At 44.4% G+C, this 1153433-nt stretch overlaps 2 protein-coding genes across 2 annotated transcripts in view; one reads left to right on the top strand and one right to left on the bottom strand.

Annotated features, from left to right (window-relative positions):
• IRX6 (iroquois homeobox 6) overlaps positions 1 to 21327 on the top strand; it is a 168251-nt gene extending 146924 nt beyond the window's left edge. Inside the window, exons 4-5 of the mRNA XM_077458105.1 lie at positions 12722 to 13026; positions 18820 to 21327. Coding sequence (XP_077314231.1) covers positions 12722 to 13026; positions 18820 to 19418 — 904 coding nt within the window. The 3' untranslated portion in view covers positions 19419 to 21327. The remainder of the gene's footprint in view (positions 1 to 12721; positions 13027 to 18819) is intronic.
• Positions 21328 to 220798: 199471 nt separating this feature from the next.
• Positions 220799 to 918852, bottom strand: SLC6A2 (solute carrier family 6 member 2). Its single transcript, XM_077458093.1, has 15 exons — positions 918677 to 918852; positions 917292 to 917713; positions 841877 to 842008; positions 798349 to 798586; positions 768704 to 768842; positions 729958 to 730092; positions 619400 to 619503; positions 571081 to 571205; positions 489596 to 489708; positions 488856 to 488984; positions 466667 to 466766; positions 399072 to 399172; positions 353313 to 353480; positions 225617 to 225688; positions 220799 to 221205 (listed from the first exon to the last, which is right to left on the bottom strand). Exons 2-15 carry the CDS (start codon positions 917602 to 917604, stop codon positions 221182 to 221184), a joined length of 1893 nt encoding a protein of 630 aa, XP_077314219.1. The 5' UTR covers positions 917605 to 917713; positions 918677 to 918852; the 3' UTR covers positions 220799 to 221181.
• Between the last annotated feature and the right edge of the window lie 234581 nt (positions 918853 to 1153433).

Genomic DNA, 1153433 nt, shown 5'->3' with positions numbered 1-1153433 from the left:
AATGTTATCTATGACGAAACTCGTCTGGGAAATCACGCAGTGACGCCACTATGCTACACAAGGGGAGGACGGGCTCCCAAAAAATTACGACCGGCTTTTTGTTTTGTCTTATCCATGCGATTAATGCAAGTTTTCTTGTATGTGCAATCATTCTTTATTCTTAATAAAATGTATAAACAGTTTTTTACACTATGGCCGGCTTCCCTTCTTTTTGAGTCACTATGAGTGGAAATATCTAGCTGATGCTCAGAGTGCGACATCTTGGATATCTAAGTGACATTTAGAGGTCCTGTCCCAGGGTGATTCCTAGTTCCTGGCCTAAGTCTTTGGAGTCATATTTAAATGCTCTTTACGCTTTGCCGTCTGGTAAGCACATTTATATCTCGCCGGTCTGGCATCTGTTCACTTTTTATGTGTGGAATCACCGTGGTGTCTCAATAAGATTAACCAGAGAGGACTTTGTTTAAGTATTATTTTCTTTTGTAACCCCTTTTTTTCAATCTTGCAATTGAATGGTCATCATATAGTCATCTTTAGCAGTTAATATTTAACTGATGTGGACAGTAAGTGTATATGAAACAATTAGTTACAACTTTTCCTTTGTGGATTTTATGATTGCACAAAACAATTGTTTACACTCCTTCCAGTAACTATTTTAGTTGGCGCAGCTCTCCAGTTTTGTGCTTTTATTCTGTGTGTATCCCATTTTGAGCTGCAGCCTGTTGATTCATTTAGTATAATTATTTGTTTATTTATTCATTTTTCTTTAATTTTTTGACAAGCGCATTTTTTTTTTTTTCCCCTAAACTGTGATTTGTGCCCAAAGCGTGTCTGCTGGAAAGACAGCTCCTGTACCGCGTAATTGTATGCAAAAAGGAAATGAGGAGTCAAAAGGGATGTAAATCTTCTGTAATAAAGAAGAGAATAACCGTCCAGGTGCCTTGCCTAGATATGAGGAACCAGCTCCTCTATCAAAAGTGATTCCTCAAGGACGATCAACTCCAAGGTGAGGAAGACCCGAGCTTTGTAAATATGTCTGAATAGCAGCCACCTTGGTAGGGTCGCCTATAGAAGGCTCTGCAAGTGGAAGATTGTAGAGAGAGGAGTAATATCTTTGGAATATCTTAGCTATTTTCTCCTTTGTGTGAGCCTTGTTTTGAACTTCGTCCAGTATTTCGGGAATAAATGGGTGAGCCCATTGATCTCTCAGGGCTCTGGCCATAAGATTGCCATATTTGTTACTATGTTCATAGAAAGATTGTTTGTATTTGGCAAGCGTGGCTTTCGCTCTATCCATTGCAAGAGAGCGTAGTTGATCTCTCAGAACTGTAAGATCTGCTAAAATGTCTAGTTTCTTGATCCTCCCAACTATATCTAAAATTTGTTTGGCCTATTATTTTTTAAGGCGTGAGCCAATTTTAATCAGAATGCCCCCGGATGTTTCCCTTATGTGCCTCCCAGACCATCATAGGTGTGCTGTCTTGTTTCGTGGAGACTTTGTCAATGACCGAAGGTGATTGAATTAGTAAATCATTAAGTTTCCACATGCAAGGTTTGGGGGCCAGAGACCACAGGTCAACGTCCACCATAACTGGGGCATGGTCCGAAAAAGTAATCGGACCAATGGAAGCTGATGTAACTTTAGACAAGGGAGATTGGGGAAGCAAAAAAAGGTTGATCCTAGTGTAAGATTCATGTGAGTGTGAATAGAAGATATAATCTCGGCGGTCTGGATGAAGAATGTGCCACATGTCCACAAGATGGAAAGCTCTTCTTTAAGTGTTTCAGTGCTGCATAGGACATGTGGGAAGCATTACAAGAGGCATCCAGTGCAAGATCTGTTGTGAAATGCATGTCTCCATCCACTATCACCACGCTCAGTATTGCAAGGACCGGATCTAAAAAGGTAATCTGGTTTGAGTTGGGAAAAAAAAGGATGGAGAGAGTGACTATTGAGTCCCCAACCATCCCTTTGACGAGTGCAACCCTGTGCATCACACCTTTGGTCCCAGAACGACCAGGAAGTTAAATTATGAATCAGTATGCAAACTCCCCTTGATTTGGAATCAGGAGAACGACCATGATAAGCCGTTGGAAAAGAACAGTCATGAAATGTATGCATTTTATCAGCATGAAAGTGTGTCTCTTGAAGGAAACAGTAATGGGCTTGCATATGTTTCAGACTGGAGAGAAGCACAGAGTGTTTTTCTGGGGTGTTCAGCCCTTTAATGTTAACCAAGGCGAGTCAGATTGGCCCTGGTTTGCCTGAGGCCATGGCTAAGGATAGCAGATGAGTGGGGGGGGGGGAACTCTTGCCTTTTTAAAGGGTTTACAGAAGATATTTTCCCTTTTACTTTTTCCCATTTTCATTGCCTTGAGCCACATAAGACACAGCTCCATCAATTCTGTGTGGACCTTGAGATATAAAATCCACCTAGATTGGTCATCACCTTGATCTCTCATTAGCCTAACATCACCTTCAAGATCTCTTCATTCAAAGTGAAAGGCCTCAACATTCTGGCCAAGAGGAGCATGACATGGAAAGAAACTTGCCAAGAAAACAAATTTCTCATCACTTCGTCCACCATCTTTCAAACATCACAATTTCCCTTGTGTTTATTTTTCTAATGCCCCTAAGAAAAAGAGGGGAGTGGATATTGCGGTGAAAGATTCTGTCTCCTTTAAACAGTCAGATGTTCTTTCTGATGATTTGATTACATACATAATATTGATTGGTGGGATTAATAATGTCATGTACATCCTAGTCAATTTTTACCTCCCTAATGTAAAACATCAGTTTTCTCAACAAACTATGGAAAAAGTTGACAATGTGGAGATTTTAATGCTATTCCTAATAAGGAATTAGACTTTGCCACCTCATCTTCACTTTGTAGACTTAGGGCTACACATACACTAATTGTATTTCTACATCCTACATGTTCGACATGTGGAGGTGCCAGCACTCCTCAGAAAGAGTTTGTACATACTTTTTGTACATAATTAGTGCTCTAGAATTGATCTGTTTCTGGTGAAAAAATTCTTTATTCAAAATGTGAGAAAATCTGAAATATATACCATCACTTGGTCTGATCATGCTCCTGTCGGTTGTTGATTCTTTCACATTATGGAACACCCACAAAGCCTACATCAGAGGAATTCTCATTCAATTAAGCTCTGAGGTGTGGAGGCAGCGGTCTCTCAGTCCTCACCTCTAACTTTGGGATAAACTATGTAACACCAGACAAGAACTCTGGTCCTTACTAATATCCCAACACGATCCCCCTATCAGGGCTTAAGAAAGCCAATAATTATAGATACGGTCAAAGACAAAATCACCAAACAGAAGATCGCATACATCACGGACCCCTCTACTGTTAAAAAAATGTATAACCCTAAAGAAATGGCTGATGCTTTCAGTGTCTACTATGGCTCACTATATAATTTACAAAATTACTCCAGCACTTCTCAACCAACTGAAATAATTTCTAAATTTCTTGCTTCAATTTCTTTGCCTGTAATCCAAAGAGGATCTGAACTGCCCTAATGCCCCCTTTTTTCCATCCCAGAAATAGAAACACTTATAAAGCAACTTCCCCACAATAAATCTCACTACTAAATATATATGTGAAAATGTATGCCAAATTATTGGCAAATAGGTTGGCAAAATTTCTACCATCCTTGGTGCAACAAGACCACGTAGGTTCTGTGCCCAGCCTTCAGGCTCCTGATGCTACCAGGAGAATGATAAACCTCATCCATCTGGTGGAAAAACTGGAGAGGCCTTCTCTGCTCCTTGCTTTGGAGGAAGAGAAGACATTTGATAGGATCCACTGGGGCTATCTTTCCAGGGTACTCGATAAATTCGGTATTAGTAGTTAGAGATGGCCTTGCGGTTCGCCCGGTGGTCAGTTCGCGATTTGCCAAACCTGGCGGCCTTCTGGCGCTGTTCGCGGTGGCCATATTTGTTTGCATTGTGAAGAACTTTAACCCATGACACATCCATCATGGGGTACAGGACAGCCAATTGAGACATTTCAGCACATGGACATACCCCCTACCTTATAAATAGACCGGATCTGGCGGCCATTTTACATTCTGTCTTTTGTCAGTGTAGGGAAAGGATCAGTTTAATCACTAGCTATTACTATTAGGTCCACAAAAGTCCTTTTAAGGACTGGTATACGTGTACAGTATATAGGGTTATAATACACCTATAATATACTTTCTTTCAAATATAGAAAGTATATTATGGTGCACTGATGTGCTGCTGACCGATTCTGCAGCTGTCTTTTATCAGTGTAGGGAGGGACAGTTTGGTGTTTGAAGCAGGGACAGTCTGCAAATCACTAGCTACTAGGTCCACAAAGGTCCTTTTAAGGACTGGTATAGGTGTACAGTATGTAGGGTTGTACATTTATAATATACTTACTTTCAAATATAGAAAGCATATTATACTTGACTGCTATGCTGCTGAGCTGAGTGCTGACCGATTCTGCAGCTGTCTTTTATCAGTGTAGGGACTGAGGGACAGTTTGGTGTTTTGAAGCAGGGACAGTCTGCAAATCACTAGCTACTAGGTCCACAAAGGACCCCGGCACATGGCTCCGCAGTGTGGGCTTTTTTTAACGTGTTCGCTGCTGACAATAGTGTTGTCATCTGCAGCCTTTGCAGTCAACGCATAAGTCGTGGTAAGCCCAACAATCACCTAGGGAAGACCACCTTAAGAAGGCACATGAGCTGCCATCACCGAGCCCAGTGGGAGCAACAGAACCCACAAAGCCACACCCCAGGCTCTCACCGTCCAGCCTCATCTTCTACCTCTCCTTCTCCTCTCTCCTCACAATTGTCCTCCACCTTCCAGCATGCCGTCCTCACGTTTTTCTGCAAAAAAGCAGGCTTCCGTGGGCCAAATGTTCGAAAAAATTATGATGCCGGATAACCCTCTTGCCCAACAGTTGATGGCTGGCTTGTCAGAACTGATAGCCCTCCAACTACTGCCATATAAACTGGTGGACTCGGAGGCCTTTCAAAAATTTGTGGCCATTGGAACACCACAATGGAAGGTCCCAGGAAGGAAGTATTTCTCACAGAAGTGTATCCCAGAGCTATATGGCCATGTTCAGTGGCAAGTGAATGTATCTCTGGCACACAGTGTCGGTGCCAAGATACATCTGACCACAGACACATGGTCTAGCAAACACGGGCAGGGAAGGTATATATCTTTTACTGCCCACTGGGTGAACCTTCTGACGGCCGTCAAGCATGTAACCCGTGTAGATTTGGTTTTAGCGCTACGGATTGCATGCAGGCCTGGCTCATCTTCTTCTCCTCCTACTCCATCCTCCACCCTCTCCTCCTCAGATGACTCCTCCTTTTCCGCTGCTAGCTTCTCTTACGCTGCGCCGCCCAAGATCCCCAGAACCTATTCGACATGCCAGGTGAGACATTGCCATGCTGTACTGCGTCTGTTGTGCCTGGAAGCCAAGAGCCACACTGGCCCATCACTCCTTTCAGCTTTGCGTTCACAGGCAGATCAGTGGCTAACACCGCTCAATTTGACAGTTGGTAAAGTGGTGTGTGACAACGGTGCCAATCTGCTTAGCGCATTGAAACAGGGCAAAATTACACACATGCCATGCATGGCACACGTCTTAAACTTGGTCGTGCAGCGATTCGTTGTCAAATACCCTGGGGTCCAGGACATCTTGCAGCAGGCAAGGAAAATCTCGGCCCATTTCAGAAGATCTTACACGGCCATGGCTCGCCTTGCTGACATTCAGCGGCGACACAATCTGCAGGTCAGACGTCTTATTTGCGATTGCGATTTGATGAGATCACCAAACTGGTCAGTCACAGCCATGGCGCCATCAGTGACATGGTACCTTATGCCTTCTTTATGGAGCGTGCATTGCGTTGTGCCATTGATCAAGCCATGGAGGAGCAGGAGCAGGAAGATGAGGAAGTCGCAATGCTGGATGAATTCCCAGGGGGGGGAGCTACTGTATCTGAGACAAGTCAACAACAGGAGTCTGAAGAGGAGTCAGGAGGATGGTGCCGGGGCGGATGAGGAGGAGCAAGAAGAGCATGCTTTAAACCTTTCTGGGATCCCTGTTGTTGAGTGGATGGGGAGAGGAGAACAAGGAGGACGACATTATCTTGGATGATGAGCAGGAGCCAGGCCACCACACTGTTTCCAGTTTAGTGCAAATGAGGGCCTTCATGCTCCAGTGTTTTAACAGGGACCCCCGTATAAAAAGCATAAAGGTCAAGGACCAGTACTGGGCGGCAACGTACTTAGACCATGGTACAAACACAAAAATGGAGGAAATGTTACCACCATCACAGAAGGCTGTCAGAATGGAGCACTTACATGCCTTGCTTTAAGAAATGCTGCATTCTGCTTTTGCGTGCACTGGCAGAAGAGGAATTCCCACTCCCAGAGAAAGAGTTGCAGGTACCAATCCAACAGCGACTGCAAGAAGAGGACGGTTTGAAGATGTGTTGGTGACTTCTGATATGAGGTCATTCTTTCAGCTGACCCATCGACAGGTTTCATCCAGATCCAGCATCAGGGAACGCCTAGACCGACAGGTGTCCGACTACATCGGGTTAACGGCCGATGTGGATGCTCTGAGAAGCAATGAACCCCTGGACTACTGGGTGGGCAGGCTTGACCTCTGGCCAGAGCTTACCCAATTTGCAATGGAACTGTTGGCTTGCCCCTCATCCAGTGTCCTGTCCGAAAGGACGTTCAGCGCTGCAGGGGGGATCGTGACCGATAAGTGCACTCGCCTAGCTCACGACAGTGTTGACTACCTCACATTTATAAAAATGAATAAGGCATGGATCTCAACACATGTGACCAGTAGACCATGTATATGCATAACTCTATAAACTATTTATTTAATCGAGCACACAGACCTTTTTTCTACCTTTGGCTCACTTCCTTGTACAAAAAAAGCACGCCGTACTATATGCCCGTACCCTCCTGTTTGAAGAGGTTGAGTGGTGTCATATTTTTGGATCCCGCAGCGAGTTGCTGGTGCCAGTACTCTCTATCTTGGGGCTGGTGTCAGTGCTCTCTCTCTATCTTGGGGCTGGTGTCAGTGCTCTCTCTCTATCTTGGGGCTGGTGTCAGTGCTCTCTCTCTATCTTGGGGCTGGTGTCAGTGCTCTCTATCACGGTGCTGGTGTCAGTGCTCTCTATCACGGTGCTGGTGTCAGTGCTCTCTATCACGGTGCTGGTGTCAGTGCTCTCTATCACGGTGCTGGTGTCAGTGCTCTCTATCACGGTGCTGGTGTCAGTGCTCTATATCACGGTGCTGGTGTCAGCGCTCTATATCACGGTGCTGGTGTCAGCGCTCTCTATCACGTTGCTGGTGTCAGTGCTCTATATCTCGGTGCCAGGGGTGGACTGACCACTCATGGGGCCCCCTGGCAGTAGGAGATTATGGGGCCCCCAGGTAATCAGACATTATGGGGCCACGCAGTATACACAAACACACAGTATACACAGACATGTTTCTATTGGCTGAAAAGGTACTGGAGAGGTGGGACAGCTATAATCTCTGGATTTTTAGACCAAAAGGATGTAAAAACAAAACAAACAAAAAAACAAAAAAAAAACAGATTTTTACATACTTTCCATGGTTTTACTGAGGCTGGCAACTTTGATGGGGCCCCCTAGTGGCACGGGGCCCTCGTGCAGTGCACGAGTGGCCCAATGGTCAGTCCACCCCTGCTCGGTGCTGGTGTCAGTGCCCTCTATCACTGTGCTGGTGTCAGTGCTCTCTATCACAGTGCTGGTGTGGTGTCAGCGCTCTCTATCTCGGTGCTGGTGTCAGTGCTCTCTATCACAGTGCTGATGTCAGTGCTCTATCTCTATGTCGGTGCTGGTGTCAGGGCTCTCTCTCTATCTTGGTGCTGGTGTGGTGTCAGTGCTCTCTATCTCGGTGCTGGTGTGGTCTCAATGCTCTCTATCACTGTGCTGATGTCAGTGCTCTCTATCTTGGCGCTGGTGTCAGTGCTCAGTCTCTATCGCGGTGCTGGTTTCAGACAGTGAGGGAGATAGCAGCGGAGAAGCCAATCAGCGGGTGGTGCCAGCACCATGGCTGAGGATCAGCACTGGACTGGCACCTCTGGACCACCACAGTGGAGCCCTGCACAGGTGGGGGTAAGGGCCGGGCAGAGGGAGGGGCTCAAGCAAAGGTTGGTACACTGGGACACAGGCACAGGACTGTGCTGCCCTAACTGTGGCACTGATCATCTCCTGCACCCCCTTTAAAGCCTGCCCTGACCTTGCCTCTCCTCCATGGCCTTCATGTGCTCCTGAATTGTCAAAATTTAACAGATAGAAAAAGAATGCTTGTTGTTGTCAATCCCAGATTCACTTAATACTTTTGTTATGTCAGTGTCCATGTTGTGGGACTATGTGTGCACAGCTGGTTAGTATTTTGTGGCTGAAAATATGACCCGAAGGTTTTTAAGGTTCGCCTGCCATTAAAGTAAATGGGGTCCACCGTGAACCTTGCAGTTCACGAACTTTTGGCCGGTTCGCGTTCGCGAAACGTCCCGTCGGAAGTTCGTTCATCACTATTAATAGTCAAATACACTTGGCTATTTTAGCATTGTATTTCCATCCTTCCACCTTCATTTTTGTCGAAGGTATATTATTAAAGCGTTCAACATAAGCAATGGCACATGTCACGGTTGCTCCCTTTCACTGCTGATTTTTGCATTGCTTATGGAGCCACTGGCGGAGAAAATCAGAACTCACCCTGTCATTCAAGGAATAATTTCCAAAGGTTGACAACACACCATCACGTTGTTTGTGGATGACGTGAAACTGTCATTGTCCTATCCGGTTCATTCACTCCCAGTTGTCAATGACATCCTAGATCAATTTAATAAAGTTTTGTGTTATAAACTAGATGCTTCAAAATCCAATATTTTAGGCCAGAGTGTGAACCATGCCACCAAACTGATGCTAAAGACTGGTTTTCTCTTTCAATGTGTCCCTAACTATTTACAATACCTGGGCATCAGGATAACTGCCAGTACAGCTGATTTATATAAAACACATTTATTACCGACACACAAGAGCAACTATCCCACATAAGGGGATTCTTTTTCTCTTTTTGGTCTGGAAGATTAGCTGCATTTACTAAAAATTTACAAAAAATACTATATTATATTAGAACATTACCCATTTCCATTCTGTCACTCTCTTCCACCATGCAATCTATACTATCGAAATTTGTCTGGGCGAACAGTAATGTACGTTGCTCATGAACAACCTTGATGAAACACAGTGAGGGGCATGGGTTTTCCCAACTTTAGGCTGGGTTCACATTAGTGTCAGGAGACAGTGACTGGCTCTCAATGGAGCTGGTTCAAACAGCTCCGGGACGTCTGCAGAGCAGATTGCACAGGGTTCCCGTGCATCTTCTGGTCCATTTTATGTCCAATTTGGGCCTGATTCGTCTGTGGAACAGGGATGCACTGGACACCTTCACTTTACACCTGCCCTTGACACCTGCTATGAGCCACGCTGCACAGCAGTGTGAACCCAGCCTAAAAGATTATTACACAGTGTCCCTATTAGATCAGCTTAGATATTGGTTCCTTCCTTCACATTTGAAACATTGGAGTACCCTGGAGGCCAACTAGACCATATATCCAGCATAGACTATACATTTTCTATGCTTGATGCCTGGTGGGAGCTCAAGCCTCAGTGTGACACCTCTGCCAAATGTGAAACGATCCCTATCCCTCTCAACTGTTTAAAAGTTTTGACTCCAGTTATAATTTTTACACAATGTGGATCGATAAAGGTCTCCATTTTGTCGGGGATGTCATGAGTGATAATTTGATGGCCTTGCTCAAGACTATTCCTTACCCAAGGAAGAACTTTACACTTATACTAGACTACTTCACCTGATAAAGAGCCAAAATGTATCTTCAATAACCATTCCATCAAAAGCTTGGTCATATTGGAATTCAAAGCCATCACATTATTTTATGGCCTGCTTTTTGCCAAATTCACATTTGCTAAACATTCACATTTCTCCAAATGGGAAAGGGATACTAACCGCTCATTTTCTCTCAATGGGTGAAAGCAATTCACTTTAACTACCAATTTTCAAAATGCTCTAACTATTGGGAGATGGCACAAAAACTCCATTGCAATGGTATTTTACCCCATACCTAATAGCAAAAATTGCCTTTGATGTTACCAATGACTGTTGGAAAGGGTGCAGAAATACTGGCACTCTGCTTCATATTATATGGTCCTCCCTTCCTCTCTGTAGTTTTTGGGCCAAAGTTTTTAAACTACTCTGCCGAATCACAGGACTCATAATTAAACCCAATATTGAGCAGGTCGTTCTTTGCATTAACATTTCTGATATACCCACCTAACTATGCCTAACCTTTATGCAGGTGCTACCTGTCACTACAACAGCAATCCTGAAAAAATGGAAAACAAACAAAATTCCTGGTGAGGGAGGTAATCAAACAAGTTAATGAAATATACAAATTTGAACAAATTATGGCTTATAAAGATGGTAGACCTGCCCAGTTTGAATCTCAATGGCAACCCTGGCATTCTGCATCCCCTTTCTTTAGCAATGTCCCATAAGATCCTGTACCTTTTCTCTGCTTACTATAAAGTGACCCGATGGTGCACAAATGTTGTATTAAGTTCTGTTCTGCAACGATCTCTGCTTTCCTTTCTATGTTTTAACCTCTATTGTTTGTATTTGTTCTTGACAACATTAACCACTTCAGCCCCAGAAGATTTGTCCCCCTAATGACCAGGCCATTTTTTGTGATATGGCACACAATTGCACGGCCATGCGATGCTGTACCCAAACAAAATTGATGTCCTTTTTTCCCCAAAAATAGAGCTTTCTTTTGGTGGTATTTGATCATCTCTTCGGTTTTTATTGTTTGTGCTATAAACAAAAAACATTTTGCTATAATAAATATCATTTTTTTTTTAAACACATTTCTTCCTTAGTTTAGGCCGATATGTATTCTTATACATATTTTTGGTAAAAAAAAATCTCAATAAATGTATATTGATTGGTTTGAGCAAGTTATTGGTTTGCTAGTTATTGGTTTGCGCTAGTTATAGCATCTACAAAATAGGGGATATATTTATGGCATTTTTATTATAAATATTTTTTTTTTCACTAGTAATGGCAGTGATCGGTGATTTTTATCAGGCCTGTTCTGAGTTAAATCTGTGCTGTTAAACCCTATATGGTCTTGGCCACCATGCTGCAGCTCAGTCTCAAGGTCTTAGCAATCTTCTTATAGCCTAGGCCAGTGATGGCAAACCTTGGCACCCCAGATGTTTTGGAACTACATTTCCCATGATGCTCCTGCACTTTGCAGTGTAGTGGAGCATCATGGAAAATGTAGTTCCAAAACATCTGGGGTGCCAAGGTTCGACATCACTGGCCTAGGCCATCTTCATGTAGAGCAACAATTCTTTTTTTCAGATCCTCAGAGTTCTTCATGAGGTGCCATGTTAAACTTTCAGTGACCAGTATGAGAGAGTAAGAGCAATAACACCAAATTTAACACATCTGCTGCCCATTCACACCAGAGACCTTGCAACACTAACAGGTCAAATGCCACTGGGGAGAGAAAATGGCTTTTGTTGCCAGCAGTTTAGACATTAATGGCTGTGTGTTGAGTTATTTTGAGGGGACAGCAAATGTGCACTGTTTTACAAGCTGTACACTCACTACTTTACATTGTAGCAAAGTGTAATTTCTTGTGTTGTCACGTGATAGATATAAAAAAAATGTTTACAAAAACGTGAGGGGTGTACTCACTTTTGTGAGATATGTACATCATGGTGAAGTGGGCTAAAGGAATAAAAAAATTAGTTTACTGAACAAGTGTGAAGCACACTATAGCCTTCTTAAAACAAAGGGTATCTGCATGTCTCATTTTTCATGTTATAATAGTGGGCATAATTGTACAAATTAATTATTTTAGTTTCAGGCCAACTGTGCATCGAAAATTCCTGTTTATAGCACAGAAAATGCAGATCGCCTGGTTTAGGCATATGGACAATCAGCAATGCAGTGTAATAGAAACCAGCTTCTACTTAAAGTGATTGTAAAAAAACTTTTTTTGTTTTTTTTTTAAATAGCAAACATGTCATACTTACCTTTTACTGTGCAGCTCATTTTGCACAGAGTGGCCTCGAACATCCTCTTCTGGGGTCCCCTGGTGGATCTGGTGGCTCCTCCCCGCATCAGATAAGCCAGTAGGAGAAGCTCTCTCCTGAGGGGATTACCTTGCGGGCGCACTCCCGAGTCCAGCACTTGCATCCACAGACAAAAATGCCAGACTCGCCCCCCCCCCCCCCGATGCCGGAGTAATTGGATTTGATTGACAGCAGTGGGAACCAATGGCTATGCTGCTATCAATCTATCCAATCAAGAGCAAGCACCCCGTGGAGAGAGGGACAGCACATCCCCACCGAGGAGATGAAGGTGCTCAGGTAAGTAAAACGGGGGGGGGGGGGGGGGCTGGGTGGCAGGTGACTGCCAGGTATTTTTTCACCTTAATGCATAAAAAAGTGTTATTTTGAACAAACCTTTTTTTTTTCAGTTATACATAGCTTGTATAATAATAATACCTTGTGTAATTTTTTATTTATTTTTTGTCTGTGCTTATTGTGATTCATTATCTGTGGAAAGGTTTGGAGCACTGGATTTCACAGTCTCTGCCAGAAGGAAAAATGCAACTAGAGAGAATACAAGTACACTTAAAACCTGGTTATATGAGCATAGGAAGAATCCTTACCCAACAAAGGGAGAGAAGATAATGCTGGCAATTATAACAAAGATGACCCTTACTCAAGTGTCCACCTGGTTTGCTAATGCAAGAAGGAGGTTGAAAAAGGAGAATAAGATGACTTGGTCACCTAAAAGCAAATCTGGTGAAGAAAGGACAGAAGAAAAACCAGGTGAAGAAAAAAATAATATTGACATTGATGATCCAGGTAACTATAACTTTATTAAGGTTAGCATTCTTAATACAACATATAACTGGCTAGTTCATGTTCTGTTCTATCAAATGTATGTGCTGTTCAACACCTATAACTTTAGAATTACTATTAAAGTAAACCTGGAAATCCTAAGCAACTCAAACTGAGCATATGATAAAAAAAAAATAATGCATAAACAGAGGTTACTGTCAATAAAAGCCACATATCAAAACAATGAATACATCCAAATATACATAGCTTAGGTTAATTTAGAACCTGAGGATCAGCCTCTATCATCATCACCAGGCCATTTCCAGTTTTCAGTGCTGTGATAGCTTGACTGACAATTACAACATTAACACTGTACTTCTTTTGGTGGCATTTAGTAATATTTATTTCTTGGTTTTTGGATTTTCTACTATACTTACTTTCTGGTAAAATGAAAATGCCAGAATAGTATGAAAATCCCCAAAACAACCCTTTTATGGAAGATCCATAAATGGAACACCCCCAGGGTGATCATTTTTTGCCCCCATTTTTTGGAAATGAAGAAACATTAATGTACAGAAGGGGGGGGGTTGAACATGGAGCTTGAGAATGGTGCACCAGATACATTAATGTACAAGTCCTACACAGAGGAAAGAGGGAGTAAAGGGGTTGATATGCTGGTCATATACAGTGATAACATGACCTTTCATTAAGGTTCAGATGTTCAGGATTTTGGTTATTGTACAGGTCACAGGGACACAAAATTCAGATAGTTTGCATAGGAGAGGAGGGGGCATGAAAGGATTAACAGAAATGATTTCTGTGTCACTGAAACAGAATTAATGAATCTGCAGCTGCAAATCCATTCATTCTGCCCCCATTCACAATTACACTATCTTTCTCTTTCCCCTGTTGTAAGGTGGGGCTTTTTTATTTCAGCATATATCTATATGTCTCAATTCTCCTGGTTGTTTTGACATGTGGTCCTTACTGACGGTAGTGCTGATACTGATAAACAAAGTAATAAACAATAGATGGTAATAGTGATAATAATAGTACAACATGATAATAACATGAATATCATAAAGTGTCATAATAAAACTCCAAAGTTCACCGCAGCAGGGTTGAATAAAAGCATATGTAGCATAATGCCTGCAGGACCGAGGTCTTTGTGCACCAATTAGGATAATGTATAGTAACGTCAGAATCTGCATGTATTCAAAAGAAGCACGGCATATGATAGCTCTACGCACGTTTCATGGCCTTTGTACCACTCATCAGGAGCAGAGCATGTGTTCAATCTATAATAAAGAGTAATATGATATTCAGAAGTAAGGTAAAGTAAATGAAAAATAAAAATAGTAATAAAAACACATGATAAAGGGTGGGGTAAACAAGTCACCCACACCTAATACATGCTTACTCACTTAGGTGAGTGCACTGATGGTCTAGTAGGTGGGTGCCGCAAGCCGTCCAATATACACCCCCAACCGGGAGCCGTGGTGGGTAACTCAATGGAGATAGCCACAAAAGGCCGCAGCACAAGCAGGCATAGAGTCACCGCAAGGCACTTCTATAGAGAGAGTGAAAAATTAGAACCATTAGGAGATTTACGAGATGTGGAGAGAGTGAAGGAATAAGAAAGAAATAAGAAATTCCTTCTAAAATGGATTTTGATTTGTTTATTACTTGTAGGGTAGTTATGTATTTCAAAATGCAAATTAGATATAGGTTAGATATAAAAATGATTTAAACCTCATTGAATTCCCTAAAGCTGCATTCAGCCAATGCAGTGGTAATATTAGCCGCAATGAGTGTAATTAAATAAAACAAATAAAATAAAATCATTCTAGTAGCACTCCTCTTTCATTCCAACATCAAGTGATAGGGTGTGAGCAAAGTCCTTGCACTCTTAAAGTCAGCAGAATGTCTCTAAGGTATTAATTGTTCATATGATAAATGTTAACATCCACTCCTGTTAGGTGACTCCAAACACCAAAGTACACCAAATGGACACCGCTCCCTTTTTGACACCGCACTCAACAAAGGTAATTAGCTTGAATAGCAGAATTCTCCCAAACACATTTGTTGTTCAATCAATGGCTGGTATTCTCCATCATAACTAACACCATTCAGTGTAATTAAGTACTGTATGTATCAGGATGTACATTCTGTACAAATCTTCACTGCAGGGTTGCCCCTTCCTCTTCCTGCTTTTGAACTCCAGGTGCTATGGAAGTTAACAGATTCAGGTCTTGGGTTCAGCTGCATTAAAAATAATCCGACAAAGACATGCCCACTCCTGCCCTCTCCTCCATTGAGAAATGTTCTTTTACTAATTACACTGTTTGTAACTCCATAAACAAAAGTAGATAAAAGTGTGTCTCTTAAATCAGTGTGTAGTCTGAACATCTGTGAAGATGGAGGACCAGAGCGCAGCTCCCACCATGGCTGCTATACCAGAGCCGCTGCAGCCAGGCACAGGGGAAGAACCTCCGCTGTGGGCCACAGAAAACACCACTGGATGATGTGCTGCCAGGACATGTGTAGATGCAAGAGAATGTGTAAGGAGGTAGGTCCTAGCCTCTGAAATGCATTTCATGGTTACATAGTAGGTAAGGTTGAATAAAGACAACAGTCCATCAAGTTCAACCTGTGTTGATGTGTGTGTGTGTGTGTGTGTGTGTGTGTGTGTGTGTGTGTGTTTGCGTGTGTGTAAAAAATCATTGTCCATATCTTGTTTTCTCCAAGATGCACATCCAAGAGTATTTTAAAACTATCCATACTTTCTGCTGACACCACCGATTGTGGAAGAGAGTTACACATCCTTACCACACTGACAGTAAAAAGAGTAGTTACAGTCTGGGTGAGAAAAAAATTAAAAGCCAGCAACTACAAATACTGTAGCTGCTGATTTTTAATATATGGACACTTACTTGTCCAGAGAGCCGGACAGGGAAACAGGAAGTGATACCTTGTAGCTTCACAGCCTGTTTCCTACTGTGCATTTGTGAGTCACGCTGCACTTTCTGAATGTTACCGTTATCTTTTGGGACACACACAGGTCCCAGAAGGGGGAAAGAGGAAGAAAAAAAAAAACAGTGGAAGTGCGTACATCGCTGCGGCCCTGTGGGATGGAAGTCCCAAAGAAAATAGGTGTGGTTTCCTTTTCAAAGGAGTTCAATTTTTGTCTGGAACTTCACTTTTAATTTAGTTGCCCTTCTCTGCACTCGCCTCAATTCCAGCACATCCTACCTGAGGATTGATGATCAGAACTGGATGGAATACTCCAGATGCGGCCTAACCAGAGTTTTATAAAGTGGCAGGATTATCTTTTTATCTCCGGAGTAAATCCCCTTTTTAATACATGCTAATATTTATAGCAGTATACGTTATATTTCCTGACAGAGCTTGCGACTACACATTTCCTGGCAATGTGAGCACATCATTCAGTGGTGTTTTCGGTGCCCCACAGCAGCGGTTCTTTGCTTGTCTATAATGCCTGGCTGCAGCAGCTCTGATATAGCAGCCGCAGAGGGAGCTGGACTCTGGCCTGCCATCTGTACAGATGTCCGGACTGCACACTGATTTAGGAAACACACTTCTATCTACTTTTGTTTATGGTGGGTGTTCCAGGAAGTGTAATTAGTGAAAGAAAATTTCTCAATGGAGGAGAAGACAGGAGTGGGCATACCCATTGCGGATTATCTTTTGTGCAGCTGAACCCAAGACCTGAATCTGTTAACTCCCACAACTTCTGAAGTTCAAAAGCAGGAAGAGGACGGGGCAGCCCTGCAGTGAAGATTTGTACAAAATGCAGCAGTCTGAACATTCTGGTGTATACAGTACTTAATTACAACAAATATTATTTGCTATGACCAAGAATACCAGCCATTGGTGGATCAAAAAATGTGATTGAGAGAATTTTGCTATTCAAGTAAATAATTTTTGGTGAGTTTGGGGTCAAAAAAGAGTGGTGTCCACCATTCTGCTCACTTTAAGAGTGCAAGGACTTTATGACTTGATCACTTGATGAGAAATGTGGCTGGAATGAAAATGGTGGAGCGCTACTAGAGTGATTTTATTTTTATATTTTTATTACACTCATTGTGACTAATATTTTTTTTTATACATATAGTAGTAGCTGCCCACCAAAGGTAAAAATTATCTGTTCAACATATCCTACTGGAGCGCATAGTATTACTGTATATACAGGGTGCATAAAAATCAATAATTTGAAGAAAAAATAATGTTTTTATTCGATTATTTTTGATTTTTATCGAATTTATTTTAGTAAAATGCTTTTGGAATAAAAATCTATCTAAAGATAATTTTATTTTTAGGATACATTAATAATTTTGTTTATTCAGCATGAAATTGAGCTTAGTTATATAGTATGAGGCTGTATATTCTGCAATATTTAATTTTTTATTAAACTCATTCAATAAATCCAAGCTCGGCAAGCTGAGATAACATACACTGCATTCATGCATTCACACAGTTTCACAGTAACCATGAGATAGAACAAAGTTCAGGAATATTCCTTTATCCCATTGTTTTGCAAATCTATGGAAACTGCAAACTGTATGATTGAATCGTTTCTGATATTGCTGTTTTACTAGCCTGACAGCTTATTATTCTAAATAGGAAACCTTAATTTTGTTTGCAAATAATAAAGAATCGAACTACCAGCTAGAATGAGTCCTTATATTTAAGGAGTACCTGTCATTTCAGATCCATCATGGTAGCGCCTGTTAGCGGGCATCCACTCAGCTGCTGCAGCCACATCCTTCACCTTGTTGTGTCACTGCTGCATTACCAGCTGTCCCATGAAAGTGAATAGGACTGTCGGTGAGTCAACAGCAGGTCAGAGGGGAAGCCGCTGCGGGACAGAGATGACAGTTGCTCTTTCAAAATTATGATTTAAATCGAGTTGATTTAAATCAAGACTTTTTACTAGTGATTTAAATCATGATTGTGTGTAAGCTTGTCTTGTTGTGAACAACTATGCAGTGGTAATACATCAATGTTGACATGTTATTGTGCATCAAAGCATGTTAAATTATGGCAGTCCATTCATATGGAATAGGCTGTTAGTGAACCATAGCACACTAACATACCTGCTTAAGCCTTTCCATTTTTAATGCAGCACACCAGAGACACAATGGGGGTTATTTACTAAAGGAAAATCCATTTTGCACTGCAAGTGCACTTGAAAGTGCACTTGGAAGTAAAGTTGCTTTAGATCCCAGGAGGACATGAAAGGAAAATAAAAAACAGCATTTTAACTTGCATATGATTGAATGATAAAATCAGCAGAGCTTCCACTCATTTCAGATTTACCCCTCAGATTTAGAGCAACTGCACTTTCAAGTGCACTTGCAGTGCAAAGTGGATTTGCCTTTCGTAAATAACCCCCAATATGTACACTATGGTGCATTGTAGTCTGCATGCATTATATTGCCCACTACATTAAAATGAAAAGCACCACACTGCGCTATTATGGTTTGCATTTAACTGCAACCTGCATATGTAAATGGGTACTAAAGACTTTTCTGTGAATAGCTAATGTTTCAAAGGGTCCAAACTCCTGACTTTACATCCAAGCAAAACAGATTTTGTACATACATGCTGAAAGTGGGAAATCTATTTGAAGGACCTTGATTATATTGGCATTGTGAATCCAGTATCTTTGTCCATAATTCCTATATTTATTTTAGAAGTTGTGGATATCACATATGTAAAATAATTCTGTTTACCAAAATCTACTTAGTAATTACATGCTTTTAGTTTACCTCTAAAATAACCTTTGTATTCCAGATGAAAAAATTTTCAAATGTGAAAAATACTTAAGACAACGGAAATTAAGTAATACAGAAGAACAGTTTAACAGTTTAGAGACTGACACCAAACGTGATCTAAGCCGTCCTGCTGATACAAAACCTATTTCTTACATATCAGAGATTAATGAATGTTACTTGACACCAAATGGCAAAGGCCTCAATCATTTATGCAGCAATGACAACAAAGAATCACAATTGGGAATTACGGAGGAGAAAAACAATCTTCATTGTTTTGGCAAAACTGCTGTCAGCTGTGAAAATGAAAAAACCCAATCCATTATTTGGTCTTTGGCTGATACAGTAGATGCAAGCATTACTGAGGATATTGAAAGCAATGATAACAGATCAGGTAACCAAGACTGTCTCTTTGTTAGAGGACTGCGTGCTCATGGGTTGTCCTTGCACAGTAAAAAAACTCCAACTCATAGAGAATACTATTTTGATGAAAGTTCTCAATCAGCAAAGATCTTCAGTACTTCATCATTTAACCTACACTCTTTTCAACATGGCTTTCCAAACCCAGTGTGTGGAGAAACATATGAATATTCTTCAGTTGAAGGTATTACACCTTGTTAGCCTGCAAAAAAAAGATAATCGTTCATTTGAAAGAGCAATTGCATCCATGGGCTGTAACTTTCAAGATCTGTTTTATGCAAAACCATTACTAATTCATTGCTGTGATTGTAAATGTTGTTACACCGGTGTTCTATATGACTCAGAAAACCTGCAAAATAGCAGTAGTTATTAGCAACAAGGAGAATAATCCACCAATGAAATTAAAAAAACACAATTTACATATTAATAAAATCCAACTGATACTACATATAGGAATGGGCAAGGTAATGGGGAATAGGCAAATTAAAGAGTTGTCCCAACATTACAAAAATGTAAACAGGAGTTTTAACATCTACCTGCTGGGCTGTCTTCACTTGAGCTGCTATTACAAAGGAAAAAAAACACACACACACATCCACTGTACAAAACCTATGTCAAATGTCAGTAGGAAAACACTCTTTATCTTACTTTCCTAACCACAGGTAAAGCGATACTAAAGCCTTGTTTTTTGATTTTTTTTTATGTTGGGCTTACTGTTACCTCACCTGCTCACTGTGTCCGTCTTTGGGGTCCCATTGTAGAGTGGATTAAAGAATGTTAGCTCCGACACTTAGTCCTTTTTTCCAAAGATTTATTTGAAAGAAACATGAAGTTTTGCAATCGAGGGTTAAGGGGAGTTCAGGTACCTTGTAATTGCGGGTTAGAGGTATCTTCTTAATCCAGAGGACAAACAGCTTCCACAGGCTGGATCTAGCAACCACCGGATAGGCCTCTTTCACTGACCTAGCAGCCGGTGAGATGCTCGCATAAAGTCTCTGCCACAGACTTGTCAGTATAACGGAATCATTGTGCAATCCTCTGCCACAGGAAAGTACAACCAGCAACTTGTTGAGAAATTAAAGAGTTGTCACATCGTGCCAGTTTCTGTCAGCCAGTCCGGAAATACTGTGTGATAGGTGACCCAGGATACATCCTCCAACTGTGTCTCCAGGCTCGTCTAGAGATACCAGCCTTATTGCTCGGTCCTCTCCTGAAAAAGTCCTCCTCTGGATCCTCCAGGCACTTGGTTTTTCCCCGCAGGCAAGACAGCACAGGACCACCCCTGGATTGGTAGGTCCCAAGACTTTTGGGCCCACCCTTTCAGTTACAAGGCCTTGGGCCAGCCAGCCCCGAGACATAGAGACAAACAGCACGTACCTCAGGCCAGGATGGCGGGATAACGAAACCCAAAAATATAGCACCTGTACCTTAAGTACCCATACCCAGAATGCACAGCAGGTGAACCACTCCCACTGGGCTATTTTTGAGTAAAAGTGGTACCCAATACATTCAGCCTGTTGCATTTTCAACACTTACCGGTGGTGATAATGACACCCCCAGCCAAGTGGAAACTAGCACAACCCAGCTGAACTGGTACAGAAACCATAACTTTGACATAATTAGTCTGAGTCAAACTGCAGCTTCAGACAAACTTAAATTTACAAAAACAATAGCGTCTGCTCATTAGGAGCAGGGCACTACATAAATAACAAACATGTTATACTTACCTGCTCTGTGCATTGGTTTTGCACAGAGCAGCCTGGATCCTCCTTTTCTCAGGGCCAACAACTGTGATCCTGGCCCTTCCCTTTTGCCGGTTGCTTGCTGTGAGGGCATCCAAGTAGATGTGCTCCCGACCCTCCATTTCCTGATAGGCTTACTGGCTGTGATTGGCTTCCATTGCTGCCAAAAGCCAATCAGGAGTGTGAGTCCCCAGAGAGGCCAGGCTCCCATGGACATTGCTGGATCAAGAGGGGGCTCAGGTAAGTATTATAGGAGGTGGGGGGGGGGCTGCTACACACAGAAGATTTTTTGTTTGTTTTTTAAATATAACACTTTATCTGGGCATATACATTAAAACAGAATAAAAGCAACTCTACAGTTAACCATCCATAGTTTCCTGTGTATGTGATCTTAAGATCAAAATGCGAAGGTTGATATGTTTCGCGAGGAACCCTGCTGCATCAGGACCTGAGATCATGCAGCTTCTAAAAGGACATATGAAGCAATTATAACCCGAGATTGGAGAGCAATGCTTAGGTAAACAATCTAGATAATAGATTGAACTCACCCACGTTAAATGGTGTCAGCTAGTCCATGAACCAATGTGCCCCAGTGTAAGTAAATGTGGTGCACAGGTCAACATATCTACCAGGAATGCATAGTATACTTATTAGAGGCGAGTATAAGAGACATGTAGAGGAGTTTGATATGCATTGTCTCTAGTGTTGTGCAAATGGTTCGGGCCAAGCAAAAGTTCTTGGCATGAATATCGCATGTTCACCCATATGGTGAAAACCAGAATTTGCAGAGTGCTCAGCAGGATATTCACCCACTAAACGGCACACAATGCTCTGTGCACTGCACAGTGCATTCTAGGGCCCTAATTGGATGAAGCCTTGCACCTGACCACTGGTCAGATGCAAGGCTTTGCCAATTAGGGCACAGAGCACTGTCAGAGCCCTGATTGGACAAAGTGATGATTACTTTGTCCAATCACAGCTCAGGGCTCATAGTCCCACCCCACACTATTAAAGATTCCGTCCCATAAGAAGCTTTTGCAGTGTGTTGTTGGAGTGGAGATCGACAGAGTAGTATAGTGTTAGGTATAGTGTGTCAGTATAGTGTAGTGTCAGTGTAGGTGTTAGTACAGTGTTTAACACAGCATTACATAACATTTAGTGCTGTATACAGTGTTGTATACCCTTTTTAATTATTTTTTTTTTGGTTGCTGTGTGTTTTGTTTTTTCTTGTCTTTTTTGTCCCCTCACTGTCCCCTTTTTTTATTATCAGCTACATTTTTTCTGACTATAACGCTTGTTACCCTTTTTCATTTTTTGTTTCTGCCTCTTTGTCCACAGCTACTCCTGCCATAGCCCTAGCATCATAAATGGAGGAGTCAGCTGAATTATTTGAACACACCGTGAGCCACTTGTTTCTTCAGAAACCACAGACATTACCTTATTGTGATGTTGGTTCTAAAGTGGAGCACTGAAGTAACATGAGTCTACAGAGAGGGGACAACACTGATAAACAACGAAATGGCAGTCACACTCCCCTAGGCGCAGTGTATTTGCCAAGTTGGCTCCAGTGATGATAAGGACAGAGGGGATGATGATGATGAGGTCACTGATGTGACTTGGGTGCCAGATAGAGCAGAGGAAGAAATTGAGGGGGAGAAACAACCCTAACAAGACAGGATGTCCTACTGAGGCAGCCATCATGGAAGACTAGAGATCAGTCATCCTATTCCATCAGATTGTGGAGCTGTTATCTCCCGGCTCACAGTTTAGCTGTGTGGGCTTTTTTTTAGCACAAATGCAGCCAATCGTACTGTTGCAATTTGCAATCGCTGCTACAAGCAGATCAAACATGGCAAAAACACCAGCCATTTGGGTACCAAATGCTTTTTTTTTTATTCTTTACTTTTTATTACATTTCAAATTGACAAACTTAACAATATACATTATTAAGATGTTATACAACAGGTAGTACAAATTAGAAAAAAGCTATTATTATTTTCATACCTTCCTTTCTACCCGCTTAACCCTCCCAAATCCATCACCCTACTACACACCTTCCAGTCTCAAATTATGCCAGTCAAGTTACTCCTTGGTTAATACCAAAAAAAAAAAAAAAAAAGACAGAGAGAGAAAAGGCCCAAATTTTACCCCGAGGTATAGGTGGGAAAAGAGCTATACAGAAGAGATTTGCGGGTGGGGCGACAACGGGGAGGGAACTCTATCCACCCCGACCCCCCCCCCCCCCGCAATGAACAGCCCATCTCACTCAGCCAGGGGCTCCGTAAGCCTACAAACTTCTTTAAGTTATTTTGCCTAATGTACATCGCCCTCTCACTCCATATCATAAAGTTAATAGACTCTGTCTATAGCATCAGAGAGGGAGGGTCTTAGCCTGCCAGTTCTGCGCTATTAATCTCCTCGCCTGGTACAAACATCTCAACGCTGATACCTTTGTAAGAGGTGAGTTTCTACCTTCCTCAAGGCTTCCTAGAAGGCAAATCTTAGCCTCGGGTTTCAATGTAGTCTTAAAGAGTTTATTTATTCTCTCCACTATTTCTATCCAATATCTAAATAACTTTGGACATTTCCACACCATATGGATAAGATCTCCTGTTGCCTTAAATCTAGGGCATTCATCATTAGACTTCCTACCAAATTTAAACATTTTTTGGGGGGTGTAATAGGCTCTATAAATAAGAAACAAATGGGAAACCCTATGTGAGGGGGATATCGAAACCAGGCTTCCCTGTTCTGGTATTTTATCCCACTGTTCTAGGGTTATCGGCCCTATATCTCTCACCCACCCCATTCTGCTCTTATAGAGTCCCTTTCTGCTCATAATTCTATCTCCCAGACTAGCATATAGCTTGGAAATTAAACCTTTCATTGAACCAAGTTTAATTATTTTTTGGCATCAAGGAGTCTTTTGATAGTTTCATTCAAGGAGTCATTCAATGGTTAAGGACCTAAATTGGGCTTGAATTCCATGTCTAATTTGTAGATATTTATAGAACGCCTTACTTGAGATATTAAATTCTCGTCTCAAATATTCAAATGGCTTCATAAGGTTGCCCTCGTATAGCTGAATTAATCGGCAGATACCCTGTCTTTCCCATTCTCTAGGTCTTTCTATACCTGTTATTTCAGCTAAGTTTTTATTATACCATAGAGGGGTATATTCTGTTACCCCATTATATCCCATTAGCGCCTTTGTTGCCTGCCATACTCTACTCATAAAATCAACCGTCGGACACCTCTGCTTCCAACACCTCTACTAATAAATTATGGGGGGCTCCCATTAACACCATTCTATTACTGGGGCTTTCCCCCCCTAGAATTCCACCACCCACCAAGTGCTGGAGCTGGGCTGACAAGAAATATAGTCTCAGATGTGGTATCGCCATGCCTCCCTCCCTAACAGGGAACTGCATTGTTGGCCCTTCTTCCAAATTAAATCCCTAAATAGGGATTCCATCTTCCATTTCTGGCTAATCCATATTGGAGAGTTATGGAGAATATACAGCATTTGCGGGAGCCAAATCATCTTAAATATATTGCAGTGCCCTGCTACAGAAAGAGGGAGGCGACACCAAATATCCACCTTTTGTTTCAGTTTCAACAATTATGGTACTAAATTATCATTGATATAGCGATTTACATCGCTAGAGATCCAAACTCCCAAATATTTTTTTTACCACATCCAGGGAAGGGATTATAGACAATGGTTGATCACCAAAGGAGGCCAATGGTAGTAAGGCTGACTTGTTCCAATTAATAACCAGGCCAGAGTGTTGTCCAAACTCCCCCACCATACGTATCACAGTATCAAGTGAAGAATTAATATCTCCAATGAAAAACACGACGTCGTCAGCAAACAGGGCAATTTTGTCTTCTTTTAACTGGCGCCGGAATCCCTGGATATCCGAACATGATCTCATCATGATCGCCAGGAGTTCCATTGCCAGAACAAACAAGAGGGGAGACAGGGGACATCCCTATCTCATCCCTCTCTCCAGCTGGAATGTCTCAGAATATTCACTCCCAATCATAATTTTTGCTCTAGGCTCATTATAGAGCAATTTTACCCATTTAATAAAAAATAGGATTTTTATATACAGCTTACCTGTGAAATCCTTTTCTTGAGAGTACATCACGGGACACAGGAGCTTCATTACATAGTGGGTTATATAGGCACCTCTGGTGATTGGACACTGGTTAACCCCCAATTAAGGATAATTCCTCCCCTATATAACACCTCCCATATGGGAGGCAGCTCAGTTTTGTAGCAAAGCAATAGGAAACCACGTAAAACCCAAGAGGGGCGGGAGCCCTGTGTCCCGTGATATACTCTCAAGAAAAGGATTTTACAGGTAAGCTGTATATAAAAATCCTAGTTTCTTGATCATACATCACGGGACACAGGAGCTTCATTACATAGTGGGATGTCCCAAAGCAATGCTCAGATTGAGGGGAGGGAGACACAGATCATAATTATAGACCGCCATGGACCGGAGGACCTGAACTGCAGCCTGCAGTACACTGCGCCCAAAGGCGATATCCTCTTGCCCTCTGACATCCACCTGATAGAATCTGGTGAATGTGTGGACTGATGACCAAGTTGCAGCCTTACAGATCTGAGCCAGGGAGGCCTGGTGATGCACTGCCCAAGAAGCACTTACAGCCCTAGTTGGGTGCGCTTTCACTTGAAAAGGAGGGATCTTCCCTTTAACACTATAGGCCTGAGAAATAATCTGTCTAATCCACCTTGAGAGAGTGGATTTTGATGCCGCCTGGCCCTTCCTAGGGCCTTCCGGCAAAATAAATAAGCAATCAGTTTTCCTTATCTGAGCAGTTGCCTGAAGATAGATACTGATTGCCCTTACCACATCCAAAGTGTGCAAAGATTCTTCTTCTGCGAACTGTGGGTCCGGAAAAAAGGATGGTAGGATTACATCTTGATTCAAATGGAATCCTGAAACCACCTTAGGCAGAAAGGACCTGTTGGGATGCATTACCACCTGGTCCTTATGAATAATTAGATACGGCTCTTTGCTGGAGAGAGTTGTTAGTTCTGACACTCTTCTAGCCGTGCATATGGCTACCAAGAAAACCAATTTTTTAGTCAAAAGAACTAACGAAGCCTGATGCAAAGGTTCAAAAGGTTGCCCCTGCAAAGCCGAGAGAACCAAATTCAGATCCCATGGGCATACCGGAGTTTGACTGGCGGCCTTATCCGCATAGCCCCCTGGTTGAAAGCCCGCACCAGGGAATGCGATGCAAGTGGCTTCTGAAAAAACACTGACAAGGCCGAAATCTGCACCTTGATAGTGCTTACGGCCAAATTCATTTCTAGGCCTGACTGGAGGAAGGCCAAGATCCTGCTAATGACATACTTTCTAGGATGCCATTTCCTGAGTTCACACCAAGAAACATATGCCCTCCAGATTTTGTAGTAAATAAGCCTGGAGGCCGGCTTTCTGGCATTGACCAGAGTAGAAAGGACTGGCCCCGAAAGCCCCACAGTCTCTCAGAATGTGGGTCTCAGCAGTCAAACCGTCAAATTCAGACTGTGTAAAGCAGGATGGTAAATTGGACCCTGTGAAAACAGATCTGGCCGGAGAGGGAGGATCCACGGCCTGCCTACTGCCAACTTCACGATCTCTGCGTACCACGGTCGCATGGGACAAGCCAGGGCTACCAAAAGAACCGACTTTGTCTCCCTCTTGACTCTTCCCAGGAACCGCGACAGAAGCGGGCATGGGGGGAAGACCTTGACACAAATTTGTCCAGTTTTCTGTTGAACCTGGACGCAAACAGATCTACGTCTGGAGTACCCCACCTGCGACATATTTTCTGAAACACGTCGGGGTGCAGAGCCCATTCTCCTGGGCACAACTGCTGGCGGCTCATAAAATCCGCCTGCCAATTTTCCACTCCTGGAATGAAGACTACCCTGTAGTCTGAAAGACCAGTTTATGAGAGCCATATAAACTGCCCGGATCTCCAAGACATTTATGGGCAATAGCTTTTTGATCGCAGACCATTTCCCCTGCGAGCACGTCAGGCTGGCATCTGTTGTAATAATCTTCCATGGAAGACGAAGAAAAGTTTTGTCACTCAGCAAATTCTCGGTTTGTAACCACCAGATGAGACTCTTGCGTGTCCCTGGGGATAGACGCATAGGAAGATCCAAGGACTGGGGCTTCCTGTTCCAAGCCACAAGGATGCATCTTTGCAGAGGCCTTGAGTGGAACTGGGCGAATGGAACGGCCTCAAAGGAGGCGACCATTTTCCCTAACAGTCTCATGCACAACCGAATGGGGGAAGATCTTCTGCCCAGAATTAGGTGCACCAGATCCCCAATGGCCAAGGCTTTTGGCCTTGGTAGAAACACCTTGCCCTGAGCGGTGTTCATAACCATACCCAGGTATTCCAACCTGGTAGCAGGCTGTAGGGACGACTTTTCTAGGTTTATAATCCAACCTAGGCGTTCCAGGTGTTCTAGCGTTCTGGTAACACTGTGGTTCAGGAGCGCTACTGTTTTCTCTATGAGAAGCAAATTGTCTAGAAAAGCCATGACGGCTATACCCTGAGTAGGGATGGCCGAACGGTTCACCCGGCGGTCGTTTCACAGCGAATTTCGGCTGTTCGCCGTCCGCCCTATCGGCGGACTATTGCCGCCGTTCGCCCCGCGGACTTCCGTGTTTACTGTGTAAAAGAACTTTGACCTATGATGACACATCCATCATGGGGTACAGGACAGCCAATTGAGACATTACAGTACATGGACACTTGGACATTCCCCCTAACTTATAAATAGACCCGATCCGGCGGCCATTTTACATTCTTTCTTCTGTCACTATAGGGCAGTGATGGCGAACCTTGGCACCCCAGATGTTTTGGAACTACATTTCCCATGATGCTCATCCATGCTGCAGTGTACTTGAGCATCATGGGAAATGTAGTTCCAAAACATCTGGAGTGCCAAGGTTCGCCATCACTGCTATAGGGAGAGGTTGCTGTGTGGAGCAGGGAGAGACTGCAGTGACCCAAATCGCTAGCTATAGGTGTAGTTCAGGATATAGGTTTGAGGCACTGCTGTGCTAGTGATTGTTGCAGCAGCCTGTCTTTTGTTAGTGTAGAGAGAGGGACAGGACGCTGTGTGCTGCAGGGACAGTCAGTTTAATCATTAGCTGTTACTATTAGGTCCACAAAAGTGCTATTCAAGTTATTGTTCCAGCAGCCTCTGTTTTGTCCGTTTAAATAGGAACAGGCAGGAAGCTGTGTGTGAGGCAGTGAGGGACAGTCAGTTTAATCAGTAGCTGTTACTATTAGGTCCACAAAGGTTCTTTTCAGGACTGGTATGGTAATAGGCTTGTACACGTATAATATTCTTTCTTCCAAATATAGAAAGAATATTATACTTGACTGCTGCCCTTCTGCTGCAGTAGTCCTTTATCAGTACAGGGAGTGAGGTACAGTCTGCTAATCATTCACAACCTACTTGTTCCACAAAGGTCCTTATAAGGACTGGTAAGGTCTAGGGTACTACAGTACATAGGGTTGAGTGAGGTACAGTCTGCTATTCCTTAAGGACTGGAATAGGTCCACAATACATAGGGTTGAGGTGCACTACTGCTGACTCTGACTGCTGCCCTTCTGCTGCAGCAGTCCTTTATCAGTATAGGGACTGAGGTACAGTCTGCTAATCATTCACAACCTACTTGTTCCACAAAGGTCCTTATAAGGACTGGTAAGGTCTAGGGTACTACAGTACATAGGGTTGAGTGAGGTACAGTCTGCTATTCCTTAAGGACTGGTATAGGTCCACAATACATAGGGTTGAGGTGCACTACTGCTGACTGCTGCCCTTCTGCTACAGCAGTCCTTTATCAGTATAGGGACTGAGGTACAGTCTGCTAATCATTCACAACCTACTTGTTCCACAAAGGTCCTTATAAGGACTGGTAAGGTCTAGGGTACTACAGTACATAGGGCTGAGTGAGGTACAGTCTGCTATTCCTTAAGGACTGGTATAGGTCCACAATACATAGGGTTGAGGTGCACTACTGCTAACTGCTGCCCTATACTGCAGCAGTCCTTTATCAGTATAGGGACTGAGGTACAGTCTGCTAATCATTCACAACCTACTTGTTCCACAAAGGTCCTTATAAGGACTGGTAAGGTCTAGGGTACTACAGCACATAGGGTTGAGTGAGGTACAGTCTGCTATTCCTTAAGGACTGGTATAGGTCCAAAATACATAGGGTTGAGGTGCACTACTGCTGACTGCTGCCCTTCTGCTGCAGCAGTCCTTTATCAGTATAGGGACTGAGAGTTTTGTCACAGGGTCACTTAAAAAATGACAGGCAAAGGAAGAGGCAGGCCCTTCCGCAGGGGTGGTAGGGGTAGGGCAGGAGCAACAGGCTTGAGCCAAACTGGGAAGTTGCAGAAGGTGCGTTCAATTACTTTAAAGGACGCACCAGACTTGGTTGAGTGGCTCACTCAGCCTTACTCTTCTGCACCCTCCTCATCCTCTCGATCTGCACCCTCTTCTTCACTCTCTGCTATGTGCACCCCCAAAGACACTACCACCAACAACACCACCACATACCTTCCGCTTGAGTCACAGGAATTATTTTCTGATCCATATCAAGACATTTCTGATGCGCAGCCACTCTTGGTATTGGATCAGGAAGAGGAGGTAGCAACAACCGCCACTCAGCAGTCTGACGACAGTACCCAGATCAGCCCAAGGAGGAGGTTGGTCCCCGGTGTTGCTGCCTACTCCGAGATCTCTACTTATAGCGGTGGGGAAGGTGACGTTGATGATGACGTGTCTCGTGATGTCATGTGAGTGCCCACAAGAGAGGAAGAGGAGGGGAGTAGAGGGAGCCACACTCCAGGCTCTCACCATCCAGCCTCGTCTTCTACTTCTCCTTCTCCTCTCTCCTCACAATTGTCCTCCACTCCACCTTCCATCACGCCAAGCTCACGTTTTTCTGCAAAAAGGCAGGCTTCCGTGGGCCTAATGTTCGAGCGTAAAAAAAATGATGATGCCGGATAACCCTCTTGCCCAACGGGCTACTCTATCTGAGACAAGTGAACAACAGGAGTCTGAAGAGGAGTCAGAGGAGGATGGTGCAGGGGCAGATGAGGAGGAGCAAGAAGAGCATGCTTTAAACCTTTCTGGGATCCCTGTTGTTGTGTGTGGATGGGGAGAGGAGAATAAAGAGGACGACATTATCCTGGATGATGAGCAGGAGCCAGGCAAATGGGGGCCTTCATGCTCCAGTGTTTTAATAGGGACCCCTGTATAAAAAGCATAAGGGTCAAGGACCAGTACTGGGTGGCAACGTACTTAGACCCCAGGTACAAACACAAAATGGTGGAAATGTGAGGTAGTTAACACTGTCGTGAGCTAGGCGAGTACACTTATCGGTCACGATCCCCCCTGCTGCTCTGAACGTCCTTTCGGACAGGACACTGGACGAGGGGCAAACCAACAGTTCGATTGAAAATTGGGCAAGCTCTGGCCAGAGGTCAAGCCTGCCCACCCAGTAGTCCAGGGGTTCATCACTCCTCAGAGCGTCCACATCGGCCGTTAACCCGATGTAGTCGGACACCTGACTGTCTAGGCGTTCCCTGATGCTGGATCGCCGTCACAGAGGGCTGTCAGAATGGAGCACTTCCAGGCCTTTCTCCGAGAAATGCTGCATTCTGCTTTTGCGTGCGCTGGCAGAGGAGCAATTCCCACTCCCAGAGAAGGAGTTGCGGGTATCAATCCAACAGCCCCTGCAAGAAGAGGCCGGTTTGAAGACGTGTTGGTGACTTCGGATATGAGGTCATTCTTTCAGCCGACCCATCGACAGGTGTCATCCGGATCCAGCATCAGGGAATGCCTAGACCGTCAGGTGTCCGACTACATCGGGTTAACGGCCGATGTGGACGCTCTGAGGAGTGATGAACCCCTGGACTACTGGGTGGGCAGGCTTGGCCTCTGGCCAGAGCTTGCCCAATTTGCAATCGAACTGTTGGCTTGCCCCTCGTCCAGTGTCCTGTCCGAAAGGACATTCAGCGCAGCAGGGGGGATCGTGACCGATAAGCGTACTCGCCTAGCTCACGACAGTGTTAACTACCTCACATTTCTAAAAATTAATGAGGCATGGATCTCGGAGGAATTCAACACATGTGACCAGCAGACCATGTATATGTCTATAAACAATTTTTTTAATCAAGCACACAGACGTTCTTTCTTCATTTGGCTCACTTCCTTGTCCAAAAAAGCACACGTACTATATGCCCGTACCCTCCTGTTTGAAGAGGTTGAGCGGTGTCATATTTCTACTGGGGCTGCTTATTATGAGGGGCTTCCACCATCCCTGTGCTGTGCTGACTTCCTCCTGGGGCTGCTTATTATGAGGGGCTCCCACCATCCCTGTGCTGTGCTGACTTCCTCCTGGGGCTGTACCTCTGCTGTGCATATTATAAGGGGCTCCCACCATCCCTGTGATATGCTCATTATGAGGGGCTCCTACCATCCCTGTGCTGTGCTGACTTCCTCCTGGGGCTGTACCTCTGCTGTGCATATTATGAGGGGCTCCCACCATCTCTCTGCTATGCTCATTATGAGGGCCTCCCACCATCCCTGTGCTGTGCTGACTTCCTCCTGGGGCTGCTTATTATGAGGGGCTCCCACCATCCCTGTGCTATGCTGACATCCTCCTGGGGCTGCTTATTATGAGGGGCTCCCACCATCCCTGTGCTGTACTGACTTCCTCCTGGGGCTGCTTATTATGAGGGGCTCCCACCGTCCCTGTGCTATGCTGACATCCTCCTGGGGCTGCTTATTATGAGGTGCTCCCACCAACCCTGTGCTTTGCTGACTTCATCCTGGGGCTGTACCTCTGCTGTGCATATTATGAGGGGCTCCCACCATCCCTGTGCTATTCTCATTATGAGGGGCTCCCACCATCCCTGTGCTGTGCTGACTTCCTCCTGGGGCTGTACCTCTGCTGTGCATATTATGAGGGGCTCCCACCATCCATGTGCTATTCTCATTATGAGGGGCTCCCACCATCCCTGTGCTATGCTGACTTCCTCCTGGGGCTGCTTACGGTGAAGGTGCCAGTGCTGTATATCACGGTGCTGGTGTCAGTGCTGTATATTACGGTGCTGGTGTCAGTGCTTTATGTCACGCTGCTGATGTCAGTGCTCTCTATCACGGTGCTGGTGTCAGTGCTGTATATCATGGTGCAGGTGTCATTGCTGTATGTCACGCTGCTGATGTCAGTGTTGTATATCATGGTGCTGGTGTCAGTGCTGTACATCACAGTGCTGGTGTCAGTGCCTTATGTCACGCTGATGTCAGTGCTCTCTATCACGGTGCTGGTGTCAGTGCTGTATATCACGGTGCAGGTGTCATTGCTGTATGTCACGCTGCTGATGTCAGTGCTGTATATCACGGTGCTGCTGTCAGTGCTGTATATCACGGTGCTGGTGTCAGTGCTTTATGTCACGCTGTTGATGATTATCTCCTGCACCCTCTTCTTTGCCTACCCTGACCTTCCCTCTCCTCCATTGCCTTCATGCGCTCCACAGTCCTGAATTGTCACAACAATTTCACGTATAAAAAAAGAATGCTTGTAGTTGTCGATCCCAGATTTACCTCATACATGTGTTATGTCATTGGCCATGTGGTGGGACTATGTTTGCACAGCTAGTAATTATTTTGTGGCTGCAAATTTGACCTGTAGGTTTGCAAATTTCGCCTCCCATTGAAGTCAATGGGGCCCGCCGTGAATGTTACGGTTCGCAAACTATCGGCTGCGTTCGCGGTCCGCGTTCGCAAAACATCCCGTCGGAAGTTCATCCATCACTAACCCTGAGCTCTTAGGTTTGCCAAGAGAGGGTCCAGAATCTTTGTGAAGACTCGAGGGGCCGTAGCGAGCCCAAACGGCAAGGCCACAAATTGAAAATGGCGCCGCTCTACCGCGAACCTTAGATACTTTTGGTGTGCGGGAAAAATTGGCACATGGAGATATGCATCCTTGATGTCTATTGATGCCATAAATTCTCCCCCTTGCAGGGAGGAGACTACAGTGTGAATTGACTGCATTCGTAAGGACCGGATGCGTAAAAACCGGTTCAGATCCTTCAGATCCAGGATAGGTCTGACACTTCCATTTGGCTTTGGAACGGTGAAGAGATTCGAGTAAAACCCTGAACCCTTTTCTTTTGGGTCCACTTCTACTATCACCCCCTGGGATAGTAAGTGATCTAAGGCCAGAAATAGCGGTCTTTGCTTTACTGGGTCCCTGGGGATCCTTGACCTTAGAAAGCGAGAAGGTGGAATCGCCTGAAACTCTAGCTTGTAGCCCAGAGATACTGAAGAGACCACCCACTTGTCCCGGATCTCTTCCCGCCAGGCTTCCGCAAACTGCAGGAGCCTTCCCCCCACTCGGCCGAGCAGGGGCGCCCCTTCACAAGGAAGCTTTTGGGCTCTGTTTGGCAGGCTTTCGCCCCCAGGATTTCTTCTGCCCCTGGGTCCGGCCTTGAGCCTTTCCTGTAGAGGAGGGTTGAGAAGGGCGTCGCCACTGCTTAGAGCTTGATGCTCCGGGAGATAGAGAACGCCTAAATGATGGACGTTTGCTCCTTTTGACTGGAAGGAGAGTAGATTTACCCCCTGAAATTTTTTGGACGAATTTGCCTAATTCTTCTCCAAACGTTCCCATTTAAACGGGAACCCAATCAAATGCTTCTTGCATGATAGCTCAGCTGCCCAATTCTTTAGCCATAGGGCCCTTCACATGTGTACCAACAGGAGAGACAAAGGAGATGCTTGATGAACAGAATCCAAAATCGCATCAATCATGAAACACAGAATTTGAGGTATTTCTGCATAATTCTCCAATTCCTCACTGGGAAGAAGGCCAAGCATCTGCTTAACCTGTTCCTTGAGGAACTGACACAACCCCACAGCTGCGACTGTAGGTTGCACTACAATGCCAGTCATGTAAAAGGAGGCTTTTAATAATGTTTCCAGCTTCTTATCAGTTGGATCTTTAAATACCTGAACATTATCCAAAGGACAGGTCAGGTTTCTATTCACGCAAGAAACAGCCGCATCGACAGATGGGACCCCCCATTTCTTGGTGAAACTTTGCTCCAGAGGATAAAGCATAGAAAACCTTTTAGGAGGAGCAAACAGTTTATCGGGATGTCCCCAATCCTCATACAACAATTTATCCATTAAGGGATGAATTGGAAAGGAAAAGGCAGTCTGTGGGATTTTCTTGACTCCCAGGGAAGAAACAGAGGACGTAGCGACCTCAGCAGCAGGCATTCTGAATGTGGTACGCACCGATTCAGTATAATACTGCACCTGTTTTCTGAGCACCTGGGAGGAGGGGACTCTCTCCTCTTCCTCTGATTCATCCGACTGCTCAAGATCCCTGTCCCAAGATAGGGATCTCTCCTCATTGTCAGAAGTGTCATCTGAAAGAGGAATCTCAGCAGAGGAAGGGGATCTACCCCTTTTCCTGCTATCTTTCAGGGAAGCTGAAATAAAATTCATGATTCTCCCTTCAAAACCCTCCAATGTAGCCCTAAGGGAGTCCTCAGTGACGTATACCGGGACTGAAATATTAGGAGAGGCTGCAAAACCTGACAGGGGCACTGACTCATCCTGTGAGGCTGGCTCCAGTCTTGCAGGGGGAGATGGTAACCTACAGGCATTTTTATAACCCCTAGACCTAGGCGGTGACTTACCAGTGCCCTTGATACCTCCCCCTGAGACCCTCTTATGAGGAGACATAGTCCCAAGCTACAAAGCAGAGGTACTAGTACAAAGTGCAATCACTGTTGTGCTTAAAGTCTCACAATAAATATATATGCTTAAACTGCACAACCTGATGCTGAGTAGGTGTCTTAGGTTTGCCTGGATCCAATCCCTTGGGATGCTCACTGCCCACAGTTCCTGTGTCTCCACTTACAGCCCCCTGACGCTCTGGGCTTTTTAAAACTGCCGCTTGGCGCCTGCGCAGTACAGCGCCGTGCACACCGACGTGCACGGCTCGCAACCACACTCCCCCTCCTCCATTAGCACGGGAGCGCAGTGGTGAGATCCCCGTTTAACATCCTAATTGCCGGAATCACAGGAGGGGAGTTGTTAGTTTTAACCAGAAGGGAGAGGGTACGACCAACCCTTTCCCCTTCCCCAAAATTGTACTGGCGCTGAAATATTTGTCTATTCTCCATCCTCTTGGTAATTACAATTTTATAGCCTTACCGTTTGTCTAGCCATTCCTTCTGCCTGTCAGGGGTCGGACCTTCAACATAGCACCTCTTGGCTTGGGCTACCTCATTACATATTTCCCTCTCCCGCTCCCTCGACTTCCTCTTTATTAATTAATAGTCCTCTAAGATAGGCCTTTAACGTGTCCCAGACCACCCCAGGCAGTGCTGTACCTACATTAATTTGCATAAATTCACTTAACTTAGCAGTCAATTTACTAGGGTTGTCGATCAGTTCCAACCAACAAGGATTGACCTTCCATTCCCTAGAACAAACTCTACCCCCGCCACTTATGGTAAGTGCCAGTGAACAGTCGTCCGAGACTCCTCTTGGGCCATATTTTATATCATTCACTAACAGGGGTTGCCTCCCCATTCCCCAAGACCATATCAATTCTAGAAAGAGTACAATGAGAGCTTGAGAAACAAGAATACTGTCTATCTTGTAGATGGCGCATTCGCCATATATCACTTGATCCTATTTCCATCAAAAATTGCGACAGCCGACTCTCACCCACTAAGTTGGACCTGTCAGACAGAGGGAATCTATCTAGGCTCCTATCTAATACTTCATTAAAATTGCCTAGTGCTATTATTGGAGTTCCTGGTTTATCCAGGACAAACTCAAGTAGCTTGTACAAAACCTCTAACTTATAAGGGGGGGTATATAAATATTTGCCAGTATTTAAGGTTGTTTACCAATTGAGCACAATAAAAATATATACTGGCCCTGCTCGTTGACACAAATCCCCCTACAGGAGAATACTACCCCTCTCCCAATCAAAATACTCACTCTCCTTGAATAAGAGTAGTGGAATGAGTGGTATTGAACTTGGAACTTCCGTCTAGCAAGTTGTAAAACTACATCAGGTGTTAAGTGCATTTCCTGTAAGAACACTAATCCAGGTTCCCTCCCTTCCAATGTTGACAGAACTACTGCTCTTTTGTTTAAATCACCCAAGCCCCAGACGTTCCATGAGGTTATATTTACTCTATTTTCTTGCATAGAAAAATAACAAATAAAACAAGAGAGGGGGAATAGAGAGAGCAGGAGCAGGCCAACGGAAAAGCCAATGCACCTGCTCATCCCCTCTCCACCCCCCCTTAGTGCCACCAATGCTCCCTCTCTCTCACCCTCCGCCATCTGTGTATTCTGTGTATTCCAGCATGTTCCAACACGTTAATATTAGTAGTGTGTACTGTCTAACCCCCCTCCCCCCTAAACCCCCCTCCCCCACCACCCCGTACCCTCCCACCCATGGCCAACTGGGGCATCCCTAAGGGTCTCACCTGTGGCCTTCCCATTCACTTCACATCCATCTAACAGAGTGCCCCCCCTCCCCCTCCGCTCTATCTTTAGTAACCATATTGAATGAACCATCCTAGTTCCACCATTTACTAATGGCATTTCAGTGACAATAATAGTGCAGAATTAGTGTTTAAAAAAGAAAGAAAAACTAAAGGAAACAATAGTGGAGGAGAAAAAAAAAAAGAGGGTCACACATCAACCATCGCAATTCCACCATATTCCCGTAAAATAACAGAGTAGCAGTACTTTGGTGGGAGAAGGAGGAGGAGAGGGTAACATAGAAATCCTCCCCCTATCTTAGTTTCACAACATCCCCATATGCTCCAGTGACAACATAGTAATATAGTGATACAGTGATAATACAAATTACAAATACCTACAAATAAAAAATAAAAATAAAAGAACGCTACCCCCACCCCTTACCCCTCCCCTTACAAAATTCCCATGAAGTGCAATGGCAATATAATAATCCAAACAACAAGGGGAGGAAAAGGGAAAAAAGGGGGGAAAGGGTACAAAAACCCAAAATAAATACCACATGCCAACCCCAAATTCCATAAACCCCCACCCCTCACATATTTAATTACGTGTACATGGCCCTCTTATAGGTCTTTCCCATGTTCCTCCAGCCATCTCTCAACTTCAACCGGTGAATTGAAAAATAAAGTTGAGCCCAGCGCTGTCACCTGTAAACGGGCGGGATACAACAAAGCATATACAATCTTATATTTCTGAATAAACTCTGCCCTCTGCTTCTGGAGGTCTGGCGAAAAATCCGGGTAGAATGAGACCCTAAACCCACTATAAAAAATGTCCCCCAGTTCTCTGGCCTTCCGTAATAGAATCACCTGGTCATTATAATTTACAAATTTCAAAAGTAGTGGTCTAGTGCGTTCCTCAGATTGGCGAGGCCTGAAGGAAACTCGATGGGCCCTTTCTATTGCAAATAGTGGCGTAAAGGTAGAGTCCCCAAATATTTCCCTAAACCACCCCTCTAAGAAAACTATAGGATTGGGGCCCTCGCTCCTCTCTGGTAGACCTATTAAATGCATATTGTTCTGCGACTGTTATTTTGCATTTTGTCAAGTTTAAGTGCATGTGTAGCCATTTGCTTTTGTAAACCTTTAATTTCTTGCTGTAATGGATGCAGCCCATCCTCAACTGTACTTAGCCTCTCCTCAAGCACGGTAGTCCTTTCCACGGTACTACTCAGTACTTGGCTCATTGAAAATAATTAATCTTTACTACTGTTCAACTGGCTATCAAGACCAGATATAGAGTCCTTGCAGGCATTAATAGCTTGAAATATATCCCTTAATGTAGGTTCCTCACTCCCTGCTGAGGGGCACGCTGCAGAACTTTTTGTAGTATGTAGCCACTTTACCCTCCCCTTGCCCCTTATTACTCACAGTTTTACTGGTAGATGGAGTTGTAGGGTTTGAGGCTGGTTGGCTGTGGTTTCTTTTATCTGATGCCGATCCCTGGGCTTTCAACTACGTCGCTAGCTGTTGATGACCTCCCTTGGTCGGTGACTGTGAGGTCGCATGTGAAGTTGCATGGGCGAAGCGTTCAAGCTTTGTTGCTGCGGCTGCTGCTGCAGAGACCTGGTTAGCTTTCTCTTTCACTGAGCAGGTTTTTTTGGGCCCCCTCCTGGTGCAACATGTCATCTGTGGCCCGTTTACTGAGCATAATACATATATTAGTAATTAGAACCGTCAGTTTTATGGGCTTTCAGAAAAAATGGTAATGCACTCAGGGATAATACAGCATACGCTTCAGCCCTGCTTCCAGTGAAGAGGAGAGGGATAGAGGCACAGGTCTCACAGTAAAAGTCCCCAGCTTTTTCAAGCGTTTCCCAACTCCCCTACTCACAGTGTTGTCTCACAGCCTTCAATCAGACCAGCAGCAAGGCTATCAGGCTATACAGGGGATCCCACGATATTACAGGCTGGGTTTCACTCAGCTGTACACGGGCTTCCGACAGACTCATCAGCCTCACACATCATTCGTCACAGCATTCAGCCCACAGGCCCCAGTGGAGAGAAGAAGTGGGGAGGGCAAAGCGGCGCCATCCCACACAGCAGTCCATCCCAGCACGTCAAACAAGCCACCAGGAGCAGCAGGGGCTCTCCAAAGGCATACACTGAACTAGGCATACAAGCCAAGGAGTGGAGGAAGGGGAGGTGAGACACCTGAACTCAGCACTCACTCACTCACACCCTCCTCCAACCGGCCACTCCCTGCACAGGTACCACATGCTTGACAAGGCATTTAACCTCTTAATTAACATGCTTGACCTGCATTTAACCTCCTACCACTCAGCCCATTGGCAAGAGCACCTGAAATTCACACACGAGGGACACAATTCTGCTCCTCCTCACTCCTTACCTTTCATGTCTAACCCTGCTTTATCTCTTGACCTCTTAGCAGCCTCCACTGACAGGGATGGTGGTATAACAAAGGGTGTCACAGGTTCTTTCAACGTGTTTGTCAGCAGCACACCACCAGCTGTAAAGTATAGCAGGCAAATTTCTCTGCCCCAGCGAAAACAAATATACTCCCTGCCACCCACATGCCCAGTATCTAAATTCCAGCTTGACCAAATTGTTGGCTTTACAACTCCTGCCTTTCAGTCTGGTGGATTCTACCCCTTCCATGAATTTCCAGAATGTGCTATACCACAATGGCAGGGTCCCAGTCACTATTTCTTTGCACGTAAAGCAATTCCAACTCTGTACCATCACATAGAAGGCAATTTTTTTTGCAACGTTGAGAAAGGCAGTCAGCTCAAGGTCTACATTATTGCTGACACATGGTCCAGCAGCAATGATCATGAACAATAGATTTAATTTACAGCACACTGTGTAAATCGGCTTGCAACTAGGAGGATGCAGGATAGGGGTCAGTCTTGTTGTGAGATCTGTCAGGTCCACCCCCTCCTCCTCCATGCCCTCTTCTGTTGGATTGTCCTATGAACTACCAGTACCCCCTAAGAATTCAAGGGGCCATTCATTGAGTCAGCTTAAAAGATGCCATGCAGTGCTTCAGCTGGGCTGTCTAGGGGACAGGAGCCACATCAGAGAAGAGATTCTTTCAGCTACGCAGGTGCAGGCCCAGAGGCGGTTGCAATGATATCACTAACCTGTCTGCCCTTCAACAGGGAAAGTTGACACATGTGCCATGCCTGGCACATGTCCTCAATTTGGCGGTGCAGAATTTCTTAAACAGGTAACCAGGTTTGCAAGATCTTCTAAGGCAGGCCAGAAGATTCTGTAGCCATTTCAGGGGGTCATACATAGTCAGTTTTCGGTTGGCTGAAATTCAGCGGAAATTCCACCTACCCATAAACCACACAATTTGTGACGTGCCCACCACATGGAACTCCCTTTTGGCAATACTGCAGTGGCTGTACATGCAGCAGAGGGCCATCAACGAGTACCTGTGTGAATATGGCACAAGGACACACTCAGAGCAGCTTGGCTTTTGTTCCCATGTCACTGGCTGCTGATAAAGGATGCATACACTGTACTGTCACCATCTGAGGATGCAACAAGGATGGTGAGCCTTGACAATGCATGCATCAGTGACACAATTAATTTTGTGTTCCTGCTAGAGCATACTCTGCATGGCATTATGGACAGGGCATTTGAGGTAGAGCAGCAGGAGGAAGAGGAGGACTTCCTTTCCTTTCAAGGCTCGCAGACACCATTTTTGCTATGCCACAAAACGGACAAGATGAGCGGGAGGAGGGGGGAGGATTCTAGCAGTTTTGGAGGCATAGACGCAGAGGAAGACATATGTCAAACCGTAACAGATGTTTTTCAGTCTCCAGAAACCACGGGAATAGTATATGACTGGGAAAAGGCAGTTCCAGATACTGTAATCCTCAGTGACCCCAAGGGCTCTGCTTCTCATGCCTCCGCAAACATGCGATGCACGGGCTCCCTTTTTTTTTAAAGCCTGCAAAAGGACCAAAGAACTTATGGCCTCAAGGAAAATTATTATTATTGGTTGGAAACCCTCCATGACCACTGTCCCAAGGGTAAAGTCTCTGAACTCATCATGCCCTCGCAGAGGAAGCACAGGATTCTGTCTTGGGGCCAATTCCTATCAATTTATTCATAAATGATTTAGAGGAAGGGATAAATAGCTCAATCTTAGTTTTTGTGGACTGCACAAAATTAAGCAGGGCAATAACTTCATATCAAGATATATAACTTTTATAGCAAGACCTGAACAAAATAATGCAGTGGGCAACTACATGGCAAATGAGGTTTAATATGAAGAAATGTAAAGTCATGCACTTGGGGGCAAAAAACATAAATGCAAACTACTCACTAAGGGGATAACTGATGGGAGAATCAAGGATGGTGAAAGATCTGGGGGTCCTGGTAGATTACAGATTGAGCAATAGCATGCAATGTCAAGATGCAGCTACCAAAGCTGTCAAAATATAAGCATGTATAAAAAAGTGATATACTCCAGGGATAGATCAATAATCCTACCACTTTATAAAACATTGGTTAGACCACATCTGGAGTATTATGTCCAGTTCTGGTCACCAGTCCTCAGAAGGGATGTGCTGGAACTGGAGAGAGTCCAAAGAAGGGCAACAAAATGAGTAAAGGGTCTGGAGGACCTCGATTAGCAGGAAAGACTGCAAACACAAAATGTATTCTTGCTGGAGAAAAGATGCTTGACATGATAGTGATTTATAAATACCTCAATGGTGATCCCAGCATACAAAAAAAAACGATTTAGTCTCAAGGAGTGTAAGAGGACAAGGGGCCACACATTGAGATTGGAGGAAAAGGGGTTTAATGGTTTAACCTTAAACTGCCCAGGGTTTTTTCACTGTCAGGGCAATAAGGATTTCAAACTCTCTTCCACAATTGGTGGTGACTGCGGGGAGTATTGATAGTTTTAGGAGACTCCTAGATGTGCATAAGGAAATGATTGTGGACAGATGCACTTCCAAAAATCCTTAAAAAAAAATGAAAGTGTCATATGACAAGTAGTTGACAGATGGAGCAGGGGACAAAACGATAGAAATGTTTCGCACAAATGTTAGAACTTAGTCCTTACCTGAAGACATCTTAAAGGTACATCTTAAGGAACACGACGGGTATATGGGAAATAATTAAAGAGACTAACACCTACACAACTGGATGGACTATTGTCTTTATTTGACCTTACTTACTATGATCTTGAGGAATTTATGTAATGCCTTTCCAAACTCTGGTAGGTTACTGTCTAATGAAAAAGCTAGTTTTGAGGCTTCTGTTGGTCAAAGGAGGAGCGGTAGAGAAGGAGGCCACATCGGAGATGCATTTAAAAATGCCTAAGGCTGTCAGCTTCAAGATCCCATCGGCAGAGTCTGCATCATATGGTGGAAAATGATCTAGGTGCAAAAACAGACATGTGGAGCTTTCCAGGTGACGATCCACTGGGCTTTTGGGTCATGAGAGTAGACCACTGGCTATATGTATGTCTATCCACAGACTCTGTTGATCGGCTGACATTTGTAAAAATTAATCAGTCCTGGATTAGCAGCAGTTATCAAGCCCCTGATGCCGATATTGCTGATTAAGTGTAATTTTGTGGGTGTCTATTTTATTAAGTCATTTTTTGGTATAGGTTTCATAGGCACAATTAACATCCAAGGACCAATTTTTCCACACCTGTTTGACAGGTAAATCAAATTTATATTTTTTACAGCAAGATCAATTCTTGCTTTCATCAATAGTACCTCTGGAAGGTTACAGGGTGAAGGTAGCACCAACACACAAAGAACACATTTTCCACAACTGTTTGAGAGGGGCATCAAATTAAATTTTTTTAAAGCAAGATCAATTCTTGCTTTTCCATCAAGAGTACCTCTAGAACAGTGGTTCTCAACTCCTGTCCTCAGGACCCACTAACAGACCAGGTTTGCAAGATAACAAATACATTACAGGGGATATAATTTGCTGCTCAGTAAATGCAGTATTCTAGTCTGCATCTCATCAAGGTAATACCTAAAACCTGGCTTGTTAGGGGATCCTGAGGACAGGAGTTGAGAACCACTGCTCTAGAAGGTTACAGGGTGAAGGCACCACCAACACCCAAAGACCAATTTTTCTGAAACTGTTTGACCAGGTTATCAAATTTGAATTTTTTACAGCAAGCCCAATTCTTGCTTCCATCAAGAGTACCTCAAGAAGGTTACCGGGTGAAGGCACCACCAACACTCTCCAAAAGTTTGCAGAATTTCATGAATTAATGGTAGGGACTGGGATGGATTTGTTAACATCAGAATGACGTCATCCGCAAATAAATTAATAACATGGTTGCGAGAACCTATTTTGAAGCCAGAGACGTCAACTCTCGATCTAATGGCCTCCGCCAGGGATTCTATCATAATATTGAAGATAGTAGGGGATAGTGGACATCCCTGGTGGGTGCCATTCGAAATATAGAAGGGGTTGGACAGCATACCGGCAGTCAAGACTTGGGCAGATGGACAAGAGTACAAGGCCAACACTGCATTGGATATAGGGCCATCAAAACCAAACCTACGGAGCACCTCTTTCATATAACACCATTCCACCCTATCAAACGCCTTCTCTGCGTCTATGGAGAGTAGCAGAGAAGGCGTTTTCGACATTGCAGCATAATGAACAATGTTAACAATACGTCTCGTATCTTCAGAAGTCTGTCTCCCCCGTATGAAACCCATCTGGTCGCTTTGAATTAAAGATGGTATGTATTCCTCTAGACGTTTGGCTAACAGCTTGGCGTAAATCTTTATATCTGTATTAAGTAAAGAAATAGGTCTAAAGTTACTCGGGGTGGTAGGGTCTTTCCCTGGTTTGGGGATGCTGGTTATGTAGGCTTTCAACATCTCTTGTGGAAATGACGCATTCTCTGCTGCTTGTGTGAAGACCTTTTGTAGGTATGGGGAAAGAATTGTGGGAAATGTTTTGAAGTATTCATTGGAGAACCCATCAGGTCCAGGGGATTTTCCATTTGGAAGAGTGGCAATAATAGATTCTATTTCAGGGGTAGTAAATGGGGAATTCAGAGAAGCAAGCTGTACTTCTGAGAGCATCGGGAGGTTTAAATCTTTTAATAAGTGTTGTATTTTTGGTACGGTGGGCTGTATGGTATGAGGGTCAGTATTAAGGTTGTACAATTCACCATAGTATTGTGCGAATTGGTTTGCAATGTCTTGAGGGTTAAGAATTTTGTGTTTGGATATGGGGTGTATTAAGTGTGAGATTCTGTTTCTGGTACGGATTGTCTTAATCCTGTTAGCAAGGTATTTACCTGCTCTATTTGCGTTGGCGTAAGAGGTCAACTGTAGGCGACGGAAGTATATGTCATACTTTTGGGTAAGGTGCTCCCTTAACTTCTCTCTAAGTGCAGAGAGCTGTTTGGATAACAGTTGTGAGGGGGGCGCCATGTTTAGTAACTCTAGTTTATGAATGTCAGCTGTAATAGAGTCAGGGGTTGCTGTGTATCGCTTCTTTGCTCTAGCTCCCAGCTGAATTAGGATACCTCTTACAAATGCCTTGTGAGCATTCCAAAGTGTTAATGGGCTTTCTACAGAGTGCTCATTGTCATAAAAATAGTCCTGTAAATGTTGAGCGATCAATTTCTGAGTGCCAGGGTCTTGTAATAGTCTAACATTGCTGCGCCAGATAAGTGGGGAGGGGGAGACACCCTTCTCATGGATGGACAACGAGATAATAGCGTGGTCTGACCAGGTAATGTCATAAATGCATGCAGAGGAGACATCCTGCAGAGTCCGCTTATCAGTCAAAAACATGTTGATTCTCGAGTCCCGTGTCTGTGAGAAAAAAAGGTATAGGTTCGCTCGTTACCATGTGTACTTCTCCACACGTCATTCAAGTCAGCAGCATGGAGAATTCTGTTCATATATGCTTTGCCAGGCTGACTGGTGGTGGAGGTATCTAATTTGGGATCAACAATCAAGTTGAAATCCCCACCCATGATAAAACTCCCATATTGGGTGGATTTTACTTTGTGGAGCAGTCTGCTGGGGAATCTGGCCTGGTGGTTGTTAGGGGCATACACCGACACAATGGTGTAGGGTTTAGAGTTAATGTCCCCTTGAAGGATAATGTAACGACCATTTTCAGCAATCCAGGAGTTTCGGAGACTGAATGAGATGGTATTATGGATTGCCAGGAGAACACCACCCTTTTTCTTGTGTGAAGTGGTTGCCAGAAAGATATGCGGATAATTCCTGTGTGTGCAGGTGTGGTGGTTGTTTAGTTGGAAGTGGGTTTCTTGCACACACAGGATATCGGCCTTCAGATTTTGGGCTTCTGACCACAGAGAGTGTCTTTTGGCAGAGTGGTTGAGACCCCTGGCATTAATGGACACACAGGTGATAGTCATTTAACAGGAATAGGGTGCAATGTGAGGGACCGTACTCACTGTGTCCTCTGAGGAGTGTTGGGAACGATTCATCTCCATGGGGCTGGTTCATAGCGTACTACTATAGTTGTCTTGGAAATGTTGAAATAGGAGGTACCTGGTGGAGGTATGCAGGACCGGTGCTAAGTAGATAAGAACTGGAAACACAATAACAAACAAAAACAAATAAAACGTTAAGAAAAGAATCTTGATATCGATTCATGCGCAGACCTAGCTGCATAGGTAATATATTCCAGGGGAAAAAACAAGGGATGCAAGGTAATGTAGAGCCCTTGTGTCCAAGGAGAGAACTGGATAGTCTATGATGTGATTCACGTGGTTCCATCAGTGACCTTTTTAGGCGGCCGTTTGCGGGAGACCACCTGCCACTCATCAGGAGTAGAGCCAAGTTGTGTGACTTGTGGCTCGAGTAGGCCTTGCTGAGGTATTATGCCCCATTGTCACAGCAGTGTGATCCCCTCAGCCAAGGTAGAAATTATATGAGTGGCCCCTTCATGTGATATGGACAATTTCGCCGGGTATAGCCATTTATGTGGAATATTATGGTTTCTTAAAGCCTTTTTTACAGTGGCTGAGTTGCGGCGCTGTTGAAGGGTATGCCGTGACAGATCAGGAAGGAGAATTAGCTCTTCATATTGCGGATACTTGTTCTCATTTTTGCGGTACGCAGGCAAGATTTGGTCTTTGACATGGTAGTAGTGCATCTTAAGCAATACATCCCTAGGAGAACTATCAGGGAGTAGTGATGGACGAACTTCCGACGGGACGTTTCGCGAACGCGGCCGATAATTTGCGAACCGTAACGTTCGCGGCGGGCCCCATTGACTTCAATGGGAGGCGAACTTTGCAAACCTACAGGTCAAATTTGCAGCCACAAAATAATTACTAGCTGTGCAAACATAGTCCCACCACATGACCAATGACATAACACATGTATGAGGTGAATCTGGGATCGACAATTACAAGCATTCTTTTTTTATATGTGAAATTGTTGTGACAATTCAGGACTGTGGAGCGCATGAAGGCAATGGAGGAGAGGGAAGGTCAGGGTAGGCAAAGAAGAGGGTGCAGGAGATAATCACCAGCAGCGTGACATACAGCAATGACACCTGCACCGTGATAGAGTCATCTGACACCAGCACCGTGATAGAGAGCACTGACATCAGCAGCGTGACATAAAGCACTGACACCAGCACCGTGATATACAGCACTGACACCAGCACCGTGATAGAGAGCAGTAACATCATCAGCATGACATACAGCAATAACACCTGCAAAGTGATAGAGTGATCTGACACCAGCACTGTGATAGAGAGCACTGACATCAGCAGCGTGACATAAAGCACTGACACCAGCACCGTGATATACAGCACTGACACAGCACCGTGATAGAGAGCACTGACATCAGCAGCGTGACATAAAGCACTGACACCAGCACCATGATATACAGCACTGACACAGCACCGTGATAGAGAGCACTGACATCAGCAGCGTGACATAAAGCACTCACACCAGCACCGTGATATACAGCACTGACACCTACACCGTAAGCAGCCCCAGGAGGATGTCAGTATAGCACAGGGATGGTGGGAGCCCCTCATAATATGCACAGCAGAGGTACAGCCCCAGGAGGAAGTCAGCATAGCACAGGGATGGTGGGAGCCCCTCATAATAAGCAGCCACAGGAGGATGTCAGCATAGCACAGTGATGGTGGGAGCCCCTCATAATAAGCATCCCCAGGAGGAAGTCAGCACAGCACAGAGATGGTGGGAGCCCCTCATAATGAGCATAGCACAGGGATGGTGGGAGCCCCTCATAATATGCACAGCAGAGGTACAGCCCCAGGAGGAAGTCAGCACAGCACAGGGATGGTGGGAGACTCTCATAATAAGCAGCCCCAGGAGGAAGTCAGCACAGCACAGGGATGGTGGGAGCCCCTCATAATAAGCAGCCCCAGTAGAAATATGACACCGCTCAACCTCTTCAAACAGGAGGGTACGGGCATATAGTACAGTGTGCTTTTTTTTGACAAGGAAGTGAGCCAAATGAAGAAAGAACGTCTGTGTGCTCGATTAAAAAAATAGTTTATAGACATATACATGGTCTACTGGTCACATGTGTTGAATTCCTCAGAGATCCATGCCTCATTCATTTTTAGAAATGTGAGGTAGTTAACACTGTCGTGAGCTAGGCAAGTACGCTTATCGGTCACGATCCCCCCTGCTGTGCTGAACGTCCTTTCGGACAGGACACTGGACGAGGGGCAAGCCAACAGTTCGATTGAAAATTGGGCAAGCTCTGGCCAGAGGTCAAGCCTGCCCACCCAGTATTCCAGGGGTTCATCACTCCTCAGAGCGTCCACATCGGCCGTTAACCCGATGTAGTCGAACACCTGACGGTCTAGGCGTTCCCTGATGCTGGACCCGGATGACACCTGTTGATGGGGCGGCTGAAAGAATGACCTCATATCCGAAGTCACCAACACATCTTCAAACTGGCCTCTTCTTGCAGGCGCTCTTGGATTGGTACCCGCAACTCCTTCTCTAGGAGTGGGAATTGCTCCTCTGCCAGCGCACGCAAAAGCAGAATGCAGCATTTCTCAAAGCAAAACCTTGAAGTGCTCCATTCTGACAGCCCTCTGTGACGGCGGTAACATTTCCGCCATTTTGTGTTTGTACCGGGGGTCTAAGTACGTTGCCACCCAGTACTGGTCCTTGACCCTTATGCTTTTTATACGGGGGTCCCTATTAAAACACTGGAGCATGAAGGCCCCCATTTGCACTAAAGTGAAAGGGGTGTGGTGGCCTGACTCCTGCTCATCATCCAGGATAATTTCGTTCTCTTCTTTCTCCTCTCCCCATCCACGCACAACAGGGATCCCAGAAAGGTTTAAGGCATGCTCTTCTTGCTTCTCCTCATCCGCCCCGGTACCATCCTCCTCTGACTCCTCTTCAGACTCCTGTTGTTCACTTGTCTCAGATAGAGTAGCCCCCCCTGGGAATTCATCAAGCATTGCGACTTCCTCATCTTCCCGCTCCTGCTCCTCCACAGCTTGATCAATGACACGACACAATGCACGCTCCATAAAGAAGGCATAAGGTTTCATGTCACCGATGGCACCATGGCTGCGACTGACCAGTTTGGTGATCTCCTCAAATGGGCGCAGAAGTCTGCATGCGTCGCACATGAGCAGCCACTGGCGCGGTGAAAAAAAACCCAGCTCCCTAGAACCTGTTCTGCCACAAAGTTCATACAGGTAGACGTTAACTGCACATTTATGCTGGAGTAGCCTATCAAGCATATAAAAGGTTGAGTTCCATCGCGTCGGGCAATCGCAAATAAGATGTCTGAATGGCAGATTGTGTTGCCGCTGAATGTCAGCAAGGCGAGCCATGGCCGTGTAAGATCTTCTGAAATGGGCCGAAATTTTCCTTGCCTGCCGCAAGATGTCCTGGACCCCAGGGTATTTGACATCAAATCGCTGCACGACCAAGTTTAAGACATGTGCCATGCATGGCACGTGCGTCATTTTGCCCTGTTTCAATGCGCTAAGCAGATTGGCACCGTTGTCACACACCACTTTACCAACTGTCAAATTGAGCGGTGTTAGCCACTGATCTGCCTGTGAACGCAAAGCTGAAAGGAGTGCCAGGCCAGTGTGGCTCTTGGCTTCCAGGCACAACAGATGCAGCACGGCATGGCAACGTCTCACCTGGCATGTCGAATAGGTTCTGGGGAGCTTGGGCGGCGCAGCAGAAGAGACACTAGCAGCGGAAAAGGAGGAGTCATCTGAGGAGGAGAGGGAGGAGGATGGAGTAGGAGGAGGAGGAGGAGGAGAAGAAGAGCCAGGCCTGCATGCAATCCGTGGCGGTAAAACCAAATCTACACGGGTGCCACGGGTTACATGCTTGATGGTCGTCAGAAGGTTCACCCAGTGGGCAGTAAAAGTGATATACCTTCCCTGTCCGTGTTTGCTAGACCACGTGTCTGTGGTCAGATGTATCTTGGCACCGACACTGTGTGCCAGAGATACATTCACTTGCCGCTGAACATGGCCATATAGCTCTGGGATGCCCTTCTCTGAGAAATACTTCCTTCCTGGGACCTTCCATTGTGGTGTTCCAATGGCCACAAATTTTCGAAAGGCCTCCGAGTCCACCAGTTTATATGGCAGTAGTTGGTGGGCTATCAGTTCTGACAAGCCAGCCGTCAACCGTTGGGTAAGAGGGTTATCCGGCATCATAATTTTTTTACGCTGGAAAATTAGGCCCACGGAAGCCTGCCTTTTTGCAGAAAAACTTGAGCTTGGCGTAATGGAAGGTGGAGTGGAGGACAATTGTGAGGAGAGAGGAGAAGGAGAAGTAGAAGACGAGGCTGGACGGTGAGAGCCTGGAGTGTGGCTTTGTGTGTTCCGTTGCTCCCACTGGGCTCGGTGATGGCTACTCATGTGCCTTCTTAAGGCGGTCGTCCCTAGGTGAGTGTTGGGCTTACCGCGACTAATGCGTTGACTGCAAAGATTGCAGATGGCAACGCTATTGTCAGCAGCGGACACGTAAAAAAAAAAAAAGCCCACACTGCGGAGCCATGTGCTGGCGTCCTGGGAGCGCCAGATGTGACCGTACATGGTCGATGACTCGCTCCTGATACATTAGCAGTCTGCTTTGTCCCTCCTGTGCAATCTAAGTTATTCCTGCTTCTCCTCCCTATTTGCTGGTCCATATCTCCCTCTGAACTCCCCTCCTCTTCCTCTTTTGTGGGCACCCACGTGACATCACTAGACACGTCATCATCAACGTCACCTTCCCCACCGCTATAAGTAGAGATCTCGGAGTAGGCAGCAACACCGGGGACCAACTTCCTCCTTGGGCTGATCTGGGTACTGTCGTCAGACTGCTGAGTGGCGGTCCTTGCTACCTCCTCTTTCTGATCCAATGCCAAGAGTGGCTGCGCATCAGAAATGTCTTGATATGGATCAGAAAATAATTCCTGTGACTCAAGCGGAAGGTATGTGGTGGTGGTGGTGGTGGTGTTGGTGGTAGTGTCTTTGGGGGTGCACATAGCAGAGAGTGAAGAAGAGGGTGCAGATCGAGAGGATGAGGAGGGTGTAAAAGAGTAAGGCTGAGTGAGCCACTCAACCACATCTGGTGCGTCCTTTAAAGTAATTGAACGCACCTTCTGCAACTTTCCACTTTGGCTCAAGCCTGTGGCTCCTGCCCTACCCCTACCACCCCTGCGGAAGAGCCTGGCTCTTCCTCTGCCTGTCATTTTTTAAATTACCCTGTGACAAAACTCTCAGTCCCTATACTGATAAAGGACTGCTGCAGCAGTAGGGCAGCAGTCAGCAGTAGTGCACCTCAACCCTATATATTGTGGACCTATACCAGTCCTTAAGGAATAGCAGACTGTACCTCACGCAACCCTATGTACTGTAGTACCCTAGACCTTACCAGTCCTTATAAGGACCTTTGTGCAACTAGTAGGTTGTGAATGATTAGCAGACTGTACCTCAGTCCCTATACGGATAAAGGACTGCTGCAGCAGAAGGGCAGCAGTCAAGTATAATATTCTTTCGATATTTGGAAGAAAGAATATTATACGTTTACAAGCCTATTACCATACCAGTCCTGAAAAGAACCTTTGTGGACCTAATAATAACAGCTAATGATTAAACTGACTGTCCCTGCTGCACACAGCGTCCTGTCCCTTTCTCTACACTGACAAAAGACACTCAGGCTGCTGCAACAATCACTAGCACAGCAGTGCCTCAAACCTATATCCTGAACTACACCTAACACCTATACCATGATACCAGTCCTTAAAAGAACTTTTGTGGACCTAATAGCTAGCGATTTGCGTCACTGAAGTCTCTCCCTGCTCCACACAGCAACTTCTCCCTATAGTGACAGTAGAAAGAATGTAAAATGGCCGCCGGATCGGGTCTATTTATAAGTTAGGGGGAATGTCCAAGTGTCCATGTGCTGTAATGTCTCAATTGGCTGTCCTGTACCCCATGATGGATGTGTCATCATAGGTCAAAGTTCTTTTACACAGTAAACACGTAAGTCCGCCGGGCGATGGCAAACAGCCGAAATTCGCTGCGAAACGACCGCCGGGCGAACCGTTCGGCCATCCCTATCAGGGAGGAATGCCGGCTTGGGGATCCTATGCATCCTATCAATAGTTAAGTCCTGAGGGGATAGTGTAGGTATAATGGTGGAGAATAGTGTGTGCACATACTGCAGCAATTGGGTCGAAGGTATGGCCTCTGGGATGACTCTAATTTTTATGTTGGACCTCCTGGACCTGTCCTCGAGGTCAGCTACCTTGTTTCTTAACCAGGCGATTTCTTCTCCATGCGACTTGTGGGCCTCTACCAAAGTATTGAAGGAAGTAGTGTATTCTTCCATCTTGCCTTCCACCTGATCTACTCTGTTTCCCAGAGCTAAAACTTCTTTGTGACAGTAAGTGAGTTCAGCAGTGATATCTGCTTGTATAGAGGCCTTGAGGGATAGCAGCATCTCCTTTAAGACTGTATCAGATACCAGTCGGTCTGAGGTGGGATATGCCGCAATGGGGTCCGGGTTATGTGCCTGAGGAACAAGGCCTACAGCAGGGGGCCCGCTTACCTCCATGTCATGGTTGTCTGGTGAGGAGATCCTCAGTTTTTGTTTTACTGGGCTCCCTGTGGATGGACTGGCTGTCCCTGATGAGGTGTCGCTGAGAGAGGCAGCTCGAGGATGCGGTCAGTGAGGCAGGGCATGTTCAATAATCATTGTCTGTTGCACAGACCAATTTTTATGCAACTGTTTGACAGGGGCAACAAATAATTTTTTTTTTACAACACGGACAATTCTTGCTTTCATGAAGAGCATCTCTAAAAGGTTATGGGGAAAAGGTACCACCAACACTCAAAGACCAAGTTTTCCATAACTGTCTGACTGGGGCATAAAACTTAAATTTTTTATAGCAAAGCTAATTCTTGCTTTCATCAAGAGTACCTCTATAGGGTTGTGCTGATAAGGCAACACCAACACTGTCACTTCTATCCAAAGTCTGCGAAAGAGACACCAGACTAGGGATGGTCTCGCGGTTCACCCGGCGGTCGGTTCGCAACGAATTTTGCGTGTTCGCGATTCACCAAACCGGTGGACTATTGGCGCTGTTTGCCCCACGGACATATGCGTTTACAGTATGAAAGAACTTTGACCCATGATGACACATCCATCATGGGGTACAGGACAGCCAACTGAGACATTTCAGCACATGGACAATTGGACATTCCCCCTACCTTATAAATAGACCTGATCTGGTGGCCATTTTACATTCTGTCTTATGTCAGTGTAGGGACAGGATGCTGTGTGGAGCAGGAAGAGACTGTAGTGACACAAATCACTAGCTATTAGGTCCACAAAAGTCCTTTTAAGGACTGGTATAGGTGTAGTACAGTATATAGGGTTCAGTGCACTGCTGTGCTGGTGATTGCAGCTGTCTTTTGTCAGTGTAGGGACAGGACGCTGTGTGAAGCAGGGGCAGTCAGTTTGATCACTAGCTAGCTATTACTACTAGGTCCACAAAGGTCCTTTTAAGGACTGGTATAGGTGTACAGTATATAGGGTGCTGGTGCACTGCTGCTGACTGCTGCCCGATTCTGCAGCTGTCTTTTATCAGTGTAGGGACTGAGGGACAGTCTGCAAATCACTAGCTACTAGGTCCACAAAGGTCCTTTTAAGGACTGGTATAAGTGTTCAATATATAGGGTTGTGGTGCACTGCTGCTGACTGCTGCCCGATTCTGCAGCTGTCTTTTATCCATGTAGGGACTGAGGGACAGTCTGCAAATCACTAGCTACTAGGTCCACAAAGGTCCATTTAAGGACTGGTATAGGTGTACAATATATAGGGTTGTGGTGCACTGCTGTGCTGCAGATTACTGCTCGTTTCTGCAGCTGTCTTTTATCAGTGTAGGGACTGAGGGACAGTCTGCAAATCACTAGCTACTAGGTCCACAAAGGTCCTTTTAAGGAATGGTATAGGTGTACAATATATAGGGTTGTGGTGCACTGCTGTGCTGCAGATTACTGCTTGTTTCTGCAGCTGTCTTTTATCAGTGTAGGGACTGAGGGACAGTCTGCAAATCACTAGCTACTAGGTCCACAAAGGTCCTTTTAACCACTTGCCGCCCACCCTATAGCAGATACATGGCGGCATAGTGGTTTCAAAATCCTGACCGGACATCTCATGACGTGATCAGGATTTTGAGCCGCTGCGCGCCCCAGGGGCGCGCATCGCGACGATCGTTGTTGCGGGGTGTCATTCTGACACCCTGCAACTATGATCTCGGTAATAGACATGTGCAAAAGGAAAAAATTTGTTTAGTTTTGTTTCGTTTTAATTCGTTAATTCATTAATTTCGTTTAGTTATATTCGTTAACTTCCTTAAATTCATTTTCGGATTTCATTTAGTTTTCTACCGAATTCGAAAAATCGGCCACATTCAAAAATATTTCAACCAAATTCGAAAATATTTCTACCAGATTCGAAATGATTTCAACATGATTCAAAATTATTTCAACCGCATTCGAAATTATTTCAACATGAGTCGAAATTATTTCAACCGCCTTCGAAAATATTTTCTGACCCGACTTTAGGGCCATGTATCTCAGGGTCACTTGGTGCTAGATACTCCAAATTTGGATATGTTGTAGTGCTAGTACTATTGTGTTTGCATACCAAATGTGGGGTTTCTAGCTATAAGTGACCCCGAGATATGTGGCCCCAATATCGGGTCGCAAAATGTCACTCTCTGTTGCAGAAAAGTACTTGACATATTGCCTATATCTATGGGTCACTTGGTGCTAGGAAGCCCAACTTGTGGCAGGTGACGTGGCAAGTAGCCAATCCACAACTTGGTCATGTGGCAGGTCATGTGGCACTTGTGGCAGGTCACATGGTACACGTGGCACTCGTGGCTGTTCACGTGAAACTCGTGACAAGTCACGTGGCACCCCTGGCAGGTCACGTGGCACCCCTGGCAGGTCAAGTGGCACCTGTGGCAGGTCACGTGGCACTCGCAGCCAGTCACGTGGCACTGGTGGCCGGTCACGTGGCACTCATGGCCGGTCAAATGGCACCCATGGGCGGTAACGTGGCACCCGTGGCAGGTCACGTGGCACCCGTGGCAGGTCACGTGGCGCTCATGGCCGGTCACGTGGCACCCGTGGCCGGTAACGTGGCGCCCGTGGCCGGTAACGTGGCGCCCGTGGATTGTCACGTGGCACCCGTGGATGGTCACGTGGTGCCCGTGGATGGTCACGTGGCGCCCGTGGATGGTCACGTGGCGCCCGTGGCAGGTCACGTGGCGCCACTTCTGCTCATCGGAACCCTCCCCCCCTCCGGTGTCACAATTGGCACCTTTCAGGGGGGGTGCAGATACCTATCAAAGACAGGTATTTACACCGACTTCCGGGCATAGACTCCCATGGGAGTCTATGCCTCTTCCTGTCCCTGCACGCTGTCTGCTGGGACACACACGGGTCCCAGACACAGCGCGGACAATTCCTATTACGCTGCGTGACTCGCGCATGCACAGTAGGGAACCGGGAAGTGAAGCTGCAGCGCTTCACTTCCTGATTCCCTCACCTAGAATGGTGGCGGCAGCAGCCGAGAGCCAAGCGATCAATCGGCCTCGGCTGCCGGCATGGCTGGACCCTGGGACAGGTGAGTGTCCATTTATTAAAAGTCAGCAGCTGCAGTATTTATATCTGTTGGCTTTTAATATTTTGTTCCACAGTGAAATCCCTCTTTAAGTAATTCATTTTGTTTAGTAATGCCGCGTACACATGGGTGCACTGTATGGCGTACTTAGTCCGTCGAAACACATTTCAGCGGACAGTCCGCTCGTGTGTGGGCTTCAGCTGACTTTTTCAGCGTGCAGTCTGGCGTACTAAGTATTTCAGATTTTTCGAAATTCTGTCCGTCGTACTTTGGTTTCAGCGGACAATCCGCTCGTCAGTAGGCTAGTTCGACGGACTAAGAATGGCGCATGCCCAGAAAGGATTTACACGGCGGAAGGGTGCTTTGCTGTGTATTGGACTTCCTATTTCTAGTCCCGTCGTACGTGCTGTATACGTCATCGCGCAAGCTTTCGACTGACTGTTTGGGTATCCGTGTGTGGTCAAGTCCGTTCAGTCGAAAGTATGACGGACTGTCCGTCGAATTGTATGACGGACTAAGTACGCCATACAGTCCGCTCGTGTGTACGCGGCATTAGATTCATTAAATTTGTTTTCGGATTTCGTTTCGTTTTCGACCGAATTTGAAAAATCGGTCGCATTTGAAACTATTTCAACCGGATTTGAAATGATTTCAACTGCATTAGAATAGAAACTATATCAATGGGAGTTGAAATGATTTCAACTGCATTAGAAACTATATAATTTTTTTTTTTTCGAATGAATTCAAATGAATTCGAATTTGAATAGAAAAGATTTTAATAGAATATAAAAGAATAGACTTATTCGAAATCTTTTCTATTCAAATTCAAATTCATTCTATGCGAAATTCGAATGTCTAAATAAAAAAAAAAAAAAAAAAAAAAAAATATATATATATTTATGGCTGGAGCCCTATGGCCGATACGTATCTGAACAAAACAAGCTTATCATGAGACACCTTCTATGAAATGGACCTGAAAGTGTGCCCTGGTCTAATGGACGGTATACCAAAATAAGGGGGCATACCCAGTAATTAGAATGAATATGATTGAAGAGAAATGTTTTTTGATAAATGCCCTAAAAAGGGGATGGGAGGGAGGGTATTGCGCACCGGAAACCGACAACCACCACAGGCGAACGGGCTGGTTAAATACCCCCCGGGCTCCTCCCATAAATTCAGGCCACCATACTGGCCTTCTTACTTATGGCTGGAGCCCTATGGCCGATACGTATCTGAACAAAACAAGCTTATCATGAGACACCTTCTATGAAATGGACCTGAAAGTGTGCCCTGGTCTAATGGACGGTATACCAAAATAAGGGGGCAAAACAGTCAGGTAGGGATAAGAGAGTTTTATTGTTTCCTGGTTAATTTTTATTGAGCCAGTTGAGTGAATGCTCGAGACATCTCCACCTGTGGGTTAGGGATGTACCGAGTGAAGCAGGCCGACTTCCACCTGCCCAACCTTTTGATGACGTGGTCCGGGACCCCATGCCGGGATGCGGATGAAGCTGCTCCAATGCGGAAGGAGTGGCCAGAATACTCACTAGGATTGAGGAGCAGGTTGCGGAGGAGAATCCTGATATGCTTAATAAATTGTTGGTTAGTTAGTGGTTTCACCGGGAAGGGCAAAAGTGGGCTAGAGTCCGGGAGCTCGGGCAGCCGAGCGAGAAACTGTGTAAGCATCGTGACCGGGCACCAGGCATTGTTGGTTTTGTAGAGGTGGATGTCTACGCCGGTGCCTGTCTGCTGGGTCTTGGTTACCGGGAGGTGGAGGATGAAATGGTCCTGGTGACGGAGCAGATGACGTCTGCGGAGGACTGGGCCGTGTAGGCTGTTGTGAGTGAACTCACCGGGCCGAAGGAAGCCATAGAAGGCTAGGTAAATGGCTGCCTGTATGACCAGACTGGGGAGAACACCAAAGGGGTAGCTGTTGAGTATGGTGGACATGTCCCTGAAGATGGCACTGGTGATGGGGAGCCGCTTGACTTTTACTGGCGGCTGTTGCTTTTGGATGCCGCGTAGTATGGCTCGGACAGCGTGGGACGAGAAAACAGAGGGTTTGGTAGGATCCTGGATTGAAAGGAAGTGCTGAACACCAGCTAAGTATAAGCGAATGGTGTTAAAAGACAAGGCCAGTTGGTTGTGGCAGTACGAGATGAAGGCTAGAATGTGTCTAGTATCTGTGGGGGTGCCTACTGAGGAGGTGACCAGAAATGCGTTGAAGGTTCTCCAGGCTACCTGGTAGGCTTTGAGAGTATTGTCCGATAACGAACGGTTGATGAGCTGCGTGGCTCCTAGTAAATGCGGCTCTAGTCCAGGGTCAACTGCGACCAATGCGGGATAGGCGCTGATGCGGCATCTGCACTGGGAACCTGTAGAAAGAAGGACCGGAAATTAAAGCGGGACAGGGCGTCAGCTGCCCGGTTATATTTCCCTGGGATAAACATGCAGATGACGTTAAATTGGTGCTGTAGTGACAGCTGCACCAGCCTGCGTAGGAAGGACATCACGGAGGGGGATTTAGACCTGCCTTTATTGACAATTTCGGCTGTGGCCTGATTGTCGGTGGTGAAGCCTACCGTTTGTCCGGACCAGGTAGGGCCCCAGAGCTGGGCGGCTGCAACCATGGGGTAGAGCTCGAAGAGTGAAGAGGATTGACTAAAGCCCGGGATGCTAAGTATCTGAGAAGGCCAGGGTCCGGCGAACCAATGGTGGCCAAAAATTGCTGCAAACCCTGTAGAGGCCGCGGCGTCTGTGACTACCTGTGGTGAGAGAGGTGAAATGCACGGGATGAAAAGGGAGATGCCATTCCAGTTGGACAGGAACTCGTCCCACATTGCCAGGTCTGCTAAGGCTGCGGTGTCTAGGCAAAGGATATGATCCGGGTCTTGAGCCTGAGACAGGTAGACCAACAGTCGTGAGATAAAGGAACGGCCTTGTGGGATAATGCGCATGGCATAGTTGAGCATGCCCAACAGTGACTGCAGCTGTCTCCTAGTACATCCCCTGGTCCGAGTGAACTCGTGAAGTGCCGCCCTGATGCGGGTTAGTTTGTCAAGGGGCAGGCTGGCTTTCATGGAGCCGGCGTCTAAAATAACACCAAGGAAGGTGATTGAATGTGCGGGTCCGTCCACCTTATGTTCAGCGATGGGAACATTGAGGTTCCCGAAAACGGTCCTTAACTTGTTGAGATCTCTGGGAGGTGCGCCTGGCCGTTCTATCAACAAAAAATCATCTAAGTAGTGGATAACTTGCTGACAGCCGACCTTGTGTAAGAGAATCCACTCGAGAGATTGGGCAAATATGTCGAACAGCCACGGGCTGCTTTTGGAGCCGAACGTCAACTTCGTGGCGAAGTAGTATTGATCCTTCCACTTAATCCCGTGCCAGCACCAGAGGGACGGGTGGATAGGTAACAGTTTGAAGGCGTCGGATATGTCCGCTTTCGCCAGCCACGCGCCTGTGCCTACTTTAAGGATGGCCTGGATTGCCATGTCCACTGAGGAATATTTTAAGGAGAATTCTTCAGAAGGGATCAATGAGTTTAAGCTAGGGATGTGAGAAGAATGAGGCGCAGACAGGTCATACACTAAACGACTTTTATTGGAAAACTTGCCCTTGACAAGCCCAATAGGGCTAACTCTCCACATATTGAAGGGGGGCTGAGTGAAGGGGCCTATAACGAAGCCTCGATCCACCTCGTTCTGCAGCAGTAGGTCGATGGCCTGTTCGTCAGAGGCTGCTGAGCGGAGGTTTCTGCACTCGTGGGTTTGGTGAGGTAGGGAGATGAGGCCGGTGTGAAAACCTGCGGTGAAGCCGCCTATGAGGAAGGTGGTTAGTGAAGGAGTGGGGTGCGTGTTGAGGTAGAAGCCCAGGCAAAGTATGTCTATACGGCTCAGTCATGAACCTTTGTGCGCTTTGACCTCGCACAAATTCCTGGGGTGCGCCCTGTGGCATATAACGCAGATATGCAGTAGACGGCACTGGCTGTAATTACAAGAACCGTAGTTAAAGTTATTGCAGATGGCCGCACCCCCAATGGTTTGGACCGTGCGTCCAAACTTGTCCACCTGGTTTTTTGGTGCCGAGCCTGATGGGCCTGGGGCTGCGGCAGAGGTGGAGGGGAATTCTACCGGGCGAGTAGCCGGTATGTTGGCGCACCAGGGAGCGGTATGGGTGGAGGACTGGCAGACGGCACACAGGGGTGAACGAAGGCCGGCAAAATGCCGGCAGAATAGTTCCGTATCCATCAGGCTCCAGTCTGTGAGAGACTGGAACTGTGCCAGTTTGGCGGCTGCTTTCGCTGAGAAGGAACGATGGTAGTCGTAGAATGCAAAGCCACCATATTTGTACCCCAGGTCCACCACCGTGTGGAGATACAAATCTAGTTCAACCCTCCTGGCAGGAGAGGCTGAGCAAACGACATCTCTGAGCATGCCGAAGGCTAGGGTAAACTCGGGGATGGATAGCTTCCGGTTTAGCCTGGGGTCCTTAGCTTTGAGAACTACGGATACATCCCCCCAGGTGTAAGCCTTGTTCTCTGCCAGGTCATGCACCGAAATGAGCAAGGAGGCAAGGTTAACATCCTTGCCGTCCAAGATGTCCTTCCTAATGCTGGCCGGCACAAGATGTGCTGGACAGACCACGGGACATGTGCCTTCGGTACCTGTTGGTAGAGGAGACGGGACTGCATCCGGAACAGTGGTGGCTGTAGCTGGAGGTGTTTCTAAGAGGGTCACTCTGGTTTGAACATCCGTGACCGAGCTGGACAGAGACGACACCATGGTATGCAGTTGACCTATGGCCGAAGAGATGGACTGCAGCGTAGCCTGAGGTACTAGGTACTAGGCCCGGCGGTAGCTGGGGGGGGCAGAGAGGAGCCTAAACAGCTCTGCCTTCCTAGCTGTGGCTGGGAAGGGAATGCCCCTGCGTCTGAGCTCCGCTGACAGCCTAGGGATAGTCCAGCCCCTGAAAGACTGAATGCTGTCGCCCACTGAAGGCGGGCGAGGTGACAGGGGGGCAGTAAGGTCTTCACTGCTGGTCTGGGACATGGTTCCTGATGGATCGAGCCCCGGGAGTGATGTCCTATCTCTTTTGGGGAAGATAGATGGACGACCGGAACCTATAGAGGATGACAAAGTCAAGACTGTTTCTCTATTTTCCAAGTGAGCCCACCTGTTGCTTGGGTACTAAGGCGGAAGCGAACGCGAATACACATATATACTGACGTTCCTTCGCCTACATACATATGTGTACCGGTCCGTCTCGCTGTCGCCTTTTCCACTCCTAGCCCTTCTTTTTTTTTTTTTTTTTTACCTGGGAGACGACGTCCAAGCTGGTGCAGGGTGGACCTACTAAGCTTTGACTGACCTGGAGAGAGAAACAACAGATGACATTTGTTTGAAGGAGCCTAACAAGGAAAACTGGCATGTGACGTAAGCGGTTGGCTAACACAACTGAAGTGCACCGGTGAGTAGATATTTCTCCGCCATGATTCCTAAACCATCACGCCGTTATTCCCTCATTGTTTCTGTTTTCCTTTTGAGATTTCCGTTTTTTTTTTTTTTTTTTTTTTTTTGGCCCAGCGCCAGACAACCTGTGGAAAAAATAAATGAAATGTGGCTGTTCCCTCTGGGGCACGCCGAACCGTATCGATGCATCATAGATGCTACTGGATTCGGATCGGAGCGCTATAAGTGACCATGAAATGAAGCACGATTTGCCGTGACAGAGGCACAAACTGGTCGTGTCGTTAGTACAACTGACAGCAGAACGGACTCTGGAGCACGTACTGAAATGAGGGCAACAACCTGGGGGCGAACCGGAACGAATCGGTGCATCCGATCGTGCGACTGGATTCGAACCGGAGCGCGGAATGTGACAGTGAAATGAATTGAAGGACTACTGTCATGACAGAGGCCTGGGATGGCCGGCCCCAAACTGAGGCTGGAACCAACCCGGATTTCTGGAGCATGCACTGAAATGAGGCCGAAAAAGCTACAAAATGTGGGACCGTCCGGGCGAATCGATGCAAACGAAATGCGACCGGATTCGACCCGGGCGAACTAGATGAGGATGAAATGTTTTCCCATGGTAGAGCTGCGACTCGGAGAGGACGCGACTCGCAACCGTCAACGAACGGGCTCTAGCGCATGTACTGAAATGAGGCCAACGACAACTGGGACACGTCGACCAAACCTGTGCGTTTTTTTTATTTTTTTTTTTTTAAAACGACTGGTATTGATTCGAACGTAGTGGTGACGTGAAATGAATCCCATGACAGGGCCCGGGTTGAAATGGTAACGCACGGGCTCTGGAGCATGTACCGAAATGAGGCCAAGCTATTTGGGACACGTTTAATCTAACCTGTGCGTTTTTTTTTTTTTTTTTTTTTTTGGCAAACGACTGGTATCGATTCGAACGTAGTAGGTGACGTGAAATGAACCCATGACAGAGACCCGGACGGTTGGAACGAGCGGACTCTGGAGCATGTACCGAAATGAGGCCGAATACCTAGGGGCACCCCGGGACGAATCGGCGCATTTAGGTGATGCAACTGGATTCGAATCGGAGCGTAGTAAGTGACAGGTGAAATGAAGAAATGGCCTACGTGAGCCAGTTTGTGGCAGAGGCATGGGTCGTTGTGCCGCAAGATACGACTGGCAACGATATGACTGCGGAACACGACGAACAAGTTTATGCAACCGGTAGCTAACAAGGTATCACAGACAACCTACCGAACGACGCCCGTGAAATGAAGGGCGTGTGCGGGCAAGTGCGACATGAGTGATAACAACCCGGTATCATCCCGAACGATGTGACATTTTTTAGGGTTTTACGACACTCAAATAAAATAGAAATGAATAGAAATGAAGGTCAATCGAGACCCCTACCTGCGGCAGTCGAGCCGGCGAGATTTGTACAAAACCGGACGGAACACGAAAACTACGAGACTTCCAAGAAGGGAGACGTTTGTCTGAATGGTAATCAAATGGTGATCAACACGAGCTGTCGGCCTAGTGACGTGGTATTGCGCACCGGAAACCGACAACCACCACAGGCGAACGGGCTGGTTAAATACCCCCCGGGCTCCTCCCATAAATTCAGGCCACCATACTGGCCTTCTTACATATATATATATATATATATAAATAATTATTTTTTTCGACATTCGAATTTCGTATAGAATGAATTCGAATTTGAATAGAAAAGATTTCGATAGAATATAAAAGAATAGACTAGAAAAACAATAGAACAGAACAGAATAAAATATTATATATTCTATTCTGTTCTATCGTTTTTCTAGTCTATTCTCTTTTTCCATTCTAATCTTTTCTATTCAAATTCAAATTCATTCTATACAAAATTCGAATGTCGGAAAGAAATATATATGTATTATAAAACCACCATCTTCTGAAATTCGAATTTAGTATATAATGATTTCACCAAATCACCAAATTTGGCGTTTCTAGCACCAAGTGACCCTGAGATATGTGGCCCCAAATTCGGGTCACAAAATGGCATTCTCTGCTACAGAAAAGTGCTTGACATATTGTCCATATCAGAGAATGACATTTTGCGGCCCCGAATTTGGGGCAACATATCTCGGGGGCCACACTCTAGCTGTAAGTGGCCCCCGAGATACATATCTCTGGGTCACTTGGTGTTAGGAACCCCATAACTTTTGGCAGGTGATGTGGCAAGTGGACAATCCACAACTTGGTCACGTGGCATTCATGGCAGGTCATGTGGCACCCGTGGCAGGTCACGTGGCACTCATGGCCAGTTACGTGGCACCTGTGGCCGGTCAAGTGGCACTCGTGGCCGGTCACGTGGCACCCGTGGCCGGTCAAGTGGCACCCGTGGAAGGTCACGTGGCACTCATGGCCAGTCACGTGGCACCCGTGGCCGGTCAAGTGGCACTCGTTGCCAGTCACATGGCACCCGTGGCTGGTCAAGTGGCACCCATGGCAGGTCACGTGGCACTCATGGCCGGTCACTTAGCACTCGTGGCCGATCACGTGGCACTCATGGCAGGTGTGGCAAGTGGACAATACACAACTTGGGGCAGTTGATGTGGCAAGCGAAAAATACACAACTTGGGGCAGGTGATGTGGCAAGTGGACAATACACAACTTGGGGCAGGTGACGTGGCAAGTGGACAATACACAACTTGTGGCAGGTGACGTGGGAAGTGGACAATGCACAACTTGTGACAGGTGATGTGGAAAGTGGACAATACACAACTTGTGGCAGGTGATGTAGGAAGTGGACAATACACAACTTGTGGCAGGTGATGTGGAAAGCGGATAATACACAACTTGTGGCAGGTGATGTGGCAAGTGCACAATACACAACGTGTGGCAGGTGACGGGGCAAGTGGACAATCCACAACTTGGTCACATGGCAGGTTACGTGGAACTTGTGGCCGGTCGCGTGGCACTCGTGGCCGGTCACGTGTCATTCGTGGCAGGTGTCATGTCATTTGTGGCAGGTGTCGTGGCAAGTGGACAATACACAACTTGTGGCAGGTGATGTGGCAAGTGGACAATCCCCAACTTGGAGTTCAGGTTAGGTTTAGGGTTAGGGTTGGGGTTAGGGTTTCCCCTTGAAGAATAAGGCTTGGACTCAGTGATAGAATAAAAATAAATAGAAAAATAATATTTTATACTACTCCGTTCAATTGTTTTTCTAGTCTATTCTTTTGTATTCAAATCTTTTCTATTCTAATTCATTCTATAGGAAATTCGAATTTCGGAAGATGGTATGTATATATATATATATATATATATATATATATATATATATATATATATATATATATATATATTCATTCTATTGCGTTATTATTTTATATTCTATTTTACTGTATTCTTTTTTAGAAATCGATTTATATTTTTTCGATTTTTATTCAAATTTGTTTTCAAATTCGATTCGAATTGTTTTTAAATTAGATTTGACTAGAATTGTTTTCTAATTCGATTCAAATTGTTTTCTAATTCGATTTTTCCCGAATTTGAATCGAATTTCGGCCGAATTCGGTTGAATTCGTTAGCATTGTAATTCAGTAATTCGAATGCATCCAAATGTCCGAATAATGAAAATTCGTCCGAATTTCGAATCGAAACGAAATTAAATGCACATGTCTACTCGGTAAAGAGTCTCCGACGGAGACTCTTTACCACGTGATCAGCTGTGTCCAATCACGGCTGATCAAAGTGTAAATAGGAAAAGCCGGTGATCGTCTTTTCCTCACTCGCGTCTGTCAGACGCGAATAGAGGAGAGCCGATCGGCTGCTCCTCTGACATGGGGGGTCTGTGCTGATTGATTATAAGCACAGCCCCCCCCCAGGATGTCCACACTGGACTGCCAGGGACGCCACCAGACCACCGCTGGGATGCCCAGCACAAGGTAATCCTCCCTAGACCACCAGGGATACCAGTCAGTACCCACAATGGATGCCAATCAGTGCCCACAATGGGCATCACTGATTGGCATGCATTATTGTTTGGCACTGATTGGCATCCATTAGTACAGTATAATGTAATACAATGCCGCCTATCAGTGCCCACCTGTGCCACCTATCAGTGCCCATCCATGCCACCTAGCAATGTCCATCCATGCCCATCTGTGCCGCCTATCCATGCCCATCTGTACCGCCTATCCATACCCATCCATGCCAATCTGTGCCAGCTATCAGTGCCAATTTGTGCCACCTATCAGTGCCCATCCGTGTCACCCATCAGTGCCACCCATCAGTGCCACCTATCAGTGCCCATCAGTGCCACATATCAGTGTCCATCAATGCCACGTCATCAGTGCCACTTCATTGGTGCCACCTCATTGGTGCCCATCAGTGCCGCCTTATCAGTGCCCATCAGTGTAGCCCCATCAGTGCCCATCAGTGAAGGAGAAAACTTACTTATTTACAAAGTTTTGAAACTGAAACAAAAAAAACATATTTTTTTCCAAATTTTCGGTATTTTTTTATTTGTTTAGCAAAAAATAAAAACCATAGAGGTGATCAAATAGCACCAAAAGAAAGCTCTATTTGTGGGGAAAAAAATGATAAAAATTTCATTTGGGTACAGCATAGCAAGACCGCGCAATTGTCATTCAAAATGCGACAGCGCTGAAAGTTCAAAATTGGTCTGGGCAGGAAGGTGTTTAAGTGCCTGGTATTGAAGTGGTTAAGGACTGGTATAGGTGTACTATTTGGTGTGCAGTATATAGGTGGGTAATACACGTATAAAATACACACATATAGAAAGCATAGTATAGTGCATTTCCACTGTGCAGCATTGTGACTGCTGAGCGGTTCTGCAGCGATACTACAAAGAGTGACAAACGCAATAAAAAAAAAGTATTATAACTGGTGTGATCGACCAGTGGCCCCCAAAAACGACAGATTGAAGTGGAGTGTTATATACCTTCTTCCACATACATACTGCACTTCTCTAAAGACTTTTGTCACAGGGTCATTTAAAAAATGACAGGCAGAGGAAGAGGCAGGCCCTTCCGTGGGGTGGTGGAGGTACGGCAGGAGCAACAGGCTTGAGCCAAAGTGGGAAGTTGCAGAAGGTGCGTTGAATTACTTTAAAGGACGCACCAGACTTGGTTGAGTGGCTCACTCAGCCTTATGCCCCGTACACACGAGCGGACTTTTCAACATCCAAAGTCCGACGGACTGAGTCCGTCAGACTATTCGATCGTGTGTGGGCTGCAACGGACTTTTGACTCGCCAAAGTCCGAAGGACTTTAGAATATGGAACATGCTACAAATTTTTCCGAAGGAACTCCGCCGGACCCGGACCCTTCGAAAAATTCGCTCGTGTGTATGCTATTCCGACGGACTAAAACCGACGCTAGGGCAGCTATTGGCTACTGGCTATGAACTTCCTTATTCGAATCCAGTCGTACGTCATCACGTTCGAATCCATCGGAGTTTAGTGTGATTGTGTGTGGCCAAGTCCGCTCAGCCGAAAAGTCTGTCAGAACTCCGTCGGAATTCCAGCAGAACTCAGACGGAACTCCTTCGGAAGTCTGTCGCACATAAGTCCTCTAGTGTGTACGGGGCTTTACTATTCTGCACCCTCCTCATCCTCTCGATCTGCACCCTCTTCTTCACTCTCTGCTGTGTGCACCCCCAAAGACACTACCACCAACACCACCACCATATACCTTCCGCTTGAGTCACAGGAATTATTTTCCGATCCATATCAAGACATTTCCGATGCGCAGCCACTCTTGGCATTGGATCAGGAAGAGGAGGTAGCAACAGCCGGCACTCAGCAGTCTGACGACAGTACCCAGATTGGCCCAAGGAGCAGGTTGGTCCCTGGTGTTGCTGCCTACTCCGAGATCTCTAATTATAGCGGTGGGGAAGGTGATGTTGATGATGACGTGTCTAGTGATGTCACGTGGGTGCCCATAAGAGAGGAAGAGGAGGGGAGTTCAGAGGGAGATATCGACCAGCAGATAGGGAGGAGAAGCAGGAAGAACTTACTTTGCACAGGAGGGACAAAGCAGACTGCTAATGTATCAGGAGCGAGGCATCAACCATGTAGGGTCACATCTGGCGCTCCCAGGACGTGGGCACATGGCTCCGCAGTGTGGGCTTTTTTTTAACGTGTCTGCTGCTGACTTTGCAGTCAATGCATAAGTCGCGGTAAGCCCAACATTCACCTAGGGACAACCGCCTTAAGAAGGCACATGAGCTGCCATCACCGAGCCCAGTGGGAGCAACGGAACACACAAAGCCACACTCCAGGCTCTCACCGTCCAGCCTCGTCTTCTACTTCTCCTCTCTCCTCACAATTGTCCTCCACTCCACCTTGCATCATGCCATCCTCACATTTTTCTGGAAAAAGGCAGGCTTCCGTAGGCCAAATGTTTGAGCGTAAAAAAATGATGACGCCAGATAACCCTCTTGCCCAACGGTTGACACTAGCTTGTCAGAACTGATAGCCCATCAACTACTGCCATATAAACTAGTGGACTCGGAGGCCTTTCGAAAATTTGTGGCCATTGGAACAACACAATGGAAGGTCCCAGGAAGGAAGTATTTCTCACAGAAAGTCATGCCAGAGCTATATGGCCATGTTCAGCGGCAAGTGAATGTATCTCTGGCACACAGTGGCGGTGCCAAGATACATCTGACCACAGACACGTGGTATAGCAAACACGGGCAGGGAAGGTATATCACTTTTACTGCCCACTGGGTGAACCTTCTGACAGCCGTCAAGCATGTAACCCGTGGCACCCATGTAGATTTGGTTTTACCGCCACAGATTGCATGCAGGCCTGGCTCTTGTTCTCCTCCTCCTACTCCATCCTCCTCCCTCTCCTCCTCGGCTGACTCCTCCTTTTCCACTGTTAGTGTCTCTTCCGCTGCGCCGCCCAAGCTCCCCAGAACCTATTCAACATGCCAGGTGTGACGTTGCCATGCTGTGCTGCGTCTGTTGTGCCTGGAAGCCAAGAGCCACACTGGCCCTGCACTCCTTTCAGCTTTGCGTTCACAGGCAGATCAGTGGCTAACACCGCTCAATTTGACAGTTGGTAAAGTGGTGTGTGACAATGGTGCCACTCTGCTTAGTGCATTGAAACAGGGCAAAATTACACACGTGCCATGCATGGCACACGTCTTAAACTTGGTCGTGCAGCAATTCGTTGTCAAATACCCTGGGGTCCAGGACATCTTGCGGCAGGCAAAGAAAATCTGGGCCCATTTCAGAAGATCTTACACGTAAGTGTTTTAATTAGGGCTCCTGCGCTGTGTATGGAATAAGAGGTGGTAGTTTGTCTTATTAGCTTTTACTTTTTTATTGCATCATTTCATTTTGGGAGCGTAGCACTCTGTTCTTTCTTTCTATTCAGAAGATCTTACACGGCCATGGCTCGCCTTGCTGACATTCAGCGGCGACACAATCTGCCGGTCAGACGTCTTATTTGCGATTGCCCGACGCGATGGAACTCAACCTTCTATATGCTTGATAGACTGCTCCAGCAGAAACGTGCAGTTAACATCTACCTGTACGAACTCTGCTGCAGAACAGGTTCTGGGGAGCTTAGTTTTTTTCACCACGCCAGTGGCTGCTCATGCGCGACACATGCAGACTTGCAGAGATCACCAAACTGGTCAGTCGCAGCCATGGTGCCATCAGTGACATGGTACCTTATGCCTTCTTTATGGAGCGTGCATTGCGTCGTGTCATTGATCAAGCCGTGGAGGAGCAGGAGCAGGAAGATGAGGAAGTCGCAATGCTGGATGAATTCCCAGGGGGGCTACTCTATCTGAGACAAGTCAACAACAGGAGTCTGAAGAGGAATCAGAGGAGGATGGTGCCGGGGCGGATGAGGAGGAGCAAGAAGAGCATGCTTTAAACCTTTCTGGGATCCCTGTTGTTGTGCGTGGATGGGGAGAGGAGAACGAGGAGGACAACATTATCCTGGATGATGAGCAGGAGCAGTTTAGTGCAAATGGGGGCCTTCATGCTCAAGTGTTTTAACAGGGACCCCCGTATAAAAAGCATAAGGGTCAAGGACCAGTACTGGGTGGCAATGTACTTAGACCCAGGGTACAAACACAAAATGGTGGAAATGTTACCGCCGTCACAGAGGGCTGTCAGAATGGAGCACTTCCAGGCCTTGCTTCGAGAAATGCTGCATTCTGCTTTTGCGTGCGCTGGCAGAGGAGGAATTCCCACTCCCAAAGAAAGAGTTGCGGGTACCAATCCAACAGCGCCTGCAAGAAGAGGGCGGTTTGAAGATGTGTTGGTGACTTCTAATATGAGGTCATTCTTTCAGCCGCCCCATCGACTGGTCTCATCCAGATCCAGCATCAGAGAATGCCTAGACTGACAGGTGTTCGACTACATCGCGTTAACGGCCGATGTGGACACTCTGAGGAGTGATGAACCCCTGGACTACTGGGTGGGCAGGCTTGGCCTCTGGCCAGAGCTTGCCCAATTTGCAATGGAACTGTTGGCTTGCCCCTCGTCCAGTGTCCTGTCCGAAAGGACGTTCAGCGCAGCAGGGGGGATTGTGACCGATAAGCGCACTCGCCTGGCTCACGACAGTGTTGACTATCTGACATTTATAAAAATGAATGAGGCATGGATCTCGGAGGAATTCAACACATGACCAGTAGACCATGTATATACATAACTCTATAAATTATTTATTTAATCGAGCACACTTTTTTCTACATTTGGCTCACTTCCTTGTACAAAAAAAGCACACTGTACTAAATGCCGTACCCTCATGTTTGAAGAGTTTGAGCGGTGTCATATTTTTGGGTCCCGCAGCGAGTTGCTGGTATCAGTGCTGCTGTCAGGGCTCTCTATCTCGGTGCTGGTGTCAGTGCTCTCTCTCTATCTCGGTGCTGTTGTGGTCTCAGTGCTCTCTATCACGGTGCTCGTGTGGTGTCAGTGCTCTCTATCTCGGTGCTGGTGTCAGTGCTCTCTATCTCGATGCTGGTGTTAGTGCTCTCTCTCTCGGTGCTGGTGTTGTGTCAGTGCTCTCTATCTTGGTGCTGGTGTGGTCGCAGTGCTCTCCATCACAGTGCTGATGTCAGTGCTCTCTATCTCGGTGCTGGTGTCAGTGCTCTTTATCTCAGTGATGGTGTGGTGTCAGTGCTCTCTATATCGGTGCTGGTGTGGTGTCAGTGCTCTCTATCTTGGTGCTGGTGTGGTTTCAGTGCTCTCTATCACAGTGCTGGTGTCAGTGCTCTCTATCTCAGTGCTGGTGTCAGTGCTCTCTATCACGGTGCTGGTGTCAGTGCTCTATATCACGGTGCTGGTGTCAGTGCTCTCTATCTCAGTGCTGGTGTCAGTGCTCTCTATCACGGAGCTGGTGTGGTGTCAGTGTTCTCTATCTCAGTGCTGGTGTGGTTTCAGTGCTCTCTATCATGGTGCTGGTGTGGTGTCAGTGCTCTCTATCTTGGTTCTGGTGTTAGTGCTCTCTATCTCGGTGCTGGTGTGGTTTCAGTGCTCTCTACCTCGGTGCTGGTGTGGTCTCAGTGTTCTCTATCACAGTGCTGGTGTCAGTGCTCTCTATCTCGGTGCTGATGTCAGTGCTCTCTATCTCAGTGCTCGTGTCAGTGCTCATGTCAGTGCTCTCTCTCTATCTCGGTGCTGGTGTCAGTGCTCTCTCTCTCTATCTTGGTGTTGGTGTCAGTTCTCTCTATCTTGGTGCTGGTGTCAGTGCTCTCTATCACAGTGCTGGTGTCAGTGCTCTCTATCTCGGTGCTGGTGTCAGTGCTCTCTCTCTATCTCGGTTCTGGTGCTGGTGTCAGTGCTCTCTATCACAGTGCTGGTGTCAGTGCTCTCTATCTCGGTGCTGGTCTCAGTGCTCTCTCTCTATCTCGGTGCTGGTGTCAGTGCTCTCTCTCTATCTCGTTGCCGGTGCAGGTGTCAGTGCTCTCTATCTCGATGCTGGTGTCAGTGCTCTCTTTCACGGTGTTGGTGTCAGTGCTCTCTCTCTATCTCGGTGCTGGTGCTGGTGTCAGTGCTCTCTCTCTATCACGATGCTGGTGTCAGTGCTCTCTATCACTGCGCTGGTGATCATCTCCTGTACCCTCTTCATAGCCTACCCTGACCTTTCCTCTTCTCCATTGCCTTCATGCGCTCCTGAGTCCTGAATTGTCAACATTTCACAGATAAAAAAAGAATGCTTGTCATTGTCGATCCCAGATTCACTTCATACATTTGTTATGTCAGTGGCCATGTGGTGGGACTATGTGTGCACAGCTAGTAAGTATTCTGTGGCTGAAAATATGACTTGTAGGTTTTTAAGGTTCGCCTGCCATTGAAGTCAATGGGGCCCGCCGCAAACTTTGCGGTTCGAACTTTTGGCCGCATTCGTGGTCCACGATCACGAAACGTCCCATCGGAAGTTAATCTTGGCCTGAGTGTACTATAATTTGGCTTCTTCACATAAGGCTTGCTCACTGTGGTGCAAAACGTTATTATTTCCATCCAAAGTCTGCCAAAGAGACACCAGAATGTTTCCAAAAATGTTTCTTTATAAATGTTAATTTTGCTGCAGTAGGTTTATACACGGTACAGCTGCTCCATTTTACAGACAGACTAAGGGGACCCCCCAGGCACTATATTTAAAGATATCTTTAATTTTCCATTTTTGTTTTACTTTAAGCATTATTAAAATCACTGCTCTTTGATCTCTTTTTAACACAATTTTTTAATTGATACATGTGCCCAGGGCATATAAGCCTTCAAAATGGGCACTTTTGATTTTTCAAGTTTAGGTCCCATAGACTTTACTAGGGTTAGCGGTTTGAGTCAGAACTTTTGCGATGTTCGAGAGTTCTAGCGTGAACCAAACCGGGGGGGGGGGGGGGGGTTAGCCCTTCTTTAGTTGTCTCAATTGGGAGTCCAAGCATATACCCATCATGCAGTATTATGGGCAGTTAACTTTATACATAGATACTTGGCCAAATAGAGAAAGGAGTTTAGTGAGGGCAAGTAAGGATTGAATAAGGTTGGTAAGAGCAACTATCACATCATCCGTACAAATTGCTATCTTGTGGGGGATGATTCCTATTTGAATGCTGGCTATAATTGCCACTGCTAATGGCTCTATTACCAGAGCAAAGGTTAGAGGTGAGAGTGGGCACCCTTGTCTGGTGCCGTTAGTGATATTGAAGTGTGTGGAAGTGATGCCCAATGTTTGGACTCTACCTGAGGAAATGGCTGTTTTGATGGTTCCTTGTAAATTAAGCTTCTGCAATACATCCACAAGGTACAGCCTTGCACTTTGCATATATATATATATATATTTGCATATATATATATATATATATATATATATATATATATATATATAAATATACATGATTTCAGAGTGGTTCAATTAATTATTAATTATTTAATATTTATACACATATTTTTTGCTTGTCCACTTGAGCAATTTTATTGTATATTCACTTATATCAATTGATCTAATTTTATTTTATTTATTTTATTTTTCAGTTTTTAGATTTTTATGTTTATTCACCTCTTATTGATGTTTTCTTATTAAGTTATTCCATTAAGGTATATATACATATATATATATTTTTTTCTTTATACTTACCCTCTTTGCACTTCTGCACCATTCTTCGGATCCATTCACTTAGCAGTCATCATTTCCTTCAACATTTTATTGTTTGATTTATTTCACTTTTGCTCGAAATTATACACATACTTCTTGTGCTTTTGGTGTTATTGTGAACACTTTTATTTTGCAGCACTTGTAAACACACCTACACTTTTATACACATATATCGTTTTTTTCTGATTTACTCACAGTAGCATGAAGGCTTTCACTACATTCACCATGGTCAAGAAGGAGATTTCTGTGTGAAAGGTCCGTTAGTATTAAGGAAAATGTGTTTCAGATAAGGTACAAACCCATTGGCTTTGACAGACTCAGGGATTTCCCTAAATGTCCTATTATTGCGGTGGGAACTGTCTTCTAGATCCGCCACTTTGAATTGCAATTTTTGGATCATCTCTGCTTGCTCCTCTTGCACATAGATTACTTTATTATGTGCTTTAATCATGTCAGACATTTGATGTTCTATATGTCTTGATCTTTCCTCCAGGCAGTCTATTCTAGTGGGTACATGGTTAAAAGATGAGCGTAGGTCTCTGTGAAGCCCTGTCTGAAGTGAGAGCAGCATGGCTTTAAATGTGGTTTTGGTGACAGGGACATCTGCCTCAGGTAAGGCACCTAGTGGGTCTGTACATCTTTCATCTTGGTCAGGTGCAGCTAGAGAGGCCCCGTGTTGCTTTTTAGAGGGGAGTAGGAGAGGAGGCTCGTTTACACCTATCAGCCATGCTGCTCATGGCCAGGACACGCACACATTTTTTACCACTACCACTTTAATGAGAGGTGTGGGAACCTAAAGCTAGTTAGGTGAGTTTCAATGCCAGGTTGAAAAATGGAGTGTTTACTATTAACTGAAACACTGCTATCTGCTTTTCATGTGTGTCTTTAAAAATGTTGGTATGTGCTAACTGAACCATCTCCACCCAAAAACTGAAACACTGCTATCTGCTTTTCATGTGTGTCTTTAAAAATGCTGGTATGTGCTAACTGAACCATCTCCACCCAAAAACTGAAACACTGCTATCTGTTTTTCATGTGTGTCTTTAAAAATGCTGGTATGTGCTAACTGAACCATCTCCACCCAAAAACTAAAACACTGCTATCTGCTTTTCATGTGTGTCTTTAAAAATGCTGGTATGTTGTTTTTGCTCAACAGTCTGTAGCCCTGTCCACATTACAATGCGTTATCTGCCTTGTCTTACCCAAAATTATGGCCCGTCTAACTTTAGTGCCCTCTTGCTAGTCTGTTTCTGAAGCTAGAATTTGGCCCTGTTAACCAGTCAAGCTTTATTACCTCCTGATTGATAATTGAAATCCACCCACACCCCACCCCTATCAGTATAAAGCTAAGCTTCATTTTGGGGGAAGCTATTGCTGGGGGCACACTTGCAACTGGGGGTCTTTCTCCAAGTGGGGGGGATTTCAATAAGTGGAAGCACTTCTGACTCTGCACTTCAGCGAATGCACAAAGCGAAGGTACACAAGAAAATACTTTGAAAAACACTGCAAAGACACCAGGTGACCTCATTTAACCCTTTAGCACTTTCTCCTTATAACATGCATTCTCTACCACTCCTTCTGACAGCTCTGTCCTCTATACTAAAATTATTTCAACTCCACCCCACTTCTCCCCCCCACAGCATATATATATCACCCTCACTTCTGTCCTCTCCTTATTACTGCACCCACCAACTCCTGCTAATTCTAAATCCACACACACTAAAAATCTCCAAGACCCTGGGGCATGTCCCTTCATATAAATCTCACTCCCATATACCTCCCTCACCCTCCTGCTTCTCCTAACCTCTAGAGATATATCCCCAAACCCTGGACCTCCATCATTAAACTATACCCATCACCCTGCACCCTCTGGCAGCAGCCACAATCAACACAATTTAGTTCCCATTTCTATTCTTCCCAAGACCAGCCTCCCTTTCTCTTGTGCCCTTTGGAACTCCCGCTCTGTCTGCAACAAACTCACCTCTCTACATGATATCTTTATCGCCAACTCATTTAACCTACTCGCCATCACCGAAACCTGGCCCCACGAATCAGACACTGCGTCTTCTGCGGCCCTATTCCATGGTGGTCTTCTCTTGACTTACTCCCCCAGATCCAATGGACATAAGGGAGGAGGTGTTGGAATCCTTCTAGCCCCACATAGCACCTTCCAGGTACTTCAGCCACCTCCCTCTCTGTCACTCTCCTCTTTTGAAGCACACTGCATTCGTCTCTTCACTCCAATTTCTCTAAGAATTGCGGTGATCTACAGGCCCCCTGGACCAGTATCAACATTTCTTGATGACTTCTCTGCCTGGCTACCCTACTTTCTTTCTTCTGAAATCCCCACAATCATTCTCGGGGACTTCAACATCCCTATTAATACTAACACTTCTGCTCCTTCCAAACTTCTCAGCCTAACCTCCTCCTTTGACCTGAAGCAGTGGATACATGATCCTACTTACTCCGAAGGCAATATCCTTGACCTCGTTTTCTCTCACCTTTGCACTCCATGCAACCTCACTAACTATCCATTCCCTCTCTCTGATCACCACCTTATTAGTTTCACTCTCTCCCTCCCCTTCACCTCCTCTCCTTCCAACCGCATTAAAGTTACCCGCAGAAACCTACGTCATCTCAACCCTTCTCTTCTCTACTCTGCTATTGACAACCTCTACGACAAAATCTCACCCCTATCCTGCACCAACCTAGCCACTTCTGTCTACAACACTTCACTTCTAGCCTCTCTGGACTCACTGGCCCCCCTCACTACACACAGAATCAAGCCCCGACCCCTTCAACCTTGGCAAACAGATGTCACTAAAAGTCTGAAAAAACTTAGTCGTGCTCATGAGCGCCTGTGGCGCAAGACCAAGTCTCAGAGAGATTTCAACCAATATAAATCTGCCCTCCAAAATTAAAATTCTAGCCTCCTCTCTGCCAAGCAGAACTATTTGATCACTCTCATCAGCAACCTATCATCCCGTCCCCGTCAACTCTTCTCTACTTTCAACTCTCTACTTCGTCCTCCACCGCCTCCCCCCGCCAAATCACTCACTGCCCAGGAGATTGCTAATCACTTCAAACAGAAGATTGATACAATTCGGGCGGAGATCTCTACTGTTCTGATACCCTCCACGCTTTACACATCATGCCCACAGGCACAATCATTACTTCCCTCTTTCAACCCTACCACTATAGACGAAGTTGCTCAACTACTTGGTAATGTCCACCTTACCACCTGCCCTCTGGATCCTGTTCCCTCGCAAATGCTGCGTTCACCCTCTGGCTCTATGCTACACTCTCTTACATCTTCAATCTCTCCCTCTCTTCTGGCATCTTCCCCAACTCTCTAAAACATGCACTTGTCAAACCCATACTTAAAAAACCCTCCCTGGACCCATCCAATCCTAACAACCTACGCCCCATCTCCTTGCTCCCCTTTTTATCCAAATTACTCGAACGTCTGGTCTACAACTGACTGAGTGTCCACCTCGCTGATAATAGCCTTCTTGATCCCCTTCAGTCTGGATTTCGTCCTCAACACTCCACAGAAACTGCTCTCCTAAAACTAACAAACGATCTACTAACGGCCAAAACCAATCGACATTATTCTGTACTCCTCCTCCTGGACCTCTCTGCTGCCTTTGATACGGTTGACCACCCCCTCCTTCTCAAAAAACTCCACACCTTTGGTCTCCGTGACCTTACTCTATGATGGTTCTCTTCCTACTTATCCAACCGCACCTTTAGCGTTTCTTACAACTCTACTTCCTCCTCTCCTCTTCCTTTCTCTGTTGGGGTCCCCCAAGGTTCTGTTCTTGGACCACTCCTATTTTCAATCTATACCTCCTCCCTGGGTCAACTGATAGCCTCCCACGGCTTCCAATACCACCTCTATGCTGACGACACCCAAATCTATTTCTCTACCCCTCAGCTCACTCCCTCTGTCTTCTCACGTATCACTAATTTACTATCAGATATATCAGTCTGGATGTCACATCACTTCCTCAAAATCAATCTATCCAAAACCGAACTTATAATTTTTCCTCCCCCATATGCCCCTTCCCCTGATCTCACTGTCAAAATTGATGGCACAACCATAAGCCTATCCCCTCACGCCAAGGTTCTAGGTGTAATCCTGGACTCTGAACTCTCCTTCAAGCAACACATCCAATCACTGTCCAAATCCTGCCACCTCAACCTCCGCAACATCTCCAAAATACGCCCCTTTCTAACCAATGAGACAACAAAGCTCTTAATTCACTCGCTGGTCATCTCCCGCCTCGACTACTGCAACTCCCTTCTCATTGGCTTACCTCTACATAGTCTATCACCTCTTCAATCCATTATGAATGCCGCTGCCAGACTCATCCACCTTACCAATCGCTCAGTGTCTGCTACTCCTCTCTGTCATTCCCTCCACTGGCTTCCGCTCAGCCAAAGAATTAAATTCAAAATACTAACAACTACATACAAAGCCATCCACAACTCTGCCCCCGCTACATCACTAGCTTAGTCTCTAAATACCAACCTACTCGTCCTCTTCGTTCCTCTCAAGACCTCCTGCTCTCTAGCTCCCTCATCACCTCCTCCCATACTCGCCTCCAGGACTTTTCCAAAGCCTCTCCAATCCTATGGAATGCCCTACCCCAATCTGTCCGCCTATCTCCTACTTTATTAGCTTTTAGACGATCCCTGAAAACACTTCTCTTCAGAGAAGCCTACCCCACCCACACCTAACTGTATTTTCATTTTCTTCATCAGCTCATCCCCCCACAGTTAATACCTTTTGTTTCAACTTGACCCTCCCTTCTAGATTGTAAGCTCTAACGAGCAGGGCCTTCTGATCTCTCCTGTATTGATTTGTATTGTAAGTGTACTGTCTGCCCTCATATTATAAAGCGCTGCGCAAACTGTTGGCGCTATATAAATCCTGAATAATAATAATAATAATAAAAAAATGTAAAAGAAAATCATATTATTTAGGACAATTACAGGCAGAAAATACAGTAGTTATGAGTGAACTGACCTGCACTGGGTCTGCTGAATAATTGACACACCCAACTTTAAATATATGGCAGCTGAATCTTGTTATTTTTACTTGCCTTTTTTTCAATTATTTCACAGGATTTATATAGCGTTAACAGTTTGGGCAGCACTTTACAAAATTAATACAGACTGTACAGTTACAATACAATGTAATACAAGAAGAATCAGAGGACCCTACGTGTTCTTACAATCTAAGAGGTAGGGTCAAGTGATACAAAAGATAATAGTTGTGGTGGATGAGCTGATGGAAAAAGTAAAAAGTTTATTAATTAGAAGCAGGATAGGCTTCAATGCCAATTTGCAAGCTTTAGTGAGAAAAAGTCATGGATAGCTGGGCACTGCCATGGGGGGCATGCACCAGTGCAAAATTTTGTTTTACAAAATGCCTTTTATCAAAAAAACAGTCATTTTAAAAAGCCTAAAAAGCAACATAAAAAAATAAGAACCAGTCGTTTTAAAAAAGCCTAAAAAGCAACATTAAAAAAAATCCTTTAAATAAAACACTTAAATATTAAATGAAGTAGGGCACATATAGGATGTGCTTCAGCAAAAGTGACATTTGTTAAAAAAACAACTATTGATTCTAAATAACATTTCAAAATCTATACCAGACCCTTATCTAGAATAAAGGTTTTAAGGGGGATGTAAGAAGAAAAAATACATAAAAAAACAAACAAAAAACAAGTGGGGTCCTCACACTAATCAATCAAATTGATATGATTGTCTGGTATTAATTTTGATGGGGAACACAGAGCAAAAAACAATATGGGCCTGCAGAATCCATACCAGACCCTCATGCAAGTATTCAGCCTAGCTAGGAAAGGGAGAGGCACCCCCCCCCTCCCAAAAAATAAATATGTCCCACACTATAAATCCAATGTCTGTCATGTTGTGTAATAATGTAGATTCAGGATCAGTCACAATAAAATACTCAACAACACAAATACAAATTAGTACTGCCTTTACAATCTTCTCCAATTGCTACACCATCACAAAAGACAGTTCCTGGGCTTACAGGTGAATGTCGACAAACCAAATCCTTGATGACATCATTAATTAAATATAGGCATGACCTTATTTGGACAATGACATTAACCAGCACCCCAGCTAGCTTTTTTAAATTTAACAACCATTCAAGAAGCTGTTGATTGTTACATTATAGCACTGAGAAAGGATCACCATGGGATATTTACATTGGAAAACTTTATTTTTTAATTAAAAGACTTGACCTTATGTGTGTGTGTTTATTTACGAGGTAAAAATGTTTTGTGAATGTGTAACCAGGGTTATTATTTACACATTTACTATTTGCACCCTTACACATTTACATTGGGAGTAAACATCTAGGGGCCACCTTCATATAAATAAGGTTTAACATTTCTTGTAAGTCTCACCCACAGACCCCTGAAACTCCTGGCCTAGGTATGTAGAGAAGATGTCGTTATCTCAAATAACGTGCAGGGGGGAATAAAGGTATGGGACCTGGTATGGATTTGTTTGTTTATTGCTCCCCCTTAAAAAACATACCAGTCTGATAAATCTCCTCTGCAGCCTGCACATCCACCAGAGCCAGGTACTGTATGTAAAGTAGAGAGCCTTGTCCCCATCAATTTGAGACAAACTGCTTTAACGTGGGGCCCCCTGATAAAGATCCCCAGTGTTGAGGGCATGTAGATTGGTAGGGTTCAGGGGACACATGATCACTGCCCCTCCCTTTCTTTGCCAACTAGGCTACATGTTCTACATGCCGTTATGAATTTTATTTCATGTTACATAGTTACATAGTTAGTAAGGTTGAACAAAGACACCAGTCCACCCAGTTCAACCTGAGTGAGTGTCTACAATTGTCCCTATACCTATCCATTCGCATTGGTCCCTACCTTCAAGGAGCCAAAGGTGGCCTGGTATGGTTCAGGAGGGGGGGGGGGGGTGGGCACATGCTCACTCCCCCCCCCTCGCCTGGACATCAAGGCTTCATGCTGGATAAGCTCCAGGTTCAGTCCAAACACAATTGCAGACTGAATTTTAAATGTTTACCATTTGTCCAAATCCTGGACTGTTAGCCCTTTAAGTGGGAATAGAACATAATTTATTTCTACTGCTATTATCTAGGCCAGCTTTCTATCTGTCAGTGTTTGCTAAGGAAGCAGCAGTTGTTGGCATCTGCTGTGTCCTATGAACCAGTAAAATCACCTGACTCCATTAATTTACTAGCCATGATTCCCTGGTCTTGTAAACAAATGGACAGAGAGACCATGACATTACTGACCAAATATACCCATACATGGTTAAGGATTTCACCCAGGGGTCCCTACTTCTCTGTTTACTTTTAACAGCGGGGCCCCAGGTTATCATTTAGTAATAGTCAGTGACAGGATCAGAAGTGTCCATTGGTTGGTGGGATTTTTTTTCTTTTGTAATGTGTTGTAAATCTTGATTGACATGGAAGAACATTGTGCGTCATTTTTTTTTTCTTTTATATTTTTTTAAGAAGGAATTGTCATAAACTGTGTAAATTGTATTTGCAGTTTACTTTTTTGTGTGTGTGAATGAGTAGAAGTACTATGTATTTTCATGGGGGGGTGGGATCTGGTTGCTACCATATTGTTAAAGGGGGATCCCAGATTATGAAAATCCCTCTGCTAATTCTTTGTGTGGGCCTGATGAGACTGGAATTTGCCAGAGACCCCTTTCGTGTTTGTACTTTGAACTCCCAAACATTATATTTTAAAGCAGAGGTCCTACCGGTACGGCAATGTTTGCACTAGCCTCTCTATGCTTGCGCACATGGCAATTAGCCAGCGGGGGAGCCAATCAGTGGGTTCAGCAGACTCTATGTCCGCCGGCCATGAGCATTCCCCACAGAGACAGAACAGGGATGTGCTGAAGTAAACAAGGCAGATCTCTGTTCTGACAGGGGATTACACTGAGATCTTGTGTTTCTGCTATGCAGGAAGATGGATTTCTGTTTTATTCAAGGTAGCCATCCCCCATACAGTTAGTAAACACACCCAGGGAACATGGTTAACCCTTTGATCGCCCCTGATGTTAACCCCTTCCCTGTCAGTTTCATTAGTGCAATGTCAGTGAATATTTTTAGCACTGATCACTGTATTAGTGTCACTGGTTCCCAAAAATGTGTTAAAAATATCAGTTAGGTGTCCGATCTGAATGCCTTAATGTTACTGATCACTGCCATTACTAGTAAAAATCATAATAATAATAATAATACCATATTTTGTAGACATAGTTACATAATTACATAGTTAGTCAGGTTGAAATAAGACACAAGTCCATCTAGTTCAACCATAAAAATAAATAAATAAAAAATAATATCATACAATCCCATATACCCAATTCTATCCCCACAGTTGATCCAGAGGAAGGTGAAAACCCCAATCAAAGCATAATCCAATTTGCTACAGCAGGGAAAAAAATTCCTTTCAGATTCCCCGAGAGGCAATCATATTTTCCCTGGATCAACTTTACCTATAAATGTTAGTACCCAATTATATTATGTACATTTAGGAAAGAATCTAGGTCTTTCTTAAAGCAATCTACTAAGCTGGCAAGAACACCCCTGGAGGGGGTCTATTCTATATGTTCACAGCTCTTACTGTGAAGAAACCTTTCTGTATTTGTATCTTTTTTTCCCCTAGATATAAAGATGCCCCCTTGTTCTCTGTGATGACTTTAAAGTGAATAAATCCAACACCAAGTTCACTATATGGTCCACTTACTGTATGTATTTGTACATGTTGAACATATCCCCCCTTAATCTCCTCTTCTCAAGAGAGAATAAATTCAGTTCCTCTAATCTTTCCTCATGGTTCCGCCATACTTCTTCTCAGTAAATAAAGCGGAGGAGAGTTGGGTTCGCTTTAAGAGCATATTAAATAAGGGCATTAGCCAATACATCCCATTGGGTAATAAATTTAAAAGATCGAACAAAAGTCCTGGATGGCTTAACTCCAATGTAAAAAAGCATATAAATGCAAAGGAGAAGGCCTTAAAAAAATACAAGGTTGAGAGATCATCGTCAGCATTCAGACTTTGTAAAGAATGCAACAAGAAATGTAAGGGTGCACTAAGGACTGCTAATATAGAGCATGAAAGACACATAGCAGAGGAGAGCAAAACAAATCCAAGAAATTCTTTAAGTATGTAAACAGTAAAAAACGGAGGACAGACCATATTGGCCCCAAAAAGAATGAGGAAGAGCATCTGATTACAAAGGATGGGGAGATGGCGAAGGTGTTGAATTTACTCTTATCCTCAGTCTTCCCAAGTGAATTGCGGGCTTCAGTAACCAAAACCGCAGTGTTTATCCTCATGACAAATGACAGGAAGCACCTCCATGGTTAACAGAGGAGAGAATTTAAATTAGACTTGGGAAACTTAACATTAATAAATCACCGGGGCCAGATGGCTTGTACCTGAGGGTACTTAGGGAACTCAGTCAAGTAATTGCCAGACCATTGTTCCTAATTTTTACTAAGGCAATAAATAAGGAGAGAGACGGCGCCCTCTAAGTGCAGTAAGAAATGATTAAAATGTATTAAAACGGTTTAAAAACACTCACATTGGGTTAGTGGTGTAAAGGCACATCATAAATAAAATGTTTCATCTGTCCATAGGCACGACTTGTGGGGCTGCAGTACAGGGTTCACAGCGTTTTCCTTTCAGCCAATGGTCGGTGGCTTAGTCCATTCCTGTGGATGATTTTCAGGATGGTCGGAGAGGTGCTGGTCACTGTAGTTCCCTGGGTAGTGTCTTTCAGAGAGTCTGTGTCATCAAGCGACGGACTGAGGTAGGCGGTGCTTCGGAGCATGCATGCTCCTTCATCAGGCTTTGGTAATGGCTTTGACAGTGGCCATGTTGGTAGAGGCCCCTTTAAGTACTGAATGGTTGGGGGGGGGAGGAGAAGGGGAGAGGGGGGGCGGTACCGGGAGATTGGGCGGTGGGTAGAGAGCAACGAGGAGTGCGTACTGTGGGTGGGATAAATCATAATGAGAATGAAGGCAGCATAATTGCAGAGTGTGCAGAGGATTTTATATATACGCTGATGAGCGGTGTGAGTGAAACAGTAAAGCGCCGTATGAAGGGGGGTCAAGACACTTCAAAGAATATCACGAACAATCCACCATAGGTTTACGTGTCTGGGTGAAATGGAATGGAATCTATTCCATCAACACTCCCAACCGCCAAATGTTATAAACGTCTATGTGAATGAGAAAATTACTGGGTTTACAAACTGGATACCTTAGCCCCTGGGGGCCTAAACAAGGGAATTGAGATTAATATCCTCCTGTAAAATGTTTTTATATATCTCTCTACGTCCAGTATGGTTGTCTTATTACACTTAGCTTATGATCCTTTTTTATTATTTATTATTGATATGTTATTTTTTCCTGCTTTTTGGTTCATACCATCATCGGTGTATGTATGAAAAAATATGTATATGCACTTAGATCTCAGTAGCATCCTGTATGTATATATTTAATTTGTACGTCCATAAGGTTTACCGGATTGGTCCCTATCCTCAAACAAACACGCGTCTATTAAATCCAAAAATACCTCACCGTCCATCCTCCGTTCCCTTTAGCTAATCCTTTTGACTTTTATTTTTTTTTACATTTTTATTATTGATTTTTATTGCTATTTTTCTTTATTATTGATTTTTATTGCTATTTCTATTTTTATTTTTAGTATTATTATTTTTTTTTTTTGTTTTTTTATAATTATTTTTTTTCATAATAACTTTTTCACAATTTTTTCATAATTTTTTCATAATTTATTTTATTTTCGCTTTTAATTTTAATTTTCCTTTTATCCCTACCGTTACTTTCCCTTTCTTATTTATCACTATATAGCCTGTTCCATCTCTTTTTATCTTTTTCCCACAGTCCTTTCATTTTTGCATTTGGTTTCCCTTTATTTTTATTTTATTTTGGTTTCCCCTCTCTTTCAATGTCATCCGTCCTCCTTCTCCTATACAGCTACTTCGTTGCCATGAACACCCTGAAGCTATTCCTATGTTCCTATGAACCGCTCTTCCCCATTGCGCATGTCCGGTTCTCATTGCGCAGGTCTTGTCACTATAGTTACCTTCCCCTTCACATCACATACTATAGTGACGCTCACGCCATACTTTACCTTTTCATAGGGAATGCCCGCCGGCCACTGCGCACGCTCCATCACCATGGTGACCCCCCTTCATACGGCGCTTTACTGTTTCACTCACGCCGCTCGTCTGCATATATATAAAATCCTCTGCACACTCTGCAATTATGCTGCCTTCATTCTCATTATGATTTATCCCGCCCACAGTACGCACTCCTCGTTGCTCTCTACCCACCGCCCAATCTCCCGGTACCGCCCCCCCTCCCCTTCTCCTCCCTCCCCCCCACCATTCAGTACTTAAAGGGGCCTCTACCAACATGGCCACTGTCAAAGCCATTACCAAAGCCTGATGAAGGAGCGTGCATTTTTTTTTCAAAATCCCAGGGAGCGCCATATTACCCCATTCTTTGCTGTGTTATCAACCTAATTTTTACTGACAGTCTACTGACTGGAATGGTACCAGCTGATTGGAGAAAAGCCAATGTAACACCAATATTTAAAAAGGTCCCAAAATACATCCCTGGGAATTACAGACCAGTTAGCCTAACATCAATAGTATGTAAACTCTTGGAGGGGATGATAAGGGACTATATACAAGATTTTAGTAATGAGAACGGTATCATTAGCAGTAATCAGCATGGATTCATGAAGAATAGTTCTTGCCAAACCAGTCTACGAACCTTCTATGAGGAGGTGAGTTGCCAGCTAGCTAAATGAAGGCCCGTAGACATGGTGAATCTGGATTTTGCAAAAGCATTTCACACAGTTCCCCATAAACGTTTACTGTACAAAAAAAGGACCATTGTCATTGACCATAGGGTGAGTACATGGATTAAAAACTGGCTATAAGGGCGAGTAAAGAGGGTGGGTATAAATGGAGAGTACTCAGAATGGTCAGGGGTGGGTAGTTGGGTCCCCCAGGGTTCTGTGCTGGGACCAATCCTATTTAATTTGTTCTTAAACGACCTGGAGGATGGGGTAAACAGTTCAATCTCTGTATTTGTGGACGATACTAAGCTAAGCAGGGCAATAACTTCTCCACAGGATGTGGAAACCTTGCAAAAAGATCTGAACAAATTAATGGGGTGGGCAAATACATGGCAAATGAGGTCCAATGTAGAAAAATGTAAAATAATGCAATTGGGTGGCAAAAATAGGAATGCAATCTATACACTAGGGGGAGAACCTCTGGGGGAATCTAGGATGGAAAAGGACCTGGGGGTCCTAGTAGATGATAGGCTCAGCAATGGCATGCAATGCCAAGCTGCTGGTAACAAAGCAAACAGAATATTGGTATGCATTAAAAAGGGGATCAACCCCAGAGATAAAACAATAATTTTCCCGCTCTGGTCCTGCTGCACCTGGAGTATGCTGTCCAGTTCTGGGCACCAGTCCTCAGGAAGGATGTACTGGAAATGGAGCAAGTACAAAGAAGGGCAACAAAGCTAATAAAGGGTCTGGAGGATATTAGTTATGAGGAAAGGTTGAGAGCACTGAACTTATTCTCTCTGGAGAAGAGATGCTTGAGAGGGGATATGACTTCAATATACAAATACCATAGTGCTGGTGACCCCACAATAGGGATACAACTTTTTTGCAAAAGGGAGTTTAACAAGACTCATGGCCACTCATTAAAATTAGAAGAAAAGAGGTTTTTACCTTAAACTATGTAGAGGGTTCTTAACTGTTAGTCCTTGTACACACGGTCGGAGATTCCGTCGGAATGTTTCCGATCGGAGCATTTTGTCGGATATTCCGACTGTGTGTGGTCTGCATCGAACTGTTTCCGGCGGAATATCCGACGTACCAACTTTTCCAACTTGCCGGAAATATTTTCCGACAAAATGCTCAGATCGGACATACTCTCCCCCACCCCCCATCCCCCCATTCCCCCATTCCCCCCATCTGATGGGCCCTTGCTAAAAAATGAGGGGGGGATGTTTTGGACAGGTAACCCTCTCCACTTGATTGAGAGCTGAATGCCTAAATAATGTGTGATACTTTGGGAAGCCCCCCATTACTTACACTATTGGCAGCCCACCGGACAGGTAATAAGTGTCATAATACCAAAAAGAAAACAAAATGGAAGCACATTTTGACATTCTGCTATTACATATCAAGATAATAATAGGGGAAAAAAATTAAAAAATAATAGTGACATGGACATTCACTGTACTGTTCATTTAAGCACAAGAGACTCCATTTTGTCCTCCTTTGCTTTAGTGTTCTGTAACCTTCACCTAACACACAGAAACCTCTCCTACTAAACACTCTCTACTCCCCCCTCCCTTCTCACTGTTTTACTTTTGCAATTGTTCTATTCGCTAGCTTTTAATAATATATTTCTATTTGTTTAGCTCTTAATAACATATTTCTATTTGTTAGTTTTTAATAACATCTCACACCACCCCTTTCTTATCTATGTATAAAATAACATGTAATAATAAATTTGGACACTGAACGGACATTTTAAACACAGTGATTGAGTCCTGTGAATCTGTTCCTGCAGCTGCAGTATTAACTTTGTTTTAGAGTCCCAATCAGAAATCAGTCATAACAGTTTTGGCGAGTCAGAATATCAGGAGCTTGGCAGAGTTTCCAGAAGGAACCGCGCTTTGATCTGGATCATCGGGAACGCAGACATCTAAATGCCGGCTAGGTAAGCTGTCCTTAAGCTTGCTATATTTCTGCCTTTCCTATGTATCCTATCTGTCGGTTCTCAAGGAAACCAGACCACTCTCGGACCTTTCTGGTTGGGTAACGTGTGTGTGTGAATGTGTTTGTGTCCCCCTTCACGGGCTGGACTGTGTGTGGATAGGGAGAATCCTCTGCAGTTCCCTGCGTTGACTCCTTGTGGGCGACCTGGGTCAGAGGCGCATGGTAGGGTCAGATAAAACTCAGAGAAGAGAAGAGACGAGGAGGGTCTCTTAATGAGTGTTTTGTCTATTGTCATAAACCCCTTCTATCCACGTAGATAAGTGGAGACTTTTCTTGTAAATCTGCAGATTTGCTGTACTATTTGTTTTAGAGGCAAGAGTGTATAGGCACAGATAGAGAAGACTGGCCAGTCATTATGGGCATTAATTTAAGTAAGAGAATGAAGGGAGAGAAGCCTTCAGAAAATGCCCAGCGCAAGATGAGCGCTAGAGAATATATGAACCGAAGGTACGGTTCCGCCTATACTGAGCCCCTAGATAAATGGGTAGAATGGACAAAAGGAACAGCTAAACCTTTAAAATCTGAAGGGACTTTTGATTTACAAGTATGGCAAACTTTTCTGCACGATTATGGCCCACTACTGTGCAGTGAAGGAACGTGGAGAATAGCTTGCACATGGGAGACAGAAGCTAAAGTAGCAAATCAAACTGGCTTGATGGAGATGTTTAATAAAAGTACTGCCCAAATTTACTACGTTTGGCCAGAAGACTCTGTAGAGGAGGACCCCCCACCTTATGTGGCTGCCAGTTTGGCTTTAAGGGGTCCACGCACAAAAGCAAAAGAATTAGATTACATGGAACATACAAAAGATGAGCTGGGCAATATAGTAGAGAGCAGAGGTTTAACAGCCCCATATCAACCTACAAAGAGGGATTTGGCTCGAATCTTAGAAACAGATGATTGGCATAAATCCAAAGGCACATATGCAAAACTAGATCTCTCTGAACTTAAGGCTTTGGCCAGACAAAGAGAGATAGAGTCTGAAATTCCGGAGCAAACCATAATTTCCAAATTGTGGCAGCAAGATGAAGAGAGAAAGAAGGGAGATGCCGCCCCTTCTGCCCCGGTCATAGATCAATCTGTTGCAGTTTATCCTGTCAGAACCCAATTAGTTTTTGAAGGTAATGCTGTTGACAGTAAGTCTCAAATTAAATGGCATGTACCTTTTAGTCCCCAAGATATGAGATCCATATTAGAGGGATTGGGAGACCCTAGAAAGAATCCAATTGGGTTTGCAAACAAACTTAGCGCTGCACAGGAAGCATATGAGGCTTCTGCTACTGACATTCATCAGCTTCTTATTAAAGCAGTGGGAAGCAACATGTCTGGTTATATACTTAAAGAATGTGGTGTAGACATCAAAAATCTAGGTAAGATGGTTAGTGGACGGGAGGTTTGTGAGAAATTGAAGGAAAAATTGCCCCAAATATATGGACAAACCAGACATGCTGAATTTATGAATGCCAAGCAAGGGAAAGAGGAGGCATCAGGGGCTTATTAGAGGAGGTTAAGTGATATGGCTGAGGAAGCAGGCATTAAAATAGAGGAAGAGAAGGCGGGAGAAACTGCAAGTCCATCTACACAACTGGTGAAACAAAGGTTTCTTGATGGTTTAATACCCCAGTTGAAAGAAAAGTTGTTCACAGCAAGGCCTGAGGCAGGCAATATGTCTATTCGAGACGTCCTGCCTATCCTGTTATCCATAGAAAACAGGATTAACCAAAAAGACAGCAAACCCAAGGTTATGTATGTGGGGAAGCAGAGAGGTAGAGGAAGAGGTAAAGGCAATGTCAGAAATCGTGGCAATCGGGGACCAATCATATGCTACAATTGTGATGGGTAAGGACACATAGCCAAATACTGCCATCTTCCTGACCGTAGACTGGAAAAGAGCTCAGAGGCACCTCATGCTGATCCCAGTTCTCTGCCAAAAGCAGTGGATCAGGCATAGGAAAATGGCATGCCAGTATCAATCATGTTAAATAGGGGAGACAATGGTCCCGAGGCCAGAGTAAAAGTATTTTTACGAGAACTCCCCTATCCTGGAGGAGAAACAGAATTAACCTGTTTAATAGATACTGGTGCAAGCCGAAGTGTTTTTAATATAGAGGACTTACCTCCAGGATTATTATCTACAAATGTTATCTCTGGTGTTGGCCTAACCGGGACCTCTACTGATTTGGTTGAGTCCAAGCCACTTAAACTCAGGCTAGGACAGCAAACAGAAATTGTCACTAAAGTGTTAGTTTCAGACACAGTTCCTACCAATCTTTTGGGAGCTGACATTTTGAATCAAATTTTAGCAAACATAGACTACACTCCTACAGGAGTCCAAGTGGTCAGTAGTCTGTCAGGAGAAGTTTTAAATACTGCGTGTGGAGTATTTTTAATTCAAGAATCACTCCGCCATTTCCACCAGAATTGAAAGTGATTCCTGCTGAATTATGGGCCACCAGCAAATATGATGTAGGTCTGCTGGATTGCACCCCAGTCATGATAAAAATTAAACCAGGAGCCCATCTCCCACAGATTAAACAGTACCCACTGAGTATTGCTCAGATTGAGGGGATAAAGGATCAAATCACTCAACTGAAAGCCGCAGGGGTTGTTGTACCAATTAAGTCCCAAGTCAATACACCCCTGTTCCCAATTGCAAAGAAGCCAGACAAGAAGGGTGGGCAGGTGACATACCGCATGGTGCATGATTTGAGAGCCATTAACAAAATAATTGAGGCAGATACCCCGATTGTGCCCAATCCCCACACTTTACTAAGTGGAATACCTGCCTCCAGCACCTGCTTTACAGTGATTGATCTTGCAAATGCTTTCTTTTCGGTGCCTCTGCACCCAGATTGCTGGCATATCTTTTCTTTTACCAATGACGCCCAAAAATTAGCATGGACAAGATTGCCCCAAGGCTGTGTGAGTAGCCCCTCTGAATATAATACTGCGTTAAAGCAGGTATTGGACCAATGGTCCCCCTCACACCCAAACACAGTCTTGCTTCAGTACATAGACGATTTGCTTATTTGTTTTGATACAAAAGACATTTGTAGCAGAGAAACCGTAAGCCTTCTCATGTTTCTCTACAACAGTAACAACAAAGTTAGCAAAGATAAGCTACAATACTACCAAGAGAAAGTGATCTTCCTGGGTCACTGCATTTCACATGGAATCCGTCACCTAACCCCAGATAGAGTTAAAACTCTACAAAAATTTGAAAAGCCAAGAAATGTACGGCAACTACGTGCCTTCCTGGGGTTAGTGGGATATTGTAGGGACTGGATTCCAAATGCATCAGAACTTATGGCTCCTCTATATGAGGCTACCACTAGAAACCCTTTCGACCTCACATGGGAAAATGAATTGCAGATGAAGGAGCTTATTAAAATTTTGTCTGAAGCTCCCGCCATTGGACTTCCTGACTATAATAAGACTTTCTCGTTGTTCTGTCATGAAGTCAATGGATTTGCTGCAGGTGTACTCACCCAGCTACATGGAGACAAACAGAGGCCTGTGATGTATGTATCAGCCTCATTAGACCCTGTCATTAAAGGCTCCCCCAGTTGTATGCGAGCCATAGCAGCCTGCATTTTGCTGCTAGACAAAGTAACTGAGCTTGTACTAGATTCTGCTCTGATCCTGTATGTGCCACATGCAGTACAGGAAATCATGAATCAAGTAAATACCAGACATGTGTCTGCCAGTAGATTTGACAAGTACCAGTCTGCTCTTTTTGCTCCATCGAATTTAACAATCAAACGGTGTGTTACTTTAAATCCGGCTACTCTTCTTCCTATAATTGATGAGGAAGATGCAACAAATGGTACTGATGTAGAATCAGAGAGTTTTTCTCATGATTGTATGGCTCTGATGGAGGTAGAAAGGGCCTCTGTCACACCAGCAAAAGATGAGCCTTTATCAGATTGTGACACACACTTATTTGTAGATGGTTCCAGATTTTACACCGATGATGGTCAGCCACACACAGGTTTTGCTGTAACTACTACAGACACCATTTTACACCAGGAGGCATTGGCACCCCAGATGTCAGCACAGGAAGCGGAGTTGTGTGCTGTAGTCAAAGCATGTCATCTCCTAGAGAATCAAAGGGGAAACATTTACACTGACAGCAGATATGCGTTTGGAATCGCTCACGATTTTGGGCCTATTTGGAAAGCACGGAATTTCCTGACTAGTGCAGGGAAGCCAGTGAGACATGCAAAACTCATAGAGCGGCTATTTGAGGCCTTTCAGAAACCAGCAGAAGTTGCCATCTTGAAGGTAAAAGGGCATGCAAGGGGAAATGACATGACAGCCAGAGGAAACGCTTTAGCGGACCAAGCGGCAAAGGATGCTGCCCTTATGGCATTGGGAGTCACACCCACTGTAGGGGTCGCCCAGGTAGCGGGGACAGATTCCCCTCATCAAGAGCAGTGGGATGTAGAAACTCTAATTCAGTTGCAGAACCAGGCCCCTGATGAAGAGAAGGATAAGTGGAACAAATGTAATGCTACCCAAAATCAGCAGGGCCTGTGGAGCGCTGACAACAGGTGGTGTCTACCCAGGAGTTTGTACCCAGTTTTAGCACAACTGGCACATGGCGTCAGTCATCTTGCTAAGGGCGTGATGGTGGCACTTACTGACTGCTATTGGATAGCACCTGGATTTAGTGCATTTGCAGCCAGGTTTTGTGCTTCATGTCTCACTTGTGCTCTGTACAATGCAGGGAGGCCTGTCCATGTTCCCCAAAAGCATTCTCCTAGGCCAGATTTCCCTTTCCAAAGAATTCAAATAGACTACATTCAGATGCCCAGAATAGGCACCTATGAGTTCGCTTTAGTTTGTATTGACATGTTTTCAAGCTGGCCAGAGTGCTGGCCGGTAGCCAAAGCAAATGCAAAAACAACAGCAAAGAAAATTTTGAATGAAGTAGTTTGTAGATATGGAGTTCCTGAAACGATTGAGAGTGACAGAGGAACCCATTTTACTGGGGAAGTAATGAAAGAGGTAATGGAAGCCCTTCACATACAGCAAGCTTTCCATACACCTTATCATCCACAAAGTAGTGGCAAAGTTGAGAGACTTAATGGAATTTTGAAAAACAGATGTGCAAAAATTAAAGCAGATACAGGAAAAGGATGGGTGGAAGCTTTGCCATTAGCCCTATATTCTGTACGAACTACCCCTAAACAACCACATGGGCTGTCCCCCTATGAGATTTTATTTGGAGGGCCACCCAAAACAGGGCTATATTTTCCCCAACAGTTGCAGGCTTCTCACTCTAGTCTGTTAGAATATGTTCAGATTTTGCAAAGAACTTTGAATAAAATACATGAAGGTGTTTATAAATCTATCCCCGACCCAGATTCTGTTTCAGGTATTCACAGAATCCAACCAGGTGACTGGGTGGTGGTCAAGCGACACGTCAGAAAGCCGCTAGAACCAAAATTTGACGGACCACATTTGGTGCTTTTGACAACCGGTTCCGCAGTCAAGTTGGAAGAAAAGCCCTCCTGGATTCACGCCAGTCACTGCAAGAAAATCCTGAAGTGATGATATCCTTTGAAAAAATGATGATGTTGTTCTTTTTCTTTTTGTTGTTTGTGAGAACTGAGACATGGAAACATAACCCTTTCATACAAATGTTAAAATTGTATGCAACCCATAGCAACGCTAGTGACTGCTGGGTGTGTTCTCACTTACATCCCCAAACAGGAACAATACCCATGATAGCAATGCCTCTCAAATTCACTGATCTAAACAGGACCAGAATAAATGGCTCATACATCGTCTCCACAGCTAATGAGCACAGATCAGTAACTTTGATGGTTTCGAAACAGATAGACACTCCACAGATTTGTTTAAACATTACATGCCCGTTTAACACTAAATGTACACGGTTGGGCAATTCAGATTGCACCAGGGCAAAGATTACAGTTTATGGAGGAAACCATGGTCAATATTATTATATCCCAGATCCAGAACTAAACAGAACCCTTTATAGTACAAATTGTTCACAGTTCCCAATATGTGAAAATATCGGTTACCTGAGATTCCATGTTATTGCTTCCAGTTTCTTAGGCGCAGGCATACCGTCCATACGTAGAGGGTTATATTATATATGTGAAAATAAAGCTTACGCCTGGCTTCCTGCTAATGTTACAGGTACATGTTATATTGGGAAGTTAGCACCTGCTTTGGCTGTTCGCAAAGATACAGTGCGAGCAGATCAAAGTCCAGAATACCCTTTAGTGTTCAAAAGAGAGCTGTTCACTGAAGGCGACATGGCATGGTCATGGTTCCCTTCCTGGACAGGATGGGGAATTGAAGCAATGAAAAGAATAAATAATTACACTAGAATTGTAGATGAGATTATTACCCTTACTACCACTGATATAGGTTTATTAAGTGAAGAAATGGCTCAGATTAAAAAAGTAGTATTAGAGCACAGATTAACGCTGAATTTTCTCACTGCAGCTCAAGGTGGGATGTGTAAGTTATTTCGCACCGACTGTTGTATATACATTTCTGATAATGAGGACATTATAAAAGGACATCTTGCTAAGATAAGAGAACTACAGAATAAGGCCAGAGATATTGCTAAAGATGGATGGAACCCCTTTAAGGCTTTAGGAGGTTTTGGTGACTTTTTATATGGTATAGCAACATGGTTACAGAAACTAGGCGCTTACATTGCGATGTTCCTATTTCTCATATTTGTCATTTACTTCCTCATCAGGCTGTGCCTCCGTGTGACTACCCGCTGTACCGACAAATGGTCCACCAGCCCTGATGAACCCATTATTGTGAGAAAGTTAGGAGAGAGCTGAACAGGACGCCGTCTCTCTGCGCCAATGTAACAGGAGTTACCAGCAATCGGCTGAATGTAACGCGGAGAAGAATGGTGTCAAATAAACAAAAGGAGGGAAATGACATGGACATTCACTGTACTGTTCATTTAAGCACAAGAGACTCCATTTTGTCCTCCTTTGCTTTAGTGTTCTGTAACCTTCACCTAACACACAGAAACCTCTCCTACTAAACACTCTCTACTCCCCCCTCCCTTCTCACTGTTTTACTTTTGCAATTGTTCTATTCGCTAGCTTTTAATAATATATTTCTATTTGTTTAGCTCTTAATAACATATTTCTATTTGTTAGTTTTTAATAACATCTCACACCACCCCTTTCTTATCTATGTATAAAATAACATGTAATAATAAATTTGGACACTGAACGGACATTTTAAACACAGTGATTGAGTCCTGTGAATCTGTTCCTGCAGCTGCAGTATTAACTTTGTTTTAGAGTCCCAATCAGAAATCAGTCATAACAATAGCAATTGAAAGTATTGAGGCAGGCCCTTGCACTACATGCTTTGGTGAATTCATCCATAAATGTGACCATCAAAAAGGTAGGTAGAGTGTGTATTGGGTTTGGTAAAGTCAGCAGATAGAGGATTGCTAGCAGCTGACCTAGCAGTTGGGGGGAAGGGGGTTCCTAATGAGTTTTGGCACAACCAAAAAAAAAAAATGTCACTCTGCATGAATTGAAGCACACACATCACATTTGTAGACGTTTTAGGGGGTGTTTAGGGGAAAGCAATACTATGGAGCTGACAAAAGACATTGGTAAGTGACTAGACTATAGTTTTTGGGCCAAGAAGAGCATGGTGGGGAAGTTAGTGAGGCAAATATGCATGAAGACAAAGGGACAGAGCATATGAATTAGAGCATATTGCAATGATGGTAATTAGGGAATGAGGAAAGAAAGACATTAGCAATCATGAAATACATAGAATGTGATGTTAAAGGATAAAACTTACCTTCATATAGTCCTCCTGCAGGACCTGAATGATGGCAGAACAGGTCTCTGGAATAATGATCCCCAGAGCCTGGGGGGAGATGCCTGTAGAGAACTTGAGGTCCTGAAGGCTTCTCCCAGTCGCCAAGTAGTGCAACGTGGCGATGAGCCTCTGCTTCGGAGTGATGGCTTGCCACATGCAGGTATCCTGCCTGCTGATATAAGGAGTCAGCAAAGCCAGCAGATGGTGGAAAATGGGGTCCGTCATCCGGAGATAATTCCTGAAATCATCATGATTATTCTCCTGGATCTCACGGAGCAAAGGCATGTGCGAGAACTGGGCATGCTGGTGCAACCAATTCTTGGTCCACAAACGCCTCCCATCCCTGTTCATGGACTGGCCTTTTGTCAAAGTAAGAACCCCAACAAGAAGCCCCTGCACAGCACAAACTCTACGACGAGTACATAGACGAAACATGGTTTCAAAACGTTCGGCTGGTCAGAACGGACAACAGAAAGCACTGATAAACAGCAATGCCTGAAAGAACGAACTGAATAGCAGAAGCAAGCAGACAATAAGCAATGTAAATCAAAGCGTACTATACCAAGATATAGTCCACAATGAGAAACAAATACTTACTGACTACACGCACTGATTATCAGTAGGGATGAGCTTCGTGTTCGAGTCGAGTTCGACTCGAACATCGGCGAATTACGAACGTTATGGGCCGTTCGCGCCAAATTAGTGTGCGCCATTGCAGTGCATTGCTGGCTCATGATTGGCCAAGCATGCACTGTGACCCCGCATGCTTGGCCAATCACAGTGCCGGCAGCGAGGAGAGCCATGATTGGCCAATCATAGCTCAGGCTGTGTAGTACACGCCCCACACTATATAAGGCCGCCAGCGCGGCGGCCTTGTTTAGTGTGTTGGCGTCTGTAGGAGTTAGTGGGTGTTCTGTGTACCTTCAACACAGTATACACCGATCACCGATTTTGAGTTCTTGCTCTTCTGTAGTGGTTGTTGTCTGAGTGCCCTGACCGCAGTATACACCGCTATATCCACCTATATAGCTAGCTATATTTCTCTTTTTTTTAATAGAGCTTGCAGTCAGTTGTAGGAGATTGTGCGTGCGGTCTGCGTGCCCTGAACCGAGTATACACTGCTATATGCACCTATATAGCTAACTATCTTGCTCTTTTTAAATAGAGCTTGCAGTCAGTTGTCGGAGATTGTGCGTGCTGTCTGCGTGCCCTGAACCCAGTATACACCGCTATATACACCTATATAGCTAACTATCTTGCTCTTTTTAAATAGAGCTTGCAGTCAGTTGTAGGAGATTGTGCGTGCTGTCTGCGTGCCCTGAACCCAGTATACACCGCTATATCCACCTATATAGCTAACTATCTTGCTCTTTTTAAATAGAGCTTTCAGTCAGGTGTAGGAGCTTGTGTGTGCTGGCTGCGTGCTCTGATCTGTGAGAGCTTCCAGAGTGGTGGAGGAGGAGAGGGAGCTGATGGCTTCAGTCAGCCCGGGCCAGGGGCCTGTTTCTCAGCCTGAGGAAAGGCGTGGTGCCCTAAAACTTCAGGAGTTTGTTAAGGAGGAGAGACTGTACTTAGAAAACCAGCTTGACTTGGTTGACTGGTCTCTGAGACAGCCAGGAGAGGACGTAGAGAAATCTGCGGAGAGGAAAAGTAAAGCCAAGAGCTTAATGGTAAAGGCTTCTCGCTGTTACTGTGAAAAAATGAAAGTTTGGGCCGAGCTGAGGAATAGACGCGACAGATCAGGTATCGGGAAGAGACCAGAATTTAAAGCTGCCATAGATGGACTGAAAAAGCAGTGTAACATGCTTGGTGAGCTTTTGTCAAATCTAATTGAGAGTGCTTCAAGCGAGAAAAACTTTTTATTGGGCATAGAAAAGGTCATGAGAGTGGCGTGTGAGGAAGGCTTTCAAGCGGTAAGACGCCACAAGCAGCGTTTAACCCCAGCCGCAACGCCAGAAGGAGAGATGGTGGGTCCCTCTATGGAGGACACCCATGGAGAGACAGATGCAGAAGAAAAGGAGCTGGTAACCCCAACATTGGTGGAGGCCCCAGACGTGAATGAAGCTTTGGTTGCAACCCCGGCCAGGAGTGAGACATCCCCGGTAAAAGGAAGTGCGGAGGAGAGCGCAGATGGGAGAAGAAACCCCAAGGCAAAGAATGCTGTTCTGGTGGTACTGCGGAGGGGCCAAGTAAGCCTATGGGGAACCAGCCTGTGTATATGGCTGTGACCCCGGGTGGCAGTTTGGGTCCCGGTGATGCAGGAGGGAGACAACATCAGAAGGATAGTAAGGTGAAGAAAGACTTTAAATAAAAACGAGAGAGGATTCCTGTGGTACGGCTAGCAAGACTGATAGAAGATAAAGAAAAACCGGACTTACCAAAATGGTCCCCCATGATCCCGGCCGGTGATTGCATGCAGGGCACGCCGTCAGCTGAGTTGTCGGCTGCCGCTGCTGCAAGCCGGACCCAGGGTAAGGGGAAGGGGGTTAAGGTGTGTGGAGGGAGTGGGAAGAGTAAAGACAGCTTGGCCGTCACTGTGGTTGAAGGTGCAGTGAAGGCTAGCGGCAAAACTCCAGGTGATTTGATAATGGCGGCCGCCGACAGTGGAACGCCATCTTCCCGCGGGAGGGTGGGCAGTGCTATTGGGCAGGGGACCAATAGGAATGTAGTGAATGCGGGTGACGCACTTCCGGTAGGCGGATCTGTTCCTGGCGGGGATGGTTTGAGGCTGGAAGTGAAGATCGCGGAAGTGGAGGTTGACCGCAGGTGGGGGGGGCACTTCTGGTCAGTGACACCTGGGACTTCCGGTACTCCATCTTGTCAGGAGAATGCCGGCGGGACTGATAATAATGTGGAGATATCTAATGGTTTAGAGCCAGGTCAGGTTTCCGCCTGGGGGGATTGTCCCATGGGGGAGCTGGGTGATGACAGCCCTGCTATGGATTATATCCGAGGTTTGGAGGGGTCCCAACGGGAACAGGGACAGGTCCCAGTGGATTCCTGTGGGGCCTATACAGAAGTAGCTTCGTAGGAGAAGTGGAACGCCCTCTTTTATAGTTCAGAGGAGGAGGCTCCTCCAATGGAACAGTCTAGTAAGGGTGGAGAAGTGAGTAGGTGTCCCCAGGCTGTGAAGGTTGCTGTTCTGCCCCCCGGTTGCTCCCCCTGTTCCTGCAACGGAGGCTCCTCTCAATGAGTCTATTATGAGGGGTACACCAGAAGTGAGGCTGTTAACAGCCTTAGGAGAAAGACGTTCCTATGCTAATGTGGTAGGGTCAAGTGTTGCGCTGGATCACCTGTACCATCAGTTTGGGGCTGGTAATTTTCGGGTGCCCCCGGCTGATCAGACCTCCGGGGCAAATTCGTGGTCTAGGGGGACAGGTGGTCAGCTGTAGGAGATTGTGCGTGCTGTCTGCGTGCCCTGAACCCAGTATACACTGCTATATACACCTATATAGCTAACTATCTTGCTCTTTTTAAATAGAGCTTGCAGTCAGTTGTAGGAGATTGTGCGTGCTGTCTGCGTGCCCTGAACCCAGTATACACCGCTATATCCACCTATATAGCTAACTATCTTGCTCTTTTTAAATAGAGCTTTCAGTCAGGTGTAGGAGCTTGTGTGTGCTGGCTGCGTGCTCTGATCTGTGAGAGCTTCCAGAGTGGTGGAGGAGGAGAGGGAGCTGATGGCTTCAGTCAGCCCAGGCCAGGGGCCTGTTTGTCAGCCTGAGGAAAGGCGTGGTGCCCTAAAACTTCAGGAGTTCGTTAAGGAGGAGAGGCTGTACTTAGAAAACCAGCTTGACTTGGTTGACTGGTCTCTGAGACAGCCAGGAGAGGACGTAGAGAAATCTGCGGAGAGGAAAAGTAAAGCCAAGAGCTTAATGGTAAAGGCTTCTCGTTGTTACTGTGAAAAAATGAAAGTTTGGGCCGAGCTGAGGAATAGACGCGACAGATCAGGTATCGGGAAGAGACCAGAATTTAAAGCTGCCATAGATGGACTGAAAAAGCAGTGTAACATGCTTGGTGAGCTTTTGTCAAATCTAATTGAGAGTGCTTCAAGCGAGAAAAACTTTTTATTGGGCATAGAAAAGGTCATGAGAGTGGCGTGCGAGGAAGGCTTTCAAGCGGTAAGACGCCACAAGCAGCGTTTAACCCCAGCCGCAACGCCAGAAGGAGAGATGGTGGGTCCCTCTATGGAGGACACCCATGGAGAGACAGATGCAGAAGAAAAGGAGCTGGTAACCCCAACATTGGTGGAGGCCCCAGACGTGAATGAAGCTTTGGTTGCAACCCCGGCCAGGAGTGAGACATCCCCGGTAAAAGGAAGTGCGGAGGAGAGCGCAGATGGGAGAAGAAACCCCAAGGCAAAGAATACTGTTCTGGTGGTACTGCGGAGGGGCCAAGTAAGCCTATGGGGAACCAGCCTGTGTATATGGCTGTGACCCCGGGTGGCAGTTTGGGTCCCGGTGATGCAGGAGGGAGACAACATCAGAAGGATAGTAAGGTGAAGAAAGACTTTAAATAAAAACGAGAGAGGATTCCTGTGGTACGGCTAGCAAGACTGATAGAAGATAAAGAAAAACCGGACTTACCAAAGCGGTCCCCCATGATCCCGGCCGGTGATTGCATGCAGGGCACGCCGTCAGCTGAGTTATCGGCTGCCGCTGCTGCAAGCCGGACCCAGGGTAAGGGGAAGGGGGTTAAGGTGTGTGGAGGGAGTGGGAAGAGTAAAGACAGCTTGGCCGTCACTGTGGTTGAAGGTGCAGTGAAGGCTAGCGGCAAAACTCCAGGTGATTTGATAATGGCGGCCGCCGACAGTGGAACGCCATCTTCCCGCGGGAGGGTGGGCAGTGCTATTGGGCGGGGGACCAATAGGAATGTAGTGAATGCGGGTGACGCACTTCCGGTAGGCGGATCTGTTCCTGGCGGGGATGGTTTGAGGCTGGAAGTGAAGATCGCAGAAGTGGAGGTTGACCGCAGGGGGGGGGGGCACTTCTGGTCAGTGACACCTGGGACTTCCGGTACTCCATCTTGTCAGGAGAATGCTGGCGGGACTGATAATAATGTGGAGATATCTAATGGTTTAGAGCCAGGTCAGGTTTCCGCCTGGGGGGATTGTCCCAGGGGGAGCTGGGTGATGACAGCCCTGCTATGGATTATATCCGAGGTTTGGAGGGGTCCCAACGGGAACAGGGACAGGTCCCAGTGGATTCCTGTGGGGCCTATACAGAAGTAGCTTCGTAGGAGAAGTGGAACGCCCTCTTTTATAGTTCAGAGGAGGAGGCTCCTCCAATGGAACAGTCTAGTAAGGGTGGAGAAGTGAGTAGGTGTCCCCAGGCTGTGAAGGTTGCTGTTCTGCCCCCCGGTTGCTCCCCCTGTTCCTGCAACGGAGGCTCCTTTCAATGAGTCTATTATGAGGGGTACACCAGAAGTGAGGCTGTTAACAGCCTTAGGAGAAAGACGTTCCTATGCTAATGTGGTAGGGTCAAGTGTTGCGCTGGATCACCTGTACCATCAGTTTGGGGCTGGTAATTTTCGGGTGCCCCCGGCTGATCAGACCTCCGGGGCAAATTCGTGGTCTAGGGGGACAGGTGGTCAGCTGTAGGAGATTGTGCGTGCTGTCTGCGTGCCCTGAACCCAGTATACACTGCTATATACACCTATATAGCTAACTATCTTGCTCTTTTTAAATAGAGCTTGCAGTCAGTTGTAGGAGATTGTGCGTGCTGTCTGCGTGCCCTGAACCCAGTATACACCGCTATATCCACCTATATAGCTAACTATCTTGCTCTTTTTAAATAAAGCTTTCAGTCAGGTGTAGGAGCTTGTGTGTGCTGGCTGCGTGCTCTGATCTGTGAGAGCTTCCAGAGTGGTGGAGGAGGAGAGGGAGCTGATGGCTTCAGTCAGCCCAGGCCAGGGGCCTGTTTGTCAGCCTGAGGAAAGGCGTGGTGCCCTAAAACTTAAGGAGTTCGTTAAGGAGGAGAGGCTGTACTTAGAAAACCAGCTTGACTTGGTTGACTGGTCTCTGAGACAGCCAGGAGAGGACGTAGAGAAATCTGCAGAGAGGAAAAGAAAAGCCAAGAGCTTAATGGTAAAGGCTTCTCGCTATTACTGTGAAAAAATGAAAGTTTGGGCCGAGCTGAGGAATAGACGCGACAGATCAGGTATCGGGAAGAGACCAGAATTTAAAGCTGCCATAGATGGACTGAAAAAGCAGTGTAACATGCTTGGTGAGCTTTTGTCAAATCTAATTGAGAGTGCTTCAAGCGAGAAAGACTTTTTATTGGGCATAGAAAAGGTCATGAGAGTGGCGTGTGAGGAAGGCTCTCAAGCGGTAAGACGCCGCAAGCAGCGTTTAACCCCAGCCGCAACTCCAGAAGGAGAGATGGTGGGTCCCTCTATGGAGGACACCCATGGAGAGACAGATGCAGAAGAAAAGGAGCTGGTAACCCCAACATTGGTGGAGGCCCCAGACGTGAATGAAGCTTTGGTTGCAACCCCGGCCAGGAGTGAGACATCCCCGGTAAAAGGAAGTGCGGAGGAGAGCAGAGATGGGAGAAGAAACCCCAAGGCAAAGAATGCTGTTCTGGTGGTACTGCGGAGGGGCCAGGTAAGCCTAAGGGGAACCAGCCTGTGTGTATGGCTGTGACCCCGGGTGGCAGTTTGGGTCCCGGTGATGCAGGAGGGAGACAACATCAGAAGGATAGTAAGGTGAAGAAAGACTTTAAATAAAAACGAGAGAGGATTCCTGTGGTACGGCTAGCAAGACTGGTAGAAGATAAAGAAAAACCGGACTTACCAAAGCGGTCCCCCATGATCCCGGCCGGTGATTGCATGCAGGGCACGCGGTCAGCTGAGTTTTCGGCTGCCGCTGCTGCAAGCCGGACCCAGGGTAAGGGGAAGGGGGTTAAGGTGTGTGGAGGGAGTGGGAAGAGTAAAGACAGCTTGGCCGTCACTGTGGTTGAAGGTGCAGTGAAGGCTAGCGGCAAAACTCCAGGTGATTTGGTAATGGCGGCCGCCGACAGTGGAACGCCATCTTCCCGCGGGAGGGTGGGCGGTGCTATTGGGCGGGGGACCAATAGGAATGTAGTGAATGAGGGTGACGCACTTCCGGTAGGCGGATCTGTTCCTGGCGGGGATGGTTCGAGGCTGGAAGTGAACATCGCGGAAGTGGAGGTTGACCGCGGGGGGGGGCACTTCTGGTCAGTGACACCTGGGACTTCCGGTACTCCATCTTGTCAGGAGAATGCCGGCGGGACTGATAATAATGTGGAGATATCTAATGGTTTAGAGCCAGGTCAGGTTTCCGCCTGGGGGGATTGTCCCATGGGGGAGCTGGGTGATGACAGCCCTGCTATGGATTATATCCGAGGTTTGGAGGGGTCCCAACGGGAACAGGGACAGGTCCCAGTGGATTCCTGTGGGGCCTATACAGAAGTAGCTTGGCAGGAGAAGTGGAACGCCCTCTTTTATATTTCAGAGGAGGAGGCTCCTCCAATGGAACAGTCTAGTAAGGGTGGAGAAGTGAGTAGGTGTCCCCAGGCTGTGAAGGTTGCTGTTCTGCCCCCCGGTTGCTCCCCCTGTTCCTGCAACGGAGGCTCCTCTCAATGAGTCTATTATGAGGGGTACACCAGAAGTGAGGCTGTTAACAGCCTTAGGAGAAAGACGTTCCTATGCTAATGTGGTAGGGTCAAGTGTTGCGCTGGATCACCTGTACCATCAGTTTGGGGCTGGTAATTTTCGGGTGCCCCCGGCTGATCAGACCTCCGGGGCAAATTCATGGTCTAGGGGGACAGGTGGTCCTGAGCGCAAGCACAGGAATGTTGTACAGTTAAGATGGGAGGGGAGTGGCCAATGCCCTACAAGGGGCCAGGTTGTGGATATGATCCTATCATTGGGGATCAAGGTGGGGGAAATTTTTGCAGTGATCCACCCATCAGGTTCCCCTGATTTCGACATAAGCTTCATGAATGTGGTAATCATGGAGCTTTTTATTACTTCATTTGGCTTGATCAGGGGGACCGATCCATGGAAGGGGTTCTGCATGATTCCTTTGAGTAGGCAGGAGGATATCAAAAATATAACAGTCTTAGTCAGAAATGAGAGTCTGCCCCCAGAGGACATTGCAACTTGGTTGGGGAGACATGGCCAATTGCAGTGTCCCCTAAATAAATGCTTGGATGAACGCGGGGTGTGGACTGGGGCATGGAACACCAGGATCAAGTTAAAAAGGGTCGGTAATACGGTTGCACATGTCCCGGGTAGTGCCTTCCTAGGAAGGGATAGGATCCTGGTATTCTATCCAGGCCAGCCCCGTCATTGTTTTAGGTGTGGGTGCCCAACCCACTTGAGCGCAGATTGCACGGTGGTGCGGTGCATCAAGTGTAATAAATTTGGGCACTCAGGGGAGACTTGTGGCCTGATCTGCTGCAATCTCTGTGGTCAAATGGGGCATCCATTTAGTAGATGCCCAAGGGCGTACAGGGGTGAGGCAGCAGCGGGCAGTAGGTCAGGTAGTAATGCTGCTCCGCCCCCAACAGGGCAGAGATCTGGTGGGGAGGGGCAGGGCGACGTTTCTGGGCCAGGGGGGCAGGAGGAACCCCAGACTCAAAAGGTACGTAAGGTGCCACAGAAAGAGAAGGGAGTCCAATCGGCTAATGTAGCCCGGGCTCCTGATAGTATAGTTCAGGCTTCTACAAGTGAGGTTGGGTCCGTGGTGCCTCCCATGTCTCTCCCTTCCGGGGGTGTGGCGCAGGGATCTTGTCGCCCATTTTCTGATCCCCCTCCTCTTCCTCAGAGGCTTCGGTCTGGTGGTCGCTTAGCTGCCATCCCCTCGTCTGATTCTTCAGCAGGTGAGAGCCAGAGGAGATGGAGGTGTCAGTAAAGGGTGCTCAAAAGCGCCCTAAAGAGGTATCGGATGAGGAAGGTGACGTAACCTGGGTAACGGTTAAGAGGAAGCATAGTAAAAAAAAGAAGAAAAAGGTCCCACTACCTGAGGTAGAGTCTAGGTCCTCACCAGGGCCTAGCAGTAAGGGAGAGGCTCAACTTATAGATTTCTCCTCTGGGGATGAGTGTGTTGAGGATATGTAAAGTGTAGTTACATAGTTGCACAGACGTTGTGGTTTCAAGTGATATGATTTTGTTATAAGTGAAATGGGAATATTAAAGTTTTGATTTCTTGTATGATTGGAAGCAGAAAACAATAAAAAAAATATCCACCTAACTATCTTGCTCTTTTTAAATATTGCTTGCAGTCAGTTGTAGGAGATTGTGCGTGCTGTCTGCGTGCCCTGAACCCAGTATACACCGCTATATCCACCTATATAGCTAACTATCTTGCTCTTTTTAAATAGGGCTTGCAGTCAGTTGTAGGAGATTGTGTGTGCTGTCTGCGTGCCCTGAACCCAGTATACACCGTTATATCCACCTACATAGCTCTTCTCTAATTGAGCCATCTGCCATCTGCAGGAGTTAGTGGATGTTGTGTGTGCCTCCAGCACAATATACACTACCCAATTGCTGGTTTTCCCATCTTCCTTCAGGCCATTACCATGTCTGGAAGGCCAGCAAGGAGAAGCAGACAGGCGCGAGCCGATAAAAGAGGGCAAGCAGGCTCTGTGTCTAGAGACAACAGTGCTGGTCGTGGACGCGGTGCATTGTCATCATCAGCACGTGGCCATGGGACACGCTCGTCCTTCTTTTAGGCAGCTGGACATGTTGAGCCGCAACATGCCAACGACTTGGTAGAGTGGATGACCAAGCCCTCTTCATCCTCCTCATCCTCTCTCACCCAGGCTCAGGGTACTAGCAAAGCAGCTGCCAACGCATCGTCATCCCTCCTCTTAATGTCATCATCAGTGACTCCTTCCCTAGACCCACCACGTCCTCCTGAGGAGTCTCCTGAACTCTTTGAGAACAGTGTTGGGTACATGCTCCAGGAGGATGCCCAGTGTTTTGTAGGCTCTGATGATGATACTCAGTTAGAGGAAGGCAGTAGCGTGAATGCAGAGAGAGGGGATGCTCAAGAAGGACAGCAAACTGGCAGTCATGTTCCACAAGCTGCAGCATACTGCATGGTTTGCTCCTGCGATGAAGAGGGAGGGGATGATGAGGGCAATGACTCCACATGGGTGCCTGGTAGGAGAGAGGAGGAGGAGGAGTAGGAGGCACATGTCCAATGAGGCAGTATGCCCTCCGGGGGCCAGCTTAGGGGCAGCACAGCAACTGAATCACACCGCAGAGCTCCGCCTGTGCAGGGCGCTGCCTCTGCGCGTTATTCTAAAAGTTCTTTGGTGTGGGCCTTTTTTGAGACGAGTGCATCAGATCGCACCGCTGCTATTTGCAACATATGTCTCAAGCGTATCTCGCGTGGCCAAAACATCAGCCGTTTGGGCACCACATGCTTGACCAGACATATGTTGACCTGCCATGCAGCTCGTTGGAAAGCGTACCTCAAAGACCCACACCAAAGAACAAAGCGGACCTCTCCTTGCTCCTCATCAGCTGGGATCTCCAACCCCACTAGACCTCAGTCCTCTCTGAAACCTGCTCTGAGAGGAATGAAGGTGTAGAATTAGGTGTGTCACAGCCAAGTGCTTCCGGGCACTCTGCTAGCAGTAAACCCATGTCCGATTATAGCAGGCAAATGTCCCTGCCTCAGCTGCTGGACCGGCGAAAGAAGTTCACTCCCAGCCATTCACATGCCCAGTGGTTGAATGCTAGCTTGGCTAAATTGCTAGCACTTCAACTGCTGCCTTTTCAGTTGGTAGACTCGGCCCCTTTCCGTGAGTTTGTACAATGTGCGGTTCCTCAGTGGCAGGTTCCCAAACGCCACTTTTTCTCATGGAAGGCGATTCCGGCTCTCTACCGGCATGTGGAAGGCAATGTCCTTGCCTCGCTGGACAGGGCGGTCAGCGGTAAGGTGCATATTACTGCTGACTCATGGTCCAGCAGGCATGGAACGTTACCTGTCTTTCACGGCCCATTGGGTCACTCTTCTGCCAGCTGGGAAGGATGCAGGACAAGGTGTAGTAATGTTGGAGGTTGTTCCGCCACCACGCCTCCAAAATGCTACTATTGGTTGTGACACACCTCTCTCCTCCACCCCCTCCTCTTCTTCTTCCTCCATGGCCTCTTGCAGTGCTCTGTCCTCAGAACCAGCGGTGCTCCGTAGGCGTTCCAGGGGCTATGCAAGTACGCAGGCAAAATGATACCATGCCGTGCTTGCGCTGTTTTGTTTGGGGGACAGGAGCCACACTGGGGCGGATGTTTTGTCAGCTCTGCAGGGGCAGGCTGAGATATGGTTGACGCCACAGCTTAATGGTGGTTTGCGACAATGGCACCAACCTCCTCTCCGCCCTACGACAGGGACAACTGACCCATGTGCCCTGTGTGGCTCACGTCCTTAACCTGGTGGTGCAGCGGTTCTTGGGCAGGTACCCGGGCTTACAGGATGTCCTGAAGCAGGCCAGGAAAGTCTGTGTGCATTTCCGCCGATCATTTAATGCCTGTGCTCGGCTGGCTGAGCTCCAAAAGGAGTTGAACCTGTCCAAGAACCGCCTTATATGTGACATGCCCACCAGGTGGAACTCAACGTTGGCCATGCTGCAGCGGCTGCACACGCAGCAGGGGGCCATCAATGAGTACCTGTGCGACTACGGCACCAGGACAGGGTCAGAGGAGCTTGGTTTTTTCTCACCACGCCAGTGGGGCATGATCAGGGATGCATGCACTGTCCTGTCACCGTTTGAGGAGGCCACAAGGATGGTGAGCAGTGACAGTGCATGCATCAGTGACACTGTACCTCTTGTCCACCTCTTGGAGCATACGCTGTGTTGAATAATGGACAGGGCACTTGAGGCAGAACAGAGGCAGGAAGAGGACTACTTCCTTGCCTCTCAAGGCCCCCTTTATCCAGACAGTGTTCCTGCTGTGCCACCCATCACACAGGAAGAGGATGAGGAGGAGGAGGAGGAGGAGGACGATTGTGTCAGCATGGAGGTGAAGGCTGGCACTCAGCAGCAGCAGCAGCAGTCTTGTAGGGATGATTTACAGTCCCAAGAAACCCGTGGACTTGTACGTGGCTGGGAAGAGGTAGCTGCGGATCATGTTGTCCTTAGTGACCCAGAGGACTCCGGACCGAATGCCTCAGCTAACCTACGCTGCCTGGCCTCCCTGATCCTGCAACGCCTGCGGAAGGATCCTCGTATTCTTCGGATCAAGGAGAGGGACCATTACTGGCTGGCCACTCTCCTTGATCCACGGTACAAGGGTAAAGTTGCCGACCTTATCTTGCCGTCGCAGAGGGAGCAGAGAATGAGACATCTCCGGGAGGCCTTGCAGAAAGGTCTGTGCAATGCGTTCCCAGAGACTGGGAGGTTACAAACTCCTGGTCCTGGACAACGTGTTGCTGAGGCATCGGTCAGAAGGAGTGGTGGAGAAGGTGGCCGTCTGACCGATGCTTTCAGACAATTTTTTAGTCCGCAGCCCGAAGGTATAATCGGTTCCAGCAACCATCGCCATTGTCTGATTTACATGGTGCAGGAATACCTAGGCGCAAGATCAGACTTGGGCACCTTTCCCACCAAAAATCCTCTTGAGGATGGATCACTGCCAGAGCTTGCACAGTATGCAATTGAGCTATTGGCCTGTCCTGCATCCAGCGTTCTTTTGGAGCGCACATTCAGTGCTGCTGGAGGCTTTGTAACCAATCAAAAGGTGCACTTGTCCACTGACTCGGTTGATCGACTGACCTTCATAAAAATGAATCAGTCTTGGATCACCACCAGCTACCAAGCACCTGATGCTGATGTAACCAAATAATTTTTTTTTGAAATGTCAGATCCCTTCAAGACTGCCTATGCTCATGCTGAGTGACTATCCTGTAATACTGAGTGACTATCCTCTTCCTCCTCAATGATCATGCTGATGGCTTGTAAGAAAATTTTTGTTTCTGGGTACCGGGCTACAAATTTGTGAGTGGTTGCAGTGTTTTGGCGCCAGCACCAGTGCCTAAGGCCCAATTTTTCAGCCCCTGTTTTACAAGGGCGTGTAATTAAAATTGTTGATGCAATACTTTGCAGCAGGGCTCATTCCTGCTCTCCAACTAGACTTTCTGTGAGGTGTTGCAGTTTTGTGGCACCAGTGCCTAAGGCCCAATTTTTCTGCCCCTGTTCAACAGGGTATGTAATTAAAATTCTCGATCTAATATTTCACAGCAGGGCCCATTTCTGCGCCCACCAAGAGTAACTGTGAGGGCTTACAGTGTTGTGGCAACACCACCAATACCACTACCACTAGGGATGAGCCGAACACCCCCCGGTTCGGTTCGCACCAGAACTTGCGAACGACCCCCGCGTTCGGTACGAACGTTAGAACCCCATTGAAGTCTATGGGACTCGAACGTTCGAATCTGAAAGTGCTCATTTTAACGGCTAATATGCAAGATAGTGTCCTAAAAAGGGTTTGGCGACCTGCCTCCTGCCTCAGGGGACATGGGTCACTGCAAAAAAAAGTTTTAAAAACTACCGTTTTGGCGGGAGCACTGATTTTAATGACGATTAAAGTGAAAAAAAAAAAGTGAAATATTCCTTTAAATATGGTGCCTGGGGGGTGTCTGTAGTATGCCTGTGAAGTGCCACGTGTTTCCCGTGTTTAGAACAGTCCCTGCACAAAATGACATTAAACGGAAATAACACCATTTAAAACTGCTTGCGGTTTTAATGTTATATCTGGTTCCTGCAATATGGTTGAAAATCATTGAGAAACATGGCATGGGTAGCCCTCCCTGCCCATTACCAGCCTATTTGGGTCTTGTACGCATATTAAGGGGAACCCCGTACCCATATTAAAAAAAGGAAATGCGTGTGGCCCCCAGGCCCTATATACTCAGAACAGCAGTATACAGGCGGTGCAAACAAGACAGGGACTGTGTAGGTTTGTTGTGTTAAGTTGAATCTGTTTGTCATTTTCAACCGGTACATTTTTAAAGTGTAGCTCCAGTCAAAAAAACTATCTTTAAGCTTTTTGGAAAACATAGGGAAGGGTTATCACCCCTGTATAATTTGTTTTGTCGTCCATCTTTTTTCATCTCACTTGCTGCTGTCTCCTTGCGTTTGCAAGTAGGAGATGTTTGTAAGTTGGATGTTTGAAAGTAGGGGCCTGCCCTATATTATAGCGGTATGTACTGGGTACAGAGCACGCAGACAGCACGCACTCCTAACACTACTGACTGCAAGCTCTATTATTAACCACTTGTTAGCCCAATGTTTGCATAAAGTGAAAGATGAAGTTATGCTGAGTAAATAGATATCAAACATGTCACTCTTCAAAATTGCACATGCCCGTGGAATGGCGCCAAACGTCGCTACTTAAAAAATCCCCACAGGCGACGCTTTAAATATTTTTTTACTGGTTACATGTTTTGAGTTGCAGAGGAGGTCTAGGACTAGAATTATTGCTCTCGCTCTAACATTCTCGGCGATACCTCACATGTGTGGCACATGCGAGCACATGGGGACATGGGCGCTTTAATTTTTATTTTATTTTTTTATTGTTCATTTTACTTTATTTATTTTAGTTTGACATTTTTTTTCCCAAAAATATATTTTTGATCACTTTTATTCCTATTACAAGAAATGTAAACATCCCTTGTAATAGGAATATGGGGTGACAGGTCCTCTTTACAGTGAAATCTGGGGGGTCAATATGACCCCACATCTCACCTCTAGGCTGGGAAGCCTGAAATAAAAAATAAAAAAAAGATTCTGGCTTTGATCGTACTGGCGAGTTGGTAGAAGCACCGGAGGGCGGTGAGGGGTGGGGGGCGTCTATGGCTGGGTATTTCAGGGTATCACCGAGTATGGCTGGGTATCTCTGAGTATGGCTGGGTATGGCAATTTATGGCAGGGTATTACAGAGTATTGGCGGGGTATTGGCGGGGTACTACACAGTAATAGCAGGGTACTGCACTTCAGAGTAATGGCAGGGTACTGCACTTCAGAGTAATGGTGGGGTACTGCACTGCAGAGTAATGGCGGGGTACTGCACTGCAGAGTAATGGTGGGGTACTGCAGAGTAATGGCGGGGTACTGCACTGCAGAGTAATGGCAGGGTACTGCACTGCAGAGTAATGGCGGGGTACTGCACTGCAGAGTAATGGCGGGGTACTACAGAGTAATGGCAGGGTACTGCACTGCAGAGTAATGGCGGGGTACTACAGAGTAATGGCAGGGTACTGCACTACAGAGTAATGGCAGGGTACTGCACTGCAGAGTAATGGCGGGGTACTGCACTGCAGAGTAATGGCGGGGTACTGCAGAGTAATGGCGGGGTACTGCAGAGTATGCACTGGTATTGCAGAGTATTGGCAGGGAATTGAGGGGTTAAATTCGGTGAGCAGCGATGTGGGCACTGCAGATGCAGCCCACATCGCTGCTGACACCGATCTCTTTCCCCTCCGCTGTACCGATCGGTACAGAAAGGGGAGGTAGGAACAGGCGTCATAACATGACACCGGTTTGTTTCCAAGTGATCACTCCGTCATTTGACGGAGCAATCACGTGGTAAACGGCCGATATGAGCAGCCGTTTACCGTGATGCGCCGGGTCCTATGGACCCGGCGGTCACGGATGCTCTCGAGTGCGCACACCTCGGGGCACGCGAGAGCAGAATTCTGGGAGGCCGTTAATTAACGGCCTCTCTGAGTTAAACAACCGCCCTGAAGCCGTTAATCGGCAATGGGCAGTTGTTAAGTGGTTAAAGCTAGATCACTAGCTATATAGGTGAGGTGAATATAGTGGTGTATACTGCAGTCAGGGCACAGACAACAACCACTACACAGCAGCAAGATAGGAAATCAGCCAAAAACGATTGGTGTGTACTGTGTTGAAGGTACACAGAACACCCACTGCTTCAGATGCAAAGTAACACACTACAGGAGGCCGCCTTAAAGGCGGCCTTATATAGTGTGGGGCGTGCACTACACAGCCTGAGCTATGATTGGCCACAGGCAGGATGCCTGTGGCCAATCATGGCTCTCCTCGCTGCCGGCGCTGCGATTGGCCAAGCATGCGGGGTCACAGTGCATGCTTGGCCAATCATCGGGCAGCAATGCACTGCGCCAACGCAGTGCATTGTGGTCCGCGCGCGCGTCACTCGAATTTTGACGCGAACGGCCAAAACGTTCAGAATTCGCCGAACGGCCGAACGGCCAATGTTCGAGTCGAACGTACGTTCGACTCGAACACGAAGCTCATCCCTAACTACCACCAAAAGCCCAATTTTTCTGCTCCTGTTCAACAGGTACATATAATTACAATTCTTGATATAATATTTCACAATTTCACAATATTTCACTTTTTTTTTCACTTTAAGCGTCATTAAAATCAGTGCTCCTGAAAAAATGCAAATTTTTAAAACTTTTTTTGCATTGATACATGTCCCCTGGGGCAGGACCCTGGTCCCCAAACCCTTTTTAGGACAATAACTTGCATATTAGCTTTTAAAATTAGCACTTTTGATTTTGAAACGTTTAAGTCCCATTGACTTTAACGGGGTTCTAACATTCACACAAATTTTCAGTCCATTCGCAGGTTCTGGTGCGAACCGAAATGGGGGGTGTTTGGCTAATCCCTACTCACGATAGTAGTCCATCTCACTGGTACAGTTTATCCTAATTCTCTGGAACTGTCCAATTGGTATCCCCCTAATCAAGGACCCTGGATTATGGCTACTGGCAGAGTATTAGCAGCCGCCTGTTTCCTAAAGGTTTTGGTCACACGGATCCGATCATTGAGAATTACTGTGAGGTCAAGGAAGAAAATTTCATATGCATCTACTAAATAGGTTATATGAATGTTACAGGTATTAAGGTTTAATTCCTCCATAAACCTTGTTAGCTCCTCTTTAGAGCCCTCCCATAGTATAAGAACATTATGGATGTACCTCAGACATAATCGAACATGGCTAAGGTACATCGACGAGGCAATATGCTACCTCTACTTCCCACCTTCAGGGTGAAAACATGCAAACGATGGTGCCCAGGGGGCCATTGTCGCCCCCTGATTTGTTGGTAATAAGAAAGAAATAAGAAATTGTTTTTAAGTGCCAGTTCCAAAAGTTCAATGATTAATTCATTTTGTGCTGGTCCCCATTAGTGGGGTATAGACGTGTAAAGTGATTCCACGTCTATACCTACAAGTAACAAGTCCCCCAGAAGATGAAGTCTGCAATTCTCTTTAAGGCATCCCCAGTATCTTTAACATAAGATGGCAATTTGAGAAGTAGATATTTGATGAGAGAATCAATGTATTTACCAGTTCTCTCTAAGCCCCTGTACACACGGTCAGAGATTTCCACAACCAAATCCGTCGGATTTTGCCCGTCGTATTTTGTCCGTCGGATCTTGTCCGAAACTGTTGCATACACACGGTTGGGCCAAGTTGGCGAAAAATCCGATCTTTCAGAACATGATGATGTAATTTCGTTACGATGGGACTACATTCAGGCTAGTAGCCAATAGCTTTGATGTAGGAATTTGATCTGAGCATGCGTGGCACTTGGTCCGATGAAAATGCTCTACACATGATCGGATTAGGTCCGTCCGGCCCAGTTGGTCGGGAAATATTTCCAACATGTTGGAAAATTGGATCGGACAGAGATTCAGACGGAATCAGTCCGATGCATACCACACACAGTCAGATTATCTGACGACACGGTCCGATAAGACTCATTCCGACAGATTCTCCAACCGTGTGTACAAGGGCTATGGGACCCCTGATTGCAGAAACAATTGGTCTTCCTGGGGGACTGGTCTCACTTGTATGTATGTTGGGGATTATATAGAAAGTAGGGATATTAAAGTCCTCTACTCTTAGGTAACCATGTTCCTTTTTTGGTCAACAAATTGTCTTCTAAAGTAAAGAGAAGCATGTCATATATCAGAACCAAGTGGGAAAAGTGGTTAGAGTCTAATTTTTTGTATGTGAGGCTATCGGGCCAAGACTCCTTCTCATACATTTCTTCTGATACCAATTGGACAGTTCCATAGAATTAGGAGAAACTGTACCAGTGAGATGGACTACCTTCATAAGGCAGACAAAATGTATACTAGATTAAGAGAAAGGGGGTATTCCCATCATACCTTCAGGAGATCAAATAGAAATGCTAGAAAAAAAATGAGAAATGATCTCCTTGAGCCCGTTGTATGAAATCACAGGCCCCTGAGGGCACAATGAGAATTTTAAACAAAGTTTAAAAGAATTTTACAAAGTTTAGGGCACAATGGAGTGAGTTAAGCAGGATTCTGAAAGATCGCTGGCATATATTGACAAGATGCAGTGATCTGCAAAATGTAGTAGGTTCTAGGCCATGCCTCGAGGCCAGTCATTTGAGCGATGTTTATATTTAAACTGAATTTTACACATCACATAATAGGAATTGGTTGACGGACCTCCCAGCCCTAAGGGGGATGTACCCAATTGTGCAATGTGCAAATTTGTAGATCGCTCGGATGTGTTCTCCGATTCTGAGGGCAAATTTAGGCAGCTTATTAACTGCTTATTTAGACATTAGGCAGCTTATTAACTGCGTTACTACTCGGGTATGGTATATCCTGGCCTGCCCTTGTAAGAAAATATATGTGGGCAAGACAATTGCACGTCAGGTTCGGAGAATACCTCAAAAGTATTAAGTTGAAAGAGGAAAATCTCATTGGACAACATTTCACTGAAGTTCATAATGGCAAAACAAGGGGACTGAAGGTTAAGGTTTTTTTTGCCCTCAAACTTTTGTCTGGTGTCTGATAGGGTGGGCCCTTGGACAGCGAATCTCCGATCCCCCTTGGATTTATACCTGGCTTTGGGCACGAGGAGGAGGTTTTTGTTGGCTGATCGAAGACTGCAGTTTGGTGTGTAATGATTTATTTTCTCCATTAGGTATTGCGGAGCTTCTCTATGCACGCATTTATGGGTGAAGCAAAGGGTCTTGAACGTGATCCGATTTTTTACGGTTAGCCAATGTAAGCTCATCAGCGAAGGAGAGATGGATTCCTGTTATCAGCCTTGCCGCCGTGTTTTGGATCAGTTGTAATCGCGCAAGTTGATATTGTGGTAATCCTATGCAAAGCGAATTTGCGTAGTCCAGTCGTGAATTAATGATTGTTCCAACTACCACTGCTTTGTCATTCTTTGGGATAAAAGGGATGAGTCTGCGAAGCATGCGCAGCAGATGGTGAGATCCACTGACTACAGATCCTATTTGCGCATCCATTGACATTTGTGCATCTAAAATAACCCTGAGACTCTTTGCTTTGGTCTTTGGGGAGATAGTCTGCCCAAAGACGGTTGGTGGAGACCAGGAGGTTTTGGTTGCGTGCTTATGATTTGGGGGTAAGATAAGAAGCTCTGTCTTTGATTCGTTCAGCTGGAGGGAGTTAGTGGTCATCCAGTCCTCTATTGATTTGAGGCAGTTTTCAAGTTGTTGTTGGTGATCTTTTTTTCCATTGATCCGGAAATAAAGTTGCGTGTCGTCAGCGTAAGAGTGGAAGCAGAGATCTGAGCATCTGATGATTTGTGCACCAGGCTGCTACCGTCTCCCTTGGTTCATGCCCAGTGTAGCCCTGCCCACAGCTCGGCTGTCCAGAAATACCACCTCCAACATGGCTCCCCCTGTGGACTAATGAAGGAGCATGCATGCTCCGAATGCATAGCATGCCAACTGCCAGTAATGCCAGTGATGCCAATCCCCCACCCTCTAAGAATTCCCGGACAGCTATCCTGGAAGTGCCCAAGCATTACCGAGGACTTATCTGGTTTCCCAGTGGGGAGGGACATCGGCCACCCAATAATCTGGCCAGCTGCAGCGGTGACTTTTATTGATTGATGAGCATGATCTACCTGATAGATGATAAAAATCTGCTACAGGTAAATGGTGTTGCTCCCTCTTGCCTCTTGTTGTGGACTAAACTTGCATCCCTACACACAGCATCGCTGGTGAGCATTGACTTATTGCCATCTGCAGCCTAGTTTATTTCAATGTGTTTGTATGTTTCATACATTGATTGTATGTATTTCTCATTTGTTTTTTACCAATAGTTTCACCCCACCCTGTTTTTTTTTCATAAAGCTTCAAGATTACATTCAGTCTGGCTTATTGCAGAATAGGAGGTTTAGATGCATGTCGAGGTTAGACACAGGAAAATGTGTAACAAGGACAGAACACTTACTGTACTCTATACAAAAAATGCCTTTAGTTTTACTTTAATAGAGTTTTCCTTGTATAATCTTTTGACCATTGGAATCTTATTTATGGTCTCTAGGGGGTTGATTTACTAAAGAAAAATGGACTGTTCACTTTGGAAGCGCATTTGTTCCACAGCTTAGTAAATGAGGGGAAGCTCTACTGACTTCCATCATCCAATCATGTGCAATCAAAAACACTATTTTCTTTTTTCTTCCTTGCATGTGATTGGGTATTCTTGCAAAGTAAAGCTTTACCTCATTTATTAAGCTCTGGAACAGCTGCACTTGCAAAGGGCACAGTCTATTTGCCTTTGGTCAATCAACCCCAGTGAGTTCCCCTTCACAACCTTAATAAATATGTCCATATACAGTATGTGGACACTACATCCAAAGTATACTTAAAGAGGGATTCCACCTAAAAAAAAATATTAAAAGCCAGCAGCTATAAATACTACAGCTGCTGACTTTTAATAAATGGACACTCACCTGTCCCGGGTTCCAGCGATGCCGGCAGCCGAGGCCGATCGATCGCTCGGCTCTCAGCTGCTGCCGTCACCATTCTAGGTGAGGGAATCAGGAAGTGAAGCGAATCGGCTTCACTTCCCGGTTCCCTACTGCGCATGCGCGAGTCGCGCAGCGCAATAGGAATTGTCTGCGCTGTCACTGGGACCCGTGTGTGTCCCAACAGACAGCGCGGCAGGACAGGAAATGACATAGACTCCCATGGGAGTCTATGCCCGGAAGTGGGTGTAAATACCTGTCTTTGACAGGTATCTCCACCCCCTCCCCCCTGTAAGGTGCCAATTGTGACACCGGAGGGGGGGGGTTCCGATCAGCGGAAGTTCCACTTTAGGGTGGAACCCCGCTTTAAGGAGCCCATAAGCATTGTGAAAATCTCATTATCTGGCTATTTTTGGCTAAGCTCACACCTGAGTGTAGCAGGGACTCGCATCCCCACACCTGTTTTTCTTTTGTGAATGGACTACCCTATATGTGACTAGCGTTCCCACCTACATAGAAATCAGCACAGATGGTTTGGTTCCCGCTGGTCACAGTTCCCACCACCTACAGAAAAAGAAGCACAGATGTTTTGGTTCCCGCTTAACGCCCGCCCACTTACATAGAAAGCAGATCGGTGGTTACCACTTGCCTCAGTTCCGATCTGCCAACTTCAGCTCCCACTTACTTCACTTTGTGCCCGCATTGATCCTGAAGCAGTGTGGAGTCCGACATCCCAGGGTGCCGCTGTTGTGCTCTGCTTTAGACAGGTAATTACAGTAGCACCCTTTTAGCCTGAGCCGTCTTTGTCAGCATGCTTGCTCACACCCTGTGGGCCTTTCCTTTTCCTCAGCAGCAGCAGCATTATCTCTGTTCTAGTTTTGGGACACAACTATTTATGTGAACAGCTATTGGGAACTACTACTTTAGAACTAATAGAAGTTTCAAACTAGTAGTTCCCAATAGCAGGAACCACTACTTTAGAACAGGGTTTGGTAACTACTACTTTTAGAAAACACAGACTAAAGCCTTGTTCACATGATCATATTATTGGACAAATTTTCGTCAGTTTTTTGTTGTATGCTAGTCTCAATTCGAAAGTGAAGACTTTACTCACCATCAAAAAATTTTGGTACGACAGAATTCAACGGCAGTGGCATAATGTTTTGAATTGTTTTGTATGTGTTCTTTAATTTCTGAGCATGCCTAGTCTTGCTCTTCAGATTTTGTTTGGCCGGAAATCATACTAATGAAGGAAAACATTGTGGTCACATCAGACAAAAACTTTGGAGCCTGCACATCCAGTTTTTGTCTGACGAAAATTCATAACCGGCTGTCAAAAGCAGCATATTAACGATCAGAAAATCGGCAGATCATTCATCGGATGAAATTTAACTTCAGATTTTTTGATCATGTGTACGGGCCTTTAAGGTCAGTTCACACCAGAATGCAGTGCAGGAAAGGTGCATCCCGTGCGCATTTTCTGCACTGCATTCAAACGTGATGCTCTTGCGATCTGCATGTGTGAGTGCCAGCATATTGAAAATTGCAACCCAATCACAGATTAGAAAGTGCATTTGTGGGTACCAAATTGCATGGTACCTCAGTACCATGTGGTTTTGGAACAGTGTGTTTTGGCACAGTACTGTTTGTGCATTGTGGTGCATTTTGTAGTCCATTCAAATGAATAGACTGTCAAAACAACGCCGCATGGGAACAAGTAAAAATCACACTGGGACCATGCATTCCTGTGAAATCCTGTGAGCACCAGTCCTAAATCACAAAAAGTCCTAACTACCTGTCCAGTGGGAACATTATGACTTTAAAAAATGCATAAGTGCAGTAACTTTGCCCTAATAATAAATACAGTATGGAGTAGATTTACTAAGGCTGGTGAACTCAGAATCAGCTTCTAACCTCAGCTTGTTCAATTAAGCTTTGGCAATAAAACCTGGAAGCTGATTGGTTTCTAGGGAGAAGTGAGCCCGATTTTGCATGCTCCAGCTTTAGTAAATAAACCCCAAAGTGTGTTTGGCTGCTGATTAGTGTAAAATTCATACCTAATTACAAGTCACCTCCTACATAAAGCACAATATTTCGATGTGCTGTGGGGACAAAAGCAGCAGCTGCAACAGTGGTATCTCTACTCCCTCCCATCTCCTTGCCCAAGGTGAATACAAGGTAATCAATACAAGCAATGTATCCTGTCAACAAAAATAGAAGGGTTTTTCTGAATGGGCAAGGAGATAGGAGGAGGCATGGATGCCACTGTCGCAGCTGCTGCTTTTATCTCGCAGCACCTGAAAATACAACCGTCTTTGTAGTAGCTTGCTATTAGCTAGGTATGAATTTTGCATTAAGCATTATCCATACCCACCTCTTGTACTTATTAATAATGCTAAATAATTGTAGTTGTGAATTTTTGAACATTATTATTATTATACAGGATTTATATAGCACCAACAGTTTACGCATCCCTTTACAAATTGACTACAGTCCATTTAACATGGTTTCCTATGGAACGCGATCTGCAGTGCAAATCTACAAAATGCAAAAAGCACAAAAAATGCATTGGTGTGAATCCAGCCTTAGGGGGACTCATTTGAGACATGAAGGTGCAGAAATTGGGTCTGATCTTAGGTGTGAAGGTCTAGAAATTGGGCCTAACTTGAGATGAGAAGCCACATGCACTGGAGCTCATATGAGATCTGAAGGTGCAGAAATCAGGCCTAATCTGAGGCGTGACTGTGCAGACTTATCTGAAGTGTGAAGGGGCAATTACTGGGGCTCAAATTAGATCTGAAGGTGCATGAGCTGGGGTATGAATCTCAAAGGAGATCTGAAGGTGTTTGAGCTGAAGCATGAACGTGCATGCATTGGGGTTGATTTGAGATCTGAAGGTGGAGAAAGTTGGCTTGATCTTAGGTGTGAAGGTACAGAAATTGGGGCTGATCTGAGGTGTAATGGTGTAGAAATGGGGGCTCACGTGAGATCTGAATGTGCAGGATATGGGCTGACCCAAGGTGAGAAGTTGAAGAGATTGGTGAAGATAGCCTTGGCCAAGGTAGCCTTTGCAATGCTATCTGCATTTGGATCTATTTAAACTGTATGTGTGAGCAAATATTCTCACATATAAAAGGAATATTGAACAGGTATTGCACTCTGTTGACCTCTGATTATTCAGAAAAGTTACCATTTACTTTCCCACTTATCATTGGACTTTGAAAGCTAACTATTAATTTCTTATTATTATTTAAGCAGTTTCCAGGGTTTACTTTACAGAAATTCCTTTTAACGATTGAGAGTGTGAAGTTAACATTTATTTTTATGTAGCTGGCACCCACATTTTTCTGCAAGCTGTTGCCAAAAGGTTGCCTCCCTCTGTCCTAGAACTTGAATCTGCAAAAACAATGATCAGATTGAGGGTTGGTGTTGTGTAACTTCACATACCACAAAACATTGTTCACATATTGATTTAACAACAAAGTGCTTGCTTTACTGCATCTTGATGTATATTTTTTCGTTTTTTCATTAATAAACCTAATGTATCCCACAAACCTTGTAATGTCCATCATTCAGAAAGATCATTTTGTAAATGATATAATTCAGTTTAATGACAGGGTGATAAGGAGATAGCTTTGTGTAGCATTTCTGTCATTTCTTTCCCTAAACGATCATTTGCCCTTAGCTGGTGCCACCAGATCAGTCAGTGCAATTCTGTTGACAGTTTGGTAATTCACCATTCAGCCCCCCACCCCCGTGACCTACTTTGACTTCTGAAATCAAAGAGAAACAGTGCTGCAAGCTTGTTCTATGGATGGATAGTTTCTGCTGGCTGTCACATCAAATTAACTCAGTTAACAACTTCAGCTTTTACAGCTGTTTACCTTATTGACCAGGGGCAGGGCAAGTTTCAAATTACTGCTATGGGCTTTTTGATTCTGCAGTCATAATTTCTCTATAATTGCGTATGATACTTAAATGATGCATACTGCATATTGCTTTTTAATGGCCAAGCAGCTTTCTCCAATGTTAATGTCTTCCAAAATATTTCCTGTACGGGATATTATAAAAGCACGCAAAATTAAAATAAATAATACGCTGACTTAAAGCAACCTTAAGCAACTTGTGAAAAAAAGAATTTAAATAAACAAGAGAGTAAAGCCGGCCATAATTGGATCAAAATTCCCTCTGCTGGATCAGCCAAAATTCGATCCATGTGGGCAGGCTGGTTGTACACAAGCCTGTCCTTTTTTTGGACAAACAATCAGTGCCACCAGCAATAGCTCATTCTGACAGCGGGGAAGTTTCCCTGCTGTCAAAAAAACAGTAACTCAGTGAGAAGGATTTTCCCATCCACACCCAATGCATGGATGGGTGAATCGCCTTATTTTTTTCATTCAACCTGCTGGTTTAACAAAAAATAAATACAGATCATGTATGGCCAACTTAAAGGGGTTGTGAGAAGATTTTTTTTATCTTAATGCATTCTATGCTTTAAGATAAAAAGCCTTTTGTGTGCAGCAGCCCCCCTCAGCCCCCCTAATACTTACCTGAGCCCCATCTCTGTCCAGCGATGTCCATGAGTGTCTCGGCTGTCTGAGACTCTCCCTCCTGACACAAAGCAGCCGCACCATTGGCTCCCATTGCTGTCAATGAAAGTCAGTTAGCCAATCAGGAGAGAGGGGTGGGCATGGGCTGCAGCTGTATGTCTAAATGGACACATGATGCTGTGACTCAGCTCAAGCTGCTTGCCGTGGGGGCATTCGACAGGAGGAAGGGGCTAGAAGCACAGAAGAGGGACCCGAAAAGGGGAGGATCTTGGCTGCTTTGTGCAAATCCACTGTACAGGACAGGTAAGTATAACATGTTTGTTATTTTCATATAAAAAAACAAGACTTTAAGGGTTAATTAGGGTCAAACAGGATTATCTATGGGTTAATCTGGGATTACACAGGAAATAGGACATGTGTGGTGCTGTTCAGCTGGGACCCGCTTCTTGCACATAGCTGTGCTACCCCCAGGATTCCTTTTATAGCTGCTTGTATGGCGGTCAACAATATTTATGGTACATCCACAGCACAGGAGAAGGGCAAGTTTGCACTAGTCTATGTGCGGGATCAATCCTTTATATTAATTTTGGGTTTCTTCATGTATACTTACTTTTGGGTGGTGCCCATTAGGGATGAGCCGATCACCCCCCCCCCTCCCCCCCAGTTCGGTTTTCACCAGAATATGCAAACAGACAAAAAATGAGTGCGAACATGCGAACACTGTTAAAGGCTATGGGACACGAACATGAAAAATCAAAAGTGTTAATTTTAAAGGCTTATATACAAGTTATTGCCATAAAAAGTGTTGGGGACCCGGGTACTGCCTTGGGGACATGTATCAATGTAAAAAAACTATTTAAAACAGGTGTTTTTTCACGAGCAGTGATTTTAATGATGCCTAAAGTGAAACAACAAAAATGAAATATTCCTTTAACCGCTTGCTGGCTCTTGTTCTGGGTGGGAGTCATATGACGTCCGTCCATTTAAACAGGGCATGTGCGCAATTGTGTGCACGCAGCCCTGTACCTTCGGTGGCGGTGTGTCACGGAGACACCGCTTGTCACCTAGGGGGTGAACAGCCATTGGGCATAGCTGTTTACCACATGATCGGCCATAATGAAGTCATGGCCAATCACTGCTCGTCACGATACTGTTAAACCAACCATTGGCCGTTGGCAGTTTATCACGAGATCGGCTGTGATCCTTTCACATCCAATCACTAAATTTAAACACAGAGTGATAACGAGATGTTACCAGGTTCACCCCGACACACATCGATCGTGTGTGAGAATGAAATTGCAGTAACATCTCGTTAACGCCTACACTGTACACCAATCAAACTGATTGCCCCCCTAATAAAGAGGACCTGTCATCCCCCATCAAAGTACCTGTCACAGTTCATCTGAGTACTCGAGTACCTGTCACAGTCCATATGAGTATCTGAGTACCTGTCACTGTTCATGTGAGTATCTGTCACAGTTCATCTGAGTACTCGAGTGCCTGTCACAGTTCCTCTGAGTACCCGAGTACCTGTAACAGTCCATCTGAGTACCCGAGTACCTGTCACAGTTCATCTGAGTCCCCAAGTACCTGTCACAGTCCATCTGAGTAGCTGAGTACCTGTCACAGTTCATCTGAGTCCCCAAGTACCTGTCACAGTCGATTTGAGTAGCTGAGTATCTGTCACAGTTCATCTGAGTACCAAGTACCTGAGTACCTGTCACAGTCCATATTATTACCGAGTACCTGATTACCTGTCACAGACCATCTAAGTACCTGTCACCACCATTCAGAGTACCCGAATACCAGTCACCAGCCAATCAGAGTACCCGAGTACCTATCTGTAGTCCATCAGAGTGTGCGAGTACCTGTCACCAGCTCATCAAGTTACCTGTGTACCTGTCTCCAGCCCATCAGAGTAATCGAGTACCTATCTGCAACCCATCAGATTACCAGAGTACCTATCTGCAGCCCATGCCTCATAGAATATACCGGGGTGTTTGCTTTCCAAAATGGGGTTGTTTTGTGGGTAATTCCATTGTCCTGGTGCTCAAGGACCTTCAAAGGTGTGATAGGTAGAAATTAAATTAGATGGGTAATTTAGGCTCCTTCTACACCTGGAGGTAATACTTCAATGTTGGGCTTCTGTATGTGGCCAGGCTGTGTAAAAGTCTCACACATGTGGTATCACCATACTCGGGAAGAGTAGCAGAATGTATTGTTGCTATATACATGCTATGCGTTTTTTTATTTTTTTTCCACATATTCCAAAAACTTCTGAAAAAAAATTAACTGTTCAAAAGACTCATTGTGCCTTATAGATTATACATTGTGGTGTTTGCTTTCCAAAATGGGGTCATTTTGTGGGCAATTCCATTGTCCTGGTGCTCCAGGGCCTTCAAAAGTGTAATAGGTGGTTGAGAAATGAGATGTGCCATTCATGCTCTTAGAACGCCTGAAGGTGCTACTTCAATGTTGGGCCTTTGCATATGGCCAGGCTGTGTTAAAGTCTCACACATGTGGTATTGTCATACTTGGGAAGAGTCGTAGAATGAAAAAATTACAACTTAAAAAAACTCTCCATGCTATTTACTTAAAGAGGAAGTAAACCCTGATGGGTTTACTTCCTCTTTGATTCCCTGCAAAGGTAAAGCATAATGGACTACTATGCATCGCATAGTAGCCCATTATGTGTCACTTACCTGACACAGGAGCCAGCAAAGTCCCCTGCTGTCCCCTGTAGTCCGGAGCCTCCATCTTCTTGGTGGGTCTCGCTGCTCGGCTGCTGTCATTCGACGAAGTCGCGAGACGTCACTCCCGCGCATGCGCATGGGAGCTGCCACTCGCAGCATATCGCCCTTGACAGGCGCACTAGACAGCGGTGCCTGTGATTTAGCCAGATATTCCAAATGTATTTAAAGTCTTAAACAGGTATCCCCAATGGACCTTGTCAAAGGCCTTTTCTAAGTCCAGGGCCAGGAAAATGATAGGTTCTTGGGTGACTTCTGCAAAAAGCAGTAGTTTCAGCATTCTCCTAGTCCCGTCAGGTGCCTGCCTGCCCTTTACAAAGCCAACTTTGTCTAGGCCTATGAGGTATTGGTAAAAATTTAGATTTTAACCTAGATTTTAGAATCCGTGTTCAGTAGTGAGATGGGCCTAAAATTTTGGGGGCATGACAGGTCTTTGCCTGGTTTGGGTAGAGTATTTATATTTATAGTATTTGAAACTAATTCTGGTTGTGGACGACCATGCTTGGTTAATTTGGCAAACCACTCTTGGATCCCTGGTACTGTGAGAAACCCCCAAAAATATGTGAAACAAGCAAGATGTGTATTCAAAGGATGTCTAGTTTTTAATGGGAGATCATCCAGCTTACATGGGATCAAAGGAAGGGGGGGGGGTTAGGTTAGAGGAGTGCATAGTGACAAGAAGAGAGAAACCAGTTAATAACTTTCATATGTAGTTACTAAAAACTGTAAGATGGACAACTGGTCATTTAGTCATAAATTAAAGCTGATTGCCTAAGGATAAACAGGACATACATACTTGAAAGGACTTGACCATAATTACACACTATAGGGGGTATGCTATTATGCAAACATTCCTACACAATCATATACAAACTGAAACCAACAGCAATAACGGACTATACTGAAATAGCAGGAACAAAACGAAATGGCAGGATTTATTAAAAAGGAATCCAGATGATTCATTCATATTATTACAAGCCCCTCTTAAGCCATGGATACATAGCTGAATAAGACAAAAAGCAAGATCATTATAATAACCATATCAATGTGTTTCATCCATGAGAATATCCCACTAAGGCCAAACCCTCCTATGTTGTTAAAAGGGTTCAATGTCTTTCTCTAACAACAACTCTCTCTTGTGGCAGTGCTTGAGAGGATGAAAAAAAAATCTCTATCCAATAACCCACATGTAGCTTGCCAGCCTCTATGTCTTACCCCATGATATTGTGAGATAAATAGGGCCCTGATTCAAGGCTTTTCTGCTCTACTTCAATGTTCCATTTCCTAACAGGATGGACACATTGTGACTAGTGTGTAGTGCGGTTGCATGACCCAGGGTGGATGAAGTAGCCATCTCCACAATCATCGCACAGGATGCTAAAGCTCGAAAACACACCAGCATGCCCAGTACCGGCATAGCACAACCCTTGAAAAAATGTAATAGGGTGGAGTTTGCCCCCATGCTCCTGCGCTAGGACTCCCATCATGGTTTCACAGTTGTTTCTGGCAAATAAGTGAAACATCTTGCCATATTCAGGTAATCCAAGACCAGGAGCTGTGACCATTGCAGTTTTAGGATATACAAAATCATTACACATTTCATCATTCCATTTTACACAATCTGGCATATTGATATTTGTGGATTGTCTCAGGAGTTTATCATAGTAGGAGCAATCAGGTATCCATTGGCGGCAGTAACAAATTACACAAAAAAAGACAGCATATCTTTCTTAGTAAGTGGGCAGGGCAGATCCACTAGAGCCGTAGCTCTCCTGCCACAAATTTTCTTCTCTCCTTTAGTGAGCACAAAACCAAGATATTCAACAGTTTCCTGACACAATTGTAGCTTTCTCCTAGACACCTTATGACCATTATCTGCTAACCAATGTAACAGATCAATATGCAACCTGGCTTGGACTACACAACAATTAATCATTAACATATTGAAGTAGGACAGAACCATGGCAGGGGAGTCCAGGACCGCAAGGTTGCCTGGAGGGCCACTGAGTAGACTACAGGGGAGTCCACATAACCCTGGGACATTCTACACCATGTCATCTGGCGGTTTTTAAAACATAATGCAAGTATAGATTTTCAGCTCATGACTTGCAAATTGAATGTTAATAAATAGAAAAGACTATCATTCTGACCAAGCATTTTTCAAGCTAGTCAAAAAACATTTTTGACCACTACTGTCTAGTGATAGATCATTTTTTGGATGAAATCATTGATTTGTAATCAATTATAACATCTAGTTAACATCATTAATATTAGGACAACAAATATGTCAAAAAATAATATACCTGGCTCTAGCTGTTCGCATCCACTTCTTCCAGGATGGAAGGCCCAGGTTGTTCCTTGTAAGCCTCTGCTGGGTTTGAGGGAACGGTGGAGGGAAGGCTGCAGGGAAGGGTTAAAAGAGATTCCCTGGCTTCAGTCTGGTCATCTAGAAACCGCAGTGTGTTGAAGTACCACAGCCAGGGGATATAAAAATTCTCTGCTGATGCTCCTGATTGGAGTGATTTCTGGACCTTATTATGGTTCTTATACATGTTCCTCAAGATCCCAATTTTATTTTCCAAAAACGTCATGTTTGCTTCGGGGACCCAAGTCTTTACAAACTCCAGAAGTTTCTCCAGCGATGACCTCCTAGCTTGTTTATTATAATATAAGCTGTATTTCACCTCCCACATATTCCTCATCTCCCTGTATGTGTCTATGAAACTGCCCATGAATTCTGGGTCCTTAAACTTATTCATCTTTGCTGTAAGGCAATGCACAAGACAAAAACACGATTGTCAGCCTAAACTGTCATTATCTTATCCCAATATAGGCCTTAATCTTGAAGCAGTATAGGCCACTGTGATGGGCCAAGTTAAAATTTTACTTTCGCTCGCCACTTCCGTTTGTTCATCCTACACACACAGATCGTACGAACGACACATGCATGCTAGCTTTATATACAGGGCGCATGTGAGAAACTCTGCGCATGTTGCCCACGCCTGAGATTCTTTTTCACAATTCTTATTTCCTGCCCCTTCTCTCTTTGGTGTGCAGTAGGAACAACATGGTAGAGACACAGGTGTTTGGAAATTATTCCACTAGCGAGAAGGAACACCCAGAGCCCCACACTTAAATGAGATTTAAGTCCTCTAACATGGCCTTTGAAGAAATGGTGGAGATGGTTGACATCTTGTGGAGGAAGGATTATTATGGAAAACATGGGTCATACACCCATACCAATTTGCACAAGGACAAAATCACGACAACAGTTGTGAACACTCTGTAGCAGAATTTTGGTGTATGACGCTCCAAAGATAAATTAAGGAAAAATTGGTCCGACCTTAAATTAAGGGAGCCGGATCAGTACAGAAGAATAAAGAAGGTGCTTCAAAAAAGTAAATACTTGTCGTGTGTTCCTATTATGATTATTAACATGCATGCTCTCCATGTGCTTTTATTTACTGTTGTACAGTTTTAAATGGCTACTTTCATGTTCGCGGGCACAGTAATCGTTCGTAGGAAACATTGTTTGTAGGAAACTTTGTTCATTTGCAAATAAATACGATGCATTTAGCTGATACAGGGTTTTAACTACATTTTGGTCATGCTAATTTGTCTTATTAAAAGAAATTTAGGACATTGTTGTCCAGATGTCTTTGAAACTTGAATGAATTGCATACTTGATTCAGTGGAATGAAAGGAGAGGACACTCAGCAGCTGTTTACACATCTGGACTCAGGAGCACTAGTGGGGGACAGCAGAGCACATTTTTTAGGGTAACCCACACAGGTGCTCCAGTCAATATTTGGTGTGTCTCCATCTGTGAAACTTGGCCAAAAAAGGGAAGTATTCCAGCTTGGTTAAAAGGGAATTAATCATGTCTTCAACTTGGATCTCTGCCCAAATAGACAATTGTATACCACTTTCAAGCAATGTTTCATATTCCTATTTCTGGACTCAAATATCTGTGTGCTAAGTATACCTTTTGCTTCATTCTCATAGGGGAGAAAAGACTAACAACAAGATTGGCAAATCAGCCCAAGCCCCCCCAAGGATCTGGAGGAAGGAGAGGTGGAGGAAGTGGGTGAGATGGGCACCCCAAAAGGTGAGTGTCTGACTCCCCAGCTTCAGGTAATCTATGTATGCCTGAATATTTATAAGTACATGTTTTTTAACCAATTTTTAGGTGATGTGCTGGTTGTGGAAGAGGAAGAGGAACCTTTCACTAGGGCCAGCGCCCAAAGGCTCATCCAGGAAATAATGCAGTAGAATGGGGAAATTGACAATAATCCAAATAGACTGAATATTATGGTACAGCAAATGAAGAACATGATAGAAGTGTTAGGGAGAATCTAAATTTTTCCCTAATCACATCCAGTTTTTCTTTTTTTTTTTTACTCCCCAAAAAAGTTTTTTATTGTACATTTTAAAAGCCAGATTTTGAAGATGCACACGGTGTATCAACATGTGCTATCTGCCATCAGGGGATCTCAATGTATGCGTTTTGTGGGTGCAACCCTTCCTCGTAACTCTAGTAGGTGAGAGGAAGGGGTTGCACCCCCAAAAAACATCCATTGATCTCCCATGATGGGAGATAGCACATGTTGACATTACCCATTTGGACTCCCAATTTATGTACATCTTCAAAATTTGGCTTTTACAGGGGTGACATCATCCCATCTGATTTACAGCAATATCAAGACATTTTTGACACTGTAATGTCTGATATTGCCTTCAGTTTTTATATGTTGAACTTTGTAAGTTCCAGAGTTGTGTATGTTACAGTATGTTTTAAAATATGTTTGTTTGTAAAAAAAATATATACCCTGTTTCCCCTAAAATAAGACCTAGCGTGATTGTCGGTGTTGGCTGCAATATAAGCCCTACCACCCAAATAAGCCCTACTCTGTTTCCTCAAAAATAAGCCCTACCCTGAAAAGAAGACCTACAAGGACTTTAACTAGGGCTTATTTGGGGGGTAGGGCTTTTATTGCAGCTATCCCCGACAATCACACTAGGTCTTATTTTAGGGGAAACAGGGTATATATTGAGAATTTTTTTAAAAATGTTTTACATTTTCTAAACGCACATGTGAATGTGCACAGAGTAAACATTTTGAAAAACAACATGTTGCTTCTTCTTTTAATGCTCAATACCAGTTTTGTAAGTAATTTTGTGTTTACAGTGACAATGGGGCATATTTACTAAAGGAAAATTCACTTGGCACTACAAGTGCACTAGGAGAACCTAGGAGACAGCCAAAAAGAAAAGAAAGCAATAAAGAAATTTATAGATTTTATCTGATTTTATCTTACCTTTTCTGGCATTGCAATGGCCCCCCACCCATAAAATAATTAACATATTTCTCCCGAACTTCACGGGTGCTTTGGGGTGTCAAGCCAGTATGACCAGTATCCAGGCCCATCGGGGAATTGTATGTAATTAGTCTGACCTCAGGCCCAACTGAGTCTATATAATTCAGAGAATTTTTTCTTACATAATTGTGCAGTATGCAGCAGCATAGGATGATATGGTTGATTTTGTAATCCGCCATATGGATTGCTGTCAGAAACAGGAGGAACTGGCTGGCCATTATCTCAAAGGTATTTTCAACTACTCTTCTCGCTCTGGCCAGCGGTAGTTAAAAACCCTCCTCTCCGGGGTGAGGGTCCTTTGGGGGAATTACCTCATCAGGTGCTTGCCTAGACCGAAGGCTTCATCTGTAAAAAAGACGAAGGGGAGTCCTTCCACGTTATCCGCATCAGGTGGCAATGCCAGGGCACCAGTTATATAGTTATAATAGTAAGACCCCAAATGGGGTCATGGCACAATGTGGACATGCTTCCCATCTATAGCTCCTCCACAGTCCTCTCCTACACAGAAAGTCCCAACGGTCAGCAAAATCGGAGGCCACAGTCTGCCACAAGAAAAAAAATATAACTACTTTTGCACATAATATTGCAACCAAATTACACAGAAACATTCTTGCACAACATCAGTATAACATTTATTTTAAAAAGACAAAAATATAAGACCCACTTATCGGATTCCTCACCCCCTCTGATGGCCCATTGATAAAATTGTATGGGGGGGGTGGTTTGAGGTGACTTTGGGAGCCAAAAAAAAGCCTCCAGCACTCTTCCTGAATTTAAGGACAACAATAACATTTGGACACATTTTATGGTGTGTTTCGGGGAAAACAGTACAATGGAGCTGACAATATACATTGTTTAAGGGACTAGGCTATAGGTGTATATGGGCCCAGGATAGCATGCTGGGGAGGTTAGTGAAGGCAAATATGAATGTAGGCCAAAAAAGGATCATTAAAAGCTTCCAGCATGCATGAGGATAAAGGGGACATTCACAGCATATTCCAATCATAGTAATTAGGGAATGATGAAATAAATACAATACATTAGCAAACATTAAATACATATAATGTGATGTTAAAGGAGAAAACTTACCTTAATATAGTCCTTCTGCAGGACCTGAATGATGACAGAACAGGTCTCTGCAATAATGATCCCCGAAGCCTGGGGGAGATGCCTGTTGAGAACTTGAGGTCCTGCAGACTTCTCCCAGTTGCCAAGTACCGCAACGTGGTGACTAGTCTTTGCTCCGGAGTGATGATTTGCCTCATGCAGGGATCCTGCCTGCTGATATAAGGGGTGAGCAAAGCCCACAGATGGTGAAAAACGGGGTCCGTCATTTTGAGATAATTCCTGAAATCATCAAGCAAAGACATGTGTGAGAATTGGTCATGCTGGAGTAACCAACTCTTGGTCCATGAACTCCTCGCCCTGTTCATGGACTGGGCTCGGGTCAAAGTATAAACCCCAACACCAAGTCCCCACACAGCACAAGCTCTACAAGTACGTACTTTCACCATGGTTTCAAAATGGTCAGCTGGTCAGAACAAACTTAACAGAATGCACTAAAGAAAAGCAAGGCCTGTGAAGAGTGAGCTGAAAATCATTAACGAGAAGACGAGAACACACTAAAAGACAGATATGAACTGACTACACACACTGAAAACCAGATACACAAGAACAACACACAAGCACAATCTGAACAGCAGTAAAACGATCTGAAAAAGCTGGAGTCTGAAAAGCATGACTCGTCTCTAACCAAAATTCTACTAACACGAGATCAGCAGAAGGAGCCCAAAGGGTGGCACACTGGGTCTTGAATGTCCTTTTTCTAGTCTCATCCTACGTTCTGTACATCACTGCATTCTTAATGATCGGACTTTGGTGTGATCATGCGTACGCTCAACAGTTTAAGCAGAACTCCATCAGAGTTTATTCCAATGGGAAAACCGGTCGTGTGTACACAGCATAAGGCATCTGACCTGGAAAACTTCAGAGAGACCCGGACCAGACAAAACTTATATTCAGATATTACTCCACTCTCATGACAGGCACTAGGGATGAGCCGAACACCCCCCCCCCCCCCCCCAGTTCAGTTTGCATCCAGTACATGCGAACAGGCAAAAAATTTGTTCGAACACACAAACACCGTTAAAGTCTATGGGACACGAACATGAATAATCAAAAGTGCTAATTTTAAAGGCTTATATGCAAGTTATAAAAAGTAATAAAAAGTGTTTGGGGACCTGCCCCAGGGGACATGTATCAATGCAAAAAAAGTTTTAAAAATGGCAATTTTTTCTGGAGCAGTGATTTTAATAATGCTTTTAATAATGCTTAAAGTGAAACAATAAAAGTGTAATATTCCTTAAATTTTGTACCTGGGGGTCTGTAATGTGGCCAATGTTTCCCATGTTTAGAGCAAAATGACATTTCTAAAGGAAAAAAAGTAATTTAAAACTGCTTGCAGCTATAATGAATTGTCGGTCCCGGCAATACACATAAAAGTCATAGAAAAAAAATGCATGGGATTCCCCCACAGGGGAACTCAGAACCAAAATTTAAAAAAAAATGTGTGGGGGTCCCCCCAAATTCCATACCAGGCCCTTCAGGTCTGGTATGGATATTAAGGGGAACCCTGCACCAAAATTTTTAAAAAATGGCATGGGGGTCCCCTCAAAATCCATACCAGGCCCTTCAGGTCTGGTATGGATTTTAAGGGGAACCCCATACCAAAATTAAAAAAAATGGCATGGGGTCCCCCCAAAAATCCATACCATACCCTTATCTGAGCACACAACCTGGCAGGCCGCAGGAAAAGAGGGGGGAGAGTGCTTTGGGGTAGCCCCCCAAAGCGCCTTGTCCCCATGTTGATGGGGAGAAGGGCCTTATCTCCACAACCCTTACCCGATGGTTTTGGGGGTCTGCGGGCGGGGAGCTTATCGGAATCTGGAAGCCCCCTTTAACAAGGGGACCCCCAGATCCCGACCACCCCCTGTATGAATTGGTAATGGGGTACAAATTACCATTTCACAAACAAAGTGTCAAAGATGTTAAAAAAGACAATAGCTAGTTTTTGACAATTCCTTTATTAATCTCTTCTTCTTTCCCCGCTTCTTCTTCCATCTTCTTCTGTTCGTCCTTCGTTTTTTTTCTTCTTCCTCCATCTTGTTCTTCCCCTGCTTCTTCCTCTATCTTTCTCTGCTTCTTCCTCCAGCTTCTTCTTCCCTGCTTCGTGACCCCACCCCCCTCTGACGCACAGGTATTTTCCTATGGCTTTCCCCTGGTGTCAGAGGGGGTCGGGACACCCGTTTACGTAAACAGGGTGACCCCGCCCCCTCTGACAACATGGGAAAAGCCATAGGGAAGTCCCCGTGCATCAGAAGGGGGTGGGGTCACAAAGCGGGGAAGATGAATTATATAAGAACTCTCATCTCAATAGAAACGTCACACAACGGAAGACTCCCACTGAGGCGGATCATGCGGAGGACGAATCGGAGAAGAAGCCGGAGGAAGATGCCAGACAAGAAGACCAAATGAAGAAGCGGAGGAAGAAGCAGGGGAAGAAGAAAATGGAGGAAGAAGAAGAACACCGAAGGAAGACCAGAAGAATGAAGTTGGAAGAAGAAGCGGGGAAAGAAGAAGAAATTAATAAAGGACTTGTCAAAAACCGTCTCTTGTCTTTTTTAACATTTTTGACACTTTTTTTGTGAAATGGTAGGGTTACATTTGTACCCCATTACCAATTCACACAGGGGGGCTGAAATCTGGGGGTCCCCTTGTTGTTCCAATAAGCCCCCTGCCCGCAGACCCCCCACAACCACCGAGCAAGGGTTGTTGGGATGAGGCCCTTTATGAGCAGCCCACAACATCTCCGCTGAGGTATCATCAACATTATTCAGTGTAAAATATTCTAGTAGAGCTTTATTGATTTTGGTGACCCTAATGGGGTCTGATAAAATGGATTTATTAAGCCTCCACTGAGAATGTTTGGGGTGGTGAGAAGTTTTAAAGAGCTACACAGTCACTATGTAGTGGTCCGAAATTGGGGTGTCTATAATCTTGGAGCTGGAGACATTGGGTAGGTTGTGTGTGGACATGAGAATGTGGTCTATCCTAGCGTAAGAGTGGTGTGGGATATAAAAATGAGTGTAGTCCCTCTTCAAAGGGTTCATCTCTCGCCAAAACTCCACCAGGCCTTGTGAGTGGACTAGTCTAGCTAATTTGAGACTTGCCTTAGTTTAACGTGTTAGGAGTATTTTGGATGGGTTGGAATTATCCAGCCCTTGATCAAAAGCCACATTGTCAGAGTCCAAATATGGGGGTCCCCTCCAATAGGGGGTTCAGTTTTGCCCACATTGATTGAAAAAATTATGTTGGCCCTTGTTGGAGGCATAATAGGAGATAAAGGAGGAAAAAGGGCCATCTATGAACCCTTTAACTAAGATAAATCTGCCTTCTGGATCTTTATAATCTGCCTGTCAAGAGAAATTACAAGTTTTGGAAAATAGGATAGTAACACCTTTAGACTTTCCCAGGTAGAACAATAGGTACTGATGGTGCAGGAATTTGGGGCTGTGCCGATTAGGAAAGTGGATTTATCTAGTAAAGCCATCATCCGCCCTGGCAAAAAAATGGAATCACTACGGGGCAATTTATGAGGATAAAACGAAATTGCTTTGATATCTCGGATCGGCATATGGAGTCAAAGGATTTATATAAGAGTTTTCGGGAACGAGGCTACTCCCATAGGCAAATCCGAAATGCCAAATGCAAGGCTGCTATTTGCAGCAGAGAAAGTTTATTAAAAGTGGGTGATACTTCTAAAGTTAAACAATCTAAAGAGATGGAACCAATACGATTGATAACGACATATGGTACTCAATGGGTATCTGTTCGCAGAGTACTGGAGAAACATTGGGGTATCCTAAGCAACAATAAGAATTTGGCCAAAATTGTAGGCAGTAGACCAAAAATGGTGGCACGTAGATCTAGAAATTTGGGGGATATCCTTATTCATTCATAGTATCTCAGACAGCAAGATGTGACCTGTACCCTCGATGTAAGGGAATGTTTCCATATGCAAGATGCCAAATATGCCCCTTTGTTGAGAGAACTGATACCTTTAAGGACGCTATGGGACAAAAACAATATGAAATTAGGGATCTAATTAAATGTTCAACGATGAGGGTGGTCTATATGATCACCTGTCCCTGTCCGAAAATATATATTGGGAAGACCAAAAGAGCCCTGAGAGTACGGATAGGGGAACACCTAAGAGACATCAAAAAAGAGAAAGAGAAAACTACAGAACCAAAAGAGAAAAAGAGGAAAGACCGGTTGCAAAGCATTTTGTGCAATATCATGAGGGAAAAACTGATGGACTAAAAGTGAAGGGGATATATGTCCTCAAACTACCAATGAGAAGAGGGGATTTTGATTGAATTTTATTGCAGAAAGAGAAGTGGTGGATTTTCACTTTAAAATCTCTTGCCCCTCAGGGAATGAACACTGAATTCAATTTACAGACTTTTCTTGATTAACGAACTCTAGCTATCGGGAGAAGACATGAATGATTTATGTGTTCATTAAACAAATGTGGTGGTCATTTGACTCTACCTTATTTGCTATACTATTGGAAGCCCTGTCTTTTATGTCTTTGTGTTCTGTCCTGTCTATATGTATGTATTTATATGAGTATTGATAGATAGGGATTCTCATTGTATTAATCTATTTTGTACAGACATATATACATTTTTTTAGAAATCTTTGGAAAAATATCCATTAATAGACTTTCCTCCTTTTTTCCTCTGGTTTATTTTTGCTTTTCCAAGATAAGGAACAATTTCTGCATTGATCTGTATGTGCCCACTATATTTGTAAATATGATGCGATTTTAGGGGAATAGTGAAATAAAAGAGACTATTTAATAGCCTTTCCTCAATTTGATGATATCCTGACCCAGCTATAGGAGAAAAAATAGAAAAGAGAAAAAAAACAATGAAGGAAAAATATATACAAAAAACTAATCGGTATATGGAGGGCTTACAACCGAGCAATAAGATAATTATCCAAGCCCAAACTACAGCTTATCCCCATTGACGTTATTTTAAAGAAAAGCCTGGAGGGACGTCAGCACCCAGATACTATGCGCCAACGTAATTACGGACGGAAGGCGTTACGATAATTTTCTCCAATGCAGAGTATGTTGGTCAGCTTTGCTGATATGTTGAACCAAGGACCTCGGTAGAAAACTAGCAATTGTGTGCATCACCGGCCACCGTAACCCATTGTGACTCCTAACCTAGCAGGACTGAGTATCTTAGGAAGAAGGACCTGAAAAAAGAGCAAACAGCCGATCAGAAATGGACTAAGATATCGGCCGATCAAAACCATCTGTACCATCTATGGGCGATATAAGGATCGATTGGATGGATTGAACAGCATTATAGTGGAGATTTATCCACCCTCAGCGAATACTGAGGATGAAAATATGGACATATTAATTAAGGCTGTTCACCGGCAACCGAACAGTGTACCGCAAGGAAGGGGTAAAGTAACGAGGCTATGTAAAATATATCTGAAAGTGAAACGTGGTGGCTATGAGGTGATTGCTATATAAAATTGCTGTGTCTGCAGGTTGTTACTTTCTCTGCAACTAAGGATCAGAATCTATACAAAGGATATCTAAGGGAATCATTGGTGTTCTTAATTATACCTTGATCTACAATAGCAACTGACTGATTCAAGTGGATCCAAATGCATGATTAACGTCTGACACTAATTAAGCAGCTGTGTTGTCAACTCCGCAATATCACAGTATTACAATCTTTTTATACCTTAGTTATGGGGAATCATACACACACTGAGCTCCCTACTATAAGTCAATAACATTATTATATTTATAAGGGAAATTGTTTCCATCTAGGGATCTTCGTGTGTGTACGATCTGAGTGATAACTATATCTTTAAGTTCGGTTGTAGGACGCACGAAGGGTGCACGTGTTGGACTTGTGTAGTGTGTCACAGGTTTTAGCTCAGCAGGGTTGAATGCTATTTAGTTATAGGTCAATGTGATTTTATATCAATATGGTCTTGTTGTAGTAATTATTAATAAAAGGTTTAAATTAATGACAACTACTCTATATGTGTCCACCATAGCCATAGTAGCTGTCTTTCTTTTCTTTTTCTTCTTCTGAGTTGGGCTATCCTTTGACCATACTTAGAGGAGAGGATAAATATCTCTTTTTGTGGACATGAGAATGTGGTTCATCCTAGCGTAAGAGTGGTGGGGGCTATAAAAGTGTGAGTGTAGTCCCTCTTCAAAGGGTTCATCTCTCGCAAAAACTCCACCAGGCCTTGTGAGTGGACTAGTCTAGCTAATTTGAGACTGGCCCTAGTTGGACGTGTTAGGAGTATTTTGGATGGGTTGGAATTATCTAGCCCTTGATCAAAAGCCACATTGGAGTCCAAATATGGAGGTCCCCTCCAATAGGGGGTTCAGTTTTGCCCACATTGATTGAAAAACTTACGTTGGCCCTTGTTGAAGGCATAATAGGAGATAAAGGGAAAAAAAGGGCCATCTATGAACCCTTTAACTAAGATAAATCTGCCTTCTGGATCTTTATAATCTGCCTGTCAAGAGAAATGACAAGTTTTAGAAAATAGGATAGCAACACCTATAGCCCTTGTACACGCGGTCAGACATTCCGATGGACAATGTCCGATAGGACCGTGTTGTTGGATAATCCGACAGTGTGTGGGCTCCATCGGACTGTTTCCGTCGGAGTATCCGAAGGACAAAGTTTTCAAACTTGGCTATAAAATTTTCCAACAACATGCTCCGATCGGACATAGTCCGATCATGTGTAGCCTACTCCGACGGACAAGGTGCCATGCATGCTCACAAACAAATTCGGACACGGAAGCACTCGCTCTAAAACTACCGCTCGTAATCGATATAGCACACTCGTCACGCTGCAATGTTAAAATTCTTTCATGCAGCACATTCTCTTGTTCTTTTCAATGCTGCAAGAATGAACTTGTTTTGATGCTCATATTTACACACACTTCTCCCGAACATATTTCTTTATTCTTTTTACTCATTTCAGCAATACAATCTTTTAAATCGTCACATCTACCCAATCTTTTTCTTTTGTTTTGTTTTTTTAATTTTGTGTTTTTATTTTTAATCAATATCTCCTTTTTTGACAGTTTGCTCATCTTTGAATTTTTGTTGGTGTGTTTTGTGTGTCAACTTACCACAACACCATTATTATCTTTTTAATTTTGTTATTCTTTTTTAATCTACAGGAGGTTGTTTGGTGTTGGCGCCCCTTGTTATTCATTTGACTTTGTATTTTTAAAATGTACCTGCCTGCTCACAAATAAACTGTCCTTTTTGAAGTAAAACACATATGCAAGTATTTCTTCAAACCAAAAAAAACCTTTATTTAGGTGTCAAACAAATAAACAGGAAGGCAGCGCTGGAGAAACTGGTCAATTTGGCGAAGCCTTTGGCCCCCAGGGCAGACATGAACTAACTAGCAAATGCAAAATAGGTGGCCTGAGAAGTACATATCTCAAGGGAGAGCATTCTGGTCCAGAAGTCCGAGAGATCAGGAAGAGCAGATGTCATCTATGTCCCCAGGCTGTGGTTCTGCAAGAGGCTGCATCTTCTGTCAGACCAGACTGAACCCAGGTCATCACTCTCTGGTCTTCCTTGGGCACTTCCCTCCAGGCTTCTTTTCAGGCTGTGGCTCGGCTCCTGTAGCTCTGGCAGGAGGAGTAGGAGGGTGATGGTCCACCTCCTGGCTGCCACTTGCCACAGCCTTCCCCCGGATGAGGTCTTCCTGTGTATGAAAATGGGACATTAGTTTTATTTTTTTGGTCATCAATCACACAATTTTGTGCTTGCAATTGACTGTTGCAAATTGAAAAAATTGACTGTTGCAAATTGAAAGTTACCAAATAGAACAGACTATCATTCTGAGCCCAGCATTTTTCATTCTTGTACCAATCATTTTTGGTCACTACCGTCTATTGAGATGTAAACCACTTTGTTAAATTACAACTTACTGATCAATAATAACATCTAGTTAACATCATTAAATGTACAACAAGAAATATGTTCAACAATGCTATACCTGTCTCAAGCTGGGCCCCTCCACATGTTGCTGCCTGGAAGGCCCAGGTTGGACATCGGAAGCCTCAGCTGAGGGTGAAGGAAGCCTTGAAGGAAGACTGGAGAGTGGTGGCGTGGGTTCCCCCTGGTCTGCCAGAAAATGCAGCCTCTCGTAGTACACCATCCTGGGGCCATAAATGGCATCTGGATCTCCTGATCTCAGGAAATCCTGGTGCTTCTTTCGCTCCCTGAGATATGTACTCCTCAGGGCACCAATTTTAAACATCACATAGGCCATGTCTGCCGTGGGGACCATGATCTGCACCAAGGCAAGACGTTTCTCCAGCGCTGCCATCCTCTTTCTTCGTCATTATAAAAGGGGTTGTTCTTCTGCCAGGCACCTCCCTGAGCAGATCAATGAATAGCCCCATAAAATTGGAGTTTTTGAAGGGATCCATCTTGTCTGCAAGACACAACACAAGACAAACCCTAATAATAATAATGCCATGCTAAACTCTCCTAATCTTGTCCCAACATAGGCCTATATAGAAACAGTATAGGCTAGTGATGTACCAAGTTAAAAATTTTACCTACGTTTGCACAATCGGCGCGTCAGCTTCTCCCTCTGTTCACAGATCGTATGTACGACACATGTGTGTTGGGTTTTATATGCAGTGCGCATGCCGGAAACTCTGCCTGCCCCTGACATTCTTTCTAGACTATTCCCCGCCCCTTCTCTTTCAGCGCAGTGGGGAGAGCACATGGCGGAGACAACGCAGGTGCGCAATCAGAGTTCCACTAACGAGGAGGAGGGCGAGGAAAGTCCGGAGCCAGAAATGTCACAATCCTGGAGGAGAAGATTTAAGGCCTCAAATATGTCTTTTGGGGAAATGTTGGAGATGGTGGACATATTGAACAGGACCGACTATGATGGGAAGTAGGGATGAGCTGAACACCCCCAGGTTCGGTTCGCACCAGAACTTTCGAACGGACTTGTGATCGGTAACAAAGCCACCAGCAGCACTGAAGGTGCGTTCCGAAAGAACGCTGGATGCAGGACAGGCCAGTAGCTCAAATGCATACTGTGCAAGCTCTGGCCAGTGATCCATCCTCAAGACCCAGTAAGCCAGAGGATTTTCGGTGGGAAAGGTGTCCAAGTCTGACCTTGCCCCTAGGTATTCCTGCACCATGTAAATCAGACGCTGGCGATGGTTGCTGAAACTGATCATACGTTGGGGCTGCGGACTAAAAAATTGTCTGAAAGCATCAGTCAGACGGCCACCTTCTCCACCGCTCCTTCTGACCGATGCCTCAGCAACACGTTGTCCAGGACCAGGAGTTTGTAACCTCCCAGTCTCTGGGAACGCGTTGCACAGACCTTTCTGCAAGGCCTCCCGGAGATGTCTCATCCTCTGCTCCCTCTGCGATGGCAAGATAAGGTCGGCAACCTTACCCTTGTACCGTGGATCAAGGAGAGTGGCCAGCCAGTAATGGTCCCTCTCCTTGATCCGAAGAATACGAGAATCCTTCCGCAGGCTTTGCAGGATCAGGGAGGCCATGCAGCGTAGGTTAGCTGAGGCATTCGGTCCGGAGTCCTCTGGGTCACTAAGGACAACATGATCCGCAGCTACCTCCTCCCAGCCACGTACAAGTCCACGTGTTTCTTGGGACTGTAAATCATCCCTACAAAACTGCTGCTGCTGCTGCTGATGCTGATGCTGAGTGCCAGCCTCCACCTCCATGCTGACACAATCATCCTCCTCCTCCTCTTCCTTCTCCTCATCCTCTTCCTGTGTGATGGGTGGCACAGCAGGAACACTGTCTGGATAAAGGGGGCCTTGAGAGGCAAGGAAGTCCTCCTCTTCCTGCCTCTGTTCTGCTTCAAGTGCCCTGTCCATTATTCCACGCAGCGTATGCTCCAAGAGGTGGACAAAAGGTACAGTGTCACTGATGCATGCACTGTCACTGCTCACCATCCTTGTGGCCTCCTCAAACGGTGACAGGACAGTGCATGCATCCCTGATCATGCCCCACTGGCGTGGTGAGAAAAAACCAAGCTCCCCTGACCCTGTCCTGGTGCCGTAGTCGCACAGGTACTCATTGATGGCCCTCTGCTGCGTGTGCAGCCGCTGCAGCATGGCCAATGTTGAGTTCCATCTGGTGGGCATGTCACATATAAGGCGGGTCTTGGGCAGGTTCAACTCCTTTTGGAGCTCAGCCAGCCGAGCACAGGCATTAAATGATCGGCGGAAATGCACACAGACTTTCCTGGCCTGCTTCAGGACATCCTGTAAGCCGGGGTACCTGCCCAAGAACCGCTGCACCACCAGGTTAAGGACGTGAGCTACACAGGGCACATGGGTCAGTTGTCCCTGTCGGAGGGCGGAGAGGAGGTTGGTGCCATTGTCGCAAACCACCATTCCTGGCTTAAGCTGGCGTGGCGTCAACCACCTCTCGGCCTGCCCCTGCAGAGCTGACAAAACATCTGCCCCAGTGTGGCTCCTGTCCCCCAAACAAACCAGCGCAAGCACGGCATGGCATCGTTTTGCCTGCGTACTTGCGTAGCCCCTGGAACGCCTACGGAGCACCGCTGGTTCTGAGGACAAAGCACTGGAAGAGGCCATGGAGGAAGAAGAAGAGGAGGGGGTGGAGGAGAGAGGTGTGTCACAACCAATAGTAGCATTTTGGAGGCGTGGTGGCGGAACAACCTCCAACACTACTGCACCTTGTCCTGCATCCTTCCCAGCTCCCAGAAGAGTGACCCAATGGGCCATGAAAGACAGGTAACGTCCCTGTCCATGCCTGCTGGACCATGAGTCAGCGGTAATATGCACCTTACCGCTGACCGCCCTGTCCAGCGAGGCAAGGACATTGCCTTCCACATGCCGGTAGAGAGCCGGAATCGCCTTCCATGAGAAAAAGTGGCGTTTGGGGACCTGCCACTGAGGAACCGCACATTGTACAAACTCACGGAAGGGGGCCGAGTCTACCAACTGAAAAGGCAGCAGTTGAAGTGCTAGCAATTTAGCCAAGCTAGCATTCAACCGCTGGGCATGTGGATGGCTGGGAGTGAACTTCTTTCGCCGGTCCAGCAGCTGGGGCAGGGACATTTGCCTGCTATAATCGGACGTGGGTGTACCGCTAGCAGAGTTCCCGGAAGCACTTGGCTGTGACACACCTAATTTTACACCTTCATTCCTCTCAGAGCAGGTTTCAGAGAGGACTGAAGGTCTAGTGGGGTTAGAGATGCCAGCTGATGAGGAGCAAGGAGAGGTCCGCTTTGTTCTTTGGTGTGGGTCTTTGAGGTACGCTTGCCAACAAGCTGCATGGCAGGTCAACATATGTCTGGTCAAGCATGTGGTGCCCAAGCGGCTGATGTTTTGGCCACGTGAGATACGCTTGAGACATATGTTGCAAATAGCAGCGGTGCGATCTGATGCACTCGTCTCAAAAAAGGCCCACACCAAAAAACTTTTAGAATAACATGCAGAGGCAGCGCTCTGCACAGGCGGAGCTCTGCGGTGTGATTCAGTCGGTGTGCTGCCCCTAAGCTGGCCCCCGGAGGGCATCCTGCCTCATTGGACATGTGCCTCCTCCTCCTCCTCCTCCTCCTCCTCCCTCCTTCCAGGCACCCACGTGGAGTCAGTGCCCTCATCATCCCCTCCCTCTTCATCGTTGTAGCAAACCTGGCAGTATGCTGCAGCTTGTGGAACATGACTGCCAGATTGCTGTCCTTCTTGAGCATCCCCTCTCTCTGCGCTCACGCTACTGCCTTCCTCTAGCTGAGTGTCATCATCAGAGCCCACAAAACACTGGGCATCCTCCTGGAGCATGTACCCAACACTGTGCTCAAAGAGTTCAGGAGACTCCTCAGGAGGACGTGGTGGGTCTAGGGAAGGAGTCACTGATGATGACATTGAGAGGAGGGAAGACGATGCGTTGGCAGCTGCTTTGCTACTACCCTGAGACTGGGTGAGAGAGGATGAGGAGGATGAAGAGGGCTTGGTCATCCACTCTACCAAGTCGTTGGCATGTTGCCGTTCAACATGTCCAGCTGCCGAAAAGAAGGACAAGCATGTCCCATGGCCACGTGCTGATGACAATGCAACGCGTCCATGACCAGCACTGTTGTCTCTAGACACAGAGCCTGCTTGCCCTCTTTTATCGGCTCGCCCCTGTCTGCCTCTCCTTGCTGGCCTTCCAGACATGGTAATGGCCTGAAGGGAGTTGGGTAAAACAGCAGTTGGGTAGTGTATATTGTGCTGGAGGCACACAAGACCCACTAACTCCTGCAGATGCCTTTATTATAGAACACCAGAGATAAAGGGGTATATACAGATGTATACTGTGCTGTGCTGGAGGCACACACAACTTCCAATAACTCCTGCAGATGGCAAGTGGGCTCAAATAGAGAACAGCTATGTAGGTGGATATAGCGGTATGTACTGGGTACAGAGCACGCAGACAGCACGCACTATCTCCTAACACTACTGACTGCAAGCTCTATTATTAAAGATAGAGCACTAGCTATATAGGTGAGGTGAATATAGCGGTGTATACTGCGGTCAGGGCACGCAGACAATAACCACTACACAACAGCAAGATAGAAAATCGGCCAAAAACGATCGGTGTGTACTGTGTTGAAGGTACACAGAACACCCACTGCTTCAGACGCCAACACACTACACGAGGCCGCCGCGATGGCGGCCTTATATAGTGTGGGGCGTGCACTACACAGCCTGAGCTATGATTGGCCACAGGCATCCTGCCTGTGGCCAATCATGGCTCTCCTCGCTGCTGGCGCTGCGATTGGCCAAGCATGCGGGGTCACAGTGCATGCTTGGCCAATCATGAGCCAGCAATGCACTGCGCCATCGCAGTGCATTGTGGGCCGTGAGCGCCACACGAATTTGACGCGAACGGATCAAAATGTTCGGACTTCGCCGAACGGACGAACAGCCAATGTTCGAGTCGAACGTACGTTCGACTCGAACACGAAGCTCATCCCTAATCAGAAACAATGCTGCATGTCTGATTTTTAGTCTGTAAAAAATGGGCTTTAAGGCATGGAAAAGATGGTTAAGAGCTGATGTGCATAGCAGCAACATAGAATCTGATTAAAAAGGTGTGTGTCTTAGGATTTTTTTTTATATATACAATAGAAACATCACCTTAAAATTTAATAAGAAAAGGAAGAACTTTGATGTTTAACCTTTTAACTGCCACGTACACACTGTACATCATGACAGTCAATAGCAGTTTTGAATTAGTTTTGTTTCAGCCAGATTTCCTCTACTTAGCAGAAGTGATTTGTGTGCAGATTAAGGTATGTATTTAAATAGAACTGCTTTCTTGTTGATATTTGGTCCTGGCCACCTGTTTGAACTATAATTCAGAAACTTGTATTGCGTCCCAAATGTTTTAGTTATGTCAAAAAGTGTTCATTTTGGGACAAAATAAACATTATTATATATCCTTTAACCAAGGGCAGTTTACAAACTACAGTACCTACTATCATTAGAATTATATATCCAAAAGACTTGCAAGACTCCAATGTCATCTTTTGAAAGCATACAAGATCTGTATTCCAGATCTCTGGAGAAACAAAACAATTATCTGAATATCCTTCATTTGTTTGCTAGGACCAATGATATTAAACAAATGAAAGACATTTTAACTCTGTTAAACCTATCTACATTTGGGTCTTTGTAGGATAAGCATACATGATTATGCATTAAAGATATAGTAATTATAATTCAGGGTGGCAGTGGCAGTGGCATCGCCAGGGGGTGGCTTTTGGGGATATAGCCCCGAATCTGGGGCCCATAGCCCTGAGTCTCTGCATTGGTCCCCAAGGGGAGGGGAAGTTCTCTGGGGACCCTGATGTAAGTAAGGGGGATCTCTGTGGACCCTGATTATAAGGGGAGAGGCTCTCTGGGGACCCTTATTTAAGGGGGAGGCTCTCTGGGGACCCTTATTTAAGGGGGAGGCTCTCTGGGGACCCTGATGTAAGGAGGAGGCTCTCTGAGGAACCTGATGTAAGTGGTGCTATCTGGGGACCTTGATGTAAGTGGGGGGCTCTCTGGGGATATATACACACACACACACGTATATTACTGTATATACATGCGTATGTATGCCTGCCCAAGCGCATGACTTTCTTTACTATGCTGCTATGGGCTCTAGCCCCAGATCTTTTGTAGACCTAGCAATGCCCCTGGAGGGTGGTATAAAGTGCCTTAAAAAAGTTACATAGTTAGTCAGGTTGAAAAAAGACACAAGTCCATCTGGTTCAACTATAAAAATAAATAAATAAAAAATAATATCATACAATCCCATATACCCAAACCTATACCCACAGTTGATCCAGAGGAAGGCGAGAAATCCCAGCAAAGCATGATCCAATTTTCTACAGCAGGGGAAAAAATTCCTTCCTGATCCCCCAAAAGGCAATCGGATTTTCCCTGGATCAACTTTACCTATAAATGTTAGTACCCAATTATATTATGTACATTTAGGAAAGAGTCCATTTCTTAAAGAAAACTACTGAGCTGGTCAGAACTCCTCTGGAGGGAGTCTATTCCACATTTTCACAGCTCTTACTGTGTAGAAACCTTTCCATATTTGAAGATGAAACATTTTTTCCTCTACACATAAAGAGTGCCCCTTTGTCCTCCGTGATGGCCACAAAGTGAATAACTCAACACCAAGGGGGTTATTTCTGAAAGGCAAATTCATTTTGCACTACAAGTGCAAAGTGCACTTGAAATTGCACTGAAAGTGTACTTGGAAGTGCAGTCGCTGTGTATCCGGGGGGGGGGGGGGACACATGCTGCAAGGAGGATAAAAACAGCATTTTAGCTTGCACATGATTGGATGATAAAATCAGCAGAGCTTCCCCTCATTTCAGATCTATCCCTCAGATTTACAGCGACTGCACTTCCAAGTGCACTTGTAGTGCAATTTCAAGTGCACTTTGCACTTGTAGTTTGCACTTGTAGTGCAAAGTGGATTTGCCTTTCGTAAATAACCCCCCAAGTTCACTATATGGACCTCTTATATATTTGTATATGTTGATCATATCCCCCCTTAATCTCCTCTTCTCAAGAGAAAATTAATTCAGTTCCTCCAATTTTTCTTCATAGCTGAGTTCCTCCATGCCTCTTATCAGTTTGGTTGCCCTTCTCTTCACTTTCTCCAGTTCCCTGATATCCTTTTTGTGAAAAAAAAAACTGACTGCACATTCCAGATGAGGTCTTACGAATGATTTGTACAGGGTCAACATCACAGAGACTATCTCCTGCGTTCCTGTTTAAAGACTTGCTTGGCTGACATCCCCCCTGGCTCCAGATCCTGCTTGCTGTTCTACTACACTGATACCTGACTTTCTGGCTTGGCTGACTATCCATTCCGGTTACCGAACTTTGGCTATGTTTTGACTACATTTGTTCTATTTACTTTTATTTTTAAACAAGTGTGATTTAACTTTACTTCTGTCTCGGTCTGATTTCATGGTTTCTGACATTTAGCCAGTTTTCTATTCATTTACAAACTGATATGTACATGGCTGTAGACTTTACCTTACACATTAACCATGTGTGGGGAACTGTATCGAATGCTTTTGCAAAATCCACGTCAACAGCCATCCCTCTGTCCAAGGTTTCACTTACCTCTTCATAAAAAGAAATCAGATTTGTTTGACAACTTCTGTCTTTCAATAATCCATGCTGTCTATTGCTTAAAATATTTATTTTTCAGCAAATATTCATCTATGTGGCCTTTTTATTAAACTCTGAGCCCTTGTACACATGGTCGGACATTCTGACAACCAAATCCGTTGGATTTTGTCAGACGGATTTTGTCCGAAACTGTTGCATACACACGGTCGGACGGAAAATCCGATTGTACATAATGTGATGACGTTATTTCGTTACGACGAAACTATGTTCAGGCTAGTAGCCAATAGCTTTGGTCTAGGAATTTGATCTGAGCATGCGTGGCACTTTGTCCGTCGGAGTAGGCTACACATGATCGGATTACGTCCGACCGGCCCAGTTGGTCGAGAAATATTTCCAACATGTTGGAAAATTGGGTCGGACGGAGATTCGGAAAGAATCAGTCCGATACATACCACACACAGTCGGATTATCTGAAGACACGGTCCGATAAGACTCATTCCGTCAGATTCTCCGACTGTGTGTACAAAGGCTCACACTTTGTCCGTCGGAGTAGGCTACACATAATTGGAGTATGTCCGATCGGAGCATTTTGTCGGAAAATTTTACAGACAAGTTGGAAAACTTGGTCCATCGGATACTCCGACAGAAACAGTCTGATGGAGACCACACACAGTCGGATTAATAATCCATGCTGTCTATTGCTTAAAATATTTATTTTTCAGCAAATATTCATCTATGTGGCCTTTTTATTAAACTCTGAGCCCTTGTACACATGGTCGGACATTCTGACAACCAAATCCGTTGGATTTTGTCAGACGGATTTTGTCCGAAACTGTTGCATACACACGGTCGGACGGAAAATCCGATTGTACATAATGTGATGACGTTATTTCGTTACGACGAAACTATGTTCAGGCTAGTAGCCAATAGCTTTGGTCTAGGAATTTGATCTGAGCATGCGTGGCACTTTGTCCGTCGGAGTAGGCTACACATGATCGGATTACGTCCGACCGGCCCAGTTGGTCGAGAAATATTTCCAACATGTTGGAAAATTGGGTCGGACGGAGATTCGGAAAGAATCAGTCCGATACATACCACACACAGTCGGATTATCTGAAGACACGGTCCGATAAGACTCATTCCGTCAGATTCTCCGACTGTGTGTACAAAGGCTCACACTTTGTCCGTCGGAGTAGGCTACACATAATTGGAGTATGTCCGATCGGAGCATTTTGTCGGAAAATTTTACAGACAAGTTGGAAAACTTGGTCCATCGGATACTCCGACAGAAACAGTCCGATGGAGACCACACACAGTCGGATTATCCGACAAAACGGTCCGATAGGATACATTCCGTCGGAATATCCGACCGTGTGTACAAGGGCTGAAGGTATCTTCCCAACTATAGAAGTTAAACTAATAGTTCTTTAGTTACTTGGTTAAGACTTTATTCCCTTTTTAAATATAGGCACCAAATTTGCCCTACTCCAATCCAGTGGTACTATCACTGTCATTAATAAGTCCCTAAAAATTTGATACAATGGCTTTGAAATGACAGAGCTCAAATTCTTTTAGGATCTGTGGTTGGATGCCATCTGGTCCAGGTGCTTTATCCACCTTTATTCTGTCTAAATATTTCTGGACCATATCACTTTTGAGCCATTGTGGATCATTTGGGGTTGTGTCAATCCCATACCCATTATGGACTTGAGCTCCTCCATGCACATTTGTATACACAGAGCTGAAGAAAGTATTTAATACATTTGCCTTCTCTTTGTCCCCAGTCACCCACTCTAGATTATTTTGTAAAGGGCCTACATGCTCAGGCCTGACCTTTTACTATTAATATATTTGAGAACTTTTTGGGGTGTGTCCTACTATCTTTTGCAATCTGTCGTTCGTTTTGATATTTTTATTTTTTTCCAAAGAAAGTTTATTGAGAGTTACACAATACAATCAGGGTATGTACGTTTGGTACAGGATAACAGTCACAAGGAGAAACATCATAAGAAAAATAAAAATAAAACATAGAGCTCAAGTTACATCAATTGACGAATCAAAAATTAATAAAGGAATTGTGTACATACTGAGAAGGAACAGTAAAAATAGATAATCCAATATTTGGAACAATTAAAGTACACAACGATATCTGAACAAGGGTCAGATAATAGTAGTGGGTCCTAACGGATCACCTGTGCTGCCATCCACCCCAAATGGGATCTCACTGTGGATGGTTGAGAAATGAAAACTTCTAGGTGCGATATGGGAGGAGATCCGCTAGGGGCCAATAATGAAATCACATTACATATGTTATAAGTAAACTATTTATACTCATGTAGAGTCAAAGTAAGGGGAAGGGGGGGTCGGCAATAGAATTCCCATAGGTGTGGCGGGGAGGAGGGGGGTGAGGCCTCTTCAAAGGGGTAGGAGGGGGATTGTAAATTGTAAGGTAACGTATTAGGCTAAATGCATAGGGAAGAATGTAGTCGGCTATGATCTCCCTGGGGAAGAAGCGGAGTAGGGGTGCCAAGACAAGATTCTCAACTAATATCCCAGGAAAGATAGTGCAGACGGTGTCTAGACTATTGATCAACCATGTCCAGTATGAGTGATCGTGGTGTTACGGGATTTAGAGGCGCGGAAATGTATCCAGCACGCCCATTTATGAGAAAATTGTTCATGTCTGTCATATGCTTGGTGAATTAATCTCTCCATTTCCTCTATTTTATCCATCTGTTGGAGCCATTCCTCAATAGATGGGGGGTTTGGAGATCTCCAATGACGTGGAATGCATTGGGTGGCTGCATTAATCAGGTGTGGGACTATCGAAGATTTATAAATTTTATGTGAAAGCGGTGTGTGGTGTAACAAATATTGTGCCGGGGAGAAATCAGGATGGTATGTAGTAATGTTAATTATTGTGTCATGAATCTCCTTCCAGAAGGGCTGCAGCATGGGGCAGTCCCACCATATGTGTAGGAAATTGCCAACTGGAGCATTACAACGCCAACAGGATGTGGGGACATCTGGGAAGAATTTGTGAATTTTGTCAGGGGTGCGGTACCACCTGGAGTAAATTTTATATCGATTTTCTTGTGCCGATACGTTGATAGAACGCTTGTGTATGTGTTCAAAAATCAATGACCATTGTTGCGCGGTCAAGGTAGACTTCAAATCTGATTCCCAGTGTTGTATAATGGGTTTTTGTGGGGTTAGGTCTGAGCTTAACAGCTTTACAACCGTTGAGATCACATGTTTTTGTGGTTCTGAGCTGGAACATAAGGATTCAAATGGAGTAAGGGCTGTGTGCCATCGTGAGAGTGGTTGTGTTGATGTAAGGAAATGTCGGATTTGAAGAAATTTGAAAAATGGGAGATGTAGCTCAGGGAATTTTGCGGCCATAGCAGGGTATGTCAACATTTTCCCCTTATCGAAAAATTGGTAGGCTCTGTAGACATTTCTTTGAAGGATGTCCCCAGATCTAGGAACGGTAAGATCCGGGGGAAAGTCTGGGTTCGAGGAAAGCGGAGTTAGTGGGCCATGAGGTATAGTAATGTGAAGAGATTTATATGTTTGATGGAGAGCGCGAATGGTAGGACCTATTAAAGGGTGTTGGGTGCAAGCTAAAGGTATGGCTTGAGTGGAGATCCAAGGTAGATGGGATATAGGGAATGGGGCATAAACGTTTTCTAAAGGTATCCATGCTTTATCTTTTTGGTGTATATGCCAATCAATTATTCTGGCCAGGAGGGTCGCATTGTAATAGGTATGAAGATCAGGTAGTCCCAGGCCTCCACAGAGCTTTGGGAGAATGAGTTTAGCCCAACTCAATCGGGGAGGGCGGTATGACCATAGAAATTTTCTACACATGGCTTTGTACGAGTGAAAAAAGGACTTGGGTAGTGCTATAGGTATGGCCTGTAGCAGATACAGCAGTTTGGGGAGGACATTCATTTTCAGAATGGCTATTCTGCCAAACCAGGAGAAAGGGCCTCCATGCCATTTTTGTAAATCGTGTTGTAACTGAAGTAGTGCAGGGGCAAAATTAAGTTCATATAGCCTGGACAGATCAGTGGGGATTTTAATGCCTAGATAAGTTAACGCCTCACTTTCCCAGCAAAATGGGAAATTGAGGCGGCATTGCAAAACTGTACTTTCAGGTAAAGAGACATTTAAAGCCTTTGATTTGTCAAAGTTTATTTTCAAGTTTGAGATTGTAGAAAAGGCATCGAGGTCTTTCAGCAGGTTCGGGAGAGTAGTGATTGGATCCGAAAGGTACAACATGATGTCGTCAGTGTAAGCGGCAATTTTATATTGATTGTTGTTGATGTTAATGCCTTGGATGGTTGGGTTATCTCTAAGCATGCGAAGTAATGGTTCTAAGGTTAAGATAAAGATGATCGGTGAAAGTGGGCATCCCTGACGTGGGCCATTAATGATGGAGAAGGCGTTCGATAGGCGACCATTGACTCGTATGCACGCGGTAGGGGTGGAATATAAGATCAATATCATTTGAATCAATCTCGAGGGTAGACCGATATGTTGGAGGACAGACAACATGTAGTCCCATGCCACCCTATCGAACGCCTTCTCCGCATCCAATGATAGAAAGAAGCCTTTGCTCTGGGATGTGGTCAACCAGTGATGTATATTCAGGGTCTTGGTGGTGTTGTCCCGGGCTTCTCTGCCGGGGACAAAACCGACCTGATCAGTTGAAACCATGTGGGGAAGTAAGGGTGTAATGCGGTTTGCGAGAATTTTGGCATAGATCTTAATATCCACATTGAGTAAAGAAATAGGTCGGTAATTCGGGATTAGCGTATCATTCTTGCCAGGTTTGGGGATCAATGTAATGTGTGCTTGTAGAAGGTCCGTAGTGGACTGAGTGTGGGAGGTGAGGTTATTAAAAGTATTTAAGAAGTGAGGAGTTAACAGATCTGAAAATGTTTTATAATATGCCGCAGATAAGCCGTCTGGGCCTGGGCTTTTACCAGCTTTTAGTTGTTGTAGGGCGAGAAGCACTTCTTCCTTGGACAAGGGGGAATCCAGTACCTGTTGATCTAAAGATTCAATAGGGGGTGGGGAGAATTTAGACAGAAACGCCCGTATACGTTCCGATCTATTTCCCACCGTCTCAGTCGGAGAAGGCGGTGGAAGATTATACAATGAGTGAAAGTATTTTACAAATTGTTCCGCAAATTGCATCCGTCGCTATTATAGAGTCTCCTTTAAGCGTTACGATTCTATGTATGGTGTGTCTCGCTTTTTTAGTCTGTAAGGCTCTCGCTAGGAATTTACCCGCCTTGTTACCAAACTCATAGAAGATTTTGTTGGATAAGGCGAATTTACGACGAAGAGTTTTTTGGAGTTCTTCCAAAAGAAGTTCCCGGGTAGCAATAAGTTCATTAAGGTGAGTTTCAGCTAGAGTACGTTTATGTAAGCGTTCGAGAGATTGAATGCGCAGATATAACGAGTCCAGAGTTGCTTTCTTGCATTTATGTCTTTTAGCCGCGAGGGAGATAAGTACTCCGCGTACGACGCATTTGTGCGCTGCCCAAACCGAAGCAGGTGGCGTCTCGGGTTGGAGTTCTCCCGAAAATAATGTGAGAGACATTCTCCGATTGTGTTCTGATTTTCTGTGTCAAGAAGTAGAGAGTCGTCAAGTCGCCAGACAACAGATCTGGGGCTACCTTGTGCGAACGTAAGGGTAACCGTGATGGGATTGTGGTCAGAGAGCAATAGGGGCTCGATCGTGGCCTTGGTTAAATAGTGAATGTCCGCTCGCGAAAGGAAGAAGTGGTCAATTCTGGAATATTTTGAATGTGGGGGGGAGAAGAAAGTGAAGTCTTTTGTGTTCGGATGAAGAGTGCGCCAGGTGTCGTGAAGGGTCAGGGTTTGTAGTTGTGATTTGATATCCCTTAGTGCCTGATATTTAGACAAGACGTACCATTGGAAGTATCAAGGGATGGTGTCAAGGGAACATTGAAATCTCCTCCTAACAGGAGGATGCCTGATTGAAATGTGGTAAGAAGGGCCATAGTTTCCCTAAAAAAGGTCACCTGTTTAGAATTGGGGGCATATATGTTAGCTATCGTAATTGGGAGGTTATGTATCCGACCTTTAATAAATAAATATCTTCCCTGAGGATCTCTTAGAACATCGGTAATAGCAATGGGGCTAGATTTTGAGATTAAGATAGAGACTCCTTTAGATTTAGTGTGGTCATTTGTCGCATGGTATACTGTAGGAAAGTGTTTATTGTAGAGTTTGGGGATAGCATCCGAACGAAAGTGGGTTTCTTGTAAAAGGGCTATTTGTGTTTTTGCCCTATACAGGGTATATAGAAGCTTGGATCTTTTTTCGGGAATGTTCAAGCCTCTAATATTCAAAGAGTAAAAGTTAATGGATGGTGGCGGATGGACCTGTAGGGGGGGATCTCCAGTAATGGGGGATGAGTCCGATCTATCAAAGGGGGGCGGTAGAGAGGCCATGGTAGGGGGAAGGAAGAGGGAAGCTTAGTGGCCGGGTGGGGGGGGGGGGTCAGACAATCAGCTGGAGGGGGTAACCCGATTAGAAAACCAAATTAGGTAAGGGGGGAAGGACGTGTGAGTCACTGGTTGAGTGACAGAAAATAAATAGTCAAATATAGTGCCGGGCGACCGGAGAGAGCACACACCTAAATAATGTATACCCACTCACAGCCACCACTACGTGGGGGTTGGCTGTTGCCAAGTCCAATGAAAGACTAGGTTAGAAGGGAGTCAAGTCGTGGAACTCCGCCATTCAGGACTAGGAAGACAATGTAATCTGTCGAGGATATATCATTTAGTCTTATGGGAGATTGTTAACCTCTGGGCAGCATGTTATTATAAGCATAGGTAAAATATATGTAGTAATGAGCTAGAAATAGGAGAGTCAAAGGCTGAAAATGTATTATTCAATTATAGAATATAAGCTCGACATGTACATACAATGCATGTGTATAAAATTGTTTGAAAACAGAGTAAATGCAAAACTTTTAACCTGTAAAAGAGCACACTTGTCATTAGATCATTTAACATACGGACCCTGTGTAGCATACACAACCATAAAGCGCAACCGTCAGTGCGACGTGCAGCACCACATGCCACACATCTCTGGGGAGCCGAAAAGACAAAAAAAAAGAAGAAGAACATTCTTAAGTAAAATGACGTAGCAAACTTAGCTTTTATCATTAGTGACCGGTAGATACCAACAGTAAACTGTTTTGGTGCGTGAGAACCAGGGGCAAATTCCCCGTAAGCCGAAGGTCAAAAGTCAGGCCATATCTGTCGCAGGTCTCACGTAATGCAGCATAACCAATGTAAGGTAAGGCATTTCTACGCGTCATTATGGACACATAGCTGTCGGTGTTTGAGCATGGAAGAGAGTAGAGGCAGGTATTGACAATGAAAGTACTTCGTAGTGTACGTTTACTCACTGCTCAAGTACAAGTTAGGTCCGTGTGGTTCATCTGTTAGAGCAAGAATCAGCAGGCAGCACGCAGATAGAACGAAACAGTTCTGCACATAAAGCCTGGTAATTGCCAGAGTTAGTCGATGCATGCGACTGGAGTCATCTGACAGAGGATGAAACATCCGGGAGGTTACGCAGGGAGAGTCATGTGACAACCTAGCGTACAATGCCCCAGGTGTGTGCTGGGTAATGTAGTTTCAGCTCTGGCATTCGAATCCTATAGTGTAGAATGGACACCGTTAAATAAATAAATCGGGTTAATGCGAGAACAAGTAGGCAACGAATAAAGTAAACGTGAAGCATCTAACAGCAACATATGAGCTTCTTAACACCATCAAGTGTAATGAACATAACTCCCACAGTCGTGGGACAAAGAGGGTAGCGGAACAGAAAAGAAGCAGTGACTCTGCATTGAAGAGTATTGCAGCAGCTCGCATATAGGTAGCGGTTGTCAGCTCTTTAATAATCTCTCCTCGCTCTATGCGATCTGGGGGATGTGGAAGGGCTGTACGCTCTTTGAGGATTCTCAGAGTGTCGGTGCATCCTGGTATGTGATGGAGACCTGCGCCTCCTGTATCCCGCTTCCTGAGCTTCCATCATTTCAGGTTGGGACTTATCTGATCTACTTAGTAGAGGACGAAAACTTGAATACCAGTTAGGGACCTCTATCAGTGGGATCCCCAAGGTCATGCAAAACGTGGGTAAGTCTTCCGGGACTCTAAGATGGGCCGTACGTCCAAGATTTGAGGCAGTCAGGCAAAAAGGAAATTTCCATTTGTAGACTATGTTTCGGTCTCTCAGCACCTCCAGGAGTGGTTTAAGGTCTCTGCGGTGTTGCAGGGTAATGCCTGAGAGATCTTGAAAAATTTGTATGGGGGTATTGTCATGCAGTATGCGTTGCTTTGCTCGAGCACCCCTCAATATATCTTCTTTCAGCTGGTAGTTTATGAGGCAGCATATAATGTCTCGAGGGGGATCATTGTCCCTACCTTTAGGTCTCAAGGCTCTGTGGATTCTTTCCATTTCGACAGTTGATTGCGGAGGTCGGTCTAGTACATTGTTAAAGATGGAGGTGACTGCAATGGGGATTTGATCTCCCTCAATGGCTTCAGGGAGACCTCTAATATGAAGGTTGTGTCGCCTCCCCCTATTGTCCAAATCCTCCAAATGTCTCTGCATGTCTCTCATTTGTATTGTGTGTCCATCAATTTTCCTAGTGGATTTACGAAGGATCAGTTCGTGTTGATCAGAACGGTTTTCTACATGAAGTACACGATCAGATAGAGCTCTAATATCCACCCGAAGTTCAGCAATGGCTGCCGATAGGGTGTCTTTTATGTCTGAAGCAATCAGTTTTAGGTCCTGCATACTGATGTGTGAGGATGGATTTACCTCAGGTAGTTGTTGGTTAGTAGGACCGGCAGTATGAGAATCCCGGAGTCCAGTGTCCGTCAAGATAATAGCCTCTCGCTGAGGAGAATGTGTAGACACTGAATGTGAGGCGTTGTGGCGGGACGGCGCCATGTTTCCCCTCTGCGTGCGGAACATCTCCGGTATTTGTTGGCTCAGTCCGCTTGAGTTCCTGCGCGGAGAACGGGACCGAGATGTGGAGGAAGTTCTGGAAGCTGTTCCCATCTTTTGTAGATGTATAGCGGGTGAGAGACACCTCTGTAAGCTGAGGTATTCGTCCTGAGGTAGCGGAGCTAGTCAGTTAGACGTCCGCCATCGAGCTCAGCCAAGCCACGCCCCTCGTTTTGAATTTTTGCATCCTTGATTTCCTTTTTACATATTCTGGTATATTCTTTGTAACATTTAAACAACAATAGTGTTTCTTCATTTTTATATTTTTTAAAAGCTCTTTTCTCATTGTTTATAGCTTTTTTAACTTTAAGCGTGAGACATATAGGTTTTATTTTTAGCCTTTTAAACTTATTGCCCATGGGAATATACTTTGCAGTAAGTTCACAAACAGTCTTTCTGAAGAACTCTTAGTTCTATTCTGTGTTCATCAATGCCAATATCCCCCTCCAGTCTAAGTCTTGGAGAGCAGCCTGTCAGGGCTGGCTTAACCCTTCCTTCTCTGGGCTGGCTGCTCAGCTGTCGGCTAATTGCCAGCTCTCATCTCTTTCCACAGTCACCCAGCTGTTCCTGATCCTACTCGTTTGATCTGCCTACTTAAAGCTGTCCAGCTCACTTAATCTCGCCTTCACCTTGGTCACATCACAAGAAACCATCTCTGTTTAAAGACTGGCTTGCTGACATCCCTTCTGGCTCCTTACCCTGCTTGCTGTTGCTCCACTTGGATCCCTGACCTCTGGCCTGGCTGATTATCCCGATCTGGTTATTGAACTCTGGACTGGCTGACTACTCGATACAGTTACTGGACTCTGGCTTGCTTTGACTACACTTACTCTATTTACCGTTTTATTTTTTAATAATAAACAAGTGTGATTTAATTGTACTTCTGTCTCGGTCTGGTTCATGGTTTCTGACAGTAGGCGAAGGCCATAAATTCAGGAGGTACAGTCAAACCACTGTCGGTAATATTTTTTCCAGATTGGATGAGCAAGATCACCTGGAATCCCCCACTGTGGCTGCTCCGGTAGAACTTACGTTGCAGGCCATCCCTGCTGCTGTGCCAATCTCTGTGCAGGCACCCGCCTTGAGTATTACCTCTATAAGAGGTATGTCTGGTTCCGCTCTCCTTCCCCAGCGATTTGGGGGCAATCAAGTTCAATGCAGAGGGTTTCTCAACCAGGTTGAGATTTACTTGCTGCTCCAGGTATTTCCCACAGACAGAAGAAAAGTAGGTTTTGTGATATCTTTGCTTTCTGAGAGAGCCTTGGTCTGGGCAAACCCTCTATGGGAGATGCAAAAACCTGTTGCCTTGAGTTACCCTGACTTTGTGGTCTCCTTTAAAAGGGTATTTGATGTTCCCGCACGCTCCGCTTCTGCTGCCAAGTGCCTCATGTCCATCAAACAGAGTATGAGAACTGTTGCTGACTACGCCATTGCATTCCGTACTCTGGCAGCAAAGGTTGCTTGGAACAATGAGGTCCTCGTGGCTGCTTTTTATCATGGTCTCTCGGATTCCATCAAGGATGAGATAGCAGCCCGAGATATACCCACTGAGCTGGAGAGTTTGATCTCGTTTGCCATCCTCATTGACTCCAGACTCAGAGAAAGATCTTCTTTGAAAGAGTGCTTGTGGAAGCCTCCTGTATGTTTGTCTCCAAGCTTTGCAGTCCCACCCATGCCACCCTTACCTCCCATGCCTCCTGGTACCGAGTCGGTCAGTGATGATGAACCCATGCACTTGGGCTTCACGTGTCTCTCTGCAGATGAGAGAGCCTTTAGGAGGAGGGAGAGATTGTACCTTTATTGTGGCCAGGCAGGTCACTTTTTCTTGTCCTACCCATCCAGGGAATGCCCAAACCTTCAGGTCCTGTCATGGAAAGACCTTAGGTGGCGTTGTTTCATGCCTAGTTATCCAGAAGGATAAGACCCTGGTTTTGGTCATCCTTTCTTGGGCTGAGTCGTCCATCGAGATACAGGCTCTAATCGACTCTGGGGCTGCAGGCCTGTTCATTGATGCTGCATTTGTTTCACAGCACTCGATTCCACTGCAGCTGCATGACACTCCACTTGCCATTGAGGCTTTTGATGGGAGACCTTTACAGCCTGCCCATGAGACTCATGAGGCGGTTCCATTGTCCATGGCCGTAGGGGCTCTTCACCATGAGATAATCCAATTCCAAGTTATTTCCTCACCCAGGTTTACGCTGGTTATTAGTTATCCTTGGTTACAGAGGTAAGGTATCCAAAGTCCTGTGCACCTCTTCACTCTCCTCCCTGCCGAAGGAGTACCGCGATTTCAGCGATGTCTTTGATAAAGGTCAAGCCGGTAGTTTGCCTCCAAACCGGTCTTATGATTGCGCAATTGACCTTCAGCCTGGTGCCATACCTCCTCGTGGGCGGGTTTACCCTTTGTCGGTTTTGGAAGATAAGGCCATGGAAGAGTATGTTGCAGACGCACTTTCTCAAGGTTTCATCCACAAATTCTCGTCTCTGTGTATACAAAGGAGCATGGGGGAGCTCATGTCCACAATGGGGGTGGTACTGACGCAGCCCCAAATCCACAATGGCTCATAAGTGATATGGTCCAGAAATATTTGGACAGAATAAAGGTGGATAAAGCACCTGGACCTGATGGCATCCACCCACGGATCCTAAAAGAATTGAGCTCTGTAATTTCAAAGCCATTGTATCTAATTTTTAGGGACTCATTAATGACAGGAATAGTACCACTGGATTGGTGCAGGGCCAATGTGGTGCCTAAATTTAAAAAGGGAACAAAGTCTTTACCAAGTAATTATAGACCCGTTAGTTTAACTTCTATAGTTGGGAAGATACTGGAGGGATTAATAAAAGACCACATAGACGAGTTCTTGCAGGAAAAAAATATTTTGAGCAACAGACAGCATGGATTCATGAAAGACAGGAGTTGTCAGACAAACCTGATTTCTTTTTATGAGGTGGTAAGTAAAACCTTGGACAGAGGGGTGGCGGTGGACGTGATATATTTGGATTTTGCAAAAGCGTTCGATACAGTTCGGCACACACGGCTCATGTGTAAGGTAAATGGTCTACAGGTTTGGAAACATCAGTTTGTAGATGGATAGAAAACTGGCTAAAAGACAGAATTCAGAGAGTAGTGGTTAATGATTCTTACTCTGAATGGTCTAAGGTTATGAGTGGTGTACCCCAAGGTTTAGTGCTGGGACCCTTGCTTTTTAATATATTTATAAATGATATTGGGTCTGGGATCAAGAGTAACATTTCTGTCTTCGCAGATGACACCAAGCTATGCAGTGCAATAACGTCCTTACAGGATGTCACCAATTTTCAAGCCGACCTGGATGCTCTGTCTAATTGGGCGACTATGTGGCAGATGAGGTTTAATGTTGAGAAATGTAAGGTTATGCACTTGGGGGCTAAGAATATGCATGCATCATACACGCTAGGGGGAGTACAACTGGGGGAATCCATAGTGGAGAAGGATCTGGGGGTTTTGGTAGATCATAAGCTCAATAATAGCATGCAGTGCCAAGCTGCGGTTTCCAAAGCGAGCAAAGTCCTTTCCTGTATTAAGAGAGGTATGTACTCCAGAGAGAGAGACATAATTTTGCCCCTGTTCAAATCATTAGTAAGACCTCATCTGGAATATGCCGTTCAGTTTTGGGCACCAGTTCTCAAAAAGGATATCGGGGAACTGGAGAAAGTGCAGAGAAGGGCAACCAAACTGATAAGAGGCATGGAGGAACTCAGCTATGAGGAAAGATTAAGCCCCGTACACACGAGAGGACTTATGTCCGACAGACTTCCGAAAGAGTCCCATCGGAGTTCTGCCGGAGTTCCGACAGAGTTCTGACGGACTTTTCGGCTGAGCGGACTTGGCCACACACAATCACACTAAACTCCGACGGATTCGAACGTGATGACGTACGACTGGATTCGAATAAGGAAGTTCATAGCCAGTAGCCAATAGCTGCCCTAGCGTCGGTTTTAGTCCGTCGGAATAGCATACACACGAGCGAACTTTTCGAAGGGGCCGGGTCCGGCGGAGTTCCTTCGGAAAAATTTGAAGCATGTTCCATGTTCTAAAGTCCTTCGGACTTTGGCGAGTCAAAAGTCCGTTGCAGCCCACACACGATCGAATAGTCTGACGGAATCAGTCCGTCGGACTTTGGATGTTGAAAAGTCCGCTCGTGTGTACGGGGCTTTAGAGGAACTGAATTTATTCTCTCTTGATAAGAGGAGATTAAGGGGGGATTTGATCAACATGTACAAATATATAAGGGGTCCATATAGGGAACTTGGTGTCGAGTTATTCACTTTACAGTCAACAATGAGGACAAGGGGGCACTCTTTATGTCTAGAGGAGAAGAGATTTCATCTCCAAATACGGAAAGGTTTCTTCACAGTAAGAGCTGTGAAAATGTGGAATAGACTCCCTGCAGAGGTGGTTATGGCCAGCTCAGTAGATTGCTTTAAGAAAGGCCTGGATTATTTCCTAAGTGTACGTAATATAACTGGGTACTAAAATTTATAGGTAAAGTTGATCCGGGGAAAATCCGATTGCCTCTCGGGGGATCAGGAAGGAATTTTTTCCCCTGCTTTAGCAAATTGGATCATGCTCTGCTGGGGTTTTTTGCCTTCCTCTGGATCAACTGTGGGTATAGAATTGGGTATCTGGGCTGGTATATTTATTATATATATATATATATTGTGGCAGCACGCAGGTAAAGTCACCTGGTTGTATCCAGGATGGGAAATATGTGTGCCCTAGATTCTGGCTTTATGCAGACTTTTACAATTAGAGGGGAAGAGTTAATGAGCCCAGCTGAAGTAAGTGGGCTCATTAAGACCTCTACAAAAAACCCCAGCATGCTTAGGGAGATGCTCCATCCTGGAACCAGTTTTGTGTTGTATAGACTGGGGAGTGTGATATCTGTTCTGTGCGGTGAGTTAACGCCTGTGTGGCAAACCTCTACAACAGAGACAGGGACTGGTGCAGCACAAGGCTGCACTCAGTTGTTAGACAGGGAATCTAAGTGTGTAGTTAGAGGTCAAGCTGACCAGGATTTATTTTCATGTTTTATTTTTTGTTTGGCTGTTATATGTATCACTGCATGTAGCATAAATAAACTGCATCTTTTGTTTTTTGCACCTACAACGCTGTCTGCTGTGCCTGATTTTGTGTTGTGAACCCATCCAGGGGGTCACACACACCCGCTGCCGAGCTAACCCCTCACAATATATATATATATATATATATATATATATATATATATATATATATACATACATATATATACATATATATATATGTATATATATATATATATATATATATATATATATATATATTTTTTTTTTTTTTTTTTGGTTGAACTGGATGGACTTGTGTCTTTTTTCAACCTGACTAACTATGTAACTATGTAACTATGTCTCCCGCTGGTTTCTTCTTTGTGAAGAAGAAGAGCGGTGAACTGAGATCTTATTTGATTACAGAGTTATTTGACCGCCTCAAGGGAGCAACGGTTTTCACAAAGCTTGATTTGAGAGGGGCATACAATCTTGTGTGCATTAAGGAGGGCGATGAGTGGAAAGCTGCGTTTTATACTAGAACAGGCCATTATGAGTACCTGGTAATGCCTTTTGACCTTTGTAACGCCCTGGCAGTTTTCTAGGAATTTATTAACAATGTCCTCTGAGATTTGTTGCAGTTATGCATGGTGGTTTATCTTGATGATATCCTCATATTTTCCAAGTCCCTGGAGAGCCTCCACACATGTGTCTGTCACGTGCTTCAGAAACTAAGAGAGAACAATCTCTATTGTAAACTGGAGAAGTGTGAGTTCCATCGTGAACAGGTTACATTCCTGGGCTATGTGATTTCCATTGCTGGTTTTTCAATGGACCCAGAGAAACTTTCGGCAGTCCTACAGTGGCCTCGACCTGTAGGTTTATGTCCTCTGCAGTGTTTCCTGGGCTTTGTCAACTACTATCGGAGTTTATTTGTAACTTCTCATCTCTGGTCAAGCCCCTGACTGATATGACCAGAAAGGACGGTAACCCACAGAGTTGGTCTCTGGAGTGCATTAAGGCCTTTGAGACTCTCAAGGCTGCCTTTGTTTGTGCTGCTGTGTTGGCACATCCTGATCCTATGTTGCCTTTTATCCTAGAAGTTGATGCTTCTGAGACTAGAGTTGGCGCCCTTCTGTCTCAACGTCCTAACTCTGAGAGCGCTATGCATCCGTGTGGCTACTTTTCCAAGAAATTGTCACCTGCTGAGTGCAATTATGAGATTGGTGACAGAGAGCTGTTGGCGATCATTTTAGCCCTGAAAGAATGGAGACATCTCCTTGAAGGTACCACTGTGCTGGTTCTTATTCTTACTGAATCTTACATTCTTGTCTAAGGCTAAGCGCCTCTCTCCCAGAAGGGCACGATGGGCTTTTTTCTTGTCAAGTTTTAATTACATTGTCTCATTCTTACCAGGTACTAAGAATGTAAGGGCTGATGCCTTGTCACGACAATTTTCCTCCACTTCCAAGTCAAAGTCGGTACCAGTTCCCGTGATTCCTCCTGATCGTATCTTGGCTACGGTTTGTACCAGTCTTACTTCTCCTTTGGGTGACAATATTCTTGCTGCTCAAGTTCATGCTCCCCCTGAGAAACCTTGTGACCGCTGCTTTGTCCCAGAGAGTCTCCGTACTACCGTGCTCCAGAATTACCATTCTCCCAAGGCAGCTGGCCATCCTGGGAGTAATCAACTCATTTGGGCCATTTCCCAACAGTTCTGGTGGCCTAGCCTACGGGCTGATGTTACTGCCTTCATAGCTGCCTGTTCCATGTGTGCTCAGAGTAAGACTCCATGACACCTTCCAGTGGGCCTCCTACAACCCATACCCAATGGAGAGAGGGCCTGGACCCACCTGTCAATGGATTTCATTGTGGAGTTGCCCAACTCACAAGACAACACTGTTATCCTTATGGTGGTTGACCAGTTCTCAAAGATGTGTCATTGTATTCCACTTAAGAAGTTGCCTACTTCTAAGGAACTGGCTTCCATTTTTGCTCTGGAGATCTTTTGCTTACATGGGCTGCCCAAGGTGATTGTCTCGGACAAGGGCAGTCAGTTTGTCTCCCGGTTCTGGCGAGCCTTTTTTGCACAGTTGGGAATCCAGTTTGCTTTCTCTTCTGCATATCACCCACAGTCTAATGGGGCCACAGAGCGAGCCAATCTGTCCTTGTATCAATTCCTACATTGTTATATTTCTGACCACCATAGCAATTGGTCAGACTTATTACCATGGGCTGAGTTTGCTCACAACAGTGCCTTGAATTCTGCCTCCCGATTGTCTCCATTTATTTGTTTGCTCCGCAGAGTATTCCTGCATTAGAGGAGCATCTCCGTGGTCTTTGTTCCACTTGGGTACAAGTCCAGGAGGCTTTGCGTCATGCTAATGCTAAGTACAGACTCCATGCTGACCGCAGAAGCCTGCCTGCGCCTTCCTATCAGGTTGGAGACAGGGTCTGGCTGTGATCTCGCAACCTCCGACTTCGTATTCACTCACTGAAGTTTGCACCTCGGTTTATTGGGCCTTTCTGTATCCTTCGCAGGATTAACCCAGTGGCTTACACATTGGACCTTCCTACTAGTATGCGCATCTCTAATGTGTTTCATGTCTCCTTATTGAGACAATAGCTTCTGTCTTGTAGTTGAATCTGAGCATGCGTGATTTTTTGGCATGTCGGAATTGCATACACACGATCGGAATTACCGATAGAAAGTTTTTCCGTCGGGAAAATTGAGAACATGCTATCAATTTTTGGCTGGCAGAAATTCGGACAGCTAAGTTCTGATGGAGCATACACACGGTCGCATTTTCCGATGAAAATCTCTCATTGGTCATTTTCTGGCCGGAATTCTGATCGTGTATACGATATAAGTTGTTTTATTATCTTTCCCGTATGTGTTTTTTGCTTATAGCTAGCATCAAATGAAATCATGTTATGGTCACTGCTACCCAGTTGTTCCTTTATATGAACATTATTAATAAGCGCTGCAAAGTTTAAAATTACCAGGTCTAACAGAGCGTTCTTCCTAGTTGGGCCTCAATAAACTGGACCATACAATTGTCCTGTAATAGGTTTATACATTTTTGCTCAGCAGTGCCATTACTCCAGTCAATTTCCGGGTAGATAAAATCCCCCATTATTATCACCATCCTAGCCCTTACAGCCCTTTCCACCTCAGAAAGGAGCTGAGTCTCTGTCTCTTCATTAATATTAACATTAACATAACATCAATTAGGTCCTCATTCACACTCGCTTTGAGCTCACTTCTCACATAGAGACAGACCCTGCCACCTTTTTTTTTTTACCCTGTCTCTCTGAAAGACTACATAGCCAGGAATATCAATAGCCCAGTCATGTGAGGAATGAAGCCAAGATTCACCAATACTGATTACATCATAGCTCTCCTCGTGCACCAGAGCTTCCGACTCACCTATTTTTGCTTGGCAGACTTCTGGCATTGGTGAACAAACACATTGGTGAACAAAAACAAACAAGACCTATTGACTAGACTTCTGAAATTCCCACATGCCCCTCATGTAGTAGGTGGGGATTTCAATTTCACATTACACATGGCAGACGACAGATCCATTCCTAAATGACCACACAAAGCTGCCCACAACTCAGATCAAACATTCTTTGCCTCCACTATGGAATCCCTCCACTTCACTGATGCATGGCATCTCTCCCACTCAGTGGACAGAGAATTCACTTTTTACTCCTCTCCTCACAAGGTTTTCACCACAATTGACAACATTTTTTACACCGATCACATAATCCCGAAGATACCCGAGATAGAGATACATGAAATAGCCATTTTGGACCATGTCCCAGTATCGTTAACAAGTGACATAACAGACTCCAAACCTAACCCTCGCCTGTGGCATTTCCTGTCATATTTATATAACAACACCGACTTCCAGAGATAAATAGCATGGCATGGAAGGAATTCGCTTTCGCAAATTCATCCCATGCTGACAACCCAAACCACTATTGGGATACAGGCAAGGCCTGTCTTGGGGTTGGATTGTCTCTTACGCGGCCTCCTATAGGAAAAATGCAATATATATATATATATATATATATATATATATATATATATATATATATACACACACACACACTTACACACACACACACACACACACACACACACACACACACACATCTATAGGAAAGCAAGTTCCCACCTAAGGGGAGCTCAACATTCTCTTTCCACCCAAAACTCCCATGAAAACAGAGACCTATGGCAAAAGGCTAAAAACAACTTTGGCACATGGGCAGAGACCCTAGAGCTGACTATACATACACTATACACATATGGAAATAAAGCGGGTAAGCTTCTTGCGAGACTTTGCAAAGGACCACATAGTCCCACTCACATTACAGATTACAATACTCATCAGGGTACGTGCACACGTCACCTCAGGAGATCAGTAAGGTCATAAGAAAAAAGGTTATTCCTCCCTACATGGCCCAGATCCCATCGATAGCAATATAGCTCTAAAATTCCTTGACAAACTGGACCTACCAGTGATTACCCCCTCCCAGCTTGAATTCCAAAACGTACCTGTTTCTAGCTCTGAATTCTCCTCTAAGATTCACCATCTAGCCCCCAGCAAAGCCCAAGGTCATGATGGACTCACAGGGGAATTTTACAAGACTCTCCAAGAGACAGTTGAATTAACTTTACTCCGTGTCTACAATTGCATTTGGTCAGGTGGTTCATACTTTCCTTCAGGAAATCAAGCCATTATCAAACTACTGGCAAAAAAAGGAGAAGATCCCCTTGAACGGGCTCATACAGGCCTATCTAACTATTAAATCTAGATGCCAATGTCATCCCCACTTTGATGCGCCCAACCCAGTTAGCCTCTGTAAAAGGAAGAGCAGCCACATTAAATATCGGCAAGGTGCTTTTGGTCTGAGAACATGCTAAAAGTCAACCAGGGGAGATTTTGCTATCATCACTCTGGACACGGAAAAGGCTTTCAACAATGTCAGCTTTAACTGGCTCTTGCTGGTTTTGAACAGGATTGGTTTCACAGGCTCCTTCGACCACCTTGTCAATTCCATGTACACCTCTCCCACGGCCAGACTGGTGGTGGCAGGTCTCCTTACCGACGAATTCCGCCTATACAAAGGTACAAGACAAGGGTGCCCCCTATCACCTTTGCTTTTTAACCTGCCTCTAGAACCCCTTTCTAGATATCTAAACAGCCAGGCCCCTCTACATGGGATACATATACTGTAGGTGACCACAAGCTACGTACAGCTCTTTTCGCAGATGATGTACTTATTTTTTCTGCCAACCCACTCGCCTTTCACTTTAGCCAAGTCTCATATCACATACCTGGTTATCAAGATAGGGACAGTTCCGTCTTCCTTGTACACCTGTCAAGAATTGTGAATTCTAAGGATATTAGGGCAGTTGCTGAGGCTGCTCCCTTGCTATCCACACCCAAAAATGTTTGTTGAGGGGACTATTGCGGTACTAAATAAATAATTCATAGAAGACTTTGTTATAAAAAATTACAAGTAATTTAATAAGGGCAAAAAAATGAAATCCATCAAAACTTTCATATTGCTAAAATCATATACACCACAATTTAATAAACTACCGACGGGTAGCCCTGTAAGGTTTCTATTGAAGAGGGGTATAGAAACGTTTCCTCTACCGGTTTCGCGGCGAACCGCTTCTTCAGGAGGATAGTCTACAGAATAAATAAAAATATTTGCAAATAATCAAATAGCAGCAAATCATATAATGACATAACAGAAGATTTACAGTAATTTAAATAGTGAGGGGACCAGCTCACCCACAAAGGAGGAAGCACGTCCATGCACAGTGCGTCCGCATTAGCGTGCGCGATGGTGCATGGGCGTGCGAGCACGCGGTGTGGGCGGGCAGACCCCCCGTGACGTCAGATGCCGCCGTTTAGCGGCGTGCGCTGATGCCGGAAGGGTTGGGGGCTTAAATAGTGGTCTGTGTTAGACCACTGTTGAGCAGTTTTCAGGGCTCCACATGCCGGGTTGTGCTGTTGGACATGTCTATACAGGTTAGTATATTGCTGTTTTTGTACCCGATGACTAGGACCTGTAGTACCCTAGGTCTCCTGGTCTTATCCTACTTTATGCCTTTTTTCATATGTGCTTAAAGTGATTGCTCTGTGTGTACCTCCACAGATGGCGATCAATGTCCAGGTTCATGTTTGTTTCCTGGCTAATGAATTACCATATTAATTATCATGATTACCTGGTGTGCTAACCTGCAATACACCTGTGGTGTCCATCCACAACAGCAACCTGTGCACACATGCTTACCAGTCCACCCTTTGGTGAGTGTATTATTTATATATATATATATATATATATATATATATATATATATATATATATATATATATATATATATATATATTAGTAGGTGATACCTGCCCTGCACACTATACATTTGTATTCCTTGGCTACTATGGTATTGTTCGATCTCCCTCTATGAACATGGGTGGTGTGCACTGGATAATATAGCCCAAACGGTATGTTTGGCTTTTACTTTCACACTTGTTTCACTTATATCCTTTTTACCCTATTCTTTGTGGTGGTTTGCCCCTTTTCACAGACTCTTTATTTCTTTTTCCTTTTCTTCCCAATTTGGTTAATTTCTTTGGTAATTTTTTGCTTGCTTAGGACACCTTAGGATGCACAATTAAGCACTTCTTTTTTATAGGCTCTTTTTACAGCCCCTATGCACACAGTCTATTTTCCATCCCTTTTCACCTATATATCGCTCTTTAGGTGTGTATAGGTTAATGTCTCATCTCACTTTAACTCTCATATCATATATATCTGTTTAAATTTGTCCTTTACAATCCCCCGCATCTGCCGTGGGAGGAAACCGATGGGTCCTGTGATCTACTGCTTCCTCCTTTGTGGGTGAGCTGATCCCCTCACCATTTAAATTACTGTAAATCTTCTGTTATTATGATTCGCTGCTATTTGATTATTTGCAAATATTTTTATTTATTCTGTAGACTATCCTCCTGAAGAAGCGGTTCGCTGCGAAACCGGTAGAGGAAAGTTTCCATACCCCTCTTCAATAGAAACCTTACGGGGCTACCCGTCGGTAGTTTATTAAATTGTGGTGTATATGATTTTAGCAATATGAAAGTTTTGATGGATTTCATTTTTTTGCCCTTATTAAATTACTTGTAATTTTTTATAACAAAGTCTTCTATGAATTATTTATTTAGTACCGCAATAGTCCCCTCAACAAACATTTTTGGGTGTGGATAGCAAGGGAGCAGCCTCAGCAACTGGCCCAATATCCTTGACAATTATCAATTGGGATGATGGTACTGTTATATGTATTACGTATATTTTGTATTTGAGGCTAAACTCAGTCTATGGCTATATTCCTTGTACACCTTAAATTATCCCTCTTTAATTACCAAAATCAATCATGAACTGGAAAAATTGGATCTGCCTCTTTCGTTTCTGGGAAGATGTCATCTATTTAAGATGGTCAGCTTCACCCGTTTACTCTACCCTCTTCAAACTATACCTTTACAACTAAAACATAAAGATATACAGGTATTATATAAAGCCATCTACAAACTTATTTGGCAAAATAGGAGACCACGTATAGCTTTGACTAAACTACATCTTCCCTGGGGCGAGGGGGGCATTAGTCTCCCTAATATCAGGGCTTACAATTTAGCCTGCCTACTGAGAATAGGTCTGGACTGGTCAATGAAGGCTTCTCACTACTCCAACTTCTCTTCCGAATCAGCAATGGCCCACCCATATTCGGTGCTGGCCCTACTACACTGCAAATGGAATCAATCCGATCAGACTTTCAACACAACCTTCTTCTATGAGATTCAGCTATAGCATGGAAGGAAATATCCAGGTACCTACTGATTCAAAGAAACCCCAACCCCCCCCGAGGATGGATCACCCAATATACACCTTATGGAAACAAAATGGCCTTACTGAGTTTACCTTTCTCTGTGACATATGCCTTCAGAATCATAGCAAAAAAAAAATTCTCTTTGCCAAACTCCCATGTCTTCTACTACTGCCAATGTATCAACTTCATCTGGACCGCTTGCAAGGAGGGGAGTAAGAGATTTAGGACATCAATAATGGATCGCCTACTTCAAGAAGGTTCCTACACCATCTCAGACATATACTGTATAAACCTCTGATCAGCAAGATCACCTCCTCTTTTTCCTCTTCATCCACTGGACTTTCCAAATCCAGAGTTATCAGACAAAATTCTCCAGGGCTACAGTAAAGTGCTCCAGCTAATACCTTGCAAACAATGGAGGAAATCACAAATGAAAATAATCCATCGCGCACACATACCTTTCCTTCTGGATAAAAACAACTCGCTCCGCCTCCTGCCCTCTGTGTTACCAACCTAGACCTACCCTAAATCACTGCTTTTGGACTTGCAAAAACATCTCCACTTTTTGGAATCAAACCAAATCCTTCATTCAAGGAATCACCCTGCTTAATTTTTCTAAAGACCTTCTCCTTCTCATATTTGGGCATTGGGACAAGCAGCTTTTGACAGGAACGACTACTGCTTCTCCAAAAAGATTAAATTAATACAGACCTCAACCATACAGCTGCCAAACATCACATCCTCCTACATTGGCAGGCTTTCATAAACTCAACAACATTCCCAGATGCACTCAAGTACTCTCGTAGTCCCTTCATTTACTATGAGCATCTTCTCACAAAATATGACCAGGACAACACCTCTCTTAACTTACCCCTCCCTCTTTCCAGGGATCTAACCATCCAAAATCACTCCTCTACCACCACAGTGATCAGTAAATATCGGACTACCTAGTATTATTGTTTGGTACCATTACTTCATCCAAAGTACCTAAGGGAAGCAGTTGCAGGCTCCCTCCTTTAGTTGGCCAATCCAGCTTAGAAGATCCATACAGTTATACTTGAATCCGATTATTATGTTTAATGTACTATTGTAGGTATGTCTTTTGTTTTAGCTCTTCTTTCCTTTTTGTACCCCGGCCCCCGACCTCGGGGGACCAGGGTACAATAGGTATACACTCACTTGCTTACACTATCATAAGGCATCATATTTCCTGACCTACATACTTATTTGCTTACTTTACTCAAAGACGCACTTATTTATTTTATAATATAAACCTGGATACACCCTTAATAGACCGTCCCCTTAGTGTATCATCACAGCGCTCAATACCCTCCCCCCCAGCTGCTACTTAAAAAAATATAAATATATAGATCAGAAGGTGAATATACGAACAAACAGTGATCCAAAAAATATATTGCTGTATGGTACCTGACAGCAGACCATCCAAAAACAGCGCTGTTTTTGGATGGTCTGCTGTCAGGTACCATACAGCAATCATTTATAGAGACAGTGCGTATATTACTATCAATCCTGTCAGCATCCAGTGTGCTCACCGATGCCTTTGGGGAAAGAAAGTCTTTGTTGAGAAGTGAAATACCTATTTGAGGTGCCTTTTTCCAAGTCAGGTTCATGTGAGTGTGATACAGATTGATTTTTTATTTGAGATTAAAAAGAGTTTTACATTATTACACTATGGAAAGCCTTTTTTCTTCCCGAGGTATGTTTAAGAGGACATTCTATTAATATCTGATGGGAACTACAGTGCAAGTGATTGCTGGATATTGACTAACATCATACCTAAAGATCTTAAATACGCTTTCTTGGCTCGACACGAGAGTGCTGAGCAGTATAGCTGGTGAGTGTTCCAAAGAAGGGGGGGGGGGGCACGAACACCAAGGGTGTGGTGAAGGCTTTCGGATATATGGACACTATACTTTTCACATGATAAGCAGTTTTCTTCCTTGTTGGACTGATTTCGGACTTTATTTATTTATATTTTCTAGTTTGGGACTGTGTTCAAACTATTTTCTACATTTGCATTGGATCACAGTATATTGCACTACTATTGAATTTTTATGCACATGTGAAGGTTCTCATTATATATGGTTTTTGAGGATTACCAAGTTTTGCAATGAATGTGCACTACCATTTTAGGGGTAATTAAGCGCTACAAGGTGATTGGTGTGTATATATATATTTTTTGGATCACTGTTTGTTCGTATATTCACCTTCTGATCTATATATGCACGTATTTATTTACTTACTCACTCACTCCCTAATGCCCTGTACATACGGTCGAACATTCTGACCACAAAATCCGTCGGATTTTTTCTGATGGATTTTGTCCTAAACTGGTGTTGCATACACACGGTCAGACAAAACTGTCAGAAAATCCGATTGTTCGGACTGTGATGACGTTCGTTCGTTACAATGGGACTGCGTTGAGGCTAGTAGCCAATAGCTTTGGTCCCGTAATTTGATCTGAGCATGCGTGGCACTTTGTCTGATCAGAATTGTCTACAAATGATTGGAAAAAGTCAGATCTGATTTTTTTGGTTGGAAAATTTGAGATCTTGAACTTCCGATAGAAAAAGTACGATAGAGCACACACACGATCGGATTTTCCGACAATATAATCTGATCTGACCTTTTCTGTTGGAATTTCCGACCGTGTGTACATGGCATAAGAGTGCTTTGTTTCACTCTACCAGCAAGGTCTGAACTCCTGTTAACATTGCTACTGTTTGAACTTCTATAAACAGCATTCTGAAAAATGTACTTCTGATGACATGGATTTCCTCCTGTCACTCTCACTATATCTTTGTAATATAATATCCTCAATAAATTCTATTGAAAAAAGTAAGAATAAATTGATTCTTAAGGAACCTTCACCTTCCATGTATTCTGTCATTGGTTCCAACGTGGACCAAGACAGCTGGGTCATGCCCAGCCCCTCCCAGTAATTTATCAATCCGGTCCACCACATGTTAAACCAAAGCATCAGGGAGACAGAAAACCATTTGGTTAAGGCGATCCTGGTGACAAATTATTCTATTGGTCCTTCTGATTATAGAATCCCTTATTACCACCAACTGTCTAGGCTTACCTTCACTACCCTCACCACCCATACTAGATGGGCTGCTCTCCAGGCTGTTAGGGGTAGCAGTGACTCCAGGGCTACCACCTCTGTGTTTTGCAACCACTACATCTTTACTCAACTTAGCAAATTTGTTTTGCTGCACAAACACAGAACCGGTCTTCCTTTTCTGTGTGCCCCTACCACTCCCTCTAACTAAAAGAACCCATCTTCTTACCTGATAATACTGACTTGCCCCTCCACCCTCCACATCAACCCTACTGACCACCTGCTCAGGCGAACAGAGGACCCCTTTCAAAGTTGTCCTTTCACCCCAGTGTTGCAACTTGCTCCTCTAGATCTCTAATGTGAGCTTCCAGAAGGGCAACCCGCTCACATCTGCCACAGAGGTATCCATCCTGGAGCTGTTGCACCAAACCATGAAATAGACCGAAACAGAAGTACAATTAAATCACACTTGTTTAATAATAAAAGTAAAAAGAACAAACGTAGTCAAAACAAATTTCAGTAACTGGAATGGATAGTCAGCAAAGCCAGAAGTCAGAGATCAATATAGTGGAACAGCAAGCAGGATCTGGAGACCAAGGGATGTCAGCAAAGCCACTCTTCAAACAGGAATGCAGGAGATGGCTCTGTGATGTTGACCAAGGCGAAGGCAAAGATCCTCTGGACTGGACGGCTTAAGTAGGCAGGACTGATGAGCAGGATATCATCAACAGCTGAGTAACCATGGAGAGATAGGAGCTGGCAATTAGCCGACAGGTGAGCAGCCAGCTCATAGAAGGAAGGGCTGAGCCCAGTCCTGACAGTACCCCTCAACTACACCTCCCCCTTGGAGGACCACCAGGCTTGAGGGGAAAAAGTATATGTAAATCACGGAGGAGGACAGGGGCATGTACATCTGAGCATGAGACCCAAGAGCGTTCCAGACCATACCCTTTCCAATGCACCAGGTACATTGGTAAAGTGGTTGCAGAGCAAAGGTTTTAATAAGGAGACATGAAATACATTTGATATACGCATATTAGAAGGAAAGTCTAATGCGTAAGCCACTGGGTTAATCCTGCGAAGAATACCGAAAGGCCCAATAAACCGAAGTGCGAACTTCAGTGAGGGAACATGAAGTCAGAGGTTGTGAGATGACAGACCCTGTCCCCAAACTGGTAGGAAGCCATAGGCAAGTGTCTGAGGTCAGCATGGAGTCTGTACTTATCATTAGCATGTTGCAAAGCCTCCTGGACTTGTGCCCAAGTGGAAAAAAGACCATGGAAGGTTGGAAACCATAATTCGTCATAAACAGGGACAATCGGGGAGCAGAATTCAAGGCACTGTTGTGAGCAAACTCTGCCCACAGTAATAGATCTGACCAGTTGTTATGATGTTAAGAAATATAGCAATGTAGGAATTGCTGCAAGGACTGATTGGCTTGCTCTGCGGCCCCATTAGACTTTGGGCGATATGCAGAGGAGAAAACAAGCTGAATTCCCAACTGTGCACAAAAGGCTTGCCAGAATCGGGACACAAACTGACTACCCCTGTCAGAGACAATCACTTGGGTAGCCCATGTAAGCAAAAGATCTCCTGAGCAAAAATGGAAGCCAGTTCCTCAGAAGTGGGTGACTTCTTAAGTGGAATACAATGACATGTTTGAGAACCAGTCAACCACCAACTGTGTTTCCAGTGGCGGAATTATAGGGGTCGCCAAGATCGCCATGGCGACCGGACCCCTTGCTGCAGGGGGCCCGAGGGCCCCCTGTACCTCTGCGATAGGAGGGAAGGCTAAGAGGAGCTCACAATCATCAGCCAAACTGAAATCGGCACTGTGCGGCAGCTCCTCACATTAGGCTTAGTGAAAGCAGTGTGTGCTCTTTGTCTCCCCCTAGAGTGCAGTACCCGCCAGGAAGAGGTAAATGTCTGCTGTATTTTTTTAATAAGCCTATCTACTGTATTTGTGATTGTATGTGTGTGTGTGAGCATGCTTGTATGAGTGAACATGCTTGTATGTGTGTGTGTGAGCATGCTTGTATGAGTGAACATGCTTGTATGTGTGTGTGTGTGAGCATGCTTGTATGAGTGAACATGCTTGTATGTGTGTGTGTGAGCATGCTTGTATGAGTGAACATGCTTGTATGTGTGTGTGTGTGAGCATGCTTGTATGAGTGAACATGCTTGTATGTGTGTGTGTGAGCATGCTTGTATGAGTGAACATGCTTTTATGTGTGTGTGTGTGTGAGCATGCTTGTATGAGTGAACATGCTTGTGTGTGTGTAAGCATGCTTGTATGAGTGAACATGCTTGTGTGTGTGTGTGTGTGTGTGTGTGAACATGCTTTTATGTATGTGTGTGTGAGCATGCTCGTATGTGCGTGTGTGTGAGCATGCTTGTATGTATGTGTGTGAGCATGCTTGTGCATGTGTGTGAGCATGCTTGTGTGTGTGAGAGCATGCTTGTGTGTGTGTGTGTGTGTGAGCATGCTTGTGTGTGTGTGTGTGAGCATGCTTGTATGTGTGTGTGTGAGCATGTATGTGTGTGTGTGTGTGTGAGCATGCATGTGTGTGAGCATGCATGTATGTGTGTGTGTGTGTGTGTGAGCATGCATGTATGTGTGTGTGTGAGCATGCATGTATGTGTGTGTGAGCATGCATGTATGTGTGTGTGTGTGCGAGCATGCTTGTATCTGTGTGCGTGCATGCTTATATCTGTGTCCGTGAGCATGCTTGTATGTATGTGTGTGTGTGTGAGTATGTATGTGTGTGTGTGTGAGCATGCTTGTATGTGTGTGTGAGCATGCTTGTATGTGTGTGTGAGCATGCTTGTATGTGCATGTGTGTGAACATGCTTGTGTGTGCATGTGTGTGAGCATGCTTGTGTGTGTGTGTGTGAGCATGCTTGTATGTGTGTGTGTGTGTGTGTGTGAGCATGCTTGTATGTGTGTGTGTGTGTGTGAGAGCATGTATGTGTGTGTGTGTGTGTGTGTGAGCATGCATGTGTGTGAGCATGCTTGTGTGTGTGCGTGTGAGCATGCTTGTATGTGTGTGAGAGCATGCTTATATGTGTGTGTGTGAACATGCTTGTATGTGTGTGTGAGAGCATGCATGTATGTATGTGTGTGTGTGTTCATATATGTATGTGTATGTATGCATGTGTGTGTGCATGTGTTTATCAGTGGCGGTGCGTCCAAAAGGGTGCACAGGTTCCACCCCCTCTATGACCAATGGATAGATTCATGCATAGCATAGCATGAATCTATCCATGGCCACCGCTGCCACCCCCATATTTAGGTGTCTGGTTCCTTTTGGGGTGCCGGGTGCCTGAATTACAGCGGCGGGGGGTGTTTTTGTATCGCCTGATTAGAGCCATGGGCTATAATAGGCTTCAAAATAGGTGAACTGCAAGCGCCATGCTTGACGCTCACAGTCTACCCAGCCAGGTGTGTTAGAAAAGTGAATTAATATTCACTGTCCTAACACTGAACCGCCTCTCCACCAATCAGGTGTGCGGGTCTTTTACCCATCACTTGATTGGCTGAAACGATAGACACAGCTATTGGACGCCCATCAGGAGGAGAGGACGGGAGATGAGGATGGCAGTAGCTGCATGGAGGACCCCGCTCATGGCCGTTACCCGCTGCCCCACCAAGACAGGGTAAGTGGCGGGCAGACAGTGAGCGGGCAGTGGGGATTCACAGTGGCAGCATTTGATGGGCACAGTAGCAGCATTTGATGGGCACAGTAGCAGCATTTGATGAGCACAGTGGTAGCATTTGATAGGCACAGTGGCGGCATTTGATGGGCACAGTGGCGGCATTTGATGGGCACAGCGGTAGCATTTGATGGGCACAGCGGTGGCATTTGGGCACAGCGGCAGAGTTTGATGGGCACAGTAGTGACATTTGATGGTACAGTGGTGGCATTAGATGGTACAGTGGTGGCGTTTGATGGGCACAGTGGCTGTAATTGATGTTTTTTAAATCGGTTCCTTTATATGCAGCCACCCACTTGGGACTGGGCCCTGGTGTTCCACCATCAGGCTCGGAGAAAAGAGCCCTGTCCGGAGGTCGGGGGGGCCCGCCATGGTTTCCTGCATCGGGGCCCTGAAGGTTCTAGTTACGCCACTGTGTGTTTCCCTGGTAGTTGGGTAACTCCCCAATGAAATCCATAGACAGGTGTGTCCAGGGTCTCTCTGTTGGGTATGGGTTGAAGGATGCCCACTGGAAGGTGTCGCGGCATCTTATTCTGAGCACACACGGAACAGTTAGCTATGAAGGCAGTTACATCAGCACGTAGACTAGGCCACCAGAATTGTTGGGAAATGGCCCAAAAGAGTTGATTATTCCCAGGGTGGCCAGCAGCTTTGGGAGAATGGTAAGTCTGGAGCAAGGTTTCTCAGGAAGAGCATGGACCTGAGCAGAAAGAATTTTGTCACCCAAAGGAGAAGTGAGACTGCTGCAAACCATAGCCTGAATGCGATCAAGAGGAATCACAGGAACCGGAACAAACTCCAACTTAAAAGTGGAGGTAAATTGTCGTCACAAGACGTCAGCCCTTACATTCTTATTAGCGGGTAAGAATGGGACAATGTAATTGAAACTTGATAAGAAAATAGCCCATCGCGCCCTTCAAGGAGATGTCTCCATTCTTACAGCTCTCTGTCAGCAATTTCATGATTGCACTCCACAGATGGCAATTTCTTGGAAAAGTAGCCCCATGCATAGTGCTCTCAGAGGTAGGACGTTGAGACAGAAGGGTGCCAACACCAGTCTCAGAAGCATGAACCTCAAGCATAAAAGGTAACGAAGGATCGGGGTGTGCCAACACAGAAGCAGAAACAAAGGCAGCCTTGAGACTCTCAAAGGCCTTAATGGACTCCAGAGACCAACTCTGAGTTATCGTCCTTTCTGGTCAGTCAGGGGCTTAACCAGAGATGAGAAGTTATGAAAAAACCTGGGCGTGACTGTGCAGCTGTCCTGTGTCTGTATGCGAACGCCGGTTTTCCTGGGATTCACCGCTACTGCTGTTTGAAACAATTCTACCGGGGAGCGGTGAGAAATGACCTAGCGATGCTGGACAAATATGTTTGATACTATATGCAAAGAGTCAAAATGCCTACATTGTAAGCAGGATTTTATTGTGTGTGGATTGGAGTGTGATTTACTAATTAAACTGGTTACACTATGGATCTTTTTTTGTTTTTGTCTCTTTCATGATATTTCTAATGAAATCTGAGGCCGCGTACACACGGATTGTCTGCCCAACTTAGTCCGCTGAACCGTGTTTCAGCGGACAATCCGCTCGTGTGTGGGCTTCAGCGGACTTTTTCAGCGGACAGTCTGACGGACTTTGTCTTTCGGAATTTCCGTAATTTTGTCCGCTGAAACTTGGTTTTGTCCGTCCAAACTTGGTTTCAGCGGACAGTCCGCTCGTGTGTAGGCAAGTTGGACGGACTAAGTATGGCGCATGCTCAGAAAGGATTTACACGGCCGAAGGTTGCATTGCAGTGTATTGGACGTCGTTTTTCTAGTCCCGTCGTACGTGCTGTACACGTCATCGCGCAAGTTTTCAGCGGACTGTCTGTTCATCGTGTGTGGTCAAGTCCGTTCATTCAAAATTTGGACGGACTGTCTGTCGGATTGTCTGACGAACTTAGTTGGGCAGACAATCCGCCCGTGTGTACGCGGCCTGAGTGTAAATGAGCCTCCAGCTGATGAATACTTTAATGGGCATTTGGTTCCACTATTGGATAACCTATATAAAGTAAAACTAGTGATGATTTGAGAAGCACTTGATATTAACCCTTGAGGGGGTAAGTGCACAACCAAAGCGGGAGACACAGAGCACAAAGTTTCTTCATGTTTGCTCTGTGGTGAACCTGCTGAAAGGATTCCTTCTTTTCATCTCGGGACTCTGTTGAGCACTTTTTGCACTTTATGAATTACCGGCTTGGGGACTTTATGGACTTTTTGTCTGCTTTTTAAAACTTAGATTTATTAGGTTTTAATTTATATATATTTGCGGATTATTAGATTTATTAGTAGCGCTGTTAATATAGTGGTGCTGTTTATGACTTTGGTTGAAATGTCATTACTATATATGTGTGTAAATATGAAAAAAAAACTTTGGTCGCGGCCACTGTAGAACTGCCAAAAGTTTCTCTGGGTTCATCGAAAAACCAGCAGTGGAAATTACATAACCCAGGAATTTAACCTGTTCACGATGGAACTTGCACTTCTCCAGTTTACAATAGAGATTGCTCCCTCTTAGTTTCTGAAGCACACAACAGATATCTGTGTGGTGGCTCTCCAGGGACTTGGAAAATATGAGGATATCATCGAGATAAACCACCACACATAACTGCAACAAATCTCGGAAAACATCGTTAATAAACTACTGGAAAACTGCCGGTGCGTTACAAAGGCCAAAACGCATTACGAGGTACTCATAATGACCTGTTCTGGATTTAAACACAGTTTTCCACTTGTTGCCCTCCTTAATCCTCACGCTATTGTATGCCACTCTCAAAAAAAGCTTTGTGCTCCCTTGAGGTGGTCAAATAACTCCATAATCAATGGAATCGGATAGACATTCTTAATCGTGAAATTAATGAGACTTCTGTAATCAATACAAGGTCTCAGTTCACCACTCTTCTTCACAAAGAAGAAACCAGGATCAGCAGGATACGAGGATTTGGGGATGAAAGCTCGAGAAAGTGCATCTGCAACATACTCCTCCATGACCTTATCCTCCAAGACCGACAAAGGGTAAACCCGGCCACAAGGGGGAATGGCACCAGCTTGAACGTTAATTGCACAATCATACGGCCTGTGTGGAGGCAAACTACTGGCTTGACCTTTGTCAAAGACATTGCTAAAATCATGGTACTCCTCCGGCAGGGAGGAGAGTGAAGAGGTGCACAGGACCTTGGCTACCTTCTGGAAGCATGTCTGACTGCATTGTGGTTACTACGAAAGAACCTCAGCACAGGTTACCAGAGGAAACTTAGGTGAGGAAATAACTTGCTATTGGATTATCTCATGGTGAAAAGCCCCTACGGCCATGGACAACAGAACAATCTCATGAGTCACATGGGCAGGCTATAGAGGTCTCCTGTCAAGAGCCTCAATGGCAAGTGGAGTGTCACACAGCTGCAGTGGAATCGAGTGCTTTGATACAAAGGCAGCATCAATGACCAGGTCTGCAGCCCTAGAGTCAAATAGAGCATGTATCTCAAAGGACGATTCAGCCCAAGAAAGGGTGACTGAAACCAGGGGCTTTTGCTCTGGATAACTGGGCATGAAAAAAACGCCATCTAAAGTCTGTCCATGACAGCACCTCAAGGTTTGGGTATTCCCTGGACGGGTAGGACAAGATTTCAAAAAGTGACCTGCTTGGCCACAATAAAGGCACAATAAAGGCTCTCCCTCCTCCTAAAAGTTCTCTCATCCACAGAGAGATGCATGAAACCAAGGTGCATGGGTTCACCTTCACTGACCGACTCGGTACCAGGAGGCATGGGAGGTGAGGGAGGCACGGGTGGGACAAAGCTCAGAGACAAACATACAGGAGGCTTCTACAAGTGCTCTTTAAAAGAGAGTCTCCCTGAGTCTGGAGTCAATGAGGATGGCAAACGCAAACAACTTCTCCAGCTCAGTGGTTATATCTCGGGCTGCTATCTCATCCTTGATGGTATCAGAGAGACCATGAGAAAAAGCAGCCACGAGGGCCTCATTGTTCCACACAACCTCTGCTGCCAGAGTACGGAATTCAATGGCATATTCTGCAACGGTTCTCGTACTCTGTTTGATGGACATGAGGCACTTGGCAGCAGAAGCGGAGCATGCCGCAAAGTCAAATACCCTTTTAAACAAAGCCACAAACTCAGGGTAGCACAAGACAACAGGCTTTTGCATCTCCCATAGAGGGTTTGCCTAGGCCAAGGCTCTCTCAGAAAGCAAAGATATCACAAAACCTACTTTGCTTCTGTCCGTGGGAAAAACCTGGGGCGGCATCTCAAAGTATATCTCAACCTGATTGAGAAACTCTCTGCATTGGACTGGATAACCCCCAAATCGCTGGGGAAGCTGAGAGGAACCACACATAACTCCTATAAAGGTGCCTGTACAGAGACTGGAGCAGCAGCAGGATCAGCCTGTAACATAGGTTGTACCGGGGTGGCCACAGTGGGAGATTCTGGAGCATTTGTAACGCCATGGCAAACTGATCTATGCAGTGATCCAGTTCCTCCAATCTGGAAAAAATATTACCAACAAGTGGATTGACTGCATCTTCTGAATTCATGGCCTTTCCCTACTGTCAGAAACCATGAAATCAGACCGAGACAGAAGTACAGTTAAATCACACTTGCTTAATAAGAAAAAAGTAAAAAGAACAAACTTAGTCAAAACATAGCCAAAGTTTAGTAACCGGAACGGATAGTCAGCCAAGCCAGAAGTCAGGGATCAATGTAGTGAAACAGCGAGCAGGATCTGGAGCCAGAAGGGATGTCAGCAAAGCAAGTCTTTAAACAGGAATGCAGGAGATAGGCTCTGTGATGCTGACCAAGGCGAAGGCAGAGATCATCTAGACTGGATGGCTTAAGTAGGCAGGACTGAGGAGCAGGATATCATCAACAGCTGAGTAACTGTGGAGAGATAGGAGCAAGAGATTAGCTGACAGCTGAGCGGCCAGCTCAGAGAAGGAAGGGCAAAGCCCAGCCCTGACACAACCAAAGGTCAGGTTATGGGTATATGGAGTATCTCAGCCAATGGACAGGGGTTTTCTTGAATCCTGTGGCCTGCTGGGAGAACCTATACATGAGGTCAGGTGATCTACGTTCAGTGCCACCTGGACGGCTGTCTGGGTGGATGTGTGTTGAGATTGGGCCTATCCCGGGGGCATCTGGCTGCTAGGCTGTGTGAGGGCCTATCCAGAAGTAAGAGGGCAGAACAGGGTTGGAATTGCGACTTGCAGTCCAACCAGAAGTGACGGTTCTGCCAGCTGGAGAACCTAGCGTGGTCAGAGGTAGAAGGGAAGCTGTCAACATTAAGGAACCAATTACTTGTACCAGGGACCACAGTGAGTAACTGAAGCAAGTACCGGAGCAGCATGCTCATCTAATGGGCACGGTAGAGAATTGGAAAACTTTAGGCAGTGATCAAGTCAGGGACCCAACTAACGGAGGTGACTCTTTCAGAGCAGCCTTAGGAGTAAAGCCAGGGGTGAAGCTTAAGAAGTATCTGGAGTGCCAAGCGTGGGTGACGCTTGAGGGAGATACCATCGCAAAGCTTTGAGGAGCTCCAGGGATTCAGAGTCAGTGAATCAGGGGGTCCAGTGAGAAACCATGAGTTCAAGGGGCTGAAGAACTACAAGTAAAAGTTGTAGTGGAGCAAAGAGGACTGTAATGATTTCGTGTTAGGAACTGTTAAAGACTGTTGCCATAGGAGACAGCAATCCTTCACATGTAGATGTGGCGCCTTGCTGTGGGCCTTTCCCTGTACGGCTGTCCTCCTATTGAAGTCTCTGAGTCTGCCAATTGAAATTGCAACTGCTTAAGGGTGTCCAGCCCTAACCCTCTTTCCCTGACTGTGACTGTTAAAACAAATAAAACCTGTTTGTTTTACATCCAAGATGTGTCTGGCACCCAATAACCTTATCCACCTTGCACCCGCTATGCCTCACAACCCACCAAATACAGAAGGATGTCAGCTGTCTTTGGTCCTGAAGGTTCTCATTAGACTGAAGGAGGCTAAAGACTTTGCTACATAGGAGGAGTCCTTTCAGTTCTCCCATAAAGAGGAGTTTGGCTCCCATGGTTGAGACACAGGATCTTTCATTCTATGAATAGTGTGGGACCCACTGATAATGGTGTACTTCGACGTAGTCAGTGGGCTTAGCACTATATGACCATATAGTGTAACCAAATCCCCAATGCATTTTTAGGGAGTGCCCCCCAAGTCTGTTGTTTGTTTCCATATATACACCTGTGAACAATTAACCCTTCCCCTTAATTAACAGACAGAGAAATAAAATGTGCTGTTTAAAAAGTGTCAGAAAAATGAGGGAAAAATAAGTATTTTAAAAACTGATAGCAAACTCATCAAATAAGGAGAAAAAACATCACTTGTAACTGCAAGCAATCAAAAGCACAAATCCTGGTTATTAACTCTCCACTTTACTTCACAATTCCACCTATGTTCACAAATTCCAGATGCAAGCTAGTATTAGCAGCGAGCCCCTATAGCAGTGAAGGCAAACCTTGGCACTCCAGATGTTTTGGAACTACATTTCCTATGATGCTCATGCACTCTGCAGTGTAGTTGAGCATCATGGGAAATGTAGTTCCAAAAAATCTGGACTGCCAAGATTCGCCATCACTGCCCTATAGTATTCATACCCCACAACATTTTCCACATTTTGTCATGTGACAAACAAAAACTTAAATGTATTTTATTGGGATTTTATATGATAGACCAACAGTGGAACACAATTGTGAAGTGGAAGGAAAATGATAAATGGTTTTCATTTATCATTTTTTTTTTTTTTACAAAATAAATATATGAAAAGCGTGGCGTGCATATGTATTCACCCCCCTTTACTCTGATACCCCTAACTAAAATCTATTGGAACCAATTGCCTTCAGAAGTCCCCTTATTAGTAAATACAGTAGAGCCCATCTGTGTATAATTTAATCTCAGTATAAATATAGTTGTTCTGTGAAACCCTCAGAGGTTTGCTAGAGAACTTTAGTGAACAAATAGCACCATGAAGGTCAAGGAACACACAAGACAGATCAGGGAAAAAGTTGTGGAGAAGTCTAAAGCAGGGTTAGGTTATAAAAAAAATATCCCAAGCTTTGAACACTGTTCAATCCATCATCCGAAAATGGAAAGAGTATGGCACAACTGCAAACCTACTGTAACATTGGAGGATGTTTAACTCAGTTAAAAAGGAATCAACATAAAGTTCACACATGCACTTGGTTGCCCACACAGGGGTTCTTCTGCCAAAAATACAATACATGAAAAATGCCAAGTCACCTGGCTTTCTTCAGCAGCACTGCCACCTAGGCTTCACAATTCAGCCCTCTTGGCCTTATAACAGGGTTCCCGCACAACTACTTTACCTCTCTTCAGCTTCCTTGCTGCTCATGCCTTCCACTTCAGGCTCTCATTTGTCTCAGATGCGCACAGCTTTAACACATAGTGTCTATCTACAAAGCAGCCCCTCACTGCTCTGATCCTCAGCATTGGGTCTCTGGCTTTCTCTAGTGCACACCTGCACTCTCTGGACTCCTGGAGACCTCCTGTCTCTCTGGGTGGAGCCCAGAACCCTAATCCTGACTCTGCTATAAGCCCAGGACCCACCTGCTCAATCAACCAGCCAGACTCCTGGCTGTTCCAAAAACCCGGTCCCAGGATCGGAGATTCCATCCCACCCATAACGCTATGGAATCTCCGGGCTCCAGGTCCCCAAGTGGATTTTACAAACTTTGGAAGAAACTGATAAAACAGATTCCTCCACATTAAATACCCCTGGAGCCCCTCAACCTGCCTATTTGAGAACCCTGGGCGACAATTACTAGGACAGGGAACTGTAGTGTCACATATCCCTCCCCCTTGTTTTGAACCAGAGGGCGAAACACATTGTTTCCTTTTGGCACCTATGTGCCAACTACACCTTACAGAAGTCAAACCCTGTCCAACCTCACTTCTCCTAAAGGGGAACTCAACCCACCACTTCCATTGGTGTCTCTCTCTTTGCCCCCCTGTCTCTCTGTAATGGGTTTTGAGATCTTCCCAACTCTTCTTCCGGGTGCATTTCAATAAGGACTTCTTCTCCTGAAATTTAAACAGGGTAACCCTGGTCTTTCTATCAACCCTACTGCCTCCACGCTTCAAGTTTCCTGGTTTCCCCAAAACTCTCTCAGCATTACTGTTCTGAGACTGTAGGGGGCCTATTTCTATAGTGTTTATAACGGGAACCCGCCTCTTATTTCTGGTACCTGACTCAGCAGTCACTAATTGTTTACCAGTTTTACCTGTACCTTTGGACACCACATCATCATGTACCATTAACACATTACTTGGTTCATCATTGACAGACATATTCAAACCAACATTAGACCTCTCAATGTTACACATGTCACCAATGCCTTTTTTTTCAACATTTGCTAGGGTAGAGTCCGCAGAGGGCACACATACTGGAGGGCCGTCATCACCCACAAGAACCTCACAGGACGTCGCCTCCCCTGGTAGCTGTCCTACCACTTGACCTGTTCTGATGCCATCTGTATTTTTTTTTTTTGGTTTTCAAATAGCTTTATTGAAAATGACGAGTGGAATACAAAGTAGGACATAGAAAGAAAAAAGAAAAAACAGAAGGGATTACAGACATATCATAAGTAAGATACAATGTCAATAAACAACAGTGACAAGGAGCATAATGCTCGAGTAAGTGCATATAATCAAAGGAATATTCCAGTTCCCCATGCAGGAAGGGAACTGGAGGGGGGAAGGGAAGGGCAGGGGGAAGCAAGAAGAAGCAGGGAGAAGTAAGAAGGATGGATACCAGTAGGGGATCGAGGTTAGTACATAGTTAGTAAGCAGCGTAGTCTATCATCATGTCAATCACATCGCAGTGGATTCAGGTTATTCTAGGAGAGTGTAGATCAGTAAGAGTACCCCAGCATGAGGGTTATCACCGGGGGATAAAGATTACAATCTAATCAGGTGCAGGGTTTTGCTCTAGGGTCAGAGAGCCAGGGCTTCCAGTGGCAGTGGAATTTTTCCAGGGACATTTGCGATTTTGCAAAAAGGTGTTCCATCAGCAGGTGTTCATTTAAAATGTCAATGACATTGCCGATATTGGGAACATTGGGTTGCTTCCATTGACGGGTTATAGCTAGCCAGGCTGCTATGAGAATTTGTGTAACAATAGGGCGGAAATGTGGAGGCCAGACCAAATAAGGCCATCTGCGGGGTGATGACACGAGACAAACCAGTTATTCCATGGATGAAATTAGTGATGTCCGTCCAGAAAAGTTTTATGAAGGGACATCCCCACCAAACATGAAGTGTATGCCCGTCTGTGTTGCAGTTTCTCCAACATTTGCTGGAGTGAGTAGGGAAGATGCGGGCAAGTTTTACAGGTGTATAGTACCAATTGTACAGAATTTTAAGTACAGTCTCCCGGTGGGATACATTTCTTGAATATCTAGCTGTTAAGTGGATTGCCCGATACCAGTCTGATGGTGGAAGATGAAAGTTCAATTTGGCCTCCCAATGGGTAATCGCCGGAGGATTTTCGGGTTGAGACTGCTGGACCAGAAGGGCATAGAAGTAGGAGATGCCGCGGGTCTTGTTGTTGGACGAGGAAAGAAGCTAGATGATGCTTTTAGTGGAGTTGCAGGTGGAAGTTGGAATTGAGGCGAGGATGTGACGTACTCTCAGGTATATATAGAAGTCTTTGTGGGGGAGAGGGAATCTATTGGTAAGTTGGTGAAAGGAGAGGAGCTGAGTGTCCTGAAATAGGTCTCCTATAGTCCGGATGCCATGCGTTATCCATCTTTGCATAGGTAAATCTGGGGAGAGGAAAGTGATCGCTGCGAGAGGTAATTGGCGAAGAGCATGAGGGTGTATTCCCCCTGCGTTTTGTAGTAAGGATTTCCAATTAGTCAGGGTTGCGTTCGAAGTGGGTAGAGAGGATTGATTGGGGTGATAGCCCATTCATATAGCTGCCAGAAGGTGTGAAAGCGCTTGTGCAAAGTCCATTGCTTCGATGAGGGTCCAAGGCTGTAGTGAGGACATATCCCACATTTTTCTGGTTTGGTCGAGCAGTGTCGCTTTATAATACAGTTTGAGGTTGGGCACTCCCAGGCCGGCAAGTCTCGTCGGTGTGTATAGCAAGGAAGCTTTAACTCGTGGTTTGCGGCCTGACCAGATAAAGTTGTTAAGCAGTCGTTGCAGACCAGCTATGTCAGATTGGAGCATTGGTATCGGTAGAGTTCTGAACATATATAGTATATGTGGTAATAAGAACATTTTAGCAAGAGCTATTCTGCCTGCCCAGGAGGCCTGTACCTGTAGAAGCGAAGTGGTTAGAGCCTGTAGTTTCTGGGTGAGCCCAGCCAAGTTAGTACGTAGTATTAGAGAGGCGGGGGAGGTCAGCTGGATGCCCAAGTAGGTCAGAGAGGAGCTGGGAGCCCAGGAAAACGGGGATATAGAGGAGATATTAGATTTGAGCTGCGGGGGTAAAGATATTCCTAGCATGGCAGATTTAGAATGGTTTAATTTGTACAGAGAGATGAGGCTAAATTGCTGCAAAAGATCACAGAGCGGGGGCAGAGAGCGCAGGGGGTCAATGAGCCAAATAATGATATCGTCGGCGTATAGCCCTATTTTGAGTGCAGTGTGACCTATCTGTAGACCGGCTATTCCTGGGTGTGTTCTGATCGCTTGCGCTAGCGGTTCAATGACCAACACAAAAATAAGTGGGGAGAGGGGGGAGCCCTGACGAGTTCCATTGGTGATGGGGAATGGGGAAGATAATAGTCCTGATGTAAGAACTTTTGCGCTTGGGGAAGAGTATAGGCCTAGGATGGCTTGTCTAAAGGAACCATTGATGCCAAATTTTTGTAGAACAAGGTCTAGGTAGAGCCAGTTGACCCGATCGAATGCCTTCTCTGCGTCAAGGGAGATCAGCAGAGAAGGCACTCGACGGTGTTCCGCCCAATGGATCATGTCTATGAACCTGCGGGTGCCATCTGAGGCTTGGCGGAGAGGGATAAAGCCCACCTGATCAGGGTGTATTAGGTTGGGGATAAACGAAGCTAGGCGGGAGGCTAGTAATTTGGCGTAGAGTTTCGTGTCCGTGTTGAGGAGCGAGATGGGGCGATAGCTTGCCGGATCATGGGAGGGTTTACCAGGCTTGTGGATGGTGGTTATGGTTGCTTCAAGGGATTTTGATGGTATCTGTCCTGTGCTTAGAAAGCTATTAAAGGTATTGCAAAGGTGGGGTGAAATTTGATCTCTATAGGTTTTGTAGTATTGATTAATAAAGCCATCTGGACCAGGAGCTTTATGCAAGGGAAGCTCATTGATAACTTTGAGGATTTCTAGTTGGGAGAATGGCTTGGCTAAGTCTTCAAGTTGGGAGGGGGTTATCGAGGGGAGTTGTAGAGGGGTAAGGAATTCCTGTATCAATTGTGCGGTGGGCTGCGGTTCTGAAGTTGATTGAGAGAGGTTATACAGTTTGGAGTAAAAGGCCCCGAATTCATTCGCAATGTCTTTGGGATTTGATAGCTTGTGGCCTTGCTGATTTAATAAGAATGGGATTCTATTCTGTGCTGCTTTTTTTTTGTACTGTTGGGCCAAGTGTTTCCCTGCTCTGTTACCTTGAGAGTACCAAGTTAAACGTAGTCGTCTAAGATAGAAGTCATGACTTCTTTGGAGGAGCGAACTTAGTTCATTCCGCAGAGAGCTAAGGTTCCTTGCATTGGTCGGGGTAGGTTGTTGTTTGTTTAATTTGTCTATATTTTGGATACGTTGCAAGAGGGCATTGATCGCAAGCAATTTCTTTTTCTTTTCCTGGGCTCCCAGCTGGAGGAAAATTCCCCGAATGACCGATTTGTGCGCGTTCCATAGAGTGGCTGAATTGGAGACAGAGCTGTTATTGGAGGTGAAGTAAGAAGTTATCTCGGACCAAATCTGTTCCTTGATCTCTTTTATATTGAGTAGTGCTGCGTTTAAGCGCCAGATTGTGTGTCTAGAGGTGGGGGGCGATAGGGAGATGGAAATGGAGATTGGTGCATGATCCGACCAGGTAATAAGGCCAATGGTTGCTTTTTTAATTTTTTGTAGCAGGATCTTGGAGACCAGGAACATATCGATCCAAGAATAAGATCTTTGTGTATGGGAATAGAAGGAGTAGTCCCTCTCCGTACCATGCAGACATCGCCATGGATCATAAAGGTCTTCCTTGGAGACTAATGACGACAGTGCTGAGGATGATTTACGTTTTGGATTGGAGGAGTCTACTTGGTGATCTAAGATTTCATTGAAATCTCCACAAAGTACAATTTCATTTTTTGGTTAAGGTTGGATCTTGTGGAGAATTGTTTTAAGGAAGGATTTCTGGTGTGTATTAGGCGCATATATATTAACAATGACCAGCGGCTGGTCGTTGAATGTAGCCGATAGGATGAAGAATCTGCCCCCAGGGTCGACTTCTGTGTGCCTAAGGACAAAAGCCACCGAGGAGCGAACTGCTATCACCCCCCTCGCTTTTGTTTCAGCACAGGCATGGAAGCAGTGGGGGAATAATCTATGAGTGCAATTGGGGGATTAGGTTCAGAGAAGTGGGTCTCTTGTACGCATAAAATGTCCGCTTTCTGATTCAAAGCTTCGCGCCATAAAAGAGATCTTTTAAAAGGGCTGTTGAGGCCCTTAGCATTTAGGGAGACGATTGTAAGCGACATTTCAGTGGGGTGAGAAGGTTAAATAGTAAGTGTCTGCACGGTACCAGGGGGAGCCAGTCTTTGACAGGAAGAGAAGAGAAGAAGAAAAGAAGAACAGAGGGAAGAGAAAAACAGAAGGGGGGAGGGATGGGGCGAAGAGGGGGAGGAAGATAAGTGTTGCACAAGTTATCTCTATACACAGTAGTAGATAAGCAGTAAGCTGGATCAGAACGGGCGAAACGGGCCCGATCTGAGCTAGCAGGGTTAAAGCTATGTAGGTAATGTAGTAGTAAAACGACGTATCTTATATATCAAAATCAGGTAGAACTGAAAGAAATTCAGAAATATAAACCAATAAATGTGCTTAGCACATCAACAATTGTGGAGCGTGGAAGGGACAAAACATCTGCTTCCACTCCTCCACACCAGTAACAAAACTGCAAAACTTAGCATAAGTAAAGAACCATCTATAAAGAATAAGTGCGTTTAACAAGTAACAGAGTGCTGCACACTACAGGCAAGCGACTTGCGATTAAGTCAGAGCGTGGGGCTCCCACAGGTTGGTAAGCTTTGAGGATGGCCTTGCAGGTGGGGTGCGGGGAGGCGCCTGGGTTATCAGGCCCCAGTTAAGAAGCTGCTTGAGGCCTTCCTTGGGCGATAACATAGCGACTTGTTGGTTGCGATGAGAGACAATGAGTTTAACAGGATAGCCCCATTTGTAGGGAATTTTTTGTTCGTTTAGAACAGAGGTGACCGATGAAAAGGCCTTGCGGGCTTGGGAAGTAGTCGCTGAAATGTCATTGAAGAGTGACACTCCATGGAAGGGGTCTGGAAGTGAGCGCAGGGCCCTAGCTGCTCGCATGATCTCCTCCTTGACATGAAAAAAGTGCACCCTGGCCAGGATGTCTCTGGGGACAGAGTCCGGGAGGTATTGCGGTTTGTGGATCCTATGTGCCCTGTCTATGAGCATGTCTTGTGTCGTCAGCGTGGGCACTAGTTTGCGGAATAATTGATGTAAATATGGCACGATTTCCGTGGCTGCAAGCGATTCAGATACCCCCCTCACTTTAATATTGTTCCGCCTCGAGCGGTCTTCGAGGTCTGCAATTTTAAGACAGAGCTGGGTGACCATAGCAGCTTGCTCATCTTGCAGGTCCACCATGCTATTGTGAGCTTTAGTGGCTTCAGATAGATGTTGCTCTATATGGTTAGTGCGTTGCTCTAATGTGGTGACCTTTTCCTGCATCTGATTGAGAGAGATTTTTAAATCTCTGTGCAGCTCAGTTTGTAGGGACAGTAGCATGGCTTTCAATGAGTGCTCAGAGGCTGGGTTGTCTGAGGTGGGGTATGCAGCGAGAGACTGTGTAGCTGGGTTGTCTGGACCTGTGGAACTTCTTAGTGGGAGGCTGTTTATCAGGGGAGAGCGATGGAAACTCTGCAAGCCTCTTACCTCTGTCCCCAGGGGAGATGAAGTCCTCTGTTGTTTGATCCATCCCTTCTTCCTGGACCTGGATCAGTGGGGAGGCTTACGCAGGGCTGCCATGAGGGAGCCTCAGGTTTCCCGGGTCCCGGTCGGCGCCATTTTGAGAGTCCTGCTGCGAGGGCCTCATGTAGAAGTCCAAGAGTCTGCGGGATCCCTTGAGCCTGCTTTTCTTCTTGGACATAGTCCGGAGGATATCCGGTGTGTGTCTGACTGAGCAGCAGTCCGTTCGGGTAGCAGGAGATGGCTTGCTGTGCTGTAATGCTGTGTGGAGGAGCGGAGCTGAGCGTTCAATCGGCCATCTCTCTCAGCGGCCAGGCCACGCCCCGCCATCTGTATTTTTATCCACCTGAACAGGCAAGAACTCGTCTGATCCACATACAATTTTTATCACGCTCCTTGTCCATTCCCCTGTCTCGGGGACCTTATTAGGTTTGTCACCTAAACCAACCATTGAACTGGGGACCCCAGTCTCTTTAACCACCTATGTTTGAGCCCTGGTCAGGATCTCTGCTGCTTTGAGGTTCACACTTGGCCCTTCCATCTCATGTGGTTTTTCCAATGGTACAGTATATGTGCCCTTCACCGACAACTGACCAGCACCAACCTGAACCATAGCAGCAGAAATGCTTCCCATCTGGCCGTTAGGAGGTGTAACCACAGACATTTTAGGCTTATTTTCCATTTCTCCAAAGTCTGTCTCAAATGTTTCTTCTGGACGTAATCCAGCAGCATACGTAGTGGCAACTTTTAACAAAAGTAACAAATTTAGGAATAAACCATTCCTGTCCTGTTTTTCTTTGCTCTGTATAGCCTGCCATACAATGCTCCACCTAGAGGTACTCCGCAGTACCAGACCATCAAACTGTGGAGGAGACACACTAGTATAGATTGGCTGTACATCCCATAGTTCAAGCATCTCTTTTAATGCTTTGGTTAATAACCAGGCCCTTGACTCCAGACCTAAGTCCTTCCTGGGGACTTTCATGACACTGGGAATGTAGAGAGACTCACTTGCTGAGACTTGAAAAGTTGCAACGGTCAACGGAACCTCCTCCCAGCTGGAGGTAAACACTAGTGATGGACGAACTTCCGACGGGACGTTTCGCGAACGCGGCTGATAGTTCGTGAACCGTAACGTTCGCGGCAGGGGCCCCATTGACTTCAATGGGAGGCGAACTTCGCAAACCTACATGTCAAATTTGCAGCCACAAAATAATTAATAGCTGTGCAAACATAGTCCCACCACATGGCCAATGACATAACACATGTATGAGGTGAATCTGGGATCGACAACTACAAGCATTCTTTTTTTATATGGGAAAATGTTGTGACAATTCAGGACTGTGGAGCGCATGAAGGCAATGGAGGAGAGGGAAGGTCTGGGACCAGGGTAGGCAAAGAAGAGGGTGCAGGAGATGATCACTAGCAGCGTGACATACAGCAATGACATCTACACCGTGATAGAGTGATCTGACAATAGCACTGTGATAGAGAGCACTGACATCAGCAGCGTGACATACAGCAATGACACCTGCACCGTGATAGAGTGATCTGACAACAGCACCGTGATAGAGAGCACTGACATCAGCAGCGTGACATAAAACACTCACACCAGCACCGTGATATACAGCACTGACAGCAGCACCGTGACAGAGAGCACTGACATCAGCAGCGTGACATACAGCAATGACACCTGCACCGTGATAGAGTGATCTGACAACAGCACTGTGATAGAGAGCATTGACATCAGCAGCGTGACATAAAGCACTCACACCAGCACCGTGATATACAGCACTGACAGCAGCACCGTGATAGAGAGCACTGACATCAGCAGCGTGACATACAGCAATGACACCTGCACCGTAAGCAGCCCCAGGAGGAAGTCAGCACAGCACAGGGATAGTGGGAGCCCCTCATAATAAGCAGCCCCTCATAATAAGCAGCCCCAGGAGGAAGTCAGCACAGCACAGGGATGGTGGGAGCCCCTCATAATAAGCAGCCCCAGGAGGAAGTCAGCACAGCACAGGGATGGTGGGAGCCCCTCATAATAAGCAGCCCCAGTAGAAATATGACACCGCTCAACCTCTTCAAAGAGGAGGGTACGGGCATAAAGTACGGTGTGCTTTTTTTGGACAAGGAAGTAAGCCAAATGAAGAAAGAAGGTCTTTGTGCTTGTTTAAAAAAATTGTTTATAGACATACACATGGTCTACTGGTCACATGGACAGGACACTGGATGAGGGGCAAGCCAACAGTTCGATTGCAAATTGGGCAAGCTCTGGCCAGAGGTCAAGCCTGCCCACCCAGTAGTCCAGGGGTTCATCACTCCTCAGAGCGTCCACATCGGCCGTTAACCCGATGTAGTCGGACACCTGACGGTCTAGGCGTTCCCTGATGCTGGATCCGGATGACACCTGTCGATGGGTCGGCTGAAAGAATGACCTCATATCCGAAGTCACCAACACATCTTCAAACCGACCTCTTCTTGCAGACGCTGTTGGATTGGTACCCGCAACTCCTTCTCTGGGAGTGGGAATTGCTCCTCTGCCAGCGCACGCAAAGGCAGAATGCAGCATTTCTCAAAGCAAGGCCTGGAAGTGCTCCATTCTGCCAGCCCTCTGTGACGGCGGTAACATTTCTGCCATTTTGTGTTTGTACCGGGGGTCTAAGTACGTTGCCACCCAGTACTGGTCCTTGACCCTTAAGCTTTTTATACGGGGGTCCCTATTAAAACACTGGAGCATGAAGGCCCCCATTTGCACTAAAGTGGAAGCAGTGTGGTGGCCTGGCTCCTGCTCATCATCTAGGATAATGTCGTCCTCTTCATTCTCCTCTCCCCATCCACGCACAACAGGGATCCCAGAAAGGTTTAAAGCATGCTCTTCTTGCTCCTCCTCATCCGCCCCGGCACCATCCTCCTCTGACTCCTCCTCAGACTCCTGTTGTTGACTTGTCTCAGATAAAGTAGCACCCCCTGGGAATTGATCCAGCATTGCGACTTCCTCATCTTCCCGCTCCTGCTCCTCCACAGCTTGATCAATGACACGACGCAATGCACGCTCCATAAAGAAGGCATAAGGTACCATGTCACTGATGGCGCCATGGCTGCGACTGACCAGTTTGGTGATCTCCTCAAATGGCCGCAGAAGTCTGCATGCGTCGCGCATGAGCAGCCACTGGCGCGGTGAAAAAAACCCCAGCTCCCCAGAACCGGTTCTGCCGCAGAGTTCATACAGGTAGACGTTAACTGCACGTTTCTGCTGGAGCAGCCTATCAAGCATGTAGAAGGTTGAGTTCCATCGTGTCGGGCAATCGCAAACAAGACGTCTGACCGGCAGATTGTGTCGCCGCTGAATGTCAGCAAGGCGAGCCATGGCCGTGTAAGATCTTCTGAAATGGCACGAGATTTTCCTTGCCTGCCGCAAGATGTCCTGGACCCCAGGGTATTTGACAACGAATCGCACGACCAAGTTTAAGACGTGTGCCATGCATGGCACGTGCGTGATTTTGCCCTGTTTCAATGCGCTAAGCAGATTGGCACACACCACTTTACCAACTGTCAAATTGAGCGGTGTTAGCCACTGATCTGCCTGTGAACGCAAAGCTGAAAGGAGTGCCGGGCCAGTGTGGCTCTTGGCTTCCAGGCACAACAGACGCAGCACGGCATGGCAACGTCTCAGCTGGCATGTCGAATAGGTTCTGGGGAGCTTGGGCGGCACAGCGGAAGAGACGCTAGCAGCGGAAAAGGAGGAGTCAGCTGAGGAGGAGAGGGAGGAGGATGGAGTAGGAGGAGGAGGAGGAGAAGAAGAGTCAGCCCTGCATGCAATCCGTGGCGGTAAAACCAAATCTACACAGGTGCCATGGGTTACATGCTTGACGGCCGTCAGAAGGTTCACCCAGTGGGCAGTAAAAGTGATATACCTTCCCTGCCCGTGTTTGCTAGACCACTTGTCTGTGGTCAGATGTATCTTGGCACGGGCACTGTGTGCCAGAGATACATTCACTTGCCGCTGAACATGGCCATATAGCTCTGGGATGCCCTTCTCTGAGAAATACTTCCTTCCTGGGACCTTCCATTGTGGTGTTCCAAAGGCCACAAATTTGCGAAAGGCCTCCGAGTCCACCAGTTTATATGGCAGTAGTTGGCGGGCTATGAGTTCTGACAAGCCAGCCGTCAACCGTTGGGCAAGAGGGTTATCCGGCGTCATCATTTTTTTACGCTCAAACATTAGGCCCACGGAAGCCTGCCTTTTTTCAGAAAAACGTGAGCTTGGCGTGATGGAAGGTGAAGTGGAGGACAATTGTGAGGAGAGAGGAGAAGGAGAAGTAGAAGACGAGGCTGGATGGTGAGAGCCTGCAGTGTGGCTTTGTGTGTTCCGTTGCTCCCACTGGGCTCGCTGATGGCTGCTCATGTGCCTTCTTAAGGCGGTTGTCCCTAGGTGAGTGTTGGGCTTACCGCGACTAATGTGTTGACTGCAAAGATTGCAGATGGCAACGCTATTGTCAGCAGCGGACACGTTAAAAAAAGCCCACACTGCAGAACCATGTGCCGGTGTCCTGGGAGCGCCAGATGTGACCGTACATGGCCGATGACTCGCTCCTGATACATTTGCAGTCTGCTTTGTCCCTCCTGTGCGATGTAAGTTATTCCTGCTTCTCCTCCCTATCTGCTGGTCCATATCTCCCTCTGAACTCCCCTCCTCTTCCTCTCTTGTGGGCACCCACGTGACATCACTAGACACATCATCATCAACGTCACTTTCCCCACCGCTATAAGTAGAGATCTCGGAGTAGGCAGCAACACCGGGGACCAACCTCCTCCTTGGGCTGATCTGGGTACTGTCGTCAGACTGCTGAGTAGCGGTTGTTGCTACCTCCTCTTCCTGATCCAATACCAAGAGTGGCTGCGCATCAGAAATGTCCTCTTGATATGGATCGGAAAATAATTCCTGTGACTCAAGCGGAAGGTATGTGGTGGTGGTGGTGGTGGTGGTGGTGTTGTTGGTGGTAGTGTCTTTGGGGGTGCACATAGCAGAGAGTGAAGAAGAGGGTGCAGATTGAGAGGATGAGGAGGGTGCAGAAGAGTAAGGCTGAGCGAGCCACTCAACCAAGTCTGGTGCGTCCTTTAAAGTAATTGAATGCACCTTCTGCAACTTCCCACTTTGGCTCAAGCCTGTTGCTCCTGCCCTACCCCTACCACCCCTGCGGAAGGGCCTGCCTCTTCCTCTGCCTGTCATTTTTTAAATGACCCTGAAGGACTGCTGCAGTATAGGGCCGCGGTCAGCAGTAGTGCACCTCAACCCTATGTATTGTGGACCGATACCAGTCCTTATAGAATGGCAGACTGTATTTCACTCAACCCTATGTACTGTAGTACCCTATACCTTACCAGTCCTTATAAGGACTTTTGTGGACCAAGCAGGTTGTGTGTGAGTGATTAGCAGACTGTACGTCAGTCCCTATACCGATGAAGGACTGCTGCAGTATAGGGCAGCGGTCAGCAGTAGTGCACCTCAACCCTATGTATTGTGGACCTATACCAGTCCTTATAGAGTAGCAGACTGTACCTCACTCAACCCTATGTACTGTAGCACCCTAGACAGACCAAGTTAACAGTCCTTATAAGGAGGTTTGTGGAACAAGTGGGTTGTGAATGATTAGCAAACTGCAGCAGAAGGGCAGCAGTCAAGTATAATATTCTTTCTATATTTGGAAGAAAGAATATTATACGTGTACAAGCCTATCACCATACCAGTCCTGAAAAGAACCTTTGTGGAACTAATAATAACAGCTACTGATTAAACTGACCCTCACTGCCTGACACACTGCTTCCTGCCTGTCCCTATATAAACTGACAAAACAGAGGCTACTGGAACAATAACTGGAATAGAACTTTTGTGGACCTGATAGTAACAGCTAATGATGATGACTGACTCTCCCTGCAGCACACCGTCCTGTCCCTTTCTCTAAACTGACAAAAGACACTTAGGCTGCTGCAACAATCAGTAGCACAGCAAACCTATATACACCTAACACCTATACCAGTCCTGAAAAGAACTTTTGTGTACCAAATAGCTTGCGATTTGGGTCACTGGAATCTCTCCCTGCTCCACACAGCAACCTCTCCCTATAGTGACAGAAGAAAGAATGTAAAATGGCCACCGGATCGGGTGTATTTATAGGTTAGGGGGAATGTCCAAGTGTCCATGTGCTGTAATGTCTCAATTGGCTGTCCTGTACCCTATGATGGATGTGTCATCATAGGTCAAAGTTCTTTTACACAGAAAACACGGAAGTCCGCCGGGCGAACAGCGGCAATTGTCCGCCGATCGGGCGAATCGCGAACAGCCGAAATTCGCCGCGAAACGACCGCCGGGTGAACTGTTTGGCCATCACTATTGAGAAATGAGATGTGTCATTTATGCTAGTAGAACGCCTGAAGGTGTTACTTCAATGTTGGGCCTTTGTATGTGGCTAGGCTGTGTAAAAGTATGACACATGTGGTATCACCATACTTGGGAAGAGTAGCAGAATGTATTTTGGGGTGTTATTTGTTGTATGCATATGCTCTGTGAGAGAAATAACCTGTTAATATGACAATTTTGTAAACAAATAAAAAAAATAAAAAAATTTAAAATCTTAATTTTGTAAAGAATTTTGGGGAAAAAATGACAACTTAAAAAAACTCACCATGCTACTTACTTAATACCTTGGAATGTCTAATTTCTAAAAAGGGGTCATTTTTACTTTCCTGACTTGTTATGCCTCGTACACACGATCAAACAATCCGGTGGAAAAGTCCGGCGAACTTGAGTCCGTGTGTAGGCTCCGGCGGACTTTTTTTACCCAAAAGTCCGGCGGACTAAGAAAGTATTTTTGTACTCCAATCTGTCCGCCTGACTCGCATTTCGGCGGACAATACGGCCGTGTGTGTGCCAGTCCGCCGTACTTTTGAAATTAAGAAACTTTTACCGCCCGGAGAAAAGTCCGCTCATTTTGAGCGCATCTCCAGGTAGCTGGAACCAGCGAAAGAGGCGTCGCTGGCCCCGTCACCTGGTATGGACTTAAAGGGGAATCCCTACGCCAAAAAATCGGCGTGGGGGTCCCCCCTAGGTCCATACTAGACCCTTATCCGAACACGCTAGCTGGCCGGCCAGAAAAGGGGGTGGGGACGAGCGAGCGCCCCTCCTGAGCCGTACCAGGCCGCGTGCCCTCAACATGGGGGGTGCCTTGGGGAAGGGGGGGGCGCGCGGCCCACCACCCCAAATCACCTTGTCCCCATGTTGATGAGGACAAGGGCCTCTTCCCGACAACCCTGGCCGTTGGTTGTCAGGGTCTGCGGGCGAGGGGCTTATCGGAATCTGGGAGCCCCCTTTAATAAGGGGCCCCGGATCCCAGCCCCCCACCCTATGTGAATGAGTATGGGGCACAATGTACCCCTACCCATTCACATGTGGAAAACATTTTAAAAAAAACACAACATGCAAGGGTTAAAATAGTTTATTGCACAGCTGCGGTTTCCAAGCTACGGTTTCCAAAGCAAGCAAAGTCCTTTCTTGTATTAAGAGAGGTATGGTCTCAAGAGAGAGAGAGATCATTTTGCCCCTGCACAAATTGTTATTAAGACCTCATCTGGAATATGCAGTTCAGTTTTGGGCACCAGTTTTCAAAAAGGATATCGGGGAACTAGAGAAAGTGCAGAGAAGTGCAACCAAACTGAAAAGAGGCATGGAGGAACTCACTTATGAGTAAAGATTAGAGGAACTAAATTTATTCTCTCTTGAGAAGAGGAGATTAAGGGGGGATATGATCAACGTGTACAAATACATAGAGTAAGCCGTCCATATAGTGAACTTGGTGTTGGAGTTATTCGCTTTAAAGAGGTAGTAAACCCTGATGGGTTTTACTTCTTATTTTGCTTCCCGCAAGGCCTGCAAATGTAAAGCATAATGGGCTAGTATGCATTCGCTTTCCTCTGAATCAACTGTGGGTGAATGACTGTGTATTTGGGATTGTATTTTTTCTTTTTTTTGGCTGAACTAGATGAACTTGTGTCTTTTTTCAACCTGACTCACTATGTAACTATTAACAAATGATTTCAAAGATGTTAATGATGAGGCATATGAATAATGTTGCTATTGCAGGCAGATTGTTCTGCAGTGGGGTTTTACTAGAGGGAGACATGGAGCTATCTAGGGAGCATCTGTGATTAGCTTCCCCATACATGAAGCCCCAAATAAAGCTTCTTGAAGTAAGTCGATAGTTCAAAATAATGTAAACAGGCTGGCTGTAAACGGAAAGAAATGATGTATAGGAAAGATTAATACCTGTTGGATGCCTTGTGGACATGGCATCCCACCAACCAAGTATTGTTGGATACTAGCAGCCCCAGTAGCAACTCAAAAGAGTATAGATTAAGTTTGCTTGCCAAGCAGGTTAGAATTATTCATTTACTTTTTAGAGTAAAACATTTTTTTCAAGGTATAGTGTTGAATAACCCACTACCTTTAACGTCTATATCCTCATAGTAATTGCTTTTTATAGAGCCAGATTACAATTTCACCTTCTGTAATGGGAGTTCATAACCTTGTCCACATACCTTCTTACCCACGTGTCAATATCATCATCATTACCAGCCCTTTAAGGTACTATAATGACTTCAAAAGCTATCCATTGCTTGTTTTTACCTTACATATGGATAACTAGAAACAGAGCAGTACTCCTTATTACATATATTTGTGATAGGAAAACACGTGACACACCAAATAAATCAGGATATCTTGAGCATTGTGTACTTGTGAGTTCATCTTTGCATACTAAGTTTTTATTAGATTGAGTGAATTCATGGTTACCTGATGATGAAAAATATGCATGGTAACATTTGCTGGTTGAATATTTATCTATTTTAAAACTTTATCCTACTGAATAGTTTTTATTTTAAGAAAAAGCCTTGTCAAAGATAACCATCTGTTTTTTTTTTTCTCCTCTTGATATCTGTATAAATTCACCGTGACATTTGACTCAATATATCCAGCTATACTTTTTTTTTTGACTAATGTCCCAGAAAGCTATTCCTTTTATGTAAGATTTAAAAGGTATTTTTCTAAACTGTCTGCTAAGCATTTCTGATATACTCATCATTTAGTTACCAATTTATAAATTACTCTTAGTTGCGATGGGGTTAATTCAATCTTCTGGAGCCATTTCTTAACATATTAGTTTAGAATCAATCCAAGCTCGTATTTTTAATCAAAATAGTATTCAGAATATGATTCCTAAAGATTATGGTTTGCTAGATTTGCAATACATATCTGGTCTGTATGACAGATTGCATTCGCACTTGAGCTGGCTGGATAATCTAAAGTCAGTTGACCTTTAATAAAGGGGAGGAAAATACCATCCTTAAAAGAGGCACAGCAGGTCATCTTAATATGCTTCTATCCTTAAAAATACACCAAGGAGTTTAAGCATTGCTTCAATCATTGTTTAAAAAATAATCTGCAAGGAAAAAATATATGCATCTATATTAAATATGAATGTAATCTATGTGTTTCACTAATGTTGATTTAAACACAGATGGCTAAAACAAGGGCCAAATATTCCAATTTTCTTGAAATTCTAACTGACAAATTTAAACACATAGGGTATTACCCTATTACACTTGGACTAGATAGGACAGTTGCTTTGTACAAAATATATGTAAAGTGCTGCAAAATTTACCTGTAATAAATAATAAATACATTTAAAAAAAATGAGTGCATACACTTCTCTTATTTGCTTTAAATTAGGGATGCACTGATACCATTATTTTTTAAAGTAAGTACCAGTAGCAATACTTTTTTTTGATTTAGTACTCTCCAATACCAATTAACAGTACCTACTGCAACTATTTTGTTTATACTTTTGTTTTGTTTTGTTTATACTGACAAGCAATGGTACAAAGCCTTGCAAACTTATTTACAAATGAAATACATTTTTTTTTTATGTTATCCTTTTTTCAATGTCAAACAATGCAAATATATGTTAATCACTTAAAAGCCTGGAAAACACAGAAAACCTGGAAGGTTTTACCCCCTTAATGACGAGAGACAATTTTACAATTTGGCACTGTGCTGCTTTAACTGGTAATTACACGGTCATGCAACGCTGTACCCAAACAAAATGTGCATCTTTCCCCAGAAATAGAGCTTTCTTTTTGTGATATTTTATCACCCCTGGGACTTTTATTTTTTCAATTTAAACAAAAAAAAAGAATTTTTGAAAAAAAAAATGATATTTACTACTATTTGTTTTAATAAAAATCCAATAAACTCAATTTTAGTCATACATTTAGGCCAACATGTATTCAAATGTATACAACTTTTGTATTCAAAAGTTATAGCATCTACAGACTATGGTACATTTTCTAGAATTTACGCAGCTTTTAGTTTATGACTGCCTATCTAATTTCTTAAGGTGCTAAAAGGGCAGGGCAGTACAAAACCTCTTCAAATGACCCCTTTTTGGAAAGTAGACACCGCAACAAATTTGCTGAGAAGCATGTTGAGCCCATTGAATATTTTATTTTTTGTCACAAGTGATTAAAAAAAAAAGATATATTGCTCACACATGCCATAGGTAAATGTGGAATTACATCTCAAAATACATTCTGCTGCTTTTCCTGAATATGGTTATACCACATGTGTGAGACTTTTTGAGAACCTAGCCATGTACAGGACCCCGGAAACCAATCACCACTTTCAGGATTTCTAAGGGCATGCATTTTAGATTTTACTCCTCACTACCTATCACAGTTTTGGAGGTCATTAAATGCCAAGATATCACAACCCCCCCTCCCCCCCTCCACGTGACCCTATTTTGGAAAGTAGACACCCCAAGGTATTTGCTGTGAGGAATGTTAAGTATTGTGCAGATCTCTCTTTTTGGCACAAAGTTTTGAAAATTGGAAAAAAAAAAAATTGTTCTTAATTTTCCCCCCAAAAAAATGAGAGCTGCAAAATACTCACTATGCCTCTTAGCAAACAACTTTGGGTGTCTACTTGGCAAAATGCAGGCCCTCCAAAATTGTGACAGGTAATGAGGAGTAAAATCACCATTTTTACATCCTTAGAAAGCCTGATGTCGGTGATTGGTTTTCAGGGCCCTGTACACAAATAGATTCCCAAAAAGTCTCACACATGTGCTACCCCTGTACTTAGAAGAAGCAGCAGAATGTATTTTGAGGTGTAATTTCACATATACTCATGCCATGTGTAAGCAATTTATCATTTAGTGATAACATTGTGTAAAAAATAAATAAAACTAATTATAATTTCCCCAAATTTGTGATAAAATATCCCATAGACTCAACATGCCTCTCAGCAAATAGCTTGGGGTGTCTACTTTCCAAAAAGGGGTCATTTAGGGGGATCTGTCCTGGCATTATATATCCAACATTAGAAGCTTATGCCACACATCAACCACTCTTCTAACCATTTGAACCACCAAGTCCTTTCTGACACTTTTTCTTTACATGGAAACATATAATTTTTTTTGCTAGAAATTTACTTTAAACCCCCAAACAGTTTTTTTTTTTTTTAAAGCAAAGGACCTACAGATCAAAATGGTGGATTTTGTAATTTTTTTCACAAAGTATTTGCACTGCGATTTTTTTAATGCAATTCTTTGGGAAAAAAACACCTTTGTGAACATTAAAAAAACACTATATTGACCAAATTTTTGGTTAAAATCTAAAAGATGATCTTATACTGAGTACATAGATACCAGACATGCCATTCTTTAAAATAATGCCCACCCAGGCAGCGGCGACAAACTATATACATTTTAAAAGCCTTTAAAAGTCTTTACAGGTTGCCACTTTAGATTTACAGAGGAGGTCTACTGCTAGAATTACTGCTCTCGATCTGACATTTGCGGTGATACCTCATATACATGGTGCAATTGCTGTTTACATGTTTGCTGTTTGCTTTCACCTTTATGTGTGTGCACGGGGGGTGACAAGGGTGCTTAATTTTTTTTTTTATTATAATTTAGCTTTTTAGTTTATTTTTACACTGTTCCTTTCTATTTTTGTTATTGTTATCACAGGGAATGTAAATATCCCCTATGATAGCAATATGTAGTGACAGGTACTCTTTTTCGAAAAATGTGGGGTCTATTAGACTTTAGACCTCACCTCTGCCCTTAAAGTGGTTGTAAAGCTTCCTGTTTTTTCACCTTAATGAATCCTATGCTTACAGCCCCCCCCCCCGTTTACTTACCTGACTCCTCCAAAGTCCCACGTCTTAAACGCGCTGGCTTCTCGGCTCTTCTCGGCTCTTCAGTGCAGCCATTGGCTCATGCTGCTGTCAATCAACTCCAATGACACGAGGGCCGGGGGCAGGCTGAGTGCTGTAGTTGGCTGCTATGGACACTGAATAAAGAACTCGGGAGCACACCAGCAAGGTAACTTCAGAGGGGGTTATCAGAAGCGGGGAGGAGCTGAGACAACCGCTGAGGGACCCCAGAAGATGAGGATTGGGGCCACTCTGTGCTAAACAAGCTGCACAGTGGAGGTATGTATAACATGTTTGTTAATTTAAAAAAAAAATGTGAAGCTTTAGTATCACTATAAAGCATCTGACCACACCACGATCAGTGTGATAAGATGCTTTCCCAATTTCCCAATGGCACTGTTTATATCTAGCGAAACTGAAATGTGTATAGCTTCTGGTTTCTTAGGCCATAGAGATGATTGGAAACATTCCAGTCTCGGATCAGCTCTATAGTCAGCTGACAGAACCACCGGCTGCATTCTTCTTGGGAGAGGAGAGCCTGAGAAAACCATGGAAGACGGATAGAGGGGGCGTTTACTCCCGCTGCTTGTAAAAGCTGTCTAGCGGCTAATTAACCACTGGGATTTCGTTTACATAAAAGCCTACCAGTACGTCGCTGGTCCTTGTTGGGTTATATTGTAATGCTGTTGTTTTTTTCATGCTGCCTGTGTGTTAAATGAAAAAAGAAAACAGATTCCTCCATTCACATTGATTCAATGGTGATATGCCACCATTAGAATTCCGCCCTGCATCCACCCACTTCTAATGATGGGCATACATGCACTGTTCTTTTTTTTCATTCAGCCCATGGGCTGCATAAAAAAAAAGAACAGATTCCATTGACATAGCTCAATGTGGATGAAGAAATCTCTGCCAAGAAAAGCAAATAAAATATGCTGAAGCACCCCTGTCCACCCCTGCCCCTATACTTCAGCATATATGCTCTTTTGTTTAACTGTGGTGGTATTGTGACAGCAAACCCTGTTACTGTCAAATTAAATAAATCAGTGCTGCAGCTGAATGGCATACCTGAAAATCAAACAATGGTAACAATAAATCACAGTATCAATAAAACATTAACTCAATAAAACATATTTTTTATTGCAATCTGTGCCAAAAAAAGAGTTAAAAATATATTCCAAAGCATAGGGGCAATCCGCCCCTAATGTCCACCCCTAGCCCCATGCTTCAGTATATATGCTCTTTTTTTAATTGTGGTGGTGAAATCACCTCTTAGCCCTTGTACACGCGGTCGGACATTCCGACGGAAAATGTCCGATCGGACCGCGTTGTCGGATAATCTGACTGTGTGTGGGCTCCATTGGACTGTTTCCGTCTGAATATCCGATGGAGAAAGTTTTAGAGCTGGGCTATAAAACTTTACGACAACATGATCTGATCGGACTTTGCCCGATTGTGTGTAGAGAATTCTGATCGGACAAAGTGCCAAGCATGCTCAAATCAAATTCCTAGACCAAAGCTATTGGTTACTGGCCTGAACATAGTCCCGTCGTAACAAAATAATGTCATCACATTACGTACGATCGGATTTTCCGACAACTTTGTCCGACCGTGTGTATGCAACACAAGTTTTGGACAAAATCCGTTGGACAAAATCCAGCGGATTTTGTTGTCAGAATGTCCAACCGTGTGTACAAGGGCTTACAGTGCTGGAGTCACGGATTTACATACTGTGAGAGCAAACCATGTTGCTGTCAAAATAATTAAACCTATGCTGCAGCTGAATCTTGTACCTGCAAAGCAAATAATCGTTAACAACAAAACACAGTAACAGTACAGTATAACAGTAGAATGACATACCTGCAAAGCAAACACGATAAAACACAGTAACAATAAAACATTACAGTTAAGCATAAAATACAGTGAAACAGAGCAGAACAATAAAGAGAGAACTAATAGAGAGAGAAGAACAATGAAAAACACTTTTATAGTAACTATAAGACCCCTTTCACACTGGGGCACTTTGCAAGCGCTACAGTGCTAAAAATAGCACCTGCAAAGCTCCCTGAAATAACCGCTGCTGTGTCCCCAGTGTGAAAGCCTGAGGACTTTCACACTGGAGCGGTGCGCTTGCAGGACATTAAAAAAACTCCTGCAAGCAGCATCTTTGGAGAATCCAGACGGCAGCACAGCTATACCGCCGTCAAAGCACCGATGCAGCGGCACTTTGTGGGTGGTTTTATCCCTTTTTTGGCCACTAGCAGAGGTTAAAACTGCCCTGCTATTGGCCAAATAGTGCCGCTAAGATGACGGGAAAGCGGTGCTAAAAATAGCACCATTTTACCACCAGCACCGCTTCAGTGTGAAAGGGGCCTAAACGTTCCAGCTTAGGGTCTCTCAAAATGCGGAGGCCATCTAACATTTTTCGAGACCCTGTGTGAAAATTCGGCCTAGGACTGTGCCATGCTGAACCCAATTCTAATACTGAACTAGTGTGTGGTAGCAACAGAAACAGTCGATGCAGAGACCAGGTTGATCAGGACAGGAGGGACAATAAAAGTGGGTGTCATGCCTATATCCACGTTTTCTACAGACACGACATCTTCTTTGGGGTGTTCTTTGGGTAGAGATACCATGCAGGACATCTGGAAAATGCCTCTCATGCAGCCAGCTCACTGCATTTGCATTGGGAAGTTGGGCCACAGGACCATCTGGAAACAGAAGGGCTGTGATGATCTCTTCCTGGAATTTTATGAAGGATACAGTTATTCCTGACGCTTTGTATAGCACATAATTGTTCAGCAGAGTCAATTGGAATAAGTTTACAGACACTTTTGTGTACCAGCACCTGGACTTATGGACAATTAAGTACGGCTCCATCATCTGGTCCTTGAAGTCCACCCCTGTGGGCACAGAGGGGCTGCTCAACAACACCAGTTGCTGTTGTAATTTGGGTAGTCATATCTGCGTGAATGGAGGAAAGAATGAAAACATTCCATGCGTCCCTCCACTTCACTGCCAGCAATTTATTACACTTGAAGCAGGCTCCCTTCCGCCGTCTAAGTCGGAATCTACAAGCCGCTGGGGAAGCTCTGGTGATTAGATTGCACTGTGCCACATGCGCCAATTCCAAAATCAAAAAGGTGACTAAAAAGTGGCACGCTTGTCTAATAATTGTCCACATACAAGTGATACCCCTTTCCGAATAAGGGTGACACCAAGTCCCAAACAATCTTCCCGCTGCTCCCTATGTAGTCTGGGCACTGATATATTTTCCCTCGTTAATCCGTAAACTATATGCATAACCTGTAGCCCTGTCACAGAGCTTATACATCTAGACCCCTGGCACACTTGCTAGGGAAAACTATTTAAAAGCAAGATAGCCAGAAAACGTAATCAGCGCAGACAAATTTTTGGGGCGTAAACAAGGCTGCAAATGTTGTAGAGCTGATCATATTTAGGGTCACCCCGAGGAAGACAGAGTTCATTGTTATTGAAATGCATGAACCGCAAGATTTTCTCTTATCTATCTAGTCCTGGTCATGGAAGCAGAGGTCACAGGCATATGAATTGGGTCAGTGGATCAATATGACTGCAACTCACTCTTTTTAGTAATGCCCATATGGAGGGATAGGCCCAGAAAGATTTTAAATTTGAGAACCATTATAGGTTTCCAGCCAAATTCTCTGGTAAGGGTCAAATTTGGATTTGCAGAGTTAAATAGACCAGCGTATATGTTGCTTTGGTCCACAAAAGATCTGTACAGAACTTCTATGAAAAACAGCTTGTGAAAAGACAAGGGAAGTAAAATCCTCTATTTCCACCTGAATTCAGGGTTGGCCAGTGGTGGTGGAATTATGGAGCTGCAGCAGTAGTGGGCTGCCAATCAGGACTTGCAAATGCATCAGGAAGGGCTCTATGGGCCTGTCTTTGAATTCATGGTAGCAGAAGGACACTACTTGTGCTAGCCACCGCACCAGCTTGAACTGCACTTATGGGACTCGCCACGTCACCAAGTGTTACTGCAGTGTTGGTTTGTCTACGACCAGGATGTACTAGGCCGCTGGTGCTTGCCAGTTCACCAGAAGTTTGTGCGGCACTAGTACTGTCTCTCTGCTGCATACCTAAGCAACAGGAGAACGGGGTTGGGTACAGGCCTGACCTTAGCAGGGACCACTACTCCATCATCAGAGCTATCTGTCAGGGTGACGCTGCCCTCTACAGGTTTGAATACTGAGCCTGAATCTGACCGCAAAGCTTCCCCTTCCCTTTCATGTGTCATGTTCAGCAGTGTGTAGGCCTCTTCACTAGTGTACCTCTGTTTGGACATTTTTGCCACTAAATTTATAGGTACAGCTAGTGCGACTCACAGTTAAAATATCACCTGGTTGTCAGTGACTGCTTGAATCGCTACAACAAAATGAACTATTAGTGCTAGCAGGGATCAGGTGAGACTCTGCTAATGCTGCAGTTTTGTGTGCTGTGTTTTGGAAGTGATAGTGATCTATTGATACTGCACTTGGGTGGGCTGGCCAAAGGGGCTAAATGCAGGTGCTGACAGGTGACAGGTGTCTGGGCTGATCCTGCTAATGCCGCATTTTTGGGAACACTATACTATTGGAGACACTAGTATAGATCTAATCAGATCAAAGATATTGATCCTTTTAAACACTATTCTAGTAAGGGATGTGTATGGTGTGCGCGTGTGTGTTAGTGCTGTCCTAACCCTGTTTAGTGTCAAAAGTGACATGAATGCAGTGATCAGAAAAGGGATCTACTATACTAGTGACACAGTGACAGGGAGTGAAAGGGTTAACTGGTGGTGATCAAAGGATTAAACCTTTAATAGGGACTATATGGGAGTACCCTAAACCTATATGGGCCTACCACTGCCTTAATTCTGTTTAGTGTCACAAGGGACACCAGTACTGTAATCAGTGAAAAATCTGAAAACTGCACTTGGTGACACTGTGACAGAGAGTGAAAGGGTTAACTGGGGGTGGGGGGGGTGGCAATCAGGGGGTTAAAAGTGTGCCTACATGTCCTGATGTCAGTATAGTGCTTGGTGTACTCACTATGGATGTCCTCTCCTTGCTCACTGAAACCAAAATGGGCTCCATGAGGGGCGATGACATCACTTCCTCTGCCTGTGTTTACAGTACACAGGCAGAGGAAGCTTTTCATTTGCCAGAACTGATCAGCAGGTCCAGGCCAGAAATCATTGACCTGGACCTGTAGATCGATTGGTTCTGTAGCAAGTCTGATTGCCACGGGTATAACTGCGGCAGGTGGTTGGCAACTGGTTAATGGTGTTAAAATATTAACGAACAAAGCAAACAAAAAAAGTTTTAATTATTAATTATTAATTATTTAATTTCTCACACAGCATATGCATACCACAAATTACACCCCCAAACACATTCTGCTATTACTCCCGAGTACGGCGATACCACATGTGTGAGACTTTTACACAGTGTGGCCACATACAGAGGCCCAACATGCATGGAGCACCATCAGGCGTTCTGGAGCACCCAGGACAATTCAGACATTTCTCTCCTACATGTAAAAATCATCATTTATTTGCTAGAAAATTACATAGAATCCCAAAACATTATATATGTTTTTTTTAGCAAACACCCTGGAGAATACAATGGTGGTCGTTGCAACTTTTTATCTCGCACGGTATTTGCGCAGCAATTTTTCGAATGCTTTTTTTTGGGAAAAAAAACTGTTTTGTGCTTAAAAAAAAAAAAAAACACAGTGAAGTTAGCCCAATTTTTGCATATTGTGAAAGATTAAGTTACGCTGAGTAAATGGATACCTAACACGTCACTCTTCAAAATTGCACAGGCTCGTGGAAGGGCACCAAACGTCGCTATTTAAAAATCCCCATAGGCGACGATTTAATTTTTTTTTACTGGTTATATGTTTTGAGTTACAGAGGAGGTCTAGGGCTAGAATAATTGCTCTCGCTCTAACGTTCGCAGCAATACCTCACATGTGTGGTTTGAGCACTGTTTTCATATGTGGGCGGGACTTACGTATGCGTTCGCTTCTGCATGCGAGCACATGGGGACAGGGGCGCTTTAAAAAAAAAAATGTATTGTTCATTTTACTTTATTTATTTTAGTTTGAATTTTTTTTACCCCCAAAACATTTTTTTGATCACTTTTATTCCTATTACAAGGAATGTAAACATCCCTTGTAATAGGAATATGGCATGACAGGTCCTCTTTACAGTGAGATATGGGGTCAATAAGACCCTGCATCTCACCTCTAAGCTGGGAAGCCTGAAAAAAAAAAAAAAAAAAAAAAAGATTCTGGATTTGATCGTATTGGCGAGTCGGTAGAAGCACCGGAGGGCAGCGGGAGGGGGGAGGGTGTCTATGGCTGGGTATTGCAGGGTATCACCGACTATGGCTGGGTATCTCAGAGTATGGTGTTGCAGAGTATTGCGTTGCAGAACATTGCAGGATATTGGAGGGTGTTGCAGAGCATTGCAGTGTTGCACGGTATTGGCAGGTGTTGCAGAGCATTGCAGAGTGTTGCAGGGTATTGGTGGGTGTTGCAGAGCATTGCAGAGTGTTGCAGGGTATTGGTGGGTGTTGCAGAGAATTGCAGAGTGTTGCAGAGCATTGCAGAGTGTTGCAGGGTATTGGCGGGTGTTGCAGAGCATTGCAGAGTGTTGGCGGGTGTTGCAGAGTGTTGCAGGGTATTGCAGAGTGTTGCAGGGTATTGCAGAGTAATGCAGAGTATTGCAGGGTATTGCAGGGTATTGCAGGGTATTGCAGAGTAATGCAGAGTAATGCAGAGTATTGCAGTGTAATGCAGAGTAATGCAGAGTATTGCAGTGTAATGCAGAGTATTGCAGAGTATTGCAGAGTAATACAGAGTGTTGCAGGGTATTGCAGAGTAATGCAGAGTATTGCAGAGTAATGCAGAGTATTGCAGAGTGTTGCATGGTATTGCAGAGTAATGCAGAGTAATGGCAGGGTATTGCAGAGTATTGGCAGGGAATTGAGGGGTTAATTTTCGGTGAGCAGCGATGTGGGCACTGCAGATGCAGCCCACATCGCTGCTGACACCGATCTCTTCCCCCTCCGCTGTTCCGATCGGTACAGAGAGGGGGAGGGAGGAACCGGCGTCATAACATGACGCCGGTTTGTTTACAAGCGATCACTCCGTTATTTGACGGAGCGATCACGTGGTAAACGGCCGCTATGAGCGGCCGTTTACCGTGATCCGTGACCCGGCGGTCACGGATGCTCTCGAGTGCGCGCCCCAGGGGGCGCGCGAGAGCGGAATTCTGGGAGGACGTCATATGACGGCCTCCCAGAGATAAGAAACCGCCCTGTAGCCGTCATTTGGCTATAGGGCGGTTGTTAAGTGGTTAAACATGTGTGCAACAAGAACGTCTCTGGCAGCAAAAGGGTTAAAGGCTCAAGGAAAGAAATGGTTGCACATCCAGAACTTCCAATTGCCTTTTATTTTGCTTCACAAAAATAACACCAGAGACACCAAACTGTTATCACGTAGACGCATTTCACACATGTGTGAAACGCGTCTACGTGCTCACAGTTTGGTGTCTCTGGTGTTACCTTTGTGAAGCAAAATAAAATACATTCGGAAGTTCTGGATGTGCAGCGATTTTTTTTTTCTTTCCACCCGGAACCTAGATGGGGTAAGTGCGGGGCTGGATGACTGACCGCAAAACCCCTGGGGAGTGGGGTGTGGGTAACCCAACTGAGTAAGCCATTATTCTTTGGCATGCTGCAAGACAGGAATGACACATTTACACCTGCTTTGCAGACTGAAGAGTGATCTGCATTCAGATCACTCTTCAGAGCACATTTGACAGGCAGTGAGAAGGAGTTGCCTTTGTAATGTTTATATCAGCTGCCACTGATATACACATTACAAAGCATGCCTTCAACAAAGAACTTTTTCTGATAAAAAATAATGCGACCTGACACAACCTATTAGTAGCAGCAGCAAGCCTCCATCCCGGATATATGTTCAACATTCAAAAAAGGGCAAATGGGACTTTAAATGAGGAGTGTTGCTGAGTAAAAAATATATATTTATTTGTTGGGTACAAACCATATCACAGTAAAGTGTCAAATTAATATAGGACACAATTAACTTTAGTACATTTCTTTAAATACATTTGTTTAGATATACAGTCACTTTGCAAAGTACAATACAACATCATTAGCAATGCAGATGTGTAGATATACTCATCCATTCATAAAACCAATAAACATTAGCCATTGCTCATAGTAAGTCGAAATGATCTGGGCATCAGTTGGATATATACTCGACGCACGTTTCATGGCTCTTGCCAATCATCAGGAGTACAAATGCTCTCAAATTAGATCAAACGTGTCTATAAATATGGGATAACCTTTAAATGGAGAACAATCTCTCAAGAAAAGGGGGGGCTATAACTTACTGTCCGGCTCATAGGTGACACCAAACATCTGTCCAGGAGATACAGAGGACAGGGATATCGATCTCCCCCGGGGCTGAGTTGAGGAATCGCACCCAAAACGAGGATAGCAGCTGTGTAAAGCCCAGGTGACCATGATAGTGTAGGATGTGTGCTTACCAGGCCGTACTTACTATGAGCAATGGCTAATGTTTATTGGTTTTATGAATGGATGAGTATATCTACACATCTGCATTGCTAATGATATTGTATTGTACTTTGCAAAATGACTGTATATCTAAACAAATGTATTTAAAGAAATGTACTAAAGTTAATTGTGTCCTATATTAATTTGACACTTTACTGTGATATGGTTTGTACCCAACAAATAAATATATATTTTTTACTCAGCAACACGCCTCATTTAAAGTCCCATTTGCCCTTTTTTGAAAGAACTTTTTCTGTTTCTCTGTTAAAAAGAAGGAGATCAGAGCAGAAAAAACATAATCATGAGATCAGTCTTAAATTTGTGTGCCCTTTATAGCTAGAATAGCAAATTTCTTGTCCAAGGGATGGTGTGTAAGGTTACACTTCCTGCTATACAGCACTATGTTCACTGTAGAGAGGAATGGAGTGTGAATAGTGAGAGCAGAGTTGCAATACTCCCCTTTCACCACACCCATGAAGGCCCAGAAACACACATAGTAACCCTAGGACCCACCCACAACACCTCCCAGAACTGATATAAGTGACTCTCAAAACCTGCCTGAAACTACAAAGGCTCAAAGGATCATGGGACATGTAGTATCAGGACTGGTAAAGGACGGAAACAGAAAGTCAGAGAACTTTGAAATTCAGCCAGGAGGAGGAGTGACATCACAGACACAGAAACCTGTTTTTTACAGCTAAAGTAGGTAAAAATCTGACACCGGGGTTGTGATTTATCTACATGCACAATGCATCTCTTTTAGGGATGAAAAGCTGGAGTTCTGTATATATGTGCATTTATAATACAATTTGATGTGTTTAAACACCTTTTACTGTGTTTTTTAAAAGGAGTGTTGTTGGCCCACAAAAAGCATTGGCTGTTATATATAATCGTATGGTGAACATTTGGACTCCTTTACTATTTGGTTTGGTGCTCATGTTGTATATTTAATGCTTTGAATTATGTGGGTTCCCACCAGAGAGGGAACTTGTTTTATGTGAACAGCCTTTCCAGAACAAGTCCGTATATATATATATATATATATATATATATATATATATTATTATTATTATTATATTTTTTATTTTTTTATAGATTTTGTTTCTCCAGCCTGCTGAATAAGATAGTGTTGAAATCCCAGCATTTCTTGATGGCTTCTTTTTGGCATTCGTTGGATCATGGCACCTTTTTTCTAGTCTCGGTACTTTGATAGCTCTTGCTTATATTTTGCAAACCATTATACCATATGGATGGTTAGATAAGTCATTTAACCACTTCAGATCCGCGCTATTGCCAAATGACGGCATTAGCGCGGACCTACATTTTCGGGACTACGTCTATTGACGTAGTCCCGGTTACGAGCGGCCTGCGCGCCCCCTGAGGGGCGCGCGCAGCGCGCTCTGTGATCGGCGAGTCCGTGAGACTCGCCTGATCACCGATCCGTGTAAGGGGTCGATCCCGACCCCTTATCACGTGATCAGCTGTCAGCCAATGACAGCTGATCATGTGATAGAACGGAGCCGGTAATCGGCTATTATTCCTCCTCGCGCTGACAGCGCGAGGAGAGAAAAAAAAAGCCGATCACCGGCGGCCGTGATCGGGACATCAGTCCCGATCACGGCCATCAATACAAGGGACCACCTGCCACCTGCCTGTGCCCACCTGCCTCCCGCAGTGCCATCCTGAAATTAAATAAAAGCAAAAGTAAGTGCCCCCCGTCAGTGCCCCCCGTCAGTGCCCATAGTGCCCACAGTGCCACCCACAGTGCCACCCACAGTGCCACCCCACAGTGCCACCCCACAGTGCCACCCACAGTGCCACCCACAGTGCCACCCAATCTGCTCAAAGGTGCTGCACCCCAGTGCCGCCCATCAGTGCCCAGCAGTGCCGCCCATCAGTGCCCAGCAGTGCCGCCCATCAGTGCCCAGCAGTGCCACCTATCAGAGCCACCTATCAGTGCCACCTATCAGTGCCCATCAGTCCCATCTATCTGTGGTACCTATCAGTGCCCATCCGTGCCACCCATCCGTGCCACTTATCCGTGCCACCCATCCGTGCCATCTTATCTGTGCCCATCTTTGCCCATCAGTGCCGCCTTATCTGTGCCCATCGGTGCCGCCTTATCTGTGCCTATTAGTGCCGCCTTAACTATGCCTATCAGTGCCCACCGGTGCAGCCTATCAGTGCCCACCAATGCAGCCCATCAGTGCCCACCAATGCAGCCCATCAGTGCCCACCAATGCAGCCCATCAGTGCCCACCAATGCAGCCTATCAGTGCCGCCTAATCAGCGCACTTCAATGAAGGAGAAAAATGACCCGTTTGCAAAATTTTATAACAAACTATTAAAACATGATTTTTTTTTTTTTGCATCTCTTTTTGTTTGTTTAGCAAAAAATAAAACTCCGAGCTGTAACTAAATACCACCAAAAGAAAGCTCTATTTGTGGGAAAAAAATGATAAAAATTTCATTTGGGTACAGTGTTGTATGCCCGCGTAATTGTCACTCAAAGTGCATCAGCGCTGAAAGCTGAAAATTGGTCTGGGACTGAGGGGGGTTTAAGTGCCCAGTAAGCAAGTGGTTAAAGTGCCTTGAAAACATATTCATACCCCTTGAAATTTTACACATTTTGCCATGTTACAATCAAAAACATGAATGTATTTTATCGGGATTTTATGTGATAGACCAACACAAAGTGGCACACAATTGTGAAGTGGAAGGAAAATGATAATTGCTTTCCAATTTTCTTACAAATAAATATCTGAAAAGTGTGGTGTGCATTTGTATTAATCCCCTGAGTCAATACTCTGTAGAACCACCTTTCGCTGCAATTACATCTACAAGTCTCTTTGGTGATGTTTCTACCAGCTTTGCACATCTAGAAAGTGACATTTTTGCCCATTCTTTGCACAATAATGCTGCGTAGTGATGGACAAACTTCCGACGGGACGTTTCGCGAATGCGGACCGCGAACGCGGCCGATAGTTTGCGAACCGTAACGTTCGCGGTGGGCCCCATTGACTTCAATGGGAGGCGAACTTTGCAAACCTACAGGTCAAATTTGCAGCCACAAAATAATTACTAGCTGTGCAAGCATAGTCCCACCACATGGCCAATGACATAACACATGTATGAGGTGAATCTGGGATCGACAACTACAAGCATTCTTTTTTTATATGTCAAATTGTTGTGACAATTCAGGACTGTGGAGTGCATGAAGGCAATGGAGGAGAGGGAAGGTCGGGGTAGGCAAAGAAGAGGGTGCAGGAGATGATCACCAGCAGCGTGACATACCGCAATGACACCGTGATAGAGTCATCTGACACCAGCACCGTGATAGAGAGCACTGACATCAGCAGTGTGACATACAGCAATGACACCTGCACCGTGATAGAGTGATCTGACACCAGCACCGTGATAGAGAGCACTGACATCAGCAGCGTGACATAAAGCATTGACACCAGCACCGTGATATACAGCACTGACATCAGCAGCGTGACATACAGCAATGACACCTGCACCGTGATAGAGTGATCTGACACCAGCACCGTGATAGAGAGCACTGACATCAGCAGCGTGACATAAACCACTGACACCAGCACCGTGATATACAGCACTGACACCAGCACCGTGATGGAGAGCACTGACATCAGCAGCGTGACATAAAGCACTCACACCAGCACCATGATATACAGCACTAACAACAGCACCGTGATATACAGCACTGACACCTGCACCTTAAGCAGCCCCAGGAGGAAGTCAGCATAGCACAGGGATGGTGGGAGCCCCTCATAATGAGCATAGCACAGGGATAGTGGGAGCCCCTCATAATATGCACAGCAAAGGTACAGCCCCAGGAGGAAGTCAGCACAGCACAGGGATGGTGGGAACCCCTCATAATAAGCAGCCCCAGGAGGATGTCAGCACAGCACAGGGATGGTGGGAGCCCCTCATAATAAGCAGCCCCAGGAGGAAGTCCGCACAGCACAGGGATGGTGGGAGCCCCTCATAATTAGCATAGCACAGGGATGGTGGGAGCCCCTCATAATATGCACAGCAGAGGTACAGCCCCAGGAGGAAGTCAGCACAGCACAGGGATGGTGGGAGCCCCTCATAATAAGCAGCCTCCGAGCTCCTCCGAGATCCATGCCTCATTCATTTTTAAAAATGTGAGGTAGTTAACACTGTCGTGAGCTAGGCGAGTACGCTTATCGGTCACGATCCCCCCTGCTGCGCTGAACGTCCTTTCGGACAGGACACTGGACGAGGGGCAAGCCAACAGTTCGATTGCAAATTGGGCAAGCTCTGACCTGAGGTCAAGCCTGCCCACCCAGTAGTCCAGGGGTTCATCACTCCTAAGAGCGCCCACATCGGCCGTTAACCCGATGTAGTCGGGATCCGGATGACACCTGTCGATGGGTCGGCTGAAAGAATGACCTCATATTCCGAAGTCACCAACACATCTTCAAACCGGCCTCTTCTTGCAGGCGCTGTTGGATTGGTACCCGCAACTCCTTCTCTGGGAGTGGGAATTGCTCCTCTGCCAGCACACGCAAAAGCAGAATGCAGCATTTCTCGAAGCAAGGCCTGGAAGTGCTCCATTCTGACAGCCCTCTGTGACGGCTGTAACATTTCCGCCATTTTGTGTTTGTACCGGGGGTCTAAGTACGTTGCCACCCAGTACTGGTCCTTGACCCTTAAGCTTTTTATACGGGGGTCCCTATTAAAACACTGGAGCATGAAGGCCCCCATTTGCACTAAACTGGAAGCAGTGTGGTGGCCTGGCTCCTGCTCCTCATCCAGGATAATGTCGTCCTCTTCATTCTCCTCTCCCCATCCATGCACAACAACAGGGATCCCAGAAAGGTTTAAAGCATGCTCTTCTTGCTCCTCCTCATCCGCCCCGGCACCATCCTCCTCTGACTCCTCTTTAGACTCCTACAGGTAGACGTTAACTGCACGTTTCTGCTGGAGCAGCCTATCAAGCATATAGAAGGTTGAGTTCCATCGCGTCGGGCAATCGCAAATAAGACGTCTGATTGTGTCGCCGCTGAATGTCAGCAAGGCGAGCCATGGCCGTGTAAGATATTCTGAAATGGGCCGAGATTTTCCTTGCCTGCCGCAAGATGTCCTGGACCCCAGGGTATTTGACAACGAATCACTGCACGACCAAGTTTAACACGTGTGCCATGCATGGCATGTGCCTCATTTTGCCCTGTTTCAATGCGCTAAGCAGATTGGCACCATTGTCACACACCACTTTACCAACTGTCAAATTGATCGGTGTTAGCCACTGATCTGCTTGTGAACGCAAAGCTGAAAGGAGTGCCGGGCCAGTGTGGCTCCTGGCTTCCAGGCACAACAGACGCAGCACGGCATGGCAACGTCTCACCTGGCATGTCGAATAGCTTGGGCGGCGCAGCGGAAGAGACGCTAGCAGCAAAAAAGGAGGAGTCAGCCGAGGAAGAGAGGGAGGAGGATGGAGTAGGAGAAGGAGGAGAAGAAGAGCCAGGCCTGCATGCAATCCATGGCGGTAAAACCAAATCTACACGGGTGCCACGGGTTACATGCTTGACGGCCGTCAGAAGGTTCACCCAGTGGGCAGTAAAAGTGATATACCTTCCCTGCCCATGTTTGCTAGACCACGTGTCTGTGGTCAGATGTATCTTGGCACCGACACTGTGTGCCAGAGATACATTCACTTGCCGCTGAACATGGCCATATTGCTCTGGGATGCCCTTCTCTGAGAAATACTTCCTTCCTGGGACCTTCCATTGTGGTGTTCCAATTGCTACAAATTTTTGAAAGGCCTCCGAGTCCACCAGTTTATATGGCAGTAGTTGGTGGGCTATCAGTTCTGACAAGCCAGCCGTCATCCGTTGGGCAAGAGGGTTATCCGGCGTCATCATTTTTTTTTACGCTCGAACATTAGGCCCACGGAAGCCTGCCTTTTTGCAGAAAAACGTGAGCTTGGCGTGATGGAAGGTGGAGTGGAGGACAATTGTGAGGAGAGAAGAGAAGGAGAAGTAGAAGACGAGGCTGGACTGTGAGAGCCTGGAGTGTGGCTTTGTGTGTTCCGCTGCTCCCACTGGGCTCGGTGATGGCAGCTCATGTGCCTTCTTAAGGCGGTCGTCCCTAGATGAGTGTTTGGCTTACCGCGACTAATGCGTTGACTTCAAAGATTGCAGATGGCAACACTATTGTCAGCAGCGGACACGTTAAAAAAAGCCCACACTGCGGAGCCATGTGCCAGCGTCCTGGGAGCACTAGATGTGACTGTACATGGTTGATGACTTGCTCCTGATACATTAGCAGTCTGCTTTGTCCCTCCTGTGCAATGTTAGTTATTCCTGCTTTTCCTCCCTATCTGCTGGTCCATATCTCCCTCTGAACTCCCCTCCTCTTCCTCTCTTGTGGGCACCCACGTGACATCACTAGACACGTCATCATCGACGTCACCTTCACCACCGCTATAAGTAGAGATCTCGGAATAAGCAGCAACACCGGGGATCAACCTCCTCCTTGGGCTGATCTGGGTACTGTCGTCAGACTGCTGAGTGGCGGTTCTTGCTACCTCCTCTTCCAGATCCAATGCCAAGAGTGACTGCACATCAGAAATGTCTTGATATGGATCGGAAAATAATTCCTGTGACTCAAGCGGAAGGTATGTGGTAGTGGTGTTGTTGGTGGTAGTGTCTTTGGGGTTGCACATAGCAGAGAATGAAGAAGAGGGTGCAGATCGAGAGGATGAGGAGGGTGCAGAAGAGTAAGGCTGAGTGAGCCACTCAACCAAGTCTGGTGCGTCCTTTAAAGTAATTGATCGCACCTTCTGCAACTTCCCACTTTGGCTCAAGCCTGTTGCTCCTGCCCTACCCCTACCACCCCTGCGGAAGGGCCTGCCTCTTCCTTTGCCTGTCATTTTTTAAATGACCCTGTGACAAAACTCTCAGTCCCTATACTGATAAAGGACTGCTGCAGATGCAGAATAGGGCAGCAGTCAGCAGTAGTGCACCTCAACCCTATATATTGTGGACCTATACCAGTCCTTAAGGATTAGCAGACTGTACCTCACTCAACCCTATGTACTGTAGTACCCTATACCTTACCAGTCCTTATAAGGACCTTTGTGGAACTAGTAGGTTGTGAATGATTAGCAGACTGTACCTCAGTCCCTATACTGATAAAGGACTACTGCAGTAGAAGGGCAGCAGTCAGCAGTAGTGCACCTCAACCCTATATATTGTGGACCTATACCAGTCCTTAAGGAATAGCAGACTGTACCTCACTCAACCCTATGTACTGTAGTACCCTATACCTTACCAGTCCTTATAAGGACCTTTGTGGAACTAGTAGGTTGTGAATGATTAGCAGACTGTACCTCAGTCCCTATACTGATAAAGGACTACTGCAGCAGAAGGGCAGCAGTCAGCAGTAGTGCACCTCAACCCTATATATTGTGGACCTATACCAGTCCTTAAGGAATAGCAGACTGTACCTCACTCAACCCTATGTACTGTAGTACCCTATACCTTACCAGTCCTTATAAGGACCTTTGTGGAACTAGTAGGTTGTGAATGATTAGCAGACTGTACCTCAGTCCCTATACTGATAAAGGACTACTGCAGAAGAAGGGCAGCAGTCAGCAGTAGTGCACCTCAACCCTATATATTGTGGACCTGTACCAGTCCTTAAGGAATAGCAGACTGTACCTCACTCGACCCTATGTACTGTAGTACCCTATACCTTACCAGTCCTTATAAGGACCTTTGTGGAACTCGTAGGTTGTGAATGATTAGCAGACTGTACCTCAGTCCCTATACTGATAAAGGACATGCGCCGTAGACAGCGGCGCGCAGGCGCACGCCGCTGTCAACGGCAATATGCCGTGAGTGGTGACTTCCATGTGCATGTGCGGGAGTGACGTCATCGCGGCTTCGTCGAATGACAGCGCCGGAGCAGCGAGACCCACCGAGAAGATGGAGGCTCCGTACACAAGGGGACAGCGGTGACTTTATCTTTGCAGGGAATCAAAGAGGAAGTAACCCCATTAGGGTTTACTTCCTCTTTAAATTGTAATTTGGGGATTTGGATAGATCCAAATCTCCAAATAACAAAAAAATTGTCTGAATACTATTTTGGAATGAACCGCACATGTCTATTGCTTGGCACTCTTTCATAAAGGCCAAATTTGTGGAGTGCACAACTAATAGTTGACCTGTGTACAGATTCTCTCACCTGAGCTGTGGATCTCTACAGCTCCTACAGAGTTACTATGAGCCTCTTGGCTGCTTCTCTGATAAAAGCAGAACTCCGGGCAAAAACTTTTTTCATGTTCTCGTTGCTGCTATACCTCCAGTAACCTCAGTCAGCGGTCTGACATGCCCCCGTTGTAGTCCTCTGAAAGCGAGAAGGAAGTTGTACTTTTGACTGGTTTGCTATAGTGGGCAGAGGGGGTTTCACAGCCCCTTGTCTGTGCATCCCATAGAGTTGGTGTCCTCCTCCTCTGCTCCCTCCTCCTCCCTGCACATTGGAACAGTGCGCTCTGTGCTGTCTATCATAATTCTGGTGCAGGGAGGCGGGGCTGTAGGACGAGCAGTGCTTTCATATACAGACTTGTCAGCCCAAGATTCTGCATTCTGTCCCGATTATCTGTAAATATCCCCGCTCTGCAATTATGGGCACTGGTAAGGCACTGGTGACACCGCACTGATGGGTACTGATAAGGCACTAGTGACTTCATACTGATGGACACTGATGACATTGCACTGATAAGGCACTGGTGATTTTGCACTGATGTGCATTGAGGAGGCACTGGTGACACCGCACTGATGGGCACTGATAAGGCACTGGTGACACCTCACTGATGGGCACTGATAAGGCACTGGTGACACCGCACTGATGGGCACTGATAAGGCATTGGTGACTTTGCACTGATGGGCACTGATAAAGCAAAGGCTGCAAGGGCTGGGACGGTGATATTAACGGGGGGTTTTAACTACCCAGAAATTGACCAAAGTAATGGCACTGCTGGGACAGTTAAAGGTCAAAAATGTATAAACCTATCACAGGATAATTTTATGGTCCAGTTTATTGAGGCCCCAACTAGAAATGATGCTAGCAGTGACCATAACATGATTTCATTTGATGTTAGCTGTAAGCAAAAATCACATACGGGAAAGATAAAAACACTTAATTTCAAGAGAGTAAATTTTCCAAGGATGAGGGCTGCTCTCCAGGACTTAGACTGGGAGAGAATATTGGCATCAATGGGCACAGAACAGAAATGGGAATTCTTCAAAAAGACTATTTGTAAACTCACTGCAAAGTATATTCCCATGGGCAATAAGTTTAAAAGGCTAAAAATAAAACCTATGTGGCTCACGGCTAAAAAAAAAAGCTATAAACTATAAGAAAAGAGCCTTTAAAAACTATAAAAATGAAGGAACACTAGTGTCGTTTAAATGTTACAAAGAATATAACAGAATATGTAAAAAGAAAATAAAGGATACAAAAATTCAAAACGAAATTCTTTAAATATATTAATAGTAAAAAGGTCAAGTCTGAGCATATAGGCCCTTTACAAAATAATCTAGAGTGGGTGAGTGGGGACAAAGAAGGCAAATGTATTAAATCTGTGTATACAAAGGAGCATGGGGGAGCTCATGTCCATAATGGGGGTGGTAGTGATACAGCCCCAAATCCACAATAGCTCAAAAGTGATATGGTCCAGAAATATTTAGACAGAATAAAGGTGGATAAAGCACCTGGACCAGATGGCATCCACCCACGGATCCTAAAATAATTGGGCTCTGTAATTTCAAAGCCGTTGTATCTAATTTTTAGGGACTTATTAATGACAGAAATAGTACCTCTGGAGTGGCGCAGGGCCAATGTGGTGCATATATTTAAAAAGGCAACAAGTCTTTACCAAGTAACTATAGCACTGTTAGTTTAACTTCTATAGTTGGGAAGATATTGGAGAGATTAATAAAAGACCATATAGAGCAACAGACAGCACAGATTCATGAAAGACAGAAGCTGTCAGACAAACCTGATTTCTTTTTATGAAGAGGTAAGTAAAACCTTGGTCAGAGGAGTAGCGGTGGACGTTCTATACTTGTATTTTGCAAACGCGTTAGATACAGTTCCCCACACACGGCTCATGTGTAAGGTAAAGTCTATAGGCTTGGAATATCAGTTTGTAAATGGATAGAAAACTGGCTAAAAGACAGAATTCGGAGAGTAGTGGTTAATGATTCTTACTCTGAATGGTCTAAGGTTATCAATGGTGTACTCCAAGGTTCAGTGCTGGGACCCTTACTTTTTAATATCTTTATAAATTATATTGGGTCTGGGATCAAAAGTAACATTTCTGTCTTTGCATATGACACCAAGCTATGCAGTGGAATAGCGTCCTTACAGGATGTCTCCAATTTACAAGACACCCTCAATGCTCTGTCTAATTGGGCGACTATGTGGTAGATGAGGTTTAATGTTGATAAATGTAAAGTTATGCACTTGGGGGCTAAGAATATGCATCATACATACTAGGGGGAGTACAACTGGGAGAATCCACAGTGGAGAAGGATCTGGGGGTTTTGGTAGATCATAAGCTCAATAATGGCATGCAATGCCAAACTGCGGTTTCCAAAGTGAGGAAAGTCCTTTCTTGTATTAAGAGAGGTATGGACTCTAGAGAGAGAGATATAATTTTGCCCCTATTCAAATCATTAGTAAGGCCTCATCTGCAATATGCAGTTCAGTTTGTTTTGGGCACCAGTTCTCAAAAAGGATATCGGGGAACTGGAGAAAGTGCAGAGAAGGGCAACCAAACTGATAAGTGGCATGGAGGAGCTATGAGGAACTGAATGTATTCACTCTTGAGAAGAGGAGATTAAGGGGGGATATGATCAACATGTTCAAATAGTGAACTTGGTGTTGAGTTATTCATTTTACAGTCAACACAGAGGACAAGTGGGCACTCTTTACGGCTAGAGGAAAAGAGATTTCATCTCCAAATACGGAAAGGTTTCTTCACAGTAAGAGCTGTGAAAATGAGGAACAGACTCCATGCAGAGGTTGTTCTGGCCAGCTCGGTAGAGTGCTTTAAGAAAGGCCTTGATTATTTCCTAAATGTACATAATATAACTGGGTACTAACATTTATAGGTAAAGTTGATCCAGGGAAAATCCGATTGCCTCTTGGGGGATCAGGAAGGAATTGTTTCCCCTGCTGTAGCAAATTGGATCATGCTCTGCTGGGGTTTTTCGCCTTCCCCTGGATCAACTGTGGGTATAAAATTGGGTATATGGGATTGTATGATATATATATATATATATATATATATATATATATATATATATATATATATATATATATATATATATATATATATATATATATATATATATATATATATATAAGCCTAGTGTACCTCCCACATTCATTGCAATCCCAAGGATTCATAGGAAATGTAGGCTGATTACAGTTTAGAGAGAGAGAGACGAGGATATGATACAATCACTGTTCTAAGGGATCCTCCCTTCCAGCATACAGGCTGCATTTTTTGAATCACAGAGCTGACTTCCTCAAAATTTAATCAGACATCTCTCTTAAATGGTAAGAAATTTCACAAATGTAATAACTGTTTAGTGTTTTGTGTGGGGGAGTGGGCTAATGGGGAATTGTTTGAAAATCCCAGAGTTCTGCTTTAATACTCTCCTTGCCTGGTCTGTCAGTTTAGGTGGACAGCCATGTCTTGGTAGGTTTGTTGTTGCACCATACTCTTTCCATTTTCGGATGATGGATTGAACAGTGGATGGATTGAACACGAGATGTTCAAAGCTTGGGATATTTTTTTTTTTTAAACCTAACCTTGCTTTACACTTCTCCACAACTTTATCCCTGGCCTGTCTGATGTGTTCCTTGGCCTTCACTAAGGATCTCTAACAAACCTCTGAGGGCTTCACAGAACAGCAGTGTTCATATGGAGATTAAATTACACACAGGTGCCCTCTATTTACTAATTGGGTGACTTCTGAAGACTCTGAATTGATTCCACTAGATTTTAATTAGGGGTATCAGAGTAAAGGGGGCTGAATACAAATGCATGCCACACTTTTCACATATTTATTTGTAAACAATTTTGAAAACCGTTTTCCTTCCACTTCACAATTATGTGCCACTTTGTATTGGTCTATAACATAAAATCCCCCAAAAATACAATACATGTAAGTTTTTAGTTGTAACATAACAAAATGTGGAGTATGTCAAGGGGTATGAATACCTTTTCAAGGCATTGTATGTGATGCAGCTGTATCCTTTTGATATAATAAATGTATGTATGTATATCCAGCATGTTGCTTTTATAGTGGTTTTTGGTTGAGATATACATTTCTTCTTTAACTATGATTTTCTTTTGTGAACTGTAGCAATACCATATTAGATGGTTCAAATGTCATTCTCTTACACTGAAAATAAAGCAGCAAATCTGGTTTGTTGGTTTTAGAACCACCTCCTTTTCCTCTAAATTGGTTTGACTAGTAAAACAGAAATAAAGGCTAAAATAACCCATGTTTAAAATGTTGCCTCCCCACTACTCTTATACATGCTGCATACAGTTTGTAAAAATCCTCAGTGTAAATACTTTTTATTATCTTCTTTCAAGCGGTCACGTGACTGCTAAATTTCACCTCCTCGTGTAAATGAGTGTCTGCAGTGTAATCCAGCCTCATTGTCGCTTTACACATATACAGAGAGATGCCAGAGCTTTGCAGTCATGTGACTGCTTGGAAAAAGATTAACAGGTATTTACACTGGAGTTTATTACAAACTGTGTATGTGTATTAGCAATGGGGAGGCGTAATTTTAAATGTGTTTTTTTTTAGCTTTTGCTTCTACTTAAAAGGCTTAGTGAGTAGTTTCCAGCCTGGAATAAAGATACTTTTATAGGACAACTGGAACATATAACAGTAACAACATATGAAAACCAACAAACGCAATAACTAAATCAACACTCGATGTTCAGAAAAAAGTTTTTTTTTGTATAATTTAAACAAAGAATATAGCTGTATATAATAATAATGTAAGTTACATGTCAAAAAAGCAATAATTGCATTTAACTGTACATTACAGACAAATTATAGAGGTAGTTTTAATATGGCGGCTAATGAAACAACTGCAGAATGTATATTCAGAACATTTTAACCTATCTCAGCAAACATATTATGTTATCACTAACATCAGACTGACTGAAGACATTTAAGTTAACATTGTGATATAAGAATAAAAATCATGTAAAGGATGCATTGAACAGATACCCAACGTTGTTTTGAATAGTCAAGCGTATCTTCAAATTGATCTAGTCCAAAGTATTAATACTTTATTTTGTCTTCTGTCTTGTTTCTCATAAAGACAGCCAGTGCTTCAGCTGTAGTAAAACACATGCTGTGGATTAGATAACTAATAGTTGTGGTTTTAAAAAAAACAAGTTTACAATATTGCTATTAAGTAATTCATGGCGAATATGGTAACTTTCTGGTGGCAGTGGTAGAGGGTGCCATTTACAATAGCATCAGATTGGCAGTATAAAATACATTTATGGAATGGAATATATTTTTAGAATGAAATAACATATTCTAAAATTAAAGGCTAAGATCACTTTTAGGAATATGTTACATGTTACGCCTGAAGTTAGAGTGTAACATGTAGCGTTCCAAAGCACTACCTCCTTATATCCCCTGACCCCCCCCCCAATAATAGCGGCTGCAGTTCTGCAGTTCCTGTCACATTTAAAATCAGTGCGACTGTGTGGGGCTTTTCCCCACACAGTCACATCATTTATTTGCAGAGATTTTTTTAAATTAATAAACCTATAAGTCCTGTCTGCCACCATGCCTGCCGGACTTGTATTTTTGAATAAACTACAAGTGCGCTAATCAACACGCTCATAGTCAACTCATTCTTCCTCCAGCTTCCTAACTGAAAACACATATGGAGGTTTGGACAGTAAGCTCAAGGTATAGTATACAGGAGCCTGACATTGCACCCACCATCCACTGAATGCAGGTGCAATGTTTGCAAGTTGTGAAATAATAATAATAATAATAATAAATGCACTTTTTTTTCCTGCAAAATCATGTGCATTTATTATTATTATTATTATTTTATTATATAAGATTGTTATTTCCACAAATATATTCATTTTATTATTTTCATATTTTTACATATTTATTTGTTGTATACTTAAATTATATATATTTATGGTCTCAGTGAACTTTTTCCTATGGTTTTATAACGTATCTGTTTTTTCATAAATGTATTTGATTTGGACTGTATGGACACACAAAGAAAGTTAATTCACTTGAATTTGGATTTTTTGCACAATATATTGTATTTTGCATTAATTATTGAATTAAAAGCCCAACTCCAGGCTGGAAACATTTCCTCCTGCTCGTTATGGTCTACCCCTGCTCTAGAAAGTAGGGTCCTGAAAAGAATGTAATGATGGTGCTGTTCTTTGCAGCAATCTGCCGTGAGCCTGGTCAGTTTGATTATGCATCCCCATAGGACAGGTGCTAAATGCCTTGGGATCAAAGGAAGTGTCGTTGAACCAGGAAGAGTACCAATGCTGAATCACAGAGCAATGACAAGTGCTGGGGTAAGCATTGCAATAAGAGCTGCTTTTTTATTTTACAATGTGCTGGAGATGGGTTTAAATTTTCTTCTTTATTCATAGTACTCAGTTAAATGTATTTTAAGGGTATTTTCACTCTTGAAGCTGCATTGGAAAATACCTACATTATATATGTCAACATATCCCCATTCACATAGCAGAACTTAAGAGAGCACAATAGCACAGTAGGGGAGGGACCCCCCCCCCCCCCCATCAATACAGTCAGTGTTTTGGATGGGGTATCAAGGGGAATCAAATTGCACCATCTGTGGCTGGCTTAACCCTGTCTTTATATTGCAGGCAGATGATATCTCATCACTTCTGCTAGATTTTTGTCTGTCTTAACAAAAGGTTAATAAGAACTGGAGCCTGTTCCCACCCCAGCTATTGGGACAGATTATGCTGACCTAGCTAAAAAAAAATGCTAGCAGCCAGCCTTCACACCTTCTCCTCTGAAACATAAAAAACATAAGGATTAGCTAAAAAAAAATGTTTTTTTAGGTATGCTGTAAACATAGGAACACAAACATAGTGGAGTTTTCTCTAATTTGACTGCTAAAGTGGAAACACACTTTAAAGCCACTCTCAAAGTTTACTGTCCCTTTAACGATTTAGTTTGGGCCAACATTTGTATTCTCTGAATGAATACAAAGCTTCCTCTGATTAGCTTTGGATGATGGGTGATGCTCTGATTCCTGTTTTAGCCAATCAAAGGAAGCTTTGAAATCAGAAAATATGAAGCTGTCAGTTATTAGCTGAGCAGTGCTTATACCAACTTAGTTTTGTTTCCGCCTGTGAAATAGGGATGAGCCGAACATCCCCCCCCCTGTTCGGTTCGCATCCAGAACATGTGAACAGGCAAAAAATGTGTTAGAACACCGTTAAAGTCTATGTGACACGAACATGAAAAATCAAAAGTGCTAATTTTAAAGGTTAATATGCAAGTTATTGTCATAAAAAGTGTTTGGAGACTTGGGTCCTGCCGCAGGGGACATGTATCAATGCAAAAAGAAGTTTTAAAAATGGACGTTTTTTCGGGAGCAGTGATTTTAATAATGCTTCAAGTGAAACAATAAAAGTGAAATATTTCTTTCAATTTCGTACCTGGGGTTGTCTATAGTATACATGTTTCCTGTGTTTATAACAGTCCCAGAGCAAAATTAAATTTCTAAAGGGAAAAAAAAAAGGAATTTAAAAGTACTAGCGCTAGTGCTGGCTATTAATGAATTGTCAGGCCCGATAATACACAAAAAAGTAATTGAAACAAAAAATGCGTGGGGGTCCCCTAAAATTCCATTACCAGGCCCTTCAGGTCTGGTATGGATCTTAAGGGGAACTCCGCGCCAAAATTGTTTAAAAAAATGGCATGGAATTCCCCCCAAAAATCCATACCAGACTCTTCAGGTCTGGTATGGATTTTAAGGGGAACTCTGTGGCCAAATTTAAAAAAATGGTTCCCCGCAAAAATGCACACCAGACCCGTATCTGAGCACGCAACCTGGCAGGCCACAGGAAAAGAGGGGGGATGAGAGAGCGCCCCCCCTATGAACCGTACCAAGCCATATGCCCTCAACATGGGGAGGATTTACCCATGTTGATGGGGACAAGGGCCTCATCCCCACAACCCTTGCCTGGTGGTTGTGGGGCGTCTGCAGGCAGGGGGCTTCTCGAAATCTGGAAGCCCCCTTTAACAAAGGGGACCCCCAGATCCCAACCCCCCTGTGGGAATTGGTAAGGATACATTAGGTTTAGGCTTTTCGAATTTGCCATGAAAACCCCAAATTGTTCGCTGTTTGGTGAATGGGCGAACAGCCAATGTTCGAGTCAAACTCATGTCAGACCCCCATCCCTACTGTGAAACTGGAAGTTCTTGTCTCACTTCTTGAAAAAAAAGGCTGTATACAGTACTGTATGTAGCTGAGGCTACATAAAGTTTATACAACATGCCCAGCAGACGTACTTGCTAGTGTAGAAAATAGTTAATTTGGGCCAACTTGGCCCAAAAAAAACTAGTTAAAGGGACAGTAAACCTCTAGATCACCTTTAAGGTGTCGAAGAACTACATTTGTGAAGAACAAAATTCTAAATTGCAGAGATAATTTTTTAGCCAGCTAGACATTATATTAAAACATTCCACTTTGACATACTGCCAAGTGCACTCCATGATCTGGTCAGCTTTTCCTAATGAAAATGACACTGTTTTTAAAAATTATTACATACAGCAGTACAGGCCTAAAGTAAGAAGATGAGAGACTTCAGTTGGGCTGTAATATTGTAATTAAGCCAAAATGTGTTTTTAGTGTTTTTAGTTTAGGATAGAGTGCCGAGTGGCTAGATACACTGTAATTTCTTCTTTTTTTTTTACTGTGTTCCTGCTAGGGAGATTTGCCCTCCCTATTTGTCCTGGTGACCATTGCCACTGGCATTTAGACTGCTTTCACACTGAGGCACTTTACCGGGCCTAAAAATAGTGCATGTAAAGAGCCTCTCCTTTCACTCCAGTGTGAAAGCCTGAGTGCAAGCAGCATCTTTGCAGTGCTGTAGGAGCCACTCCTAAAGCGCCCCAGCCCATTCAAATAAATGGGCAGCGCCGTTGCAATGGCTGCTTTTCCGGCAGTAGTAACCCTTTTTCAGCTGCTAGCAAGGGTTAAAAGTGCCCCGATAGCAGCCAAATAGCGTCACTAACACGATGGTAAAAAGGTGTTAAAAATAGCGGAGCTTTGCCATCGATGCCTCGATGTAAAAGCACCCTTAAAGTTCAGAAAAATGCAAACGTCTCAGTTATCATTAGAACAAAATAGATGGATCATCTTCCAATGGGGATATTTATTTTAGTGACAACTGTCTAAGATGGGATCTATCTGGCAACATTTTCTCCCATATCTTATTTTGTATCTACAAGCTAAGAAATGAATAAAAATCTCTCAAATGGGACATAGATGGCAAACAATGGCTTTTAAGTATTCCCTAGACAAAGTGGAAAAAGTTTGGGATTTAAATACAGTAAAAATTGAAAACTCCTTGTATTAATAACACCTATAACTTGTTCCTCTTTAATGAATCATGTGAGAATCTAGCTTTACAGGCCACACCGAGCATACAATAAGTAATAAGAGAAATTGAGGAATTAAGCTCAAATAGCATAGAAAGCTAGTTACAATCCCACCTTAAACTGCCTTATGTCTCCTTGCTGAACAAGATAATATTCGTTTTCTGGGGTGATACAGTATCCAAGCTTCTAAAAAGCAAATAAAAAAAAATGCAACTGTTAGATAAGTAACAATGTTACAGACATTGAATACAATAATATAAACATATTTTTAAAGTAATAATAATAAAACATTCATATACAGTACATTAATTTAGACAGTGCAAACAACCAATTCCTCTACAAATAGGCATAGACCATGGGGGAGACTTACTAAAACTGGTGCTCACAGAATCTGGTGCAGCTGTGTATAGTAACCAATCAGCTTCTAGGTTTTAGGTCGGGTTCATACTGCTCCGACATGAAAGTGGTGCGAGTTTGCCAGGCAACGTTGACACGACACTAGAAGCAACTTTGGGGAATGCCTGTGTAATCTTCCTGTAATATCAAATCCAAATCACAATTAAGATGAGGATCCGACTTGGATGCGACTTCCATTCAATTCTATGGGCTGACGTCAGACAGAAGTTGGACCAAAGTAGTGCGGGAACCTTTTCCAAAGTTAGACAGACACAAATCAGACCAGTTAAGATGGCTCTGATAGGGAAACATTGATTTTTACATGTCATGCGGCATGTCGCACCAGTGTGAACCAGATCGTCATGTCAAAGCATAACTGAATAAGCTGAAGTTAGAAGCTGATTGGGTACTATGTACAGCTATACCAGATTCTATGTGCACCCATTTTAGTAAATCCCACTCAATGAATCCAACCGTTATCACATGCAAATATTCTCCGATATAAATACTACACAAAAAACAAAATCTATCTTCTTGAGTAAGCTTCATTTTTTTTTACTGCTATTCCTAATGTTTAATGGCATATAATGATGAAACATCGAGTCTTGTTACTGATTTTAGCTGGTGTAAATGTAAAATTGTAATGCATAAGGGGATGCATGTGAAGAAAAAGTTAACTTTTTGTTTTATATATATATATATATTTGAATATTATCATTGATAAAAATTATGTATGTCAAAATTTCTTCTTATGGATGTGTTGATGTTTTGTTTGTATGGATTATATAAATTATTATCATGATTGTATTGTATTTCTGTTAATCTATCACTTTAAATGCCGTTTGCAGAGAGACTGGATCCTTGAGGAATACTATGTAAGTGTGTGATGAGCAATGCTTATTTGAGCCCCTGAGGATGCCATCATTTGATGACACTTGTAGTCAGACATACAGGCATACCCCACTTTTAAGTACGCAATGGGGTTTATTTACTAAAGCTGGAAAGTGCAAAATCAGGCTCACTTCTGCATAGAAACCAATGAGCTTCTAACCCTAGATTGCTCAATTAAGCTTTGGTAATAAAACCTGGAAGCTAATTGGTTTCTATGCAGAAGTGAGCCTGATTTTGCACTTTCCAGCTTTAGTAAATAAACCCCATTGTGTACTTAAAAGTGGGGAATGCTTGTATAAGAAATCTATTGGACAGCATTTCTTTAGTAAAAACTTGTGCTGATGGAGATGTGTATAAAGCTGACAGAATACTGCACTGGAATCCAAATTTTAGCAAAGCATTTTTCAGGTATCCCCAATGGATTCTGTCAAAGGCCTTTTCTGCTTTTAAGGCCAAGAATATAGAAGGTACTTTGAAAGATTTAGCAAAATGCATTACATTTCTAATTTATTGAATGGCATCAGGTACCTGCCAGCCTGAGATGAAGCCAACCTGATCAGTATTGTAGGTTGTTAATCTTCTGGCTATGATCTTAGTATGAATCTTAAAATCAGTATTTAAAAATGAGATAGGACGAACGTTTTGGGGTGATACCGGCTCCTTACCTGGTGTAGAAAAGTGCAAGTGGACACTGCAGCATTAAAAGCATTCTGTAGGTGGGGAACAAGATGGGAAGAGAAGAGTGGAATACTCAGCTAAAAAACAAAAGGGTCCAGTGCTTTATTATTTGGAAGGGATTGGATTGCCTTTTATATCTCTTTGATGGAGAAGGGAGTGTTTAACTCTTGTAATTGGTTTTCTTATAGTTGGAGTAGGCAGAGAAAATCTTAAGATCTGGAGATTGTATCCAGCCAGGGTTGGGGAGTGTTGGGGTCTTCCCGTAAGTTGTATAGTGAGTTATAATACACACTGAATGGGGAAAGGGGAGGCTTAATTCATTTGGGCCCACTTTTCATTGGCTTGCGGCTGCTTTCCTTTTGCTTAAAATGGCAACAGCATTTTGCCTCAGCATTCATTTTATATTGCCCCTTTAAGTGTGCTTTCTAATGCTTAAGGTGGTACAACTTCTGCCTCAGTTGTACTATATTATTTCTAATGCTCTTTTATGAAAGCTTTTATTTTTATTTCCAGGACTTTCCAGAGTCTTGGAATTCCCTATAAAAGGGGCTTCTCTCAGCAGTCATTACTCAGAGTGGTTGACAGCAATACTACAAGCTTGGGCATACTCATTTCCTGCTTGTCTGTATAATGAAGACCCTGATAAGAAGACTGCTTGAGAAAGCTGAAAGCGCTGGTGGGGAAGAATGGCTACGTCGGTGCCTGGAGATTGATGAGGGACAGGACAGTCAAGTTCAGGGAAGATTCCAATATTGAACAACACAGAGAAGGAACAAATACCTCACAGTAATATAAAACCTCAGCCTCCTACCTATGTGCAAGCCACCATGAAGATATGCTGCTTAACTACTTCGTAAATATACATTGGCCGGGTGGGAGTCTTCCCCCTCCCTCTGACGGACGTTCCTGAACGTCCAGTCAGAAGGAGATCGCACGTGCCCACGATCCTGGACACGGCGCTTCTCAGAAACCTCAGGGGGCCTCTGTGATTGGCCCTCCTGATCACATGACGGCTGTGAATGGACACGGCCGTAAAAAAACAAACAGCCGGTTGTTAGGCAATCGGCTCTCCTCTCCTCACACGGAAGTCGTCGCTGAGGAGAGGAGAGCAGATCGTTGCAGCCGGCTGGTGATCAGTGAGTATGAGCTGTTTTTTACAGCTTTTTACTCACTGATCACCAGTCTATTGTAAAAAACACATGTCCCCAAATAATAAAAACACATGTCCCCCACATATGTCCCACTAAAATCACATGTCCCAATGATTATCTGCACACATATGTCAGTGATCACCTGCACACATCTGTACATGATCATTTGCGTACATATGTTCGTGATCACACAAACCAATTATTATACACTTAACAGAATTTTTTTTACCAAAAACATGTAGCAGAATACACTTTAGCTTAAATTTAGGACAAAATTCGATTTTATTGGATTCCTTTTAAAAAAGAAGAAAATATTTTTTTTTTCCAAATTTCCGCCCTTTTTTCGATTATATCGCAAAAAATAAGAAAACGGAGTCGTGAATAAATACTACCAAAATAAAGCTCTATTTGTGCAAACAAAATGATAAAACTTTAATTTGGGTACAGCGTAGCATGACCGCGCAATTGTCATTGAAATTGCAAGAGCGCTGAAACCTGAAAATTGGGCTGGGAAGAAAGGGGGCCAAAATGCCCTGTATTGTAGTGGTTAAAATTTGTTAGCCTGAGCCCATCCAGCCTCCTCCCCCTGCAGCTGAATCTGCCTGAAGAGAAGCCAGCCCAGCACCGCCATCACAGGTCACATCGGAGTCTACATCAAGAGAGCCAGAATACCAGTATGGCCATGTCTGGGAGAGAGGAGGTAAAGCAGCAGGTCTCTCTGAGCCAGCAAGGTACACGCAGTTCCAAACAAAGGCAGTCTCTCTCTTTGCCCTGTCCGTAGGAGAAGTGGGCGGTCCAGAGCTCAGCATGATCTTCCTTTGCATATTCCTCCCCCTTCTGCCTCTTGTATCATTGTAAGACTATCTGAACCTCTATCATCCAGGCGCCATCTGCTGGATGAAAATCAGACTGCAGCTTCAATACATCAAATTAATTCTTCAATTCCTATAGGTGAGCAAGCTGTTATTGAAAACACTTAACATTTCTTCTTTATCTAAGATTGTAGATTCTATATCAAAAACAGCAGAAGCCTTGTCTACTTCCAAAAACTGTGTCTATATACCAACAGTTCCTGCTAGTGAGCATATTGCTATTCAGGATTGTTCTGCACAAGTTTGGTCTAATTTAACCCTGTCTAATCCAGTTTTGCCAGTAATTAACACTTAAGCCCCATACACACTATCAGTTTTTCTGCTGAGTTTTTCCTTCAGATTTACCAAAACCATATAATATGAGGTCAAACCTTAGGCGTTTCAATTTGTATGCAGTCAGGCAGGCCCTTGCACTACATGGTTTTGGTAAACCTGAAGGAAAAACTCTGCAGAAAAACTGATAGTGTGTATAGGGCTTAACTCTTCCTTTTCAGTTCCTGAGACTTGTTTAAAGGAAATTCTTCAGTGGGAGTTTTCTCCTCTTGGTTTTCACCTATATTCATCAAAGAACAAATATGGAAGGGGGAATATATTGACATCCTGTCACTTTTACCATTTTCTAAGGAATTTACTTTGACACTGGAAAGGAAGGGCGATGAGAGGTTAGAAGAAGATCAGCATAGACCCATTGTCAGAACCTTCCATAACTGGTTGCATGTCTTTTCATATTTTCTAGTATTATGTGTGAAAAATTCCCTAATAAATGTAGTGGCTTATTCCAATATTTGGAGATAGTCCTGGAAGCATATACGTTTTGGTGGTATAGGCTGGTTTTCTAATGAGGAGTCTTATCGTCAAAAGTTGTCTGTGTACCTCAATTACAGTAAGGTTTGAAGGACATTGGATTATGGCTGAATCTTATTGTGCCTCAAGGATCACATTTTGTTAAACAGCCGACCACCGATCCCAATATTGCTTCTGCTTATAAGAAAGGCATTTTTCATGCCTTTTATGAGTCACAATGTAAATGCAATTTTTCTTACAGGTATAAACATGAGCGCTCATTGTGTGGTGACACTCATCCACTCTCTAAATGCTTTCGGAGATCCACTATGACTATACTCCCACGCAAAATGATATTTTTCTAAAAGGCCTATATGCCTGTAAGGCCAGAAAACATGCATTATTGGCTATGTTTTTATCCAAACAAGGAGAAGACAGCCCTACTTCCTAAAGGTTTTGCTGAAGGTTCAGCTTCCTATTTTTGATGGTTATGGTCATTTTAGTCTGTAATTTAAAGTCAGTTGATACGTTTAAACACATTGTAAGGGAGAAAATGTTCAAAGAAATTTCTGAAACAAGGTTATCCAGTCATTTTTTATCTCCTGCTTTTAAGAATTTTTGATTATCACCTCTGGGTATAGTCCCCAAAAAAGAGCAAAACTCCTTTAGGCTCATCCATCATCTTTCATTCTCCAAAGGGGACTTTTTAAATGATCAAATTGATATCTCACTTTCATCTGTCAGTTATTCAACATTTGATGAGCCATTAGCAAGATAAGAAATTTAGTTCTGGTACCTTGCTTGCCAAGGCAGATATCAAATCAGCCTTCTGGTTGTTACCTATTGCACCTGAATGTTTTAACTCCCTTGGTTTTTACTTTGAAGGGCAATTTTCCCCTGACAGGCATTTGCCCATGGGCTGTTGGCTGTCTTGCTAATATTTTGAAACCTTTGCATTTTTTTCTACAATGGGTCATTGTTCACGAATCCAGTTTTGATAATATAATCCATTATTTCGATGATTTTTTGTTTTTTGGCCCTCCTGATTCTTCACTTTGTTTTTATGTACTAAAGCTTTTCTTTTATGTATCAAATCATTATGAAATTCCTTTAACTTTTGAGAAAACAGTTTTTCCAACTATTTCATTGGAGTTTTCGGGAATAACTATTGACACCTCTTTAATAGAATACAGACTACCTGAAGTTAAAATAGAGAGACTTAAGTCTTATATTCTGTTTTTCCTGGTGGAGAAAAGTTTTAATTAGGAGAACTTAAATCTCTTTTAAGCATTTCGGCATTTGCCTCTGGAATTATGCCAGTAGGGAGTTTTTTTTTTCCAGAGGTCTTTCTCTGGCCTCTTCTGGAATGAAGTCACCTTTTTCGCATGTTCATATGACACAGGATCTTAAAGAAGATCTGATCATCTGGTCCCAGTTCCTTGATGACTACAATGTTAGGTCCTATTTTCAAACAGATTTTGTTTTTGACTCAGAATTGCAACTTTATACGTATGAAGCTGGGTCCAAGGGCTTTGCAGCAATCTTTCAAACACACTGGTGCTGTGGTGTCTGGCCCCTTTATTGGATAGTTAAAAAAGCTACAAAGTGTGTTGTGCTATTGAAGTTATTTCCAATAATTGTAGCTTTGGAAGTGTGGTGTAATTAGTTTGCTAACAAGTGCATTATTGTCCAGATGCTTAATAAAGGTGTTTCATAGTTAGTAAGGTTGAATAAAGACACCAGTCCATCCAGTTCAACCTGAGTGAGTGTCTACCCCTATCCCTGTACATTCTACACTCACATTGGTCCCTACCCTCAAGGAGCCAACAATCTAAGGTCCCCATTCATATACTAGGGCCAATTTGGACAGAAGCCAATTAACCTACCTGCATGTCTTTGGAGTGTGGGAGGAAACCGGAGCACCCGGAGGAAACCCATGCAGGCACAGGGAGAACATGCAAACTCCAGGCAGGTAGTGTCCTGGTTGGGATTCAAACCAGCGACCCTTTTTACTGCTAGGTGAGAGTGCTAACCACTACACCAGTGTGACGCCCAGTGTTATCTTTGCAATAAATTGTTTCATTTCCAAATCAGTCTTTGTCATCAAATTATTGCTATTCTTTGTTTGTTTTTTGGCTAAAATGTAACATTTGGGAAAAAGCAAAGTTTATCCCTAGAAAATTAAACATGGCAGATGTTCTGTCTCGCTTACAGATTTTGCAGTTCAGGCAGCTGCTCCCAAGTGCAGATCTGGAGGGTGTTGTATGCCCAGAATAGGTTTGGGACCTGATATGACCATTGTCAACAATAGTGATGGACGAACTTCAGACGGGACGTTTCGCGGCCGATAGTTCGCGAACCGTAACGTTCACGGCGGGCCCCATTAACTTCAATTGGAGGCGAACTTTGCAAACCTACAGGTCAAATTTGCAGCCACAAAATAATTACTAGCTGTGCAAACATAGTCCCACCACATGGCCAATGACATAACACATGTATGAGGTGAATCTGGGATCGACAACTACAAGCATTCTTTTTTTATATGTGAAATTGTGACAATTCAGGACTGTGGAGCGCATGAAGGCAATGGAGGAGAGGGAAGGTCAGGGTAGGCTAAGAAGAGGGTGCAGGAGATGATCACCAGCAGCGTGACATACAGCAATGACACCTGCACCGTGATAGAGAGCACTGACAGCAGCAGCGTGACATACAGCAATGACACGTGCAGCGTGATAGAGTGATCTGACACCAGCACCGTGATAGAGAGCACTGACATCAGCAGCGTGACATAAAGCACTGACACCAGCACCATGATATACAGCACTGACACCAGCACCGTGATATACAGCACTGACACCTGCACTGTAAGCAGCCCCAGGAGGAAGTCAGCATAGCACAGGGATGGTGGGAGCCCCACATAATGAGCATAGCACAGGGATGGTGGGAGCCCCTCATAATATGCACAGCAGAGGTACAGCCCCAGGAGGAAGTCAGCACAGCACAGGGATGGTGGGAGCCCCTTATAATAAGCAGCCCCAGGAGGATGTCAGCATAGCACAGGGATGGTGAGAGCCCCTCATAATAAGCAGCCCCAGGAGGAAGTCAGCACAGCACAGGGATGGTGGGAGCCCCTCATAATAAGCAGCCCAGGAGGATGTCAGCATAGCACAGGGATGGTGGGAGCCCCTCATAATAAGCAGCCCCAGGAGGAAGTCAGCACAGCACAGGGATGGTGGGAGCCCCTCATAATGAGCATAGCACAGGGATGGTGGGGGGCCCTCATAATGAGCATATCACAGGGATGGTGGGAGCCCCTCATAATATGCACAGCAGAGGTACAGCCCCAGGAGGAAGTCAGCACAGCACAGGGATGGTGGGAGCCCCCCATAATAAGCAGCCCCAGGAGGATGTCAGCATAGCACAGGGATGGTGGGAGCCCCTCATAATAAGCAGCCCCAGGAGGATGTCAGCATAGCACAGGGATGGTGGGAGCCCCTCATAATAAGCAGCCCCAGGAGGAAGTCAGCACAGCACAGGGATGGTGGGAGCCCCTCATAATGAGCATAGCACAGGGATGGTGGGAGCCCCTCATAATGAGCACAGCACAGGGATGGTGGGAGCCCCTCATAATAAGCAGCCCAGGAGGATGTCAGCATAGCACAGGGATGGTGGGAGCCCCTCATGATAAGCAGCTCCAGGAGGAAGTCAGCACAGCACAGGGATGGTGGGAGCCCCTCATAATGAGCATAGCACAGGGATGGTGGGAGCCCCTCATAATGAGCATAGCACAGGGATGGTGGGAGCCCCTCATAATATGCACAGCAGAGGTACAGCCCCAGGAGGAAGTCAGCACAGCACAGGGATGGTGGGAGCCCCTCATAATAAGCAGCCCCAGGAGGAAGTCAGCACAGCACAGGGATGGTGGGAGCCCCTCATAATAAGAAGCCCCAGTAGAAATATGACACCGCTCAACCTCTTCAAACAGGAGGGTACGGGCATATAGTACGGTGTGCTTTTTTTGGACAAGGAAGTGAGCCAAATGAAGAAAGAAGGTCTGTGTGCTCGATTAAAAAAATCACATAGACATAAATGGTCTACTGGTCACATGTGTTGAATTCCTCCGAGATCCATGCCTCATTCATTTTTAGAAATGTGAGGTAGTTAACACTGTCGTGAGCTAGGCGAGTACGCTTATCGGTCACGATCCCCCCTGCTGCGCTGAACGTCTTTTCGGACAGGACACTGGACGAGGGGCAAGCCAACAGTTTGATTGCAAATTGGGCAAGCTCTGGCCAGAGGTCAAGCCTGCCCAACCAGTAGTCCAGGGGTTCATCACTCCTAAGAGCGTCCACATCGGCCATTAACCCGATGTAGTCAGACACCTGACAGTCTAGGTGTTCCCTGATGCTGGATCCGGATGACACCTGTCGATGGGTCGGCTGAAAGAATGAATGACCTCATATCAGAAGTCACCAACACATTTTCAAACCAGCTTCTTCTTGCAGGCGCTGTTGGATTTGTACCCGCAACTCCTTCTCTGAGAGTGGGAATTGCTCCTCTGCCAGCGCACGCAAAAGCAGAATGCAGCATTTCTCGAAGCAAGGCCTGGAAGTGCTCCATTCTGACAGCCCTCTGTGACGGCGGTAACATTTCCGCCATTTTGTGTTTGTACCGGGGGTCTAAGTACGTTGCCACCCAGTACTGGTCCTTGACCCTTATGCTTTTTATACGGGAGTCCCTATTAAAACACTGGAGCATGAAGGCCCCCATTTGCACTAAACTGGAAGCGGTGTGGTGGCCTGGCTCCTGCTCATCATCCAGGATAATGTTGTCCTCTTCATTCTTCTCTCCCCATCCACGCACAACAGGGATCCCAGAAAGGTTTAAAGCATGCTCTTCTTGCTCCTCCTCATCCGCCCCGGCACCATCCTCCTCTGACTCCTCTTCAGGCTCCTGTTGTTCACTTGTCTCAGATAGAGTAGCCCCCCCTGGGAAATCATCCAGCATTGCGACTTCCTCATCTTCCCGCTCCTGCTCCTCCACAGCTTGATCAATGACACGACGCAATGCACGCTCCATAAAGAAGGCATAAGGTACCATGTCACTGATGGCGCCATGGCTGCGACTGACCAGTTTGGTGATCTCCTCAAATGGCCGCAGAAGTCTGCATGCGTTGCGCATGAGCAGCCACTGGCGCGGTGAAAAAAAAAACCAGCTCTCCAGAACCTGTTCTGCCGCAGAGTTCATACAGGTAGACATTAACTGCACGTTTCTGCTGGAGCAGCCTATCAAGCATATAGAAGGTTGAGTTCCATCGCGTCGGGCAATCGCAAATAAGACGTCTGACCGGCAGATTGTGTCGCCGCTAAATGTCAGCAAAGCAAGCCATGGCTGTGTAAGATCTTCTGAAATGGGCCGAGATTTTCCTTGCCTGCCGCAAGATGTCCTGGACCCCAGGGTATTTGACAACAAATCGCTGCACGACCAAGTTTAAGACGTGTGCCATGCATGGCAAGTGCGTAATTTTGCCCTGTTTTAATGCGCTAAGCAGACTGGCACCGTTGTCACACACCACTTTACCAACTGTCAAATTGAGCGGTGTTAGCCACTGATCTGCCTGTGAACGCAAAGCTGAAAGGATTACCGGGCCAGTGTGGCTCTTGGCTTCCAGGCACAACAGACGCAGCACGGCATGGCAACGTCTCACCTGGCATGTCGAATAGGTTCTGGGGAGCTTGGGCGGCGCAGCGGAAGAGACGCTATTAGCGGAAAAGGAGGAGTCAGCCGAGGAGGAGAGGGAGGAGAATGGAGTAGAAGGAGGAGGAGGAGAAGAAGAGCCAGGCCTGCATGCAATCCGTGGCGGTAAAACCAAATCTACACGGGTGCCACGGGTTACATGCTTGACGGCCTTCAGAAGGTTCACCCAGTGGGCAGTAAAAGTGATATACCTTCCCTGCCCGTGTTTGCTAGACCACGTGTCTGTGGTCAGATGTATCCTGGCACCGACACTGTGTGCCAGAGATACATTCACTTGCCGCTGAACATGGCCATATAGCTCTGGGATGCCCTTCTCTGAGAAATACTTCCTTCCTGGGACCTTCCATTGTGGTGTTTCAATGGCCACAAATTTTCGAAAAGGCCTCCGAGTCCACCAGTTTATATGGCAGTAGTTGGCGGGCTATCAGTTCTGACAAGCCAGCCATCAACCGTTGGGCAAGAGGGTTATCCGGCGTCATCATTTTTTTACGCTCGAACATTAGGCCCACGGAAGCCTGCCTTTTTGCAGAAAAACGTGAGCTTGGCGTGATGGAAGGTGGAGTGGAGGACAATTGTGAGGAGAGAGGAGAAGTAGAAGACGAGGCTGGACGGTGAGAGCCTGGAGTTTGGCTTTGTGTGTTCCGTTGCTCCCACTGGGCTCGGTGATGGCTGCTCATGTGCCTTCTTAAGGCGGTCGTCCCTAGGTGAGTGTTGGGCTTACCGCGACTAATGCGTTGACTGCAAAGATTGCAGATGGCAACACAATTGTCAGCAGCGAACACGTTAAAAAAAGCCCACACTGCGGAGCCATGTGCCGGCGTCCTGGGAGCGCCAGATGTGACCGTACATGGTCGATGACTCGCTCCTGATACATTAGCAGTCTGCTTTGTCCCTCCTGTGCAATGTAAGTTATTCCTGCTTCTCCTCCCTATCTGCTGGTCCATATCTCCCTCTGAACTCCCCTCCTCTTCCTCTCTTGTGGGCACCCACGTGACATCACTAGACACGTCATCATCGATGTCACCTTCTCCACCGCTATAAGTAGAGATCTCGGAGTAGGCAGCAACACCGGGGACCAACCTCCTCCTTGGGCTGATCTGGGTACTGTCGTCTGACTGCTGAGTGGCGGTTGTTGCTACCTCCTCTTCCTGATCCAATGCCAAGAGTGGCTGCACATCAGAAATGTCTTGATATGGATCAGAAAATAATTCCTGTGACTCAAGCGGAAGGTATGTGGTGGTGGTGGTGGTGGTGTTGGTGGTAGTGTCTTTGGGGGTGCACATAGCAGAGAGTGAAGAAGAGGGTGCAGATCGAGAGGATGAGGAGGGTGCAGAAGAGTAAGGCTGAGTGAGCCACTCAACCAAGTCTGGTGCGTCCTTTAAAGTAATTCAACGCACCTTCTGCGACTTCCCACTTTGGCTCAAGCCTGTTGCTCCTTCCCTACCCCTACCACCCCTGCGGAAGGGCCTGCCTCTTCCTCTGCCTGTCATTTTTTAAATGACCCTGTGACAAAACTCTCAGTCCCTATACTGATAAAGGACTGCTGCAGAATAGGGCAGCAGTCAGCAGTAGTGCACCTCAACCCTATATATTGTGGACCTATACCAGTCCTTAAGGATTAGCAGATTGTACCTCACTCAACCCTATGTACTGTAGTACCCTATACCTTACCAGTCCTTATAAGGACCTTTGTGGAACTAGTAGGTTGTGAATGATTACTAGACTGTACCTCAGTCCCTATACCGATAAAGGACTTCTGCAGTATAGGGCAGCAGTCAGCAGTAGTGCACCTCAACCCTATATATTGTGGACCTATACCAGTCCTTAAGGAATAGCAGACTGTACCTCACTCAACCCTATGTACTGTAGTACCCTATACCTTACCAGTCCTTATAAGGACCTTTGTGGAACTAGTAGGTTGTGAATGATTAGCAGACTGTACCTCATTCCCTATACTGATAAAGGACTACTGCAGTAGAAGGGCAGCAGTCAGCAGTAGTGCACCTCAACCCTATATATTGTGGACCTATACCAGTCCTTAAGGAATAGCAGACTGTACCTCACTCAACCCTATGTACTGTAGTACCCTATACCTTACCAGTCCTTATAAGGACCTTTGTGGAACTAGTAGGTTGTGAATGATTAGCAGACTGTACCTCAGTCCCTATACTGATAAAGGACTACTGCAGCAGAAGGGCAGCAGTCAGCAGTAGTGCACCTCAACCCTATATATTGTGGACCTGTACCAGTCCTTAAGGAATAGCAGACTGTACCTCACTCAACCCTATGTACTGTAGTACCCTATACCTTACCAGTCTTTATAAGGACCTTTGTGGAACTAGTAGGTTGTGAATGATTAGCAGACTGTACCTCAGTCCCTATACTGATAAAGGACTACTGCAGCAGAAGGGCAGCAGTCAGCAGTAGTGCACCTCAACCCTATATATTGTGGACCTATACCAGTCCTTAAGGAATAGCAGACTGTACCTCACTCAACCCTATGTACTGTAGTACCCTATACCTTACCAGTCCTTATAAGGACCTTTGTGGAACTAGTAGGTTGTGAATGATTAGCAGACTGTACCTCAGTCCCTATACTGATAAAGGACTACTGCAGCAGAAGGGCAGCAGTCAAGTATAATATTATTTCTATATTTGGAAGAAAGAATATTATACGTGTACAAGCCTATTACCATACCAGTCCTGAAAAGAACCTTTGTGGACCTAATAGTAACAGCTACTGATTAAACTGACTGTCCCTCACTGCCACACACAGCTTCCTGCCTGTCCCTATTTAAACTGACAAAACACAGGCTGCTGGAACAATAACTTGAATAGCATTCAAAACTATATCCTGTACTACTTTACCATACCAGTCCTGAAAAGGACTTTTGTGGACCTAATAGTAACAGCTAATGATTAAACTGACTGTCCCTGCTGCACACAGTGTCCTGTCCCTTTCTCTACACTGACAAAAGACAGGCTGCTGCAACAATCACTAGCACAGCAGTGCCTCAAACCTTTATCCTGAACTACACCTAACACCTATACCATACCAGTCCTTAAAAGAACTTTTGTGGACCTAATAGCTAGCGATTTGGGTCACTGCAGTCTCTCCCTGCTCCACACAGCAACCTCTCCCTATAGTGACATACAAAAGAATGTAAAATGGCCGCCGGATCGGGTCTATTTATAAGTTAGGGGGAATGTCCAAGTGTCCATGTGCTGTAATGTCTCAATTGGCTGTCCTGTACCCCATGATGGATGTGTCATCATAGGTCAAAGTTCTTTTACACAGTAAACACGGAAGTCCGCCGGGCAAACAGCGGCAATAGTCCACTGATCGGGCAGACCGCGAACAGCCGAAATTTGCCGCGAAACGACCGCCAGGCGAACCGTTCGGCCACCCCTAATCAACAAGGCAATACAAAGTTCAATAGCAACCAATACATGGACTTCATACTCAGTCGCATGGGAGAAATGGTTATCTTTTAATATGATTTGTGGTTTTAATCCAATTTCACCATCCAAGCACACAGTTTTGGTCTATGTTCTTTAACCCCCCTGGCGGTATTCCCGAGTCTGGCTCGGGGTGGAAGTTTTATACCAAAAGGTAACCCCGAGCCAGACTCGGGACAGCATCGCTGTATGCAGGAGGAGGTTACTTACCTTCTCCCTTGGATTCAGCGATGTCCCCCTGAAGTACGAGCGGCTCGTCCTCCGTTTGATTCATCACGGAGCCGAGCTGCTCGGGGACGGAGATCGGCACCAAATTCAAAAAGTGAAACACACAGTATACATACAGTATAATGTAATCTTACAGATTACATTGCTGTATGTAATAATTTCACATCCCCTTTGTCCCTAGTGGTCTGCCCAGTGCCCTGCATGCAGTTTTATAATATAAAAAATGCTCTTTATGCCTGGAAACTGGAGATTGTGCATAGAAACCAAAACTGTCCCTTTACATCAAAAATGATTTTAGACCAGCTAGAAAACAGTGATAAAAAAATTGGAATCACTCGCAGAATTGAGCGATAGCGTTTTGTGGGGAGATCCGTCATCAAATATTGAAAAGTAATGACAGTGAAAATTCTCCCCATTGGCAACGTCATTTGTGACGAAACGCATCCGTAAAGGCACGCAGTGACGCCACCACGTTGCACGAGGGGAGGACGGGCTTCCGAATGCCGGCCGGCTTTCTATTGTTTCATGCTGTATTTGAATGGATGTACATGTAAGTGTAAAATTCACATTTTAAATAAATTATCCAAACGGTATTATACTATGTGGGTTTCCTCTTTTCTTTGGAGCCACTGTTAGAAATTTTTTTGGATCGCTGAACAAGGGATAATTTTATGAGAACGCTACCATTCATTTGGGTTAGCTAATCTATGAGCGCAAACCATAATGAGAAAGACACTGACGATTTGTTTACAAGGCTTTTGATTAAGCTTCCATCTGGTAAGCATATTCACTTCTCGGTGATGGGCACTTGTTTGCTGTTTTGAGTGGATTCACTGTGGTGTCCTGGAAAGAATTGCGACAGAGGACTTTTTTATGAACTTTGTTTGCCTTTTCTTTTCAATTTAATGAATCACTATTTATGTTACTTTATTTATTAATTTTGTATGTAAAGTGATTTAAATAAATTTATTTTTATTTATTATACTATTATACTTTTTATTGTGTAGGCAGTATATTTTGGTTTTTGGCGCAGCTTTTAAAAAATGTTCTAGTGAAAATTCTGCAACTGAGCAAATTTCAGTGTTTTTGATTTGATTACATTATTGAATAATTTTTATTATTGTTATATTATTATTTGGTATAATTATTTATAGTTATTTATTATATTGTAATTTATGATTTCATTTTTCAAACTTTATCATACCTGGGATGTCTGCTAGACTCTGGTTTGGACAGATTTAAGTGAGTTATTCCTAAGAATTACAGGACTACAATATAAAACACCAAATTTTCATGCAAAATAATTGTACCGCTTTCAGCACCTAAAATCTGAAATAATCATACTGCCTTGAGGTTAATGCAGCAAAATATATCTCATAGTCAGATGGAAAAAACAGGAATTACATTTTTCTTCAAACGTTGTCAATTTCCTGCTTATAGCAGCTATTTCTACATTAAACAAGCATTCAAAGGATATAGAAAGGTATGCTTTGTGGCTAATGATAGGTGTCCAATTTCTATGGATATTTAGAAAAAAAATTTTGCTCATCTACTCAGTTTGTTTCTCTTCTTATAAAGCCTTGTTATTTAAAACTGCTTTTGTTGTTGCCTTCTTTGCAGCATTAAGGATATCAAAATTAGTACCAAAGAACAAAAAAGGCAGGTCAGGATTGGGTTTTAGTGATATAGTTCTTTTACCCTTGGTGTCAATATTCTAACAAAAAATCCAAAACTGACCAGCTGCGAAAAAAGGTCGTTGGCTCAATCTTCAAGCTTGTGCTGATCCTGATATCTGCCCTGTTAAATTGGTCTCTAATTTTATTCAATCCAGACCTCTTGGTACAAATATTTTTTTTTAATTCATGAAGATTCCCCTCCGGTCACAACTACTAGTTTAGTTCTGTTTTCAAAAAATGTTTGGTTAAATTAGGCCTTCAGGGTTTCAAATTTTTATCCCATTATTTTCGCATAGGCTCAGCCACTGAAGCGGCTATATTGGGCTTTGAAGATTCAATTATAAAAAAGCTGAGAAGATAGGATTCTCAGAGATTTAATCTGTATATTCGCCCTAACTTGTCTGTGACAGACGCACCCAGGACAGAGGCTTTTGGAGGGACTGAATGCTAGCCTTTTGAATACCGAATATGGGTCCTGGCATTTGAAGGAGCTACAAGCATTTAGGAAGATATTCTTTTATGTAATTCAAAAGGACATTATTAAGGGGGGATGGTCTCTGCATGCTTGGGACCCATATAGCAGATGTATGTGAAAGGAATGCTGATTAATGAGATCTGGAAAGCCCTGGGTCTCCTGTTGTCTACTAGTGTGGCTTCTAAGAGTATTTCACCCATTGTTGTTTGTGCTAATTAACCCTATTGTATGAAGGAGTTCTGTGTTGATGTTTATGATAATGTGTATTGTATAGTCAGTGAGCTAGGAGACGTGAAGTCTACCCTAAAAGGTATTTGTGTGTCATCTCACATAAATCAGTCCATGTTCAGCAACTAAACAAGCATCACTTGTTTTGTGCTTGTGAGCTGTTGAAATATCTGATATCTATATTCAGACTGGGAGGAAGTGGTATATGATGAAAGCGGAGTGTGGGATGTTTCATTACATTGTCTCTTTGATTGTTCAGGTAACAAAACCTTCATTTGGATTATTGGACACTCATTTATTTACTGGGCTCGTAAGAGAGCTCCCCAGTGATGCTATGCTGAAAATCTTAGCCTGCATCCTAACCATTTTCAGTTTTTTTAGGAAGGGGATAAGAAGTCTTCAGTGGTGTAATTTGTATTTTCATTTGTCTCAGTTGTTTTAATATTGGCCTGTCCCATCTATCTTAGTGATACACTTAAGGGGGAATGATTTAGATAAGTAGAATAAAACCTTGGATCTATCATTTATGATAAAGCATGAGCATTTTAAAATCACATTTCCTGATACTAGTACTATTTTTTCTGAAATGATTCCCTGATTGATTTGGTATTATCCTGATTTAAAACCCTTGGGGAAGATCGGAAAACTAACAGGTCCATTGAGAAATTCATGCCTATCGCCAATGGTTTCTTCTCAGCATTTTGAATTGGAAGGAGATATTTCAGGCCTGTATAGACAGGATGATATCCATCTCTCCAAAATTGGTCTTGATATTCTTAATTCAGTGTTATAATCAATGGCCACGGTTTTGGGGTAAACCAGTCCTTGTCTTGCAGAGCAAGCCCCAGCTAGGTGGAAGACTGTTTATTCATTTATGCTTGCGTCATGAGGACTGGGTAGATTTATTGCTATTATTCTAAATACATTTTGTTAATTATTTAAACCAATAAAGTGCTGCGGTCATGTTTACTCCATTCTTTTGATGTGTTTGTTTTTTGTTTGGAATATTGCAGCCTGTAATCCCATTGGAAAAAGTAGGCTCAATTAATTTGCCTTAAAACAGCAACAGCATTTTGCCTCAGCATTGATTTATTTTATACTGCCCCTTTAAGTGTGCTTTCTAATGCTTAAGGCAACAACAATGTCTGCTTCATTTGTACTATATTATTTCTATTGCCCTTTTAAGAAAGCTTCTAATTTTTTTCAGGACTTTCCAGAATCTTGGAATTCCCTATAAAAGGGGCTTCTCTCAGCAGTCTTCACTCAGTTGTCGGCAGCAACAATACAAGCTTCCCTCCTTCCCACCATTAGTTGCTGACACTTTAAGAGCATTGTTAACTTGTTTCAATTGGGACTGTTTAATCATTTGGATTAATTTATGCTTGAGTCATAAAGACTGAGCAGATTTATTGCTTCAAACGCATATTTGGAAAGATTATTATTATTATAAAATAATTTTGTTATTTATTTAAACCAATAAAGTGCCATGGCCATGTTTACTCCATTCTTTTGGTGTGTTTGTTTTTTGCTTGGAATATTGCAGCCTGCAATCCCATGTGTCTGCTATATTCTGTGGGCTATACAACTCCTTGCCATGTACAGGGTGTAGAATGTATGGTATTTAATGTTTGCCAATGCAATTTTTATCCTGGGCAGCCAGGAGGTTTCTTGCTTTGTTTCTGCTGCCTAAAAGGTAGATTATATTGTGTATAAATGCACAATGTGCATTGGGTGGAAAGAAAAGTACCGTATATACTCGAGTATAGGCCGACCCGAATATAAGCCGAGGCCCCCAATTTACCCCCAAAAAAACTGGCAAACTTATTGACTCGTGTATAAGCCGAGGGTGAGACATGCCTGTCCATCCCTGTGTGTGTGTCCGTCCATCCCTGTGTGTCCGTCCATCCCTGTGTGTCCGTCCATCCCTGTGTGTCCGTCCATCCATCCCTGTGTGTGTGTGTGTCCATCCATCCATCCATCCCTGTGTGTGTGTGTCTCCATCCATCCATCCATCCATCCCTGTGTGTGTCTCCATCCATCCACCCATCCCTGTGTGTGTCTCCATCCATCCACCCATCCCTGTGTGTGTGTGTATCCATGTGTGTGTGTGTGTGTGTGTGTGTGTGTGTGTGTGTGTGTGTGTGTGTCCAGCCTACCTTTGTCCCGAGCCTCCGTCCCGTGCCTTGCCTCCTTGCCTCCGTTCCGTCCCGTGCCGTGCCGTGCCTTGCCGTCGTGTCGTGCCTTGCCTTGCCTCCGTCCCGTCCCGTCCCGTGCCGTGCCGTGCCTTGCCTTGCCTTGCCTTGCCTCCGTCCCGTGCCCTCTTCGGCGGCCATTGTAAAATTCAAAAGCCGCGCCTCCTCCTTCGCCTGTGATAGGCGGAACACTGAATTTCCCAGCAGCCTGTGTTCCGCCTATCACTGACATCGTATCATCCTCGTCCGTAGTACGAGGATGATACGATGTCCGTGATAGGCGGAACACAGGCTGCTGGGAAATTCAGTGTTCCGCCTATCACAGGCGAAGGCGGAGCCGGAGGCGCGGCTTTTGAATTGTAGAATGGCCGCTGTCTGTCTGCTCGACACGCTGATCGAGCGGGCAGACAGCGATGACTCGAGTATAAGCCGAGGGGGGCACTTTCAGCCTCAAAAAAGAGGCTGAAAATCTCGGCTTATACTCGAGTATATACGGTACTAAATAATTTCTAGCCTGAAACATTTTGTTACTAGTACTAATTGAGGGGTTTTGTTTATCTTCCTTAACCCTTAAATGTTCTGCTCCACCGTTTAGTAGAGCACATTTTTTTTTTTTTAATTTAGTTTTTATTAGAGTTTTTCACAGACAAAGAAAGTAGACAGTAACATACATCTTGTATATAGAAAGGAGTTACATTAGGACAATAACATATATAAATTTGCAGATTTAAGCATTGTGGAGAAAGAAGAGCATAATAATGTATCCACTCGTATACATAGCTAAGTACTTAGGTCTTAGAATATCATTCTGCATGCTATAACTAAACCTCTTTCACTATCCGTAGACTATCCTTTCGGTTCAATAGTGGAGAGAGGGTAAACTAAGACTATAGAAAGCCAAGATCATAAGGAGAGAAGAGAAAGAAAGAGGCAGAAAAAGAGCAGGTAGAAAAGAAGGAGAGAGAGAAGGTGTTAACCTTAAGATGAACAGAAGATAGTGTTAGGGGGGGAGGGGGATAAGGAGAAGGGGAGGAAAAGGGAAGGTCTAAGGGCTAAGGAGTTTGAGGTGGACCTGAGGTTCTTAATATATCAGGAGTGTAGAGATAGGTTAGTGATAATTAACTCTCCATATTTTCCAGACATCAGCGCGTTTCACACCATTACTCAATCTGTGAAGCAGTAAAGTTTCATATATACAATTAGTTTTCACAATAGTAATTACTTCGGAGAGATTGGGGACTACAGCTGTTTTCCACTTCTGAGTTATGAGTGATCTGGCAGCTAGAAGGATGTGTGTTACAACCGTCCGATACTGGGGATGATATTTCTCAATACCTAAATTTAATAAGGCCAGCCTGGCTCAGAAGAAGAGATAATTCCCGTGAGGGAGGCTAACAATCTGAATACGCTATTCCAAAAACTGGTCAAATGCTTACACGACCAAAGAATATTTTTAAGAGAGCCCACATCTCCACAGCCCCTCCAGCACAAATTAGAATTTTCCCTGGAGAATTTAGACATCCTGTATGGGGTAAGGTACCACCTCAAGGATATCTTTTGATACAATTCCCAGTGGTTAACACAGCGAGATGCCCTGTAGATTGAGTTAATGGCTTGGTACCACTGTTTTAGTGAGTATACTTTCCCCAAGTCTCCCTCCCACTTTAAATAAGGGGAGGACTTAGTAAACACACTTTTGTGCTGGAGAAGGCCATAAAAAAATGAAACTCCCTTTACTAGCGTGTGCTTATTCATATAAAACTTCCAGACATCTTCCCGCAGGTGGATTCGGTATGTTGGCAGTAGGGATGAGCCGAACACCCCCCGGTTCGGTTCGCACCAGAACTTGCGAACGACCCCCGCGTTCGTTACGAACGTTCGAACCCCATTGAAGTCTATGGGACTCAAACGTTCGAAATGGAAAGTGCTAATTTTAACGGCTAATATGCAAGATAGTGTCCTAAAAAGGGTTTGGGGACCTGCCTCCTGCCTCAGGGGACATGGGTCACTGCAAAAAAAAGTTTTAAAAACTGACGTTTTGGCGGGAGCACTGATTTTAATGACGATTAAAGTGAAAAAAAAAGGTGAAATATTCCTTTAAATATGGTGCCTGGGGGGTGTCTGTAGTATGCCTGTGAAGTGCCACGTGTTTCCCGTGTTTAGAACAGTCCCTGCACAAAATGACATTAAACGGAAATAACACCATTTAAAACTGCTTGCGGTTTTAATGTTATATCTGGTTCCTGCAATATGGTTGAAAATCATTGAGAAAAATGGCATGGGTAGCCCTCCCTGCCCATTACCAGCCTATTTGGGTCTTGTACGCATATTAAGGGGAACCCCGTACCCATATTAAAAAAAGGAAATGCGTGTGGCCCCCAGGCCCTATATACTCAGAACAGCAGTATACAGGCGGTACAAACAAGACAGGGACTGTGTAGGTTTGTTGTGTTAAGTTGAGTCTGTTTGTAATTTTCAACCGGTACATTTTTAAAGTGTAGCTCCAGTCAAAAAAACCATTTTTAAGCTTTTTGGAAAACATAGGGAAGGGTTATCACCCCTGTATAATTTGTTTTGTCGTCCATCTTTTTTCATCTCACTTGCTCCTGTCTCCTTGCGTTTGCAAGTAGGAGATGTTTGTAAGTTGGATGTTTGAAAGTAGGGGCCTGCCCTATATTATAGCGGTATGTACTGGGTACAGAGCACGCACTATCTCCTAACACTACTGACTGCAAGCTCTATTATTAACCACTTGACCACTGGGCACTTAAACACCCTTAATAACCAGACCAATTTTCAGCTTTCGGTGCCCTCACATTTTGAATGATAATTACTCAGTCATGCAACACTGGACCTATAGGAAATGTTTGTCCTTTTTTTCACACAAATAGAGCTTTCTTTTGGTGGTATTTAATCACCTCTCAGTTTTTTATTTTTTGTGCTATAAAAGAAAAAAGACCGAAAATTCTGCGAAAAAATGAATTTTTCTTTGTTTCTGTTATAAAATTTAGCAAATTAGTAATTTTTTCTTCATAAATTTTGGCCAAAATTCATACTACTACATATCTTTGGTAAAAAATAAGTACAAATTGGTGGATATTATTTGGTCTTTGTGAAAGTTATAGAGTCCACAAGCTATGGTGCCAATATCTGAAAATTGATCACACCTGAAGTACTGACGGCCTATTTCCTTTTTGTTTTTTGTTTTTTTTCACAAAATTGTCATATTATCAGGTTATTTCACACACACAGCATATGCATACCACAAATTACACCCCAAAACACATTCTGCTATTACTCCCGAGTACGGCGATACCACATGTGTGAGACTTTTACACAGCGTGGCCACATACAGAGGCCCAACATGCAGGGAGCGCCATCAGGCGTTCTGGAGCACCCAGGCCAATTCTGACATTTCTCTCCTACATGTAAAAATCATCATTTATTTGCTAGAAAATTACAGAGAACCCCAAAACATTATATATATATTTTTTTTTAGCAAAGACCCTGGAGAATACAATGGTGGTCGTTGCAAATTTTTATCTCACACGGTATTTGCACAGCAATTTTTCAAACGCGTTTTTTTGGGGGAAAAAACAGTTTTGTGCTTAAAAAACAAACAAAAAAAACAATAAAGTTAGCCCAATGTTTGCATAAAAAGAAAGATGAAGTTATGCTGAGTAAATAGATATCAAACATGTCACTCTTCAAAATTGCACATGCCCGTGGAATGGCGCCAAACGTTGCTACTTAAAAAATCCCCATAGGCGACACTTTAAATTTTTTTTTACTGGTTACATGTTTTGAGTTGCAGAGGAGGTCTAGGACTAGAATTATTGCTCTCGCTCTAACCTTCTCGGCGATACCCCACATGTGTGGTTTGAACACCGTTTTCATATGTGGGCGGGGCTTACGCATGCGTTCGCTTCTGCATGCGAGCACATGGGGACATGGGCGCTTTAAATTTTTTTTTTTTTTTTTATTGTTCATTTTACTTTATTTATTTTAGTTTGACATTTTTTTCCCCAAAAATATATTTTTGATCACTTTTATTCCTATTACAAGGAATGTAAACATCCCTTGTAATAGGAATATGGGGTGACAGGTCCTCTTTGCAGTGAAATCTGGGGGTCAATATGACCCCACATCTCACCTCTAGGCTGGGAAGCCTGAAATAAAAAATAAAAAAAAGATTCTGGCTTTGATCGTACTGGCGAGTTGGTAGAAGCACCGGAGGGCGGTGAGGGGTGGGGGGCGTCTATGGCTGGGTATTTCAGGGTATCACCGAGTATGGCTGGGTATCTCCGAGTATGGCTGGGTATGGCAATTTATGGCAGGGTATTGCAGAGTATTGGCGGGGTACTACAGAGTAATAGCAGGGTACTGCAGAGTATTGGGGGGTACTCCAGAGTAATGGCAGGGTACTGCAGAGTAATGGGGGTTACTGCAGAGTAATGGGGGGTACTGCAGAGTAATGGCAGGGTACTTGTCATGGTCGGTCCCGAGTCCCAGCAGCCCGTGGAAGACTTACCCACAATGTTGGTCCGTTGAGCGCTGATAGGTCTTCCCGGGCGCGCGTTAGCGCGAACGGACGCACGCGGGTGCGAGCAGGTACGATCGGGCGCACGCGGGTGCGCAGGGTTGCAAACGTGCGCACGCGGGTGCGCGGGGTCACGGTCGGTTGCACGGTTTGACGTGGGCGCGAACGGACGTGCCGTGCGACCGCCCTTGGCGCCCAGAAGGCTTCTTAAGTGATTCATTCTAGTGGCCCGTTGCTGTCCTGTCTACAGCGTTCCTGAGAGTTGCCTCTGATTACCTGATTGTTCCTGTCTCTGATCTACTTCGGCTTGTTCCTGATTATCCTGCCTGCTGCCAGCCCTGACCTTCGGACCTCCTGACTATTCTTCTGCCTTCTCCTTCGGTACCTCTGCTGCCAGCCCGTTGACGACCCGGCTTGTGTTTACCCCGCTTCTGCCTGCTGTTCCAGTCCGTGTTCTGTGACCACCGCTGCCTGCCGCCTGCCTGTCAGCCCTTCCGGTGTGCCCACCTGCTTGCTGCCAGCTGCTGACCTCCAGCCGTTCCAGAGTCACCTGTCTTCTTCCACTGCTGTCTGACGCCAGTTCCTGGACCAGGCCCACCTACACGGACTTGGCACTTGTGCCCTCTGCCCTCCAGAACCCCTGTTCTCACTCCCAGGGGGTCTCGAGCCAGAGGCTTACGAGAGGCCGCTCCCTGCACTCCGGGCTCTCACCACCAGGTACGTGACAGTACTGCAGAGTAATGGCAGGGTACTGCACTGCAGAGTAATGGCGGGGTACTGCAGAGTAATGGCGGGGTACTGCAGAGTAATGGCGGGTACTGCAGAGTATTGGGGGGTACTGCAGAGTATTGGGGGGTACTGCAGAGTAATGGGGGGTACTGCAGAGTAATGGCAGGGTACTGCAGAGTAATGGGGGGTACTGCAGAGTAATGGCAGGGTACTGCAGAGTAATGGCAGGGTACTGCACTGCAGAGTAATGGCGGGGTACTGCAGAGTAATGGCGGGGTACTGCAGAGTAATGGCAGGGTAATGCAGAGTATGCACTGGTATTGCAGAGTATTGGCAGGGAATTGAGGGGTTAAATTCGGTGAGCAGCGATGTGGGCACTGCAGATGCAGCCCACATCGCTGCTGACACCGATCTCTTTCCCCTCCGCTGTACCGATCGGTACAGAGAGGGGAGGGAGGAACCGGCGTCATAACATGACGCCGGTTTGTTTACAAGTGATCACTCCGTCATTTGACGGAGCGATCACGTGGTAAACGGCCGCGACGAGCGGCCGTTTACCGTGATCCGTGATGCGCCGGGTCCTGTGGACCCGGCGGTCACGGATGCTCTCGAGTGCGCGCCCCAGGGGGCGCGCGAGAGCGGAATTCTGGGAGGCCGTTAATTAACGGCCTCTCAGAGTTAAACAACCGCCCTGAAGCCGTTAATCGGCAATGGGCAGTTGTTAAGTGGTTAAAGCTAGATCACTAGCTATATAGGTGAGGTGAATATAGTGGTGTATACTGCGGTCAGGGCACAGACAACAACCACTACACAGCAGCAAGATAGGAAATCAGCCAAAAACGATCGGTGTGTACTGTGTTGAAGGTACACAGAACACCCACTGCTTCAGATGCTAACACACTACACGAGGCCGCCTCAAAGGCGGCCTTATATAGTGTGGGGCGTGCACTACACAGCCTGAGCTATGATTGGCCACAAGCAGGATGCCTGTGGCCAATCATGGCTCTCCTCGCTGCTGGCGCTACGATTGGCCAAGCATGCAGGGTCACAGTGCATGCTTGGCCAATCATGAGCCAGCAATGCACTGCGCCACCGCAGTGCATTGTGGTCCGCGCGCGCCACTCGAATTTTGACGCGAACGGCCCAAACGTTCGGAATTCGCCGAACGGCCGAACAGCCGAACAGCCAATGTTCGAGTCGAACGTACGTTCGACTTGAACACGAAGCTCATCCCTAGTTGGCAGTGAGCGCAGGAAATGTGATATTTGACCATATTTATACAGCTCATTAGTGATGGCCGAACGGTTCGCCCGGCGGTCGTTTCGCGGCGAATTTCCGACTTTCACCGTCCGCGGGTTCGAACGCCTTTTTCCGTCGTTCGCCCCGGCGGACTTACGTGTTTAATGTATACAAGAACTTTAACCTTTCGTGACACGTTTATCATGTGTTACAGGACAACCAATTGAGACATGACAGCTCATGGACACTTGGACATTCCCCCTAACCTATAAATACACCCGATCCGGTGGCCATTTTACATTCTTTCTTCTGTCACTGTAGGGAAAGGATCCTGTGTGGAGTAGGGACAGAGAAAACGCTAGCTATTTGGTACACAAAAGTTCTTTTCAGGACTGGTATAGGTGTTAGGTCAGCAGCCTGAGTTTCTTTTGTCAGTTTAGATAAAGGGACAGAGCGCTGTATGCTGCTATTTTAGGGACAGCTCAGCCAGATTAGTCTTTCTTCATCATCATCATCATCATCATCATTAGCTGTTACTATCAGGTCCACAAAAGAGCTGTTCCAGCTAATCGTTCCAGCCTACTCTTTTTTGCCAATTTGTATAGGGACAGGCAGGAAGCAGTGTGTCAGGCAGTGAGGATAATTTTAAAGACTTGCTGTTACTATTAGTTCCACAAAGGTTCTTTTCAGGACTGGTATCAGTGGTACGGTAATAGGCTTGTACACGTATAATATTCTTTCTTCCAAATATAGAAAGAATATTATACTTGACTGCTGCCCTTCTGCTGCAGTCTGCTAATCATTCACAACTCACTTGTTCCACAAAGCTCTTTATCAGGACTGGTAACTTGGTCTGTCTAGGGTGCTACGGTACATAGGCTTGGGTGCGGTACAGTCTGCTGTTCTGTAAGGACCGCTATCGGTCCACAATAGATAGGGTTGCCGTGCACTACTGCTGACCGCTGCCCTATACTGCAGCAGTCCTTCAGCGGTATAGGGACTGACGCACAGTCTGCTAAACACTAATACACAACCTGCTTGGTCCACAAAAGTTCTTATAAGGACTGGTAACTTGGTATAGGGTGCTACGGTACATAGGCCTGAGTGCGTTACAGTCTGCTGTTCTGTAAGGACCGCTATCGGTCCACAATACATAGGGTTGACGTGCACTACTGCTGACCGCTGCCCTATACTGCAGCAGTCCTTCAGCGGTATAGGGACTGACGCACAGTCTGCTAAACACTAACACACAACCTGCTTGGTCCACAAAAGTTCTTATAAGGACTGGTAACTTGGTATAGGGTGCTACGGTACATAGGCCTGAGTGCAGTACAGTCTGCTGTTCTGTAAGGACTGCTATCGGTCCACAATACATAGGGTTGCCGTGCACTACTGCTGACCGCTGCCCTATACTGCAGCAGTCCTTCAGCGGTATAGGGACTGACGCACAGTCTGCTAAACACTAATACACAACCTGCTTGGTCCACAAAAGTTCTTATAAGGACTGGTAACTTGGTATAGGGTGCTACGGTACATAGGCCTGAGTGCGTTACAGTCTGCTGTTCTGTAAGGACCGCTATCGGTCCACAATACATAGGGTTGCCGTGCACTACTGCTGACCGCTGCCCTATACTGCAGCAGTCCTTCATTGGTATAGGGACTGACGTACAGTCTGCTAATCACTAACACACAACCTGCTTGGTCCACAAAAGTTCTTATAAGGACTGGTAACTTGGTATAGGGTGCTACGGTACATAGGCCTGAGTGCGTTACAGTCTGCTGTTCTGTAAGGACCGCTATCGGTCCACAATACATAGGGTTGCCGTGCACTACTGCTGACCGCTGCCCTATACTGCAGCAGTCCTTCATTGGTATAGGGACTGACGTACAGTCTGCTAATCACTAACACACAACCTGCTTGGTCCACAAAAGTTCTTATAAGGACTGGTAACTTGGTATAGGGTGCTACGGTACATAGGCCTGAGTGCGTTACAGTCTGCTGTTCTGTAAGGACCGCTATCGGTCCACAATACATAGGGTTGCCGTGCACTACTGCTGACCGCTGCCCTATACTGCAGCAGTCCTTCAGCGGTATAGGGACTGACGCACAGTCTGCTAAACACTAACACACAACCTGCTTGGTCCACAAAAGTTCTTATAAGGACTGGTAACTTGGTATAGGGTGCTACGGTACATAGGCCTGAGTGCGTTACAGTCTGCTGTTCTGTAAGGACCGCTATCGGTCCACAATACATAGGGTTGCCGTGCACTACTGCTGACCGCTGCCCTATACTGCAGCAGTCCTTCAGCGGTATAGGGACTGACGCACAGTCTGCTAAACACTAACACACAACCTGCTTGGTCCACAAAAGTTCTTATAAGGACTGGTAACTTGGTATAGGGTGCTACGGTACATAGGCCTGAGTGCAGTACAGTCTGCTGTTCTGTAAGGACCGCTATCGGTCCACAATACATAGGGTTGCCGTGCACTACTGCTGACCGCTGCCCTATACTGCAGCAGTCCTTCATTGGTATAGGGACTGACGTACAGTCTGCTAATCACTAACACACAACCTGCTTGGTCCACAAAAGTTCTTATAAGGACTGGTAACTTGGTATAGGGTGCTACGGTACATAGGCCTGAGTGCGTTACAGTCTGCTGTTCTGTAAGGACCGCTATCGGTCCACAATACATAGGGTTGCCGTGCACTACTGCTGACCGCTGCCCTATACTGCAGCAGTCCTTCAGCGGTATAGGGACTGACGCACAGTCTGCTAAACACTAACACACAACCTGCTTGGTCCACAAAAGTTCTTATAAGGACTGGTAACTTGGTATAGGGTGCTACGGTACATAGGCCTGAGTGCAGTACAGTCTGCTGTTCTGTAAGGACCGCTATCGGTCCACAATACATAGGGTTGCCGTGCACTACTGCTGACCGCTGCCCTATACTGCAGCAGTCCTTCAGCGGTATAGGGACTGACGCACAGTCTGCTAAACACTAACACACAACCTGCTTGGTCCACAAAAGTTCTTATAAGGACTGGTAACTTGGTATAGGGTGCTACGGTACATAGGCCTGAGTGCAGTACAGTCTGCTGTTCTGTAAGGACCGCTATCGGTCCACAATACATAGGGTTGCCGTGCACTACTGCTGACCGCTGCCCTATACTGCAGCAGTCCTTCATTGGTATAGGGACTGACGTACAGTCTGCTAATCACTAACACACAACCTGCTTGGTCCACAAAAGTTCTTATAAGGACTGGTAACTTGGTATAGGGTGCTACGGTACATAGGCCTGAGTGCGTTACAGTCTGCTGTTCTGTAAGGACCGCTATCGGTCCACAATACATAGGGTTGCCGTGCACTACTGCTGACCGCTGCCCTATACTGCAGCAGTCCTTCAGCGGTATAGGGACTGACGCACAGTCTGCTAAACACTAACACACAACCTGCTTGGTCCACAAAAGTTCTTATAAGGACTGGTAACTTGGTATAGGGTGCTACGGTACATAGGCCTGAGTGCAGTACAGTCTGCTGTTCTGTAAGGACCGCTATCGGTCCACAATACATAGGGTTGCCGTGCACTACTGCTGACCGCTGCCCTATACTGCAGCAGTCCTTCATTGGTATAGGGACTGACGTACAGTCTGCTAATCACTAACACACAACCTGCTTGGTCCACAAAAGTTCTTATAAGGACTGGTAACTTGGTATAGGGTGCTACGGTACATAGGCCTGAGTGCGTTACAGTCTGCTGTTCTGTAAGGACCGCTATCGGTCCACAATACATAGGGTTGCCGTGCACTACTGCTGACCGCTGCCCTATACTGCAGCAGTCCTTCATTGGTATAGGGACTGACGTACAGTCTGCTAATCACTAACACACAACCTGCTTGGTCCACAAAAGTTTTTATAAGGACTGGTAACTTGGTATAGGGTGCTACGGTACATAGGCCTGAGTGCAGTACAGTCTGCTGTTCTGTAAGGACCGCTATCGGTCCACAATACATAGGGTTGACGTGCACTACTGCTGACCGCTGCCCTATACTGCAGCAGTCCTTCATTGGTATAGGGACTGACGTACAGTCTGCTAATCACTAACACACAACCTGCTTGGTCCACAAAAGTTCTTATAAGGACTGGTAACTTGGTATAGGGTGCTACGGTACATAGGCCTGAGTGCAGTACAGTCTGCTGTTCTGTAAGGACCGCTATCGGTCCACAATACATAGGGTTGCCGTGCACTACTGCTGACCGCTGCCCTATACTGCAGCAGTCCTTCATTGGTATAGGGACTGACGTACAGTCTGCTAATCACTAACACACAACCTGCTTGGTCCACAAAAGTTTTTATAAGGACTGGTAACTTGGTATAGGGTGCTACGGTACATAGGCCTGAGTGCAGTACAGTCTGCTGTTCTGTAAGGACCGCTATCGGTCCACAATACATAGGGTTGACGTGCACTACTGCTGACCGCTGCCCTATACTGCAGCAGTCCTTCAGCGGTATAGGGACTAAGAGTTTTGTCACAGGGTGATTTAAAAAATGACAGGCAGAGGAAGAGGCAGGCCCTTCCGCAGGGGTGGTAGGGGTAGGGCAGGAGCAACAGCCTTGAGCCAAAGTGGGAAGTTGCAGAAGGTGCGTTCAATTACTTTAAAGGACGCACCAGACTTGGTTGAGTGGCTCACTCAGCCTTATTCTTCTGCACCCTCCTCATCCTCTCGATCTGCACCCTCTTCTTCACTCTCTGCTATGTGCACCCCCAAAGACACTACCACCAACAACACCACCACCACCACATACCTTCCGCTTGAGTGCAAATGGGGGCCTTCATGCTCCAGTGTTTTAATAGGGACCCCCGTATAAAAAGCATGAGGGTCAAGGACCAGTACTGGGTGGCAACGTACTTAGATCCCCGGTACAAACACAAAATGGCGGAAATGTTACCGCCGTCGCAGAGGGCTGTCAGAATGCAGCACTTCCAGGCCTTGCTTCGAGAAATGCTGCATTCTGCTTTTGCGTGCGCTGGCAGAGGAGCAATTCCCACTCCCAGAGAAGGATTTGCGGGTACCAATCCAACAGCGCCTGCAAGAAGAGGCCGGTTTGAAGATGTGTTGGTGACTTCGGATATGAGGTCATTCTTTCAGCCGACCCATCGACAGGTGTCATCCGGATCCAGCATCAGGGAACGCCTAGACCGTCAGGTGTCCGACTACATTGGGTTAACGGCCGATGTGGACGCTCTGAGGAGTGATGAACCCCTAGACTACTGGGTGGGCAGGCTTGACCTCTGGCCAGAGCTTGCCCAATTTGCAATCGAACTGTTGGCTTGCCCCTCATCCAGTGTCCTGTCCGAAAGGACGTTCAGCGCAGCAGGGGGGATTGTGACCGATAAGCGTACTCGCCTAGCTCACGACAGTGTTAACTACCTCACATTTCTAAAAATGAATGAGGCATGGATCTCGGAGGAATTCAACACATGTGATCAGTAGACCATGTATATGTCTATAAACAATTTTTGGAATCAAGCACACAGACCTTCTTAATTCATTTGGCTCACTTCCCTGACCCAAAAAAGCACACCGTACTATATGCCCCTACCCTCCTCTTTGAAGAGGTTGAGCGGTGTCATATTTCTACTGGGGCTGCTTATTATGAGGGGTTCCCACCATCCCTGTGCTGTGCTGACTTCCTCCTGGGTGTTCTTATTATGAGGGGCTCCCACCATCCCTGTGCTGTGCTGACTTCCTCCTGGGGGTTCTTATTATGAGGGGCTCCCACCATCCCTGTGCTGTGCTGACTTCCTCCTGGGGGTTCTTATTATGAGGGGATCACACCATCCCTGTGCTGTGCTGACTTCCTCCTGGGGCTGCTTACGGTGCTGCTGTCAGCGCTGTATGTCACGGAGCTGCTGTCAGCGCTGTATGTCACGGAGCTGCTGTCAGCGCTGTATGTCACGGAGCTGCTGTCAGCGCTGTATGTCACGGAGCTGCTGTCAGCGCTGTATGTCACGGAGCTGCTGTCAGCGCTGTATGTCACGGAGCTGCTGTCAGCGCTGTATGTCACGGAGCTGCTGTCAGCGCTGTATGTCACGGAGCTGCTGTCAGCGCTGTATGTCACGGGGCTGCTGTCAGCGCTGTATGTCACGGAGCTGCTGTCAGCGCTGTATGTCACGGAGCTGCTGTCAGTGCTGTATGTCACGGAGCTGCTGTCAGCGCTGTATGTCACGGAGCTGCTGTCAGCGCTGTATGTCACGGAGCTGCTGTCAGCGCTGTATGTCACGGTGCTGCTGTCAGCGCTGTATGTCACGGAGCTGCTGTCAGCGCTGTATGTCACGGAGCTGCTGTCAGTGCTGTATGTCACGGAGCTGCTGTCAGCGCTGTATGTCACGGAGCTGCTGTCAAGCTGCTGTCAGCGCTGTATGTCACGGAGCTGCTGTCAGCGCTGTATGTCACGGTGCTGCTGTCAGCGCTGTATGTCACGGAGCTGCTGTCAGCGCTGTATGTCACGGAGCTGCTGTCAGCGCTGTATGTCACGGAGCTGCTGTCAGCGCTGTATGTCACGGAGCTGCTGTCAGCGCTGTATGTCACGGAGCTGCTGTCAGCGCTGTATGTCACGGTGCTGATGTCAGTGCTCTGTATTACGGTGCTGCTGTCAGTGCTCTGTATCTCCTGCACCCTCTTGTTTGCCTACCCTGGTCCCTGACCTTCCCTCTCCTCCATTGCCTTCATTAGCTCCATAGTCCTGAATTGTCAGAACAATTTCCCAAATAAAAAAAAAATGCTTGTAGTTATCGATCCCAAATTCACCTCATACATGTATTATGCTATTGTCCAGGTGGTGGGACTACGTGCTACCCCCTAATAATTACCCCGTGGCCGCAAATTCGACCTAAAGGTTTGCGAAATTCGCCTCCCATTGAAGTCAATGGAGCCCGCGGCGAACGGTCGTTTTCGCGAACGTTTGTGCCCGTTCGCGTTTCGCGTTCGCGAAACGTCCCGTCGGAAGTTCGTCCATCACTACAGCTCATCCAACTCTAGACCATATTCAGCTCTCAGTGTATTAAAATGTTTGACTTGTTCGTCACATAATAAGTCAGAGATGTGAGTGGTACCTTTGAGTCTCCAGCTCTTGAGAGCAAGGCCAGGGATAGCTTTGGTAAGTAGGTCAATGTCTATAGGGACATCAACTATTCCTGATTCCAGCTGATCGATCCGTCCGAGGCCCCTCCATGCCCAAAGAGAGGCCTGGATTGTGAGCGGTAGTTGTCGTAAATTAAAGGGCCTCAGACGGTCAAGCCATAACAAAGAAGGGAGGTCACCTGTCGGGGACATGGACTGTTCAATGTCCCTCCAAGGGGCAGGAGCTTGTCTGTTGAACCAAGTGCTGAGCTGTGTGAGTACAACTGCCGTAAAGTAATCTTGTACCTCCACATATCCCATGCCCCCCACCTTTCTGTGTTTTATTAGCAAAGTTTTAGAGCACCTAGGTTTCTTCTTTTGCCAAATATAGTTATTAAGAAGAGAGTTGAGTGACTTAAGGTGCATGGGTTTGATGGGTATGGGTAACGTACGAAATACGTAAAGAATCTGTGGGAGCAATAGCATTTTAAAAGAGGCTAGACGTCCTGATCACGTTAGTTCTGTTTTAGAAATGCGTTTGGTCTCAGTGGTTAACTTTTGGAGTAGCAAGGAATAGTTGGTATCAGCTAATCTATTGGGGTCTGCCGTAATCTGCAGGCCCAGATACGTTATACTGTCCCCTTTCCAGGAGTAAGGAAAAGATTTTTGTAAACTAAGCTTTAGCTCCAGCGGGACATCCAGGGGGAGGATAAGGGACTTGGTATCGTTAACTTTATAGTAAGAGATATTACTGAATTCATCTAATATATTCTGAGTGTATTTTAAGGAAAGTGTTGGGGACGTGAAAAACAAGATAATATCGTCAGCGAATAGATTTATTTTATGGTCTTTGCCTCTGAAAGTGAATCCCTGGATGTCCGGGTGTGATCTGATTTTTTCAGCTAGAGGTTCAATCAGTAAGTTGAAGATTGAGGGGGATAAGGGACATCCCTGTCGCGTGCCATTCGTTATGTTGAAAGGTTGGGATAGAATGCTGGAGGTATACACCTTTGCAGAAGGAGTAGAATAGAGGGCTAATATTGCGGATAAAATAGGGCCTTCAAATCCAAATTTACAAAGAACAGAGCTCATATTTCCCCAGTGTATCCTGTCGAACGCCTTCTCCGCATCCAAAGAGAGGAGCAGAGAAGGCGCTCGACAGGCTCTTGCATGGCACACGACATCAATCACTCGTCTAGTCGCATCGGAAGCCTGTCGCCCCATTGTGAATCCTCCTTGATCAGGGTTTATAAGTGTCGGCAGTATAAGGAGCAGTCTTTGGGCCAGAATTTTAGCATATATTTTTACATCTGTATTCAGAAGTGAAATAGGGCGGAAATTGGCCGGAGTATCTGGTGATTTTCCTGGTTTGAGTATGGTGACAACGTATGCGCCTAACATTTCCGAAGGGAATGAGGAGGTGGTAGCCGCTTGGGAGTAAATTGCTTGTAATGTTGGGGTTAGAATATCGCCGAATTTTAAGTAATATTCGCCGGGGGGGCCATCAGGGCCAGGAGATTTGCCCGACGGCAGTGATCTAATGGTTTTTTGTATTTCTGCCTGGGATATAGGGGCATTCAGCGTGGAAAGTTGCTCCATGGAGAGTTTGGGTAGTGAGATACGATCTAAAAAGGCTTGAATGTCTGCTTCTGTCGGTTGTGAAGTGGTGGAGTCTGATTTAATATTATATAGCGAGGAGTAGTATTGGGCAAAGGAATTTTCAATATCTTTGGGGTTATAAATTTTACTATTATCTGAGGAGTTGATTAAATAGGGGATAGTGGTCTGAGTTTTTTGGTCTTTCAAACGCTGGGCTAGATATTTACCTGCCCTATTCCCTACCGAATAGTGTGTTAATTTGAGGTAGTGGACGAATTTACTATGATCTTCTAAAAGCAGAAGTCTGAGTTCAGATCTGAGAGTGCCTAATTTGTGCGCTGTCGTGGGGCAGGGGGTTATCTTGTTCTGTTTGTCTAGTAGGTCGATATCTCTTAGGATTTGGTCCAGCTTGAGAGACCTCTGTTTCTTAAGTCTTACACTAGCTTGTAACAAAATACCTCTTATAAAAGCTTTATGTGCACACCAAAGAATCATAGGGTCGTTAACAGAGCCAGTGTTGGTTACAAAAAATTCTTTGAGACTTTTGGTTACTTCTAGCATCTGAGCATGTGACACAAATATGCCAGCACTCGCTCTCCAGACCCCAGACATATTATGAGTGTTCCCCTCCGCCACCACTACAGAAACAGGGGCATGCTCAGACCAAGAGATACCGTGGATGGCGGAGGAGGACACTGCCTGCAACAAGAATCTATCCACAAGGATCATGTCAATTCTAGAATACGTATTATGTCTGGAGGAGTGAAAAGAATAGTCCCTCTCATTAGAGTGCTGACATCTCCAGACGTCGTACAGCCCCTCCTCTCGCAGCAAACGTTGTAAAGAGGGAAGAGGTCTACAAGACCTAGTGGTAGTATCCACTTGAAAGTCTACAGTTATGTTATAGTCCCCACATAGTACTAGGGCTCCTTGACGTACTTCGTTGGTTCTTGTAAGCAGTCTCTTGAGAAATCTGATTTGGTGGGAATTAGGAGCATAAAGATTCACAATGGTGTAGATCTTATTATTAAGAGAGCCCACCAAAATTATATACCGGCCCTCAGGGTCTGTTACCGTGAGGATATGTGAAAAAGCAATCGAGTCTCTAATAGCTATTACAACACCTTTGCGTTTTTGTGAAGCGGAAGCGCAAAAAAGGTGAGGGAAACTTTTGTTGTGGAAAGGTGGCGGGTCACTAGCCAGAAAATGCGATTCCTGTAAACAGAGTACATCAGCACGCAGTCTCTGAGCTTCTTTCCAAACTGATGCCCTCTTTGCTGGGTGATTTAACCCATGCACATTAAAGGAAACTATATTAAGCATTGGTAGCAAAAATAGATAATGAGTAGGATGGTCCGCATACCTCTCTTGATTGCAGAGCAGTTTCGCGGAAGCATAGGCATCCAAGTTGATTTGGTTCCACATTTCCGGATGATATGATCTGAGCACCACAGAGTCCATCTCATAAGGGTGAAGGGTGAGTTCAAGGGACAAGAAAAAACATGAAAAAAGAGGGAGAAAAAGACAGTACAGATGAAGACAAAGCGAGAGTTCCAAAACGTTGGCATTAACCATACAAGTAAAAAGGGCGATTCAACTTGGAATCTGTAGGCAGTTTTCCTGCCCGTCATATAACTGGGGGGAAAAAACAACGTTTACACAGTTCCGCAGGTACCGAGAGCATCTCTAGAGAGATTAGTAGATGTCAAACAAAGTGTCCGGGGGCTCAATAGTTGCGACTCAAGCCTTTCTTTTTGCGTGACACTACTTGCCAGTTGTCTTGAGATGAAATTTTTGACAGAGAAGCTGGGGTATTGTCAGTTTGAGAGGGGACAATATTCCAATGTCTGAGTAGTTCCAAACCATCCTCCAGATTGTTAATCACCGTCGTTTGGCCTTCCCTAGAGATGGTAAGTTTGCATGGAAATCCCCATCTGTATATAATGGCGTGGTTGCGAAGAGCTTTAGTGATGGGCAACAATGCCTTCCTCTTTTGCATTGTGTGCTGTGATAGATCTGCAAAGACTTGTAGGTTGGCGTAGCGTTCCGGGGGTTGTTTGTTGGTTCGGAAGGCTAAAGTAAACTTTTCCTTGACCTGGAAAAAGTGGACCCTCATCATTACATCCCTCGGAATGTTGTCTGGGAGATGTGATGGTTTCGGGAGGCGATGTATTCTATCTATCGCTAGATCAGAGGTAGGTAGGTCTGGCAAGAAGGCACCTAACAGTTCCTGGGCATATTGGAGTAGTTGCGCCAGCAACACCAGCTCCGGGACGCCTCTTAGTTTAACATTATTGCGTCTGGACCTATCCTCCAAATCTGTGACTTTTGCTTTTAGCCATGCCACCTCCTCTGATTGGTCATTCTGGGCATCGACTACAGAATTAATGGTAGTTGCGAATTCGCCCATTTTATGCTCCACATGGTCGATCCGCGCGCCCATTTCATTCATATCTGATTTGAACCCCCCTCATGCATTCCATCATGTCTGTATGTAGGGTGCTACGCAGGGAGATCAGCATATATTTTAATGTATTGTCGGATACAGGCTGGTTAGATGTGGGGAATGTGTCTATAGTATCAGAGATTTCCCTGGTATCCTCCAGCTGATCACCCTCTCCACTAACCTGTTCTGCGCCGGGGGTCTCTGTCATCCGCGGCTTGGACTTTGCTGGGCTGAGGGAGAGCGGAGTAGACATTCCTGGAGATCCGTGTGGCGATCGGTTTTGGAGACCCGGGCTTGGAGTCTCCGATCCGGAGCTGCTGGAAGCCGAAGGCGAGGCGCCGTCAGCGCCATCTTAGAGTAGGCCTCGAGGGTTCCGCGGGAAGAATTGCAGTAATTTCTTCAGTTGCGGTAAGTTCTTGCGCTTGCGGGTCATCTCGGCGGGATGAGAAGGAGAAACGTCATCGAACGATGCCAGTATGAGACCGTGAAAGCACCCCGGAGTGGGAGTAATGCTCTCGGTGTTACGGAGCTACCGTCTCATGCGTCCATACAGCAGCGCGGTAGCCACGCCCCCCAGTAGAGCACATTTTGAGTCACGCTAAACCATTGAAAAATGTGGACTTTAAAGGGTTAAGCAATGTGTCCTTAAGAATAAATGCTAATTTTTATCAAGACCCCCCTCACATAGGCCTTACGCCTTATGCATGTTCCAAGTAACAAAGGGGTCTGCGAAAGAGAGGGCACTGACCTTAAAAAAACTCTTGCAAGTGGCATTGTATGAGTTGCGTGTTATAAGATTTAGCCATTAAAGGAGAAGTATGGGAAAGGCTAATTAAATAGTTCATATCACTTTCATTCTTCCATGGCTTTCCTTTTTTCCCTCAGTCCTTTAATATGGGAAATATCTGCATTTGAAGTGTCAGTAAGAAGCTAATAATGCCTGATTCTTGCTTTGAAAGTTTGGAAGGGGTGGATACTACTCCAGCAAAACCCCCCTCTCTCAGCCCCTCCTTCCCTTGAGTATGTGGCCATGCTTGGTGAAGAGTGCACAGCTGAACTGATAGCGTGAGCGTGCATGCTTTTAGACCCCATTCACACCTGAGCGTTTTGTAGCTTGAAGCCTGAAGCTACAAAACGCTAGAGGGGAAAAATTCTATTATTCTCAATGGAGATGGTTCACATCTCCACTCCGTGTTGCCTGAAGCTCAAACAAGTTCCGGACCCTTTTTTGTCACTCGAATTGAGCAGATTTGGGCGTTCTTCTTCTTTTAACATTGGTGACCTTTTGCCTGCAGAAAATCGCGGCAAATCGTGGTAAAAAACGCATTAAAAACGCCGCTAATCGCTGCAAAAAACGCTTGAAAACGCTATGCTTAGGTGTGAATGCAGCCTTAGCGTGCCTTTGTTTCCATGGCGATGTGTGCAGCTGAAACCAGGAAGTGGAGGCAGTGTGATAAGCCGTGCACTCATCACCTCCAGCAGCTGTTCAATACCTGTGTTCTGGACTGCTTTCAGGGTCCGATTTGATTCTTCTCTCCTCTGATCCTCCGTGACTCCACCCCCCCCCCTCCTTATCGGCATTCAAATGTTCTGTCAGCTTCTGCTTCAGTCACCAGCACAAGTAGGGGAAGGGGGAGCCAGGATATTGAGTTGGGAGTGGTGTGTCAGTATGTGACACTCCATATGCCAGGTATGTATGAAGTAGGGATGAGCCGAACACCCCCCCGTTCGGTTCGCACCAGAACTTGCGAACGACCCCCGCGTTCGTTACGAACGTTCGAACCCCATTGAAGTCTATGGGACTCAAACGTTCGAAATGAAAAGTGCTAATTTTAACGGCTAATATGCAAGATAGTGTCCTAAAAAGGGTTTGGGGACCTGCCTCCTGCCTCAGGGGACATGGGTCACTGCAAAAAAAAAGTTTTAAAAACTGCCGTTTTGGCGGGAGCACTGATTTTAATGACGATTAAAGTGAAAAAAAAAGGTGAAATATTCCTTTAAATATGGTGCCTGGGGGGTGTCTGTAGTATGCCTGTGAAGTGCCACGTGTTTCCCGTGTTTAGAACAGTCCCTGCACAAAATGACATTAAACGGAAATAACACCATTTAAAACTGCTTGCGGTTTTAATGTTATATCTGGTTCCTGCAATATGGTTGAAAATCATTGAGAAAAATGGCATGGGTAGCCCTCCCTGACCATTACCAGCCTATTTGGGTCTTGTACGCATATTAAGGGGAACCCCGTACCCATATTAAAAAAAGGAAATGCGTGTGGCCCCCAGGCCCTATATACTCAGAACAGCAGTATACAGGCGGCGCAAACAAGAGAGGGACTGTGTAGGTTTGTTGTGTTAAGTTGAATCTGTTTGCAATTTTCAACCGGTACATTTTTAAAGTGTAGCTCCAGTCAAAAAAACTATTTTTAAGCTTTTTGGAAAACATAGGGAAGGGTTATCACCCCTGTATAATTTGTTTTGTCGTCCATCTTTTTTCATCTCACTTGCTGCTGTCTCCTTGCGTTTGCAAGTAGGAGATGTTTGTAAGTTGGATGTTTGAAAGTAGGGGCCTGCCCTATATTATAGCGGTATGTACTGGGTACAGAGCACGCAGACAGCACGCACTATCTCCTAACACTACTGACTGCAAGCTCTATTATTAACCACTTGACCACTGGGCACTTAAACACCCTTAATAACCAGACCAATTTTCAGCTTTCGGTGCCCTCACATTTTGAATGACAATTACTCAGTCATGCAACACTGGACCTATAGGAAATGTTTGTCCTTTTTTTCACACAAATAGAGCTTTCTTTTGGTGGTATTTAATCACCTCTCAGTTTTTAATTTTTTGTGCTATAAAAGAAAAAAGACCGAAAATTCTGCGAAAAAATGAATTTTTCTTTGTTTCTGTTATAAAATTTAGCAGATTAATAATTTTTTCTTCATAAATTTTGGCCAAAATTCATACTACTACATATCTTTGGTAAAAATAAGTACAAATTGGTGGATATTATTTGGTCTTTGTGAAAGTTATAGAGTCCACAAGCTATGGTGCCAATATCTGAAAATTGATCACACCTGAAGTACTGATGGCCTATTTCCTTTTTTTTTTTTTCCACAAAATTGTCATATTATCAGGTTATTTCACACACACAGCATATGCATACCAAAAGACCCTGGAGAATACAATGGTGGTCGTTGCAAATTTTTATCTCACACGGTATTTCCACAGCAATTTTTCAAACGCGTTTTTTGGGGGGAAAAACAGTTTTGTGCTTAAAAAACAAACAAAAAAAACAGTAAAGTTAGCCCAATGTTTGCATAAAGTGAAAGATGAAGTTATGCTGAGTAAATAGATATCAAACATGTCACTCTTCAAAATTGCACATGCCCGTGGAATGGCGCCAAACGTCACTACTTAAAAAATCCCCATAGGCGACGCTTAAAATTTTTTTTACTGGTTACATGTTTTGAGTTGCAGAGGAGGTCTAGGACTAGAATTATTGCTCTCGCTCTAACGTTCTCGGAGATACCTCACATGTGTGGTTTGAACACCGTTTTCATATGTGGGCGGGGCTTACGCATGCGTTCGCTTCTGCATGCGAGCACATGGGGACATGGGCACTTTAATTTTTATTTTTATTTTTTATTGTTCATTTTACTTTATTTATTTTAGTTTGACATTTTTTTCCCCAAAAATATATTTTTGATCCCTTTAATTCCTATTACAAGTAATGTAAACATCCCTTGTAATAGGAATATGGGGTGACAGGTCCTCTTTACAGTGAAATCTGGGGGTCAATATGACCCCACATCTCACCTCTAGGCTGGGAAGCCTGAAATAAAAAATAAAAAAAAGATTCTGGCTTTGATCGTACTGGCGAGTTGGTAGAAGCACCGGAGGGCGGTGAGGGGTGGGGGGCGTCTATGGCTGGGTATTTCAGGGTATCACCGAGTATGGCTGGGTATCTCCGAGTATGGCTGGGTATGGCAATTTATGGCAGGGTATTGCAGAGTATTGGCGGGGTACTACAGAGTAATAGCAGGGTACTGCAGAGTATTGGGGGGTACTCCAGAGTAATGGCAGGGTACTGCAGAGTAATGGGGGTTACTTCAGAGTAATGGGGGGTACTGCAGAGTAATGGCAGGGTACTGCAGAGTAATGGCAGGGTACTGCACTGCAGAGTAATGGCGGGGTACTGCAGAGTAATGGCGGGGTACTGCAGAGTATTGGGGGGTACTGCAGAGTATTGGGGGGTACTGCAGAGTAATGGCAGGGTACTGCAGAGTAATGGGGGGTACTGCAGAGTAATGGCAGGGTACTGCAGAGTAATGGCGGGGTACTGCAGAGTAATGGCGGGGTACTGCAGAGTATGCACTGGTATTGCAGAGTATTGGCAGGGAATTGAGGGGTTAAATTCGGTGAGCAGCGATGTGGGCACTGCAGATGCAGCCCACATCGCTGCTGACACCGATCTCTTTCCCCTCCGCTGTACCGATCGAACATGACGCCGGTTTGTTTACAAGTGATCACTCCGTCATTTGACGGAGCGATCACGTGGTAAACGGCCGCGACGAGTGATCACGGATGCTCTCGAGTGCGCGCCCCAGGGGGGGCGCGAGAGCAGAATTCTGGGAGGCCATTAATTAACGGCCTCTCAGAGTTAAACAACCGCCCTGAAGCCGTTAATCGGCAATGGGCAGTTGTTAAGTGGTTAAAGCTAGATCACTAGCTATATAGGTGAGGTGAATATAGTGGTGTATACTGCGGTCAGGGCACAGACAACAACCACTACACAGCAGCAAGATAGGAAATCAGCCAAAAACGATCGGTGTGTACTGTGTTGAAGGTACACAGAACACACACTGCTTCAGATGCTAACACACTACACGAGGCCGCCTCAAAGGCGGCCTTATATAGTGTGGGGCGTGCACTACACAGCCTGAGCTATGATTGGCCACAAGCAGGATGCCTGTGGCCAATCATGGCTCTCCTCGCTGCTGGCTCTACGATTGGCCAAGCATGCGGGGTCACAGTGCATGCTTGGCCAATCATGAGCCAGCAATGCACTGCGCCACCGCATTGCATTGTGGTCCGCGCGCGCCACTCGAATTTTGACGCGAGCGGCCCAAACGTTCGGAATTCGCCAAACGGCCGAACAGCCAATGTTCGAGTCGAACGTACGTTCGACTCGAACACGAAGCTCATCCCTAGTATGAAGCATGATCCCCATGTGTATAGAGCATACCTGTATTGAACAGAGGTATGTTCTATACATAGGACATTGTGTTTATTCAGAAGGGTAAAAATCAGCTACCTGTCTGTTTTATAAATTAACCTCAGTGCCATGTGCATAGAGCATATCTCAATACATTGCAGGGGAGAGGGAAACTGCAAACCCTCTATCCTCTAAATCAAAACTGAAATATCTGCGGTCTCCTGTAAGGTAAAGAATAAATAAGTAAAAAATAAAACCCCAACCCCCTCTCTAGAAGTGAGCTAAGATCTAATTGGCAATGGTGCCACTAGGTTGGTGTCATCCAGTGCGTAAAACATGAAACGTGCGTAAAAAATCCAGTGTGTAAAACCATGGTATCACCTTCTCGGTATAGACCCCCCCAAATAAGGATAGCTGACACTTGGAAGGCAGGAATGATGTCTGATACTTGGAAGGGTGGCTGGCACCTGGAAGGCAGGAAGGGTGGCTAACCCTTGGAAGACAGGAAGGTTCAATATTAGCTCTGATTTTATTGTTAAAGTAATGCATGTGTGCTACCAAATCCAAATGTGTATTTTACTTTATAAAATATCTAGTTTTCACTCTAAAAAGGAGCAGAGATTCTCATACACAGCACTCAGTGACTTCTCTTACAGTCAACTACAAATCAACCCCACAGATGTTTACAATAGTATAAAGAACATTGTTGATTATGCAAACAAGTTCTTGGTTCTAGGCTAGCTCATCTAGGACGATATTGAGTGGTTTGAATGCTACCCAGTCTTTGATTGCTATTAAGACTCCTTTTTTCTTCTGGGAGGCGTCGGCACTAAATATATGTGGAAAGCATTTGTGGGTGGTACTCCCCTCTACTTGAAAGGGAATGCGTGAGTAGTATACTTAACCAGGAAACTATACTTCACAGCTGAATAGGCCAAAGGAGTTTTTCCCTCCATCAAAATGCAGCAAGGATGCAAGGACAAGGTTATACTTCCTGTAAACTATGGAAGAAGAAGATTCATTGCTGAAGGTCATCAAGTAGCTGGAGACTTAGGGCGAACAAGTCTGAACAAACATAACATGAGAACAATATATTACCAAGAAGATGGTAAAAAGGCAGTAGTGGGTGGTAAAATCTGTGTCTTTTGTAAATGTAGATTATAAGATCTGAGATTTAAATTAGATAACCATATCTTCATTGAGTCCTGCCACATTCCACTCTGGGTCCAGACACTTTGGGACTGGGGGCTGTTTACGAGGCTGATCCTTTGGGTTCAAAATTTTGCAGTTGCGTAAAAGAGATAGGCTTTCCTTGAGAGAGCGAAAAGTCTGTTTCATTAATCATTAGGTAATCATTAGGTTCACTGAGTGACCCCACGCCACGTATGTGGAATATGATGATTGCACAAGGGACACGTCAGCATAGAAAGACAGGCCAGCATACATTTAAAGTGATTGTTATTTAAAAAAAAAAAAAAAGAAGATCCTTTACAAACATATCATGCTTACCTCCATGAGCTGCACAGCGTGGCCCTGAACATCCTCTTCTGGGGTCCACCAGCAACTCTCATGGCTCCTCCCCGCATCAAATAACCCCCTAGGAGAAGCGTCTCCCAAGGGGGTTACCTTGTGGGCATGCCCCCAGGTCCAGCATTTGCGTCCACAAACATGAATGCCGGACTTGGCCCCGCCCCCCGGTGCCCACATCATTGGATTTGATTGACAGCAGCAGGAGCCAATGGCTGTGCTGCTCTCAATCTATCCAATCAAGAGCTGGGCCCCCGTGGAGAGAGGGACAGCGTGTCCCCGCCGAAGGGGCTCAGGTAAGTAAAATGGGGGGTGGGGGGTCAGTGACTGCCAGGTGTTTTTTCACCTTAATGCAGCCACTTTTCTAGTTACTCAGAGTAACTCTTTGATAAGATAGCCCATATTTATTTTTATCATATCTCTTGATAGTTTGTCCAGCTGGTTGGGAAGCTTGAGTAATCTATGAATGTGGTCAACAATCAGTTCTGAGGGAGGTACATCAGGCAGGAGATAAGATAGCAGCAAAATATTCTCTCAAATTAGCCGGTTTGCCACTTGTTGGAAAACCATGTACTTTCTCATTTTTCTGTCTAGAACGATCTTCCAAATCTGGAGAGAAAGCAACATTTGGTATCCATCACTGGTTGATTTAATGTGGGAAAAGCTGCAATAGAGTTATGGATGGGGCTCACTTCTGTATGAATGTCCACCTCAGAAGCCATTCTGGGTCTCCTTTTTGCTGGGCTGTTGGAGATAGAGGATGCCTGAGAGCTTATACCTCCGCCGCTGTGAAGAAGATTTGTCCCCATGCTTTAGCTGTTTGGTTTGCTATAAAGTGAGGCATCCTGCGCCATCATGGCCCTACCCCCCTCCCCCCCCCCCCCCCCACATTCATTGTGCCACTAGGACATTCTCCTGGTCTGCAGAAAATAAGATGAGGTGAGATCGCTGTCTTCATGCAGTCTCTGGTGTGAGCCCCAGAAAGCTGTGTGTCGGAGCTCCTGGCCACGCCCCAAATACATAATATTTTCTATTGCAAGACAAAACTTGCCTGTTCCAAGTACTTATCGAATCTCTACCAAATACATATTTGAATAATTGGGGATACGGAGCTGAAGTAGAGGGGATGGGTCAGGGAATGTGGGATTGTGGTTTTGAAGTATTTTTGTTCACTCTATTTTTGTACCAAGTTAAAGACTTTAACCTTATTTTGTTTAACAGTACACTTACCTATAGCTTTTAAATATGTTGTGGCTGTTACACCACCTTTTAATTTAGGCCTAATACAGCTGGATAAAAAAAGGTCTTGCAAAACTATCTAAAAATACTTTTTTTTTTCATAGGCTGTAATGAATCAGATTTGGGGGCCGCTGCTGTATTTAGGTCAAGCAATAATGCAAAAGTTACAAAAATCCATAACCCATCCAAGATATGTGATGCCAGAATATGGTGGAGCTTGGAGAATCATATTGTTCCACAATACTATACACAACCTAAAGTGGCACTACTGCACACCTGAGAACCACAAACTAAAAGCACTATTTAATTTATTTTTAAAGCGGAGCTCTACGCTAAAGTGGAACTTCCGCTCATTGGAACCCTCCCCCCCCTCTGGTGCCACAATTGGCACCTTTCAGGGGGGAGGGGGGTGCATATACCTGTATAATACAGGTATTTGCACCCACTTCCGGGCACAGAATCTGCGGGTATTTACGCCACTTCCTGTCCCTTCCGCGCTGCCTGCTGAGAAACACACAGGTCCCAGAGACAGCAAGGACCATCCGTATTACGCAGCACGACTCATGCATGCGCAGTAGGAAACAAGGGAGTGAAGCCGCAAGGCTACACTTCCTGATTCCCATACCAAAGTTGGCGGCGGCATGCAGCCGAGAGCCGGACGACAGATCTGCTTCGGGTGCCGACATCGCGGGCGCACTGGACAGGTAAGTGTCCATATTTTAAAAGTTGCAGTATTTGTAGCTGCTGACTGAATAAAAAATGCCGGAACTCCCGCTTTAATGTTCAAAGCAGAAACACCCATATATCCATGTCTCCTCGCTGCGACCATCTTCAGTAAGGGCAGATGATTCTTGTAGCATTTACTTCCTAGTATCCATCTGCCCTTAGCTCAGGCATACAGATAGGAGGGTGTGCTTAGCTGAGAAAAGCCCTCCTGAAGATCCCTGGTACTTATTATATAATTTGCCTAGGCTTGGAAACTGTAAAAATAAATGTTTTTAAAAAATTACATTTTAATATATATTCCTATCTATTTATTATTCTTAGTAGCATAAAGAATACAAATAGTCAATGTTGAGAGAGTGAAGTTCCACTTTAAACGCATCTCCAAGCATGTACTTGAAAACACTGTAATTTTTTTCATGTTGCCCTCAAAGTCACACTAAAAGGTTGATCTTCACCAAGTAGTATTGTTACATAGTTACATAGTTACATAGTAGGTGAGGTTGAAAACGATGCAAGTCCATCAAGTCCAACCTATGTGTGTGATGATATGTCAGCATTACATTGTATACCCCTGTATGTTGCGGTCGTTCAGGTGCTTATCTAATAGTTTCTTGAAACTATCAATGCCCCCCGCTGAGACCACCGCCTGTGGAAGGGAATTCCACATCCTTGCCGCTCTTACAGTGAAGAACCCTCTACATAATTTAAGGTTAGACCTCTTTTCTTCAAATTTTAATGAGTGGCCACGAGCTTTGTTAAACTCCCTTCTGCAAAAAAGTTTTATCCCTATTGTGGGGTCACCAGTATGGTATGTGTATATTGAAATCCTATCCCCTCTCAAGCATCTCTTCTCCAGAGAGAATAAGTTCAGTGCTTGCAACCTTTCCTCATAACTAATATCCACCAGTCTCTTTACTAGCTTTGTTGCCCTTCTTTGTACTCGCTCCATTTCCAGTACATCCTTCCTGAGGACTGGTGCCCAGAACTGGACAGCTTACTCTAGGTGCAGCCGGACAAGAGTCCTGTAGAGCAGGAGAATTATAGTTTTATCTCTGGAGTTGATCCCCTTTTTAATGCATGCCAATATTCTGTTTGCTTTGTTAGCAGCAGCTTGGCATTGCATGCCATTGCTGAGCCTATCATCTATTAGGACCCCTACTTCCTAGATTCCCCCAGAGGTTCTCACCCCAGTTTATTTTCTCGGTACAGGTCACCCAAGGTAATGCCCAACTTCCCATGCCCTCTTTTGACAATCCCTTATCTATAAGTCTTGAAAATGGCAAGAATTGATTTTCAAAATTTGCTGCCCGTAGACTTCAATGAGTTTTAGTTTCAAGGTCACAATTTTCAGACTTCCCAATAGGTTCAACAAACTCCCTGCAAACTGAACCTAAATACATTTGCTCATTCCTATTAATAACAAAATGATCACAGAATGAACAGATCCATAGCAAAAGTTTAAACATTTATGAGGTACATAAGGGGTATAAAGGTTTGAGAGATAAAGTGGTTAAAGTGTTTGTTACCCTAAAAAAAAAAAATGGATCCTGTTCCTTTAAAGTATAAATAACAGTGCTTGTGCTGTAGAATTGGGCCCTTTCTATCATATAAAATACCTGTCTGGTCCTGCCTGGTTCCCCCCCCCCCCCCCCACCCCGTAAACTTAACACAGTGTCATGGTTATGCAGTGATCTTCCTCTGTCTGCTTACCTCTCCTCATGTGTTCAGACTAAGAGGCCAGCCACTTCCAGCTGGTGGTTTTAAAAACCTCTCCTCTAAGCATGGCTCCACCCCAGGCCCTATCAGGGAACCCTATATTAATCTGTGCACTGCAAGCCAGCGGGGCTGATCAACCATTGTGTATTCACTGTGTGTTTGGCTTCCTGTTTCCTGCTTGCCATGTGCTCTACGTTTATCTCTGTTACTGACCTTGGCGTGTTCTTGACTATTCCCGTTTGCTCGCGACCCTGACCTTTTGGCATGTCCTCGACTATCCCTGTTGACAAACCGCCGGACTTTGTAGCGGAGGTCTGTCGGACTTTCCGAACGAGTGGACCGGCCCGCACACGACCAGACTTTTTCGGGGGTCACTGGGTGATGTCACATGGTGACCCCGCCCCCTTATGATGTCACAGTCCTGGAGGATGCTGGGACTGTGACATCATAAGGGGACGGGGTCACCATGTGACATCACCCAGTGACCCCGCCCCTTGCCCCTATATAAGTCGCCGCACAATGCGTCCCTGTCATTGCGGCCAGAGAGAGCGTTGAGTCAACATCTCAAGGAAGAAGAAGACAAGAATAGAAATAGAGAATGCATCGGCGGCAACAGAAGACCGGGCCACCGCTAGTAAAAGAGCTGGAAGAAGAAAGCGGAGGCCCGGCAAGAAGAACCAAAGAGGGGAAAGTCGGAAGAAGACCCCCGGACAGCGGCAGTGACGAAGAAGAAAGTCGGGCTCCTCCGCTAATAAAAGAGCTAGCAGAAGATAGCGGAGGAGTCCGGAGAGAAGACCCTCCAATACGGAAGACCACCCGGAGCTGTGCAACAACCAATGGCCAGGGTTGTCGGAATGAGGCCCTTGTCCTCATCAACATGGGGACAAGGTGCTTTTGGGTGGGGGGGGCGATTTTCAGCATAGGGCTTCCCTTTAAGTCCATACCAGGTGACGGAACCAGCGAGGTGTCAATCTCACCGATGGAAGCGGTGACATTCACTTCCTGCGCTAGTCCCGTCTACCTGGAGCCGCATTCAAAATGAACAGACTTTTCTCCGTGTGTGGGCAAGTCCCTTCATTTCAAAAGTCTGGCGGACTAGCACATAGACGGCTGGATTGGCAGTCCGGCAGACAATTTTAAGACAAAACTTCTTTCCAAGTCCGCCGGACTTCTGGAAAGAAAAATCCGCCGGAGTCCACACATAGGCGGGTTGTCCGCCGGACCAAGTCCGCCGGACCAAGTCCGCCGGATAGTCTGATCGTGTGTACACGGCATCAGACTCCATGCCCTGGGAAATCTATGCTCTAGCTACAACTGGGATCTATGTTAATGATCCAGCAGACCTGCTTCCTGAACCTCCCTGAGTACAATCTGCAGCAGTCAGTCCTAGGGTCCGCTATCTTAGCGGTGCACTTAGGATTCCTACGGAGTGTATCTGTCACCTGGTCTCAGATGACCTGACACATGGTTTATCATGGCTGCTGAGCCCTGGCAACATGGTCAGTTTACATGCCTCCGTCATTTGCAGCTCTGCTCTGTCCTCTCCCCCCTCCCTGCCTGTCAGCTCTGTGTCAGAGTCTGCCCCTCCCCTCCTGCTGCCGAAATAACTGACATTTTTTGGCAATTTCCAGTGTTCAATAATGCTATGTCTCTGTGTATGTACTGTAAAAAAATGTGTTCTATTCTGTGCTGGTGCACATTTGTGAAGTGGATAGTGTAGGGACAGGATCCCCGTTACCTAGGGATAGTACACTTCGTACTAGGGAGAGGTGTCGGTCGAGGAAGGACAGTGCAGGGACACTTTGCCTGACTTAGCTATCTGGGAACCCTAGAGAGTCGGGACAAGGACCTGCCTACCTGGTTAATTAAAGCATCTGCACCACTCTTCTGCCTGTCAGCCACCCCTTCACCAGATGCTGAAAAATACAAAGACTGTTAAAGTACCTCCAAGATCGTTAAGCGCTGTTCTACCCATGCTGCCTGTAATATTGAGGCCCTGTTGCTATACTGTTTGGGACTGTAAGTAATCTCCTTGTTGCTGCGTTCCACGTGTTAACTGTTAATTCTGCTTTACCAAATAACAATTGTGCCACCTTCCTCAGTCTCTGTGTACTATCTCGGGTACCACCATCTCGGGTACTGATCAGCTGTCCCCACCTACAGCTATTGTACATTTTTTACACACAATGACACACATCAAAAAATCTTAAATATATACCAACTTTTTTTTTATTACTGGTGAATTCACTTTTTCAAAAGGTGAACTCTGTTGTATTGGGTGATCTTAGAGACATACAGGGGTTGATTTTTTTATCTAAAATTGGAGAGTGCAAAATCTGGTGCAGCTGTGCATAGTATTATTATTATTATTATTCACGATTTATATAGCGCCAACAGTTTACGCAGTGCTTTACAATGTATAGGGGGACAACACAATTACAGTACAATACAAAAGGTACAGGAGGGCCCTGCACATAGAGCTTACATTCTAAAGGGAGGGGGTGGTGGTACAAAAGGTAATAGCTGCAGAGAATGATTTGATGGGTAGCCAATCAGCTTCTAACTTCAGCTTGTTCAATTAAGCTTTGACAAAAAAACCTGGAAGCTGATTTCTATGCAAAGCTTCACCAGAGTTTGCACCCTCCAGTTTTAGTAAATCCCCTCTACAAAATGTTGCCCATGTTGTCTTCATTACAATATTGGGACACTTCTTTATTACTGTGTAAATATATGGCATCACACACATACAGTGTCTCACAAAAGTGAGTGCCCCCCCCCCCGTAAATATTTTATTATATCTTTTCATGTGACAACACTGAAGGTGAGTGTACAGCTTGTATAACAGTGTAAATTTGCTTTCCCCTCAAAATAACGCAACACACACAGCCATTAATGTCTAAACCTCTGGCAACAAAAGTGTGTACGCCCTGAAGTGAAAATGTCCAAATTGGGCCCAAAGTGTCAATATTTTGTGTGGCCACTATTATTTTCCAGCACTGCCTGAACTTTCTTGGGCATGGAGTTCACCAGAGCTTCACAGGTTGCCACTGGAGTCCTCTTCCACCCCTCCATGGTGACATCACGGAGCTGGTGGATGTTAGAAAACTTGCGCTCCTCCACCTTCCATTTTAGGATGCGCAATAGGGTTTAGGTCTGTAGACATGCTTGGCCAGTCCATCGCCTATACCTCAGCTTCTTTAGCATGGCAGTGGTCGTCTTGGAGGTGTGTTTGGGGTGGTTATTATGTTGGAATACTGTCCTGAGGCCCAGTCCCCAAAGGGAGGGGATCATGTTCTGCTTCAGTATGTCACAGTATATGTTGGCATTAATGGTTCCCTCAATGAACTGTAGCTCCCCAGTGTCGGCAGCACTCATACAGCCCCAGACCATGACACTCCCACTGCCATGTTTGACTGTAGGCAAGACACACGTGTCTTTGTACTCCTCACCTGGTTGCCGCCACACATGCTTGACACCATCTGAACCAAATAAGTTTATCTTGGTCTCATCAGACCACAACACATGGTTCCAGTAATCCATATCCTTAGTCTGCTTGTCTTCAGCAAATTGTTTGTGGGTCTTCTTTTGCATCATCTTTAGAAGAGGCTTCCTTCTGGGATAACAGCCATGCAGACCAGTTTTGATGCAGAGTGCGGCAAATGGTCTGAGCACTGACAGGCTGCCCCCCACCCCTTCAACCTCTGCAGCAATGGTGGCAGTACTCATACGTCTATTTCCCTAAGATAACCTCTGGATATGAGGCTGAGCATGTGCACTTAACTTCTTTGGTCGACCATGACAAGGCCTGTTCTGAGTGGAACCTGTCCTTTTAAACCGCTGTATGGTCTTGGCCACCATGCTGCAGCTCAGTTTCAGGGTCTTGACAATCTTCTTATTGCCTAGGCCATCTTTATGTAGAGCAACAATTCTTTCAGATCCTCAGAGAGTTTTTTGCCATGAGGCCATGTTGAACTTCCAGTAACCAGTATGACAGAGTGATTGCAATAACACCAAATGTAACACACCTGTTCCCCATTCACACCTGAGACATTGTAACACCAATGAGTCACATGACAACGGGAAGGAAAAATGGCTAATTGGGTCCAGTATGGACATTTTCACTTAGGGGTGTACTCACTTTTGTTGCCAGTGGTTAATGGCTGTGTCTGAGTTATTTTGAGAGGACAGCAAATTTCATGTTATACAATTCTTCACTGTTGTCACATGAAAAATATAATAAAATATTTACAAAAATGTGAGGGGTGTACTCACTTTTGTGAGACACAGTATGTATGTATATATGTATGTGTGTGTGTATGTATATATATATATATATATATATATATATATGTATGTATGTGTATGTTTATGTATATATATATATATATATATATATATATATATATTTTTTTTTTTTTTTTTTTTTTTTTTTTTTTTTTTATTGAAAGTGCTGTGCCCTGCCACTGTGTAAAAAGGAGATATACACTAAATCCATAAGTACTTAAAGGCTTTTGTTGAGGCCTTTGCACAGTAAACACATGTCAGCATGAGAGACTGGGTGCATGTTTACAGTACAGCAGAGTAAGGATGGGCTCAGGCGTGTTCGCAACTCCACGTACCCGTGCCCACCAGAGAGCTGACACTGTGCAGCGCTAATCACAGGCAGTGAGACATTTCCCAACCCACGGCTGAACAGATTGGGAAATGTCTCACTACCTGTGATTAGCACTGCGCAGTGTCAGCTTCCTGGTGGGCACGGGTACGTGGAGTTGCGAACAAGCCTGAGGCCATCCTTATACAGCAGGTGAAGCCCCATGTAAAGCCCCTTAGCACAGAAATTAGGGTTGTATTCTGTACTGTACCACAGAGAACAGAGCCTGTACTATATATTACACCATTGAATAGAGAATTGTATGTACAATGCCAGTCAAACTGATATAAATCTGAGAGTGATAGTCACTTGGAGGTCCCAGTTATTCATTTTCCTGGCTAGTTCAAGAGGCCAGAGCAACCACCGGTATAGAAAGGGCAGTTGGTGAATGTGGAAACATATGCATGTACAGCAACCAGCCACTAGAGTGCAATGAAGCATGCCATTATAGCATAAATACGGTGACGTAAATATAGTATTAATGGATAAATCAATCATAGGAGCATTACAAAATTAGAAGGTGTCTCTAATATAATTAAAATTAAATCATTTAGATTACAATTCACAGTAGCAAGCTGTAGAATACATTATTAAAATCAACGAATGGAGCAGATCTTGTTTAGGGACACCATCCAAGAGATATAAAAAACTGTGTATTATATAAAGTAATAGTAACTACCATGTTTCCCCCGAAAATAAGCCCTACCCTGAAAATAAGACCTAGCATTCTTTTCGGGGATGGCTACAATATAAGCCCTGCCCTGAAAATAAGCCCTAGTTAAAGTCATTGTAAAAACATGTAATGTTTTGTAAAAAGATTATATAATGTGCAGTGTGTCTCCTTTTGTAACTTTATTGTGGAAAATACCTTATTTACAGGGCCGCTGGGTGCTCACATTAGCCGCCTGGAGATCTTTTCCCTTCCTCCCAGCTGTGGTCAGCGGCCCCTACCTCTGCAGTGCCTGGAGTGGGGAAGAAGAACTCTGGCAGGTCACGTGAGCACTCAGTGGTCCTGTAAATAAGGTATTTTCCACAATAAAGTTACAAAAGGAGACACACTGCACATTATGTAATCTTTTTACAAAACTGATTACATAATTTTACAATTGCTTTAACCAAGGTTTATTTTTTGGGATTACAGAATGTCATAATGCTGACTCCTGAGCTAACAGGGCGAGAGAAGACAGGGCACATGGTTATTTAAAAAAAAAAATAATTTGTTTTATTCCAGGTCTTTTAGAACATGAAGAGGAGTAAATGACACAGCACAAGCACTGTGCTGTTCTATCATGCTTTAAAGGATCGGAATTTTTTTTTTAGGGTTATAACCACTTTAAGATTGTCATGATGACAGGACTGTATTTGAATGAATGCAGATTATTATACATATTGTAAATAAATAAGACATCCCCTGAAAATAATCCCTAGAGTGTTGTTTGTAGCCAAAATTAATATAAGTCCGGTCTTATTTTCGAGGAAACACAGATTTGGAAATACAGCTACTGGGCATGGTATTATGTCTCAGCCCCAAAGGTACCTGCAACTCACCTACAGGTTGATAGTATAGAGAGGCACGGAACTAAGCCGGAGGCTGGGAGGAGGGCCGGACATGACAAAGGCTGAGGGGAAGAGCGGAAGGGGTTAATGTGAGGAGGGGAGGTAATGGGGTGGGTCTAGAGAGGAAGAATGGAAGGGGGGCGGAGCTTTATTTAAAGGAAGGGGAGGAGCGGACAAGGCAGCGTGTCTCAGAGAAAAAAAGAGTTGCCAGCGTGAGGACCTGCTCCGTGCTCGTGTGCTATTGGCGGTAGGCGCGGAGTGGCTAGGGGGGGAGGGTACACGTGGTGGACTGTCCGGTATTCGGTGGGGGGGGCTCCGGTACGGCGGGTGGGTTTTTGCTGCGAGGCCTCGGCGAGGAATCCTTTTTTCTTGATGGAGGGTCTGGACGCTCTGTTCGACCAGCTGCAGGCCGCGGCAGCGTCACGAGGGACGGACTGGCTGCAGAGTCAGGTGGCGGCCATTACGGATTCGGCGGTGGGGGGGGCGGTAGCAGGGGGGGAGACTACTCCACGCGCTCGGCGGTCTCGGCCGCCGGAACGTTTTTCCCCTGGCCCCTCTACTAGAGCCCAGCGCCACCCTAGGAGCCCGGTGACGGACCCGCCGGCCCCCCGGCCAAACGTTTGGGCACCTCAGTGCCAGGGGGGTCCGGGCGGAATCCTCCTCATTGGCGGGGCTCGGGGAGTCGGGCTGGAGGTTCGGAAGTGGCCAGCTCCCCGCCAGCGAGGGCAGTGCAGGAGGGGACGGCGGTCTCCCAAGGAAGCGTGGCGTCTTCGCCACATGGGGGGACTCGGCATAGGAGGAGCAGTGTAACACCTGTGCGCCAGCTACCAGACGCTGCGGGCAGGTCCGGACGGTCGGCTGGGAGAAGAGTGGCGGCGGAAGAGCGGGGGAGAGCTGGCGGACCGGTGAGGAGACCGATGGCGGCGGCGGCCACGCGGAGCGGAGCCAGGGGGAGGACCGACGACGGCGAGCGGGCTACTACGAGCAGTGGTCGATCTGCGGCCGCTGGGGTGGAGCCGCCCAGTGGGCTGACTGTGCCTCTGCTACCTACGGCAGGTGAGCGATCCGAAGGTGAGCTGTCGGGCTCGGAGGAGGAGATCCGGGACGGCGTCGCGGCGGCTGGAGCATCCGGGGCGGCGGCTGACGGGAGCAGACCCAGGCAGCCAGGTAAGGCTTTCAATCTCTCTCCTATTACTGTTAATGCTGATTTGTGTGGGATTGCTGGGGGAGATGTGCGGGCTTCTGGGGGTGGCGTTGTGCAGGACACAGTGGGCCCGTTGGGGGCGGGCTGTAGGCCCGCCGCCGGCGGGTCACAGGATCCACTACAATCCTTATTGGGGGGGCTACAGGTGCTGCTTCAACGGTTTGCGGCCGGGGCCGCGGGGGTTCACCCGGGGGCGGCTCCGTGGGTTGGGGGCCCGGGGGGGCACTTGGGGCTGGGGTCACTGACGCCAGGGGGCGGTTTTGGTAGTCCCGGGCTGAGTGGGGTGCTGGGGACTCCAGGGGTACTGGAGGCACCGGGGGGGACGAGTGCGCGGCAAGAGGCGCCGCGATCAGTGGGAACTCCGCTGGAGGAGGGCTCCACGCCTGTTGCAACGGCCCCGCCGGTGGTAGTGCCAGTGGCGGTTTCGACGACGGGGGACGCTGCGGTGAGTACGGCAGGGGTAGAAAAGAAGGGGGAGGCGGCAGCGGCGCCCAGGGTTGATGTGGTCAGGATAGCGGACGCTGCGAAGTGCGAGGTGTATGTGTGCTATGAAGGGCCACTGGGGCGCGCATCTGAAGCAGGAAGTGCGGGATAAGATCGCCAAGGGTGAGTATGTGGAGATATTTTCCTTGCTGCCCCTCGAAAAGTTTAATCTGGATAGGGTTAAGCCGGACGACTCTAAGAAGGACGACGAGGAGAAGAGGCGGTATAGGCTTATACCGCGGACGTTCGCAAACTGGCTGCAGGCGTTCGCCATCATGGCCAGCGTGATAGGGGAAAAATCTCCGGAACACTGCTCGGCTCTCTTTTGCTATATGGACGCCATTGGGGAGGCACATAGGGTATACGGGGGCTCGGCGTGGCTGCGGTACGACGAGCAATTTAGGCAGAGGAGGGCGGTTCGGCCGGATATCAGGTGGGATCACAAGGATATCAGCCTGTGGATGCGGTTGATGTCGTCGGCGCGGGCTCCGTCACAGTTTTTTCAGGGGGGGGGCGGGGGAACCCCCGCCTCAGGACTGCAGGCCGGTAAGTTTGGGGTGTGCTGGCAATTTAACGAAGGGTCTTGCAAGTTTGGCGGGTCCTGTCGTTTCCGGCATGAGTGTTCCGGCTGTGGGGGGAGCCACGCCCTGTCCCGGTGCTTCAAACGGGGTAAGCGCGGGGCTGACGCTGCATTTAAGAGGGACAACGCCGGTGAGGGTGGAAAGGATGCAACCTTTCCTAAATAGGTACCCGAATAGGGAGGCGGCGAGAGTGTTGGGGGAGGGTTTTTCTGGGGGTTTCCAAATTCCGTGTTCCATGGCTGGGGTGCCGCCGATGGCTCGGAACTTGCGTTCTGGGCTGTTGCATCCGGGGGTAGTTTCCGCAAAATTGGCCAAGGAGGTTGCGCTGGGGAGGATGAGTGGCCCTTTCTTGGATCGCCCGTTGGCGGATCTAGTGGTGTCCCCGTTGGGGGTGGTGCCTAAGAAGGAACCCAACAAGTTTCGGCTTATTCACCACCTTTCGTTCCCGAGAGGCGGCTCCGTGAATGACGCAATTGACCCGGAGGCTTGCACGGTGTCCTATACTTCCTTTGATGCGGCGGTGGGTTGGGTGCGTCATTTTGGGAGGGGGGCGCTCATGGCCAAATCGGACATTGAGTCAGCCTTTCGGTTGCTGCCGGTGCATCCGGACTGTTTCCGTTTGCTGGGGTGCTGTTGGCAGGATCGTTTTTACGTGGATAGATGCCTGCCCATGGGCTGCTCCATTTCCTGCGCCCTGTTTGAGCTTTTTAGCTCTTTCCTGGAATGGGTGGTGCGCGACTTATCCAGCTGGGGTTCAGTTATCCATTATTTGGATGACTTCCTGGTGGTGGGTCCTCCGGCTTCCAATGTGTGTGCGATCCTTTTGGCCACGTTGCAGCACGTTGCGGGGAAGTTCGGGGTCCCTCTAGCACCGGACAAGACGGAAGGGCCGGTGACTGTGTTGAGTTTTTTGGGCATCGAGCTGGATACGGTCGCCATGGAGTGCCGGCTACCAAGGGACAAGGTGGAGGGACTCCGACTGGAGATTAGGGAGCTGCTGGGGGTGCGAAAAGTGCAGCTCCGGAGGCTGCAGTCGGTTTTGGGCAAGCTCAATTTTGCTTGCCGCATCATCCCCATGGGGAGGGTTTTTTGCCGACGGCTGTCGGCGGCCACGGCGGGAGTCTCAGTTCCGACTCATTTCGTGCGGTTGACGGGGGAACATAGGGAAGATTTACGGGTCTGGCACACGTTTTTGGAGGACTACAATGGACGTTCCGTGTGGATGGATGGGCCGTTGAGTAATTTCGACCTGGAGCTGGAGACGGATGCGGCGGGGTCGACGGGCTATGGGGCGTATTTTCAGGGTCAGTGGAGTGCTGCGGCCTGGCCACAGACTTGGGTTGAGGAAGGGTTGACTAAGAACCTGGTGCTGCTGGAACTGTTTCCGGTGGTAGTGGCATTGGAATTATGGGGTGGGTCCTGCCGGGATCTTAAGATTCGGTTGAATTGCGACAATATGGGAGTCGTGCAGGTGGTTAACCGGATGTCGGGTTCTTCTCCTCCGGTGATTAGGTTGCTGCGTCATCTGGTGCTGCGGTGCCTGCAGATGAACATATTTTTGTATGCCGTGCACGTTCCTGGGGTGGACAATAACCTGGCCGATGCCTTGTCTCGCTTTCAGTGGCAGAGGTTTCGGGACTTGGCGCCAGGAGCGGCAGAAGAGGGGGTCCCCTGCCCGGAGCGGCTTTGGACCATTGCTTCGGGATCGCCGCGGGATGGATCAGGAGGTCGGTGAGCGAATCGACTTGGTCAGCATATAGTCGAGTTTGGGGTGAGTGGCTGGAATTTTTACGGCTGGCGGATGCCGAGCTGGGGGACGTGGGGGCGGACAGTGGTTTGTTAGTTTTGTACTTTGTGGTCAGGCAGATGGAAGGTTTGGGGTCAGTTTCTGGGATTGAACGGAAGCTGGCGGCTCTGGCTTTCTGGTTTAAGTTGCGGGGCGAAATGGATGCGACAAAAGGTTTTTGGGTGCGTCAGGCGCTGAAGGGATACCGGAAGGGTAATCAGAAGAAGGACGGGAGGCGGCCGGTGACTTTTGCGATTTTGGGTGTGATTAGCCGGCAGTTGGGGGGTCTGTGTACGTCAGGTTATGAAGCGCACCTGTTTCGTACGGCTTTTTCCTTGGCCTTTTTCGGGGCCTTCCGGGTGGGTGAGTTAGTCAGCCCGGCAAAGACCGTTGGGGGGGGTTTGTTGGGACAGGATGTTACAGTGGGGGATGGTTACCTGTGTTTAAAACTGCGCCGGTCTAAAACGGATCAGACGGGTAAGGGGGTGGACGTTTGGTTATATGCATTGCCGGGTTCGGAGATCTGTCCGGTGAAGGCGGTGACGGAGTTCGTGAAAATACGACCACAGGGGGAGGGCCCGCTGCTGGTGCATCGGGATGGGAGTTTTCTGTCCAAATTTCAATTTATTACGGTGTTTCGAAAATGTTTGAAGGCAGGGGGGTTTGACGGGGCGCAGTTTGCTTCGCACTCCTTCCGCATCGGGGCAGCCACGGAGGCTGCCAGATGCGGGTTGGACAAGACTGCGGTAAAACGGATAGGGCGATGGGAGTCCAAACGTTTTAGGTCCTATGTGCGGCCGCACTTGGTGTAGGCTGTTTCTTCTGGGTCGGGGGGTGCTTCGGGCTGGTGTGATGGGGTGTTGATTTTTGTCTGTGTCTTTTCAGATGGAGGTTTACCACGCCTCGCCTGGATTCTCGGACACTCATATGTTTTTTGGGGGGCTCGCGCAGATGTCAGACCGGAAGGAAGACAGCTGGGGATCCCACGTAGAGAGGCTTGCATCAGGTGGTTGGGTATCCCGGGGATGAAGTGGGGTAGGGTCATTCCTGAAGTTCATCGGTACGCCAGGCTTGATAGGCCCCCGGATGTCCTAGTAATCCATGCTGGGGGGAATGATTTGGGTCTTAGGTCTACTCGGGATATCATTGCGGATGTAAAGTGCGATTTTTTGACGCTTCGGAGGGATTTCCCTGATATGGTCATAGTCTGGTCGGACATTGTAGCACGTACGGCATGGCGGATGGCACGGTCTGTAGTCAGACTCAATAAAGCCAGAATTAAAGTTAACAAGGTTTTGGGGAGGTTTGTAAAACGGAATGGGGGTTTAGTGGCGCGCCACATGGAGTTGGAGGTTAATGTTGGTATGTACCTTCGTGGGGATGGGGTCCATTTGACGGCGGTGGGCATTGATCTATGGGCGTTGGGATTACAAGATGGGATTGAACGGGCCCTGCGGGTGTGGAGGTGCCCTTAAGGATAAGGGGGGTCATCCTTGCGGGCTGTGGCGGTGTCTCTTGGTCTTTGATGGGGCAAAAAAGGAAACAGATGATGGAAATGTGGGGGGGAGCTCATAGGGATATGGCCCCTCCCCTTTTTGGTGTATCACAGCGGAAGGGTAGGCTGGATACGGGATTTGGTGGCATTGCGGGAAGGTGGTTGTCTCCAGGCTTATAAACGGCCGGAGGCCTAGTATGGTTAAAAGGTGGTCCCGCAGTGTAATGGTAAAAAGGTTATGTTTAAAAGGTGGAGCGTGGTACCGTCAAAGACCAACTGACTGGGAGTTCGTTAAAATTGCCGTTACCAAAAAGTGTTATATATATATATATATTTAATAAAGTTATTTAAGTTATTGGTTTGAAGAGTGTTAATAAAAGGCTGCTATGGCCAGTTATACTCCAAACTCCTGTGTGGCATGTTTATTGGGATAAGGGGAAAAATTTATAGAATAACGGTATTAGGATTATATAAAGTAAAAGAAGGTTAATTACCAGGGGTAGAAAGTATGGAGAGGTATGTCCCTAATGCATTGGTCAAGAGAGGCACGGAACTAAGCCGGAGGCTGGGAGGAGGGCCGGACATGACAAAGGCTGAGGGGAAGAGCGGAAGGGGTTAATGTGAGGAGGGGAGGTAATGGGGTGGGTCTAGAGAGGAAGAATGGAAGGGGGGCGGAGCTTTATTTAAAGGAAGGGGAGGAGCGGACAAGGCAGCGTGTCTCAGAGAAAAAAAGAGTTGCCCACCCACCCGTCCCATAATTTATAAAAAAAAAAAAAAAAAGAAAGTGATGAGGTGTCATTGGTGTTGTGGTCGTTCTGTTGTTTGTGTTTTTGTTTTCTTGCAGGTTCGGTGCTGAAGGTCGTCATAGCAGCTGTAGCGGCGGTGTTTCTTGGTCTTTGATGGGGCAAAAAAGGAAACAGATGATGGAAATGTGGGGGGGAGCTCATAGGGATATGGCCCCTCCCCTTTTTGGTGTATCACAGCGGAAGGGTAGGCTGGATACGGGATTTGGTGGCATTGCGGGAAGGTGGTTGTCTCCAGGCTTATAAACGGCCGGAGGCCTAGTATGGTTAAAAGGTGGTCCCGCAGTGTAATGGTAAAAAGGTTATGTTTAAAAGGTGGAGCGTGGTACCGTCAAAGACCAACTGACTGGGAGTTCGTTAAAATTGCCGTTACCAAAAAGTGTTATATATATATATATATATTTAATAAAGTTATTTAAGTTATTGGTTTGAAGAGTGTTAATAAAAGGCTGCTATGGCCAGTTATACTCCAAACTCCTGTGTGGCATGTTTATTGGGATAAGGGGAAAAATTTATAGAATAACGGTATTAGGATTATATAAAGTAAAAGAAGGTTAATTACCAGGGGTAGAAAGTATGGAGAGGTATGTCCCTAATGCATTGGTCATGCAGAGTGTAATGTGTTATCTCATTCATTGATAAAGTTAAGGATAGGTATGTGTTCAACCAGTGCACCTTAAAGTGGAAGTAAACCCATTGATTTAAACAGTAAAAAAAAAAGGCATGCCAGGAATGCTAACTGCACATTGGCTGTGCTCTCAGCCCAACTATCAAACCATCCAATGGCTGGTGTCATAACGAATCACATGTGCAGCACCATAGCAGTTGAAGATTAAACAGAGGCCAAGATGGCAGCTTCCTTGGCTGAAAACGATAGGGGAGTTTACTTCCCCTTTAAATGATCACAGATCCCGGGATCCAAAATGACCCACCATTACGCTTCCTCCAAAAACAACAACCAAGCTTCTCCAAATAGTCTAAGATAGAGCAGAAAATACAGGATCTATGAGGTATATTGTCCTCCTATAGTTCTAAGCAATTAGGTCTCTTGGTAGAAGCTGAAAAATAATACATACCACCAGCAGGTTCCTACACGATTCAAACACAAGCCAAACCTCTCCACATAACCTGAAATATAGTAAGGCAAAAATACAACATGTATAGAGGAAGGTTATTCCCCCCCTGTGGTATTAAACAAATATGTCTTCAAATAAGGGTAGATAAGGTATATACCACCAACAGGTCCCTACATGGTGCATTTGCAGCCTCAGGAGACCCTCACCAGGACAGTGTGTGTGCTGTCAGGTGTGGCTAGTGCACCTGTTTTAATATACATGTCCTGACTGGGATGCCCAGTGCAGGCCTGGAGCCAGAAATTACGTCACCTAGTCTGGCCACACACAGCGCGTATGCGCTGACCCACGTGCACACTGCTGGGAGAAATTGAGCAATTAGACCCCGGGAAAGCAGACTGGAGAGGACCCATATCAAACTGAATGGAGGCCAGGCGTGGGCAGTGCCCCCTGACTGTGCCTTCAAATTCCGCAGCACTAACCATGAACCACAGCAAAGCCATGACACAGTCAGATGCTGCGCCGCCTAGCGGTCACACATCCACCCGAGAACCACCCATCCCATCACTAGAGTGGCCACAACACCCTCATAACTGGCCAGGAAACTGGAAAACAGCAATCCTAAAATACATAAACAGAATAAGTAAAATTAAGTCATGATAGAACTACAATAGCAAATAATATATAACGCATTAAATCCATACTTATTAACCTAAACCAAATCAGATTCCCAACATTGCAATAGAATCAGATACATTGAAATTAATGTTTATTGAGAGCCTAATCTGACATTCTATACAGAACTTAGTAATAGGGATGGGTGAACGGTTCGGCCCGAGCATAAGTTCGGGCCGGACTTTGGTTGTTCAGATGTTCTGCAGAACATCGAACAATATGCGGTGTTTGGGACAAATCCGAAAGCCTCCGGAACACCGTTAAAGTGGTTGTAAACCCTCCCCCACAACTTTGTCCCATGTAAATTAGCATAAAAAAACCTAATGAACACTGTTTGTAGATATCTCCTTACTTGCTTAATATTGTTGTAATCCTTTTTGTTCTGTAGAATGAAGTCACTGAGCATGCCCAGATCTGCCCTGATTTAAGGCACACTCTCTATGTGCTTATCTATCTGTTATCAGGACTTCCTACGGCACACCACTGAACTCTGCTAATCACGTAGAGCTTCCTCCTACACACCATGTGACCTCACATACAGTCTAAACTTGGTCATTACTGCAGTCTTATCAGCTGAAGCTGATAAGTCTGACAAAGGCAAACATTAGACATCGGCACAAGTAAATACTATGAAATAAACAAGTAAGCTATTAACATAGAAGGAGGGTTGCCATAGAAACGTTGGACTGAGATAGGAGGCTTGGTTAACAGTACAGGAAGTGCTCAATGTAAGGGTGGAAATACACTCCACTGTGGACTCAGAAAACAATACTTAAGATGGCGCTGCCTAACCCCTGGAAACAAGTTTTTTAAAGTTTCTTTAACCCCCCTGACGGTCTTCCCGAGTCTGGCTCAGGGTGGAATTTTTGTACCATTAGCGGTAACCCCCGAGCCAGACTCGGGACTGCATCGCTGGATCCAGGAGGAGGTTTACTTACCTTCTCCCTCGGATCCAGCGTTGTCTCCCCGCTGTAGGAGCGAGCCGTGCCTCGCTCGATCTATCACGGAGCCGATCTCCGTGCCCTGCGAGCGTTGCGACGCACGGGGACGGAGAACGGCGCCAAATTCAAAAAGTGAAACAGACAGTATACATACAGTATAATGTAATCTTACAGATTACATTGCTGTATGTAAATATTTCACATCCCCTTTGTCCCTAGTGGTCTGTCCAGTGCCCTGCATGCAGTTTTATATAATAAAAACTGTTCTTTATGCTTGGAAACTGGAGATTGTCCATAGCAACCAAACTGTCATTTTAGATCAAAAATGGTTTTAGACCAGCTAGAAAACAGCGATAATAAATTGGAATCACTCGCAGAATTCAGCAATAGTGATTTGTGGGGAGATCCGTCATCAAATACTGAAAAGTAATGACAGTGACAATTCTGCAACTGAGCAAATTTCAGTGTTTTTGATTTGATTACATTATTGAATAATTTTTATTATTGTTATATTATTATTTGGTACAATTATTTATAGTTATTTATTATATTATAATTTATGATTTCATTTTTCAAACTTTATCATACCCGGGATGTCTGCTAGACTCTGGTTTGGACAGATTTAAGAGAGTTATTCCTAAGAATTACAGGACTACAATATAAAACGCCAAATTTTCATGCAAAATAATGGTACCGCTTTTAGCACCTAAAATCCGAAATAATCGTACCGCCCGGGAGGTTAAACAGTAAGTAATATGCGATTTGGGCTGGATTACAGTGGCTATAGTCTGATAATTACTTATTATAATGGACTAAATGAAAAGAAGCATCAGAGTGGGAGAGTTTACTTCCTCTTTAAAGTCTATGGGACATCATTTTAAAGGCTTATACGCAAGTTATTGTCATAAAAAGTGTTTGGGGACCTGGGTCCTGCCCCAGGAGACATGTATAAATGCAAAATGAGTTGTTCTCTGTACGGTCAACCCAGAGGACAAGGGGGCACTCTTTACGTCTAGAGGAAAAGAGATTTCATCTTCAAGTACGGAAAGGTTTCTTCACAGTTAGAGCTGTGAAAATGTGGAATAGACTCCCGCCAGAGGTGGTTCTGGCCAGCTCAGTAGATTGCTTTAAGAAAGGCCTGGATACTTTCCTGAATGTACATAATATAACTGGGTACTAACATAGGTAAAGTTGATCCAGGGAAAATCCGATCGCCTCTTGGGGGATCAGGAAGGAATTTTTTTCCCCTGCTGTAGCAAATTGGAGCATGCTCTGCTGGGGTTTTTTTTCGCCTTCCTCTGGATCAATTGTGGGCATAAAATTGGGTATTTGGATTGTACGATTATTTTTTATTTTATTTATTTGTTTTTAAGGTTGAACTGGATGGACTTGTGTCTTTTTTCAACCTGACTAACTATGTAACTATGTAAAAAACAGTTTTAAAAACTGATGATTTTTCGAGAGCAGTGATTTTAATAATGCTTAAAGTGAAACAATAAAAGTGAAATATTCCTTTAAATTTCATACCTGGGGGGTGTCTATAGTATGCCTGTAAAGTGGCACATTTTTCCCGTGTTTAGAACAGTCCCTGCAGAAAATGACACCTCTCAATCAAAAAAAGTAACTGGATCCCTCCAGTCCATTACCAGGCCCTTTGGGTCTGGTATGAATATTAAGGGGAACCCCGAACCAAAATAATAAAAAAATGTGTGGGGGCCCCCCTTAATTCCATACCATGCCCTTCAGGTCTGGTATGGATATTAAGGGGAACTCCATACCAGACCCTTATCCGAGCACGCAACCTGGTAGGCTGCAGGAAAAGAGGGGGGACGAGAGAACACCCCCTTCCTGAACCGTGCCAGGCCAGATGCCCTCAACAGGGGGAGGGTGCTTTGGGGTAGCCCCCAAAGCACCTTGTCCCCATGTTAATGGGGACAAGGGCCTCATCCCCACAACCCTTGCCTGGTGGTTGTGGGGGTCTGTGGGTGCAAGGCTTATCGGAATATGGAAGCCCCCTTTAACAAGGGGACCCCCAGATCCTGGCCTCCCCTTGTGTAAAATGGTAACGGGGTACAAATGTACCCCTACCATTTCACCAAAAAAAAGCGTCAAAATGGTACAAAAGACAAGAAACAGCTTGGGACAAGTCCTCAGGTCATTAGCCACCATGTGCCCTATAGCAACAATGGCAACATATATGTTATATATATCCTATAGCAACATGGTGGCATGTTACTACAGATGTTGCTAGGTTCCTAAAGTCTATAAAAAAAGACTTATAGGATTGTAGTTCATTTAATGCCTGGTGGATGTATGGCGTTGAGATGTCCAATCCAGAGGGTTTCCCTTTGGAGTAATTTTTTTTATCCCAGTTTCCACCCCTAGGGTCCAGAGAGACCACCTCTAGGATGAGAAACAATGGTTGATTTATCCATTATTACTTTATTTATTTACTTTGTTTATTTATGCTATAATGGCACACTTCATTGCACTCTAGTGGCTGGTTGCTGTACATGCATGTGTTCCCACATTCACCAACTGCTGTCCCCATATCGGTGGCAGGCTCTGGCCCCTGCACTAGTCAGAAAAATGGATACTAATAATTTTGGTTATGATATCTTTGAATGTATATTTCATATGATATGTAAAACATTTATACTGTGTATTTTTCATCTATCCAGAATACATACTTAATCTCCCGAGGAAGCACACTATCGCGAGACATGTTGAGCTTCAACAAACTACATCAACCTATACCGATCCTGTCTGGATGTTGCCAGCTTTATACCTTCTGGCTCATATGCCTTTATAGGATTGGTCTTGGTTTTCAGATTATGATAGTAGCTTATCTTGAATATTAGATTTTATCTTTTTAGATGCACTTTTATGTTGTGGAATATATGAAATAAAATGTTGTTACTTTTTAAGAATTTGTTGTGTTTTTGTGCCTAAAAAGTCAATGGTTTTTCACTTTATATTGTGCAGTTCAAATGGAGCTTGCTAACACTAGAAAGTGATCACACCACCTTTACCTTAAACCTATGGCCAAAAAAACAGTGTAGATACCCTATTATAAATTAACAATCAATTCCCAACTGATATCAATATATAAATAAATAAGTGAATAAATCAAAATATAGTACCACGGGGGGGGCATAGCCAGAAGCGGAGGAGGACGGACGCATTCCTGTGGAGCTCCGCTGAGGCCTTCTAAAATCTGCTGCCATTCGCAGCCAACAGTCTCCAAAGCTGCTCCCAAACGCCCACCCGTGATCCTGGGCACACAGGACAGTACGACGTCAATATTTTGTGTCCAGGGCGGCCTCACACGCAATCTCCTGGCCCGCGGCCGGCTCCATCAACACATGCGGCACAGCCATCTTGCGGCCTACTAGGCCCAGACGCTCACCGCTAGCCTGTGGCACTCTGCAAGACCACGATCATCCCTGCTGCCACTCCGGACGGCTTCCCAAGCAGGGGACACATGAGGCAGACCGCCGGGGAGCTGATGGCGATGATCGGCCACATCTAAAACCTTACTGGACATGCACAGCTTCTAGACATGACAAACAGATGAGACTGGGGCCACGGCCTCCCGCCACCTCTCCAAGACTCCCGCTATCTATTTTGTGAGCTCCTATATACACAGGTGTCATTTTTTTCAACTCTTTAATCAGGCCGTACAACCCATGGACAAAATCGGGGATCAAAGAAGTAACTACTCTACTTCTATTAAATCACAGACCTCGATAGCGATGGACCGTTTCTTGAGCAGAGCTTCACATGCAGCCTTGGGGCCTTGGGGGCTCCCGAAGGCTCGCAGACCACAATGGAACAACCTGAACTAAACACTAGTTTATTTTTTAATGATACCTCCACTCTTCCATCTGAAGTCTCCCCCCTTTGACAGCGGAGATACTAGATGCTAAGCTACATTCCTTACTACAAGCTATCACCCATAACATTGCACAAGAAGTAGGAAAAGTGGCTAAAGAATTAAGAGGGGAGATTGACCAACTTGGAGAACGCACTGACTCTCTAGAACAGGGGTCTCAAACTGGCGGCCCTCCAGCTGTTGCGAAACTACAAGTCCCATGAGGAATTGCGAGGCTGACAGTTACAAGCATGACTCCCACAGGCAAGAGGCATTATGGGACTTGTAGTTTTGCAACAGCTGGAGGGCCAACAGTTTGAGACCCTTGCTCTAGAACATAAATTTGATGAAATGGTACATTACGTTCAGGTTCTGAAGGAAGACAATGCCACCATAAAGAACACTATCACTCAGCTACAAGCCCAGCCGGAAGATCTGGAAAACAGGAAACGCAGACAAAACCTGAGATTCTGAGGCATTCCAGAAGCTGTGGAAGATAAAGACCTACGTGCCTACCTTCTAAGTCTTTTTAATTTGGTGGCCCCCAACATCCCAGACATAGATTGGCGCCTGGACAGAGCCCATCGGTCACTTGCCCTGAAACCCCCAACAGGTGCCAACCCAAGAGATGTGATTGTCCGATTTCATTACTATGACAGCAAAGAAGCTTTAACTCTAGCCTTTCGCAATCAATCCAGAATTGAATTCAAGGGATCCAAGATCCAAATATTTAGCGATCTCTCACCTATAACTTTGACAAGAAGGAGGACCCTTCGCCCACTAACTTTGCATCTTCAATCCCACAAAATCAGTTACCGATGGGGCTTCCCCTCTCTCAGCATCCAAGGAAGAATTCAATACTCCCTGCGAGATCTGCAGGAAAGCGACACCTCCCTACGCAACTTGAGACTCCCACCCCTCCCCGATGAAGATACTCCATCTCTTCCAGCTACACACAAACCACCGTTGGCCCCGAGCCGCATCTGGACCCCGGTGAGACAGAAACCATCCAAGTTGAACTTCACACCCCAGAAACGTCATGCCTCCAGATGCCCGACCTGGATGTTCTCCTTCATGTCCACTCTGAATAAACCATTTTACTTGACTCCCAGTTATTGTTTTGGGTAGTCAACACCCTTTAATGGGTCTATACACCCCCTGGCCCGAGGGGTGGGTGGCCGAACATACCATAGCTGCCCTGGTTTGATCAGTTGTTTTTTCAACAGGTTGTGATTTTGTTTTTTGTCTTTTGTAGTGTGTAGGGCAATTTTGTCTTCTTTCCTCTGAGAAGTCCCTGTTTTTGGAGATCTCCATGTCTTCATTCCTGACCCATGGCTCAGACCTGGGCTTCCTGGTGGCGACTAGCCATCCAGGTTTCTACTTGATGGACGTTAACTCCCGACCCCTTATTTTGCACCCAGTTTTTCTTTTTTTCTTTTTACCATTACTTCTTTTTCTTCACAAGATCTCATGATTTTTCTTTTTTTTCTATCTGAGCTGGCTAATTTTTATACGGCTACCACCAATCAGTCATGCTGCTACCATTTGCTACATGTAATGCTCTGATATTTAACATGTATTTTTTTTTCAGGGCTCTCCGACATCTCTCCAAGACTCATACATAAGGACCAGGTCAGCTTTGTACAAGCTAGACATGCAGGAGATAACACGAGACGTACTATAGACATCCAGATTTAATTTTAAGCCTTGATGTACAAAAGGCCTTTGACCGTCTCAGCTGGCCATATATGTTCACCACCTTCTCCAATTATGGTTTTACTGGACCCTTCGTAACAGCTCTAAAGGCCCTTTATTCATGCCCCTCCTCCCAGGTTCAGTTAGCTTCTTATTTGTCATCACCCTTTTCCCTAAGTAACAGAACCAGACAGGGATGTCCCCTGTCACCCCTTCTCTTCATCCTCTGTCTGGAACCCTTGGCGGAGGCTATCCGTTTGCACCCTGATATTGGAGGAGTCCGATTGTGCCAAGGGGAATACAAACTGTCCCTATTTGCAGATGATATCCTCCTAACCCTGTCTAAACCTCACATCTCTCTTCCAAATCTTATATCCCTGCTGAAAGATTTCAGCTCTATATCCGGATACAAAATTAACACAAGTAAAATAGAAGCCCTACCTCTACATATCCAACCCCCAGATCTTACCATACTCCAAAACAACTACTCCTTTTCATTGGTGCACAGACTCCATCGGGTATTTGGGAGTTAATATAACCCCCTCATATTCAACCCTATACCAAGATAATTATCCCCCAACTCTTTCGAGACATTGATAGACTTCTAAAGCAATGCGACTCCTATCCTATCTACCCTTTAGGTTGCATTAATGTTCTAAAGATGTCTGTAATGCCAAGACTCCTTTACCTCTTTGACACACTCCCAATTCCCATTCCAATGACACAGCTAAAGGCCATGCAAAGAACCTTTCTTAACTTTATCTGGCACTGCAAGACCCATAGGATTGCAAGCTCGGTAATGCTGGCCCCCAGGTGGCGGGGCGGACTGGGAGCCCCAGACCTGATTAAATATTACTTCGCTACACATCTCAAAACAATTATTACCTGATCATCCAGGAAGGCTCCTACTATTTGGGCAGAGATTGAGATGAGGGTGAGAGAAAGAGAATAGATATGGCGCTATACCTTGTTAAACTCACTAAAAAAGTATATCATAAAATAAAACTGTACAAATTTTCCAGCTTGCTGGCTAATATTTTTAAAAACAGGGATAGGCCTAGATGGACTAAATAATAAAATCAATAAATGATAAAGTGCTGGGGATCAATCCATATTAAATAGTGAATGCAAAGTGAATATAAATTTTCCAGCGTGCTGGTTAGTAAAATGAAATAAAACTGTACAATCCACAAAAAATTAGATAGAATGAATAAATAAATAATTAGTAAAAATACCATGAATCAATCAATATTCAATAGTGAAAACTACTCAAAGTGCTTGTGACTGTGATTATGGCACAACCAAATGAATGGCCGTAAAGGGGAACAACAAACCAAATTGTTCAAAATTATACAGACGTGAATACTAGTGGAATAGTGGGTGCAAACGCACTGTGTCTAATCTCAGAACATGCCAAAATTTGCACAATATAAAACAAAGATAAGAATAAAAATTGAGTCCAGAAAGTGAAAAAATCTTGCGGTGACAAGTCAAATGTGAAAGTCCAATTGAATAAGGATTAAAAATTAAAATTTAAACATAAAACGAATATTTGATGGTGAAAAAGGTCTTCTATATATAAGAGATAAGTGGAGGGAGTGACTTCGATATTCGTTCGCAGTGAACGTTTGCAGTGAACGTTTATGAATTTTGCTCTCACCAGAGATATGACCCCGTCCAGGGTGGATCAGCCTCCACAGTATAAGCCACTGTGTCGCTTCTTGGGCTGTCTCTGCTGTGATGCTGGGGAGATCCCTCGTTCTTCCGTGGGGATGTTGTACCTCGTTTACATGTGATAGAAAAGAGGACTGTCCATGGTGTAGTATGTTTGAAACTCAGTTTATTTGAAACAACCTTAAAAATACTCACATTTAGTACGAAAAAAACACGTATTGTATTAAAAGCGTTCGGAACGTCCACTCGGCTGGCACGCCGTTTGTGCTGAAGGTGTACGTATCTGGCCACGCCCTACGCGTTTCGTCATTCAGACGTCATCTGGAGCGATTGAGATGAGTATCACTAAACCGGTACACATTTGTGCCATGATTTGGACAGATCTCAAATCTTCCACGTGTCAACTTAGAAGCATATGCCTGGCTCCAATGCTGTTTTCTCTTGACATATGGAAGAAATGCTTGCGACAATTCCCCCTTGCCTCTTCATGTCCTCAATTGATAAACATACTGTTCAACCCAGATATCCCGACGGCTTAGCATACGACAGGATGCTACTGTGGACCCAAGCAGGTATATTCCAACTTCGCAACATGGTACACCCCCTTATGAGAACGCTTCTATCATTTACAGAATTGCAAAAACAACACCAGATCCCCAAACAGCTATTACACTCCTATTTGCAAATTAGACACTATTTTGCCTCTAAATCCCCCACCCTGAGTCATGACAAACCAACCGCATTCAAACTTTTATGTGCTCAGGGACCATATCAGACCCATTTGATTACCAACATTTATAGATTCCTCCATGACTCTACACCTATTACCGACACATCCCACTCTTATATGCGAAAATGGTCCCAGGTATCAAAATGTCCCATACCACTTCCGCAATAACAGAGAATCTGGGAAGCCCTCCCCAAGTCATCGCAATGCGTGGAACAGAAAGAGACAGCCTATAAGATACTACTTTTCTGGTATAAAACACCTGAAATTATACACAAATATGACTCTAAGACCCCTAGGGTGTGTTGGAGATACCAGGGAGACATAGGCTCCCACTTCCACATATTTGGGAAATGCCCCTTGATACTCTAATTTTGGTTGACGATTTAGACCTTTATCCAAGATCTGTTCAATATCTTGCTCCCATTGGACCCTAAGCATTTTTTACTGAGCCTGCCGATCCCTGGACTCTCCAAACATGCCCAAAAACTCGCTACCTTTATTTTACTTGCGGCTAAAAGGGCCATTCCCTTGCGGTGGCTTTCTCCTACACCACCCGCTCTTTTTCAAGTCCTACAGGGACTGGAACAAATTTGCCGAATGGAACGTCTCACTGCAATATATTAAAAAATGATTTGATACGGGTCTGTTCTCATTCTACAGATTACAGTACCAACATCCCAAAAAGGGTAATAGATATAAAGAACTTGGAGGTAGGGGACTTTACGGGACTAATTGCAAATATATAACACATTCTAGACAAAGGGAAATAATCCAGAAGGAATAGAGGAATGGTGCCCCCCCCCAAAAAAAAACAGGTCTTGTTTTTAGAGGGGGCACTATTCCTCATTTTTGGGGATGGTGAACCTCCCTATGGGCCCGCTTGGGACGTTGCCTATGGGACATAGTTCTCCGGAGGTGTTGCTCAGCCTCGGTATAGACACTCTCCACCTTCGGGACAAATTCCCTTTGTCTAGAAGGTGTCAGCAGGGAGATGGTGTTTTCCTTGCTGACGGGGCAGGCGCACCGGAAGTGACGCTTACTTCCGGGTCCAGCGGCAAATATATGCCCGTGGACGCCTGCTCTTTGCATCCGCGTGGCGTCATCACGCTGTGACGTCACATGTCATGTTTTGGGGCCATGGAGAGGGCTATTTAAACCAGGCTTATTCCAGGCATGAATTTATATTTTTCAAAGACACATAGTTACATAGTTAGTAAGGTTGAATAAAGACACCAGTCCATCCAGTTGAACCTGAATGAGTGTCTACAATTGTCCCTATCCCTGTACATTGCACACTCACATCAGTCCCTACCCTGAAGGAGCCCACAATCCAAGGTCCCCATTCATTTACTAGGGCCAATTTGGGACAGAAGCCAATTAATCTACCTGCATGTCTTTGGAGTGTGGGAGGAAACCGGAGTACCTGGAGGAAACCCACGCAGGCACAGGGAGAACATGCAAACTCCAGGCAGGTAGTGTCATGGTTGGGATTCAAACCAGTGACCCTTTTTCTGCTAGGTGAGAGTGCTAACCACTACACCACTGTGCCGCCCATACACTGTGCCGCTCCTACACCACTGTGCCGCCATGTAGCAACTTCACCCCTCTCTACGGGTTATCTGGCCTTTCGTTGGACCACTTTTGGCACTATGGGGGATGAGAGAGATGGGGAATTGTGCTGATGGGAATTGACCCCTTGTTTGTTCATCTCCCCCTTTTTTTTTTGGAGGTAAGGGGAGTATGTGACATTTAGCTTTGTAGAAAAGCAGGGGGTGGGTTTCTGTCCATAAGGCCTTTTTTCTTGTGTGTGGGATTTTGAGCCACACGTTTGCAGATATGCTACGTACATTTAGAATGCAATATGTCCTTTTCCTTTTGGATTGAACACTCCGAGTCCTTTGTTCCTTAAGAAGTCACTTAGGCGAAACATGTCAAATAAATTGGGACGGAGAACATGATGTTTTTATGGAGGAATGCTGTTTGTTTCCCTGTAGCAGGCTCTTTGTATAGACTGTAAGGAATTGAAACAATTGTAGGTTCAATGTGTTTGTGAACTTTTAGTATGTCTAAGGCGGCGTACACACGGGCGGACTGTCTGCCGAAACTAAGTTTGTCAAACAGTCCGCTCAAACTTTTGAATGAACGAACTTGCCCACACACGGCACTTTTTGAGCGGACAAATACGGCAAACTAAGTTCGTCGTACTAAGTCCGCGTAACTTTTGAAATGAACGGACTCGCCCACACACGAGTGAACAGTCCGCTCATTTCGAGCGCGTCTCCAGGTAGGCGGGGCCCGCGACGGAGACGTCGCGGGCTCCGCCGCCTGGAATGGACTTAAAGGGGAACCCCAACGCCGAAAAAAATCGGCGTGAGGGTCCCCCAAAGTCCACAACAGACCCTTGTCCGAGCACGCTACCCGGCCGGCCAGGAAAGGGGGGCGAGCGAGCGCGCCCCCCCTCCTGAGCCGTACCAGGCCGCGTGCCCTCAACATGGGGGGTGCCTTGGGGAAGGGGGGGCCGCGCGGCCCCCCCACCCCAAAGCACCTTGTCCCCATGTTGATGAGGACAAGGGCCTCTTCCCGACAACCCTGGCCGTTGGTTGTCGGGGTCTGCGGGCGGGGGGCTTATCGGAATCCGGGAGCCCCCTTTAATAAGGGGGCCCCCGGATACCGGCCCCCCACCCTATGTGAATGAGTATGGGGTACAATGTACCCCTACCCATTCACCTGTAAAATAAAAGTACCCAAAAAAAAACACAACACACGAGATAAAATATTTTATTGCACAGCTCCGGGGGTCTTCTCGCCGGACTCCTCCGCTATCTTCTTGTAGCTCTTTTGCTAGCGGAGGAGTCCGGCTTTCTTCCTCCCCGCCGCCGGCCTCTTCTCCCGACTTCGGGGGTCTTGTCCCCCTCTTCGGTTCTTCTGCCGGGCCACCGCGCCTTCTTATAGCTCTTTTACAGGCGGTGGCCCGGTCTTCTGTTGCCGCCGCCGCCTGTCACATGGGTTGGTCACATGGGTTGATGTCACATGGGGACTATGACATCGTAAGGGGGCGGGGTCACCATGTGACCAACCCATGTGACATATACCATGTGACACCGCCCCATTGTCACTATATAAGTGGCCGCGCAGCGCGGCTCTGGCATTCCGGCCGGAGAGAGCGACGTGTAAAAGAGCTATAAGAAGGCGCGGTGGCCCGGCAGAAGAACCGAAGAGGGGGACAAGACCCCCGAAGTCGGGAGAAGAGGCCGGCGGCGGGGAGGAAGAAAGCCGGACTCCTCCGCTAGCAAAAGAGCTACAAGAAGATAGCGGAGGAGTCCGGCGAGAAGACCCCCGAAGACGGAAGACCCCCGGAGCTGTGCAATAAAATATTTTATCTCGTGTGTTGTGTTTTTTTTTGGGTACTTTTATTTTACAGGTGAATGGGTAGGGGTACATTGTACCCCATACTCATTCACATAGGGTGGGGGGCCGGTATCCGGGGGCCCCCTTATTAAAGGGGGCTCCCGGATTCCGATAAGCCCCCCGCCCGCAGACCCCGACAACCAACGGCCAGGGTTGTCGGGAAGAGGCCCTTGTCCTCATCAACATGGGGACAAGGTGCTTTGGGGTGGGGGGGGCGCGCGCCCCCCCCTTCCCCAAGGCACCCCCCATGTTGAGGGCACGCGGCCTGGTACGGCTCAGGAGGGGGGGCGCGCTCGCTCGCCCCCCTTTCCTGGCCGGCCGGGTAGCGTGCTCAGACAAGGGTCTGTTGTGGACTTTGGGGGACCTCCACGCCGATCTTTTTCGGTGTTGGGGTTCCCCTTTAAGTCCATTCCAGGCGGCGGAGCCCGCGACGTCTCCGTCGCGGGCCCCGCCTACCTGGAGACGCGCTCGAAATGAGCAGACTTTTCTCCGGGCGGGAACAGTCCGCTCATTTCGAAAGTACAGCGGACTGGCCCACACACGGGCGGACTGTCCGCTCAAACCAAGTTTCAGCGGACAGTTTTTCGGAATTTCCGAAAAACTTTGTTCGTCAAACTGTCCGCTGAAACTGTCCGCTGAAAGCCCACACACGAGCGGACTGTCCGCTGAAACACTGTTCAGCGGACAAAGTTGAGCGAACAGTCCCCGCGTGTGTACGCGGCCTAAATAAATATAATTTTCTATTTTTATGAATTACTATGTGTTATATATTTGTAATTGGTACTGTAAAGTCCCCTACCTCCAAGTTCTTGATATCTATTGTCTCACTGCAATAGTCCACGATACCCTCCCACGGTTTTCTAAAATTTGGTATCTATGGGACCATTCTGAACTTAATCCTGGTTCCTACTCCATGCCCTCCAATGATATGTTAACTACCTGATCTGTGTGCCTATCTGCTAGACACTCTTTTACATGATAGCAATGCCCTAACTTCCCACCTCTTTTCACATATGCTTTTGTAATGAACTATGACCTGTGATGCAAGTCTCTGCTGTACTGGTAGTGCGATGACTGTACTGGTTAATTTTTCTTTTCTTTTTATTTTTTTCTTTCATTTATGATTTGTATTGTATGCAAATCCCAATGTTCAACTGCATACCTTTAATTGTGTATAACTGTTATCCTTTAAATTTCAATAAAAATGTAATTTAAAATTATTTATAAATAATAATACAATTATTTATTTTAAAAAATACAGTGCCACAGTATGATTACTATTATTGGTTATTTCATACTGTAAATTGTATGATTTTTTTCACATTTGTGCATTTATGAATATTCATTGAATATTTATTGTATACACTGATTTGTGATGCACTATATATTTTTTATCGTTATTTTATCATACTGTGAAACTGTATTTTGATTTGGTTATCCACTGATTTGTATATTGATATTAGTTGGAAATTAATTGTTTAAACAGGTGGTTCAAATGGCAATGAGGATGGATCCCGTCATAGTTTTTAGAAATCATGAAAATTATTTAATGTAAAATAAGAACCAACTTTATAGCAGTACTGCATATAAAAAAAAAATGCGCTCTTGCAATAGGTCTGCTTTTTCCAGGAAGAAGAGAGCCTCTTTATACAGATCATTTGGTAATATGTTCATTTATGATACAATATGTTTTATTGAATTTTACAGGGATAAAGGATAATAAAAACACTACAAAGCATTGTTTAACCAACCATTATATATGAGAATATGAAAGTTATAAGGTATTCAATATAACATGAAATTATTAGTAAATAATTATCATTATTCATGATATATTGATATAAAAATAATAAGTTAAGTATTTTTTTTTAAGTAATGGTATAAAGTAAGAGGAAAGGAATGGAGGTGTACATTGAAGGAAATGGGAAAAGAATAGATCCATGTGGGTATACGCTAGATGTGAGAAATTGTATTTTGATGTTATATCTCATTAAAGAGAGAGGAGGGAATGGTCAATGTTTAAGCGATCAATTAAATATTTGTTATATGTTAATTTACCTTTTATAGATTAGCATTTTGACTGGACTAAGTTTCAAAGTTGTAATACTTTTACTTAGCCACTAGAGGTCAATGTTGTAGTATATATATATTATATTACAACCCTTTTGATGCTTTTGTTTTAGATCTCCAAGGAAACCTACATTAAGAGAAAAACAGAAGACAGTTTCTCCTAACCTTTTTAAAGTGCCAGTTACCATAGTTACCAGGCTGTCTTTTCCTTCACTACTTCATCCAAGTCTGAACTCCTTAGCTGCATACTTTTGGGTCAGTGAAAGTACTGAAGTACAGTGCCAGCAGGTTATGTTCTAGAGTTGGTTGTGGTATATAAGGCCAGTATGCTGTAGGGTGGACTTTGTGTGCCTCCCTCCCATACTCTGGGTTTCATGCTCCCACGCCCAGCCAGGGATGTTTTTGCAGTTGCAATTGGAAAAGCATATTGTAAATTTTAGTGAGTATGATATTGTTATCTATAAAAAATTATACAGTGGAATTACTTATGTGGAAACTTTGGCTTATTTGGATTTAGCGGTTCTTATACATGGTATCTAATATACTTTTACATTTTATATCTCTATGGTGATCTGTATGGTGTCTACAAAGCCCATATCTTTTTATTTCTGCTGTTGGTAAATACTGTGTCAGCATGATAATCATGGAACTATTTTTTTCAGAATGATTTTATTCTCTCACAATGGGGCCCTTTCACATGTACTGCAGTGAGCTCCCTTCCTACTGTATTGGGACCCCCCAAGGTGGCAGAAAACAAGAGATATATGTCACCAGCACACTAAGAAAATATAAGGGTCCAAAGCAGTGGGAGAACTACCAGGGTTGCAAAGGGTGCACTTGTGACTGGGCCCTGGTGTTCTGCCTCTGTGGGGTTCCCCAGGCTCCTCTTGCTGTCTTGCCCTTGCTATTGACAGCGCTGGTCTGGCATCTGTCTCCTTGGCAGCAGCGGCAGTCTATTAGGACCTAGTGCTGGTGACATTATGGGTGCATGCTGGCGGAAGGCTGGCGTTATTGGTTGTAGAGAGCTGAGTCACCTAGCAGCCGTAAGGCTTGATTTAAACCTATGCATTTTTAGTGCTTTTTGCATTTTGCAGATTTGGACTATAGCCTATTTACCATGGTTTCTTATGAAACACGTTCTGTAGAGCAAATCTGCAAAATGGAAAAAGCACTAAAATGCATAGGTGTGAAGCAAGCCTTATGCTGTATAACCTTCTCTAAATGTTTTTTTTCTGTTTGTCTGAATTTCTCACTTCCTGTTTCTCCTCAGTAAACTTCACACCATCATCTGAGCGGTGTTTAGTCAGCCAGAACAGCTTACTGAACAGCTTACTGAGGAGGAACAGGAAGTGAAAAATTCAGACAAAGAAAACAAAGAAAAAAAAACATTTAGAAGGGAAATCGAAGGAAAAGGTAAGTGAACCAACAATGCACTAGTTTAAAGGAACCTATTTAGAAAATAACAAACTAACCTTTACAACCCCTTTAAGTAAAATCAACCCAGTGGCGGAACTACCAGGGTCACAGCAGTAACTATTGCAACTGTGCCCTAGCATTCTGCCTCTGGGGGGGGGGGGGGCAAGACCTGGCATCTCCCCTGCACCTCTGGCTGTCAGTTTAGTATGCAGTGGGGGGAGGTGGGAGGCGGTGATCAGCAGCTATGTGGTGCCCGTGGGCGGCGGGATCTCACTGGGGCTATTAGTTCTCTCCCAAATGTATACAGTAGAGAAGGGAGGAGCCTCTGACACGGGCATGTATCCATTTCAGTGTACAAGTGAGTCTGCTCTGCTGGCCCCTCCCCTCTCCATTGTATACATTTGGGAAGAGAATTACTAGCCCCAGGGAGATCCGGCAGCCCGCGGGCACCATAGAGCTGCCAATCGCCACCTCCTCAATATTCGGGTGAGTGACCATGGAGTGAAAGGGGGGGTACAGAGATGTGCGGGGGGTTGGAGCTGCACAGCAGAGACCACCTAATTACACAGGGAACCTCTGGAAGGGGGGACTGTCTGGGGACCCTGATGTAAGGGGTGGCTCTCTGGGGACCCTGATGTAGTGGGGGTTTCTGGGGACCTTGATGTAAGAGGGGGCTCTATGGGGACCTTGATGTAAGGGGACGCTCTCTGGGGACCCTGATGTAAGGGGGGCTCTCTCGAGTCCCTGATGTAAGGAGGGGGGCTCTCCGGGGACCCCGATGTAAGGGGGGGGTTTCTGGGGACCTTGATGTAAGAGGGGGCTCTATGGGGACCTTGATGTAAGGGGACGCTCTCTGGGGACCCTGATGTAAGGGGGGCTCTCTGGAGTCCCTGATGTAAGGAGGGGGGCTCTCCGGGGACCCCGATGTAAGGGGGAGACACTCTGGGGATCCTGATGTAAGGGGAGGCTCTCTGGGGACCCTGATATAAGAAGGGGGGCTCTCTGGGGACCCTGATGTAAGATGAGGCTCTCTGGGGACCTTGATGTAAGGGAAGACTCTCTGAGGACCCTGATGTAAGGAGGAAGCTCTCTGGGGATCCTGATGTAAGGGGGGGGGCTCCCTGCTGAGGACCCTGATGTAGGGGGGCTCTCTGGGAATCCTGATGTAAGGGGGAAGATTTCTGGGGTCCCTGATGTAAGGGGGGCTCTCTGGGGACCACAATGAAAGGGGAGACTCTCTGGGGACCACAATGAAAGGGGAGACTCTGTGGGGACCATGATGTAAGGGGAGGCTGTCTGGGGACTATTATGTAAGGGGGGGCTCTCTGGGGACCCTAAAGTAAGAAGAAAGCTCTCTGGGGACCCTGAGTAAGGGGGGAAGCTCTCTGAGGACCCTGATGTAAGTGGGGATCCACACTCAGATATATAACACTCACTATTTTACACATATATATATATATATATATATATATATATATATATATATATATATATATATATATATATATATATATATATATATATATATATGAATACACACACACACATAAACACACACATGCATATTATATACATGTGTATGCCGCCCAACCTTAATGGTTTCTTGCAGCGGGGCCCTGAAGATTCTAGTTACGCTTCTGAATCGACCCCATTTTATCTCAGTAACAGTGTGTCCAACAGTTGTAAGAATGTTAGGTGGTTTAACTCTCTACATTCCTCTGAACACTAAAATTTAAGTGAGCTGATCCTTTAGGCTGGGTTCACACCGCTGCGGGTGGGAGACCCGGATGTGATTCGCACCGCACTGCAGTGCAAATCACATCCGATCTGTCTGTGCGATGCGAGTTCAGCCATACAGATAGTATGGCTGAATTCGCATCGCACCCGCCGTAAACTCGCACAGGACCCTTTTTTTGGTCCGCAGCAGAATCGGATCGCATGGGTGTTCACACCATGCGATCCGATTCCTGTCCGAGTTTGCAGATCGCACTGCGATATGCGGACTGGTCTGGGGGTGTCATTAAGATTTCATTGACACTCCCAGCAGTCCGCATAGGGCAGTGTGAACTGCCGACGGGAGGCATGCGATGCGGGAAAACGCAGCGCATTTGCGGCGTTCCCGCATCGCTATGGTGTGAACCTAGCCTAAATCTTGCTTTACTGTACAGCTGTGTCCCCCACAGATTAGCATACACTAAATTATAAATAATTTTTAAAGTTCAAAGTTAAAACCTATAGACAAAATTCACACATCTATTAGAAATACATGTGCATCTTAAGAGAAGTGAATAAAAAAATGTTTAGATGTGTTTTACACATGTTAATATTCATCTCTATAAAACTATACCATTGATGCTTAAAGTTGGGGGGCAGAACTGGCAGCCGATATGAGGACATATTTTTTTAGCTCCTTACCTTCTTAACCAGTGGCGGGCGCTCATGCAGGGCGCAGGGGCACCGTCCCCTTAATCCATACGCCCAACCCCTAATCTAAGTCCAGGGTGCTGGACGCATGGATCCCAATGTTTATTTTTTAAATGTATTTAAAATCATTTGATCAGAGCCAGAGGCTCTAATTGGCTTCAAATAGGGTGGTCTCCAGGTCCCCGGAGCCCACCCAGTTGTGTTTAGCAGATTACCAAATTAATATTTGCTGATGTCTTCCTGTTTTTCCACCCGGCCAATTAGGAAGCGGGTCCTGAGATCCGATTGGCTCGGAATCCTGAGTGACCAGGAGGAAGCAGGGGAAGCCATCAAAGCTGAGACCAGGAAGAGGTAAGTGCAGTGCTGGCGGGGGGCCTGGTGGGCGACGGGCAAGCAATGGGGTGATTGAGTGACAGGGGGAGGAAATCGTCGACCGTGTGGGGGTGATTAGCTGGCTGGCTGGGGGGGGGGGGGGGTGGCTGGCTGTTTGGGGAGGGACTTGGGAAAAGTGCAGATGACACCAAGCTATGCAGTGGAATACTGTCCGTACATGATGTCTCCAACTTACAGGCCAACCTTAATGCTGTTTAATTGATTAACTATGTAGTAAGTGAGGTTTAATGTTGATAAATGTAAAGTCATGCACTTGGAGGCTAAAAATATGCACACATCATACATCCTAGGGGGAGTACAACTGAGGGAATCAATGGTGGAGAAGAACCTGGGTATTATGGTAGATCATAAGCTTAAAGTGTTTGTTAAGCCCCTCTAATCTGTATGCACCATCTGCGCTGTCTCCTATTGTAATATCCCCCTCTGTGTATAATTTATAAAAATAAATACTGCAAATACCTAATTTCAGAGCTGAGATCACGATCACATGACCGGCCGGGTTTCTCCTTTCCTCCTCTGACAGATGCAGCGGATGGGGCTGAGATTCCCCCACTGACATCACTCAGGAGGGGAGGAGGAGAGATTTGGCCGGTCATTTGATCGCAATCTAGGCTCTGAAATTAGGTATTTGCAGCATTTTTTTTTTAAATCACACAAAGGGGTAAACTGCAATAGGAGGCAGTGCTGATGGTGTATACAGGTTAGTGTTATGCAAGCAAGGGGGAGGAGGACAAGATACAAGAGAGCAAAGATGCGGGTGATGGAAGCACGTAAACTGACCATGGTGTCAGGGGTCAGCATGTGGTCAGTCTACATAGGGGAGGGCAGAAACTGTCAGGATCAGACAGGTTTTTTAGGTGGTCAAATGACACAGCACTTGCACTGTGTCATATAATATGCTTTAAAGGAGCAAGATCCATATTTTTGGGAGGTTAACAAACGCTTTAATAATAGCATGCAATGGCAAGTTGCAGTTTCCAAAGCGAGCAAAATACTTTATTGTATTAAGAGAATTATCGACTGCAGAGAAAGAGACATCATTATGCCCCTATACAAATCATTAGTAAGACCTCATTTAGAATATGCAGTTCAGTTTTGGCCACCAGTTCACCAAAAAGATATTGGGGAACTGGAGAAAATGTGCAGAAAGGCAAAAAAACTGATAAGAAGCTTGGAGGATTTCAGCTATAAGGTCTATAAGATCTCGCTTGAGTATAAATACCGTATTTGCCGGCATATAAGAAGACCCCCTAATCTTATAGGACAAAAACGCTTTTAAAACTGTACTTACCGTATAAGACGACCCGGCTTTCGAGGCTTCCGAGGCTTCATATTTCTTCCTTCTTCCTGCATTTTCTGGAGCCAATCACGGCGAGCGATGTATTCTATTAACCACTTAAGGACCAGGCCTCTTTTTCAGACTTGGTGTTTTCATGTTTAAAACAGTTTTTTTTGCTAGAAAATTACTTAGAACTCCCAAACATTTTATATTGTTTTTTTTCTAAAACCCTAGAGAATAAAATGGCGGTCATTGAAATACTTTTTTTTACACCGTATTTGCGCAGCGGTCTTACAAGCGCACTTTTTTTTTGAAAAAATGCACTGTTTGAATAAAAAAATAAGACAACAGTAAAATTAGCCCAATTTTTTTTTATATTGTGAAAGATAATGGTATGCCAAGTAAATTGATACCCAACATGTCACGCTTCAAAATTGCGCCCGCTCGTGGAATGGCGTCAAACTTTTAGCCTCAAAAATCTCCATAAGCGACATTTAAAAAATTCTACAGGTTGCATTTTTTGCGTTACAGAGGAGTTCTAGGGCTAGAATTATTGCTCTCGCTCTACCGATCGCGGCGATACCTCACATGTGTGGTTTGACTCACGTATGCGCCCGCTTCTGTGCGCAAGCTCGTCGTGACGGGGTGTTTTTAAAAAAAAAAATTTTTTTTTTCTTATTTATTTTAATTGATTTTATTTATTTTTACACTGTTTTAAAAAAAAAAAAAATGGATCACTTTTATTCCTATTACAAGGAATGTAAACATCCCTTGTAATAGAAAAAAGCATGACAGGTCCTCTTAAATATGAGATCTGGGGTCAAAAAGTCCTCAGATCTCATATTTGGGCTAAAATGCAAAAAAAAAAAAAAAAAAGAAAAGAAAAGAAAATCTGACATTTAAAAAAAAACATACCTTTAAGAGGTATGGGCGGAAGTGACGTTTTGACGTCGCTTCCGCTCTCCTATGGTATAGAGACGAGTGGGGGCCATCTTAGCCTCACTTGTCTCTATGCCCAGCTAGGAAGAGGACCCGATCGCCTCTGCCGCTACCGACGGCTCCGGTAAGCGGCGGAAGGTGCGGGAGGGCGGCGGGAGGGGGGGTGGCACCTCTCCCACCGCTGATAGCGGTGATCTCGCGGCGAATTCGTACAGCCGACCGCCGCCTGAAGAGATGGATATCTCGGTTGTGGCAGCAGCTGCTGCCGTTACCGAGATATCCCTCTTCAAAAAAAGGACGTACATCCCCGTTAGGCGGTCCACAAGTGGTTAATGAATACAAAGCCTGCTTGGATTGACAGAGGCTGTAACATCATCAGCCCGTGCCTCTCTGACTCTCCAAGCCAATCTGAGCAGGCTACAGAGTAGCCTGCTCGGATTGGCAGAGGTCGTTACTCCAATCCGAGCAGGCTTTGTATTCATTTGAATACATCGCTCACCAGGATTGGCTCAGCAGTATATACTGTATGTAGCCGAAGCTACATACAGTATTACCGAACACCAAGCAGCCATCCGAGGGGCTGACCCGGCGTATAAGACGACCCCTGCTTTTTGGACAATTTTTTTACATGTAAAAGGTCGCCTTATACGCCGGAAAATACGGTACATAAGTGGTCCATATAGTGAACTTGGTGTAGTTATTCACTTTAAGGTCACCACAGGGGACAAGGGGTGCTTTTTATGTCTGGGGGCAAACTCAGACCTCCAAATAAAAGCTTCTTTAAAGTAAGAGCTGGGAAAATGTGGAATAGATCTGGTTCTGGCCAGATCAGTAGATTATTTTAAAAAGAGCCTGTACTCTTTCCTAAATGCACAAAATAACTGGACAGGGGCAAAACTAGGGGGGCAGGGGGACGCCTGCCCCGGGTGATGCATCTAGGGGGGAAGTGTTACCCCCACCTGCACTGGGAACTGTTGCTCTAAGGGTATCACTGCCACGCGATTAAGTGTAATGGATAAACAGGGCCCGCTGCATAGTTTGCCAAATACTGGAGAATCAAATAGGAGGGATACTGCACAGGTGCACTAGCACTGAATCAAAATAAAGATACAGGGGGTAAAGCCCCCTGGAAAGAAAGTTACAGGTAGACCAAGCAGCTTATCAGACAGAAAGTGGAAATATATAGGCACATACGTTCTAGGGACACGCACCATCAAGACATGTGCACACTATAACCACTTAGTGCCACCAGAGCCCCCAGCCGGGGGTTAAATAAGTGCACTAGCGCTGAACCACTGTTCTCCTCCCTCCCACTTTATAGAAAGGTATTCCAGAGTGAAGCTTTGGCTACTATTGCTATGTTGCTAACCAACAGTAGCTGCAGTGTGGCTCTGGGATGCTTTTCTATAGGATGGACGGGTGGGAGGAGCGGAGTGATTTAGCGCTAATGCACCTGTGTGGTCTCCCTCCTATGCGATTCTCCAATATTTGGCAAACTATGCAGCGGGCACTGCCTGTCCATTACACTTGAACCGGTGGCAGTGACACCCTAGAGCAGAGGCACCCAGAGCGAGCGGCACCCCTGGCGGAGTGCTGTGAAGTCTCCCTCCTATTCCTGCCCAGTGCCCAAACAGCCTATGTCTTTTCTGCATGAGGCATCCCAGAGAAGCAGAGGCCCTGGACTGGGGGGATGCAGAGGAGGTCCTGGACTGGGGGGTGCAGAAGAGGCCCTGGACTGGGGGATGCATTGAAGGCCCTGGGCTGAGGGGTTGTGCGGAGGAAGCCCTGGACTGGGGGTGTAAAGAGGAGGTGCTAGAATAGGGGATGCAGTGGAGGCCCTGGAAAAGGAGGGAAGTACACAGTAGGCCCTGGACTGGGGAATTCAGAGGAGGCCCTGGACTAGGAGGGGAGTACAACAAAGGCCTTGGACTGGTGGGTATAGAGGAGGCCCTGGACTTGAAAAGTGGGGTTAATGTGGTAAAGGACCTGGATTCGGAGAGCTGGGTGCAGAGGAGACTCTGAACTTGGGGTGGGCCATGAAGGAGGCCTTGGACTAGGAGAGGAGTGCAGAGGAGGCCCTGGACTAGGGAGGGTGGATACAGAGGAGGCCATTGACTAGGAAATGGAGGTTGGTGTAGAAAGGGCCCCTGGATAGGGGGGTACAAGGGAGATACTGGACTAGGTGAGGGGGTGCCTGAAGGTCTCACATTAGGAGAGGGGGTGTCTGGAGGCCCTGGACTATGAGAGGGGGATTGTGGAGGCCCTATGACTAGGGGACATTTTTCAATTGTCACAAGTAATGTCAAACAGGAGCAGAGAGACAGGCCCCTGCTTTAACAAATTAGATCATGCTCTGCTGGGGTTTTTGCCTTCCTCTGGATCAACTGGGGGTATAGAATTGGGTATATGGGATTGTATGATATTTTTATTACTATTTTTTATTTATTTTTGTTGTTGAACTGGATGGACTTTTTTCAACCTGACTAACTATGTAACTATGTTATCAGATAGTTTTATTAAAGGAGACGTACGGCCAAAGCCTGTTTGGTTGTACTTCTCCTGTTGATCACAGCAGTGCAGATTGTTTTCCACTCCTGTGACCCATTTTCAGTTTACAGCCGCTCTTGGCTGATGTTAGAGAGTCAGTCCAGGCTTGGGAAAGATCACAACCATATGGCTGGGATCCGGTCACATGCCTGGACCGGCACCCAGCTCAGCCTCTCAGCGAGCCACTGAGAGCTTGACCTGGCCACTCCCACCCATTTCACAGCCCAGTGTTTCAAAAAGCACGGGGGGGGGGGGGGGCAGAGTAGAGCCAGAGACTGACAGTCACTGAGAACTGAGTAATCGGCTGTTTAGTCAGTTCTCAGCCTTAGAGAGGGCAGGGGACAGATGCAGCATCTACCTAGGCAAGTATGCTTCATAAATAAAATTCCCATGCTTCTCTTTTAATTATCCGACAGCTCCTCTTTCCTACTATCTGGCCCACATGATTCACATGGAGCATATGCGTCCATGCCCAGTGTGATGGCCATTTACCTTGTGGGGATGCACGGTGTACTGTGCATCCCTGTGCAGGCAGTCCAGTCAAAGTCAATTGGGACACAGCAGCTGCATGGACATAGTTGAATGTCAAAATCTGACATGCAGACAGGATGTATTTATCCAAATGTATAGTGTCTGCATTCGGATCTGTATACCCATTTCTATAGGTTAAGCTCTCTGGTGGATGCAGATGCAGCAAAAAGTGGCTCAGCATATAGGACCTGCCTCAGTGCCTGTCTGAAAGAGCGGTTGGGGGAATTTATCAAAACTAGAGCAGACAGAATCTGGAGCAGCTGTGCATGACAGCCAGTAATCTCATAGCTTTACTTTTTAAAGCTGAAGATAGAAGCTGATTGGTTGCCATGCGCAGCTGTTCCAGATTCTGACTGCACCACTTTTGATAAATACCCCCCACTTTGTTTTACATTTCTTACTCTTGACTACTGCATTTTAAGTACAGCACATTCTTTGTTAAAGTGGTTGTAAAGGCACAAGATTTTTTACTCCTCATGCATTTTATGCAGCAGCCCCCCCAGCCCCACCTAATACTTAACTGAGCCCCCTCTAAATCCAGTCCATGAGAGATTGACTTTTGGCAGCAGCAGGAGCCATTGGCTTAGACTGCTTTCAATCACAGCCAGTGAGCCAATCGGAAGATGGAGGGATCGGAGTTGAGCCATGGCTCTGTGTGTGAATGGACACACAGAGCCCTGGCTCGGGAGCGCACCTGCTTGGGTTCACCCATAGCAAGCTGCTTGCTGTGGAGACACCCAGAAAGTGGGAGGGGCCAGGGGTGCTGGCAAGGGATCAGAGAAAAGGAGGATCCAAGCTGCTCTGTGCAAAACCACTGCAACAGAGCAGGCTAGTATAACATGTTTATTAATTAGAAAAAAACTAAATAAAAACAAAGAGTTTAATATCACTTTAAGGTTAGCTGTGTGTAGTAAGGGATATGCAATAGAACAGTTTTATTTTATTAAAATTGGTATATTGAGGTTTGTACTGTCTGCCACATACTCGCTTGCAGCACAGTCATTAAAGCATATGGCCCTTTAAGCCCCTCCCACTGTTGATGCAATCAGACCACACCCACAGTTTTGGCATGGCATGGCGCCGTTATATTGCCACATACCATTTTTCTTGGGGGGTGAAAAAAAGTGACCAGGTCCGGGTGCCAGATGTGCTAGCTACGCCACTGTAACTGGATACCAATATTTATAGGTGAAGTTGATTGAGGGGATATGTGATTGCTTCTTGGTGGATCAGGAAGGAATTTTTCCCTCACTGGAACAAATTATATCATGCTCTATTGGCTTTTTTTGTATGGGATTGTGTATGTGTTTTTTTTTTTTCTCTGTTGAACTGGATGGGCTTATGTCTTTTTTTCAACCAGATTAACTATGTTACTATGTAATACATTTAAAGAGAAGCAGAAATGTGCTTTGCTTCTGCGCGGGTTCAAAAACCAAAAGGGCAGGCTTGCCCACCAGGTAAATTTCAGTCACGTGAGATCCAGACTGCACACAGGCAGACAACAACTCCCCCCAATCATTGTTCACCTGTTTGATAAGCAGGGCTGTAAGTGAAGCACCTGCCCTCTACAATTAAACCTTTTTGACCCTGCCCCAGGCTGACTCTGCACATAAGCTCCCCAATTCAGGCCAGGGGTCTGCAGACCACTAACAAAAAGTCAATAGACCCAGGAAAGGACATCCACATTCTGATACACTCTCCTAGGTCTATGTATCTGAGTATAATAATAGGTGTATGATAATGTTGATTTTATATATACATACAAAACTGTTATATATGTGAGGACACAAACTACTGATGAGAACCCAAAAGATGGCTCAAAATAGACTGTCTTATCTAACCAGCTTCAGCTAGAACTGTCATGGCAGCATCTGGGTCCAGTTTCACTGTTCATCAGTGACATGATGTATACACCCATTTAACTGTTCGCTTACTACTAAGAAGATATGAATGCTGATTGGACTAACTATACGGTCACACCTAGATTACAGCCTAAAACATGCCTAGACCTTATGCATATTCATAAGTATAAATTGTTGAATTTGATGTTTGTAAGACAAAGAGACTTCCTTCTTCATTTGGCTCAGCAGAGCTGAATATCTGTGTGTTGTGTCTCGCCACTGCAGTGTATGAAATAAAATTGCACCCGATTTGGACATACTGTCTCATCTGAACAGTCTTGTTTAAAGACTCCCTAATCTGATTTAACATACCACTACCACTACAAATGTAAAATCCTGGAGCACAAGAAACCACCAGGTGATTCTGGAGTCCTTGCCTTTATTTTATGCCATCCACATAAGGGGGCCATAATCTGATGTGAACTTGAAGGGTCGCCCCAACATATAGTAGTGGAATCTCTCTAGAGTCCACTTCATTGACAGACACTCCTTTTCCCCAATAGAATCATTTTTCTCAGCCGGAATGAGCTTATGGCTCTAGTAGACAACAGGGTGCTCTTCTACTACAACCACCTAGAACAAGACTCCACTCAGACCTAGCTTTAAAGAATTGTTTGCACCAGGAACTCTTTCAGAAAGTCTGGGACTATGAAGACTGGTTCCTGGTTGCAAAGCCTCCATTAAATGGCAGAAAGTCACTTCTAATATAAAAGTAAACAATCAGCGCACACTACAATCCTAATATACACACAGATGAATTGCAAGCTGAACACCATAAGGCGAATCACAAATCCTTAAAATTAGATAAAACAAACAGAAAAAATGCAGCGCAATGAATAAAATTCATTCAATTTATAAAATTCATAAACTATTAAGGTGCCAAAAAACGCTATAGAGAGATACCCAATGCAAAGCAAGCAAAACTTATCACACAGTGAGTAAAGTCCATACAGTTCATAGGCTGATGAGAGGCTGAATAGTGCTGTAAATAAACACTCGGTGTGCACCACAATTAGTGTTATATCATCTCTGTGGTAAATTCTCCACCATGTAGATAGGGTACTCTTACCAAATACGTGGGACCACTGAATGAACAGATGGTCAGAAAAGCTTGTTTCCACTCATAAGTGAAGGTGATGCTCCAATCCAGGTTGAACAGCGTTCCAAAAATCAGCCATATAAAAAAAAGGAGGAAGCGATCTCAGTGTAGACTGTACAGATCGATTTATTAATAAAAATAGCAGGAAACAGGTGAACAGCTGTGAGAGTAAAGTGCTTCCTATATTGCTCCACAGAATGCAGTATTTAAAAAGCAGCAGTAACAAAGTGACAAGTGCAAGAGCTTCAGATGGTACACGGGTGACGATCATGATCAATAGCTCCTCCCCCGTACGTACGTTACCTCCAGAATAGACTTCGCCAGTGAGTGGGTGGCGCTACTACATCACCCAGCAGTACCTATATAGTAGCCTCAAGTCCACATAAGGCGGCCACAATGTGAGGAATGCCGCGACTGGAAGCCCATGAAGCGGAAGCATCTGCACAATTCTGCGTAGGCACCAAAACAGATATGGGGACATCTATAAGCTAAATAATACATGTCATTCATAACAGTGCATACTCACTACTGTCATATGAAATTACAGATCGTAAAACATTTTTATACGATAATTCATAAAACAAACAGTAAAAAGATAATAATACATATATATGTATTTACATATAAAAACCATATACATGGACGTAAAAACCCGCGACCATCTGAATATCAATAAATAAAATTGTATATTTTATATCATCGCTGCACTAGAAACTATAAACATGTGGCAGGGGAAAACAAAACCTACTTATCTGAAATAAAGCAATTTAAGTCAAAATCAACGTTCATCCCCGCTGGAACCAATACCTGCATTTCATGGATCCAGAATGATTCACGTCTACTAAGTTGATGTATAAAGTTCCCCCTTCGCCACAAATGATTACCCTTTCCAAGCCCCAGATTTTAAACACTTTGGGTCCCTATTATGAAAATATCTAAAATGCCTAGAGACGTTATGAGTCTTCAATCCTTTTTTGATGTTGTTTACGTGCTCGCCAATGCGGATGCTAAGCGGTCTTGAGGTTCTACCTACTCATTGTAAACCGCAATCGCACTCGAGCACGTAAACACCAACAGTAATACACGTGATCAAATTTTTTATGGGATAGGTGATACCAGTAGTAGAAGTTACAAAGTCTTTCCTTCTCTTCACATTATGTTTACATTGCTTACAGGGTGGACATCGGCCACAAGCATAGAAACCAGTTAAGAAAGAAAATATCCTATTCTCCTTCAAAATAGGAGGGCCTACAATACTAGGGCCCAAGAAGTCCCTGAGAGAGGGGGCTTTCCTATAAATAAATCTTGGCCGTGATGGTAAAACAGTACCTAAAATTCGGTCTTTTCTCAAAATATCCCAGTGTTTCATTACAATCTTTTCAAATTTTTTATGTTGAATATTATAGTCTAAAATAATCCTAAATTCTGATCCATCCTTTTGTTTCTTTCTACCATTAGACTCAGATACCAAAGTAGCTCAATCAATATCACCAATATCCTGAATTTCCTTTGTCATGGCATTCCTATGATATCCTTTCTGAACAAATCGTTCAGACTGCGCAAAATAATCTTCCTTCAGAGAACAGTTACATCTGAGACGTATAAATTGGCCTCTGGGTATATTGCACAGCCAAGATCTATGATGGCAGCTATCCAAAGGTATAAACCCATTTCTATCTGTTGTTCTAAAAAAAAATCTTTGTTTTAAAATCAATGCCTTCCCTAAAAATTTCTAAATCTAAAAAAGAAATACGTGAGGAGTCAGCGTTCCAGGATAATTTGATGTTTTTAGTATTTCCATTTAACTTGGACATGAACATTTGTAAGCTGGTCATGTTGCCCTCCCAAATAATAATTAAATCATCAATGTACCTAAAATAGCATTTAAGCTCTGTTGGCCTATCATGAAAATTATCTCATCCTCCCACTGAGCCATGAACAAATTTGCAACACTGGGTGCGAAACGTGCACCCATAGCTACTCCAAGTATTTGGAAATAAAATTTATTGTCATACCAAAAGTCATTTTTTGTTAGGCAAAACTCCAAAGCGTCCGAAAGAAAATTCTTATGTATGATCGACAGATCAGATCCATCAAGGGCCCATTTTACCGATCTTAAAGCATCCTGATGACCGATTATAGTATATAGAGAACCCACGTCTGCTGTGACAAGAATACTATTTTCACATGCAGGCGTAGATTCAATAATTTGGATAGCATGTTTAGTGTCTTTAAGGAAAGCCATAGTATTAGAAACGAGTGGTTTAAGGAAAAAAATCGATGTACTGACCCAAACGCGCAGTCATAGATCTTGGCTGTGCAATATACCCAAAGGCCAGTTTATACGTCTCAGACATAACTGTTCTCTGAAGGAAGATTATTTTGCACAATCTGAGATACTGGCTGAATGATTTATTCAGAAAGGATTTCAAAGGAATGCCATCACAAAGGAAATTCAGGATATTGGTGATATTGATCGAGATACTTTGGTTTGTCCACCCTGTAAATAATGTAAACATAATGTGAAGAGAAGGAAAGACTTTGTAACTTCTACTACTGGTATCACCTATCTCATAAAAATATTTGATCACGTGTAATACTGTTGGTGTTGTTTACGTGCTCGAGTGCGATTGCGGTTCACAATATGTAATTGGTTCCAGTGGGGATGAACGTTGATTTTGACTTTAATTGCTTTATTTCAGATAAGTAGGTTTTGTTCCCCGCCCCCGCCACATGTTTATAGTTTCTAGTGCAGCGATGATATAAAATATACAATTTTATTTATTTATTGATATTCAGTTGGTCACGGGTTTTTACGTCCATGTATATGGTTTTTATATGTAAATACATATATATGTATTATTAGCTTTTTACTGTTTGTTTTATGAATTATTGTATATAAGTGTTTTACGATCTGTAATTTCATATGACAGTAGTGAGTATGCACTGTTATGAATGACATGTATTATTTAGCCTATAGATGTCCCCATATCTGTTTTGGTGCCTACGCAGAATGTGTGGATGCTTCCGCTTCATGGGCTTCCGGTAGCGCCATTCCTCACATTGCGGACACCTTACGTGGATTTGAGGCTACAATATAGGTACTGCTGGGTGATGTAGTAGCTCCACCCACCACTGACAAAGTCCATTCTGGATGTAACGTATGTTCGGGGAGGAGCTATTGATCGTGGTCGTAACCTGCGTACCATTTGAAGCTCTTGCACTTGTCACTTTGTTACCTCTGCTTTCTAAATACTGCACGCTGTGGAGCAATATAGGAAGCACTTTACTCTCACAGCTGTTCGCCTGTTTGCTGCTATTTGTATTAATAAATCTATCTGTACAGTCTACACTGAGATCGCTTCCTCCTTTTTTTTGTATGACAAATTTTTGGAACGCTGTTCAACCTGGATTGGAGCATTGCCTTCACTTATAAGTGGAAACAAGCTTTTCTGACAATCTGTTCATTCAGTGGTCCCACGTATTTGGTAAGAGTACCCTATCTACATGGTGGAGGATTTACCACAGAGATGATATAACAGAGATTGACTTTTGGCAGCAGCAGGAGCCATTGGCTTAGACTGCTGTCAATCACAGCCAGTGAGCCAATCGGAAGATGGAGGGATCGGAGTTGAGCCATGGCTCTGTGTGTGAATGGACACACAGAGCCCTGGCTCGGGAGCGCACCTGCTTGGGTTCACCCATAGCAAGCTGCTTGCTGTGGAGACACCCAGAAAGTGGGAGGGGCCAGGGGTGCTGGCAAGGGATCAGAGAAAAGGAGGATCCAAGCTGCTCTGTGCAAAACCACTGCAACAGAGCAGGCTAGTATAACATGTTTATTAATTAGAAAAAAACTAAATAAAAACAAAGAGTTTAATATCACTTTAAGGTTAGCTGTGTGTAGTAAGGGATATGCAATAGAACAGTTTTATTTTATTAAAATTGGTATATTGAGGTTTGTACTGTCTGCCACATACTCACTTGCAGCACAGTCATTAAAGCATATGGCCCTTTAAGCCCCTCCCACTGTTGATGCAATCAGACCACACCCACAGTTTTGGCATGGCATGGCGCCGTTATATTGCCACATACCATTTTTCTTGGGGGGTGAAAAAAAGTGACCAGGTCCGGGTGCCAGATGTGCTAGCTACGCCACTGTAACTGGATACCAATATTTATAGGTGAAGTTGATTGAGGGGATATGTGATTGCTTCTTGGTGGATCAGGAAGGAATTTTTCCCTCACTGGAACAAATTATATCATGCTCTATTGGCTTTTTTTGTATGGGATTGTGTATGTGTTTTTTTTTTTTCTCTGTTGAACTGGATGGGCTTATGTCTTTTTTTCAACCAGATTAACTATGTTACTATGTAATACATTTAAAGAGAAGCAGAAATGTGCTTTGCTTCTGCGCGGGTTCAAAAACCAAAAGGGCAGGCTTGCCCACCAGGTAAATTTCAGTCACGTGAGATCCAGACTGCACACAGGCAGACAACAACTCCCCCCAATCATTGTTCACCTGTTTGATAAGCAGGGCTGTAAGTGAAGCACCTGCCCTCTACAATTAAACCTTTTTGACCCTGCCCCAGGCTGACTCTGCACATAAGCTCCCCAATTCAGGCCAGGGGTCTGCAGACCACTAACAAAAAGTCAATAGACCCAGGAAAGGACATCCACATTCTGATACACTCTCCTAGGTCTATGTATCTGAGTATAATAATAGGTGTATGATAATGTTGATTTTATATATACATACAAAACTGTTATATATGTGAGGACACAAACTACTGATGAGAACCCAAAAGATGGCTCAAAATAGACTGTCTTATCTAACCAGCTTCAGCTAGAACTGTCATGGCAGCATCTGGGTCCAGTTTCACTGTTCATCAGTGACATGATGTATACACCCATTTAACTGTTCGCTTACTACTAAGAAGATATGAATGCTGATTGGACTAACTATACGGTCACACCTAGATTACAGCCTAAAACATGCCTAGACCTTATGCATATTCATAAGTATAAATTGTTGAATTTGATGTTTGTAAGACAAAGAGACTTCCTTCTTCATTTGGCTCAGCAGAGCTGAATATCTGTGTGTTGTGTCTCGCCACTGCAGTGTATGAAATAAAATTGCACCCGATTTGGACATACTGTCTCATCTGAACAGTCTTGTTTAAAGACTCCCTAATCTGATTTAACATACCACTACCACTACAAATGTAAAATCCTGGAGCACAAGAAACCACCAGGTGATTCTGGAGTCCTTGCCTTTATTTTATGCCATCCACATAAGGGGGCCATAATCTGATGTGAACTTGAAGGGTCGCCCCAACATATAGTAGTGGAATCTCTCTAGAGTCCACTTCATTGACAGACACTCCTTTTCCCCAATAGAATCATTTTTCTCAGCCGGAATGAGCTTATGGCTCTAGTAGACAACAGGGTGCTCTTCTACCACAACCACCTAGAACAAGACTCCACTCAGACCTAGCTTTAAAGAATTGTTTGCACCAGGAACTCTTTCAGAAAGTCTGGGACTATGAAGACTGGTTCCTGGTTGCAAAGCCTCCATTAAATGGCAGAAAGTCACTTCTAATATAAAAGTAAACAATCAGCGCACACTACAATCCTAATATACACACAGATGAATTGCAAGCTGAACACCATAAGGCGAATCACAAATCCTTAAAATTAGATAAAACAAACAGAAAAAATGCAGCGCAATGAATAAAATTCATTCAATTTATAAAATTCATAAACTATTAAGGTGCCAAAAAACGCTATAGAGAGATACCCAATGCAAAGCAAGCAAAACTTATCACACAGTGAGTAAAGTCCATACAGTTCATAGGCTGATGAGAGGCTGAATAGTGCTGTAAATAAACACTCGGTGTGCACCACAATTAGTGTTATATCATCTCTGTGGTAAATTCTCCACCATGTAGATAGGGTACTCTTACCAAATACGTGGGACCACTGAATGAACAGATGGTCAGAAAAGCTTGTTTCCACTCATAAGTGAAGGTGATGCTCCAATCCAGGTTGAACAGCGTTCCAAAAATCAGCCATATAAAAAAAAGGAGGAAGCAATCTCAGTGTAGACTGTACAGATCGATTTATTAATAAAAATAGCAGGAAACAGGTGAACAGCTGTGAGAGTAAAGTGCTTCCTATATTGCTCCACAGAATGCAGTATTTAAAAAGCAGCAGTAACAAAGTGACAAGTGCAAGAGCTTCAGATGGTACACGGGTGACGATCATGATCAATAGCTCCTCCCCCGTACGTACGTTACCTCCAGAACAGACTTCGCCAGTGAGTGGGTGGCGCTACTACATCACCCAGCAGTACCTATATAGTAGCCTCAAGTCCACATAAGGCGGCCACAATGTGAGGAATGCCGCGACTGGAAGCCCATGAAGCGGAAGCATCTGCACAATTCTGCGTAGGCACCAAAACAGATATGGGGACATCTATAAGCTAAATAATACATGTCATTCATAACAGTGCATACTCACTACTGTCATATGAAATTACAGATCGTAAAACATTTTTATACGATAATTCATAAAACAAACAGTAAAAAGATAATAATACATATATATGTATTTACATATAAAAACCATATACATGGACGTAAAAACCCGCGACCATCTGAATATCAATAAATAAAATTGTATATTTTATATCATCGCTGCACTAGAAACTATAAACATGTGGCAGGGGAAAACAAAACCTACTTATCTGAAATAAAGCAATTTAAGTCAAAATCAACGTTCATCCCCGCTGGAACCAATACCTGCATTTCATGGATCCAGAATGATTCACGTCTACTAAGTTGATGTATAAAGTTCCCCCTTCGCCACAAATGATTACCCTTTCCAAGCCCCAGATTTTAAACACTTTGGGTCCCTATTATGAAAATATCTAAAATGCCTAGAGACGTTATGAGTCTTCAATCCTTTTTTGATGTTGTTTACGTGCTCGCCAATGCGGATGCTAAGCGGTCTTGAGGTTCTACCTACTCATTGTAAACCGCAATCGCACTCGAGCACGTAAACACCAACAGTAATACACGTGATCAAATTTTTTATGGGATAGGTGATACCAGTAGTAGAAGTTACAAAGTCTTTCCTTCTCTTCACATTATGTTTACATTGCTTACAGGGTGGACATCGGCCACAAGCATAGAAACCAGTTAAGAAAGAAAATATCCTATTCTCCTTCAAAATAGGAGGGCCTACAATACTAGGGCCCAAGAAGTCCCTGAGAGAGGGGGCTTTCCTATAAATAAATCTTGGCCGTGATGGTAAAACAGTACCTAAAATTCGGTCTTTTCTCAAAATATCCCAGTGTTTCATTACAATCTTTTCAAATTTTTTATGTTGAATATTATAGTCTAAAATAATCCTAAATTCTGATCCATCCTTTTGTTTCTTTCTACCATTAGACTCAGATACCAAAGTAGCTCAATCAATATCACCAATATCCTGAATTTCCTTTGTCATGGCATTCCTATGATATCCTTTCTGAACAAATCGTTCAGACTGCGCAAAATAATCTTCCTTCAGAGAACAGTTACATCTGAGACGTATAAATTGGCCTCTGGGTATATTGCACAGCCAAGATCTATGATGGCAGCTATCCAAAGGTATAAACCCATTTCTATCTGTTGTTCTAAAAAAAAATCTTTGTTTTAAAATCAATGCCTTCCCTAAAAATTTCTAAATCTAAAAAAGAAATACGTGAGGAGTCAGCGTTCCAGGATAATTTGATGTTTTTAGTATTTCCATTTAACTTGGACATGAACATTTGTAAGCTGGTCATGTTGCCCTCCCAAATAATAATTAAATCATCAATGTACCTAAAATAGCATTTAAGCTCTGTTGGCCTATCATGAAAATTATCTCATCCTCCCACTGAGCCATGAACAAATTTGCAACACTGGGTGCGAAACGTGCACCCATAGCTACTCCAAGTATTTGGAAATAAAATTTATTGTCATACCAAAAGTCATTTTTTGTTAGGCAAAACTCCAAAGCGTCCGAAAGAAAATTCTTATGTATGATCGACAGATCAGATCCATCAAGGGCCCATTTTACCGATCTTAAAGCATCCTGATGACCGATTATAGTATATAGAGAACCCACGTCTGCTGTGACAAGAATACTATTTTCACATGCAGGCGTAGATTCAATAATTTGGATAGCATGTTTAGTGTCTTTAAGGAAAGCCATAGTATTAGAAACGAGTGGTTTAAGGAAAAAATTGATGTACTGACCCAAACGCGCAGTCATAGATCTTGGCTGTGCAATATACCCAAAGGCCAGTTTATACGTCTCAGACATAACTGTTCTCTGAAGGAAGATTATTTTGCACAATCTGAGATACTGGCTGAATGATTTATTCAGAAAGGATTTCAAAGGAATGCCATCACAAAGGAAATTCAGGATATTGGTGATATTGATCGAGATACTTTGGTTTGTCCACCCTGTAAATAATGTAAACATAATGTGAAGAGAAGGAAAGACTTTGTAACTTCTACTACTGGTATCACCTATCTCATAAAAATATTTGATCACGTGTAATACTGTTGGTGTTGTTTACGTGCTCGAGTGCGATTGCGGTTCACAATATGTAATTGGTTCCAGTGGGGATGAACGTTGATTTTGACTTTAATTGCTTTATTTCAGATAAGTAGGTTTTGTTCCCCGCCCCCGCCACATGTTTATAGTTTCTAGTGCAGCGATGATATAAAATATACAATTTTATTTATTTATTGATATTCAGTTGGTCACGGGTTTTTACGTCCATGTATATGGTTTTTATATGTAAATACATATATATGTATTATTAGCTTTTTACTGTTTGTTTTATGAATTATTGTATATAAGTGTTTTACGATCTGTAATTTCATATGACAGTAGTGAGTATGCACTGTTATGAATGACATGTATTATTTAGCCTATAGATGTCCCCATATCTGTTTTGGTGCCTACGCAGAATGTGTGGATGCTTCCGCTTCATGGGCTTCCGGTAGCGCCATTCCTCACATTGCGGACACCTTACGTGGATTTGAGGCTACAATATAGGTACTGCTGGGTGATGTAGTAGCTCCACCCACCACTGACAAAGTCCATTCTGGATGTAACGTATGTTCGGGGAGGAGCTTTGATCGTGGTCGTAACCCGCGTACCATTTGAAGCTCTTGCACTTGTCACTTTGTTACCTCTGCTTTCTAAATACTGCACGCTGTGGAGCAATATAGGAAGCACTTTACTCTCACAGCTGTTCGCCTGTTTGCTGCTATTTGTATTAATAAATCTATCTGTACAGTCTACACTGAGATCGCTTCCTCCTTTTTTTTGTATGACAAATTTTTGGAACGCTGTTCAACCTGGATTGGAGCATTGCCTTCACTTATAAGTGGAAACAAGCTTTTCTGACAATCTGTTCATTCAGTGGTCCCACGTATTTGGTAAGAGTACCCTATCTACATGGTGGAGGATTTACCACAGAGATGATATAACACTAATTGTGGTGCGCAACGGGTGTTTTTTTACAGCACTATTCAGCCTCTCATCAGCCTATGAACTGTAAGGACTGTACTCACTGTGTGACAAGTTTTGCTTGCTTTGTATTGGGTATCTCTCTATAGCGTTTTTTGGCACCTTAATAGTTTATGAATTTTATAAATTGAATGAATTTTTTTTATTGCGCTTCACTTTTTCTGTTTGTTTTATCTAATTTTAAAGAAAGTCACCTCTACCTCAGGACGCCAGTGAACAGTGGAGGTTCTCCAACTTCTTTATGACCACTGTAGGGGATCAGACTCAATGCAGGGACAAACTCACAGTTTATTTAGGAAAACATCATGTTCAATCCACAGGATATTCCCAAACAGAAGAAAAAGGGCATCTTGCCATCAAACAAAAATAAACTTCTGCTCTATCGAGCCTTACTGTGTCCGTAGTCTGACCAGTCCTTTGTTTTGTAGTAAGTGTCCTTACAAACGCAAATACATTGTATCCAAAGTCGGTGGAATAAGCAGCCATGCTCCTAGTTGTCTCCTCACATGGAGACACACACACTCTGTCCCTGAGAGCTAGGACCAGCTGCCTTAATCAAGACCTGAAAAGAAAACATTAAACTGCGGTTCATGGACTTGGGGGTCTGTCCCACCCAGATCTCTATCAGACTCCCAATAAAACCAAATAGTTCTTTACCCTATTTACCATAACAGGGTAAAGAACTATCCTTCTTTACGCTGAAGTCTTTGCTGGTATTATCTTAGATTGCAAATCTAAGACTCCATGGAGGAACATATATCCCATAAATCACTTTACCTGTAATTTTAACCTGTGTCACAGGGACCCTGCTACATATCCCCCTTCTGCTCAAACTCGGGGGGGGGTTGAGAAACTTGTTCAAACAGACTGTAAACTCTGGAGAGAGCATCTGCATTAGCTTGTTGGCTACCTGGTCTATGTTCTACTAAAAATTAAAACATTTTTAGAGCCAAGAACCGTCTGGTAACTCTTCAGCTTTCAGAAGTCATTACAAAATCGGATGCTTCCATCCGGCTTGGGAATAAGGACAATTGGGCTACACCACTCACTATAGGATTCTTCTATTACATCAAGCTCCAACATCCTCCATTTCCCCTGAGACTTCCTCCTACTTGGCGCCGAGCATCTGGGATGCAATAAGGTTTTAAGTTAACTTTCACCCCTGGCTCGATCACAATATCATGCCTTATTACTGAAGTTACCCCTGGAAGATCAGAGAAGAACTCCCTATTTCTTAGTAGAAATGTTTTGGTTTCTTGCTTCAGGCTTACGGACAGGGCCTCAGCAATCTCTACCCCAGGCATGGCAGAAGGACCTGCAGTTGTCATCGCCAAGGGTGCATGGACCATAAGGGATTCTCTGTCTTTCCAGGGCTTCAATATATTGACATGGTAGATTTGGTAGAGCTTCCTTTTGCCAGGCTGATGTACTCTATAGTTAACATCCCCCACCTGTTCTATAACCTCGTATGCTCCTTGCCATTTTGCCAGAAATTTGCTCTCCACCGTAGGTACCAGCACAAGAACTCTCACCGGGGTTAAAGGTTCTCATCTTGGCTGAACAGTTATAGACTCTTAACTGAGCCTGCTGAGCTTGTTGCATATTGAATTTAACATTGGGCATGACTTTTCTAATCCGCTCTTAAATTTGAGAAATATGTTCCACTACACTTTTGAGTGGGGTTGCCTCTTGCTTCCAGGTCTCTTTTGCTATTTCTAATAGGCCTCTCGGATGTGGGCCATACAGCAACTCGAAAGGGGAAAAGCCGGTGGAGGCTTGGGGTACCTCCCATATAGAAAACATGAGATAGGGCAAGAGGCAGTCCCAGTCCCTACCATCTGCTGCTACCACTTGCTTTAACATTCCTTTCAGTGTTTTGTTGAACCTTTCCACTAGACCATCTGTTTGTGGGTGGTACACAGAAGTGCATAAGTGATTCATTTTAAACAACTTACACAACTCTTTAGTAACCTTCGACATGAAGGGTGTGCCCTAGTGAGTTAACAGCTCCTGAGGAATACCCACACGTGAAAAAATAAGAGAAAGCTTTATAGCAACACTCTTAGCTGAGGGGTTCCTTAATGGGTTTGCCTCTGGGTACCGGGTGGCATAGACAACCAGGATATACTGGTGCCCCCTAGTAGACTTAACCAAAGGACCTACGATAGCCATGGCAATCCTGTCAAAGGGCACCTCAATGATGGGTAAAGGTACTAGTGGACTGCGGAAATGTGAGACCGGAGCAGTGCGCTGACAAACTGGGCAAGATTCACAGTACAATTTTACCTCTTTGTGTGAGCCTGGCCAATAAAACCATTTCAATACTCTCTATTTATTTTTATCCTCCCCCAGATGTCCCCCCAAGAACATGAGAATGTACCAGGTCTAATTCCATGTGTCTATGAGGTTGAAGTACTAGCAACTGTTCCAGTCTCTCTCCTCGTGTTTCATCGACTCAGTATAACAGATAATTTTCCATAGCAAAATGGGGCAATAGAGCCTCCTCCACTGGCTCATGGGGTACCCCATTTACCACATTTACCTGTTTCCTTGCCCTAGCTAAAGTGAAGTCCTTAAGTTGGGCCACGCCAAACTTTTCTGGGGTCATGGGCAGGTCCAGCAGGTCTAACTCCAGAGGGGGGTTCTCTGTGTCACCTGCAAGGACCTCCAAGGGAAAATTTGCAGATTCTTTCTCTTCATTCTGCCCCTCCAGCAATTCCGGGCAGTAGGAATCCATTCCAGCTGGGGGCCCTGCTCCCTCATCCGAGGACAGTGTTATACATCAGATTTGGGACTACTCCAACTTCATGATCCATGGTGCCACAGGGAGAGTCGATAGACACAATGGCCGTGGGGTAGCACTTGGTATCCCCCTGAATACAAACAACTCCCATTAGCTGTCACTGCAACTTTTGGAGGTTCACGTGACTAGCATGCACTAGAGTTACTAGACTGCCAATATTCAGCAAGGCAGACATCTGGCAACCGTTCACTTTAATGACACAAATCTGTTTCTCAGTGCCACCTGGTTGTTGTGGGGTGCCTCCTGGTGTAGCAACAAAAGAGCTTTGCTGGGTCATACTGTAATCCATAGATTCCTGATTAAGCGGGCAACTGGCAGCCAGGTGCCCCGGTTCTTGGCAATGCTAGCACACTATAAGACCCCGTTCCTGGCAGGTCTCCCTTTGGTGATTGAGCCTCTTCACACATTGCTCCTCACGAACCTCAAATGCATTTATATCCTTTTCCCCCACTTTAGGGCGGAATCGCCTTTTGGTTGGTGGGCTTTTGTCTCTTGGAGAAGGATTCTTTGAGTACTCAGTACACAAGTACCACTCCATGAGGGCCACCAACTCATTGGCATCTTTAGGATCAACTCTCCGGCAAATCGCTATATAGGGAATGGAAGGGCTCTCACAAAGCTTTCCACTACGACTCTCTCCATGATTTAGGCTGGGGTGGCAACCTCTGGCTTTAACCACATCCATGTGAGGTGAATGAGGTCATACATCTGGGATCTTGCAGGTTGGTCCACCTTAAATTGCCAAGCATGGACGCGCTGAGCTCTCACAGCCATTGTTATGCCAAGGCAGGCCAGAATCTCACTTTTCAGAGTTTCTATTGCCGGGCCTCAGCAGCATTCACATATAAATAGGCCTTCTGTGGGACCCCGGTCAAAAAGGGGGCAAGGACCTCAGCTCATTGGTCCTGGGGTAGTCCTTCACGTTCTGCCACCTCATCCTCAGCCGTCAATTTTTTCTGTAGTGCAGCCGACACTCGCTTGCATAAATCTGCAACATTGTCCACACGTAGAACCTTGTCAGTCAGGGAATGTACCTTACTCTGTATGAGCTTATTGAACTCCTTCTGCTCCTGCATGGCCACTTGGGTAGCAGTTATCAACAAGCGTTTAGTTTCTTGTTGGTCTGTGTGTGCTTGTACCAGCTGTTTGATTAGTTCCTCCATTTTCTTAACAGTGTACTGGTACCAGAGCATTAAAAAAAACCCTCTTTTTTTTCCAAAAATGCTGCTGCAAGAGGTACAGTCTCTGGGTCTTGTGCCCGCATTCTCCACCAATTGTAGGGGATCAGCCTCAATGCAGGGACAAACTCACAGTTTCTTTAGGAAAACATCATGTTTAATCCACAGGATATTCCCAAACAGAAGAAAAAGGGCATCTTGCCATCAACCAAACAAAAATAAACTTCTGCTCTAACGAGCCTTACTGTGTCCGTAGTCTGACCAGCCCTTGGTTGTGTAGTAAATGTCCTTACAAAGGCAAAAAATGTGTATCCAAAGTCGGGCAAAAATCAGCCATGCTTCTGGTTGTCTCCTCACATGAAGAAACACATTATCTCCTTGAGAGCTAGGACCAGCTGCCTTAATCAAGACCTGAAAAGAAAACATTAAACTGCGGTCCACGGACTTGGGAGTCTGCCCCATCCAGATCTCTATCAGACTCCCAATAAAACCAGCCCCGGATCGGACTTTACCAATACTGGGTAAAAAATTTTTTTTCTTTACCCTGAATTCTTTGCTGGTATTATCTTAGATTGCAAATCTAAAAATCCATGGAGGAACATATATCCCATAAATCACTTTTCCTGTAATTTTAACCTGTTTCACAGGCACCCTGCTACATATCCCTCCTTCTGCTCAAACTCGGAGGGTTGAGCAACTTGTTCAAACAGACTGTAAACTCTGGAGAGAGCATCTGCATTAGCAGATAATTTAAACCTGTTTCACAGGCACCCCACTACCAGGGGCGTACCAAGAGCTTGGCAAGACTGGAGCCTACCAGGGGCAGAGGCGGAGGGGGGGGGGGGCACATATTGGCAGTTTTCTACTGCTCTTCTAACTTGTTCTCACACACACAGCCTGCCTTCACTTGACTTGACTTCAGGTCTGTACAAACTTTTCTATGCTTTATAGATAGACAGGGAGGAGGGGGAGAGAGTGTCTGGGATTGGGAAGGAGGAAACTAAAATGATGTACAGCCTGTACATACAGGGCAGCCTCGGATAGAACTACAGGTCCCAGCATGTCCTGCACCTCCATGGCAACCTGTGATAGGACTACAGGTCCCAGCATGTTCTGCACCTCAATGGCAACGTGTGATAGGAGTACAGGTCCCACCCAGCATGCTGTGCACCTCCATTGCAGCCTGTGATAGGCCTAGAAGTTTCAGCATGCCTTGCTCCTCTATTGCAGCCTGTGATAGAGCTACAGGTCGCAGCATGAATGCTCTGCACTTTCATTGTAGGCTAGGCTCCTGTAAGAAAATGGCGTACATTTATGGGGCAGATGAGCAGGGGGGGTAACAGTGGTGGGAAAGAAGAGCAAGAGGGTACAGTGGTGGGACAGATGGGCAGGAGGTACAGTGGCGGAAGGGATGAGAAGGGGATTTAGCAGTGGGACAGAAAAGCAGGGATTACAGCGGTGGGGTAGAGGAGAAAGGAGGTACATCGGTGGAACACATGAGCAGGGGGTTACAGTGGTGGGGCAGATGAGCAGGGGGGGACAGTGATCTGAGGTGTAAAGGTGCAGGAATTGGGGCTGATCTGAGGCGTGAGAGTGCAGGATGTTAATTTCTCACTAGTAAAGTAGTTTACAGCATTTACGTTATAAAAAATCCTTTTAGTGATTGAGAATGTGAAGTTGACATTTTTTTGTTATAAAATCGGCACTCTCAATTTCTTTGAAAACATTAATCGGCACCCTGTGCTCATAATGTTGCCTACCCCTGTACTAGAATTTTTTTTATTATTATTATTATTATTACTATTATAATAATACAGGATTTATATAACACCAATAGTTTATGCAGAACTTTAGAAAATAAAAGGTAGACAATACAGTTATAATACGATAACATACACGATGATTAGGATGGCCCTGCTCACAGGAGCTTACAATCTAAAAGCATTACACTTTTTATTTAATTTGGGTAAATAACATTTTATTTATTTTTTTACAGTTTTTTTTCCCTCTTTTTTACTGACAGCCTATTCTAGATTGTTTGGCAACCGTGACACTAATACTCATACCCTGCCAGGAGAATATGAACAGGTGATGGTTCAATAACAGTGGCAGGTTTTATGGTGCTGATGATTGTATAGAACACAGGACATTCCCAGGAACCTATTGGTTTTAATAGAACATTCATTCTAGATCGACAGCTACATGTGCTGGGAAAGCCCACAAAATCGCATTCTTTCCCAACACACAGGGAAATGCACTGCACTTGAGTGGGGGTACCACTAATTGTCAATGGCACCCCCCATGCATCTGCAAACACACATCCTAAACTGAATGGTGCTGCGGCAGAATGCGGTAATATGCAGAATGTTTTTAGAAAAGAGTAAAGGGACTTCTTTTCCATGTTTTTCACATGTAGGGGAGTGCATTAAAATGAATGGGTTGTCCTATGCGCAAGAGCATGCAGATAGGCACCCACGCAAGCAATAGTGCCAACCAAGCCCATTCACACCACCCTGCGTTGAGCTGTGATGTGTAGCAGATAGATGGGGCAATTTGCTTTGTGTGCCTTGTGTTCAGTTCACAACAGTGAAGTGAAAACAAGTAGGATGTCCTTTATTACTATACTGTGTTTGGAGCACTACAACACTATGTATGGCAGTGCATAAACAGGAATGATATGTCAGTTTGTGACATTTCAAAAAGCTGCAAAATGAAAAAAAAAAGTTGAATAGTGTGATGCATTGTAATAAGCACATCACTCTGTTCCCTTCCAAGCACACACCAGGGACCTCTTCTGATATGAGGCCATGTTGAAATTTTAGATAACCAAGCTAAGCACAATATGAAGCATAAGCATAATATGAATACAGATTCAAATCTTTTATTATATTTAGCACCTTTAAAAATGTAAAATTAGTTATATTAGAAAAAATATTAAACCTATTAAGGTTCATAAGGTTTTATATTTCTTCTGAATGTGATACCATGTGTTTATCCTAAATCTCATCTGACTACTATGTTTATATGCAATATCTTTTTTCAAAAGTCAAAACCATTGAATAGGGACTGTATAGCCTAAATATTATCTTTAATGGATATTCAGACAATTAAAAATGAAAGGAAATTGATGTAAAAAAAACAAACAACTGAAATTTTAACTCTTTAATGAAGGGGGGGGTGTGCCGATACAGATTCTCGCCAAGGGCGCTGGAGACCCTAGGTACGCCTCTGCACGCTACACCACCATCTTGTTCAGCTGAGGTTTGATCATTACTAATACACACTCTGTCACCTCTTTTGCAAAATATGTTTCTAAACTAACTATTAGATTATACAAACCTCTAATAAAAAATAAAAAAATTTCAATCTTGTTAATAACAAACAAATGCTCAAAATAGTATAATGCTGTCCTCTAGTGGGAAACAAGTCCTATTCAACAAATGCAAAATGCTCTTGCCAAATAGTTCACAAATCTTCTCTGTGTTCCATGCAAAACAATATTTGCTTTTTTCCACACTCACCAGAAAGCAATTGACAATTCACCGTACAGTAATGAGTCAAACTTCACTTGTGGATTTCAACCTCCCAGGTAATAGTCTTGCTATGTCATACAGATGTTACTCTCTCTGCACGCCTCTCCTCCTAGGAGCTTTATGCCTCTCAAACAGACAATATGGAAACAAAGGGGGAACCCACAATAGTGAAGTGGCGGCTGGTGCTCCCCATCACCCCCCTGTTCAGTTGGATCGGTCAACCAAACCCCCCACAACCCTCCCAGTTCAGTCAGTCAGTCAAAATCACCCATCCCTCCGTAACCCGGTTGATCGACAAACCATCCACCACCCCCTGTCGCTCACTGCTCTTCCCACTAGCCCCACGCTTACCCAATCTAGATCATGGGGAGCTTTGGTGGTTTCCCCCTGCATCTCCTCCTCGGCAGCTTCCCCTGCGCCTTCTCCTCAGTGGCCAATAAGGTCGCTTCTCCTCTCGGCCAATCGGACCAGACCCAATTCATGATTGGCCAGGAGGAGAAGCAGGAAGACAATAGCAAAAATGAATTGGCTATTGTCACACAACCGGTTGGGCACAGGGAGCAGATCTCTGCGCCCTAAGCCAACACTTTTTTGAGCCATTTGGAGCCTCAAGCTCTACTCATGTGCTTAAACGCCCCCCCCCCCCAATTGAAATCCATGCGCCCAGCGCCCTACATGTTGATTAGGGGTTGGTGTATAGATTAGGGGGGCGGTGCCCCTGTGTCCCTAATGGAGGCTGCCACTGCCATAGCGTAGAATCATTTCAGCAATAAATCAGTACTTGCACAACATACGGTCAATTGCTTTCGAGTGAGTGGCACATATTGTTTTACATGGAGCACAGAGAAGAATGCATGTAATATCACACAGCAATTATGAACTATTTTGGCAAGAGCACTTTGCATTTAACGGGACTTGCTACTCACTAGAAAACTGCATTATACTTTTTGAGCACTTGTATTTGTTACTAATGAGATTGTACACATTTTTTATTAGAGGTTTGGATTTATTAATAAGTGGAGAAAGATATTGTGCAAAATAGGTGACAGTGCTGTGTATTGGTAATAGCCATCAGATTTCAATACAGAACTCAGGTGATTGATGGACAGCAACAGTCATGGTCACTGGGGATATTTAGAACCTTAAGTAAAAGATATCATAGCACGGATGTACACATTTTCTTCTTGTTCACTTGGGGTTTGATCATGCCTATGCCTAGAACATACCCCAAATATGGACATTCTCTAGCCCAGTTTTGCCTTTTTCTAGGCTCCATGTGAACCCCACCTTTCAGGGGGACATCTAGGATTAACTGGACCCTTTTTCCTGTCATGCCTAAAGATAATGCAGTCATCAAGGTAAGCTCCAAGGAATTCATTGGGGTCTCAGGACTTTGTCCTCGCGTCACTGAAAAGTGGCTGCAGCTCTGTGCAATCCAAATGGCATGCTGGCTTACTGCCATAACCCCTCTGGTGTGGTAAATGCATCTTTTCCTTAGCTTCTTTGGAGAGTGGAATCTGCAAGTAACCCTTTGGTAGATCAAGAGTAAGTAATTTACCAGTCTGCTCTTAATCTTTGAATTAATCATCTACCTGGAGCATTGGATATGTGTCCAGTTTTGAGACTTTATTTAAAAAATCATTACAGAACCACCAGGTTCCATTTAGCTTTGGCTTGGGCATTAAAGCGGAGGTCCACCCTAATTACTAGTCCTACGTCTATGTGATCCCCCCTTCATTAATCGCTAGATATCCCCCTTACCTTTCTGATGTCTTCTTCTGTTTTCTTCTTCTTTCAAATTTCCTGCCTCTGGAGATTCCGGAAAGGGGCGGTGCCGCTGCGGAAATGGGCGGGGCTTCAGCAGCAGGTCAATTCTTCCTGTCGGCCGCAGGGGCTCCTGGGATCGTTGTTTTTATTTCCCAGGAGTCTGTGCGGTGCCCAGGCTCGAGTTTTCGCTGTTGTCAGCGCTCAAGCGGTATAATCTGAGCATGTGCGAGATCGCAGATTAGACGGGCGATGCATGCTGGGACATTAGCTGCACTGTGTCCCGGAAGACAATGCCTGTGGGCTTCACATGCCCACAGGCAAAATGGAAAACGTCTGGAGATGTTTTGCTAATGACTTTCGAAGAAAGACAAAGGGCTGCAAGAGACCCTGAGATCATTTAAAAGTAAGTAAACTATTTATAATAGTTACTTTTAACGATTAATGCGGAAAAAAAAACCGGCGGTGGAACCCCGCTTTTAGTCTGTAGGACTTGACCAATACCTGAGGAAACCTTAATGATACCAAAATCCAACAATTTTACGGTGGGCTTCAGGTATGTAGTAAGGTTCAATTACATTAGTCAGACCCAGCAGATTTAAAACACCTTCCTGCCCGGTCCATAGCCGATTGACGGCCGGTAGGCCTTTTCGCCCTTCTGACTGGATGTCATGTCATACAGTAGGTGCTGGCGATATTGTGTTTCCAGCACTATCCTATCACATTGGTTCCCGGCGAGAGGCTTCTCTAACCAGCGTGATCCCGTCGTGCTGGTTATCGCGCTGGCTGCAATAGGAAAATGTAATTTTCCTATAGTAGCGAGCGAGAGAGCAGCGATAATGTCGCCTCACTATGAAACCTGCATGCCTTCGGGGGCATACCAGGCCCTTGGGTCCGGTAGGGATTTTAAGGGGAATCCCCTACGCCGAAAAAAAACAGAGTGCCCCCCCTCCTGAGCCGTACCAGGCTGTGTGCCCTCAACATGGGGCGCCTCCCTTCCCCCAAAGCACCCACCCCCACGGCCCGATATGGCTCAGGAGGGGGGGAGCGCTCGCTCATCCCCACCCCCTTTCCTGACCAGCCGGGCTGTGTGCTCAGATAGGGGTCTGGTATGGATTTTGGGGGGGACCCCACGCCGTTTTTTCGGCATAGGGGATTCCCCTTAAAATCCCTACCAGACCTAAGGGCCTGGTATGCCTCCAGAGGGGGAACCCATGCCGTTTTTTTTTTAATTTGGCGTGGAGTTCTCCCTTAGGATTCATACCAAATACAGTGCCTGGTATTGGCGGGAATCCAATTCGGATCCCCGCACCAGTGTGAACCCGGCCAGCGATGCTTGACGCTTATCGGGAAAGGAAAATAAAAAATTTTCCTTTCCTGATGCGAGCTGGCTCGGTGCTGGCTCCCACGACAGGGCTTGCAGGGTGTCAATCTCGCCGATAAAAGTGGCGAGATTGACACAATATCGCGGTCACCTACTGTATGACATAATTTCAGAAGTCGGGCCACGCAGCGGCATAATCTGTCATTGGCTGTGCCAATGACTAATCAGTGCTTGCTGCCGGTACCATGTGACCAATCACAGTAGAACACATGACAATTGTAAACAATGGATGGCTTCCTTTCATGCCATCCATTGTTTACAATTGTGTTGCTAGCTGTGACTGGTCAATGTGATCACATGGCGCAGACAGAGTCAATCACAGCCATTTATACCATGTAATCAGCTCTGGCCAATCACAGTTAATCACAACAAAACAAACTGAAGGAATCAGTTTTGTTCAGTAAAATGATTGCTTATAGCAATGAATTTCATAATGTGTAAAAAAAAATCCCTCTCCAGAGTACTGCAATGTTACTATGGTAACACGATAATGCTCTTGTCACAGTGTGTTTAAAAAAAATAATATTAATTTCTTTTTTTTTGTACTGTCACCAGTCATTGTCCCTGATCCCCGCCACACCAGTTATGTTATTACACTGTACTGCACTGGTGAAAGTATGTAAAAGAAATAAAGTTGTGAACGTTTAAAAAAAAATTTTATTAATTTTCCAAAAAATTCTGACAAAAAAATGACAACGTAAAAAAACTCGCCATGCCTCTTACTAAATAACTCGAGCTGTCTATTTTCCAAAAAGGGGTCATTTGGGGGATATTTGTAATGTCCTGACATTTCCCCCCTTCGGAGTGGGGAAAGGGGTCCGATATTGAAGTGGTTAAGAAAATGTTTTGATTTCTCTGTATGAATTCCCAGGACTCCCATTTTGAGAAAAGAAAAGGGTTTCTGCAATGCCTTCCTTTGCAACCTGAGCATTGAGGTCTTCCTGAACTTTCTATCTGACTGTAAAAATCTTTATTTCCTTATAGATTTTAATCAGATCAACACAATCGATCTAGTAGGGTTTTCTATTTCTGGGCTGGTAGACCTCTTTGTTAAAGCCCCATACACACTATCAGATTTTCTGCTGATTTTTTCCTTCAGATTTACCAAAACCATGTAGTGCAAGGGCCTGCCTGATGGTATACAAATTGAAACTCCTAAGGTTTGACCTCATATGATATAATTTTGGTCAATCTGAAGGAAAAAAATCAGCAGAAAATCTGATAGTGTGTATGGGGCTTAAACTTTCCTATCTTTTCAGCTATCTCAAATGATCCCTGTGATTTTGCAAGGATCTTGCACTTAATGGTAGGCACTAACCCAAGAACCCGATCCCCAGGTTTAAACTCTCTGACTTTGGCAGACCAGTTGTACATTTGACTCTGGGTCTTTTGCGCAGTCCGCAAATGTTCCCTGTCTAGGGGCATCACATCTGCCAAACAGTCCTGCGTTTGTATCATGTTCTCCACTATGCTCTGATAAGGGGGTAGTCTCTTGTTCTCATGTATCTTTTTTTTTCTACATGCAGCAATCCATGAGGGTGTCTCCCGTAAACCAACTTGAAGGGTGAAAACCCTGTGGAGAATTGGGGTACCGCCCATATGGAAAACAAGAACAAAGGCAGTAAATAATCCTAGCCACAACCATATTTTTCAACCACTTTCTTAAGCATCCCCCATAGTGAAACCAAAGGTAAAAAAATTAACACACATTTAATACCTACCTGCTTTGTGCAATGGTATTCCACACAGCAGCCCCGATTTTCCTCTACTCAGATCCCCCACTGGCACTTTTGGCGCCTTCTCCATGCTGAGTGCCCCATAGCAAGCTGCTTGCTCCCAGCTTATTGGCTGTGATTGACAATGGCTCCCACTGCTGTCTGACCCAATGAAGAAGGAGGGAGCCAGGAGAGCATCTGCTCTTGTGCACAGCTGGGTGGGGTGATGCACTTCAGCCTTTAGAACCACTTTAAGGTTTTGTTAAATCTTTCCGCTAAACCCCCGTTTGTGTATAATATACAGAATTCCACAAGTGCTTAAGGTTTTACAGTGCTCCTTCATCACCTTAGACATAAACAGGAACCATAGTTGGTCAAGATCTAAGATGGGAGCCCTATTCTTGTGAACAACTGAAGCAACTCCTATGCAATGACCTTGAATGAGATATTGCTTCTGGATACCTAGTGGCATAGTCAAAGATCACTAAAATATATTGTGTCCTTCAGCTTACTGCACTAAGGGAGCCACCAAGTCCATGGCTAGCAATGAGCTGAACACCCCCCGGTTCGGTTCGCAACAGAAAATGCAAACGGGCAAAAAATTTGTTTGAATATGCGAACACTGTTAAAGTCTATGGGACACGAACATGAAAAATCCAAAATGCTAATTTAAAGGCCTATATGCAAGTTGTTGTCATACAAAGTGTTTTGGGGACCTGGGTCCTGCCCCAGTGGACATGTATCAATACAACTTTTTTTTTTTAAATGGCCGTTTTTTCGGGAGCAGTGATTTTAATAATGCTTAAAGTGAAACAATAAAAGTGAAATATTCCTTTACATTTCGTACTTGGGGGTGTCTATAGTATGCCTGTAAAGTGGTGCATGTTTCCCGTGAAACCCGCGCCAAAATAAAAAAAAAATGGTCGTGGGGATCCCCCTCAAAATCCATACCAGAGCCTGCAGGTCTGGCATGGATTTAAGAGGAACCCTGTGCCAAAATGAAAATAAAAAGGGCGTGGGAGTCCGCCAAAATCCATACCAGACCCTTATCTGAGCACGCAACCTGGCAGGCTGTAGGAAAAGAGGGGTAACAAGAGAGCATCCCTCCCTCCTGGAGCGTACCAGGCCACATGCCCTCAACATGGGGAGGGTGCTTTGGGATAGCTCCCTGGTATGGTTCAGGAGGGGGGAGCTCGCTTATTCCGCCATATTTTCCTGCGGCCTGCCAGGTTGCGTGCTTGGATTAGGGTCTGGTATGAATTTTTGGGGGGACCCCACGCCATTTTTTTTTTCAAATTTTGGTGCGGAGTTCCTCTTAATATTCATACCAGACCCAAAGGGTCTGGAACTGGACTGTGGGAGAATCCCATGCCGTTTTGTTCAATGACTTTTATGTGTATTGCCGGGACCGACAATTCATTATAGTCACAAGTACTTTTAAATGACTTTTTTTTCTTTAGAAATTTTATTTTGCTCTGGGACTGTTCTAAACAGGGGAAACGTGCGCCAATTTACAGGCATACTATAGACACCCCCCAGGTATGAAATTTAAAGGCCTTAATTTCTGTGTACATTCTAAACCAGTACAACTGCTGAAAGCCCCATTACTAAGTTTAAGCTGAGGTAACTCTCAAACACAAGAGCATGAGCCAAGGATGCTGCATAACACCTGAAAGGCTGGGGTAACACCAATTGTTTAATTACACACTGTAATTGTTCTCTTTGGTTACTCTATACAACAAATCATAATTCACAACGCAATGGGGGAAACACATATCCACCCCGGATTCAGCCGGGATCCAGATTCCCAGAGCGGCCAAGATTCAGGACTGCACAAACAAAGCTATCCGGATGGATATCCCGCAGTGAGGCTTACTGTTTTACATATGCATTACTTCTTTTTTTTCTTTTTTTTTATCATTCTTTATTTAAAGTATTTTTATACATAGCAACAGTCAAGACATATCTCTGGATATGCGGTCACCGATAGAATATTGGATTTAGGGGAGGCATTAAATTACCAACATATGGAATATGGGGTGGGGTGGTAAGGTGAGGCAGAAGATAGAACGAGGATGAAATTGTGATGAAGGAAAGAGATATTTTATATATATACATATATATATATATATATATATATATATATATATATATATATATATATATACAGTACCGTTAAGCATTGTATTAAGTCTGCATCTTGCTCATGGAGATATGCGAGAGGGAAAATAAGAATTGCTTGTCCCATGTAGATGAATGTCAAATTCGGGTCAAGAGGTAAGGGAACTTGATCGGTTATATAAAGGCCTAGTCATGCTTTGTCATCTAGGGTCCAGCACGCCCACTTTTCTTGAAAGGGGGACATTGTGTCTTGTATCCACGCAAACATTTGCTCAAAGGTAGCATGGGTGTTTAAAAAGTTTATAACTGTATGAAGAGATGGAGCACGGTCTGACTTCTAGGCACTGGCCAGATATCTCCTGGCAGCAATTAGCACATGAGCGACAAAGGTTTGGAGCTTTCTTGGCCATTTATCCACTCCGATGCCAAAAAGAGCTAAATCTGGTGTCATTGGATGAGTTACTCCTGTAATAGAGGCGATAAAGGTGTGTATTTCTGTCTAGAAAGCTGCAATCTTTGGGCAGTACCACTAGATGTGGCTAATTGATCCTATGCACCCACATTTCCTCCAGCATAATGGGAATTGGGTGCCAGTGTAGGGGCTCACTAATATTTGTGGTGTGAGGTAAGATCTGTGTATGACTTTTTGAGTTGTTTCCCAGTGGGATATGCAGCGGGACATTTTCTCGGGTTGTTGAAAGACTTGTCGCCAATGTTGTGTTGTGAATGTAGCTCCTAAGTCATGTTCACATAACTTCATGGTTGGTAGTGCCTTTAAACACAAGGCTGTATATAACAGGGAGATCCCTTTTTTAGAGAGTTTTTCAGAATTAAATAGCGAGTAGATTTTTTTAAAGTGGAGAGGGAGTGGTCAATTTGTAAGTATTTATAAAAGTCTTTATGGGAAATGTCAAAGGATTTTGTAATGTCCTGGAAAGAGAACATCTGTTGTTGATCAAATAGTTGAACCACTCGTTGGAGAACCTGGTTCATCCAGGAGGTGATGTCCAGGTTCGAGATTATTATGGATAACGAAGAAAGCAGAGTATTTGAGTAAATCAGCTTGTGATTTTTGTTAGCTTTAAAACAGGGAGCCAAGTTCAGTGGGTGGCATTGGCTGTGTCCAGAAAGGAACTGGGAATTTTGCGGGTAAGCGTAGTAACTCCTAGCAGTGCTCGGAGGTCAGAGGAAAGAGTTTGTTGCTCAATTTGAATCCATCTCTTATTAGAAAGTGACCACCAGAATTTGGTTTGGTCCAGGATAGAGGCCATGTAGTATTTGACAAGATAAGGAGCACACAATCATGAGAGACAGGTGTATGCATTGACTCTTTATGCACTCTTGCTCTTTTTATGTTCCATAAAAGGTGTTCACACTTTTTGGCTGCCAATATAAGCAGGGGAATTGTTCTAAAAAAATATAATATGTGTGGGAGGATTTTAGTAAGAGCTATTTTTCCTGCCCACAAGGCTGTGACTTTAGTTAGGCTCTTAAAGAGGTTGGAAAATTTACTGATCAAGAGTGAGTAATTAGTCCTTAAGATATGTATTCCTGAGGATGTCAATTTGATACCTAAGTATATTAGTACGCCCATGAGAAGGAGGTGACGGCTGAGACTTGTTTTTGTAAAGATGTAAAAAGTTGTAGTGGCGAAGGGAGAAGGCGGAGCCTAGCCGAGATGTAATGCTGGCTTAGAGCTCCATTCTCAGCAGGACAACGGAGCCATATAACGGCGGAGGTAACTTGACCCTCCGCATATATATCATACCAAACGGTAGATAAATATCCCTACCTTACATTGGTGACATTCGGGGGGGTCAGAGGAGACTCATGAGGCAGAAAATTAACAAGAAAGCGCCGCCTCACACACACAGCAGTAAGGCACTGAAACTCTCCCCCTCTGAGGGGAGACACAGTGAGGAGAACAAACAGACAGCCCCTTCTGCTGCTTTAAATAAAGATGTTCTCTCATTAAAAGCACATAGTCTCTCTAACCAAATACCTGAGAAAAATATGTCAGTTCTGGAGAATTTAGAACTTTCCACACAAAAAGACTTATCCCCTCCTGTAATGCTGAAACAAATAGAAAATCTGCTTCAAAAATCACTAAAAACCACTGCAGATATCATCACCACAAACCTTACCAAAGAAATTAGAATACTTGGTCAGCGTACATCAGCACTGGAAATTAGAGCAGACGATCTGGAAAATTATACATCTAACATTGCCTCAGAAATTGATTTTCTTAAAGAGGAAAATGACATATTACAATCCAAATTGGAGGATTTCGAAAATCGTGCAAGACGCTCCAATATACGTATTAGAGGAATACCCGAATCTGTGACTGATTTAACCACTTGCCGACCGCCGCACGACGATGTACGTCGACAGAATGGCACGGGCAGGCATATGGGCGTACATGTACATCCCTGCCTTCCCGCGGGTGGGGGGCCCGATCGCCCCCCCCCCAGTGCCAGCGGCGGTCGGTATCCGTTCAGGAGCGATCCGGGATGAGGGGGCGGCCATTCGTTCATGGCCACCCCCTCGCGATCGCTCCTGACGAATGGAAGTGAAGCGTGACATCACTTCCTCTCCTGTAATGTAAACACAGGCAGAGGAAGTGATGTAATCTCTCCTCCGTGTCTGTATTTTTCGTTCCGGCACCGAGGTGAGAGGATCGGTGAGTTGCACCAACACTACACAATACAGTAGAACATGCCAGTCACACTCTCACCCCCCCTTCACCCCCCGATCACCCCCCCAATCACCCCTGGACCCCCAGTCACAGTGCACCAATTGCATTTTTTTTTTGTTGCATTGGTGTCATTTGTGACTGTAATAACTGTTAGGGCAGTTAGGGTTAGCCCCCTTTAGTTCTAAGGTACCCCCCTACCCCCCCAATAAAGGTTTAACCCCGTGATCACCCCCCGTCGCCAGTGTCACTAAGGCTGGGTTCACATTGCAGCGGTTTATGAGAACGGATGTGATTCGCACCGCACTGCAGTGCAAATCACATCCGATCTCTGTGCGATTCGAGTTCAGCCATACAGATAGTATGGCTGAATTCGCGTCGCACCCGCCGCAGACTCGCACGGGACCCTTTTTTTGGTCCGCAGCAGAATCGGATCGCATGGGTGTTCACACCATGCGATCCGATTCCTGTCCGAGTTTTTTTTTTGCATTGGTGTCATTTGTGACTGTAATAACTGTTAGGGCAGTTAGGGTTAGCCCCCTTTAGTTCTAAGGTACCCCCCTAACCCCCCCAATAAAGGTTTAACCCCGTGATCACCCCCCGTCGCCAGTGTCACTAAGGCTGGGTTCACATTGCAGCGGTTTATGAGACAGATGTGATTCGCACCGCACTGCAGTGCAAATCACATCTGATCTCTGTGCGATTCGAGTTCAGCCATACAGATAGTATGGCTGAATTCGCGTCGCACCCGCCGCACCCGCCGCAAGCTCGCACGGGACCCTTTTTTTGGTCCGCAGCAGAATCGGATCGCATGGGTGTTCACACCATGCGATCCGATTCCTGTCCGAGTTTGCAGATCGCACTGCGATATGCGAACTGATCTGGGGGTGTCATTAACATTTCACTGACACTCCCAGCAGTTCGCATAGGGCAGTGTGATGCGGGAACCCGCCGCAGATTTGTGGTGTTCCCGCATCGCTCCAGTGTGAACCCAGCCTAATAAGCGATCGTTTTTCTGATCGCTGTATTAGTGTCACAGGTGAGGCTAGTTAGGCAGGTAGGTATTTAGGTTCGCCGCAGCTTTTTATAGCGCCAGGGACCCCCATATACTACCGCATAAAGCCCCCTGATTGCCCCCTAGTTAACCCTTTCACCAGTGATCACCATATAACTGTTACAGGTGACGCTGGTTGGTTAGTTATTTTTTTATAGTTTCAGGGCACCCGCCATTATTACCTAATAAAGGTTTAACCCCCTGATCACCCGGCGGGTGATATAAGTTTGAGGGTCAGATAAGGTCTGCGTCGCCCCAGGCAGCGTCAGGTTAGTGCCAGTACCGCTAACACCCACGCGCAAAGCATACACCTCCCTTAGTAATATAGTATCTGATCAGATCTATATTAGCGTCGCCAGCAGTTTAGGTTTCCCAAAACGCATTGTTAGCGGGATCAGCCCAGATACCTGCTAGCACCTGCGTTTAGCCCCTCCGCCAAGCCCAGACCAGCCCACCCAAGTGCAGTATCGATCGATCACTGTCACTTACAAAACACAACACACATAACTGCAGCATTCGCAGAGTCAGGCCTGATCCCTGCGATCGCTAACAGTTTTTTTTGTAGCGTTTTGATACAGTCGCTGACAGCCTAGGTGCTTTTTTACCTGTGAGTCTCACTTAGGGGTGTCTACTTTCCAAAATGGGGTCATTTGGGGGGGGGTTTGTGCCATCTTGGCATTTTATGGCCTTCAAAACTGTAATAGGTAGTGAGGAGTGAAGTCAAAAATTTACGCCCTTAGAAAGCCTGAAGGCGGTGCTTGGTTTTCAGGGCCCCGTACGCGGCTAGGCTCCCAAAAAGTCCCACATATGTGGTATCCCCGTACTCAGGAGAAGCAGCAGAATTTATTTTGGGGTGTCATTTCACATATGCCCATGGCATGCGTGAGCAATATATCATTTAGTGACAACTTTGTGAAAAAAAAAATAAAAAAAAAAAAGTTTGTAATTTTCCCGCAACTTGCGGCAAAATATAAAATATTCCATGGACTCAACATGCCTCTCAGCAAATAGCTTGGGGTGTCTACTTTCTAAAATGGGGTCATTTGTGGGGGTTTTGTGCCATCTTGGCATTTTATGGCCTTCAAAACTGTAACAGGTAGTGAGGAGTGAACTCAAAAATTTACGCCTTTAGAAAGCCTGAAGGCGGTTCTTGGCTTTCGGGGCCCCGTACGCAGCTAGGCTCCCAAAAAATCTCACACATGCGGTATCCCAGTACTCAGGAGAAGCAGCAGAATTTATTTTGGGGTGTCATTTCACATATGCCCATAGCATGTGTGAGCAATATATCATTTAGTGACAACTTTGTGAAAAAAAAAAAAAGTTTGTAATTTTCCCGCAACTTGTGGCAAAATATAAAATATTCCATGGACGCAACATGCCTCTCAGCAAATAGCTTGGGGTGTCTACTTTCTAAAATGGGGTCATTTGTGGGTGTTTTGTGCCATCTTGGCATTTTATGGCCTTCAAAACTGTGATAGGTAGTGAGGAGTGAAATTACAAATGTACGCCCTTAGAAATCCTGAAGGCGGTGCTTGGTTTTTGGGGCCCCGTACGCGGCTAGGCTTCCAAAAAGTCAACCACATGTGGTATCCGCGTACTCAGGAGAAGCAGCAGAATGTATTTTGGGGTATAATTCCACATATAACCATGGCATGTGTGAGCAATATATCATTTAGTGACAACTTTGTGTAAAAAAAAAAAATATATATTTTTTTTGTCATTATTCAATCGCTTGAGGCAAAAAAATAAAATATTCAATGGGCTCAACATGCCTCTTATCAATTTCCTTAGGGTGTCTACTTTCCAAAATGGGGTCATTTGGGGGGTTTTGTACTGCCCTGCCATTTTAGCACCTCAAGAAATGAGATAGGCAGTCATAAACTAAAAGCTGCGTAAATTCCAGAAAACGTACCTTAGTTTGTAGATGTGACAACTTTTGCGCAAACCAATAAATATACAGTTATTGACTTTTTTTTTACCAAAGACATGTGGCTGAATACATTTTGGCCTAAATGTATGACTAAAATTGAGTTTATTGGATTTTTCTAATAACAAAAAGTAGAAAATATCATTTTTTTTCGAAATTTGCGGTCTTTTTACGTTTATATCGCAAAAAATAAAAATTGCAGAGTCAGTCAAATACCTTTAAAAGAAAGCTCTATTTGTGGGAAAAAAAGGACGCAAATTTTGTTTGGGTACAACATTGCATGACCGCGTAATTACTAGTTAAAGCAGCGCAGTGCCAAATTGTAAAAAGACCTCTGGTCATTGACCAGAAAAATGGTCCGGTCTGAAAGTGGCTAAACGGTGCTATTACTGCACTTTTTCAAGAATTACAACCAGCTATCCCACTAGAGCGTCTTGAAATGGACCGGGTTCATAGAGCCCTAGCACCAAAGAAAATAGATGATCCTCCCCGTGACATTATTGCAAAATTGCATTTCTACCGCACTAAGGAACTACTGCTAAATACAGCTAGAAATAAAGATCCCCTAATTTTCCAGGGTCATAAATATCAATTATTCACAGACCTCTCACAGATTACAGTCAACAAAAGAAGAACCCTGAAACCACTACTGCAAATATTACAGCGAAATGACATAATCTACCAATGGGGCTTTCCTTTCTCAGTGCGTTTTACTTTCCAAAGTCGCAAATATATGTGCCGAACAGCTAAGGACCTGCAAACTACTTTACAGAAACTAGGGATGATAAACACATCAAGAGATGCTGCGGACACTCGCCAAAAATCATCCTCATTTGCTGATAATCCCTCCTCTGCTTCCAGAAGAGAAGAAGACTACAATCCACAGAAAATAAGTTGCATACAATCTCCACCTCCAGATCTGGCTGACACTATGGACTGATAAACACTTGTACTGAGGCTACTATCTTGCCTTTTCAACAGAATGGCTACTGCCGAGTTTCTCTGACTTCCAATCAATATTTTTATCATAATCTTATTTAAGAAATGTTCCTAATAATTTAGGCACCTTATTATAACTTTTTTCTCTCTCTCTTCTCTTCTTTGTCTCTGAGGTTGCCTTTATCTTACATTTTTATTTTTTGCTTGAAAAATGAAATTATATGATTGGCTCTTGGTGTCCTGCAGGGAAGTTCCTTGCACCCTCTCTTGCTACCCTCAGCAGCTCGGTGTACACCGGGCAGTTGATAGTGGCTCATGTACCCTTGGAGGGAGAGATTTTCTCCTCCCAACGGACACATTAAGAACATAGATATGTTAAGATATATTTCAATATTGTATATTAATTGTATTTTCTTTTTCAGTCATTATCTCCTTTCCCTCCACCCCTATACTCTGGAGACAAATAATTTCTTATATGACACACGTTCTAACATAAACACCAACACATATTTACTTTTCCCAACTCCATGGCCCCATTAAACATCATATTATTAAATACTCAGGGACTAAACGTTCCACACAAACGCACTAAAGCCTTCCGCACATTTTCATCCAAGAAAGCACATATAGTTTGCCTCCAAGAGACTCATTTTGCGTCACAATCCACTCCCAAATTTTTCAGTAAAGACTACCCCCAAGTATACACAGCTTCGGCCTCCTCTAAAAAATGAGGGGTGCTTATAGCTTTCCATCGCAATACACCATTTTCACTAATGAAGGAAATCAAGGATCCAGAAGATCGTTACTTGATTCTTAAAGGACACCTACTTGATACCGCTATCACCATTACATCATACTACGCTCCTAACAAAAATCTTCTTTCTCATTTATTTCAAACTATAGAACACCACAAAATAGGTACTACAATTCTATGTGGAGATTCTAATCAGACCATATTCCCATTTTTGGACAAATCACCAATCCCACAGTCACATACAGCAGACAAACAACTCTTATCAAAACTAATTACAAAACATAACCTAGTAGATACTTGGAGAGAATTGAATCCAACCAAGAGACAATACACACATTACTCGTTCCCTCATCGCTCATTCTCTAGGATAGACCATATATTTATGTCCATAGGGCTAATTCCAGAAATAATATCTACAAAAATTATTCCCATCCCATGGTCCGATCATAGTGCAGGCTACATTACTGTTGCCTCTATAATTCCAAAAAAAAAAAGATCCAACATGGATATTAAGAGATTTCCTACTCAAAAATCCAGCTCATAAAAATAATATTGAAATTGTGCTCAAAGAGTATATAAAATATAACTCCACACCTGACATCTCTCCGACTACATTATGGGAAGCACACAAACCTGTTCTCCATGGCATATGTCTACAGCAAGCAAACATATTCAACAGAGAGCGGAAAATCCTTTGTCAGACTTTAGAAACAAATTTCAATAAATGTCACACAGCATTCCAAAATAACCCTTCTTCTTTATCTAAAATAAATCTTGACAAAGCTAAATTGGAATTTGATCTATTCCTTACTGAAGCAGCGGATAAAACCATCAAGAGATCACAACACAATTTCTATATCAACGCGAATAAACCTCACACACTATTAGCCAGGGCATTAAAATCCTGCCAGAACCCAACAAAACCGATACGTCTGAAAATCTCTAGGGGGGTATACACAAATAATCCTTTAAAAATATTACAAAAATTCAAAACACAATTAAAAAATTTATACTCTTCTAATAATGAGTTGGACCCTTCTAGAGCAAATGATTTTTTCTCTCATATATCTCTACCGACACTAAAACACAAATGGAAATGATGGAGGAACCAGTGTCAATTATAGAGGTATCTGAAGTTATCAAAAATCTGAAACTAAATAAAAGGCCAGGTTCTTATGGTTTTTCTGCGCTGTATTACAAAACGTTTGTAGACACCCTATCTCCAGTCTTGACAAACACTTTTAATTCCCTTTTGGAAGGTCATTCTTTTAGAAGAGAAACCCTAACTGCAATTATCTGTATGCTCCCTAAACCTCACACAGACGATTCAATATGGTCTAATTATCGCCCTATTTCGTTATTAAATTTGGACATAAAAATTTTTGCCAAAATTCTAGCTAACAGATTAAATACTATTATAGGCAATCTAATACATCGTGATCAAGTGGGCTTCATTCCATTACGTCAAGTAGGAGATATTAGATGTGCAACACTCCTGTCACATGCCGCTAAAAAAAGACGTATTCCCACTTGTTTTCCTTTCTTTAGATATTATGAAAGCTTTTGACACAGTATCTTGGTCATATATGAACTATACCCTTTCCAAATGGGGATTCGGCCCTCATTTTTTACGATGGATCTCTAGTTTGTATCAAGATCCCAAAGCTTATATCAGATATGCAGGGTACAAATCGGACGAGTTTAATATACTGAGGGGGACTCGTCAAGGATGTCCACTTTCGCCATTATTATTTGCTTTACTCATTGAACCTTTAGCACAAAGAATTAGGATGGAACCCACTATAACAGGTATTGAAATGGGTGGCTTTCATCATAAGCTCTGTTTATTAACAGACGATATTCTCCTTTTTCTATCTTCTCCACATGTTTCGGCCCCAAATCTTATGGTTGTACTACAAGAATTCTCATTTATTTCGGGCCTTAAGGTCAATATTCAAAAATCTTCAGCATTAAACATTTCATCGAAAAAGATAAACAATCTTTACAAAATTCACTACCCTTTAAGTGGGTAGATCATAGCCTCCCATATCTGGGTGTGCAGTTTACTCCTAACCCCTCCGATTTATTTGCAGCTAATTACCCAGCTCTATTAAAAAATATTACAAGGTCGTTATCTAATTGGTCATCAATGCCGATATCATGGTTTGGGAAAATCAATATCATAAAAATGTCTGTTCTTCCGAAATTTTTATATTTATTCAGAACTCTCCCGATTCATATTCCTGCATATTTTCTTAGGCTGATTCAACAAAAAGTAACAAAATTTACTTGGGGGAAATTAAAACCCAGACTTCACAAAAAAACACTTGTTCTCCCCAAAGCTTTGGGTGGTTTGGGATTCCCAGACTTTAACATATATTATAAGGCAGCTCAATTATCTCAATTAACAAAATATCACTCTTCTACAGAGATTCCTTTATGGGTCCTCATTGAAGCTGTAGACTGTGATCCTCTTCCTATAAACAATATATTATGGTTACAACCTGCGGATCGTAAGTCTATAAATAACCCCATTTCTAAGCACTCTCTATCTATATGAGATAGGTATAGAAATTCACATGGTCTGCAATCTCCACAAAATCCGCTATTATCTTTCCACAAGAATCCGACTTTTTACCCAGCCTGTAAATATCCCAAAACCTTTAAAGCTTGGTCTAAGGCTGGTATCACTTGTCTATATAATTTAACTTCAACTACATCAATAAAATCTTTTACAGATCTATGTGAATTATATAAGCTTCCACAATCAGAAATATTCAGATATCTCCAAATCAAAGATTTTTATACTCCTCTTCTCAATTTAAATGTAAACTTACATAATATTTCTCAATTTGAAAGATTTTGTCTCAAGGAACCACATGCTAAAGGTCGTATTACATCATTGTATACACAACTGATATCTAATTCTAATACTGTTATACCTAAATATGTGGCAAAAAGTGGGAAAAAGATTTGGATTGTACGATCAATTCTAGGTCTTGGTCCAACATATGGTCTTTCACAAAATCTTCCTCTATAAATATATTGGCGTCTGAATCATCATATAAAGTTCTCACACGCTGGTATTTGGTTCCTGCGAGAATCGCCAAATTCGCAACAGACAACACTGGCCTCTGTTTTTGTGGCTGTCCAGAAAAAGGTACCTATATACATACCTGGTGGCATTGCTCAATTGTACAATCATTTTGGAAAAAGATCTTTCTGATAATTACAAAATTTTTTGATCGTCCAATTTTTCCAGACCCAATTATAGCTCTCCTTAATTTAAAACCAGCCTTTCTGAATCAGAAACAATTCAAATTAGTTCTTACACTCCTGATAATCGCAAAGCAGACTATAGCCAATGCGTGGAAAACAGATGTGGTGAATATTGCAGAAACCAAACATAGAATGAATCAATCTTTCATCCATGCTAAAATGGACGCTATAGATAAAAACCAGATGACAAAGTTTGATATCATATGGAAACCCTGCATTAAATATTATACGTCAGATAATATTGACAACCGAGTTTTATTGTTATGGTGATTAAGATTTTTTATAGAATTACAACATTAGATGATATATAAAACCTCCTCCGGAGAATTATCCCCTCCCCTTCCCCTCCTATATACCTTTTATGTTCTTCCCTTACTATATAATACTTACTATAAACATACTTTAGAAGTTACGGTCAAAACTTTAAAATCATATATTTTCTTTTAGACATATTTATATTTTCTTGGGATTAAAATGTTTAAAACTCAGCTATAAGAATGTTTTCAAATTCTAAAATATATAAGGCCATTTATTGTCATTCCCACGAGAATATCTTGAAATTCTTCTTTGCTTTGTATCATCCGTACTTCAATATGTCTACTTTTTATTTCTGGTATCACATAATTTGTCTTATATTCTGTACATGTAATTTATTTTAACATAAAATAAAAATGTTTGAACGAGAAAAAGTTGTAGTGGCAGCATAAAGAATTTAGACCTATTGACTTTATACAGGAATATTGATCCAAACTCATTTAAAATGTGTTGGAGGGCAGGGATAGAGGAGAGGGGGTCTGCTAGGGCAAGAAGAATGTCATCTACATATAACCCGATTGTATGCTCCTCTTGTCCAATTGTTAGGCCTTTTATTGCTAAACAAGCACAGGTGAATTCTGCCAACAGGTCAATAACTAGCGTGCATATGAGAGGGGATAGTGGGCATTCCTGCCTTGTGCCATTTGTGATGGTGAATGGGTCTGACAACATCCCAGATATCCATACTTTAGCACATGGATTAGACGAAGATTTGTTGTGAAGGGGACAGAGAGGGAAGCTTAAACGCATCTAAAAAGGCTTTTATGTGACTCTGAAGGGGGTTGGAAGTCTGGTGCCTCTTGAAGGTTATATAAAGAAGAATAAAATTTGCTAAAGGCATTTAGAAAAGGGTTTAGAAAAGAACGCATTTTTGTTCCCATGTAAACATCTCCAGGCATCAAAAATATTTGTGTCAGTAATAAAGGAAGAGAGGGTAAATGAACATCTGCTGGCCTTATTGGTGGAATCCAGAATGGGATTTGGAGTGTCATTGAAATTCCCCCATTGTATAATATGGGCTTGGGCAAAATGTTTGAGTTTTGAGCGTATCACTCTAATAAAATGAGCATTGGCGTGTGTTAGGGGCATATAGATTAATCAGGGTGATTTGGGTGTTGTTTATGGTGGCCTGCTGTAAAAAAAAAATGCCCAGCTGGATCAGTGTAGGAGGAGTGTAACTGAAATTGCACTGAGTGCTTGATGGCTATAATTACACATTTTTATTTATTATCAGCGTTAGCGAAAAAATAGTGCACAAAATCTGTATGTTTGCATGTGGGGGCATTCGTTTGGTTAAAATGGGTCTCTTGGATGCATAAAATATCGGTGTGGAGGTGTGTGGCTTCCTTTCATAAAATCGATTGTTTATAGGGCGTATAAAGGCCCTTGCCATTTAGGGAGGTGATTTTAACCATATTTCAGAAATAGGATGTCTGGAGGAGTTTAGAGAGGGACTTATACTAGATACATATAGGAAAATAGGGCAACCCAATACATGTTGGCACTTCAACTTAGAGATGAGTGTAAACACAAAGGCTAACATTGCAATACAGATATAATAATCTAAGCAGTAACTGTAACAGGTAAGTATAGCTGTCTGCACTGTAGAAAAAGACAGGCGGTAAACAGGAAAAAGGAAAAAAAATATGATGAGTTTACTTAGCAGACTCGTCAACCCGGGGGTGTAAGGTAAATACCTAACATCAGGGTTCTACCAAAAGTGCCATGAAAAAAAAATGCAGATTCAAGTAGGAGGGACTGTCTCACAAATTTTAGTGAGATGCTGGGTATTGTGGTTCTTTGCATTGGATGGAGGGGTGGTTGCTTTAAAACCCCACTGTGTCAGATATTTGAGGCCCTCATTTGGTGTCATTATGGGGATGATTTTTTCTTGATAAGTCACCAAGAGTTTTGTAGGATGTCCCCAGTTGTATTTTATCTGTTGAGCTCTCAATGTTTCTGTTTTGGGTCTGAACTCTCTACGTCTCGCTGCGGTAGCTTGGGATATGTTAGCGAAGAGGGCAAATCGGGAGAATGGTTCCAACAAGGATTTGATTTTTCTCACTGTCTACATTAGCATGTCTTTAATGTGAAATAAATGTATTCTTGCGATAACATCGCATGGTATTGATCCTGGAAGGTAGCTTGGTTTTACAAGATGATTAACTCAGTCAATAAGAAGCACTTGTTTTGAGGCTTATAGTAGAATTTTTTAAAATAGAGATTGCAGGTATCTGATTAGCTCCGTTTGTGTCACGGATTTGGGTATGCCCCTGATTTTGACATTATTTCTTTGAGACCTGTCCTCAATATCTGCTATTTTGTCTTTAAGCCCTGAATTTCACATGACTGGTCTTGATATGTGTCTACCATGAAATTGTGGGCTGTTACAATTTCCCCTACTTTTAACTCCAGATCATCTGTGCGTTCTGCAATCTGCGATATTTGTGATTGTGTGTGGCCGATTGTTCTGTCTATGTTACATTGGATGTCCTTAGATAGGGATTGTAACATTTTCTTGAGATCTAAGGCAGATGCAGTTTCGCAATAGCTGGGAATTCCTCAAGTAGTGAGTTAGACTCCATAATCAGCGGCATTGCTTGTGCAGGTGACATGTTTCATTTTTTTATTTACATGTGCCTTGGAGTATGGAGATTACAGAGGAGAGGAGGCTGGTAGTTTATAGAGAACCTTTTGTGGAGAGTGTGGAATATCCTCTGTGAGGTCTGTTTGATCTGTTTCGCCCAGTGTGTCGGGGGGGAGGGGAGCAGCTGTGCAGCTGGGACCGGAGCTGTCTGTGTATCAGCGTCATTTTGGACTCCCTCCATGTTCATTCTGGGGAAGAAATCCATGAGTTTGCAGGGCTGAACAGGGGCGGCTTTCCCCCTGAGGGATCTCCCTCTATGTCGTGCAGCGTTACCTGAGATGGGGGCGGGTGTCTGGGTAGATGTCATCGCTTGGGGTTGCTGTGAGTGGCTGTGGATCAGCGGAGCTCCCCGATCAGGCTGCCATGCAGCTCGGTGGCTCGGACATGCATCATGCATTACTTCTTTTATTTTGTGAGTTGTTAACCTTCTATTAAACATGGTGCTTTTTAATATTACACTTAGACTGGTGCTACGGTTTCTCCCTTATATTATTTGACTGCAACAACCATTTCTTCCTGGGATTGGTACTCTGACTGGGCCACCCAAGTCCTTGCAGAAAATGGTCCAGAGTGAACCACTCCATAACCTGAACAGGGGTAATCTCCTCACGCTTTAGCCAGTCTTAAAGTAGGTGCATAAGGTTATACAGCTGTGCATGGGCAGGCCTAGCCCTATCAAAGTACAAGTCAGGGACCTGGCTTGCCCTCCAGATAAGATTCACCCCAGCCCGTATAGTATTTCTGCCATCAGCAGCTTATAATCCTGTGCTAATAATGGGGTGAAAAAAAACAATATAGCTGTTGGGGATCTATCCTTCTCTCCCTCGTTTTTTTCTCTCTCTCTATCATGCTATATATAGTAGATCATATGAACTCTTATAATATCTATTTATTGTATGCAGACTCATGCTTTTTATGTGTGTAGTTTCAGAGAGCAGGAGGAAGTGGGATATTTGGAACCCACAAAATGCATCATGTATGAATCGTTGAGATTCTACCTACTATTGCCATCAAAAAATTTGGAAACCATCTAGCATGAATACAATAAAGGGCATAAGTGTTTCAAAGTAGGGTGGGAAGGCCAATGCCTTGAAACAATGTAAAATATATTGCTAAACATATTGCAGACTTATGAATTTTGTGGTTTTAAATATTTTTTTATAAATGTATGAATTTATTATTTAAGAAAAACATAGTGCCAGGATACCTATAGTGGACATTGAAGATTTATTAAAAAAACAATAAAAAATGCACTCACAAGAGTCAACACAGCCGGGTGCTATGGACAGAGCTGTCAGCCTCCAGGATTCTGGAAGAGATGAATGCTTTTCTCTGTACACCCATCCTGTTTTAGGCTGCAGGAGAGATGGCACTGTGTTGGGTGGTTCTAATGACTGATGGCTGAAATGGAGGGCTGACTTATTACACTGAAGTGTTCACCTCTTCTAGGAACCCCGTGGCTGACAGCTCTGACCATGGCAGGTGGAGACACCACTATACCGTCAGTATGTATTGACTCTTGTGAATGCTTCTTATATTGTTTTTAATAAATCGCCATTCTATTTTAACTTAGCATACTGTAGGCTTACTTGCACTGTGTTGTTTTCTTTCTGGTTTATATGTGTCTGGATCTCTTATTCCTCACCACCTGGCTGCATCGGATGTCTTTTAGTGTTAGAGAGTGTTTTATTAGTGAAGTACCCCTTCTACACACATTAGATATATCCATAGACTTATTGACATTTTTGATCTTTTTGTACTACACAGTACTGTTGGAGGATTCATTTGTGTTGATTTACTCCTGAGTTTGTAGATCTGATTGGACAAAATGGGCTGGGGGAGTGGTGATCTTCGTTATAGCCCATACTAAAATTTCAGTTTTGTGAAGCGGAGTTGAGTGCAGAAATAAATGCTCAAATAATCTTTTTTTTTTTCAATTTTTTAACCCTCAGTTATCATGGCTTTACACACAGCAAAATAACACAACTTAGAGTTATGAAAAAGCAAAATTTACCTGTTCAAAGGTCCCAGGCACAGTGAAGAATTTGTAGACAGAATAAATGGGGACCAGAAGCATGGATGACAATGCAATGGCCCATCCAGTCCGATTAGCCCATGGAGGAAAGTTGTAGTCATCATATGAAAGAGGACTGTAGGTCACAATACTAGTGATCACAACAAACTTACAGGAGAAATAGAACAGAGATATAAGTAATTAGCTTCATGAATTAGAAGTTTTAAGCATGCAGGTTACTAACATTTACAGCATCTGAAGATATGATGTTTAAAATACAATAAACAGTATATATACACTGATCAGCCATAACATAATGACCACTGACAGGTAAAAGGTATATCTCATTAAAATGGCATCTGAAAATTGGTGGGATATCATAAGCAGCAAGTGAACATGTTGTCCATAAAGTTAATGTGACGAAAGCAGAAAAAAAATGGACATTGCAGTTAGTTGTATATGGGGCTGTGAAGCCCATGGTGACCCAGGTCCACAGCCAAAAGCTTCTACAATGGTCATATGAACATCAGAGCTGGACTACGGACCAATATTTCAATAGCATACCTGTGACTCCATGTGTGAGACCACCACCAGCCACAACAGACTTTCACCTTAATGTTTGGCCCATGAATAATAGGTTAAGATGTGCCTTCCCCTTTAAGGGCCATATGGAATCTAGGTGTTTTTTTTAAGCCTTCCTGCTGGAGTTGTATATCCCCTTTATTATCCACACTTTCCACATATTCCCCAGCCTCTGATGTTGACTCCAAATATACCAGAACCTTTGCCTATATATTGGTCTTTGACCTTTCCCACAGGTCAGTTTATTTTGCACAACACTGGTGCACTAGAGGTAAAAGTGTGTACACTTCCCCATTAAGAGTAAAGCTCCCTCTTCACACAGCTCACTCCTGTATATAAAGTGGAAAATACAAAAAGGAATGCTCCACCAATGTACTGGTCACACTTTAGAGTTGTCACCAGAAAAGAAGTGACCATAATTTTCCAAAAGGACAAAAATCCTGTTGACAACTGTCTAAGATGTCATTTTGCCTCACTTTGTGGACAATTCCTCTTATTTCCCGTTTTATGTGTGTATGACAATGCTCTAATGCTCTGAGTCTAAGTGAAAATTGGTTCTGATGGATATAAAATAAGGTATGTTTCCTTCAAAGAAGCAGATTCGTGTTGAAAATACAGTGATGGTGGTTCATTTTCTGGTCCTAGGCTGCTACCTCTCTAATAATGATAAAGGGAGCCTCGCTAAGCAATACATTTTGAGAGGTGTATGGGGGGAAACCAAATAAAAAAGAGACACTAGTCTTTATCAAGCCTTTACACAGGTACCCTAGTGCATTCTGTCATAATTCTACTACCATCAACTGCTCAAGCCCTAAAGAAGGGGAGGCTTTTTGTCCTAAAACATGCTGGATGTAATTGATGCTCTTAACTATTATTTAAAAAAGTCCTATAAGTTACATAGTTACATAATAGGTAAGGTTGAAAAAAGACACAAGTCCATCAAGTTCAACCTATGAGTTTGATTATATGTCAGTATTTCATTGTATATCCCTGTATGTTGTGGTCATTCAGGTGCTTATCTAATAATTTTTTTTTTTTTTTTTTTAACTATCGATACTCCCCGCTGATACCACTGCCTTTGGAAGGGAATTCCACATCCTTGTGTTATATCCTATTGTTTTATCTCTGGAGTTGATCCCCTTTTTAATGCATGCCAATATTCTGTTTTCTTTGTTAACAGCAGCTTGGCATTGCATGTCATTGCTGAGCCTATCTACTTGGACCCCCAGGTTCTTTTTCATCCTAGTAAGATTAACTTTTGTACCTGGTGCCCCTCTATACACATCCAAGATCTTATTTCCTGTTGACACTCTGAAGACTGTCATCTCCTGGACAAAAGTGGGGGTAAATCTTCACAGTGCGACACAGACTGCAAATAATAACTTGATAGGGTTTAATACCTCCCTACTTTATTTAAAACCAAAAATGGTTTGCCTATACATACACTTGCCTATACAAATACACCAAGGTAGATCACAAAGTCAATCAGAAAGTATACAGCAATGTAACCATTGCATTGCAATATAATACAGAAATAGAACATTACAACATTATTAATATACACAAATTAAAGAACAAACTTACAGATACATTAATTATTCAGGATAAAAACTCCCATTAACTGTTTATTGTACAGATTTTTTTTTTTTTTTGCAGTCCAAGCAAAGTTTAAGTAGTGCACTTAAATTATTTCACAGTATTACAAGAATATAAGGCTTCATAGAAGGATGCCAAGGTATTACTTTAATAACATAGGGAATTTGTTGAATAATTAGACAGGGAGTAATAGCAACATGCAGTTTATTAAACAGGTGCCGAGATGAAAGAAATAAATGCAGAACAGGTTTAGGATTGCAGAAAATCTGCATACAATGCAGAATGAAAAACAGGTTTTAGGATGGCAAAAAATATGCAGACTAAAGAGTCTGGTTTTGAAAGATGCACAAACATGAACTTTTCACATCAATCTCTGTGTTACTCAGTAAGGGTAACACGTGGCTGCATAGTATAATCTCTATAAGACTCTGGAATAACAGAGAGTTACTGTATGTTGAGAGTCACTACTTCAGTAAACACCTTAGGATACAGTTAGCATTATCCTCATGAACAGCATTCCTCACAGTAAAGTCTGGGATAGCTCTGGTAACACATGTAACAGCCGGAGGGAAATATATTGAAGTAATGGCACTGCTGGAACAGTTAAAGGGCAGAAATTTATAAACCTATTACAAGAAAATTTTATTGTCCAGTTTATTAAGGCCCTGAGTGGGAATGATGCTCTGCTGGACCTGGTAATCTCAAACCATGCACAGCTTATTACCAATATTCATATAAAAACATCTGGGTAGCAGTGGTCATAACATGATTTAATTTAATGTTAGCAATATGATTTAATTTAATGTTAGCTGTAAGCAACAAACACATACGAGAAATATAAAAACACTTAATTTTAAGAAAGCAAATTATTAAAAGATGATGGCTTCTCTCCAAGACTTAGACTGGGAGGGAATACCGGCATCAATGAACACAGAACAGAAATGGGAATTCTTCAAAAAAACAATATGCCAACTCACTGCAAAGTATATTCCAATGGGCTATACATCTAAAAGGCTAAAAATAAAACCTATGCTGCTCACTGCCAAAGTTAAAAAAGCTATAAATAATAAGAAAACAGCATTAAAAAATAAAATAAAACTGAAGGTGCACTATCATCGTTTAAATGTACAAAGAATATAACAGAATATGTAAAAAGGAAATCAAAGATGCAAAAATTCAAAACAAATGTCAGATTGCAAAAGATAGTAGGACAAACCCCCAAAAATTCTTCTAATATATTAATAGTAAAAAATTCAGGTCTGAGCATGTAGGCCCTTTACAAAATAATCTGGAGTGGCTGACTGGGGACAAAGAGAAGGAAAATGTATTAAATACTTTCTTCAGCTCTGTGTACATGGGGGAGCTCAAGTCCATAATGTGCATGGTATTGACACAGCCCCAAATGAATCACAATGTCTCAAATGTGATATGGTCCAGAAATATTTGGACAGAATAAAAGTGGATAAAGCCCCTGGACCAGATGGCATTCACCCGTGGATTCATGAAAGACAGAAGTTGTCAAACAAACCTGATTTATTTTTATGAGGAGGGAAGTGAAACATTGGACAGATGGGTGGCTGTGGACAAAGTATAATTGGATTCTGAAAAAGTTTTGACACAGTTCCCCACACACAGCTAATGTGTAAGGTAAAGTCTACAGGCTTGGAAAGATCAGTTTGTAAATGGATAGAAAACTGTCTAAATAATAGAATTCACAGAGTAGTGGTGTACCCCAAGGTTCAGTGTTGGGACCCTTACTTTTTAATACCTTTATAAATGATATAGGGTCTGGGATTAAAAGTACCATTTCAGTTTTTGCAGAGGACACACGGCTATGCAGTGGAATAATGTCCTTACAGGATGTCTCCAGCTTACAAGCTAGCCTCAATTCACTTTTAATTGGGCAACTATGTGGCAAATGAGGTTTAATGTTGATAAATGTAAAGTTATAGACCTGGGGGCTAAGAATGTACATGCATCATACATCCAGGGGGGGGGGGGTTACAACTGGGGGAAACCATAGTGGAGAACCAACTGGGGGTTTTGGTAGATCCTAAGCTTAATAATAACATTCAGTGTCAAGCTGCGGTTTCCAAAACAAGCAGTCCTTTCTTTTATTAAGAGAGGTATAGACTCCAGAGAGATATAATTTTGCCCCTTTACAAATCATTAGTAAGACCTCATCTAGAATATACAGTTCAGTTTTGGGCACCAGTTCTCAAAAAGGATATCAGGGAACTGGAGAAAGTGCAGAGAATAGCAACCAAACTAATATTGTAAGAGGCATGAAGGAGCTCAGCTACGAGGAAAGATTACGCCGTGTACACGCGACCAGACTTTGACGGACTAGGTCCAACGGTCTTCCCGACGGACTTTCGGCGGAGTTCCGATGGACTTTCCGAACTAACAGATTTGGCCACACACTATCACACCAAAGTCCGACGGATTCAAATGTGATGACGCACGACCAGACTAGAATAATGAGGTTCGTAGCCAGTAGCCAATAGCTGCCCTAGCATCGGTTTTCGTCCGTCGGACTAGCATACAGGCAAACTGATTTTTCGACAGGAAAGATTTGAAACACACGTCGGAAAGATTTGAAACATGTTTTATTTCTAGGTCCGTCTGACTTTTGGGGAAAAAAAGTCTGCTTGAGCCCATACACAATCGTAATATCCAATGGATTCTTTACGTCGGACCCAGTCCATTGAAAAGTCCAGTCGTGTGTACGCGGCATTAGAGGAACTGAATTTTTTCTCTCTTGAGAAGAGAAAATTAAGGGAGAATATGATTAACATGCACAAATACATAAGGGATCCATATAGTGAACTTGGTGTTAAGTTATTCACTTCAAGGTCATCACAGAGGATAAGGAGGCACTCGTTACATCTAGAGAAAAGGACAGAAAGGTTTCTTCACAGTAAGAGCTGTGAAAATGTGGAAAAGACCCCCTCCAGAGGTGGTTCTGGTCAGCTCAGTAAATTACTAGCAAATTTGATCATGCTTTGCAGGGGTTTTTCACCTTCCTCTGGATAACTGTGGGTATAGGATTGTGTATATGGGATTGTATGATTTTTTTTTCTTGGCTGAACTAGATGGACTTGTGTCTTTTCTCAACCTGACTAACTATGTAACTATGGAGAGATCCAATACCCAACAAAAAAGAGCCACCCTAATGGACTTGGAGAACTCTGGTAGAAATTTGGGAGGAGTTACCTGGAAAAGTTACACGGTATTAATCTCCAACCCAGCTACTTTCACAGTGCAGAGCCTCTTATCTCTCTAATCTCCCAAATTAGGGAAGCTGAGGAATATATACGCCCTGGGCATGTCCAGGAACCCAGGGTTTTGCAGGAAATATAGTATATCTGATCATGGTGAGTAAATGGGCATTCTGCTATTCTTCATCTCACTTGACCATTTAGATTCATTCTGCACAAAGAATACTGGGGGCCCTGAAGTTAGATAACCTCAGGAATTGAGTATCCATTCAATTTTTCGGGAGGGAGGTAAAGCATCTCAGTCTTCAGGCATGTCAGCGAATGGTGGTTCAGTGGACTCTACAGAGGGAACATAGACCTGAGCTAGATGACAATTGTAATTTTGTCAGAATTCATGGCTTCTTCTAGGAATCCTATAGATAATGGTGGAAGACAGGAGGCACCCATCAATGAATTACCTTGTGGTAGAGATATTTGTTGCTTACAGGACCTTCAAAAACCCCATTATGAGCCTTCCTGTGGGTCTTGATAGGTTTAAGGAGTTTACAGTTTAATTTTTCTTAGATTCCTTCTCTCTGAATATTGTAGACTGCATGACTGGAGGATGCTGTTGTAGAGCAGTATGAAAAACTTCTTCCTATAGCATTTTCAATATTCCTTGCAGGTAGGCACCTTTACTTTAGCCTTGTTGCTCTTTCCAGGGTGATGATAATGCAAGAATAATTCATACTTTGTCATATAGGATGCCCAACATTGCTCCAATCTGCTCCAAAGTTCAATTTCCATCTGGACCTTGAACTTGGTTCCTGACAGGTACTCAGCAAAGTGTTTGGTATCTGCCCACACTTAGGCCAATAACTCCAGCTTGAAGTAGCTGTAGTTTTCAGTGTTCCTCTCATTTGCATGTAGGCTTCGATTGACGTAGCCAAAAACTCTCTCCCGGCCACCTTGTGTTTACGAAAATACAGCACGTTGGCCTGTACTGGCATTGGTTCTTAGCCAGAATGAAAGGGAGGAGTCACAACAGTCAGCACAGGAACTGACGTCAGCTGCTGCTTGAAGTCAAATGCCTCCTATTGTTCCAATCCTCTTTTCATTTTCCTCCTCTGAAATACCCTTTTAAGAAGCTTTCAAATCAGGACAGAGTGATGAGTGTAGTGCTTGTTGGAATGCTGATGATATCCCGCCAATTCTAGAAAAGTTCTGACTTCAAGAAGAAGTTAACTGCGATGGGTTTTACTTCCGCTTTTGCTCCCCGCAAGGCCTGAAAATTAAAAGCATAATGGGCTAGTATACATTGCATGTGACACTTACCTGCAAATGAATCCCACGCTGTCTCCTGTGCAGGCTGAGTCCATCTTTATCCCTCTTCCTTCCAGGGCCGCTAATGCGCATGGATGCCATCAGTCACGGCACACGCTGGGGAAGAAACGACACGGTGGTCCGTTTCTTCACAGTGCATGCACCAATGATGACATTGGCGCACTTCAAGTGAAATATCTCCTAAAAGGCGTATGTTTAGGAAATATTTCCACTATCTATAGGTAAGCCTTATTCTAGGCTTACCTATAGATAAAAGTAAGACAAAAGGGTTTACAACCACTTTCAGTCATGGTCATTAGGAAATTGAACATCCATTCAGGCTTTAAAGGCCAAGTTCACTTTTTTTTTCTCTAAATTCTATCTTACCTGTATATTAATAGTCCATTTAAGTACCTCTGTTACAGAAAAATAAAATCTTTCTTTAATTTTTAGAAAAAGGCCTTACTTTGGACCTTGGTGTGTTCCATTGAAAGTTCATGACATCTTTGTATGTAGATTTGGGATGTAAAAACCAGTAAGACACAGGAAACAGTTCATCAACTGACCTCATTAGCACACACACCCTGTACCTATCAACTATGTTTGCAAGGCATCCCAGGCATTTCTCCAGTTGTGGGTTTGTCTGGCTTGTCAATGTAGGCTGCCACAGCTGCTATGTTTGCACAGCATCCCTAGTGCCTCTCCAGATGGGCCCAGGCCGCAGGCTAAACTCTCTGGGGCCACATGCGGCCCACGGGTTGGACACCCCTGATAGAGTGCAAGGGTCTACCTGATTGGATACAGAGTGAATGGATATATAGGTGGGTCCTTTTATGCCATAGTTTTGGTAAATCTAAAGGAAATTTACACAGATTGTATAATCAGGTTGTATAGTGTATCGCCACCTTTTTACACCTAAAATGAACTAGTCATACCATTAATTGTTAATAGTACCCCAAATGTGGAAGCAAATACACATTTTGCTGTGTGGAAAAATGAGCGTCAAACGCATGACTCCTTGGTAGTAGTAAATACACTGTCAGTTGACTGTAAGTTCACAAGATGGCTGAAGTCACGCTTTTATTCTCTTTGATCACCCCTTGTAACATCACCCAACACAAAAAAAAGGTGTGAGGCCACCATCAATTCTATACCTGTATGGATACTAAGTATGGATGAGCTGAACACCCTCCCACCCACGCTTCGGTTCGCACCAGAACTTGCGAACAGGCAAAAAATTTGTGCGAACACCGGTAAAGTCTATGGGACACAAACATAAAAAATCAAAAGTGCTAATTTTAAAGGCTTATATGCATGTTATTGCCATAAAAAGTGTTTGGGGACCGGGGTCCTACCCCAGGGGACAAGTATCAATGCAAAAAAAGTTTAAAAACATCCGTTCTTTCAGGAGCAGTGACTCTACTATGCTCATCTCTGGCTCCCTGATGTTTTGGTTTGTCTGACTATCCGTTCCGGTTCCTGAACTCTGGCTATGTTTTGACAAAGTTTACTCTGTTTACCTTTTTTTATTATTATTAAACAAGATTTAACTGTACTAATGTCTCAGTCTGATTTATTGTTTCTGACAGCCTGGGGGTGTCCTTAGTATGCCTGTAAAGTAGTGCATCTTTCCCGTGTTTAGAACAGTACTACAGCAAAATTACATTTCTGAAGGAAAAAATTTAATTTAAAACTGTCTGTGGCTTTAATGAATTGTCAGATCCCGGCAATATAAATAAAAATCATTGAAAAAAAAATGGCATGGGCCCCCCCGTCCCCAGTCCATTACCATTGCGTGGGGGTTCCCCAAAATTCATACCAGACCCTTATTCAAGCACGCAACCTGGCAGGCTGCAGGAAAGGGGGGATGGGAGAGCACCCTCCTCCTGAACCGTACCAGGCCACATGCCCTCAACATACCTTGTCCCCATGTTGATTGGGACAAGGGTCCCTTCCTCCCAACCCTTGCCCAGTGGTTGTGGGGGTCTGCGGGTGGGGGTATTATCAGAATCTGGAAGCCCCCTTTAACAGGGGGACACCGAGATCCTGCCCCCCTATGTGAATGGGTATCGGATACATTGTATCTCTACACATTCACCCCAAAAAAAGTGTCAAAATTGTAACAATGACAGTAAACCAGGGGTCTCAAACTGGTGGCCCTCCAGCTGTTGCAAAACTACAAGTCCCATCATGCCTCTTGCCTGTGAGAGTCATGCTTGTAACTGTCAGCCTTGCAATGCCTCATGGGACTTGTAGTTCCACAACAACTGGAGGGCCGCCAGTTTAAGACCCCTGCAGTAGACAGTTTGGGACAAGTCCTTTATTTAAAAAAAGTGTCCCACCGCTTTCTGACATGTTGTGACTGATGTGACGTTATGTAACGTCAGAGGGGATTAGGTCATCCGTTTACATCACCGGGTGGCGCCACAATCAGCTATATAACAGCTGACGTTGCCAAATTCCTGCAGTCATGGGACACCTCCCATCAAGGCAGAGTTTTTCTGGGGCTCTTTTTGTGACGGTCATTGAAGATGGAGTTACATTGTGGGACTTTTCTTTTCTTTTTTTAAAATAAAGTACTTGTCCCAAACTGTCTCCTGACATTTTTAACATTTTGATACTTTTGTTTACCCGATACTCATTCACATGGGGGGGTGGGATCTGGGGGGTCCCCTTGTTAAAGTGGGCTTCCAGATTCTGATAAGCTCCCCACCCGCAGACCCCCACAACCACAGAACAAGGGTTGTGGGGAAGAGGCCTCAAAACACCCTCCCCATGTTGAGGGCATGTGGCCTGGTGCGGTTCAGGAGGGGGAGGCACTCTCTCATCTTCCCCCTTTTCCTGCGGCCTGCCAGGTTGTGTGCTTGGATAAGGGTCTGGTATGGATTTTGGGGGGCCCCCGTGACACTTTTTTAATTACATTTTGGCACGGGATTCCCCTTAAAATCCATACCAAACATGAAGGGCGTGGTATTGATTTTGGGGGATCCCACACAATTTTTTTTAAATGTTGGCGCAGGGATCCCCTTAATATCCATACCATGCCGTTTTTTTGCTTTGGCCAATCATGGCTCTCTCAGTAGAGTGCACTGTGATTGGCCAAAGCATGCAGGTCAAGTGCATGCTTTAGCCAATCAGAACCCACAATGCACTGCGATCTCGCAGTGCATTGACAGTCTCGTTGTTCATTATGGGGCTTTCTGAGGAAGCTCAAATTTCTCACAAACGCAACATAATGTTCAGTATTGGGCGAACTTACGTTCGACTTGAGTATTGGTCCCATCCCTAATTCTAAGGGGTAACCTGAGAATTGCCACCTGGCAAGCAAGGAACGAGGGAAGGTGAGAGTGCCCCCCATCCTGATCTGCACCAGGCCACATGCCCACAAGCATTTTTGTGGCTGGTGGTTGTGTGAGTCTGCAGGCTTATTGGAGCTTGGAAGCTCCCTTTAACAATAAGGGGAATGAGTACCCTACTGATTCACAATAAAATAAATGTAAAGTTTAAATAAAAACAAATCCACAATGTACATCAAGCACATCATCCAGATCAAGCACATCATGTAGAGCCATGCCAATCACATTGCCTGATACCTGCAGACAGAAAAAAAAACACCACCTGCCAATACACATCCGGTCCTAGTGTGGATTTTCAACACAGAGCATCGCAAGACAAGTTTTATTTCTTACTAAAAGACTTGTCAAAAACCGTCTCATTTTTTTCACTGAAGTCTGGGGATGCCATGGGCTATAGTTCACAGCCCTAATAACTTTAAAATCATGTTTTTCTGTCCTTAAAAAAAGATGTCAAGGACACAGAAATGCACAAACACACGCGTATGACCGGCTATTAAAAAAATATTGTATAGAGTGACAAAGACAAGGCAGAAGAGATAACAGTATGGTGTTTTTAAAAATAAATAAGATTTTAATTTTTCTGGGCAACAGAGAATGGTCTTTAGGTGTTTAAAGGGATTTCCAAATGTTGAACAATCTTTGTGACTGCCAGTTGAGATATTAATTAAAGCAGAATAAGCTTTATATTCTTCATATGTATGTTTTCAATACAGTGTATACACAAAACATTTTATTTGTGTTAACAATAACCGCATCAACAACTCTGTGCCCATTTAGGCACACCTTTTTTTCTGTTTAGGCATTACCAAATATAACTGTTGTATATTTTTATATGTATATCATTAAAGGTGTATATTATATACTGTATTTAATCATTATTGGGTTAAATGAAAATTCTGAGATCAGGATTAAAATATTTAGCTTTGGGCAACAGTGACTTCTTATGTTAAGAAACACATATTTCAGATGTTTTGCACAAAAAAAACACATATCATAGGTTATGCTACAAGGGGTAAAGAGGAATCCTCAAATATCACAGATGCTAAATCTTTTCCGGCAGGTGACCATTTCCTGCAGCATTAGGGCACATTCACTGGCTGAGGTCACATTCCACTGCAAGATTATTCTTAACAACAAGTGTATGGAAAATATTATTTCAATTTAATGATCCATTTAATGATCCATACTGTAGCATATGTGTTATACAATTAGAAAGTCAAATTAGAATATTTTATCACATTTCACTGTTAAAATTAGAAAAGAAAAAGCACACACAAATCGGGTTCTAAATAGGGATTCACTTGCTACATTTTACTTCTTTTTAACATTATATAGGAAACACTGAAAATGAAGAAAATGCCTGGCTCCTCCCTAGCAGGAAACACAATCAAACAAGCAGAAGAAAACCCCTCCCAATGCTCATCTCTCCAGTGAGATTAATGTAGAATACCTCCACCACTGTATGAGAGGAAAAAAAAGTAGACCTGTCCTGGAAGATTCCCAGAAACATAAGTGTTACATAAGTGTAACTGGGATTTTCTCCAATCGTCTTTCAGGAAGGCAAACCTGGGAGGAAAAGCAAGTAAACCAGGTCTACCTCAGGGTGGGACCACTGTCTGTAATACCTTTCTGACAAGTGCCAACTCCTGCTGCAAAAGTACCTCCACTCTATATTGCCTGAAGAAGGCATCTTGGGTGAACTATGTGGCAGCTTTGCAGATCTGCTCCACTGATGCCCCTGCCCTTTCCACCCAGGATGCAACTAAAGATTTAGTGAAGTAGGCTCCTAAAGAAGATGGAATTGGAGAAACCCGAATTGTGTAGGCTTGAGAGACTGACTGTGTAAACCACCTAGCAATCAATCATAGCATTTGATGCCTGTAACCCTTGCTTACAGGGATTGTAAACCCTCACTGTCATGTATAATGTGTCATGCACTCCCCAGGAAACACCATTAGTGTGGGAGAATCAGGGCTGTGACAAGGATCATGGAGCAGTGCTGCTGTTTTAAGAGTCATCAGAATGGCCCAGGAGGCAATTTCCCCCCTGTCCCCTGGCCCAGTCCACCCTTGATGCCTGGGCTGCAAACAACAGACCTAGATTGCATCATTCTGCCCAGATCATAATTAGTTCAGCTCTTTTCCTAGGTTGCCTAAAAGTTCAAAGATGTTGGTTGGAAGTTTTGGAATTTTCTGCCATCCAAGTCCCCAGCACTCACAGGGAGCCCAGAACTCCTCTTCAACCTTGAAGTCTGGCATCCATTGCCAGTATATTTCAAAAGAGGAGAAGAACTAAATTGAAGGAAAGAAAATCACTTGATTCCCTCCTGCAGCGCTATTGTGTTTTTCTGGCGGGGAACCTTCCCTAGAGTAGATGAAAGGAGGCTTAACCTTAGCATGCAGAAAGAGTTCTTTACTGTTAGAACAGTAAAAATGTGGAATTCCCTCCCCCAGGAAGTGGTACTAGCTGAGAGTGTTGACAATTCTTTCTCAGGAAGCAGAATATACAGAATTATGGGAGTTGTTGGAGAATAAAAATGACACACACACACACACACACACACACACACACACACACACACACACACACACACACACACACACACACACACACACACACACACACACACACACACACACACACACACACACACACACACAGGTTGAACTGGACCTGTGTCTTTTTTGAAACCTTATAAACCATGTAAACCACTGTATGTAAACATAAAAATTCCACTTGGTGGAGAACAGTGATTTAAGTAATGTTTAAAGTGAAATATTAAATATGTAAAACTCCAACTGTGACAACTTTGTGATGTGTATAACCTATTACAGCAAAACTAGCATAGCTATACTGCTTGTGTGGCAACATCACTTCTGAGAAAGACATACAGGTATATTGCTGGAGAGGGATTTCTTAGACATTATTTGGTCTGAGTGTTTCTCTATCTGGAATGCTCCATCCTTCTGCTGGAATCCTTTTATGCACATCCACCTTCTGCTGTCAAACAAGCTTATGGGCCTTTACTCTGTGGTGTTATGAATCCGGGTATTTCCCATGGACTGAGGGGTGCATACACACCCCTGATGTACATTTGTTCATCTTCTATTATTTAAAAGAGTTGGCTTCATTATTATTTTTCATCTACAAATCTTATGTAATATTACACGATCCTGATGAAGCGGATCCTGATGAAGCAGGGGATGCGGCGAAACACATAGACCTACTAGATATTCAATAACTTGTGACATTGATGGGATCAGCCCATATCATTGTGATTCAAAAAGTTCTGTCTATTTGTGTATATATTTTTTAATCTTCATGTTGGTCATGTGACTTATAAAGTCATATATGACTTTTTAAAGACACATTTTTGTAATAAAGCCTATTTTTATTACACTATACTGTGTTAGTGTGACTCTCATAGACATATCTAAAGTCCCATTTGTTATTTTGGATTGATACAATTTGATGTTTATATGGGATGATGTCTTTGAGAGTCTAATAAATTGCTTATTGAGGCACTTCCATCCGATTAAGTTGTATTCAATATGTATTGTCACAGTGTCTCCCAGTGTTAGTTGTTCTGTGACCCGATCTAAAGAGTGAGTTGGGGCAGACTGATCCCTGGTTTAAGACTCATTGGTAGTGAAAAGCTTCCTATAAGATGTAAAGAAGTGTTTGCAGAGTAGGGATATGTCCTCCAGCGAAGCAATGCACAGATTATCGTCTGGGGGATGTGTTTACTCTGCGAAAACATTATCGGTCATGCGGGGATAGGCGCTCATGTCTCTGTGTGTCTGATCAGCACGGGGGGCTATGGCATGTCCCTGCAGATAATCTCCCATTGACAGGAATGGTAGAATAATCCAGGTATGCTTTGTTCTCTGAACAATACACAATAGGGATTCACGCCAATGGTAAAAACGTGAGTCTTTGAGTACGTTTTGGTCGGGGACAGCGTTCATTATTTCTAACGCCAGCCATGTGGCTTTCTTTGTCTAGCTGAAGAGCATAGGATGGGTGCGGGAAATCATACACACTTCAGGTGAAGCCACAAGGTAGGTAGTGTAACTAGTAGAGATGGAGCTTTGCGGTGGAACCCTGTTCGTTACAAGTAAGACCTGTTTGGATTTTGTATCTATGCCTATTATTTTTAAATAAATGTGAGTTTAATGATAGCTGGGGTGGTAAGGTTCTGGTCATTTAATACTGAGGATACTGCACTATTGGAGGCAATTTTGTCTTTTCCATGTCATTTTAATTCTCTGGGACGAATGTGGAGACAACTCTGAAGCAGTTACATTGAGAGGATACTGCATTGGGTGCAGAGTGAGCTATACTCCTATATAGCTTACCAGGAACTAGTGAGGACCAGTGTGGAGCCATCCTTAAAGGAGAATTGCACTGTGTTCAAGGCATGTTTGACCCCTTGCAGAGTCTTATAAGGTGGTAAGCGTGCACTGCACTCTGTGGTGGGAGCACCTTAAAGCGGGGTTCCACCCTAAAGTGGAACCTCCGCTGATCGGAACCCCCCCCCCCTCCGGTGTCACAATTGGCACCTTTCAGGGGGGAGGGGGGTGGAGATACCTGTCAGAGACAGGTATTTACATCCACTTCCGGGCATAGACTCCCGTGGGAGTCTACGCCATTTCCTGTCCTGCCGCGCTGTCTGCTGGGACACACACGGGTCTCAGAGACAGCGCAGAGAATTCCTATTGCGCTGCGCGACTCGCGCATGCGCAGTAGGGAACCGGGAAGTGAAGCCGATTCGCTTCACTTCCTGATTCCCTCACCTAGAATGGTGGCCACAGCAGCCGAGGGCCGAGCGATCGATCGGCCTCGGCTGCCGGCATCGCTGGAACCCGGGACAGGTGAGTGTCCATTTATTAAAAGTCAACAGCTGTAGTATTTATAGCTGCTGGCTTTTAATATTTTTTTTTGGTGGAATCCCTGTTTAACAGGTGGTGTGAAGTCACAGTGAAGCACAATCTCAAATTTACTCACAATTTTTTTCACATTGATAAGAAGATTTATTACATTTACGTCACTTTGGGGCTTTTATTCTAATACTTTTAATTTGGCATTCCCCAGGGTGCGGAGTCTAAGCCCCAGCCTGCTTCTTCACCAGAGCCCTCAATGGTGGGGATGGACTTACAGCAAACTGGAATCAGGTTGCAGCCCCTAGGTACTCCCATCTGAAGATGCGGAGACCACTTGTGTTTGCAGAGTACAAAAAAAAAACAGGAGACAACAGGAAACCCAAAAGACAAACCAAGGTCAGGATGGGCAGCAAACAAGCACAGAAATTAAAGCAAGCTGAGGTCCATACATCGGTTTGTCAGGCATAGGATACACATGTAACAAGCGAACAGGAACTCAGAGAACTGTCAAGTTGCTCAGGCAAGGAACACTGCATTGAGCAAGTGTATATTTAAGGAAGCAAACCAGGAGGTGACCTACAAAGTAATAAAAAGAAAAAGGATATAAACCCAAAGTGGATTAGAACGCCCATAGGTGAAAAGAGAAGCCAAGCAACACATATGAAATTGAGTCACAGATCTAGCAGAACAATGTAGCAAGAAGGTAAGAACTTCACAGGAATCTACAAGCTAGACTGAGCGACCCCCCCCACCCCTTTTACAAGGCCTCCCAACCTGTTTAGGTCCAGGCTTGGGAGGAAACTTCTGATGAAAGAGTTTCACCAAACAGGGCACAGAAACCTCTGCAAAAGGAATAATCCAACATCTCTCCTCATGACCATATCCCATTCCAGTCAATCAGATATAAAAGCCGACCCCCGCCAACATTTTATTGACTTTACTGATCTGTGGTACTGACTGGTGGTGGCCAGGATACAATTGGTAGGAATAATAGGTTCTGGTTCAACATGACACTCAGGCCGCGTACACACGCGGGGACTGTTCGCTCAACTTTGTCCGTCAAACAGTTTCAGCGGACAGTCCGCTCAAAATTAGCATGGACGGACTTGCCCACACACGACGAACGAACAGTCCGCTGAAACCGTGCGCGATGACGTGAACGGCACGTACGACGGGACTAGAAAACGACGTCCTATACACTGCAATGCAACCTTCGGCGTGTAAATTCTTTCTGAGCATGCGCGAGACTTAGTTTGACGAACAAGCCTACACACGGGCGGACTGTCCGCTCAAACCAAGTTTCAGCGGACAGTTTTTCGGAATTTCCGAAAAACTTTGTTCGTCAGACTGTCCGCTGAAACTGTCCGCTGAAAGCCCACACACGAGCGGACTGTCCGCCGAAACACTGTTCAGCGGACAAAGTTGAGCGAACAGTCCCCGCGAGTGTACGCGGCCTCAGAGTCAGCAATGTCAAATGATCTGGACAAGGCATGAGCATGGGCGTGGGCATTTTTAGAACCAGGCTGAAAGGTAATGTCAAAGTTCAACCTGACTAAAAGAGAGCCCATCACGCTTATCGAGGATTTAAACATCAGGCAGATTGCAGATACTGGAGGTTCCTGCTAGCTGTATAAATCAGGATACGATGGCCTGTGACCAATTTGCAAATGTTCTCGGGATAAGCCGATAGCGCCCGGTTCGCTTCCTCCTCTTTTTTGCTCTCATCCGGTTTAACCTTGTCTAGGTTATACTTTTCCAGCAGAAGCAGCTAGAAGATCTCCACTTACTCCCCTTTCCAGATCCTCCCTCTAACCTCCGCCTTCAGATGGGAACCAAGGGGTCCCTCGTAACAAACGTAGATCTCATACGGCGCCGCATCCACCAATCTCACACAGTCCACCACTGACCCCCCTGGCGTCACTGCACTCATAGTGGGATGCTGTGGACGTGGAAGGACCTGGTTGCCCATCTGTGACGTCTTCAGCCCACGCCCTCTTACCTCGCGGCTGGCTCCAGCACATCTCCCCCACTGAGCACTCTGCCGGCTGACAGATGGTGCTCTAGCACCCCCGCCGTCACCAGGGAAACCTCTTTTTCCTCCACCTATGGCCGTGGCCGCCCGGAGAGAGGGGCCTGTGCCAGCAGCCACAGACTGTCCTCGCCAGGCGCAGGGGAAGGCCCTGCATGGCGCGCAGAAGGAGACCTGGAGGGGGATGCAGATGGCGCCCCCCCGGCTGGGTCTCGCCCGTGGCGGGGATTCCTCCCAGCCCCCGCAGCGGCAGCCATAGCAGGACACTTCACCCAGGGAGCCTGAGGGTCAGTAACCTGGCTCCCAGATTGACGGCTCATCCGGTGGGAGGTCTCATCAGGTCAAAAACGCGCAGGAGGCTGCGAAACCTCACACGCAGCAGTACAGGGGCAGGAGGAGCTGAGCCCTGCTCCGACCCCTGAAGCAACACAGTGAGCTGAGAGTTCAGCCACTGTGTGGCATTCTCCTTAGCAGCCATCTGCAGCTGCTCGATCAGCCTATCTAAAGTCTCCATGGCTGCACACAGGAAAAACTTACTGCCTGTGTCCTGTGACCCCTCCCTCTGCAGGGGTTAAAATTAACTACAGCCACATCTACCCCTCACCACTGACCATAACTCCCCCCTTTCAGCCCTAACCCACTTCCTAACAGGAAATTCCCTGTGCTACCTACCACAGCTGCCCCCCCCCCCCAGTCTTGCCGGCCCTCCACCCAGGTTCCCTTTAGCTGCAGGCCTGGTCTTGCTTGATTTATGCTGATATCAGGTACTGAGTGACAAAAAACTGCTTCTGCCTTCATTGTGCATTCACAACCTGTAGCAGAGAATGATCAAACTCCCCCAGAGATGGGGATGCTCAAGAGGTGGGACTTTGATAGTGGGCAGAGCTGTGTAAATCTCGGGACTGGATAAACAGAAATATTTAAATTGTCTGGTAGGTAAAACAGCTCCCTGTATGTATCTCATCTGTGTATGCAGCTGTTTGCCTAGAGTTCAACTTTAATAAAGAATACTGTATAATATACTTAGGCCCCTTTGACACAGGAAGGATTCCATAATGCGTACATGCCTGCTGAGCAGGGGGATCTCCTCCGCTGATCTCTGCTGAGCAGGCAGATGACAGATTTGTGGTTGCTCTGCTATGCAGAGCCCTGCTGTTCTCTATGGGGAGGGCAGATGGAAATGCACGGCCTGCTTGTTTCCATTCGACTGTAATCTGATCTGCCAGACAGATGTGGAATGGTTCCCCATTCGTTTGTTTTTGGCGGACAGGATTGGATGCTGGCGAGAGTTTTCAGTGTAAAATTTCAAGGTACAAGAAGTAGCATGAATACTGTATTTGTCCAATGTCTAACAGAAGTATCCTGCATTATAAAATGATCCCATGCTGATAGCAGGAAATGAGCGACAAAGAAATGAGCTCATCAGTGAACTGCTTCTCCCTTCAATCTCAAGGTTACAATCTGTAAGTGAAAGTGGAACTGTAGCAGACAATGATCAGGCCAACCCCCCAACCTCTCAGGAGACAGAACTTTGCTATGTGGCAGGGCTGTGTAAATCTTAGGACTGGATAAACAGAAATACTTAGGGCCGGTTCACACAGCGATGCGCGGCGAGGCGTCTCCGACTTGCCTCGCCGCGACCTGCACGGACCTCAGCGGCGACTTGCAGAGGACTTCTGCATAGAAGTCAATGCAAGTCGCCCCCGAAGTCGCCCCGAAGTAGTACAGGAACCTTTTTTCTGAGTCGGAGCGACTCGAGTCGCTCCTCTCAGAACGGTTCCATAGCACTGAATGGGGGCGACTTGCGGGAGCGAGGCGAGGCGAGCCGTGTCGCCTCGCCTCGCGTCGCAGTGTGAACCGGCCCTTAGATTATTTGGTAGGTAATACAGTTGCCCTATATGTATTTATATGTGTATCCAGCTGGTTGCCTAGAATTCAGCTTTACGAAGTATGCAAGGGCTTTAGAAGCAATGCATGTGTTCTTTGCACTAGTAGTTTTCAGTGTAAAACTTCCAACTCCAAGAACTAGCACGAATACTGAAATTCCCCATCCTGCGTATCCTGCATAGTAAATCACCCCATTAACAATTAAAGTAGATGTAAATCCTAACTGAATGACATTTAGTTTGTGAAGCACTGTGTATCAAAAATATTTACCATTTTTTAAAATAACAGCTATTGTTGTATTGTCTTGCATCTCAGCATTGCTGACCTCAAGCAGACTATCTGCAGTCACTTTCTTTCATTTTAGTGATGACTGCTAGGAATGGGCGAATGGTTCTGTTCGGGCCGCAATTTGGTTGTTTGTATGAAAGCCGTCAGAACACCATTAAAGTCTATGGAACACTAACATGAAAAATCAAAAAGTGCTCATTTTAAAGGCTTATATGCAAGTTATTGTCATAAAAAGTTTTGTACCAATATAATGATGCGCTATCCAAATGTAATCATACGGTAACCGTACTAAATCATAATATTACTGGCTGCAGATAAATAGTGGTGGTGAGATATTCTATTCCTATATAAAAAAATCTAGTGAATATAATAATGCAATCTTATGCGATTATAAGTTGCAGCCATAAATAAAAATTGCAATCCTATGCGATCCTCCAAATGACAACCTGTGTAGCATACACACCTCTATATACATGTAGCACTTACACCCAAAAGAGCTGCTGGTAATTGAATGGGCCTGTACTCTGCTCTTTCTTGTGTAAAGTGTTGATGCGAAATCCAATAACAAAAAAATAAAATAAATCAATAATAACAGTTTACATACATCAGGCTTTTGTTGTTACCTGGGTTTCAGCTGCTCCACCTGCTAGGAGAATGAACAAGCCTCACAACAATTGTACTTAAGCCAAAATGTGATTTTACTGAAGCAGGTTTAAACAATAAGTATAAGAACTGTATTGACACACAAGTTTGACACAATACTGAGATGAGTATTTGTAAATGGCTATACTCAAGGGTTACCTAAATGACCCCTGCAAGCGCGTCTCCAAGTGGGAGACTAATACTGCAAGGCCTTACAGTAAATAATATAGTCTCTTGTCTTCTTTCTTCAGCTAGCCATTATACTGCAGTATTTGTATTCCATAGGGTTTGCAGATGGTAATGTAACGTAAAATAGTGAACGACAGTAACTTCAATTATGCAATGCACTTATAACCTCCTTTCTTCAGAATGCACTACGACCATCAGTCAGTCCCTAGTAAAGTTAGGCTTTGAGGCCTATCTGAGTACAGTATGATTGGAAAGAACTGTTCCGTGCGACTGCAGGTCTCAGCAGCACTATAATGACTAATCTGTAGTGTGTTAGGTGCTTTATATAAGTTCTGGGCAACAGCCCTCTCACCACACCAGGCCCAGATAACTGGATGCCTCCGCTCTGGTGGTCACAGTCATGCAGCCAGCCAGCTCTGTCACGCTGCACCACTCCACAAGATGACTGGGACCCTGGTTTGGTTCCGTCAGGCATTCTGGATCCTCCAGTCAGATCACACCGCTGCTCCAGCACTGTAGTAAGATTCTCTCCGGTGGTTGCAGTTTCCACGCCAAGCAGGCTGCGGCTCCTCCAAATGCACACCTACAGATCCTTGCAGGCAGGCCACGCGTCCCAGCCAGAAGAGCCCGAAAAATGGCCGCGCTGAGACTTTTATTTCCTACCCAGTATGCAGTTCAGTCACCTAGGGTACATGGGTATATACGTGAGGCACTGTGGGTAAGTGAGTCCTTTCCCAGAATAATTAAGTCACTTCCTGCATAGGCTTTTATGTGGAAATAAAACAAGTCTCATTCACATTATATGCTACTAGAGGGAGTCAAATACCAATTTAGTAGCATCGTATTTCTATACAACTTTACATGGCAAAAATTCCTTCGCTACATGCTCTACCTGCTTTAAATCTTTGGTCCCCAAAAATATTCAAAATTTTTGCTCTGCTACACATTTTTGATCTAGACGATTGCACAATAATGACAGAGGAGCATCCCACCGGTTATCATGTGATGGGAGACTGTTCTGTGCACCCACAGCTAACACTGTGGTGTCTAATACAGATGTGTCAAGGGGTGAGATGGGGTTACCCCTTTCTGAATCAACAGTAGAGGGACCAGGCATTTCAGAATTTCTTTTGGCGGTAACTCTAGTCTCTTCGGAGCATTCACCCAACATATCATAAGTTAGTTAGTCTTTTCGGTGGGCGAATCTCTCTTTTGACTCTCTGTCTTTTAGTTGTAGACACCATCTTTGGACATGTACTATCCTCTCCCACTTCGGATTCCTGTACTTCGATGTCATTGATGGGCGAGTGATCCTCAGAGTGTCCATTTTGTGGCACAAATTCTGGGGCTTCTGGCCTAAGAGTTCCATTGTCCTTTCTTCTTGTGTTGGGTAAACTGTTTGCATCAGCTCCTGGCATTTCAGATGACCACAACCAGCTTATCTCCATTTCCTCTTCCTCACTATTTTTTATAGCAAGGAGTCCAGACTGAGACCTAGTTACTGGTCAAGGTGCAGTAGTAGCCGTGGATTGTATTTCTTGATGTGGAGTTACTCAGATCGCTTCTGTAAGGGGTAAGACATGGTTCAGATGCCAAGTTTTTAATGGTCCAGCATTACCTCCTGGCCTAATCTGATACACCAGCAGTCCTGGGAGTCGTTTGCATACGACATATGGTTGAGATTTCCACGATCTTCCGACTTGTGCTTCCCCAATATACCTAGATTCCTCAACAGGACTCGGTCACCAGGTTGTAGGCCCTGTATTCGTACTTTGAGGTCAAAGTTCTTGTTGTTCCTTTGTCCTCGGACACCTGATGTGGCTTGAGCCTTATCATAGGCAGTTTTCAAGTTTTTTTGCAGTCTGTCCACATACCCTTGTGTGATGTCACTGAAGAATTATCCAAAGAGGTGCCAAAAGCTATATCCACTGGAAGTCAGGCTTTTCTTCCAAACATCAAGCGGTAGGGGGAATACCCTGTAGCATCACTCACGGTACTATTATAAGCATGTACCATGGCTGCTATGTACTTGCTCCACTGTGGTTTCTGTTCAGAGGTCAGAGTTCCCAACATATTCAGGAGGGTCCTGTTAAATTTCTCCGGTTGTGGATCTCCCTGTGGATGGTAGGGAGTTGTTCTGGATTTCTGAATAACTAACAGATCCAATAGTCTTTTGATAAGGCTACTCTCGAAATCCCTTCCCTGATCTGAGTGGGTTCTCTGGGGTAGACCATAATGTATGAAGAATTTCTCCACCAAAGTCTTCGCCACTGTAGTTGCTTGTTGGTCTCTGGTAGGAAATGCCTGGGCATAACGGGTGAAATGATCTGTCACCACTAGAATGTTCTCCTGTCCACTCAGGTCAGACTCCAGACATAAAAAGTCAATGCACACTAGGTCCATTGGCCCTTGACTCTCCAGATGACCCATTGGGGCAGCTCGTTGCGGCAAGGTCTTCCTTTGGATACATCTGAGACAGGAATGGCAATAATTCTCAACTTCCGTCCTCATGTACGGCCAGTAGAACCGGTCTTTTACTAAATGAAAAGTCCTTTCTGACCCCAGATGACCATGGTGGTCATGCAAGGTGATCGGTAATTTTTCTCAGTATTTTTCCGGTAGGAGTAGCTGTCACTTCTCTTCAGGATCTTCAGAGGGGCCCCTTTGGTAGACCACCCCTGGTTGCAGCTGCAACCAATCCCACTCTTTATGTAACAGGCAAGCTTCCTTCTGTGTGTTCTTGAGAATTAGATCAGGGTTTTGACAAGGCTTTTAGTGCTAGACTACAGAGGGGATCTCTCTGTTGATCTCTACGAAGGTCCTTCCGAGATAACTTTGGTAGACCCTCCTCCTCAATTTGAGCGACATCCCAATAGCACTTAGGCACCCCTGCGGCCGACACTCCAACTTCCTCTGCCCGGGCTCTACCTTTTACTTGGTGTTCCACCCCTTCACAAAGGGCTCTCACTCCTTCAGGGGTGAGCTGGGTCCATCTTTCTGAGGGGTCCTGGGAACGGTGGGGTCTTCTTGACAGTGCATCTACATCTCGGTTCCCAACCCCTGGTCGATATTTCAGGCTGAAGGTAAATCCTGAGAGGGCAGCCAACCACCTATGGCCTATGGCATCCAGCTTTGCTGTAGTGAACAAGTACATGAGGGGGTTGTTGTCCGTCTTGATCACAACTTCTGCACCATATAAATAGTCTTTTAATTTGTCTACCACAGCCCACTTCAAGGCCAGGAACTCAAGCTTGTGAGTTGGGTAATTCCTCTTGGCAGGTGTCACATAAGCAATAGGCCTTAAATGTCCATCATGCTCCTGATAAAGTACTCTGCCCAGTCCGTCTCAGCTGGCATCCACATGCAGTTCATAGGGTCTGGTAGGGTCTGCATAGGCCAATACCGGGGCAGTGGTAAGGCTCCACTTCAGCTGCGTGAAAGTCTCTTCACATTGAGGAGTCCACTGGTCTTGGATGGACTCCTTTTTCCTCGGTCCCTCTTTTGGCTTTTCAGGCTTGTCTGAATCTAAACCAGCTTCTTCTTGGTTCTTCAACAACTCAGTGAGTGGGTGTGCTATTTTGGCAAACCCTTCTATGAACCTCCGGTAGTACAAACAGAACCCTAAGAACGACCTTCGTGGGTCTGGGCCAAGAGATGACAGCTTCCAGCTTCTAAACGTCTGTGGCCACTCCCTCTGCGGACACGATGTGGCCCAGATAATTCACTGAAGGTTGGTAGAATTGCCACTTTTCCATGGAAAGCTTCAGGCCTTCATCGTGGAGTCTCTTCAAGACTTTTTCCAGGTGCTCTTTGTGCTCTTCCAATGTTCTGCCAAACACAATGACATCATCCAAGTATACCAACACTTCAATCAGGTTCATGTCACCCACAGTCTTCTCCATCAATCTCTAGAAAGTGGCTGGGGATCCAGACAGACCTTGTGGCATGCGGTTGAACTTGAAGAATCCTACAGGGGTAAGGAAAACGGTCTTCTCCCTATCTTCAGGGTGCACGGGGAGCTAATAAAACTCGCTTTTTAAATCTAGCACACTGAACCACTTCACCCCTAACAGGCTCTGTAGGGCATCTTCTATTCGGGGTGTGGTGTATTGGTCGGGCATGGTTCTTCGGTTCAATGTCCTATAGTCAATACATAACCGCAATGATCTGTTCTTCTTCCTCACCTCCACTATTGGGGAAGCATATGGACTTCGAGACTCTTAGATAATTCCTGTCTTCAGCTCAGCCAGCTGTTCTCACAGGTCTTCCAAGTCTCCCAAAGGAATCCGTCTGACCCTCTATTGGAAGGATTTATCTTTCTCCAGTCGGATATTGTGTTCAGTGCTTTCTGCAAGACCCATGTCGAACTCACTTTTTGAAAAGGCAGTTCTCCCTCTCAGAAGCTGGGTTTTGTCTCTCTCCATCCAAGCAGGTGTAAGGGAATTGTTTTTCAGATAGAATTCTTCTATAGGAATCTCTCCTCCTTGTCCTCCCACTATAACTATACCACACGGTGAGACTGGGGTTGCTTGATTCACCTGCCCCAGCAGCACTCTAGCTGGCATCTTCACAGGTGAGGCTGTTGTGTTTCGAATGCCGATTGAGATCTTCCCATGACTTCTCTGAAGCGCCTTGGTCGATATCACTTCTGGGATTATTTCTAGTCCCTTGTCCTCGTTTTGACTGTCCGTCTCAAGGAGGATAAAAAGGGCCAGGTTGTCTCCAAATCAACATGATAGAAGCTTTTAGACAGACTACTTCACCCGATTGCAAAACCTTCTAGCTCCTGTCCAGGCGCCAAATCTTTCCCACTCCTTCTGATGGGGCTCTCTGCTCCTGCACTAGATTCCGGTACACTTGTGCCAGCATAGGGTGTACACTCGTGGGATGCTCTGTTCTTGGACAAGTGGTGCCATAGTCTTCGGACCAGGTCAGTATTGGTCCCAATGATGAGGGAACTATGCCTCGCTTTTGTGGATTCTTATCCAGCTTTGGCCTAAGTGGGGCTCCAGGAGCCCATGGTGTATTGACTCCCAATACCAGGTAGTCTGAGTCAAAGGGAGTTGGACGCTGAGTTTCTCGGAGGCAACAACTGAGGCTTCGCATGAATGTTTGCAATCTTGCTGCAGTTTCTTGGTATAGTTGGGGTCTTTGGAGCTTGTAGTAGGGCACCCAGCTGACTCCTGCACTGGGGCTCTCTGAAGTTTTCTGCCTGCTCTTGGCATTTTGTTTCAGACTTTACTGGGCTCAGACATACTTGATGGTAATGTCCAACTCCTCCTTAGTTGAAACAGATCTTTTGCTTCACTGGTTTCTCTGCCTGAGTGGCTGTAGGACCCATCGGGGTCTTGGGTACAGAGACTTTATTTCCTTGGGGTTCAACCAGTTTGGCAGTCAGCAGAGCCATCATTTCTAACATCTCCTTCTGCATCTGAAACTATTTTCCTAGTTCAGACTCACACTTTTACTACCTGGGTAGCAGTGACCATAACATGATTTCATTTGATGTTAGCTGTAAGCAAAAATCACATACGGGAAAGATAAAAACACTTAATTTCAAGAGAGCACATTTTCCAAGGATGAGGGCTGCTCTCCAGGACTTAGACTGGGGGAGAATATTGGCATCAATGGGCACAGAACAGAAATGTTTGTGAACTCACTGCAAAGTATATTCCCATGGGCAATAAGTTTAAAAGGCTAAAAATAAAACCTATGTGGCTCACGGCCAAAGTTAAAAAAGCTATAAACTATAAGAAAAGAGCTTAAAAAACTATAAAAATGAAGGAACACTAGTGTAATTTAAATGTTACAAAGAATATAACAGCATATGTAAAAGGGAAATTAAGGATGCAAAAATTCAAAAGAAAGACAGGCTCATGTGTAAGGTAAAGTCTACAGGTTTGGAAATATAAGTTTATAAATGGATAGAAAACTGGCTAAAAGACAGAATTCAGAGATTAGTGGTTAATGATTCTTACTCTGAATTGTCTAAGGTTATCAGTGGTGTACCCCAAGGTTCAGTGCTGGGACCCTTACTTTTTAACATCTTTAGAAATGATATTGGGTCTGGGATCAAAAGTAACATTTGCGGGGGGCGTGGCTGGCCGGAACTGAGGACAGACATTGTTTTCCTGCGCTCCGCTGGTCCTCTACTAATCCACAGCCATCCTCCACTGTGGTTTGCTTTTTTTGCCCCAAAAGTGTACCAGCTTGTTCATCGGGCTTCTCCCTACAGCACCATAAGGTTTTGGATGACTTTCGCTGGCTGTGGGCCGCTAAATTTAGTCTGTTGCGGTCTCCATTGGCCGCGCGTCCGCCGCCATCTTGCGGCCTAGTAGGCCTCCTGGACTGCTGCGATAGCCTGCAGAGCCCGCCAGGAGCCGATCCGACGGCGGCGAGCGAAAATCGGGTGGAGGATCATCCGATCGCAGGGCCTCTGTGGACGGAAGCCACTTCACAAACCCCTGCACGGACAGTCTACGCCCTGGTGAGTCCCCTCAGGGGTTATTTCTTGCTTCCCACCTCAATCTCCCCTCACCAGACGGACGCCCCCTCCAGATCTCATAGGGGGACAGGACCCTGAACAGGCCTGGACTATCCCATCTCTTGCTAAGCCTGGTGTCCCCTGACTGCAGCTCTAATTAGGCAAGGCCCTGGCTCCGGCCTACTCTGGAGGAAGTCGGCCATCTTGCTACACCCAAAAGCCTACAACTCCTGATTCCACAGTCTGCTGGTGTGAGGGGGGAGAGGACTCTCCTGCAACCACTTAAATCCAACATCAGGTGTCATTATGTGTCTCACCAACACCGACCAATATGACTTTTAGATGAATTAAAGGGCCTATCTGCTCCCCATGACCCCCGCAACGCGACACTAGCTACTAAGAGCTCCGGGAGTAAGCATTCCTCTTTATCGGATTGCTAAAGCGCCTCATTGGAAAAATTGGTCAGCAACAGGAATATTACAAACACATCCCTGATCAGCAGTCGGGGCCTATTAGGGACTGCTTTGTTACCAGATCTCAGCCGCCTCCCTCCCATTCCCCTCCGGACCCTTTCTCCAATATGGACTTGCCATTGGGAATGGAGGGCTCTGGCACCCCCCCAGTTATTGTTCCCCAAACCTCCGATTCGGGTCTGCCATCCCCACAGGGGATCCTTACCCCTGACATTTTGGATGCCAAACTGGATGCCAAGTTACATCTCCTGCTTCAACAAATTACAACCAATGTCTCGGCCGAGGTAAATAAACTTGCGGTGGAATTACGAAAGCAAATCAACCAGCTTGGTGACTGCACGGACACGCTTGAAAATAAATTTGATGAGATGGTCAGCTATGTTCAGGCTGCTGAGGAGGATAACCACAACCTTCGCCTCTCAGTGTCTCAACTGCAGCTCCAACAGGAGGACCTGGAAAATAGAGAAAGACGCCAGAATCTGCGCTTCAGAGGCATCCCGGAGACTGTGGGGGACTGTGACTTACGTGCTTACCTGTTGGGCCTCTTTAACACCCTGGCCCCCACGGTAGTGGACATAGACTGGCGCCTTGACAGGGCTCCTCGCTCTCTGGCTCCAAAGCCTCCTGTAGGGGCTAGGCCCAGGGATGTTATTGTCCGGTTCCACTTCTTTGAAAGCAAAGAGGCACTGATCCAATCCACACGCAATAAACCTCAAATTGTATACAAGGGAGCGAAGTTGCAGATTTTCAGTGACCTCTCCCCCATTGCCCTGGCTAAACGCAGGAACCTTCGGCCAATTACCTCTTACTTGCCGCATCACAAGGTCCCATATTATCGGGGCTTTCCCTTCCGTCTGCTTGTGTCCAAAAATGGAGCTCAGTACACCCTTCGTGATCTCCCGGAGAGTGAATCCTTTCTAAAGAGCCTTGGGCTCCCTCCCCTGCCTAAGGAAGACATACATCCAGCTGAGGCCCAGACCCGCCCACTTCCCAACACTCCTAGCCGCATCTGGACACCCGTGAGGAGCAAATCCAGGAGGCATCTCTCTACACCTCAACGCCCACGATTCTCCAAACAGCCTCCCTGACTCCCCCCGCAATATCCCATATGGCTCAATTATGTATGCTCCTCATACTCCCCCATCTTTTCCCTTGCCTCCGTGAATTGAAAGGACGATCCGGTTGCAATGGATATTTCAAGTTTGTCCTTTGTCTTGAATGTTCAAGCTGGGACTATGTTTCCCCTTCCCATGGGGTTTTGTTTTTTTGCAAATGACTATATGTTGTTAATGCACTTTGTTAATTTCCCAGTTCATAAGGAGAGTAGATGGCCCTCCCACTTCCATCTTTACGTAAGATCCGGTGATCGTCTGGCCACGAGCTTCTTGGCCTGGGTTTTTTGCCCTAGGTCCCCTGAGGTACATGTTCCCCTTAGGCTCTCAAGACGTTCTGTTTTCTTTTGTTTTTGTTTTCTTTTTTCTTTTTCTGACACTTCTGTTAATGTTCCTTTTTAAGATCTTCTGTTCTATTGTGTCCATTCATATAGATCAGTTTTATGGTTTACTTATGCACTGTATATGCCGGTTTGGCCTCAGGTTATCCTGGCTCTGGGTATACCTAATTTTTCCCCATCGCCTAGGCATAACTGACGCTTATGACACTTTATATCGACCAGAGTCCTGGTCCTTTGTTATTTATTGTCTGCTGTATTCCAACCTCCAGGTACTCACATACACATACCTACCTAGACCGCCCTTATGGCTTTAAAGCTCTTGTCATATAATGTGAAGGGCCTAGGCTCTATACGTAAGCGCTGGGTGGCCCTGAAGGAATTCAGGTCCTCTGGCGCAGACGTGATTATGTTGCAAGAAACCCATTTTAAAGTAGATGGCTCCCTTAAGTTTGCCTCCAAGCACTTCCTCACCTCCTTCCTAGCTTCTGACCCCACAGGCAGGGCGGGTGTTGCGATCTTGATAAGAAAATCATGCCCCCTTAAGGTCAAAAACTCCCACGTAGATCCCCAGGATAGATACCTAATCCTGGACTGCCAATACTTTAACACCTCTCTGACCCTTGTCAACCTGTATGCCCCTAATGTTGGTCAGATTGCTTTCCTTAATGGCCTGTTTGACTCCTCCCACTATCCTTCACAGCCCTTTATGATAGTTGGCGGGGACTTTAATTTGGTTATGTCTCCCACTAGAGATAGTCAAACACTGTTCTCCCCCATGCCCTCCCAAAAGCTTGCCTCTCAAGCTACCTCCTTCCGGCAGCTTATTAGATCCCACTGCCTTTTTGACTCATGGAGGATTAAACACCCCACAGCTCAGCAATTTACCTTCTATTCCCCAGCTCAAAAAAAAGGAACTCGTGGCTCGATCACTTCTTTATCTCTGCCCCGCTCATCCCATTGGTGGTTGACTCTGAGGTGATGCCGATTACCTGGTCTGACCATGCCCCCATTACCCTAGACCTCCTGCTCACTCAGGCCTTCCCCAGATCTTGTCACTGGCGGCTTAATAATCATCTCTTACAATCTGAAAGCTCCCGCTCTGCCCTTGCACAGAATCTTGCAGAATTTTTCCAGCTAAACAGTGGGTCGGTCTCTGAATTTTCCACCCTGTGGGAAGCCCATAAGGCCGTTTTTAGAGGAGCTTGCATTGCAGAGAGCTCTAGACTGAAGAGAGACAGAGCCGAATATAGTCAATCTCTAACTTCTGCTCTTCTCTTGGCGGAGCAGAGGCTTTTGGGTTCCCCCACGGTGGAAATACTGCGGAGTCTCACCCTACTCAGGGAACAGATTAAAACGGCCCAACTCGACCGGGCTGCTAAATCACTGCTTTGGATAAAGCAGAAATTTTACGAATTTTCCAATAAACCCCATAAAATGTTAGTTAATAAACTACGTCCGCGTACATTCAACTCCTTCCCTGAGTTTCTCTCGCGTCCTGACGGAACCAAGACTCACTGCCCTCGTGAAATCTCCAACACCTTTGGTGAATTTTACCGCAAGCTATATAATTGTCTATCCCCAGAAAATAATTTTCACTTCTCACAAGAGAAATGTAAGTCCTTCTTCTCTAACCTGAAACTTCCCAAGCTTTCAACAAATGATTTAGAAACCCTAAACAAATCTGTAACCGAAGACGAGCTCTCGGCTATCATTCGGGAGCTCCCTTCGCATAAATCACCTGGCCCTGATGGTCTCCCATATTTCTATTACAAAACCTATCTGGATATCTTGGGACCGCACATGCTCACTTTATTTGATTCCCTACTAGGGGGCACCCCCCCACCCCCAATTTTCACATTCCTACATCTCAGTGATCCCCAAACCGGGTAAGGACCCCTCCATCCCAGACAATTATAGGCCTATAGCCCTTCTAAACTCGGACTACAAGATATTTACGAAAATTCTTGCTTCTAGATTGTCAGTTCTTGCCCCCAAACTTATTCACAGAGACCAGGTGGGATTTGTCCCTGGCAGGCATGCCGGAGATAACACCCGACGCACAATCAACCTAGTGGACCTTCTGGATAGGACCAACAAATCAGCATTGCTACTTAGTCTAGACGCACAGAAGGCCTTCGATAGGCTCTGCTGGCCTTATATGTTCGCAACGCTCAAAGTCTACGGTTTTACTGGTCCCTTTTTAAACGCACTTGAAGCTTTATATTCAACTGTTACTGCCCAGGTGCAGATGTCGTCCTTCATGTCGACTTGCTTCCCCTTGATGAATGGAACTCGGCAGGGGTGCCCTTTATCACCGTTGTTATTTATTTTATGCCTAGAGCCCCTAGCCGAGTCCATACGCTCTCATTCAGATATTAGCGGGGTGGTGATGCGACAGGGGGAGTATAAATTATCACTCTTCGCAGACGACATCTTGCTAACCATTACCAACCCACTGGTTTCCCTCTCCTCACTACACAAATTACTCTCAACCTTTGGGGGGATCTCTGGTTACAAAGTGAACACCTCAAAGACTGAAGCTCTACCCATACACATACCCGCTACACAACTCTCCAGGCTTAAAGAAACGTATCCTTATAGATGGTGCACCTACTCGCTCAAATATTTGTGGTGTTTTTTTGACCCCTTCATATTCCCATCTGTTCCGTGCAAACTTCCCTCCCCTATTCCAAGACATCTATAACTCCCTACTGACCTGGTCCAAATACCCTCTATCCCTCTTGGGCAGGATCAACGTCCTCAAAATGTCAGTTTTGACCAGGTTGCTCTATCATTTTGAGACACTGCCAGTCGCCCTTCCAACCCTCCAGCTTAAATTTCTCCAAAGACGGTTTTTAAAATTTATATGGGCTGACAGATCTTACCGCCTTGCCAGTTCAGTGGTATTTGCACCTCGAGATCGGGGAGGTCTGGGGGCTCCGGATATCGTGAAATATTACCATGCCACTCACTTACGAATTATTACCTCTTGGTCCTCTCTTAACGCCACGAGTCAGTGGGCTACCATTGAGAAGGGGGTCCTGTATCCGGTGCACCCATGTTCCTTGATCTGGGGTGCCCCTTCCCCTCTGCAACCGAACCTTGGGAGCCAATGTACGGCCCCAATGTCCTTCACCCTGGACATATGGCAAAGGTGCAACAAAAAGTACTCCCTTTCCTCGCCCTGCCCCCCCCCCCTCACGAATGTGTTGTTCAACCCCAGTATCCTGGATGAACTGTCTTTGGGCAGGATCTTCACGTGGTTAGACCCCCCTTTTCCAACTTAGAAACCTGGTGCACCCCATCTCGCGTAGGCTTCACACCTTTAAAACCTTACGTGACAAATATGACATCCCCAAGCACTCGTTTTACTTTTACCTACAGGTCAGGCACCTTTTCAGCTCCAAATCTCTGACCTTAACCCTTGACAATCCCACGGCTTTTGAACACCTTTGCGCCCAGGGTCCCCACCAATTACATGTAATCTCCTCTATCCACCGAATCCTCCATGAGTCGACCCCCTTAAACCCATCCTCCTACAGACATGGGATAAGATTTGGGCCTCTACTTTTAAGTCCTCTAAGTGTGTCACGCAAAGGGAAACAGCAATTAAAATTCTCATGTTCTGGTATAGGACCCCCGACGTCATCCACAAATTTGATCCCTCAGTCTCGCCGCGATGCTGGAGATGTGGGCTTGACGTCGGGTCATTGTTCCACATCTTCTGGAAGTGCTCCCTGATACGTCCTTTTTGGTTAGAGGTGGGATCGTTGGTGATGGGGGTGTCCCTTCCGATCGATCCCCTACACTGTTTGTTGGGTATCCCTATCCCTGGCCTACCCAAAAAAAACAACCGGCTGATCTCATATATTCTATTAGCTGCTAAGAGGCTCATACCGTTATGCTGGTTGTCTGGCGCAACCCCCCCTGGCCTAGATTTCTCCAATTGGTGTCCGAAATATGGAGAATGGAGTACCTGATGGCTTCGGTACATGACTTGGTTTCCCAGTTTGATAAAGGTACATCCTTTCCGGCCTCTGCGCCCATTAACTTTCTATATGTACTAGTCCGGTGACTCTCTCCCCTTCCCCTGGGATTTACCATGATGTTCTTATGGCTGTTTTGTTGTTTTGTCTATCTCTGGCCTCCGGCCTATTGTCTCACTGACTTTCATTTTTCATAAACTGTATGTTATTTACTTTAACTGTAGCAGTTTTGCAGTTCACTTTTGTGTCTGCATCTGTGGACATTAATATCTGACTTCTGTAGTTAACGCTTACGTTATAATCTATGTTTGTTTCTGCTTACTGATCATTTCATTGCTTGATTATTTTGTACTTGCTTTGAAATTTAATAAAAATACAATAAAAAAAAAAAAAGTAAAATTTCCGTCTTTGCAGATGACACCAAGCTATGCAGTGGAATAACGACCTTACAGGATGTCTCCAATTTACTCTAATTGGGCGACTATGTGGCAGATGATGTTTAATGTTGAGAAATGTAAAGTTATGCACTTGGGGGCTAAGAATATGCATGCATCATACATTTTAGGAGGGGTACAACTGGGGGATCCATAGTGGAGAAGGATCTGGGGGTTTTGGTAGATCATAAGCTCAACAACAGCATGCAATGCCAAGCTGCAGTTTCTAAAGTGAGCAAAGTCCTTTCTTGTATTAAGAGAGGTATAGACTCCATTTTGCCCCTGTTCAAATCATTAGTAAGACCTCATCTGGAATATGCAGTTCAGTTTTAGGCAACAGTTCTCAAAAAGGATATTGGGGAACTGGAGAAAGGGCAACCAAACTGATAAGAGGCCTGGAAGAGCTCAGCTATGAGGAAAGATTAGATGAACTGAATTTATTTACTCTTGATAAGAGGAGATTAAGGGGGGATATGATCAACATGTACAAATATATAAGGGGTCCATATAGTGAACTTGCTGTTGAGTTATTCACTTTACAGTCAACAAAGAGGACAAGGGGGCACTCTTTACGTCTAGAGGAAAAGAGATTTCATCTCCAAATATGGAAAGGTTTCTTCATAGTAAGAGCTGTGAAAATGTGGAATAGACTCCCTGCAGAGGTGGTTCTGGCCAGCTCAGCAGATTGCTTTAAGAAAGGCCTGGATGGGGGACGTGGCTTGGCGTGCAACGGAGATGGCAGCCTAGAGGGAGAGCTCCGTCGGAAAGCGGCCCCAGCCCGTCTGATTACAGCAGCAAACGGCGCAATAATGAGCAAGCAGAATAAGCACCAGCACCAGAGCCGTCCCCACCGCTCAGTGGCAGTCATTCCCGGCCGGGATATCTCTGACATTTTTAAGACCCAGGCCTCAGCACTGCAGGCCTCGGAGGAAGGCAAGATGGCGCCGGTCCATGCGGACGAGGAATACAGCGAGGACTCGCAATCGGCCGCCGAGGACAACGGTAGGCACAGCTCCCGTTCCACGCATCCACTTACCTACGAGGATATGTCTGGTTTCGCAGCCGACATCAAGGCCTCATTCTCCGCAGCGATCACGGACTTAAAGACCAGCTTCCTGGTCATGTAGGAAAAAAAGGCGGCTGCGTAGACGGCGGGGAAGATGAGAGACAGGTCAATACACAGACTTGATGAGGTTGTCACAGCTCATTCCCTACATTTTATAGAAATGAACAGACATTTAGAGGACCTGGACAACAGGGGGAGACGTAATAATATCAGGGTGCGCGGCATACCGGAGTCCGTTGCGCCTGACCAAATCACCTCAGTCTTACAGAGGGTATTTAATACTCTACTCGAACGTCCGGAGGATTCTGCCATTGACTTTGTTAGAGCGCACAGGGCACTCAGAGCGAGAGGCCCTGATACCCTACCCCCTCGCGACATCATCTGTTGCTTACAGAGCTTCACACTTAAAGAGGATGTAATGGCCAAGGCTCGCAGGAACGACCAAATAGTGTTCAACGGGGAGAATATAAAACTTTTCCAAGACCTGTCCCAAATAACTTTGAAAAACCGAAGGGCTCTACGTCCTCTGCTTGATAAGCTAAGGGAGAAAGATCTGCGATACTCTTGGCGCTTCCCCTTCGCTTTGCTGGTCACACATGGAGGTAAGCAACACATCTTACGAACGCCTGCAGACCTCCCGGAATTTTGCGCAGCCCTCCAGCTTGAACCGATCGTTCTGCCCGACTGGTATCAGGAGTTCTCCATGCCATCTAAGGACAGAAGCCCACCTTTCTCACCACTCACCTCGCCGGAGAAGCACCTCACCAAACGACAGAGGCAGGGACAAGGAGATTTCTCACCAAGGGGAACTCCCCGAAGTCGCCCACACTCCTCTAGGAACCTGATGGAAGCATAAGACCTACCTACTTCCTGGGAACATCAACGTTGCTCTTTTCCCACCTGACCACCATCTAGCCTTTGGGGATTCCATGTTCCGCCATCACCAAACACAGAGCATCTTTACATAACTGCTTACATATTGAAGAAGTGACTCCCTATGGGATCATGATCCGTTCGATTTGACCCTGATTCTTAGGTGTTTCCTAGGAAATACAGCACCAGTACTAAACAACTACAACTTTGGGGTTTATGGGCTGTGGGACAACGGCTGGCTTTCTGAATAATGCAGCCCTAGAGGGGTAATGGTGTCTGATGGGCCGTGAACTATGGGCAGGGATGCTTGCCTAGGGCAGAAACAGTCCCCTCAGTTCGTTCTCAAGCGGGTGGCGGGCGGGTGTGGTACACTGGAAGGTCGAAAGTGCCTTAATTTATCGTTTATTGCCATTTGCTAGGCTTGCTTGTTTTATTTCTGTTTTTATTTCTGTTTTTGTTTTTGTTTACTGTTTTTTCTTTTTTATTAATCAGATACCAGTTTGCATTATACGTTTGCTGCTGTGACAGACCATTTAGCACTTACCATATGCCTTGTGGAGCCGCCCACGACGGCTCCTAACACCTACAGTTGAGTTACCGCTGTGTTAGACGATGGTACGGTACCTTTAGATACTTACCTTCTCAGTGCAGACACCGGGTTTATTGACCTGTGGTGACCTGCACGGTGAGGGTTGCTGTCTCCGGGGAGGGCCTTCCCGAACCCCACAATAGTGCTCCAGGCGGGTTACTTAGGGACCAGTCTCACGCACTAATCTTGACCCCCTTGGGACGGTTATTTAATCTTAAGGGGGTGTAACCTACAACTCCGTCTTCATCTTATTTCATCTTTCCTACTTTCCTCACTGCTTTCTTTCTCTCTACTTTGCCTTATCACGATACACACGATAGTGCAAATATACTGTGTGCTACTGATTATTGTCTGCATTATAACTTTCTGCTATCTTGTCGAGATTGTTCCTGCAGGTGTCGGATCCCACGCCTCCCTGAGCCTGAACCATGGCATATTCTGATTTGGGACGTAACCCAACGGTAATCTCCCACAATGTCAAAGGGCTTAACATCCCCGAAAAAAGAACCACTTTACTAAGAGAACTTAAAAAAGGTAGGCCCAATTTTGTATTTTTACAGGAGACTCACTTTAAGACAGGACACACACCAAAACTGACCGACTCCTACTTCGTGGACGCATACCATGCCACCAGTCCTGGGACCAAATCAAAAGGGGTCTCGATACTGGTGAGTAGGGATGCTGACTTTGCGGTCACGGATACGCTGGTCGACCCAGAAGGGAGGTTCCTCTTCCTCAAGGGGACCTGCAGAGGGACTCCCCTGACTCTGGCAAATGTGTATTTCCCCAATTCGGCTCAACTCACTTTCTGCCGAAAACTGATTGATGAACTGAAGTGCTTCGGTTCGGGTAGATTGATTCTGGGTGGAGATTTTAACGTACCCCTCATACCGACTGAAGATACCTCCAATGGCAAAACCGCCATCCCTTACAGGGCTCTTAAGAGCATTAAGAAGCTCCTGCATTCCCTGAATCTGGTAGACTCATGGCGTCACCTGAATCCTGAAGGCAGGGACTATTCCTTCTTTTCCATTCCACATAACCGCCACTCACGAATAGACTATATCTTCGTTTCTCAGAGAGACTTGTCGCGGCTGAGCGCTGCCCACATTGGGATACAATCCATCTCTGACCACGCTCCAATATCTATGTCACTAGACTGGACAAACGCCCCAGCCAGACACAATACGTGGAGATTGAACTCGTCACTACTAACAGACCCCGCGCTACTACCGGACTTGGTTTCCTCTTTGACTGAATTCTTCCAGCTAAATGACACACCTGGGATGAACCCCTTAGTGATCTGGGAGACTCACAAATGTCATATTATGGGCGAGCTGATACGCATGGGATCTCGTAAAAAACGGGAGAGAGACAAAATGATTAATGACTTGACCGCAAAAATAAGATCCCTAGAATCGTTACATAAACGTTCCCTTACAGTAAACTCAGCAGAGTCGTTACTTGAAACACGGAAAGCTCTTAAACAGCTTCTAGACAGCACCACCAGAAGGTTCTTATTCTTTAGAAGGAAAGTCTATTATGAACATGGGGACAAAACGGGTAAAGTTCTGGCGAGGGCCCTAAACACTCGAATAGCACACAATCACATCAGAGGTATCACTGGTAGGGATGGGAAGACAGACATCGAAACTGAGAAGATTGCCCAACACTTTCAAAAATATTATACAAACCTATACAACCTTCCGAACCTGCAGAGACCGCCAGATTTGGGGGAAGACAGGGCCCAAGCGATTCGGAATTACTTAGACGCAGCAAATCTCCCCAGACTTGACGAAGAAGACAGTAACCAGTTGGACAGACCCTTCGACGACTCCGAAATTAAAACAGCCATAAGAGAGTTAAAGACGGGCAAGAGTCCGGGGCCTGATGGGTTTAGCGCTATTTATTACAAGACATTCACAGAGATTTTACTCAACCCTTTTAGAAATGCAATGAACTCTTTGACAACCCAGAGACCGAACTCAAACGACTTCTTGTCCGCCTTTATTACTGTTCTTCCCAAGGAGGGGAAGGATCCACTTAACTGTTCCAGTTACAGGCCCATATCCCTCCTAAATATGGACGTGAAACTGGTAGCAAAGATCTTGGCTAACAGACTGAAACCCCTACTCCACGAACTGATTGGATCCGAACAGGCCGGATTCATGCTGGGCAGGGAGGCAAAAGACAATGTGACGAAGTCCCTAAACCTGATACATATGGCGCACCAGCGAAAGATCGAGGGCTTTCTCCTGTCAACCGACGCGAAGAAGGCCTTTGATCGAGTAGCTTGGGATTATATGTTCGAGGCGTGTAGGCGTGCTGGCTTGGGTCCCGGCATGATGGCCTGGATCTCGGCACTGTATTGGAACCCTTCGGCTAGGCTTAAAGTGAATGGTTCACTCTCAGAGACAGTGCTTATCAAGAATGGCACAAGGCAGGGGTGTCCTTTGTCGCCCCTGCTTTTCATTATCGCTCTGGAGCCATTCATAAGACACACCATCATGAACCCATCGATCAGGGGATTTCAACTCAAAGAGAGAATTTTCAAAATCGCGGCTTACGCCGATGACTTATTGTTCTTTTTAACAGAACCCCACACTTCTATTCCCTCTCTTTTGAACGATTTTGCAAGATTTGGATATGTCTCCAACTTCAAAATAAACTACTCTAAATCGATGGCCATGAATGTGTCTCTTCCCGAGGCCTGACTGTCGGTGGCCAGAGCCGGTACCCCCTTTAAATGGACAGCCTCAGCTATTAAATACTTGGGAATTTGGCTGACCCCCAGACTTTCACTGACGTATGCGCAGAATTTTCCCCCCCTACTTAAAAGCGTTACACAGGACCTTCAGAGGTGGGGATCGGGCTACTTCTCATGGTTTGGCAGGGCGGCCATTTGTAAGATGGCTATACTGCCAAAAGTACTTTACTTGATCCGTACATTACCCATCAAGATACCCATGAGCTTTTTCAAATCGTTACACTCCCTTCAAACAAGTTTTATCTGGTCGCGCAAACCCCCCAGATTGAGAAAGTCTCTTCTGACCAAACCCAAAGAAAGGGGTGGCCTAGGTCTACCTGATTACAAACTTTATTATTATGCTGCGCATATTTCGCGTATCATAGATTGGCATTGTCACTCCCAGGTTAAAGATTGGGTTTTTTTGGAAGAGGAAGCAAGTACGATCACTCTCCAGTTCTCTCCCTGGATCCCACGGCTTAGATACCCCAGATCTATGCTATCCCACCCCACTATAGGCACTACTCTCAATATTTTTCATGTACTGGCCAAACAACCCGAATTCTCCACCCCTCTGAGCCCCTTAACCCCTATCCGAGATAATCCGGACTTTACGCCGGGTTTACAGAACCCGTTACTCAGACTACAGAGACCGAAAAGACCGATCTTAGCGTTGGACTGTTTCAATGGTAACCTGATGAAAGACTTCTCAGACCTCAAAGTTGACAATGATTTGCCTCGACTACCACTTTGGACATACTTTCAACTTAGGAGCTACTGCAATGATGCCACACGTAGACCACACTTAACGAGAGCAGTGACAGACCTAGAATCAGTTTGCCTGAAAGGTGAACCCACCCAAAAAAACACTACGCTTGCATATGCATGGTTGAGATCACTGGGTCCACGAGAGGATCACAGGCTCAGGGAGAAGTGGGCTCGGGCTCTAGGTACGCCGATTTCGGACGACCAATGGGACAGGGCCTGTATTTTATCACACAAATGCTCACTGAGCACGAAAATGCAAGAAACGTCCTACAAACTGTTGACCCATTGGTATGCCACTCCGGAGAGAATTCACAAATGGTTCCCACACTCATCAGATAGATGTTGGCGGTGTGAACAAGAGGAGGGTACTCTAATCCACATATGGTGGCAATGTGACCGGCTACAACAGTATTGGTCAGGGGTGAGGGAGCTGATTGGACGGATCACGGAGACCAGTCTAGGGTTGGATGCGGCATGCTGTTTGCTCCACATCACCAATACCTCCTTTAAGAAATACAAGAAGTCGCTCACCAGACATATGATAAATGCAGCCAATTCTCTAATCCCACTATACTGGAAATCCAAAACTACCCCTACTATAAGAGAATGGCTGCTTAAAATTGCGTTTATCTGTGAGATGGAAGATACGGCAGCCCAATCTGATGAGCGAGTGGATGGTTATCATAAGACCTGGTCTCCGTGGTTTGCCTTTAAATACTCCCAGTCCTTCGGGGACTACATGGGCCGAGACCTGACGGCCTGATGTGAGGTGGGGTCCTGACAATTAGTTCACTACTACTCTAATACCACACTAACATTGCTCCTGTTCGCTTACAGGAGCTTCGGGAACAAGGCGATTTTCTTCTTCCTTTCTTTCCTTTTCTCTTTACTCTCTATTTCTATCCTTGTATATCCCTATACTTGGTTTCTTCGATAAACTACTAGTTTCTCTCGATATGTCTTTTAGCTGTCCATTGAGAATGAAGGGTTCCTAAGGGAATCCGGGGTTGGATAATGAATTACCCTTCTAGGTCCGGTTGGGCCCGCAATGGAGGGACTTGATGTATTAGATGATACCCCAATAGCCGACTAAGAAATGTTGTTGACACAGTTTATATCTTGTTAAGCATTGTTTCGTTTATGCAGTGTCTTTTGCATACCCTTGTAATATGTGTCTTTATTTGCCAATAAACCTTTCTTGAATGCAAAAAAGAAAGGCCTGGATTATTTCCTAAGTGTACATAATATAACTGGGTACTAACATTTATAGGTAAAGTTGATTCAGAAAATCTGATTGCCTCTCGGGGGATCAGGAAGGATTTTTTTTCCCCTGCTTTAGCAAATTGGATCATGCTATGCTGGGATTTTTTGCCTTCCTCTGGATCAACTGTGGGTATAGACTTGGGTATATGGGATTGTATGATATTATTATTATTATTATTATTATTATTATTATTTTTGTGGTTGAACTAGATGGACTTGTGTCTTTTTTTCAACCTAACTATGTAACTTCTGCAGATGTTGTGTAGGTAAGGACCAAGACATTTGATCAGTGTTCACTGTCAGGACACTGGGTTTCTGAACGCCCAGTTGAACATCCGACTGGTATCCTTTGGTTCCTGTTGTGATGTTCAACTGGATTTTCTTTTGTTTCTTCTCTTTTTCCATTTCCATCTTAGCCGCTTCATTAGTCTCTTCAATGAGCACCTCATCTGGAATGGAGGGGTTTTCTAGGTACTGCCGTAACTGAAACTTGACGTAGTCACTCCTCAGCCCTGTAGCCACAGACCTCAGGAATTTCTTCTGGATCAGTTCAGTGTTCATTTGAGCCTTCTCCTTCTAAGACAGACAATGGGCGGTCTTTCAATTTGATGACTCTGAATAAGAAGTTTTGGGGAGTCTTTTGACTACTCTGTGCCATATTTATCAATTGATGATATAGTCCAGCAGCATCTTCCTCTTTGTAGTAGCTCTTCGGGAATTCTCCTGAGTTCTCAATTGCCACACTCGCTTCTGAGAGAGCGCCTTCCGCTTCACACCACTGAACCACAGTGATGGGGTCCATCCTGGAGTTCATGAGGGTGGGCTTGATTGGAGAGTAATAGAGATCCCAGACGAGCCCTCACATGTAGCACTTACCCCTGAAGGAGCTGCTGGTAACTGAATGGGCCTGTGCTTTGCTCTTCCACCCCCCACTGATTTGCCTCAATACGCTTGACACAGCTGTGTAAAGTGTTGGTGCGAAACCCAATAACAAACAAAAAAAAATTCAATAATAACAGTTTACATACATTGTACTTTTGTTGTTACCTGGGTTTCAGCTGCTCCACCTGCTAGGAGAATGAACAAGCCTCAAAACAATTGTACTTAAACCAAAATGTAATTTTACTGAAGCAGGTTTAAACAATAAGTATAAGAACTGTATTGACACACAAGTTTGACACAATGCTGAGATGAGAATTTGTAAATGGCTATACTCAAGGGTTACCTAAATGACCCCTGCAAGTGTGTCTCCAAGTGGGACTAATGCTCAGAGTGATAAGATATTGACACTGGGCACCTTCCCACTTCCAGCAGGAACGTGCAGACACTCGAAAACCTGCAATACACTATACAGTGTTAACAAAACAATACAACACAATGTAATTACTCAAGAGCTCCCCCTGTGGTGAAATGCAGTCCTTTGTATGTAGCAACAATACTGCAAGGCCTTACAGTAAATAATATAGTCTCTTGTCTTCTTTCTTCAGCTAGCCATTATACTGCAGTATTTGTATTCCATAGGGTTTGCAGATGGTAATGTAACGTAAAATAGTGAACGACAGTAACTTCAATTATGCAATGCACTTATAACCTCCTTTCTTCAGAATGCACTACGACCATCAGTCAGTCCCTAGTAAAGTTAGGCTTTGAGGCCTATCTGAGTACAGTATGATTGGAAAGAACTGTTCTGTGGGACTGCAGGTCTCAGCAGCACTATAATGACTAATCTGTAGTGTGTTAGGTGCTTTAAATAAGTTCTGGGCAACAGCCCTCTCACCACACCAGGCCCAGATAACTGGATGCCTCCACTTCGATGGTCTCAGCCCTGCTGCCAGCCAGCTCTGTCATGCTGCACCGCTCCACAAGATAACCGGGACCCTCGTTTGGTTCCGTCAGGCATTACGGATCCTCCCGTCAGATCACACGGCTGCTCCAGCACTGTAGTAAGAGTCTCTCTGGTGGTTGCAGTTTCATTCTGCCCCAAGCAGGCCACGGCTCCTCCAAATGCACACCCACAGATCCTTGCAGGCAGGCCATGTGTCCCAGTGAGAAGAGCCCGAAAAATAGCCACACTGGGCCTTTTATTTCCTACCAAGCATGCAGTTCAATCACCTGGGGTTCATGGGTACATAGGTGAGGGACTGTGGGTAAGTGAGTCCTTTCCCAGAATAATTAAGTCACTTCCTGCATAGGCTTTTATGTGGAAATAAAACAAGTCTTATTCACATTATATGCCACTAGGGGGAGTCAAATACCAATTTAGTAGCATCGCTTTACTATATAGCTTTACATGGCAAAAAAATCCATCGCTACATACATATGTAGCATTTACATGCAATAGAGAAATACTGCGATAACTGTAGTAACAACCTGTAATTTACATAAATCTATACAAAGTGCATCAATATACAATACTCAATATAGAAATAAAGTGAACTGTATTTAAAGTGCATTTGTGCCAAACTAATTCATGCATTTATCTGTGTCCATAAAATCGCAGCATAAAGTCCATTCATAACTACTCCATTCTTCTGGTGCTCATTACAGATGATATACCAGTAAAGTGCTCATGTTCACTCTTGTGCTTCCCTTTGGTGTATGTGCTCACCTTGCACCTAAGCTCAATCAAAACACACTTTTAAACCACCTCTAGGTTTATGGTCAGCATTTAGATCCTTGGATGGTCGCTTGCAGCAATATTCATTTGGAAAACAGAGGAAACTGGATAGTGTATTACCATTTTAAAAGTTTTATTCAAAATGACAATATTCCCTATATTAGGGTACTCACATTTAATAGGTGCTAAGAGTGCAATCCTCTGTATCAAGCCAAAAAAATATAAAGGCGCTGTGCTGATGTGTCCTCTCCCACTCTGAGATCACTCCACTGTCTCACAAACTGTCCTGTCCCCTCCCCAACATGTGTCGATACCGGGAAATTACGTATCTTCCCACGTAAACGGGTGACCCCACCCCCTCTGACGCCACGGGGAAACCATGGGAAAGTCCCTGTAGCATCAGAGAGGGCAGGGTCACCCAGGACATCACTGGGTGGCTCCACCCTCAGTTATATAAGACCCTTCATCAGCGAAGAAGCATCACATGGCAGGAGCCTCTCACAGAGGAGGATGGGTGGTGGATTTTTTTTCTTGTTCGGTCTGTCGGTGGAGCGATATAAGAAGATGAATGGAAATTGTAAGAAGTTTTTATTTTTCTAATACAGGACTTGTCCCCAAGCTGTGTCTTGTCGTTTTTAACATTTTGACACTTTTTTTGTGAAATATTAGGGGTACATCTCTACCCCATTACCATTTTCACCCAGGGGGGACCGGGATCTGGGGTTCTCCTTGTTAAAGGGGGCTTCCATATTCCTATAAGCCCCCCGCCCACAGACACCCACAACCACCGGGCAAGGGTTGGGGAAGCTACCTCAAAGCACTATCCCCATGTTGAGGGCATGTAGCCTGGTACGGTTCAGGAGGGGGGCGCATTCTTGCCCCCCTCTTTTCCTGTGGCCTGCCAGGTTGTGTGCTTGGATAAGGGTCTGATATGGATTTTGGGGGGTACCCCTACGCCATTTTTTTTACACTTTGGTGCAGGGTTCCCCTTAAAATCCATATCAGACCCTAAGGGCCTGGTATGGATTTTAGGGGGACCCCCACACAATTTTTTTGTTCCTTTTGGATTGGGGTTCCCCTTAGTATTCATACCAGACCCATAGGGCCTGGTAATGGACTTGGGGGAGTCCCATGCTCTTTTTTTTCAATTGCCGAGACCTGACAATTCATTACAGCCACGATTAGTTTTAAATGACAATTTTTCCTTTAGAAATGTAATTTTGCTGTGGTACTGTTCTAAACACGGGAAAAATGTGCCACTTTACAGGCATACTATAGACACCCCCAAGCATGATATTTAACTGCTTGCTGCCGACCCACCGCCAAATTACGGTGGGGTGGTGCAGCTCTTGTTCTGAGCCACCGCCATGTTGCTAGGACATTGTGCGACCCTGATCTGTGTAAAGAGCCGCGTCTGCGGCTCTTTACCCATGTGATCGGCTGTGTCCAATCACAGTTGGTCACATGTAAACACGGAGATGCCGGTAATCGCCTCTCCTCGCCTCACACTGACAGTGTGTGAGGTGAGAAGAGCCGATCAGCAACATCTTCTCACAGGGGGGCAGCTAGGGAAGTAATCAGGGCACTGATCATAAGTGCCCTGATTGCAATATTTAAATAAAGTGTAAAAATACCATGCCCACCAATGCCAGCATGCAGTGCCCACCAATATTAGTGATCAGAGCTCACCAGTGGCAGCAATCAGTGCCCACACTGTCTACAAGTGCCATGAATCAGTGCCTATTAGCCATGCCAGTCAGTGCTGGCAATTGGTGCTGCCCATCACTGCTGACCATCAATGACCATCAGTGTCACCCATCAGTGCCACCCATCAATGCCCATCTGTATTGCCTATACATGCCGCCTATCCCTGCCCACCAGTACCACCTATCAGTGCCCGCCACTGCCGCATATCAGTGCCCACCAGTGCCACTTATTAGTGCTCATCAGTGCCACCTAACAGTGTCCATCAATGCTACCCAACAGTGCCCATCAGTGCCATCTATCAGTGCCCATAAGTGTGGGATATTAGTGCCAGCCTATCAGTGCTCATCAGTGCTGCCTCATCAGCGCACATCAGTGAAGGCAAAAAATTACTTACCGTAGTTACAAAATTTACTGACAGAAAAAGGTAAAAAAATAGTAAAAAAAATAATAATTTTGGTCTTTTTTTTGTAAAAAATAAAAACCCAGCAGTGATTACATACCAGCAAAAGAAATCTCTATTTGTGTGAAGAAAATTATAAAAAATTTGTTTGGGTACAGTGTAGTATGACTGTGCAATTGTTATTCAAAGTGCGACAGTGCTGAAAGCTGAAAAATGGCTTGAGCAGGAAGGGGGTGTTCGTGCCTGGTAGGCAAGTGGTTAAATGAATATTTCATTTTTATTGTTTCACAAAAAAAAAATTGCATTGATATATGTCCCCTGGGAAAGGTTCCTGGTCCGCAAAAACTTTTTATGACAATAAATTACATATAAGTCTTTAAAATTATCACTTTTGATTATTCATGTTTGTGTCCCATAGACTTTAAGGGTGTTTGTGTGTTCTGCCAAATTTTTTGCCTGTTCGGTATGTTCTGGTAAAAACCGAACCGGGGGAGGTGTTCGGCTCATCCCTAATGACTGCATATCATTGCTTGTAGTCCCCATCAGAAGTCCCTCTGAAAGGATGACAATGCAGGAGCACAACTGGGAGATAAGACCAGAGTGGTGTCATCCTATGAAGGTGCCTAAGCAAGGATCCTCATGGCAGGATTCCCTAGTTATTATGTTAATGAGAGCTGAATATTTAAAAATGTTGAAAATTAGTGAAAATTACTTTGAAAAAACATTATAATGATAAAGTTTATTCAGTATGTGTCTTTACAGCTACATTAACCAATCCCATACCTCAACAATGTTTAACCCCTAAAACAAACCCTTAACTTCTCCCTTACACTAACATAGCATTTACCCATCTATTAACATTTAGCAACATCCAATAAGAACACTTTAACAAACCTTTAAATTGTGTTCAAGTAATTTTACTTACCAACAAGAAGGCAGGGCTAACAAATTTCCAGCAGAGTCTCCAGTATAGGCCAGGCCTAAAACCAAGCATCCTGTAAATGTCATCACTGAACCTATCCACACCTAAAAAGGAGCACAAATGTGTAAAAATGTATCCTCATGATCCAAAATGGATAACAACTAATTGTACTAATTAAATATATCACATACTGATTGTGCTTTCCATAAGGGCATTATTATTTATTTTTCTTAAAGGCCAAGATCACCTTTCTTTCTAAATTCCAGATCCCCTATATACCACTATACCATTAATGTTCCTCTGCTGCAGAAAATAAAACATTTTCTCAGACTTTTAAGACAGACTTTTAGGTCAGCCTCCAGTGTGTTCCATAATAAAATCCACTGTTACTTCATGTTTCTTACTGAAAAACCAGTACAAGGAAGTAGTTTATCATTTGACATCATTAGCATGCATGCTGCACCTGCCCTTCCAGGAGATTCCCCCCACCTCCGCACATGAGGGAATGTGAGTTCCTGCTATAAAGAAATGGAGCTTGACAGCTGAGTTTCATTGTCCATTCTCTCCTATGTACTTGTATAAAGATGGCCATACACTGTGCCAATGTATCTCAACTCCAGTCCTCAAGGTGATGCAGCAGGTCATATTTTCAGGCTTGCCATTATTTTGCACAGGTAATTTGATCAGTTTCACTGCCTTAGTAATTACCACAGCTATTTCATCTGAGAGAAATCCTGAAAACATGACCAGTTGGGGTGCCTTCAGAACTGGAGTTGAGAAACACTGCACTATGCAATATGATTGTACAATCTCTGTACAATTTCCTTTAGATGTACCAAAACTGTGGCATAAGATGACCCACCTGAACAATCTAAACACTTTGCATCAAATCAGACAATCCCTTGCACTACACAGCTGAAGGTAGATCTAAAGGAGATTGTAGATTTAAATTGTTATGTGTATGGTCACCTTAAGAGAAGAAGTAATAAAGTGAGTGGTGGCATAGTAACGAAGAAGGTGTGGTTCAGTGTGGTAGTACACACAATGGCAGGTACATGATACGAGATGATCTACCAAAAGTGATGGAAGCAAAAAGCATTTTTTTTAAATTCACAAAGAAAACGTGAAAAATTAAAGTTGATGTGGATGAGAGATAAGCACATTGGGATGGCTTGAGCAAAAAAAGACATAAGAAAAGGCTTCTATTTAATATGAAAAAGTGAAATTCTGCCTGAAGAGGTGAATTTACCTTTAAATCTATGCATCTTTTAATACAAGAAATTACCTTGCTATCTTGCTACATAGAAGACATTGAAGCTCTAGGAGGACTGAGATAATCTTTTAAAATCATCTGCTAGATTCCTGATCCTGTTATAAATATGACAGAAAATCATAGTGGGAGGACCATGCTACATACTTGCATGGTTCCTTGCTTCGGGAGATTTTATTTAGATCCAGAAAGGGGAGTAATGAAACATTTAGAATTAGATTATTATTCTGGTCTAAGCGCATCTATGTTGGAATCTTAAAATGTGTAGTATAGCAGGGAGTGACTGGCTGTGGAGCAAGATGGCTGCACAATCTCACAGCTCTGCTTTGCCGAAGGACGATTTTCTGCTTCTTTCTGGCTATGTGACATCCTCATTATGGCGCAGGAGCAGAGCTCTACACACAGGCACAGGGACCCGGCCAAGATCTGGAGGAATTGAATGGCCAAAATGATATAGATAGCATCACCTCTGAGCTTGCTATCTCAATGCAGCCTGCTTCAGATAGAGGTAATAGAGCAACTTCACCATAGCCCATTTCCCCAATAAAGTACCACTTTCTAAAAAGCAACACCAGTTGACATTATGCAAACTGAAGGGGACTACACTGGGCCTTTGGCTGCACTTCCTACCAGTGATAATCCAGCCTCAGCGTACTCATTGAAACTGATGTTATTATCACTACACAAGCAGCTAAGCTCATCTAATTTTCATTTACACTCCAGAATTGATCAGGTAGGGGAACATACTGACTATTTAGAGAGGCAAATGAGTGACCACACCACAGTTCACACCAAAATGGTGGATGCTTTTGATTAACATTCAGAGGCACTTCAACAGTTGCAGGCTGAAATCACTGATTTTGAGGATAGGTCTCGGAGGAATAAAATTAAGTTTAGGGGTATCCCAAAATTTATTAACATCAGTGACCTCACCTCTTATCTCCAACCATTACTCCTCCATCCCTTCCCGCACCTCACTCCTGTGGACATTATGAATACTATACACCACTTAACACATTATATAATTGCATGTGTATATAAGTAAAACAATCTAAACAAAAAATTATAAAAATAATAAAATTAAATGGTTTAAACTGATAATCGGGAAATAATTGCTGTTGGCTTCTTAATAATACAAAAAGTGTCAAACAAGAAATCAAAAAGTGTTCATAGATTCCAGGAGACGCTAAAACATTTATGATCTGTATTACAGTCCCAAAAATGTTAAGTTTATAACACATGCCCAATGGTTCACCAGATCAATAGTAGTGTTCCAATAGTGCAGAAAAAATGATGGTGTAGATAGCACACTCCAATCCCCCACCACAAGTGCTACACCACTCCCACTGTGAGTCACACTCACCAAATGCTTATGCCTCACATTTAAACGATTGTCAAAAATCGCTTTGATTACACCACTTCCTCTGATGATCCTTCTTAAGCACTTGCATTCACTATTATGCCATCCAGTGGCTCCTCAGATATTAGGCAGAAAAAAACTAATAGCGTGATACCGTAAAACCACTTAAAATGTATTAAATTGCAAGTAAACTACTCACAAACGAGGTGGGATCAAAAGCAAGTGTCATAGTAATTCCAAAGCAGCCCACCATGATTGTTCACTCTGTCCCCCGTTAGTGTGCCAGTACTTTGGCATCTCACCAGACTCCTCAACATGTCTGTGCTGTTGTATCACTTTCAGGATAGCGTGTGATGTCACTTACATTCACTGTGTGGTTGACTTCTTCAAAGAGCTAAGCCACATGACACAGAGACAGAACCTTATGAAGACCTCCTACTGAAAAAGTTAACCCTGTACACCCCAGCAGCAACACTCCAAAATGCCTCCCCCAGAGAGGTGAACCTTTTCTACATAAAGCATGCAGATATAAAAAAGCGAATGGAGGCATTTAAAATAAAGTGCGTACTTCATAAGACGTAAAAGATACACACTGTATACTGTAGCCCTCCATAATCATTAAAAATACTCCTCACTAAATAAAACTTGGAAAAAAATAAAATGTTATACAAAAATGTAATTGCATACAAAAAAAATGTATAAATAAAAAAATTAATGAAATAAAGAATAAATAGACACAGACAAATATATAAAATACAAAATACAGAAGCTACAAAAAATGCCTATTGAGGTGTAGCCCAGACCTTAAAATAATGAATTAATAAAGATGAAGTCAGTTTGTAGGAAAGATGACCTTCTATAGATACAATGAATATCGCCCCATAGGATATTGAGGTAAGCCGCTTTGCTATACAGTAGCTGGGTGTGTGATGACTTGATGGATGGTAACCACCTTCCCCAAAAGAAAAGAGATATTAAATACCTGATTACTTATATGGGACAGACGGACCTCTTACAGTAATTGTATTCTAGTCCCCCCCCCCCCTGTGTTACTGAGGGACTCCAAGATGGTGCAAATAGGGGATGGGTGGCCGTTATGTATTAGTGTGTTAGAGTGTTGGGGGTTCCTAATTGAGAGTGGTTATATGTGGTGGGCAGGGCCATCTTTAATTTTGATTGGGCCCTGGGCAAACATTTTCTTGCCCCCCCCCCCCCCCCCTTCATTCTGAGACATACATACAAATAGCAGGTAGACTCAAAATCAGTTTACTGCATCAGATCATGCAGTGATTGAAATTTTTGCCAGAGGTTACAGCCTATCCTTATTGCTCACTGGCTGGTTGCTAGAGGTTACAATACAAAATTTATGCTTGCCAATTGGTTGCTAGAGGTTAAAGCAGATCACTACTGTTCGCTGATTGGTTGCTACAGGTTAATGTACATCATTACCTCTCACTGAGCAGTGGAGCAATCCTAAATAATTGAGCAAGTAAAGGGGCACATTAATACACATACTACAGGAGAGTGTCAGAGAGTGCAGACATACTCAGACATACTGCAGGAGACAATCAGAGACTGCGGACATAATGCAGGAGATGACCAGACACTGCGGACATACTGCAGGAGATTACCAGAGACTGCGGACATACTGCAGGAGATTACCAGAGACTGCGGACATACTGCAGGAGATTACCAGAGACTGGGCATACTGCAGGAGATTACCAGAGACTGCGGACATACTGCAGGAGACAATCAGAGACTGCGGATATACTGCAGGAGACAATCAGAGACTGCGGACATACTACAGAAGACAATCAGAGACTGCGGACATTATACAGGAGATGGTCAGAGAACTTTCAGCAATGCACAGCTTTACAGTTGAATAACACAGCTGAGAGTTTAAGTAGTCGGGCATTTTATGGGTGTAAGGACATACCTGGCCAGCCAAACTCACTACATACATTTAGAGGTGTGTGGACGGGGCTTCCATTCTCTGCTCTCACTACAACAGCTGGGAGCTCCACTGATGCTTTGTAGGGGGGCCCCGTTAACCGTGAATTGGGGTCCCGATGAAGGTTTTTCAGAGAGCACAGAGAACACGGGAGGCTGTTGCTAGCCATCTGAGAGGGGACATGGCCGGGAGCACCGTTAAAAATTGGTATAAGTTCTGTGTAGATGACTATCCTTGGCCAACCAAGAGGGGCACTATAATGCCTTTCTTTATTTTATACAGAACTGGTGAATGTCATATGGTCTCTTGGTGGCTCTGTTGTATGCAGTGAAACCTCCCTCCTGCTTGGTGGGTCCACCTGTTAGACAATCTTGGTGATTTGTGTAAGTTATTAACCACTTCAGCCCCGGACAATTTGCCCTCTTAATGACCAGGCCATTTTTTGCGATATGGCACTGCGTTGCTTTAACTGACAATTGCACAGTCATTCAACGCTGTACCCAAACAAAATTGACATAATTTTTTCCCCAAAAATAGAGCTTTCTTTTGGGGGTATTTGATCACCTCTGCGGTTTTTATTTTGTGTGCTATAAACAAAAAAATAATGACAATTTTGAAAAAAAAAAAACACTTTTTACTTTTTGCTATGATAAATATCTAAAAAAAATAAAAAAATGTTTTCCTCAGTGACCAGGTGCGGAGCTGATCTGTGTCTTATCTTTTCTGATGTGGGTCAGCTGGCACCTGTTGTTCCACTAGCTTGTGTTCAGCTCTGATGCACTCTGCAGCTATGGGTGTTCCGGCTCCACCTGTTGCTTAATTATATCATTCCTTCCTGCTACTTCCTGTCTAGCCCCCCCATGATCTTCTCTATTTAAATTCCTTCCAGATCAGCTTCTGGTTGCTTGAGCAATGCTTGTTTCTGTGCCCCCTTCATGTAACCTGCTTTAACCTGACCTCTCGTGAACTGATCTCTTGTGTACCGACTTGTCCTGATTACGTTGTCTGCAGCCCACTCTGACCTTGGCTCGCTATCTGGCTCTCCTTTGCTTCATCCATCCATCCTTGTCTGGCTGTGTCTTCTGGTACTCCCTTAGTGAGCAGGGTGAACCCAGGGGTCATGACCTGGGGTCAGCACACAGCTAAGCCCAAACCCTCATGAGGGGGTCCCTGGCAGAATACTGGCTGGCCCTTAGACTCCACACCCTGGGGGATTCCATGTCACCTGCTCGCCTGTGGACTCACTGTTGTAGTACCGTGACAACCAATATTGTATTGTAGCCATGTGCCAAGGGTAACTCAACAAAATAAAATCCACTGAAATGTCAGTCCAGGGCCTGGAATGAACAGGCAAAGGCAAAAGAAGACATTGAGGGAAATTGTGGCTGTCTTTAGCATGAATACAAACAGAAACGTAAGATGTCACATCTTTTAATAAGGAAGGCCACCAGAAGGTTCTTCAAATCAGTTTGTTTTATGTACCCCTCCATGACCCCCTGTGGGAGTGTCATTGCAATATTGTAGTACTTCAGTGACTGCAGCAAGAGGAACATAAACTTTTCCTTTGTACTAGGGATGGACCCAGGCTTTGAGTCGCGCGTAAGTTCGACCCGAACATCGAGTGTTCGCCCGTTTGTCGAATTCCAAACATTATTGGGCGTTCAGGAAAACCTGACCTGCATGCTTCGGCCAATCACAGCGTGCTCTGCTATGAAAGCCATGATTTGCCAAAGTCAGGGTGCCAGACCCTTATCTGCTGACCCCTCAAACTATACCAAGCCACTTGCCCTTTTCCCCATGTCAATGGGGACAATAGCCTCATTCCCACAACCCTTGCTGGCCACCCCCATTTGAATAACTTGCATATAAGCCTTTAAAATGAGCACTTTTTATTTTTCATGTTCGTGTCCGATAGACTTTAATAGGGTTCGCATGTTCGCACAAATTTTTTGCCTGTTTGCATTTTCTGGTGCGTTCTGAACCGGGGGGTGTTCGGACTATCCCTACTTTGTACAAAGTCCATTTTGATAGTTGATTGGGTTTTTTTTGGAAGGTTTATCATTTACATTAGTGTGAGATCTTCTAGTATCCCATAGTGATGGCGTAGTTGTTTTGGTTTAGTATAGTAGAAGGTCCAGGATCTGGAGAAGATGCGTCAGTTTCAATACAAGAAAAAGGAAATCAGCCTTACCATTTTGAGAACCAGGACAGTAAGTTATCAACTGGTAGAATCATCTGAAGAAAAGAGCCCATCAGGCTTGACATGGTTTTAATCTTTTAGCTGTCTGTAAGTATTCAAGATTGTGATGGTCTGTATAAAACAGTGATGAATGTGCAAGTGCCCTCTAGCAGATGTCTCCATCCTTTTAATGAAAGTTTGATTGCTAATAATTCTCTTTCCCCCACATCATAATTTCTAGCAGAGTAAAGTAAAAAAAAAAAAAAGGCCACTGGATGTAGGAGTTCTTTTTCATCAGATCTCTGTGGTAGTTCAGCACCTGCATCTGTATCTGAAGCATTTACTTCAACATGGTATGGTTTGTTGGTCAAAGGCAATATTAGAAAAGGAACGCAAGTAAATAACGCTTTGAACTCATCAAAAGTTTGTTGGGCTTGTTGAGTTAATTGAAATTTCACTTTTTGTCTTTGTGACAGCTGTAATTGGCTGAACAACCTTTGAAAAAATATGTATGAATCTTCTATAGAAGTTACAAAGGCAAATAAAACATTGTACCCCTTTTTTGTTTATAGGTACTGGCCAAGATAATATAGCGAATCTTGGAGATTTCTATCTCTATGCAACCAGGTGAAATAATGTACCCCAGGAAATCTACAGTTTTCGCGTTGAAACCGCATTATTCTAGTTTTGCATACAAATGATGAGTCCTTAGGTAATTCTTTATTGGTTGTAGGCACTGATAAAGCTTTAGGTAATGTGTCAATAAAAAAGCCACATGCTCCAGAATCAATCATTGCATTAGGATTCACAGGCTTTTTATTCCACTGTAAAGAGAGGGAGATGATTACATGAGAGGGCAATATAGCAATTGTTGTGAGGCGGAGGATATATTAGTTTGCTTACCTCCCCTAGACTTGGCTTAGCTTTACATTCCTTCACTTGATGTCCTGGCTTTCCACAATAAAAGCGTCGTTTTTTAGATCTTTGATGAGATTTCTCTACATCAGATAGATGTCCTTGGGCTATTCCAATCTGCATTGGTTCATCTGTGAGAGCTTCGGTTGATATGTCAGAATTGCAAGGGGCAGGTAAGATATTACGCCTCTGAGGAATAATGTATTGGCTTGTTCTTGTCCTCTCTTCTATGTGAATATTCATACAGTACATGCATGGCTTGTATGAAGGAACACCAGGAATTCAATATGGGCTACGTATGGTATATATAATAATTAATGGGCCCAGGTCTGAGGTTCACCAGTCAATAAAGAGATCACAGTCTGTATCCTGACAAAATCTGTTGCATAGTTACAGGTTTGTAGAGAAAACAGGATCTGGCATGAGGTACAGTAATACATCTTCCATAAGATGAGTGATCTCCATTGAATTTATCAGGTAATGCAACTTTGAGTTCAGGAGCAGCAGCAGCACCTCTTTTGGGAATCTGAATACATCACAGGTGACTCTGGCACAGGAACAGGTGGAGGTGTATTAACCAGTTTGTCCAATCTTGCTTGATTGGCTTGTAAGTTTGCTTGAATAATTTGTAGGTCTTCTACAGACTGTGTCAGCATGGTTATCTGTTGAGTCAATGTCACTAATTCTTTAGAAAACCCCACGGACTCCATACTGACTCAGTTGTTATGCAGTGTTTAGATATGGGGAGCCCAATAGCAGGGGCATACACCTTGGATAAGGATACTCAAGAGATGAATTCAGCACAGTTTCCAAAAATGTGATACAAGAAGAGTCCATAATCAAAGTTAAACATAGAATAAGGTCAGGGCAGGCAGCAAAGGATCAATAAACGTAGCAAAGGTCAGGTAACATAATCACACAGCTAGCAACAGGTAAACACTGTGCACAGCTCTAAAACAACTGAGTACTCTCTCTCTCTCTGGAACCTTTCAGGTTTATAGTGGTCAAACAGGAAATGACCTCAGGAAGTGTGGTGACAGTGATGCAATCACTGCCTATAAAAGGAAGCATTTCAGTACTGCCATTTTGATATGAGGATGCCATCAGACATGTGCTAGAGGCCTCACCATCCTCGCAGAGAACTGTCAAAGGACAAAGGCCACCAACAAGAGTGCCAAGGACTGACATTCTATGAGTGTGAGGACCCCTGCGGTTTTTACAGGTAGGTTGCAGATTGCGATACAACCATTCACCTTAATGAAACTGATAAATCCAGATCTCCTTTGCCTTTTGAACTTAGGCAGACAAAACATCCACCAGGGATCCTTTTCATTTTGCCTGTTTCGACTATCTTTTCTACACTTTAGTTCTTGTAATTACTTTTCACTGAGAGGTAGATACATTTTATTGTCTCTAGATGTGAAACCTCTTTATGCAAATACTTCCGATTATCACTTATCTCTGTTCACCTATGGTATCATTGCTGCATGATTGTATTGATTTTCTTTGAGAAACCTTTTCTGCATACTACCTCTCTTTGTATTTTTCTTTGTATGTTTTGTAAATTCTAAACCACCTCCTACCTGGTCTATTATAAAAATATGGCTGAGAGCACTGTTATCACAGGTGGACATCATATGTTGCATGCTGTGACAGACCTAGCCAGGACAGAGGCTTTTGGAGGGGACTTAATGTTAGTCTCTTGCCTACCGATCATGGGCCCTGGCATTTGGGGGAAGAGTGCTCTTTGCAAGCTGGGGACCCTTGAAGTGGTGTTACTTTGGATTCAGATCCAAGTCCCCCCAAGACACACAGACTCTGGGAATCATGTATATGCCATATTAGAAATAGTGACTGATTCATACTGTTGGGATACTGTTAGATGCTAATGTCATCAACTCCAGCCACCTGTCTGTTGTCTTCTATTAAATGAGTCTAGTCTGGCTTGCCACAGAGTCTTTCACCCATTGTTGTTTGCACTTATTAACCCTGCAATTGTATGAAGGAGTTCTGTGTTGAGCTGTATGATAATGTGTAGTGTAGTGTAGTTAGGGAGTCACATCGGCTGCTTTAAGGGATTAGTTAATTAGCTCATTCTAATTTTTTTTTTTTTTTTTTTTTTTTTTTTTCCAACAAATTTTATTGAGTATAATGGGTGATAACAGGAATCATAAAACATAAAATATAAAATAATCAACTGTTACAACTAGCATGGCACGTAAACATAAACATGCACAATGATGCATAGGACAATGTGAAGCGATGTGGTTTTAACAGTAGAGTTATAAAAACAGAAAGGCTACGTCTACGTGCGCATTGTACGGTCCTGCTATTAGGGAGCATGTGAGCAGGCATGTGAGCGGGTTATTCGGCCTTGGCTCCCTATAGATTGGGTTTAGGGGGCAGGATCCGTCTAAAGATGAGGTGGGGAGGGAGGAGGGGGAATTGCCTTAATAAGGATGTGGAACATGACCAATTGCCGGTGGCCGGGAGGGGGCAGGGGAGGGGAGGACAGAGGGGAAACGGGAACTGGGTAGGGGGGAGTTGTTGAGGATCCGTCCACCGCTGTTCTCCAAAAACAGGATGTGACTCCTTAGCGTGTGCGGGTCATAGTGGCGGATACCCTAAAAAGGGGTATTGACGTGAAACATTGAGCATTCCCAAAGGCGCATGATGATAATTGTCAAACCGTCATAAGGGCAGGAAAGGTGCGGCTCTACATCTCTGTCAGAGGTTGACTAGGGGATTCAAGAGTTACTCGGCGTATTTTGCAGTTTTTACAATGTGTTTGTAGTTGTGAAGTATTTCCAGCAGGCCCATTTGGCGTTATATTTGTCGGGGGTGTCTCTAGATATGTGTATTAATTCTTCCATTTCTGATATTCTGTGCATTCTGTGGAGCCAGTCTTTAATAGAGGGGATTGTCTGGGATTTCCAGTATAATGGTATACATTGTTTGGCTGCATTGATCATGTGGACTATGATGGTTTTACGATAGGAAGTTTGTGACAAAGTGGTATGGTGCAAGAGAAATTGAGCTGGGGTAAAAGGTAGTTCATATGTCGTGATGTCTTTGATCAGTTTGTGTATAGATTGCCAGAAAGGTTGGAGTAAAGGGCAAGACCACCAGATGTGGAGCATCGTGCCTCTACTCTGGAGGCATCGCCAACAATTATCTGGCGTAGATGGGTTCCAACTGTGTAATCTATCCGGTGTTCGGTACCAATGTGACAGTATCTTGTATCCATTCTCCTGGGTGGATACATTTATGGAGCCTTTATGTATATTGAAAAAGATGTTCTGCCAGTCATCTTCCGTGAGTGTGAGGTCCAGGTCTCTTTCCCATTTCGTGCAAAATTTGGAAGTATTGGGGTTGTAATCTTGGAACAGGAGTGCGTGCGTTTGGGAGACAAGATGGGATAAGGGCGTAGTCTCGGAGCATAGGGTCTCAAAGGGCGTCAAATGTCGGGAGCAGTCAGTTATTTTCTTTAACGAGTGTAAGTAGTGGGAAATCTGTTGGAACGTCCAGGGAGGTATTGGCTGTTTTTGCATGGCGTTAGCTATTTGGGTAGACGTTTGTGGGCGCCCCTTTTCGTAGAAATGTTTTAACAGGACTTGAGGGTGTGACCAGTGATTTTGAAGAAAGGTATGGTGCATCCCCGGAGGAAAGTCGGGATTCATTCGCAGTGGTGTTAGTGGACCTGGGACAGACGATAGGGAAGATTGCGTGCAAAGTTTACGAAAACATCGTATTGTTGGAAGTAGGAGTGGGTGTGCTTTGATTTCTGTTTGAGAGGGGGAGGATAGAATCCAAGGCAGGGATCCAAGTGGTAATGACGTGAACGAGGATTCTAGAAGTACCCAGTCTTTGTTATTCGCGTGGACATTCCAATCTATGATTCTGGTCAGGTGTACTGCTGAGTAGTAATTGGAAAGGTCCGGGAGCCCTATGCCACCTAGGTGTTTGGGTCGGGACAGGAGAGTGAAGTTGATCCTGGGTCTGCGGGAGCCCCATAAGAATTTGGAGCATAAGCTTCTATAAGAGCGGAAAAAAGCTGGGGGGAGATGTATCGGTATCGTTTGGAGGAGGTAAAGGATTCTCGGCAATATGTTCATTTTCAGAATAGCGGCTCTACCAAACCAGGAGAAAGTAGGTTTGTCCCAACGTTTGAGATCAGAGGTAATTGTCTGTAGCAGGGATAGGTAGTTCTTTGGATACAGATCCTGTAGGTTATTCGTCAGTTTGATACCTAGATATGTGATATGATCGTCTCGCCATTGGAAGGGGAAGTTGTTTTTACAGAGGGTGACATCGGCCGGGGGTAGGGAAATGTTGAGGGCATAGGACTTGGTGAAGTTTATTTTTAGATTGGAAAGCAGGTTGAATTTGCGGAATTCACTCAAGAGGACCGGGATTGTCGTGTGCGGTTGCGTTAGGAACAGTAGAATGTCGTCCGCGAAGGCGGCAAGTTTGTATTCTTTAGTGGCAGTTCGGATCCCTTTTATATCAGGGTTCTGACGAAGACTATTTAAAAAGGGTTCTAGGGTAAGTACAAAGAGAATAGGAGATAAGGGGCAGCCCTGCCTTGTCCCGTTGCATATGGGGAAGGCATTCGACAGGGTGTTGTTGACTCTGACCTGGGCAGTCGGATTTTGGTATAGAGCTTGGATGAAAGTTGTTAGTCTTGGACCGAGTCCAATGGTTTGTAGAACAGTGTGCATGTAGTCCCAAGCTACCCTGTCGAATGCCTTCTCTGCATCTAGGGATAGGAAAAAACCCTTTTGTTTGGTTTTTGATGTGAGGTGGTGTATATTAACAGCTTTGATGGTGTTGTCTCTGGCTTCGCGGCCAGGGACAAACCCAACTTGATCCTTTGTAATTAAAGCCGGTAGAAGGGGGAGAAGTCTGTTGGCAAGTATTTTTGCAAAGAGTTTAACGTCTACATTTAAGAGGGATATGGGTCGATAATTAGCAGCTTGCGTGTGATCTTTATCTTCTTTAGGAATGACAACGATGTGGGCTGTGAGCATTGCAGCGTCAGGGGTACTGGAGGCATTCAGGGAATTGAAAGCTTTCCTAAACGGGTTCTGGAGGATATCGGAGAAGGATTTGTAATATGCTGATGTAAGTCCATCTGGACCTGGGCTTTTGCAGGGTTTTGTTTGTTTGAGTGCCGTATCCCACTCCTGTTGTGAGATAGGGCCGTCTATGTCTTGTAGAAGTTCTGATGCCTGAATTTTAGGACAGTATTTGTGGAGGAAAGCTTCCATGTCCCGGAGCCTGGTCTGGTTAGGGTAAGGAGGATCATGTGTTTCATTTATGTTGTATAATTTGGTATAAAATCTCTCAAATTCCCCAGCAATCTCTGTATTTTTCGTATAGATGGCACCTAGGGGGGATCTTAGGGAATGCACTGTGTGTTTCGTTCGTTTGGAGTGAAGGGCTCTTGCCATGAGGCGGCTGCTTTTATTTCCGAATTCATAAAATTGCTTTTGGGAGAGCATGTAATTCTTCCTGGTGGTTTTGCCTAGTTCTGATTGTATTAACAATCTAACGTCCTGCAGCTCTTGGAGTGTTTGAGCGGCTAAAGTATGTTTATGAGCTGATTCCAAAGTTCTAAGTCTTTGGAATAATTGACGGAGGTGACATTTTTTTTCCTTATTCTTCTGAGCGGATAGCGAAATCATTTTCCCTCTAATTACACATTTGTGGGCAGCCCACTGGGTCATAGGGGATGTCTCCGGGGTGTCATTTTCTCTAAAGTAGTCGGTTAAACAGGTCCTGATTTCCGATGTGTGTTTCGTGTCAGTGAGGAGAGTGGGGTCCAAGCGCCATATTCGAGTATGGGCTTGCTTTTCGGGGAGTGTCAGCGTTACCGTGATAGGGTGGTGGTCGGATAAAGTCATTGGTTCTATAGTCGCTGTGGTCAGGTAGGTGAGATCAGGTTGGGTTAGGAAAAGGTAGTCAAGACGGGAGTATCTGTTGTGGGGGTTGGAGAAAAAAGTAAAGTCCTTTTCGTTAGGGTGTAGGATGCGCCAAGTGTCGTGTAGAAAGAGCTGTTGGAGGGACAAATTTATTTGACGTAGGGCTCTGTAAGGAAGATGGGAGGTGCCTGCCGAGGTGTCTGTGAGAGGGTTTAAGGGGACATTGAAGTCTCCGCCTAGCAGTAACATGCCTGATTGAAATGCAAGTAGTTGATTGGAAACCTCTCGAAAAAAGGGTACTTGTGCTTTGTTGGGGCTATACACATTAGCCAAAGTTATAGGCTTGCCGCACCATGAACCTTTGACAAAGATGTATCTGCCGTATTCGTCAGTCAATGTGTCTGTAATTTGGATGGGAACATTTTTGGATAGTAGAATCGACACGCCTTTAGTCTTGGAGGCCGGCGTGGTCGCGTGGTAGCTATGCGGGAAATGATCGTTAGACAGTCGCGGTGTGTTTCGGGAGCTAAAGTGTGTCTCTTGTAAGAATATAACATCAGCTTTCATGCTTTTCATGTGGGATAGCGTTTGTTTCCGCTTTTCCGGGGTATTCAGTCCTTTAATGTTTAGAGAGACAATTTTTAGAGTCGGATGGATGGAGGTGGTACAAGATGAGGCCATTGTAAATGGTCAGGTTCACTATCTAATAGGGAACTGTGTGGACGGAGAACAGCGGTGGACAGATGGGAGGCCGGGGGGGTGGGAAAAGGTCAGGTGGAAGGTAGGGATGGAAGAGGAAGGAGGGAACGGGAGGATAGAACTAATGGGGCTGAAGGAGTTCCGGTCGTGTAAGGGGGGAGATACACGGCCCGGGCGGTGGTATAACTACTGGGGTCGGAGTGACTTAACGGTTCACACCCGACTGATCTTAGTCCAGTGAGGGATCAGGGAAATCTCTTTCCTCTCGGAAAGTAGAGAGCAAAGAGAACCCTGTGAGTGAGGGTGGTAGGTGTCGAGGTCGAAATTAGGTAGGATTTTAGAACCCTTGAGGTCAAGTTGCCAATGAGTGTATCTGGCCGTTCACCATAGAGTACGTAACGGGGAGGCAGGGTCAGAGTTCCATCATTAGATAGGTGAGAGAAGAGGAGGGGGAATGTGGACTTAATGTGGTGGGATCAAGAAGAGAGAGGGAGAGAGCTAGAGGAGGTGAAGGCCCATATCTGAAAGTGTTTATGAGTGAATCTGGAGCTCTAGGAGTGGTGGCAGAACAGATAGTTCTTCTGACCTTGTCAGTGGAGTGGAGGGGGGTCATAGAGCATTAAGGCGTTATGATATACAAACTACTTTACATAGAAATAAGGGGGTAACGGTGTAGTCCTCTGAGCGTAGGAGTCTTGGGTGAGCCCCATTCGGACGAACTCAAGAGTAGCAACGAACAGAGGGATGCGATTAAAGTGGAACATCACAATACGAGCGTTTGCAGATACTTCTGTACCGGGTATGTAGAAACGTGACATAGCTAACTATTGTATTCAGGTCGGAATACCGTATCAGAGGTGTATCAATACTACAGCGCTAGGTCAACGATCGTTTACATCAAACGTCAGCTAAACGAAACGTGTCTCAATCAAGAATGCATAACGCTGAAAATACGACATGAAACATAAAGCATAAAACAGAAAACATATTACTTAAAGCATGGAAAAAATGAGGGCAACCGGTCTCTTCGTGGAGGTAGGGTACCTATAGAATAGAGTTCCACTCCCAGCAGTGAGAGCCCGAACGGATGCGGGAACATACTTGGGTTCAATAGGAAATCATTGGACGTGAACGAGGAGACCGGTAGCCCAACATATAACAACTACTTGGTAACCAGTTCGAATTGAAGGATACCGAGACTTGCGTGTATGTTGCAGTATCGTAGAGTGGGACGGGAACCATGTCAATGAGACGGCAGGCATCTTTCCGAAATGACCTACGATCGGCAGGTGCATGGTATCCCGAGATCTAAGGCTTCGGATCAACATTCGGGAGCAACGTTCGGCTCAATGCAGTTCAACGGGAGGTATGAGCCTCGGGTCAAACAAAGACAGTTTTGCGGGGGGGTTAGGAACATACCATATCGGCCCGGATAAAGAGAGTGAGTGATTCTTGATAAGAAGGGCAAATTTATTCGTCAGTTGTGATGGGGAGTTTGGGGTCTTGCAGTGTAAGGTTCAGAGTCTCGAAGTGTAGAAAGAGACATGTCGGTGGTAAGTTCGTGCGCATTACACGCCCGTACAGTACGATCGGTGATGAATTCAGGGGAGAATATGGTTAGTTGGAGACATCAGAGCAAACGATGAGCAATACAACGCAGGTTAGAGAGTGTACAGTTCAAGCTGGTACCTTATTTGGAGGTGGGTGCCGTCGGATTAAGATCTCCTTAGTCTCCTGTAGTCCGGAGACGCCGTGGGGCTGTGGTTCCGCAGGTTACCTGATGGGCGCGGGGACGAAGGCGGCGGATGTGACCTGCGGCGGCGGCCAATGTGGAAGTTTCCTGCTTCAGCTATACCCTCCATAGATTCAGCTCTGTGTAGCGTGGGTAAGCGAAAGTCACTGTACCAATCAGGGACATCCACTGGAGGTAGGTTGAGGGCAGAACAAAAATGATCCAGGTCCTCCGGCACTCGTAAGTTGACTGTGTGGCCATTAGCTGTAGCTGAAAGGCAGAATGGATATTTCCAGCGGTATGTGATGGCCCTCGTACGGAGGACATCCAGAAGAGGCTTTAACTCTCTTCGTCTTTGGAGGGTGATAGATGACAGGTCTTGGAAGATTCTTATTTCTGTCCCGTGGTGTAGTATTCTCCCCCTGTTTCTCGCCTTTCTCATAATTTCTTCTTTTACGATGAAATCTGTGAGGCAACAGATGACATCTCTCGGCGGATCCGTCTCTCTCCCTCTAGGGCGAAGAGCCCTGTGGATACGTTCGAAGGTGATCATCGTATCTGGAGCTCTCTCTAGCAGGTCGTTAAAAATCATCGTTACCGCTTGGGTCAGTTGCTGCGGTTCAATAGATTCAGGCAATCCTCTCACCCTTACATTGCGGCGGCGACCGCGATTGTCGAGATCCTCTAAGTGGCGGTTCACCTCCCTGAGGTGAATCGAATGTGATTCCGCGATTTGCTGAACTTGGCACAACGCTGTGTCATGGCGGGCCTGTACTTCTTCCACTTCCTCCATTCGCAGCGTTATGGCGCGAAAGTCCTCTCGGAGCTCAGAGATGGCCGCGGATAATGTGTTTTTTATGTCCGCTGCAACTGCCCGCAAGTCCGCAATATTTAGGGCAGGAGGTGTCGGAGGATCCATGGCAGAAGCCTGAGGGCTGCGGCTTCGTGACCTGTGTGCGGGTCTGCTGGCTGGAGGGGCCTCGTGGATTGCGGCCTGTGAGTCCGGCGCCGCGCCTCTGGATCGGGCCCGAAATATTTCGGGTATGTTTTGGCTCAGCGGTGCGTCTTGGCTCCGGGGTGGACGGGAGCTTACCGGGGGGGTATTTTGTTGTGTGCTCCCCATAGTGTTAGGTAGATAGGGCGTCTTAACGGCTGTTGCTGGACCTCTGGGAACAGGAGGTGAGGATCAAGCGTCCATCTTCCTCGGGCACCAAGCCACGCCCCCCAGCTCATTCTAATTTATGTTTCTGTTTACTGGTGTATTATTACAGTAATATGAGCAGGAGGGTAGTCCTCCTCTTCAACTGTATATAAGAACTGTATTCTTGTTCTAATAAAGAGTCCATGTTCAGCAACTAAACAAGTATCGTGTGTTTTGTGCTTGTGAGGGGTTGGAATATCTGATATCTATATTCAAACTGGGAGGAAGTGGTACATGACGAAAGCACTCAAGCGGATTGTGGGACGTTTCGTTACACATGCTTTGTGCACACCCTAGGGGCCATGCAGCAGTGTGATCTGTGACCCACTGTGTCTACTGGACACAGAAGAACACAGATCGTGTTATGGCTTTAAAGGTAAATCACACCCTTAGTTACACAGGTAATAAGGTTACTGAAGGTGTACATATGCTGGTCTCCAGGGTTTACAAAATCTCTAATCTTTTTGTTACCACTGTTGATTTTATAAGCCATGCGTGAATTGCATCTAATAAACCACCTCAGATGATTCCTATCTGTGGGGACAATTTCCAGGGTTAGATTTTTTCATTTTTTTATATAGAAATTTTGGTCTAAGGAGTTTCTCAGGGGCCAAAATATGGTCTCCTCATAAAATGCCCCAATGTTTAGAGATGATCTACTTCATAATGTGGAACTTTAATTTAAAAATAAATGCAAAATCAAATGAACTGTGTTGATTCTGCTGGACCTTCCTGTCCTTCAAGAGCTCTTCTCAGGTATGTTTTCCACCTCTCTGGCCTTACCAACAAGGAACTCTTCCTCATATCCTTTAGCCAAGAATTGGGACATCAATAGTGTAAACTCCTCATAATCTGTCAGTTTTCTGCAGTTCCTCCCGAGACATATGGATATTGCCCCTTTGGGATATTCATCAGCCAGTTAGCCAAATATCTGCTAGTATTAAGAATAAAGCTGTTCCAGTCATCTTGTTTCCTAAATGTCTTTGTGAAAATTCTATTGCCACCCACAAAATTTCCATGTTCAAAATATTAATCACCTCTACTGTGTGGTGCTAACTGCAAATTATAATTGTTAGTATTAAGATGTTCCAAGAAAGGGTCTTACTCATTATTTGAACCTCTCCATATACATATAACATGAATCTTCTCCATAGGACAGAGTTCACAGGAAATTGACCATTAGGTCAAATGTGAATGGACTCTAATTTGCCATATAAAGATATACATCCTGGCTTTGTATATGTGTATATATATATATATATATATATATATATATATATATATACAGTATCTCACATAAGTGAGTACACCCCTCACATTTTTGTAAATATTTTATTATATCTTTTCATGTGACAACACTGAAGAAATTACACTTTTCTACAATGTAATGTAGTGAGTGTACAGCTTGTATAACAGTGTCAATTTGCTGTCCCCTCAAAATAACTCAACGGACAGTCATTAATGTCTAAACCGCTGGCAAGTGTCAATATTTTGGGTGGCCACCATTATTTTCCAGCTGCCTTAACCCTCTTGGGCATGGAGTTCAACAGAGCTTCACAGGTTGCCTCTTCCACTCCTCCATGACAGAGTTGGTGGATGTTAGAGACCTTGCTCTCCTCCACCTTCCATTTGAGGATGGCCCATAGATGCTCAATAGGGTTTAGGTCTGGTGACATGCTTGGCCAGTCCATCACCTTTACCCTCAGCTTCTTTAGCAAGGCAGTGGTCATCTTGGAGGTGTGTTTGGGGTAGTTATCATGTTGGAATACTGCCCTGCGGCCCAGTCCCTGAGGGGAGGGGATCATGGTCTGCTTCAATATGTCACAGTAGATGTTGGTATTCATTGTTCCCTCAATGAACTGTAGCTCCCCAGTGCCGGCAGCACTTATGCATCCCCAGGCAATGACACTCCCACCACCATGCTTGACTGTAAGCAAGACACACTTGCTTTTGTACTCCTCACCTGGTTGCTGCCACACACGCTTGACACCATTGAACCAAATAAGTTTATCTTGGTCTCATCAGACCACAGGACATGGTTCCAGTAATCCATGTCCTTAGTCTGCTTGTCTTCAGCAGACTGTTTGCGGGCTTTCTTGTGCATCATCTTTAGAAGAGGCTTCCTTCTGGGATGACAGCCCTGCAGACCAATTTGATGCAGTGTGTGGCGTATGGTCTGAGCCCTGACAGGCTGATCCCCCACCCCTTCAACCTCTGCAGCAATGCTGGCAGCACTCATATGTCTATTCCCCAAAGACAATCTCTGGATATGACGATGAGCATGTGCACTTAACTTCTTTGGTCCACCATGGCAAGGCCTATTCGAGTGAAACCTGTGCTGTTAAACCTCTGTATGGTCTTGGCTACCATGCTGCAGCTCAGTTACAGAGTCTTGACAATCTTCTTTTAGCTGAGGCCTTCTTTATGTAGAACAACAATTCTTTTTTTTCAGATCCTCAGAGAGCTCTTTGCCATAAGGTGCCATGTTGAGCTTCCGGTGACCAGTATGAGAGAGTGAGAGTGATAACACCAAATTTAACACACCTGCTCCCCATTCACACCTAAGACATTGTAACACTGAAGAGTCACATGACACCAGGGGGGGGGGGGGGGGATTGATAATTGGGCCCAATTTGGACATTTCCACTTAGGGGTGTACTCACGTTTGTTGCCAGCAGTTTAGACATTAATGGCTGTGTGTTGAGCTATTTTGAGGGCACAGCAAATGTACACTGTTATACAAGCTGTACACTCACTACTTTACATTGTAACAAAGTGTAATTTACTCAATGTTGTCACATGAAAAGATAGAATAAAATATTTACATAAATGTGAGGGGTGTACTCACTTATGTGAGATAATGTATATATACACTGTATCCAGTTTAGCTAGATCTCACTGCAGAACGTTCCTCCTGGTATACTGTTTCTAATAGAATTCAGGCAGGCAGTTGATTCAGTTAGCTGCAGTGTATTTAGTATATATATACATACCAGATTTGTATATATATATATATATATATATATATATATATGTGTGTGTGTGTGTGTGTGTGTGTGTGTGTGTGTATATATATATATATATATATCCACTGCATTCTAGTCTAGCCAAGCCTATATCTGACTGAAGGCCATTGCTGGTGTACGTTTTCAAATACACTTTCAGGCAGGCGGGCAAGTGATTCAGTGATATGCAGTGCATAAATATATATATATATATATATATACACACAGTCTCCAACATATATATATCCACTACATTCTAGTCTAGCCAAACCTGTATCTGACTGCAGACCATTGCTTTTCAAATACACTTTCAGGCAGTCAGGCAAGTGATTCAGTGATCTGCAGTGCATTAAATATATAAATACAGTCTCTAACATATATATATATCCACTGCATTCCAGTTTAGCCAAGCCTATATCTGACTGCAGGTCATTGCTGGTGTACGTTTTCAAATACACTTTCAGGCAGGCAAGTGATTCATTGATCTGCAGTGCATTAAATATATATACAGTCTCCAACATACATATAGCCACTGCATTCTAGTCTAGCCAAGCCTATACCTGACTACAGGCCATTCCTGGTGTACATATTCAAAGACACTTTCAGGCAGGCAGGCCGCACAGGTGATTCAGTGATCTGCAGTGCATAAAGATATATATACTCTCCTACATATATATCCACTGCATTTTAGTCTAGCCAAGCGTATAACTGACTGCAGGTCATTCCTGGTGTAATTTTTCTAGTAAACTTCAGGCGGTGTTTTGCTAATCCAATTTTACAGCATGTCTGGAATGCCTCAGAGGAAAGGCAGACACTCACAGGCCACTAAAAGAGGGAAAGCAGGCTCTGTGTCTACAGCTAACAGTGCTGGTCATGAACACGGTGCATCCTCAGCACATGGACGTGGGGCACACTTGTCGCTATTCTCAACATGTTGAGCCACAAAATGCAGAGTTGGTAGAGTGGATCACAAAACCGTCCTCATCCTCCACATCCTCTGTCACCCAAGCTAAGTTTGGCTGCCAATGCAGCTACCAAAATGGCCTATTCCATTAGCTCAATGGCATCAGTCACTCCTTCCCTAGCCCCACCATCGTGTACTGAGGAGTCCCCCAAACTGTCCGATCACAGAGTCGGGTGCATGCTGCAGAAGGATGCGCAGCATTTTAATGGCTCCGAGGAAGGGAACCCAGGTTGAGGATGAAGGTAGTAACGTGAGCCCAGAGAGAGGGGGTACCCAAGAAGGACAAGAAACTGGCAGTCATGTTCCCCCAGCTGTAGCATGCTGCCAGGTTTGCTCCAGTGGCTAGGAGGGAGGGGATGATGAGGTCACTGACTCTACGTGGGTGCCTGATAGAAGAGAGGAGGAGGCACATCTCCAATGAGGCAGGATGCCCTCCAGGGGCCAGCTTAAGGACAGCCAACCGACTGCATCATACTGCAGAGCTCTGCATGTGCAGGGCGCTGCTGACTCTGCACGTTTTTTCAAAAGTTCTCTGGTGTGGGCCTTTTTTGAGATGTGTGCAGCAGATCACACCGTTGCTGTTTGCAACATATTTCTGAAGCGTAATAAGCGTGGCCAAAATAGCAGCCGCTTGGGCACCACATGCTTGACCAGCCATAGGTCGAGCTCCCATGCAGTCCATTGGAAACAGTACTTAAAAGATCCACACCAAAGAACAAGGTGGACATTTCCTTGCTCCTCATTAGCTGGGATCTCCAACCCCGCTATACCTTCAGTCCTCTCAGAGACTTGCACTGAGAGGAATGAAGGTGTAGAATTAGGTGTCTCAAGCACTTGCGGGCAATCTGCTAGTGATACACCTACATAAATTGTAGCAGGCAAATTTCCCTAACCCAGTTGCTAAACCGTCAAATGAAATTCGGTCCCAGCCATCCACATGCTCAGCGACTGAATGCTAGTTTGGCTAAACTGCTAGCACTCCAACTGCTGCTTTTTCAGCTACTAGACTCTGCCCCCTTACGAGAATTTGTGGAATGTGCGGTACCTCAGTGGCAGGTTCCCAAATGCCATTTATTTTCTCGGAAGCATTCTGGCTCTCTACCGGCATGTGGAAGGCAATGTCTTGGCCTCGTTGGACAGGGCAGTCAGTGGTAAGGTGCATATTCTCGCTGACTCATGGTCCAGCAGACATGGACAGGGATGCTAACTTTCTTTCACGGCGCACTGGGTAACTCTGCTGGTAGCTGGGATGGATGCAGGACAGAGTGCAGTAATGTTGGAGCTTGTTCCGCCACCATGCCTCCAAAATGCTGGTAGTGGTGATTCTGCCACACCTCTCTCCTCCACCCTCTCCTCTTCTTCTCTTCCTCTATGGCCTCTTCCTGTGCAGATTTATCCTCAGAACCAGCGGTGCTCCGTGGATGTTCTAGAGGCTACACAGGCAAAAGTTGCCATGTGGTGCTTGAGTTGGTCTGCTTAGGGGACAGGAGCCACACTGGAGCAGAGATTCTGGCAGCTCTTCAGAGGTCAGAGGTGGTTGATGCCATGCCAGCTTCGGCCAGGAATGGTGGTTTGCGACAATGGCACCAACGTCCTCTCCACCCTCCAACAGGGACACTTGACCGATGTTCCCTGTTTGGCTCACATCCTTAATTTGGTGGTGTAGCGGTTCGTGTGGAGGTACCTGGGCTTACAGGATCTCCTGAAGCAGGCCAGGAAAGTCTGTGGGCATTTTCGCCAGTCATATAATGCCAGTGCTCAGCTGACTGACCTTCAAAAGGAATGCAACTTGCCCAAGAACCGCCTCATCTGTGACATGCCCACCAGGTGGAACTAAAGGTTGGCAATGCTGCAGCGGCTGCACAGAGGGCCATCAATGAGTACCTGTGTGAGTATGGCACGAGGACAAGGTCAGGGGAGCTTGGCTTTTTTTCACCACGCCAGTGGCTAATGATCAAGGATGAATGCACTGTCCTGTCACCATTTGAGGAGGCCACGAGGATGGTGAGCAGTGACAGTGCATGCATCCGTGATACTGTCCCTCTTGTCTTCCTGTTGGAGCACATGTTGCGTGGGCACTTGAGGCAGAACAGAGGGAGGAAGAGGAAGACTTCCTTACCTGTCAAGGCCCCCTTTATCCAGACAGTATTACACTATCACACAGGAAGTGAAGGAGGATTGTGTCAGCATGGAGGTGGAGCCTAGCACTCAGCATCAGCAGTAGTCTTCAAAGAATCGTTTTCAGTCTCCAGAAACCCATTGACTTGTACGTGGCTGGGAGGAGGTGGCTGCAGATCATGTCGTCCTTGACCCAGAGGACTCCAGACCAAATGCCTCAGCAAACCTACGATGCATGGCCTCCCTGATCCTGCAAAGCCTGCGAAAGGACCCTCAGATTTGTGGTATCAAGGAGAGAAATCAGTACTGGCTGGCGACCCTTCTTGATCCACGTTACAAGTGTAAGGTTGCAGAACTTATCCAGCCTTCGCTGAGGGAGCAGAGAATGAAACATCTTCGGGAGGCCTTGCAGAAAGTTTGTGCAATGCATCTCCAGAGCCTGGGAGGTTACAATTTCCTGGTCCTCCTGGACAATATGTTGCTGAGGCTTCGGTCAGTCACAGAAGGAGCGGTGGAGAAGGTGGTTGTCTGACCGATGTGTTCAGACAATTTTTTAGTCCGCAGCCCCAAGGTCTGATCGGTTCCAGCAACCATCGCCAGCGTCTGATTTACATGGTGCAGGAATACCTGGGGGCCAGATCAGACTTGGAGACCTTTGCAACCGAAAATCCACTGGGTTACTGAGGATGGATCACTGGCCAGAGCTTGCACAGTATGCAATTGAACTACTGGCCTGTCCTGCATCCAGCATTCAATCTGAATGCACATTCAGTGCTGCTGGAGGCTTTGTAACTGATCATAGAGTGCGCCTGTCCACAGACTCAGTTGATCAGCTCACCTTCATAAAAATGAATCAGTCTTGGATCACGATCTACCAAGCACCTGATGCTGATGTAACCGATTCATTTTTTTTATGAATGTGAGATCCCTTGAAGACTGCCTATGCTGATGCTGAGTGACTATCCTATTCCTCTTCAATGTTTATGTTGATAGCTTCTAAGAACATTTTTGGTTCTGGGCATCACCACCAGTGCCTAAAGCCTCATTTTTCTTCCCCTGTTTAACAGGGGTGTGTAATTACAATTTGTGCTGTAATATCTTGCAGCAGGGCTCGTTCCTGTGCTCAACTAGAGTATCTGTGAGGGGTTACAGTGTTATGGCACCACCACCGCTGCCTAAGGCCCAATTTTTCTGCCCCTATTTAACAGGGGTGTGTAATTACAATTTTGCTGTAATATTTCACAGCAGGGCCCATTCCTGCACTCATCAAGAGTATCTGTGAGGCTTTACAGTGTTGTGTCACCACCACCACCACCACTGCCTAAGGCCCAATTTTTATGCCCCTGTTTAACAGGGGCGTGTAATTACAATTTTTGATCTAATATTTTGCAACAGGGCTCATTCCTGTGCTCAACAACAGAATCTGTGAGGGGTTACAGTCTTGTGGCACCACCACCACTGCCTAAGACCCAATTTTTCTGCCCCTGTTTAACAGGGGTGTGTAATTACAATTTTTGATCTAATATTTCACAGCAGGGCCTGTCCCTGCACCCACCAAGAGTAAATGTGAGGGCTTACAGTGTTGTTGCAACACCACCACACCACCAAAGGCCCGATTTTTCTGATCCTGTTCAACAGGGGCATGTAATTACAATTCTTGATATAATATTTCACAGCAGGGCCTGTTCCAGCACCCACCAAGAGTAACTGAGAGGGCTTACACTGTTGTGGCAACATGACCACACCACCACCAAAGGCCCAATTTTTATGACCCTGTTTAACAGGGGCATGTCATTACAATTCTTGATATAATATTTCACATCAGGGCCGTTCCAGTGCCCACCAAGATTAACTGTGAGGGCTTACAATGTTGTGGCACCACCACCACCACAGGCCCATTTTTTCTGTCCCTGTTCAACGGAGCATGTCATTACAATTCTTGATATAATATTTCACAGCAGGGTAGGTTCCAGTGCCCACAAAGATTAACTGTGAGGGCTTACAGTGTTCTGGTACCACCAACACCTAAGGCCCGAATTTCTGCAGAGTATATAGGGCAGGCTGTATAGTATATACAGGCAGTCCCCTACTATCAAACATCCGACTAACAGGCAACTACTACTTACAAACGGAGGGAGACAACAGGAAGTGAGAGGAAATCTAACCCTTGGAAGGGAAATTTTCTCCTGTAAGAGTTAATATGGGAAAAAGGTGTCTCCACTGATGCTCTTTCACATAGTTACATAGTTCCATAGTTAGTAAGGTTAAATAAAGACACCAGTCCATCCAGTTCAACCTGAGTGAGTGTCTACAATTGTCCCTATCCCTGTACATCGCACACTCACATCGGTCCCTACCCTCAAGGATCCAATAATCCAAGGTCCCCATTCATAAACTAGCGCCTATTTGGGAGAGAAGCCAATTAACCTACCTGCATGTCTTTGGAGTGTGGGAGGAAACCGGAGTACCCGGAGGAAACCCACGCAGGCACAGGGAGAACATGCAAACTCCAAGAAGGTAGTGTCGCCGTTGGGATACAAACCAGCGACCCTATTTACTGCTAGGTGAGAGTGCTAACCACTACACCACTGTGCCGCCCCAATCCTTGTCCCGCACCAATCCTTGTTTCTCTAAAAAACCCACATTTTCAAAATCCAATTGTCATTGGGACAGAAAGTGAAGTGAAATCTTCTGAACAGGGGCACAGACAGCAAAACAAATGTTACAGGGGTAATAACCCATCCCTATGTTATCCAAAAAGCTTTAAAATATATTTCTTGGCTGGAGCTACACTTAAAAAATGTACCTGTTCCAATTACAGATTCAACTTAAGAACAAACCTACAGTCCCTATCTTGTTTGTAACCTGGGGACCACCTGTACACTGCTGCTCAGAGTATATAGGGCCTGGGGGCCTTAATGTCCATACAAGACCCAAAGAGGCTGGTAATGGGCTGGGGGGGTTACCCATGCCATTTTTCTCAATAGTTTTCATCCATATTGCCGGGACCTGACGTTACATTACAGCTGCAAGCAGTTTTAAATGAGTTTTATTCCTTTGGAAATGTAATTGTGTGCAGGGACTGTTCTAAACACAGGAAACACGCACCACTTTGCAGGCATACTATAGACACCCCCAGGCACGATATTTAAAGGAATATTTCACTTTTATTTTTTCACTTTAAGCATCATTAAAATCACTGCCCCCAAAAAACCTGCAATTTTTTAAAAACTTTCTTTTGCATTGATTCATGTCCCCTGGGGCAGGTCCCGGGTCCCCAAACCCTTTTTGTTTCAAATAGTTTTATTGAAAAGTCAAGTAATTCACACAGGAATAAGCAGAACAGTTTACAGTGGTAACAGTAACAGAAAATAATCAAATGAGCTGCTGCCTAAATTTGCAGAAGTAGATACACCAGAAAAATCTAAAGCAAGCTCATGGACCCTTCACATATATAGTATAGTGGACATATAACATCCGAGGAGAGGGCCGAGTAAAAGCAAACTGACGGTTTCCAAAGGAGGAAAAACATTTGACAAACATTGATGTAATGACAACTATTACCAGGGGTAATGGTAGAAAGAAGAGTTCCGCTGGATAAATTTTACACATATAAGAAAAAGAGGGAGGGGAAAAGAAAGTAGGAAACAAGGAGAGGAGTGAGGAGAAAAAAAGGAGTAGGGACACAAAAAAGGAAAAGAGGCGATACCAGATGGCAAGACAGAAGAGATAAGAGAAAAAGGGTATGGTCGGAAGGCCCACGAGAACCACGGACCACAAACTGGCGCCCGTTTTGGGCTAAGGAGCCATAAGATGAGTATCAAAATCTTTCGGTAGGAAATGGTCTACCCAAGGTTGCCATATTTTATTAAATAACAGGATTCTATCCAGAACGACTGCCTCTATCTTAGCATGAATCATTGCCTGTGTGACTCTATGTTTAGTTTCAGTTATATTCAGGGATGGTGTCCTCCAGGCTCTCGCAATCGTTTGCTTAGCTGCAGTTGTTACTTGGAGAAAGAGTCGGTTTTGGGCTTTATTAAGATCTCGAGGTAGCCAATTCAGCAAGGCCATTGCTGGGTCAGGAGCTACGGGGTGTTGCATGAGTTTAGTTAGCAGGTGGAAGACCGAGGACCAGAAATTTGCCACGATGGGACAGGTCCACCAAATGTGGAGATGAGTGCCCCGGTCTTTACAATCTCTAAAACAGTCGGGTGAGTAGTTAGGCACAAATTTGGAAATTCTAGAGGGGACCAGATACCACCGCATCAGGACCTTATAATTCGCTTCAGATGCCACAACATTTTGTGAGGAATTTTTAGTATTGGTCCATATATCAGTCCAGGACTCTGTATCAAGATTAAGTGATAAATCTGTGACCCAAGCGGTAGCATAAGGCGGAAGGTCATCAGATATGGTTAAAGGCAAGAATATAGGCAGGAGATAATGCCTGGGGCATGTGGATCAGAGGAGCATATGGATTCAAATTGGGACATGGAGTTAAGATTGGATTTGCGATTAATGTGCGTTTGAAACAAATGGACTATCTGCAGGTAGCGAAAACATTCTCTAGGGGGCAGTTGGGCCTGTGTCTGTAGGTCAGAAAATGTTGCGAAGGAGTCACCTGAAGAGAGGTCACAAACTCGAGTAAGGCGTGCACGGGACCAGGCCGAAAAGGTGCCTGGCTCCGTGTAGGCCGGATAGAAATTTGGGTGACCCATAAACGAGAGCAAGGGGAGATGAGGAGACAGTAGTTTAAAAGGGGTACGTACCATGTGCCAAATTTTAAGGGAGTGACTCGTAACGGGGTTAGTAAGTGACCTGCATGCCTGAGGGGGGGGCCAAAGTAAATTGGAAACGGAGACAGGGTGAGCCTCCACTGCTTCCAGACTGACCCACAGCAGGATTTCAGACATAGCGTGGTAGAGGGCCATTTGCGATAGCTGGGCTGCATAGTAGTAGTTTTTAAAGTGTGGTATCCCTAGGCCCCCTTGAAGTTTATGCCGAAAAAGAACAGACTTAGAAATCCTGGGTCGCGTATTACCCCAAATATACTTGAAAGTTCGACTTTGGATAGCCTTGTGAAAATATGGTGGGACCGTGACCGGGAGTACTCTATATAAATATAATAATTTGGGCAACAGGGACATTTTAACAGCCGCAATGCGTCCAAGCCTGGAGACACATAGGGGTTGCCAGGAATTGAGGAGTGATGACAGATTGCGCAGCATGGGTAGATAATTAGTTTGGTATAGGTGGGCTGGGTTACTGGTCAATTTAACTCCCAAATAAGGAATGTAGGATGTGGACCACTGAAACGAATAATTCGCACGCAAACATTGAAGAGTCTCTGTAGGGAGGGATACTGCAAGAGCTTTAGATTTAGCCTGATTTACCTCGAGGCCTGAAACTTGTGCAAATGTGTCAAGGAGTTTAAACAGGTTAGGCAGGGTAGTATGGGGTGAGGTGATAAATAAAAGGGTGTCGTCTGCAAAGAGACATCATTTATGGGTTGTGGAGGCTACCTCTAATCCTCGGATATCAGGGTTGGATCTGATCAGAGCTGCTAATGGCTCGATGGCGAGAGCAAAAAGCAGGGGCGACAAAGGGCACCCCTGCCGAGTGCCTCGCTGGATCGGGAATCTGCTAGAGCTAAAGCCGGAGTAGCGAACGAATGCTTGGGGATAGGCATATAGGGCATCAATCCAACGAAGGAAATGAGGGCCGAAGCCCCATCTATGTAAAATGTGTTTAAGGTAGGGCCAAGAGACGGTATCGAAAGCTTTACGAATATCAAGGGATAAAAGATGCATGGGGATACCTCGAGATCTAGCTAAATGCTGCAATAGAATAACCCGGCGTACGTTATCACTTGCTTGGCGTTTGGGAATGAACCCCACCTGGTCTCTATGGATCAACCCTCCAATGTGCGGATTCAGGCGTGAAGACAAAATCTTTGCTAGGAGTTTTATGTCAAGATTCAAAAGTGATATAGGCCTATAGTTGGACCATACGGAGTGGTCAGTATCGGGTTTAGGTATCATAGAGACGGAGGCTGTGAGTGTATCACTACCGAAGGCGCCCCCTTTTAACAGGGCATTAAAGGAGTTCGCCAAGAGAGGGGCCAGGATATCTGCAAATTTTTTATAGGCCCAAACCCTTTTTAAGGACAATAACATGCATAATGGCCTTTAACCTCCCTGGCGGTATAATTATTTTGGATTTTGGGTGCTAAAAGCGGTCCAATTATTTTGCATGAAAATTTGGTGTTACATTGTAGTCCTGTAATTCTTAGCAATAACTCACTTATATCTGTCCAAACCAGAGTCTAGCAGACATCCCGGGTATGATAAAGTTTGAAAAATGAAATCATAAATTATAATATAATAAATAACTATAAATAATTGTACCAAATAATAATATAACAATAATAAAAATATTCAATAATGTAATCAAATCAAAAACACTGAAATTTGCTCAGTTGCAGAATTGTCACTGTCATTACTTTTCAATATTTGATGACGAATCTCCCCACAAATCGCTATCGCTCAATTCTGCGAGTGATTCCAATTTATTATCGCTGTTTTCTAGCTGGTCTAAAATCATTTTTGATGTAAAGGGACAGTTTTGGTTGCTATGGACAATCTCCAGTTTCCAGGCAGAAAGAACAGTTTTTCTGTTATAAAACTGTATGCAGGGCACTGGGCTGACCACTAGGGACAAAGGGGATGTGAAATTATTACATACAGAAATGTAATCTGTATGTATACTGTGTGTTTCACTTTTTGAATTTGGCGCCGATCTCCGTCCCCCGTGCGTCGCAACGCTCGCAGGTAATGGGGATCGGCTCCGTGATGAATCGAGCAGAGGACGAGCCACTCGTACAGTGTGGGGACATCGCTGGGTCCAGGGGACAAGGTAAGTAAGCGTCCTCCTGCATTCAGTGATGCGGTCCCGAGTCTGGCTTGGGGTTACCGCTTTTAGTATAAAAATTCCACTCCAAGCCAGACTCGGGAACACTGTCAGGGGGGTTAAAATTCACACTTTTGATTTCTCACGTTCGAGTCCCATAGACTTTAACGGTGTTCACTGTAACAAACTTTCGGTCCGTTTGCATGTTCTGGATTCCTAGACTTCTTCACCTTTTCCCCAAATCTAAAAGATTTTATTTTATTTGTATCTGATTTGGAAAGTTCTGTTTTTATGTTTCTACTTCCATTCACACTATTATGTCTGGAAGTGGAGGGTTGCTGTGAAAGAGGGAAGAGCCTATTCTGAGATGAGTTTATAATTTTACTGAGACATAGGAAATGTTTTAACCACTTGAGGACCGCCTTATTGCCATTGTACGTCAGCACAATGGCACAGGCAGGCATAATCACGTACATCTACGTGATTGCCTTCCAGCGGGTGGGGGGTCCCATCGGACCCCCTCCCGCTGGTTACGGCGGTCCGATTCGGTCCAGGAGCGCTCCGTGATGAGGGGATGGCCGTTCGTTTTCGGCCACCCCCTCTGGATCGCTCCTGGCCAATGAGAAGCTTCCTCCCCTGTGTATTGTTTACACAGGAAGGAGGAAGTGATGTCATTCTCCTCGGGGCGGTCTTTTTGACCGGACTACGAGGAGAAGAGTAAAAGTAAGTCTGCACGAACACTACACTGACATGTAGGTACACACAGGCACACAAACCCCCCCCGATACCCCCCCCGATCGCCCCCCGATCCCCCCCCCGCCCCCCCTCCCCCCCCAGTCACAGTGTCACTGATTGCATTGATCATTTCTTTACTGATCAATGCATTCAGTGTCAGTTGTGACAGTAAAAACTGTCAGGACAGTTAGTGTTAGGTCCAGGGTAGCCCCCTATCACCCCCCAATAAAGATTTAACCCCCTGATTGCCCCTAGAGTTAACCCTTTCACCCCCTTTTGCCAGTGTCACTAAGCGATCATTTTTCTGATCGCTGCATGTGTCGCTAGTGTCGCTAGGTAGCTAGTTATTTTTTTAGGTTCACCGCCAGGTTTTTATATCGCTAGGTACCCCGATATACTACCCAATAATGTTTTTAACCCCCTGATTGCCGCTAGTTAACCCTTTCACCCCCTTTTGCCAGTGTCACTAAGCGATCGTTTTTCTGATCGCTGCATTAGTGTCGCTACAGTCGCTAGGTAGCTAGTTATTTTTTTAGGTTCACCGCCAGGTTTTTATACCGCTAGGTACCCCGATATACTACCCAATAATGTTTTTAACCCCCTGATTGCCGCTAGTTAACCCTTTCACCCCCTTTTGCCAGTGTCACTAAGCGATCATTTTTCTGATCGCTGCATGTGTCGCTAGGTAGCTAGTTATTTTTTTAGGTTCACCGCCAGGTTTTTATATCGCTAGGTACCCCGATATACTACCCAATAATGTTTTTAACCCCCTGATTGCCGCTAGTTAACCCTTTCACCCCCTTTTGCCAGTGTCACTAAGCGATCGTTTTTCTGATCGCTGCATTAGTGTCGCTACAGTCGCTAGGTAGCTAGTTATTTTTTTAGGTTCACCGCCAGGTTTTTATAGCGCTAGGTACCCCGATATACTACCCAATAATGGTTTTAACCCCCTGATTTCCGCTAGTTAACCCTTTCACCCCCTTTTGCCAGTGTCACTAAGCGATAATTTTTCTGAACGCTGCATCAGTGTCGCTAGTGTCGCTAGGTAGCTAGTTAACTAGGCTCCCAAAAAGTCCCCCACATGTGGTATCCCCGTACTCGGGAGAAGCAGCAGAATTTATTTTGGGGTGTAATTTGACTTCTGCCCATAGCATGTGTGAGCAATATATCATTTAGTGACAACTTTGTGCAAAAAAAAAAAAGTTTGTAATATTCCCGCAACTTTTGGCAAAATATAAAATATTCCATGGACTCAACATGCCTCTCAGTAAATAGCTTGGGGTGTCTACTTTCCAAAATGGGGTCATTTGGGGGGGTTTTGTGCTATTTTGGCATTTTATGGCCTTCGAAACTGTGATAGGTAGTGAGGAGTTAAATCAAAAATTTGCACCCTTAGAAATCCTGAAGGTGGTGATTGGTTTTCGGGGTGCCGTGCGCGACTAGACTCCCAAAAAGTCCCACACATGTGGTATCCCCGTACTCGGGAGAAGCAGCAGAATGTATTTTGGGGTGTCATTTCACATATAACCATGGCATGTGTGAGCAATATATCATTTAGTGACAACTTTTTGTAAAAAATATTTTTTTTTTTTTTTTTGTCATTATTCAATCCCTTAGGACAAAAAAAATAAATATTCAATGGGCTCAACATACCCATCAGCAATTTCCTTGGGGTGTCTACTTTCCAAAATGGGGTCATTTGGGGGGGGATTTGTACTGCCCTGCCATTTTAGCACCTCAAGAAATGAGATCGGCAGTCATAAATTAAAAGCTGTGTAAATTCCAGAAAATGTACTCTAGTTTGTAGACGCTATAACTTTTGCGCAAACCAAAAAATATACGCTTATTGACATTTTTTTTACTAAAGACATGTGGCTGAATAAATTTTGCCCTCAATGTATGACTAAAATTTAGTTTATTCGATTTTTCTTATAACAAAAAGAAGAAAATATCTTTTTTTTTCAAAATTTTCGCTCTTTTTCCATTTATATCGCAAAAAAAAAAAATCGCAGAGGCAATCAAATACCATCAAAAGAAAGCTCTATTTGTGGGAAGAAAAGGACGCAAATTTCGTTTGGGTGCAATATTGCATGACCGCGCAATTACCAGTTAAAGCAGCGCAGTGCGAAATTGCAAAAAGACCTCTGGTCCTTAAGGTGTTTATTGGTCCGGAGCTGAAGTGGTTAATAAATCTCCTAATAGGGTTGGATAGCTATGTGTATGTTTTTGTCTAATGGAACACTCTTCTAAATTGAATTTCATGTTAGGGATAGATATATCCACTTTATTATTCCCTCCTTTTCTGTTTGTTGGTCTGGTAACTTAAATTCCCCAGTTCAAACTGACCAATATCCACTGTAGGGACATTATTTGTAGATAGTTTACTTATCTTACATATAACAATTTCCTTCTTCAACAGTTCAAATCTACTGTATATTGTATGCTTTTCTTCATATTCACATAGTCATCCTTATCTTTGAATGTTTGTATTTTGAGAATCGCTTTTATACCTATACTAGTTTATAACAGTTGTATTTTCCTTGTGTTGATCACAAACTTGGCAAATTGTTTAGAAAAATCCTGTAGCATTGAATCCCATCTTTCTTGCATTTTATCAATTACAATGCAATTTTTTTTTTCATTAGTAAATGTCTGGGTACACCTCCAAAGTAGCAACCTCCTACAGATCTCTAGTCTCCTATGAAAGGTTTCTTTCCAGTCTTCTCAAGTCAAATAACAAATCATCCATAACATTCTTAGGTTGTTCAATATGTAAAGTAGGATTTGCTCTGAATTCCCATATGTTACTTGGGTCAGAAGATTAATTCTCCTCTTCAGCTATATCAGCCATAACAGGAGGATTCAAAAGATGAAACTGAAAATAAATGACTCAAGCGCACATAGGAGAACATTAAGTGGTTAAAATGATCTGTGGGGCAGTCATTTAGATGACCTGAATCCTCCAAAAGCAGCACAAATCAAACACTATAAACAACTCCTGTAGCGTTCACACACACATGTCATTTGTACAAAAAAACAAACATAAAATAAACAAATGACATGTATAACAACAAGACACCCACTCTATATACTGCCAGCTGCATGTAGCGTCTTTTCTTTTCAAATGTTTTTATTGAGATTTTTAGCAGAGTTAGTTACAACAAGGGTTACAAAACAAAAAAAAAAATAATATATAGTAATAAAAGTAACATAACACAGTATAATGTAGTGACAGGGTTTTCTCAGCACAATATAGCATATAAACAAATAATCCACAATAAAGAATAAAGTAGTATTCCCAAGTATCTAATATTCATAGTCATAAAGGGACTCGAACAAGAGTAAGTCTCTTAAGCCGCGTACACACGGGCGGACTGTATGGCCTACTTAGTCCGTCGAAACACATTTCAGCGGACAGTCCGCTCGTGTGTGGGCTTCAGCGGACTTTTTCAGCGTGCAGTCTGGCGTACTAAGTATTTCGGATTTTTCGAAATACTGTCCGTCATACTTTGGTTTCAGCGGACAATCCGCTCGTCAGTAGGCTAGTTCGACGGACTAAGAATGGCGCATGCTCAGAAAGGATTTACATGGCGAAAGGTTGCATTGCTGTGTATTGGACTTCCTATTTCTAGTCCCGTCGTACGTGCTGTACACGTCATCGCGCAATCTTTCGACGGACTGTTTGTGCATCCGTGTGTGGTCAAGTCCATTCATTCGAAAGTAGGACGGAGTGTCCGTCGGATTGTATGGCGGACTAAGTAGGCCATACAATCCGCCCGTGTGTACGCGGCTTTAGAATTTGTATAATAAAGTCCGTAATATAATTATTGTAAGATTTATAAATAGCGATATGGATAATGGCCACTTCTGGACCCCAAGACACCCCTCACAGGGATCTATCTGTGTCTTGGAGTAACTAGTCCAACATCCTAAAGGAAATTCAAACACGGTAGTTATCTTTTATGAAGGAAAATAAAGATCTATTCTTACTCCGCAGCTCAATTCAGATAAACAAACATGTGATATATTTGTCACTTTGTTATGAAATTATTTTTAACGCCATCCAACAAAAAAATATTAAAACGCACAGGAGTTATTTCTTCTATATGATTAAAGAATCAGCATTATCTAAATTGTGGAAGTATAATTTTTGTACCATGTACTCCAAGGTTCCCATAGTTGTTGTTCCTTAATATATAGGGATTTGTCATTAGGAAATAACAATTCGTAGGAGTGGTGGAGTTGGGTTAATTCTATAACTTCTGTCATAGTAGGAATAGAGTCAGTTTTCCATTTTCTAGTTATGGATAGTCTCGCAGCTAAAAGTATATGTGTTACTACTTTACGATATTGTTTGGGAATCGTATGTAAATTCATTTTCAGAATGGCTAGTTCTGGTGAAAGTTGAAGGACAATACCTGTTACGGAAGTGAGTAAATGGGAGATTGCCTGCCAGTAGTTATGTAAGCTTGGGCAGTCCCACATAATATGAAATAGGGTGCCCAATTGGGTACAATTTCTCCAGCAATTAGGTGACGAGTTCCCCTTGAATTTTGCTAGGATATGTGGAGTCAGGTATTGTCTTTGAACAATTTTTTGTGCCAGTTCCCATAGTGTAACACATGCAGTGGCCCTATATATGCTTCGTAGGGAAGCCATCCATTGTTTAATTGAAAAGTCTTGCCCCAAATCTTGTTCCCATTTAAGGAAGGAAGGTAGTTTGCTGGGTATGTTTTTTCCCCCTAGAATTGGGTATATTGTAGCTACTCCTTTCTGTGAGGTGGCATGGTTATTGAGGAAAGACCATATTTTAACCGGGATTGAAGCTCTGAGTTGTGGATTGTGTAGCAGACACTTTTCTATTTGAATATATGTAGATCGCTCAGAATTCGGAAGCTGTAATTCATTACTTAACTGAGAAAAAGACTTTAATGAGCCCTGTTGGAAGAAGGAACCAAGTTTGATATCCCGACCCAAATTCCAGTCGTGTATTTGTACGCCAGGAATTAATGTTGGTATAATTGTTAGAGGAGGGTTTAACACCGTGATTGGAGTTTTATCCCATTTGTATGTGATGATTCTCTGCCAAGAGTGTAGCGTCGCTTTCACCGTTGGTGGGTATTGAGCTGTAACCAGAATTGCATATTAGGCTGTCATGTGATGTCTTTCTCAATTTGTCCCCATAAAGTTTTAGGAGTAGGCAAGAACCATTCTTGCAATTGGGTCAAAAGAGTTGCATCATAATAATCCTGTAGATCAGGTACGGTCGCACCACCTATATTTCTATGTTTAATTAGTATATGGTATGCGCAATGGGATTTTTTGCCATTCCATAGATATTTTCCCAAACTGCTTTGTAAGGATTTAAAGTAGTATTTAGGGATACATATTGGAAGGGACCTGAGTTGATATAATAATTTTGGTAAGGTCATCATTTTGAAAGCTGCCAGGCGACCAGCCCATGTAAATTCGAATTTACTAAGTGTTGTCAGATCTGTTTCAAAATGTTTCTTAAATGGTAAAAAGTTTGTTTTAAATAACTGTTTTGTTTTGTTAGTGAGAGTGATTCCTAAGTAAGAAATCCCCTCGTCTTTCCAGTGGTAGGGGTATTTATTAGACAATAACTACCTGGTTGTGTTATCTAATTCTAGGTCTAAAATATTGGACTTAGTTTCATTGATTTTATAATATGATGCTGCTCCAAATGTCGTTAGTATATTTTGGAGATTCGGGAGAGATGAAATAGGATCAGACACTATAAGCACTATGTCATCTGCGAACAGACTTATTTTATTATCTATTTGCCCAATTTTTATACCAGATAGTTTTGTGTCAGATCGTATACGTTCTGCTAGAGGTTCGATGGCTAAATTAAATATTAAAGGAGATAAGGAGCAACCTTGTCGTGTTCCATTCGAGATACCAAAGGGCCTAGACATCATATCATTTGTGTATACTCTCGCTGAGGGGCCCTTATACAGTACAAAAATTGCTGATAAAATATTTCCATGAAAGCCGAATTTTAAAAGCACTGACTGTAAATAGCCCCAATGGACCCTATCAAACGCCTTCTCTGCATCCAAAGAAAGGAGCAGAGAAGGCGTTTGATGTCTCTCAGTGAAGTGTATAATATCATTCAGACGTCTTGTTGCATCTGAAGATTGTCGACCTTTAGTAAAGCCAGATTGATCTTTGTGAATGAGGTCTGGTATGTAGTTCATCAGTTGATTCGCTATTGCTTTGGCGTATATTTTGATGTCAATGTTCAATAATGAAATCGGTCTGAAATTTTGGGGAGCGTTGGGATCTTTGCCTGGTTTCGGCAGTGTTATGATCAAGGCCTGAAGCATCTCAGCTGGAAATTCTGATTTGGATGCCGCTTCGTTAAAAAGTGAGCATAAGTGGGGAGCCAGTATATCTCAAAGTAATTTATAGTATTCTCCTATCATTCCGTCTGGGCCCGGAGATTTATTGTTGGGCAGGGAGTCTATAGTTCTAGCAATTTCTTTCACTGAAAATGGGACGTTAAGATCAGAGATTTGATCAGTAGTTAATGATGGGAGACTAATAGAATCTAAGAAATCACTTATTATCTTTGGGGTAGGTGTGGGAGTTTGAGAATCATCTTTAAGATTGTAAAGGGAGCTATAATAACAGCTAAATGCATTCGCTATGTCTTGGGGGTCTTGCAATTTTTCTCTAGTAATAGGGTGGTATAGATATGGAATTTTTGATTTGGAATATTTACCTTTGATCCGAAGTGCCATTTTTTTTTCCTGCTTTGTTGCTAGTATGGTAATATTTAGCTTTAAGTTTTCTAGTATGTTTTTCAAATGTATCCAATAAAGTCGTTCTGAGTTCCTGTCGTAATATTTGTAGTTTAGTTTTCAGTTGTTGTGATGGGTGAGATTGGTTTTGGGAATCTAATGTTTTAATGTCAGCAGTAAGTTTCTCAATGAGTTTCGTTTTATTTTTCCTGAATTGAGCATTTAGTTGCATTAGGATTCCCCTACTAAATGCTTTATGAGCACCCCATAGGGTGGCGGAGTCTGACACCGATCCCACATTATATTTAAAGAATTCAGTTATCTGGTTTTGTATAGCTGTAGCATAGGTAGGCATTTTGATAAGATATGCATTTGTTCTCCATAGAAAATGGGTCGTTTGAGAGTGTTTAGGTAGAATAGTCATACTAATTGGGGCATGATCAGTCCAAGTGATGGGTGTAATGTCAGACTCCCTCACCCGCTGCAATAACCACTTATCCGTAAAAATATAATCAATACGAGTATAGGTATTATGTACCAGGGAATGATATGTGTATTCAGGTTCTCCAGGATGATGGCATCTCCATACATCATAGAGATCGCTTTTATTCAAAAAAAATTTAAGTGCACAGTTGGTTCTGGTTTTGGGATTAGAAGTGTCTAGTTCTTGTTCATGTATTGTGTTGAAGTCTCCACAAATTATTAAGGCACCTTTTCGGCATTTACCTATTTTTCTCATCAGGCCATTCAGAAAATGGGATTGCCTTTTATTAGGCGCATACACATTTACCAATGTAGTAAGTGTATTATCAATGGTACATATTAATATGAGGTATCGTCCATTGGTATCTACAATAGATTCATGCAATTGAAAATTAACTGAATGATGTATGGCAATAAGTACTCCTCTTTTTTTCTGTTGGCCTGATGCTGTAAATATGTGAGGAAAGTTCTTATGGGTGCAAGTGGGAATAGCGCCTGTTTTGAAATGGGTTTCTTGTATACACAATATTTGACATCGCTGGGTGTTAGCCATTTGCCACATTGACGCTCTTTTTGCTGGATGGTTAAGACCATTAGTATTTAAAGATATTAACTTTATACTCATAAAAGGATATTAATAAGATGGAAAAAGTAAGTACATACTAGCCTGATAATAGCTTTAAATTCTACTTCCATGTGAACAATCTGTAGTCTGAAATGACTATGAATGTCCAAAAATTTAGTGACTGAAAAGTTTTGATTCAAATTTTGTAGGTTCACAACATACCTGTCCCTTTGAATGCTATGAGTTGTGTATAGGATACTGTGAAGAAAAAATAAAAGTAAAAGCACAAACAAAAATATAACCAAACATTAAACTTAACTTGCAGTGGTAAACATTTCAATGTATACTGCAACATTAGAATGGGGAATTACGTATATACTCGAGTATAGGCCGACCCGAATATAAGCCGAGGCCCCCAATTTACCCCCAAAAAACTGGAAAACTTATTGACTCGTGTATAAGCCGAGGGTGAGACATGGCTGTCCATCCCTGTGTGTCCGTCCATCCCTGTGTGTGTGTCCGTCCATCCATCCCTGTGTGTGTGTCCATCCATCCATCCATCCATCCATCCATCCCTGTGTGTGTGTCCGTCCATCCATCCCTGTGTGTGTATCCATCCATCCATCCATCCCTGTGTGTGTGTGTGTGTGTGTGTGTGTGTGTGTATTCATCCATCCATCCATCCCTGTGTGTGTGTGTGTGTGTATCCATCCATCCATCCATCCATCCCTGTGTGTGTGTGTGTGTGTGTGTGTGTGTGTGTGTGTGTGTGTGTGTGTGTGTGTGTGTGTGTGTGTGTCCGTGCAGCCTTGTGTGTGTGTCCAGCCTACCTGTGTCCCAAGCCTCTGTCCCGAGCCGCCGTCGTCCCGAGCCTCCTCCGTCCCGTGCCTCCTCCGTCCCGTGCCTCCTCCGTCCCGTGCCTCCTCCGTCCCGTGCCTCCTCCGTCCCGTGCCTCCTCCGTCCCGTGTCGTGCCGATGGATCGCCGCTCCAGGATCGCCGCTCTTCTCGGCGGCCATTCTACAATTCAAAAGCCGCGCCTCCGCCTCCGCCTGTGATAGGCGGAACACTCAATTTCCCAGCAGCCTGTGTTCCGCCTATCACGGACATCCTCTCATACTCGTCCGTAGTATGAGAATGAGCGGATGTCCGTGATAGGCGGAACACTGACTGCTGGGAAATTCAGTGTTCCGCCTATCACAGGCGGAGGCGGAGAAGGAGGCGCGGCTTTTGAATTTTAATGTCCGCCGTCTGTCTGCTCGATACGCTGATCGAGCAGTCAGACAGCGGTGACTCGAGTATAAGCCGAGGGGGCACTTTCAGCCTCAAAAAAGAGGCTGAAAATCTCGGCTTATACTCGAGTATATACGGTAGTTCAAAGGTCGCTGCATGTAGCTTCTAAGCTGTGTTGCTTCAATGTTGCTAATACTGGGGACACAGGGCTAACCAAGTGTTTCCATGGGACTTGTCAGCCCTTAGAACAAACCCCTCTTTTTACTTCCTGTCTTCAATGGTCAGCAGCTTTAATTGAATAAGTGCAATAAAAAGGTATAAAATCTTTCTGCTGGCTTATCTTTTCAGGTCCTGTGGTTTATTCCCTCCCACTTCACATTCTGGTCACTGATAAGAAGAGAACAGAAAATATCTATTGCAGAAGTTCCTCACTGCTTTGATCACGGGCAAGTTAAAAGAGTACTTAAAAGCAAGATTTGACAGTAAAATAGGCAACCAATGGGAATGAAGTGTTTTCCCTTATAGGTTACAACATCTGTGGTCTGTGGTACAACAGTCCGAATCTTCAATCAACCTGTAGTCTCACCCTACCTCCCTCCCTTTGCTACAGCTCTAACTATATTGCGGTAATGTTATCCCATAGGTGTGGGTGGACAGTGTTTATTATGGTACCTGGTGGTTGGTACAGTTAGTTGGTGCTCAAGTCCTGAAAGACTGAGCGGGTGGTTTTGTTAAAGTTTTAACGTTTGTATTGGTCGGTGTGTTTGACAGCCTTTGGACCAGCCGCTGCAGTTATACTACGGCAGGTTGGCTCCCCTGCACGAGCCGTCGAAGCTGTACGTTGGCTCTTTAAGATGCCGCGGAGCTGATGCAAGTGCCCAGAGGGCGGGATGACCGTCGGGCACCCCCGATAGTTTTTGTATGTGGACGTGGGGCAAAATGGACGAATGTCGGATGGTGGAGTGTTCTCCCGGACGGAGTTCTACTGGTGTCTCCAGAGTGGCAGTCTGGGCTTGCCACCCCCAGAGGAGAATCAGGAAGGACTCCCGTTCATTTTCGTCGCGGATGAGGCGTTTGCCCTGGCGAACCATCTGATGCGGCCTTACCCGATGAGGACCCTCACCCCGGACCAGAGTATTTTTAATTTCCGCCTGTCCAGAGCCCGAAGAGTGGTGAAGAACACCTTTGGAATACTGGCCAGCCGGTTCCGCCTTTTTTTAACACCTATCCACATGGCAGAATACAAACTAAATCACATTGTGCTGGCCTGCTGAGTTCTTCAAAATTTTCTAAAAAGACATTCTGCAAACTATGCAGTCTCAGTTGTCCAAAAAGCAGACTTGATGGAAAATGATAACCGCACGGGCCTTGAAGCTGCTCATCCTGGCTTGCCCCCCCCAAAGCGCCCGTGAGGTTAGAACCCAATACATGGACTACTTTGTGGGTAGGGGGGCCATTGATATGCCAGACAATGTCTGAAAGGCATTTTAGGAATACATTTTTCTTTTAAACTCCAAGATTTGTTTTCATTTACTGCTTGGCTTGGTTTTAGGTGTCTCCTAGGTAAATTTATGTTTTTTCTTGTTGTGCCTTTTTCACCAACAGTGCAAACCCAAGTTCTGAGCGAGATGAGGGGACAGTCTCTTCTTCAGATAAGCTTATTATGTTGTGGGTCTGCTACACGCACACCTTGTTTTTGGTAACTAATGTATGTAGTGCATTACTGACCAAAATCGTGCTCATTTTCAGCACCATGGCAGGAAAATGGCATGATTGTCAAAATTAACACATCACTGTGGGTGTTTTTTTACTAAAGGCACATCCACTATGCACTACAAGTGCACTGCAAAAGTACACCTGAAACTGCACTTGGAGTGCAAAGTGGAGTTATCTTTAGTAAATAACTCCCATTATCACCGAAAACAACAATTTTACTCCAAATACATGTTTTGCGCAATGAAAACGGAAGCCACACATTGTTGATAATTTAACTTTTTAATCCAAGCACATTCACATGTGCGTTTAGAAAAGGGTTTTACAACAAACCAACAAATTGTGTGTATCAAAAACAGTCTTTCAGGTAATTTATTTTACACTTTGTGTTTTTGTGTAAACAGGCATGTATCAAAACGTAACATACAGAACACAGGAACTTACAAAGTTCAACTTTGAAAAGTGAAGACAATATCAGACATGAGTATGTACAAACTGGGCTGATATTGCCTTCATCACATGGGGTGTCACTCCTGGAAAAGCCAAATTTGGAAGATGCATACAGTGTGTCAACATGTGCTATCTCTCATCATGGGGGATCAATGTACATGTTTTGGGGCTACAACCCCTTCATCTCAGCCACTTTCCACAAAACACGTACATTGATCCCCCATGATGGGAGATAACACATGTTTACACACTCTGTGCATCTTCCAAATTTGGATTTTCAAAAAATACAAAAGTTGTGGTTTAAAATCCAAAAAATAAAACCCTAGCTAGTTTGGACTGTTTCACACTCTCCCCAAAACATCAATGATGTTCTTCATTTTATTTTTAACATCATTGATGGTTTGCTGTATATTTTCTAAATCCCGATTGCACCCCATTATCTCCCCAATCAGGATCTGGGCACTTTCACTGGTAAAATGGGATTCTTCTTCCACATCACCTACAAAACAAAGCAAAAAAACACACCATGTATTATAAATATGGTGACATACATTGATGAGCTTACCGGAAGTTGTGTTCTCCGACACTCACCTGTTGTGGTGACAATTTGTCCAACTTCAACAATCTCTCCTTCCTCCTCCTCCTCCTCCTGCTCTTCTGGTTTTGGAATTTGGCCTTCTTTGGGAGGGGTGGGGTCCCTGGTGTCCTCATACTTGCCGAGTCTTCTCTCCCCTATGAGAATGTAAAAAAAGAATAATTAGCACACAGAGGGCAGAAATAGGAATATGAAACATTGCTTGGAAGTGTTGTACAATTGTGTTTTTTGGCCGAGTTCCAAGGTGAGAACATTATTGTAGACACTTTGTTAAGCTGGAATACTTACCTGCAGAACGATGTTTCTTATGAACGAATGAAACCATGAACTTGAAAGTGGCCATTTTAAAATGCACAACATGAAATCAAAGCACATGGAGCAGTATGCAAGCAAGAATTATCATATGAACACACGACAACGACTTACTTTTTTCAAGAACACGCTTGATCCTTATGTACTGCTCGTGCTTCCTCAGTTTCAGGTCTGACCAGCGTTTTCTCAGTTGATCCATGGATCGGCGTACCCCAAAATACTTATGAAGACTTTTCACAACTTTAGTCATGATCTTGGCCTTTCTGATATTTGAGTTTGGGTAAGGTCCATACTTCCCATCATAGTCGGTCCTGTTCAATATGTCCACCATCTCCAACATCTCTCCAAAAGACATATTTGAGGCCTTAAATCTTCTCTTCCTGTATCGGGACGTTTCAGGCTCCGGGCTTTCTCACCCTCCTCCTCGTTAGTGGAACTCTGATTGCGCACCTGCGTTCTCTCCACCATGTGATCTCCCCACTGCGCCGAAAGCGAAGGGGCGGGGAATAGTCTAGAAAGAATGTCAGGGGCGGGCGGAGTTTCACACATGCGCACTGTATATAAAACGCAACACGCGTGTGTCGTGCGTATGATCTGTGAACAGAGGGAGAAGCTGAGGCGACGAACGTGCAAACGAAGGTAAAATTTTGAACTTGGTATATCACTAGGCTATACTGCTTCTAGATTGAGGCCTGCATTAGTGGAGTTTAGCCTGACAAAAGGGTTTGTCTTGTGTTGTGTCTTGCAGACATTATGGACGAGTTCAATGATCATAGCTTCCTCCCTCTGTTCATCGATAAATACAGAGAGATGCCCTGCCTGTGGCAACCAACACACCCTCAGTATAGTAACAGACAAAAGAGGCAGGCAGCAATGGACAAACTGGTTGAGTTTGTGAAGCTGGTGGTCCCCAGGGCAGACATTAACTATTTAAAAAAGAAAATCGGTGGCCTTAGGAGTACATATCTGAAGGAGAGGACCAAGGTGCTGAAATCCATGCAATCTGGAGCTTCAGCAGATGACGTTTATGTCCCCAGGCTGTGGTATTATAACAGGATGCAGTTTCTGTCAGACCAGGCTGAGGTAGAGAATCACTCTCTACTCTTCCTTCCACGCGTCCTATGCTACATTCCACCCCTGCTGAGTCTTCCGACCCGCCCAACCTGGGCCTTCCACTCAGGAAGAACTGGGGGAGCCCAGCTTGAGCCAGGTATAGTATTGTTGTACATATTTTGGGAGTATAAATGAATGATGTTAACTTGATTTTTGCTCACTAATTGCTGATTTTAGAAAGTGTTTCTAAATAGACAGTAGTGGCCAAAACCTTGGGGACAAGAAAGAAAAATGCTGGGCTCAGAATGATAGTCTTTTCTATTGGTTAACAATTTGCAACAGTCTTGATGTGAAAATTGTGTGTGTTTGATGAACCAAAAACTAAAACTATGTCCCTTTTTCATACACAGGAAGACCTCAGCCAGGAACAGGAGGGCGTGGAATGCAGCAGCCAGGAGGTGGCTGTGGAAAGTGTCAGCCAGGAGGAGGCGGGGGTAAGCGACAGCCAGGCGGTGGGCGGGCAGAGGAGCCTCACAGAATGCCAGGTCCCTCCCCTCCGCATTCCACGCAAAAGGGCGAGAAAGGGGGGGAATGTGGAGGAGTCGGCCCTGAGGCTGATTGGGGAGGCATCAGCGGCCCTCCAAGCCAAACCCACATATCAAGAGGCCTTTGCCGCCTTGGCTGCGTGCAAGCTTGAGAAAATGGAGGAGGGGGAAACAGCTTTTGTGTGAGGAGGTAATTATACACACCCTCAACAAGGGTCTGTTGGGTCAAATGTCACAAGCAACACACTTGTGTGATTTGGCCCATGCCCCTCCTCCTCCTCCTTCTGCCACACCTCCAGCACCATAGCCACAGCCTGTAAGGAAGCGTGGAAGGAAGACCAGAGAGTGATGACCTGGGTTCAGCCTGGTCTGACAGAAGATGCAGCCTGTTGTAGTACCACAGCCTGGGAACATAGATGTCATCTGCTGCTGTTCTGGGTTTCTTGGACTTCAGGACCAGACTTCTCTACCTCAGACATGTACTCCTCAGGCCACCAAGTTTTGCGTTTAAATAGTTGATGTGTGCGTTGGGGGCCAAAGGCTTCACTAATCTCTCCAGTTTGTCCATTGCTGCCTCCCTCTTTATTTGTTACTGACACCTAAATAAAGGTTTTTTTTGTTTGAAGAAATACTTGTGTATGTGTTTTACTTCAAAAAGGCCAGTTTATTTGTGAGCAGGCAGGTACATTTCAAAAATACAAAGTGAAATGAATAACAAGGGACACCAACACTAAACAACCTCCTGTAGATTAAAAAAGAAAAAGAAAATATAAAAAAATATAATAATGTTGTGGTAAGTTTACACACAAAACGCACCCCAAAAAAGGGAAAGATGAGCAAAATTACAAAAAAGGAGATGTTTATGAAAAAAAATAAAAAATTCACACAAAAAATTAAAATAAAATAAAATTGTGTAGATGTGACAAATTCAAAAATTGTATTGCTGAAATTAGTAAAAAAGAGTCAGGAAATACGTTCGGGAGAAGTGTGTGTGACTATGAGCATCAAAAGAAGTTCCTTCTTGCAGCATTGTAAAGAAAAAGAGAATGCGCTTCATGAAAGAATTTTTAACATTGCAGCGTGACGAATGTGCTATATCGATTACGAGCAGTAGTTTTACCTGAGCGAGCGCTTCCGTGTCCGAATTTGATTGTGAGCATGCGTGGCACCTTGTCCGTCGGAGTATGCTACACATGATCGGAGTATGTCCGATCGGAGCATTTTGTCGGAAAATATTTCCGGCAAGTTGGAAAAGTTCGTCCGACGGATATTCCGACGGAAACAGTCCGATGCATACCACACACAGTCGGAATATCCGACAAAACGCTCTGATCGGACACATTCCGATGGAATCTCTGATCGTGTGTACAAGGGCTAAGGGATGAAACACATAAGGAGAGACTTTAGGAACTTAATTTGTACAGTACAGCAGTGGTCATCAACCCTGTCCTCAGGGCCCACTAACAGGCCAGGTTTGCAGGATAACTGAAATACATCACAGGTGATATAATTTGCTGCTCAGTGATTGCAGTATTCTTGTATGCATTTCCCCAAGGTAATACATAAAACCTGACCTGTTAGTGGTCCCTGAGGACTGGGTTGATGACCTCTGCAGTACGGTCTTGGGGAACGAAGGGAAAGATTAGGCATGATAGAAACCTTTAAATACATCAGGGTGTGAATAAAGTTCAGGAGGGCAGTATTTCCAGTATGGTGTCCAGATCAAGAACACAGGGGCATGGCCTCAAGCTAGTAGTAGGAAAGTTCAAAACTATTTTTAGAAAGTATTATTTACTAAAAGAGTATTCAGTGCTTGGAACAGACTTCCAGCAAAGGTAGTGAGTTAGTCAATAGTAAGTGCTTTTTAAACATGCTTGGGACAAACATCGATCTATACTAAGGTTTCATGCCCATGGGCATTTTAGAAAACAAGCTGTAAAGCTAATGCTGACACAAGGAAAAAAGTGTGATTTTATCCGCAATTGCATTGGTGTCAATGTGCATTTAGCCGTGCTAGCTTTCAGCTTTCAGCGTTTCTCTGTCTATATTCAAAATCAATGGTTCCCTATGGGAGGCCATTGATTTGAATAGAAGTCGCACCAGAAGTCAGATCAAGATGATCTGACTTGCGGTGCGATTTGTGTGCTGAGAATCTTGAAGGGGAACCCTGCCAAAATGTAAACTTTTTTTGGGGGAGGTTCCTCCCCTCAAGATCAATACCAGTCCCTTATGCGAGTATGCAGCCCGACGAGCGAGCACTCCCCCCCCCTGGACCATACCAGGCCACATGCCCTCAACATGGGGGGGTTGGTGTTTTGGGGCAGGGGGAGCCCTGTGCCCCCCACCCCAAAGCACAGTGTTCCCATGTTGATGAGGACAAGGGCCTCTTCCCAACAACCCTTGCTCGTTCATTGTCAGGGTCTGTGGGCGGGACTTATCAGAATCGGGAAGGCCCCATATCCTGGCCCCCACCCTAGGTGAATGAGTATGGGGTACCCCCCACCCATTCACCAAAAAAAAGTGGCAAAAATAAACACACTACAAAGGTTTTTAAAGTATTTTATTAAGGCAGCTCCGGCTCTTCTCCCTCCTCTGGCGATGTCTTCTCCCTCTGCTGGCCCTTCTCCTCTCTGCATTGTCCTCTCTCTCTACTGTCTCACTGTCTCTGCTGTAAGTTTATTCCAAGCACCAACTACCCTTTCAATAAAATAATACTTTCTAAGATTAATTTTGAACTTCCCTCCAGTTAGTTTGAGGTCATGTCCCAGTGTTCTTGATTTTGTTTTATATTTCTCTTTATTAAAGTTTTATAAATAACATACATTAACATTTATCAGCCATTAAACCACACATCCTATCATATACAACCAGGGCTGAGCGGTGCGCTACTTATCACCTCGTGTTTGTGACGGGTTCCAGGAGAACGGGTCTGTCCGCGTGCGTCCGGCCGGCGCCAAGGACTTAAGGCGTATTTTCTTTTACACACTTGTAAGTGTATTTTTATATTTTTATCCTTATAATAAAAAGGGTTTTACACTATTTTGAGTTTTATTTTTCCTCTATGATTTTGATGCCCTTGCCTCTGAGTCCTTCCTTTGGACCTTTGAGTTAAGTGTCCGGGAGCGAGTTTCCTTCCCAAGATTTTTTGAAGCAGCGAAACCAGGAGGACATCGAGGAACCCCCCCCCCCGTGGCTGGAAGTGGCGTCTATTTTCATAAAGTCCCGTGTGACCCTCTGTAGTGGGGGGTCATGTCTATCTGGTAAGCAGTAAATCTTATCGTATGTTGGTGGTGGACTGAACACAATTCTTCCCATTTTTGGATTCCTATGAACATTGTGGTTTATCCTTAGAGGATTTTCATTTACAGCTTCACGTCAACTATTTTTGGTGTTTTTATACACGGACTCATTGTTTATACATTGGGTGTTTATGATTTACATATTTCTTGTATTTATAGGTTTATGCCATGGAATCTTATTGTATGTGTTAAATTACAGTGGCGAGACTTTGGGTTTGAAATATTAACACGTATGTGTTTTGTATCACGTATATATATATATATATAGGGTTGCTATACCCTGTATAACATTTATTCCAATATTACTGCACGAGTAGTTGGTTATATTTGTTTTTGTATTTGTTTAGCGCGGCTTATGATTTTGCGTTTATCTATTCTGCATGTATGTGACATAGTGAAGCCGCAGCTGAATATTTTCATTATATAAGAAATTCACATATATTTTATATATTTCACATTTTCATACATTTATTTTTTCACCTTAGCGCAGTTTTTTCCCCCTTTTTTCTCTATCATATACAACCCCATACATCCCAGAAAAAAAAAAAAAAAAGGAAAGGCAACAATATAATACATTATTTTCTCTATTCCCCTCCCTGACCCCCCATCTTACATATAATCATTCAATTTCCCTGAGGTACATAACTCCTCCCATCTTTTCCAAAATTTGGAGATCTGTTCTACGTATCCCTCTTCTCTTACATTTTTCTCCAAATAATATGTTTCGCTCATTTCACATATCCAATCCGTTAATGTCAGACCCTTTGTTTTCTTCCATTTAGATGCTATTACTACCTTTGCTGCTGCAGTCATGTGATGTAAAAATTATATTGCCGTCCTTTTTAAAGGCCTTGAGACAAGGGAGAACAAGACAACATTCGCATCTAGATTTACCTCCAATCCTGCCACCAGTTGGTATATTTCCATTATCTTACCCCAAAATCCTTTTATCTTACTACATCCATACCATATATGTTCTAATGTTCCCCTTTCCACCTCACATCTCCAGCAAATTTCAGAGTTGCTTTTATAAATTTTATTCATTACCACTGGACTCCTATACCACCTAATTGCGATCTTATACGTTTTTTCCTGATGTTTAGTTGCTACTGATAATTTATGTATTCTTCCAAATATTTCCTCCCATTCTTTCTCTAGGAGTTTTTTCCCTGTTTCTTCCTCCCATTTTTTTACCCCTAATATTTCCTTAATGTTACCCGAGGGGAGTAATATTTTATATATCTTAGAATTTTTTTTAGTCACCTCACCCTTTTGTATTACCATTTGTTCAAATTCAGTTATCTGTCTATTAATTATCTCTATAATCGGATCTACAAAAGTTCTCAATTGGCGGTATTGTAGCCATTTATTTTTATACTCATGTCCCTGCATCTTTGTAATTTTCCCGTCAACTAATATTTGTATTATCCGTTCATGCTCATTCCTATTCCATACTAAATATTTAGTGGCTTTCAGAGCTGGCTCAAAATCAGGGTTAGCAAATAGGGGAGTCATAGGGCCTATTATAGAAGACAGCTTTCTTCTTGATTTTGGTTTCATATTGAAAAAAATGAACCTTATTCACCCCATTGATGTATTTAAAGGTTTCAATCATAGTTCCCCTTTCCCTTTTTTCATCAGACTGTACATATTAAGTTCCCCAAGTCGCTCTCAATATGTTTTATCCCGCAAACCTTTCACCATTTTATCTTCCCCTTTCTAGGATCATACTAGCTTATGAATATCTTTTTGTAAGTGGCACAATGATTGGCACCATAGCTTGCAGACTCTATAACTTTCACAAATACCAAAAAATATATACCGAATTGGGTTATTTTTACCAAAGAAATGTAGCAGTGTAAATTGTGGTCAAAATTTCTGAAGAAAAATTACAACAGAAACTAAGAAAAATGCATGTTTTTATTTATATTGCAATAAATGAAAATCCCAGTGGTGATTAAAATACCACCAAAAGAAAGCTCTATGTGAAAAAAGTACAAAAAATGTCATATGTGTACAGTGTTGCATGGCCGAGTAATTGTCAAAGTGTGAAAGTGCTGAATGATGAAAATTGGCCTGGTTAGGAAGATATAGGTGCCCAGCGAGCAAGGCCGCCAGGCTCCAGCTGCAACTAGGAGAATGCTTAACATCCTGAGATTTGTGGAGCTCCTTATTACACCTACATTGCTTTTGACGCTTCATGCTGAAAAAAACTTTTGATAGCATGCATTGGGGTTTCCTCAAAGTGATACTATGCAAATTTGTGCCCTCTCACACCCATTATCTTCACTATGTTGATGGAACTGCTTGTGCACTCTATCAGAATATCACTAACCATATCAAGAGTTCATATAGGTCATACCCCAAATAAAATTGGACTTTTTTGCAATGATGTAATTCTGATAGCTACCAACCCCCTTACTTCCCTCTCAAAAATGTAAAACCTTCTTGCAGTCTTTAGAGCAGCCTCCTATTATAAAATAAATGATGACAAATCCCAAATCCTGGGCCTTAACATCTCCATCAAAAAATTACTTAAAAAACTCCTTACTTCCCTGCCTAAGGATCTATTTTATCTAGCCAAATTTGAACCCTCAACAGTAGACAGAAGGCAAAATGTTGATCTTAGATTTTATACAGTATCTTTTAAGAATTATACCTATTACTATACCGAGCTCAAGTCCTGTGTCATACTAAACACTTTATCTGGAATACGAAACACCCACGATGCTCTTGTACCACCATGACTAAACATTGGTCAGTATGAGGTCTAGTACCACTCGATCTAACTACCATTATTATCTTAAGGCACTTTTAAATCAGATATGTGTTTGGTGCTGGTCTTCCCTAGACAAATTATGATCCTCTACGGAAGAACATATAATCCCATGTGCCTCAAAACAATTTATGCTTTGCACACCATTAACAGGTGATGCAGCCTACACATCTCAATACTTCACAATACAAGCTATGCTTATATCACTAAGTACATTTCCTAAGCTAACAAACACCCCACTGGCCCTACACTCTCTCCCTAGAGCACTGAACCAACTTGGGTTGCATATTCCTCATATACAACTCAAATCTTGGGTAGACAAGGGAATTCATTCCCTCTAAGATTTGTTCATTTGTTTGTTATCGTATATCACGGGACACAGTTCCATAGTAGCTACTATGTGGGTTATAGGCCACCTTCAGATGATGAACACTGGCATGCCCTATATTAAAAACTGCACTCCCTATATAACACCTCCCACTGATGGGAGTACCTCCGTTTTTTCACCAGAGTCTAAGGTGTTGGTCACGAGTGAAGATGTGCTGTGCTGAGCTCCTCTGGAGCAATAATTGCTGGGGTTAGCCATGCAAACCGGATCCATTCAAAGTGTCTTTTTGGCAGAATTGAATGGTACCTGGGCCTCGTATCCAAAGAAACAAGGTTTTGCTTGTAACACTTCTCTTTTTAGAGAGCTGGACCCTGGGATCCAATACTTTTTAGTAGTCCAGGATTGTGGATTTTCTTGAGGATTCCCAGCTCCTGAAGGTCTCACCATGAAGGGTGAAGATTGGGTCTGTTGGTTTACCACAGAAAATCCTGCGGCGGGAAAGGTAAGTGGAGTTTTCTAAGAATTTTTTTTAATTTTCTTATGAATATCTCCTTTAAATTAGTAACTGTTGTCATTCCTATGTGTCACCACTGGGGGCTTACGTCTCATGCTTCTCAGACAGCGAACGTTTGTCTCCAGGAAACAGCAAGTTTCTCTCCTCCAGTCAGCAGCAAGACCTCCGGTAAGTCTGAGGGGTTCCTATCCCCACCAGACACCCCCGTGTCTATTTTTCTTCCTCTCTTCTCAAGGAAAGACACCAAAGGATTTTAAAAAAATAAAAAAACTAAAAATAACGGCGCAAACAGCATGCCGCTCAGCAGCTTCCAGACCCCGCTCCACTATTCCTCCTTCCTCACGGTGGATACCACGGGATAAGGAGCCTGCACTCACGTGGGAAAATCTTTTTTTTTTAAAGAAGAGGGGAAGGGCCGTTCTCCAACGTCCAGCACGGGAAGGTCTGTTTTTAAGCACCATTTGTGTTATTACATGCTGCAGGAGGGACACAAGAGCATTGAGGTTGGTGACACAGGCATTTCTTGACACATTTACTGCTGCATCAAGCTGAACATTAATAGCAGTAACAGAGCTGGACTATGACTCAAGCAGTGCATGCATTCCTTCTGGTACCTCTGCTTTATGCATCGGGCTATGGTCAGAAGGGGGGTAAAAAAAAAACACCTCAATAAAGGGCTCTAGAAAGACTACTACAGTCACACGAAAGTCTAGATCCATCCCAGTAAGATGGTATCCTCCCCTGAGAGTAATATGGCTGGTCGGAGTGAGCCATCAGGAGGGGCAAGTGTTGCAGCTTTTCTTAACACTGAGCCCCTGTGTATATTACTAAGGAGGTTTTTTCTTCAACCTTTTCAGGCTTGAAGCAAAAGTCTGATTCTTTAATTGCATTCCAGAGTGTGATTAAGCATAACAGATCATCATCCATTGCTCAGGACCCTCATACTGAGGAACTAGGAGTGACAGATGACAAATTTCTCCCAAGGACCAGGAAAAGGCTGATGTCTCCTCTTCCGAAGAACCTGATATGGAGTATCAGGCTTGCAGGAAAAGGTTGTTTACAGTCGCTCACTAAATTGGTCAGCTCTACATGTTTACTGCCAGTAACACAGTCAGTCGATGAGCCCACTTCTGCTTTGAGTTCACTAAAGCCCCCCAATCTGTATGCTTTTCCTATCCATTCTTTGGCTAAGAAAGTTTGTTTTCTGAGGGAGAGCACCCAGATAAACCGGTTTTCCCTCTGAAAAAGTTCTTAAGCCCCATACACACTATCAGATTTTCTGCTGGTTTGTGTCTTCAGATTTACCAAAACCATGTAGTGCAAGGGCCGGCCTGATTGCATACACATTGAAACTCCTAAGGTTTGACCTCATATTATATGGTTTTGGTAAATCTGAAGGAAAAAATCAGCAGAAAATCTGATAGTGTGTATGGGGCTTTAATACTTTATTCTATGGAGGAAGGATTTTATGGGGAGTTCCAGCAATTAACACTGCTATATCCTCTGTAAACAAAAACCTAACTTGTCCATTAGGCAATGCTCATATGCTAAAAGGTCCAACAGATATGAAGTTGGAGTTTCTTTTTTTTTTTTTATATATTTTTCTCGCAGGTTCAGTCATTCAACCTGTGCTGGCAGTGTTCAGAGTATCTCAGTCCTTAACTACTTGCTTACTGGGCACTTAAACACCCTTCCTGACCAGACCAATTTTCAGCTTTTGGTGCTCTCACACTTTGAATGACAATTACTCAGTCATGCAACATTGTACCCAAATGAATTTTGTGTCCTTTTTTTCCCACAAATAGAGCTTTCTTTTGGTGGTATTTGATCACCTCTGGGGTTTTTATTTTTTGCGCTATAAATGAAAAAAGACCGAAAATTTTGAAAAAAAACGCATATTTCTTTGTTTCTGTGATAAAATTTTGCAAATTATAATTTTTTTTACATAAATTTTGGCCACAATTTATACTGCTACATATCTTTGGTAAAAATAACCCAAATTAGTGGATATTATTTGGTCTTTGTGAAAGTTAGAGAGAGTCTACAAGCTGTGGTGCGAATCGCACAAAATTGATCACACCTAATGTACTGGTGGCCTATCTCATTTCTTGCGACCCGTACAAGTCAGGAAAGTACAAATACCCCCCAAATGACCCCTTTTTTGAAAGTAGACATTCCAAGGTATTTACTAAGATGCATGGTGAGGTTTTTGATGTTGTCATCTTTTTCCCACAATTCTTTGCAAAATGAAGATTTTTTTTTTTTCTCACAAAATTTTCAATGTAATAGGTTATTTCTCTCACATGGCATGTGTATACCACAAATGACACCCCAAAATACGTTCTGCTACTCCTTCTGAGTATTACGATACCAAATGTGTGAGACTTTTACACAGCCTGGCCACATACAGAGGCCCAATATTGAAATAGCACCATCAGGCGTTCTAGGAGCATAAATTACACATTTCATTTCTCAACCACCTATTACATTTTTGAAGGCCCTGGAGCACCAGAACAATGGAAATGCCCACAAAGTGACCCCATTTTGGAAAGCTAACACCCCAACGTACAATCTATGAGGCATAATGAGTCGTTTGAATGGTTCATTTTTTTTCCAGAAGTTTTGGGTAAATGTGGAAAAAAAATGAAAACGCATTTTTTTTTACGCAAAGTTGTCCATTTATAAGATATTTCCAACACATAGCATGTACATAGCAAAAATGACACCCCAAAATACGTTCTACTACTCCTCCTGAGTATAACGATACCAAATCTGTGAGACTTTTACACAGCCTGGCCACATACAGAGGCCCAATATTGAAATAGCACCATCAGGCGTTCTAGGAGCATAAATTACACATCTAATTTCTCAACCACCTATTACAGTTTTGAAGGCCCTGGAGCACCAGGACAATGGAAATGCCCACAAAGTGACCCCACGTGGCACTGACAACACGTGGCACTGGCAGATGGCACTGGAGGCAGATGGCACTGGAGGCAGATGGGGCTGACAGATGGGGCTGACAGATGGGGCCGGCAGATGGGGCTGGCAGATGTCTCTGACAGATGGCACTGGGGCTGGCACTGGCAGATGGTGCTGGCTATTTGCTCTGGCTAGTTGCTCTGGCAAATGGGGCTGGCAGATGGCACTGCGGCTGGCAGATGGCACTGGCAGGTGGCACTGGCGCTGGCAGGTGGCACTGGCAGGTGGCACTGACAGGTGGCACTGGCACTGGCGGCACTGGGGCTGATGGCACTGGGGCTGACGGATGGCACTGGCGCTGGCAGGTGGCACTGGCAGGTGGCACTGGCAGGTGGCACTGGCACGTGGCACTGGCACGTGGCACTGACGGCACTGGGGCTGGTGGCACTGGGGCTGACGGATGGCACTGACGCTGGCAGGTGGCACTGGTGCTGGCATGTGGCATTGGCAGGTGGCACTGGCACTGGTGGTGGCAGATGGCACTGGCAGGTGGCACTGGCGGCACTGGCGGCACTGGGGCTGACGGATGGCACTGGCGCTGGCAGGTGGCACTGGCGCTGGCGACACTGATGGCACTGGGGCTGATGGCACTGGGGCTGACGGATGGCACTGGCGCTGGCAGGTGGCACTGGTGCTGGCAGGTGGCACTGGCAGGTGGCACTGGCGGCACTGGGGCTGACGGCACTGGCGGCACTGGGGCTGACGGCACTGGCGGCACTGGGGCTGACGGCACTGGGGCTGATGGATGGCACTGGGGCTGACGGATGGAACTGGCGCTGGCAGGTGGCACTGGTGCTGGCAGTTGGCACTGGCGCTGGCGGCACTAGCGCTGGCGGCACTGGGGCTGACGGCACTGGGGCTTACGGCAGGCACTGGCGCTGGCAGGTGGCACTGGCGCTGGCAGGTGGCACTGGCACTGGCGCTGGCAGGTGGCACTGGCGGCACTGGCACTACTGCAGATGGCACTGGGCTGACAGATGGCACTGGCACTGGGGCTGACAGATGGCACTGGGGCTGGCAGATGGCACTGGGGCTGACAGATGGCACTGGGGCTGACAGATGGCACTGGGGCTGACTTACAGATCGCTCTCCCTCCTCACACGCTGTCTCTGTGTGAGGAGGGAGAGACACGGCAATGGGAGATGATCTCATATGTTTACATATGAGATCATCTCCCATTGGCAGCTGCGATCGCGCTGTGAACGGCCGCTTTGATTGGCCGTTCACGGCGATCTGTATTTGCCTGTCTCCGGGAGACACGGCGAATACAAAACTTCCGCGATGCGTGCCCCCGGCGGCGCGCATTGCGGAAGTAAACACAAGGCCGTCCAGGGATGGCCAGGCGAAGGAACCCGCCTGCTCTAAGGCCGTCATTCGGCTATAGGGCGGGCGGGAGGTGGTTAAAGGACCAGTTGATAGAGGTACTCAAAGTTATTCCTGATTAGAAAGCCTAGAATTTACCCGGCATATCAGAAGCGTTCTGTTTTACAGTTGACGCTATGAAAGATTCTATTCTCAAGGCCTCAAGGCTCATGCTAAGGCTACACATACATACAATCCTATGGTTGAAAAATTGGTCAGCCGAAGCGCCATGCAAAAAGTTTGGGGTTTTATTCAAACCTGTTCATGGTTCCAAAACGGCATGTCTGTCCCATTTTAGATCTCAAAGATCTAAACCCGTTTTTGATAGACATGTGCATTCGTTTTCATCCGAATGCATTTTCGTCTGAATTTCAGGTATTTTCGTTATCATTTTAACAAGTGCAGAATCCGAAAAATGAAAGATTCGACATAAATAAATGCTTTATTTTCGTTTTCATTGTGACAACAGTTTGATATAGATAGGAGATTCGACTTGATGCTGACAATAACAATCTGTGTTTATTGAACCTGTAGTCGAATGTGTCTAACCTTAACTCTATTAGTCCAGGATTATTCTACATAGAGAGAAAAGATTCGACAGTGAGAAAAGATTCAACAGAGAGGGAAAAGATTGCTGCTGGAATTGGGTGGGGGAAGTAAAATAAAAATAATGATGAAGATGAATGTTATTGGCTTATTGTAACCAAAGAGGAGGAGCAGTAAAATAGCTAGAACTAGTACACATGTACAGCCAACTTACTTTCACTTACGAGTGCTATCAGAGAGACACACACCAAATCATTTCAGAAGACAGTCAATCTTAGCTGGCCCATTTGTCAGAGAACCTAAATTATTTAGCAATTAAGCATAAGCACAGAAGCAGAACAATAGTGAAGCAAGCTACTCAACTTAAGTTTTTCATAATAATCTGCTGCTATTGTCTAAGTGTTGTGAACCTGATAGTGATACTAGTGTTGCTAGTGTTGTGATAGCCTCAGAGGCTGCCCATGTTGTGGGGGGGGATTTATTATTCTAGATTCTATATTCTAGATTGAGATTCTATATAGATACTATATACCCTATCTTGTTACCTCTCTGATCAGTGATCACTATCACCAGTCCATTTTCTGTTTGAACTATATACATTCAACATAAATGACAAAGATTCGACAAAGCAGCGAAAAACATACAAACGTTCAATCTTTGGCTTATGGTGTCTGTCGAAAGTTCTAAGAAGATTTGACGGAACAGCAAAACTATACAGTCATACAGTTTAGCTGCTCCGTCTAAACTTCTTTGAACATTCGACAGACACCATAAGCCTTCAATGACAGATTCGACCTTAATTATTTTGGATTTTCAGACTAATGCAATTTTTAACGAAAAACAAAACAAAAAAAAACTAATTTTCGGAGTAACTAAATAAATGTATTTTTCGGACGAAAACGAAATTCCGAAACAAAATATTTCAGTGTGCACATGTCTAGTTTTTGAATATCCGTTCTTTTTGCGTGGAGTGAATCCAATCAGTATTCTCCATCCTGCAAGGGGGAGAACTTCTGGCATCAATCGACATCAAGGGTGCTTATCTCCATGTGCCAATTTCCCCTGCTCATCGGAAATTTCTACGCTTTGAGGTAGAAAATCTTCATTTCCAGTTTGTAGCTCTGACTTCGGTCTAGCTACTGCACTTTGAGTGTTTATAAAGGTCCTGGCTTCTCCTTTAGCCATGTTAAGAGCTCAAGGTATAATGATACTAGCCTACTTAGACGATTTACTCTTGATTGATCAATCGGTAGCCCGCTCCCCTCTGACAACACAGGGAAAGCCATAGGGAAGTCCTCGTGCATCAGAGGGGGACAGGGTCACTAGGTAAAAAGTATCAGAGTTGGCTGCTGTTTCTTGTAAAGAGCAATACTGGTTTATTCTTAAGGATGAGGTTGTATTGCGGCCTCATCCTGTATTCCTACCGAAGGTAGTATCGGTTTTTCATTTAAATCAGGATATTGTTCTGCCTTAATTTTTTGCAGAACCTTGTTCTATGGAATAAGGTCCCTACATTCTCTTGGTGTGGTGAGAGCGGTCAAGATCTATTTGATAATGACTGCTCACATTCATAAAACAGATTTCAAAAATGGATTCGTGAAGTGATTGTTCAAGCTTATGGTTTAAAGAGGAAAATTCCTCCTTTTCATATTAAAGCACACTTCTCCAGGGCTGTTAGTGCTTCTTGGGCAGTGCATCACCAAGCCTCCATGGCTCAGATCTGCAAGGCCACAACTTGGTCTTCAGTACATACTTTTACTAGATTACGTCAAGTAGATGTAATAGATCATGACGATATCGCCTTTGGGCGCTATATACTGCAGGCTACAGTAGGAGTCCTCTAGTCTCTAGGTGCTCTACTTTTGTTGTGTCTCCCTCCCTTCAGTTGAGATTGCTATGGGACATCCCACATAGGATTTTTATAACAGCTTAACTTTAAAATCCTTTTCTTTGAAGTACATCACGGGACACAGAGGTCCCTTCCTTTTTTGGTATACACGTGTATTGCTATGCTACAAAACTGAGGTACTCCCACCAGTGGGAGGGGTTATATAGGGAGTGCATTTTTTAATTGAGGGCGTGCCAGTGTCCATCACCTGAAGGTGGCCTATAACCCACATAGTAACTACTATGGCACTGTGTCCCGTGATATACTTCAAAGAAAAAGGATTTTACAGGTAAGCTGTTATAAAAATACTATTTTGTGGCGCTGGTCTTCCCTAGAAAAATTATGATCCTCCATGGAAGAACATATAATCCCATGCTCCTCAACACAAATTAGGCTTTGCATGCCAGGTGATGCAGCCTACACATCTCAATACTTCACAATACAAGCTATGCGCTAAGTACATTTCCTAAGCTAACAAACACCCCACTGGCCCTACACTCTCTCCCTAGAACACTGGACCAACTGGGGTTGCATATACCTCATATAACTCAAATCTTGGGTAGACAAGGGAATTCATTCCCTCCAAGATTTGTTTACTCCCTCTGGTCTAAAATCCTTCACAGACCTTCAAAAAACAAACATATGCCATTCCAACTCAAGAGTATTTCAAATACATGCACATAGCAAACTTTTTCCGCCACGTCCAGTTGCCATTGTGTCAGGATTACTTAGTGCTCCTGTTCTTAATTACAGCATCTGGGGTTTGGCTATGGCACTCTCCTTGTTTGTCTGTCCACCTGCAGGCTTATTAATGTGATCCATCTCTGTGTGGAAACCAAGCCTGTTACAAGCTAGTGCTTGTGAAAAAAGTGATATGTGTGGTGTTCCTGATCAAGCTTCCTGTCTGTCTGTCCTGCTTTGCTAGTTTGGATTTCCCTGTGTATGACTTGGATTGGACATTGGACTATTCCCTAAACTCAGCCTGCCTTTTACGTGGACTGTCATAGAACCACGATATCGGTCTGCTAACTGCGAGTATCTGTTTGCTTTGCTCAGTTCACATCTGCCCTGGTGGGTGGCCAGGCACTATAGCATTGTGTATAAGTCCCGGGGGCAACCAAATATCGGTAGGCCTGCTTGCCTTAAGGGAAAGGGGGCTGCTATAGGTGAAGCACACAGTAGATAGCTATAGTGTTTGACCACCTGTGTTGGGGTAGACATGACACCTTGTCACATAATTTTGACTCGTCTTTATACTATTTTTATGAACCAACCACATCCATAACTAGAAGGTATCTCCTACTTTTATGAGGTGTATCTAAAACATTTGGTGAATGGTGCAGTATCAGAAAACAAACAAAACAGAAGATACAAACAAACTGCCTTTATTGGCTTTCAAAATAATCACCATCCTTCACAACACACTTTTGGCAACGTTCATAAAGCTTCTGGAAACTGTCAACAAAGGGCTCTTTAGGAATTGATCGCAGAACTGCTGTCACACATTCAAGACTGCAAAACATGCGCCTTTCATGATCCTCTTCAGGCAGGAATGGAACTGGTAGCACCAGGTCTCATCTCCTGTGATGATGGTTTGCAGAAAGGATGGATCCTGGTCACACATGGTAATGAAATCTCCAGAGTTTTCCATCTGTTTTGCTCTCTGTCTGTCAGCTTGTGTGTCAGAAACTGGAAATAGATCTTCCGCTCACCCAAATCTTCGCCGACAATGGTGCACACTGTGTCCTTGATGATGACCAATTCCTCCACCATCAATCGTAGAGTCAGTTGCCGATCTTCAATCATGCCTGGGGTTCTGCTTGTCGATGACCGGCTCATCCTTAGTCATTTCCTTCCAGTTACAAAATCGTTTCAACCAGTTGTAAACATCTGTTCTGCTCACTGCTTCCATCCCGTATACTTGCACCAACATTTCATACATCTCCGACGCTGGTTTCCCTAATTTGTAGCAGAACTTGATGTTCACTAGACATGTGCCATTTGTTTTGGTCCAAATACAAAATTCGGACCCATTTTTGGTTATTGGGAGATTCGGACATATCCGAATGTTTCATCAGTAAAATTTTCATAGCAAGTTTCAGAACAGTACAATGGAAAATAAAATACATAATGTGAGGGACACAAAGACAAGGTCTACAACAAACCAGCAGTGTACAACATAGTCATCACAATTCTATATAGCTATGAAAACAAGATAACAACATTTAGTGATAACAATTAATCAGATGTCATGTATCCGAATCTTTGAATGAAATAGTATTATTATAGGGTTAGAATTCAGATTGGTCAAAAAATGATCGACCAATTCAAATTCTGTATGAAGGATAGCTGGTTTTTAACCACTTGAGATCCGCGCTATTGCCAAATGACGGCATTAGCGCGGACCTACATTTCCAGGACTACGTCTATTGACGTCGTCCTGGTTACGAGCGGCCTGCGCGCCCCCTGAGGGGCGCGCGCGGCGCGCTCTGTGATCGGCGAGTCCATGAGACTCGCCTGATCACCGATCCGTGTAAGGGGTCGATCCCGACCCCTTATCACGTGATCAGCTGTCAGCCAATGACAGCTGATCATGTGACAGAACGGAGCCGGTAATCGGCTATTATTCCTCCTCGCGCTGACAGCGCGAGGAGAGAAAAAAAAAGCCGATCACCGGCGGCCGTGATCGGGACATCAGTCCCGATCACGGCCAGCAATACAGCTGACCACCTGCCCCCTGCCAGTGCCCACCTGCCCACCGCAGTGCCATCCTGAATGAAAGTAAGTGCCCCCCATCAGTGCCACCCAGCAGTGCCCATAGTGCCCCCAGCGCCACCCACAGTGCCACCCACAATGCCACCCACAGTGCCATCCAGCAGTGCCACCAACAGTGCCACCCACAGTGCCCACAATCTGCCGCAAAGGTGCTGCACCCCAGTGCCGCCCATCAGTGCCCAGCAGTGCCGCCCATCAGTGCCCAGCAGTGCCACCTATCAGAGCCACCTATCAGTGGTACCTATCAGTGCCCATCCGTGCCACTTATCCGTGCCACCCATCCATGCCATCTTATCTGTGCCCATCTTTGCCCATCAGTGCCGCCTTATCTGTGCCGATCGGTGCCGCCTTATCTGTGCCTATTAGTGCCGCCTTAACTATGCCTATCAGTGCCCACCAGTGCAGCCTATCAGTGCCCACCAATGCAGCCTATCAGTGCCCACCAATGCAGCCCATCAGTGCCCACCAATGCAGCCCATCAGTGCCCACCAATGCAGCCCATCAGTGCCCACCAATGCAGCCATCAGTGCCGCCTAATCAGCGCACTTCAATGAAGGAGAAAAATGACCCGTTTGCAAAATTGTATAACAAACTATTAAAACATGATTTTTTATTTTTATTTTTTTGCATCTTTTTTTGTTTGTTTAGCAAAAAATAAAACTCCGAGCTGTAACTAAATACCACCAAAAGAAAGCTCTATTTGTGGGAAAAAAATGATAAAAATTTCATTTGGGTACAGTGTTGTATGACCGCGCAATTGTCATTCAAAGTGCATCAGCGCTGAAAGCTGAAAATTGGTCTGGGACTGAGGGGGGTTTAAGTGCCCAGTAAGCAAGTGGTTAAGCAGCAGGCTGGGAAGTCTGCTGCCTGCGTGTATAACAACCATGACTTATCTGTCAGCTGGCTTCCCCACTGACAGATGAATATAAAGAAAAGAATGTCAACATTGCCGGGCAATAGAAAATGTAAAAAAAAATTAAAAAAAAAATCTATAGCAGACCCTTATCCGAGAATGCAGACTGGCTGGTCAGGAAAGGGGGCGGAAGAGCGAACTCCCCCCCTCCCTGAACCATACTAGGCCACATGCCCTCAACATGGGGGGGGTGGGTGCTTTGGAGCGGAGGGGCTCTGCACCCCCACCCCAAAGCACCTAGTCCCTATGTTAATGGGGACAAGGGCCTCATCCTCACAACCATGGCCGGTGTTTGTGGTTGTCTGCAGGCAGGGGGCTTATCTCCCAGATCCTGGACCCCCCCCCCATATGAATGAGTATCGGGTAATCATCAATCACACCGCCCTCTGCACAAAAAAAAAAAAAGAATGCTCTGGATGGCACGGAGGCCACCTGCCTACTGCAGGCTCCTCCATTGACAGTTCTTATATATAGTAGATAAGGGGTGGGGCCACCTGGCTACATCACCTGGTGGTACAGCCCCTTCTGAAGTCACTGACCCAGCATGCACCGGTCCGTGATGTCAGAAGGGGAGCAGTGCCTTCAGGTGATGTAGCCAGGTGGTCCCTATATAAGAAATGTCCAACAGCTTGCAGTAGGCGGTCAGCCTTCATTTTAATAAAGGAATTGTCAAAAACTGTCTGTGTTTTTATTACTTTTAGACACTTTTTTGGGGAATGGGTAGGAGTAAAATGTACCCCATATGCATTCACAAAGAGCACTGCGCCCCAAATACACCCACTTGTGGACAATAAAGAATATTTGCTATTGCCACACTGATCGTCCTCCTGGCCAATCAGGAAGCCCCTATTGGCCTCTGTACTACAGAACAGCACAGGGTGGACTCTGTGCATTTTACACATTCCTCCGCTCCTACCTTCTGGAGATAGGGCAAAAACCAATGGAGACTGAGGACACAGAAACCACAATGAACACAGGGGGATATGTTCACTAGGAACACTACACTGTACTATGGATAGGTGTTTGGACTTCAACATTCAGGATTCCCAGCAATCAGAGGAAATCGGAGCAAATCTTTCTGAAAAAATCTGCAGGTATCTGGGCAGAACAGCACAGGGAGCCAGAGAGTATTGGCCTGTAGCTGTGGGTGTGCACACCAGTGAGACAGCCATTGAGGGGTCGTGTGTGTCCATACAGGCTGGGGACTGAGCCACTGAGGGCCTCTTGTGCTGCTGTGAGACAGAGTGCAGACCTGTTCCTGGGGTCTGTGTACTACACCAGAAGAGACAGAGCCTATCACTGGGGAACCTGTGTCTACAACCAAGAGCCTGGGGACTCAATCACTGAAAGGCATTTTGCAGTGCTGGAACCAGGGCTGCAGGGTCCCATTATTGTGCCTACACCAAAGCTGAGTGGTCTGAGCCTTGTGTAGACCTGATCATGAGGACCTAAATGTGGGGACTGAGCCTTTTGGGACTAAAGAAAGTTAAGTACATGGGATCAGATCCGTTGCCTACTAGAAGTGGTGAGCAGAACAACCATGCTTAACCCCTCACTGCCCACAATTAATGTCACTAAGCATCGCATCAGCCACCCCCTATTATCATTCATAAAGGCACAGCTTCACATGCATCACCTTACAGACAGGCCCCAATGATAGTCGGCTAATACAGACGATGAGGTGCCAAGTACTTTATAGTCAATTTCAGGGGTATCCCTTTGCCAGGAATTCATATGCCACCCATTTTTGGGGCTGTATGCATAATGTACACACAAGGAACTTTATTTCAGGTTAGCTAAGGTTAATATTCATAACCCTGTTTGCATCAGTTATAATTTGGTTAAGCATCACTACAGTTCAGTCGATTGCCATTGTATGGGCCAGTGTTCACATTATCTAGTACAGTATCTTTAAATATGTTCAATTGCATGTTTACTGATTCATGCTTTAACTGCCTGCCATAATACATCCAGTTAATCTACTATCTGGTTGCTTGTGGTCTATTCTCTGTGTACGGTTATAGAGTGGTGCACTAATGCTTAAAGTGGTATGGTAGTAAACACATTTTTTGATCTTGTACCTTGTAAGTTTACAAGTCAGTGATTTGCCGGCAGGACAAAGGGCGAACCCAACAACCAACCACCCATCCGTTAACAGGCTGGGTAGTCCCGGCCCCCATTCAGACACATTCCGCGCACCAAACAATGTGCAAGGTAGGACTGGAAATGTAAAAGAGAGGCTATGATTGAAAGGGGAAAATGGAATGTTAGGGATGGGGCTTTCAGTGAAAGGGACTGGGGGCTGTAAAGGGGGGCTGTGAAAGGAACTGGAAAATAAGAAAGGGAGCTGTGAAGGGACTGGTATACAAGAAAGGGGGGCTATGAAGGGGTGCAAGGTGGGGGGAAAGGGCTGTAAAAGGGACTGGGATGCAAGGAAAGGAGGGGCTGTGAAAGGGACTATGACACAAGAAAGGGGGGCTGTGAAGGGGACTTGGATGCAGGGAAAGGGGTGGCTGTGAAGTGGACTGGGGTAATATAAAGGGGGAGCTGTGAGCCAAGGTAAGGGTTGTTTTGTGAAGGGAGCTGAGACATAAAGAGGGGGGCTGTGATGTGAAAGGGTGACAGAGGACATTGATGTGAGGGGAACTGTGATGTGAAGTGGGAGCTGAGGACACGGATGTAAAGGGGGAGGTCTGTAATGTGGATGGGGACTGGGGACAGTGAAGGAAATGAGACATTGTTATGTAAAGGGGGACTGTATTGTAAAGAGGGGCTGTGATGTAATTGGGGGACTTTGATGCAAAGTGGGGCTGAGACGTGAAGGGTACATTGTAATGTAAAGGGGGTGGGCTGATGTAAAGGGGGGCTGTATTGTAAAGAAGGGTCTGTATTGTAAGAGGGTGCTGTAATGTAAAGGGGTTGCACTGTGTTGTAAAGGGGTTGATGTAATGTAAAAGGGGTCTGTATTGTAAAGGGATAGGGGTTGCGATATAAACAAGAGCACTGTGATGTAAAAAGGGGGGTTCTGCAATGCAAAAAGGGGGTGCTGTGCTGTAAAGGGGGAACTGTGATCTGGGTCATAGCACAAATATGTGACTCAGACCCCTGCTGGAAGTAAGATTTACTGAATGAACCTTTGTGAATTTTAATTCCATATCCCTGCTCTAGTGTGCGTTGACGTTTTCAGGGTGGCTTGAGACCTGGCCAGTTGCTAAAGCAAATTCAAGATCAAACAGCTAATACAATTTTGAATGAAAAAGTTTGCAGATATGGATTTTCTGAAACTATCCTGCAACCTCATAGGGCAGTCAGTAGAATGAAAACTCCTCCTACAAGTTTTAACCAGACACTGATAAAAAGTCACAAGGCTGCAATTAGGGATGAGCTTCGAGTTCGAGTAGAACTCATGTTCAGCGAACAGTGAACAATTTGGGCTGTTCGCGGCAAATTCGAAAAGCCGGAACACCCTGTACAAGTCTATGGGAGAAATCTAAAGTGCTAATTTTAAAGGCTAATATGCAAGTTACTGTCCTAGAAAGTGTTTGGGGACCTGGGTCCTGCCCCAGGGGACATGGATCAATGCAAAAAAAAGTTTTAAAAACGTCAGTTTTTTCAGGAGCAGTGATTTTAATAATGATTAAAGTGAATCAATAAAAGTGTAATATTCCTTTAAATTTCGTACCTGGGGGGTGTCTATAGTATGCCTGTGAAGGGGCGCATGTTTCCCGTACTTAGAACTGTCCCTGCACAAAGTGTCATTTCGCAAGGAAAAAAAGTCTTTTAAAATCACTTTCCATTGTCGGCTCTCGTAATACAGAGAACACTCAATGAGTGTTTTCTGTATTAGCCGACAATTCATTCATTGATAAAAAAATAAAAAAGTGTGGGGGTTCCCCTAAATTCAATTACCAGGCCCTTCAGGTCTGGTATGGATATTAAGGGGAACCCCGTGTCAAATTAAAAAAAAATTGACGTGGGGGTCCCCCTAAATATCCATACCAGACCCTTTATCTGAGCACGCAACCTGGCAGGCCGCAGGAAAAGAGGGGGGGGCGAGAGAGCGCCCCTCCTCCTAAACCGTACCAGGCCACATGCCCTCCACATTGGGAGGACGCTTTGGGGGTCTGCGACCCCTAAAAACACCACGTCCCCATGTTGATGGGGACAAGGACCTCATCCCCACAACCCTGGCCGGTGGTTGTGGGGGTCTGCGGGCAGGGGGCTTATCAGAATCTGGAAGCCCCCTTTATCAAGGGGACCCCCAGATCCCGGCCCCCCCGTTTGAAATGGTAAGGGGGTACAAAAGTACCCCTACCATTTCACAAAGAAAGTGTAAAAATGGTTAAATAAGACATACACACTTTTGAAAAATTCCTTTATTAAAAATAAAAAAAATTAAAAAAAGATTCCAGCGGTGCTAATCCACTCTTGCTATCCAGCGATGGATGATCATCTCTCCGGGATCCAGCGATGGCTGATCTGATCCAGCGACGGGGATCTCTTAGTCCAGCGCTGTCCATACATGCATCCGTCTTCTGTCTCCACTGTGGAGACACTGCAGGGATCCCAGCGCTGACGTTTCTTATATTAGGAGGGCGGAGCCATCCGTCACCTGACCCCACCCCCTCTGACGCTGGTGAGGGAAGCCATGGGGTTCCCCAGTGACGTATGGGTGACCCCGCCCCCTCTGATGTAACGCAGAAACCTGCGTTGTAAACCCTTACAACACACTTTGACCTACTGTAGGTCCAAGAAATATCTCCTAAACCTACACGGTTTAGGAGATATTTGCCAAAAGACAGGCACCACTGTCTATGGTGCATCACCGTAGACAGCTGCGCGCAAGTGCACTGAGCGCGGCACCGTCAACGATGAAGATGCCTCGCGTGTCGGCTCCCGTGCGCATAAGCGGGAGTGACAGCTTCGCCGAATGACAGCGGCGGAGCAGCGAGACCCCACCGAGAAGATGGATGTGCTGGACTACAGGGGACAGCGGTGACTTCGCTGGCTCCTGTGTCAGGTAAGTGACACATAATGGACTACTATGCGATGCATAGTAGTCCATTATGCTTTGTCTTTGCAGGGAATGAAAGAGGAAGTAAACTCATCAGGGTTTACTTCCTCTTTAATCTAATCTAATTTAATCGAATCTATGATTATAGAAAGAAAGTGTTTACATTGTGATATTTCTGTTTCTCATACTTGTTTACGTTGTTATCATATTTGTACTTCTGTGCAATTACCAGCTGTACCAGCAGATGGACCCCCTCCATCATCATCAACCCATCTTTCTGAGAACATTGGGAGAGAGCTAAACAAGACATTGTCTATCTGTGCCAATGTAGCAGTTGGCCTCCTGTGTATCCGTTCCTGCATATACAGAGTTACTTTTATCTCTACGCCTCCTCCAGAAAATCCCATAACAATATGGAAATACAATAATATAATACAGTGAAAGTGGTTTCATGCATATGTAAAGCAACATACACAGTCCGTAAAAAAATAAAATAAAGAACTGCTGAGATATTATACATACCATAAAACCAAGATACTCCGACTGCCTCTATTAAAACAGCAAACAGAATTGAGGTCCCTGCAGCAAATGTATCCAGGAGAGTGACCACATAGATTCCACCCTGTTAGATGTGAAAATAACTGGACTTTCAGAATGTAGCAATTATACTGTGAACAGTACATGGATTTAAACAGGAGGTTACACATAAATAAATTGCAGAAAAAAAACACCAAAAGGGACATTCTAAACTTTACTGCTACCAAGAAAGGCATACATTATCTCACACCCTCACATTTAAATGTAAATATTTTATTATATCTTTTCATGTGACAACACTGAAGAAATGACACTTCGCTACAAAGTAGTGAGTGTACAGCTTATATAACAGTGTAAATTTGCTGTCCCCTTAAAATAACTCAACACAGCCATTAATGTCTAAACCACTGGCAACAAAAGTGAGTACACCCCTAAGTTAAAATGTCCAAATTGGGCCCAATTAGCCATTTCCCTCCCCAGTGTCATATGACTTGTTAGTGTTACAAGGTCTCAGGTGTGAATGGGGAACAGGTGTGTTAAATTTGGTGTTATCGCTCTCACTCTCTCATTCTGGTCTCTGGAAGTTCCACATAACACCTCATGGTAAAGAACTCTCTGAGGATATGGAAAAAAAAAAAGAATTGTTGCTCTACATAGAGATGGCCTAGGCTATAAGAAGATTTCCAAGACACTAAAACTGTGCTGCAGCATGGTGGCCAAGACCATACAGTGATTTAATAGGACAGGTTCCACTCAGAACAGGCCTTGCCATGGTTGACCAAAATAAATTGAGTGCACGTGCTCAGCATCATATCCAGAGGTTGTCTTTGGGAAATAGACATATGAGTGCTGCCAACATTGCTGCAAAGGTTGAAATGCTGGGGTTCTGCCTGTCAGTGCTTAGACCATACGCCTCACACTGCGTCAAATTTGTCTGGATGGCTGTCATCCCAGAAGGAAGCCTCTTTTAAAGCTGATGCACAAGAAAGCCCACGAACAGTTTTCTGAAGACAAGCAGAACAAGGACATGGATTACTGGAACCATGGCCTGTGGTTTGATGAGATCAAGATAAACTTATTTGGTTCAGATGGTGTCAAGCGTGTGTGGCGGCAACCAGTATGAGGAGTACAAAGAAAAGTGTGTCTTGCATACAGTCAAGCATGGAGTGGGAGTGTCATGGGGCTGCATGAGTGCTGCCGACACTGGGGAGCTACAGTTCATTGAGGGAACCATGAATTCCATCATGTACTGTGGCATACTAAAGCAGAGCATGATCCTCTCTCTAAAATGGCATAAACAGGAAAAACTAAGCACTAAGTATACACTAGCTTGTATACCGCACAATAACAATAATCCTCTTCAGTTAATTTCCTTACAAATGTAGTAGATTAGGGACTTTGCAAACAATCAGGTGCATCCCCCAGTATGGGTATAGGAGCACGTAGTAGTAGCCAAGCTGAGAACCACCAGGGGGGCCAAAGCTTCAACTGCATCAATAAATATATGAGATGGAATAATTCTGCGTCCAAATTTCATATATAATTTTATATATATATATATATATATATATATATATATATATATATATATATATATATATATATATATATAGTCAGCGCTTGGAAAAATATTCATACCCCTTGAAATGTTCCCCATTTTGTCATGTTTCAATGAAAAACATAAATGTATATTATTGGGATTTTATGTGATAGATCAACACAAAGTAGCACATAATTGTAAAAAGTGTATTCAGCCCGCCCCCCCCCCCCCCCCCAACTGAGTCAATACTTTTTAGATCCACCTTTCGCTGCAATTACAGCTGCAAGTATTTTCGGGGCTGTCTGTACCAGACTGGCACATCTAGAGAGCGAAATATTTGCCCCTTCTTTGCAAAATAGCTCAAGCTCTGTCAGATTGGATGGAGAGGGTCTGAACAGCAATTTTCAAGTCTTGCCACAGGTTCTCAACTGGATTTAGCTCTGGACTTTGCCTGGGCCATTCTAAAACATTCATATGCTTTGATCTAAACCATTCCATTGTAGCTCTGGCTGTACGTTTAGGGTCATTGTCCTGCTGGAAGATGAACCTCCGCTCCAGACAGAAGGAGAGCAGCGCCATCTAAGTGCAGCATTATTAAGACACGTTATTCCATAAAAGACAGTTGGTAACTCACAAAATGTGTTTTAGATGTCAGGACATGTGGGATTAATAATGTGGCTCATCCGCTCATGGGAAAGATGATCTTCTTACTGGTGAAGAGGCAGCTGATGGGTCCAGGGACACCGGTGGCTCCCAACGCTTCCAGGCAATCAGGACGGCTCACAGACAGCAGTGTACATCACTACCAGTTTGAAAGAGCGGGGAGGAGCATGCATTCAGCTCATGTGTGCTCCATCAGGCTAATGCTGTGGCCATTTTGGAGGAGGTATATATAGTCTGTTGTGACCAAGACTAATCAGGCGTTACCTTGGCAACCTTTCAAGGTGGTAATTAGTGAATCACAGGGCAGTGGAGTGTCAGATTAACTAGTTAGATACATACCATCAAGGTAATCTAATAGCAATTCTGATAAAAACAATTGTGTACTAATGAAACAAGCTTTTACAATTATGATTAGAAACAATGAACCAAACAGTGAGTATCGAGACAATGATTATGGGCGATATATATGTATATAAAGGTGAAGATAAAAATAAAACTTAAACTATAAGGATGAAAATAATAATGATGAACTGGAAATTAAAATCAAAATAAATAAATATTAATGAAGATACAAAGTTATAAATGTGGAATATAGTTGTTACACAGAAAGGATGTAAGGGGTCACTAGGAAAATAAGTGAAAGAATAGAGGATGACCAATTTGACAATGGGGGCAAGGTACATTTGGCACTTACTGCTGGAGGATATCAAGGGGAGGAACACGTGGAGGAAGAAGTTGGTTTTAATCTGCTAGGTGCAATTGTTTTTTAGGTTCCTGTCTCATCTGTAAGAGATGAGGGGCCTGGCTAAGAATGTGGATTTAAGGTGTGGATCCTCTTGTAGAATAGACCAATGCTTTTGGGATATGCATTCTATATTTCTAAATTTAGTGTGAAAATTTGTTTGTGAATCTCAATGGTTGTATTTTTTTTTATTTTGTCTATCTGTGGTATTGCTTTGTTGTGTGTAAAACGTGAAGGCTTCATCTATGAGGGTGGGTAGGTAACCTTTCTCTAGGAATTTTTGTTTAGGATGTTGACCATGTGTAGTAATAATCTTCATCTCTAATACAGTTATGTTTGAGGTGGCAGTATTGGCTTTTGGGGATGTTCTTGATCCAACGAGGGTGGTGACAACTAGTGATGGACGAACTTCCGACGGGACGTTTCGCGAACGCGAAACGCGAACGGACACAAACGTTCGCGAAAACGACCGTTCGCCGCGGGCTCCATTGACTTCAATGGGAGGCGAATTTCGCAAACCTTTAGGTCGAATTTGCGGCCACGGGGTAATTATTAGGGGGTAGCACGTAGTCCCACCACCTGGACAATAGCATAATACATGTATGAGGTGAATTTGGGATCGATAACTACAAGCATTTTTTTTTTATTTGGGAAATTGTTCTGACAATTCAGGACTATGGAGCTAATGAAGGCAATGGAGGAGAGGGAAGGTCAGGGACCAGGGTAGGCAAACAAGAGGGTGCAGGAGATACAGAGCACTGACAGCAGCACCGTAATACAGAGCACTGACATCAGCACCGTGACATACAGCGCTGACAGCAGCTCCGTGACATACAGCGCTGACAGCAGCTCCGTGACATACAGCGCTGACAGCAGCTCCGTGACATACAGCGCTGACAGCAGCTCCGTGACATACAGCGCTGACAGCAGCTCCGTGACATACAGCGCTGACAGCAGCACCGTGACATACAGCGCTGACAGCAGCTCCGTGACATACAGCGCTGACAGCAGCTCCGTGACATACAGCGCTGACAGCAGCTCCGTGACATACAGCACTGACAGCAGCTCCGTGACATACAGCGCTGACAGCAGCTCCGTGACATACAGCGCTGACAGCAGCACCGTGACATACAGCGCTGACAGCAGCTCCGTGACATACAGCGCTGACAGCAGCTCCGTGACATACAGCGCTGACAGCAGCTCCGTGACATACAGCGCTGACAGCAGCTCCGTGACATACAGCGCTGACAGCAGCTCCGTGACATACAGCGCTGACAGCAGCTCCGTGACATACAGCGCTGACAGCAGCTCCGTGACATACAGCGCTGACAGCAGCTCCGTGACATACAGCGCTGACAGCAGCTCCGTGACATACAGCGCTGACAGCAGCTCCGTGACATACAGCGCTGACAGCAGCACCGTAAGCAGCCCCAGGAGGAAGTCAGCACAGCACAGGGATGGTGTGATCCCCTCATAATAAGAACCCCCAGGAGGAAGTCAGCACAGCACAGGGATGGTGGGAGCCCCTCATAATAAGAACACCCAGGAGGAAGTCAGCACAGCACAGGGATGGTGGGAACCCCTCATAATAAGCAGCCCCAGTAGAAATATGACACCGCTCAACCTCTTCAAAGAGGAGGGTAGGGGCATATAGTACGGTGTGCTTTTTTGGGTCAGGGAAGTGAGCCAAATGAATTAAGAAGGTCTGTGTGCTTGATTCCAAAAATTGTTTATAGACATATACATGGTCTACTGATCACATGTGTTGAATTCCTCCGAGATCCATGCCTCATTCATTTTTAGAAATGTGAGGTAGTTAACACTGTGGTGAGCTAGGCGAGTACGCTTATCGGTCACAATCCCCCCTGCTGCGCTGAACGTCCTTTCGGACAGGACACTGGATGAGGGGCAAGCCAACAGTTCGATTGCAAATTGGGCAAGCTCTGGCCAGAGGTCAAGCCTGCCCACCCAGTAGTCTAGGGGTTCATCACTCCTCAGAGCGTCCACATCGGCCGTTAACCCAATGTAGTCGGACACCTGACGGTCTAGGCGTTCCCTGATGCTGGATCCGGATGACACCTGTCGATGGGTCGGCTGAAAGAATGACCTCATATCCGAAGTCACCAACACATCTTCAAACCGGCCTCTTCTTGCAGGCGCTGTTGGATTGGTACCCGCAAATCCTTCTCTGGGAGTGGGAATTGCTCCTCTGCCAGCGCACGCAAAAGCAGAATGCAGCATTTCTCGAAGCAAGGCCTGGAAGTGCTGCATTCTGACAGCCCTCTGCGACGGCGGTAACATTTCCGCCATTTTGTGTTTGTACCGGGGGTCTAAGTACGTTGCCACCCAGTACTGGTCCTTGACCCTCATGCTTTTTATACGGGGGTCCCTATTAAAACACTGGAGCATGAAGGCCCCCATTTGCACTAAAGTGGAAGCGGTGTGGTGGCCTGGCTCCTGCTCATCATCCAGGATAATGTCGTCCTCTTCATTCTCCTCTCCCCATCCTCGCACAACAGGGATCCCAGAAAGGTTTAAAGCATGCTCTTCTTGCTCCTGCTCATCCGCCCCGGCACCATCCTCCTCTGACTCCTCATCAGACTCCTGTTGTTGACTTGTCTCAGATAGAGTAGCCCCCCCTGGGAATTCATCCAGCATTGCGACTTCCTCATCTTCCCGCTCCTGCTCCTCCACAGCCTGATCAATGACACGACGCAATGCACGCTCCAGAAAGAAGGCATAAGGTACCATGTCACTGATGGCGCCATGGCTGCGACTGACCAGTTTGGTGATCTCCTCAAATGGCCGCAGAAGTCTGCATGTGTCGCGCATGAGCAGCCACTGGCGCGGTGAAAAAAAACCCAGCTCCCCAGAACCGTTTCTTTCGCAGAGTTCATACAGGTAGACGTTAACTGCACGTTTCTGCTGGAGCAGCCTATCAAGCATATAGAAGGTTGAGTTCCATCGCGTCGGGCAATCGCAAATAAGACGTCTGACCGGCAGATGGTGTCGCCGCTGAATGTCAGCAAGGCGAGCCATGGCCGTGTAAGATCTTCTGAAATGGGCCGAGATTTTCCTTGCCTGCCGCAAGATGTCCTGGACCCCAGGGTATTTGACAAGGAATCGCTGCACGACCAAGTTTAAGACGTGTGCCATGCACGGCACGTGCGTGATTTTGCCCTGTTTCAATGCGCTAAGCAGATTGGCACCGTTGTCACACACCACTTTACCAACTGTCAAATTGAGCGGTGTTAGCCACTCATCTGCCTGTGAACGCAAAGCTGAAAGGAGTGCCGGGCCAGTGTGGCTCTTTGCTTCCAGGCACAACAGACGCAGCACGGCATGGCAACGTCTCACCTGGCATGTGGAATAGGTTCTGGGGAGCTTGGGCGGTGCAGTGGAAGAGACGCTAGCAGCGGAAAAGGAGGAGGCAGCTGAGGAGGAGAGGGAGGAGGATGGAGTAGGAGGAGGAGAAGAAGAGTCAGGCCTGCATGCAATCCGTGGCGGTAAAACCAAATCTACACGGGTGCCACGGGTTACATGCTTGACGGCCGTCAGAAGGTTCACCCAGTGGGCAGTAAAACTGATATACCTTCCCTGCCCGTGTTTGCTAGACCACGTGTCTGTGGTCAGATGTATCTTGGCACCGACACTGTGTGCCAGAGATACATTCACTTGCCGCTGAACATGGCCATATAGCTCTGGGATGCCCTTCTCTGAGAAATACTTCCTTCCTGGGACCTTCCATTGTGGTGTTCCAATGGCCACAAATTTGCGAAAGGCCTCCGAGTCCACCAGTTTATATGGCAGTAGTTGGCGGGCTATGAGTTCTGACAAGCCAGCCGCCAACCGTTGGGCAAGAGGGTTATCCGGCGTCATCATTTTTTTACGCTCAAACATTAGGCCCACGGAAGCCTGCCTTTTTGCAGAAAAATGTGAGCTTGGCGTGATGGAAGGTGGAGTGGAGGACAATTGTGAGGAGAGAGGAGAAGGAGAAGTAGAAGACGAGGCTGGACGGTGAGAGCCTGCAGTGTGGCTTTGTGTGTTCCGTTGCTCCCACTGGGCTCGGTGATGGCTGCTCATGTGCCTTCTTAAGGCGGTCGTCCCTAGGTGAGTATTGGGCTTACCGCGACTAACGCGTTGACTGCAAAGATTGCAGATGGCAACGCTATTGTCAGCAGCGGACACGTTAAAAAAAGCCCACACTGCGGAGCCATGTGCCGGTGTCCTGGGAGCGCCAGATGTGACCGTACATGGTCGATGACTCGCTCCTGATACATTTGCAGTCTGCTTTGTCCCTGCTGTGCAATGTAAGTCATTGCTGCTTCTCCTCCCTATCTGCTGGTCCATATCTCCCTCTGAACTCCCCTCCTCTTCCTCTCTTGTGGGCACCCACGTGACATCACTAGACACGTCATCATCAACGTCACCTTCCCCACCGCTATAAGTAGAGTAGGCAGCAACACCGGGGACCAACCTCCTCCTTGGGCTGATCTGGGTACTGGCGTCAGACTGCTGAGTAGCGCTTGTTGCTACCTCCTCTTCCTGATCCAATACCAAGAGTGGCTGCGCATCAGAAATGTCCTCTTGATATGGATCGGAAAATAATTCCAGTGACTCAAGCGGAAGGTATGTGGTGGTGGTGGTGGTGGTCGTGTTGTTGGTGGTAGTGTCTTTGGGGGTGCACATAGCAGAGAGTGAAGAAGAGGGTGCAGATCGAGAGGATGAGGAGGGTGCAGAAGAGTAAGGCTGAGCGAGCCACTCAACCAAGTCTGGTGCATCCTTTAAAGTAATTGAACGCACCTTCTGCAACTTCCCACTTTGGCTCAAGCCTGTTGCTCCTGCCCTACCCCTACCACCCCTGCGGAAGGGCCTGCCTCTTCCTCTGCATGTCATTTTTTAAATGACCCTGTGACAAAACTCTTAGTCCCTATACCGCTGAAGGACTGCTGCAGTATAGGTGAGCGGTCAGCAGTGGTGCACGTCAACCCTATCTATTGTGGACCGATAGCGGTCCTTACAGAACAGCAGACTGTACCGCACTCAAGCCTATGTACCGTAGCACCCTATACCAAGTTACCAGTCCTTATAAGAACTTTTGTGGACCAAGCAGGTTGTGTGTTAGTGTTTAGCAGACTGTGCGTCAGTCCCTATACCGCTGAAGGACTGCTGCAGTATAGGGCAGCGGTCAGCAGTAGTGCACGGCAACCCTATGTATTGTGGACCGATAGCGGTCCTTACAGAACAGCAGACTGTAACGCACTCAGGCCTATGTACCGTAGCACCCTATACCAAGTTACCAGTCCTTATAAGAACTTTTGTGGACCAAGCAGGTTGTGTGTTAGTGATTAGCAGACTGTACGTCAGTCCCTATACCAATGAAGGACTGCTGCAGTATAGGGCAGCGGTCAGCAGTAGTGCACGGCAACCCTATGTATTGTGGACCGATAGCGGTCCTTACAGAACAGCAGACTGTAACGCACTCAGGCCTATGTACCGTAGCACCCTATACCAAGTTACCAGTCCTTATAAAAACTTTTGTGGACCAAGCAGGTTGTGTGTTAGTGTTTAGCAGACTGTGCGTCAGTCCCTATACCGCTGAAGGACTGCTGCAGTATAGGGCAGCGGTCAGCAGTGGTGCACGTCAACCCTATCTATTGTGGACCGATAGCGGTCCTTACAGAACAGCAGACTGTACCGCACTCAAGCCTATGTACCGTAGCACCCTATACCAAGTTACCAGTCCTTATAAGAACTTTTGTGGAACAAGCAGGTTGTGTGTTAGTGATTAGCAGACTGTACGTCAGTCCCTATACCAATGAAGGACTGCTGCAGTATAGGGCAGCGGTCAGCAGTAGTGCACGGCAACCCTATGTATTGTGGACCGATAGCGGTCCTTACAGAACAGCAGACTGTAACGCACTCAGGCCTATGTACCGTAGCACCCTATACCAAGTTACCAGTCCTTATAAAAACTTTTGTGGACCAAGCAGGTTGTGTGTTAGTGTTTAGCAGACTGTGCGTCAGTCCCTATACCGCTGAAGGACTGCTGCAGTATAGGGCAGCGGTCAGCAGTAGTGCACGGCAACCCTATGTATTGTGGACCGATAGCGGTCCTTACAGAACAGCAGACTGTAACGCACTCAGGCCTATGTACCGTAGCACCCTATACCAAGTTACCAGTCCTTATAAGAACTTTTGTGGACCAAGCAGGTTGTGTGTTAGTGATTAGCAGACTGTACGTCAGTCCCTATACCAATGAAGGACTGCTGCAGTATAGGGCAGCGGTCAGCAGTAGTGCACGGCAACCCTATGTATTGTGGACCGATAGCGGTCCTTACAGAACAGCAGACTGTAACGCACTCAGGCCTATGTACCGTAGCACCCTATACCAAGTTACCAGTCCTTATAAAAACTTTTGTGGACCAAGCAGGTTGTGTGTTAGTGTTTAGCAGACTGTGCGTCAGTCCCTATACCGCTGAAGGACTGCTGCAGTATAGGGCAGCGGTCAGCAGTAGTGCACGGCAACCCTATGTATTGTGGACCGATAGCGGTCCTTACAGAACAGCAGACTGTAACGCACTCAGGCCTATGTACCGTAGCACCCTATACCAAGTTACCAGTCCTTATAAGAACTTTTGTGGACCAAGCAGGTTGTGTGTTAGTGATTAGCAGACTGTACGTCAGTCCCTATACCAATGAAGGACTGCTGCAGTATAGGGCAGCGGTCAGCAGTAGTGCACGGCAACCCTATGTATTGTGGACCGATAGCGGTCCTTACAGAACAGCAGACTGTAACGCACTCAGGCCTATGTACCGTAGCACCCTATACCAAGTTACCAGTCCTTATAAGAACTTTTGTGGAACAAGCAGGTTGTGTGTTAGTGATTAGCAGACTGTACGTCAGTCCCTATACCAATGAAGGACTGCTGCAGTATAGGGCAGCGGTCAGCAGTAGTGCACGGCAACCCTATGTATTGTGGACCGATAGCGGTCCTTACAGAACAGCAGACTGTAACGCACTCAGGCCTATGTACCGTAGCACCCTATACCAAGTTACCAGTCCTTATAAGAACTTTTGTGGACCAAGCAGGTTGTGTGTTAGTGATTAGCAGACTGTACGTCAGTCCCTATACCAATGAAGGACTGCTGCAGTATAGGGCAGCGGTCAGCAGTAGTGCACGGCAACCCTATGTATTGTGGACCGATAGCGGTCCTTACAGAACAGCAGACTGTACTGCACTCAGGCCTATGTACCGTAGCACCCTATACCAAGTTACCAGTCCTTATAAAAACTTTTGTGGACCAAGCAGGTTGTGTGTTAGTGTTTAGCAGACTGTGCGTCAGTCCCTATACCGCTGAAGGACTGCTGCAGTATAGGGCAGCGGTCAGCAGTAGTGCACGGCAACCCTATGTATTGTGGACCGATAGCGGTCCTTACAGAACAGCAGACTGTAACGCACTCAGGCCTATGTACCGTAGCACCCTATACCAAGTTACCAGTCCTTATAAGAACTTTTGTGGACCAAGCAGGTTGTGTGTTAGTGATTAGCAGACTGTACGTCAGTCCCTATACCAATGAAGGACTGCTGCAGTATAGGGCAGCGGTCAGCAGTAGTGCACGGCAACCCTATGTATTGTGGACCGATAGCGGTCCTTACAGAACAGCAGACTGTACCGCACCCAAGCCTATGTACCGTAGCACCCTAGACAGACCAAGTTACCAGTCCTGATAAAGAGCTTTGTGGAACAAGTGAGTTGTGAATGATTAGCAGACTGCAGCAGAAGGGCAGCAGTCAAGTATAATATTCTTTCTATATTTGGAAGAAAGAATATTATACGTGTACAAGCCTATTACCGTACCACTGATACCAGTCCTGAAAAGAACCTTTGTGGAACTAATAGTAACAGCAAGTCTTTAAAATTATCCTCACTGCCTGACACACTGCTTCCTGCCTGTCCCTATACAAATTGGCAAAAAAGAGTAGGCTGGAACGATTAGCTGGAACAGCTCTTTTGTGGACCTGATAGTAACAGCTAATGATGATGATGATGATGATGATGAAGAAAGACTAATCTGGCTGAGCTGTCCCTAAAATAGCAGCATACAGCGCTCTGTCCCTTTATCTAAACTGACAAAAGAAACTCAGGCTGCTGACCTAACACCTATACCAGTCCTGAAAAGAACTTTTGTGTACCAAATAGCTAGCGTTTTCTCTGTCCCTACTCCACACAGGATCCTTTCCCTACAGTGACAGAAGAAAGAATGTAAAATGGCCACCGGATCGGGTGTATTTATAGGTTAGGGGGAATGTCCAAGTGTCCATGAGCTGTCATGTCTCAATTGGTTGTCCTGTAACACATGATAAACGTGTCACGAAAGGTTAAAGTTCTTGTATACATTAAACACGTAAGTCCGCCGGGGCGAACGACGGAAAAAGGCGTTCGAACCCGCGGACGGCGAAAGTCGGAAATTCGCCGCGAAACGACCGCCGGGCGAACCGTTCGGCCATCACTAGTGACAACTGTGGTAATGCAGATAAGAGTTGCCTGCGGTTGGTTTGGTGTAATTTTGGGAATGTATGATCCCTTGATCATGACTGAGTGTCAGGTCAAGGAAAGCTAAAGATCTATCATCACAGACTGAAATGAATGATAAACCCATAACGTTGGTATTACAGTGGGCTATGATTTGTGGGATTAGAGATTTAGGACCATCCCAAATGATTATGACATAAATCGATATATCAGCCATAAAAAAGTGTGAGGAAAAGGAATTGTTTTGTCAGATGTAGTGATTCTCCCACAGACCCCATGATGAGATTGCCATAGCTTGGGGTTCCAGTCTCAAGTTTTTTGCAGACTCTAACGGGTTTTCTTCTAAAATTGCACTGTATTTGGCTACATCCATCTTCCCAAGTCTGACCCTACAACATGATGCTGCCACCATCTTGCTTCATGGTGGGGGTAGTGTGTTCAGGGTGATGTGCACTGTTATTTTTTGCACCACACATAGCATTTTGCTTTTAGGCCAAAAAGTTCAATTTTGGTCTCATCTGACCAGAGTACCTTCTTCCACATGTTTGCTGTGTCCCCCACATAGCTTCTTGTGAACTGCAAATGGTACTTCTTAAGGCTTTCTTTCAACAATGACTTTCTTCTTGCCACTCTTCCATAAAGGCCAGATTTGTGGAGTGCACAACTAATAGTTGTCCTGTGGACAGATTCTCCCACCTGAGCTGTGGATCTCTGCAGCTCCTCCAGAGTTACCATAGGGTTGCCATCTTGGCTGCTTCTCTGATTAACGCTTTCCTTGCCCGGCCTGTGAGTTTGGGTGGACGAACATAACTTGGTAGGTTTTCAGTTGTACCATATGCTTTCCATTTTTGGATAATGGATTAAAGTGGATGTAAAACCTTACAAACCACCTTTGACCACAGGTGTGCCTATAATAAGGCTTACCTGTAGCTACTCCAGGTATCTCCTAAACCTGCATGGTCTAGGAGATATCCCCTATATCAGCATGTAGTTAATGCAGCACCATTGATGTGCTGGGGAATAAAAACAAATTCTTGTCCGAGGGGTGCAGAATGTGTCAAACATCCACTAGATGTAACTATTCAAATGTAGATTTGACACTAGAAATCATGGAATAGGAGAGGCTCGATTTGCCTGTAGAGGTGTCTGGGACCAAGGGAACATTGAAGTCTCCACCTACCATGTAGCAAGGGCCATCAAAGGTAGTTAGGCTGGAAAGCATAGTCGAGAGAAAGGCACCCTGGTTTACTGCATATAGGTTAGCTACTGTGAAAACAAAAGTGAAAAGTTTAAGTTTCAGAAGAATAAAGCACCCTGTTGGACCTATCAAGGTGTCTAGCACTTCTGGGTTGGATGAATGGTGAAATGCAAGTGAGACCCGTTCGATTGGACATGAGGGTTTGTGCTATGATACCAGGTTTGAAGAAATGTATGGGTATTTTATCAGACACAAAGCGAGTCCTGCTGCAGAAGGAGAGTTTTGGTTTGGTTTACATGACTTGGTTTCTCTTCTTAGGACTTAAACCCACGGCAGTTGAGAAAGGACAAAGATATATGTGAATTATCCTCCATCTATAGGGTAAAATCGAAGATGCCACCCCACCTCAAGGATCCTATCAAACGACGCCAAAGAATTATAAACAAGAAATGGAAAACAAAGAAATAGGAAGAAAGGGCACAAGATGGGGGGGATCGTCTGAGTGACGATTCCTGGTGGCACAATGAATTGAAAGAGGGACACCCACCTGATAGAAAAAAATAAATCAGAGAGGATCCCAGCCCCCAAATGGGTAGAGCATACACAGAATAGGCACATGCATGAGGCACAGCAACAGTACAGTAAATATAAAAAACCTAAGGAGGTATAGTGGAAGTCAGATGAAGTGGCAACCGGTCTGAGCTAAAAGAGCTTATATGTTAAAGCCTCAAAAAGAACATAGAATTAAAGTTCTGCCAAAGGGGGGGGTAAGGGGAGGAAAACCATAGGAAGGGAAGAGGAGAAGGGGGGGAATAGAGGGGGGAGGAAACGGAAGAGGGGGAGGGGGATAAAGAGTAGGGACATGGGGGATAGGAAAAAATATATGCACTATTACATATCATATGAATATAAATGAATTTAGCATATCAGAAGAACTATCTATGTAACTATGTAATTATCAGAGGGAGCAATCCCCATAAACTAAAAGACAAAAAACAATTGAGGCAAAAAGTAGAGAGAGTACAGCAACAATAGTTCAAGGAGAATGACAAGTCCTACAACAAAGAAGGGCAAAAATGGTCAAGGGGTAACTAGGTCAACGAACAACCAACAAAAAAGTGAGGATTCATAGACAGTTCCCAAGATCAATACGAGATAGATAGCAATCAAACACCCCATTCAGCTCAGTCACCATTGTGAAGCAGAGTGGCGTCTCTTCTTTTTGGATTGGTGTTGCCACTGAGGGGCAAAAGGAAGACCCAGAGTAGTAGGAGCATGTGGCCAATCAGGTAAGGTGATCTGCAGCAATTCAAAGGTGCTGAGAAGGTTTGGAAGGTCTCTGAGGTTATAGAAGGTAGCAGACATCCATTCATTGGTCATGTGAAGTTGAAAAGGGAATCCCCAAGTATACTTCATATGGCGTTCCAGAAGGGCCAGAGTTAGCGGTTTTAGGGCACGTCTCATGGAGAGGGTCAGCCGAAAAAAATTAGACAGCAGCATGATGAGAGTAGTATTAAAGATGATTTTCTGGGTGCTGGAAACTTTCATAATGTCCCCCTTCACTTTATAAGAGTGGATTCTGCATAGGCCATCACAAATAAATGTATGGTCTGAGTTTCCAGGGCCTCCAATTCTGTGAACCCTTTCTATTTCAATAGGAGAATTCTTGGGCTTGCGCAACAGCTCATTAAAGATGTCCATGACACAGGGGGCCAGCTCCTTAGCAGGAACAGACTCGGGGAGTCCACGGATCCTTATATTGTTATGGTTTTCAATATCATCTTGCTGATACATCAACTGCTAAATTAGGACAGTGTGCTTATTGAAAGTTTCTTTGTGAGATTGTAGTGAGCTTGCAAAACCATCAGTCATTTGCTCTACCTCCTCCATGCGGACTCCTAGGTCCTTTTTCAGATCAGCTATCTCCAGTTGGGAGCATTACATTTTCCAAAATGTCTTGGTATGCTGACACCCCACACCATAATCCCCCCTCCACCACAAGGTTTGGACCAGTGCACAAAGGGGTGGAGGAACTTGACTGGCCTGCACAGTTCTTACCTCAACCCAGTAGAACACCTTTGGAGTGAATTAGACCAGAGACTGCGAGCCAGGCCTTCTCATCCAACATCAGTGCCTGACCTGACAAATGCGCTTCTGGAAGAATGGTCAAACATTCCTATAGTTATTGTGAAAATCCTGTGAGCTACTAAATGAAAATAATAACAAAAAAGGTGAGCCAGCTAAGCCGCTGGTACTGCTCACACGCTCAAAAATGTGCCAGGTATAATTCTAATTAAAATAGTACCATGTTACAGTAACCAAAATAATGGAACGGTTATAATATTAGCAATATTTGTAAAATCAAAAAATGATGCTCAAAGTGCTTGATACAATGAAATATACATAAATGAAGCCAATATCCGTGCACAAAAAAAAATTATTTGAATTAAATCAGTGCAAACAATAAATAATCCATGCAAAATAATATAAACAATAAAAGTAAAATTGTGATGGAAAATGAAAATGCAGGCTCCCACTGACAGCTGCAATATCAAACAGAGTGCTTCTTACTCCCAACTGGTGCTCAGAAAAATCAAACGAGTGCTCCACTTCTCATTATTGCTCAAAATTCAGTCAACATGTCACCACCAAGTGCTCCCCTTCCAGGAATAATCTCACCTGAGGGAGTGTGATCTCTATAATTAAGTGAGATCAATGCAAGCCTTTTAGCCTTCCCGGGCTTTGAAATTACTTGCTGGTGTCCTCTAAGGTATGGCTCATTGTGACTCATGGTATTCAAAGTGCATATATAAAGATAAACAGCTAATAGTGCTTATATCCTCCATAAAACGTCAATTAAATAAGTACAGGTTACTCACAATGCTCAGGTGCTTCCACGCACCAGGCTATGACAACCATTTAAAATCCGTGTTTTGAACACACTGCTCTTTCCATCAGGGCTGGACTGGGACAGAAATTCGGCCCTGGACGTCATCCAGACTGGCCCACTTACGTTTTGAGTGTCCCATCAGCACCCCCTTACATCAGATTCTCATCAGCAGCCCCTTTACATCAGAGTCCTATCACCAGCCCCTTTACATCAGTGTCCTATCACCAGCCCCCTTACATCAGAGTCCCATCACCAGCTCCTTACATCAGAGTCCTATCACCAGCCCCTTACATCAGAGTGTCCCCCTCCCACATGTACTCACAGTTCTAAAGGCACGGCAGCCTCTCTTCTTCCTCTCTCCAGTCATGTGATAACAAGTGATAGGGGAGAGAGGAAGGAAAGTCTGCTGACCGTGTCTATCTTCCCCTGCAGGCTAGAGGGAGCAGAAAGCCTAATGCTCTCTCCAGCATATCACAGAAACTGCTCCTCCTGACAGGAGTGAAATCGAGATCACTCACTGTCAGAGAGGAGCCGCTCCAGGACTGCACCAGACCGGCCCACTGAGCCATCGGCCCACCGGGAATCTCCCGGTAGTCCCGATGGCCAGTACATGCCTGCTTTCCATACAAGCCTCACAGACAACGATCTGACACACAGCTCCATGATGGATGCAGATGTCATCACCATCCTGGCCCCTCCCCTAGGCATGTCGACAGAGGATCACATGTCTTCTTCAGGGTGATATTCTCCTATAGACACACATCTAAAACCTTGTGGAAAGCCTTCCCAGAAGAGTTGAAGCTGTTATAGGTGCAAAGGGTGGGTCAACTCGATATTGAACCCTACAGACTAAGATTGGGATGGCATTAAAGTTCATGTGCGTGTAAAGGCAGGTGTAACAATACTTTTGGTATTATAGTATAAATTATTGTATATATATATATATATATATATATATATATATATATATATATATATATAAACTTTGGACCCAGAATTATAATAATCAGATCTCTAATAATCAGAATTTCCGACAACAAATGTTCGATGTGTGAAATTCTGACCATGTGTATGTCATTTGCTGTCAGAATTTCCGCCAAAAAATATTTAAGAGCAGGTTCTCAAATTTTCCAACAACAAGACTTGTTGTCGGAAATTCCGAGCGTGTGTACACAATTCTGACTCACAAGTCCATGCATGCTCGGAATCAAGCAGAAGAGCTACTATTGAATGTAATTTTTCTCGGCTCGTCGTACATGTTGTACGTCAGTGCATTCTTACTGTTCGGAATTTCCGACAACATCGGAAATTCCAATTGTTTGTATGTGGCATTATTTTGTATATATTGATGCAATTGTAGATTTGGCCCCCTGGTGGTTCTAAGCTCGTCTCCCACTACAGGCTCCTATACCCATACTAGGGGATGCACTTGATTGTTTGCCAAGTCTCTAATCCACTACATTTGTAAGTAAGTTAACTGAAGAGTATTATTTTTATTGTATGGCATACAAGCTAGTGTATCCTTAGTTTTTCCTGTAAATGACATTTTATATAGCAGATTGGTCCATGGCTGTCCTTTGCATCCTTATATACATAACATATGTTGATTTGCCACATTGGGGTAGATTTACTAAAACTAGTTCAGTCAGAATCTGGTGCAGCTATGCATGGTAGCCAGTCAGCTTTTAATCTGAGCTTGTTCAATTAAGCTTTGGCATTAAAAACCTGGAAGCTGATTGGTTTCTATGCAAAAGTGAGCCAGATTTCACACTCGCTAGCTTTAGTAAATAAACCCCATAGGGAGATGCAATATCACCATTGGTTGCCGCTATACTGCCTTCACCTGTCACCCTGAAGCGATATGCGAATGTAAAAGGAAAACATACTTGTATGTGCATGTATATTATGTATAATGCAGTGTATTACAATATGTTATATTTCTCAGATAGGTTATTCACTCTCTTCTCCAAGAAATGAGGTCCTGAAGAAGCATGCTTGTGAAACGCGTCAGTATCTTGGATTATTAGACAAAAGGAGTTATATGAATATTGCAATTTTGTATGTGTTACTTCAAGTGGTATACTCAAATGGGGATTATATCTACCCCATGATGTTTTTATTTACAATCTATTACATAGTATATATATATATATATATATATATATATATAAAAAAAAAGTTATCTGTTAAAAAAAAGCCTTTACTGGTACCAGTAAAGCCCAAAATTCCCTTTTTGGGTGTTTATTTTCTTTAAGGTGATAGCATGTGGTACAAGCAAAAGTAGCTATTGTTCAATATTCTATAAATAAATTGCATTTGACTTAGGGGTCTATTTATTAAGGATTATTGAGAATTTAGCATTAAAAATGCTATACATTTACCTAAAAAAAAATCAACAACATTTACAAGGGGACTTTGACCCTATTCATAGAGTACAGATCAATTTACATTCACAGATAAATTTAACCAACAAAAATTATATTCTTAGACATCAGTTTTTGCATTGGAAAGTGTGTTTACTGTAACACTTGTCCCATTTAGAAAATGGTGAATATTTCTTTCCTTGCTCAGTCACATGTCATGTCACTTGACATGTCACTTCATAGTACACATTTAAAAAAAACACAATTTGCCAGGGGTGACACGTTGAAATCTTGTTTTCTTTATAGTGAAAATGCAAATATTGCCTATGTACAGTGTAAACCTCAATTAAAAGCACAGGATTAACTTTTTTAATTGTAATATTTTATTTAACCCTAGGGTAAAAAAAGAATCAAACCTGAAAGTTTTTTTTCCCCCAAACTCTGATTTCCTCCCTTTTAAATTAATTTTGTTTTGTGTAACCTCTGTAGTTTGTTATGCATTTCACTTTTTTGCCAATTAATCTTTTATTTTTTTTTTAAGTTTCATTATAGTAAGATCCCTCATGCTGTTATAGTAGCAACAGCTTGCTGCATGGCCATGATGATGGAGGGGAGCTTGATTACCGTGACACTGCAGCATAATATGGTAATGTACAGTAAGCTAAGTAATAGACCCCTAACTTTTGACAGCTCACTCGCAGGTAGGGTGGTGGGCAGAATGTACAGAGGAGGAGTGCAAAAAGTATGATGGCAGATAGTATGTGCAGGGGAGGACTGTGGACGGTAGGCAGAATGTGAGAAATAAAAGTTACGAGGGTATGACAGTAGGCAGTAAGTGAAGGGGAGGAATGTGGAGAATAGGGATGAGCCGAACACCCCCCGGTTCGGTTCGCACCAGAACTTTCGAACGGACCCCACGTTCGTTACGAACGTTAGAACCCCATTGAAGTCTATGGGACTCGAACGTTCGAAATGGAACGTGCTAATTTTAACGGCTAATATGCAAGATATTGTCCTAAAAAGGGTTTGGGGACCTGACTCCTGCCTCAGGGGACATGGGTCAATGCAAAAAAAAGTTTTAAAAACGGCCGTTTTGGCGGGAGCACTGATTTTAATGACAATTAAAGTGAAAAAAAAAAAAGTGAAATATTCCTTTAAATATGGTGCCTGGGGGGTGTCTGTAGTATGCCTGTGAGGTGCCACGTGTTTCCCGTGTTTAGAACAGTCCCTGCACAAAATGACATTAAACGGAAATAACACCATTTAAAACTGCTTGCGGTTTTAATGTTATATCTGGTTCCTGCAATATGGTTGAAAATCATTCAGAAAAATGGCATGGGTAGCCCTCCCTGCCCATTACCAGCCTATTTGGGTCTTGTACGCATATTAAGGGGAACCCTGTACCCATATTAAAAAAAGGAAATGCGTGTGGCCCCCAGGCCCTATATACTCAGAACAGCAGTATACAGGCGGTGCAAACAAGACAGGGACTGTGTAGGTTTGTTGTGTTAAGTTGAATCTGTTTGTAATTTTCAACTGGTACATTTTTAAAGTGTAGCTCCAGTCAAAAAAACTATTTTTAAGCTTTTTGGAAAACATAGGGAAGGGTTATCACCCCTGTATAATTTGTTTTGTCGTCCATCTTTTTTCATCTCACTTGCTGCTGTCTGATGTTTGTAAGTTGGATGTTTGAAAGTAGGGGCCTGCCCTATATGCTCTGCAGAAATGGCGGAACAAGGTGTTGGTTTTGCCACAACATTGTAAGCCCTCAAAGTGACTCTTGGTGGGCGCTGGAGCGCCCTGCTGTGAACGATTATATCAAGAATTGTAATTACATGCCATTGTTGAACAGTGGTAGAAAAATTGACCTTTGGTGGTTGTGGTGCTGGTGCCACAACACTATAAGTCCTCACCGTTACTCTGGGTGGGCACAGGAAGGGGCCCTCCTGTGAAATATTATATCAAGAATTGTAATTACATGTCCCTGTTAAACAGGGGCAGAAAAATTGGGCCTTAGGCACTGGTGCCATCACACTGCAACCTCTGCCATATACTCTAGTTTTATTGCAGGAATTAGCCCTGCTGCAAAACATTGCATCAAAAATTGTACTTAAACGCCCCTGTTAAACGGGGGCAGAAAAATTGGGCCTTAGGCACTGGTGCTGGTGCCACCACACTGCAACCTCTGCCATATACTCTAGTTTTATTGCAGGAATTAGCCCTGCTGCAAAGCATTGCATCAAAAATTGTACTTAAACGCCCCTGTTAAACAGGGGCAGAAAAATTGGGCCTTAGGCACTGGTGCTGGTGCCATCACACTGCAACCTCTGCCATATACTCTAGTTTTATTGCAGGAATTAGCCCTGCTGCAAAGCATTGCATCAAAAATTGTACTTAAACGCCCCTGTTAAACAGGGGCAGAAAAATTGGGCCTTAGGCACTGGTGCTGGTGCCACCACACTCCAACCTCTGCCATATACTCTAGTTTTATTGCAGGAATTAGCCTTGCTGCAAAGCATTGCATCAAAAATTGTTTTAATTATTAAAGATGGACCACTAGCTATATAGGTGAGGTGAATATCACGGTGTATACTGCGGTCAGGGCACGCAGACAATAACCAGAAAACAGCAGAGATAAAGGGGTATATACAGATGTATACTGTGCTGTGCTGGAAGCACACACAACTTCCAATAACTCCTGCAGATGACAATTGGGCTCAAATAGAGAACAGCTATGTAGGTGGATTATAGCGGTATGTACTGGGTACAGAGCACGCAGACAGCACGCACTATCTCCTAACACTACTGACTGCAAGCTCTATTATTAAAGCTAGATCACTAGCTATATAGGTGAGGTGAATATAGTGGTGTATACTGCGGTCAGGGCACAGACAATAACCACTACACAAGTGCAAGATAGGAAATCAGCCAAAAACGATTGGTGTGTAACTGTGTTGAAGGTACACAGAACACCCACTGCTTCAGATGCCAACACACTACACGAGGCCGCCTCAAAGGCGGCCTTATATAGTGTGGGGCGTGCACTACACAGCCTGAGCTATGATTGGCCAAGCATGCGGGGTCACAGTGCATGCTTGGCCAATCACGAGCCAGCAATGCACTGCGCCATCGCAGTGCATTGTGGGCCGTGCGCGCCACACGAATTTTGACGCGAACGAACCAAGAGTTCGGATTTCGCAGAACGGACGAACAGCCAATGTTCTAGTCGAACGTACGTTCGACTCGAACATGAAGCTCATCCCTAGTGGAGAATATACTATATGGAAAAGGAAAGCGGGATAACATACAGAGGAATGTTCAGACAAATCTTTTTCCTTTAGTTTTGGGTAGAGTGGGGAATAATTAGCTCATCCTTAATGTCTGGTATGGAAGTGGTTAAATAACTTAGTACAATAATAAATACTTTTTTAAAAGCTCATGATGGCCACAATTCTTCAATGTATTTCTGCCCACAGTAAACTAAAATAAATAATACAACAGGAAGAGTGGATCCTATCATTTTGGCAGGACACATTCCTGGAACTCAACTACAGAAATGTATCTAGCATAGTCCCTGAGATGTATGTGAAACATAAGGAATATCTGTTATGTTTTGACTACAATCAGTCATTGATGCTAAGAAATCTTCCTAAATACAACCTATAAACCCCATATTCATCGTCAATCTGTCTAACATCATCATCTAGTTTTCATTAAAAATGAGCACAAATACAGACATAAGCGCCCTGTGCCTTAAGCCTCGTACACACAATCAGATTGTTCGCAGGGGATTCTCTGTTGACAGACTGTTGGCCTAAAATCTGTTGTCCAACTTTCCGATAACAAATGTTCGATGATATACTAGTAAATTTTCAGCGGACAATGATCAATCAGTTGCAGATTTTCTGATGGTCGGTACAAAAGTCCATCACACAAAAGTTTAAAGTACAAACACACATGCTTGGAATCAATGCTCACCAAACATGAAATTAGCAGAAGGGGCCCAAAGGGTGGCCCTCAAGAGCTGAAATTCCTCGTAGTACGTCACTACATTCATGTTTGTTGGCCGACAGTTGTGTACTGTTAGCATGCAAGACAAGTTTCTGGCACATGCCCTTTGGGCAAAAATCAGATGCTTGGTTGGCCAACAATCTGATAGTGTGTTCGAGGCTTTAGAAAAGACATTTCCACCAGAACTATAAAAGTCAATTTTTAGAAATGTAAAATATTTACTACTCACATTTGTTATGCAAAGCAGTGCCAGCAGGAAGGTAATAAATGCAACTGCAAACGTAAATGCTTTGCGATGTTTCTTTACAATACTAAAATCATCAGCCATTCCAGTGATAACTGCCTCCATACCACCCATCTGTAAAAAGAAAAAAAAAAGTCATATGTGCCCGTATAAAGCCCCATAAACACTATCAGTTTTTCTGCTGAGTTTTTCCTTCAGATTTACCAAAACCATATAATATGAGGTCAAACCTTAGGAGTTTCAATTTGTATGCAATCAGGCAGGCCCTTGCACTACTACATCCTGACGAAAAAACTCAGCAGAAAAGCTGATAAAGTGTATGGGGCTTTGTACACTTGTGTACTATTATCTATATAAACATTATATATAAAAAAAAAAGACCATAAATGTATACTTTTATTTCTACAAAATAATTGTTAAAGTATACTCTCAAAAAAAAAAAAAAAAAAAAAAAAACACACACAAAAGGTAATGTGTGCTTGGCTTTTATACAGGCTGATTTGTATTTCTCTTTATGTAAGATAATATATACAATTATAATATATATATATATATAAAAAAAATTAATACAAGCATCAAATTCAACCTAAATGTCATGGGACATTATATATATCTATATATATATATATAGATATATATACACACACACACACACACACACACACATATATATATATATATCGTATATGAAATAGTACTATGCCAATATTAAAAGGGATACTCACAGCACTGTCAATGCCAAGGGTAAGCAACATAATAAAAAATACTACAGCCCAAAATGTAGATCCTCGAAGGGTAGATATTGCTTCTGGATATATAATAAAAACAAGCCCTGGTCCTATTAAAAGAAAAAGAATTTAAAAGAAAATAAACAAATGCATTGAAAGATATCCATAGCGGTTTATTTGTAAGGTCTGATATTTATAACAAAGAGAATTATTCAAGCACTTTAAAGTGGAGAAAAGAAAATCATCAGAAACTTGGAGCTGTTACATATTGTAACCAAATAGAATTGCTGTTATGTTTTTTAATTTTTTTTTTAATACAAGAAAAAACACTAAATGGATGTTAATAGCAACAAATACATTTTAACAGTGAAACAACTTAAAAAATACATGCATAAAGCCAATATTTACATACAGCGGTGAAAACAGGTTTGTGAACCCTTTGGAATTACCTGTCCTACACTAAAGTAACCCTTCCAGGACTAGGGATGAAGTTCAGGTTCACCACTATCATGGGTTCACAGTAAATACTGCTTATTTGAGGTTTAAAGACCTGGAAAAATAGTGTGGGAATTCTCCATAGTATCAACAATGCACTGACTGGCATTTGAACTTAGGTCAGCTGGCTTAAAAGGGCTAATAAATTGGCTTTTGGATAACCCAGCTGTGTCACTACAAAAGGTTGAGGTCACAGCAGGCATATTGTGCTTCAGGTGTGATAGGGACAGCATAGGTAGAGCTGTTGAAAAACGTCATAGGCTGCTTTCACACTGGGGTGGTATTCAGGCGTTACAGCGCTAAAAATAGCGCCTGTGTAACGCCTGAAAAAAACCGGCCCCTTTAACTCCAGTGTGAAAGCCGGAGGGCTTACACACTGGAGCGATGCACTGGCAGGACGGTGAAAAAAGTCCTGCTAGCCGCATCTTTGCAGCGGTGAAGGAGCGGTGTATTCACCGCTCCTAAACCGCTCCTACCCATTGAAATCAATGGGACACCGCGGCAATACTGCCGGCAAAGCGCCGCTGCAGCGGCGCTTTGCGGGCGGGTTTAACCCCTTTTCGGCCGCTAGCGGGGGTTAAAACCACCCCGCTAGCGGCCGCACACCGCCGCTAAAACAACGGTAAAGCGCCGCTAAAAATAGCGGCACTTTACCGCCGACGCCGCTCCCGCTGCAGTGTGAAAGCAGCCATAGAGTGAGTTTGGTGTAGTAGGGCTTGTAAGCACAGGCAGGCTTGTTAAGATAAATGTAAATCCTTACTGAATGTCATGTAGGTAGCAAAATTCAGTATATTCAGAAAAATTAGGGGGTTGAGGAACTGTAGCTTAGTGGGGCTTTGCTGGTGTTTCGGTGGCACTGCCCATTGATTTTAATGGGCAGGGGCGCTTTAGGAGCGGTGTATACACAGCGCTGCAAAGATGCTGCTTACAGGACTTTTTTTTACTGTCCTGCAAGTGAACCGCTTCAGTGTGAAAGCACTTGGGCTTTCACACTGGAGTGAGAGGAGAGGTTCTTTTCAGGCGCTATTTTTAGCTCTATATCGCCTGTAAAGCACCTCAGTGTGAAAGCAGCCACAGTATTTTTTTAACAAGATTTTATTTTAATTAGTGTTAGTGTCTGTTAGTGTCAATGTCAGTGTGTTTTAGGTAGGATTAAAAAATAAATAAAAAAAGCAAAATGCGCACTATTGTTTCTGGGCTGTGGTATCGCTGCGATAGTCAGCAGCAGGAGAATTTATTTTAGGTTGTTGTTTGGTGGTAGGTTATGGTAGTAGCAAGAAATATACACCTAAATTTACACTTTTTTTTTTTTTACAATTTTATGGCCAGTTTTTCTTAGATAATACAAAAAAACTAAATCAAGAGCTATCCATTACAATATACTTCCACTCTGCTACTGATCACCTCTATGACAAAAGCTCACACCTGTCCTGCCCCAACCTAGCCTCTTTCATCTACAATAGCTCTCTGTCTTCTTCCCTAGACAAGCTTGCCCCCCTCTCTACACGCAGAATTAGGCCATGACTGCTACAACCCTGGCAAACAGATGACACCAGAAGTCTCAGAAAACTTAGCCACGCTCTTGAGCATCTGTGGCATAAGACTAAGTTCCAGGAAGACTTCACACAATATAAACCTGCCCTCCTAAAATACTATTCCTGCCTCCACACTGCCAAACAGACATACTTTATCACACTCATTAACAAAGTGAAATATACAAACGTATACCGCACTGTCCAAAAGTGCAAGGATAGCAGCCTGCACAGCAGTGATTCAAAATGCAAAGATATAAATGTTAAAGTGCAGCGCTAAAATATGGATACAATTCTTTTGAATAATATGTACAAAAATAAATAAATGTCCATAAGTTAAAATATGGGGACCAATGTAGGGCCCAATAATGATAAATCAAAAAGTAGTCCAGTGGAATGAAAAAACAATCCAGGTGTATCAAAACAAAACAATATATCACACTGTAAGTGTTGCATAATTAGTGAAAAATTGATAGAAGATCCACCACCAAAGTCACCAATCGCGTCCAGAATGATTGAACTCAAACGAGTCAATCAGGCTTTTGTGAGGTACCAGAGATGGTTCAGGCTCACAGCAAAGGCTCAATCTCCAGGGGGTGTTCAGACCAGTGGATATCAGCAGATAGGACAAAATATAGGGGAGACAGCCCAACCATTAGATATGGAAAGAAAAAGGAGAGCACATAGCGTAATTCCGTATGGAATGAATGAAATTTAATCAGAAAATATGAAGGTTACACGCACATTTCCAAAGATAAAAACAGCGCTTGTAAGACAGTAACAGCAGAATCAGCTAGATTTTCCGACGCATTTTGCCTCAACAGGCATCATCTCATTAACACCTTCTGATCCAGTCCACCTCAACTCTTCTCTACCTTCAACACTCTACTCGGTTCTCTACTGCCTCCACCCTTTAACTCACTCACTGACCTGGAGATCGCCAATCACTTAAAAAATAAGATTGATACAATTCATGAGGAGATCTCCAACACGCAAAAACCTCCCCCATGCAACACCCCATGTTCACAGATACAATCATTACTTCCCTCATTCAACCATGCTACTATTAATGAGGTTGCTAAACTTTTAGCTAACACTCATCTAACCACCTGCCCCCTGGACCCTCGCAAATGATACGCTCACCCTCTGACACAATTCTACACTCACTAACTCACATTTTCAACCTCTCCCTCTTGTAGCATCTTCGCAAACTCTCTAAAACATGCGGTAGTCACCCCCATACTTAAAAAGCCCTCACTGGACCCCACCAATCTTAACAACCTACGTCCCATCTCCTTACTCGCCTTCTCCAGCAAACTTCTTGAAAAACTGGTCTACAACCGACTGAGTGACCATCTGACCATGAATCAACTTCTTGATTCACTTCAGTCCGGATTTCACCCTCAACACAGAGAAACTGCTCTCCTTAAACTCTCAAATTACCTACTAACGGCTAAAACCAGCAGACACTATTTTGTTCTACTTCTCCTGGATCTTTCTGTTGCCTTTGACACAGTTTACCACCCCCTCCTCCTCAATAAACTCCACTCCTTTGGTCTCCGTGACTGTACTCTTCACTGGTTCTCATCCTACCTATCCCACCGCTCCTTCAGTGTCACTTACAACTCTACTTCCTCCTCTCCTCTTCCTTTCTCTGTTGGGGTCCCCCAAGGTTCTGTTCTTGGTCCTCTCCTTTTCTCAATCTACACCACCTCCCTGGGTCAGGTGATTGCCTCCCATGGCTTTAAATATCATCTCTACGCTGATGACATCCAAATCTTTCTCTCCACCCCCCAGCTCTCTCCATCTTTCTCTTCACGCATCGCCAACTTACTAGCAGACATGTCAGCCTGGATGTCGCATCACTTCCCCAAACTCAACCTATCCAAAACTGTGCCACTTCCTCTGATTTCTCTGTCAATATCAACGGCTTAAGTATCAACTTTTCCCCCCACGCCAAGGTTCTAGGTGTAATCCTGGACTCTGAACTATCCTTTCGGCCCCACATCCTATCACTGTCTAAAATTTGCCACCTCAACCTCTGCAACATCTCCAAGATATGCCCCTTCCAAACCAATGTCACCACAAAGCTTCTAAACTGCTCCCCGGTCATCTCTCGCCTCAACTACTGCAACTCCCTCCTCATTGGCTTAGCTCTAAATAGGCTATCCCCACTTCAGTCCATCATGAACACTGCTGTCATGTTCATCCACCTCACAAACTGCTCAGCATCTGCTATAACCCTCTGTCAATCCCTCCATTGGCTGTCACTCAGCCAATATATTAAATTCAAGATACTAACTATAACTTTACAAAGCCATCCACAACCTGGCCCCCAGTTACATCATTAACCTAGTCTCAAAATACCAACCTAATTGTTCACTTCGCTCCTCCCAAGACCTCCTGCTCTTAAACTCCCTTGTCACCTCATCCCATGCTCACCTTCAGGACTTCTCCAGAGCCTCTCCCATCCTCTGGAATGCTCTACCCCAATCTGTCTGATTTTCTCCTACTTTATCCACTTTTAGACGATCCCTGAAAACTCATCTCTTCAGAGAAGCCTATCTGGCCCCCACCTAACAACTGTACATTTATCTTCTTAATCAGCACATCTCCCAGAGTCATTACGGCTTGAATCACTTGACCTTCCCTCTTAGATTGTAAGCTCTAAGAAGCAGGGCCCTCTGATTCCTACAGTATTAAAGTTTATTGTATTTGTACTGTCTACCCTCAATTTGTAAAGAGCTATGTAAACTGGATACAGTATTTGTTGTGATAATATGTACGGTTTTACTAGCACATGTCAAAGTTGCGAAAATTGGGCTTAGGTATTAAGATGTGTTTTACCCTTTGGTATGAAGGGGTTAAAAGTCTTTTTATTTTTTTTTTGTTTAAAAAAAAAATGTTATATGTACCTGCTCTATGCAGTGGTTTTGCACAGAGCAGACCATATCCTCCTCTTCTCGGGTCCCTCACTGGCACTCCTGGCCCCTCTATCCTGCCCCCACAGCAAGCAGCTTGCTATGGGGGCACCCGAGCCACTGCTCTGTGTGCCCATTCAGACACGGTCCTCACCTCTCTCCTCATTGGCACAGTCACTTGACTGACAGCAGAGCCAATGGCACTTGCTGTTATCTAAGCCAATGCAGAGCGAGAGTCCCAGACAGCCGAGGCACTTGTGCACATTGCTGGATCGAGATGGGGCCCAGGTAAGTATTAGGAGGGCTAAGGGGGGGCTGCTGACAGGTGATATTATCATGTTACACATTTATGACATTTTAGTGGTTAAAGTAGAGCTATGGACAAAACCTTTTTTTTTCATTTTGGGTAGAGTAAGGGAGGGTTATAGCCCTTTCAGATTTCTTTTCATCACCTGTGTCTCCCATTGTAGAGATTTCCCTTCACTTTTTGTCCCATAGCCAAACAGAAAGTAAGAGGACATCCTTGCAAATTAAAGGAATTCCTTGGGGACCCCCAAGTCACCAGAGCTTGTGTCCCCATTGAAAGATTTCCCTTCTATTATTTTTCTGAGGACACTTTAAATTATATTGGTAAACAGCGTTGTGTAGCAGTTGTGTAGCAATTGTATGTGATATATATATATATATATATATAGATAGATAGATAGATAGATTTTATTTTTTGCTATTTTTTTTGTTTTTTTTTTCTTTCATAAAGTTTTTATTAAAGTAAATGAAACATACCTAAATACATTTTCACAAATTACATTAAAAGTACAGGTAAAACTGGTAGAACAATAAAACTTATGAACTGTCCGAAGTCTATGGTTATCAAGTGTAAGATAAATAATAAAATCTGGTATACGTTTACATATCAAAACTGTACATACCCTGTTTCCCCTAAAATAAGACCTAGTGTGATTGTCGGTGATAGCTGCAATAAAAGCCCTACCCCCCCCCAAATAAGCCCTAGTTAAAGTCCTTGTAGGACTTCTTTTCAGGGTAGGGCTTATTTTTGAGGAAACAGAGTGGGGCTTATTTGGGTGGTAGGGCTTATATTGCAGCCAACACCGACAATCACGCTAGGTCTTATTTTAGGGGAAACAGGGTATATAAGTTTTGGTTATCCCTATAAAGACGTGAGACGTTGATTGCAAGAATTGGTTGCATGGTTGCATGGTATTCATATTTAACATTGAGGACATTTTTGGGATTACTGTATTTTGAGTGATGTTGAGTGATGTTATTGTTTGATGTTCAGAAAAGAGAAAGAGGAAGAGAGAGAGAGAGAGAAAAAAAAAAGAGGGCGAGGAGATGGGGGGGGGGGGGGGTGAAGAGTTATTGTTTAAATCTACTTTAGCAAACTATGACTGAGTTCTAGTGCTAGGGTACATTTTCTTAAGTGCCCTGCCTGAGTGCATAGATCTGTCTACCCACAAATCCTTTTTTGGGTGTAATTGATAGTTCGAATGTCAGTTGTCAACACCAATGCTACTTTTTTCTATTAATTGGAGTATTGCTTCTTTTTTTTAATGATAACTTTTAGCTTGGGGTGATTAGGCAGTTGTTGCATACAGTCAATTCAAGAGCTGCCTATTTTATCAGCATCTTGTTTCTTTTATTCATCTATTTTTTTTTAATTGCTATGTACAGTAGCTCTCTCCCATCTCCATACACTTAATTTTTCAAAAATATCACTATAATACTTGGGCATAGTTTGGTGAAAATTGTTCAGTACCAGGAAAGTATATAATGCAGCGTACACATGACCGGACTATTCGGCAGAAAAGGTCAGATGGATTCCAATCGTGTGCGGGCTTCATCTGACTTTTTCTGACTTTTTCTTTTGAAAATTCTGACGGATCTAGAAATAGAACATATTTTAAATCTTTCAGACTGAATCAATTTCTATCAGAAAAACAGTTCGTCTGTATGCTATTCCAACGGACCAAAAATGATGCAAGGCAGCTATTGGCTACTGGCTATTGAACTTCCTTTTTCTAGTCCCATCGTATTTGTGTTGTACATCACCACATTCAAAACGATCGGACTTTGGTTTGATAGTGTGTAGGCAAGTCCATTTCACCGGAACTCCATCGGAAAGACCGTCAGAGTTTATTCTGACAGAAAAACTGGTCATGTGTACGTGGCATAAGTGTGACCAGGTAGACTAGGCTAAACTGTGGAAACACAATCAAGGCAGGTGCTTTGATACACTAGAAATTCAAATGCATCATCTGAGACACATACGTAAAAAATTACCAGCAGCAGGGGAGTTTTGTGAGCAAACTGAAAAGGTAATGGCTTACATAAAAGGCAGGTGTTTTGAATTTCAGAGAAAAATGACCAGCAGCAAGCTAGTAATTTAGAATATCCATGTAGAATAGTTCTAACTATGCAGACACAAACATGCCAAGTGTGTGTTCCACAATAAAAACACAGCATAGTATAACAAATACAGTACACTTGTGAAAAAATAAGTAGAGGTCTGTAAACTGTTTGACTATGCTAAAATATGTAAACACAAAGCATTTTTTTTAAATTTTGTCTGTGATTTCCTCTTCTGTCTGAGTCTGTAACCTGGGAGCCGTTCTGCAATAAAGTCCATCACTCCTTGCAGGGTGCGCATTTTTATTACTAGGCAGCTCCTTAGATTTCCACCTTGGGCAAATTGACCACTGGCATTGCATTTTTTTTTTTTTTTTTACAAACAACAATTGTTTTATGAGAAAAGCAAAGGCAGTTTACAATTTACACTTCGTTGTGACATCATTTGATATATATTCATTAGAGCGAGGGAACCCCAAGGGTACTCTCTACATACATCGCTACAACATGTGGACCAAGCGGATACAGACATAAGCACAATACATTAACCAGTATGTTAGCTAGTGTGGGTGAGGGCTAAGAGCATCAGATGTACTTCAGAGTATCATTCAGCTATTTCATTACAGGTAGCAGCGTTGCCTAACCAGGGGTCCCATATCTTGCCATACTTAGACGGGCAGCCTCTGTGGGCATAAATTTATTTTTTGTATGGGAGAACCCTGTTGATAGCAGTCATCCATTCCTGGAGTGTCAGGGGCGTAGATTGAAGCCACTTTCTGGCTATGAGTAGCCTAGCAGTAAAGAGCAATTCTTGGAGGAATATTTTGTGAAATTTGTCAGAGTCGGGGTCTGGGAATATCCCCAGTAAGCACTGTTTAGGGCAGACTGTCCCATCTCATCGTGAATAAATTTCACAATATGTGTCCAGTAGTCCTGTATAGTTGGGCACAACCACAGAATGTGAAAGAATGTACTAGGACTGCTGCATCTGGGGCATAGTGGAGTGTAATTAGGCTTATACTTAGCTAGTTGGAACAGAGTTAGGTAGGTCCTATGTAATATGTAGAGTTGTGTAAGGCAGTCAGATAGCTTGGTGGATACTTTTTTACAAGCATCCAGCGCTTCCTCCCATTCATCATCCTCCAGCCTACCCACGTCTGCAGACCAATGGTCTCTCAGCTTGTATGCAAGTGTTACCGCTGAAGGATGGAGAAGGGAGTTATAAAATATTGATATTAGCTTCTGGGAATCTGGTCCCGTCACATTACATATATCCGGACATTCTGTATGGGGGGGGGGGGGGCGTCAGGAAATTGTGTCTGGAGAGCATGGCGGAGCTGCAGGTAGCGAAAATGCATGGAGTTAGGGAGGGTGAAGTCGTCCTTGAGTTGCTGAAATGATTTTAGAACATTACCATAGCATATGTCTGATAAGTATCTCACCCCGTGGCTTAGCCAGATGATGTGGTCAGGTATAGTTAGCAGTTCCCGCAGGCCCGGGTTATCCCACAGAGGTGTGTGAGAATGTGTGGTTGGCAATTTAAGTCTGCGTCTCACTACTTCCCATATCTTACAGTGGTGGTGTAGTAATCCCCTTCGGTCTCCCATCTTGCCTGTATCTGTGAAGTCTTTAATAATAATTTGAAATGGATGGGTAAGTCCCGTGGCGAGGGAAGAGGTCCTTGGGTGTTAATTGTGCCAATGAAACATATACCAAAAAATGACTGCAAGATAAAATCAAACACCCATAAAGCTAAGCAGCCTAGACAGTCTTACAGAGATTCCAGATCCCAATAACACTTAATCAGTGACATCGACATCAGGGGCTTAATAGCTGCTGCTAATCCAGGACTGATTAATTTTAATATCAGCCAGTCAACGAGTCTGTGGATAGACACACTCTTTTATCTGTCACAAAACCTCCGGCAGCACTGAATGCCCATTCGGAAAGCACGCTGGGTGCAGGGCAGCCTACAAGCTCAATTGCATACTGGGCAAGTTCTGGCCAGTGGTCTATTCTCATGACCCAGAAACCCAGTGGATCATCTACTAGAAAGCTCTCCATGTCTGTTTTTGCCCCTAGATAATCTTCCACTATATGATGCAGACACTGTCGATGGGATCATGAAGCCGACAGGTCTGGGCACCAAAAACATTTTTGAAATGCATCACTGAAGCGACCAAAGCCTGAAAAGGCATTATATAAACTCCTTTTTAAGGTGTCCTCAAGATATTTTATCCTGTGCTCCCTCTGCGAGGGCAGGATGAGTTCCAAGACTTTCACCTTGTAACTGTGGTCAAGGAGGGTTGCCAACCAATAATGATCCTTATCCCAGATGCCACAAATTTGCAGGTCCTTTTGCATGCTTTGAAGAATAAGGGAGCATATGCACCACAACTCCGTGAAGGCATGAGACCTAGAGACCTCAGTCACTGAGGCTTACAGTACCTGGAACTGCCTCCTCCTAGTCACAAACTACTCCCAAGGTTTCTGGGGACTGAAAATAATTTATTAAGGTTTGACGTTGGTTTTCCTCTGCCTCAATGCCTCCAAAACGTACAGAATCCTCCTCCTCCCTCTCCTTTGGCGTATTCTGTGGCATCATAAGAATGGTGTTTGCATAAAGCGGGCCTCGAGTGCCCTGTGTATAATGCCATGCTGAATATGCTCCAGCAGCAACACAAGGGGGATTGTGTCACTGATGCATGAATTGTCACGGCTCACCATCCTTGTCATCTCCTCAACAGGTGACAGTACAGTGCATGGATCCTTTATCAGCAGTCTTTGGTGTGGGGGAAAAAAAAGCCAAGCTGCCCTGAGCCTGTCCTTGTGCCAAACCTACACATGGAATTTCTGCTGAATTTCAGCCAACCCAACACTGGCTGTATATAACTGCCTGAAATGGCTACAGATTCTTTTGGCATACCCTATAGAAGATCTTGCATTCATGGGTACCTGTTTAAGAAATGCTGCACCACCAAATTGAGGAAATATGCCAGCTTTCCCTGTTGAAGGTTGGACAGTAGGTTAGTGCCATTATCCCACACCCCTATTTCTGGCTCAAGCTGCTGTGGCGTGAACCACCTCTGGGCCTGCCCCTATAGAGCTGAAAGAATCTCTGCTCTGGTGTGGTTCTTATCCCCTAGACAGATCAGCTGAAGCATCACTACTAGCTACAGTAGAAATTGATTCTGTGAGCTCCCGTACTTGGGACCAGAACGGTTGGATTGCCGGGCAAGACCACATAATGTGTAGCAACGTGCCCGGACTGTCATTGCACCTCCAACATTTGTTTGGGTAGGAGGAGTTGTATTTGTTTAGAATTGTTGGGGTTTTGTACCAACATGTGATCGTTTTGTAGTTATTTTCCTGGATGGAGACATTTAGGGATCCTTTGTGAGCAATCGTGAATATACGTTCCCATTGGTCATCTGTCAGGTCTATTTGTGTTTCCCGCTCCCATGACTTGGGTGCTTTCCCTTCCTTAGGAGAGATATCTTCAAATAGCATGGTGTATATTTTGGAGATCAAATGTTGTTGGGGGCTGGATTGGGAGCATAGACGTTCAAATGGGGTTAATGGTCGTGTGATGGAGGAGTCGCGGTTGATCCCTTGTAGGAAGTGGCGGATTTGAAAGTAGGTCCATAATGGGAGGGGATTTTCGGTATGGGAGGGTACCAGCGCAAGGCGATCTAAGAGAGAACCATTTTGGAAAAATTGGTGTGCAAGTACATCTGGAAGTTGCCAGTGCTGTGATAAGAACTGTGCAGACATACCAGGAGGGAAGGCCGGGTTAAGTCTTATAGGAGTTAAGGGTCCTGGAGCAGAGGAGATGCGCAAGTTTTTACAAGTTTCCTTAAAGGAGCAGAGCGTTGGGTCAATGAGAGGATGTTTCTTTAGTGTGGGGGGATGTGTTCGCGCGACAGCCAAGGAGCTGATCGTAGTGGATAGGGGGACAGTGAGTTCTCTAATCTGACCCAATCTTTACTACGGTCGTGAAGAGTCCAGTCAACTATTCTAGCGAGATGGCAGGCCCAATAATATTTTTTGAGGTCTGGGAGTCCTATACCCCCTTTTGGTTTTGGCCACGTAAGGATGTCATATGCGATTCTCGGAGGTTTGTGTTTCCACAGAAATTTTGTAGAAAGCCTTTTAAACGATAGAAAGAAGGATGAGGGGAGTTTTATGGGGACAGTTTGAAGGATATATAAGATACGGGGAAGAATATTCATTTTCAGGATAGCTGCACGACCAAACCAGGAGAATTGTGGTTTGTTCCATCGTTTGAGATCCTCAGCTATAGTCTTGAGAATGGGTAGGTAGTTTTTGGCGAAGAGATCTGAAAGGTTTGTTGTCAGGTAGATTCCTAGATATTTGATCGCATCATGTCGCCATTGGAAGGGGAAGTTAGTTTCGCATTGCGTGACCAACTCCTGTGGAATGGTCACATTAAGGGCGTGGGATTTGGAGAGGTTGATTTTGAAGTTTGAAAGATGCTGGAAGAGTTTAAAATCTTTTAGTAAGTTTGGGATTAAGATATGGGGCTCGCTAAGGGAGAGTAAAATGTCATCAGCAAACGCTGTTAGCTTATAAGTGTGCTTTGCTATGGGTATTCCCTTGACGTTCTCATTGTTTCTGAGGCAGTTCAAGAGTGGTTCCAGGGTTAGCACAAAAAGGATAGGGGAGAGTGGGCATCCTTGTCTAGTCCCATTGGTTATGGAGAAGGCGTCCGACAGATGGCCATTAACCCGGACCCTAGCCGATGGTGTTGTGTATAGGGACATTATTGAGTTAAACATTCGGTCTTGGATACCTATACGTTTCAAAACTGCTCCCATGTAGTCCCAGGCCAGTCTGTCGAACGCCTTCTCCGCGTCCAATGACAGGAAGAACCCTTTGTGCTTGTTGGTGGTCATCCAGTGATATAAATTAATGGCTTTAATAGTATTGTCCCGTGCTTCTCACCCCGGGATGAAACCTACTTGGTCTTTGCCTATAAGGGATGGTAGGAGGGGAAGCAAGCGGTTGGAAAGGATTTTAGCATAAATTTTTAGGTCTACGTTTAGTAGAGAAATTGGCCTATAATTAGTCACTAGTGTTGCGTCTTTTCCTTCTTTTGGAATGACAGTAATGGGAGGGAGGAGAAGAAAAAAAAAAAAAGGGGGAGGGGGGAGGGGGAAGGGTACTGTCGGGAGTGGGGGAAGGAAGTTATCCGGAAATAAGGAAAGGTGTCTGGACCCTCCTTATGAGACTTCACTTGATCCGGTAGGGGTCAACGGGAAGCTTGGGTTCCCGTTGTGTGGAGAAGCAGAAGGCGCCGGTGTGCAATGAACGGATGGGAAAGTGAAGTCCTCTGGCCTTCAGAGGTATGTGTTAGGTGTGTGAGCCCTTAGGATGTGAGACTGTGTGTGCAAGCTATAGTTTGACAATGGGAAGTTTGGTGGCAGGGTGGTAGGAATTAATACAACATAGAATAGCATGTGTTCAACTGGGTGCTAGGAAGTATCCGAGGGGGACATCCTCCAAATTGTGAGAGTGAGCGTCCGACATGGAGGGATAACTTGGGTAAGTTCCATCATAGGAACAGGAGTACCTTTTCCATGAGGGTACCTACGTTACTTCGTGTAGGCCCTTAGCAACCGAAACTTCTACCAGAATGCAGTATCCAAACTTGGCAAGATGGTATCCCTAACGTGTGCGGCCGAGTCTCCAATGATTAGGGATGTGTATCCAAGAGACAGTTATGAGCATATCCCGTGTTGGCTCACCTGGCTACATGCTTGCTGGAAAATCGGGAAGGTATAAAGCTAACGGTAGGCAGGGTGTAGAGGTCAGCCGCACACATCAGAGACCCACCTAGGTTTTTCTGCGAAGTTTCTAAAGACAAATCAGGAAATCGTCAAACAATTACAACAATAACTGGATAACCATAAACAGTGTGATAACACTACCTCTCGGGATTCCTGACATGGCTTGAGAATTTGTCTCAGCCACCGGCCGTCGTTGATCCCATTAAAGGCCTTTGTGTTTATTGGGGGGGGGCGACCTCACACAGAAGAAGCTACCATGGGGGCAGGGTAACGTCATGGAGTAACCAAGTCAGCAATATACTTGTCCCGGTTACACCATGTATTGTTAGCTGCTTGCTTCAATTTAAGAAGGGGTTGGGGGTCAAAAGGTGTTTCCAGGGATACCTTTTCAGTAGGGGGGAGTTGCTTGTGAAAGCATAGCGTAAGGGGGGAATTGAAGCCGAATAGTATTGTAATTTGTGTGAAGTCACCTCCCCAGAAAGGGGCAGCGATCTCTCAGTGTCCAATGCTCATGACCAGTTTTATGGTAGACACCTGTGGAATGATACCAGATGGTTTAGGGGATCAAACAGAGTTCTTAGAGAATGATTACCTCATGGTGGACCCGCTAATGCCAGCGTGACGAAGTTCATCTCAGTGATAAGAAAATTGTCATGTAGAGATTGTCACTCGTCACTTCCATGGTGAGTGCTTAGGTATCTTAGCGGGTGTCTTTGCCTCGGGTTGATGCTGTATGTTGATGGGAGGAGAGGATTAACACTTGGAAGTGAGCAGGTCAGACGGTTTGCGTGTAAAGTAGTATTTGAGTACAGCGCGCTGGGGCAACATTGGACTGGTCACTTAGGACAGGAGTCAGGTCATGGCAAAATGCCGATATTTGCTTGTAGGTAGCCTCATGGAGATATTTCTGGGAAATGAGTTAACTGGTGGGCTATACGCAAAATGTGAGATTGGAGGGTCCTGGGTAAGATAAGAGAGTAGCGAGAGTAGCAGATCAAATTCTACTCTGATCCTCCGTGGCGGGGTCTTCTGTGCGCAGGGGATGCTGTGGGGCTATTTGCAGTATTCCTGGGTCCCGCGGATGTGTTGGTTCTGGGCGAGTTGGATCTGCGTCTGTGGATGTGGAACTCGTCTCGGACTGGTATGGCATCTGTTGAGGCTGACCTCCTGAGAGGAGGAGATCGGAGGGGTCTGTACCAGTCAGGTAGTTCGATGAGGGGTATGTGCAATGTCTCGCAGAATGCAGTGAGATCCTCTGGTACCCTCAGGTTGGCCGTGTGTCCTTGCGCCGAGGCCGAGAGGCAGAAGGGGAACCTCCAGCGGTATTGGATCCCGTTTGTACGTAGTAGGTCAAGGAGGGGGCGTAGGTCCCTTCTGTTTTGAAGAGTGACGGGCGATAAGTCCTGAAAGATTTTTATATCAGTGCCTTGGTATAATAGGTTGCGACGATCCCGGGACCTACGCAAGATTTCCTCTTTCAGTTTAAAATTGACTAGGCAGCACACTACATCTCTGGGAGGGTCAGTGTCTCTTCCCCTGGGTCTGAGAGCCCTGTGGAGACGTTCAAATTCAATAGGGGATTTAGGGGGTCTGCCTAAAAGATCGTTGAACACAGCTATAGTGGCCTGGGCAATTTGGGTGTTGTCGATCGTTTCTGGCATGCCTCTTACCCGTAGATTGTGTAGTCGACCACGATTGTCCAGGTCCTCCATGTATCTGTGTAAGTCTCTGATCTGTGTATCGTTCGTTTGGGAGGAAGCTTGGAGCTGGTGAATGGCACTTTCATTCCTCCTTGTTGTTTCTTCCATGTCATCCATGCGTGCAGCCATGGACTGGATGTCCCTTCTGAGGTCCGTGATGGCTGATGCTAAGGAGGCTTTTATGTCCTCTGCCACTGACCTTAGGTCCCTCATGTTCAGGGGCTGATCAGGAGCCTCGTTTGGTGTGGGGGAGATCGCCTGGTGTCTCCCTGAGGGACTGTGGCTGGAGGCTCGTGCTGAGGAGGAGTAGGCCCGAGATGAAGCCGGGGCCTCGCGTGGCTGCGTCCGGAACAGTTCCGGAATGCTGCGGTTCGCTTGTGCGTCGGGTCCCCTCGGGGATCGGGACCGGGACGGGGACATGTTTCCCTTATGTTTCCCCATGTCAGCGGGGGCGGATGGCTCGTTTTAACGGCTTGTTTTTCCTCTGAAGGCCGGAGCTCCGGGATCAGGCGTCCATTGCAGTCCGGCTCCAAACCACGCCCCCCTGCCTTTTTTTTTTAACTGTTTAAATCGATGGGTTTACTTCCACTTTAAGTATAGTTACACAGTTAGTCAGGTTGAAAAAAGACACAAGTCCATCTAATTTAACCAATAAAAGAGTAAAGAAAAATCATACAATCCCATATACACAATCCTATACCCACAGTTATTCCAGAGGTAGGTTAAAAACCTCAGCAAAGCATGATTCAATAAGCTATAAAAGGGGTAAAAAAAATCCTTCCTGAGAGGAAATTGAATATTCCCTGGATTAACTTATAAATGTTAGTACCCAGTTATATTATGTACATTTAGCAAATAATCCAGACCTTTTCTACTGTGCTAGCCAGAACCAGCTCTTGAGGGAGACTATTCCACATTTTCACAGCTCTTATTGTGAAGAAACTTTTCTGTATAGTGCCCCCTTGTCCCCTTGTGATGACCTTAAAATGAATAACTCAACACCAAGTTCACTATATGGACCACTTATGTATTTGTACATGTTGATCATACCCCCCCTAATCTCCTCTTCTCAAGAGAGAATACATTCAGTTCCTCTAATCTTTCCTCATAGCTGAGCTCCTCCATGTCTTGTATCAGTTTGGTTGCCTTTCTCTGCACTTTCTCCAGTTCTCTGATATCCTTTTTGAGAACTGGTGCCCAAAACTGAACTGCATATTCCAGATGAAGTCTTACTAATGATTTCTACAGGGGTAAGATTATATCTCTTTCTCTCTGGTGTCCATACCTCCCTTAATACAAAGGATTTTGATGATTTTGCTCGCTTTGGAAACCGCACCTCGGCATTGCATGCTATTAAGCTTATGATCTACCAAAACCCCCAGCTCCTTCTCCACCACTGATTACCCCAGTTGTACTCCCCCTAGTATGTATGATGCATGCATATTCTTAGCCCCCAAGTGCATAACTTTACATTTATCAACATTAAACCTCATTTGTCCACCTAGTTGCCCAATTAAACAGAGCATTGAGGTCGGCCTGCAAGTTGGAGACATCCTGTAAGGATGTTATTCGACTGCATATCTTGGTGTCATCTGCAAAGACTGAAATTGTACTTTAATCTCAGACCCAATATCATTTATAAAGATATTAAAATGTATATTTTGTACCATGCGATCTGGTGCAGGAAACACACTGCGTTTAGGGTGTCATTAACTTAATATTGACACCTGTTGCAGATTGCATATAGAGTGTGTTTGGCATGTGGTGTGAATTGCACAGGAATGCACAGCACATTCCTGTGCAATTCCTTTGCAGGCATGGTGTGAACTGGCCCACATGGTTTCTCTATGTGTTCTCTCTCTTTTGTCTGTATGCAAAAAATAAATAAAATAAAGGTTTGGCTGCACATCGAGGGACATTTACATTTACATTACACAAGTTCAAATAATACAGGCAGTTAGTGTCCTAACAATTTTCAGAGGACTTTGCAGTCAAGAACAGTAGTATCCATGATGTGAAAGAGAATGCTGCTGTCTGGTGAACACATTTTAACTGCCTGAATTTTTCTACACAGCCTGTGGAGGGTGAGTGAGTAGTCACTGGACAGACACAGGGAGACATTTCTCAATCTCTCCTGAACAGCTGCATTCATCCTGTTCTCTTTATCTTGTGTCCCGTTCTAGATGTGACATCTCAGTGCATGTGAGGAGGGGACTGGGTAGAGGGAGATAATACATTTCAATGCAGGAGGCTTCCTGACAAGATGACGAAGGGGTGGATATTACATGGGAGGAATCTGCTTCTGCTTTTAAAGAACAGGAGTTGACAGGGAGTCCCCAGGGGCCCCCCTGGAGCAGGGGCCCATGGTTTCAATAGTGAACCCATGCGACCCCTACAGCTATGCCACAACACTGAAAAAATTACACTTTGCTACAATGTAAAGTAGTGAGTGCACAGCTTGTATAACAGTGTAAATTTTCTGTCCCCTCAAAATAACTTAACACACAGCCATTAATGTCTAAACCACTGGCAACAAAAGTGAGTACAGTGAAAAATGTGAAAAAGCCTGAATTGGGCCCAAAGTGTCAATATTTTGTGTGACCACCATTATTTTCCAGCACTGCCTTAACCCTCTTGGGCATGGAGTTCACCAGAGCTTCACAGGTTGTTCTCTTCCACTCCTCCATAATGACATCACTGAGCTGGTGGATGTTAGAGACCTTGTGCTCCTCCACCTTCTGTTTGAGGATGCCCCACAGATGCTTAATAGGGTTTAGGTCCATCACCTTCACCCTCAGCTTCTTTAGCAAGGCAGTGGTCATCTTGGAGGTGTGTTTGGGGTCATTATCATGTTGGAATACTGCCCTGCGGCCCAGTCTCCATACGGCTTCAGTATGTCACAGTACATGTTGGCATTCATGGTTCCCTCAATGAACTGTAGCTCCCCAGTGGCCAGCACTTACGCAGCCCCAGACCATGACACTCCCACCACCATGCTTGACTGTAGGCAAGGCAGACTCGTCTTTGTACTCCTAACCTGGTTGCCGCCACACACGCGCGACACCATCTAAAACCAATACATTTATCTTGGTCTCATCAGACCACAGGACATGGTTCCAGTAATCCATGTCCTTAGTCTGCTTGTCTTCAGCAAACTGTTTGCGGGCTTTCTTGTGCATCATCTTTAGAAGAGGCTTCCTTCTACAACAAAAGCCATGCAGACCAATTTGATGCAGTGTGTGGCGTATGGTCTGAGCACTGACAGGCTGACCCCCCACCCCTTCAACCTCTGCAGCAATGCTGGCAGCACTCATGTATCTATTTCTGAAAGACAACCTCTGGATATGACACTGAGCACGTGCACTCAACTTCTTTGATTGACCATGGAGAGGCTTGTTCTGAATGAAACCTGTCCTGGTAAACCGCTGTATGGCCTTGGTCACCATGCTGCAGCTCAGTTTGAGGGTCTTGGCAATCTTCTTATAGCCTAGGCCTCTTTAGGTAGAACAACAATTCTTTTTTTCAAATCCTCAGACAGTTCTTTGCCATGAGGTGCCAGGTTGAACTTCTGGTGACCAGTATGAGTGAGAGAGAACGATAACACCAAATTTAGCACACCTGCTTTCCATTCACACCTGAGACCTTGTAACACTAACAAGTCACATGACACCAGGGAGGGAAAATGGCTAATTGGGCCCAATTTGCACATTTTCACTTAGGGGTGTACTCACTTTTTTTTGCAAACAGTGTGCTCTACATTACTTAAATTAATTTGGCCTAGATCTACGGCTAGACTTAGGTGTGATTTATCCTTGTGTCAAGATGAGACTCTGGGGGAGTAGGTCCGCCCCATCTGGAATTATATCAGTACGGTGGCATTACTTAGCAGAATATTGGACCGGACTGGTTTCACCATGGTTCTTTAAAGCATTGGGTCACTCTTGAGTCTTAATGCCGGTACATTGACTTCTCTTCCTATGGACCGCCCATCTTTTACACAGCTAACACTCACTTGTATATGTCTGGGACAAGCTCATTACTAAATACAGCATATCTTCCTGCCCGGGGGCTCTTACTCCTATTATGGGCAATCCGGGGTTCCTGCCCGGGCTATCAGATGGGGGCTTTCTATGTTGGCAACCACCACATCCATCTCCTATCTGACACGTGCTCACTCCGAAGGGCCTGAAACCCCTGAGAAAATTCAGTTCTCTGGTGTAGACCGAGGAGATTGACTCCAATATATCCAACTACGTAATTTCTATGATGGATTGGGCAGGGAGTGGCTGACCTTGTTTAAGGAGATTTGTCTCTCTGATCAAAAATGCCTACACCCGCTTTCTAAAATGTATGGAATCCTCCTGTACTATGCATTCCCTACCGGCCTTTCTATACCTGAGACTTGGAGTGAGAACTAGGCAGCTGGCTCCTGCAGAATGGGATAAAGTCTTCTCTTTTACATTTAAATCAACCTTGGCTTCCCATTCACATGAACAAAATTATAAAATCATAACCAGATGGTATCGCTGTCTGGCCCTATTAAATAAAATTAAACCGCCTATACCAGACCAATGTTGAAGATGTGGTGAGCCGAGTGGTACACATCTACATATGTGGTGGTTAGGGATGAGCTGAACACCCCCTTGTTCGGTTCGCACCAGAACCTGCGAACAGACCTAAACTTCATGTGAACTTTAGAACCCTATTAAAGTCTATGGGACTCGAACGTTCACAATCTAAAGTGCTCATTTTAAAGGCTAATATGCAAGTTACTGTCCTAAAAAGTGTTTGGGGACCTGGGTCCTGCTCCAGGGGACATGGATCAATGCAAAAAAAAGTTTTAAAAATGGCCGTTTTTTCAGGAGCAGTGAATTTAATAATGATTAAAGTGAAACAATAAAAGTGTAATATTCCTTTAAATGTGGTACCTGAGGGTGTCTATAGTATGCCTGTGAAGGGGCGCATGTTTCCCGTGCTTAGAACTGTCCCTGCACAAAGTGTCATTTGTGCAGGAAAAAAAGTATTTTAAAATCACTTGCGGCTATATTGTTGGCTCCCCGTAATACAGAGAACACTCAATGAGTGTTCTCTGTATTAGCCGACAATTCATTCATTCATTGATAAAAAAAAAATTAAAAAAAGAGTGGGGGTTCCCCTAAATTCAATTACCAGGCCCTTCAGGTCTGCTGTGGATATTAAGGGGAATCCCGTGTCAAAAAAAAAAAAAATTGACGTGGGGGTCCCCCTAAAAATCCATACTAGACCCTTTATCCGAGCACGCAACCTGGCAGGCCGCAGGAAAAGAGAGGGGGACGAGAGAGCACCCCCCTCCTGAACTGTACCAGGCCACATGCCCTCAACATTGGGAGAATGCTTTAGGGGTCTGTGACCCCTCAAAGCACCATGTCCACATGTTGATGGGGACAAGGGCCTCATCCCCACAACCCTGAGCGGTGGTTGTGGGGGTCTGCGGGCGGGGGGCGGGACCCCCAGATCCCGCCCCCCCCCTGTTTGAAATGGTAAGGGAGTACAAAAGTACCCCTACCATTTCAAAAACAAAGTGTAAAAATGGTTAAATAAGACAAACACACTTTTGAAAAATTCCTTTATTAAAAAAAAAAAAGATTCCAGCGGTGCTAATCCACTCTTGCTATCCAGCGACGGATCTCCGGGGTCCAGCGATGGATGATCATATCCAGCGACGGGGGATCTCTCAGTCCAGCGCTGTCCATACATCCGTCTTCTGTCTCCACTGCGGAGACACTGCGGGGATCCCAGCGCTGATGTTTATTATATTAGGACCCCGCCCCCTCTGATGTAACGCAGGTTTCCGTTACATCAGAGGGGGGGTCACCCATACGTCACTGGGGAACCCCTGGCTTCCCTCACCAGCGTCAGAGGGGGCGGGTCAGGTGACGGGTGGCCCCGCCCTCCTAATATAAGAAACTTCAGCGCTGGGATCCCCGCAGTGTCTCCGCAGTGGAGACATAAGACGGATGTATGGACAGCGCTGGACTGAGAGATCCCCAGTCGCTGGATATGATCATCCATCGCTGGACCCCGGAGATCCGTCGCTGGATAGCAAGAGTGGATTAGCACCGCTGGAATCTTTTTTTTATTTTTTTGTTTTTTAATAAAGGAATTTTTCAAAAGTGTGTTTGTCTTATTTAAACAGTTTTACACTTTCTTTGTGAAATGGTAGGGGTACTTTTGTACCCCTTACCATTTCAAACAGGGGGGGCAGGATCTGGGGGTCCCCTTGTTAAAGGGGGCTTCCAGATTCTGATAAGCCCCCCACCCGCTCAGGGTTGTGGGGATGAGGCCCTTGTCCCCCATCAACATGGGGACATGGTGCTTTGAGGGGTCACAGACCCCCAAAGCATCCACCCAATGTTGAGGGCATGTTGCCTGGTACGGTTCAGGAGGGGGGGGCGCTCTCTCGTCCCCCCCCCTCTTTTCCTGCGGCCTGCCAGATTGCGTGCTCGGATAAAGGGTCTGGTATGGATATTTAGGGGGACCCCCACGTCAATTTTTTTTTTATTTGACACGGGGTTCCCCTTACTATCCATATCAGACCTGAAGGGCCTGGTAATTGAAATTAGGGGAACCCCCACGCTTTTCTTTATTTTTTTATTTTTATCAATGAATGAATGAATTGTCGGCTAATACAGAGAACACTCATTGAGTGTTCTCTGTATTATGGGAGCCAACAATATAGCCGCAAGTGATTTTAAAATACTTTTTTTTCCTGCACAAATGACACTTTGTGCAGGGACAGTTCTAAGCAAGGGAAACATGCGCCCTTTCACAGGCATACTATAGACACCCCCCAGGTACCACATTTAAAGGAATATTACACTTTTATTGTTTCACTTTAATCATTATTAAAATCACTGCTCCTGAAAAAACGTCAGTTTTTAAAACTTTTTTTTTGCATTGATCCATGTCCCCTGGGGCAGGACCCAGGTCCTCAAACACTTTTTAGGACAGTAACCTGCATATTACCCTTTAAAATTAGCACTTTAGATTTCTCCCATAGACTTGTATAGGGTGTTCCGGCTTTTCGAATTTGCCGTGAACAGCTCAAATTGTTCACTGTTCGCTGAACAGGTGAACAGTCAATGTTCGAGTCGAACATGAGTTTGACTCGAACACGAAGCTCATCCCTAGTGGTGGTCAAGCCAGATAATAAAACCATACTGCGGGGGGGCATGTGCGACTTCCGCAGAGCCAGCTGCATGTCTGATTAGCTTCACACTACTTGTTCCGATTAGCCTTCCTGGGGCCACAAACCTGCAAATTTCACCACACCCTCTAACCGCCTCTAACACCCCCAGGATCATGCTGTGCATGCCGCCAAAGAAAAAAAAAAGAAGCAAAGGGGACCGTACAGAGGTCTCTCACTAACTACCTGCTGCGGACGCAGGAGAGATTCAGCATGTCACAAGATGGCGCCAGCAGCCCTGCCTCTCCATCCCAGATCTCACAGGATGTCTCCATTCCACTACATGACATTGCCCCCTCACAAAAGAGGATTTAGATAAGAACCTGGAATCTATTTACAGCAAAATAGCCACCAGAATTCCATAAAAGCACAAATATTCTGACACAGGAGATTGCTGCTTTGAGAGCCCATACTGACCATTTAGAAATGAATCATGATGAACTCAGTAAAGCTCACAATGATCTCTCCAGAGAATAAGAATCCCTTGCTGCGACTGTTACTCAATTGCAATCCCAGGTCGAAGATCTCCACAATCGCAGGAACAATCTCAGGATCAGAGGAGTCCCTGAATCTAACACTGACCTTATCCCTGCCATGCACAAGTTATTCCAATCTCTGCTTCCATATCATGAAAGAGTCCTTTACTTGTGACTGCATACACAGGGCTCTTCACCCGAAACCACCCCTTCGAGGCATTTTACTATTTCTAAAAGAGTTTCTTATAAAAGAGGAGATCCTCAGAGCTGCCCGCAACTCTCACACTATGACCCTGGGTGGTACCCCTGTGCAAATCTATCCAGACATCTCCCCAGTAACCCTGGATAGACATCACAAAATGAAGGAAGTTACCACGGTGCTTGCTACCACACACGTTTGTTACAGGTGGGGCTTCCCCTTTAAGCTCTCAGTCTCCCATAATGGTACATAGTGGAACTTACACAGCAACTACACTTTAGGAAGGGCAAGAACTCTTGGTTAACCTGGGCCTTATGGAAGCAGAATCCCTTCCTCATCCACCTTTCACACCTAGGCCAACACTTATCTGGCGCACGCCTTCCACAAGACGTTATAGAAGATGCACTAAACATGACATTGGCCAAAATTTTAGTTGAACCTCATCTTGCTGCTTATCATTGACACTAATATGGATCTTATGCCATCTTCTCACAATATGACTGTTAGCAATTCCCTAGTGTTTCCTGATATCAGAACTCCACCTGATGGCCGTTTTTGGAAGTTCCTCTGTGCAGCATACCATAGACTGTGAACGATATATCACTTCCTGATGCGGCAAACATCCAGAATAATCAGATGACAGAATTCACCCAAACCAGACGACATCTGAAACTTTTCAGGAGACATCAGGAGACTTGAACATTCCACCAAAATACCACATAAAATCTTTTTGGCTCCATACCATCTTTTTTTTTTTTTTTTTTTTATGGTAAAACTCCCTCTTACTAACTGGTAAGGTGGTTATACCAGGACTACCTTCATGCAGTGTTAATTTCAGTGCAGTGATAAGTGCAAAGGAATATTATTTTAGTTGACTAAAATATGACTAAAACTAAAACAACTGAGATGACTAAAATATGACTAAAACTAAAATACCATTTTAGTCAAAAGACTAAAATGGGACTAAAACTAAAATGGCATTTTAATCAAAAGATTCGATTTTTCACTCCAGCAGTATATAATGAGTTTGGAAATTGTAAAGAAATGTTAATTAATGCATTACAATTTAATTACACCTATTAGATTTTAGACGACTAAAATTTGTTTATAGTTAACTAAAATTTACTGGAGATTTAGTCGGTATGGCACTTACCCCATCCAGGTGGTGAATGTCCGGTGCTCTCAAGCACGACGCACCCCATTTAGGTGGCTGGCTGCGGGCAGTGGCTCAGGTGTCCTCTTGTCCAGCATGGCGGCTTTTGCTATGCAAGCTGTCGTGTATCACCTCTCCTCCTAGGTGTGAGGCGTCCAATAGGATAGCCTGACATTTTGGCCAATCAGGAAACGGGCCTCATGACCCGCTTCCTGATTGACAGGATTGATATTTAGTGTGAAAATGGCAAATACTAATTCACTATTGTCAAACAAATGGGCGGGATCAGGGCACAGTGCTCTGTGCCTTGACCCCCCCCCCCCTTTTTTGAAGCCTATTATAGTTTCATAGTTTGTTAGGTTGAATAAAGACACCAGTCCATCCAGTTCAACCTGAGTGAGTGTCTACAATTGTCCCTATCCCTGTATATTGCACACTCACATTGGTCCCTACCCTCAAGGAGCCCACAATCCAAGGTCCCCATTCATATACTAGGGCCAATTTTGGACAGAAGCCAATTAACCTACCTGCATGTCTTTGGATTGTGGGAGGAAACCGGAGTACCCGGAGGAAACCCACGCAGGCACAGGGAGAACATGCAAACTCCAAGCAGGTAGTGTCGTGGTTGGGATTTGAACCAGCGACCTTCTTACTGCTAGGTGAGAGTGCTAACCACTACACCACTGTGCTGCCACTGGCTCTAATCACATGCGTAAAAAATCACACCCCCCCCCCCCCCCCCCGGAATCCATAGTGCTAATAACTTCTACAGATAAATATTAAAAAGATTTGCAGCACACAGCAAACAATATATAATTATGTCTGGGTGCACTTATCCCACCTCTGGTGGAGGGGGTGGGGCTAATGGTGGTAAAATGTATGTACTGTTGCAGGTACACAGCAGCAAACTGAAAAGTTTAAAATGAGTGCACAAATAAATAAATAAATGTCCCTGCGTCGGTGGTGTGACTGAAAGGAAAAATGCCTCTGTGTCAGCGGTGATGCTAAAAGGAACAATGGCGCTGCATCAGTGTGAGTGGAGAAAAACTGCTGTTGCATCACTGGTGTAAGTCTGAGGAAGGGTAGGGAAGGTGGGCTCTGAGGGGTGCATGGTACTAATGGGATCTGGGGGGGGGGGGTTGGAAGGTGCTGAAAGGGCTCATTCAGTTGTGCAACTATCATTGCTGCCCCTCTGAAAAATGATCAGTGGCAGATCAATTTTAAGAGGGTGTTTAGGCAGTGAAGAGGTAATATGCCACTTCCTTGCTGCCTGTTTTAATCCATTGATCCACAGTGCTGCAGCTGTGTGCATTGCATGCAGTTGCAGTGCTGCATTTGTGCATTTAATTATTCAAAGGCTGGGAAGCAAAGCATCAGGCCATGGTATGTGTACAGCCCTGAGCAGCTGCATCTCCTTGTACAAGTGGGTGGTGAGAGGGCAGAAAAGAATAGAGCTCAAGTGCTTGCTTTTCCCGTTGTGATACAATGCAAATCTCTCTTCAGAGGGATATTGCAAGTGCAAACTAGCCCTAAGGCTCCATTCACACCTTTGTAGTTTGATGGAGCATGTGCATTTTTGTGACGCACGTATAGGGTAGCCTATTCATTTTAATGTGCTACTCTATGCGCAGAATAAGAACCTTTTTAAAAATTGTGCTGCAGCAAAACAAATTATACTTTGTTATCATGCATTTCCGTGCGGGCTAATCGGTGCAAAAGCAAAGTGCGTGTGTGTGCCATTAAGAATTACCAGCACCACTGCACACCAGCAAAAGAGTTGTGTTTTGTTGTGCATTGCAGGAACACATGCAATTTTGTGCACCTACAAGACAAAAATGTCTATCTAGTGCAACGAGGTCTGAGGAGAGAGGAGGCCTGGGGGGTCTGAGGAGGAGGGGGGGGGGGGTCTGGAGGGGCCTGAGGAGAAGAGGGGAAGTCTGAGTAGGAGGCCTGAGGAGAGGTGAGGTGTGGGGCGGTCTGAGGAGGAGAGGTGAAGTGTGGGGTGGGCTGAGGAAAATAAAAGGGAGGTCTGAGGAGAAGAGGCGAGTCACATGACAAGGGGAGAGGGGAAGAAGGGCAATATTCAGTGACTGCACAGTGTCAGGACGGGCTCTCCATCGCCCCCTGCAGCCTAGAGGGATTAATATGACTCCTCTCTCCAGCAGAAGCCGCTCCTTCTGATAGAAGTGACATTGCAGTCACTCTTGTCAGTGAGTAGCAGTACGAGAGGTTACATCACCAGCGTACCCCACCCCCACAACATGTCTCCCTGGGCATGTGCATGCTCGGCAGCTCCCTTGTCCTTGTCCTGGCCCTGCCTAGCCCCTTCCTTACAGAACTATTGGAATTATTTGACATTCTTGCTATTACTTCTTGCTATAACCTCAAAGTGACCTGGTGACCTGGTACTTCAGGAGTTGTGTTTACCAACAATAGTTTTATTGCTGCATCTTTCCACTTTAGTCATGTTAGCTGTATATAATATCTCATCAATGTACCTAACACACTTAATATTCACTACTAGGGATGAGCTTCGAACATCGTCTGTTCGCCCGTTTGGCGAATTCCGAACGTTATGTGCCATTCACGCCAAATTCGTGTGGCGCTCACGGCCCACAATTGCTGGCTCATGATTGGCCAAGCATGCACTGTGACCCGCATGCTTGGCCAATCACAGCGCATGCAGCGAGGAGAGCCATTATTGGCCACCGGCAGGATGCCTGTGGCCAATCATAGCTCAGGCTGTGTAGTACACGCTCCACACTATATAAGGCCGCCAGCGCGGCGGCCTTGTGTAGTGTGTTGGCGTCTGAAGCAGTTAGTGGGTGTTCTGTGTACCTTCAACACAGTATACACTGATCGTTATCGGCCGATTTTTCGATCTTGCTCTTCTGTAGTGGTTGTTGTCTGTGTGCCCTGACCGCAGTATACACCGCTATATTCACCTATATATCTAACGATATATCTATCTTTTATAATAGAGCTTGCAGTCAGTGTTAGGAGCTTGTGTGTGCTGTCTGCGTGCTCTGTACCCAGTACACACCGCTATATCCACCTACATAGCTCTTCTCTATTTGAGCAATCTGCCATCTGCAGGAGTTATTGGAAGTTGTGTGTGCCTCCAGCACAGCACAGTATACATTTGTATTTACCCTTTATTGCTGGTGTTCTATAATAAAGGCATCTGCAGGAGTTAGTGGGTGTTGTGTGCCTCAAGCACAATATACACTACCCAATTGCTGTTTTTCCCAACTCCCTTCAGGCCATTACCATGTCTGGAAGGCCAGCAAGGAGAGGCAGACAGGCGCGAGCCAATAAAAGAGGGCAAGCAGGCTCTGTGTCTAGAGACAACAGTGCTGGTCGTGGACGCGGTGCAACATCATCATCAGCACGTGGCCATGGGACACGCTTGTCCTTCTTTTCGGCAGCTGGACATGTTGAGCCGCAACATGCCAACGACTTGGTAGAGTGGATGACCAAGCCCTCTTCATCCTCCTCATCCCCTCTCACCCAGTCTCAGGGTACTAGCAAAGCAGCTGCCAACACATCGTCTTCCCTCCTCTCAATGTCATCATCAGTGACTCCTTCCCTAGACCCACCACGTCCTCCTGAGGAGTCTCCTGAACTCTTTGAGCACAGTGTTGGGTACATGCTCCAGGAGGATGCCCAGTGTTTTGTAGGCTCTGATGATGATACTCAGCTAGAGGAAGGCAGTAGCGTGAATGCAGAGAGAGGGGATGCTCAAGAAGGACAGCAATCTGGCAGTCATGTTCCACAAGCTGCAGCATACTGCCAGGTTTGCTACAGCGATGAAGAGGGAGGGGATGATGAGGGCACTGATTCCACGTGGGTGCCTGGTAGGAGAGAGGAGGAGGAGGAGGAGGAGGAGGAGGAGGCACATGTCCAATGAGGCAGGAAGCCCTCCGGGGGCCAGCTTAGGGGCAGCACACCGACTGAATCACACCGCAGAGCTCCGCCTGTGCAGGGCGCTGCCTCTGCGCGTTATTCTAAAAGTTCTTTGGTGTGGGTCTTTTTTGAGATGAGTGCATCAGATCGCACCGCTGCTATTTGCAACAGATGTCTCAAACGTATCTTGCATGGCCAAAACATCAGCCGCTTGGGCACCACATGCTTGACCAGACATATGTTGACCTGCCATGCAGCTCGTTGGCAAGCGTACCTCAAAGACCCACACCAAAGAACAAAGCGGACCTCTCCTTGCTCCTCATCAGCTGGCATCTCCAACCCCACTAGACCTTCAGTCCTCTCTGAAACCTGCTCTGAGAGGAATGAAGGTGTAGAATTAGGTGTGTCACAGCCAAGTACTTCCGGGCACTCTGCTAGCAGTACACCCACGTCCGATTATAGCAGGCAAATGTCCCTGCCCCAGCTGCTGGACCGGCGAAAGAAGTTCACTCCCAGCCATCCACATGCCCAGCGGTTGAATGCTAGCTTGGCTAAATTGCTAGCACTTCAACTGCTGCCTTTTCAGTTGGTAGACTCGGCCCCCTTCCATGAGTTTGTACAATGTGCGGTTCCTCAGTGGCAGGTCCTCAAACGCCACTTTTTCTCACGGAAGGCGATTCCAGCTCTCTACCGGCATGTGGAAGGCAATGTCCTTGCCTCGCTGGACAGGGCGGTCAGCGGTAAGGTGCATATTACCGCTGACTCATGGTCCAGCAGGCATGGACAGGGACGTTACCTGTCTTTCACGGCCCATTGGGTCACTCTTCTGGCAGCTGGGAAGGATGCAGGACAAGGTGCAGTAGTGTTGGAGGTTGTTCCGCCACCACGCCTCCAAAATGCTACTATTGGTTGTGACCCACCTCTCTCCTCCACCCCCTCCTCTTCTGCTTCCTCCATGGCCTCTTCCAGTGCTCTGTCCTCAGAACCAGCGGTGCTCCGTAGGCGTTCCAGGGGCTACGCAAGTACGCAGGCAAAACGATGCCATGCCGTGCTTGCGCTGGTTTGTTTGGGGGACAGGAGCCACACTGGGGCGGATGTTTTGTCAGCTCTGCAGGGGCAGGCCGAGAGGTGGTTGATGCCACGCCAGCTCAAGCGAGGAATGGTGGTTTGCGAACAATGGCACCAACCTCCTCTTCACCCTCTGACATGGACAACTGACCCATGTGCCCTGTGTAGCTCACGTCCTTAACCTGGTGGTGCAGCGGTTCTTGGGCAGGTACCCGGGCTTACAGGATGTCCTGAAGCAGGCCAGGAAAGTCTGTGTGCATTTCCGCAGATCATTTAATGCCTGTGCTCGGCTGGCTGAGCTCCAAAAGGAGTTGAACCTGCCCAAGAACCACCTTATATGTGACATGCCCACCAGGTGGAACTCAACGTTGGCCATGCTGCAGCGGCTGCACATGCAGCAGAAGGCCATCAATGAGTACCTGTGCGACTACGGCACCAGGACAGGGTCAGGGGAGCTTGGTTTTTTCTCACCACGCCAGTGGGGCATGATCAGGGATGCATGCACTGTCCTGTCACCATTTGAGGAGGCCACAAGGATGGTGAGCAGTGACAGTGCATGCATCAGTGACACTGTACCTCTTGTCCACCTCTTGGAGCATACGCTATAATGGAATAATGGACAGGGCACTTGAGGCAGAACAGAGGCAGGAAGAGGAGGACTTCCTTGCCTCTCAATGCCCCCTTTATCCAGACAGTGTTCCTGCTGTGCCACCCATCACACAGGAAGAGGATGAGGAGGAGGAAGAGGAGGAGGAGGATGATTGTGTCAGCATGGAGGTGGAGGCTGGCACTCAGCATCAGCAGCAGCAGCAGTCTTGTAGGGATGATTTACAGTCCCAAGAAACCTGTGGACTTGTACGTGGCTGGGAGGAGGTAGCTGCGGATCATGTTGTCCTTAGTGACCCAGAGGACTCCGGACCGAATGCCTCAGCTAACCTACGCTGCATGGCCTCCCTGATCCTGCAAAGCCTGCGGAAGGATCCTCGTATTCTTCGGATCAAGGAGAGGGACCATTACTGGCTGGCCACTCTCCTTGATCCACGGTACAAGGGTAAGGTTGCCGACCTTATCTTGCCATCGCAGAGGGAGCAGAGGATGAGACATCTCCGGGAGGCCTTGCAGAAAGGTCTGTGCAACGCGTTCCCAGAGACTGGGAGGTTACAAACTCCTGGTCCTGGACAACGTGTTGCTGAGGCATCGGTCAGAAGGAGCGGTGGAGAAGGTGGCCGTCTGACTGATGCTTTCAGACAATTTTTTAGTCCGCAGCCCCAAGGTATGATCGGTTCCAGCAACCATCGCCAGCGTCTGATTTACATGGTGCAGGAATACCTAGGAGAAGGTCAGACTTGGACACCTTTCCCACCGAAAATCCTCTGGCTTACTGGGTCTTGAGGATGGATCACTGGCCAGAGCTTGCACAGTATGCAATTGAGCTACTGGCCTGTCCTGCATCCAGCGTTCTTTCGGAACGCACCTTCAGTGCTGCTGGTGGCTTTGTTACCGATCACAGGGTGCGCCTGTCCACCGAATCAGTTGATCGACTGACCTTCATCAAGATGAATCAGTCTTGGATCACCCACAGCTACCAAGCACCTGAAGCTGATGTAACCGAATATTTTTTTTTGAAATATCACATCCCTTCAAGACTGCCTATGCTGATACTGAGTGACTGCCCTGTTGTGTTGATTGTCTATCCTCTTCCTTCTCCGCTGATATGTTGGAAGAACATTTCTGGTTCTGGGTGATGCCATCAGCCCAATTTTTCTGCTCCTGTTTAACAGGGGCGTTTAATTACAGTTTTTGATGCAATGCTTTGCAGCAAGGCTAATTCCTGCAATAAAACTAGAGTATATGGGAGAGATTGCAGTGTGGTGGCACCAGCACCAGTGTCTAAGGCCCAATTTTTCTGCCCCTGTTTAAAAGGGGCGTTTAATTACAGTTTTTGATGCAATGCTTTGCAGCAAGGCTAATTCCTGCAATAAAACTAGAGTATATGGGAGAGATTGCAGTGTGGTGGCACCAGCACCAGTGCCTAAGGCCCAATTTTTCTGCCCCTGTTTAAAATGGGCGTTTAATTACAGTTTTTGATGCAATGCTTTGCAGCAGGGCTAATTCCTGCAATAAAACTAGAGTATATGGGAGAGGTTGCAGTGTCGTGGCACCAGCACCAGTGCCTAAGGCCCAATTTTTCTGCCCCTGTTTAACAGGGGCGTTTAATTACAATTTTTGATGCAATGCTTTGCAGCAGGGCTAATTCCTGCAATAAAACTAGAGTATATGGGGGAGGTTGCAGTGTCGTGGCACCAGCACCAGTGCCTAAGGCCCAATTTTTCTGCCCCTGTTTAACAGGGACATGTAATTACAATTCTTGATATAATATTTCACAGGAGGGCCCGTTCCTGTGCCCACCCAGAGTAACTGTGAGGACTTATTGTGTTGTGGCACCAGCACCACAACCACCAAAGGTCAATTTTTCTACCACTGTTCAACAATGGCATGTAATTACAATTCTTGATATAATCGTTTACAGCAGAGCGCTCCAGCGCCCACCAAGAGTCACTTTGAGGGCTTACAATGTTGTGGCAAAACCAACACCTTGTTCCGCCATTTCTGCAGAGCATATAGGGCAGGCCCCTACTTTCAAACATCCAACTTACAAACATCTCCTACTTGCAAACGGAAGGAGACAACAGCAAGTGAGATGAAAAAAGATGGACGACAAAACAAATTATACAGGGGTGATAACCCTTCCCTATGCTTTCAAAAAAAGCTTAAAAATATTTTTTTTTGACTGGAGCTACACTTTAAAAATGTACCAGTTGAAAATTACAAACAGATTCAAATTAACACAACAAACCTACACAGTCCCTGTCTTGTTTGCACCGACTGTATACTGTTGTTCTGAGTATATAGGGCCTGGGGGCCACACGCATTTCCTTTTTTTAATATGGGTACGAGGTTCCCCTTAATATGCGTACAATACCCAAAGGGGCTGGTAATGGGCAGGGAGGGCTACCCATGCCATTTTTCTCAATGATTTTCAACCATATTGCAGGAACCAGATATAACATTAAAACCGCAAGCAGTTTTAAATGATGTTATTTCCGTTTAATGTCATTTTGTGCAGGGACTGTTCTAAACACGGGAAACATGTGGCACTTCACAGGCATACTACAGACACCCCCCAGGCACGATATTTAAAGGAATATTTCACTTTTTTTTTCACTTTAATCGTCATTAAAATCAGTGCTCCCGCCAAAACGGCCATTTTTAAAAACATTTTAGGCATTGACCCATGTCCCCTGGGGCAGGAGCCAGGTCCCCAAACCCTTTTTAGGATAGCATCTTGCATATTAGCTGTTAAAATTAGCACTTTTAATTTCGAACGTTTGAGTCCTATAGACTTCAATGGGGTTCTAAAGTTCGTACGAATTTGGGGTCCGTTCGAAAGTTCTGGTGCGAACCGAACCGGGGGGTGTTGGGCTCATCCCTACTTACTACCCAGATCAGTGCCACTATACAGCCCAGTATCTAAAATGAGTATATTATTATGCATTGCAAAATAAAATATTTAACCACTTGAGATCCGCGCTATTGCCAAATGACGGCATTAGCGCGGATCTACTTCTCCGGGACTACGTCTATTGACGTCGTCCCGGTTACGAGCGGCCTGCGCGCCCCCTGAGGGGCGCGCGCGGCGCGCTCTGTGTTCGGCGAGTCCACGAGACTCGCCTGATCACCGATCCGTGCAAGGGGTCGATCCCGACCCCTTATCACGTGATCAGCTGTCAGCCAATGACAGCTGATCATGTGACAGAACGGAGCCGGTAATCGGCTATTATTCCTCCTCGCGCTGACAGCGCGAGGAGAGAAAAAAAAAGCCGATCACCGGCGGCCGTGATCGGGACATCAGTCCCGATCACGGCCAGTAATACAGCAGTGCAGCTGTACACCACCCAGCAGTGCCCATAGTGCCCACAGCGCCACCCACAGTGCCACCCACAGTGCCACCCACAATGCCACCCACAGTGCCATCCAGCAGTGCCACCAACAGTGCCACCCACAGTGCCCACAATCTTCCTTAAAGGTGCTGCACCCCAGTGCCGCCCATCAGTGCCCAGCAGTGCCGCCCATCAGTGCCCAGCAGTGCCGCCCATCAGTGCCCAGCAGTGCCACCTATCAGAGCCACCTATCAGTGCCACCTATCAGTGCCCATCAGTCCCATCTATCAGTGGTACCTATCAGTGCCTATCCGTGCCACCCATCCGTGACACTTATCCGTGCCACCCATCCATGCCATCTTATCTGTGCCCATCTTTGCCCATCAGTGCCGCCTTATCTGTGCCGATCGGTGCCGCCTTATCTGTGCCTATTAGTGCCGCCTTAACTATGCCTATCAGTGCCCACCAGTGCAGCCTATCAGTGCCCACCAATGCAGCCTATCAGTGCCCACCAATGCAGCCCATCAGTGCCCACCAATGCAGCCATCAGTGCCGCCTAATCAGCGCACTTCAATGAAGGAGAAAAATGACCCGTTTGCAAAATTGTATAACAAACTATAAAAACATGATTTTTTTTTTTTTTTTTTGCATCTTTTTTTGTTTGTTTAGCAAAAAATAAAACTCTGAGCTGTGACTAAATACCACCAAAAGAAAGCTCTATTTGTGGGAAAAAAATGATAAAAATTTCATTTGGGTACAGTGTTGTATGACCGCGCAATTGTCATTCAAAGTGCATCAGCGCTGAAAGCTGAAAATTGGTCTGGGACTGAGGGGGGTTTAAGTGCCCAGTAAGCAAGTGGTTAAAGGTACTATTGACCAAAAAAATTTCACCACATGTAACAACCCATGTAATCCATACATACAAAGAAACCAAAACAAATAAGTTCAGAAATTCAAATAAGTTCAGAAAAGAATGACTTGAATCCAATAGAAATTCTATTGAAAGAACTAAGGATCAGAGTTCATAGAAGAGGCCCACGACCTAGAGACCTTCAAGATTTGAAGACTGTGTGGAAGAATGGGTCAAAATCACACCTGAGCAATGCATGTGACTAGTTTCTCCATACAGGAAGCGTCTTGAAGCTGCCATTACCAATAAATGATTTTGTATGAAGCATTAAATAAATTTAAGTTAGTGTGTTCAATACTTTTTCCCTGTGTCTTTCCATTTTATTACACATAACTTCATTTCTGAACTTATTTGTTTTGGTTTATTTGTATGTATAGATTGCATGGGTTGTTATCGACATGTGGTGAATATTTCAGGTCAATAGTACCTTTAGAAATATATTTACCTAGAAAAAAGGTGACATGTTCAATACTTATTTTACCTGCTGTATATAAGCATATATCCACAGGGACAAACAACATGCCCAATTATTTCATTGTTTTTTATTTTGTTTTCATGGAGTATTATGTACAGTTGTCAAAAGATACTGACTTGTTTATTTCAGAGGGTACATTAATTAATCAGAGAATTCTTGAAACTATCTTTCTGCATTTTTACGTTTTTAATTTATTAATATGTATTAATATGTTTCTTTTTGAGAAAATAAATCAGCATAAACCAGAAACCACACAGATCAGACCACATTACGTCTTTTACAATTACTAACATACTTTCTCAAAGATATGCATGACATTCTCTGAGGTTACATTTTCTCATAGAAGCAAACCGATGGCACTTCATACAAACCTTGATATTGATAGGGACCTCAAGCCTTTTGACAGGCATGATAGCACAATGACTTTGGGTTTGTCCTGAGGCTAACTATGTTACCTCAAAGGCCATGTTGTCTGAAAATTTTTCCTTCCACCAGAAATGAAATTTAGTTTTTCTCATATATGAATAATATAGGAACCTGCAGCAAATTTGACATCAGCTGTGTATTACCTTTGAAAGATTGAATTCACTTACAGTGTATGTTGGCAATGTCACAGAAAATATATAAACAAATACTGTGGACCATTTTTAATAGCAAGAATTAAATGCACGGGGACAATTTATGCCGCGTACACACGGGCAGACTGTATGGCCTACTTAGTCCGCCGAAACACATTTCAGCGGACAGTCTGCTCGTGTGTGGGCTTCAGCTGACTTTTTCAGCGTGCAGTCCAGCGTACTAAGTATTTCGTATTTTTCTAAATACTGTCCGTCGTACTCGCATTTCGGCGAACAATCCGGCCGTGTGTATGCCAGTCCGCCGTACTTTTGAAATGAGCGGACTTTTCCCGCCCGGAGAAAAGTCCGCTCATTTCGAGCGGGTATCCAGGTAGGCGGGGCCCGCGAAGGAGACGTCGCAGGCCCCGCCGCCTGGTATGGACTTAAAGGGGAACCCCAACGCCGAAAAAAATCGGCGTGGGGTCCCCCCCAAGTCCACAACAGACCCTTGTCCGAGCACGCTACCCGGCCAGCCAGGAAAGGGGGGCGAGCGAGCGCCCCCCCCCCCCTCCTGAGCCGTACCAGGCCGCGTGCCCTCAACATGGGGGGATGCCTTGGGGAAGGGGGGGCCGCGCGGCCCCCCCACCCCAAAGCACCTTGTCCCCATGTTGATGAGGACAAGGGCCTCTTCCCGACAACCCTGGCCGTTGGTTGTCGGGGTCTGCGGGCGGGGGGCTTATCGGAATCCGGGAGCCCCCTTTAATAAGGGGGCCCCCGGATACCGGCCCCCCACCCTATGTGAATGAGTATGAGGTACAATGTACCCCTACCCATTCACCTGTAAAATAAAAGTACAAAAAAAAACACAACACACGAGATAAAATACTTTATTGCACAGCTCCGGGGGTCTTCCGTCTTCGGGGGTCTTCTCGCCGGACTCTTCTCCCGCTTTCTTCCTCGCCGCCGGCCTCTTCTCCCGACTTCGGGGGTCTTGTCCCCCTCTTTGGTTCTTCTGCCGGGCCACGGCGCCTTCTTATAGCTCTTTTACAGGCGGTGGCCCGGTCTTCTGTCGCCGCCGCCGCCGCCGCCGCCTTCCAATCTTCTTCTTCTTCTTCTTCTTCTTCTTCTCCAGGAGATGTTGCCTCGACGATCTCTCCGGCCGGAATGCCAGGGACGCACTGCGCGGCCACTTATATAGGGACAAGGGGCGGTGTCACATGGCTTTATGTCACATGGGTTGGTGTCACATGGTGACCCCGCCCCCTTACAATGTCATAGTCCCCATGTGACATCAACCCATGTGACCAACCCATGTGACATAAAGCCATGTGACACCGCCCCTTGTCCCTATATAAGTGGCCGCGCAGTGCGTCCCTGGCATTCCGGCCAGAGAGATCGTCGAGGCAACATCTCCTGGAGAAGAAGAAGAAGAAGAAGAAGAAGAAGAAGAACGGAAGGCGGCGGCGGCGGCAACAGAAGTCCGGGCCACTGCCTGTAAAAGAGCTATAAGAAGGCGCGGTGGCCCGGCAGAAGAACCGAAGAGGAGGACAAGACCCCCGAAGTCGGTAGAAGAGGCCGACGGCGAGGAAGAAAGCCGGACTCCTCCGCTAGCAAAAGAGCTACAAGAAGATAGCGGAGGAGTCCGGCGAGAAGACCCCCGAAGACGGAAGACCCCCGGAGCTGTGCAATAAAGTATTTTATCTCGTGTGTTGTGTTTTTTTTTGTACTTTTATTTTACAGGTGAATGGGTAGGGGTACATTGTACCCCATACTCATTCACATAGGGTGGGGGGCCGGTATCCGGGGGCCCCCTTATTAAAGGGGGCTCCCGGATTCCGATAAGCCCCCCGCCCGCAGACCCCGACAACCAACGGCCAGGGTTGTCGGGAAGAGGCCCTTGTCCTCATCAACATGGGGACGAGGTGCTTTGGGGTGGGGGGGCCGCGGCCCCCCCTTCCCCAAGGCACCCCCCCCATGTTGAGGGCACGCGGCCTGGTACGGTTTAGGAGGGGGGGCGCTCGCTCGCCCCCCTTTCCTGGTCGGCCGGGTAGCGTGCTCGGACAAGGGTCTGTTGTGGACTTGGGGGGGACCCCCACGCCGATTTTTTGGGGTTGGGGTTGGGGTTCCCCTTTAAGTCCATACCAGGCGGCGGGGTCAGCGACGTCTCCTTTGCGGGTCCCGCCTACCTGGAGACGCGCTCGAAATGAGCGGACTTTCCTCCGCGTGTGTGGGCGAGTCCGTTCATTTCAAAAGTAGGGCGGATAGTATGGCGGACTTAGTACGCCGTATTAGTCCGCTCAAAAAGTGGTGTGTGTGGTCAAGTCCGTTCATTCGAAAGTATGACGGACTGTCATTCGGATTGTATGACGGACTAAGTAGGCCATACAGTCCGCCCGTGTGTACGCGGCTTTATACTTTGATCATTGTATGTGCTGTTTGAGCAAGAAACCTTATCAGAAAGGGGTCTTACCATTTGTTCATTGGCGATGAGCTTCAAGCTCCAGATGCCAAAGTGTGTTTAAAGACATCCTGCCTATGTTTATTCATCAGCGTTGATACACACACAGCCCGAAACAAAAGGTTCTCCCGCAGGAGTAAGTAGTCACAAAGGTATTTAGTCTCGTAGCTAGTTGAGAGACCACACTGGGTCTGCTTACAACCTTTCTCCAACACACACTTTTTTTCATCTTAGGGTCCTTCTACACAGACATTCAGGTCAGTTTTTCAGATGGACCTGATCATAAGATCCATGCAGCCCTATAGATAGCCAGGTGTAAACAAACTTATTAAAGGGGGCTTCTGGATTCCGATAAGCCCCCCGCTCGCAGACCCCGACAACCAATGGCCAGGGTTGTCGGGAACAGGCCCTTGTCCTCATCAACATGGGGACAAGGTGCTTTGGGGTGGGGGGCCGCAGGGCACCCCCCTTCCCCAAAGCACCCACCAACCATGTTGAGGGCATGCGGCTTGGTACGGTTCAGGGGGGGCGGTCTCTTGTCCCCATCCCCTTTCCTGACAGGCCCGGGCTGTGTGCTCGGATAAGGGTCTGGTATGGATTTTGAGGGGACCCCCCTTAAAATCCATACCAGACCTAAGGACCTGGTATACTCCTGGAGGGGGAACCCATGCTGTTTTTTTATTTATAATTTGGCGTGGAGTTCCCCCTCAAGAGCTGATTATTCTGTAAGAGAGGCGACATTGTCCCTTCAATATAGATGGAGATCTGACTTGGAGGTGACTTGCATTGAAATAAATGGGTACAAGTCGCCTAGAAGTCGGACTGAAGTAGTACAGGAACCTTTTTTTGAAGTCGGAGCGACTGCTGTAGTGTACGTTAAGACCGCTCCATTAACTAACATTGATTTTCTCAACAGCGCGACTTTAGGCAACCTGAAGTCGGATCCCGAGTTGCCCCTCTGTGAACGGGCAGGAACAAGGAAAAAATAAAAAATAATGGCTCAGGAATCAGGATCACAGAGCTAAATGAAAACACTGGAACTGCGATGTCAAGATCAGGGCAGAGATAAACAAACAAAATACAGAATGCAGGAAAATACTCCAAGGCAGTGGGAGGGGCGGGGAAGAAAAACATTCCACCAAAAGCACATGACAAACATGAACAATTTTCCCATAAATGGGCTTGCTGGATACATTTCCGTGCCTCTAAATCCCCTATCAATGTTATCACTCCTACCTAAAGTGATTTAGTAACGATCAGGACCCCCCCCCCTTTTTTATTTTATTTACCCTAGACTGTTTCTTCTTGGCTGTTTCTTGACAACCCTTCCTTGGCGCTCCTACCCCACTCTCTCCCCAGGGAGATTATGACCGATTACAATCTACCCTACTTCACCCCACAATGTATGCTCCCCTTTTAATCCCCATATGTTACCTCTCCCCCCTTCCCCTCTACGCCTATGGGACTGCCAGTGCTGGTCTCACCTCCCCCTCATTTCTTTTATACATAACTTCGACTGTGTTACCTATATCGTATACAATATAATTTCTTTCCTAGCCTCTATCAGATCTCCTCCCATATGGCATCGAGAAGTTTTCACATCTCGACCATCCACAGTGTGATCCCATTTGGGGTGGATGGCTGCACAGGAGATTAGATAGGAGGCACAACTATTGTACGGCTATTTGTTCAGGTTTCTATGGTCACTGTAATTGTTCTAATAAATTGTTTTGCTGTAATAGCCTTCCCCATTCAAATTGTACGCTATCCCCCTGATTGCCCTTTTTATTCTTCAATTGTTGTTCAATGGGAAGTTTGGTCTTATGATCTTATCATTGTTCTCGTTGTACTGTGATACACGTACATACTATGTTTGTATTCTGTGATTTTCAATAAACTTCTTTTGGGAAAAAAAAAACATTCCACCAATCCATCCCCCCCCCCCAAAAGCAGGGGCGGCTGGTGAAGTTTAGGGATGGGGGCGTAAGACCGCCTATATAGTGAAGTCACATCTGACAGCTCAGCGTGCGATCGGGTCAGATCGACTTCAAAAAAGGTATGTATACTGATTTCTTCTTTATAGGGCTAGATAGATAGATTATTGTTAGATCATTTATGTCTGTAGATGCAGGGATGTTAGTGTTTGGGTGTACTTCTACTTTAAAGCAAAACATTATGCTACTAGCAACAAGGCTGGGAAAGCTATAGCATTATGTGTCCACAGTCAATGTAACAATTCTAAAATGTCCTATATGTTTCACCCCCTCAATAAAGAAAAAGTTGCTAAACTCTCAAGCTATAGCCAACACATTTTGCTGCTATTATAATTCTCTCTACAATATCAAGGAAGACCCCCAAATCACTTAGCCCATACCTGAGACTATTAACCAGCTCCATGACCATATCAAACTTCTTGAAGCCACTTATCAGACATTAACACTCCATTAACTATGTCAGAAGTATTGAAAGTGATTAACTCCCTGCCCAACTGTAAATCTACCATCCCAGATGAGCTAACCAGAGAATACTATAAATGACTTAAAGACATACTAGCCCCACACCCTTCTCTTCAGCCTCTGCTGCAGAAATGCTGAAATTGATTATAGTGCTACCGAAACCAGGGAAATAACCTAATACACCCCAAATGTTTGCCTGATATCACTCCTTCATACAGACATCAAGTTATATGACAAAATATATGACAAAATAATTAATTGATTCGTGGACTATATGCCCTCACTGATCCAGAGAGACCAAGAAGGGTTTACCAAAGGAAGACAATCAGCTGATGCAACCAGACCCCTAATTTGCAGAACCTACCAGAACACCTTTACTCATTTTTACTCCTTTCCCTGGATGCAGAGAAGGCATTCAATAAAGTTCATTGAGGCTACCTTAAGACGATTTTGTGTAAATTTGGGTTCAAAGATAGAATCTTCACAGCCATATCTGCTCTCTACTTCCAGCCCTTCACTTAGATATATGTGGATGAAATGCTCTCCCAGCCTTTCCACGTAATGAATGGCACAAGACAGGGATGCCCTCTATCCCCCCTAATTCTCAATTTGGTTATGGAGCCCCTGGCAGATCGGATTCACTCAGACCCACTTATTTCCAGTGTCAAAGTGGGGACTATTGAATGAGTCTCTTTGCAGACAATGTAAAACTCATGATTACTAATCCACTTACTTCCCTACCACAAATACCAAAAATCCTTGCAAAATTTGGAGATTTTATTACAAAGACAATATGGGATACACAATCCCATATTGTTAACTTAGGGGTAGATGGGACAACTAGGAAGCTACTAACAAATCTCTACTCATATCAGTGAAAAGACCTTGAGATAACGTACTTGGGCATAACTTTAACTAAATCCACCAAACAATTGTTTCAAATTAGCATCTCATCTTTTAAACATCGATTTGCACAAGAACTTCAATCTCTTTCCAATTCGAGTTTTCCTGTATGGGCCGTCTAGCAGCATTCAAAATCTTATACTACCTAAACCAGTGATGGCAAACCTTGGCACCCCAGATGTTTTGGAACTACATTTCCCATGATGCTCAACTACACTGCAGAGTGCATGAGCATCATGGGAAGTGTAGTTTTAAAACATCTGGGGTGCCAAGGTTCGCCATCACTGACCTAAACTTTAGCTTTTATTTAGAACCCTCCAAATCTGTATTCCTAAATACTACCTTCACTCACTGCAAACCATACTCACCAAATAAGAAAAAAGGGAAAGGGAAATAAATTGATGTGCTTACAATACGCTAATCGAACACAGCTCTATAGGGAGCTCATCTCTATCAGACCTGATGGACTTTTACCACTCTGCTATCTTGCTACAACCCTCCTCATATACCCCTATGGAGGGAATTAGAATACTCAGCAATACCCAAAAATGATCTACAACTCTAGCTCTATAGTAGACACCCAGGCACGTTCATCCCAGCATATCTCCCCGCACACAATTAAAGCTTCAGCTATAGCTTAGTGGACGCTGACTACTTCATCTTGGGGGAATACTCCAACTACTAACCTAATCCCACTAATCACCATCCTACAGTAACTAATCCCAGACCTTTGCATATCCAACTGCACCAGAGACCCCTTTACTACAACTGACACACTATTCGACAAAGGAACTATTCAGTCTTTTGCCTAACTTACTGGAGAACTACGTCTCCAGTCTTTAGAATTTTACCAGTGCCTCCAAATAGCCCCCTGCCTTCATCAAAATTCACAAATCCACACTTCCATACCTACAAGGGTATGGGGATACCTAAAACCAACCACAGACATGACTAAGGGGATACCAATACTGTACTTTACTCTAAAGCCCCATACACACTATCAGATTTTCTGCTGATTTTTGTCTTCAGATTTACCAAAACCATATACCTTTAAGGTTGAACTGGATGGACTTGTGTCTTTTTTCAACCTGACTAACTATGTAACTATGTATATAGACACCGCAAAAAACATCATTAATAAACTGCGTGACAGTACCTCACCTATTGACATCATCCCCACAAAACTTCTGAAAGAATGCTCCGACATTGTGGCTCCAACCATAACCCACCTCATAAACCGATCATTCCATGAAGGGATTGTTCCCAGCATTCTCAAACAAGGCATCGTCAAACCTCTATTCAAGAATCCAAACCTGGACCCTCAGGATCCAAACAACCGTAGGCCAATTACAAGCCTCAACACCATTTCTAAGATCATGGAGAAAGCTGTAGTACATCAGCTACAACTCCACCTGGATACTCACAAACTCCTTGACCTGCTGCAATCAGGCTTCCGCACGGGTCATGGAACAGAAACAGCACTCCTTAAGATTTGGGACAACACCCTTGAAGCAGCAGATGATGGAGAGCCGTGTCTCCTTGTACTGCTAGACCTAAGTGCAGCGTTTGATACAGTAGATCACAATACTCACAATACTCTACTCGTCCGCCCAAGACATAGATCTCCCATGGTTCGCGTCCTTCCTACGAAATCGGTCACAGACAGTGAAACTAGGAAAATTCCTCTCTGAAACTCGGGCAGTCACCTGCGGAGTCCCTCAAGGCTCTCCTTTGTCACCCGTTCTCTTCAACATTTACATTCGCCCACTCCTTCAAATCATCAGATGCTCAGATCTCTGCTTCCACTCTTACGCTGACGACACGCAACTTTATTTCTGGATCAATGGAAAAAAAGATCACCAACAACAACTTGAAAACTGCCTCAAATCAATAGAGAACTGGATGACCAATAACTCCCTCCAGCTGAACGAATCAAAGACAGAGCTTCTTATCTTACACCCAAACCATAAGCCCGCAACCAAAACCTCCTGGTCTCCACCAACCGTCTTTGGGCAGACTATCTCCCCAAAGACCAAAGCCAAGAGTCTCTGGGTTATTTTAGACGCTCAAATGTCAATGGATGCGCAAATAGGAGCAGTAGTCAGTGGATCTCACCATCTGCTGCGCATGCTTCGCAGACTCATCCCTTTTATCCCAAACAATGACAAAGCAGTGGTAGTTGGAACAATCATTAATTCAAAGCTGGACTATGCAAACTCGCTTTACATAGGATTACCACAATATCAACTTGCGTGATTACAACTGATCCAAAACACGACAGCAAGGCTGATAACAGGGAAAAAAAACCTGGGAATCCATCTCTCCTTCGCTGAGGAGCTTACATTGGCTAACCGTAAAAAATCGGATCACGTTCAAGACCCTTTGCCTTACCCACAAATGCGTGCATAGAGAAGCTCCGTAATACCTAATGGAGAAAATAAATCATTACACACCAAACCGCAGTCTTCGATCAGTCAACAAAAACCTCCTCCTCGTGCCCAAAGCCCGGTATAAATCCAAGGGGGATCGGAGATTCGCTGTCCAAGGGCCTCGGCTATGGAATGCGCTACCAACCACCAACCGCCTGGAAGAAAATCACCTTCCTCTTTTAGCAGATGATCAAAGCTTGCCACAGCGCCTAGAGGCGATTCAGTTTGCATTGTGCGCTATACAAATATTTCATTCATTCATTCATATAATATGAGGTCAAACCTTAGGAGTTTCAATTTGTATGCAATCAGACAGGCGCTTGCACTACATGGTTTTGGTAAATCTGAAGACAAAAATCAGCAGAAAATCTGATAGTGTGTATGGGACTTAAGGGAAAAAAACATATTCACAAAATGCCCCCGATAGCTAAATGGGAATACGACCTACAATCTAGCTACAACATTACCCAATAAAAAAATTGGCACCTAACTCTGTATACAAGGCTAAGTCTAGTGCAACCCTGTGGGAAATGTCCCAAAAGCCAGCACACTGGTGGTAGTTAGCCCCATCCATACTAGCTAAGTATAAAGGCAACACCTCCCCAAAATGTTAGAGATGGTTCAATCAGGTCAGCACCCTGAAGTACATACTCTGAGACGGTCTTAGCGCAACTAAATTTTGGTCAGATGTATTCTTGACAATTCCAAATATTGTAGGCTTTCCCATTCCTCCATAGCCCGACCAAGCTCGACTCAATCTGTCTATCGATCGTATACCTCCTGCAATTTGAAAGGTGACCATGCACAGTCTACTTGTAGCCAGACTGTCACTACCTAGACTCTGGAAATCTAGTCTACCTTCAACGCTGATAGACGTCATTACAACGACCCAGACACATCACACTTATGAATTAATGATTACAGGTAATAGAGTTAATTAGGTCAGAGGGCCGGGTCACAGGGGTCATGGGCGGCACCCCCCCGGTCGGTCAGTCAGTAGTCAGGGCCCCACACTTACCCCATCTCTTACCCCAGTGCTTTGGATGAAGGGGCAGCTGGTGGTGTCGGCTTCTCTCCAGGCTGTTCTCTCTGGCTGCTTCCTCATTGCTCCTGCATCCCCGCCCTCCTCCTCCTGGCAGACAATCCATTCGGATCTCTTTTTGGCCAATTGGTTGATGGGTCTCACAACCCACTTCCTAATTGGCTGGGAGGAGAATCAGTGTTACAAAAGTGAATATGAATTCGCTATTGTAACAAAACTGGGTGGGCAGTGCTCTGCGCCTCGAGCCCACCCTTTTTTGAAGCCTATTGGAGCCTCTGAATCTAATCACGTGCTTAAAAAAAACCCTGTCTCATTTTTCCCTGTTCTGTGCTATTGTTGGCCTCCATTAACCATCTCTACCCTCTAGCATGCAAGGCCGGCTTTGGTAGGCCTGGTCCAAGTTTAAACTCATATCGCAAATGTATGGTTTTTGTTTAGACTGCATGAACCTTGGACCCTGGGTGTTTCATGATCGTTCCCCCTATTCAATGGTGCCTAGTCAGGTGAGATGGATGGAGGATGAGCCTCTTGGTCCCTTTCATGCCAGTTCACGTACCCCATGTAAGCAAAACCTCTATAGGTGGGGATCCCAGAAGGGATAGCAGGTGGGGGCTGGAGGTCTCCTTCATCCTTCTCATAATCCAATCGATCTACATACCAGTGTATTCATGAACAAAGTGTCTCAGTGCTACCGACCTGTTCACTGCTGTCCCTACTATCCCCACACTGGCCCATGTATCTTATCAGGGAGATTGTGCACCAATCAGATAAAGCCATACACGTGTATTGATAATCATTACTTGTTGCAGTACATGCACATCGCTTGCAATGACTGTATAGTGTATGGGGTGAAATGTAAAGTGTGCTGTATCAGTTGCATTGGTGATGGATGCTAGGTTACTCTGTTTAGAATTCATGGAGACACAGGGGATTGAAGACTTGTTCGGCCTGGGAAAGCTTGTTAACTAAAACCATTCAAGTCTTAGTCTGTAGGGTTCAATATTGAGTTGGCCCACCCTTTGCAGCTATAACAGCTCCGACTCTTCTGGGAAGGCTGTCCACAAGGTTTAGGAGTGTGGGGTAATGTGGAAATCTCTCCAGTTTCCATTTTGACATAGGTGAAAAAATACTCCACCTCTACTATACTGAAAATAAGAAATATGCTTTTTTACTTAGTAACTACCTTAAATCACATTGCTTATTGCACATGGTACTTGTTTGTTGCCTAAATACTGAAATTTGCACTTAAAACTGTAATCTTTTAACTTTTGGAAATGCCAGTAAAAACTTGGCTCTGCCAGTAAATTTTGGGTGTTGTGTTTGAAAATTTCAATCTGGTAGGTTGGCAACACTGCTTCCTGTTTGTAAGACCACTGGCTTCTATGCTTCTCCTAAGCTCAGCCAGCAATCTGACATGCCCCTTCTAATCCTCTGAAAACAAGCAGGGAGGAAGCAGACATGTTTCAGGCGGAGGGGGTATCACAACGCCCGGTCTGTGCCACCCATGGAGGAGGTATCCTCCTTCTCCTCTCTCCTTCCTCCTCCTCCTCCTCTGCTCCTGACAGTCACTGCCCCTCCACTCTGTCCCTGCCACAGCACTGGTGGTCCCTGACCAGCGGCACTGCTGGTCCCTGACATGGTGGTCCCTGACGAGCAGCACTGCTAGTCCCTGACATGGTGGTTCCTGACAAGCGGCACTGGTAGTCCCTGACATGGTGGTTCCTGACAAGCGACACCAGACATGGTGCTCCTTGACATTCAGCATTGGTGATCTCTGACAAGCAGCACTGGTAGTCCCTGACATGGTGGTCCCTGACAAGCAGCACTGGTAGTACCTGGCATGGTGGTCCCTGACAAGCAGCACTGGTAGTCCCTGACATGGTGGTCCCTGACAAGCGGCACTGGTGGTCCCAGACATGGTGCTCCTTGACATTCAGCATTGGTGATCCCTGACATTTGGCACTGGTGGTCCCTGACAAACGGCACTGGTGGTACCTGACTGGTGGTCCCTGACATGATGGACCCTGACAAGTGGCACTGTTGGTCCCTGACTGGTGGTGCCTGACAAGCGGTACTGGTGGTCCCTGACAAGCGGCACTGGTGGTCCCTGACGTGGTGATCCCTGACAAGAGGCATTGGTGGTCCCTGACATGCTGCACTGAAGGTCCCTGACATTCGGCACTGGTGGTCCCTGACTGATGGTCTCTGACATTCGGCACTGGTAGACACTGATAAGCTGCACTGGTTTGCATTTATGTTAAATGCATAAAATGTGGGGGGCGTGGCGACCGCGCAGCGAGATGGTCGCATGCTAAGTGAGCTCTGCTCCGCGCTCAGGGAATAACATCTCACAAGCCCGCTACACGATATCTACAACCGGCGAACCGTGCGCATCCGACCCCGGAGACACCCGCCGACGAACCCACCATGCGGAAAAGGTCCCAAAAGAAACCGCACGCCTTAAAATTACCGGACTTTTTTCCGGCCTTGGATCGCGGGCCACACAAAGATGGCGGCGGAGGACAGCATGCAGCGAAACAAGCGCAGCCTCCAGCATCAGTGCCTACGCAAGCGACGTTAATGGAGCAGACGCCCAGAGCAGAGCGCACAGAGGAGATGGATGAGGAATCTGAAGTACAGTCCTCTGAGTCTGATTCCCCAAATAACTCCCCAACGACCAGGAGTCCTGTGAAATCTAGACCCAGGCTGGAGTCTAATAATAGTCTACATCCCAGTACAGCGATGTCGAACATGGCGACAGGTGGCGGAGGAATGATCACCCAGCAAATCGCAGATCCGATTGCACAATTCCCGACAACAGGTCAGCCCATATCTGATACAACTTTGAAAGAACTGTTAATGTTGTTACGTACATCGCTGCAGACAGACATGTTGTCATGCTTACAGCAATGTAAAACTGAAATCAGCGAACTAGGGGAGAGAGTGCATCAGGTAGAAACAAGAATGTGTGATGTCACCTCCTCGTTCAACGCATTGGTAGACTCTCATGCTGTACATCACGAGGCTATAGAAATGATCCATCTCAAAATGGCGGACCTTGAGGACCGCTCCCGCAGAAATAATCTAAAAATACGGGGGGTCCCGGAAACAGTGACGGCACAACAACTTCTAAGTTATGCCCAAGATCTTTTTAAAGCCCTGGTCCCAACACTATCACCATTGGACTTGTCCATAGATAGAATCCACAGGGTTCCAAAACCAGGGTTCCTACCTCAGGAAATTCCCCGTGATGTTCTACTAAGAATGCATTTCTTTACAGCCAAAGAACAAATACTTGACAAGCTACGGAGAAGGGAGAACATCCCAGAAGCGGCTGCTGCACTCCAAATCTTACCTGACTTGTCACAATACACCTTGCAACTCCGTCGCAACATGTCTACACTAACCAAAGCCATGAGAAACCACAACATTATGTATAAGTGGAAATATCCTGCCAAGCTACAAGTTTCCTATAACGGATCCATTCATCTCATCCGCACACTGGAAGAAGGGATGCAGCTCTTGAAAAATTGGAACATCCTAGCTCCGGACCCGGGTCAGGCTCCACCTCAACCGACGAGGCAAACCTTAGCCAAGATTTCCAACGACTGGCAAACGAAACCAAACCGGAGATCTACAGTCCGTCTCACCTGATCTGATTACGCAAATGCTTCTTCTGCGCTAGTTCAATTCAGATTCCCTGAGCGCCCCAGGTACCCAACAGCGTGCCGTTAGCCCTCGCATTGGGCAATTGTTGCCTGGCCCATATGGGTCGTGTTTCTTATTTGCAAACTCCAGTTCATTTTTTTCTTTTCTATTCTTATTTTGCGTTTGCTGTTTTTCTTTATGTTTTGTTTTTCACCTCTAAAAATCGAAGCCTATACTTGCTCTTTGCTCATCACAAAATGCCCAATGGCAATATGAAAAATCCATATTTTGATTACTCGAGCCCACTCTACGAATTTTCCCTAGACCTGCCCTTCTATTTCACAATCAAAGAGTGTTCAGCAGCAGATATCATGCATCGCCTTAGAAGACAGAGACCTATGGAACCTCCACATTCCTCTTTCGGGAGCGAACAATTTGGACCAACTTCCCAAGGACTAGCATCGTTCAAACACGGGCACACATGCTCTCCTGTATACAGCCTAACAATCATTCGAGTCTTCACATTTAAACCTCGAACCGATCGGCCCGTATCATTCCTAATTGGCCAAAATGAGCATTAATATTCTTTCCCTAAATGCACGAGGCCTAAACCACCCGGCCAAACGGCGATCTCTCTGGCAAGAAGCACTCAAGCAGAACGCGGACATATTGGCTGTGCAAGAAACACACTTTCATAAGCTGGCCATGCCACGGTGTTCACACCAGAAGTTCCCACACATCCTCCAATCTTCCATTGCAGCAAAAAAAAGAGGGGTTATGATTGCTGTACGGGACTCGGTTAAATTTGAACTTAAATCCTCTGTAGTAGATCCTAATGGTAGGTTCATCATTATGGTATGCAATATTAATATGATTGCTATTACTTTTGCTTGCATTTATGCTCCTAACTCGCACCAATTAAAATTTCTACGGAAAGTACTCAAACAAATCGAGCAGGTGCGTGTTGGGAGCATACTCATATGTGGTGACTTTAACATGATTTTAGATAGTGAACTGGATACCTCATCTGGAGTAAGGAACCATCTACCCAATTTTAAAAAACTTCTACACCAGGAAGGTCTATTTGACGCCTGGCGTTGTCTGAACGCAAATGAAAGATCATATTCGTACTACTCTCCCAGATTCAATACTTACTCCAGATTAGATATGTTCCTCACAGACTTAGATCTATTGCACAGATCTACCAGATCCTCTATCCTTGATATAACGTGGTCAGACCACGCACCTGTCTCATTAACTATCGAAGGGGGTAGAATGCACGCATCGCCTCGCATATGGCGAAACAATGAAACGGTATTGCAAGACCCAAAATACCATACCGAAATATCCCAACAACTTGTAGAATACTTTCATCTTAACGACCCTACTCACACTAATGCTTTTACAAATTGGAATGCCCATAAGGCTTTCATTAGGGGAACCCTTATTAAAATTAACTCAAGAATCCGGAAGACCCGTGCCGCTAACTTAAACAGCCTACTAACTGAACTCCGTTCCTTAGAGCATCGTAATCAACAAAACCCATCTATAGATCTAGCAGCGCAAATATCCCAAATTAGATATAAAATTAGAGAATGGTATGCCACGATCCATGATTAGGCTATGGCAAGACTCCGGCTTAGTTATTACGGGAATAATAACAAAGCAGGTAAATTCCTGGCCAATCGTTTACAAGACAGACGCACTAAAACGTCGATTCCTTATCTACTTGACCCTAAGACAGCAGACAAAGTGGAGCATCCCCAAAAAATAGCGGACGCCTTCGCAGATTATTATTCGTCACTTTATAATTTACGTACAGACCCCAATACAGTACCACCTACAAAAGGAACTATAGCATCTTTCCTCGATAAAGTAAAATTGCCCTCACTAACTGATACCCAACTTCAGGAACTAAGATCTCCAATTTCCCCCGTTGAGTTAGATAAAGCTATTCACTCCTTACCTTCCGGAAAATCACCAGGCCCAGATGGGCTTTCTAATATGTACTATAAAAAATTCAGCCAAATCTTATCCCCACACCTCCTTTCTATTTTTAATGCAGCCAGAACAGCAGGTTCCTTTCCAGCCGAAATGCTCAAAGCCTTCGTTGTCACCCTACCTAAACCAGGGAAATCTCCAGACACGCCCGCCAACTTTCGTCCCATTTCTCTCCTCAATGGAGACATTAAACTATACGCTAAAGTAATCGCAAACAGAATCTTTGACATTATGCCAAATTTAATCAAACCAGACCAAACTGGATTCACGAAGGGGAGACAGGCCTCTGATGCCACACGACGCCTACTGGGCCTCATTCACCAAGCTGGGACTCGTGGGACGCCTTCTCTGCTTCTTTCAATAGATGCGGAGAAGGCGTTCGACAGAGTCCATTGGGAGTACATGACAGAAGTACTTATAAAATTTGGTTTTCGGCATGAGGCTCTGTCGGCTATTCTGGCGCTATACTCTACTCCCTCAGCCCAGGTGTATACCATGGGGCTAGTGTCCAAAACATTCCATATATCAAACGGCACCCGCCAGGGGTGCCCCTTGTCGCCCCTGATATTCAATATGATGATAGAGCCCCTGGCGGAGGCCATTAGATCCCACCCGCATATTACTGGTCTTAAAGCCGGAAGAAGGGACCACATAGTCAATCTATTCGCGGACGATATAATACTGTTCCTATCAAACCCGGTCGTGTCACTCCCACATACACATAAGATCCTGGAGGAATTCGGTAGGATTTCTTATTATAAAGTAAACTTTACAAAGTCTCTCATATTAGACTTAGGGCTAAATCGGCACGTGAGTTCCCACCTCAAACAAACGTTCCCATACGTCTGGGCGCCCAAACATATCACCTACTTAGGCATACAGATATCCAACAATTTATCCAATATTGCAGATCTTAATATTAAATATCTTATACAAGAAATTCAAAAGACCATATCCCGTATCTCTAAGATTACATTATCATGGGCAGGAAGAATAGCGGCATTTAAAATGCTAATCTTGCCAAAAATTCTTTATATATTCCGAACCCTCCCAATTCCTTATAAATCCACGCACTTCACGGAGTTGAATAAACTCCTCAAGAAGTACATATGGCAGGGTAAGAGAGCGAGATGCCCTTCTCATAAGCTTGTCATGCATAAAAAGGTGGGTGGCATGGGTCTTCCGGAACTTAAGGACTACTACTGGGCAGTAATTCTAGCACAAGCTAAACTATGGTTCTTACCTAACCCCGATCAACTATGGGTAGGCTTAGAAGAGTGTATAGCACATACTCAACATATGAGTCTACTACTCATAGCGGATTCTTGGAAACCTAGATCCCTGTTACATCTTTCCCCCACGATCATAGCAACAATCACTGCATGGAGGCATCTACTTCAACATCAAAAATTAGACCAACCCCACACGGTAGTCAGGATCCCGATCCAAACCTTGGAAATACTGATTCCATACAGCAATATCTCAAAATGGAAAGAGAACGGCATAGAGTGGGTAGATGACATATATACTCAAGAGGCTATAAAATCGTTCGTCTCCATACGACAAGCATACGATATTCCCCCAACTAGTTTATATCTATATAATCAGGTGTCATCTTTTCTTAAAAAATATCCCCCACCAACCATTGAAATCAACAGCCCAATATGGCAGTACTTTGTATCTCCCACCATCAAAACCCGAGGCATCTCGCTTATTTACAACACCCTACAATATAAGCAATGTCTGGTAAAGTCCCCATCCATGATTACTTGGGAGAGGGATCTAAACCAGACATTCAATATAAACCAATGGAGAAATGCCCTAGTATACAACTATGCAGCCACCCACTGCGTCAACCACTGGGAGCTCAACCAAAAAGTTCTTCATAAATGGTATAGGACCCCACACCAACTGGCAAGAATGTTTTCCACGCACTCTTCACTCTGTTGGAGAGATTGCGGCAGTGTAGGAACTATCTTACATATCTTTTGGCATTGCAAAAATGTTTCTAGCTTTTGGAGGAAAATATTTAGCATACTCACTGAAATCACCGGAATAATTCAATATCCAAATCCAGCTTTAGCGATACTGCATCTTAGTATAGAAGACTACCCACACCAATTCCGCATAGTAGTAACACATGTTTTAACTACTGCCAAATTAATAATTGCCCGTCATTGGAAAAGTACACAATCCCCAAATCCTTCTGAAGTACTAGTCCAGGTGAACTTGAATTACCAGTATGAAAGATTGCTAGCACTAAGAAACTCCAGCGGCTTGAAATTTGACCAACACTGGAAGTGTTGGACAGAGTGGTATAGGAAATAATCTGTTTGACAATGTGATATTCCTGAGCTAGAGGCAAGTCAGAGGGCCCCCGTCACAGCGTGATCCCAGTTGGGGTGCCGGGGAGCCTGATGACATCCCTCAATGCAAAAATTGAACATTCTATGCATCCTCAATAGTCGTATCTCAATCGATACCATTGAATTGATTACGAATAAGAAAATGTCATTAGAGGTGAAATGTTTATACTACGTTCAAAAACGTAATTTTCTTTCTTTTAGCTCTTTGTCCTCCTTTTTTTTCTTTTTTTTTTTTTTTTTTTTTTTTTCTTTTTCTCTGTTTCCTTCTTTCTCCACTTAATCTTGGTTGTAACTTACCATTTCGTAGTCCACCACTATTTGTACTTGCTCATTACTTGTACCATGTTAAAATTTCAATAAAAACTATTTGAAAAAAAAAAAAAAATGCATAAAATGTATTAATTGAATTTAAATGTATTCATTAAATGCATTAAATGAATATTATATTAATATGCATTTATATTAAAATGCTTTGCATTTATAAGGCTCCCATCCCAAGGATTCATGGGAAATGTAGTCTCATTACAGTTAGAACGAGAGAAGAGGATATGATGCAATCACTGTTCTAAGAGATCCTCCCTGCCAGAAAAGATGATGCGTTTTGAATCTCTTAAAGGGTAAGACATTTCACAAATGTAATAACTGTTTAGTGTTTGTGGAGGTGTACTAATGGGGGATTTTTTTAAAATCCCGGAGTTCTGCTTTAATTGTAAAGCCAGTGAAGGTCACACCATCATCTTATATGCACTAGATATATTGCAGCTACCCCATGATCACATGTCCAAGGTAAGGCATTTGATAGTAAAATAAAGAAAAAGGGAAGTGCAAAACCTTGCACAATAAAAATGTATTGAATAAATAAAGAGCAAAGAAATATATGCAATCGCATGTGACATTGCAAGGATAAGCCTTGTATGCAGCTGAACACTGTGCTAAGGGCCCTTGGAACAGCATGGCTGCAGAATATGTGTGGCTGTACTGTGCTTCATGAACGTTGCTTCCTTTTGTGGCGTTTTTGTTTTTTCTCCCGCTGTAGTAACACAACCATGTTGTCCCTAGGATCGATGTGTAAATGGGAACCTCTGCCTTTACTCTAACCAAGCCACACCCCCAAAGTGTTTCACTCTGTCCCTTGGAGCTTAGTAATGGGGAACTTCAGAGCTTCTGCTTCAGAGAGCTAACAGGTTTGGGAGAATGACTCACTCCTGTGCCTGCCTCACAGCCGACTGGACAAAGGCTGCTACAGAGTAGGCACACAGTCCCATCGAGCTCCACAGGATGCCCCTACACTCCCATGGCATTCATTGCACCGATGTCCCGCAAGCGGAGCCAGGAGAAAGGCCCAAAAAACTCACAGCCTTCTTTCAGGCTGACCAGCAACATGAAAAAAGCCAAGATGGCGCTGTCGGAGCCGCTGCATGATCTTCCGAAGGCATATACAGACCTCCTGGATGACAATCCAAGTGAAATGAGGAGTGGATTAAAATCCTCCTCTCCCCACAACTCTTCTCCATTGTAACAAAACGTATCAAACTGCGATTGAGTGCTTTCGTCATATACCGCTTCCTCCCAGTCTGAATATACATATCAGATATTCCAACCGCTCACAAGCACAAAACAAGATGATACTTGTTTAGTTGCTGAAAAGGAATTATTTTATTAGAACCAAAATACCAGTTATATACAGTAAAAGAGGAGGTTCCTCCCTCCTGCTCAATTTACTCTAACAATACAACTGTAAACACAAACAGAATTAACAAGAGCTAATGAACTAATCCCTTAAAGCAGCCAATGTGACTCTATGCCCTCCTGAACATTGTTATGATTAAACAGGATTTCACTACAGGTCAGACTTGTTGTCACCAAGCTTCACACAGTAGATTATACGTTATCATAAACATCAACACAGAACTCCTTCATACAATAGCAGGGTTAATTAGCACAAACAACAATGGGTGAAATACTCTTAGAAGCTGTGGCAAGCCAGACTAGACTCATTTACATTATAGAAGACAGCAGACAGGTGGCTGAGGCTGATGACATTAACCATCTAACAGTATGTCCCAATGGTATGAATCCATCACTATTTCTAATATGGAATATACAGGGTTACCCAGAGTCTGTCTGTCTTGGGGGACATGGATCTGAATCTAAAGTAACACCACCTCAAGGGTCCCCAGGCATACAGCTCACTAAGAGCACCATTCCCCCAAATGCAAGGGCCCATAATCGGCCAGAGGCCAGCATTCAGTCCCCTCCAAAAGCCTCTGTCCCGGGTGAGTCTGTCACATTTCTCCCCCATCAAAAGTTGACTAACAAGGTCCCAGACCTCCACCTGGTCTGGACATTCGTTAGTCAGGCAGCGTGAACTCAGTCTGTCCGCATGATCTCCTTACTTGGCTGCAAGGAATAGTACCTCAGTAGGTGTGGGGCAGAGGTCACTGACTCTCTGTCTGGCTGTCAGCGCTTCAGCTGGGTGGTGTTTACCATTCCATGGCTTGGCCTGTTGCTGGGCCAGCGATTCAGCTAGGAATAGAAGCTTCACTACATCTGCTTGACGCTGGGGAGATGGGCCGACTGCCCCAGCTTCCTGGAACTCCACAGTTGTTGCCGATGCTAGGCAGAGTTTGGTAGCACTCTGTCCTGTTGCCAGCACTTCTGTTGGGGACTCTGCATCATCTGCTTCGGCTAACCGTTGGGGCAGGAGGATGGATTACTCCACTCCCAAACTGTGTAGCTGCCATTGGGTAGGTGAGCTGGCTGCTTCCTTTTCTATTCCCTCATCTGGTTGCTAGGATGACATGTCTGTGGTGCTATCACCCAGGTGCACGGATCTTTGCTGGGAAGGAAAGACCATTTTCTCCACTCTGTCCGACTGTTGAGGGGGGCAACGAACACCTCCTCTTATTTCTCCCCCTATATCTACTGCTGGGAAGTGATCGCCACCTTCTCACCCTGAGCCTCCGGAACTGCCACGGGTGTGGGGCAGAGGTCTTGGTCCCTCTGTCCAGTGACCAGCGATTCAGCTGGGGAAGTTCCTTGCCACTCCACAGATACTGCTGTTGGTGCTGGGCAGAGCACAGTGAAGTTTGGCCCTGATACCAGCTCTTCTGCTGGAGGCTCATCAGGTTTTTCTTCCTCAGCAGAAAAGTCTATCAAATCCTCTGTCTCTGCAACTGGTGTCTGGGGATAGACATTCAGCATCTCCTGTCCGTGGAACCCAGAAGATGCTATTGGTGCTGGGCAGAGGTTAGCAGAGCTCTGCCCTGTTGTCAGCACTTCAGTTTTGGAGATGGCAATCTCCATATTTTCCACTGCTGATTCTCTGGCATGTTGATGGACAGGCACATTCCTCCATCCAAGATCATCCCATGCAGAAACAGGATCATCAAGTCATCAGATCATCATCGTCAGCACTTGCTGCATCCGCCATAAGCCCTCTGTGTCTATAGCTTCAGGGGCAGGTTGGCAAAGCACACTTATTCTGCCACATTGCCGACTCTTCAGTCAGGATTTCAGAGTTGTCAACTGGTATTTTCTGATAGTCCCAGGCAAAGGGAGCCCAGCCCTGGCACTGAGCAGAGTCTAGCAGCTGTCTGTAGGCAATGTCCAGCTCCCATTCCTGAACGGCCAGAAACTCTATATCTCCCAGTGCCCAGTGCACTTTCAAGACGTTCAGTAGCCCAACCATGATTTTGTCCAAACGCCACTACAAATCACTCCCAAAGTTAGGGTCCCCTGTCAGCTTCACATACAACAGTCCCAGGTCACTGCAGCCAAAGCCTTCCATTGGGCTGTCATCCACTATCCAAGGGCATGCTTGGGATACATGCCACCGGGCTCTGTAGCTCTCATCCAGACGATTCTCTGCCCAGACCAGCCTGCTTAATTCAGCTGTCTGCTCCTTGTGTGGTTTTTCTCCCAAAAACAGCACCTGCAATCCATACTGCGACCAGTACCTGGATGGAGGAGAGAACTGTTCCCTGGTGTCACTGCTCATGGGCTAGCATTTCCTTCCAAAGTTGGCAGTGGATAGAATCAAACCTTCCCAGCAGGACCTGCTTTGATACTGGTCCTCTGGGCTGTATCTGCATCTCTCGCAACCTCCTTCTGAATTCCTCTTCCATGGCGGCTGGTATCTGTACCTCTCCTCTCCTCTCCTGCTATCGGTACCTTGGATCAAGGTGGTGGTTTGGATGTCCCAGACTGCAGGAATAGTCCCACTGCTTGCCACCAATGTAACGGAACATCCCACACTCCTCTTGACTGCTTCCGTCATATACCACTTCCTCCCAGTCTGAATGTAGATATCAGATATTCCAACCGCTCACAAGCACAAAACAAGACAATACTTGTTTAGTTGATGGACATGAACTGTTTTATTAGAACCAAAATGCAAGTCTTACATACAGTAAAAGAGGAGGTTTCTCCCTCCTGCTCATATTACAACAATACAACTGTAAACAGAAACAGAATTAACAACCTCTAAACACTAGCTTAAAGCAGCCAATGTTATTCCATGCCCTCCTGAGCATTGTTATGATTAATCAGAATTTCACTACAGGTCACAGCTTCACGCAGTAGTTTATACATGATCATAAACATCAACATAGAACTCCTTCATACAATAGCAAGATTAATTAGCACAAACAACGATTGGTGAAATACTCTTAGAAGCTGTGGCAAGCCAGACTAGACTCATTTACATTATAGAAGACAATAGACAGGTGGCTGGAGTTGATGACATTAGCATCTAACAGTATGTGTCCCAACAGTATGAATCAGTCACTATTTCTAATATGGCATATACAGTGTTCCCAGAGTCTGTGTGTCTTGGGGGACATGGACCTGAATGTAAAGTAACACCACCTCAAGGATCTCAGACATACAGCTCACAATGAGCACCGTTCCTACAAATGCCAGGGCCCTCGGTAGCTAGAGACCAGCATTCAGTCCCCCCCAAAAGCCTCTGTCCGGGGTGAGTTTGTCTCCAGTCTTCCAAAGCCCGGCGAATACGAGGATGCAGATGGACCCTCCTCACCAGTCCACGGATATGTAGCATAGATAGAGTGCATTATATGAACATTAAAATGCAGGAATGCCCTGACACATTGAATGATTTAGTGGATGCATATACAGAACAAAAAGATGATGGATCTTGTGGATCAAAGCAAATCTGGCGGACCTAGAGGACCGCTCTAGATGCAATAACATTAAAATATGCAGTATCCCGGAATCCATCCCGCCTGTAGAGCTGTGCAAGTATGCTAGCACTATGTTTTCTACACTTCTACCAGAATTATCTCAAATAGAGCTCACTATTGACCATATTCATAGAATACCTAAACCATGCCACCTAGAAGAGGCTATCCCCAGAGATGTGCTCCTGAGGATCCATTTCTACCAGGCAAAAGAACAAATCCTATCAAAGGCAAGAGAAACTCCCACACTCCCAGCACCGTACTCTGATATCCAATTATTTGCAGGTCTCTCACAATTTACACTACAAATAAGAAGGCAACTGAAGACAGTGACAAAAGCCCTTAATAACCTACAAGTGGCGCCATCCGGCAACTATACTGGCCACTTACAAGTCCCACACACAATTTCTACAATGGTAGGAGGAATGAAACTTCTACACACATGGGGTATCATCCCAGAACTCCCACGCAACCCACCATACAGGAAGCCCAATCCCTTTTACTTTGGGAAACTAAAAATAATTGATCTTACCCTGCCAACATAAATCAACAGCAATAAGTCCAGTCAGGCTTTACGCTCAACCAATCAGTTTTTGAACTTTTCCCCAAGTTCGGTCAGCACCTCACAAGAGTTACATGCTGCTGACGTGTCTGTTGTATTTGTAGCTGTATTTCTTTTTTGTTTATTCTCTCTTTACTTCTGTCAAATCTGTTTTCAAACTCACCTTTCCAAAACATTAATCCAGAAGATAAATGCCCACTACTAATTCTTACCTTGTTTTATAACTTTCTTAGAACCCTTGCCAACCTCACAGTTTTGCAGTTCAAGTCGGGGCTTTCAAGGACAGACTACCTCTAGCAGCAGCAACAACTGCACTCCTGGGGAACCATCCACCGATCACTTTCAATTGTTAGTCACTTACAACCACTCTGCACAGCAACACCCACCAACATGTCTTTCAATATACTGTCCCTAAAGGCAAAGGGTCTGAACCACCCGGCAAAACAAACCTCCATGTGGGAAAAAAGAAAAAGAAAAGGAGAACCTAGTGCTCAAAGCACGGTAAAACCCCTCTGGATTTTATAGACAGACCAAGTAGTATAGTAGAAAAAAATCTATTTTATTACAATAAACATACATTAAAAATGCGTAAGCAAAGGGGTAGAAATGGCTTACTACATATATTGTAAAATGCGATGATATGTATATATCTATATAGATCTATATCCATATCTATATATCTATATAGATCTATATATATATATATATACACATAGTTACATAGTTACATAGAGACTGTGATGGAAATTTGTAGGTTCTGTATATAAAATGCACACGGCACTAATAATGTTTTCAGTACATGTTTTGCATTCTTTCAAGACCTGATTAGAATTACCCTGCCTATGTAACGCCCCTTGTTACCATAAACGTACAATTGTAATATTAATGTGATATCTACGTAATCATGTGTATAAAAACCTTCAAATGCGTCATAATAAAGGAGAACGGTTATTTGTCTGTTCCCTACTGCAGTAGTTATTAATTTGGAACCACTAATCAATATGAGGATAGGAGTTGCCTATCATCAAAATATCCATTTCAATACATAGTTAGTCAGGTTGAAAAAAGACACATGTCCATCCAGTTCAACCACAAAATAAAAAATAAAAAAATAATGATATCATACAATCCCATATACCCAATTCTATACCCACAGTTGATCCAGAGGAATGCAAAAAACCCCAGCAGAGCATGATCCAATTTGCTAAAGCAGGGGAAAAAAATCCTTCCTGATCCCCCGAGAGGCAATCGGATTTTCCCCCGGATCAACTTTACCTATAAATGTTAGTACCTAGTTATATTAGGTACACTTAGGAAATAATCCAGGCCCTTCTAAAAGCAATCCACCTCTGCAGGGAGTCTATTCCACATTTTCACAGCTCTTACTGTGAAGAAACCTTTCCGTATTTGGAGATGAAATCTCTTTTCCTCTAGACGTAAAGAGTGCCCCCTTGTCCTCTTGGTTGACTGTAAAGTGAATAACTCGACACCAAGTTCACTATATGGACCCCTTATATATTTGTACATGTTGATCATATCCCCCCTTAATCTCCTCTATATAGATATATATATATACATATCATCACATTTTACTATATATGTAATAAGTCATTTCTATCCCTTTGCTTATGCATTTTTAATGTATGTTTATTATAATATTTTTTTTCTACTATACTACCTGGTCTATCTATATATATCTATCTATATCTATATCTATATATATATATATATATATATATATATATATATATATATATACATATATATATATATATATACATATATATATATATATATATATATATATATATATTTTTTTTTTATTATGGTTGAACTAGATGGACTTTGTTTTTTTCAACCTGACTAACTATGTAAATGACAGTATACTCAAAGTTACATTGGTATGAAGCTCAGCTGCCCTGTAGACAAAATTGAGCTAGCAAGAATGCAGACTCTACAAGTTTTCAAGTTTCCTTTACATGTTCTATAACAAAGTCTGTGGCAGAGACTTGTTCCTGACTCAAGCACCCTGTTGGCTGTTAGGCCTTGTGAGAGAAGGACTATCCAGTTAGGGTGAGGATCCAGTTGTGAATGGCAATTCTCTGGATTTAAGAGAGTTATTCTTCATTCTGACTTTGATACTAACAGTACCTGGACTTTTCACCTAAACCCTCTGATCCTATACTGAGAGACTGTTTGTTTAACTACTTTTTTGCATCTACTTCACCGTCTGAACTTTTCTCTCTTTTCAAGACAAACTACACTTGCTTTTTCTACTCTCATTTTATGCACAGAAGTTTATGCAAGAAGCTTGTTTTTCCAAACGTTGGTTATATTGGAGCAAAAACTGTAGTATCTATATGATGCAGGTGGATGTGTATCTGGCCCTCAGAGGCCACTAAATGCTCAGGTAACCATTGACACTTCACATGTACCACCAAATTATTTTCTGTTTATTGTCTGTCGTTTGTCTTTACTGTTTCAATAAACATTTATTAAACAAAAAAAAAAAAAACTACTTTTTTGCAAATAAAAATCCCTTCAAGTGGATCTGTCATCAGTCTCTGCAGTTTTTGGGCCATCTACCTCAGGAAACCCCTAGATGCATACGAGGTGAAGAAGGTAACGGTAAGCCCAATAATTCAGCCACTCCTTTGGGGGTCAGTGCTACACATATTTGGTGAAAAGTGACAGCAAAAGAGACTATGCTTACAAGGATGAGCGAATCACTGACAAACCCAACCAGGGAGCCAAAGGCTGTATTCCAATAGATTGAGCGCAAAACTGTGGTAGACCCCAGATGGCAACTGGGTAGGGGGGAATGCACAGAGGGGCAGGAGAGCGAAATGTGGCACCTGTCCAAACTACAAGGACCCTAGACACATAGAGTCAAGCTCCTGACAAAATTCTGACCAGTAATCAATCAAATCTGGATAGGTACTGCAGTAGAATGCTGTATATGTTTTTCTGTATACAGAATGTACAAGAGAAAAAAAAAAAAGGGGGGGGGGGTATAAGGGGAAAAGCATGCATAGTTTATAGTGGAGATGCAAAATAATAAGTGTATAAATGAAGTATTTATTCCTTTCTGACAAGTGGCTACTTCAAAGTGGCTACTTTATGGCTTCGGCCATTCACACTACCACCTGGTCAGACCATGCTCCTAACAGCATTACCATAGCCGCTAAATCTTCTCAATCTAACTCCTACTTTTGGAGAAGGTAGTTGTTAACTCTCCATAATTCCTGCTATTCCACCCCCCCAAACTCAACTAGAAGAATTCTTCTGAATGAATTCTGAATCAGTATCTGACCCCCTGGTGGTGTGGAATACCCATAAAGCTATCATACGAGGTGTATTTATCCAATTATCCAACTGGCCCAGCAGTTGTTTGCTCCCCACATTGCAATTATTTTGTTTTTATGTATCACGTGATTTAAAAAAAATTTTTTTTAGTCCTGTTTATTCGAATTTTTCAATAAACCATCATTGGTTGTATTTCACCATGCGAGGCGTTTTTTATGTTTTGTCCCCTTTATGGTGAACCTTCACGAGAATTCTGGCACCAGGTTCTATAGCGATTCACAGTACGGAAACTCCATTCACCTTATCCATCGGGATATCGCATGGAATCCCAAGAGGAAAATATCATCCGGCCGGTGTATTGGGGCAAGTGGCTGGAGCCCCCCCATAAGCTCGTAAGACACACTACTATAAGGTGGATGTGTCCAACCCATCTGGTAAGAGTACCTACCTTCTTTAACTTGCTTGAAATCCATTTTCAAGAGGTTCTGAGGTCTGAGAACGTTGCGAGTTATTCAGCCTTGAATACCATCTGACGACTCTAACAAAGCTCCAGATGCACCAGAGTGATTATTTTGGGACTGTTTACACATATCTAGTGGACTTTTTTATCACTACTATTCGTCTGTTTGCTTGAAACATATATTTTCACTTATTGAGATAGGTGTCTTTAAGCGCTGACCTGATTTATATATGCTCAGATAAGTGTCTGGTATGGATTTTGGGGGAACCCATGACCTTTTTTTTACATTTTGAAGTGGGGTTCACCTTAAAATCAATACCAGACCTGAAAGGCCTTCTTTGTCTAAGTTTTTGCTTACTTCCACATATTTGTTTGAAAACTTTAGTCTCATTCAAGCACATACTGACTATTATTTAGAATAGTGTTTTCTAGCAAAAACTCATAAATGAGGTGTTTTATCAAACTCGTGCGTATCGTTCCAACTAGAGAAGCTAAACTAACAGGTATCTAGATACTTGGTAAAGACTTTGATCTCTTTTTAAATATAGGCATCACACTGGCCTTGTGCCAATTTTTTGGCACCACAACATTTATTAACCACTTGCCATACTGTGGCAGGTGGGCTCTACTGCGCAAACCGCCATAGGCGTACGTCGGTGTTTGCACAGGAGATAGGGGGCATGCATGCGCCCACCACATGCTGCAGGAGCGCGTTCGTGGGTCCGATGTCTGCGACCCATGATCGCATTGTACAGAGGTAGAACGGGGAACTACCTATGTAAACAAGGTGATTCCCCATTCTGCCAGATGACACGTCAGAGATCTTCTGTTCCCAGTGAGCGGAAACAGTGATCTCTGTCATGTCCCTGGTAGCCCATCCTCCCTACAGTTAGAACACACCCAGAGAACAAACTTAACCCCTTGATCTTCCCCTAGTGTTAACCCCTTCCCTGCCAATGTAATTTTTACATTGATCAGTGCATTTTTACAGCACTGATCAATGTAATAATGTCAATGGTCCCCAAAAAGGGTCATTTGGGATCGGATTTGTCTGCCGCAATTTCGCAGTCCCACAAAAAATCGCAGATTGCCGCCATTATCAGAAAAAACAATAAAAATAAATAAAAGTCCCTAAATCTATCCCATAGTTGTAGATGCGATAACTTTTGCGAAAACCAATCAATATACGCCTATTGTGATTTTTTTTACCAAGAATATATATCGGCCTAAACTGATGAATAAATTTGTTTTTTTATATTTTTTTGGGGATATGTATTATGACAGAAAGTAAAAAAAAATGTATGCTCTTTTTTTGTTTATAGCGCAAAAAATAAAAACCGCAGAGGTGATCAATTACCACCAAAAGAAAGCTCTATTTGTGGGAAAAAAAAGGCCATCAATTATGTTTGGGTGCAGTGTTGCACGACCGCGCAATTGTCAGTTAAAGTGGCGCAATGCCGTATCACAAAAAATGGCCTGGTCATTAGGGGGGCAAAAGAGAGAACTTAGCTCTTTGAGTACATGTGGGTGTGAGCCATTTGGCCCAGCTGTTTCAATCACTTTCATTTGCCTAACTGTTTCTGAACCATAAAAATACTGACCCATTTGAAGCTGTGTCAATATTATTATGGACCATTATGGACTTGAGCTTCACGATTTTCCTCTGTATACACAAAGCTGAGAAAGGTATTCACCACAGTCCTTTCTGAGACATCTTTTAAGGAGCCTACATGCACAGACTTGATCTTTTTGCTATTAACCACTTAAGTCCCGGACCATTTTGCTGGCCAAAGACCAGAGCACTTTTTGCGATTCGGCACTGCGTTGCTTTAACTGACAAGTACGCGGTCCTGCGTTGTGGCTCCCAAACAAAATTTACGTCCTTTTTTCCCACAAATAAAGCTTTCTTTTGGTGGTATTTGATCACCTCTGCGGTTTTAATTTTTTGTGCTATAAACAAAAAAAGAGCATCAAATATAAAAAAACACATTATTTTTTTACATTTTGCTATAATAAATATCCCCCAAAAATGTATAAAAAAAAGTTTTTCCTCAGTTTAGGCCCATACATATTCTTCTACATATTTTTGGTAAAAAAAATCGCAATAAGATATTACTGATTGGTTTGCGCAAAAGTTCTAGCATTTACAAAATAGGGGATAGTTTTATGGCATTTTTATTAATATTTTTTTTTTTACTAGTTATGGCGGTGATCAGCGATTTTTATCGTGACTGCGACATTATGGCGGACACATCGGACATTTTTGACACATTTTTGGGAGCACTGTCATTTATACAGCAATCAGTGCTATACAAATGCACTGATTCCTGTGTAAATTACACTGTGAAGGGGTTAACCACTAGGTGGCAGTGTAGGGGTTAAGTGTGTACTGGGGCATGTTTCTAACTGTGGGGGGGCATGGCTGTGTGTGACATGTAACTGATCTCTGCTCCCAATCACAGGGAGAAACTCAACAGAATGGGGATATGCTTGTTTACATTAGCATCTCCCCGTTCTTCCTCCCCGTGAGACGATTGCGGGTATCCCTGCAGCGATCGAGTCCACGGGACTCACAATCTGACAAATGGAGGTGCCGGCCGGTGCACACACACAATGGCATGGCAGCAAATTTAAAGAGATGTACCTGTACGCCCATTTGCCTCTCATGAAAGTGTCCCTTCATGTTTTCTAGTTTTGAATGCCCATTTCCTATTGTTTTATGGCTTTTTTTAACATTGGACATGAGCTAATGTACATACTGTAGGTTTTACTTTTAAAAGCATTACTCGTGGGAATATGTTTTACAGTCTGTTTGCATGTAGTTGATTTGATATATTTCGACTTCTGTTATGTATTCTATGATGGCAATATTCCCTCCTAGTCTACATCTTGGAGAGCACCCCCAATTTGGAAAAAATTGTGAGCTTAAAATTAAGTACTTTTATCTTTTTTGCAATATGTGCTTGTAGTTTACATTTTAAAGAAATGATGTTATGGTCACTGCTAGCCAGATGTTTTTTTTTTTAAGGACATTTGTAATCAGCTCTGCATTGTTTGAAATTGCCACGTCAAGCAGATAATAATGTCTAATTGGGGTTCTATTAACTGTACTATAACATTGTTTTGAAAAAAGTTTATAAATATGCATCCTTTTACAGTTCCAGCAGTGCCTTTACACACTCAAGAGGACATAAGCAAACACCTAGATAAACAAGGGGCTGTGGCCATGGGCGTCCGCAGGTAGAGGCAAGGGGGGTCAAGTGCCCCCCCCTGGAATTGGCAATGTGTCTGCACACCCACTGGTATCTGTGAGCAGTCCTTGCAGGCACAGCGGGGAGGAGAGGGGGGGCCAAATTGTGAGCTGCACTATGCTCATAACACTCAGGAGAAGCTCTTCAGCAACTTGCCCAGCTGTCACACTGCCCCATGCTTTGACCTCTGATACAGCCGCACACTGAACTGAGGCTGTGTTTGCCTCCTTCTCTGTAGCTGCAGCCATAACCGAAAAGGAGAAGAAAGATCCTCCCAGGTTTGTCTGCTGTCCAAGTCAGAGAGATCACAGTCAGAGCAGCAGTGAGGGTGGGCGGAGCAGGAAGATAAAGTTCACTCAGCAGCCACTGTCCAGCCCAACAGTCACCAGAGCTCACCCCAGGCCAGCTTAGAAGATCCTGAATCAAGCCATGGAAGCTGCCATTAGGTGAAGTGCTAAATGATATTTGTAGAAGAAGCTGGGTTAGTGTGAGCTTGTTCTGTGTCATGGTCTGTATGTAATCAGTGCTTGCAGATTACTGTTTAGTTATTATCCAGCAACTCTGATAAGACCCCAGACCAGTACTACATCCCAGGCTCATTACAAATCTGTAATGGACATATTTATGGCTACATGTTTTGATTGCAAAGGAGGTGAGCATCTGCAAGAATTAATTTCTGACTAAGCATGTGATCGGTTACATATTCTTTAAGGTCAGTTACATATGTCTAAAAATCTCTCACTCAGTTTTAGACCCCTTTCACACCAGGGCATTTTGCAGGCGCTATAGCGTTAGAAATAGCGCCTGCAAAACACCCTAAAGAAGCTGCATCATTGTCTGTAGTGTGAAAGCCCGAGGACTTTCACACTACAGCGGTGCGATGGCAGGACGTCAGAAAAAAGTCCTGCCACCAGCTTCTTTGGAGCGGTAAGGGAGTGGTGTGTTTACCGCTCCTCCACAGCTGCTCCCCATTGAAATCAATCAATTGCCGCCGGTTTTAACCCTTTCGCGGCCGCTAGCGGGGGTAAAAGCGCCCCACTAGCGACCGAAATGCGCCGCAAATCCGGCCCACGCTATCGGCGGTGTGGTGTGAAAGGGGTCTAAATCATTTTGGGCATTCTGTATGTAGCTGTTAATATTTTACAAGAAATCTGTATTTTAGGGCGGTGGACGCTTTCTGAGGGAGCTCCGTGTATTCCGAGCTCCATCCATCGCCATCCTCACTTAATCAGCACCGACTGGTGCCCGAATCTCAGGCCAACTACTCCCTGGAGTGCCCTGCAGCGACTGGTGGCTATATTTGGAGCTCATACCCCTCCACTCGGCCGCGGGACGGTCGACACCGGGAGCTCGCGGCGGCCATCTTGCCGCTCCGGAGGCCTGACAAATTTTCGGGATTTCAGCTGCATCGAGCGGTAGGGGACTATCATCCACCCTCCAACCCTTCTGATCTTCCCCCCCTGTGCGCTCCGGTGGCTCGTTCGGGCCTCGGGGGTGAGCGGGGAGGCCGTGGCTGGGCCTGGCCTAGTGCGGCCTAGTAAGGCCTGTGGATCCCCGGCCTTTCCTACGGCGGACACCCGCGGAAGAGCATCGCGCCCGGACCACTACCCAACGAAAATAGGGAAAGAGTCCCTCTGACTGCAGGATCCCCCCCTGGACAGCAAACACCTCCCAAACCACCACACTGCATCTTTCATCAGGCCTGGCCCTGATCCAGGCCTGTGCTGACTGAGGTCAGCCATCTTGCTACACCCAAAGGCCTACTACTCCTCCTTTCACACTCTGCTGGTGTAGTGGGGGAGAGGAGTCTCCTACAATCTTTTAGCCCCGTCTCCAGAGGGCGCATGCACGGCAGCTCCGAAGATGGCCGCATAGACCTGGAGCCCCGTCCCGCCCTGGCGGTTCAGGACTGATAACGGCGCCCAGAGAACCAACGCTCACTTCACAACACGTCCGCTGAGTAGTAGATACCTCAGGGATCTCCCCAATGTACTCCGGGGCTGTCAGGAGAAACCTCGAGCCGACTTTCGAGACGACCCGTTCTTCCCAGACAGAGGCGAAAATGGTGGCTGGGCCTCACCGCTCGGACGCGGCTTACACGACCGGGGCACAGCTGGCAGTCTCTCCCTCTTCTGCCCTGCAACGACAATCAAGTACCGATCATCCTGAAATGGCTTCCCCAGCCTCCACAGTGTCCCTTCTGGAGCGATCATTCCCAGACATGGATTTCCCACCCTTGGGAGCCAACCTCCCTCAGCCCCAACATCTAACACAGCCTGGGGATCTGGGCCTACTGCAGCCGATCAATGTGACTGAACTCTTTGCTAAATTTGCGGAACTTCTGGACAGGGGCTTACAAAATACGGCTACCAAAATCACAAATGACATCAAAGCAGACCTCCAGAACATCGGATCTCGCATTGAAACTATTGAATCCAACCTGGATGCGACGATTTCCAGAACAAATCAAAACTCTGCTTGCTTACAAGTTTTACAAGAACAACTGGATACTGCCAATGCCAAAATAGATGACCTTGAAAATAGAAATAGGAGGTGCAACTTTAGAGTCAGGGGACTCCCTGAATCCTACAAGGACGTTCCTGAGACAATACAGGCCTTCATTAAAGATCTGCTCCCTGACACCCCACAACACCATCTAGAGCTTGATAGGGCTCACAGGGCCCTCAGGCCCCCCAGGGACGATGGCCTGCCTCGAGATATTGTAGTAAAGCCTCACCACTATACAGTGAAAGAAGCAGTCATGAAGAAATCCAGATCCCTGTCCAAGATCGTCTTTCAGGGACACCAATTACAAGTCTTTGCTGATATATCTCCCTCCACCATTCAAAAGAGACGCACCTTGAAACCGCTACTTCAAATTCTAATGAATAAGGACATTAAATATTGGTGGCTCTTTCCATTTCAACTGAAGATGTTATTCAATGGCAAACCCTACACCTTTAGTTCACTTCCAGAAGGGGAACAGCTTTTCCTACGACTCGGCCTCATCTCTCACGACCCAATCGGTATGCAACAGGAGCCCTCTCCTCACTCGGCTAAAAGGCAACTTCCCTCCAGTCCATCCAGTTCACTGAACTTGATGTGGAAACCTGCAAGATACAAGAAATCGAAGGACAACGCCCCGCCTTGACTCACTATGATCTGCCTGCAGTACAAGTTTTGGGACTTTGGGGGGATACTAGTCCCCTCTCGGGGACCTTGAGCGGGGAAATCGCCTAGAATATACCTCACCATATAGGTGGGAACGGCACTCAAGGTCTCCCTCTGTGTTGGGGGGAACTGGCTAACCCTTTTTTACCAATCTTATGTTGCCACACTCAAGTATTTTTCTTCTCCTGATTTGTTTTTCTTTATCATCTCCTGGTCTTTGGGGAGATTCAAACGATTTCTAATGTTAACGTTGGTTCTGGGGCCTTTTTGACAGTTACATTTTGTTTAAATTCTTAGATGGTCCTTCCTGCTAGGGCGGTGCTCATGCACCCCATCCTGCCTAGTGAACTCGGTATTGACCCTTCACTGGTCAGGATTACTCTCTATCTTTATCCCCTTTGGGATTGAGATTGGGGAGGTATTTGATTTTTTTTTTTGCAGGTGGTATTTTACTCCGCCCGCATCGGGGGTCATGTTTGTCCCCCTTCTTCTCTTCTCTGCTCCTCTCTATCCCCTTTTCTTGCTCATTCTCTACTCTTTCTTTCCCCTAGAAGTCGTCTGGAGAATGAGGGCACGGTCTTCATCCATGCTAGCTGAAGTCACACACCGGTCTAATATTGTCCTGGTCTATGAATTTACTAAGGGTAAGTGCCTTTGTGTATCGGGGTATTTCCACTCCTCTGCTCGATGGCGGTAACTGACCCAGACAAAATTCCCCTTAAGCTTATTACTCACAATGCCCAAGGCCTAAACTCCCCGGCTAAACGTCGGAAAATGTTTCAACATTTTCACTCCCAAAAAGTCGATGTAGCACTCCTACAAGAAACCCATTTCCCTAAACGCTACCATCCTTCTTTTATCCATTCCAAATTCTCTAATTTCTCACTGGCTAATGCAGATGATAAAACAAAGGGGGGTGGGTATTTTTATTTCCAACAGATGTACATTCTCTCTCAAGTCAGAACTTAAAGATCCAGAAGGCAGATTTCTCCTATTGATTGGAGAGCTAGATGGTCATCTCTACTCATTCATTTCATACTACGCCCCCAACAGAGGTCAATATGCCTTCTTTAAGAATCTACTAGACACCGTGTCACCATTATTGGAGGGGACTGTCGTTTTTGGGGGTGACTCGAATACGGCCTTTGACGCGGGCATGTATAAGGCACGTCCTCCGGGTAAACGCCTTGTTCGACCCACTAAACAAAGTCTGCGCATAGCCAAACTAATCTCCCAACATGGGCTGATTGATATCTGGAGGGAAATGAATCCATCCCTGAGGGATTATACCCATTTCTCCAGTCCCCACCAATCTTTCTCGAGAATAGACCACATATGGGTTACCTCCCGTACCATTCCATTAACAAACAGAGCTTTCATTAAAGACGTAGTCTGGTCGGACCACTCTATGGTGGTGATAGCCTTCCGACGCCCTGGAATGGCTCGACCCGGTAGGAGATGGCGCCTCAATGAATCTATTTTGAGCGACCCGGGCAGGAAGGCGGAGATTGATACCAAAATTAAAACCTTTTTTTCAAATCAACGACACCCCGGAGGTTGGACCCTCGTGCCTTTGGGCTGCTCATAAGGCGGTTCTCAGAGGACACCTTATCCAAATTGCTTCTCAAATTAACAAAGCACAAAAATCTGATATTGTCAGACTGGAGCAGGAATTCGCAGCCCTCTCTAAAAGGCACAAGGCTCGCCCCTCCGAGGTTCCCATCTCGGACCTGGATGCAGCTCGTGCTTCTTTAAACTTGGCACTCACTACTAGAGCTGAAAAATGGATCCGCTGGAATCAATCCCGTTTTTACTGCCAGGGAGATCGGATAGGCACACTTTTAGCACGTAGACTTTCTCCAAAAATCAAACACACTGCTCTCCCTAAAATCAAAATAAATGGTAGTACCCTCTCCCAAAATCCGCAACGCATAATGGAACAATTTCATTCCTTCTTCCAATCCCTCTTTAGTAATAAAGACTGCCCGATGCAAGCGCAGGTTGATCGGTTCCTTGACACGGTACAAAACCCAATTTTGAAATCTTCACATTGTCAAATCTTAGACGCCCCTATCTCGCAGGAAGAAGTCTGTGCTGTGATCAAAAAATTAAAACCCCACTCTGCTCCTGGCCCGGACGGTTTCTCTATACCTTACTACAAATCCTTTTCCACCACTCTAGCCCCATACCTTGCTCGTTTTTTTAATGAGCTTCGGAGAGGGGGTCCCTTAGAAGCTTCTTCTAATATGGCATATGTAACGGTTATTCCTAAACCAGACAAGGATCCTAGTGCTGTCTCCAACTATAGACCAATTTCCCTCATCAACAATGATCTAAAGATTCTGACTAAGATCCTTGCAGACCGCCTGGCCTCTTTCATTAGTCTGTATATCCATAAGGACCAAGTAGGCTTTATACCAGGCCGAGAAGGCTCTGACCAGACGCGTAGAGCCATTGACCTGATTTCTATCCTAAACTCCAACTGGGACAAAGGAGCTCCTCGACAAGGCTGTTTGCTTTCCTTAGACCTACAAAAAGCATTTGATTCTATTCACTGGTTGTTCATCTTTTCAACTTTACAGCGTTGGGGTTTTGGTGAGCATTTTCTCAATGTTCTGAGGGCTCTCTACTCAACCCCTTCGGCCCAGGTACGTCTGCAGGGATTTTACTCTGAATCTTTCCCTATCTTACGGGGGACAAGACAAGGATGTCCTCTATCCCCTCTTATCTTCGCTATAGCGATTGAATCTTTAGCGATTTCTATTAGGAACAACCCTAATATCAAAGGCATATCTTGTGGCTCCCAAACTCACCAATGCGCATTGTTTGCGGATGACATCCTACTTTTTGTATCTTCTCCCCTCACAACGCTCCCTAACTTATGCCGCCTCCTAGATGACTTTGGCTTGGTATCTGGCCTCAAGGTCAACTACAACAAATCTCAAGCACTTAACATTAATCTTGCAGACTCACTCATCTCTAGGCTTCGAGATAGCTTTAAACTCTCATGGGCCAACTCATCTATTACATATCTGGGAATAAAACTGACACCAAGGATAGATCTCCTCTATTAAGCTAATTACCCGCCGCTGTACAAAAAATTAGAGAGAGATCTCCTAAAGTGGTCAGGACTTCCCATGACATGGTTAGGTAGGATCAACGCCATCAAAATGACATTACTCCCGCGTATCCATTACTATTTTAGAACCCTTCCGATACCAATAAACAAAAACCACCTTAGGCTCTTCCAAGCCAAAGTCATCAAATTTATTTGGGGGAAGGGTGGACGCAGACTGGCGAAGTCGGTCCTATATAGATCAAGGACAGAGGCGGGACTGGGCCTGCCAAACTTGCTTTGGTATTTCCAAGCAGCACAACTTTCACAGCTCTCCAGAATCTACTCCCCATGGGAACACCCTGACTGGATACACATTGAAAGATTGGCAGTCCCGCTTCATACCCTTGATTTCCTTCTATGGAGCCCCAAAAAATCCAGACCCCCGATCATGTCGCCGACGCTGTCCCACTCATTCACTTTATGGGACTCCCTCAGTGGTAATACACACCTAATTTCTTCTTTAGAACCCCTGAAACACTTATTTCACAACCCAGACTTCTACCCGGGCCTAGACATCAAAGCGTTCCAGTGGTGGCTAGACAAAGGGCTCTACAGAATCGGTCACTTTCTCAGACCTTTAGGCCCCCTAACAAAAGCCTATTGCGTGAGTAAACTAGACATGCCCAGATCTGAATTCTTCAGATTTACACAGATATCCGCATTTCTTCACAAAAAATGCAGATCCTTCCCAGACGGTCCACAAATTACCCCTTATGAACAATGGTGTGGGCAAGGCATCGAGCAGAGGGGTGGGATCTCACTGGTTTACAGGGCACTCTCGGGTAAACAGTCCAAAACCTCTTACATGTTGGCTTGGGAAGATGACTTAGCCCAATCTTGGAACCTGGAGACTTGGCAAAGGAATTTCTCCTACTCATACAAGGGCATCATGAATACCGGTCTCATAGAAGCGAGCATTAAAGTACTTACCAGGTGGTACTTAGTACCCACGAGACTTGCCCACATCTTCCCGTCCACATCTCCTCTATGTTTCAGGGGCTGTAACCTTAGAGGTGACATGCTTCATGTTTGGTGGTCCTGTCCCAGGGTACGATATTTCTGGCGTAAAATTTTCTCCTGGATAAGCATAATTACCTCACAGCCTATCTTACCATCCCCCCTCATTGCACTTCTCAACTTCCCAGTCACGGGAGCGCCCAAGATTACACAACGCCTCATCCACTTTATTTTACTGGGTGCCAAACTTACCCTGGCAAAAGCCTGGAAGACGCCTACTGTATCACCCAGAGTAGCAAAGAAAAAAATTTCTTGGATCATGAATCAAGAAAAAATGGCCGGTGTAATCTTGGATCGTTCTGAGAAATTCTATCACACTTGGGAACCTTGGGCATCTTTTGTTGGGATTACCCTCCCACATTGAAATAGCTGTACTACTGGCTGTCGCTCACTTCTCCAGACGACCTTCTACACCCCCCTTTATCTCCTTTTACACTCTTCTGCGCTAATTGCCTTTTCCCTCTACTTTTCCTCTACTTTTCCTGCTCTTATTTTCTTTGTCTATCCCCTTTTCCTCCTATACTCCCTTTTCCCCTCCCTGTAGGGGATGCTCCCTTTGGTTACAAATATTCTTTGTGATTAGTTAACATTTCACTTATTGGATTTCCTAATCTATACGCTGCAAGGAAATCTTCATTTGTTCTACTATGTTATTTTGCTCTCCCTCCCAGATATTGAGTATACATCACGTGTGCCTTATTCAGTTGTATAACTCATAGTTCTCACTTGCTATATTTCGAATGCATAACCAATGTAGTTGGTTGACCAGTCCCTTTCGCTGGGGGGTGGGGGGGGCCCTGGGGAGTTGCCCGGTCGCAGTGTGTTCCCATTTGGGGCGGCAGGGCGATCTTCCCTGGGCCCGTCTCGGCCTCGGGTGGAAGGTATTAAGGGGGGATCTCCGGGTCCCCACGACTTAGAAGGGGGCCTCGTTGACCCCTTATTCTCGAATGTACCATTGCTATCACGCGCTCTCATTCTCGGACTGGTCAAGGTTTATTCTCTTACCTTCTATATTGCAACCTTGGTCTGGGGAGGGATATGTTTTTCTTACCTGTTTTCCCATTTTATGCTTTACCAGTATGATGCATTTGTCTTTTAGGGGGCATCTCGCCCTACTGCCACTTATTATTGACATGTTTTGTAAACTGTTGTTATAATTAACAATAAAAATCGATTGAAACGAGAAATCTGTATTTTAGGCTAATTAAAGATCCAAAATTTAGCACAGTTTGGCATCTTCGCTCTGGTCACCAGATAACTTGTCCTGGCACTGGCAGGGCTGCAAGGTCTGTGTCACTGGGCATAATAGGAAACAGTAGCATTTGTATGGCCACAATAGGAGTTTTAGGCCTCTTTCACCCGGCTGATCCGTTCAGGTCCGCCTGTCAGTTTTTCAGGCGGACCTGAATGGATGCTCCATAGAAGTCTATGGAGCATCGAAAAAGTGGGACTGAGGAAAAACGTACTTTTCCATCAGTCTGCGGATCAGATCGGATGACGATGGACTCTACGGTCCGTCATCATCCGATCTCCCATAGGGGAGAGCGGCGCTCTGACAGGTCCATCCCTGCGCAGTGTGCGGAGACGGACATGTCCTCTGCCTGCTTAGCGGAGATCGCTCCAGCGATCCCGCTGAGAAAGCTGATATGCACGGGGCGGATCAGCACTGATCTGCCCCATATGAAAGAGGCCATACAGTATGGACAGAATATCATCTTTATGATATTGTGCCCATATAACTGCTATTGTGCCTATATAGATGCTATTGCACCCATATAGAGGCACACCAGCATCTATATGGGCACAAAAGCAGCTATATGGGCACAACAGCCTAAAGATGCTATTGTATCCATATAGATTTTAAAATCTCCACTGGCTTAAGCCAATGCTGCACCATGCAGGTGTAGTTTTTTTTTTGTGATTGATTTATTGCCTAATTGTATGTTTATTTATACCTTCACTTGCTGTGGTCGCTCGCAGCATATTTTGCATGGTTTTGCATGTGCCTCAGATCACCATGGCAAAACCAGGTACACTCTTTCCCCCAAAAAGTGCCAAATGTGGCAGTGGAATGGGGGAGGGTGCAAGCAAGTGGAGCTTCTCCTTTTGAGTGGAGCTCTGCTTTAACACTGCCAAAAGTCACCAATAGGGAGGGTAGATTGAAAGTAGAATTCCAGCTTGCGCTACCCTTAAAAACTGCCCCCCTACCCTTACACCTAACACCTATGTGGACTAAACAATTTTCAGTCTGATCCAATCTGGTCATGTTATCTCACCTGTGTGATCCAGCAGCGTATGCAGGGGAAAAGAGGGAGCACCAATAACAACTGTGACATGGGAACCTATGGGTGACATCACCTCCTCAGGCTTTATCAGCTGTCGCCAAGCGCTTTCTCCCCTGCAGCCACTGTTGACTGACACAGGTAAGATCACACTACCAGACCTTAAAATTATGCCCCCCCTGAAAAATGTTCTGCGGACGCCCATAGCTGTGGCTATAGTATACTTGGGTTTTGCAAAAGTGTTTGACACAGTTCCCCACACATGGCTAATATGTAAGATAAAGTCTACAGGCTTCAGTTTGCAAATGGATAGAAAACTGGGTAAAAGTCCTTTTTCAGAGAGTAGTGATTTATGAATCATATGCTGAATGGCCTAAGGTTATCAGTCATTTACCCCAGGATGTCATTCCTCCAGATGAAGTGACGTGAGAGGTGGAGTAACTAGTAGAGGTGGAGCCTGGCGATGGAACCTTGTCGCAACAAGTGAGATCATTCTGATGAATTTTGTACAAATGCTTTTTAATAAATGTGAGTTGAATACTAGCTGGGGTGGTAAGGTTCAGTTTTTAATCCCTTGGATACTGCACCATTGGAGGCACTCTTTGTTTTTCCTATGTATCTGTGGAATTACCAGCAGCCAATGCGCATTCAAGTTTGAAGCAGCATAGTGGAAGGAATCTACAACTGATATAGATTACTACCTGCCACTTGAGAGTCCAACAGAGATTGCTAAAGACAAGTAAGGATTATTCCTAAAGGGAGAGCTGCACTGTGTGCAAGGCGTGTTCTGACCCCCTGTAGGGTCTATCAAGGAGGTGAGTGAGCATTGCATATGGTGGCTGGAGCACTATGGATATGGAGGTTGTTTGAAGCAAGAAAAAAAGGTCACATCTTCCTGCATGCTAGTGGAAGAAATATCACTTAGAAATTATTTTTATTGGACTTTTTTGAGCACTTATATTGTACACAATTCTCATTTTATATTATTATATTATTTATGAAGCGCTGTGTCATATATATATATACTTTGTACCCCAGGATTCAGTGTTTGAATCATTACTTTTTAACCTATTTATAAATGGTATAGAGTTTGGGATTAAAAATACTATTTCAGCATTTTCAGATGACACCAAACTATGCAGTGGAATAATGTCCTAATAGGATGTCTCCAACTTACAAGCTGACCTCAATGTATGTGCTATTTCATTGGGCAACTATGTGGTAGTTAGGCTCATGTTGATAAATGTAAAGTTATGCTCTTGGGGGATAAAAACATGCCAAAGTCAAACAAGTATGACTTTAAATTTACGGCACCAGTTCACAAAAAATATTTTGGAAAATTGTAGAAAGTGCAAAGAAGGGCAGAAAAACTGACAAGTGGAATGGAGGAGATCGGCTATAAGAAAAAATGACCTGATGCACAAAATATAACTGGATACTAACATGTATAGGTAATAACACCAGTGCAGTTAATCCAGGGAATATGTAATTGCCTCTTGGGGGATCAGGAAGTCAGTTCTTCCCTACTTCAGCAAATTGGATCATACTTTATTGAATTTTTTTGCCTTCCTCTGGATCAACTCTGGGTATATAATTGTATACAGTATTAGGAAGTTCTCTATTTTTTTTCTGTTGACTGAACTAGATGTGTCATCTTTCAACCTGACTAACTATAACTATGTAAGGTATGTCAGCTCAATTGTGCCAGATTAAACTCTGTGGAGGCCCCTAGGCAATTAATACCTTGGGGCTTCCACAGAGGTTTCTGGAAGTACCGTATCTTATGCACACACTCTAGTGGGAAAACATTGAATTAAGTAGCGTGGATGTTGACCGCTAGATGGAGATGACCAGAAGATCTTTAATGGTGATCTTTAAGGGACAAACTGTAATTTGACATAAAATAAAAGGTGTAGCGCTAAACTTATTTTATGTTTCATTATTGTGTCCAGCAATATAGCATCAGCTGCTTTTTCTTTTTGCTGACTGTATATTTTTTTACGCAACAGATTCTTTTGTTTTAAACTGTAATTTGAACCTGACGTCTATGGTTTATGTGCTATAAGTTGTTAAGCTTCATGTACACGGGACATTTTCACAACCTTTTCTGAATATTTTAACTTGACAGTAACCAACGTTTAAAATGTCAGTTTTTCTGCGTTTACATGCCACGTTTTGCCACGTTTGTCTTTAGAAGTGTCTTTAAAAATGTTTTTTTTTTTTTTTAAATAGCCAAAAATGAAAAATGACTTTAAACAAATTGCAGCTACACACGAGTTACCATGTTTACAGGCATTTACAAGCTGTTATAGGCATTTGGCATTTTCGAATGCCTCTGAACATCCATCCTGAATGTATTTTTTTGCGTTCCAAAAAATGTTTCTAAACTGCCTAGAAATGACTATAAACAACCCTGTGTATATGTACTGATAAGATAACAGAGAGTTCAGGGGCAGCTGGAAAAAAAAGCCCAACTGCTCCTAAATGTCCGTTTACCAGCAGTGTACACGAGGCCTTAATGGGTACACTATATTAATATAGTATTTTCTCTGTAGATTTTAATGTAAGGTTTTCATTTCTTTGAGTCAATTCACTTTGTCTATCTTTGTAAACAATTTAAGAAAGCTTCATTGTATTTTCTTTGAAAATCAAATCAATATTATTTTGATCAGTTGTCATGGGGCAGTTAAATGGCATGGTAATCCAGCACTGCAGCTCAATCTCTCCCAGGCTGTAACACTCCACACCACTAACTCCATGTATGTGAATGCCTGCTCACAATACATTATGGTGTCATAGTGCTGTGCCGTCAACCAACTAGTTTTGTCACAGATAGTCTTCCTGAGTAATGGAAAACTTTCTCTACTGGCTTCTGCATTTGTAAGTGGCAGTGGGCCACTTAGGGCAACTCAGATGCAGAAACCTCACTTTACCACCAGCATCCTTCACTACTCAGCTGGCAGTTTATAATAATAATGCCTCCTCCACACCTATGATGCTCCCAGGACAGAAAGATGGTGGTTTATTCTACACTACCTTCCACCTCCCATTCACATAAGATCCCCTGCACCACCTGCTGGGTAAGTACTAGCTGTTCTTTCACAGCAGACCCTCACTCTGCATTCCTGAACCCTGCACCCTTAATGTTATTGCGTTCTGGACACATGGAAAGCTGAAGCTAGCGGCCATGTTTGATAACCTTACGTCAGCCATGACAGCTTGACTAACAGTTACACATTGCAGTAGAAATCTGAACCCCCTCCCTCCTCCCTTATTTCCAGAAATTCATAGGCTTATACTTCAAAAGAGCTGTTATTGCAACATAGAGAAAGCAGAACCAGGCTAGGTCTGTAAAAACAGCTAATGTCAGCCAGGCAGGAGGTCCAGCCCTGTCGTAAAACTGCCACCCTCTCAATTCAGAGAACCAACCGGTCGTAAATACCTTAATGCACATAAAGCTTAAACAGTTGAGGATAGTTCTGAACTGTCAGCATGTTTCATTACTTCCAAATTAATAATAGCACAGCCATAATATGGACCTATTTAGTTTACTCAGATAATTTGTAACGTTTCAAGTCCAGACACCTCTATGTCAGATCATATGGGAAACCTCCTAGGTAAACTGGGCATTGGATACCTGGCATGTGTGTATTTGTTTTGAAGCAAATGTCATGCTGATCAATAATCTGGATATTTGCAGTCTGTAAACAGTAGAGATGCAGAGATATGAATATGTATCACAAAGTGTATCTGGGACATGGTCATGAATGTAGAGACCTCGCAGCAACCAACCCCTAAACAAGATGACCAGACGATTGGTCACTGGTTGCTGTCAACACCCCTTTAATCTGACAGAACAGAAGTGATGCCAAGACAATGGTCAGTTCTCCTTTTGCCATCCAAGCAGGAACATCTGCCAAGTTTGAGAACCAATTACCCAGCTCATTAATTGAACTCTGATCAACCCTCAGACATTAATTGCAAGTATTCTTCCTCCTCAATTCTACCTTATTTCTTGGTGGCTGTATATTGTCTTTATCTCTTTGAAAAAAAAATTCTGTAAATACTTTATTTGCATGAACTTTGACCTTTTCATGTTAAACACTTATGTTGAAAAATGTTAACCTTATCTCTAAAGCTCTTAATGCAAGCTATAAATGAACTTGCCTCTTGAAGACGCTACTGTTGTAGAGTAAGGCCTCTGAGCAGACCTGTCTGTGGTGGCAGTGTGTGTTGCAGACGCTTATTCTAAAATCAGAATTGGTATTGCTAAATTGATGGAAGTCCTGACCCTTCCTGAGCAAAGGACAGTGGTGGCAGTTAAAGGGTTAATTGTGTAATTAGCCCAGTGACAATCGCTCTCAGGCTGCTGACACCTAAATTGTGGTCCCGCAAGCTGGAAAATTTTGTGCTGAGCGCAGCTGAGAGTGGCATTTTTACGTAAGTGACATCGTGGTGTGAGGTTGGCCGGTCCTTCGTTGCGAGTTAGGGAGGAGGGCAGGGATATGACACCCGCGTTTGTCACAGCACCCTCTGCGCAATACATACTCCTAAGTCCTGCATGATAGGCAATCCTGAGCCTTGCTTTATTTGTGATATGTACCCCTGTACTCCTTCATCCTGCACTACAAATACTTTGTTTTACATTCAATATTCCTTACCACTACACTTTGTAAATTAGACTATATATTATTATTATTACTTCTCGTTTTTATATAGCACAGACAGTTTACAAACTGTGCATTAACAGTCCCTGCCCTAGAGGAGCTTATAATGTAAGATTCAAATTTTACATGCATCTCACAGCAGGACTGTGGCATATGTGTGCCTTGTATACATTGAGTAGTGTCAGGTTTTAGTTAACCTCTTTAAAATCTTCCCACTGTGCAATTAGGCCACACTTACCATTCAGCATTGTGCGTGCAGCTTTGCTACTCTCCTCCAGGTCCGGGGAGCATTCTTCGCAATTCTCTCCCACAACTACTTCCTCCTGTCATACCTTTTTCTACATATACTGCCCACTGTCCCACTGACACTAAAACCATACTCTCCTGCAGATACTGCCCATTGTAATCCTCTTCTGCAGATACTACCCACTGTTATAATCTCCAACATTCTTCTCCCACACTTAGAAAACATTATGTTCTTCCTTCAATACAAAAGTTTACAAACTGTTTCCACTTCTAATTGACCCCATCCCCCATTGTATATAAATAATTTATTCCCAATTTAGCGAGTTGTTTATAAAAGATCTACAAAATAAAGAATAATTTACTAATCCCCCAAGATTATCTGTGGATGTGTAGTGAAATGGAGACTTCTTTTTGACCCTGTCCACCTCCTTAGCTTTTCTACAGCATGTGTACAAAATAGCAAGAGTTTGTTTACTTGAATACTGCACTCTAGGCTGTATTAAGCAGCTCTGAGAAAGTACAACAGGATCTATACTTTCAGCTCTCCACCACATTGGTAAGGTGTTGATGACAGGCAGCAGTTCCAGAGTTCCAGGTAGCAATTCCAGTACGGTGTTTCTGCCCTTTCTCTGGTACTTTGCCATTTACATGGGGAAGTATGTGATGATGACACTGCAGCCAGTATTTCAGTAAGAAAACTCTTAGCCCTTGTACACACGGTCGGAGATTCCGACAACCAAATCCATTGGATTTTGTCCGACGGATCTTGTCCGAAACTGTTGCATACACACGGTCGGACAAAGTTGTCGTAAAATCTGATCTTTCAGAACGTGATGACGTAATTTCGTTACGATGGGACTACGTTCAGGCTAGTAGCCAATAGCTTTGATGTAGGAATTTGATCTGAGCATGCGTGGCACTTTGTCCGATCGGAATTCTCTACACATGATCGGAGTATGTCTGATCGCAGCAGTTTGTCGGAAAATATTTCCGGCAAGTTGGAAAATTTGGTCTGATGGATACTCCGATGGAAACAGTCCGATGCATACCACACACAGTCGGAATATCCAACAAAACGCTCCGATCAGACACATTCCGTCGGAATCTCCGACCGTGTGTACAAGGGCTTAGGCCGCATTCACACTAAGGCACTTTACAGGCGTTATAGCACTAAAAATAGCACCTGCAAAGCGCCTGTAAAGAGCCTCTCCTCTCACTCCATTGTGAAAGCCCGAGTTCTTTTAACCCTTTTCTGGTCACTAGCGGGGGTTAAAAGCACCCCGCTAGCGGCTGAAAACCTCCACAAAAACAAAGGTAAAACACTGCTAAAAATAGCAGCGCTTTACCGCTGATGCCCCAAACGTCCCAGTCTGAAAGTAGCCTTACTTTTTTGTACACTGGCCACATAATAGGTAAGGGGTTATATATTATGAAAAAGTCAGTGCCTGGAGTTGGGCTTTAAGTATATGGTTCAAACAAGCTGAACCTCTTGCACACATACTACTGAACCCTTTTTCCATGCAGGTGATATAAAGCAATAATATTCATATTACTTACTACAAAAGTCAAATAATGGTCTTGCATGCCCAAACATTAAAAAATGTATATTAAAATTAATATTAATCTAAGACATTCTTTTTTAAAGCAGAGGTCCACACAAAAATGGAACTTCCACTTTTTGGAACCCCTTCTGGTGTCACATTTGGTACCTTTCAGGGGTGAGGAGGGTGCAGATACCTGTATAATACAGGTATTTGCACCCACTTCCGGGCATAGATCACGGCGGTGATCACGGTGACCTATGCCACTTCCCACCCCCCCTGTTGTCTTCTGGGAGACGCACGGGTCCCAGAGAGGGCAGGAACCAATCGGATTGTGCAGCACGACTCGCGCATACGCAGTAGGGAACCAGGAAGTGAAGCCGCAAGGCTTCACTTCCTGATTTCATTACTGAAGATGGCGGCGGCAGCAGCCGAGGACCGAGGGACGGTTTGGCCTCAGGTGCCGACATCACGGGCACCCTGGACAGGTAAGTGTCCTTATTTTAAAAGTCAGCAGCTGCAGTATTTGTAGCCGCTGACTTAAAAAAAAAAAAATGGCGGACCTCTGCTTTAACTGTGATTTGGAGAATGGGTATTAAAGTTCAAGAAAAAAACGACTTACCTTCTGTTGCTACATCTTCTATTTTGACATTATTTTTTTGAGCCATGTAACCAAGTATTGAGAAAATGGCAAATCCAGATATAAAACTTGTGACACAATTGATTGTACTTGTAAGCAAAGCATCCCTGAAATGAAAAATAATAGTTCATATTTAAAATCTGTTGGTCTGCCTTTGCACAGTTTTTCCCTCATTTATTACTTATAAAGACATGCACATCAGCCTTTGCATTAGTGAAGATAAATAATATCATCGGCTTAAAACACATGTAACTAAAGGCAATTAAAATATAAGCTAAGATTTTGGATTTCGTGAGAAAGATCTAGCATCATCACCAAACAGAGAGGCAAAACTATAAGTAGACACTTCATATAGTTGCTTGACAAAAAGCATTCATACCCTTCAAATATTTTGTATTTCACCTATAATTACAATGGATTTAATTTTTTTAATCTTATTTAGGTAAAATATTTAGCAGTTTGAGTGTGCAAAGATATGTTTATTGTGAGAAAAAAAATAATTTAGCTAAAAAAAGTTGGATCTTGATTTACTTTTACAATTATTTTCTTGGGCTACATCACAATAAATAATGTGTGGTGAATTTCATATCAAGTACAGCCTTGCTAAAGGAGGCATCCCTATTATCATAATTTGAAAGAAACTTTGTTACATTTCACTTTGCACATGCCTTCAATAGTATAAACACAAATATTGAAATATACAATTTTGTATTGCAAAAAAATAAAAAAAAGCATTAAAAAAATAATAAACACTATTAAAAACATCAGACGACACAGATGACTCCATATTCCTGACTACTTGAGTTATGTTACCACCTTCAAGTGAATTGACATTGGCCCATAATGGCAGGAAACCCTGCCATGGTAAAAACCCCTCCCAGATCACCTAAGTATCCGTTTTGCAGCAAGCAAGGGGGAGATCTCTGTGTCATGTTATATACTGCAAGAAAATAATTTTACCAATAAACCAAAAATCCTAATTTCTTAACCACTTACTGACTACCCTATAGCACTTTTACTGCTACAGGGCAGCAGCTGTGGGCAGAATCATGTATACTGTATATATATGTTTCTGTATTTCTGCCTGCTGGGGGCATGCATGCACCACTGGCTAGGAGCTGATCTGCAGGTCCCGGTAAGTCTATGTCCCCTGGCACCCGCTGATTAATAGTAAATCAAGGAGAGCTGAGATATGCCTATGTAAATAAGGCTTATCTCAGTTCTGACAGAGGGAAGGGACAATTCTTTGTCTCTGCAAAGAGAATCTATCTCTTCTCCTAGCGAAAGCACCACACCATGTACACAAAAACACTGCCTAAGCACACAGTTAACCCTTTGATCTCCCTAGATGTTTAACCCCTTCCCAGCCAGTGTCATTAACACAATGACAGTGTCAAAAGTCTCAGTGTCTGATAGTTCACTGCACTGGGAAAGAAGAAACCTTGCCCTTGCCACTAAATACCTAAGAAATGATCTGACTAATCCACCTAAAAATACTCAGGAAGCAGTTTGACCCTTGTGAGGATCCTCAAGCAGAACAAACAGGGAATCAAACTGTTGAAACAAAGTTGTAGACTTCAGACAGCTTGAACAATATCCAAAGAGTGAAGCACCTTCTCCTTAGGATGCTAGGATTAGGGCAAAAAGATGGCAACACATGGTCCTAATATAGGTTGCATAAACACATAGTCAGGTTGAAAAAAGACACAAGACCATCCAGTTCAACCACAAAAAAAAAATAATATCATGCAATCCCATATACCCAATTCTATACCCACAGTTGATCTAGAAGAAGGTTAAATACAAAGAAAATACATTAGGGTAAGAAAGAAGAACAAGACTACAACACCAGATTACAATATTGTATATTGGTGAAGAACCAGAAAAGGCTCCTTGCAGGAAAGTGCAGCCAACCCCAAGACCAATGCGAGCTAAAGTAATGGCTACTAAAAACACAGCATTGCTTATAAGAAGCAGCAAGGGAATCTCTCTAAGATATTCAAAATGAGACATCTGCAAAACAGGGAAGACCAAGTTATAGTCCCTGACTGAAGAAAAAACAAAACTGTTTGAGTCACCAGTTCATCAACCTCAAATGCCTGAGGATCCTTTGGGTTTGGGATACAAATCTGTCCATTGTGTTTTTGAATTGGTACACCAAGAGAGACACATCTGGCTTCCCACACTGCAGACAAATCTCTCAGAATACCTTTAAGTGAAGGTCCATTCTTCCAGATTCAGCTGCTGATGGCTGAGAAAGTCCACCTGACAATTTTCCACACAGGTACCACGCGCAATGGAGGGGCGTGAAGTTCTGCTGAAGACAAGATCATGCCAACTTCTTCCTGAGCAGCATTTGTCCCTCCTTGATGGTTGATGTGACACTGACTGTACTGGATACATTGTACCTTGGAGATTGCTGCCTGCAGGATCCACCTCTGACCTTCCCCATTCTTGTATGTGGGGTCTGGGTCTTGTCCTCTCTTGGCTGTCTAGCTGTAGTGACTGGCCTGGATGAAGCCCTCTTTTACTCCAGCAAGGGAATTAGGAATAGGCAAGGAAATTGCAAACTAAGCCCCTGCAATATCTTCAGAGAGACAACTGCAGGCACATCATTCACCAAAGACACTAGCTAAAAACAGACCCAATAGGTCATGAATATGAAGTTCTCTGTGGCCTGTGATGATCGATTAGTAAAAAGACAATTATCGGTTGCACAACTATTCACACCCAGAATTGAAACAACTTAGGCTGCAATTATAGCAGTTAATCTTTTTGTGATCTTACTCTATCAGCTTCACATATCTAGATCTTACAACGTTTGCCCTGCCTCTCTGCAAAATGACAGTGTATGGTAATGTCTGGTACATGCCCTAATCTGTGTCTTGCTTATAGATATTTAGGTCCAATAATTTGATGTTGTTCTCCAAAAAGTCAGTTTAGGGATCATTCAAAATTGACATTTGGCCCTGATGAATAAAACTCTATCATTTAGGTGTGGGTGGAAGGTACGGGTGCACCATCCAACCCCACTGCTCACAGCATATAATACTTTATGAAAGCTGTTGCAGCTGGATGATGCACCAAGTGCTACTAACGTTTATGCCAGAAAGTGCTCAGGGATAAATGCCCAGACTGTAAGCTCAAGTCTATGTTCTAAGCATTTATCTCTAGGCATATACTGCACTAGACATTAGCACCACTTGGTGCACCATCCAGACCCACCCAGCAGCAGCAGCATTCAGCCTCCCAGAGTTTTAGTGACTGTTGACAGCTGTGTTGGGTAATGAGCCTGTGTCTTTTGCCTTCATTTAAATGTCTCGTATGCATGAGGCAAAAAGTTCTAGCCTAGTATCAGTCCATAGGAGCAACAAATTGCCAATATTGTGACAACATACCAGGGTTTAAAACTGATGGCTGGAATAAAAACTGTTTGCTCATCTAAGGACTATGTATAGGGCTTTGTATATGCATTTAATTCAGGGGTCTCAAACTGGAGGCCCTCCAGCTGTTGCAAAACTACAAGTACCATCATGCCTCTGGCTGTGGGAGCCATGCTTGTAACTGTCAGCCTTGCAATGCCTCATGGGACTTGTAGTTTTGTAACAGCTGGAGGGCCACCAGTTTGAGACCCCTGATTTAATACCTTCTTTGTGTGGAACCACAGTATACAGTATATTAGAAAAAAAAAGATAATTGTATTAAACACAGGTGGACTTCACTTAGCTAATTATGTATTTTCTTAAGGGCATTGGTTCCACCCACACTTTTTATATGTGTAGTGGCCATAACCCTTGGCAGGACGGCTTTAACCTTTGGGCTTACTGGTTACCTCCGCTTGGCTTGTTCTTCCACGTCTAGGGGTTCCCAGAATTAGTACCCAACAACCTTGTACGCTGACACCAATAAAGTCCTTTTGAAAGGTTTTATTTGCAGGGGTAACATCCAACAAACACAGTCTCGTATGGGAACAGTGGGCAAGGGTGAAAGAACTCAGGCACCTTGAACTGCAAATATCACAAAGTCTCTAGTACCACCCAGAGAGTAGCCATTCGCAGCTGGGCACTTAAAGGCTGAACAAATCTCTAGCCAGAGATTGTGGCAATAAGCGCTTTGACTCAGAACTTGTGAAATCTCTGACCTTGAACAAGTTGTAACTGAAAGTGAACAGGAACCTTTTTCCTCAGTACCTGGAATGTTCTCTGTCTCCTTGACAGTACTGGAAAAAACGTGAATTTGTCAGTGTCCTTCACAACTCAGCAACCAGGCACTTCTCAGGATGCCAGCTTGTTGGTCCTCCTCCGAAGAGTCCTCCCCCAGTCACTTACACGAGCTGCGGTACCCCTCCAAGCCGAGAGCACACCCGGATGCCTTAAATCCTCCCTCAGTTACTGCGCCTCGGACCAGCCCGTTACGAGACTTGGGAACAGACAAATCCCATACATTTTCATAAAGCACATGACCAGTAGATTACAAATAAGGTGCTTCTGACTTTTTTAGGCCCTGTGATATCTGTGCAAATATTTATCATTTCGCTATTTTTGCTAAAAATACACTAAAATAGTGGATACGTACATAGCAAAACGTACAAAATTCCTTATAAACGCCTATTAAATATAAAAGCTAAAACTGTATTGTTAAAGTAGGCTAGAGTATTGTGTCCCATCAATATAATGATGTTTTCATTTCCCGTGTTTCTGAGATGTTACTCCTTTGGTTATAAAGACCTCTGCCATCATCTTGTCAAGTAATGCTGCTGCTGATAAGACAATTTCTTTTGAGAAAATTAAGCAGGTTTCACATCCTAGCAGGTCTTCCTTATCTGAGTGACAGGTATTCTATTGTTCTTCTTAATCATTTATGTTTTGTGGACCCTTTTGTGTCTTTCGAGGCTGCTCTGGATAAACTCTCTCCACTCAAGACTGCCACTGCCATCCTGGAGACTTGAGGAGTGGCTGCTGTGTAATCGAGTTTTCTTTTTAATGTAGGTTTTGTACCACCTCTTGCCATCGGATAGTGGAGAATAATCAGTGAGAAATTCTGAGGTTATTACGGGGTTGAGTTAATTGTGGTAGATCCTGTTAATGAAGGCTACAGTAAAGATGCAGATCAGCTTATATCTGCCATTTTGGCTGCCTGCACGTGCTCTGTTGATAGACTGTTTTAACAAATGCTTTTTATTATAGGATGACAAATGAATAAATATATGAATTTGTTATTTTAGACATAACAGTGTGTACTACTGCATCAGTTTATACCAGAATATGTTATCTTGGTTTTCCTAGAGGACACTGACATTACTTCTGTGCATGGCTGAGTAATAGGTATGTACTTTGGTATGTACATCATAGTTTTTAGGTAGTATATACATTTTAAAAAGTGGCTTGTGTATAAATCCTTTTAGGATCCAAAAGAGAAAATTGATTTGCAAAAGTCTATGCTTTTTCAGTACCTTTAGCTAAGACATAAGGTGATTTGCCCTTATATTACCAATGATTGCAGATAATCATGTGGCTGTTGCTATGATTAGAGCTTTCATCTAAACGAAATCCCATGATTTTGGAATTCTACACAAGCTTAAAGGATTATAATACAAAGGTTTTGTGGGAAACTGATTTGTGTCCCATTGACAATGAGACCTGGGAAGAGGTTCTAACCAGCCACCAATTAGTCTCCTTGAAACCTACTGATAAGCTCACTCATCTATTTATACTTCATCATACCTATTTTATGCCAATTAGGTTAGCAACATATAAATCGCCCTATAATTCATTATGCCCTTTGTGTCAAGGGGAGCCTGGCTCCTTTTTCCCACTTGCTCTGGTCCTAGTGTTAAGAACATTTTACTTATACATGAGAATACCACCCCCTTTTCCCTCATAATAATGTAAAAGTCTCCTGCCAATATATTGTACAATTTCAGAAAATTCGGATCCAGAAGCATATATTGCTCTTGCAAGAGCTTGATCACCTTATTTTCAGATGTCATTGTATCTATAAATGAAGGGATTGTGGTTTGTAACACTTCCTTACTTAACCACTTACAGACCGGACCATTTTACTGGTCAAAAACCAGACCACTTTTTGCGATTCAGCACTGCGTCGCTTTAACTGACAATTGCACGGTCATGCGACGTGGCTCCAAAATTGACGACCTTTTTTCCCCACAAACAGAGCTTTCTTTTGGTGGTATTTGATCACCCCTGCGGTTTTTATTTTTTGCACTATAAACAAAAATAGAGCGAGTATTTTGAAAAAAACACATTATTTTTTTACTTTTTGTTATAATAAATATCCCCCAAAAATATATAAAAAAACTTTTTTCCCTCAGTTTAGGCCGATACGTATTCTTCTACATACTTTTGATAAAAAAAAAATTGCAATAAGCGATTATTGATTGGTTTGCGCAAACGTTATAGCATTTAGAATATAGGGATAGTTTTATGGCATTTTTATTAATAATTTGTATTATTTTTTTTTTACTAGTAATGGCGGCGATCAGCGATTTTTATTGTGACTGCGACATTGTGGCGGACACAAATCGGACATTTTTGACACATTTTTGGGACCATTGTCATTTATACAGTAATCACTGCTATATAAATGCAGTGATTCCTGTGTAAATGACACTGGCAGTGAAGGGGTTAACCAGTGGGTGGCAGTGTAGGGGTTAAGTGTTCCTAGAGGTGTGTTACTAACTGTGGAAGGGTTGGGCTTTCATTTCAATCACATGGAGCAGAGATCAGCATCACTAGTTGCTAGGCAGAATGGAGAAATGCTGTTTACACGGCATTTCCTCCATTCAGCCGTCCTGTGAGACGATTGCGGGTATGCCCGCGGCAATCGAGTCTGCGGGACCCGCGACCGGACTCATGGGGGTCCTGACCGGCACGCGAGCGCGCCGCCGGCGGCGCGCTCCCGATGGCAGGGTGGCATTGAAGATTGGACATATCTGTACGCCAATATGCCTGCCCGTGCCATTCTGCCGACGTACATCGGCGTGCGCTGGTCGGGAACCGGTTAAAGTGGAACTTTAGTCAGAAAATTAGGTCCTGCTAGATCATTTCAGACTGGCCCCTTTTGCAGGTATAGCTATGTAAACCATTAAATATACAATGCCTTGAAAAAAAGTATTCTAATGCCCCGTACACACGAGCAGACTTTTCAACATCCAAAGTCCGTCAGACCGAGTCCGTCAGACTATCCGATCGTGTGTGGGCTGCAACGGACTTTAGCTTCGCAAAAGTCTGACGGACTTTAGAAATGATGCTTCAAATTTTCCCGACGGAACTCCGCCGGACCCGGTCCCCTTCGAAAACTCCGCTCGTGTGTATGCTACTCCGACGGACTAAAACCAACGCTAGGGCAGCTATTGGCTACTGGCTATGAACTTCCTTATTCGAGTCGGGTCGTACGTCGAATCCGTCGGAGTTTAGTGTGATCGTGTGTGGCCAAGTCCGTTCGGCCGAAAAGTCTGTCAGAACTCCGTCGGAACTCCGGCGGAACTCCTTTGAAAGTCTGTCGGACATAAGTCCTCTCGTGTGTACGGGGCATTAGTCCTTGAAATTTTCCACATTTTGTCATGTTACAGCCAAAAATTTGAATTTATTTTATTGTGATTTTATGTAATAGACCAACACAAAGTGGCACATAATTGTGAAGTGGAAGGAAAAGAATAAATGGTTTTCAATTTTTTTTTACAAATAAATATGTGAAAAGTGTGGCGTGCATTTATTTTTAGCCCCCTTTAGTCTGATACTCCTAAACAAAATCTAGTGGAACCAATTGCCTTCAGAAGTCACTTAATTAGTAAAGTCCACCTGTGTGTAATGTAATCTCAGGATAAATGCAGCTGTTCTGTGAAGCCCTCAGAGGTTTGTTAGAGAACCTTAGTGAACAAACAGCATCACGAAGGCCAAGGAAAACATAAGACAGATCAGGGATTAAGTTGTGGAGAAGTTTAAAGCAGTGGCAGGTTTAATAAATATATCCTGAGCTTTGAACATATCACAGAGCACTGTACAATCCATCATCTGAAAATGGAAAGAGTATGGCACAACTGTAAAAATACCAAGACATGGCAATCCACCTAAACTGACAGGCCAGGCAAGGAGAGCATTCATTTGAGAAGCAGCCAAAAGGCCCATGGTAACTCTGGAGGAGCTGCAGAGATTCACAGGTCAGGTGGGAGAATCTGTCCCAAGGACAACTATTAGTTGTGCACTCCACAAATCTAGCATTTATGGAAGAGTGGCAAGAAGAACGCCATTGTTGAAAGAAAGCCATAAGAAGTCCTGTTTGCAGTTTGTGAGAAGCCATGTGGGGGACACAGCAAACATTTGGAAGAATGTGCTCTGGTCAGATGAGACCAAAATTGAAAATTTAGGCCTGGACATTCTCCATACACGATGCTCCAGAAAAGCTACCAGTATCGTGAGGGATCCAACTCATCCCTCCCACAGTCTCTTTCAGCTATTGCCATCAGGTAGAAGGACTGTTAGGGACTTTTATGTTAAACTGTTCAACCGTTTTTTTCCCCCAGGCTGTGAGAGCCTTCAACTCCAAGCCTCTTTGAAACCCTTTCTATTCCTATATATTGTGATCAGGAATGTCTCACGTCCTCTCCTTTTTACTCTTGAATATGCACTAGACACATTTATAAATACTTGCTGCTACAAAGACTTTTGGAAACATATAGTATATGTACAGTTACATAGTTCCCAGATGTGTATTCCTCACTGTGCTTTTATTCTTTGTACATCTAGTTATAATTATGTTTAATTTGTATGTCGCACCGTGGCCCTGTAAAATACGATATTTAATTCTACTGTATGTTCTTACTTGTAGTGGAATGACAATAAAACTTGACTAGACTTGACTTGACGTGCCACTTTGTGTTGGTCTATCACATAAAATCCCAATGAAATACATTCACGTTTTAGCTTGTAACATGACAAAATGTGGAACATTTCAAGGGTTGTGAATACTTTTTCAAGGCACTGTATGTTTTTTTTCCCTTTTATTGGTTGAACTAGATGGACTTGTGTCTTTTTTCAACCAGACTAACTATGTACCTATATAATGTTGTTCACCTTATCTTGATAATGTACTCTGTTATTCCTGAAACTTTTCAAAACACCTTGAAGTCTTTTTAAAGGAGAACTAAGATTTCTTGGTAAACTTGTTTCAGGGATTGGTATTCAAATGTATCCAAAGGATACAGAAGCAGTGGATGCACTCAGAAAAAGAACACCAAAGACAGAGGGTGAAGTGAGAAAATTACTTTTTCTAAGCTATTATCTTCCTACTATCTCCAAAGGTTAATTTGTTAGCAGGTGGGCTCCAAATACCAATAACTTTTACACAACTGGTATTTGGAGTCCACCTGCTAACAAATGAACTTTGGGGGATTCATACCTATCTACATGTATTACTGAATATCTAAAAAGTATACTGTGCACCAATAGTTTGTCTAATCTGAGACCATTTCCCCTGGTGATCTGATCAGATATATTCAAGTCTCCCTGGCTCCATGCCTCCCAGGATGTTGTGATTGTAGAATGTAATGCTTTTCTGTTTTATCAAACAATTTATTCATCCACAATAGAGATTATTGATATTGCTTGTCTTCCTGATGAAGCAGGCTTAAGACCCGTAAAACATCTTAAAGAAGTAGCAAGCAACGCATTACCCCACTTTCTAATGATGGCTGATGGGGGTAACATGCTACAACTATTGTAGGAAATGCAAATGGCTGTTGTAATTGATCATCATACTTATTTCATGGCATGTGTGATTTTAAAATAAATGGAAATACCACCAATCTGCGTAATTGGAATAAATTAGTATACTGTGAAATATTGTGAAAATATGAGAGCAGCACATTATATAAATTAAATGAATAAAGAAGAAATTAACAGGTTAGTAAAACCACGCTCTCTTACAAAGTGCAATATTATATACAAATAAAAACTTGATATTTTATGTACTTTTTTCTGTTTGACGGTACCATTAAAGTCCTGGCAGTTTTCTAGTAGATAGTTTTTTTTTTTAGGCATATACTCTATATAAATATATAAAGGTGCATACAAACTAGTGCTAAAGATACAATTAACTAATTGGTTGCACGTGGCGCTGTTACCTGTGTGCCTTTCAGTCAACACTCCCTAATCTTCTAAAAAATCCTATCCCACATCATACAAAATGTGATAATTAATAAACACTTAAATAGATACCCAAATTTTCATTTAGATTAAGTGTACAGTGACAAAAATAAACAAACGTGAATATAGTCCATCCACCGAATATAAGAGAATCTAGAGTATATATAAAAAAATTTTTTATATATAAAAATAAAGCAAAATAGATAAAGCAAAAAAGAGTCTTTTTAAAGAAGCGTGGACAAATCTCCAGTGTTTAAATTTCTTTATACACGTGACTCCTTCACCACACCATCCGTGCTCAATGGCCCCCCTTCGTGAAAAAACTCACCAAATGCTAAGCCTTACACTCTCGTGTGAGGCAAAAGGGCTTGCAACAGATCTCTCAAGATGTATTTCAGATATCAGCACATCCGATTCAATCTTCTCCAATTGCGTACTTCAATGTGTATATATAAATACCTCAAAGAAAAATCACAGAGGGAGACCCCAATAGTGTAATACTGCAATCACTCTTTAATATAAAAAATTGCACTCTTTATGCACTCACATGAATTAAAAAGGGTAAAATCACTTCAAAAAGATAAAGAAACTTGCTTCACAAATCCACTCCACAACAACATTCTGAGTACGTCGGGGCATTGGTGGTCACAGCGGACTTATTAGATACTGGATCGCTAGATCTCACCCCTCCTCGTGCGTCCCGCCTGGTCCCACACAGCAGGTCCGTTCGAAAAAGGCGCCTTCAGATCAGATGATTCAGTCCACTTAGTCCTGTACCTGCTTCCCAGCTCCGTGTATGTCAGCTCAATATTCACCAGATAGCCACGCCCCCGACATGTTTCGTCATATCAGACTTATTCATGGGATTGGCTATCTGGTCTAGCAGCCCACCTTATATTTCCCCATCATCCAATCAGCTCATCTCACTGTCAGTCTCACATCCATATTGCTGGGATGTGTCCTGTCGTACACATTAAGCGCCGAAGCCAGAGCTCTGATTCGCGCATGCTCAAATCGCAGTATTCGATATCCACCTTTTTTCGAAAACTGGTGATCGAAATATTCGATCCGCCACTACGTTACGGTCTCCGATGCATGTGTCAAAGTATACTAGGTACGTCGAAGCATTCGACCATAGTTGTAATATTCGACATGCAGTAAATTCCGCTCAGATGTTCACACAGGCTGCGTCCCCCCAGGTCGCGCATGCGCCAAGATCGAACCCGCATGTCCCCGTCTCCACAATACTTCAGTATGAGAGTCCGTGTCACCGTCTTCTGGAACCAAATAAAGTGCGAAACCAATCACAATACCTATGGTGATGTCAGTCCCCATCTATAGTAACTCTCCATCTATGAGGCACTCTCTTTCTCCATAACACCCTGTACCCAGTACACACTGCTTAATCGATGTGTTCTCACACAGTAGATGAACCAGTCTGTCTCCAAACGCAGACTGTTGCACTTATCTACCGCTGTGTCACCAATGCGCCAACGTTTACACCAATGATTAACATATAATATAAACTAACCCATTAGTGCACATTTTCATTATTAACCCGGAACATTCGATATACAGCTTCAATTAAAAATTAAAAATGGAGATGTATATATATCTGAAGCAACATCTAAAGTGTAAATACACAAATCAAACTCCAAATAAAGGTCATTTTAAAACAAATATAACATCGTTTTAAAACAAATAGAACAGGAAACTACTATTATTAGCCCTAGAAGAGACATAATATGTATACTCATAATAAACTCAGAAGTCCCCCATCAGTACCCTCACACCTATTCTACAGACATGAAGATTAATGATCGGCAGCCTCAAAAACACTTCCATATCGGAGTGACGCCCTTCCCTCTATAATGTTTAAAAGACAATACTTATGGCCTATTAGTGACTACATGTCACTAATATAGCAGTTCAGGTCTAGTTCTACATTCATACCTCTCGGATGAAGGCTCCTCAACGAGAAGATCCACCTGGTTTCCCTCTGTGACAGATCTCTAACTCGATTAGAGCCCCTCCAAGAGGGATGAACATGGTCTATTCCACAGAACTGCAACAAATTTGGATTTCGTTGGTGATATTCTTTGAAATGTAATGATACGCTATGGTACTGATAACCTTTACGGATATTAGTCAAATGTTCTGAGATACGTACTCTCAATAATCTCTTGGTACGTCCTACATACAGTAAGTTACAGGGGCACCACAGTAGGTACACGACATGTGTCATATTACACGTCATGAATTCCTTAATGTCAAATGTTTCACCCTCACTGTTCGTTATTGAGGTGACTCCCCTGTTTATCTGCTGTACAGTCCTACAACAGATACACCTCCTACAGGCATAAAAGCCTTTCAGTTCCCCCGAAATAGTTGTTCGCTGAGGAGGGTCCAGGATCTTTTTTACGACTCGATCCCCGATGTTAGGTGCCCGTCTATAAATAAACCCTGGAGTTTTGGGTATCACACTCCCCAGATGTTTATCCCTTCCCAAAATATGCCAATGTGTCCTGAAAATTTGCTCTACCTCTCTAAATTGATGATGGAAATTGGACAGGAATCTTAGTTGATGTTGTGTCCCCCCTTCTACCTTTCTCCTCCCCTCCAGGCAAGCTTCCCTTGGAATCTTCGCTACTGTCCCAATGGTTTCATCCAAGGTGGTCTCTGAATACCCCTTCTGTATAAACCTTTCTTTTAAAATTTGGGATTGGGCCACGAAATCTTCTCTCGTTGTACAGTTCCTACGGACCCTTAAAAATTGTCCCTTAGGGATATTTCTAATCCAAGATGGAATTTGCACCTCAAAGTAATCAAAGATGGGGACAGGAATATGGATATGATGGCAATCGAGGAAGGGGTAATTCGATACCATTATACAACAGGTTTATGCCTTTGGCATATGATGATGGAAATGGAAGGATGAATGAACCTGGATTCCCACCTCGGACTCTTCCACCCCCCCCTTTTTTAAATCAGAGGGGGAGAGGAGGGAGAGGGGGAGGGACAACCCCGAGAGGACACACCGCAGCTGTGCCCAATGGACAGAGAAATTGGCCCATTCAACAAGAAGGTCCAATGGGGAGAGGAGGAGGGGGTGCAGGGCAGGATGGAGGAAACAATCCAAGAAAAAGACTGAGGGACACTTAGATAATGGTATCTTTAATTTAAGTAAGGCAACATTGAATAAGAGTGAATTAAATATTCTGAATATGGGTCTTAAATGTGCTCCACGACAGAGTATGAACAAGTTTGATCTGTATATTGATGCACATAAATATTTTCGTACCTTAAATATTAAGAAATATTTTTTGTCACACCCCAATACTTCGAAAGGAGTGATTGATAATCCTAGTAGTCAAATGGGTAGTGGACTGAGAAATCGGTCACTATTTAATCCGCAGCTAACTGGTAATCATTTTGTTGAGGTCTTTAAAAACTTGGTGTTAAATGATTTGGATAAACTCCCCGTGAGCAAGGGCGTGAACCCAAGGTATATTAAAGAGGGGATTAAATCCCTAGAGGAGAATAATGATATTATCATACGCCCGGCGGATAAAGGGGGGGGGGTGGTGATACTCGACAGATCATTTTATCATGACCAGCTGAATGATCTGTTGGGGGACACCACCACGTACAAGAAATTAAACTTTGACCCTACAGATGACTATAAGAACCAATTAGAGGCTTTGGTGGAGTGGGGATATGGGAAGGGAATACTCTGTTTAAAAGAAAAGAAATATCTGGTCCCTAGCAGTTGCAGGATACCGGTGATCTACACCTTGCCCAAAATTCACAAGGATGTGGTGGCCCCTCCACCACGTCCTATCGTGAATGGGATAGGATCGGTCACCTCCAGACTGGGAGAATATTTAGATAGATCACTCCAACCCAGTGTGAAAAACACAAGAGCATATTTGAAGGACACAACAGATTTGCTGAAATCCCTCAATATGATCTCCATCCCCTCGTCTATGGAAGTGTATTTGGTTACGGCTGATGTAGCTAGCCTATACACTATCATTCAACATCAAGATGCCCTATTGGCACTTAACTGGGCTATGAGCAGAAGGGATGACATCCCACATGCCCGGAAGGTGTTTGTGGGCCAGGCACTTGAGTTTTGCATGACCCACAGCTACTTCTGGTTTGATGGGACCTTCTATGCCCAGAGAGTTGGCGTGGCAATGGGGGCTAAATATGCCCCTAGCCTCGCCAACTTATTTATGGCCGAGTGGGAGGATAGATATGTGTTTGGTATTGAATGCCCACAGTTAATTTTCTATCGCAGGTTCATAGATGACCTGTTTTTCATATGGGGGGGCACTAAGGCTTCTGTTTTAAACTTTTTGGAGGGATTGAACTCCAACTCGAACGACATTAAGTTGGAGTTCAATATTAATCCCACGGTGGTAAATTTCCTTGACCTCTTGATAGAGAGAAAGGATGATAGATTTAACACCACAGTGTATTTTAAAAATACAGACAGGAACAGCTATTTAACAACGAAGAGCGGACACCATCCATCTTGGATTAGAAATATCCCTAAGGGACAATTTTTAAGGGTCCGTAGGAACTGTACAACGAGAGAAGATTTCGTGGCCCAATCCCAAATTTTAAAAGAAAGGTTTATACAGAAGGGGTATTCAGAGACCACCTTGGATGAAACCATTGGGACAGTAGCGAAGATTCCAAGGGAAGCTTGCCTGGAGGGGAGGAGAAAGGTAGAAGGGGGGACACAACATCAACTAAGATTCCTGTCCAATTTCCATCATCAATTTAGAGAGGTAGAGCAAATTTTCAGGACACATTGGCATATTTTGGGAAGGGATAAACATCTGGGGAGTGTGATACCCAAAACTCCAGGGTTTATTTATAGACGGGCACCTAACATCGGGGATCGAGTCGTAAAAAAGATCCTGGACCCTCCTCAGCGAACAACTATTTCGGGGGAACTGAAAGGCTTTTATGTCTGTAGGAGGTGTATCTGTTGTAGGACTGTACAGCAGATAAACAGGGGAGTCACCTCAATAACGAACAGTGAGGGTGAAACATTTGACATTAAGGAATTCATGACGTGTAATATGACACATGTCGTGTACCTACTGTGGTGCCCCTGTAACTTACTGTATGTAGGACGTACCAAGAGATTATTGAGAGTACGTATCTCAGAACATTTGACTAATATCCGTAAAGGTTATCAGTACCATAGCGTATCATTACATTTCAAAGAATATCACCAACGAAATCCAAATTTGTTGCAGTTCTGTGGAATAGACCATGTTCATCCCTCTTGGAGGGGCTCTAATCGAGTTAGAGATCTGTCACAGAGGGAAACCAGGTGGATCTTCTCGTTGAGGAGCCTTCATCCGAGAGGTATGAATGTAGAACTAGACCTGAACTGCTATATTAGTGACATGTAGTCACTAATAGGCCATAAGTATTGTCTTTTAAACATTATAGAGGGAAGGGCGTCACTCCGATATGGAAGTGTTTTTGAGGCTGCCGATCATTAATCTTCATGTCTGTAGAATAGGTGTGAGGGTACTGATGGGGGACTTCTGAGTTTATTATGAGTATACATATTATGTCTCTTCTAGGGCTAATAATAGTAGTTTCCTGTTCTATTTGTTTTAAAACGATGTTATATTTGTTTTAAAATGACCTTTATTTGGAGTTTGATTTGTGTATTTACACTTTAGATGTTGCTTCAGATATATATACATCTCCATTTTTAATTTTTAATTGAAGCTGTATATCGAATGTTCCGGGTTAATAATGAAAATGTGCACTAATGGGTTAGTTTATATTATATGTTAATCATTGGTGTAAACGTTGGCGCATTGGTGACACAGCGGTAGATAAGTGCAACAGTCTGCGTTTGGAGACAGACTGGTTCATCTACTGTGTGAGAACACATCGATTAAGCAGTGTGTACTGGGTACAGGGTGTTATGGAGAAAGAGAGTGCCTCATAGATGGAGAGTTACTATAGATGGGGACTGACATCACCATAGGTATTGTGATTGGTTTCGCACTTTATTTGGTTCCAGAAGACGGTGACACGGACTCTCATACTGAAGTATTGTGGAGACGGGGACATGCGGGTTCGATCTTGGCGCATGCGCGACCTGGGGGGACGCAGCCTGTGTGAACATCTGAGCGGAATTTACTGCATGTCGAATATTACAACTATGGTCGAATGCTTCGACGTACCTAGTATACTTTGACACATGCATCGGAGACCGTAACGTAGTGGCGGATCGAATATTTCGATCACCAGTTTTCGAAAAAAGGTGGATATCGAATACTGCGATTTGAGCATGCGCGAATCAGAGCTCTGGCTTCGGCGCTTAATGTGTACGACAGGACACATCCCAGCAATATGGATGTGAGACTGACAGTGAGATGAGCTGATTGGATGATGGGGAAATATAAGGTGGGCTGCTAGACCAGATAGCCAATCCCATGAATAAGTCTGATATGACGAAACATGTCGGGGGCGTGGCTATCTGGTGAATATTGAGCTGACATACACGGAGCTGGGAAGCAGGTACAGGACTAAGTGGACTGAATCATCTGATCTGAAGGCGCCTTTTTCGAACGGACCTGCTGTGTGGGACCAGGCGGGACGCACGAGGAGGGGTGAGATCTAGCGATCCAGTATCTAATAAGTCCGCTGTGACCACCAATGCCCCGACGTACTCAGAATGTTGTTGTGGAGTGGATTTGTGAAGCAAGTTTCTTTATCTTTTTGAAGTGATTTTACCCTTTTTAATTCATGTGAGTGCATAAAGAGTGCAATTTTTTATATTAAAGAGTGATTGCAGTATTACACTATTGGGGTCTCCCTCTGTGATTTTTCTTTGAGGTATTTATATATACACATTGAAGTACGCAATTGGAGAAGATTGAATCGGATGTGCTGATATCTGAAATACATCTTGAGAGATCTGTTGCAAGCCCTTTTGCCTCACACGAGAGTGTAAGGCTTAGCATTTGGTGAGTTTTTTCACGAAGGGGGGCCATTGAGCACGGATGGTGTGGTGAAGGAGTCACGTGTATAAAGAAATTTAAACACTGGAGATTTGTCCACGCTTCTTTAAAAAGACTCTTTTTTGCTTTATCTATTTTGCTTTATTTTTATATATAAAATTTTTTTTTATATATACTCTAGATTCTCTTATATTCGGTGGATGGACTATATTCACGTTTGTTTATTTTTGTCACTGTACACTTAATCTAAATGAAAATTTGGGTATCTATTTAAGTGTTTATTAATTATCACATTTTGTATGATGTGGGATAGGATTTTTTAGAAGATTAGGGAGTGTTGACTGAAAGGCACACAGGTAACAGCGCCACGTGCAACCAATTAGTTAATTGTATCTTTAGCACTAGTTTGTATGCACCTTTATATATTTTGATAGTTTGTAAGAAGTGGCAGCTAAGGTGTAGAATTCGTGTCATTTAAGCGCTGTGGTGATACACTTGGTAAAGGGTTTGGCGTGTGTGTATCTTTAATTATTTATATACTCTATATAGGATGTGGTACCAGACAACATAGGTCTCCCTTATAGGGTTTTCTTTCTCCTAATTTTTTGATAAATGGGAAAACACCTGTAAAAAGGGGAACAGTTGACCTCTGGGACACTGAACACCTGACATGACAGAACACCAGAGGGTTGTTGACAAGTTAATACTGATGTTGACCAAACCCCCAATCTTTGCCTATCCTGACTTTAAGTTGGCATTTGTGTTTCACACTGATGCATCACAAGATGGGCTTAGCGCAGTGCTTTATCAATATCAAGAGGGCAAATTACGGGTGAGAGTCTATGGTTCACGAACACTGACACCAAGTGAGAAAAACTATGATCTGCATTCAGGAAAATTGGAGTTCCTAACCTTAAAGTGGACCATTTGTGATAAGTTTACTATACCCCCTCGTTTATGGTCTATACAGACAACAACGCAATTAACATATGTTCTCATTTAATCAAGAAACAACACTGTTGGACACCACTGGGTAGGGGAATTAGCTGATTTATAATTTCACATCAAATATTGTCCAGGTTAAAAAAAAGAGCAGATGCTGATACCTGGTCTAGAAATCCACTATGCAGTCTTCAGGATGAAGACGAGTTTACAATTATGATCATACCACAGATTATTTGAAATGATGCCAAAAACGCACATCGTTTTTGTGCAGTGCGCTCCGCAGCCGCAACAGAAATATGTGAACTGGCTCCATAGGGATGCCAGTCACATTCCCGTGCTATGTAAATTGAATGCAGGAAAATGCGTGTGAGAACCCGGCCTGAGACAATTGTCTGGAGTAACACATTCTAGAACAATGCCATATCATCCTCAAAGCAACCCAGTTCAAAGGTTGAAAATAACATTATTGCAAATGCTTTGTACATTGGAAGAGGAAAAGAAAGCTGTGGAAAGAGTATCTACCACAAATAGTCCATGCATATAATTGTACTAGGCAAGAAGCAACCAGCTATGCTGCTTTCTTTCTGTTGTATGGCTGAACACCCCATTTACCAGTGGACTTGTTATTTGATATGGATGATGAGAAGGAGTAAAGATGATTCCAGCAGTATGCTGAAAAATGGGCTTCCAAAATGAAAGAAGCTTACAAAATTGCTTCTAAGGATAGCCAAAAGTCCTCTCAGAAAAGTAAAAGGTATTATGGTGTTCTTGTAAGAAATTTGTCAGGGAAGGCACAGGAAAACGCTGAACATACTGGGAAAAGGAACTTTACAGGGTAAATGGATAGGGCAAGAGCATATCTACAAGGCAAATGAGAGAAAGGCAACAAATTAGTAAGGGTCATTCATCGCAACTTTCTACTTCCAGTCAATAAATTGTGAAAATATTATTCTTGCTTATAATGTTATTTCATCATTCTATGTATAAATTGTTTCAAATGCATTAACATGTGATTGCTCATTCAATACTTTTAGCTGTGCTTCATATAAAGTCCCAACAAACCTCCTCTTTTTATTCTACTCCCAGGCGATGATTTACCTTTTGAAGATATTACACCAGACAAATATTGAAGATATTACACCAGACAAATCAAAGAAAAATGCCACTATGACAGCGACGAGTATGGAATGAAACAATAGCCAGAGATCTTAGATTCAGATACCTCCGATGATGAATACTTTGTGTCCCAAATAGGGATGAGCCGAACCAGAAAATGCGAACAGGCAAAAAATGGCACAAAATGTGTGTGAACATGCGAACCCTATTAAAACTCTATGGGACACAAACATGAAAAATCAAAAGTGCTCTTTTTAAAGGCTTATATGCAAGTTATTGCCATAATAAGTGTATGGGAACCCGGGTACTGCCCTACAGGACATGTATCAATGCAAAAAAAAGTTTTTTTAAAACAATTGTTTTTTCAGAAGTGATTTTAATAATGCTTAATGTGAAACAATAAAAATGAAATATTCCTTTAAATATCGTGCCTGGGGGGTCCCCTTAGTCTGGCTGTAAAGTGGTGCATATGTGTGATGTGTATTACAGTGCCACAGCAAAATGAATTTTTTTTTATTTAAATTTGCTTGCGGCTGTAATGTATTGCCGGCTTCTGATAATATAATAGAAAATCGGAGTGGGTTTCCCCCTCCTCCAGTCCATACCAGGCCCTTTGGGTTTGGTGTGGATTTTAGGGGAACTCCACAGCAAAAAAAAAAAAGAAATTGCCCCCCCCCCAATCCATACCAGACCCTTATCCAAGCATGCAGCCCAGAGGACAGGATGGGGGGGCAAGCAAGCGCCTCCCTCCTCCTGAACCATACCAGGCAACATGCCCCCAACCATAACTGGCCACATGCCCTCAATGCAAGGACGGGGCCACCCACTGATATAACCGGAAGACCCCACCCCCTCTGACATTACATGTTTGAAGACTTTTTTTGATGAATGGGTAGGGGTATAATGCATCCAATACCCATTCACATAGGGGGCAGATTCTGATAAGCCCCCCACCCGCAGACCCCAATAACCACTGAGCAAGGGGAACCACAAAGCAACCTCCAGATGTTGAGGGCATGTGGCCTGGTTTGGTATGGCACCCTGCATCTGGCCAGTCATGGCTCTCACAGCAGATCATGTCAGATGAAGTAGTTTTAGTAGATCTCGTAATAGACCCCGTAAACAGAATGGTAGGAACAATAGCCAAGGGGGTGGTAAAACTGTTACTTTTTTAGAGAAAGCATCCAAAACAAATACACTACTACCTCCAGGGGGACAAGCAGAAAGAAAAGGTGGAGGAGAAAAAGAAATAGAAAACAAAACAGTGCCAGCAATAAAAGATCAGAAATTATCCAAGAGGGGGAACTCTACTCCCCAGGACAGCAAGGTAACAACAAGACTACAGAGAGGCCAAACTTAAATATAATCAACCTTACAGAACATATGCTTGGCTCTCATCACCTGTCTGTATTAAGTAAAGGACTGGGGTTTTTCCCATGTAATAAAGTTAATTCATTTGAGATATACAAAATGTATGTCTATTTTTAAGATGGGTTAATTTTAAGCTTATGTTCTTTGGAAAATAAACAACTAATGAAAATCAATCAAATACTCTGATGGAGATTAATGAATCGCAAATGATTGACTATCTCAAAGGAAACATATGGATAGACTCTGAGATATTGGATTCCCCCCCCCCCACCCCCACACACACACCCCGTGTCATGTCTAGCTATTAAATCTCAGTGTTTCCCTAGTTTCTCCAACAACAAATATTTACAGATGTTCTTGCAGGCAACTACGGAAGACATACAAGCCATAAAGTGGGACAAAATAGAACCTGTTATGGACAATCTTTCACTTGATGAAAGAAAAGTTTTCCACAAATTAAAAACATTACCCAATTGTATCAATAAATCAAGTGACAAGGGGAGGAATGTAGTCCTATGGCCTGAAAGTGATTACTTGGAAGAAGTCTACAGACAGCTGAACAATTGTAGCTGTTATGAAAGAAGGCCAAGTAACCCCTTTCCCCTATTGGTTAAGGAAATTAATTACCATCTAACTAAAGCCTTTGAAGTTGGCCTACTTTGCCAAAAATAATTTCTATTCTGCAATATCACTAACTATAATATAGCAATGTTTTATATAACACCCAAAGTGCACAAAAATCTAAAAAAAAACAACCTGGGAGACCTATTGTGTCAGGGATGGGGGCCCGCTTGAGAGAATAGGCAAATACATAGACAAAAGAATTAAACATCTTGTCAATGAACTTCCATCCTATGTTCAGGATTCTGCAGCTATACTGCGAAAACTGAATAATTTAGAGGTACCTGAGGATTGTATACTAGCAGGGATTGATGTGGAATTCCTATATTCATAAATCGCTCACCCAGTAGGAATAGATGCAGTATCCCAGTGGTTGGACATGAGACACCCCCTGGCGGGCCCCCATAATGAATTCCTGATAGAATTACTTGAATTGGTTCTGAACAACAATTCGTTTATCTTTGATAGTAAATACTATCAACAAAAATGGGGAGTTGCCATGGGGGCGTCTTGTGCCCCATCTTACACATGTCTGCATTTAGGATGGTGAGAGAGTAAAGAAGTATACAATTATCCAGCATTTCTGGAACATGTAGCCCTCTGGGTACGCTTTATTGATGATGTCCTGGTGGTGTGGAAGGGTACTGTGTCACAATTTGAGTAATTCATAGGAGAACTTAATAAGAACACAAACATCTAAGTTCCTAGATCTAATGATCCGTAAAGAGGACTGTAAAATTGTGACCAGTACATTCAGAAAACCCACAGCGGGGAACACTCTCCCCCACACCACCAGCCATCACCCTTGGCCATTAATCAGGGGAATGCCTGTGGAACAATTCTTGCAAATTTGCTGTAATTGTTAAAAAAATCAGGGATTTCCAGAAAGAAAGCAAAGAACTAACCCAAAAGATCTCGAAGTAGGGGATACCTTAACTCCATTGTCAGGCAGGCTAAACAAAAAGCCCAAAGAAAACGGAGGGAAATCATTCCGGGTCTTAAATAGGATGAGGAAAAACTGAATAAAAGGAGTTCAGACAAGATAGGTTTGGTAACTACCTATGGCACTCATTGGGATTACCTGAAGAATATCTTGGGTAAACATTGGCATTTACTCATGCTGGATAAGAGACTTAAACAAATCCTGGGATCTCGCCTTAATATGATAGCAAAACGTCTGAAATGTCTAATAGGAGAGGCGACTCGGATAGGACTTTAACACATAAAGAAGCAAAATGGATATTTCTGTTGGACTCAATGACCCCTAAGGGGTTAAATACTGATTTGTCCTTACAATGCTTTCTGTAAGAAGCTATCACAATAACCATACGCTTCATTCTTCTCCCCCTCCCACCTCCCCTTTTTCCCTTCCCTATTTTCCCCCTTTCCCCTCCAATCCCTCTCTTACCTTTCCTTTCCCCCTCCCCTTCCCCCCTCCTTCCACCCCCCTTCCCTTCTCTTTACCATATACATATTACATTTGGTCGGTTCTGTTCGAATGCTTTCTCCTCTGTTTCTCATAACTCTAACTGTAGACAGTAGGATAGTGTGGGCTGTCATAATATCTGGCGGACCCAGTATGATAGTTACTACTACTATTTTCTATGCTGACACAAGGAGGACCACTATTGAGTGGAAATTACCAGTCTAGTATACTGATCCCTTTTGGGGTATTATTTATTTATTGTTAAATAATTATAATTTAATTATTTTTGTTTTTATATGAAAAATTGTTTACTACGGTAATCCAAATATAATCCACGTATGTACTCTTATTAAGTGCTAGATATAATCTGGGCCAGCTTAATGAAATACCCTTGATACATGTGTGGTGTCTAATCACTATACGGTCGGTATACAGACATAGATGCGAAATACCAATGTTCGCACTACAACTAGCGTGAGACAATCCATACTATCCCAATTGCATTTCTATGCTGATTTTGAGATGGCTATAGTTGCTGTGATAATTTCTCTGCTTTGACATATTATAACTGATCTAGATGGGATAGGCAGCTATATGTGGGCAATGAGTGATGTCACATACCTAATGAATCTAACTTGTTAGACATATACTGCAAATTGTTTGTGATGTTACTATGTGGGAGGGCTGTCATGTACTGTATCTAACTAAGTTGTTATCCCATGAGAAATTACAGCATATATATCTGGGATAGCAATATGGTATTCTGTATCAAGGGATACATAGATACATATGAGCAGCTCTCTCTGGCACTGCCCTCTCTTCTGTCTGAGTATATCTAATTAGCAGAGGAGAACTTCCTAGACTAAATGCAACATACTTTAGATATATACCGATATGCTAGGCGTGTGTCATGGTTATGCAGTAATCTTCCTCTGTTTGCTTACCTCTCCTCATGTGTTCAGACTAAGAGGCCAGCCACTTTCACCTGGTGGTTTTTATAAACTCTCCTCTAAGCATGGCTCCACCCCAGGCCCTATCAGGGAACCCTATATTAACCTGTGCACTGCAAGCCAGTGGTGCTGATCAACCATTGTGTGTTTGGCTTCCAGTTTCCTGCTTGCCGTGTGCTCTATCTTTGTCTCTGTTACTGACCTTGGTGTGTTCTCAACGATTCCTGTCTGCTTGTGACCTTGACCTTTTGGCTTGTCCCCGACCATCCCTGTCTGCCTGTGACCCTGAACCTTTGGCGTGTACTCTGTTGTTCCTGTCTGCTAGTTGCCCTGACCTCTGCCTTATTCCCTTACTATCCATGTTGTTCCAGCCTGCTGCTTCCTTCTCCTGTAGTCTACTGTGAGTGTGAGCTGTGAGACCCTAGGGGCCGCGACCTGGGGCCAGACTGCAGCAAAGTCCATCCTCACCACTGGAGGCTCTGGTGAACACCTGCTGGCTCTTAGACTCCGCACCCTGGGGAATCTATGCTCTAGCTCCTACTGGGATCTGTGTTAGTGATCCAGTAGACCTGTGTCCTGAATCTCCCTGGGTACAATCCGCAGCTATCAGTCCTAAGATCCACTTTCGACTCCTATGGAGTGCATCTGTCACCTGGTCTCAGGTGACCTGACAGCGTGTTTTGATCCACTGAAACAAATAGATATTTTGTTGCTTTGTTGATTTAGATACATTTCTGATTGAAATATCATAACTGATCATGTAGCGATTGATATGTGTATGTCTTCTTGTCCTCTATGGAATTGATCCAACATTTGTCATTGTGATATGGTTGGATTGGCCTCTGCGAGAATGATTGAGACATTTTTTTAATTGGCGTTCTGAGTCCAATACTTTAACTCTATATTTCAATAAATGATTGTTTGGTTACATACAGGATAGTATTGTTATGTGTGTATGCTGTTCCAGCAGAATGGATACACGCAAGACATGGTTTTTTATTATGCCTATCTTTCCTTTTTATCAATCCTGCTGGTTCCAATCTCTTTTTTTTAATATAACATTAGCCTACTAAATAGAACAGCTGGGTTCAGTCCTAAAATGTGCATGGGACTGTAGCCTGGGGATGGGGGATTAACTCATCCAATATCTGTTTGCAGGCAACTATTTCCCACACTCTACGAATCATGATATTTAGTGTTATTTTTGCTACCGTTATTTGACAGATATTTGTGTGTTTGGTATTTAATGTGGATTTATTTATATGTGTGGGACAGCACACCGATACATGAAACTTTTAAAGTTAAACACTAATGCCCCGTACACATGATCGGAATTTTGGTTGGAAAAAGCTCTGTTGGTTTTCCCGACGGAATTCCGATGGAATTTCGCTTAAGCTGTCTTGCATACACACGGTCACACCAAATTCCAACCATCAAGAACGCGGTTACGTACAACACGTACGACTGGACTAGAAAAAGGAAGTTCAATAGCCAGTAGCCAATAGCTTCCATCTCGTAGTTGAATCTGAGCATGTGTAAGTTTTTGCACATCGGAATTGCATACACATCAGAATTTCCATCTGAAAAATTGAGAACCCTCAATCTTTTGCTGGTGGAAATTTGGCCAGCAAAATTCTAATGGAGCATACACATGGTTGCATTTTCCGACTAAAAGCTCTCTGGTCTTTTGCTGGCCGAAATTCCGACCGTGTGTATTCGGCATTAGACTATCACATTATTTATTGTGTTTTGATGGGTGGGTAGCACCTGTTTTTAATTCTGCACAATTAGAGGTGGGATGTGGCCCCTTACTTAAACAGGTGATGACTGACAAATCCCTAAGCTCTAATGAAGGAATGAAACATGCAAGCTTTTAGCTCTTTATGCTGGGAGAGACACCCCTGTTTTAGCTCCCTACCCTAGCCTACACCTTATGATGGGCTTGAGAAACTAAACTGGAACCTGACGGACCTGATGATATACACATTTTGAAATGATCAGCACTTGTGACCTCAAGAAGGATTCAAATGGACAACTAACCACGGAGAACAGACACTGAGATTATGGACTATATTACTCTATGGATCACTGAGGCAGCGTACACACGGGCGGACTGTCCGCCCAACTAGGTTCGTCAAACAGTTTGACAAACAGTCCGTTCAAAATTTGCATGAGCGGACTTGACCACACACGACGAACGAACAGTCCGCTGAAAACTTGCGCGATGACGTGAACGGCACGTACGACGGGACGAGAGATTCGAAGTCCTATACACTGCAATGCAACCTTCGGCGTGTAAATCCTTTCTGAGCATGCTTAGTTTGACGAACAAGCCTACACATGAGCGGACTGTCCGCTCAAACCGAGTTTCAGCGGACAGTCTTACGGAAATTCCGAAAAACTTTGTTCGTCAGACTGTCCGCTGAAACTGTCCGCTGAAGCCCACACACGAGCGGACTGTCCGCTGAAACACTGTTCAGCGGACAAAGTTGGACGAACAGTCCGCCCGTGTGTACGCGGCCTGACAGTCTGACTTATACTGACATCCTATATTGGATGTAGAAACCATTATAAGAACCACAGATGAGCGATCATTAGCTGGAGATCTATGGCAATCGAACACAGACAGACAGATTGAATATCATCCCACATTGGAGAGATCTCTGTGTGATCAACTATCAGTAAGTAACCGCTATTTAATTGTATTGCTTCAAACTGCTTAGAGGATATACCTGCATGTTTTGGGAACCTCGGCATAAGGTTACACTGATGGTGTCTGTGAGATCACTTTCATCTATGTTACATAGTTTGGGATTGGAGTGTTCAGTGATCCATCCAGTCTAACCCAGCGTCTGCTATTGTCCTACCACATACATACCACATACCATTTTTTGCACATTTGAGGACATACTTTATCATTTTGAGGAAATATTTTTTCTTTTCCCCCCTTTTTTAAATTTTTTGGACTACTTATTATTCCAGCGTGACCTCTTCTTATGACATTATACATGTCCCTGACTGACTACTTGACCTACTGTGGGTATGGTATGTGTATCCTATAAAAAGTCACTGTGACTCTATTGTTTTCAGAAGTAAAATAGTGTGAATTATCTCTGTCATTACAGAATCACACTGTTTCCCTTCAGGGATCATCCAGTTTAGATCTAGCCCCAGGTGGCTTGGGGAAGTAATAGGTGCTCGTACGGTGATGTATTATATGTTGGGGGAAGGAGGGATTCATCCACTGCATGATTCATCTCCCCTTCATTTTGTTGAGAGGAGTATTTTGAATGACCTGTTATATAATTTTTTGGGGAATTGATTGACCATTGGAGATCTATTTCCCAATTTTGGGATTTTTTTTTATCAGGGATTTTAGGATATTATGGTTGGTGTCTTTTGTACTACTTTTTGCTCTGTTTCAGCGAATACAATTATTGTAGTTTAACTCTTTATGGTGTGTTTCATATCATTTTGTTTTTTATTTTTTCTTGTTCCTTGGAAGGTTTCGAAAGAAAGTTTTCCAGAATCAGTTCAACAGGAGCCAAAAGTTCAACCAGAGGATAAGACAGCTGAGCTGCACATACACCTGATGAACCAGTGAAAGAAGGAAACCTCTCCTCTGAACAAAGATACTCTCAAAGAACACATAAACCAAATGAGATATTAACAATATGAGACACTTGGCAACCATTCTTTTCAAAAGCAGGATGTTTCCACAAATATGACTGAACAGCACTGCGACCCCCCCGATGTCCAATGGCCAACATATACAAACTTTGCTATTCGCTCATGTTAATATTTCTTGCCAGGAACATAACATATACTGATAGTTATCTAGATGATATAGGCTACGAATAACTATAAGCCCCTGTACACACGGTTGGAGATTTTCGACAACCAAATCCGTCGGATTTTGTCCGTCGGATCTTGTCCGAAACTGTTGCACACACACACGGTCGGACTAAGTTGTCGAAAAATCCGATCATTCAGAACGTGATGACGTAATTTCGTTACGATGGGACCAGAAGCGTACTAAGTGGGGGGGCGTGCCGCCCCGGGTGCCACACACTGGGGGGGGGGTGTCAGGCCAGCGCCCCCCCCTCCGCAACTGAAGTGTCAGACAGCCATGCCTCGGGTTCGCAGCCCACACAGAGAGAGCCCGAGGCACTGGCAGTGGGCGGCATTGCAGGGGGGGGGGTTGGTGCGAGAAGCACCCGAGTGGAGTGACATCTGCTGGCTCAGTGATCCGGGACCCGGCTCCCCTTCTCTCTGTGGTCGCGTCGCGCTGCCGTTCTGATCAGTCTCGGGCAGCGGCTGTCACTCACAGCCGAGCAGAGTGAAGCCGCCTCCCCCTCCTCTATGCACAGCACTGTGTAGACAAGGAGGGGGAGGCGGCTTCACTCTGCTCGGCTGTGAGTGACAGCCGCTGCCCGAGACTGATCAGAACGGCGCGACGTGAGTCACGTGACCACAGAGAGAAGGGGATTATTGCGCCGGGTCCCGGATCATTGAGCCGACAGGTGACACTCCACTCGGTTGCTGCTCGCACCTCCACCCTGCAATGCCGCTGCCTTGGGCTCCAGGTACACTATGGGTCCTTAGGGGAGGCTGTGCACTGTAGGGGGGTTCTTTACTGTGGTGGGTTCTGCACTGTAGGGGGGTCTGCACTGTAGGGGGTCCTGCACTGTAGGGGTCCTGCACTGTAGGGGGTCTGCACTGTAGGGGGGTCCTGCACTGTAGAAGGGGTCCTGCACTGTAGGGGGGGTCTGCAGGGGGGTCCTGCACTGTAGGGGGGTCCTGTACTGTAGAAGGGGTCCTGCACTGTAGAAGGGCTCCTGCACTGTAGGGGGGTTCTTTACTGTGGTGGGTCCTGCACTGTAGGGGGGGTCCTGCACTGTAGGGGGGGGGGGGGGTCCTGCACTGTAGGGGGTCTGCACTGTAGGGGGGGGGGGGGTCCTGCACTGTAGGGGGGTCCTGCACTGTAGAAGGGGTCCTGCACTGTAGGGGGGTCCTGCACTGTACGGGGGTCCTGCACTGTAGAAGGGGTCCTGCACTATAGGGGTCCTGCACTGTAGGGGGGTCCTGCACTGTAGGGGGGTCCTGCACTGTAGAAGGGGTCCTGCACTGTAGGGGGGTCCTGCACTGTAGAAGGGGTCCTGCACTGTAGGGGGACCTGCACTGTAGGGGGGTCCTGCACTGTAGGGGGTCTGCAGTGTAGGGGGGTCCTGCACTGTAGGGGGGGTCCTGCACTGTAGGGGGTTCCTGCACTGTAGAAGGGGTCCTGCACTGTAGAAGGGGTCCTGCACTGTAGGGGGTCTGCACTGTAGGGGGGTCTGCACTGTAGGGGGGTCCTGCACTGTAGAAGGGGTCCTGCACTGTAGGGGGTACTGCACTGTAGAAGGGTTCCTGCACTGTAGGGGGGTCCTGCACTGTAGGGGGGTCCTGCACTGTAGAAGGGGTCCTGCACTGTAGGGGGGTCCTGCACTGTAGGGGGGTCTGTACTTTAGGGAGGTCCTGCACTGTAGAAGGGGTCCTGCACTGTAGGGGGTCCTGCACTGTAGAAGGGTTCCTGCACTGTAGGGGGGTCCTGCACTGTAGAAGGGATCCTGCACTGTAGAAGGGGTCCTGCACTGTAGGGGGGTCCTGCACTGTAGAAGGGGTCCTGCACTGTAGGGGGTCCTGCACTGTAGGGGGGTCCTGCACTGTAGGGGGTCTGCAGTGTAGGGGGGTCCTACACTGTAGGGGGGGTCCTGCACTGTAGGGGGGTCCTGCACTGTAGAAGGGGTCCTGCACTGTAGGGGGTCTGCACTGTAGGGGGGTCTGCACTGTAGGGGGGTCCTGCACTGTAGAAGGGGTCCTGCACTGTAGGGGGTACTGCACTGTAGAAGGGTTCCTGCACTGTAGGGGGGTCCTGCACTGTAGGGGGTCCTGCACTGTAGAAGGGGTCCTGCACTGTAGGGGGTCCTGCACTGTAGAAGGGTTCCTGCACTGTAGGGGGGTCCTGCACTGTAGAAGGGATCCTGCACTGTAGAAGGGGTCCTGCACTGTAGAAGGGGTCCTGCACTGTAGGGGGGGTCTGTACTGTAGGGGAAGATTCGGCACTGTAGGAGGATTCTGTACTGTAGGGGAGTCTGTACTGTAGGGGGGTGGGTATGTACTGTAGGAGGGTCTGCACTGTAGGGGGGGTCTGCGCTATAGGGTGGAGGGGTCTGTACTGTAGGAGGGTCTGCACTGTAGATGGGGGTCTGTATGGTAGGAAGGGGGGTCTGCACTGTAGGGGATCTGTGTAACATGCAGAGGGTCCAGAGCTGTGAGGGGCTGTGTAATGTAAAGGGGTGCAGAGGTGCAGGGTGCTGTGTAATGTAAAGGGGTTCAGGGTGCTGTGTAATGTAAAGGGATCCATAGGTACAAGGGCTGTGTAATGTAAAGGGGTCAGGAGGTTCAGGGTGCTATGTTATGTAAAGGGGTCCAGAGGTGCAGGGGGCTGTGTAATGTAAAGAGGTCCTTAGGTGCAAGGTCCTGTGTAATGTAAAGGGGTCCAGAGGTGCAGGGTGCTTTGTAATGTAAAGAGGTCCTTAGGCGCAAGGTCCTGTGTAATGTAAAGGGGTCCAGAGGTGCAGGGCGCTGTGTAATGTAAAGGGGTCAGGAGGTTCAGGGTGCTATGTTATGTAAAGGGGTCCAGAGGTACAAGAGCTGTGTAATGTAAAGGGGTCCAGAGGTGCAGGCTGCTGTGTAATGTAAAGGGGTCCAGAGGTGCAGGGGGCTGTGTAATGTAAAGAGGTCCTTAGGTGCAAGGTCATGTGTAATGTAAAGGGGTCCAGAGGTGCAGGGTGCTTTGTAATTTAAAGGGGTCCAGAGGTGCAGTTGTGGAGAGGGGGGGTACACAGTAGTGACAAAAAGATATTGAAGGATGCAGAGGTATGCAGGGGACACGGTGGGTGTTTTTACATTTTATGGTGGGGGGGGGGGGTGCCAGATATAGGATCCGCCCCGGCTGCCAAATGCTCTAGGTACGCCCCTGGATGGGACTACGTTCAGGCTAGTAGCCAATAGCTTTGATGTAGGAATTTGATCTGAGCATGCGTGGCACTTGGTCCGATCAAAATTCCCTACACATGATCGGAGTATGTCCGATCGAACCAGTTGGTCGGGAAATATTTCCAACATGTTGGAAAATTGGGTCCGACGGATATTCCGACGGAATCAGTCCGATGCATACCACACACAGTCGGATTATCCGAGGACAAGGTCCGATAGGACACATTCCGACGGATTCTCCGACCGTGTGTACAAGGGCTTATTTATGCTAAATCTCAGGAGACATTTATTTAACCACTTGCTTACTGGGCACTTAAACACCCTTCCTGCCCAGACCATTTTTCAGCTTTCTGTGCTCTCACACTTTGAATGACAATTACTCAGTCATGCAACACTGTACCCAAATAAATTTTTTTTGTCCTTTTTTTCCCACAAATAGAGCTTTCTTTTGGTGGTATTTGATCACCTCTGGGGTTTTTATTTTTTGCGCTATAAATGAAAAAAGACCGAAAATTTTGAAAAAAAACACATATTTCTTTCTTTCTGTGACAAAATTGTGCAAATTATTAATTTTTCTTCATAAATTTTGGCCACAATTTATACTGCTACATATCTTTGGTAAAAAGAACCCAAATCTGATGTACTGGTGGCCTATCTCATTTCTTGCGACCCGAACAAGCCAGCAAAGTACAAATACTCCCCAAATTACCCCTTTTTGGAAAGTAGACATTCCAAGGTATTTAGTAAGGCATGGTGAGCTTTTTGATGTCATTTTTTCCCACAATTCTTTGCAAAATTAAGATTTTTTCTTTTTTAATTTTTTTCCACAAAATTGTCATTGTAATAGGTTATTTCTCTCACATGGCATGTGTATACCACAAATGACACCCCCAAAAAATGCTGCTACTCCTCCTGAGTATTACAATACCATATGTGTGGGACTTTTTCACAGCCTGGCCACATAGAGAGGCCCAACATGCAGGGAGCGCCATCACGTGTTCTAGGAGCATACACTTGTTGACTACCTATTACACTTTTGAAGGCCCTGGAGCACCAGGACAATGACACGTGACACTGATGACAGATGGCACTGATATGTGGCAATGATGACACTTATACGTGGCACTGATGACACGTGGCACTGATGACATATGGCACTAATATGTGCCACTGATGACAGATGGCACTTATACGTGGCACTGATGACAGATGGCACTTATACGTGGCACTGATACGTGGCGCTGATGACAGATGGCACTAATATGTGGCACTAATACGTGGCACCGATGACAGATGGCACTAATACGTTGCACCGATGACGCGTGACACTGATGACAGATGGTACTGATAAGTGGCATTGATGACACGTGACACTGACAACAGATGGCACGTGACACTGACAGGTGGCACTGATGACAAATGGCACTGATACGTGGCACTGATGACAGATGGCACTAATATGTGGCACTGCTGACAGATGGCACTATGTGGCACTGATGACACGTGGCAATGATGACAGATGGCACTTATACGTGGCACTGACAGATGGCACTGGGGACAAATGGCACTGACAACAGGTGGCACTGGGGACAGATAGCACTAACAGGTGGCACTGGGGACAGATAGTATTAACAGGTGGCACTGGGGGCAGGTAGCACTGGGGTGGATGGCACTGGGGTGGATGGCACTGGGGGAGGATGGCGCTGGGGGAGGATGGCACTTTTTTTTACTTTTTTTTTTTTTTTTACTTACGGCCGCTGCAGCCATTCATCTCTCCCTTCTCACACGCGGTCTGTGTGAGGAGGGAGAGTGGCGCTGAGAGGTGATCTCATATGTTTACATATGAGATCATCTCTCATTGGATAGGCCGATTGCGCTGTAAACGGCCGCTGTGATTGGCCGTTTACAGCGATCTGTGACTGGCTGTGTCCGAGGGACACGGCCAGCACAGAACTTCCCCGATGCGCGCTCCCGGGAGCGCACATTGCGGAAGTAAAAAGGAGGACGTCCACTACATACTATACACCGTTGCAGGACTAATATGATGTTTGGTATAATTTTTCTGTTGTTTTAGAGAGTAAAAGCAACAACACAGTTTTGCATGTATTGACTTTGCAAAATAAAATTTTAATGAAAATTTCCTTTTGTATTTTGTGTTTAATAAACGATTATGTTATTTTTATAATTGGTGCCTACAAAGTCCATTCTTTCTCCTCGCATGCTTTTTGATCTAAAAATGTACACTCTTGCCTGCCAATTAAGGCCTGAGAAGACAGAAACTATCCTCCACTGCAGGGGTCTCCAAACTTTCTAAACAAAGGCACAGTTTACAGTCCTTCAGACATTAGGGGGGCCGAAGTGGCCAGAAAATGCCCCAGCGTCAGTAAGAATAAAAAAATGACATAGTGCCTGTACTCAGTAGAAGGAGGAATAGTGGCCCATCATTGGTATAAGTGGGAGGAATAGTGCCTAATTGTTTATATCAGTGGAAGGAATTATGCCCCACTGTTGGTGACAGTGAGAGGAATAGTGCCCCCTTGTTGGTGTCAGTGGGAGGAATAGTGCCCCTTGTTAGTGTCAGTGGGAGGAATAATGCCCCAAGGGCCAGATAAAGACAAGTAAAGGGCCACAGTTTTGTGCCCTCTGCTCTACTGTATCCCGCACCTATTTCAGCAAACAGCCCATGATTGGGTCTCTTATTTAATTTGTCTTCAGCAATTCGATAACTTACCAATTGCCTATTGACTGGGAAATCCCTATGGTCTTCACATAGTGTCAGAGGGGGGCGGGGTCACCTGGTGATGTCATTGTGTGGCCCACCCTCATTTATAAAAGAACTGTCACCTGAGAGGCTGTCATTCTCCAGATTTCAATACAATCAAGTATCTGTGGGATGTGCTAGAAAAATCAAATCCAATTCGTGGAGGACCCACCTTGCGAATTACAGGACTTAAAGGATCTGCTACTGATGGTTTAGTGGCCGACACAACAACATATTTTCAGAGGTCCAGAGCCCATGGTTGGTAGTCAATAGTCATAATGTCATGGCTGATCAGTGTATACTGTAGAGCTGCTCGATTCTGGTCAAAATGAGAATCACAATTTTTTTTGCTTAGAATAAAAAGATGATGATTTTCTCATGATTCTCGTGGCATAAAATCTTTCACATTATACAAAAAAAATGGGCAAATTTTACTGGTTAGTTCTTTTGTTTGTTTTTTAATTCATTAAAGTGTATTTTTTTCCAAAAAAATTGAATTAGAAGGACTGCTGCGCAAATACAGTGTGACATAAAATATTGCAACAACCACCATTTTATTCTCTGGGGTCTCTACTAAAAATAATATATGTAATATTTGGGGGTTCTAATTAATTTTAAATAAAAAAAAATGATGTTAACTTGAAACCAGCAAATGTCAGCAAAAGGTTTAATGTTTAAGTGGTTAAACTTCCCTCATTTACACACCAAAGTGTATTCCTTTGATCTAAAGGACAAATTGTTACAATGTTTATACTTTAGTTCCACTGCTAAAGAATGTTGTGATTCTTGGCAGACTGCCCAATTTGGAGAGAATTCTCTGCATAGAAAGAATCAGGAAATACTTTGTCAAGATCACAAGGGGGAAAAATTGTGATAACGGTTCTTAACGCTTAATTGTGCAGCTCTAATATACTGTATATACCCTATTAGATATGATGTAAACTCTATCGGTAAATATAAAAATCATATTCAATATGGAGTTTTAGAATCAGAAAGAAGTGCAGAGTGCACTGTCAGTTGGAAATCCAAAGTGTAATGCCGCGTACACACGACCGGACTTACTGGCAGACTAGGCCCGACGATCTTCCCGACGGACTTTCGGCGGAGTTCCAACGGACTTTCCGAACAAACAGACTTGGACACACATGAACAGACTAAGTCCGTTCGAAAGTCCGTACATGTTGAACGTGATGACGTAAGATGGGACTAAAAAAGGAAGTTCAATAGCCAGTAGCCAATAGCTTCCCTTCCCTCCCTCCCATATTTGGTCTGTCGGACCAGTCCCTTGGCTCTCGGGTCCCGGCGCCGCCATTCTAAGGGAAACAGGCAGTGGAGCCCTTTGGCTTCACTGCCATTTCCTACTGCACATAGGCAAGTCACACATTGCTTTGTGAATGGGGCGTGCTGTGTTCTGGGACACGCAGTTCCCAGAACACACAGCGCCCCATTACCCAGAAGACAACGAGAGGAGGAGAGAAGACTGAAGATCACTGAAGATCACTGCAGAGTAGGAATAGGCAGATTAGGACAACAGGCATTTCTGGTAAGTTTAAAAAAAAAAAAAAATGAGATTTTTTGCAACATTTTAATGTAGTTTTGTCTTTCAGGGTGGCCCTCCACTTTAAATACAAAAATGAGTCTCTACTGCAGCATATACTCTTAATTCTCCTGGGTCGTCTAAATGACAAACAAGAAAAAAGAGAAGAAAGGGATGGGAGCAGGCATTCCCTTATCTCCACACCTGCAAAAAAAATAAAAAATACATTGTTCATATACATGAATACATACGCATATATAAATACGCATACATAAATACGCATATATAAATACGCATATATACCCACATACATACATCTCTATATGTGAAACATTGCCCCAAATCTGTACCCCCTCTTGCCCATGTCTATTTATCTTTACTTTCAAGGGGGGGGGGGGGGGGATTGCCATCTCTCTATCCCCATTACTATCTTCCTTCAAATTGTGCAAAAAAAAAGGGGGAGGGCAAGAGGGAGTTTCCCCTCCCCCTCTTATATCTTTATATGAGCTACATTATCCCAATATAAACAAATGTGTACCCCTCTTACCCATGTCTATTTATCTTACTGGTGGAAAAAAAGAGAAATTCTCACTTCTTTGTCCCCATTACTATCCTCCTTCAAATTGTGAAAAAAGGGGGGAGAGGGAAAAAAAAGGGGGCATCACTTTCCCCTCCCCTACATTAGGAGAGGGGGAGGATGGAGGGGGGAATCAGGAGACAAGCCTCTAAGTACTCCCTCCGTTCCCCATAATTCCCAGATAACTTGCGGACTGTTTAAATTCCTTGTTTCTGCATCCCTTTGGAAACATATTAATTCTTCCATTATCCTCGTTCTATCTATTTCTCTAAACCAGTTCTTTATCATTGGTATTTCCTTTGTTTTCCAATATTTCAGAATTAGTGCTTTTGCTGCATTCAGTAGAAATGGAGTAAATGCTGTTGTATACTTCTTCCCAGAGCCCCTAATTGCATAGAACAAGCATTTTCAGGAGTCTAAGGCCGCGTACACACGGGCGGACTGTTCGCCCAACCTTGTTCGGCAAACAGTTTCATCAAACAGTCCGCTCAAAATTTGCATGAGCGGACTTGCCCACACACGAGCGGACTGTTTGACGAACAAGGTTGGGCAAACAGTTCGCTCAACTTTTGAAATGAACGGACTCGCCCACGTAAGGCGGAGGCAAATCCGCCCATTTCGAGCGCGTGTACAGGTAGGCGGGGCCCGCGAAGGAGACGTCGCGGGCTCCGCCGCCTGGAATGGGCTTAAAGGGGAACCCCAACGCCGAAAAAAATCGGCGTGGGGGTTCCCCCCAAGTCCACACCAGACCCTTGTCCGAGCACGCTACCCGGCCGGCCAGGAAAGGGGGGCGAGCGAGCGCGCCCCCCCTCCTGAGCCGTACCAGGCCGCGTGCCCTCAACATGGGGGGTGCCTTGGGGAAGGGGGGGCCGCGCGGCCCCCCCACCCCAAAGCACCTTGTCCCCATGTTGATGAGGACAAGGGCCTCTTCCCGACAACCCTGGCCGTTGGTTGTCGGGGTCTGCGGGCGGGGGGCTTATCGGAATCCGGGAGCCCCCTTTAAGAAGGGGGCCCCCGGATACCGGCCCCCCACCCTATGTGAATGAGTATGGGGTACAATGTACCCCTACCCATTCACCTGTGAAATAAAGTACAAATAAAAACACAACACAGGGGAAAAAATATTTTATTGCACAGCCGGGGGTCTTCCGTCTTCGGGGGTCTTCTCGCCGGACTCCTCCGCTATGTGTGTGTAGCTCTTTTGCTAGCGGAGGAGTCCGGCTTTCTTCCTCCCCGCCGCCGGCCTCTTCTCCCGACTTCGGGGGTCTTGTCCCCCTCTTCGGTTCTTCTGCCGGGCCACCGCGCCTGGTCCGGTGGCCCGGTCTTCTGTCGCCGTCTTCCGTTCTTCTGTCGCCGCCTTCGGTTCTTCTGCCGGGCCACCGCGCCTTCTTGTAGCTCTTTTACAGGCGGTGGCCCGGTCTTCTGTCGCCGATGTCGTCGCCGCCGCCGCCGACTTCCGTTCTTGTTCTTCTTGTTCTTCTTGTTCTTCTCCAGGAGATGTTGACACGTCGCTCCCTCCGGCCGGAATGCCAGAGCCGCGCTGTGCGGTCACTTATATAGTGACAATGGGGCGGGGTCACATGGTATATGTCACATGGGTTGGTCACATGGTGACCCCGCCCCCTTACGATGTCATAGTCCCCATGTGACATCAACCCATGTGACCAACCCATGTGACATATACCATGTGACCCCGCCCCATTGTCACTATATAAGTGGCAGCAGAGCGCGTCCCTGGCATTCCGGCCGGAGAGCTCGTCGAGTCAACATCTCCAGGAGAAGAAGAAGAACAAGAAGAAGAACAAGAACGGAAGGCGGCGGCGGCGGCGACGACATCGGCGACAGAAGACCGGGCCACCGCCTGTAAAAGAGCTACAAGAAGGCGCGGTGGCCCGGCAGAAGAACCGAAGGCGGCGACAGAAGAACGGAAGACGGCGACAGAAGACCGGGCCACCGGACCAGGCGCGGTGGCCCGGCAGAAGAACCGAAGAGGGGGACAAGACCCCCGAAGTCGGGAGAAGAGGCCGGCGGCGGGGAGGAAGAAAGCCGGACTCCTCCGCTAGCAAAAGAGCTACACACACATAGCGGAGGAGTCCGGCGAGAAGACCCCCGAAGACGGAAGACCCCCGGCTGTGCAATAAAATATTTTTTTCCCCTGTGTTGTGTTTTTATTTGTACTTTATTTCACAGGTGAATGGGTAGGGGTACATTGTACCCCATACTCATTCACATAGGGTGGGGGGCCGGTATCCGGGGGCCCCTTATTAAAGGGGGCTCCCGGATTCCGATAAGCCCCCCGCCCGCAGACCCCGACAACCAACGGCCAGGGTTGTCGGGAAGAGGCCCTTGTCCTCATCAACATGGGGACAAGGTGCTTTGGGGTGGGGGGGCCGCGCGGCCCCCCCTTCCCCAAGGCACCCCCCCATGTTGAGGGCACGCGGCCTGGTACGGCTCAGGAGGGGGGGCGCGCTCGCTCGCCCCCCCTTTCCTGGCCGGCCGGGTAGCGTGCTCGGACAAGGGTCTGGTGTGGACTTGGGGGGAACCCCCACGCCGATTTTTTTCGGCGTTGGGGTTCCCCTTTAAGCCCATTCCAGGCGGCGGAGCCCGCGACGTCTCCTTCGCGGGCCCCGCCTACCTGTACACGCGCTCGAAATGGGCGGACTTTCCGAGCGGGAACAGTCCGCTCATTTCGAAAGTACAGCGGACAGGCCTACACACGGGCGGACTGTTCGCTCAAACACAGTTTCAGCGGACAGTTTTTCGGAATTTCCGAAAGACTTTGTCCGTCCAACTGTCCGCTGAAACTGTCCGCTGAAAGCCCACACACGAGCGGACTGTCCGCCCAAACACTGTTCAGCGGACAAGGTTGGGCGAACAGTCCGCCCGTGTGTACGCGGCCTAATTCTATTTCTGTCCCATCAATCTTTTTAATTAAATCCAATACTTCCACCCACTATGGCTGGATCAAACTACACTGCCAACATATATGAGCATGGGTTCCCTCTTTCCCACATTCCCTCCAACATAAAGGTGATATATCAGGATTCATTTTACGCATTTTGGATGGAACATGGTACCACTTAGTCAATCGTTTATAATTCATTTATTTTATCCTTCTGTCCATTGAGGTGGAGTGGTCATAGTCCATAACCTTTCCCTTTGGCGTCTCTGGTACTGATTGGTTCAGTTCTATTTCCCACCTCCCCAAGGGACACACTGACCCATCGTCCATAGAAGTTATCAACATCCTATATATTCTAGAAATCCCTTGTCTACTTATCCCCCCTTGATCAACTAATCTTTCCCATGGATTTAACCTACTAGCCGAGCAAAGGGGTTTTGGGAGGGATTCTACGAAGTGTTGGAGCTGTCTGTATCTCCAGCCATCCCATGGTGTTGTACCATATTTTTCTAATAGCTCCTCTAATGAACAAAAGGCATTTGCTTTTAGGACATCTCTTAATCTCAATCGATATGAATGGGTCCATTTTAAATACAGTTTATTATCTTTCCCTAGGGGGAAATAATTATTTCCCCTGAAGGGCATCGGGGACTATTGTATTGTCCTGTGATGCCCTTGAGTACCATACCCCATGCTCTTAGTGTTTCTGTTGTAATTGGGGCCATTTCTCTAGGGAGACCTCTATATTCCCTTGGATTCCAGATAATCTGACCTAGGGTGACTTTATTCATATTATCTTCCAGTGATACCCATTTTTTATGTGAGACATTATGAACCCAATCCAAAATTCTCCTCAGTACTGCTGCTGCATGGTATTTCTGAAGATCTGGGAGCAGCACCCCCCTTTATCTTTAGATCTACTCATTATTTTATAGGAAATACGACTTCCTCTTCTATTCCATACAAATTTCTGCAGCAAGGATCTAATCATTCTAAAACAGGCCCGTGGGATATTAATCAGAAGTCTTTGAAAGATGTATAGGGCTTTCGGGAGGGTCATCATTTTGATTACACTTATCCTACCAAACCATGACAGTCTATGTGCAGGGTAATCCTTCAGATCTTGTTTAATTTTATTCAAGAGAGATAAGTAATATCCTGGTATAAGTCTACTGTTGATACTGATAGAAATATTCCCAGATATTGTAGTCCTTTTTCCTTCCACACAAAGGGAAAAAGAGCTCTGAGTTCTCCTCTCTCCTTTGGGAGGGACACAAATATTTAGTATCTCTGTTTTCTCCCTAATGATCATCCCGTATTCACCCAATTATTCCAGGATCTTTGGGAGTGATTTCTTAGGGTTCGTTGTATATAGCATAATATCATATGCAAACGCAGATATCTTATGCTCTTGCCCAGAGACCGCTATACATTCAATTTCATAATTCGCTCTTATAGATGCTAGGAGGGGTTCTAGAGAGAACACAAAGAGAAGGGGAGAGAGTGGGCATCCCTGGCACGTCGCATTATAGAGCCTAAATGTGTCCGACAATGTTCCATTCACCTGAATTTGGGCTGTAGGGTTGGAATATAAAGCCTCTATCCACCTAAGCATTCGTGGACCTAGGCCAAATTTATATAGTATCTGCAACATATATTCCCAATCTACCCTTTCGAAAGCCTTTTCGGCATCTTCTGATAGGAAAAGAGCAGATTTCTTTCTCTTTTTTGCTTCATGCATTAAAAGGGTCATCCTTAATATATTATGGAGTTCATATATAGATGGAAGTAGGGCGTCAGGGTTCCAAGGAACTTTTTAAAATATAGGGACGTGTACCCATCTGGCCCTGGACTCTTCCCGCTCTTACTGTTTTTAAATTGCCTGCTCAAGCTCTTCCTTAGAGATATCGCTGTCAAGCTTACTTGAATCTTCTTCTGATATAACTGGTAGTTCTATCCTCCAAAGATACTGTTCAGTTTTATTCCTTCTATTTTGTTTATCATCGCAATCTTGACTGTCGTTTACTTTATATAATGACTGATAATACTCTAAAAAAAATTACTAATATCTCTAGTTGAATGTTTCATCACTGCCTTTTTGTCTTTTATTTTTGCAATATAATTCAGATTCCGTCTTGGTTTAATTGCCCCTGCCAATAGTCTTCCAGGTTTATTACCAAATTCATATTGCCTTTTAGCTGACTTCAGAAATGACTTCAGAAATAGCTGTCTTGTATCCTGTTACAGCAAATCCCTCTATACCTCCCGCTTTCCTGTTAGTTCAACCATTATTTTACAATTATTTAACCCTTTGTTAGCTCCTGGATTTCCTTCAAAATCAGTTGTTTTTGCACTATCCACATTTTCTTTCTCTTAGCCCCTTCTGCTATTACACTCCCTCATAAATACTTTAAGGGTTTCCCCCAATAGAGTTGGCACAATATTCTCTACATTGTTTTCTTTAAAAAACTAATTCAGATCTATTTCTAAAGCCTCAAATATATTGTGATATTATAAGAGGAATTCATTTAACCTCCAGGATCTTTGCTTATCTGGTATGTCCTCCTAGTCCAAGCTAGCCATGACTGGGGCATGATCTGAGAGGGTTATTGATTTCACTTCTACATGCAGTAGCCCTTCTAGAAGCTGAGGGTCCAGGAAAATATAATCAATTCTCAAATAGGAGGAGTGTACCTGAGAGTAATATGTAAAGTCCCTCCCCCTCAGATATAAAATTCTAGATGCTTCCACTAGTTGCTGCTGATGTAGTTTTCGTTTGACTACCTTAAGATATTTTCCTTCTGAGCGTAGAGAAAGGGGTTGGGTATCCACTGCTGGATCGAATACAAAATTAAGATCTCCTGCCATTATCACCTCCCCCCACCTTTAAATTTTTTCAATTTATTCAATACTTTCCAAAAAAAAAAAAAGACAGGGGTGGGTATTAGGGCAGTAAATATTAACTATTGTATATATTTTATTAAACAGAGAGCCCTTAATAAATAAATACCTTCCTTCTGAGTCAGATTCTATAGCTTTCAGGATAAAAGGGGTATTTCTATCGAATCCTATCCTATCCTATTAGTTCTCTTATTAGGTGAATATCCATGGAACCAAATTGGATAATTTTTAGATTTCAATCCAGCATTTAAAATCTTTTTCCTGCAAAAAGACAATATTTGATGACCAGATTTTCAGTTCCTGCAATATTTGATACCTCTTGCTGGGACTATTTAACCCTCTAACATTATATGTGACTATCTTCAGAGGAGCCATTTTTCCAAGGGGTTAGATATATGCATCCAATATAGCCACGGTATATATATATATATAAAAAAAGACTCCTTTCCTGTTTCCAAGGATGATCCATTCAGTCTACCACACAATACCCAACATAACCTTTCCCCTCCCATTCTCCCCCCCACAAACATCCCTCTACACAACCCTCCTCCCACCTCTCACCCCTCCTTACATTGATTATCAGTGTTATATCTGCCAGGCTAGCACCTGTTGCCGGGCCCTAAGCCTGGCTGGACCTCTCTTGGGGGGCTGTAAATGCCCACATGGGCCCCCAGGCCTCTCCCTCCATTTTGGGGTGGTCCTGGGGGTGCGGGCACCGCCTGGTCCTCCATGCCCCCACTCCCCAAGCGAGACTATTTCTCTGCAGTCTTTACCATCTCTACCTGAAAGTCTATTACTTATTTCCTATTTTTTCTACCTGGAAATCTACTGCTTATTTTATATTTCTCCTATTTTCCCCTTTTCGTTCCTTTCTCTTTCCTTTTTACTAAGAGACCTCTATACTTTATTCCATGACTGATTTTTAAACTTCTCCCATTCTGGAGGTTTCTTTTCCTAATTTTCTAAATGAATGCATGGCAGGTCCAATGTACTGTAAAATTCTTTCAGGTCTTCTGGAAATCGCAAGCTAGCTGATATTCCTTGGTTTTTAGCTATCAAACAAACTGGAAATCACCATCTATAAAAAATATTTTTCTCTTGTAATTGGTTTATCAGGGGTTTCAGTGCTCGTGTCTCCTGTGACAGATCAGAAAAAATCTGAAAAAATAAGTAGCGTAGCTCAATCATATTCAATAGCTTCAGTACTTCTCGTGCCATGTTGAACTTGTTGTTTCATTTCGTATTGGGAGAATCTCACTATTACATCTCTCGCTATCTCAGATGATGACGTCATTATTTTTTGTATTCTATGTATTCTGTCAAAGGCTATGGGAGATAGTGCTTCTTTTTGCATTATTTTGTTGAACATTTCACGGACCACGGTTTCTAGGCCATTACTTTTCACAGATACTGGCAACCCGTGGATCCTTAAGTTGTTTTGTCTGTTCCTGTTTTCTTGATCTTACAACTTGTATTGAATATTCCTCATTTCTATCCAATCCAGTTCCGCCCTCTCACGTAGTTCCATGATAGATTTTTTTTGTGTTCATCTAACTGTACTACAGGTTCTTCTACCCTTTTTAGTACATTCTGAATATCCACTCTGGTTGCATTCAGTTAATCTTTAATCATACATTCTAGGTGTCACATCATCTCTGTCATGTCCCATTTGGTAGGAAGTGATTGTGAATTATCTTCTTCCTTTTATATTTCCTTTTCTTTCCCTTTTTCCATCTTTTATTGCTGGTGGTGTTGTTGTATTTCCAGATTTGTCCTTCCTCCGCTGCAAGATTTTTATTCACTTGCCCTTCTAAAGAAGGTAATATTTCCTCCACTCTTTCCACTTTCTGTTTCACCCTTTGATCTACCTTATCCTGCACCATATATGTTTTTTATAGAATTCCCTTTCCCAATTTCTATTTGATTCGCTTTTACTCCCCTCCTTACCATTATTCCCCCCCCCCCCCCCCCACAAACTCACACCCTTGTTGAAATTTAAATTACGCGTTATAATACTATATATTGTATAGTCACTCTCCTTATCTTTCCACTAATATTATGCATTGTAGTAACCCCTTATACATGACTTATATGTTAATTACAGAAAAAAAAACATAAGTTTTAACTAAAGTGCAGTGTGCAGTCAATTGTCCATATAATTATACAGGTAAACATACTAATATTCAAATAAATGTGAACATTGTAAGAATTATATACCTGTTATATATTAATTCAAGTGTAAGTATTCCGAAAAATATGTGAACTAGTTTTGAAAAAAAAACACAGCTAAACGCAGGTGAAGTGCAAAAAGTGCTAAAAAAAAAAAGGGGGGGGGGGAATCCTAAAAGTAAGTCAAAGTCAGTTAATAATGAAAAAATGTAGAGTTAATTAGAGTTATATTTATCTAAAGTGCCAATGTGCAAGGGGGTATACAGGTTTATTTATGCAATTATGAGAAAAAGAAAAAGGGGGGGGGGGATCAATTAATATAAATTTCCAGTTGATTGAATTTATCTGAAGTACCAGCATGCAGGGAGATATGCAAATTATTTGTAAATATAAATGTTTATGTGACGCAAAAAAAAAAGGGGGAGAAAAAGAAAAGAGATTTGCAAATAAAGTGCAGGTGCAGTTCAGGAGATGCAGGGGGTATCCCCAGATGATATTGGATAAAGGTCCAGCTAGTTGTAGTTATCCAGTAATTTTACAGCTGTGCAGCTCATGAGATTATTGCCTGCTGATACTTAATTCATGTCCAAAGCATTGAAAACAAATGATTTTACTACTGCTTATACCATGTCAGTTCACTTTCCATTGCAAAGATCTCTTTGTGTATTTACCTATAGCAGCTCCAGTGTGTATACAGATAGTATGACTACTCCTGTATAACCTATATACACATACAGGCTATGATTTCTGCATCTGGTATAAAAACAGGTACAGCATAGGGAAAAAAATAAATAAAAATTCCTTAGACACCCCCCACAATATTCAACCTGAAGTTTAGTTCTAGATTCGGGTGCAATTCGGGTTACTAATTCAAAGCTTCCACAGCTTTGCAAAGTCTTTATCAAAAATAAAAAAAATTACAACCAGTGTCTTACTACTTCAGCTGAAAAAGAAAGGAGAAGGACTCTAACAGCTTACAATCTCTTCAGGCTTTTAAAGTAATTTATAAAGATAGTTCCTACCAGATCATCAGTCTCACCACAGATTCGTCAGTATACAGTGGCAGGCAAAAGCTCGGCAGCTCGGCACGATTCCCTGTACGTCCCAGACTCTACAAACTCCAAGGTGCCTCCGGGGGGGGGGGGGGGGGGGGTCAGTGGCTGTAACCCTCCGCAGGCTTCCTCTCTCACCGGCTCCAGGCACTGCTCTTACCCCTCTCTCCTTTGCTTCACTGCACTCACGGCTCACACGCAGCGTACACGTAACTCCCACTTCAGGCGCTCCCCGCCTCTCACGCTTCTCTCCTCTTTCTCCAACACAGGTTAGTAGGCCAAAAAACCCTGCATCACGGCTTCGCCAGCATCCGCTGCCCTGACGACCTGGGCTGCTCCTTCAGGAGAAGGCTTTCAGCTTCAGGCTTATCAACTCAAAGCCATGCTCTGACGCGCTTTCCAACTCACTTGGGGATGGAGCACAGACAGCCTCAGTGTTCAGCTACTGCTTGGCGCCATACTACATGGCTTCCACCCCCCTTCAACGTGCTGGATTAAAGTGGATGTAAACCCTCACATACAGTGCCTTGCGAAAGTATTCGGCCCCCTTGAACTTTTCAACCTTTTGCCACATTTCAGGCTTCAAACATAAAGATATCAAATTTTAATTTTTTGTGAAGAATCACCAACAAGTGGGACACAATTGTGAAGTGGAACGAAATCTATTGGATTTTTGAAACTTTTTTAACTAATAAAAAAATGAAAAGTCGGGCGTGTAAAATTATTCGGCCCCCTTGCGTTAATACTTTGTAGAGCCACCTTTTGCTGCGATTACAGCTGCAAGTCGCTTGGGGTATGTCTCTATCAGTTTTGCACATCGAGAGACTGAAATTCTTGCCCATTCTTCCTTGCAAAACAGCTCAAGCTCAGTGAGGTTGGATGGAGAGCGTTTGTGAACAGCAGTTTTCAGCTCTTTCCACAGATTCTCGATTGGATTCAGGTCTGGACTTTGACTTGGCCATTCTAACACCTGGATACGTTTATTTGTGAACCATTCCTTTGTAGATTTTGCTGTATGTTTGGGATCATTGTCTTGTTGGAAGATAAATCTCTGTCCCAGTTTCAGGTTCTTTTGCAGACTCCAACAGGTTTTCATCCAGAATGGTCCTGTATTTGGCTGCATCCATCTTCCCCTCAATTTTAACCATCTTCCCTGTCCCTCCTGAAGAAAAGCAGGCCCAAACCATGATGCTGCCACCACCATGTTTGACAGTGGGGATGGTGTGTTGAGGGTGATGAGCTGTGTTGCTTTTACGCCAAACATATTGTTTTGCATTGTGGGCAAAAAGTTCGATTTTGGTTTCATCTGAACAGAGCACCTTCTTCCACATGTTTGGTGTGTCTCCCAGGTGGCTTGTGGCAAACTTTAGACAAGACTTTTTATGGATATCTTTGAGAAATGGCTTTCTTCTTGCCACTCTTCCATAAAGGCCAGATTTGTGCAGTGTACGACTGATTGTTGTCCTATGGACAGACTCTCCCACCTCAGCTGTAGTTCTCTGCAGTTCATGCATCTCTGATCAGTCTTCTCCTTGTCTGAGCTGAAAGTTTAGAGGGACGACCAGGTCTTGGTAGATTTGCAGTGGTCTGATACCATTTCAAAATGATCGCTTGCACAGTGCTCCTTGGGATGTTTAAAGCTTGGGAAATCTTTTTGTATCCAAATCCGGCTTTAAACTTCTCCACAACAGTATTACGGACCTGCCCGGTGTGTTCCTTGGTCTTCATGATGCTCTCTGTGCTTTCAACAGAACCCTGAGACTATCACAGAGCAGGTGCATTTATACAGAGATTTGATTACACACAGGTGGATTCTATTTATCACCATCAGTCATTTAGGACAACATTGGATCATTCAGAGATCCTCGCTGAACTTCTGGAGTGAGTTTGCTGCACTGAAAGTAAAGGGGCCGAATAATTTTGCACGCACCACTTTTCAGTTTTTTATTTGCTAAAAAAGTTTACATTATCCAATATATTTCGTTCCACTTCACAATTGTGTCCCACTTGTTGCTGATTCTTCACAAAAAATTAAAATGTTATATCTTTATGTTTGAAGCCTGAAATGTGGCAAAAGGTTGAAAAGTTCAAGGGGGCTGAATACTTTCGCAAAGGCACTGTATACCCAATGAAGTGAACAGCCTCAACTGATACACAGAGATGAAACAAATCTCCTTACATAAGTCTTACATGCATATCTGCTGTCTTCATTTTATGTACTGTTTAGAAAGTTCAGATCATGTTAGGATATTATCTCTCGCTGGTTAGCACTGCAGTGAAGCCTGGGCATACAGCCAAGACAGCTGATTGAAGGAAAGGCACACACTCCCTCTCCTCATATGTAGAGACATTCAGCTCTGTTTGTTGAATCGTTCAGAGCTCTGCTAATCTATTTTTAGCATCCTCCCCAACACAAAACTCAGGCTGCTTTTATCACGTGATGGAGAACTTGTCAGGAGTTATCGGGCTGATAACAGAAGAACGGAGCAGGAGACAGCTACGGGACATAGTGCTTTCAAGAGAAATAACAAAACACTGCAGATATATGTACCCAGCTCAAATGTAATGAATCAGGTTTACATCCACTTTAACCGCTTGCCGACCGCCACCTGTATATTTGCGTCGACAGAATGGCATGGCTGCGCAAATAGGAGTACTTGTAAGTCCTTTTGAATTTGTCACGGTGCCATCACGTGCGCACCGCGAGCACCACGAGTAGGATCGCGGGTCCCATGGACTCGATGTCCACGGGGATACCTGCAATCATCTCACGGAGAGGAAGAACGAGGAAATGCTAATGTAAACAAACATTTCCCTGTTCTGCCTAGTGACACTGTCACTGATCACAGCTCTCTGTAAGTGGGAGCGGTGATCAGTGATGTGTCACATGTAGCCCCTCCCCCCACAGTTAGAATCTCTCCCTAGGACACACTTAACTCCTGCACTGCCACCTAGTGGTTAACCCCTTCACTGCAAGTCACATTTACACAGTAATCAATGCATTTTTAATCGCACTGATTGCTGTATAAATGTGAATGGTCCCAAAAATGTGTAAAAATCGTCCGATGTGTCATGATAAAAATCGCTGATCGCCACCATTACTACAAAAAAAAAAAATATATATATATATTAATAAAAATGCCATAAAACTATCCCCTATTTAGTAGATGCTATAACTTTTGTGCAAACCAATCAATATACGCGTATTGCGTTTTTTTTAAACAAAAATATGTAGAATAATACGTAGAATAATATGTAGAATAATCCTTTAGCCTAAACTAAAGGATCATTTTTTTATATATACTTTTTGGTGATATTTATTATAGCAAAAAGTAAATATAATACGTTCTTTTCAAAATTGACACTCTTTTTCTTTGTTTATAGCACAAAAAATAAAAACCTCATAGGTAATCAAATACCACCCAAAGAAAAGCTAGATTTGTGGGAAAAAAAAGGACCTCAGTTTTGTTTGGGAGCCACGTCGCACAACGGCGCAATTGTCCGTTAAAGCGACGCAGTGCCGAATCGCAAAATGTGCTCTGGTCGTTGGCCAGCCAAATGGTCCTGGGCTGAAGTGGTTAAGGGAGAAATACAAACTGCTGGTTTTAAAGTTTTGTACGCTTCTTCTATACGAGCTGGTTAGGGAACAGTCAATAATATAGAACTTTCAAGATTAGCAGCATTTTATTTTGTGTAAATATGAACTTGAAATTTAAATGTTTTTCAAAAACAACATTGTAGAAAAAAACAAAAAAAACTTACCTGTAACAGTTATTATCAAATTTATTATAACTGGCAAAAGCAATTAATACTCCAAATCCTGCCCCCAATGAGTAAAATATTTGAGTTGCAGCATCTATCCAGACCTAAATAATTAAAACACAGAAACATTAATTAGTCACCAAACTAAAACCTAGACTTATTTTTCATTTGTCATATTGAAGTAGAATTCTTGCCTAACCATAACTATGCTCAAAACTGTCACCTCCCCTCTCCTGCTGCCCATGCTGCCAGCTCGAGCAGTGTGCTGTTATCTTTTCAGCTACTATGTTTGTAAGTACCCATTTTTTTTTTGCTTTTAATAAACTAATTTGTATCACATTATTGCGTTTATTTATTTCTTCCTATGTGTCTTGGATTGTCCATGCAATATTTGACTTTGGGCAGTGAATGCACTTTAAAGGGTCAGAGGACACGCTTGAGGCACAGTGTCTTTTTCTATCAAGAGCTCAAGACGTCATGTTTGGGATGTAATTTCCAGCAGGTAAAGAATTTTTGTGCAATCAGGTGGTGCGACACAAACTGGACACATCGTTGTGGAGTCTAAACAAAGCTTATTCACATGATATGTACACTTTTTTGTTGCACTATTTATAATTGTTCCACTTTATATAATTTGATTTACAGTTGTATTGTTCACTACAAAAGAATATACAGTATATATGTGAATTATTTGATATATTTAACTGGTTCCTGCCCATTCTATAGCCAAAAGATGGCTACAGTGTGGCTCTCCAGTTTGGGGAGGATGTCCATGGATACCCTCCCACATGTGTGCCTCCTGAGCACCCCCTGAAGCGTGCAACAGGTGTGCTCTGTGACCATTGTAACCTTTGGACACAGCTGATCACAGATCGCAGTAAGGGGTCAATCACAGTGGCCCTTTACTGTGTGATCATCTGTGTCTAATCACAGCTGGTCACATGTAAACAGACTTACCAGTTAGCATTCCTTTCCTTACACTATCTCTCTCTGTGAGGAAAGGAGAGGCCATAACTGGCTAATCTGACAGGGCACAGTGAGTAAATGGTTTGCACTGATAATCAGGGTATTGATCATCAGTGCCCTGATTATCAGTGCAGCCTATCAGTGCCACCTCATCAGTGCCTCCTCATCAGTGTCCATCAGTGCAGCTTATAAGTGCAGCCTCACCAGTGCCCATTAGTGCAGACCCATCAGTCTCCATTAGTGCAGCCTCATCAGTGTACATTGGTGAAGAAGAAAATTTACTTCTTTGGAAAATTTTAGAACAGAAACTAAGAAAAAAAATGTTTTCTTTTCAAAATGTGTGGTCTTTTGTTTAGCAAAAAATAAATCGCCCAATAGTGACTAATTTCCACCAAAGGAAAGCTCTATCTGTCTAAAATAAATGATAAAAAGCATGACTATGCAAATGTCAATAGCACTGAAAGCTTAAAATTTGACTGGGTAGGAAGGGGGTAAATGTACCTGGCATTGAAGTGGTTAAAGATGTGCATGTAATGTATATTATTACGTTTGTATATGGGTTTGTGACTTATATTTTTAAAGGCACGGTGCAACATATTTTTTATTCATTTTGTATTTGTTGTTGTATTCTGGCAAATAATGAGTGCAGCTGCCCTAATGTCTTTATCATCATTAAGCACAGAGATTTTTGGATATACCTATGCAACCTACTTGATGTAAAAAAGTTCTCTATACTTCCTTTTTGTCAGCGTGCTTCAGTCCGGACATGTGATCCCGCAGCTCCAGCTACCCTGTGTAAGTGGTTGATAACAGCTGTGAATTCTGGGAGCCTTGACATCATTCATAGGCTCCTATAGCCCAGCTGTTGTCGGCATTCTCTCCTCTCCTCTGCAGTCAGCTGCTCACTGACACGTGGGCCAGAGGTGCGGTATCACATGTATACAAATCCTTTTTTTTACAGGAAGGCAGGATAGGTAGCAGGAGGAGGGAGGGGACAGTTTTAAGAATAGTTATAATTAGGCAGGAATTACACTTTAAAAAATAAAAGTCATGCAATGTTTGTCAGATCTACAAAACGACAGTATTTTCATTTAAAAAATCTAATAACACTAATAACATAAAATAGCTTTCTCAAGCAAGCATTGTTTCAATTGTTTGGTTTGTTGCAAAGTTGCAGTGTCTGCATCTCTTTAGAAGTGATTAACTCTTTGGGAGTATCTCACCACAAATTACATTTCTGTTGCAGAGGATGCCTACAACCTGATTTGTATCTTGGTGCAGAGTTCTTTACCATAAGCAGGAAATAACATTTCTGGAGGCATTCTGTATAACAACTGTGTACAAAATGCCTTTAAGTTGCCATATTGCATTACAGTTTACAAAAATGACAATGCTTCAGCATCGGCAGCTGGTGAAGTGTTAGGATGGAGGGGCGCAGGACTCCAACCCTCCTTTTTGATCCCTTCCACTTCTCATAAGCCCCACCCCTTATATAATCCACCCACTCCGTCCTCTGTATTCCACCCATAATGTCAGGAGTATTTAGCGAGAGAAAGAATCAATGCAATGAAAAAATAAGAAATTTCTACATTGCTTTAAACAGCTTTACATAACTATGATCTAACATCATATGTGACAGAATTATCAAAGACTGCAAATAAAAATGTCACTATAAAACATCATACTCAAATCAAAGAAGAATTAAAGTAAATTAAAATCAAATTTAATTTAAAGTAATTCAAATTAAATTAAATCCAATTGGTTAGGAAACAAGTGGGGTTTCATAATACAAACAGCAATGTGCAAAATACTGTAGCCCATAGCAACTAATCAATAAGCGCCTTTCATTTTTCTGGTATAAATTATGCATTACATTTTGTAGGTGCTCCTTTAAATGCCCATATATTCATTGGTAACAGTAATGTATGGCAGTGGGTGGTACTTGTAGGAGAGGCATGCAGAGTGTATGGCGGTGGGTGGTACATGTAGGAGAAGGATGTGGAGTGTATGGCGGTGGATGGCACATGTAGGAGAGGGGTGCGGATTGTATGGTGGTGGGTGGTACATGTAGGAGAAGGGTGTGGAGTGTATGGTGGTGGATAGTACATGTAGGAGAGGGGTGCGGAATGTATGGGGGTGGGTGGTACATGTAGGAGGGAGGTACAGAGTGTATGGCTGTGGGTGGTACATGTCGGAGAGGAGTGCGGAGTGTATGGGGGTGGGTGGTACATGTAGGAGGGAGGTGCAGAGTGTATGGCTGTGGGTGGTACATGTCGGAGAGGAGTGCGGAGTGTATGGCGGTGGGTGGTGCATGTAGGAGAGGGGTACAGAATGTATGGCGGTGGGTGGTACATGAAGGAGAGTAGTTCAGTGCCACCTTCTGAGCCGCTGTCATACCACCTTGGTGGATCACTTTTTTTTCAGAACAGCTTGGGAGTGGTGCGCTGGCACCCCCTTTGGACAGGCTACCACTGTGCTGCAGTTTTAAAAGGAAAGTTTAATTTTAATAACATTAAATTACAATATGGCTTCTGTAGCAATTGTATATGCTATATATATATATATATATATATGTATATATAGGTTTTGCACAAAATTGCTGTATTGGTAAATTGCAATATATTAATACTTGTGTTTTGGGTTTACGTAAGTTACATATGTAACCTGTTTTTTTTTTTCTTACCTCAAAATCACTCTGTAAATCTCTGTATCACACTGTAAATAAGTACTGTTAGGCTAATGGTTATATATAGCAATTTCTATAGAGAAACATTGGTCCAGCTATGTCCAATGATGTGTGATACCTGTGGGATCCCTGTGGAACCTGGAAATCACTGTAGTAGGCAACACTACTACAGTGATCTCCACTAGCTTCCAGATATTCTGCCAAGTGGCTGCCCTGCTGCACTGTGAATACAGGACATCGCTCAGGCACCATTGATTTTTCTCAATGAATGCAAAGTGTTCTGTGATTGGAAAAGGTTGAGAGGTAGAGTAGTGATATTGTGTTGCCTACTATAGTAATTTCAAGCTTCCACAGGGATCCCAGAGGTATGGCACGTACATACTTACACTGGTTCAAGCTAGACCAATGTAACCATGTAAAATGTCTTCATCTAAACTTCAACTTTAAGGTTTTCAGGTCCCAACAAGCTTGCACATGTGCTTTATACTCTGCGTTATTGAGATTCTGGGACCATGAGCTCTGAATGCCTGTGTTAGGTATAGTCATTTTTCTGGCATTCAGCAAAAGCCTCTTAAGAATCTTTGGCGTTTATATAAAATTTAACAATAGATGTATCCTTCCATATGACATATGCTCTCTGAGAGATTTGAAAATAGCATCAACATTTGCCAAAAGTAACTAGGCAGCACACTATCATGAAAGAGTTGCTAAATTAATGGGTTATAGTACCTATCAAGGTCATGTTGTTGCAAACAAATGATTCCAACACAGCCATGTAACAGTTTGAATATAGAAGAAGTTATTCCTGCGCCTAATCAGGAAGAAGTCTCGTTTTCGTACTGCTGCACACACTGAAATGGGGTACTTGAACCCCAGTTACAGAGTAAAAAGGCAAAAAAGTAGTGATGCGCAGTACTATAACAGGAAATTTAGCCTAAAGGCTAATAAATTCTATAGGCACTAAGATTATTAGGTGATAAATATACTACCGCCCAGAATAAAAAGATGGTATATAAGAAAACGGTATGCGTGTTTTGTGAGGGGATGATAAGGGACCCTCACAGCTATAATGTGGTAGTATTCAAAATAAAAGTCAAATGAATATATAAGCATGAAAAAGAAAAAAATCGCAATAATTAAAGCTAGTGATTCCCAATGCGATTTGTTAAAGCTAACAAAGTCGCATAAAGTGACAGTGCTGGACAATAAATAGGTCCGTGAGAATATCTGCTACACCATAAAGTGGATTAAATAAATTAATTAATTAAATAATATAGATAAAGCAGTCAAAAAATATAGTGATTCCCAATGCGATTTGTTAAAGCTAACAAAGTCGCATAAAGTGCCAGTGCTAGACGGTAAATAGGTCCGTGAAAATATCTACTACACCATAAAATAAAAAAACAATATACATAAAGCAGTCACTAACTCGATAAGTCAATTGTGCAGAGAGTGGTTGGTTGTGACTGACAGAAATCGCATAAGGTGCCAGTGCCAAGAAAAGGTTATAAAAAATAAATACGTGCGGGTGTCTTCTACCATAAAATAATAAAAGCAATATCAGTACAGTAAGCAGCTCAGTAATGCAATTGTGCAAAGAGTGGCAGAAAATCAAAAAAACGCATAAGCAATATTGGTGTTGAAGGGATAGAAACAAAATCCCTCTAGAATAATCTAAAAGAGCTGTGCACAATACTTAAAAAATATGTAGACAAAAGAAGAAAATTATAAAAATTGAACAATAACATTTGTCAGAATGTGTCCATTCAACTTGTGCGACAGCCGGTGGCGATTATATAAAAAATCGCATATATCACAAAATCGCATACAGTGCTGGTGTTTGAATATATGTGCACTATAAAATAGCAATGTAATCGGTGGTGGTAGTGGTGATGGTGAATATATTCCACGTGGTCCTGTGTAGTCGAAATATGGGTGTCCCCTTACCTTACAGCTGCAAGGTAACAGCATATAATATATGTATCCTCAGGGTTCCTGGTACTCTTTATCCCTCGAGGTCCCGTTAGTGTATCCCCAAATCCTGACGTCTCCTGCCTATTGTGCTGTGTTGGTCTCTTTAAATAATCACTCAGCAGCACTCAGCGTGGGGGGGGTACCTCGGCAGTTGGTGTGTATGTAAGGGGTTAAACAGATGAGGAGGAAGGGAGCCCCATAGTGTAGTAGTTTTTTTAATCAGTATTAAAGTTTATTACAGCAAACAAATTAATACTCACAAACAAACAAGTTTCTTATAAGGAGTATAAACGAGCCTCGACCTCGATTGCGTCACTTCCAGTAGCGTCCCGACGCGTGTTCCTCACGGTCACGTGACTTCATCAGGGGATGACTAGTGCTCAAGGAAGTGTCTTTAAATAGAGACAGTAATAGCTCATTTGGCGGCCATTTTGGGGAAGACCCGGAAGTGTCCCGGCGGCCATTTTGCGGTCTACATGGTCGCCGGAAGTGTGCGGGTGGCCATTTTTGGTGTGTATATATGTGTATGTGTATGTACATATATGTGCACTTTCTCTTTTTAGTTCTTGTGCTCTAATACCCTGAATGTATTTGTATAACTCTGCTCTATACGTCATTTCCGGCAGCAATGGGAATTATTTCCCTCGCTTTTTAATTTTATTTTTATTTGGATCTTTACTTTTTTAATTAAAGTTTTTTTGGATTTTAATTTTAATTTTTAATTTTGTTTACCACTTGGATAAAATTATAATACCAATCACCTTACGCTCATCAAAAAGGCTGTATAAATTACCCTAGCCTAATCTTAGGCCGCGTACACACGGGCGGACTGTTCGCCCAACTTTGTCCGCTGAACAGTGTTTGGGCGGACAGTCCGCTCGTGTGTGGGCTTTCAGCGGACAGTTTCAGCGGACAGTTTGACGGACAAGGTTTTTCGGAATTTCCGAAAAACTGTCCGCTGAAACCTTGTTTCAGCGAACAGTCCGCTCGTGTGTAGGCTTGTTCGTCAAACAAAGTTGCGCGCATGCTCAGAAAGGATTTTCACGCCGAAAGTTATAATGCAGTGTATAGGACGTCGTATTTTTCGTCCCGTCGTACGTGCCGTTCACGTCATCGCGCACGGTTTCAGCAAACTGTTCGTCCGTCGTGTGTGGCCATGTCCGTCCATGCTAATTTTGAGCGGACTGTTTGCCGAAACTGTTTGACGGACAAAGTTGGGCGAACAGTCCCCGCGTGTGTACGCGGCCTTACTCGTGTCACCATTATTTTAAATAGGAACCATAAAGTTTTTTCTATATCTAAATGGACGCACAAATAAATATATGGCAACATTTTTTTATATTTTTTATGTATATTTTGATATTTTTCCCCATTTTTTCTATATGTAATTTTATATTAGCAACTCTCATAGTATTTCCTTATGAATATATATTTAATATTTTTTATATTTGTCACCAACATTTGTTTACTCCAAACTTATTTTATACAAATAATTTTAAAAAAATGGAGTGTCTAGCACCTTCATTGTATGCTTAATTTGTAGCCCGTATTGCACACTTTAAATAATTCCCCCGTTTTTATCCGCAATCAAGAACGCCGATTACTAAGGGGGGCGGTGACATCCCTATGTAGATTTAGATGTGTTCCGCTGGAGACACCTCCAAAAAAATGGCCACGCATCCTTTCCCGGCCATAGACATAACAAACACGGCGGAATAACCAAAAAAATGGCCGCCCGCACACTTCCGGCGACCATGTAGACCGCAAAATGGCCGCCGGGACACTTCCGGGTCTTCCCCAAAATGGCCGCCAAATGAGCTATTACTGTCTCTATTTAAAGACACTTCCTTGAGCACTAGTCATCCCCTGATGAAGTCACGTGACCGTGAGGAACACGCGTCGGGACGCTACTGGAAGTGACGCAATCGAGCTCGAGGCTCGTTTATACTCCTTATAAGAAACTTGTTTGTTTGTGAGTATTAATTTATTTGCTGTAATAAACTTTAATACTGGTTAAAAAAACTACTACACTATGGGGCTCCCTTCATATTTGGAGTGGCAGTGATCACAAAAGATCAAAAACAATGCTCAAAGTGGCAAATAAGGCAAGTTAAATAATTTTGGATAATGTTCTAAAGATATCTGCTAGTCTAGCAGAAATATGCGTATCAGGTGAAAAACTTTCAAGTATCTTGGCATTTCCTATGAAGCATCTAACTAAATTCTTGTTATGTAAATTTGTTTAAGCAAAATTTTAGAAAAGTCTTATGCCCTGTAAACACAATCCCACATTCCAACAACAAAATTAATTGGATTTTTTCTGACGGATGTTGGCTCAAACTTGTCTTGCATACACACGGTCACACAAAGTTGTCGGAACGTCAAGAACCCAGTGACGTACACCACATACGACGGGACTATAAAAGGTACGTTCAATAGCCAGTCCGCCACCCTTTGGGCACCTTCTGCTAATCTCGTGTTTATCTTGTGTTAGTAGAAGTTTGGTTAGAGACGATTTGCGCTTTTCAGACTTGTGCTTTAGATAATTTCTGCTCTTCATTTTGTGCTTGTGGGTTCGTATCTGGTTTTCAGTGCGCGTAGTCAGTTTGCATTTGTTTGTCAGTGCTTGCTATTTATAGTACCATATTTGTTTACCAGTGCTTTCTTGTCCGCTCGATTTTCAGCTCGTTGTTTCAGGCGTTGCTGTTTTTCAGTGCTTGCTTTCTGTTAGTTCGTTCTGACCAGCCAACTGTTTTGAAGCCATGTTGCGGGTACTTACTCATCGTAGAGTTCGTGCTGTTCAGGGGCTTGGTGTTGGGCTTCTTGCTTTGACCTAAGCCCAGTCCATGAACAGGGCAAGGAGGAGATCATGGACCAAGAATTTGTTGCTCCAGCATGACCAATTCTTGCACATACCTTTGCTTCGTGAGATCCGGCAGAATAATCCTGATGATTTCAGGAACTTTCTCAGGATGACGGACCCCGTTTTTCACCATCTGTTGGCTTTGCTCATCCCTTATATCAGCAGGCAGGATGCCTGCATGAGGCAAGCCATCACTCCGGAGCAGAGGCTAGTCGCCACGTTGCGGTACTTGGCGACTGGGAGAAGCCTGCAGGACCTTAAGTTCTTGACAGGCATCTCCCCCCAGGCTCTGGGGATCATTATCCCAGAGACCTGTTCTGCCATCATTCAGGTCCTGCAGAAGGACTATATTAAGGTAAGTTTTATCCTTTAACATCACATTCTATGTATTTAATGTTTGTTAATGTATTGTATTTATTTCATCATTTACTAATTACCATGATTGCAATATACTGTGAATGTCCCCTTTGTCCTCATGCATGCTGGAAGCTTTTAAAGTTCCCTTTTTGTCCTTCATGCATATTTTCCTTCACTAACCTCCCCAGTAGGGATGAGCCGAACACCCCCCGATTCAGTTCACACCAGAACCTTCGAACGGACTGAAAATTCATACGAACTTTAGAACCCCATTAAAGTCTATGGGACTTGAACATTCAAAATCAAAAGTGCTAATTGTAGAGGCTAAAATGCAAGTTGTTGTCCTAAAAAGGGTTTGGGGACCCGGCTCCTGCCCCAGGGGACATGGATCAATGCAAATTTTTTTTTTTAAATGGACGTTTTTTCAGGAGCACTGATTTTAATGACACTTAAAGTGAAAAAAAAGTGAAATATTCCTTTAAATATCGTGCCTGGGGGGTGTCTATAGTATGCCTGTGAAGTGGCATGTGTTTCCCGTGTTTAGAACAGTCCCTGCACAAAATGACATTTAACGGAAAAAAAGTCATTTAAAACTGCTTGCGGATTTAATGTAATGTTTGGCTCCGGGAATATGGATCAAAATCAGTGAGAAAAATTGCATGGGTAGCCCCCCCCCCCCCCCCCTGCCCATTATCAGCCCCTTTGGGTCTTGTATGGATATTAAGAGGAACCCCGTAGCCAAATTAAGGCCCTATATACTCAGAACAGCAGTATACAGGTGGTGCAAACAAGACAGTTGTTGTGTTTGTTGTGTTTAGTAGAATCTGTTTGTCATTTAGAAGTGGTACATTTTTAAAATGTAGTTCCAGTCAAAAAATCTATTTTTAAGCTTTTTGGAAAACAGGGAAGGGTTATCACCCCTGTATAATTTTTTTGCAGTCCGTCGTTTTTCATCTCACTTCCTGTTGTCTCCTTCCGTTTGCAAGTAGGAGACGTTTGTAAGTTGGATGTCTGAAAGTAGGGGCCTAAGGTGTTGGTGTTGCCACAACACTGTAAGCCCTCAAAGTGAGTCTTAGTGGGCGCTGGAACGCCCTGCTGTGAACTATTATATCAAGAATTGTAATTACATGCCATTGTTGAACAGTGGTAGAAAAATTGGGCTTTTGGTGGTTGTGGTGGTGGTGGTGGTGCTGGTGCCACAACACTGTAAGTCCTCACAATTACTCTCAGTGGGCGCTGGAATGGGCCCTGCTGTGAAATATTATATCAAGAATTGTAATTACATGCACCTTTTAAAAATTGGGCCTTAGGCACTGGTGCCACAACACTGCAACACCTCACAGAAACTCTAGTTGGAGAGCAGGAATGAGCCCTGCTGCAAAGTATTGCATGAAAAATTGTAATTGCATGCCCCTGTTAAAGAGGAGCTGAAAAATTGGGCCTTAGGCACTGGTGCTGGTGCCATGACACTGCAACCTCTCCCAGATTCTCTAGTTGGAGTGCAGGAATGACCCCTGCTGCAAAGCATTGCATCAAAAATTGTAATTGCATGCCCCTGTTAAACAGGGGCTGAAAAATTGGGCCTTAGGCACTGGTGCTGGTGCCACGACACTGCAACCTTTCCCAGATACTCTAGTTGGAGTGCAGGAATGAGCCCTGCTGCAAAGCATTGCATCAAAAAAATTAAATACATGCCCTGTTAAACAGGGGCTGAAAAATTGAGCCTTAGCCACTGGTGGCGGCGCACAGAACCAAAAATGTTCTTCCAAGCTATCAGCAGGATCATTGAGGAGGAAGAGGATAGTCAGTCAACATAACAGGATAGTCATTCAGTATCAGCATAGGCAGTCTTGAAGGGATGTGACATTTCAAAAAAAAATATTTGGTTACATCAGCATCAGGTGCTTGGTAGCTGGTGGTGATCCAAGACTGATTCATCTTTATGAAGGTCAGTTGATCAACCAAGTCGGTGGACAGGCGCACCCTGTGATTGGTTACAAAGCCTCCAGCAGCACTGAATGTGCGTTCCGAAAGAACGCTGGATGTAGGACAGGCCAGTAGCTCAATTGCATACTGTGCAAGCTCTGGCCAGTGATCCATTCTCAAGACCCAGTAACCCAGAGGATTTTCGATGGGAAAGGTGTCCAAGTCTGACCTTGCCCCTAGGTATTCCTGCACCATGTAAATCAGACGCTGGCGATGGTTGCTGGAACCGATAATACCTTGTCGCTGCGGACTAAAAAAAGTCTGAACGCATTGGTCAGACGGCCACCTTCTCCACTACTTTTTCTGTGACTGACCGAAGCCTCAGCAACACGTTGTCCAGGACCAGTAGTTTGTAACCTCCCAGTCTCTGGGAACACGCTGCACAGACCTTTCTGCAAGGCCTCCCAGAGATGTCTCATCCTCTACTCCCTCTGCGATGGCAAGATAAGGTCTGCACCCTTACCTTTTTACCGTGGATCAAGGAGTTGCCCGCCAGTAATGATCCCTCTCCTTGATCCGAAGAATAGGAGGATCCTTCGGCAGGCTTTGCAGGATCAGGGAGGCCATGCAGCGTAGGTTAGCTGAGGCATTCGGTCCGGAGTCCTCTGGATCACTAAGGACAGCATGATCCACAATACAGAAATTTAAAAACATAAAGCCAAATGGCTGCTTACATTACTCAGTGCCCGACCTGGCACTGGGGCTGCTCGCTTATCAGATCATTTCGTAGTGTACTCGTGGTTCCTCATTGTGTACAGCGTGCGTTCCACCGAATACGACCGACAACCAAGAGGACCGGAAAATTGCATATACGAACGTGACCAGGTACTGCCTCGACATATGTTTCGTTTTCACGTCTTCAGGGCTTTATGGCTTTTGGCTTTAGGTTTTTAAATTTCTGTTTTAAATAAATAGTATTACGCTATGGATATTGTTTGCTCTTTCTTTATGCCCCGTCAGAGCCTATGAGGAGGAGGGTGATCTTTATAGAGTTCGTGTCATATTCCATGTGAGCAGGCACTCACCTGCACAAGCTCAGCTGACTATCTTTTTAATTAAAGTAGTCATTATAATCTGGTAATGAAATTATTGTATCATCACTAGTGTATAAAATACCTCTGCGCCAACCACCTTGACAAGGAAAATGGAAGGATGCTGCAAACACTGAAGGGAGCTTAACCTACTCCCTGGGCAATATCGATTAAGTGGTTTTAGTGTTGCGCAAATGGGGAAATGCAAGAAAGGAAGAGAGAGGGGGGGAGGGGGGAGGGGGGGGGGAAGGGGGGAGAGAAAGGGGGAAGAAAAAAAGAAAAAGGGGAGGGAAAGAAAGGACAGGGAGGGGGATGGGGAACAGATGAGTATGTAAACGAAAGGTACTAATGCGCTCCACCTGACTAACAATAAATATCTAAAAATGTCTAAAAAATATATATGTGTAGAAGCGGCCAGCAAAAAAATAGTGATCTCTACACCAAAGAAATGATATGTAAAATAAATAAATTGCGGCGCTACCTTAAAAAATTAATACACTAAAATACAATACCTACAATAAATAAAAAGTGCAAAAGTGAATCCACCTCACTAAAGTGATAAAATGTGCAATATTAAACCATAAAATATATTGCATCTAATATAGAATAAAATTGATGATCATATACGTGCATAAATAAGTCCAGGTTTGCTACGAATTCGCTGTCATCTGCTTATATGTAAGTGAGGATATAAGTTATTGTTTTGGATACTACACATGAGAGCCCCCCCTTGTCTTTCTTCCATTCTCTATGCACCACCAACTGTAACTGGATCTATTTGGAGAAATTGGGGAAGTTATAACCGTATATATACAGTGGTATTCAACTGAGGCTGGACGGATAAGGATGGAGTAGCATCTGGGTATTTACAGTGCCTTTATGCTATATATTTGTGGTGAGAGGCTGGGGGAAACTGGTGGTGCACAAGCTTGGCACTGAAGTTTTGGCGGTGGACAGTCACGCATTGGAAGTCACTTTGTATTTTTTGCATGGACTTTGTTATATGGTCACTAATCATTTTGCATGGACTTTATTTGAGGATCACTAATTATTGCTTATTTAACATCCTTTTTGTATTTTGTACTCTGGAATTATTTCACATAGGAGTTTTTGAATATTTATGCACGTATATGAGTTTTTGAATATTTATGCACGTATATGATCATCAATTTTATTCTATATTAGATGCAATATATTTTATGGTTTAATATTGCACATTTTATCACTTTAGTGAGGTGGATTCACTTTTGCACTTTTTATTTATTGTAGGTATTGTATTTTAGTGTATTAATTTTTTAAGGTAGCGCCGCAATTTATTTATTTTACAGAACAGATGAGTATGCAGGTAAAGGATAGAAGGGTAAAGGTCAAAGAGTGCTAGTGTAAAATTAAACGTGTCTGGGTGTGCACAAGTCCTTGTTCAGTACGTGCTGAACTAAAATAAATGTTATAGGGTGACAATCGAATATGGATCCTAATATAGTGCCATAAAAATAAAAACTCACAATATTGGATGAATGCCTAAAACACTAGACATACAAATCGTGAGAACTGTGCAAAACTGCAATAAAATATGCTAACAGTAAATAAATATATAACTTAAAGTGATAGTCCAAAATATATGACTAAAAGTGTACAGTGAGAATAATCACATAAGCACAATCCCATGTGACATGCCAAGTGAAAAAACACAGATATCAATCAATCCAATATAAAACAAAATACATATTCCATGCGGTGTTTTAAAGTGCAAATGGTGCTAGCAGCAAAAAACGTTACAACACAGGTGAAATAGTAAACACATAAAAATAAGGTGCTGATAATCAGTCTGGGATATTCAGTCCTGTGGACGTGCTGTGTTCTAAGGAGAAGCACTAGCTTTGAACTTCAGTGACCCATGCAGGCATACATGTGCAGTGACTTAATCCTCCTATTTATCCAATACGTGGATGGATGTGCCCTTACCTCACGGCTGTGAGGTTACAGCCTTAATAATATAGGTGGATAGCTGGCTCCTGTTCCTGGGATAGGTATGCCTCACAAGATAAAGAGATAATGTCCCATAGTGTAGTAGTTTAAACCAATTGAATTTTATTAAATATAGTGACAGGGTACTCACATTCTGAGTGAATAAAAACTGCAGTAATAGAGCAACAAGCAGAGTAACGAACGGTGCGCTCCAATGTCCTTCCTAGTGTCTCTCTCACTTCCTTCCTTGCGCATTCGTCACCGTCACGTGACTTCTTCAGGGAAATGAATAGAGAGAAAGGAGTTGTGTTTTTATGCTGATCGTTCGTACTTACGGCGGCCATTTTCTTGTAGATCGGAACCGGAAGTTCCGTGGCGGCCATTTTTGGTAAGATATGTCGCCGGAAATATACCAGCATTCATTAAATTGGAGGTATATCAAGCGAAGTTATACCAAGCCCAGGTTAGAGGGAGAGTGACACCAGGGGACTAATCAGCACCTTGAGATATATCGCTGGGCTCATATAAAATGCAGTGAAATACAATATTATATAAAAATACCCTTTTAAATATGTGGAAATGGAAAATAAAAAATAGTATGCCGCACCAAGATATATATAAAAACTATAAAATATAATGAGAGAGAGAATAAAAGTATATTTGCATCGATATGCATGCATAAAAATTAGAAATATATAAAAACACAGAAACTATATTGATTAAAAATTGATTTGTGTATGCAAAAATAAAACATAGGAATAATATAACGCGCCAAGATAAAATGAGAGAAGAGAGTACAAATAAATTTGCGTCAATGTGCACTTGTATACATATAAAATCTGTAGGTTATGTTGAGGGGAGAGAGTATATATAAGTTTTTACATCAGTGTGCACATAATTAGAGGAGGAGAGGTTTATCCAGATTAATTATTACTTATAAAAATATTAATAAATATAAAAATATAAAAAATATATAATAACTTTAGAGATTAGATAAAGCACTCATAAGAGGCAAAAGTAAAAACAATGGTTAAAATATAGTGGGAGGAGTCTAATGAAAAAACATATATGTATTAAAAATCGCTGATGAAACAGTTCAGGTCAAACTCTATGTTTAACCCTTGAGGAGCAAAAGTGTCTAAGGTAAAAATCCACTTCGATTCCAATTGGCTTAATGTTCTAACTTTGTGTCCTCCGCGCCAATGTTTGGTGTAAGGTTCTATGCCCCAAAATTTTAATTGGGATGAATCTTTGTTGTGGACAGCAGCAAAGTGCCTTGATACACTATGCTTGTCAAAGCCTTTTGAGATGTTCTTTACATGTTCCTTCAGACGAACTCTAAGGCCGCGTACACACGGGCGGACTGTCCGCCCAACTAGGTTCGTCAAACAGTTTGACAAACAGTCCGTTCAAAATTAGCATGAACGGACTTGACCACACACGACGAACGAACAGTCCGCTGAAAACTTGCGCGATGACGTGAACGGCACGTACGACGGGACGAGAGATTCAAAGTCCTATACACTGCAATGCAACCTTCGGCGTGTAAATCCTTTCTGAGCATGCGCGGAACTTAGTTTGACGAACAAGCCTACACACGAGCGGACTGTCCGCTCAAACCAAGTTTCAGCGGACAGTCTTACGGAAATTCCGAAAAACTTTGTTCGTCAGACTGTCCGCTGAAACTGTCCGCTGAAGCCCACACACGAGCGGACTGTCCGCTGAAACACTGTTCAGCGGACAAAGTTGGGCGAACAGTCCGCCCGTGTGTACGCGGCCTAAGGGGTCTTTTTGTGCGGCCCACGTACTGGAGGCCGCAATTGCACTCCAGTGCGTAGACTGCTCCCTCAGTGTTGCAACTTATAAAATCTCTTATCTCATATGTGTTTCCGGTAGTTGTAGATGTGAACTCCTTTCGTTTCTTATTCTGGCATCCCGTTTTTAAACAAGCATAACATCTTCTACAAGGAAAGAAACCTTTTCCAGTGAAAAATGAAAAGTTATTTTTGGGGGGATCCGGGACATTTTTTACTAGCTTGTCTCGAATAGTCAGAGCCCGCCTATATATAAATTTAGGTTTTGAAGGGAGTATCTGTTGTAGCTGTTGGTCTGCTAGTAAGATATTCCAATTTCGTCTAATGATTTTCTCCACTTCTTTAAATTGGGAACTATAGTCGAGGATAATTGGTACTGCATCGTCTTTAAGTATATGTTTCGGTTTATCTTCTAGTAGTGTTTTTCGGTCTATCTTCGCAACTTCCATGATCTTTTTATTGATAAATTTATTGTCATATCCTTTTTCCAAGAATTTATCTCTCAGGGTTTCTGCCTGTACTTTGAAAATTCGATCATCAGTGCAGTTCCGCTTTATTCGCATTAATTGTCCTTTGGGTATATTGAACAGCCAGTTGTTATGGTGGCAACTTCCTATTGGAAGATAGCTGTTCCTGTCTACCTCTTTGAAGTGTGTTTGGGAGGAAATTTTGTTGTCATTCTGTATAATTTCCAAATCTAGAAATTTAATATTCTTATCGCTGATCTCCCATGTTAGTTGGATATTTCTGTTATTGGTATTCAGGCCTTCTAGGAAGTTGATGAGTGATTCCTTCTTACCCTTCCATATTATTATTATTATGTCATCAATATACCTCTTGTATAGATGTAAGTCTTCTGGGATGTTTTTTAGTGCCTCTTCTTCTTCCCATTGCGCCATAAATAGGCCCACCACACTCGGGGCAAATTTGGCTCCCATAGCCACCCCTGTTTTTTGGAAAAAGTAATTGCGATTGTACCAAAAATAGCTATTTTTCAAAGTAAAATCCAGGCATTTTATTATATATTTCCTCTGACTACATGGTAAGGTTGTGTATTACTTCAGTCCCCATTTTACTGCCTCACATGCCTGGTGATGTAAAATTACTGTGTATAAAGAAGCTACACCTGCTGTGGCCAAAAGCCACGGTTCTTCATTGGCAGGGAGAATTTGTTTAGTGTCCCTTAAGTATGCTTGTGTCTTCTGGACTGCGGGTTGTAAATAAAAGTCGATGTATTGTCCCATGCGCAATGTTAATGAATCTATCCCATTGACTATTGGTCTTGGTGGGGGATTACTCTGGTCTTTATGTATTTTCGGGACTGTATATATAATGGGAGTACGACACGATTCCGGTATGAGATATTTTGCTTCTTTCTTAGTCAAGATCTCTCTTTTAAGACCCAAGTGGACTACTTGTTCTAGTGCCTTTCTGCATCTGAACATAGGGTTACTTGGTAGACGTGTGTATGTATTTTCATCTTCTAATAATTTTTCCATACTTAAATTGTATTGTTCCTTGGAGAGGATCACAATTCCTCCCCCTTTATCCGCTGGCCAGATTACCAGGTCTTTTCTTTTTGTTAGTTTCCAAATTCCACTCTTGATGTGTTTGGGGTCTTCTTTCTTTCTAATTTTTAGAGACTTTAATTCGTCTGTTACAATTCTCTTAAACACATCGATGCGTTTATTATCTTTTGCTGGTGGATTGAAGGTAGATTTATTCCTCAAGGTGCTATGTAGGGTATTGTCATTAGTGTGGGGTATTTTGGTTTTACAAGGGTTACTGGCAATGTATTTCTTGATGTTGAGTTTCCTTATGTACTTCTGAATGCCTATATATGTCTGAAATTTATCTAAGTTTTTTATGGGAGCATATTTGAGACCCTTGTCTAATGTACCAATTTCCTCATGTGTAAGTTGTTTCCCACTAAGATTAAAAATGCCTCCTCCTTTCACTCTCTTTTTCTTTTGTACTCTCTTCCCTCCTCTTCGTCCTCTCTTCTTTCTGGGGTGTGTCTTACGTATCTCATTTCTTCGGCATTTCTTACCGGGTGGTTTTCCCTGCCCCGTTCCAAAAAAGACCTGTCATGTTCTGTGTCTGGGTATTGTCGTCTGTCAGGTCTATCTTCCTCTGGTCTGTTTAATAGGGGCGCATAATAGTTATAAGTTCGGATTGGACTCCTCTCGTGTGGTCTATATGAACTATGTGGTTGTGGACCTCTGCTATCTCCATCTCTTCTCTCGTAGTTGTGCGTTCGAGTTGGGCTCCTCTCATATGGTCTGTACAGCCCTTGTGTTTGTGGTCCTCTACCATCTCCATCTCTTCTATCATATTGGTGTTTGTGTTCTGGGCTTCTCGCTCTTAGTCTATTTGTATCTTGTGGGCGATCCCTGTTGTGATAAGGTGTCCCCCTGTGTGTTTGTGGGTATCTTCTTTCATCTCTCTGTTCGTATGGGGGCCTCTGTTCATATACAGGTTTTTGTTTATAATTATTCTTCCTAAAGTTTTTCCAAAATGGCTTTTTCCAGCCATTTCTTGGGGTCCGTTCCTGTTGGTATCTTCTTTCGTTATTATACGGTGTATATTGTTGGTAAGTAGCATGTCTTTCATCATATCTTTGATGTTCTGTAGTTTCCCCTCTGTGATTTTGATGGTCATCTTGAGGTAGATGTTGTGTGTCATTTCTGCTTGGTTGAGGGGGGTGAACTCTCACTGTTTTCTCTGGTGTTGAGTACGTAGATATTGGGTCTGCTTGGTTATGCTGGTTCTGCCATTTAAAAGTATGATCCATTTTAAAAATCGTTTATGTCCCTGGTGTATTTTTTACTTTTTTTCTGTTGGACTTCTTTATCCCTTTTAGTGATATCCTTGTTCAATTGTGATGTAAGAGTGAGGAATTCAGCCTTATCCTTCCAGGGTTCCAGATCCCTTTTAATCTGAGAGATCAATTCCTCTATTAATCGCAATTTCTTCTTCTTTCTTTCTAATAGGAAAGCAAGTAGTTCTAAGCCTTTCTCATTGAAGAACTTGAACCATTCATTGATGGATTCCTGATCCATGAGTCCATCATTAGGGGTTATGTCCCATCTTAGTCTTCTTGGGAAAATACTGTCTTTCATGTATTGTTCAAAGGTTACTATATCACACCATAGATTAACTTTCTTCTCCATAGCATGGCCCAATCTCCTCATTAGGCTCTCCAGATCATTGCTTTTTTTGCTAGGGATGGTGGTACTAAAAATTTCCTCCAGATTAATTTGTCGTTTATCCAAGAATGAAAATATGTCCATGGTGGCAGCAAAGGTGGGGAGGAAAAGTGGGGAGCAAATAATTAGTGTATAAAATACCTCTGCGCCAACCACCTTGACAAGGAAAATGGAAGGATGCTGCAAACACTGAAGGGAGCTTAACCTACTCCCTGGGCAATATCGATTAAGTGGTTTTAGTGTTGCACAAATGGGGAAATGCAAGAAAGGAAGAGAGAGGGGGGGAGGGGGGAAGGGGGGGAGAGAAAGGGGGAAGAAAAAAAGAAAAAGGGGAGGGAAAGAAAGGACAGGGAGGGGGATGGGGAACAGATGAGTATGCAGGTAAAGGATAGAAGGGTAAAGGTCAAAGAGTGCTAGTGTAAAATTAAATGTGTCTGGGTGTGCACAAATCCTTGTTCAGTACGTGCTGAACTAAAATAAATGTTATAGGGTGACAATCGAATATGGATCCTAATATAGTGCCATAAAAATAAAAACTCACAATATTGGATGAATGCCTAAAACACTAGACATACAAATCGTGAGTACTGTGCAAAGCTGCAATAAAATCTGCTAACAGTAAATAAATATATAACTAAAAAGGGTTAGTCCAAAATATATGACTAAAAGTGTACAGTGAGAATAATCACATAAGCACAATCCCATGTGACATGCCAAGTGAAAAAACACAGAAATCAATCAATCCAATATAAAACAAAATACATATTCCATGCGGTGTTTTAAAGTGCAAATGGTGCAGTGACTTAATCCTCCTATTTATCCAATACGTGGATGAATGTGCCCTTACCTCACGGCTGTGAGGTTACAGCCTTAATAATATAGGTGGATAGCTGGCTCTTGTTCCTGGGATAGGTATGCCTCACAAGATAAAGAGATAATGTCCCATAGTGTAGTAGTTTAAACCAATTGAATTTTATTAAATATAGTGACAGGGTACTCACATTCTGAGTGAATAAAAACTGCAGTAATAGAGCAACAAGCAGAGTAACGAACGGTGCGTTCCAATGTCCTTCCTAGTGTCTCTCTCACTTCCTTCCTTGCGCATTCGTCACCGTCACGTGACTTCTTCAGGGAAATGAATAGAGAGAAAGGAGTTGTGTTTTTATGCTGATCGTTCGTACTTACGGCGGCCATTTTCTTGTAGACCGGAACCGGAAGTTCCGTGGCGGCCATTTTTGGTAAGATATGTCGCCGGAAATATACCAGCATTCATTAAATTGGAGGTATATCAAGCGAAGTTACACCAAGCCCAGGTTAGAGGGAGAGTGACACCAGGGGACTAATCAGCACCTTGAGATATATCGCTGGGCTCATATAAAATGCAGTGAAATACAATATTATATAAAAATACCCTTTTAAATATGTGGAAATGGAAAATAAAAAATAGTATGCCGCACCAAGATATATATAAAAACTATAAAATATAATGAGAGAGAGAATAAAAGTATATTTGCATCGATATGCATGCCGTAGGACAAACTGGAAGTAGCGTAAGACTGGCAGAAGACACCAGATCTCCATCTTACTCTATCTGTTTGAATTTTTTCTTTTAAATGTGAGAGTCCATTTTTATCGCTTAATAAATTTGTTCATTTATTGAAACCACTACACGATTGGAGTCCCCTCTCTCTCCCCCTTTCCCCCTCTCCTCTGTGTTCTTTTCAAGTTCCACACCACGGAAATACAAGTCCATACCTGCAGTATTACATTCAAGAGCTGGAAATGGCCCTCTAGTGGCAGAAGTGTATACTACATGCTTTATCTGCAATTCCTTGGTTATTGTATACAAAGAAGCAAAGGAGAAGTTTTTGGGGTTATTTTCATTTGTCTGAATATTTCGTCTTGAGGTGAGAGTTCTGAGAGCCTGGATTTATATATTTTGGAACATTTGGTCCCGTTCTTTCTCTTGTTTTCCACTTTATACCTTCACTCATCGGTGTGTTTATTTTTTGATTTTTTATTGACTGTTTTTATTTTTTATATTTTTATATTCATCGTCAATTTTTTCAGTGGCACGATTTGCGCAGGACTCTTTATTTTATTCATTTTGATGCGATAGTTTGTGTTTACTATTTTGTCCCGCTGCATTTTGTATTATTTAGTAGCACTTGCACTTTTGTATCACTTCACTGGTTATTTCACTTATATTGTGTATTGGTATATTTTCCATTTTTTACACGTACTTAGATTACATTTTCACGTTTAGCACTTAGTGGTGCGAGGGTCCATTTTTTACATTAGAGTTTTATAATGCCTCATGGGATGCATAGTTCTGCAACAGTTGGAGGGCCGAAGTTTGAGGATCCCTGGTCTACAGTATTTAGGTCTTGGAAGGAGACAGCAAGAGATTTGAAGATCATCATAGGGGCTCCATACACTATACCTGGTAAATATTGGACATCTCACTGCCACTTACATGTATATATGTTTGTCTTATGTGTTGTCAGTATCACTGTTTGTATATTATTTTTATAAAAAACAAAAGTTGACACACTAGTTATTAAAAGGAAAAATAAATGTCCATACAGTGAAACAGCTTGTGCTATTCTGGGTGATGAAAAACAGTAACTGTGGACCTCCTGTTGAATGTCCAACTGATAAGGATAAAATCAAATGTAAGTGCTGGTCACCTAAGTGCACCTCCACCATAGAACAAATACAGTAACTCTTTACTGGAAGCCTAGACTATAAATTATAGGAGTCTAGATAGACGTGACATATAAGCACAGAGGACTCAATCAATCAATCTTTTATGCTGAGAATATTATACCCACAGTTGATCCAGAAGAAGGCAAATATAACAGCAAACCATGATCCAATGCGATCCAGCAGGGAAAAATTCCTTCCTGATCCCCCGAGAGGCAATTGGATATTCCCTGGATCAACATTTACCTATAAATGTCAGTATTCAGTTATATGATGTACATTTAGGAAAGAATCAAGTCCTTTTTGAAAGCAATCTTCTGAAGTGGCTAGAACCAGCTCTTGAGGGAGTCTATTCCACATTTTCACAGCTCTTATGCCCTGTACACATGATCAGATTTTCCAACAACAAATGTTGGATGTGAGCTTGTTGGCGGAAAGTCCGAATGTGTGCATGCTCCATCGAACATTTGTTGTCAGACTTTCTGCCAACAAATGTTGGCTAGCAGGTTCTCAAATTTTCCGCCAACAAATTTTTGTTCATGTGTACATAAGTCCGTCGGACAAAGGTCCATGCATGCTTGGAATCAAGTACGAGCCGAAATTGCTTGGTCTTGTAAAACTAGCATTCTTAATGGAGATATCACGTAGTCTTGTACGTCACTACGTTCTTAATTGTTGGCCAACATTTGTGTGATCATGTGTATGCAAGACAAGTTGGAGCCAACAACCTTCAGACAAAAATCCATGGTTTTGTTGTCGGAAAGTCTGATCGTGTATATGGGGCATTACTGTGAAGATACCATTCCATATTTGGAGATTAAATCTCTTTTCCTCCAGATGTAAATGGTGCTCCTTTGTCCGCCGTGATAACCTTAAAGTTAATAACTAAACACCAAGTTCACTGTATGGACCACATGTATTTTAATACTTGAAAAAGTATTCATACTCCTTGAAATTTTTCACATTTTGTCTTGTTATAACCAACAACGTAAATGGATTTCACTGGGATTTTATGTGATACACCAACACAAAGTGGCACATAATTGTGAAGTGGAAGGAAAATGATAAATGGTTTTCCTTTTTTTTTACAAATAAATATGTGAAAAGTGTGGCGTGCATTTGTATTCAGCTACCCTGAGTCAATACTTTGTAGAACCACCTTACAGCTGGGTATGCCTCTACCAGCTTTGCACATCTAGAGAGTGAAATTTGTGCCCATTCTTCTTTGCAAAATAGCTCAAGCTCTGCCAGGTTGAATGCAGAGCTTTTGTGAACAGCAATATTCAAGTCTTGCCACTGATTCTCACTTTGATTTAGGTCTGGACTTTGACTGGGCCATTCTGACACATAAATATGCTTTGATCTAAACCATTCCATTGTAGCTCTGGCTGTATGTTTAGGGTCATTGTCCTGCTGGAAGGTTAACCTCTGCTTCAGTCTCAAGTCTTTTGTAGATTCTAACAGGTTTTCTTCCAAGATCGCCCTGTATTTGGCTCCATTCATCTTTTCATCAACTCTAACCAGCTTTCCCATCCCTGCTGAAGAAAAAGCATCACCACAACATGTTGCAGCCACCACCATGTTTCACGGTGGGGATGGTGGGTTCAGGGTGATGTCCAGTGTTAGTTTTCCGCCACACATAGCGTTTTGCTTTTAGGGATAAAAGTAAAATTTTGGTCTCATCTGACCAGAGCACCTTCTTCCAAATGTTTGCTGTGTCCCCCACATGGCTTCTCGCAAACTGCAAAAAAAAGCTTCTTATGGCTTTCTTTGAACAATGGCTCTCTACTTCCCACTCTTCCATAAAGGCCAGATTTGTGGAGTGAATGACTAATGCCCTGTACACACGGTCGGACATTCTGACTACAAAATCCGTCTGATTTTTTTCGAAGGATTTTGTCCGAAACTTGTGTTGCATACACACGGTTGCACAAAGTTGTCAGAAAATCCAATCGTTCTGAGCAAGGTGACATCAAACACCTACGTCAGGACTATAAACGGCCCAGTAGCCAATAGCTTTCCTCTCAGAGTTTATTCTGAGCATATGTGGCACTTTGCCCGTCGGAATTGCCTACACACGATCGGAATTTATGCGATCGGATTTTGTTGTCAGAAAATTTTAGATCCTGCTCTCAAACTTTGTGCGTCTGAAAATCCGACAGAAAAAGTCTGATAGAGCCCACACACAATTTTCCAGCAACATAATCCGATCAGACTTTTTCCATCCTGTGGACAGATTCTCCCACCTGAGCTGTGGATATCTACAGCTCCTCCAGAGTTACCATGGGCCTCTTGACTGCTTCTCTGATGAATGCTCTCCTTGCCTGGCCTGTCAATTTAGGAGGACGGCCATGTCTTGGTAGGTTTTCAATTGTGCCATACTCTTTTCATTTTTGGTGATGATGGATTGAACAGTGCTACATGAGATGTTCAAAGCTTGGGATATTTTTTTATAACCTAAATCTGCTTTAAAACTTCTCCACAATTTTATCCCTGACTTGTCTGTGTTCCTTGGCCTTCATGATGCTGTCTTGTTCACTAAGGTTCTCTAACTTTTTTAAATATTGGGGCTACATTGGCTTTTTTCCAATCATCTGGTACCATTGCAGTGAGTAGACTGAACCCAGAAATTACCCTCTAAAAACAAAGCGTGAATGCCAGGAGAAGAAACCCAGGGTTCAAATGTCAAACACTTTACAGTATATCTTAAAGGAGAAGTCCAGTCTGGGCTCATTTGGCTGGGCTTCTGCTATGGGTCACAGGAGTGGAATTAGTTTTTTCACTCCTGTGACCCGTTTTCAGCAGAGAGTGGACTGAAGTCTGCTCTCTGCTGACGTCACAGGAATCAGTCCAGGCGATATTGCGACAAAGTCTGGATCCACCAGGTGCCTGGACCGATGCCCGATTCAGCCTCTCAGTGAGCCACTGAGAGCCTGAGACAGCCGCACCCGCCCCTCCACAGCTCAGCGCTCCAGTGAGTGGTGAGGAGCATAGAGGAGAGATGCTGATTGACAGTCAGCAGCTCTACTCTCGGGGATCTGTGAGAACCGAGCCATTGGTGGTGCTCGATCGCTCAGTTCTCAGTGCAGAGGCCTCAGGGGACAGATGCAGCATCGGACCGATGCTACATTCACCTAGGGAAGTATAAAATAAATAAAAAATTTGCATTACAAATAAAACAATTAAAGTGGTTGTAAAAGCAGAAGGTTTTTTTTTAGCTTACTGCATGTAGCTCCCCCTGCAGCCCCTCCTAAATACATCAAGTGAAGTCTGAGAGGACCAGCGCACACAACGAGGAACACCCAATCTGATTGCAAGATCCACACACAGGTGCATGGGCTTGGTGTGTCCATACACACTAAAACAAGACAAATGGATGGACTGAGCTGGCAACACTGTAGTCTGTATAACAATTTATTGGTGATTGGTTACAAAGGAGTGACAATAAAACAAAAAAAGCTGTGGTGAGGGAGAGGGGGGGTGGGGCGTTACTCGGGAGTGAACACACATGAATGCCCCCATAGTAAGCAGCTATGGGGGTACTCAGCGGGGGAGGGTGCAGCGGGGGACCCCAGAAGAGGAGGATCAGGTCTGCTCTTTGCAAAACCATTGCACAGAGCAAGTAAGTATAACATGTTTGTTATTTTAATAAAAAATAAGCTTTACAATCACTTTAATATCAAGTTCCACATTCAGACCCTTCAGCAGGTCACGGGTTGCAAGAAAGAACATCGTCTGATTCCCTTTTGCAGAGCTAATGTGTTCTCCGGGGGCAAGGGGAGCTGTCCCTGCTGGGAGAACACAGAGATTATTGCTAGCAGCTACAGCCACTGGCAATAATCACATGCTAGAAATCCGACATGCTGGTTGTACCGTCGATCGATGGATTGACATGGGTACAATCAGCCTGTCGATGCATGGCTCAAATCCCCACGATCCCTGCTAAAATTGCTGAGCTTCAAACCATCTATGGCCGGCTTTAGGTTTACATTATAATCCCAGGTCTCACAGATTTTTGTATACCATCTCTATGTTATAGATATGTTCAGAGATACTCTTATGCAATGTTTTTTTTTTTTGTGCAACCCACTTAACTGTAGGCTGCATTGACACTCTAGAACGGGGTCGGCAACCTGTTGATCCCGATCGATCTGTCGATCGCGAGCGGGTCGATCGGGAACACTTCTCTGCTTTGCCGACCCCTCTACTTCAGGGGCAGTCCTTCCCCAAGCCTCCTCGCTCGTCCTTCATCACAGGATAGCAGGAGACTACACATCGGCGATGGACAGCGGGAGCTGGCCAAGTTAACTTTAAAGTTAGTGTATGTGTGTGTGTGTGTGTGTGGGGGGGGGGGGGGGGGGTTATATCAAAGGAGCAGAGGGCATTGCTATGGGGGCAGAGGGCACTATTGTGGGGGTGAGGGGAAAGGGACAGAGGGCCAGAGGACACTAATTTGGGGAGAGGGGTTCTGTGAAGGGGCAGAGGACACAGTTATGGGGGGGCAGATGGGAAGAAGACACTACCAGGGGGAGATAATCTGAAGGGGGCAGAGGACACTGCTTTGGGAGGGGGCAGAGGGCCAGAATACACTACTGTGGGGAGGGGTGATGTGAAGGGGGCAGATGTCATTGCTGTGGGGACAGAGGACACTACTGTGGACAGGCCAGTGCCAGCATAAGGTTGCTTAGGCCAGGATATGGAGGGTAGTAAAATCTGAATCCACAGCCACTTCCAGTTGAGGCTGCAGAAAAAGGGGTTTGGTATTCTGCCCTCGGTCCCTTTCTCTGTCTCAAGATTGAGACATCAGGGGTCTGTTTAGACCCCTGTTATTTCGCCAAAGCACCCCAACAGGGCTCGTAAAAAATAATATTGTAAAATTTAATTTGAAAAGGTTGTACAAATTAATTAAAAAATAAAATAATAAAAATAAAAACTACTGACACCATCCCCTGCCCTACGGACACCATCCTCTGCCCATCTGACACCAACCACTTCCTTACTGACTGACACCATCCACTGCCCTACTGACACCAACCACTGCCCTATTGACACTGTTCACTTTTAAGATAGGCTAAGTTTATATTTTTATAGTGACATTTGTTTTATTATTTGTTTCTAAGTTTTCCTTTCTGTTTAGTTAGGCCTTACTTGTTCATTTGTTTTGTTTTTTAAATAAGAGCACTGAAAACCCAGTGACCTTTGATCTCTTTTATGTTGTTCAGGTAGATCTCCACCTCTGAAAGGTTGAATACCCCTGCTCTACAACATGAGTTGAGTCACATGAAACAAAATCCTGAATATCAAAATGTTGTCCAGTTTGTGTGGAAGAGAAGAATTTTTCTCCTCATGTTTATGTTATATTTACACCCTCTACACCTACGTTGAGCAAAGAAACCTTTTGTGACCAGGAAAGTGAATCATCTCTTTGGCAGCTCTATAACCCTCTGAATTGTCTTGTGTCCAAAGTTTGGGGCTTTTCTATAAAAGACCCCCAGAGTTCTATGGAAAAACAAACCTACACTTAGGGCTTATTTACACTTGCTTCGGCTTCAACAAGCTTTCAACAAGGCTTCGGACAGGCTTTGTTAAAGCTTTCTGAACGCTAGTCAAAGCTCCTGTCACTGAATAAAATGGTTAGCTTACAGTCCTGTTTACACCTGCTTTTGCTTTTCTTTTCTTCTGCTTCACTTCACAAATTATATCCCATGTAGCTTCAGTGGTGCTTCAAAGCATCCTCAAAGCTGCCATAGAAGTCTATTAGCAAAGCTCACTTAAAGCCCCACTGAAGCCCCAGTAAGCCTCATCGAAGACCCACAAAGCCTCATCGAAGGCCCACAAAGCCTCATCGAAGGCCCTTTGAAGCTCCACCGAAGCCCCACAAAGTCACATTGAAGCCTCATTGAAGCACCAAGCAGAAACAGGTGTAAACAGGACTGTAAGCTAACCATTTTATTTAGTGACAGGAGCTTTAACTGGTGTTCAGAGAGCTTTAACAAAGCGTGTCTGGAGCCATGATTTGAAGCAAGTGTAAACTAGCCCTAATCATTTAATAAAAAGTGTCAGTGTTTCTTAAACACTCTCTCAATTTCCTTTTACACCTCGTATTAAACCCTGAGATGAAACTTCATTGGTGAAGACTGTCTCTAGATACCTCATGTTTTTTTTATCTCTCAACAATTACTCCCTAGGGGCATTGTAAACCTCAGAGATCACCCTATCCAATCTAGTGCCTGAATATTCCCTTTTCAGAAATCTTCCCTTCAAAATCTATGCTTGCGTTGAAAAGATCTTTAGACTCTGTCCAATTTTAGCTAGTCCTTAGCATCTACCCCTTAGTCCCCGTTCACACTGGTGTGACTTGTCATGTGAATTGGCAGTTCTAAGTCCCCCCCATTGCCAGCAATAGAACCGTTCATATCATATATGTTGCAGCGATTATGAAAAAGGTTCCTACACTACTTTTTGCCGATTTCATGGTAACTTGCATTGACTTCTGTTAAATTAATGTGAGGCTTTGAAATCGCACAATTTCAAAGTTGCCACAGTGTGAACGGGGGCTTAGGGATATTTTTTTTTTAGCCAACCTGGATGATGACGACAGACATTGGATGGAAAGAAAGCTGCTCCTATCAGTTTCCTTAAAATAAACCACAGATTTCAGCCTTAAGGCCCGGTTCACACTAACGTGGAACCCCATGAGATTTGGTCAGGAATCTGGTGTTCAAGAATTTCAAGAAAAAAACTAATTGTGACTGCCAAGAAAAATACACCACTGGCTGATAAATTTTCAGGGATCTTTTTACTGTATATGCTGACTTATCCCAGATGACCATTCAGATGAGAAAGAAACTGTGGCCTTTGACCAAAGTACTTAAAAATAATAATATTCTGTAAAGATGTGGATACCCAATGAAGCTTCTTGTTTCATGGTAAAGCAGAACAGTACTCATTACCAGTTTGGATGCAAGCTTTTACCTACACAACAAGTAGAAATTTCTAGTTGGAGATGACAATCAATGCACACAAAAATCACCAGCAAGACTGGAATCTGAATTAACTTAATGACTTTGATCCCCTCTCTGATCTAATCACTGGAACTTTCACTTTCCAACGATTCCAAAAAGGTCCACTAGAGGGAGCCAAAGGACCGTTCTGTTCCATTTTATACAATAGATTTACTGTTCCCTTCCCTAGAAATAAGCAGCCCATTCTCTGAGTTTCTTCACATTTGTTTTTTACATATCTACTTGTCAAACGTGGCTAAAAAGAAATGTGATATCCTAACGGCATCTAAAGACTCAATTGCTTTCAGATACATACAAACCATGTCTGATGAAAATGCAAAGTTAAGGAGGTTCTGAAGCCAAGACATTTACTTTATAGCATTCCCTGCATTAAGGTAAAAAAAATAGCAGTATTGACCCCTCACCCCTCCAAATACTCCAAGTTCTCATTCAATCCAATGATGTGCCAGTCTGTAGCCTCTCTCTTCTCTCTTGCATTCACAAGACAGATAGGCAGCAGCAGGAGCCATTGGCTTCTACTACTGTCAATCAAACTCTGTGAGCAAAGATCAGGGGGTGGGACCGAGCTGTGCTGTGTGTATCTATGGACACACACAGTCCAGCTCAGGAGCAAATCCACACATCTGGCCCCATAGCAAGTGACTTGCTATGGTAATAGACACAGAAGAGGGGCAGAGAGTGCCAGCAGGGGTACACCAGAAGAGGAGGTTTGGGGCCACTCTGTGCAATTCTATTTTGTAACTTTTGAAAAAAAAAGTCTTCATAACCACTTTAACAAAATTTTCATCCATGGCTTGATTTATTTGTAACAAATATTTCCTCTTCATCCATCAAAACTATTTCTTGGTCTGACCATGCACCCATAACAATCATCACTGAGGACAAAAAATGCTTCATGCCTACTCACTTATGGCAACTTAACACTTCCTTAAAATGGAAGTAAACCCTTCCAAACAACTTTGACCTACAGGTAAGCCTAGATTAAGGCTTACCTGTAGGTCCAAGTAATATCTCCTAAACCTATATGGTTTAGGAGATATTTGCCCGAAAATGGGCACCGCTGTCTACGGCGCATGCGCCGTAGACAGCGGCGCGCATGCGCACTAAATGCGGCAAGTCCAAGAATGGATTTGCCAAATTTGTCGACTCCCGTGCGCATGCGCGGGAGTGACGTCATCGCGGCCTCGCCGTATGACAGCGGCGGAGCTGCGAGGCGCGACTCCCGTGCGCATGCGCGGGAGTGACGTCATCGCGGCTTCGCCGCTGTCATTGGTCGGAGCTGCGAGACGCCACCAGCAAGATGGACGCGGCGGACTACAGGGATCAGCGGCGACTTCGCTGGCTCCTGTGTCAGGTAAGTGACACATAATGAGCTACTATGCGATGCATAGTAGTCCATTATGCTTTACCTTTGCAGGGAAAAAAAGAGGAAGTAAACCCATCAGGGTTTACTTCCTCTTTAAAGTATAACTAAAAGGCAAAATATTTATTTTTATTTTGGATACAGTGGAGAAGGATTAGAACATTTTCATACAGTTTCTATTGCTGTCCGTGCCCCCATTAATGAAATCCAAGCTCTCTATTTGTCCTGTTTACCATTATCATTGAAAGTGAAAGTAGAAGAAAATTCCCAAATTTTGGGTTGCTCCCAGAAAAGTAATAGAGGGGAAATCTCCCAATGGGGACACTACTTCTGGTGACTTGGAGGTCCCCAAGGAATTCCCTTAATTTTCACTTCCTGTTTGGCTATGGGACAGGAAGTGAAGAGAAATCTCTGTAATATGATACAGATTGCAAAAATAAATCTGACAGGGGTTACTACCCTCCCTTACTCTATCCAAAATTAAAAACAAAAAAAAAATGCCTATAGTTTTACTTTAATGGTGCACTACGATGATCAAACATTTTATGTGAACAACAGTGATTCTTATACATTGTGGAATGTGCACAAGTTTTACATTTGAGAGGAAATACAAAAATGAAGTATGCTGAAGTCCAAAGAAGACTATCTAAAAAACAAAACAAAAACAAAAAAACTACTCATCTACCAGTATCTGTTCCAAAAGATAGACAGAAACTGAGATCACATGGTCACAAATATAATTTTAAAGAGGAGCTTCAGTCACTTGTGCTAAAATTAAACGTCAGCAGCTAGAAAAAACTGTAGCTGCTGACATTTAATAAACAGACACTCACCTGTCTAAAAATCCAGTGCTATCCTCACTCGGGCCATTTCTTCACTGATCTTTCCATCCCCTACACTGGCATGTCAACTGTGGGCAGCTGACTATGACTTCTTACGGCTTCACAGCCAACTTCCCATTGCTAATGTGCAAGCTGCACTGCACTTTGTGAATGGTCCTGCAACCTTCTGGGTCCTGTGACGTGTCCCAGAAAGTTTCTGGTGGGGGTTGATGGAGCAGAACTTCCAGTGGTGGCAAGCTAACCGAAGGTGGGAGTGGGTACCTGCCAAAACCAGGTACCCACTCCTCCCAAATACACTGTGTCATTTGTAGTCAACTCACTACAGTAAACAGGCTTCCTTTATTGCTTATACAATCTTCATATGCTTTATTGTATCTGTGGAAATATAAGGAAAGTTATGAACTTAAGACCTAAACATTTGTCTGCAGGCTGCTCATTAAAAGTCAGCAGACAACTTTTATGCATTAAAAATGTATTCACCCAGTAGATATAGCTATAATTTTACCACTTTACAAAACACAAGTGTGACCTCATCTTGAGTAAGCAGTTCAATTTTGAGCACCAATCCCCAAGATGGGGGCTGTGTGATCAGTGAGCAAGGGCAGGAAGAGCAGATGCCGGGGGGTGTATGGTCAGTGAGCGGGGGCAGAAGTAGAGGACATCAGGAGTCATGCGATCAGTGAGCTGGAGTAGCAGAGGATGCGTGGGGGGGCCATGAGATGAGCAGGAGATCCCAAATAGGGAAACAATAGTGCTTATTACATTAGTTGGTAATAAGTCCATTGGGAGTTGTGATGCAGCTCAGTGCACATTCTGAGCCATGTATATGTTCCTTGAGCAACCATTTTGTCAGGTCACCTTGAGGCGAGGTGACAGATGCACACCGTAGGGATCAGGAGTGCACCGCAAGGTTGTGGACCCTATGGCTGACTGCTGTGGATGGGAGACAGGTCCCACCGGGGTTAGAGCGCAAGATTCCCTGGGGTGCGCAGTCTAAGAGCCAGCAGGTGTTCACCAGAGCCTCGAGTGGTGAGGATGGACTTGGCTGCAACTGGCTCCAGGTCGTGACCCCCAGGGTCCCCCAGCTCACACCCACAGTAGGCAACAGGAGGATAGGGATGGTGAGGGACAAAGCCAAGGTCGGGGCCACAAGCAGACAGGAATAGTCAGGGACACGCCAAAAGGTCAAGATCACAGGCAAACAGCGTTAGTCAAAGACACGCCAAAGTCGGTAACGGAAGAACAGCAGAGCACACGGCAGGTAACAGGAAGCTAACACACAAAGGAATACACAATGGTTGATCAGCACTGTTGGCTTGCAGTGCACAGGTTAATATAAGGTTCCCTGATAGGGCCTGGGGTGGAGCCATGCTTAGAGGAGAGGTTATAAAAACCACCAGGTGGAAGTGGCTGGCCTCTTAGTCTGAACACATGAGGGGAGGTAAGCAAACAGGAAGATCACTGCATAACCATGACACATTTCTGGGCAAATACTGCTGCACAAAATGTGAGCAAGTTGTTTCCCTGGAAACCCAGATCCTGAATCCCAGCCCAGCACTTACCCCATCTAGGAAGCACTTACCCCATCTCCCCCCTCCTGTGGATCCAATAATGTCCTTTCAGCCAATCAGGAAACGGGTATCAGCCCTGCGCTTCCTGATTGGCGGAGAGGCAATTCAGTGTTAGAAAAGTGAATATTCATTTACTTTTCTAACACTCTTGGGTGGGCTCTGAGAGCAATGCACTGCATCGCAAGCCCACCCTATTTTGAATCCTATTAGAGTCTCTGGCTCTAATCAGATGCTTACAGAAAAAAACCCACCGTTGCAATTCATGCGCCTGGCATCCTGAATAGAAGGTGGCAGCAGCGATGGAAAGGGGAGGCGGCGCCCGTGTGCTCTTAAAGTGGTTGTAAACCCTTACAAACCACTTTGACCCACAGGTAAGCCTAGATTCAGGCTTACCTGTAGGTCCAAGAAATATCTCCTAAACCTACACGGTTTAGGAGATATTTGCCGAAAGACAGGCACCGCTGTCTACGGTGCACTGAGCGCGCCGCAGTTAACGGCGATATGCCGCGAGTGGCGGCTCCCGTGCGCATGCATGGGAGTGATGTCATCGCAGCTCTGACGAATGACAGCACCGGAGCAGCGAGACCCACCAAGAAGATGGAGGCTCTGGACTACAGGGGACAGCAGTGACATCGCTGGCTCCTGTGTCAGGTAAGTGACACATAATGGACTACTATGCGATGCATAGTAGTCCATTATGCTTTACCTTGCAGGGTTTACGTCCTCTTTAATGGATGGGCCGCCCCTGGTGCTACTGTGGTCAGTGTTGGTACTGTAGCTAAGTGCCTATGAACATAGGCCTACAGAATCCTCATGAGGAGTCACTACAATCATTAAACGTATTTTCCCTGGAGAAGGGTGCTTATGATGAGATATGATCACAATATACAAATATTTTAATGGTTATTCTAGCATGGGGAAAACTATTTTATTTATCTCAGGTCACTTAAGAGGACATGCGGCCATACAATGAAGTTGGACAAGAAGCAGTTCAATCTTAAACTGTGTAAGGATATCTTCACTGTAAGCCCTTGTACACACGGTTGGACATTTCGACAACTAAATACATCGGATTTTGTCCGAAACTGGTGTTGCATACACACGGTCAGACAAAGTTGTCGGAAAATCCGATCGTTCGTAATGTGATGACGTTATTTCGTTACGACAGAACTATGTTCAGGTTAGTAGCCAATAGCTTTGGTCTAGGAATTTGATCTGAGCATGCGTGGCACTTTGTCCGATTGGAATTCTCTACAAACAATCGGACAAAGTCTGATCTGATTATGTTGTCGGAAAATTTTATAGCCCAGCTCTAAAACTTTGTTGGTCAGATATTCCGATGGAAACAGTCCGATGGAGCCCATGCACGGTCGGATTATCCGACAACACGGTCCGATCGGACATTTTCCGTCGGAATGTCTGACCGTGTGTACAAGGGCTTAGAGTTGTAAGGATGTGTAACTCTCTTCCACAGTTAATGGTGTCAGTGAAGAATGTCGGTATCAAAAAATGCAACGAATGCTAAACACCTATACACACAGTGGATAAATGGTGTACTATAACACTGTCAATGACCAATGGGTATGAGGGGTGTGGAAAGAGCCTATAAAAGGGTGGGTGAGTTTGAAAGGGCATTTGTCAAATGGGTAGAAGATACCTGCTGCTCTCCTTAAAATAGGTCCGGAGTTACCTATAATGTGGATAAAAGAAAAACAGAAGGGGGCATACCCATTTAAATAAAGGCTGTTTATTAATATGGATAAATAAAAAAGATAAAATGCACTCACTGCATCAGAAAGGAAGAGGAAGAAGGCATATCAGTGCGTGGAGAAATCTCAGTGTCCTAGCTCCTCTGTGCAGAGCTCAGCAGGCAGCAGCTGGTCTGTGTGCAGAGAATGGCATGTAAGCAGCTGGACTTTCTGCAGAGTTCGGCCAGGAAGCTGGAGTGCTGAGTGGGAAAACTATCAAACTGTCAGGCTAGCGTGGAACGCAGACTGCCTTCAGAGGCTTTCTGGAGCTTTCTTCTTCAGGACGATGGACTGAGGTCTTTATTCAATTGTACCAGCCATGTAACTATATACATACGGTAATACATATGGTAATGTGCTAACAGTCTTTCTGCACTGCTAAGACACAATAGCAACATGGACACTTGAACCCTTTTTGCAACCTACATAGAAGCCTGCCGTGCCTTCGGATTTCCGATATGAACAATTTTCAATATACAGTACTTACTGGTATCTGGCCTCGATCAGTACTCACCTGAGAAACAGAGGGCTTTGCCTCTCAACTCATTGGGTTCATAAGATTTTCTGAGCTCTGGGAGTAGATTCTTCCTACATACAGTACAGTAGCTACAGTCCAAAACACAACTTAGGCTAAGTTTGCATTTGTGTGTTGCAGGTGTAGCACCCTTGTGTCTCAGACAAATGACAGGTTTAGTCCCTTAGCCTGCTGGGAGAGCCTATTTATTTGGGTGGATTCAGGTGATCAGTGTTCTGTGCCATTTAGACGGCTGTCTAGGTGGACATGTTGCCCCGTTTTGTGAGGGCGAAAGCCAGAGGCCTATCCCAGGGACACCTGGCTGCTAGGCTGCCTGAGGCCTATCCAGGAGCAGGAAAAGCAGCCTGAGGTTGGGACTGCAGGATTGGAGTACAACCGAGTTGCAAAGGTTCAGCCGGATGGTGAACCAGTTGCGGTCGGAGGTAAAGGGGAAACAGTCGCCACTAAGGGACCATCCACCTTATTACCGGAAACCACTGTGAGTAATCTCGAGCAAGTACCAGAGCAGTCTTCTCACCAGCTGGGGACAGTGAAGAAGCAGGAAAGCTTCAGCAAATGGCAAGCCAGTGAACCAGCGGGTTAGCGGGGGTGACGCTTGAGGAGTATACAGAGGATTAGGTGGAAGAGCTCGCAAGATCCAGTGACGACTAGGATCTAGAAGTCTAGTGAGAGACTAGGAGCTCAGTGATTGAAATACAGTGGGATACTGTGAGATAAGAGAAAAACTATTCTGTGTTAACAAGAGTTATGTATGTCTACCTTTAGTGATTGTTACAAATTCAGTTGCCATAGGAGACAGTGGTCCTAACCTATACAGACGTGGCATCTGGCTAGAGGCCTTTCCCTGTAAAGATGTCTCCGTTATGTTGGAATACTGCCTTGTGGACCAGACAGTATATGGAGAGGATCATGCTCTGCTTCAGTATGTCACAATACATGTTGGCATTCATGGTTTTCTCAATGAACTTTAGCTTCCCAGTGCTGGCAGCACTCATGCAGTCCCAGACCATGACACTCCCACCATCATACTTGACTGTAGACAAGACACACTTTTCTTTGTACTTCTCACCTGGTTGCCACCACACATACTTGATACCATCTGAATCCAATAAGTTTATCTTTGTCTCATCAGGCCACAGGACATGGTTTCAGTAATCCATCTCCTGTGGTCTGCTTGTCTTCAGAAAACCGTTTTCAGGCTTTTCTTGTGCATCATCCTTAGAAGAGGCTTCCTTCTGAGATGACAGCCATGCAGACCAATTTATTGCAGTGTGCGGCATATGGTCTGACCACTGACAGGCTGACTCCCCAACCCTTCAACCTCTGCAGCAATGCTGGCAGCACTCATACGTCTATTTCCCAAAGAAAACCTATGGATATGACACAACTTCTTTGGTCAACTATAGTGAGGCCTGTTCTAAGTGGAACCTGTCCTGTTAAACCACTGTATGGTCTTAGTCACCATGCTCCAATGAGTTTCAGGGTCTTTGCTATCTTCTTATAGCCTAAACCAATCATCATGTAGAGCAACAATTCTTTTTTTTCAGAGCTTCAGAGAGTTCTTTGCCATGAGGTGCCATGTTGAACTTCCAGTGACCAGTATGAGAGAGTGAGAGCGATAATACCAAATTTAACACACCTGCTCCCCATTCACACATGAGACCTTGTAACACTATCGAGTCACATGACACCGGGGAGGGAAAATGGCTAATTGGGCCCAATTTGGACATTTTCACTTAGTAAAATGGACGCACTGCCACTGTGCAAGATAGATGAAGGTGTGGACTGACCTCTTCTATGCCTGCTCATTTTATATCTCTTCCATCTGTCTCGCAGCCTAACACATTTTCTGTAGCTATTTAAACTGCCCATAGATGAGCAGTTTTCCTTTAGCCAGCAGTCCCATCAAACAATCAGATTCCTCCAATCCACAAAATGTCCCCCACCAGGACAATGTATTCTGACATTAAGATCTGGCACTATCAGAATATACTGACTATCAGCTGCACTTAAATTGGTAGGATTCAACAGGCAATACTGCCAACTGAATGCAATGGGGTATTGGTAACATCATGTCCTAACAACCTATTTTTGCCACCCTCACAACCACAAGTCTAAACAAGGCCAGTAAAAGCAGGCAGTTGAGCCATGGCTTTAAGGGGCTACAGAGGTTACAGAGGGCAGAGGACACCACTGTGTTTGTGTGTGTGTGTGTGTCGGGGGGGGGGGATGTAAAGGGTAGAGGACAATGTTAAGGGCAGGGTCACAGTCTATGTGTAATGCACTCTTTAACCCTGCATTCTGACCACAACATACTCCTGATCCCTGCATTCTGACCGCAACACACTACCCATCCCTGCATTCTGAGCTCAACACACCCCTGATCTCTGCATTCTGACTGCCACACACTCCTTATCCCTGCATTCTGACTGCAACACACTCCTGATCCCTGCATTTTTAGCATGACACTCCTGATCCCTGCATTCTGACCACACCACACTCCTGATCCCTCCATTCTGAGCGTGACACACTCCTGATCCCTGCATTCTGACTGCAACACACTCCCGATCCCTGCATTCTGACTGCAACACACTCCTGATCCCTGCATTTTTAGCATGACACACTCCTGATCCCTGCATTCTGACAGCACTACACTCCTGATCCCTGCATTCTGATCGCAACACACTCCTGATCCCTGCATTCTGAGCACAACACACTCCTGATTCCTGCATTCTGAGCATAACCCTAGCCTCCTGATCCCTGTTTTCTGAGCATAACACACTCCTGATTCCAGCATTCTGAGCATAACACACTCTTGATCCCTTCATTCTGAGCATAACACACTCCTGATTCCTGCATTCTGAGAGCAACGCACTCTTGACCCCTGCATTCTGAGCATAACACACTCCTGATCCTTGCATTTGCTGAAATTGATGGGCACAGTGGCTACAACTGATGGATACAGTGGCTGCGCTTGATGGCACAGTGGCTGCATTTGATTTTTTTTTCGGTATTTTTCAGTTTGTTTGCTCCCCCCAAAAATTGCACCCTTTCCATGTCTGATCACATTTTATCTCTTCCAAAAGCAAAGCTGAGCCCGGAGGCTTCGGTGTTGTTTATAGTGCAGATTTATGGACAGGCGAGGACACAGAGTTAATAGGGGAGAGGGGAGGAGGATTGAATTGTGTGAAAGTGTTTAACTTACGGCAAACTGAAAGTGTAGATAGAGGGAGAAGCAGAGGATGAGCCGTTTGTACTAGAAATAATTGAAAGAAACACATCTGGAAAGAAGGTGGAGCAAGCCGTGGAAGGAGAGCAAGTGAAAAGGAGAGGGATTAATGCGTTGCAATCAATAGGAGAGATAAGGGAAAGTTGGAGGAGTTTTTGTGCCCCAGTGACAGCAGTATCCCCCTAGGTCAGAGCCCACGCTGATGGGGCCCCATATGCACCTGGGGCCCCTGGGCAGTGCCCAGGTGTGCCCACTGGATAAGATGGCCCTGGTCAGAAGCCCCTCCCCTCTCCAGTGAATAGAGTCGGAGAGAGAACTACAAGCTCCAGGGAGATCCTTCCGCCCCCGTGTACATCATAGAGCTGCCGATCGCCACCTCCCACCTCGCCCTAGTTGGGTACAGAGGTGTGCACAGCGGAGACCAGCCTGGTACAGGGAAACCTCTGCAGGGGGGGGGGGGTGACCCTGATGTAAGGGGGGCTCCCTGGGGACCCTAAAGTAAGGGGGGCCTCTGGGGACCCTGAATTAAGGGGGGCCTCTGGGGACCTTGAATTAAGGGGGGCCCTCTGGGGACCCTGATTACGGAAAGGCTCTCTGGGGACCCTGATGTAAGGAGGGGCCTTCTGTTGACCCTGATGTAAGGGGTGCTCTCTGGGGACCCTGAAGGAAGGGGCTCTCTGGGCACCCTAATGTAAGGGGGGGCTCTCTGGGGACCCTGATGTAAGGGGGCCCTCCGGGGACCCTGATGTGTGGGGGGGGCTCTCTGGGGACCCTGATATAAGGGGGGCTCTCTGGGGACCCTGGAGTAAGGGGGGGCTCCCTGGGGACCCTGATGTAAGGAAGGGGCTTTCTGGGGACCCTAATATAAGGGGAGGCTCTCTGGGGACCCTGAAGTAAGGAGGGGCTCTCTGGGGACCCTGAAGTAAGGAGGGGCTCTCTGGGGCCCTGATGTAAGGGGAGGTTCTCTGGGGATCCTGAAGTAAGGGGAGACTCTCTGGGGACCCTGATGTAAGGGGAGGCTCTCTGGGGACCCGGATATAAGGGGAGGGGCTCTCTGGGGACCCTGATGTAAGGAAGGAGCTCTCTGTGGACCCTGATGTAAGGAAGGAGCTCTCTGGGGACCATGATGTAAGGAAGGGGATCTCTAGGGACCCTGATGTAAGGGGGGCTCTCTGGGGACCCTGGAGTAAGGGGGGCTCCCTGGGGACCCTGATGTAAGGAAGGGGCTCTCTGTGAACCCTGATGTAAGGAAGGAGCTCTCTGGGGACCATGATGTAAGGAAGGGGATCTCTGGGGACCCTGATGTAAGAGGGGGCCTCTCTGGGGACCCTGGTGCATAGGCAGGCTCTCTGGGGAAAAAAAACAAGAAAATACTGTGCTAAAAAGTAAGTAGTACAAAAAATTTAAAATCAAATAAACAACTACCCAATCACCAATCACCACCCACAGCAGCAGCTCTAAATTGTGAGATATACACAAATATAAACGTTGAAATAAGAAAATAATTGTGATATATATATATATATATATATACACAATTACATGCCATTGTTGAACAGTAATAGAAACATTGGGCCTTTGGTGGGGGTGGTGGTGCTGGTGCCATAACACTGTAAGTCCTCACAGTTACTCTTAGTGGGTCCTGGAACGGGCCCTGCTGTGAAATATTATATAAAAAATTGTAATTACATGCACCTGTTGAACAGGGGCAGAAAAAATTGGGCCTTAGGCACTGGTGCCACAACACTGCAACACCTCACAGAAACTCTAGTTGGAGAGCAGGAATGAGCCCTGCTGCAAAGTATTGCATCAAAAATTTTAATTACACATCCCTGTTAAACAGGGGCTGAAAAATTGGGCCTTAGGCACTAGTGCTGGTGCCACGACACTGCAACCCCTCACAGATACTCTAGTTGGAGCGCAGGAATGAGCCCTGCTTCAAAGTATTGCATCAAAAATTGTAATTACACACCCCTGTTTAGTGATGGACGAACTTCCGACGGGACGTTTCGCGAAAGCGAAATGCGAACGGACCCAAACGTTCGCGAAACCGAACGTTCGCCGCGGGCCCCATTGACTTCAATGGGAGGCGAACTTTGCAAACCTTCATGTCGAATTTGCGGCCACGTGGTAATTATTAGGGGGTAAAACGTAGTCCCACCATCTGGACAATGACATAATACATGTATGAGGTGAATTTGGGATCGATAACTAAAAGCATTTTTATTTTATTTGGGAAATTGTTCTAACAATTCAGGACTATGGAGCTAATGAAGGCAATGGAGGAGAGGGAAGGTCAGGGACCAGGGTAGGCAAAGAAGAGGGTGCAGGAGATGATCACCAGCAGCGTGACATACCGGAATGACACATGCACCGTGATAGAGGCATCTGACAGCAGCACCGTAATACAGAGCACTGACAGCAGCACCGTGACATACAGCGCTGACAGCAGCACCGTGACATACAGCGCTGACAGCAGCACCGTGACATACAGCGCTGACAGCAGCACCGTGACATACAGCGCTGACAGCAGCACCGTGACATACAGCGCTGACAGCAGCACCGTGACATACAGCGCTGACAGCAGCACCGTGACATACAGCGCTGACAGCAGCACCGTGACATACAGCGCTGACAGCAGCACCGTGACATACAGCGCTGACAGCAGCACCGTGACATACAGCGCTGACAGCAGCACCGTGACATACAGCACTGACAGCAGCACCGTAAGCAGCCCCAGGAGGAAGTCAGCACAGCACAGGGATGGTGTGATCCCCTCATAATAAGAACCCCCAGGAGGAAGTCAGCACAGCACAGGGATAGTGTGATCCCTTCATAATAAGAACCCCCAGGAGGAAGTCAGCACAGCACAGGGATATCATAAGCAGCCCCAGTAGAAATATGACACCGCTCAACCTCTTCAAAGAGGAGGGTAGGGGCATATAGTACGGTGTGCTTTTTTGGGTCAAGGAAGTGAGCCAAATGAATTAAGAAGGTCTGTGTGCTTGATTAAAAAAATAGTTTATAGACATATACATGGTCTACTGGTCACATGTGTTGAATTCCTCCGAGATCCATGCCTCATTCATTTTTAGAAATGTGAGGTAGTTAACACTGTGGTGAGCTAGGCGAGTACGCTTATCGGTCACAATCCCCCCTGCTGCGCTGAACGTCCTTTCGGACAGGACACTGGATGAGGGGCAAGCCAACAGTTCGATTGCAAATTGGGCAAGCTCTGGCCAGAGGTCAAGCCTGCCCACCCAGTAGTCTAGGGGTTCATCACTCCTCAGAGCGTCCACATCGGCCGTTAACCCAATGTAGTCGGACACCTGACGGTCTAGGCGTTCCCTGATGCTGGATCCGGATGACACCTGTCGATGGGTCGGCTGAAAGAATGACCTCATATCCGAAGTCACCAACACATCTTCAAACCGGCCTCTTCTTGCAGGCGCTGTTGGATTGGTACCCGCAAATCCTTCTCTGGGAGTGGGAATTGCTCCTCTGCCAGCGCACGCAAAAGCAGAATGCAGCATTTCTCGAAGCAAGGCCTGGAAGTGCTGCATTCTGACAGCCCTCTGCGACGGCGGTAACATTTCCGCCATTTTGTGTTTGTACCGGGGGTCTAAGTACGTTGCCACCCAGTACTGGTCCTTGACCCTCATGCTTTTTATACGGGGGTCCCTATTAAAACACTGGAGCATGAAGGCCCCCATTTGCACTAAAGTGGAAGCGGTGTGGTGGCCTGGCTCCTGCTCATCATCCAGGATAATGTCGTCCTCTTCATTCTCCTCTCCCCATCCTCGCACAACAGGGATCCCAGAAAGGTTTAAAGCATGCTCTTCTTGCTCCTGCTCATCCGCCCCGGCACCATCCTCCTCTGACTCCTCATCAGACTCCTGTTGTTGACTTGTCTCAGATAGAGTAGCCCCCCCTGGGAATTCATCCAGCATTGCGACTTCCTCATCTTCCCGCTCCTGCTCCTCCACAGCCTGATCAATGACACGACGCAATGCACGCTCCAGAAAGAAGGCATAAGGTACCATGTCACTGATGGCGCCATGGCTGCGACTGACCAGTTTGGTGATCTCCTCAAATGGCCGCAGAAGTCTGCATGTGTCGCGCATGAGCAGCCACTGGCGCGGTGAAAAAAAACCCAGCTCCCCAGAACCGTTTCTTTCGCAGAGTTCATACAGGTAGACGTTAACTGCACGTTTCTGCTGGAGCAGCCTATCAAGCATATAGAAGGTTGAGTTCCATCGCGTCGGGCAATCGCAAATAAGACGTCTGACCGGCAGATGGTGTCGCCGCTGAATGTCAGCAAGGCGAGCCATGGCCGTGTAAGATCTTCTGAAATGGGCCGAGATTTTCCTTGCCTGCCGCAAGATGTCCTGGACCCCAGGGTATTTGACAAGGAATCGCTGCACGACCAAGTTTAAGACGTGTGCCATGCACGGCACGTGCGTGATTTTGCCCTGTTTCAATGCGCTAAGCAGATTGGCACCGTTGTCACACACCACTTTACCAACTGTCAAATTGAGCGGTGTTAGCCACTCATCTGCCTGTGAACGCAAAGCTGAAAGGAGTGCCGGGCCAGTGTGGCTCTTTGCTTCCAGGCACAACAGACGCAGCACGGCATGGCAACGTCTCACCTGGCATGTGGAATAGGTTCTGGGGAGCTTGGGCGGTGCAGTGGAAGAGACGCTAGCAGCGGAAAAGGAGGAGGCAGCTGAGGAGGAGAGGGAGGAGGATGGAGTAGGAGGAGGAGAAGAAGAGTCAGGCCTGCATGCAATCCGTGGCGGTAAAACCAAATCTACACGGGTGCCACGGGTTACATGCTTGACGGCCGTCAGAAGGTTCACCCAGTGGGCAGTAAAACTGATATACCTTCCCTGCCCGTGTTTGCTAGACCACGTGTCTGTGGTCAGATGTATCTTGGCACCGACACTGTGTGCCAGAGATACATTCACTTGCCGCTGAACATGGCCATATAGCTCTGGGATGCCCTTCTCTGAGAAATACTTCCTTCCTGGGACCTTCCATTGTGGTGTTCCAATGGCCACAAATTTGCGAAAGGCCTCCGAGTCCACCAGTTTATATGGCAGTAGTTGGCGGGCTATGAGTTCTGACAAGCCAGCCGCCAACCGTTGGGCAAGAGGGTTATCCGGCATCATCATTTTTTTACGCTCAAACATTAGGCCCACGGAAGCCTGCCTTTTTGCAGAAAAATGTGAGCTTGGCGTGATGGAAGGTGGAGTGGAGGACAATTGTGAGGAGAGAGGAGAAGGAGAAGTAGAAGACGAGGCTGGACGGTGAGAGCCTGCAGTGTGGCTTTGTGTGTTCCGTTGCTCCCACTGGGCTCGGTGATGGCTGCTCATGTGCCTTCTTAAGGCGGTCGTCCCTAGGTGAGTATTGGGCTTACCGCGACTAACGCGTTGACTGCAAAGATTGCAGATGGCAACGCTATTGTCAGCAGCGGACACGTTAAAAAAAGCCCACACTGCGGAGCCATGTGCCGGTGTCCTGGGAGCGCCAGATGTGACCGTACATGGTCGATGACTCGCTCCTGATACATTTGCAGTCTGCTTTGTCCCTGCTGTGCAATGTAAGTCATTGCTGCTTCTCCTCCCTATCTGCTGGTCCATATCTCCCTCTGAACTCCCCTCCTCTTCCTCTCTTGTGGGCACCCACGTGACATCACTAGACACGTCATCATCAACGTCACCTTCCCCACCGCTATAAGTAGAGATCTCGGAGTAGGCAGCAACACCGGGGACCAACCTCCTCCTTGGGCTGATCTGGGTACTGGCGTCAGACTGCTGAGTAGCGCTTGTTGCTACCTCCTCTTCCTGATCCAATACCAAGAGTGGCTGCGCATCAGAAATGTCCTCTTGATATGGATCGGAAAATAATTCCAGTGACTCAAGCGGAAGGTATGTGGTGGTGGTGGTGGTGGTCGTGTTGTTGGTGGTAGTGTCTTTGGGGGTGCACATAGCAGAGAGTGAAGAAGAGGGTGCAGATCGAGAGGATGAGGAGGGTGCAGAAGAGTAAGGCTGAGCGAGCCACTCAACCAAGTCTGGTGCATCCTTTAAAGTAATTGAACGCACCTTCTGCAACTTCCCACTTTGGCTCAAGCCTGTTGCTCCTGCCCTACCCCTACCACCCCTGCGGAAGGGCCTGCCTCTTCCTCTGCCTGTCATTTTTTAAATGACCCTGTGACAAAACTCTTAGTCCCTATACCGCTGAAGGACTGCTGCAGTATAGGTGAGCGGTCAGCAGTGGTGCACGTCAACCCTATCTATTGTGGACCTATAGCGGTCCTTACAGAACAGCAGACTGTACCGCACTCAAGCCTATGTACCGTAGCACCCTATACCAAGTTACCAGTCCTTATAAGAACTTTTGTGGACCAAGCAGGTTGTGTATTAGTGTTTAGCAGACTGTACGTCAGTCCCTATACCGCTGAAGGACTGCTGCAGTATAGGGCAGCGGTCAGCAGTGGTGCACGTCAACCCTATCTATTGTGGACCGATAGCGGTCCTTACAGAACAGCAGACTGTACCGCACTCAAGCCTATGTACCGTAGCACCCTATACCAAGTTACCAGTCCTTATAAGAACTTTTGTGGAACAAGCAGGTTGTGTGTTAGTGATTAGCAGACTGTACGTCAGTCCCTATACCGCTGAAGGACTGCTGCAGTATAGGTGAGCGGTCAGCAGTGGTGCACGTCAACCCTATCTATTGTGGACCTATAGCGGTCCTTACAGAACAGCAGACTGTACCGCACTCAAGCCTATGTACCGTAGCACCCTATACCAAGTTACCAGTCCTTATAAGAACTTTTGTGGACCAAGCAGGTTGTGTATTAGTGTTTAGCAGACTGTACGTCAGTCCCTATACCGCTGAAGGACTGCTGCAGTATAGGGCAGCGGTCAGCAGTGGTGCACGTCAACCCTATCTATTGTGGACCGATAGCGGTCCTTACAGAACAGCAGACTGTACCGCACTCAAGCCTATGTACCGTAGCACCCTATACCAAGTTACCAGTCCTTATAAGAACTTTTGTGGACCAAGCAGGTTGTGTATTAGTGTTTAGCAGACTGTACGTCAGTCCCTATACCGCTGAAGGACTGCTGCAGTATAGGGCAGCGGTCAGCAGTGGTGCACGTCAACCCTATCTATTGTGGACCGATAGCGGTCCTTACAGAACAGCAGACTGTACCGCACTCAAGCCTATGTACCGTAGCACCCTATACCAAGTTACCAGTCCTTATAAGAACTTTTGTGGACCAAGCAGGTTGTGTATTAGTGTTTAGCAGACTGTACGTCAGTCCCTATACCGCTGAAGGACTGCTGCAGTATAGGGCAGCGGTCAGCAGTGGTGCACGTCAACCCTATCTATTGTGGACCGATAGCGGTCCTTACAGAACAGCAGACTGTACCGCACTCAAGCCTATGTACCGTAGCACCCTATACCAAGTTACCAGTCCTTATAAGAACTTTTGTGGACCAAGCAGGTTGTGTATTAGTGTTTAGCAGACTGTACGTCAGTCCCTATACCGCTGAAGGACTGCTGCAGTATAGGGCAGCGGTCAGCAGTGGTGCACGTCAACCCTATCTATTGTGGACCGATAGCGGTCCTTACAGAACAGCAGACTGTACCGCACTCAAGCCTATGTACCGTAGCACCCTATACCAAGTTACCAGTCCTTATAAGAACTTTTGTGGAACAAGCAGGTTGTGTGTTAGTGATTAGCAGACTGTACGTCAGTCCCTATACCGCTGAAGGACTGCTGCAGTATAGGTGAGCGGTCAGCAGTGGTGCACGTCAACCCTATCTATTGTGGACCTATAGCGGTCCTTACAGAACAGCAGACTGTACCGCACTCAAGCCTATGTACCGTAGCACCCTATACCAAGTTACCAGTCCTTATAAGAACTTTTGTGGACCAAGCAGGTTGTGTATTAGTGTTTAGCAGACTGTACGTCAGTCCCTATACCGCTGAAGGACTGCTGCAGTATAGGGCAGCGGTCAGCAGTGGTGCACGTCAACCCTATCTATTGTGGACCGATAGCGGTCCTTACAGAACAGCAGACTGTACCGCACTCAAGCCTATGTACCGTAGCACCCTATACCAAGTTACCAGTCCTTATAAGAACTTTTGTGGACCAAGCAGGTTGTGTATTAGTGTTTAGCAGACTGTACGTCAGTCCCTATACCGCTGAAGGACTGCTGCAGTATAGGGCAGCGGTCAGCAGTGGTGCACGTCAACCCTATCTATTGTGGACCGATAGCGGTCCTTACAGAACAGCAGACTGTACCGCACTCAAGCCTATGTACCGTAGCACCCTATACCAAGTTACCAGTCCTTATAAGAACTTTTGTGGAACAAGCAGGTTGTGTGTTAGTGATTAGCAGACTGTACGTCAGTCCCTATACCGCTGAAGGACTGCTGCAGTATAGGTGAGCGGTCAGCAGTGGTGCACGTCAACCCTATCTATTGTGGACCTATAGCGGTCCTTACAGAACAGCAGACTGTACCGCACTCAAGCCTATGTACCGTAGCACCCTATACCAAGTTACCAGTCCTTATAAGAACTTTTGTGGACCAAGCAGGTTGTGTATTAGTGTTTAGCAGACTGTACGTCAGTCCCTATACCGCTGAAGGACTGCTGCAGTATAGGGCAGCGGTCAGCAGTGGTGCACGTCAACCCTATCTATTGTGGACCGATAGCGGTCCTTACAGAACAGCAGACTGTACCGCACTCAAGCCTATGTACCGTAGCACCCTATACCAAGTTACCAGTCCTTATAAGAACTTTTGTGGAACAAGCAGGTTGTGTGTTAGTGATTAGCAGACTGTACGTCAGTCCCTATACCGCTGAAGGACTGCTGCAGTATAGGGCAGCGGTCAGCAGTGGTGCACGTCAACCCTATCTATTGTGGACCGATAGCGGTCCTTACAGAACAGCAGACTGTACCGCACTCAAGCCTATGTACCGTAGCACCCTATACCAAGTTACCAGTCCTTATAAGAACTTTTGTGGAACAAGTGAGTTGTGAATGTTTAGCAGACTGCAGCAGAAGGGCAGCAGTCAAGTATAATATCCTTTCTATATTTGGAAGAAAGAATATTATACATGTACAAGCCTATTACTGTACCACTGATACCAGTCCTGAAAAGAACCTTTGTGGAACTAATAATAACAGCAAGTCTTTAAAATTACCCTCACTGCCTGACAACACTGCTTCCTTCCTGTCCCTATACAAATTGGCAAAAAAAGAGAACGATTAGTGGTTACTGGAACAGCTCTTTTGTGGACCTTGATAGTAACAGCTAATGATGATGATGATGATGATGATGATGAAAGACTAATCTGGCTGTCCCTGTAGCATACACCGTCCTTTCCCTTTCTCTAAACTAACAAAAGACACTCAGGCTGCTGCAAGAATCAGCAGCACAGCAAACCTATCAACACCTAACACCTATACCAGTCCTGAAAAGAACTTTTGTGTACCAAATAGCTAGTGGTTTATCTCTCCCTACTCCACACAGGAACCTGTCCCTATCGTAACAGAAGAAAGAATGTAAAATGGCCACCGGATCGGGTGTATTTATAGGTTAGGGGGAATGTCCAAGTGTCCATGTGCTGTCATGTCTCAATTGGCTGTCCTGTATCACATGATAAACGTGTCACCAAAGGTTAAAGTTCTTGTATACATTAAACACGTAAGTCCGCCGCGGCGAACGACGGAAAAAGGCGTTCGAACGTGCGGACCGCGAATGTCGGAAATTCGCCGCGAAACGACCGCCGGGCGAAACGTTCGTCCATCACTACCCCTGTTAAACAGGGGCTGAAAAATTGGGCCTTAGGCACTGGTGCCGCAACACCTCACAGAAACTCTAGTTGGAGAGCAGGAATGAGCCCTGATGCAAAGTATTGCTTCACAAATTGTAATTACACACCCCTGTTAAACAGGGGCTAAAAAATTGGGCCTTAGGCACTGGTTCTGGTGCCACGACACTGCAACCCCTCACAGATACTCTAGTTGGAGCGCAGGAATGAGCCCTGCTGCAAAGAATTGCATCAAAAAATTTAATTACACGCCCCTGTTAAACAGGGGCTGAAAAATGTGGCCTTAGGTACTGGTGCTGGTGCCACAACACTGCAACCCCTCACAGATACTCTAGTTGGAGCGCAGGAATGAGCCCTGCTGAAAATTATTGCGGCACAGTGGCACAGTGGTTAGCACTCTCAGCTAGCAGTAAAGAGGGTCGCTGGTTTGAATCCCAACCAGGACACTACCTGCCTGGAGTTTGTATGTTCTCCCTGTGCCTGTGTGGGTTTCCTCCGGGTACTCCAGTTTCCTCCCACACTCCAAAGACATGCAGGTAGGTCAATTGGCTTCTGTCCAAAATTGGCCCTAGTATATAAATAGGGACCTTGGATTGAGGGTAGGGACCGATGTGAGTGTGCAATGTACAGGGATAGGGACAATTGTAGACACTCACTCAGGTTGAACTGGATGGACTGGTGTCTTTATTCAACCTTAACCACTTCAGTTCCGGACCAATAAACACCTTAAGGACCAGAGGTCTTTTTGCAATTTCGCACTGCGCTGCTTTAACTGGTAATTGCGCGGTCATGCAATATTGCACCCAAACGAAATTTGCGTCCTTTTCTTCCCACAAATAGAGCTTTCTTTTGATGGTATTTGATTGCCTCTGCGATTTTTTTTTTTTGCGATATAAATGAAAAAAGAGCGAAAATTTTGAAAAAAAAAGATATTTTCTTCTTTTTGTTATAAGAAAAATCGAATAAACTAAATTTTAGTCATACATTGAGGGCAAAATTTATTCAGCCACATGTCTTTAGTAAAAAAAATGTCAATAAGCGTATATTTTTTGGTTTGCGCAAAAGTTATAGCGTCTACAAACTAGAGTACATTTTCTGGAATTTACACAGCTTTTAATTTATGACTGCCGATCTCATTTCTTGAGGTGCTAAAATGGCAGGGCAGTACAAATCCCCCCCAAATGACCCCATTTTGGAAAGTAGACACCCCAAGGAAATTGCTGATGGGTATGTTGAGCCCATTGAATATTTATTTTTTTTGTCCTAAGGGATTGAATAATGACAAAAAAAAAAAAAAAAAATTTTTTTTACAAAAAGTTGTCACTAAATGATATATTGCTCACACATGCCATGGTTATATGTGAAATGACACCCCAAAATACATTCTGCTGCTTCTCCCGAGTACGGGGATACCACATGTGTGGGACTTTTTGGGAGTCTAGTCGCGCACGGCACCCCGAAAACCAATCACCACCTTCAGGATTTCTAAGGGTGCAAATTTTTGATTTAACTCCTCACTACCTATCACAGTTTCGAAGGCCATAAAATGCCAAAATAGCACAAAACCCCCCCAAATGACCCCATTTTGGAAAGTAGACACCCCAAGCTATTTACTGAGAGGCACGTTGAGTCCATGGAATATTTTATATTTTGCCAAAAGTTGCGGGAATATTACAAACTTTTTTTTTTTTGCACAAAGTTGTCACTAAATGATATATTGCTCACACATGCTATGGGCAGAAGTCAAATTACACCCCAAAATAAATTCTGCTGCTTCTCCCGAGTACGGGGATACCACATGTGGGGGACTTTTTGGGAGCCTAGTTAACTAGCTACCTAGCGACACTAGCGACACTGATGCAGCGTTCAGAAAAATTATCGCTTAGTGACACTGGCAAAAGGGGGTGAAAGGGTTAACTAGCGGAAATCAGGGGGTTAAAACCATTATTGGGTAGTATATCGGGGTACCTAGCGCTATAAAAACCTGGCGGTGAACCTAAAAAAATAACTAGCTACCTAGCGACTGTAGCGACACTAATGCAGCGATCAGAAAAACGATCGCTTAGTGACACTGGCAAAAGGGGGTGAAAGGGTTAACTAGCGGCAATCAGGGGGTTAAAAACATTATTGGGTAGTATATCGGGGTACCTAGCGATATAAAAACCTGGCGGTGAACCTAAAAAAATAACTAGCTACCTAGCGACACATGCAGCGATCAGAAAAATGATCGCTTAGTGACACTGGCAAAAGGGGGTGAAAGGGTTAACTAGCGGCAATCAGGGGGTTAAAAACATTATTGGGTAGTATATCGGGGTACCTAGCGCTATAAAAACCTGGCGGTGAACCTAAAAAAATAACTAGCTACCTAGCGACTGTAGCGACACTAATGCAGCGATCAGAAAAACGATCGCTTAGTGACACTGGCAAAAGGGGGTGAAAGGGTTAACTAGCGGCAATCAGGGGGTTAAAAACATTATTGGGTAGTATATCGGGGTACCTAGCGATATAAAAACCTGGCGGTGAACCTAAAAAAATAACTAGCTACCTAGCGACACATGCAGCGATCAGAAAAATGATCGCTTAGTGACACTGGCAAAAGGGGGTGAAAGGGTTAACTCTAGGGGCAATCAGGGGGTTAAATCTTTATTGGGGGGTGATAGGGGGCTACCCTGGACCTAACACTAACTGTCCTGACAGTTTTTACTGTCACAACTGACACTGAATGCATTGATCAGTAAAGAAATGATCAATGCAATCAGTGACACTGTGACTGGGGGGGGAGGGGGGGCGGGGGGGGGATCGGGGGGCGATCGGGGGGGGGATCGGGGGGGGTTTGTGTGCCTGTGTGTACCTACATGTCAGTGTAGTGTTCGTGCAGACTTACTTTTACTCTTCTCCTCGTAGTCCGGTCAAAAAGACCGCCCCGAGGAGAATGACATCACTTCCTCCTTCCTGTGTAAACAATACACAGGGGAGGAAGCTTCTCATTGGCCAGGAGCGATCCAGAGGGGGTGGCCGAAAACGAACGGCCATCCCCTCATCACGGATCGCTGCTGGACCGAATCGGACCGCCGTATCCAGCGGGAGGGGGTCCGATGGGACCCCCCACCCGCTGGAAGGCAATCACGTAGATGTACGTGATTCTGCCTGCCTGTGCCATTGTGCTGACGTACAATGGCAATACGGCGGTCCTGAAGTGGTTAATAACTATGTAACTATGTAACTATGTATAAATTGTAATTACATGTCCCTGTTAAACAAGGGCTGAAAAATTGTGTCTTAGCCACTGGTGGCAGCGCCCAGATCCAAAAATGTTCTTCCAAGGTCGGTCAGCATAACAGGATAGTCACTCAGCATCAGCATAGGCAGTCTTGAAGGTATCTGACATTTCAAAAAAAAAAATTCGGTTACATCAGTTTCAGGTGCTTGGTAGCTGATGGTGATTCATCTTTATGAAGGTCAATCGATCAACCGAGTCGGTGGACAGGCACACCCTGTGATCAGTTACAAAGCCTCCAGCAGCACTGAATGTGCGTTCCGAAAGAACACTAGATGCATGACAGGCCAGTAGCTCAATTGCATACTGTGCAAGCTCTAGCCAGTGATATAGCCTCAAGACCCAGTAACCCAGAAGATTTTTAGTGGGAAAGGTGTCCAAGTCTGATCTTGCCCCTAGGTATCCCTGCACCATGTAAATCAGATGCTGGCGATGGTTGCTGGAACTGATCATACCTTGGGGCTGCGGACTAAAAAATTGTCTGAACGCATCGGTCAGATGGCCATCTTCTCCACTGCTCCTTCTGTGACTGACCGAAGCCTCAGCAACACGTTGTCCAGGACCAGGAATTTGTAACCTCCCAGTCTCTGGGAACGCATTGCACAGACCTTTCTCCAAGTCCTCCCGAAGATGTCTCATCCTCTGCTCCTTCTGCGATGGCAAGATAAGGTCCGCAACCTTACCCTTGTACCGTGGATCAAGGAAAGTTGCCAGCCAATAATGATCCCTCTCCTTGATTCGCCGAATACGAGGATTCTTCTGCAGGCTTTGCAGGATCAGGGAGGCCATGCAGCGTAGGTTAGCTGAGGCATTTGGTTTGGAGTCCTCTGGGTCAATAAGGACGACATGATCTGCAGCCACCTCCTCCCAGCCATGTACAAGTCCACGGATTTCTTGGGACTGAAAATTATCCCTAAAAGACTGCTGCTGATGCTGAGTGCCAGGCTCCACCTCCATACTGACACAATCCTCCTCGTCCTCCTTCTCCTCTTCCTGTGTGATCGGCGGGCCAGCAGGAACACTGTCTGTATAAACGGGGCCTTGACAGACAAGGAAGTCCTCCTCTTCCTGCCTCTGTTCTGCCTCAAGTGCCCTGTCCATTATTCCACGCAGAGTGTGCTCCAAAAGGTGGACATGAGCTACAGTGTCACTGATGCATGCACTGTCACTGCTCACCATCCTCGTGGCTTTCTCAAATGGTGACAGGACAGTGCATGTATCCCTGATCATGGCTCCTCTGACCCTGTCCTGGTGCCGTAGTTGCACAGGTACTCATTGATGGCCCTTTGCTGCATGTGCAGCCACTGCAGCATAGCCAACGTTGAGTTCCACCTGGTGGGCATGTCACAGATTAGACGGTTCTTGAGCAGGTTCAATTCCTTTTGGAGCTCAGCCAGCCGAGCACTGGCATTATATGACCATCAGAAATTAACACAGACTTTCCTGACCTGCCTCAGGACATCCTGTAAGCCCAGGTACCTGCCCAAGAACCGCTGCACCACCAAATTAAGCATGTGAGCCACACAGGGCACATGGATCAGTTGTCCCTGTCGGAGGGCGGAGAGGAGGTTGGTGCCATTGTCGCAAACCACCATTCCTGGCTTAAGCTGGCATGGTGTCAATCACCTCTCAGCCTGCCCCAACAGAGCTGACAGAATATTTGCCCCAGTGTGGCTCCTGTCCCCCAAGCACACCGGCGCAAGCACGGCATGGCATCTTTTTGCCTGCGTACTTGCATAGCCCCTTGAATGCCTATGGAGCACCGCTGGTTCTGAGGACAAAGCACAGGAAGAGGTCATGGAGGAAGAAGAAGAGGGGGGGGTGGAGGAGAGAGGTGTGTCACAACCAGTAGTAGTATTTTGGAGGCGTGGTGGCGGAACAACCTCCAACACTACTGCACCTTGTCCTGCATCCTTCCCAGCTGTCAGAAGAGTCGCCCAATGCGCCGTGAAATATAGGTAATGTCCCTGTCCATGCCTGCTGGACAATGAGTCAGCGGTAATATGCACCTTACCACTGACCACCCTGTCCAGCGAGGCATGGACATTGCCTTCCTCATGCCGGTAGAGAGCCGGAATCACCTTCCGTGAAAAAAAGGGGCGTTTGGGAACCTGCCACTGAGGAACCTCACATTGCACAAACTTATGGAAGGGGGCCGAGTCTACCAACTGCAAAGGCAGCAGTTGAATTGCTAGCAATTTAGCCAAGCTAGCATTCAACCGCTGGGCATGTGGATGGCTGGGAGTGAACTTCTTTTGACGGTCCAGCATCTGGGGCAGGGAAATTTGCCTGGTACAATCGGACGACGGTGTATTGCTAGCAGAGTGCCTGCAAGTACTCGGCTGTGACACACCTAATTCTACACCTTCATTCTTCTCAGTGCAGGTTTCAGAGAGGACTGAAGGTCTAGTGGGGTTGGAGATCCCAGCTGATGAGGAGCAAGGAGAGGTCCGCTTTGTTCTTTGGTGTGGGTCTTCTAGGTACGCTTGCCAACAAACTGCATGGCAGGTCGACATATGTCTGGTCAAGCGGCTGATGTTTTGGCCACACGAGATACGCTTGAGACATATGTTGCAAATAGCAGCAGTGCAATCTGATGCACTAATCTCAAAAAAGGCCCACACCAAAGAACTTTTGGAATAACGTGCAGAGGCAGCGCCCTGCACAGGCGGAGCTCTGCGGTGTGATTCAGTCGGTGTGCTGCCCTTAAGCTGCCCCCTGGAGGGTTTCCTGCCTCATTGGAGATGTGCCTCCTCCTCCTCTCTCCTATCAGGCACCCACGTGGAGTCAGTGACCTCATCATCCCCTCCCTCCTCATCACTGGAGCAAACCTGGTAGTATGCTGCAGCTGGTGGAACATGACTGCCAGATTGCTGTCCTTCTTGGGCATCCCCTCTCTCTTGGCTCACATTACTGCCTTCCTCTAGCTGGGTATCATCATCAGAGCCTTCAAAATGCTGGGCCTCCTCCTGGAGCATGTACCCAACACTGTGCCTCTCCTTGTTGGCCTTACAGACATACTAATGGCCTGCAGGGAGATGTAGCTGCACAAAGCTGGGACGTATATACTGATTATACTGCAGCTAGCAGAATCAACTTCCTGTGGGTGGTATTATTACTATGAAAACACCAGCAATTGGGGTAGCTTTAGGTGCACACTGTGCAGGTGGCACAATACACTGACTGTAACTGCTACAGCTGCCTGTGGTATAGGGCCAGAAGAACACCAGCAATTGGGGTAGCTTAAGGTTTACACTGTGCAGGTGGCACAATACACCAACTGTAATTACTGCAGCTGCCTGTGGTATAGGACCAGAACAACACCAGCAATTGAGGTAGCTTCAGGTGTACACTGTGCAGGTGGCGCAATACACAGACGGTAACTGCTGCAGCTGCCTGTGGTATAGGACCAGAACAACACCAGCAATTGGGGTAGCTTCAGGTGTACACTGTGCAGGTGGCACAATACAACGACTGTAACTGCTGCAGCTGCCTGTGGTATAGGACCAGAACAACACTAGCAATTGGGGTAGCTTCAAGTGTACACTGTGCAGGTGGCACAATACAACGACTGTAACTGCTGCAGCTGCCTGTGGTATAGGACCAGAACAACACCAGCAATTGGGGTAGCTTCAAGTGTACACTGTGCAGGTGGCACAATACACTGACTGTAATTGCAATAGCTTCAAAGGAAATTAAGACACTGTCTCGCCGTCTATCTCTCTCTATGAGCGACCCAACACACTACACAAGGCGGCCTTATATAGTGTGGGGCATGTACTAAACCCCCTTAGCCCTAATTGGCCACAGGCATTCTGCCTGTGGCCAATTATGGCTCTCTTCGCTGATGGCGCTGTGATTGGCCAACCATGCGGGTCATAGTGCATGCTTGGCCAATCATCAGCCAGCAATGCACTGCGATGCCACAGCGAATTATGGGCCATCACGTGCCACTCGAATTTGGTGCGAATGGCCCATAATGTTTGGATTTCACCGAACAGGCGAACAGTCGGTGTTCGAGTCGAACATGGGTTCGACTCAAACACTTAGCTCATCCCTACTCTTTACTTTTCTTGTGCATACTCTTGGCATCTTTCATACTCAGCCTCTACTGGTACACACCTGGGAGAACTTGAAAGTCTCCTTGTCAGTTCAATAACAGCCCATTACAGGCAGGAACTCACAGTGCCTTAATAGTAGCACACATGGCGTGACACAGCATATAACTTTTCCTCCTGTTTCCTTTGTGGTCATTGGTCGCAGCACCCCCTCTTCAGACCCTGCCAGCCCTCCTGGTTGCAGCTGCCTCTTTCATCAGCCCTCCTGCCTGACTCTTCACGCCAGTCCACCCGACTGCCTCTTCCCCAGCCTGCCTGGCTGACTCTCAGGAGATCTCTCAGGGAAAGGATTGAAGACTTACACCCAACCCTGTCTTCAAGGGAGACTGGCTACGTGTGGCAGTCCCCCCCCTTTGTTGATACCCACAGTGTTGAACTATTCACTCAGTCCTCTCTTTACTCCTGCGCCTCAAGGAAAGATTCCTCCCCTGTGTATTTGGCAGGATCTCTCCAGCTCTCCCGTACCAAGGCAGGTCACACACACCCCCCCTCCAGATTAGGAGTTACCCCTCAGAGCCATGGCAGCCTCCTCAACACTGCATTTCCATCTTCCATGCCACTGCCCTGCTGGCATGGCCCATGTTTATTTATGGGATGAACTCAGTCCCCTGTTAGCCCACTACTGGGGATTGGCTGAGGCCTCATAAATATGCATGGCAGCTCCTCCTATCCCCCACCTACTAATTCTAGAAGGTTCTCCAACCTTCCAGACACCAGGAGGAGAGAATAGAGAAACTACCAGGAGGAGTCATTTAGCCCTGAACTCAAATAACCCTGACCCAATTACAGACCCACAAATGTACAATATGAGTCAGAGTATGGTCTACCTATCCTACACAGTACATGAAGAACACACTAGAGGGTGCTACATAGCCTTTACTACCATTTTAACCCTATTTAATCAATCTTTGATACCCAAGGCTTCTTTATTATTACAGCATTGCTATCATAAGAGAAAACATCATACATGTGTATACATATTCTGGTTAGATGGTATATACATGTTCTACCTTACTCTTTCTAGAACTAAGTTCAGGCGGTATATATATATATATATATATATATATATATATACACACACACATATATATATACACTTTATTTAATACTAGACAACCTCAAAATTATGTAGAGGACTAAGATCTTCTCTCTACATAATATATTTTTTTATACGTTTGATACACGTTTAATTTATTCTTCTTGCATTTAAATTGTTAGCCAGAGTATGCTATAGTATTTTACCTTTTTATTCAAGCTACTCTAAAAGGGGTCTCAAGGGGTATAGTTAGACATTTATTGTTTAACCTTATTTTATTAATCGAAGAACCTCAGTCCATCTTTATTATATCATTACTATCCTATTTCATTAGTTAACCTTTTTGTTGCTGAGGTTATTCAATCAGATGATCTTCCCTACTTCTCCCTACTCCTGCTTTAGTTATATGAGGTTTAATTATTGCGTTGGATTCTACAGTGAATATACTTTTTATACACCTTGTCTGGGCCATGGGTGTTTGCTGTGATTTTATAAGGAGATTTGGCACAACTGCTTTTAGGTCTCCCCTAAGGAAGAGGGGAAGCCCCAAAACCTTAATTTTTCTGAAACCTTATTATTCATGTACCTGGCTGCATATCTTGCTGCATTACTGTATATTGTCCATATGCTAGTTGAATTTTGTTATATATATATATATATATATATATATATATATATATATATATATATATATATATATATATATATATATATATATATATATATGTATATGTATATATATATATATATATATATATATGTATATATATATATATATATATATATATATATATATATATATATATATATATATATATATATGTATATATATATATATATATATATATATATATATATATATATATATATATATATATATATATATATATATGTGCAACATAAGCTGCCACCATATAAAAGTTTTCCCACATAACAAAGAATAAAAATGTATATAAATTATGTTGCGCTAACTAAGCTGTGTATGATACATTCATACACAGGTTAGTTGGCGCCACACAATTTCTATACACACATATCTATATATATATATATATATATATATATATATATATATATATATATATATATATATATATATACACACACACACACACACACACATTTTTTTATTCAATTTCCTTTTTAGATTTACCTTCAACTATGTAGTGCAAGGGCCTGCCTAATTGCATGCAAATCGAAAGTGTTTAGGTTTGACCTCATATTATATGGTTTTGGTAAATCTTAGGCCGCGTACACACGCGGGGACTGTTCGCTCAACTTTGTCCGCTGAACAGTGTTTCGGCGGACAGTCCGCTCGTGTGTGGGCTTTCAGCGGACAGTTTCAGCGGACAGTCTGCTGAACAAAGTTTTTTGGAAATTCCGAAAAACTGTCCGCTGAAACTTTGTTTCAGCGAACAGTCCCCTCGTGTGTAGGCTTGTTCGTCAAACTAAGTTACGCGCATGCTCAGAAAGGATTTACGCGCCGAAGTTTGCATTGCAGTGTATAGGACGTCGTTTTCTAGTCCCGTCGTACGTGCCGTTCACGTCATCGCGCACGGTTTCAGCGGACTGTTCGTTCGTCGTGTGTGGCCAAGTCCGTCCATGCTAATTTTGAGCGGACTGTCCGCTGAAACTGTTTGACGGACAAAGTTGAGCGAACAGTCCCCGCGTGTGTAAGCGGCCTAAAGGAAAGCTGGATGTGTTTATTGTCTATGTAGAAAGGTCCTAAGTCTCCTTTAGTCTAATGAGAACTTCGATATCCAGGTACAGCTGACATCCTTCTGTATAGTGGGTTGCAAGGCATAGTGGGTGAAATGTAAGGTAGATAGGGATGGCCAAACGGTTCGACCGGCGCATTTCGGCTGTTCGCCGTCCGCCCAATCGGCGGACTATTGCCGCCGTTCGCCTGGCGGACTTACGTGTTTACTGTGTAAAAGAACTTTGACCGATGATGACACATCCATCATGGGATACAGGACAGCCAATTGAGACATTACAGCACATGGACACTTGGACATTCCCCCTAACTTATAAATAGACCCGATCCGGCGGCCATTTTACATTCTTTCTTCTGTCACTATAGGGAGAGGTTGCTGTGTGGAGCAGGGAGAGATTGCAGTGACCCAAATCGCTAGCTATTAGGTCCACAAAAGTTCTTTTCAGGACTGGTATAGGTGTTAGGTGTAGTTCAGGATAAAGGTTTGAGGCACTGCTGTGCTACTGATTGTTGCAGCAGCCTGTCTCTTGTCAGTGTAGAGAGAGGGACAGTACGCTGTGTGCTGCAGGGACAGTCAGTTTAATCATAAGCTGTTACTATTAGGTCCACAAAAGTACTATTCAAGTTATTGTTCCAGCAGCCTCTGTTTTGTCAGTTTAAATAGGGACAGGCAGGAAGCTGTGTGTGAGGCAGTGAGGGACAGTCAGTTTAATCAGTAGCTGTTACTATTAGGTCCACAAAGGTTCTTTTCAGGACTGGTATGGTAATAGGCTTGTACACGTATAATATTCTTTCTTCCAAATATAGAAAGAATATTATACTTGACTGCTGCCCTTCTGCTACAGTAGTCCTTTATGAGTATAGGGACTGAGGTACAGTCTGATAATCATTCCACAAAGGTCCTTATAAGGACTGGTAAGGTCTAGGGTGCTACAGTACATAGGGTTGAGTGAGGTACAGTCTGCTACTCCTTAAGGACTGGTATAGGTCAGCAATACATAGGGTTGAGGTGCACTACTGCTGAGTCTGACTGCTGCCCTATACTGCAGCAGTCCTTTATCAGTATAGGGACTGAGGTACAGTCTGCTAATCATTCACAACCTACTTGTTCCGCAAAGGTCCTTATAAGGACTGGTGAGGTCTAGGGTGCTACAGTACATAGGGTTGAGTGAGGTACAGTCTGCTATTCCTTAAGGACTGGTATAGGTCCACAATACATAGGGTTGAGGTGCACTACTGCTGAGTCTGACTGCTGCCCTATACTGTAGCAGTCCTTTATCAGTATAGGGACTGAGGTACAGTCTACTAATCATTCACAACCTACTTGTTCCACAAAGGTCCTTATAAGGACTGGTAAGGTCTAGGATACTACAGTACATAGGGTTGAAGGAGGTACAGTCTGCTACTCCTTAAGGACTGGTATAGGTCCACAATTTATATAGGGTTGAGATGCACTACTGCTGAGTCTGACTGCTGCCCTATACTGCAGCAGTCCTTTATCAGTATAGGGACTGACGTACAGTCTGCTAATCATTCACAACCTACTTGTTCCACAAAGGTCCTTATAATGACTGGTAAGGTCTAGGGTACTACAGTACATAGGGTTGAGGGAGGTACAGTCTGCTATTCCTTAAGGACTGATATAGGTCCACAATACATAGGGTTGAGGTGCACTACTGCTGTGTCTGACTGCTGCCCTATACTGCAGTAGTCCTTTATCAGTATAGGGTCTGAAGTACAGTCTGCTAATCATTCACAACCTACTTGTTCCACAAAGGTCCTTATAAGGACTGGTAAGGTCTAGGGTACTATAGTACATAGGGTTGAGGGAGGTACAGTCTGCTATTCCTTAAGGACTGGTATAGGTCCACAATACATAGGGTTGAGGTGCACTACTGCTGAGTCTGACTGCTGCCCTATACTGCAGCAGTCCTTTATCAGTATAGGGAATGAGGTACAGTCTGCTAATCATTCACAACCTACTTGTTCCACAAAGGTCCTTATAAGGACTGGTAAGGTCTAGGGTACTACAGTACATAGGGTTGAGTGAGGTACAGTCTGCTATTTCTTAAGGACTGGTATAGGTCCACAATTTATATAGGGTTGAGGTGCACTACTGCTGAGTCTGACTGCTGCCCTATACTGCAGCAGTCCTTTATCAGTGTAGGGACTGACGTACAGTCTGCTAATCATTCACAACCTACTTGTTCCACAAAGGTCCTTATAAGGACTGGTAAGGTCTAGGGTACTACAGTACATAGGGTTGAGGGAGGTACAGTATGCTATTCCTTAAGGACTGGTATAGGTCCACAATACATAGGGTTGAGGTGCACTACTGCTGAGTCTGACTGCTGCCCTATACTGCAGAAGTCATTTATCAGTATAGGGACTGACGTACAGTCTGCTAATCATTCACAACCTACTTGTTCCACAAAGGTCCTTATAAGGACTGGTAAGGTTTAGGGTACTACAGTACATAGGGTTGAGGGAGGTACAGTCTGCTATTCCTTAAGGACTGGTATAGATTCACAATACATAGGGTTGAGGTGCACTACTGCTGAGTCTGACTGCTGCCCTATACTGCAGCAGTCCTTTATCAGTATGGGGACTGAGGTACAGTCTGCTAATCATTCACAACCTACTTGTTCCACAAAGGTCCTTATAAGGACTGGTAAGGTCTAGGTTACTACAGTACTTAGGGTTGAGTGAGGTACAGTCTGCTATTCCTTAAGGACTGGTATAGGTCCACAATTTATATAGGGTTGAGGTGCACTACTGCTGAGTCTGACTGCTGCCCTATACTGCAGCAGTCCTTTATCAGTATAGGGACTGACGTACAGTCTGCTAATCATTCACAACCTACTTGTTCCACAAAGGTCCTTATAAGGACTGGTAAGGCCTAGGGTGCTACAGTACATAGGGTTGAGTGAGGTACAGTCTGCTATTCCTTAAGGACTGGTATAGGTCAGCAATACATAGGGTTGAGGTGCACTACTGCTGAGTCTGACTGCTGCCCTATACTGCAGCTGTCCTTTATCAGTATAGGGACTGAGGTACAGTCTGCTAATCATTCACAACCTACTTGTTCCGCAAAGGTCCTTATAAGGACTGGTGAGGTCTAGGGTGCTACAGTACATAGGGTTGAGTGAGGTACAGTCTGCTATTCCTTAAGGACTGGTATAGATCCACAATACATAGGGTTGAGGTGCACTACTGCTGAGTCTGACTGCTGCCCTATACTGTAGCAGTCCTTTATCAGTATAGGGACTGAGGTACAGTCTGCTAATCATTCACAACCTACTTGTTCCACAAAGGTCCTTATAAGGACTGGTAAGGTCTAGGATACTACAGTACATAGGGTTGAAGGAGGTACAGTCTGCTACTCCTTAAGGACTGGTATAGGTCCACAATTTATATAGGGTTGAGATGCACTACTGCTGAGTCTGACTGCTGCCCTATACTGCAGCAGTCCTTTATCAGTATAGGGACTGACGTACAGTCTGCTAATCATTCACAACCTACTTGTTCCACAAAGGTCCTTATAATGACTGGTAAGGTCTAGGGTACTACAGTACATAGGGTTGAGGGAGGTACAGTCTGCTATTCCTTAAGGACTGATATAGGTCCACAATACATAGGGTTGAGGTGCACTACTGCTGTGTCTGACTGCTGCCCTATACTGCAGCAGTCCTTTATCAGTATAGGGTCTGAAGTACAGTCTGCTAATCATTCACAACCTACTTGTTCCACAAAGGTCCTTATAAGGACTGGTAAGGTCTAGGGTACTATAGTACATAGGGTTGAGGGAGGTACAGTCTGCTATTCCTTAAGGACTGGTATAGGTCCACAATACATAGGGTTGAGGTGCACTACTGCTGAGTCTGACTGCTGCCCTATACTGCAGCAGTCCTTTATCAGTATAGGGAATGAGGTACAGTCTGCTAATCATTCACAACCTACTTGTTCCACAAAGGTCCTTATAAGGACTGGTAAGGTCTAGGGTACTACAGTACATAGGGTTGAGTGAGGTACAGTCTGCTATTTCTTAAGGACTGGTATAGGTCCACAATTTATATAGGGTTGAGGTGCACTACTGCTGAGTCTGACTGCTGCCCTATACTGCAGCAGTCCTTTATCAGTGTAGGGACTGACGTACAGTCTGCTAATCATTCACAACCTACTTGTTCCACAAAGGTCCTTATAAGGACTGGTAAGGTCTAGGGTACTACAGTACATAGGGTTGAGGGAGGTACAGTATGCTATTCCTTAAGGACTGGTATAGGTCCACAATACATAGGGTTGAGGTGCACTACTGCTGAGTCTGACTGCTGCCCTATACTGCAGAAGTCCTTTATCAGTATAGGGACTGACGTACAGTCTGCTAATCATTCACAACCTACTTGTTCCACAAAGGTCCTTATAAGGACTGGTAAGGTTTAGGGTACTACAGTACATAGGGTTGAGGGAGGTACAGTCTGCTATTCCTTAAGGACTGGTATAGATTCACAATACATAGGGTTGAGGTGCACTACTGCTGAGTCTGACTGCTGCCCTATACTGCAGCAGTCCTTTATCAGTATGGGGACTGAGGTACAGTCTGCTAATCATTCACAACCTACTTGTTCCACAAAGGTCCTTATAAGGACTGGTAAGGTCTAGGTTACTACAGTACATAGGGTTGAGTGAGGTACAGTCTGCTATTCCTTAAGGACTGGTATAGGTCCACAATTTATATAGGGTTGAGGTGCACTACTGCTGAGTCTGACTGCTGCCCTATACTGCAGCAGTCCTTTATCAGTATAGGGACTGACGTACAGTCTGCTAATCATTCACAACCTACTTGTTCCACAAAGGTCCTTATAAGGACTGGTAAGGCCTAGGGTGCTACAGTACATAGGGTTGAGTGAGGTACAGCCTGCTATTCCTTAAGGACTGGTATAGGTCCACAATACCTAGGGTTGAGGTGCACTACTGCTGAGTCTGACTGCTGCCCTATATTGCAGCAGTCCTTTATCAGTATAGGGACTGAGGAATAGTCTGCTAATCATTCACAACCTACTTGTTCCACAAAGGTCCTTATAAGGACTGGTAAGGTCTGGGGTACTACAGTACGTAGGGTTGAGGGAGGTACAGTCTGCTATTCCTTAAGGACTGGTATAGGTCCACAATACCTAGGGTTGAGGTGCACTACTGCTGAGTCTGACTGCTGCCCTATACTGCAGCAGTCCTTTATCAGTATAGGGACTGAGGTACAGTCTGCTAATCATTCACAACCTACTTGTTCCGCAAAGGTCCTTATAAGGACTGGTGAGGTCTAGGGTGCTACAGTACATAGGGTTGAGTGAGGTACAGTCTGCTATTTCTTAAGGACTGGTATAGGTCCACAATACATAGGGTTGAGGTGCACTACTGCTGAGTCTGACTGCTGCCCTATACTGTAGCAGTCCTTTATCAGTATAGGGACTGAGGTACAGTCTGCTAATCATTCACAACCTACTTGTTCCACAAAGGTCCTTATAAGGACTGGTAAGGTTTAGGGTACTACAGTACATAGGGTTGAGGGAGGTACAGTCTGCTATTCCTTAAGGACTGGTATAGATTCACAATACATAGGGTTGATGTGCACTACTGCTGAGTCTGACTGCTGCCCTATACTGCAGCAGTCCTTTATCAGTATAGGGACTGAGGTACAGTCTGCTAATCATTCACAACCTACTTGTTCCACAAAGGTCCTTATAAGGACTGGTAAGGTCTAGGTTACTACAGTACATAGGGTTGAGTGAGGTACAGTCTGCTATTCCTTAAGGACTGGTATAGGTCCACAATTTATATAGGGTTGAGGTGCACTACTACTGAGTCTGACTGTTGCCCTATACTGCAGCAGTCCTTTATCAGTATAGGGACTGACGTACAGTCTGCTAATCATTCACAACCTACTTGTTCCACAAAGGTCCTTATAAGGACTGGTAAGGCCTAGGGTGCTACAGTACATAGGGTTGAGTGAGGTACAGCCTGCTATTCCTTAAGGACTGGTATAGGTCCACAATACCTAGGGTTGAGGTGCACTACTGCTGAGTCTGACTGCTGCCCTATATTGCAGCAGTCCTTTATCAGTATAGGGACTGAGGAACAGTCTGCTAATCATTCACAACCTACTTGTTCCACAAAGGTCCTTATAAGGACTGGTAAGGTCTGGGGTACTACAGTACGTAGGGTTGAGGGAGGTACAGTCTGCTATTCCTTAAGGACTGGTATAGGTCCACAATACCTAGGGTTGAGGTGCACTACTGCTGAGTCTGACTGCTGCCCTATACTGCAGCAGTCCTTTATCAGTATAGGGACTGAGGTACAGTCTGCTAATCATTCACAACCTACTTGTTCCGCAAAGGTCCTTATAAGGACTGGTGAGGTCTAGGGTGCTACAGTACATAGGGTTGAGTGAGGTACAGTCTGCTATTCCTTAAGGACTGGTATAGGTCCACAATACATAGGGTTGAGGTGCACTACTGCTGAGTCTGACTGCTGCCCTATACTGTAGCAGTCCTTTATCAGTATAGGGACTGAGGTACAGTCTGCTAATCATTCACAACCTACTTGTTCCACAAAGGTCCTTATAAGGACTGGTAAGGTCTAGGGTACTACAGTACATAGGGTTGAATGAGGTACAGTCTGCTATTCCTTAAGGACTGGTATAGGTCCACAATTTATATAGGGTTGAGGTGCACTACTGCTGAGTCTGACTGCTGCCCTATACTGCAGCAGTCCTTTATCAGTATAGGGACTGATGTACAGTCTGCTAATCATTCACAACCTACTTGTTCCACAAAGGTCCTTATAAGGACTGGTAAGGTCTAGGGTACTATAGTACATAGGGTTGAATGAGGTACAGTCTGCTATTCCTTAAGGACTGGTATAGGTCCACAATTTACATAGGGTTGAGGTGCACTACTGCTGAGTCTGACTGCTGCCCTATACTGCAGCAGTCCTTTATCAGTATAGGGACTGAGGTATAGTCTGCTAATCATTCACAACCCACTTGTTCCACAAAGGTCCTTATAAGGACTGGTAAGGTCTAGGGTACTACAGTACATAGGGTTGACGGAGGTACAGTCTGCTATTCCTTAAGGACTGGTATAGGTCCACAATACATAGGGTTGAGGTGCACTACTGCTGAGTCTGACTGCTGCCCTATACTGCAGCAGTCCTTTATCAGTATAGGGACTGAGGTACAGTCTGCTAATCATTCACAACCTACTTGTTCCACAAAGGTCCTTATAAGGACTGGTAAGGTCTAGGGTACTACAGTACATAGGGTTGAGTGAGGTACAGTCTGCTATTCCTTAAGGACTGGTATAGGTCCACAATTTATAGAGGGTTGAGGTGCACTACTGCTGAGTCTGACTGCTGCCCTATACTGCAGCAGTCCTTTATCAGTATAGGGGCTGACGTACAGTCTGCTAATCATTCACAACCTACTTGTTCCACAAAGGTCCTTATAAGGACTGGTAAGGTCTAGGTTACTACAGTACATAGGGTTGAGTGAGGTACAGTCTGCTATTCCTTAAGGACTGGTATAGGTCCACAATTTATATAGGGTTGAGGTGCACTACTGCTGAGTCTGACTGCTGCCCTATACTGCAGCAGTCCTTTATCAGTATAGGGACTGACGTACAGTCTGCTAATCATTCACAACCTACTTGTTCCACAAAGGTCCTTATAAGGACTGGTAAGGCCTAGGGTGCTACAGTACATAGGGTTGAGTGAGGTACAGCCTGCTATTCCTTAAGGACTGGTATAGGTCCACAATACCTAGGGTTGAGGTGCACTACTGCTGAGTCTGACTGCTGCCCTATATTGCAGCAGTCCTTTATCAGTATAGGGACTGAGGAATAGTCTGCTAATCATTCACAACCTACTTGTTCCACAAAGGTCCTTATAAGGACTGGTAAGGTCTGGGGTACTACAGTACGTAGGGTTGAGGGAGGTACAGTCTGCTATTCCTTAAGGACTGGTATAGGTCCACAATACCTAGGGTTGAGGTGCACTACTGCTGAGTCTGACTGCTGCCCTATACTGCAGCAGTCCTTTATCAGTATAGGGACTGAGGTACAGTCTGCTAATCATTCACAACCTACTTGTTCCGCAAAGGTCCTTATAAGGACTGGTGAGGTCTAGGGTGCTACAGTACATAGGGTTGAGTGAGGTACAGTCTGCTATTCCTTAAGGACTGGTATAGGTCCACAATACATAGGGTTGAGGTGCACTACTGCTGAGTCTGACTGCTGCCCTATACTGTAGCAGTCCTTTATCAGTATAGGGACTGAGGTACAGTCTGCTAATCATTCACAACCTACTTGTTCCACAAAGGTCCTTATAAGGACTGGTAAGGTCTAGGGTACTACAGTACATAGGGTTGAATGAGGTACAGTCTGCTATTCCTTAAGGACTGGTATAGGTCCACAATTTATATAGGGTTGAGGTGCACTACTGCTGAGTCTGACTGCTGCCCTATACTGCAGCAGTCCTTTATCAGTATAGGGACTGATGTACAGTCTGCTAATCATTCACAACCTACTTGTTCCACAAAGGTCCTTATAAGGACTGGTAAGGTCTAGGGTACTATAGTACATAGGGTTGAATGAGGTACAGTCTGCTATTCCTTAAGGACTGGTATAGGTCCACAATTTACATAGGGTTGAGGTGCACTACTGCTGAGTCTGACTGCTGCCCTATACTGCAGCAGTCCTTTATCAGTATAGGGACTGAGGTATAGTCTGCTAATCATTCACAACCCACTTGTTCCACAAAGGTCCTTATAAGGACTGGTAAGGTCTAGGGTACTACAGTACATAGGGTTGACGGAGGTACAGTCTGCTATTCCTTAAGGACTGGTATAGGTCCACAATACATAGGGTTGAGGTGCACTACTGCTGAGTCTGACTGCTGCCCTATACTGCAGCAGTCCTTTATCAGTATAGGGACTGAGGTACAGTCTGCTAATCATTCACAACCTACTTGTTCCACAAAGGTCCTTATAAGGACTGGTAAGGTCTAGGGTACTACAGTACATAGGGTTGAGTGAGGTACAGTCTGCTATTCCTTAAGGACTGGTATAGGTCCACAATTTATATAGGGTTGAGGTGCACTACTGCTGAGTCTGACTGCTGCCCTATACTGCAGCAGTCCTTTATCAGTATAGGGGCTGACGTACAGTCTGCTAATCATTCACAACCTACTTGTTCCACAAAGGTCCTTATAAGGACTGGTAAGGTCTAGGTTACTACAGTACATAGGGTTGAGTGAGGTACAGTCTGCTATTCCTTAAGGACTGGTATAGGTCCACAATTTATATAGGGTTGAGGTGCACTACTGCTGAGTCTGACTGCTGCCCTATACTGCAGCAGTCCTTTATCAGTATAGGGACTGACGTACAGTCTGCTAATCATTCACAACCTACTTGTTCCACAAAGGTCCTTATAAGGACTGGTAAGGCCTAGGGTGCTACAGTACATAGGGTTGAGTGAGGTACAGCCTGCTATTCCTTAAGGACTGGTATAGGTCCACAATACCTAGGGTTGAGGTGCACTACTGCTGAGTCTGACTGCTGCCCTATATTGCAGCAGTCCTTTATCAGTATAGGGACTGAGGAATAGTCTGCTAATCATTCACAACCTACTTGTTCCACAAAGGTCCTTATAAGGACTGGTAAGGTCTGGGGTACTACAGTACGTAGGGTTGAGGGAGGTACAGTCTGCTATTCCTTAAGGACTGGTATAGGTCCACAATACCTAGGGTTGAGGTGCACTACTGCTGAGTCTGACTGCTGCCCTATACTGCAGCAGTCCTTTATCAGTATAGGGACTGAGGTACAGTCTGCTAATCATTCACAACCTACTTGTTCCGCAAAGGTCCTTATAAGGACTGGTGAGGTCTAGGGTGCTACAGTACATAGGGTTGAGTGAGGTACAGTCTGCTATTCCTTAAGGACTGGTATAGGTCCACAATACATAGGGTTGAGGTGCACTACTGCTGAGTCTGACTGCTGCCCTATACTGTAGCAGTCCTTTATCAGTATAGGGACTGAGGTACAGTCTGCTAATCATTCACAACCTACTTGTTCCACAAAGGTCCTTATAAGGACTGGTAAGGTTTAGGGTACTACAGTACATAGGGTTGAGGGAGGTACAGTCTGCTATTCCTTAAGGACTGGTATAGATTCACAATACATAGGGTTGATGTGCACTACTGCTGAGTCTGACTGCTGCCCTATACTGCAGCAGTCCTTTATCAGTATAGGGACTGAGGTACAGTCTGCTAATCATTCACAACCTACTTGTTCCACAAAGGTCCTTATAAGGACTGGTAAGGTCTAGGTTACTACAGTACATAGGGTTGAGTGAGGTACAGTCTGCTATTCCTTAAGGACTGGTATAGGTCCACAATTTATATAGGGTTGAGGTGCACTACTACTGAGTCTGACTGTTGCCCTATACTGCAGCAGTCCTTTATCAGTATAGGGACTGACGTACAGTCTGCTAATCATTCACAACCTACTTGTTCCACAAAGGTCCTTATAAGGACTGGTAAGGCCTAGGGTGCTACAGTACATAGGGTTGAGTGAGGTACAGCCTGCTATTCCTTAAGGACTGGTATAGGTCCACAATACCTAGGGTTGAGGTGCACTACTGCTGAGTCTGACTGCTGCCCTATATTGCAGCAGTCCTTTATCAGTATAGGGACTGAGGAACAGTCTGCTAATCATTCACAACCTACTTGTTCCACAAAGGTCCTTATAAGGACTGGTAAGGTCTGGGGTACTACAGTACGTAGGGTTGAGGGAGGTACAGTCTGCTATTCCTTAAGGACTGGTATAGGTCCACAATACCTAGGGTTGAGGTGCACTACTGCTGAGTCTGACTGCTGCCCTATACTGCAGCAGTCCATTATCAGTATAGGGACTGAGGTACAGTCTGCTAATCATTCACAACCTACTTGTTCCGCAAAGGTCCTTATAAGGACTGGTGAGGTCTAGGGTGCTACAGTACATAGGGTTGAGTGAGGTACAGTCTGCTATTCCTTAAGGACTGGTATAGGTCCACAATACATAGGGTTGAGGTGCACTACTGCTGAGTCTGACTGCTGCCCTATACTGTAGCAGTCCTTTATCAGTATAGGGACTGAGGTACAGTCTGCTAATCATTCACAACCTACTTGTTCCACAAAGGTCCTTATAAGGACTGGTAAGGTCTAGGGTACTACAGTACATAGGGTTGAATGAGGTACAGTCTGCTATTCCTTAAGGACTGGTATAGGTCCACAATTTATATAGGGTTGAGGTGCACTACTGCTGAGTCTGACTGCTGCCCTATACTGCAGCAGTCCTTTATCAGTATAGGGACTGATGTACAGTCTGCTAATCATTCACAACCTACTTGTTCCACAAAGGTCCTTATAAGGACTGGTAAGGTCTAGGGTACTATAGTACATAGGGTTGAATGAGGTACAGTCTGCTATTCCTTAAGGACTGGTATAGGTCCACAATTTACATAGGGTTGAGGTGCACTACTGCTGAGTCTGACTGCTGCCCTATACTGCAGCAGTCCTTTATCAGTATAGGGACTGAGGTATAGTCTGCTAATCATTCACAACCCACTTGTTCCACAAAGGTCCTTATAAGGACTGGTAAGGTCTAGGGTACTACAGTACATAGGGTTGACGGAGGTACAGTCTGCTATTCCTTAAGGACTGGTATAGGTCCACAATACATAGGGTTGAGGTGCACTACTGCTGAGTCTGACTGCTGCCCTATACTGCAGCAGTCCTTTATCAGTATAGGGACTGAGGTACAGTCTGCTAATCATTCACAACCTACTTGTTCCACAAAGGTCCTTATAAGGACTGGTAAGGTCTAGGGTACTACAGTACATAGGGTTGAGTGAGGTACAGTCTGCTATTCCTTAAGGACTGGTATAGGTCCACAATTTATATAGGGTTGAGGTGCACTACTGCTGAGTCTGACTGCTGCCCTATACTGCAGCAGTCCTTTATCAGTATAGGGGCTGACGTACAGTCTGCTAATCATTCACAACCTACTTGTTCCACAAAGGTCCTTATAAGGACTGGTAAGGTCTAGGGTACTACAGTACATAGGGTTGAGGGAGATACAGTCTGCTATTCCTTAAGGACTGGTATAGGTCCACAATACATAGGGTTGAGGTGCACTACTGCTGAGTCTGACTGCTGCCCTATACTGCAGCAGTCCTTTATCAGTATGGGGACTGAGGTACAGTCTGCTAATCATTCACAACCTACTTGTTCCACAAAGGTCCTTATAAGGACTGGTAAGGTCTAGGGTACTACAATACATAGGGTTGAGTGAGGTACAGTCTGCTATTCCTTAAGGACTGGTATAGGTCCACAATACATAGGGTTGAGGTGCACTACTGCTGAGTCTGACTGCTGCCCTATACTGTAGCAGTCCTTTATCAGTATAGGGACTGAGGTACAGTCTGCTAATCATTCACAACCTACTTGTTCCACAAAGGTCCTTATAAGGACTGGTAAGGTCTAGGGTACTACAGTACATAGGGTTGAATGAGGTACAGTCTGCTATTCCTTAAGGACTGGTATAGGTCCACAATTTATATAGGGTTGAGGTGCACTACTGCTGAGTCTGACTGCTGCCCTATACTGCAGCAGTCCTTTATCAGTATAGGGACTGATGTACAGTCTGCTAATCATTCACAACCTACTTGTTCCACAAAGGTCCTTATAAGGACTGGTAAGGTCTAGGGTACTATAGTACATAGGGTTGAATGAGGTACAGTCTGCTATTCCTTAAGGACTGGTATAGGTCCACAATTTACATAGGGTTGAGGTGCACTACTGCTGAGTCTGACTGCTGCCCTATACTGCAGCAGTCCTTTATCAGTATAGGGACTGAGGTATAGTCTGCTAATCATTCACAACCCACTTGTTCCACAAAGGTCCTTATAAGGACTGGTAAGGTCTAGGGTACTACAGTACATAGGGTTGACGGAGGTACAGTCTGCTATTCCTTAAGGACTGGTATAGGTCCACAATACATAGGGTTGAGGTGCACTACTGCTGAGTCTGACTGCTGCCCTATACTGCAGCAGTCCTTTATCAGTATAGGGACTGAGGTACAGTCTGCTAATCATTCACAACCTACTTGTTCCACAAAGGTCCTTATAAGGACTGGTAAGGTCTAGGGTACTACAGTACATAGGGTTGAGTGAGGTACAGTCTGCTATTCCTTAAGGACTGGTATAGGTCCACAATTTATATAGGGTTGAGGTGCACTACTGCTGAGTCTGACTGCTGCCCTATACTGCAGCAGTCCTTTATCAGTATAGGGGCTGACGTACAGTCTGCTAATCATTCACAACCTACTTGTTCCACAAAGGTCCTTATAAGGACTGGTAAGGTCTAGGGTACTACAGTACATAGGGTTGAGGGAGATACAGTCTGCTATTCCTTAAGGACTGGTATAGGTCCACAATACATAGGGTTGAGGTGCACTACTGCTGAGTCTGACTGCTGCCCTATACTGCAGCAGTCCTTTATCAGTATGGGGACTGAGGTACAGTCTGCTAATCATTCACAACCTACTTGTTCCACAAAGGTCCTTATAAGGACTGGTAAGGTCTAGGGTACTACAATACATAGGGTTGAGTGAGGTACAGTCTGCTATTCCTTAAGGACTGGTATAGGTCCACAATGTATATAGGGTTGAGATGCACTACTGCTGAGTCTGACTGCTGCCCTATACTGCAGCAGTCCTTTATCAGTATAGGGACTGACGTACAGTCTGCTAATCATTCACAACCTACTTGTTCCACAAAGGTCCTTATAGGGACTGGTAAGGTCTAGGGTACTACAGTACATAGGGTTGAGGGAGGTACAGTCTGCTATTCCTTAAGAACTGGTATAGGTCCACAATGCATAGGGTTGTGGTGCACTACTGCTGAGTCTGACTGCTGCCCTATATTGCAGCAGTCCTTGATCAGTATAGGGACTGAGGTACAGTCTGCTAATCATTTACAACCTACTTGTTCCACAAAGGTCCTTATAAGGACTGGTAAGGTCTGGGGTACTACAGTACATAGGGTTGAGGGAGGTACAGTCTGCTATTCCCTAAGGACTGGTATAGGTCCACAATATATAGGGTTGAGGTGCACTACTGCTGACTGCTGCCCTATACTGCAGCAGTCCTTTATCAGTATAGGGACTGAGAGTTTTGTCACAGGGTCATTTAAAAAATGACAGGCAGAGGAAGAGGCAGGCCCTTCTGCAGGGGTGGTAGGGTTAAGGCAGGAGCAACAGGCTTGAGCCAAAGTGGGAAGTTACAGAAGGTGCGTTCAATTACTTTAAAGGACGCACCAGACTTGATTTAGTGGCTCACTCAGCCTTACTCTTCTGCACCCTCCTCATCCTCTCGATCTGCACCATCTTCTTCACTCTCTGCTATGTGCACCCCCAAAGACACTACCACCAACAACACCACCACCACCACATACCTTCCGCTTGAGTCACAGGAATTTTTTTCCGATCCATATCAAGACATTTCTGATGCGCAGCCACTCTTGGTATTGGATCAGGAAGAGGAGGTAGCAACAACCGCTACTCAGCAGTCTGACGACAGTACCCAGATCAGCCCAAGGAGGAGGTTGGTCCCCGGTGTTGCTGCCTACTCCGAGATCTCTACTTATAGCGGTGGGGAAGGTGACGTCGATGATGAAGTGTCTAGTGATGTCACGTGGGTGCCCACAAGAGAGGAAGAGGAGGGGAGTTCAGAGGGAGATATGGACCAGCAGATAGGGAGGAGAAGCAGGAATAACTTACATTGCACAGGAGGGACAAAGCAGACTGCAAATGTATCAGGAGCGAGTCATCGACCATGTATGGTCACATCTGGCCTACCCAGGAAACCGGCACATGGCTCCGCAGTGTGGGCTTTTTTTAACGTGTCCGCTGTTGACAATAGCGTTGCCATCTGCAATCTTTGCAGTCAACGCATTAGTCGCGGTAAGCCCAACACTCACCTAGGGATGACCGCCTAAAGAAGGCACATGAGCAGCCATCACCGAGCCCAGTGGGAGCAACGGAACACACAAAGCCACACTCCAGGCTCTCACCATCCAGCCTCGTCTTCTACTTCTCCTTCTCCTCTCTCCTCACAATTGTCCTCCACTCCACCTTCCATCACGCCAAGCTCACGTTTTTCTGCAAAAAGGCAGGCTTCCGTGGGCCTAATGTTCGAGTGTAAAAAAATGATGACGCCGGATAACCCTCTTGCCCAACGGTTGACGGCTGGCTTGTCAGAACTCATAGCCCGCCAACTACTGCTATATAAACTGGTGGACTCGGAGGCCTTTCGCAAATTTGTGGCCATTGGAACACCACAATGGAAGGTCCCAGGAAGGAAGTATTTCTCAGAGAAGGGCATCCCAGAGCTATATGGCCATGTTCAGTGGCAAGTGAATGTATCTCTGGCACACAGTGTCGGTGCCAAGATACATCTGACCACAGACACGTGGTCTAGCAAACACGGGCAGGGAAGGTATATCACTTTTACTGCCCACTGGGTGAACCTTCTGACGGCCGTCAAGCATATAACCTGTGGCACCCGTGTAGATTTGGTTTTACCGCCACGGATTGCATACAGGCCTGGCTCTTCTTCTCCTCCTCCTCCTCCTACTCCATCCTCCTCCCTCTCCTCCTCGGCTGACTCCTCCTTTTCCGCTGCTAGCGTCTCTTCCGCAACGCCGCCCAAGCTCCCCAGAACCTATTCGACATGCCAGGTGAGACGTTGCCATGCCGTGCTGCGTCTGTTGTGCCTGGAAGCCAAGAGCCACACTGGCCCGGCACTCCATTCAGCTTTGCGTTCACAGGCAGATCAGTGGCTAACACCGCTCAATTTGACAGTTGGTAAAGTGGTGTGTGACAACGGTGCTAATCTGCTTAGTGCATTGAAACAGGGCAAAATTATGCACGTGCCATGCATGGCACACGTCTTAAACTTGGTCGTGCAGCGATTCGTTGTCAAATACCCTGGGGTCCAGGACATCTTGCGGCAGGCAAGGAAAATCTCGGCCCATTTCAGAAGATCTTACACAGCCATGGCTCGCCTTGCTGACATTCGACAGGTGTCATCTGGATCCAGCATCAGGGAACGCCTAGACCGCCAGGTGTCCAACTACATCAGGTTAACGGCCGATGTGGACGCTCTGAGGAGTGATGAACCCCTGGACTACTGGGTGGGCAGGCTTGACCTCTGGCCAGAGCTTGCCCAATTTGCAATCGAACTGTTGGCTTGCCCCTCGTCCAGTGTCCTGTCCGAAAGGACGTTCAGCGCAGCAGGGGGGATCGTGACCAATAAGCGTACTCGCCTAGCTCACGACAGTGTTAACTACCTCACATTTCTAAAAATGAATGAGGCATGGATCTCGGAGGAATTAAACCCATGTGACCAGTAGACCATGTATATGTCTATAAACAATTTTTTTAATCGAGCACACAGACCTTCTTTCTTCATTTGGCTCACTTTCTTGTCCAAAAAAAGCACACCGTACTATATGCCCGTACCCTCCTGTTTGAAGAAGTTGAGCGGTGTCATATTTCTACTGGGGCTGCTTATTATGAGGGGCTCTCACCATCCCCGTGCTGTGCTGACTTCCTCCTGGGGCTGCTTATTATGAGGGGCTCCCACCATCCCTGTGCTGTGCTGACTTCCTCCTGGGGCTGTACCTCTGCTGTGCATATTATGAGGGGCTCCCACCATCCCTGTGCTGTGCTCATTATGAGGGGCTCCCACCATCCCTGTGCTGTGCTGACTTCCTCCTGGGGCTGCTTATTATGAGGGGCTCCCACCGTCCCTGTGCTGTGCTGACTTCCTCCTGGGGCTGTACCTCTGCTGTGCATATTATGAGGGGCTCCCACCATCCCTGTGCTATGCTCATTATGAGGGGCTCCCACCATCCCTGTGCTGTGCTGACTTCCTCCTGGGGCTGCTTATTATGAGGGGCTCCCACCATCCCTGTGCTATGCTGACATCCTCCTGGGGCTGCTTATTATGAGGGGCTCCCACCATCCCTGTGCTATGCTGACTTTCTCCTGGGGCTGTACCTCTGCTGTGCATATTATGAGGGGCTCCCACCATCCCTGTGCTATGCTCATTATGAGGGGCTCCCACCATCCCTGTGCTGTGCTGACTTCCTCCCGGGGCTGCTTATTATGAGGGGCTCCCACCATCCCTGTGCTATGCTGACATCCTCCTGGGGCTGCTTATTATGAGGGGCTCCCACCATCCCTGTGCTGTGCTGACTTCCTCCTGGGGCTGTACCTCTGCTGTTCATATTATGAGGGGCTCCCACCATCCCTGTGCTATGCTCATTATGAGGGGCTCCCACCATCCCTGTGCTATGCTGACTTCCTCCTGGGGCTGCTTACGGTACAGGTGTCAGTGCTGTATATCACGGTGCTGGTGTCAGTGCTGTATATCACGGTGCTGGTGTGAGTGCTTTATGTCACGCTGCTGATGTCAGTGCTCTCTATCACGGTGCTGGTGTCAGTGCTGTATATCATGGTGCTGGTGTCAGTGGTTTATGTCACGCTGCTGATGTCAGTGCTCTCTATCACGGTGCTGGTGTCAGATCACTCTATCACGGTGCAGGTGTCATTGCTGTATGTCACGCTGCTGATGTCAGTGCTCTCTATCACGGTGCAGGTGTCATTGCTGTATGTCACGCTGCTGATGTCAGTGCTCTCTATCACGGTGCTGGTGTCAGTGCTGTATATCACGGTGCTGGTGTCAGTGGTTTATGTCACGCTGCTGATGTCAGTGCTCTCTATCACGGTGCTGGTGTCAGATCACTCTATCACAGTGCAGGTGTCATTGCTGTATGTCACGCTGCTGATGTCAGTGCTCTCTATCACGGTGCTGGTGTCAGTGCTGTATATCACGGTGCTGGTGTCAGTGGTTTATGTCACGCTGCTGATGTCAGTGCTCTCTATCACGGTGCTGGTGTCAGATCACTCTATCACGGTGCAGGTGTCATTGCTGTATGTCACGCTGCTGATGTCAATGCTCTCTATCACGGTGCTGGTGTCAGTGCTGTATGTCACGGTGCTGGTGTCAGTGGTTTATGTCACGCTGCTGATGTCAGTGCTCTCTATCACGGTGCTGGTGTCAGATCACTCTATCACGGTGCAGGTGTCATTGCTGTATGTCACGCTGCTGATGTCAGTGCTCTCTATCACGGTGCTGGTGTCAGTGCTGTATATCACGGTGCTGGTGTCAGTGGTTTATGTCACGCTGCTGATGTCAGTGCTCTCTATCACGGTGCTGGTGTCAGATCACTCTATCACGGTGCAGGTGTCATTGCTGTATGTCACGCTGCTGATGCCAGTGCTCTCTATCATGGTGCTGGTGTCAGTGCTGTACATCACGGTGCTGGTGTCAGTGGTTTATGTCACGCTGCTGATGTCAGTGCTCTCTATCACGGTGCTGGTGTCAGATCACTCTATCACGGTGCAGGTGTCATTGCTGTATGTCACGCTGCTGATGTCAGTGCTCTCTATCACGCTGCTGATGTCAGTGCTCTCTATCACGGTGCTGCTGTCAGTGCTGTATATTACTGTGCTGGTGTTAGTGCTTTATGTCACGCTGCTGATGTCAGTGCTCTCTATCACGGTGCTGGTGTCAGATCACTCTATCACGGTGCAGGTGTCATTGCTGTATGTCACGCTGCTGATGTCAGTGCTCTCTATCACGGTGCAGGTGTCATTGCTGTATGTCACGCTGCTGGTGATCATCTCCTGCACCCTCTTCTTTGCCTACCCTGACCTTCCCTCTCCTCCATTGCCTTCATGCGCGCCACAGTCCTGAATTGTCACAACAATTTCCCATATAAAAAAGGAATGCTTGTAGTTGTCGATCCCAGATTCACCTCATACATGTGTTATGTCATTGGCCATGTGGTGGGACTATGTTTGCACAGCTAGTAATTATTTTGTGGCTGCAAATTTGACCTGTAGGTTTGCAAAGTTCGCCTCCCATTGAAGTCAATGGGGCCCGCCGCGAACGTTACGGTTTGCGAACTATCGGCCGCGTTCGCGGTCCGCATTTGCGAAACGTCTCGTCGGAAGTTCGTCCATCACTAAAGGTAGATTCATGGGCGCCAGACACTCTTCTCTGTTCTCTTGAACAGAACAGTGGGAGAGAGGGTTTATGGCCAGGACACCCTTAGGAATTTGCAATGTCAATTAGCAGACTCCAAGACTTCTACAGGTAGACAGCCATGCTGGGAAAGCATTCAGCAAGACACCACATCTGCATGTGTAGAAACGTTGTCTCTTATGGCAACAGTCTTAGAAGAGTTCTTAACACAGCTTGTGTCCTTTATTTTTATACAGTCCTTTAGACTCTCAGCCCACCAAGCTCCCAGTCTATCTCACTAGACTTTCTAATCCACTGCTACTGAATCCTGTGTGTGCTTCTAATGCCGCGTACACACGTAGCAGACTATCCGGCGGACTTAGTCTGGCGGACTCTCCGCCGGACTTTCCGAACTAGCTACCTGCCCACACACAGAACTTTTGCGGCGGACTAATACGGCGTACTAAGTCCGCCGGACTATCCGCCATACTTTTGAAATGAACGGACTCGCCCACACACACAGAGGAAAGTCCGCTCATTTTGAGCACATCTCCAGGTAGCCGGGGCCAGCGACGCCACCTGGTATGGACTTAAAGGGGAATCCCTACGCCGAAAAATCGGCGTGGGGGTCCCCCCTAGGTCCATATCAGACCCTTATCCGAGCACGCTACCCGGCCGGCCAGGAAAGGGGGTGGGGACGAGCCAGCCCCCCCCCTGAGGCATACCAGGCCGCATGCCCTCAACATGGGGGGTGCCTTGGGGAAGGGGGGGCCGCGTGGCCCCCCCACCCCAAAGCACCTTGTCCCCATGTTGATGAAGACAAGGGCCTCTTCCTGACAACCCTGGCCGTTGGTTGTCGGGGTCTGCAGGTGGGGGGCTTATCGGAATCCGTGAGCCCCCTTTAATAAGGGGGCCCCCAGATCCCGGCCCTCCACCATATGTGAATGAGTATGGGGTACAATGTACCCCCCGCCCGCAGACCCCGACAACCAAGGGCCTGAACGGCTCAGGAAAGGGGGGCGCTTGCTCGTCCCCACCCCCTTTCCTGGCTGGCTGGGTAGCGTGCTTGGATAAAGATCTGATATGGACCTGGGGGGACCCCAACGTCGATTTTTCGGCATAAGGATTCCCCTTTAAGTCCATACTAGATGACGGGGCCAGCGACGCCTTCTTTGCTGGCCCCGGCTACCTGGAGATGCGCTCAAAATGAGCTGACTTTTCTCCGGGCGGTAAAAGTTTGTTCATTTCAAAAGTACGACGAACTGGCACACACACGGCCGTACTGTCTGCCGAAATGCGAGTTCGGCGGACAGATTGGAGTGCAAAAATACTTTCTTAGTCCGCCGGACTTTTGGGTAAAAAAAGTCCGCCGGAGCCTACACACGGGCAGGTTGCCGGACTTTTCCACTGGATTGTTTGATCGTGTGTATGTGGTCGAGGCATAATCCTCTTACTTTAGTATCTTCCTCAAGCGTCACCCCCACTTCCCTGCTGGGTCCCTGGCTTGGCACTGCAGATACTTCTCAAGTGCCACCCCACTGGGTGGGTCCCTGGCTTGGCATCTACTGAAGTTTCCCAATTCTTCACCATCCCTGGTTGGTGAGAATACTGCTGCGGTACTTGCTTCAGCTACTCACTGTGGTCCCTGGTAACAAGGTGATTGGTCCCTTAGTGGAGACAGCTTCCCCTCTATCTACCTCCTACCAGGTGGCACAAAACCACAATCACCTGACCTCAACCAAATAAATAGGCTCTCCTAGCAGGCCAAGGGATCTGTCTTTGCAATGCCCTTGTTTTGTCTAATGTCAGCAGATACCTGGCTATCTAGTGACAGAAGAGAGAAGTGCAGCAATTCCAGACTTAGGGTAAAATCAATTGATCCCTCAGAACTGGCTGGCCAAGGCAATGATACCTGTCAGGTAAATTTAGAAGCAGCCCTGCCTAGACATCAAGGTGCTACATCTAAAACACACAGCAATAACATGCAGCAGTGGATACATAGAAATATAGTAAACACATAGATAGCATATTGCAAACCATAAACATGTAAGTGCTGACTTGTATTTACTGTTGCATGTTACTGCTGTGTGTTTAGACAATAAACACATCCATATTACACTGTTCCATTTGTTAAGCCTCAACATACACACCTCATTAAAAGTCCCAATGCTTTCTTATGTACTAGATTTAGGGACGGAGATGTATGGTTACATATGTCTCATTTAAAATCCTAAACCCCCCTTTTTTGCAAGACAATTGTATAATGTATGGTCAGCCTTAGGCCTATTTCAGACGAACGATTCGATCAGCTCCGCCTGTCAGTTTTTTAGGCAGACCTGAACAGAGTGTCGGATGTCAGCGGTGACATGTCCACTGACATCCGACCCGATCTGATCTGAAAAAGTGTGACAGAGGAAAAAACTACTTTCCATCCATCTGCGGATCGGCTCGGGTGACGACGGACTCTGCGGTCCATTGTCATCTGATCTCCCACAGGGGAGAGGGGCGCTCTGACAAGTCTGTCCCTGCACAGTGTGCAGAGACGGACTTGTCATCTTTCTGCTCAGCGGGGAGCAATCCCCAACGAGCAAGCTGATGTCCACGGGGTGGATCAGCACGGATCCGTCCCGTGTGAACGAGCCCTTAGTCCTGTCTCTCTTACAACACAATCTGCTTTTATGGCATATCTTATCAGTACCCCTTTATCATTGCTGCATCCTATCAGAGGTGCAGTCTCCACCTGTTTCATCTGTCACCATCACATCCAGTCAGATCGGCTTCTTTCCTCTGCCCAATCTATTTAAATTCAGCACAGCATTGAAGTAGTATGTTCAGGCGTTCTAGGAGCATAAATGACACATCTCATTTCATTCCTACCTATCACACTTTTGAAGGTCCTGGACCACCAGGACAGTGAAATTACCCACAAAATGACCCCATTTTGGAAAGCAAACACCCCAACGTATATTCTGTGAGACATGGGCTGCAAATAGGTACTCGGGTACTCTGATGGACTGGTGACAGGTACTCGGGTACTCTGATGGCCTGGTGACAGGTACTCTGATGGCTTGGTGACTGGTATTTGGGGACTCTGAAGGGTGGTGACAGGTACTCATATGGACTGTGACAGGTACTCGGGTACTCAGATGAACTGTGACAGGTACTCAGGTACTCAGATGAACTGTGACAGGTACTCGGGTACTCAGATGGACTGGGACAGGTACTCGGGTACTCAGATGGACTGGAACAGGTACTCGGGTAGTCAGGTGGGCTGTGACAGGTACTCGGGTACTCAGATGGGCCGTGACAGGTACTCGGGTACTCAGATAGGCTGTGATAGGTACTCGGGTACTCAGATGGACTGTGAAAGGTACTCGGGTACTCTGATGGGCTGTTACAGGTACTCGGGTACTCAGATGAACTGTGACAGGTACTCAGGTACTCTGATGGGCTGTGACAGGTACTCAGGTACTCTGATGGGCTGTGACAGGTACTCGGGTACTCTGATGGGTTGTGACAGGTACTCAAATACTCTGATGGACTGTGACAGGTACTCTGATGGACTGTGATTGACAGGTACTATGATGGGTGGTGACAGGTCCTCTTTATTGGGGGGGGGGGGGGGCAGGCAGGCAATCAGTGTGATTGGTGTACACTGTAGGCAGTAACGAGATGTTACCGCAAACTCCTCCTCACACACATCGGTGTGTGAGGAGGAGAACCCGGTAACATCTCGTTACCGCCGTTTGTTTACATTTTAGTGATCGGCTGTGAAAGGATCACAGCCGATCACGTGGGTAAACAGCTGGACAATGGCTGTTTACCAGCGTCGGTGACGAGCAGTGTTCCCGGGGAACACGCCGCCACCGACGTGCACGCGCAGCGCGCTCACGAGCACGCGCATGCGCAGTGCACAGTCGAGGTGTGACCATCTGTGATCGGCCGTGACTTCATCACGGCCGATCACGTGGTAAACAGCCATAACCAATGGCTGTTCACCCCCTTCGGTGGCGAGCGGTGTCTCCGTGACACGCCACCAACGAAGAAACAGGGATGCTCACGATCGCGCGTATTCCCTGTTTAAAACGGGAGGCCATCATATGACGGCCTCCCGCCACAATAGGTGCCTCGCCTGGCCGTCATTTGACAGCCGGCGGTCAGCATCTAGTTAAAAAAGCACACCCTGTAAGGCAAAGGCATAATGAGCTACTATGCATAGCATACTAGCTCATTATGAATAACTTACCTGAGAACGAAGCCCCCGAAGCGGTCCTCCGTCTTCCTCTTTGCCGCTGCCATGTATCCCGAAGCGACTTCCGGGTCTCGCTGCTCTGGCGCTGTGATTCTTCGGAGCATGCATGCGCATGGGAGCCGACACTCGCGGCATATCGCAGCGATCTGCGGCCTGCCCCAGTGCACCTGCGCGCCGCTGTCTACGGCACATGCGCCGTAGACAGCGGTGGCTGTCTTCGGGTAAATATCTCCTAAACCGTATAGGTTTAGGAGATATTTCTTGGACCTACAGGCAAGCCTTAATCTAGGCTTACCTGTAGGCCAAAGTTGGTTGTAAGGGTTTACAACCACTTTAAGCAGGCTCAACCCAGTGGATGTGACCTGGGCTCAGCATGTAAAAAACAAAACGAAAAAAAAAAAACGCTGATTAACCGCTGATTAAAAAAACGCTATGTATGAAAATGCACTAATTCTAGGCCCATCATTTATATTTAACTCTAACTCTTTAATCTGTAAAGGTTTTTAGCATATAACCTATAGCCAATTTTTGGGTACTGAAGATTGTTATAATTTCACAAGCACAAGCAATTTTAACACTTGACATGATGGGTATCTATTTACTTGATGCAACCTCATCTGGATTTGTTACTGTAAAAATTCGTTTGATAAACAGATGCACTCATTTTGGAAATTGTGGATGATTTGTTTCCTTTGGACTTTGTTTAACATATATATGTTTCCTTTTTAGCCCTTGTGAATGGGCTCTTATGGACACTTATTTACATATTTGGTATGATTTCTTTATATACTTTTTTTGTTGGAAGAACAACAACATGTAATGTAAAGTACTGTCAACTATATAGTGTATGCATTTTATCTTTCTATCCAGCATGGTGGCACTGCAGTATGATAGTGTGCATTCTATGGTACAAAGTAATAACAGGATGTACCGTCTGTATCTAAATATGTGCTTGTATGCTTCTTGTTCTAATTTTATGGTGCAAGATATGTTCTGACATTCTCCATAAAAGTAAAGCCGTTTGCTGTATCCAAGAAGCTTTCAAAGCATGATTTCAATATTCAGCGTAGATATCCACAAATACAAAGCCAGACTAGTTGCCAAGGGTTACTCTCAGAAATTTTGTGAAGATTACGATTAAACATTCGCTAGCATCGTAAAACACTCCACCATCAGAGCGCTTCTTAGTGTTGCAGCCGGGAAGGGCATGCAAGTCAAACACCTAGATGTTAAAACTGCTTTCCTATATGGAGACATAAAGGAAGATCTCTACATGGAGCAACCACCAGGGTTTGAGCAAATAGACAACCTTGTGTGTAAACTTCAGAAGACCAGCTACGGTCTTAAGCAATCTGCAAGGATTGTAGAATGAGAATGTGAACAAAGTACTTACCAGAGCGGGTTTCTCAAGAAGTAAAGCACACCCCTGTCTCTACTCCAAGAATCAGGAATCAAGGAGACGGATATACATCCTTATCTATGTTGATGACATTATAATTGGTTTTGAACAAGAAGGGGTTTATAAGCAGAACATTTTGAAATCAAAGAGCTGGGGAACATTATCCACTATCTTGAAATCCAAATAGAGAGAGAAGAAGATGGAAATGATCTTTTCTGAAAATCTCTGAAATCTTAGAACAATTCCATATGCAAGATGTAAAGGAAGTGAAAACTCCTATGGAATCAGGCTATCAAAAGAGCAATGAAGCAGAAAACTTTCTACCCAACAATATGTATCGTAGAGCAATCAGTAAGCTGCTATACATTGCCACTGTGACAAGACCAGATATAGCCACAGAAGTGGGCATACTATGCAGGAAAGTTTCAGCTCCCTGTCAGTATGACTGGAACACAATAAAAAGAGTGATGCAGTACCTCAAAGGAAAAATTCAGATGAAGTTATGGTTACCAGCAACATCAGAGCCAAAACTGGTCAGATATGTGGATGCCAATTGAGCCGGGTACTGCACAGATTGCAAATCCACAAGTGGATTTATCTTCCAGTATGGGTAAGGGACTATAAGTCGGTCTAGTTGAAAGCAAACAACTGTCGCACTATCTTCAACTTAAGCAGAGTAAATTGCAGCAGCACACGTATGTAAAGAAGCAATATGGACTTGTCAACTTTTTGTGGACATTGGGATAGACATGTTAAAACCAATTACCAATTTTGAAGACAACCAGGGTTTTATAAAGCTTACGCAATCATAAAGGGTCAATCCAAGGACCAAACACATCGATGTCAAGTACCACCTACTGAAGGACAATCAAGAGCAAGGTGTTATTGACATTCAATACTGCCATACTGCCCGTCAGAGGAGATTACTACTGATGCACTCATCAAGGCTTTGTTGAAGGAATGTCATAGTTATTTCCAGAAGAAGCTGAATTTATTTTGACAAAGCACAGGCTGTTGAGAAGGGGTGTTGGAAGAATAACAACATGTAATGTAAAGTACTATAAACTATATAGTGTATGCATTATACCTTTCTATCCAGCAGGTGACACTGCAGTAGGTAGTGTGTATTCCATGTTACAAAGTAATAACAGGATGCACAGTCTGTATCTAAATATGTACTTGTATGCTCCTTGTTCCTGTTCTACGCTGTATGTTTGTTGTGTTTCTCATCTCCAGTCCTCAAGGCGCACAAACAGGTGATGTTTTTGGGCTCTCCATTATTTTGCACAGGTGATTTGATCAGTTTCACTGCCTTAACAATTACTGGAGCTGTTTCATCTGAGGGAAATCCTGAAAACATGACCTGATGGGGCACCTTGAGGACTGGAGTTGAGAAACACTGCTGTAACATCATGCATCATGTTCTGCCATTCTCCGTAAAAGTAAAGCAATTTGCTGTATCCAAGAAGCTTCCAAAGCATGATTTCAATACTCAGGTAATATTTTTCACCTAATACGTTTAATGCCATTGTATCGATTCATTTTTGTGTTTTCACAATATTGAATTACATTTTTTAGCGATGCTTCATATATATATATATATATATATATATATATATATATATATATACATAGGGATGAGCCGAACACCCCCCGGTTCGGTTCGCACCAGAACTTTCGAACGGACCCCAAATTCGAACAAACTTTAGAACCCCATTGACGTCTATGGGACTCGAACGTTCGAAATTAAAAGTGCTAATTTTAACGGCTAATATGCAAGATACTGTCCTAAAAAGGGTTTAGGGACCTGGCTCTTGCCCCAGGGGACATGGGTCAAAGCCTAAAATGTTTTTAAAAATGGCCGTTTTGGCAGGAGCACTGATTTTAATGATGATTAAAGTGAAAAAAAAAGTGAAATATTCCTTTAAATATGGTGCCTGGGGGGTGTCTGTAGTATGCCTGTGAAGTGCCACGTGTTTCCCGTGTTTAGAACAGTCCCTGCACAAAATGACATTAAACAGAAATAACATCATTGAAAACTGCTTGCGGTTTTAATGTTATATCTGGTTCCTGCAATATGGTTGAAAACCATTGAGAAAAATGGCATGGGTAGCCCTCCCTGCCCATTACCAGCCCCTTTGGGTCTTGTACGCATATCAAGGGGAACCCTGTACCCATATTAAAAAAAGGAAATGCGTGTGGCCCCCAGGCCCTATATACTCAGAACAGCAGTATACAGGCGGTGCAAACAAGACAGGGACTGTGTAGGTTTGTTGTGTTAAGTTGAATCTGTTTGTAATTTTCAACTGGTACATTTTTAAAGTGTAGCTTCAGTCAAAAAAACTATTTTTAAGCTTTTTGGAAAACATAGGGAAGGGTTATCACCCCTGTATAATTTGTTTTGTCGTACATCTTTTTTCATCTCACTTGCTGTTGTCTCCTTCCGTTTGCAAGTAGGAGATGTTTGTAAGTTGGATGTTTGAAAGTAGGGGCCTGCCCTATATGCTTTGCAGAAATGGCGGAACAAGGTGTTGGTTTTGCCACAACATTGTAAGCCCTCAAAGTGACTCTTGGTGGGCGTTGGAGCACCCTGCTGTGAATGATTATATCAAGAATTGTAATTACATGCCATTGTTGAACAGTGGTAGAAAAATTGACCTTTGGTGGTTGTGGTGCTGGTGCCACAAAACTATAAATCATCACAGTTACTCTGGGTGGGCACAGGAACGGGCCCTCCTGTGAAATATTATATCAAGAATTGAAATTACATGTCCCTGTTAAACAGGGGCAGAAAAATTGGGCCTTAGGCACTGGTGCTGGTGCCACGACACTGCAACCTCTCCCATATACTCTAGTTTTATTGCAGGAATTAGCCCTGCTGCAAAGCATTGCATCAAAAATTGTAATTTAAAGTGGTTGTAAACCCTTACAAACCACTTTGACCTACAGGTAAGCCTAGATTAAGGCTTACCTGTAGGTCCAAGAAATATCTCCTAAACCTATATGGTTTAGGAGATATTTGCCCGAAAACAGGCACCGCAGCGGCGCGCAGGCGCACTGAGTGCGGCATTCTCAACGACGCATTGCATCAAAAATTGTACTTAAACGCCCCTGTTAAACAGGGGCAGAAAAATTGGGCCTTAGGCACTGGTGCTGGTGCCACCACACTGCAACCTCTCCCATATACTCTAGTTTTATTGCAGGAATTAGCCCTGCTGCAAAGCATTGCATCAAAAATTGTACTTAAACGCCCCTGTTAAACAGGGGCAGAATAATTGGGCTAATGGCATCACCCAGAACCAGAAATGTTCTTCCAACATATCAGCGGAGGAGGAAGAGGATAGACAATCAACATAACAGGACAGTCACTCAGCATCAGCATAGGCAGTCTTGAAGGGATGTGATATTTCAAAAAAAATTATTCGGTTACATCAGCTTCAGGTGCTTGGTAGCTGTGGGTGATCCAAGACTGATTCATATTGATGAAGGTCAGTCGATCAACTGATTCGGTGGACAGGCGCACCCTGTGATCGGTAACAAAGCCACCAACAGCACTGAAGGTGCGTTCCGAAAGAACGCTGGATGCAGGACAGGCCAGTAGCTCAATTGCATACTGTGCAAGCTCTGGCCAGTGATCCATCCTCAAGACCCAGTAAGCCAGAGGATTTTCAGTGGGAAAGGTGTCCAAGTCTGACCTTGCCCCTAGGTATTCCTGCACCATGTAAATCAGACGCTGGCGATGGGTGCTGGAACCGATCATACCTTGGGGCTGCGGACTAAAAAATTGTCTGAAAGCATCAGTCAGACGGCCACCTTCTCCACCGCTCCTTCTGACCGATGCCTCAGCAACACGTTGTCCAGGACCAGGAGTTTGTAACCTCCCAGTCTCTGGGAACGCATTGCACAGACCTTTCTGCAAGGCCTCCCGGAGATGTCTCATCCTCTGCTCCCTCTGCGATGGCAAGATAAGGTCGGCAACCTTACCCTTGTACCGTGGATCAAGGAGAGTGGCCAGCCAGTAATGGTCCCTCTCCTTGATCCGAAGAATACGAGGATCCTTCCGCAGGCTTTGCAGGATCAGGGAGGCCATGCAGCGTAGGTTAGCTGAGGCATTCGGTCCGGAGACCTCTGGGTCACTAAGGACAACATGATCCGCAGCTACCTCCTCCCAGCCATGTACAAGTCCACGTGTTTCTTGGGACTGTAAATCATCCCTACAAGCCTGCTGCTGCTGCTGCTGCTGCTGATGCTGAGTGCCAGCCTCCACCTCCATGCTGACACAATCATCCTCCTCCTTCTCTTCCTCCTCCTCATCCTCTTCCTGTGTGATGGGTGGCACAGCAGGAACACTGTCTGGATAAAGGGGGCCTTGAGAGGCAAGGAAGTCCTCCTCTTCCTGCCTCTGTTCTGCCTCAAGTGCCCTGTCCATTATTCCACGCAGTGTATGCTCCAAGAGGTGGAAAGAGGTACAGTGTCACTGATGCATGCACTGTCACTGCTCACCATCCTTGTGGCCTCCTCAAACGGTGACAGGACAGTGCATGCATCCCTGATCATGCCCCACTGGCGTGGTGAGAAAAAACCGAGCTCCCCTGACCCTGTCCTGGTGCCGTAGTCACACAGGTACTCATTGATGGCCCTCTGCTGCGTGTGCAGCCGCTGCAGCATGGCCAACGTTGAGTTCCACCTGGTGGGCATGTCACATATAAGGCGGTTCTTGGGCAGGTTCAACTCCTTTTGGAGCTCAGCCAGCCGAGCACTGGCATTATATGATCGGCGGAAATGCACACAGACTTTCCTGGCCTGCTTCAGGACATCCTGTAAGCCGGGGTACCTGCCCAAGAACCACTGAACCACCAGGTTAAGGACGTGAGCTACACAGGGCACATGGGTCAGTTGTCCCTGTCGGAGGGCGGAGAGGAGGTTGGTGCCATTGTCACAAACCACCATTCCTGGCTTAAGCTGGCGTGGCATCAACCACCTCTCGGCCTGCCCCTGCAGAGCTGACAAAACATCCGCCCCAGTGTGGCTCCTGTCCCCCAAACAAACCAGCGCAAGCACGGCATGGCATTGTTTTGCCTGCGTACTTGCGTAGCCCCTGGAACGCCTACGGAGCACCGCTGGTTCTGAGGACAGAGCACTGGAAGAGGCCATGGAGGAAGAAGAAGAGGAGGGGGTGTAGGAGAGAGGTGTGTCACAACCAATAGTAGCATTTTGGAGGCGTGGTGGTGGAACAACCTCCAACACTACTGCACCTTGTCCTGCATCCTTCCCAGCTGCCAGAAGAGTGACCCAATGGGCCGTGAAAGACAGGTAACGTCCCTGTCCATGCCTGCTGGACCATGAGTCAGCGGTAATATGCACCTTACCGCTGACCGCCCTGTCCAGCGAGGCAAGGACATTGCCTTCCACATGCCGGTAGAGAGCCGGAATCGCCTTCCGTGAGAAAAAGTGGCGTTTGGGGACCTGCCACTGAGGAACCGCACATTGTACAAACTCACGGAAGGGGGCCGAGTCTACCAACTGAAAAGGCAGCAGTTGAAGTGCTAGCAATTTAGCCAAGCTAGCATTCAACCGCTGGGCATGTGGATGACTGGGAGTGAACTTCTTTCGCCGGTCCAGCAGCTGGGGCAGGGACATTTGCCTGCTATAATCGGACGTGGGTGTACCGCTAGCAGAGTTCCCGGAAGCACTTGGCTGTGCAACACCAAATTCTACACCTTCATTCCTCTCAGAGCAGGTTTCAGAGAGGACTGAAGGTCTAGTGGGGTTGGAGATGCCAGCTGATGAGGAGCAAGGAGAGGGCCGCTTTGTTCTTTGGTGTGGGTCTTTGAGGTACGCTTGCCAACGAGCTGCATGGCAGGTCAACATATGTCTGGTCAAGCATGTGGTGCCCAAGCGGCTGATGTTTTGGCCACGCGAGATACGCTTGAGACATATGTTGCAAATAGCAGCGGTGCGATCTGATGCACTTGTCTCAAAAAAGGCCAACACCAAAGAACTTTTAGAATAACACGCAGAGGCAGCGCCCTGCACAGGCGGAGCTCTGCGGTGTGATTCAGTCGGTGTGCTGCCCCTAAGCTGGCCCCCGGAGGGCATCCTGCCTCGTTGGACATGTGCCTCCTCCTCCTCCTCCTCCTCTCTCCTAACAGGCACTAGACATGTGCAGAGTAAAATATTTCGTTTCGGAATTTCGTTTTCGTCTGAAAACTTAATTTATTTAGTTACTCCCGAAATTCGTTTTTATTTATTTCATTTTTCGTTCAAAAATTGCATTCGTCCGAAAATCCACATGAATCACGGTCGAATCTGTCTTTGAAGGCTTATGGTGTCTGTCGAATGTATAAAGAAGATTCGACGGAGCTAGTATATAGCATACTTTAGAACCCTATTAAAGTCTATGGGACTCCAACGTTCAAAATCTAAAGTGCTCATTTTAAAGGCTAATTTGCAAGTTACTGTCCTAAAAAGTGTTTGGGGACCTGGGTCCTGCCCCAGGGGACATGGATCAATGCAAAAAAAAGTTTTAAAAACGGCCGTTTTTTCGGGAGCAGTGATTTTAATAATGATTAAAGTGAAACAATAAAAGTGTAATATTCCTTTAAATTTCGTAGGGGGGGGGTTGTCTATAGTATGCCTGTGAAGGGGCGCATGTTTCCCGTGCTTAGAATTGTCCCTGCACAAAGTGTCATTTATGCAGGAAAAAAAGTCCTTTAAAATCACTCGCAGCTATAATGAATTGTCGGCTCCGTAATACAGAGAACACTCATTGAAAGTCATTGATAAAAAAATAAATAAATAAATAAAAAAAAAAGCGTGGGGGTCCCCCAAATTCAATTACCAGGCCCTTCAGGTCTGGTATGGATATTAAGGGGAACCCTGCCTCAAATTTAAGAAAAAATTTGACGTGGGGTTCCCCCTAAATATCCATAACCAGACCCTTCAGGTCTGGTATGGATATTAAGGGGAACCCGCGTCAAATTTAAAAAAAAATTGACGTGGGGTTCCCCCTAAAAATCCATACCAGACCCTTTATCCGAGCACGCAACCTGGCAGGCCGCAGGAAAAGAGGGGGGGACGAGAGAGCGGCCCCCCCTCCCTCCTGAACCGTACCAGGCCACATGCCCTCAACATTGGGAGGATGCTTTGGGGGTCTGTGACCCCTCAAAGCACCTTGTCCCCATGTTGATGAGGACAAGGGCCTCATCCCCACAACCCTGGCCGGTGGTTGTGGAGGTCTGCGGGCGGGGGGCTTATCAGAATCTGGAAGCCCCCTTTAACAAGGGGACCCCCAGATCCCGGCCCCCCCCCCTGTTTGAAATGGTAAGGGGGTACAAAAGTACCCCTACCATTTCACAAAGAAAGTGTAAAAAATGTTTAAATAAAACAAACACACTTTTGAAAAATTCCTTTATTAAAAATAAAAAAATAAAAAAAAGATTCCAGCGGCGGTAATCCACTCTTGCTATCCATCGACGGACGGTCATCTCTCCAGCGATGTCTAATATCATCCAGCGCAGCGCAGCATCCTTCTTCTGTCTCCGTGGAGGAGACACTACAGACATTCCGGCGGCTGACGTTTGTTATATACGGAGGGCGGGGCCACCCGTCACCTGACCCCGCCCCCCTCTGACGCAAGGGGAAACCCGGGGTTCCCCGTGACGTAGGGGTGACCCCGCCCCCCTCTGATGTAACGGAAACCTGCCTGTGTTACATCAGAGGGGTGCGGGTCACCCCTACGTCACGGGGAACCCCGGGTTTCCCCTTGCGTCAGAGGGGGGCGGGGTCAGGTGACGGGTGGCCCCGCCCTCCGTATATAACAAACGTCAGCCGCCAGAATGCCTGTAGTGTCTCCTCCACGGAGACAGAAGAAGGATGCTGAGCTGCGCTGGATGATATTAGACATCGCTGGAGATATGACCGTCCGTCGATGGATAGCAAGAGTGGATTACCGCCGCTGGAATCTTTTTTTTATTTTTTTATTTTTAATAAAGGAATTTTTCAAAAGTGTGTTTGTTTTATTTAAACATTTTTTACACTTTCTTTGTGAAATGGTAGGGGTACTTTTGTACCCCCTTACCATTTCAAACAGGGGGGGGGGCGGGATCTGGGGGTCCCCTTGTTAAAGGGGGCTTCCAGATTCTGATAAGCCCCCCGCCCGCAGACCTCCACAACCACCGGCCAGGGTTGTGGGGATGAGGCCCTTGTCTTCATCAACATGGGGACAAGGTGCTTTGAGGGGTCACAGACCCCCAAAGCATCCTCCCAATGTTGAGGGCATGTGGCCTGGTACGGTTCAGGAGGGAGGGGGGGCCGCTCTCTCGTCCCCCCCTCTTTTCCTGCGGCCTGCCAGGTTGCGTGCTCGGATAAAGGGTCTGGTATGGATTTTTAGGGGGAACCCCACGTCAATTTTTTTTTAAATTTGACGCGGGGTTCCCCTTAATATCCATACCAGACCTGAAGGGTCTGGTTATGGATATTTAGGGGGAACCCCACGTCAAATTTTTTCTTAAATTTGAGGCAGGGTTCCCCTTAATATCCATACCAGACCTGAAGGGCCTGGTAATTGAATTTGGGGGACCCCCACGCTTTTTTTTTTATTTATTTATTTATTTTTTTATCAATGACTTTCAATGAGTGTTCTCTGTATTACGGGAGCCGACAATTCATTATAGCTGCGAGTGATTTTAAAGGACTTTTTTTCCTGCATAAATGACACTTTGTGCAGGGACAATTCTAAGCACGGGAAACATGCCCCCCTTCACAGGCATACTATAGACAACCCCCCCCTACGAAATTTAAAGGAATATTACACTTTTATTGTTTCACTTTAATCATTATTAAAATCACTGCTCCCGAAAAAACGGCCGTTTTTAAAACTTTTTTTTGCATTGATACATGTCCCCTGGGGCAGGACCCGGGTCCCCAAACACTTTTTAGGACAGTATCTTGCAGAATCTTTTCTCTCTGTCAAATCTTTTTTCTCTGTCGAATATTTTCTCTATATAATCTTGGACTAATAGAGGTAAGGTTAGGCACATTCGAACACAGGTTCTATAGACACGTTGTCAGAGTCACGTCGAATCTCCTATTCTATATCGAACTGTTGTAACAATGAAAACGAAAATAAAGCATTTATTTATGTCGGATCTTTCGTTTTTCGGATTTTGTGCTTTCGTTATCGTTTGGCAAAACGAAAACGAAAATAGCTGAAATTCGGACGAAAATGCATTCGGACGAAAACGAATGCACATGTCTAACAGGCACCCACGTGGAGTCAGTGCCCTCATCATCCCCTCCCTCTTCATCACTGTAGCAAACCTGGCAGTATGCTGCAGCTTGTGGAATATGACTGCCAGATTGCTGTCCTTCTTGAGCATCCCCTCTCTCTGCGCTCACGCTACTGCCTTCCTCTAGCTGAGTGTCATCATCAGAGCCCACAAAACACTGGGCATCCTCCTGGAGCATGTACCCAACACTGTGCTCAAAGAGTTCAGGAGACTCCTCAGGAGGACGTGGTGGGTCTAAGGAAGGAGTCACTGATGATGACATTGAGAGGAGGGAAGATGATGCTAGTACCCTGAGACTGGGTGAGAGAGGATGAGGAGGATGAAGAGGGCTTGGTCATCCACTCTGCCAAGTCGTTGGCATGTTGCGGTTCAACATGTCCAGCTGCCGAAAAGAAGGACAAGCGTGTCCCATGGCCACGTGCTGATGACAATGCACCGCGTCCACGACCAGCACTGTTGTCTCTAGACACAGAGCCTGCTTGCCCTCTTTTATTGGCTCGCGTCTGTCTGCCTCTCCTTGCTGGCCTTCCAGACATGGTAAAGGCCTGAAGGGAGTTGGGTAAAAAAGCAGTTGGGTAGTGTATATTGTGCTAGAGGCACACAACACCCACTAACTCCTGCAGATGCCTTTATTATAGAACACCAGAGATAAAGGGGTATACTGTAATTGAGTCACACAACACCCACTAAGCCCTGCAGATGCCTCTATTAGAGAACAGCAATAAAGGGTAGATACAGGTGTATATTGTGCTGGAGGCACAAAAAACCCACTAACTCCTGCAGATGCCTTTTTTATAGAACACCAGAGATAAAGGGGTATATACAGATGTATACTGTGCTGTGCTGGAGGCACACACAACTTCCAATAACTCCTGCAGATGGCAAGTGGGCTCAAATAGAGAAGAGCTATGTAGGTGGATATAGCGGTGTGTACTGGGTACAGAGCACGCAGACAGCACGCACATGCTCCTAACGCTACTGACTGCAAGCTCTATTATAAAAGATAGATCACTAGCTATATAGGTGAGGTGAATATAGCGGTGTATACTGCAGTCAGGGCACACAGACAACAACCACTACACAACAGCAAGATCGAAAATCGTCCGAAAACGATCGGTGTGTACTGTGTTGAAGGTACACAGAACACCCACTAACTGCTTCAGACGCCAACACACTACACTAGGCCGCCGCGCTGGCGGCCTTATATAGTGTGGGGCGTGTACTACACAGCCTGAGCTATGATTGGCCACAGGCATCCTGCCTGTGGCCAATCATGGCTCTCCTCGCTGCTGGCGCTGTGATTGGCCAAGCATGCGGGGTCACAGTGCATGCTTGGCCAATCATGAGCCAGCAATGCACTGCGATGACGCAGTGCATTGTGGGCTGTGAGCGCCACACAAATTTGGCGTGAACGTCCCATAACGTTCGGAATTCGCCGAACGGGCGAACAGCCGATGTTCGAGTCGAGCGTATGTTCGACTCGAACACGAAGCTCATCCCTATATATATATATATATATATATCTCACAATTTTGTGTGACTAAAAAGAGTTGCAACTAGCAACATTTTACTATTCAGGGTCCCTGCTTTCAGAAACGATATAATGTTTGAGGGAGGGTTAACTAATCTTCAGCCCTAAAATGGGCATTTCACCAACGTGTGTAAAAAATAAAAAAATAAAATAAAAATGACTCTGGCAGTGAAAGGGTTAAATGACTTCCAATTGTTAGAGGCCTTTCAACTATCCTGAGCCTGTAGTTGTTCTAAACATGTGGATTCTCATTAACTTCATGCTTTATTGGTTTTTGTTTTTGTTTTGTTTTTCTCTTTAGACAAATAGCGATCAAATATACAAAAAAGAAAATAAATAAATACAAAGTACACTAAACTAGTATCATTGACCAAAATATGTCAATCCCAGAAGCCAGATTGGGATCTGTCATTTTACAGCAGTAGTGTGGCAGGGCAACATCAGTTCCCCCTGCTACTTTGTTTGCAAACACAAGCCAGCTAGGGTTCTGTCATTTTGTAGTGGTAGTATTTTTTATTTTAACTTCTGAAGGGAAAATTACTATCCTGAAAATTCACATGCAGCTTTAAGATATCCCCTAAGCATGCAAAAGATCCTCTCCCCTCTAAATGGTATTTTTTAAAAATTGTCAAGCTACCCATGCAAGATTTGGCTCCTTAAGGCTAGGTTCACACTATTGTGCAGAGTGGCTCACAGCAGGGGTCCGATGCATCCCTGTTCTCCCTTTCAGGGAATTTTTGGCTGAATTCAGACCTAAAATGGACTACAAGATGCACAGACTCTTCTGCAAACTGCTCTACAGCCGTCCTGGAGATGTGTGGACCAGCTTTATTGAGAGCCGGTCACAGTCTCCTGACAAGCAAATTGGAAACCAGCATCCAATTTGCACCAGTATAAAACCTAGCCTTAAACATCAGTTTGGTGCTATGTTTAAGGTTTGCAGACTTCCCACTGGGTATGCACGACCTTCAGGGAACCAAACTTTTTCCTGTTCTCTCAACTCAATAGACAAAATTGAGAGTACCTACTTAGATCAACTTTTTCAGACTGCAAAATCGATTATTTTCAGCAAAACAAATTTTGCTGAAATAACTCCACTTGTCCCTAGAAATAACCTGCAAACTATCAACACCTGCTATGAGCCAGTTATTATTTCAAGTAGTAGCACAGTTCCTGAAATAGCCCAATCCAGATGTCTTTCTCCATCACCAAAAGTCTGATCACGCTACAGTTCAAAGTAGAAATGTAGTCAGAATAAAATAAACTTGCCCGGAGGACAGGATGTTTCTGAAAAATATTGCAGTTTGAGACTTTTAAAGTCACACTGAAAAGTAATGTGCAAACTCCAGCTCTGTTTAAAGTCATACCAACTGTATAATACATCCTGGGGATGTGGTAATACAAGGAATGCACCCATCATTGTCTGCAACCCTCACATATTGCAACTAAATTACAAGAAGCAACAAAACGGCACACTGGGTAGTGCCTATGCATTTTTTAAAATAAAGAATTGCAGCAGTGTACTCACACACCCCTACCACAAAAACCTGTCTCTGACAACTCTTAGTTTAGAATAATTACATTATGTTAGTAATTTTACTGGTTAAACTGGATGAACTTGTGTCTTTTTTCAATCAAACTATGTAATTATATATAAGAATGGTCCCCAATCACAATCACGTGTTCAATGTGAAAGCCAGTCACAGTGATCACTAGATTTAGGACTATAACCTGTATAGTTCTATGTATATGTCCTTTGTGAGGAGGAAAAAGCAAAGATTGTATATATAGTATGAGTGTCAGTGTATTTAAGGTAGCATAAATAATTAGCACTATAGCTTCTGGGCCATAGTATAGGTATAAATAACAAATAATGCACACATACACTATATTACCAAAAGTATTGGTACACCTGCCTTTATACGCACATAAACTTTATGGCATCCCAGTCTTAGTCCATAGGGCTTAATATTGAGTTGGCCACTTTTTGCAGCTATAACAGGTTCAACTTTTCTGGGAAGGCTGTCCACAAGGTATAGAAGTGTGTCTATGGAAATGTTTGACCATTCTTCTGGAAGTCAATTTGTAAGGTCCGGCACTGATGCAGACAAGAAGTGCTGACTCGCAGTGTCGGCTCTAATTTATCCCAAAGATGTTCTATCGCTCTGAGGTGAGGACTCAAGTTTCAGTCAAGTCAAGTTCCTCTACCCCAAACTCACTCATCCATATCTTTATGGACTTCGTTTTGTGCACTGGTCCAAATCATTTGGTGGAGGGAGGATTATGGGGTGGGGTAGTTTTTCAGGGTTTGGGCTTGGCCCCTTAGTTCCAGTAAAGGGAATTCTTAAGGCGTCAGCATACCAAGACATTTTGGACAATTTCATGCTCCCAACTTTGTGGGAATAGTTTGGGGATGGCCCCTTCCTGTTCCAACATGACAGCGAACCTGTGGAAAAAGCAAAGTCTATAAAGACATGAATGAGCAAGTTTGGGGTGGAGGAACTTGACTGGCTTTCACAGAGACTGGACACCCCGGTAGGCCGACCCTCCACCTACAGAATGATGGTAAAAGAACCAGACTAAGCACCCCTTGGAAATTAATGCCTCCAGTAACTTACTGACAATGAAAGCATGACTGTCTGCTGAAGCCAAGATACTACATGCGAAAGACTCTGAAAAAAATCCTCCAGCAGGGGCTGACTGAAGACCGGGGGTGGAAAATTCCTACAAAGCCCCTATCAAAGAAACATTACTTAGCTCAGCCATATTAAACCAGAAGGCTTGAAAAGACCAGTGGACTAAGGGGATGCTGACCTTGCCTGTGGAATGTAGGAAGAGCAGGATCTGGGGGTGCGCTGACACCCCGCCTCTAACCAATCGAGCTTCGATCACCTTCATCCTGTATTAGAACCGTAACAGGCCATGGATAGCATATTTAGCCAACATGAATCTGAGTTAAATAGTAGTGCCCAGAACATGTTCCATGCTGGTGGATAGGAGTAGCTGGATTGAATTGGAAACAACAGTCCAAAGCATTCTGCCTTCCTGGCTAAGGCAGAGAAAGGAAAAAATCCCTGTAACAAAGGTCTACTGAGAGCTTAATTATGGATCAACTGCTTAATGACAGGGTACTACCATGCTCTGAAGGTTGAAGGGCTCAAAGTGAAACAATCGCTTCTCAAACGTGTGGAATGCCCAACTTAAGGAAACACAAACTAGCGAACATGACAACAGACAACCAGACATGAGAGCAACACCCCTCTGCGCCTACCTAAGTATGAGGACGTTTACCAGTGATAATAAGACCACAGAGTGTGAATGGACACAATGACCCCCACCCTAGTGTATGTAGTAAGTGTGCCCGAGTAAACTGCAGCGCAAAGACAGGTAATTAAAACTGAACACTCAGGCTAATGTACCCACAGACCATGATGGGTAGTTGTACAGGTGTAATGAAATGAACGTGCATCGCATGGTATACGGGCGAGAAGATGGTGGTCAACAATCATTTCAAAAATTAAACCTCGGCCTGTATGAATCTGTAGATGTGACAGATCCTGAGATGTGAATACTAGCTAACTAAACCCAAGTATTCAAAGAAACCTGAACGAACGGTACAATGAGACATGAAAAACAAATGAGAATAAAACGGCTACCGGTGAACATGCCATCACTGCATGGCACCGATATGCTAGACAGAACACGCTATGACAAAAACTGCTATGACAGAAACCGCTATGACAGAAACCGCTATGACAGAAACATGCTATGACAGAAACCGCTATGACAGAAACATGCTATGACAGAAACATGCTATGACAGAAACACGGCAAGACATAAACACGCCAAGACAGAACATGCTATGACAGAGCATGTGGATGTCCCGAGAACTCGGAAATTACGTCAAGTGTAACCCTGAAAATGAGCCAATGCAGGCTCAGACAGAGGAGAGGAGGGATATATATACCCCTCAGGCTCCTCCTACAAATACAGGCCAGTCTTCTTACAAGTCATATCATTTAAAATTGCTTGCAGCTGTAATGTATTGCCGGATCCCGGCAATCTACATAAAAAACCCTTTGCCAATTTTTTTTTTAAAATGGCGTGGAGGTCCCCCCAAAATCCATACCAGACCCTTATCCGAGCATGCAACCTGGCAGGCTGCAGGAAAAGGGGGGATGAGAGAGCGCCCCCCCTCCGGAACTGTACCAGGCCCGGTGGTTGTGGGGGGCTTATCGGAATCTGAAAGCCCCCTTTAACAAGGAGGCTGCCAGACCCCCCCCCCCATGTGAATGGGTAATGGGAAACATTGTACCCCTACTCATTAACCAATAAAAAAGTGTCATAAAAGAAAAAACGACAGGAGACAGTTTTTGACAATTCCTTTATTAAAAAAAAAAAGTGTCCCGCGATGTCCATCCATCTTTAGTCACGGCGCAGACAGACCTGAAAGATCAAAGAAAAAAAAACGACTGCTGTCTTTTTGCTGTGACAGCTCTTATATAGGCAAGGGTGGGGCCACCCCCTCTGATGGCACATGACATCAGAAGGGGCGGGATCACTCAGTCATGTCACTGGGTGGCCCCGACCTTTGCTAATATAACAGCTGTCACAGCCAAGAGACAGCAGTCGGCGGGACACCTCCCATGGACTTGTCAAAAACAGTATTGTGGTTTTTACTTTTTGACACTTTTTGGTGAATGGGTAGGGGTACAATGTTTCCCTTTACCCATTCACATGGGGGGATCTGGGGGGCCCCCACCCGCAGACCCCCACAACCACCGGGTAAGGGTTGTGGGGATGAGGCTCTTGTTCCCATAAACATGGGGGACCCAAAAGCACCCTCTCCATTTTGAGGGCATGTGGCCTGGTTCAGTTCAGGATGGGGGTGCTCTCTCGCCCCCCTATTTTCCTGTGGCCTGCCAGGTTGCATGCTCGGATAAGGGTCTGGTATGGATTTTAGGGGGACCCCATGCCAATTTTATTTTTTCATTTTGGTGTGGAGTTTCCCTTAAAATCTATTCCAGACCCAAATGGCCTGGTGTGGACTGAGGGGGGACCCATGCCATTTTTTTCTTAATTCTGTCATAGGGTTTCCCTTAACCACTTCAATACATTATATAATATATTGTACACTGCACTATATACCCTGCACTGTATTATATATACTACTCTGACTGCACTTTATACTCTGAACTGCAGTATATATACTATATGCACTGCACTTTATACTCTGCAGAAAAATTGGGCCTTGGGTTTTGGTGGTACCAGAACACTGTAACCCCTCACAGTTAATCTTGTTGGGCGCAGGATTCTGTTAAATATTATTTCAAAAATTGTAATTACGTGTCCCTGTTATACAATTAAACAATTGGGCCTTGAGTGTTGGTGGTGCCCTAAATCAAAAATATTGTTGGAAGCTAGCATCATCAAGATTCAGAAGGAATAGGATAGGCAGCATAGGCAGATCCCAGATCCATAGCAAATTCAATCAGTTACATTAGCATCAGGTGCTTGATAGCTGCTGATCCAGGATTGATTAATTTTTAGAAATGTGAGCCTATGAAGTCTGTGGACAGACACTCTCTTTGATCTGTTACAAACCCTCCAGCAGCACTGAAAGTGCGTTCAGAAAGCACGCTGGTTGCAGGAGAGGCCAATAGCTTGATAGCATATTGAACAAGTTCTGGCCAGTGGTCCATCCTTAAGATCCAGTAATCCAGTGGATGCTCTGTTGGAAAGGTCTCCAAGTCTGCTCTTGCCTCTACATATTCTTGACACTGGCGGCGATGGATGCTTGAACCTACAGGGCTTGGTGCTGAGAACTGTAAAATTGTTTAAAGGAATTGGTCATCCGGCCACCTTCTCCACCACTCTTCCTCTGACTGAACAAAGCCTCAGAAACACATTGTCCAGCACCAGGAAATGGTAACCTCCCAGGGTCTTGAAAGGCGCTACAAGAACTTTTCTTCAAGCGCTACTGAAGATGTTTCATCCTCTGCGAAGGCTGGATGAGTTCTGCAACTTTACCCTTGCAGGGATCAAGAAGGGTTGTCAGCCAGAAATGATCCCTCTCCTTGATACCACAAATCCTAGGGTCCTTTTGCAGGCTTTGCAGAATCAGGGAGGCCATGCAGTGTAAGTTTGCAGAGGCATTCGATTCTGAGTCCTCTGGGTCACTAAGGATCACGTTATCCTCCTCCCATCCAAGTAAAAATCCTTGGATTTCTGGGGACTGAAAACCCTTCCTCCCTTGAGTACTGCTGCGTGTTATTGTCTACATCCATGTTGACACAATCCACCTCCTCTTCTTCCTGTGTGTTTGGCAGCGCCACAGGCATGCTATCTGGATAAAGGGGGCCTTGAGAGGAAAGGAAGTTCTCCTCTCCCTCCTGCTGTTGTGCCTCAAGTGCCCTGTCCATGATTCCACAAAGCGTGTGCTCCAGCAGGAATAATAGCGGGACAGTGTTACTGATGCATGCATTATCGCTGCTCACCATCCTTGAGAACACCTCAAATGGTGACAGGACACTGCATGCATCCTTGATCAGCAGCCACTGATGTGGTGAAAAGAAGCCAAGCTACCCTGACCCTGTCCTGGTGCCATACTCACACAGGTACTCATTGATGGCCCTCTGCCGTGTGTGCAGACACTGCAGCATTGCCAACGTTGAGTTCCACCTGGTGGACATGTCACAAATGAGACGGTTGGTGGGCAGGTTGCATTCCCTTTGAATGTCAGCCAGCCTAGTACTGCCATTGTATGACTGGCGGAAATGATCACAGACTTTTCTGGCCTGCCTCAGGAGATCCTGTAAGCCTGGGTTCCTGGTCAAGAAACACTGCACCACCAAATTCAGGACATGTGCCAAACATGGACCGTGGGTCAAGTGTCCCTGTTGGTGGGTGGAAAGAAGGTCGATGCCATTGATGCATACAACCATTCCTGGCTGAACCTGCCCCTGTGGTACAGCACAGTCTACCAGCTGAAAAGGCAGCAGTTGCAGTGCTAGCAATTTGGCCAAGCTAACATTTAGACACTAAGCATGTATATGGCTGAGACCAAATTTATTTTTTATGGCTCAGCAACTGGGGTAGGGAAACTTGCCTGCTGAAATCAACTGTTGGTGTACTGCTAGCAGATTAGCTGTAAGTATTGTGATGCCTATTTCTTTACCTTCATTCCTCTCAGTGCAGGTTTTTGAGAGGGCTGAAGGCATAGTAGGGTTTGAGATCCCAGATAAAAGTCAGTAGGGAGTCAGCAGCGCCCTGTACCTGCAGAGCTCTGCGGTGTGATGCAATATGGTGGCTGACCTTAAGCTGCTCCCTGGAGGACATCCTGCCTCATTACAGTTGTGCCTCCTCCTCACTTTCCTCCTCTCTTCTGTCAGGCACCCAAATACAGTCAGTGACCTCATCATCCCCTTCCTCCTCGTCACTGGAGAAAACTGCAGCAGTATGCTGCAGCTGGGGGAACATAACTGCCAGTTTCTTGTCCTTCTGTGGCACCCCCTCTCTCTAGGCTCAGGTTATTCCCTTCCTCAACCTGGGAACCAACAACAGAGCCTTCAAATCGCTGCACATCCTCCAGCAGCATGTAACCGATACTGTAGTCGAAAAATTCTGGAGACTCCTCCATGCATGATGGTGGGGCTATGGAAGGAGTAACTGTGGACTGAGACTGTGTAACTGAGCCTGTGGAATAGGCTGCTTTGGCAGCTGCGTTGGAAGGCAAACTACTCTGAGCTCGAGTGACAGAGGATGAGCAAGATGAGGACAAATTCGTTATCCACTCCACCAACTCTTCTGCATGTTGTGGCTCAATAACGTGGCCATCAGCAGCAAAAAAGGACAAGCATGTCCCATGGCCAACTGCAAAGGATGGACAATGTCCACAACCACCACTGTTGACTGTAGACACAGAGGCTGCTTGCCCTGTGGACATGATTTTTTTTTGTAACACTGCACTACACTGTATTATATACTGTGTACACCGCCTGAAGTGTATTAGAAACTGTACACCACCAAATGCACTGTATATATAGGCTACACTGAATGCAGAGTATATATATTAATATATACAAACTGTACTGTATCTACTGTACTATACAGTATCTCACATAAGTGAGTACACCCTTCACATTTTTGTAAATATTTTATTACATCTTTTCACGCGACAACACTGAAGAAATTACACTTTGCTACAATGTAAAGTAGTGAGTGTACAGCTTATATAACAGTGTAAATTTGCTGTCCCCTCAAAATAACTCAACACAGCCATTAATGTCTAAACCGCTGGCAACAAAAGTGATTACACCCCTAAGTGAAAATGTCCAAATTGAGCCCAATTAGCCATTTTCCCTCCCTGGTTTCATGTGACTCATTAGTGTTACAAGGTTTCAGGTGTGAATGGGGAGCAGGTGTTTTAAATTTGGTGTTATCACTCTCACTCTCTCATACTGGTCACTGGAAGTTCAACATGGCACCTCATGGGAAAGAACTCTCTGAGGATCTGAAAAAAGAATTGTTGCTTTACATAAAGATGGCATAGGCTATAAGAGGATTTCCAAGACCCTGAAACTGAGCTGCAGCATGGTGGTCAAGACCATACACCGGTTTAACAGGACAGTTTCCACTCAGAATAGGCCTCACCATGGTCGACCAAAGAAGTTGAGTGCATGTGCTCAGCGTCATATCCAGAGGTTGTCTTTGGCAAATAGACGTATGAGTGCTGCCAGCATTGCTGCAGAGGTTGAAGGGGTGGGGCTCAGCCTGTCAGTGCTCAGACCATACGTCGCAACAAATTGGTCTGCATGGCTGTTGTCCCAGAAGGATGCCTCTTCTAAAGATGATGCACAAGAAAGCCCGCAAACAGTTTGCTGAAGACAAGCAGACTAAGGACATGGATCACTGGAACTTCCTGTCCTGTGGTTTGATGAGACCAAGATAAACTTATTTGGTTCAGATCGTGTCAAGCGTGTGTGGCAGCAACCAGGTGAGGAGTACAAAGACAAGTGTGTCTTGTCTACAGTCAAGCATGGTGGTGGGAGTGTCATAGTCTGGGGCTGCATGAATTCTGCTGGCACTGGGGAGCTACAGTTCATTGAGGGAACCTTGTCAACATGTACTGTGATATACTAGAGCAGAGCATGATCCCTTCTCTTCAGAGACTGGGCCGCAGGGCAGTATTCTAACATGATAACGACCCCAAACACACCTCCAAGATGACCATTGGCTTGCTAAGGAAGCTGAGGGTAAAGGTGATGGATTGGCTAAGCCCTATTGAGCATCTGTGGGGTATCCTCAAACGGAAGGTGGAGGAGCGCAAGGTCTCTAACATCCACCAGCTCCATGATGTCATCATGGAGGAGCGGAAGAGGACACCAGTGGCAATCTGTGAAGCTCTGGTGAACTCCATGCCCAAGAGGGTGAAGGCAGTGCTGGAAAATAATGGTTGTCACACAAAATATTGAGACTTTGGGCCCAATTTGGACATTTCACTTAGGGGTGTACTCACTTTTGTTGCCAGCGGTTTAGACATTAATGGCTGTGTGTTGAGTTATTTTGAGAGGGCAGCAAATTAACACTGTTATCAATACTTTACATTGTAGAAAAGTGTAATTGCTTCAGTTTTGTCACATGAAAAGATATAATAAAATATTTACAAAAATGTGAGGGGTGTACTCACTTTTGTGAGATACTGTATATAGTCTATGCTAAATGCAGAGTATATATATATATATATATATATATATATATATATATATATATATAAAATACACTGTCACTAACTAAATAACCTGCCTGCTTAATCTAACTCAAGCTATCTCTCAGTCCACGCCAACAACATGTTCAAGTCAAACATACATTCGACTTGAACATCAAGCTCATCCCTAGCAGGGAGCACCTCCAGGCTGTCTAGGCACAAATTACACATATAAAATCCTGACAACCTATCACACTTTTGAAGGCCCTAGAGCACCAGGACATTGGAAACGCCCACAAAATGACCCCATTTTGGAATGAAAACACCCCAACTTTTAACAACAGGGAGCACCCCAACAAGGCATAATAAATCTTCTGAACATGTCATTTTTTTCCACAAGTTTTTGTAAAATGTGGAAAGAAAATGAAAACACATTTTTCTACACATTTTTATGGCACTGATAGGCACTGATGAGCTTCCACTGATAGGATGGCACTGATGAGCACTTACTGATGGGCACTATATTGGCACTAATGGGCACTTTAGTGGCACTGATGGCACTTTAGAGCACAGATGTGGCACTGATGTAGCACAGATGCGGCACTGTAGAGCACAGATGTGGAACTGTTGGGGCGCAGATGTGCACTGATGGGGCACTGATGTGGCACTGTAGAGCACAGATGTGTCACTGATGGGGCACAGACCCAGCATGCATCAGTCAGTGACATCAGAAGGGGGCAGTGCAACTGGGTGACGTAGCCATGTGGCCCTGCTCCTTACCTATAAAAATGTCAAAGCGCAGAGCAGGCATTTGACGGGAGGCCTCCCAGGAGGTGGAGCATTTTTTTTAATGTTTTGGGTTAGCGGGAGGCGTGATTGCAGATGGATTTACATCAAGAGACACTTTTTTTATTTTATAATAAAGGAATTGTCAAAAACTTGTCTCTTGCGTTTATTACTTTTTGACACTTTTCTGGTGAATGGGTAGGGGTACTATGTACCCCATACTCATTCACATAGGGGGGCTGAATCTGGGGGCCCCCTTGTTAAAGGAGGTTTTAAAATTTCGATAAGCCCCCCACCCACAGACCCCCACAACCACCACGGTTGTGGGGATGAGGCCCTTGTCCCCATCAGAGCCCCCGCTGCCCTAAAGCATATGATTCAGGAGGGGGAAACTCGATAGCCCCCTTTTTCCTGACCTGCCAGGCAGCATGCTAGGATAAGGGTCTGGTATATAATTTGGGGGGAACCTACGCCATTTAGAAAAATAAATTGGAGTGGGGTTCTCCTTAAAATCCATACCAGACCCAAAGGGTCATTTTTTTTAATTTTTTCTATTGTATTGTCAGAAACTTAACTGTCATTTCATGCTTTTTTTTTTTCTTTAGAAATGTAATTTTTAATTGCAACCACAAGTCAATTTAAATGTGATTTGACTTTTTTTTTCTTTAGAAATTTCATTTTTTCTGCAGCATGTGCTGTGCATCCTACAAATGCGCCACTTTACAGGCAGATTAATGGAACCCCCCCCCCCCCCCCCCCACCTGGCACTATATTTAAAGAAATTTTTAATTTTTATTGTTTCACTTAAAGTGAGAATAATGTTGATGGGGACAAGGGTCTATCCTCACCCCCCCCCCAGTGGTTGTGGGGGTCTGCGGACAGGGGGCTTATCAGAATCTGGAAGCCCCCTTTAACAAGGGGCCCCCCAGATCCTGGCCCCAACTATGTGAATGAGTATCGGGTATGTAGTACCCGAATCCATTCACCAAAAAAAGTGTCAAAAAGTAATAAACACAAGAGTCAAGTTTCTTTATTAAATTCCTTTATTAAAAAATAAAAAAAAGTGTCCCTCGCTGTAAATCTGTCTAGTCAAAAATGCTCATATCTGCCCAATTCGAGCTACAAAAAAAGCTCCAGAATTTTTTTGAGCTTCAGGAATTTGGCTTCAGGCAACTTGGAGCATTTTGGAGCTTCGAGCCTAACTCCAGCAATGTAATAAGCCTGACTAGAGAGGTGTGTGCTGCAGTTCAAACAATTCCCACTTGTATTGGGTCTAGGATGTAAAACACGCAGGCAGATCAAACAGTCCTTAACCCAGACTTCTTGTGGTGCCACATGAACAGACACCATTATATCTGCCAGATATACCCCAGATCAGCTGGTTGGGTTTGTGAGGGGGGAGTATTGACCCCAGTGAATAACATATGACAGGGTCTGCAAACAGACTCACTTATCCCTCGGTGCTGGCCCAATCAGGCATGCTGTACCTGTCCTCATTCCAAGTATAGAAAGATGTTGGTGTTGATGATTATCCACAGATGCTGTAAGTGCGTGATCAATCCATTCCAACTGCAAAAGTATGGATCATTATGTGTGCAGTGAAGCAAGGCCATCAAAAGGCTTGGTGTTTCAGACAGTACATAAATGTTTGCCCTAGCGCACATCTACACCATTTTTTGTAGTTAGTACATAGTCAGTACATTACAGGGGCTGTCTCAGACTCCATGAAGTGAAAGCTCTGGCTAACATGTTTCGTCTGCTTGCCGTGAACGCAGGCTTCTTCAGGGCCATCTGCTGGCTTTGGGGATTTCCGACGCTCACTCCCTTCCCTCTTATCCCACCTCTGTCTCCCACCTTCCTACTGTGGACATCCTTCCTACAGGCTACACGTTTTGTTTATTTATATACTATTATACTGTTGGATGTTTTTACATTCTCGGCAGCTAGATCTGTCTACTCTTCTTGGCAATTTCAAAAAGTTCTCGTGTGCCATATTTTTCTTCACACAGAAAGATACCATCTTGTCTCACTGAGCCTACCTTAAAGAACTTAAAGCATTTGTTACCCTAAATAAAATTTAAAAAATAGATCCTGTTCCCATAAAGCATGTTATGCAGCACAGTGCTTGTGCTGTGTAATCCCCCCCCCCCCCCCCCCCAATGTCATCTAAAATGCTATTTAAGCTTACAAAGCTATTTTGCATAGCACTTGCAGGGGCCCTCTGGATATGCTCACATGCCTGCCCAGGGATGGTGACCTCTATACCTCTTTTGTTTGCTAACCATGATTCAGTCTTTGGGCTAAAGATCCTTCACACCAATGTCTCTAATAACTGTAGGATATGTGAGATAATTGCTTTTGTGTCTATTATGTTTTCTACTTATGTCTCTTATTATTCCTAGTGTATGGCCCTCCTCCATTTTGTTTTCTCTCCTGAAGAAGCTGGTAACCGTGAAACATGTTGTGAGTTTGACTATGCAAACAATCATATGATCCCTGGAGGTATCCTTAGCTTTAAGTAACCTCCCAATAGAGGGGTAATGACCGTCTAGAGAAACTTATCATGTATTTGGAATACATTTTTATATTGTAATGTTGACTCTGTGTGAAATAAAACTTAATTGTTTTTAAGAGCCGTAGTAATGTCTCATGACAGCACCGGAAAAATCCTACTTGCCCAACCCCCCTTTTATGTATTCCAATATGTTTGTGGGATGCAGGTACTTGTATTTTCAACTATACACTTTTTCTAAGCAGTTACTTCATAATAAAAGTCTGATACATTGCTGTATTTGATAAATCAAGCCACAGTATGTGTTACTTTGAGGTTGTCCATTCCACAAAATGAATGAGGCGGAGTGGCGCATCATCCATGCATGCAGGATGTTCACTGAACACAGGCCCCCGACTGTCCCGTATCCTCCTCCTTCGGCCCCTGTGTCCTCCTCTGCCCCCTCCCCCACATTATCCTCCTCCGGCGCCCTATGTGCTCCTCCTCCGCCCTCTCTTGTCCCCCCGCAGCCGGCTTCTCTCCTCTCCTGCCGGCTGCTGTGGGGGATGTCAGGATGGAGACAAATGGATATGTTATTTACCGGCCTGTTCCTTTTGAGAATTGGACCCAATTCTCTCCTGTGTCCTATGATAACTGAGAAGAGTAAGCTGTGTTTACTCTGCTTCAGTTTATGAATGGACAGGAGCTTCTATCTCCTGTTCATTCATCTTCAGTGCTGAGGTGGCTGAGAATCTCTGTCCTCAGTCCCTTTCCCTGTCTCAAAGGGGGGATGTTTAGACCCCAGATATCTCATCAAAGCCCCCCCAAAAAAGTGCAAAAAAAAAAAATTGCAATAAATATTAAAAACTATAACTGTAAAAAAATTCTAAAAGAAAATAACATAAAAAAATCATTGACACTATCTCCCCCCTCCCCTGCCCTATCGACACTGTCCACTGCCCCCTACACCTCCTCATCCCCTTCCCCAGAAGCACTGTGAAAAAAAAGACAACTACTGACACTGTCTACCGCCTTACTGCCACTGTCTACTACCCCCCCCCCCTCCAATGGAATTCCACTCAAACTGTCCTGCCTACAAACGGTCACACCAAATTCCGACCGCCAAGAACACGGTGACGTAAAACACGTACGACGGGTCTAGAAAAAGGAAGTTCAATACCTAGTAGCCAATAGCTTCTGTTTCATAGTTGAGTTTTTGCACGTCGGAATTGCATACACACGATCGGAAATTTCCGAAAATTGAGAACATGCTATCAAATTTTTGCTGGCGGGAATTCGGCTAGCTAAATTCTGATGGAGCATACACACCGTTGCATTTTCCGAAGAAAAGCTCTCATCGGTCTTTTGTCGGCCAAAATTTCGATCGTGTGTACGCGGCATAACAGGTTTTTTTCTAAGATTGCCCTGTATTTGGCTCCATCCAACTTCCCATGAACTCTGACCAGTTTACCTGTCCCTGCAGAAGAAAAGCATCCCCACAACATGAGGTTGCCACCACCATGTTTCACAGTGGGGATGGTGTGTTCAGGGTGATGTGCAGTGTTAGTTTTCTGCAACACATAGCGTTTTACTTTTAGGACAACAATTCCAATTTTGGTCTCATCTGACCAGAGCACCTTCTCCCACATGTTTGCTGTGTTCCCTACATTTAAAAATATATACTAAATACTGTATATAAACTCACGCTAATGGTGTATAAAAAATGAATGGATAAAAAATGCAGACTCTATACACAAAGTGCTGATCGCTTGAAAGACATATAAATATAGCACTCGCAAGCACAATAAGTGAAAACACAATATGTGTAAAAAAAATGAAAAATTATGAACAAAACAAAGTCCAAAAAAGTGACTATAGGTGCTCCAATCCAAAGTGAAGAAAATATGAAAAATAAGGTGCTTCAGAAATGTTCAGATGTGCAAAACCCCTTCATGTGTCCCCACTCACCAGCTTTTCAGTCTGGTGGGTCATTTAAAGCTTAATGACACTATCCTGGGATGGTGGATATGGCGTCAAATCATCAAAGATCCAAAATTTCTTAATGAAGTCTATCAGTGGGACAAACAGGTACCCAAAAGTAAAAAAGAATGGAACTGACAGTGAAGTACCATTAAAAAAGGTTTTATTGTACAAGGGAGTGGGTACTTACAAAAATCAGATCAAAACAAGCCTCAAACATGGAGCTCTGAGTGGAAAAACGCCATTCCTGGTGTGCGTTCCACGGGACTGGAAGTGACGTCAGTGATACCGGAAATCTTTGATGACACCCTGTGGGAGGGTGAAACATTGACACAATTTCCGGTATCTACAGCTTGTAGATTAAGGGTTTGTGGAGGACTGTATCAAATGCTTTTGCAAAATCCAGATACACCACATCCACTGGCCTACCTTTGTCCAGATGGCAGCTCACTTCCTTGTAGAATGTTTTGCAAGAGCGACCTTTCGTAAATTTAGTAGAGTGTTTGATGGCCAAGCAATTGTCAGCGAAAGTATCACAGCAATTGAAAACTGAAAAGTGGCATGAACAGGAAGGGAGGTTGACATGTTGGCCCATAAGTATGGTTAAGCAAGTTCTTTGTTTGTGGAGCCATATTGTAAAGAACTAATAATTGTGAATTTGTAGAACATAATGCTAGTTAACTACATGGAGATTCCCTACTGTAGCACATGTTGAAGATTAGTAATGAAGCATAGAAAAGCAGTAAAATATATTAAACGAAAAATTAAAGCTTATCTCCAGGCACAAAGACGTTTATTTAAGTATATTTTTCAATAGCCACAAAGGATATACCGTATATTCACTTTGTGTGCAGAAAATGCCCTTGCAAGCCCTGAATTAATCTTGTAAATGTAGTGGTGATATCACTGCTGTGCAGCAAATAGCTCCTAAAGCAGATACAAGATCAGTCTCCCTACACAAGAAAAGGGGGAAGCAGAGAGTGGTCCTAATACAGGGAGCGCCTAGACAAATTTTCACACAATATTCATTCCTCCTGTAGTTATACAATTTACTTATTACAGAGCTGAGCCACCAGCTGAATGGAGGTTCTTGTTTTAATGTGAAACTGTGCACAGCATAAATGCACATTATGAAAGAATTGCCTTTGAAAAGTCCAAGCGCTCCCTCAACATTTCATCCACCACCATTCTCTCTTCTGCTGCATAAGTGTCTTTCCTCTCCAATTATAGGGTAGCCACTGTGAGTCACAATTGCCTGTTTTTTACTTGTGTATTGTCACCATTTGTTGCCTATCTATTGTCATGATTGCCCTTTTTTATTTTTTTTATCAATTATAACAATTGACAATTTGTTGCCCACATAATGTTGCAATTGACCACTTGATGGCTGTGTGTTTTCACAATTGCCCATTTGTTACCTGTATATTGTCACAGCTGTCCATTTGTAACTCATGTTTTCTCACAATTGCCGATTTGTTCCCAACATATTGTCATGATTGCCCATTTGTTGCTGACAAAGGGTCACAATTAGCAGTTTGCTGCCTATGTATTATCCATTTGTGACCGTTTTTGCGACATTGCCATTTTTTGGTTGATATTGTCAAGTAATTTTATTTTTATTTAGCATGATTGTATTATACTAATGTTTCACCATCACACACTTCATGGGTCATTATTAACCCCTTGTTTTTTAGTTATTTTTTACCAACATGATTGTATACAATATTCAAATAAAGAAAATCTTCATTGTCTGTTTTTTTTTTACTATTCATGTAACAGTTGCTAAAAAATATTTGCCCTGGCTGTCAAATATGCTGGTATGTCTCTGCAGATTTTTGTAATTGTAATTGGTAAAAATACAAATATTCCGTGTGATTACAAATGTTACAATTTGTGAGCTTCATGAGTTATTCAACCTCACCACAAGACCCTAAAATAAAAGACTATAGTGAATTAATTTGATGCCATATTCTTCTACACAGTGCAGTAAAACTTAATACAAATCTTTAAATTAGATTTGCTGAAAACATGTAAAGGTAAAAAAAAAAAAAAAAAAAACACACTTACGCCAGGTTCTTTAAGTCTTTTGAAGTCTATGTGAAGATATGCACTAATCCCTTTGAAAGAGCCAGGCAGTGTTACACCACGAATGAGGAGAACAAACAGTACCACATATGGTAGCGTTGCGGTTATCCATACCACCTATAATACAAAATGACTTTAAAATAAATAACAGTAATGAATTTGGACAAGAACATGGCAAACATTTGGCTAGCAAATACAATTTTATAAACTAAAGCCCCATACACACTATCAGTTTTTCTGCTGAGTTTTTCCTTCAGATTTACCAAAACCATATAATATGAGGTCAAACCTTAGGAGTTTCAATTTGTATGCAATCAGGCAGGTCCTTGCACTACATGGTTTTGGAAAATCTAAAGGAAAAAATCTGCAGAAAATCTGATAGTGTGTGAGGGGCTTAAGATGTCACAAAAGGTACATTATTTAATATATTGCTTAGTGCTCAGGTTCTCACATGAATGTTTATGAATTTTTGACAATTATGCTTTGTAGGCAGTCCCTGAGTTAGGAACAGGTTAGGGCCTGCCTGTTTGTTCTTAAGTCGGATTTGTTCGTAATTCCAACGCGCATGTGCAGAACAGCGTTTTCCGATGTTTTCCAATGTTTTTCGCTGTTGTTTTCCAATGTTTTCCACTTTTTCTGATGTTTTCCGATGCGCCCGCCGGCGCCACCTGCCATTCATAAGTAGGAGTTATTCGCAAGTCAGAGGTTCGTAACTCGGGGACTCCCTGTACATCTTTTATAGGCATTGCATGTTAAGCAGACCTTAGATGTGGCGACTGTATTTTTATTTATTTTTTTCAGGCGTTTCCCACGTTCGTTCACCTGTTGATTCTGCCAGTAACGCTTGCAGTCCTAGACAACACACATTCACACTTCTGTCTCAGGACAGCAAAAACAGGATACAACCACTGAATTGTGCCCTTCTTATATTGCTCACAACACAGAGGGGTATGGTTCTGTAGTCCCCAAAGCTAACTATGAGCGATGTAACTGATTGTAGTCAGCACAAGCATAGATCACAGAAGTTGGCAGCTCAAAAGATTTCTGCCAAGACCAACAGCCATTTTTTTATTAAACAAATGTAACAAAATCCTTTTAATATTGTACTGTATATAATAATACATTATATCAGTGGCGAAGCTAGGCATTCTTTCACCCGGGTCCCTTTGGTGACCCCCACTATCACCCGAGAAGTTCTTTATCCACGCACCCCCAGCCCCCTACCCAGGGGAAGAAGTTCAAGTGTGATAAATACATAACTGAGCCAAAGGTTGGTAATAATCATATATACAATATATTAGTAATTTCAAACTTTTGTTAATAGTGCCTGGCTGCACATATAGCATGAAGGCCTACACAATCACAGCAGAGGTTAGGTTTGAATATCGGATTAGGAGGGGCGTTGCTGGGAAAGGAGAAGTGAGCCAAGAAGCAGGTTTCTAAAAAGGCCTGCTTCTGTGCACTCTTCTTTCATCCTGGCTGTGCCCCTCCTAATCTTAGCCCTTGTACACACGATCGGAGATTCTGACGGAATGTGTCCGATCGGAGCGTTTTGTCGGATATTCCGACTGTGTGTGGTCTGCATCGGACTGTTTCCGTCTGAATATCCGTCGGACCAAATTTTCCAACTTGCCGGAAACATTTTGCGACAAAATGCTCCGATCGGACTTACTCTGATCATGTGTAGAGAATTCCGATCGGACAAAGTGCCACGCATGCTCAGATCAAATACCTACATCAAAGCTATTGGCTACTAGCCTGAACGTAGTCCCATCGTAACGAAATTACGTCATCACGTTCTGAAAGATCGGATTTTCCGACAACTTTGTCCGACCGTGTGTATGCAACAGTTTCGGACAAGATCCGTCGGACAAAATCCGACGGATTTGGTTGTCGGAATCTCCGACCGTGTGTACAAGGGCTTAGAGGTATGGCTTGAAATTTCCTCATAAAGCTTCTTTGTTCTGGTGTGGCAGATAACATTGTCACCTCTTCTTTAAGCCAAACCCAAAACACTTTAGCAGTGCAGGGCAATTTTTTGTTTTTGTAGTATACACTATAGGATTGTAAAAGACCTGGAGAACCTTTGGGTACCCGAGCAAGAGTAGTAATGCAGTGCAAGTAGCGTATTGTGATAAGCAGTGGGTGTGGCCAAATTGCATTAACACTGGGAGGGGCATAAAGGGCTATTGTTAAAAAAAACAAAAGTATTTTTGAACTCATAAAGTGGACAGTATATGGATGGTGTCAGTAGGGCAGTGGACGGTGTTAGTAGGGAAGAGGATGGTGTCAGTAAAACGGTGGATGGTATCAGTGGAGCAGAGGTTGGTGTCAGTAGGCAGAGGACAATGTCAGTAGAGCAGTTACATAGTTACATTTAGTCAGGTTGAAAAAAGACAAAAGTCAATCTAGTTCAAACAGTAAAAGATAAAAATAAAAAAACATACAATTTCATATACCTATTCCTATACCCTCAGTTGATCCAGAGGAAAACCCCAGCAAACCATGATCCAATTTGCTACAGCAGAGGAAAAAATTCCTTCCTGATCCCCCCAGAGGCAATCGGATATTCCCTGGATCAACTTTACCTATAGATGTTAGTATCCAGTTATATTATGTACATTTAGGAAATAATCCAGGCCTTTCTTAAAGCAATGTACTAGAACTAGCTCTTGAGGGAGTCTATTCCACATTTTCACAACTCTTACTGTGAAGAAACCTTTCCGTATTTGGAGATCTTGTCCTCTGTAATGAACTTAAAGTCAATACCTCAACACCAAGTTCACTATATGGAGCCCTTATGTATTTGTACTTGTTGATCATATCCCCCCTTTAATCTCCTCTTCTCAAGGGAGAATCAATTCTGTTCCTCTAATCTATCCTCATAGCTGAGGTCCTCCATGGCTCTTGTCAGTTTGTTTGCCCTTCTCTGCACTTTCTCCAGTTCCCCGATATCATTTTTGAGAACTGGAGCCCAAAACTGAACTGCATATTCCAGGTGAGGTCTTACTAATGATTTGTACAGGGGCAAAATGATCTCTCTCCATGCCTCTCTTAATACAAGAAAGGACATTGCTTGGCTTGGGAGCTTAGCATCGCATGGTATTATTAAAGCGGGGTTCCACCCTAAAGTGGAACTTCCGCTTATCGGAACCCTCCCCCCTCCGGTGTCACAATTGGCACCTTACAGGGGGGAGGGGGGTGGAGATACCTGTCAAAGACAGGTATTTACACCCACTTCCGGGCATAGACTCCCATGGGAGTCTATAGCCGCGTACACACGTAGCCGTCTGTCCGACGTACTTAGTCTGGCGGACGTCCGCCAAACTGTCCGTCGGAATTTTCGAACGGGCTACTTGCCCACACACGGCACTTTTTCAGCGGACTAATCTGGCGTACTAAGTCCGCCGTACTTTCGAAATGAACGGACTCGCCCACACACGCGGAGGAAAGTCCGCTCATTTCGAGCGCGTCTCCAGGTAGGCGGGGCCCGCGAAGGAGACGTCGCTGGCCCCGCCGCCTGGTATGGACTTAAAGGGGTACCCCCAACGCCGAAAAAAATAGGCGTGGGGGTCCCCCCCAAGTCCACAACAGACCCTTGTCCGAGCACGCTACCCGGCCGGTCAGGAAAGGGGGGCGAGCGAGCGCCCCCCCCCCTCCTTAGCCGTACCAGGCCGCGTGCCCTCAACATGGGGGGTGCCTTGGGGAAGGGGGGGCCGCGCGCCCCCCCCACCCCAAAGCACCTTGTCCCCATGTTGATGAGGACAAGGGCCTCTTCCCGACAACCCTGGCCGTTGGTTGTCGGGGTCTGCGGGCGGGGGGCTTATCGGAATCCGGGAGCCCCCTTTAATAAGGGGGCCCCCGGATACCGGCCCCCCACCCTATGTGAATGAGTATGGAGTACAATGTACCCCTACCCATTCACCTGTAAAATAAAAGTACAAAAAAAAACACAACACACGAGATAAAATACTTTATTGCACAGCTCCGGGGGTCTTCCGTCTTCGGGGGTCTTCTCGCCGGACTCCTCCGCTATCTTCTTGTAGCTCTCTTGCTAGCGGAGGAGTCCGGCTTTCTTCCTCGCCGCCGGCCTCTTCTTCCGACTTCGGGGGTCTTGTCCCCCTCTTCGGTTCTTCTGCCGGGCCACCGCGCCTTCTTATAGCTCTTTTACAGGCGGTGGCCCGGTCTTCTGTCGCCGCGGCCGCCTTCCGTTCTTCTTCTTCTTCTTCTTCTTCTCCTTCTTCTCCTGGAGATGTTGACTCGATGCTCTCTCCGGCCACAATGCCAGGGACGCGCTGCGCGGCCACTTATATAGGGACAAGGGGTGGTGTCACATGGCTTTATGTCACATGGGTTGGTGTCACATGGTGACCCCGCCCCCTTACGATGTCACAGTCCCCATGTGACATCAACCCATGTGACCAACCCATGTGGCATAAAGCCATGTGACACCGCCCCTTGTCCCTATATAAGTGGCCGCGCAGCGCGTCCCTGGCAGTGTGGCCGGAGAGAGCGTCGAGTCAACATCTCCAGGAGAAGAAGGAGAAGAAGAAGAAGAAGAAGAAGAAGAACGGAAGGCGGCAGCGGCGACAGAAGACCGGGCCACCGCCTGTAAAAGAGCTATAAGAAGGCGCGGTGGCCCGGCAGAAGAACCGAAGAGGGGGACAAGACCCCCGAAGTCGGGAGAAGAGGCCGGCGGCGAGCAAGAAAGCCGGACTCCTCCGCTAGCAAAAGAGCTACAAGAAGATAGCGGAGGAGTCCGGCGAGAAGACCCCCGAAGACGGAAGACCCCCGGTGCTGTGCAATAAAGTATTTTATCTCGTGTGTTGTGTTTTTTTTTGTACTTTTATTTTACAGGTGAATGGGTAGGGGTACATTGTACCCCATACTCATTCACATAGGGTGGGGGGCCGGTATCCGGGGGCCCCCTTATTAAAGGCAGATTGTTGTGCAAACCGAAATTCTAAGTCCGCCGTACTGTCGGGTCAAAAAAGTATGCCGGAGGCTACACACGGGGGGATTGTTTGGCGGACTTGAGTTTGCCGGACTTTTCCACCGGATTGTTTGATCGTGTGTACGCGGCATATGTCATTTCCTGTCCTGCCGCGCTGTCTGCTGGGACACACACGGGTCCCAGTGACAGCGCGGACAATTCCTATTGCGCTGCATGACTCGCGCATGCACAGTAGGGAACCGGGAAGTGAAGCCGATTTGCTTCACTTCCTGATTCCCTCACCTAGAATGGTGGCGGCAGCAGCCGAGAGCCGAGCGATCGATCGGCCTCGGCTGCCGGCATCGCTGGAACCCGGGACAGGTGAGTGTCCATTTATTAAAAGTCAGCAGCTGTAGTATTTATAGCTGCTGGCTTTTAATATTTTTTTTGTAGGTGGAATCCCTCTTTAAGCTTATGCTCTATCAAAACCCCCAGATCATTCTCCACCATTGATTCCCCCAGCTGTACCCCCCTCCAGTATACATGATGCATACATATATCCCTAATTGCACAATTTTACATTTATCAACATTAAACCTCATTTGCCACACAGTTGCCCCATTAAACAGTGCATTAGGGGCCGGCTAGTAAGTTGTAAGCAGTGGATGGTGTAAGTCAGCAGAGCAGTGGACTTTGTCAATAGAACAGAGGACAGTGTCAGTAGAGCAGAGGTTTGTGTCAGTAAGGCAGTGGACACTGTAGGGCAAAGAACAGTTTCACTAGATCAGAGGTTGGTGTCAGCAGGGCGGTGGAAGGTGTCAGTAGTGCCCCCCCCCCCCCCCCCCACTGCTCCTCCTTTCCAGGTGTCAGTAGGGCAGTGCAATGAAGAATGGTAGGTCAGCTGCAACTCTGCAGCATGTGAAAGACTGATCGCTGTCTCATCCCATCTTCTCTCCCTGCCGCTCCCCTGGAGCCTGATCTCCTCATCATCTGTAGCTTTAGTACTAGTGGTGTGGAGGAGATCAGGCACCATGGGGTGCGGCAGGGAGAGAAGATAAGATGAGACATACAGCGCCTTTTTTTAACACAGCAAATTGAAGTACCTTGGGCTCCCCAAGGCCTAAATCTGGCACTGGATGAACGCCTGAACAGCCAAAGTTAGTACTGAATGAACCACTGGATCATTCTTAATCATAAATAGGGTATGTGTGTAAGTGACACAATTGTATTCAGTGTCCTAGAGGTAAAAATCAAAGCTGCATGATCATGTAGTATAGTTTACGTGTAAAAACAAAAAGTCCATCAGTTGCTTATTCATCTAATAAATTCATAATTATCATGTGCTCATTTGACCTAATGCTCAAGCAAGGATATTTTACTCTTCTTATGACTTATAATTGTGTAGCGCCGACTCCTGAAAAGCACGAGCTATGTGTTTTTTCTCATTTACCGTATATACTCGAGTATAGGCCGACCCGAATATAAGCCGAGGCCCCCAATTTACCCCCAAAAAAACTGGCAAACTTATTGACTCGTGTATAAGCCGAGGGTAAGACATGCCTGTCCATCCCTGTGTGTGTGTCCGTCCATCCCTGTGTGTCCGTCCATCCCTGTGTGTCCGTCCATCCCTGTGTGTCCGTCCATCCATCCCTGTGTGTGTGTGTGTCCATCCATCCATCCATCCCTGTGTGTGTGTCTCCATCCATCCATCCATCCATCCCTGTGTGTGTGTGTCTCCATCCATCCATCCATCCATCCCTGTGTGTGTGTGTCTCCATCCATCCATCCATCCCTGTGTGTGTGTGTATCCATCCGTGTGTGTGTGTGTGTGTGTGTGTGTGTGTGTGTGTGTGTGTGTGTGTGTGTGTGTGTGTCCAGCCTACCTGTGTCCCGAGCCTTTGTCCCGAGCCTCCGTCCCGTGCCTTGCCTCCTTGCCTCCGTGCCTCGCCGCCGTGCCTTGCCTCCGTCCCGTCCCGACCCGTGCCGTGCCTTGCCTTGCCTCCGTCCCGTGCCCTCTTCGTCGGCGCCTCGGCGGCCATTGTAAAATTCAAAAGCTGCGCCGCCGCCTTCGCCTGTGATAGGCGGAACACTGAATTTCCCAGCAGCCTGTGTTCCGCCTATCACGTACATCGTATCATCCTCGTCCGTAGTACGAGGATGATACGATGTCCGTGATAGGCGGAACACAGGCTGCTGGGAAATTCAGTGTTCCGCCTATCACAGGCGAAGGCGGAGCCGGAGGCGCGGCTTTTGAATTATAGAATGGCCGCTGTCTGTCTGCTCGACACGCTGATCGAGCGGGCAGACAGCGATGACTCGAGTATAAGCCGAGGGGGCACTTTCAGCCTCAAAAAAGAGGCTGAAAATCTCGGCTTATACTCGAGTATATACGGTAACATTCCTGGAACCACAGTTTGGTTTTGGGTTCAATTATACTAAATTGTGGTCTCGGTACCAGTCTAGCTGGATTGCACTGTCTTCTGCTTGGCTATAGGTGGTGCTGTCATCTCTGGCAGGTGTGAGAACGCAGTTCAGCTAGGTGCATTGGGTACTATCTTTCTCGGGATCAACTCAGTGGGTGGGTCGTCCTGCTGTGCACACTGGGAGAGGGTACTTAAGGTACTGACATCACCCCCAGGGCCAGCCCCCAGGGCTCTCATGGCCTGGGGTGTGGATCCATCCAATTCTGAGTCTCGGGGCTGGCTAGCCTGATGCAAAGTAACTGGAAGGAGGATTCGGAAGTGGCCCGGTGCTGTCACAGTTGTGGAGAGGCCCCGCAACTGAAAAAAGCAACCGGGGGAGGACTCTTCAGGAGAAGGCCATGCGGAAGGCTGGCTTCTCAGAAAGAGCCTGGAGGTTCAGTTGAAAGACCCTAAGTGAATCTACACTCGTATGGTATCGCCGGACCGGCTGCAAGATACTGGTACCGTATGAGGCTCTCTAAGTTGTCTACATCCTTCAGTTTATTCAAGTGTTCTACAACAAGTCTGTGGCAGAGATTTTTCTTTATCTGAGCACTCTGTCAGTTGCTAGGCCTGGTTAGAGGAGATCTATACGATAAGGGTGAAGATCCAGTTGTGAATGGCTATTCTCTGGATTTCTAAAGTGAGAGACTTCCTATTTGACTAAGTTCCAAGAGTACCTGAACTTTCTACCTAAAACCCTCTAACCCTAATTGAGAACTGTGTTTTATCTACTTTTTCTTTGAAAATAAAAATCTCTTAAGCAGATCTGTCTCAGTCTCTACAGTTCTTGGGCCATCAACCTCGGGAAATTTCAAGACATACATGAGGTGAAGAAGGTAACGGTAAGCTCAATAAAATCAGCAGCTCCTTCGGGGGTCAGTGCTACACTTGAAAAAAAAAAAGTGAACATGAATTTAAAGAAAAATGTTATTATTTTGTATCACATGGACGGTGATAAATGATCACTATAAATGACTATAAATTACAATAAACAACCAAATAATTTTATGTTATTTGCTATTACAGTAGTTGAGTTTTTTAAACAGTAAGGACATAGGTATTTTTTTGCTGTTTTTCCATTTTTAGCTCAAATGTTAATAAAACATACAATGCTATTTTTATAAAACTTTTTTACATTTTTGGGTAATTTTGTATCATGTATCATGCCTTATAAACATCTGCATTAAGGTAATCATGCTTGATGTGACAAAAAAAACCTTAAAAATAAATAACTAAGTGGGGGGCGTGTCCGGCTGACTCAGCGGATGGTGGCTTCTTCCTCGAGCTCTGCTGACACCCCAGCTCCAGAATGACGTCCAGGGCAATCACCCACTCATTTATCCCTGCAAACTCTCCTCTACCTATGGAACACATGTCCTGATGTCAGAAGGATCCAGCACAGCCACAGAAGCTCACAGACTTCTACTAGGTCTGTGCCCTTCTGATATGTGCCCTTCTGATTTGGCGATCAGCTGGAATGACGTGACCATCGTGCATGCTCACATCAGAGGAGGCATTTTTTGAAGGGAGAGAGAATGTCACAGATAGGGATGAGCCAAACACCCCCCCCCTCCCCCCCGGTTCGGTTCGCACCAGAACCTTCGTACAAACTTTAGAAACCTATTAAAGTCTATGGGACTGGAACGTTCAAAATCAAAAGTGCTAATTTTAAAGGCTAATATGCAAGATATGCAACAGAAAACAGCAGCAATAAGGGGTATCTTCAACACTCACCAACTCCTGGAGATGCCTGTATTAGAGAACACCAGCATAAAAGGGTAGATACAGGTGTATACTGTGCTGGAGGCACACAACATTCACTAACTCCTGCAGATGCCTGTATTAGAGAACACCAGCTAAAAAGGGTAGATACAGGTGTATATTGTGCTGGAGGCACACAACACCCACTTTAACTCCTGCAGATGCCTGAGAAAAGAACACTGTCCCTGGCTATCTTGCTCTTTCCCTGCACGCCAGAACACACTACACAAGGCCATCGCGCTGGCGGCCTTATATAGTGTGGGGCATGTACCAAACCCCCCTGAGCTATAATTGGCCACAGGCATCCTGTCTGTAGCCAATTATGGCTCTCCTCGCTGCCGGTGCTGTGATTGGCCTAGCATGCACTGTGACCCCGCATGCTTGGCCAGAAATGCACTGCGATGGCGTAGTGCATTGTGGGTCGTTCGTACCACACGAATTTGGTGCCAACGGTCCACAAAGTTCTGAATTCGCCAAACAGACGAACGGCCGATGTTTGAGTTGAACATGCATTTGAGTCGAACACCGAGCTCATCCCTAGTCGCGGACACTATTAAAAGCTATTCCCATAGCGGAGGGACACCATAGTTCTCATATTGTGCCTCAATGTTGCGAGGCGGGGTTTCAGTCTGCTCACTGCTTTGTCAGTGTTGCATTGTGGCTTTAGTGTCTTGGTCAGTGCCTGTTGCCTGTGTCTAAGGGCGGATTGCAACACAGACCCGTGACATTCTCTCTCCCATCAAAAAATGCCTCCTCTGATGTGCCCCGTGGTCACGTCACTCCTGCTGATCAGGAAATCAGCTGGAGTTCAGCTCCATCTTGTGCATGTGGGGGCAATTTTTGACGGAGGGCACATATCGATAGAACACTGGCCCAGGGACCAGGCTGCAATCAAGATAGCATTTGCGGAGCTCGGAGCAGCATCATCGGTGCGCTCATCTCTGAACTGGAATCCTACATGCCAGATCACAGATTTCGGCTCCTCTGTATGATAGTGATCCTTGTGAGTCCTCTCCCCTACTACTCGCAGCCCTGTCAAATCTAAACCTAAAAAGGAGGAACCTCTCTATAGCCTCCCAGACTCTGCAGCTATGTCTCTCTCTCTGCCATCCCTGCAGCTGCAATCCACTATTAAAGCTTTACCTGCTAAGATAAGCCTGTGTCTGAGTTAGCCAAGAAGAACACGCTTTCCCTGAGAATATGTTTTCCCTGAGACAAACCCTACAAGATGACCTATCGGCAGTGACATCCTCACTATCTAGCACTATGCAAAAACAAGTTCAGGGAATTGAACACATAAAAACTTAAATGGGAGAAATGTTCCTGGCCCATAATGATCTACTGGGTGCTCATACAGAGCTTCAGCATCTGAAACTAAAGATAGCAGATTTGGAAGACCGCTTGAGGAGAAATAACATAACATTTTGCGGCAATCCAGAAATGGTCGACCAAGCCAAGCTGACATAGTGTCATACATACAACAGCTTATGAAAGATCTCCTCCCAATGATTACTGACCTAGAATTGGCCAAAGACAGGGCATATAGGATCCCTAAACCACCATTCCTACCTGCGTCAGTTCCTAGAGATGTACTTGTGCGCATTAACTTCTATCACATAAAGGAGAAGATGATGTCCATGGTGAGGAATTCTCCCTTATTCTCTGCACAGTATACAGATGTTAAGCTATATGCAAACCTCTCCAGGCCACACTATTGAACAGAAATTAGTGTCCATCACTAAAGCCCTCCGGAACAACGGCATAGGGTATTAATGGCGCTTTCCCACTAAGCTTGCAATTAAATGACATGGCAAGTTCTTCATGATCTACAGCCTAGAAATTTGCTTAACTCTGTTCAAAGAATGGCACATTCTGCCTGTGGATGACCAATCATCTGCTCCACAAACACTGCAACATATGGAAGCGAAGTGGACCTGTAGCAGAATCTACAGGCCAGCGTGATTACCTTACACCATTCCCTCTGTGATGATAGCTGGGGGTTTTCCAGCCTGTTGCTGGTATGGTTGTTCGCCCCCCCCCCCCCCCCCCCCCATATTTGAGGCAGTAAATACTAGACATGTGCAGAGTGACATATTTCATTTCAGAATTTCGTTTTCGTACGAAAAATAAATTTATTTAGTTACTCCCAAAATTCGTTTTTATTTATTTAGTTTTTTGTTCAAAAATTGCATTCGTCTGAAAATCCACATGAATTACGGTCTAATCTGTCTTTGAAGGCTTATGGTGTCTGTCGAATGTATAAAAAAGATTTGACGGAGCTGCTAAACTCTATATAGCCTATAGGTGGAGCATTTGACTCCGGAAATGTACGATTGCAGCGTCGTACAGTTTCGATGCTCTGTCGAATATTATTATAAACGTGTGTTTTTCCTTGCTTTGTCGAATCTCCGTCATTAATGTTAAATGAATGGTCTAAGTCTCACAGTGTCAGGTGTCAGATAGTGAGTGACAATAACGAATATGGCGGCAACCCATTGTGAGAGCGACATGGAGGCATTGGAGGACATTCCTGGGCCATCTACAAGTGTTTCTGTATATATATTATATACTCATTCAAACAGAAACTGGTGGACTGGTGATATCGATCACTGATCAGACAGGTAACAAGATTCTATAATAATAAATCCCCCCCACAACACAGGCAGCCTCTAAGGCTATCACAACAACACTAGCAGCAACACTAGTTTCACTATAAGGTTCTCACACTAACTCAATAGCAGCAGATTATTAGGAATAAGCTAAGTTTAACTGTAGCTTGCTTCACTATTGTTCTGCTGCTGTGCTTATGCTTAATAATAATTTGGGTTCTCTGAATAAGTGACAATTCAAACGGACCAGCTAAGATTGACTGTCTTCTCAAATGATTCAGTGTGTGTGTCTCTCTCTACTAGCAATTGTAAGTGAAAGTAAGTTGGCTGTACGTGTGTACTTAGTTCTAGCTATTTTACCTCTTTGGTTACAATCAGCCAATAACATTCATCATCATTATTTTTATTTTACTTCCCCCACCGAATTCCAGAATCTTTTCTCTCTGTTGAATCTTTTCTCTCTATGTCGAAAATGTTCTCTCTGTCAAATCTTTTCTCTATATAATCTTGGACTAATAGATGTAAGGTTAGGCACATTCGACCACAGGTTCAATAGACAGATTGTGATTGTCAGAGTCACGTTGAATCTCCTATTCTATATCGAACTGCTGTAACAACGAAAACGAAAATAAAGCATTTACCGTATTTGCCGGCGTAAAAGACGACCTTTTACACTTAAAAAAACTGGCCGAAAATCGGGGGTCGTCTTATACGCCAGATCAGCCCTTCCGATGTCTGCTGAGGGTTCGGTAATACTGTATGTAGCTTCGGCTACATACAGTATATACCGCTGAGCCAATCCCAGCGAGCGATGTATTCAAATGAATACAGAGCCTGCTCGGATTGGAGTAACAACCTCTGCCAATCTGAGCAGGCTACTCTGTAGCCTTTATCGGATTGGCTTTGAGAGTCAGAGAGGCATGGGCTGATGATGATACAGCCTCTGCCAATCCAAGCAGGCTTTGTATTCAATAATAGAATACATCGCTCGCCGTGATTGGTTCCAGCAAAAGTAGGAAGAAGGATATGGCGCCAGATCCTGCTCCAGCAAGAAGGACGGAATATCAAGCGTCGGAAGCCTTGGAAGGGGGTCGTCTTTTACGGTAAGTACAAGAAAAAAATGCTTAAACAACAGTAAGATTAGGGGGTCGTCTTATATGCCCGGTCGTCTTATACACCGGCATATATGGTATTTATGTCGGATCGTCGTTTTTCGGATTCCTTATCGTTTGCCAAAACGAAAACTAAAATACCTGAAATTCAGACGAAAATGCATTAGAACGAAAACGAATGCACATGTCTAGTAAATATTCCCTATTTCTCTTGCAGTTTTAGCAAGATTTTTTTATACCCTTTTTGCTCCTGTTTGTTTTGCCAGTATTCACTGCTCCACAAACCTCTATAGAATCGATGCCTTCAATCAACTACGCACAGCCTGCACCCTAATTTGACACATTCCCTGGATTTTGTAGGACAACTACAGCATTCTGTTGAAAGAACCAATCAACCATGTACAGTATCTCACAAAAGAGAGTACACCCCTCACATTTTTGTAAATATGTTATAATAGCTTTTCATGTGACAACACTGAAGAAAAGGCATGTTGCTACAATGTAAGCTTGTATAACAGTGTAATTTTGCTGACCCCTCAAAATTACTCACACAGCCATTAATGTCTAAATCGCTGGAAACAAAAATGATTACACCCCTAAGTGAAAATGTCCAAATTGGTCCCAAAGTGTCAATATTTTTTGTGGCCCCCATTTTTTTCCAGCACTGCCTTAACCCTCTTGTTCATGGAGTTCACCAGAGATTCATAGGTTACCACTGGAGTCCTCTTCCACTCCTCCATAACGATATCACGAAGCTCGTGGATGTTAGAAACTTTGCGCTCCTCCACCTTCCATTTGAGGAATCCCCACAGATACTCAATAGGATTTAGGTCTGGAGACATGCTTGGCCAGCCCATCACCTTTACCCTCAGCTTCTTTAGCAAGGCAGTGGTCGTCTTCGAGGTGTGTTTGGGGGTCATTATCATGTTGGAATACTGCCCTGCGGAGGGGATCATGCTCTGCTTCAGTATGTCACAGTAGATGTTGGCATTCATGGTTCCCTCAATGAACTGTAGCTCCCCATTGCTATCAGCACTCATGCAGCCCCGGACCATGACACTCCCACCACCATGCTTAACTGTAGGCAAGACACACTTGTCTTTGTACTTCTCACCTGGTTGCCGCCACACACGCTTGACACCATCTGAACCAAATAAGTTTATCTTGGTCTCATCAGACCACAGGACATGGTTCCACTAATCCATGTCCTTAGTAGGGATGAGCTTTGTGTTCGTGTCGAACATACGTTCGACTCGAACATCGGCTGTTCGCCCGTTCGGCGAAGTCCGAACGTTTTGGTCCGTTCGCGCCAAATTCGTGTGGCGCTCACGGCCCACAATGCACTGCGATGGCGCAGTGCATTGCTGGCTCATGATTGGCCAAGCATGTACTGTGACCCCGCATGCTTGGCCAATCGCAGCGGCAGCGAGGAGAGCCATGATTGGCCACAGGCAGGATGCCTGTGGCCAATCATAGCTCAGGCTGTGTAGTGCACGCCCCACACTATACAAGGCCGCCAGCGTGGCGGCCTTGTGTAGAGTGTTGGCGTCTGAATCAGTGGGTGTTCGGTGTACCTTCAACACAGTACACACCGATCGTTTTCGGCCGATTTTCGATCTTGCTGTTGTGTAGTGGTTGTTGTCTGCGTGCCCTGACCGCAGTATACACCGCTATATTCACCTCACCTATATAGCTAGTGATCAATCTTTTATAATAGAGCTTGCAGTCAGTAGTGTTAGGAGCTTGTGCGTGCTGTCTGCGAGCTCTGTACCCAGTACATACCGCTATATCCACCTACATAGCTCTTCTCTATTTGAGCCCACTTGCCATCTGCAGGAGTTATTGGAAGTTGTGTGTGCCTCCAGCACAGCACAGTATACATCTGTATATACCCCTTTATCTCTGGTGTTCTATAATAAAGGCATCTGCAGGAGTTAGTGGGTGTTCTGTGTACCTTCAACACAGTACACACCGATCATTTTCGGACGATTTTCGATCTTGCTGTTGTGTAGAGGTTGTTGTCTGCGTGCCCTGACCGCAGTATACACCGCTATATTCACCTCACCTATATAGCTAGTGATCTATCTTTTATAATAGAGCTTGCAGTCAGTAGTGTTAGGAGCTTGTGCGTGCTGTCTGCGTGCTCTGTACCCAGTACATACCGCTATATTCACCTACATAGCTCTTCTCTATTTGAGCCCACTTGCCATCTGCAGGAGTTATTGGAAGTTGTGTGCGCCTCCAGCACAGCACAGTATACATCTGTATATACCCCTGTATCTCTGGTGTTCTATAATAAAGGCATCTGCAGGAGTTAGTGGGTGTTGTGTGCCTCTAGCACAATATACACTACCCAACTGCTTTTTTACCCAACTCCCTTCAGGCCATTACCATGTCTGGAAGGCCGGCAAGGAGAGGCAGACAGGCGCGAGCCGATAAAAGAGGGCAAGCAGGCTCTGTGTCTAGAGACAACAGTGCTGGTCGTGGATGCGGTGCATTGTCATCAGCACGTGGCCATGGGACACGCTTGTCCTTCTTTTCGGCAGCTGGACATGTTGAGCCGCAACATGCCAACGACTTGGTAGAGTGGATGACCAAGCCCTCTTCATCCTCCTCATCCTCTCTCAGGGTACTAGTAAAGCAGCTGCCAACGCATCGTCTTCCCTCCTCTCAATGTCATCATCAGTGACTCCTTCCCTAGACCCACCACGTCCTCCTGAGGAGTCTCCTGAACTCTTTGAGCACAGTGTTGGGTACATGCTCCAGGAGGATGCCCAGTGTTTTGTAGCCTCTGATGATGACACTCAGCTAGAGGAAGGCAGTAGCGTGAATGCAGAGAGAGGGGATGCTCAAGAAGGACAGCAATCTGGCAGTCATGTTCCACAAGCTGCAGCATACTGCCAGGTTTGCTACAGCGATGAAGAGGGAGGGGATGATGAGGGCACTGACTCCACGTGGGTGCCTGGTAGGAGAGAGGAGGAGGAGGAGGCACATGTCCAACGAGGCAGGATGCCCTCCGGGGGCCAGCTTAGGGGCAGCACACCGACTGAATCACACCGCAGAGCTCCGCCTGTGCAGGGCGCTGCCTCTGCACGTTATTCTAAAAGTTCTTTGGTGTGGGCCTTTTTTGAGACGAGTGCATCAGATCGCACCGCTGCTATTTGCAACATATGTCTCAAGCGTATCTCGCGTGGCCAAAACATCAGCCGCTTGGGCACCACATGCTTGACCCGACATATGTTGACCTGCCATGCAGCTCGTTGGCAAGCGTACCTCAAAGACCCACACCAAAGAACAAAGTGGCCCTCTCCTTGCTCCTCATCAGCTGGCATCTCCAACCCCACTAGACCTTCAGTCCTCTCTGAAACCTGCTCTGAGAGGAATGAAGGTGTAGAATTAGGTGTGTCACAGCCAAGTGTTTCCGGGCACTCTGCTAGCAGTACACCCACGTCCGATTATAGCAGGCAAATGTCCCTGCCCCAGCTGCTGGACCGGCGAAAGAAGTTCACTCCCAGCCATCCACATGCCCAGCGGTTGAATGCTAGCTTGGCTAAATTGCTAGCACTTCAACTGCTGCCTTTTCAGTTGGTAGACTCGGCCCCCTTCCGTGAGTTTGTACAATGTGCGGTTCCTCAGTGGCAGGTCCCCAAACACCACTTTTTCTCACGGATGGTGATTCCGGCTCTCTACCGGCATGTGGAAGGCAATGTCCTTGCCTCGCTGGACAGGGCGGTCAGCGGTAAGGTGCATATTACCGCTGACTCATGGTCCAGCAGGCATGGACAGGGACGTTACCTGTCTTTCATGGCCCATTGGGTCACTCTTCTGGCAGCTGGGAAGGATGCAGGACAAGGTGCAGTAGTGTTGGAGGTTGTTCCGCCACCACGCCTCCAAAATGCTACTATTGGTTGTGACACACCTCTCTCCTCCACCCCCTCCTCTTCTTCTTCCTCCATGGCCTCTTCCAGTGCTCTGTCCTCAGAACCAGCGGTGCTCCGTAGGCGTTCCAGGGGCTACGCAAGTACGCAGGCAAAACGATGCCATGCCGTGCTTGCGCTGGTTTGTTTGGGGGACAGGAGCCACACTGGGGCGGAAGTTTTGTCAGCTCTACAGGGGCAGGCCGAGAGGTGGTTGACGCCACGCCAGCTTAAGCCAGGAATGGTGGTTTGTGACAATGGCACCAACCTCCTCTCCGCCCTCCGACAGGGACAACTGACCCATGTGCCTTGTATAGCTCACGTCCTTAACCTGGTGGTGCAGCGGTTCTTGGGCAGGTACCCCGGCTTACAGGATGTCCTGAAGCAGGCCAGGAAAGTCTGTGTGCATTTCCGCCGATCATTTAATGCATGTGCTCGGCTGGCTGAGCTCCAAAAGGAGTTGAACCTGCCCAAGAACCGCCTTATATGTGACATGCCCACCAGGTGGAACTCAACGTTGGCTATGCTGCAGCGGCTGCACACGCAGCAGAGGGCCATCAATGAGTACCTGTGCGACTACGGCACCAGGACAGGGTCAGGGGAGCTCGGTTTTTTCTCACCACGCCAGTGGGGCATGATCAGGGATGCATGCACTGTCCTTTCACCGTTTGAGGAGGCCACAAGGATGGTGAGCAGTGACAGTGCATGCATCAGTGACACTGTACCTCTTGTCCACCTCTTGGAGCATACGCTGCGTGGAATAATGGACAGGGCACTTGAGGCAGAACAGAGGCAGGAAGAGGAGGACTTCCTTGCCTCTCAAAGCCCCCTTTATCCAGACAGTGTTCCTGCTGTGCCACCCATCACACAGGAAGAGGATGAGGAGGAGGAAGAGGAGGAGGAGGATGATTGTGTCAGCATGGGGGTGGAGGCTGCTACTCAGCATCAGCAGCAGCAGCAGTCTTGTAGGGATGATTTACAGTCCCAAGAAACACGTGGACTTGTACGTGGCTGGGAGGAGGTAGCTGCGGATCATGTTGTCCTTAGTGACCCAGAGGACTCCGGACCGAATGCCTCAGTTAACCTACGCTGCATGGCCTCCCTGATCCTGCAAAGCCTGCGGAAGGATCATCGTATTCTTCGGATCAAGGAGAGGGACCATTACTGGCTGGCCACTCTCCTTGATCCACGGTACAAGGGTAAGGTTGCCGACCTTATCTTGTCATCGCAGAGGGAGCAGAGGATGAGACATCTCTGGGAGGCCTTGCAGAAAGGTCTGTGCAACGCGTTCCCAGAGACTGGGAGGTTACAAACTCCTGGTCCTGGACAACGTGTTGCTGAGGCATCGGTCAGAAGGAGCGGTGGAGAAGGTGGCCGTCTGACTGATGCTTTCAGACAATTTTTTAGTCCGCAGCCCCAAGGTATGATCGGTTCCAGCACCCATCGCCAGCGTCTGATTTACATGGTGCAGGAATACCTAGGGCCAAGGTCAGACTTGGACACCTTTCCCATCGAAAATCCTCTGGCTTACTGGGTCTTGAGGATGGATCACTGGCCAGAGCTTGCACAGTATGCAATTGAGCTACTGGCCTGTCCTGCATCCAGCGTTCTTTCGGAACGCACCTTCAGTGCTGCTGGTGGCTTTGTTACCGATCACAGGGTGCGCCTGTCCACCGAATCAGTTGATCGACTGACTTTCATCAAGATGAATCAGTCTTGGATCACCCACAGCTACCAAGCACCTGAAGCTGATGTAACCGAATAATTTTTTTTGAAATATCACATCCCTTCAAGACTGCCTATGCTGATGCTGAGTGACTGTCCTGTTATGTTGATTGTCTATCCTCTTCCTCCTCCGCTGATATGTTGGAAGAACATTTATGGTTCTGGGTGATGCCATCAGCCAAATTTTTCTGCCCCTGTTTAACAGGGGCGTATAAGTACAATTTTTGATGCAATGCTTTGCAGCAGGGCTAATTCCTGCAATAAAACTAGAGTATATGGGAGAGGTTGCAGTGTTGTGGCACCAGCACCAGTGCCTAAGGCCCAATTTTTCTGCCCCTGTTTAACAGGGGTGTTTAATTACAATTTTTGATGCAATGCTTTGCAGCAGGGCTAATTCCTGCAATAAAACTAGAGTATATGGGAGAGGTTGCAGTGTCGTGGCACCAGCACCAGTGCCTAAAGCCTAATTTTTCTGCCCCTGTTTAACAGGGGAGTTTAATTACAATTTTTGATGCAATGCTTTGCAGCAGGGCTAATTCCTGAAATAAAACAAGAGTATATGGGAGAGGTTGCAGTGTGGTGGCACCAGCACCAGTGCCTAAGGCCCAATTTTTCTGCCCCTGTTTAACAGGGGCGTTTAATTACAATTTTTGATGCAATGCTTTGCAGCAGGGCTAATTCCTGCAATAAAACTAGAGTATATGGGAGAGGTTGCAGTGTCGTGGCACCAGCACCAGTGCCTAAAGCCCAATTTTTCTGCCCCTGTTTAACAGGGGCGTTTAATTACAATTTTTGATGCAATGCTTTGCAGCAGGGCTAATTCCTGCAATAAAACTAGAGTATATGGGAGAGGTTGCAGTGTCGTGGCACCAGCACCAGTGCCTAAGGCCCAATTTTTCTGCCCCTGTTTAACAGGGACATGTAATTACAATTCTTGATATAATATTTCATAGGAGGGCCTGTTCCTGTGCCCACCCAGAGTAACTGTGAGGACTTATAGTGTTGTGGCACCAGCACCAGAACCACCAAAGGTCAATTTTTCTACCACTGTTCAACAATGGCATGTAATTACAATTCTTGATATAATCGTTCACAGCAGGGCGCTCCAGCGCCCACCAAGAGTCACTTTCAGGGCTTACAATGTTGTGGCAAAACCAACACCTTGTTCCGCCATTTCTGCAGAGCATATAGGGCAGGCCCCTACTTTCAAACATCCAACTTACAAACATCTCCTACTTGCAAACGGAAGGAGACAACAGCAAGTGAGATGAAAAAAGATGGACGACAAAACAAATTATACAGGGGTGATAACCCTTCCCTATGTTTCCCAAAAAGCTTAAAAATTTATTTTTTGACTGGAGCTACACTTTAAAAATGTACCAGTTGAAAATTACAAACAGATTCAAATTAACACAACAAACCTACACAGTCCCTGTCTTGTTTGCACCGCCTGTATACTGCTGTTCTGAGTATATAGGGCCTGGGGGCCACACGCATTTCCTTTTTTTAATATGGGTACGGGGTTCCCCTTAATATGCGTACAAGACCCAAAGGGGCTGGTAATGGGCAGGGAGGGCTACCCATGCCATTTTTCTCAATAATTTTCAACCATATTGCAGGAACCAGATATAACATTAAAATGCAAGCAGCTTTAAATTACGTTATTTCCTTTAAATGTCATTTTGTGCAGGGACTGTTCTAAACACGGGAAACACGTGGCACTTCACAGGCATACTACAGGCACCACCCAGGCACCATATTTAAAGGAATATTTCACATTTTTTTCCACTTTAATCGTCATTAAAATCAGTACTCCCGCCAAAACGGCCGTTTTTAAAACTTTTTTTTGCATTGACCCATGTCCCCTGGGGCAGGAGCCAGGTCCCCAAACCCTTTTTAGGACAGTATCTTGCATATTAGCCGTTAAAATTAGCACTTTTCATTTCGAACGTTCGAGTCCCATAGACTTCAATGGGGTTCTAACGTTCGTACGAATTTGGGGTCCGTTCGAAAGTTCTGGTGCGAACCGAACCGGGGGGTGTTCGGCTCATCCCTAGTCCTTAGTCTTCTTGTCTTTAGCAAATTGTTTGCGGTCTTTCTTGTGCATCATCTTCAGAAGAGGTTTCCTTCTGGGATGACGGCCATGCAGACCAATTTGATGCAGTGTGCGGCCTATGGACTGAGCACGGACAGGCTGACCCCCCACCCCTTCAACCTCTGCAGCAATGCTGGTAGCACTCATACATCTATTTCCCAAAGACAACCTTTGGATATGACGCTGAGCACATGCACTCAACTTCCGCGGTCGACCATAACAAGGCCTGTTCTGAGTGGAACCTGTCCTGTTAAACCGTTGTATGGTCTTGACCACCATGCTGCAGCCCAGTTTCAGGGTCTTGGCAATCTTCTTATAGCCTAGGCCATCTTTATGTACCACAACAAATCTTTTTTTCAGATCCTCAGAGAGTTCTTTGCCATGAAGTGGCATGTTAAACTTCCAGTGACCAGTATGAGAGAGAGTGAGAGAGTGAGAGTGATAACACCAACTTTAACACACCTGTTCCCCATTCACACCTGAGACCTTGTAACACTAATGAGTCACATGACACCAGGGAGGGAGAATGGCTAATTGGGCCCAATTTGGACCTTTTCACTTAGAGGTGTACTCACTTTTGTTGCCAGCAGTTTAGACATTAATGGCTGTGTGTGGAGTTAATTGAGAGGTCAGCAAATTTATACTGTACATTCACTACTTTACATTGTTTTTTCTTCAGTGTTGTCACATGAAAAGATATAATAAAATATTTACAAAAATGTGAGGGATGTACTCACGTTTGTGAGATACTTTACATTTAATTGTAAAATTGTCGACATGACTTTCAAAATTTTTTCACTTAAATCGTAACTCCACTTTTGTCGAGAAAAAACATTCCCCTCTGGGTGATCTATGTACATTACAAGGATTATAACAAAATTTGTTGCAGATTCCTACCTTTTGTTATCACCCTCTGTGATTCTCTGTGCCTCTGTACTAAGTGGGTCTATTGGGAGTGGTTTCATAATTATCAGTCAGCTGGAGCAGCTGCAGAGCACTAATGAGGAAATCTGCTTGGCCTGCATCCCTTTAGACATGTTACTATTGAAAGTATCTCTGCAAAAATGAAATTTGTGTTGCAGGGGATGCCTGAAATCTGACTTGTATTTTAGGCAGAAATCTGGGAAAATTGGTGAGCCAATCACACAATCAGGAAATTATGTTTTTGGGGAATGGTCAGTACACACTCTGTGTACAGAACAACTCCAGGTAGCCATATTACAATGCATTCTCAGAAAATTACAGTGGCTGCAGATTGAAAAGAAAAAGTTATTTTTAATAATATTCAATTACAATTTGATTTGAGTCACAATTATATGCGCTATATTTTTTCTTTATTTGCAAACAATTTTCCCCACGAAAGTGGAGTTACCCTTTAAAGTGATACTAAACCTAAAAACTTTCTTTTTACCTTAATGCATAGCTTATATTAAGGTAAAAAATGTTTTCCGTTTCCCTGTGCCTCTCCTTCCCTGTGTGAAGGGGAAGAGATCCGCGCTGTGCACGGCTGCATCAATTCTTCCTTCTCTTCCTCTTCACACAGCATACGAGCAGCAGCAGGAGCCATTGGCTCTTTCTGCTGTCATTCAAATACAGTGAAGAGGAAGTGTGCCTAAGCCCGCTGGGTAAATCTATGGAGCCACACACATAGACACACATAATTACATACTTACATAGTAGGTGAGGCTGAAAAAGACAGAAGTCCATCAAGTCCAACCTACCGTATGTGTGGGATTATATGTCAGTATTACCTTGTATTTCACAGGTCGAGAGCGAGCACTCACTCTGTGTCCCCATAACAAATGAATTGCTATGGGGCCACATACAGAAGAGGAGGGGCCAAGATCGCCACCGGGCACCAGAGAAAAGGAGGATCAAGGCCACTTTGTGATATACCTCTGCACAGAGCAGGTGAGTATAAGGTTTGTTATTTTAATTTAAAAAATAACATTTAGACTTTAGTAACACTTTAATGCCTGGGGACTAAATAGCTGGTTCTGCAAACACCTTCTTAAACAAATAACACACAGACATTGACATTTAATAATTTAAGGTGACTTTAAGACCATCAGAGATCCTGCACTTGACTCCTCATCAGTCAAACGTCCACCTAATCAGGTCTTAAATTGTTTCCTCCACAATAACGACCTATACGACATCTGGAAATGCCAACGCAGATAGTGAATACACGTATTACACCCTATCCCAAGTCTCATACTCCAAAATACACCTTTTTAGCACAAATAAAAAGACTCAACATATTTAATCTTCAATGGTTGGTGACATTAAGTGGTCTGACCACACTTTGATCAGTATTGACACCCTTGAAGACCCAATATTCCCCACCTCTGGAGGCTAAATTCTACCCTTGTTGCAGATCCCAAAATTACCGCTAGATGATCAAGGATGCCCATTAAAAATTCTTTGAATCCAATGAAACCACAGATGTCACCACACCTCTGCTATGGGCCTCTTACATATACTGCAAAAGGGGCATTCTTATTTAGTTAAATTCTTTTGACAAAAGTCAGAGGGCCCGTCAAATAGAAGATGTTTTAAAATCCATTAAACTTAAAGATGAGCAAAATTAACTTAACCCTTCCCCTAGTCTCTTTTCTTTCCTGCTTTCTGAAAAACAAACATCATTCCCTCTTACTATATAAATATGATCTCAATTTTAGACGAGCTAAAGCGCTGCGCAAACTGTTGGCGCTATATAAATCCTGAATAATAATAAATATTGCTCATTAAGGAATAAAGCCGGAGCTCTTTTAGCTAGACATGTAATACAGCAATGCATTAAAGCCAAAATAGCCTCAATCCAACATGCCACTACTAATGCTCCATTGGCCAACCCACAGGATATAGCAAACACATTTAGTGATTATTATTGCTTGCCATGCAATCTACAAAATTATATATCCACCCCCAACCATTTCACACTGCTATAAGGACTTTTCTTCATCCAGTTAATCTCCCCAACTTATGCCCAGCCCAACTCCAATCTATTGGATCAAACGCCAGAGAAGGCATTTGATCAAGTGAATTGGGCGTTCTTAAAGGCGGTACTACAAAAATATGAAATTATGGGGTGGTTGCACTCAGTAATTATGTAATTTAATTCTTCTCCATCAGCCCCTTTTTCAAGCTTTTTGACATTTATAGTACCAGTTGGGGATGCCCCCTCTCATCTATCATCTTTACACTTGTCACTGAACCTCTCACAGTACTACTACAGTGAGCCCACAGGTGAGCAGATGACACATGATCCCCCAGGCCGTGGAGTCTAAGGTCCAGCCAGTATCCTTCCAGGGACCCCCTCACGAGGGTTTTTGGCTTAGCTGCGTGCTGACCCCAGGTCATGACCCCGGGTTCACCCTGCTCACTAGGGGAGTACCAGAACACACTGTCAGACAGTAACCCCAATTCATTTCAGTTCATGAGAGGTCAGGTTAAAGTAGGTTACACAAGGGAGCTCAGAAACAAATGTTGCTCAAGCAACCAGAAACTGGTCTGAGAGGAGTTTAAATAGAGAAGCGCATGGGGAGCTGGACAGGAAGTAGCAGGAAGGAATGATATATTAAGCAACAGGTGAAGCCGGCGACACCCATAGCTGCAGAGTGCAACCAGAGCTGAACAGAAGCTAGTGGGACAACAGGTACCAGCCGACATACAGCAGTAAAGGTCAGAAACAGACTAGCTCTGCAGCTGATCTGTGACAGTACCCTTCCCCTGCTTACGAGGTCCCCCTACACGTCTGGGGGCTGGCAGATGGAGTAGCTTCCCTCTGGAGTATTTGGAGTCCAATATTTATTTAATCTCATACTGATCTGTGGTATCAGCCACAGGAGTGAGGTGAGAAGAAGGGCGAGAGAAGTGATTGAGGACCAGTGGCCAGAGCAGGGAGACGTGAAAGGCATTGGGTATCCTGAGATGAGAGGGCAAACGGAGCTTGAAAGCAACTGGATTGATCTGATGGAGAAAAGAAATGGACCAATGAAGCGAGGGGCAAATTTCATTGAGGGCACCTGGATGTGCTTGGTAGGAAGCCAAACTCTATCTCCAGGCAGGAACTTAGGAGCCGGACAGTGATGACGATCTGCTGCCGTTTTATGCCTGGAAGCAGCTAGATGAAGATTCCCAGAGACTTCTTTCCAAATTGAATTGAAGGACTTTGAGTTTCAACTGCTGCTGGTACAAGAGGAGACATGGGAACAGGAAAGATGGATGCTGCCCGTAAACAGTGAAGGAGGGAGATTTTCCAGAAGTGGCATTGGAGTGATGGTTTAAGGCAAACTCTGCCCAGGGAAAAAGGTCCACCCAGTCATCTTGATGGGCTGAGATGAAGGCACGGAGAAAACATTCTACATTTTGATTGACACGTTCCGTTTGCCCACGTTCCAATTTAATCCCAAAGGAGCTGGCCAAGGCTCTCCAAAACTGAGCAGTAAATTGAACTCCTCTGTCAGAGATGAAATGTGAAGGCATCCCATGAAGATAAAATATCTCCTTAATGAAAGTTGTGGCAAGACTGGGAGCAGAAGGTAGGCCTGGGAGAGGAATTAATTGACACATTTTGTACAACCGATCCACCACTACCCAGATCACTGTAGAACCTGTTGAGGGGGGAATATCCAAGATAAAATCCATGGAAATACAATGCCAAGGTATATCGGGAACTGGTAAGGGCAGAATCAACCCAGCTGGGGCGGACGTGGAAGATTTGAATAGTACACAAACTGTACAATCTTAAATGTATTCCTTGACATCCTTACAAAGAGCATGCCACCATGTGCCCAAGCAAGGAGGAGGGTGTGTAGTGGCTAAAATAAAATGTGGAGGGATGATGGGACCAGGATCAAGGTGATTCTCAGAATCGTTGACATCAAACGACCTGGACAATGCATCGGCACAAATGTTTTTGGCACCAGGACAAAGGGTAATGTTGAAATTGAAGCGGGCGAAGAAGAGGGCCCTGCAAGCTTGGCGTGGATTCAAGCTCAGATTGTAAATACTGCAAATTTTTATGATCAGTATAGATGATAATACAATGGGGAGAACCCTCTAATAGATGTTGCCATTCTTGAAGAGCTAGTTTAGTAGCCAATAGCTCACGATCCCCAATGGTATAGCTCCTCTCCGCATCCGAGAACTTCTTGGAAAAGAATCCGCAAGGATGAGACTTGCCCTTCTGAGCTTGGAGTAGCACGGCACCAACTCCTACTGAAGAGGCATCAACCTCCAGAGAAAAGGGTATCGTAAAGTCCGGAAGTAGGAGAATTGGGGCGGAGATGAAGGCTGCCTTGAGTTTGTGAAAAGAATTAATGGCTTCAGGGGACCAGATCCGAGCATTGACATCCTTGCGGGTGAGAGATGTAATAGAAGCTACCAAGGTGGAGTAATTACAAATGAATTGGCGATAGTAATTGGTGAAGCCCAAAAAGCGTTGAGTGGCTTTAAGACCAGAGGGCTGGGGCCACTCAGAGATGGCTCGAAGTTTGGCTGGGTCCATGAGGTGGACCTGATATAAGATTATCTAGCCCAGGAATGGAACTTGTGTTTGTTCAAATAGACACTTTTCCAATTTAGCATATAGAAAATTGTTCCATAGTTTCTGAAGCTCAGCTTTTACATGAAGACAATGAGTGAGTAAGTCTGGTGAGAAAATAAGAATATCATCCAGATATACAAAAACAGACATACAGAAGGTCGCAAAAGATCTCATTAACAAAGTTTTGGAAGACAGCTGGGGCATTGCACAAGCCAAAGTTCATCACAAGATATTTACAATGTCCATCCCTGGTGTTAAAGGCAGACTTCCACTCGTCTCCTTCATGGATTCTTATTAAATTGTAGGCCCCACTATGATCCAACCCCGCAGTCTGTCAGCAGTTCTTCATGGTGATGGCGTTAAGGCCCCTGTGGTCGATGCATGGACGGAGTGAACCATGTTTTTTCTCTACAAAGAAAAACCCGGCTCTGGCAGGTGAGTTGGCTTTCCTGAATGTATTCAGATATGGCTTGTGTCTCAGGGATAGATAGAGGGTAGACTCTGCCTCGGGGAGGAGAGGTCCCAGGTAACAGATCAATGGAGCAGTCATAGTCTCTGATAGGAGGAAGACAACTTTTTGCAGACTGATAATGGGAAGGCAACATGGGCGTAGTGGAGGTTTCGGCCAGAGGAATGGAAGGAGGTGGTAGTACCTTGGAAATACATTGTTGCTGACACTGAGGACCCCAAGCCAATACTTGTCCAGAGTTCCAATCAAGATGCGGGGAGTGTTTCTGCAACCATAGAAGGCCCAGGGTGATGGGAGTGGAGGATTGAGGCAGAATTAGGAAAGAGATTTCCTCACCATGCAAAACCCCAATGCATAACACAATAGGAGGGGTTTTAAACCGGATGAGGCTCATTGGCAAGAAGGAGCCATCTACTGAGTTCATGGAGAGGGGTATAGCCAAGGCAACAAAGGCAATGCCCAACTCGAAAGCCAAAGATTGTTCACTGAAATTCCTGGCAGCACCAGAGTCCACGTATGCAGAGAGTTGATAAGCATTTTGAGCCCAGTGGAAGCAGACAATATTAAAGGATCGGTCTAGATCACCTCCAAACGAGTGACCTAGACCCTGCTATTATTTCAGATTTTTGATGCTTAAAGCGGTACAATTATTTTGCCGTTTTATATTGTAGGCCTGTAATTCTTAGGAATAACTCACTTAAATCTGTCCAAACCAGAGTATAGTAGACATCCCGGTATGATACAATTTGAAAAACATAATCATTAATTAAAATATAATAACTATAAATAATTATACCAAATAATAATATAATAATAATAAAAATTATTCAATAATGTAATCAAATCAAAAACACTGAAATTTGCTCAGTTGCAGAATTGTCACTGTCATTACCTTTCAGTATTTGATGATGGATCTCCCCACAAATCACTATCGCTCAATTCTGTGAGTGATTCTAATTTATTATCGCTGTTTTCTAGCTGGTCTAAAGCCACTTTTGATGTAAAGGGACAGTTTTGGTTGCTATGGACAATCTCCAGTTTCCAGGCAGAAATAACTGTTTTTATAATATAAAATTGCATGCAGGGCACTGGACAGACCACTAGGGACAAAAGGGATGTGAAATAATTTCATACAGCAATGTAAACTGTAAGATTACATTATACTGTATGTAATGTGTGTGTTTCACTTTTTGAATTTGGCACCTTTCTCCGCCCCCATGCATCGCAGCGCTCACAGGGAACGGAGCTCGGCTCTATGATACATCGAGTGGAGGATGAGCCGATCACACAGCGGGGGGACATTGCTGGATCCAGGGGATAAGTAAAGCACACTTCCTGGACCCTGCAATGCAATCCCGAGTCTGGCTTGGGGTTACCGCTTTTGGTTCTGAAATGCCACCCTGAGCCAGACTCGGGAATACCGCCAGGGGGGTTAATGTCAAAAATGTTGTTGGAAATGTACATTAAAATTTTACTGTAATTTGGTATACACTACAGAGCCGACACTCAACCTAGGGTTAACATTAAAAAATGAAAATAGTAAATAAATGTAACAGTTTCAAAAAAATATAAACAAATCTGACTGCCCCATTATAAAAATTATGATATAGGGATCTAACGAGCAGTGTGAATAAATGCAAACCCAGAATTCCAAAGAATGTCAGAGCCACTGGTTCATCTAATTTCTATTAAGAAAGGTGTTAATGTCCCACTCCACATTCATTCCGAGTGGGGAGTGGGACTGTAACTCATATATCCAGTATGTTTCAAGACATGAAACAGTCCTTGTGATAGCTGTGCCTCTCCGGGGGAGATATATCTGTCGATAATGAGAACCTCATTACCTGTAGGATCACGATTGTGATGATTGTGCGATTGGTTCTCTGTAGTGCCTAGGTACACTGTGTGTAGTGTCACCATTTTTTATTTTGGCAATGTGTTCATTTACTCTAGTAGTGAATATGCGGATTTTTCGACCCACATATTGTTTGCCACAAGGGCATGTTATCATATAGACAACATGCGTAGTGGTACATGTACACAATTGTTTAATCAGGTACACACGACTGCTGACATTTGATTTAAACTCCAAAGATGTATGTCTACCTCGTGTGTTGTGTGACAAACAACACACTTCTTGCAGGGGTAATAACCCACTAAATTGTGAAAAAAGGAAGGATGAACAGGTGGATTGATAATATTAGGAGCAATTTTTCTTTGTAGGGAAGGAATTCCTCTAAAAGCCACCTTGGCTTGTTCTGGCAGTAAAGGTCCCAAAAAAGGAAAAAAAAATGTTTTAAAGATTCTGAGCTGCCATCCCATAGGAGGAGGATGTCACCCATATATCTAGCCCACAAGACTAATGGTGGTCTGTCCTCCGAATAGACGACATCCTCCTCCCACTTGGCCATGAATAAATTGCCAAGGCTAGGGGCAAATTTTGCACTTCTGTTGAAGGGAATATCTACGGTCAAACCAAAAGTAATTGTGTTTGGTGGCGAACTCTAGTAGTTCTATAATATGCTTGCACTGTAATTTAGTAATGGAGTCATTGTGACTTAAAAAATGGTTAACTGCTTCAATCCCCAACGTGTGGGGAAGGAGGCCACATCAGCTGTAGCCAATATGCAGTCTCCTCGTATGTTTATACTTTTCAGTAACCTAATGGTATCTCTGGTAGGGAGCCTGTCTAACTAGTGGTTGGAGGTAGAAATCAATATAGCGACCTATGCTGACTCAGGACCACAAGTGCAATGTAGAAGACAAATGACACAAAATAAAAAATAAAACCATAACATATGTATTAAAAAACTAGGCATAAACCAGCATGTGCACCTGGGCGTTTTGTAATACATATGTTATGGTTTTATTTTTTATTTTGTGTAATTTTTCTTTTACATCGCACTTGTGGTCTCCTTTTCTTTCTTTTCACATTAGATATTTACCGTTGCTATCACTTTCTTTATGTGGTATTTTTGCTGGGTGAAGGGAGGGGGATTTTCTTCTCTCCTCTCCACCCAATGGTTAATTCCTGAACTTTATGTGGCCACAGGTGAGTTTCTCATTGGGATCTAATGACACACATGATTTACTCATTTGTTTAATGATATGTTCCATTATTTTGTTTGGCACAGTATATATATCTGTATGTATCTTTAGCACCCTAGGTATGACTAAGTACCATATCTGGTGTGAAACGCGTCAGTGGCTGTGCAGTTAGTCTGTATTGCCATCTGATGCTGTCCAGCGTCCTATTTTTCCATTATCTCTGTTGCAAACAGAGCCAGCACGCTGCCTGATTGTGGAGACAGCTGTTCTTAGGAGAGGTGATCACTTTGGATCGGTGCACTCCCATGCCATTTTGGCTATGACTGGAAGTAAGCATTGACACATCTAATCACCAAAGAGCTGTTTCTTATTATGGGGTATGTATTACTGTATATAAATGCAGTGGCTGCAGTGGACAAGCACCCCAGATGATATCTTATTAGACTAAATGCGTCGGGACGGGCTCTGCTGATGCCACTGTGTCATATTTTATATCAAGCACTTTTTATCTTCACAAATGTGAGTGTTTCTTTTATACATCATAAATACTTTTTTACTGAAATGGAATTACACTATGTGGCCTACTCTCTCCTCTTTTTCCTATAAACCACACCACACGGGAGAGATCACTCATCTGACTTCCTGTTAATACCCCCTTTGAGGGCTATTCATTAGAAGTATCGTTGTGAAGGACCACAGGAGTTTATACCCCTAACCGGAGGTTGTATATGTTGATGACGGTATCCCCTGGTGTGTTACACCACAAGCTTGATTGACTCATTAGGTCGGGGGTTTCAAACTGGCAGCCCTCCAGCTGTTGCAAAACTACAAGTTCTATCATGCCTCTGCCTGTGGGAGTCATGCTTGTAACTGTCATCCTTGCAATGCCTCATGGAACGTGTAGTTTCGCAATATGGAGTGCTGCCAGTTTGAGACCCGTGCATTAGCCGTATGCCTGTTTGGGTTCAATCTTTTTGGTAAGCCTTGTACCTATTGGTGGTAGATCATCTATTTGCAACTTTGTCTACACAAACCTTACATTTTAAGTCACTATGATATTACGTTTATTCATTTATGGACTTTGAATCATTTCACTTTATGGACTTCTGTTTTATTTTTTTTATTCTATTATATTCAAACAATTGATTTCTATATTAGAGACATGTCACTTTGAGTATTGCAATGAGTTGAAGGTCTCTTCACTATTTTTCAAACATCCACCTTGTCTAAATATTCAGTCTTGGTTAACTCTAAGCCTTTGTACACACGATCGGAAATTCCGACGGAAAATGTCCGATCGGACCATGTTGTCGGATAATCCGATCGTGTGTGGGCTCCATTGGACTTTTTCCGTCGGAATGGCCGACCAACAAAGTTTGAGAGCTGGATATAAAATTTTCCGACAACATGATCCGATCAGACTTTATCCAATCATTTGTAGAGAATTCCGATCGGACAAAGTGCCGCGCATGCTCAGATCAAATTACGAGACCAAAACTAATGGCTACTAGCCTGAACGTAGTCCTGTCGTAACGACCGAATGTCATCACGTTCCATACAATCGGATTTTCCAGCAACTTTGTCCGACCGTGTATATGCAACACCAGTTTTGGACAAAATCCTTTGGAAAAAATGCGCCCGATTTTGTTGTCGGAATGTCTGACCGTATGTACAAGGGCTAAGACGGGCAGCACAGTGGTGTAGTGGGTAGCACTTTCGCTGATTCGATTCCCAACCACTACCTGCCTGGAGTTTGCATGTTCTCCCTGTGCCTGCGTGGGTTTCCTCCGGGCACTCTGGTTTCCTCCTACACTCCAAAGACATGCTGGTAGGTTAATTGGATCCTGTCTAAATATGTATGAATGTGAGTTAGGGGCCTTAGATTGTAAGCTCCTTGAGGGTAGGGACTGATGTGAATGTACAATGTATATGTAAAGCACTGCGTAAATTGATGGCGCTATATAAGTAACTGAAATAAAAATAATAATAATAAGACAGTTTATTAGCACTGCACTTTTCACTTATTGTGGAAAGCACAGGGCTAGTTTGTAACTATCTATCTACACTTTTTCACAATTATTAGTTTTTTGCCTGCAAGTATTATCAATAGCAGCCAATGTCAGGAGGTATAAACTGCATATACATCTCATTATCTATGCTTTTGGTAACTATTGTCTGCTTTTACCTTCTTCATTACACCAGCATGTTAAATTCTCTGGATCTTTTCAGGGTCACATTAAGCTTTTCTCTAAATATGTGCTGTATTATACAGGTTTTCAAGCAGAGGTTATGTATATCATACTAAACTGAAATGCTAAAAACCTGTAAGTTGCAATTCTTGTCAAAGGAAGTTTATTTATAGTTGGATTTCAGTATAAATTTATGATTAAGCTGACATTTTAATGCCCCCTGGAGAATTGTTTTCCATACCTAAACTATGCAGTTCCTCAAAAGGGGCAATGCAAACAGTATTCTGCTAGTATGTTACACAACATTAATTTTCTCCCAGAATGCTAATTTTAAAATTATTAAAGCTGGACTCTAGGCAAATGAAAATACCTACTGAGGTACTGCTTTTACTGAAAAATGAATGGTGTTTTTCTTCTTTTTTATTTCTAGTGTTATGTAAATATTTATAAGAAAGTAATAGTCCACCAACTGTATGTTGGGTAAAGGGGTGACTGACATGCAGGGCTGGTTTGTCTTGTCAATCCACACCTTTTTCCAATGACTGGCACATCCACCTAGCATTAACCCAGCATTCCTCAAGAGTCATTATAGGCTTATCAAGCTTTCTTGCTTTTATATATATATATATATATATATATATATATATATATATATATATATATATTTATATACATACATACATATATACATACAGTATACACTGAGCAAAATTCTAAATGCAACACTTTTGTGTTGGCCCCTATTTATCATGAGCTGAACTCAAAGACCTAATGACTTTTCCTGTGTACACCAAAGGCTTATTTTTCTCAAATATTGTTCACAAATCTGTCTAAATCTGTGTTAGTGAGCACTTCTTCTTTGCCGAGATAATCCATCCACCTCTCAGGTGTGGCATATTAAGATGCTGATTAGACAGCATGGTTCTTGCACAGGTGTGCCTTAGGCTGGCCACAATAAAAGGCCACTGTAAAATGTGCAGTTTTATCACACAGCACAATGCCACAGATGTTGCAAGTTTTGAGGGAGTGTGCAATTGGCATGCTGGCTGCAGGAATGTCCACCAGAGCTGTTGCCATTGAATAGAATGTTAATTTCTCTACCATAAGCCATCTCCAAAGGAGTTTCAGAGAATTTGGCAGTACATCCAACTGGCCTCACAACCTCAGACCACGTGTAACCACACCAGCCCAGGACCTCCACATCCAGCATCTTCACCTCCAAGATCGTCTGAGACCAGCCACCGGACAGCTGCTGCAATAATCAGTTTGTATAACCCCAAAATTTCTGCACAAACTGTCAGAAACCATCTCAGGGAAGCTCATCTGCATGGTCGTCGTTCTCATTGGGGTCTCGACCTGACTGCAATTCATCATCGTAACCGTCTTGAGTGCGCAAATGCTCACACTCAATGGTGTTTGGCACTTTGGAGAGGTGTTCTCTTCATGGATGAACCACGTTTTTTACTGTACAGGGCAGATGGCAGACAGCATGTATGGTGTCACGTGGGTGAGCGGTTTTCTGATGTCAACGTTGTCAATCGAGTGGCCCACGGTGGCAGTGCGGTTATGGTATGGGCAGCCATATGCTATGGACAGCTAACACATGTGCATTTTATTGATGGCTGTTTGAATGAACAGAGGTACCGTGACAAAATCCCGAGGCCCATTGTTTGCCATTCATCCATGACTATTGTCTTATGTTGCAGCATGATAATGCACAGCCCCATGTTGCAAGGATCTGTACAGAATTCCTGGAAACTGAAAACATCCTAGTTCTTGCATGGCCAGCATACTCACCGGACATGTCACCAGTTGAGCATGTTTGGGATGCTCTGGATCGGCATATACAACAGCGTGTTCCAGTTCCTGCCAATATCCAGAAACTTCGCACAGCCATTGAACTGAAATGGACCAACATTCCACAGGCCACAATCAACAACCTGATCCACTCTATGAGAAGGAGATGTGCTGCACTGCGTGAGGCAAATGGTGGTCACACCAGATACTGACTGGTTTTCGGACCTCCAATACAGTAAAACTGCACATTTTAGAGTGGCCTTTAGACAGATTGAACAATATTTGAGAGAAATAGGCCTTTTGTGTACATAGAAAAAGTCATAAATCTTGCAGTTCAGCTCATGATAAATAGAGACAAACACACAAATGGTGCATTTATAATTTCGCTCAGCATATAGTATATATATATATATATATATATATATATATATATATACATATATATATATATATACATACATATATATATATATATATATATATATATATATATATATATATATATATATATATATACACTCACACATACATACATATTTATATATGTGTAAGGATTGAGAGACTCAATAAAATTGGTGGACTTTGTGGGCACATAATGAGAGGAGAAATCAATAAAAACATATACAATTTTATTACAAAATAAATAAAAAACATATAAAAAAACATACAAACAACACCCTGTATAGACACAGTTTCCAGTTACCCAATAGTGCAGTTTCAGAAAGCTGAATTGAAAGTATAAAATTTGACTTTGTAATATGTCTAATAAAAGAGAATTGATCCAGTAACATCTCCAAAAACTTGCTTGTCGATGAATTTCACTAAATATTAGCTTGCTCGGGACAAATACTGGGTAGGTGCTGGTAAATCTGTAAGTCGGGTTATAGGGACACCTCACAAGACTAGACAGACATCCAAAATGACAAAGTTCCAAGTCTCATATATATGTATAAGAAGGCGATACATATGCATGTCATATGTTAACTGATATATAACAAGTGTGTGGATTAGAGATGTAGAAATATCAGAGTTTAGGCCAACACACAAGGGTAGATTATCATAGGCTATAACTAAAAACCAGCAATACAAATTGTGGCCCCAAGATGCTATAATATATCAAATGGATAAATACACAGAATTCTACAAATTATGAGAGGCAAAAGCACATCTGAACGTATAAATATAACACTTATCCCAAATGGGATGGCCTATTTTTAAGAGCCCAACAGACAGTGCCATGTAGGGGATGGAGAGTACACCACCTTGGAAGCTGCTCCAGTGTATACAGCTATCCTCTTAGGCTGAATTCACACCTATGCAGTTTTAGTGCTTTTTGCATTTTGCAGATTTGCACTACAGAAGGTGTTCCATTGGAAACAATGTTAAATAGACTGTAGTGAAAATCTGCAAAATGCAAAAAGCACTAAAACTGCATAGGTGTGAATCCAGCCTTAGGCTCCATTTACACATAGGCAATTTAAATTGGAATTGCTGCAATTCTACCCACAATTCAAATTGCCTAGGTGTGAATGCAGCCTTAGGCTCGATTCACATCCATGCATGTTGCTTTTGAGCGTTTTTGTAGTGCTTTTTGCGGTGCTTGTCGCGTTTTTTGACAGACGTTTTTGCCGTGATTTTGCAGCGTTTTGCGTTTTTTCTTTTTTCTTTTTTTACACTGTGATTGCTTAGCAACCAGATATATAAAGTGAAAAAATATGAAAAAAAAAAGAACGCAAATCGCTGCAAAAACACTGTACTTTGATGCAGGTCCATTGACTTCTATTACATGCAAAACGCTGCATTTTGCATGAAAAAAAGTCCCTGACCCTTTTCCAAAAATGCAGAGGCACAAAAATGCATTGATGTGAACATGTTCCATAGGAACCCATGTTAAAAAATTTCCCTGCATTTCTGCAAAATGCAAAATGCATCAAAAACGCGTTAGTGTGAATCAAGCCTAAGACTGGATTCACACCTATGTTTTTTTAGTGATTTTTGCATTTTTCTGATTTGCACTACAGAATGTGTTCCATAGGAAAACATGTTAAATGGACTGTAGTGCAAATCTGCAAAATGCACTAAAACCGCATAGGTGTGAATCCAGCCTAAGGCTGGAATCACACTTATGCATTTTTAGTGCTTTTTGCATTTTGCAGATTTGCACTACAGAATGTGTTCCATAGGAAACAATGTTAAATAGACTGTAGTGCAAATCTGCAAAATGCAAAAAGCACTAAAACTGCATAGGTATGAATACAGCCTAAGAGCCCTTTTGTTAGCTTGACCGCTGTTTTAGCACATTTTCGGCCTCTAACAGGCCGCTTTTAACCCCTTGCTAGCAGCTGCAGGAAGGGCTGAATGCGCCCGTGTAGCACCGCTGCCGAAGCACTTTGGCAGCGGTGCCCATTCATTTCCATGGGCAGGGGCAGTGGAGGAGCAGTCTATACACCGCTCCTCCACCGCCCGAAAGATGCCAAAGATGCTCCTTGCAGGACTTTTTTTTAATGTCCTGCCAGCGCAGCGCCCCAGTGTGAAAGCACTCAGGTGAAAGCAGTGTGAAAGCATTCAAATAAATACATTTCTAGGTGTGAATGGAGCCTAAAGCCACATACACACTATCAGATTGTCTGCTGATTTTTTCCTTCAGGTTTACCAAAACCATGTAGTACAAGGGCCTGCCTGATTGCATACACATTGAAACCCCTAAGGTTTGACCTCATATTATATGGTTTTGGTAAATCTGATGGAAAAAATCAGCAGATAATCTGATAGTGTGTATGGGGCTTTAGAGCCCTTTCACACTGATCCGGGGGCAGCGTTAGTGGTAAAGCACTGCTTTACTGCTGCTTTAGCAGAGCTATTCGACTGCTGGCAGGACGCATTTAACCCCCGCTAGAAGCCGAAGAAAAGGTTAAATGTGCCAGTGTAGGGCTGCTGCCGAAGCACTTTGCAGGCACTTCGGCAGCGGTGCCCATTCATTTCAATGCCACCCCATTCATTTCATTGGGGTGGCAGGGGAGGCTTTTTTCAGGCGCTTTACAGGCACTTTTTTTAGCCCTTTAGCGCCTGAAAAACACCTCAGTGTTAAAGTGGTTGTAAACCCTTACAAACCACTTTGACCTACAGGTAAGCCTAGATTAAGGCTTACCTGTAGGTCCAAGAAATATCTCCTAAACCTATACGGTTTAGGAGATATTTGCCCGAAGACAGGCACCGCTGTCTACGGCGCATGTGCCGTAGACAGCGACGCGCAGGCGCACTGAGCGCGGCATTTCCAACAACAGAGCTGCCGCGCGTGTCGGCTCCCGTGCGCATGCGCGGGAGTGACGTCATCGCGGCTCCGCCGAATGACAGCGGCGGAGCTGCGAGACCCCACCGAAAAGATGGATGCGCCAGACTACAGGGGACAGCAGTGATTTCGCTGGCTCCTGTGTCAGGTAAGTGACACATAATGGGCTACTATGCGATGCATAGTAGTCCATTATGCTTTGCCTTTGCAGGGAATGAAAGAGGAAGTAAACCCATCAGGGTTTACTTCCTCTTTAAAGGGGTCTAAGTAATTTTGCTTTTTGAATACTGTTACAACCTTGCCAAATAGATACTATGATACTGTGAAAACCAAGAAAAATAGAAAAAAATTACATGAAATATGCAAATCCTAAGGGACACGTGCTGAAGGAAATATTCACCTACATCAGCACCTTCTTCCTTACCCCCTGCCTGTTCCTCAACATACCATTGCTGCAATGCATTTTAAGTAGGCAATGACTCATTTGCAATCTCCTTGATATGTATTTTTAAAGCCAGCAGATAAACAAACAGTAACTGAGCAAGCTTGTATTTGATCATAAAATTAGGTATATAGAATTGTATATGTTTTTAATAATAAGTTCATATTCTGCATATACTAGTTTCAGTTTTACCACTTGCCTGAAGTTCAGCTTTTAAGAAAAGGTCATTCAATTTTTTTGAACAGCATTAAAAAGTAGTCAAATTATTGTAAGTAACTATTGTCAATGTATGTTAACATGTCTATGGATAATTTATCATCATATATGCATATCAGATATACGTATTTACTTAATATATTTGAAGAGCCTGCTTCCTACTTTGTAGTCCCACACAGTACTTATACTTTACAGTTCATTCCACAAAGGCAAGCTTATGGAGACTTATGCATTTTGTGATTTGGCTTGTTAAAGGGGGCTTCCAGATTCCAATAAGCCCCCTTCCTGCAGACCCCCACAACCACCGGCCATGGTTGTGGGGAAGAGGCCCTTGTCCCCATGGGGACAAAGTGCTTTGAGGGCATGTGAAGGGACTGTGCCCTGGTATTGTTCAGGAAGGGGGCACTCGATCGCCCCCCCTTTTTTATGACCTGCCAGGCTGCATACTTGGATAAGGGTGTAGTATGGATTTTGGGGGGACCCACGCCAATTTTTTTAAAACATTTTGATGTGGGGTACCCCTAAAATCTATGCCTAACCCAAAAGGCTGTTATGCATTGAAGTGCACACAGTTATTTATTTTATTTTAGGCATTCTTTTCATGAGTTACACACAAGTCACACCCAAATCACATCTATATTATGCAAGTGCGACTTTTATGAGGGTTTACATTTAGGTCTATGGACCGCAAGTCACATGGTAGTCCGATCAAAGAAGTGCAGGAACTTGAAGTCACACAGATATGAACGGTTATCATAGGGAAACATGGGGTGCGACTTGCCATGCAACCTTGGGGTCCAAAGTCACATGACAAGTCGCATAAGTGTGAATGGTGCCTTATTCACTGAAAACAATGCTCTACTCTAGTGGGTACTATTTTATCACATTTGAGAAAGCAAGATACATTGAAGATACACTGAAACACTGAAAAGCCTCTGTAGTCAACAGTCCCCAAATACCAAAAAAAAGAAGGGAAATCACCAGCTTTACTTTTAACAAATTTTAAGGGGCAACTTTTACCAAACTTCAGTGGCTTTATCTAGTACTGAGAATTTAGGAAATTTGATTTTGGAATTATACATTATAAGTTGCTTTAAAAAATGTACTCACTTTTCCTGATGTCTTTACTCCTTTCCATAAGCTGAAAAATAGGACTATAAGAACAGCAAAAAGACACAAAGTTAACTGCCATCGTGGGAGGCCAAGGTCATGAATTCCAGCACTTTCATGCAGATGCAGCACTTCACGTCTATGGTAAAACAGAACATAACATAAGGAGATTTCCCGAAAAACAGCCTTTTCTTATTATCTAGATAACAGCTGGAAGTGGTGAACAACATTCTGCTTTTCACATTTTAAAGATTATTTAAAGAAAGCAGAAAAAAACATTATTATTATCTTTTTGTTTAAACATTAACAATTGAAAAGATTTTAAAGGATTGGTCCAAACAAAACAGATACAGTATCTTACTTAGAGGAGGAGTGTACTTTTCATTATCTACAAGCTTCTTACACATGGGGACTCTCACAGCAAGGTCTAGGCAATTTCTGCCAACCCTACATTTTTACATGTTCTTGCCTCCTACTGTTTCATTCCAATCTTAGAGTGTGTTACACTTTAAATGGAATTCTGCTTCCTGAAGTCTATGTCTGCTGAGACTTTTCTTTATAGAGTTATATTGCTTCTATGAAGCCTGTGACCAGTTGTGGCTTGCATTGCTTATCCATTTGAGTGGTGTACAAGACAAGCCTGTAAACAAAACATAAAGCCTGTATAAGTGTCTGTTTAACTATACATAAGATATTTGATATAATAGGTGAAAACATAGACAGAAAAGGGTGTAATCTCCCCAGCAATGAACATTTCTCCATTTCTCTCCTTATTAAGGCTTTCGCTATGCTTTGGAGATGGGGAACTGGAATATAATAAAGGTCTGACTTTGTAGCTGAAAGATCCCATTTGGATTTAAAAGAGAACTAAACCCTCTCAATTAACATTAACTAATTTTGATGCTTATTCTAAAGGTGTAAAAAAAATACTGCACTGTGAAAAAATGTGTTGTACCCAGCTGCCAACACTACTGAAGACAGTACAGTAACATGCAAAAATTAAAACAAAAAAGTGTAGCGCTTAGGTGGCAACAAACCACATGAACCAGTAAAGCCCCATACACACTATCAGTTTTTCTGCTGAGTTTTTCCTTCAGATTTACCAAGACCATGTAATATGAGGTCAAACCTTGGGAGTTTCAATTTGTATGCAATCAGGCAGGCCCTTCTACTACATGGTTTTGGTAAACCTGAAGGAAAAACTCAGCAGAAAAACTGATAGTGTGTATGGGGCTTAAGGCACTAAGGTGTCCTTTCTATTCACTGCTTCATTCTCCGGCATTCACAGAGGAGATCTTTCTCCTCTGTATGCCAGTTTATAAAGCGGAGTAGATCGCTTCACCCTTGGAGAAGTGAAGCGATCTACAAACGCTTCTAACACTGGAGAACGGCCCCTAATACTGTAATCTCGTGAGACTTTACAAGATTACAGTACTAGAAATTCACCGTTACACATAGATGTCAATTTATTAAGCAGTGATAAATTATCACAGCTCAATACACTGACACACGGTGTGATTAATGTTAGTAAAATAAAGCGTCCCCCTACATAATATATACATGTATACACACACAGACATTATATATACATGTATATACACACACATTATATATATATACATATACACATTATATATATATATATATGTATATATATGTATACACATAAATATGACAGGGGGACATGGTTACAGTGTAGGGGGGTCTGAACGAGGCATAAGGAAGTTAATTATCTTCCTCTTTCCTCCTCAGATCCCCCCAGATTCTCTCTTCACTCCCCGGTTCTCCACCTCTGAGCTGGTGAATCGGGGAGTGTGAGTTCTGATACATATCGCCAGTGAAGCGCTGAGATCCTAGCTTCATAAACTGGCCGTTACAGTGTCATTCTATGAGGATTCTCAGTGTGCAGAGATAATCGGTGGGAGAACAAGTTCAAACACTTCTCCCCCTGATTATCTCTGGTTTATAAACTGTTTATGGGCTGTGATCAGCGGCGATTCTCTGGATCTCCACTGATCACTGCTTCATAAACGGACACCTAATTCAAGCAAAGAAAATTACATACACTTCAAAAAAAGAAAATATGTGTAAATTCCGTTGTATATCAAGAGATCTTACTCCCAGGTGGAAGAGTGCATGAACCTCATGCACACAAAAGGTTAAAGTAAATAAAATTAATTTAACATATACAGTCCATCAAGTGAACATCTAACAGTCCTTGAAATGTGTAATATCAATCACAATTCCAAACTTGAGGTGACGTGAAAAAAGGTGAAATTCAACTTCTGATGTGTAGAATAATACCACCACCACCGTGATAAAGAAGGGGAGAGGAGGCTTACCAAATGACGTGGACTCAGAGGAAGGCTCTCGAGTCATATGGGCCTGTAGGTTAGCAAACCAGATAATCATACATCTAGTATGTAATCTCCCACAAGTCTTCAGGTCATGAAATCATCCGTAGCGATCCTTCTATTTACTTTAACCTTTTGTGTGCATGAGGTTCATGCACTCTTCCACCTGGGAGTAAGCTCTCTTGATATACAACGGAATTTACACATATTTTCTTTTCAATACTCTCTGACTGTTGTGTTTGATCACAGATCAGGGTAAATGGCCAATCACACCCGCCCTTTACCATGTGATCAGCTGATCACATGTAAACAGACTTGCAGGTTATCATCAGTCCTTTCCTCCCAAGACTGTCAGTACATTGTTTACACTAATAATCAGGGTACTGATCATCAGTGCCCTGATTATCAGTTCAGACCAATCAGTGCAGCCTATCAGTGCTCATCAATGCCGCCTATCAGTGCTGGGGGAAGTGTGAAGTCCAGCAGTTGAATGATCAAATTCAGCTGCTTAGCTTTACAACTCCCACGGTCCACACAGTAGGGGAGGGGTGGGAGTATAAGGAGCTGATTGGCTATTTATTCTCCCATCCGTGTGAGGGGGGAGGGAGGGGGAACTGTCAGCACAGGCTCTGAGCTCTATAAGAGAGAGACACTCTCAGCTCAGAGACCTGTGGCTACCAACCCCATTGGGGGCCCCCGAAAGTAGGGCCTGTCACAAGTGCGACCTTTGTGACCCTGGAAGTTCCGTCATTGGTTCTGCTTTAAAGTGGTTGTTAAGCCATTCTAACCTGTTGGCACCATCAGCACTGCCTCCTCCATCAGCACTGCCGCGATCACATGACCCACTGACTTTCTCCTTTCCTCTTCTGCCAGATGCAGTGGGAGAGACCGAGTTTCCCCCACTGATGTCAGTCGGGAGGGGAGGAGAGAGACAGCCAGTCATGTGATCTCAATCTCAGCTCTGAAATTAGGTATTTGCAGTATTTATTTTTATAAATCACACACAAGGGGGACACTGCATTAGGAGGCAGTGCTGATGGTGTATACAGGTTAGTGTTATGCAGGCAGCAGGAGCAGAAAGGGGGCAGAACTGTGACTACCTGATAGGCTGGAAGGGGAGGGGGGAGGAGGACACAGAAGCAGAGATGAGACATAAAACAGGGCTGCGGATTACAGAGGCACGTGAACTGACCACAGTGTCAGGGCTCAGCAACCATGATACACTGTGGTCAGTTTACAGCGGGGAGTGCAGAAACTGACAGTATCAGCCAGGTTTATTAGGGGATCCAGGGGGGGGGGGGGGGCAAATGACACAGCACAAGCATTGTGTCATATAACATGGTTTAAAGGAGCAGGATCCATTTTTTTTATTTGGGTTAACAAACGCTTTAATCTTCCTGTTTTTTGACTCTTTGATAGCTTAAATTGGTACATGCAGGCAGCCCTTGATTTATATATGCCTGGGTTTAACATTTTAAGTCAGGTTCAGTACCTGTCAGATAGGCAGACTTGTTTTTAGGTCAGTAATTCTAAAATGTATCTGTACAGTGGTACAACACTACCCTTACATGTAATAAAAAAATGTAAACAGTGTACACATATGTGGCTACTAAGGCTTTATGAAACCCATGTGCATCTTTTACCATCATATTTTATGAGCAACATTTGTATTAGTTACATTTGCAGTATTGCACACCATCCACATGGACAGATATCAACTACCCAGCTACAATCTGTTTATATTGAAATAAAATAAACAAACTTTGTATCTCAGAAGCCCTAACATACCACCACAATTTTGCAGCAATTTTAAAAGAATGGAGAGCCATTGAAGCGAAATGCAACCCTAAACATCTCTTTATGCACCCTAACCTTTTTATCCCTTTCCTTAATAAATATATATATATATATATATATATATATATATATATATAAATATCAATTCACATTTACATAGAGCCTAAACTAATCATAACAACAAAAGAAAGGAACACATGCCGTTGTCTGGATCTAAAATTTTCCGACAACGAAATCTGAGATCAAAGCTATTGGCTACTAGCCTCTACGTAGTCTCGTCGCACATAACGAACGTCACCTCGTTCCGAACGATCGGATTTTCCGACAACTTTGTCCGAACGCGTGTATGCAAGACAAGTATGGCACAAAATCCGTCAGAAAAAATGTGATGGATTTTGTTGTCGGAATGTCCAACCGTGTGTACAAGGTATAACTTTCAGAAGATGGTGAAGAAATAGACATACTTCATACATTTCATATGGAGATTAAATAGGCCTCAAAAACAAGGTTAGCCTCAGGTCAGACACATGAGTTTTTCAAAACAGAACATCCTGCGTGTTATCTGGGTATATAAAGCTAAGGATAAATATATTTTATGGCGGCCCAAAACAGGCAAGACACATGCTCCAAAACCTGGAAACTATGGAACCTATTTAAATACTCAGATGAGGGCCAAGCCCTTAGAGGTAGTAATCCTGATGCTTAAAACGTGGCCCTAACCGCATAGCTCCATGCTCACGGGACCCCCCCTCCCCACAACTCTAATCCCCACTGTACTATAACTCCCTTTGCTCAGTATCAGTATCTCCCTTTCTACCTACTCCCTAACATACCTCTATCTCTTTCTGCCTCTCACTATTCAGAAATAGGAAAAAGGGATTGAGCCCTTGGGACTATAAAGGCACTTACACCTTACACCTTAAATAGGAAGTAAACTCTGATGGGTTTACTTCTTCTTTGCCTCCCTGCAAAGGTAAAGCAACACTGTCCCCTGTAGTATGGAGCGTCCATCTTCTTCCGGGTGTCGCTGCTCCGGCCACTCACAGCGACGGAGCAGCGATGACGTCACTCCCACTCATGCGCACGGGAGCCGCCACTAACAGCACATGCGCCGTAGACAGCAGCAGTGCCTGTCTTTTAGTAAATATCTCCTAAACCGTGTAGGTTTAGGACAGTGATGGTGAACCTTGGCACCCCAGATGTTTAGGAACTACATTTCCCATGATGCTCTGGCACTCTGCAGTGTAGTGGAGCATCATGGGAAATGTAGTTCCAAAACATCTGGGGTGCCAAGGTTCGCCATCACTGGTTCAGGAGATATTTCTTGGACCTAGAGGTAAGCCTTAATCTAGGCTTACCTGTAGGTCAAAGTGGTTTGGAAGGGTTTACAACCACTTTAACCACTTCAGCCCTGTTTCATTTGGCTGGCCAAAGACCAGAGAGTTTTTTTGGGATTCAGCACTGCGTCATTTTGACTGACAATTGTGCGGTCGTGCGACGTGGTTCCCAAACAAATTTGACGCCCTTTTTTTTCTCACAAATAGAGCTTTATTTTGGTGGTATTTGATCACCTCTGCGTTTTTTTTTTTTTGCGCTATAAACAAAAAAATAGTGACAATTTTGAAAACTATTTTTAAAAACAAATGCAATATTTTTTACTTTTTGCTATAATAAATATCCCCAAAAAATATATAAAAAAATATTTTTTTCCTCAGTTTAGGTCGATACATATTCTTCTACATATTTTTTGTAAAAAAAAATATCGCAATAAGCGTTTATTGATTGGTTTGCGCAAAAGTTATAGCGTTTACAAAATAGGGGATAGTTTTATGGCATGTTTATTAATATATTTTTTTAATAGTAATGGTGGCTATCTTATTGTGACTGCGACATTATGGCGGACAGATCGGACACTTTTGGGACCATTCACATTCATACAGCGATCAGTGCGATTAAAAATGCATTGATTACTGTGTAAATGTGACTGGCAGTGAAGGGGTTAACCAGTAGGGGGCACTGCAGGGGTTAAGTGTGTCCTAGGGATGTGTTCTAACTGTAAGGGGCATGGGCTACATGTGACAAGACACTAATCACCGCTCCCGATCACAGGAAGCTGTGATTAGTGTCCTGTCGCTAGGAAGAATGGGGAAATGCTTGTTTACATCAGCATTTCCCATTCTTCCTCTCCGTGAAACGATCGTGGGTATCCCCGCGGGAGTCCATCGAGTCCGCGGGACCCGCGACCACACTCACAGAGTGCGCACATGCACAATGTCACGTCTTAAAGGGCAACGTACAAGTACATTAATATGCCTGTACGTGCCGACGTATATCGGCATGAGCCGGTCAGCAAGGGGTTAAAAATACAGGTGCACTTCTACGAGACAAATGAACGAGGGGTAAATTTATGAGAGGTGTTTAACAAGAAACTCTGCTCAGCAACGTTATTACACCCCATGTACTCTTTCTGCCTACATCAGCACAACTTGTGATAAACTGTTACACCATGAACGACAAAGTCATATAGCTCTTGTTTATGTTCATGTTTTTGTATTTGTACACCTGTTACTTTCCACTGTATTGTTAAATTGCGGTCCCTGTGGACCTCTTTCCCAGAATAAATAAAAAAATGTAAATAAATATATTTTATGGTCTTTAAACAGAATTAATTTAAAGTGGAGTTCCAGGCTTTTTATGTTTATTAAAAGTTAGCAGCTACTTGAAGTGTAGTTGCTGACTTTTAATAAACGGACACTTACCTGTTCCGCGGTCCAGCGATGCGGCCGAACAGAGTGTCACTCCTCTCCCCCTACTCTCCGCCGGCGCTTCCATAGCCTCTCTGGGCACCCGGCCGTGACAGCTTTCAGCTTCATGTCTGGGCACGCACAGCGCATGCGCGAGTCGCGCAGCACTCCCGGAGTGGACAGACGATCTCCTGGGACCTGTCATGTGTCCCAGGAGATCGCCTAGAGGGATGGGCCGTCTAAGGCAAAAGGAGGAGTCGCCTTGGCAGTCCCTGGGCAGAAAGAGGAAGTGGGACAGGAAGTCCCTTTCCTAATGAAGCCCCCTCCCCAAAAATGACATGCCAAATGTGGCATGTAAGGGGATGAGAAGTGCTTAAAGCAGAAGTTCCATTTTTGGGTGGAACTCCGCTTTAAGAAGCCTTGAAATAATAACAACGTTTTGGAAACACAGCAAATTCAATTGTTTTTCCCCAGGTGAGACATGCCATTGTCACACAAAGTCTTCCAAAAAACCCTTGGGGGAATGTTTACCAAGCTGGATACTTCTAATACCACGTACACACGATCGGACATTCCGACAACAAAATCCCATGTTTTTTTTCCGACGGATGTTGGCTCAAACTTGTCTTGCATACACACGGTCGCACAAAGTTGTCGGAATTTCCGAACGTCAAGAACGCGGTGATGTACTGGAAAGCACTAGAAAGGGGAAGTTCATTACCAAGTGTGCCACCCTTTGGGCTCCTTCCGCTAATCTCGTATTAGTAGAAGTTTGGTGACAGACCCTTTTCAGCCTCCTGCTTTTACGATCGTTACTGCTCTTCAGTTTGTGCTTGTGGGTTTGTATTTCTGTTACGTATTTGATTTTCAGTGCGTTCTTGTCCGCTAGTATCTGATTTTCAGCTCCGGCCTTTCTGTTTTTCTTTAAGGAGAATTTCACTGAACTATGTGGCCTCAGTTGGGCCTGAGGCCAGACTTCCACAAGAAACCCTGACAGCGCTTGAAGCTGGCCGTCCTGGCTTGCCCCCCCCCCAAAGCGCCCGCAAAGTAAGACAGAAGTATGTTGTGTGGGTGGGGGGCCATTGATATGCCAGAAACTGTTTAACCACTTGCCGACCAGCGCACGACGATGTACGTCGACAGAATGGCACGGGCAGGCAAATAGGCATACATGTACGTCCCTTTAAATTTGCTGCCCTGGTCGGGACCCCCGTGAGTCCGGTCGCGGGACCCGCGGACTCGATCGCCACGGGCATACCCGCGATCGTCTCACGGAGCGGCCAAATGAAGAAATGCCGTTGTAAACAGCATTTCTCCATTCTGCCTAGCAACTAGTGACACTGATCTCTGCTCCATGTGATTGGAGCAGAGATCAGTGTTCACTAAATGAAAGCCCAACCCCCCCACAGTTAGTAACACACCCCTAGGAACACTTAACCCCTACACTGCCACCCACTGGTTAACCCCTTCACTGCCAGTGTCATTTACACAGGAATCACTGCATTTATATAGCAGTGATTACTGTATAAATGACAATGGTCCCAAAAATGTGTCAAAAATGTCCGATGGGTCCCCCACAATGTCGCGGTCACAATAAAAATCGCTGATCGCCGCCATTACTAGTAAAAAAAAAAATAATAAAAAATTATTAATAAAAATTCTATAAAACTATCCCTATTTTGTAAACGCTATAACTTTTGCGCAAACCAATCAATAATCGCTTATTGTGATTTTTTTTACCAAAAATATGTAGAAGAATACGCATCGGCCTAAACTGAGGGAAAAAATGTTTTTTTATATATTTTTGGGGGATATTTATTATAACAAAAAGTAAAAAATAATGCGTTTTTTTCAAAATTGTCGCTCTATTTTTGTTTATAGCGCAAAAAATAAAAACCGCAGGGGTGATCAAATACCACCAAAAGAAAGCTCTATTTGTGGGGAAAAAAAGGACGTCAATTTTGTTTGGAAAACACGTCGCATGACCGCGCAATTGTCAGTTAAAGCGACACAGTGCCGAATCGCAAAAAGTGGTCTGGTCTTTGACCAGCAAATTGGTCCGGTCTGAAAGTGGTTAAGAAACATTTTATCCTAAATTTTTGTACTTAAACTGAAATAAGATTTCCTTTGATTTACTGTCTGGCTATCTTTTAGCTGTTTCCTAGGTTCTCCAATTTTCTTTTTGGACATTTTCTTCAATAGTGCAAATGTAATTTATTTGATACATGAGGTAACAATCTCTTCTTCAGCAAAATATTATTATGTTGTGGGTCTGCTACACACATACCTTGTTTTTGTTGTTAATGTATGTAATGCATTACTGACAAAAATATTCATAATTTTCAGCACCATGAATTCATTTTGTGAAGTCATGAAAATGGTGTAATTGTGGCAAATTAGAAAGCGCTGTGGGTGTTATTTAATAAAGGAATTCCACTTTGCACTCCAAGTGCACTTAAAAGTGCACATGAAATTGCTTTTGATCATTGAAAGAAGAAGCCACACATTGTTGAGTAGAAAACTGAAAATGTTATACTTACCTGACGGTAATTTCCTTTCCTTTGACAGCATACACAAATGGGATAGGATCTGCCTCTTGCCCAATCAGGACTGGTTATACTATATTTAAATAAGTCGCCTCCCCATAGGCGGTATTCTCATAATTATACTCAAATGTGAAACGCACAAGGGAGGGACCTGTATGCTGTCATGCTTTGCATCAGGAAAGGAAAATTACCGTCAGGTAAGTATAACATTTTACGTTTTCCTGACACAAAGCATGACAGCATACACAAATGGGATATAGCACACCCACAAAACCTATAAGGGAGGGCCATGCTGAAGAGTTTGAATCAACATACGATTAGATTAGAACTGAAGTCGATTCCCCTGCTTCCAATGTTGCCTGATCAACTTTGCAATAGGCAAAAAATGGTTTGTAGTATATGAACCTGGTTGGTATTCCATAACATTCTGGACCTCTGAATTTTGCCCATGAGCACATCCATCTGATAAAGTGAGCTCTGCATTAGATTGATGACTTTATGTTCCTTCTATAAGCCCCTTAAGCTACTGTAACCTGAGATAATGCTATTGTCTTAGCGGACAGTGCAAGTCTTCTTCTAATACTGCCAGACCTGAAGAGGCCACTGTCTGACCTTCTAGAGAAGGACCCCTTCCATGTATTTCTTCCACATAGAGTCCATTACTCCAGCTTGTGGTGACACTTGACATTTTAGTTTTGACATGCTGGAAGGGTAATGTCTTGACCCAGAAGGAAAGATGCAGACCTTCGTCTGGTGCTGGTGAATAAAAACCAGAGCCAGAGCCATTTTGTTTGATTATGGTAGCAATAAGGTAGTTTACTGCTTGACGCTTTGATCTCTGAAAGCGTTCTCAAAGATGTGATATCCTTAAGAAATACTACTTTGGTGTCACTGAACCTATTGAGGTAGTCCTGTTCAGAAGAATGACCCTAGCTGCAGTCGGGAGCAGAGGATTAATCCTGAAATTCTGCAAGATTTTCCATGTTCTGGTATACCTGGGATTTTACCACAGGCTCCCCCGGCTTCCACCAGGTTTCAAACAATGAAGGTGAGATTCTGCAATGAGCCATTCTTGGTCTGCCATTTGCTAGATGTAACATGACTGAATTTGGATACACTTGGCTTGGCTCTGCTGTGCAAGGTCTGAGATGTCAGGAAAACTAAAATAGGAGGAACTTGGGCCAAAGACTGTACTTTGAGGACACCATGGCCTGTAAGGGACCAGGTCGTTGCTCTTATCCCAGCTGTATGACTACGGATCCTGGTTGAACTAGACAGACTTGTGACCTTTTCAACCTGCCCAACCATGCACTATGATCCTGATGAAGAGCTTAGAGATCACAAGTCTGGTGGCTATACAGGCTAACCTGCTGACCCAGCTGCATGTTAGTAGATTCACTGCTTCCACTTCTGGGAAGCTCCTCTTGCAGGAATGACTTACATTCCTGACCATTGAGTTTACTGACAGGTTGAGAATCATTTAACTGCTTGTTGGTATAGGGTAGCCATTCTCAAGCAGGGTTCCGTGGACAACTGGAGTTCCTCCAGAGGTTGCTAGGGGTTCCTTGAGCTGTGGCTGATGAACTACCTTTTGAAGCCAGCAGCATGACACAAAATATATTTTTAGCTGACTCTAAGGGTGGCATTCTGAGCACCCTTTTAAGGGGAACATTCTTCCTATTGGCAACCCTTGACATCCAAGGCTTTGTATTTGACTGTATCTGACAGGAAGTTCTGAGACTCTAGAACACAGAGCGATGAGATGAGACAGGTTTTACTGTTGGCAAACCTGAATAGGAGGAGATGCCTCTTGCCATGACAATAGGAGATTACCTATAGCCGTCTGTTTAAAGCATACCTGAGGCCTCCTAGGCTGTGTTACCCAAATGACTTCCCCACTTGGGAATCACTGTACCCCTGCTGTTAGACACTTCGTCTTCCACTGGCCTATGTCATTGACTTGAGCTAGGTCACCGAGGAGGTGAATAGACTTTAATGATTGTTAAGTCTGGAAGTTTATGAAAGTTGATAAGCTTAACTATCCTTAGCCACCATCGATGGGACTAGTCTCATATGTGGGGTAATCTTCTCAGGAATAGGAAGCAAAATCTTTCATTACCTTATAATGCCAATTTATGAAGTTCTTATTCTTGACCATTTGAGACCATGGGATACAAACAGATGGGATAGAGCTAGGACTTGCCTCCACATAAGTCCTAATACTGTCACCCCCTTGTGTGGGCAACTCTACAGTATTCTCATGAACGTCTAAAATGTCATTATTATAATGAGATTAATTGGCCTTCCCTCTGAATCAGGGTTTGTCAAGACCTGGAGGATGTTGAGCCACCCGCATCTGTTGTCCACATAAGGAACCTGAATCCCTTGCTTCTGCAAGACTGCCACTACTGGAAGCAATGTTCTGGAAAATGTGGAAAGGTCAATGGTTGCTAAACGTGCCCGCAGTGAAATTCTCAGAAGCCTGGCTATAGCAAAGTGCACATGTACCCATCAGCTAGATCTAGAGAGCGGTTTTATCTGATAGTTTTTGAGTGATTGTTCTCAATGACTCCATATGACGTTTTGGATCTTGATCCTTTGTTACACATCTTGCTTGAATCTGCTTTCCGACTGACCACAATGGACCGATTGTTCCCATTGGACAGGATTTGGTAACATTTGTTTAAAGCCTTGATTGCGCTAAAGAACCATAGTGGGAATTAGAGGAGTTGAAAGAGCGGGAAGAAATTCTATTGACTTCCTTACTGCACAAAGTGCAACTCGCCAGGACACCTGGAATCTTCCGTTGTTGTCCCAAGATTTTGTTGCAGACAGTTCACAACACAAAGACATGTGCTGCACAGGCTCCACTAATCAAGAGTCTCCTGCCCAAATTTGCATTAAATTTCTGCAATATAACACCTACTGGGCACATTTGAGTGAAAAAGAACTTTGCTGCTAATCGAGAGGAGCAGACTTGAGCTTAGGTGATTAAAGACGATCATGGATCTTGTAATCTTTTCTCTAGCTCTTCTCACGCCTTGCCACCAACTCTTTGTTCTGAGCCTAGGTGACTAGCCTAAAGGATTATTCTCGGATTCCATCTTAAATCATATTCCAATTGACTTAGAAGAGATATATGTCATCAGTGGGATACGACATAGAGCTTGACCTACCCCACAGAATAGTAGGATGAACAGCCTGCTGCCTCCATAGTGGTTACACTGCATTTAGACATAACAAATAGGTTAATGCATAGCAATCATTAAACACATTGCACCTAAACGCAGACCTTACAACACATAGCAGCAACACAATGCATAGCAGTGGCATCCATGAATCATCAATGAATCATTATTTTGTCATATAAGCAGCGCAATGAAGGGTTAATATACCTGGCAGGATCACCTACACTAGGCAACTGCCCTGTAAAGGTTAAAAACAGTGAATCCAAGCATTAGAGCATTGCTACAGTGATCCAAAAACCTGCAAAGCTAGGCATTGCTGAGTTAATAGAGAGACTCAACTTTGCAGCAATGCATTAGTAGTCCTACAGACAGACAAACAAAACCTGTGAAGCAAATGAAACAGACAGAACTATACACAGCAGTTTAATCTACTTTGGCAGCTTGTATATTAACAGCATAATGATTCAGACACACCATGACAGCCTATGGAAAGAGTACCTGTTCTGTGCAACACCCTTCCTTGACTCTAATGCTAGCCATACATTATACAATTTTCTTCTATAGATTTCCTTTAGATTTACCAAAACCATATAATATGAGGTCAAATCTAAACACTTTTAATTTGTGTGCAATCAGACAGGCCCTTATACTATACAGTTGAAGGTAAATCTAACGGAAATCGAATAAGAAAATTGTATGGTATATGGCCAGCTTAAGGGGGGGGGGGGGTGGGAGAGGCTCCAAACCTGACAGGTGGACACCAATCCATTCCCAGGCAGAGCTCCCGGCCACTGCTACAGAGGGCCAGAAGTTACCCCAATATCATCTCACTGCTCCCTGTTGACTGAAAGCCACATCCAGCCACAGGAAACAGACAAGGAGCCATCTTGGAAGGGGCAGCCCTGACCAGACAAAAAAAAAACTTCCAGCATCTTTGCAAGGGAAACCAACATATCCAAAGCCAAACTAACAACAAAATGTGTGTGTGGAGCCACAACTCACCAGGGAGGAGAGACTGGATCAGTCTAAACTAACCACAAGACAGAACTGTTTTACTTGCATCCAGAGACCAGTATCCCAGCCCCCCAGTATCTGTACCGGGGGGGGTCTCCCTCCTATGGAAACTTTATAACCGAACAGAGGGGCTTCGTCACAGGAAAGAGGCTGAACCTGTGCGGCTGGCCAGATGAATCTGGCAGGTGAGAGCAAAAATAAAAGTAGTTATAATCAGTTGAGCGTTTGAGGAAAAAAAAAGAATATACTGCCTAGGGGGAGGCGACTTATTTAAATATAGTATAACCAGTCCTGATTGGGCGAGAGGCGGAGCCTATCCCATTCATGTATGCTATCATGCTTTGTGACAGGAAAACTTTTTATTCAAAGCACATTCACATTCACATGTGTGTTTAGAAAAGGGTTTTTGAACAAACCAACATCTTTGGTGTATAACATTATTTTTGTCACATTAATTAGAAATAGCCTTTTTTGGTTAAACAACATGCTTCAAAACATAACATACACAACAATATCAGACATTAGTATGTCAAAACTGTATTGATATTGCCTTCATCAGATGGGTGATGTCACCCCTGTAAAAGCCACATTTTGAAGATGCACACAAATTGGGATTCAAACTGGGGATTTCTCTCCTGATCCCATGCCTAATGTCAACATGTGCTAGCTCCCATTATGGGGGATCAATGGACGTGTTTTGAGGGTGCAACCACTTCCTCTCAGCTACTTTAGTTGCGAGGAAGGGGTTGCACCCACAAAACGCGTACATTGATATCCCCTGATGGCAGATAGGCAGATTTTCTAAATCGAGATTGCACCCCATTCTCTCCCCGATGAGGATCTGGGCACTTTCACTTGTGAATTTACATTCTTCTTCAACAACATCCACATCACCTAAAAAAAAACACACCATGTATTATAAATATGCAGGAACAGATATCTTACTTGAAACTGTGGTATCAGACTCTCACCTGTTGTGGTGACAATTTCACCCACTTCCAAAACATCTCCCTCCTCAACCTCTGCTTGCATTTTGGTAACTTACCCTTCTTTCGGAGGTGGGGGGTCCCTGGTGTCCGCAGATGTCCTCTGTCATTTCTCCCCTATATGAATAAAAAAAGGTATACTTAGCACAGAGATATTGGAGGGCAGAAATAGGAATATGAAACATTGCTTGGAAGTGTTGTATAATTGTCTGTTTTAGCAGAGTTCCAATTGAAAAATGACATAAAAGAGATGGACTTTATAGGCACCCAAATAAGAAGACCTAAAAAGATGTTTTTCTCATTTTATTAAAAATAGGTATAAAAAAGAAAAGTTAAAATATAGTTATTATAATAACATATAAGATACAGTTTGTTTAATAGTATACCCTGTACATATAGACATTAACATCTCATAGTAACCATATTCATTTATCATAAGTCAGGAGCGGTCCCTAAAGCACTGCCTGATATGGGTATCAGATGAGTTGTGTGTCCGAGGCTACATCCGGGTGTATCAGAAATATAAATTCAGAGGCTCGACATGTTGCGCGTGAATCACGCTTCCTCAGGAGCAGCAATTTTCATGATAGTAGGAGGCTAATAATGCACAATAAATACCACTGCACAGGACTCTCAGCATAGAAGTATATAATAATATAGCTTCAAAAAGCAAGGGTTGAGCTTCAAAAAAGTTTCATAATAGAAATGGCCTTAAAGGTAGGCAGGTGATCCCGTCAGTTTCTTATAGGCAAAGGTAGGGGTAATAAAGGACCCATCCAAAATTATAATGCCTTGTCAATAAAACGAACATGTTACCACACAGCATCAAGTCATCACCATTCAGATGAAAATGACAATTGCAATTGTCGTGACACGTTCTTTTTATTGACAAGGCATTATAATTTTGGATGGGTCCTTTATTACCCCTACCTTTGCCTATAAGAAACTGATGGGATCACCTGCCTAACTTTACGGCCATTTCTATTATGAAACTGGAAATTTCTGATACACCTGGATGTAGACTCAGACACACAACTCATCTGATAACCATGTCAGGCAGTGCTCTAGGGACCGCTCCTGACTTATGATTATGAATATGGTTACTATGTGATGTCAATGTCTTTATGTACAGGGTATACTATTAAACTAACTGTATCTTATATGTTATTATAATAACTATATTTCAACTTTTCTTTTTTATATCTATTTTTAATAAAATAAGAAAAACATCTTTTTAGGTCTTCTTATTTGGGTGCCTATAAAGTCCATCTCTTTTATGTCATTTTTCAATTAAGTCAATTTCAGGACGATGGCACCCCACTACTGGTACTTTCATAGTGCCACCCTATGTTAAAGTACCAAGCTGAAGACATTTTTATTTCCTTTCCAAAGCTGGAATACTTCTCTTTTTGGACAAGTTTCACACATGGAGAGACCCCAAGTACCCACTGGAGCACATGTGTGGGACACCCTAAAAAGTTTGATTCTGGTGTCCCACACTAGTGCTCCTGCGTCCAGATGTGTAAACAGCTGCTGAGTGTCCTCTCCTTACACTGAATCAAGTTTGCATTTCATTCTCATTACAAACCCATCTAGACAACAAACTTATTTTAATACAAATAGGCATGAACAAATGTAGTTAACCTGTATCTGCCTAAAACATCTTATAATTGGGCTAACAAACAATGTTTCTTACGACTGATTACTGTTCCCATGAACATGAAAGTTGCCATTTTAAAATGTTCAACAGTAAAGAAAAGCACATGGAGCAACACGAACGTTAAGAAGAAGAATAGGAACACACAACAAAATACTTACTTTTTTGCAGCACTCTTTTGATTCTTCTGTACTGATCGTGCTCCCTCAATTTGAGGTCTGACCATCGTTTCCTCAATTGATCTTTGGATTGCCGTACCTCAAAATTCCTGTGCAGACTCTTCACAACTTTAAGCATGACCTTGGCCTTTCTCACATTTGGGTTTGGGTAAGGTCCATAATTCCCATCATAGTCGGCCCTCTTGAAGATGTCCACCATCTCTATAAAGGCCATAATTGAGGCCTTCAATCTCCTCCGGGATCGTGAGGTTTGGGGCTCCGGCCTTTTGTCTTTGCTGCTCTCCTCTGCATGTAGCTGTTGTCTCTCCTCCATGTGCTCTCCCACTGCGCCGAAAGACAAGGGAGGGGAATAGACTAGAAAGAATATCAGGGTGGGCGGGGTTTCACGCATGTGCAGTGTATATAAAGTGGAACACGCGTGAGTCGTACATATGATCTGTGAGCGGGGGATGAACGGAAGTGATGATCGTTATAACCAAGGTACAATTTTAAGTTGGTGCATCAGTGACTTATACTGCTTATAGATTGAGGCCTATATTGGGTCAAGATTAGAAGAGTTTTGCCTGATATTAGGGTTTGTCTTGTGTTGTGACTTGCAGAGAAAATTAATCTATTCAACAATGAGGACTTTATCCTCATATTCATTGACATGTACAGGGAGCGGCCCTGTCTGTGGCAGGTAAACCACCCCTTTTATAACAATAACCCAAAGAAGAAGGCAATGCTGGATCAATTGCTGGAATTTGTGAAGCTGGTGATCCCCACAGCAGACTTCCCCTATTTGAAGGCCCTAATTGGTGGCATGAGGGGCATTTATATTAGGGAGCTCAGAAAGGTCCAGGATTCCCTGAGATCAGGAGCTGCAGCAGATGACATTTATGTACCCAGGCTGTGGTACTATGACAGACTGCATTTTCTACCAGGCCAGACCGAACCCAGGACAGCACTCTCCAGTCTTCCTTCAAGGTTTCCTTCCCCCCCATCTGAGGCTTCGACGACCAACCTGGGCCCTCCAGGCAGCAACATGTGGAGGAGCCCAGTTTGAGTCAGGTATAGCATTCTTCAAAATATTTCTGGTTGTCAAATTAATGATGTTAAATATACGGTATGTTAGTTTTGATAACTAATTTCTGATTTCCCAAAGTGTTTTACATATCAATAGACAGTGGTCACAAATAATTGTGACAAGAATGAAAAATGCTGGGGTCAGAATAATAGTATTTTCTATATATTAAATTAAATTTGCAACAGTCATGAGCTGAAAATTGTGTGTGATTGATGAACCAAAAACTAAAACGATGTCCCTTTTTCATACACAGGAAAGCCGCAGACAGGAGGAGGCCATGGAAAGTGGCAGCCAGGAGGTGGCTGGGCCCAGTAGCCTGCCTGAATCGCAGGTCACTCCCCTTGGGTTTCCACAAAAAAGTGCCAAGAAGAGGAGTAACCCGAAGGAAGTAACAATTGGCCTATTTCTGAAGGTTACTGCGGCCCTCAGAACCCCCCCCCCCCCAGAGTTCAAGAGGACTATGCCTACATGACAGCCGGCAAAATGCTGGAAATGGAGGAGGGCCAATGCCTCTTATGTGAGGAATTGATCTTGCAAGCCCTAAATAAGGGGTTGAGGGGTGAAATCACAAGCCAAAGCAACATTTGTGGGTTGAACCATGGTCCTCCTCTTCCTCCTCCTAGCCCTCCTCCTCTTCCTCCACCTCTTGCCACAACTCCAACACCAGAGCCATGGCCTGAAAGGAAGCGTGTAAGAAAGACAAGAGAGTGATGGCCTGAGTTCAGTCTGGTCTGGCAAAAGATGCAGACTGTTGTATGACCACAGCCTGGGGACATAGATGTCATCTGTTGCTGTTCCTGATCTCTTGCAGTCCTGGACCGGATTGTGCTCACTATTATATGGACTCTTCAGGCCACCAATTTTGAATAATTGATGTGTTCCCTGGGGTACAAAGGTTTTGCAAATTTCACCAGTTTCTCCAGTGTTGCCTTCCTCTTTATTGTGTTATGACCCATAATAAATGGATAGATCTAGGAGGGTAATTTGATGGGACTTTCAGGGTGCCAAATATACAAAGGAGAGATACAATAAGGCATATTCATTAGCTACCCACTAATGGCTAATGGTGGCTAATGGATATGAACGGTCATGCTACATACTTTTATGAATATTGTTACTGCTCTGTATGTTCATAACTGTACTTTTGTTCTATGTATTGACACATCTATTTTTGTCTTTCAACAAATATCCCCTGAGGAAGCCCCAGCGGGTGAAACATGTTGGGACACAATTGCTGAAAGACCCTGATCTATCCTCTCACTAGATGTGTATTTGTATCTGCGCAATGTTTGCTATAGCCATTATTCCTGGTTTTAAAATGTTTGTTTGTTGTTGAACAAATTTTGTTACAACTTTTTATAAGTGTTATTGTATCTCTCCTTTGTATATTTGGCACCCTGAAAGTCCCACCAAATTACCCTCCTAGATCTATACACTATTCAGGGATGGTGGTGCCTTCCATTGACATTGATACCTATCCATATCATTTACTTTATTACCATAATAAATGAATATTTATTTTTCACAAATACTTGCCTATGTGTTTTACTTCAAAAAGGACAGTTTGTTTGTGAGTAGGCAGGTACATTTCAAAAATACAATGTCAAATTAACAAGGGACACCAACCAACCTCCTGTAGGTAAAACAATACAAGATAATAATGGTGATGTGATAACTTGACACACAAAACGAGAAATAATATTATGAAGAGCACTAGAAAAAAAAATGCAGATTTTGATAAAAAACAAAACAAAAAAAAAGTATTATGGCGATCTGATGAAAAAAAAAAATTATATTATTCATGAGATCACAAGAAATTATAAAGAAATCAGTTTGTGAGAACTCTGTGTGAATATGAACAGCAAAACAACTTCATTCTTCTAGCATTATAAAGAAGAAGAGAATGTGCTGCATTAAAAGATTTCAAAATCTGCAGCGTGACGAATGTGCTATCTCCATTACGAACACTAGTTTTACTAGAACGTTCGATTCCGTCTCGTAATTTATTTTGAGCATGCGTGGCACTTTGTGCGTCGGAATTGTGTACACAAGATCGGAATTTACGCAAATGAATTTTGTTGTCGGAAAATTTGTGAACTAGATCTCAAATTTTGTGTGACGGAAATTCCAATGGAAACTGTACGATGGGGCCTACACGCGGTCGGAATTTCCGACAATAAGCTCCGATCACACATTTGCCATCGGAAAGTCTGACTGTGTGTACGTGGCATAAGAGTTGGTAAACAGACAAAGCTGAACCATTTAGGAATTCAGTTATATATTGACACTTATGGACACTATATAAGAAAGATCCCACTATGAATATTATCATAAATATTGATGTACCACCTCCATGGTCCATAATATGCCTAAAAGGAATTATTACATTTTTGTTATATGTTTAGGACAATATTTTATTGAGAATCGTACCATCTCTGCATATATCTAACAGTATATAAGATTATAACTTCATGTATTATATGTCATCAAATAGAGGCAAGTCGTGATTTTTCTTGTTTGCTGGCATAGTAATAATATCGTTAGGTATATGTATTAATCTGATTTAGAAATATCCCATATGTAGAAATTGTTTAAATATACAAATCATTGTGTTTAAATATATATATATTTTAATTATATACTGCATATATATATATATATATATATATATATATATATATATATATATATATATATATATATATCCATCCATATAGCTTTCTGCTTTTAACTAGATGTGTATATAATCAGAATATATATATATACATCAACAGTTCCAAAAACAAGGTTTAACAGTTCCTTCACTTTCACTTCAATCACTCCTTGTAATTCTTCAATGCACTGAGCTCCCGGTGTCTCACTAGACCCACTGATTCCCTGCCACTGGATCCCTTGTGCTCCTCCAATCTTCATGTTGGTATCTTCCTGAAGCACCACCTCCTTTTCTTTACTGGGTCCCTGGCTTGGCACTCCGGATACCTCTCAAGCTTCACCCCCACTGGCCTGCTTGGTCCCTGGCTTGACATACAAGGCTGCTCTGCAAGCGTCATCTCCGCTGGGTGGGTCCTTGATTCGTTCATTTATTAAAGTATGGTACCTTCATCCCAAAAAATATGGTAGAGTATGAAGAAAGGAGGCTGGGGGGTGGACTTTAACCACTTCCCGACCGACGCACGACGATGTACGTCGACAGAATGGCACGGGCAGGCATAAGAGCTTACATGTACGTCCTTGCCTGCCCGCGGGTCGGGGGCCCGATCAGGCCCCCGCCCGGTGCCTGCGGCGGTCGGTATTCGTTCGGGAGCGATCCCGGATGAGGGGACGGCCATTCATTCATGGCCACCCCCTCGCGATCGCTCCCGACGAATGAAAATCCTCCGTGACATCACTTCCTCTCCTGTAATGTAAACACAGGAGAGGAAGTGATGTAATCTCTCCTCCGTGTCGGTATTTTTCATTCCGACACCGAGGAGAGAGGATCGGTGAGTTGCACCAACACGACACTACACAGTAGAACATGCCAGGCACACTCACACCCCCCCGATCACCCCCCCAATTACCCCTGCCCCCCAGTCACAGTGACACCAATGTCATTTTTATTTTTTTTTTTGCATTGGTGTCATTTGTGACTGTAATAACTGTTAGGGCAGTTAGGGTTAGCCCCCTTTAGTTCTAATGTACCCCCCTAACCCCCCCAATAAAGGTTTAACCCCGTGATCACCCCCCGTCGCCAGTGTCACTAAGGCTGGGTTCACATTGCAGCGGTTTATGAGAACGAATGTGATTCGCACCGCACTGCAGTGCAAATCACATCCGATCTCTGTGCGATTCGAGTTCAGCCATACAGATAGTATGGCTGAATTCGCATCGCACCCGCCGCACCCGCCGCAAATTCGCACGGGACCCTTTTTTTGGCCCGCAGCAGAATCGGATCGCATGGGTGTTCACACCATGCGATCCGAGTTTGCAGATCGCACTGCGATATGCGAACTGATCTGGGGGTGTCATTAACATTTCACTGACACTCCCAGCAGTTCGCATAGGGCAGTGTGAAATAAGCGATCGTTTTTCTGATCGCTGTATTAGTGTCACAGGTGACGCTAGTTAGGCAGGTAGGTATTTAGGTTCGCCGCAGCTTTTTATAGCGCCAGGGACCCCCATATACTACCGCATAAAGCCCCCTGATTGCCCCCTAGTTAACCCTTTCACCAGTGATCACCATATAACTGTTACAGGTGACGCTGGTTGGTTAGTTATTTTTTTTATAGTTTCAGGGCACCCGCCATTTATTACCTAATAAAGGTTTAACCCCCTGATCACCCGGCGGGTGTCATTTGTGACTGTAATAACTGTTAGGGCAGTTAAGGTTAGCCCCCTTTAGTTCTAAGGTACCCCCCTAACCCCCCCAATAAAGGTTTAACCCCGTGATCACCCCCCGTCGCCAGTGTCACTAAGGCTGGGTTCACATTGCAGCGGTTTATGAGAACGGATGTGATTCGCACCGCACTGCAGTGCAAATCACATCCGATCTCTGTGCGATTCGAGTTCAGCCATACAGATAGTATGGCTGAATTCGTGTCGCACCCGCCGCAAACTCGCACGGGACCCTTTTTTTGGTCCGCAGCAGAATCGGATCGCATGGGTGTTCACACCATGCGATCCGAGTTTGCAGATCGCACTGCGATATGCGAACTGATCTGGGGGTGTCATTAACATTTCACTGACACTCCCAGCAGTTCGCATAGGGCAGTGTGAACTGCCGCCGGGAGGCATGCGATGCGGGAACCCGCCGCGGATTTGTGGCGTTCCCGCATCGCTCCAGTGTGAACCCAGCCTAATAAGTGATCGTTTTTCTGATCGCTGTATTAGTGTCACAGGTGACGCTAGTTAGGCAGGTAGGTATTTAGGTTCGCCGCAGCTTTTTATAGCGCCAGGGACCCCCATATACTACCGCATAAAGCCCCCTGATTGCCCCCTAGTTAACCCTTTTACCAGTGATCACCATATAACTGTTACAGGTGACGCTGGTTGGTTAATTATTTTTTTATAGTTTCAGGGCACCCGCCATTTATTACCTAGTCTCACTAGTGTACCCCTAAATTTAGGGGTGTCTACTTTCCAAAATGGGGTCATTTGGGGGGGGTTTGTGCCATCTTGGCATTTTATGGCCTTCAAAACTGTAACGCCCTTAGAAAGCCTGAAGGCGGTGCTTGGTTTTCGGGGCCCCGTACGCGGCTAGGCTCCCAAAAAGTCCCACATATGTGGTATCCCCGTACTCAGGAGAAGCAGCAGAATTTATTTTGGGGTGTCATTTCACATATGCCCATGGCATGCGTGAGCAATATATCATTTAGTGACAACTTTGTGAAAAAAAAAAAAAAAAAAGTTTGTAATTTTCCCGCAACTTGTGGCAAAATATAAAATATTCCATGGACTCAACATGCCTCTCAGCAAATAGCTTGGGGTGTCTACTTTCTAAAATGGGGTCATTTGTGGGGGTTTTGTGCCATCTTGGCATTTTATGGCCTTCAAAACTGTAATAGGCAGTGAGAAGTGAAATCAAATATTTACGCCCTTAGAAAACCTGAAGGCGGTTCTTGGTTTTCGGGGGGCCCCGTACGCGGCTAGGCTCCCAAAAAGTCCCACATATGTGGTATCCCCGTACTCAGGAGAAGCAGCAGAATTTATTTTGGGGTGTCATTTCACATATGCCCATAGCATGTGTGAGCAATATATCATTTAGTGACAACTTTGTGAAAAAAAAAAAAAAAAAATTAAAGTTTGTAATTTTCCCGCAACTTGTGGCAAAATATAAAATATTCCATGGACTCAAAATGCCTCTCAGCAAATAGCTTGAGGTGTCTACTTTCTAAAATGGGGTCATTTGTGGGGGTTTTGTGCCATCTTGGCATTTTATGGCCTTCAAAACTGTAATAGGTAGTGAGAAGTGAAATCAAAAATTTACGCCCTTAGAAAGCCTGAAGGCGGTGCTTGGTTTTCGGGGCCCCGTACGCGGCTAGGCTCCCAAAAAGTCCCACATATGTGGTATCCCCGTACTCAGGAGAAGCAGCAGAATTTATTTTGGGGTGTCATTTCACATATGCCCATAGCATGTGTGAGCAATATATCATTTAGTGACAACTTTGTGTAAAAAAAAAAAAAAATTTTTTTTTTGTCATTATTCAATCGCTTGAGGCAATAAAATAAAATATTCAATGGGCTCAACATGCCACTTATCAATTTCCTTAGGGGGTCTACTTTCCAAAATGGGGTCATTTGGGGGGGTTTTGTACTGCCCTGCCATTTTAGCACCTCAAGAAATGAGATAGGCAGTCGTAAACTAAAAGCTGCGTAATTTCCAGAAAACGTACCTTAGTTTGTAGATGTGACAACTTTTGCGCAAACCAATAAATATACAATTATTGACTTTTTTTTTACCAAAGACATGTGGCTGAATACATTTTGGCCCAAATGTATGACTAAAATTGAGTTTATTGGATTTTTCTAATAACAAAAAGTAGAAAATATCATTTTTTTTCAAAATTTGCGGTATTTTTACGTTTATATCGCAAAAAATAAAAATCGCAGATGTAATCAAATACCATCAAAAGAAAGCTCTATTTGTGGGAAGAAAAGGACGCAAATTTTGTTTGGGTACAACATTGCATGACCGCGCAATTACCAGTTAAAGCAGCGCAGTGCCAAATTGTAAAAAGACCTCTGGTCATTTACCAGCAAAATGGTCCGGTCTGAAAGTGGTTAATTGAAATATACAAAAAATATTTTTTTTAAAACAAAATATGACAATCAAAGAACTACCATCTATGTATTGCTTGCTCTATATGTTTCGCAGATGAGGTCTACCGCTTCTTCAGGAGCTTTATAGTACATATACACATATGCAATGCTTTATAGAGCAATTATCATATGACTATGAATAAAGGGAAAAACATACATTAATAATATAATACATCTCAAACTTCATATAAATTAAGACAGAAATGAAGATGCATTATATATCTGTAGTAGGAATCCTATGGGTGAAGCTCTTACCACAAAGTGCTGCAGTGCAGGTGGCCCAAAGGAGGCTGGCCTCTCCCGGAGGGCCTGGGAGAGTCTCACACAGAATATAGCACCAATATTGATATGATTAAAAAATAGGGAATTTAGTCAGAATAAGATTTCTCATCTGAATGGTTAATCACAAGGTACTAAATAACGACAAATGTTCATACCAAATAGACAAAAAAGGGAGGCATAATCCGACAGAATCGGACCACAAAGAAGTTACTATTGGCAACAATAAATAGTTCAATTTGAAATATTTTAAACAATCAATTTTAATAAATTTAGAATTAATATAAATAAAAAAAAGTGCAATTCATAATGGAGAAACTACCCGCATGATCAAACATAACTTAAATTACTGCAGACGAGTAAGACTCACGAGACATACATAAAACATATACACAAAACCAACACATAACACAGGTCCGGACAGGTTGCTGTAATCAATTGGAAACACAATTAATTAATACACAGATGCAATATACAGTAGATACTAAAAGAACAATTGTTCTATAATCCAATCAGTCACTAAGTGGTTAACCAAAAGATTAGAACAAGCAAGGAGGGTGGGGGATGGGGATGAGGTAGATGGTATGTTTGGCAATTTCCTTTTCTCTAATAGTAACAATTGATAACAATGTGTATAAATATAAAAAATCAACGTCGGCATGCAAAAGAGTGCAGTTCATATTCAGCGTCCGAGAAGAAGCTACGCTAACTGAGCCAGCAAAAGCCAGCGAAGCGCATTGCTGTCACACCTTCTCGCAGGCCATTCACCTTGCTTAGCGAGGAGACTGTGTTGACCGGGATGTATTAAAGGCTTCTTTGAACTTGCAACATAGTAGCAGATGATGGCTCAGCTACTGAAAGATGCTGGTTGAGGTTGCTTGGTTCCATATGTCCAGTATAGCGAGAGATGTCTTACCTTGCAAAAGGCTAAAAATTGGTGCTGCATAAATGAGATGCAAAGGAGATGTACAGTTACATCAGTCTGTGTTGATGTAAGCAAAAGGAAACCCCACTACAGTAAAATGAAGATTGAAAGATTCATGAGGCCTTCCATAGAAGAGTTAGGATACAAGAGTCACTTATAGTTAAAAGAGGTGCTGGTAAATAAAGCCTGCCTTAGGGTCTCACTACTGGGGATACAGCCTGATTTGCACCAGAGAGGCTGTGACATACAGCCCCTCTATTTATATGTCTCTGTATTCTGGCTCCTGCCCAGCAAACCCACAAAAGGCCCCCTAGTGGATAAAGATGGTACTGTGCTCCAAAGGAATGTGCAAATAGATCCTATAGGAGAAGAAATCCACACTCACATAGGGCTTCTCCAGCAGACCATATTGATTAAAACATAAAACAAAACAATGCTAACCTACGTCAAATTGAGTACATAAAATGCATATTACCAATGCTGCCTATACAGTTACTAGCTTAAATCTAGATTTTTCACATCATTAATGGAAGAGAAGAAAAGAAGAGGGAAGGAAAGGAGAAAGAATAAGAGACAGAGACAGAATATAAAGGAAGATGAAAAAAACAGAACCAGAGAAGGTTCTAGTCTGCATGGGACAACACAGAAATTCCATGAATATTATAGGAAAAGTTTACATGAGTGGACCTCATTGAAGTCGGTCCACTCATGTGTGGTATATAGTGACTGGCAGTAAGTTGTTCTTTTAGGGTAGTGGCTGGTTTAAAGATTAATTCTGGCGTGTCTCTTACGTATTTTTTGGTCTCTAAATTTGAGAAATGCTAGAACGTGAGACTCTCTGGATAGAGCGCCTCAATGCCATGACTCCCCCCAGCCTCAATGAGATCGACTCATATAAACCTTTCCCATAATATTCAAGGAATTTCTGTGTTGTCCCATGCAGGCTGCAACCTTCTCTTTTTCTATTTTTTCATCTTCCTTTATTTTCTGTATCTGTCTCTCATTTTTTCTCCTTTCCTTCCCTCTTCTTTTCTTTTCTTCCATTAATGATGTGAAAATTTTAGACTTAAGCTAGTAACTATACAGACACTATTGCGCAGCATTGATAATATGCATTTCATGTACTCAATTTGATGTATGTTATCATTGTCTTGTTCTATGTTTTAATCAATGTGGTCTGCTGTAGAATTCTTATGTTAGTGTGGATTTCTTCCCCCATTTGCAAGTTTCTTTGGAGCACCATTCCATCTTGATCCACTAGGGGGCCTTTCTGGCCGACATCCGACCCGAGGCTTGCCTTCATCCATCATGTTGGCCTAGAATTCTTGCCCATAGGGTGTTGGTTTGTGGGGCAACCAGGTCTTTTTTTTTTCCCTGGCGGGTTTTTTTACGGTGTTCTGGCAGATAGTGTCCTGCCATCATATAGTGTCCGCCCCGTACTGCGCATGTGCAGTACGGGTCAGACGAAGCTTCTGAAAATCTCCGAAGATGAACAGCGCCTGCGCCGTGAGTGGAGGTGTTAGCCCCCTCATCCAAGCGGACACAGGGTTGTCAAAATTAGAGGGCCCCTCACGAGCGAGCTTCACTCGCCACGCTTCGGGCTCGGCCTCGTGGCGCTCTGCTCTTTTTATTCTAACTCTATGTCCACTTGGATGGTGGGGAAAGAACCTGGACTCACGGTGCAGGCGCCGTTCATCCTCGGCTATTTTCGGAATCTGTGTGTGCTGTGTACTGCGCATGCGCAGTACACAGCGGACACTATCTGATGGGGGACCATATTTGATAGGACACCAGCCTTTGAGGTGGACGGAACGTGCTCATCACATGTTCCTTGTCTTGCTGCCTGTATAGCTCCACACTTGCGGACCCCGCCCACAGCGTGTGGAAGCTGTTTTGAGGCACCGGGTTTGCACTGATCTGACGCATGCGCACCCTGGGTCCGGGTACATCAGATGCCACTCTTGTGGCATTGTGGGCATTGCTGGGCAGGAGCCAGCACACAGATACATATAAATAGTGGGGCTGTATGTCACAGCTTCTCTGGTGCAAATCAGGCTGTATCACCAAGAGTGAGACCCGAAGTTAGGCTTTATTTACCAGTGCCTCTTGTAACTATAAGTGACTCTTGTATCCCAACTGTATCCGAACTCTCCCTTGCATTCCCTTGAATTCCCTTGCATCTCATTTATGCAGCACCAATTGTTAGCCTTTTGCAAGGTAATACATCTCTATCTATACTAGACATATGGAACCAGTCTACGATAGATACAACAGTATACATATATTCGTTTTCTCCTTTTTGGCTTTAGATATTTAAAAAAACGTTTGCATACACTAATTCGCTTATGTGTATACATACTGATGAGACCTACCCACTGCACAAGGTACAGCATATAGGGGTACACTCTCCCATTTTTTACAAATTATGAACTGAGTCTTTTTGGGATTAGATAGTTACCCATTTATCCATTTTTATGTACACTTCTCTACAGACTTTCCAAAATCTGATAGAGCAGTGGTCATCAACCCTGTCCTCAGGGCTCACTAACAGGCCAGGTTTGCAAGATAACTGAAATACATCACAGGTGATATAATTTGCTGCTCAGTGATTGTAGTATTCTAGTCTGCATCTCCCCAAAGTAATACATAAAACCTGTTCTGTTAGTGGGCCCTGAGGACAGGGTTGATGACCACTGTGATAGAGAATCACCTTACTGGGATTTAGCCAATGTTTTGGTATGAACACTTAGTTATTTAGTACCTTGTGATTCTGATTAAATTCCCTGTTTTTTAGTTAGACCAATATTGGTGCTATATTCTGTGTGAGAGACTCTCAGGCCCTCCAGGACGGGCCATACACCTTTGGGCCGCCTGCACTGCAGAACTTTGTGGTAAAAGCTTCACCCATAGGGTTCCTACAAAAAATATATAATGTATCTTCATTTCTATCTTAATTTATATGAAATTTGAGATATTTTATATGATTAATGTATGTTTTTCCCTTTATTCATAGTCATATGATATTCGCTCTATAAAACATTGCATATCTGTATATGTACTATAAAGCTCCTGAAGAAGCAGTAGACCTGATCCACAAAACATGTAGAGCAAGCAATACATAGATGGTAATACTGTAATAAGATGCCGCAATATGTTACTATAGAGCAAATATTCTTTGATTGTTATATTTTGCTTTAAAAAAAATTGTATATTTTTCTCTTTTACATATATTTTTGTAATAAAAACTTAAAATCTATTGCCTTTCCTGTTTTACGGTACCATTAAAGAAAAAAAGGGAATATGTGGGACTTTGAATGAGACGCAACAGGGAATATTGCGCCTCCATCCCTGGTTGCTTATGCAAAAAAGAGGGGAGGGGGACTTTAAATTAGGTGCGTGTGGTAGAGCCAGACAAAACCATATACATATGTAAAAGATTATATTCTTTATTAGACCAAAGATAGGGCATGGATCACGGTACCATTAAAGTCCACCCCCAGCCTTCTTTCCTCATTATCTTCCCTAAGTACCATAGTTTGTCCCCATTCCACAAGCATGCGCAATTTTAAAGCATGATATGCAAGTATCTATTTACTCGGCATAACATTATCTTTCACATTATACTAAAAATTGGGGTAACTATTGCGTTTTTTTTTTTTAATTCATTAAATTTTATTTTTTCCAAAAATATTGCATTTAAACGACCGCTGCGCAAATACTGTGTGACATAAAATATTGCAACCATCACCATTTTATTCTCTATGGTCTCTGCTAAAAAAGAAAATATAATGTTTTGGGGGTTCTAAGTAATTTTCTAGAAAAAATAATAGTTTAAACTTGTAACCAAAAAGTTCCAAAAAAGGCCTGCTCTTCAAGTGGTTAACATTGTATTTATTTTACTGTATTACTAAGCAAAGCACATTGTACTCCGTGAGATTTAAAACTCAACACTTCATGCATATGTCTGTGTATCTTTCCTAGGAAAGCCAGACAGCATCTGTTTATACCAGCTTTGGAATGGTGACATGATATGCAGTAAAGTTTTATTATCTTGAAGTCTTTACTAAATGGCAAAAAAAGGACAAGCAGTAAAAACATTAAGGGAAACTTACTCATAAAACTGTGAAGCTGGAGTTAATTTGTACTTTGAGTATTTTGTTCCATTTCCAAAAAAAGAAGCATTGAGAAGAGTTGGGTCAGTGCAATTTGGAGTGTTCCACACATTCCCACATGTGGTCCAAGGAAGCTCAGAGGTGAAGGAAGATGCCAGATAGTATAATGACCATGCAATAATGACATTGTAGTAGAAGCCCACATAGAGTGCTATTAATATCACAGTGTAGCCAACACCTGAAAAAAATAACATAAGACACTTAAGACAAATTTGTACTACATTTCATTCAACAATTTTCCTAATATTAACTATCAGAAAAACAATACATGTTTTAATACTTAATCCTTATGTTCTATGCATAGAGTCATCCTGCAGCTGAAACATTTTTCCTTCCACTTTCCTTTTATCCTGTATAAATGACTCATTCTACCCAGCTCTCTTTTATCACAAACAGCAAATAAATAACCTTGTGGTGGGTTACCTTGTTTGTAAAGGTAATGTTGCAGTGTGCCTATTTACTTGTTATTCCCAGATGCAGGCAAAGGCATCTTCAACTCTACAACCCCCTGAATTCCTGGATGGGCTCTGAAGTTCCTTAGCTTTGCTCTCTATGCAGTTTAGAGAGGCCACACCTGACGAGACAAAAGATCTGCAGCCAGTTGAAAGCCCTACACTGTCAAAACCAGCATGTGGACACCAATGCAGGAGACTAATAGCACACTGCTTCTCCAGAAGTTACTGAGAGCCCCTGCCAGACTGCTACCAGAGTACTCCGTATCTAGCTGGGTGGCACTTTATGCCTGGGTCTTGGAAACCTCCAACTGTTCACCTGTGTTACCAGATAACCCTGAACTTTACTATGATGCCGTGTACACACGGCCTGACTTTCCGGCAGAAAAGGTCTGATGGAATCATTTCATCGGATATTCCGATTGTGTGTGGGCTTTAGCTGACTTTTTTTTTTTTCAAAAATTCTGACGAGCCCAGAAATAGAACAGGTTTTAAATCTTTCCGATGGAATTTATTCCTGTCGGGAAAACTGTTCATCTGCTATTCCGACGGACCAAAACGACGCAAGGCCAGCTATTGGCTACTGGCTATTGAACTTCCTTTTCTAGTTCTGTCATATGTCACTGCATTCTAAATGAACGGACTTTGGTGTGATCGTGTGGGCAAGTCCATTTCAGCGGAAATCTGTCAGAACTCAGGCGGAAAGACCGTCAGAGTTTATTCTGATGGAAAGTCTGGTGTGTACGCAGCATGAGCAACACTGTTTAATAGGATAAGTGCAAATAGCTATGTTCTGAACTATTTTACTGAAGTAGTGATTCTCATATTGACTCTTTATTGTAATAGATTCTTATGTAGACTATGCTATGCAGGCATATGTTATCCTGATTGTGTCCCAAAACCTTTCTGTGAAGAGTTCCTGTTTGTGCAGCTTTCATTACTCTGGTGTTTATTCATGTTTTTGCCATTGTGAACCCTTTTTTGTGTAGTATTTTTAATATCAATGCTAGTATTTTTATAAATTTAAGTTTGTCTGAAGCTGCAGTTTGGCTCAGACTAATTATGCTAAAGTTCTGGCTTCTGTACCAGTTTGGCTGGGTTGTGCTAATTTCCACTTGACCGTGGGTGTCACTATCACCACTGGTAAGTGTTGGAAATGCAACAGGCTGAATGCATTGGATACCCCTTTTACTCATAAACAGCCCAGTGGGAGTGGTCTACCCGCTGTGCATTCTGGGTAAGGGTACTTAAGGTACAGGCGCCATATTTTTGGGTTAGTTTTTCCCAACCTCATTGCCCTCCTGGCCTGAGGTGTGTGCCGCCTTATTCAATGGGCTGGCTGGCCTGAGGCTCCGCAACTGAAAATTAGGCCCAGAGGCTCTGGGGCCTACTGATCCAGAGATGACCCTGTGCTGTCTTGCCTGAGGGCAGAAGCCATGCAACTGGAGATTCCAGGGGAGGACTTTTTCGGAAGAGGACCAAGAAACAAGGCTAGTGCCTCATGGAAAAGCCTGGAGACTCCGTTGGAGGATGCATCCTGGGTTGTCTACCACACAACAAGATCGCTAAACTTATCAAGTCTGTGGCAGAGACTTTGATTTAACATATCATCGAATGCTAGGTCAGTGAGAGAGGCCTATCCGGTGGTTGTTAGATCCAGTCCATGGAAATTGTTTGTCCTCTGGATCAAGGAAATACCTTCAACCCGCAAAACTACAAAGGCACCTGAATCCCCCTTATCCTTTTCCCCTCTATTGCAAAAGTGTGTGTTTTGTTAAATAAACATCCAGAAAAAGGACTAAGTGTCGGAGCACTATTCTTTGACCAACCCTTCTTACAGGACCCCTAAGACGGATACAGTGGACAGGTGAGGTAACAGTAAGCCCAACAAAAACCTGCAGCTCCTTCGGGGCTAAGTGCTACATTTGCAATATTGCATCTAACGTAGCACATGTTTAGTAAATTGCAAGTTAGTTACTCCCTGTCTGATCATTTGGTCCATTACCTATTCTGTAATAGCAATTTTACTATCTCATGGGTTACACAAGTCCATTTGGGGTTTAGGTGGGGTAGCGAGAGTCCACCCAGCACCCTGGGGGTTCAGCCAGGCTGCAATCATTACAATTCTAGCACCAAACAAACAAAATAAGCATTTATACAAAAAAATTGGCTTTTTAGCACTTGGCCCCTTTCCAGTGGCATGACTATAACCTTCAGGGCCATGGTGCAAAAAACCGTGAAGGTTCCCCCTGAATCCCAGCCAGGGCCCTTCCCTCTGAGTCCGGTGGCGGAACTCCAGGGTCACAGGTACCACCTTTGTGAGCCCTGTAGTTCTGCCACTGGTATCAGGAGTTTTTTTATTATTTTTTACAATTTTTCAGGAGCCCCGTTGGGGGACTTTGGTGAGATATCAGAGGTCTAAACAGACTGAGACTGAGGACACAGCCACCAATCTCCTTCTCTGCAGCCTCAGCTACATAGAATGAATGGACAAGAATAGCTCTGTACAGAGCTTCCTGTCCATTCATAAACTGAAGTAAAGTAAATGCAGGTTACTATATGCCACTGATGGAGTCAGTGAAAAGTACAGATCACTGACTCCCAATTCAGAAAAAGAAGGGGCCAGTACATTACACATTTTTTACACAATTACACATTTACTGGCCCATTTCCCACTCTCCGTCCTGACAGATCCTCAGCAGCAGCCAACAGGAGCGCGGATGATGGAACCTAGCAGAGCCGGCGAGGGGGTCCGGGAAAGAGCACACAGGGGCTGGAGAGCACACCTTGCTGGTACTGCTGTACCCACCCCCATCTTCAGTGACCCCATGCTGTACCACCCTATCCTCCAGCCACCCCACACTGGTATTGCCAGCCCCAGTCTGTCCTCCAGCCTCCCCATGCTGGTACTGATGTGCCTCCCCCCCCGGTGTCCAGTGACCCCTGCTGGTACACCCCCAGATGGCTGGGGATTCAGATTTCCGCTGTGTGTTCTGCCCCCTCTTCCATCCTGGCACCCTAGGGTGGCTGACGCAAGCCTAGCCAGCCAGCATGGTCTATAGATGGGGTTCCTGTTCTTAGGGAAGGTGGAATACTGGTCCCCAAGGAAGATGAGGTCCCAGGGGAGAAGGGGTTCCTGTCCCCAGGCCAGGAGAGATGGGATCCTTTGCCCCAGGGCAGATGGGGTTCCTGCCCCCAGGTGAGATGGGGTCCCTGTTTCCAGGTGAGAAGGGGGCCATGTGCCCAGGGGAGATGGGGTCCCCTTCCCCAAGGGAAATGGGGCCCCTGTCCTCTGGGGAGACATAGGCCCTGTCCCCAGGGGAGAAGGGGTCACTCTCCCCAGGGGAGATGGAAGGGGGTATGCAATGGTGTGTGTGGGATAGGGTCATCTCACTCACCATGACCAAGCTGCAGGCCATGCACTGATCCATGGTGGCCTGGGCTCCCCCCAGCATTCTGGATGGGCGATCTGCATATCTTCCAGATAGATCTGTCATCATTTGCGTATGACGAGGGGAGGAGTAGGGGCTGGCAGATAAGCCTGCTTTGTCCTCTGGGGAGCCGACTCTCATAGGGTTGCACTGCATCGCTGTGTTTAAGTTTGTTTGCCCAGGAGAAGCATTGCAGTGAACCAGACTCAGGGGGCGAGACTCTGTCTGGGATAGTCAGACACCAGACTGAGCGGTGCTGCATGGAGAAGAAGAGGGGGAGTCAGAAGAGCCGGCCGAAGACACAGGTTTTGCGGGGGATGCACTAAATAGCAGCCAGTGCTGTATTCCAGCATAGAGTTTTGCTAGTCACCCCCCCCCCCCCCCCACCTCCAGACACCCGTGTGCACGGTGCACTGGTACTCCTAGCCGCCTATGCTGCTGCTGGCCATATATAGAGGGGCAGGACCCGGCCACAGTCATGACTCCTGAGACCCCTATAGTTACGCCCCTGCCCTTTTCTCATGGGATAGATTCCGCTGCGATCAGCAGGAGACCTGTAAGCTGGTCCCCTGCTGATCGGAGCAAAGCTAGTGGATGACACATCTGTGTCAGCTCAGTATTTGCAGAGCGGACATGGGCAGAGCCTGCTCTGCTTTATGGGTGTCCACGAGTAGACAGACTCCGCCGTCTGCTTATACCCAGATAACTCAGATCTGCTCTGCCTAAATTGAACAGGACAGTGTCCTTTTCTGTATTTTTTAATGGGACTGATCAGAACCAGGGGTAGGCAGATGTAATCAGACAAGGCCGTGCGCGATGACGTCACTGTCAAAACCAACTGCCTTCAGCAGTGACACTATCGCGCACAGCGCCAATCCTGATCGCAGTACAAACTTTCTAATCTGATGCTTGATTCCTTTACTTCATTTTACAATAAGTGCAATTTATGTTAATAACATGTATTGGGTAATACACTATGGAGTGTTTTATCTATTATATTTCAACTCTGAGCCTGGCTGTCATGACTTGCTAAGCAGCGACTAGCGGATGTATGTAGCCATTCGGCTGCTGGATTAAGGAGCACTAATTGTAGAAATATTGTTCGGCCTGTGTATTTGTTGCTGGTGGGATACTTACAAGCATGTGTGGTCTTAATGCAAGGCCTCTGGCTCTGGGAAGCAGCTTGTGTGTTCGCTTGGTGGATGAAGGTGCACCGCAGTAGAGGCCAAGAGGTCGCAGTAGATTCACTTTAGTGTAATATTAAAGGATAGACTTTATAATATTCAGTTTTAAGTCATTTATAGCACAGACATTTTGTAAGATTGCAGCGCCCTCCTAAGTGTAGCATCAAGGTGTTATTTATTTGGAGACAACGGAATGGTAACTCACAATGTAATGGAGGTAAAAACGCTCATCTAAAAATGTAACTATGACTAGATGACATGTAGTCATGTAGATAACCGCTTTTATCTCCATTAGATTTTTTCATTTTGTTGTTTACAAAAAATAACCCTTTGCTGATTTTTTTGGTGCCACACCCCACTCTAGATTCCACCTCATTGGTAAGATATCAGGGGCCTTCCCTGGCTGACTTTTTACACAGGGAAGATTTATATGAGTTTTAGCAATGCAAACACACCAATGAGAAGGATTTTACATTTCATTCCGCCGGGCACAACAGCTATTCTTGTATTGTCCTATTTATTGTGGACAAGTGGGTGCTACAGTAGGTGTCCTCCACCACAATAGGGGACATTACATGGTCAGACCATGCTGTCATCTCTATCACCTTACAGTATAGTAGAAGGACCCCTGCTCTCCCAATTCTGCATGGCGCTGCAATAATTCTATTTTGCAATCCTCTGCCAACCAACACACTATTCTTTAGCATCTCAATTTTTTTTCAGATAATGACCTTACCAGACACAGTCTTCCACGCTGTGGAATGCTCACAGTGCTTTTATAAGAGACATCCTAACACTAGTGAACTTTAAGGATAAAAAAAAAATACAATTCACGTCTTACTAAACGTGGACCAGGCAGGTTCTCTATTGAATACTATACACTCTTTAAACAAATTCTTTCACCTTATCGAATGCCTGTGTTCCAAGACGCAGTGTCTGATGGATTGTTTCCCAATGAGATGCTGAGAGCTTATGTGGTTACGCTTCCCAAACCAGGTAAAGAACCTACCGTGCCAGCAAACTTCCAATCAATATCCTTGTTAAACTTGGATGTGAAAATCTATGCCAAGTTGCTGGTGAACCACTTGATAGAGATTATTCCTACTTTCCTACTTTAGTGAAGCCAGACCAAATGAATTTCACAAAAAACAGACATGCAGCAGACACTACTAGATTTAATATTAATATCCTGCACCATATGGAGATGACTCAAACACCTTCTCTGCTTCTCTCTATTGATGCAGAGAAGGTGTTTGATAGAGTTCACTAGCAGTACATGGGACTAGTGCTAGAGAAATTTGGGTTTCTATCATATATGCCATCTTGGACCGTCTGCCCAGGTCTATACCTCAGACTTGTTGTCCAAGACATTTGGGATCTCAAATGGTACATGCCAGGGTTGTCCTCTATCCACAGCGATTTTTAACTTAACGATAGAGACAATGATGGTGGCCATTCATACAAACCCTCTTATATCTGGGTTCCGCATGTGCACCACACCCCACATCATTAGTTTATTTGCAGATGCTTCTATCACTACTATCACTACCTGCCACCAATCAGGTTCTAACCCATTTTAGCACCCTTTTCTAATACAAGGTCAACTTTACAAAATCTCAAATTTTGGACCTACAGTAAGTGTACACAAATTATCTAGGTATAGTCTTGACATCCGCCACAGCATCCCTATTGGAGCCCAACTGTAATCCCTTTATTGAGCAAATCCATACAGAGCTCAGACACTTATTCCCCTTTAAAATATCCTGGGCGGGTAGAATAGTCACATTTAAAATGATGATCCTTCTCAAAATAATCTGTTTGCCGTACACAACTGATTGCCCTTAAGCCTGGAATTATACTTTCCTTGACAGTTCTGCTCAAATGCTACATTTGGCAACCAAAGAGAGCGAGATGTTCTCATATGCATCTCATTCACTGTAGGAGGTGTAAGCCTTGTGGACCTTCAAGACTATTACATCACCACCCATCTAGCTCAATTAAAACATTGGTTCCATCTCTACTCTGAGGCCGCGTACACACGGGCGGATTGTCTGCCCAACTTAGTCCGCTGAACCGTGTTTCAGCGGACAATCCGCTCGTGTGTGGGCTTCAGCGGACTTTTTCAGCGGACAGTCTGACGGACTAAGTCTTTCGGAATTTCCGTAATTTTGTCCGTCCAAACTTGGTTTCAGCGGACAGTCCGCTCGTGTGTAGGCAAGTTGGACGGACTAAGTATGGCGCATGCTCAGAAAGGATTTACACGCCGAAGATTGCATTGCAGTGTATTGGACGTCAAATTTCTAGTCCCGTCGTACGTGCCGTACACGTCATCGCGCAAGCTTTCGGCGGACTGTCTGCTCATCGTGTGTGGTCAAGTCCGTTCATTCAAAAGTTGAATGGACTGTCTGTCGGATTGTCTGACGAACTTAGTTGGGCAGACAATCCGCCCGTGTGTACGCGGCCTGAGACTCTATGGGTAGAAATTGAGAAATATCTAGTTGGGACTCCAAATCTACTTTTACTGCTTTTAGCAAATGCCTGGAAGAAAATATATCTAACTCGGCTACCTCTAACCACACAGACTTCCCTGTTAGCCTGAAGAACACTTTTGCAGCACACATCCCTAGCCAATCCAAGACATTCTAATTGGATCCCTATGGGTATTTTGGAACTTCTCATCCCTTATGTGATACTTAGAAACTGGGTAGGGGGCGTGGCCTAACATCAGAGGAAGATGGCAGCATAGACAGAGAGCTTCGCTATCTAGAGCTTCTGTTTTGCCTATCATCAGCGGGACAAACTTAACCCTACTGTGTGAAGATGACCGGGAGGAGCACATCAGCCACCTGGTCCCAGCGGCACCCATCTACACAGCTTATCCAGAATATACCAGTGATGTTCAGCACGCTGATCCACAGGCCGCATCTCAAGCCTCGGACCGGAGTGTGGCGAATTATGCTGCCACCGCTGAATCCCCTGGTGCCTCTGCTGCAGGTATGCTTACCTCACACTCCTCTCCCATATTGTGTCTAGCCAATCTCAAGCAGGTTGCCATGGACATCAAAAACATCGTGTCCGCTTCAATATTGGGATCTGGAAACTGACATTAGAGCAGTAGCCTCTCTTTTGGAGCATGTGGAGTCGCTGGCCATGACATTCAGCAAGTCCAAAGATTCACCAGTGTTCATGCCCAGCACCTGATAGACATGCACCAACACCTGGAGGACCTGGACAATAGAGGTCGCAGGCGAAATTTGCGTGTTAGAGGAATACCAGAATCAGTGGAAGGGCCCCAATTACATACAATCAGTTGTTTGGGCCATTTTTAATACTCTACTGGGTAGGCCGGGTGATGCCCCTGTTGAAATGGAAAGGTGCCACAGAGCTCTCCGACCAAGGGGTAGGGACACTGAGACCCTGAGATGCTGTGTGCTGTCTGGTCAACTTTACCCAGAAGGAAGAAATATTACGACTAGCACACAACCATTATCACTTGGAACATGAGGCCATTCAACTGTTTCAGGATCTTTCGGCCATTACCCTCCATCACAGGAGAGACCTACATCCTCTTCTTCATGTACTACGGGACAGATGCATTACTTACCAGTGGAAATTCTCCTTATGCCTGCAACAACTGCTAGTAATCTCACGGTGTTTCTGGCAACACTGGCAAATGTACAGTCTTTTTGTGACACACTAGGCATACTGGTGGTCAACGTTCCAGATTGGTACTGTGCATTCCTGCAACTGGATCCCCACTCAGCCTGATGCTACTCCCCGGTCGCAAAGAAGCAGACAAAGGCATCGTAGACCCTCAAGCAACTCTCTGTTGAGAATTCATGGAGACATGGAGACTGATGAGTGCCCACGAGTTTCTCCATCACCCGTCCGACACAGGGCAGATCATTGACAATACAGCTGACGGTCGGGTTGTGCTCCTTTTACGTCTTTCCCTCTAATTCCGGGAGAGCTATAATTATTGTTTATGGCTACTCTGCTATCATTGACCTTTAGCCCATGGTCAGCTTTTCCACCATGGTTGCCAGGCCATGAAGGCCATACCTAAGGTTTTCCCTACATTAATTTGTGACTTACACCCTCTTGCACCAGGGAGCTCAGGCAACTCACCCAAGCCTGGGGGAGGTAATTTTCATGTTGACCTAACATATTAATGGAACCCGGTGATCTAACAGGTTTCCTTCATTGCAGGGCTTTGTGCCAACAAAGAGCAGAGGTACTATACCTCTCTCGAGGCTTTCAGACTCGTTGCCATATATACTTCTCCGGTTATGTTCCAAAAGGAGATTGTAATGACCAAAGTCACAGTTGAACTTATGGGAGATGTGTGTGCTCCCCAACTTGACACTCTGAGTGTCAGGTCACCTGAGACCAGGTGACAGATGCACTCCGTAGGAGTCGGAAGTGCACCGCTAGGTAGAGGACCTTAGGACTGACTGCTGCGGATTGTACCCAGGAAGATTCAGGACACTGGTCTACAGGATCACTAACACAGATCCCAATGGGAGCTGGAGCATAGATTCCCCAGGGCGCGGAGTATAAGAGCCAGCCGGTGTTTTCCAGAGCCTCCAGTGGTGAGGATGGACTTCGCTGCAGTCTGGCTCCAGGTCGCGGCCCCTAGGGTCTCACATCTCACGCTCACAGTAGACTACAGGAGAAGGAAGCAGCAGGCTGGAATGACAAGGATAGTATGGGGATACGGTAGAGATCAGGGCAACTAGCAGACAGGAACAACAGAGTACACGCCAAAGGTTCAGGGTCACAGGCAGACAGGGATGGACAGGGACATGCAAAAGGTCAAGGTCACAAGCAGACATGAATCGTTGAGAACACGCCAAGGTCGGTAACAGAGTCAAACATAGAGCACACGGCAAGCAGGAACCAGGAAGCCAAACACACAATGAATACACAATGGTTGATCAGCACTGTTGGCTTGCAGTGCACAGGTTAATATAGGGTTCCCTGATAGGGCCTGGGGTGGAGCCATGCTTAGAGGAGAGGTTATAAAAACCACCAGGTGGAAGTGGCTGGCCTTTTAGTCAGAACACATGAGGGGAGATAAGCAACCAGAGGAAGATCACTGCATAACCATGAAACTGAGACACCTGGAAGACACTGGACATTTGCTGTGTGAACACACAAACGTAAGTCCTGCTTGTTCTCTGCTCTGCTTTCTACTATGAAAGAGTCACTGATCACTAACACAAGCAGTGGAGTATGTAAAGTATTCAGTAGCTATCACAGTACTGGTCCTTTTTGTTTTGTTGTTTTGTTATGTTATTATGTTATGGTTTGTCTTTTTCTCTTCTTTGTCGGGTCTCAAGGGTTCTTTTTAATTGAGCCTGTGAGACTCAAGTTTAAAATTACAATAATATAGTAGACTGTGCCTGGAATTAATGTCATCCATGACTATGATTACATATGCTCTGGAGGGGTCCCATTTCATGCTATAACCACGGGATTGGTTCTTGGTTGCCTTTAAGACCATGTCCCCCTGGGATCCCAGTATTTCGGACCCAAGGCCTGTGACCTGGTCTGGGTGTTGGGATTTAAGGAGGCAAATGTCTGATTTATGTAATCATTATACAAGCGGCTAGGGGGCACGGCCCTTTTCCTTATGCTGGGCAATTCATAAGATACGGTACAATAATTGGGGGGCTCCTAGACTGGGTGTTGCTTTTTTATTATGTTTGAAATATGGAATGTGGGTTATATTATCGTCTAATGATGGCACAGCCTTTCTTTTTGTATGAATTCAGGGTGTACACAGTCAAACAGCACGGTGCAAAAAATAGTGGTTACACTGGTCCTTTAGCTGATTTGATGCATGCTACTCTTGACTTCTCTTAGCTCCTGGACGTGCAGTGTGTGGGGGGGGGGATCCGATGGGGCCCGTTCTTAACTACCCTGGGTGGGCGCTATCTGTAACTCTCGGGCGCTTATGGCTAAGGTTTCTCCCATGATGTGTGACCTTGAGTTCAAAAGTCTCTAGGTGGTAGAGTGTATGTATCTACCTGGGTGTTAGACTTATTCCTCACCTCAAGGGGGCAGTTTTCCGGAATAGTTTTTTCCTTATCCCACTACCCCATGGATTTTCCCAATTAGTTGGGCCAGCAAGACTGAGCCCACCACTGGTTTATTTCACACGTTACCAGTGTCCGGGTGTTCACCACATATGGGTAGCATTTCCCTTTCAACCCTTGAAAGTACCTTCCCTGCATACATAGGCTAAGAGTATTTCCTAATCCTCTCTCCTTCTTAAACCCCTCTACTTACTTTTTCCACCCCTCCCTTTCCCTCCCCCGAGGACCCTCTCCATCTACGACTTACGGGTGCCAACCAAAGGCACTAACCATGTTGGTGTCCAACCATGTCTTCTACAGTGCATTCTTTAGCTGTTTTATCCCTGTAAGTGTATTCCTTAAATACTAAAGGCCTCAATGTTCCGGAAAAGCGTAGCAGTGTTCTGGCTGAAGCACACCGACACAAATTGTCTTTCTGCAAGAGACTCACTTTAAGTTAGGCTCCATTCCCTTTTTAGCTAATAGGCGCTTTCCTGAGGTCTATCATGCGACCTGTGCCTATTCCAAAACTAGCGGGGGGTTCATTTGATGGCTAAGTCATTTATGTTTCACCTTACTGTCCAAATGCTGGACCCTGAGGGCAGATTTCTCTTTTTAAAAGAAACCTGGAAAGATAGACCAGTGACTCTGGCAGATGTATATTGTCCCAACTCCACACGGGTAACCTTCCTAAAGGATACTCTTCTGAAACTTGCCTAATTTCAGAAGGGCCTTTTAATTCTGGGAGGGGACTTTATTATGGCTCTAGACCCACTTCTGGATACCTCCACTGGTACCTCCTCATTCTCATTCTCTGCCTAGCGTCAAGTGAAACTTCAATTGGCTTCCCATACACAGTTAAAACCCTTTGAAAAATTTGAGGGTTATTCCAATCAGGAGGACAGCATTAGAAATAATTTAGACCAATTAGCTAAGGATACTTTTTCCATGAAAGAACGAAAATTCTGAAGAGATAAGGTGGCCTTTCGGGAGGGAAAAGCATACCATTGGCATAATGCAAATATGAATATTCGTTTATATTCCAAAAATAATTTTATTCAAGGGGCTAAGGGGAAAAGAGGTTCCAATACTTTACTTAATTCCCCTATTTCTTCTTCTTCGTAGTCTACCTTTGGAAATATAAAGAAAAAAACACAAAAAAGCAAATGGAAATCAACAAAGAACCACAACTTCCAAAAATCGTATGGTGGAGGCCTTTCAAATGCACAATCCTCACACCCATCTAAGGGTCCTGTAGGTACACAGGTAACTGATTCACGTGGTGGCCCCTCTGGGCAATCTGTCTCTTGTTTTCCTCTATTACAAATCACAGGTATTGACTCTGGGGATATTTCTGTCCCTACTGCGACTATTTCTCCCAGAACCATAATCGAGACCTTACTCTCTCATAGCTCCACTCCAATTCTACAAGAGTAAACATTTTTAATGTTATTAATCTTTCTGATTGTGTTTTATCACATGATGAAATATCTGTTCTGTCAAAAGGCCTTTCCTTTTGTCCAGAATCAGACACATACAAATTTCAAATTGTTAAAGTTTTGCAAATCTTCACGAGAGAACTTTTGCTGAAGAGTATGTATAATAAAGACACTCCACCTATCCAACAGGAGAATACTCCAACAGGATAATGAAATGGACCTTGATAATTTAATTTAATTTAATTGGTTGATGAACAAGATGAGCTAGACCTGACTGATAGGATTGACCTAGAAACTCTCCTCAAATTAAACATCACTACCAAAGAGGAGAAAAAAAAAAATCTGTAATTAAATCTACCCTTCAAAACAAATCTGCCAAGTTCCCCTCACTCAATTCCAATATCAACTTAGGAGCCTTCTTGGCTATGACCACTAGAGACATAAACAAACTCATTGTTCGTTCTGGTACCCCCTTCAATACATCAGTAGGAGAAAAGGCGGCTATAATCACCCTAACTAATCAAACTCACCTTACAATAAAGCCAGCTGACAAGGGTGGGAATATCGTTATAATGACCAATTTACAATACAAAAATGTGTCTAAGAATTTTGAATAACAAGTCATGGTATAATCTCAAGATCCCTGATAGAAAAATATGATAAAGAATTTTATGTATTGGTAGACGATGCTTATTCTGGGACGTACCCCTCATCCAAAGGTACCAACCTTCTATAGTTTGCCAAAGATTCACAAAAACAAAAATAACCCCCCAGGACGATCCATAGTCTCTGGGTGTGGGGCCTTGACGGACAACTTAAGTAAATTCATAGACAAACAAATCAGGCCACACGTTATGAACTTACCTTCATATATCAGGGGTACTCTGCATCTTCAAAATTTAGAAGAAATGGTATTGCCGCCTGATGCCCTGCTGGTGGTACTTGATGTTGAAGCTTTATATAGCTCCATCCCCCACCAACAGAGTATCAATGCGATTAGTCATACCATTTCTCAGTCACATAAGGACAATCGTCTGTTTAACAAATTTATTCTTTCAGCACTGGAATTTATATTGGTCCATAACACTTTTTCATTTGACGGTTCCCACTACCTCCAGGTACAGGGTGTGGCTATGGGGACCTGTTGTGCCCCCTCATATGCCAACCTGTACCTGGAGGAGTGGGAACAGGCCTTTTTGATGGATGACAACTATTCCCATCTAACCGAAAAGATACGGAGTTGGTATCACTATATAGACAATATTTTGATTGTCTGGGGTAGGGGGGGTCACTTGAACTATTGAATGATTGTATTTCAGCCATGAATGAAAACTCATGTAATCTAAAATTCACCATGACTCACAGTACATCATAAATACATTTTTTGGATGTTACAATTTGAAAACTAGAAGTTAGCACACTTGCTATCTCTCTATATTATAAGGAGACAGCAAGTAACACCATACTCCACGCTAACAGTACCCAACCGCCACCAGTAATTAAATCTATTCCCTATGGCCAATTCCTAATGCCGTGTACACACGGCCGGACTTTTCAACAGCAAAGATCCGACGGAACGAATCCGTTGGACAATTCGACCGTGTGTGGGCTTCATGTCGAAAAATCAGACGGACTTTAGATTTAGAACATGTTTCAAATCTTTCCAACGGACTCCAGTCTGGTCTAAAAATAAGTTCGTCTGTATGCTAGTCCAACGGACGAAAACCGATGCTAGGGCAGCTATTGGCTACTGGCTATGAACTTCCTTATTCTAGTCCAGTCGTACTTCATCACTTTTGAATCCGTAAATACATGTACATTGGAAATAACATTAAACTGCCCAATGGTGAGAATTTAAAACCATTTTGCTAACTTTAAGACAGCTGGAGTAGTCTATATGCTGCTGTGCCAATGTGGATCTTTCTACATCGGTAAAACCAAACAAGAATTCCATAAAAGTGCATATAGACACATCCTGAGCATGAAAAAATCAAATTCTGATCCTCAGCTGGGCAGACAGGTTAGAGATGTCCATGACATAAAAAATTTCCCCAAATAAAGTTAGTAATTTTGGATAGAAAACATCCCAGCGTCCGAGGGGGTGACTGGAATTGAATTTTGTTGCAATGGGGGGGGGGGGGTCCAGAATGGCGTTGGGAGCAGACGTGTAGTGTCTAAGCTCCTGCAGACTGGTGCCGATTCCAGCATTTCTAGGGTGCAGAAAAGCCCTTCTTTGGGCATGCACAGGGGAAGATCTCAGCCAAAAGAACGCAAAAAGGCCACGCCGCCGAACGTCGTGGGCAAACCTCCTGCCCAGATGAAGAATCAGGCCGATGATCCGGAGTGGTTGCCAGCTACGGCGGCTGATTTTAAAGCCGTAATGCCCTAACAGGCAAAGTGGACCACATACAGACCCATGTGGAGTTCATTAGGAAGGACTTTGATACCCTCCGTGGCCACATGAATGAGGTGGCGCAAAGGGGCTCTCAGACTGAAGACACGGTGCGTGACCAGAGAGCTGATATGCATATACTAATAACTAAAGTACTGCAAGCCCATGTCGAGGACACCGAAAATCGCAGAGGGTACAGAACCCACTGCATTTGCTGAACGTTTACTACAAAAAATACTCCCCTCAGCACATTTTTCCCCATTTTTTACTGTGGAAAGAGCCAATCGCATACCCTCCACCAGAGGGCTACAGGGAGTACCATCCCGCACCTTTATTGAACTGAGATTTGAAAATGCCAAACTTCCCAGATTATTTACTTGAAACTCAGAAGCAACAGAAATCCTATGACAAAGTGAGGGCCAGACTCCGCATCAAGCATATCAAGTACAGCATGCTGTTCCTGGCCAGATTATGGGTAGAAGGCGGTGAATTGGTATGATTCTTTACATCTCCCAAGGAGGCCTCCATGTGGATTGACATATTACCTCACAGATAAGTATCACTACTACTGGAAAATGTTTACATGAGCCACGGCCATTTGCTGTCTTATAGACGTGCTTCCTTTATACACTGGCCCATGCTTACCCCCTTAACCCTGGAGGTATCACCAAATACCTTACCTCATGGACTACTGGGGTCCAGGGGCCATTGATCCCTAATTCTTCTCATGAGTTGGTGGCGTTTCCCTAATTGGAGGATTACGTGACTGTCGATCCACTGATACATCCTCCTCCCCTCCCCTTTCCCCTCTCCTTTGGTCAAGGTCGACAAGTCTGCCAGCTCATGCAACGTTACTGTTCTAGCTTATACCCCCGGCAGCTGCTGGGAGACTGCACCGACATATCTGATCCGGTCTCCAGCAAGAGACTAAATGTGCATCATCCAACTGCTGAACTGTGGATGCCATTCCGTGCGGGTTTCCCCATTACAGGCGTGTTCGCCTCGGGCCTGAGTTGGGATCCAAAGCCTCCCAAAAGTTGGGGCTGGGGTTGGTGGAATGGGGGGGTAGGGGGGTTGGGTGGGACTGTTCTGTTATAACTTGTTTTTTACTGTTTTTTCACAAGCGATGTACTCATATATGTCATTAGATGTTCGAGATGCTTTGTCCTGACCTGTGCAGGGGTCTGGACTCTGCATCTAGCTCTGGAGGATAGATTCTGGTTTAAAGATGTGATACTAGAGGCATATGGCTGAATGCAATATAATATCATGGAACACCAGGGGTTTGAACTCCTCTGTGAAGAGGTGGCTGGTGTTCGAAATTCTGCATACTGCAGGAGACTCACCTGACGGGCAGTAAACTTTTGAGTCTTAGGAGGCCCTGGGTGGGACATCAATACCACTCCACATATACTAATTACTCCAGAGGGGTCAGCATCCTTATACACAAATCCCTACCATTTAGACTGTTGGTGCTGGAGTTAGATCCGGACGGGCGCTACATTATGTTTCATGCGATAGAGGACAGACTGGAGCTGGTGGTGGTGGGACTCTATCTTCCCCCCCCCCCCCCCCAGCCTCCATGAGAATACTTAATCAGTTGATTTCTAAAATTGTTGTCTTTGCCACAGATAATGTGGTGATACTGGGTGACTTTAACCTGGTTCCGGACTCTGGAGTGGACAGACTTTCACCAGGAGCGGGCTCGTCTTCAGAGTTGCTCTCATGAGTGGAGGCCTCCAACCTGACTGACGTGTGGAGGTGGCGTTTCCCCCCTCGACAGGCCTACACACGTCACTCAGCCTCACACAAAACCTTCTCACATATAGACCTGGCCTATGCTGGGAGGCCTTTCCTTTCCAGAGTTTGGGACATCTCTATTCTCCCCCGAGGCACATCTGACCACGCTTGCCTTGAAGCTGTGAGTTTCCAATGCATCAGGGGAGAGTTTGTGGAGACTATCCAGGTTTTGGCTGTAGGAATCGAAGATTTCTGAGCCATATAGATCCGAGGCGATAAATTATTGGTGGGACCTAGACCAGATAACCCTGACCACATCCTGAGATGCATTCAAGGCCTTTACTAGGGGCAATCTGCAATTACACATCCATAGGATCCGGAGGGATCTGAAGGAAGACACCCTGAGAGCTGATAAAAAAAGTGGGCACATTTGAAGTGGAGTACTCCATAACCAGGACCCCCAGGGTATACCCAGACTTTCAGGTAGCACTGTGGGATGTCCTCCTGCTCTGAACATAAGCTACTAAAACTAAATTCCTACATCAGTCCCAGAATATTTGAGCACGAGAACAAAACGGGTAGTATGTTTGGCAAGGGAAAGCTCCTCTCCGCCATCTCCACTATATGTGACTCTGATGGGATGGCCTTGACCGATCCCACCGATATTAATGAAAGATTTGCATCATTCTATCAAGAGCTTTATAGCGGGGGCAGAAGGAGAAGGAAGAATTATTTTCCTGCAGCACATGCTGAAAAGCTTGATGCAACTGAGGATGGATCTTGCCTACTGGAGCACCTTCTAAGGCCAATGAGTGAGTAGTCTCCTCACCAGATTGGTGTTGGTGCCTAACAGCAGAGAATAGCGGCCTGCCCTAGGAGGTTGAGGACAAACAATGGCCAAGGTGTCAAAAGTTTCCGGTTTTCCCACCGAGGAGGTATCAAAAGGTTATCTTGATAGGGATGACCTGTCATATGGGCACCTATCCCCCAAATCTCCAACTCTTCGATTTTACACAAAGGGATGTGCTTTGAGTGCTTGTTGTAGAAGTCTTGATACAGCAAAGTGACTTGAGCCCCTGTATCCAGCAAAGCTTGAGTATAGATACCTTCCAATTGAATCTAGACTATCGGAGAAGGCCCTACCAAGTTCTTTGGCAGATTTCTAGCTAGTGACTCTATAGTCTGGGCACTAATCAGCTTCTTTAAGCGTGGTGGAGTCGGTTTAATAAGTAGATTAGAAACATGTCCTTCCTTGGGGTCCAGTTTCCCTTTTAACAGGCGGGGGAGAGGGGGGGGGGTGGTTGGAGACAAATTCAGTTTTTTTCTCTTAGCTTTGGAGCACAGTTTTACCTTGGTACTCTCAACTAGCTCCTTAACTGAGGCCCCTTGAAGTTTCCTGCTGGCTTTTGCAAAAGCAGCTTCTGTAAGGCTTTTAGAACTTCAGTGAGTAATCGTGGACTGATTCCAGCCTTGGGGCACTCAGCCCGGAAGTGCCCAATGTCTCCATAACTATAACATTTCTTCTCGCACACGGGAATGCTTTGATCCCCCTTGATGAAATCCTTGTTCTTGGACCTTTGCTGGGTTTCCATTACTCGCATTAGAGCATGATACATCTGAGTTTGAGCTTGAGCTACCTGGGTCATCAGCTCAGCTGATCCGAGTTCAGCAACTGGCTTGTTAGTACCAATGACAGCCAGCCCAGCCTGCTCTGACTCAGTTTCACAGTCTTCATCTGAGAAATCTGCTTCAACATGGGCAGTTTGAGTAACTACTTTTTCACCCTCTTAGCAGCAATAGAGCTCAATTCTCTCATTCATTGACTCTTTTCCTCTAGTAGAGAATCTTCTTCCCGTACTTCTTTTACCAACTCAGGATATGTGGGTACCACCTTGGTTCTCTTCAGTAGTAGCTTTAAGATAATAGGATGGATTGGTTGGGCCCCTTGCAAGACATGATCTAAATGAGCTTGGTCAGCACCCTTGGGATTGATGCCCTTTTTTAAGGATAATCTGGTATAATATTCTGTCTACTTCGGAGAGGCACTCTCCCTTCTGTTGATGAGTGTGATTGAATTTGTACATAAGGTCTGCAGTTGTTTCCACTCTTTCGAATACAGCATACAAAGTGTCTATATAGTCCATAGCAATACAGGTTCTCTTTAGCATTCTCAAGTTGCAGATTACATCGGCAGCAGCATGGCCTCAAAGACTCTCACTGAGCCACTGTTGTTTCACAGCCTGAGGAACATTTCATTCCTCCATAGCTTGAATGGCCTGACTCATCCAGGTCTCAAACTCATCTTCACCAATAGGGTTCGGCAACTGCCCTGAGAAAAATCTGAGCCTCCGGTAACTCTGATTTGCATTCCCAGATCCATTCTTCAATAGACTATCAACTAGCCAGCTCATATCAGTGTAGAAGGAAACAGGAAACGGGGGGGGGGGGGGGGCACCGGCCCCAGGGTATTCTGTCCCAATCAATTCTAAGCTCCTCTCCTGGGCCCTCTTTTATGGCTGCTTCTCCACAGTCTCTCTCCCCACTTTCAGTGGGATCACCCTGGCAGTAATCCCCTCAGCTAGGCGAACCTCTTCTTCCTGGAAGCACACAGGTATCTCTTCCTGCCACTCCAACAGTACCCTGATTTGGTCCAGGTCGTTTTTAACTTCCACATCCATGATGTAGGCCCGCTGGAGCTAGAGCTCTCAACTACTGTCGAATCTCCTTCTTGGTACATTCCCATTCTAAGATCTCTAGGACAGTGCTTTTCTCCACTCAGGCTCCCTGGGCTCTGCCCCAAGCACCCGCAGCCATAGAAGCTGCCTTCCACGAGGATGGGGGCTCTTGTCTAGGTTGAAGAAGAAATCCAAATGTAGCACGGCCCCTTGAGGACTGCTTGGATTCACCTGTTCTTCTGCATCGCCATGACCCTTTGATAAAGTCACATGTAAATGAAGAAAAGTGTCAGGGCGGGGCTTGTGATGTCATCACATCGTTTGTAGGAAGTACATGATCACCCATGAGGGCAGCAGGGCCGAGGATTTGCAGACGATTTTGTGACCCCTGGGATGGATCTATATTTTTTCAAGTTCATCACCTGTATGCACCCGTGCATTCCTAACTGTGAGTGCAATAGTTGCTTGTGTTTAAAATACATTTAGTTTTACAGTATTACACTATGATAGTTCCTTTTTTACCCTTATGTTGCCATCCTATATGAGAGAACATGCTTCCAGGAGTTCACTATTGGGAGCTTAAAGATCCTGGATTGAGACCTGCTCATTCTAAACCCACACAGTATCACCACTTCCACTCCACTGCCCTCCTATAAAGCCCACTCCCGCCTTACCACCCTCACCCTCCAACTACTCCTAATGCCTGGGGACATCGAACCAAACCCCCGGCCCTCCCACACCAAATTCCTACCCCCAAAATTGGCTGTCTACCTCCTCCAACAGTAACCGTAACTCCCACCTTCTCATTCCAATTCCCCTGATTCTACAAGTCAGCACCCCTCTTTCAACTGCCCTCTGGAATGCCCGCTTGGTCTTCAACAAACTAGTTTCTGTCAATGGCCTTTTCCTCTCCAAATCCCTTAATCTATTTGCTATTACCGAAACCTGGCTCCAGGAATTTGACACTACCTCTCTAGCTGCCCTGTCCCACAGTGGCCTCCCCTGGACTCACTCCACCAGACCCAGTGCATGGCTACCCTACTTTCTCTCTTCTAAAGTACTTGCCATCATCCTAGGTGACTTTAGCATTCCAATCAATGTTAATACTGCAACCACTTCTCAACTACTCAACCTAATCTCCTCTTTTAAAATAACACAATGGTTACAAACCCCCACTCACTCCAACGGCAATACTCTCGACCTCGTATAACATAGTTACATAGTTAGTAAGGTTGAATAAAGACACCAGTACATCCAGTTCAACCTAAGTGAGTGTCTACAATTGTCCCTATCCCTGTACATTGCACACTCACATCAGTCCCTACCCACAAGGAGCCCACGATCCAAGGTCCCCATTCATATACTAGGGTCAATTTTGGACAGAAGCCAATTAACCTACCTGCATGTCTTTGGAGTGTGGGAGGAAACCAGAGTACCCAGAAGAAACCCACGCAGGCACAGGGAGAACATGCAAACTCCAGGCAGGTAGTGTCATGGTTGGGATACGAACCAGCGACCCTTCTTACTGCTAGGCGAGAGTCCTAACCACTACACCACTATTCTCCCATCGCTGCACTCCCTGCAACCTCTCTAACACCGCCTTTCCTCTCTCTGATCACAATTATATCCGTTTCACACTCTACTTGTCTCCTACCTCCCATGCTGCCCATGCACAAACCACTACCCACAGAAACCTTCACAACCTCAACCCTTCCCTTCTTCATTCTGCTACTGATGGCTAGTGATGGCCGAACGGTTCGCCCGGCGGTCGTTTCGCGGCGAATTTCCGACTTTCGCCGTCCGCGGGTTCGAACGCCTTTTTCCGTCGTTCGCCCCGGCGGACTTACGTGTTTAATGTATACAAGAACTTTAACCTTTCGTGACACGTTTATCATGTGTTACAGGACAACCAATTGAGACATGACAGCTCATGGACACTTGGACATTCCCCCTAACCTATAAATACACCCGATCCGGTGGCCATTTTACATTCTTTCTTCTGTCACTGTAGGGAAAGGATCCTGTGTGGAGTAGGGACAGAGAAAACGCTAGCTATTTGGTACACAAAAGTTCTTTTCAGGACTGGTATAGGTGTTAGGTCAGCAGCCTGAGTTTCTTTTGTCAGTTTAGATAAAGGGACAGAGCGCTGTATGCTGCTATTTTAGGGACAGCTCAGCCAGATTAGTCTTTCTTCATCATCATCATCATCATCATCATTAGCTGTTACTATCAGGTCCACAAAAGAGCTGTTCCAGCTAATCGTTCCAGCCTACTCTTTTTTGCCAATTTGTATAGGGACAGGCAGGAAGCAGTGTGTCAGGCAGTGAGGATAATTTTAAAGACTTGCTGTTACTATTAGTTCCACAAAGGTTCTTTTCAGGACTGGTATCAGTGGTACGGTAATAGGCTTGTACACGTATAATATTCTTTCTTCCAAATATAGAAAGAATATTATACTTGACTGCTGCCCTTCTGCTGCAGTCTGCTAATCATTCACAACTCACTTGTTCCACAAAGCTCTTTATCAGGACTGGTAACTTGGTCTGTCTAGGGTGCTACGGTACATAGGCTTGGGTGCGGTACAGTCTGCTGTTCTGTAAGGACCGCTATCGGTCCACAATACATAGGGTTGCCGTGCACTACTGCTGACCGCTGCCCTATACTGCAGCAGTCCTTCATTGGTATAGGGACTGACGTACAGTCTGCTAATCACTAACACACAACCTGCTTGGTCCACAAAAGTTCTTATAAGGACTGGTAACTTGGTATAGGGTGCTACGGTACATAGGCTTGAGTGCGGTACAGTCTGCTGTTCTGTAAGGACCGCTATCGGTCCACAATACATAGGGTTGCCGTGCACTACTGCTGACCGCTGCCCTATACTGCAGCAGTCCTTCATTGGTATAGGGACTGACGTACAGTCTGCTAATCACTAACACACAACCTGCTTGTTCCACAAAAGTTCTTATAAGGACTGGTAACTTGGTATAGGGTGCTACGGTACATAGGCTTGAGTGCGGTACAGTCTGCTGTTCTGTAAGGACCGCTATCGGTCCACAATAGATAGGGTTGACGTGCACCACTGCTGACCGCTGCCCTATACTGCAGCAGTCCTTCAGCGGTATAGGGACTGACGTACAGTCTGCTAAACACTAATACACAACCTGCTTGGTCCACAAAAGTTCTTATAAGGACTGGTAACTTGGTATAGGGTGCTACGGTACATAGGCTTGAGTGCGGTACAGTCTGCTGTTCTGTAAGGACCGCTATCGGTCCACAATAGATAGGGTTGACGTGCACCACTGCTGACCGCTGCCCTATACTGCAGCAGTCCTTCAGCGGTATAGGGACTGACGTACAGTCTGCTAAACACTAATACACAACCTGCTTGGTCCACAAAAGTTCTTATAAGGACTGGTAACTTGGTATAGGGTGCTACGGTACATAGGCTTGAGTGCGGTACAGTCTGCTGTTCTGTAAGGACCGCTATCGGTCCACAATAGATAGGGTTGACGTGCACCACTGCTGACCGCTGCCCTATACTGCAGCAGTCCTTCAGCGGTATAGGGACTGACGCACAGTCTGCTAAACACTAACACACAACCTGCTTGGTCCACAAAAGTTTTTATAAGGACTGGTAACTTGGTATAGGGTGCTACGGTACATAGGCCTGAGTGCGTTACAGTCTGCTGTTCTGTAAGGACCGCTATCGGTCCACAATACATAGGGTTGCCGTGCACTACTGCTGACCGCTGCCCTATACTGCAGCAGTCCTTCATTGGTATAGGGACTGACGTACAGTCTGCTAATCACTAACACACAACCTGCTTGGTCCACAAAAGTTCTTATAAGGACTGGTAACTTGGTATAGGGTGCTACGGTACATAGGCCTGAGTGCGTTACAGTCTGCTGTTCTGTAAGGACCGCTATCGGTCCACAATACATAGGGTTGACGTGCACCACTGCTGACCGCTGCCCTATACTGCAGCAGTCCTTCAGCGGTATAGGGACTGACGTACAGTCTGCTAAACACTAATACACAACCTGCTTGGTCCACAAAAGTTCTTATAAGGACTGGTAACTTGGTATAGGGTGCTACGGTACATAGGCTTGAGTGCGGTACAGTCTGCTGTTCTGTAAGGACCGCTATCGGTCCACAATACATAGGGTTGCCGTGCACTACTGCTGACCGCTGCCCTATACTGCAGCAGTCCTTCATTGGTATAGGGACTGACGTACAGTCTGCTAATCACTAACACACAACCTGCTTGTTCCACAAAAGTTCTTATAAGGACTGGTAACTTGGTATAGGGTGCTACGGTACATAGGCTTGAGTGCGGTACAGTCTGCTGTTCTGTAAGGACCGCTATCGGTCCACAATAGATAGGGTTGACGTGCACCACTGCTGACCGCTGCCCTATACTGCAGCAGTCCTTCAGCGGTATAGGGACTGACGTACAGTCTGCTAAACACTAATACACAACCTGCTTGGTCCACAAAAGTTCTTATAAGGACTGGTAACTTGGTATAGGGTGCTACGGTACATAGGCTTGAGTGCGGTACAGTCTGCTGTTCTGTAAGGACCGCTATCGGTCCACAATAGATAGGGTTGACGTGCACCACTGCTGACCGCTGCCCTATACTGCAGCAGTCCTTCAGCGGTATAGGGACTGACGTACAGTCTGCTAAACACTAATACACAACCTGCTTGGTCCACAAAAGTTCTTATAAGGACTGGTAACTTGGTATAGGGTGCTACGGTACATAGGCTTGAGTGCGGTACAGTCTGCTGTTCTGTAAGGACCGCTATCGGTCCACAATAGATAGGGTTGACGTGCACCACTGCTGACCGCTCACCTATACTGCAGCAGTCCTTCAGCGGTATAGGGACTAAGAGTTTTGTCACAGGGTCATTTAAAAAATGACATGCAGAGGAAGAGGCAGGCCCTTCCGCAGGGGTGGTAGGGGTAGGGCAGGAGCAACAGGCTTGAGCCAAAGTGGGAAGTTGCAGAAGGTGCGTTCAATTACTTTAAAGGATGCACCAGACTTGGTTGAGTGGCTCGCTCAGCCTTACTCTTCTGCACCCTCCTCATCCTCTCGATCTGCACCCTCTTCTTCACTCTCTGCTATGTGCACCCCCAAAGACACTACCACCAACAACACGACCACCACCACCACCACCACATACCTTCCGCTTGAGTCACTGGAATTATTTTCCGATCCATATCAAGAGGACATTTCTGATGCGCAGCCACTCTTGGTATTGGATCAGGAAGAGGAGGTAGCAACAAGCGCTACTCAGCAGTCTGACGCCAGTACCCAGATCAGCCCAAGGAGGAGGTTGGTCCCCGGTGTTGCTGCCTACTCTACTTATAGCGGTGGGGAAGGTGACGTTGATGATGACGTGTCTAGTGATGTCACGTGGGTGCCCACAAGAGAGGAAGAGGAGGGGAGTTCAGAGGGAGATATGGACCAGCAGATAGGGAGGAGAAGCAGCAATGACTTACATTGCACAGCAGGGACAAAGCAGACTGCAAATGTATCAGGAGCGAGTCATCGACCATGTACGGTCACATCTGGCGCTCCCAGGACACCGGCACATGGCTCCGCAGTGTGGGCTTTTTTTAACGTGTCCGCTGCTGACAATAGCGTTGCCATCTGCAATCTTTGCAGTCAACGCGTTAGTCGCGGTAAGCCCAATACTCACCTAGGGACGACCGCCTTAAGAAGGCACATGAGCAGCCATCACCGAGCCCAGTGGGAGCAACGGAACACACAAAGCCACACTGCAGGCTCTCACCGTCCAGCCTCGTCTTCTACTTCTCCTTCTCCTCTCTCCTCACAATTGTCCTCCACTCCACCTTCCATCACGCCAAGCTCACATTTTTCTGCAAAAAGGCAGGCTTCCGTGGGCCTAATGTTTGAGCGTAAAAAAATGATGACGCCGGATAACCCTCTTGCCCAACGGTTGGCGGCTGGCTTGTCAGAACTCATAGCCCGCCAACTACTGCCATATAAACTGGTGGACTCGGAGGCCTTTCGCAAATTTGTGGCCATTGGAACACCACAATGGAAGGTCCCAGGAAGGAAGTATTTCTCAGAGAAGGGCATCCCAGAGCTATATGGCCATGTTCAGCGGCAAGTGAATGTATCTCTGGCACACAGTGTCGGTGCCAAGATACATCTGACCACAGACACGTGGTCTAGCAAACACGGGCAGGGAAGGTATATCAGTTTTACTGCCCACTGGGTGAACCTTCTGACGGCCGTCAAGCATGTAACCCGTGGCACCCGTGTAGATTTGGTTTTACCGCCACGGATTGCATGCAGGCCTGACTCTTCTTCTCCTCCTCCTACTCCATCCTCCTCCCTCTCCTCCTCAGCTGCCTCCTCCTTTTCCGCTGCTAGCGTCTCTTCCACTGCACCGCCCAAGCTCCCCAGAACCTATTCCACATGCCAGGTGAGACGTTGCCATGCCGTGCTGCGTCTGTTGTGCCTGGAAGCAAAGAGCCACACTGGCCCGGCACTCCTTTCAGCTTTGCGTTCACAGGCAGATGAGTGGCTAACACCGCTCAATTTGACAGTTGGTAAAGTGGTGTGTGACAACGGTGCCAATCTGCTTAGCGCATTGAAACAGGGCTAAATCACGCACGTGCCGTGCATGGCACACGTCTTAAACTTGGTCGTGCAGCGATTCCTTGTCAAATACCCTGGGGTCCAGGACATCTTGCGGCAGGCAAGGAAAATCTCGGCCCATTTCAGAAGATCTTACACGGCCATGGCTCGCCTTGCTGACATTCAGCGGCGACACCATCTGCCGGTCAGACGTCTTATTTGCGATTGCCCGACGCGATGGAACTCAACCTTCTATATGCTTGATAGGCTGCTCCAGCAGAAACGTGCAGTTAACGTCTACCTGTATGAACTCTGCGAAAGAAACGGTTCTGGGGAGCTGGGTTTTTTTTCACCGCGCCAGTGGCTGCTCATGCGCGACACATGCAGACTTCTGCGGCCATTTGAGGAGATCACCAAACTGGTCAGTCGCAGCCATGGCGCCATCAGTGACATGGTACCTTATGCCTTCTTTCTGGAGCGTGCATTGCGTCGTGTCATTGATCAGGCTGTGGAGGAGCAGGAGCGGGAAGATGAGGAAGTCGCAATGCTGGATGAATTCCCAGGGGGGGCTACTCTATCTGAGACAAGTCAACAACAGGAGTCTGATGAGGAGTCAGAGGAGGATGGTGCCGGGGCGGATGAGCAGGAGCAAGAAGAGCATGCTTTAAACCTTTCTGGGATCCCTGTTGTGCGAGGATGGGGAGAGGAGAATGAAGAGGACGACATTATCCTGGATGATGAGCAGGAGCCAGGCCACCACACCGCTTCCACTTTAGTGCAAATGGGGGCCTTCATGCTCCAGTGTTTTAATAGGGACCCCCGTATAAAAAGCATGAGGGTCAAGGACCAGTACTGGGTGGCAACGTACTTAGACCCCCGGTACAAACACAAAATGGCGGAAATGTTACCGCCGTCGCAGAGGGCTGTCAGAATGCAGCACTTCCAGGCCTTGCTTCGAGAAATGCTGCATTCTGCTTTTGCGTGCGCTGGCAGAGGAGCAATTCCCACTCCCAGAGAAGGATTTGCGGGTACCAATCCAACAGCGCCTGCAAGAAGAGGCCGGTTTGAAGATGTGTTGGTGACTTCGGATATGAGGTCATTCTTTCAGCCGACCCATCGACAGGTGTCATCCGGATCCAGCATCAGGGAACGCCTAGACCGTCAGGTGTCCGACTACATTGGGTTAACGGCCGATGTGGACGCTCTGAGGAGTGATGAACCCCTAGACTACTGGGTGGGCAGGCTTGACCTCTGGCCAGAGCTTGCCCAATTTGCAATCGAACTGTTGGCTTGCCCCTCATCCAGTGTCCTGTCCGAAAGGACGTTCAGCGCAGCAGGGGGGATTGTGACCGATAAGCGTACTCGCCTAGCTCACCACAGTGTTAACTACCTCACATTTCTAAAAATGAATGAGGCATGGATCTCGGAGGAATTCAACACATGTGATCAGTAGACCATGTATATGTCTATAAACAATTTTTGGAATCAAGCACACAGACCTTCTTAATTCATTTGGCTCACTTCCCTGACCCAAAAAAGCACACCGTACTATATGCCCCTACCCTCCTCTTTGAAGAGGTTGAGCGGTGTCATATTTCTACTGGGGCTGCTTATTATGAGGGGTTCCCACCATCCCTGTGCTGTGCTGACTTCCTCCTGGGTGTTCTTATTATGAGGGGCTCCCACCATCCCTGTGCTGTGCTGACTTCCTCCTGGGGGTTCTTATTATGAGGGGATCACACCATCCCTGTGCTGTGCTGACTTCCTCCTGGGGCTGCTTACGGTGCTGCTGTCAGCGCTGTATGTCACGGAGCTGCTGTCAGCGCTGTATGTCACGGAGCTGCTGTCAGCGCTGTATGTCACGGAGCTGCTGTCAGCGCTGTATGTCACGGAGCTGCTGTCAGCGCTGTATGTCACGGAGCTGCTGTCAGCGCTGTATGTCACGGAGCTGCTGTCAGCGCTGTATGTCACGGAGCTGCTGTCAGCGCTGTATGTCACGGAGCTGCTGTCAGCGCTGTATGTCACGGAGCTGCTGTCAGCGCTGTATGTCACGGAGCTGCTGTCAGCGCTGTATGTCACGGAGCTGCTGTCAGCGCTGTATGTCACGGAGCTGCTGTCAGCGCTGTATGTCACGGAGCTGCTGTCAGCGCTGTATGTCACGGAGCTGCTGTCAGCGCTGTATGTCACGGTGCTGCTGTCAGCGCTGTATGTCACGGAGCTGCTGTCAGCGCTGTATGTCACGGAGCTGCTGTCAGCGCTGTATGTCACGGTGCTGCTGTCAGCGCTGTATGTCACGGAGCTGCTGTCAGCGCTGTATGTCACGGAGCTGCTGTCAGCGCTGTATGTCACGGAGCTGCTGTCAGCGCTGTATGTCACGGAGCTGCTGTCAGCGCTGTATGTCACGGAGCTGCTGTCAGCGCTGTATGTCACGGAGCTGCTGTCAGCGCTGTATGTCACGGAGCTGCTGTCAGCGCTGTATGTCACGGTGCTGCTGTCAGCGCTGTATGTCACGGAGCTGCTGTCAGCGCTGTATGTCACGGAGCTGCTGTCAGTGCTGTATGTCACGGAGCTGCTGTCAGCGCTGTATGTCACGGAGCTGCTGTCAGCGCTGTATGTCACGGTGCTGCTGTCAGCGCTGTATGTCACGGAGCTGCTGTCAGCGCTGTATGTCACGGAGCTGCTGTCAGTGCTGTATGTCACGGAGCTGCTGTCAGCGCTGTATGTCACGGAGCTGCTGTCAGCGCTGTATGTCACGGAGCTGCTGTCAGCGCTGTATGTCACGGTGCTGCTGTCAGCGCTGTATGTCACGGAGCTGCTGTCAGCGCTGTATGTCACGGAGCTGCTGTCAGCGCTGTATGTCACGGAGATGCTGTCAGCGCTGTATGTCACGGAGCTGCTGTCAGCGCTGTATGTCACGGAGCTGCTGTCAGCGCTGTATGTCACGGTGCTGATGTCAGTGCTCTGTATTACGGTGCTGCTGTCAGTGCTCTGTATCTCCTGCACCCTCTTGTTTGCCTACCCTGGTCCCTGACCTTCCCTCTCCTCCATTGCCTTCATTAGCTCCATAGTCCTGAATTGTCAGAACAATTTCCCAAATAAAAAAAAAATGCTTGTAGTTATCGATCCCAAATTCACCTCATACATGTATTATGCTATTGTCCAGGTGGTGGGACTACGTGCTACCCCCTAATAATTACCCCGTGGCCGCAAATTCGACCTAAAGGTTTGCGAAATTCGCCTCCCATTGAAGTCAATGGAGCCCGCGGCGAACGGTCGTTTTCGCGAACGTTTGTGTCCGTTCGCGTTTCGCGTTCGCGAAACGTCCCGTCGGAAGTTCGTCCATCACTACTGATGGCCTTTACAACAAAATTGCACCCCTGTCCTGCCCAGGCCTAACCACTTCCATCATCAACAACACGCTGTCATCCTCCCTAGACGTACTTCCTTCTCTTTCTATACGCAGAACCAGGCCCCATCTGCCACAACCCTGGCAAACAGACATCACCAGAAGTCTCAAGAGACGCAGCCGTGCTCTTGAGCGAGCATGGCGTAAATTTAAATTCCTGGAAGACTTTACCCTCTATAAATCTGCCCTTCTCAAATACAACTCCTGTCTCCATACTGCTAAACAAACCTACTACAACACTCTCATCAAAACCCTCTCATCCAAACGTTGTCAACTCTTTTCTACCCTTAATTCCTTACTTCACCCCCACCCACCAACTTGCTTACCGCTCAACGGATTGCCAACCATTTCAAAAAGCAAATTCGACACAATTTGCGAGGAGATATCCAGCATTCAATTTCCTCCCCTACCCAACACATAAGGTCCAGCACCACACTCAATACTCTCCTCTTTCTGCCCAGTTACCACAGATGAAGTTGATAAACTCTTCTCCATGGCCCACCTCACCACCTGTCCCCTGGACACTGTCCCCTTACAATTACTGCGACCACCTTCCCACTCTATCCTAAACTCCCTAACCCACATCTTCAGCCTCTCCCTCTCCTCCAGCACCTTTCATTCCCCTGCTCAAACATGCACTGGTTACCCCCATACTTAAAAAACCCTAACTAGACTCCACCTGTTTGAATAACTTAAGACCCATCTCCCTGCTCCTATTTGCCTCCATGCTCATCGAACGCCTTATCCATGACCGAATGAGTCACTACCTCATGGACAGCAACCTTCTCGACCTCCTACAGTCCACTTTCTATCCACAACATTCCACTGAAACTGCTCTACTAAAACTCACCAATGACCTACTAAATGCTAAAACCAATGGCCATTACTCCATACTCATACTCTTAGACCTCTCTGCTGCCTTCAACACAGTTGACCAGCTGCTCCTCCTCAGCAAACTACACTCCCTTGGCCTCTGTGATTCTGAGTAACCTGGTTCTCCTCCTACCTATCTCAGCGCACTCTCAGTGTCACTTACAACTCCATCTCCTCTGTTCCTCTTCCTCTCTCTGTTGGGGTACCCTAAGGCTCCATCCTTGGGCCCCTCCAATTCTTGCTCTATGCCTCTTCCCTGGGCCAGTTGAAAACTTCCCATGGCTTCCATTACCACCTCTATGCCGATGACACCCAGATATATCTCTCCACTTCTCAACTCACCCCTTTGATCTCCTCACGAATCTTAAACTTACTGAATGACATATCGGAATGGATGTCACACCACTTTCTCAAACTCAATCTTTCTAAAAATGAGCTTGTTATATTTCCTCCTCCCTGCCCCCCCCCCCCCCTGACTTTATTATTAAGATCAACAGGAAAACCATTTGTCCCTCCACACATGCCAGGGTGCTGGGTGTAATCCTTGACTCTGACCTCTCCTTAAGCCTCCACATCCAATCACTGGCTAAATCCTGCTGCCTTAACCTCTGCAACATCTCCAGAATTTGACCCTTCCTGACTAATGACACCACAAATCAACTTATTCACTCCTTGATTATTTCCTACCTTGACTACTGCAAGTCTCTCCTTAACGGCCTACCCTTACGCAGGCTATCCCCCCTTCAGTCTATTATAAATGCTGCTGCTAGACTAATATACTCACTAGCTGGTCCGTGACTGCTGTCCCTCTCTGCCAATCCCTTCACTGGCTTCCCCTACCCCACTGCATAAAATTCAAAATGCTAACCACAACATACAAGGCCATCCACAACATCGCCCCCAGCTACATCACCAATGTCATCTGCAGATATCACCCAAATCGTCCCCTCCACTCTCCCCAGGACCTCCTACTCTCTAGCTCCCTTGTTACCTCCTCTCATGCTTGCCTTCAGGACTTCTCCAGAGTCTCCCATCCTCTGGAATTCCCTGCCTCTGTATATCCGATCAGCCCCTAACCTGTCCACCTTTAGGAGATCACTGAAAACTCACCTATTCAGGGAAGCCTATCCCACACCTACCTAACAACTGTCCCTGAGTCAGCCCGATGAAATCATTCCCGCATCTATTACCTTTTGTACCACCACCCCCTCCCTTTAAAAAGTAAGCTCGAAATCATTCCCGCATCTATTACCTTTTGTACCACCACCCCCTCCCTTTAAAAAGTAAGCTCTACGAGCAGGTGTCCTGCTGTCCCTTCTGTATTGGACTGTACTGTAATTGTGCTGTCCCCCCTCTACATTGTACAGCGTTGCGTAAACTGTTGGCACTATATAAATCATGTATTATAATAATAATAATATAAATTGTGTATAATAACTATACTATAATAATACTACAATTTTTTGAAGTGAGCTGTTTTTAAACAAAGGTTATTTATATTCACAGAGTGGTATATAGTCCCTAAGATATCAGTTGAACTATTTGAAACACGTAGGAGTCTTTCCATCTTCTGACACCATCAAGTGTATGGGTTGTATACATTAGAAATGAAATACAATAGTTCAATAGCTGGATATACCCGCTGTTAGCTGTTTGTTACTTTTGTATATCTTTTATGTCATGATTATGAAAGGCATCTGCCTTATGCTCAAAACTAACCTTAAATGAAATGAATGACAAACATTTTCTATGTTGTTATATAAATATACTATGAAATAAAATTATGTTTTTAGAAAAAAAAAATCTTAACTTTGTAGATGTCTATGCTTGGGTTTCCCCACACAATTCTGCCAAATAGAGGAATCAAAAAGATATTCAATCTTGACACAAAGATAGGAAATTACCATTGCTGTCTATCTGAAGCATAACTTAGGCTCTTTAGGTTGTGTTGCCAAAACGACTTCAACGCCTGGAAATCACTGCACCCCTGATGTTAGACACTTCATCCTCCATTGGCATATTTCATTGACCTAGGAGTTCACTGAGGTGAATATCAATAAAGTAAATAGATTTTGATGATTGGTATGCCAGGAAGCTGATGAAAGCTGAAAAGCTTTCCTTAGTCACCACCAATGGGACTTGTCTCATATGTGGGGTCATCTTCTCTGGTGCAGGAAGCACGTATTCCATTACTTTAAAAGGCCAGATTACAATGTTCTCAACCTTCCATTAAGTCAAACAAACTGCATGGATTACTGCAGACTACTCTTCTACCATTTGAGATCACGGGATACAAACAGATGGGATAGAGCTATGACTTGACCCAAGTGAGAGCCTAATACGGTCACCTTCTCTGAGGGCAACTCCAGCTGAAGACCCATCCAAATTTGATCTGAGTCTAAATCAGAATTTCCCAGGACCCAGAGGATGTTAAGCCACCCACAGGCTATTGTCCAGCTAAGGAACCTGTAGCCCTTTCTCATGCAAGATGGTCACTACTGGAATAATGTTCTGCAAAATGTCTTGGGTATATGGAAAGGCCAAAGGTTGTTGAATGAACTTGAAGTAGATCTCAGAAGTATGGGTGTACCGAAACCCGTAGGTACACATGAGCTAGATCTATAAACAACCCACAGCTGCCTTATCTGATGGTTTGAGTGACTGCTCTCAATGACCCTATATGGAGTTTTGGATCTTGATCCTGCGTTCTGCTTCCTGCCTAGTTCTGCTTTTCGATTACGAACAATGGACAGATGGCTCACTGTTTGAACAAGATTTGGTAACATTTGTTTAAAGCTTTAAATGCCCTAAAGAACTATAGTGGGAATTAAATGAGTTGGATGAGTGGAAAGAAAATTCCAATTACTTCTTTTTTTGCACAGGCCCCACGGATACTGAGCTTCCTCTTCCCAAATTTGCAATAATTCCTGCAATCTGACACCTACTGGGCAAATTTGAGTGAAAAAGGAACTTTGCTGGCACTAGGGAGGAGCAGACTTGGATTTAGGTGACCAAAGAAAGACGATTATGGATTTTTCATTCTCTGCTATAGCTCTTCTCAGTCCCTCTCACCAACTCTTCATTCTGGGCCTAGGTGACTAGCCTAAGGGATTAGTCCCAGATCTAGACATCATTGATTCTATCTTGAATAGCAGTCAATTTGACTTAGAAGTGGCATATGTAGTCAGTGCGTTAAACCATAGGGCTTGAATATCCACACAGAATATTAGAGGAACCACATACTGCGTTTATAGTGACTGTACTGCATCACTGGTCACTTTAATTTCACTCAGAGATCAAACACCACAGAGACTTATTGTTGGTCAACTTTCCTTCAACTCATCTGCTGAGAACCATATAGCCTTAGCTACTGAAGCGAACTCCAATGCAGGCCACACAACCCTACCTAATGGTAGTATAAAAGTTATTCATTTCCAAATCCATATTGCTGTTCCCATGCCTCTGCGAAGGATATTAAATCATCCGCTGGCAGACTGGCACATCTGGCTAGCATAATGAAGATTCCTTGGCCAGTTGCTTCTGAGGCAGAGGTACCCTTTAAACAAACTTAGCTGTTTGATTAGCTTAGTACCTGAGCCTTAGCATTTAGAGATCCACCCAGTCAGTTTGAAGAGAGTCAAAACATCCGCTTTTGTGCTTTTTTGTTCCCTGCTGCCTCTGATATGCAACTTGGCATAGCATGTCAGCTAAACACACTTCCAATACCACCCAGGGTGGTCATTATAGTGATTTCCCTTAGTCTGCCCCTCCTGACAGCAGCTTGAATGCATAGCGGTTTCTTCAGAGCCAAAGAGGACTTGTCACTGTTGAAGGATCAAGTTGCCTCTCTGTTTGGGAAGTGGTGCTGGTGTTGAGGGCTGGAGAGGTTTCCCATCCACACCGCCCTCCCCCTTTTTCTTTTTTTTTAACCCTGACCCTCACCTTATTGATCTTGGCTGGTCCCTGGGTAAGCTCATGGCTACTGGCTCAAGACATGAGCTGCAGGACTGTGATCATAATAAAAACTTGGCAGTGCTGGCTAGGACTTTAGCCTAAATACACTATCAGTGGCCATCCACACATCCATCTGCAGACATTGAAGAAGAAAATGGACCTATGTGCCAGTGTGAGTGAGGACTGACCCATCAGACAGAAGCAATTATCGTTAGATGTCTAACAGACAAATTACTTAGGCACTGCAGACTTAAGAAGAGCACTGAACGTCACTTGCATTTAGAAATAACATGTTAATGCATAGCAATCATTAAATACATATTATGGAGGCGCATACGCGGAAGCGTCCAAGATGGCCGCTTAGACCGGGAGCTCCGCGCCATCCTGATCTAACGCCCGCCACACAAGCGGTCTGAGCCCTCGTTTTCACCCGCAAACTGCTCCATCTGGCTGGGGACACCTCAGGCTACCCCCCGATGTCAGCAGCTCAAGCCCGCTGGAACCTCACACCCGCTCTCAATACAGCGACAGCGCAGAACGACCGAGCCAAGATGGCCGCCGTCACCTCACGAGGCACAGCTTGTCCTGAGGAATCCATAGCGGATCAGGATCACACAGACCTGCGACTCTCCACAGCTTTGGACAGCGCAGTGAGTAATTACCAGCCCGGGGCTCCCTCACCAGCTTCCACAGAATCTCTCCTGGGACGTACTATGGGGGAATATACCCCCTCCCCACAGCATATGCTCCTACACAGCCCTGAACAATGGGACACAGATGCCAGAGACTCTCCCCCCCTCCCCACAGGCTTCTCCTCCATGATGGCTGCATTCTCCCAAATGCTGACTAGAGGCCTGTCCCAAACAGCAGCACAGATCACAGCCTATATACATGCTGATCTGCAACACTTAGGGACCAGGATTGAAGCTATTGAACTTAAATCTGATCAAACATGCCTGGGCATTAATCAAAACACAGCCAGGATCCAAGAACTACAGGACCATTTAAAAGTCGCCACAGCTAAAATTGACGACCTCGAAAACAGGTCGAGAAGGTAACTTCCGTATCAGAGGCCTCCCTGAATCTATCAAAGACACCCATCTTGTAGTCCAGGACCTCATCAAAAGCTTAATTCCCACCGTCCCAGCGCATCATCTGGAATTAGACAGGGCGCACAGGGATTTACAACATCCACGCCCAGATGGTCTACCGAGAGATATTATAGTGAAACCACACTACTACTCGGTGAAAGAAGAAGTGATGAGGATGTCCAGAACCTCAGAAAACCTGAGTTTCCAGGGTCATCCATTCCAAATGTTCACGACCTGTCACCATACACAGTCCAAAAGCGTCGGGCATTGAAACCACTACTTCAAGTTCTGATGAGTAAAGCAATCCCCTACAGATGGGCCTTCCCTCTACGCCTGAACTTCTCGTATCAAAATAAACCCTACCACTTCTCAACGTTCCAAGATGGAGAACGCATCTTGCTGCAATTGGGTTTGATCAACCAGGAGCTACCATAGATTTCTACACCTAAAGGAACCTCATCATCCAAACGTCCTTCCCTAATGGACCCCTTGACGCAAATGTGGCAGAAGCAGATGCCCAAGAGATCGAGGGAATACCTACCAACATGAGCCTTCAACTGGACTGACCACATCTTTCTTGAAAACGACTTCCTCACGGATTGTGTTCAGGGCTGAACTATCCCCAAGCTGGGGTGATAACAGGTCCTGTCCCACCTTGGGGCAACTCCAGGCTTGATCCTTGGAGGAAATTTCTTCCACTCTACCTCCGACACGATTTTTCACAATTACTACCGTTATTGTGCCTTTACTACTCTCCTCTCCCTCTAAAATGTTATTTAATTTTTTCTTTTGATTTTTTTGCTTGATTTTTTTGCTTTTTACTTACTACCTTTTTCACTCTCTTCCTACAATCAGGACTTAGTCATCCGACCCATGGGGGAGAAGGAGGGTAGACACGCAAAATATGCATGATCCCTTTGCCTTACTTAGCCAGGGCTCAGACCTTTTTTCTGTTAGAGCTTACGAGATCAGCAACCTCTGCAGCTGGGTTGACCAGGGTGGGCACAATGCACCTCCCTTTAACCCCAACAGGAGAACACTAGTTCACTCTCCTATCAGGGTTTGGCTGCTGTGATCCATCAGGGTTGCTTTGATTCTTACTTGGGTAGGGTACGGGCGGAGATGGATCTCTGCCTGGACCCGGGGTTACGGGTTTTATTGGGGATTTTTCTTATTTTTTTCTATTCATTTTTTTCTAAAATATTTTTTTTTCTTTTCTTTTCTTGGTTTGAATTGTCATTTTGTGCAATGCATATTTTGATGTATCTTCTTTTCTTTCCTCTTTTTCTACCTCTACTATCTGTCTCTCTATCACCTCCCTCCCTCCCCTCTCCTTCCATCATCCCTCCCAGCCCCTCCTCCCTCCCCTTCCCATCTCCCTTATACAGGGTCAGGGTCTGGTTGAATTCTCCTCATCTCAATCCCACAAGCGATACTCCAGCGGAACTGACATCTACTCCTATCTGCCAGGGGCTACTTCAAGGACGGGTATGCCTTATATACCCAGAACACACCATATCACGTTCTTCACATGACTGAACCCATGCAGTCGAAATCTAACCTCCGAATACTATCAAATAATGTCCAGGGCCTTAACTCACCAGTAAGAACAGTTTCCCGCCCAGAAGGCAGATGTAGTTATGCTGCAAGAGACGCACTTCCCTATATCATATAATCCCACTTTCATCCACAAAAACTTTACACAATTTTATTTAGCAAATGCACCCAATAAAACAAGAGGGGTAGCGATCTGCTTTGCCAACAAAGTACATTTTACACACTCCAAAACGATCAGAGACCCAGAAGGCCGCTATATTTTGGTATCTGGGACACTTGACGCAGTAACCTACACGTTTATTTCCTACTATGCTCCAAACTCCCACCAGGACTCCTTCTTTGCAAAGACCCTGACAGCGTTGAAACCTCATTTGGAGGGTACTGTGATCCTGGCGGGAGATTCAAACATTCCATTCGATCTTTCCTCAGACAAATCCAACCCCGCAAAACCAATGCACAAACGACCTCCTAAATGCAGCCTTCGTGTTGCGCAATCCATCCAATCAGCGGGTCTGATAGACATATGGAGGGAGATGAATCCCCGTTCCAGAGACTATACACACTACTCTGTCCCGCATAATATGCTAACTAGGATAGACCATATCTTTATACCTCCACGGTTAATTCCTATGGTCGAAGCCTCCAAAATTTATGACTCCTCTCTGTCCGATCACTCCATAGTCTCATTGACTCTCTGGGGGGGAGGTGGCGATAAGCGACCGTTTCAATGGCGACTTAACGAGTCACTTCTGAACAATCAGGCCCACTGCGCAGTACTAGACTCAGCCCTGACGGACTACTCCTCAGACAATAGCACAGACATAATTTCACCAGGCTCTCTTTGGGCGGCGCATAAGGCGGTCATGCGGGGCAGAATAATACAACTTTCCACCCGGCTTAAAAAAGAACACTCAGCAGATCTTATACGGCTCACAGAGGAGTTCTGTATGCTTAGTAAACGCCACAAATGAAACCCCACCCCGGATAGCCTGGCTGAACTCGACAGGGCACGAATTGCACTAAACCTTCTGCTCACCACCTCCGCAGAAAAGCATCTGCGCTGGACGGGAGCTCGCTTCTATTATCAAAAGGATATAATTGGCACCAAGCTTGCAAGCAAATTGAGCCCCCGGACTTGTACCTTGGTCTTCCCCAAAATCAGACAGTCTTCGGGCACCCTCACACAAAACCCTGTGGAGATTTTAAAATCATTTCACGACTATTATGAGAACCTCTACACCGAGACACCCCACACACATTCTAAAGCTAGGAACCAGTTCCTCCGGAAACCTTGATCTACCTTCCCTACAACAAATGCATAAGGAACTAATGGACGAGCCCTTCTCCTCTACCGAGATACTGGACGTGATAAAATCCCTGAAATCAGACTCAACCGTAATAAAATCCCTGAAATCAGACTCAGCCCCTGGCCCTAACGATTTTCCAGTTAGATATTACAAGACATTTGGAACATTGGCTCCCTATATGGCCAAATTCTTCAATTCCCTCCGGGATGGAGCCCCCCTTCCGAATGACTCCAACACAGCATTTATTTCGGTAATACCGAAACCTGGTAAAGACACTTGCGAAGTGGGACACTACAGGCCTATATCAACAACGATCTTAAAATTATGACCAAGATACTGGCAAACAGAATGTCCAGCTTTATACCCAGTTACATTCATAAGGATCAGGTGGTCTTCATCCCGGGGAGACAGGGACCTGACCAGGTGAGAAGGGCAATTGACCTAATATCCCTGTTGAATTCTCGATGGGACGGGGGCTCGGCACAAGAGGCCTTCTGCTATCATTGGATCTGCAGAAGGCATTCGATTCGGTATCGTGGCCGTACCTTTTCGAAGTTATCACTAAATGGGGGTTTGGGGCAAGTTTCCTAAAAATTCTGCACGCCCTCTACTCAACCCCGTCTGCTCAAGTACGTCTATTGGGTCATCTTTCAAAGCCACTGGCCATCCGTAGAGGCACAAGACAGGAATGACCTCTGCGCCCTTAATCTTTGCCATAGCAATAGAGACATTGGCCATAGCCATTAGAGCGGATATAAACATCAAAGGTGTTTGCTGCGGCTCAGAAGAGCATAAATGTGCTCTCTTTGCTGACGACATGCTAATATTTCTAACCTCACCACTCGTCTCCGCAGCCAATTTACTTACAATTTAGGTTTAGGGGGCAATCACTTTCACACAGGGCCATGATGGTTTGGATTTTTTTTCACCTTTAATAATAAACACCTTCATTTACAAATTGCATTTTGTGTTTACTTGTGTTGTCCTTGACTATTGTTTAAATTGGTTTGATGTTCCGAAACACTTAAGTGTGACAAACATGCAAAGGAACAGGAAATGAGGAAGGGGGCAAACACTTTTTCACACCACTGTATACCAAGTCCTCAAGGCCCGACTGGGTCTCCCTCGAGAGACAGGCAGTACCTAGCTATACATTAGATTATCTGTTATGGAGACCAGTAAAACGCAGACCTGCTATCTTGGCCCCCACACTATCCCACTCCCTGGCACTGTGTGATCAACTACAGAAAAATTAACGCTTGATATCCCCACTGAAACCTCTCACACACCTATTTCATAACCCCAATTTTCCTCCAGGAATGAACAACAGGCGTTTCACTGGTGGCTGAACAAAGGCCTTTTCATAATTGGACATTTCCTCTCACCTAACAGTCCCATTTCAGTAGGCCACTGCCTTGCCAAACTGGAAATGTCTACTTCGGAACAATTCAGACTTACACAGATTAGACACTTCCTTCATTCACTCGAAGCAGACAAACCAAACATTTACAAGGTAGCGATATACGAGCAATGGTGCACAAACTCGGGTCTCCGCAAAGGAGGAATCTCCCTCATCTATTCGTCCCTGGCAGAAAGAGAAGCCGGCATACGCCCGCTCTTAGGAAAGGGACTTGAATATACATCTGGATCCAGAGACGTGGTTCCAAGTCTTCAGGAGATCATCTAAAGGTATTCTTAACATTTCCTTAATCAAAGCTAACATTAAAATTCTAACCAAATGGTACTACGTCCCTGTGAGACTCTCCAAGATGTTCCCAAAGACTTCGCCCCTCTGTTTCAGAGGATGCGGTCATATAGGCACGATGCTCCATATCTGGTGGACATGCCCCCGAATGCGAAATTTTTGGAACAGATTTTTGCACCTAGTGCGAAAGGTCACAGGGGCTCCGTTTCCTCAGGACCCTTCGTATATTTTGCTGAACCGCAGATTACAACACACCCCTAAGCACACTCAACAACTAATTTTCTTCATCTGCTTGGGAGCCAAGATCACACTAGCAAAGGTCTGGAAAACCTCCAAGGTATACCTCCTGGCTGCCATGCACAAAATCTCCTGGATTATGGTTCAGGAACAAACAGTGGCAAAACTGCGGAATACCGTCCAACAATTTGAGATGACCTGGGAACCATGGGCCCAGTACATCAAAGTCCCACTCTATCCAGGGCACTTACAATCATAATGTCTACAAGGATGGAGCCACGACCCTGATCCCTGTATCCCCACCACCCTCCACACCTTCCCCCCTCCTATCCTACTCCCACTTTTTCCTTTCTCTTCTTACTATCATTGATCAGGATTTCTAACAATATGGTACTGGTTTGATAGACTCTTCACTCAAGAGTTCGCCTTACTTTAATCTTTGTTGAACTGACTGGAAATAGCTGGTGCTGGAAAGATTTACCAAAGAAGGCCTGGGAGCACCAGCGAATGTCCCACTGCCTCCCACCCGGGGGCCACAATTTCTGAATGCCCCCTGGGGGAGCAGAGGGAAGCAGGTGGGGGCCTCTTTAGTGGGAGTCCCTCGAGCTATCCCACCCCACAGTGTGAGCCCATAGGGGTGGAGTGGCGATCTCGGGGCTGCCGCGGGAGACACCACCGGGTTTATAGCAATATTTTCTAGCCTCCCACTCAGGCCTTCTTTCACACTGCTGCCAAAGGGTCGAGTTCCAACGTCACCGAGGCCTAGTTGTGACAGGCACCAAGACTAAGGCGAGCAAACCTCCCCCTAGCTATGCAAAGGAGGTCATCTCCATCTGTCTAGTCACTACTTGACCTGGGAAAATCTCGATGTGAATTTATGCCCTTTTTATGGTTTACCTCTCATGTCAAGTACAAATAGTTTAAGACAGGAATTGCCCCCCCCCCCCCTCTTCAATAATCTATATCTTTGAGGATTCAAGGGCCCAGTTACAGTCATGGTATAATATAGGTTGTTTTGTTAATGTTTTGCTAAGGTTTTAGATTCCCAAGCATACTTATTACTTAGTGGTTGTTTCCCTAAAGGAGATACACCTTCGAACACCTTGTCTCCCATGCACTACACCAGTCTTTCCAAGAATGGGCGTGCGAGATACTGTTTCATCTTGTTCTGACATGGTTACTGAATCCTGTTTAGATACTATCTTATACTGTCTCATGTGATTGTTCTTGGATTGTTGTACATGATACATGATGTATTTTCAAAACTCAATAAAAACTATTGAAAGAGAAATACATATTATGATTACCTGCACATGAGGGAGGCTTTACAGTTTACATCTGCATAGAGAGTGCTTTGCCACAGGAGAGGCTGAACTTGCGCGAATGGGCCAGATGAACCCGGCAAGGTGAGGGCAAAAATAGAAATTTGAAAATAGCTTTACAGCAATAACTGGCTGAGCATTTGAGGAACAGAAAGAGAAGGGGAGGTGACACATTTATATAGTATAACCGGTCCTGATTGGGTGTGGGGCAGAGTCTGTACCCCTACATGTATGCTTTAATGCTTTTGTCAGGAAAAACCTAATGTGAATAAATCACTAGGACCAGAGGGATTGCACCCTGCAATCCTCCAAAAAAACTCAGCTAGGTTATAGCCAGACCATTATTCCTAATTTTTAAGGAAACCTTACTGAATGGACTACTACTATAGTTTGGCAAAAATTTCAGACAATCTGCCTGTTTGTGTGTGTGTGTGTGTGTGTGTGTGTGTGTGTGTGTGTGTGTATATATATATATATATATATATATATGGATATATATACACACACAGTATCTTACAAAAGTGAATACACCCCTCACATTTTTGTAAATATTTTATTATATCTTTTCATGTGACAACACTGAAGAAATGACACTTTGCTACAATGCAAAGTAGTGAGTGTACAGCCTGTGTAACAGTGTAAATTTGCTGACCCCTCAAAATTACTCAACACACAGCCATTAATGTCTAAATCGCTGCCAACAAAAGTAAGTACACCCCTAAGTGAAAATTTCCAAATTGGGCCCAAAGTGTCAATATTTTGCGTGGCCACCATTATTTTCCAGCACTGCCTTAACCCTCTTGTGCATGGAGTTCAGCAGAACTTCACCGGTTGCAACTGGAATCCTCTCCCACTCCTCCTTGACGACATCACAGAGTTGGTGGATGTTAGAGACCTTGCACTCCTCCACTCATTAGGGTTTAGGTCTGGAGACATGCTTAGCCAGTCCGTCATCTTTACCCTCAGATTATTTAGCAAGGCAGTGGTCATCTTGGAGGTGTGTTTGGGGTCATTATTGCTGGAATACTGCCCTGGCATTGAAGGGAGGGGATCATGTTCTGCTTCAGTATGTCACAGTACATGTTGGCATTCATGGTTCCCTCAATGAACTGTAGCTCCCAGTGCCGACAGCACTCATGTAGCCCCAGACCATAACACTCCCACCACCATGCTTGACTATATGCAATCCACACTCGTCTTTGTACTGCTCACCTGGTTGCCACCGCACACGCTTGACACCATCTGAACCTAATAATTTATCATGGTCTCATCAGATATAGTTCCAGTGATCCATGTGCATAGTTTGTTTATCTTCAGCTTAAAACTATTTGCGGGCTTTCTTGTGCATCATCTTGAGAGTGAGAGCAATAACAGCAAATATCAATATAATATATTAATATTTGATCATGGCACCAGTTTTCCACATGGATGTGTAATTGGGCACATTTTTTACACGTTTTTTATTTAGGTGCAACTGTGCATTTAATTAAGGTTGATTTTAGCGCACTAACTGTTTACAATAATTGTTTATATTTTGTATTTATTTACACAGTGTGAGAGCACTTTTGACTTTAGTTGCAGCTTTTATCATTTAGCTATCTTTTTTAAGTATGTTTTTTTCAGAGTTTAAATTTTATCAGCGCTCTAATGCTTACTATTTAGTTTTTTTTTCAGTCAGGGGTGTACTCACTTTTGTTGCCAGCAGTTTAGACATTAATGGCTGTGTGTTGAGTTAATTTTGAGGATACAGGAAATTTACACTGTTATACAAGCTGTACACTCACTACTTTGCATTTTAGCAAAGTGTAATTTCTTCAGTGTTGTCACTTTAAAGGATATAATAAAATATTTACAAAAATGTGGGGTGTGTACTCACTTTTGTGAGATAATGTGTGTGTGTATATATATATATATATATATATATATATATATATATATATACATACATACACACACAAACGTCTATGCACAAATACAGTTTGTTAGTATGAAATACTAAAATGCTTGCCTTTGAAACAGGGACAAATCTTCCAGACTGTGGCTGCACCTTCTCTGTTGTATTGTCCAAGCGCTAATTCCATATAGAACAAAGGCATTCCAGCAATGATTAGGAATAGAGTGTATGGAATAAGAAAAGCACCTAGAAGAAAAATAATAAAATTGGAATGTTATGTCCTGGTACAATTTAAAAGAAAAAAAAACATAATGTCAGACATTGGATGTACCAAAATAACATGAACTGAATTTTACACTTAATAGATATGAAGGCCGCAAAAACTATTATAATACCAATTATAAAATATTTCAACATAAATAATGGTGCAAATGAACCATGTGAAAATAGCAATATGATAAAGTCAAAAGTGACAATCCCAACACCATAAAACATATATAATCTTCTGGTTTGATGTGTCTTCAAGTATATGCTTTACCACGATTGCTCGTGAGGTAGATGGCAACTCACCAAAGGTGTTTGCCAATTTTTTACGTTAGGTCAAATGCTTTAATTGAATGAAACCGGATAGTTCCTGGATAAACATCACTCCACTGTGGGACCCCCTCCGACAAAGGGCCGAGGATGTGGAAACAGACTCCACCAGGAAAGGAAATGATGTTGCCAGCACACCGGGATCTCCAAAAATGGGTCCATAACTTTAATCAGCAATCACATAGTTACAGCGGAAAGCAATGTTTCAGAGCCATGTAGGACCCCTTCATCAGTCATGTGACCTGGGACCACCAGAGACACAAAGAATATTGGCACAGTCACAAGTAAGTACAAGTTTTGATATACATTTTAACCCTTTTAATAAAACATACTACACCATAAGAGCTCTTCTTTGTGTCCCTTATGTAGTCTGCTGTGGTTCATTCAATTAAAGCACAATTTGACCTACCGTAAAAAGTGGTCAGATACCTTTGTTGATTTGCCATCTACCTCATGCGCACTCATGGTGAAGCATATACTTGAAGACACATCAAACCAGAAGATTATATATGTTGTATGCTGTTGGAATTGTCACTTTGAAATTTATCATTTTGCTATTTTCACATGGTTCATTCACAACATTAGTTATGTTGAAATATTTTATGTAAGATGTTTTGCAGCGCCAACACCTTTACGTTTGTTTATTCACTAATAAAGCTCATACCTTTTTAAAGGGGTAGCTACATGATTTAATATCACTCTAGTCGCTATTACCAGCCACAATTTTCTTTATATATAATATCAATAATAATATAATATTATTTTTTAAGGGAATACATTCCCATAAAATGAAACAATGTTTTAAAAGACTCTAATTATGGATTAGAACTGTGTTGGTATTGGTGGGAGTGGTAATAACAAAAGGTACAGCTAATGGCATATCAGTGTTGCATATTAGTGCCTACTCATCAGTGCCACCCCATCAGTATTCTTCAATGCCACCTCATCAGTGGAGTCTATCAGTGCCCATCAGTGCAGCCTCACAAGCCCACATCAGTGGAAGAGAAAAATTACTTGTTTACAAAATTTTCTGACAGAAACTAAGAAAAATTATTTTTGGTATATTTTCATTTTTTTTGGAAAAAATAAAAAACCCAGCGACAATTAAATATAACCAAAAGAAAGTTCTATTTGTGTGACGAAAATTATTAAAATGTAATTTGGATACAGTGTTGCATGACCGCGCAATTGTCATTCAAAGTGTGACATCCCTGAAAGCTGAAAAATGGCCTGGGCAGCAAGGCACACCATAAAAACCATTGATGCTGTGCAAAAAAATAAAGGAGAAGGAGGAGGTATTGGGCCCCAAAAATCTATACCAGATCCTTTGGGTGTGCCCCACAAGAAAAAGGATGGGATCCCTCTCAAAATCCATACCATACCAGCATGCAGTCTGGCTGGCTGTCCTCCATAGCAGTGCTCAGCTACCCATTTTGTTTTTTCCCCAAAAGCTAGTATATTGGCCTTGAAATAGGCCAGAAAATAATTATAAGATTCAGATCCTGTAGACTTCAATGTTATTTGCCATTTTTTATTGTTTTTAATTGTTTAACATTCAGCAAACCAAACTTTTATTTATCACTAATTTACATCACCAGTGGGTCTAGCAAAGGTTTATAGGTAAAGAGGATTTTTTTGGAGGAAATCTCATTCATCATCACTTTTACCATTAACATACAGCATCGCCTCATTCTGATTGTATGTGCATGAGTTTTATAGACCAAACTTTTTTTCTGTTTGCTTTCTCTGGCCTTGGCATTATAGTCACATTTAATTGTTTGCTTACTTTGATTTGTGAATTACAGTATGTAATTTACTCAGATTGAAATATTTGAGTGATTTACATGCTTCAATCTATGCAAATAGAATTAAATATTTCTTACTATATGTAGGTGTGCAATAAGTGTCATTAAATGGAAGTGCTTAAAATCAAAGTATGAGCAAGTCTTATGCCGCGTACACACGACCGTTTTTCCCGTCGGAATAAACTCCGAAGGTTTTTCCAACAGAGTTCCGATGGAGTTCCGCTGGGCAGTGAAACCTTAAGGTTCCACTGCCTGTTTCCCTTACTTAGAATGGTGGTGCCGGGACCCGATGCTATGAACGGATTGGCCGTGGGCAGACTAAATCGCAGGCACCCTGGACAGGTAAGTGTGCTTATTAAAAGTCAGCAGCTACAGTGTTTGTTGCTGCTGACTTTTACATATTTTTTTTTGCAGCTGAACCCCCGCTTCCTTTGCATTATTTCAGGATAATTCCATCCCAATAACCAAAACCCGATTAGAAAATGCCCGTCCGGAATTTGATTTATTTCTTATTCCCGAGCCACACTCAGGAATAAGGAATACTTACAGAATCGGCTGGAAAATCTCTAAACAGATCTAAACATACCTTCTATATGAAATCCAATAAAGCAGGCATCCTATTGGCAAGAGCAGTAAAATCATTTAATAAACCAACCAAACCAATAAACTATCAAATAATATATATACATGTAACCCTGTCAAAATTGAACATCAATTTTGTTCCCACTGAGATTCCTTATACACGGCAACTAACAATTTTTGCCCTAAGGCAGCTGACACCTTCTTTTCCCAAATAAATTTACCAAAGATATCTAGTGATCAAAAATGCCAACTCGATGAACCCATTTTAGCAGATGACGTAGCTAAAATAATAAAAGAGTTAAAAAAGAATAAGCGACTGGGGCCCAACGGATATCCTGCTTTATATTATCAAACCTTTTCAGAGACATCATCTCCTATATTGGCGGATGCCTTTAATACTTTATTAGAAGGCCACTCCTTCAGACAGGAATCGCTAACAGCAACCATCTGCATGATCCCAAAACCCCATTCTGATGACTCCTCTTTTACAAATTTTGGCCCTCTCTCCCTTCTGAACCTCAACATTAAAATCCTAGAATTTTTTTTAGCCAATTGTCTTAACCTCCTTGGCGGTATTCCCAAGCGTGGCTTGGGGTGTGATTTCAGTACCATTAGTGGTAACCCCGAGTCACAATCGGGATTGCTTCACTGGATCCAGGAAGAGGTTACTTACCTTGTCCACAGGATCCCGCAATGTACTCCTGCTATGTACAGATCCTTCGCTAGATCCTCTGAGTGTTCCGGCTTCCCTTGCCTGCAAGCGTCACGACGCAGGGGGGTGGAACCGGCAGCAGATTCATACTATACTTTCTGCATGGAAACTGCAGAATGAACACGGCATCAGAAAAGCGTGCCTCTACCTCAAAAGCGGTTTATGACGTGCTGGAAAACAGCGATACAGAATCACTTGCAGAATTGAGTGATAGCAACTCCTGGGGAAGTTCATCGTCAGACACAGAAAGTGATTCCTGCGACGATCCTGCGACTGACATAAGTGATGTGCAGACTTGGTGCTCTATCAACTGTGGTATGTATCACGTAGCGCCCCCCAAGATTCCCATTTACTGGGCACCTGGTATCAATGTGGATGTTGAAGGTGACAACCCCTTGGCATACCTCCAACTATTTTTGACAGGTGAGATTATTGAAAAAATTGTTACGGAGACAAACCGGTACCAGGAACAAGAAGCTGCCACACCTCAGAGGTTTTCAAAGAGCATAAAGTGGGAACCAGTGACCAAAGAGGACATCTGGAAATTGCTGGGCCTAATAATTCTTCAGGGAGTCATGGGGAAACCCCTGCAGAGGTGGTATTGGACAGCCAATAAATTACCAGCCACTCCATTCTTTGGCATGGTCATGTTGGAGTACAAATTTTTGCACTTTGAAAATAATGAAGCATTTGACGAAACTACTCATCCAGCCCCCAAACTCAAGAAGATGTGGGAGGTATCAGATGATTATGAAAAATTTCCAACAAAGCTATGTGCCAGATAGAGATATCAGCATAGACGAAAGTCTAATGGCCTACAAGGGAAGGCTCAGCTGGATACAATATATAGCACCAAAGTGGGCACAATTTGGCATAACATTTTTCATTCTAATGTAAATTGAGCACTGGTATTTGGAATTCTGTCCTATACACCGGGAAAAGGAACCATATTCAACCAAAAATACAGTCATTACGGAATGGCAACCTCTTCAGATCTTTCATTGATTGAGCCATTGCTGAATCAGGGCTATTGTGTAACTACAGACGCTTTTTACACATCTCCTCAACATTATGAGTTCCTTCTACAGAACAAAATGGATGCCTATGGAACTGTTAGGGCTAACCGGCATGACATGCCACCAACCTTTGGCAATAAGAAGCTCAAGACGGGAGAAATGGTTGCCTGGCAGAAAGGCAAAATGATGGCACTGTGATGGTGTGACAAAAAAGATGTGTGCCTAATGAGTACAATCCATAACAACTCTGCTGTCATGGTACATACAAAAGGTGGGAAAGACATCATGTAATCACAAGTGGTTATAGACTACAACAACACCATGAGAGGTGTTGATAGAGCCGACCAGGCAATGACATTTTATCCAGCCATGAGAAAGCAACAAAAAATATATTATAAGAAGATATTCAGGCATCTTCTTGAACAATGCCTATGGAATGCCTTCATTCTACTAAAAAAAGAGTCACAAGCCCGTGGTTCATGCTGAATTTGTTTGGAAAGTTGCAGAACGTATCTTTCTGGACCGCCAAACACCAATGGCTGCAAACAGAGCTGGATGCCGTGATCCTGGTGTTGTCAACCCAAAACGCCTATTTGTTACTTTATGGACCACATCCCACCAACTGAATAAAAGGCAGCACCCACAAGATGTGCGTAGTTTGTTGCTCAAAGTGTGATGACACTAGAAGGAAAATCAGGTACTATTGTCCTGATTGTGACGTTGGACGTTGTGTGCAGTCCCATGTTTCAAAATTGACCATACCTGGGATGTTTACTGAAGCAATATGACTAGTAATATTGCACCCTTGTTTGGTCAAAAAAAATGTCAGTGTTTTTGATTTGATTATATTATTGACTAAAATGTATTATTATTATATATTATTTGTTATTATTTATAGTTATTTATTATATTATAATTTAGGATTTTGTGTTTCAAACTTTATCATACCCGTGATGTCTACTAGACTCTGGTTTGGACAGATTAGTTATTCCTAAGAATTACAGACCTACAATATAAAATGCCAAATTTCCATGCAACATAGTTGTACCGCTTTCGGTACCTAAAATCCGACAAATTCATACATTGGTAAACATATGCATCATGATCAAGTAGGAGTTATGCCTACTCGCCAAACTAATGACAATATACGTCGAGCAGTCCTATTAGCCCATATCGCAAAAACTCGCCGCATTCCTTCTTGTTTTCTCTCCCTCAATATTAGGAAAGCCTTTGAATCCATTTCTTGGCCATACTTAAATTATTCCCTACAGAAATCGGGTTTTGGCCCACACTTCACACACTACAGAGATGTATCACTGCTTTATACGATAACCCCCAAGCTTACGTAAAATACCCTGGGTATAAATCACATTCCTTCAATATAGGGAGAGGCACACGTCAGAGTTGCCCTCTTTCCCCTCTTTTGTTTGTTCTATTAATTGAACCCATGCTTAACTAATTAGATCTGATACAACTATAACGGGTATAGAAATAAGGGGATATCAACACAAACTTTGTCTCTTTGCAGACGATATCCTACTATAGCTATCATGGGCAGCACAGTGGTGTAGTGGTTAGCACTCTCACCTAGCAGTAAAAAGGGTTTCTGGTTCATATCCCAACCATGACACTACCTGCCTGGAGTTTGCATTTTCTCTCTGTGCCTGCGTGGGTTTCCTCCAGGTACTCCGGTTTCCTCCCACACTCCAAAGACATGCCGGTAGGTCAATTGGCTTCTGTACAAAATTGGCCCTAGTATACGAATGGGGACCTTGGATTGTGGGCTCCTTGAGGGTAGGGACCGATGTGAGTGTTAATTTACAGGTATAGGGACAATTGTAGGCACTCACTCAGGTTGAACTAGATGGACTGGTGTCTTTATTCAACCTTAACAAACTATGCAACTATGCATCCCCACAAGTTTCAGGCCCCAATCTCTTACCTATTCTCAACAAGTTTGCTACCCTCTCTGGTCTCATAATTAATCATAAGAAATGCCTAGTTCAAAATATTTCTCTTACCAGAATAAAACTGGATCCTGCTAAAATAGCACTTCCTTTTACCTGGGCATATTTAGGGATTAATCTTACAGCCTCTATATCTGATCTTTTCTCAGCCAATTATCCGCAAACCCCGAAAAGGGCAACAAACTTGTTGAAACATTGGACTCATTTCCCACTATTGTGGTTGGGAAGAATTAGTGCAATAAAAATGAAAATTTTACCCAAACTTTTGAATACTACCGATAACAATCCCTGCTTACTATCTAAGATTAAATCAGAAAAAAACAACTTCATTTGTTTGGGGCCTTTCCGTATACCTTTGCACACCTTATATCTCTCTAAAACTAGTGGAGGCATTATTTTCCCTAACTTTGCATACTATTATAAAGCAGCGCATATTGCTAGCCTAGTCTAAATATCACGCACCGCATAAAATTCCTTTATGGTTAACAATCAAAGCCACGGAATGTGATTCTTTATCGATCTATAATTTACTTCTCTTTCCCCCAAAGATCGTCCCAAAATACGTAATCTCATTACTAAACACTTTATCTTCCTTTGAGATAAACTAAAATTTCAACATAATTTACAATCCTTACACAATCCTCTTCTCTCATTTTTTAAAAACCGGCCTTTTACCCTGCACGGGTCTCTTCCTCATCATCTAAAATTTGGACTTCTTTGAATGTTCTAAGATTTCACAAATGTGTTACTTCTAAGTCCTTTATCCCATTCCCAACTCTCTGCGAGTTATCTTCAAATCAAAAACTTCAAAAATACTAACACTAATAACCTTCTGACTCAATTTTCAGAATTTGAATCTGTGTGTAAAGATAACCCCTATATTAAAGGTCTAATCTCTTCCTTATACTTCCAAATTTTATCCAGTTCAGATTTACTTAAACCATCATGCACCCAGAAATGGGAGGCAGATCTTGGTCATACCCTTGACCTAGGAGATTGGTCTAAGATCTGTTGAGTAACCAAATCATCTTCCCCTAATGTTCTAGCATTGGAAACCAATTACAAGGTGTTGACCCATTGGTATCTGGTTCCCTCCAGAATAGCTAAGTATGTACCTACCTACTCTGCTTTCTGTTTCCATGGCTGTTCGGAATTGGCCACTTACCCACACACATGGTGGACCTGTCCTATAGTCTGGGCCTTTTGGAAAGAAATCTTTGAATTGGCTGCCAAAATGTGCGGATTGAAACTGCATCCTGACCCAAATATTGCATTACTTAATTTAAAACCGTTGTGCTTAACTCATATTCAATTTAAACTTTTTGTCCACCTACTTACTGCTGCTAAACAAACAGTTGCAAAAGCATGGAAATCCCCTTCATTGGTAATGATTGAGACAAAACAAAGGGTGCATAATTCCACGATCCATACTAAAATAGCAGCCATTGAAAGAGATCAGATCCCCAAATTCAAAAAAGCTATGGTACCCATGGATAAAATACCACCTCCCTTCAACTTTCGATGAAAATGTTCTCCAACCTTGGTAGCTGATCTACGAATAACCACTCTATATTTCATAATGGCTTTAGGACTAACCAAATGGACATTCCTTCCCTTGTCTATCTATCCTCCTTCTTTCTCTTTGCTCTCTATTTTTCACCTCCTATAACCTTTTTATAATTTCAAAGCTCTCGTTCTTGCAGAATTTTACTCTCTTCCCCAACGTATCTGCAGTATCTGCAAGTCTTTCTAATAGATTTACTATATTAGTTATATTTACAATTTTTTATTTTTATTTTTTTTATTTTATTTTTTTTGTACCAACATTCATGATCATATTTGGTTATACCATATAATCTATTTGCTTACATAATAACGAGCTTCATTTCTTTTGTCATTTTATACTCGTTATCTTACTTGTTATCACCTTGTATGAACTAAATAAAATCTTTTGAGAAGGAAATTGTCCACTCACCAGACATCCAAGACCCTCTTAAATGAATAAGTGGGTCCACAATATTTATTGCAATAGTAAAAGAGTGTGCACTCACATTAAAAATACAAATGGCAGCATTCAATATAGTTACTCCTACTACATGGATCCAAGCTGGCTACCACTGACCTTCCTATTCACTTGCTGGGCGTGTTCCACAGACTGGAAGTAATGTAGGTGGAAATAATGTCACAATGAACAGCAACATTGGTTGCTAAGAACAGGTCAGGCGGCCCACAAAGCTTTCTGTGTTGCTGACAGAAGTAGTGAGAAGAGGAGAGAGCTGGAAGGACGTGTCAACTGTGCTCTCTCCCTTCTACAGGAACGCAGGAATTAAAAGAGAAATGCTTTTTTGATCGGACTGTACAGGGTTTGATTACTTCTCCCATCTCCTCTCCAGACTGCTCATGTCACGGAAGGGGAATTGTGGGTTGGGACAGTAAAAAAAAAACCTACACAGTCAATCTGAGTGTTTTCTATCTCATCTCCTGTATACTGAGAGAAGGGATCAGAGCTGGAGGTTGGGAAGGTAGACATCTGACTGCACAAATTCAGCTATTATATATATATATACTATATATATGTATATATATAATATATATATATATATATATATATATATATATATATATATATATATATATATATATATATATATATATATATATATGGAGTGCACCCTCTAAGGTGGTACAAGAAAGGGATCCCCCACCCACAACTAAGCACACCACATCTTCACAAACACAGAGGGCCGGTGCTACCACTAGGCAATTCTGCCAGCAAAAAATTCCGCCAGCAAAAGTCAGATGGAGCATACACACGGTCGGAATTTCTGACCAAAAGCTCAAATCTGACTTTTGCTGGTGGAATTTCCATTCGTGTGTATGGGGCATTAGGGTTACAATGATGTCTCTATGTCCCAAAGGTTTTTTAATCACCCTATCGCATGGGCTTTATTTAAAGCGGGGTTCCACCCTAAAGTGGAACTTCCGCTCATTGGAACCCTCCCCCCTCCGGTGTCACACTTGGCACCTTTCAGGGGGGAGGGGGGGGTGCAGATACCTGTCTAGAGACAGTGCGGACCACTCCTAGTGCACTGCGCAACTCGCGCATGCGCAGTAGGGAACTGGGAAGTGAAGCCGCAATGCTTCACTTCCTGATTCCCTCACCTAGAATGGCGGCGGCAGCAGCAGCCGAGACCCGAGCGGTCGATCGGTCTTGGCTGCCGACATCGCTGGACCCTGGGACAGGTGAGTGTCTATTTATTAAAAGTCAGCAGCTGTAGTATTTATAGCTGCTGGCTTTTAATATTTTTTTTGCAGGTGGAATGCCTCTTTAACACAAACAATATAGGCTTGCTCCATTGTCATCAGTATCTGGAAACCCACCCTGAGAAATGCCATGCAGCCTTTGGTGAAATGCATTCATGTGGATGGGAAATGGCTGCAAAAAGGTTTCAGGAGTGAATCTATACTCTCCTTGTGTCTGGTATGGTTAATCCTCCTGTCTGGCCTCTCCTTCGTCAACAACTGCAATATATTTTGAGATAAGTTAAAATGTACCAATTATTTACGAATGGCTAAAATCAATGGCCAATATTCTGTACTCTTACTTTTGGACCTCTCTGCTGCCTTTGATACAGTGGATCACCAACCTCAAAGAAAATAAAAATAATAATTCATTCCCTTTAACTCTATCACTGTACTCTTCATTGGTTCTCATCTTACCTATCTCACTACAACTTCATTGTCACGTACAGCTCTTCCTCCTCCTCTCCTCTTGCTTTTTCCGTTGTGGTCTCTCAAGGTTCTGTCTTTGGGACTCACTTATTCTTAGTCCACACCTCCTTCCTGGTAAGCCATGGCTTTTAATACTATTTCTTTACTGATGAAATCCTATTCTATCTTTCTACCCCTCAGATCACACCATCAGTCTCCTCGGGCATCACTAATTTACTAATCATGTAAAGTGATTGGATACCTAGAATTGGTGCCCTATGAATGTGCAATATGCAAATGAAGCTACCCCTTGAAGATGAACAAGTCACAAAAAAGTTGGAAAAAATACATAAAAGGTGGCGCTAAGCATATACAAGTGAATATACAGTATATATCATGAACCAAAATCATGAACATATATCACTGTAAAAAAACACATATATTGTTGAACATATAGCAAGCTAAAAAGTCCATTAGTGATAGCATTCCCAACACTAAAAAATGCTTTTAAATGAAGCTTCTAGTTCTTCCACCACAGGTGCTCAATGGAAAGGTGGCAACTCTCCACAGGTGTTTGACCACTTTTTAAGGTAGGTAAAATTTTGCATTTGGAAAATAACAAATTGATTTCCAGAGCCAACACCACTCCGCTTCAAAGGACCGTCTGGATGAAGCTAGGGCATACAAATTTACTCCATGGGAGATGAGAGAGAAAGTCTCATAGTGTAGTATATTTAATAAAATTTGAAAGCAATGACAAAGTAGTAGGTTGCACTCACATGTAAAAGTGCCTGCCTGGCACTAGGGAAAATAGCGTGTGTGGATCTGGCTGGTTCCTAACACGGTAGCGTGCATTGGGATAAAGCATGGTGTGGCATGACAAATCAGGACCCAGAAGTGATGAATCCTCCACTTCGATGTAAATGGCATCTTCAGGAAGTGACCTTATGCCACTTCCAGATTGCTTATATATGTATGGGATGGTTGCTATTGGTGAGACTCCTTCAAAATGGAGGAGAGGACAAATCTATGGCGCAAAATTTTCCTCTAGGGATGCCAATCTACACACCCTGTCAACACCATTATAAAATAGCCAACCATTTAGAATTTACACAAATGTTAACAAACATAATTCCAATTTAAATGGAACAATGATCCTGTCACATATATACGTGAATAAACTAATTTGAATAAACTAATTTGACATACCACAGACGGGAATTTCTCTGATCAGCGGCATCTTGTGGATGCTAATAGTATTGGAAATAGTCTCTTGTGTGTATGAGGGTATGTTTGTGGACAAATAAAAAAAGTATGCAAAATATTTTTATGGTAAAAATTAAGTCCCATTGGTTGAAGTGACTGGAGTCTGTAAATCCACTGAGTCTCCATTTGGGACACTTTTTTGGCCATGCCTGTACTTCTCCAATGGGGGCAGACCAATTTTTTCATAATATTCAAATAGGTGTATACAGTAGAAAAAGTGGTGATCACATCCAGTCTTGAGAAAGGAAATCCAAAAGGTTGTGTAAATTCCTCCACCAGAGAAACTAGCTGAACTAGACGAACTTGTGTCTTTTTTCAGCCAGACTAACTGTGTAACTATGTAACCAGGTATAGGCTTACCAGATTGACATGACCTTCTTATTACAAAAAGGTCAAAACACGCTTAGAACATCAGACAACATGTAGGTCTCCTTTTTCAATGTAGTCATCAACAGGTGACAGGTGGCAAAACCATCTCAGGGAACACCCAATGGATCTCTTCAATCACATGTGCAACCAAGTATTTGACATATTAAAGACAAAGCATGAAGTTCCTCATACTGTAAACCAACTAAAACGTGTTTTATTAAAAAAGTGAAAAAACACTCACACTTATGCAGATAAAAAGCGCTTGTAAACAAACTCCAGAGGAACAGCAAAATTACCTTCTGCTACCTTCCGGTTTGCATGATTGTTCAGTAAAAAACTTGACAGGCTGGTTTTACACAAGTCGACAAACAGTTAGTCCATACATAGATCAAAATTCAGTCCATGTGTAGCCAGCCGCCTTAAAGTGGAACTACACTGTATCTGATTTAATTTGTTTTTAATATTCAAGGCACACACACCTATTTATCCATGTCTCTGTGCTTTATTTTGCTGAGAAGTCACTTTGAAAAACACCCCCTAGCATTTTTGGCTGTGGCTATCTTGAGTAAGGGCAGTTGATTTATGTAGAATTCACTTCCTGGTATCCATCTGCCCTTAGCTTAGGTATGCAGGCATTAGGATGTGCTTAGATGGCTGAGAAAACCCCTCCTCCCTTCCTTTAACTACTTGCCCACCGGGCACTTAAAAGAGTGCCCGGGCACTTAAAAGAGTACTCTATGTGAGCTTCTGATATCTAAAAATCTTTCCAGCCCTCTCAGAAGTGCTCCCATTCTGTTACAATCGAGCTAGTGGGAGGGTCTACAGACTTTCACGAAGCATCATACCGACAATGGGAGTCTGGCCCCACCCACTTTCCTGTCATTTGCTTGATTGATGTCATCTCTCTGCTCATTCCCGAGACTTCACAGAGTGTAGCTGCCCCACCTCCCTTATCCTCCCTCTTCATCCTCCTCCCTCCACCCTCCCTTCTCCTCCTCCCCCCCCCCCCTCCTCCCTCCTCCTCTGCAGTCTATTCCTATGTTCAGAAGAGTTAGCAGAGATAAGAGCACTTCAGTGACTAAGGTAGGAGAAGTCACTGATGTATAAAAACGGCATATTCACACGGCTGCACAAATATAGACATATTTGGCCACGTTGATGCTTCCTGCAATGGAGAGGTGTTCCATGCAATTGTCTGTCAAACGCAATTCTAGGCTGACAAGTGCACAGATCTTCATACATACATCTCCCTAGGATGGCATGGCATAGACAGGTGTTTGGTGTAGCCATCTTTTAACCACTTGCCGACCACCCCATAGCAGTTTTACTGCTACAGGGCAGTCACGCTTCGCAACATCACACACACACACACACACACACACACACACACACACACACACACACACACACACACACACACACACACACACATATATATATATATATAACCCTACACTTCAGGGTATCGGTCGGGAGTGCGTGCCGCCGGTGACCCACTCCCACTGTGCTGCTTGATGTACAGTATGCCAGTGTTCTATCAAATAATGCCTTATGTTGGATAATGCCTTTGACGAAGTGTGCAGTGATTCCATCACTCCAGCTGATCGGGACACCAGCTGGAGTGAGGTTAGGTACTGCGTATGCGCAGATCATCAGATGAATTATCCAACAGAAGACATTATTCGACATACTGAAAAGCACGGAGGTAGAATCTGACATTCATATCCAGCCTCACACTGTGCACGCCTGTGAAAGGAAGCCCTAAAGGGGAGTGGGAAGTGTGGGGCTCACATCATAGCCCAATAGTCCACTTTATAATACTGCACTTTAATCAGAAGTTAAATCTCGAAGAACAATAAACTGCAGCAATAATTCATCTCACACAAAGAAAGGAGTTTTACAGGGGGAAAGGACAGAATATGCAATGTGCACACTGTGAGCGGACATACTCCTCGCCAGTGCCGTACAGTGCCCTTACAAGGTAAAGTCTACAGGTTTGGAAAATGGATAGAAAACTGGCTAAAAGACAGAATTCAGAGAGTAGTGGTTAATGATTCTTACTCTGAATGGTCTAAGGTTATCAGTGGTGTACCCCAAGGTTCAGTGCTGGGACCCTTACTTTTTAATATCTTTATAAATTATATTGGGTCTGGGATCAAAAGTAAAATTTCCGTGTTTGCAGATGACACCAAGCTATGCAGTGGAATAACCTCCTTACAGGATGTCTCCAATTTACAAGCCGACCTCAATGCTCTGTCTAATTGGGTGACTATGTGGCAGATGAGGTTTAATGTTGATAAATGTAAAGTTATGCACTTGGGGGGCTAAGAATATGCATGCATCATACATGCTAGGGGGAGTACAACTGGGGGAACCCATAGTGGAGAAGGATTTGGGGGTTTTGGTAGATCATAAGCTCAATAATAGCATGCAATGCCAAGGTGCGGTTTCCAAAGCGAGCAAAGTTCTTTCCTGTATTAAGAGAGTTATGGACTCCAAAGAGAGAGATATCATTTTGCCCCTGTTCAAATCATTAGTAAAACCTCATCTGGAATATGCCGTTCAGTTTTGGGCACCAGTTCTCAAAAAGGATATCGGGGAACTGGAGAAAGTGCAGAGAAGGGCAACTAAACTGATAAGAGGCATGGAGGAACTCAGCTATGAGGAAAGATTAGAGGAACTGAATTTCTTCACTCTTGATAAGAGGAGATTAAGGGGAGATATGATCAACATGTACAAATATATAAGGGGTCCATATAGTGAACTTGGTGTTGAGTTATTCACTTTACAGTCAACAAAGAGGACAAGGGGGCACTCTTTACGTCTAGAGGAAAAGAGATTTCATCTCCAAATACGGAAAGGTTTCTTCACAGTAAGAGCTGTGAAAATGTGGAATAGACTCCCTGCAGAGGTGGTTCTGGCCTGCTCAGTGGATTGCTTTAAAGTGAAGGGCCACCCTGAAAAAAAAAAAAAAAAAAGAAAAATTAAAAAAAAAAAGAAAATGAAAACATTTTTTTTTTACTTACCAGAAGTGCCTGTTGCTAGGCACATAATCCTAATCTTCCTCTTCCTCCTCCATAGAGATCTTCTGGTCTTCTCTCCTCGCCGCGGCGTCTTCTGGGTAATGGGTCGCGCTGTGTTCTGGGAACTGTGTGTTCCAGAACACAGCACGTCCCATTCACAAAGCGCTGCGTGACTCGCGCATGCGCAGTAGGAAACGGGCAGTGAAGCCGTAAGGCTCCACTGCCTGTTTCCCTTACAAGGAATGGCGGCGCCGGGACCCGAGAGCCGAGGGACGGGTCGGCCTCAGGCGGCCGACATCGCGGGCGCCCTGGACAGGTAAGTGGGCTGATTAAGTCAGCAGCTGCAGTGTTTGCAGCTGCTGACTTTTTTTTTTTTTTTTAAACGGCCCTCCGCTTTAAGAAGGGCCTGGATTATTTCCTAAGTGTACATAATATAACTGGGTACTAACATTTATAGGTAAAGTTGATCTGGGGAAAATCCGATTGCCTCTCGGGGGATCAGGAAGGAATTCTTTCCCCTGCTTTAGCAAATTGGATCATGCTCTGCTGGGGTTTTTTGCCTTCCTCTGGATCAACTGTGGGTATAGAATTGGGTATATGGGATTGTATGATATTATTATTATTATTTTTTTTTTTTGTGGTTGAACTTGATGGACATGTGTCTTTTTTCAACCTGACTAACTATGTAACTATGTAACATGCCGTACAGAGCCATCACATGCCATACAGTGCCATCACATGCCGTACAGTGTCATCACATGTTGTACAAGTCATCCCATGCCGTACAGTGCCATTACATGCCGTACAGTGCCACCACATGTCATACAGTGCCATCACATGCCGTACAGTGCCATCACATGTTGTACAGAGTAATCACATGCCATACAGTGCCATCACATGCTGTACAGTGCCATCACATGTCGTACAGAGCCATCACATGTCATACAGAGCCATCACATGCCGTAGAGTGTCAGTACATGTTGTACAGAGCCATCACATGCCGTACAGTGCCATCACATGCTGTACAGAGCCATCACATGCCATACAGTGCCATCACATGCCATACAGAGTCATTACATGCCGTACAATTTCATCACATGTTGTACAGAGCCATGCACGGTTCATCGGATGCATTATCTGATGGGACATGGGTCAATGCAAAAAAAAAGTTTTAAAAACGGCCGTTTTGGCGGGAGCACTGATTTTAATGACGATTAAAGTGGGAAAAAAAGTGAAATATTCCTTTAAATATCGTGCCTGGGGGGTGTCTGTAGTATGCCTGTGAAGTGCCACGTGTTTCCCGTGTTTAGAACAGTCCCTGCACAAAATGACATTAAACGAAAATAACATAATTTAAAACTGCTTGCGGTTTTAATGTTATATCTGGTTCCTTCAATATGGTTGAAAATCATTGAGAAAAATGGCATGGGTAGCCCTCCCTGCCCATTACCAGCCCCTTTGGGTCTTGTACACATATTAAGGGGAACCCCGTACCCATATTAAAAAAAGGAAATGCGTGTAGCGCCCAGGCCCTATATACTCAGAACAGCAGTATACAGGCGGTGCAAACAAGACAGGGACTGTGTAGGTTTGTTGTGTTAAGTTGAATCTGTTTGTAATTTTTAACTGGTACATTTTTAAAGTGTAGCTCCAGTCAAAAAAACTATTTTTAAGCTTTTTGGAAAACATAGGGAAGGGTTATCACCCCTGTATAATTTGTTTTGTCGTACATCTTTTTTCATCTCACTTGCTGTTGTCTCCTTCCGTTTGCAAGTAGGAGATGTTTGTAAGTTGGATGTTTGAAAGTAGGGGCCTGCCCTATATGCTCTGCAGAAATGGCGGAACAAGGTGTTGGTTTTGCCACAACATTGTAAGCCCTGAAAGTGACTCTTGGTGGGCGCTGGAGCGCCCTGCTGTGAAAGATTATATCAAGAATTGTAATTACATGCCATTGTTGAACAGTGGTAGAAAAATTGACCTTTGGTGGTTGTGGTGCTGGTGCCACAACACTATAAGTCCTCACAGTTACTCTGGGTGGGCACAGGAATGGGCCCTCCTGTGAAATATTATATCAAAATTGTAATTAAATGCCCCTGTTAAACAGGGGCAGAAAAATTGGGCCTTAGGCACTGGTGCTGGTGCCACGACACTGCAACCTCTCCCATATACTCTAGTTTTATTGCAGAAATTAGCCCTGCTGCAAAGCATTGCATCAAAAATTGTAATTAAATGCCCCTGTTAAACAGGGGCAGAAAAATTGGGCTGATGGCATCACCCAGAACCAGAAATGTTCTTCTAACATATCAGCGGAGGAGGAAGAGGATAGACAATCAACATAACAGGACAGTCACTCAGCATCAGCATAGGCAGTCTTGAAGGGATGTGATAGTTAAAAAAAAATTATTCGGTTACATCAGCTTCAGGTGCTTGGTAGCTGTGGGTTATCCAAGACTGATACATCTTGATGAAGGTCAGTCGATCAACTGATTCGGTGGACAGGCGCACCCTGTGATCGGTAACAAAGCCACCAGCAGCACTGAAGGTGCGTTCTGAAAGAACGCTGGATGCAGGACAGGCCAGTAGCTCAATTGCATACTGTGCAAGCTCTGGCCAGTGATCCATCCTCAAGACCCAGTAAGCCAGAGGATTTTCGGTGGGAAAGGTGTCCAAGTCTGACCTTGCCCCTAGGTATTCCTGCACCATGTAAATCAGACGCTGGCGATGGTTGCTGGAACCGATCATACCTTGGGGCTGCGGACTAAAAAATTGTCTGAAAGCATCAGTCAGACGGCCACCTTCTCCACCGCTCCTTCTGACCGATGCCTCAGCAACACGTTGTCCAGGACCAGGAGTTTGTAACCTCCCAGTCTCTGGGAACGCGTTGCACAGACCTTTCTGCAAGGCCTCCCGGAGATGTCTCATCCTCTGCTCCCTCTGCGATGGCAAGATAAGGTCGGCAACCTTACCCTTGTACCGTGGATCAAGGAGAGTGGCCAGCCAGTAATGGTCCCTCTCCTTGATCCGAAGAATACGAGGATCCTTCCGCAGGCTTTGCAGGATCAGGGAGGCCATGCAGCAAAGGTTAGCTGAGGCATTCGGTCCGGAGTCCTCTGGGTCACTAAGGACAACATGATCCGCAGCTACCTCCTCCCAGCCACGTACAAGTCCACGGGTTTCTTGGGACTGTAAATCATCCCTACAAGACTGCTGCTGATGCTGAGTGCCAGCCTCCACCTCCATGCTGACACAATCATCCTCCTCCTCCTCTTCCTCCTCCTCATCCTCTTCCTGTGTGATGGGTGGCACAGCAGGAACACTGTCTGAATAAAGGGGGCTTTGAGAGGCAAGGAAGTCCTCCTCTTCCTGCCTCTGTTCTGCCTCAAGTGCCCTGTCCATTATTCCACGCAGTGTATGCTCTAAGAGGTGGACAAGAGGTACAGTGTCACTGATGCATGCACTGTCACTGCTCACCATCCTTGTGGCCTCCTCAAACCGTGACAGGACAGTGCATGCATCCCTGATCATGCCCCACTGGCGTGGTGAGAAAAAACCAAGCTCCCCTGACCCTGTCCTGGTGCCGTAGTCGCACAGGTACTTATTGATGGCCCTCTGCTGCGTGTGCAGCCGCTGCAGCATGGCCAACGTTGAGTTCCACCTGGTGGGCATGTCACATATAAGGCGGTTCTTGGGCAGGTTCAACTCCTTTTGGAGCTCAGCCAGCCGAGCATAGGCATTAAATGATCGGCGGAAATGCACACAGACTTTCCTGGCCTGCTTCAGGACATCCTGTAAGCCCGGGTACCTGCCCAAGAACCGCTGCACCACCAGGTTAAGGACGTGAGCTACACAGGGCACATGGGTCAGTTGTCCCTGTCGGAGGGCGGAGAGGAGGTTGGTGCCATTGTCGCAAACCACCATTCCTGGCTTAAGCTGGCGTGGCGTCAACCACCTCTCGGCCTGCCCCTGCAGAGCTGACAAAACATCCGCCCCAGTGTGGCTCCTGTCCCCCAAACAAACCAGCGCAAGCACGACATGGCATCGTTTTGCCTGCGTACTTGCGTAGCCCCTGGAACGCCTACGGAGTACCACTGGTTCTGAGGACAGAGCACTGGAAGAGGCCATGGAGGAAGAAGAAGAGGAGGGGGTGGAGGAGAGAGGTGTGTCACAACCAATAGTAGCATTTTGGAGGCGTGGTGGCAGAACAACCTCCAACACTACTGCACCTTGTCCTGCATCCTTCCCAGCTGCCAGAAGAGTGACCCAATGGGCTGTGAAAGACAGGTAACATACCTGTCCATGCCTGCTGGACCATGAGTCAGCGGTAAAATGCAGCTTTCCGCTGACCGCCCTGTCCAGCGAGGCAAGGACATTGCCTTCCATATGCCGGTAGAGAGCCAGAATCGCCTTCCGTGAGAAAAAGTGGCGTTTGGGGACCTGCCACTGAGGAACCGCACATTGTACAAACTCACAGAAGGGGGCCGAGTCTACCAACTGAAAAGGCAGCAGTTGAAGTGCTAGCAATTTAGCCAAGCTAGCATTCAACCGCTGGGCATGTGGATGGCTGGGAGTGAACTTATTTCGCCAGTCCAGCAGCTGGGACAGGGACATTTGCCTGCTATAATCGGACGTGAGTGTACTGCTAGCAGAGTGTACGGAAGCACTTGGCTGTGACACACCTAATTCTACACCTTCATTCCTCTCAGAGCAGGTTTCAGAGAGGACTGAAGGTCTAGTGGGGTAGGAGATGCCAGCTGATGAGGAGCAAGGAGAGGTCCGCTTTGTTCTTTGGTGTGAGTCTTTGAGGTACGCTTGCCAACGAGCTGCATGGCAGGTCAACATATGTCTGGTCAAGCATGTGGTGCCCAAGCAGCTGATGTTTTGGCCACGCGAGATACACTTGAGACATATGTTGCAAATAGCAGCGGTGCGATCTGATGCACTCGTCTCAAAAAAGGCCCACATCAAAGAACTTTTAGAATAACGCGCAGAGGCAGCGCCCTGCACAGGCGGATCTCTGCGGTGTGATTCAGTCGGTGTGCTGCCCCTAAGCTGGCCCCCGGAGGGCATCCTGCCTCGTTGGACATGTTCCTCCTCCTCCTCCTCTCTCCTACCAGGCACCCACGTGGAGTCAGTGCCCTCATCATCCCCTCCCTCTTCATCGCTGTAGCAAACCTGGCAGTATGCTGCAGCTTGTGGAACATGACTGCCAGATTGCTGTCCTTCTTGAGCATCCCCTCTCTCTGCATTCACGCTACTGCCTTCCTCTAGCTGAGTGTCATCATCAGAGCCTACAAAACACTGGGCATCCTCCTGGAGCATGTACCCAACACTGTGCTCAAAGAGTTCAGGAGACTCCTCAGGAGGACGTGGTGGGTCTAGGGAAGGAGTCACTGATGATGACATTGAGACGAGGGAAGACGATGCGTTGGCAGCTGCTTTGCTAGTACCCTGAGACTGGGTGAGAGAGGATGAGGAGGATGAAGAGGGCTTGGTCATCCACTCTACCAAGTCGTTGGCATGTTGCGGCTCAACATGTCCAGCTGCCGAAAAGAAGGACAAGCGTGTCCCATGGCCACGTGCTGATGACGATGCACCGCGTCCACGACCAGCACTGTTGTCTCTAGACACAGAGCCTGCTTGCCCTCTTTTATCGGCTCGCGCCTGTCTGCCTCTCCTTGCTGGCCTTCCAGACATGGTAATGGCCTGAAGGGAGTTGGGTAAAACAGCAATTGGGTAGTGTATATTGTGCTGGAGGCACACAACACCCACTAACTCCTGCAGATGCCTTTATTATAGAACACCAGCAATAAAGGGTAGATAAAGGGGTATACTGTACTGGAGGCACACAACACCCACTAAGCCCTGCAGATGGCTCTATTAGAGAACAGCAATAAAGGGTAGATACAGGTGTATATTGTGCTGGAGGCACACAACACCCACTAACTCCTGCAGATGCCTTTATTATAGAACACCAGCAATAAAGGGTAGATAAAGGGGTATACTGTACTGGAGGCACACAACACCCACTAAGCCCTGCAGATGGCTCTATTAGAGAACAGCAATAAAGGGTAGATACAGGTGTATATTGTGCTGGAGGCACACAACACCCACTAACTCCTGCAGATGCCTTTATTATAGAACACCAGCAATAAAGGGTAGATAAAGGAGTATACTGTACTGGAGGCACACAACACCCACTAAGCCCTGCAGATGGCTCTATTAGAGAACAGCAATAAAGGGTAGATACAGGTGTATATTGTGCTGGAGGCACACAACACCCACTAACTCCTGCAGATGCCTTTATTATAGAACACCAGCAATAAAGGGTAAATACAGATGTATACTGTGCTGTGCTGGAGGCACACACAACTTCCAATAACTCCTGCAGATGGCAGATGGCTCAAATAGAGAAGAGCTATGTAGGTGGATATAGCGGTGTGTACTGGGTACAGAGCACGCAGACAGCACGCACAAGCTCCTAACACTGACTGCAAGCTCTATTATAAAAGATAGATATATCGCTAGCTATATAGGTGAGGTGAATATAGCAGTGTATACTGCGGTCAGGGCACGCAGACAACAACCACTACAGAAGAGCAAGATCGAAAAATCGTCCGATAACGATCGGTTTATACTGTGTTGAAGGTACACAGAACACCCACTAACTGCTTCAGATGCCAACACACTACACAAGGCCGCCGCGCTGGCGGCCTTATATAGTGTGGGGCGTGTACTACACAGCCTGAGCTATGATTGGCCACAGGCATCCTGCCTGTGGCCAATCATGGCTCTCCTCGCTGCCGGCGCTGTGATTGGCCAAGCATGCGGGTCACAGTGCATGCTTGGCCAATCATGAGCCAGCAATGCACTGTGCCATCACAGTGCATTGTGGGCCGTGAGCGCCACACGAATTTGGCGCGAATGGCCCATAACGTTCGGAATTCGCCGAACGGGCGAACAGCCGATGTTCGAGTCGAACGTATGTTCAACTCGAACACGAAGCTCATCCCTAGTAGCTAGGTATAGTCCTGTGTACATGGCTGTGCCCCCTCTCTGCAGGTAGGTATAGGCCTGTGTACATGGCTGTGCCCCCCTCTGTAGGCAGTTATAGGTCTGTGTACATAGCTGTGCCCCACTGTGTAGGTAGGTATAGGCCTGTGTACATGGCTGTGCCCTCCTGTGTAAGTAGGTATAGGCCTGTGTACCTGGCTGTGCCCCCCTGTGTAGGTAGGTATAATCATGCATACATGGCTGTGCCCTCCTGTGTAGGTAGGTATATGCCTGCTTATATGGGTGTGCCCACCTGTATAGGTAGGTAAAGGCATGAGTACTTGGGTGTGCCCCACTGTGTAGGTAGGTAACGGCCTCTGTCCATGGCTGTGCCCTCCTGTGTTGGTAGGTATCGGCCTCTGTACACGGCTGTGCCCCCCTGTGTCGGTAGGTATAGGCCTGTGTACATGGATGTGCCCTCCTGCGTAGGTAGGTATAGGCCTGTGTACATGGCTGTGCCCCCCTATGTAGGTAGGTAACTGCCTCTGTACATGGCTGTGCCCTCCTGTCTAGGTAGGTATCAACCTGTAGACACACACAGAGAAGGTGACTCACCTTCTCGCAGTACAGGCCATCGGCTCAGGCCTCCTGTCAGTAGCAGGGCTGCCATGGTAACAGATGATTAACAAGCCATGTCTCTCTCTATGTGGCCCATTTCCCTCTGTCAAGTGGCTCTCAATCCACCTCCATCTTCTCACTGGTAGCCAACTGTCTAATAATATCTCCCATCAGATAATGCATCCAATGAACCGTGCATGCGCAGCAATGGCTCTGTACGGCATGTGAAGGCTCTGTACGGCATGTGATGACTTTGTATATCATGTAATGACAACCGTATGGGATATGATGTCTCTGTACAACATGTGGTGGCACTGTATGGCATGTGATAACACTGTACGTCATGTGGTGGCACTGTACAGCATGTAATGGCACTGTACGGCATGTAATGGCACTGTACGGCATGTGGTAACACTGTACGGCATGTTATGGCTCTGTATGGCATGTGATGACTCTGTATAACATGACTTAATTTAATGTTAGTTGTAAACACAAACCATATAATGGAAAGATACCATTTCTAAAGGCTGAGGGCTGCTCTCCAAAATTTAGACTGGGAGGGAACATTGACATAGATGAACACAAAACAGAGATGGGAATTCTTCAAAACGACCGTATGTGAACACCCTGCAAAGTACAGTATATATACATGGGCAACAAGTTTAAAAAACTAAAACCTATGTAGCTCACATAAAAAATTAAAAAAGCTGCAAATGACAATAAAAGAGCTTTTAAAAAATCTAAAAATAAAGAAACAGTATCATCATTTAAATGTTACAAGGGATATAACAGAATATTAAGAAGGAAACCAAGTTCAAAGTTCAAAATCAACCACAGACTGCAAAAGAGAGTAAGACAAATCCCCAAAAAATCTACAAATATATTAATAATAAAAAGGTCAGGTTTGAGCATGTAGGCCCTTTACAAAATAATCTGGAGTGGGTAAGTGGGCACAAAGAGAAGGCAAATGTCCATAATGGGGATGATATTGACCCAAATGATCCACAATGGCTTCAAATTTATATTTTAGATATTTTAGAAATATTTAGACAAAATAAAGGTGAAAAAACACCTAGACCAGATGGCATACACCCACAGGTCCTAAATTAATTGAGCTGTCATTTTACAGCCATTCTAATTTTTAGGGACTCATTAGTGACTGGCATAGCACCATGCATTGGGGTAAAGCCAGTGTGATGCCTACATTTAAAAAGGGGTTAAAGTAACTATAGACCTGTTAGTTTAACTTCTATAGTTGGTAAGATACTGGAGAGTTTAACAAAAGACCATATAGACTTGCTAGAAAAAATAACATTATAAGCAAAAGGGTGGCTGTAGACGTGGTATACTTGGATTTTGCAAAAGAGTTCGATACAGTTCCCCACACAGCTTATGTGTAAGGTAAAGTACAGGCCTGAAAAAAACTGTTTGTAAATGGATAGAAAACTAGCTAATAAACCAAATTCAGAGAGTAGTGGTTAAAGCGGACCTTCACCCTCCTGAGGGTGATCCCGCCTCTCCGTTCCTCTTCCCTTCCTTTGCAGGAATAGGGCTTTGCTTTTTTTTGGTTTACATCTTTTTTTATTTAACGTCTGCCCTGGCTCCATATGCACATCAATCACCTTAGGCAAATGACGCGCACACTGCCCACTGTGCCTCCCAGGATATGTATGTCACATATGTATGTATGCTCCTCTTTAATTATTCATACTCTGAATGGTCTAGGGTTCTTAATGGTGCATCCCAAGGTTCAGTGTTGGGACCCTTATTTTTAAATATATTTATAAATGATATTGGGTCTGGGATCAAAGTATAATTTGCAGATGACAGCAAACTATGCAGCGGAATAATGTCCTCACAGGATGTCTCCACCTCAAAAAAAGCCGATCTCAATGCACTGTTCTGTTGGGCAACTGTGTAGCAAATGAGGATTAATGTTGATAAATGTAAAGTTATGCGCTTGGGGGCTAAAAATATGCATGTGTGATTTATACTAGGGGGAGTCCAACTGGGGGAATTAATGGTGGAGAAGGATCTGGGTGCTCTGGTAGATCATAAGATGATAATGTCATGTAATGGCATGCAATGCCAAGCTGCAGTTTGCGTAACGAGTAAAATCCTTTCTGGGATTAACCGGTTCCCAACCAGTTATACTGCGGCACGTTGGCTCAGCTGCTCAAATCACCGTAGGTTTATGTTGGGCTTGTAGATGGCAATCTTCTGGAGGCGCATGCCAATTGGCCAGCGGGAGAGCCAATCAGCTGGTCCGGCGCACTCCATGTCTGCCGACCACCTGCTATCGTTCCCTGCAGAGACAGAATAGGGATCTGCCAAAGTAAACAAGGTAACTCTCCATTCTGTCAGGAGATCACACAGAGATCCTGTCTTTCTGCTATGCAGGAAGACAAATCTGTGTGTTGTCCCAGGAAGCCCATCCCCCCGTACAGTTAGAAACACACTGAGGGAACGCAGTTAACCCCTTGATCACCTCTGATGTTAACCCCTTTCCTGCCAGTGCGATTAGTACAATGTCAGTACATCTTTTTAGCATTGATCACTATAATAACATCACTGGTTCCCCAAAAAATGTCAAAAATGTCACTTAAGTGTCCGATCTTTCCCCTGCAATGTTGCAGTCCCGCAAAAAATTGCTGATCACCACCATTACTAGAAAAAAAAAAGAAATAATAAAAATGCCAGAAATCTATCCCCTATTTTGTAGAGGCTGTAACTTTTGCGCAAAGCAATCAATCATTGGGGTTTTTGTTACCAAAAATATGTAGCAGAATACAAATTGGCCTACATTGATGAAGAAATTTGCTTTTTACATTTTTTTTTATTGGGTGTGTTTTACAGTTCCTTGCAAAAGTATTAACCACCCCTTGGCTTTTTATTTTGTTACATTACAGCCTTTAGTTCAATGTTTTTTTTAAGAACACAATAGTCTAGTTCAGTGATGGCGAACCTTGGCACCCCAGATGTTTTGGAACTACATTTCCCATGATGCTCAACTACACTGCAGAGTGCATAATCATCATGGGAAATCTAGTTCCAAAACATCTGGGGTGCCAAGGTTCGCCATCACTGGTCTAGCTGGTGAAGTAAAATTAGAAAAATATATACATAAATATTTTGCAGAAATAAAAAACTGATAATTGGCATGTGCATATGTATTCACCCCCTCTGTTATAAAGCCCATACAAAGCTCTGGTGCAACCAATTACCTTCAGAAGTCACATAATTAGTGAAGCGATGTCCACCTGTGTGCAATATAAGTGTCACATGATCTGTCATTACATATACACACCTATTTGAAAGGCCCCAGAGGCACGTGGGAGTCTGGCGCAAACCCAACACATCACATCACTCAAAGAACACCATCCCCAGAGTGAAACATGGTTGTGGCATCATCATGCTGTGGGGATGTTTTTCAGCAGTCGGGACTGGGAAACTGGTCAGAGTTGAGGGAAAGATGGATGGTGCTAAATACAGGGATATTCTTGAGTAAAACCTGTACTGCCCTGTGTGTGATTTGAGGCTAGGACAGAGGTTCAAATTCCAGCAGGACAATGACCCCAAACACACTGCTAAAGCAACAATTGAGTGGTTTAAAGGGAAACATGTAAATGTGTTGGAATGGCCTAATCAAAGCCCAGACCTCATTCCAATAGAAAATCTCAGTCAGTTAAAACTAAGTGAGTTTTGGGGGGCGTGGCCAGCCAGCGGAGCGGATGGACGCACACTAGAGGAGCTCCGCAACACACTGAGCTACTGAGGCGATTCAAATCGGCTATAGCCCTCGTTCCTGACCGGATTTTGCTTCCTCACCGGCGGGCGGCCCTCAAGATGCCATCTCGCAAGAGAAAAGACACGTCCAGACCGGGCAAAATGCTGAATTTCTTCACCCAGCAGTGTCATGGCACTGGACAAGATGGCGCCGGAGGCCAGAACAGCGGCACGCGTGGCCCGAGCCTGCAGCGGGAGAGGAGAGAGAGACCAGTAGACATGGAAAGCACTCCTACAGCATTCGGTACATCTCACTCACCGCCGCGTTCGGAGTCATCCAGCCCGGCTAAAAGCAGGCAGAAAACAACCAGAATCTCCGCGGACACAGGTGAGCTGGGGGCTCTCAACACATCGCTAGATGACACCAGGGAATTGCAGGACTCCATTACTGACTTCCCCACATTAAACCAACCCATCATGGATACCACATTGAAGGACATACTGGTGTCTTTGCGTTCCACCATACACGCTGATATGATGTCTATTACCCAGCAATTTAAATCAGAGGTATCAGCGGTGTCAAACAGGGTCTCCCATATTGAGGGAAAAATGGGGGAATTTGCAAATACTTTTAACGATATGGTAGACGCACACAATGACAGAGATGAGGAAATCCTGCGCATCAAACCCAAACTGGCAGACCTCGAAGACAGGTCGAGGTGTAACAACTTTAAAATTAGAGGGATCCTTAAAATGGTTAAGCCACAAGAGCTGAGAGACTATTTTTTTAACCTGTTGAAAGTGGTTCTCCCTGATACGCCGACAGAGGAGCTAGTGATAGATCGCATCCATAGATTGCCTGGACCTAAATCAATCGCCTCCCACTTACCCTGGGACACCATAGTCCGAGTACATTTTTATCATGTGAAGGGCAGATTTATGAAGGTGGCTAGGCGGTGGGACGAGTTGCCCAATGAATTGCGGGACTTGTCCTTCTATGCCGATCTGTCAGCATACTGTTCAACAGCGACGGCAATTAGCAACTAAATTGTTGAACAACCACCAGATTTCCTACAGATGGCTATACCCTGCCAAACTATTGATTACCCAGGAAGGGAAACTGTATGTGGTGTCTACAGTAAAAGAGGGCATCCGACTTATGGAGGAGTGGCAGATATTAAACCCTCAACATAAGGAGAAGAGTCACTCGCCCTCCTCATCACGTACAAACTCGGACACTGAAGCCTACAAATTTACATTTTACCAGAATCGCCTTATTGCTCAGGAAGTTGGTTTAATGTTTTTGTTGTCACCTTTAATTTACATAGCTTGAGATTAACCGCTTTACCCCCCAATCTTTAGCGGTATCACACCAGCACAGATTCTCTACGGAATTGCTATCTTTTTTATCTTTTCTTTCTTAACACTAATTTGTTGGATAACCCTAGATCCTACACTTACTCTTCTACCATCTCAGTTTAAAATCTCGACTCCCGAAGACGTAACTGGAAATAGTACAAACGAGTCCTGATGTCAGGACCTGGACTTGAACCTGGGACCTCAGCTGTGTCTGGCAATGAATCTTCTCTCTGAGCTATCTGAGATGCTGGACAATCCCTTGTCAGATCCTTTTGACAAACCTGCCTTGTACCTTGATTTCAGCTGAACCTTGAACTCTTTGCTCCTCCCATGAACTTCCTGATATAAGCCATGTCTCTGCACTTTCTCCTTGCCAGAATATTGTGCCATCTCCAGCCTGTATCTCGCTCCCGTCTTCTCTGCTGCCGCTTATATTTACTACTGCTCGTTATCGACCCTTGGCTTGTTCCACGACTACGCTTCTGCCTGATCCCAATCTGCAACTACTCGTTACCGACCTTTTGGCTTGCTTACTGACCATGCTTCTGTTTGATCCTTACCTGCTCATCCGCTACTGAACCCCGGCTTGCTCACCTCCTGGTGGGGCGATCCTGAGGACCGCGACCTGGTACTAACACGCAGCTAAATCCATCTCTACCATCTGGAGCTCTGGTGAAAACCGGTTAGTACTTAGACTCCGCACCTCAGGTGAGCCTGTGTCTTCTGCCAGGGTGACGGCCTGTGTTCCTATCCTGCTGGTTAGTGGTAATCCTGCAACTGCTATAGCAATTGGTCTTTGAGCCTGACACCTGATCGTGACACCTGATCTCTGACCGGAGTGTGTGCATCATTATTTCGATCAGCGGCATCAACCCCAGACCCGTGGGATATTTTCAATGCAGACTTCTGGATTACAGGTACATTTTAGGAGGGCAGGCAATGGCTTTCACAATATTGTCCTTGAATGTGAAGGGTCTGAACAGCCCATATAAATACGAAATTACGTCATCACGTTCTGAAAGATCGGATTTTTTGCCAACTTGGCCCGACCGTGTGTATGCAACAGTTTCGGACACAATCAGTCAGACTAAATCCGACAGGCAAAATCCGACGGATTTGGTTGGCAAAATCTCCGACCGTGTGTACGTGGGCTAAGACTTTTGAATTGTCCCTAGCTTAATGTATGTCTCCACTGCATCTGTGATCTTGTCACATGTATAGTTTCATTGTTTTTGAATACTCTCAATAAAAATGATTGAATTAAAACTAGGCGAGTTTTGTTTCCTTTCCTTTTCTCTTTTTTTCTCAGATATTAGGTCTCCTTAGGCACAAACATTGTGCTTTGTGCCAGGGAACTAATAGGTTTTTCTTGTTTTTTTCAGCCACATATTTTGGTTGATCTGTGGCAGTCGCTGTTTTCAAAAATAGCTGGGTTGATGTGTGTCAGTCGCTGTTCCCAATATTAATTGTCATTTACCAGATCATTCCTTCTCGGCACCCCTGCTGTATTAGTGATTTTAATCTATAACTGTAAGTAATTGAGGCTATGTTAGCCCTATACACTTGGGATGCTGTTTATCCCAATAGTTTTAATTTGATTAAATTGCTAGGGATTGCTAGGTCCTTGTTCGCCCCCTGCATCCATAGGCACGGTACAGAGCTGACAGCTGTCTTGCGGTCCCCTGCTCCCATTGTGGTACTTGTGGCTTGGAGGTACGTATTTGTGGCGCAGTTTGGGACCTATTGGTATAGGGGAGTTTTTTGATCATGCCATGCATTCTGCATTTTTAATAAAGCTTTCAAAACCTGTTTTTGTATTGTAATTTTATGCTATTCATTTGTGTTTTTTAGAAATGTTATCCTTGGTACAGGCATATATCATTTTCCCGAGGAAGCCAATGGTTTGGTGAAACATGTAGGAGTTGATACCTTGTGAGAGAAATAGGAAGGAGGGAGCACCCACAATGCCACATCCGTTATGTATCAAGGGAAAACAAAGATAATACCAAATAGATATCAACAGGTCAGACTTTTAAGGCATGGAAGCAAATATATTAAAGCAAAAAATATTTTATAAAAAAAATGCAATATCATAACAGTGTTCAAAACAATATAAAAATGAAACAGTCTTGAGACGTCTTTGCTGCCCCTGCTATAAGCAACTATCAATTTTTGTATGGTAGGTACTCTGTCTATACAACCAATTTGTGCTATTATGTATATATAATATACTGAAGTTAGATGGCGGTTTTTATTGGTCTATTTATTTATTTTTCTTCTATGTTAGTACTCAACAGAATGTGCCACTTGCTGTCCACTCTATCACAGTGTGGTTGACCGCTCCATATATTTGGATCTGTCCTGGTTGCTATGACATTTGTATAAGGGAATACCTTTTAAAATTACCAAAGATATATTAAGTCAAAAATCTAGTACCAATATTCTTGGGTTTGCATTTCTCAATAGCTTCAGAATTGAGACACCAGCATACTGGCCTACGTGACTAGATGATAGATATCTGCATGTCTCTCCAGAAGGGTCTATGCAAGATATTGACACATCAGGAAACATCTGTCTGTGGTGAGAGGCACAAAGCTAAGATAAGGACTGGTTACGCAAGAATATGGTCAGTCAGTAGATGTTGAAAATAACTGTCAGGAGATAACCTTTAACTTACATTTCAGGAAAGAACTAATGTCATGAGTTAAATTGTTGATGTATGTGAAACTCACCCTATTGGCCCCTCACAGGGCAGGGCTTTGTAAATTACCACATAAAAGACAGTCCACTTTCCATTAAACTCTGTAATCAGTTACCACGTACCCACGAGTGAGTATGTGTATTTGGTTATCCGCCGGCGATTGGGACCTCCATTAAGCCACTCCAGCCTAGGCTATCCAGGGGAATCTAGAAGACGAACACCTTACAGTTTTGGTACCAGAAAGTGGGGTTTGCACAGGTAAGTCATTTACACCTTTTGCCTCTTTTTATGGTAATTGGCGTTTATGCTTGACCTGTCCAAACAACCATTTTAAGAAATTTAATTGTATATATATATATAAACTGTGCCTTCGCAACGGACTAGGCTGGTCCCTTGGGGGGTGAAAAGGGTTCGCAGGTATTGAGGAGTCTGACTAGGTTGGTCCGACTATAAACTAAGAGAGAGATTCATGATTATATTCTAACACGGGAGGTATCATATACGCCCGTGACATAAGGATTGGCTAAATGGACGCCCACTTGAGAACTTTTAAAAGTGCACTATAAATAATGAAATGCATCATGATGTGATTACTTGATAAATGTACATGTAAAGTTTTAAAGCTGAAATCTTAAACCATAACAATATGTCTGTTTCTCTTTAGGTGCAAGCGTAAGTATATAGAGTATTAACGTTGTATAAGATATAATTATATAGAGTGGATATCTGTTTGAATAAACCTAAATGTTGTTAAATGAATACAGAGTATTAAGAACCAGATTGTAGTGAGGTAGCACCCGCCTGTTCACACTGCACGCTAGGTTTATTTTTTTCTTAGCATTTATGAAAGGTAGATTCTTTTGACCACTAGACCTACAGGCTTCTCTTGCAGACTTGGTATAAGAGGGGTATATCCCGCCACCAGGAAAGATTTACCCTTCATCGTATATTAAGGGTAAATCTTCATAGTTTTATATAAGTCCATCTGCCCCAAAAGATCAGGGATCCTACTCCCAGACCAGAGACCGGATTGTTGGACAAACCGGGTGTTATCACCTGTGTCCTACCACTAGACACACACTGCCCAGACTACTAGATGGGGAATTCTGCAGCAACCCAAGCCATGGCCACCCCATCACCCTATGAATTTGTCAGTAATATGATCCCTGGCCCCCAGGTAGAACCATTTTGGACACAAGTCCGAGAAAGGTGTCAGCAATTGGGGATACATGACCCAGGGCCATATGGTCCTTGTACTGAGGAAGACTGGCAGGAAGTAAGTAAAATATGCCAAATCCACAAAAATTCGTACCCTCCAGGGAAGTGGGAAAATATTCAATATATAAAAGATTGTTACCATGCATGGGATAAATGTCTACACAAATATAAAAAGAAGCATATTAATAAAACTACAAAGCTTACTCCAAATATAGGACCCAGTGCTATGGCTGAAGCCCCTGCACCCCCTTCACCTCCCCCTCCCCCGCCTCAATGTCCACCCCCACCTTATGTTATGGTAAAAAACGAGGATGGGATGCCAGGTCCATACCTTCAACTATATCCTTCACTGGATCCTGTAGTCCTAGCCGCCATAGCACACACCACAGCAACACCACAACTAGTGGCCCAATGGGAACAAGTAAGTAGGGGCAGAGAGGAAGAGGGGAGACAGGAAGAAGTTACAGGACAAGAAGAAGTGGGTAGTCCCGAAAAGCAGGAATTAGAGGCAAAGATAAAAGAGTTTGAAGAGAGGAAAAAGGAGGAAGAAGAGAGAATAGGGAAAAGGAGAACTGAGTTAGAAACACTTATGGAAGACCTAAAACAAAAAGAAATAGCCCTCAATGAGGCAGAAAAGGTACAAGTGGATAGGAAAACAATGTTAGAAATATATCAGAAAGACTTGGAAGAAAGGGAGAAGGAATTCCAGGAGGGAAAAGAGAGAGAGGAACATGGGATGGAGGACTTAAAAAAGGAACTAGAAAAGTTAAGAAGGCAATTAGGGAAGAAGGAGGAAATGTTAAAAGAAGCGCACGATAGGATTATAGCGCTGCCCCCCACCACTACAAGAAGCCATACAAAAGAGACACCTATTCCCAAAACTGAGGAGTCAGGTCCAATTAGTAAAAAAGGGACATTATCCATAGAAGAGGAAACTGAGAAAGAAGCAGTAGGGGCCTCATTCAAAGCACCTTTGATGACCATAGGGAACACCGAACTGCATATACCATTACCTTTGGGTACACTCTCCAAAATAAAAGCACTATGTCCCAATCCCAAGAAGTATCCACGAGATGCAGGTACCTTTCTGGCAAAATATAGTGCAGGCACAGGGCTTGACAAAGATGACATAAAAGGTATTCTTAGCATTGTAGACCCAGACAGCCCAGAAGAAGCCCCTGTAGACAATCTATGGACAACCCATATCCAGACCGATAAGGATTGGATATCCTTTTGGAAAGGCATGGGAGGTCATTGGTCCAATTGCTCAAATTCACAAACCCCAAATGGGCGGAGCAAGCACCAGATGAATTCATGAAGGACGCTAGGTCCAGAGAGACTTCAGGGGTCTTTGAACAAAAAGGGGGAATTTTCCCCTCCTTGACACAAACACAAACCCTAGTCACACCTGAAACCTCATCCTCACCACCGCACCTCATGACCATGCAGCCCTACCCACCTGACCAAGGATGTTTCAATTGTGGGGAACAGGGACATTGGAAATCACAGTGCCCATATAGACAGAGGGTGAGCTATCCAAGGGGCAGGGGAAGGGGGTACAACGCTGCTAATCGCCCCCCCCCCCTCACATTACAAGGTACCCCCAATATCCGCCACCTCCCCAAACACCATCTCAAAACCATGTGCTTGCACAGCCACCCTACACCCCAACCTCTAACAGACCTCCCCCTCGAATCCCCATGCAGTGGCTGTCTACCCGACAAACACACCCCCAATAGGGATGCCTAGAGTATGTCCCTTCCCTCAGTCTGGTGTGCCACAACCTATCATGGAAGAGTCTACCACAAGTTATATTACGCGTAGACAACCACATAGTGTGTTTCCTGCTTGATTCAGGTGCCATTTTTAGCTCATTAAATGATGAGAGGTATGACACACCACTGTGTACTGAGGGACACTCTATTGGAATAAATGGGACATCGGTTACTCATTCTGTCACCCCGCCTTTACCAGTCTCTACCCCGGATGGTCTAGAGCTATGTATGCAGAGTTTCGCTGTCCTGACTTCCTGTCCAGTATCCCTAATGGGCAGAGATTTATTATCCCAGTTAAACATTACCATTAAGTTTGACAAAGACGGCTCCCTCACTGCAAGTTCCCCTCTTTGTGACTTACACAGCCCAAAAAGACATGCACACAGGAGTTTCTTTCTGATGATACCTTCCTTCCTTGACCATCACACAATTTGGGCAGAAAACAAAGGTAGTGTGGGCTTTATTAATTGCACACCATATGCACCCCAAATGCGATCAGATGCGGGGATACAATATCAAAAACAGTATCCCCTACCCCCAGAGAAAGTCAAAGGCATCTCCCCTCAAATTAATGATTACATATCAAAAGGTATCCTGAAACCAATCATCAGTCCCTGGAACACGCCCATTTACCCCGTAAAAAAGGCCAGTGGGGAGTGGAGACTTGTACAAGACCTAAGGGCAGTTAACAAACAAGTGATTCCACTTCCACCCCTAGTCTCAGACATCACTTTTATCTTCTCATGTATACCGGCACATTCTCTATGCTACACAGTGATTGATTTAGCAAATGCCTTCTTTAGCATTCCCATTGCGGAAGAGGCCCAGCCTATGTTTGCCTTCTCCTGGACGGAGGGCCAGTTGACAGGTCAGTTAACCTGGACACGCCTGCCTCAGGGGTATGTTGATAGTCCTGCTGCCTTCTCTATGGTACTCAATGAGACTGTCAAATCTTGGACGCCTGAGCGAGGGTCGGTGCTAATACAGTATGTGGACGACTTGCTCTTGTGCAGTCGCACTGCTGAAGATTGTGCGGTCGATTCCACATCTCTGTTGAACCATCTAGCCCACATCGGGCATTTAGCATCCAGAAAGAAGATACAGTGGTGTATGCCACAAGTGGAATACTTGGGGTGCATACTGAAAGGGGGAACAAGGATGGTCTCCCCCAAACGCGCCGCAGCCCTACAAGCTCTGAGCCCCCCAAAAGACAAGGCAGCCCTGCTCTCATTCTTGGGCGCTGTGGTATATTGCCGCCAGTGGATCCCTGACTGTTCTCATTATGATGGCATACTAAGAGAGGCCACCGCCTCAACAGCACCTAGGCAGGTTCATTGGACAGAGGAACGGCTTAAGGCCTTCCAGGCCCTATTGAACAGTTTGTCATGTGCACCCGCCCTGGGGTTGGTAGACTATGGTAAAGCTGTTTTTGTGGACGGTAGTTGCTCCCGTCCCTCTGATTCCACCTTCCAAACAGGATATGCAATAGTCCAGTTGCCAAACAAGGTATTAGAAGCTAAACCACTGCCCCCCTCTTCGGCTCAGGTGGCTGAACTAGAAGCCCTCACCAGGGCCTGCATTTTATTTACAGATAAGAAGGTGAACATTTACACAGACAGTAGATATGCATTTGGGGTGGTGCATGACTTCGGAGTAATATGGGCAAAAAGAGGTTTTAAAACAGCAGATAATAAACCTATTTCCAATGCTACCCAGATTCAGGCACTTCTTCGGGCTATTTTGCTCCCAAAAGAGGTGGCAATAATTAAAGTAAAAGCACATTCTTCAGATAATAGCAGACTTTCCAAGGGAAATGCTTTAGCTGACCGAGAAGCGAAAAAGGCAGCCCAGTCCTCCACCCAGGAGCCCACCCCCGCGTCCATGTACTTTAAGGATCATTTCACCTGTCCTAACTTTAAATCTGTAGTGGCACAAATGCAATCATTAGCCACTGAGGAAGATGTCTTGTATTGGGTGAAGGCTGGCTTGACCAAAGACCCAGAGGGTCTGTGGTCAAAAGAGGGGAAGATAGAGGGGAAGATATTGGGAATACCTGAGGCAAGCAGTATTCTAATTCTCTCCTACCTTCATGGTCCAGGACACATAGGTGCCGTCCCTTTAGCCACTATGTACACCAAATCTTTCTGCACAAACGCCTTGAATAAACAAGTCAAACTCCTGACCACAAGTTGCCTTACCTGTGCTCAAAACAATGTGCAGGGCAAACGGCATGGCCTACATGGTCATCTACCCCCACCAATAGGTCCCCTTACAGATTTACAAGTAGACTTCACACACATGCCAAAACAAAAGGGGAACCTAAAATTCCTGTGCGTTGTCGTAGATAAATTTTCAGGCTGGGTTGAAGCCACTCCCTGTGCAGGTGAGACAGCCAATATAGCAGCAAAATGTTTGCTGAATAACTGGATTTGTAGGTTTGGCATACCAACATCTATTTGGTCAGATAGGGGACCTGCATTCAGCTCCTCCGTTACCCAGGCTGTGGCTAAATTGTTAGGGCTGCAATGGAAACTACACATCCCCTATCACCCTCAAAGCGCAGGGGTAGTGGAAAGAATGAATAGAAATATAAAGGATAAATTGAAAAAGGCCACAGGGGGCACAATGAAGGGATGGCTTGATCACCTCCCTTCTGTGCTATTCCAGATTAGGACGGCACCCCACGCCAGAACGAAACTTTCACCTTTTGAAATTTTGATGGGAGTCCCCGCAAACATAGAATTACCCCCATTAGACCAAGACACTGATATTGACATTTATTCCCAACAGGAAATGTACGTGAAAAACCTGGTAAGTATGCTTCATGAAACGAATGAACAAGTTTCTGTCACCTTCTCTCCTATCTCCACAGAGCCAACACACCCCTTCATCCCAGGAGATCAAGTGCTAGTCAAGCAACTGGCCCACAAAAAGAGGATCGGACCAATCTACTCTGGACCTTGGAAGGTTGAAAAGGTGTCCAGAACTGCGGTCCTGACTGACCAAGGAAACACCTGGATCCACGCCAGCAGGCTGAAAAAGTGCCCACCGCTTCCCACAACCCCCGACCCCCCACCTATTGAAGAAGAACCCGACCCACCCGAACAGCTACCGGAACTGCAAGAGATTCAGGAAGGCATTGGACAATTAACCCTTGAAACCCTACATGATAGCGAAGAAGAAGGATAAGCATAAGAACTTGTAGAAATGTTTTTACCTTCAGTGTCAGGGAAGGCTGTATGCCTCTGGGGTAGTCTGGTACTACTTGTATTCCTGCCCACATGGTTTATAGCCAACTGTAAATATCATCCAAAAGACTTAGGTCTATTAAAAGGGATATGTGGACCACCTAAGATGAATAATACCCCCGGCCAAAGACATATTAGAAGTATTATACCCGTTAATGAGTCACCTAAGGGACTGACTGACAAGATGTTACTACTAAAATTCAAATATAGCTATGCTCAAAAATCCGGTTTTGAGAAATGCTGGATCTGCAGCAAGCTACATCCCAGTACAGCTAGAATCCCTCTCATGGCAGTCCCCTTGAATTTTACCCCCCTCCTTAATGGAACACCCCCTATCGTCCTAACGAATGTTACTAGGACCCTTCCAAATAAAACCCTCACTTTCCAAATTATAGGTAGAAGCCACTTCCCAGACTGGTGTTTCCGACTGGGAAACACCACAGATGGAGCCGAGGTTTGCAAACAAATAAAACTTAACATTTCAATGACATCGCTTAACAGTCCTTCTTTCTTCCATACTTCAGATCCCACCCTAAATGCCACCTTTTTAGACTTCCTTAGCTCCAGTACCAAGACTACAATACACCAATTAATGTCAATTCTGGTGCTCTCTGGCCTTTCTGATACTCTTAGGAACGTGTTCCATAAACGGCCCCTAGCTCTAGGAAATACCACATATATATGCTGCGGCAAACTCTGTCACCCCTGGATCCCAACCAAACCCCAGGGGTGGTGTTACCTTGCAGCCCTGGTTCCTATCATGGGGGTATTAGGGGATAATAAGGGAAGTCACCTCCTTGAAGCTAGCATGCATCCTAGATATCCCCTTAGACACCATAATAAACGAGAATTGTTTTTAGAAAAAGATATGGCCTGGGCATGGTTCCCTTCCTGGACAGGGTGGGGAATTGACCTAATGAAAAGATTAAATAATTACACTGGCATAATTGATGAGATTCTGGAGGAAAATTCTGATGACATAACCAAACTAAATCTAGAAACTAGGGCAATTAGGAAGCAACTAGAACTACATGAGTTGGCTATAGAAAGTATGAGTGCAGCCCTTACTGGCCTCTGTGAGACTACTGAGGATTATGAGTGCTGTACCTGGATTCATAATACCAGCATCGAAGTCCCAGACTACTATGACGTTATTGCCCAACACAGGGAAGAGGTAAATAAACTACAGAAAGAGGCAAGGAACATAGGAAAAAACTGGGATCCCTTCTCGAGCAGTTTTAGTTTTGGGGGATTAATATCTTGGCTCCGAAATGCTGCCATGACAGTTGTCACTGTGATTCTCTTCATTCTACAGTGGTGTGAAAAAGTGTTTGCCCCCTTCCTCATTTCCTGTTCCTTTGCATGTTTGTCACACTTAAGTGTTTCGGAACATCAAACCAATTTAAACAATAGTCAAGGACAACACAAGTAAACACAAAATGCAATTTTTAAATGAAGGTGTTTATTATTAAATGTGAAAAAAAATCCAAACCATCATGGCCCTGTGTGAAAAAGTGATTGCCCCCCTTGTTAAAACATACTATAACTGTGGTTGTCCACACCTGAGTTCAATTTCTCTAGCCACACCCAGGCCTGATTATTGCCACACCTGGTCACAATCAAGGCATCACTTAAATAGGAGCTGCTTGACACAGTAAGGTCCACCAGAAGATCCTTAAAAGCTACACATCATGCCGAGACCCAAAGAAATTCAGGAACAATTGAGAAAGAAAGTAATTGAGATCTATCAGTCTGGAAAGGGTTATAAAGCCATTTCCAAAGCTTTGGGAATCCAGCGAACCACAGTGAGAGCCATTATCCACTTCCCAGGAGTGGCCGGCCGCCCAAAATTACCCCAAGAGCGCAGCGACGACTCATCCAAGAGGTCACAAAAGACCCCACAACAACGTCCAAGGAACTGCAGGCCTCACTTGCCTCAGTTAAGGTCAGCATTCATGCCTCCACCATCAGGAAAAGACTGGGCAAAAATGGCCTGCATGGCAGAGTTCCAAGGAGAAAACCACTGCTGAGCAAAAAGAACATCAAAGCTCGTCTCAATTTCTCCACAACACATCTTGATGATCCCCAAGACTTTTGGGACAGCATTCTGTGGACCGATGAGACAAAAGTGGAACTCTTTGGAAGGTGTGTGTCCAAGTATATCTGGCGTAGAAGGAACACTGCATTTCATAAAAAGAACATTATACCAACAGTAAAATATGGTGGTGGTAGTGTGATGGTCTGGGGCTGTTTTGCTGCTTCAGGACCTGGAAGACTTGCCGTGATAAAAGGAACTATGAATTCTGCTGTCTACCAAGAGATCCTGAAGGAGAATGTCCGACCATCTGTTCGTGTACTCAAGCTGAAACGAACTTGGGTTCTGCAGCAGGACAATGATCCTAAACACACCAGCAAGTCCACCACTGAATGGCTGAAGAAAAACAAAATGAAGACTTTGGAGTGGCCTAGCCAAAGTCCTGACCTGAACCCTATTGAGATGTTGTGGTATGACCTTAAAAAGGCCGTTCATGCTCGAAAACCCTCTAATGTAACTGAATTAGGACAATTCTGCAAAGATGAGTGGGCCAAAATTCCTCCAGGACGCTGTAAAAGCCTCATTGCACGTTATCGCAAACGCTTGGTTGCAGTTGTTGCTGCTAAGGGTGGCCCAACCAGTTATTAGGTTTAGGGGGCAATCGCTTTTTCACACAGGGCCATGATGGTTTGGATTTTTTTTCACCTTTAATAATAAACACCTTCATTTACAAATTGCATTTTGTGTTTACTTGTGTTGTCCTTGACTATTGTTTAAATTGGTTTGATGTTCCGAAACACTTAAGTGTGACAAACATGCAAAGGAACAGGAAATGAGGAAGGGGGCAAACACTTTTTCACACCACTGTATTTTTATATGCCTGTTATAAGATAATCAAATGTTTATGTAAAAAGGGAAACACGGCCGCTCCGAAGGATCTGAAACTCACTTCCATTGTTAAGGATCCAACGGTATGGTATAAAAACCAAGAGCACAAGGGTTCAGAGTATGAAGCCTGTGCTATTAAATTAGAAAAGGAATGATCATTATGTAAATCACAGAATGATCAAAGGGAGGATTATAAGGGAATACCTTTTAAAATTACCAAAGATATATTAAGTCAAAAATCTAGTACCAATATTCTTGGGTTTGCATTTCTCAATAGCTTCAGAATTGAGACACCAGCATACTGGCCTACGTGACTAGATGATAGATATCTGCATGTCTCTCCAGAAGGGTCTATGCAAGATATTGACACATCAGGAAACATCTGTCTGTGGTGAGAGGCACAAAGCTAAGATAAGGACTGGTTACGCAAGAATATGGTCAGTCAGTAGATGTTGAAAATAACTGTCAGGAGATAACCTTTAACTTACATTTCAGGAAAGAACTAATGTCATGAGTTAAATTGTTGATGTATGTGAAACTCACCCTATTGGCCCCTCACAGGGCAGAGCTTTGTAAATTACCACATAAAAGACGGTCCACTTTCCATTAAACTCTGTAATCAGTTACCACGTACCCACGAGCGAGTATGTGTATTTGGTTATCCGCCGGCGATTGGGACCTCCATTAAGCCACTCCAGCCTAGGCTATCCAGGGGAATCTAGAAGACGAACACCTTACAATTTGTACTTCAGGCGCAGCTCATTTGAAGGTATATTCACTTTTTTTTTTCTCTCCATCATTTTTGATTATGCTTGCCTTCCTGCTTTCTGGATAGTTGAGCGCATGCTTTTTAAATGTGACATACAATGCAAAGTTTATGTGTATATATGCTTTTGTTTTTTAATTCTAACTCTGATATATCTCATTTCAGATAGTGAGTGTCACAGATCCGCTGCGGAGCTGATCTGTGTCTCACCTTTACTGCAGTGGGTCGGCTGGCATCTGTTGTTCCACTGTTGGGTGTTCAGCTCTGTGCACTTTGCAGCTATGGGTGTAGCTGCCATTCACCTGTTGCCTAATATGTTTCCTTCCTGCTACTTCCAGTGCAACCCCTCATGTGCTTCTCTATTTAAATCTCTTTCTAACCTGCTACCATTGCTTGAGCAACATTTGTTTCTGAAGCTCCCCTGTGTATCCTGTTTTACCTGACCTCTCGTGAACTGATCTCTTGTGTACCGACCCGGCTTGTTCTGATTACGTTGTCTGCAGCCTGCCCTGACCTTGGCTTACTATCCGGCTTGCTTCATCCATTTATCCTTCCCTAACAGTGTCTTCTGGTACTTCCCTAGTGTGCAGGGTGAACCCAGGGGTCGTGACCTGGGGTCAGCACGCAGCTAAGCCCAAACCTTCTTGAGAGGGTCCCTGGCAGAACACCGGCTGGCTCTTAGATTCCACGCCCTGGGGGATCCCATGTCACCTGCTCGGCTGTGGGCTCACTGCAAGTAGTACCGTGACAGTGAGATTTATTGTTGTTTTCTCTTGCTACGTCTTAGAACCTTTTTCCAAGTCCCGAGGAAGCCTTTGCGGTGAAACGCGTATATGCAACGCACAAGGGCTCAATGTACAAATTATATAATTTCATATGATTTTTATATTGTTTTTGAACACTGTTATATTGTTATCCACAGTTGATCCAGAGGAAGACAAAAAAAAAAACAATAAAGCATGATCCAATTTGCTCCAGTGGGTGGAATAAAAATGGACTTGTGTCTTTTTTCAGTTATATGTAACTATGTATGCAATACAATTATGATATTGATACTAAGCATTTCAAAGTGGTTTACAAAAGAAATAAAGGCTTTTTTCAATTTTGCACTTTCTTTCTCATGACACTTTGTGCACACAACTACAAGAGGGTGGTACACATCTGAGATGCATTTTAGGTAACCCCAATTGTCTACTACTATGTCCGAAGGCCTGTTTTTGTTTTTGATAGTTTCTACAACTGCTTTATTAACCACTTACCCACTGGGCACTTAAAACTCCTTCCTAACCAGACCAATTATCAGCTTTCACATTTTGAATGACAATTACTCAGTCATGCAACAATGTGCCCATATGAAATTGTTGTCCTTTTTTCACATAAATAGAGCTTTCTTTTGGTGGTATTTAATCACAGCTGTGTTTTTTATTTTTTACCCTATAAAAGAAAAAAGACTGAAAATTCTTTAAAAAAAAATGCATTTTCTTCGTTTCTGTTTGAAAAATTTGCAAATTAGTAATTTTTCTTCATAAAATTCTTAAAAATGTATACTTCTACATATCTTTTGTAAAAAAAAAAAAAAAAAAAAAAAAACCAAATTGGTGTATATTATTTGGTCTTTGTGAAAATTATAGTCCACAAGCTATGGTGCCAATCTCTGAAAATTGATCACACCTGAAGTACTGACGGCCTATCTCATTTCTTGAGACTCTAAAAAGCCAGGAAAGTACAAATACCCCCCAAATGACCCATTTTTGGGTAATTTTTTCCCACAATTCTTTGCAAAATCAAGATTTTTTTTTCTATCCACAAAATTGTCATATTAGCAGGTTATTTCTCACACACAGCATATGCATACCACAAATTACACCCCAAAACACATTCTGCTACTCCTCCTGAGTACGACAATACCACGTGTGAGATTTTTACACAGCGTGGCCACATACAGAGGCCCAACATGTAGGGAGTTCTAGGAGCATAAATTACACATATCATTTCTTGACTACCTCCTACCAATTTGAAGGCCCTGGAGCACCAGGACAATGGAAACGTCCACAAAAATTACCACATTTTTTAAAGAAAGCACCCCAAAGTATAATCTATGAGGCATAATGTGTCATGTGTCTTTTGAACATGTCATTTTTTTCCTACATGTTTTTGGAAAACATGAAAGAAAATGAAAACGCATTTATTTTTACACAAATTCTCCTACTCCTCCTGAGTACGACGATACCACATGTGGGAGACTTTTCCACAGTCAGGCCACATACAGAGGCCCAACTTGCAGGGAGCACCGTCATGTGTTCTACATAGGGGCATACATTTCAAATCTAATTTAACTACCTATTACACTTTTGTGAGGCACTGTAGTGGCATGGATGAGCCGTGGATTGATATGGCTGAGCATGATTGAGCTATGAATGTGGATGGCTGAATATGGATGGGATGACTGAGCATAAATGAGTATGGCTGAGCATGGATGGGATGGCTGAGTACAGATGGGTACAGTAGAGTATGGCTGGGTACTGCTGAGTATGGCTGAGTATGGATGGGGGTGGATGGATGGATGAGTATTGCTGAGTATGGATGTCTGAGCATGGATGGATGAGTATTGCTTAGTATGGATGGATGAGTATGGATGGGTGAATGGATGAATATTGCTGAGTATGGCTGGATGAGTATGACAGAGGGATGGATGAGCATGGATGGATGATTGGATGTGTGTGACAGAGGGATGACTGAGAATAGATAGCTGGCTGGATGAGTATGACAGAGGGATGGCTGAGCATGGATGGATAGGTGGCTGGATGAGGCTGCAATGGGCACAGATCAGCACTGTGGGCACTACAGATCCAGAAAACAGAAATAATCTCCTGCGCTTTGGTGTATAGTCTCTAAATACGTGGTGCGACCAACTCTTTACATTCAAGCAATGCCTATAGTCTTGCTGCCCTCCTCAGAATAATGGGTATTCTTATAACTAGAAAAAAAAAACACCATTTTGACAAGCCTTAATTTCTTGCTCGTTTGTGAGTATAAACATTGTTTTTATGCTTTAAATAAAAATTTACCACTGGTAATGCACAAGGTTGGTGCGCCCTCCTTTTTTTCCCACTACAGAGCCAGCCCACAGCGCTGCTGCACCCGATCTCCCCCTCTCCGCTCACACTGTACCAATCTGTACAGAGAGGAGAGAGAAACCAGACATGACGCCGGTTTGTTTACAAGTAATCGCTCCGTCCTTTTGACGGATTGATCACATGGTAAACGGCTGCTGTCAGCACCCCGTGATCCATGATGTGTCGGTTCCTCTGGACCCGGCGGTCACGGATGCTCCCCCCACGATTCTGGGAGGACATCAATGTACACCCTGAGGCAAAAAGTAAGTTCTGGACCGCCGCACTCCGGAATATAGCCTTTATTTGTAAAAAGGCAAAAAGAAAAGATAAGATTGCGCTATGGACAAATTTACCCGTTTGCTAGACAAGTTTAAATAAGTGAATGTTAAAATGATTATAATAAAGTGAACTGTGAAGGGTTAAAGCTGCCTGTGCTTGAAACCTATCCCTCTAGATGGGAATAGATTAGAAATGTGAAAAGTAAAATAAGCTTTGGCGCTAAAACCTAAATGGTGTACTAAAAATGCTAATACTCTATAAATTACATAAAAATTACATAAAATGAAGCCCAATGTGGGAATTTCACCAATACACTGTATACGTGATATTAAAGCTATATGTAAATGGAAATGTGTATCCGTTATCCTACATAGTAACTATGCACAAGTGTGGTAAAAAATAATGACTATGCACAAGTGTGGTAAATGATATGATAAAAATTACAACTAATCTATCACAACTAAAAATGTAGGTGCTTTGACAAAAAGTGCTTTAGCTCACGTAAATGAGCCAATACTTATATTCTAAAAAGTGACAATCAAAAGGACATTGTGAAGATACCAAGTGAAAACATCAAAAAAATTAAAAAAATCATATAATGTCCAATCCAAAATATGTTATAATGTCCAAAAAAATAACAATATTTGTTCAGAGTCGCATCATCTAGTTGCTGAAAAAACGCATAAGACTTTTATCAGATAGGAAGGTGAAGCAAGGTGACTGGTGAAAACAAGGGTTAAATTCCTCTCCGGTGCGCCACTCTGTGTTAGAGAAAAAATGTATATATGCGCTCACCAGACATTAAACCCTCAATGGGTTAACCAAGCAGTCACAGTATGAGCCACTGTGCAGCTCTCTCGAGGCTCTGCCACCGCTGAGCTGTGGGGATATTTTACACTCTTCCTTCCGTGAATGGTCCGTTTAGCGTTTGTACATGAAGGAAAACAGAAGTACAACCATGGTGCAATATTGTTGTAACAACGTACTATGTTTATTAAAAACAGTTTTACTCACAAATTCCAAAAAAGATAGATCGCTGTGAAATATACTCCGCCGGCGTTACTGCTTGAATAGCAGTGTAAGGTGCACGTCCTAGGCCACGCCCTACGCGTTTCGTCAGAGCGACGTCATCTGGAGCGGCCATATTGGTGCACCTTCACGTTTATGTAGGGTGCAGTGCTCTTCTGCGCTTGCGCGATGTATTAGCGCCATTTTAATTGTGGGAATGCCCTATCCGAGCCGCTGTGTGTCTGTATTGTATGGTCTCTTGTGACAGTATAAACGTGGGAAGATTCTTTGCTTATTGTCAATCCAGGGTGTGCCGTCTTATATTGTGTAACTGTCACAATTAAACTTTTGCCTATATATTTGTAATTGCGGACTCCGGGCATGGTGAGATATAGTAATATAGCACCGCAACCTACATAACTATTCCAGTATACTTATAAAGGGAATATCAGTAATTATACATGAATACAATTGGTATTTATAAAAAAGAGGTTAACAACTATATATAAAAACAATTAATAAAATTAATACCATGTATGTAAAAAATATATATGAAAAGAAAAGAGAAAATATTAAAATATATGAGGACCAAATATATAAAATTTAATATATTTGATAGTAATACCCTAACCAGCTGTATATTGCATGTGTTACCTGCTGGGCTTCCTGAATACAGGATTTTTATATGTGTTTATTTTCAGTATGAATGATTAGAAACAAAAATATATGTCCACTGTATTAATAAATGGACATATTCCCCAGAGAAGGGGACAAGAGGAAAGAAAAATAACTAAAAGTGAAAAAATGTGTATGTGTGCTACTAAGCTCACACAAATTAGAAAAAACTTTTTTCTTTTTACCAATAAGGTGAAATAAATATATTGTGGGGAGATGTTGATATCTTGCTCATTTTTTAAAAAGCCTTATTTTTAAAAAGCCTTATTTTTAAAACATTTGTTAATAGGGCAGACTAGATAGAAAAAATGCGGTGAAAGGAAACTAATAGTGAAGTTGAGTGGGGAACTCAGTGTGTAAATATGTACCTCATTTCAAGGCTTTGTATATGGCCTCACATGTTGCTAGGCATATTCTCCCATAGGGGGCAGACTTTTTTACTATGATGTCAAATAATAATTATTGATAGGGGGGTGGGGGAGGAAAACCTTCTAGGTTGTGGTTCGAATGTTATAATGTGATTTGTTGGTTTTTTTGGGCTGTATTGGTCCTGCCCTGAACCGATAATGTATAGTTATGAGTTTAGACTGGGGGAGTTTTAAAAATTCGTTAAAAAACAATTCAAATCCAGCTCTACATTCATTCCCTGGGGTTGGAGGGTATCTAAAATATATATCCATTTGGTTTCATTTCTGGATATTTTGATGGTTTTGTCCTCACCTCTCCAGTGGGCCTTTACTTTGTCAATACCATAAAATGTCATTTGTCCTGGGTCACGATTATGGTAATCCCTAAAATGTCTGGAGACACTGTGATTGGGGTACCCTTTTTTAATATTCCTAATATGTTCACCAATTCTAGTTTGGAGTTCTCTCGTGGTGCGTCCTACATACTGTCTAGAGCACGGGCACTCTATAATGTAGGTGACATAAGTGCTTTTGCATGTAATGAGCTCATTTATTCTATATTCTTTTTTATTTGAAGCTGACTGGAAAGTAGTTCTTTTCTTTTCAGTTTTTTTACTATTTCTACACGGGAGGCATTTCCCGCACCTGAAGAAACCTTTCAGATTGCCCCCTACTTTAATTTGTTTCGGGGGATCAATGGTGTTTTTAACAAGTTTGTTCCTCAGTGTAGGTGCCCTTCTGTAAATAAATCGTGGTTTTTTTGGGAGGATGTCTTTGAGTGTGTGATCTGCTTTCAAGATAGGCCAATGTTTCTTGATGATGGATTCCACCTCTTTATGTTGCCTATTGTATCCCGTGAGGAAAGCAACTGATGCGTTGTTAGTTCTCTCTTGTTTTTTATCTTCCAATAATTTGTTCCGTTCCATTTGTTTTATTTCATTTTTCAGTTTACGCAGGCCCCTTTCATCATATCCCTTATTTTTGAACCTTTCTATTATTATTTCCGCTTGTTGTTCATAGTCAGTGCTTCTGCTGCAGTTTCTGTAAAGTCGCATCAGTTGGCCTTTCGGTATGTTCCCCAACCATTTAGCATGATGACAACTATTTGTGGGAATGTAACCGTTACGGTCGGTGGGTTTGAAGAAAGTGCGTGTGCCCAGTTTGTTTCCTTCCTTGTATATTTGTAGATCTAAGTAATTTACACTGTTGCTGTTGTAATTACCAGTGAATTTTATGTTGTAAATATTATGGTTAATCTCGTTGAAAAATTCTTGGAGTTGTTCTGCTGTGCCACCCCATATTATCACGATATCATCTATATACCGTCGGTACATTTTGAGGTTCTCCCTATGTACACCATATATTTGCTCTTCCTCCCATCTATTGAGAAATAAATTCGCTACACTGGGGGCATATTTGGCCCCCATGGCTACACCTTTGATCTGATTATAGTATGTTCCCTTATACCAAAAATAATTATGGTGCATTGCCATTTTAAGACCTTCCGTTAGATATTGTATTTGTTCTTGTTTTAGGTCAGACATCTGTTGTAATGCCCACTCGACGCTACTGAGCCCATCATCCTGTCTTATATTGGTGTATAACGATTCCACATCAATCGTGACCAATAGGTCTTTTTCTTGAATTGTCAGATTTTTCATTTCTCCAATCAGTTGTTTGCTGTCACGTAAATAAGACTTTCCTTTGATTACCAACGGTTGCAGGAAGCCATCAATATAGGCCCCTAATCTGGAGAACAAGGAATCGATCCCACTCACAATTGGTCGCCCAGGTGGGTTGCTCTGATTCTTGTGTATTTTAGGGACGTGGTATATAATTGGAGTTTTAGGTGCCTTCTGTATTAGATATCTGGATTCCTTTTTGTTTAAAATGCCGAGGGTTTTTCCTTTTTCTACAAATTTTTTAAGTTTCCTTTCGTATTCAGCTTTGGGATTTTTCTTCAGTTTCTTATAGGTGTTAGGGATGTTAAGTAAATTCTCCATTTCCCTCTCATAGTCCTGTTTGTTTAAAATTACCAGGCCCCCCCCTTTGTCCGCTGGTCTAATTACTATGCCTTTCTGTTTTTCTATCCGCTTAATGGTGTTCCATATGTTTTTTCCTTTAGTTCTTTTTACTTCCAAGTTCTTCAAATCGTTCTCCACCATCTTTTTGAAAACTTTTATATTCTCATCCTGCGTTACCTTAGGGTTGAATGTGGAGTTGTTCCTTAATTGAGAATGTTTGTATGGACCGTTGTCTTTGTCCCTGGTATTTGGCTTTGTTGGACCGAAAAACTTGGTGATATTAAGTTTCCTCACGAATTTTTGGAGGTCTATGTAAGTTTCAAATTTATCCAGACCTTTATCAGGTGCAAATTTCAACCCCATGTTTAAAATTCTGAGTTCCTCTTCTGTGAACACGACTTGGCTGAGATTGTAAATGCCATCTCCTATTGTTCTCTTCTTCTTTTTCTGGAGGCCTCCTCTCTTCCCCCTTGTGCGTTTTCTGTTTGCCAGTCTGATGGCCTGTATTGTTCCGCCCTTCTCTGTTGCCAAGGGCGTTCGTGTTCTCCATGGTTTCTCCTTGGGTTGTCTTGTCTGGTCCATCTCGGGTTCCAACCTCCATTTCTGTACTGGCTTCTTTGCTGGTTTCTTCCCGGGTATCGAAAAGGTCCTCCTTCTCTCCATGGGTTGTGGTAAGTGTCCGGTATTCTGGGTGGTCTGCGCTCCTGCCCCCTGTGAAAAAAATCTCTATTGTATCCCCTATTCCTATAAGGGGTGTATTGGGGGTATTCTCTCAGGGGTGAATACCTATTGGGATGTCTGGGGATATTTGGCGTATAGGGAGTGCGGTTGTCCCAATATCTGTTCTGAGTTTGTTCCCTAGGAGTTCTGCCTTCTGTTCTCCTATGTGCTGGGGTAGCAGGGGTGTTCTGTACAACCGTGTTACTTTGTGTCTGTATATCCCTTACCCAATGTTGTTCTTCTTCTTGTATATCATTTTCTCCTGATTCTTCCATCAGTGAAGTTTCATTTTCCACATCGCTGTAGTTATTGTCTGTCTGCCATTTGTAGACCTGCTGGTTTTTGTAGTCCAGTACGTCCCTTTTAAACTTTTTCTGTTTCTTCTGTTGCACTTCTTTGTCATACTTCTTTATAGTTTCTTGTAGTTCCCTTTCCTTGTTTAAGTATTCCTCTGTTTCTTTAAATGGTGTTAGTTGTTCTCTAAGTTGTGTGATCTCCATTTCTATGTTCCTTAATTTGTGTTGTCGTCTCATTACTATTTTTTGCAACAATTCGGTCTCACTTTGATTAAAGAACCTGTACCAATCATCCATCAATTGTTTATCATTAACTGCATCATTAGGAGAAACATCCCAGCGTAATCTTCTGGGTGTTATTTTCTCAGTTATGTACATCTCTAGTATGGCCACATCCCACCATACTCTCAATTGTTTTTCTAAGCAGTGTTTTAGATGTTTGAATAAACTTTCCAGGTCCTGTCGGATGACCACATGTTCTTGATTGAACACCTCCATTAAGTTAACTTTCCTACTATTGACATATTTAAAGATGTCCATTGCTGCAACTTAGAGTGAAACAAACTGTTTCACAGAAAATGGCAAAAAGAAAAGATAAGATTGCGCTATGGACAAATTTACCCGTTTGCTAGACAAGTTTAAATAAGTGAATGTTAAAATGATTATAATAAAGTGAACTGTGAAGGGTTAAAGCTGCCTGTGCTTGAAACCTATCCCTCTAGATGGGAATAGATTAGAAATGTGAAAAGTAAAATAAGCTTTGGCGCTAAAACCTAAATGGTGTACTAAAAATGCTAATACTCTATAAATTGCATAAAAATTACATAAAATGAAGCCCAATGTGGGAATTTCACCAATACACTGTATACGTGATATTAAAGCTATATGTAAATGGAAATGTGTATCCGTTATCCTACATAGTAACTATGCACAAGTGTGGTAAAAAATAATGACTATGCACAAGTGTGGTAAATGATATGATAAAAATTACAACTAATCTATCACAACTAAAAATGTAGGTGCTTTGACAAAAAGTGCTTTAGCTCACGTAAATGAGCCAATACTTATATTCTAAAAAGTGACAATCAAAAGGACATTGTGAAGATACCAAGTGAAAACATCAAAAAAATTAAAAAAATCATATAATGTCCAATCCAAAATATGTTATAATGTCCAAAAAAATAACAATATTTGTTCAGAGTCGCATCATCTAGTTGCTGAAAAAACGCATAAGACTTTTATCAGATAGGAAGGTGAAGCAAGGTGACTGGTGAAAACAAGGGTTAAATTCCTCTCCGGTGCGCCACTCTGTGTTAGAGAAAAAATGTATATATGCGCTCACCAGACATTAAACCCTCAATGGGTTAACCAAGCAGTCACAGTATGAGCCACTGTGCAGCTCTCTCGAGGCTCTGCCACCGCTGAGCTGTGGGGATATTTTACACTCTTCCTTCCGTGAATGGTCCGTTTAGCGTTTGTACATGAAGGAAAACAGAAGTACAACCATGGTGCAATATTGTTGTAAAAACGTACTATGTTTATTAAAAACAGTTTTACTCACAAATTCCAAAAAAGATAGATCGCTGTGAAATATACTCCGCCGGCGTTACTGCTTGAATAGCAGTGTAAGGTGCACGTCCTAGGCCACGCCCTACGCGTTTCGTCAGAGCGACGTCATCTGGAGCGGCCATATTGGTGCACCTTCACGTTTATGTAGGGTGCAGTGCTCTTCTGCGCTTGCGCGATGTATTAGCGCCATTTTAATTGTGGGAATGCCCTATCCGAGCCGCTGTGTGTCTGTATTGTATGGTCTCTTGTGACAGTATAAACGTGGGAAGATTCTTTGCTTATTGTCAATCCAGGGTGTGCCGTCTTATATTGTGTAACTGTCACAATTAAACTTTTGCCTATATATTTGTAATTGCGGACTCCGGGCATGGTGAGATATAGTAATATAGCACCGCAACCTACATAACTATTCCAGTATACTTATAAAGGGAATATCAGTAATTATACATGAATACAATTGGTATTTATAAAAAAGAGGTTAACAACTATATATAAAAACAATTAATAAAATTAATACCATGTATGTAAAAAATATATATGAAAAGAAAAGAGAAAATATTAAAATATATGAGGACCAAATATATAAAATTTAATATATTTGATAGTAATACCCTAACCAGCTGTATATTGCATGTGTTACCTGCTGGGCTTCCTGAATACAGGATTTTTATATGTGTTTATTTTCAGTATGAATGATTAGAAACAAAAATATATGTCCACTGTATTAATAAATGGACATATTCCCCAGAGAAGGGGACAAGAGGAAAGAAAAATAACTAAAAGTGAAAAAATGTGTATGTGTGCTACTAAGCTCACACAAATTAGAAAAAACTTTTTTCTTTTTACCAATAAGGTGAAATAAATATATTGTGGGGAGATGTTGATATCTTGCTCATTTTTTAAAAAGCCTTATTTTTAAAAAGCCTTATTTTTAAAACATTTGTTAATAGGGCAGACTAGATAGAAAAAATGCGGTGAAAGGAAACTAATAGTGAAGTTGAGTGGGGAACTCAGTGTGTAAATATGTACCTCATTTCAAGGCTTTGTATATGGCCTCACATGTTGCTAGGCATATTCTCCCATAGGGGGCAGACTTTTTTACTATGATGTCAAATAATAATTATTGATAGGGGGGTGGGGGAGGAAAACCTTCTAGGTTGTGGTTCGAATGTTATAATGTGATTTGTTGGTTTTTTTGGGCTGTATTGGTCCTGCCCTGAACCGATAATGTATAGTTATGAGTTTAGACTGGGGGAGTTTTAAAAATTCGTTAAAAAACAATTCAAATCCAGCTCTACATTCATTCCCTGGGGTTGGAGGGTATCTAAAATATATATCCATTTGGTTTCATTTCTGGATATTTTGATGGTTTTGTCCTCACCTCTCCAGTGGGCCTTTACTTTGTCAATACCATAAAATGTCATTTGTCCTGGGTCACGATTATGGTAATCCCTAAAATGTCTGGAGACACTGTGATTGGGGTACCCTTTTTTAATATTCCTAATATGTTCACCAATTCTAGTTTGGAGTTCTCTCGTGGTGCGTCCTACATACTGTCTAGAGCACGGGCACTCTATAATGTAGGTGACATAAGTGCTTTTGCATGTAATGAGCTCATTTATTCTATATTCTTTTTTATTTGAAGCTGACTGGAAAGTAGTTCTTTTCTTTTCAGTTTTTTTACTATTTCTACACGGGAGGCATTTCCCGCACCTGAAGAAACCTTTCAGATTGCCCCCTACTTTAATTTGTTTCGGGGGATCAATGGTGTTTTTAACAAGTTTGTTCCTCAGTGTAGGTGCCCTTCTGTAAATAAATCGTGGTTTTTTTGGGAGGATGTCTTTGAGTGTGTGATCTGCTTTCAAGATAGGCCAATGTTTCTTGATGATGGATTCCACCTCTTTATGTTGCCTATTGTATCCCGTGAGGAAAGCAACTGATGCGTTGTTAGTTCTCTCTTGTTTTTTATCTTCCAATAATTTGTTCCGTTCCATTTGTTTTATTTCATTTTTCAGTTTACGCAGGCCCCTTTCATCATATCCCTTATTTTTGAACCTTTCTATTATTATTTCCGCTTGTTGTTCATAGTCAGTGCTTCTGCTGCAGTTTCTGTAAAGTCGCATCAGTTGGCCTTTCGGTATGTTCCCCAACCATTTAGCATGATGACAACTATTTGTGGGAATGTAACCGTTACGGTCGGTGGGTTTGAAGAAAGTGCGTGTGCCCAGTTTGTTTCCTTCCTTGTATATTTGTAGATCTAAGTAATTTACACTGTTGCTGTTGTAATTACCAGTGAATTTTATGTTGTAAATATTATGGTTAATCTCGTTGAAAAATTCTTGGAGTTGTTCTGCTGTGCCACCCCATATTATCACGATATCATCTATATACCGTCGGTACATTTTGAGGTTCTCCCTATGTACACCATATATTTGCTCTTCCTCCCATCTATTGAGAAATAAATTCGCTACACTGGGGGCATATTTGGCCCCCATGGCTACACCTTTGATCTGATTATAGTATGTTCCCTTATACCAAAAATAATTATGGTGCATTGCCATTTTAAGACCTTCCGTTAGATATTGTATTTGTTCTTGTTTTAGGTCAGACATCTGTTGTAATGCCCACTCGACGCTACTGAGCCCATCATCCTGTCTTATATTGGTGTATAACGATTCCACATCAATCGTGACCAATAGGTCTTTTTCTTGAATTGTCAGATTTTTCATTTCTCCAATCAGTTGTTTGCTGTCACGTAAATAAGACTTTCCTTTGATTACCAACGGTTGCAGGAAGCCATCAATATAGGCCCCTAATCTGGAGAACAAGGAATCGATCCCACTCACAATTGGTCGCCCAGGTGGGTTGCTCTGATTCTTGTGTATTTTAGGGACGTGGTATATAATTGGAGTTTTAGGTGCCTTCTGTATTAGATATCTGGATTCCTTTTTGTTTAAAATGCCGAGGGTTTTTCCTTTTTCTACAAATTTTTTAAGTTTCCTTTCGTATTCAGCTTTGGGATTTTTCTTCAGTTTCTTATAGGTGTTAGGGATGTTAAGTAAATTCTCCATTTCCCTCTCATAGTCCTGTTTGTTTAAAATTACCAGGCCCCCCCCTTTGTCCGCTGGTCTAATTACTATGCCTTTCTGTTTTTCTATCCGCTTAATGGTGTTCCATATGTTTTTTCCTTTAGTTCTTTTTACTTCCAAGTTCTTCAAATCGTTCTCCACCATCTTTTTGAAAACTTTTATATTCTCATCCTGCGTTACCTTAGGGTTGAATGTGGAGTTGTTCCTTAATTGAGAATGTTTGTATGGACCGTTGTCTTTGTCCCTGGTATTTGGCTTTGTTGGACCGAAAAACTTGGTGATATTAAGTTTCCTCACGAATTTTTGGAGGTCTATGTAAGTTTCAAATTTATCCAGACCTTTATCAGGTGCAAATTTCAACCCCATGTTTAAAATTCTGAGTTCCTCTTCTGTGAACACGACTTGGCTGAGATTGTAAATGCCATCTCCTATTGTTCTCTTCTTCTTTTTCTGGAGGCCTCCTCTCTTCCCCCTTGTGCGTTTTCTGTTTGCCAGTCTGATGGCCTGTATTGTTCCGCCCTTCTCTGTTGCCAAGGGCGTTCGTGTTCTCCATGGTTTCTCCTTGGGTTGTCTTGTCTGGTCCATCTCGGGTTCCAACCTCCATTTCTGTACTGGCTTCTTTGCTGGTTTCTTCCCGGGTATCGAAAAGGTCCTCCTTCTCTCCATGGGTTGTGGTAAGTGTCCGGTATTCTGGGTGGTCTGCGCTCCTGCCCCCTGTGAAAAAAATCTCTATTGTATCCCCTATTCCTATAAGGGGTGTATTGGGGGTATTCTCTCAGGGGTGAATACCTATTGGGATGTCTGGGGATATTTGGCGTATAGGGAGTGCGGTTGTCCCAATATCTGTTCTGAGTTTGTTCCCTAGGAGTTCTGCCTTCTGTTCTCCTATGTGCTGGGGTAGCAGGGGTGTTCTGTACAACCGTGTTACTTTGTGTCTGTATATCCCTTACCCAATGTTGTTCTTCTTCTTGTATATCATTTTCTCCTGATTCTTCCATCAGTGAAGTTTCATTTTCCACATCGCTGTAGTTATTGTCTGTCTGCCATTTGTAGACCTGCTGGTTTTTGTAGTCCAGTACGTCCCTTTTAAACTTTTTCTGTTTCTTCTGTTGCACTTCTTTGTCATACTTCTTTATAGTTTCTTGTAGTTCCCTTTCCTTGTTTAAGTATTCCTCTGTTTCTTTAAATGGTGTTAGTTGTTCTCTAAGTTGTGTGATCTCCATTTCTATGTTCCTTAATTTGTGTTGTCGTCTCATTACTATTTTTTGCAACAATTCGGTCTCACTTTGATTAAAGAACCTGTACCAATCATCCATCAATTGTTTATCATTAACTGCATCATTAGGAGAAACATCCCAGCGTAATCTTCTGGGTGTTATTTTCTCAGTTATGTACATCTCTAGTATGGCCACATCCCACCATACTCTCAATTGTTTTTCTAAGCAGTGTTTTAGATGTTTGAATAAACTTTCCAGGTCCTGTCGGATGACCACATGTTCTTGATTGAACACCTCCATTAAGTTAACTTTCCTACTATTGACATATTTAAAGATGTCCATTGCTGCAACTTAGAGTGAAACAAACTGTTTCACAGAAAATGGCAAAAAGAAAAGATAAGATTGCGCTATGGACAAATTTACCCGTTTGCTAGACAAGTTTAAATAAGTGAATGTTAAAATGATTATAATAAAGTGAACTGTGAAGGGTTAAAGCTGCCTGTGCTTGAAACCTATCCCTCTAGATGGGAATAGATTAGAAATGTGAAAAGTAAAATAAGCTTTGGCGCTAAAACCTAAATGGTGTACTAAAAATGCTAATACTCTATAAATTACATAAAAATTACATAAAATGAAGCCCAATGTGGGAATTTCACCAATACACTGTATACGTGATATTAAAGCTATATGTAAATGGAAATGTGTATCCGTTATCCTACATAGTAACTATGCACAAGTGTGGTAAAAAATAATGACTATGCACAAGTGTGGTAAATGATATGATAAAAATTACAACTAATCTATCACAACTAAAAATGTAGGTGCTTTGACAAAAAGTGCTTTAGCTCACGTAAATGAGCCAATACTTATATTCTAAAAAGTGACAAGTTTCCTTTCACCGCATTTTTTCTATCTAGTCTGCCCTATTAACAAATGTTTTAAAAATAAGGCTTTTTAAAAATAAGGCTTTTTAAAAAATGAGCAAGATATCAACATCTCCCCACAATATATTTATTTCACCTTATTGGTAAAAGGAAAAAGTTTTTTCTAATTTGTGTGAGCTTAGTAGCACACATACACATTTTTTCACTTTTAGTTATTTTTCTTTCCTCTTGTCCCCTTCTCTGGGGAATATGTCCATTTATTAATACAGTGGACATATATTTTTGTTTCTAATCATTCATACTGAAAATAAACACATATAAAAATCCTGTATTCAGGAAGCCCAGCAGGTAACACATGCAATATACAGCTGGTTAGGGTATTACTATCAAATATATTAAATTTTATATATTTGGTCCTCATATATTTTAATATTTTCTCTTTTCTTTTCATATATATTTTTTACATACATGGTATTAATTTTATTAATTGTTTTTATATATAGTTGTTAACCTCTTTTTTATAAATACCAATTGTATTCATGTATAATTACTGATATTCCCTTTATAAGTATACTGGAATAGTTATGTAGGTTGCGGTGCTATATTACTATATCTCACCATGCCCGGAGTCCGCAATTACAAATATATAGGCAAAAGTTTAATTGTGACAGTTACACAATATAAGACGGCACACCCTGGATTGACAATAAGCAAAGAATCTTCCCACGTTTATACTGTCACAAGAGACCATACAATACAGACACACAGCGGCTCGGATAGGGCATTCCCACAATTAAAATGGCGCTAATACATCGCGCAAGCGCAGAAGAGCACTGCACCCTACATAAACGTGAAGGTGCACCAATATGGCCGCTCCAGATGACGTCGCTCTGACGAAACGCGTAGGGCGTGGCCTAGGACGTGCACCTTACACTGCTATTCAAGCAGTAACGCCGGCGGAGTATATTTCACAGCGATCTATCTTTTTTGGAATTTGTGAGTAAAACTGTTTTTAATAAACATAGTACGTTTTTACAACAATATTGCACCATGGTTGTACTTCTGTTTTCCTTCATGTACAAACGCTAAACGGACCATTCACGGAAGGAAGAGTGTAAAATATCCCCACAGCTCAGCGGTGGCAGAGCCTCGAGAGAGCTGCACAGTGGCTCATACTGTGACTGCTTGGTTAACCCATTGAGGGTTTAATGTCTGGTGAGCGCATATATACATTTTTTCTCTAACACAGAGTGGCGCACCGGAGAGGAATTTAACCCTTGTTTTCACCAGTCACCTTGCTTCACCTTCCTATCTGATAAAAGTCTTATGCGTTTTTTCAGCAACTAGATGATGCGACTCTGAACAAATATTGTTATTTTTTTGGACATTATAACATATTTTGGATTGGACATTATATGATTTTTTTAATTTTTTTGATGTTTTCACTTGGTATCTTCACAATGTCCTTTTGATTGTCACTTTTTAGAATATAAGTATTGGCTCATTTACGTGAGCTAAAGCACTTTTTGTCAAAGCACCTACATTTTTAGTTGTGATAGATTAGTTGTAATTTTTATCATATCATTTACCACACTTGTGCATAGTCATTATTTTTTACCACACTTGTGCATAGTTACTATGTAGGATAACGGATACACATTTCCATTTACATATAGCTTTAATATCACGTATACAGTGTATTGGTGAAATTCCCACATTGGGCTTCATTTTATGTAATTTTTATGTAATTTATAGAGTATTAGCATTTTTAGTACACCATTTAGGTTTTAGCGCCAAAGCTTATTTTACTTTTCACATTTCTAATCTATTCCCATCTAGAGGGATAGGTTTCAAGCACAGGCAGCTTTAACCCTTCACAGTTCACTTTATTATAATCATTTTAACATTCACTTATTTAAACTTGTCTAGCAAACGGGTAAATTTGTCCATAGCGCAATCTTATCTTTTCTTTTTGCCATTTTCTGTGAAACAGTTTGTTTCACTCTAAGTTGCAGCAATGGACATCTTTAAATATGTCAATAGTAGGAAAGTTAACTTAATGGAGGTGTTCAATCAAGAACATGTGGTCATCCGACAGGACCTGGAAAGTTTATTCAAACATCTAAAACACTGCTTAGAAAAACAATTGAGAGTATGGTGGGATGTGGCCATACTAGAGATGTACATAACTGAGAAAATAACACCCAGAAGATTACGCTGGGATGTTTCTCCTAATGATGCAGTTAATGATAAACAATTGATGGATGATTGGTACAGGTTCTTTAATCAAAGTGAGACCGAATTGTTGCAAAAAATAGTAATGAGACGACAACACAAATTAAGGAACATAGAAATGGAGATCACACAACTTAGAGAACAACTAACACCATTTAAAGAAACAGAGGAATACTTAAACAAGGAAAGGGAACTACAAGAAACTATAAAGAAGTATGACAAAGAAGTGCAACAGAAGAAACAGAAAAAGTTTAAAAGGGACGTACTGGACTACAAAAACCAGCAGGTCTACAAATGGCAGACAGACAATAACTACAGCGATGTGGAAAATGAAACTTCACTGATGGAAGAATCAGGAGAAAATGATATACAAGAAGAAGAACAACATTGGGTAAGGGATATACAGACACAAAGTAACACGGTTGTACAGAACACCCCTGCTACCCCAGCACATAGGAGAACAGAAGGCAGAACTCCTAGGGAACAAACTCAGAACAGATATTGGGACAACCGCACTCCCTATACGCCAAATATCCCCAGACATCCCAATAGGTATTCACCCCTGAGAGAATACCCCCAATACACCCCTTATAGGAATAGGGGATACAATAGAGATTTTTTTCACAGGGGGCAGGAGCGCAGACCACCCAGAATACCGGACACTTACCACAACCCATGGAGAGAAGGAGGACCTTTTCGATACCCGGGAAGAAACCAGCAAAGAAGCCAGTACAGAAATGGAGGTTGGAACCCGAGATGGACCAGACAAGACAACCCAAGGAGAAACCATGGAGAACACGAACGCCCTTGGCAACAGAGAAGGGCGGAACAATACAGGCCATCAGACTGGCAAACAGAAAACGCACAAGGGGGAAGAGAGGAGGCCTCCAGAAAAAGAAGAAGAGAACAATAGGAGATGGCATTTACAATCTCAGCCAAGTCGTGTTCACAGAAGAGGAACTCAGAATTTTAAACATGGGGTTGAAATTTGCACCTGATAAAGGTCTGGATAAATTTGAAACTTACATAGACCTCCAAAAATTCGTGAGGAAACTTAATATCACCAAGTTTTTCGGTCCAACAAAGCCAAATACCAGGGACAAAGACAACGGTCCATACAAACATTCTCAATTAAGGAACAACTCCACATTCAACCCTAAGGTAACGCAGGATGAGAATATAAAAGTTTTCAAAAAGATGGTGGAGAACGATTTGAAGAACTTGGAAGTAAAAAGAACTAAAGGAAAAAACATATGGAACACCATTAAGCGGATAGAAAAACAGAAAGGCATAGTAATTAGACCAGCGGACAAAGGGGGGGGCCTGGTAATTTTAAACAAACAGGACTATGAGAGGGAAATGGAGAATTTACTTAACATCCCTAACACCTATAAGAAACTGAAGAAAAATCCCAAAGCTGAATACGAAAGGAAACTTAAAAAATTTGTAGAAAAAGGAAAAACCCTCGGCATTTTAAACAAAAAGGAATCCAGATATCTAATACAGAAGGCACCTAAAACTCCAATTATATACCACGTCCCTAAAATACACAAGAATCAGAGCAACCCACCTGGGCGACCAATTGTGAGTGGGATCGATTCCTTGTTCTCCAGATTAGGGGCCTATATTGATGGCTTCCTGCAACCGTTGGTAATCAAAGGAAAGTCTTATTTACGTGACAGCAAACAACTGATTGGAGAAATGAAAAATCTGACAATTCAAGAAAAAGACCTATTGGTCACGATTGATGTGGAATCGTTATACACCAATATAAGACAGGATGATGGGCTCAGTAGCGTCGAGTGGGCATTACAACAGATGTCTGACCTAAAACAAGAACAAATACAATATCTAACGGAAGGTCTTAAAATGGCAATGCACCATAATTATTTTTGGTATAAGGGAACATACTATAATCAGATCAAAGGTGTAGCCATGGGGGCCAAATATGCCCCCAGTGTAGCGAATTTATTTCTCAATAGATGGGAGGAAGAGCAAATATATGGTGTACATAGGGAGAACCTCAAAATGTACCGACGGTATATAGATGATATCGTGATAATATGGGGTGGCACAGCAGAACAACTCCAAGAATTTTTCAACGAGATTAACCATAATATTTACAACATAAAATTCACTGGTAATTACAACAGCAACAGTGTAAATTACTTAGATCTACAAATATACAAGGAAGGAAACAAACTGGGCACACGCACTTTCTTCAAACCCACCGACCGTAACGGTTACATTCCCACAAATAGTTGTCATCATGCTAAATGGTTGGGGAACATACCGAAAGGCCAACTGATGCGACTTTACAGAAACTGCAGCAGAAGCACTGACTATGAACAACAAGCGGAAATAATAATAGAAAGGTTCAAAAATAAGGGATATGATGAAAGGGGCCTGCGTAAACTGAAAAATGAAATAAAACAAATGGAACGGAACAAATTATTGGAAGATAAAAAACAAGAGAGAACTAACAACGCATCAGTTGCTTTCCTCACGGGATACAATAGGCAACATAAAGAGGTGGAATCCATCATCAAGAAACATTGGCCTATCTTGAAAGCAGATCACACACTCAAAGACATCCTCCCAAAAAAACCACGATTTATTTACAGAAGGGCACCTACACTGAGGAACAAACTTGTTAAAAACACCATTGATCCCCCGAAACAAATTAAAGTAGGGGGCAATCTGAAAGGTTTCTTCAGGTGCGGGAAATGCCTCCCGTGTAGAAATAGTAAAAAAACTGAAAAGAAAAGAACTACTTTCCAGTCAGCTTCAAATAAAAAAGAATATAGAATAAATGAGCTCATTACATGCAAAAGCACTTATGTCACCTACATTATAGAGTGCCCGTGCTCTAGACAGTATGTAGGACGCACCACGAGAGAACTCCAAACTAGAATTGGTGAACATATTAGGAATATTAAAAAAGGGTACCCCAATCACAGTGTCTCCAGACATTTTAGGGATTACCATAATCGTGACCCAGGACAAATGACATTTTATGGTATTGACAAAGTAAAGGCCCACTGGAGAGGTGAGGACAAAACCATCAAAATATCCAGAAATGAAACCAAATGGATATATATTTTAGATACCCTCCAACCCCAGGGAATGAATGTAGAGCTGGATTTGAATTGTTTTTTAACGAATTTTTAAAACTCCCCCAGTCTAAACTCATAACTATACATTATCGGTTCAGGGCAGGACCAATACAGCCCAAAAAAACCAACAAATCACATTATAACATTCGAACCACAACCTAGAAGGTTTTCCTCCCCCACCCCCCTATCAATAATTATTATTTGACATCATAGTAAAAAAGTCTGCCCCCTATGGGAGAATATGCCTAGCAACATGTGAGGCCATATACAAAGCCTTGAAATGAGGTACATATTTACACACTGAGTTCCCCACTCAACTTCACTATTAGTTTCCTTTCACCGCATTTTTTCTATCTAGTCTGCCCTATTAACAAATGTTTTAAAAATAAGGCTTTTTAAAAATAAGGCTTTTTAAAAAATGAGCAAGATATCAACATCTCCCCACAATATATTTATTTCACCTTATTGGTAAAAAGAAAAAAGTTTTTTCTAATTTGTGTGAGCTTAGTAGCACACATACACATTTTTTCACTTTTAGTTATTTTTCTTTCCTCTTGTCCCCTTCTCTGGGGAATATGTCCATTTATTAATACAGTGGACATATATTTTTGTTTCTAATCATTCATACTGAAAATAAACACATATAAAAATCCTGTATTCAGGAAGCCCAGCAGGTAACACATGCAATATACAGCTGGTTAGGGTATTACTATCAAATATATTAAATTTTATATATTTGGTCCTCATATATTTTAATATTTTCTCTTTTCTTTTCATATATATTTTTTACATACATGGTATTAATTTTATTAATTGTTTTTATATATAGTTGTTAACCTCTTTTTTATAAATACCAATTGTATTCATGTATAATTACTGATATTCCCTTTATAAGTATACTGGAATAGTTATGTAGGTTGCGGTGCTATATTACTATATCTCACCATGCCCGGAGTCCGCAATTACAAATATATAGGCAAAAGTTTAATTGTGACAGTTACACAATATAAGACGGCACACCCTGGATTGACAATAAGCAAAGAATCTTCCCACGTTTATACTGTCACAAGAGACCATACAATACAGACACACAGCGGCTCGGATAGGGCATTCCCACAATTAAAATGGCGCTAATACATCGCGCAAGCGCAGAAGAGCACTGCACCCTACATAAACGTGAAGGTGCACCAATATGGCCGCTCCAGATGACGTCGCTCTGACGAAACGCGTAGGGCGTGGCCTAGGACGTGCACCTTACACTGCTATTCAAGCAGTAACGCCGGCGGAGTATATTTCACAGCGATCTATCTTTTTTGGAATTTGTGAGTAAAACTGTTTTTAATAAACATAGTACGTTTTTACAACAATATTGCACCATGGTTGTACTTCTGTTTTCCTTCATGTACAAACGCTAAACGGACCATTCACGGAAGGAAGAGTGTAAAATATCCCCACAGCTCAGCGGTGGCAGAGCCTCGAGAGAGCTGCACAGTGGCTCATACTGTGACTGCTTGGTTAACCCATTGAGGGTTTAATGTCTGGTGAGCGCATATATACATTTTTTCTCTAACACAGAGTGGCGCACCGGAGAGGAATTTAACCCTTGTTTTCACCAGTCACCTTGCTTCACCTTCCTATCTGATAAAAGTCTTATGCGTTTTTTCAGCAACTAGATGATGCGACTCTGAACAAATATTGTTATTTTTTTGGACATTATAACATATTTTGGATTGGACATTATATGATTTTTTTAATTTTTTTGATGTTTTCACTTGGTATCTTCACAATGTCCTTTTGATTGTCACTTTTTAGAATATAAGTATTGGCTCATTTACGTGAGCTAAAGCACTTTTTGTCAAAGCACCTACATTTTTAGTTGTGATAGATTAGTTGTAATTTTTATCATATCATTTACCACACTTGTGCATAGTCATTATTTTTTACCACACTTGTGCATAGTTACTATGTAGGATAACGGATACACATTTCCATTTACATATAGCTTTAATATCACGTATACAGTGTATTGGTGAAATTCCCACATTGGGCTTCATTTTATGTAATTTTTATGTAATTTATAGAGTATTAGCATTTTTAGTACACCATTTAGGTTTTAGCGCCAAAGCTTATTTTACTTTTCACATTTTATTTGTAAAAAGTCCAACAGATACAAGCCACAGAAAAAAATGAGACATACACACTGACGCATTTCACACTTAACAGTGCTTAGTCATAGCACCTATGTCATCTATGACTAAGTACAGTTATGCCTCGTAGACACGATCAAACAATCCGGTGGAAAAGTCCGGCGGACAATCCCCCCCGTGTGTAGGCTCCGGCGGACTTTTTTTTTACCCAAAAGTCCGGCGGACTTAGAAAGTAGTTTTGCACTCCAATCTTTCCATCGGACTCGCATTTCGGCGGACAATCCGGCCGTGTGTGTGCCAGTCCGCCGTACTTTTGAAATGAGCAGACTTTTCCCACGCGGAGAAAAATCCGCTCATTTTGAGCGCGTCTCCAGGTAGCCGGGGCCAGCGAAGGAGGCGTCGCTGGCCCCGTCACCTGGTATGGACTTAAAGGGGAATCCCTATGCCGAAAAATCGGCGTGGGGGTCCCCCCTAGGTCCATATCAGACCCCCTCCGAGCCGTACCAGGCCGCATGCCCTCAACATGGGGGGTGCCTTGGGGAAGGGGGGGCGCGTGGCTCCCCCACCCCAAAGCACCTTGTCCCCATGTTGATGAGGACAAGGGCCTCTTCCCGACAACCCTGGCCGTTGGTTGTCGGGGTCTGCGGGCGGGGGGCTTATGGGAATCCGGGGAGCCCCCTTTAATAAGGGGGCCCCCGGATACCAGCCCCCCACCCTATGTGAATGAGTATGGAGTACAATGTACCCCTACCCATTCACCTGTAAAAAAAAAAGTAAAAGAAAACACAACACACAAGGGTTAAAATAGTTTATTGCCCAGCTCCGGGGTCTTCTGTCCATCTTCGGGGGTCTTCTCACCGGACTCCTCCGCTATCTTCTGCTAGCTCTTTTGCTAGCGGAGGAGCCCGGCCTTCTTCTTCACCGCCGCCCTCTTCTTCCGACTTCGGGGCAGATTACTAGCGGGTAGACTGGCCTTAGTTATTCCCCCCTTAATCCATCCTGACTAATCAGTCTTTATCCCTGATAGACAAATTATAGACAATATAAGATTAGCTACGAATATCATCCAAGAATCAAACTTCCATGCCAGATCCACTCTATTACTTCGTTTAGATATACACAAAGCCTTTGATGGTGTTAGTTGGTCTTACTTAGATACACTACTCCCTAGATTCGGTATAAACAATGAATTTTTACATGGATTCAAAGCCCTTTATCACAACCCACATACTCGCATTAAACTGCCTGGCCACAATTCAGAATTTTTCCCACTAAATAAAGGCACAAGACAGGGCTGCCCACTATCCACTCTTCTATTTGCCCTCGCCATCGAACCCCTTGCATGCGCCATTCGCAACAATATAAACATCAAAGGGTACACAAAAGGTTCAAAAGAATTTAAATTGAGTCTCTATGCAGATGACATCCTCCTGTTCCTCACTGAACCCTTGATCTCATTACCATGTCTAGTCAAGACCTTAGACACATTTTATGACCTTACAGGATTAAGCATAAACCTATCCAAATGCTCAGCTCTACCAATTAAATGCCCCCCAAACTTGACCGCCTCACTGGAAGAGAAATTTCCATTTCAATGCTCCACAGATTCCTTTAGATATTTAGGTATCCATATCACTCCATCTAATAATACCTTATATCTCTCCAATTACGAGAAAAAAATACCACCGCTACAGGTCGAACCACCAGGATAATCACTCCACTTCCATACAGATCAAAATTCTGACGCAATTCACACTGAAATCAGTGCTTACTCATAGCTAGACTATCTATGAGTAAGCACTGATTTCAGTGTGAAACGCGTCAGTATTTTGTTTTGTATCACGTTTGCTGTGGATCATGTTATGTGATCATTATTTTACAATAAAAGGCACAAGGAAATAGATCCTTTTTGGAGTGCGGCTGTCCAGAGTTTTTCAATTTCCTCTCATCTCTCCAATTACCCTCGATTATTCCAAAACATTAGAAATTTACTCAAATCATGGTCAAGTTCTCATATTTAGTTTATGGGTAGGATAGTGGAAACCAAAATGGTTATATTGCCGAAACTTTTATTCTTTTTTAGAGCACTTCCTCTATTAATTCCCCAAAACACACTAGATTCTCTACAGAGAGAAATAAACAAGTACATATGGAATAACAAAAAATTTAGATTCGGATATTCATTGATGTTTAGACCTCAATCAAAAGGGGGGGCTAAACATTCCCAATTTTTGGTTATACTACCTTTCTGCTAGATATACACAACTTGCTCAATGGAATGTACCTTCCATCCATATACCTTGGTTATTGTTTGAAGAATAATCTGTTCTACCATACCACCTTCAGGACCTCCTGTGGTGTAAATCCATTAAACTCAAATAATTGGCCATCTTAACAAGGTGGTACACCAAACTCTACTATTATGGCACAGACAAAAACATAAATTCAACATCTCATCAGACATTCCCCCCCAGCTTCCTTCCTGGGTGATCCTCTTTTCTCCCCCCATGATCAAAACTCAAATCCCTACACCTTAAGGCAACTCCTCATACTTACAAACCTGAAATCACTCTAAAAAAACAATACTTTTTGTACATTCTCAGATTTGCAAACAGAATATAAAACCCTCTAAACCCCCTTTACGATTTTTGAACAAATTTGCCTTTCCTCACCCCGTGATAGGGGGTTAATATCTAGAATCCACAAAAGCCTTAATGAACACAACTTATCTGACAAAACACGACAAATGTCCCAATGGGAATCAGACTTGAACGAATCATTCGATACAGAACAATGGGACGTTATGATTAACAATCGACGCAAATGCACCAAGACAGCTTCCATTAGAGAATCGGCTATTAAACTACAATATAGATACCCCAGACGAAGTCTAGTGAGACGGAACATGTCGGGTGGACTCCATTGCTGCCATTGTTTTTAGAAAGCGCTTGATGGTACTTCTTAAATGTAAGTGCATTACTTTTTAATAAATATTTTGTTGTAAATTACGGAATTACGCTACGTGGCCCTCTTTTTATTCCTCCTATTTGTCGAGTATCAATCAATACTAATTCTCCACTGGTGGAGAGGCAGTGTTTACAATTTTTGGACAAGATCTGGATGGACCATCCATATGTGATAAGATCCTGACAGGTTACACTCCAGCTGCCAGTGTACATCATAAAGCCCTATCGACTCATAGAACATATGTTCTTTTTGAGTCCAAATTTTCCGGTAAGCGCATAATCTCATCGGTGGTTGTGTTGTCACATGGGTGACCATAAGAACATGTTTTAATATTTGGTGGATTTGAAGATTATCAAGTTCTTGATCACTGTGGTGGACTTTTTTTCTGCACTGATGTTTTATGGACTTTCTCAGTTTATAATTTTTACATAGTTTATTTGATGCATGTTATTGTGGTTATAATATATATCCTTCCGTCACATTGTACAATGTGTGCAGTTCAAATGACATAGCAACATTATTTTATACAGGTTTTTGCTGCTTTTTGTTACAATATTTATATATATGCACGATTTGGTTATGCGAATCTGGTCAATTTTAGCACTGCACTATATAAACTTTCATTACAATGTAGATGGTATCTCACCCCAGACAGAATAAACTCGTTCTACCCATCAACATCTCCTCTATGCTTTAGAGGATGTCCAGTTCAGGGCTCCCTTGTACACACATTCTGGGATTGTACATACCTTAAATCTACCTGGCAATAAGCACAAATCAAAATAGAACAAATTACAGGAAGAAGAATTGTACTGACATCCAAAATGTGCCTCCTGTTTTTTCCTATACCGGACATTCCTACAGCACATGCCAGACTTATACATACCTTAGTTAGCACAATGCACTGGGCTATAGCTCTTAACGCTTAACTCAAATTATGAACCGCATGCTTTCCATCAAATTATCAGAACATATTCATCACACACTATTCGATACTATGATCACATATGAAAAAAAATGGAAGCCATGGGATCTTTCTTTATTGGATCATTGATCTATCTCAGGTTTTTTTTTGGATTCTTTTTATCATTTTACAAACTTTCAAGCAGTCTATACTTCTATAATGTAATATCTGTGACTTGATTAACCACTTGCTTACTGGGCACTTAAACAGCCTTCTGCCCAGACCAATTTTCAGCTTTCGGTGCTCTCACACTTTGAATGACAATTACTCAGTCATGCAACACTGTACCCAAATTAATTTTTTGTCCTTTTTTTCCCACAAATAGAGCTTTCTTTTGGTGGTATTTTATCACCTCTGGGGTTTTTATTTTTTGTGCTATAAATGAAAAAAGACCGAAATTTTTGAAAAAAAAACGCATATTTCTTTGTTTCTGTGACAGAATTATGCAAATTATTAATTTTTCTTCATAAATTTTGGTCACAATTTATACTGCTACATATCTTTGGTAAAAATAACCCAAATTAGTGGATATTATTTGGTCTTTGTGAAAGTTAGAGAGTCTACAAGCTGTGGTGCAAATCGCACAAAATTGTTAACATCTGATGTACTGGTGGACTATCTCGCTTCTTGTGACCCGAACAAGTCAGGAAAGTAAAAATACCCCCCAAATGACCCCTTTTTGGAAAGTAGACATTCCAAGGTATTTAGTAAGAGGCATAGTGAGCTTTTTGATGTTGTGATATTTTTCCCACAATTCTTTGCAAAATTAAGATTTTGAATTTTTTTTTTTCTCCACAAAATTGTCATTGTAATAGGTTATTTCTCTCACATGGCATGTGTATACCACAAATGACACCCCCCAAAAAATTCTGCTACTCCTCCTGAGTATTACAATACCACATGTGTGGGACTTTTTCACAGCCTGGCCACATAGAGAGGCCCAACATGCAGGTAGCGCCATCATGTGTTCTAGGAACATAAATTACACATCTAACTTGTTGACTATTTATTACACTTTTGAAGCACCAGGACAATGACACGTGACACTGATGACAGATGGCACTGATACGTGGCATTGATGACACGTGACACTGACAACAGATGGCACGTGACACTGATACGTGGTACTGATGACAAATGGCACTGATACGTGGCACTGATGACAGATGGCACTAATACGTGGCACTGATGACAGATGGCACTATGTGGCACTGATGACACGTGGCACTGATGACAGATGGCACTTATACGTGGCACTGATGACAGATGGCACTGGTGACAAATGGCACTGACAACAGGTGGCACTAGGGGCAGGTGGCACGTAGCACTGGGGTGGATGGCACTGGGGGCAGGTAGCACTGGGGCGGATGGCACTGGGGCAGGATGGCACTGGGGGAGGATGGATGGCACTGCTGGGGGAGGATGGCACTTTTTTAAACTTTTTTTTTTACTTTTTTTTTTCATCTAGGCGAAGCAGAAAGGCTGCCGCTGCAGCCGTTCATCTCTCCCCTCTCACACTCTGTGTGAGGAGGGAGAGCGGCGCTGAGAGATGATCTCATATGTTTACATATGAGATCATCTCCCATTGGACACGCCGATCACGCTGTAAACGGCCGCTGTGATTGGCCGTTTACAGCGATCTGTGTTTGCCTGTCCCCGGGGGACACGGCAAACACAGAACTTCCGCGATGCGCGCCCGCGGCGGCGCGCATTGCGGAAGTAAACAATAGGACGTCCAGGGACGGCCTCCCGGACGAACGCACCTGCTCTACGGCCGTCATTCGGCTATAGGGCGGGCACGAGGTGGTTAAACATCTTACGATTTGTACCTCTCTCTTTTATACCATTGCTACTTATACTTCATTCTTATATTCATAGTTTCATAGTTTCATAGTTAGTAAGGTTGAATATCATTGTATCATTTTACAAACTTTCAAGCAGTCTATACTTCTATGGTGTAATATCTGTGACTTAATTATACATCTTACGATTTGTACCTCTCTCTTTTATACCATTGCTACTTATACTTCATTCTTATATTTATAGTTTCATAGTTAGTAAGGTTGAATAAAGACACCAGTCCATCCAGTTCAACCTGAGTGAGTGTCTACAAGTCCCTATCCCTGTACATTGCACACTCACATCGGTCCCTACCCTCAAGGAGCCCACAATCCAAGGTCCCCATTCATATACCAGGGTCAATTTTGGACAGAAGCCAATTAACCTACCTGCATGACTTTGGATTGTGGGAGGAAACTGGAGTACCTGGAGGAAACCCACACAGGCACAGGGAGAACATGCAAACTCCAAGCAGGTAGGGTCTTGGTTGGGATTTGAACCAGTGACTCTTCTTACTGCTAGGCAAGAGTGCTAACCACTGTTCCGCCCATTCTGTGAACCCAATTTCATGCATTTACTTCTTTCCATTGTAAAGTTAAACTGTACTGAGACTTGTTTTTCAATAAACCGTTTGTAAACAAAAAAAAGAAATCATATCCCCTCTCAATGTTCTCTTCTCCAGAGAGAATAAGTTCAGTGCTCGCAACCTTTCCTCATAACTAATATCCTCCAGAACCTTTATTAGCTTTGTTGCCCTTCTTTGTAATCACTCCATTTCCAATACATCCTTCCTGAGGACAGGTGCCCAAAACTGGACAGCATACTCTAGGTGCGGCCGAACCAGAGTCTTGTAGAGCGGGAGAATTATCGTTTTATCTCTGGAGTTTAATATTTAATCCAATATTATGTTTGCTTTGTTAGCAGCAGCTTGGCATTGCATGCTATCGCTGAGCCTATCATCTACTAGGACCCCCAGGTCCATTTCCATCCTAGATTCCCCCAGAGGGTCTCCCCCCAGTGTATAGATTGTATTCATATTTTTGCCACCCACGTGTATTATTTTACATTTTTCTACAATAAACCTAATTTTCCATGTAGTTGCCCATCCCATTCATTTGTTCAGATCTTTTTGCAAGGTTTCCACATCATGCAGAGAAGTTATTGCCCTGCTTAGCTTAGTATTGTCCACAAATACAGAGATTGAACTGTTTACCCCATCCTCCAGGTCATTTATAAACAAAATAGATATGATTGGTCCCAGCACAGAACCCTGGGGGACTACCCACCTCTGACCATTCCAAGTACTCCCCATTTATCACCACCCTCTGAACTTGCCCTTGTAGCCAGTTTTCAATCCATGTACTCACCCTATGGTCCATGCCAATGGACCTTATTTTGTACAGTAAACATTTATGGGGAACTGTGTCAAATGCTTTTTGCAAAATCCTGATATACCACGTCTATGGGCCTTCTTTTATCTAGATGTCAACTCACCTCCTTATAGAAGGTTAAGGAAGGTTAATAGATTGTTTTGGCAAGAACAATGATACCGTTCTCCTTACTAAAATCTTGTATATAGTCCCTTATCATCCCCTCCAAGAGCTAGCATACTGTTGATGTTACGCTAATTGGTCTGTAATTCACAGGAATGTGTTTTGGGCCCTTTTTAAATATTGGTGCTACATTGGCTTTTCTCCAATCACCCGGTACCATTCCAGTCAGTAAAAATTAGGAACAATGGTCTGGCAATTACTTGATTGAGTACCCTCGGATGCAAGTTATCTGGTCCTGGTGATTTATTAATGTTAAGTTTCCCAAGTCTAATTTTAATTCTGTCCTCTGTTAATCATGGAGATGCTTCCTGTGATCTGTCATAAGGATAAACACTGCAGTTTTGGTTACTGAAGCCCCCCGATTCCCTTGTGAAGACTAAGGAGAAGAATAAATTCAATGCCCTCACCATCTTCCCATCCTTTGCAACCAGATGTCCTTCCTCATTCTTTATGGGGCTAATATAGTCTGTCCTCCCTTTTTTACTGTTTACATACTTAAAGAATTTCTTGGGATATTTTTGCTCTCCTCCACTATGTGTCTTTTGTGTTTTATCTTAGCCGCCCTAATTGCACCCTTACATTTCTTGTTGCATTCTTTATAAAGTCTGAATGCTGATGATGATCCCTCAACCTTGTATTTTTTTAAGGCCTTCTCCTTTGCTTTTATATGTATTTTTACATTGGCGTTAAGCCATCCAGGACCTTTGTTCGCTCTTTTAAATGTATTACCCAATGGGATACATTGGCTAATGTCCTTATTTAATATGCTCTTAAAGCAAACCCATCTCTCCTCCGTGTTCTTTGTTCCTAAGATTTTATCCCAAATCATGCCTTCTAACGAGGTCCGTAGTTTAGGGAAGTTGGCTCTTTTGAAATTCACTGTCTTTGTATTCCCCTTATGTTTCCTATTTGTGTGATTTATACTGAAATCAATTGACCTGTGATCACTGTTTCCTAAATTGCTCTGTATTTCCACATCTGTGATCATATTTCTAGTTGGTGCATCTACCATCTGAACCATGAAATTGTCCTGCAAGACATTTAGGAACTGCAAGCCTTAGAAGAATACGTGGTTCCCTCTGCCCAATCTATGTCTGTATAATTAAAATCCCCCATTATGATAACACTTCCCATCCTTGCTGTTAATCCAACTTGTGAAAGGGGATACATCTCACCATCCTCCCTCATGTTAGGGAGCCTATAGCATACTCCAAGTAATATTTTCCCCTTAGCTTCATCCCTTTGGAGCACTACCCATAAGCATTCCATCTCCTCCCCAACTCCCTTAGTGATGTCATGTCTCACACTCACTTGTACATTATTCTTGATATATAGGCATACCCCTCCCCCTTTCTTACATCTCTTTCCCTGCTATAAAAGGTATACCCTTGAATGGTTGCCAGCCAACCATGAGAGCTGTTGAACCTGGTCTGAAATTCCCACAAAATTCAAATCCTCCTTGCACAACAGTATCTCTAGTTCAGCCATCTTGTCCGCCAGGCTCATGGCACTGGTGAACATGCCACGTAGTTTAGACCAGTCGCATACTATCCTCTTATTAGGTGTTCCGCAATGACATCACTCCGCGATGACATCACTCCCATGAGCATGGCACCCACGGCAGGGAGCTGGGAAGGAATGGTAGTGATGTCACTGGCTGCATGCAATGTAAATATCTCCTAAACGGTACATGTTTAGGAGCTATTTTCACTACCTATAGGTAAGCTTTATTACAGTATCTCACAAAAGTGAGTACACCCCTCACATTTTTTAAATATTTTATTATATCTTTTCATATGACCAAACTGAAGAAATTACACTTTGCTACAATGTAAAGTAGTGAGTGTACAGCTTGTATAACAGTGTACATTTGCTGTCCCCTCAAAATAACTCAACACACAGCCGCATGATGATATGCAAAGGGAAGAGCAATACGTCTGACCCTGAGGACGTCTGTCATTCGACGAAACATGTAGAGGCTTGGTTACTGCACATCACTTCTTCTGATTTTTAGCTTTCTGAGCAGAGGAACTCACGCACTCATTGAGAACAATCTGAGTGAAGCAGAGCCACTCTTAAATATACAAGCGATCTGTATAGTGCTTATAAAAAGTGGCACATGAATAAGTGTTTCCAAATGAGCATGAGTATGGAGAAAAAAAAGCAGTGGAGAGCAGTGGTAAATATGGAGGAATCCCCCACTGTCATGTGATACATAAACCAAGCGCTGTCAGACCTTTTTTTTAAATTAAAAAGCCAATTGCCTCTGGTGAGTGTGCACTGGGGAGAGATCACCTTCATTACATGTGTTAAGCACAGAGTGGCACCTGGAGAATATTTATTGAAGAAGCACAGAGACTTTGCATATGCACTTTATTTTTTCAGCTCTTTTTTTGGTGGACTCACAATAATTGATGGACACTTTCATGTTATATACATTTATTGCACTTTGAAACATTGATCTATTGCACATTATTTTTAATTTTTTTTAGATTTATTTGTTTATTGCTTAGTATATTTATTAGATATGAAATTTAGCTATCCATTTTAAAGTGTTGCCTTACTTTATTTTCTATATTTAGGAATGTTTTCATATTAACACTGGTATAGGCAAGCAGCTTAAGGTTATTGTTACACTTAAATGCAGATGTGATATAGTTTCACTTGCTAATATTAACAGAAATATGGTGTCCTTATAGCTTACTGTGCACTGAAATGAAATATCAAACATTCTTATCAGCCTTCCCAGCTATTATCTGTGAATAAAGGATACCAGCTCTTTATTAGAGATGAGGAGAGGGTAAGGTATTTGTAGTTCATATCAGGAAGGCAGCCAATGACAATGCTGGTCTTCCACAGATACAGCGCAGCAAGCATAGTCAGCCTAGGACAGGGAGTGTGTTACTAGCAAGATCACTGGGTAAAATAAAGGTAAATAAGAACAAAAAAAAAAACAAATCCAGCCATGACATCTAAGGGCTGATAAGCTGCAACATATTAATCTTTATTTTTCTCTCTCACTGTGCCATGACTATCTTCTTTTACGTTTTATTAAAGTGTAGCTCCTAAATGAATGTTTAATTATATAAAAAAAAAAAAACATCTTCCCAGCAGTTTCACTTAATTGGCCCAACTGTCAGGGGTAGACAGGCAATAACTAGTATTCTTAGGAGAACACCTTCATTGGCAGTCCATATTTCTCTTAGTACTAGTTTTCTTTTAAGTGAAACTGCTGAAATTTTTTTTTATAATTATACTTTGTCCACATAGTTACCGTATATAGTTATGTATACCCATATGTGTATAAGAAGACATATATTACCCAGTGAGAGAGAAAAAGAAAGAATGACATATTACAATTTATTAGACCTTAAATGCGGTGGCTGGTTTCCTTTTCAAACCTTCTTTTCCTTTATTTTTTCCTGGTAACCCTGCAATTAACACTTCCCTGTCCTTAGAAAGTCAAGCCATTTGATTAGCACAACAGCCAGGCAGCTAGCATTTTCAGAGGAAAAGGACAGCATTGGAAACCCCATTTTTTCTCAGTACAGATTCCCTTAAATTTATAATAGACTTGGTTAGTGTTGTTAGAGCTTTTGTCAGGTTTTTATCACAATCTGTGTCTTTTTGTGTCTTTCTCTATATGTTCTGTCAGGATACAATGTGAAGTGAAATCTCTTGGGCGAACAGGCGAAAACAAACACAAAATGCATTTTTAGAAGTATGGACAAAGTTAGAACGTTAGACATTTTCTTCTATTGCTGCTTTTGCTATCCTGTCACCAACATGCTCTATTTCTGTTACTGGAGTCACAGACAGGAAGTGAGGAAAAAATCTTCCTGTGTGGATCCCCTACAGAGCTGAATCCATCCTACAAATCTCATTTAGATCTTGGCCCATAAAAAGTCTTTTGCCAACATAGACATTTTCTGAGCATATTAGCAACAAAGCACTGCTGACAAGTCTTCTCTACCTATCAAACCTACCCTTTCTCCTTGTAACGTACCCTTACATAGGTGTATTATTTTTCCACCCAGTGAGCTATATTTTTTTTTTACAGCTACCCATGAGCCCTTTACACATGGTTGGACATTCCGACGGAAAATGTCCAATCGGACCGTGTTGTCGGATAATCCGACTGTGTGTGGGCTTCATCTGACTTTTTCCGTCGGAATTTCCAACCAACAAAGTTTGAGAGCTGGATATAAAATTTTTCCAACAACATGATCCGAACGGACTTTGTCCAATCATTTGTAGAGAATTCCGATCAGACAAAGTGCCACGCATGCTCAGATCAAATTCCTAGACCAAAGCTATTGGCTACTAGCCTGAACGTAGTCCCGTCGTTGCGTACGAACGTCATCACGTTCCGAACGATCGGATTTTCCAACAACTTTGTCCGACCGTGTGTATGCAACACCAGTTTCGGACAAAATCCGTCTGAAAAAATCTGACGGATTTTGTTGCTGGAATGTCCGACTGTGTGTACAAGGGCTGACAGTCATCACTGCATCACAGAGATGAACAGAAGATATTACAAGGCATATTACAAGTCAGCTCAGGTCCACACCAGCAAACCAAAATTTCAACATATACTAGGGTGCAACAAACTGCAACAGATGACCTTGTGGGTTATGCCTGTTTTGCACCAAGATTACAGCATTTAATAAATTATCAAACTTTTATAGTGAACCTTTACTGACAAATACATGTAGGCTGCCATAGCTGACCTCATTTAGAAAATACTAGTTTCCCGGCTGTCTGGATTTAAGACTTTGATTAACTGACCCAGAAAGAAAGATGCATCAAGTCAGAGCAAAGTCAAAACCTTTTCTGTTCATACTTAATGTGGATTAGTGTGAAAGCTAAGCAACCAGCATTTTTAAAAGGTAAAGTCAGCAATGGCAGCCTGCATGTTCTTTCAGTACAGCTTTCCATTATCAACAAGTTCCTTATATATTTTTAAATTGAACAGCAAAAGTTAGCTTGTTGCTATTAAATGAAGCAATCCAACGGCAATCAAAAAAAGTATATATTGTCATAAAAGGTTCTTACCGCCTCCATTCTTATAGCAGAGATAAGGGAATCTCCAGACATTGGCCAAATCCACTGAAAAACCAACAACTGATAGAAGAAAGTCAATTTTCTTGCCCCAGTGCTCCCTTTCTTCCTCTTCTGGAACCGGAACCTCATATTTCTGGGAAGCATCTGGGGCGATTACTGTGTTATTTGTATATTGAATTCCATTCTGTTCTTTGACTAAAATCAGTTCGACATCTTTCTTTTCTGGGGAAAACTCATTGAAGGGAACCACTGCTGACAATCTATGGTCAGTATGACCCTGAATGAGGATCTTAGATTTCGGCATCTGAAAAGTATTAGCCGTGCAGCACGATCTGTAAAGGATTTTCAAGGAAAGTAAAAGCCAAGTGCAGTCTTTTTACTGATGTTTAACCTTTTTTATTCAACTCTTCTTTCTGAAAGAGTAGAAAAAAAAAATCAATAAAAATATTTCACAATGTGGATATCAGTTCCTAGATTTAGTAATGAAATTAGCTTTATAAACAAATTGGTCCAGTTTCCTATACACGGCACACTGAAGTGTGTTATACTAGTTAACAGTTCTTGATTTTCAGATTTTTTTTTAAGCTATATAACTGTGGAAATGTGTTTGATGTTCATTTATTCATATGTATTCAATATTGTTGATATTATTATTAGACCATAACGTTCTTGCTCTGTATGCTAGGATTAAGAAGTAAAATCTGTCGAATGTAAGCTTTAATAACAACTTATTTAAAATGCAAAACATTGTTGATTTTACAATTCCATAAACTGTTGCATTGGTATTTTTTTTTAATATGGTCCTTAGAGATGCTGGGGATGGAAGAGAAGGCAATTTTTTTGTTGGATTCAAGTCTGATAACTAAACGATACTATCTCCACACTGTTTGCTAACAATACTCCCTTTCTAAATAACCAAAATTGTTGCAAGTATAGTGATGACTTTAACCTAGATTTTTTTCAAAAACTGTTGCAGTTGTTGTTCTAGTACTTCAGACACGGGGTTTGCAAGCAAACACGGCTAATTTTTTTACTTGCACCAACTCAGTAGTCTCCTTAGACAATATTTGACAAAGCAAATTCTGAATTAGATCACAACTATGAAATTACTATTAAAAAAATATATTTTTGTGCTAAAACTAACATTAGCATTTTACCATATAATTGTTTTTATATCTTTAGCATTTCTAAAGCCTTGACATAATACAGTCCTTCCAACAAATTTCACCATAAATGTCCCTGCCGCAAACACACACTCATACAAATATATATTAGGATTAGTAAGTAATTTGGTAAACTATTAAAAGCTTCTGCGATAACCATAATTCACTACTTGCTAGCTAAAAACATGTTTTTGAAAAAGTGCACAGACTTACCAGCTTGCAGCAAGTAGATTGTAATATCAACAAGTTGTCCAGTAAGCTGATGTTGAACAACATGAAGACCACTCAGTCCTTCCAGTCCCTGCCCTCTCCAAGTGAAAACTCTGTGTTCCTTCTGTTATGAGAAAACTGTAAAGAATAGAAAGTTGTCAGCTTTTAAACCATGATGCACTCAATGCACGTGCTGCTTGTTAAATCAATACACCCACTGTAGACATTGGAAACTCAGCAGCACCACCTATGGATACTACAGCAAAGAAATACCAGAAATCTGCACAGAACACTTGTGTTTACATTGTGAACAAAATATTTTTTTGAATTTAATTTATTATTTTTATTTCTTTAAGAAAAGCCAAAAGCAAGTTTATTAAGGAAGTGATTATATATCTCTTAAGCATCAGGCATTACAGGGACATATAAGCAATCTTAAATATGTAAATTAGCATGCCCTTAGGTTGAGTTGCAGCAAATGGAAGAGAAAGATTATCTGGATCACATCAAATGTAATTTATATTGATGTCCCCACAGGAGCATAACAGAAAGTAAGAATTAACCTGTTGGCTACTCAATTTTTTTTTCTACAGAAATTGATGTAAAATCCGAACTGTAAAAGCTAAATAGCCAATTCTAGGTATGCTTCCTTGTGTGCCTACACTGGCTATATGTAATAAACATTTTTTAGATCATTAGTTTAAACAGGTAAACAAATATGCTTGCAAATAAAGCAGATCCTCCTGTATAGATTCGATGACATGTTAGTTTACCATTTATTTGTATATTTTTCACATAACATTTTCTCTGGTTGTTATGTTTTCTCTCCTACATCTCATATTGTATTGCATTCCTTGTAAGCATTCTTCTCGGAAAACAGAAACGTTAGTCTTAATTTGTTTTTGATTAATCAAACTTGGTTAAATCTTCCAAACACAGTTAATAAATCACAAACTGATGTTTTGTACAGCAGCTTAGCTTCTCTGCTGGTACTATAACCTACCACATATTAGTGCAAGCTGTGACAGCCATAGATAGCAATAGCTAATTTAACCCTTTCACTGCCATTCTGCTGTGCATTTCTTCTACAGTACCACTGGTGGATAGGACTGCTTTTTAAATTCTGTAATGTAGCAATAAAAAGCCTTGCAGATGGTTGACTGTTTATTTGAACCATATAAAAGTGTGTGTGTAGTACAACTTGAAAGCAGAAACTAGATAATTAGTATAGATTATATGTTATATCAGTGCCAGAAGTTAGCTGTCATTGCTGAGCCAATTAGTTGCGAGAGGAGATTCTATGCTATGACAAAATATTTTCAGATAACATTGAGTAACATCGTTTTGAGTTTGGTAAGAATGGCGGCAGATCTCTTGTATAAGCCTTGCACCCCAGAACTACCCATACCTACATCTCCAAGATTAAAACCACAACCAATTAAAACCATAGCCAATGATATAGCACTCCACCTCTGCAATTCTTAAGACTTATAACATACGCTGGCCATACGTGGGCCAGTTTTTTTCTTTCAAACAGGGGCATGAATGAAAAAAACGTCCTAAAAACTCATTTGATGATGTTATGTACACATTACTGAACTTATACTACAAATAATTATTTGTATAAATGTTATTACCTTGTACAATTGTACAACTGTTATTTTCTTTTCTCTTGCAATAAAAACTTTATTGTGGATAAAAACAAAAACAAACCCGGTGCCCCCATCCATACATTCGATATGGACTTCCTCTCCATCAGAATATACAGATCAGTAGAGGTGGGCCGAACACCCCATGGTTTGATTTGCACCAGAACTCTCGAACATCACAAAAGTTTGGGCCCAAGCCGCAGAACACCATTGAAGGCTATGGCACCTGAATCTTAAAAATCAAAAGTTGCCATTTGAAGGCTTATATGCAAGTTATTGTCCATAAAAAGGGTATAGGGGCCCTGGGTACTGACCTGGGGGACATGCACCAGTGCAAAAAACATCTAGAAAAGATCTTTTTTTAAAGGAGCAGTGATTTTAATGCTTAAAGCAAAACAATAAAAATGTAAAATGCCTCTAAATATAATGCCTTGGGGTCCCTTCAGTCTACCTGTAAAATGGCACATCTGTACTGTGTATAGAGCCTGCTGCAGCAAAACTGACATCTATAAACAAAAAAAAGACATTTAAATTGATTTTCACTGCATGCTTTCTTTATTTTGTAAACAACGGCTTGCGGAGCCAGTCTGTATGATAAGACCACATTTTAGTGCACTCGTCTGGTGTCTGGTGTCTCTTTGGCAGACTTTGGATAGTAACAGGTGCAAAAAAATTGGGCTTTGGGTGTCGGAGATGCCTTTACACTGTAACCCTATAGAGGTACTCTTGGATAGAAGTAACAGGTGTGAAAAAATTGGGCTTTGGGTGTCGGAGATGCCTTTACACTGTAACCCTATAGAGGTACTCTTGATAAAAGCAAGAATTGGCCTTGCTGAAAAAAAATAATTAATTTGATGCCCTGGTCAAACAGGTGCAGAAAAATTGGTCTTTGAGTGTTAGGACGGATTCATTTTGACAACGGAGTATGTTGACAGAAGTACTCTTTTTTTTTTTTATAACAGGAGAAAAATTAACAATCCTTCTGTATATAACATTTCATTTCTGTATATACAGCCATGAAAAAAACCTAATAATACCTTGTTACATTCCATTCCATCTACTCCTGTATGTTTCTAATATACTATCCAATAAAGATGGATACACAAATGAACCCAGGTAAACAAAAAAACAAAACAAAGTAAAGGTGATGAAGACAGAGAAATAAGCAGAGTAAAATTCCTCTCTTAATTCCATCCTCCCTGTTGTTACTCCATGCTGCGTCAGAAGGGGAACGCTTCCCCCAGACCCTGCCGGGACACTTCAACTACCTCTTGATATTCCAGCTGCTGTTTCTATTTATAGTCCATTTCCTCCTCCTTTCCTTACCCCCCTCACCCCAAAAGAAAAAACAATCCCCCTTTTTAAATTTCAAACACGTCCCTCTTATTCAACAATATTCTGTTCTCCTCCCCAAAACCCCTCCTCCCTTTTAAATTGTATCAATTTGTTTTTTTCCCTTCCTCCAAAGAAATAAAGCAGTTCCATGGTGACCACATTTTTAAATAAATTTCCTTTTTTTTTCTAGTTGTCCAAACTAGGTCTTCCATCCTGTTTACTTCCTCTACTTTCTTAAGCCACATACACACTGTGGGGGGGGGGGGGGGGGGGGTTGTGTCTGTTTCCACTTAAGCGGGATGCATGCTTTAGCTGCATTCACCAAGTGGCACAGGATAGAATTCTTATATGTTTTTCTTATATGTTTTCCCCGGAATCTCCAATCTACAGGTGCTGGAGAAAAAAAAGCTGGGTCTTCCTGTATTTCCATATCACTAAACCTTTGAATTATCTCCCGGACTTTCTCCCAAAATGTCCTCATTCTGGGGGGGGTTGTGTCTGTTTCCACTTAAGCGGGATGCATGCTTTAGCTGCATTCACCAAGTGGCACAGGATAGAATTCTTATATGTTTTTCTTATATGTTTTCCCCGGAATCTCCAATCTACAGGTGCTGGAGAAAAAAAAGCTGGGTCTTCCTGTATTTCCATATCACTAAACCTTTGAATTATCTCCCGGACTTTCTCCCAAAATGTCCTCATTCTGGGGCAGCACCAGAGAACATATAGGAAAGTCCCCTGTTCTGTCTGGCATCGCCATCATCTATCTGATACATTTGGGAAAGAGTCTTTAAGTATATCTGGGCTTCTGTACCATTGTAAAATAATTGTATAGTTTCCTGTGTTTTGGTACATATCACTGTCTTAAATATTGAATGTATCATGTTGGTTTTTTGTTCCTCCGAGAAGGTCCTCCCCAAATCTATTTCCCATTTCCGAAGAAATGGTAACTGAAAGTTCTCTGGTGGTCTAATCAACAACATATACATTCTAGAGACAGCATGTGTTATTGGTTAAGACTCCATACAACATTTCTCAAATGGTAACAGATTTCGGTCCAGAGGACTTGGCGGTACCCTGGTACATAAATAATATCGTAATTGTGCCGCTGACCAGAAATCTAATTGGAAAGGGCCATTTCTATCTGCCGATTCCTGCACTGTTGGCCAGATCTACCAGATCTCAAAAAGTGTGATGCCTGGTACAGCCCCCGTTTAATCAGTACGTCAAAGGGTCCTTTTGTGTTCCTAGTATGAATTGCAGGTTCCCCAATATAGGTACTAAAGGTGATTCCTGTGTAGATAGCTTGCCCTTAGATAAAAGGTTGTGACAAACATGGAGAGTAGGTCCTATTGTTGGGTGTGTCTTAGTTTTAGATGCCAAGTCCTTGAAACACTAAGAGGCTCTGTGCAGTAATTCCCCTCTCTGCGCTTGCTCCAGTCTTGGCCAGATCTTAAGTTCTCCTCGTCGGCACCAGTCCAACATACGGCCCAGATGTACTGCCTGGTAATATTTATATATATCTGGGACCGCCAACCCCCTGTATTGTTTTGGGAGGGACAACCGAGTCCTCCTGATCCTAGGATGTTTGTAAGCCCAGACACATTTTGTAAGTAATGTTTTATGTTTCTAAAAAAAATTCTAGGAATTGCAATTGGGACCACCTGGAGGAGGTACAAAATCTTTGGTAGGATGTTTATCTTAATTAAGTGCTTAAGAGCAGTAGTGCTTTAGGGGCCGTAGTCAGACGACCGGCTTGAAGGTCTTTTAGGGGGAAAGTAATTATTTAAAAAAATGTATAAATTGTTTTTCTTTTTTTTTTCCTTTGTCCACTCCCTCTCCCCCCTCCCCCCATTCCCCTCTTGATCGCCTACATCTTTGGCACATAGGTCCTTATAAGGGCTTAGCGAGGAAAGAACCCACTTTGGGAGTATAAGTACCACGGAGTAGGTGGGGGAGTAGGAGAAAATGGAAAACCTCTCTGTAATGTCTCTTAATGTTAAGGGTCTAAACATCCTGGGAAAAAAAAAACGTACATTACTTCAGGATTTAAGGAGATTTCATATAGATATTGCTATAATTCAAGAAACACACTTGAAGACACAGAGAAAATAGCATTCCTCTGTTAAGAAGTAGAAATGACCTAATGGTGTACCACGCATTTAATGTTGAATCTAAAAGCAAGGGAGTATCTATCATGATATCGAACTCAGTGGCTTGGAACTATAAATATTCCATGATAGATGTAAAAGGGAGGTATCTGTTTATAAAGGGAACCATTGGTGGGGAGGCAGTGACGCTGTCTCCATACTAAGACCCAAATGCCCAGCAAGATATTTTTGTTAAAAATGTATTAGAAAAACGTATGGGATTTAAAGAAGGACAGCTGATCATGGGAGGAGACCTAAATGTGCCCTTAGGAGAAGGGTAACTAATGCACACAACCTCACTAAGCAAACAATGAGAGGAAGCTGCCAACATAAAAGTGGTCTCACACAGTAAAATAAATTAAATAAATGATATGAGGCACTACCTACCCTGCAAAAAATATAAAAAATACTAAAATGCAGAAATATCCCCAATTCAGCAATCTTCTAAAGATTGACACACAATAAACAATGATGAGATAGTGAAAATATTATTTTGAATCCAAAAAGAAGTCCAAACCACTATAAACAAAGTCCCAATGTATTTCCAATAATGATTTCAAATGAAAGAATCAAATCTTCTCCTTTTTGGATTCAAAATAATATTTTCACTATCCCATCATTGTTTATTGTATGTCACTGATTGCACTTTATTTATTCAGCACGTTTCATGATTGGTTTGCACGATTTATTTGCTTATTTGCCCATTGATACAGTTATCACTATTGCACTTTATTACTCACATTTGAGCCATGTTTTAATTCACCATGATGTATTTTTGATTATTACTGTGAATTTTTGCACTTTCATTGCATTTTAGAAGATTGCTGAATTGGGAATTATTTCAGCATTTTAGTATTTTTGATATTTGCAGGGTAGGTAGTGCCACATATCATGTGCCCTTGATACCTAAAGAAGACACCTCATCGGGAGTATCCTCAGTGACACTTAAAGTAAGGAGGGGGATTTCTGAAGCAATGGCAGAGGCAAGAATGGTAGACGTATGGTGATTATTTCATCCAAGGGAAAAAGACTATACCTTCTTTTTTAATCCACATAGAGTATACTCACGTAGTGACCTTTTTTTGATACCACACAAACAATTACATTCAGTTAGTGAGACCTCTATTGGTTCAATTACATGGTCAGGTCACGCACCAATTTTTTTTTAAATATTATCTAACAGACAGACGTCATACATCCCTGAGGCTATGCAAACTTGATGAAAGCCTCCTTCAGGATCCCATGGTAAGGGAGGACATTCAGTGGGAAATAGAATGTTTTTTTCAGATGAACAATAACTCAGATAGCTCCCTGGGAGTAATCTGGGAAACACATAAAGTAGTAATACGGAGAGTATTGATAAAACACGTGCAAGAATAAAGAAGGAGAGGAAAGCGAAATTGAATACGCTATTGTCTAAAATTCAAGGGTTAGAGGCATGGCATAAACATGTTCAGACTGATAAAGTGGAATGAGAATTATTAAATGCCCATAGACAAGTGACTGATTTATTACAATACAGAGCTAAATTGACATTACAAATAGGAAGGAAATGCAGTTACGAGTCGGGCAATAAATGTGGTAGGCAACTTGCAGGAGTATTATGTGAAATGTGTGCAAGGACGTTTATCCCTTCAGTGAGGAAAAGAGACGGGGAGGAGGTTGTGATGCCTGGACAGATATCTGAGGCGTTTGACAAGTTCTACTCATCACTTACTGTAATAATCTGAACATAGGCACACCAGATTGAACAGTGATGGAGGAGTATCTAAAAACACCTCTCCCCAATTCCATTCGAAGAGGTACAGAGAGGAATAAGATTAGCAAAAAAAGGGAAGGCACCAGGACCAGACGGGCTCTTGGCCCAATATTATAAGTCATTCTCATCAGTATTGGGACCTTATATGGTTAAAATGTTTAATGAGCTGGGAGAGGGAGCTTCTTTCCATCCAGAGACATTAAGAGCTATGATAGCGGTGATTCCAAAAGAGGGTAAGGATCCAAAGTAATTTGGAAGTTATAGGCCAATATCTTTATTGAACGTGGATCTGAAGATATTCAGTAAGATGATAGCCTTACGACTACAACACAATTACCCTCCCTGATCCATCAGGATCAGGTAGGGTTTGTCCAAACAAGAGAAGCAAGGGATAATACGATCAAAACCCTGAATCTGATGCATATAGTAAACTCAACTAAGACCCCATGAGTGTTCCTAGGAACAAAAGTGAAGGTGGCTTTTGATTGGGTGGGATGGGGGTTCATGTTTGCAGTTCTTCGTCACATAAAACTAGGAGGGAAAATGATCAGATGGATCATAGGCATGTATAAAGAACCCACAGCCCAAGTGACGGTAAATGGATTAGTCTCCCCCATTTGCGATAATGAACGGGACAAGGCAGGATGCCCATTGTCCCCTTTATTGTTTGCATTGATATTAGAACCTTTTTTGTGTAAAATTCGGCTTAACAAGGACATCTGGGGAATAATGGTAGGAGGAACCCAACATAAAGTTGAAGCATATGCAGATGATATGTTCTTCCCAATGACTAATCCGATAATCTCACTCCCAAACTTATTTAGAGAAATTGAGATATATAGTACACTATCTTATTTCAAGATAAATTTCTCTAAATCAGAAGCATTGGCTGTAGCTGTCCTGAAAGAAATGATGAAGTCAATAAAAGCAAACTATAAATTTAAATGGGCAGATCAATTCCTGAAGTATTTAGGGACTTGTATAGCAGTTGACCCGTCTAAAGCTTAATTATTTGCCAGTGTTAAGTAAGGTTCGAGGCTTATTGGAGAGATGGCATAAGGGATTACATTCCTGGTTTGGAAGAAGCATTATAATTAAGATAAACATCCAGAAGCACTCTTTTATATGTCACAAAATCTCCAACAGCACTGAATGCCCGTTCAGATAGCATGCCAGATGCAAGGCAGCCCATGCAGCATAAGTTTGACTCACTCAATCCAGTCACTGAGGATTACATTATCTGGAACTGCCTTCTCCCAGCCACTTACAAATTCCAAGGTTTCTGGGGACTGAAAACCATCTCTTATGGTCTTTATATGCTTCAATGCCTCCAAAACTGCCAGAATGTTCCTCCTCCCTCTCCTCTTGTGTGTTCTGTGTGTGCATCACAAGAATGGTGTCTACAAAAAGGCCTTGAAACAAAAGGAAGTACTCCTCTTCAGCCTGCTGCTCTGCCTCAAGTGCCCTGTCCACAATGCCACACAGAGTATGCACCAGCAGGAACACTAGAGGGACTGAGTCACTGATGCATGCATTGTCATGGCTCACCATTCTTGTTGCCTCCTCATATGGTGACAGTACAGTGCAAACATCCTTTATCAGTAGCCATAGGTGTGGGGGTAAAAAACAAGCTGCCCTGAGCCTGTCCTTGTGCCCTACTTACACAGGTACTCGTTAATGGCCCTCTGCTGCATGTGCAGCTGCTGCAGCATTGTCAAAGTTGAGTTCCACCTTGTGGGCATATCATAACTCAGGTGGTTTATGGGCAGGTGGAATTCCCTATGAATTTCAGCCAACTGGCTGTGTATGACTGCCTGAAATGGCTACAGACTCTTCTGGCCTGCCTTAGAAGATCTTGCAACCCTGGGTACCTGTTTAAGAAACACTACACCACCAAATTGAGGACATGTGCCAGGGATAGTACATGTGTCAACTTTCCCTGTCGAAGGGCAGGCAGAAGGTTAGTGCCATTATCGCACACCACCATTCCTGGCTCAAGCTGCTATGGCGTAAACCACCTCTGGGTCTGCCCTTGCAGAGTTGAAGAATATATGCTCCAGTGTCGCTCCTGTCCTCTAGACAGACCAGCTGAAGTACTGCATGGCATCTTTTAGCCTGACTCATTAAATAGCCCCTTGAACGCTTAGGGGTACTGGTGATTTATAGGACCATTCAACAGAGGAGGGAATGGAAGAGGAGGAGCGGGTGGAGCTAACAGATGTCGCATTATCATCACCAGCTGTATGGAGACATGCCATCAAAACAAGCTCCAGCACTGATCCCTGGCAGAGTTACCTTGTGTGTTCTGAACATAATATATCCTCCCTAAGCATGCTTGCTGGACCCCATGTAAACAGTAAGGTGGACCTTGCTGTTAACTGCCTTGCCCAACGATGCCAAAACATTTCCTTAAAAAAAAATAAAAAGTTGGAGTGTAGAAGTGGTGCTGTTCTGGGGTGGAGTATTTTACACCCCTGGCTTGTGAAGGATCCCTAAATCTATTGAGTGAATTCCTGATATAATAACTGTGCAAATGATACAAAAATCAAGCCAATAAATATGCAAACTTATTATGCAAGTGATCTGGGTGCTTATTACAACAACCTGGTGCAGTACTACTGGGGTGCATATCTGCAAACAATCCAGCCTGTAGTTAGCACCTTATGTGCAAAAAACAGTTCTAAAAGCGACAATCTGATGTGATATTAAAGATATATAAATCATGTATAAAATCGTGCACTCACTGGAACCATTTACCCCTCAAGGAGGTATTACGCCTTCACAGTATTTGCTACTGTGCAGCACACAGGAAAACCCTTGCTCCTTTTTCAACTGGTTGCTTCTGTGTTTGCAGTGTAAGGCATAATATAGTCTCCTTGCAGCTGGACCTTTATTGCTCCCACCTTTTGTTGGGAAGAAATAGCTGCTCCTTTCACCAGACTGATTGCGGACTGTACTTCCATGTGATGGTACAGACCTGAAATGGCCTTACATGAAAATAAATAGCAACTGGGAACCTGCCATTGTGGTACTGTACATTATGAAAATTCACAGAAGGGGGCAGAATCCAGCAGATGCAAAAGCAGGAGTTGTAAATCCACCAATTTGAACAAAGTGGATCTTAGACGCTGTGACGCCCCTTGCTATATCATCATTCCAGTCAGTGGAGGCTGCTGAGAGGTCATGAGATATAAAAGGGTTAAACCTAAAAGGTGAAGATTGAGGAGAAGAATTGTGTCCCTTGTTTGTGTCTTTCAGATGGGAGATTAAATTCCTTGTCAAGCATGTGGTACCCAAATGGCTGGTGTTTTTGCCACGCTTGACCTGCTTGTGACAGAGATTGTAAATTGCAACAGTACAACTGCACATGTGCCAAAAAAGGCCCACACAGCTAAGTAGGAAGTGGAGATAACAGGTCCACAATCTGATGGAATAGGGGGGCTGCTCTCTACTCTTCCATGATGGCTGCTTCTGGAGGATATCCTGCCTCATTGGGATTGTCTCTACCCCTTACTTTTCGTCTCTGCTCTATTCGGCACCCAGGACACATCAGTGACCTCATCATCCCCTCTATTCTCATCATCACTGGAGCTAACTTGGCTATACCCTGTGGTTGGGGGGACATGACTGCCAAATTGTTTTTTTTTCAGTGTTCTCCCCTCTCTATAGGCTCATATTACTCCCTTTCTCTACCTCAGAACCAACATCAGAATCAAGTAATGTCTGTGCATCCTCAAGAAGCAAGTGGCTGTTCAAATAATTCAGCTGACTCCTCCATGCATAATGTTTGGACTATGCCAGGAGTAGCTGTGGACAAGGAAGCAGAATAAGCCACTCTGGCAGCTGTGGTGGACTGTGCACTAGTGTCAGCTTGGGTCATAGAGGATGAGGAGGATGATGATGGTTTAGTAAACGGGGAACATCACTAAACAGAGACAAATGTGCCCCGCCTGAGGACACCTTTGCCTACGAACACAGGCACCGCTGGTCCCCTCATAGTGGCATGGGAAAGTCTGCCTCTCCCTGTTTGCCCCCTCCAAAAAAAAATTTTAAATTACAATTAGCAAAACTGCAGCTGACAATTAAGAAAAGGGGACAGGCAGGGGGGAAAAAAAACATGCAGCAGCAAAAAAAAAAAAAAGAAGCTATACAGCACTGTATACAGCGCTAAATGTTAGGCAATGCTCTGTTAAACACTGTACTACACTAACACACTACACTGACACAAAATTATACTCACACTACACTGACACACTATAATATACTCACACTATAATGACACACTATACTGACACCCTTTACTCACACTGTATTGGCAAACTACACTACACACACACTATACTAACACTACACTAACACTCTACACTCAGAGTCACAATAGGTGAACACACTAACTCGCTAGTAGCAAACTGAGCCCCACTCTATCTGTCTCCACTCCAACAACACACTGCAAAAGCTTCCTGTGGGGGGGAACCTTTTATAGTGTGGGGTAGGACTATGAGCACTGAGCCATGATTGGACAAAGTCATCATCACTTTGTTCAATCAGGGCTCTGACAGTGCTCTGTGCCCTAATTGGCAAAGCCTTGCTCCTGACCAGCATTTATGTGCATTGCTTCATCCAATTAGGGCCCCAGAATACACTGCAAAGCGTGCAGTGGGTGGGCAAACATCCCACCGAGCCCTCTCAAATTTGGGTGTTTGCTGGACAGGCCAACAGGCAATGTTTGGAGGAGACAGGGTGTTTGAATAGAAGTCGATTGGTAGATTATTGGTTGTGGGGGTCTGTATGGAGAACTTATTAGTAATCTGGAAGCCCCCTTTAAAATAAAAAAAAGCCCCTCCTGCCATGAATGAATAGGAGTATTCAATCACATAAGTGAATGATTATTCCTACCCATTCACACAAAAAAAGGCAACAGTAAAGGAACACAGGGTACTTATACAGTCCCAAGTCCTCTATTAAAAACAAAAAGAAGCAAAAAGTCACATGATGTATATCCATCATCAGTCACGTTGCAAATGAGATACAACTGTGCCTGGAATTAAATATGTGGATGTTACACTGCTGCTGCACTATTGAGATTAACTCAACCCAAATACTGTATATGCTCACAAAGTGACAGCATTGTGGACAATTAATACTACATTGTATTCAGAAGTCTAAGCCCTTGTACACACGGTTGGATATTCCGATGGTAAATGTCCGATCGGAGCGTGTTGTCGGATAATCCGACAGTGTGTGGGCTCCATCGGACTGTTTCCGTCTGACTATTCCGACGGACCAAGTTTGAGAACTTGGCTATAAAATTTTCCGACAACTTGATCCGATGCACATCAGTTCCGACCGTGTGTAGCCTAGTCCGACGGACAAGGTGCCACGCATGCTCACAATAAATTCTAAAAAGGAAGCGTTCGGTCAGGTAAAACTAACGCTCGTAATCGATATAGCAAATTCGTCATGCTGCAATGTTAAAAATTCTTTAATGCAGCGCATTCTCTTTTTCTTTACAATGCTACAAGAATGAAGTTGTTTTGCTGCTCATATTCCCACACACTTCTCCCAAACTTATATCTTTATTCTTTTTCCACATTTCATGAATACAATATTTTAATTCGTCACATCTTTGTGTGGGTTTGTACATACTCATGTCTGATATTGTCTTCACTTTTCAAAGTTGAACTTTGTAAGTTCCTGTGTTCTGTATGTTATGCTTTGAAACATGCCTGTTCTCCAAAAAAACGCCAAGTTTGTAAAATGTTACCCAAAATAATGTTTTCTATACAACAAATATGTTGGTTTGTTGTAAAACCCTTTTCTAAATGCACATGTGAATGTGCTTTGAGTAAAAAGTTAAATTATCAACAATGTGTGGCTTCCTTTTTCAATGTGCAAAAGCAGTATTTGGAGTAAAGTAGTTGTTTTCTGTGGCAATGGGTGTTATTTACTAAAGGCAAATCCACTTTGCACTCCAAGTGCAGTTTCAGGTGCACTTTTGCAGTGCACTTGTAGTGCATGGTGGATTTTCCTTTAGTAAATAACACCCACAAAAAAAACCAAAAAACCTAGGAGACACCTAAAACAAAGCCAAGCAATAAATGTAAACAAAGATTATTGGAGTTTCAAAGAAAATGTATTAAAAAAATGCCCCTCAGACATTGTCTGGCATATCAATGGCCCCCCTACCCACAAAGTACTCCATGTATTGGTTTCTGACCTCGCGGGTGCTTTGGGGGGGGGCAAGCCAGGACGAGCAGCTTTTCAGGTGCTGTAAGGTTCACATTTTCCAGCAAGTCTGCATCAGGGCCAACTGAGGCCACATAGTTTATGGAATGTTTTTAAAAAAAATTGTATTGGCGTCAAAAATAAGCGGAACCAGCTGGCCATTATCCCGAAAGTGTTCTCCACTACTCTTCTGGCTCTGGCCAGCCGCACATTAAAGATCCTCTGATCTGGGGTGAGGGTCCTCATCGGGAAAGGCTGCATCAGATGGTTTGCCAGAGCAAACGCCTCATCCATGACGAAAACCAAGGGAAGTCTTTCTACATTCTCCTCTGGAGGTGGCAAGCCCAGACTGCCACTCTGGAGACGCCAGTAGAATTCTGTCCACGTGAACACTCCACCATCCGACATACGGACATTTTTCCCCACATACAGGAAGTCATATGTCGCTGACACCACCGCCAACATCACAATACCATTATACCCCTTGTAATTATAATCGTAGGACCCAGAGTTGGTGGGTGGGACGATGCATGTTTCCCATCAATTGCACCTCCACAATAGGGAAAGTTCCAACAGCTGGCAAAGTGGGAGGCCACAGCACAGTCTGCCATTCCTGTGGCATTGAAGGAAACTGTGGAGTGAAACAAGAAAAAAAATGAGTAATTTTGCACATCAACATTGCAAGCAGATTAGACACAAACATTTTTGGAATTTAGTATTTAAAGCCTAAAGTATAAGGTCCCCTTATCAGATTCCTCACCCCCCCCCCCTCCATCCTCCATCCCCCCATCTGATGGCCCATTGCAAAAAATGAGGGGGGGATGTTTTGGACAGGTAACCCTCTCCACTTTATTGAGAGCTGAATGCAGAAATAATGTGTGATACGTTGGCCAGCCCCTCCTTACTTACACTATTGGCACTAACCGGACAGGTAAGAAGTGTCATAATACCAAAAAAAATAAAAATGGAAGCACATTTTGACATTCTGCTATTACCTATCAAGATAATAATAGGATAAAAAAAAACGTCATATTGTAGCATTTGAAAGTATTGAGGCAAGCCCTTGCACTACATGCTTTGGTGAATTCATGCATAAATCTGACCAGAAAAAAGGTAGGTATAGTGTGTATTGGGTTTGGCAAAGTCAGCAGATAGAGGATTGGTATCAATTGACCTAGCAGTTGGGAGGAGGGGGGTTCCTAATGAGTTTGGCCCAACCAAAAAAAAAATTCTGGCACTCTGCATAAATTTAAGCACACACATAACATTTGTACACATTTAAGGGGGTGTTTAAGGGAAAGAAGTACAATGGAGCTGACAAATACATTGTTAAGTGACTAGGCTATAGGTTTATGGCCCCAGAAGAGCATGCTGGGGAAGTTAGTGAAGGCAAATATGTATGAAGGAAAAAAAAGGAACTTGAAAAGCTTCCAGCATGCATGAGGACAAAAGGGGCACAGCATATCAATTAGAGCATATTGCAATCATGGTAATTAGGGAATGAGGAAAGAAATACAACACATTAGCAAACATTAAATACATAGAATGTGGTGTTAAAGGATAAAACTTACCTTCATATAGTCCTTCTGCAGGACCTGAATTATGGCAGAACAGGTCTCTGGAATAATGATTCCCAGAGCCTGGGGGGAGATGCCTGTAGAGAACTTGAGGTCCTGAAGACTTCTCCCTGTCGCCAAGTAGCGCAAAAAGGCGATGAGCCTCTGCTCCGGAGTGATGGCTTGCCGCATGCAGGTATCCTGCCTGCTGATAAAAGCGGACAGCAAAGCCAGCAGATGGTTAAAAACGGGGTCCGTCATCTGGAGATAATTCCTGAAATCATCAGGATTATTCTCCCGGATCTCACGAAGCAAAGGCATGTGCGAGAACTGGTCACGCTGGAGAAAACAATTCTTGGTCCACGAACTCCTCCTCGCCCTGTTCATGGACTGGGCTTGTGTCAAAGCTAAAAGCCCAACACCAAGCCCCTACACAGCACGAACTCTACGATGAGTACGTACACGAAACATGGCTTGAAAACGGTCGGCTGGTCAGAACGGACAACAGAAAGCACCGATAAACAGCAAGGCCTGAAAGAACGAACTGAAAACCAGAAACGAGCAGACAATAAGCAATGAAAATCAAAGAGAACTATATACCAAGATATAGTCCACAATGACCAACAAATGCTAACTGACTACATGCACTGATATAAGCAGATATGCACCGACAAGCAAAAACTGAAGAGCAGTAACGATCTGAAATACAAATCTGAAAAGCGCAAATCGTCTCTCACCAAACTTCTACTAACACGCCATAAACACAAAATCAGCAGAAGGAGCCCAAAGGGTGCCGGACGTGGTGCTGAACTTCCCTTTTCTAGTTCCGTCACACACGGCTTACGTCACCACGTTCTTGGCAACTGGAAATTCTGAAAACGTAGTCCGACCGTGTGTATGCAACACTATTCCGGACCACTAAATCCGTCAGAATTTATCCAACGGATTTGGTTGTCGGAATGTCCGACTGTGCATACAAGGGCTAATACCTCAATGAAATGTCACATCTATGTGAACGTGTTATATAAATCTGTTAAACCAGTGCATGAACCTAAATTGCATGTCCCATCTGTGTGCAAATGTAATTTTAAATCACAAAATTAAAAATTAATACGATGTAAAAAAAATATGAAGTGCTAATATAGTGCAAAAAAGTCCCAAAAACATTTTAAACAGTGCCAAAAAATAATGTAATGTAACACAGGGGCTTTTATGAAGAGAACTCCGGTAAGCCTAAGGGGGTTTGTCTTTGTCTGCCCCCCTATGCTGGAATTTCCCCCCCTTGTGGGGTAAAAGCACTCGGATTCATTTAAAAAAAAGGGAAAGCGCGATTAGCGGCTGCTCTGCGGCTTTGTAAACCCCCCCCGCCATTCTCTCTCTGGGTCTGAGAGGACCTGTAGTCTGCCACTCGTGCAGGAAATCCCTTCCTTTTGAAATAGGGGGTGTAGGCAACGCTGGGGGGCTAATGACATTGGCATTCTTTGACGCCAGGTACACGCGGAGGCAAGTTTTTAAAAGCACATTGTGTGCTGCTGCTGTGGAGAGACACAAGAGTATCAGGTTTGGTGACACAGGCATTTCCTTTTGACACATTTTTACTGCTGCATCAGGCTGGAAATTTATAGCAGCACCTGTGCTGAATTATAGCTCAAGCAGTGTATGCATTCCTTCTTGTAGTACCTCTGCTTTGTGCATCGGGCTATGGTAGAAGGGGGATAAAATGACCTCAATAAAGGGCTCTAGAAAGACTTATCTAGTCACACGGAAGCCTACCAGATCCAGTAAGATGGCATCCTCCCCTGAGAGTAATATGGCTGGTCACGGTGAGTCGTCAGGGGGAGGTAGACGGGCAAGTGTTGCAACTGCTCTTGAACACTGCAGGCCCTGAGTATATTGCTAAGAAGGTTTAAAGTAAAGGTTTGATGCTTTAATCGCATCCCAGAGTGGGACAAACCGTAATATGTCCCCCATCCATTGCTCAGGACCTTCATATTGAGGAACAAGAAGCAAGAGATGGGTAGGGATGAGCGAGAGATGGGTAGGGATGAGCGAGAGATGGGTAGGGATGAGCTCGAACACGGGCCGTTCTCCTGTTCAGCGAATTCAGCGAATTCAGAACTTTGTGGACCGTTCGCACCAAATTTGTGTGGCACTAACGGGCCACAATGCACTACGCCATCGCAGTGCATTGCTGGCTCATGATTGGCCAAGCATGTACTGTGAACCCGCATGCTTGGCCAATCACATCGCTGGCAGCAAGGAGAGCCATAATTGGTTATATTATAGCTCAGGGGGGTTTAGTACATGCCCGCACTATATAAGGCCACCAGTGTGGCGGACTTGTGTAGTTTCATAGTTTCATAGTTTCATAGTTTCATAGATAGTAAGGTTGAATAAAGACACCAGTCCATCCAGTTCAACCTGAGTGTCTACAATTGTCCCTATCCCTGTACAGTTACACACTCACATTGGTACCTACCCTCAAGGAGCCCACAATCCAAGGTCATTATTCATATACTAGGGCCAATTTTGGACAGAAGCCAATTAACCTACCTGCATGTCTTTGGGGTGTGGGAGGAAACCCACGCAAGCACAGGGAGAACATGCAAACTCCAGGCAGGTAGTGTCGTGGTTGGGATTTGAACCAGTGACCCTTCTTACTGCTAGGTGAGAGTGCAAACCACTACACCACTGTGCCGCCCCAGTGTATTGGCGTGCAGGGAAAGAGCAAGATAAGCAGGGACAGTGTCTTTTTGCTTGGGAACCTAGCTCTGTTACAGTGGGTGTTGTGTACCTCCTGTACAGTATACACCTGAAGCTACCCCTTATTGCTGGTGTTGTTCTGTTTCTGTAACACAGGCTTCTGCAGCATTTACAGTGGGTGTTGTGTGCCTCCTGCACAGTATACAACTGACACTACCCCTTATTACTGGTGTTGTTCTGTTTCTGTAATACAGGCATATGCAGCAGTTAGAGTGGGTGCTGTGTGCCTCCTGCACAGTATACACCTGAAGATACCCCTTATTGCTGGTGTTGTTCTGTTGCATATCTTGCACATTAGCCTTTAGAATTAGCACTTTTGATTTCGAACGTTTGAATCCCATAGACTTTAATAGGGTGCTAAAGTTCATACTAATTTTCGGTCTCTTCGAAGATTCTGGTGCGAACCGAACCAGGGGGTGTTCGGCTCATCCCTAGAGATGGGCAATTTTCTCTCTAGGACCAGGAAAATGCTGATGTCTCTTCTTCCGTAGAACCTGATGCAAAGTATCAAGCTTGCAGGAAAGGTTGTTTTCAGTCACTCACTGAATTGGTCTGCTCCACATTTTTACTGCCAGTAACACAGTCAGTCAATGAGCCCACTTCTGCTTTTGCTTTAGGTTCACTAAAAGCCCCCCAATCTGTTCATGCTTTTTCTATCCATTCATGGATAACAAAGCTTATGTATTCTGAGTGAGAGTACCCAGATAAACTGTTTTTTTTCCTCTAAAAAAAAGTTCTCAATACTTTATTCTATGGAGGAAGGGCTTTATAAGGAATTCCAGCGATTAACACTGCTATATCCTCTATAAACAAAAACCTGACTTGTCCAGTAGACAATGCTCATATTCTAAAGTGTCCAACAGATAAAAAATTGGAGTTCCTTTTAAAAAAAAAAATTTGGCCTGCAGTTTCATTCATTCAAACCTGCATTGGCGTTCAGAGGCCTAGAGCCTCATCACCCTTAAAGTGCCCAATCTTGACTGATTTTGGAGGCTAAGCAGGGTCAGGCCTGGTTAGTACCTGCATGGGAGACCACCTGGGAATTCCATGTGCTGTAGGCTTCTAGGACAAGTTTATAGAGGTACTCCAAAGTTATTCCTGATCAGCAGGCCCAGGGTTTGGCTGGCATATCAGAAACGATCTGTTTTACAATTATCACTATGACAGATTCTATTCTCCAGGCCTCACAGCTCATGCTAAGGCTGGTACATGTGCATAGAATCCTATTGTTGGGACCTGGACTTGAACCTGGGACCTCGGCTGTGTTTGGCAATGAATCTTCTCTCTGAGCTATCTGAGATGCTGGACAGTTCCTTGTCAAATCCTTTTGACAACCCTGCCTTGTACCTTGATTTCAGCTGAACCTTGAACTCTTTGCTCCTCCCATGAACTTCCTGATATAAGCCATGTCTCTGCACTTTCTCCTTGCCAGAATATTGTGCCATCTCCAGCCTGTATCTCGCTCCCGTCTTCTCTGCTGCCGCTTATATTTGCTACTGCTCGTTATCGACCCTTGGCTTGTTCCACGACTACGCTTCTGCCTGATCCCAATCTGCAACAACTCGTTACCGACCTTTTGACTTGCTTTCTGACCACGCTTCTGTTTGATCCTTACCTGCTCATCCGTTACTGAACCCCGGCTTGCTCACCTCCTGGTGGGGCGATCCTGAGGACCGCGACCTGGTACAAACATGCAGCTAAATCCATCTCTACCATCTGGAGCTCTGGTGAAAACCGGTTAGTACTTAGACTCCGCACCTCAGGTGAGCCTGTGTCTTCTGCCAGGGTGACGGCCAGTGTTCCTATCCTGCTGGTTAGTGGTAATCCTGCAACTGCTATAGCAATTGGTCTTCGAGCCTGACCCTTGATCGTGACACCTATGGTTGAAAGATGGTCAGCCGAAGCGCCATACAAAAGTTCTTGGCCAGTTTCCCTTTCTATAGTGAACAGTTATTTGTAGACAATCTGGATAAGTATATCCAATGAATTTCTAATGGGAAAGTTCTCTTTTTTCTGGTTAAGAAGTTTAAGCTTTTTTCTTTTAAATGGGCTTCTTCTCCAGTGCCAGGGTCATCTGCCTCCAGCCAGTCACGACGGCCTCCACCATCAGGATTCAAAAGGCAAACCTCAGGGTCAGTCCCATGATCAAAATAGGACCTGGGGGAGGTACCCCACAAAAAAATACTAAAGCCTTATGAAAGGGCACCCCCGCTCGCTCGAGTGGGGGGGGGGGGAGCTTCTAAAGCTTTCAAGGGTCTGGCAGGAACAATGTGTGAGTTCCCGTCTCCTCGTTTTCTCAGATAAAAACATTCGCAGGGATCCACTGAAAATAAGTCTCTCTTATGATATCAGTGGTCCCCTTGGTAGAGCAAGGATTAGGGTTTTTTCAAACCTTTTTTTTGCGGTTACAAAACCGTACAGGGATGTCAAACTCATTTTGGTTCTCAAAGATCTAAACCGGATTTGAATATCCATTCTTTTCGCATGGAGTCAATCCAATCATTAGTCTCCGTCCTACAAGTGAGTGAACTTTTGGAATCAATCGACATCAAGAATGCTTTTTTCCATGTGCCAAATCTTAATTTTCAGTTTGTAGCTCTGCCTTTCTGTCTAGCTACACCTTAAGTGTTTACAAAGGTCCTGGCTCCTCCTATAGCCAGGGTAATAGATGAAGGTATAACAATACTAGCCTATTTAGATATTCTCTTCATAGGTCAATTTGGTAGTCCACCCAAATCCAAACTTTGGTCACCGCAGTTAGGTACCTGGAATACCTAGGTTGGATTCTCAGACTAGAGAAATCCTCCTTAAAACCATCAAGGAGATTGCAGTACTTGGGACTGATCATTGATACAGCTCAGAAGAGGATGTTTTTTTCCCCAGGAAAGGATCAGTTCCATAAGGGAACTGATTTAGTTACTTAAGTCAAAGAAGAATCCTTCTATTCGGCTTAGCGTGAATTTGGTAGGGAAGATGGTGGCTTCTTTGAGGCCATTTCTTATGCACAGTTTCATTTAAGACTGCTGCAAAACAGTATCCTGTCAACTGGGAACAAGAAGGCCCAAGCTCTGGGCTTCCTAATGAGTTTATCCCCCAATGTGCATCAAGAGCCCAAATTGGTGGTTGATATCCAAGAATCTTCAAAAAGAGGAATCCTTTCTACCAGTTACCTGGAAGGAGCAGTCCTGGAAGAAGCATTTGTCATAAGGAAATGATCCAAATCAGTGATAACCTCATCCATCAATATTCTAAAGATTCGGGCAATACGCGTGGTCCTCAAGGCTGGACGCTCAAACTACGGAATTATCCTATCAGGATCCAATCTGACAGTGCCACAGCTGTGGCTTTTATCATTCACTAAGGGGGCATGAGAAGTCCTGCGGCCCAGGAAGAGGTGAATCATATTCTATCTTGTCAGAAAACAACATTCCTTGCCTATTTACAGTTTTCATTCCAGGAATAGGAATTCACAGGCGGACTACTTGAAGTCGCCAACATTTGTTCCTCGGAGAATGGTCCTGTTACGTACCTGATGTGCAGTAGGAATGCTGTCTCCTACAACCCTGGCTCAAGGGCCTCCGGTGTTGCAACAGTGGCCGCAAGAGCCTGGTGGTGTATGGGTGCCTGGTTCGTCTTTGGTCTTGTCAGTTCAGCTGGTGCAGCAGGAAACAGGAAGCAGGCTGATAAGCTGGGGAGACACTGAATATATAGTCAGACAAGCTGGGTTTGGTAACAGATGATCACATGTAGATATAGAGGACAGACAGAGAATTGTCAGGATACAGGCAACGTTTGGCAACAGGATATCAAGCAGTGTAGAGCTGAACGTAGTTACAAGGCAGGCCAGGGTCAGGATAACAGAGATCAATCTTAGTCAAACAAGCCGGGTCAAACACAGGAAACAGATCGGATCACAGGAACAGGAAGTCACGGGAACAGGTATGAGCTGCAAATCAGACAGTAAAAACACAGTGCTGCTGAGGTGTTTAAATAAGGCAGCCTGTTGCCAATCACTGAAATTAGTCTGCACTACTGTAACCCCTAGGTCGCAGATCCATGACAGGTCCTTTCACCCCGGCATGTTTCTGTTGATATACCAGAGTTCCGGATGTGGAACTTTGTATCAAGGACAAGGCATCCATTGGCATATATGAAACGGATGCCTCGATTTTTTTCCATGGGATTGTTTTATTACTGACCTATGCGTTGCCTCCTTTTCTGCTGCTTCAGTGCCTTCTTCACAGAATCAAGCAAGAAGGGAAGGAGGTGATTCTTGTGGCCCCCGTTGTGGTCCAGGAGATCTTGGTATGCATCATAAAGATGGTGGTGGGGGTCCCTTGGATCCTACCACTATGGCCAGACTCTCGCGAGGTCCGGTATTCCATCCTACCTTACAAAAGATAAATTTAGCGATTTGGATATTGAAACCCACATTCTGAAAGATCATGGGCGATTAACCTCAGTAGTTCTACTACTATTTTTACTGTGGATCTAATTGTTTTCAGGATCCCCCATCACTGAACACAGCTCTGTGCTGTTTACACTGACACAGCTATGTTCTGTGAGACACAGAGCTGATCAGTGGGTGACGGTGGTCCATCACTGCGTACGCTCCCTGCCTGGAAATGCAGAATGATGTATATATACATCATTCTGCTCAGATTGGCCACCCTGTAGCAGTAAAGCTACAATGGGCCAGTCACTAATTAAATTAAAAGTTAATTAAAACATGGTACATTTTAGGGAGGGAAGTGTGGTGCAGTTACTGGGATATGATGTCCTGAATAAATCTCCAGTATGGTTGCAAGAGCTCACAGCTTCACCAAACAATACATATCGGAGCAGGTTGAGTAAAACTTGCGTAGCAGGGTTCTGTACCACCTGGATCTGATTTTATAGGATGTTTCCTGTATTGTGACATTTAAAGAACCTTTATGAGTAGTGATGGACAAACTTCCGACGGGACGTTTCGCGAACGCGGACCGTGAACACGGCCGATAGTTCGCGAACCGTAAAGTTCGCGGCGGAACCCATTGGCTTCAATGGGAGGCGAACTTTGCAAACCTACAGGTCAAATTTGCAGCCACAAAATAATTAATAGCTGTGCAAACATAGTCCCACCACATGGCCAATGACATAACACATGTATGGGGTGAATCTGGGATCGATAACTACAAGCATTATTTTTTTATATGTGAAATTGTTATGACAATGCAAGACTGTGGAGCGCATGAAGGCAATGGAGGAGAGGGAAGGTCAGGGTAGGCAAAGAAGAGTGTGCAGGAGATGATCACCAGCAGCGTGACATACAGCAATGACACCTGCACCGTGATAGAGTCATCTGACACCAGCACCGTGATAGAGAGCAGTGACATACAGCAATGACACCTGCACCGTGATAGAGTGATCTGACACCAGCACCATGATAGAGAGCACTGACATAAGCAGCGTGACATAAAGCACTAACACCAGCACCGTGATATACAGCACTGACAGCAGCACCGTGATAGAGAGCACTGACATCAGCAGCGTGACATACAGCAATGACACCTGCACCGTGATCGAATGATCTGACAACAGCACCGTGATAGAGAGCACTGACATCAGCAGCGTGACATAAAGCACTAACACCAGCACCGTGATATACAGCACTGACAGCAGCACCGTGATAGAGACCACTGACATCAGCAGCGTGACATACAGCAATGACACCTGCACCGTGATAGAGAGCACTGACATCAGCAGCGTGACATAAAGCACTAACACCAGCACCGTGATATACAGCACTGACAGCAGCACCGTGATAGAGAGCACTGACATCAGCAGCGTGACATACAGCAATGACACCTGCACCGTGATAGAGTGATCTGATACCAGCACCGTGATAGAGAGCACTGACATCAGCAGCGTGACATAAAGCACTAACACCAGCACCGCGATATACAGCACTGACAGCAGCACCGTGATAGAGAGCACTGACATCAGCAGCGTGACATACAGCAATGACACCTGCACCGTGATAGAGTGATCTGACAACAGCACCGTGATAGAGAGCACTGACATCAGCAGCGTGACATAAAGCACTAACACCAGCACCGTGATATACAGCACTGACAGCAGCATCGTGATAGAAAGCACTGACATCAGCAGTGTGACATACAGCAATGACACCTGCACCGTGATAGAGTGATCTGACAACAGCACTGTGATAGAGAGAACTGACATCAGCAGCGTGACATAAAGCACTGACACCAGCACCGTGATATACAGCACTGACACCAGCACCGTGATATACAGCACTGACACCTGCACCGTAAGCAGCCCCAGGAGGATCTGATACCAGCACCGTGATAGAGAGCACTGACATCAGCAGCGTGACATAAAGCACTAACACCAGCACCGTGATATACAGCACTGACAGCAGCACCGTGATAGAGAGCACTGACATCAGCAGCGTGACATACAGCAATGACACCTGCACCGTGATAGAGTGATCTGACAACAGCACCGTGATAGAGAGCACTGACATCAGCAGCGTGACATAAAGCACTAACACCAGCACCGTGATATACAGCACTGACAGCAGCATCGTGATAGAAAGCACTGACATCAGCAGTGTGACATACAGCAATGACACCTGCACCGTGATAGAGTGATCTGACAACAGCACTGTGATAGAGAGAACTGACATCAGCAGCGTGACATAAAGCACTGACACCAGCACCGTGATATACAGCACTGACACCAGCACCGTGATATACAGCACTGACACCTGCACCGTAAGCAGCCCCAGGAGGAAGTCAGAATAGCACAGGGATGGTGGGAGCCCCTCATAATAAGCAGCCCCAGGAGGAAGTCGGCACAGCACAGGGATGGTGGGAGCCCCTCATAATGAGCATAGCACAGGGATGGTGGAAGCCCCTCATAATATGCACAGCAGAGGTACAGCTCCAGGAGGAAGTCAGCACAGCACAGGGATGGTGGGAGCCCCTCATAATAAGAAGCCCCAGTAGAAACATGACACCGCTCAACCTCTTCAAACAGGAGGGTACGGGCATATAGTACGGTGTGCTTTTTTTGGACAAGGATGTGAGCCAAATGAAGAAAGAAGGTCTGTGTGCTCGATTAAAAAAATTGTTTATAGACATATACATGGTCTACTGGTCACATGTGTTGAATTCCTTTGAGATCCATGCCTCATTAATTTTTTGAAATGTGAGGTAGTTAACACTGTCGTGAGCTAGGTGAGTACGCTTATCGGTCACGATCCCCCCTGCTGCGCTGAACGTCCTTTCGGACAGGACACTGGATGAGGGGCAAGCCAACAGTTCGATTGCAAATTGGGCAAGCTCTGGCCAGAGGTCAAGCCTGCCGACCCAGTAGTCCAGGGGTTCATCACTCCTCAGAGCGTCCACATCGGCCGTTAACCCGATGTAGTCGGACACCTGACGGTCTAGGCGTTCCCTGATGCTGGATCCGGATGACACCTGTCGATGGGTCGGCTGAAAGAATGATCTCATATCCAAAGTCACCAACACATCTTCAAACCGGCCTCTTCTTGCAGGTGCTGTTGGATTGGTACCCGCAACTCCTTCTCTGGGAGTGGGAATTGCTCCTCTGCCAGCGCACGCAAAAGCAGAATGCAGCATTTCTCAAAGCAAGGCCTGGAAGTGCTCCATTCTGACAGCCCTCTGTGACGGCGGTAACATTTCCGCCATTTTGTGTTTGTACCGGGGGTCTAAGTACGTTGCCACCCAGTACTGGTCCTTGACCCTTATACTTTTTATACGGGGGTCCCTATTAAAACACTGGAGCATGAAGGCCCCCATTTGCACTAAACTGGAAGCGATGTGGTGGCCTGGCTCCTGCTCATCATCCAGGATAATGCCGTTCTCTTCATTCTCCTGTCCCCATCCACGCACAACAACAGGGATCCCAGAAAGGTTTAAAGCATGCTCTTCTTGCTCCTCCTCATCCGCCCCGGAACCATCCTCCTCTGACTCCTCTTCAGACTCCTGTTGTTGACTTGTCTCAGATAGAGTAGCCCCCCCCTGGGAATTCATCCAGCATTGCGACTTCCTCATCTTCCCGCTCCTGCTCCTCCACAGCTTGATCAATGACACGACGCAATGCACGCTCCATAAAGAAGGCATAAGGTACCATGTCACTGATGGCACCATGGCTGTAACTGACCAGTTTGGTGATCTCCTCAAATGGCCACAGAAGTCTGCATGCGTCGCGCATGAGCAGCCACTGGCGCAGTGAAAAAAAAACCCAGCTCCCCAGAACCTGTTCTGCCGCAGAGTTCATACAGGTAGACATTAACTGCACGTTTCTGCTGGAGCAGCCTATCAAGCATATAGAAGGTTGAGTTCCATCGCGTTGGGCAATCGCAAATAAGACGTCTGACCGGCAGATTGTGTCGCCGCTGAATGTCAACAAGGCGAGCCATGGCCGTGTAAGATCTTCTGAAATGGGCCGAGATTTTCCTTGCCTGCCGCAAGATGTCCTGGACCCCAGGGTATTTGACAACGAATCACTGCACGACCAAGTTTAAGACGTGTGCCATGCATGACACATGCGTCATTTTGCCCTGTTTCAATGCGCTAAGCAGATTGGCACTGTTGTCACACACCACTTTACCAACTGTCAAATTGAGCGGTGTTAGCCACTGATCTGCCTGTGAATGCAAAGCTGAAAGGAGTGCCGGGCCAGTGTGGCTCTTGGCTTCCAGGCACAACAGACGCAGCACGGCATGGCAACGTCTCACCTGGCATGTCGAATAGGTTCTGGGGAGCTTGGGCGGCGCAGCGGAAGAGACACTAGCAGCGAAAAAGGAGGAGTCAGCCGAGGAGGAGAGGGAAGAGGATGGAGTAGGAGGAGGAGGAGAATAAGATCCAGGCCTGCATGCAATCCGTGGCGGTAAAACCAAATCTACACGGGTGCCACGGGTTACATGCTTGACGGCTGTCAGAAGGTTCACCCAGTGGGCAGTAAAAGTGATATACCTTCCTTGCCCGTGTTTTCTAGGCCACGTGTCTGTGGTCAGATGTATCTTGGCACCGACACTGTGTGCCAGAGATACATTCACTTGCCGCTGAACATGGCCATATAGCTCTGGGATGCCCTTCTGTGAGAAATACTTCCTTCCTGGGACCTTCCATTGTGGTGTTCCAATGGTCACAAATTTTCGAAAGGCCTCCGAGTCCACCAGTTTATATGGAAGTAGTTGGCGGGCTATCAGTTCTGAAAAGCCAGCCGTCAACCGTTGGGCAAGAGGGTTATCCGGCGTCATCATTTTTTTACGCTCGAACATTAGGCCCATGGAAGCCTGCTTTTTCGCAGAAAAACGTGAGCCTTGCGTGATGGAAGGTGGAGTGGAGGACAATTGTGAGGAGAGAGGAGAAGGAGAAGTAGAAGACGAGGCTGGACAGTGAGAGCCTGGAGTGTGGCTTTGTGTGTTCCGTTGCTCCCACTGGGCTCGGTGATGGCTGCTCATGTGCCTTCTTAAGGCGGTCGTCCCTAGGTGAGTGTCCTGATACATTTGCAGTCTGCTTTGTCCCTCCTGTGCAATGTAAGTTATTCCTGCTTCTCCTCCCTATCTGCTGGTCCATATCTCCCTCTGAACTCCCCTCCTCTTCCTCTCTTGTGGGCACCCACGTGACATCACTAGACACGTCATCATCGATGTCACCTTCCCCACCGCTATAAGTAGAGATCTCGGAGTAGGCAGCAACACCGGGGACCAACCTCCTCCTTGGGCTGATCTGGGTACTGTCGTCAGACTGCTGAGTAGCGGTTGTTGCTACCTCCTCTTCCTGATCCAATACCAATAGTGGCTGCGCATCAGAAATGTCTCGATATGGATCGGAAAATAATTCCTGTGACTCAAGCGGAAGTTATGTGGTGGTGGTGGTGTTGTTGGTGGTAGTGTCTTTGGGGGTGCACATAGCAGAGAGTGAAGAAGAGGGTGCAGATCGTGAGGATGAGGAGGGTGCAGAAGAGTAAGGCTGAGTGAGCCACTCAACCAAGTCTGGTGTGTCCTTTAAATGAATTGAACGCACCTTCTGCAACTTCCCACTTTGGCTCAAGCCTGTTGCTCCTGCCCTACCTCTAACACCCCTGTGGAAGGGCCTGCCTCTTCCTCTGCCTGTCATTATTTTTTAAAGGACCCTGTGACAAAACTCTCAGTCCCTATACTGATAAAGGACTGCTGCAGTATAGGGCAGCAGTCAGCAGTAGTGCACCTCAACCCTATGTATTGTGGACCTATATCAGTCCTTAAGGAATAGCAGACTGTACCTCACTCAACCCTATGTACTGTAGCACCCTAGACCTTACCAGTCCTTATAAGGACCTTTGTGGAACAAGTAGGTTGTGAATGATTAGCAGACTGTACGTCAGTCCCTATACTGATGAAGGACTGCTGCAGTATAGGGCAGCGGTCAGCAGTAGTGCACCTCAACCCTATGTATTGTGGACCTATACCAGTCCTTAAGGAATAGCAGACTGTACCTCACTCAACCCTATGTACTATAGCACCATAGACCTTACCAGTCCTTATAAGGACCTTTGCGGAACAAGTAGGTTGTGAATGATTAGCAGACTGTATGTCAGTCCCTATACTGATGAAGGACTGCTGCAGTATAGGGCAGCGGTCAGCAGTAGTGCACCTCAACCCTATGTATTGTGGACCTATACCAGTCCTTAAGAAATAGCAGACTGTACCTCACTCAACCCTATGTACTGTAGCACCCTAGACCTTACCAGTCCTTATAAGGACCTTTGTGGAACAAGTAGGTTGTGAATGATTAGCAGACTGTACGTCAGTCCCTATACTGATGAAGGACTGCTGCAGTATAGGGCAGCGGTCAGCAGTAGTGCACCTCAACCCTATGTATTGTGGACCTATACCAATCCTTAAGGAATAGCAGACTGTACCTCACTCAACCCTATGTACTGTAGCACCCTAGACCTTACCAGTCCTTATAAGGACCTTTGTGGAACAAGTAGGTTGTGAATGATTAGCAGACTGTACGTCAGTCCATATACTGATGAAGGACTGCTGCAGTATAGGGCTGCAGTCAGCAGTAGTGCACCTCAACCCTATGTATTGTGGACCTATACCAGTCCTTAAGGAATAGCAGACTGTACCTCACTCAACCCTATGTACTGTAGCACCCCAGACCTTACCAGTCCTTATAAGGACCTTTGTGGAACAAGTAGGTTGTGAATGATTAGCAGACTGTACGTCAGTCCCTATACTGATGAAGGACTGCTGCAGTATAGGGCAGTGGTCAGCAGTAGTGCACCTCAACCCTATGTATTGTGGACCTATACCAGTCCTTAAGGAATAGCAGACTGTACCTCACTCAACCCTATGTACTGTAGCACCCTAGACCTTACCAGTCCTTATAAGGACCTTTGTGGAACAAGTAGGTTGTGAATGATTAGCAGACTGTACATCAGTCCATATACTGATGTACAGTGAAGGACTGCTGCAGTATAGGGCAGCAGTCAGCAGTAGTGCACCTCAACCCTATGTATTGTTGATGTAAACCAGTCCTTAACCACTTGACCACTGGGCACTTAAACACCCTTAATAACCAGACCAATTTTCAGCTTTCGGTGCTCTCACATTTTGAATGACAATTACTCAGTCATGCAACACTGGACCTATATGAAATTTTTGTCCTTTTTTCACACAAATGGAGCTTTCTTTTGGTGGTATTTAATCACCGCTCGGTTTTTTATTTTTGTGCTATAAAAGAAAAAATACAGAAAATTCTGTAAAAAATTTTTATTTTTTTTGTTTCTGTTATAAAATTTAGCAGATTAGTAATTTTTTCTTCATAAATTTTGACCAAAATTTATACTACTACATATCTTTGGTAAAAATAAGTACAAATTGGTGGATATTATTTGGTCTTTGTGAAAGTTATAGAGTTCACAAGCTATTGTGCCAATATCTGAAAATTGATCACACCTGAAGTACTGACGGCCTATTTCAATTCTTGAGACCCTAACATGCCAGAAAAGTACAAATACCCCCCAAATGACCCCTTTTTGGAAAGAAGACATTCCAAGGTATTTAGTAAGAGGCATGATCAGTTTTTTGAAGTTGTCATTTTTTCCCACAATTCTTTGCAAAATCAAGATTTGTTTTTACTTTTTTTTTTTTTCCACAAAATTGTCATATTATCAGATTATTTCTCACACACAGCATATGCATACCACAAATTACACCCCAAAACACATTCTGCTATTACTCCCGAGTATGGCGATACCACATGTGTGAGACTTTTACACAGTGTGGCCACATACAGAGGCCCAACATGCAGGGAGCGCCATCAGGCGCTCTGGAGCACCCAGGACAATTCTGACATTTCTCTCCTACATGTAAAATCATCATTTATTTGCTAGAAAATTACATAGAATCCCAAAACATTATATATGTTTTTTTAGCAAACACCCCGGAGAATACAATGGTGGTTGTTGCAACTTTTTATCTCGCACGGTATTTGCGCAGCAATTTTTCGAATGCTTTTTTTGGGAAAAAAAACAGTTTTGTGCTTAAAAAAAAAAAACACAGTAAAGTTAGCCCAATTTTGCATAATGTGAAAGATGAAGTTACGCTGAGTAAATAGATACCTAACATGTCACTCTTCAAAATTGCACACGCTCGTGGAATGGCGCCAAACGTCGCTACTTAAAAATCCCCATAGGCGACGATTCAATTTTTTTTTACTGGTTATATGTTTTGAGTTACAGAGGAGTTCTAGGGCTAGAATTATTGCTCTCGCTCTAACGTTCGCAGCGATACCCCACATGTGTGGTTTGAACACCGTTTTCATATGTGGGCGGGACTTACGTATGCATTCGCTTCTGCATGCGAGCACATGGGGACAGGGGCGCTTTAAAAAAAAAAAAAATTATTGTTCATTTTGCTTTTATTTATTTTAGTTTGACATTTTTTTTCCCCAAAAATAAATTTTTTAATCACTTTTATTCCTATTACAAGGAATGTAAACATCCCTTGTAATAGGAATATGGCATGACAGGTCCTCTTTACAGTGAGATATGGGGTCAATAAGACCCCGCATCTCACCTCTAAGCTGGGAAGCCTGAAAAAAAAAAGATTCTGGCTTTGATCGTATTGGCGAGTCGGTAGAAGCACCGGAGGGCGGCGGGAGGGGGGGTGTCTATGGCTGGGTATTGCAGGGTATCACCAACTATGGCTGGGTATGGCTGGGTATCTCAGAGTATGGCATTGCAGAGTATTGCGTTGCAGAGCATTGCAGGATATTGGCGGGTATTGCAGACCATTGCAGAGTGTTGCAGGGTATTGGCGGGTGTTGCAGAGCATTGCAGAGTGTTGCAGGGTATTGGCGGGTGTTGCAGAGCATTGCAGAGTGTTGCAGGGTATTGGCGGGTGTTGCAGAGCATTGCAGAGTGTTGCAGGGTATTGGCGGGTGTTGCAGAGCATTGCAGAGTGTTGCAGGGTATTGGCGGGTGTTGCAGAGTGTTGCAGGGTATTGGCGGGTGTTGCAGAGTGCTGCAGGGTATTGGCGGGTGTTGCAGAGCATTGTAGAGTGTTGCAGGGTATTGCAGTGTTGCAGAGTGTTGCAGGGTATTGCAGAGTGTTGCAGGGTATTGCAGAGTATTGCAGGGTATTGCAGGGTATTGCAGAGTATTGCAGAGTATTGCAGAGTATTGCAGAGTAATGCAGAGTAATGCAGAGTATATAGACGGCCTCCCAGAGTTAAACACCAGCCCTGTAGCCGTCATTCGGCTATGGGCCGGTTGTTAAGTGGTTAAGGAATAGCAGACTGTACCTCACTCAACCCTATGTACTGTAGCACCCTAGACCTTACCAGTCCTTATAAGGACCTTTGTGGAACAAGTAGGTTGTGAATGATTATCAGACTGTACGTCAGTCCCTATACTGATGAAGGACTGCTGCAGTATAGGGCAGCGGTCAGCAGTAGTGCACCTCAACCCTATGTATTGTGGACCTATACCAGTCCTTAAGGAATAGCAGACTGTACCTCACCCAACCCTATGTACTGTAGAACCCTAGACCTTACCAGTCCTTATAAGGACATTTGTGGAACAAGTAGGTTGTGAATGATTAGCAGACTTACGTCAGTCCCTATACTGATGAAGGACTGCTACAGTATAGGGCAGCGGTCAGCAGTAGTGCACCTCAACCCTATGTATTGTGGACCTATACCAGTCCTTAAGGAATAGCAGACTGTACCTCACTCAACCCTATGTACTGTAGCACCCTAGACCTTACCAGTCCTTATAAGGACCTTTGTGGAACAAGTAGGTTGTGAATGATTAGCAGACTGCAGCAGAAGGGCAGCAGTCAAGTATAATATTCTTTCTATATTTGGAAGAAAGAATATTATACGTGTACAAGCCTATTACCATACCAGTTCTGAAAAGAACCTTTGTGGACCTAATAGTAACAGCTACTGATTAAACTGACTGTCCCTCACTGCCTCACACACAGCTTCCTGCCTGTCCCTATTTAAACTGACAAAACACAGGCTGATGGAACAATAATTTGAATAGCACTTTTGTGGACCTAATAGTAACAGCTAATGATTAAACTGACTGTCCCTGCAGCACACAGTGTCCTGTCCCTTTCTCTACACTGACAAAAGACACTCAGGCTGCTGCAACAATCACTAGCACAGCACTGCCTCAAACCTATATCCTGAACTACATCTAACACCTATACCATGATACCAGTCCGTAAAAGAAGTTTTGTGGACCTAATAGATAGCGATTTGGGTCACTGAAGTCTCTTCCTGCTCCACACAGCAACCTCTCCCTATAGTGACAGAAGAAAGAATGTAAAATGGCCGCCGGATCGGGTCTATTTATAAGTTAGAGGGAATGTCCAAGTGTCCATGTGCTGTAATGTCTCAATTGGCTGTCCTGTACCCCATGATGGATGTGTCATCATAGGTCAAAGTTCTTTTACACAGTAAACACGGAAGTCCGCCGGGCGAACAGCGCCAATAGTCCGCCGATCGGGCGGATGGCGAACAGCCGAAATTCGCCGCGAAACGACCGCCGTGCGAACCGTTCGGCCATCCCTATTTATGAGCATATTTATTAATATTCTCCCAATCCTTATCTGAAAGAGTGAGTTGGAGCTCTTTTCCCCAAGCCCTTCTTGCTGTATCGATAGTTTGGGATGGTGTCCATACAAGGAGAGGATATATAAGTAAGATCAGGTGGCACTGGGGTGTATTTCTAGAGCATAAGACTTTGAAAGGAATAAGCGGCCTCAACAACCATGAGGCCATTTTCAAAGAGCCCAGAAAGTGTTTTTTTGTATATACTGTGTGTCCACCAGGAGAAGGTACCTACAGTAGAGACAGATTCTAGTTGGGATAATGATAGAATTTTCCCCTTAGCAAAAAAGTGGTGTGCTAAAACATCATCATGGGGCTATTCCCTTGACAGGACTGTGTTTGTCAGGCTAGGGGGAAATCTGGTTTGCCACGTAATGTGGTTAGAGGTCCTGGTAAGGAAAAGAAGGTCCCTGACTTAAATGCGATTTGAAAGCATAATAATGTTGGGCCTATGAGTGGATGTTCTTTGAGTTGTTTTGGAAGGTGTTAAGTTGGAAGCCAGGGTGACAAACGGAGTGGTATAGGTGATTGGGCAATTTATATGGACAACCATGCTTTCCTCTGGTAATGGACATCCCAATCCACAATACAAGTTGAATGAATGACATGCCAGATAATATTTATAAAGATTTGGCAAACCAACTCCCCCTTTCATTTATGAGTGAGTGAGTAGAGTTTTCCCGTATACGAGATGTGGCATTTTTCCAGAGAAATGCAGAACAAGCACATTTGTATGTAGAAAAGAAGGAGTTGGGCAAAGTCATTGGTATGGTTTGTAGTAAGTAAAGTAGCCTAGGGAATATATTCATTTTAATTAGAGCAGAACGCCTAAACCACAATAGATTGAGGCCTAGCCACTCTTTTAGCTGATCTTGTATCTTGCGCAGAAGCGGGGTGAAATTTTTGTCATAAAGCTCTTTAAATAAAGAGGGTATCTGCATTCCTTAATATGTAATATTTCCAGGTGAAAGGCAAGTTGTTCTCACAGAGTGACACAGTCGACGGGAGAGAGAATTGCGTGTGATTTTGAGTAATTGATTTTCAAATTTGTTAGGTGTCCAAAATGCTCAAGGTTGCACTGTTACTTTTATTCCTGGATAACAAAGTCTAATCTCTTTCACTACAGATGGGGCCTACTAAAAAGACTTGCGTGATTTGAATTATATCTCTGTAATATTTCTGCCTCATTTCTCTGACATAATTCACTGTAGTCTTCCTTGTCTCTCCCTTTTACACTGCTGACCAATCAAGCTGCTTACATACTTTCCAGCCACTGTTAAATATGTCTAACTATTGTCTCTAAAATATACTTATAAATAACAATTGTCTCATTTCTGGAATGTGGGGTTGTGGTTTTTTGTGGTGGTGAAATTTTGTTAAAGGTTTTATTCAATACAATGTGGTACTGTGCTAAAAGAAGATCACATGCTATGCTATGACATGTGTATTGGCTCTATGTGGCAATTGTTATGAAGTTAGGGGATTTCCAAAAGATTTTTGGTTTGTTCTGTTTACTATTTCAACCGCTCAAAGTTACAAATTAAAAATAAGAGGGCCCCCAGATACAATACTCCCTTGTGCATGAATAAGGAGGGTACATTGTACCCCATAGTATTTCACAAAAAACATAAATAAAAAATAAATACACACACTTTTTGACATGTCCTTTCCTAAAAAATAAAAGCCCCCAAAAATGTTCCACAATGTAAATTCGCCATCAATCATGTTGTCCAGCAAAGCAGATCCACATCAATTACAAAGAACAATGCCCGACAAAAGAAAACTCACCAATGGCCAACATGATCCACTCCTGGCCTTACCGTTGAAAGTAAATGGCAGGGGCTCCTGGGCATCCTAATTAACCAAATGTTGTCCCAGAGATTCCAGAAGCCCTGAGCAGGGCACAGCTGAACACCTATTTAGTTTGGCCATTTGCAGAATCTCCGACAGCCAAAATGTGGTCAGAACCAGGATTTGGACAGAACCAACAGCTCATCATCAGATGTATGTGTGTGAAAAATCTGGATTCTTACTGTGTATATGCGTGTGTGTGTATTTAGGAACTGTACATATATAATAAACTTGTTTTATTTAAAAAAAAAAAACAATGTTGTGTGCCATCACACAGTCCTAATGTGTTGCCAATAATTCTTTCTGATATACATAAGGAATAGGGATGAGCTTCGTGTTCGAGTCGAACATACGTTCGACTCGAACATCGGCTGTTCGCCCGTTCGGCGAATTCTGAACATTATGGGCCGTTCGCGTCAAATTCGTGTGGCGCTCACGGCCCACAATGCACTGCGTCATCGCAGTGCATTGCTGGCTCATGATTGGCCAAGCATGCACTGTGACCCCGCATGCTTGGCCAATCACAGCGCCAGCAGCGAGGAGAGCCATGATTGGCCACAGGCAGGATGCCTGTGGCCAATCATAGCTCAGGCTGTGTAGTACACGCCCCACACTATATAAGGCCGCCAGTGCGGTGGCCTTGTGTAGTGTGTTGGCGTCTGAAGCAGTTAGTGGGTGTTCTGTGTACCTTCAACACAGTATACACCGATCGTTATCGGACGATTTTCGATCTTGCTCTTCTGTAGTGGTTGTTGTCTGCGTGTCCTGACCGCAGTATACACCGCTATATTCACCTCACCTATATAGCTAGTGATCTATCTTTTATAATAGAGCTTGCAGTCAGTAGTGTTAGGAGCTTGTGCGTGCTGTCTGCGTGCTCTGTACCCAGTACACACCGCTATATCCACCTACATAGCTCTTCTCCATTTGAGCCATCTGCCATCTGCAGGAGTTATTGGAAGTTGTGTGTGCCTCCAGCACAGCACAGTATACATCTGTATATACCCCTTTATCTCTGGTGTTCTATAATAAAGGCATCTGCAGGAGTTAGTGGGTGTTGTGTGACTCCAGCACAATATACACCTGTATCTACCGTTTATTGCTGTTCTCTAATAGAGCCATCTGCAGGGCTTAGTGGGTGTTATGTGACTCCATTACACTGCTGTTTTACCCAACTCCCTTCAGGCCATTACCATGTCTGGAAGGCCAGCAAGGAGAGGCAGACAGGCGCGAGCCGATAAAAGAGGGCAAGCAGGCTCTGTGTCTAGAGACAACAGTGCTGGTCGTGGACGCGGTGCATTGTCATCAGCACGTGGCCATGGGACACGCTTGTCCTTCTTTTCGGCAGCTGGACATGTTGAACCGCAACGTGCCAACGACTTGGTAGAGTGGATGACCAAGCCCTCTTCATCCTCCTCATCCTCTCTCACCCAGTCTCAGGGTACTAGCAAAGCAGCTGCCAACGCATCGTCTTCCCTCCTCTCAATGTCATCATCAGTGACTCCTTCCCTAGACCCACCACGTCCTCCTGAGGAGTCTCCTGAACTCTTTGAGCACAGTGTTGGGTACATGCTCCAGGAGGATGCCCAGTGTTTTTTAGGCTCTGATGATGACACTCAACTAGAGGAAGGCAGTAGCGTGAGCGCAGAGAGAGGGGATGCCCAAGAAGGACAGCAATCTGGCAGTCATGTTCCACAAGCTGCAGCATACTGCCAGGTTTGCTACAGCGATGAAGAGGGAGGGGATGATGAGGGCACTGACTCCACGTGGGTGCCTGGTAGGAGAGAGGAGGAGGCACATGTCCAACGAGGCAGGATGCCCTCCGGGGGCCAGCTTAGGGGCAGCACACCGACTGAATCACACCGCAGAGCTCCGCCTGTGCAGGGCGCTGCCTCTGCGCGTTATTCTAAAAGTTCTTTGGTGTGAGCCTTTTTTGAGACGAGTGCATCAGATCGCACCGCTGCTATTTGCAACATATGTCTCAAGCGTATCTCGCGTGGCCAAAACATCAGCCGCTTGGGCACCACATGCTTGACCAGACATATGTTGACCTGCTATGCAGCTCGTGGGCAAGCGTACCTCAAAGTCCCACACCAAAGAACAAAGCGGACCTCTCCTTGCTCCTCATCAGCTGGCATCTCCAACCCCAGTAGACCTTCAGTCCTCTCTGAAACCTGCTCTGAGAGGAATGAAGGTGTTGAATTAGGTGTGTCACAGCCAAGTGCTTCCGGGCACTCTGCTAGCAGTACACCCACGTCCAATTATAGCAGGCAAATGTCCCTGCCCCAGCTGCTGGACCGGCGAAAGAAGTTCACTCCCAGCCAACCACATGCCCAGCGGTTGAATGCTAGCTTGGCTAAATTGCTAGCACTTCAATTACTGCCTTTTCTTTTTTTTTTTTGCCACCTCAGTGAGTTTATTCGGGAGACTCAGTTCACTTTTAGGTTCATCTATATCTCCTCCCACATTACACATCATTGTGGCTTATTTATTCAAATATGTTCTATTGCATAGAGTTAGTTTACAAATAAACAGCCAAGATATCGAGTCTCTCTGCCTACGACTCTTCTTAGTCGGTACTAAGGCCTACTGCCTTTTCAGTTGGTAGACTCGGCCCCCTTCCGTGAGTTTGTACAATGTGCGGTTCCTCAGTGGCAGGTCCCCAAACGTCACTTTTTCTCACGGAAGGCGATTCCGGCTCTCTACCGGCATGTGGAAGGCAATGTCCTTGCCTCGCTGGACAGGGCGGTCAGCGGTAAGGTGCATATTACTGCTGACTCATGTTCCAGCAGGCATGGACAGGGACGTTACCTGTCTTTCACGGCCCATTGGGTCACTCTTCTGGCAGCTGGGAAGGATGCAGGACAAGGCGCAGTAGTGTTGGAGGTTGTTCCGCCACCACGCCTCCAAAATGCTACTATTGGTTGTGACACACCTCTCTCCTCCACCCCCTCCTCTTCTTCTTCCTCCCTGGCCTCTTCCAGTACTCTGTCCTCAGAACCAGCGGTGCTCCGTAGGCGTTCCAGGGGCTACGCAAGTACGCAGGCAAAACGATGCCATGCCGTGCTTGCGCTGGTTTGTTTGGGGGACAGGAGCCACACTGGGGCGGATGATTTGTCAGCTCTGCAGGGGCAGGCCGAGAGGTGGTTGACGCCACGCCAGCTTAAGCCAGGAATGGTGGTTTGCGACAATGGCACCAACCTCCTCTCCACCCTCCGACAGGGACAACTGACCCATGTGCCCTGTGTAGCTCACGTCCTTAACCTGGTGGTGCAGCGGTTCTTGGGCAGGTACCCGGGCTTACAGGATGTCCTGAAGCAGGCCAGGAAAGTCTGTGTGCATTTCCGCTGATCATATAATGCCTGTGCTCGGCTGGCTGAGCTCCAAAAGGAGTTGAACCTGCCCAAGAACCGCCTTATATGTGACATGCCCACCAGGTGGAACTCAACGTTGGCTATGCTGCAGCGGCTGCACACGCAGCAGAGGGCCATCAATGAGTACCTGTGCGACTACGGCACCAGGACAGGGTCAGGGGAGCTCGGTTTTTTCTCACCACGCCAGTGGGGCATGATCAGGGATGCATGCACTGTCCTGTTACCGTTTGAGGAGGCCACAAGGATGGTGAGCAGTGACAGTGCATGCATCAGTGACACTGTACCTCTTGTCCACCTCTTGGAGCATACGCTGCGTGGAATAATGGACAAGGCACTTGAGGCAGAACAGAGGCAGGAAGAGGAGGACTTCCTTGCCTCTCAAGGCCCCCTTTATCCAGACAGTGTTCCTGCTGGGCCACCCATCACACAGGAAGAGGATGAGGAGGAGGAAGAGGAGGAGGAGGAGGATGATTGTGTCAGCATGGAGGTGGAGGCTGCCACTCAGCATCAGCAGCAGTCTTGTAGGGATGATTTACAGTCCCAAGAAACACGTGGACTTGTACGTGGCTGGGAGGAGGTAGCTGCGGATCATGTTGTCCTTAGTGACCCAGAGGACTCCGGACCGAATGCCTCAGTTAACCTACGCTGCATGGCCTCCCTGATCCTGCAAAGCCTGCGGAAGGATTCTCGTATTCTTCGGATCAAGGAGAGGGACCATTACTGGCTGGCCACTCTCCTTGATCCACGGTACAAGGGTAAGGTTGCCGACCTTATCTTACCATCGCAGAGGCAGCAGAGGATGAGACATCTCCGGGAGGCCTTGCAGAAAGGTCTGTGCAACGCGTTCGCAGAGACTGGGAGGTTACAAACTCCTGGTCCTGGACAACGTGTTGCTGAGGCATCGGTCAGAAGGAGCGGTGGAGAAGGTGGCCGTCTGACTGATGCTTTCAGACAATTTTTTAGTCCGCAGCCCCAAGGTATGATCGGTTCCAGCAACCATAACCGAATGCCTCAGCTAACCTACGCTGCATGGCCTCCCTGATCCTGCAAAGCCTGCGGAAGGATCCTCGTATTCTTCGGATCAAGGAGAGGGACCATTACTGGCTGGCCACTCTCCTTGATCCACGGTACAAGGGTAAGGTTGCCGACCTTATCTTACCATCGCAGAGGGAGCAGAGGATGAGACATCTCCGGGAGGCCTTGCAGAAAGGTCTGTGCAACGCGTTCGCAGAGACTGGGAGGTTACAAACTCCTTGTCCTGGACAACGTGTTGCTGAGGCATCGGTCAGAAGGAGCGGTGGAGAAGGTGGCCATCTGACTGATGCTTTCAGACAATTTTTTAGTCCGCAGCCCCAAGGTATGATCGGTTCCAGCAACCATCGCCAGTGTCTGATTTACATGGTGCAGGAATACCTAGGGGCAAGGTCAGACTTGGACACCTTTCCCATCGAAAATCCTCTGGCTTACTGGGTCTTGAGGATGGATCACTGGCCAGAGCTTGCACAGTATGCAATTGAGCTACTGGCCTGTCCTGCATCCAGCGTTCTTTGGAAACGCACCTTCAGTGCTCCTGGTGGCTTTGTTACCGATCACAGGGTGCGCCTGTCCACCGAATCAGTTGATCGACTGACCTTCATCAAGATGAATCAGTCTTGGATCACCCACAGCTACCAAGCACCTGAAGCTGATGTAACCGAATATTTTTTTTTGAAATATCATATCCCTTCAAGACTGTCTATGCTGATGCTGAGTGACTGTCCTGTTATGTTGATTGTCTATCCTCTTCCTCCTCCGCTGATATGTTGGAAGAACATTTCTGGTTCTGGGTGATGCCATCAGCCCAATTTTTCTGCCCCTGTTTAACAGGGGCGTTTAATTACAATTTTTGATGCAATGCTTTGCAGCAGGGTTAATTCCTGCAATAAAACTAGAGTATATGGGAGAGGTTACAGTATGGTGGCACCAGCACCAGTGCCTAAGGCCCAATTTTTCTGCCCCTGTTTAACAGGGGCGTTTAAGTACAATTTTTGATGCAATGCTTTGCAGCAGGGCTAATTCCTGCAATAAAACTAGAGTATATGGGAGAGGTTGCAGTGTGGTGGCACCAGCACCAGTGCCTAAGGCCCAATTTTTCTGCCCCTGTTCAACAGGGACATGTAATTACAATTCTTGATCTAATATTTCACAGGAGGGCCCGTTCCTGTGCCCACCCAGAGTAACTGTGAGGACTTATAATGTTGTGGCACCAGCACCACAACCACCAAAGGTCAATTTTTCTACCACTGTTCAACAATGGCATGTAATTACAATTCTTGATATAATTGTTCACAGCAGGGCGCTCCAGCGCCCAGCAAGAGTCACTTTGAGGGCTTACAATGTTGTGGCAAAACCAACACCTTGTTCCGCCATTTCTGCAGAGCATATAGGGCAGGCCCCTACTTTCAAACATCCAACTTACAAACATCTCCTACTTGCAAACGGAAGGAGACAAAAGCAAGTGAGATGAAAAAAGATGTACGACAAAACAAATTATACAGGGGTGATAACCCTTCCCTATGTTTTCCAAAAAGCTTAAAAATAGTTTTTTTGACTGGAGCTACACTTTAAAAATGTACCAGTTGAAAATTACAAACAGATTCAACTTAACACAACAAACCTACACAGTCCCTGTCTTGTTTGCACCGCCTGTATACTGCTGTTCTGAGTATATAGGGCCTGGGGGGCACACGCATTTCCTTTTTTTAATATGGGTACGGGGTTCCCCTTAATATGCGTACAAGACCCAAAGGGGCTGGTAATGGGCAGGGAGGGCTACCCATGCCATTTTTCTCAATGATTTTCAACCATATTGCAGGAACCAGATATAACATTAAAACCGCAAGCAGTTTTCAATGATGTTATTTCTGTTTAATGTCATTTTGTACAGGGACTGTTCTAAACACAGGAAACACGTGGCACTTCACAGGCATACTACAGACACCCCCCAGGCACCATATTTAAAGGAATATTTCACTTTTTTTTTTCACTTTAATCATCATTAAAATCAGTGCTCCCGCCAAAATGGCCATTTTTAAAAACATTTTAGGCATTGACCCATGTCCCCTGGGGCAGGAGCCAGGTCCCCAAACCCTTTTTAGGACAGTATCTTGCATATTAGCCATTAAAATTAGCACTTTTAATTTCGCACATTCGAGTCCCATAGTATTCAATGGGGTTCTAAAGTTCGTTCGAATTTGGGGTCCGTTCGAAAGTTCTGGTGCAAACCGAACCGGGGGGTGTTCGGCTCATCCCTAGTGTTTTGTGCCTCCAGCACAATATACACCTGTATCTACCCTTTATTGCTGTTCTCTAATAGAGCCATCTGCAGGGCTTAGTGGGTGTTGTGTGCCTCCAGTACAGTATACCCCTTTATCTCTGGTGTTCTATAATAAAGGCATCTGCAGGAGTTAGTGGGTGTTGTGTGCCTCCAGCACAATATACACTACCCAACTGCTGTTTTACCCAACTCCCTTCAGGCCATTACCATGTCTGGAAGGCCAGCAAGGAGAGGCAGACAGGCGCGAGCCGATAAAAGAGGGCAAGCAGGCTCTGTGTCTAGAGACAACAGTGCTGGTTGTGGACGCGGTGCATTGTCATCAGCACGTGGCCATGGGACACGCTTGTCCTTCTTTTCGGCAGCTGGACATGTTGAACCGCAACATGCCAACGACTTGGTAGAGTGGATGACCAAGCCCTCTTCATCCTCCTCATCCTCTCTCACCCAGTCTCAGGGTACTAGCAAAGCAGCTGCCAACGCATCGTCTTCCCTCCTCTCAATGTCATCATCAGTGACTCCTTCCCTAGACCCACCACGTCCTCCTGAGGAGTCTCCTGAACTCATTGAGCACAGTGTTGGGTACATGCTCCAGGAGGATGCCCAGTGTTTTGTAGGCTCTGATGATGACACTCAGCTAGAGGAAGGCAGTAGCGTGAATGCAGAGAGAGGGGATGCTCAAGAAGGACAGCAATCTGGCAGTCATGTTCCACAAGCTGCAGCATATTGCCAGGTTTGCTACAGCGATGAAGAGGGAGAGGATGATGAGGGCACTGACTCCACGTGGGTGCCTGGTAGGAGAGAGGAGGAGGAGGAGGAGGAGGAGGCACATGTCCAGCGAGGCAGGGTGCTCTCCGGGGGCCAGCTTAGGGGCAGCACACCGACTGAATCACACCGCAGAGCTCCGCCTGTGCAGGGCGCTGCCTCTGCGCGTTGTTCTAAAAGATCTTTGGTGTGGGCCTTTTTTGAGACGAGTGCATCAGATCGCACCGCTGCTATTTGCAATATATGTTTCAAACGTATCTCGCGTGGCCAAAACATCAGCCGCTTGGGCACCACATGCTTGACCAGACATATGTTGACCTGCCATGCAGCTCGTTGGCAAGCGTACCTCAAAGACCCACACCAAAGAACAAAGCGGACCTCTCCTTGCTCCTCATCAGCTGGCATCTCCAACCCCAGTAGACCTTCAGTCCTCTCTGAAACCTACTCTGAGAGGAATGAAGGTGTAGATTTGGTGTGTCACAGCCAAGTGCTTCCGGGCACTCTGCTAGCAGTACACCCACGTCCGATTATAGCAGGCAAATGTCCCTGCCCCAGCTGCTGGACCGGCGAAAGAAGTTCACTACCAGCCAACCACATGCCCAGCGGTTGAATGCTAGCTTGGCTAAATTGCTAGCACTTCAATTGCTGCCTTTTCAGTTGGTAGATTCGGCCCCCTTCCGTGAGTTTGTACAATGTGCGGTTCCTTAGTGGCAGGTCCCCAAACGCCACTTTTTCTCACGGAAGGCGATTCCGGCTCTCTACCGGCATGTGGAAGGCAATGTCCTTGCCTCGCTGGACAGGGCGGTCAGCGGTAAGGTGCATATTACTGCTGACTCATGGTCCAGCAGGCATGGACAGGGACGTTACCTGTCTTTCACGGCCCATTGGGTCACTCTTCTTGCAGCTGGGAAGGATGCAGGACAAGGTGCAGTAGTGTTGGAGGTTGTTCCGCCACCACGCCTCCAAAATGCTACTATTGGTTGTGACACACCTCTCTCCTCCACCCCCTCCTCTTCTTCTTCCTCCATGGCCTCTTCCAGTACTCTGTCCTCAGAACCAGCGGTGCTCCGTAGGCGTTCCAGGGGCTACGCAAGTACGCAGGCAAAACGATGCCATGTCGTGCTTGCGCTGGTTTGTTTGGGGGACAGGAGCCACACTGGGGCAGATGATTTGTCAGCTCTGCAGGGGCAGGCCGAGAGGTGGTTGACGCCACGCCAGCTTAAGCCAGGAATGGTGGTTTGCGACAATGGCACCAACCTCCTCTCCGCCCTTCGACAGGGACAACTGACCCATGTGCCCTGTGTAGCTCACGTCCTTAACCTGGTGGTGCAGCGGTTCTTGGGCAGGTACCCGGGCTTACAGGATGTCCTGAAGCAGGCCAGGAAAGTCTGTGTGCATTTCCGCCGATCATTGGCTGGCTGAGCTCCAAAAGGAGTTGAACCTGCCCAAGAACCACCTTATATGTGACATGCCCACCAGGTGGAACTCAACGTTGGCCATGCTGCATCGGCTGCAGCAGAGGGCCATCAATAAGTACCTGTGCGACTACGGCACCAGGACAGGGTCAGGGGAGCTCGGTTTTTTCTCACCACGCCAGTGGGGCATGATCAGGGATGCATGCACTGTCCTGTCACCGTTTCAGGAGGCCACAAGGATGGTGAGCAGTGACAGTGCAGGCACTGATAGGCGGCACTGATAGGCGACACTGATGGGCGACACGGATGGGCGACACGGATGGACACTGACAGGTGGCACAAATTGGCACTGATAGCTGGCACGGAGTGTCATGGATGGACGGCACAGATGGGCATGGATAGGCGGCACAGATGGGCATGGATAGGCGGCACAGATGGGCATGGGTGGGCACTGATAGGCGACACAGGTGGGCACTGATAGGCGGCACAGGTGGGCACTGATAGGTGGCACAGGTGGGCACTCATAGGCGGCATTGGTGTTATACTGTACTAATGGATGCCAATCAGTGCCAAACAATAATGCATGCCAATCAGTGATGCCCATTGTGGGCACTGATTGGCATCCATTATGGGCACTGATTGGCATCCATTGTGCTGACTGGCATCCCTGGTGGTCTAGGGAGGATTACCTTTTGCTGGGCATCCCTGGTGGTCTGGTGGCGTCCCTGGTGGTCTAGTGTGGGCATCCTCAGTGGGGCTGTGCTGGTAATCGATCAGCACAGACCCCCCCTGTCAGAGGAGCAGCCGATCGGCTCTCCTCTACTCACGTCTAACAGACGCGAGTGAGGAAAAGCCGATCACCGGCTCTTCCTATTTACACTGTGATCAGCCGTGATTGGACACAGCTGATCACGTAGTAAAGAGTCTCCGTCGGAGACTCTTTACCGAGATCGTAGTTGCCGGGTGTCAGACTAACACCCCGCAACAACAATCGCCGCGATGCGCTCCCCCGGGGGCGCGCAGCGGCTCATAATCCTGATCATGTCATATGACGTCCGATCAGGATTATGAAACCACTTTGCCACCGTCAATTGCCTATAGGGCGGGCGGCAAGTGGTTAATATAACTTGCCGTTTTTGTGTAAACGGGCATGTATCAAAGCATAACATATAGAACACAGGAACTTACAAAGTTCAACTTTGAAAAGTGAAGACAATATTAGACATGAGTATGTACAAACTGTGTTGATATTGCCTTCATCACGCGGGTTGTCACCCCTGTAAAAGCCAAATTTGGAAGATGCACACAAATTGTGAATCAAACTGGCCATTTTCCTCCTGATCCCATGCCTAATGTCAACATGTGCTATCTCCCATCATGGGGGATCAATGTACGTGTTTTGGGGGTGCAACCCCTTCATTTCAGCCACTTTTGTAGCAAGGAAGGGGTTGCACCCACAAAACACGTACATTGATCCCCCATGATGGGAGATAACACATGTTGACACACTGTGTACATCTTCCAAATTTGGCTTTTCTAAAAATATAAAAGTGTTTTTGAAAAATGAAAATGGATGCTAGCTAGTTTTGGGTGTTACAGATTCTCCCTAAAACATCAATGATGTTCTTAATTTTTTGTTGCACATCATTGATGTTTTTCTTGATATTATCTAAATCGCTATTGCAGCCCATTATCTCCCCGATGATGACCTGGGCACTTTCACTGGTAAAATGCGATTCTTCTTCAACAACATCCACATCACCTAAAAATAAACCAAAAAAAAACACAGTGTATCATAAATATGCAGGCATACATTGATTAGCTGAAGCTGTGGTCTCAGACACTCACCTGTTGTGATGCCAATTTCTACAACCTCCCCTTCCTCCTCCTCTGCTTCTGGTGTTGGTATTTCCCCTTCTTTGGGAGGTGTAGGGTCCCTGGTGTCCTCAGACGTCCCGAGGCTTCTCTCCCCTACGAGAATGTAAAAAAGAAATACTTAGCACACAGATATTTGAGGGCAGAAATAGGAATATGAAACATTGCTTGTAAGTGTCGTACAATTGTGTTTTTTGGCAGAGTTCAAAGCTGAAAACATTATTTTTGACACTTTCTTTTTTCTTTTTTTTTTTTTTGCATCAGTTTATAGCACGCCATAATCTCTCGTCGACAAATTTGTGGCAAGTTTTACGCCCTTGTGATTTTTGGGTGCCCTTCTTCTTATCGCCACTATTTTGCCTATTGGCAGTGCTGCTTTGACATCACATGCAATCCTTTTTTCCTTTTTTCCTTTTTTTTAACATCTTCCTCGATTTTATTTTTATTTATTTTAAAGAAATTTGGAAAAGTAGGAATATTACAAAAATATGCTTCCTATTCCATAAACTTATATTTTCCCGTCCCCTCCCCCTCAGATCTCCCTCCCCAACCCCCCCCTCTCTCTCTCCGTCTCTCTCTCCCGCCCTCTCCCTCCCCTCCCCTCGGGACCACTCATTCTGGGACATTCCCTTGTTTCTTATACTCCAACCATTTTCCCCATTTGCTATGATAAATTTCCACTTGATCTCCTCTTTTAAATATTGATTCCTCCATTGATCTTAACCACTCTACTTTAGCTAACCATTCCCTCATGGATGGGGGTTCAGCAGAGCCCCATCTCTTTGGGATCAGGCTTTTTGCAGCAATCAATAAGTGAGGTACCAATGAATTTTTATATTCTCCTATTGTTTTATCAGTGTCATGGAATAGACATGTCCAAGGATCCTTCTTTACCTGTTCCCCTGTTATCTGGAAGATGTTTCCTATTATTTTCTCCCAATAAAGGCCAATCTTACCACACTCCCACCAGATATGTGCAAAAGTTCCCACCTTATCACAACCCCTCCAGCAGAGTGCTGATATGTCCGGCCTTCTCTTATGTGCTCTTTGTGGGACAATATACCATCTTGCCATTAATTTAAATGACATTTCCGCTGACATATTGTCCTTAGATATTGTACCTGCTATTCTTAAAATCTTCTTTCTACGTTCCTTATCTCCCAGAGTACCCAACTCTTCTTCCCATTTTTTTAAAAACAGTGGTTCTCCTGGTTCCTTTTCCTCCTCCAGAATTTTATAGATTTTGGACAAACTTTTTTTTTTACAGCCCGGGTCTGAAAGTATTCTCTCCATAGGTCTAAGATCTCCTTCCCCGCGGAGTGGTCGGGGTAGCGCCTGAACAAAATGTTTAATTTGTGCATATCTCCAGCTGTCTAATTTCCTACATCCCCATTTTTGTCTTATTTCTCCTAAAGTACAAACTCTGTCCCCGTTCATCACATCTTTCAAAAAAATATCATCCCTTTTTGCCCATCTTGTGAAATAAACATATTCTTCCTTCCCTGGTTTAAAAAAACTTGTGTCTAATAAAGAAATTAAAGGTGAATTGTGCTGCCAGTGATTTAATTCGCCCACTTTATCCCATATTCTAAACAAATTAGTAGTTAGTGGGTTAGTGCTTCTCCCCAAGTCACGGTAGTCCCTAGGTATCCAGATCCTTTTTCCTAAATTAACTCCACTTTGTGTTTTCTCTATATTTACCCACCCTTTATCGCCTTTATCATACACCCAATCCACCACCCGTGAGATTACTGCTGCCTGATAATATCTTCTAAAGTTCGGGGCGGCTAATCCCCCTTCTACTTTCCCCCTTTCCAGAGTCGCATATGAGATTCTGGGATTCCTACGTCCCCATATATGTTTTAAAATTAGGGTTTGGAGTTTCCTAAAGAACTCCTGCGGAACTTTTATTGGGATCATTTGAAACACATATATCAGTTTTGGTAAAATAAACATTTTCAACGCGTTTACTCTTCCTATTAGCGACAGGGGCTTATATCTCATGCGTTTAATACATTCTTTCACCCTATTCAATATATCTGTATAATTAGCTGCGTATGCGGATGACAATGTGGGTGTGATTTTTACTCCCAGGTACCTCAAGTCTTCCCTACACCAGATGAAGGGGAAGAACCTCTGGAGTTCCTCTTGTTCTTTTTTTGGTACCGTTATGTTCAGAATCTCAGTTTTTGACATATTAATCTTGAAATTTGTCAGCTTCCCATATCTATGGATCTCCCTGATTATATTTGGCAAAGTCACCCTGAGGTCCGATACATAAAATAATATGTCATCCGCATACGCAGAGATCTTATACTCTTCTCCGCCCATTCTCACCCCCCTTATGTCTCCATTCTTCCTAATTGAAGCCAGCAAGGGTTCCAAGGCGAGTATAAACAGCATTGGAGACAGGGGGCATCCCTGTCTAGTTCCATTGTATAGCTTCACTACCGGGGAGAGGTTACCGTTAATTTTAATTTTTGCCGACGGGCGGGAATAAAATGCTTTTATCCATCGTAATATTTTTTCTTTTAACCCCAAATATCTTAAAGTCTCAAACATGAAGCCCCAGTCTACCCTGTCGAATGCTTTTTCAGCATCCACCGATAACAGGGCGACTGGGGGTCCACTGCTCTCCGCCCCATGAATCAACATTAGGGTTTTAAGACAGTTATCCCTCCCCTCCCTGCCCATAACAAACCCCGTTTGGTCCTTATGGACCCATTGGGGGAGCAACGGTTTCAATCTCTCTGCTATCACTTTTGAGAATATCTTCACATCCGTGTTCAGAAGAGAGATTGGTCTATAACTCCCAGGGGTTGTTGGCTCCTTCCCCTCCTTTAATATCAAAGTTATGTAAGCCATCAATGCCTCTTCCCTCAGATCTTCCCCTTCTGCAACTGCATTCATATACTCGCATAATTTGGGGGCCAATATCTTTTCAAACTTTTTATAATATAAAATTGGAAACCCATCCGGGCCTGGACTTTTCCCTATTGCCATCCCTCTTATTGCCCTCGCCACCTCGTCTACCGTGACCGGGGTCTCCAACAATTCCAACTCTTCCTCTGGGACTTTAGGAAGATCTATCCCTTTTAAATACTCAGTAGCTCTGTTTTTCTCCATTCCCTGTCCTACCTTATATAACCGACTATAATATTTATGGAAGACCGTCGCTATTTCAGGGGTGGAGTGCTTCATTTCCCCCTTTTCATTTTTCATTTTGGGTATGAAAGACGCATTCCTTCTCTCCCGCACTACTCTCGCTAACCATTTCCCAGGTTTGTTCCCCTCCTGGTATCTTATGCTCTCTACCCAGTGGTTAACTCGCACCCTTTCCTCCTCCATAAGTTCTTCTAGTTGTAGCTTCTTCTCTTTTAGCTCTACTTTCTCTGGGATCCCCTTTGATCTAGTTTGTTGCTCCAGTTCCCAAATCTCCTTATTTAGATCTTGTAACCTTTTCCCTATTTCCTTTTTTTTCCCTGTCCCGATGCTTATTAGGATACCTCGTATATATGCTTTGTGGGTCTCCCATATCGTACTCCTCGTGACCCCAGGGGAATCATTTCTTATAAAAAACTCTTCTAGTTCTGTTTCAATTCTGCTTCTAGTTTCTGGGTCCTGGATCAAAGCTTCATTTAATCTCCATGTCTCTCTTTTAGCCTGATCCATTACAAGCTCCAGCTGCACCATGACTGGAGCGTGGTCAGATAAGGAGATAGATTTTATTACTGTATCTTTGAGAGCTGGGAGCATTTGATGTTCAATCAGAACATAATCAATTCGGGTGAATGTGCCATGCACCGAAGAGTAGAAAGTATAGTCTCTGCTGTTCGGATGTTTAATCCTCCAAGCGTCAACCAACTGAAATTCTAAGAGCAGGGCCTTTATTTTTTTATATCTAAGCTCCGGCCATCGCGGGGACCCGGCTGAGGAGTCCACTCGAGGGTCGATGCTCATATTCAGATCTCCCGCTACTATCAGTTTACCTTTTTTAAACTCCGCTAATAGTTCCAAAACCTTCCTTAAAAATTTATCTGGGTCCCTGTTTGGGGAGTATATATTCGCAAAGGTGTATATTCCATCCGATAGTTTCCCTCTTATAAACAAGAATCTCCCTTCCGGGTCGGCCATCTGTTTCTCGACTTCAAACCTAACACTTCTCTCAAAGCCTATTGCTACCCCCCTGGCGTTACATGTTGTAGAGTCACCGTAGAACCATGTTGGGAACCCCCGGGACGTCAATCTCCCTGTAGCCTCGTGTGATAAATGTGTTTCCTGCAAGCAGACCACATTCGCTCCATACAATTCCAACTCCCTATTAACTCTGAACTTTTTTTGGGGAGTATTTATACCCCTTACATTATATGTTATCAATTTCAGTCTTGTCATGTCTCACTGATCCCCTCCCCCTCCTCTCCTCCCCCGCCCCTCCGGGAGGGAAACATCCCCCCCCCACCGGAGGTCGACGCGGGGGAAGAGAGAAGGGGGGGGCGAGAGAGCGGGAGAGAGAGCACCTAAACCCTGTTTGAGAGAGAGATTACCCCCTGACCCACCCCCCCCTCCACCCCCCTCCCCTCCCCCCTCCCCCCTTCCCCCTCCTCCATTCGGAGGAGTGAACAATTTCCACATTTGTTCCTCGCTTAGGTGTCCCGGTGACCCACAGGTCATCTTTTGCCCACCTAGCCTTCTTGGGGAGGACCGCCTCATTCACGGCCTATACACGTGCCCTCGCCTCCCCCCCCAGCTCCCCCCCTCACCCACCAATGATGGTAATTATACCCCCTCCCTCCCCCCCCCATCCTGAACCCGAGACCATTGCACCACCCTACTAATTCCTTCGTTCCCCAACACCTCCTCCCATCCTGGTAGTGCTGGTGGGGGGATTCCTAACTTATTACAAAAGTCCGTTAAGTCCTCTGGGAACCTTAGTACTGCGGAGCGGCCATCTCTCCTCCCCCTAAGGCATGCTGGGAACCCCCATTGATAGGGGACATTTAGTGACCTCATCAGATCTGTCAGAGGTTTAAGGAGCCTTCTTCTCCTCAATGTTTCCCCTGCTAGGTCCGAGAATATCTGTATCTCCGCCTCCTGAAACAAAATTTTGTCCAACCTTCGGATATTCTCCAACACTAACGCTTTATCCTCAAAAAAATGGAATCTAATTATTACGTCTCTTGGTTTTTCTGTGGCTTGGGCGCGGTATCCCATGACTCGATGTACTCTGTCTATTTTTAATTTGTCCGTCTCCGCCCTACCTAGAATGGGATTGAACAAGTCCTGCATCACCCTGGGGAGCTCTTCATTCCTAAATTTTTCTTCTAGGCCTTTTATCCTTAAATTTTTCCTTCTTCCGTGATTTTCTTGGTCCTCGATTTTATATAGGATCGATCTGTTTGTTTTTTGGGCTAATTTCACTTGTTCTTTTAGATCCCTCATATTTTGTTCGTATCCATTCATTCTTTCCTCCAACTCTTCCACCCTTCCTAGCACTCGGCCAATATCTGTCTTAATCCCGGCTATATCAGATTTAAGTGATGTTTCAACCTTGGTCAATGCCTCTGTAAAAACCTCTCTCAGCATGCTCAGGCTCACTTGTGGGTCTGCCAGCACTAGGGCTCCTTCTAATTCGGGTTGGATTTCAGGTTGAATTTCGGGTAGGGGGGTAGCCTCTCCTTTTCTCCCCAGTTCTTCCCTTTTTTTCCCTTTATCTTGATCTCGGGAGCTTACCCCCCCCGTCCTGGTACGAGTTGGGCCTACGTCCTTAGGCTTTCCTGCTCCCCGCACTTCTCCCGTGTCTATAGTTTTACTCGTGCCTGCACCTGATTTTCTTGATGTCTTCTGGCTAGGGGTTTCCTGGCTGCTTTCCAACACACTTATCTCCCCCACTAAGTATCGTTGTATCCCCCCCGGGCTAACGGGTCCCGTACCCCCCCTTTTATTCATCTTCCCCGGCATTCTCCTTTGTTACAGGTTGACACCCAGATCCAGGCCCTGTCCCTTTCCCCATAACTCTTATGGGGTCCGGGTTGCTCAGGTCACTTTCTGGGGGCGGGATACCTCACTCCCTTGTACCTGTATGCCTGCAGGCAACTACAAGACAAGATTACTGTCAGGGAGTGCTGGGTGCACAATGGGCGAAGGACCGACAATTTGTGAAATGAGCCCCCAACCCGACCGCTATTTTATGTCTCTATCTAAAATTGTAAATAGAGGAAAAAGAAAAAAAACTCCGCATAGCATTACTGATTATTAATCCTTCAAATGTCCATCTGTTCACCTCTCATCATTCCTCCCCCTGCAGGGTTTATATCCAGCTAATCAGGCAGTGTTGGTAACAATCTGATAGTCCCAGAGAAGGAGTCACATTAAGAGCAGTTGTTAGCGTGCTTATATATATATCCGCCTTACCACTTTCCAGGAGAAGTTATTACCATAACGGCTTCTAGTCAATGATGATGACAAGATATGCAGCCGACCATCACCCCTCCTTTCATTCACACAGATTGCTCAGCTACCATTGCTCCTCCACTCTGTCGCTGATATTTTTGACACTTTCTAAAGCTGGAATACTTACTTGTTTTGTGAACAAATGTAGTCAAGTGCAACTTGCCAAAACATTGTCTTTGGAGTGGGCTAATGAACAATGTTTATTACGAATGATTGAACCCATGAACATGAAAGTGGCCATTTTAAACTGTACAACATTAAATCAAAGCACATGGAGCAGTATCCAAGTAATAATAATAATTTGAACACACGACGGGGGCGTGACCGGAAGTGCTGGGGAGAGGACGCATCTCGGCTGAGCTCCGCCGGCCGGGAGTTAATCCTCATCCATCCGCCGTTCCAAGGCAAGATTCAGGCCGGCGGGCACCTCAGCCTACTCCCCAAGAGTCCCGGGAACGTTTTTATCCAGATATTACTGCTCCGGTCCGGCCGGAGCCCCGCGATTAGGCCCGAGGCCTGCCGCATTGCCTGGACGCCGGCCGCCATCTTGCGGCCTACAGGGACGCCGGAGCCTCCGCGCTCGCGTACCGCGGGCCGCGCGGACAGCGGTGACACGCACCCACCCAGCGGGTGTCGGAGGAGCCCCCCTGAGGCCTGGGAGTGGAATTCGGTGGAGAGGACTGGTGCTGGCAGCCTGCACACTACCACTGAGGACACACTGCAGACTGAGGTAGGCGGTGGCCATCTTGGTACACCCAGTCCACGATTACAGGCCCCTCACACTTCCTAAGGCACTTTCTGCTCCCCCCCCTGTACTGCATACCATCCTCCCAGTATATAGAGGCCCTGGAGGGCCTAGTGATGGACATGTGATAACGTACACCTTAACTGGGAGTGCATACGCGGTAGCAGGGAAAATGGCAACGTAATTCCCTAGCACCGCGCCGTCGGAACTTTACACTTGGCTGATAAGGCATATTCATCTAGCATTTCTTGTCACATCTGCCCCAACTACTGCATGCGCTTTTGGGCTGCTGGCGGGTATGTATAATACACCCCGGAACCGTCCCTGCAACAGATCACAGCAGAAATCCTCTCCGGTCCGTGGGAAGGCGAAAGGGAAGGGTAAGATGGCGCCCGAACCGCCGGAACCTGATGACACCACACAGCACTCTGACGATAGCCTGTCACAGTTTCCCTCTAACCTAGCCAGCCCTGTGGACACTAACTCTGATGCTTTGCTACAGAAATTCCGCACCATAGTAAGGGACGAGATCACCTCGGCCTCTCGTAAACTGTCTGCTGAACTGGTGAAGGGTCTTAAGGAGCTAGGCCACCGCACTAATCAGTTGGAGGAACGGATGGACCTAACAACCACGGTACTGGAGGGTCATGAGGAAGAGGTGGAGAAACTGAATGCGGAACTTGTAACACTCCAGGACAAACTTGAGGACTCAGAAAATAGGGCCCGCAGAGGAAATTTGCGTATTCGCGGCCTCCCAGAGACCATTACGGATCTCCAGGGTACAGCTACAGCATTCTTTCAGGAGCTTGCGCCTGATATTCCCACGGAACGCCTGGAATTCGACCGGATCCATAGGTCCCTCGCTCCCAAACCAACTGAGGGCCCCCCCAGAGATGTGATTATAAAATTTCATTTCTACAGAACCAAGGAACGACTTCTCCAGGCGGCCAGGGAATTACCGGACATTACATTCCAGGGAAACTCCCTCCAATTGTTTGCAGATCTTTCCCCGGTCACTATCGCTAAACGGCGGAATATGAAGCCCTATCTGCAAATCCTGCAAGCCAGAAACATCCGCTACCGGTGGGGGTTCCCCTTTAAACTCTCCTTTTATCATTTGGGACGTCAGTTTCATGCCTCATCTTTGCCGGATCTGAGGCGGCAATTCCAGGAGCTACAGTTTGACCTCCCTCCTTCTCAACCCGAAGCAGCAGTGGCCCGACCGGGTCCCTCTCGGGCCCCACCGAGATCCTCACAATCCTCACAGCACGGATCCCAAGCCCTCCGCACTCTCAAGGCTCAGAGGTTTCATGAAGCCTCTACACACGGACATCGCTAGAAACATGTTGTCCCTACCTTTTGCAAGTTTGTGCTTTGTTTTTGTTCTTTTTCCCTGCCTTTGTACAGCAGAGAGACCTCAGCCTCTTGAACAAGCTGCGACTAACGCCACCAGGAGACTGGAGCAAGACACCTCCGACCCACGATACTGAGGAGTGGTAAGCTGGTCGGTATTTGATTACAGTCAGACTGTGCTGGTTTTCACCTCTGGACGGTAAAGATCCACCTTGCCAGCTGCTGATGACTGGCAGGGTACCTGTTTTGGTCCTTTTATTTTTTATTTTTTTTTATTTTTTGGACAAATGATGCACTTATGGTATTGACTGCCGCCCCCCTCCCCCCCCCCCCCCTGATTGCATAGGCTTTTTCAATTCCTCATTCCCTTTTCTACCCCCCCTTTTTTTTTTTTTCTCTCTCTTCTCCTCTTCCCCCCCCCCCCTCGCCCCTCATGGCCCTGATCTCTGTATACTGAGGCATTGTTTGGGTTCCACTTAGCTGACACCGCATGTTCATGTTGATTATTTATGGACAGGGGGTCACCACATGTATTGACCTGTTTTTTTTTTGGGGGGGGGGAGGGGGATGGTGAAATTTTTCTCTTTTTGTCTTTAGTTATTGTTTTCAGTTTTTTACTAGCTCTTGGGGTTTACATCTATATGCCATTGTTGACATGTTCTTTATATTCATGGTTATGGTTTCAGTTAAGCCAAGTGGTCTCCGACGGACCACTGCACCCTCATGATGTGGTACTTGATCCGAACTAACGTTCGAATCAACACCCGACCAGGTAGTGGGATGGTTAACCCACGACTCATAGCAACCTTAATGTTACAGAGTTATTTGTTCACAGCATTGCATGACTCTACTACCTTTCCTGATGTGATACATTACTTCTTTCTTCCCTCTCTATCTTCACTGCTTCTATCCCTTTTTTTCCCCTCTGGGTTCGCAGGGCGTGTGCTCTGGTTCAAGGTTGATGGCCATTCAGTGCGGTCCCAATGACGATTAACTGGTTGTCCCTGAATGTTCAGGGCATGAACTCACCCCATAAGAGGGTGAAGATTTTTAAATATCTGCGCAAGCAACAAATTGACATTGCTTGTTTACAGGAGACACATTTTTCCGAGACCTCTCATCCTAAGTACTTCGATGCTCAGTTCCCTCAGGTATTTTTCGCAAATGCTCCCACTAAACAAAGGGGGGTTCTCGTGGCTTTTCGAAAATCTGTTCCATTTAGTTGCACTAAACAGATTGCAGACCCTAACGGACGGTACCTTTTGCTCCAAGGCACCATTCATGACACGGAGGTTACCATACTTACGTACTATGCCCCGAATGTAAATCCGGGGCCTTTCTTGACCCATGTTTGCGCCCTGCTTATGTCCCACTGCAGGGGCACCCTCCTTCTTTCAGGTGACTCGAATCTTATATTAAATCCCAAACTAGATAAGCATCCGCCCGAGAGAAATGGACAATCGGCGGGGGCTAAGAAATTTGCGTCCTCCTTACTGGCGCTGGACTTGGTCGACCTGTGGAGGGAGTGTCATCCACAGGGCAGGGACTACACCCATTACTCTCACCCCCATCAGGTTCACTCACGGATAGACCATATGTTTATGCTCAGACGTCATCTTCCGTTGGTGGTATCGGCTTCAATTTTGGCTGTCCCTTGGTCGGATCATGATCCAGTGTTAGTAGTCTGTCACTCTATCCTAGATAGACCTCGGTTTTCTCCCTGGGTGATGAATGATTCCCTTCTTTCACATGCGGGGGTGACAGCAGATATTGTTAAGGCTTCGGAGGACTACTTTCGTGAAAATTTGGGCTCGGTGCAGTCTCCGGTGGTCCTTTGGGAGGCTTATAAAGCGGTGTTGCGGGGTCGGATAATTGGTCTGGCTTCGGCCCGTAAGAGGGCTAGAGAAGCAAAGCAGAAAGAGCTTGAGTCCCGATTGGTGTCTCTATCAGAGAACTTTAAACAATCCCCCACTCCGGGCAACCGCAAGTTGCTGGAATTAGCTAGATCGGAGCTTGATCTGTGTCTCACGGAGGGCGCTGAGCGTGTATTGCGCTGGTCCCGCCAGAGGTGGTATGTGAGAGCAAATAGGCCAAACCGTATGTTAGCTAACAGACTCCGAACCTTTGCTCCTAGATTGAACCCGATAACCCTACGGGATCGACACAATGTCCTATCGGGAAACCCAAAGCATGTCCTGGAGGAATTCGCGTTTCGCCTTGCGAAACTATACGAGGCACCAGGGGGGAGTGTGGCTCGGGGCACGACGGACTTCCTGGAAAGCCTTTAGCTCCCATCCTTAACGGAGGCTCACGTTACCCTCATGGACAGAGATATTCTGCTCTCCGAAGTTCTACAAGCAATAAAAGAACTCAAGGTGGGCAAACGTCCTGGGCCTGACGGGTATACTGCGCTTTTTTATAGGAAGCTGGCATCGGTGATAGCTCCCCACCTGGTGGCAATGTACAATTCGGTGAAAAACGGCTATCCTCTCACCCCTGATCTTCTGACAGCAAATGTGGTGATGATTCCTAAACCGGACCGTGACCACTCATCTTGGGACAATTTCAGGCCTATCTCACTCATTAATGTAGATATGAAACTCTTGACAAAAATCCTGGCGAATCGATTAAACTCTTTTCTTCCCCGGTTAATAAAAAAAGATCAGGTGGGCTTTGTACCTCAGAGACAGGCGGGAGATGCAATACGACGTATAGTTCAACTCCAACATATAGCCCAGACTCGATCTCTGGAATCCATGCTTCTCTCCCTTGATATAAATAAGGCCTTTGACTCCTTATCCTGGCCCTATCTCATGTCTGTCCTACGGCATTATGGATTCGGGACTTCCTTTATGGCTTGGATGTCTGCCCTATATGATTCCCCTCGAGCAAAAGTTAAATATTATGGATTTGAATCCCCCATGTTTAATGTCAGCAGGGGAACCCGTCAGGGGTGTCCACTGTCTCCCCTTCTTTTTGTGTTGGCACTGGAACCTCTGGCGGAGGCAATCAGAGCTCATCCAGATATCAAGGGCATAGAAATAGCAGGTTGCCCCCACAAGATTTCCTTATTTGCAGACGACATTCTTCTTTCTGTCACCTCTCCTAGAACTTCCCTGCCAAATTTACACGCATTGTTGCAAACCTTTGCGTCTCTCTCAGGACTCCAGATTAACTCATCTAAATCGAAGGCATTGTCGACTAACCTCTCTGCGGAGTTACTGAGGGACTTGCAATCGGCCTTTCCTTACCAGTGGGTCTCCTCCTTGCCTTATTTGGGAATCCATCTCACATCAACATATCAGGCTTTATATCAGGCGAATTATCCACCATTATTCACGAAATTAACGGATATGTTGTCGGCGTGGTCCTCTTTTCCTCTTTCGTGGTTTGGGAGAATAACGGCCGTCAGAATGGCGTACCTTCCAAAGCTACTTTACTATTTTAGGGTTCTCCCCATCCCGATTCCCTCCCACGTCCTCAATACCCACCAGCGTAGGATCCTGCAATTTATCTGGGGATCGTCTCGCCCCCGTATTAATAAACAAATCCTGTTCGCCAGCAGACGTGATGGGGGCCTCTCGGTCCCGAATATAAGAGACTACTATGTAGCTGCCACCATTGCTCCGCTCTCTCACCTCCATGAGACGTATCAACTCCCGCTATGGGCGGCTATTGATCTGCTTGAGACTGACCCCATCCCAATCTCTTCATTACCATGGCTCCCACCTGTACATCGCCCTAAGATAACGGGGCCTTGTATGATTCATACGCTGCGAGTTTGGGACTCGGTGAAGTACTCGGCGGGACTGGCTTCCCCCCATCTCCCACTGTTGCGGCTTTTGCGTTGCCCGCTTTTCCCTCCGGGTCTTGATCACCCAGCGCAATTCAAGTGGTGGACCATTAATGGATTTGGCGACGTACATTCCTTGCTTACTCCCACTAGGATTTTAACATATAATGTTCTGCGCTCGTCGCATGACCTGCCGCTACGAGAATATTACAGATATCTGCAGATCCGTCATTTCCTCCAGAGTCTCCTTAGATCGCAGGACGCCCCTTACAGGTTGACACCGTTTGAGAGCATCTGCAGATCCAGGCCCCATTCTCCTGGTCTGATATCTATGATTTACTCAGCTCTGATCTCTAAGAGGAGACCTCCAGTGCGGACTTATCATTTGCAATGGGAGAGGGAGTTTGGGAGGAAGCTGGATCCGGAGGACTGGCGGGCAATGACCCTAGCCATATCCAAATGCTCACGCAACGTAGTAATTCTGGAAAATGCATATAAGGTGTTATACCGGTGGTATTACACCCCGGTGCGCCTGGCTCGCTTTGCCCCATCCTATTCCCCTCTTTGTTTCAGGGAGTGTGCACAAGAGGGCACTATGGCCCATATTTGGTGGACGTGCCCGCGAGTGTGCAGACTATGGGTCAGGGTGTATGCATTGCTCCGTAGCCTGCTTCGAGTAAATCTTAAAAGGGATCCGTTTGAGGCGCTCCTTGGCAAACCAATCAATGCGCTATTGCGCCCAGAGCGCCAATTGGCGCAACATCTTTTTACTGCAGCTAAATTGACAATAGCCAGAGCATGGAGAACCCCAGCCCTGAGCTTCGAGGCAGTTAAGAATCGGCTAAATGAGGTTATGGTCAACGAAAAATTGTCTTCTGTTCTTTCTGACACTCATGCCAAGTTTCTGCGTGTCTGGCAGCCCTGGATCGCGTACCATTATTCTCCTAGATTCGATGTCGCTATATTGTCATTGTAAGAATCGGCTGTGCATACCCTGTGAGCCCAATCTCTTCCCCCCCTCCCCTCTCTCTTCCTCAACCTCCCCCTCTTTTTTTCTTCTCTTTCTTTCTTTGCTCTTTCCAATTTACAGTAGATGGTTACTATGGGCTGTCAAAGTATTGAACGACAAGCTTCTGTTGCAGTCATGTGAACACCCGGGTCCACCCGGACACAGAAAATGTTGGCATCGTTTGGGCAACAGCCTGCTTTACTTAATATTATACTGTGAAACACCTGAACTGTGATTTGTATGAAAGCCTATTGTATTCGAATGCACTTAATAATAATAAAAACTTTTGTAAAAGAACACACGACAACTACTTACTTTTTTGAAGAACTCACTTGATCCTTCTTTACTGATCGTGCTCCCTCAGTTTCAGGTCTGACCAGCGTTTTCTCAGTTGACCCATGGATTGTCGTACCCCAAAATTCTTCTGAAGACTCTTCACAACTTTAGTCATGATCTTGACCTTTCTGATATTTGGGTTTGGGTAAGGTCCATACTTCCCATCATAGTCATTCCTCTTCAATATGTCCACCATCTCTCCAAAAGACATATTTGGGGCCTTAAACCTCCTCCTCCGGGATTGGGATGTTTCTGGCTCCAGGCTTTCCTCATCTTCCTTCTCCTCCTCTTTACTAGTATGCTTTGTGCGCACCTGCTGTGTCTCCGCCATGTGCTCTCCCCACTGCACCAAAAGAGAAGGGGCAGGGAATAGACTAGAAAGAATGTCAGGGGCGGGTGGAGTTTCATGCATATGCACTGTATATAAACCACAACACGCGTGTGTCATATGTACGATCTGTGAGCAGAGGGAGGAGCTGACGCGCCAATCCATCAAACAAAGGTACAATTTTAACTTGGTACATCACTAGCCTATACTGCTTCTAGATTGAGGCCTATATTGGGACAAGATTAGGAGAGTTTAGCCTGACATTAGGCTTTGTCTTGTGTTGTGTCTTTCAGATAATAATATGGATGGGTTTAATGACCACAGCTTTCTCCCCCTGTTCATCGACAAGTACAGGGAGCTGCCCTGTCTGTGGCAAGATAAACATCCCCACTACAGCAACAAATTAAAGAGGCAGGCAACGATGGAGAAACTGCTGGAGTTGGTGAAGCTGGTGGTCCCCAGGGCAGACATCACCTATTTAAGAATGAAAATTGGTGGCCTGAGGAGTACATATCTGAGGGAGCGCAAGAAAGTGCAGGAGTCCATGAAAACTGGAGCAGCAACAGATGAAGTTTATGTCCCCAGGCTGTGGTACTATGAGAGGCTGCATTTTCTGTCAGACCAGACTGAGGTCAGGGAATCCCTCTCTACTTTTCCTTCCACGCTTCCTTCTACACTTCATTCCACCCCCTGCTGAGTCTTCCGATGCCCAACCTGGGCCTTCTAGTCAGGAAGGTGTGGAGGAGCCCAGCTTGAGCCAGGTATAGTATTGTTATACATATTTTTGGAGTAAAAATGAATGATGTTAACTTGATTTTTGCTCACTAATTGCTGATTTTTACTTTGAAGTGTTTTACATATCAATAGACAGTAGTGGCCAAAATGTTTGGGCCAAGAATGAAAAATGCTGGGCTCAGAATGATAGTCAAGAGCTGAAAATTGTGTGTGTTTGATGAACCAAAAACTAAAACTATGTCCCTTTTTCATATACAGGAAGACCTCAGCCAGGAGGAGGGTGTGGAATGTGGCATCTAGGAGGTGGATGTGGAATGTGGCAGCCAGGAGGAGGCAAGGGTAAGTGGCAGCCAAGAGGTGTGCAGGCCTAGAAGCCTGACTCAATCACAAGTCCCCCCCCCCCTCCGCCTTCCATCCAAAAGGGCCAGAAAGGGGTGGAATGTGGAGGAGTCAGTGCTCAAGCTAATTGGGGAGGCTTCTGTGGCCCTCAAAGCCACCCCCACATATCAGGAGGCCTTTGCCACCTTGGCTGCGTGCAAACTGGACCAAATGGAGGACGAGCAACGCCTAATGTGTGAGGAACTATTTATCCAAACTCTAAATAAGGGGTTGAAGGGCCAAATGACACAAACAACACACTTGTGTGATTTGGACCATGCTCCTCCTCCTTCTGCCACACCTCCAGCACCACAGCCACATCTTGGAAGGAAGCATGGAAGGAAGACTAGAGTGTGATGACCTGGGTTCAGTCTGGTCTGACAGAAGATGCAGGCTCTTCTGTATGACCACAGCCTGGGGTCATCTGCTGCTGTTCCGGGTTTCTTGGACTTCTGGACCAGACTGTTCTCCCTCAGATATGTACTCCTCGGGCCACCAATTTTTGCCTTTAAATAGTTGATGTGTGCCCTGGGGGCCAAAGGCTTCGCTAATTTCCCCAGTTTCTCCAGCGCTGCCTCCCTCTTTATTTGTTTATGACACCTAAATAAAGGTTTTTTTTGGTTCAAGAAATACTTGCCTATGGGTTTTACTTCAAAAAGGACAGTTTATTTGTGAATAGGCAGGTACATTTCAAAAATACAAAGTCAAATTAAAACAAGGGGCACCAACACCAAACAACCTCCTAGAGATTAAAAAATAAAACAATAAAATAAAAAGATAATAATGGTGTTGTGGTAAGTTGACACACAAAACCTACAAAAAAATTACGAAGTTGAGCAAAATATTGTATTCATGAAATCAGGAAAAAGAATAGAGAAATATGTTTTGGAGAAGTGTGTGTGAATATGAGTAGCAAAACAACTTCATTCTTGTAGCATTATAAAGAAAAAGAGAATGCGCTGCATTAAACAATTTTTAACATTGCAGCGTGACGAATGTGCTATATCGATTATGAACGCTAGTTTTACCTGACCAAGCGCTTTCGTCTCAGAATTTATTCTCAGCATGCGTGGAACGTTGTCCGTCAGACTAGGCCACGCGATTGGAATTGACACACATTAGATAATGTTGTCGGAAAATTTTAGATCCAACTCTCAAATTTTGTTGGTTGGACATTCCGATGGAAAAAGTCAGATGGAGCCCACACACGGTTGGATTATCCGTCAACGCGGTCCGATCTGACATTTTCCGTCAGAATGTCTGACCATGTGTACAAGGGCTTACTGTTATACTGTAATGTTACTTTGTTTTATTGTTAACCATCGTTTGCTTAGCAGGTACGCCATTCAGCTGCAGCATGGGTTTATTTATCTTGACAGCAACAGCGTTTGCTCACACGATACATAAAGCCGGGACTCCAGCATTGTCGGAGGTGATTTCCCCACCACATTTAAAAAAAAATGGTGCATGCATGGCCATCATTATTCTAATGGTGGGCATACCCACCGATCAATCAATTTTTTTTCGTTCAGCCTACATTACAATGTATGCCCAACAAGGACCAGCAATGTACAATGTTGCTGGACTTTGAGTGGTTATACCAGAATGATGCCTGCAGGTTTAGGTATCATCTTAGTATCATTCTTTTCAGCCAGCGGTCAGCTTTCATATAAAAGCAATCCTCATTGCTAATTGCCTCAAGATTTCTTTTATAAGCAGTGCCATGTTATTTATAAGCACGGCCATCCTTCCCCAAAGCACCCCCCCCATGTTGAGGGTATGCGGCCTGGTACGGCTCAGGAGGGGGGGCACTCGCTCATCCTCACCCCCTTTCCTGACCGGCCGGGCTGCGTGCTCAGATAAGGGTCTTATATGGACCTTGGGGGGACCCCCACGCCGTTTTTTCAGTGTAGGGCTTCCCCTTTAAGTCCACACCAGGTGACGGGGCCAGCGAAGTGCCAATCTCGCCGCCGAAGGTAGTGACATTGACTTCCTTCACTAGTCCCGGCTACCTGGCGCCGCGTTCAAAATGAACGGACTTTTCCCCGTGTGCGGGAAAGTCGGTTCATTTCAAAAGTCCAGCGGACTAGCACACACTCGCAGTCTGGTGGACAATTTTTGAGTCAAAACTACTTTCTAAGTCCGCCGGAGCCCACACGCGGGTGGATTGTCTGGCGGACTCTGGTCCGCCGGATAGTTTGATCGTGTTTACGTGGCATTAGAAATCCTAATGGCGATGATTGGGTTTCAGGGTCCTGTACACGGCTAGGCTCCCAAAAAGTCTCACATATCCCCATACACAGAAGCAGCAGATTGTATTTGGGGGTGTAATTCCACATATGACTATGCCATGTGTGAGCAATATATAATTTAGTGACAACGTTGTGTAATTTTTTTTTTTCAATCATTTTTCAATCACTTGTGACAAAAAAATAAAATATTCAACATGCCTCTCAGAAATTTCCTTGGGGTGTCTACTTTACAAAATGGTGTCATTTGGGGAGGGGGGGGGGGTTGTACTGCCCTGCCATGTTAGCACTTCTAAAAATGAGATAGGCAGTCATATACTAAAAGCTGCATAAATTCCAGAAAATGTACCCTAGTTTGTAGACGCTATAACTTTTGCGCAAACCAATAAATATATGCTTATTGGCAGTTTTTTTTTACCAAAGACATGTGGCTGAATAAATTTTGGCCTAAATGTATGACTAAAATTTAGTTTATTCATTTTTTTTATAACAAAAAGTAGAAAATATAATTTTTTTCAAAAATATCAGATGCAAAATTTGGGAACAACATTGCAATTACCAGTTAAAGCAGCGCAGCGCCAAATTGTAAAAAGTCCTCCGGTCATTGAGCTGACAAATCCTCCGGCGCTGATGTGGTTAAAGAGGAAAATGCAGCATTACAGACAAGATTGGAAAACTACGAAAATTGTGCTAGATGCTCTAATTTGCAAAATAGAGGTATTCCTGAAACTGTAATTGACTTACAAGCTACAATGACAGCACTTTTTCCGGAACTACAACTAGCCATCCCGATAGATCTTCTGGAAAGGGACAGGGTTCATAGAGCCCTAACACCTAAAAAAATCTGATGATCCACCCCATGATATGATTACAAAGTTTCATTTCTACAGAACAAAAGAACAACTACTATCTGCAGCAAGGAATAAAGAAACTCTTAAAGTGGTTGTAAACCTCTTACAATCACTTTAACCTACAGGTAAGCCTAGATTAAGGCTTACCTGTAGGTGCAAGAAATATCTCCCAAACCTAAAAGGTTTAGGAGATATTTGCAAGAATAGTGGCACAGATGTCTACGGTGCATGCGCCGTAGACATCGGGCGCAGGCGCACTGAGCGTGCTGTTTCTAACGGTGATATGCCATTAGTGGCGGCACTAGCGCGCATGCGTGCGAGTGACTTAATCGTGGCTCCGGCCAGTCACAGCGCTGGAGCCGCAATACCCGGAAGTCACTGCGGGTATCATGGAGGTGACGGAGGGGGTGACTGAGGACCACTGCGGGGGCTTCAATCTCAGGTAAGTAATTCATAATGAGCTTGTATGCTCATTCTCACGAATAGACCACATATTCCTAACTACAGGTATGGTGCCTGAAATGTTAACATCCAAAATGTTGCCATTCCCATGGTCGGATCATAGTGCAATACTTAACACTATAACCTCTACCATTCCAAAAGCACATGATCCGACTTGGCTTCTTAGAGGTTACTGACTTAAAAACCCAACACATACACATAACCACTTCGGTCTCGGAAAATTTTACCCCCTTCCTGACCAGAGCACTTTTTGCGATCCTACACTGCATTGCTTTAACTGACAAGTGCAACGTTACACCCAAACAAAATTTATGTCCTATTTTCCCACAAAAAGAGTTTTCTTTTGGGGGTATTTGATCATCTCTGCGGTTTTTATTTTTTGCGCTATAAACAAATAAAGAGCGGCAATTTAGAAAAAAATTCAATATTTTTTACTTTTTGCTATAATAAATATTCCCCAAAAATATATATATATAAAAAAAAATTGTTCCTCAGTTTAAGCTGATATGTATTCTTCTACATATTTTTGTTTAAAAAAATCGCAAAAAGCGTATATTGATTGGTTTGTCCAAACGTTATAGCATCTACAATAGGGGATAGTTTTATGGCATTTTTATTATTATTATTTTTTATTAGTAATGGCAGCGATCTGCGATTTATATCAGGATTGCCACATTTTGGTGGACACATCAGACACTTTTGACACTATTTTGGGACCATTGTCATTTATACAGCGATCACTGCTCTTGATGACAAGTAGCAGTGATCTCTGTCATGACACAAGGCAGAACGGGGAAATGCCTTGTTTACATAGACAACTTCCCCGTTTTGCAGCTCTGTGACATGATCGCCAGGAGACCGGTGGACATCCAGTCCACCGGTCCTGCAGGCATGGTCACGCTGTACGCGGTGGGCACATGCGGGCCTGCTATCCCCACCTCTTATAGGAGACATACAGGTACACCCATTTGCCCACCGCTGCCATTGTGCTGATGTATATCCGTGTGTAGCAGTCGGGAAAAGGTTAATATTGAACTTGCACTGAAAGAATACATTGTAGTTGTCCAGATGAAGTGCACAGTTAACCACCCTGGCAGTATGATTCAGTCTGGAATTAGGTGCTGAAAGCGGTACAATTATTATGCATGGAAATCTGGCGTTTTATTTTGTAGTCCTGTAATTCTTAGGAATAACGCTCTTAAATCTCTTCAAACCAGAGTCTAGCAGACATCCCGGGGAAGATAAAGTTTATAATATAATAAAGAATAATAAAAATTATTCAATAATGTATTCAAATCCTAAAACACTGAAAAGGGTTTGGTTGCTATGGACAATCTCCAAATTCCAGGCAGAAAAAAATGTATTTATAATATAAAAGTGCATGCAGGGCATTGCACAGACCACTAGGGACAAAGGGGGTGTGTATTTTTTAATACAGCACTGTAATCTGTAAGATTACAGTGCTGTGTGTGTTTTTACTTTTTTGAATTTGCCGCCGTTCTCCGCTCCCGTGCGCCGTAACGCCACAGAGAACGGAGCTTGGCGGCATTCGGCACTGTGAATCGAGCGCAGGACAGCTCAATCACACAGCGCGGTGGACATCGCTGGATCCAGGAGACAAGGTAAGTCTCCCTGTGTCCTCCCCTGCATCGAGCGAAGCGATCCCGAGTCTGGCTTGGGGTTACCGCTCCTATCAGTAAATTCCTAACCCGAGCCAGACTCTGGATTACCGCCAGGGAGGTTAAGTGTACGAAATGCATGCGTCAACGTAGCTGACGCCAGCTCACCCCCATCCTCCTCTCTAGTCCCAGTCCTAGGAATGTAAGGTGTTCCCTTACTCTCTAACATCTAGGGATACAATAGCGTTTTACCTCCGTTTCCTGTTTGAACCAATTCGGCCACTGTAGGCGTGTGTTACAGCCACTGAACCGGAAGTGTGCTGGGAAAAGTTCCCTGCAAACCATGTGAGCGTTCTTGGTGTCTCTGTGCTTTTGCAATGCCACACCACAGACGTGAGGAAAACAAACCTTGCTTTGAGCAGACAAACATCAGCATTCAATTTAGAGATGAGATTCAAGAAGAAAGGCAATACAGAGTGTTCCTGTTAATGGACAGAATAAAGCAGTACACTATCGCTGCCATATCATAAATGGTAAAAGGAGGGGTAAGCGCCCATTCAGGGTGAACTCTACATATACTATTAGTGATATTGTAAGGACTGCTCTGAACACTGTATTGATTGCCTAAAAAACTCTCAAGGGCTACATCCTGGATGTTGTACTAATGAATGGAACTATGCAGAGGAATATTGCCAGTTAATTGAGAGACTTTGAATATATTCTCATCGATATGCAAACATTGTCTACAGTATATTAGTCTGTTGGTGTTTTGAACTTTAAATCCTTCTTTGACTGCAATGAAGAAAACTGGAACTACTAATTACTACATGACCTGTTTACAAGACTTTGCACAGCATATAGCACAATAACGTGAAATTATCTGCAAGGCTATATTTAGATTACTGGAAGGTTTGCAATATACAGTTTTTTTTTTGCAGGATTAATTTACTTTGGATTAAGTACCAGAAGCTTAATACTATCATTCGCTGTCCACCACTCCACTGAATACCTGCCACTGTTGATAGTAATTGATAGATGGTCCTTTAGACATCGGTTAACAACAAATATTGCTGTGGGTAAATTTATTGGAGGACAATCTGGCTTTATGTGTGATTTCTATAGATTCTTAACACAATTTTCATTCCCTACCTGGGGATGGGATTTTGGATATGGATTTCACAGGGGGCTCTCTGAGCCTAGTGCTTTTAATGTCATTTGTGTCAAATGTGCTATAGTGTCTATTTTTACCTAATAAACTGGTGCATTGTGAGAGCATAGTCCACTAGAGGGTGTCTTTTTATATACTCCCTCTGGTGAACTTAACGCCTGTGCAATATGTTTCATCAATACAGTTTTATAATTTTTTGCAACTATGCTGTAGTTGACCCTCCTTTTTACCTTTCTGGTGACATCTCTTTATCCCAATATTTTATTTTTTACCCCTAATATATCTCCGCTCTATCTGTGGGAAGCTCACAAACCAGTTTTACGTGGTATATGTATGAGACAAGCGGCTCTAATTAATCGAGAACGTAGAGTTTTATATAACAAATTAGAAACAAACTTTAACACTTGCTACATGGCATTTCAATCCAATCCTTCCTCTTTGTTACAATAACAAATTGGATAAGGCTAAACTTGATTATGACCTGTTTCTCACAGAATCAGCAGATAAATCTATCAATCAATCACGCCACAATTTTTACATGAAAGCTAATAAACCAGAAACTCTATTAGCCTGCATGTGCAAATCTCACAATTAGGGATGAGCTTCGTGTTCGAGTCGAACACACGTTCGACTCGAACATTGGCTGTTCGTCCGTTCGGCAAAATCCGAACACTTGGTCCGTTCGCGTCAAAATTTGTGTGCCGCTCACGGCCCACAATGCACTGCGATGGCGCAGTGCATTGCTGGCTCATGATTGGCCAAGCATGCACTGTGACCCCGCATGCTTGGCCAATCGCAGCGCCAGCAGCGAGGAGAGCCATGATTGGCCACAGGCAGGATGCCTGTGGCCAATCATAGCTCAGGCTGTGTAGTGCACGCCCCACACTATATAAGGCCGCCATTGAGGCGGCCTCGTGTAGTGTGTTGGCATCTGAAGCAGTGGGTGTTCTGTGTACCTTCAACACAGTTACACACCAATCGTTTTTGGCTGATTTCCTATCTTGCTCTTGTGTAGTGGTTATTGTCTGTGCCCTGACCGCAGTATACACCACTATATTCACCTCACCTATATAGCTAGTGATCTATCTTTAATAATAGAGCTTGCAGTCAGTAGTGTTAGGAGATAGTGCGTGCTGTCTGCGTGCTCTGTACCCAGTACATACCGCTATAATCCACCTACATAGCTGTTCTCTATTTGAGCCCAATTGCCATCTGCAGGAGTTATTGGAAGTTGTGTGTGCCTCCAGCACAGCACAGTATACATCTGTATATACCCCTTTATCTCTGCTGTTTTCTGGTTATTGTCTGCGTGCCCTGACCGCAGTATACACCGCGATATTCACCTCACCTATATAGCTAGTGATCTATCTTTAATAATAGAGCTTGCAGTCAGTAGTGTTAGGAGATAGTGCGTGCTGTCTACGTGCTCCGTACCCAGTACATACCGCTATAATCCACCTACATAGCTGTTCTCTATTTGAGCCCAATTGCCATCTGCAGGAGTTATTGGAAGTTGTGTGTGCCTCCAGCACAGCACAGTATACATCTGTATATACCCCTTTATCTCTGCTGTTCTATAAAAAAAGGCATCTGCAGGAGTTAGTGTGTGTTGTGTGCCTCCAGCACAATATAAACTACCCAACTGCTGTTTTACCCAACTCCCTTCAGGCCATTACCATGTCTGGAAGGCCAGCAAGGAGAGGCAGACAGGCGCGAGCCAATAAAAGAGGGCAAGCAGGCTCTGTGTCTAGAGACAACAGTGCTGGTCGTGGACGCGGTGCATTGTCATCAGCATGTGGCCATGGGACATGCTTGTCCTTCTTTTCGGCAGCTGGACATGTTGAACCGCAACATGCCAACGACTTGGTAGAGTGGATGACCAAGCCCTCTTCATCTCCTCATCCTCTCTCACCCAGTCTCAGGGTAGTAGCAAAGCAGCTGCCAACGCACCGTCTTCCCTCCTCTCAATGTCATCATCAGTGACTCCTTCCCTAGACCCACCACGTCCTCCTGAGGAGTCTCCTGAACTCTTTGAGCACAGTGTTGGGTACATGCTCCAGGAGGATGCCCAGTGTTTGGTGGGCTCTGATGATGACACTCAGCTAGAGGAAGGCAGTAGCGTAAGCGCAGAGAGAGGGGATGCTCAAGAAGGACAGCAATCTGGCAGTCATGTTCCACAAGCTGCAGCATACTGCCAGGTTTGCTACAGCGATGAAGAGGGAGGGGATGATGAGGGCACTGACTCCACGTGGGTGCCTGGAAGGAGGGAGGAGGAGGAGGAGGAGGAGGAGGAGGAGGAGGAGGCACATGTCCAACGAGGCAGGATGCCCTCCGGGGGCCAGCTTAGGGGCAGCACACCGACTGAATCACACCGCAGAGCTCCACCTGTGCAGAGCGCTGCCTCTGCGTGTTATTCTAAAAGTTCTTTGGTGTGGGCCTTTTTTGAGACGAGTGCATCAGATCGCACCGCTGCTATTTGCAACATATGTCTCAAGCGTATCTCACGTGGCCAAAACATCAGCCGCTTGGGCACCACATGCTTGACCAGACATATGTTGACCTGCCATGCAGCTCGTTGGCAAGCGTACCTCAAAGACCCACACCAAAGAACAAAGCGGACCTCTCCTTGCTCCTCATCAGCTGGCATCTCCAACCCCACTAGACCTTCAGTCCTCTCTGAAACCTGCTCTGAGAGGAATGAAGGTGTAGAATTAGGTGTGTCACAGCCAAGTGCTTCCGGGAACTCTGCTAGTGGTACACCCATGTCCGATTATAGCAGGCAAATGTCCCTGCCCCAGCTGCTGGACCGGCGGAAGAAGTTTACTCCCAGCCATCCACATGCCCAGTGGTTGAATGCTAGCTTGGCTAAATTGCTAGCACTTCAACTGCTGCCTTTTCAGTTGGTAGACTCGGCCCCCTTCCGTGAGTTTGTACAATGTGCGGTTCCTCAGTGGCAGGTCCCCAAACGCCACTTTTTCTCACGGAAGGCGATTCCGGCTCTCTACCGGCATGTGGAAGGCAATGTCCTTGCCTCGCTGGACAGGGCGGTCAGCGGTAAGGTGCATATTACCGCTGACTCATGGTCCAGCAGGCATGGACAGGGACGTTACCTGTCTTTCACGGCCCATTGGGTCACTCTTCTGGCAGCTGGGAAGGATGCAGGACAAGGTGCAGTAGTGTTGGAGGTTGTTCCGCCACCATGCCTCCAAAATGCTAATATTGGTTGTGACACACCTCTCTCCTCCACCCCTCCTCTTCTTCTTCCTCCATGGCCTCTTCCAGTGCTCTGTCCTCAGAACCAGCGGTGCTCCGTAGGCGTTGCAGGGGCTACGCAAGTACGCAGGCAAAACTATGCCATGCCGTGCTTGCGCTGGTTTGTTTGGGGGACAGGAGCCACACTGGGGCGGATGTTTTGTCAGCTCTGCAGGGGCAGGCCGAGAGGTGGTTGACGCCATGCCAGCTTAAGCCAGGAATGGTGGTTTGCGACAATGGCACCAACCTCCTCTCCGCCCTCCGACAGGGACAATTGACCCATGTGCCCTGTGTAGCTCACGTCCTTAACCTGGTGGTGCAGCGGTTCTTGGGCAGGTACCCCGGCTTACAGGATGTCCTGAAGCAGGCCAGGAAAGTCTGTGTGCATTTCCGCCGATCATTTAATGCCTGTGCTCGGCTGGCTGAGCTCCAAAAGGAGTTGAACCTGCCCAAGAACCGCCTTATATGTGACATGCCCACCAGATGGAACTCAACATTGGCCATGCTGCAGCGGCTGCACACGCAGCAGAGGGCCATCAATGAGTACCTGTGCAACTACGGCACCAGGACAGGGTCAGGGGAGCTTGGTTTTTTCTCACCACGCCAGTGGGGCATGATCAGGGATGCATGCACTGTCCTGTCACCGTTTGAGGAGGCCACAAGGATGGTGAGCAGTGACAGTGCATGCATCAGTGACACTGTACCTCTTGTCCACCTCTTGGAGCATACGCTGCGTGGAATAATGGACAGGGCACTTGAGGCAGAACAGAGCCAGGAAGAGGAGGACTTCCTTGCCTCTCAAGGCCCCCTTTATCCAGACAGTGTTCCTGCTGTGCCACCCATCACACAGGAAGAGGATGAGGAGGAGGAAGAGGAGGAGGAGGATGATTGTGTCAGCATGGAGGTGGGGGCTGGCACTCAGCATCAGCATCAGCATCAGCAGCAGCAGTCTTGTAGGGATGATTTACAGTCCCAAGAAACACGTGGACTTGTAAGTGGCTGGGAGGAGGTAGCTGCGGATCATGTTGTCCTTAGTGACCCAGAGGACTCCGGACCGAATGCCTCAGCTAACCTATGCTGCATGGCCTCCCTGATCCTGCAAAGCCTGCGGAAGGATCCTCGTATTCTTCGGATCAAGGAGAGGGACCATTACTGGCTGGCCACTCTCCTTGATCCACGGTACAAGGGTAAGGTTGCCGACCTTATCTTGCCATCGCAGAGGGAGCAGAGGATGAGACATCTCCGGGAGGCCTTGCAGAAAGGTCTGTGCAACGCGTTCCCAGAGACTGGGAGGTTACAAACTCCTGGTCCTGGACAACGTGTTGCTGAGGCATCGGTCAGAAGGAGCGGTGGAGAAGGTGGCCGTCTGACTGATGCTTTCAGACAATTTTTTAGTCCGCAGCCCCAAGGTATGATTGGTTCCAGCACCCATCGCCAGCGTCTGATTTACATGGTGCAGGAATACCTAGGGGCAAGGTCAGACTTGGACACCTTTCCCACCGAAAATCCTCTGGCTTACTGGGTCTTGAGGATGGATCACTGGCCAGAGCTTGCACAGTATGCAATTGAGCTACTGGCCTGTCCTGCATCCAGCGTTCTTTCGGAACGCACCTTCAGTGCTGCTGGTGGCTTTGTTACCGATCACAGGATGCGCCTGTCCACCGAATCAGTTGATCGACTGACCTTCATCAAGATGAATCAGTCTTGGATCACCCACAGCTACCAAGCACCTGAAGCTGATGTAACCGAAAAATTTTTTTGGAAATACCACATCCCTTCAAGACTGCCTATGCTGATGCTGAGTGACTGTCCTGTTATGTTGATTGTCTATCCTCTTCCTCCTCCGCTGATATGTTGGAAGAACATTTTTGGTTCTGGGTGATGCCAGCAGCCCAATTTTTCTGCCCCTGTTTAACAGGGGCGTTTAATTACAATTTTTGATGCAATGCTTTGCAGCAGGGCTAATTCCTGCAATAAAACTAGAGTATATGGCAGAGGTTGCAGTGTGGTGGCACCAGCACCAGTGCCTAAGGCCCAATTTTTCTGCCCCTGTTTAACAGGGGCGTTTAATTACAATTTTTGATGCAATGCTTTGCAGCAGGGCTAATTCCTGCAATAAAACTAGAGTATATGGCAAAGGTTGCAGTGTGGTGGCACCAGCACCAGTGCCTAAGGCCCAATTTTTCTGCCCCTGTTTAACAGGGGCGTTTAATTACAATTTTTGATGCAATGCTTTGCAGCAGGGCTAATTCCTGCAATAAAACTAGAGTATATGGCAGAGGTTGCAGTGTGGTGGCACCAGCACCAGTGCCTAAGGCCCAATTTTTCTGCCCCTGTTTAACAGGGGCGTTTAATTACAATTTTTGATGCAATGCTTTGCAGCAGGGCTAATTCCTGCAATAAAACTAGAGTATATGGCAGAGGTTGCAGTGTGGTGGCACCAGCACCAGTGCCTAAGGCCCAATTTTTCTGCCCCTGTTTAACAGGGGCGTTTAATTACAATTTTTGATGCAATGCTTTGCAGCAGGGCTAATTCCTGCAATAAAACTAGAGTATATGGCAGAGGTTGCAGTGTGGTGGCACCAGCACCAGTGCCTAAGGCCCAATTTTTCTGCCCCTGTTTAACAGGGGCGTTTAATTACAATTTTTGATGCAATGCTTTGCAGCAGGGCTAATTCCTGCAATAAAACTAGAGTATATGGCAGAGGTTGCAGTGTGGTGGCACCAGCACCAGTGCCTACGGCCCAATTTTTCTGCCCCTGTTTAACAGGGGCGTTTAATTACAATTTTTGATGCAATGCTTTGCAGCAGGGCTAATTCCTGCAATAAAACTAGAGTATATGGCAGAAGTTGCAGTGTGGTGGCACCAGCACCAGTGCCTAAGGCCCAATTTTTCTGCCCCTGTTTAACAGGGGCGTTTAATTACAATTTTTGATGCAATGCTTTGCAGCAGGGCTAATTCCTGCAATAAAACTAGAGTATATGGCAGAGGTTGCAGTGTGGTGGCACCAGCACCAGTGCCTAAGGCCCAATTTTTCTGCCCCTGTTTAACAGGGGCGTTTAATTACAATTTTTGATGCAATGCTTTGCAGCAGGGCTAATTCCTGCAATAAAACTAGAGTATATGGCAGAGGTTGCAGTGTGGTGGCACCAGCACCAGTGCCTACGGCCCAATTTTTCTGCCCCTGTTTAACAGGGGCGTTTAATTACAATTTTTGATGCAATGCTTTGCAGCAGGGCTAATTCCTGCAATAAAACTAGAGTATATGGCAGAAGTTGCAGTGTGGTGGCACCAGCACCAGTGCCTAAGGCCCAATTTTTCTGCCCCTGTTTAACAGGGGCGTTTAATTACAATTTTTGATGCAATGCTTTGCAGCAGGGCTAATTCCTGCAATAAAACTAGAGTATATGGAAGAGGTTGCAGTGTGGTGGCACCAGCAGCAGTGCCTAAGGCCAAATTTTTCTGCCCCTGTTTAACAGGGACATGTAATTACAATTCTTGATATAATATTTCACAGGAGGGCCCCTTCCTGTGCCCACCCAGAGTAACGGTGAGGACTTATAGTGTTGTGGCACCAGCACCACAACCACCAAAGGTCAATTTTTCTACCACTGTTCAACAATGGCATGTAATTACAATTCTTGATATAATCGTTCACAGCAGGGCGCTCCAGCGCCCACCAAGAGTCACTTTCAGGGCTTACAATGTTGTGGCAAAACCAACACCTTGTTCCGCCATTTCTGCAGAGCATATAGGGCAGGCCCCTACTTTCAAACATCCAACTTACAAACATCTCCTACTTGCAAACGCAAGGAGACAGCAGCAAGTGAGATGAAAAAAGATGGACGACAAAACAAATTATACAGGGGTGATAACCCTTCCCTATGTTTTCCAAAAAGCTTAAAAATAGTTTTTTTGACTGGAGCTACACTTTAAAAATGTACCAGTTGAAAATTACAAACAGATTCAACTTAACACAACAAACCTACACAGTCCCTGTCTTGTTTGCACCGCCTGTATACTGCTGTTCTGAGTATATAGGGCCTGGGGGCCACACGCATTTCCTTTTTTTAATATGGGTACAGGGTTCCCCTTAATATGCGTACAAGACCCAAATAGGCTGGTAATGGGCAGGGAGGGCTACCCATGCCATTTTTCTCAATGATTTTCAACCATTTTGCAGGAACCAGATATAACATTAAAACCGCAAGCAGTTTTCAATGGTGTTATTTCCGTTTAATGTCATTTTGTGCAGGGACTGTTCTAAACACGGGAAACACGTGGCACTTCACAGGCATACTACAGACACCCCCCAGGCACCATATTTAAAGGAATATTTCACTTTTTTTTTCACTTTAATTGTCAGTAAAATCAGTGCTCCCGCCAAAACGGCCATGTTTACAAACATTTAAGGCATTGATACATGTCCCCTGGGGCAGGAGCCAGGTCCCCAAACCCCTTTTAGGACAGTATCTTGCATATAAGCCGTTAAAATGAGCACTTTCCATTTCGAACATTCGAGTCCCATAGACTTCAATGGGGTTCTAACGTTCGTAACGAACGTGGTGTCCGTTCGAAAGTTCTGGTGCGAACCGAACCGGGGGGTGTTCGGCTCATCCCTACTCACAACTCTCCCACTAAACCTATTTGAGTCAAAATATCTAAAGATGTATACTTCAATAACCCAAGGAAAATACTTCAAAAATGTAAAACACATTTAAACACTTTATATTCTTCTGATGATGAGCTGGATACATCCAAAGCAGATGAGTTCTCTTCCCACATTTCCCTCCCCCCATTATCCACAACACAGTTAGAGCTACTAGAGAAACATGTATTGGTTGAGGAGGTGCCCAGTGCTATCAAAGCATTGAAAATAAACAAAAGACCTGGCTTTGATGAATTTTCCACACTATATCATCGTACATATATAGAAACTTTATCACCCATCTTAACTGATGTCTTCAACTCTATACTATCAGGTCACTCATTTAGACAGAAAACATTAACAGCAATTATATGTATGCTTCCCAAACCAAACTCGGACGATAGCATCTGTTTGAACTATCGTCCTTATATATATCGTCCTTATATATATAAATATCATCTTTTCACTAAATGTAGATATTAAAATATTAGCCCAAATCCTTGCTACTAGTCTGCTAGACTCTGCTTTGAACAGATTTAAGAGCGTTATTCCTAAGAATTACAGCACTACAAAATAAAACGCCAGATTTCCATGCAAAATAATTGTACCGCTTTCAGCACCTTATTCCAGACTGAATCATACCGCCAGGGAGGTTAAATATGCGGGTTACGAATCTGAAACATTCAACATAGAAAGGGGCACACGTCAAGGATGCCCACTCTCACCTTTACTATTTGCTTTGCTTATTGAGCCTTTAGGACAAAGAATAAGAATGGAACCTTCCATAACAGGCATAGAAATTGGAGATTGTCACCACAAGATATGTTTATTTGCGGATGACATCCTTCTATTTTTATCTTCACCTCAAATTTCAGCTCCTAACCTTATGAATATACTAAAAAACTATTTGATCATCTCAGGTCTTATGGTTATTACTCAAAAATCTACAGCACTGAACATCTTGTTAACCACTGCAGAAAAATGAATTGTACAAGAATCATTACCCTTTAAATGGGCTACACATAGCATTCCTTATTGGGATATCCAGCTCACTGCTAGCCACTTAGATTTGTTTTCTGCCAACTATCCTTCTTTACTAAAATTAACTACAAACTTGCTTTTAAAATGGTCATTTATACCAACTTCATGGGTTGGGAAAATAAAAATAATAAAGATGGTCATACTTCCTAAATTCCTCTACCTTTCTTCCAATACACATCCCGGCCTATTTCCTTAGAATAATACAACAAAAATGTATAAAATTTACTTGGGGGAACTCAAACCATGAATATCTAGAGAAATCTCATTCCTTCCCAAAATCCATGGTGTCCTAGGATTTCCAAACATTTCATTATATTATAAAGCAGCTCAATTAGCACATGGCATAAAATATCACTCCAAAACTAAGATTCCCCTGTGGGTTACCATCGCAGCAATAGATTGTGACCCTCTCTCCATACACAATTTTATGGTTATGTCCCATAGATTGTAAAACTTTAAAAAACCCAATCACTAAACATTCTCTAGCTATCTGGGATAGACTCAAAATCTCTCATGGTCTGCGATCCAAACATAATCCACTTCTATTTTTTCTCAAGAATCTAGCTTTTTATCTAGCATGGACTTATCCCAGATCTTTTCAGGCTTGGTCCAAAGCAAGTATAACATGTTTACATCACATGATCCTAAATATAACAATTTGTCCCTTCCCGGACTTATGCAAGTCTTTTGGGCTCCCCCAATCAGAAATATTTAGTTACTTTGACGACTCTGCAGATGATTTTACTAAGTTTGAAAATATATGTATGAAAGACTTTCATGCCAGAGGTCTCATATCAAAAATATACTCCACATTGCTTATTAAATCAGGTGTAAAATTACCATCTTATGTGGTGAAATGGGAAAAAGATCTTCATCGAACTATAGATAAAACAGAATGGTCTGCAATATGGTCCAATATCAAATCTTTTCCTTCTAATGTGACAGATATTGAAACACCTATAAGGTACGCTGGTATTTGGTTCCTGATACAATAGCTAAATTTGCGCTTGATTGCTCAGGTCTCCGCTTTCTCAGCTGTTCAGAACAAGGAACATATATACACATGTGGTGGAATTGTTCTATTATAAAGAAATTCTGGAAAAAGTTTTTTTTTACTCGCTTCAGAAATGTATGAAATAAAAATAATACCAGATCCAGAAATTGCCCTTTTAAATATAAAACCTAATTATATGACTCATAAACAATTCAAGCTATTCATACAACTTATGACGTCAGCAAAAAGGACAATAACTAAAGAATGGAAAACTCCCTTACTAAACATAGCAGAAACCAAGCAGAGAATGAATCGATCATTGTTGCATACAAAAATGGTAGCCCTAGATAAAGAAAATCTGCAAGGATATGAAGGTCTATGGAAACCATGGATCAAACATTGTTTACCCATAAACTTTGACCACCAGGTACTCCAGTCATGGTAACTAATATTTTAATATGCAACAATGGTAAAACTATAAGAATAGATTATGTCCCCGGGACACTCCATATCTTCTGTCCCCCACCTTCCCTTACCCTTATTTTCTTTCTTTCTTTTTTCTTCTCTCCTTATTTCTCTTTTATTATCATTTCATAACCTAACAGCAACAGGTGATATTGAATATATTTAAGATATATCACACCCAGTAGTTTGATACATATAATTTATTCAAATGTTTAATATACATAATAACTCAGACACAAATAGGCCTAATTTTCTTTTATTAACTGATAATGATCGCTCATTCACCGTGATGTATGGGTGACCACGCCCCCCTCTGATGTAACACAGGCAGGTTTCCATTACATCAGAGGGGGGCGAGGTCACCCATACGTCACTGGGGAAGCCCGGGTTTCCCCTTGCGTCAAAGGGGGGCGGGGTCAGGTGACGGATGGCCCCACTCTCTGCATATAACAAACGTCAGGCCGCTGGGATCCCTGCAGTGTCTCCTCTGTGGAGACAGAAGATGGATGGATTCGCTGCACTGGATCAGATCAGCCATCGCTGGACCCCGGAGAGATGATTATCCGTCGCTGGATAGCAAGAGTGGATTACCACCGCTGGAATCTTTTTTTTATTTTTAATAAAGGAATTTTTCAAAAGTGTGTTTGTCTTATTTAACTATTTTTTACACTTTCTTTGTGAAATGGTAGGGGTACTTTTGTACCCCCTTACCATTTCAAACGGGGGGGTGGGATCTAGGGGTACCCTTGTTAAAGGGGGCTTCCAGATTCTGATAAGCCCCCCGCCCACAGACCCCCACAACCACCAGCCAGGGTTGTGGCGATGAGGCCCTTGTCCTCATCAACATGGGGACAAGGTGTTTTGAGGGGTCACAGACCCCCAAAGCGTCCTCCCAATGTTGAGGGCATGTGGCCTGGTATAGTTCAGGAGGGAGGGGGGCCGCTCTCTCACCCCCCTCTTTTCCTGCAGCCTGCCAGGTTGCGTGCTCGGATAAAGGGTCTGGTATGGATTTTTAGGGGGACCCCACGTCAATTTTTTTTTAAATTTGACACAGGGTTCCCCTTAATATCCATACCAGACCTGAAGGGCCTGGTAATTGAATTTTGGGGACCCCCACTCTTTTTAATTTTTTTTTATCAATGACTTTCAATGAGTGTTCTCTGTATTACAAATATATACAAGAGGGCCAGAGGCAGCTGGCAAATACTACTTACTGCAAAAAACTGGATTATGATCCGACCCAGGATTTTACTAAGCAATTAAAGGATCTCATTGCGACAATACCAAGCCACCTACATTCAGAACTCATCAATGCAATTCCGGATAATCCAGAAATTGGAGACTTCTACATGCTGCCCAAGATTCACAAGCCAGGAAACCCAGGCAGACCCATTATAACAGGTATGAATACACTTACCGAGCATATCTCAGGCCTTGTAGAAAACATGTTAAAACCTTTAGTCATGAACACTGCGAGTTTCCTACAAGACACCACTGATTTTCTGAACAAGCTTAACAATATACAACAATTACCATCAAATACACTTCTAGTCACCATGGATGTAGAATCTCTGTACAGTAACATCCCTCACAAGGATGGGTTGTCGGCATGTCACAGATTCTTATCATCCTCACCAAACCAGAAATACACTGCTGAGGATGTGACACAGCTCATCGAATTCATTCTTACACACAACTACTTCACTTTCAATAATGACATCTATCTCCAGTGTATGGGTACTGCCATGGGTAGCAAAATGGCACCCCAATATGCAAACTTATTTATGGCTGACCTGGAGGACAAATTTCTGAACAGCATACAACAAAAGCCATACAGATATTATCGCTATATTGATGATATCTTCATGATATGGACTGAAGGTGAAGACAATCTAAACCAATTCTTCTCATTGATCAACACTTTTCACCCATCTATTAAACTAAAAATGGAGTATTCAAACACACATGTCAACTTCCTAGACACTACAGTATACATCAGGGACCACAAGCTTCACACTTCGATATACAGAAAACCGACTGACCGATGTAGCTATCTTCACAGTTCCAGTTTTCACCCGCAACACACTAAACGGGCCATCATACACAGCCAGGCCATCAGATACCACCGAATTTGTTCAGACCCAGAAGACAGAGATAAACATCTCAGAACACTGGCAGACTCCTTCCACAAGAAAGGTTACAAAGAGAAAACCATCAACAACAGCATAAACACAGCCTTGAAAACCCAAAGAGAAAATCTCCTCCAATACACAGAGAAAAAAACAAATAACCGAGTACCTCTAGTCACCACATACAACCCAACACTAGAAGGGATCAAAAAGATAATCAAAGATTTACAACCCATTATAACAGAGGATGACACTCTGAAAGGAATATTCCAACAACCCCCATTATTGGCTTTCAGACAACCACCCAACCTCAGACACAAACTAATCAGCAGGAAACTTCACTCTGATTATGATGACACAAATAATGGAAGCAAACCCTGCAATAAAAAGCGCTGCAAACTATGCAACCAGATCAATCCATCCAAAAGTGTTACACACACAAATGGGACCTTCAATATCATGGGATCTTACAACTGTACCTCCAGCAATGTTGTATACCTCATCCAATGCAAAAGGTGCAGCAAAGGATCTTATGTTGGTGAAACAGGACAGAAGTTGCAAACGAGGATGAATTTACACAGACACACCATCAAGGAACATAAAGAAGACAGTTTATGTACACCTGTTGGACATCACTTCTCACAACCGGACCACACTATAGAAGACCTCAATGTTTTAGTTCTTAAAGGGAATTTCAGAACTATCCAGGAAAGGAAAACCTTTGAACTAAGAATGATAATTCTTTTTGACACAAAAAATAATGGCCTGAATTTAGATATAGGTTTCCTTACTCATTATACTAAAGTTTTACAACCCCCTCTGTGACTAGCAACCCCCCCTCCATTCCATAGCTCTCCCTCTGTCTTATCTCACTAACTCTTCTCTTATCTTTATTGCCCCATTGATTTGTATGTGTTTTTTTTGTTTTCTCTCTTCTTTCCCTCAGAGGTGTTTTTTTTTTTGTTTTTTTTTTGTTTTGGTTTTACATTCTGCTTAAAAATTTGTAAATCAGTACTGCTTGGACCTTGAAGAAGGGGACATACCCGAAAGCTTGTCCTGAAAAATTGTATGTTAGTGCAAATAAAAAAAGTATCACGGACAGTACTCAATTTTCATATGGATGATGAAAATGTTTCACATTTACCATCTGATTGTTCTGTTTTCTCTCAAGTATCCCAAGGTACTCGTAAAGCAATTCTGTAAACGCAGGCACTAGGGTTCAGATCACTCTACTGCTATCCACAAACCCTTTGAACACGGGTTGTCAGGTAACATTGGAGACTCTGTTCACTCAAATTATATAAACAAGGCCAAGGATAAATCCAAGGAAAAAATTCCAAGCTTACTTACCGACCAGCCTGCAGACAACCAAATCAACCTGTCTAACAGTATGCATTAAAAACAGGGGCTAAGTCTGCACACATTTGCAAATATATGCGTAAACTACAGAGCCCCGCGAAGGCACTCTGGTATCTCTATCAGTATCTTAATCAGTTTCTATCACTGATTAATGGGTAACTCCACAGTGGAAAGCATATGCATTCTGATGAGTAGATGGAGGGCAAATGGACTGAAGGGAGCCCACCCTTCTTAAAAAGTACAGGTGCACACTGAGTACTCAGCAAATCGCACAATGGCTGCAAAGGTGTCAGTGCATTGCCTGACCAATAAAACATTGTTGCAAAAAAGGGGTCCACTACCCCCACCTATGATTGGCAATTACAGTAAGCAGCATTGGAGGGCAAATCGATATATAAACAAGGCCAAGGATAAATCCAAGGAAAAAATTCCAAGCTTACTTAGCAACCAGCCCGTGGACAACTGAATCAACCTGTCCACATCCCACAACTTTTTAAAAATAAACAATGCAAATTATGTTGCAACGGTTGGGCCTTAGGCCGGACTTTTTAGTAATGAAACACTGACAGCCCTGGAAGCAGACTGTCCTGGCTTGCCCCCCCAAAAATATTTAGAATATTTTACAGGTAGGGGGCCCACCCAATTTATAATACATTTTATTTTTTATCAGATAAAATCTGGATTTTCATTTACTGCTTGGATTTATTTTTGCTGTCTCCTAGGTTCTCCTATTGCATGTGTAGTGCCAAGTGGTTTTTCCATTATTAAATAATACCCATTGTCACTGTAAACGCCATAACAACCATGGTGCCATGATAATTGAAGAGCCAACATCAGCCATTGCCCTGATAAATTGCCCCCAAAAAAACGTCTGTTGCGCCCCGTGGATTACTTGTTCTGTGGTTTATTCGTTTTTTCTTTGTTGGATTGGTTGGTTTGGGAAGGCATGTGCTGCTTGTGTATGCGGGCTGCCCATCCGGTGGAGCGCAGGGCCTGGGCCGCTGGTGCGTAGGAGGCCTGTGAAGGCCGGAGCGGCCGGGGTCCTGTGTGTCGGGGATTGGGTGAAGTTGGTATCACTATGGAGGGATCCTGATTTTGTGGTGGCGCGGAGATCATGGCTGATTTTACAGTTCTTTCTTGGAATGTCCGTGGCCTTAACTCTGCCATAAACCGGTCCCTGGTGTTTAAATATGTGCAACGGTATACTCCCAAGTTATGTATCTTTCAAGAAACACACCTTATTGGTTCCAGGATCCTAGGATTGAAGCGGGCTTGGGTAGGAGCACACTATCACTCCTCCTACTCTAGCTATGCCAGGGGGGTTAGTGTGCGGGTGCAGAAGTCGCTGGATTTTCGGCCCATGATGATCAAAACAGATCCGGAGGGGCGCTATGTTTTGATCCATGCGCTGATTTCCAGCATCCCCTATGTTATTGTGGTCATATACTTGCCCCCCCCCCTGCGGATACTGCCCTGCTCTACAATCTAATGCGGACAGTGGTTCAGCTGGGTGTGGATCGGGTACTATTGGTTGGGGATTTTAATCTGGTCATGTCGAATGCTTTGGATAGGCTCCGCCCCTCTCCCCTGTCCAGTGCTGAGTTGTCAAGCTGGGCCTCTGCATTTGGCGGCACTTCCACCCCTCTGACGCACAGTTTACCTGCCTGTCCGCCACATATCGGACCCTGTCCAGGTTGGATATGGCTTTTGCGTCCTCTGGTGTGCTCCGGGAGATGGTCTCGGCTGAGATCCTCTCCCGGGGCATATCGGATCATGCTCCCCTGCTGGTGTCGGTTGGGGTGGGGGGGCCGGCGGGTCGGGGGTTGTGGAGACTGTCGAAGTACTGGATTGCGGAGGTGGGGATCCGGGACGAAATGCCGGAGACGCTGTGTGACTTCTGGTTGCACAATGAGGGCTCCGCTGATCCCTTATGCACCTGGGATGCCTTCAAGGCGTGGGTCAGGGGCGAATATATGAGAAGGATCAGTAAACGGAAAAGGGAGTATGTGCAGTCTTTGCGGCAATTAGAGGATCGAGCGCAGGAACAGGAGAGGAGGTTTGTCACCAGCCCGAGCCCTACTAATTATGTTACATGGCAGGGCACCCTTCGGGAGTTATCGCTGCTTAGGATTGACCTGACCAAGAAGTCCATGCTGTCCTATGCCCAGAGGGTGTTCGAATTCGGGGATAAAAATGGGAGGCTTCTGGCCTGGTTGGCCAGGGGGCAATGCGCTACGACCCATATCGGGAGGTTGAGGGACGCTGATGGTTCCCCCTTGACTACCCCTGAAGCGATCAACACTAGATTTCTACAGTACTATCGGGAGCTCTACTCCTCCAGAGCTGCTTACACGGAGGGGGAATTAGCTGGGTTCCTGGATGGGGTGGATTTCCCGTGTCTGGACTCGGCTCAGCGGGAGGACCTAGATCGGGATATCTCTCTTGAGGAAGTACAGATAGCCATGGGTTGTATGCAGGCTGGCAAGGCCCCGGGACCTGATGGTATCCCAATCGAATTCTACTCAATGCACCAGGAACTACTGGCCCCGAGGCTGGTCTCCCTCCTTTCCCAATTTGCTAGCTCGGATTCCCTCCCAGATTCTATGACTGAGGCAGTGGTGGTGCTGGTGCCCAAACCGGGCAAGGACCCTGAAGACTGTGCCGCTTATCGGCCTATTTTGCTGCTTAATGCAGACGCTAAGTTATTAGCGAAGGTCTTGGCACTCCGCTTGATGCAGGTGATTGAGGACCTGGTTCACCAGGACCAGACGGGGTTCATGCCGGGGAAGGGCACCGACATCAACATTCGAAGGCTATTTCTTAATCTGGATATGCCTCATGACAACATTGGCACCAGAGTCATAGCTTCCCTGGACGCAGAGAAAGCTTTTGACTCTGTGGAATGGGTTTATCTCTGAGAGGTGCTCCGCAGGTTTGGGGTAGGCCCTAGATTCCTGGGATGGCTGCAAATGTTGTATGAAGGCCCGGATCTGTACTAATGACTGCCTTTCCGAGTTTTTTCTCCTCCAGAGGGGGTGCCGTTGTCACCCAGCCTTTTTGCATTGGCCCTTGAGCCGTTGGCGATTCTGATTAGGGGGTCGGCTGCGGTGAAGGGGCTTAGGGTGGGCCCTCTGGAGGAGAAAATCTCGCTGTATGCGGATGATGCCCTGCTGTACCTACAAGATGCGGGAGCCTCATTGCAAGCAGCTTTAAACATCTTCACTGAATTTGGCAAATACTCAGGAATCCAAATTAACTGGACTAAATCTGTCCTCTTCCCGCTGGATCCCCAGGCACATGCGTCGCGGTCACCGACCCCACTGATTTGGGTGGAGGAGTTTAAATATCTGGGGGTAGTGATCACGAGGGAGCTTTGGGCCTTCCGTCGTCTCAATCTCCAGCCCCTGGTGGGGAAACTTAGGGAACATTGTGCTCGATGGAGGGAGCTACCTCTATCCATACTGGGATGGATTAACATCCTCAAGATGATGTTCCTCCCGGGGTTTCTGTACCTGTTCCACAATTGCCCGGTGTGGCTCTCTGGCTCCTTTTTTGGAGAGCTGGAGGGACACAGCACTTTTCTGTGGGGTGGCCGGTCCCCTAGACTAGCCAGGACTACCCTCCAGCTGCCAGTTCGGTGTAGGGGTCTGGCTATGCCAAATCTGCAAGTCTACTATTGGGCGGCAATCTTATTTTCAGTGAGATGGTGGTTTGAGCAATCTAGGACCAACGCCACGTTGGGCCTTGAGGTGGCGGTTCTGGGTTCCTTGCGAGAGCTCGGGAATCTGGTGTACAGGGGTCCCAGGGCGTATCAGTCCCTTCCGTCCCCTACCAAAACAACCTTACGGGTATGGGCGGTGGCCAGGAAGAGATTCCTTTGGGAAGACCAGTATTCACCCTTTACCCCGTTATGGAACCCAGGTGTTCCTCACTTCCAGACGATACCGGACCCGCAGTTGTGGGCCCGCTATGGCATTCGGACCCTTCCGGATGTTTATGGTGAGGGGCCCTTGCTTCCCTTTCGGCGTCTGGTGGAGAGATCGGGGCTCCCTGGGGCTATGCTTTTCAGATACTATCAGCTGAGGCATGCGGCCAGGGCTCAGTTCCCTAGAGCTATTGTGCTGCGAGCAGACCCAGTTGAGGTCACCCTGGCGCAGGAATCCCTTAAAAAGACTCTTACCACACTGTACCAGGTCCTGTTGCACTCTGACTCTCCTAGGATGAACACCCTCTGGGACAAGTGGCATGTGGACATCCCCAGTTTGGATAGGCAAGCTTGGGAGGAGTGTTTTGAAGAGGGGTCCCGGTTGTTGATTTTCTCTAGAGACAGTTTAATCCATACAAAATGTTTGCACCGAGTGTACTTTACGCCGCAGAGACTGCACAGAATCTATCCCCATAGGTCTCTGGAGTGCCCCAGGTGTCACTACCCCAATGGTACTTTCCTACATATGTTTTGGGAATGCCCCCGTATTGAAAGAATCTGGTGGGTCGTTTTTGACTGTATTAACAATCGGCTACAGTTGGGAGTGCCTATATCACCCGAATTTGCCCTTCTAGGGATTCAGGATGAAGATCAGCGACCACCTTACAGCAAGCTGTTACTTTCACTCCTGGTGTTTTACGCCAGGAAGGAAATTCTTCGGCACTGGATATCGTCTTCGCCCCCCACGGTGGAGTCGTGGGATGCTGCGGTTAATGCAGTCCTCCCCCTTTATAAACTGACATACATGGTTAGAGGATGCCCGCAGAAGTTTGATCGAGTATGGTTACCTTGGGTAGAACAGTTCTGAGAACTTGATGTAGTGGATGTAGGAGTGCTGCCCCCCCGCCCCCCCCCCCCTCCCCCCTACCCTTCTCTCCCCCCCCTCCCCTTCATTAGTCCTCTAGCTATGTTGTATTTGTCTTCTGCGACTTCTGTAATGTACAGGCCTGTTGTAATGTCTGTATATTTACTGTTATGTGGTGTCTTCTCAATAAAACCAACCGTGTAGTTAAAAAAAAAAAGTTTAGGGTACATAAACAGGCATGTTTCAAAACATAACATACACAACTCTGGAACTTAAAAAGTTTAACATTTAAACACTGAAGGCAATATCAGACATTATAATGTCCAAAATGTCTTGATATTGCCTTCATCAGATGAGGTGAAGTGACCCCTGTAAAAGCCAAATTTTGAGGATGCACACAATTTGGGAGCCAAACTGGGGATTTCCTGATCCCATGCCTAATGTGCTATCTCCCATCAGCGTGGGATCAATGGACGTGTTTTGGGGGTGCAACCACTTCCTCTCTCCTACTTGAGTTTCGAGGAAGGGGTTGCAGCCACAAAACGCATACATTGAGATCCCCTGATGGCAGATAGCACATGTTGACACACTGTGTGCATCTTCAAAATTTGGCTTTTAAAATGTTAAAAAAATTAGTGGTATAAATGGCAAAATTTTTTGGGTATTTAGATTCTTCCTAGGACATCAATCATGTTCTTCAGTTTTTGTTCAATCTCAATTGTTTTTTGCTTTATACAGTCTAAATCCTGAATACAACACATTGGGGGTTATTAACCTGTACATCACCTAAAAAAATAAAATAAATACACACCATGTATTATAAATATGTATTTATGAATCCTCTGGTTTTGACCTCTGTTTCCCTTCTTCCGGAGGTGGGGGGGGGGGGGGGTCCTGATGTGCTGAAACGTCCCGAGTCTTTGCTTCCCTATGAGAATGAAACACAAGGTATACTAAGCATACAAATATTTGAGGCCAGAAATAGGAATATAAAACATTGCTTGGAAGTAGGGTAAAATTGTCTGTTTGAGTTCCAAGTTGAAGACATCATTAATTCCCTTAACCAAGCTTGAATACTTACCTTTTTTAGACAAGTTTCACACATGTACACACCTGTGTGGGACACCATAAAAAATGTGCTTTGGTGTCCCACACTAGTGCTTCTGAGTCCAGATGTGTAAACAGCTGCTGAGTGCCCTCTCCTTACATTCCACTGAATCTAGTTTACTATTCCTTCTAGTTTCAAACACATCTAGACAACAATGTCCTAAACTTTTTTTTAAAATACCAATTATCATGAGCAAATGTAGCTAACTCTGTATCTGGCAAAAACATGGTATTTAGTTGGCAATCGAACAATGTTTACTATGAACGATTACTGTGCCACCCACAAACATGAAAGTAGCCATTTTAAACTGTGCAACAGTAAAGAAAAGCACATGGCGCAGCATGAAAGTAATAATAATAATAGGGACACACGAAAAGTACTTACTTTTTAGAAGAACTTTCTTGATCCTTCTGTACTGATTCTGCTTCCTTAATTTCAGGTCTGACCAGCGTTTCCTCAATTGCTCCTTGGATCGTCGTACCCCAAAATTCCGCCGTAGACTCTTCACAACTTTAGTTATGATCTTGGCCTTTCTCACATTTGGGTTTGGGTACGGTCCATACTTACCATCATAGTCAGCCCACTTCAATATGTCCACCATCTCCACCATCTCTTCAAAGGACATATTTGTGGCCTTAAATCTTCTCCAGGATCGGGATGTTTCTTGCTCCAGGCTTTCCTCCTCCTCCTTATTACTGCTATTAAGCACCTGCTGTGTTCTCCGCCATGTCATCTACCACTGCGAAGAAAGAGAAGGGGCGGGGAATATTCTAGAAAGAACGTCAGGGACGGGCGGAGTTTCACGAATGCACAGTGTATGTAAAGCGTAGCACGTGTGTGTAGTACGTACGATCTGTGATGGAGGATGACATAACGGGAGCGATGATCGTTATAACGAAGGTACAATTTGAAGTTGGTGCCTCAGTGGCATATACTGCTTATAGATTGAGGCTTATATTGGGTCAAGATTAGGAGAGTTTCGCCTGACATTATGGTTTGTGTTGTGTTGTCTTGCAGAGAAAATGGTTCTATTCGAGGATGAGGACTTTATGCCCATATTCATTGATATGTACAGGGTGCTGCCCTGTCTGTGGCAGGTAAACCACCCCTTTTGTAACCATAAAGCCATTTCTCTTTTCATTCTCCAAATAAAGCAAAGAGGAAGGCAGCGCTGGATCAATTTGTGGAATTTCTGAAGCCGATGATCCCCAGGGCAGACCTCCTATTTGAAGGCCCTAATTGGTGGCATAAGGAGCACTTATAATAGGGAGCACAAGAAGGTCCAAGATTCCCTGAGGCCAGGAGCTGCAGTAGATGACATTTATGTCCCCAGGTTGTGGTACTATGACAGACTGCATTTTCTACCAGGCTAGACTGAACCCAGGCCAGCACTCTCCAGTCTTCCTTCAAGGCTTCCTTCCCCCCCAGCTGAGGCTTCCGACAACCAACCTGGGCCTTCCAGGCAGCAACATGTGGAGGAGCCCAGCTTGAGTCAATACACAGTAGTGGCCACAAATCATTGGGGTCAATGCTGGGGTCAGAATGATAGTCTTTTCTATTTGTTAACATTCAATTTGCAACAGTCATGAGATGAAAATTGTGTGTGATTTATGACCAAAAATTAAAATGATGTCCCTTTTTCATACACAGGATGAGGAAAGTGGCAGCCATGAGTTGGCCTGGCCAAGTAACCTGCCAGAATCTCAGATCCCTCCCCTCCGCCTTCCACAAATAAGTGGCAGGAAGAAGAGTCATGTGAAGGAGGCAGCAATTGGCCTATTTCTGAAGGCTACTGCGGTCCTCACAACCCCCCACAGTGTTCAAGAGGACTTTGCCTACATTACAGCATGCAAAATGCTGGAAATGGAGGAGGGCCAACGCCTCTTATGAGACATCTTGCAAGCCCTAAATAAGGGGCTGAGGGGCCACCTCACAAGACAAACCCACATTTGTTTTAGTTTTTTAGTTTTTAAACAAATCATTTTTATTTATTTATGGTATTATTATTACAAAAATAGCAGAGAAAAAGCATTTTTTTTAAAATACAGCATTATATAATATGGTGTAATGACTTACAATACATGGTACCATTGTTGCTTTATCTACCCACACCCCCCTTCCCATCCCTCCACCCCACCTACCTTACCCTCACAACACACAAGCTTTAGCTATGTTTACCTTCTATTGATTGCAAGAGCCATCAAGGAGATTAAGGAATTATCTGTGTGACGAATGTGCGATCTCCATTACAATCGCTAGTTTTACAAGACCAATCGGTTCCATCTCGTACTTCTTGATTCTGAGCATACGTGTTTTTTTGAGCGTCGGAATTGCATAATACACAAAACTTTTTCTGTCTGAAAAATTGAGAACCTGCTCTCATTCTTTTGCTGGCGGAAATTCGGCCAGCAAAATTCTGATGGAGCATACACACGGTCGCATTTTCTGATGAAAAGCTCTCACCGGCTGAAATTCTGACCATGTTTACACGGCATGACAGTATATGTAAAAAAACAGGGGTTTAGTCTGAACACATTTGCAAATACATGTGTAAGCTACAGAGCCCCACCAAGGCACCCTGGTATCTGTAGTTCCTATCACTGACTGATGAGTGACTCCACAGTGGATGCACATACATTCTGATGAGTAGGTGGAGGGCATATGGACTCAAGGGAGCCCACCCCTTCTTAAAAGTACAGGTGTACTTTGAGCACCCAGCAAATCTCACAATGTCTGCAAAGCCTGCCCATTATAACAAAGGGGTTCACTACCCCCACCTATGATTGGCCATTAAAGTGGACCCTTTTTTCCAACAATTTTTCACTCAATTTCTAGTTGTTCATCTTCTGCTGGGGCTCTATCTGTTCTTCACTGTGAATATGTTTTGAGATTAAGTTTTTTCCCTCAAATAGTTACATAGTAGGTGAGGTTAAAAAAGACACAAGTCCATCAAGTTCAACCCATGTGTGTGATTATATGTCAGTATTACATTGTATATCTCTGTATGTTGAGGTCGTTAGGTGTTTATCTAATAGTTTCTTGAAACTATCAATGCTCCCCGCTGAGATCACCGCCTGTGGAAGGGAATTCCACATCCTTGCTGCTCTTACAATAAAGAACCCTCTACGTAGTTTAAGGTTAAACCTCTTTTCTTCTAATTTTATTGTGTGGCCACGAGTCTTGTTAAACTCCCTTCTGCAAAAAAGGTTTATCCCTATTGTGGGGTCACCAGTGTGGTATTTGTATATTGAAATCATATCCCCTCTTAAGCGTCTCTTCTCCAGAAAGAATAAGTTCAGTGCTCGCAACCTTTCCTCATAACTAATATCCTCCAGAACCTTTATGAGCTTTGTTGCCCTTCTTTGTACTCGCTCCATTTCCAGTACATCCTTCCCGAGGACCAGTGCCCAGAACTGGACAGCATACTCTAGGTGCGGTCGGACCAGAGTCTTGTAGAGTGAGAGAATTATTGTTTTATCTCTGGAGTTGATCTCCTTTTTAATGCATGCCAATATTCTGTTTGCTTTGTTAGCAGCAGCTTGGCATTGCATGCCATTGCTGAGCCTCATCATCTCTATCATCTACTAGGACCCCTAGGTCCTTTTACATCTATATTCCCCCAGAGGTTCTCCCCCAGTGTATAGATTTTATTCATATTTTTGCCACCCAAATGCATTATTTTACATTTTTCTACATTGAACCTCATTTGCCATGTAGTTGCCCACTCCATTAATTTGTTCAGATCTTTTTGCAAGGTTTCCACATCCTGTGGAGAAGTTATTGCCCTGCTTAGCTTAGCATCTTCCGCAAATACAGAGATTGAACTGTTTACCCCATCCTCCAGGTCGTTTATGAACAAATTAAATAGGATTGGTCCCAGCACAGAACCCTGGGGGACCCCACTACCCACCCCTGACCATTCCGAGTACTCCCCATTTATTTATCACCACCCTCTGAACTCTTGTAGCTAGTTTTCAATCCATGTACTCACCCTATGGTCCATGCCAACGGACCTTATTTTGTACAGTAAATGTTTATGGGGAACTGTGTCAAATGCTTTTGCAAAATCGAGATACACCACATCCACAGGCCTTCCTTTATTTAGATGACAACTCATCTCCTCATAGAAGGTTAATAGATTGGTTTGGCAAGAACGATTCTTCATGAATTCATGCTAATTACTGCTAATGATACCATTCTCATTACTAAAATCTTGTATATAGTCCCTTATCATCCCCTCCAAGAGTTTACATACTATTGATATTAGACTAACCGGTCTGTAATTCCCAAGGATGTATTTAGGGCCCTTTTTAAACATTGGTGCTACATTGGCTTTTCTCCAATCAGTCTGAATGCTGATGATGATTCCTCAACCTCGTATTTTTTGAAGGCCTTCTCCTTTGCTTTTATATTCATTTTTACATTGGAGTTAAGCCATCCAGGACTTTTGTTCGCTCTTTTAAATGTATTACCCAATGGGATGCATTGGCTAATAGGCTTATTTAATATGCTCTTAACGCAAACCCATCTCTCCTCCGTGTTCTTTGTTTCTAAGATTTTATCCCAATTTATGCCTTCTAGCAAGGCTTTTCACAGGCTCTTTTGAAATTCAGTGTCTTTGTATTCCCCTTATGTCTCCTAGTTGTGTGATTTATACTGAAGCCAATTGACCTGTAATCGCTGTTACCTAAATTGCCCTATATTTCCACATCCATGATCAGGTCTGTATTGTTGGTAATCAATTTATGCCTTTTAGCAAGGCTCGTAGTTTAGGGAAGTTGGCTCTTTTGAAATTCAGTGTCTTTGTCTTCCCCTTATATTTCCTATTTGTGCGATTTATACGGAAGTCAATTAACTTGTGATCGCTGTTACCTAAATTGCCCCAAATTCCACAATAGTATTGAAAAATTTGAGGTAAAAAAAGATTTACAATTATTTGCATGTAAATTAATGTTACAGATCACTTACAATAAGGAAAAGGAATATAGTGTTGCTTGTTCAATCCAGGATATTGACACCTTGAAGGAATTGATATCATCACAGTGTGACAGTGACCCAGTCGATTTTAAAGATCAAATTGACCTTGAAACTCTTTTACGAGGGACCTCTGATTCGCAGGCACCTCCGTCATCACAATTGAAATAGAAATTACAGACTTTTTCTTCTATCAATTATAATTCTAATATAGGGGCATAGGGGCATCTTGATAGCCCTATATCCCTGGAAGAACTAAAACAAGCTGTTTTGCAAACACATAATAATAAAGCTTCCGGGATGGACTGACTACCAACAGAAATCTATAAAAAATTTGGTAAGATTCATATAAAAATGAAGCCTTTCATGAACAAAGACTCCCCGAGTCAATGCAAGAAATTATAATATATAGTGATTCCAAAACAGGGTAAGGACCCAATGCTGCCTGAGTCTCATCGCCCTATGTTCCTCCTCACATTAGATGTTAATATATTGGCCTGGGTTTTCACAAATAGATTATCATGCTTTATTAACACCTTGATTCACGAGGACCAAACAGGTTTTATTCCAACTAGAGCAGCTTCAACAAATATTCGTAGACTTTTTTTCTCGTTCAAAATTTTTTATTTTATGTTAAAATAAATTACATGTACAGAATATAAGACAAATTATGTGATACCAGAAATAAAAAGTAGACATATTGAAGTACGGATGATACAAAGCAAAGAAGAATTTCAAGATATTCTCGTGGGAATGACAATAAATGGCCTTATATATTTTAGAATTTGAAAACATTCTTATAGCTGAGTTTTAAACATTTTAATCCCAAGAAAATATAAATATGTCTAAAAGAAAATATATGATTTTAAAGTTTTGACCATAACTTCTAAAGTATGTTTATAGTAAGTATTATATAGTAAGGGAAGAACATAAAAGGTATATTGGAGGGGAAGGGGAGGGAATAATTCTCCGGAGGAGGTTTTATATATCATCTAATGTTGTAATTCTATAAAAAATCTTAATCACCATAACAATAAAACTCGGTTGTCAAAATTATCTGATGTATAATATTTAATCCAGGGGTTCCATATGATATCAAACTTTGTCATCTGGTTTTTATCTATAGCATCCATTTTAGCATGGATGAAAGATTGATTCATTCTATGTTTGGTTTCTGCAATATTCACCACATCTGTTTTCCACGCATTGGCTATAGTCTGCTTTGCAGCTATCAGGAGTGTAAGAACTAATTTGAATTGTTTCTGATTCAGAAAGGCTGGTTTTAAATTAAGGAGAGCTATAATTGGGTCTGGAAAAATTGGACGATCAAAAAATTTTGTCATTATCAGAAAGATCTTTTTCCAAAATGATTGTACAATTGAGCAATGCCACCAGGTATGTATATAGGTACCTTTTTCTGGACAGCCACGAAAGCAGAGGCCAGTGTTGTCTGTTGAGAATTTGGCGATTCTCGCAGGAACCAAATACCAACGTGTGAGAACTTTATATGATGATTCAGACGCCAATATATTTATAGAGGAAGATTTTGTGAAAGACCATATGTTGGACCAAGACCTAGAATCGATCTTACAATCCAAATCTTTTTCCCACTTGGCCACATATTTAGGTATAACAGTATTAGAATTAGATATCAGTTGTGTATACAATGCTGTAATACGACCTTTAGCATGTGGTTTCTTGAGACAAAATCTTTCAAATTGAGAAATATTATGTAAGTTTACATTTAAATTGAGAAGAGGAGTATAAAAATCTTTGATTTGGAGATATCTGAATATTTCTGATTGTGGAAGCTTATATAATTCACATAGATCTGTAGTTGAAGTTAAATTATATAGACAAGTGATACCAGCCTTAGACCAAGCTTTAAAGGTTTTGGGATATTTCCAGGCTGGGTAAAAAGTCGGATTCTTGTGGAAAGATAATAGCGGATTTTGTGGAGATTGCAGACCATGTGAATTTCTATACCTATCCCATATAGATAGAGAGTGCTTAGAAATGGGGTTATTTATAGACTTACGATCTGCAGGTTGTAACCATAATATATTGTTTATAGGAAGAGGATCACAGTCTACAGCTTCAATGAGGACCCATAAAGGAATCTCTGTAGAAGAGTGATATTTTGTTAATTGAGATAATTGAGCTGCCTTATAATATATGTTAAAGTCTGGGAATCCCAAACCACAAAAAGCTTTGGGGAGAACAAGTGTTTTTTTGTGAAGTCTGGGTTTTATTTTCCCCCAAGTAAATTACGTTCCCCCCTACGTTCCCCCCTACGTTCCGGGTAGCACAGTGGTGTAGTGGTTAGCACTCTCACCTAGCAGTAAGAAGGGTTGCTGGTTCAAATCCCAACCACGACACTACCTGCCTGGAGTTTGCATGTTCTCCCTGTGCCTGCGTGGGTTTCCTCCGGGTGCTCCGGTTTCCTCCCACAATCCAAAGACAATTCAGGTAGGTTAATTGGCTTCTGTCCAAAATTGGCCCTAGTATATGAATTGGGACCTAGGATAGTGGGCTCCTTGAGGGTAGGGACAATTGTAGACACTTACTCAGGTTGAACTGGATGGACTGGTGTCTTTATTCAACCTTACTAACTATGAACTATGAAACTATGAAATTTTGTTATTTTTTGTTGAATCAGCCTAAGAAAATATGCAGGAATATGAATCGGGAGAGTTCTGAATAAATATAAAAATTTCGGAAGAACAGACATTTTTATTTTATTTTTAAAATGTATATTTATTGAAAAAAAAGATTTTTGTACAACAGAATTTGTACATTCCGATACAAATAATCAAGATTGACAATGTAACAGCAACAAAGAAAACCGCCGCAGGCGGGATATAAAATGTTAACATTTTAATACAGCACGTCAAAAGGTAAGGAGAAAAGGACACACCACGAATCTACCAATAAGGATACGTACATAAACCAAGAGATGTATTTGTATTTGTGGGAGAGGTCGTGGAGTATAAATCCCAAGGTCAAACCTGAGAAAAACATTCCCAAGAGTAAATAGCCATAGACTAAGGTGTCGTCTCAGGGTTAAACGTGGAATTGTCCCACCTGTCCCATATTTTAGAAAACTTGGGTAGAGAGTCTTGTACCAGCGCAGTCATACGTTCCATCCTGCGTATGTATGCAATAGCAGAAATTAGTTGCGGCTGGGACGGAGGGGAGGTGGACAACCAAAGAGCAGGGATCACTCTCTTGGCAGCTAGGAGAATATAGGCTGTCAGTCTCTTGGCATGTTTAGATAACGCCGCGATAGGCAGGGCTAACAAGTAATGTTTAGGGTCTAACGGGATATCTACCTCCAAAACAGATTGTAGTAGGGATTGGACCATAGACCAAAAAGGTATAATCAAAGGGCAGCTCCAGAAAATATGGTAATGGGTGCCCTCATCTCTTAGGCATCTCCAACACAGCTTAGATATGGAATGATCATATTTATGGAACATTTCAGGGGTTTTGTACCAAAACATTAGTATCTTATAGGCCGTCTCTCTCTGCTCCACACATCTGGAAACTCTAGAAGTAGAAGCTGAAATGTCCTGCCATTGCGAAATGGTTAAGGGGGATGGTAAAATTGTAGCCCATCTTCTCATGTAGAGATGTGTTTCCGTGGTGGGCGAGATTGAATTGTGGAGGACACTATATAGAGAGGATATAAGTCCTTTCTGGCATGGACCTTGTGAGCACAAAGTTTCAAAGGTGTTGGGGCTGGCTAAAGTCAGGTCAGGGGATTTGGAGTGGAAATAATGTTTAAATTGAATGTATGAAAAAAAGAGTCGGTCTGGAATGTCATATTTATCCTGAAGCTCAGGAAAGGATAGGAGTTTGCGAGATACCGGATGCACCAGATGGCGGAGTTGGAAGATGCCAGACCTATACCAAGGAAACATATTCTTCACCGAGAGGCTGTCAGGCATATCTGGATTAAAAATGACATTCAACAGGGGTGAGCATGGAGAAGAGAGAGAGAAGCGTTTGTGACACTGTTTCCATATGGTGTGAGTAAAAAGCATCGGTCCCAGGCATATGCGCCTAAGCTGAGCCATAGAGGAGGTCAGATCAGACCATAGCATGGAGCAAGGATGGACAGGGGTGACCACACTCATTTCTAGCTCTGACCATCTACTGGTAGCAAAATACGACGACCAGGAGACAGCCGCCAGAAGGTGCGTTGCATAATAATACTTCACTATATCGGGGGCTCCCAGTCCTCCATGAGATCGTGGAGCAAAAACCACTCATATAAATTTAGCAAAGGCTCGCTGAATATTCCTAAGCTGAGGCATAGAGATAGCAACTGGTAATGTTTCAAAAAGATATAAAAACTTAGGGAGTATGGCCATTTTCAATACGTTAATCCTGCCCAAGAGAGATAGGGGGCACGACGACCAACTTCTGAGCAGTCTATGTGTTTCCGCTATTAAAGATATATAGTTAGCTTCATAAAGGGAGCTGTACTTGCCGGTCAGATTAATGCCGAGGCATTTGAGGGAAACGGGGCATCAACGATAGGGGTATGTGGATTCCAAGGAAGCTTGAAGCGTGGGGGGAATATGAATAGGGAGCGCTTCGGTTTTAGTCGTATTAACCCTATAACCCGAGAGTCTACCAAATGAATCTAAAAGAGCGTGAAGTTTGGGAAGGGAGGTTAGAGGCTTCGTCAGGGTGAGGAGTATGTCGTCTGCAAAAAGAGACAGCTTGTATTCTTTCAGTCTGAGGGAAATTCCACTTATGTCCTCCCGTATAGCTGCGGCCAAGGGTTCTAAGCATAGTATAAACAACAAGGGGGATAGGGGGCATCCCTATCTGGTACCATTACTATGTGTGAAGAGCGGGGATTTGTAAGATGCCAATTGGACTTGGGATGTGGGAAATGAGTATAAGGCTTGCAGGGCTGACAGGAAAGAACCAGAAATGCCAAAACGCTGGAGCGTGGCAAACATGTAAGGCCATCCCAGCCTGTCAAAGGCTTTTTGTGCGTCTAAACTCGAAACGATAGCCGGGCGAGATGTTTTATCGAGTAAATCTATGAGATCAATGGTACGCCTGGTGTCGTCCCCAGCCCGTCTGCCCAGTACAAATCCCACTTGGTCGTTATGAACCAGGGCGGGAATCAATAAGGAAAGCCTATTAGCCAAGATTTTGGTGAAAATTTTATAGTCGGAGTTAAGTAAGGCTATGGGTCTGTAATTATCTGGTAGGGTAGGGGATTTACCCGGTTTCGGGATAACTGTGATGTGTGCATGGAGAAACTGAGAATGCGGTATAATGCCCTTCTGTAGGGAGGTAAAGAGATTAACCACTTGCCGCCCGCCCTATTACAAATTGACGGCGGCAAAGTGGTTTCATAATCCTAACCGGACGTCATATGACGTGATTAGGATTATGAGCCGCTGCGCGCCCCCGGGGGCGCGCATCGCGGCGATCGTTGTTGCGGGGTGTCAGTCTGACACCCGGCAACTACGATCTCGGTAAAGAGTCTCCGACGGAGACTCTTTACCATGTGATCAGCCGTGTCCAATCACGGCTGATCACAGTGTAAATGGGAAGAGCCGGTGATCGGCTTTCCCTCACTCGCGTCTGTCAGACGCGAGTAGAGGAGAGCCGATCAGCTGCTCCTCTGACAGGGGGGGTCTGTGCTGATCGATTATCAGCACAGCCCCCCCGAGGATGCCCACACTGGACCACCAGGGACACCACTAGACCACCAGGGAAAAGGTAATAAAAATCCATAATCCTCCCTAGACCACCAGGGTGCCAGTCAGCACAATGGGTGCCAATCAGTGCCCATAATGGATGCCAATCAGTGGCCACAATGGGCATCACTGATTGGCATGCATTATTGTTTGGCACTGATTGGCATCCATTACTATAACACCGATGCCGCCTATGAGTGCCCACCTGTGCCGCCTATGAGTGCCCACCTGTGCCGCCTGAGTGCCCACCTGTGCCGCCTATGAGTGCCCACCTGTGCCGCCTATGAGTGCCCACCTGTGCCGCCTATCCATGCCCACCTGTGCCGCCTATCTATGCCCGCCTGTGCCGCCTATCTATGCCCACCTGTGCCGCCTATCCATGCCCATCCGTGCCGCCCATCCGTGCCAGCTATCAGTGCCAATTTGTGCCACCTATCAGTGTCCGTCCGTGTCGCCCATCCGTGTCGCCCATCCGTGTCGCCCATCCGTGTCGCCCATCAGTGCCACCTATCAGTGCCACTTCATTGGTGCCACATTGGTGCCCATCAGTGCCACCTTATCAGTGCCCATCAGTGTAGCCCCATCAGTGCCCATCAGTGAAGGAGAAAACGTACTTATTTACAAAGTTTTGAAACTGAAACAAAAAAAAACATTTTTTTTTTCAAAATTTTCGGTATTTTTTTATTTGTAGCGCAAAAAATAAAAACCGCAGAGGTGATCAAATACCACCAAAAGAAAGCTCTATTTGTGGGAAAAAAATGATAAAAATTTCATTTGGGTACAGTGTAGCATGACCGCGCAATTGTCATTCAAAGTGCGACAGCGCTGAAAGCTCAAAATTGGTCTGGGCAGGAAGGTGTTTAAGTGCCCGGTATTGAAGTGGTTAAGCAGATGAGGGCTCAACGTCGGGAGAAAAGTCTTATAATAAACATAAGGAAGCCCGTCGGGGCCCGGGGACTTATGGGACGGGAGGTCTTTTACAACTGCAGCCAGTTCTTCTGGTGTAACGGGGTATTCAGGGTATCCACTTGTGGGGAAGACAACACTGGCAATTTCAGGGAAGCGCAGAACTCATCAAAGCTGTCTTGGGAGAACACATGGTTAGGGTCTGAAGCTAGGCAGTTATATAATTTTTTGTAGAAGGCACCAAATACTTTAGACATCGTCAAGGGGCAGTAAGTCGGAGTGCCGTCCGACTGTAGCAGGAGATCAGGATAGGAGTGAAATGGACGGGGCTTTAGCTTGTTCACTAACATCCTATGAGGCTTGTTGGCAAATTCATAGAACCTCTGTTTAGCCCAAAGCAGAGCTTTAGAGCACTTGTGCATATCTAAGGATTTTAACCGTTCGCAAAGAGAGGTCACTGTACGAAGACGTGGCACCGATGGTGAGGACAAAAGCAAAGCTTCAGCTTTTTGCAGTTGCGAAAGGAGGTCTAGTCTCTGCGCAGCTGAGTCTCGCTTAAGGCGGGAGCCAGCCGAAATACACAATCCTCTAAAAACGGCCTTGTGGGCCTCCCAAAGAGTGGACACGTCTCGTACCGACCCTTCGTTAAGTTGAAAAAATTTGGCTAAACCGTGGGATAAATGGGCTTCTGTAACCGGGTCACGGAGGAGACACTCGTTGAATCTCCAGTGGCAGGTCTTAGGTGTAGAAAGGGCGAGGGCGAGGTCAAGCTGGACCGATGCATGATCAGACCACGTTATGGGATTTAACTCCGAGGCCACTGCTGACGTTAGAAGAGGCGCCGTAACAAAGATGTAGTCCAATCTGGAGTACATCTTGTGTGGGGAGGAGTAGAAGGAGAATTGCCGATGCGTAGGGTGTTTAATCCTCCAGATGTCTAAAAAGTTATGGGATCTAATGAGCTTACGAAACGCAGTAGATTGACGTTCCGTTTTTAAGGAGGTGTTGTCTGAAAACAGGGTCTGCCTATCCTTCCTAGCAGACATGGCCATATTAAAGTCCCCACCAAGGATCATAAATGGCTGAGCATAGGTGCCCAGTTTGTCCAAGACCTCAGTAAGGAAGTGAATCTGGCCCGAGTTGGGGACATAGACATTAATAACAGTAAGAGAACGAGATAAGTAGTCACAGTCCAGGAGGATGTATCTACCCTGTGGATCAATAAATGAGGACTTAACCCGTAGCGGGCATGTCTTTTTAATCAGTATTGCCTACCCTGCTTTACCAGAGGGGTCAGAGGCCATAAAAGAAACCGGAAAATGTTTGGCTGCAAATTTAAGAGATCTCCTGGGCGAAAGTGGGTCTCCTGGACTAGGACCACATCTGCGTTCGAGGACTTGAACTCCTTCAAAGCCAACCAGCGCTTATGGATTGAGTTCAGGCCCTTAACATTGTAAGTCAGTACCCTTAAAGCCATCGTGTAGAAAACAGTGAAAGCTTAAGATATCCATAGTATACATACAAAAAACAGATATATAACCATACCCACCAGGGAGATACTGGGACCCGTGGTGTGTCCTAGAAGTAAAAGGCAGATGAAGGCATATAATAACAACAATGTGATTATAAAGCGTAGAAAAGTGCGTCCAAATTAAACGAAAAAAAGGCCAAAAAATAGGCCTAAAAAATAGAAAAAAAAAACATTACTATTAGAAAAAAGGCCTGGGGGGTAAAAACCACCCAGGAGTCCACAGCTGTAGCCGTGGAACAAAAGGAGGCACATCAGGGGTCCAGCTCATCTGGAGAGACCCCGCCACCTTCCAGCAATAGTTACAGGGAATAAGAGCAGAACATTGTAGTCCCAACAGCCAGTAAAAAACAGGGGCAGTAAAAAATATAACCTGTAACTAAAGTTGCAAACACCCCTTGTTAAAGAGGGAACATGGTGAGACAGGGGCCGAGGCCAAGGCCAGCCAAACACTACACAAGGAAGCTTCCATCAGGGAGGGAGTCTAGGATGCAGATTACGCTGAGGGGTAGAAAAGGATTTCTGCGACTTCTGGCGTGCAGGTGTCCAGATCCGAGCAGGAATGGAGGAGGGTCTGGGTGTGGAAGCGGCATGGGATCCTCATCTGGAAGCGGTGGTAGGCCCAGGTTACGTATGAAAGCTTCACTCTCCTGAAGATCTCTCATAGAGTATTGAAACCCATCTTTAGTAGCAGAGAGGCGAAAGGGGAACCCCCAACGGTACGGGAACTGATGGTTTTGCAGATGGGCAGTCACAGGGCGGAAGCTACGACGTTTGGCAAGAGTGATAGGGGATAAGTCACTGAAAATTTGTATCTTGGCCCCTTTAAAGCGGTAGTAAACCCGCAATGTTTTTTTTTTAAACCTGCAAAGCAAAAGGCATAATGAGCTAGTATGCACCGCATACTAGCTCATTACGAAATACTTACCTTAGAACGAGGCCCCGACATCTGGCCCGATCCACGCCGAGGGAGCCGACATGCTCCCTCGGCGTCTCTTCCGGGTATCGCAGCTCCGGCGCTGTGAGTGGCCGGAGCCGCGATATCGTCACTCCCGCGCATGCGCGCGGGAGATTTCAGTCCGGCCGCACGAGCGCTGCCGGATTTTCACGGAGAGAACCCCCTTGTGCGCATGCGCCGCTGCAGTCAGCGGCGCATACCGAGGGGAATATCTCCTAAACCGTACAGGTTTAGGAGATATTTTTTTACCTACAGGTAAGCCTTATTATAGGCTTTCCTGTAGGTAAAAGTAAAAAAAATGACCATACTACCACTTTAAATTCCAAACGGGATTTGTTCCTGGTGGCCATGGTCAAAGCTTCCTTGCTATCGTAGTAGTGAAAGCGCACGATAATGTCTCTAGGGTTGGCTCCGGCAGGAGGCTTTGGGGCCAGGGATCTGTGGGCCCTATCCATTCTCCAGTCTATGTCCGGGATTTTAGGGGCAACAACATTAAAGAGACTGAGTATGTATGGTTTGATCTCCCCCTCACTAACGGCCTCAGGTACGCCTCTAATCCGAAGGTTTTGGCGACGTTCCCTATTCTCCAGGTCTTCCTGTTGGGATTGGAGCTGAGAGACAGATTGTTTCAGACCGGCGTTGTCTTCTTCCAAAACGTGGACATACTGTATCAGGTCATCAAATTTGGTTTCCAGGACATCAGTCCGTTCTCCAATCTGGGCAAGCTCCCCCCGCAATTCATGGGCCAGTTTACCCATTTCCTTAGAAACGTTGCTCGTCAAGTTTTGCAGGAGAGCTCGCAGTTTATCATCAAGAACATCGACTGTGACTGGGGCGGACATCACGTCTGAGTGGTTATGTGACAAGGAATGTGGACTGTCCTGTGCCGGTACTTGGGAGGTCACTTGTGCGTACGTGAAAGAACCTGGAGAAGGAGCTGGAGAGGCCGGTCTGCTTAAAAATCGATCCAGAGTCTGTGAGGGCCGCAAATCCGGGGACAAAGACTGAGGAAGGTGTTTCGGCCCGTATTTCACCATGAGGCGTTGGGACTAGGCGTATATTCAGTTACATGTGGTGTTTTCCATAGAGGTGTAGCGGCTGTGATCAGCACGGGAGCATTGGAAGGCGGCTAAGGCCTATATAGGATGATCACATGTTTGTCAAACAGGGAGGGACCCAAGATGGGACCCCAAGAAAGTTCGCTGTTGGTTAGAGAACACAAGCCAACTGTGAGGGGGGGAGATGGAGCAGGAGGGCAGGCCGCAGCAGTCCCAAACAGCCAGGGGGGGGAAATCCAGACCCCACTGCCCCACTGGGTGGTATAAGGGGAGAGGGCACCAGCTAGGGCAGGAACCAGGGCAAATAGCAAGCAGGTGCAGGCCACAGGTAGTAGGAGAAGGAGATGGGTGAACCAAGATGGCCGCTGAGCAGGCCGAGGGTAGGTGCAGGGTAGGAGGGTGAGATTAATGTAAGCAGGCAGACACTCAGGAGGGTTGATATGCTTAGCTGAGGCAGGGAATGCAATGCCTGTTCTGGATGGAGCAGCAATCCGGCCACAGAGGAGGGAGAGCAGTTATGCTGTTAGAGGCCTCGGGTGGAGCAAGATGGCCGCCGGAGCTCACCTTTCTAGCTGGGGCCTGGGCTTCCTTTCAGGCATCCGAGCGGGGGTCCGGTGTAGGAGAGGCTATCCGGAGGGGTCAGCGCCAGGTGTCTTCTGCAGTCCCGGCCGGGATGGGGCCTAGGATGCGGAGGCTCCGTGGGGCGGTGTAGGCCGCAAAATGGCGGCGTTCGGCCTGCCTCGCTGCCCGCCGCTGCGGAGTGAAAACGGCGGCGGATTCGGCAGAAATATCAGCTCCGTCCGGAGCTCTGATGGCCCACCGGCGAGATGGAGAGGTCGGTGGGCAGAAAAAGGTTGCGGCGGCCGAGGATGGGGTTCGATGGAGCTAGGCCTCAGCGGAGCTCTCCCCAGACACGTCCGTCGTCCTCGGCTTCCTCGGTTTCCGGCCACGCCCCTCAGAACAGACATTTTTATGATATTGATTTTCCCAAACCATGATATCAGCATTGATGACCAATTAGATAACGACCTTGTAATATTTTTTAATAGAGCTGGGTAATTAGCTGCAAATAAATCGGAGGGATTAGGAGTAAACTGCACACCCAGATATGGGAGGCTATGATCTACCCACTTAAAGGTTAGTGAATTTTGTAAAGATTGTTTATCTTTTTCGACAAGTGAAATGTTTAATGCTGAAGATTTTTGAATATTGACCTTAAGGCCCGAAATAAATGAGAATTCTTGTAGTACAACCATAAGAGGAGAATACCGTCTGCGAATAAACAGAGCTTATGATGAAAGCCACCCATTTCAATACCTGTTATAGTGGGTTCCATCCTAATTCTTTGTGCTAAAGGTTCAATGAGTAAAGCAAATAGTAATGGCGAAAGTGGACATCCTTGACGAGTCCCCCTCAGTATATTAAACTCGTCCGATTTGTACCCTGCATATCTGATATAAGCTTTGGGATCTTGATACAAACTAGAGATCCATCGTAAAAAATGAGAGCCAAATCCCCATTTGGAAAGGGTATAGTTCATATATGACCAAGATACTGTGTCAAAAATTCATAATATCTAAAGAAAGAAAACAAGTGGGAATACGTCTTTTTTTAGCGGCATGTGACAGGAGTGTTGCACGTCTAATATTATCTCCTGCTTGACGTAATGGAATGAAGCCCACTTGATCACGATGTATTAGATTGCCTATAATAGTATTTAATCTGTTAGCTAGAATTTTGGCTAAAATTTTTATGTCCAAATTTAATAACGAAATAGGGCGATAATTAGACCATATTGAATCGTCTGTGTGAGGTTTAGGGAGCATACAGATAATTGCAGTTAGGGTTTCTCTTCTAAAAGAATGACCTTCCAAAAGGGAATTAAAAGTGTTTGTCAAGACAGGAGATAGGGTGTCTACAAACGTTTTGTAATACAGCGCAGAAAAACCATCAGGACCTGGCCTTTTATTTAGTTTCAGATTTTTGATAACTTCAGATACCTCTATAATTGACACTGGTTCCTCCATCATTTCCATTTGTGTTTTAGATAGTGTCGGTAGAGATATATGAGAGAAAAAATCATTTGCTCTAGAAGGGTCCAACTCATTATTAGAAGAGTATAAATTTTTTAATTGTGTTTTCAATTTTTGTAATATTTTTAAAGGATTATTTGTGTATACCCCCCTAGAGATTTTCAGACGTATCGGTTTCGTTGGGTTCTGGCAGGATTTTAATGCCCTGGCTAATAGTGTGTGAGGTTTATTCGCATTGATATAGAAATTGTGTTGTGATCTCTTGATGGTTTTATCCGCTGCTTCAGTAAGGAATAGATCAAATTCCAATTTAGCTTGTCAAGATTTATTTAAGATAAAGAAGAAGGGTTATTTTGGAATGCTGTGTGACATTTATTGAAATTTGTTTCTAAAGTCTGACAAAGGATTTTCCGCTCTCTGTTGAATATGTTTGCTTGCTGTAGACATATGCCACGGAGAACAGGTTTGTGTGCTTCCCATAATGTAGTTGGAGAGACGTCAGGTGTGGAGTTATATTTTATATAATCTTTGAGCGCAATTTCAATATTATTTTTATGAGCTGGATTTTTGAGTAGGAAATCTCTTAATATCCATGTTGGATCTTTCTTTTTTGGAATTATAGAGGCAACAGTAATGTAGCCTGCACTATGATCGGACCATGGGATGGGAATAATTTTTGTAGATATTATTTCTGGAATTAGCCCTATGGACATAAATATATGGTCTATCCTAGAGAATGAGCAATGAGGGAACGAGTAATGTGTGTATTGTCTCTTGGTTGGATTCAATTCTCTCCAAGTATCTACTAGGTTATGTTTTGTAATTAGTTTTGATAAGAGTTGTTTGTCTGCTGTATGTGACTGTGGGATTGGTGATTTATCCAAAAATGGGAATATGGTCTGATTAGAATCTCCACATAGAATTGTAGTACCTATTTTGTGGTGTTCTATAGTTTGAAATAAATGAGAAAGAAAAGAAATAGGATTTTTGTTAGGAGCGTAGTATGATGTAATGGTGATAGCGGTATCAAGTAGGTGTCCTTTAAGAATCAAGTAATGACCTTCTGGATCCTTGATTTCCTTCATTAGTGAAAATGGTGTATTGCGATGGAAAGCTATAAGCACGCCTCGTTTTTTAGAGGAGGCCGAAGCTGTGTATACTTGGGGGTAGTCTTTACTGAAAAATTTGGGAGTGGATTGTGACGCAAAGTGAGTCTCTTGGAGGCAAACTATATGTGCTTTCTTGGATGAAAATGTGCAGAAGGCTTTAGTGCGTTTGTGTGGAACGTTTAGTCCCTGAGTATTTAACCACTTCCCGACCAGTGCACGACGATGTATGTCGACAGAATGGCACGGGCAGGCATATTGGCGTACAGGAACGTCCAATATTCAATGCCGCCCTGCCATCGGGAGCGCCGGGACCCCCGTGAGTCCGGTCACGGGACCCGCGGACTCGATCGCCGCGGGCATCCCCGCGATCGTCTCACGGAGCGGCCGAATGGAGGAAATGCCAAGTAAACAGCATTTCTCCATTCTGCCTAGCAACTAGTGACGCTGATCTCTGCTCCATGTGATTGGAGCAGAGGTCAGTGTTCACTAAATGAAAGCCCAACCCCCCCACAGTTAGTAACACACCCCTAGGAACACTTAACCCCTACACTGCCACCCACTGGTTAACCCCTTCACTGTCAGTGTCATTTACACAGGAATCACTGCATTTATATAGCTGTGATTACTGTAAAAATGACAATGGTCCCAAAAATGTGTCAAAAATGTCCGATGGGTCCCCCACAATGTCGCAGTCACAATAAAAATCGCTGATCGCCGCCATTACTAGTAAAAAATAAAAATAAATAATTATTAATAAAAATGCTATAAAACTATCCCTATTTTGTAAACGCTATAACTTTTGCGCAAACCAATCAATAATCGCTTATTGCGATTTTTTTACCAAAAATATGTAGAAGAATACGTATCGGCCTAAACTGAGGGAAAAATAATGTTTTTTTATATATTTTTGGGGGATATTTATTATAACAAAAAGTATAACAAAAAGTAAAAAATAATGCGTTGTTTTCAAAATTGTCACGACCGCGCAATTGTCAGTTAAAGCGACGCAGTGCCGAATCGCAAAAAGTGGTCTGGTCTTTGACCAGCAAATTGGTCCGGTCTGAAAGTGGTTAATGATATGATGTTTAATGGGGCCATGGAGTTGGGAAAAGTAAATATGTGTTGGTGTTTATGTTAGAACGTGTGTCATATAAGAAATTATTTGTCTCCAGAGTATAGGGGTGGAGGGAAAGGAGATAATGACTGAAAAAGAAAATACAATTAATATACAATATTGAAATATATCTTAACATATCTATGTTCTTAATGTGTCCATTGGGAGGAGAAAATCTCTCCCTCCAAGGGTACATGAGCCACTGTCAACTGCCCGGTGTACACCGAGCTGCTGAGGGTAGCAAGAGAGGGTGCAAGGAACTTCCCTGCAGGACACCCAGAGCCAATCATATAATTTCATTTTTCAAGCAAAAAATAAAAATGTAAGATTAAGGCAACCTCAGAGACAAAGAAGAGAAGAGAGAGAAAAAAAAGTTATAATAAGGTGCCTAAATTATTAGGAACATTTCTTAAATAAGATTATGATAAAAATATTGATTGGAAGTCAGAGAAACTCGGCAGTAGCCATGGGACAGTACAGATTAGCTAATAATAAATAAATGAAACTGACACACAGTATATTTGGTCATAAATGGCCACGGTGTTTATTCAAGGGGTAACCCAAATTAGCTACATTCACATTAACTAAAAAATCAGCTTTCAGCATAGAATTAAATTTCAAAATTAACAAAATGATCCAATACCAGATCTCAATCACCATGTCCTTCCAGACTTATACTGGAAGACGAACCCCCACTGAATATCACCGTGACTAAACAATCATAAAAATAGGGAGGGGGGGTGGGAGCGCAAACTGGTCCTCTTCAGGTGGCTGTGAAGCTGAGGTAGCGTCCGGCTTATATAAGCAGTCATAGGCGCGAAGAAACAGCCCGCCAAATTTCTCCAATGACGGCTTGTTGCTAAGGGATATTGCACCAATAGCCCTGCTGAGAGAAAGGAGAGAAAATGCACAGGCAAAGAGCCCTCTGCCCTGTCCCATGCGGGCCCCCGGTTAATGCCGGGGACCGAACATGGGACAGTACAGAGTAGCTAATAATAAATAAATGAAACTGACACACAGTATATTTGGTCATAAATGGCCACAGTGTTTATTCAAGGGGTAACCCAAATTAGCTACATTCACATTAACTAAAAAATCAGCTTTCAGCATAGAATTAAATTTCAAAATTAACAAAATGATCCAATACCAGATCTCAATCACCATGTCCTTCCAGACTTATACTGGAAGACGAACCCCACCGGCCGAAGCCAATTGTGAAACAAAACGCTGAGGCCCCCCCAACACCGTGGCTTTCTCTATCATATTCTGCAAACCTACATTGAAAATGTCCAGACCTATGTCCGACAAATGTACCAAGTCTGATCTATAGAGACCTGAGATAAAACCTTCCAACTCAACGTGGCGATAGGATAAGTTATTGGAAGAAACCAAAAAATTATGAATGGTCCTATTTAAGCGTCTCCGAATCTTGTCTAGATAAAACAAATTGCTAGAGGGGGACCAAAGTAACCTAGGAATCATCTCAGAAAAAGCGATAATTGCGGATGGAAAAAGGACCTTAAACGAAAAGAGATCCTGTTTCATCTCACATAAAAGATTCCAAGTTTTAACTTTACCAATATCATTTGCCCCAGCGTGGATTATTAATAGATCCGGGCTGGGCCAAACATTATTTAAATAAATTAATTCATTTCTTACATCTTTCCAACGTAACCCCCTAACACCATGCCAAAAGATTTGCAAAGCATGAACCTTAAAACCCAAAGTCTTTTCCGTGCTTCGGCTCTTTTGTAGGCCCAATGAATAAATGAATGGCCTATAATCCAGACCTTGAACCTAGGAAAATCTGAAAAGAAACTTAATTAGTAACTAACTCAGGTCGAATGTAAGACTTATATCTAACACTGTCCCAACGACCCAACCTCTGAACCTCCTCAGAAGAAAAACCCATAGAGTTAGCAGCAGTGGCAGCCCCTATTCTGAAGGAGTGAGATGAGAAATAAAAGCCCGACAAACCAAGGGTTTTTAGACAAGAAGAAAGGACAGAAGAAAATTGATAACGAGTAAGAGGAGACAGGTCATTGTGAATAAAGAATGACCCGTGAAAGAAAGGTCTAAAGGCGATAAAATTTAAATTATTTTGGATCGGGCAGGGTATAGGAATATAGGAATATACCCTGCCCGACCCAACTTAATCATGCGTCCCTTACCAACCTGATCGGTTTTTGATCTTCTGATGCATATAGTGATAGAATCTGAAGAAACAAACACATCACTATCTAACAGGATAGCGCATGAAGACTTATTTGAGGCGGAAAACTCACCCAGCCGTAAAGCACCAAAAAATACCAAAGAAAAAGCTGCGTTAAATAATAAAATTTAAGGGGAATAGCATACTGAAGGCAAAGTCTGAATTAATTTAACCAAAAGATCAATAGAAATGGGTCTCCTACCATCTCTAACCAAATGGGAACGCCTAAAACCTTTCAATACCTGACGTACTGTATAGAAAGAAGACAAGGCCGGAAGGTCAAAAAATTTTAGAAAGAAGGAAACCCCGGCCAAAATTTTATGTATAGAAGCTGCACTAAGGTTAGAATGGATTAAAAAAGTAACAAAAGACAGAGCTGTGTAAGCATTACAACTGGCAATACTTAAATTGTATGTAGAGCAGAAACTATCCCATCTCGACCATGCTCGCAGATAGTCCTCCCATGTTCTCAGTGAAACGGAGTTCTTTAAATTGGCGGAGATTAATCCCAAATCAAGCCCCAGAGGAATTCCGGGCATTGGGAGCCAATTGGGTCTGCCTCCGGAGCCAATTCGTGGAACCTGGAAAACTGAAGACAAGATAACGAGTCTGCAATGCTATTGCTTACACCTGGTAAATGTTTAGCCTTAAGCCAAATATTATATTTCATACAATGGAGAACTAAGAAACGAAGCAATTTGATTACAAAATCAGACTTAGAAGATAAACAATTAATCGCGAATAGGACACCTTTATTATCCGTGTGAATTAAAACTCTCCGATTTTTAAAAAAATCACACCAAATAACTACCGCCACCACTACTGGGAATAATTCTAACAAGACTAGGTTACGCGCAATCTCAGGAATCCTCCAAGATGTGTGCCACTTTGAAGCACACCAATGACCTGCCAGGAAGGCACCAAAGCCTATAGAACCTGAAGCGTCGGTAAAAAGGCCTAGTTCAAAATCGTCTATAAACTCTTTCTGCCATACCGTTGATCCATTAAAACCTAACAAGAACTCATCCCATACCTTTAAATCATCTTTAATGGCTTTTGACATGGTAACATGAGAAAAAGGATTTTTTAAATCCTTTGTAGCCCTAGCAAAACGGCGAGAAAAAATCCTAGCTACCGGAATTACTCTTGCAGCGAAAGCAAACAAGCCTAATAGAGATTGGACATCTTTAAGCAGAACTCTCCGTCTAGATAGAAAAGAGGATATTAGCGACCTAATCTCGAAAAGCTTTGATGGAGGCAATCTGAATTCCATGGCATTTGAATCAATGACAATGCCCAAAAATTCCAGACTAGTAGATGGAAACACTGTCTTCTCCTGGGCAAGGGGAATGCCAAAATTTTCACAAATATCAAAGAAGGCTGACAAAGAATCAGAGCAAACAGAACATTCAGGTGGACCTATGAAAAGAAAATCATCTAGATAATGAATATAACCAGCACCGGGATGCACCACAGACACTACCCATTGAAGAAAAGAAGAAAAAGCCTCAAAGTAAAAACAAGATAAGGAGAAGCCCATTGGCATACATTTATCAAAATAAAAATATCTGTTAAAATGAAAACCTAGGGAACTAAAGCCTTGCGGGTGTACTGGAAGTAAACGAAATGCAGACTTAATATCCGCCTTGGCCATTAATGAATTCCTTCCAAAATGCTCAAGGAGAACCAAGGCCTCATCGAAAGAAGCATACGTAACTGAAGCATCGAAATCAGCAACCTCATCATTAAGAGACTCGCCAGCAGGGTATGACAAATGATGTATTAGGCGAAAAGAGCCTGGCTCTTTTTTGGGAACTACGCCCAATGGAGAAATTCTGAAGTTGGAGAAAGGGGGTGAGAAGAACGGACCCGCAATCCTGCCCTCTGTTAGTTCTTTCTCAATTTTAACCCTAACAACCTCTGGGTGTGAAAAGACCAAACGCAAATTGTCCACTAACTTACAACCAGACCCAGAAAAACCAGGGACTAAAAAACCATGCTTGAAGCCGTTATAAAGCAGCTCCGCCATCCTGGTGTTTGGATACATTTCTAGCCAAGGAAGCATGTTTGACAATTTCACCGTTGTCTGTGCCTTTTGAAAACCCATCCCTGGATTGAGGCTGACCTGACATGGCAGAGGCCTTTCGATAACATCTACAAGCCGGGTGTGACCCTGTACAATATGAGCACTCGTGCTTGTATCTACAGTTGGCCAGAAATCTGCATTGTCCTTCATTGAATGCAAAGCAGAAACCTTTGCGAAATGAATTATTAGTAGAGTTGGGTGCTTTGAATTGCACCTGCGGTTTTGGAGGCAACATCAGATTTAACCAAAGGCCAACGTCTTTCACACCCCAACGTAGAGAAGGGTGTACCGCCAGCTTCTGCCTGAAATTCTCATCATAATGAAACCATGAAATACCCCCGAAATGCCTAAAGGCCTCAGCAACAATGTCTAGATGTTGAAATAGCCCAGAACATTTTTCTGGAAATTTTTCACCCATAACTGAAGCGAAAATACAGAATGCTTGAAGCCAATTCTGGAATGTTCTAGGTACTGCTCTCCTTCTATCTTCTTCTGAACGCTCCTCTGATTTCTTATCTAATTTAGAAAGAAATTCTTTAGAAGAAGGCAGGAGGGATAATAAATCAACAAATTCTCCTCTCCAAATTTTCTCCTTAACTGAGGAAGACAAGTGGAAACCTAACGGGGAGATTTCGCACGGAAGCGCCTCTTTCATACAAGCTTCTGCTACTTGACAAGGTGTATTATTACAAGAACTAGGCTGTAAAAGACCACCAGTATTCACTAAAATGCTCTGAGTTCTTAAAGGGTTAAACTGTTTCTCCATAGGAATAGTAACATTACCCTGCGAACGCATAGCGTTCCAGACAGGGCCAACCTTTAAAGCATCCGCAGTGACTGACTGCTGCAATCCAGTACCATCTTGATAAGCACCAATATTTTGTGCACCTGAAGCAAGCAAAGGCTGCACATCTTCCCTTACACCAATAGGGGGAGCAGTACTGATATGCAAATGATTAACAGGATTTTGTAATATCGCTCCAGAATACTGAGCACCTGACACTGCACCAGAATACTGTGCACCTGGCTGCAAATTATAGGAAAAAGTACCAGAAGACTGTACACCTGACAAAGTATTAATAGGAGCACCAGCAGGCTGTGTCTCCTGAGCTGCACCAAATAAATGTGCCCCTTGTAAGGTACCAGAAGGCAGTGCCTCCTGTACAGGGATAGTTGTTTGAACTGAAACATTGTTTAATTGCTGTCTATTCTGAAAAGAACTGCCAGCGCTTGCAAACAGAGCCCTGGCAATGAGAGAGGGAGAGGGAGATCCTTGTTCCCCTTCTGACAGGCTAGTAAAAGCATTTGCTAAAGAATTAAGGATAACAATTAAGTCAGGTAAAGAAGAAACAGGATTCTCACCAGGCGGAATATCTGACACAGCATTCTGTCCCAAAGGAGCTGCAGCGCTGGTTTCTGGAATGGAGGATGAGGAGGATAAAGTTGCAGCATCTTTAAGATACCTGGAACGAGAAGTAGAAGTGAAAGAATCTTCCTTAGAATAAGGAACAGCAGGGGCTGCCGACTTTTTCTGCTTCTTTCCTTTTCCTACAGGTGTGCGGGAGTTGCCAGCTGAAGGAGAATTCCTGTGTTCCTCCATAATGTTCGGCATGGGCGTCAGACAGGCAGGGAGAGAAGAAAAAGCAGGAGTGTCTTCAGCTAAGCAGTGCCTCAGCCACTCCTCACCGCCAGAGCTTTCTGCTTTTTCCAGAAGCTGATGAAGGAGAGACTCCATTCTAACTGTACACCTGAGCGCAAACTGGTCCTCTTCAGGTGGCTGTGAAGCTGAGGTAGCGTCCGGCTTATATAAGCAGTCATAGGCGCGAAGAAACAGCCCGCCAAATTCCTCCAATGACGGCTTGTTGCTAAGGGATATTGCACCAATAGCCCCGCTGAGAGAAAGGAGAGAAAATGCACAGGCAAAGAGCCCTCTGCCCTGTCCCATGTGGGCCCCCGGTTAATGCCGGGGACCGAACATTCTGTTGAAAAGGCAAGATAGTAGCCTCAGTACAAGTGTTTATCAGTCCATAGTGTCAGCCAGATCTGGAGGTGGAGATTGTATGCGACTTCTTTTCTGTGGATTGTAGTATTCTTCTCTTCTGGAAGCAGAGGAGGGATTATCAGCATATGAGGATGATTTTTGGCGAGTGTCCACAGCATCTCTTGATGTGTTTATCATCCCTAGTTTCTGTAAAGTAGTTTGCAGGTCCTTAGCTGTTCGGCACATATATTTGCGACTTTGGAAAGTAAAACGCACTGAGAAAGGAAAGCCCCATTGGTAGATTATGTCATTTCGCTGTAATATTTGCAGTAGTGGTTTCAGGGTTCTTCTTTTGTTGACTGTAATCTGTGAGAGGTCTGTGAATAATTGATATTTATGACCCTGGAAAATTAGGGGATCTTTATTTCTAGCTGTATTTAGCAGTAGTTCCTTAGTAAGGTAGAAATGCAATTTTGCGATAATGTCACGGGGAGGACCATCTATTTTCTTTGGTGCTAGGGCTCTATGAACCCGGTCCATTTCAAGACACTCTAGTGGGATAGCTGGTTGTAATTCTTGAAAAAGTGCAGTAAAAGCACAGTTTAAATCAGTCACAGATTCGGGTATTCCTCTAATACGTATATTGGAGCGTCTTGCACAATTTTCGAAATCCTCCAATTTGGATTGTAATATGTCTTTTTCCTCTTTAAGAAAATCAATTTCTGAGGCAATGTTAGATGTATAATTTTCCAGATCGTCTGCTCTAATTTCTAGTGCTGATGTACGCTGACCAAGTATTCTAATTTCTTTGGTAAGGTTTGTGGTGATGATATCTGCAGTGGTTTTTAGTGATTTTTGAAGCAGATTTTCTATTTGTTTCAGCGTTACAGGAGGGGATAAGTCTTTTTTGTGTGGAAAGTTCTAAATTCTCCAGAACTGACATATTTTCCTCAGGTATTTGGTTAGAGAGACTATGTGCTTTTAATGAGAGAACATCTTTATGTAAAGCAGCAGAAGGGGCTGTCTGTTTGTTCTCCTCACTGTGTCTCCCCTCAGAGGGGGAGGGTTTCAGTGCCATACTGCTGTGTGTGTGAGGCGGCGCTTTCTTGTTAATTTTCTGCCTCATGAGTCTCCTCTGACCCCCCCCGAATGTCACCAATGTAAGGTAGGCATATTTATCTACCGTTTGGTATGATATATATGCAGAGGGTCAAGTTACCTCCGCCGTTATATGGCTCTGTTGTCCTGCTGAGAATGGAGCTCTAAGCCAGCATTACCTCTCGGCTAGGCTCCGCCTTCTCCCTCCTCGTAGACTTTTTTTAACCACTTCAGCTCCGGACCAATAAACACCTTAAGGACCAGAGGTCTTTTTGCAATTTCGCACTGCGCTGCTTTAACTGGTAATTGCGCGGTCATGCAATATTGCACCCAAACGAAATTTGCGTCCTTTTCTTCCCACAAATAGAGCTTTCTTTTGATGGTATTTGATTGCCTCTGCGATTTTTTTTTTTTGCGATATAAATGGAAAAAGAGCGAAAATTTTGAAAAAAAAAGATATTTTCTTCTTTTTGTTATAAGAAAAATCGAATAAACTAAATTTTAGTCATACATTGAGGGCAAAATTTATTCAGCCACATGTCTTTAGTAAAAAAAATGTCAATAAGCGTATATTTTTTGGTTTGCGCAAAAGTTATAGCGTCTACAAACTAGAGTACATTTTCTGGAATTTACACAGCTTTTAATTTATGACTGCCGATCTCATTTCTTGAGGTGCTAAAATGGCAGGGCAGTACAAATCCCCCCCAAATGACCCCATTTTGGAAAGTAGACACCCCAAGGAAATTGCTGATGGGTATGTTGAGCCCATTGAATATTTATTTTTTTTGTCCTAAGGGATTGAATAATGACAAAAAAAAAATAAAAAATTTTTTTTTACAAAAAGTTGTCACTAAATGATATATTGCTCACACATGCCATGGTTATATGTGGAATTGCACCCCAAAATATATTCCGCTACTTCTCCCGAGTATGGCGATACCACGTGTGTGGGACTTTTTGGGAGTCTAGTCGCGCACGGCACCCCGAAAACCAATCACCACCTTCAGGATTTCTAAGGGTGCAAATTTTTGATTTAACTCCTCACTACCTATCACAGTTTCGAAGGCCATAAAATGCCAAAATAGCACAAAACCCCCCAAAATGACCCCATTTTGGAAAGTAGACACCCCAAGCTATTTACTGAGAGGCATGTTGAGTCCATGGAATATTTTATATTTTGCCACAAGTTGCGGGAATATTACAAACTTTTTTTTTTTTGCACCAAGTTGTCACTAAATGATATATTGCTCACACATGCTATGGGCATATGTGAAATGACACCCCAAAATACATTCTGCTGCTTCTCCCGAGTACGGGGATACCACATGTGTGGGACTTTTTGGGAGTCTAGTCGCGCACGGCACCCCGAAAACCAATCACCACCTTCAGGATTTCTAAGGGTGCAAATTTTTGATTTAACTCCTCACTACCTATCACAGTTTCGAAGGCCATAAAATGCCAAAATAGCACAAAACCCCCCCAAATGACCCCATTTTGGAAAGTAGACACCCCAAGCTATTTACTGAGAGGCATGTTGAGTCCATGGAATATTTTATATTTTGCCAAAAGTTGCGGGAATATTACAAACTTTTTTTTTTTTTTGCACAAAGTTGTCACTAAATGATATATTGCTCACACATGCTATGGGCAGAAGTCAAATTACACCCCAAAATAAATTCTGCTGCTTCTCCCGAGTACGGGGATACCACATGTGGGGGACTTTTTGGGAGCCTAGCCACGTACGGGACCCCGAAAACCAAGCACTGCCTTCCGGATTTGAATATAAAATGCTATAAAAAACAAACTAACCAGAGTCACCCGTAACACTTATACGGTGATCAGTGGTGAAAGGGTTAACTAGGGGCAATCAGGGGGTTCAAATTTTTATTAGGTAGTATATGGGGGTCCCTGGCGCTATATAAAAACCTGACGGGGAACCTAAATAACTAACTGGCTAACCAGCGTCACCAGTGACACTTATACTGTGATCGCTGGTGAAAGGGGGTGAAAGGGTTAACTAGCAGCAATCAGGGGGTTAAAACCATTATTGGGTAGTATATCGGGGTACCTAGCGCTATAAAAACCTGGCGGTGAACCTAAAAAAATAACTAGCTACCTAGCGACACTAGCGACACTGATGCAGCGTTCAGAAAAATTATCGCTTAGTGACACTGGCAAAAGGGGGTGAAAGGGTTAACTAGCGGAAATCAGGGGGTTAAAACCATTATTGGGTAGTATATCGGGGTACCTAGCGCTATAAAAACCTGGCGGTGAACCTAAAAAAATAACTAGCTACCTAGCGACTGTAGCGACACTAATGCAGCGATCAGAAAAACGATCGCTTAGTGACACTGGCAAAAGGGGGTGAAAGGGTTAACTAGCGGCAATCAGGGGGTTAAAACCATTATTGGGTAGTATATCGGGGTACCTAGCGATATAAAAACCTGGCGGTGAACCTAAAAAAATAACTAGCTACCTAGCGACACATGCAGCGATCAGAAAAATGATCGCTTAGTGACACTGGCAAAAGGGGGTGAAAGGGTTAACTAGCGGCAATCAGGGGGTTAAAAACATTATTGGGTAGTATATCGGGGTACCTAGCGCTATAAAAACCTGGCGGTGAACCTAAAAAAATAACTAGCTACCTATCGACTGTAGCGACACTAATGCAGCGATCAGAAAAACGATCGCTTAGTGACACTGGCAAAAGGGGGTGAAAGGGTTAACTAGCGGCAATCAGGGGGTTAAAAACATTATTGGGTAGTATATCGGGGTACCTAGCGATATAAAAACCTGGCGGTGAACCTAAAAAAATAACTAGCTACCTAGCGACACTAGCGACACATGCAGCGATCAGAAAAATGATCGCTTAGTGACACTGGCAAAAGGGGGTGAAAGGGTTAACTCTAGGGGCAATCAGGGGGTTAAATCTTTATTGGGGGGTGATAGGGGGCTACCCTGGACCTAACACTAACTGTCCTGACAGTTTTTACTGTCACAACTGACACTGAATGCATTGATCAGTAAAGAAATGATCAATGCAATCAGTGACACTGTGACTGGGGGGGGAGGGGGGGCGGGGGGGGGGGATCGGGGGGGGTTTGTGTGCCTGTGTGTACCTACATGTCAGTGTAGTGTTGGTGCACACTTACTTTTACTCTTCTCCTCGTAGTCCGGTCAAAAAGACCGCCCCGAGGAGAATGACATCACTTCCTCCTTCCTGTGTAAACAATACACAGGGGAGGAAGCTTCTCATTGGCCAGGAGCGATCCAGAGGGGGTGGCCGAAAACCAACGGCCATCCCCTCATCACGGAGCGCTCCTGGACCGAATCGGACCGCCGTAAACAGCGGGAGGGGGTCCGATCGGACCCCCCACCCGCTGGAAGGCAATCACGTAGATGTACGTGATTGTGCCTGCCTGTGCCATTGTGCTGACGTACAATGGCAATACGGCGGTCCTCAAGTGGTTAAACATGCATCTTCTTATGGAAAATCCGAGATCTAGAGCAATACTGTGTTTGGATGCCCAAAAAGCCTTTGATATGGTGGAGTGGGAATACCTGTGGACCGTATTGGAGTCTTTTGGTATAGGACCTAGATTTTTAAAGTGGGTCAAAATGTTATATAGGGAACCAAAAGCAAGAGTAAGAATTAATAATACACTATCCAGACCCTTTAATCTGTGTAGAGGGACTAGGCAGGGATGCCCTTTGTCCCAACTATTGTTTGCGTTAGCTCTAGAACCTCTTGCTTTTCCGATTAGACAATCAGTGGAAATAGTTGGGTTTCAATGAGCAGGAAAAGAGGATAAAGTAGGTCTCTATGCAGGTGATGCTCTTATTTGGGGGATACCGCAATGTCATTAACGGAACTTATGAGCCTTAGCTCCATATTTGGGCGAATCTCGGGTTACCAGATTAATTGGGATAAGTCTGAATTACTACCATTAGATGAATTAATACTCCCTTTACTAAACCATGTGTCTCAAATTTAAATTAAGGAAGTAGTGAGATACCTGGAGATTGAGAAATGAAATGCTAAAGACTATATCAAACTGAACCTTAAACCTTTATTGGCAAAATTGAAGGATAAATGTCGAAGTTGGTATAAAACCTTGTTAAAATTATTTGGATCCAACAAATTCTTTATGTGTTTAATAATTCTCTTGTATGGATTACAACATTTTGGTTTAAAAAAAATAGAATCGCTATTTAGAGAACTAATTTGAATGAAGAAAATACTACGCATAAAGTTGACAACATGACAATGTTAAATAAAGGAGCAGGTGGATTGGCGATTCCCCATCCAAAAAGCAATTTTTTAGCTTCATAAATACAACACTTTTTTGATGGGCAGTAATGACAGACTCTGATTCTATACAGAGCCTGCTATTATCATTATATCCTGATTTTCCACTAATATCTCTATTGGAGACAAGAAACCAACTGTCTAATAAAAGCTTTATTATGGGAGAACTGTTTGACAAGGTATAGCAGGAAATTAAAAAAGAATCACGGAAATAAAAGGTTATACAGCATATACCCCAATATGATATAATAGTAGCTATGTGGAACTGATGAAACTGGAAGAGTTTGAGATATGGATACTCAAGGTACTAAGGTGTTTGACACAGGTATTTCAGGATGAAGTGATAAAACCTTTAGTGAACTAAGAGATTAATATAATATCCAAAACAAAAGATGTTTTCAGTTCCTACAGTTTAGGCACACTTTACAAGCACAGGGTCGACTGTCGGAATTGAAATTTAATAAATCAGAGGTAATAGCCTTGTTGGAAAGGACAGAAAAAAAGGGTTTGATTTCACAAATCTATAATGTATTATATGATAAATTTAAAGGAACAGTAGATATACCAGCAAGAGCAGCATGGTCAAGTGATATAGGGCCAATCTCAGAAGAACAATGGGCATCAGCACTGTCAGCAACACCCCTGCCATCTCTATCTCCAACACAAAATTTAACACACATTTTTTTATTACATAGGACTTATTATACACCAGGGAAATTATTTAAATTGAAACGTAGAGATACAACTCAATTCCCCAGATGTAAAGGGAGTCCAGCGAACTTAATCCATATGTTATAGAGATGTCCCAAGCTCCACCACTATTGGCACGAAGTGGTATCAATGGTTAATAGTGCAATTTGGAACTAGGTTGTCTCCAGAACCGGGAGGTTGCCTCCTGGGTATCCTGGAAGAATGGGGTATCCTGGGAGAATATAGATTATCATTAACTAGGATCCTATTTCAGGCTCGTAAGCTTATAGCGTAAAAGTGGACATCATCAAGCCCACCTACAATAGTGCAATGGAAAATAAAAATGAGGGAAACATTAGTTAAGGAAAAGTATATATTCTTACACAGAGGTTGCCATGGGGATTTTGAAAAAATATGGAGAAGATGGTCTGACATTTTGGATATATAATGTGATGGGAGAGCGGGGGGTGGGTGCTTTTGTGAGGGTTGTATGCTAGGTGTATGTTGTTTGTTATTTGTAATGTTTTTGTATTGAAAAGAATGATTTGACAAAAAAAATCTAAATAATATAGGGGCATTTGTCAAATGTGTTACCAAAGCAATTTCATCTATTTCTCAATCCAAGACTACCACATCTAAGCTTTCTTTGGCTCAATGTACTGCATTATATAATTTGGAAACCAATACCTCCATCATCATTAAACCAGCTGATAAGGGGGGCAAAACTGTTATCTTGAACACTCATGATTACAAAAAATTTGTCTTGACATGTTAAATAGTAAAAAGCGGTATCAACCAACAGTATATATCTCAAACATATACACTAGTTCAATACTGCATTTTACAATCTCATTATTAGGACATTTAATGGGATTATCAATAGAAAACAAATGTGGGAATATATCTACAGCAAATTTTTCAAGATTCCTCCTTTTTGTAATCTGTTATAGCTGTTATAACTCCAGTCTTACTAAAAACACCAGAAAAATGGGTCGACTTATTTCTACAGCCTTTTGTTCTAAGTTTACCATCATATGTTCAAGATTTCATCTATTACCTTCAGTTTATTGAGAATTTATATATTCCAGCTAATGCATTTTTAATGAAAATAGATTTGGAATCACTATTTTGCTCCATTCCACATAAAACTGGTTTAGACGTGGTTCAACATTTTTTTAGTCATAGTAGACAACATCCTGACTAGGGATGGCCGAACGGTTCGCCCGGCGGTCGTTTTGCGGCGAATTTCGGCTGTTCGACGTCCGCCCGATCGGCGGATTATTGGCGCCGTTCGCCCGGCGGACCTCCGTGTTTACTGTGTAAAAGAACTTTGACCTATGATGACACATCCATCATGGGGTACAGGACAGCCAATTGAGACATTACAGCACATGGACACTTGGACATTCCCCCTAACTTATAAATAGACCCGATCTGGCGGCCATTTTACATTCTTTCTTCTGTCACTATAGGGAGAGGTTGCTGTGTGGAGCAGGGAGAGATTGCAGTGACCCAAATCGCTAGCTATTTGGTTCACAAAAGTTCTTTTCAGGAATGGTATAGGTGTTAGGTGTAGTTCAGGATATAAGTGTGAAGCACTGCTGTGCTACTTATTGTTGCAGCAGCCTGTCTCTTGTCAGTGTAGAGAGAGGGACAATACGCTGTGTGCTGCAGGGACAGTCAGTTTAATCATTAGCTGTTACTATTAGGTCCACAAAAGTGCTATTCAAGTTATTGTTCCAGCAGCCTCTGTTTTGTCAGTTTAAATAGGGACAGGCAGAAAGCTGTGTGTGAGGCAGTGAGGGACAGTCAGTTTAATCAGTAGCTGTTACTATTAGGTCCACAAAGGTTTTTTTCAGGACTGGTATTGTAATAGGCTTGTACACGTATAATATTCTTTCTTCCAAATATAGAAAGAATATTATACTTGACTGCAGCCCTTCTGCTGCAGTAGTCCTTTATCAGTATAGGGACTGAGGTATAGTCTGCTAATCATTCACAACCTACTTGTTCCACAAAGGTCCTTATAAGGACTGGTAAGGTCTAGGGTGCTACAGTACATAGGGTTGAGTGAGGTACAGTCTGCTATTCCTTAAGGACTGGTATAGGTCCACAATACATAGGGTTGAGGTTCACTACTGCTGACTGCTGACTGCTGCCCTATACTGCAGCAGTCCTTTATCAGTATAGGGACTGAGGTACAGTCTGCTAATCATTCACAACCTACTTTTTCCACAAAGGTCCTCATAAGGACTGGTAAGGTCTAGGGTGCTATAGTACATAGGGTTGAGTGAGGTACAGTCTGCTATTCCTTAAGGACTGGTATAGGTCCACAATACATAGGGTTGAGGTGCACTACTGCTGACCGCTGCCCTATACTGCAGCAGTCCTTCATCAGTATAGGGACTGACGTACAGTCTGCTAATCATTCACAACCTACTTGTTCCACAAAGGTCCTTATAAGGACTAATAAGGTCTAGGGTGCTACAGTACATAGGGTTGAGTGAGGTACAGTCTGCTATTCCTTAAGGACTGGTATAGGTCCACAATAAATAGGGTTGAGGTGCACTACTGCTGACTGCTGCCCTTCTGTTGCAGTAGTCCTTTATCAGTATAGGGACTGAGGTACAGTCTGCTAATCATTCACAACCTATTTGTTCCACAAAGGTCCTTATAAGGACTGGTAAGGTCTAGGGTGCTACAGTACATAGGGTTGAGTGAGGTACAGTCTGCTATTCCTTAAGGACTGGTATAGGTCCACAATACATAGGGTTGAGGTGCACTACTGCTGACTGCTGCCCTATACTGCAGCAGTCCTTCATCAGTATAGGGACTGACGTACAGTCTGCTAATCATTCACAACCTACTTGTTCCACAAAGGTCCTTATAAGGACTGGTAAGGTCTAGGGTGCTACAGTACATAGGGTTGAGTGAGTTACAGTCTGCTATTCCTTAAGGACTGGTATAGGTCAACAATATATAGGGTTGAGGTGCACTACTGCTGACTGCTGCCCTATACTGCAGCAGTCTTTTATCAGTATAGGGACTGAGGTACAGTCTGCTAATCATTCACAACCTACTTTTTCCACAAAGGTCCTTATAAGGACTGGTAAGGTCTAGGGTGCTACAGTAAATAGGGTTGAGTGAGGTACAGTCTGCTATTCCTTAAGGACTGGTATAGGTCCACAATACATAGGGTTGAGGTGCACTACTGCTGACTGCTGCCCGATACTGCAGCAGTCCTTTATCAGTATAGGGACTGAGGTACAGTCTGCTAATCATTCACAACCTACTTGTTCCACAAAGGTCCGTATAAGGACTGGTAAGGTCTAGGGTGCTACAGTACATAGGGTTGAGTGAGGTACAGTCTGCTATTCCTTAAGGACTGATATAGGTCCACAATACATAGGGTTGAGGTGCACTACTGCTGACTGCTGCCCTATACTGCAGCAGTCCTTTATCAGTATAGGGACTGAGGTACAGTCTGCTAATCATTCACAACCTACTTGTTCCACAAAGGTCCTTATAAGGACTGGTAAGGTCTAGGGTGCTACAGTACATAGGGTTGAGTGAGGTACAGTCTGCTATTCCTTAAGGACTGGTATAGGTCCACAATACATAGGGTTGAGGTGCACTACTGCTGACTGCTGCCCTATAGAAGAGGCAGGCCCTTCCGCAGGGGTGGTAGGGGTAGGGCAGGAGCAACAGGCTTGAGCCAAAGTGGGAAGTTGCAGAAGGTGCGTTCAATTACTTTAAAGGACACACCAGACTTGGTTGAGTGGCTCACTCAGCCTTACTCTTCTGCACCCTCCTCATCCTCTCGATCTGCACCCTCTTCTTCAGTCTCTGCTATGTGCACCCCCAAAGACACTACCACCAACAACACCACCACCACCACATACCTTCCCCTTGAGTCACAGGAATTATTTTCCGATCCATATCAAGACATTTCTGATGCGCAGCCACTCTTGGTATTGGAGCAGGAAGAGGAGGTAGCAACAACCGCTACTCAGCAGTCTGACGACAGTACCCAGATCAGCCCAAGGAGGAGGTTGGTCCCCGGTGTTGCTGCCTACTCCGAGATCTCTACTTATAGCGGTGGGGAAGGTGACATCGATGATGACGTGTCTAGTGATGTCACGTGGGTGCCCACAAGAGAGGAAGAGGAGGGGAGTTCAGAGGGAGATATGGACCAGCAGATAGGGAGGAGAAGCAGGAATAACTTACATTGCACAGGAGGGACAAAGCAGACTGCAAATGTATCAGAAGCGAGTCATCGACCATGGACGGTCACATCTGGTGCTCCCAGGACGCCCGCACATGGCTCCGCAGTGTGGGCTTTTTTTAAAATGTCCGCTGCTGACAATAGCGTTGCCATCTGCAATCTTTGCAGTCAACGCATTAGTCGCGGTAAGCCCAACACTCACCTAGGGACGACCACCTTAAGAAGGCACATGAGCAGCCATCACCGAGCCCAGTGGGAGCAACGGAACACACAAAGCCACACTTCAGGCTCTCACCGTCCAGCCTCGTATTCTACTTCTCCTTCTCCTCTCGCCTCACAATTGTCCTCTACTCCACCTTCCATCACGCCAAGCTCGTGTTTTTCTGCAAAAAGGCAGGCTTCCTCGGGCCTAATGTTCGAGCGTAAAAAAATGATGGCGCCGGATAACCCTCTTGCCCAACGGTTGACGGCTGGCTTGTCAGAACTGATAGCCCGCCAACTACTGCCATATAAACTGGTGGACTCGGAGGCCTTTCAAAAATTTGTGGCCATTGGAACACCACAATGGAAGGTCCCAGGAAGGAAGTATTTCTCACAGAAGGGCATCCCAGAGATATATGGCCATGTTCAGCGACAAGTGAATGTATCTCTGGCATACAGTGTCGGTGCCAAGATACATCTGACCACAGACACGTGGCCTAGAAAACACGGGCAAGGAAGGTATATCACTTTTACTGCCCACTGGGTGAACCTTCTGATGGCCGTCAAGCATGTAACCCGTGGCACCCGTGTAGATTTGGTTTTACCGCCACGGATTGCATGCAGGCCTGTCTCTTTTTCTCCTCCTCCTACTCCATCCTCCTCCCGCTCCTCCTCGGCTGACTCCTCCTTTTCTGCTGCTAGCGTCTCTTCCGCTGCGCTGACCAAGCTCCCCAGAACCTATTTGACATGCCAGGGGAGACGTTGCCATGCCGTTCTGCGTCTGTTGTGCCTTGAAGCCAAGAGCCACACTGGCCCGGCATTCCTTTCAGCTTTGCTTTCACAGGCAGATCAGTGGCTAACACCGCTCAATTTGACAGTCGGTAAAGTGGTATGTGACAACGGTGCCAATCTGCTTAGCGCATTGAAACAGGGCAAAATTACGCACGTGCCATACATGGCACACGTCTTTAACTTGGTCGTGCAGCGATTCGTTGTCAAATACCCTGGGGTCCAGGACATCTTGCGGCAGGCAAGGAAAATCTCGGCCCATTTCAGAAGATCTTACACGGCCATGGCTCGCCTTGCTGACATTCAGCGGCGACACAATCTGCCGGTCAGACGTCTTATTTGCGATTGCCCGACGCGATGGAACACAACCTTCTATATGCTTGATAGGCTGCTCCAGCAGAAACGTGCAGTTAATGTCTACCTGTATGAACTTTGCGGCAGAACAGGTTCTGGGGAGCTGGGGGTTTTTTTCACCGCGCCAGTGGCTGCTCATGCGCGACACATGCAGACTTCTGCGGCCATTTGAGGAGATCACCAAACTGGTCAGTCGCAGCCATGGCGCCATCAGTGACATGGTACCTTATGCCTTCTTTATGGAGCGTGCATTGCGTCGTGTCATTGATCAAGCTGTGGAGGAGCAGCATCGGGAAGATGAGGAAGTCGCAATGCTGGATGAATTTCCAGGGGGGGCTACTCTATCTGAGACAAGTGAACAACAGGAGTCTGAAGAGGAGTCAAAGGAGGATGGTGCCGGGGCGGATGAGGAGGAGCAAGAAGAGCATGCTTTAAACCTTTCTGGGATCCCTGTTGTTGTGCGTGAATGGGGAGAGGAGAATGAAGAGGACTACATTATCCTGGATGATGAGCAGGAGCCAGGCCACCACACCGCTTCCAGTTTAGTGCAAATGGGGGCCTTCATGCTCCAGTGTTTTAATAGGGACCCCCGTATAAAAAGCATAAGGGTCAAGGACCAGTACTGGGTGGCAACGTACTTAGACCCCCGGTACAAACACAAAATGGCGGAAATGTTACCGCCGTCACAGAGGGCTGTCAGAATGGAGCACTTCCAGGCCTTGCTTCGAGAAATGCTGCATTCTGCTTTTGCGTGCGCTGGCAGAGGAGCAATTCCCACTCCCAGAGAAGGAGTTGCGGGGTACCAATCCAACAGCGCCTGCAAGAAGAGGCCGGTTTGAAGATGTGTTGGTGACTTCGGATATGAGGTCATTCTTTCAGCTGACCCATCGACAGGTGTCATCCGGATCCAGCATCAGGGAACGCCTAGACTGTCAGGTGTCCGACTACATCGGGTTAACGGCTGATGTGGACGCTCTGAGGAGTGATGAACCCCTGGACTACTGGGTGGGCAGGCTTGACCTCTGGCCAGAGCTTGCCTAATTTGCAATCGAACTGTTGGTTTGCCCCTCGTCCAGTGTCCTGTCCGAAAGGACGTTCAGCGCAGCAGGGGGATCGTGACCGATAAGCGTACTCGCCTAGCTCACGACAGTGTTAACTACCTCACATTTCTAAAAATGAATGAGGCGTGAATCTCGGAGGAATTCAACACATGTGACCAGTAGACCATGTATATGTCTATAAACACACACAGACCTTCTTTCTTGATTTGGCTCACTTCCTTGTCCAAAAAAAGCACACCGTACTATATGCCCGTACCCTCCTGTTTGAAGAGGTTGAGCGGTGTCATATTTCTACTGGGGCTGCTTATTATGAGGGGCTCTCACCATCCCTGTGCTGTGTTGACTTCCTCCTGGGGCTGCTTATTATGAGGGGCTCCCACCATCCCTGTGCTGTGCTGACTTCCTCCTGGGGCTGTACCTCTGCTGTGCATATTATGAGGGGCTCCCACCATCCCTGTGCTATGCTCATTGTGAGGGGCTCCCATCATCCCTGTGCTGTGCTGACTTCCTCCTGGGGCTGCTTATTATGAGGGGCTCCCACCATCCCTGTGCTATGCTGACATCCTCCTGGGGCTGTTTTTTATGAGGGGCTCCCACCATCCCTGTGCTGACTTCCTCCTGGGGCTGTACCTCTGCTGTGCATATTATGAGGGGCTCCCACCATCCCTGTGCTATGCTCATTATGAGGGGCTCCCACCATCCCTGTGCTATGCTCATTATGAGGGGCTCCCACCATCCCTGTGCTATGCTGACTTCCTCCTGGGGCTGCTTACGGTGCAGGTGTCAGTGCTGTATATCACGGTGCTGGTGTCAGTGCTGTATATCACGGTGCTGGTGTGAGTGCTTTATGTCACGCTGCTGATGTCAGTGCTCTCTATCACGGTGCTGGTGTCAGTGCTGTATATCACGGTGCTGGTATTAGTGCTTTATGTCACGCTGCTGATGTCAGTGCTCTCTATCACGGTGCTGGTGTCAGATCACTCTATCACGGTGCAGGTGTCATTGCTGTATGTCACGCTGCTGATGTCAGTGCTCTCTATCACGGTTCTGCTGTCAGTGCTGTATATCACGGTGCTGGTGTTAGTGCTTTATGTCACGCTGCTGATGTCAGTGATCTCTATCACGGTGCTGGTGTCAGATCACTCTATCACGGTGCAGGTGTCATTGCTGTATGTCACGCTGCTGATGTCAGTGCTCTCTATCACGGTGCTGGTGTCAGTGCTGTATATCACGGTGCTGGTGTTAGTGCTTTATGTCACGCTGCTGATGTCAGTGCTCTCTATCATGGTGCTGGTGTCAGATCACTCTATCACGCTGCTGGTGTCAGTGCTCTCTATCACGTTGTTGCTGATGTCAGTGCTCTCTATCACGGTGCTGCTGTCAGTGCTGTATATCACGGTGCTGGTGTTAGTGTTTTATGTCACGCTGCTGATGTCAGTGCTCTCTATCACGGTGCTGGTGTCAGATCACTCTATCATGGTGCAGGTGTCATTGCTGTATGTCACGCTGCTGATGTCAGTGCTCTGTATCACGGTGCTGCTGTCAGTGCTGTATATCACGGTGCTGGTGTTAGTGCTTTATGTCACGCTGCTGATGTCAGTGCTCTCTATCACGGTGCTGGTGTCAGATCACTCTATCACGGTGCAGGTGTCATTGCTGTATGTCATGCTGCTGATGTCAGTGCTCTCTATCACGGTGCTGCTGTCAGTGCTGTATATCATGGTGCTGGTGTTAGTGCTTTATGTCACGCTGCTGATGTCAGTGCTCTCTATCACGGTGCAGGTGTCATTGCTGTATGTCTCGCTGCTGATGTCAGTGCTCTCTATCACGGTGCTGCTGTCAGTGCTGTATATCACAGTGCTGGCGTTAGTGCTTTATGTCACGCTGCTGATGTCAGTGCTCTCTATCATGGTGCTGGTGTCAGATCACTCTATCACGGTGCAGGTGTCATTGCTGTATGTCACGCTGCTGATGTCAGTGCTCTCTATCACGGTGCTGCTGTCAGTGCTGTATATCACGGTGCTGGCGTTAGTGCTTTATGTCACGCTGCTGATGTCAGTGCTCTCTATCACGGTGCTGGTGTCAGATTACTCTATCACGGTGCAGGTGTCATTGCTGTATGTCACTCTGCTGATGTCAGTGCTCTCTATCACGGTGCTGCTGTCAGTGCTGTATATCACGGTGCTGGTGTTAGTGCTGTATGTCACGCTGCTGATGTCAGTGCTCTCTATCACAGTGCTGGTGTCAGATCACTCTATCACAGTGCAGGTGTCATTGCTGTATGTCACGCTGCTGATGTCAGTGCTCTCTATCACGGTGCTGGTGTCAGATGACTCTATCATGGTGCAGGTGTCATTGCTGTATGTCACGCTGCTGGTGATCATCTCCTGCACCCTCTTCTTTGCCTACCCTGACCTTCACTCTCCTCCATTGCCTTCATGCGCTCCACAGTCCTGAATTGTCACAACAATTTCACATATAAAAAAAGAATGCTTGTAGCTGTCGATCCCAGATTCACCTCATACATGTGTTATGTCATTGGCCATGTGATGGGACTATGTTTGCACAGCTAGTAATTATTTTGCGGCTGCAAATTTGACCTGTAAGTTTGCAAAGTTCGCCTCCCATTAAAGTCAATGGGGCCCGCCACAAACGTACCATCGGAAGTTAGTCCATCACTTATCATTTAATTCATACCACAATGTATTTGTTTCCAACGGTTCCCACTTCATCCAGGTACAGAGCGTAGCGATGGGGACTTGTTATGCCCCATCCTACGGAAATCTGTACCTGGGGGAGTTAGACCATGGAGGTTCAATGTAGAAAAATGTAAAATAATGCACATGGGTAGCAAAAACATGAATGCAGTCTACTCACTAGGGGGTTAACCTCTGGGGGAATCTAGGATGGAAAAGGACCTGTTGGTCCTAGTAGATGACAGGCTCAGCAATGGCATGCAATGCCAAGCTACGGCAAGCAAAGCCAACAGAATATTGGCATGCATTAAAAATTGAATAAATCCAGAGATAAAATGATAATTCTTCCACTCTACAAGACTCTGGTCTGGCCGCAACTGGAGTATGCCTTCCAATTCTGGCCACCGGTCCTCAGGAAAGTTGTGCTGGAACTGGAGAGAGTCCAGGGAAGGGCAACAGAGCTAATTAAGGGACTGGAGGATCTCAGCTATGGGGAAAGACTGCAAGCACAGAACCTATTCTCTCTGGAGATGAGATGCTTGAGAGGGGATATGATTTAAATGTACAAATACCGTACTCGTGACCCCACAATAGGGGTAAAACCCTTCCGCAAAAGGGAATTTTAAAAAACACTAAAATTATAAGAGAAGCGATTTATCCTTAACCTCTTCAATACTATGCACTTTCGCCCCTTCCTGCCCAGGACAATTTTCAGCTTTCAGCGCTGTCGTATTTTGAATGACAATTGCGCAGATATGCAACACTGTACCCAAACAAAATTTTTATAATTTTATTCCCACAAACAAAGCTTTCTTTTGGTGGTATTTGATCACCTCTGGGGTTTTTATTTTTTGCTAAACAAACTAAAAAATACCCAAATTTTTGAAAAAATATGTTTTTCTCAGTTTTTTTCATAAAATGAATGAAGATGAATGTTGTTTACCGGAACTTCCTGGTTCACGTGATGATCAGCTGTGATTGGTCACAGCTGATCACGTGGTATGAAGCCTCTGACAGAGGCTTCTTATCACCATCAGAGATGCGACATATCAGACTGACACGCCGCACTCGTGATTGCTGGCATGTTATCCTGCTGGACGTCATATGATGCCCAGTCAGGATAACAGAACCACTTCCCAAACGTCAATATGCTATTGACCAGGTGGGAAGTGGTTAAACTGCGTAGAGAGTTCTTTACTGTAAGAGTGGTATGTATGTGGAATTCTCTTCCATAGGCAGTGGTTTCAGCAGGGAGCATAGATAATTTCAAAAAAACATTAGATAGGCACCTGAACGACCATAACATACAGGGATATACAATGTAATACTGACATAAAACCACACACACAGGTTAGACTTGATATGCTTGTGTCTTTTTTCAATCTCACCAACTATGTATGCAACGTCAATTATTGCTGTCTGATGATGTACCTAAATATTCCAATCACATAGTCATGTGGCTATGTTATATTGATGATATTTGAATGATTTGGGAGGGTACAGTTGAGCTACTTCATGACTTTCTGAAATGTATTAATAATAACACATATAATCTTTCTTTTACTATGTCCTATGATCATAAATAAATAGCTTTTTTGGATGTTGAAGTGGAGATCACATAGGATGGAATGTTGCTTAGCAATCCTTATAGAAAGCCTGCTGCGGGGAAAAACATCTTGAGAGTGAATAGTTTTTATCCTATCCCTCTTCTGAACTCCATTCCCTATGCTCAATATCTTTGGCTTAGATGGAACTGTCATGGAGATTTCAAGTGTAAACAGGTGGCTGATGAGCTTTCCTCTCTTTTGCTTGAACAAGTATACTCCAAATTCTGTTTTTAAAAAAAAGAGTATGCAAGGGCTCGTAGAAAATCTTTTGTTTTCTAATAAAAACAAAAATCCAACGCAACTTCTGATCCTTTACGTATAATCGCCACTTTCAGTAATCAGCATTAATTGGTTAGAGATTATAGAGAAAGACATGGACATCTATTAGCAACAGATCCCAAAATATCTCAATTTATTCCCTCAAAACCTTTAATTACATACAAGCGTGCTCCCTCACTTAGGGACAAATTAGTCTCTAGTGTTTTCTGGGCTAATGGAAAATGAGATCCTTAGAAAGCCAGGGGGACCTTTTCCTGTGGTTCATGCAGACAGACATTATCATTCCAATTGTTCTCAGAAATTTCCATTGTTATCTAGTGGATGGCGTTTTTATCCCAAACATTTTACCAACTGTCAAACACAGGGGGTTGTCTATATATATACTAGTATGTCCTTGTAGGGCTTTTTATATAGGCAAAACCATAGAAGAATTTTGGCGCAGGATGTTTGGTCACAATTGCCAATTGTTATGATAAGAGAATGCAGGATATCAAATTCTGGGCTCTTGATAAAATAAACCCAGATCCTAGAGGGGGAGATTGGAATAAACTTCTCTTTCAAAAGTTAATGCAATGGATTCATATGTTAAAGGCTGTAGAATCTCCTGGTCCTAATGATATGATTGGTTACAAACCATTGGTTTTGTATCAGGTTGTCCTGAAAATGCTTTATAAACTTCCCTGATTTCTATAATTTGTTGTTCTGATAATTAAAGTATAACTGTCTTATTTCCACACACTTGGCTTTTTATTAGATGCACATGATGTCTATTCAAATTCAATAGCACTACTATCTAGACATGTGCAGAGTGAAATATTTCGTTTTGGAATTTCGTTTTCGTCCAAAAAATAAATTTATTTAGTTACTCCCGAAATTCATTTTTATCTATTTTGTTTTTCATTCAAAAATTGCATTCGTCCGAAAATCCACATGAATTGCGGTCGAATCTGTCTTTGAAGGCTTATGGTGTCTGTCGAATGTATAAAGAAGATTAGACGGAGCTAGTATACGGCATATTTCGTGTGAACTTTAGAACCTTATTAAAGTCTATGGGACTCCAACGTTCAAAATCTAAAGTGCTAATTTTAAAGGCTAATATGCAAGTTACTGTCCTAAAAAGTGTTTGGGGACCTGGGTCCTGCCCTGGGGGACATGTATCAATGCAAAAAAAAAGTTTTAAAACTGACGTTTTTTTCGGAAGCAGTGATTTTAATTATGATTAAAGTGAAACAATAAAAGTGTAATATTCCTTAAAATTTCGTATCTGGGGGTGTCTATAGTATGCCTGTGAAGGGGCGCATGTTTCCCGTGCTTAGAACGTATGGGTGACCCCGCCCCTCTCTGATGTAACGCAGGTTTCCATTACATCAGAGGGGGCGGAGTCACCCATACGTCATTGGGGAAGTCCGACTTCCCCATTCGCGTCAGAGGGGGCGGGGTCAGATGACGGGTGGCCCCACCCTCCGCATATAAGAAACGTCAGGCCGCCGGGCTCCCGCAGTGTCTCCTCCATGGAGACAGAAGATGGATGGATTCGCTGCACTGGATCAGATCAACCATCGCTGGAGAGATGATCATCCATCACTGGATAGCAAGAGTGGATTACCACCGCTGGAATCTTTTATTTTTTTTTATTTTTAATAAAGGACTTTTTCAAAAGTGTGTTTGTGCTATTTAACTATTTTTTCACTTTCTTTGTGAAATGGTAGGGGTACTTTTGTACCCCGTTACCATTTCAAGCAGGGGGGGCCGGGATTTGGGGGTCCCCTTGTTAAAGGGGGCTTCCAGATTCTGATAAGCCCCCACCCGCAGACCCCCACAACCACAGGCCAGGGTTGTGGGGATGAGGCACTTGTCCCCATCAACATGGGGACCATTGTTGAGGGCATGTGGCCTGGTACGGTTCAGGAGGGGGGTGCTCTCCCCCCCCCTCTTTTCCTGCGGCCTGCCAGGTTGAGTGCTCGGATAAAGGGTCTGGTATGGATTTTTAGGGGGTCCCCCACGTAAAAAATGTTTATTTGACGCGGGGTTCCCCTTAATATCCATACTAGACCTGAAGGGTCTGCTAATTGAATTTGGGGGAACCCCACACTTTTTTATTTATTTTTTATCAATGACTTTCAATGAGTGTTCTCTGTATTACGTGAGCCGACAATCCATTATAGCCACGAGTGATTTTAACTTTTTTTCCGGCAGAAATGACACTGTGCAGGGACAGTTCTAAGCATGGGCCACATGCGCCCCTTCACAGGCATACTATAGACACCCCCAGATACAAAATTTAAAGGAATAATACACTTTTATTGTTTCCCTTTAATCATTATTAAAATCACTGCTCCCGAAAAAACTGCCATTTTTAAAAACTTTTTTTTGCATTGATACATGTCCCCTGGGGCAGGACCCAGGTCCCCAGACACTTTTTAGGACAGTAACTTGCATATTAGCCTTTAAAATTAGCACTTTAGAATCTTTTCTCTCTGTCAAAACTTTTCTCTCTATGTCGAATATTTTCTCTCTGTCAAATATTTTCTCTATATAATCTTGGACTAATAGAGGTAAGGTTAGGCACATTCGACCACAGGTTCTATAGACACAGATTGTTATTGTCAGAGTCACGTCGAATCTCCTATTCTATATCGAACTTTTGTAACAACAAAAACAAAAATAAAGCATTTATTTATGTTGGATCTTTTGTTTTTCGGATTCTGCACTTTCGTTATCGTTTGTCAAAACAAAAACGAAAATACCTTAAATACCTGAAATTCGGACGAAAATGCATTCGGACGAAAACGAATGCACATGTCTACTACTATCAGCCCGTCCATGCATGCCAAGGTTCTAGGTGTAACCCTGGATTCTGGACCCTGGACTTTCTAAATCTTACATAGACATATTACATTGTATAACCCTGTATGTTGTGGTTGTTCAGGTGCTTATCTAATAGTTTTTTTTAAACTATTGATGCCCCCCGCTGAAACCACTGCCTGTGGAAAGGAATTCCACATACTTGCCGCCATGCCAACCTCCGCAACATCTCCAAAATACACCCCTTCCTAACCAATGACACCACAAAACTCCTAGTTCACCCCCTGGTCATCTCCCGCCTCGACCACTGCAACTCCATCCTCACGTTATTATAATTACACAGGCTATCCCCCCTTCAGTCCATCAGGAATGCTGCTGCCGGGCTCATCCACCTTACCAACCGCTACTACTCCTCTCTGTCAATCCCTCCACTGACTTTCACTCACCCAAAAAAATATAATTCAAAATTCTAATAACAACTTACAAAGCCACCCACAACTCGGCCACCCCAGTTACATCACTAACCTAGTCTCAAAACACCAATATACTTGTTCCTCCCAAGACTTCCTGCTCTCTAGTTCCCTCGTCACCTCCTCCTATGCTTGCCTCCAGCACTTTCCCAAGCCTCTCCCATCCTCTGGAACTCCCTAACCCAATCTGTCTGACTATCTCCTAATCGGCTTACTTTTAGACAATCCCTGAAAACCCTTCTCTTCAGAGAAGCCTATCTGGCCCCGACATAACAACTGTACAACTGTACTTTTACTTTCTCCATCACATCATCCCCCACAGCTATTGCCTTTTTGTATCACTTGATCCTCCCTCCTAGATTGTAAGCTGTTACGAACAGGGCCCTCTGATTCCTCCTGTATTGAAATGTATTGTAACTGTATTGTCTGCCCTCATGTTGTAAAGTTCTGCACAAACTGTTGGCGCTATATAAATCCTTATCAAAACTACACAAAACATGTAACTCAAACTAAAAAGTCCACTTTTTATGTATAGCACACATTTTTTTCAAAACATGCGTAAAAGTTCAGTTCAGTGTTCAGGAGACAGGGTGCTTTGTTCTATCCACTTGCTTTGTGATTGAAACACAGCTTCCACCATATAGATCACCACTTGTGGAACAAAGGACGACCCCCTATGGGGATGCACTCACCAAACATAAGAAACCAATAAGCCTTCAGAATGCCAATGCAGTTTTCTCCTTTTACCACCAGTTATCTCCTTTGTTGGAAATCGGCTTTCACATATAGGAAACAAAAATGCCCAGACATAGCATAATACTGTATAACAATATTTATTATGTAAAAGCAAAATCTGTATATGCGTACCAAGTGGAAAACTGTTTAAGCGTTTAAAAATACTGTGCCTTATTCCGCTGAGTCGAATCCGTCCGAGGAGAAACGATCGTTTGCAACGTGCACCTAAAAATGTGTGCTTCCGTATTTCCTCGGATCGTTGGAACGCAGGAATTGAGGCGCACTTGTCACTTCCGGTATAGTTACGCCCTGACGCGTTTCGTCATTTCCGACTTCATCTGAGGGCGTAACCAAAGATACCGGAAGTGTTCTTTTATTACCGTAACTAACCAATCAAAACTGAATGCCACATGATCTGCGGGGCACTGCACCAATCACAAGCTACCCACAGGACTTAACTGTACCGCGGGCAGTTACGAACGGCGCAGACCAACCGCAGAGTGCAGCAATCTATAGATTTATCTGCACCATGTTCAAACAATATGCATCAAATAACATGTTACTATTATTAATATACACTGCATAAATCACCGATCTACGAATTGTTCATATTTAAGGACAATTAAACATCATATATAGTTATCTTACTAAGGTACAGTTAGTCTTCATATATGATTGTCCGTATACAACTACACTTTTATCCGCATACAAATACAACTCGAACGGCAAATATAATCATTTATCTTATGCGAAAATAAGAAACTATTCCCCAATCATTATAACATTGTATTCCACAATCGTTAAAATTATGAGACTCTATGTCTACGTATTCTCAACTAATTACTACGCAAATATAAATATACCTATAAATGTAAACTTTGGGACAAACATGAATCTAATTAACGGGACCATTAGTCATATAGATACCTAAAATTAGATGGACCGACATTTTCGCCGTACCATACACGTACGATCTGTACGACCGGATCCGAATCTTGCAGTAATTTTCTTTCTTTATTTAAAAACCCTATTTAAAAAGGTAAACTATGCCTCTTCTTACTAATCACTAATCTCAGGAAACGCAAGGATATGGTAAACAGTGCAAAAAGATATTAAAAAATCTATATATATTTAAGATTACCAAAACATATATATAAAAAATATATAAAAAATATATATATTAAAAATAATTATAAAAGAATAGACTCTTTTGAGGGAACATCAATAAAATTAGCACCAACCGTGCATAAAATTATTAATAATAATAGTCTTTATAAATGTTTAAAAATATAATAAAAATAAAAATAAAATAAAATAAAAGGCGACTTCAATGTATGATCTTAAGTATCACTTCTAAAACAATTTATATCGAGTTCTATGTTTAGGCCTTTTGGACTGAGAACATCTGCGGAATATATCCAATGAGTTTCACGTTTGGATAATTCACGTATTAAGTTCATACCCCTCCAATGTGGTTTAACTTGTTCTAGTCCCCAGAATTGAAGGCCAGTGGCATCCCTATTGTGTTTCTGCTTGAAATGCAATGAGACATTGTGGTCCTTATATCCAATTTTTATATTATGTATATGCTCTGCTATTCTTACTCGTAGTTTCCTTTTGGTTCTGCCGATATACATTAGACCACATGGAAACATTAAAGCGTATACAACGTGTGTGCTATTACATGTGATAAACTGCTTGATCGGGAAACTGCGATTACTGGACGGTGAGCTGAAGTTATCTAGGGATCTAATTGGTTTTGCTACCTCGCGACACGCCTTGCATTTACGACAAGCGAAAAACCTGTTTCTGTCCCAAAAAGTGGGGGGAGGTTTTGGGGTGTCAATGACTTTTTTTACGATTTTATCGCCAAAATTTGGAGCCTTTCTGTATAGAAACTGAGGTAGAGCGGGTAATACGGAATGCATTTTTTTATCTAACAACAAAACATGCCAATGCCGTTTAAAAATACTTTCTACCTCTTTATATTGTGAATGAAAATTTTGCCTGTCAAATAATGGATGTTCGCCCTGGAATACAAAGGCTTCATCAATTCCAGCTGTTTCTCCAGTGTTGCCTTCCTCTTTATTTTTGCTATGACCCCTATTAATTTTTGTTTTGACAAATACTTGGCTATGTGTATACTGTATATACTCGAGTATAGGCCGACCCGAATATAAGCCGAGGCCCCCAATTTACCCCCAAAAAAACTGGCAAACTTATTGACTCGTGTATAAGCCGAGGGTGAGACATGCCTGTCCATCCCTGTGTGTGTGTCCGTCCATCCCTGTGTGTCCGTCCATCCCTGTGTGTCCGTCCATCCCTGTGTGTCCGTCCATCCATCCCTGTGTGTGTGTGTGTCCATCCATCCATCCATCCCTGTGTGTGTGTGTGTCCATCCATCCATCCATCCCTGTGTGTGTGTGTGTCCATCCATCCATCCATCCCTGTGTGTGTGTGTCTCCATCCATCCATCCATCCCTGTGTGTGTGTGTCTCCATCCATCCATCCCTGTGTGTGTGTGTCTCCATCCATCCATCCATCCCTGTGTGTGTGTGTATCCATCCATCCCTGTGTGTGTGTGTCTCCATCCATCCATCCCTGTGTGTGTGTGTCCATGTGTGTGTGTGTGTGTGTGTGTGTGTGTGTGTGTGTGTGTGTCCAGCCTACCTGTGTCCCGAGCCTGTGTCCCGAGCCTCCGTCCCGTGCCTTGCCTTGCCTCCTTGCCTCCGTCCCGTGCCGTGCCTTGCCTCCTTGCCTCCGTCCCGTGTCGTGCCTTGCCTCCGTCCCGTCCCGTGCCGTGCCTTGCCTTGCCTCCGTCCCGTGCCTTGCCAGGATCGCCGCTCTTCATCGGCGCCTCGGCGGCCATTCTAAAATTCAAAAGCCGCGCCTCCGCCTTCGCCTGTGATAGGCGGAACACTGAATTTCCCAGCAGCCTGTGTTCCGCCTATCACGGACATCGTCTCATCCTCGTCCGTAGTACGAGGATGAGACGATGTCCGTGATAGGCGGAACACAGGCTGCTGGGAAATTCAGTGTTCCGCCTATCACAGGCGAAGGCGGAGGCGGAGGCGCGGCGTTTGAAGGGTAGAATGTCCGCTGTCTGTCTGCTCGACACGCTGATCGAGCAGGCAGACAGCGATGACTCGAGTATAAGCCGAGGGGGGCACTTTCAGCCTCAAAAAAGAGGCTGAAAATCTCGGCTTATACTCGAGTATATACGGTACTTCAAAAAGGTTTGTGAGTAGGCAGGTACAGTTAAAACATAAAATGTCAAATTAACAAGGGACACCAACATCAACCAACCTCTGTCAGAACTGTGTGGGAATATCAGCAGCAAAGCAACTTCATTATTCTACGATTATAAAGAAGGGAATGCACTGCATTGAAAAATACAAAATTCGGGGCGCATGCGCGGCGCTGATCGAGATGGCAGCCTAGAGTGAGAGCTCCGTGCAGACCGGGACTTCATCAGCGCCCTGGGGGCTATAAAACATCTTTACCGCTTCAACTTTGATACCCCCCAGGTCCCCTCATCACGGTGCATGCCTGCCAAAAAGAAGAACTCCCGCAAATCGAGCCAGCATACGCTAACTCACTATCTCCTCCGGACGAGGGACAGCGGCATGATGTCTCAAGATGGCGCGGATCAGGGCGGTTTCGCCGCCTCTCCGGCCTCCGCGCCGCAGGCCTCTTCGGTCCTCGCCCCTCCGCTGACAAGGGCTGGTGAGTCTAACACCCTCTCCAAGGCTGACCTGGATGCTAGCCTTGAAGCCATATATGATAAAATGGCAGCTTAATTTCAGACTGAGTTGCACAAGACATCCCACACGCTATCGCAGGAGATCGCTGCTTTGGGCTCCAGAACGGAGAGACTTGAGAGTAAACACGATGAGCTGGCTTTAGCTCACAATGATTTAAGCAGGGAACATGAAAATCTGGCTTCTGCTTTCACCACAATACAAATGCAAGTCGAGGACCTCGACAACAGGAATAGGCGTAATAACCTGTGCCTCAGAGGAATCCCAGAAACTGAAGTGGACCTTATCCCCACAGTGATCCGCCTGTTTAAATCTCTTTTGCCTGACCACGAATCCGCGGCTTTTAAATGCGATCGCATTCACAGAGCCCTCCGACCGAAGCCTCCTGCTGACAAGCCACCAAGAAATATCATCCTATGCTTTAAAGATTTCCTGGTGAAGGAGGAGATCCTACCTGCTGCTAGAAACAAACAGCGTATTTTTCTTGATGACACCCAAATCCAGATCTTCCCAGATGTCTCACCCGCCACCCTGGAGAGACGTCGATCGCTTAAAGAAATCACCTCTGCACTCCAGTCGGCGCGTATTCGGTATAAATGGGGCTTCCCGTTTAGACTGATTGTTCCTCATAATGGCAGCTCTTACTCTGTGTCTACGCTTCAGGAAGGACAAGATTTACTGGTAAAACTGGGACTCCTGGACGCTGCGGATGTTCGGAGACCCCCGCTGACCCCAAGACCGGCTCCCATCTGGCAAACACCACCATCACGGAGGGACAGGAGGCGGATTCGTTATGGGGCTGGTGAGCTTAACGGGGGAAGTCCTCGCTGACGACCTCTTCTCCTATGTGCTCCCCCTTGACATTACTTCCTCGATGGCGCTGGATGCGGGTATGCTCCCCACTTTCCCTCTACTCCCGTAATTGCGGCTCCATGCTGGTGTCCCTCGGCGCTGCAACATGCTTCTCCCCCCCCAGCAGCATACCTACACAGTTTGTTTTACCTACCTTCTCTCGTTAGAGCAAGCTGGGACTGAGACCTTGGTGTCTCAAAGTTACCTTTGGGTTTTTTTTTCTCAGGTTGTAGGTCTCTCTCAGGGACTCGGGTCCCGACGGTTATCTCTTTATTGTTGTCGGACCCCCTGTCAACCTGACCCCCCTGTTATACGTTTTTGACCTGGACTCTACGTGTTCTGGATTATGACTGAGCTCAGGGGTTTTGGTTTCTTGGAAAAGTTTTTTCCTCACATTTTCTATGTTTCTCCCCTATTTCATTTTTTCTTTTCTATTTTTCTTCTCCCCCCCCCCCTATTTTAGGGGGTCCAGCACTTCTTATATATTCTCTTTCTTCGCAACGTTATATACATTGCTGTGTTTTATCATGCTTGATGTGGACTGTGCTATGCATATATGTATTTCTTAGCGGGTTGATGGCTGCGCCCCTATCTGCTCTCCCGTATTTTGGTCCCCCTCCATCTATTTTCCCTTATTGTTGTCTGATATTTGGGGCTTCCCGTCTGATCGCTCCCTCTGTCCCTCTTTATGGCAATTACATGTGTGTCCCATAATGTTAAGGGGTTTAACTCCCCCACCAAAAGACGCAAGGCGTTTGACTTTTACAAGGGAGTAAATGCTAAAATACTCCTCCTCCAAGAAACCCACTTCTCCCATAACTCTCACCCTAAATTTTTTCATAGGAACTTTCCTCAGGCGTTCTTCTCTCAGTACCACTCTAAATCTAGGGGCGCAGCCATTTTCCTGCATTCCTCCTTTCCTATGGAGGTGAAACGTGTCTATAAAGATGTTGACAGTAGATATGTTATTATCAAGGGTTCGATACATAACAGGGAACTGACTATTGCAAGTGTGTATGCCCCTAATGATTTCTTTAAGTCCTTTTTCTCGAAATTGGCCTCCTTCCACTCCCCTCACCTGATTGTTGGGGGGGATTTTAATTTGGTTGCTAATCCAAACTTAGATCGCTCCTCCCACACCCCCCTCACTAGGGCCTTCCCCAAATCACTTACCCACAGTCTCTTAGAGTGTCAACTCGTGGATACCTGGCGTGCACATAATGTAGGGGTTCGGGAGTTTACTTTCTACTCCCACCCCCATAACAGTTCGGCCAGGCTGGATTACATCTTTGCCTCCCCCATTATCCTAGCCAATTCGACTCAGAGCTGTATTTACCCCTGCGTCTGGTCGGACCACCATGCCACAGCCTTCACTACGACTTTCATTAGGTTGTCACCCATGTCACATTCTTGGCGACTTAATGAATCTCTCCTGACAGATGCTGACACAGTGTCCAAAGTGGAAGAGGCGATAGAAGAATATTTTTCAATTAATGCCCTACCGGAATTGTCACCTTCCACAGTCTGGGTGGCGCATAAGGCAGTTTTAAGAGGTAAATCGATAGTGATATCGGCTGCCCGTAATAAACTATTAAATGGTAGAATTCTAACATTGACGAAAGAACTCGATCACTTATACAAGAACACACCCACCTTACACTTAGACTCTACCAGACAGGAGATTGATCGTAAACGCTTAGAATTGGACTCCCTTTTAACGAATAACACAGAAAAAATCCTTAGATTTGCGAAAGCTAGACACATCCTATCGGATGGTTCGGCTTCCTCGAGATTCGCACGCAAGTTACAACATTCCCAACGACCTACGCATGTCTATAAATTGACCTCTAGTGAAGGCCACCTCACGTCACATCCCAAGGAAGTTTTAGCGATCTTTGAAAAATTCTATGCTTCCTTGTTGGCCCATGACCCGAATATTGCGGCCCCAGAGATTAACACTTGGCTGGATGAGGTGCCGTTGCCGACCCTGTCTGAGTCCCAATTAGCGCATCTAAACTCCTCCATCACCACGGCAGAAGTTTTAAATGTAATTAAATCCCTTAAAAAAGGCTCTGCCCCAGGCCCTGACGGCTTTGCTGCTATTTATTACAAAAAAATTTGCTTCTGTTTTAGCCCCCAGACTCACCTACCTTTTTAACTGGGTGATGAAGGGCGGCTGCTTCCCGGAGGAAATGTTATTAGCCAACATGTCCATGATCCCCAAACCGAACAAAAATCACGTACTCCCCCAAAATTATAGACCAATTTCAGTTATGAATAATGATTTAAAAATCTTCAGTAGAATCCTTGCAGATAGGTTGGCCCTCCAGATTCCCCGCCTTATTTCCCCATTCCAATCTGGTTTTATTCCTCATAGATTAATTACTGATAACATTCGATTGGCAACTAATATAATTCAGGACGCTAATATACACTCACGTAGTCTTCTGCTACTCAGTCTGGACATCCAGAAGGCTTTCGATAGTGTCTCTTGGGCCTACCTTACTAACGTTTTACAGAGGCTGGGATTCTGTGGCGAGTTTTTGCACTCTTTCCACACCCTTTACAAGAATCCTAAGACTAGGATAAAGATCCCGGGCTGCTGTTCAGCCTTTTTTGGGGTGGGTAGGGGCTCCAGGCAGGGTTGCCCTTTATCCCCGCTTCTGTTCGCCCTGGCTCTCGAGCCCTTGGCCATAGCTATCTTGAACAATCCCAACATCTCTGGATATACAAAAGGAACCTTAACTAGTAAATTCTGTATGTATGCGGACGATGTCCTGATGTTTTTGACCAACCCATTAGTTTCCCTTCCCAATTTATTTGATGTCTTATCGAAATTTGCTAATGTTTCGGGCCTATCCATTAATTTGTCCAAATCTGAAGCCCTCCCCATAGGTATCCCCATGCAAGAACTTTCTCATCTCAAACAGACGTTTCCCTTTCATTGGCCTTCTTCCCACCTCTCCTACTTAGGGATAGCCCTGTCCAACAACTATAAACTCCTCTTCTCAACCAATTATCCTCAGTTGTTTGCTAAAATTAAGTCCACCCTGAAATCCTGGTCCAATTTACACATCTCCTTTCTGGGTCGCATAACGGCTATTAAGATGGTCATACTTCCCCGTTTGTTATATGCCTTTCGGTCCCTCCCAATCAGAATCTCAAAGTCTTATATAAATCGGCTTCAAGAATATCTCAATAGGTTTATTTGGCAGGATAAGCCTCCCAGGTTTGCTAGGGAGGTCTTGTACCGCTCTGCCTCAAATGGTGGTCTGGGAGTCCCACAAATTTGGCTTTACTACCTGGCAAGTAGATTCTCCCAGCAAGCCCAATGGTCCATTAGGAACTCTAGGGTGCCGTGGGTTCAGTTTGAACAGGAATCCATACACCCCCTAATTCTACCAAACGTTATGTGGTCCCCATATGTACCGAATTGCCCTCATATCCATGAGAATCTTTGTGTTTTAGATGGCCTGCATCTCTGGCATATGTATGGCAATAAGTGTGGCTTAGTCCCCCAGACACCAATGGGGGCCTTATACTTAGGTGACCCTAGATTCACATCGACCCACAATCCCCGAATCGCATTCCGTATTTGGATTGAACTTGGCCTGGTTGTCTTAAAGGACTTCCTGGTTGACTCCCATTTTGCCACGTTCCAGGAGCTGCAGTCCAGTCATCCAATCCCAAATACGGAATTGTTTCACTATTTGCAGATCCGCCATTTTTTCTCAAGACATTACCCTGGCCCTTACACCCGGCCCCCGGGGTTTTTTGAGGATATTTGCCTCACTGCTCCTAGACAGAGAGGCCTCATTTCCGGTCTCTATGGGGCCATGTCATCAATGGTGGCGACCGTAGAACCGCCATACCGTATTAAATGGGAGGCTGAGCTTGAGTTGGGTCGTGACGCTTTAGATTGGGGCAGGGCCTGGAGGAATGCCAATGCTCTAAATCTCTCTCCCTTAGAGAAACTGTTATTAAATTGCTTACTAGATGGTATTATACGCCCCATCGGTTGCATCGCATGTTCCCCCAGGTCTCCCCCACCTGTTTTAGGGGATGCCCCTGCCCAGGCTCATTTAAACACATTTTTTGGGAATGTGCCCGTATTCAGCCGGTCTGGTGTTTACTTTTTGATGTAATCAATAAGGTGGCTGGTTATACTATTAACATCAACATATCTCATGCTTTGTTATTTGTTGCTCCACCTGATACTCCTAAACATTTAAGATGCCTGATTCATTCGATCTGTCTGGCCATGTTGTGGTCCATTGCACTTAACTGGAAATCTCCCTCTTTACCATTCACTCAGATCCTTTCACGCATAGATCTCATGATGCACGTTGAAAAAATTCATCACACATTGCATGACTCTATCCCATTGTACGATGCAAAATGGAAGCCGTGGTCTATTTTCAGGCTCCTACATTGAATGTGCTGGTCTCTCCCCTCTCTTTACTTTACTATCCTTTTACTTTCTTTTCTTTTCTTTATATTTGTATTCTTTTTTTTGCCTTTTTATGTTCTACAGAAAAAATCCTTTCTTTTTCTTTTGTACCATGTGGTATCTTGTATCTCAAATGTTAATACTCACGTTATCTATACGGATCTCACGGTTCATATTTGGTTCAATTGCATTGCCAAGTTTACTCAATTTTGATCATATGTGATGCTCACTATGTAACTGGCATCTCTTGTTCTGTATGCTTGTATATGCTCTACCACTAAGTATTTCTGTCTCTGATTATTATTTCCTAATAAAAAATTTTGAAAAAAAAAAAAAAAAAAAAAGAAAAATACAAAATTTGCAGCGAGATGAATGTGCTATCTCCATTACGAACACTAGTTTTACAAGACTTCTGTCTTGTACTTGATTCCGAGCATGCAAGGAATTTTGTGCATCAGACTTGTGTACACATGATCAGACTTTCCTTTGTTGTTGGAAAATTGAGAACCTGCTCTCAAACATTTGTGTGCGGAAATTCCGACAGCAAATTTTTGATGGAGCATACACATAGTGGGTGAGGTTGAAAAAACAAGTCCATCAAGTCCAACTCATGTGTGTGATTATATGTGTCAGGGCTAGCTCAGCCCTTCCTTCTCTGGGCTGGCTGCTCAGCTGCTGGCTAATTGCCAGCTCTCATCTCTCTGCACAGTTACCAGCTGTTCCTGATCATGCTCGTCTGACCCGCCTACTTAAAGCTGTCCAGCTCACTTCACCTCTGCCTTTGCCTTGGTCACATCACAAGAAACCATCTCCTGCGGTTCTGTTCAAAGACTGGATTGCTGACATCCCTTCTGGCTCCTTATCCTGCTTGCTGTTGCTCTACTTGGATCCCTGACTTCAGGCCTGGCTGATTACCCGATCTGGTTATTGAACTCTGGACTGGCTGACTACTCGATCCGGTTACTGGACTCTGGCTATCCTTTGACTACGCTTTCTCTATTTACCTTTTTATTTTTATTTAATAAACAAGTGTGATTTAATTGTACTTCTGTCTCGGTCTGATGCATGGTTTCTGACACCATGTTACAGTTACGTATTCGTCAGAGAGTTTGTGCTGTTGTTGGGCTTGGTGTTGGAGTTATTGCTTTGACCGAAGTCCATGAACAGAGGGAGGAGGAGGTCTTGGGCCAAGAATTGGTTGCTTAATCGTCATATGCCTTTGTTGCGGGAGCTCTAGGAGAATAATCCTGATGATTTCAGGAATTATCTCCAGATGACGGACCCTGTCTTTCACCGTCTGTTGGCTTTGCTGCCCCCTTATATTATGTAGCAGGACACCTGCATGCGGAACGCCATCTGTCCCGAGCAAAGGCTAGTCGCCACCTGTGGTACTTGACGACAGGGAGACGTTGCCAGGACATCTAGTTCACAACTGGGATCTCCCCCCCAGGCTCTGGGAATCATTATTCCTGCAGAAAGACTATATTAGGGTATGTTTTATCCTTTAACATCACATTCTATGTATTTAATGTTTGCTAATATATGGTATTCATTTTATCATTCCATAATTACCTTGATTGTAATATGCTGTGAATGTGCTCTTTGTCCTCATACATGCTGTAAGAATTTAATGCTCTTTTTTGTCCTTTGTGCATATTTTCCTTCACCAACCTCCCCAGCATGCTATCCTGGGCCCATGCACACCTCGTCTAGTCTCTTAACAATCTATTTTGTCAGCTCCATTGTAGTGCTTAGCCTAAACATCCCCAAAAATTGTCGTCCTTAAATTCAGGGAGAGTGCAAGAGGCTTTTTTGGGGGGAAAGACCCCATCAGATGGTTTTGACAGAGCAAACGCCCCATCCACGACGAAAATGAAGGGGAGTCCTTTCAGATTCTTTGATTCCGTTTTCTGGATGTCCAGTGGCAAATGCTACTGCAAAGGCCACAGTAAAAAGTGTTATCAGAAGTAGAGTCCTTACTAGAAGTTTTGAGGTTTTATTTTTACACCCCCTACTGTCTACAATGTAGCGGACAAAGTAGAGTAAGAAACTAGAAAACTTTTGCCTGAATGTTTTATTATATTTTATCAAGCCCATAGGGGGATGTTGGACTCTTTCCCTATGGGATTTGGTTTGGGAGTGTGTTACTCACTTGCTTATATTTTGTCTCAGCAGCTGAAGTCCTCCATTTGGATCTCACAGAGAATGTTGCTGATCTTTTAAGGTTTTTGACAAACTCATTTATGTGTTTTCGCCCCAATTCCAGATCCTAAAAGTTTGGAAGGATCTAAAACTAAAGCCAGGTGACTTGTGGATTGTTAAGAGACATTTATATATAAGGAAATGTTTGGAGACTCAATACAGCATCTATTTAATGTACAGTTTTGCAAAACTTGAAGGAAAAGTCACCTGGATCCACACCAGACACTGCAAAAAATGACTAAATTAAATAAATCTCTGTGTTTGATTTGTTTCCCTCTTACAATCACAGTCTAGGGTACTTTTTGATTCAATTACTTTCATTGTAAGGGGATATATATATTTGAAAAGTAGTTTAGCCACGTTGAAGTCGTCATATTTGTCTTTTGTACCTCTTCAATTTTAGGTAGAATTGTCTGTGTTTACATTTGCTGATAAGTCAGCATACCAAAAATTAAGCTAGAAGGCCATTCTGGCCACAGGAGTGTATGGCCGGTACTCTGTAAATATGTCTTATCAATCATTTGTTTTTCACAATGAAAAGTCATTTTGTAATGAAAAAAGCTGCTCAGCTATTATTTTCTCCACAATGTAGTTTTTGCCTCTTTGGCCAGGACTACCTCCACCTAAGCGTGTGGAGGTTCCAGGTTAAAGGTGATAGCAGGTATGGTTAGTGATCAAAATATTGATCAAAAGAGAGGAGACTGTAATGGCAATTCGTAGGTTCTGTATATAATTGGATTCTATTTTATATGTATTGCACAATGCCCTCACTGTGCACATGGCACTAATAATGTTTTCAGTACGTTTTGCATTATTTCGAGCCCTGATTAGAATTAGCCTGCCTATGTAACGCCCCTTGTTACTACAAACGTACAATTGTAATATTAATGTGATACCTACGTAATCATATGTATAAAAACCTTCAAATGCATCATAATAAAGGAGAACGGTTATTTGGAAAGATGCTGAGCGTATCTTTTGTGTCTGTTCCCTACTGCAGTAATCAATATGAGGATATGTGTTGTCTATAAAATATCCATTTAACCACTTAGAGACCGGGCCATTTTGCTGGTCAAAGACCAGACCACTTTTTGCGATTCGGCACTGCGTCGCTTTAACTGACAATTGCGCGGTCGTGCAACGTGGCTCCCAAACAAAATTTACGTCCTTTTTTTCCCACAAATAGAGCTTTCTTTTGGTGGTATTTGATCACCCCTGTGCTTTTTATTTTTTGCGCTATAAACAAAAATAGAGCGTCAATTTTGAAAAAAAACACATTATTTTTTACTTTTTGTTATAATAAATATCCCCCAAAAATATATAAAAAAACATTTTTTTCCCTCAGTTTAGGCCGATACGTATTCTTCTACATATTTTTGGTCAAAAAAATCTCAATAAGCGTATATTTATTGGTTTGCGCAAAAGTTATAGCGTTTACAAAATAGGGATAGTTTTATAGCATTTTTATCAATAATTTTTTATTATTTTTTTTTACTAGTAATGGCGGCGATCAGTGATTTTTATTGTGACTGCGACATTGTGGGGGACCCATCGGACATATTTGACACATTTTTGGGACCATTGTCATTTATACAGTAATCACTGCTATATAAATGCAGTGATTCCTGTGTAAATGACACTGGCAGTGAAGGGGTTAACCAGTGGGTGGCAGTGTACGGGTTAAGTGTTCCTAGGGGTGTGTTACTAACTGTGGGGGGGTTGGGCTTTCATTAAGTGAACACTGATCTCTGCTCCAATCACATGGAGCAGAGATCAGCGTCACTAGTTGCTAGGCAGAATGGAGAAATGCTGTTTACATGGCATTTCCTCCATTCAGCCGTCCCGTGAGACGATCGCGGGGATGCCCGCGGCGATCGAGTCCGCGGTTCCGTGACCGGACTCACGGGGGGCCCCGACCAGCGCAGGAGCCGGCGCGCTCCCGATGGCAGGGCGGCATTGAAGATTGGACGTACATGTACGCCAATATGCCTGCCCGTGCCATTCTGTTGACGTACATCGTCGTGCGCTGGTCGGGAACCGGTTAAGTACAAATGTAACTTATTAGATACATGAGGTGAAAATCTCTTCTTCAGCTAACTATTATATTGTGCTATAGATCTGCTACATACACACAATGTTATTGTTGGTAATGTATGTAATGCATTAATGCTAAAAATAATCATCCTTTTCATGGAGTTATTTGCTTGGAGTCCCTAAAATGGCCTGATTTTGGCAAATTTTACAGCACAGTGGGGGTTATTTACTAAAGGCAAATCCACTTTGCACTACAAGTGCACTGCAAGTGCACTTGTAAAACAAACACACCATTTATTATAAATATGCAGGCATCCATCTATTACCTGAAGCTGTGGTCTCAGAGACTGACCTGTTGTCAAAACCATTTTGAAGACTTCACCCAGCACTTCCTGAACCTCTGCATTCACATCCTCATGTCGTGTGGTAAGTTCCCTTTGTTCATTAGGTGTGGGGTTACTGGTGTCCTCACATGTCCCTATTCTTTTCTCCCCTATGTGAATACAAAAAAGCTATAGTTAGCAGACAGATATGTTAGGCTAGAAATAGTAATATGAAACATTGCTTGGAAGTGTCGTCCAATTGTCTTTTTTGCCAGAGTTCCAAGCTGAAAATATGATTTTTTCACTTTCAAAAGCTGGAATACTTACCTGTTTTGTGCACATTTCACACATGGAGAGACCCCTAGTATTCACTGGAGTACCTGCGTGGGACACCATAACAAGGTTCTTATGATGTCCCACGCTAGTGCTCCTGCATCCAGATGTATAAACAACTGCTGAATGTCCTCTCCTTACACTAAATCAAGTTGTCATTTCATTATAGTTTTAAACACATCTAGACAACAATGTAATAAACTTATTTTAATAAAAATAGGCATGAACAAATGTAGTTAACCTGCATCTTCCAAAAACATTGTATTCGTGGTCGAATGAATTATGTTTAATATGAACAATTCCTGTGCCCACGAACTTCAAACTTGGCATTTTAAACTGTACAACAGTAAAGAAAAGGACATGTACTGGCACAAAAGTAATAATAATAATAGGAACACACAACAAATACTTATTTTTTTGCAGCACTTTCCTGATCTTTCTATACAGATATTGCTCCCTCAATTTCAGGTCTGACCAGCGTTTCCTCAATTGCTTCTTGGATCGTCATACCCAAAAAGTCCTATGGAGACTTCTCGCCACTTTAGTCATGATCTTGGCCTTTCTCACATTAGAGTTTCTGTACGGTCCATGCTTCCCGTCATAGTCTGTCCTCTTCAAGATGTCCACCATCTCCACGATTTCTTCAAAGGAGATATTTGAGGCCTTATACCTCCGCCTAGATGTGGAACTGCCTTGCTCCGGGCTTTCCTCATTATTGCTGATAACAGCACACACCTGCTGTGTCTCCGCCATGTGCTCTACCACTGCCCCGAAAGAGAAGATGCAGGGAATACACTAGAAAGAAGGACATGGGTGGAGTTTCACGCATTTGCAGTGTATATAAAGCATAACATGTGGGCGACCTACGCACAATCTTTGAGTGGAGGACGGAGGATCGTTAGCGCCGATCATTCAAACGAAGGTACAATTGTAACTTGGGGCATCAGTGGTTAGTGGCCTATACTGCTTATAGATTGAGGCCTATATTGGGACAAGATTAGGAGAGTTTAGCCTGACATTAGGGTTTGTCTTGTGTTGTGTCTTGCAGATAAAATGGTGGAAAAATTCACAGCCCCAGATTTCCTGCCCAACTTTATTGATAAATATAGGGAGCTGCTATGTCTCTGGCATGTCCAATGCAGGGACTATTCTAACAAGCTAAAGAGGAAGGCAGCACTGGAAAAACTGTTGGAACTAGTGAAGCATATGTAGCCCATGGCAGACATCACTTATTTGAAGTAAAAAATTAGTAGCCTGTGGAGCACCATATAATAGGGAGTGCAAGAAGGTCCAGGATTCCCTGAGATCCGCAGCAGCAGCAGATAAATGTTCCCAGGCTGTGGTACTACAACAAGAAAAAATTCATATAAATAGCCGTGCTTAGGTTAAAAACTGGTTGCTGAAAATTGTGTATCTCACTGCAATGTATGGCCATGTGATGATTACTGTTCACCTGGGTGGGTACAAATTGCCTAATTGGTATTGGAGGTCTTAGAGGGGAATCTAGCCCCCTGTCTGGGAATGCTTACATGTTTTGTTTAGGCCTAAGCTTGGGACTGTCTCTATATTTCCCACCCAGGTGTTACCAGGATGTTTGTGTTTTGGAATTGTGTATGTTTTATCAATGCTGTCCATGCCTCTGTTGTTTTTTCTTGCATTTAATAAAGGAATTACAAAAAAAAAAACTGTTTGCTGCTGTCCTAAAGATCTACGACCCCCTTAGGGGCTGATGATATGCAAGTTTTATATATATTAAAGAAATAGGGTCCAAGGCGCTACCTCAAATTTTCTAAGATATATCAATATTAGAAGGAGCTCCAGCATCAACCAGTCCCCAAAAACCTCTCAGCCCCCAGGGGGGAGACACCCTCTAGGTAATGGGGAGACAAGTTCACCCAACTCTTCTTATATAATAGGAGATACAAGAAAAATATGCACTAAGTGCCCCCTTAGACTAAATTTTCAAAAAATAGATCTTTTAAACTAGTATGTCCAGTGTGGATATCAAGTCATGTGCCATGAGCACTGGCCTATGTTAATATATACCATACACTCTAGATAGACTTAGGATTAGGCACACCATCCTATATATGCATACTACCACATAATATTATATAGGCTATTCAAAAATAGGGAGATGAGTGAATAAATGGATATAACTTATAAAGTAAATCAAAAAATGATAATAACATAAATATGATATAAAATATAATAGGTGTTAACACACAATAAAGATGCTCTCCTGTCACCCAGCTAATCCACAATATGTAAAAAGCAAGAGAAAAGGGTAAAGTTGCGCTATGGAGCAATTTAGTATAATTGTGGTATGAGCGGCCTCTATTGGGTTTCCACCCGGTGTGGGTGAAACAACTAGTGAGGTAAGAAAGGGAAATAGACTTGGCGCTATACCTTTGGTTTGTAAAAAGTATAAATTATAATTTGTATACATTTTCCAGCGTGCTGGTAAGTGATAAAAACTATCTATTTATGCCCACCAATAATCTCTAGTGGTTTTTTATATACAAAAAGAAAAGGAAAGAAAACATATGCACCTATATAAATGCCATAAAGTGCTAACAAACCATAAATGAACATGCAATTACTATGATTGGTAATAAAGTGCAAGTGCCAACTATGCAAAAAATCACACGTGAAGTTTGAGTATTAAAATTCAAAACCGTTTGTAACAGATATTCCTATAATTCATTTTCAGGTTAAGTGTCATATATCAATTAGTGAGAGATCTTACTATTACTTAATCAATGTACTAAGTGACACAGCTGAATAGCATGTGACTGATAACCAGTGAAAAAATGGAAAAAATGGAAAAAAATATATATCTTATTTTTTTTCCATTTTTTCACTGGTTAGTTAAAGGTAACTTTTGTGCTTAGTCAGAGAGATCCAGTGACTTCCGTGCTCCCCCACTTGGGTCTCCACTCACCGAATCCGTATCCCCCAAAAGGGGTTAAGTGCATGTAGTCCCTCTCTGTCCGACTGATTCCGCTCATCCACCTCCTTTCTCTAATCCGTATGCCTTATGCTGGAATAGTTCCCTTTGTGGCTTGTATCAATATGGTGCTCAGGAAAAACAAAAGCAGCTCCCATGGTATAGTATTTTTAACCACCAAAAATCATTTATTAAAAATTTCCACAAAACATGATCAGCAAAAATACAGGATTAAAAAACACAAAAAATAAAAATAAAAGTATAGTGGCCAACAATTTTTTTTCCGATAATAATAAAAACTATTTTTTAAGACCAAAAAATAGAGACACCTATCAACTTCCAATAATGTACACACGATCGTCCATCAACAAACTTTTGCTGCCGGAAAATTTGAGACCCTTCTAGCCAACATTTGTTGGCGGAAAGTCCGACAACAAATGTCCAATGGAGCATGCACGCATTCAGACTTACCAACAAGCTCACATCCAACATTTCCTGTCGGAAAATCCGATCGTGTGTATGCGGCATAAGAGGACACGGGGCCACACGATGAGACTGGAAGAGAAGTGGCTGTGTAAGAGATTTTTTACTGTCAGGCATGTGGAACTCTGTTCCAGGATCGGTGGTGTAGGCAGGTTTGGATAGTTTTAAGACTCTTGGACATGCATCTTAGCGAAAACAATGTACGGGGGTTTGGGAAATGATTTTCCTAACACACACACACACACACCTGCGGAGGTTGAACTTAAAGGGGTTGTAAAGGTAAATTTTTTATTTTCTACATAGGTTCCATTAAGCTAGTGCATTGTTGGTTCACTTATCTTTTCCTTCGATTTCCCTTCTAAATGTTTTTTTTTCTTTGTTTTCTTTGTCTGAATTTCTCACTTCCTGTTCCTCCTCAGTAAGCTGTTCAGTAAGCTGTTCTGGCTGACTAACCACCAGCTCGGATGATGGTGAGAAGTTTACTGAGGAGAAACAGGAAGTGAGATATTCAGACAAAGAAAAAAAACGTTTAGAAGGGAAATCAAAGGAAAAGGTAAGTGAACCAACAATGCGCTAGCTTAAAGGAAACTATGTAGAAAATAAAAAAATTACCTTTACAACCCCTTTAATAGACTGTTGTCTTTATTCAACCTTACCCACAATGTTACTATGTATACAGTACTGTACATGCTCTCCAGTCTTTGCTACATTTTTGCATCCTTTTTTGCCCTTTATAGATATCCAGATTGTTCAGTTTTAGGTTTCGTATGTCCTTGGTGTTCCATTATTTCAGCCTCTTGGGGATTCCATACTGGAATGGTCTCTACATTTTTCATATTGAGTATTATGTACCACATGCATAAGTAAATGTTCATTCTGATCTATGTGTAACTAATAGGGATGAGCTTCGAGTTTGAGTCAAACCCATGTTCCACTCGAACATCTTCTGTTTTGCCGTTGGACGAATTCCAAACATTATGGACCGTGAGCTGCAGTATATGGTTTTAGTGTCTGCACAGTTTGCACCTAAAACTTACCTGAATACAATTGCCAGTGCTCTCATACAAATACAGGCAGGGAGCTCCCAGGTTTTTTTTAGCGTCCTTTGCACAGTGTGCACCTAAAACTTACCTGAATACAATTGCTGGTGTTCTCATACAAATAAAGGCAGGGAGCTGCAGTATTTTGTTTTAGTGTCCTTTGCACAGTGTGCATCTAAAGCTTACCTGAATACAATTGCCGGAGTTCTCATACAAATACAGGCAGGGAGCTGCAATATTTTGTTTTAGTGTCCTTTGCACAGTGTGCACCTAAAGCTTACCTGAATACAATTGCCGGTGTTCTCATACAAATACACGCAGGGAGCTGCAGTATTTTGTTTTAGTGTACTTTGCAAAGTGTGCACCTAAAGCTTACCTGAATACAATTGCCGGTGTTCTCATACAAATACAGGCAGGGAGCTGCAGTATTTTGTTTTAGTGTCCTTTGCAGCATAAGTTTGCAGATGCATTCGATTGTGAATCCTCTGGATCACTGAGGATGACGTTGTCAGAAACTACCTCCTCCCAACCACGTACAACTCCTTGTGTTTCTGGGGACTGAAAAGCATCCCTTGAAGACTGCTGCTAAGTGTTATCCTCTACACCCATGCTGACACAATCCTCCTCCACGTATTCCTGTGTTTGGTGGGCCCATAGGAATTCTATCTGGATAAAGGTGGACTTGAGATGTAAGGAAGTCCTCCTCTTCCTCTTGCTGTTCTGCCTCAAGTGCTCTGTCCATTATTCCACTAAGTGTGTGCTCCAACAGGAAAACAAGAGGGACAGTATCATTGATGCATGCATTGTCGCTGCTCAACATTGTCGTGGCCTCCTCAAATCATGACAGGACAGTGCATGCATCCTTGATCAGTAGCCACTGGCGTGGCGGAAAAAAGCAAGCTCCCCTGATGCTGTCCTGGTGTCATACTCACACAGGTACTCATTGATGACCCCCTGCTGTGAGTGCAGCCACTGCAGCATTACCAACTTTGAGTTCCACCTGGTGGGCATGTCACAAATGAGGCAGTTGGTGGGAAGGTTGCATTCCCTTTGAATGTTAGCCAGCCTAGCACTGGCATTGTATGACCAGCGGAAATGACCACAGACTTTTCTGGCCTGCCTCAGGGGATCCTGTAAGCCTGGGTACCTGCTCAAGAGCCGCTGCACCACCAAATTCAGGACATGTACCAACATAGGACATGGGTCAAGTGTCCCTGTCGGAGGGCAGGGAGAAGGTTGGTGCCATTGTCGCATCCAACCATTCCTGGCTGAAGCTGGCATGGCATCAACCACCTCTGAGCTTGCCCCTGCAGAGCTGACAGAATCTCTGCCCCAGTGTAGCTCCTGTCCCCTAAGCAGAACAACTCAAGCACCGCATGGCATTTTTTTGCCTGAACGCTTGCATAGGCCCTTGACTGCTTATGGAGCACCGCTGGTTCAGAGGAGAAATCAGAAGAAGAGGCCACAGAGGAAGAAGAAGAGGAGGGAGTGGAGGAGAGAGCTGTGGCATAATGACCACTAGCATTTTGGAGGCATGGGGGCAGAACAAGCTCCAACAATACGGAATCCTGTCCTGCATCCTTCCCAGCTGCCAGCAAAGTTACTCAGTGCACTGTGAAGGAAAGGTAATGCCCCTGCCTGCTGGACCATGAGTCAGCGGTAATATGCACCTTACTGCTGACCACCCCAAAACATTGCCTTCCACATGCCAAAAGAGAGCCGGAATAGCCTTCCGTGAAAAGAATGGCATTTTAGAATCTGCCACTGAGGTACAGCAAATTCCACAAATTCACGGAAGGGGGCAGAGTCTACCAGCTGAAAAGGCAGCAATTGCAATGCTAGCAATTTGGCCAAGCTAGCATTCAGGCGCTGAGCATGTGGATGGCTGGGACCGAATTCCTTTTTCCAGTTTAGCAACTGGGGTAGGGCAATTTGCCTGCTAAAATCAGATGGAGGTGTACTGATAGCAGATTGCCTGCAAGTACCTGGAACACCTATTACTATACCTTCATTCCTCTCAATGCAGGTTTTTGAGAGAACTGGAGGTTTAGTGGGGTTAGGGATCCTAGATGAGGAGAAAGGAGAAGTTCGCCTTTTTCTTTGATGTGGGTCTTTCAAGTTCTGTTGCTAACGAACCGCATGGGAGGTTGTCGTATGTCTGGTCAAGCATGTGGTGCCCAAGCAGATGCTGTTCTGGCCACGCTTTATCTGCTTCAGACAGCAACGGTGTGATCTGCAGTAGATTAGAAATAGTACACCACGCAATGCACTTTAGAATGTAGATCTCTATGCTACACAGTATATATATTACACTGCCTGAAGTAGATTAGAAATAGAACCCCACGGAATGCATGTTGGCTGAGCAGATTACTTGGAAACTAGTCCGATTCTGCTGAATTGTGAACCTTTATGTTGAATAGAGTGCACAGAATGGTGCTACTAGATAGATGTCAGAGAATTTTCTCATACAGATCTCAAATATGGCCTTGTAAAATTGGTTGCAAGGTTTTTAAAGTTGAACTTTGTCCTGCCTTTTTTTTTCCCCACTGCTATAACTAGTCCTTTCTGATGCTGAAACCAGTTACTCTTAATACCCTGCAACTCGTACCTCTACGATAACTCATTGAAGCTACAACAGCTATCTTGAGCCCACCCTCATTCCCTGTCTAAATGACATCTGTCATTCATTAATCGCCTCTCCATACTGATCCATACTATTTGACCACCCCTCACAGCGGCTTACCCTGCAATCAGAGATCCCTGGCTAACTTTAGACAAGCAGACTTGAGCTATGCAATCTGCTGATCAGTTGTTTGATTAGAAAGCAACAGGATCAAGTCCGCTCAGACAGAAAATGAGGGCATTGTAAACATAAAGTCTGCATTTTCCAATGGCCAGCAGGAAGGAGCATATACTTTTAGGGCTAGTTTATACTACGCTAAAAGGGTCAGCTTACAGTCTTGTTTACACCTTACTTTTGCTTGGTGCTTCGATGAGGCATTGGGGGGGGGGGGCTTTGGTGAGGCTTTGGTGGGGTTTTTAAGCAAGCTTTGCCATAGACTTCTATGGATGCTTTGAAGACGCTTTGAAGCACCACTAAAGCAACTGGGGATATAATTTTGGAAGCGAAGCCTGTCTGCAAGCCGTGTTTTGAAGCAAGTGTAAATGAGCCCTTAAGGGGTGCTGGGCATGTTTTTTTCATAGAAGCCTGCCAACCCCTCCCACCAAATTCTAAACAAAGGCCAGCATACAGATTCAATGATGACTTCACCAGGTCCTAAAAGAGGTACTTCTTGAAAAGAAAATCATTTGAAAAATATTGATTGGGAAGTGGCAATGGAAGGTATTTGCATACGTTGCACTTCACTTTAGGACAAATGCAGTTTATCAAGCATTAGCACATTGGCAGACACATGAGAAGTCACAAAATGCAGTCATTCCTCAATTTAAAAACGACTGCATGGAAATATGTCTACTGGAATTTTCAAAAGATGTTATAAGGGGGCAGGTGATTGTCATCAGTACTCTGCTGCTTAGCCAGGGTTGGTTTAATGTATATAAAATGTTTCATGGAAAAACAATGTGAGTGTGTAGTATATAATTTTTTTTTATATTTACTTTGCTTGGTGTTATGTGGTGCTATTTGCACCAAGGTTTTTTAATGTATAAATATTAAAACATTTGTACAAATAATTTTTTTTTAAAAACAAGCCCTATAGTTGTAGCCAGGGGTGATAGATGCAGCATCCAAACAAAGTTGGGGTAAGACTCCCTTTGAGGGCAAAGCTCTCTTCGGTGGAAGACTTGAAAGAGCCAGTTTTCCAACTAAAGGCACTACTCCTTCATTCCTATGAACATATGCATCGTAAAATCAAAGCCATCTCGTACTCCACATCCAATAAAGCAGGGAAAAAACAAGCACATCGTTTAAAAGGACAACAACAAAAATCTAGAATAACCCATCTGTATCACCCACACACTAAACAAAAATTGACCAATCCCCAAGACATAGCTAACGCATTTAGCGACTATTATGGTACCCTTTACAACATTAATCAAGACAAGACCACACACCAACCCTCTAACGAAGACATTAAAGCGTTCTTGAAAAAAATACCAAAGGGAGACAGGCGCCAGATGCCACCAGACGTATGGTAAATATTATTCATCAAGCTGGATCCAGTGGAACACCTTCTATGTTACTCTCTTTGGATACAGAGAAGGCGTTCGACAGGGTTCATTGGTTGTATCTACAGAAAGTGTTAAATAAATTTGGATTCAAAGATAACATATATAGGGCCATAATGGCATTGTATTCCACCCCATCTGCTCATGTGTACTCAGCAGACATGCTTTCTCAACCATTTCACATAACAAATGGCACACGCCAGGGGTGTCCCCTGTCACAGCTCATTTTCAACCTCCTGATGGAACCCTTGGCCGAACATGTGCTCTCAAACCCCCTGATCACAGGCCTACATATAGGTAGATCTAATCACAAGATCAGCCTCTTCGCGGACAACGTGATATTAATTCTAACTAACCCAACCTCCTCATTAGCCGAAGCCCAAAAACTACTAGAATGGTTTGGAAAAGTCTCATACTATAAATTAAACACCTCTAAATCACAAATCTTAGATCTGAAATTAGACGCCACAATTAAAAACCTATTACAAATGCAATATCCCTTCGCCTGGGCAGACAAAAGTATCCCATACCTCGGCATCCATCTCACTAGAGCGTTTAAACATCTTTTTTCAGCCAATTATAAACCACTCCTTGCCCAGCTACGCACTGACATCCAACCAATACTTAAACAGAAACTATCTTGGTCGGGGAGGCTAGCAGCTTTCAAAATTCTACACATGCCGCAAATTCTATATCTGTTTATGACTCTCTCCATTCCCATACCTAAATATTTTTGCAAATACCTTCAAACCTTATTCAATTAATGCATATGGAAAGGGACTAAACCTAGAAGTGCACATGGGAAACTCATAAAGCATAAACTTGTGAGAGGTTCAGGGTCCATTGATTTTGAGGATTACTATATGGCGACAGTAGTGGATCAACTTCATGAGTGGTTCCAGCCTCGCCCGATTAAGTTGTGGAGCATAATAGAAAACCACTCGTTAATATGCCCTAAATTGAAATGGTGGTTAATGAGCACTCCGTTGGCGGCCCTATCCCCTACTATGATCGTGTCGGTCACTGCTTGGAAAAGGTTAGCTAGAGAAACTGACAACTATCCCGACATGCCTCTGATGCCACTTCCGATCAAATCCCTCAATCACTTGTCCCCTGATCTAGCTCTACAAAACTGGTCCAATAATGGCATACACCATATCCAAGACTTATTTGAGAACAGTAAGGTAAAATCCTTCCCTCTCCTCCAAAACGAATTCCACCTCAACTACACAGATCTCTTCTCCTACTTCAGAGTGCATCATTGCATTACTAGACTCAAACTGCCTTTGTACACGGTACACCCCCAAGCTTACCTCACAACCACAACGCCGACAAAAAAAAAGGTATCTCCCTAATATACAATATGCTTCATCAAAAGTACACCTTTACCAAATCATCCCCCCACCTGCACTGGGAAAGGGACCTAGGCTGTAGTTACCAATGGCAAAGGGCTCTGAAGTCCATCTACACAGCCACCAAATGCTCCGCGCTCTGGGAACACACACAAAAAAACTATTCCTCAGATGGTATCTGACCCACGCTTAGCCACATTTAGCTCTAAGAACCCTGACACATGTTGGAGATGCAAATCGGATAGAGGTGATCTGTACCATATAATGTGGAAATGTCAATATGTTCACACATACTGGCAACACATCTGCCGAGTATTGTCCGATATAGCTTCTCAACCTGTTACTATGACACCCGAACTGGCGCTCCTAAATCTTAACATAGACACACTGCCTCAACACCTTAGTTATGTGACGACACACGTATTGTTGGCAGCCAAATTGCCCATTACACGGTTGTGGAAAACAACCAAGGTACCATCCATTGAACAAACACTTGAACTAGTGGGCCTCCATTGCAGTTATGAACTAACAATGGCATCCAGCGGTGGTTGCTTTGAAAAAAACAAGAAAAGTTGGTCACCATGGGAACTATGGTCAGGAGCTGCGAAGTTCCTCTAATAAACTGAGAATGGAATCAATCCAATCATGAGTCAGCAATAAGTTAGATCCTATTATACTCCTGTAGAGAGTCTATGAGCTATTGCATGGAGACACATCACAGGCCTCCCCCAGGCAACAAAAGAGATCCCTGGGAGGACAGCTCATGGCTCATAGCTATTGTACAAGATTAATGTGTTGAATTTTCTGTTACTACTTTAGTTAACGCTCAGTTCTCTGTATTTGAACACACATGTTGACGTTTAATCGATATACATTGTATACAATGTCTGTATTTCATGTTATTCAATAATCAATAAAGAACTATTGAAGACAAAAAAAGAGACAGTTTTCCATGTGGCAGGTGGAAAGAGAGGTCTTCTGCCTCAAGACAAAAGAATAAGATCCAGGATTTCTTCAAAACACAAACAGGGGGTGTTTCCCAACCCTCAGGACACCCCCTCAAAGTCCATTTGACTCAGAGCCATCCCAGGAGATCCAGGTCGGTGTCAGGCTGCAACTTTTCTCCTAAATCTGGCAATACTGATGCAGGGACCCCTGGGTGGTGTCTACGATTTATTTCAATCACCTTTTTGGACCTTTTCTGGTCACCCTCTCCAAGATTACTTCTCACCCACAAGGATTTCAAGTTCTTCTCTGAAGTGCTACATCACTTCCTAATTTTTCTCTGCAAACCCAAAAGGCAGTGACCCCAGTCGCTCCAGCAGAGAGGTTTTCAGATTTCTACTCTGCTCTCTTCCTGGTTCCCAAAAAGAAAGGGGGACTAGAGCTCGGTAATAGACCTAAAGAAGTTGAACCGTTCCATAGTTTTGTAATTTTCAAAATGGAGTCTCTACAGACAATCATACAGGCCATGCAGCCGTGAGACTGGACAATATCAGTAGATCTCTGGGACGTGTACTTGCACATCCTGATTCTCCCAACCATTTAGCATTATCTGAAAGTTACAGTTGTCCAACTTCACCTTTGATTCCACAGCCTGCCCTTCAGGCTTTTTCACACCTCACCAAGAGTATTTATATAAGTTCTGATCTCAGTACTAGGGATGAGCTTCGTGTTCGAGTTGAACATATGTTCGACTCGAACATCGGCTGTTCGCCCGTTTGGCGAAGTCCGAACATTTTGGTCCGTTCGCGCCAAATTCGTGTGGCGCTCACGGCCCACAATGCACTGCGATGGCGCAGTGCATTGCTGGCTCATGATTGGCCAAGCATGCACTGTGACCCCGCATGCTTGGCCAATCGCAGCGCTAGCAGCGAGGAGAGCCATGATTGGCCACAGGCAGGATGCCTGTGGCCAATCATAGCTCAGGCTGTGTAGTGCACGCCCCACACTATATAAGGCTGCCAGCGCAGCGGCCTTGTGTAGTGTGTTGGCGTCTGAAGCAGTGGGTGTTCTGTGTACCTTCAACACAGTACACACCGATCGTTTTCGGACGATTTTTGATCTTGCTGTTGTGTAGTGGTTGTTGTCTGCGTGCCCTGACTGCAGTATACACCGCTATATTCACCTCACCTATATAGCTAGTGATCTATCTTTTATAATAGAGCTTGCAGTCAGTAGTGTTAGGAGCTAGTGCGTGCTGTCTGCGTGCTCTGTACCCAGTACATACCGCTATATCCACCTACATAGCTCTTCTCTATTTGAGCCCACTTGCCATCTGCAGGAGTTATTGGAAGTTGTGTGTGCCTCCAGCACAGCACAGTATACATCTGTATATACCCCTTTATCTCTGGTGTTCTATAATAAAGGCATCTGCAGGAGTTAGTGGGTGTTCTGTGTACCTTCAACACAGTACACACCGATCGTTTTCGGATGATTTTCGATCTTGCTGTTGTGTAGTGGTTGTTGTCTGCGTGCCCTGACCGCAGTATACACCACTATATTCACCTCACCTATATAGCTAGTGATCTATCTTTTATAATAGAGCTTGCAGTCAGTAGTGTTTGGGAGCTAGTGCATGCTGTCTGCGTGCTCTGTACCCAGTACATACCGCTATATCCATCTACATAGCTCTTCTCTATTTGAGCCCACTTGCCAACTGCAGGAGTTATTGGAAGTTGTGTGTGCCTCCAGCACAGCACAGTATACATCTGTATATACCCCTTTATCTCTGGTGTTCTATAATAAAGGCATCTGCAGGAGTTAGTGGGTGTTGTGTGCCTCTAGCACAATATACACTACCCAACTGCTTTTTTACCCATCTCCCTTCAGGCCATTACCATGTCTGGAAGGCCAGCAAGGAGAGGCAGACAGGCGCGAGCCGATAAAAGAGGGCAAGCAGGCTCTGTGTCTAGAGACAACAGTGCTGGTCGTGGACGCGGTGCATTGTCATCAGCACGTGGCCATGGGACACGCTTGTCCTTCTTTTCGGCAGCTGGACATGTTAAGCCGCAACATGCCAACGACTTGGTAGAGTGGATGACCAAGCCCTCTTCATCCTCCTCATCCTCTCTCACCCAGTCTCAGGGTACTAGCAAAGCAGCTGCCAACGCATCGTCTTCCCTCCTCTCAATGTCATCATCAGTGACTCCTTCCCTAGACCCACCACGTCCTCCTGAGGAGTCTTCTGAACTCTTTGAGCACAGTGTTGGGTACATGCTCCAGGAGGATGCCCAGTGTTTTGTAGCCTCTGATGATGACACTCAGCTAGAGGAAGGCAGTAGCGTGAATGCAGAGAGAGGGGATGCTCAAGAAGGACAGCAATCTGGCAGTCATGTTCCACAAGCTGCAGCATACTGCCAGGTTTGCTACAGTGATGAAGAGGGAGGGGATGATAAGGGCACTGACTCCACGTGGGTGCCTGGTAGGAGAGAGGAGGAGGAGGAGGAGGAGGCACATGTCCAACGAGGCAGGATGCCCTCCGGGGGCCAGCTTAGGTGCAGCACACTGACTGAATCACACCGCAGAGCTCCGCCTGTGCAGGGCGCTGCCTCTGCACGTTATGCTAAAAGTTCTTTGGTGTGGGCCTTTTTTGAGACGAGTGCATCAGATCGCACCACTGCTATTTGCAACATATGTCTCAAGCGTATCTCGCGTGGCCAAAACATCAGCCGCTTGGGCACCACATGCTTGACCAGACATATGTTGACCTGCCATGCAGCTCGTTGGCAAGCGTACCTCAAAGACCCACACCAAAGAACAAAGCGGCCCTCTCCTTGCTCCTCATCAGCTGGCATCTCCAACCCCACTAGACCTTCAGTCCTCTCTGAAACCTGCTCTGAGAGGAATGAAGGTGTAGAAATAGGTGTGTCACAGCCAAGTGCTTCCGGGCACTCTGCTAGCAGTACACCCACGTCCGATTATAGCAGGCAAATGTCCCTGCCCCAGCTGCTGGACCGGCGAAAGAAGTTCACTCCCAGCCATCCACATGCCCAGCGGTTAAATGCTAGCTTGGCTAAATTGCTAGCACTTCAACTGCTGCCTTTTCAGTTGGTAGACTCGGCCCCCTTCCGTGAGTTTGTACAATGTGCGGTTCCTCAGTGGCAGGTCCCCAAATGCCACTTTTTCTCAAGGCGATTCCGGCTCTCTACTGGCATGTGGAAGGCAATGTCCTTGCCTCGCTGGACAGCGGGGTCAGCGGTAAGGTGCATATTACCGCTGACTCATGGTCCAGCAGGCATGGACAGGGACGTTACCTGTCTTTCACTGCCCATTGGGTCACTCTTCTGGCAGCTGGGAAGGATGCAGGACAAGGTGCAGTAGTGTTGGAGGTTGTTCCGCCACCACGCCTCCAAAATGCTACTATTGGTTGTGACACACCTCTCTCCTCCACCCCCTCCTTCTTCTTCCTCCATGGCCTCTTCCAGTGCTCTGTCCTCAGAACCAGCGGTGCTCCGTAGGCGTTCTAGGGGCTACGCAATTACGCAGGCAAAATGATGCCATGCCGTGCTTGCACTGGTTTGTTTGGGGGACAGGAGCCACACTGGGGCGGATGATTTGTTAGCTCTGCAGGGGCAGGCCAAGAGGTGGTTGACGCCACGCCAGCTTAAGCCAGGAATGGTGGTTTGCGACAATGGCATCAACCTCCTCTCCGCCCTCCGACAGGGACAACTGACCCATGTGCCCTGTGTAGCTCACGTCCTTAACCTGGTGGTGCAGCGGTTCTTTGGCAGGTACCCCGGCTTACAGGATGTCCTGAAGCAGGCCAGGAAAGTCTGTGTGCATTTCCGACGATCATTTAATGCCTGTGCTCGGCTGGCTGAGCTCCAAAAGGAGTTGAACCTGCCCAAGAACCGCCTTATATGTGACATGCCCACTAGGTGGAACTCAACGTTGGCCATGCTGCAGCGGCTGCACACGCAGCAGAGGGCCATCAATGAGTACCTGTGCGACTACGGCACCAGGACAGGGTCAGGGGAGCTCGGATTTTTCTCACCACGCCAGTGGGGCATGATGAGGGATGCATGCACTGTCCTGTCACCGTTTGAGGAGGCCACAATGATGGTGAGCAGTGACAGTGCATGCATCAGTGACACTGTACCTCTTGTCCACCTCTTGGAGCATACGCTGCGTGGAATAATGGACAGGGCACTTGAGGCAGAACAAAGGCAGGAAGAGGAGGACTTCCTTGTCTCTCAAGGCCCCCTTTATCCAGACAGTGTTCCTGCTGTGCCACCCATCACACAGGAAGAGGATGAGGAGGAGGAAGAGGAGGAGGAGGATGATTGTGTCAGCATGGAGGTGGAGGCTGGCACTCAGCATCAGCAGCAGCAGCAGCAGCAGTCTTGTAGGGATGATTTACAGTCCCAAGAAACACGTGGACTTGTACGTAGCTGGGAGGAGGTAGCTGCGGATCATGTTGTCCTTAGTGACCCAGAGGACTCCGGACTGAATGCCTCAGCTAACCTACGCTGCATGGCCTCCCTGATCCTGCAAAGCCTGCGGAAGGATCCTCGTATTCTTTGGATCAAGGAGAAGGACCATTACTGGCTGGCCACTCTCCTTGATCCACGGTACAAGGGTAAGGTTGCCGACCTTATCTTGCCATCGCAGAGGGAGCAGAGGATGAGACATCTCCGGGAGGCCTTGCAGAAAGGTCTGTGCAACGCGTTCCCAGAGACTGGGAGGTTACAAACTCCTGGTCCTGGACAACGTGTTGCTGAGGCATCGGTCAGAAGGAGCGGTGGAGAAGGTGGCCGTCTGACTGATGCTTTCAGACAATTTTTTAGTCCGCAGCCCCAAGGTATGATTGGTTCCAGCAACCATCGCCAGCGTCTGATTTACATGGTGCAGGAATACCTAGGGGCAAGGTCAGACTTGGACACCTTTCCCACCGAAAATCCTCTGGCTTACTGGGTCTTGAGGATGGATCACTGGCCAGAGCTTGCACAGTATGCAATTGAGCTACTGGCCTGTCCTGCATCCAGCATTCTTTCGGAACGCACCTTCAGTGCTGCTGGTGGCTTTGTTACCGACCACAGGGTGCAGGTGTCTACCGAATCAGTTGATCGACTGACCTTCATCAAGATGAATCAGTCTTGGATCACCCACAGCTACCAAGCACCTGAAGCTGATGTAACCGAATAATTTTTTTTGAAATATCACATCCCTTCAAGACTGCCTATGCTGATGCTGAGTGACTGTCCTGTTATGTTGATTGTCTATCCTCTTCCTCCTCCGATGATATGTTGGAAGAACATTTCTGTTTCTGGGTGATGCCATCAGCTCAATTTTTCTGCCCCTGTTTAACAGGGGCGTTTAAGTACAATTTTTGATGCAATGCTTTACAGCAGGGCTAATTCCTGCAATAAAAGAAGAGTATATGGGAGAGGTTGCAGTGTTGTGGGACCAGCACCAGTGCCTAAGGCCCAATTTTGCTGCCCCTGTTTAACAGGGGCGTTTAAGTACAATTTTTGATGCAATGCTTTGAAGCAGGGCTAATTCCTGCAATAAAACTAGAGTATATATGGGAGAGGTTGCAGTGTCGTGGCACCAGCACCAGTGCCTAAAGCCCAATTTTTCTGCCCCTGTTTAACAGGGGCGTTTAATTACAATTTTTGATGCAATGCTTTGCAGCAGGGCTAATTCCTGCAATAAAACTAGAGTATATGGGAGAGGTTGCAGTGTCGTGGCACCAGCACCAGTGCCTAAGGCCCATTTTTTCTGCCCCTGTTTAACAGGGACATGTAATTACAATTCTTGATATAATATTTCACAGGAGGGCCCGTTCCTGTGCCCACCCAGAGTAACTGTGAGGACTTATAGTGTTGTGGCACCAGCACCACAACCACCAAAGGTCAATTTTTCTACCACTATTCAACAATGGCATGTAATTACAATTCTTGATATAATTGTTCACAGCAGGACGCTCCAGCGCCCACCAAGAGTCACTTTGAGGGCTTACAATGTTGTGGCAAAACCAACACCTTGTTCCGCCATTTCTGCAGAGCATATAGGGCAGGCCCCTACTTTCAAACATCCAACTTACAAACATCTCCTACTTGCAAACGGAAGGAGACAACAGCAAGTGAGATGAAAAAAGATGGACGACAAAACAAATTATACAGGGGTGATAACCCTTCCCTATGTTTCCCAAAAAGCTTAAAAATTTATTTTTTGACTGGAGCTACACTTTAAAAATGTACCAGTTGAAAATTACAAACAGATTCAAATTAACACAACAAACCTACACAGTCCCTGTCTTGTTTGCACCGCCTGTATACTGCTGTTCTGAGTATATAGGGCCTGGGGGCCACACACATTTCCTTTTTTTAATATGGGTACGGGGTTCCCCTTAATATGCGTACAAGACCCAAAGGGGCTGGTAATGGGCAGGGAGGGCTACCCATGCCATTTTTCTCAATAATTTTCAACCATATTGCAGGAACCAGATATAACATTAAAATGCAAGCAGCTTTAAATTACGTTATTTCCTTTAAATGTCATTTTGTGCAGGGACTGTTCTAAACACGGGAAACACGTGGCACTTCACAGGCATACTACAGACACCACCCAGGCACCATATTTAAAGGAATATTTCACTTTTTTTCCCACTTTAATCGTCATTAAAATCAGTGCTCCCGCCAAAACGGCCGTTTTTAAAACTTTTTTTTGCATTGACCCATGTCCCCTGGGGCAGGAGCCAGGTCCCCAAACCCTTTTTAGGACAGTTTCTTGCATATTAGCCATTAAAATTAGCACTTTTAATTTTGAACGTTCGAGTCCCATAGACTTCAATGGGGTTCTAACGTTCGTACGAATTTGGGGTCCGTTTGAAAATTCTGGTGTGAACCGAACCGGCATCATCCCTACTCAGTACTAGCCCCCTGAGAGAAACAGACTCAGTCTTTCATTATCTAGATTATATCCTGCTACTAGCAAATAGCCCAGTCCAGCTTCTGACACACAGGAAGATCCTAATAACAACTCTCTCATATTTCGGGTGGTTAGTGAACGAAGAAAAAATCCAACCCATCTCAACCCAGGAAAATGATCTATCTGGAAGCCTTCTTCAATACTACAAGGGGAATTGTATCTCTCCCCCCTCAGAAAGTAACATCAATTACTCGGAGGATGAGAACACGCAAATCAACCTTGCACCTATCAGAATCAAGATGCCTAAGTGGGATAGAATCCCGGTCAGCTTGCATACCAATGTTACCTTGGGCACATTGGTACCTGAGACACATTCAGCTGAGCTTTTGGGCACAACAAAAGAAGCAAATCTATGTCCCAAGTTATCCGTCTGACGAGTCTCCTGTGGGGGTCCAAAAGAGAAACTACTATTAAGACCACAGCGGCTGGGTTACATCTCTTGGATCATAATTACCACAGACATCAGCATGAAGGACTGAGCTGGCTCATTGCAGACAAACATCAGTACAGGCAGAGTGGTCATCTCCAGCAGAGGGCATCCTGTTGAACATTTTGAAGATTCGGGCAGCCTTTCTGGCAATGACAGCCTTAGCCTCACAGATTGGAAACAAATTAATGTTTTTGCACATGGACAATCGGGCGACAATATCATACATCTCGTGCCAAGGAGGGATGCACAGTTTGTCCATATTAAAGGGAAGATGTTATGGACAGAAAGAACCTAGGTAGACCTGAAAGCAGTTTATCTACCAGGACAATCGAACTTGGAAGCTGGTAACTTATCACGCAACTTCCGAGACACACCGAGTAGCCACTCCATCCCCTAGTTTTAACTAGATCATGGATCTGTGGGGATTTCCGGAGATAGATCTCTTTGCCTCAGCAATCAATACCAAGTTGCCCAGATTCATCTCACACCTCCCTCGTCCACAGGCAGAGGTGAATTCTCTATGGAGCCTGTGAAGGAGCACTCTGGCCTATGCCTTTCCCCCTCATCCCCTTATTTTGAGATGCCTAACAAGATTTCTAAGGAAGCCAAAATCAGAAATAGCAATTCTTCCATACTGGCCAAGGCGCCCATAGCTCATGCTTCAATTATGCTCCCAAAGGAATATCTCTCATCCCAGCCCTCTCTGGTTGAATATTCAGGTCTGGAGGTTGAAAGGCAAAGGTTCCAATCTTTATAATGCTCAACCAGTGTGATCTCGTCCCTCCTAGAAGCTAAAAAGCCATCAACCAATAACATGTACCCTAAAGTTTGGGACAAATTCAAGGCCTTTGCCACTAGCAAAGAGGCAGATCCTGCATCACCACCAACCTTTTTACTGTTTGGACTCTCTCCAAGCAGGCCTATATTTGGGCCTAGGGCTAAGCTCTCTCACGGTTCAAGCTGTGGCTATCTCAGCAGCCACAGACAAAAGATAGGCAGAAGACTTCCTTGCTGTTCAATTTTTTAGAGTCATGAGAAAGATATGTCCACAACCAAACAGATGTTTCCCACATGGGACCTTTCTCTTGTTCTGGAGGTTTTGTCAGAACAGCCCTTTGCTCTGTCTGAAACAACTTCATTATGGAACCTAACGGTTAAGCTGGCATTTTTAGTCACAATAACATCAGACAGAAGAGTTTCAGAATTGGAAACCCTGGGAGCAAAAGGTGAACATGTTGTCTTCTACCCAGATAGAGTAGAATTGCTTACGATACATAGTTTTATACCCAAGATATCCCCTCCTTCTTTGGCAGAACCTTCAACTCTACTTGGATCCTTTCCTGGGCTTTCTCCATGAGCTGGATCTTTCCAATATTCCCAAATTTTGCCTACAGACTACAGCCCATTCAGGAAAACAGTAAAGCTGTTCATCATTCCGGGAGGAAAAAACTGAGGCAAGGAAGCCTCATCCACAACTATTGTGGCTTGGATAGTAAAATTAATCCAGAAGATGTTCAGGACTAGAGGCCCAGATCCTCCTTCTCCAGTCAGGGCACACTCAACCAAAGCAGTTTCGTCATCGACCATGAGGGCAAATGTTTCAGTGGATATAATTGGCAGAGCAGTAACATGGTCTTTACAGCGCACATTTATGAGGCTCTGCAGGGTAGACCAGGGAGCTCTGAGCATGGTGGAGTTTGGCAAGAGAACAAATTCAGCCTGTGTTTATGCCAAATAAATATCATTTTTCTAAAGCATTGCTCACCCATCTCAGCTAGTTATTTTTTACTAGCATGCTGCTATGGATGCACCAGGAAAACAGAAAATTGTTTCATACTTACCCTTGGTATTCTATATTATGTAGAATGATGGGGGAGTTCTTAACCTTTTCTTTTATAATATTCACTATCCTAAGGGAGGGGCCAAAGGAGCCTATCACTAGTATCACTGGTATGCTTCCATGGATATGCACCAGGAAAGGAAAATTACGGTAAATATGAAACAATTTCCTGTTGTTTTTTTTTTATATTTTGGATAGAGCAAGGGAGAGTTATAACACCTGTCAGATTTGTTTTCACCATTGCAGAGATTTCTCTTCACTTCCTGTCCCATAGTCAACCAGGAAGTGAGAGGAAATCCCTGCAAATTAAGGGAATTCCTTGGGGACCCCCAGGTCACTAGAACTAGTGTCCCTGTTGGAGGATTTTCCCTCTATTACTTTTCTGGGGACAATCCAACATTTGAGATTTTCTTTTACTTTCACTTTTAATGATAATGGTAAACAGGATAAATGGAGAGGGCGGATCTCCTTAACAGGGACACAGACAGCAATAAAAACTGACAAGCGTTGTAATCCCTCTCCACTCTACCCGAAACAAAACAAAAAATTGCCTTAGTTTTACTTTAACTCACTAGCAATGTTGGTAGCAGGATTGAGCTACTTTCTGTGTAGCTCTATCGTATTCATATGACTGCCAGCAAATATTTACATTTCTAAGTAGCAAGAGTTTACTTTTGTTAATATAGCCCTCGTCTTACCAATTTTTCCCGCACACTTTCTGGTCCTGCTATTATGTTTGATTTCAAAAATGTGCCCACATTGCAGTCAATGAAGATGTCTGCTTCAATTCAAAGAATGGAGAGCTCCAGGACCAAAAACGTACAGAAGTCCAGTGAACTAATGGGAGTATAGAGATTTTACAGCAGAATTTTTAGTAAATGACCTGCTAGGGGTGAGCAATTCAAAGAATGTAGAGCTCCAGGACCAAACATGTACAGAAGGCTGGTGAACTAATGGGAGTGTAGAGATTTTGCAGCAGAATTTTTAGTGAATGACCAACTAGGGGTGAGCATACCTTGCACATTATAATAACTTCCCAAAGCTACTGCATATGGCTTACTAGGGCTCTCCATTACTATAGCAGCAAGTCAATAATGATTTACAGTGAAATAAATGCATTTAAAATATTGTTTGATATTGAGACCTATTTTAATGTAATTGCTTAATGATTTTAACACATCATACAATTTGATTTATTTTAAATGAAACCTCTCAAACAAAACATGCTGTAATAACATTTTTAAAAAGTTATGACAATATAAATATTTGTCAGACACTGCTCTGACTTGTGTTTCAATATATACTATTGAATTACTCCCTTAAATATAAAGGAATTATGTTGATGTAGCTGGGTTGGACAACACAAAATGTAATTAAGTTCTACAATTACTTAAGATGCATCAAGACAAACGCTCCCTCAGGCACAACTGTAACTGGGATATTATGTTTTGGAAAAAACACAGAGAAGGTATAATGGATTTGATGTGATCACATTGACCAAAATGAAATCAAGACATGCTGATAAGCTGTAAGGTTATAAATCAAGAGACCCAATAAGGAAGGATGTCAAGTTGAAAAGAAACACAACACTTTTATGGCCACTTTAAATGGCTGACAGAAGCTGATAGCCTAATTGTAGAAATGACAGAGAAACTATAGTAGTAACATTTTTGAGAGGTTATTGTGTAATTGTGGGCAAAACAATTACATACTGTATATGATGCAGTCTGTCACTAGCATTAACATATCCTGTCCTGGTCTCCCTTGTCCAAAAAAAAAGGACAAATGCATGTTTGCTGCCATAACTGGTTTGTTTCTAAATTTAACACATACAGCAAGAACACCCCTTAAGCTGGCCATACATTATACAATTTTCTTGTTCAAGTTGCTTTAGATTTACCTTGAAGGTGTTTAGGTTTGACCTCATATTATATGGTTTTGGTAAATCTAAAGGAAAATTGTACAAGAAAATTGTATAATGTATGGCCCGCCTAAAGCCTTGTACACACGGTACAATTGTTGGACAACCGAGCATCTTATTTTTGTAAAAAGGGTGTTTGCCAGCATCTTGTCTTGCATACTAACATTACACAAATTGTCATGTCACAAACACAAATGTAGTGACGTACTACAAGGAATTTCAGCTCGAGTTCCAACCTTTGGGCCCCTTCTGCTAATTTCGAGTTTGGTGAGCATTGATTCTAGGCATGCGTGTTTGTACTTTCGACTTTTGTGTGACGGATGTGTGTACTAGCCATCTGAAAATCTGACATGTAGCTGTTGTTTGACAAAAATTTACTAGCCTGTCATCCAACATTTGTTGGCCAAAAATTGCAAAACAATTGTTGAAAGGAGCGTACTATCCCCTGACATTCCCCTTCTGATTTTCGTACCGTGTGTACAAGGCTTTAGACAGAACTTCCTGACAATTTCCTAGTCTGTCCAAGAAATAAATCAAATACTTGCCTTGAGTCAAAATTTACGTCTCCAGCTTACTTGAAGTACATGGACCACCCCGGAGCCACTCGCATTCTCGGACAGGGCAATTGCCCTGTTCCCCCCCTGGATCCGCCCCTGTGCTCTCCCTGCTCAAACACTGAACCGCCCAGCTTCCCCCCCTCACCTGCCCACGCTGTCACCCGCAGAGCCGCCCACCCTGAATGACACCCACGGAACCGCCCTCGGGCTGTCACCCGCGGAGCCGCCCGCCCGATCACCCGCGGAGCCACCCGCATTCTCGGAGGGGGCAATTGCCCTGTTGCCCCCCTGGTTCCGCCCCTGACACGGACAAGGGTATTCTATTTACAGTTCATGACAAGGGAAAGCTATGTGGTTATAACACATTTTCTGTGTTGCTATCTCATTGCTGCAAGGCCATCATGAACCAACAAACTGTTGTTGAACTGTGCTAGATTAACAGGTTTTGAGCCCTGTATAGATAGTATTAAGCAATAGTGGGGATACAGATACTGTGGGGTTCAGCTTCAAGTAGAGAGCTCACACGGAGATAATTCAAAAATCAAGTGGGTTTAAGGCTTCTTTCCCATGTCTGTTGGTCAGCATTGCACCAAAACAGGACCCAAAACAAAAGGTTAAATTACAGGGGTAATAGTCACAGTCAAAAACAAAATCCAACAGAAAGATATTAAACCTCCTGACTAGTAGCAAGACCATACTGGGTCTGCTTCAGACATGTAGACATGTTTCATCACATCCTGCTTGCATCCTTTACAAACAGCCAACTAATTAACCCATGGAAAAGACAAATTCTATTCGAAGTGGGTAACATGATGTGGCCAGTGGTTAACCACCTGCATCCTGCTACAGATCTTTCACTGCCACCTATTTATCTAATGAACCACATAATCTTATGCAGCAAATACACTCCATCGACCACAGGCAGGGGCTGTTTTTTTACATACCTTCCCCTTCTGTTTGAACATGTGTGTTTGAACACCAGCTACCAAACTGTGGATTCTAGAGAGGGCATCTACACTTTTCTGATTACAACCTGTCCAATGATCAATTTTAAAAGAAAAATCTTGGAGGGCCAGAAACCAGCAAGTAACCCTTGAATTGCAGTCTGTAGAGCCTCTAAGGCCCACTTAATTGTCAAATACTCTTTCTCCACAATACGGCAATTTCTTTCTGCACTGCAGTAACACTTGGTGACGTGGTGAGTCCCATAAGTGCAGTTCAAGCTGGAGAGGTGGCAAGCATGAATAGTGTCCTGCTGCCACCAAGAAAAGACAAACAGAGGCCCGTCAAGCCCATAGTGCTCTTCCTGCTGCTCTTCCTGCTGCATTCACCAAACCTAATTGGGAGTCCACCACTACTGTAGCACCCGTACTTCCCCCATTCACTGGCCAACCCGACATTCAGGTGGAAACAGTTGATTTTACGTCACTTGATTATTATTCGTATGCTGGTCAATTCATCACCGCTAATCCCCAGCTGACCCTTGCCAGAGATTGGAGACCTATTACGGTCTCTGAATTTAAGACATTCCTGGGCCTATCCCTCCTCATGGGCGTAACTAAAAAGAGTGAGTTGCAGTCATATTGGTCCTCTGACCCAATTCACTATACGCCTGTGTTCTCTGCCTCCTTGACCAGGACACAATACGTGCAGATCTTGCGGTTCATGCACTTCAATGACAAGGAACTCTGTCGCCCTCGGGGTGACCTTGGATTTCATCTGCTCTACAAGTTTTGGCCCCTCGTAAACCACTTGAACCAATGTTTTGCAGCCTTGTTTACTCCCGATCAAGTTGCCTGCCTTGATGAGTCCCTGATTAAGATTTCTGGCTGCTTGTCTATCAAACAGTATCTTCCCAGCAAGCGTGCCAGATTTGAGGTCAAGGTGTATAAGCTCTGTGACAGGGCCACAGGAAGAGATAGACGCAGAGAGACGGAGAACTGCCCAGACTACATAGGGAGCGCTGGTAAGATAGTGTGAGACTTGGTGTCACCATTATTCGGAAAGGGTTACCACTTGTACGTGTACAATTATTACAGGAGCTTGCCACTTTTTAATTATGGAATTGGGGCATGTGGCACCATGCGGTCTAATCGCCGGGGCTCCCCCCAACGGCTTGTAGAATCCTGACTTAGACAGGGAGAGAGCCTGCTTGAAGTGTAATAATTTGTTAGCAGTGAAGTGAAGGGATTCACTGAATGTTTTTGTTCTATCCTCCCTTCACACAGGCACAGCAGTCCAAATTCCTACGGCGACTAGTGTGGAGAAAGCCCTTTGTGTTCATGGATACAACCTTAACATGGGAGGGGTGGACCTCAATGACCAGTTGTTGGCGCCGTACCTAATTGCCCATAAGGCTAGAAACTGGTATAAAAAGTGTCTGTTTATTTATTTCAATTGACTTTGCTGAACACTTTTGTGCTATACAAAGCTTCAGGATGGACTGGATCCTTCCTTAAATTCTAGAAAGAGATCGTCAGAACCATTCTGTTTCCAGACGGTGCTCTTACCCAACTTCCCAACGCAAATGCAGTGACTCGGCTGCATGAGAGGCATTTTCCTTATGTCCTCCCTGCTACTCCTACCCAAAGAACACCCCAAAGAAGATGTAGTGTCTGCAGCAAACGTGGATTTAGGCATGACACTCACTTTTATTGTCCCTCCTGTCCTGTCCAACCTGGTCTCTGCATTGGTGAATGTTTCAATCGCTACCACACACTAGTTGAGTATTAGTGTAGGATACAGCACCACACAGTCCTAGGCAAACTAACACAGGGTCTTGGGGTCTCAAAAGACGTGATGGCCATCACATTTTGAGAGACCCTAATCTGCAACGGTCAGTTTACAGTTTTTTTACAGTTTTTATAAAAGTAAAAAAAGTGAAAAAATATATAAAATAAAAAATCCAAAAATAGTTGTGGTTGTATTTTTCTTCTCTCTCTCTATTGTTCTCTCTCTTATGTTCGCTTTCTACTGTCCGCTCTACTGTTCGCTCACTATTGCTCTATATTTATCGTTCTTTCTCTGTTTTATTTTTACTATATTTTATTGTATTTGTTTTGCAGGTATGGTATGTTATACTGTAATGTTTGTTTAATTGTTAACCATCATTTGCTTAGCAGGTATGCCATTCAGCTGCAGCAGGGGTTTATTTATCTTGACAGCAACAGCGTTTGCTCACACGATACATAAAGCCGTGACTCCAGCGCTGTTGGAGGTGATTTCACCACCACAGTTAAAAAAAATTGGTGCATGTATGCCCGTCATTAGGAGTGGGTAGATGAATGGCAGTATTCTAATGGTGGGCATACCCACCAATCGATCCCTTTTTTTCATGCAGCCCACAGGCTGCATGAAAAAAATAATATTACAATGCATGCCCAACAAGGACCATCAACACACTGGTATGTTGTTGGACTTTGAGTGGTTATACCAGAATGATGCCTGCAGGTTTAGGTATCATCTTGGTATCATTCTTTTCAGCCAGCGGTCGGCTTTCATATAAAAGCAATCTTAGTAGCTAAATAGCCTCTAAACTACTTTTATAAGCAGTGGGAGGGAACATTCCCTCCCCCCCCCCCACTGTCTTCCATGGTTTTCTCGGGCTCTCCTGTCCCAACGTGGAACCGAGAATGCAGCTGGTGGTTCAGCCAGTACCAGCATTTTGTGTTGTGTTGTTTCGCCAGATATAAACAGTGCCATTGGGAAATTGGCAAAGCACTTTATCACACCGATCTTGGTGTGGTCAGATGCTCTGAGGGCAGAGGAGAGATCTAGGGTCTAATAGACCCCAATTTTTTCAAAAAAGAGTACCTGTCCCTACCTATGACCTGAGATAACAATAAAAATGATTAAAAAAAATGAAAGGAACAGTTTAAAAATATAATAAAAAATAAATAATTAAAAAATAAATCACCCCTGTCCCCCCGTGCTCATGTGCAAAGGCGAACGCAAGCATTGGTCTGGTGCCATATGTAAACATGCATGTGAAGTATCACCACGCACCATCACCATGCATGTGAAGTATCACCACAAAGATCAGATCGAGAGCAGTAATTTTAGAAGTAGATATCCTCTGTAGATCTAAAATGCAAACCTGTAAAGGCTTTTAAAAATGTATGTAGTTTGTCGCCGCTGCACGTTTGTGTGCAATTTTAAAGCATGTCGTGTTTAGTATCCATGTACTCAGCAAAAGATCATCTTTTTTATTTCATTGATATTGGGCAATATAGCATGTTTTAGTGCATTAAAAATTTAAAAAGTGTTTTTTTTTTCAAAAAAAGCGTTAAAAAAATCAATGCGCAAATATTGTGTGAAAAAAAATTGCAACACCCACCATTTTAATCTGTAGAGCATTTGCTTTAAAACATATATATAATGTTTGGGGGTTCAAAGTAATTTTCTTGCAAAAAAAAATATTTTTTAATGTAAACAAAAAGTGTCAGAAAGGGCTTTGTGGTCAAGGGGTTAGTAGAGTAGGTGATGTGTGACATAAGCTTCTAAATGTTGTGCATAAAATGCCAGGACAGTTCAAAACCTCCAAATGACCCTTTTTGGGAAAGTAGACACCACAAGCTATTTGCTGATAGGCATGTTGAGTTCATGGAATATTTTATATTTTGTCAGTTTCAGGAAAATTACACTTTTTTTGTTGTTGTCACTAAATTATATATTGTTCAAACATGGCATGGTTATATGTGGAATTACACCCCAAAATACATGCTGCTGCTTCTCTTGTGTACCGGGATACCTCATGTGTGAGACTTTTTAGGAGCCTATCCACGTACAGGACCCCAAAAACCAAGCACCGCCTTTAGGCTTTCTAAAGGCGTAAAATTGTGATTTTACTCCTCAAAAAAAAAATTGTAATATTCCCTAAACATGTGGCCAAATATAAAATATTCCATGAACTCAACATGCCTCTCAGCAAATAGCTTGAAGTATCTTCTTTCCAAAATGGGGTCATTTTGGAGGGGTTTGTGCTATCTTTCATGGCCTCCGAAACTGTGATAGGAAGTGAAATCATCATTTTCACCCTTAGAAAGCCTGAAGGTGCTGAATGGATTTCGGGGTCCTGTACACGGCTAGACTCCCAAAAAGTCTCACACATGTGGTATCCCCATACTCAGGAGAAGCAGCAGAATGTATTTTGGGGAGTAATTTCATATATGTCCATGGCATGTTTGAGCAATAGATCATTTAGTGACAATTTTGTGAAAAAAAATAAAAATTTATTTTCCCACAACTTTTCCAACAACTGGACTTCAAAACTGTGATAGGTAGTGAGTAGTGAAATCACAAATTTACACCCTTAGAAATCCTGAAGGCAATGATTGGTTTTTGGGGTCCTGTACGTGGCTAGGCTCTCAAAAGTTCTCAAACATGAGGTATCCCCATACTCAGGAGAAGAATGTATTTAAGGGTGTAATTCCACATAGAACCATGCCGTGTGTGAGCAATTTATCATTTAGTGACAACTTTGTGTAATTTTTTTTTTTTTTTTGTAATTTTTCAATCACTTCAATCTTCAATGGTCTCAACATGCCTCTCAGCAATTTCCTTGGGGAGTCTACTTTCCAAAATGGGGTCATTTGGGGAGGAGGTTTGTACTGCCCTGCCATTTTAGCACCTCAAGAATTGAGATAGACAGTCATAAACTAAAAGCTGCGTAAATTCCAGAAAATGTACCCTAGTTTGTAGACGCTATAACTTTTGCGCAAACCAATAAATATACGCTTATTGACATTTTTTTTTACCAAAGACTTGTGGCTGAATAGATTTTGGCCTAAATGTATGACTAAAATTGAGTTTATTAAAAAAAAATTATAACAAAATGTAGAAAATATAATTTTTTTCAAAATTTTTGTACTTTTTCCATTTATATCGCAAAATAATAAAATCACGGAGGCAATCAAATAACATTAAAAGAAAGCTCTATTTGTGGAAAAAAAAGGATGCAAATTTTGTTTGGGTACAACATTACATGACCACACAATTACCAGTTAAAGCAGCATAGTGGCAAGTCCTCATTGAGCTGCCAAATCTTCCGGGGCTGAAGTGGTTAATTAGTACACCAACAATTATACCAATGCTCATTCTTACCAGGAAACCATGGCAGAAAACAAACAGACTTCCAGTCCCTCCCAAAACAAAGCTACGGCAATAGAACGCCGAATCCTGGACCCCTTTTATATCCTCCCCCCATCTTTCAGGTTCTTAACGGCGCCGGTGAAGATGCGGTTGCCCAAGTGATGCCAATGCTGAACATGACATCAGGTGCCTGCACGGTGACTCGGCCAGCTCCATGTTGGAAAATCCCAAGACAATTTGTGGCAAAGCAGGTGGAGTCCATCTCACCAGCCACTCCTACAAGAGACATTACAGTGCTCAAGGCAGCTCATGAAATTGGGGAGTAGGCATAGGAGCAGCAGCGTAATAAAGGCACCAGTGCGGAAGACCTGAGGCAGAATGCCTTTCTGATTCTCATCACTGGCGTCCATGTGGCCACCCATCTCAAAAATAAATAGTTGGAAATAGATTACGAGGTACATGGGCAAAAATTGACAGACAACCAAGCTTATATATTCATATGAATCAGCAATAATACAGCATAACCACACTAGCACGCAGTGTAGTGAGTTTGGAGACCCCTAAAAGACCTTTACAAGAAAATGTGCAGTGCAAAAATTGAACAATACATATAATAAACAAAAAGACACATACTGTATATACATAGTAGGGGAGGTTGAAAAAAGACACAAGTCCATCAAGTCCAACCTATGTGTGTGATTATATGTCAGTATTACATTGTATATCCCTGTATGTTATGGTCATTCAAGTGTTTATCTAATAGTTTTTTGAAACTATCAATGCTCCCCGTTGAAATCACCACCTGTGGAAGTGAATTTCACATCCTTGCTGCACTTACAGTAAAGAACCCTCTACGCAGTCTACAGTTAAACCTATTTTCTTCTAATCTTAATAAGTGGCCACATGTCTTATTAAACTCCCTTTCATGGAAAAGTTGTATTCCTATTATGGGGTCACTAGTATGGTATTTGTAAATTACAATCATATCCCCTCTCAAGCACCTCTTCTCCAGATAGATTAAGTGCTCGTAACCTTCCTTCATAACTAATATCCTCCAGCTCCTTTATTAGCTTTGGTGCCCTTCTCTGCACTCGCTTCATGTCTGTGCATCCTTCCTGAGAACTGGTGCCCAGAACTTTTATATACTTTTTTTTGCATGCCAATATTCTGTTTGTTTTGTTAGCAGCAGCTTGGCATTGCATGCCATTGCTAAGCCTATCATCTACTAGGACCCCCAGGTCCTTTCCCATCCTTGATTCCCCCAGAAGTTATCACCCAGTAAGTAGATTGCATTCATATATTTGTCACCCAAATGCATTATTTTAAATTTTTCCACATTTGCCATGTAGTTGCCCACCCCATCAATGTGTTCAGATATTCCTGCAAGGTTTCCACATCTTGTGGAGAAGTTATTGCCCTGCTTAGCTTAGTATTGTCCGCAAATACAGAGATTGAACTGATTACCCCATCCGCCAGGTCATTTATGAGCAAATTAAATAGGATTGGTCCCAGCATAGAACCCTGGGGCACCCCTGGACATTTTGAGTACTCCCCATTTATCACCACTATCTTCTGATTTCACCCCTGTAGTCAGTTTTCAATCAATGTACTTGCCCTATGGTCCATGCTAATGGACCTTACCTTGTACAGTAAATGTTTATGGGGAACTGTGCCAAATACCTTTGCAAAATCCAGATACACGACCTCTACGGGCCGTCCTTTATCTAGATGGCAGTTCACCTCCTCATAGAATGTCAATAGATTGGTTTGGCGAGAACGATTCTTCATCAATCCATGTTGATTACTGCTAATGATACCATTTGCAGTTTTGTCATGTGTCATGAACACTGCAGTTTTGGTTATTGAAGGACCCCCCCGATTCCCTCGTGAAGACTGAGGAGAAGAATAAATTCAATAACTTCACCTCCTCATCTCCTCATCCTTTGTAACCAGATTTACTTCCTCATTCTTTATGGGGCAAATAGGGTCTGTCCTCCCTTTACTGTTTATATACTTAGGTCCCTTTCACACTAGGGCATCGGCGCCATTGGTGGAAAAGCATCGCTATTTTCAGCAGAGATTTAATGTAATTTTACGGGGGTTTTCGGCAAATAGGGGGGCGCTTTTAACATCCGCTATCGGCCGAAAAGGGATTGAAATGACCCGCAAAGCGGCGCTACAGCAGCGCTTTGCCGGTGGTTCGGCAGTGGTGCCCATTCATTTCAATGGGCAGGAGCGGTTTAGGAGCTCCAATGATGCTGCTTGCAGGACTTTTTTTTAACATCCTGCCAGCGCCTCGCCTCTCACTGAGACTGCAGGGGAGCCGTTTTTTAGGAGTTTTACAGGTGCTATTTTTAGCCCAAAAGCACCTGAAAAACGCCTCAGTGTGAAAGGGATCTTAAAGAATTTCTTTGGGATTTTTTTTGCTCTCCTCCACTATGTGTATTTTGTGTTCTATCTTATACGCCCTAATTGCACCCTTCCATTTCTTGTTGCATTCTTTGTAAAGTCTAAATGCTGATGATGATCCCTCAGCCTTGTATTTTTTGAAGGCCTTCTCCTTTGCTTTTATATGCATTTTTACAGTGGAGTTAAGCCATCCAGAACTTTTGTTCTCTCTATTAAATTTATTTCCCAATAGAATGCATTGGTTAATGCCCTTATTTAATATGCTCTAATATGAAAACCCATCGCTCCTCCATGCTCTTTGTTGCTAATATTTTATCCCAATTTATATCTTTTAGCATGGTCCATAGTTTATGGAAGTTTGCTCTTTTGAAATTCAATGTCTTTGTATTCCCCTTATGTTTCTTATTTTTGTGATTTATACTGAAGCTAATTGACCTATGATTGCTGTTTCCTAAATTGCCCCTTATTTCCACATCCATCATCAGGTCTGATCAGGTCTGTATTGTTGGTAATCAGTAGGTCTAGTAATGCTTTGTTTCTAGTTGGTGCGTCTACCAACTGACCCATTAATTGTTCCTACATTAAGGAACTGGCGAGCCTTAGACGAATGTACGGTTCCTCCTGCCAGTCTATGTCTGGATATTTAAAATTTCCCATTATGATTACGGTTCCCATCCTTGTTGCTAATGCAAATTGTGATAGGAGGTTCGTCTCCCCCAGATTAGGGGGCCTATAGCATACTCCCAACATTATTTTCCCCTTTAGTTTCATCTCTTTGGAGCTCTTCCCTTAAGGATTCCACCTCCTCCCTAGCTCCCTTAGTGATGTAATTTCTCACATTCACTTGAATATTTATCCTTGATATACAGGCATACCCCCCCCCCCCCCTTTTATACCATCTCTATCCCTGTGATAAAGGGAATACCCTTGAATGGTTGCCAGACAATCATGAGAGCTGTTGAACCAAGTCTCTGAATTTCCCCCAAAATTGAAATCCTCCTCGTACAACAATATCTCTAGTTCTCCCATCTTGTCCGCCAGGCTCTTGGCATTGGTGAACATGCCACGTAGTTTAGATCGGTCACATACTGTCCTCTTATTGGGTGTTCCGAGGTTGCAAATAGGACTTGTAACTAAACTTACCTCGGGGTTATGAGCTTTTAGTCAACCTACCACTAATGCCCCTAATACTACCCTCTGGAATATGTTCCACGCTGACTATCTCTACCTCTAGACCCTCCCCCATCGCCTAGTTTAAAAGTCCCTCTAACTTTTTGTCCATCTTCACTTCCAGCAAATCTGCACCCTCCTCATTTAGGTGCAGTCTGTCCCTTCTATAGAACTGGTAACTGACTGAAGTTAGCCCAGTTCTCCAGGAACCTAAACCCCTCCTTACTACATCAGGTCCTCAGCCACTTGTTTACTTCCCTAATCTCCCTCTGCCTTTCTGATGTGGCTCAAGGTAACGGTTGTATTTCTGAGAATATTACCTTGGAGGGCCTTTTCCTCAATTTAGCTCCTAAATCAGGGCTGGCTCAGGGCTGGCTCAGCCCTTCCTTCTTTGAGCTGGCCACTCAGCTGTCGGCTATTTGCCAGCTCTCATCTCTCTCCACAGTTACTCAGCTGTTCCTGATCCTACTTGTCTGACCTGCCTACTTAAAGCTGTCCAGCTCACTTCCTCTCTGCCTTCGCCTTGGTCACATCACAAGAAACCATCTCCTGCATTCCTGTTTAAAGGCTGGCTTTGATGACATCCCTTCTGGCTCCTTATCCTGCTTGTTGTTCTTCTACTTGGATCCCTGACTTCTGGCCTGGCTGATTACCCTATCTGGTTACTGAACTCTGGCTTGGCTTACTTTGTGCAGAATGGTGATGGTTAGTAGAAGCATGGACCGAATTATTATAAGTAAATTCAGCACATGGGAGAAGGGATGCCCAGTTGTCCCAGAGTTTAATAAGTTCTTTCTGTCTGTCCATTACTTTGTGGGTGGTATGCAGAGGACAAACAAACTTCAATCTTCAGGACTTTGCAAAGAGATTTCCAGAATCTAGACGTATTGCACACCTCTGTCAAAGACAATACTGCTAGGCAATCCATGCAATCTCATGATTTTCTTTATAAATAGATGTGCCATGTCTGTGACTGAAGGAGTGCCTACCATGGGTAAAATGTGGGCCATTTTGGACAGCCTGTCAACTACCACATGGATGGTGATGAATCCATCTAAGAGGGGTAAGCCCAAAATTAAATCTATAGATAACTTTCCAAAAAGGGTCTCAGCATGCCAGGCCTTAGTATTACTGCCTTTACTGTGAAGACAAGTCACACAGGAATTTTACATAGTCCTTACAATCTAGTCTAGTCGCAGATGAATAATACACACGTTCCATTTTATCCCTAGCTATGGCAGCATCTAGTGTCCATTAATGAGGGGATTCTAAGGATAAAATTAAAGTCAGTAGCTTATGTATCTCCATCGTGTGTTCTTGTTTTAGGCAGATGCCTTGTTGTTAGAGGGTGAGTGTCATCAGAAGCATGAACGATTGAAAAGCCCCTGATTACTTGAGATATAGTGGCGACACAGAGTCTCGCAAAAGATTATCATTTAACTGCCAGGCCCCTTTTTTAGACATTAATCCTGATCCACTCAGTTGCAAATGTATGGGAGAATAATAAAAAAGAGGTATTCCTGCACCAACTCAAATGGTTAGAGCACACGTACTGCTGCACAGAGGGCCATCTTTAATAATGACTGGACCCTGGACAAACATTTTCTTGGGCCCCCTCTTCCATGCAATTTTTGCTTTGAGACATACAATAAATAGCAGCTAGACTCAAAATCAGTTTACTGATTCAGATCAGGCAGTGATTGTGATTGGTTGCCAGAGGTTACAGTGTATCATTACCACTCACTGACTGGCTGCTAGATGTTTCAGCACACGTTATGGCTCACTGTTATTTTTTAGAGGTTACAGCACATGACTTCTGCTTGTTTATTGGTTGCTAGAGCTTACTGTACATCAATACTGCTCACTGATTGATTTCTAGAGGTTACTGGACATCTATACCACTCACTAATTGGTTGTTAGAGGTTACTGCACATTATTACTGCTCACTGATTGGTTGCAAGAGGTTAGTGCACAGCATTACTGCTCACTGATTTGTTTATAATGGTTACATCACATCATCTCCTGGCTGCCTGCCTGCATATTCACATGCACCAAAATGCAGGGTGCAATGGCACCATGTTATTTTGAAGAAGGGTTCCACCTCCAATTTGCTTACTTTTTCAGAACAGGCTGATGTTAGGCTTAATGACCACCGTTGTAGGTAGGACTTTCAAGCTTACTCCTTTACCTCCCCAGTGGGCAGCATTCAGCAGAAGTCTTGGTGGATGTGACCTCAGGGGGACATAATATGCATATGAATGCCTCCTCTATTTACATATCAATGCCGCAGCTCACGACTATTTACATTCAAACACAGGGTGAGTCATCACCGTAGGCGAGTCATCTGTACATGGCAATAGGGCAGAGCTGGGCAGCAGAAGTTTACACTGAGATGTCGGGACACAGCACGGGACTAAAACTTCAGGGGATAAGGGGATTTAAATTGGGATAGTTGGCAAGTATAAGGCAGCTGCTTTGGGCCCCACTGCAATGATGGGGCCCAGGGCAGCTGCCCCTTTTTCCCTGCCTTAAAAACGGCCCTGGCTGCACACACTGAGGGAAATATCTGAACCAAAAAAAAAGAATAAGAAATAGAAGAGTAGTGGTGGGCTGTACATAAAAGACCCAGTCATCCCTGGATGGTAAAAGGACATCACAGTGAAATATAGTATACAAGGCAGATGCTGGCAGTTGCCAGACTAACAGCGTGTGGAGAATGCAAAAAAAGGCCAAAGTGTGGGCTGATAATAAACAAGTGATACAATCAAATTACATGTGCAAAACAAGTGTTAACAGTTACCAGTCTTAGGTACGTGAAACAAAGTGCATATCTCCCAAATGTGAACCAATAATAGGTTGAAAAAAAGGATATCAGATCATACATTTATAAAAAATGAATTAATGAATAAAAGTTGCAAACTAAGGCCGCGTACACACGGGTGGACTGTTCGCCCAACTTTGTCCGTCCAACAGTTTTGGCAAACAGTCCGCTCAAAATTAGCATGGACGGACATGGCCACACACGACGAACGAACAGTTTGCTGAAACCGTGCGCGATGACGTGCACGGCACGTACGACGGGACGAAAAATACGACGTCCTATACACTGCATTATAGCTTTCGGCGTGAAAATCCTTTCTGAGCATGCGCGCAACTTTGTTTGACGAACAAGCCTACACATGAGCGGACTGTTCGCTGAAACAAGGTTTCAGCAGACAGTTTTTCGGAAATTCCGAAAAACCTTGTCCGTCCAACTGTCCGCTGAAACTGTCCGCTGAAAGCCCACACACGAGCGGACTGTCCGCCCAAACACTGTTCAGCGGACAAAGTTGGGCGAACAGTCCGCCCGTGTGTACGCGGCCTGAGAGTATCTCCTCTAATTCACATAAATTACATAGCGTATAAGTACCATCATCCAGAGTTCATAGTGTTAAAGAAATGGTTGGTATAGAAGTGCTGGGTAGCCGCTCACGCTAGCCCTTAAGCAGTTATAAACAACAGTATCATAAATTGGACTATACCGGTACTTGATAATAAACAAAACAAAAAAAAACGAATAAAATTTCATATAGTTTAATAGAGACACAAAACAAAACAATAACAAAACATCACTCATTGAAATACAATGGTGTGTACACCGCGGTTTGAGCGTTCCTGATGGATTCTCCACAGGAAAAGTTCAAACATGAGGGTGCACAGGGTTTCCTCTACTAGTTTTGTGGGAAAAACCTCTTCCTCAGGAGGATACCTATACAAAACATAGTAAGCAACATTTAAATAACAGCACTTCTAATGAATAAAAGTTCATATAAAAGCATATATCAAAGTGTCCATAAATGCTTCCTTTAGCAAAGATACATATGGTGCAATATATAGTGGTTCTGTAAACCCAAAAAATAAAGTGCTGGTGCTGGTAAACCAAATTCTGTAAGGTGCTGCTAGTGGTGGGTGACACGTGAGATCCTCATGCTGATTAGATATGTGGGTGCCCCCTTACCTTACTTCTGTAAGGTAACAGCATGAAAATATGTGTCTTTTGGGTCTTTGGTGACCGTTCTAGCATAGTAGCCCAGGTTCTTGTTGGTATAGATATCCTGCCTACAGTCAGCGTTGGCGTCCCCTTTAAGAATGACCTTAAGGTATCCCGGGATGACTAGGTCTCACCAGTGAACCATAGGTGGAGATTAAGCATAGGCGGGATGCCCCATAGTGTAAAATATTAAAGCATATTTATTTGATTAAAATAAAGATAGACAGGTACTCACATCAGCATGAATACAATCAGACAATGTAAATACGAGCAGCGAGCTTGATGGGCGTTACTTCTGGTATCACAGTCCCGACGCGTGTTCGTCACGATCACATGACCTCATCAGGAGATGACTAGTGCGTACGATACCAATTATCCTAGACTATAACATACAATATAGACAGATCGAAAGAATCATCAAACGCCACTGGAATATACTACTGGCAGACAAATGCTTACATAATATTCTCCCCACCCGCCCCAAATTTGTTTACAGAAGGGCACCCACTATCAGAGATAAAATTGTGAAAAGTATTCCGGATCCCCCCAGCAGAGGACTGACATTCTTTACTGGTAAAGGCTTCTACCCTTGTAAACAATGTTATGCATGCACAAAAACCAAACGCCCAAATGAAAAGAAGAAGGAATTCACTACTAGTACTGTAATTAAAGAATTTGTTTGCTGTAACACAGTAGGAGCAGTGTATGCTCTGGAGTGCAGTTGTGGGCTTCAATATATAGGTCGCACAAAGAGACCATTGAGAATTCATATAAAAGAACATGTGCAGAACATATTTAAGGACTTTGACAAACACAGTGTATCCAAACGCTTTGCTACCCACCACAATAAAGACCCAACACAACAAAAATTTTGGGGCATAGAACTATACGTGAAACATTGGCGTGGGGGACACTTTCGCACCACGAGGTCTCAACATCTCTCTCAGCTCCGCCTATTCCTATATACATATATATATATATATGTGTGTGTATATTTTTTCAGGCCGTCCATTTCTACCAAAAAATGGCTGCTGTATCTGTCAGGAACCATGAAACAGACAGAGACAGAAGTACAATCAAATCACACTTGTTTATTAATAAAAAAATAAAAAGGTAAATAGAAAAAAGCGTAGTCAAGCCAGATTGGGCAGTCAGCCAGTCCAAAGTTCATAAACCAGATCGGGTAATCAGCCAGTCCAGACGTCAGGGATCCAAGGAGAGCAACTGCAAGCAGGATAGAAGCCAGGAGGGATGTCAGCAAGCCAGTCTTGAAACAAATAGCAGGAGATGGTTCCTAGTGATGTGACCAACGCGAAGGCAAAGGAAAGAGTGAGCTGGAAGGCTTTAAATAGGCAGGTCAGAAGAGCATCATCGGGAACAGCTGGTAACTGTGGAAAGAGAAGAGAGCTGGCAATTAGCCGACAGCTGAGCGGCCAGCCCAGAGGAGGAAGGGCTAAGCCAGCCCTGACAGTACCCCCCCCCTCAATGACCCCTCTCCCTCAGAGGGCCACCAGGCTTGAGGGGAAACTGTCTATGGAACTCGCGGAGGAGGACAGGGGCATGTATGTCAGAGGATGAAACCCAGGAGCGTTCCTCCGGACCGTACCCCTTCCAATGCACCAGGTACTGTATGCGCCTACGGGAGTCAACAATGGATTGTACCTCATACTCCTCATGGTTCTCAACCTGAATAGGGTGAGGACGTGGCACCGAGGTGGTAATTTGGTTATAGACCAACGGTTTCAATAAGGAGACATGAAACAGATTTGAGATGTGCATACTAGTAGGAAGGTCCAACGCGTAAGCTACTGGGTTAATCCTGCAAAGGATACGGAAAGGCCCAATAAACCGAGGTGCAAACTTCGGTGAGGGAACACGAAGCCGGAGGTTGCGAGATGACAGCCAGACCCTGTCCCCAACCTGGTAGGAAGGCACAGGCAGGCGTCTGCGGTCATCATGGAGTCTGTACCTATCATTAGCATGACGCAAAGCCTCCTGGACTTGTACCCAAGTGGAATGAAGACCACGGAGATGCTCCTCTAATGCAGGAATACTCTGCGGAACAAACGAGTCAGGCAACGTGGAAGGTTGGAAACCATAATTCTCCATAAATGGAGACAATCGAGAGGCAGAATTCAAGGCACTGTTGTGAGCAAACTCTGCCCAAGGTAATAGGTCAGACCAGTTGTTATGATGGTCAGAAATATAGCAACATAGGAATTGCTCCAAGGACTGATTGGCTCGTTTTGCGGCCCCATTAGACTGCGGGTGATATGCAGAAGAGAACGCAAGCTGGATTCCCAACTGTGCACAAAAGGCTCACCAGAACCGGGAGACAAACTGACTGCCCCTATCTGAGACAATCACCGTGGGTAAGCGAAAGATCTCCCGAGCAAAAATGGAAGCCAGTTCCTTAGAGGTGGGCAACTTCTTAAGTGGAATACAATGGCACATCTTTGAGAACCGGTCAACCACCATAAGGATAACAGTGTTGCTTGGGAGTTGGGCAATTCTACAATGAAATCCATAGACAGATGAGTCCAGGGACCCTCTCCATTGGGTATGAGTTGTAGGAGGCCCACTGGAAGGTGTCGTGGAGTCTTACTCTGAGCACACACGGGACAGGCAGCTATGAAGGCAGTAACATCAGCCCGTAGACTAGGCCACCAGAATTGTTGGGAGATGGCCCAAATGAGTTGATTCTTCCCAGGATGGCCAGCTGCCTTGGGAGAATGGTAAGTCTGGAGCACTACAGTACAGAGACTCTCTGGGACAAAGCAGCAGTCACAAGGTTTATCAGGAGGAGCATGGACCTGAGCAGCAAGAATTTTGTCACCCAAAGTAGAAGTGAGACTGGTGCGAACCGTAGCCAAGATACGATCAGGAGGAATCATAGGAACCGGAACAGACTCCAACTTGGAAGTGGAGGAAAATTGTCGTGACAAGGCATTAGCCCTTACATTCTTAGTACCGGGTAAGAATGAGACAATGTAATTAAAGCTCGACAAGAAAAGAGCCTATCGCTCCCTTCTGGGAGAGAGTCGCTTAGCCTCAGAAAAGAATGTAAGATTCTTATGGTCATAAGAATAAGAACGGGCACAGTGGTACCTTCAAGGGGATGTCTCCATTCTTTCAAGGCTAAAATGATCGCCATCAGCTCTCTGTCACCAATCTCATAATTGCATTCAGCAGGTGACAATTTCTTGGAAAAGTAACCACACGGATGCATAGCGCTCTCAGAGTTAGGACGTTGAGACAGAAGGGCACCAACTCCAGTCTCAGAAGCATCAACTTCTAGGAAAAAAGGCAACGTAGGATCAGGATGTGCCGAGATATGAGCAGAAAAAAAGGCAGCCTTGAGAGTCTCAAAGGCCTTAATGGACTCCGGAGACCAACTCCGTGGGTTACCGTCCTTTCTGGTCATATCAGTCAGAGGCTTGACCAGAGACGAGAAGTTACAAATAAACTTCCGATAGTAGTTGACAAAGCCCAGGAAATGCTGCAGAGGACGTAAACCCACGGGTCGAGGCCACTGTAGGACTGCCGACAGTTTCTCTGGGTCCATCGAAAAACCAGCAGTGGTAATGACATAGCCCAGGAATGTAACCTGTTCACGATGGAACTCGCACTTCTCCAGTTTGCAATAGAGATTGTTCTCCCTTCGTTTCTGAAGTACACGACAGACATCTGTGTGGTGGCTCTCCAGGGACTTGGAAAATATGAGGATATCATCAAGATAAACCACCACACACAATTGCAACAAATCTCGGAGGACATCGTTAATAAATTCCTGGAAAACTGCAGGGTCATTACAAAGGCCAAAAGGCATTACCAGATATTCATAATGGCCTGTTCTGGTATTAAACGCAGTTTTCCACTCGTCGCCCTCCTTAATGCGCATGAGATTGTATGCCCCTTTCAGGTCAAGCTTTGTGAAAACCGTTGTTCCCTTGAGGCGGTCACATAATTCTGTAATCAATGGAATCGGGTAGGCATTCTTAATCGTGACACAATTGAGACCCCTATAATCTATACAAGGTCTCAGTTCACCGCTCTTCTTTTTCACAAGGAAGAAACCAGCACCAGTAGAAGACAAGGACTTGCGGATGAAACCTCGAGAAAGTGCGTCAGCAACATACTCCTCCGTGGCCTTATCCTCCAAGACCGACAAAGGGTAAACCCGGCCACGAGGAGGTATGGCACCAGGTTGAAGGTCAATTGCGCAATCATAAGGCCGGTGTGGAGGCAAACTACCGGCTTGACCTTTATCAAAGACATTGGCAAAATCACGGTACTCCTCCGGCAGGGAGGGGAGTGAAGCAGTGCACAGGACCTTGGATACCTTCAGGAAGCATCTCTCACTGTGTTGTGGTGACCAGGAGAGAACCTCAGCACGGAGCCAATCAAAAAAGGGGTCGTGCCTCTGTAACCAAGGATAACCAATAACCAGCGGAAATCTGGGTGAGCAAATAACTTGGAATTGGATTATCTCATGGTGTAGAGCCCCTGCGGCCATGGACAACGGAACAGTCTCATGAGTCACATGGGCAGGCTGTAAAGGTCTCCCGTCAAGAGCCTCAATGGCAAGTGGAGTGTCACGCAGCTGCAGCGGAATCGAGTGCTGCGAAACAAATGCAGCATCAATGAACAGGCCTGCAGCCCCAGAGTTGATCCAACAAAGGGTGACCAAAATCAGGGGCTTATCCTTCTGGATAACTGGGGATGAAATAACGCCACCTAAGGTCTGTCCATGACAGGATCTCAAGGTTCGGCCATTCCCTGGACGGGTAGGACAAGACTTCAAAAAGTGACCTGCCTGGCCACAATAAAGGCACACTCTCTCCCTCCTCCTAAAGGCTCTCTCATCTGCAGAGAGACGCGTGAAGCCCAGGTGTATGGGTTCATCTTCACTGACAACTCAGTACCAGGAGGCAAGGGAGGTGAGGGAGGCATGAGTGGGACTACAAAGCTCAGAGGCAAACATACAGGAGGCTTCTGCAAGCGCTCCTTAAGAGAAAGTCTTTCTCTGAGTCTGGAGTCAATGAGGATGGCAAACAAGATCAAGCTCTCCAGCTCAGTGGGTATATCTTGGGCTGCTATCTCATGCTTGATGGAATCCGAGAGACCATGAGAAAAAGCAGCCACGAGGGCCTCATTGTTCCAAGCAACCTCTGCTGCCAGAGTACGGAATTCAATGGCGTAGTCGGCAACAGTTCTCGTACTCTGTTTGATGGACATGAGGCACTTGGCAGCAGAAGCGGAGCGTGCGGGAACGTCAAATACCCTTTTAAAGGAGGCCACAAACTGAGGGTGACTCAAGACAACAGGTTTTTGCGTCTCCCATAGAGGGTTAGCCCAGGCCAAGGCTCTCTCAGAAAGCAAAGATATCAGGAAACCTACTTTGCTTCTGTTCGTGGGAAACGCCTGGGGCAGCATTTCGAAGTATATCTCAACCTGATTGAGAAACCCTCTGCATTGAACTAGATCGCCCCCCAAATCACTAGGGAAGCGGAGGAGAACCAGACATACCTCTTATAGAGTTAATACTCAAGGCGGGTGCCTGCACAGAGACTGGCGCAGCAGCAGGGACGGCCTGCAACTCAGGTTGTACCGGAGCAGCCACTGTGGGGTATTCCAGGTGAGCCGTGCGATTCAGGAGCGTTTGTATCGCCAAGGCAAACTGATCCATGCAGTGATCTTGCTCATCCAATCTGGAAAAAATATTACCAACAAGTGGATTGACTGTATCTTCTGAATTCATGGCCTTCGCATACTGTCAGGGACCATGAAACAGAAAGAGACAGAAGTACAATCAAATCACCCTTGTTTATTAATAAAAATAAAAAGGTAAATAGAAAAAAGGTAAATAGAATTCCAGCCAGAAAAAGATCGATGAGAGCTTTTCATCGGAAAATGCGACCGTGTATATGCTCCATTGGAATTTAGCTGTCCGAATTCCCGCCAGCCAAAAATTTATAGCATGTTCTCAATTTTACTGACAGAAAAACATTCTATCTGTAATTCCGATCGTGTGTACGTGGCATTAAAGATTGAGACATAAAAAAGTAATCAATTCAACTATACATATTATGCACTGAGGAATAAAAGCTATAAACCCGGAAGGATTCAGTACACGCCACACATCAACCAGGTGGAATCTGTGCAAGGCCGTTCAAATTCCAGTTAATGTAGAGGGAGATGAGTATGACATACACATAGAAAAGTCCAGCTGTGGGATCAATGGGACATTGAGATCACCTTCAAGAATGAGAGTACCAGAACTGAAGGCTTCCAGTTTGGAGAGAACAGATGTGAGGAAACGCAGCTGCTCCTGCTTAGGAGAATAGATATTAGCCATTGTAAAAATAAAATGGCCAAACTTTAACTTAAAAAAGATAAAACGTCCATTGGGATCAGTTACCAAGTCCAGGACGACTGGAGTAAACATTCAGTGGAATGCTATAGAGACCTCTTTCAACTTTGCCATTGGGTTTGTACTGTAGAACCATATGGAAAAGTGTTTATGGGGAAAGGAAAGAGGAGAATTTTGGTCTGGGGTTTATGGAAGTGATATAATATTTGCCATCACTTTTCAGGTGTGTTAAAGTCCAATTGAAGGAGGGCAGTTTAATATCTAATGTGTCCTCTATGTACCCGGGGGGGGGGGGGGCAAGGGGGCAGCTCTCCTGTATCTCCTCTGTCCTCCTTCCCCCTCCCTGTCTGTCTGCCCCTGTGTCAGTGAGCGCCCCCTTCCCTCCTGCTGCAGAAGTTACTTTAAATGTTTTATACCATTCTTTCTGTTTAATAATTCTTTATGCCCCTGTGTCTGTATTTATAAAAATAAGCTGTTCTTTACCTTATCTCAGAGTGCCACTAAGTGCTCACGTGACCTCCCACTTCTCTCCTCTTCCTCACCTCCCGACTGACATCAGCGGGGTCTCTCAGCCCCACCCACTGCGGCCGTCAGACAGAGAGAGCAGAGAGGCAGCGGGTCATGTGAGCGCCTGGGCGGTGCCCTGAGAGAAGGAAAAGAACTGCTTAGTTTTAAAAAACACAGTTACTGTTAGGTGCTCGTCTTCTTAATAATACCCCTGGTAGCCTAGGCTAGGATGGAAGAGCGGAGGTCCCGATCACCGGTGGACAGACACCACACATACACGATTGTACGTGAATAATGACTGTGGGTTTATTGGAGCACACACAGTCGTTTTATGCAGTTTGAGCTAAAGCACAGCCCTGTGGGGGGGGCCAATAAGGTAATTCATACATACATCAACAATTTTCTTAAACTCATGACATTATCTAAGTCAAAGGTGAAATACAATCTTCTGATAGTTATTTCGCCATTTCAGCATCTGCTGACTGACCATATTCTTGCGTAACCAGTCCTATCTTAGCTTTGTGCCTCTCACCGCAGACAGATGCTTCCTGATATGTCAACATCTTGCATCTTAATTCTGAACCTATTGAAATGCACGCCTAAGCATATTATCTTAGACCTTTGACTTAGTACATCTTTTGGTAACCTTAATAAGTATTCCCTTATAATCCTCCCTTTGATCATTCTGTGATTTACATAATGATCATTCCTTTTCTAATTTAATAGCACAGGCTTCATACTCCGAACCCTTGTGCTCTTGGTTTTTATACCATACCGTTGGATCCTTAACAATGGAAGTGAGTTTCAGATCCTTCGGAGCGGCCGTGTTTCCCTTTTTACATAAACATTTGATTATCTTATAACAGGCATATAAAAATAGAATGAAGAGAATCACAGTGACAATTGTCATGGCAGCATTTCGGAGCCAAGATATTAATCCCCCAAAACTAAAACTGCTCGAGAAGGGATCCCAGTTTTTTCCTATGTTCCTTGCCTCTTTCTGTAGTTTATTTACCTCTTCCCTGTGTTGGGCAATAACGTCATAGTAGTCTGGGACTTCGATGCTGGTATTATGAATCCAGGTACAGCACTCATAATCCTCAGTAGTCTCACAGAGGCCAGTAAGGGCTGCACTCATACTTTCTATAGCCAACTCATGTAGTTCTAGTTGCTTCCTAATTGCCCTAGTTTCTAGATTTAGTTTGGTTATGTCATCAGAATTTTCCTCCAGAATCTCATCAATTATGCCAGTGTAATTATTTAATCTTTTCATTAGGTCAATTCCCCACCCTGTCCAGGAAGGGAACCATGCCCAGGCCATATCTTTTTCTAAAAACAATTCTCGTTTATTACGGTGTCTAAGGGGATATCTAGGATGCATGCTAGCTTCAAGGAGGTGACTTCCCTTGTTATCCCCTAATACCCCCATGATAGGAACCAGGGCTGCAAGGTAACACCACCCCTGGGGTTTGGTTGGGATCCAGGGGTGACAGAGTTTGCCGCAGCATATATATATGGTATTTCCTAGAGCTAGGGGCCGTTTATGGAACACGTTCCTAAGAGTATCAGAAAGGCCAGAGAGCACCAGAATTGACATTAATTGGTGTATTGTAGTCTTGGTACTGGAGCTAAGAAAGTCTAAAAAGGTGGCATTTAGGGTGGGATCTGAAGTATGGAAGAAAGAAGGACTGTTAAGCGATGTCATTGAAATGTTAAGTTTTGCTTGTTTGCAAACCTCGGCTCCATCTGTGGTGTTTCCCAGTCGGAAACACCAGTCTGGGAAGTGGCTTCTACCTATAATTTGGAAAGTGAGGGTTTTATTTGGAAGGGTCCTAGTAACATTCGTTAGGACGATAGGGGGTGTTCCATTAAGGAGGGGGGTAAAATTCAAGGGGACTGCCATGAGAGGGATTCTAGCTGTACTGGGATGTAGCTTGCTGCAAATCCAGCATTTCTCAAAACCGGATTTTTGAGCATAGCTATATTTGAATTTTAGTAGTAACATCTTGTCAGTCAGTCCCTTAGGTGACTCATTAACGGGTACAATACTTCTACTATGTCTTTGGCCGGGGGTATTATTCATCTTAGGTGGTCCACATATCCCTTTTAATAGACCTAAGTCTTCTGGATGATATATACAGTTGGCTATAAACCATGTGGGCAGGAATACAAGTAGTACCAGACTACCCCAAAGGCATACAGCCTTCCCTGACACTGAAGGTAAAAACATTTCTACAAGTTCTTATGCTTGTCCTTCTTCTTCGCTATCATGTAGGGTTTCAAGGGTTAATTGTCCAATGCCTTCCTGAATCTCTTGCAGTTCCGGTAGCTGTTCGGGTGGGTCGGGTTCTCCTTCAATAGGTGGGGGGTCGGGGGTTGTGGGAAGCGGTGGGCACTTTTTCAGCCTGCTGGCGTGGATCCAGGTGTTTCCTTGGTCAGTCAGGACCGCAGTTCTGGACACCTTTTCAACCTTCCAAGGTCCAGAGTAGATTGGTCCGATCCTCTTTTTGTGGGCCAGTTGCTTGACTAGCACTTGATCTCCTGGGATGAAGGGGTGTGTTGGCTCTGTGGAAATAGGAGAAAAGGTGACAGAAACTTGTTCGTTCATTTCATGAAGCATACTTACCAGGTTTTTCACGTACATTTCCTGTTGGGAATAAATGTTAATGTCAGAGTTAGGATTTGTTAAATTAGGATTTGTTATACAGGTTGGTTAAAGGGGCAGCTCCTATGTGTCCTGGGCCATGGAGGCATGAGAGTATGAGAATGCAACTTGCTTCAGGTACTCCCAATACCTTCCCCTCTTTTGTCCAAAGACCCTCGGGGTCTTTGGTCAATCCTGCAGCGACCCAGAAATGAACGTCCTGGTCTGTGGCCATTGTTTGTATTTGTGCTACAATTGTTTTGAAGTTGGATGAAGTGAAATGTTCTTTAAAGAAAACTGTTGTGGGGGCAGGGGGGTTAGGGGAGGAGGCGGCAGCTTGCTTTTCAGTTCTATCGGCTAGGGCGTTACCCTTGGATATTTTGCTGTCGTCCGAGGAATGGGCTTTTACCTTGATAATAGCCACTTCCTTTGGAAGGAGGATGGCCTGGAGAAGAGCCATAATATGTGTGGAATTGGCAATTAGTCTATTGTCTGCGGTTTTGAAACCTCTATTAGCCCATATCACACCAAAGTCATGCACCACTCCGAAAGCATATCTACTGTCGGTGTAAATGTTCACCTTTTTATCAGTGAATAGAATGCAGGCTCTAGTGAGGGCTTCTAATTCCGCTACTTGGGCCGAAGAGGGAGGTAGTGGCTTGGCTTCTAGCACCTTGTCTGGTAATTGGACTATCGCGTAACCTGTTAGGAAAGTGGAATCAGAGGGGCGGGAGCAACTACCGTCAACGAAAACATCTTCCGCATCTATAATAGGTGTATCCGTGAGATCAGGTCTAGGGGATGTGATGGATTCCACTTTTTCCACACAGTCATGAAGCTGGTCTGGGTCTTGTGGTAGATGCAGCATGGAGTGCAGGAGGCGGACAGCAGGGTTGCTAAAGGGAACATATTTAAGAGATAGATTGTCAGTGTTCATAAGGGTAATCTCATAACCGCTGAGCCTTTGTGAGGTCATGTGTTGGGTGTTCATGTTCTGTATGAGGTGGGTGACAGAATGGGTGGTGAAAAGTGTCATTGGGTGGCCCAAGATCATTTTGTTAGCGTCCTGTACTGCCATAGCACAGGCTGCTAAATTCTGGAGACATGACGGCATGCCTTGAACCTGGACAGGGAGTTTCTTGGATAGGTAAGAAACCGGGCGGTATCCTGTTCCATGTTGTTGTGTGAGAACCGCGGCAAAAGATTTCCCTGAAACTACACAGTACAGCTGAAAAGCTTTACCATAGTCTACCAATCCCAGGGCGGGTGCACATGACAAACTGTTCAATAGGGCCCGGAAGGCCTTAAGCCGTTCCTCTGTCCAATCAACCTGCCTAGGGGCTGTTGAGGCGGTGGCCTCTCTTAGTATGCCATCATAATGAGAACAGTCAGGAATCCATTGGCGGCAATATACCATTGCACCCAAGAACGAGAGTAGGGCGGCTTTGTCTTTTGGGGGACTGAGAGCTTGAAGGGCTGCTGCACGTTTGGGGGACACTAGCCTTGTCCCTTCCTTTAGAATGCACCCTAGGTATTCTACCTGTGGCTGGCACCATTGTATTTTCTTCCTTGAGGCTAGATGCCCGGCGTGAGCTAGGTGTTGTAACAGTGATGTTGAATCGACCGCACAATCTTCAGCAGTTTGACTGCACAGGAGCAGGTCGTCCACATACTGTATTAGTACCGACCCACGCTCAGAAGTCCAAGACTTGACAGTCTCGTTGAGTACCATAGAGAAGGCGGCTGGACTGTCTACATACCCTTGCCAGGTTAGTTGGCCCCCGGCCCAGGAGAAAGCAAACATAGGTTGGGCTTCCTCTGCAATGGGAATGCTAAAGAAAGCATTCGCTAAATCAATTACTGTGTAGCATAGTGAGTCTGCCGGTATGCATGAGAAAATAAAAGTGATGTCTGAGACTAGGGGTGGGAGGGGAATCACTTGTTTGTTTACTGCTCTGAGGTCTTGGACGAGTCTCCACTCGCCACTGGCCTTCTTTACAGGGTAAATGGGTGTGTTCCAGGGGCTAATGATTGGTTTTAGGATACCTTTAGATATGTAGTCATCGATCTGGGGGGCAATGCCTTGGGTCTTTTCGGGGGGCAGGGGGTATTGTTTGTGATATTGTGCTTCTGCGCAGGGCGCATCTGAGGCGAGTAAGGCGTACAGTTAATGAAACCTACGCTACCTTTGTTTTCCGCCCAGATAGCATGTGTTTCGAGAGAGGCGGGGAGTAGCATAAAGAAGCCTCTGTGTGCATGTCGCTTAGGGCCATGTAAGTCACATAATGGTGAACTAGCTGTAAGGGAACCTTCTCTATTAAACTTAATGGTAATACACAGTTGTGCCAAGAGGTCCCGTCCCATAAGGGGCACAGGGCATGAGGACAACACGGCAAAAGTTTGGGTACATAATTTCTGTCCTTCTGGAGTGGCTACAGTCAGTGGTGGAGTGATGGGATGGGTGACAGGTGTCCCATTAATACCAATAGAGTTTCCCTCGGTGCATTGTGGTGTGTTAAAATCTCATCGTTCACTGAACTAGAGGTGGCGCCAGTGTCTATCAAAAAGCAGACACGTTGTCCATCTACATGTAATACAACTTGAGGAAGACTTCTCCATGAGGGATTGTAATACACTAGGCTGAGGGAAGGGACATACTCTAGGCATCCCTATTGGGGGGGGGGGTGGCTGCCGATTGGATGGCCACTGCATAGGAATTCTGGGTGGTGGTCTATTGGGGGCCTGAGGGTGCATTATTTGTGGCTGTGTAGGATATTGGGGTAGTGGTTGACGAGGGTTCTGGTATGGCGGATAACGGGGATACTGTGGGCGGGTCTGGGGGTTAAATTCCCTGCCTCTGCCTCTTGCTCTAATCTGTCCAGTCCTATAAGGGCACTGGGATTTCCAGTGTCCTTGCTGTCCACAATTGAAACAACCTTGGTCCGGGGGATAAACAACAGCTGGACCAGGATATGTTTGCATGGCCATTAGGGTCATGGATTCCCAATTGGTGACACCTTTCTCGGACTTGTGTCCAAAATGGTTCTACCTGGGGGCCAGGGATCATATTACTGACAAATTCATAGGGTGATGGGGTGGCCATGGCTTGGGTTGCTGCAGAATTCCCCATCTAGTAGTCTGGGCAGTGTGTCTAGTGGCAGGACACAGGTGATAACACCCGGTTTGTTCAATAATCCGGTCTCTGGTCTGGGAGTAGGATCCCTGATCTTTTTTGGGGCAGATGGACTTATATAAAACTATGAAGATTTACCCTTAATATACGATGAAGGGTAAATCTTTCCTGGTGGCGGGATATACCCCTCTTACACCAAGTCTGCAAGAGAAGCCTGTAGGTCTAGTGGTCAAAAGAATCTACCTTTCATAAATGCTAAGAAAAAAAATAAACCTAGCGTGCAGTGTGAACAGGCGGGTGCTACCTCACTACAATCTGGTTCTTAATACTCTGTATTCATTTAACAACATTTGGGTTTATTCAAACAGATATCCACTCTATATAATTATATCTTTATACAACGTTAATACTCTATATACTTACGCTTGCACCTAAAGAGAAACAGACATATTTTTATGGTTTAAGATTTCAGCTTTAAAATTTTTCATGTACATTATCAAGTAATCACATCATGATGCAATTCATTATTTATAGTGCACTTTAAAAGTTCTCAAGTGGGCGTCCGCTCGACCAATCCCTTTGTCACGGGCGTATTCTTTTACTTCCCGTGTTAATAAAACTATCACCAATAGTTTATAGTCAGACCAACCTAGTCGGACTTTTTCCTAAACCTATAAATTCCTTGCGAGCCCTTTTAACCTTCCGAGGGACCAGCCTAGTCCGCCGCGAAGGCACAGTTACCTCTTTTAAATTAAACTAAGTTCGTGGCGGCCATCTGGACAGAGTAAGCATTCACACCATTCACCATTTAGGTAAAAAGGAGTAAAATGACTTACCTGTTACAAGATGACCCCACTTGCTGGTACCAAAACTGTTAGGTGCTCGTCTTCTTAATAATACCCCTGGTAGCCTAGGCTAGGATGGAAGAGCGGAGGTCCCGATCACCGGTGGACAGACACCACACATACACGATTGTATGTGAATAATGACTGTGGGTTTATTGGAGCACACACAGTAGTTTTATGCAGTTTGAGCTAAAGCACAGCCCTGTGGGGGGGGCCAATAAGGTAATTCATACATACATCAACAATTTTCTTAAACTCATGACATTATCTAAGTCAAAGGTGAAATACAATCTTCTGATAGTTATTTCGCCATTTCAGCATCTGCTGACTGACCATATTCTTGCGTAACCAGTCCTATCTTAGCTTTGTGCCTCTCACCGCAGACAGATGCTTCCTGATATGTCAACATCTTGCATCTTAATTCTGAACCTATTGAAATGCACGCCTAAGCATATTATCTTAGACCTTTGACTTAGTACATCTTTTGGTAACCTTAATAAGTATTCCCTTATAGTTACGAGGGCACAAAGGATTATTAAACAGAGAGAATGGTATAAAGTGCATAAGGTGGCTTAACAACCACTTTAAGTTGGATTGGATAATCAATGGAGCATCACATGGGAGTAAAATGGGCCAGAGAAAGCTAGATATGAAAGACAATCCATTAAAAATAATAGCTAACATAAAAAGCGTGACTTCCCCATGTAATGCAACAATCAGAATATACAATAGGCAAAGCAGCCCAAGCATCTTTCCACCGAATTTAAACAACAAAGCCTTTATCAGGACTGAAGACCTGTCAGAATAGCATGGAATCAGACCGAGACAGAAGTACAGTTAAATCACACTTGTTTAATGATAAAACAAAATAAATCAAACATAGTCAAAACATAGCAAAAGTTCGGTAACCGTAACAGATAGTCAGCCAAGCCAGAAAGTCAGGGATCAATGTAGTGGAACTGCAAGCAGGATCTGGAGCCAGAAGGGATGTCAGCCAAGCTGTCAGGTCACCTAGAGCCCAGGTGACAGATGCACACCGTAGGGCTTAGGAGTGCACCGCAAGGTTGTGGACCCTACGGCTGACTGCTGCGGACGGGGTCAAGGCGATAGGAAGGCAGGGCTGCCAGAACACCAAGATGGAATCCACCGGGGTTAGAGCGTAAGATTCCCTGGGGTGCGGAGTCTAAGAGCCAGCAGGTGTTCACCAGAGCCTCGAGTGGGGAGGATGGACTTGGCTGAAACTGGCTCCAGGTCGCGACCCTCAGGGTCCCCCAGCTCACACCCACAGTAGGCAACAGGAGGATAGGGATGGAGAGGGACAAAGCCAAGGTCGGGGCCACAAGCAGACAAGAATAGTCGGGGACACGCCAAAAGGTCAGGATCACAGGCAAACAGGGATAGTCAAGGACACGCCAAAGTCGGTAACGGAAAACAGTAGAAGAGCACACGGCAGGAAACAGGAAGCTAACACACAAAGGTTGATCAGCAGGATTGGCTTGCAGTGCACAGGTTAATATAGAGTTGTCTGATAGGAGCTAGGGTGGAGCCATGCCAGAGGATGGATTATAAAAGCAGTCAGGTGAGGGTCGGCTGGTCTCTAGCAATGAACACATGGAGACAGGTAAGCAGACAAACTCTATTGCATAACCATGACAGTACCCCCCCTCTTACGAGGCCTCCCCCTTCCCCGCCTGGGACCAGGTTTAGAGGGGAACTTCAAATGAAACTTTCTCAACAGACGAGGTGCAAAGACCTAGGAAGCCGAAATCCACGACCTCTCCTCAGGACCAAAACCTTTCCAGTGCACGAGGTACTGGAGAATGCCTCTACAGAGTTGGGAATCCAAAATTTGGCTAACCTTGTACTCATGATCATCCTCAGAGACCGGTGCTATGGTAGAGCGAGGACGAGAGAACTTATTGAGGACTAAAGGCTTCAGAAGGGCAACATGGAGTGAGTTAGAGATTTTGAGGCTTTTGGGAATCTGGAGCTTAAAACAAACTGGATTCAGTTTAGAAATTATGGTGTATGGACCAATGAATCTTGGGGCAAATTTGAGAGAAGGAACCCGGAGTTTGATGTCCCTGGTGGAGAGCCAGACTTTGTCTCCTGGCTGAAGAGAAGGTGGCTTACGCCTGTGACGGTAAGCAAAACTCTTGAATTTGTTGGCAGCTTTCTGGAGGGAATCATGAACTTCAGCCCACATGGAATTGAATGATTCCTGAACAGTAGCAAAAGCTGGAATGTCAGAAGAACAAGTCATAGGAAGAGGAAGCTGAGGATGTCTTCCATAAACAGTGACAAAGGGTGTTTTCTGAGAACTGACGTTGACATGATTATTGTGGGAGAACTCAGCCCACGGTAATAGTGATGCCCAATCATCATGATGGGCAGAGACCAAGGTACGGAGAAAGACCTCCAACTCCTGATTAACTCTCTCAGTCTGGCCATTGGATTGGGGATGATAAGAAGAGGTAAAATCCAAGGTAATGTTGAGGGATTTGCAAAAGGCTCTCCAAAAACGAGAAGTAAACTGCACACCCCTGTCCGAAACGACATGAGAAGGAACACCATGAAGGCGGAAAATCTCCCGTACAAAAATGGGAACCAAGGCAGGGGCAGAAGGGAGACCAGGAAGAGGAACAAAATGAGCCATCTCGCAGAACTGATCGATTACTACCCAAATGGTCGTATTATTCTCCGACAGTGGAAGATCAGTGATAAAATCCATGGCGATATGAGACCAGGGCTCCTTAGGAATGGGCAAGGGTACGAGAAGACCAGCAGGGGCTTGAGTGGAAGATTTAGACTGAGAACAGACGTGACAAGCCTTAACATAGTCTTTAACATCCGAGCGGAGATTAGGCCACCAGTAGTGACGAGTGATGAGCAGGAAGGATCAGAGGAACCCAGCATGACCTGCCACCTTGGAATCATGTCCCCAACGAAGGATCTTAGTTCTTAGCTCCGTGGGAACAAAGGTCATACCAGGAGGAATTTTTGATTCCAGGGTGGTAGAATGGGCAACAATGCATGAGGTAGGAATGATCGGCTCAGGATCAGGGTTGGACTCCTCGTCCAAAGTGGCAAATGACCTAGAGAGTGCATCAGCTCGACCGTTGCAGGAACCAGGTTTGTGCATAATCGTGAATTTAAAACGGGAAAAGAAGAGACTCCACCTGGTCTGTCTGGGGTTCAGACGTTTAGCATTCTGTAGGTACTGTAGATTCTTATGATCAGTAAAGATCGTTATGGAGTGAGGGGGACCTTCCAAGAGATGACGCCACTCCTCCAACGCCAATTTAATTGCGAGAAGTTCCCGATCACCAATGGCATAATTTCTCTCTGCCTGAGATTTTTTTTTGGAGAAGAACGCACATGGTTGACGTTTCTTCTCAAAGTCCTGAAGGAGCACAGCTCCCACCCCCATCGAAGAAGCGTCTACTTCAATAAAAAATGGGTATTCAGGATTTGGTCTCCTCAAGAGGGGTCCAGAGAAAAAGGCCTGTTTCAGATCGTGAAACGCAGAGACAGCCTCGGGAGGCCAGTCTTTGGCATTCGCACCCTTCTTGGTCAAAGCGATAATAGGCACAGCAATGGAAGAGTAATTCCTTATGAACTGCCTATAATAATTTGTAAAGCCAAGAAAGCGCTGTGTGGCCTTGAGGCTAGCGGTAAGGGGCCAGTTGGTAATGGCTGAGACCTTTCCGGGATCCATGCGAAGACCCGCACTAGAAACAAAACATCCCAGAAACAGGACCCCGGAACATTTCTCCATTTTGGCATAGAGATTATTCTCTCTAAGGCGCTGAAGTACGGTGCGTACAGGGTGGTAGAATGGGCAACAATGCATGAGGTAGGAATGATCGGCTCAGGATCAGGGTTGGACTCCTCGTCCAAAGTGGCAAATGACCTAGAGAGTGCATCAGCTCGACCGTTGCAGGAACCAGGTTTGTGCATAATCGTGAATTTAAAACGGGAAAAGAAGAGACTCCACCTGGTCTGTCTGGGGTTCAGACGTTTAGCATTCTGTAGGTACTGTAGATTCTTATGATCAGTAAAGATCGTTATGGAGTGAGGGGGACCTTCCAAGAGATGACGCCACTCCTCCAACGCCAATTTAATTGCGAGAAGTTCCCGATCACCAATGGCATAATTTCTCTCTGCCTGAGAATTTTTTTTGGAGAAGAACGCACATGGTTGACGTTTCTTCTCAAAGTCCTGAAGAAGCACAGCTCCCACCCCCATCGAAGAAGCGTCCACTTCAATAAAAAATGGGTCCTCAGGATTTGGTCTCCTCAAGAGGGGTCCAGAGAAAAAGGCCTGTTTCAGATCGTGAAACGCAGAGACAGCCTCGGGAGGCCAGTCTTTGGCATTCGCACCCTTCTTGGTCAAAGCGATAATAGGCGCAGCAATGGAAGAGTAATTCCTTATGAACTGCCTATAATAATTTGTGAAGCCAAGAAAGCGCTGTGTGGCCTTGAGGCTAACCGGAAGGGGCCAGTTGGTAATGGCTGAGACCTTTCCGGGATCCATGCGAAGACCCGCACTAGAAACAAAACATCCCAGAAACAGGACCCCGGAACATTTCTCCATCTTGGCATAGAGATTGTTCTCTCTAAGGCGCTGAAGTACGGTGCGTACAGGGTTTCTGTGAGCAGGCAGATTTTCAAAAAAGATGAGAATATCATCCAGATAGATGACAACAAACTGGTACAGTAGATCCCTGAATATTTCATTGACAAAGTTCTGGAACACAGCTGGAGCATTACACAAACTAAAAGGCATAACCAGGTATTCGTAATGCCCGTCCCTAGTGTTAAACGCGGTCTTCCATTTGTCACCTTCCCGTATTCGAATGAGATTGTATGCACCTCTGAGATCCAACTTAGTGAAAATGGAAGCCCCTTTCAACCTGTCAAATAGCTCACATATTAGAGGTAAGGGGTATCGGTTTTTAATAGTCATAGCGTTTAAACCTCTATATCGATGCAGGGTCTGAGGGTACCATGCTTTTTGGCAACGAAAAAGAACCCTGCTCCTGCAGGCGATGAGGATTTCCGGATGAAACCTCTCTCCAGATTCTCGGCGACATACTCGGATATGGCCTGGGTCTCTGGAATGGACAAAGGGTAGGTACGACCCCTGGGCAGGGTTGCTCCAGGGACAAGGTCAATAGCACAGTCAAAAGATCTGTGGGGAGGAAGCACCTCAGCAGACTTCTTGCAGAACACATCCCAGAAATCCCTGTATGCCGCGGGAAGATCAGACGATACAGATGTGGTAGCAATGGGAAGTTTCCTCTTGGGGGTCACCTTGGGAAGACAGGATGAGAAACACAAAGGACCCCAAGCCAGGATCTGCCCAGAGACCCAGTCCACATGTGGCGAGTGGAGCCGTAGCCAAGGAAGGCCCCATACAATGGGGGTAGAGGCCTTGGGGAGGATGAGGAAGGAGATCCACTCCTGGTGGAGTATCCCTACCGACATCCTAATAGGTAGCGTCTGGAAATGGATAGGGCCCCCTGCGAGCACAGTGCCATTAATTGCCAAGACTACCAGTGGAGTAGCGAGGGGAGAAAGGGTAAGCGTCATAGAAGAAGCAGTTCTCCAGTCCATAAAATTGCCGGCAGCCCCAGAGTCCAGATATGCTTGGACCGATTGGGGAGAAGTGCCTACATGGAGGAACACCGGAAGAAGAAGATGAGAAGGTGATGTTTCTGGGTCCAATACTCCACCTTCCAAATGTATTAGACCCGAGCGTTTCCTGGACGAAGCGAGCAGGAGTCACGAAAATGACCCTTGCCCCCACAATAAAGACACAAGCCCAGAGTTCTGCGTCTAGCACGTTCTTCGGGGGTTAGTCTGGTCTGGCCCAGCTGCATGGGTTCCTCAGCAGACAGAGGATGCTCCACAGGGCGACGGGAAAAAAGCTCAGGCTGACTAGGACCTAGGGGGTGCTGGCGTCTTTTTTCTAAGGACCTCTCCTGGAAACGAATGTCAATCTGATTGCATAAGGAAATTACATCGTCCAGACCGACGGGGATAGCTCTTCCTGCTAATTTGTCCTTCACTCGGTCAGAGAGGCCATGTAAAAAGGTTGTGACCAGGGCCTCATTGTTCCAGCTCAATTCCGCTGTAAGGATACGGAACTGAAGTGCATATTGTCCCACTGAACAAGATTCTTGGCGAAGGCGTAAAAGGGCACTAGCCGCAGAAGAAACCCGAGCTGGCTCCTCAAAGATATTATGAAAGAGCTTCAAGAAGTTGGACAGGCTGGAAACCACTGGATCATTTTTCTCCCACAGGGGAGCAGCCCAGGCTAAAGCTTCACCGGAGAGGAGGGAAATTATATAGGCTACCCTTGCCCGTTCAGACAGAAAGTTTTGAGGCTGGAGCTCAAAATGAATGGTGCATTGGCTGAGGAAGCCCCTGCAGGCCTTGGAGTCCCCAGAGAAATGGGACGAAGCCGGCAGTACTAATGAATGCGTGGATGCGACTGGTGCGATAGATGCAGTCGCAGACTGTACTAGAGGCTGCAGGTTCGGGGTCCCCAAGGAAGCCTGTAGCTGCTCGAAGCAGGAAGCTAGATCTTGAAGGAATCGCATCACCTGAGTCTGATTAGATTCCTGGGTTTCAAGTCTCCGAACTATGCCCTGCAAAGGATCGACTGCAGGAAGCGGCACGTCAGCCGGGTCCATGGCTGATCAAACTGTCAGGTCACCTAGAGCCCAGGTGACAGATGCACACCGTAGGGCTTAGGAGTGCACCGCAAGGTTGTGGACCCTACGGCTGACTGCTGCGGAGGGGGGTCAAGGTGATAGGAAGTCTGGGCCGCCAGAACACCAAGATGGAACCCACCGGGGTTAGAGCGTAAGATTCCCTGGGGTGCGGAGTCTAAGAGCCAGCAGGTGTTCACCAGAGCCTTGAGTGGTGAGAATGGACTTGGCTGCAACTGGCTCCAGGTCGCAACCCTCAGGGTCCCCCAGCTCACACCCACAGTAGGCAACAGGAGGATAGGGCTGGAGAGGGACAAAGCCAAGGTCGGGGCCACAAGCAGACAGGAATAGTCAGGGACACACCAAAAGGTCAGGATCACAGGCAAACAGGGAGAGTCAAGGACACGCCAAAGTCGGTAATGGAAAACAGTAGAAGAGCACACGGCAGGAAACAGGAAGCTAACACACAAAGGTTGATCAGCAGGATTGGCTTGCAGTGCACAGGTTAATATAGACGAACTCTATTGCATAACCATGACACAAGCAAGTCTTAAAACAGGAACACAGGAGATATTCTCTGTGATGTTGACCAAGGCGAAGGCAGAGATCCTCTGGGCTGGACGACTCAAGTAGGCAGGACTGATGAGCAGGATATCATCAGCAGCTGGTTAACTGTGGAGGGATAGGAGCTGACAATTACCCGATAGCTAAGCGGCCAGCTCTGAGAAGGAAAGGCTGAGCCCAGGCCTGACAAAACTCTACTTAGGGAAACTTGGAATGTGCATGCTCTACTAGGCCCAATCTGTACAACATTCTTCTGGAGAGAAAAACACCTATAATGAAAGCACCCGGCATCAGGTCAGCAGGTTAGTTATTGCATCTTCTCAAGCCCGAGTATGATACTTTAACTGATAGCTGTTCCTGGCAGAAAAAAAAAAATACTAACACATAGAACATCAGAACAACAATTATGTAACAGTGGATGCAAAATGGTACCCTGTATCAATATGCAATGGAGCAAAGGAAAAGGAAACGTAAACACTAAGTTCAATTGGAGACATCAGGTGCCCGCCACCTTTTGGGCTGCAGGGTGGGGCCATTTTATTCTTCAGAGATTGGTACCATCCAGAAGCTAGGAATCTAGGAGGAGCCCAGGCATTGTACATTTGAGATGCCAATCTGGGATGGAGATCTGGTGGAGTTCAAGGGCCCCAAGAAAGGCAGGATCTCCCAGAGTGTGGAATATGGTGGATTTTCCTGCATGAGAGGTGTTCAGATGGAAAGTGAACACATTTGTATTTTATCCACCTGACTTGAAGACCTTCTTTGAGAGGTTTCAAGGATTGTTGCAGCTTCAATGTTAGATGGGACAAATCCTGCAATAACATCACTGGCCTTTTGTTAAATAAGATAGTATCTTGGGATTGGGTCGCATGCATTATTTCTTCTCTGCAGATGAGTGTATCCTACAGATGAGGTATTGTGGATTTTTTTTTTTATTATTTATCCATCACTTCTGGTTAGACTGCAAGCTGCAATCCCAACCCTGCGTTGCTCTCTTGCTTCTGGATAGACCCTCAGACAGCCTAGCAGCCAGATGTGTCCGGGATAGGCCCAATCTCCAGCCTAGCAGCCCAGGAAAGTGGCAGAGAACACAGATCACCTGACTCCACCCAAATATATAGGTTCTCCCGGCAGGCCAAAGGATTCAAGAAAACTCCTTCCCTTTGGCTGAGATACCCCATATACCCATAATTTGACCTTGCATTGCCCCTCTCATAGTCTTATCTAGTACCACCAGGTACCAGGCCACCTATTGGTAGAAGAGACATGTGCAACAAGGCCAAACTTAGGGAGAAATCAATTGATCTCTAGCAATTAGCCAAGGTAGCTATACCTGACAGGTAAATTTAGAAGCAACACTGCCTAAACTCCAGGGTGCTACACAAATATTATAGCATCTGACAACTTTATGTCATTAGAATACTACAATATCAGGGATCTAATATTGTATTATAATATAACAAAGTAGTTTTAAAATAAAACCAACATGCCCATATCTTTAAATGTCCATGCCCTTGGTATTGTACCTAAGTTCTTCTTTATAACATATATCATCTGTTTTTTTGTAACTATTGAGCTAAGTTCAGTGTAGACCTTTGCTTCCGGTACATGGGTATTAAGGATTTTACTGTCTGTAACAAATGTGGGGTTATTGAGTTTTTATATCTAGATATTGATTGTGAAGTAAGGTGAAATAGAATAACCCAAGGATCAAACTGGATTATATATTTTTGTATTATAGACGCCATATTGATAACTGTCTGCCAATATTTTTGAATAAATGGGCAGGGCCACCAGATATGACCATAAGTAGTAGGGCCTCCACATTCTCACCAACATAGAGGAGAATTAGAAGAGAACATCAAATGCAACTTAACAGGCGTACAGTACCATTTAACAAGCAATTTGTAGTTAATTTCCTCTATTCTAGAAGAAAGGAAGATAACATGAGAAAGTATCAGAATCTTATATCTTTGTGTATTATCAAGACTGGATTGTAGGTCCATTTCCCAAAGGGTTAGATACGCTGGATATCCAGACTCTTGAAAAGACAGCAAAGCTTTATAAAATTGCGATATACAATTCTGGGGAGAATCAAAATATTGCCTCTACTTTACTTTTTTTTTTTTTTCTCCAAAATTTTTTTATTATGTTCCAATAAAACAGTATACAGAGAATAGACACCTTATAGCAGGTACTCATTACTGAGAGAAAATAAGCAGTATAAGTGAACAAACAGTTAAACAGTATAAAATAAAATCTCTCAGTGGAAGCATAGATATATATTACATGGGTTAATCCGCTCAATATGAAAGAGATGCTGGAGGAGCTGCTAAGTGCACTCAAAATATAGCGTTCTTGTTTGTGTGTGTGTGGTGTATTGGGAGAAACTGCAATGTGCACAATGTTAGAATACCATGGCTAATCGAGGGCAGACAGAAATCAATCAAAAAAAAAGAAAAAAAAAGAGTTTAAAAAAAAAAAAATTAAGGAGAGAGAGGAAGGGACAGGGGGGAGGTTTTCGTCCATCATGCTGAGTGTGTGCAAGGTTATGGAGGGGGGGGGGGGGGTGAGAATAAAGGGGAATGGGGGGGAAAGAATAGCAGGGAAGACCTAAGGTGAGGGTGAGCTTTTTAGGTAGACAGGTGGGTGAGGTAGGACTATAAGAAGGACTATAGGTACTCCGCCACTCGCCGTTCGCAGGTCCTGGATGAAGAAAGTGCTCTTCTGTAAGGTCAAATGGTAGCGGATATGCCATAATGGATGTAAGTAGGCTGTAACCGAAGGGAAGGTTCCAGGGAGTACAGGGCCATATGAGTATGTACCAGTAGACAGGCAATTAGATGGGATGTTGGGTTAGGTTGCGAAAGGTTTCGGTGGTTCTGAAGTGTTGCCAAGGAGCCCACTTCGAACCATATTTGGTCGGTGTGTCATTGTTAATGTGAATGAGTTCCTCCAGTTGTGCTATTTTATCCACTCTCCGAAGCCATGTATTAGCGGAGGGGGCAGTAGAAGACTTCCAATGGAGCGGAATGCATTGTTTGGCCGCACTGATTAGATGGAGTGTAAGGGATTTACGATAAGATGTTTTAAAGGGAACTTTGTGGTGCAAAAGAAATAAGGCTGGATTGAAGGGTAAGTCCGTGCCTGTAATTTCGCTAATCAACAGATGTATTTTCTGCCAGAAAGGTTGGATGGCCGAGCAGAGCCACCATAAGTGTAAAAGAGTGCCGCGGTGGTTTTGGCATCTCCAGCAGGTATCAGATACTTGAGCATCCCAGGAATGGATCTGAGCAGGAGTTCTGTACCATCGGCATTGAAGCTTGAAACCGTTTTCCTGAGTGGACACATTGAGGGTTCCTTTGTGAATATTAAGAAGAATATTTTCCCAGTCCTCACTAGAAAGGGATAAGTCGAGGTCTTTCTCCCAAGCCTTGCAAGCCAAAGAGTCTCCAGGAATATATCTTTGATATAATAGGGAGTGTGTTAAAGAGATGAGGTGAGTCAGAGGCGTTTTAGAAAAACAAAGTTTCTCAAAGGAGGTCAGAGGTCTAGTACAGTCTGTTTTTTTGTTAGTGTAATGTAGGTAGTGTCGAATCTGTTGATAGGTCCACATGGGAATAGGAGGTGTTTTCAGGTCAGTGGCTAATTGCTGAGCTGTAAGTAGTCGCCCGTTTTTGTAAAAAGATGATATCAGCAGTGGTACTTGTGTCCAATGCTTGATAAGAAAGGATTTGTGCATACCCGGGGGGAAGTCTGGGTTCATATTAAGTGGGGTCAGTGGTCCAGGCGTGGATGAGATACCGTCTTGTATGCAGGCAGTGCGGAAGCAAGTTAGTGTCGGGGCAATAAGTGGATGGGATTTGACCATGGGGAAAACGTGAGCACGCTGTACCCAAGGTAGAGAGTGGAGTGGAGAGTCTACAAATGATGCTTCCAGGTTGACCCAGTCTTTATACGGTGAATGGATGTTCCAGTCAATTATTCGTGTCAAATGGGCAGCTTTATAATAATTGGTAATATCTGGAAGGCCTATACCACCTTTGCTTTTAGGTAGGGAGAGCTGAGAGTAGCTAATTCTGGGTCTATGCATACCCCACAGAAAATTTGAGCATGTTTGTCTGTACGATTTGAAAAAAGCAGGTGGGAGTTTGATTGGCACTGCTTGTAGGAGGTACAAGATGCGAGGAAGGATGTTCATTTTTAAAATGGAGGCTCTGCCAAACCAGGAGAAAATTGGTTTATTCCACTGTTTTAGGTCCATTATAATCTTGTGTAAAATAGGTACATAGTTTTTATTATAGAGGTCGTTCATGTTTTTTGTAATTTGTATGCCCAAGTACGTGATGGCATCATCAGTCCATTGGAATGGAAAGTTAAGTTTACATTGTTGAGTCATGGTGTGGGCTAAGGATATGTTGAGAGCGTAGGACTTATTAAAGTTTATTTTTAGGTTGGACATCATGTTGAATAGTTTAAATGCTTTTAGAAGGGATGGGATCGTGATCAGGGGGTTGGTCAGGAACAGTAAGATGTCGTCTGCGTAGGCGGCAATTTTATATTCTTTGGATTTGGAACGAATCCCAGAGATATCTTGATCTTGTCTCAAACTGTTTAAGAAAGGTTTCAGTGTGAGGATATATAGGATAGGGGACAAGGGGCAGCCCTGTCTGGTCCCGTTTCGTATGGAGAAGGCATTCGACAGGGTGTTGTTTACTCTTATTTTAGCTCTCGGTGTGATATATAAAGCGTTAATGAAGCATAGCAGTTGGGGTCCCAAACCAATGGCTCGTAGGACACAGTGCATGTAGTCCCATGCAACCCTATCGAATGCCTTCTCCGCATCAAGTGAAAGAAAGAAACCTTTTTGTCCGGTGCTATTAATTAAATGGTGCAAGTTGATAGCTTTTATCGTATTGTCCCGCGCCTCCCGGCCCGGGACAAAGCCGACTTGATCAGGGGAAATCAGTGTGGGGATGAGCGGGAGAAGTCTGTTGGCAATAATTTTGGAAAACAGTTTCAGGTCAACGTTGAGTAGCGATATTGGTCGATAATTTCCAGTCTTGGTCGGGTCTTTGTCTCCTTTCGGAATGACTACAATATGAGCCTCCAGCATGTCTTGGTGAAGGGGTGTGATGTCAGAAATGGAGTTAAAGGCTCTCCTAAAGGGGTCTTGGAGAACTTCTGAAAAGGTCTTGTAATAAACCGCAGGTAGCCCATCTGGGCCTGGGCTTTTGCCGTTTTTCGTCTGCTTAAGGGCTTTTGTCCATTCCAATGGAGTGATGGGGCCATCTAAGTCAGATATAATGTTGGGGTTTTGAATGGTCGGGCAAAATTTATTTAGGAATTGTTCCATCGTCTGTTGTCTGGTAAGAGCAGCAGAGGGGGATGAGTCAGATTGTTTGATGTTATACAGATCAGAGTAAAACTTTTCGAACTCATTAGCTATGTCCGTATTGGATGTAAGTTTTGTACCAGAAGATGTATGTAAAGAGTGTACCGTGTTCTTAGACTGTTTGGCTTTCAAGGCCTGGGCCAAAAAATTACCGCTTTTGTTGCCGAACTCATAGAAAAGTTTCTGGGAAAGCATGTATTTTTTCTTAACGGATTTTCCCAGCTCCTCTTGAATGGAGGAGCGAACGTGCTGTAATTCTTGGAGGGTCTGCTCGGCCAACGTACGTTTGTGTGCAGCTTCAAGTGTCCTAAGTGTTGAGTAAAGATCGGATAAGCGGCGTTTTCGTTCTCTATTAAATTGGGCTGAGATAGATATCAGTTTCCCACGTATCACACTTTTGTGGGCGGCCCATTGGGTAATGAAGGATGTGTCCTGCGTATTGTTTTCTGTGAAATAATCAGTGAGACATTGTTGGATCTGTAACGCTCGAGTAGTGTCAGTCAGGATATTTGGGTCTAGTTTCCAGACACGCGTTCGTTCTTGAATTACCGGAAAAAGCAACGTAATCGAAGTGGGGTGATGGTCTGAGAGAACCATAGGTTCTATTGTCGCTTGTGTGAGAAATGGAAGATCAGTCTGTGTGAGGAATATATAATCAATTCTTGAATACCTATCATGAGGGCTAGAGTAAAATGTGAAGTCCTTCTCCGTCGGGTGGAGAGTCCTCCACGTATCGTGTAGAAGAAGAGTTTGGAGAGTCAACTTGATTTGTCTAAGGGCCCTATAGGGGAGGTGGGAGGACCCTGCGGAAGTGTCCATTTGAGGATCCAAGGAGACATTAAAATCGCCCCCTAGTATCAATAGGCCAGTTTGAAACGTCGCCAATTGGTTTGAGATCGTCCTGAAGAACAGAACTTGTGCCGTGTTGGGGCTATATATGTTGGCTAGGGTAATAGGTTTGTTGTGTAGGGATCCTTTAAGGAAAACGTATCTGCCTTGGTCATCAATCATTGTGTCTGTGATTTGAAGAGGGATCTTTTTAGACACTAAAATGGAGACACCTTTGGTTTTAGAATTGGGGGTGGTTGAATGGAATCCGGTCGGGTAATGATAATTGGCAAATTTGGGGACAGATTGAGAACTAAAGTGTGTTTCTTGGACAAAGATAACATCGGCTTTCATAGATTTCATATGAATTAGAAGCTGAGAGCGTTTCTCTGGGGTGTTCAAACCTTTTGCGTTTAAGGACACTACCTTAAGGGAGGTAGAGCCTGGTGATCGTAGAGGTTTATGCGGGGACATGATGATTGAGAGGGGATTAAGTTTGTAGAAGAGAGAACGGCGAGTGGCGGAGCTACAGAAAGAGTAGTGGAAGAAAGGGTAAGGGAGGGGGGTGAAACACAGAAAAGGAGGGAGGGTGAGGGATCGAGGTCACGTAGAGAATATAAGTGTATACAGGTAGGCGGGGGGGGGGGGAGTGGGGTAAAACAATTACTGGGGTCAGGAGGTCTAATTAGAACCTTCCTGACTAGAAACAGTACCAGTATAGGTCAGGGAAGTCTCACGGAGATTCCTGTGGTGGAGGGTGGAAGATGCTCGAGCAAGGATGAGTGTGAACTCTATATCCCTTGAGGTCAAAAGGGATTGAGGAGGATACCAACATTGAACGAGCCTGATGGCTTTAAGATGGGGAGTGAGAGGGTAGAAAGCAGAACGAGACTGTGGGGGCAGACGCGTACGTATGTGCGTGTCTGGGGAATGATCATCTTAATCGTCATCAGCCTAGGGGAGCTGGGCTGGCAATATGAGCTTGGATGGGAGCCTGTTGACGTAAACACGGAGACCCAGGGTTGCAAGTGTGATAGGAATGTAAGGCACTATCATCTTCCGTAATGTATTAGGAATGTTATGCATCCAGGGTGAGGAAGAAAGATAATACTTATAAAGTAAACATGTACCCTAGAGTAAGAGTAATAAAATGGCTTACATATACTGCAGTAACAAGGAGATCAGAGACCTAAAAGAAAAAAGAAGTCGGAAAAAGTGCATGGAATACAGTACCGGATCTATACTGAGTAAAAACAACAATAAAACATTGGGATCGGAACGTGGACAGTAGATCCACTGCAGAAGGTTAACTTAAAGGAACGTTTGTAACATAACATAGGTAGTATACATCTTGAACCTCACCATAAACATAGGAGTGATTAATTTCGCAGTAAAGACACTAGGCTATAGAAGTCCATCTACCCCTCTAATAATGTAGGCGAGGGGATCTTGCTGACAGTACTAACTTGGTAACGGTAGATATAGTACAGCGTTCAACTGATATGGAGCCCAGCTGCAGGGCTAAGCAAGGCTAAGGTAGAGAAGAGAAAGGCAATCTGGAGTAGTGAAACAGTACCTTTACCCGTGGTGTATGTCCAGCTGATCCGTCGGGCACTAAACAAAAGAAAAAAGAAAAAACAAAAGCAGACAAAGGAGATCAAAAAAGAAGGTACATCACTTAAAGTAAAAAAAATGTGAATAAGGGGGATTAGGCTATTCCATTCCTCGGAGGTTAGCAGAAGGGGAGGGGAAGTTCCAAATGTAGAGGGCTAGGACGTGAACCAAGGTTTGAGTTAATGGAGAAGTTTGTCACATAGCCCAGCAGCGGTCATACGACAAGCAAAATGTCATTGAAGAGTTGTGGCAGAGAAGAAGTGGGGAGGGTGGGCAGTAGCCGTGGGGAGAAAGTTAAAAGCAAAATGGCTGATAAATTATCTGCAGGACATGAACATCTGTAAGATCCTCCTCTTACCATTAAAGCCTGGAGAGGTAGCGTTGGACGGAGAGTCTTGTAGCAACAGCAAAACGAAATAAGAAAGAAGTCGAACAAACCTCAGGTGACGACGGTAACGTCGTACGAAGTGTAGCAAACTGAGATCCAACATGCCGTGATGACATAGGAGGGACCCTTATGATCTTCTTGGTTTCCTATGGTCAGGAGAAGCAGTGGGGCTGAGGTTACGTAAGTTGCCATGGGCCCTTGGAGAAGAGGCAGGGGGGTGAGCTCTTCTGCGCCTACCGATGTTGAAATTGCCTGCCTCAGCTATGCCATCCATGGAGTCCACTCTGCGAAGCAGAGGAAAATGGAAGTCACTGTACCAATCAGGGACTTCCATAGGTGGCAAATTAAGGGTGCTACAGAAGTGTTCCAGATCTTCAGGGACCCTGAGATTAACAGTGTGGCCATTATAGGTGACAGATAGACAAAGAGGGAATTTCCATCTGTAAGGGATTGCACGCGCCCTTAGCAGGTCTAGGATGCGTTTTAGCTCCCTTCTTCTCTGCAAGGTGATTGCTGATAGATCCTGAAATAGTTTAATTTCAGCTCCTTGGTGATGTAATCGTCCCCCATTTCTGGCTTTTCTCATTATTTCCTCTTTTAGGAGGTAGTCAGCTACACAGCAAATAACGTCCCTAGGGGGGTCAGTCTCTCTTCCTCTGGGTCTCAAGGCCCTGTGTATGCGCTCCAAGATAATAGGAGTGTCAGGGGGCCTTTCTAAGAGGCCATTAAATATGGTTGTAACTGTGTGCGTGAGCTGTGCGGGTTCTATGGATTCTGGAAGACCTCTTACCCGCACGTTGTGTCTCCTTCCACGATTGTCGAGGTCTTCCAGATGGCGGTTGATGTCTCTGAGGTGAATTGCCTGGGATTTGGAGACTTGTTGGACGTGGCAAAGAGTGGTGTCATGGCGGGCCTGCGTCTCCTCAATGTCTTCAACCCTCAGGATCATCGACTGGAAGTCGGCGCGCAGTTCCGAGACTGCAGCCACTAGAGCCCCTTTAATGTCCGCAGTCATGGCTCGTAGATCCGCTAGGCTGAGAGCCTGCGGAGGTGGCGGGTCAGGAGAGTGTACTTGCGGGCTTCGGCTTCTGGATCTGGGAACTCCTCTGCCATGCGGGGATGTCTCGCGTTGTGCTGCGTGCGGGTCAGACGCCGGGCCTCTAGGCCGCGCCCGGAAGATCTCCGGTATTTGTTGGTTGGTATGGACGTCTTGGCCCCTGGAAGAATGGGTGGGTAATCCTGAGGAGTTTTGCGGTGTACTCCCCATGTTTTCTGTGGAGTAAGTAGCCGAGGGAATGATCGCTGGACCTCTGGGAGAGAGAGCTTCAGCAGCGTGCGTCCATCTTCCTCGGACACCAAGCCACGCCCCTCTACTTTACTTAATTTTGTTTAATGATGAAATAGTTTGTGGTAAACTACACAAAATGACATAACTGAGTATATTGCCAAATATCCATTGCCTATATCTTGTTGGACCAAATATTAATCGCATAGATTTCACTTTAGAGTTTTTGGTCACATGGTGAAGTTGAGGTTTGTCCTCTTAAAACCATGACCTAAACCTTTTATCTCGTGGATATGCAGAGTTAAGCCCCATACACACTATCAGTTTTTCTGCTGAGTTTTTCCTTCAGATTTACCAAAACCATATAATATGAGGTCAAACCTTAGGAATTTCCAATTGTATGCAATCAGGCAGGCCCTTGTACTACATGGTTTTGGTAAACCTGATGGAAAAACTCAGCAGAAAAACTGATAGTGTGTATGGGGCATACGTTTTCAGGGAGCCAAATGATCCATGGATTCGGTCAATCTCCATGGGGGCATCCTTAGGTTTCTGGAGTAGTTGACTGAATATGGCAGCAGCCAGGCCTTTGGTCTCGATGGATTCTGGCAACCTCCTGATGTTGTTTTGTTGGTTCCGGTTCTCTAAATCATCTTGCAGGTACATAAGCTGCTGGATTTGGATTGTGTGTTCTTGGAAAATAGTTTTGTGATTATAAGTGGTCTAAGGTTATCAGTGGTGTACCCCAAGGTTCAGTGCTGGGACCCTTACTTTTTAATATCTTTATAAATGATACTGGGTCTGGGATCAAAAGTAACATTTCTGTTTTTGCAGATGACACCAAGCTATGCAGTGGAATAACATCCTTTCAGGATGTCTCCAATTTACAAGCCGACCTCAATGCACTGTCTAATTGGGCGACTATGTGGCAGATGAGGTTTAATGTTGAGAAATGTAAAGTTATGCACTTGGGGGCTAAGAATATGCATACATCATACATGCTAGGGGGAGTACAACTGGGGGAATCCGTAGTGGAGAAGGATCTTTTGGTTTTGTTAGATCATAAGCTCAATAATATCATGCAATGCCAAGCTGCGGTTTCAAAAGCGTGCAAAGTCCTTTCTTGTATTAAGAGAGGTATGGACTCCAGAGAGAGAGATATATAGTTTGCCTCTGTTCAAATCATTAGTAAGACCTCATCTGAAATATGTAGTTCAGTTTTGGGCACCAGTTCTCAAAAAGGATATGGGGAAACTGGAGAAAGTGCAGAGAACGGCAACCAAACTGATAAGAGGCATGGAGGAGCTCAGCTATGAGGAAAGATTAGAGGAACTGAATTTATTCACTCTTGAGAAGAGGAGGTTAAGGGGGGATATGATCAACGTGTTCAGATATATAAGGGGTCCATATAGTGAAGTTGGTGTTGAGTTATTCTCTTTATGGTCAACACAGAGGACAAGGGGGCACTCTTTATGTCTAGAGGAAAAAAGATTTTCTCCAAATACGGAAATGTTTCTTCACAGTAAGAGCTGTGAAAATATGGAATAGATTCCCGCCAGAGGTGGTTCTGGCCAGCTCAGTAGATTGCTTTAAGAAAAGCCTGGATACTTTCCTAAATGTACATAATATAACTGGGTACTAAAATTTAAAGGTAAAGTTGATCCAGGGAAAATCTGACTGCCTCTTGGGGGATCAGGAAGGATTTTTTTCCCTGCTGTACCAAATTGGAGCATGCTCTGCTGGGGTTTTTTGCCTTCCTCTGGATCAACTATGGGTATAGAATTGGGTATATTGGATTGTACGATATTTTTTATTTTTTTATTTTTTATGGTTGAACTGGATGGCCTTGTGTCTTTTTTGAACCTGACTAACTATGTAACTATGTAAGTGCAGAATAGATCTCTTCTGTGGACTCCTCCAAATCCTCAAGTCTTGTGCCCAAGTCTCTCTTAAGCTCCAGGATTTCCTGTTTATAAGCTCAAGTCTGAATAGAGATGGGCCGAACAGCCCTTCATTTGATTTGCTGCAGAGCCCCCGAACATTGCAAAAGTTTGGACCCGAACATCAAACCCCATTGAAGTCTATGGGACCCGAACCTGAAAAATCAAAAGTGCCCATTTTAAAGGCTTATATGCACATTATTGCCCAAAAAGGGCCATGGGGGCCCAGGTACTGCCCCGAGGGACATGCATCAATACAAAAAAACTTTTATAAAATATTGTTTTTAAAGGAGCAGTTATTTTTATGATGCTTAAAGTACCGTATATACTCGAGTATAAGCCGAGATTTTCAGCCTCTTTTTTGAGGCTGAAAGTGCCCCCTCGGCTTATACTCGAGTCACCGCTGTCTGACTGCTCGATCAGCGTATCGAGCAGACAGACGGCGGACATTAAAATTCAAAAGCCGCGCCTCCTTCTCCGCCTCCGCCTGTGATAGGCGGAACACTGAATTTCCCAGCAGTCAGTGTTCCGCCTATCACGGACATCCGCTCATTCTCATACTACGGACGAGTATGAGAGGATGTCCGTGATAGGCGGAACACAGGCTGCTGGGAAATTGAGTGTTCCGCCTATCACAGGCGGAGGCGGAATTTTGAATTGTAGAATGGCCGCCGAGAAGAGCGGCGATCCATCGGCACGGCGCGGGACGGAGGAGGCACGGGACGGAGGAGGCACGGCACGGGACGGAGGAGGCACGGCACGGGACGGAGGAGGCACGGCACGGGACGGAGGAGGCACGGGACGGAGGAGGCACGGCACGGGACGGAGGAGGCTCGGGACGACGGCGGCTCGGGACGGAGGCTTGGGACACAGGTAGGCTGGACACACACACAAGGCTGCACGGACACACACACACACACACACACACACACACACACACACACACACACACACACACACACACACACACAGGGATGGATGGATGGATGGATACACACACACACACACACAGGGATGGATGGATGGATGGATGGATACACACACACACACACACACACACAGGGATGGATGGATGGATGAATACACACACACACACACACACACACACACACACACAGGGATGGATGGATGGATGGATACACACACAGGGATGGATGGATGGATGGACACACACACAGGGATGGATGGACGGACACACACACAGGGATGGACGGACACACAGGGATGGACAGCCATGTCTCACCCTCGGCTTATACACGAGTCAATAAGTTTTCCAGTTTTTTGGGGGTAAATTGGGGGCCTCGGCTTATATTCGGGTCGGCCTATACTCGAGTATATACGGTAAAACAAAAAAAATTGAAAAATTCAATGAAATATAGTGCCTGTGGGGTCCTCTTAGTCTGCCTGTAAATTCACACATCTCTACCATGTATAGACACTTCTAAAAAAATAAATAAATGACATTTAAATTGCCGGCAATAGAAAAATCTGAAAAAAGAGCCCCCCAAAATTCATAGCATACCCATAGCCAAGAATTCAGCCCGGCAGGCCAGGAAAGGGGGTGGTGAATGAGTGCTCCCCCCTTTTAAACCACACCAGACCACATGCCCTCAACATGGGGGGTGCTTTGGGGCAGGAGGGCTCTCATCGTGCTGATGGGGACAAGGGCCTCTTCCTTACAACCCTGGGCTGTGGTTGTGATCCTGGCACCCCCCCATGTGAATGAATATGTTAGTACCCCTACCCATTCACCAAAAAATGGCAATACTGTGTGCAGCATTCCTGGCAATGGTGGGTGCTGCATTACTGGCAATAGTAGGTGCTGCATTCCTGGCAATGATGGGGGCTGCATTCCTGGCAATGATGGGGGCTGCATTCCTGGCAATGGTGGGTGCTGCATTCCTGGAAATACTGGGTGCTGCATTTCTGGCAATACTGGGTGCTGCATTCCTGGCAATGGTGGGTGCTGCATTCCTGGCAATACTGGGTGCTGCATTCCTGGAAATGGTGGGTACTGCAATCCTAGCCATACTGGATGCTGCATTCCTGACAATGATGGGCGCTGCATTCCTGACAATAGTGGGCACTGCATTCCTGGCAATGGTGGGCGCTGCATTCCTGGAAATGGTGGATGCCGCATTCCTGGCAATGGGGGTGCTGCACTGATGGCAATGGGGATGCTGCATTCATGACAGAGGTGGGGCTGCAGTTGGACACTGACCCTTATTTTGCTTCATAGTTCTTTATTTAAAATTTTATTTCTTTCCTGAAAATTCCCTCTTAGCCCTTGTACACACGGTCGGGGAATCCGTCGGAATGTGTCCTATCGGACCGTGTTGTCGGATAATCCAACTGTGTGTGGTATGCATCGGACTGATTCCGTCGGAATATCTGTCTGACCAAATTTTCCAACATGTTGGAAATATTTTCTGACCAACTGGTCCGATCGGACATACTCCGATCATGTGTAGCCTACTCCGACGGACAAGGTGCCACGCATGCTCACATTCAAATTCCGACACGGAAGCGCTCGTTCAGGTAAAACTACTGCTCGTAAGCGATATAGCACATTCGTCACGCTGTAATGTTAAAAATTCTTTCATCAAGCGCATTCTCTCTTGTTCTTTACAATGCTGCAAGAACGAACTTCTTTTGATGTTCATAGTCACACATACTTCTCCCGAACGTATTTCATTACTCTTTTTTAACCATTTCAGCAATACAATTTTAGTTTGCGTCACATCTACACAATTTTAGATTTGGTTTATTCTTTTTTGGATGTTTTTTTATTTTTAATTCCTAAAAATCTCCTTTAAAGACAGTTTGCTCATTTCTCCTTTTTTGGGGGTGTTTTTTGTGTGTAAACTTACCACAACAACATTATTTTATTTTTTATCTTTGGTTTTTCTTTTTTAATCTACAGGAGGTTGTTTAGTGTTGGTACCTCTTGTTATTCTTTTCACTTTGTATTTTTGAAATGTACCTGCCTGCTCACAAATAAACTGGCCTTTTGGAAGGAAAACACATTACACAAGTATTTCATCAAACAAAAAAAAAAAACCTTTATTTTGGTCGCTATAAAATAAAAATAGGAACGCAGCATTGGAGAAACTTCTTACTTTGGTGCAGCCTTTGGCCCCCATGGCAGACATGAACAAATTAGAATAGCAAAAATTGGTGGCCTGAGGAGTAGATATCTCAGGGAGAGAAGTCTGGTCCCGAAGTCCTAGAGAACAGGAAATTCAGATGCCATTTATGTCCCCAGGATGTGGATCTTCAAGAGGCTGCATCTTCTGGCAGACCAGACTGAACCCAGGTTATCACTCTCTCGTCTTCCTTGGGCACTTCCCACCAGGCATCCTTCCAGGCTGTGGCTCGGCTCCTGTAGTTGGGGCAGGAGGAGAAGGAGAGCATTGGTCGACCTCCTGGCTGCCACTTGCCACAGCCTCCCCCCCGACTGAGGTCTTCCTGTGTATGAAAAGGGGACATAGTTTTAGTTTTTTGATCATCAATCACACCATTTTGTGCTCCTGGCTTTTGATAATTGAATGTTACCAAATAGAACAGACTAACATTCTGAGACCAGCATTTTTCTTTCCCGTCCCAATCATTTTTGGTCACTACTGTCTATTGAGATGTAAACCACTTTGAGAAATCACAACTTACTGATCAATAAGAACATCTAGTTAACATCATTAAATGTAACACAAGAAATATGTTCAACAATGCAATACCTGTCTCAAGCTGGGACTCACCACATGTTGCTGCCTGGAAGGCCCAGGTTGGACATCAGAAGCCTCAGCTGGGGGTGAAGGATGCCTTGAAGGAAGACTGAAGAGTGGTGGCCTGAGTGGTGGCCTGGGTACCCCTTGGTCTACCAGAAAATGCAGCCTGTCAAAGTGAACCATCCTGGGGTAATAAACGGCATCTGTATCTCCTGCTCTCAAGGACTCCAGGTGCTTCTTTCTCTCCCTGAAATATGTAATCTGCATGGCCCCAATGTTCCTATTCAGATAGTCCATGTCTGCCATGGGGACCATGATCCGCACCAAAGAAAGCAGTTTCTCCAGTGCTGCGTTCCTCTTTGTTCTGTCGGCATAAAACTCATTGTGGAACTTCCACAGGCAGGGCATCTCCATGTAGAGTTCTAGGAATAGCCCCATAAAATTTTCATTTTGGAATGGATCCATATTGTCTGCAAGACACAACACAAGACAAACCCTCAAATACTAATAATGCCATTAAAAACCCTCCTAATCTTGTCCCAACATTGGCCTAGATAGAAGCAGTCTAGTCTAGTGAAGCACCAAGTTAAAAATGTTACCTTCGTTTCCACGTTCGTCACGTCCGCGCCTCACTCTCTTCCCAGATCGTACGGACGATACACACGTGTTGCGTTTTATATACAGTGCGCATGCGTGAAACTCCGCCCGCCCCTGACGTTCTTTCCAGACTATTCCCCGCCCCTTCACTTCTGGCGCAGTGGGAAGAGAACATGACGGAGAGAACGCAGGTGCGCACTAATAATAGTTCCACTAACGAGGAGGAGGGTGAGGAAAGCCCGGAGCCTGAAACGTCCCGATCCAGGAAGACAAGATTTAAAGCGGGGTTCCACCCTAAAGTGGAACTTCCGCTGATCGGAACCCTCCCCCCCTCCGGTGTCACAATTGGCACCTTTCAGGGGGGAGGGGGGTAGAGATACCTGTCAAAGACAGGTATTTACACCCACTTCCGGGCATAGACTCCCGTGGGAGTCTATGCCTCTACCTGTCCTGCCTGCTGGGACACACACGGGTCCCAGAGACAGCGCGGACAATTCCTATTGCGCTGCGCGACTCACGCATGCGCAGTAGGGAACCCGGAAGTGAAGCCGATTCGCTTCACTTCCTGATTCCCTCACCTAGAATGGTGGCGGCAGCAGCCGAGAGCCGAGCGATCGATCGGCCTCGGCTGCCGGCATCGCTGGAACCCGGGACAGGTGAGTGTGCATTTATTAAAAGTCAGCAACTGTAGTATTTATAGCTGCTGGCTTTTAATATTTTTTTTGTAGGTGGAATCCCTCTTTAAGGCCTCAAATATGTCTTTTGGAGAGATGTTGGAGATGGTCGACATATTGAACAGGACCGACTATGATGGGAAGTATGGACCTTACCCAAACCCAAATATCAGAAAGGCCAAGATCATGACTAAAGTTGTGAAGAGTCTTCATAAGAATTTTGGGGTACACTGATCCAAGGATCAACTGAGAAAACGCTGGCCAGACCTAAAACTGAGGGAGCACGAGCAGTACATAAGGATCAAGCGTGTTCTTAAAAAAAGTAAGTAGTTGTCGTGTGTTCATATGATTATTCTTGCTTGCATACTGCTCCATGTGCTTTGATTTCATGTTGTGCATTTTTAAAATGGCCACTTTCAAGTTCATGGTTTCCTTCGTTCGTAAGAAACATCGTTCTGCAGGGAAGTATTCCAGCTTAACAAAGTGTACCCAGTAATGTTCTCACCTTGTAACTCGGCCCAAAAACACAATTGTACAACACTTCCAAGCAATGTTTCTGATTCCTATTTCTGCCCTCTGTGTGCTAATTATTCTTTGTTTACATTCTCATAGGGGAGAGAAGACTCGGCAAGTATGAGGACACCAGGGACCACACCCCTCACAAAGAAGGGCAACTTCCAAAAGCAGAAACAGAGGAGCAGGAGCAGGAGGAGGAGGAGGAAGGAGAGATTGTGGAGGTTGGACAAATTGTCACCACAACAGGTGAGTGTCGGGAACACAGCTTCCGGTAAGCTCAGCAATGTATATCACCATATTTTTATTACATGGTGTGTTTGTTTGCTTTGTTTTGTAGGCGATGTGGAAGAAGATTACCGTTTTACCAGTGAAAGTGCCCAGATCTTGATCGGGGAGATAATGGGGTGCAATCGTGATTTGGAAATTATCCAACAAAACATCAATGATGTAAAAAATAAAATGAAGAACATCATTGATGTTTTGGGGAGAGTGTGAAACAACAAAAACTAGATAGGGTTTTATTTTTGCTATTTTAAAAACAAAATGTTGTATTTATCGAAATTCCAAATTTGGAAGATGCACAGAGTATGTAAACATGCGCTATCTCCCATCAAGGGGGATCAATGTACATGTTTTGTGGAAAGTGTCTGAGATGAAGGGATTGCAGCCCCAAAGCATGTACATTGATCCCCCATGATGGGAGATAGTACATGTTGACACACTGTGTGCATCTTACAAATTTGTATTTTTCAGGGGTAACACCACATGTGATGAAAGCAATATCAGCCCAGTTTGTACATACTCAGGTCTGATATTGTCTTCACTTTTCAAAGTTGAACTTTGTAAGTTCCTGTGTTCAGTATTTTACACAAAAACAACAAGGAAACAAAATTCTGATTAAACTCTGTTTTGGATACACACAATCTCTTGGTTTGTTGTAAAAACCTTTTCGAACCGCACATGTGAATGTGCTTGTATTAAAAAGTTTAATTATCAACAATGTGTGGCTTCCTTTTTCATTGCGCATAAAATGTATTTGTAGTCAAATTTTAGTTTGTGCTGAGAAGGAGTGTGATTTACTAAAGGCAACTCCACTTTGCACTCCAAGTGCAGTTTCAGGTGTACTTTTGCAGTGCACTTGTAGTGCATAGTGGATGTGCCTTTAGTAAAAAAAACACCCACAGTGAGGTGTAAATTTGGACAATCATGCCATTTTCCTGCCATGGTGCTGAAAATGAGCACGATTTTGGTCAGTAATTCACTACATACATTAGTTACAAAAAGAAGGTGTGTGTGTAGCAGACCCACAACATAATAACATTATCTGAAGAAGAGACTGTCCCCTCATCTCGCTCTGAACTTGGGTTTGCACTGTTGGTGAAAAAGGCCCAACTTAAAAAAAAATGGCAAAGTGGGAGGCCACAGTCTGCCATTCCTGTGGCGTTGAAGGACACTGTGTAGTGAAACAAGTACAAAAATTAGTAATTTGACAAATCAACATTGCAAGCAGATTAGACACCCACATTTTTGGTCAAAATGAGTATAACATTTTGGGAACTGAGTATTTAAAGCCTAAAGTATAAGGTCCTCTTATGAGAGTCATCACCCCTCACCCCCCCCCCCCCCATATGATGGGCCCTTGCTAAAAAATGAGGGGGGATGTTTAGGACAGGAAACCCTCTCCACTTGATTGAGAGCTGAATGCCTAAATAATGTGTGATACTTTGTGAAGCCCCTCCTTACTTACACTATTGGCAGCCCACGGGACAGGTAAGAAGTGTTATAATAACAAAATGGAAGCACATTTTGACATTCTGCTATTACATAGCAAGAAAATTAATGTGTTAAAAAAATAAAAATAGCATTTGAAAGTATTGAGGCAGGCCCTTACACTACATGCTTTGGTGAATTCGTCCATAAATGTGATCATGAAAAAGGTAGGTATAGTGTGTATTGGGTTTGGTCAAGTCATCAGATAGAGGATTGGTATCAGCTGAGCTAGCAGTTGGGGAGAGGGGGGTTCCTAATGAGTTTGGCACAACCCCAAAAATTTTAAAAAGGTCACTTTGCATGAATTGAAGCACACACATCACATTTGTAGACATTTTAGGGGGTGTTTAGGGGAAAGCAATACTATGGAGCTGACAAAAAACATTGTTAAATGACTAGACTATAGTTTTATGGGCCAAGAAGAGCATGGTGGGGAAGTTAGTGAGGCAAATATGCATGAGGACAAAGGGGCAGAGCATATGAATTAGAGCATATTGCAATGATGGTAATTAGGGAATGAGGAAAGAAATGCAAGACATTAGCAATCATGAAATACATAGAATGTGATGTTTAAGGATAAAACTTAGCTTCATATAGTCCTTCTGCAGGACCTGAATGATGGCAGAACAGGTCTCTGGAATAATGATCCCCAGAGCCCGGGGGGAGATGCCTGTAGAGAACTTGAGGTCCTGAAGACTTCTCCCTGTCGCCAAGTAGCGCAACGTGGTGATGAGCCTCTGCTCCGGAGTGATGGCTTGCCACATGCAGGTATCCTGCCTGGTGATATAAGGGGTCAGCAAAGCCAGCAGACGGTGAAAAACGGGGTCCGTCATACGGAGATAATTCGTGAAATGATCAGGATTATTCTCACGGATCTCATGGAGCAAAGGCATGTGCGAGAACTGGTGATGCTGGCGCAACCAATTCTTGGTCCACAAACGCCTCCCCTCCCTGTTCATGGACCGGGCTTGTGTCAAAGTAAGAACCCCAACACGAAGCCCCTGCACAGCACAAACTGTACGACGAGTACGTAGACAAAACATGGTTTGAAAACGGTCGTCTCGTCAGAACGGACACCAGAAAGCACCGATAAACAGCAAGGCCTGAAAGAACGACCTGAATAGCAGAAGCAAGCAGACAATAAAAAATGCCTTTCAAAGCGTACTATACCTAGATATAGTCCACAGTGAGAAACAAATACTTAATGACTGCACACACTGATTATCAGATACGCAAAGACAAGCAGAAACCGAAGAGCAGTAGCGATCTGAATCACTAATGTGAAAAGTGTGAATCATCTCTCCCCAAACTTCTACTAACACAAGATCAGCAGAAGGAGCCCAAAGGGTGCCGGACGTGGTGCTGAACTTCCCTTTTCTAGTCCCGCCGTACGTCACCGCGTTCTTGGCAACCGCAAAATCCGACAACTGGGTCCGACCATATGTATGCAACAGTTTCGGACACAATCCGTCGGACAAAATCCGTCGGACAAAATCCAACGGATTTGGTTGGCAGAATGTCCGACCGTATGTCTGGGGGCTTAAGGTGAAGGTGTGTGTTATACACCAATAAATATGGTATATCCAAATAACACGCCCAAGATCATCTCTTTACTCACACACAGCCACAAAGACAAGATAATTCTTGTTGGGCAGTGTATTAGTGCTCAAACTAACACACAGACCGAATTTTAATGGTTCAGAGAATGTTAGGCAAAATGGTCAGCCTTCACGCATGTTCACTTCATCAAATTTGGCCTACTTTGAAAAAAGTTCAGACACCCTTGTTCTATGAAATATTAGTGTCCCATAACCTCTGCAAAGTTGATATAAATTATCATGAGATTATTTAAGAGGCAATTTATTGTTAAAAAATCATATGTGAATTAAATATCAACAAAGCTCAGTAGTCTATTTAGGTTTTGTGCTGCCCTAGGCCTGACTAAACTCGTGCACCCTCTAAATTAAATATGACTAGGGATGAGCCGAACACCCCCCGGTTCGGTTCGCACCAGAACTTTCGAACGGACCCCACGTTCGTTACGAACGTTAGAACCTCATTGAAGTCTATGGGACTCGAACGTTCGAAATGGAAAGTGCTAATTTTAACGGCTATTATCCAAGATACTGTCCTAAAAAGGGTTTAGAGACCTGGCTCCTGCCCCAGGGGACATGGGTCAATGCAAAAAAAAGTTTTAAAAACAGCCGTTTTTGCGGGAGCACTGATTTTAATAACGATTAAAGTGAAAAAAAAAAAAAGTGAAATATTCCTTTAAATATGGTGCCTGTGGGGTGTCTGTAGTATGCCTGTGAAGTGCCACGTGTTTCCCGTGTTTAGAACAGTCCCTGCACAAAATGACATTTAACGGAAATAACACCATTTAAAACTGCTTTTTTTAATGTTATATCTGGTTCCTGCAATATGGTTGAAAATCATTCAGAAAAATGGCATGGGTAGCCCTCCCTGCCCATTACCAGCCTATTTGGGTCTTGTACGCATATTAAGGGGAACCCTGTACCCATATTAAAAAAAGGAAATGCGTGTGGCCCCCAGGCCCTATATACTCAGAACAGCAGTATACAGGCGGTGCAAACAAGACAGGGACTGTGTAGGTTTGTTGTGTTAAGTTGAATCTGTTTGTAATTTTCAACTGGTACATTTTTAAAGTGTAGCTCCAGTCAAAAAAACTATTTTTAAGCTTTTTGGAAAACATAGGGAAGGGTTATCACCCCTGTATAATTTGTTTTGTCGTCCATCTTTTTTCATCTCACTTGCTGCTGTCTCCTTGCGTTTGCAAGTAGGAGATGTTTGTAAGTTGGATGTTTGAAAGTAGGGGCCTGCCCTATATGCTCTGCAGAAATGGCGGAACAAGGTGTTGGTTTTGCCACAACATTGTAAGCCCTCAAAGTGACTCTTGGTGGGCGCTGGAGCGCCCTGCTGTGAACGATTATATCAAGAATTGTAATTACATGCCATTGTTGAACAGTGGTAGAAAAATTTACCTTTGGTGGTTGTGGTGCTGGTGCCACAAAACTATAAGTCCTCACCGTTACTCTGGGTGGGCACAGGAAGGGGCCCTCCTGTGAAATATTATATCAAGAATTGTAATTACATGTCCCTGTTAAACAGGGGCAGAAAGATTGGGCCTTAGGCACTGGTGCTGGTGCCACCACACTGCAACCTCTGCCATATACTCTAGTTTTATTGCAGGAATTAGCCCTGCTGCAAAGCATTGCATCAAAAATTGTAATTAAACGCCCCTGTTAAACAGGGGCAGAAAAATTGAGCCTTAGGCACTGTTGCTGGTGCCACCACACTGCAACCTCTGCCATATACTCTAGTTTTATTGCAGGAATTAGCCCTGCTGCAAAGCATTGCATCAAAAATTGTAATTAAACGCCCCTGTTAAACAGGGGCAGAAAAATTGGGCTGCTGGCATCACCCAGAACCAAAAATGTTCTTCCAACATATCAGCGGAGGAGGAAGAGGATAGACAATCAACATAACAGGACAGTCACTCAGCATCAGCATAGGCAGTCTTGAAGGGATGTGGTATTTCAAAAAAAATTATTCGGTTACATCAGCTTCAGGTGCTTGGTAGCTGTGGGTGATCCAAGACTGATTCATCTTGATGAAGGTCAGTCGATCAACTGATTCGGTGGACAGGCGCACCCTGTGATCGGTAACAAAGCCACCAGCAGCACTGAAGGTGCGTTCCGAAAGAACGCTGGATGCAGGACAGGCCAGTAGCTCAATTGCATACTGTGCAAGCTCTGGCCAGTGATCCATCCTCAAGACCCAGTAAGCCAGAGGATTTTCGGTGGGAAAGGTGTCCAAGTCTGACCTTGCCCCTAGGTATTCCTGCACCATGTAAATCAGACGCTGGCGATGGGTGCTGGAACCAATCATACCTTGGGGCTGCGGACTAAAAAATTGTCTGAAAGCATCAGTCAGACAGCCACCTTCTCCACCGCTCCTTCTGACCGATGCCTCAGCAACACGTTGTCCAGGACCAGGAGTTTGTAACCTCCCAGTCTCTGGGAACGCGTTGCACAGAGCTTTCTGCAAGGCCTCCCGGAGATGTCTCATCCTCTGCTCCCTCTGCGATGGCAAGATAAGGTCGGCAACCTTACCCTTGTACCGTGGATCAAGGAGAGTGGCCAGCCAGTAATGGTCCCTCTCCTTGATCCGAAGAATACGAGGATCCTTCCGCAGGCTTTGCAGGATCAGGGAGGCCATGCAGCGTAGGTTAGCTGAGGCATTCGGTCCGGAGTCCTCTGGGTCACTAAGGACAACATGATCCGCAGCTACCTCCTCCCAGCCACGTACAAGTCCACGTGTTTCTTGGGACTGTAAATCATCCCTATAAGACTGCTGCTGCTGCTGATGCTGAGTGCCAGCCTCCACCTCCATGCTGACACAATCATCCTCCTCCTCCTCTTCCTCCTCCTCATCCTCTTCCTGTGTGATGGGTGGCACAGCAGGAACACTGTCTGGATAAAGGGGGCCTTGAGAGGCAAGGAAGTCCTCCTCTTCCTGGCTCTGTTCTGCCTCAAGTGCCCTGTCCATTATTCCACGCAGCGTATGCTCCAAGAGGTGGACAAGAGGTACAGTGTCACTGATGCATGCACTGTCACTGCTCACCATCCTTGTGGCCTCCTCAAACGGTGACAGGACAGTGCATGCATCCCTGATCATGCCCCACTGGCGTGGTGAGAAAAAACCAAGCTCCCCTGACCCTGTCCTGGTGCCGTAGTCGTACAGGTACTCATTGATGGCCCTCTGCTGCGTGTGCAGCCGCTGCAGCATGGCCAATGTTGAGTTCCATCTGGTGGGCATGTCACATATAAGGCGGTTCTTGGGCAGGTTCAACTCCTTTTGGAGCTCAGCCAGCCGAGCACAGGCATTAAATGATCGGCGGAAATGCACACAGACTTTCCTGGCCTGCTTCAGGACATCCTGTAAGCCGGGGTACCTGCCCAAGAACCGCTGCACCACCAGGTTAAGGACGTGAGCTACACAGGGCACATGGGTCAGTTGTCCCTGTCGGAGGGCGGAGAGGAGGTTGGTGCCATTGTCGCAAACCACCATTCCTGGCTTAAGCTGGCGTGGCGTCAACCACCTCTCGGCCTGCCCCTGCAGAGCTGACAAAACATCCGCCCCAGTGTGGCTCCTGTCCCCCAAACAAACCAGCGCAAGCACGGCATGGCATCGTTTTGCCTGCGTACTTGCGTAGCCCCTGCAATGCCTACGGAGCACCGCTGGTTCTGAGGACAGAGCACTGGAAGAGGCCATGGAGGAAGAAGAAGAGGAGGGGGTGGAGGAGAGAGGTGTGTCACAACCAATAGTAGCATTTTGGAGGCGTGGTGGCGGAACAACCTCCAACACTACTGCACCTTGTCCTGCATCCTTCCCAGCAGCCAGAAGAGTGACCCAATGGGCCGTGAAAGACAGGTAACGTCCCTGTCCATGCCTGCTGGACCATGAGTCAGCAGTACTATGCACCTTACCGCTGACCGCCCTGTACAGCGAGGCAAGGACATTGCCTTCCACATGCCGGTAGAGAGCCGGAATCGCCTTCCGTGAGAAAAAGTGGCGTTTGGGGACCTGCCACTGAGGAACCGCACATTGTACAAACTCACGGAAGGGGGCCGAGTCTACCAACTGAAAAGGCAGCAGTTGAAGTGCTAGCAATTTAGCCAAGCTAGCATTCAACCGCTGGGCATGTGGATGGCTGGGAGTAAACTTCTTCCGCCGGTCCAGCAGCTGGGGCAGGGACATTTGCCTGCTATAATCGGACGTGGGTGTACCGCTAGCAGAGTTCCCGGAAGCACTTGGCTGTGACACACCTAATTCTACACCTTCATTCCTCTCAGAGCAGGTTTCAGAGAGGACTGAAGGTCTAGTGGGGTTGGAGATGCCAGCTGATGAGGAGCAAGGAGAGGTCCGCTTTGTTCTTTGGTGTGGGTCTTTGAGGTACGCTTGCCAACGAGCTGCATGGCAGGTCAACATATGTCTGGTCAAGCATGTGGTGCCCAAGCGGCTGATGTTTTGGCCACGCGAGATACGCTTGAGACATATGTTGCAAATAGCAGCGGTGCGATTCAGTCGGTGTGCTGCCCCTAAGCTGGCCCCCAGAGGGCATCCTGCCTCGTTGGACATGTGCCTCCTCCTCCTCCTCCTCCTCCTCCTCCCTCCTTCCAGGCACCCACGTGGAGTCAGTGCCCTCATCATCCCCTCCCTCTTCATCGCTGTAGCAAACCTGGCAGTATGCTGCAGCTTGTGGAACATGACTGCCAGATTGCTGTCCTTCTTGAGCATCCCCTCTCTCTGCGCTCACGCTACTGCCTTCCTCTAGCTGAGTGTCATCATCAGAGCCCACCAAACACTGGGCATCCTCCTGGAGCATGTACCCAACACTGTGCTCAAAGAGTTCAGGAGACTCCTCAGGAGGACGTGGTGGGTCTAGGGAAGGAGTCACTGATGATGACATTGAGAGGAGGGAAGACGATGCGCTGGCAGCTGCTTTGCGACTACCCTGAGACTGGGTGAGAGAGGATGAGGAGGATGAAGAGGGCTTGGTCATCCACTCTACCAAGTCATTGGCATGTTGCGGTTCAACATGTCCAGCTGCCGAAAAGAAGGACAAGCATGTCCCATGGCCACGTGCTGATGACAATGCACCGCGTCCATGACCAGCACTGTTGTCTCTAGACACAGAGCCTGCTTGCCCTCTTTTATCGGCTCGCGCCTGTCTGCCTCTCCTTGCTGGCCTTCCAGACATGGTAATGGCCTGAAGGGAGTTGGGTAAAACAGCAGTTGGGTAGTTTATATTGTGCTGGAGGCACACACAACTTCCAATAACTCCTGCAGATGGCAATTGGGCTCAAATAGAGAACAGCTATGTAGGTGGATTATAGCGGTATGTACTGGGTACAGAGCACGCAGACAGCACGCACTATCTCCTAACACTACTGACTGCAAGCTCTATTATTAACGATAGATCACTAGCTATATAGGTTAGGTGAATATCGCGGTGTATACTGCGGTCAGGGCACGCAGACAATAACCAGAAAACAGCAGAGATAAAGGGGTATATACAGATGTATACTGTGCTGTGCTGGAGGCACACACAACTTCCAATAACTCCTGCAGATGGCAATTGGGCTCAAATAGAGAACAGCTATGTAGGTGGATTATAGCGGTATGTACTGGGTACAGAGCACGCAGACAGCACGCACTATCTCCTAACACTACTGACTGCAAGCTCTATTATTAAAGATATATAAATATAGTGAAGTGAATAGTGAATATAGTGGTGTATACTGCGGTCAGGGCACAGACAATAACCACTACACAACAGCAAGATAGGAAATCAGCCAAAAACGATCGGTGTGTACTGTGTTGAAGGTACACAGAACACCCACTGCTTCAGATGCTAACACACTACACGAGGCCGCCTCAATGGCGGCCTTATATAGTGTGGGGCGTGCACCACACAGCCTCAGCTATGATTGGCCACAGGCATCCTGCCTGTGGCCAATCATGGCTCTCCTCGCTGCTGGCGCTGCGATTGGCCAAGCATGCGGGGTCACAGTGCATGCTTGGCCAATCATGAGCCAGCAATGCACTGCGCCATCGCAGTGCATTGTGGGCCGTGAGCGCCATGCGAATTTTGACGCGAACGGACCAAGTGTTCGGATTTCGCCGAACGAACGAACAGCCCTAAATATGACCCATTCCTTCCTGTCAATGCCACACCCCTTGCTGTTTAAGACCCGCCCTACAATTTTCGAGTGGGGAGTTCTGAGGACGGGGGGGGGGGGTCAATGAATTCCCTTAATTTTTATAGATTTCCCTTCACTTCCTGTTTGGCTATAGGGCAGTGAAGGAAAATCTCTGCAGTGGGACAGGGATGGTAAAAAAATAAACTGACAGAGGCTATACAGTCCCTTTTGCTATCCAAAATGAAAAAAAAAAAAAAGGTTGCTCTTAGTTCTATTTTAAGCACAAATCTCTGATAATTTTATGGAGAGGACTAAGAAGATATAACCATGCCAATGGTGTAGCAGAAAACATATCACAGTGAGGAAGGTTTGTGGTCCAGGATGATATGACAGTCAAAATAGAAGCGGCGCCCCCCCCCCCCCCCCAACAGTTGTGGAAGCAGTGGGCCACTTTATGGGGGTGATAGACTAATTTGCCTCTCAGCCCAGTCTGCCCCATAACACTGGCGCTACACTAACAGGACTCTTTCTGTGCTGCCTCCCTTCGAATTGCTGCCCTAGGCCTAGGCCTTGTTGGTCTAGGCCAGGATACAGCATTGACAAAGCTACATTAAGTCAATTCACTTTACTTATGGTACAGACCAGGGGTAGGCAAACCCCGGCATGCAAAGCCTCTTTTGTCAGCACCCGGCTCCCTCCCCCAACAGCAGAGCAGTGCAGGGAGATGCTAATGCATTCCAATCTCTCAATTCCCCATGCCGCACCTGCACTGAGGGGGAGGCATTGTGCCTCCACACATTTTAAACAATGGGATACTGTCAGGGGAATGGCCGTAGGAGAACTGGCTATAGTGTCAGTTGTCAGGGAACCAACAGCAGGAGAAGGGCTCTAGGACCCATAATCTCTGGCAGGAGAAGGATTTTAGGACCCAGTATCTCTACCAGCAGGTCACATGGGCCTATATAAGGAAGTCTGCTAGTATCTGCAGTTGCTGGTTTGTCAGTCTTTCTGTGTTCCTGAACCTCTGTGTAATTACGATTTGGATTCCTGTTGTGACCCGGCTTGTTCCTGACCTGTCTGATCTGCTCTTCTGGTTTGACCCCCTGGCTTGCTTTACCGACTTGCTGTCTTCTCCTATACCTGATCCCGGCTAGTATCACGGACTTTGCTACAGTTACCTGTTCCTGTCTGCTTCCTGATACCAGACCTTTGACTTGTCCCCGTTTCTGCAACCTGCCTCCTCCTCCTGCCGGATCTACTGTGTTTGACCCCTGGCCTGGCTTCCACTACTGTTCCTTATGCACATCTTGCCAAGTATTACCGAGGATTCTTATAGACTTTAATTCAGCTGTGCTTCCTGCATTACCTGGTTTCCTTCAGGTGCCTACCAGCTCTTATCTCCGGAATCCATCTGGCAACCTGTGCTTCTCTGGGCACTACACCCTCTGTACCCAACTTCAGGGGTGTACTGCACTCAGCCGCAAGGGGAGCCCTCTCGGCATTTTGGCCTCCAACCAGGTACGTGACAGATACATTGGTTATCTAACTTTGTTGTAGCTGTGATCGTCTGCTCTTGTGAAGGGGAAGAGATTGGGTGCAGTTCCGCTAGGGGGGCATTCCCTGTTTCCAGGAGGAGGAAGGCTGTGATTGGCCACTGCCAAAGCCAATCCCAGTCCTGCTAGCCCCACCCACCATCTGGAGAAAGGTGACTCACTTGGTAGCCACTACAAATATTAGTGTTTGTGTGTATGTGTCACTTACTGACCCCTCAGCTCTGCATCATCTACTACTACTACCAACCTTTACATTACCTACTCCCAACCTCTGAACTCTGCATCACTTACACCTGACCCCTGAACTTTGCATCACTACTGAACCCCTGCACTCTGTGTCCCTTTAAGCCGCAGCCAGTATTCAGCGCAATGAAAATCACACCCAATTTTGCTGTGGAGCTCAGAACCGCACGTTTTCTCGGCTGCGTAGGCCCAACTTATGCTCTTGCATACAGGCCCACTGCTTTCAGAAAATGCCCCTGACCTGAGCTCATCATTGCGCATCCATTCCGGATGCTTGTATGTGACATCACATATTTCACATACAAGCACATGGGCTGGATGCAAAAGGTGGATCGGTGTGGATGAGTGTGCCAGGACAGGTAGATGTTTCTCCTCTCTGCTTCCTTACACCACTCTGCATATTGCGCATATCATAGATGAGAAGAGGGTAAAGCAGTGGAGCAAATGAGTAGGGGGGATATAGCGGTGGGACAGAAGAGCAGGGAGGTACAATGGGGGGGAGCAGATGTGCAGGTGGTACAACAGTGGAAGAGAGGAGAAGGGGGTTCAGCAGTGGGACAGATGAGCAAATGAGTTACAGTGATGGGGCAGAAGCGCAGCGGGTTACAGTGGTGGAGTAGAAGAGTAGGGGTGTACAGAAGTGGAGCAGAAGAGCAGGGGGGTACAGAGGTGAAACAGATGTGCAGGAGGTACAGTGGTGGGGCAGATGAGAAAGGGGGTTAGAGTGGTGGGACAGAAGAACGGGGTACAGTGGTGGGGCAGATGCTTAGGGGGTACAGTGGTATGGCAGAAGTGCAGGAGGTACAGTGGTGGGAGAGATGAGAAGGGGGTTCAGTGTTGTGCCAGATGAGAAGGGAGTTACAGTGGTGGAAAAGATAGGGGGAATTCAGTGTTGGGGCAGATGTGAAAGGGAGGAGCATTAGTGGGACAGATGAGCAGGGGATTACAGAGGGGGGGCAGAAGAGCAGGGGGGGGTACAGAGGTGGGGTAGAAGAGCAGGGGGTACAGAGGTGGGCAGAGAAGCAGGGGGGTACAGTGGTGGGGCAGATGAGCAGGGGAGTTACAGTGGTGGGACATAAGATCGGGGAGGTACAGTGGTGGGATAGATGAGCAGTGGGGTACAGCAATCTGAGATGTGAAGGTGTAGGAATTGGGGCTGATCTGAGGACTGGAGGTACAGAACTTGGGGCTGATCTAAGGCATGAGAGTGCAGGATGTTAATAATTAGTCACTATTACTCAAGTAGTTTACACTAGCATTTACTTTATAAAAAATCCTTTTCTTTATCATACATCACGGGACACAGCACCACAGTAATAACTATATGTCACCTTCAGGTGATGGACACTGGCACACCCTAAACAGGAAGTTCAATTCCCCATATAACCCCTCCCCTTAACGAGAGTACCTCAGGTTTTTCGCCAGTGTCTTAGGTGTGGGGGAAATGGTGGCTTCATTCGAAGCAGTTCCCTATGCTCAGTTTCATTCGAGACTGCTGCAAAACAGTATCCTATCGGCCTGGAACAAGAAGATTCAAGCACTAGTTTTTCAGATGCATTTGTCGCCAAAAGTGCCCCAGACTCTCAGTTGGTGAAAATCTGAGAATCTGCAGAAGGGGAAATTCTTCTTACCTGGAAAGTGGTAACAACAGATGCCAGCCTTTCAGGTTGGGGAGCAGTCCTGGAAGAAGCGTCTGTCCAGGGGAAATGGTCCAGAACCAAAAGGACCTTTGCTATTAACATTCTAGATATTTGGACACCACGTCTAGCCCTAAGGGCCTGGACATTCAGGTTGCAGAATTCCCCTGTCAGGATTCATTCAGGAGCTTATATCAATCACCAAGGCTCAATCCAGACCTGCTATCGCAAGGACCAGTGTTCCATCCTACTTTACAAATGCTAGACTTAACGATTTGGCTATTG

This window comes from Lithobates pipiens, unplaced genomic scaffold (assembly GCF_037356315.1).
Source record: "Lithobates pipiens isolate NorthernLeopardFrog02 unplaced genomic scaffold, aLitPip1_a1.2 Scaffold_10, whole genome shotgun sequence".
In the NCBI taxonomy this organism is placed as follows: Eukaryota; Metazoa; Chordata; class Amphibia; order Anura; family Ranidae; genus Lithobates; species Lithobates pipiens.
The sequence above is the reverse complement of the archived record's forward strand: the minus strand, read 5'-3'. Positions and strand labels throughout refer to the sequence as shown.

Coding starts and splice junctions, on each gene's coding strand:
- SLC6A2 (XM_077458093.1), bottom strand. CDS start 917,604: ATGCCGAAATCTAAGATCCTCATTCAGGGTCATACTGACCATAGATTG. Junction 842,009..917,291: donor CTGCTATAAGAATGGAGGCG/GTAAGAACCTTT, acceptor TTTTTCTTCTAG/GTGCTTTTCTTATTCCATAC. Junction 619,504..729,957: donor AAAGACTTAAAGAACCTGGC/GTAAGTGTGTTT, acceptor TTAATTATTTAG/GTCTGGATAGATGCTGCAAC.